The sequence below is a fragment of the Aotus nancymaae genome, unplaced genomic scaffold, assembly GCF_030222135.1.
Source record: "Aotus nancymaae isolate 86718 unplaced genomic scaffold, 86718_ANA_hifiasm-v0.15.2.pri h1tg000062l, whole genome shotgun sequence".
Lineage (NCBI taxonomy): Eukaryota > Metazoa > Chordata > Mammalia > Primates > Aotidae > Aotus > Aotus nancymaae.
Window position 1 is genome coordinate 42,998,846 of NW_026988476.1, and position 1,153,433 is coordinate 44,152,278.

The window sequence follows — 1,153,433 nt, forward strand, 5'->3', positions numbered from 1 at the left end:
GTATTTTCCAACTTGGATTCATTCTCTTCATCACATTCAGGTACACTTATCAAACGTAAATTAGGTCTTTTCACATAGTCCCATATTTCCTGGAGACTTTGCTCATTCCTTTTCATCCTTTTTTCTCCAATCTTGTCTTCTCGTTTCATTTCACTGAGCTGGTTCTCGACTTCTGATGTCCTTTCTTCTACTTGATCAATTCGACTGTTTAAACTTGTGCATGCTTCACGAAGTTCTCGTGTTGTGTTTTTCAGCTCCATCAATTCACTTATGTTCCTCTCTAAATTGTCCATTCTCATTAACATTTCGTCAAACCTTTTTTCAAGGTTCTTAGTTTCTTTGCATTGGGTTAGAACAAGTTCTTTTAATTCACAGAAGTTTCTTATCACCCACGTTTTGAAACCTGCTTCTGTTATTGGAACACACTCGTGAGGACAACATTTTTAAATACACCTTGGGCCAGAAGGGACCCTGCTCCCTTGAAGGAGGACAACATTTTTAAATACACCTTGGGTCAGAAGGAGGACCCTGCTCCCTGTTCAAGAGGACAACATTTTTAAATACACCCTGGGCCAGAAGGAACCCTGCTCCCTTGAAGGAAAGGACCCGGTGTTGCCAGCATTTACCACCTGCTAACTGAAGAGCCCTTGGGCCCTGAATAATCAGCAAAGATACTAAGAAACTGCATCAAGGGCCTTTTTGAGCTCTGAGACTTACTGGCTTCAGGTGAAATTCAGCTCATTGCTAGCTATAGTGGCCATGGGACAAAATTACTTCTGCTTGAGAAAAGCAGAAGGAAAAGTAAAGGGGATTTTGCCTTGCACCTTAGGTACCAACACTGCCATGGGAGGGGGCAAAGTACCAAGTGGGCTCTGGGGGTCCTTGATTCCAGGACTTGACTCTTAGGTGGCATTTCTGGACATGCCCTGGGCCAGAGGGGAGCCCACTGCCCTGAAGGGTGAGTCCCAGGCCAGGCAGCATTCACAAGCAGACTTTACGAGATCATGAGCCTTAAGAGAACAGTGGCAGCAGTCTGGCAGTACTCCTCATGGCCTGGGGTGGCAGTGGGTAAGGGGGGAAGCTCCTCTGCCTTTGGAACGGGAAAGGAAAAGTGGGAAGGACCACGTGATGTGGTTTGAGTGCCAGCTTAGCTGCAGTACAATGGAACACCAGGTAGACTTCTGAGATTTTTAACTCTAGTCCCTAACTCCTGGACAGCACTTCTGGATCCACCCGAGGTCTGGGGAACATCACTGCCCTGAAGGGAAGGACACAGATCTGACTAGCTCTGCCATCTGCTGATTGTAGAGTCCCAGGCCTTGAGCAAACATAGGGAGTAGCCAGATAGTGGTTACAGCAGGCCTTGGGCAAGACCCAGCACAGTCATAGTGGTGATGGCTACAGGGGTGCTTGTGTCAATGGAAATCAAAAATGAGCAGAAATTGCTATACTTAGACAAAATAGATTTAAAGATAAAAACTATTAAAAAAGACAAAGAAGGTCACTAAATAATGATAAAGTGTTTAATTCAGCAAGAGGATATAACGATTTTAAATATATATGCACCCAATACAGGAGCATCCAGACATATAAAGCAAATATTATTAGAGCTAAAGAGAGAGATAGGCCCCAATATAATAGTAGCTGGAGACTTCAACATCTCACTTTCAGCATTGGACAGATCTTCCAGATAGAAAACAAAGGAACATCAGACTGAATCTGCACTATAGACTAAATGGATCTAATAGATATTTACAGAACATTTCATTCAAGGGCTGCAGAATACACATTATTTTCCTAAGCACATGGATTATTCTCAAGTATAGACCATGTGTTAGGTCATAAAACAACTCTTAAAGCATTCCAAAAAATTGAAATAATATAAGCATCTTCCCTGACAATGACGGGACAAAATTAAAAATTAGTAACGAGAAATTTTGGAAACTATAAAAATGCATAGAAATTAAACAATATGCTCCTGAATGGCCACTGGGTCAATGAAAAAATTAAAAAGGAAATTTAAACATTTCTCGAAACAAATGATGATGGAAACACAACATACCACAACCTGTGGGATGTAGCAAACGCAGCACTAAGAGGGAAATCTAAATAAGTGTCTACATCAAAAGGGGAAAAGTCTCAAATAATCCAATGATACATCTTAAATAACCAGAGGAGCAAAAGCAAAACAAATCCAACATTTGTAGAAGAAAAGGAATAGTAAAGATTAGAGCCGAAATAAATAAAATTGAAATAGACAGAAAGTCAATGAAACAAAAACATATTTTTTTGAAAAGTTAAAATTGATGAACCTTGAGCCAGACTAAGAAAAAGAGAGAAGATCCACATAAATAAAAGTAGAAATGGAAAAGGAGACATTACAACTGATTACTGCTGAAATTCAAAGGATCATTAGTGGCTACGATGAGCAACTATTTACCAATAAATTGGAAAACCTAGAAGAAATGGACAAATTCCTAGATACATGCAACCTGCCAAGACTGAACCAGGAAGAAATCCAAATGCTGAACAGATCAAAAACAAGTAATGAGATCAAAGGTGTAATAAAAAAATCTTCCAATAAAGAAAAGCCCGGGACCTGAGGGCATCACTGATGAATCCTACCAAACATTTAAAGAAAAGCTATACCAATCTTACTCAAACTATTCTGAAAAATAAAGGAAGAGGGGATGCTTTCAAACTCATTCTACAATGCCAGTATTATACTGATACCAAAACCAGACAAAGATGCCTCAAAATACTGGAACCACAGTCCAAAATCTCTGATGAATATTGATGCAAAAATCCTCAAGAAAATAATAGCAAACTGAATTCAATAATATATTAGAAAGGGCATTCCTCATGAGCAAGTGAATTTGTTCTTAAGATATTTCAACATATGCAAATTAATCAATGTGATACACATATCAACAGAATGAAAGGTGAAAACCATGGTAACATTTCAATTGATGCTGAAAATGCATTTGATAAAATTCAACATCTCTTTACGATAGAAACCTTCAAAAAACTAAAGATAGAAGTAACATACCTCAGTATAATAAAAGCTCACTTTACTTGTGTTATCTTTCTAAAACTCATAACCCCAGTTTAATTATGACAAAAAATATCAGAAAAATTCTAATAAAGGGGCATCCTACAATATAGCTGACCAATGCTTCTCAAAATGGTTAAGATTACAAAAAAAAAAAAAAAAAGTCTCAAAACCTGTCACAGCCAAGAGGAGCCATTTTTGTTTAATATTTTCATTTATTTATATCCATTACTTTTCTTTAGCTTCTCTGCTAATTGTACTGTTTGAGGCTTTTTGAGATGGGTTTATCGTAACTCTTTTTTTCTTTATTGTTGGCCACGTGCTTCTGTTTCTTTGCATGAATGATACGTAATAGACTCGCAGAAGACTGATTTTTATTCTAGTCAACAATTAACATGGCTGGACTCAAACTCCATCTCTGTCCGCTGCAGTCAACAGTTGACGTTTTCCTAGGGTCTCTAGTTTCCAGCTGCTGCTTTTCAACTAGTTCCCCTGTGAAGTTCAGTTGAGTGGTCAGCCTACATTTGAGGCCAATATTGGCTGCGTATTTTGGGACACACTCGCTATATGACCCCTTATCTTCCAAGCTTTCTGGCTGCTCTTCAAACCCTAAACTCTGGCCTTTTATGCTTCAGAGCGGTAAGGCTGTGATGTTCTGCTGCCCTGAGCTGCTGTGCAGATCTGAGGACACTCCTCAGGCAGGAAGCTATGCATTCTCCAATATCACCAGGTGCAATTTTTGTTTTTCGAGGCCTCGGGCTGGGACTGAATCCAGGAAGTTTTGTTTCAAAGTTTGCACTCTTAACCTCTAACAATGCTTCCTGTCAAATTTATTTTCACTGAAGATGAAACACTGGGGATAATTGCTAAACTCACTTACTGTATTAAACATAGCTGATTATTGTGTTCTATTTTTAAGAAAAATAGAGAATTAACTCAGGGATTCTGAATGCCCCTCAAATTATGCCATGTGGTCTACAGTCATGCACTTTCAGAGTTTATGAGAGAACACAAAATACAAACCTAAATCAAGATATCCTGATTGTAGGGCTGACTCTACCATTAAGTTCATATGTGCCTTTGGTAAACTGTCTCTTACCTCTCAGCTCCAGTTTACTCATCTATAAGATGGAGTGATAGTACGTTTTCCTGTAACAGCAAAGTTTCGGAACCATCAGAAGCCTTCCACCCGTGTATTTCCTCTTTGTCTCCACTAGAGGGCGAAGCAATACCGGACAGAGTTGGTGAAAAAAAACCCAAAGCACCTGCAATAGAATCTCCAGTGTCAATTTTTTTTTCTGATTATTTAACCCTCTTCATTATAGAAAATGTAGAACATATGGCGAAGCATACAGAACCAGAAGACATCGCCAAAAAACTCTCTGTCGTATACATTTTACATCCCTTTTGGCTGCCTGACGTGGGGACCTCTTTTGCTCTAGAGGTGAAAATGTCTGCTTTCCCTGCCTCCTCTTGCAGCTGGGATGTGGACATATGACTTAGGGTCTGCCGCAGATGTGTCTCTGAAAAGAAGAGAGCATGAGCGGGAAAGAATCACGCTGGTAAGAGGTGCAGCCCCAGGGAGTGGCAGTCTCCTTGGCTTCTGAGGCAGCAACGTGAGTAGTGCAGGTGGCACTGATGAAGCCCTGCCCTGGCCCTGGCCCAGTTCATTTGGGAACTGGGGTTTATTGAGTTTCATGGATTTTTCACCAAATCGAGGGGATTTTCAAACAATGGATAGCACAGTGGGACCTCACTAAACTGCTTTTGGGATGGTTTTGAACATTGCGCTTGGCTTCCCGAACGGGCTTCTTCAGCCCTTTTGTGCCCCACAACCGCTTCCTGCCTCAAGAGCCTGTGAACTATTTAAAATCTTTTTTAAAAACATCTCTTTTTAACTGTTTAAAACAACTAGATTTTTTTTTCCTAGTGCTTGCAGCTATAAATCTTACCCAAAGCCAACTACCCTGGTGACAATCACTGTTGGTATTTTGAAAAGTTTTTAGAGAGCCTTTAAAGAATTGTAAAGAATTTATTAAAGAGAGGGACGTATGGACTCCAATACAAGTTCCCCAGGTGTATTTTTAAAAGTGTTCCAGGTTCTTCGATATGTTTCATGGTTGGAGGTCCTCCATTGTTCTGGGTACCTCCACTGGAATGTGGATATTCCATAAAACTGAGTCCATCTCATAACCTAAACATTTGCTTCACTTCCTGTATTCCCTCCCTCCACCCAGCTTTGTGATGGAGGCTTCTAGTTGCCTAAGTTAGATATCTCGGAGACCCCTTTGCCTACTTTCTTTCCCTCACATTCTATTCTTAATTGTTTCCATTTCTATTTTATTGATGTCTGCCTTTTACTGATGGATGTTACCTAAGATATAATAGAGATTTCAGCTGGTTTAGAACTAGATTCTAATGTGACTAATGTGTAGAGCTGATTTTTTATTCTCATCTTACCTCCTCGACCTCCAGTTGTTCTGACCGACTAATTTTTAGGAAAATTGAGGACACGGATGGATGTAAAGCATGAAGTTGTTCCACATTTGGAGTTCAGACAGGGCTGCTAGATTGAGAGTTAGGTTGCAGGCAGGTAAGAAAGTATCGTTACTTTTAACGGCAAAACCGCAATTACTTGTGTACCAACCTAATACGCACAGAGAGAATTCATTCTAAGCAGGGAAGGTATCTAGCTTGGACCTTCAGCCTCACCCAAAGGGACTAAGGGTCAGAGTGGTGCAAGGTACAAGGTAGTAATTGGTAGGTAAACCCATTCCAGTTCAGCTATCCTGGTGACGTGTGTGTTCCCAGGAAAAAAATAAATTGTTTGTACCCTAAAGACCTCTGCTGCTAAACTCTATAGCACACCATTGCTTAATCTACTGTGCTATGGACACCCGTCAATTAAATACAATATGGGTGGAGCTGTGGTGAGGACACTCCTTTCCACTTAATGAGAGATTGCTGGGCATGTGCTGTAGTCTTGGGACTGAGAGCAGTGGTGGCCAGGGAGAATTAGCAAATTTCTGATTTCATCGTGGAAGATGCTAACGGCAAGTAGCAACCTGAAATTTTTGTTGTTATTCTGTAAGCATATGTAGAAATCCATTGCAAACTTCCAGACATTTTTTTGGAGCGTCTATGCAGAGGAAGTGCTGCTTCTGCAGGTGGCACTTGGAGCTACAAAGATTGGAAGATAAGGGTGCATGTGACTCAATCTGCCCTCGCAGGTTTATGAGGTCAGAGAGCCCCAGCTTCCACAGATGTCTCTCAGATGTATCTCCTTCTATCTCCTCCTGATGCCACTGCTTATGTTAGGTCTTCATTATTTCTCACCTGAAATACTGTCCCAGTTTCTTAACCTGATCCTGCCTTCTGTCTTTCTCCATGTTTTAATCCATGCTCCACATGAGTGCCAGGCTAATTTTCTGTGGCACAAATTAGATTATGTCATTCTTCTGCTTAAAATCACAGTGGCTTCCCATTTTCTTTAAAAAAAAAATCTGCTCTCCTATTGATTAGCAAGATATTTTTTATGAGTTGGCTTCAGTTTTGCTGCATGGACCTTTCATTCAGCTTTCCCATCTGGCTCCTTGTGCTTTTGTCACACTTAACTCTTGGTGGTTCCATGAACTGAACCTCTATTTTATATTTGTGCAATTCAATGTCTTCCTTATCTTTAGATGACTAAAAGAATTAACTAAATGACACAATTCATTTTGTAGGAGAGATGCCATCATATCCTCTTAAAAATTGTCCTTTAGCAAAACAAAGCGCAAATCTTTTAAATCAGAGCCACACATCATCTTGGAAATGTGCATTTACAGCATTAGTGATATCTCTAGATCCAACCATTTAATTGTGAGGATCCACTTTGAATAGTTTGTGTTTGGGGTTAAGAATCATGTTTTCTGCCCAGTTGAGGCACAACTTCCTTTTTAAATTTTTGACTCTGAGAATTTTTAAAGTGAGAGTAAGATAGAAATTTATACTCTTCTGATAGATGCGTTAAGACCGTCTGTCCACCAGATGTCACCCTGACTTCTTAGGATCCTTAGAAAACAAAAGAGCTAGTCTTCCTTTCACAGGTATATTATTTTTGACAGTGCATATATAAACTGGTGATATTTTAAGTCTTACATAGGGGCCAGGGCAGGTGGGATTGGAAACAAAGCCAAGGTTTATTCATTTATTTATTTGAGATGGAGTTTCTCTTTTGTTGCCCAGGCTGGAGTGCAGTGGCGCAATCTTGGCTCACTGCAACCTCTGCCTCCCAGGTTCAAGCGATTCTTCTGCCTCAGCCTCCCGAGTAGCTGGAAATACAGGCAGGTGCCACCATGCCTGGCTAATTTTTTGTATTTTCAGTAGAGATGGGGTTTCACCATGTTGGTAGATTGGTCTCAAACTCCTGACCTCAGGTGATACACCTGCCTCGGCCTCCCAAAATGCTGGGATTACAAGCATGAGCCACCACACCCGGCCTTTTTATTTTATTTTATTAATTCAACTTTATTTTAGATGCAGTGGGTGCATGTGCAGATTTGTTGCGTGGGAATATTGCGTGGTGCTGAGGTATGGAGTAGGATTCTCATTATGCAGGTAGTGAGCATAGTACCTGACAGGTAGTTTTTTAACCTACCCTGTCACCCTCTAGGATTCCATGGTGTCTGTTTTGCCCATGTTTATGTCCACGTGTGCTCGATAAAACCCAAGCTTTGTTTCTCCAAATCCCTGCTTACCTGAGAGAGGCACCTGTGTAGATAACACTGTCAACTTTTCTTTCACTGCTTATAGCTTTAAAAGTACTCTCTGTTAAATTCACAATTTTATTTACAAACCTTTTGCAAATAACCTAAAGTACATGGCCATTCTCCAGATCATGTAAGTCTCCTGTTAACTGCAGTGCGACGTCTATTCAGACATCATTCACGGTGTTATTCTTTGATAGAGGATCATTGACACAACTTCTGATCAAGTCAGACTGCTGGGCCGTCTCACAAATAAGCAACATGTGTTTTGCCTTCACTAGTCGCTATTATTACAAATAACATTTTTCACTGTCAACATTTAGCATCCTTTTACTCTGCTCTGATTTCCCCTTCTTTTAAGGATTCATCTGTTGTGAGCTTTCATTGAGGTGCAGGCGTGTGTGAGTGCTCGTGGACTGTGTAACAAAAAAACAGACCTGCCCTTTCTCATCAGAGATTTCCTACTATTTTCCAAAGTGTGTACTTTGATATTTTAATTGTTTACAGCCAGGCATAGTGGAGCGCGCCTGTAATCCCAGCTACTCGGAAGGTTGAGGTGGGAGAATTACCTGAGCCCGGGAGGTGAGGATACGGTGAGTGGAGATTGTACCACTGCACTCCAGCCTGGGCAACAGAGTGAGACCCTGTTTGAAAATCAGTAAATGCGGATAAAGAACCAAAATTTATGTAGCCTCTACCATATGTCAGGCACCTTATATATGTGATCCAAATATGAATTAAAATCTTTGTTTTTTTGAGAGATTTGCTCCTGATTGATAGAAAACCCCAACCTGCTTGGGCACAGTGGCTCACTCCTTGTAATCCCAACACCTTGGAAGGCCAAGTCAGGAGGATCCTGTGAGCTCAGGGGTTCGAGACCAGTTTGGGCAACATAGTGAGATCATGTCTCTATATAAGAGAAAAAAGAAAAAGAGAAAATCCCATCCCATGGAGAGTGAGAAACCATCTGCTTGAGAATTCCTTTTTTTTTTTTTTTTTTTTTTTTAAGACAGAGCTTTGCTCTGTCACCCAGGCTGGAGTGCAGTGGCACAATCTTAGCTCGCTCCAACCTCCACCTCCCAGGTTCGAGTGATCCTCCTGCCTTGGCCTCCCAAAGTGCTGGAATTACATGTGTGAGCCCCTGTGCGTGGCCCCATCTGAGAATTCTTGATAGCATAGAGAGTGCTGGATAGCTCACATTTCTTCTTTCTTTCTCTCTCTTTTTCTTTCTTTCTTTCTCTCTCCTTCCTTCCTCTTTCTTTCTCTCTCTCTTTTTTAAAAACAGATTAATTGAGCTTTAACTGTTAAACAAAAACGTGCACATATTTAACATTTGCACAATTTGCTGAGCCTGGACATAAGCATATACCAGTGGAGTCATCACTGCAATGAAGTAATAGATATAACTGTCACCTCTAAAAGTTTCCTCATTTCTCTTTGTTTTGTTTTGTTGTATGTTGTTGTTGTTGTAGTAGGAACACTTAACAAGAGATCCACTTCCTTAACAAATCTTTAAGTGTGCTATACCGTATTGGTAATTGTACATACTATGTTGTACAGCAGATCTCTAGAACTTACTCCACAAGCATAACTTAAACTTTATTCCCACTGAAAAGCAACTCTAAATTTCCCACTCCTGCCAACCCCTGGTACCCATCATTCTACTGTCTGTTTTGTCTATGGTTATGACTATTTTAGATAACTCACATTAAGTAGAATCACACAGTATTTGTTCTTCTGCGGCTGTCATATTTCACTTAGAATAATGTTCTCTAGTTTCATCCATGTTTTGTCACAAATGGCAGGATTTCCCTCTTTTCAAAAGCTGAATAACATTCTATTGCATTATACTGCATTTTCTTTCTCCATGTTTGGCTTTCTGCAATAGTTTGGCTATTGTAACTAACACTGCAATCAATATAGGACTAATGATATTTTGTCACGATCTTTATTTTTAATATTTTAGATATACCCACAAGTGGGATTGCTAGGTCCTATGGTAGTTCGGTTTTTAACGTTTCAAAGAGCCTTCATATTCTTTTTTATTGCACTATTTTACAAGGATTCCCGTTTCTCCACATCCTTACCGATGCTTCTTATCTTTTTTTGTTTTTACAATGGTCATACTAACAGGTGTGCGATGATATCTTGTGTGGTTTTTGTTTTCATTTCCCTGATGATTTGTTGAGCACCTTTTCATGTATTTATTGCCCATACACTGAGGGAAAGGAGAGACTCTTCAATAAATGGTGCTGGGAAAACCGGTTACCCACATGCAAAATAACAAAATTGGACACTGTTTTACACCATACACAAAAATAAAGCCAAAATGGATTATAGGCTTAAATGTAAGAACTGAGACTATAAAATTATTAGAAGAAAGTACAGGGGAATCTTTCTTGCGATTGGCATTGGCAATGACTCCTTGGCTATGATACCAAAAGCAGAGGCAACCAAAGCCGAAATAGACAAAGGGGGTTGGTATAAACTAAAAAGCTTCTGTACAGCAAAAGAAAGGACAGAATGAATAGACAACCTACACAACAGGAGAAAATATTTACATACCAGATATTTAATAAGGAGCTAAGGATATGTATATAACCCTACAATTTAATAACAACAACAACAACAACAACAATAAAAACCCAACAAAATTTAACAATGGGGAAAGGGCTCTAATAGATGTTTCTGTAAATAAGTCACATTTCCTTGCTCTGGCTCCGTCGTTTGGCTTCCTGATGAAGCCCTGATCTCACTATGATTGTTCTTCTCCCTGATCTCCGAAGATCCACAAGTGGGACAGAAATTTTTTCTTTGATTTCCCTCCAAACACTAGTCAAAAAGAAATTCAGAACGTTTAGGCAACATGCTCAAGAGAGCATGGTGATGGGGCAGGGACACACTTCAAGGTTTTCTGCCTGAAAACCAGAGCTATTCCTATTCACCTTTCTTTCTGATGTATTGGCCGATGACATATGGTGGCAGGGAACTCATGAAATAAAGTGAATTTGACTTATCATGAGATGGTAAAACATTTGAAGTGGTGAAAATTTAAATATTTTTCAAAAAGAAAACAGTATTTAGATCAATGACTCTTGTACTAATATTCACTAATTAGATAATTTTCTTATTATCATTATGTAAGAGTTGTCTATACATAAAATTATCTAATAATTCATTATGTGTCAAAATATTTCATTTCTTTTTCCTTTTTCCTTTTTTTTTTTCTTTTGAGATGGAGTCTTGCTCTGTCATCCAGGCTGGAGTGCAGTGATGTGATCTGAGCTCACTACAACCTCTACCTCCCAGGTTCAAGCAATTTTCCTGCCTCAACCTCCCAAGTAGCTAGAATTACAGGCAACAGCTAGCACACCCGGCCTTCATCAATAATTTTTTGTATATACAGTCATGAGACCAAAAGATTTGAGAACAGCTTTAGTAGCCTCTACTGAATCATTTTTAGGGTTTTCAAAACAGCAAAAGGAGATACATACATCTCTGCCCACTTCAGCCTTCCAAAGTGCTGGAATTACAGGTGTGAGCCCCTGTGCCGGGCAGTCCCATTCTCTTTGGCTAGCCTATTACCTACATAGCAACTGGAACATAGGAAGTACTCAACACAATTGTTTAATTGTCAAATGTAATTGACTTTATTTTTTTATTTTTATTTTTTTATTGCATTTTAGGTTTTGGGGTACATGTGAAGAACATGCAAGGTTGTTGCACAGGTGCACACCTGGCAGTATGATTTGCTGCCTCCCTCCCCTTCACCTATATCTGGCATTTCTCCCCATGCTATCCCTCCCCAACTCCCCACCCCCCCACTATCCCCCCTCCCCCCAACAGACCCCCGTGTATAGTGCTCCCCTCCCTGTGTCCATGTGTTCTCCTTGTTCAACACCCGCCTATGAGTGAGAACATGTGGTGTTTGATTTTGTGTTCTTGTGTCAGTTTGCTGAGAATGATGTTTTCCAGGTTCATCCATGTCCCTACGAAGGATGTGAACTCCTCCTTTTTAATGGCTGCATAATATTCCATGGTGTATATGTGCCACATTTTTCCTGTCCAGTCTATCATCGATGGGCATTTGGGCTGGTTCCAGGTCTTTGCTATTGTAAACTGTGCTGCAATGAACATTCGTGTGCATGTGTCCTTATAGTAGAACGATTTATAATCCTTTGGATATATGCCCAGTAATGGGATTGCTGGGTCAAATGGAATTTCTATTTCTAGGTCCTTGAGGAATCGCCACACTGTTTTCCACAGTGGTTGAACTAATTTACACTCCCACCAACAGTGTAAAAGTGTTCCTATTTCTCCACATCCTCTCCAGCATCTGTTGTCTCCAGATTTTTTAATGATCGCCATTCTAACTGGCGTGAGATGGTATCTCAATGTAGTTTTGATTTGCATTTCTCTAATGACCAGTGATGATGAGCATTTTTTCATATGTTTGTTGGCCTCATGTATGTCTTCTTTTGTAAAGTATCTGTTCATATCCTTCGCCCATTTTTGAATGGGCTTGTTTGTTTTTTTCTTGTAAATCTTTTTTAGTTCATTGTAAATTCTGGATATCAGCCCTTTGTCAGACGGGTAGGCTGCAAAAATTTTTTCCCATTCTGTTGGTTGCCGATTCACTCTATTGACTGTTTCTTTTGCCGTGCAAAAGCTGTGGAGTTTGATTAGGTCCCATTTGTCTATTTTGGCTTTTGTTGCCAATGCTTTTGGTGTTTTGGTCATAAAGTCCTTGCCTACGCCTATGTCCTGAATGGTTTTTCCTAGGTTTCCTTCTAGTGTTTTTATGGTGTTACGTCTTATGTTTAAGTCTTTAATCCATCTGGAGTCAATTTTAGTGTAAGGTGTCAGGAAGGGGTCCAGTTTCTGCTTTCTGCATATGGCTAGCCAGTTTTCCCAACACCACTTATTGAACATGGAATCCTTTCCCCATTGATTGTTTTTTTCAGGTTTGTCAAAGATCAGGTGGTTGTAGATATGTTGTGTCGCCTCCGACGTCTCTGTTCTGTTCCATTGGTCTATATCTCTGTTTTGGTACCAGTACCATGCTGTTTTGATTACTGTAGCCTTGTAGTAGAGTTTGAAGTCCGGTAGTGTGATGCCTCCTGCTTTGTTCTTTTTGCTTAGAATTGACTTGGCTATGCGGGCTCTCTTTTGGTTCCATATGAAGTTTAAGGTGATTTTTTCCAGTTCTGTGAGGAAGGTCATTGGTAGCTTGATGGGGATAGCGTTGAATCTGTAAATTACTTTGGGCAGTATGGCCATTTTCACGATATTAATTCTTCCTAACCATGAACATGGAATGTTTCTCCATCTGTTTGTGTCCTCTCTTATTTCGTTGAGCAGTGATTTGTAGTTCTCCTTGAAGAGGTCCTTTACGTTCCTTGTTAGTTGTATTCCTAGGTATTTTATTCTCTTTGTAGCAATTGTGAATGGCAGTTCGTTCTTGATTTGGCTCTCTTTAAGTCTGTTATTGGTGTATAGGAATGCTTGTGATTTTTGCACATTGATTTTGTATCCTGAGACTTTGCTGAAGTTGCTTATCAGTTTCAGGAGATTTTGGGCTGAGGTGATAGGGTCTTCTAGATATACAATCATGTCGTCTGCAAATAGAGACAATTTGACTTCCTCCTTTCCTAATTGAATACCCTTTATTTCTTTTTCTTGCCTGATTGCTCTGGCTAGAACTTCCAGTACTATATTGAATAGGAGTGGTGAGAGAGGGCATCCTTGTCTAGTGCCGGATTTCAAAGGGAATGCTTCCAGTTTTTGCCCATTCAGTATGATATTGGCTGTCGGTTTGTCATAAATAGCTTTTATTATTTTGAGATACGTTCCATCGATACCTAGTTTATTGAGGGTTTTTAGCATAAAGGGCTGTTGAATTTTGTCGAAGGCCTTCTCTGCATCAATTGAGATAATCATGTGGTTTTTGTCTTTGGTTCTGTTTATGTGGTGAATTACATTTATAGACTTGTGTATATTGAACCAGCCTTGCATCCCCGGGATGAATCCTACTTGATCATGGTGGATAAGCTTTTTGATGTGCTGTTGTAATCGGCTTGCCAGTATTTTATTGAAGATTTTTGCATCTATGTTCATCATGGATATTGGCCTGTAGTTTTCTTTTCTTGTTGAGTCTCTGCCGGGTTTTGGTATTAGGATGATGTTGGTCTCATAAAATGATTTGGGAAGGATTCCCTCTTTTTGGATTATTTGGAATAGTTTCAGTAGGAATGGTACCAGTTCCTCTTTGTATGTCTGGTAGAATTCGGCTGTGAGACCATCTGGGCCTGGGCTTTTTTTGGGTGGTAGGCTCTTAATTGCTGCCTCGACTTCAGACCTTGTTATTGGTCTATTCAGGGTTTCGACTTCTTCCTGGTTTAGGCATGGGAGGAGACTACTGTCCAGGAATTTATCCATTTCTTCCAGGTTTTCTAATTTATGTGCATAGAGTTGTTTGTAATAATCTCTGATGATGGTTTGAATTTCTGTGGCATCTGTGGTGATATCCCCTTTATCATTTTTTATTGCATCTATTTGGTTATTCTCTCTTTTCTTTTTTATTAGTTTGGCTAGTGGTCTGTCTATTTTGTTGATCTTTTCAAAAAACCAGCTCCTGGATTTATTGATTTTTTGTAGGGTTTTTCGTATCTCTATCTCCTTCATTTCTGCTTTGATCTTAGTTATTTCTTGTCTTCTGCTAGGTTTTGAGTTTTTTTGATCTTGCTCCTCTAGCTCTTTCAATTTTGATGATAGGGTGTCAATTTTAGTTCTCTCCTTTCTTCTCATGTGGGCACTTATTGCTATATATTTTCCTCTAGAGACTGCTTTAAATGTGTCCCAGAGATTCTGGTATGTGGTGTCTTCATTCTCGTTGGTTTCGAAGAACATCTTTATTTCTGCCTTCATTTCAGTGTTTATCCAGTCAACATTCAGGAGAAAGTTGTTCAATTTCCATGAGGATGTGCGGTTCTGGGTGGGCTTCTGAATTCTGAGTTCTAACTTGATTGCACTGTGGTCTGAGAGACTGTTTGTTATGGTTTCTGTTCTTTTGCATTTGCTGAGGAGTGATTTACTTCCAATTATGTGGTCAATTTTAGAGTAGGTGTGATGTGGTGCTGAGAAGAATGTATATTCTCTGGATTTGGGCTGGAGAGTTCTGTAAATATCTATTAGGTTTGCTTGTTCCAGGTCTGAGTTCAAGTCCTGGATATCCTTATTAATTTTCTGTCTCGTTGATCTGTCTAATATTGACAACGGTGTGTTGAAGTCTCCCAGTATTAATGTGTGGGAGTCTATGTCTCTTTGTAAGTCTTTAAGAACTTGCCTTATGTATCTGGGTGCTCCTGTATTAGGTGCATATATATTTAGGATCGTTAGCTCTTCTTGTTGTATTGATCCTTTTACCATTATGTAATGTCCTTCTTTGTCTCTTTTGATCTTTGTTGCTTTAAAGTCTATTTTATCAGAGATGAGAATTGCAACTCCTGCTTTTTTTTGCTCTCCATTTGCTTGGTAAATCTTCCTCCATCCCTTTATTTTGAGCCTTTGTGTATCCTTGCATGTGAGGTGGGTTTCCTGGATACAGCACACTGATGGGTTTTGGCTTTTTATCCAATTTGCCAGTCTGTGTCTTTTGATTGGGGCATTTAGTCCATTTACATTTAGGGTTAATATTGTTATGTGTGAGTTTGGTCCTGTCATTTTGATGCTAGCTGGCTGTTTTGCCCATTGGTTGATGGAGATTCTTCATTGTGTTGCTGCTCTTTACCATTTCGTGCGTTTTTGGAGTGGCTGGTGCTGGTTGTTTTTTTCTATGTGTAGTGTCTCCTTCAGGAGCTCTTGTAAAGCTGGTCTGGTGGTGATGAAATCTGTGAGTACTTGCTTGTTCACAAAGGATTTTATTTTTCCTTCACTTATGAAGCTTAGTTTGGCTGGATATGAAATTCTGGGTTGAAAGTTCTTTTCTTTAAGGATGTTGAATATCGGCCCCCACTCTCTTCTGGCCTGTAGGGTTTCTGCTGAGAGATCTGCTGTGAGTCTGATGGGTTTCCCTTTGTGGGTAACCCGACCTTTCTCTCTGGCTGCCCTTAGTATTTTCTCCTTCATTTCAACCCTGGTGAATCTGATGATTATGTGCCTTGGGGTTGCTCTTCTAGAGGAATATCTTTGTGGTGTTCTCTGTATTTCTTGGACTTGAATCTTGGCCTGCCTTGCTAGGTTGGGGAAGTTTTCCTGGATAATATCCTGAAGAGTATTTTCCAGCTTGGATGCATTCTCTTCGTCACATTCAGGTACACCTATCAAACGTAGATTAGGTCTTTCCACGTAGTCCCATATTTCTTGTTGACTCTGTTCATTCCTTTTTACCTTGTTTTCTCTAATCTTCCCTTCTCGTTTTATTTCATTGAGTTGATCTTCAACTTCTGATATCCTTTATTCTGCTTGGTCAATTCTGCTGTTGAAACTTGTACATGCTTCGTGAAGTTCTCGTGTTGTGTTTTTCAGCTCCATCAATTCATTCATATTCCTCTCTAAGTTGTCCATTCTCGTTAGCATTTCATCAAGTCTTTTTTCAAGGTTCTTAGTTTCTTTGCATTGGGTTAGAACATGTTCTTTTAGCTCACAGAAGTTTCTTATTATCCATTTTCTGAAAGCTGATTCTGTCATTTCATCACACTCATTCTCCGTCCAGTCTTGTTCCCGTGCTGGTGAGGAGTTATGCTGCCTTGTAGGGGGAGAGGTGTTCTGTTTTTGGGTGTTTTCATCCTTTTTGCGCTGGTTTCTTCCCATCTTTGTGGATTTATCTGCCTATTGACTTTGTAGTTGCTGTCTTTCTGATTTTGGTAATTTTAAGTCTGCAGCAGCTGAACTCATAAACCCCCTTTTCTTCTCCCCAGGTGTTCTGGCCCAGGGGTTTAGCACTTTATGTTTTTCAGCTGTGTTGCTACCGTTTTCCCTGCCCACAAGGTGGCAGTCTAGTCACACTCAGCCTGCAGAGGTTTCGCTGAGCTGCTGTGGGCTCCGCCCAGCTTCCGTGTGAGCTTCCCAGCAGTCCTGTGGGTGTAGTTAGAACTGCTTCCGCTATGCTGGCCCGCCCCTGTAGTGACGGAGTCTCTGTAGTGGCGGGTTGTCTTGGTTACGGAAAATTGCCCCGGGAACTGCGGGGTGTTTCCCGATGGAGGACGCCCCTCCCCCACAGAGCTGAACCGTCCCGGGTTCAGCCGTGTTTCTAGAGGGGCCCGCTTTGTCCTGTAATCTCTTGGCTTGCCTCCTTGCCACAGTTCCCCTTGCTGGCCCAGAGGGGACACAGTCTCGTTCACTTTGTTCAAGGAGCCGCTGCTCCCCACCCCCCGTGCAGGCCGAGCGGCTGCTCCGGTCCAACCAGCGGCGCTGGGAATGCGGGGAGCTTCTCCGCGCAATTAAAATCCGCTGCCCTGTGTGCCGCTGCGTCAGCCGAAGCAGCGGCTCTGAGATTCGTGGCACTCCCTTGCCCGGGGGTCTCCTGGCTTGGCTCCCTGCTTCAGCTCCCCTTTCTGGCTCAGAGGGAACTCTGTCTCTCTCGCTCTGCGCAAGAAGCCACTGCCCCCCGCTCCAGGGCGTAGGCTGAGCGGCCACTCCGCTCAAACCAGCGGCGCTGGAGACCCATGGGGCTTTTCCTCCTGTGAATCTCCTGGTCTGTGGGCAGTAAAAGTCCGTCTGGAAATGCGGCGTCCACTCACCCTCTGCGCCTTCTCTCGGAGCTGCAATCCCGACTTCCTCTTAAGTGGCCATCTTGGATCGATCGTAATTGACTTTATTTAAAATGTACTTTGTCCTAATTTAAATGTCTTTATTCTGTTATGTAATTCATCTCATTATATAATATAGATACTCATTTCCATGTCGTATAATGACTTTAGAAAAACAATAAGAAAAGCTGTCTGGTTAGGATTAATGCATTAAAAATTCACAAAGTTTTCTTCTATATAATCTAGCTTTCCTAGCAGTTTTTAAGATTTTTCCTTTATCATTGGTAGAAAACACTTTTCACAAATAGAACTTTTTGTTTTTAATTGTAATTAAGGCAGATGGCTAACTTAGCAAATGTGTATTGTTGGGGAAATATAACTAAAAACAAGATCTCCTTGTCTAGCAATCATCTCCACAAAGGTAATAGGAAAAAAAATTTTTAATATTGAAAGCCTTGAAACATAAGGTAATGGGTATCACAGGCAATCCAGTAAGACATTGCTCACCCTTATATAGAGCCAAGCAGACACAACCCATTATATTCATGTTTTCAAGATGAACAATAATTCAAGTGAGAGGACTTGACAGCGTTATGTGTCACACGTAGGTTATCATAATTGTACCTGTTAGTTGGGGTGACCATCTGTGCTAATTAATTTCCTTTATCCAGAGGAAATTCAAACTTCTCCTATCTTTAGGACAGGAAATAGTTTTGCAACTTGGAGCAAGGTGCCCACCTAAGTCAGACTGAAGCCTATTCCAGAGACTGGGAGACGTAGGTACTATCTTCCTTGATGTTTACATTTCAAAGAAATGGCTACCAGGTACTTGAGAAAGATATTTCAAGATCATATAGCTGACAAATGCCAATTTAGTCTTCAAAAGAATTTATATACATTTCAAAGACAGGAGAGAGAACTTGAAATAATAAGTTTTCTAAAGTAAATGCTCAAAGTAACAAAAGAGAAAGAGATACTTTTTCCTATTTTTCAAATGAGTAAGCCTCTGATTTTAGATTTGCATGTGCCCTTACAGTATTTACTGTCTGGTTACTTCATGCAAGTGTTTGTGGTAGTTGAGTGGGGAGGTGAAGAGAGAGAGGAAGCACCAGTATCATCTCACTCATATGTTGCTGCTTTTTTTGATTGCTTTATTCTCATGTTTCTGAATGTTAAATTTGGCATTTCTTGGCATATTATGGGCTAGAGTAACTACTGCTGTGCAGATGAAAAAGGCTCCTTTAGATTTGTTCTTCAAGATTACAGCCTTCTGGGAATTACTTTCTTGACCTCTAATTGCTCTCTGTTCCCCAAAATGTTAAAAAATCACACAGTTATAGGTGAATAAATACTAAGTTAATAAATAAAGGGGTTAACCGTCTGTTGATGGAGAAAAAAAAACAAATTCTGTAAAAGAGGTTTATTCTGAACCAATACAAGCAACTGTGGCCCAAGGAGCAGTGTCAAGAAGTCCTGAGACCGTAAGATATCGTGACCATAAGATAGAGCTTCCATAAGACTTTTATAACCTTTATAACCTTTACTAAGGAGTCAGTTAATGCTTCAGGAAAACATTGTTAATCTGACACAGGGGCCTATATGCTGGTCTTGCATCAGTGTGCACTTGACATTGATGGTTAATTTATAGTGGAACTGAACTTATTTTATCTCTCAATATTGGCCCTTAAAATTTCACATGCCTACTTCTTCTATAATAGTCCCTGAGGCTTGAGGAGTTGGATAGCTTTAATTTCTAGTCATGTGTGTCAGGAACACAGTTTATTTTTATTGGCATCTTCTCTGAGCCTGAAGATGAGGCTTTAATTGCTATCAGCATTTAAGATTTACCATGACTTAATGTCCTTTTTAGACCTAGGACTCAAAGCCTGTAACTCCAGATCACAAGGACTTTAAAAGCACATACAGAAAGATACACAGATGTAATAACTTTCATTTAAAAAAATCTAATTTTTTTTTTTCTAAGCAAACCAAAACTTACTAATAATGGCCTAGGAATTATTAAATAAAATGTAAAGTCTGTTAGGTCAGTTACCAGAAGGCAATATAAAAGACCTGCTGTGCACAGAATATTATGTTGGAAGAAAACATTTCCTTTATGCCTTTAAGAAAATATTGTTAGCCTCAGGTGACAACAACAGAACCTGATGGGGAATAAACCTTAAATGAGCTGAAAATGAGCTGAAGGACAGTGATACCATCTGAAGTAGGTCTTTGATAAAATAAGTCACAGTCACTGATTCTTAGAGTACACATCAGACACAGATGCTAATATACACCTTTCTCTTTAGACTTTTTTTTCTAAAAAGACTTAGAGTTACAGTGTTTCAATGGATGCCATGGCATTTTGTTTAATTTTTCCTACTTATGGGATCAGTATCACTTTCAGAAAATTATAGCATTAAAAATACATAATTTTTAAACAGTCTGTTTTTCCCAGAAAAAAATGTTAAAATTTAAATAGAATTGAGTAATAATTTAAAAAATACATAAGATAGAGTAATAATTTTTTTTCAAATCGGATACTTTATGCATCTGTGGTTTTCTTTTTTTAACTTAATTCTTTTAAAAATTACAATTCGGATTGCAGATGCAGTCACAGCAGGCTATCTTTTTAAGGTATGGGTCATTGTATCAGAACATATGCACTTGTTTATTCTCAAAAAACAGACTCACCAATAAATAGAGCATGGTATTCATTCATGCAAGACAGAGTTTTGTAAAATACATTGTAACTTTATGATACATTTTGTATATTACCTTGAATTTGGCATATGAGCCCATTAATACTATTTTATTTTTCTGCATGACAAACAGAAATATGGAGAATCCTAGAATTTTTTTTTTTTCCATTGTAAAAGTAAAGCATATCAAAGATGGGGAAGGAGAAGGAATAAAATACCATATCCTTAGCAGTGTAATGGTTTAGAGAACAGACTTTAGGATCTAATTGACTAGATTCAGATTCCACCTGTGCCATTTACTAAAAGCATGTGCTTGGCAATGCTGTTTTACCTGTCTGGGGCTTAGTTTCTTTATTTGCAGGTAGAGATAATGTTAATAGTAACCATAGCATAAGGTTGTTGTCAGATGAAATGAGTGTCCAGGTAATCCGTCTGGCTCCGTTCACTAAGTATTCACTAAGCACTGCTAGCATCAGTAACACCAGTAGTTGATGATTTCTGTTGTGCTTTTCCTCATGTATTTTTTCATATTTGTTATAGAAATATATGTATGTACACATACATGCAACTTGATTTCCTTTCTTCTAAAATTATCTTGGAATAACGCTTGGTCTTTATAATTACAGTGTTGTTAAACACTCTTTGTTTATACATAAAAAAATGCAGGCAACACACTGGCTCAAAAATCTTGTCCTGGTCACAGTAACCATTTAAAGTGCTTTTCCTAGAGCGTCTGAGGACACTGATCCAGGTAACTGACAGGAGCCCTTTGCGTCTGTGAGAAGACACAATGTCACAGAAAATTAGATGCCTGTCCCGAGGGAAGTTAGATATTCCTCTTTACAGTGCATCTTCTGAGGGCACTTACAATGGAGTCCTCATGCTGACTGGCTCAGTGACAGCTATGTGGCTTAAGTCAGTGTCTCTTAGGGAAACAGTCCCATTTTTCCTCAATATCAGTTTGTATCTTGTTTCACCCAGAAGAGAATTCCCAGAAGACTCCTTGAACAAGAAGAAAGCTCTAACATTTCGTGGAGCAGAAATATCAGAAGGTTGCTATATTCTTTAGGAGGGAAGAATAATTCAAAAGTTATCAGTTCTGGCCAGTCATGGTGGCTCACGCCTATAATCCTAGCACTTTGGGAGGCCGAGGTGGGCAGATCACTTGAGGTCAGGAGTTTGAGACCAGCCTGACAAACATGGTAAAACACCGTCTCTGCTAAAAGTACAAAAATTAGCGAGAAGTCGCTTGAATTTGGGAGGTGGAGGTTGGGTTGTAGTGAGCTGAGACTGTGCCACTGCACTCCAGCCCAGGTAACAGAGTAACATGAAAGAAAGAAAGAAAAGAAGGAAGGAGAGAGGGACAGAGGGAAGGAAGGAAAGAAAGGAAGGGAGGAAGGAAGGAAGGAGAGAGAAAGAAAGAGAAAGAAAGGAGCGATAAAGAAAAGAAAGAGAAAGAAAGACAAGAAAGAAAGAAAAGACAAAGAAGGAAAGAAAAAAGCAAGAAAGAGAAAGAAAGAAAGAAAATGTCAGTTCTGTAACCTGAGCGAGTGCATTCTCCTTTTACTCCTGTGGAACAGAAAAGGAATTTCTCCATTTTGTTTAACATCTGACATAACATGATCATGAAACATGTGATGAACATCTACTGTGGGTCAGGAACTATGCTAGGTCCTGGGGCTTGAACTCTGTGCTTCAGAAACTCCAGTGCATCATATATATAGAAACTCATTCTATGAGTCAGGTTTTTTCATGATTTGACCTTATCCATTCAGTCAAACTTACCTCCCCCATTATGCTCCAGTGTGACCAACTCACTTGACTTCATTTATTCATCTCAGAGATCCTAGTGAGTGCTTACCACAGGCTGGGTGTGTTGTAGCAACTGCAGATATGGAGGCAATCTAAATAAAGTCCCTGCTCTCATAGTTTTTAAAACCAGTGTGAGATTTAGACTATAAACAAACAACAAAATAACAATAAGTATCAGTGCAGAAAAAATAAGAATGGAAGGAGAGATGGATAGATGGATAGATGTGCTACTTTTGATGGGGTGGCCAAGGAGGTGTTCTTGGGTGAGAGGGTGTTTGAATAGAGACTTGAATAATTGAGCGACGGAGTTTTGTGACTATTGTGGGAAAAGGCATTCCAGGCAGAGGGTAGAGCAAGTGCAGAGTTCTTGAAGTGGAAACATGCATGAGGTATTTGAGGAATAACAAGCTGATCAAAGTGGATCAGATAGAATAAACTAGCTGGAGATAGTAGTCGGAAATGTGATTTAAGAAAGTACCAGGAGCCAGGTCATACAAGCCCAGGGGCATGGTAAGGTCAGCCTTTGAGTTTCCTTTCAGGCACTATGGGAAGCTCTTGGGGGTCAGGGTTGGAAGTGTGTTGAGAATAGAAGGTGGCAGATAAGTGTGAAAGCAGGAGGCACTGTTGGCTACTGCAGTTGACCGTTTTAAAAGACCCCTCACTATAATGCTTCTCCCATTTCTGCTTCTTCCCTTTGCTCTGATCCCCTTCTGTGGGTGTTATCCCACTATTGTCTCCACTTACTCAATTCTTTGTGATAAACCTCATGTCATTGACTGATTTCTTTCACTTCCAGTGTATTTTGTACTGGAAAAAACACTGCAGGGAAATCCTCCTCACATCTTTCAGATAACATTTCTGGATTCTGACAATTAAGTCTATTATTTTGAGAATGATTTTCTTTTGTAGTCATCTTTAAATTGATTGGCAGAATATTTAATGATAAGGATTTGAAAAAAAATACTAAGACTTGATTTTAAATGAATCTAAACCATTCAAGCTTAACCTAAATATTTCATTTTCTTATTCCACATTTATGATGCTTCAATTTTTTTTACTTTATTTTTTATGATTCTGTCTACTAAAGTAACGTCTTTCTTACCAAGAGGATTCTGATTACAAATGGAATGCAGAAGAGAATCCAGAAGAATATGCCTTTGGGTTGCCAGAAAAGATGCCCCAACTCCATGCTCTCATGTCTACATATTTTCCTCTTACAACCTTATTTCCACAAATGACAGAAGAGTTACGTGCTAAATGTCCATGGTGCACTGTGGCAGGAAGCTTCCTTCCTTGCTGTTTCTAGGGATCTCACTTATTACCACACTGAGTGCAAAGAGACACTTGTTTCTCCCCAGCTGTTAGGATGGTCCAGTCAGCACACTGAGGACCAGGCAGAGTGGAGCCAGTCCCATCTGTCTAAAGCACTCAATAAGCAGGAAACACTGGGGTCACCTGCAAGGAACAGCCTGGGGCATTCTGACTGGAAGGACCAAAGATATATCTGACATTTTTTAAAAAGTGAAGTGAAAGGTCATGGGAAAACGGTTGCTGACAAATTAGAAAGCATTTCTAACTCCTAAACATTCTGTTATTTTACACCCACTTCTACGTATCTGCACTGTTCATCTTCCTCTTTGTTTCTTTCTTTTCCATCTCCCTGCCTGGGAGAAAGAAGGGTGGGTTTTGTATATCATCCTCTCTAATTATTTAATTTTTTTTTTGAGAAGTAGAGGGAGATTTCTGGAAATAATGAAAAAATAGAGCAGAATGCATAGAAATGTCTCAGGAATGCCTGTGAAAGCACTACTCTTGATATGGTTTCTGCATAATGCATCTGTGTATGTTTAGCGTCTATTTTTTATGTTGTAGAGTTGGCACCTGAATTAATCAAGATTAATGAGCTAGGCCTGCAAATAATGAACCGCATCTAAATGACTGTGGTGTTCTCAATGAATGGCTGTTGAATTGAATTCAATTTCAATAATAATCTGCCTTATTAATGAATGACACAAGTCCTGAGAAAGGCAACTGTATATCTGGCTCATAATTAGGACAGCTGTGAGCAGATAGATAGGCCCTTGTGGACTCCTTAGACAATAAAATGGACATTTTATTCAGGTTTTCATCAGGGGAGAGTGCACTATAATTGCTATGACATGGCCTTGGACTCCAGTAGATGTGACTGGAAACCTGTTATTACTAGTTATCAGTAACATGAAGCATAATTTCACTCAATTTTCTTATCTATAAAATGGTAGTAATGATTGATACTCCCCTTAGACTTTGACAAGTGACCCTGCACTGGACCCTCCCCTGTCCTTTTTCTGGCTGTGTCTCTGCAGACGATGTGAAGAATTAGTAAGGTAAAGGAGATGTGCCCACCCAGAGGTTACAGCCCCTCGCTGTGCCCCACAGACCGACTCCATGTATGTGGGAATCAGAATTTCATGTTTGAAGAACTCAGAGTCTGCTTTCAGGGCCTGCAAGAAGTGACCAAGAACTCCATTTGAGAGGCAAAAGGAGTAGAGATGAGGCTTGTACGTTCTGTCTATAAATGTGGGTGTCCACAAACATGCATTTTAGAGAAGAGAAGAGGGAGAAAAGAGAACAGGAGTGCATCTGAGATGCGGCAGCTTTCCTAGGGCAGCTGTGTTGCCATGCAAAATTCCAAGTCAGGGAATTCCAGGTGGTTATGAAGTCTATGTTTCAAGGTAGGAGTATAGAATATATTTTGTTTAGCGACTTGTCGCTTGATTTTTAAAGATTTTAAAAATTTGTGATAATTGTAGATTCACAGGCAGTTGTAAGAAATAATGCAAAGAGGTCTCCTGTACACGTTGTCTATTTTCCCCAATGGTAACATTTTGCAAAACTACAACATAATATCACAACAAAGATACAGACATCTATACAATCCAAATATCTTATTTTGATTCCCCCATTGTATTTGTGTTCATTGGTATGAATTGGAGTGTATTAAGCTCTACACATTTTATCACCGATGTACTTTCCTGTATTTGCCTCCATGGTCCAGACACTACACAGTTTTAACACCACAAGGATTCCTTGTGGGTTTATTTTAAATAGATAGATACATAGTGAGCAAGGAAAAGAAAATCTCAGCACCCCGAACTCACTATGCCGAAGGGCTTGGAAGCTGAGTCAAGCAAAAAACAAACGGAACAAAACAAACAAACAAACAAAGAACCTGCCTTTCCTTTTGTTCTTAAACAGAAGATAAAAGTCCACATATCTCCCCGGGTGGCATCCCTCACCCCGAAAATGTTCCTCTGCTGCCTCCTTTTCATATGCAACGTGTGGATTTCATGAGCGCTAATGAAAGCCTCACAAGAATGTGACCATACTCTTTATCTCTCTTTTTCTCTTTCCTCCTTCCCCCTCCTGCCCACTTTTTTCTCTTTAAATATTGAAGCTCAGGCCGGGCGCGGTGGCTCACGCCTATAATCCCAGCACTTTGGGAGGCCGAGGCGGGTGGATCACGAGGTCAAGAGATCAATACCATCCTGGTCAACAAGGTGAAACCCCGTCTCTACTAAAAAATACAAAAATTAGCTGGGCACGGTGGCGCACGCCTGTAGTCCCAACTACTCGGGAGGCTGAGGCAGGAGAATTGCTTGAACCCAGGAGGAGGCGGAGGTTGCAGTGAGTCGAGATCGCGCCATTGCACTCCAGCCTGGGTAACAAGAGCGAAACTCCGTCTCAAAAAAACAAAACAAAATAAATAAATAAATAAATAAATAAATGTTGAAGCTCTTGAAACGCTCTTTGGAAAAAGTTCAGGCCGCAGATCCTACTCTGCCTTGTGTCTCTTTCTCCCAGGTGCATCCTTGACCTTGGCAAAATAGACCTCTAATGATTGAGGCTTGCCTCAGTCGTCTTCTTTGGTTTACAATAGAGTGCCCTGGGAAATGAGGGGGTAATAGTACTTGAATGTTTGGCTTATGCTGAATTAAGAGAGTAATATGTCAGAATAGAAGACTCTTCTGAACAGGAAAACTCTTCCCGAAACAGAATCCTTGTATCAACCCACAGATTCTACTGGGGGTGGTTTGTGTTCAGAGATGGAGATTGTGGGAGAATTGTACTTCAAGCTGCTGCCTATGGTTTCTGGGACAAGTTGATTCTCTGTCCTTTACTGCTCAGTACTCTACATCTATGAACACAGGAAATCTAACCCTGGGCCAACGCTTATATTTTAGCAAAGCCCTTAGGTTTCATAGGAGCTCTGACTTCCAAGCGTTTGTAGGAGGGTTGACGGTCATCTTGCTAACCTTTCCAGAAGCCCATGGATTTCTCAGTCTTGAATTCTACTCTTGGTATAGACTTTTGAAGCAACCAAACCAACTCAAGTTCTACTGGGGCAGTTAAGGCATTTTATCATCTGCTAATAGTGGGTGTTACGATAAAGGATGTGAAAAAAACGGGAAGCACATGGGAGGAAGAGATAAATGGTAAATCTCTCATTTTACCGTTTCAAATGAAACGGGATGCAATCAAATGCAAAAAACTGTAGTTAAATCATAGTCAAGATTCAGGTTTGGGAAATTCCCACTTCTGAGCTGCCAGTAGCTTGTCCCATATGTTCTGTGGTGCACCCTGGAATCCCCTTAGTGGTTGGCAGGGGCTTCTATTCTGCCCCTTCCACTAGATATAGACTGTTGGCTAGCAGACAGGCTGGCTCATTCTGTGAACTCTTCTTTTCCAGTCTTTTGGCTTCTAAGTGTCTGCTTTTTCAGCCGTTGGTTGACTTCTAGCAGAAGCTAAGATCTAATCTGGGAATGACGCCAGGGTTCAGAGCAGCCGAAAGGCAAGAATTCACTGGGAAAATAAACATAGTACTGCTTCAGTGACTCTGGGGATGTTTAGCAATGTTGTGAAAGCAAACCATTTGTTTCTTTTAGCATCCATATTTTGGTCCATATACCAGAAATATGGACTCTAGAAGAAATAACTGGTTTGCTTTTGTTTCTGTGTGTGTGTGTGTGTGTGTGTGTGTGTGTATGTATGTGTGTGTGTATTAGACACATGACTGGAGCCCCAAATTTTGTGTGACTGCAAACATGTGTCATGAGTAGTTGCTAAGAACATAATTTCGGGTAGCAAAATTATATAGGGAAGAGCAGGAGGAAACAGAAGGTAATTTTATTTGCAACTTGAGGGCTGTCAAAACATAGAGGGCAATTTATTTCAGTCTCATAAAATCTTTTTACTTTCTTTCAATTTTTAAATACACAAAAATTATTAATAAACAAAATTATTTTACCATACAGAGGAAAATCATTAATCTTTTTTTAGTTTCTTTTATCTTTATATTTATCATAAATCATATTTGTAAGAATTTAAAAGTAATTTATGATAACTATAGAGTATATAGGAAAAATAAAAGGTAGGAAGAAAAAGAAAATAATCTCTAATTCTACTCTGCATAGCACCACCATTGACATTTTTGCTTATATATATTCTTCTAAAATGTGTGTGTACCATTTACTAAAATATATGTAATTATATACTTTAACGCAATTGAAATTATAGTACATTTTGTAACCTACTAATGCTGTATCTTGGACATTTTCCTTTATTCTTATAAACTATGACTTTTAATTACCTAATAATAATTACCATATGTAGGTATGCCATAATTGACTTAACAACTTTCCTATTTTGGATACTTCAGTGGTTTCCAATTTATAATTGTGGAATAGAAAGTAGCAGGAAGTCAGCACTTCTGCATCTGGTGTCAGATGGCCTTGCTAAAAATGACCCTTCATTCTCTCTGGTGCTTCCAGCCCCTGCTGTTTCTGGAAACTTATTGTATCTGCACGTGGATCTTATTATAAGATGGTATCGTGTTGGGACTGAGAGTGAGGCTGCAGCAAGGCTAGACAGCACTGGGTTCAACTTTTAACCTGCTATTTTCCTGCTCTCAAAGACTCAGGTATCTCATGCTTACAATAGAGGTATTATGAAGATTACATGAGGTAGTGTATCTCAGTTTATGTAGCTACTTAGCTGATAGTAGTATTGTCATTTATTGGTTCTCTTTTTGAGTTGTATTTATTGAGCATTTTAATGTGACGGGCATTGTGCTCTGTGCTAAAGATAAAAAGATGGGAAAAATAAGTCCAGTCCTGGTCCTGTGGCTTTTACAGTCTAGCATTATAAAAAATCATCATGTAACTATGTTTAACGCAATTCAAAATTGTGTCTGTGTGAAGTGCTAGGAAAGAGAGATACCTGTTCACATGAGATCTTTAATAGGGGGTTGGCCATAGTCACAGATGGGCTTTTGTGTTCTCGCAGGGAATATCCCTCTCTGCCCTAAAATGCTCGTCAAGAGAAGGCTACAGGAAGATTGACAGTCAGCAGAAAACATACTACTTGATCTAAGATCTTTTTTGTCTTCTCTCTCAGATAAACAGAAACTATATGAATGTGACTTTGCAATAAAATGCTCCAGACTGGAACCAGAAAGAAATATTTTTAACTCTTTCCTGCCCGCTGCATTGCCTTTGATCATCTTTCTTATTTACGGCCTCTGTGCTCACATAACCTTTTGTACTTGCCTCCGGGATGGACAACTGTAAGATGCTTCTTTGCCCAAGTGTCTAGTGCTTCCCACCTTCTTTACTTTGCCACCCTGGCAATCTTCATATTGCCAGAGCTTAAACAGGTGGCTGGTACACAGTAGTTCTCACAATGCCCAAAGCTGGCTGACCTAAAAGTTAATGTAATATTTCAGGGCAGGGCAGACGACACCTCCCCAGGAAGATGGAGAGAGGAAGGAAGGAACTTCTGTTCCCTGAATATACAAGAGCTTTAAGGCAAGGAGTAGAATGAAAACATCAAGGGGCGGCTCCTTGAAAGAGTTCAGTGAATCACCTTCACCTGCAACAGAAAGTGTCAAGATTTGGGTATGCCAGGAACAGGGAGAGAAGGGGGAAAGCCTGTTAGATGGATAAATAGGAGATGACCTGGGGAAGTAGTTGGAGCTCAGTTGTGAAATATCTTCTGCCTGTCAGTAATTTAGATTTTTAATATGAGAAACAAATATACCTACAGACTAGGGGAAAGCATAGGGCTTTGCAAAATACAAATGTAAATACTGCTAATATCTTACAGCACAGAAAAACAACACGGAACAAAACAAATCCTCCCAGCTGTGATCAGCACACTTAGAATTTGTCTTGAACTTTGCAAGCCTCTTAGGGATGAAAAGCTATGTAGTCTGCTACCCTTGCTCCTGACCTTGCAATCACAGAGTTAATATCATCTTCACTGTGTGAAGGTAAACAGGCCTTTACACCAGAGAAATACAGCATCTTGTTTTAAAAAATATGTCCTTGGTTAGTTTTAATATTTTTACTTTAAAATACTCAAAGGATTATAAATCATTCTATTATAAAGACACATGAACACGTATGTTCATTGTGGCACTGTTTACAATAGCAAAGACCTGGAACCAACTCAAATGCCCATCAATGATAGACTGGACAAGTGTGGCACATATATACCATGGAATACTCTGCAGCCATAAAAAATGATGAGTTCGTGTCCTTTGTAGGGACATGGATCAATGTGGAAACCATCGTTCTCAGCAAAGTGACACAAGAATAGAAAAACACCGCATGCTCTCACTCATAGGCAGGTGTTGAACAATGAGAACACATGCACACAGGGAGGGGAGCATCACACACTGGGGTCTGTTGGTGGGGGCAAGGGAGGGACAGCAGGGGGTGGGGAGGTTGGGGAGGGATAACATGGGGAGAAATGCCAGACGTGGGTGTTGGGGGGATGGAGGCAGCAAACTACATTGCCATGTGTGTACCTATGCAACAATACTGCATGATCTGCACACGTACCCCAGAACCTAAAGTACAATTATATATATATATATATATATATATATATATATATATATAAATGGGGAGATTTTGTAACTATTCGTGAATAAATTCCCTGATTATTATCAAAGTTATACTAACAGATTAGAAAGTTATTTGCATAAAATGTTTATGCAAAAAGTAAGAAATCTGGCTATTACTGGAATAAATAGGTGCCTAATATGCCTGCTTCCATTCTGCAATCTGTGGACTACAAGCAAGTTTTATGTGAACAGATTCTTGGGTGTAGACCGCTGGTTCCCAATATCTCACTTAATTACCTCTCATCCTATTCCCAGAAGCACACTTAGGGACACATACTGGCTGGGCTGTGGGACTGCCAGCTACCTAATTCTGATCTCTTCTTTGAGGATTCGGAGTTGCAGACCTCAATCAGAACAGATACACCAACTAGTAGACTCTGGCACATATTTTGCCACTAAACATTGTGATTCAGTGCCATGCTTGTGAAAAATACGTGTATAAATCAGAGTGCAAGAAAACAGATGTTATGTTCCAATTAAGATAATTTAAAGAGGGTGTATCATTCATGAGGAACTGACGACAAAATTTTGAGAGAGTGAAGGTCATATCAGAATTTCTAAGGGCCAGAGTAACTGCTTTAATGTTGTTAAACAAAGTTTATGTGAGGCCCTTGTTGTGAACTAGCCTCTTGCACTTCATTTTAGAGACTAGACCAAACCAGGATGGAGTCACTTAGACTAACAATTTTGAAATGGGCCAGTTTTCCAAAACACAGGAGACTCCACTCTTCCTGATTCAGCATGGTAAGGAAGTTCCCTGGGTTTTAACCCTATGAGTATGGTAACTTTTTCTTTTTTTTTTTCTTGAGAAGTTTCACTCCCAGACTGGAGTGCAATGGCATGATCTTGGCTCACTGCAACTTCTGCCTCCCGGGTTCAAGTGATTCTCCTGCCTCAGCCTCCTGAGTAGCTGGGATTATAGGCATGTGTGCCACGACACCCAGATAATTTTGTATTTTTAGTAGAAACGAGATTTCTCCATATTGGTCAGACAGGTCTCAAACTCCCGACCTCAGGTGATTCTCCCGCCTCGGGCTCCCAAATTGCTGGGATTACAGGCATGAATCACCACGCCCAGCCTGAGGACCGTAACTTTCAAATAACCAATTCACCTTGTGTTTTGTATTTCTGCTTTCTTCAGCCATTTTCTGCCTTTATAGAACAGAAACTGGGTATTAAAGCAGTTACTCCGGCCCTTAGAAATCCTCATATGACCCTCAGCTCTCAAATATGTCTGCTCAGCTCATCAGAATACTCAGTCTATGTTATAGAATCACAAATAAAAGTCAGTGAGACCTTTAAACTAAATTTGTTGTAATTTTGCCTTTTTATAATATCATTGTCTATTTGGAAAATAAAATGCAATATATCTGTGTGCATACATCAATTATTTTATGTACAATTGGTAATTGAATTGAAAAGGGGGGAAGATCTACCAAAGCAGTCAGAATTTGTTGAAATCAAATCAGTTTTCTAACCATGAATGCATCACTTCAAGGGAACACAGTTTAAGCAAAACGTAGTCATTTCTTTGTTTATGAGACACCCCTCTCTGCTGCTGGAACACATCAGTGACATCCTTGTTCTCCAGTTCCAGCTCTGCAGGTGTGTTTGGTTTACTGATTGGCTGCCCACCAATTAGGCATGTTTTCCTGAGTTTGCTAAGTGGTCTAAACCTCTTAATGTTAAACTGTTCTACAGCACCTGCCCTGCCACTTCAAATTAACTCGGTCCTTGTTTTCAATCTTCACTCCGTGTATAAGCTTTTCATTGGCCAAGGTGAGTGCTGAAGCAGTTTTAGCTGCTTTTTTACCCAAGAGGTGCCTGGTAGCACCCACTAGCACACAGCCAGCATTAGGAGACAGCAGTAGAGGTAAGTGACGGTCTCTTCTGAAAATTTTAATGCTTTGCTTTTGTATTTGCAAATTTAATTTCAGTGGAATTGATTTCTTGTGTATAGTACGAGATGGGAATCCCATTTCACTTTTTACATGGCATTTCCCCAAAGGATCATTTATTGAATAATCCTTTTCCCTACAGGTTTGCAATGCCACCACTGTTAAAGATCGCACTTATGTTTATAGGTGTTGATCGGATTCGAAGCTCTGTACAGCATCTTATTGGACTGAGTTTTTTTAAAAAATCAATACATTACTTTTAAAGCATCACAAACTCTTTAAACTTATTTCGCTTAATAAATCTTAGTTTTTAAAAATAATACTCGCTTGCTTAATCATCAGTTTTTTGAATATAAAAAATTTTGCTGTACAAATACAACTGTTGCTAAAAAAAGTTCTATAAAACTTTTAAATTAGTTTATAATTTTTCTGTGATAATATCTTGTTGGGATTTTAATTGGAATTACATAAATTTTTGGGTCAGTTGGGGAAAGATCAATATATTTAATGTTTTTCTATAAATATGATGTATTTATCTGTCGCTCGTATCTCCTTTAATACTTTACAAACCTTATAATTTTCTCCAAAAATATCACAAATCTTTTACACCAGTTACTCATTCATTCATTAATTCATTCCTTTATATATTTTAGAAGGCTTACTTGAACCAGAACAATATGCTAGCATACTTGTCCCATACTGATTTTTTTAATGTTTTTCATCAATATTTATGATGTTTACCATAGATTTTGTGGATATGTTTTTATCAGGTTAAATGTGCTCCCTCCAGATTTAACTTTTCCTGTGAATAGATATTTAATTTTACTGAATGCTTTAACTCATCTTTTGAGACAGCTAAATGGTTTTCTTCTTTAAACTTAATGTGGAAGATTATACTAATTGATTTTTACCATCTCTAATACACATTCAACTTGAATATAATGAACTATGTTTTTATATATTTTAATTGGGCTTGGCAACATTATTTAGGATATATGTACTATGTTATAAGAGAAATTGACCTATAATTTTTTGTTCTCTGATTTTTCTGTCCTCATGAAACTAGTGAAGATTTTCTCATTTTCTGTTCTCTGGAAGAGCTTGTTAAAACATGTAAACATTTAGCATAAATTATATGTAAATATTTATCATAAATTACCAGTAAGTCCTCAAGTCTTAGAAATTTTTGGAGGAGAGATAATTATTTAAAATGTATTTATTCAACTTCTGGTTAAGGTATATTCAGATATTTAATTTGTTATTAAGTAATATTTGATAAATACTTGCATAGAAAATTAAAAACTTGTCCAAGTTTTCAAATTTACTGGTGTCGTTATTCAAAATATTATTACTTTCTAAATATTACTTTATCTTTAGCTATGAGCTTTTTTGATTCCAAGTATTGTATAGTGTATTTCTCCCTTTTTCCTGTGATTTTTAAAACACTCATAAAATGTGTGTATGCTTGTATATATGGGCAGGGGTGTGTGTGTGTGTGTGTGTGTGTTTCTTCTATGGTGAGAAACCTATTCCCAGCAACACATTTACACGTTATTTTATAATACATTTAAAATAGTTTTAGAATTGTTTTGTTATACTATTCAGTGTCACTCTTTGAATGCTTTTGGTCTTAAAGATAATTTTTTAAATAAAATATACCTTTATTAATTTTTATCATTTTCTTTTCAACCATTCAGTGTCTTTATATTTTAACATTGACTCCTATAGACAGCTTATGAATTTAGTTTATGTACTGTGACAATCTCTGTTGTTTAACCTGTTATTTTAGTTCACTTACACTTATTATTCTTACTGTGGGTATTTGGACTTACTTCTAACATCTTATATGATGCTTTCCATTTGTTTTTTTCACCCTCGTCTGCTCTCTCCCCTCCTATCTTGCCTTCATTGGATTGAATACGTTTGCTCTGTTTGGAAGTTATATATACTATTTTAGTTTTTTGAAGGTTGCCAATTAAATTTTGATATGTTTATGTAATTTAATAATGTCTCCTATTAATCAATATCTTTGTAAGAGATTTTTGGAACACTGAACTCTAATCATCAGCCTCTCATTTTACATGTTATTGCTGGCAAGTACTTTATCCTGTTTTTTACTGTTCTTCCCATCCCCCAATTAAGACTCGTTTCTCTAGATTTCTAAAATCTGCTAACGTTTCCAGTGATTCATTACTTATAACAAGATGAACTTGAACAGGATGAAAGAGCAGCTTCTCCAACTTCACAATTAGGTATCTCTGCTAAGATTCCAATTCCTTCAACATGATATAACATTGATAATATTATTTCTTATTAAGCATAGAGAATTGTTTCATACAATGAAAGAATACTAATAGGAAGGTATGAAAAAATAGCTTGAAGATTGTACTATATGCCTGAGAAATTTTCTTCTTATTCTGAATTTCTAAGAATTGCCTTTTATTAGAATTTTAACTCTATCAAATAGAGATTAATGGGCTGAACTAAGTAATTTACTGAGTTCTTGCAATAGAGTTTGTCAGTATTCTCTAGAAAGCAGTAAGACTGAGCCAAAAAGTCTAGTTTTTCTGGCCAAGCAAAACTAGAGTCATAATGAGAAGGGGCATAGAAAAAACAAGGAGAAAGACCTAGAACAGAGGCCTGTAAGACTTGAGCAGCTACGAGGCAAAGTATTAAGCACCTGAGGTGAAGCCTGAGAACAGGGTTCAAGACCATAGGAAGCCCCAAATGGCTCACACTACCTCCTTTTGCCTTGATGTACAGGTTCTTTTTTTTTTTTTTTAGGTATATTAGAAGTATCCATTTATTTTCTATAACTCACTTTTACTCTTAGTAACTGAGTAACAGACAAAATAACTAGTCCTTTTTGGAGTTTTCCCCACTTCCCTCGGGTTAAGGTGGGGTTCTACCTGGAATGGGAGTGTCTTCTGGTTGTTGATCATCTATGTAAAACAGCTTGCCTCTGAAATATGAGTTGTTGTGTCTAGATAGCTCTTTCTGGCCTGGTCTGACAGAGATTTGATACTTCCGAGTCATGGACTTTTATTTTTTCTAGAATGTCTGTGTTTCTGTTTGCCCATATGCATTACGATGCCATTCCTCTTGGGTCTTGCTGCCTTCCAAGCAATGTTACCAGTAAGTAGAGCCTAGATCCCTGATGACTTGAGATCCAAAGACTTTTCTCTGTTTTCTTCAGCTGGGAAAATTTCCTTCTATACTATGAAGGGGCTAGGAGAAGTCCCTGTCTCTGCCTGTACCTGAGAATCTCTTTTTCATCTCTGACAAACTCTTCTTTGATTCTGAGGACTTAGGGTATTTTTTTTGTACAGCTTCTAATAAAGCTCGCATGACTCTTCTATTAGCATCGTGGGTCCCATTTTGACTGTGAGTAAAGGCACCGAGGAAATATCAGTGTGAGCCCTCAAGTTTGAGATGGAAGGACCAAGAGAAACAGATGTGAATGAGGAGGATTCCATGATTACCCATATGTGAGCAGAGCAGTATTCGTATGAGGCATAGCATGTATGCCATGGCCTCATACAGCTTTGCTCACATTTGAGTAATCATGGAATGCATAAGAAGTATGAGGCATAGCATGGTTACATCATCCTAAGTATCACAGTTCCCATGTAGTAGCTGCAAGTGCCAAGTTCAGAGGGTTAGTCTGGCTCAAAGCTGTCAGAAGTGAGTGAGAAGTCAAAGTCTAGAAGCTCTGGTGTTGGTAAAACCAGTTTACTGTTGGTCTCATAAACAGCAGTGGTTTCCTTTCATTTGCCTTTTTGACCACCTACTGTGTGCCAGGCAATCCACATACCTCATCTCTACTGTGTCCAAGAATCTTAGAAAATTAGGGAATTACAGATCCCTATTTTATATAAACAGATTGAGATTAAAGCATGTCAAGAGATTTGACCATTTTACAACTATCAATCGGTGGAGCTAGGTTTAATACCATTTTGTTTAACTCCAGACTCTGGTTTCTCCCCTACATTGGACATCTCCCAGTGAAGCACACTCCCGTTCCTTCCAATTATATCTCGAAAGCTCCAACCAAAAGCAAGGCTGAAAAATGTACTTTACTTCTCTAAAATATATATTGTGTGGCATTCTTATTCTGCACTTTTATTTAACATCCTCTTTCTCAAGACATAATCTTAATTAAGCACAAATCTGCAGGTAACTAATAGACATTAAAGAAGTTAGTAAAAAAATAAGATACTTTAGGTGAGAATAAGTGTATGAAAAAATTGTTATCTACTGCATAAAATCTTGATAAAATTATGGCATATGCAACAAAGAGCTCCCTAAAAGGTAGCTGAGGAATAGAAGGCTTATGATTTTGGTTTGGGAAAAAAAATGTTTTAACATAGATCTGTGACTTTATTTTTATTTTTTATTTTGTTTTACTGAAAATGAGGATTGGAAGATTGTCAGGGGTGTTGTGTGGATTTGCACTACTTGCCAGAGAAAGTAAATAAGATTTTCACTGCAGCTGATTAATTTGTTGCCATAGTAATGTTTTGACATCAAATTTTGCACAGGGGGTTACTGTTCTTAACTGTAGACTCTGGTTTTAGCTGGATAGGAAGTATTTCTGGACCACTTTGGGGAATATCTTTATATGTTAAAGCCAGAGTAAGGGTGAAGAGTCATTCATTAAAATGCAGATGTCTTTTTAAATATTCTGAACATGAGTAGGAACATCAAAGTGTTGACTTGTATTTGCATAAATTGAAGCTTCCAGTGAAATTTCTTTCTTTGACACTGAAAAGTACAGGATCTCTTATAAAATTGAGCAGGAGAATGGGAAGCATCGCATAGTGAAAAGAGTATTAGTCCTAATAGTGGGAAATAAAAATCCAATACTGTCTTTTACTATGTGACTGAGTTTAATTCCTCTGAATTCTGTTTTGCTCATTCATAAAGTGTAAATGATTTCTGTTGTTGAAAAGATTAAAGCAAAAAAAAAACTTTACAGATACAAAGTATCACTGTAGATACATTTTCTGGCCACTAGTATTCTGATTTACTTTTGGGGAAATTGTCTCCATTATTCTCAATTCATGACGTTCAGATAGGGCTGACAATTTCCTAAGATGAATGGCTAAGGCTGTGACTCAGAATTGGCCAATTAGAGTCCTGCATTCCTCTGGACAAAATAAATGGTCAGGATGGACTTGGAGTAACTCAAGCCAAGCCCACTGAACCTTTCTTGAGACTTTAGTTGAATACATGGAGCAAGTTATATTGTCTTTCAGGTATGGTTGCTTAGGTGGTAGGATATAAACCTAAATTGATAATAGGCATCTTTGTTATGGTTGGAGATATTAAGCCTGAAAATGAAGTTGACACACAGAGAAGCTGACCTGAGAGAGAAAGAGAGAAATTGTACACTTTGACAACATGCACCCAGAAGTGCCTGACATCTGCTCTTAACTTTTCTCAAATTATAGTAGCTAATCTATTGCTGAAACCAATTTGAGTTGGGTTTCTATTACTTGAAACTGAAGAAATTTGAACACCAGAATCATTCATATACTTATATACATAAAATTTTAAATTATATATATAATTTAATAATTAAAATAGATAATATAAATTTCTTTGTAATTAAAAAATTAAAATAAAGAATAGAAAAATTTTGCTAAATAACTAGAATTTTACTCACAACTAGAATGGTCAAAGTCAGCCAACTCTGACTTTGATGTCACTTGCCCTTTAGATGTTTTTCATTTGAATATTTATTTTTCCATATTAATATTTCTATTTCAGAACAATGAATTGGGTCATTTATTTGGTAAAAATAATTCACTTTCGCAATGACTTAGTCCTGTGATCCTAACACATTGGGAGGCCAAGGCAGGCAGATGGCTTGAGTCTAGGAGTTTGAAACCTGCCTGGGCAACATGACAAAACCCTGTCTCTACCAAGAAAACACACACACACACACACACACACACACACACAGACAAACACACAGAATTAGCCAGGACTGGTGGCTTATGCCTGTAGTCCCAGCTACTCAGGAGACTGAGGTGGGAGGATCGCTTGAGCCCAGGAGGCAGAAGTTGCAGTGAGCTGTGAGCATGCCACTGCACTCCAAGCTGGACAACAGAGTGAAACCCTGTTTCAAATATAACTCTTTAGGGTGGGTCTTTTTTTGTTTTAGTTTTTTTTTGTGTTTTTTTTTTTTTTACTTATTTTATAAGCAGTTAATACTTATTTTATAAGCAGTTAATACTTACTTATAAGCAGTTAATCCATGAGATTAGTACTGCTGTTCAAGGAGGGACCAGTGGGTGAGAAAAGGACCAAGGTTAGAGGCCTGATACTATGTGGTATATGTGAAGAAAGAAGAGCCCATGAAGAAAACTGAAAATGAAGGCCATGTGTGCAGAACAAAGAGGAGTAAAAGAAACATGTAAGAAACATGTTAATGGCCAGCCCATCCCAGGGCAGCACAGAGAACTGATAAGTTAGATACTAAAAGGTTTCCCTTGAGGTCAGGATTTAGAATGATACTAGTGAGAGCAAGTCCATGAGATGTGTTGAGAGGCTGTATTTCAGTGGAGTGAGAAATAAGCGAATATTAAAAAGTAGGCATTGAAAAGCAGGGATAACTCATTGAAGATTCATGGAATAAGAAGAGAAAAGAAAGCAGATGAAGTTTAAAATCTTTTCAGAACAGAAGAGCCTGAGCATGCTGATAGGCTGAGAAGCAGCCAGTTTAAAGGAGATGTGACATGCAAAAAGGGAAACTGATAACCTGGAGGGTCCCAGCTGAAGGGAAAAGCAGTGCATCCCAGAGCGTATGTAAATGTATTTCCTGGAGCAGGAAAGACAGGATCTTGGAAATCAGAGGAAAGAAGGAAAAAGTGTGTGTCACTGTAGATAAGCATGTTGGTTGCAAATCAGAGAGCTGGGGAATATCGTCACTGATAATTTTAGTATTCTTGGTGAAGTAGAAAGCAAGGTTATCTATGAGATAAGAAAATTTGGTCACTGTTAAAGAGAAACAGAGTTCAATGTCCATTAAAGGCATCCAGGCAGATTTTATTCAGGCTGTGGCAATTGGAGAGAGGTACTTTGGTATTGACTGAGCTCAGTTTTGTTGAAACAAAAGGTGGGAGTGTTTGTTTGCTGGGATGTGCTAAAGGAAAAGTACTGAAAGACACTGAGGCAGGGAAGGTGGGTCAATGTAATTAGGTCACCTGTGTGTTTGTTAACTGGTGCTTATCCAAGTCAGGCTCCTGCACTCTCACATAGCCTGGGAGACAGGAGCCTTATCATTCTTGATGGTTGACTTTCAGGTCCTTGAGAATAATATTTTTGGGTTGTAGAAGATGCATCTTAAAATCTCAAAGGGACAAAGGTTTTACAATTGCAAGTTTTCTCAAGTAGAAGGGAGAGTTCCTAAGAAAAAAGAGATCAGGGACCTATAGTCAGGTTTCTGCTGGAACAAACAGTAAATTCTTTTGCCAGCACTGAGCTCTTTCAGGCAGGCATGTTAGGCGGACTGGTGTCGTCATCCTCAAGGCACAAGCTTGAGTTGTGAGAAGCCATGCTAGACGTTGGTCAAGTAGAGAGTGTTTTTCACCATGCTGTGTTTGACTTTCTCAAGTTTATACTTAAATAGATGATACAGGTTTATATCCAGGTGTTAAAGCAGTAAGCCTGAAAGTATGAGCCGAAGTTTAAGCAATCTCAGAGAAAGCACTCTAAACTGATTATATTAAAAACTGAAGGCCGGGCACAGTGGCTCACATCTCTAATCCCAGCACTTTGGGAGGCTGAGGCAGATGGATCACGAGGTCAGGAGTTTGACACCAGCCTGGCCAACATAGTAAAATCCCGTCTCTATTAAAAATACAAAAATTAGCCGGGTGTGTTAGCATATGCCTTTAGTTCTAGCTACTTGGGAGGCTGAGGCAGGAGAATCTCTTGAACCTGGGAGGCTGAGGTTGCAGTGAGCTGACATTGTGCCATTGCACTCCAGCCTGGGTGACAGAGTGAGACTCCATCTCAAAAAAAAAAGATAACAGAAGTTCAGCATGGAGAAATATGGAAAACTGAAATAGAGAAGTAGGTCAAAAAGAATACAGCCTCACAGCTAGAATCAGAAGAGACTGCGAAGCAGAGCTGGAAGACAACACAGCCCTCCTTTGCCTACAGCCTTCAACGCAATGTTCTGTGATATTATGGAGTTGACTTTTAATACCACAGCACGTTGTGTCTTTATGCATTCAATGTTTTGATCATTCATGAAATTTGTTGAATGCTTACTCTATGCCAAGCATTGGTCTAGGGATGCAAAGCTCAATATAATTGTAACTACTTATTAATTATGTATTGTAAGTATTATATTTAAGCTTAATTTGTCAGTAAATTATATGTGATTCAGTCCATGAAGCGGTGCTGTTTTATGAATGAATCTTTTTATTGCCTGTAATGCTATGAATCCAGAGAGATTTTAGGTTTTAACAACGAGACATGTTTGAACTATGGCAGACCCAATGGACATTTTCAGGCAGCATCATTTTTCCTTTTTTGGGCATAATCCTTACATAAAGAATCCCTGCTTAGGATGGTTTGACTTGCTTGTTTTACTTCACAGTGGTACAAAGGCCTTACATATTCAGTAGAAACCAATACAACTATACATCTGAGTACCTATACAGCCATTCTATTTTTTACTTTCAGTATAGTATTCAATAAATTACATGAGAAAGTTAACAATTTATTACAAAATAGGCTTGTGTTAGATAATTTTGCCCAATTTTAGGCTAATGTAAGTGTTCTCAGCCCATTTAAGGTAGGCTAGGCTAAGCTATGATGTTCAGTAGGTTAGATGCATTGAAGACATATTTTCAATTTACAATAGATTTATTGAGGGATAAATAAATTGTAAGTGATAAACTCCATTGGAAGTTAAGGAGCACCTCTACTGAAATGATTTGATCAGATCTTTGCATTCACATGGCATTGTGTAATGTGATGAGGTTTAGAATACATAACTAATGTATCTGAGATTGGTAATAATCTTCATTTGGTAAATCAAGTTCAGTTTCTATGGTGGATTTAAAAAGAATTGTTTGCATGTGCTTTATATTGTTTTTACAATAGCCAATGAGTCCATGAGACTAGTGATGCCACAAACTTGGGTTTGAATTTTAGCAATCTATGAATTTGTGCAAGTTACTTATTTTCCATATTTATAAGAAGAAAATTTTAGTATTTACTTTATAGAGTTGGATGGGAATTAAATAAACTTTTTTATTAGGTTACTCACATAGCAAAAGCTCAGCATATTTATGAATTAATACGGTAATATCTGTTTGCTTTAGGACATTTTTAGGTAGTTTTAATGAATGGCAAATTTTTTAAAAAAATTGTCCAGCTTGTATGGTATAAAAGAGATACCTCATATGCCTTATATCCTAATCCAACTTATTTTCAGAAATAATATTTTCAGGAAGGTAAGCCACTTAATAATTCCAAGATCCTTTAGGTAAAGGCTTTAGTTATACTGTGGTGATGTATAATCAGACTGAAAGTAAGACAGGGATGTCTCAGATGTCTCAGAACACTTCAGCAGGAGAGCAAAACTCTGTGATTATGAGTCCATAATCTGGCTTCGGAGGAGTTGAGTCTTACAGTGTAGGGTCCAACTGCAGAGGTCAGGGCTGAGAATAGTGCTAGAGAGATCTCGCTCAAGCCATTGTTCTGGTATACAGATACTTGAGTGCAGGATTGGACCATGATGTCAAGAGCAGCAAATGCTCAAAGAAGGGGAAACTAGACCCAACATCAAAAAAAGACAAACAGTTATAAAGACTTTGTGATAAAACGTAATAACTTCTTAACTTTCTGTAAACAAAGTTAAAGATTTAGATTAGATCTTGGAGCAGAGCTGCACTTGCAGGTTTTAAACTTTCACCACTTAACTAATTTGTGTATTAAGAACTGTGGAAGATGTTACATAATCCAGGCTAACAAAAAGAGAAAGGTTACAGAGTGTGAACTAGGTAAGGCGTTTCATTAGCTAATGTTTTGTTTTCTTTTTTATTTTTTTTTGAGACAAAGTTTAGTTCTTGTTGCCCAGGCTGGAGTGCAATGGCGTGGTCTCGGCTCACTGCAACCTCCGCCTCCTGGGTTCAAGTGATTCTCCTGCCTCAGCCTCCCAAGTAGCTGGGAATACAGGTGCCCCCCACAATACCTGTCTATTTTTTTCATATTTTCAGTAGAGACAGAGTTTCACCGTGTTGGCCAGGCTGGTCTCAAACTCCTGACCTCAGGTGATCTGCCCGCCTTGGCCTCCCAAAGTGCTAGGATTACAAGCGTAAGCCACTGTGCCTGGCCTCATTAGCTAATTTTTTACATCCGTCCTAGATTGAGAGGATATGGGCTTTAGATATAGGAAAATGAGCTTCAATACAGGATGACACAATGGAACAAATGCCAAAGATGAAATGGTGAGGTTAAACATGGACCATTGTGGTAAGATAAGCGTGTATTTTATTTGCCTACTCAGGACCTCTCTCTCATTGATTGTGTGTTTTGGGTGAATTTGAACCTCTAGCGACAGAGGTAAACACGTAAAGATACTTAGGCCAATCAAAGTACTTCATGACCTTGATGTAATTTATTGAGGATGGGCACATGACATTTCATCAAAGTTATTTTAGTGGTCATAAAATTGTTCATATTTCCTTATCACCCTTTAAAGTCTGTGGGATGTCTAGTGACATTCTCTATTTCATTTCTGACTTTGATAATTTATTTGTATTCTCTCTCTTATTCATCAGTCTAACTAGTGGTTTAAAATTTAATTATTCTTTTCAAAGAACCAGGTTTTTTTTTTTATTGATTTTATCCATTTTCTTCTGTTTCACTGGTTTCTGCTGTTATTTGTGTTATATTCTTTCTAGTTGAGTTTAATTTGCTCTTGTTTTTACAGCTTCTCTTTGTAGAAGATTAGATTATTGCTTTAGTCTATGGCTTTGCCCTCATAAATCATGTCATGTTTTCATTTTCATTCATTTAAAATATTTTCTAATTTTACTTGTGATTTTTTATTGAGATATGTGTTATTTAATTCCAAAGATGTAGTTTGGGCCTTTTCATACAGAGTTCTGTTTTATTGCTCAATTTAATTGCATATTGTCAGAGAACATACTTTGAATTATTTTGTCCCTTTTAAATAGATTGAGACTTGTTTTGTGGATAAAGCACATTGTGTCTATTGGTGAATAATCCATGCACATTTGAAAAGAAAGTACATTTGTCAGATATTAGATAGGGTGTTCTCTGTGTCACTTAGGCCAGTTTGATTCTTAGTGTTTTTTAGGTCTTTTGCTTTTCTATCGATTTCTTTGCTTTCTTGTTCTATCAACTAGATTAGAATATGAAGTACTAACATCTCAAAATATAATTTTGCTTTTCACATAATTATGATTTGAACTTCTTCTGTGTTTTTTTCATCATTTACTTCATATGTTTTGAAATTATGTTACGAGATTGCAAAATTTTTCTCCCATTCTGTAGATTGTCTGTTCACTCTGATGATAGTTTTTTGTTTTTGTTTTTTGCTGTGCAGAAGCTCTTTAGTTTAATCAGATCCTTTTTGCCAGTTTTTGCTTTTGGCACCATTGCTTTTGGCATCTTCATCTTGAAATCTTTGCCTATGCCTATGTTCTGGATGATATTGCCTAGATTTTCTTCCAGGATTTTTATAGTTTTGGTTTTGTGCTTTTTTTTTTTTTTTTTTTTTTTTTTTTTTTAAATGGAGTATCGCTCTGTTGCCCAGGCTGGAAGTGCAGTGGCATGATCTTGATTCACTGAAACCTGTGCCTCCTGGGTCCAAGTGATTCTCCTGCCTCAGCCTCCTGAGTAACTGAGATTATAGGCATGCACCACCACTCCTGGCTAATTTTTGTATTTTTAGTTGAGACAGGTTTTCACCATGTTGGTCAGGCTGGTCTTGAAATCCTAACCTTGTGATCCACCTGCCTTGGCTTCCCGCAGTGCTGGGATTACAGACATGAGCCACAGCAACTGGCCTAGTTTTGGGTTTTATATTTAAGTCTTTAATCTATCTTGAGTTAATTTTTATATATGGTGTAAGGAAGAGGTCCAGTTTTAGTTTTCTGCATATGCAAACCACTTCTCCCAACACCACATATTAAATAGAGAATCTTATCCCTATTACTTGTTTTTGTCAGTTTTGTCAAAGATCAGATAGTTGTAGGTGTGTGGTCTTATTTCTGAGTTCTCTATTCTGTTTCATTGGTTTATGTGTCTGTTTTTGTACCAGGGCCATACTGTTTTGGTTACTGTAGCCTGTGGTATAGTTTGAAGTAAGGTAGCGTGATGCCTCCAGCTTTATTCTTTTTGCTTAGGGTTTTCTTGGCTATTTGGGCTCTCTTTTTGTTCCATATGTCTTTTAAAGTAGTTTTTTATGATTCTGTGAAGAATGTCAATGGTAGTTTAGTGGAGGTAGCATTGAATCTATAAATTACTTTGGGTAGTATGGTCATTTTAATGATATTGATTCTTGCTATCCATGAGCACGGAATGTTTTTCCATTTTTGTGTGTCCTCTCTGATTTCCCTGAGCAGTGGTTTGTAATTCTCCTTGAAGAGATTCTTCAAATCCCTTGTTAGCTGTATTCCTAGGTATATTATTCTCTTTGAGGAATTGAGAATTAGAGTTCACTCATGATTTGGCTCTCTGCTTGTCTGTAATTGGTGTGTAGGAATGCTTGTGATTTTTGCGTATTGATTTTGTATCCTGAGACTTTGTTGAAGTTGCTTGTCAGCTTAAGAAGCTTTTGGGCTGAGACAATAGAGTTTTCTAGATATAGAATCATGTCATCTGTAAACAGAGACAATTTGACTTCCTATTTGGATACCCTTCATTTCTTCCTCTTGCTGAATTGCCCTGGCTAGAGCTTCCAATACTATGTTGAATAGGAGTGATGAGAAAGGGCATCCTTGTCTTGTGCCAGTTTTTAAGGGGAATGCTTCCAGTTTTTGCCCATTTAGTATGATATTGGCTGTGGGTTTGTCATAAATGTCTCTCATTATTTTGAGGTATATTCCGTCAATACCTAGTTAATTGAGAGTCTTAAAAATGAAGAGATACTGCATCTATTGAGATTATCATAGGGTTTTTGTCTTTAGTTCTGTTTGTGTGATGAACTATGTTTATTGATTTGCATATGTTAAACCAAGCTTGCATCCTAGCAATGAATGATCATGGTGGATATGCTTTTTGATGTGCTGCTGGATTCAGTTTGCCAGTATTTTATTGAGGAATTTGCATCGATATTTGTCAAAGATACTGGCCTGAAGTTTTCTTTTTTTGTTGTATCTCTGCCAGGTTTTTGTGTCAGGATGATCCTGGTCTCATAAAATGAGTTAGAGAGGAATCCTTCCTTTTCAATCTTTTGGAATAGCTTGAGTAGACATGGTACCAGCTCTCTTTTTTACCTCTGGTAGAATTCAGCCATGAGTCCATCTGGCCCTGGGCATTTTTTGGTTAGTAGGCTATTTATTACTTCCTCAATTTCAAGACTTGTTATTGTTCCATTCAGGGATGCAGTTTCTTCTTGGTTCAGTTTTGGGAGCATGTATGTGTCCAGGAATTTATCCAGTTTTTCTAGATTTTCTAGTTTATTTACGTAGAGGTGTTATAGTGTTCTCTGATGGTTGCTTGTATTTCTGTGGGGTCAGTTGTGATATCCCCCTTATCATTTCTGAACATGGTTATTTGATTCTTCTCTTTTTTTTTTTCTCCTTTATTAGTCTAGCCAGTGGTCTATTTTATTTATTTAAAAAAAAAAAAACTAGCTCCTGGATTTGTTGATCTTTTGAATGTTTTCTTTTGTGTGTGTGTGTGTGTGTGTGTGTGTGTGTGTGTGTGTGTCTACTTCAGTTCAGCTATAATCTTTTTTTTTTTTCCTTGTCTTCTGTTAGTTTTGGGCTTCATTTGCTCTTGGTTATCTAGTTTTTTTAGTTGAGATGTTAGATTGTTCACTTGAGATCTTTCTAGCTCTTTGATGTGGGCATTTAGTGCTATAACATTGCTTTAGTTGCATCCCAGAGATTCCGATATGTCATCTCTTTGTTCTCATTAGTTTCATAGAACTTCTTGATTTCTGCCTCAATTTCATTATTTACCCAAGAGACATTGAGGAACAAGTTTTTCAATTTTCATGTAGTTTTGTGGTTTTGAGTGAATTTCTTAATCTTGAGTTCTAATTCGATTGCACCGTGGTCTGAGAGACTGCTATGATTTCAGTTCTTTCCCATTTGCTGAGGAGTGTTTTCATTTATATGATCAATTTTAGAATAAGTGCCATGAGCTGATAAGAATGTATATATATATTTTCTTTTTTTGGGTGGAGAGTTCTATAGATATCTATCAGGTCCACTTGATCCAGAGCTGAGTTCAGGTACTGAATATCTTTGGTAATTTTCTGTCTCAGTGATCTGTCTAATATTAACAGAGGGGTGTTTAAGTCTCCCATTATTTTTGTGTGGGGGTCTAAAACTCTTTGTAGGTCTCTAAGAACTTGCTTTATGAATCTGGGTGCTCCTGTGTTGGGTGCATGTATATGTAGGATAGTTAGCTCTTCCTGTTGAATTGAACCCTTTAGCACTGTGTAATGTCCTTCTTTGTCATTTCTGATCTTTGTTGGTTTAAAGTTGGTTTTGTCAAAAACTAGGTCTACAACTCTTACTCTTTTCTGTTTTCCATTTGCTTGGCAAATTTTCCTCCATGCCTTTATTTTGAGCCTCTGTGTCTTCGTATTTAAGATGGGTCTCTTAATGACAGCATACCAATATATCTTGGCTCTTTATCTAGCTTGCCATTCTGTTATTTACATTTACGTTTACATTTAAGGTTAATATTGTTGTGTGTGAATTTGATCTTGTCATCATGATGCTAGCTGATTATTTTGCGGACTTGGTTATGTAGTTTCTTTATAGTCTTACTGGTCTGTGTACTTCAGTATGTTTTCATAGTGGCTGGTAACAGTTTTTCCTTTCCATATTTAGTTCTTCCTTCAGAAGCACTTGCAAGACAGGCCTCATGGTGATGAGTTCCCTCAGCATTTGCTTGTCTAAAGTAGATCTTATTTCCCCTTTGCTTATAAGCTTAGTTTGTCTGGATATGAAATTCTGGGTTGGAAATTATTTTCTTTAAGAATATTGAATATTGGCCCCCAATCTCTTCTAGCTTGTAAGATTTCTGCTGAGAGGTCTGCTGTTAGTCTGATAAGTTTCCCTTTGTAGGTAACCTGGCCTTTCTAGCTGAAGTGACTGATGTAATAACTGATTTTTCCCTAGTGTGACTGGGCATATAAGGAAAAGCTAAGAATATTTGACTCAGATGATGAACACATATTTCACACACATCTAGAACTCTTGGACTTTGGCTTCTGCCTGTACACTATTACCAGCCTTACAACCCCAACTCCCTAACGTAGGTGCATTCTTTGGTAGGGACTAAGTGCTTGAAGTCAGCTCCAGAGAATTTATTCTTCATCATGCTCATTCAGAAGGGAATATTTGACCATGGTAATTTTAGGTTATACCATCCTAAGTAATTTGGAACTTTCCTTGTGAGTCTTTAAACTGAATAACACTTTTGAATTTTAAAGAAAAGACTCTGCCAGCAGAAAAGAAACCCACTACAGAGGAAAAGAAGCCTGCTGCATAAACTCTTAAATTTGATTATTCCATAAAGGTCAAATCATTTTGGACAGCTTCTTTTGAATAAAGACCTGATCAAACAGGCAGAGGAAAAAAAAAAAAAAAAAAAAAAAAAAAAGACTCTGATGTTTCTTTTGTAGGCATTTTGAAAGGCAATACTGTTCAGAGGAACTTGAACTAGTCTGTATTAAAAAATGTAGCAATTTATATTTTTTTGCCTTGTGTGAGAAACAAGACAGGGTAAAGCATAGATGAGGAGAAGCAGCAGCTGGAATGGAGATAAAGTAGCATGGTGGGAGACTAGAGCTTAGGGGATAGATTTCCAAAAATAGGAAATTAGTAATAGAGAAAAAGGAAGAGGAAGAGAAGAATAAGGAATCGGAAGGTATTTGAGAAAGAAGAATGCCTAACATTAAATTATAAGTTGTGTTTCTCTGATATTATTTAATCAAATTTAGCCTAAAGCTGCCTTCTTATATATCTTAAGTTCAGCCTAAAGATTTTCTGTATATCATTAACTGAAACCTAAATGGAACTGGAAACACACTGTATCCTACTCTTGTGCCAGTCACAGAGTTTTGGCCAAGAAAAGGTGGCCAGCTGTTAAAACCGTGTTCATATAAGGCAAATGCTGAGCTGTAATCAGTCTGGCTATTTCTGTACCTCACTTCCATTTTCTGTATATCACTTTCCTTTTTCTGCCCATGAATCTTTTTCTACCATGTGGTTGCATTGGAATCTCTGAGCCTACACTGGCTCAGGAGGATGTCTGATTCATGAATGGTTCTTTGCTCAATTAAACTCTTAAATTTAATTCAGCGGAAGTTTCCCTTTTAACAATATAATTACTTCTCATAACCCAGCTCTTTAGTACAGTTTGTTAGACACCAAAATAAATGAGTGAATTTTATAGAAATTAAAGAAGAGAGTTTGTTTTTACATCTGGATTGGCACAAGGCAGAACAGAAATAGCACATATGAGATGGCAAGGCTATCCTAAACTGAGATAATATTGGGACCAGAAGCTTAGAGTCAGATTTGGGAAAACTCCTGGGAAATTTTAGAAATCTTAGGAAAGACATTACATTTTTCAAACTCTAAGGAACAGAGCTTTAGCAAAATATTATTGCAGATCTATTGAGCACAATGACCCTAAATGACCTCTGTGTTAACCTTAGGCTCTGTGCTGTCTATACCAGTAATATTCTAAGATGCTGAGAGCATCTATTATTAACCAACTGCTGCTGGCAATGGAAGTCTGCTGGGGAAAAATTATGCGAGAAAAGATTCCGCTTTTCTCTCAAATGTTGGCAGACGATTGGGGGAAAATTATCTTAAAAACAAAATTACTTATATAATTGCTATCTGATTAACTTTTTTGGTGACACTTCATTTATCAAGCTGAAAGTACAGTGGTGAGCTGGCATTAAGATTTTCTTCAATATTACTTAAAAATAATGAATGCAAAGTTATTTTTAAAACAACTTAGTCACTCAGAATTTATTTCATTCCCTAAGGTAGTTCATACATTAAGATTTATGCTTAACATGCTGCTTTCTTAATTTGGAACATGTTATTAAAAGAAAATGACACATATTGTTTTAGGGCTTCTAATTTAGCTCTTGCAGAAATGATAATTTTAACCTCTATATGAATGTCATGTGTCATCTTTAATTTCTTCATTTTTGATATGTACATCTATAATATTGGTGACTCGATAAGGTAGGCAACATCTTATCTAGCAGTCTATTAATTGGAACTCTATAACATATTTACGTAGTGAAAATTGAAGATAACAATACAAAACAATAAGATTTTGATATGCATTTTGAATTGTTTGCTTAGGAATAGTATTAAATTATTTGGTTTCACTTTAGCATTGTGACATGACATATAATTTTTATTGGTTAAAAATAACCTATAGTTGTGTATACATTATCTAATTTTCTCCTCATAATGAGATTTTTTTTTTTTTTTTGAGCTGGAGTCTTGCTCTGTCACCCAGGCTGGAGTGCAGTGGGGCGATCTTGGCTCACTGCAACCTCCACCTAATACGTTGAAGTGATTCTCCTGCCTCAGCCTCCTGAGTAGCTGGGATTACAGGCATGTACCACCACGCCTGGGTAATTTTTGTATTTTTAGTAGAGTCGGGGTTTCACTATGTTGGTCAGGCTGGTCTCAAACTCTTGACCTTCTGATCTGACTGCCTCAGCCTCCCAAAGTGCTGGGATTACAGGTGTGAGCCACCCCCGCTGGCAGATTTTGAAATAGGCAGAAACAAAAACATGTTTATCTGTGGCCTAATTGCTAACACACTGCTTCTTAAATTTTATAAGTGTAAATATGCATTATAGTTAATATTAAGGAGTCATCTTAATACTCACAATATTCATTCATTAGTTGGAATAAGTACTCAACATAACTGTCATAGTCACATGATTCAAACTATCATTTTATGCCAGAGATATATCTTACTTGATATTAAAATATTAAAAATTCTTGTATGTGTTTGGATATATTTATGGGTAATGGTATTTAATATTTGAAGTTTGATCAATCTAAATATTGAAAATTATTATCTTTGATTTTTTTCTTATTTGCATTTTATAAATGGGCATGAAAATAAGAAATAAGAATAAGAAAGCTAGTTAACTAGCATTCACCAATGCATTATCAAAATAATAAAAAGAAACAAAAAAGACCCTATGAAGTTTCTTTAATAATTCAATGTTAATTTAAAACATTTTAATCTCATCATTAATAAAATTATGTTTTGTGATGGAAATAATTTGTGTAATTATTGCTAGATGAATTGATTCTTTTACAACTTTTTTCTTTAGTCCAAATATATCATCCTGACTACCTCACAAAAGCAAATTGCAAATGTGAATGTGTGTTCTGGGCCAAACATTTCCAGATTTTAAAATTTCACAGACTTGTGAAATTACAAGAAAAACTAATGGAAGGGATGGTGAGGTTTTTTAGTATTTCTTATTGCCATTGAAAACATTAAACAAAACAAATTATTTGCATTGCTTTTGTAAAATTCTTTGTCACTGTTTTATAAAAGAAGATATTAAACACACACAAGAAAAAGATAAAAGGAAGGTTATAATCATACTGAAGGAATCTTTGATAAGACTGGTTTATAAAATCAGTACAGGCATACACACACACACACTCATATTTATTTTTCATTTTTAATGCTGTGAACTTCCAGCCCCATATTCAGAAAACTTCATCTAAATGGATACCCAGGGAAGACAGTTCTAGGCTGTTTCCCAGGTCCTGCTTTTATCTGCCTAGCCAGATTCTTGGCACCATATCTCATTTCTGATACCTATTTGTATTATTTCCATTGCCGAATCCTTCTGATTTCACTCCCACCTTTGGGGAGCTAGGTTTTCTCTAACAGTTTCGAACTATAAACTCTCCTGTGGTTTTGTCTTTCTCTGCTGCTTCAGGGTAAGAAATATCTGCACTGCCCTCTTGGAATTCCCACACTAGCTGTGATAGCCCCAGTTTTGATAAGAAATCTAGATTTTTTTTAATCTGAATTCTCTATCAAATTTCAGTTCTGCTAATTATAGCAGCACAGTCCATCTTCTCTTTCTAGATATTAATGACTCCTTGTTGCCAATGACATTTAAAGTAAGAATGCACGTTGTTCAATTGTATAATATAGCCATCTATTGTCTTAAGCTTTGAATATGTACAGATTTTTTTTTTTAACTTTAGTAATTTACTGAGGTGAGATTCAGATGGTAATCATGATATCATGTGGTAAGCTGCCTCATATCGTTTTCAAGCAATATTTTACAGATTGCTTTTATGACCTAAAATGTTCAAAATTTCAAAATTAAAGGATATTTTTAGGATCCTCAGGCAGGGTAACTCACAATTGAAGAGACCCATAGAGGTCATTGGTGCATCATCCCAGCCACAATGCAAAATAATTACAAATGAATTAATTGGTCATTCCACCCTTTTTTAGATACTTCAGTCATGGGGAAGTAATTGCCTCAGAGGGTTTCTCATTCCATTCTTGGCCACCGTCATTGGAAATTTCTCTCTTAGAATGACCTGAAATCTGCAATTTCATATCTGAAATCTGAATCTCTCTTAGAATGAAATTGCCCTGAAATAGCCCTATTTGAAGATATCTGTAAAATCTCTCAGGAGTCTTTGCTTCTCCAAGTTCAGCATTCTTATTCCTTTCAAACCATTTACTCCTCATATAACATGCTTTTCAGATCCTTAATCTTTTAGACTTTTTTTCTGAATATGTCGGTTATTTTAACAGTCTTACATTGTCTCTCAGAGCTGGAATTCATATTCCTGCAAAAGTCTTATAAGACTGAGCATGGTAGACTATTCTTTCAGGTCATCTGGACAATGTGCTCCTATTGATGCATCTTCTTGAAGACGGGATTCACATAAATGTGGTCAACTAAAATTTCTAGGTTTAATCTTTGCTGCTGAAATAAGTTCTTTCTACACAGTTTATGTACATTTGAGTTTCTGAACCAAAATTTAGGGATTTAGACTTATTTTTGATAAAATTCACCTTGTCAATGTAGTTAAGTATTCTCTGAAAGCTGGAGATACTTCATGTTATAGAATGAGATTATTCTGAATCTTAATTTTATTCAAAATATTTCTCTTTATTTCATTTTTGCACATTCAGTTTAGCTTTTAAAATAAATGTATGTCAATGACAAGCATTGAAATGCATATATTCAAGAACTCTGTATTTGAGACCTCCTGCTAAGTTTATACTTTGTAATTAATTCACATTACTTGGGTATAGTTGTCTAATAGCCACAAATCTTATCGAGTATGTTTTGTTATTCAGCCTTTGCCTTTATACAAGGATATAATTGGAAACCTTATTACTTGCTTTCTGAAAGACAATGGTATCTAAACAGGCATCTTAAACATAAAATGACCTAACTCCATAATTTTTGCATGTGTTAATTTTTGTGTGTGTGTTTTTTAAGTTCATCGGATTTCTTTCTATTTCAATAAAAATATATCATCTTTATCACACTTGATCTTAGTCAAAAGGATGAGAAGCAATATATGGTGTTTGTCAAAAGTAATTTCTTAGCATGGGTCCTGTAGGAAACAGAGCCTGGGGCAACAATTAAAGTACTGCTGCCTATAGAGGCACAAACACATGTGTTTTAAGATAAAGGAAAAAAGAAAAGTGAGGCAAAGACAGACACGAAACACAATGAGTTGGAAACAGATCCAGTGGGTTGCTCAGTGGGCATGTTTGCTTGGCCTTCATTACTTCTCCAGAATATTAAAGAGAAATCATAACCTCAGAGTAGTCCATGGAAGAGAGGTAAAAGGGAGAAATGCAGCTGAGCTGCCTACCTTTCTCTCGTCTCTTGTTTTGCATTAGTTGAAGTTCACCCACACTAACTCCCCGTAGTTCCCACCAACTCTGTAATCTTGTCCCTCCAACTTAGTCCTTGCCTGCTGTGTTGTTACTAGCCAGTACACCATCAGGAGGCATTAAATCCCAGCTGTGAGATGACACCAGATGTATTAGTCTGTTTGGGCTTCCATAACAAAATGCAGTAGACTGAGTAGCTTGAACAACAGAAATTTATTTTCCACAGTTCTGGAGACTAGAAATCCAAGATCAGATTGGCAGCATGATCAGGTTCTGGAAAGTGCTCTATTCCTGGATTGTACACAGCCACCTTCTTGCTAAGTGCTCCTGTTCCTGGACAGAACGAGGTCCAGCTGCTTACTCTCCTGGTCCAATAACGAGTTCCAGACAGACTGGGGGAAAAAAGGAGTTTATTTCTGCAACAGGTTACAGGGAAGAAGTCAAAGTAACTCACCAGGCCAACTCAAAGCTACAAGTTTTTTTTTCTCTAGTGCTTAAGTATATTTTAAGCTCCATGCCTATGTGTGGGAGTGCACCCATAAGCAGGAGCGTTTCATTCAATCTATAGCTAATCTTTAACTACAGTCTGGGGTCTGGAAAGCTTTCTCTAGAGTCTTGGAAAGGTTCTTAAGTGTGTCCTGGTACAAAGTGTAGTGTAAGAATGCTATTATTTCATCAGACTGTAGGGTCTGAGAAAACCCAGGCAGGGTCTTAATAGGTTTGTTTTCACATTCCAGCCCTCATACTCCCAGTTTCTCCAGTTCTTTAATGTTTAACTTATGCAGTCATCAAAATTATATTAAAGGGTTAGTAAAACTGACTGTTCTGGTTGCTAATAGAAACCTGGCCTGCCACACTTATGTGGGAGAGACAGAGTGAGAACAATCTCTCTAGTGTCTTGGGGGCCTTCATGACCTCATCTTAAACCTAATTATCTCTCAAAGACCCCATATGCAAGTAACATCACTTTTTAGGTGAGGGCTTCAACATATGATTTAGGGGATAACAACATCTAGTCTGTAGCATTCTGTCCCTGGCTCCCCCAAATTCATGTCCTTCTTGCAGGTAAAATATATTCATTTAATCCCAATGGCCCTCTACGTTTTAACTAATTCCAGCATGAACCCAAAAGTCTAAAGTCCAAAGTCTCATCTAAATATCTCCTAAATCAGATATAGGTGAGAATGTAGGTATGATTCAGCCTGCGACAAAATTCCTCTCCAGCTATAAACCTGTAAAACTAGACAAGTTCATGGGTTTTCAAAGTACAAGAGTGGACAGGCCTAGGATAGTCACTCCCATTGCAAATGGGAGAAATCAGAAGGAAGAAAGAGGTGACAGTTCCCAAGCAAGACCAAAGCCTAGCAAAGCAAATTCTATCAGATCTTAAGGCTTGGGACTACCCCTCTTGAGATTGACACTCTACCCTCCATGCTGTCTGGAGCGACAGAGTCATCCGCACGGCTACCCTTCAGATCAGTATTGGGCAGGAAACTGCAGAAATTACACATATTGCTAACTGTGTAAATTGCACAATCTTTCAAGAGAGGAACTTTGTGATACAAATCAAGTCATAAAATGTTACATATCCTTTGATACAGTAATTCAAATGATATCTATTTACCATAATGATATTATGATACACGCACAACAGATTTTAATACAACAATGCTTATCACAATTTGTATGATGTAATGAAGAAGTGCAAATATCAACAATCAGAAATGGATGCAATCATTCAATAGACTAGTATGCAGCCAGAAGGATTCACAATTAATATCATACTCAGAGCATTTCATATTCTCTAAAAGATTGAAGGTATAATAAATGAATAAAGCAGGTCACCAAACAACACTGTATCTGTAGCAGATGCTATGTATGCTATCCTTGTGTATCTTCACCCTCACTACTACAGCCTGTGCTGGCTGTTCTTCCAGTTGCCAGCATCAACTTTTCTTTGTCTAAATTTTCTTTGCCCATGTGCTTAGCAGGCCAATTATGCCCCTTGATGAATACTCATTCAATGGCTGGTGGAGTTCACGACGTAACCCCAGTGGTGAGGTTACCACCACGTTGTTAAGATAACTTTGAGGTCCATGTTCCATACTGGTTCCCAGAGTTCCTCATTTGGATCATTTCCGCTGCCACAGTAGTAATTTCCTTGTGCGTACACTTTTTTGGCTGCCCCTCACTCCTTGTCTTACTTTTCTACCGTCCTTCCTGTGTTTTCTGACACTTTCACCCACATAAATGGCCAGCACTTGAATTCGTGTCTCTAGGTCTTTTTCCAAGTAAACCCAACCTAAAACACCAATTCAAACAGAATTTTATGTAAAAACAATGTTTATTGAAAATGGACTGAACATATGTACATAAGCAATATTATTTATTACTGGGGTTGGTGAGATGATAAATAATTATTTTCTTCCTTTTGCTTATCTGAATTATCTTTAGTGATTCTGGAAAGGAAAATAATAATAATAAAAGTTGTGTCAGACAAGCAAAATCAACCAATACTTTATCCTTGATTTACTCTTTCTCAATCTCATTCTTTCTCTTAATCTCTTTGAAAGAAAGCTACTTAATATGAATTCCACTGATTTATAGTGCAAAGACTTATTATATAATTATATAATGATTTTCAGTCAAAGGAATATTAAACTCAATACAGGCCTCAAGTAGTCCCTGTGAATTTCAGATTTAAACTTTTAGTATTCTGTCTACCTTGGCTATATCCTTAAATATTTCAGATCTAAGAAATCCTTTCCTTTTTTCATCAGAAGAGGATTGATCTGAAGAAACCAATAGTATTTGCAGAATTGTGGGTACAGATGTCCCTGAAGAAATAACCTCCTCCTAGATTGTATTATTTATGATAAAGTAACCATGATTTATTCTGGATAAAAAAGCATCAGAGACCATATGATAGACTTCAGAAGTATTCATTTCACAAAGCTTGAAAGGCAGTTGTTTGACTATCATGCAATTCTGTTTGTAAGGGTAGGGAGAAAAGTAAATTTTCTAGGCAAATCTGAGTCTATATAAGGAATAGTGCAGTGAGTGCAAAAGGGCATTAACCAGGAATCAGAAGACCTGAATATTTAGCCCTGGACCAACTACCAACCTCAGTTTGTTCAGTTGTGGTTTGGTAAATTTTGGCAGAGAGAAAAGAATGAGCAAATTAAAAGAATGAGATAATGTCCATTATTCCATTAGGGCTGACATAATAGAATGCAGACAGGGTGGCTTAAGCAGTTGAAACTTAGTTTCTCACAGTTTTGGAGGCTGGAAATCCAAGATCAAGGTGTCAGCTGGTTTGATTTGTCCTGGGGCCTCTCTCCCTGGCTTGTAAATGGCTGCCTTCGCGCTGAGTCCTACCTGGCCTTTTTTCTGTGCATGGGTGTACAAGAGCCCCTGGTGTCTCTTCTTATACGGACACCAGTCATATTAGGCTAGAGCCCCAGCCTAAAGGCCTCATTTTAACTTAATCATCTCTTTAAAGACCTTGTCTTCAAATAGGTTTTTACGTGTTGGATGTTAGGATCTCAACATATGAATTTTGATGGGGAAACAATTTAGCCCATAACAGTGACATGAGTAGAAAAGCAAACAAATGCTGAAGGCTTATGTAGTAAGATCCACTGAACTCCAAAATTTAGTAATAAGTCAAAATCTATTTGAAATCGTACAATGTATTTTTAATATAGATTTGAAAATATATATCTAAAAGTATGTGTATATTTATTTATTTTGAGTTACAAATATAGAAGTTTTCTAAAAATTTGCTCCAGTTAAAAGTAAGTTGACTGAAATATTTACATACAGAAAATTGATTACATATCAGGCCAAAAGAAAAGTGTGAATAAAGTTCCCAGAATAGAAATTCTGAACCTATACGATAGGACAAGAAATCAAGAACTAAAAGAATGCAAAACAAAGCAAAGTGAAGGAAGACAGTAGAATTACCACACACAAAAAATGATTTTAAAAAAGAAACTCTTCTAAAAACTCAGATTAAAGAAGTAAGTAAAAACGACGTGGGAAACAGGGAAATTAGAGAAAACTTTTCAACTGCTATTCTTTAGTACCTGCACATCATTTATGATCTGATTATATCACAGAAAAATAAATAAATACTTAGAAATATGTGGCAGTGAAGACAAAACATTAAACCTTCCTTTTTTTTGAAAGATTTAAAATATATGCACTATATACATTCCACTTCAGAGGGCAGATGAATGGCAATGCTAAGGGAATAAACATAATTGATGAAGATAAAAGCAAAAATTAACAAAGTAGAAAGCGAAAATATTGTCTTCAGAGCTGTTTGTTTGAGAAGACCACATAGACAACACAATATGCAACTGAGTAACGAGGAGGTGTTTACTCAGACAATAGACATTTAACAATTGAAATGAATACTAACTATACGTGTATACCAATAAATTTTAAAATATGGCTTAGATAAGTGACTTTCCTGAAAATATTGACAATTTGGGTTCAAGAATAGTTAGAAACAATAATGAAAGACAGACTTTTCTCCCATCTCGCCCCTGACCCGTAGGTACCAGATCCAATGTTTGGGCGGTAAATCTGATCCAATCTTCAAGGCACAGAAAATTCAAAATATTTAAGTTACTGCAAAGCATAGATAAATTAGTTGCTAGAAATTTACTCCATTCTTACAGATTAGCAGCTCATTCTGTGAAAGTGGCAAGTCACTAATTCCGAGAGTGTTGAAAGATAGCGCTAAAAATAAATTTACAGACTTATCTTACATATGAGCGCAGAAACAAAAATATGTGAACAATCATCTGACATAATCTAGCAGAACCTTAAAACCACGCTATGCCATATTTCAGAAATAGAAAGATGGTTCAATATTTGGAGACGTTTTCAGGTGATTCATTATATCAGTAATTAAAGAGTCAAAGTATATGATAGTTGCTAAAAAGGCCATGCCATCCATTTCTGAGGAATAGCCTCAGTAACTTGGAAATCATATGGCTTAATTTAAAAGCAGCATTTTATCAGCCATTAACAGTAGAAATTGTACTTCATGGAGAAACAATGGAGGAATTTTCAGTAAATTTAGGAAAAAGACAAGGATGCTCACTCTCATTACTGTTATAAACTATCAGATATCATAGTGGAGGTCAAAGAATACAAATGCGCAGTTACAGAAACACAAATAAGAAACAATTAACATGAACAAACATGCTCATCTGTGGTAACGATAGGAACAAAAAACCGAAACTACAGTAGACGAGAATTTTTATGTATCAGAACGTGAACAATGCTTGGTTTTGATGAAATTGCTTCCATTACTTAAGCCCTTCTTAGGGAGGCGTCCACATCCTGCCTCCCTGTCTCAGCAGCCCAGCGTCTGTCTGTACAGATTAATGAAAGCCGCTTTATCACTTCTGCAGTTCTTTACTAATTCTGAAGCCTTGAGGCAGCCACTGAAAATCAATGTCTTTCTCTTCTGGAAAAGACTTCACAGGTTAGAAAGTTCTGAGTAATTGACAGAGGGATGGGGTGGATGGGGGCGGGAAACTCTGGTCCTGTGGATGATGGCTGTAGTTTTTTCTTAAATCTCCAGGAATAAACTCACCTTGGCACTGTGAAGATTGATTTCCTTCCTGCCTATTAATACGATTTGAATCCAATTTCCTGTAAAATAATAACTTTTGCATTCTTTTGCTAAGGCTTGCTCTTGCCTTTCTTGTTCAAGGTTATATTACAACTTTTATTTATTTATTTTTTTAATTTCTTGAGACAGGATCTTGTTCTGTCACCCAGGCTGGAGTGCAGTGGTGCTATCATGGCTCACTGCAGCCTGGACCTCCCAGACTCAGGCAATTCTCCTGCCTCAGCCTCCCAAGTAGCTGGGATTATAGGTGAGCACCACCATGGCCCGCTAAGTTTTAAAAAATTATTTGTAGAGATGAGGTCTCCCTATGTGGCCCAGACTGGTCTCGAATTCCTGGGCTCAAGTGATCTTTCAGCCTTGGACTTTCAAATTGCTGGGATTACAGATGTGAGCTACCATCCCTGGCCACAATCATATTAAACTATGAATAGGAAATGGTCAAGGAGCTGCTCTCTAATCCCCAGAAGTCTCTGCTAAGGACCCTGAATTTGCAGGCACGCTGTAGGTAGTGGCGGACATTGCAATGCACTTTCCCTCAGAGCAGTTGGAGGAGCAATTATATTACATTCTTGGACTAATGCACACAAAACCTGCCAGGGACCATTTGGAATGGTAGTCTATGGTTCTTTACAACCACGGGACTAATTCAAGCAAATAAAGCAGGTGGAAAAATTCATGGGAGGATCTGGTTCTGGGTTATCTTTGCTGGATCAGGAGCTGAACGCTGGGTTTGTACTGACCTTGCGCTAGGGGTCAAGCGAGGCCGAGACTAAGGAGGCCCGGCCCATGCAGCCTGCCCCCTGCTGGGTTCTTAGCTTAATGTGTAAGATATTCCTACTTGTGAAAGCGCCTGTCCACAAAATGTCATCTCTCTCTCTCTTCCTGTTTAAGTCACAGGCAGTTAGGGTTGTTAATTTCGCTCTTGGTCAATCCTTAAAGAAGTAAAAATGACCCATGTACTCTGGAGGGAAAAAGTAAATTTAAGAAAGGAATAAGTTAACTTTGAAGCAGGAGATTCATATTACTCAGGGATGTGGAGATGTAATTTGAGATTTTCTGTAGAGATCTCACTAGGGCCATATTAAAAATAAGAATGGTCTGGGCTAGATGACTCATGCCTGTAATGCCAGCATTTTGGGAGGCCACAGTGGAAGGATCACTTGAACCCAGGAGTCGAGACCAGCCTGAGCAAAATGGCAAAACCCCATGTCTACAAAAAATACAAAACATTTACCCGGGCGTAGTGGTGCATGCCTGTAGTCTGGTTTACTCAGAGGCTGAGGTGGGAGGATCGCTTGAGACTGGGAGGTCGAGGCTGCATTGAGCCGTGACTGAGCCACTGCACTCCAGTCTGGAAGAGAGAGTGAGACCTGTCTTAAAAATAAAGTCATAAAGACAGAACGCAAACTGACAACCCATCATTTTGGAAAAGAGATAGACAGACCCCGAATCATGATATGGGATGAAGATACAAAGCTTTAGGGCTCTGGGTGACCTGCAGTTACGTGGATTGCCACATAGGGGCAGCAAACCATTGCAATCATGAAGTGGCCGGTGCCGCCTATTCAACGCTGCCTGTCTCAGATGAGACACCACGTATCTCCTGAGCTACCTCGTAGCAAGTGGTCATATACAGGCATATACATTCACGACATTGTTTTCTTTCATTTCATGAGAAGAAAATCATTAATATTTCCCTCCAATATCTTGCCAATAAAAAGGGTAATCCATAGAAATTCCCTTGTGAGCTTAATCATTTTTCTTTCAATATTACAATGAATATTATAATCTTCATTAGTAGAATAACTCCTTGCAAACAATTAATAACATCTATTTATTAATTGATAATACTTAGTAATACTTAAATTAATTCTTACAAGGTCCCTTTTACATGAAAAAAAAAATCCTTTGAGTTTCTCACTGTCCTTATATAATATAGTTTTGTCTAAATTATTCTCCTTTGATAACATTTGAAAGATTTTAAGTTTAAAATTTTTTATGTTTTAAGTTTACCAAGTTTCACCCAACAGAAATGAGTTTTTTCTACTTTTCTCCTCTCCTTCAAGCAGTCACTTTCTATCTGTCTGTAATATTAACATATGTTAAGTGTTGCTACTGACCGATTACCCCCGATATGCTTTCTCACCTTCTCTGCAATGAAAGACACAGCTGCTGAATTTGGACACACTATCCTTTTTCCCTTTTTTTTTTTTTTTTACGAGATGGAGTCTCACTCTGTCACCCAGGCTGGAGTGCAGTGGCATGATCTTGGCTCACTGCAACCTCTGCCTCCCAGGTTCAAGCAAGTCTCCTGCCTCAGCCTCCTGAGTAACTGTGATTACTGGTGCCTGCCACCGTGCCCGGCTAATTTTGTATTTTTAGTAGCGATAAGGTTTCACCACGTTAGCCAGGCTGGTCTTGAACTCCTTACCTCGTGATCCACCTGCCTCAGCCTCCCAAAGTGCTGGGATTATGTTTCCCTTTCTTTTTCCCACTGGCTGGAATGGAGATATACCGGACCACGTGGCTGAGTACCTCATCCCAGTGATTACAGAGCAACAATGTAGAAGATTCATTAGCCATCCAGCTTACCTTCCTACCACTGCTTATACCTGGATTTAAGAAAAATGCACTTCTGTCTTACATGAGTCACTGTAGTTTTGGGCTTTGGTTACAGCAAGTGAGACTATGTCCTAACTAATACAAGCATCTGATATGTGCCAGGCAAGAGTTCAGCACTTCATGTACTTTACCCCGTCTTCACAACCCCTCTAGAAAGAGTGTCTTAACCTGATTTTTATTTTACCAATAAGTAAACCAAAGGACAGAGGTTTAAGAAGTTTGGCTAAGGTGACACAACAATTAACTGAACTAACTGGGAGAAGCAGAGCCCCTGCCCTAAAATGGCACACCATACCTCTACTCTAGGATCCTTCTGTCCCTTCCTCATCTCTCACTTATGATCAAGGCCAAGGCCAGCACAGTGCCCTTGACAATAGTGTTGGAACCACCCCACACCGTAACTTCAGCCCAGTTGTTGTCATCCCCTCTAATTGCTGTCCCAGTTGCCAATCACATTCTGCTCTAATTCTAGTTCATTCTCACTTGGTATCCAAAGTTACCTGCCCCACTCCCCCAAATAAATTTGATCACTATGTTTGGCCCTTGATTTCTTCTCAAATTCCTTTACAAAGATGTTCATTGCTGATATAGGTCCTGAATGTCTGTATGACCTCTCTGTTTTTACCCCTCTTCCTCTGCCAACTCCATCCCCATGTCCCCATTTTCTAGGCTCAGTGATGTTCATTGACCTTCCATGCTTAGGCCATGCTTAGCCATGCTTATGTTTATTTTTGTCTTGGGACTTTTGCACATGTAATATTTTACCACTTCTTAATTCCTCCCCGGCTGACCTCTCCTTCTTTAGGTTCAGCTTATGTCTTAATTCTGGGAAGCACTTTCTCTTCTTCTCAGTCTAAGCTGGCTGATCGCTTCCACAGCAGTCTCAGCCCATTTATATCAGATATCACCTTCTCTTGTTTTTTGTCTTTAGTGCCTTCTATTCAAGGCTGTGAGCAACTTGAAGGCAGGTCTATTATGCTTATTCCTGTGTTCCAGTTGAGAGCACAATGACTGGGACAGAGTAGGTCTTTAATAAGTATGTTTTGCATGAGTGAATAAATGAATGAGTTGGGGGCGGGCAGCAAATTTCCAGGAGACTCCCGAGATAGCTTGTGGCTGGCTTGGTTTGGGTCTGAAATTGTGAATGCTAGAAACTGGACACACTGATTTCTTATGGCTTCTTCATGCTCACCTAGCATGTTGATTGAAGCAAGTACTTAAACTGGTCTGCCCAGCATCAAGCCTGATACCAATGGAAGGCGTTACAGTGACTATTGTTTAAGTGGGTGCTTGTGTTTGAACTCTTCAAGTTATAATTATGCACCCCTACACACACACACACACACACACACACACAGAAGTTGCGTAAGAAAAACTTCCTCTGCTGGTAGTTTCCACAGTTGGTGGTGTTAGAATGTTCCTGCAGCGTGTCTTTGGAGCTCATGAAACCAAAACTCTCCCGTCTTCGGGAAAACCTGCAGACAGCAACTATTACGACATATTGAAATAACCTCTGATCTAAGATTCAGGAAATCTGGATCATTTTCACATTTCTGGAGCTGTAGTGAATCCTTCAGAGAGCGATGAGTCTCCCTTACCTCCTTTGTTTCACATTCAGTAGATTCCACCATATACCCCAGCTGCGTTTTCAGAGAAGGCAAGAACTCATGGTGGCAGTAATAGCATTTTTGGGAGGAATATGTCAGACAGGAAGTGGAGAAGTTTCTAATGAGTTGGAAAAGTGAAATGACTCTAAGCCACACCCATCTCTTCACATTTCTCCCAAAACGACCACCATTCATATATTTGTTTTTTTCTTCCTGGAAAGGGGTTGGAGAACTGAGGGCATAGTGGCCAATGTTAGTCAGAATCTAGGTTGAAGAAATTCAACTCAAGTTAGAGTTACCCCTTATTCTTACTCCCTAGATTCAGATGGTTGTCTGAATGTTTTTGTTCCACATGTAAGATGCCACTGCTGTTTATCTCTTTTATGCCATTTCAACAGTTATCCCTGTGATATAGGCTCCAGTTACTATGAGTCATCAGAATTATTACGACAACTTCCTCTCCAGTCTCCGTGCCTCTAGGTTCTGTGTCTTACAATCTACCCCCTGACTACAGCTCAGTTAATCCTCACTGGGGCCCCAAACCTTCAATGTTCTCATTACTTTCAGGATAAATTTAAAGTCCTAATAATTCAAGATTCTTACAGTCTGGACTCAGTTTATCTTTCCAGTATCCTCTCTCATTATCCTTCTAGGCTGATTATACTGAAACTAATGTTGGGGGTACACACATTAAACCATTTTATTTTCTTTAATGTTTTTCTTCAGCAAGCTGAACTTATTTAAATGATAACTTTTTGTCATGTTTCCTGGCTTTTGGATTTTTGGTTGCCATAGCTTTCAAAGCATCCAGAACGATTTTCGACTTTTATGTTTTCCTTCCACAGGCTCCATCCATGTCTAGAAGAGCTTCAGGATGGGAGGATATTCCCTGCTGTTGCCTTCTTCTTCCTTTTCTGGTTCTAGATCCTTCGGTGTGTTAAGGATGAGAAGGGGGATAGGGACAGGTTTTTTTCCTTTAGTGACTGTTGTTGTAGTCTTTTCTCTGGGGTTGGTCCTGTTTCTCTGACACCAATCACATCCAATGCCTTCTGAGTTCCAGGCCTCCAACTGTTGGTTCTGGCGCGGGGAGAGTTGTGAGTTTTCTGTGGAGACCAGAGTTCCTGCAGAAGAGCCATTCTGAACCTACATCTTCCCACCCTGTCTCATTCCCTGACCAAGTCGTATCCCCGCACTTCGCTGCTGGAGTATCCCTCTCTTGTTGCTTGCAAGATGGCTCCACTTGACTCGTCTTCTGCGACACCCATCTGACCCACAGGAAACTCACAAAGTAGCATTGCCTTTTCAAACTGTGAGCTTGCGAGCTGCTCCACAGCCACACTGCTTCTTCCGTTCCCTCCCTGCTTTTTCATTATTTCCTCAGCTCAAAGAGGCTCAGAAGGCAAATCATCTGGCAGTCTATATAAATATACTTCCAATTGTGGGATAAGATATCAATACCCTTATGCACAAAGTGATTCTCTTGGAGGCCCTCTCACTTGCCTTTAGGTCGGGTACTAAGTACCACCTCCCTCCTTCTGTGAGGAAGAAAGGGGAAAAGAAAACATACAACTCTTTTCCTAGCAGATAATTTGCATTTCTGACATTTATGCTAATCTCCATCACTGCCATGTTCTGATTTTGTGGACTGGATGGGAAAGTTGTGATGGAGTGATGGTTTTAGCATAGATGAGATGGCTTAGTCACCTCTCAAAAGCCTTTAAGAGGAGTGTGATCTTTCAAGAATTTTCAGAGTGCACTGTTGCCAGCTGCTGGCTATTAGCTTTAAGTTCTAGTCCCTATTTTGGGAAAACAGAAAAAGTCTAAGTAAGTGTTCTTATATATTCCCAAATAAGCATATTTCTTATTTTTAAAATTATTCTGAATAGAAGATGAAGTCTTAATATGTTGCCCAGGCTGGTCTTGAACCCCCAAGATCAAATGATCCACCCTCAAGTGTAATCACTCTCAAGTAAGCATGACTACTGTGTATAGCCAGCATCCATCTGTTCTGTTTTCTTTCTTTTTTTCTTTTTTCTTTCTTTCCTTTCCTTTCTTCCTTTTTCTTTCCTTCCTTCCTCCTTCCCTCCTTTTTTCTCTCTTTCCCCTCCCACCCTCCCTCCCTTCCTTTCTCTTTCTCTCTCTCTCTTTCTTTTTCTCCTTCTTTCCTTTCCTTCCTTTCTTTCTTTCTTTCTTTCTTTCTTTCTTTCTTTCTTTCTTTCTTTCTCAGGGTCTCACTATCTCATAGTCTGGAGTGCAGTGATGTAATCGCAGCTCACTGCAGCCTTGACATCTCTCGATTCAGTCAATTCTCCCACCTCAGCCTACTGAATAGCCGGGACTATGGGCGTGTGTCACCACATCCAGCTAATTTTTGTATTTTTTTGTGGAGACAGGGGTTTGTCATGTTGCCCAGGCTGTGGCATGTTTCTTATAGTAAAAATTATAGCTAGATTTTACAGAGAATTTACTCTGTTCCAGGTATCGTGCAAAGTACCTTAATACATTATTTCGTTGAATCCTCATGACAACTCAATGCAATGTGCGTATTAGTATTGTTCTCATTTTATAAATGAAAATGGTGGAGGCTTAAATAAGTTATGCAACTTTTCCAAAGCTAAACATGTTGGAAGTGGCAGTACCAGGGATGGAGCTCAGGTCCATCTGACTCCTATCCCCAAGGCATTTACCTCTATGACAGATCTCTCCAAACACACCATGGACTATGCCTTTACTCACATTGCTGAAATTGGGCTTTAGAGATTATCCAAGTAGCTCTTTTCATTATGCAGATGAGAGATCCTTACCCAGAGAGGACAGGAGAACATCAAGGTCACACATTAGAACTTTCTTTCTTGAAATGCCTCGTTTACCATCCTGTATATTCAAAATCTATTAGCCTTCAATACTTAGCTCAATACCTACCACTTTCTTGCCCAGAGTGGTCTCTGACATTCCTTTGAAACGTATACCAGGTACTGCTGGCACCACTTACTTGGCACTTGCACATATACTTGGCATTTCTTTAATTGCCATGTAAATAATTTTTAAAAATGCATATGCACATGGCTTTCCCCCATACCTATTGTAAGTACATTGGGCAGTACTTTAAAAATGTTTTCTTATGTGGCAATTTCTATTTGGCTTATTGAAAATGTACTGAGCACCTACTGAAGTTAACGCGATGTATCCAGAAGTGAGTAGGAAAATCTTCAATCTCGGTTGGGCATGGTGGCTCACACCTTTAATCTCAGCACTTTGGGAGGCCAAGGTGGGCAGATTATGAAGTCAGGAGTTTGAGACCAGCCTGACCAACATGGTGAAACGTCATCTCTACTAAAAATACAAAAATTAGCTGTGTGTGGTGGTACATGCCTGTAATTCCGGCTACTCAGGAGACTGAGGCAGGAAAGTCGCTTTGAACCCAGGAGGCAGAGGTTGCGGTGAGCCGAGATCACGCCATTGCATTCCAGCCTGGGCAACACAGCTAGATTGTGTCTCAAGGAAAAGAAAAAAAAAAGAAAATCTCCAATCTCAAGGAATTTTCATTCTGCTTAGTAAAGAACATAATTTAAGTGCACAAATGATTATTTTAAAAAGAACATGTTACATAAGTCATAAGTGCCATAGCAGTGAAACATGGAAGGACAGATTACACATGATTTGAGGGGATTTGAGAGGCTTCTTAGAGGAATGTGATTTAAGATTTGCCTTGAAGATGAGGATGCAGATTTATGAGCATTCAAGGCCAAGGGACAGGTAAGAAATAGTGAGGAGGAAGAAAAGCAGTGTTCATGATAGAGCCAAGGGCTTACTATGCTGTCCTGGGGTGCAGTGCGGCATCTCAGCAGGTTGACGGCAGACTAGCACAAGGTTTTGTTTTCAATTATAATCTGAATGTTGTTGAGTATGTTCTGCCTAATCTGTATACTCTCTGTAGTTTTACAAGAGGTCGAGGCCCATTTTAGCTTGCCTGCCTAGACTCTGAATGCGCTTGAGTGAGGATAATAGCAGGGGGTTGCTGGTAAGGTGATTTGAAGGTGCGTGTTAGATCAGAGTGAAGATTTTCCAAAAAACAAGTCATTGGTGAGTAACATGAGCTTTTAAGCTAGAGTAATGTGATGGGAACTGCATTTTGGGATGCTGTATCTGGTAGTGATATATAAGATCGATTGAGCAGAGAAATGGGTACCAGGTAAGAAATTAACACTCCCTTGTTCCCTCAAACGCTATGGCATATGCAGCTATAATATAATTCTCCAATAGTTTTGTGGTCTGCATTCACATTTAGCACTGTCCTGTGTTCAGTTTCCTGTTGTGGCATTCTTTACTCAAGCCCTAGGATCTTGGCCGTGCCATGCATCCTTTATGTGTGTTGCACAGTGCAGACACATGGCAGGCAGTGCAAGGAGAGTTGTGTGGCTGGCACTGGAGGGTCATTGTTACTTCCTTGGAACAAAAGGTGGTAAGGAAAGGATGCCAATTCATGGGCTGTCAAATTAAATTAGAAGTTCTCTCAGATATCGGAGCACTGGGTAAGTGTTCTAAAATGCTGTTGTCTGGTTTTGGTCCCATATAATGATTTTTTATGCTAAATACTCTTTCCTGTTCAAGATAAAATGTTTCTCTTTTTCTAGTGTGACAAACAATTGGATGTGATCTGAATTATTCATGATGATTTTTAGCTTTCGCTCATGTTGCATTTTGAAGTCCAATATTGCACAGACATTTTGGCAGAATGTGGCACTAAATGAACTCGTCAATTTACTGGCATCTCTGTTTTTCTAACTCAATGGAATGTTCAAAGCTCAAATACCAAGTTGAGCTCTTCTTAAAATCAAACATTCTCGTTTCAATATTATGTTTAAAAATGGAGCCTTGCAGGATTGACTCAACGCTTGTTAATCTTTGTGGGAATAGTGAGCAGGCCTAGCAATTCAGATGCTCCATGTTCTCTACCGTATTGCAAAACCAAAATGTTGATATTAAGAAAATTCTATAGACGTGGATCAATTTCTTTTCTCTGAAGCCTCATGTCTCATTAATGCTTACACAGCTGCTATCTTGGAAATCAAAAGAGAAGAGCAGGGACTTCTGTTCATGTCAGATTCTTTGGGGTTTCAAATGATTTTTATTATGTTGTTTTTCTTTTTTGAAAAGTCTGCCGAGATTTATTTATTTGTTTATTTATTTTTTACAAAATGAAGGCCACAAAGTGAATATAAACTGTTAAAATTACCCACTCACTTATGTCTTATTGTAGAAGTATTTTATGTGTGTTTAGTCTTTTTGTGATTATAAAAAACAATGTAGTAATTGTAAGAACAAAACCACAAATAAATGCAGAGATGAGTAAGATAAAGAAGACTTTCTATTATTTCTCTTTTCAAAGATAACTATTATCCACACTTCCACAGTTTGTTTTCTAGTGAGATAGAAAGACAGACAGATAAATAGATAGATAGATAGATAGATAGATAGATAGATAGATAGATAGACAGATAGATAGATAGATGCCAAAAGACTGAATAATGGCATTTCTATATGTCTATCTATGGCATATTCTTCAAGAATCACTGAGATAATTTATTTTGTATTGGAATTTCATCTTGATCTATGATCCAGCAACTTTGGTAGGTAAGTTAAGTGGGTGAACTTCCTAAGTCCTAGAGATTCTGAAAGTGTTTTCCCTCAGTAATATAGCAAGTTGTCAAGACAAGGTTCTTCTGGTCTAATATGCCAAAGACCCATGTTAAAAACTAACTTTAATATAATCATTCAATTTGATTAGATGAAGTGTGCAAAAACATATCAGTGTTCCACTGGGGCTTGCGGCAGAGCTCCTAAGGACTCCTGTTCCCCTTTGCTTTGCTCTCTCCAGTGCCTTCTGCCCCATCCATCCCTTAAATGCCATGTTCCATCCTGAGAGTGAGAGAAGCTCTCAGAAGCATAGGTTCAGGAAAGACAGACCCTAGTTCAGGGAGGTTTCTGCTCTGAATTTCAAAGGACTGGGTAGGGTTAATCCAGCCTAAAACCTAGGGTAATATTAATAGATATTAAAGAGAAAGGGCTTTACTTCCTCAGGGACTAAAAGAGGTGATGGAGAGAAACTAGGTTAAATAAAAGGCTAGTGTGTTTGTGGATACAGAGAAAAAGAGAGAGAATGAAAATGGGGAGGAGGAAGGGTAAAGGAGAAGAAACAAGAAGAGAGAAGAGAAAGTTGACCTTTTATAAAACATGTTGAGGTAAAGTGTATATATGAATAGAGAAATGTGCAGATCTTAAGTATAGAGTAAGATGAGGTTTGACGTGTGTGCATATCTGTGTAAACAATACCTAATAAAGACACAGAACACTTCCTTGGCTGCAGACAGTTCCTTCATGCCCCCTTGTGCTCAATCTGCCAAGTCCACCCTCCTGACCCCACAAGTATGGTGATTTCCATTACTATAGATTCATTTGGACATTCTTGAGCTTCGTATAAATGGAATCATACAGGATGTTCTCTTTTATTTGTTTGTTTCATTTATATGTCTTGCTGTTTTTGTTCAATATATGTTTTTTGAGATTCACCGTGTAGATCTATCATAATACTTTTTGGCTTAGTGTTGAGTGTGGTTCCACTTTATGCTTATGCTACATTTGTTTATCTATGAAACTTGCCTTTTTTGTAAAAAGTGGTTTGTCTCATTTGTCTTCTGTTTGACGCAGTTTCAATCTTTGAGCTAGACATACTTGTGTTCACAATGACTGCTTGGAAATGGATGATAACTGAAATGTGCTGTCAACTTAGAAACTTCATCTGTGCCCACTATTATTACCTCCTTACTGCTAAACTTTAAACCAAAGCTGTACCCTCTGAATCCAGTTGTGATAAGAATTCTTCAGACTCATACAAGACTCTAGGGTTTCTGAAGCATTTTTATACACAGCATTTTCTTTTGCCTTGATCAACACTCAGAATTTCTAGGTGCCAGTTTTGAAATAGAGAGTCAGGAATGCAGACTTTCTTTCCCTTTCCTCATTATTCTAATTTTGTGATGCGATGCTCTGTCAGATTGATTTGGGCCTGCAGCAGGAATTACCATTTCTCTGCGTGGCCATAAGGGCCTGGCTGGGGTTGTGTGCAGCCAGCCCTGTCATCCTGCTGATGAGATCGTGTATATAGCTGTGTGCTTCTTATCTGTGCTGCTCTTTGTCTACTTTTGGGCTTTTACACAATAATTTTAAGAAATATTTGGAAGCTAGTCTTAAAAAAAATGGAAGAGCTGGTTGCCATAAATGAAGATATTCCCAATTCTGTTTACTTCTGAAATCATTAAAGGAAGAAGCAAGTTTTGTTATAAGTGTCTTATTGTACTGCTGGAGATTGACTACTGCAGTTATTTGCCCATGGAACCAGTGAACAAATGAACCTCTGAAGCAATGAATACGCAGATAGAAGCCATTTGATATATGAAATAGCTTTTAGAAAATTTACTATTTTATAATATTATCTCTTTGACTCTAATTAACTTCAAAACAATTAAATCAAATCTGAGTATGGCTCCCTGAAAAAGAGTCACCTCCAAACTCTCTTTGTGATGATGACATACCTTGTACATTTTGATTCCCTTGTAAAAATAGTACATATAAAAAGTATCTTTTTTTTTTTTTTTAGCAAAGAAAATAGTCCTCCAAGATTTCAAAATGGGTTCAGCATTAATTTATTCATTTATTCAATTTTTAGGCACACGGTCTCACTTTGTTGACCAGGCTACAGTGCAATACCACAATCAGGGCTCATTGCAGACTTGAACCCCCCCGGGCTCAAGCGATTCTCCTACCTGAGCCCTCTGAGTAGCTGGGATTACAAGCACACAACACTACACCCAGCTAATTTTTAGAAATGTTTAGTAGAGATGGGTTCTTGCCATATTGCCCACACTGGTCTCAAACTCCTGAGCTCAAGCCATCTTCCTGTTTTGGCTTCCCAAAGTGCTAGGATTATGGGTATGAGTTACTACACTCAGCCCCCTTTCAATTATTATATCAAATGCATGTATGGAAATAGTATTTATGTTACTTGTTATATATAGGAACTTGGTGCTTGCAGCTCTTTTAAGTATACTTGTTACTTTTTTTTTTAAGTAAATGCTGATTCTCTTTTTAAATTAAAAAAAAAATTATTATTAGATACAAGCCATGTAATCTAATGTAAAACATAAAGTGTAACGAAAAAATTTTAAAATACATTTATCATGCTGCATATATATGTGTGTGTGTATGTATTTATGTATATAATTTTTCTTCTTTGGTTTTAGGCAACACCATTTATCAAGGATGACTGGCATTTTTGTTCAAATCATGTAGTTATTCTCCAAGGTCAAAGGAGGGCTACTACCATGACCATTTTACAGACAGGGAAGATGATGCTGCATTATTAATTGGCTAGGAAGAATGAGGCTGGAATTAAAATACAGGCTTTCTGAGAGGTATTTTCTAATGCTCTTTTTGCTATAGTTGCAAATGGCAGAATAAAGAGCTCTTGATGCACTGTAGTTTGACTCAGATCTGAGAACTAGAAGTTGGCTGAAACAACTATATTAGAAAGATTGAAGAAACTAGATAGCAAATCAATATTCACACACAATAAACTGTAATGACCAATTACTTCAATTTCAAAGAAGTTAACTTGTGTTGCGGCAGCTTTGCAGTTGTTTTCTGAAGAGCTGAAGGAATAGCTCAATAATGTCTGAACTGCAGTTTGGTTTTCAAAGAGCACTGTGTGCAGTGATTTAGAATACAACCGCAGGTCAGCATTTAGTGACAGCACGAACAGGCTTCAGCTTCAGGAAGCTTCCTGGAGGTCAGCTGACAGCTCTCTCAGGACCAAATCCTGATGTATTACAAGGATAACCCAGTCCGCTCTTAAAATGAGAGGATTTCTAACAGGAATTAATCACAACCTCTTCTTTCTCTCTTTAAAAGCAAGCTGTTTTGTCATCTTTTTTTTTTCTGAAATAATCATAAAGAAAGAGTTTGAAAGGGAGTTGTTCTCCTTAAAATAACGCAGCAGATAATAGACAAAATAAGATGGCAGTTATTGCTTATGGCCCCTCCATTGCCTCTTATTTTCCTTACAGAATTTCCAAGTGGGTTTTAGGATAACAATGGCTTGATTTTAATGTTAATGGATAAGAGAAGCCTGTAACTTAGTGTTTGAATTTGGAAGGCAAAAAAGAAATAGAGCTAGAGAGAAAAGAGCTGAATTGGAGGGAATAGAAAAAAAAGCAATCCCTTTTCTGTATTGTCCTAAGTGATGCAGGCCTCGTAAAATGCATCAGAGTCTGAGCCAAGTTTTCAGCAGTGTGTGTGAGCCACAGCAAGGAAATAAATCCATCATTTAAGGTCTGCAGTAACTCCTCTAAGCTTCTTGGAGAAATTGGGCAGTGTGTGTGTGTGTGTGTGTGTGTGTGTGTGTGTGTGTGTATACATGTAAATGTAAATCTAATTAATTTTGTTTCTTTTGGTCTGTGAAGTGGGGAACTTATGAAATGTCCAGGGTTTTATTCAGAGCCTCCGGGTAGCCATACTGTTTGGAGAGAGTGTTGCATACCAAAGCTTCCATGGTTGGCGAGTGTTAGAGCTGGAAATTGTGTCCAAGTGTGTGGAATGCTCTATCCCATATTGTCAACATGGCCATTAAGTATCTTAAAGTTCAATGCTTTGTCCTGCACTGGGATCATTACTTCTGATTTGGAGACATTTGAAATCAAAATCATGTAAATTTTAAAGAAGTTCTGCGTAGGCATACCTCACCTTCAGCCACCTTAAGTCAGGTTACTGTGAATGAAAAGTTATGTAAAGAACAATCATCACAGAATGAATAGGGGCTGTCAACTTGGAACTCTCTTCCATGGTCACAGTTGGATTGTCCAGTGGTGGACAGCTAACTGTAGCCAGCGATCAGAGCTTTTAAGCACCTGCTTTTTTGAAAGTTCTTTAGTCGATTATTTCTTATCATGGAATTTGTGAAGTTTGAAAGCTAGATTTTGTTACTCGCAGAGTTCCAACCAATATGTTTATTCATTTGGAGGGATTTAGAGGGCTCATGTTCTCAAACGTTTTTCAGTGGCATTCCAAGAAGTGGGGTATTCCTACTTGCATAAAACCTAAAGGATCTTGTTAAAATACAAATATTATCCAAAAGGGCTGTACCTCATGCCTATAAGCCACATGATTACTTTCACATTAATTATCTCTCTGCTATCCAATCAGCAACCTTTTAAAGTCTTGATAGAGAACGCAGCACAGGCCACTTTTGAAGGAAATGAAAGGCCAGAGACAAGGTGAGGATAAGACACTTAGATCTGAGGATGTCCAGAACGGGTATGATTGCGAGAAATTAACCTCTGTAAAATTAGTATAAAATTATTTCGCTCTGAGAGTTGAATGAAGATTAATTAGGATAACACATTTTAAGGTACTTAATATATAATCTAGCTTTTACTTTATATTCAGTAAATGCCAGCTATTATTATTACAACGAAATATTCACTGTTAACATAATTGAATGTTTTTGGCTTATGAACAATTTCAAAATCCTCCATTATGTAATGGTTTGATTTTTTTATTGTACAGTTCTGTATACAAACATTATATTATCTTTGGGATTTGCAAGTCTAGAAATTAGTTTTTTCCTCACTACTTTTGCTTACAATACAATGTATACATACCCAAAGTTTTTATCATAATTTATTATTTACAATACTTCACGTCATCCAGCCATTATTTATATTTGAGTTTGTGTATATGTGTACACTTAATTTTATAATATATCTGAGTCATGACAGGGATTCAAAATTACTCGTATTGGCCAGACTTGATGGCTTGTATGGTAATTTTCCTTTTCTAAAAATGTTATTTCTTTATTCATTTATTCTCTATTTAAAAATTTCTCCCCTAGTTAACACTAAATTTGCCAATTACTTTAACAAAATACTATAAATCTGCAATGTGAAGTTGTAAATCTTACAAAAGATGTGGGATTTGTAATGCTGATAAAAGTGATGTTGACAGTTGTTTGAATCATATGCAAAGGTATCGAAAGATACATGCAGCCAATGACCATGGCACACTTTTACTTATGTAACAAACATGCATATCCTGTACCTGTAACCCAGAACTAAAAATTAAAATTAAAAAAGATAGAAATTAAAGAATTAGTTAAATGAACAATAAAGGAGAAAAAAATGGTGAACTAGAAATTCATCATAAATGTTTAAAAATCAAAGGATTAAGAGGGCCCTTGAGAAAATGATAAAGTTCTAAAATATTTTACTATTTTTATGATAGGGATATAATGATATGTTATTATTATACTATCATAAAATTTGGTAGGAAAAAATTGTGTGAAGAAATCTACTTGTTTCATTTTTGGTTCTAAAAAGTAATTTATAGCTGCAATTATAGCCCACACTTTAAAATATAATAATGTACACCTCTTTTGGTAATTTTTAGCTTTTTTAAGAAAAGACATTTCAATGCTATTCTACTGCCATTTGGTAGGATAACAGGGCCAAATGAAATTTATTTATGTTTATTGAAAATGGATTTGGTGATGGTGGCACCATCTCGTACCAAAACTTTGTCAAAAAATATATCCAAGACACAGTTTTTGTGGAGTGTAACCAGTGTATTCTTGGTTCTTCAGTTATGGATTGATATAATCTCTACAGAGGTTATTAAGCATTAAATAGTTAGATAACCTTTGGGGGAAAAAAATTTCTTCTCTGCAGAGGATGACATTATTTTTATTGGGAAACTACTTCAGAGTGTGGAAGGTAGGAGGAGAGAGAGAAGCAGGAAAAATAACTAATAGACACTAGGCTTAATACCTGGGTGATGAAATAATCTGTACAAGCACCCCTATGACACACATTTACTTATGCAATAAACCTGCACATCCCGCACCTGTACCCCTGGACTTAAAATAAAAGTTAAAGAAGAAACGTCAGAATATCTGGGAAGAGCACTATGGCTACCATACCAGAGAAAACTAATTCTGTAGGGAAAGATTTGTAGTGAACCAGTATTTTTTTTCTACTTAAAATGATAGAATTTATTATCTTACTATAAGGTTTTAATATCAGCCTCAGAAAATGGCAGTAAAGCTACTGTTAGATCTGAATTGCTAGCTGTAGCTTTGGGAGTCTCAAAAATGGATAATTTATTTATTTTCAGTTCTGACATCAAATACTGTTGCGGTTTGCTTTGAAATATTTCCTCTTGGTATCAGCCATAGCCCTGGAAGGGCTGACAAGTAGGCTATGTGTCTCAGGTTTTTGGGTGGAGTCACAGCAAAAGATGACTTTTAAGATAACTGTTTTTGGCATGAGGTTCAAAAGTTACTTTAATTTTCTTAACCTGAAAGGAAAGGACCAAATCCCAATCGGGTCTATCACACATCCTTTCATAGAACTATTGGTAAAGCAATCAAATGCATAAATGACAGAAATTATAGATGTTGGCTCTTTATTGCTATTTAATGCAAAAAGAGAATGTGCTTTTCCAAGATTAGATTTTGTGACAAGACTTTTTTCTTTTAGTTGTCACGGAATACTGAATGGTTATTTGTCAAAAGAGTTATATTTATCTTTGGCTGTTGCCAAAATCTCAGAGGAAAAAAGATTCAGAAATCTCAGAAATCTCAGAGGAAAAAAAATTCCCACACTCAACTTTACTTTCAAGAAGTACATAAACCTGAACAGTGAGTTTTTTCTTTCAAAATAGGTTTTGTTTTGACTTTGAACGCCTCACAATTTCCTCAAAGCACTCTGATATTTGGAATAAGTGTATAAAGTATTTCTCAGAGTATTGGTATTGCTCTTCCATCATAATTCAGGGCAAAAGTTCCCAGGGAAAGACTGAGGGTAGGTTTCTTCCATTTTCCCTCTACTATTTCCAGCTTTGCTGATGCTGAGATCTTGGGGAAATAACGCTGGTCCTGTGCTTGGCTGAGTTAGGGTGTCCACAAGACCAGTTGAGACCGCCATTGTTGTTATGATGGTTAATAAAAGAGAGTTACAGAGTGCTTAAGGCTGGAAGGGATGGACCATGTTAAATATACAATCCTGTTATTTTTCAGATGAGAAACTATAGAGCAGGAAGATAAAGGGACCCGTCTAGGCCATATGGTTAGCTAGCGTGAGAGTTGTGATCCAGGCTGACTTAGTCTGCATCAAACAATTTTCTCAGTAATTTTCCAGGATCCAGGTTACTTCACTCTTTCCCCCGCCTATACACAGGGTCTTGTTCTGTCATCCAGGCTAGGATGCAGTGGCACAATACTATCTCACTGCAGCCTGAACTCCTGGGCTCAAACAATCCTCCTACTTCAGCCTCTTGAGTGGCTGAGAATACACGGTGCATGCCATCATGCCCAGCTAATTTTTTGTTAATTTTTTTGTAGAGATGGGGCTCACTGTGTTGCCCAGACTAGTCTCAAACTCCTGGCCTGAAGCAGGAGTTCAGGCCATGGCCTCCCAAATAGCTGGGATTATAGGTATGAGACATTGCACTTGGCCAACTACTTCACTTTTTACTTGCTTTCATTCCATTCCATTCTACTCTTTGAATATATTGAGTGAGTGAGCTTTCCTCATCTTGAATTTTGGCATTCCCTGAGTGATTTTTACTTGGACTTACTCTTTTGGAATTTTAGTTCCTGACAATCTAGAGAAGGACTCCTCTAGTTTCCCTCTCTTTCCCTTTACACCTACTGCTGCTACTTCTGCTCCTACCAAATGACTTCTGGAAAAGATAAAACTGTTGAGAAAGATTCATCAGTGGTTGCCAGAAATTCAGGGGAAGGCGGAGAAGAATGACTAGGTGAAATCAGGATTTTCAGAACAGTTAAACTATTAGTGAATAATATTGCAATGGTAGAATCATGAGATTATGCATTCATCAAAACCCATAGAACTTTATCACACACAGAGTGAATATTAATATATATGCAAATTATTTTCTATAAATAGAAAGTCAGGGGATTTCAGGAAGCAATGTGACAAGTGGATACTCTCAAAGTAGGGCGCCTTGTCAGACTCGGGACTTTGAACAAATAGAAATTCGAAAAGGCTCAGAACCAAGGTCTTTCTGAACTTCTCCTGCCCTCCTATTTCTCACCCAATTTTATTCCCCAGGGAGAGTCTTAGAAATCAGAATTCTTCTCTAAGGTGGGGCATAGAGACCAAAGCAAGCCATTAAATCTAGATAGGCCACTGTCTCCAGACTGACTTGTCCTTTAAAGACCTTGTCAGGTATAGGTGATGGGGGGATGGTGGCAACAAACCACCTTGCCATGAATGTTCCTATGCAACAATCTTTCATGATCTGCACATGTACGCTAGAATCTAAAGTACAAAAAAAAAGACCCTTATGCCAGAGGGATTCTGTTCCTTACCTGGGAAGACACAGAGAGGCCAAGAAATATCTGAACAGATAGGCCTTACTGCATTTAGTCTCAATCTGTTGTCATTAGATCATAGCATCTACATAATGGTCCATTCATCAAATCTATGCATAAAATAGTTTTCCTTGGGTCTTTGGATCTATATTTATGAAGGCTTCCAAGCCACATAAAATTTTTATGACATAACTTTGGTATGCTTTTCTCTGGTTAACCTGTCCTTGAGGAGAATTAGCCATGCCCTTATGATGAGTGAGAAAAGTGATCACATCTTTCTCCTCCTACAAAAGAGATAGTAAATATACTATAAATGTGTGAAACAACCTCACTGAAGGGAGTAAGGGTAAAAGATGCTGACACTAAGTTTGAAAATCAGTGGAGTGTGTAATACCAAAAACAAAAGGTGTTGGCAGTAAGTCCTGTACTCTCATTAATAAGGTTGTTTCTCATTGGGTATGGGTTAACAATCCTGAGGCTGCTTTACCTGTGTACTGGAATTGATCAATTTTGTGAATGAATGGTGGATGGTGGGAACAAGATTTCTAACTGTTGGGTTGGGAATTTACAGATAACTAAGAGGAAGAGCTAGAATGATCTATACGGTAATGGATAAAAGTTGGAAACATTGATAAGAACTCATGTTTAGATGGTTACATACAGAAATATTTATACATCTATGGGTATAGATATATATATACACACATATATACATACATACACATATATATGTATATATATGAATATATATACATATATACACATATATATATACACATATATGCATATCTATATACACCATACATATACACACATATATATATTTGCTCGGTTAGCTAAGAGGGCCTAAAATAAGAAATGACACCTTAAAGCACCAACAAGCATACCTAACACCCAATCTTGGTTTCTAATGTCATTATCCAATAAAAAGAAACAGGACTTCTAGGAAAACAAGATTGCTTTTAGGATTGGGTAATATACAAGATAAGTTTGGAACATTTGCATTTCCAGAGAGTTATGAAGTGAACAAAAAAACAAACAAAACCAAAAACGAACTCAAACAAAAACTACACAGACAGGGATATGTCAAAGGCTCACAGCAACCAACAAAAAGAGCTTTTAATGGCCAAAGCTGGAAAAATTTCAGGAATAAATGAAATAAAGGAGTACTGGACCATAACCCCGAGTAAAAAATAAGTATTCATGAGTTCCACACTTATATAAGTATTAATTGAATAAATTAATGAGTGGAGGAGAAAAAGTCTCCCACACAGAACAACAAATAATCTATGAAGGCACTCTACCCTAAAAGAGAGGCAGTATAATTCTTCACTCCTTAACTTTGGGCTATGCATTGTCATTTCTTTCTAAAGAACACAGTATTAAAAAGGGATGTAGGGGAGTTGAGCAACTCTGCAGTGGGAAAAACTGATAAACATGATTTCAACTGGATGATCAAAGTCAGTATCACTAGTCATAAATCAGGTTGATAGTAGGTACTCTTGTTATGACATCACAAAATTGACACTTTACCTCTGTGATTTACCTCCCCAAAATACACGACTCCAGTCTAATCATGATGAAAACATCAGATGAGTCGCAATAGGGCAGCATCCTACGATCATACTTCAGCAGCATTCCTAAAAATCTTCAAGGATATCAAAAACAAGGAAAATAATCAGAGAAACTGTCACAGACAAGAGATGCCTATGGAATTATGACAACGAAATGCAATATGGGATCCTGCATGGAATCCTGGAAGAGAAAAAGGAGACTTGGTAAAATTAAGAAAATCTGAGTGAACTATGGACTTCAGTTAATCCTATATCAATATGGCTTACTTAATTATAACAAATGTGCCATACGAATCTAAAATATAATAACGCTTGTGTATGGGGGGAGAAGGGTTATGGAAACTCTCCGTACTATCTTCTCTATTTTGTAAATCTAAAACTGGTCTAAAAAATAAAGTTTATTAAAATACTGACTACATTAAAAATGTCAGTTATGGATATCCTTATAATCCCCTGTCATTTAATACGTTTATTATTTTTATTCTAAGGTAATTCATTTTATCATAGGAAATGTGAAGAAGCAAAGTATATTAAGGGTATAATAAACACCCCAAACCATTATATTAAGTGTAACTCTTATTAACATATTTTACTGTATATCCTCTTTTTTTCATATACATGGGATTTCATGATTTTTGCTTTTTCATAAGTTGAAGTCATATCAGATATGAAGTTAATATTAGGCAATTGCCTTTTTTTTGTGTTGTTGCATGGTGTTTGTTGCTTAGTGGCTTAATAATAGTCAGTTGAATGAATGTGCCAACTGTTTACCTAAATATTCCTATAGTTGCCTTGGCAGACACTGTAGGTTGGTAAAACCAACATCCAAACCCAATCCCTTTCTTTCCTGATTACTATGGAGAAAACGAAAACCAAGTATCAATTTCCCAGCTTTCCTCGCAGCAAGAAGTGGTCATCTGACTAGTCTGGAGTTGTGAGAAGTCTACTGACACAGTCACTTTTCCCTCTTATGCCTTGAGTGGAGACATGATGGTTGAAGTTGTAGCTGCTGTCTGAGACAGTAAGGAAGGCAATTGTTGAGGGACCTGAGTATCTTGAGACTTCTTGGTATTATGGATATAGACCCCATTGTTTATGTCACCTTAGTTGGGTTTTATTTTAATTATCAGTAAAAACATTTTTTTCTGAAATATTTATTCATTCATTTATTTGACTGTAATGAGTTTTTATAATTTTGTAAAACTTTTATTATAGCAAAATTTTGATATTTACAAAAGTCAAGAGACTAGTGGAAATTATTCTCCATTAACCCTTCACCAGGTTCAACAATAATCAACTCATGATTTATATTATTTCATTTAAATATTCCTTGATCACAATTTGTTTCATACAGTATTATATTGATAATTATAATGTTTCCAAATTTACATATTATATAAGTATCTAGTGATCAGTTTCCATGAATAAAGCTTTTACTGTTATTAGGATCATTTCTTAGAAATTTCATGTCAAGGCGAAGTGCGGTGGCTCATGCCTGTAATCCCAGCACTTTGGGAGGCCAAGGTGGGTGGATCATTTGAGATCAGGAGTTTGAGAGCAGCCTGGCCACCATGGTGAAACCTTGTATATACTAAAAATACAAAAATAACTGGGTGTAGTCACAGGCTCCTGTAATCCCAGTTACTCCCGATGCTGAGGCAGGAGAATAGCTTGAACCCGGGAGGCAGAGGTTGCAGTGAGCCGAGATGGCACCATTGTACTCCAGCCTGAGTGACAAAGTGACATTTCATCAAAGAGAGAGAGAGAGAGAGAAAGAGAGAGAGAGAAGGAAGGAAGGAGGGAAGGAGGGAGGGAAGGAGGGAGGGAAGAAAAGAGGGAAGGAAGGAGGGCAGGAAGGAGGGAAGGAAGGAAGGAGAGAAGGAGGGAAGGAAGGAAGGAGGGAAGGAAGGAAGGAAGGAGGGAGGGAGGGAAGGAAGGAATTTTGTGTCAAGTAATGGTCTTTGTCTTTTGGAAAACAGGTTGTAAACAACTTAGGGATGGTCTGCTACTGTGTAAATCTTAGAAGCGATAGTTGGATATTCATAAATTGATAAAAACATTTTTATAAAATACATTTCTGACTGTTGAAATAAACATAATTAAAAGATATCCCAGCTGAAGTAAGTGATATATCTAACTAGTGATACATACAGATCCCTTGTAGACAAGTTTTGTATTATCCAGCTGTCTGTGAGATTACAACGTGTGCACATAGCTGAAGAATGAATAGTGCTTTTTGTGTTTCTTAGGCATTACAGAAGAGAAGGATTTACCCATCTTTGAATTCGTTATATCATTACTATTTCCTCCAGTTTTATAATGTCTGTTCTGAATTGTTCAAGATGAGCAATGAAAACATGAACTAACATTAATCCACTGTTCAATCTTAATGTCTTTAACAAAGATTGATCTCTTGTAAAATGTAAAAAAATGAAGTCTGTAGGTGAGATTGACGCCACTTAGTCCAGTATTTTTTAACTTCAGCATTTCTCTTTCTTCAGAGCTCTGCCAACATTTTATTTGATTTTTACTTTAAAATGCATTTCAAACAAATTAAAATTATATTAAAAGCAACATATGAACTTAAATATGCTAAATGTCACATTAGTGACCATCATCAAGTCAACTTAGGAGAACACTTCTCCAGTCATCTTCATGAATACATTTGACTATCATATAAACACATTTTTGGTTGAAAAGTGTGTAACTATCATTGTTTCAGTTGGTGTTTGATTTTTACCTTACTTGTAACAAATGTGAAGAAAAAACCATAGAGCCTATATGTACCAAACACAGTTAAGTGACAGTAAGGCAAGGTCTAATAATGAATTGTGCCAGTCTTTCAAGGTAGTGTTAGTGCTTACTCTAAGTTGGGTGCTACTGTGCACTTCTGCTTCAATTTAGTCCATTTTTCTGAGCTTGTGCATTTATTTAGCAAAGGTGTCACTTGTAAATATTTCTGTGTGAATCAGTGTTTTTTTCTTAATGTTGGATATTAGTATGAGTATTACTATTACAGTATTCATTGTTGTTATCATAATAATACATGGGATGGTGAAGTGGACACGTTTTTCACCCCTAATAGCTGCTTACTTAATTTCTGCTCTTTTCTTCTTCCTTAGAGGGAATCAGGTTGTGTTCAGGGCAACCAGTTGCTCAGCTGAGAAGTATTCATATTTCCCAACCTCCCTTTCAAGATGTAAGGAGTGCCTGCTGTGGATTTTTAGGAAATTCTGGCTTTCTAAATGTGGCAACTAGCCCATATTCTTTAGCTATTCCTTCTTTATTATGTCTGGCATCATATTCCATTAGCATAAAAACCATACCCTGGCCGGGCGCAGTGGCTCACGCCTGTAATCCCAGCACTTTGGGAGGCCGAGGCGGGTGGATCACAAGGTCAAGAGATCGAGACCATCCTGGTCAACATGGTGAAACCCCGTCTCTACTAAAAATACAAAAAATAAGCTGGGCATGGTGGCGCGTGCCTGTAATCCCAGCTACTCAGGAGGCTGAGGCAGGAGAATTGCCTGAACCCAGGAGGCGGAGGTTGCGGTGAGCCGAGATCGCGCCATTGCACTCCAGCCTGGGTAACAAGAGCGAAACTCCATCTCAAAAAAAAAAAAAAAAAAAAAAAACCCATACCCTAAGGTAAATAGAAACATTAAAGACACCAGGGCATTGATGACCTCATAAAACTACTCCACTTGTCCTGGATGACTACCTCGTAACTTTTTCTCAAATGAGAAAAGTATACTTCCATTTGAGTAGCCAACGTAGTTAGGTTACTGAGGTTTTCTTTTACATGTAATTACATAAAGACTGTGAAAATCACAGAGTCCAGCCTCCTCATTTTGTAGACAAAGTAGCTGAGCCCCGCTTTCCTCCTTCACTTGACAATACCTTATCCAACAGTGAAACTATATGTTTATTTACTGTCTTCTACACTAGAATGTAAGTTCTTTGAGGTCAAGGATTTGGTCTTTCTTATCTATTGCTGTATCCCTAGCACCTAGAAGTCTTATCTTACATAGAAGAGACAATCAATGCTCATTGAATAAGTGAATGAATCGGTGAGTTCTCAGAGGGGAGGGGCCGTGGACTGAATCAGGAAAAGAGTAAAACAGGGATTAAGATCTAACCTCCTGATTACCAGCTCAGTCATCTTTCATTATGCTACTGGATACTTTGGGAATCTTTTTGAGTACATAGATAGCAACAATAATTTTGTATATATGTTTATTTTATTTTTCCTTTTTTTTTTTTTTTTTTTTTGTAGAGATGGGGGTTCTCACTATATTGCCTAGGCTAGTCTTGAGCTCGTGGCCTCAAGTGATCTTCCCACGTCAGCCTCCAAAAGAGCTAGCATTACAGGCATGTGCCATGGCACCTGGCATACATACATTTAAACAGCAATACATTACAATTCAATTGATCTATTCACAAGGTCATCACACTCTTATAGCATCATCTATTTAGGCCTTACCCAATGACATTTTTGCCACTTTTCCTGAATTTCCATGATGAGAAGCTATCCCTTAAATGACACTCTACGTGGACACCTTTCTTGGAATATCAGAAAGCGTAGTAGCATATTAGAAGTTCTTATATGTGCTGCAATTTTAAAAATCCATTTAGCTTTACCTTGACACTTTCCAGATTTATTTTCTCTGAAAATGCCCTGCCTGCCTTCATTTTCTGTCTAACCCCCTACTAAAAATCCCAGGGGTTAATGTTGTACTTTGAAAAACCCTTGGTCTTGAACACTGTAGTTCTAGTTGAGTATTTTAAGTCTTTTCATTTTGCATGATAAAAGCCTTGCTGAGCACTGATGTCTTGTGATAAAAATGCTGTTCTATACAAATGTTCTCTTATTGGGCTAACTCTTTTAGTTGTGAGACCCATGCAGATCAGTTCAATATAAGATCATCTACATTACTTCCTCCTGTTGGTGCACATAGTCCTAAAAATGTATCCTTTCCCCTTTTATACAAAGATGATGACCATCATCATCATCATTATCATCATCATCATCATCATCATCTTCTAGTGTTAAAGTTGGGACCATATAATTATTTTTAAACCAGTCATGCGTACCTTTTAAATATGGCACTAGTGAAATTATTTTAAATGATCAGGGTAAGAATGTCAGGTTATTGAGTGTAGTTTTTCTTGACCTAACTGATTCTAAAAATCTACTGATTTCTTCTCCAGACACACACACACAAGCACCAACACACACACACACACACACACACACTCTCCAACATGCCTTTTTTTCCTTCTATTAGCTATATTCTTTTTAAAAAAAATCACACAGTTCCCTAGCGAATAGCCTAAAGAGGAAGGTAACTCTGACCTCTTCTGATTACCTAGTAAATGAGCAAACAATCAAAAGGTATTGGCTTCCCTCAGTAGCAGGGCATGGACTATTGACTGGGCCATTTTAAAGTTAGTAGGTTTTTATTCCAGCTTTATTGAGGTGTAATTGACAAAAAATGTATGTATTTAAGGTGTACAATGTGATAATTTGATATATGTATACATTGTGAAATGATTACTATAATTAAGCTACTTAACACATCTATCACCTCATATTACAATTTTTTAAAAATATAAAAATACTTAGTATCTACTTCCATAACAAATTTCAAATATACAATACAGTATTATTGGTAATAACTATATAGTCATCATACTGTACATTAGAGTCCCAGAACTCATTTATCTTGCAACTAAAAGTCTGTCCTCTTTGACCAATACTTCTCCATATACCCGCCCCCTGGCCCACGGCATCCTCAACTGTCCCCCACACCATGTTCACTTCCTCTTGAGAGTTTTGTGCTTATCTCTACTGACTGGAGGTTCTTCTAATGTGTTTCCATATAGTAACCCCATTTTCATCTCTGAAGACTCAGATCAATGTCACATCTCAGAGAGGTATTCTCTGATCATATTAACACCATCAGTAACATTTTACACTACTGTACTTACGTATATGTTTATTATCTGCCTGTGTCCACTGGAATGTAAGCTCTTTGAGGTCAAAGAATTTGATTATTGTGTATCCTCAGTGCCTAATAGACAGCTTCTCATAACAAGTGCTCTATAAGAATCTGTTGACTGTCTGAATAAATCTAAATTGTTATAAACACATCATTTTCCTCCTTGTTGCTAATCGCTTCCTTCAAACCACTTTCCTTCCAAATTAAACTTCTTGAAAATCAACTTCTTGTGTTCAAAAGCATGCAATAGCTTTCTAAAAGAATTCAGTTCCAAACTTCTCTTCCTGAATTTCAATATACCAATTTTCTTAACTCACTCTTCTTACGCAAACGTTTTAGCCACTGTTCACCAAAATGAACACTTAGCTGAAAGACAAGTCTCTACTTCTGAGATGGTTCTTTTTAGTTTCTTAACTTTGCTATTGTCCTTCCCACGAGGAAGTCTCACCCAGTGCTGCATGGTTCAAGTCCCATCTCCCCATCGAATCACTACTCCACCCTATAGAAAGCTCTTCCTTTTCTGCCATATGTATGTGTATATGTGTATATATATTTGTGTATGTGTATTTTATTATACTGCAAGTTCTGGGGTACGTGTACAGAACGTGCAGGTTTGTTAGTAATACACGTGCTATGACAGTTTGCTGCATCCATTACCCATCATCTACTTTAGGTATTTTTCCTAATGCTATCCCTCTGCTAGCTCTCCACCCCTCAAAAGGCCCCAGTGTGTGATGATCCCCTCCCTGTGTCCATCTTTCTCATTATTAAACTCCCACTTATGAGTTAGAACATGCAGTGTTTGGTTTTCTGTTCTAGTGTTAGTTTGCTGAGAATTATGGTTTCCAGCTTCATCTATGTCCCGGCAAAGGAGATGAATTCATACTTTTTTATGGCTGCATAGCATTCCATGGTGTATATGTGCCATATTTTCTTTATACAGTCTATCACTGATGGACATTTGGTTGATTCCAAGTCTTTGCTATTGTGAATAGTGCTGCAATAAATATATGTGTGCATGTGTCTTTATAGTAGAATGATTAATAATCCTTTGGGTACATACCCAGTAATGGGAATGCTGGGTCAGATGGTATTTCTTGTTCTAGATCCTTGAGAAATCACCACATTGTCTTCCCCAATGGTTGAATTAATTTATACTCCCACCAAGACTGTAAAAGCATTTCTATTTCTCCATATCCTCTCCAGCATCTGTTTTCTCCTGAGTTTTTAATGATCGCCATTCTAACTGGTATGGTATCTCATTGTGATTTTGATTTGCATTTCTCTATCTCAGTGAAAAAAAGCTCATCATCACTCTATTCTCAGTGATGATGAGCTTTTTTTCATGTTTATTGGCTGCATGAATATCTCCTTTTGAGAGGTTTCTGTTCATATCCTTTGCCCACTTTTTTTGAGGGTTGTTTGTTTTTTCTTGTATATTTGTTTAAGTTCTTTGTAGATTCTGGATATTAGCCCTTTGTCAGATGGATGGATTGCAAAACTGTTCTCTCATTCTATAGTTTGCCTGTCCACTCCAATAGTAGTTTCTTTTGCTGTGCAGAAGCTCTTTAGTTTAATTAGATCCCATTTGTTTGTTTTGGCTTTTGTCACCATTGCTTTTTGGTGCTTTTGTCACAAAGTCTTTGCATATGCCTATGTCCTAAATGGTATTGCTTAGGTTTTCTTCTAGGGTTTTTATGGTTTTTAAATCTTTAATCCATCTTGACTTAATCCATCTTTAATCCATCTTGAGTTAATTTGTATATAAAGTGTAAGGAAGGGATTCAGTTTCAGCTTTCTGCATATGGCTAGCCAGTTTTCCCAACACCATTTATTAAACAGGGAATCCTTTCCCCATTGCTTGTTTTTGTCAGGTTTGTCAAAGATCAGAAGGTTGTAGATGTGTGGCATTATTTCCGAGGCCTCTGTTCCATTCCATTGGTCTATATCTCTGTTTTGGTACCAGTACCATGCTGTTTTGGTTACTGTAGCCTTGTAGTATAATGCTAAGTCAGGTAATGAGATGCCTCCAGTTTTGTTTTTTGCTTATGATTGTCTTAGCTATGTGGGCTCATTTTTGGTTTCATATGAAATTTAAGGTGTTTTTTTTCTCCAATTCTATTAATGTCAATGGTAGCTTGATGGGGATAGCATTAAATCTATAAATTACTTTGGGCAGTATGGCCATTTTCACAATATTGATTCCTCCTAACCATGAGCATGGAATGTTTATCCATTTGTGTCCTCTCTTATTTCCTTGAGCAGTGGTTTGTAGTTCTCCTCGAAGAGGTCTTTTACATCTCTTGTTAGTTGTATTCCTAGGTATTTTATTCTCTTTGTAGCAATTGTGAATGGGAGTTCACTCATGATTTGGCTCTCTTATTTGTCTGTTATTGGTGTGTAGGAATGCTTGTGATTTTTGCACATTGATTTTGTATCCTGAGAATTTGCTGAAGTTGCTTATCAGTTTAAGGAGATTTGGGGCTGAGATGATGAAGTCTTCTAGATATACAATCATGTCGTCTACAAATAGAGACAATTTGACTTCCTCTTTTCCTAATTGAATACTCTCTATTTCTTTCTCTTGCCTGATAGTTCTGGCTAGAACTTCCAATACTATACTGAATAGGAATAGTGAGAGAGGGCATCCTTGTCGAGTGCCAGTTTTCAAAGGGAATGCTTCCAGTTTTTGCCTGTTCAGTATTATATTGGCTGTGGGTTTGTTCAGTATGATATTGGCTGTGGGTTTATTATTTTGAGATATGCTCCATCAATACCTCATTTATTGAGAGTTTTTAGCATAAAGGGCTGCTGAATTTTGTCAAAGGCCTTCTCTACAGCTATTCAGAAAATCATGTGGTTTTTGTCTTTCGTCAAAACGTGATGGATTATGTTTATTGATTTGCATATGTTGAACCATTCTTGCATCCAGGGATGAAGCTGACTTTATCGTGATGGATATGCTTTTTGATATGCTGTTGGATTTGGTTTGCTAGTATTTTTTTGAGGATTTTTGCATCAATTTTCATCAGGGATATTGACTTAAAATTTTCTTTTTTAGTTGTGTCTCTGCCAGGTTTTGTTATCAGGATGATGTTGGCCTTATAAAATGAGTTAGGGAGAATTCCCTCTTTTTCTATTGTTTGGAATAGTTTCAGAAGTGATGGTACCAGCTCCTCTTTGTACCTCTCGTAGAATTTGTCTGTGAACCCATCTGGTCCTGGACTTTTTTTTTGTTGGTGGGCTATTAGTTGCTGCCTCGATTTCAGACCTTGTTATTGGTCTGTTCAGGTATTTGGCTTCTTCCTGGTTTAGTCTGGGGAGGGTGTAAGTGTCCAGGAATTTATCCATTTCTTCTAGATTTTCTGGTTTATTTGCATAGAGGTGTTTATAGTATTCTCTGATGGTAGTTTGTATTTCTGTGGGATCAATGGTGATATCCCCTTTATCATTTTTTATTGCCTCTATTTTCTTCTTCTCTCTTTTCTTCTTTATTAGTCTGGCTAGTGGTCTATATGTTTTGTTAATCCTGTCAAAAAACCAGCTCCTGAATTCATTGGTTTTTTGAAGAATTTTTTTCTGTGTCTTTATCATCTTCAGTTCTGCTTTGATCTTAGTTATTTCTTGTCTTGTGTTAACTTTTGAATTTGTTTGTTCTTGCTCCTCTAGTTCTTGTAATTGTGACATTAGGGTCTTGATTTTAGATCTTTCCTCCTTTCTTTTGTGGGCATTTAGTGCTATAAATTTCCATCTACACACTGCTTTAAATGTGTCCCAGAGATTCTGGTACATTGTGTCTTTGTTGTCATTGGTTTCAAAGAACAGCTTTATTTCTGCCTTTATTTTATTATTTATACAGTAGTCATTCATGAGCAGGTTGTTTAGTTTCCTTGTAGTTGTGTGGTTTTGGGTGAGCTTCTTAATCTTAAGTTCTAATTTCATTGCACTGTGGTCTAAGAGACTGCTTGTTATGGTTTCTGTTCTTTTGTATTTGTGAGGAATGTTTTACTTCCAATTATGTGGTCAATTTAGAATAAGTGCAGTGTGGTGCTGAGAAGAATGTATATTCTGTGGATTTGGGGTGGAGAGTTCTGTAGATGTCTGTTAGGCTCAGTTGAGCCAGATCTGAATTCAAGTCCTGAATATCTTTGTTAATTTTCTGTCTCATTGATCTGTCTAATATTGACAGTGTGTGTTAAATTATCCCACTATTATTGTGTGGGAGTCTACGTCTCTTTGTAGGTCTCTAAGAACTTGCTTTATGAATCTGGGTGCTCCTGTATTGGGTGCATATATATTTAGGATAGTTAGCGTTAGCTCTTCATATTGCATTGATCCCTTTACTATTATGCAATGCCCTTCTTTGTCTCTTTTGATCTTTGTTGGTTTAAAGTCTGTTTTATCAGAGACTAGAATTGCAACTCCTACTTTTTTTTTTTTTTTTTTTTTTTGCTTTCCATTTGCTTGGTAAATCTTCCTCCACCCCTTTATCTTGAACCTATGTGTGTCTTTGCATGTGAGATAGGTGTCCCGAATACAGCACACTGATGAATCTTTACTCTTTATCCAATTTGCCAGTCTGTGTCTTTTAATAGGGGCAGTTAGCCCATTTACGTTTAAGTTTAATATGGTTATTTGTGGATTTGATCCTGCTGTTATGATGCTGGCTGGTTATTTTGCCCATTAGTTGATGCAGTTTCTTCATAGCATTGATGGTTTTTACAATTTGGTATGTTTTTGCAGTGGTTGGTATTAGTTGTTCCTTTCCATGTTTAGTGCTTCCTTCAGGAACTCTTGTAAGGCAGGCCTGGTGGTGACAACAACTCTCAGTAGTTGCTTGTCTGCAAAGGATTTTATTTCTCCTTCGCTTATGCAGCTTAGTTTGGCTGAATAGAAAATTCTGGGTTGAAAACTATTTTCTTTAAGAATGTTGACTTTTGACCCCCACTATATTCTTGTGGGGTTTCTGCCAAGAGATCCACTGTGAGTCTGATGGTCTTCCCTTTGTGGGTAACACATGCTTTCTCTCTGGGTACCCTTTGCATTTTTTCCTTAATTTCAACCTTGGTGAATCTTGTTTCCTGGGGTTGCTCTTCTCGAGGAGTATCTTTGTGGTGTTCTCTGTATTTCCTGAATTTGAATGTTGGTCTGCCTTGCTAGGTTGGGGAAGCTCTCCTGGATAATATCCTGAAGAGTGTTTTCCAACTTGGTTTCATTCTACCTGTCACTTTCAGGTATACCGATCAAATGTAGATTTGGTCTTTTCGCATAATCCCATATTTCTTGGCGGCTTTCTTCATTTCTTTTCTCTCTTTTTTTCTCTAATCCTGTCTTCTCACTTTATTTCATTGAGTTGATCTTCAATCTCTGATATCCTTTCTTCCACTTGATCGATTCAGCTATTGAAACTTGTGTATGCTTCACAAAGTTCTCATGCTGTGTTTTTCAGCTCTACCCGGTCATTTATGTTCTTTTCTAAACTAGTTATTCTAGTCAGAAATTTGTATAAACTTTTTTCAAGGTTCTTAGCTTCCTTGAATTTGGTTAGAACATGCTCCTTTAGCTCGGATATTACCCACCTTCTAAAGCTTGCTTCTGTCAATTCATCAAACTCATTCTCTGTCCAGTTTTGTTCTTTTGCTGGCAAGGAGTTGTGATCCCTTGGAGGAGAAAAGATGTTTTGATTTTTGGAATTTTCAGCCTTTTTGTGCTGGTTTCTTCCCATTGTCTTGGATTTATCTACCTTTGGTCTTTGAAGTTGGTGACCTTTGGATGGAGTCTCTGAGTGGATGTCCTTTCTGTTGATGTTGAAACTATTTCTTTCTGTTTTTTAATTTTCCTTCTAATAGTGAGGCCCTTCTGCTGCAGGTCTGCTGGAGTTTGCTGGAGGTGTACTCCAGACACTGCTTGCTTTGGAATCACCAGTGGGGACTGCAGAACAGCAAAGATTGCTGCCTGTTCCTTCCTCTGGTAGCTTCATCCTAGAAGGCTACCCACTAGATGCCAGCTAGAGTTCTCCTGTAGGAGGTGTCTGTCGGCCCCTACTAGGAGGTGTCTCCCAATCAGGATACACTGGGTTCAGGGAGCCATTTAAGGAGACAGTTTGTCTTTTTTCAGTGCTCTACCACTGTGCTGGGAGATCCACTGCTCTCTTCAGAGCTGCCGGGCAGGGGTGTTTAAATCTGTTGAAGCTATACCCCAAACCTCCCCTTTTCCCAGGTTCTCTGTCCCAGGAAGGTGAGGGCTTTATTTATCAGTCCTTGACAGGCTGCAGCCTTTTTTTAGAGATACCCTGCCCAGCAAGAAGGGTGTCTAGTGACACAGTCTGCCTGCAAAGGCCTTGCTGAGCTGCTGTGGGCGCCGCCCATTTGAACTTCTTGGTGACTTTGTTTACACTGTGATGTTAAAAACAGTTACTTAAACCTCATTAATGGCAGATGCCTCTCCCCACAATGGCTGGAATATCTCAGGTTGAGCTCAGACTGCTGTGCCAACTGTGAGAATTTTAAGCCAGTAGATCTTAGCTTGCTGTTCTTCATGGGGGTGAGACCCACTGAGCCAGATCACTTGGCCCCCTGGCTTCAGCCCCCTTTTCAGGGGAGTGATCGGTTTTGTCTCACTGGCTTTCCAGGTACCACTGAGGTATGAAAAAAACAAAAAAAACTGCTGTAGCTAGTTCAGTGTCTTCCCAAATGGCTGCCCAGTTTTGTGCTGGAAACCCAGGTCCCTGGTCCTGTAGGCACCAGAGAGAACCTTCTGGTCTACAGGTTGTGAAGACCATGGGAAAAGTGCAGTATCAGGGCCAGAGCACAGTGGACAGTCCCTAATGGCTTCCCTGGGCTAAGAGAGGGAGTTCCCTGGCCCCTTGCACTTCCCGAGTGAGAGGATGCCCCACCCTGTTTCGGTTTGCCCTCCTTGGGTTTCACCCATTGTCCAACCAGTCCCAATGAGATGAAGCAGGTACCTCAGTTGGAAATGCGGAGATCACCCACCTGCGCCTATTTCACTGGGAGCTATATGCCAGAGCTTTTCCTATTCAGCCATCTTGCCAGCGATCTGCCAAATGCATATTTTATTTTATATCATCATCAGATTAGTGTAACATATATCCTATTTCATCTCCGTGTGGAAAATACTCCAGAAAGTCAAGCCTGAATCTTACTATTAAAATGTTCCTTCTATCTGTAAGCACGTTATTCCACAGATAATACATCTATTTAATTCAAAATTAATGAGGGATTAGAATGATACCCTATGGATTTAATTAGGAATTATAACTTTTTAGTATTAAAATATAGTAAGGAATTTATGTTATTAATAATAATGTGTCCCAGACTTATTACAGTATTGTAGACACAAGTGTTTAGGATAGCCATACAAGTTACAGAAATTAGAGAAGAGGGCCTGATGTATGTATATCAGACACAGAGGAATATTCTGTACTTACACAATTAAACATATTCTTTATTTTTCTTGAAACATGTACACTTTGCACATGATCTTTTCTTTTAGCTTTGCTAGACATGGTGACAGAGAAATGTTAATTTACTATAAACGTTAGTAAAAGCAAGATAAGGACAAATAGCAACTGCTATTTGGACTCACTGTTAGGAAACCAGTGGGATATAGTGGGGATTATGAATCACTGTAGCCACACAATTCCTCCATGGAGGGCAGCCACAGCATGTTCAGGGGATATTGCAGTCTGAAAATGGAGGCCCAAGGTTCATCAAACTTCTTTGTTTTTTTTTTCACTGTGGGCCAAAAATGCATTATCTTCTATGTTAAATCATCCAACCTTTATAGACTCAGATCAATGACACATCTCAGAGAGTTCAACAGATCTGGGTCCCAAATCTGCAGTCTTGATTTTGTACATTTGCAATACTGACTCATAAAATGTACTGTGTTGTTGGCTGGGCACAGTGGCTCATGCCTGTAATCCCTTGGGAGGCTGAAGCAGGTGGGTCACAGAATCTATAGTTCGAGACCAGTTTGACCAATATGGTGAAACCCTGTCTCTACTAAAAATACAAAAATCAGCTTAGTGTGGTGGTGCACACCTGTAATTCCAGCTACTCAGGATGCTGAGGCAGGAGAATTGCTTGAACCTGGGAGGTGGAGGTTGCAGTTAGCTGAGATCGCACCACTGCACTCCAGCCTGAGATTCATTTAAAAGTTTGGTATGTATTTTATCATGTCAAAAGTAGCATGCATCTCGAAAACAATGTGAAAAATACTGAAAAATATATATAAAATATGAGAATATTATTCTATACAGTATTATGATTTTTATTCATTTTCTTCTATATTTAATTTCTGCTATTTTTAATTAACATAATAGTTATTGGTTTATTTTTCATAAAAAGAATTACCCTATTAAACTAAGCCTTCTTGGTAAGGATCATTTGAATGTCTGCATAGAGTTCTATTACTTGGCTGTGCCATACTTTATTTAGTCACTCCTCTATCTGTGGACAGTTAGGTTGCTTCCAGGATTTTTCTTTATAATGAATAATGTTGCAATGAACATTTTGTATATAAAGTCTGTCTTTATTGTAAGTTATTTTATGAAAACTAGTCAGTGGAATCAAATATATGAATACTTTAGTGGCCAAATTGATTTAAGAAAATATTTTGTCAATTTATGCCACCAGAAATTTGAGAGTGCATGTTTACTGCATTGAGGACATTTGGATATCCTCATGGATAAAAGTTCAAAGGTAATTGGTTATTTCATGTTTTCACTCCTCTTCTCAAGTCTCCCTTATCTCTCTGACTTATCTCAGCAGATCACCTTTTTTCTTATTTAAAGTGAAAATAGAGGATTTCTTTCCTTCTATCTACGAAGTTATCTACAGCCACACTAGTTCTTTCATTACCACTTTCCTTAAAGGAAGAAATGATCTTTTTTTCTAAGGCTAATACCATCACATGTGCATTAGTTTTCACCTCTTTCTATATCCTTTAAGATCATCTTCTCTCAGGCATACATTTTGTCCTGAATATTTTCAATATATCCTATTCTTTTTATTCTTTCCTGATAGCATATAATAATACTCAAATTTATTTCATAAAAATAATTTCCTTATCCCAGTTTTCCCTTGTAGTCCAAATGGGCTCTTTTTAGAAATCATGCTTCTTGTCCTCTGTGATCCTTTAATACTCCCTAACCCTAATCCCACCTAAGTATATCTAAGATACAGGAGACAAACTGACTGAAGGAGATTGAAGTCAAATTTCTACCTCAACGGAGCTGCCATTTGAAGACAAGGACTGGCAGTAATGGAAAAGAAAGGAAATTGATATGGTCGCTAGGTGCACTGAAGAAAGGAATAGCCTATCAGTTAGTGATTGTAGAACATGAAGACCCAACTTAAATAGTTTGAGGCAGCAGAAAACAAACATGGCAGTAGCAAGAATAATTAAGGAGAGAAGAAAACCCCTGCAGTGAGGTATGGGTGCTAGAAAACAGTTGAGACTAGCAAGTCTGCTTTATTCAATAACTCATTTAATTAACTCATATTAAACATTTTCTACATGCAAAGCACTGGGAAAACATTTTGCCAGTGCTTAAGGGGGTACATAATTCACTATCAATATAAGCAGAAGCAAAAAAATTGGAATGATAGAAGCCAATACAGAAACAGATTGGCAAGGGGTCTTCAGAAGGTTCAGGGGGCTTACAATGCTTAGTGAATATTGCATCAAGTGGATTCTGGTATCAACAATAGCAAAAAGGCCACTGAAATTCATTTTGCAATAATACAAGGTATGAAGGAAGAAAATACTGGCATAAGAAAGGATGGAGGAAAAAATCAGAAGTAGAAGGTTGTAAGGGTTGGTAGGAACAGTGGTGGGGCTGGAATGCTGGGACATAAGTTCTGGTGAAAGTGCCTTTGGAAGATGCCAATGAGGATTATGCAGTCAATTTGGATTTTGATACTGTTTGAAATAAAAGCAAGATAGGCCGGGTGTGGTGGCTCATGCCTGTAATCCCAGCACTTTGGGAGGCCGAGGCGGGTGGATCACAAGGTAAAGAGATCGAGACCATCCTGGTCAACATGGTAAAACCCCGTCTCTACTAAAAATACAAAAAATTAGCTGGGCATGGTGGCGCGTGCCTGTAATCCCAGCTACTCAGGAGGCTGAGGCAGGAGAATTTCCTGAACCCAGGAGGCGGAGGTTGCGGTGAGCCAAGATCGCGCCATTGCACTCCAGCCTGGGTAACCAGAGCGAAACTCCATCTCAAAAAAAAAAAAAAAAAAAAAAAAAAAGGCAAGATAATGCCAATATAATTATTCATTTGTCTAAAACATATTCTCCAACATAGAGCATAAAATAGTCATTAAAAATTCAAATACATCATGGTGACAGATAGATGTTTGTCTCCATGTTGGAACTTCAAAGCTAATGCAGACTGCATAACATCAGATCACCTCAGATTTTAAGATTGGCTTGATCCCAGCTGATGTAACACATTATAATTTCCTGGTGTAAATAAAAGGGGTCAGACATATTGATTGACATAATAAGACTCCTTGATGGAGCCTATCAAAATAAATCAGAAGCACATCCATCAAATGTCATTTGAAATATTTCAGAATTTGATCTCTCAAGATAAAATAATTTCCATTCCAATTAAGTTTTCTGAATTTGAAGTCCAAACAGAGCAACACAAATCCAATCAAAGTCCTCTTCCTTAATTTAAGATTATGAAGATATCTCCATGTAGAACTGAATGACCACAGGACCAATCAGATAATTTTGTCCTTTTTACTGCAATTGTCCTCAGCCAAATCAACAGAGTGAGAATTCCCATCAATCTCCAAGGTGTTCACAATGATCAGAGCAGTTACACGAGTGCCCAAGACTTTCTCTGATAATGCTCTGTAGCTTGAGAGTAGGATAAGGAATTCAGGCAGTAGATAGTATCTGCTCTTGGAAAACTGGAAGTTGAAGGGCTGTGTTCAAGTCTAGGTTGGACAAGAAGCTATAAGGATAGCTTAGTTTGATGTGAATGAGAAGACACTTAATGACCGAAAACCTTTCTGAGAGCTATGTTGGTGTTGTAGGATAGTGAAAATAAAGGAAGATATTGAAGTTTCTTTCTGAGATAGAGAGCAAGTGATGTGAAGTACAGTGACATTGTGCAGGGACATAAAGGGTAAAAAACCTTGAAATTCAGTGGCTCCTTAACATGAATATCACACACACCTAATAGTTTTTAATTGGTTGGGTGGCTTATTGATTGACTAGTCTACCTGGCCAAATGAAAGGCTTAGAATTGTGATTTTTAATCTTGTTGGATGTTCAATAACAAAACCTTTTGACTGGGGGAAACTGAACCTTCCTGCTGAGATAGTGGACTCTCTTGGTTCAGTTTCCATTTCAGGATAGTACCATATTTATCAAATAATTCCTTTAAGTAGCATTTAAGGAATTTATGGAATCTTAACTTTTCTCATTTGTAAGTGATAAAACATGTTATATCCAAAAGAATTTCATATGTAAATGCACATTATAAAGCATATTAATTTGTAACACAAATATTATAAAGGAAAAAAAATCTCATTTAAATTTCTATCTAAATGCACTGTGCCCTTGCCCTGTACAAATAGAAGATATAATCATAAAAATAATTTCATTAAAAATGAAGAAAATCATTGTTTTAGTGTTTGCTGAATTAACACTATTCTGTTTGCCTCCAGGTCATGAGGGATGTCATCATATTACTTTCAGAAAGTAATACTCTATTTTGGAAAAATGCAAATGTACAGAGTATGGTACTCTATAAGAAAATCAAAATGTTGAAATCTCACGCCTTGTTTCTTAAATAAAATGTTCTTTTCATCAACTCAAATCAATCATTAAGAAAAGACTCTACAATTTTACAGGTATGAGCATACATTTTGGAATCAGCTTCTGCATTTATACGCTGGCTCTACCATTAATTAGCTATGATACCTTGGGACAGTTACTTAGCTTTTATGATGCCTCATTTTGTTCATCTGAATAATAGCTACAGTATTAGTTCTAACCTAGAGATGTTGTGGATTGATGAGCCAAGTGAATAAAAACTGTAACTGTACATCGTTAAGTGTTAGATATGTATTTTAAATCTCTCTAAGGAGAATAGACATTCTGAGAGAGCCTTGCATAGACAGAAAATCACAAGCAGATATGATTTATATTTGTTGGACAATGAATGCGTAACACACAAAACTCTACTTCAGTTTAGATCTTAAAATATAGAAGGCATGTAGTATAACTCTTATGGAAAACAGTATGAAGTTTCCTAAAAAAATTAAAAGCAGAAATACCATATGATCCAGCAATCCCACTGCAGATATAGCCAAAGGAAATGAAAACAGTGTCTCACAGAGCTATCTCTACTGTCATGTTCATTGTGATATTATTCACAGTAGCTAAAATATAGAAACAATCTAAATGTCTTAAGTGTCCAATGGCAGATGAATGTATAAGGACTCACCTTTATATATTATATCATATATATTATATTTATATTATATTACTTTATATATGTACACACACATATACAATGGAATATTGTTCAGTCTAAAAATAAAGAAAATCCTGAACATGAATGAAACTGGGAGACATTATGCCAAGTGAGACAAGCCAGGCACAGAAAGACAAATACTGCATGGTCTCATTCATACAGAGAATCTTAACAAAATATAACTCGTAAAAGCGCAGAGTAGAATGGTAGTTGCCAGGGGCTGGGGGTTGGGGGAGTTGGGGAGATGTTGGTTGAAGAGTACAAAAAGTTTTAGTTATGTAGGATGAGTAAGTTCTGGAGCTCTAATGTCCAGTATGGTGACTATAGCTTACTATATTCTATACTTGAAGTTTACTGAGAGCAGATCTTAAATATTCTCACCACACACACAAAGGTAACTATGTGAGGTGATAGATACATGAATTAGCTTGACTTTGGTGATTATTTCACAATGTAAATGTATCTCAAAACATCACTCTGTATATATTAGAAAAATAGAGGGCAGGTCCCTACTTTTATACTAAGGAGATTGAAATAACAGACACTGTAATACAAATTTAGAGAACATATAAATATCTGTTGTCCAAAGCTCTTGCTAGAGTGAGGTGTTTAGACACTAAGGAAAACCCTGGGAGGCCATTAAAAGTCTCTGCGATAGGCTTGGCACAGTGGCTCACCCCTGTAATCCCAGTACTGATTATAGTGGAGGCTGAGGAGGGAGGATCCCTTGAGTCCAGGAGTTCAAGAAAAGCCTGGGCAACATGACAAACCTCGTCTCTACAAAAAATTAGCTGGATGTGGTGGTGCATGCCTATAGTCCCAGCCACTAGCGAGGCTGAGGTTGAAGGATCATCTGAGCACGGGAGGTGGAGTCTGCAGTGAACTGTGATTGCACCACTGCACTCCAGCCTGGGTAAGACTCTGTCTCAAAAAAAGAAGTCTCTGTAATTGAGTTATATGAATATGCCAACTACTGCACTAGATCTGTCAATCCAACATGGACTATTTGCATTTCTCCCTGTGATTTCCACAAAATTATGACACTTGGCATCCACTTTAACAATATGTGCCTAAGTAGCATTGAGGATTCTCTGTGGCAACTATTCTTTTCTTCTGATAAATGGACCCCATCTCCCTTTTTGCATGGCATGGAGATGTACTGGTCAGTCAGGATGTCCCAAGTTTCCTAGCCAAGGGATCAGCCAGGACAACTGAACTTTCCCTTCAGGAACTGAATCTTGAATGGAGTGATTCAAGGACTAAAATGATTGTTATTAATTCTTTCAGATGGCCATACCCAGAACGCTGTATTAGTCCATTCTCATATTGCTATAGTGATACTACCTGAGATTGGGTAAGTTATAAAGCAAAGAGGTTTAACTGAGTCACAATTCCACTTAGCTGGGGAGGCCCTCAAGAATCTTAAAATCATGGTGGAAGGCGAAGGGGAAGCAAGGACCTTATTCACATGGTGGCAGGAGAGAGAAGAACAAAGGAAGAACTTCCAAACACTTATTAAACCATCGTATCTCATAAGAACCCGCTCACTACTATGATAACAGCATGGGGGAGCCATCCTCATAAGCCAATCACCTCCCTCTCCCGATACGTGGGAAATATAGGTCCCTCCCTTAACACATGAGGATTACGATTCGAGATGAGAGTTGGGTGGGGACACAGCCAAACCTCATGAACCCAGAAGAGACTGCTTTTGTTTATTTGGTTAATTTTTTGCAGCTGATAACCTGGCGCTGTTCTGCTTTCTGCTTTTTCCAAAGCCTGTTTCTGAACTCTTTCTTCAGGTGTATGAACTTCCCAATATGCTTATAATAATGTCATTATTTTTAACTTAGAGTATATTTCTGTTTTATGCAAAGAACACCTGATATCAAGAAGTATTACTTAATATAGTGAAGTTCACATTCTGATTTTCCCTATATTTATTTGATGGTTAATATAAATTCTTAACTTGTAACACAATGTACTAAGAAGAAAGAACATATTTAACTTTTGTAATAAATATTTTTAATACAGGTAAATATTTATAATAGAAGATCAGCATTGAGTAGACTAATAGAATAGATGATGTATGAAATAGGGGAGAAAGCCAGATGGGAAGAGCTCTACTTCTAATTTTCCCCAGGAATTGAGTATTCCTCTTATTTTTCCTCGTTAAGAACCGTGGTCAAGTCACTTAACCTCTCTTTTGGAGTCAGTTTCTTCATATGTAATGTGGAGATAATAATGCTTTTATTAAAAGTTCCTATAGTTATTGACTGAGATGATGCATATGAAAGTGTCTGGCATCCAACTTAACTTAACTCATGTTATGAATTTTATAAATAAAAGTCATTTAGTATTATCTAACCAATTATTCAGATATTTCTCCTTTAGCAGAGAGCAAGGTCTGTATTTATCTTCTTTGCCACTATATCTCTAGTTCCAAGCACAATGCTTAACACAAATGGTGCTAATTAAATATTTGTTGAATAAATTAGTAAAATAAATAAAAGCAAAATAATAAACAGAACCATTTTGGAGACTACATCACCCTTGATATTCAATTTGTTTATGGTTTTATTATAGTTAGAATTTAGAAATTACTAATTTTCATAGTTAATATTTTAAATACATGTATCTTGAAGTTTTAGGATTTACTGCAATTACTGAGTAGTTAGAAAGAGGGGCACTGGGAAAATTACCCTTAAGCTGTTGAATATTCTACCACTTGTTAGCATTTCTTATAAAAGTCAAAGTAAGAGAAGAATAGGTTCTTAGAAATATTGTTCCTGTTCAGTGTTAGGTGCCGGTCATTGTTCACAGCGTATCAGGAACATGTGCATGTCCTTATCATTTAATGGGGGTGCCAGTTTTTTTGTCCTATTATTCTTGTTTGTCCTATTTTTACCCTAGCAACCTTAAAAAGACTTGCATTTTAAGAAGGCCTAAGGGAATACTGTAAAGGTTCTAAGTAATGGCATAGATAGAAGTTCAAATACACTTTTAGACTTAGTAGTAGAAACATTATTCCAGGGCTTACACACACAAAAAATGGTCAGGTTAGCAGCCCATGACCCTTTGGGAAGTATACCTTATGTGAAAAATGTAATGCACACACCCGTAACCTTAGCAATTTAGGAGGCCGAGGCGGACACATTAGTTAAGCCTTGGCAACATAGTAAACCCTGTCTCTACAAAAAAAAGCAAACAAAACAAAACAAAACAAAAAAACACCTCGGGCATGGTGATGTGCACCTGTAGCCCCAGCTCAGGAGACTGTGGCAGGAGGATCACCAGAGATCAGGAGGTTGAAGCTGCAGTGAGCTGAGACTGCATCATTACCCTCCAGTCTGGGTGACAGAGTGAGACCCTTCCTCAAAAAAAAAAAAAAAAAAGTATATCTAAATACTAGGTTTTATACATTTTTTCAAATATTGCTGTTTTAAAATACTTGTTTTTAGCATTAGTTGAGTGTTACGGCACAAATGATACATGCTAATTTTAGATCAAATTAACAAAATGATAAGAATAGTACAGATGATTTTATTGTTAACATAAACATTATTAGTCACTGGTTCAACATATCTATAAACACGTTTATTTGTATATGTGGTTTGTTTATATATGCACTATATATTGATGTAAATAATATTGTTTTATCAAAATGTATATGCATAATAAAAAGCCATGCGATCAAAGTATACTCAATGTAAACTAAGTTTCCTTCCCAAGGCAGACTGCCAAGACCCACTCCCTGAGTGCTAAGAGTCCCACTATTCAGAGAAAATTGCAATCACTAGTTTTCTCCTTATTCTTGCAGAAATGCCCAACTTACATAAGTTATTTATGTGTATCACTTTTGAAAATTCACTATCAGAGCACTTTTCTTCACTGTGCTTTTTTTTTTAAACCACTTTATCATGGAGATTTTTTTCCATATCAGCACATATTGCATTATATATCTAACAATGAAATGTGAATAAAAATGTAGTGGAACCCCTGAAGCACCGAGACGTGATTCTCTTGCTGATATAATCCTACTTCCCGTTTTATGAATGAGGAGACAGCCTGAAGGAGGTAATGTGAAAATGAGACAATAACAGAGCAGGGACTAGAGTATTCTGGTTCTTTATCCTGTGACTTTGCATGACACCCTGGAGGTAAGTTCACAGAAGTCCTAGAAAATCTGCATCCATAGAAAAGTAACGTATTAAAAGGAAGAGGGAAAAAATCACAGAGGTAACTATGATGAGCCATTCCACACGATTAAATTGCAGAAGGTTCAGGTATCCTGTGTTAAAATTTTTGCCTGGAGGAGCTTCTATTTCTGACTCAGTTGCTGATAAAAACCGGGAGCAGATATTTAGAGCCCTCTGGAGTCTTGCTATGGTATGGTTTGGGTCTGAGTGAAATGAGATGCTGCTGCAATTGCCAGCTCTCTGTTACTTAATTATTAGTCAGCAAAAAGGAGCCAGATTTCTTCTCCTTCCACTCTAGCCCCACAGCCGAGCCTCTGCCCTGCTCCACTCCTAGCTTGTGGAGTGGTGGGTCCAAGGGACCTTTGCTATAGGCTGCCAAGAGTCTAGGCTACTTTTGCTGAGGGTTGTTCTGTTCTGTACTTGAGCCTTGGGGCACAGGTTAGCCCAGTACACCAATCAGAGCTCTACAGTCTCTTTTCATAAAAATACCCTACCTAATTAGGCAAGATATTTTATAAGCTAAAAATCTACAAAGATCTTGCTTTATCAAACACATTGGGGAGAAAATGATTATTTTCTATTATTTTTAATACCTTATTTTTCTCCTAGGCAACACTACCTCACCAGGGATCTATCTTGTAAGTCCTATCTGGAAGCCCCATCTAACTTCATTCCACAAAATAGCCAAATTCCTTCTCTATGGGAACTTTTCTGAGCTATATTTAGCAAACCACCATTTAAGTTTACACATAATTATAAATTCAAAAGTAGACCATTCTTCTAATAGATTTCTACAGTTTAACGAATTAGAAATTAAAGCATTGACTATATTTGATGAAGCCAATGGATTCTGATTTTCAATTCACTTCTGTAAACTACTTTCGAGCCTATACTTGGTATATGTAAGAATCAATATTATGTATGTGCTGGAGGCCCCTGTCCTGGGAGTCCAGCTCTTTCTTCTGTTACCATTCCCTGAACTGTGTCTGGCCCTGACTACTGCCATACTGCTCCCTGCACATGACAATAATCTATGGGCAGTTTTCCCAGTTTAGGATTAGGGTTGGAAAGGGTGAATGATTAATATAATAGTTTCTACCCCAAGAAGTTCACACTCAAGCGAAGATTAATGCATGCATGAGTAGCTATAATACAAGTAGACATCCTTTAACTATAGCTTATGCTTTGTGGCTTTTAAAAGGGATTACGGGTCATGGGGAGCGGGGGAACTTTTGGTTGGCCAATACCGGTGGGCCAACAATGAAGAGATGGTGTCAGTGGTGAAAGAAGAGCTGGCAGCACCGGTAAGGAGATTGGAAACGCAAGTGGGGATGGTAAGTGGATTGGACCCACTGGGCCTCCATCGTTTCCAGGAAGCGTTTGACTGGAGGGACGTTTGGAGCTGCTGCTTTTGGACAAACTCTTCTGAAAGGTGGGCAGCCTAAAAAGCCAGTTGATGCCACTTGCTATTGGAGTGGTGAGTTAGATGGCTCCTCCAGCTGATGGCGTGTTGAGGTACGTGGGCCAGGAGTCTCCCAAAATATTTGAACCTGGCTACATACATTTTGTGTATTTTTGTTTGAAGTCTTCAGATAGAATGAGCCCACTATTTCTTGCACAAATTAGATTTGTGTGTTGCAGGGGGTGGTGTAGAACAGGGACGCAGGATAGGACTGTTAGGTTGAATTAACATCACAAAATGGTAACAGTGTCAGATCTCAGTTTTGCATATTGTTTTTCAGGGCAGGTCTGTGCTGTGTGTAGTGCTGTTTACATGGTTGAATTTAGGTTGTAAGGATTATTTTTAAAGATTTACACAGATTTTAATAAAAGCACTAACTGTTAACCACCATTGCATTAATTCCCAGACGATTCAGAGCTCTGAGAGAGCTAGGGCCAGTCACAAGCCTTCTTAGTCTGGCAACAACCCCCTTTTAAGCTAGTTTATCCAAAACCCTTATTTCCCTCACTTCTTTTTGATTCTTTCTTTGAACTATTGCATTTCATGTTGGGTTTATTCAACAATATGTTGAACCTGTCAGTCAAGTGGACATATTTTTTAAGAACGCATTGTACTGAGAACCACTTGAGCACTGAATGCAGAGAGAGCAGCGTTACTTCAGTTTTGCTAGAAGTAGGCTTCTTGGATAGTTTTCTGTCTTTGATGAAGTTTCTATGTTTTTATGTTGTAAGTGGAAATACTTTTTTTTCTTCTTTTTTCATTTGCCTTGGAGCCAAAGTTTCTGTTCCTGGTCAAAGGGAAGCTGTGCCTGCGGGCCATCTGACTTAAAGGAAAATTGTGGTATGCAGCTCAGCTTGAATTAAAAACAAGTGCAGGAGCTGGGGATTGGCCTGAACTCTGCCAAACAAATACCTAAGTGTATGTAACTCTTAAATGTGTGCCCATTCCCTTCTTGCCACATCCACATTGTCACTTAACCCCCAGGAGGTTTTTATTACTTTTTTGCTAATGTCAGGCTGTAAGGTACATGGATGGGGTTTGGTCAAGGAATAGGCCGAGGCGGATACCCAGGCCTGCATGACTCAGTGAGTTTGGTGTGCAAGCACACACTTCCACTTGTTATATAACCTGTTTGTGTAAGTTCATACTTGGTTCTGAGCATTATTGCTGTAAAGGTTTAACTGCCCTGTTGACGCTGTGCACAGGAGACATGGCTCTTGGGGCTTGGCTCGGCTCAACATAGTGGGCGTGCTGGCACCGAGAAAAAGAGGGAGTCAGAGCTGTCCATCTGAGGTGAGCCAAGATACACCTCCACTCACTCATGCCCAGAGAGAGAAAGAGTTAAACTGCTCACCCTGAAGCCAAGGGAGACGAGGCCATGCAGCTGCAGGTGTGAGCAGCGGCAGGGGCCACAGAGCCAGAGCTGACAACCCAGATAAAGGCGAGTGTAGAGGGCTAATGTGAGAAAGCTGTTGATGAAAGCTGCTACTGAATAAAATCATCTTTCACCTGTGTATGGCCCCCTGCATGTTCTATCTGCTCCTCCACCCGCTCCCTCCAGATTTCAACATGACGTTTGGCATAGCCATGAACCTGACAATTGGCAATGTCAGCAGGATGAGGTGAGTGGGTCTCTGGCCCCTGAGGACTCTCGGGTCAGCTATGTGGCCACAGCATGGGCTGTACCTGGTGGCAGTGGTGCTGCTTGGATGAGACCAGTGGAAATGTGGGAGGCAGTGGACAGGTCTCCTGCAAGAGTAGGGAAAGCACTGAAGCAGCTGGAAGCACATAGCACCAAGAAGGAATGCACCTTTGCTGGCAGAGTCCAGTGGGCTTTCTGACTGCATTGTGGGAAGTACATGCTCAGTCCTACAGGTAAGGGACCTCCCGGCACAAGCTGTGCCCCTGGGGGCCCAAGTGCACAGCCTGGAGCAGGACCTGGGGGTGGGGGACCTTCAGGTGCCAGCAGGGCACTTGGAAGAAGAAGAGTTAGAAACAGCTGTCAGCGCGACCTTGAGCCCATCCTCCTGGCTGGACATGTTCATTTGGTCTGATGTGGAGGAGAAGGAGGCTCCTCCACTGTGGGATCATGCTGTGATCCATCAGAAGGTAGAACATGAGCAGCCGATGGGACCCCAGGGGAGAGCCCAGGCTTGCCCCCCACCATGGTGGAACACACCTCTTACAGTGCTCATACCCCCACTGAGTTGAGGGAATTAGATAAACAGTCTGGCAGCATCCAAAGGAGCTGATAGCATTTCTTGCTCTGCCTCTGAGATGGAGAAGCTGGCTTCTATCACAACTCACCCCTCCCTTCCTCTGCGGCAGTAGCTGAGCCACGGTTAGCACAAGGGCAAGTTGACTGCATGTCAATCAAGTGGCTGATGGCAGCCATACGGACTGTTTGGAATGATGCCAAGAGATACCAGAAACTGAGTAAATGGCAATCATATGTTGATTTGGTGCAGGTACTCCAGGAGATGGGTATGCAGCAAGCTGTTTGATTGGAATACCTGGGGGTCAGATGATGAACGCTTTACCTCTCACATGCATGATCTTGTGCTGAGTTCTGCGTGGACGCTTTTGGCTCTCTGGCTGCTGTTCTGACCCAGTATGTGGGGCACTGCGTACATGAGGTGACTACCGCTATGGCAGCCCTTGGGAAGGCAGAAGGCCATTGGCAGAACCTGGGAGTCCATGCCATAAAGAAGGAAAGGTGCCCCATTCACAGGTAACCACCCCGCAAGATTAAAAGGGCCCCAGTGGGTGACCTGCATACAGATGTGGATTGATTTACTTGCAGCTGGAGTTGCTAGGAATAAAATTGACAGACAACCCAACAGAATGCTGTTGGCTCTGTGGACGCAATTGTCCTGGGAGCAGCAATTCCAAAGAATGCCCAAGCGAGGGCAAGATAATATTATTCAACCCGGCCCCACCTGGAAACTTCAGCTCAAGGACTATTTGCAGACAGGCAGAGATATTGGGCCTTTCCTGTTTTACTAGGGAACTGGCTAAGGTGCTCAACTCTGGGGGGAACTGGACAACTGGAGGCTATATGTGAAGCTGGCAATCCTCTGGTTTCCCACTGATGTACAGTGGGTCCTAGTACTGGTAGATACTGGTGCAGACTTCAGTCTGGTTTATGGGAACCTGGATTACTTTCTGGGCAAAGCTGCATTCATTGACAGTTCTGGGGGCCAGTCAGTGATGGTGAATCCAGTGTCTCTGCATCTTGGTGTTGGGTGCTTGCCTCCCCACCTGTACACTGTGTATGCTTCTCCTATACTTCAGTATATTCTGGGGGTGGACATTTTGCATGGTCTGGACTTACACACCACAGCCAGAGAATTCGGACTCCTGGTTCCTGCAGTAAAGCTAGTGCTGCATGGGCATACACATCACCAGCCCCAAGTTCTGCCACAATCCCAACAAGTTACTTCCACTCATCAATACCGCTAACTGGGTGGGGAGTGGCATACAGAGGTAACTGAGACTAGTAAGAAGTTAGAGGAGGTGCAAATAGTGTGTAGCACCCATAACCCCTACGATTCTCTGGTATGGCCAGTCAAAAAAAGCCTGATGGGACTTGGCAGATGACATTGGATTATCAGGAACTGGATAAGGTAACACCTCCTCTGCATGCAGCTAGACCTTCCATCATAGACTTGATGGACCACTTGATAGTGGAACTGGGACAGTGCCAATTTGTGATAGGACTTGGCTAATGCATTCTTCTCCATTGACATTGCTCCAGAGAGCCAGGAACAGTGTGCTTTCATGGGAGGATGACAACGGATTATCACAGTGTTACTTCAGGGCTATATGCATAGCCTCACCATATGTCATGATCTTGTTAATGATGTTATATTAACCTCTGATTCTCTTGCAGGTTTAGAAGCAGCAATGCGCCTCTTGCCTGGGATTGGGATGATGCGGCTGTGATAGCCTTCCTGGTAGCCAAGTAGGCTATTCAGCAAGCACAAGCCTTATGGGTAGTTGACCAGAGGTGCCCACTTAAGCTAGATGTGCATGTGACCACTGAGAGTTTCAGTTAGGGCCTATGGGAGCACACAGAGCGTCTGAGTATGCCAGTAGGCTTTTGATTCCAATTATGGAAGGGAGCTGAGCTCTCGTATTCCTTGATAAAGAAGCAGTTAGTAATAATAGGATGGGTCCATTCATGGATAACCACCCCCCGGACTGGGAAAGCAGTTAGTAACGGTATATACTGCCCTTTCTGGCTCATAAGAGCATGGCAGGATGGGCTGCAGTCATCGTATAGATGACTTACCCAACAGCAGGGTGGGTACACTCATGAATAATGACCCCATGAACTGGGGCAGTACAGACATCCACTTTAGCAAAGTGGGGTGCCTACTTAGAGCAGTGAAGTACACTGATTTCGGGTCCCATAGCAGCAGAGTTACAGGAAGTCTTGGGACCTGTAGTCCTAATGAAAAGTAAGGCCATGGGGCCTGAGGCACCCCTAAATCCTAAGCCTTCACTGTTAGGAAAGGCATCCACCCATTCCTAATAGGGCACGGTACACAGATAGGTGTAGGTGAAGAGCTACTTTTGCCTGGATTGCTGCCCCAATCCAGCCTAGTACTAACACCATATGGCTTAAAACCAGGTGTAGGCAAAGTAGCTAATGATCTGAAATCAGCGCAATATGAACAGTAATCACTAAGGAGGTTGACATCTACGCCAATAGCTGGACAGTTTATTGAAGCTTGTGTATACGATGGGCTTGTGTGCACAGAGCCTATATATAGGCTTATGTGTCAGGCTTATGTGCCCAGAAGCCTATGGGTATGTATCAGGCCTGTGTGCCAAACCTGTGTATAAAACCTGTGTGTCCAAGGCCTATGTCTCCCTTGGCCTAAGTGGTGGAGTGTAAGGTGCAAGGATGTGCTTTGGTAAACGAATAGGCTGATACAGATATCCAAGTGAGTTTGTTGCACAAGTGCGCACCTCCACTTGTTATATAACCTGTTTATGTAAGTTCATACTTGGCTCTGAACTGCCATTATCTGTAAAAGGTATAACTGCCCTGTTGACGCTGTGCACAAGAGACATGTCTCTTGGGACTTGGTTCAGCTTAACGTGACTTGACATGATGGGTGCGCTGGTGCCCAGAGAAAGAGAGTCGAGCTATCCATTTTTGCAGACTGACAGAGGGGAGCCAGGATACAGCTCAGCTCGCTCATGCCCAGAGAGAGAAAGAGTTAAACTGCTGACCCTGAAGCCAAGGGAGAGCAGGCCATGCAGCTGCAGGTGTGGGAGCAGACAGCCCAGATAAAGGTGAACCGCTTAGAGAGCTAGTGTGAGAAAGCTGTGGATGAGAGCTGCTGCTGAATAAGATAATCTTTCACCTGCCTATGGCCCCCCAACTGTTCTTTCTGCTCACCCACCCACTCCCTCCAGACCTCATCGTGACCTTTGGTGTAATTATGAACCTGACACAGGCTCAGCTGGGGGTCATGTGATACGTGATAATTGTTTTAGGTTTACTTGACCTACCCCCAAGTATGTGTGTGTATATATACATGTAAAAATATGTATATATTTTTATATATACATATTTTATACATATATATACATATTTACAAGTCCTTTCTTTCTTTGCCTGCTAAAACCAACCATAAAGAGGGAGCTGCCTTCAATACCTAAAGTATAAGAAGAGTGCCAGGGGTGGTCATTAGGGAGGGTTACGCATCTGAATTTGGACCGTTTCACTAAAGAGGACTTGAGTATACTCAGCCCTTTCCTCACAGGAGGGAGGGTTCAATTCCCCTGACTTCACCAACTCACTCCATAGGGCCTGCTTTGGCAAAGCTGCCACAGCGGCCTGTGGAGCTGACTCTGGTCCTACCTGGTTCCAGTACAAGGTGGGTCCACCATTTGTTTTTCTGTTTAAAAACTATGTCCTCAGAAAACTGTAGTGGAAGAGTGGGTGGCAGGAACTTGCATAGTTCAGCTTCCAACATTTTGGAATAAATTAAAAGGAGAATCTTGGGCCGGGCGCGGTGGCTCAAGCCTGTAATCCCAGCACTTTGGGAGGCCGAGGTGGGTGGATCACGAGGTCAAGAGATCGAGACCATCCTGGTCAACATGGTGAAACCGCGTCTCTACTAATACAAAAAATTAGCTGGGCATGGTGGCGCATGCCTGTAATCCCAGCTACTCAGGAGGCTGAGGCAGGAGAATTGCCTGAACCCAGGAGACGGAGGTTGCGGTGAGCCGAGATCGTGCCATTGCACTCCAGCCTGGGTAACAAGAGCGAAACTCCGTCTCAAAAAAAAAAAAAAGGAGAATCTTTTAAATGAAAAATTAATAAAAAATAAAAAGGCAATACAACAACCAGGCTGTAGAGAAGACAGTCTCAGGTATTACAGAGGCCTAAAGAAAACCTGTGAGGAAGACAGTTGTGAACCTTACCTCAAATTGTAGGAGCTTAGTTAATTGATTAGAATTGATAGCTGTTTGTAATATGTAATGTGTTCATATAAATAAAAAATCACAAAGGACTCAAAACACAAATGACAAATGGGCAAAATATTTGAGGGATATCTCAAACGTCATAGCATATAATCAGTAAATATTGGTAAAACAAGTTCAACTTTACTAGCAAGAACAGTAAAATGAGTTAAGCAATGTTGTATCATATTTTGCTTAGTATATCCGCAAACGTTTTAAAAGTGTATAAACCAATGTTGCACTGTGGTGCACTAATAAATATTCATCAACTGAATCAATAAGTGGAGAGATGGATTGATGACTATTAGGGAAAACATCACATACAAAACCTGGTTGAAATCTATGCATATCAATTAAGGTACATACAGATGTATGAAAAAGTACGAATGGAATTCCTTATCTGTAAAATGAAGAAAATGTATTACTTAAGATTCTTTTGTATTTTTTCCCTAATTTTCTTTTCCCTCCAAATTTTTATAATAGTGTTAATTTCCTGTGTTTTTGAAATGAAACTGTAAAATAAGGGCTTAAAAGTGTTAACAAATGGTAAACTGGACATAAATTACTGTGGTGGGCCAAGAGACTAGACACAGTTCAAGAAATGGTAATAGATGAGCTTGGATCTCACAATTGCCTGTAGTACAAATTAACTTATTAGCCATATCTAGACTTGAGAGGCAGACTGGGGAGTGAGCCCTGTGACTGTAATCCAAGTCTTAGGGTCTAGTGGCAGGATTTTCAGGTCAGTAGGAAGTAGTCCAACATGATCCATTTGAGAAGGACATCCTGAACAATGAGGATTCTATTTGTGATTCATCTCTACTGTAGCAGCATATTCCCTGAAACGTGTTTACTCTTAATGAAGCTTCTTTGTGCATTTGAATCAATAGAGTAGGCTGGCCTGGAATGGAAAGGATGAGGGGTAATAGCCCTGAGAAAGAAACCAGAGAGAGAATGAGAACGGCCAGGACTTGTAAAGATGAAAGAAAACTGAGACCTGGCAGTAGTGAAGAGATGGGAAGTAGAGCTGCCTGCATGGTTGAGTACCTAGAAACTGCACTGTGGTTAAAAGTGTGCTCCTATTTCAGAACTACCAGAGTTCCTTCTAAAAATGCAGATTGCTGGGCTTAACTCAGAACTACTGAATCCCAGTCCTTGAGGATGCGCATTTTAAACATTTCAAAGTGATTGCCATGCACTTTAAAAAGGTTTGAGAACCATCAAACATCAGCATGCTTAAGAAACATCAGGAAGTTTATAAAGAAATTATGTATTCGTGGATGAGATCCTATCACTAGAGATTCTGATGCACTGAAGCTGGGATGTTATCAGAGTCTATATTTTAGCAAGCATCGGGTAGTTCACAGATCCTACTTTGGGAAACAATGTTATAGGTTCTTTGAATAAAGTTAAACATTGGCATAACAACAAAGAATCAGATGACCAGACTATGATTCAGAATTAAGCACAGCATCAGTAATGGCACACTGATTCCTTCTTTGTTTATTCGTTTATTTTTGTGACAGTCCAATCCTGGTGAATTTAATATTTAAATAGACACAATGTGAGAATTCTGTGAGATAATCTTGTTCTTTCTCTTCCCCATACCATCACTATGGGTTATAACAGCAGGGAGTGACTTTTGTGAACTCACTGCCAGAATGGAAGAAGTGATTTCACCTGATTGATAAACCTCCCAGCATTCTTCAACAGTTGGCTGCACCTGAAACCTGCGTCAGGAGTAGCTAGTCTCATAGTATCAAACACCTTCCTTCTAGCTGGCTCTGCTTTTAAGACTGGAAACCTGAACAAAGTCAGAAAGAACTAGGTTCCCGAAAAAAAGAAAAAGGAAAGAGAGTTGAGTTCTCTTACTGGCTCCAGAAGGAACTCCTAAGAGTAAGTACCTAGTTCTTAGGTAACAAGTGATTGTTGACTGTCATTTGCCTGAAAATTTTACTGGTGGAGATCCAGGGAAATGAGCACTTTGAAAGTCTCATGGAGAAAATTTTGGTTTTATCACAGCATAACTCGGTGCTAATTCAGACCTTGGACAAATTTGTAACAAAAAGGGCCTCTTTTCTGTCTCCTCCCCCGTTTCCTCACTCCACTCCTCACCAGGCACAGACATTTTAATTATTCTATCATTCTTTCCCTAGAAAGTAACAATGTGCATGGGTAAGGAATGTTCAAAGTAAAACCAGTATTTTAGGCTTACGACAACAGGATTTGAGGCTACGTAAAATTCTTTCATTGATTTTGAGGAACGGTACTTCATTATTTTATTATCATTTTCTTTTTTGCCCTTCCTCAATTTTTAGAAACTCAAAGCACAGTCACCTGTCTTTGCTGAGATAAGATTGAAAAGCTTTTTGCTCAATAATGTGTAATTTAGCATGTTTTCAGGAAACTAAGCATTCTTTGAGCTGGGCACGGTGGTAGCAGTTGAATCAAAAGAAGTTGATTGAGAATGCTTATCCAATAAATTCTCCGCCCAAGAGTCCCTTGCCAGCATTTTATTTGCTGAAAATTAGGATGGCTTTTAAATTTTGTTTTCATAAGAATGATTGGCTGTTCACGTTCAACCCTGTCTTCCCCTATGTTTTGTTTTAGCTTTTGAAAGCCACTCCATCGCAGAAACAACAGGGACGCAAATCAGTGGCGTCTTCAGCCCCTGCGTGTGCTGCTCTCACAGGCTAAGCTGCAGCTCCAGGGAGATGAGCAGGTATTTGGCCTCAAGCCCAGTTTTCTTCCTGTTGTCAACAAACTGTTTATTTCCCTACTCACATTCTTTTTCCTCGCTCTCCTATCACAAGTCAGGTTTCCTTGTTAGCAGTCTGTTGGGTTAAGACACAGGTGAAAAACAGTAATTTAACCTTCAACCTTTCATAGTTTACAAAGTCTCCCACTCCCTCAGACACAGCATCAGTCCATGACCTTGATATTTTTATGTCTCACTATTGAGTCATTTTAAAGTCTGTCCCTGGTTGTGACAGCCAAGGCAGTGCTGAGCACAGGGACTGTCCCTGTCCTCATAGCTGATAGTATACATTGTCTAGGGATAGTGGAGACTGCACTCCCATTTTCTAGTGACTGCTGGGTCCCACAGGGACTCAGAAATGGGCTCTTTTCCAAGGCAAAGACAAATGGCAAAGTGAGGATTCTGAAGCCAGATGCTTCTTCCTGAAAGTGCCTGTCATCAGAGAGCCTCTCTCCCCCACACCATGAAATTTGTCTGCTTCTGTAAGTCATGGGCTTGTGAATGTGTTTGGGGCATTGCACAGAGCTTTAGAGTACTTCTGAAAATGATAAGAGCAATTTTTTGACAGTCATAGCATATATGCTTTCATGGCTCTGCAAAAGGCAGAAGTGAACGTGAGATTTCTTTCTCCAATTTTAGTTTGTTTCTGATGATATGTGAAGTATCGGAAACTCTGTAATTCATGTGAATTTAACAATATAGGATTGAACTAATTATTTCCTAACTCGCTATTTTTTTTTCCTAAAGTTTTGCAAACTCACATTTTCATGTTACTACAGAGTCATGGTTAAATGTGTGTGTTCTGGGTTTAGTTTCTGACTGAGACCACTTACTAGCTATGGAAGCTTGGGCAGGTTACATAATTATGGTGTCTCAATTACTTTGATTAAAAAGTGGAGGTTAAAAATAATGCTTTACGTGTAGAGTTGTTGTGAGGATGAAATGTTGGTATGCTCAGTGATGTGTCTGGCACATTATAAACGAACTTCAGTCATTGGCATGAATATCAGAAGAATCTACTGTTGTCCTAGGTGACCATGTGTGCCTCAGTGAATCAGTGCTCTTAGGGTAGAGCTCGCTTGGTTGAGTAATGAATTAACTTCCTAATTGGAATCAGGGAGGAATTCTCAGAGGACAGATTCTTGGAGCTGCTTAGGTGTTTATTTCTAAACAGAATGCGATTAAGCTTATCTCTATTCCAGGCCAGCACGTGTCCATCTCCAGTACCACCATGTGATTCGAAGCATGCTGTAATATTCCAAGAAACTGACACAATCTTTTTTTTTTGGAATAATGCTAATTTTGGATTGTATTTAGGTATATTCAATAGCCATAAATCACAGAGTTTCCACGAGTAAGATTGAGAATCTGTTGGTACTCACGATCTTTATTCAAGGGCATAACCCAGTTGTTCTTTATACTGAAAAATATGCCACGTATAACATGCTATAGCATTCTCAAAGTAGGTATCTAAGTTTGGGTTAAAAATATTTTGCAGTCAGACTCATCACTTTATGTATATTTTTAAATAATTCTCTTCATACAAGTAATATTAAAACAAAAATAAAATTAAAATATTAATTATCGGACTCCCATATCAAGTTGCTTTTCTTTTCCATGCTTTCTTTTTTCCCAATCCATCTTTTTAATGTATTATTTGTATATTAGAAGATAGCTATATAATTTGGTCTTTTGTCCTTATTCACTTAGACTAATTTACTATGAATATTTTTCTTTTTAAAAGATAATATTCATAATTATTCATTTTAATGTGTAGATAACATTCTATTGAATGGATGTGCCTTGTTTTACCATTTATTTCGTATTGGATATTAAGGTTGTTTCTATAATATTGTTAAGATAACACTACAGCATATAACTTTACACAAAATCTCTTTCCCTTTCTCTTGGATTCTTTCTCTAGTCATCAACTTAAAAAGCAGAATTAGGCTGGGCACAGTGGCTCATGCCTATAATCTCAGCACTCTGGGAGGCCGAGGCTCTGGATCACATGAGGTCAGGAGTTTGAGACCAGTCTGGTCAACATGATGAAACCCTGTCTCTACTAAAAAAATATATATATATATTAGCCGGATATGGTGGTACGCACCTGTAATCCCAGCTACTTGGGAGGCTGAGGCTGGAGAATCACTCGAACCCAGGAGGCAGAGGTTGCAGTGAGCCGAGATAGCACCATTGTACTCCAGCATGGGCAGTAAGAGCAAAACTCCATCTCAAAAAAATAATAAAAAGAAAAATTATATTCATAATTGCTAACTTGATTATTCTCATAAAACATTAGCTCCTTGGTGTAGAAGGTCAATTAAGAATAAAGATGTAGTGTTTGGAGGAGGATACGAAGCATAGCAACAGCATGATGGAGTTTCTCCATAAGAGAAACGTTTATTTTCTCAAAAAATATTAACTTAGTATTTTGCATGTTACAGGCACTCTATTAGGCCCTGAGGGTAGAACGGTGATTAAAAAGACGTAGTTCTTGTCCTCTTAGAGTTTGAATCTAGTATGGGAGTCATTTTAATCAAATAATTGCACAAATAAATAATAAATCACACTTCTGTTAATAGCTGCAACAATAAAATGTGCATGTGCAGTGAACGTTTAACTATGGGAGCGACCAAGGCAAGAGGCTAGTGGAAATAATATTTGAGATGAGTTCTCAAGGATGAGCAGGAATTAAAGTAGGGCACTGGGTGTTTTCTGGGCAGTGGGGAGAGCATCCGAGTTAGCCCTGTGGTAGGAGGGGAAAGGCTCTTGGGAGACAAGAAAACCATGCTATGGTAGGTAGGGCACAGACACTGAGGCATCTTTCTTCTAAGACAGGAAAGAACATTGCTCTAGAATGTTTACTTAAATGTGAATGGGAGAATTGAATCAATATCTTTGTTATTTTTACTCTGCAAACTTCTCAGCTACTGAACAAACTGGTTCTAATATTGGTAAAAAGGCCTTCGAAGTTGCTTAGTGGGCTAGTTATGCTTATTAGAATATTCTATTTATAATAAGAAAAAGGAGCTGCCATGTTATTATATAGCTCTTTTTAAAAGGAAATTCATATCTGTAACTTTATGTCAGTAAAAGACATTTCATTGTCAAGATGACCTCTGAGTGAATATAAACATTCTGGTTGACATTAAAGTTGGCCAGTTCTCTGTGGAGACTGTATATTGCATATGAAAGAAAAACTGCTTAAACATTTCTTATTCTCAGAGTTCTCCAATCTAATAACTTCTTTAGTGGGATATCAACTTTCTAAATGTCAGGATAAATTACAGCTATTTATGACTTAGTCTTTCTTGAGCTATTAAAGATTCAAAATGCCTGCCCTTTCACTCTGGCATGGAGATAGTGATGAGTGGAGTTTGCAGTGCTTTGGGTCCATATAGATGCTCATATGTGATAAATGGGTGTGTTATGGCTATCTAACATTTTCATAGCACTTTACATTTTGTAAAGCATCTTCGTGTCTCTTGTATTAAATGTCCAGTTTTAGAACCAGAATGGACTTTAAGGGTCATTTGGTTTAAAGGGATTTTTAATGAAAAAAAAAAAAATGTGTGTCATGTAACCTAAGACAGTATTCACTAACTGCAAGTTGTGAGTTACTTGGTTAAAAATCAGTTTAAGGGGTTGTGATTAGGACTTAAAAAGTATAATCTATTGATGTTTTTCTGAAACTTTTGTTTCAGTAGCATTTATGTTTGTAAGCATAAGAAGGTGTTTATTTGGTCATGCTTGAAATATAAATACTATGATAAAGTGAATAAGTAATGATATTATTGACTTTTAAAAAGCAATGGGTTTGATGAACTTTGTTCAAACTGCAGCTTTGCAACCCACTAGCTAAGTGACTGTTGGAAAGTCACATAAATTCTCTGCAACATAGTCTCCTCATTCTAAACTGGAACTAAAACCAATCGTGTGAATCTGGCTTGAGTTATAATGAGGACACAGATGAAAAAGGTTCCCAGAAGATGTTCAATCTATGTAAATAGTTTTTGAAATGCAACACATATTCACATACAAACTGAGAGACTTACAGATGAATGGCCAGGTATTACTGACTTAATTTTACAAATGATGAAATGGAAGCCAATGGGGGCAAATGGCTAGTTCAAGACCACGTAACAAGAATGAATCACAATCAGACCCAGCTCTCCTGGCTCTTGGTCTTTTGTAATTACCTCCATTCTTGTCCCTCACCTTTGGAATTTCTTTCCCCACCTCAGGTTCTTTATTCCTTTTGATATTAAGCAGAAAATAAATAGCAACCCTTTTGCATTTTCTTAACCTAAACCTCTGATCCAGAATACTACACTATGTCTTACAAAGGATATCCCTAACCATAAATTATTGACTTACATCAACAGAGCATGCAATATGAAAGAAAAAAACTTAATGGGATATCAGAAACTTTTATTTATAATACTTTTAATTTCAGTGGTTAACTGTGATTTTTTTTTTTTTTTTTTTGAGACGGAGTTTCGCTCTTGTTACCCAGTCTGGAGTGCAATGGCGCGATCTCGGCTCACCGCAACCTCCGCCTCCTGGGTTCAGGCAATTCTCCTGCCTCAGCCTCCTGGGTAGCTGGGATTACAGGCACGCGCCACCATGCCCAGCTAAGTTTTTGTATTAGTAGAGACGGGGTTTCACCATGTTGACCAGGATGGTCTCGATCTCTTGACCTCGTGATCCACCTGCCTCAGCCTCCCCAAGTGCTGGGATTACAGGCTTGAGCCACCACGCCTGGCCCACTGTGATTTTTAAATAAGACATTCAATCTTTCTGTGTCTTATCAGAAAAGTTGATATTAAACTAGGCTACAGTTAGGAACTTTTCTGCTCTAAATATTTTGAGAATATAAGTACTCATTACTTACCAGAAGCGATTATTAATGGTGAAATGCATAAGTTGATCAGTAGTTCTTGTTTACTAAGCTATTCTATACATTGTTCTGGAGACTTTCTGTTAACATATTTTAATCTTAGATTTGTAAAGCATTTCCATGGGAATGTATTCATTTGTATTTATATGTTGGTGAAGTGCAGGAGGAAAAAAATAGTACCCTTTCCATTCCTTGTTACTGAACTGCTTAATCTGTAAGATTCAGACCAAATGACTTAATTTCTGCAAAGCTGTCCCACTCACCCAGGTGGAAACAATCACTTCTAAAGCAGTTAGTTATACCACTCACCAAAAGGTAGTGTGATTATTTGTGTGTATCTGTCTCCAGTACAAGACTGATGTATCCTGAGAATCTAGACTACTGCCTGGCATATAATAGATGCCCAATAATCATTTACTGGATTTTCTTTTTCTAAAAAGACTCTAGAAAAAAATTGTTAAGTCTCTGTGTAGCTGTCAGTGAATGTAGTAGACATTCCTTGACTAAAGGATACATTTATGGTAGAAACGATAACGAAGAGGATTGTGACAGCTTGACTAACCCTTGACCCATCCTTTAAAAGCAGCTTTGCAACCCATGCATTGCATCATCTTCCTTCAATATTAGCTGTCTCTACAGAGTGCACATTAGTTTCTGGTGGAAACTGCTTATTTATAGCTGCAGAGAGTAGGATTCAGTTGGAAAGAGATGAGTGCACAGAGAGTATGGGATACTGGGGGAGAGTGTGGTTCTTCCTCGGAATGGAACTATCACCTTAAGAATAATCTCTGTTTATAAGCGCTCCAAGGCTGCTTCTTGGGCACTTTCCTCCCATGCTTACCAAACTTGGATAGCTGGTGTAAACAGGTAATTCACAGCAGATGAGCAACCAATAGCAATTTAGGTTCTAAGTTGATTAATCTAGGTAAGGACAAAGTTTATTCAAGAGAGAGAGCATGGTGCAGTTCGCTAGACTAGTCTAATAGACTAGATTTGTTTCCAGTCTTGCCATTTACCAGCTGTGTGACCTTGCAGAAGCTGTGTCATTGTTTTAAGATTCAGCTATTCATCTGTAAAAAGGGAGAAATGATGCCTTCCCTTTTCTTTCATAAAATTGTTGTGAAGCTCAACTTAAGAAATAAATAGCTAAATGTTTTTAAATGTAAGATGCTATTATTAACCTTTTTCCATTTATATTTTTATGAATTAAGGAAATAATGACAGAGCAAATTAAGGAAATAGTGACAGGGTGTACTATATTTTTAGCCTGTAGTAAGGGTAAGTTTTAGTGTGGGATAATCATTTAGACAATGATGCTGTTTATTATCTTGTGCTTTGTTTAGCCTAAATAATTACGTAATTTTAACTGAAAATTTAGTAAACTTGATATGCCATGCAAACAGGCTTTTACTTCAAAAACCTAAAAGAAAGAGGTATCCTTTCCTAATCCCAAAGAAAGCCTAAATTTCATTTGACTAAAATCATAGACTTTGGAACACTGAATCATTTTGAACACAAAATTTGAACACCAATTCTTATCACAATCAAAGTTTACTTTTTAAAGCACAAATAAATTGTTGATATCTGAAATTAATGTTTCCCTTTAAGAAGGAATGTTGTCTATAAACTATGTGTTTAGGGTATATGGTTATATGTATTTTCTAGCCTGCCTATAACTAAGAAGCTCAAGGTGAGATGGGATTTAAGCTATCAGTAGAAAATTGTGCTTTCACAGCTGTTAATGGGCCAAATATTGAATCAGAATGTTGTTTCTGTCAATGGTTCTTATAAAGAGAGAAAAGCACTTAGTTTCATGGGGAATGTCACAGAACAAAGGGAGTCTGTTTACATTATTTTGTGTCTTCAGTGTAGGGAATAAATGTAACCAGGTGATGTGGCTGGATGTTTATGGATTTTTATGGTAATTACATTAGATTCTTATTTCAGATAGCCTCTCATAGGGTAGGTATCCTCCCAAAATGAAGATAAAAGAAAGTACATATCTTTTCATGTTACAAAAAGGTAAATGTTGCAGTCTATAAAAGAGGAAGCAAAAACAAGATGCTTTATTGGGGACCTGTCAAGATTTCAAACCCCCAAGGGTCTGTGTTTGGCAACACAGCCTGTCCTTCCCAGGAGCCAGAGACTTGTTTTCTCTGTAGCAGTTAGCATTTGCCACACACCTGGATTTGGAAGGACTTCTGAGGTGGAAAAAAACCCATTTTAGAGCTTTGGTACAAAGCCCCTTGTCAAGCAGAATAGAAGTGTGTTTGCATGTTAAATTCCGACTCGTCTTAAACTCCTTGGAAAGACAGCCTAGCCCTTTTGTTTACGTTTTAAACACACAGCTCTCCCTGTAAAATTGCAGGCTCTGAGAGGCTGCCTCACTTAATTTGTAGTGTCAGGAGAAACAATCCCTTGTGAAAATGTAAACACCAGACTATTATTTACCAGTGACACTGGTTCTCAGCCTAATCTTCAGGTGTCTTCAAAAACTATTTTAAAGAAAGATCTTCCTTGTGAAAGATCTCCATTCCTAACCAGGTGCTTCTCTTTTGTGACCATTGCTGCCTGGGCCTGGAAAATATGAAATGACTTGGCAGACAAGGCTTCCTTATCTGACTCCAAGGACTTGGTGCCCTTGAAGAGCAACCGTAGATTTTGGTCAAACCCCAATGGGAACACAGCATATTTTAAAAAGACACCTGTCTGGGAGTTTACAAGGTATATTTGTAAGTAATGAATGCATTTGGCCAGGAGCAATACTATTCTTGTTGATTAAAACAAGATGGTTTAATTTTTTTTTAAATGGGGGAAATATGACTCAGATGTTAAAGCAGAGGTACTTTCTGAAGAAGGTTTAGGGGGCAGAATCATTGATTTCCCAGAGTTTAATACAAAACAGTCATCTTCAAGGGAGGGTGTGCAATTGTGACATGGAAAAAAACATTTGTAGGATTTGGAATTGCAAGCCCTGGATTTGTATAATGCCTGTATGATCTTAGGGAAACCATATGATTTTTGAAATCTCAGTTTTCTCACCTGTGAGAATAATTATTTTTCTACCTTTTATTCTATAGGTCAAAAAAGGGATATGATGTTTTAAAGTGTTCTATGTATATTAAAGCAGTGTGATATCACTACTAACACTATTGAGTGAGGAAAGAAAACACATAGAGAATAATGAAATAGAAATATTTGTTGTATCCTATATTCCATGATAGTTATTATTCTATGTATCAAAGAGATAAGGATAGAGGACACAATTGCTGACCTCAAAAAGCATGCCTAGTAGGGGAGGTAGGCTTATCAGAAATATTGCAAGGCAGTGTGGTAAATGGAATAATAGAGGTATCTGCCAGATTCTAGGCCAGCACCAAAAAGCAAGTGAGTAACTTGGATTGGTGAGTCTGGTAAGGCTTAAAAGGAAGAAGATACCCAATCTTTAATGCCGAAGGATTCCAGAGAGAAAGACATTCCAGCGAGAAGGGCATGGAGGGATGGAATGGCAGGACAGGATCAGGAATCTGCCAATAGTTTTTGTGCCTATAGCTCTGCCCTTATGTGGGATAGACTGAGTTGGACTAGACAGGTAAGCAGGTGCTGGATTATGGAAAGTTTCTTTCCCTGAGTAAGCATTTTCCTGCAGAAAAAGGTCTTAAGCAGATTGGCATCCATTTATTTAACACCCGCTTACACAGTATTGTGCTTTCTATATTCCAGGCACTGTTCTAAGAGCTTTATAAATGTTAACTCTTTTCATTCTCATAAGCACTAGGCAAAGTAGATACTATTTTTATTCCCATTTAATTCTGAGGAACATGAAACAGAAAAGTTAAGTAATACTCCCAAGATGTCACAGCTAGTGAGCGATGGAATCAGGACTTAACCTAGGCTCTTGATTCCATGATTTTAACCACTCCACTGTGCTGCCACTCAGGGTTAGTTCCATGGAGATCACTCTGGCTACTATGCAGGGAATGGATTGGAGAAGAGACAAGGCTGTAGGCAGGGAGAACAGTTGGGATTTGGATGTAAGAGTCCAGGTAAGAAATGATGCATCAGTGAGGTAAGAGAGAGGGAATGGATGGGTCCAAAGAATATGTTTGGAGATAGAATTGATAGTAACTAGCATGGACTGACTGTAGAGTGTAAGGAAGAAAGAGCTAAGGATCTTAGGTGTCAGGGTAGGTGATAATTCCACTAACAAGACTCTTATTAGGGGAAGAATGGGAGGAGAAACGTCATATGGACTTGAAAGCCTCTGTGGAATATGACGGTGTCATGTGCAGAATGCAAGTGGTTATTTGAAGCTGGAATTTCAAGGGAGGGTTCTGAGCCTGAAATTTAGATTTGAGAGTCATCACTAGAAGCTGTGGGTATGTATGTGATTGCCCAGGGAAGTTTTAGAAATGGATCCCTACTGGCTTGATCTGACTTGCAGTTGGCTTTGCCTCCTTTGGCATAAAGTGAAAAGAGCAGGGACCTTGGAAAAGAATTCCACATAGGACCAGCCACCATCATGTCTCTAAGAGTAGAAGAATGAGAAGAAGCAAAGTAAATAACAGAATGAGCAAAATCATATCACTGTCTTCTGCCAGCAATTAGTGGAAATAGACATGTAACTACTCAGAGTTTGACAACTTCAGAAATAATAATTTATTAAAGAGAAGATAAAGGACATCTACATGTTGAATGTTTCAGCATAGAGATAGAATATCTATGTGAAAAAAAAAGTTCTATTTAGACTCTCCTGGAAGGACATTTGAATATGTCTACTTTCAGCTTTGTTATAAGCAAGGTCAATGTGAGTTCTTGCAGTTGGGATTAATCATACAGTATGGTTCTCAGAAAGAGCTTTCTAAGTGCAGGCTAGGGTGCATTTCTGGAGGCACTGCTGCTTTCACAGAATACTGGGAGACCTAGCTTACTATTTCACCCACTGCTTAAGTAATCTTAACATACAAAAGATTTTGTCAGTGGAATAACCAACAATTTCAGGAGAAGGTAATGTTCTTTATGTTCTCTTTGGGAAGACTTTAGGTTGAAATTCAGCCTTGAAAATGACAATTACATCATAACAGGAGTCATGAAAGAAATGGATCATACTTAGTGTTTGCTGGGAGATTTCATAGGGAATGTATTAATCTGTTCTAATGCTTATGGTAATAAAGACATACCCAAGACTGAGTAATTTATAAAAGAAAGAGGTTTAAATGATTCACTGTTCCACATTGCTGAGGAGGCCTCACAATCATGGCAGAAGGCAAAGGAAAGTGAAGGCACATCTTACATGGTGGCAGGCAAGAGAGCTTTTATAAAGGGAAATTTTTATAAAACCTCCTTCATAAAGAGAAACTCTCTTTATAAAACCTTCAGATCTCATGAGACTTATTCACTAGCAAAAGAGCAGCACAGGAAAGACCTGCCCCCATGATTCAATTACTTCCCAGTAGGTCCTTCCCGTGACATGGGAGAATTATGAGAGCTGAAATTCCAGATGAGATTTGGGTGGGAACCAAGTCAAACCATGTCATTTTCACCTCATTGTACCATGTTATTTTCACCTCATTGTACCATGTCATTTTCACCTCATTGTACCATGTCATTTTCACCTCATTGTACCATGTTATTTTCACCTCATTGTACCATGTCCTGTTCACCTCATTGTACCATGTTATTTTCACCTCATTGTACCATGTTATTTTCACCTCATTGTACCATGTCCTGTTCACCTCATTGTACCATGTTATTTTCACCTCATTGTACCATGTCCTGTTCACCTCATTGTACCATGTCCTGTTCACCTCATTGTACCATGTCATGTTCACCTCATTGTACCATGTTATTTTCACCTGATTGTACCATGTTATTTTCACCTCATTGTACCATGTCATGTTCACCTCATTGTACCATGTTATTTTGAAAAGCCACTAAGAAAAAATTGTATCACCAGAGACTTTTTTGATGAGTGTATCTACCTCAGTAATGTTAAAGCATCAACTACTAAAATTTAGAATGATACAGTAAGAGGCCATTTTGATTAGAAAAATATTAAGATTTAGTAACTATAACATGGATCAGCTTAGACCTCAAAAATATTTTTAGGTACATGTGGTAGGGCAGGCTACATTAAATTTGGGCCTTGCTCTTATACTCACTACTTAACTGTCAGCAGAATTTTAAGATAAAAACTTCTGTGCATTTCAATATTTCAAGCACAGTGAATTTGATTATAAACACTTTAGAGACAAACTGTTTTCATTATAATAAAAGTCATGTTATCTGGCACTGCTCCTATTGGAAAGTTTTAGAAACCAGCATTTTTCAAATGTAGTTCTTCATTCTTAAAACTGCTTTCAATTCTACAACTAAAGGAAAGAGACTAGAATTCCTATGAGAAAAATATCAAAAAGAAAAAAATGTAAAATGCTAATGGTGACATAGAAGGGGAGAACTGTGATGTCATTTATTTTAGATACATCTTACAATGTAACAAACTTCTCACAATAAAGGCTGAAAATGACAGTGGTTTATTATCTGTCACCATTCTGTGCATTGCCTGGGTGGTCCTTCTGCTTTGGTCACTCAGTTGTCTGCCTTTACCTGGTAACTGGGCTGGAATGAAGCATGCAAGGTGGCCTTTCTCACATGTCTGGGGCCTCAAAGCTGACTGTCAGCTAAGCTGGTTCATTTCTCCTCCAGGGTTTCATGAGTTTTCTCTCTCCCCAGTTTCTCCACATGACCCCTTTCTCCATGGCCTCTCTCTTCCTCATAGCATGGCAGTTGAGTTCCCAGAGAGCAGGAGTAGATGCTACCAGTCCTCTTAATGGCTAGACCCCGAACTCACACAAGTCCCTGCCATTGCATTCTATTGGTCAAAGCAAATCACAAGTCCAGATTCAAAGAGAGGGGAAGTAATCTTTACCTCTTGATGAGAGGAGTGATCTGTAACTAAAAGATTTGGTGGAATTTTTGGTGGCCATCTTTGGCGATAATCAACCATATTATAAGAGTAGATTTTCTGGGAAGAGGGCTGCTTTGGCTCTTTTTAGGGCAGTGGTAAATATACAAACACTGGTATTTATAAAAAACCTAAATATACAAACTAAATACACAAACACAGGTACTTATAAAAAACCCTATTGCTCTGTCCGTGCTAAGAAAAATTGTTCCTCAGCAGCCTTTACTGGATTTTATTTGATCTGCCCTCCTTGTGCTCATACGTTATACTCATTACTTGACAGAATCATTATAATACACAAAATTTAAGATAATACTCTACTAAAGATTACATTTCTACTAAATGTTAGGTTAAATGATGGGGAAACAGCCATAAACAGCATAGACATAGTTGCTTCCCTCATGCATTTTAGTACCGAGATCTTAAGGTATTTTTTTCAGTGTACAGATTTTTAGAGCATGGAAATAAAAGTAAGATTTACATCCAAATGAAGTTACTGTCAACCTCTGCAGAGAACGCTTCGTTTTGTCAAATGAAAAATACTCTCTATTTTAATCGAGCTTTTGCTAAATTAAATGTTCTTAATTGAAAAAGACACTTAATCGAGAGGTTTGCCAGGGAAAAGAACCAGCAGTTGACAGCTGTCTAATTCCATTCAATGACAGTGACTTCTGCTTAAGTGAGATGAGCTTACCATCTCAGACAGGAAGTTTTTCTTTTGCCTTTTTTTTTTTTTTTTTGAGACAGAGTCTTGCTACGTCACCCAGGCTGGGGTGAAGTGGTATGATATTGGCTCAATGCAACCTCCACCTCCCAGGTTCAAGAAATTTTCCTGCCTCAGCCTCCTGAATAGCTGGGATTACAGGGACATGCCACCACAACTGGTTAATTTTTGTATTTTTAATAGATACATGGTTTCACTATGTTGACTAGGTTGATCTTGAACTCCTGACCTCAAGTGATCCACCTGCCTCAGCCTCCCTGAGTGCTGGGATCACAGGCGTAAGCCATTGCACCAGGCCTTTTTTTGACTTATTAATCATAGTGTTTGCATTACAAGGTGGGTGGGGTGTAACATGAGTGTGTATAAATTGTCTTTGATTCCTCCTTCCTAAGCTTATATGCTTTCCTGGGTGAGTCAGGGTGAGGGCTGATTTATAGGGCTCTTGACTTCTGGCTTACATGTCTAGCCCAAGCTTAAAATACGTGGTTGAGACAACTAAACCAAGGTATACACTTAGGTAAGTTTTGTGACTTATCTCTTAAACAGGGATGCAATCAATTGAGGTGTGTTTTGACAAAGGAAATATGCCTAATGACATACATAGAACATATGCTACAAATCAGGGTGAGTCTTTGGTGTTAAATGCTGTCAATGATTCATATTGTAGGCATAAAATCATTTACCAGAATGGAGATAATTAAGTTGATTGTTTGTTAACATCTGGCTCAACATCAGTGTTACTGTTTATAATCATCCAAAATACACCCCTCATTCACTCTTAATTTACTATATACTAGTTGCTGCGTTAACAGTGCTGACCTTAGGTATTCAAATGACAGACCAAAGTGTTCAAATACAGAATAATATTCACAGATACTCTAAATTATAGACTGTCTATAACCTGTGATGTTAAAATTAATGCAATTTGTCTAACTGCAGGTGTTCAGTAAATACCTGAAAGTGTTAACAGGAAAATGAACAAGGGAACCTCTTTACCCAAGGCAACTAGGCATATCAAGTTTCTTCAAGAAACTCTCCTTTACCTGGACTTCCGTGACTCCCATCTCTATTTCTTCTTCCTACCACTCTAACCCTTTTTTCTAAGTTTCTTTTCTAGCCTTTTCTTCCTATTCTTTTCCTTTAAATTTGTAGTTTCCTTAGCTTTGACTTCTTTTCTTAGTCATTTCACTCTCTGGCTACTCTTATTCACTTGTATGAGCTTTTGATTATAAGCTCTTAACTCCCATGCATACTTAGGCCTAGGCCAAATCTCTTTTCAGAACTTTAAAACCCACATATGCAACTGTCTCTTAAACAACCCAATTTAATTTTCACAAAAGAATTTTATAATTAAACATGCAAAAAGAGGAGCTCATTGCCTTTGCCACCAAACCTCCATTCCTAAGCTCCAACCACTGCGGCTGGCACTGCCATCTAGTCACCAATCCAGGAATACAGGAGTCATTTCAAGATGTCTCCCTCATCTCACTTTGATTTTATAAGTGGCTAAATCTTGTTGTTTATTTTTGCCTTTCTCCTCAACTCTAAAGTTACTGCCATAGTTCAGATCCTTATAATTTCTACCTGGACAGTCCTGTTCTTCCTTCACTAACCTATATTCTATACTGGCCATTTCCTTCTACCATGAAAGCTTTTTAATACAAAAATATTATTACTTTGTGGCCCTGCTTAACAATTTAGAAGTTGTCTTCAAATTTTGTAGATACATAATTAGATACATAATGTACCTCCTCAATAAAACATCAACATATGGTGACCATTTCCACAATATCTCCTACTTTTCTTCTTTTTTTTTAAGTTACTTATTACATATGTGTATGTGTGTGTGTGTGTGTATATATATATATGTGTATATATATATATATATGTATATATATATAGGCATATGAAGTGAAGATATACATATCTTCACTTATAAACTATCAACATGTTATATATTATAAACTATCAACATGTATTACCGCACAAATATAAGATACACATAAATCAAAATGATGGTATTGAAATAATAAGACAATTAAATATTTACTTTCAGCATTTCAGCACTGTATACCACAGCACTGGGGGTCGATATGCCCCACTGTGGAAGCCTCTGAGCTATTGGATAAATTCCAAAGTTTTAATATGATTTACACTATCTGGTCTCTCCCTGCCCCTCTAGCCATTGACCTTAACACACACCGTTAGCACACTGTAATTTAGTCATTCTGAACCGCTGTAGCTCCCTGATTGCACCATGCTGTTGAATGCCTCTGTGCCTTTTCTCCCTCTGTTTTCTCAGCTCATAGCACCATCCCCAGCCTTGTCTATCCATGACCATTTATTGAACTTTTAGGGCTCAGTTCATAAACCTTATTATTATTGAAGTTTTTCCTACTATTTTACTCAATAATGCTCTGTAAAGAACTTCTTCTTGCATTGACACAACAAAATACCTGAAACTTGGTAATTTATAAAGAAAAGTGGTTTAATTGGTTTATGGTTCTGCAGGCTGCATGGGATACATGGTGCCAGGCATCTTCTTGGCTTCTTGTGGGGCCTCAAGAAGCTTACAATCATGGCAAAGGAAAAGGGGGAGCCAGCTTATATCGCAAGAGCAAGAGAGTGAGAGGAGGTGTCACACACTTTTCAACAACTAGATCTCACAAGATCTCATTCGCTATTGAAAGGAGAGCACCAAGTGGATGGTGCTAAACCATTGATGAAAATCTGCCCCCATGATCCAGTCACTTCCCACAAGACCCCCACCTCCAACAACGGAGATTACATCTCAGTATGAGATTGGGAGGGGACATCCAAACTATATCAAATACTCACACCTCAGTGCACTTCTTGGACCTATAATTGTCTACTGATGCCAGACCACATAATCTGGCATAATAGAGTTCTTTCCAACCCCCACCCTTCTCTCTCACTCTGTATTTCTAGCAGCTAAGAAAATAGTATGATTATGTATTTGTGGAATGAATGAATACATTTATGTTTATCTTAAAAGGTAAAGTCAATTCCTAGAGTAACAAGCATAGCTACCAATTAATGAGGGTCATTTATTTCTAGACAACTGCAATATGTTTGTAGTTGACATTATATCCAATGCCTCAAATAGTCTTAGAAGGTATATGTCTTATTCTGTTCATGCCGGTATATCAGAATACCATAGATTAGGTGGCTTGTGAATAACAGATACTCATTTCTCAGATTTCTCAAGGCTGGGAAATCCCAGACCAAGGCACCGACAGAGTCAGTGTCTGATGATGAACCTGTTCCTTGGTTCACAAAGGTCTGTCTTCTCACTGTGTCTATTCATTATAGAGGAGGTGAGGATGCTCTGTGGGGCCTCTTTTAATGGGGTACAAATCCCATTCTTGAGGATTCCACCCTTATGATTGAATCAATTCCAAAAGGTCCCACATCCTAATATTATTACATTGGGGAATGAAGTTTCAACATATGAAGTTAGGGTGACATACACATTCATTCCATAGCAGTATATAATCTCATTCCCATTTTACATATGAAGTATCCAGGATGCAGAGATGAGAATAATTTTCTCCACATCACCCAGGAAGTTTAACTATATTTCTGGTGGAGGCCATTGCCACAATATCTCCTACTTTTCTTCTTTTTTAAAAAATTACTTTTATCTTCCTTATTTTTGAAAAAAACTCTTTCAATGGTTTCTGATTTGAGGAGGAAGGGGCCACCCATTAAGAGTTTTGCTGACCACTGGAACACTCCTTCTCACCCTCCCAGAATAAGAAACGATAATGTATGAAGGGCAGTTCTTAGTTCTTAGCTTTATTCACCTCTGTTCATTTATTTGGGACATTTTAAATGACTTTCCTTTGGTGCCAGAGATATGGGGCTTTTGTTTTTCTTTTCTGCATCTGGTTTTATATCCATGAAAAACTACGTAATGCTTAATCACAAAGACATATGTAGAATAAAAATGAGGTAAAAAGAGAAATAAGGACTTCTTATGATCTAGCTACCCAGTTTAAGAATTAGTACATTCTGGCCAAGATGGCTGATTCAGAAGCAGATGCAGTCCACAGCTCTCATGGAGAAGAATTATAATGGCTTGTGAATTTGGTATCTTCAACTGCGGTATCCAGGTTTTGGCATTGGGACTGATTAGGCGGATGACTCAACCCATAGAGAGTGAGGAAAAGAGCAGCTGAGTCAGAAGAGCTCCCACCTTCAGCCAAGTGAAGCAGCGAATGATTGTGTGACCCTGCCCAGGAAACCATGCTTTTCCCATGGATCTCTGGAACCCATAGATCAGGAGACCCCCTTGTGAGCCCATGCCACCAGAGCTTTGGGCACAAAGTGCAGAGATGTGCAAAGTCTTGGTGGGGTGCAGGATGGCAACTCCAGCATGCACAGAGACCCAGGAGTTGTCATGCATATTCTGACCCTGGGAATTCTGGCAAGGCAGGAGATCCAATTGTTTATTCCCCTAGCAAGGGGCCTGAATCCAGTGAGCCAAGTAGTGTTGTTCTACAGGCAACACCTCACAAGTTAAGACCCACTGGCTTGGAATTCCAGCTGGCTAGTAGCAGCAGGCAGAAGACTACTTGAAACTGCCTGAGACAGACCAAGTTCCTGGGGGAGAGTCAGCCACCATCTCTGCAGTTCCAGTCAGCCATTCTAGTCTGCTGGCTCTGGGGAGTCTGGACAGTCCAGATCAGCAGTCTTCCACAAGGCAGCAGATCATGGCCAATGGCCAGACTGCTCCTTTAAGTGGGACCCTGATCCATCCTTCCTCACTGGGTAGGGACTCCCTGTGGGAATTTCAGCAACACCAGCCAGGGTTATATAAACAGATATCTGATCTCTCCCTTGCATGGAGCCACCAGGAGGAGCAGCTAGCTACTGTATCTGTAATTCAGCCAACTTAACCTTTCCTGTCTGCTGACTCTGGAGTATCTGGGCCATCTGGATGAGGGTGTTTCTCCCAGAACAGTGCATTTGCTCTGCCAATGGGCATCCAGACTACTTCTTTAAGTGGGTCCTTGATCTCATTCTTCCTGACTGGGTGAAACCTCCCAACAGGGGTCTCCAGACACCTAAAGGAGCATATGGGCTGGCATCAGGTCTGTGCTTCTCTGGGACAGAGCTCCCAGAGGAAGGAGCAGGCTGACACCTTTGCTGTTTCACAGCTTCCACTGGTGATATTCTAGATGTGGGAGGGACCGAGGTGACTAGAGTCTGGAGTGGACCCCCAGCAAACTGGAGCAGCCCTATGGTTGCTGACAGTCAGTGATTTGTCTGTTAAAGAGAAACAAACAGAAAGCAACAGTAACAACACCAAAAAAAATCCCCCCCAAAATCCATTCTAAACTCAGCAGACTCAAAGATCAAAGGTAGATAAGCCCACAAAGATGAGATAGAATCAATGCAAAAATGCTGGAAACTCAAAAAGCCATAGTGCCTCTTCTCCTCCACATGATTGCAACACTTCTCCAGCAAGGGCACAGAACTGGGCTGAAGCTGAGATGGCTGAATTGACAGAAGTAGGCTTCTGAAGGTGGATAATAACAAACTTCATTGAGCTAAAGGAGCATGTTCTAACCCAACTCAAAGAAGCTAAAAATCATGATAAAACAATACTGAAGTTTATAACCAGAATAGCCAGTTTAGAGAGGAGCACAGCTGACCTGATGGAGCTGAAAAACACAACATGAGAATTTCACAATGCAATCACATGTATCAGTAGCAAATAGGCCCTGCAGAGGGAAGAATCTCAGAGCTTGAAGACTATCTTTCTGAATAAAGGCAGTCAAGAATAGAGATAAAATAATTAAGAGGAACAAACAAAACCTCCAAGAAATATGGGACTATATAAAAAGACTGAACCCACAATTAACTGGAGTACGTGAAAGAGATGGGGAGTTCAGAACCAAGTTGCAAATCATACATTAGGATTTAATGCAGAAGAACTTCGCAGCCTAGCAAGATAGGCCAGCATACAAATTCAGGAAATACAGAGAACCTCAGTAAGCTACTCCATGAGAAAATCAACTCCAAGAAACGTAATCATCAGATTCTCCAAGGTTGAAATGAAAGAAAAAAATTTAAAGGCAGCCACAGAGAAAGGCCAGGTCACTTACAATGGAAAACCCATCAGACTATCAGCAGCCCTCTCAGTGGAAACCCTACAAGCCAGAAGGGAGTGGGAGCCAATATTCAACATTCTTAGGGAAGAGAATTTTTAACCCACAATTTTATATCTGGCTAAACTTAGCTTCATAAGTGAAGGAAAAATATCCTTTTCAGATAAGCAAAGCTGAGGGAATTTGTCACCTCATAAAAGCTCTGCCTTGTGAGAGCTCTTGAAGGAAGAACTAAATATGAAAAGGAAAAGCCATTACCAGCCACTACAAAAACACACTGAAGTACACAGAGCAGTGATAATGTAAAGCAACCCCATAAACAAGTCTACAGAATAACCAGCTAGTATAAAATGACAGGATCAAATTCACATGTAGTAATATTAACCTTAAATGTGAATGGACTAAATGTCCCAATTAAAAGTTACATTACAGAATGGCAAGCTGGATAAAGAGCCAAGACCCATTGGTATGCTGTCTTCAAGAGACCCTTCTCATGTGCAAAGACACACATAAAAAAAGGATGCAGGAAAATTTACCCAGCAAATGGAAAGCTGCAAAAAAAGGAGTCACAATTCTTGCTTCTGACAAAACAGACTTTAAGCCAGTAAAGATCAGAAAAGACAAAGAAGGGCATTACATAATGGTAAAGGGTTCAATGCAACAAGAAGAGCAAACTATCCTAAGTATATTTGCATGCAAAACAGGAGCACCCAGATTCATCAAGCAAGTTCTTAGAGGCCTACAAAGAGACTTAGACTACTACACAATAATTATGGGGGACTTAAAAAGCCTACTGACAATAGTAGACAGATCATTGAGACAGAAAATCAACAAAGATATTCAGAATCTGAACTGAGCTCTGGATCACGTAGACCTGATAAATGTCTGCAGAACTCTCCACCCCCAACCAACAGAATGTACATTATTCTCATTCACAATTGCCGCAAAGAGAAAAAAAAAATGCTTTGGAATACAGCTAGCCAGGGAAATGAAGGACCTATTCAAGAAGAACTACAAACCACTGCTCAAGCAGATCAGGACAGAAAGAAATGGAAAAACATTCCATGTTCAGGTACAGGAAGAGTCAATATTGTGAAAATGGCCTTACTGGCCGAAGGAATTTGTAGATTCAATGCTATTCCTATTAAACTACCAAAAAAAAAAACCTTTTAAAATTCATATGGAACAAGAGCCTGAGTAGCCAAGACAATCGTAAACAGAAACAACAAAGCTAGAAGCATCACCCTACCCAACTTCAAACTATGTTACAAGGCTACAGTAACCCAAACACCATTGTACTGGTACAAAAACAGACATACAGACCAATGGAACAGAATAGAGAACTCAGAAATAAGACCACACTCCTACAACCATCTGATCTTCAACAAACCTGACAAAGCGATGAGAAAATGCTTCTCTATTTAATAAATGGTGCTGGGAGAACTGGCTAGCCATATGCAGAAGACTGAAACTGGACTCCTTCCTTCCTTTGTATACAAAATGAAGATGGATTAAAGACTTAAATGTAAAACCCAAAACTATAAAAATCATAGAAGAAAATCTAGGCAATACCACTCAGGACATAGGCACAGGCAAAGATTTCATTACACAAATGTCAAAAGCAATTGCAACAAAAACAAACATTGACAAATGGGTTCCAATTAAGCTGCAGTTTCTGCAAACAAAAGAAACTATCATCAGAGTGAATAGATAGCCTATACAGGAGAGAAAATTTGTGTAATCTATCCATCTGACAAAGGTCTAATATCCAAGGTCTACAAGGAACTTACAAAAAATTACGAGAAAAAATCCCATTCAAAAGTAGGCAAAGGATTTTTGGGAGAAAATTTGTGTAATCTATTCATCTGAGAAAGGTCTAATATCCAAGATCTACAAGGAACTTAAAAAAAATTAAAAGAAAAAACAACCCCATTAAAATGTAGGCAAAGGACATGAACAGATACCTCTCAAAAGAGGATATTCATGAATCCAAACATATATATAACAAAAAGCTCAGCATCGTTGATCATTAAAGAAATGCAAATCAAATGAAAATGTGATGCCATCTCATGCCAGACAGAATGACAGTTATTAAAAAGTCAAGAAACAACAGATGCTGGTGAGGTTGCCGAGAAAAAGGAACACTTTTACATTGTTGATGGGAGTGTAAATTAGTTCAACATTGTGAAAGACAGTATGGCAATATGTTAAAGACCTAGAACCAGAAATGTCATTTGACTTAGCAGTCCCATTACTGGGTATATACCCAAAGGAATAGAAGTCATTCTGTTATAAAGATACATGTACATGTATGTTCGTGGCAGCACTATTCACAATAGCAAAGACATGGAATCAACCCAAATGCCCATTGATCATAGACTGGGTAAAGAAAATGTGGTACATATTCAACATGGAAGACTATGATTCTATGAGATCATGCCCTTTGCAGGGACATGGAGGGAGCTAAAAGCTGGTATCCTCAGCAAGCTAACGCAGGAATAGAGAACCAAACACCAGATGTTCTCATTTGTAAGTGGGAGTTAAATGATGAGAACATATGGACACATGTGGGGAAACCACATACACTGGGGCCTGTTGGTGGGGGTGAGGGGAAAGAGAGCATCAGGAATAATAGCTAATGGGTGCTGGGCTTAATATCTATGTGCTGGTATGATCTTTGCAGCAAACCACCATGGCACTTGTTTACCTGTGGAACATGTACATGTACATCTTGTACATGTACCCCAGAATTTAAAATAAAAGTTGAAAAAAAAAAAAAGAATTAGTTAATTACCGAGGCATTTGAATCTGTGTGACTCATCATTATGCCTATTTTCCAGGTAACAATTAACCTGAAATGTTTTCTGTTTGTTTGTTTTTGTTTCTGAGACAGAGTCTCACTCTGTCACCAAGGCTGGAGTGCAGTGGTGCAATCTCAGCTCATTGCAACCTCCACCTCCTATGTTCAAGTGATTCTCATGCCTTAGCCTTCCAAGTAGCTGAGATTACAGGAATGTGCCACCATACCTGGATAATTTTTGTATTTTCATAGTGACAGGGTTTCGCCATGTTGCCCAGGCTGGCCTCAAACTCCTGGCCTCAAGTGATCCACCCGCTTTGGTCTCCCAAAGTGCTGGGATTACAGGCATGAGCCATTGTGCCCAGCCTATCCTGAAGTTTTTGCTTGATATTTATGAAATCTTTCTTTTCTCTAAGAACAGAAACATATTAGTTTATATTTTATTCTAAAATTTAAAGGTTATAATTGATACGTCTTTAATCACACTGGAATTGATTTGACATAGGTATTACAGATCTAACTTCATTCTCCATTCCACCTTCCATTTTAGTAGCCAGTGATCAAACAATTTAATGAATTGTTTTACCTTTCCTCACTGATTGGCAATGCTGCTTCTTCATGTAGCAAGTTTAAGTGGCTGTTTCTGAACTTGCAATTCTATTTTATTGGCTAATTTATCCATACTTAGGACAGAATCACATTCTCCTGTCACAATTACATAACACATTTTGCTATCTAATAGAACAAATTGACCACTTTTATTCTCTCTTTTTAAGTATCTTCATTATTCTTGGCTCTTTGTAACTTTCCAATAACGAGAATTATCTCCTCTAATTTCTAAACAGCAACGCAACAAAAACAAGAACAAAAATAATAATTTCTATTTTATTTTGAGAGGGATTAATTTGAAGCCATATAGAAATTTTGGGAGAATTGATATTTTGTTGTCTGTGATAAGCAGATGTCTCTATTTTTTACTGCTTTTACCTAAAAAAATTATGGTGTTACACTTTACACTTAAGTCCATGACCCATTTGAGTAATTTTTATATAAAGCATAGATTTATGATTTGTCTATTTCTCCTTTCAGTCCTATCAGTTTCTCTCTGACATATTTTGAGGATCTGTACTTGGTACGTGTACACTTAGGATTGCTATATTTTCTTGGTAAATTGGCTCTTTTATGACATTATGACTGGAGTGTCTAAGTATCTGGTAATTTTTTTTTTTTTTTTTTGCTCTGAAGTCTGTATTTTTATCTGATAGCAACATAGTCACTCTTGCTTTCTTTTGATTATTGTTTACATGACATATTTTTTCCCATCCTTTTGCTTTCAACATGGGTATGTTGTTATATTTGAAGTTTCTTGTAGACAGCATATAATTGTATCATGCTTTTTAAATCTACTCTGTCAATATCTGTCTTTTAGTTAGTTGACTTGGGTAATTTACATTTAATATAACTATTTATATTTAACATAAAAGGCTTATGTCTGCCATCTAAGATGACTCCAGTCTTCCTAATTGTGTCTTAAAACTTCAAATAGAAAAAAATCTTATTATTTTAATAATTTAATTAACTTGGCTCACTTTTATTTTAAACTTCTATTTTAGGTTCAGGGGTACACGTACAAACTTTTTTAGGTAGTTAAACTCATGTCATGGGAGTTTGTAGTACAGATTATTTCATCATCCAGGTACTAGGCCTACTACCCAATAGTTTTTTTTTCCTTTCCCTCCCCCTACCTTGCATCTTCAAGTAGGCTCCAGTGTCTGTTGTTACTGTAATAGGGTCCCTGTGTTCTCATCATTTAGTTCTCATTTGTGAGAACATGTGGTGTTTGGTTTTCTGTGTCTGCATTAGTTTGCTAAGGATAATGGCCTCCAGCTCCATCCATGTTCTTGCAAAGGACATGATATCATTCTTTTTTTATGGCTGTATAGTATTCCCTGGTATATATATGTACCACATTTTCTTTATCCAGTCTGCCATTGATGGGCATTTTGGTTGATTCCATGTCTTTGCTATTGTCAATGGTGCTGCAATGAATCCATGTATCCATGTGTCCTTATGGTAGAATGATTTGTGTTCCTTTGGGTATATAGCCAGTAATAGGATTACTGGGTCAAATGGAAGTTCTGTTTATAGCTCTTTGAGGAATTACTATACTGCTTTTGACAATGGTTGAATTAATTTACACCCTCACCAACAGGGTATAAGCATCTCCTTTCTTTGCAATCTTGGCAGCATCTGTTATTTTTTACTTTTTAATAATAGGCATTCTGACTGGTGTGAGGTGATACCTCGCTGTGGTTTTAATTTGCATTTCTGTAATGACTGGTGATACTGGATTTTTTTTATATGCTTTTTGGCCACATATATGTCTTCTTTTGAAAGTGTATGTTCATATCCTTTGCCCACTTTTTAATAGGGTTGTTTGTTATTTTTCTTGTATATTTCTTTATAGATGCTGGATATGAGTCCTTTGTCAGATGCGTAGTTTGCAAATATTTTCTCCTATTAGGTAGGTTGTGTTTATTCTATTGATATTTTCTTTTGCTATGCTCTTTAGTTTGATTAGATCCCATTTGTCTATTTTTGCTTTTCTTGTGATTGCATTTAGCATCTTCATCATGGAATCTTTGCCACTTCCTGTGTTCAGAATGGCATTGCCTAGGCTGTCTTCCAGGGTTTTAATAGTTTGGATTTTATATTTAAGTATTATATTAAGTATTTAATCCATTTCCAGTTGATTTTTTATATAATATAAGGAAAGGGGTCCAGTTTCAATCTTCTGCATATGGCTAGCCAGTTATCTCAGCACTGTTGTTTGCTTATTTTTGTCAGCTTTGTCAAAAATCAGATTATTGTAGGTGTACAGACTTATTTATAGACTATCTATTTTGTTCTGTTGGTCTTTATGTCTGGTTTTGTACAAGTACCATGCTGTTTTGGTTACTGTAACCCTGTAGAATAGGTTGAAGCTGGGTAGCGTGATGCCACGAGCTTTCTTCTTTTTGCTTAGGATTGCCTTATCTATTTGGGCTTTTTTTAAATTGTTGTTCCATATGAATTTTAAAATACTTTTCCTAGTTCTGTGTTATTTGTAGTTTCATAGGAATAACATTGAATCTATAAATTGCTTTGGGCAGTATTGTCATTTTAATGATAATGATTCTTCCTACCCATGATCATGGAATGTTTTTCCATTTGTTTGTGTCATCTCTGATTTCTCTGAGCAGTGTTTTGTACTTCTCATTGTAGAGATCTTTCACCTACCTGGTTAGCTATATTTCTAGGTATTTTATTCTTTTTGTGGCAATTGTGAATGGCATTGTCTTTCTGATTTGGCTGTTGTTGGTGTGTTGGAATGCTAGTGAGTTTTGTTCATTGATTTTTTTTGTCCTGAAAACTTTGCTAATGCTGCTTACATGCTGAAGGAACTTTTGGGCCAAGGCTATGGGGTTTTCTAGATTTAGAATTATGTTGTCTGCAAACACAGATAATTTAACTTCTTCTATTTATATTTGGATGCCCTTTTGTTTATCTTGCCTGATTGCTTTGGCCAGGACTTCCAACACTATGTTGAATAGGAGTAGTGAGTGAGGAAATCTTTGTCTTGTGCTGGTTTTCAAGAGGAATGCTTCCAGCTTTTACCCATGCAGTATGATGTCGGCTGTGGGTTCATCATAGATGGCTTTTATGAGTTTGAGGCTTATTCTTTCAATATCTAGTTTACTAAGGTTTCTTTCTTTTCTTTCTTTTTCTTTTTTTTTTTTCTTGAGACAGAGTCTTGCTCTGTTGCCCAGGCTGGCTCACCTGAGGTCAGGAGTTCAAGACCAACCTGGCCAACAGGGTGAAACTCTGTCTCTAGTAAAAATACAAAAATTAATCAGATGTGGTGGCATGCGCCTGTAGTCCCAGTTACTTGAGAAGCTGAGGCTGAAGAATGGCTTGAACCTGGGAGGTGGAGGTTGCAGTGAGTTGAGTTTTTTTGTTTTTGTTTTTGTTTTGTTGTTACTGTTTTGTTTTCAACATGACTGGGTATTCATCAAAAGCTCTTTCTAAAATTCATCGAAAGGTCTTTCTGGGCCAGGCACAGTGACTGACGCCTCTAATCCCAGCACTCTGGGAGGCAGAGGTGGGTGGATCACGAAGTCAGGAGTTCGAGACCAGCCTGACCAATATGGTGAAACCCCATCTCTACTGAAAATACAAAAATTAGCTGGGCATGGTGGCATACACCTGTAGTCCCAGATACTCAGGAGGATGAGGCAGAAAAATCACTTGAACCCAGGAGGCAGAGGTTGCAGTGAGCCAAGATCGTGCCACTCCACTCCAGCCTGGGCAACAGAGCAAGACTCTGTCTTTAAAAAACAAACAAAAATCAGTTCTTTTACATCTTTTGAGATTATCATGTGGTTTTTGATTTTAGTTCTGTCTGTGTAATGAATCATATTAACTGATTTGCATATGTTGAGAGCTACTTGATCGTGGTGGATTCACTTTTTGATATCCTGCTGGATTTGGTTTGCAAGTATATTGTTGAGGATTTTTGCATTAATGTTCATCAAGGATATTATTGGCTCACTTTTTAGAAAGTCACTAACAGAATCTAGTGGACTCTAATGAAAGTTCTATTAATATCTTGTTATGCTTGGAATGTAAGGAAACAAATGAAACCTTCAGTCTTTTATCTTTTGTTTCTAATATTTTCATATATAAGTATGAAACTTGATCTCAAACATACGGTGATGACTTACATGTAACCAATTAGCAAGCCATACAGTCTGTTGTGGACTATTCAGTCTGTATTCTGATGAGTTCCAAAATTGTATACTTCCTGGATTTTCAAAGTAAAATATTAAGACCTAAAAAGAAAAGCAGGTGGATATATATTATTAGACTTTTAAGCTCCATTAAGGCAGAAGCTGTGTCTTTTTTTTTTTTTTTCCACAACATCATTCTTAGAGCCAAGCATAATGTGGCACATAGAATATATTTAATATTTGTCAAATGGATGAATGAACAAATGAAATAGGTGATTTATTAGTCCTGAGCCCAAGAACAGTCTTCATTTCACTTCTTTTGTCCATACTCAATCCCCATCTCCAAGGTACAGTTTGAAGTTCAGTTCCTTTTGCAGCATTTTCTTAATTCTCTCCCAGATGAAAGTAGCTGATTTCTTTACTGAAAACTTAGACCTTCATCATGCCTCTGATCACCTTCTACCTCTTGTTGGTGATATTTGTTCACATCTTTTGTTATAACTCTTCAGCTCTTTTTAATTTTTGAAAGGGGCATCTATGTCCCTTTAATCTTGTCACCGCAGCTCCTAACATGGTGTTTTATACTCATCAGAGGCTCTGGTTGTATTTCTAGTCCAGAAAATTGTGACTGCCTGAGATGACTGTTGCTCTCACCTGGGACTTGTTCCATGATAACAGTGAAGGGTTGTTAAGGTTGGAGGATGACGCTTTAGGCTTGGCTTCACTGCAGAGGAACAGATGGGCAGAAAAATATCTAGAATCGAAACTTGTATGTGGTATCACAATGACTTTGTCTTCAGCAATGTATCATGATATATATTTTTGAAACTGGCAGCCAATACCTTCTGAATTAAAATTTAACTGTTTTAACTTTTTCAGAGGATTGATTTGCTGTCTGATTCAGTAGTGTAATTAGGTGAATGTATTCTTAAGGTAAATGAGCAAGAACTGAGAATAGCCGAAAGAGTAGGCTGGGAGTATAAGCCAAAACCAAAATCTTGATTTAAAGGTATTTTCCATCTCGAAAGCTACTCATGTAAGAACTACCTAGATTTTCTAAAATAATAAATCTTGTTTGTTTACTCTTTTTAGTCTTAAAGTGCCAGGTTACTGTTATTTTTTCAAAGTGGTTCTTGTGAAGATTAAATATGGAAAAATGATACCGCTTCCAGCAGAAAGTACTCTGTTGAGAAACTTCTGTCATAAGAAAGAGCTACCAACAGAAATTTATTATACTCTTTCAACATAGACCGAGGGCCTTTTTATTTTCTGAACTCTTAAATTATCAAAAGGTTGTAGAGGGCAGAAATGATGCAAGAAAGATGTGTAGGAATTAGCCAGGTGAGAAAATGACCTTTCCAGCAGAGGAAAAGGCGACAATGAAGGCACACAGCTGACACAGAGTAGGAAGTATGGAGAGACTGAGGCTGAGTCAAAAGGCAGGAGAATAAGAAATAAAACCAGAGAGAGAGAAAAAAAGAGGAGGGGAATCCAGAGCCTTGCATATATTGTACTTAAAGAGCTTGGAATTTATTCCTCACAAAGGATAAACCATGAAAGGTATTTTCCATTAATCCATTCATAACTATTTATTTTGCTAGGCACTATTCTAGGTATTAAAGATATAGCAGTGGGCAAGACACAGTCTTCCCTCAAGGGACTTATAATATAGAAAGGAGTACAGAAAATAGATAAGCAGTGCTAATATATGCTTTACCTTTGCAGTGGAGAATCTTGGCACCTTATTAAAAACCTACCAGTATTTTCAGTTGCTCACTCTTTGTGCAGTTTGGAGTATGGCTGCAGGTTGACAGAATGTGAGACACTGACCTTATTTATATAAAGTGCCTGCTACATAGCAGATATTCAGCCAGTGTGCTAAATCCTGGACTGCTTTCTACTTGTTGGAAGGGAGACGCTCAGTGTTTAAAAAAAATTAGCATATGGCTGGGAATAATTTATTGATGTAACCCAGGAAATCCATAGACATTTCTTTTAGTTTTGTGATGTCTGTTGTTTTGAGAGAGAAATAAGAAAACTACAAGTCACCTAAATAATTTTTGTAGAATAATTTCTCAAATGTTTGTCTATGATCTGGAGCACTTAGTCATTGTTGCTTCTGTTTCTCCCTAGCACTCAGTATACAACTCCATTAGTATTAACTGCAGTGTGGTGATCATCTGATTATATATCCCAGGTTTGGAGAACTATGAGCATACCAGGACTCTGAGATGAATCCTAAAAAGAGGACCTGGCACATCACAGAGAAAATTTTCTTAAAGTATCATCCCAGGACTACCTGAGGGGCTTGCAAAAATGCAGATTCCTCGAACTCTGCTCCAGACATAATGAATCAGATTTTATTTGGAAGGTTGGGAATTTGCATTTTACAGTCCTCAAGATTCCTATGTGCACTAAAATCTGAGAACCATTTTTATAAAGACTGAATATAATATTTGCTGTTGAATTGATATTCAAGAACTTACTCTTTTTGAGTAGAGAAGGTGTCTTATAATAAATTCAGGTTTAACTAACATCTTATTTGACCTTAAAAATCTTTAAGGTCTTTAAAATATATTTTTGAAACCACTATTCTCAATGTTAGAAATGCAGGAAGAAGAGATAAATGTCAATACACAGAAATGTATCTAGAAAAACATCTGTGACACTCTTACCTCAGTACATTATAAAAGTACATCCTGGAAGGAAAAACCCACATTAACTCCAGCCAGGCAGGCAACTGAAAGAGGCATCTCTATGGCAACTTCTAAAACTTAAAATATAAAGAAGGGGCTTGGTAATGGTGATGAGGTATTGAAAGCCCATCATGTGGCACAAACCTTATATTAATTTGTTTAATTTTCACAGTAGCCATGTGAAGTAGACAATAATATTCCCATCTTATAGACAGGAAGTTGAGACTTGAAGAGGCTAAGCAATTTGCCCAGATAATGTCTTTATTTTTTTTTTCTTAAATAAGTTTTTCCTCATTTCCTTTTTCTCTTTGTTTAGAAAAATGTCAACACAAACTAAAATAAGATAACAAAGATTTTTTGCCTCTGTAGGACTAGATATTTAGTAGCTAATGTGATGGTCGCCTTTTTCGGAATAATTCTTCAGTACTCTAATTCTATAATCATTTTTCATCTCTAGTAACAGAAGATAACAGCTGGGAATCAAAGGTGTCAACTGACACTCCAAGTGTTTTATATTTAATTTTAGATTACATGCAGTAGATCGGTCTCTAGCATCCATTCACACGGTAAGACATGGAATGGTTCTGTAAGACAATATACCAACTCGAGAAAGTCACATTTGATTCTGAATTCAGGGCTGAAGACACAGAAATAGCAGCCAGGGGTTATGCATGTTTCTCAGCTGAGAGAGCAAGCTCAGGGTTGGGATTAGACTACCACCTTTTGCTTTGCTTATAGAAGACACATCTGTGTTCAAAGAGGCGTTTAGGAAGCCAGCTAAGGCAAGGACATGTAATGTACTCCTGAGGTAATCCTAACAGTTTCAGATCTTTTTGTAACAACAGTTAATAGATATTACAAAAAGAAATTTAATATAGCGATCCAGTGAAAACAGTCCTGTAGTTATACTCTGCTCTCTGATTCTCACTGTGAGAAGAATATGGGGGAGATGATGCCTTTTCTCTGAAGATGTTTCCTAAACTGTAAAATATGAGCAGTAAATTCATATTTTTAGGGCCTCATTTCTAAGGTCTTGTGGCCAAACTTTTAAAAATGATGATTGATATATGTCTGTAACAAGTGTGAAAATATCTAACATTTCTCTTAATTCTGATTTAACTCAATAAACCTACATGGCTGGGTGACTTGGCATCAGATGTGCCCTGTCAAGGAGTCAACATACAAGCTGAACCAGGGATACTGAATTCCATCTTGACTCATTTCAACATTTTACCTGATTTCACATCTATCTAATGTATAAAGTCTTTCTTTCTATGGCATTCAACACAGTAATGTGAATAACCAAGCCATTTGTGGGATGCCCACTCTGTGGGCTGACTCAAGTTTGCCAGGGAGAGATCTGGTTTAACTCCATTACAGATTAATTGAAAGCTATTAATTATTGTAGTGACCCCTTTCATTCTCAAAAGTGTCCTGGTTTAAACAGTAAATCATATGGTCACCCTATGCTTCATAACCTTTTTGAGGTAGGTATTGGTCTCCTAACCCCACAGGTGAGGAAATGGTAGTTGGTTTTGAGAGGCTAAGCAACTTACCTAAGCTAGCCAGTGGTGGGGCCAGGATAAAAACTCAGCTCTGTTTGGCCCCCAGATCCCTACCCTTGTTTTTAATCACTACCCTTCAAGGATCCTTTTTCTTCCATATGCTAGGAAAACATTGTAATACAGCACTGAAATGGGTATCACATCATTTGCCTTTTAAGTGCAAATAACCTTTTCTCCTAGGACATTTATCTTTATGTTAAACTTAAATTCATCTTATTGAAAATTCAGGTGATTCCTTGGGCTCTGTCCCAGCAGATCTGGAGACCAACTCGTCACGAGGGTTTTATCTTTGTTCAAATGAATTTATCCCTCAAGTTTCTGTAAATGGAAAACTTTGACTGCCAGAAACAAAGCACAGTGATCGTATAGGATGCTGTGCCTCTTTGTTTCATGTATCAACAATAGGATGGTGTGAAGGTTGAGGGTTTGGGCAATGCCGAGGCTTGTAGTCATGAGCTGAGGTGATATTCTTAAGGCCAAGGACACAGTACATCATTCCTTGGTTGTCCTGAGAAGAAAAGTGGGGAATCTTTCTAAAGAGTAGGGATTCTGAAGACGTTGAATACATTGCCCTAAAGGTGAGCCAATCTGGAGATAAGAGGGGTGGTTAAGAACTAAATGTGGCAATAGTGGCTAAAATTATGATGTTACTTGGTAGGACAATATCATCCCTACTGGATAGAAAAGGAAATAGATTCGTACAACTTTTGACTTGCTTGCTCAATGTTATACACAAATAAAAAGGCTAGATCTTGAACTCAGGGTTTCTAACTAAATAATTCTCCCATTCATTCTCTCTTCCCCCATCAACGCACCTTCTAACCTGTGAATTAATTTATATTACTAGTTGTTATCAAACATTTGAGTACCAATTTTTGTACCCAAATAGTTACACAATTTTGATGCCTATTTGAAACACCTTGGGATCTTTAAAAAATACTGATTTCTTTCTGGCTGCCAACATGAATGTTGTAATTTAGTTGTGTGGGCTGTGATCTGGGCATCAGAATTGTTTTAATAAAAAAGTTCCCCAGATGTTTATAATGTATAACCAAATTAGGAATTCACCGTGCTGGCACTTGGTTGAGGCTAGGAATAAGATGATCCAGGCAAACTGATGCTCTTAAAAAATTGCAAGAAAATAGGGGATTGAAAGCTCATCCTTCTTACTAAAAGTATACAGAGAAAATATTTAAGCACAGGAACCTATGGTGTTCATAATAGTCAGGGCATACATAATGAAAGTTGCTAAATGTTACAATCTCTTAGAGTATCTATTTTTTTTTTCCCCCTGAGAGGTTTGGTGGGGAACACAGCAAGATAAGATTTTTCAGCATCTTGTACTTATGTGAAGTGCACAAAGTGAAATCTATCCCACTTCTGTGTTCAAAACCGGAAGTGAAATAGTAGATGTGAATAAACTGTAACTGAATTAGCACCTCACAACAGCTGCTTTCAGGGGGTAATTTAGGCTTCTTTTTATATCATGCTTCAGACTTTGATGTGATGAGAGGATTTCAGAATGTACTTTCAGAATTCTTCTTGTCCTCGGAGTCACATGGTTAAATGATCAGAGATCACATTTTATTTCTGTGTAGAAAAACCTCCATTAATCTGATGCAACGTAGGCACTCTTGAGTCCCGAGGGAAATGAGAAATGGCTTTCCTTGCTTGCCGGCTAACCAGACAGTTAGGCTGTACCCACAGATGCCTGCCTCCTGGTGTTCCAGGTGTTTCTCCTCAGGAGGGCCCCCGAAGTCAAGGCACATTAGCAATGAGTCTCCAGCTTCTTTCCAATTCAACCCTAAGGCATCTCTAGACCCAGGATGTTTCTAGAACAACAAGATTAAGGCATCACCCAAGAGTATTACAAGAGGAACAAAATAGAGATTCTCCTTTGTAGACTTAGATAAAGCTTGAATCAGTTTGCTCTAAACATGAATGCATTACACATTCAGGGCAGTTGCCTTGTGGCAGAGACTGGAGGCAATGGCTCAGAGGCAGAATGAATATTCAGATATAACCTGCATGTCCAACAACATTTGTCATTACACATGCCAACACATCAGATGTTAATTTAATCTGTGAGGTCATAGGATCAGAAGGGATAATGTGACTAGATCCCAGGGCTTTCCGTTTCCCTGCTAAACTGCCTCTAAGCTATTTAGGATTTATAAGTTTCCACATCACAAATCTCCCCTTGCTCTTACATCTGCTGGAAGCAGTGTCATAGCAGAATCCAGACCTGCTCGTTAGCTGATGGGTAGATGCTATGTGCAGTTGGTGTCAAGACTTGCGTGGTGACTGTACGGGACACGGAGCAGCCCGGTAGGGGGTGCAGGGCTCTGAGCTTCCTAGTGAAGGAGCAGCAAGGCAGCACAGCTTTTCTTATCCTTTGTCTTTGTCTCCTTTCTTTCACATTCATCATTCCTATCCATCCTTTAAAGAGCCTGAGTTTTTTTAGTCATGGATTGCAAAAGGAAAACCTACTAGGTGCCCAGTTTTACATCCATAATCTCATTTGACACTCTGTTGGAAATGGTTACCATGAACATATTGTTTTCCTGCTGCATTCTTATAGCATGTTCCATGTGCGTATCTGTAGTGATACAGCGTTTTGTTTATTTGTCCCACTAGAATGTGTGCCTCTTGAGAGTAGAGACGATGTTTCTTTTTGAACTGTTACTGTTAAGCCCAACAGTTTCATATGATGATAGGTGCTGGGCATAATTATAAATATGTTTAAAAGTTTAGTAACTGGTATTTACCAAGGAAGCACACATTAATTGAGTAAAGAAAACTGGAGTTAAAGGAGTGGAAAAGTGGTTTGCACAAAGTTACACATAGTTATACATTTATTCTAACTCCAAAGCTGTCATCCTGCTATCACGCAGTCTCCTTTGATGAAGATGAAATCCAACATTAGGTGTCACCGTATGTTTTCACAACCTGGTATTGAGTGAGCTGCCCAGGTTTTGTCTTTTAACTATAGGCTTCAAATGGGTTATGAGTTAGTTATATTGGCCTGTTACAGAGTTAGGAATTTAGATGGTTCTCAGGGCAAGCTTATAAAAAAAATAGTAAGATTTGTCCTCAATGTTTTGGTTCATGTTTAGGAGAGAGGGCATTCTCATTCTCTCAAACTTAGAGGAAAGCTTTATATGAATTATAAAATGCTATGGTTAAGTTTGTGTTTCAAAAAATACAGTAAATATATGCTTCTAGCCTTACACAGAGTATCAGTGTTCTATTAGGTTGTACCATAAGGCTTTCATATCAAAGTCAAAATGACCAAGAAACCAGCATATTTTCACAGTCTAGCTAAAATGCTAAAAAGGTGGACTGGCTAGGACATCTGAAATTCAACTTGTGGTTCTACTTACAATATTTTGACGAATATAAGAAGAGAACTGGAACATAGATGTTCAGTAGCAGAAGTACCAGAATAGTGCCATTAAGTGCAAAGCAATTTCAGATCAACATACATTTTGATTGCAAACTGTCTCGATAATATTTTCAATGATCTATAGTATTTCTTCTGTGTAGACCAATGCCAAACTGCTCTGAAGATTTCTGCTTCTTTTTGTACTGTGATATCAAAGCTATGACTTTTTCTTACACACACACACTGTGTGTGTGTGTGTATATATATATATGTAAAACTAGGAGAGAAGTCACAATGGGAAAATAACAATTTAGAAATAATTTTTGATACCAGACATACTGAATTAAGAAATAAAAAAAAATGAGACTTGGTTAATAAAAGACATGACTTTTCAGGTGCTGTATTCTTGTTATTTTATTAGAAAGAAGTAGGAATTGAGAAAAATTGAAACTGCTCCAGCCAAAATGATTTGGGTAATTAGAGCAATCTATACTTGGCTGAAACACAATCAAAGTGACAGGGTTGTTGAAATTCCATCTCTAACACATTTAAATACAGTTTGAGTATTTTCTACAGATATATGGGGCAGTCATAATGTGTAAGGTTATAAATGGGAAGTGGCAGTAGCTCAAAAATACATGGAAAATAGAGTGTACTGACAGAGGACTGGTTTTAAAAATCCTGAGGCTTTAAACATGCTCTGTTAGCTGGTCTAGCAATGCCGTAGTCACTGACCTTTCCCATTCTGATGCCTCCTTGTGCTGGCCATTTTGATTCGATTTAACCCATTTAAGAATACTGAGGAAAGAAAATAAATTGTTCTACCAAAAAGACACATGCACTCCTATGTTCACTGCAGCACGATTCTCAATAGCAAAGACATGGAATCAACCCAGGTTCCCATCAGCGGTGGAGTGGCTAAAGAAAAGGTGGTATATATACACAATGAAATACCATGCAGTCCTAAAAAAGAATGAAATCATGTCCTTTGCAGCAACGTGAATGTAGCTGGAAGCCATTATCCTGAGTTAATATAGAAACAGAAAACCAAACACCACATGTTCTCACTTATATAGTGGGAGCTAAACAGTGGGTACTCATGGACAAAAAAAGTTAGCAACAGTAGACACTGGGGATTCCAAAAGGGAGGAAGAGAGGGGCGAGGGCTGAATAACTATTGGGTACTATACTCAGTTCTTCGGTGATGGGATCCGTTGCATCCCAAAGCTCAGCATCACGCAATATACCCAGGTAACAAACTTACACATGTGCCACCTAAATCTAAAATAAAAGTTAAAATTTAAGACAGAAGAATATTAAGGGGTGGGAAATTCACAGAGCAAATATGTAATTGCTGCCTACAACGTCTCCACCTGTGTGCTAGCTGCTCAGAGGGCTCAGTGATCAAAACCAGACATACGCCATTTTGCCCCAAAGTCCTGTTCGTAACTATTATGTAATCAGGTCTTAGATGTGGTTTATCTACAAAACAATACAGAGAGGTGAAGAGGCTTAGGGTATTAGCAGGAGTGTTACTTAGAACTGAAGCTTAGTAAGTTGGCAAATGAAAAAGGGAGAAACTTGTGGATTGGAATAAAGTCAGGAGCTTGAAGGACTGGATGGCTCGTTGAGTTTGTAAATTAATGACACAGAGCAATTGAACAGGAAAAAAACAAAGGAAACTCTGAGCAGAGAATGATTGTGTAGTTGAAGGAATTCTGAGTGATGCCAATGTCATGACATGGTCCAGGAATGGATGGTGGAAACAGAACGGAAAGAAAGATGATCAGAGTTGAGGAAGTCATGGAACAGAGAGGGAGCATTGTTGGCTGTGTTGTCCAAGGGACTGGTAAAGTTAAGCTCAAGTGTATGTGTGTGTACACATGCGTGGGTATAAAACATGGCAGTTCTGCACATCCAAGCTTATAAAATAGGAGCTGCATGTATCATAAAGTTCAAAATACTGATATCTTCATAGAAATATTTTTCACTAAAATAAATGCCAAGCAATATAATCATTACTGCAGATGTGTTCATTATGACAATATTCTGATATTCTAACATGCAAAGTGAGAATTTTCAGAAATGGGAATGTTCTCTTTTGTTTTATTGTTTGTTTTTTTTTTGAGACATAGTCTCACTCTGTCACTGAGGCTGGAGTGCAGTGGCACAATGGTAGCACTCACTGCAGCCTCCAACTCCTGGATTCAAGTGATTCTTGGACCTCAGTCTGTTGAGTAGCTGGGATTACAGGTATGCACCACCATGCCTGGCTAATTTTTATATTTTTAGTAGAGGTTGGATTTCATCAGGCTGGTCTTGAACTCCTGGCCTTAAGAGTTCTGCCCACCTTGGCGTCCCAAAGCTGGGATTATAGGTGTGAGCCACCATGCCTGGCCAGAAATGGGAATGTTCTCAAAAGTGTTTTCAAAGGTAGTGGTTCCTGTTTATAATTTTTAAAAATTATATTGAAAGTCTATGAAAGATAATATAATTCTTTTAAAAATTATAATATTTAAATTATATAATTAGTTATATAATTTATATAATATAATTTAATTTAAATTATAATTTAAAAAAATCTCACAACACTGTGAATGTAGTAAATGTTGCTAATGGTGAATTTTACATTATATATATTGTAGTACAACAAAAAATCCTCATCTACCTTACGAAAATTATTTTGTTTTTATAGCCCAGGAATTCTGAGTAGATTGATATAAATACCAATTTCTTTCTGTTGTGGTTTTCAGTATTCAATTACAGCATATTGAATGAGTAAGGGAAAGAGAGGAGTTTGGCCTTATTTTAAATGTAGTTTAAGTCAGCACACGTTTATTGAACTTTCAAGAGATGCAGGAATAGTGTTCAGCCTTGCTTAGGCGTCAGCAACAAACACCAAATAGTCCCTGTCCCCAGGAACTCATAGTCTAGGGGTTAACAGAGGTGTCGGTAAACAATCTCTTAAAAGCAAAAGATATATTTAATAATTTCTATGTGGGCTCAGTTTTTTGTTTTTTTGTTTTTTTGTTTTTTTAAATCAGGGTAGAAGGCGGAAATTGAGATAATCTCGTTCTTTATTTCTAGAGCACTTTAAAAGAGGTAATTAAACAGTAGTAACTTGTTTCACATCTAAATTAGTAGAAGCATGAGAAATACTACAGCCACTACCTAAAGAGAGCTGTAGATAATTTTAGACAAAGTTTGTCACCCAATCCCCTTTTTTCTTCTTACCTATAACAATATTTAAAGAAATGGGGACAAATTTCTAAAATCAGAACAACCCGAAATTTGGACAACCCTAGAGACAATTGCAACATTATTTCTTCCAAAAACTGTTCTCAAATTTTAAATGAACTTAGCCTCGAAGTTTCCCATGACTGCTTAATTTAGATCATTCTCTTCTCTTTGTTTTTTCCACTACCAAAATCAGAGTGAAATGAACACCTGGACTCACTGTTGTTTTGCTTTTTTTTAACCGGGTCTTGAAGGCTTTGTGTCACCTTACTTTCAATGAAACGAAGTCCGTGCTCCAAGGAAAATTAAAAGGATTGAATACAGGCTGGGCGCGGTGGCTCATGCCTGTAATCCCAGCACTTTGGGAGGCCAAGGCGGGTGGATCACGAGGTCAAGGATCGAGACCATCCTGGTCAACATGGTGAAACCCCGTCTCTGCTAAAAATACAAAAAATTAGCTGGGCTTGGTGGCGTGTGCCTGTAATCCCAGCTACTCAGGAGGCTGAGGCAGGAGAATTGCCTGAACCCAGGAGGCGGAGGTTGCGGTGAGCCGAGATGGCACCATTGCACTCCAGCCTGGGTAACAAGAGCGAAACTCTGTCTCAAAAAAAAAAAAAAAAAAAAAAAAAAAAAAAAAAAATTAAATACAGATGCCTCAGCTTACTGATCAGGAAATGGAAGACTTGACTTGCCCACAGTTATCCCATCTTTTGATAGTGGAATTATGATAAGGCTCAGGCTCTCTGATTCCCCTCATGGGCTACTCCCATTGCCTCTGCTTTCTGTCTTGTGTTTTAAAATTTATTTATATTGATATATAGTAGTTGTACATATTTTGGGGATACACATGGTAGTTTGATACCCGTATGCTGTCTATAATGATCTGATCAGGGTAATTGGGACATCTATTACCTCAAACATTTATCTTTTCTTTGTGTTGGGAACATTACAAATCTTGTAGCTATTTTCAAATATACAATAAATTTTTGTTAACTATAATTTCTCTACTGTCAAATACTAGAACTTATTCCTTTCACATAGCTGCATTTATGTATTCATTAAGCAACCTCTCTTGGTACTCCCACCCCGTACACCTTCACAGCCTTTGGTAACCACCAGTCTTCCTTCTCGCTCCATGAGAGCAACTTTTTAAGCTCCCGCTTATGGGCAAGAATGTGAAATATTTGTCTTTCTGTGTATCGCTTGTGTCGCTAACACAATCACTTCCAGTTCCATCCACGTTGCTGTGACTGGATTTCATTCTTTTTTATGACTGAATAATTTACTATGTATATATACCACATTGTTTTTATCTATTCATCCTTTGATGAATAGATAAAATAGGTTGACTCCGTATTTTGGTTGTCGTAAATAGTGCTGCAATAAACATGGGAATGCAGATCTCTCTCTCTCTCTCTCTCTCACACACACACACACACACACACACACACACACACACACATATTTTTTTTTCCTCTTGTTTATATTCCCAGCAGTGGGGTTTCTGGGTCAAATGGTGTCTGTATTTATAGATTTTGGGGAACCTCCTCCTGTTTTCCGTAATGGCTGTACTACTTTACATTCCCATTAACAGAGTATAAGACTTCCCTTTTTTACACATCCTCAGTAGCATTACTTATGGTTTCTTTTTGATAATTGCCATTTTAACTATGCTGTCTTATTTCCTATCCTTGTAATGCTCATGTTGGTGGTCATCTTAGTTTAACTCTGTTGATTTTTCACCCATACCTAGCAGCTTGCCCACTGTTTTATGACTCAGGGTGTTCTTTGGTTTTCAGGGCTCAAAGACTTCTAACTCAGTTTGATAGCTTATTGCTTGAAGTGATACTTGATAGAGATTTCATGGCTGTATTTTGTGTATTAAGTCTCACAAGAGAAAACAGATCCAAGCTACAATATTAAAGTGGGAAACTCAATATAATGTAGATGATCCATGTTGATCACAATAAATCTTACAGCCAATTTCTTCATAAAGTGGATTTCTGTTTATATTTCTTCATGGGCTTCATTACAATATCTGAGCTGGGTATCACTGTAATAAAATTAAATTGAAGAAACAGATTTTTACAAATCACATTTTAGAAAAAGAAATATTATGATAGTTTAGTAAATGGGGTGAAGTAGGTAGAAGGCATCATTTTATTATTTTTATTTTTATTTTTTTGAGATGGAGTTTTGCTCTTGTTACCCAGGCTGGAGTACAATGGCACGATCTTGGCTCACCGCAACCTCTGCCTCCTGGGTTCAGGCAATTCTTCTGCCTCAGCCTCCTGAGTAGCTGGGACTACAGGCGCATGCCACCATGCCTACCTAATGTTTGTATTTTTAGTAGAGACTTGGTTTCACCATGTTGACCAGGATGGTCTCGATCTCTTGACCTCGTGATCCACCCGCCTCAGCCTCCCAAAGGGCTGGGATTATAGGCATGAGCCACCACGCCTGGCCAAGGCACCATTTAGAACTCCTGGGATAAGCATTATTTTTCCTGTTAAAATTTTTACAGTTTACAGTTAAAAGTAACAATGAGATACCTTCTCACCCTAGCTGAGACACTAAGGAGACATGCTACCTCCAAGTAGTTGTCTGTTTTCCTCCATTTTATGCAATTACTAAGGACCCTTGACTCTAAGTAGAACCACGTCTGGGTTTGAATCCCCACTCTGCTATTGTCACTATAGGCAATAAGTAACCTAAGTCTTAGTTTCTTTACCTGTGTGACAAGGTAGTTCCTCTCTTAGGGAGTTGTGAGACTGAGTGTGATCCTAGAGTAGACTAACCGAGTATGGAGCCTTACATCTGTAATCTATATTATGCTTTTCTTCTAAATGGGAGCTCGGGTTTTATAGGATCATAGGAATGGAACCAGAATATCCCTATTCTTTGAGACACTCTTTTGTATTCTTTGTCTTGTTCAAAGTTTGATTACCCTTTTCAGGCCACTAGTATATCATTTAATGAAAAGCTTTTGAATTAAGTTCAAGAGCTGTAGTCTAGGATGTACATATGAACTGTGACAAAAATAAAACTTAGTATTGTTAATTACTATGAACACACAATGTGAGATAGGCATGTGATCTGGAAATGACCCAGATGACTCTTAACCACTCTGACAAACTAGACCCTAAAGTAGAGTGCTTTTGGAGGGTGGAGCATAATTTGGTCAGTTTTATCATTTTTTATAGTCAATCCTTTCACAGCCATTTCAATAAATCCTAGCGTCTAATCAAGTGATATGTGATAGATACTTCCACCTTCTGTGCAGCCAACTTCTTAACCTCATCCCAACTGTGCACATACTAAATTACTATCCCCCGACATAGCTCTCCTAACTTGTTATATAACAGACAAAAATGTAACAAAATATTGTAAATTATTCTTAGGTAATGGGTAAGTTATAAACTGCTTTAACAGAGTCTCAAAAAGGGTGTGTGTGTGTGTGTGTGTGTGTGTGTGTACTCCTTTACCTAAAATGGATAGATGGGCAAAATTCAACCTCTGAGCAGCTGCCTGTTTTTTGATGGTTTCTAGGTTTTCCATCCTTGCTCTTTCCTTCATCCCTGAGGTTTTGCCACAGCCAGTAGTCAGTGTACAATTTTCTGAGCTCCCTCGGGGTTCTTCAGCCAATACAGCACCAGACCATGAAGCTCCTGGCCCTTGGCGCTGTCATTCCTCCCCTGGGGCACTCTGCTCCGGCAGCCCTCCTCTCTGAATTGCTTCTCCTCTCAGGAAATTACTTTGTTTGCAAAGAGGGCTATAGAAGCTAGTGTTCTTGATCTTTTGTCTGAAAGATACTGCCCTTAACTTGTCTTCATGAGGAAAGATGAGTGTACAAATTGTCATTATGATTCTTTTATCACTGGGGACTTTGATAACCCAGTACACAGTGGTTATGAGCAGGTTAGAATCAGAAAGGGCAGCACGTAGTGCATAAGAGTTTAGAAACTGTTTGAATCCTGATTTTTTTACTGTATGACCTCTCTAAGCCTTCATTTCCCTAACAGTAAAACAGAAACAAATGAGGTTGCTGAAGAGTGTGTTAAATTGGTTAGTATATGCACATGCCAGGAAAACAGTAGTTTTATCATTAAATAATATTACTGCTAGAACAAAATAGACATTGCTGAAAAGCCTTGTAATTAGTTTCCTATTTACCACACACATATGAGATAATTCACCAAATACAAATATGTACAGTAACAGAATAAACTGCATTTTAAACGGTACATCAGCATGAGAAATCTACAAACCTACCTCTTAGTGTCAAAAATTTGAGGGGAAAAAAGAATGCAGAGAAATCACGAATTCCTTTTATACTCTTCATTTATTCTTCTTTTTTACCTTTAATGTCTTTCTTAATTTCTTCACTTCTGTTTATATTATCAAACTTTAGGAGTTGCTGAGTTAATGAGTTATGTTTTTTTTTTTCCAAGAGATAGCTCCTCCCTATCTTCATCAAATAGCATGAAATTTGAGCCTCATGTACTATCAAATTGTTCACATTATTTTTAACCTGTGACATTGATGATAGTAATAATATAATCTTACATACCTGATCCCTGCTTGTGTATTTTTTAAACTCTACTCTCTGTAGTATCTGACACTGCTAAGCATTTTGCTGGCTTAGAGAATATTACTTTTCATACTAATAACTTTAATGAGGATAGCAGACAAATATATAAACCATTATATGTGAAATAGAAGAGACAGCACAGTCTTAAATATACTAATTTGCTAACTATGTTTGGATATTATCATTTTAAAATACTGGTAATATTTGAGTAAATATTTTGATATTCACTCTCATTATATGGTTATGATTTCTTTCAGTATATTATTAGAAATTATTTTATTTTCATGTGTGAGTATGTGTGGGTGTTTATTATATTCCATTTCCACTTCTGTTTCTTGCAGAGCACATGGCTGATTGCATAATCATGTCAATAGAAAAAATGTGATTCCCTTAACTCTAATGGATGCTCTACCAAACAGTGACAGTCCATCTGTCTCAAGAAGCAGACAGACTTATAAGATGCTGACTGTTCCATTTAAGCATTGCCATGTTCATCAGATAACTGGCTGCAAAAATGAATACTGCATTATTAAAGAGAAGAGAGGAATAGATTGGAGCAAATGCCATGGTTTTTAGTGACTTTCTATTTCTTCAGACATAAAATAGAATCACAGAGGTGAGCCTCTGCTCTAATTAATTCTTTCTTGGTTAGAATGTGAGTCTTCTCTTTTCCACTGCCCTCATCAGAACCACTTGAAGGGAATAACTAATAAGAGTTCATCTGCTGTCCTTTGTAAGTGATAAAATTCAGACTGCTTAGAAATCAAAGGTGCCAAGTTATGCACACCTGCAAAGAAATCATAATAGAGAATATTTATGTAGTTTTCTGTATTGCATGTTTTTTTTCACATTACCTTACAGAGGTCAGAAAGCTGATTCTGCTGTCCTACATTTAAACTACAGAAGGTAGGGTATGTTTTAATGATCCTATAGTTGAGCACGCATTAGACATGCCAGCAGGGGGCGAGCATTAGCCATGCGAAAGGCTGAGGTTTACTTTATGCTTTACAGAGGCAGACACTCCCCCAGCTGCACTCACAGTTATTTTGGGGGGCTTATTTTAAAAGGTTTCTGTTATATGAAGACCTTCAGCTTCTGTCTTCACAGCCTACCAAAGTTATATTCAGACTGTTGTTATAAAAACACTTCCAGGTTTAGGGAAGACAGCCTGTCATAATGAAATTCACTAAGCTTTGAATTAAATCAAGTCTGCCTGGGTTTGAACCCTTGGAAGGTGTGTGACCTGAAGCCAATTTCCTGACTTTCTCTGAGCTTCAGTTTCCTCATTATGTTATATTCAGTTATTATTTTATTCTAGTAAAATAGAGATGAAAAGTGTACCTGCCTCATTGTGTTGTTGAGATAGCCATATGGGACGATAACTGTGTAAAGGAGTTAGGTCAGTATCAGCCGCAGGGTGAAATTCTCTTAAGTATTGCCTATTGTTAATTCTCAGTACAAATCCTGGGGCACAGTAGACACTCAAAAATAATAGTACTCCCTATAAGAGGAGCCCTGCTAAGTGTGGATTTGGGAATGCTTGTTACAAGATGAATATGCAGAACTGAAGGATGAGATGCTCAAGGAAGACATGCATATTTCATTAAGAAGAGGTGAAATCTACAAGAGTAAAGAACCAATGACTGACATTCATGGTTCACAAACTTAAAATGACTAAGAAATTAACAGGGGAATTGAGTGCTGCACATGGGAATGGAAATAAAACAGGCTGGATGGTTTTATATCCAGCAACATAATTCAGTCAAGCAATCGTGTCAGGATAGAGGGATTTTCTACTTCTGTTTTAGCACCCAAGTTCTTCCTGGCAGATTTGGGAAGAACACATATTTGGGAGTTTGGCAAATCACAGATAGGCCCATCTGTCTGGAAAGAAATGGTCTTTACCCATTTCCTTTCAGCTTGAAATATGAAAGATGTGAACTTGGGGGCAAAAATAGGTTACAATTTCAGGAAATAAAATCAGAAAGGAACAACATGTTTGCAGAGTAAGAGTACTGAGAAATCTCATGGGAAGAACTGCATCTACCTTTTTGTTCTAAACTGTGTATATAGGGGCTACTAAATCAAACAACTTGACTAAGTGGGTTTGAAAGAGAATTAACAATTTTGCAGAGATGTTCATCTACTTGCCGTAAAGAGTCGATATGACTGATCTGTCTCCCTAAATCTTGAATACTTTGTGGAAGTAGGCTGTTAAATCTAAGAATTACACTTAGTACAAACACTATATTTTTACAGCTACTTGTACAGAGCTATCCCTATGGGTATCAACAAAAGTTGATAAAATGGTCTTTCCTCAAATAATTACTGAGTAGTCAATATATTTTCTATATTCTAAGGACATGTAATGCATCTCAATAAGGTGAAATTAGGTTGTAATGGCAAAAACTGGAATTACTTTTGCACCAACCTAGTACATTCTAAAGAGATGTTCAGGTACTCTTCTGAGGTATTTAAATACACATCTAAATAAAACAGGCCTAAGTACTTAACCTGAGCCAGAAATCTATCAATGAAACAAAGACTAGTAAAGACAATATATGAAATGCCATATTTTATAAAAAGTCCAAGTAATGTTTTAGAAATAGCATGTCATCTAAAGTCAGATGAAGATTTGAAAAGCAACAAGACAATTTAGAATCCTTTGGCACTTTGGAGACTCTGACGGCAGCTAGTGTCACTGGAGGGAAGTGGTAGCACATCTCGAAGCCATGTTCACCATAATCACATGCATATATTACGTGTATACTAACAAGATGTAGCCTGACCCAAGATACACATCTTTTAGGTAAGAAAATACCATTGTGCAGCAAAACAATGTTAATGGTTCTATAAGTTTTCTTCTCTGATTCTACTAATAAGTCCACAACAGTTTTTATTTATAATGATTTAGAAACATTTGGTGCATTACACTCACATAGGCAACACAGCACAAAAAACTGGTTCCTTTATGAAGTATTAGGCATACGATGATTTGAACTGTTTTATTGTGTAAAATTTTAAATGTAAAAAGTAGGAAAATTATTATAATGAACACCTACGTGCCTATCAACCGGTTTCAGCGATTATCAACCCATGACCCTTTAGTAATTTATAACCCTCTCTTCCTCTCCCCAGTTTGTATTAACTTCAAATCTCTTACATCATATCATTTTATCCTTAAGCATTTGAACTCTTTTTAAACATGGACTTCAGTACAATTACTTCATACATTCACAATGATTCTCTAATTCTGAATATCCATTTGGATGTTTAAATTTCCAATTATCTCACAAAGATTCTCTCTCCTTTTCATCAGAATTCAAATATTGAAATGATGAATTTATTTATGTCTTGTTAGTGCCCTTTTATCTATAGGTTTTCCCCTGTGTCTCTCACTATCATTTTTTTTATTCTTCTCAAATGAATTTGTTAAAGAAATCAAGTGGGTCATTTATAAAAGTCTCATGTTCTAGATTTTGCTGATCATATTAATGTGGCATCATTAACGTATTCTTCTATTTATATTTTCTATAAGTCAGTAGTTGCACCTACTGGCTTGATTAGATTCAGGTTTCATTTTCTTGGGCAAGACTGTTTTATTTATTTATTTATTTATTTATTTATTTATTTTATTTTATTTTTTATTTTTTAAGACGCAGTTTTGCTCTTGTTACCCAGGCTGGAGTGCAATGGCTCGATCTAGGCTCACCGCAATCTCCGCCTCCTGGGTTCAGGCAATTCTCCTGCCTCAGCCTCCTGAGTAGCTGGGATTACAGGCACGCACCACTGTGCCCAGCTAATTTTTTGTATTTTTAGTAGAGACGGGGTTTCACCATGTTGACCAGGATGGTCTCGATCTCTTGACCTCATGATCCACCCGCCTCGGCCTCTCAAAGTGCTGGGATTACAGGCGTGAGCCACCGCGCCCGGCCCAAGACTGTTTTATTGATGGTTGTATCTTTTTCTTTTTCTTTTATTGGTACATAATATTTGTATTTATGGGATACATGCGATATTTTGTTACATGCATAGAATGTATAATAATAAAGTCAGTGTATTTAAGGTATTCATCAACTCAAGAATTTATCATTTCTATGTGTTGGGAGCATTACAAATCCTTGCTTCTAGCTAATTTTAAATACACAATACACTGCTGTTAATTATAGTCATAAACTCTGCTATGAAACGTTAGAACTTATTTGTTTTATCTAACTCCATGTTTATTTTTATTTTTTTAAATTATACTTTAAGTTCTGGGGTACATGTGCAGATTGTGCAGGTTTGTTACATAGGTATACACGTGCCATGGTGGTGGTTTGCTGCATCCATCACCCCATCATCTACATTAGGTATTTCTCCTAATGTTATCCCTCCCCAGTCCCCCCACTGCTATTCCTTCCCTAGCCCCTCACCACCCAGGCCCCGGTGTGTGACGTTCCCCTCTCTGTGTCCGTGTATTTTCATTGTTAAATACCTATTTATGAGTGAGAAAATGCGGTGTTTGGTTTTCTGTTCTTGTAGATACCTGATAGCCGGCTGTCTCTCTTTTTGTGATGTAAACAGCTATCAATGCTCAGTATTAGCACTAATTTATGCCAACATGTTTCCATGTGTTTTGATAACTTGAAGCTCTTTTTATAGTATATTCCTTAAGGAGAAATCACAAGAATAATATTGAGTTTTTAAATGTTTATAGCAGATTATACTCTTTATCCTTGAAGGTTTGTTTGAGTTGGATGAATGTGTTTAGTATCACATTTATGGTTCATATTTTCTTTACTTACTTTAATTTTTTTTTTAACTTCATTGCCTGTTGGCATAAAATTTGCCAAAATTCTGAAGACAGTCTATTTTTCTTTTCCTTATAAATGACTTGGTCTTTTTTTGTCTGGATAGCCAAATAATTTACTAGGATATACTCTGGCATTGTTCTTTATAGATTGATTTTTCTCAGGCATGTAGTATGCCCTCTCAAAACCACATATCTCAATTTTTTGTTTTACATTTTAGTAAGCTTCCTTTGAATTTAAGTTTTTGCTATCTTTTCTTCTTTGGGGAAGGGGTTTATGGGCTCACGTATATGTATGTTAGATTTTCTTTTCTAGGCTTCTATAGTTGTCATTTTCTCTTGAATTCCTTTTATGTACTTTTATTTAAAACATTACTCATTTTACTTATTTTCCCTAAGGTGATAATATCAGTTGTGTTTATACACTCTGCATTATTTCACTTCTAAAATAATGTTGCTTCTATTTCTCTTTCCTGAGTTGTATAACCATATCTCTAGTTTTCCTAATTCTAACTTGTTACCTTTTCATATCTTGTATCATGTTAATTACCATTTTGAACTTATATTAAATATTAGGTTACTTTTTGTGAACCTGTCTTTATATCATGTTTTCATTTTCTGAGGGGGTATCATCATGCTGCCTATACTCATTTTTTCCCCTGTAGCAACTCTCTATGGAATTTGAATGCGGTTTTTTCTACTTACCTTTTTATAAAGTTGGTTTTTAAGAACACTTTTTTTTTTCCCAAATCATCATGAGTTGAAGTATGTGCCTGCTGTCCTCAAATGGCTCATTGTGCTTTCAAGCAAGTACCTTTCTTTATTTGGGGGTTTTCCTGTTCTCAAGTCCTTTACATTCCGTATTGCTTTCTGCTATTTCCTCTTATACAAAAGCAGCCAGCAGGAAAATTTTATATCTTTGTTTGTCCCCACCTACTTATATTTTGTGTTCATAAGGATTTCCTGTCAACTGCTTTGATTCGTTGTCTGGATTTTTGCTTTGCTATCCTAGTTATTCTGTCTAGTTTTAAGAGATGTTTCCTTGAACTATTCTTAAAGAACAGCTCACCATACAATTAAGGTGGTGGCAGGAAGGAGAAGTGTAAATTATATTGAGCTCTTTTGCTTTAATGAAGTATTTGTCAAATGGAAATAAATAACTATAGTTGGCACAAGCCAATTCGTTGAAATTTGTTTGGTGGTTTTATATAGATAGTAAAATATGAAACAGTATCAATCGTGATGCATTGTTTTTTAAAAATCTATCTGTAGATTCTGTAGTCTTTGTTCTCAAATAGGTGGCTTCATTTTTTTCTGTTGTCTCTAGATCTCAAAATAGTTTGTATATTTAGCTTGTAGAAACGACTCATTACCAGTTACATACGTGGAATTGATATGTACTCTGTGCACAATGGAGAATGTCTCTGATGGTAAAGTGTTATTGTTCTCATGACTTTGCAGACTTAAGGACTTGAATCTGGATACTGAGAGGAAAACTGTCCTTGTACCTTTAGGGTGAAGGGGAAGGTGGTCCAACTTACTGCTTTTCAAAGCATAATTTAAAAAGGAGGTAAGAGACCACATTATGCAGTATTACTGAAGCTCATTTCCCTAGGCAACCACAGTGGGTTCAGATTGCTCCTGTGAAAACTAGTTCTTAAAGGAATTTTAAAATTCAGTTCACATTGTTCTTAGTGAATTAGGCAGGGGACCCAGCTATTAGAAGGCTTCTATCAGTCCAAGAGTAAGATACTAGTAAGAACAGCAGAAATATAGAATATATCAAACACTTATAATGAGGATGAACCCAGACAAGACAGAGGGGTTAAGCAGATATACTCAGGATATTGCATGCAAAAGGAAAGGGGGTTCTCAGTATATTCGCTGAAATTCCATAGAAGGCACTTAGAAGGAGAAGCCCCAGAAAAGGTATTCTGCTATTTCCTTAACCAAATGGCTGAGGAAAGATCCTAAGTCCCAGGGTCTCACAAGGTCCTGTGTTTGGATCTCTCCATGAAAAAATAGGAGTCAGCCTTCCTTTTGTTTGTAATTTGAGTTTGGGAGAGGCTCTGAATTTCTTATCTCTTTGATCTTTATAGCAAGAATCAAGAACTGATGGCCAGCAAACTTGAAACAGCCCAGCTTTTTTCTTCATTCAGATTGTTTTAAACATTGCAAAGATTTACACAGCATTCCATGTTTCTGCTCTATTTTGAAACCCAGCGGATTTAATTGTCTTGTACTCCTCCCATTAGGCTGCTGTTTGTCTAGAGAGGGCACGTACTCTGCAGTTTTCTAAAGTCCCCACACGCCCCATCTCTTTGAATTTTATCACACTCCACTGACTTAATCCACTGACATAACCTTCCTTACCATTCAAGTATTTGTGTTTGCAACCTTTGTTTTATAGGATAAAGAGAATAATTACATTGCAAATGCCTGGGTCGAGTTTTCATTCCGAAACTCTGAAGTTCAGATATCTACCCACAGATAGTAGAAGGCTCAGCAGGGGAAAGGTATTGCACATTGATAAAGAAGAGAATCAAGGCAAGGTAACTGACTATTGAAAATATGCCTAAAAGTGATAAGAGTAGGAAGGGAGAGTATTTGAGAAAGATGAAACAGGGCAGCCCTGGTCATGCTCTGAGATGCTCAGGATGGAGCCAGATGCAGCATTCTTTCCTCCAACTCAAGCAGAAATTTGATAAATTATTTTTGAATGTTAATATGTAGCCTGATTTCTCCTTCAGATAGCAATTTAAAAATTGTTGTAAACACACATAACACATTTTGGAAGGCTGAGGCAGGAAGATTTCTTGAGGCCAGGGGTTTAAGACCAGGCTGGGCAATATAGTGAGACTCTGTCTCTATAAAAAATAAAAATAAAAAATAGACAGGCATGGTGGCACACCCCTGAAGTCCCAGCTACTCAGGAGGCTGAGGCAGGAGGATTGCTTGAGCAGGAATTGGAGGCTGCAGTGAGCCATGATTGTGCTACCGCACTCCAGTGTGGGCAGCAAGTAATATGTTGTCTCAAAAAACAAACAAAATTCCATACACATAACATAAAATTTACCATCCTAAATATTTTTAAGTGCACAATGTTGAGTAAATTCACATTGTTGTGCTACAGATCTCTAGAACTTTTTCATTTATTAAAACTGAAACTTTATACCCATTACGTGATTTTCTGTTTTCGCCTTTCCCCTGCTCCTGACAACCACTCTTCTCTCTTCTGTTTCTGAGTTTACTAGTTTAGATATCTAAAATAACTAGAACCATATAGTATGTTTTTGTTTGCTTGTTTTATGACTGGCACATTTCACTTAGTATAACGTCCTCATAGTTCATTCATACTGTAGCTTGTGACAAGTTTTCCTCCTTTTTTTCGTTTTTTTTTTTGAGACAGAGTTTCACTCTTGTTGCCCAGACTGGAGTTCAATGGCACGATCTTGGCTCACTGCAGCCTTTGCCTCCCAGGTTCAAGCAATTCTCCTGCCTCAACCTCCCAAGTAGTTGGGATCACAGGCATTGTGCCACCATGCCCAGCGAATTTTTTTGTATATAGTAGAGACAGGGCTTCACCAGGTTGGTCAGGCTAGTGTCGAACTCCTGACCTCAGGTGATTCACCTGCCTCGGCTTCCCAAAGTGCTGGATTTACAGGTGTCAGCCACCACACCCTGTCATTTTTTTTTTTCCATTTTAAGTCTGAAAAATATTACATTATATGTAAATACTATATTTTATTTATCTACTCATCCATTGATGGGCATTTGGGTCCTTGTAACTCTTGGGTATTGTGAATAATGTTGCATTGAGTATAGTTGTGCAAATACATCTTTGAGATCCTACTTTGAATGGAACTGCAAGCAGTTATCCTCAGCAAACTAATACAGAAACAGAAAACCAAATACCACATGTTCTTACTTATAAGTGAGAGCTGAATGATAACAACACATGAACACATGTGGGGAAACGACACACACTGGGGCCTTTTTGTGGGGTGCAGAGGGAGGGAGCACATCAGGAAAAATAGCTAAGAGATGCTGGGCTTAATACCTACACGATGGGTTGATCTGTACAGCAACCACCATGGCATATGTTTACCTGTGTAACAAACCTGCATACCCTGTACACGTACACTAGAACTTAAAATAAAAGTTGATTAAAAAATAGTAATTCTTTTGGGAACATGCCCAGAAATGGAATTGCTGGATCATATGGTAATTCTGTTTTTGAATTTTTGAGGAACTTTTCTGCTGTTTTTCGTAGTTGCTGCACCATTTTTCATTTCCACCAACGGTGAACAAAGGCTCCAATGTTTCCACATCTTGCCAATACTTGTTTTCTCTGTGTGTGTGTTTTCCAGTGGCTACTCTAATCAGTGTGAAGTCATATCGTGGCTTTGGTCTGCATTTTTCTAATGATAGTGATGTTGAGCATGATTTCTTATTCTCGATGGGCATTTGTATATCTTCTTTTGAGAAATGTGTATTCGAGTTGGCAAACCACACAGTAGAGCAATGACAGCCTCTTCAACAAATGGTGTTGAGAAGACTGGATATGCTTCTGCAAATGAGTGACATTGAACCCTCACCTTATACCGTATAGAAAAATTAAATCAAAAATGGATTATAGTTGACAATGTAAAATGTAAAACAGTAAAACCCCTAGAAGAAAACCTCAGGGAAGAGCTTCAAGACTTTGTTAGTGACTTGTTCAATATGACAGTAAAAGCACAGGTAACGAAAGCAAAAATAGACAAATTAGACATCAAACGTAGACACTTTAGTATGACAAAGGTTAAACAACAAAATGAATAGGTTACTAACAGAATGGCAGAAAATATATGCAGGCAGCAATATTTTTATTTTAGTATAGGATGATTCATTAAAGTCTCTACTAGCTGTTGGAATTTCATTGCTATAAGAGGGCAATATTTTAGAGCATGAGATCTTTTTGGAGTTTTAAAAAGTCTATTTGCTTTCTTTTAAGAAATATATCTGGAAACAGGACAATTCATCTATATGAGAAAGATTTTGTTATCTCCCTTTTAATTCTTATTATGATGCTATCAGATACTGCTCCCATCTATCATTTCCAGAGGTACAGCATCTCTTTGTCTAGCACCCATTTATAAAATGACAGTGATGGTGATGATAAAAGAAACAGCTGATACTGTCAAGTACTTCAGATTTTTAAGTCATTTGGTTTTTACAACAAAAACATGAATGGGTAACACTCTTTATTTTCCCTCATTTTATAGATGACCCATAAATCAAAATTACCAACTGCAAAATTCCACTTAGAATTATTTTTTAAAGACTATGGGTTCATTGACTTCCTCTTCCTCCCATATGATATATTTTCTTAATTTGTGATTTAGCTGTTGTTACTTATAGAGCCTTCCCTCGATAGAGATTGCCAAAGTAACCAAAGAGTTTGCTGCAGGAGAAATAAAAAATGGTAAATACCCGCACAGTGAAGGGTTCTGAAGAAAACATCACTTAGCTCACAGCTGACCTAGAGTCAACCCTTCTGATGGTTATAAGAGCATCTTTCTCCCTGTCCCTAAACCAGGACAGAGGGTTTTGTTTTTGCTTTTGCTCTTTTGGGCTCTGCAGAATATGTGGATGTCCTCTCTGGAGATAACAACTAGGAAACAGGAGAACATGAAACACTATAAAAAGAAAGGATGCTATGTCCAACTGTGTTAAATAAAGTGCTCTACGTGGATCTATTTTGATACAAATGTTTTAGACCACTTCAAAGAAATAAGTTCTTGACTTGCTTCACACTATATACACATCCTGTGCAATTAGGTGGAAAGGTCTTTCAGTATGAGTCTAGGTTATAACAAGCAATTGGGTAATTAAAATATCTTTTGAACGAAATATGGTTTCTAAAAACCTGTTAGACAAAGGACATCTCCACAGAATTTGAATCCATGTAGTTTGTGGTCACAAATGATTCTCACACAGTCATCAGAAAGCTTCTATCAAGGTTATTTTCACTGCTCATAGGGTCATCAGTGCATATTGAATAACCCCTGAATGACTGGCTTGTGATGTTATTTTCCCTCAAAAAAAGGGAAGAAAGTCAGTTTTTTGAGAAGAAAATCCAAATGATTATCTATCCCTGTGTACATAAGTATGTAAGACATTTATCCTTTCTAGTATTGAACAAGATAGCTCAATATGTACATACACTTTATTGTCAAGCATGGAAAAATGTCTAGTGTACATAAGGCATTTAGTGAGAATATGAATTATCAAGATTATAGTTTACATTTTTGTCAAGCCAAATTGAAATTTGCATTTGGAAATCTATAAATAATAGAAAAGGAAAAAAATAGACATATTGAACACATAGAACATACAAACAGAAAACTGAGGCTCAGGGAGATTACATAAAAGCATATGGTCATACAGGTAGAAAGTAGTGGAACTCTGAATCCATGAATGGCTCTTTGGTACTCTAAAACTTATTAAAAATTTTATAACATTTACTCTTCTGAAGACTTCACCATGTAATGCTGGGCATTATATGGAATGGAGGGCAGATTAGGGTAGAAAATGACAATATTTGGTAAGAAGTTTAATATATTACTGCTAGCTGATATTTATTGAATACCTACTACATAATAAGTATATACCATCTAAATTGTTTTACATGGATTATCTCATTTGATTCATCAGCAAGAGTATAAATAGGAATTATACCCATTTTGCAGATAAAGTAACTAAGCTTAGAAAGGTTAAGAAAGTCAGAAAAATAATACTTGCTAGAGCCCAAATTGGAAACTAGGTGTCCTGATTTCAGAGTCTGAGCTCTTCAATGCTGTGCCATATTACTGAATCAGTTTCTTGAATCAGCAAAAGTAAACAAACAAACAAAAAAACTCAAAATGTGGAAAAAAATTTTTCACTTGAGATCATCCAAATGCTGTGTCTTTTAAAAAATTTAGAACCTCTTTAGAAATCCCTTCATCTGATGATTTGCTGGAATACAGTGCTGACACATTTTTAAGTTTACTGAAGAAAACAGAAAATGAACAACAGAATGAAAGTATTGATGTTGTCACACCAAACGCATTCAACATCTAATGATATATATCCAAAGTCTAACAATTGTTACCCAAGTAGAAATATTCTAAAAGTGTCAGCTTATATAAGTTACCGCATTTATTAATTTTTTCAAAAAATTACAGATTGTACCATTTATTATGCTTGTATAAGTAAATACTTGTCTGCTTTACAGGGGAACCAGTTTTTAAGTAGTTCAATGCCTGATTTTTAATCCAATCTTAACCAATTATTAGTTCTGTACAACCAGGTAAGTCTCGCAATACTTTGAGCCTGTTTCATCATTACAATATGGGAACCATAAACTACTATAATGTTTTGCAAGTTTTTAAACATAAGTATCAAATAAGAAAATATACGTAATAACACTCTTAAGGGTGTTAAGCTTTAGACACTATTATTGTGTTACTGACTCACTATTGTTGGAATATGTAGTTAGAAGGTTTGTTCTGGCACAAATCTGTGAGACAGCTGGTGAGAACTAAGGGCGCCATTTGGACCAAGAAATAGAACAAAGCTAATTGGCTACACAGGGACTCAACCCATGTCCTTAGCCTCATTAACTCTGTGCTTTACTAAGCAGGCACACTATTATTCACTTACTCATCAGTCTACCTTTAATGAGTCTAGCCTTCAGGTGGGTCTTGGTGATATAAAAATGAATAAACCATGGACTCTGCCCTCAAGAAGCTCACAGTCCAGCAAGGAGAAGCAGGCAGCTGAGTAAAGCAGTAGTTAACGTACTCTGTAATAAATCACAACAGAGATTTACGAAAGTGCTTAGAAGGCACTGCCAGTACTGACTTGAGAAGTATGGCATTCATATCTTGTGACAGAATTTCTTGAGCCTAAAATTTTATTTCTTAAATTACTTAGATGCATTTAAATCCCACCATTGAAAAATAGTTAATCTCATTCCTCATTTGGAAATGTCAAAAGTACTTTTTTTTTTTTTTTAATTTAAACAATGAACATTGATTATCTAACAGTTCCTATGGGCCAGAAATTCGAAAATCGCTTACCTGGGTTTTTTTCTGCCGTAGGGTTTCTCGTGTGGTTGCATTTAGCATGCCAGCAGTGGCTGCAGTCATTTGAAAGCTTGAACGTGGTTAGAGGGTCTGCTTCTAAAATGGCTTATTCGCATGACTGTGGGCAGGAGGTCACAGTTTGTGTCTGGCTGTTGGCGGCAGTCCTTAGTTTTTTGCCATGTGGACGTCCCCCTAGGCTGGTTGACTGTCCTCATGACATGGCAACTAACTTCCTCCAGAGTGAGCAAACCAACAGAGAGTGCACAAAGTGGCAGTACCTCGTGTGACCTAGTCTCCAATGTTACACACTGTCAATTCAGCTCAAAAGTGCCATTTTAAATGACTCATAATTAAATGGAAAGCTGTAATTTAAGAACAGAACTTCTCATGTGTTTTACTACCATGTACTCTATGCCAGGCACATCATTTCAAATTACGTAAGATGGTTTATTTCCAAATATTTGTTCTCCTATACATTATTATATAGAGCTAGGAATGCCAACTTGCTCTTTTAAACATAATGTTTTTCTCCACAATTCTCTTGACAACTAATCCATTTTGCCAATCCTTTTGCATGGAAACAGAGAGCCAATGATTGGTCAGAGTTTTGTTTCTTGAAAAATATAATAATGAGGTTCAATGATTGGTTAGCAGTTCTCTAAAGATTTAGATTTTCTAAAAAACTGAAAATACAATTCCATGCACACAGAAGTGGTTTATGCTTTTTCAAGGATTCATCTGTTGCTTAAAGCCAGATATACAGGCCATAACAGAATTCTACAAGAATGACCGACCCTTTACGTGATTCTTTTGGTTTAGTCAAGCTTCACTACCACTGTACCATAAAATAACCAATGACCCAGCTTCCTTGCTTTTCTTCCATCTGAACCATAAATGAGAAAAATGATCTGGCCTCGCTTATGTCTTGGGGTATGAGACGTGAATGGTACCCTAGAGGTTTTATTCTTTCTGAAATGACTGCTGAAGCATTTGGAGGAGAAATGATCTTATTTAATCCATCCATCTGTAAGTTTTGAGGCATGTAGGTGTGGATGGGGTGAGTGTGCAACTAGAAATCACTCACTTCCTATCCTGTGTTGTTTAATGTTACTAATTCAAGAGTTTAAAAAGGTCTGCGGAAACAGAATGCATCTTACTGATAAGAATGTGACTCTTGCTGTTGTAGTCCCGTCATTGTAATTATATGTTATTCAAATCAGGTTCTCAGTAGTGCAAACTACTCATCAAAAGCCAAAGAATTTCTGCTAGGGATTTTGATGTCCCTGCAGGTCAATAAAGTCATAAAGCTCTGTCACTCTAACAGCAACATATTTTATTGGCAGCCAGTGTCCCTCAGATATATGATTCCTGCCACTTTCAGAGATGTAAACAATTTCCATTTTGAAATAGATGACCAGAATCCTGAGTATTAGAGCTTAGCACTGCATTCATTAAGACACACATACTGGCATTGAAGCATTCATGAAATATTATTTCTTCTTTTCAATAAAAACTAATGATTATCACCCCTGGTGTTACTCATTTCCTTTATGAGAGTATTTGAATTACAGCAATATTTTCACAACTCTTTTCACGGAACTACATACATGTTTTATAGACCACTCATGGTTAGAATCATCTTTCGTATATTTCCTTCTGTAGGTTTAAACATTTAAATCACCAACATTAAATCCCAATTTACTGAAGATGTATGCACATTTACCTTATGCTGGGTGCTAGGGTCTCTCAGCTGACCACAGCTTTAGCCCTTTGGACTGATTATTTCACACCAAAAAATGGAAAAAAGATACAGTGAATAGATGTTCTTTTCTCTATGTATTAAAACATATTCTTCAAAACAGTGTGTTGGCTAGCCTGAGTTTTTCTGTTTAAAAAATTATATCCAAAGGATTATAAATCGTTCTACTATAAGGACACATGCACACGAATGTTCATTGCAGCACAGTTTACAATAGCAAAGACCTGGAACCAACCCAAATGCCCATCGATGATAGACTGGACAGGGAAAATGTGGCACATATACACCATGGAATATTATGCAGCCATCAAAAACGATGAGTTCATGTCTTTGTAGGGACATGGATGAACCTGGAAACCATCATTCTCAGCAAACTGACACAAGAACACAAAATCAAACATCACATGTTCTCACTCATAGGCCGGTGTTGAACAATGAGAACACATGGACACAGGAAGGGGAGCATCACACACTGGGGTCTGTAGGGGGGAAATAGGGGAGGGACAGCAGGGGGTGGGGAGTTGGGGAGATAGCATGGGGAGAGATAGGTGATGGGGAGGAAGGCAGCAAATCACACTGCCATGTGTGTACCTATGCAACAATCTTGCGTGTTCTTCACATGTACCCCAAAACCTAAAATGCAAAAAAAAAAAAAAACAAAAAAAAACAAGTTTCACCCTATCAGGTACTTTTAGGTCTAACCGGTTTTCCTGTGCTACTCTCTAGTACTTACAGCCGGGGGCAGCAGAGCTTTGTCCTGCCTGCCAATCCAGTGAGGAGTGAAGGCAGGAATTAGACTGCCCCAGTACTTGCCCCTGATGCAGATCATTAGATCTTGAGCAGCTGCTCAGGTCCATTAACAGGCACTTAAGCAGCAGGTAAGGGAAGCTGAGCTGCTCTGAACTAAAGGAGAGGCTGAGAGCTGAGAACAGGGAGGGCTCAGCTGCTGGTGTCTGGTGTATATATTGTGTCAAATTTGGGGGACACTTTCTATAAAATCATGGAGAGGTTATTTCTCAGTTGTCACATATGGTAGGTGAAATATGTTTTTCCATAACTTTTGCCAAAAAAATGTTATGTCAGATTTAACTGTTTATTCTCCTGGCAACTATTATTATTATTGAATATTTAGGTTAGTCAATGCTAATGTCAGTCTAGACATATTCATCCCTCCCTGTACTGAAAAATGTCATATGAATTTGTATATTTGCTTCTGATACCGTTTAACCACAGCTGCTAGTTGACATTGTTCAGTCCTGGAAATATCTGTCCATTTTCTAAAAAGCAAAGAAAAGTAAAATTTTAAGTAAGCAGTAGAGCAGATGTAGCTTAAAACCTCTAAATTATTCCAGGCCTCGCGCTGCTTTAAGGCTCTATTTTAAGATTCAGTACTTTTTATTTGTTTCAGCAGGAGGATTACAGGATTGAAAATGCTTTATTGATGTAAAGTGGGAACTGTTACACCCCCCACCTCCTCTACTCAGCAAAACCCAAAGAGAAAGCCAGTCCATTCAATCCCCAGCCAGATCTTTAAAATGTTAACATCAAATGAAAAGGCATTATTCCTAAGTGAGAAGAAAAACCTTTGTATCACTATAAGTTACCCATCATTTCCCACTTTGATTTATGCATGTGTCATTAATTCAGATCGTTCAGGAATCACCTTCAAATGGTTTTCCACAAACATAAGAGGAAAAACGGACTGGGATGGGATGTCAGTATCTCCTCTGTGTAAATGCGGGGTCCTGTTAGCTGCATTTGGTGGCTAATCGGGAATGATACTGTGTGCTGTATACTTTCATAATTCTAAGTACAACCAAGTACATCTAAAACAGTCACTGTTGAATAACACGGGTAATATACTATTATCCACGCTGTTCCACTAGCAGAATTGGCCATGACTGTCTCCTAGGTCATCATCCAGAGATAAAGGGAAGATGGGCTGAGGAAGCTCTGGCATCCAGGCGTCTCCCAGCGATGAAGCCGTGTCCCACACAGTTAGTTGTCAGTGCGGTGGTGACGGCCACACCTGGCAGTGGCTACAGTGCGTCTGCTGTGAGCAGGGGCTGTGGCTCACCCTCTCGGAGCTGCTCCGTGCAGCCACGGCGGGCAGGAGAGGGAGCCCGGGTGCTCTTGGTGGCGGAGGCTGGGGATCGCAGGGTCGGTGCTGCATTCAGAAAAGCCTCAGCTGCAGCCGGCGATGTGTGAAGTTCGCAGCACGCACCCAGCACGGCTGCTCCTCACCCTCAATTGTTGATGAGCCTGGGCGCTCGTCCGCACACGGAAGAGATCCCATTTTGCTTTCTTGGAGAAAGAGATGAGATGAGCTGCGGAAGGTATTTGCCCATGAGAAGAGTGAGAGGCAGTTTCTCGCTAGCAGCTAAGTTGTAGAATTGCTTCGGAGGCTACCCGGGGAGCGCGATAGAATTGACAAGAAGAGAACAGACACCGTTGCAGAGCAAGGCACGCCTGATTGCACGAGTCGGATCCCCGGGACGCAGCTTCCACTCCTGCTCTAACTATTTGTGACTGAATAAAGGAAACGAGACCAGAAACACAATTGCAAGTGGTGTGCCTAAAAGGAAAACACATACACCCCGAAAGGAGGGGAGGAACAACCCAGCTGGCGTGTACGTTTTTTTTTTAAAGGAGAATCCCTCAGGTATGTTCTTTCCTCAGCTGTGTGTACTGCTTCATCTGCATGCGATTTTGTATCTGTATTTTCTTGTCCCTTCTTTTGGTTTGCACTTGGGAATCACAACCATGGGGTTCTCTTAGTGTAGCAAATGCGTTTGTAAAATCTCGGCTCTCCTGTTTTTATAATGTACATGATTCTATGGAGGATCCTGACTTCTCAGTCATTGCTTTTTTTAAAAAAATTAGAATGATAGATGATTGCTTAGTTTCCAGTCAACTTTGAGGAGAATATCTGCATAGGGACAAATAGGGTTGAGATGAAAGGCTGGGATATTCCATAATCCCTTGGAATTTTAGAAGAAGAGAATAGAGCTCAACAGAGAACAAAAGTTGAGGGCTTCTAGGAAAGGGTCAAAAAGCCAATATGTCATAGACTAGTGTGTCACCCAGGTGTTTTTCCAGCTCAGCATCCAGTCTGAAGCAAATGAAGCTTTACCAGTGATTTTTTATTCCTAGCTCTTCTTCAGTCCTTCAAGAAGAAGATCCTGCAGATTTACTTTCAAGAGATGAATTGCTTAAATTGCTTGCTTGGTGCTGTTTTACAACTGTTCTATGGTGCTGAAGGAGGGAGTCTGAAAAATTCTGTTTGGTCCAACAGCATGAGTAAACCCTAACTTCTGCAATTACATCATCGATATACTTGTATCATCAAGAGAAAGACAGATATACGACAGTAGTAATTTTGGCTGTCTTTAGTACCTAAACGGGGATGACAAAACTTAAAAATCAATTTTCCTTGTTAGGCTTTTAAGGAAAAAAATGAAAGCGATTTGGGGATGGGTTACACACATAAAGATTAGTTTTAGAATACTCTGCATTTCTTTAAGATGCTAAGAATGTAAGTTTATATGATTTTGAAATTAATAAGAAACTTAGTGCTTTAGAAAATCATCTTACCACCTTTTACTCTTCAATACTTTTCATAAAAGTGGGTTAAATTGTCAGTAAATTAAATGTACACATATTTATATTAAATGAGCTTTTCTGAAGAGGAGAAATGAGAATGAGAAAGTACTACATTTTTGTATGTATAAAATATTTAATAGATTTTTAGTGTTAACAGAGTTAATGTCAAAGCTCTAGGACCCTGATTTTTAATTATTGTTGTTCCCATTTAATTCTGATTAACAAGTCCAAATGTAATAGACATAAGTAGGCTTTAAATTGTCATTTGTGCATACTGTAAAGTAAATCACCACCCTGCTCTTTGAAAACTATAAACCTCATTTTTGCCAAATGGTAGAGATTTGGAGCACTTAGGCTGTAAACAAAATGAGGAAATCATTTGTTTTAAAATTCCACACATTACTATAACAACAACAATATCAAGATATGAAAAGTAAGTATAGGCAATTCTTGAGACCAGAGGGTTGATTTAGAAGATGAGCAAAGTATTAAGTTTCTGTTTGTTAGTAGGGAGTGAAAAACATTGTGTGTTTCTTCTGTGTTGACATCTTGTATGAAGAGGCTTATGATCTCTGTAGGTGATACACTATAGCAGTAATTTTACTGAATCCATTAAATAATAGTTTTTAAACTGATAAAAGATTATCTAAAAGAATATTTGAAACTCGAATTTACAAAGTTGTACTTTTAAACTATAATGTAATTTTGTTGAGAAAGTAATTTCGATAGAATTACCAACATTTTTTTTCAGTAGAATTTGAAGGTGGATTAGTAGGTAGGGTTTATTATTGGTAGGGTTTATTTCCTAGCGTTCAATAATTTGTTGTTAGACTTCCATTAAAGAAATCTGGAAACTCCTTCTAGAGATTATCATCACTCTGTGCTAGGTAAATTCATACCCAGGTGAAATATGAGGTAAACATGTTAGCTAAGCCTAGAGAAATCACTTTTCCTGTGCTGATTGTTAATAAACTGTTTTCCTTTCCAGGCCATATAATAACTTGCTATGGTTGCTAGTCTTTAAATAGGAAGCAATACAGTATGTGGTACACAGAACTAGTTGCTTAAGAGACCATGGGTCATTATAAACACATGATAATTGCAGTGATTCCTCTTTTAAAGACAAAACACACCAAATGTATGTTGGGGCCGAGGTGGGGTTAGTGGGAAGGTCAGTGTGCAGAAGAGAATGTATTTGTTGTCTTTGCTGATTTAGGGCATGTCAGACACTTTTGGTGTGATAGTATCTTTTTTCCAATACTCTAGGCACTTCCATTTTTGTTAACCTTCTTAGCTAATGTGATGCATAAACGCTGCCACAACTTCTCTCAAGTATTATGCCACCTGTACCTTGTCTTCCAGTTTCAACATATAATTTTCTGTTATTCATTCTTTCCATCCCATAATCTTTACTGCAGAAGGACATTCTCTAGAATTTTTGAAGACATTAGAATCACTTTGTCACCCAAGAAAAGTAATTCTGCTTTTCAGCTAGAAATTTTAGGAGTTTTAAATACATTCCAAGTTTGTTTCTGAAATACACTTTTATGGATAGAAAGACACTTTCTAAATAGATAATAGTTTGTATCTAATATCAATTCATTTGCTAATATGCATTTAGAATAACTGTAGTGATAATTGCAAATTCAAGGTATCAAATTTGTATCTCTGTTGTTATTACAAATCCTTTCTGGATCTTAAGTTGTCTCTGGTTGAATCACTAGGCCCCAGTTTTCTTCTAGTTTTAAAAAAATGATTTATTAATAGCCCTCTCAATCTGTACCTTTTGAGCATGCAAAAGACTGATTACAAGTTCTGTAATCTCTACAGAGATAATGGATGCCACAAGCGGTGTTTGTTTCCCCTGTAGTCTTCTAAGGCATTGGAAGGGAGACAGGAATAAGTATTCTAACCTCTAGGTCAAAAGTCCTCCAAAGGAGAAATAGACAAGAAGGCACACTGAATCGTTTCTCCATCTCTTGTCAAAATGGTTGTGATGAAGTAAGCATAAATGTTTTCCATCTATTTCATATCCTAGGTATACTGTATATTTTAGCTTTGGCATATAAAAATTAATTATAATCTGGATATGGAAGAGAGCTTTATATTACTTTTTCTATATGAAGAGTTACTAGAAAACATTTTGTAGAAATAAATGCTAGATAGAAAGATATGAACTCAGCATTATAAAGTGTACTCAGAGATTTCAAGGTATTTTTAAAAAGTAATCATAAAAGATGGGCTTCTCTTTCAAATATTTTCCTGTCTCCCTACATTTTCACAATCCCGTCTTTAGCCTGACTTTCCTCCCAACAGCCAATTTTTTTTGGCCCAAGTCCTGTGTTCAGGATAAAACATACTTTGTTTCTGAGCATTCTGGCTCTTGAGAATCTGGGTGCAATATGTCTTTTTGATGGGGAAAAAGCATTTGCTTGAAAATATTTTGCTTCATGTGTTTTAGAAGTTGAAATAATTTACCCTAGAAGTAGTTCTCCAAGCATGTAAAATATAAAAGGAAAAGAGCAGTGATTGGACAGAGTGGGTGACTATTTCTATTTTATAGGTGGAAATAACTAATGGCTTAGGCACATTCCCTGAAGCACGTTTCTGAGAGGGCATACTGTTGATATGGTCCCAGACTAACTGGAGGAAGAAGGGTTGTGTTTTATTCATGTCATTGTTGAGTGGCACACAACTGAAAAAATCAAACTAGTTGCTTTATTAATGAGAAATCTTAAATAAAAATTACCAGTGAGATAAAGCTAGAGAATGAATGACACATTCTGACAAGAGTCCACTGCTTTTTTCTATCTCACAGAAAATACTGAAATCAAATCCTAGCTCAGTTACCAGCTGGCTGGGAAACTTGAGCCATCATTTTTTTTTTTATAAGCTTTGGTTGTCTGTAAGACTGGTTAAATGTTCATGAAGATCCCTTCAAGTTCCCCAACTCAGAGATTCTATAAAAAACTCCATCGTGCAGACTCTGTGGACTTGACTCCATTTGAAATGTAGCTATAGAATTATTTGTCTCTGACTTTCTTCTCCTGAGAGACTAGAGGTTTGGTAAATAGCATTTACCTACCTGATAAACTGAAGAAACAGTTTATCATGCTTTTAGAGTTGAGAAATTTGTCAACTTGTTTTCCTTCAGAAAACTAGGCAGAAGTATTGGCTTAATTATAATCCATGGAACTGCATGTTTTGTATAAGGCCCTGTACTGTGACTCATAAAATATTTGCTGTAGCTTTGATAGATGTTGAAACACTGGTACTTCGTTAAGAAACAAATAGCATTAGGATACGTAGCTGCTAACTTTTTAAGAGTAATTTATAGAACAGTGCTTTTAAAAGTAAAGTATATGTACCTACTCTACTTAGTTACTGGAATAGATTGACTCTCTCTCTCCAATGTCTTCCTCTCTGGATTGGCACACTCACTGAAAATAAGTTAGAAAAGAGAGGGCTGCAGGGAGCACTCATGGCTGAAGGGGCAAATTTAACCACGAAGTTTCTCAAACCTAAGGAAATTTTGTATTTCCTTTTCAATTTCAAAGAGGTTTGATTGGTAGGAGGCAAAATGTAGAGATAACTTCATATATGTAAAAATTAATATTTGATTCTTCTTAGAAAATAATCTTTAAGATTAGAAGATTTTGCTTAATTACACAAGAAGTTGCCACCATATTACTGAAGAGTGGTTGAAGAGCATATTTTTTAAAATAATAAATAATAAACGTAACGCTTGATAAATAAGTACAGCAAATTATCAAAATTGCTTACTGTAATTGCTTTCATTCTTTTTTTAGGCTTGAGTGGGAACATTCCCGATCCTCTCTTTCTACTTTTTGTCTTGGTAACCTGAATTTCTTCAGTGGCCTCTACTGCTTCCTTGAAAGGATTTACACTACCCTGTCTCAAAAAGTCAAGAAATTCAGCTCTGGGTCTCTCAAGCAGCTCCTCTTCCTGATTTCCTCAGTTTCTCAGACCCAAATCTCAAATCATCCGCACTGCCTCACCTTTCTCATGGCTCATATTCAGTTACTCTTGTTTTCTTTTTAACACATGGTCTCCAGCCATGTCTTCTGTTATCTTCCAATTAACACCACCCTAGTTCAAGTTCGTAGCACTCTATGCCTAGAATATTGCTTGAATATTGAATCTTCCAATTTTTTTTTATCGGTATGATCCTCTCCTCTAAGCATCTGTTCTGCATACTACTACCGGATTCACTGTCCTAAAAAATGCTCTGAACATGACACATGTCACTCTCTGATCAAAAATTTTCAGGGACACTATATTGTTTATCAATTAAAGCTGTAAATGCTTAGTATGACAAAATATTTCTTTTGCAACCAGATCTGACTACCTTTCCAGCTTCACCTTTTTTCTATTTCCTTATCCAGTCTCTGCCCCAATTAAACAGATTGCTCACAGTTTCCAGATACTCACATTTTATACAATTCCACAGTACTAAATGATTTGTCTGATTATAATCAGACTCATCATACACTCTCTTTTGAGATTTCTCCTTTGGTCTTGGATTACAGTTAAAACCTTTATTTTTGCATATTAATTTTTAAAAGCCTTAGCTAGAGAATAAATCTCTTAAGTACAGTGTCTGTGTAAACTTTGACAAGTTACTTAAAATTTCTGCATCTTAATTTTCAGCCAGAAAATAATGACACTGTAAAGATCATTGCTTCACAGAGTTTACAGGAGGATTGAGTGAAATAATATAGAGGAAGTTCTCAGTGAACACTGGCTGTAAATTTCTCATTATCTGTATATAGAAGATAGATGCTCAGTAAATATTTGCTTTTGTATTTGAAATGTGTATATTATTAGAGGAAAAGCCTGGTAAGGGAAGAGGAATATGGTATGCAAAGTTGGAAATAAGAAAAATAATTAAAGTCAGAAGGAAACTGAAACCTCTGCTGTGTCCTAAGATGGTAATGACTTTAGCAGCACATTTACGACAAACTACGGTAGCTTTGGACAGCTTATATCTGATTAAATCAGTCGCCCTGAGATTCTAATATAAGCTTATGAGCTTATGTATATTTTCCATAGTATTATGGCAGCAAATCTTAGTGACTTTCTTTCTTTATATTCTTTATTTCTTCTAAAAAGATTCACAGGAATATATGTACAGAATGTACAGGTTTGTTACCTAGGTATACGTGTGCCATGGTGGCTTGCTGCACCTACTGACCTGTCCTCTAAGTTCCCACCCCTCGCCCCCACCCCCCAACAGGCTCCGGTGTGTCATTCCCCTCTCTGTGTCCATGTGTTCTCAAAGTTCAATTTCCACTTATGAGTGAGAACATGCAGTGTTTGGTTTTCTGTTCCTTTGTTAGTTTGCTGAGAATAATGGCTTCCAGCTTCATCCATGTCCCTGAAAAGAACATGATCTCATTCCTTTTATGGCTGCATAGTATTCCATGATTATATGTACTACATTTTACATATCTAGTCTGTCATCGATCGGCATTTGGGTTGGGTACATGTCTTTGCTATTGTAAATAGTGCCCCAATAGAAAGATTTATATTCCTTTAGTGTATACCCAGCAATGGGATTGCTGGGTCAAACGGTATGTCTAGTTCCAGATCCTTGAGGAATCGCCACCTTGTCTCTCACAATGGATAAACTAATTTACATTCCTACCAACAGTGTAAAAGCATTCCTAATTTTCCACAGCCTCGCCAGCATCTATCGCTTCCTGACTTTTTAGTAATTGCCATTCTGGCTGGCTTGAGATGGTATCTCATTGTGGTTTTGATTTACATCTCTCTGATGATCAGTGATGGTGAGCTTTTTGAAGTATGTTTGTTGGCCATATAAATGTTTTATTTTGAGAAGTATCTGTTCATATCCTCTTCCCACTTTTTGATGGGGTTGTTTGTCTTTTTATTGAGTTTTTATAGTACAGCTGATGTGGGTTTCATGAAGAGTCTACCGCTGTAAAATGTTTTTGGGAACAAGAAGAGAGATTAGAGTCTGACCAGCAACCCTGATTTACTGATACTCTTCAGGCTCCTGAATTCAGTAACTGTGGTGAACATGACGGTCAGAATCTCATGTCCATGTAGCTCATAAACACAAGCACTGAGAGGCAGAAGAGGTAGAGCTACAAGAGCTGTGGAAGACAGACTTGCATTAGTAGGGGAGCTGCCTACCTGATGTCATACCCATGTCACATTATAGGTCAATGTCAACTCACTATGGCATTTGTCTTCCTCTTATTGATCAGGGGGTTATGAGACTACTAGCTTTGTCAGTTTGATTTTTGTAGTAACAATACTTTCTGCATTGGGTCTATGTCCCATATCCTTCCTCTCTTCCTTTGATCTGAATCTTCCCATTTTGACTCTAGCTGATAATCTAAACGGTCGTTTGCCTCCCTCCTAAGCACATGGAAGGTGTTTACGTTGTTTTCTGTACCACTGTGGCTCCTGCTTGGTGGCATCTAGCTCCCAGTGGATTTTTCAGTAGCTACTGTTATGGAAAGAAATCCAGGAAGGAATCCTTAATGATCTTTTTTAAGTTTTCTTGAAAAAATTCTTAGAGAATCTATCTATTTCAAGATAGGAGGCACTGTACCTCATTATAGACAAGTACATTCACCTGTGATATTTTATATTGGTAGAAAATTTCTCAAAGAATGAATGAGAATTCTGAGCAAAATATGTCTTGAAGTCTGTTTAAACTTGAAAGGTGAGGGAATGTCAATTAGGAGAGACAAAATGTGGGGTCAGCTCTGGAATCTATTGAGAGAACACTTGAACCTAGCTTTGCAAGTTTTCCTTTTGTTTCTAGATTTCCTATTATCTTTCTCTTAAGACACATGACACTATAAACCTTGATGAATTTCTATTATAGTTGGTTCCACTTGTCTGTTACTCAGTCCCTACCAGCAGATATTATTTGCTGATTGTTGTTTTAGGAATATACAGCATCCTTCTATGAGAATAAATAAAACATTCCTCGAATGCTGAAAATTTGAAAAGTACAAAAGATAGGCAAAAATTTCCGAATTTAATTAAGATTATAAAACACTAGATATGGTTTTTAAAAATCATAGAGCACCAGGAAAGTACTTATTAAAGTAGTTAAAGTTTCTGGATGTCTGTTTTTCAATTCCTTCTCATTTTGTTCACATATAGTCTCACTTTTCATTGTGAATTTAATCTCTTAGTTCAGTTATCTAAAACTCTTAGAGGACAGATAATTTACTGTACTACTTAACATCACATAAAAGTGGACCAAAAAAGCAAAGCCTGTTCATATGTGAATGTGAATAAATTGGTTACTATATGTCTGTGAAAGTGAGTGATAAAACCAACCAATCTGAAATCTAGTGGAGAGATACTGTGAACTCCTATTTATCAGGAATTCAAACATTAATGAATAATTAACTAATTTATGGTAGTCATATTAGAAGAAGGATAAATATAATATATATATATATAGGTGAGGATACTACTTACAGATTGGCTTATCTTTTGTCTGCAGTATTGCACAATGATATACATTATGATGACATGAAAGATTCTTAAGACTTTAGTGCTTTCTATAGTATAAAATATTAAATTATATTTAGCATAATTGGTCTTCATTTCACTTCCTCATTATTTGAAATTGATAAATAGATATTTTAGATAAATAGGCATTTCCCAGTTGATTAAATAACACATTGCTATTGATGGCTGTTAGGATTGGTTGTCTGAGTACTTCAAATTTTATTTTATTTGGTTTGGGAGGTAATAGAAATCATTTGGAAAGTAAGTTAACCTCCTATATGGATGATTTACCTTGAGAGAAATAGTCTGTCCCAAGATCACAGACCTGGATCCTAACACATAATCTTGCCAGAATAAAACAATTGGTTTTAAAGAGGAAGAGAAAAGATATTGTAGTTACACGAAATTCATCACTTCTTCCAGATTAGCAATTCAGAGCCAGCCTCCTACAGAAGGGAAAGACAGTTTTTTTTGTTTGTTTGTTTTTGTTTTGTTTTTAATATTCTCGAGTACTAGCAGGCTTATCTTAGTTACTTTTTGCTTATAGTACTCCTGCAATTCGTTTGTGTGTCCTGAGGACGCAGCAGTTGGCTCTGGAAGAAGGTGGGACAGGACTGCCATGGACAACAGCAGGTAGCCAAGCCTGGGTTTGAAACATACCCACAAAATTCAGTGCAGCAATCCAAGTGCACTGATGTGACTGTGTTTACATTTTCTCTTCTTGCTATATGCCTTAGGCTATCTGAAAGATGTCTCTGTTCTTTACTGATTGAGAGAAGATTTCCTGTCTCAAGTTACTGCTTTTGCCCTAATTAAACTATCTATAAAACATTTGGCATCTAGGGGTTTTCTTCTGGGTTAATTACAGAACTGTGAGCAGCTTTTGCAGGAAAAATGAAGTTCCGTTTCAGATCAGATGTGCTTGTGAGAGTTCAATGTGTGATTACCTGTGCAGAAACCAAAAGGCTTGGCTTTCCCAATACTTCTCTTTCTCACCATCCAGTCTGGTCTAAATTTCTAGTGTCTGTATCTACCTTCTCTTCTATTTTCACTAGACTGTGAGTTCCTTGAGGGCAAGTCTTCTGCTGTTGTTCTCTTCACTGCAAAACTAGTAGAACGCTTACATGTATTAGGTATGGGAGGAGGAGGGAAGGAAGAAACCCTGGTGAACTAAAATGGTTCCGATGGAATACAATGCAGCACTTTTGTGTGTTTGACATTATTAATACAAAAAAATAGTTATTACAACAATTTTTCTTGATATTTTAAAGGAGATGATATGTATTATTGTTGGTCTGAGAGAATATTCTAGACAAAATGTTTATGGTACACCAAAAAAATAACAGAATTGTTGTGAGTAGAGCACAGGAGGCTGTTTTTGTTATTTAAGAAGGCTTTGGGCACTTTGCTAGGTCGTACAGAGGAAATGTGAAGATGAATCAAAAAGGACCTGCCATCACAAGCTCTTGTACCTTTTGGGGAAAAGTAATATGAACACAAAATTATAAGATTTGGTATTGCAACAGGAATGGTCTGGTAGGGAGGATTTGAAAGTACATTTTTTCCAAGCAAAGAGGTAAGGAGATACCTTGGGTTGGAATAGAGAAAACTATAGTGAGGAGCAGGGCTGTTGCTGCGTCTGAATTTCATGAAATAGACATCAAAGAGTCACTTCTTGGTATAGAAAAAATCTGTTTGTTGAAATTGCTCACTTTCCTAACTCCCTCTGCTCATTTCATTCTTAGAAGGCAGGGCCTGTTGCTATTTGGCTCACCATCATGTTCCTCAAACCTAGTACAGCTCACAATATATAGCTGGTACCCAGTAAATATTTGTTGTGTGAATGAATAAGGTGGCATCTCCATATTGTCAATATTTTTAAAGCATTTGATTTCAAATCCAGGTTTCTAGCTAGCTAGATTCTCCTTGAATATATCTTTCACTTCTTCATCATCATCAGTAACCTACTGTGTGCTAACTACCATGCAGGTGGTGGAGTCATAAAAGATTATTTTAAATGGATGCCATGCTTGGTGTGAGTAAAATGGTACAGAGTAAATTGAGCTGTCTCGCTAATGTCAGCATATTGTTCAATATTTTGAAAACTGTTAAATAGATACCTCCCCTCCAAATTGTGATCAGATATTTCTCATCTAGACGTCGTGTCTCAATCACATTTATCAATGAGGGCAAGGTTACGTAACCTCAATTACAGTCCTGGAAAACTGTCAACAAAATCTGATTAACAAGCACTGCTTAATTGTTAAAAAAAAAAATGTAGGCAATGTTTCTTGGCTTCTGCCTGAAATAAAAGCCTGGTAGGACATTCATGGATTAAAAATAATAATAAAAAAAATTAGTCCAAACAGCTCCTAAAGACACCACAGCAGGGCAGTGGCCTTAAATTAAAACTATAACTCCTCATGTTTTATCTATTTTGCCATTAAATCGATTTCTTCTTTGGCAAATTTAAGATGTCTTTGTTTTGTTATGCCACGTAAAACGTGTTTTCTTTTTTTAACTGTTAGATATACGGATAGCCAGATAGACAACAGAGAGAGGATTATTTTTTTATTTTCTGTTCAGATTTTTTTTTTTAATTGCGTTTTAGGTTTTGGGGTACATGTGAAGAACATGCAAGATTGTTGCATAGGTACACACATGGCACTGTGATTTGCTGCCTTCCTCCCCATCACCCGTATGTGGCATTTCTCCCCATGCTATCTCTCCCCAACTCCCCACCCCCTGTTGTCCCTCCCCTATTTCCCCCCAACAGACCCCAGTGTATAGTGCTCCCTTCCCTGTGTCCATGTGTTCTCATTGTTCGACACCCACCTATGAGTGAGAACATGCGGTGTTTGATTTTCTGTTCTTGTGTCAGTTTGCTGAGAATGATGGTTTCCAGGTTCATCCATGTCCCTACAAAGGACTCAAACTCATCGTTTTTGATGGCTGTATAATATTCCATGGTGTATATGTGCCACATTTTCCCTGTCCAGTCTATCATCAATGGGCATTTGGGTTGGTTCCAGGACTTTGCTATTGTAAACTGTGCTGCAATGAACATTCGTGTGCATGTGTCCTTATAGCAGCACGATTTATAATCCTTTGGATATATACCCAGTAATGGGATTGCTGGGTCAAATGGAATTTCTATTTCTAGGTCCTTGAGGAATCGCCACACTGTCTTCCACAATGGTTGAACTAATTTACACTCCCACCAACAGTGTAAAAGTGTTCCTATTTCTCCACATCCTCTCCAGCATCTGTCGTCTCCAGAGTTTTTAATGATCGCCATTCTAACTGGCATGAGATGGTATCTCAATGTAGTTTTGATTTGCATTTCTCTAATGACCAGTGATGATGAGCATTTTTTCATATTAAAATTTACACACCATGTGGACTTCCAAAATATCTGCAAGTTAATCGTAATGTTAAATTCTCTAAGGAATGAGCTTTCTGTTTTCAGGAAAATTGTGCTAAATGCCTTTGTAAAACAGTACTCATCATTGATTTACCTGTTGTTGAAAGTATGAAAATATTTATACTAATGTATAATTGCACTTTTCTTGAAGACAGCAGACAGCATGGCTACTCTGACAGCTGCTTTGAGAAGGGACTAATCCTAAGTGCTGACAGGAAGCACTGCAATAGTTTGGCTTCTCAGAGTTTGGAGATCTCTGACCCTGTCAAGATAAGGAAACCAGAAGAAAAAATGGGTGAAGGGTCTAACATGACTTCATATTCATTTTTCTTTCTGTGACCCTGTCCATTATTTCTAAGCAGGTTAATAAGATAAGGATTACTTACTTGAGGAAAAAACTCATAAAGGGAGAGCAGATCAGCTTGTCCAAAAGGTACACGGGCCATGATAACTAGGAGTTTCTCTGCTGAGTCTTAGGTAGAATTGCCTTCTCTCTTAAAGAGAGATGGGTATGTTGACCCTATTAAAACACATTCTCTTAAAGACTCTCTTAAAGAGAGTATGTTTTAATAGGGAGAAGGACTTTTAAAAATATATACCTGTTTTTCATCTCATTCTCTTACTTATTCAGGACCCTTTGAATTATGCCAAACATGCAGATAATTATTCCATGTATCAATGGGGTCATCTATGAAAAAGACATCATGAGTGAAAAATAAACAAAAAATTATAGAGCTTTCAAAAGAACCCAGCAAAAGATTAGGAAGATTAAATACAACTTTGGCTTCAATTGCTCTGTTCATATCTGTATACAAAGGACATATTGGAGTTATACTGAAGGGTTATATAATAAAATTTTAAATCTTTTGTTTTTACTTTTATTTTTCAGTAGTGATAGATGTACACATTTTTCCTACCTCATACCCCCTTCCAAAAACTAAAAATTTTCTTTGTACTTTCACTTTTATAGTTTAAGTGGATTCAAGTTTCCCTACTAGTAAAGGTTGAACCTCTAGAGCAGTGGTCCCCAATCTTTTTGGCACCAGGGACTGGTTTCATGGAAGACATTTTTTTTACGCAGACCAGGAAGTGGGGGATGGTTTCTGGATGATCCAAGTGCATTACATTTATTGTGCACTTTATTTGTATTATTATTACAGGGTAATACATAATGAAATAATTATACAACTCACCATAATGTACAATCAGAGGGAGCCCTGAGCTTGTTACAGTTCCATCTGGGGCTGATGGGAGACTGTGATAGATCAACAGGCATTAGATTCTCATAAGGCGCGTGCAACCTTGATCCTTCCCATGTGCAGTTCACAATAGGGTTTGCTCTCCTAGGAGACTCCAATGCCCCTGCAGCTGGTCTGTCTGGAGGCAGAGCTCAGGCAGCAATGTGAGTAATGTAAATACAGATGCCGCTTTGCTCCCTCACCTGTTGCTCACATCCTGTTGTGCGGCCCGGTTCCTAACAGGCTCTAGACCAGTTTTGGTCTGTGGCCCAGGGGTTGGGTACCCCTGCTTTAGAGAATAGAAAATAGCATAAAAGGAAGTCAGTGTATTAAGAGCAGCAAAATAATTCTTAGCTTATTTGGTAAGACTTGGAAAATAAATTAAAACATTCTTATCTTTCTCCCCCTCGGCATGCCAATACTTGGTAATGTTCAAATTCTTCCAGCTATACCAGAAAAGTAAGTAAATCAGTTATTATTATAACATCCCTTGTCATCAGATAATTTCTCAAAAGTTGTGGTAGGTCAGTAAGACCTAAGTCTATTGGGCACTTAAGGTGGAGAAAAGAAGCGTTAAGTAGCACAGAAAAGGTGAACAAAGGAGACCAGACTTTTGGGAACAAAATTTATTTCACAAACCTTGTGTCTCCAGGCTAGGCATTTCTGTGCTGCTTGGCTCCAAGGTTCACACCAACTGAGTGAGAGCTCTATTAAATGCTAGTAAAGCTCTCATTTAGGATGATGTTCCATAGTTGAAACAGCTGGGAGATGGAGAATCTGTCAGGAAGACACAATTTATAATGAGGATCCATCAGAAATGATCTAAGTTCTGTATAATATGTCAGCCCAGCTTTTCAGGAGAATATATAGAATATTTGTATTTTGTCTATTCAATACTAAAATTAAATGAATAAGCAGACAGTTTAAATTCAAATTATGTTTTCTCTGACATGATTATGTACTTTTTATATTTTAGATTGTCTGTACAATATAATGATATCAGGTTAGGGCTTTGGAGCTTCATGGCCTGTATTCAGATGTAGGTACTACCAGTTTTAGAACTGGTTGTGTTGGGAAATGTGTTTAATTGTGAAGACCACGGTTTTCTATTCTCAAAAACAGGAATAAGCATAGTACATTTCGTAGAGGATCGTTGTCATAATCAAGATTATTTTTGTAGTGTTGAGCATAGTGCTTGGAAAAGAACAAGCAAATATTAAACAGTGACTACTATTATTATCATTTGTTTCCCATTATCTGTTTTGATACCTATGATATGCTGTGAAAATAAACATATTTTATAGATCTGAAGTCATATGACCTGAAGTCAAAACTAGGGCATATTGAGATACAGAATAAAAAGGTGCAAACTGGTGTCTGTGTCAATCCAGGAACCAAGATTCCCTTCAGTTTAGGATGATTCCTAGAGGCTGATTCAGGGGAATAAGACCTTTGGACTCTGGTATCCATTCGTCCACCCTGTGTGCCACTTGAATCTACTTTCTTCATGTGGCAAGTTAACAAATCTGAGGATGGCTTCTCTAAGAGTCTGGCTGGTCTCTTTTCCTGGGGAAGCTTGCATGAAGGTTATGGAAATGAACCCGAGTTCCTTTAACTGCAACTTGTTTCAAGGCCATAGCTCATCATCTCCCTCCTGCACCTCCCATTTTAGATGTTCCTGTACTTTTGCCTAGCACCTCTGCTAAGCTAGTTGGCTTCCCTGACGGGGTAACCGAAATTCTTGTCCCTAAAGTGTCTGGGCTTTTGGTTATCTTGCCATTTTGTTCATTTGCAATCAAATTGGGCAGGGGTTGTGAAGCATTTCCTCAGTGGCTTACCTGGATGCCAATGTATTTCTTCTTGTCCCTATCATATAATTTCAATCCTGCATTCTTCTAAGGGTCAGAGTCAATTCCTCTTGCCACATCTAAAGTGACCAGGTGGCAACCGTATGTTAAACACCATATGATTTTTCCACTGTGTCTCCTGATAGAAGGAGCCCCCTCTGGTAACCAGATCCTATATAATGACAGAGAACAAAGTTATAGGGACGGGAAGTGCAAATAGTCCAGTGGAACACTGAGAATGGTAATAAGTAGGGCCATGTCTGCTTCCATTCCTTTGTTACCAGACTCGTTATTTTATCTAATGGGGGTGTAGTACCATGTGATAGTCATGAATTTCGGGTATATACTGCATTCTGAATTATGGGATGTCTTCTTATTAGGGTATCATTTATAAACTGGTGCTCCAAATATATCTTAGAAGGGAATTTTCTTTTTTTAGCAGATTGGAATCTTCTGGGCTTTGTTGTGATAGGAGTAATAGAGGGACCTACAAGATTAAATTGTAAATGGTGGCTACTCCCATGGGTCTAATGCTGTACCGCCACTAAGATGAAGTAGACCTCTTGGTCTAAAATGAAATTATGTGAGTGGGAAAGGTAAACATGTCAGAAATTGTGTTGATTCCAATTTAAATAAAGCATTGTTCTTTCCAGAGCAGAAAAAGTCCAACGTAATCAATCTTTACCAAGTGGCTGTTCCATCTTCTTGAAAGCTGTTGTATCAGGTGCCCAACCTTGGTCTCAGCTGCTGGCAGGTTGGAAATGTGGTAGCAGCGGCACCTAGATCACACTTGGTGAATCTTATTGGGAAAGTTGTTCCGAACCTTCTAATCACGCATGATTTCTTTCACTTGTATAAATTAAACAGTATCTGTGGAGCAGTGTGCATCTGCTTGCCTCTGGGAACTGCATTCTATTAGCCATCTCCCTAGCTCTAAATTAGGCCTCCATTCTATCACTCCAGTATTGCAACTTATTTTGGTAATTGTACCCACATTATTTCTAATAGTTAAACACTACTACCCAACCTCAATTGTTCTGAGATCTTATTATTGCCATTGTTATCAGAGCCTAGCCCTGTAATGTTCCTGACAAACAGATGATAGATACCACTGAGATACTCAATGATACCGCTGAGAATCTCACAATCACCTTATCTCACTGGTGAATGGTGTGTACTCCCATGGAATATTCTTGGCTGATAGGTTTCTGGCATTATATAGTATATTCACTCTGCACATCTGCTTCTCTGAGACTTATTATCTCTTTCTCTACTGTTTTACATACTATTTCTTAGTACAGACCATACATTTTCAAGCTTTCAAAGATTACTCTAGTTTTGTGTTAACATGCCTCCTATGGGTCCTTGCCAGGTGTTAAATTTAATATCACTGGAGAATGAACATATCCCATAACAATACATTCTCCTCTATTTAACTTTGTATACCTCTTCATTGATCTAGCACTGGCAGACTCCAGCCCATAGGTACTCTCACAGTTCCTACTTGTGCATACATATTGGTGAGGTCTCACAGCTTCTTCAATATATAGTTTTTTGCTTCCCTTAACAAACCCTGCCATTCCTCAGCTGGAGAATGCTATGGCTTTGCTCTAGTTGTTTGTCTAGAGGTCCAGGAGGTAGTTTGTGGTAGATCTTCCTGGTGGGTGCAAAGATTTTCTTACAGGTAAGAAGCCTCCATATTGTCTTCAAGCAAAGATGAAGTGCTAGCCCCAGCAGGGAGGAGAGGGCTACTTTTGAGTCTTAGAGGATTCAGGAGAATCTAGGGATCCAAGAGTTTTGGGTGAATTAACCGAGATGTCCCATCCCATGACTCACAGTCCTATTTTTCCCAATTAAGTCCCTGGCCTTTGCAAAGCCAACCTACCTAAATTGAGAATTCAGTCTTCTCTGGAGATTTATCATTCTTATGATTAATTCCTGGGCCTGGTGCTCAGCTTTTTCTGCATTTGTAGCAAGAAGGAAGAATTTATTTATATGGTGACGTTGGAAGTCTGCTGTCTTTCTACTTAGCTTTACATTAGTAATCAATCACTCTTAATGTTTTATTGTCTTTTTATAATGCATTAAAAGGCCCTAGCAACAGTTACTATATTCCATTGTGTGAATCACTTCTTCCCCTGAACCCTTCAAATACCTGAGATACAGTATGTATGCACTAATTCATTCCCTTCTACTCATATTCCATCCCAGTCTACCACCAGTGAAAATGTTAACGATCACACTTCTATAGTACACCACAGGCTATCCATTTTCTACACGGCGTCAGTGATTAAGTTGTCATTTCCAGTCTAACTGAGGACACTGATAAAATATCTTATCTGGAGTCACTTCCTCAGTGCTCCCTTGCTATCAGTTTTCTTAGGTCAGGTTGCCTGGGAAGTAGGCTGTGAGACAGAGAAATATATGCAGAACTTCTTTTGGATTACGTAGAGAGAAAAGCTGAGCTACAATGCATTTGCAATAGAGTCTTCAACCAATCTTGCAGGAAACTCTGATGTCGATATGGTCCCTGTATTAAAGCAAGAGAGCCAAACAATTGAACCCCACATCCATTAGTCATTGGATGTATAAAGCAGCAGAGGAGAGAGAATGATCCCTTGACCATGGACCTCTCTCAGGAAGTGAGTCAGTTATGAACTCTTGGCAGCCAACATAACATGCTTGAAAGTTGAAGGGATGAGTGACTTGGTCCTGAAGGGGGTATCTGTGTAGCACGTTATGGCTGTGCCACATCATGTCTTTCCAGTCATTCTGAGAGAAGATGAGGATGAGAGTGTAGAATGCAAATATTGTGTCTAGCATTGCATTGACTTGAGTATCTGAGATATTCAGAAGGTGTATGAGCTTCAGGGTACCACTTTCATGTCCTTCCTCCTCCAAAGATACAAAAGTTTACTCAGACAATATTCTATTTTATGTTTTTAATCTGCAATGTTTTAGAAAATAGCAGATTGTGGTACCTGGGTGTCAAAGATGGTCTCTCTTATTTCCCATAACGTTCTTCTGGGTCTTTGCTTTATAGCTGTAGACAAGGCCTAAATAATGGTTTAGGCTAAGTCAGGGGAATGAACAAACATAGGTACGACTGGAATCCTGTTCTTAATGTGGTTTTACTGAAAAGAGGCTTTACCTTCCTTTGTGAGAAGGATCTTTTGATGAATAGACATTGTATGTTTTTATCCCTGTGGCTATTATAGGTATAAAAAATTTTGTATTACCTTCTTATTTCTTCCTGTTTTCTTATTTCAGTTACAGCAATACCTGGACTTGCTGCTGATAAAGTTATTAACTGTATCTATTGTGATTATGTATTCTCAGAACTTGCTGATACTAAGTATGTTTTAGTTTTAAACAGAAGAGATTTACACATATAATTTAGTATTCCACAATAAAAATATCAAATTTTTAAATAACTGAACTTGATATTTGAATACTTTTTGGGGGCATATACTACCTATAATAATATGGAATATAGTCTATCTTTGAAGAAAAATGTAAAAGATATCTTGCTATTAGGCATTTTGAAATAATTTCTGTATGGATTTACTTAAAGAGCATCTTAAGATACAGCAAAATGAAATTACAGCTCTCTTTAGTGTGATGCTAATTTAAATTTTAATTATACATGCCACACCCATTTCGCTTGAGTGTGTTGAAGCATAAGTAACTGGCTTTTATCCAAGAATTAGAATTAAATGAAGTTCCATTGTGTGAGGAGAATTGCACTAGATCTCATACTCTACAGAGGAAAGGACGGGAAGATTCTAATTCTGTAAGCATTCTAGTTCTAGTTTGTTTTTACCCAGTGCAACATTCATTAAAACTTAAAATTCTTACTTTTACTACAAAAGCGGGTAGCATTTAGAGTTTTGCACAATGAGGGGAGAACAGCTTGGAAGCCATGTCAGTAGTCAAGTGTAAATGTGTGTGGTGAGGATTAAGTGAATTTGTTTTTTAATATATATAATACAGTGTCTGAAATATTGTAGAACCTACATAAAAATGTTTAATATTTTTAGTTTTTTTTTTTTTTTTTTGAGATGGAGTTTTGCTCTTGTTACCCAGGCTGGAGTGCCGTGGTGCGATCTCGGCTCACTGCAACCTCCGTCTCCTGGGTTCAAGCAATTCTTCTGCCTCAGCCTCCCGAGTAGCTGGGACTGCAGGCATGCACCACCATGCCCAGCTAATTTTTGTATTTTTAGTAGAGACGGGGTTTCACCATGTTGACCAGGATGGTCTCGATCTCTTGACCTCGTGATCCACCCGCCTCGGCCTCCCAAAGTGCTGGGATTACAGGCGTGAGCCACCGCGCCCGGCGTATTTTTAGTGTTTTTAAAATAAAAAACAGATAATGACCTCAAAGGAACATTGATGAGGGTCTGAAGGAAGGTGGTATCTCTGGGAGTGGAAAGGAGGTAGGAGGTATGGAAATGAGAGGAATTTAAAGTTAAGGTTCATAAGATTCAGAAACTGGTTAGAGATATGGGACAAAGAAATGGAGGAATGAAGGGTGAACCTGGATGTCCAGTCTGTATAAATAGGAGAATATTGCTTTTCTATATATATATTCTATGAGAAACTGAGGGGACATTGTAGTTCACGAATGAAGATAAATTTGCAAATATTAAATTTGAGATGTTAGTGGTTATATGGCCAAACTGGTCAACAAACAAATGAGAATGGATACAAAGAATAGAAGATAGATGCAGACGTATTGATTTGGTAGTTAGAAGAAAGGGGAAGAAAAGTCTCAGAAGAGGAGAAGGGGCAGTAAAGGACTTTGTGATGGCTTCTTTGTAAAGAAGAAAACCTACTTACATTGGTATCTTACCACACTTCAGATAAAACTCCCAGTGGCCCCAGTCTTCAACCTAGAAATCAATCAGAAAAAAAGGCAGCCACTCCCTCTGTGGCCATCTGGTCTCTTATTTCCACTCTGATTCCTTTTGTCTGCATTCTTTTTTTTTTTCCTGAAAATGTTTTTACTGTTCAACTTTTACAAGGTTTGTAATTGAGTGTGTAAGTAAAAATTTGTCACTTTCTTGTTGACAGGCCTGATGAAAGACTTCACACTCTCTCTTAAGTTCCTGAGAGAGAAACTCTGTGGCCCAGTCTTAATCATGTGACCACCCAGATAGAAGTATCTGTGGTCAGAGAGAGGATCTAGCAGGTCACATTCTCGTAGAAGTAAACAGACTGACTTAAAGAACGCCAAGTAGTTAACAGTTTCAGATGCAGTGATAGGTTGGAGAAGATTAAGATTTTATAGAAATTTCAGTAGAGTTCTGAGGCTGGAACTGGATGGTAAATGGCTGGAGATGAATGGACCCATGGAGAAGTAGAGAGAGAAAGGTTTCCAGGATGCTTTTCCAGAGTTAGGTATGAGGTCCAGTAGCTGGAGGAAGTGATGCTGTGGAAGGATGGCTGAAGGCTGTTGTTCATTTGTTTGTTTTTTTCTCTACAACATGGAAAGTGTGCTTAGGTTGGATGGACCCAGTAGAGGGAAAGAGACTGAAGATGTGAGCAAAAGGGGAGATAATAGTCCTAGAGGTAGTGAGAAGTGGTTCCATTAAGAGAACAGGAGGGGACGTGATCCTTGGAAGAAAAGAATTCTTGTATATTAGAGATGTACAGCAAATATACAGTACTGAAACAAGTATCTCTTTGAATAGTTATTGTAGTTTTGTTCCAATTGTATGACAGTGAAGCCTTGGACAACTTCAGTTAGTCTTTAATCATGAAGACATTTCTGTTTCAGCTAGAGGATTTCCAAGCAGGTTTGAGAGGTGAGGCCTGGCCTTTGCGGTGAGGATTAATGTCAGAAGAACCTTTTGTTTCTTAAACACACTGCTTCGGACCTTATGTCTTTGATTGCAGAGATGAACCACTTTTTCTGTATATATTTGTATTTTATTATTTACATATTTTTATTAGAATATGATTTATAGTGAAGTGCACATATTTTAAGCTTGCAATTAAAATACTTTTTAAAAATGAAAATACTTAACCAATCTAAGATATTAGAGCATTTCTATCGCCCTAAAAACCTTTTTCATATTCCCTTCAACTCAGTCTCCACTTTTCATAGGCAAGTGTTTCAGATTTTAATTATCATAAATTATTCTTGCTTTGAATTTAATATACATGAAACCATAGAGTATGCACTCTTTTGTGCCTGGCTTATTTTGCTCAGCATAATGTTTATGAATGTCACATGCAGTAGTGGCTCATTGTTCAAATATACCATAATTTGTGTATTCATTCTCCTGATGGATTTTTTTTTTCATTTTTTGGCTATCATGAAAAAAAGCTATCATAAAAAATTTTATGCACATTTGTTTATGAAAATATGTTTATTTTCATGGATGAGTACTTAAGAATAAAGTCACTGAATCATAGGGAGCATGTAGGCTTAACTTTGTAAGAAATTAGCCATTCCTAAGGTGATTTTATTTTACACTGTCCTCTGCAATGTGTAAAAGTTCTAGTTGCGGCTGGGTGTGGTGGCTCACACCTGTAATCCCAGCACTTTGGGAGGCTGAGGCGGGTGGATCATGAGGTCAAGAGATCAAGACCATCCCAGCCAACACGGTGAAACACAGTCTCTACAAAAATTCAAAATTAGCTGGGCGTGGTGGCGCACACCTGTAGTTCCAGCTGCTCGGGAGGCTGAGGCAGGAGAATCGCTTGAACCCTGGAGGTGGAAGTTGTAGTGAGCCGAGATTGCACCACTGCACTCCAGCCTGGTGACAAAGTGAGACTCCGTCTGAAAAAAAAAAGTTCCAGTTGCTCCATATATATCCTTTCCATCATTTCGTGTAGCCAATCTTTAGAAATTTCAGCCATTTTTGTCTGTTTGAAATGGTATTTCATTTTGATTTTTAATTTGTATTCTCCTTAAAATCAATGCTGCAGAGTACAGTCTCGTGGTCATTTGAATACCTTCTTTGGTAAAGAGTTTGCTTTTGTCTTTGACTTTCTTGTTTTTGTACTTTTATTGTTGATTTTTTTGGTTGGTGTGTGTACATGCCTGTGTGTGTGATACAAATCAGATGTGTGCCTTGCGAAGTCAATCTGTGGCTTGCCTTCTTATTTCGTTAATGGTTTTTAAAGAAGACAAGTTTTTAATTTGGTTGAATTACAAGTTATCAAATTTCTGTTTTATATTTAATGCTTATTTATACTTCCAAGAAATTTTACTGTAACAAATTTGTGTCAACATTCTTTTACATTTTCTACTTGCAGTGTTACAGTTTCAGTTCAGCTCAAATTCTGTATACAGTATTAGCTACTCTTCTCACAGTTATCAGATTGTTCCAGGATCATTCGTTGAAAATATTCTAATTGATTTTTTTTGTACCTTTGTAAAAATTAAAGTTATCTATACACATGTTTCTATTTCTGGACTTTCTACTATTCCAATAATTTCTTGTCTTTAGTTACATCAGTATCAGTACTACTGTAGCTGTTAGTAAATTTTGAAATTAGGTAGTGTTAATCCTCCAATATTGTTTTATTTTATTTTATTATTATTATTTTCTTTATGAGACTGTCTCACTCTGTTGCCCAGGCTGCAGTGCAGTGGCACAGTCTCGGCTCACTGCAACCTCCACCAGCCAGGCCCAAGCTGTCCTCCCACCTCAGCCTCTCTAGTAGCTGGGACTACAGGTGTGTGCCACCATGACCAGTTAATTTTTGCAGTTTTTTGTAGAGACAAGGTTTTGTCATGTTGCCCAGGCTGGTCTAGAATTCTTGGGCTTAAGTAATCTGCCCACTTTGGCCTCCTAAAGTGCTGGGATTACAAGCATAAGCCTCCACTCCTGACCCAATCTTGTTATTTTTATAGAGTGTTTTAAGTATTCTAGAATCTTTCCATTTCCATATACATTTTAGTATTTTATTTCCAAATTCTCAAAAACAAATATGCTGGGATTTTGTTGGGGCCTATTAAATGTATAGATCACTTTAGGGAGAACTGATACAGTAATATTGACTTTTTCAACTATGAACATGTTATCTCTTTAGTTGTTTAATTTCTTTCAGCAATATTTGTAGTATTCAGTATAGAGGTACAAATTTTGGCAAATTTATTTCAAAAATTTTATGATTTTGATGTTACAATTGATTTTTAACCTTATTTTCAATTTTTTACTGCCAGTAGTGAGAAACATTTTTTGTCTATCTATATTGAGCTTATGTTCTGTGAGCTTGCTGAATTTAGTTTTTCAGCTCTTATAGTTATTTTGAAGATTCCTTAAGATTTTCATATACTTACGTCAGCTTTGGAAAAGGCAATTTAATTTTTTTCCTTTCAAATCCTTTGATTTCATTGTTTTGCCTTACTGATCGTTCTAAATCCTCCAATTAAATGTTAAATTCAGGTGGTGAGAGTGGATATACTACGCTTAATCCCTATCTAGGAGAAAGTATTAAATATTTTGCCTTCAATTATAAGCTCATATGTAGACTTTTATTAGACTGATGATATTTTCTTCTATTTTGCTAATAATTTTTTTATGGCATAAATGGGTGTTGAAATTTTTTTATTATGTGTATGTAGGTGACTGCCATTTTTCTCCCTTTCTTATTTTTTTAAATATGTTTAATTATATGACTGATTTTCAAAAATTAAATCCGTCTTACATTTCTGGAATAATGATACTTGATCATGATTCATTAATCATTTTACACATTTCTAGATTTTATTTGCTAATATTTTGTCAAATATTCTTCATCTACATTCATGAGGGATACTAATCTGATTTTTTTCTTCTCTTGTAATATTTTTGTCAAGTTTTGAAATCATGGTTTTGTGGCCAAATAAAGCAATTGGACAGTGTTCCTTCCTCTTTTCTGAAACAGTTTGTTTAAAATTAACATATTTTTTCCTTAAATGTTTGGTAGATCCTCTAGTTTTAAAATTCTGCCTGGAGCTTTCTTTATGGAAGATATTTGATTACATATGTATATGTAAGATATATATATATATTCTCTCATACATATAATATATATATAAGATATATATACACAGAGAAAAATTCTTCCTTAGTTTTCATAATATATGGTTTTGAAGGATTTGGTATATTTTATCCATTATTGACTTTATTGACATAAAGATTATACAATATTCTCATCTTTTTTATATCTGTATGATTTGTACTAATATCCTATCTTTCATTTCTGATATTGGTAATTTCTATTTCTATTTTCTTCATCAATTTGTATTACTCAGTTATTAACTTTTGGGTTTTTTTCATTGACTTCTCTTATTTGTGTTATTTTCTTCATTCCACTTGCTATGTATTTAAATTGCTGCTCTTTTGCTAGCTTTTAAAGGTGAAATTTAGATAATAGATTCTTAGATTATTTAAAGATACATATTCCTTTTTAAGCATGGCCTTTAGCTGTGTCCCATACATTTTGGTATGTTGTTTTTTAAATTATTCAGTTCAAAACATTTCAGTTTGGGGTTTTTGGGTTTTTTTTTTTTTTTTTTTGACCCATGGGTTATTTAGAAGAATGTTGTTTAACTTTAAAATATAGCTATGGAGTGTTTATAGATATTTCATTTTTACTGTTTTTAAATGTCTTTTATTATGGTCAAAATACATGCTCTGTAAGATGTCCATCTTTTGAAATATTTGAGGCTTATTTCAAGGACCATTATGTGGTCTATCTTGGTTAGTGAGCTCTGTGCATGTGAATAAAGCATATTTCTTCTAAGGTTTTTCTATGTAATGAGTATGTGATATTTTGACAGAAAAATTAGATGACTTTCTGATTTTCCTTACTTCAAAGAAAGGTAAATTGCTTGAGATGAGCAATTCTGAGGGAGAAGTTATAAGTTAGAATGGAGTATGCCTCCTAAAAAAGAGTCTTAAATAATGATCCAAAGACGTCAAGAAATGTCGTAAAGACATCTGAGAGTCAGGAACAGCGTCTGGTTATAATAAAAAGAGTCAATTTCCACAAGCCAGGACTACTGGGTTTTAGTTTTGTGCCCTTAAGCAAGTCAACTAACTTCTCCAAACTTTGATCTTCTGAATATAATGACACCTCCCCCCATGGCTAAGCATTCTAACTATTCTTAGGAATCAAGACACAGAATATATATGAACACATTTTGAAAGCTAAATCAAATGAAAATTCAGGTGGTGATATACCGTCACATAGCCTAAATCTATAGCTAATTTTAGTCAAATCTAAGAGTGAAACCAATTTTAGATGATCTATCAAGTGATTTTAATTGCTAAAATTCATAAGTCATCTATTGTTCTTCACAGAGGTCTTAGAAAACCACATTAGAAATCACTCTAAAATTGCCACTAATTACTAAACCCAGTGTGTTGTTTTTAAGGATGTTCTCTTGGCATTAGAGTGAATTTATGGACAGCTCACATGTAATAAAATAGAGCAAAATGAGTTAGCAACACCTAATCATCTATAAAGAATACTTTGTGAACAGATTTTTATTTAGACACTCAAGGTGCAGTGCTTTTTAGACTTCATAAATTAGACATGTGGACATCTAATCAATATATCAACTTGCCAGCAATATTCCTAGTTTTTTTTGTACATATAGTTAATATAATTTTAGCAATGAACATATTTTTGGCCAAAATACTTTATTTTGTAGGCAACTCTTTTGGAATACAAAAAGAAGTGCTAAGTTTGAACCTTACTCTTTCATAATGTGTGATAATTTTTACATCTTTTAAGGGTAATAGATTTGTATTGAGGACAGGATAACTCTTTTCCTTTTCCACTCTACTAACATTTAGGTCAAGTTCTGTTTATAGTTGAGCAAGTTGGTGGTGGTTCATGACAGGTGTTGATAAATTTATTACTTTTTTCCAATGAAAAGTCATTAAACAGCTATTAAGTATCAGACATACTGGTACATTGCTTTGGGAAAAGTAATGCAAAAATGAGGGATTGTATTACCTTATGGTAGATCCTATAATACATGTAATACAGTATAGTAAGTGTGTTTGTATGTATTAGAGAGGGTATATATGATGATCAGATGAGCCTGTGACACAGATGGAGGAATGCATTAGCTCCTGCGTGGGAATTAAAAACACTTTCAACTACATGTAACACTATAGATTTTTATCTTCCTCACAAACTTTCAAAATTAGTGTGAAATTTACTACACCTTAAAAAATAGAGTAATGTGGGCCAGGCGCGGTGGCTCACGCCTGAAATCCCAGCACTTTGGGAGGCCTAGGCGGGTGGATCATGAGGTCAAGAGATCGAGACCATCCTGGTCAACATGGTGAAACCCCGTCTCTACTGAAAATACAAAAAATTAGCTGGGCATGGTGGCGCATGCCTGTAATCCCAGCTACTCAGGAGGCTGAGGCAGGAGAATTGCCTGAACCCAGGAGGCGGAGGTTGCGGTGAGCCGAGATTGCGCCATTGCACTCCAGCCTGGGCAACAAGAGCGAAACTCCGTCTCAAAAAAAAAAAAAAAAAAAAAAAAATAGACTAATGTAACTGAGTCTAAATGAGCCCCAAAGAAGATCCGTGTCACTATGGCGATTTCTTGGCTGCCCTGCAGTCAGGAAAATAGTAGGGGTAGAGGAAGGGTCTGTTCAGATAAGAATCATAATATTTAATGATAATGTTAGCATTTTTAGTACTTCTGATGTTCTCAGTACTTCTCTAATTATTTCTTATTTCATCCTTAGAGCAATATGAGGAAGTTGGTACCATTGTCTTATTTGTTAGATGAGGCAGCTGAGAAACAGAGAGGTTAAACAATTTGTTCATTGTGCGCAGCTGGGACGTGGCAGAGCTATGATCTAAAGCAGGCAGTCTGATTTAAGACTCCCCTCTATGACCTCCCCCACCCACAGGGGATGATGGAGCTCAGGTGGGCACCAGATGACACACATGACTCCTTCTCATCAAGGATGAAAGTGCTCCTTGATTTAATTGATGTTATATCCCACTTGAACAGTATGATATAGTATGGTTTGGTAACCATACAGAAATTACTCAATTCCTAACTGTATGTTGGAATAAGTCTTGAGTAAGTCACTTAGAAGCTCTGAGTCTAGCTTCTCTCTCTCTCTCTCTCTCTCTCTTTAAAATGAGAGTAATATTTTACCTTGTGGGGTTGTTTTCAAGATACAGATTAATCCTTTTAACAAATGAAACAGAATAGACCTTCAGAAACACAGAGGAGCAGGTAATTTGCTTAAACAGGGGCTCCCTGCCTTGCTATAGGACACTCAGGTAGTAATGTGTTCAACGTGGTGGGACAGATAACCTGAGAAACATTTCAGCTAATGGAAGCTTTTGCTCCAGAATAGTGGTGGTCCTCAGTGGCCGTTCTTTATACAGTTTAACCCTCCAGCAATAATTCTAAATGTCAAAATTGCTCACAGGATTTACTTTCAGAAATCTCTTTTAATCTCACACAGTTTCCAGTTCCAGAAAATTACAGACATTGAATATAGAGAATCAAGGTAAAAGTAAAATTATTTAGGGACAGAGTTAGATTGCCCCATCAAAGAATGTTGGGCACAGTGGGAAGGTGCCAAGCTCTTGAATGTGATTGCTGTAGAGGAAAGGCAGCACAGCCCAGAGGAAAGAATAGTGAAGTCGGGGTAGGAAACCTGCATCTTTGTTCCAGCTCTGCTGTGTGAACTAAGGCAAGTGTTTTGACCTTCCTAGCTTTCCTTTTCATGCTGTGTACAATTTGAGGTTCAATGCTATTCAAACTGCACTCCCCAGCCTCTACAACTCTGTAGAGGGTTTCTATAGGCTGCAATTTTTGTGGAAGCAGTGAAGTGGGACTCTAGCCCAGCTCCCTTAATCAAGCCAAAGCAGCTCTGCTTTTTCAATCATAATGATTTTCAACAAGTGATTTTCTTGGGGGAAAAAATGGGAGGGGGCTTGTTTCTGAGGATAAAACAAACAAAACAAAACCTTATAACAAAAAAACTCAGCTTTGAAATGTTACCATTCCAAGTTGTTTATCTATGAGCCAGGGTGCCTGTACTCTGCTCACTGTGCATGTGATTAGGAAGTCATTGCAAAGACTGAAAAAGCAATAGAACTTATCATCATGTAGCTGGGAACGGGGCTGGGCCACACCAAGATAATAAAGAGGCAAAGCTTATTCAAGGCTCCTCAGTGTCTCGTTTCTGGATTCTCCTCTTACCTGTCCCCTTTGAAGGTGAACTCTTCCGATTCTCAGAATTTAACATTTTTCAAAAAATTGTTGTTGGTGTATGGGTACCTGAGATATTTTGCTACAGGCATGCAATGTGTAATAATCACAGTAAATAGGGTACCCATCCCCTCAAGCTTTTATCCTTGGTATTACAAACAATCTAGTTATACACATTTAGTATTTTAAAATGCGCAATTAAACTTTTATGGACTGTAGTCACCCAATTTGCTATCAAATATTAGATTGCATTCTTTCTATTCTATTTACTCATTAACCATCGCCATCTTCCTTCCACCTTCCCGTTACCCTTCCCAGCCTCTGGTAACCATTCTTCTGCTTTCTGTCTCCATGAATTTAGCTGCTTTGATTTCCAGAATCCACAAATAAGTGATGACATCCAGTGTTTGTCTTTCTTTGCTTGGCTTATTTCCCTTAACATTCCTCCAGTTGCATCTATGTTATTGCAGATGACAGGCTCTCATTCTTCTTTTTATGGCTGAATAGTACTTTGTTATGTGTATGTACCACATTTCTTTATCCACTAATCTGTTGATGGATGCTTAGGTTGCTTCCAAGTCTTGGCTACTGTGAACAGTACTTCAACAGACATAGGATTGCAGATATCTCTTTGATATAAGGATTTCTTTTCTTTTCAGTATATATCCAAGAGTGGGATTGCTATCCTATGGTAGCTTTGTTTTTAGTTTTTGAGGAACTTTCAAACCATTCTCCATAGTGGTTGTAGTAATTTATGTTCCCACCAACAGAATACAAGGGCTTCCTTTTCTCAACATCCTCACCAGCATTTTTTGTTGCCTTTGAGATAAAAGCCATTTTAACTGGAGTGACATGGTATCTCATTGTAATTTTGAGTTGCATTTCTCTGATGATCATAAACTGAGATACTATTCTTACAAGATTACCATGAAAATCATTTGAGATGAAACAGACAAAAGGACTTTGTAGATCCTAAGTGCTTTGGAAATATTAGTACCTAGTGCCATTGTTTACTCTTAAACAAAAGTAGCAGCAATGAGAATGAATAAAGAATGTATGTGGGTTGAAGTTGCATGAAGAAATTCACAAAATAACTGATGAGCTAGAATTAAAGAGGATGCTTGAGTCATTTGACCTTTATTCTTGGGGGAAAAGGGATCTTCCTGTTGATTTTTCAAAAAATAATGTATTACCTTAGGATAAACCTTTTAATCACTTTCTGATTTGATCATTTTTGTTGAAATATTTTAATATGTATTGGTTTATTACTTTTGCATTAAAGTAAGGCAAAAAGTAACAGTTCCCGCAAACATTATTTAATGTGTTACTGTGTTTCAGCAATTCTCATTCTCAGTCATCCCTGTGACCATCAGTCACATTATATACACATCTTTTTACTCCTTCATGTGGAAAGGATATATAAAACAGGCATAAATCTTCACTGACGTGATAAATACATTCTAGAGGATGCTTTTGAAAACTTCATCTTTAATACCAGCCTATTTGCTCATCATCTGCCTTGTCCCAACTTGCTCTACCTGCTCCGTCTCCTCACCCACTATTGGTGTATCTGGCTTGCCCTTCCATCTCCAGCTACTCTGGTTTTCTTCTTTGCTGTGTTTGGAGGAGCCTGCTTATAAAGTTGCTTGGTCAGTGTGCTGCTCAATGCTGTTTTCCACAGGGGCCCTCTTGCTCAGTTGCACCTTTTCTGCACTTTGTTAGGTTTGCTCCTTCTCTGTTGCCGTAATTTTGCCCTCCTACCTGATGGGAAACCTCTTTGAGTCAGTTACTTTCCAGATCACCAAGAATTTACTGTTGAACAGATATAGAGTGAGCCATATTTATGTGTCACCCTTTTATATATTTTGAAATAATTTCTTTTAAATCAGTAATTATAGGGCATTTGCTGATGAGGTGCTGTTGTATTGAAAAGCACAGGCTTTCTTGCTATGTTCTTGTGGGAAAATAATTCTAGTCCTAACATAGTCCAGGACACATAACACAAAGTTAATGGAAATGAAGGAGCAGTTAAGAGTAAGGTTATTCTATTAGTCTAGGATTAAGCAAATAACAGTAAAGTCAAAAAGTCAGGTGATTCAATAGCAAAGAGATGGAATCCACCCAAATGCCCATCAACAATAGATTAGATAAAGAAAATTTGGTACATATACACCATGGAATACTACGAAGCCATAAAAAGGAATGAGGTCATGTCCTTTGCGGGGACATGGATGAAGCAAAAGCCATTATCCTCAGCAAACTAACGCAGGAACAGAAAATCAAGCACCATGTGTTCTTACTCATAATTGGGAGCTGAACAATGAGAAGACATGAACTCAGGGAGGGGAACATCATACACTGGAACCTGTTGGAGGCTGGGTTTGGGGGGAGGAAGAGCATTAGGAAAAATAGCTAATGCATGCTGGGCTTAATATCTAGGTGATGGGTTGACAGGTGTAGCAAACCAGCATGGCACATGTTTACCTACATAACAAACCTGCACATCCTGCACATGGAACCTAGAACTAAAAATAAAAATTAAAAAAAGTCAGGTAATAGCATATTTCTAGGCCAAAGGCAGGAAAACAGATCAGAATCAGGGCCAGTGAGACAAGCTTGAGTCTTGAGGGCAGGACTTGGGAAGGCAAACTCCTTGGGCTATACCATAAGAGGTCCTGTCCCTTTGTCTTCTATGTCTGTCTTGAAAGTTAACCTCTAAATACCCAGCTCACCTGACTATTTAGTACTTTACTGCCTTCATTAAGTAACCTAAAATACTTTACTGCATTTAATAAGGAACATAAAATTGTTTGTTGATCTGAAAATGCTTTTAACTTAATTCTGGTAGTAATTTAGCAATAAATTTTTGACTGTTTAAAAGTTCATTATCTTCTTTAGCTCACTGGGGTATCGAGCTTTTAGAGTCACACTAAACAGTTCTCTTAAAAATGAATATATTAACAGTTTCAGAGTTTACACACTAGCTGTTCAAATCTGGGGCTCGGAGTCAAGGCTGCATTTCATGTTAATTGCATGACCTTAAGCAAGTTTCCAGAAACGCTAAACCTTGAACCACTTCATCTGGAAAATAAAAATACTTATTTTATACAATTATTGTGAGAATAAAATGAGATAAACTCAAGAAAATTGCATACACAGTGCTTGGCCCATAGTAATAATTGAATATTATTACTAAGGCTTCTCATAACAACATAGTCTAGTGTTTGAAACTCTCTCGAAGAATTTCTTTCCAAAGCCTTAAATCTTATCCCTAATTACTGAAAATAATGTGTGGTTATGTAACTAAAGTTAAAATATCTGGAGCGTAATTTGGAGTTTTAGAATTCAAGTAGTTAAGATGACATGATGTTCTCCTGGTATTCACCCTCTAGTTACCTCTCATCCACCTTGAGTTTTTCCTGATTTGAGCTATTTTCCTTTTTTATTATTATTATACTTTAAGTTCTGGAGTATATATGCAGTACGTGCAGGTTTGTTACATAGGTATACACATGCCACATGGTTGTTTGCTACATCCATCACTCCATCATCTACTTTGGGTATTTCTCCTAATGCTATCCCTCCACTATCTCCCCACCCCCTGCTATCCCTCCCTTAATCTCCCTCCCCCTGACAGGCCCCAGTGTGTGATGTTCCCCTCCTTGTGTCCATGTGTTCTCATTGTTCAACACCCACTTATGAGTGAGAACATGCAGTGTTTGGTTTTCTGTTCTTGTGTCAGTTTGCTGAGAATGATGAGTTATTTTCTTTTAAAAAATTGAACATCAGAGAGAGGAGTAGGTATGTGGGTTTGTTTGGGGTAGGTGTAAGGACTTGTGTCAGTAACCACTGGTAATATTCACTTTACATATGAATGATTGTATCATAGACTCCAGGACAAGGGCCAAACTACCTTTTGCTTTTTTTAGGTGTGCAGTTTTCGGCTATATCTCTTTATCTCTTTGAATCTTTTTATGTCTTCATATAATAGACATAATAATGCCTTCTTTAAAGAGTTTCTGTGAGGATTACTGAGAAAATTTAAGTTTCTGAAACATAACAGGTGCTCATTAAATGTCAGCTTCCTTTCCTATCTCAGTCACTTGTCTGAAGGAAGTTCCACAGCTGGTATTTTTACTCGCCAACTATTTCCTTAAGGAGTCTATGGTTTTATGATGAGATTGTATCATACACACATGCAATAGGAGCTCACTAACTGGGAAGGTGAGATTTCAATATTAGGAAATTGTTGCCAAACCATAGAGATATATGGTGTCTTCTCTTTCACTTCTGAATGCTTCTTTAGAATGTTTCTCCTCCCTCTTTCATTCTCCAACCTAGCAGAATTCTTAGGTTGCCTCCCACTGTATCTATCATAATTTTCACATCACTTACCACCTGATTAGTTTTCTGCAATTGCTTCTCAAACCTTTTCATTGCTTTTCTTAGTATTAATAATAACTAATATTTACTGGGTTTTGCTATTTTCTAGACATTGTTCCAAAAAATTTACATGTATTAATGTATTTAAACCTTACAACTATCCGATGAGGAGATACTATTTCTGTCCCAACATAAATAATTTGCAAGATAAAGCAGTAGGGAAGTAATTATTATTTTTTATTATTGAGACATAGTCTCCCTCTCTTGCCAGGCTGGAGTTCAGTGGCATGATCTCGGCTTACTGCAACCTCCACTTCCTGGGTTCAAGCAATTCTCCTGGCTCAGCCTCCTGAGTATCAGGGACTACAAGCATGCACCACCACACCTGGCTAAGTTTTATATTTTTAGTAGAAATAGGGTTTCACCATGTTGGCTGGAATGGTCTCAATCTCCTGACCTCAACTGATCCACCGACCCCACCTCCCAAGGAAGTAATTTTCTTATAATCACACAGCTAGTGTATCACAGAGTTGAGATTCCATTGCAGATAATCTGGATCAAGGGACTCTGCTAAAAGCCAACAACCATTAGTGCCTCCTCCTCAATTAGGACTTCTTAAATTTCAAAACTCTCTACATTTTTATTCTATTTTATCAATCCCCTGCTCACCATCAGAAGCATTCCTCTCTGGACAAAGTGGATGCTTTTCCATTTTTGCACACGACCTGACTGTCTCAGATGCTTCTCTTCTGCTCACACTGCTTCTCCTTCTCTGGATTGTGTAAGGCCCAGTGCAGCCAGTTCATGGGTTTATTACTTTCATTAGTTAGTTCATGGGTTTATTACTTTCATTCATTTATATAATCAACTATCTGAAAAATAGAATGAGTCTATTATATATCAAGGGCTATAAAGATGTGGCACATATACACCATGGAATACTATACAGCCATAAAAAAGAATGAGTTCATGTCCTTTGCAGGGACATGGATGAATCTGGAAACCATCATTCTCAGCAAATGGACACAAGAACAGAAAACCAAACACCGCATGTTCTCACTCATAAGTGGGTGTCGAACAACAAGAACACATGGACACAGGGAGGGGAACATCACACACTGGGGCCTGTTGGGGAGTGAGGGGAGTAGGGGAGGGATAGTAGGGGATGGGGGCATTGGGGAGGGTTAACATTAGGAGAAATACATAATATAGGTGATGGGGGGATGGATGCAGCAAAAGATCATGGTAGGTATATACCAATGTAACAATTCTGCAGGATCTGCACATGTGCCCCATAACTTAAAATATACATATATATAAAAGAACTGAAGTAGAACTACGATTAGATCCAGGAATCTCACTACTGGGTATATACCCAGAGGATAAGTCATTATACAAAACAAGATACTTGCACATGCATGTTTATAGCAGCACAATTCACAATTGCAAAAATATGGAACTAGTCCAATTGCCCACCAATAAATAATAAAGAAATAGTGATAAATATATTTTTTCTTCATTCGTCTGTTGAAGATATATATATTTCTAACAGAAATACTTGGTGTGTGTGTATGTGTGTGTGTGTGTATGTGGGTGTGTATGTGTGTGATGTTACCACTCAGCCATAAAGGAATGAATTAATGGCATTCGCAGAAACATGGATGGAAACTATTATTCTAAGTGAAGTAACTCAGTAATGTATAACTAAACATCATATGTTGTCACTCATAAGTGGGAGCTAAGAGGATGCCAAGGCATAAGAGTGATGCAATGAACTTTGGGGTCTCTGGGAAAAGAGCGGGAGGGATGAAAGACTACAAATTGGGTTCAATGTATACTACTTGGGTTATGGCTGCGTCAAAATTTCACAAATTACCACTAAAGAACTTACTTATGTAACCACATACCAGTTGTTTCCCAAAAATCTGTGGATTTTTTTTTTTTTTTAAAACAAAAAAGAAATAAAAAATAAAACAAAAGAGTGGGTAGGAGAGAGATGAGCTCGGTTTGGGTGGTTGCTGAAATGGTTTTGGAGTTTAAGCATTATTATTGCAGATAGCGAGGTCTGGATAATGAATGATATTCTGGCTAGAGAGGACATAAAAGTTACTGAGGCATGAAAGAATATGGAGCCCTTAGTGAATAACAGGTTGCTTTCTGTGATTGGGTTTGTGTGTGCAACTGTGAACTGAGTTTGCATTTGGTGGGCTTCACTTCACATTGAACATTCCTCCTCAAACTTTTTCTAACAATTATTGCCTAGAACAGTAACTTTGAACCACTAATGCCAGTCAGGAGATTTAGATTTGAAAACATCAGAGGCATTAATGGAATTGCTACTTTGATTTAAACAAAAAGAAGCATTTGTTTCTAAGTTTGAAAGACTAAGGATTTTGGACTGAGTGATTGGCAGAAAATTTTATTCTACCAAAATTGGTTTAAAAATAATTTATCGCATCGCAACTTTTCAAAGCCTTTTCTTCACAAGGAGATGTCACATAGGAGAATAAAAAAATGATTTTTTTATTGTACTTTAGATTCCGGGGTATATGTGCAGATCATGCAAAATTGTTGCATAGGTACATTCATGGTTTGTGTTTGTGAATGAATACCAAATTATTTCTAAGGAGAAGGGTTATATTCTGATAATTTGTGAAACCCAGACAGACTTGGACTTCTTTAGAGTTTATCTCTTTCCCTCTGTCTTTTCTTCTCCTCTTCTCATTTACACTCCCCTGTCTCTTGTGAAGCTTGGCTCCTGGCCAGAGCATGTATCCCCAAATCCTCTACAGAGCTACAGAGCCTGATTGAAATGAAACTGGCAGATTTCCAAGTTAAGGGAGCTGATAAAAGAGCAAATTTCTGAGAAAATCTGTAGTTTATGATGTTCTTTAATGAATTAAACAGATTATCTACCCAAACACATAGTGGAATACCAATAAAGTCTTTTGTCTATTACTGTTATTCTGGGTATATTTCACTGATAAAATAGTAAATTCAATTCAACAAAAATTTGAGTTCCTACTCCATGTAAGGCCCAGTGCTGGCAAACCAGCAAAATTAAAAGTAAACTTTATTTTCTTTTTCTTCACATAATTCAAGAAACTAGTCATCATAGAGATTACTTATTTTTGTGATCAAGAAAAGATTATTTGAATGTATAAAAACAGGTTTTATATACATAGATAATATTAATTTGTGAATTTTGAGTATCTGGAATGTGAGGGGAATACACTTAGATTTAAATTCTTATGTTTGTGTAAGTAAACATGACATTAGGAAAGAAAGTAAAGTACAAATGACTTTATGAAGTTAATATGGCTGTATAAATTGCCGGCCGTATTACTCAATGTTTTCTAAATAATCATTATTACCTTTTATTACTATTTCAGTTGTGCCCACCCAGAAGTGGTTTAGCAAAAAACATTATAAACATAGTTATTGGTACTGATTTAACTAATTATTTTAAAAGTAAATGTGTATTGAAATTCATGTATTCTATCTCCTCTGCAATTTTTCATACATTGTGTATTATGAAGACTTTTGAAATATGTTGTAAATGGAATAAATCTAGAATTGAATTCTGATATTTATTTTAACATTCATTTTAACATTCATTTCTTTTTAGATGCTACATGGAGTTATGTGGAAATGAGAGAGATTCATGAAACTCCTCCTCCAGGAAAGAATGTCTTTCGTAGATGGAGCTTTGCTTCTGGTTTGCACAGGATAGCAACAATGTGGCGGAGCCATGCCTGCGCTTCCTGCTCTTTCCAATGAGGCACAGAGTATCTGAACAGTGATGCTTGCCTTGGATTTTCAGATTTTCATCCTGTTACCTTATTTACTATTTTGGGGCAGAAAAGCTTGTACTAATTGCTCTCCATGGTGGCTAATTTTTTCAAGAGCTTGATATTACCTTACATTCATAAGCTGTGCAAAGGAATGTTTACAAAGAAATTGGGAAATACAAACAAAAAAAAAGAGAATCGTCAGCAGAAAAAGGATCAAGACTTTCCTACTGCTGGCCAGACCAAATCCCCCAAGTTTTCTTACACCTTTAAAAGCACTGTAAAGAAGATTGCAAAGTGTTCGTCCACTCATAACTTATCCACTGAGGAAGACGAGGCTGGTAAAGAGTTTTCCCTCTCGCCAACATTCAGTTACCGAGTAGCTATTGCCAATGGTCTACAGAAGAATACTAAAGTAACCGTCAGTGATAATGAGGATCTGCTTCAAGAGCTGTCTTCAATTGAGAGTTCCTACTCAGAATCATTAAATGAACTAAGGAGTAGCACAGAAAACCAGGCACAACCAATACACACAATGCCAGTTAGACGCAACAGAAAGAGTTCAAGCAGCCTTGCACCCTCTGAGGGCAGCTCCGATGGGGAGCGTACTCTACATAGCTTAAAACTGGGAGCTTTACGAAAACTGAGAAAATGGAAAAAGAGTCAAGAGTGTGTCTCCTCAGACTCAGAGTTAAGCACCATGAAAAAGTCCTGGGGAATAAGAAGCAAGTCTTTGGACAGAACTGCTCGAAACCCAAAGACAAATTCCCTGGATCCAGGGTTCAGTTCCTCTGGCTGCATTAGCCAAACACATGATGTCATGGAAATGATCTTTAAGGAACTTCAGGGAATAAGTCAGATAGAAACAGAACTTTGTGAACTACGAGGGCACGTCAATGCTCTCAAACACTCCATTGATGAGATCTCCAGCAGCGTGGAGGTTGTACAAAGTGAAATTGAGCAGCTACGTACAGGGTTTGTCCAGTCTCGGAGGGAAACCAGAGACATCCATGATTATATTAAGCACTTAGGTCATATGGGTAGCAAGGCAAGCTTGAGATTTTTAAATGTGCCTGAAGAAAGATTTGAATATGTTGAAAGTGTGGTGTACCAAATTCTAATAGATAAAATGGGTTTTTCAGATGCACCAAATGCTATTAAAATTGAATTTGCTCAGAGGATAGGGCACCAGAGGGACTGCCCAAATGCAAAGCCTCGACCCATACTTGTGTACTTTGAAACCCCTCAGCAAAGGGATTCTGTCTTAAAAAAATCATATAAACTCAAAGGAACAGGTGTTGGAATCTCAACAGATATTCTAACTCATGACATCAGAGAAAGAAAAGAGAAAGGGATACCATCCTCTCAGACATATGAGAGCATGGATATAAAGTTGTCTACTCCAGAGGTAAAAATCAAAAAGAACGATTGGCAGTCACCTGATGACAGTGATGAAGATCTTGAATCTGACCTCAATAGAAACAGTTACGCTGTGCTTTCCAAGTCAGAGCTTCCAACAAAAGGAAGTACTTCCAAACCAAGCTCAAAATCACACAGTGCTAGATCCAAGAATAAAGCTGCTAATGGCAGCAGAATTTCAAATAAATCAGATTATGATAAAATCTCCTCACAGTTGCCAGAATCAGATATCTTGGAAAAGCAAACCACAACCCATTATGCAGATGCAACACCTCTCTGGCACTCACAGAGTGATTTTTTCACTGCTAAACTTAGTCGTTCTGAATCAGATTTTTCCAAACTGTGTCAGTCTTACTCAGAGGATTTCTCAGAAAATCAGTTTTTCACCAGAACTAATGGAAGCTCTCTCCTGTCATCTTCGGACCGGGAGCTATGGCAGAGGAAACAGGAAGGAACAGCTACCCTGTATGACAGTCCCAAGGACCAGCGTTTGAATGGAAGTATTCAGGGTATCCGAGGGCAGACTGAAATAGAAAACACAGAAACTGTGGATAGTGGAATGAGTAATGGCATGGTGTGTGCATCTGGAGACCAAAGTCGTTACAGTGATTCTCAGCTCTCTTTACATGAGGATCTTTCTCCATGGAAGGAATGGAATCAAGTAGAGCAAGGAGCTGATTTAGGCTTGGATTCATCTACCCAGGAAGGTTTTGATTATGAAACAAACAGTTTTTCTGACCAACAGCTTGGTGTTTACAATAAAGACCTGGAATACTTGGGAAAGTGCCACAGTGACCTTCAAGATGACTCAGAGAGCTACGACTTAACTCAAGATGACAACTCTTCTCCATGCCCTGGCTTGGATAATGAACCACAAGGCCAGTGGGTTGGCCAATATGACTCTTATCAGGAAGCTAATTCTAATGAGCTATACCAAAATCAAAACCAGTTGTCCATGATCTATCGAAGTCAAAGTGAATTGCAAAGTGATGATTCAGAGGATGCCCCACCCAAATCGTGGCATAGTCGATTAAGCATTGACCTTTCTGATAAGACTTTCAGCTTCCCAAAATTTGGATCTACTCTGCAGAGGGCTAAGTCAGCCTTGGAAGTCGTATGGAACAAAAGCACACAGAGTCTGAGTGGGTATGAGGACAGTGGCTCTTCATTAATGGGGAGATTTCGGACATTATCTCAATCAACTGCAAATGAGTCAAGTACCACACTTGACTCTGATGTCTACACGGAGCCCTATTACTATAAAGCAGAGGATGAGGAGGATTATAGTGAACCAGTGGCCGATAATGAAACAGATTATGTTGAAGTGATGGAACAAGTCCTTGCTAAACTAGAAAACAGGACTAGTATTACTGAAACAGATGAACAAATGCAAGAATATGATCACCTTTCATATGAAACACCTTATGAAACCCCACAAGATGAGGGTTATGATGGTCCGGCAGATGATGTGGTTAGTGAAGAGGGATTAGAACCCTTAAATGAAACATCAGCTGAGATGGAAATAAGAGAAGATGAAAACCAGAACATTCCTCAACAGCCTGTGGAGATCACAAAGCCAAAGAGAATTCGTCCTTCTTTCAAAGAAGCAGCTTTAAGGGCCTATAAAAAGCAAATGGCAGAGTTGGAAGAGAAGATCTTGGCTGGAGGTATTCATGTTTCAATGCTATATTGTGAGCTAATTGTGTTTTAACATTGGGTAGCACTTCTTTAGAGCATATTCTATTTTAACTTGCTTGAAAGAGTTTACTTGCAATTACTTTTCATGCTTACTTTGAGGGACATTTTATTTTACTCAAGTAGCTCCCCTAACAAGTTGGGCTTGATGATTTAAAATCAAACAATATTTTAAATGGGTCATATTGGAATGAGCCCAAACTTAACCCAACACATTGTGGATCAGATTTCTCTGCTAAATTTAGGCACAGATCTCATTTTATATCAACAAACTTTGTGGCATCAGTTATCAAAGAAAAGGTGAGTGAAACAAAAGATTAAAGCCAACAGTCTGGGGTCTACTTCTTGGTTCATTAAGTTTACAGGGATGGGGAGAAAGGTGTAGTTCATCTTAAAAAAATCTGAAAAGATGAAGTCTGAGACTTAATCACTCCTTTTCCTATCCATTAACAATTTAGGGGCTGCCCACAGGAAGAGTTGTAGCACAGGCTATGATAGGCCAGTCCCATGGAAGACCACGGGCTCACTTACAACCTACTCACACAGTCAGGGAGAGCAATAGGGCCAATGCCCCAGGCCATGCCTGAGTGGTCACAAGCTATTGTTTGAAAAGAGATCAGTAAGAGGATAGAGTTGAGTAGTTACCTCCCTAAGATTAAAATCCCTTCTCCACCATGGAAATGAGAAGAGTACCTTAATTAACAAGATTACTTGCTTTCTTGTGGGAACAACTTTGGAATATATACTTTTGGAAAGTAATAGTTACATCTAAATATATGAGTTTGTTTACTTTTTATTTCTCAACCCAATTTCCTCTGCACTTATTCCAGTCCCTTACCATTTTAGTTGCATGATAATTACATTTTTGGGATAGTCTGTTACAATCTCAATTTAAATGAATTGCATATTATGTTCCCTGATCATGGGATTGTCATCATTAACTAAGCTATTACTCTACATAATACTTCATATATATGATCAAATGTTATTTGCTATTATCAAATAATATAATATCTGCAGCCAGTAGCTGATTACAGCTTCTTTGTCTTCACCAAAGCTGTGATCAGACTCCTCTACACTAGCCATTTTCTGGTTGATATGAGAAGATTATTGAATAATCAGAAATCTTTACTGCTAAATATTTGAATTTCTAAGACAACTGAAATAACTAGGCTTTGCTGCCTTTTAAAGATCTGTTTTTATAAAATAAAACAGTTTATGTAACTTATTTAAAAATAATATAAATCAAAGGGATCTGGAATGCATTGGCTGCCGTGACATTTTGTGAATTTTTTTTTTTTTTTTTTTGCAGTGATGGGTAATCCTCAACTATGTTTAAAACTGATAGAGTGAAAAGTAGTCAAATGTTATACAAATGTAATTCATATTGTAATAATATCTATCTTACATCAGTGATTTTTGAGAGTCAGAAGTCCTTGTTGCTGAAATTCAGTTGCTATTTCTTGGGTTTCAGGCCAGCAGTTTGATACTTATTTTATTTGCTGTTGATTCAGAGAAGCCTACTCAATGGCAAATAAAAACTAAGAAGTGTGTGAGCATGTGTGTGTGCATGTGTGTGAGTGTATGTGTGTGAGCACGTGTGTGTGAGTGTGTGTGTGTGGTTTGTGTATGTCTGTTGTTAGAGAAATGTTTTAATGCCAATTGATTAATGTAGTTTCTTGAAAAGTTAGGCAATATCATAAATAGGACAAGATCATACATCTCAGGAAAATGGATCTTCTTCAATTTTTAAAAATTCCTATTGAGCAAGCCTCTGCAAAACAGATTGTTACTGATGGTGACCCTTCCACCAGCTAACAAACCTAGTCATCCAGTGGCACTTAACCTTGGAAAACACACATGCTCTTGGTTATCTAGAGCCACCTGGTTAAGAATAAAAACACAGATAAAACAATCTGACATATTAGGCCTGGCTTTGGAGGACTCAGACTCCTCTGTCCTCTTGGAGCTTGGCTGCTTCTTATCCGGTGAGCCAACTTTGAATGGAATCTGTTGGGTATCATCTGTCTTAGAGGACATCAGCACACGCATGCATCTTTAAGATGGTCTCTGGTTGCTGAAAGGTACCAGATTGACTACCCAGGAAGCTGCAGTAGCCTAGATTTTAAAGGCTGTCTCTGCGCCCCTTGGCAGCAGTCAGGCAGCTTTCCCTATCCTGTGCCACCCATATGCCTCTGATGGAAGGGCAGCCAAAGAAGGACATTTTCCAGGCCCTTTTCCTGCTCAGAGCATCCCAAAAAGGTGCCAATTGTCATGATGGTTTCTGTGCCCATGGCCATCTGCTTACTGGGCTTTGGGCAGATGCCAACAGATTTTTCCCTCCATGGCTACGTAGTTATCATTAGGTAGCAGTGCTGTCTTTTCTCTATAAGTAACCTTAGCCAGATTGAAATGCAGAGCTCTTGCTGTCAAACTGTGGGATGCTGTCCCTCTGACATAGCTTTATGGAATCATAAGCTCACCCATGTGAATTATTTATTTCAACTGCTGTCTTCAGGATCCAGAAGACAAGAAAACCCTATTGTTTATAGATGTGGATATTTGGTGATAATATTTTGGAGAACCTTTACCTTGAACAGCATTCCAGTAGATGGAGAGACCTTAGAGTGTGTGTGGCCAGAAGCTTCCTGATGAGGTTAAAGTCTTCCACTGTTGCTGGCCCCTGCTGAGTTGGTACCATTTGTGTAGCTGTGTTTATACCTACACCATCATGGTGACTGTCTGATCCCCCACTTCCAGCCTTGTAACACCTATCAACTGGAATTAACTATTTACTGCCGCCTCAAAATTCCCATATAGTTGCCTCTTATGGCACTGACTTTCATCTTAAATTTATGTGTATTTCTCATTTTCTATTCCAAAATAATCTAGAGGCAAGATATCTTTTTTTTTTTTTTTAATTCTTTAACTTGCATGGTGCTTTATACCCACATGGCATTGAGTTAGTATATGTTGGATAAATGCCTGAATTAAGAGAGGCAGAATAGTAAATAAAAAACACAAACTTTAAAGCCAAATCCAAATTCACACTGTGGCTTTTAATTGCTAAGACTATGACTTTATCTCCTGAGAGCTCAGATGAATAGATATAAAAGTTTATTACTCACAATTACTGTTAGGCACTTTCTAGGCTGTTTACCTGTTTTTCATTCTTTTACTTCTTATAACACCACTACTTATTTTATTTTATTATTATCCCGTTTTACAGGTGAGGAAACAGAAGCTGAAAACTTACCTAACTTAATGTCAAACTTACCTAACTGGTGTATCCAGAATTACATGGATTGTTACTTTGTCTATTTAGAACAGCAATATGCTTATTTACTTCAAAGGTTGTTTTTATTCAAGTTTTAGGTTGGAAAAACTGATAATAGATGAGGAAGAGTCAGCCACTAGGTTTAGTTCAACTCAGAGATACTCATGAGAAACCAGTACTAATATAAAAGGCATTAGGTTTCTGGGACTCTGAGGTTTTGATGTGAAATAGTTCATTTTTTGTGTTTCTACTATAAATCAAGATTTGTAGAGTGCAATACACACTGTACTGTAACAGCTGCTTGAAGGGTGTTGTATTTGAAATCTGATACACTTTACCTGAAATTATAACCTAAAGTCAGTTTGAAGTATTAATAATTTTCCTAGCAGAAGAACAAAAATCTTGTTCAGAAAGACTGTGATATTGGAAGTCAGCATACTTCCTGATTTTTAAATCATTGTATATATATTGTTTTCTGAATAGTTATTAAACTGTCAGAATATTTTGAATTCTAAGTAAGGATATAAAATTTCCTAAGGTATATATTTTGTTAGACTAGTGGTTCTAAATCTGGCTGGTTTTTAGAATCATCTGGAAAGCTTTTGTAGTAGTTGTTCCTGGGGTGTTCTTTTAAAATGACCAATTATATAAGCATATTTTCACAGATCATTGTGACTTGGTGATCCTACAATGGGGCTGGGCATATGCATTTAAAATTATACGAGTTACTGATGTAATATATACCCTTTAATAAAACAAGAGCAACCACCACACACACAATTAAAAACATAATACAACAAAATCTAAAATGAAAAGTAAAATAGCTCACCTGTGAACAGTCCAGGTCAGAAGGATAGAGTCTGGCTATTCACATGCTCACTTGATGGTTCTGAGGAATGTGGTCGTCAGAGCACATGTGAAGAGCACGGCTAAAAGCTATGTAGCAAATATGCCTGCCCACACAGCATTCTTAATTTCTCCTTTTTATAAATTGAAAGTTAAAATTAGTCTAAGGAAAAATATTAGTGATTTTTTAACTTAAAAACAAACAATGATTTGCCAACCCTCCAGAGTTAAGTAGATTATTACATTTTATGAAAAAGCTTTGGTAATATCTACATATTAAAACAGAACAGCAATAGATGTATTCTTTAACAGGTATGTATTTACAGAAAATTTTAGAAATCATCTATATCAAAAGACCTAGGGGATTTTCCTGTAGAAATCATTCGGTGCAAAATTTTGCCTGCAAATAAATTCCTATCATTCCACATTTTATCTGTTTTTGCAACTTTGAGCCTTTTTTTTTTTTTTTTTTTTTTTTTTTTGGTAACTCTTCCTTGAAGCATAGAAATATTGGTAATAGTAGAAGTCAACTGAATTTGCAAAATGTTCCATAAAAATTCAGTACATAATAATAACCTTTCGTCTTAGTATTTTTTGTTTCTAAAACACTAGAATTATCTGTTATGTAAAGTGATTCTCTTGTTTTTTTAATTGACAATAACATTTTAATTGAGATATTATGGAATATTTTGAGTTATGTTTACATTGTAGAAAGATTCAAACAAGCTAATTAACATATCCATCACCTTAAAAACATAACTTTTTTTTTCAGTGAGAACATGCTATTCTTTCAGTAATTTTGAAATATACAATGTTATTATTGACTGTGGTTACCATACTGTGAAGTATACCTCTAACATTTATTCTTCTAGTCTAGCTCAAACTTTTTACCATTTGATCAATACCTCCCCTTTTACCACCTTACTCCCTACTCCCACCCTTAGACTCAGGTAATCATCTTTCTAAAATCTGTTTCTCTGAGATTGACTTTGTTAGATTCCACATATCATTGAGATTATACAGTATTTTCTTCCTTTGCCTGCCTGACTTATTTCTCTTAGCATAATGTCCTTCAGTTACATTCATGTTCTTACAATTACAGAATTCCTTTCTTTTTAAAGACTGTATAGTATTCCATTGTGTGTACACCTACTATTTTATCCATTCATCCACTGGTAGACACTTAGTTTGCTTTCGTATCTTGGCTATTGTGAATATTGCTGAAGTAAACATGGAAATGCAGATATCTCTTTGAACTGTCAGTCTCACTTCCTTTGAATATACTAACCTGAGATGCATGATGACATTTCAGTTGATGGATGATGGACTGCATATATGATGGTCGTCCCAAAAGATTATAATACTGTATTTTTACTGTACCTTTTCTATGTTTGAATATGTTTAGATACACAAACATTTACCAATGTGTTACAGTTGTCTACAGTAATCACTATACTGACATGTTTTATATGTTAAATGGTAAATGTTTATGTATCTAAACATATCTAGTAGCAATAGGCTATACCATATATCCGGGGTGTATAGTAGGTGATACCATTGAGGTTTGGTTTGTGTAAGGTACAGTCTATGATGTTCAAGCAATGACGAAACCACCTAATGACTAATTTCTCAGAAAACATCCCTATTGTTAAGCAACACATGACTGACTGTGAAGAAGTGGGATTGCCAGATCGTATTTTCTAGTAATTATATTTATAGTTTTTTGAGGAACCTCCATAGTATTTTCCAAAATGGCTGTGCTAATGTACATTCCTACAAAAGTGTACAAGAATTTCCTTTTCTCCACATCCTCACCAACATTTGTTATTATTTATCTTTTTGATAGTCATTGTAACAGGTGTGAGGTGATACCACACTGTGGTTTTCAGCCTTTTTTTTGAGTAACAGGGTCTCTGTCATCCAGGCTGGAGTAGGTTGATGATCCTGGTTCGTTGCAGCCTCAGACTTCAGGGATCAAGTAATTTTCCTGCCTCAGCTTTTGCAGTAGCTAGGATTATAAGCAAAAGCCACCCTAGCCCAGCCTCTTTGTGGTTTTGATTTGCATCTCCCTGAGATATTGAACACGGTCTGATATATCTCCCATTTGCATTTATCCTTTTGATAAACATCTGCTCAGGTTCTTTGCCCATTTTAAACGAGGTTACTTAATTTCTTGCTGTTGACTTGTCTGGGTTCCTTATATATTTTTGATATTGGCCCCTTATCAAATATATGGTTTGCAAATAATACTTTCTTCCAATCTATGAATTGTCTCATCTTTATATAGATTGTTTCTTTGGCTTTGCAGAAGCTTTTTACTTTGATGTCATTCCATTTGCCTATTTTGCTTTTGCTGTCTGTGCTTTTGGAGTGAAAGGAGACCTGTGAGGACTGAAGTTGCCAAGGATCCCTAGAAGCAGCAGAGACCCAGCTGGGGACACTACTTCTTGCTAGAGATAAGCCCCAAAAGGCCCAAAGGTATAATTCAGCCAGGAGGCAAGACAAGAACCCAAAGAATACATGTATTTGTAAATTTGTTCAGAGGGGAGAAAGATAATATATATGAGGAGATTAGTTCTAACTATAGCCAAAGTGTTTAAGTGTATTCTGGTGTGAGAGATGGAACTAAGAGAAAGGGAAAGAAACCAATAGGTGTGCTATTCTGTCAGACTCAGTTGTAGGCATTTTAAGTTCATACCCTTCACCACAGCTTTGAGAAGGTACTGTCAGCCTCATCTTACAAATGCGATGATTGAGTCTCAGAGGAGCAAAACAAAGAAGACCTAACATAGCGAGTTAGGGGTGTTGGCTGACTTCTATTGTGCCTTGCCCAGGATCCAAAATCTGATGCTCTTTCCCTGACATCCTATTGCCAGTGCAGGCAAGTTTTGTCATGAGAGGTTATGGCTCATGTTTTTAAGCATTGACCTCTAGAGTCAGCCAATTTTGTGTTAGCAAATGTAGTTATATACTGATCCCTGTTAATAAAAAGTGAGTGATAATAGTTTGTGCTAAGAGATAGTATCATATTTTTAGGAAGTTTTGTAGGTCTGGAGAAGTGATGCTAGTAACTTGAAAAGATTTTATTAGGGGTGAATGAGTTAAGTGCCAATAAGATTAGTTTTTGAGAATTAAAAAATTTTATAGAAAGTAAGAAATTCAGAATGATATACAGAGACCCATGAACAGGAACAACAAAAATGTTGCAGGGTTCATAAACACAGTCATATTATGACTATTAAATGGCTCCCAAAGTATAAGACTGGAATACCTGCCCTTTCTAAAGTCATGGTGCAATTTTTGAGGGAAATAGTAACTGACAATGAAATATAGCAATTTCCAGGTTGTACTAGGAATGTTGTTGCAAAGCCTACATGCAGACCACCATATCTCAGAGATTCAAGAAGAGATGGTAAGTCAAAATCATTCATGTTATTTCTCCAGGCTCAAACAGAGAGACATATTTTATAAAAATTAGAAATCATTTTTGAGATTGCTACGTGGAATAAGATAAACTCTGAGCTCTGATGCAAGATAGCAAAAGCTGGCCTAATTAATTATGGTGAATTAGGTGAGAATGGGGTAGATGGAAGAGGTATAGCCAGGGGGCAGTTTAGGCTCTGGCATAAAACTCAGGAGCAAAGGAGGAGACGGAGTCCAGTGTAGCAGAGAAAACCTGCAAGCTGGAGAGTATGCCCCAGACCACAGATGATGGCTTCCAAAGCATTTAGGACTCTAACTCTGTGTATCACTTGGATATGCTCTCAACATCCCAGAATGAGAACTATTAAGAGAAATACAAATCCTAGGAGGGATCGAGGCACTAGAGAGGTTATCAAGAGAATTACCTGGTTACCTAAACTAAGGCCCAAGGTGAGAAATGAGTATCTGGAACAGGTTAAAGCCTTATTGTTCATATGGTATCCAAGGACTGAGCTCAATTTGCAAGCAGAATTTTGATGCTGAGTCCAAGGGAGATGGACTCAAATAGAACTGTCTCTTGCACTAAAGGTATTAGCTTAGGTTGCCTCCATAGTCTGTAAAACTGGACAGAGCTAAATACATTGATTGACTTCTACATCATGGCTCATTTCAGCCTATTGTATGCTTCTGATAAAAAAAATATGCTATAGAATCTTGTCAACTACTTCACTCATCAAACTTGATTTAGTTACTCTCAGCTACCTCCAAATATTAAAGAAACTATCCAAAGATATATGTGATTAATAATTGGCAGATTCATAGAACTGTGAAATAAGAAGAAATGATCCATAGGCAATGCCAAAAGGTCACAAGATACATTGAGCAATGTCACTTTATTTAGAATAAATGTATCTCTCCCCCATCCCTCCAACCATCATCACTGCCTTTAACATGTCCTTCATTTTCTCCCTAACTCAACCATGATGCCTTTAAAAAGGGATGATTTTATTTTGGAGTATGAAATTTGTCATGTGTGCATTTGTACACATATTTTCATTAGTTTTCTTAGGAACCCTAGAAGGTATGTAGCTTAATAATGGGTAACATTTATTGATTCCTTTCTTATGTGTCAGACACTATTCTAAATACTTTACACTGTATTAAATCACATCCTCACAATAACCCTATGAAATGGGTATTATTTTTGACCCCATTTTATTGAGGCAAAACAGAAATACTGTAACTTACCTAAGAGGAAGGGGAAGAAAAGCAAGAAGTAGCGAATCCAGTATTTGCATTTTGGCGTTTCTCTTCCAGATTCTGTTTGCTCCAGCATTACCCCATGCAGCCTAATTTAGGATTTCAGAAATTAAGTGTCAGTGTTCAACTGCATAAGATGGAGAAACTGAGGTGGTAAATGTTGATTTACCCAACAGCACCAATCTGTCAGTAGAACGCAATTACAAGCTATTTTCCCAAATCATAAGCCAGCACTCAAACGATCAGGCCATTTTGCCATTTTACATGGTATTATTACAGGCAACATGATTATCCAGGTGTCATTTCTGTATAACTTGTGATAAAAGAAATGTTGATTGCATATAATAGTGGCAACATGCAATGACAGCTTGAATATAATCTTCTTATTTCCCAGAGATGTAGGTTAAGCTTTTCCTACTTTTAATGCCTTTTCTGATGCTGGCAGTGTCTTGTGGAAAGCCCATGATTTTAGATTTACGTTTCTGTTCTTTAGTGATTACAGTTAAGGCACACACACTCATGCTCCTATACACATAGATAAAATGATGATTTACTTAATGTTTAAAATAGCATTTTACTATCTGAGAGAAATTAATAGGAAATTCTCAAGTTGATCAACATCCACTTTGCATTTTCTAGAAACATATTGAATATATATTGAATATATATATTCATATATATTGAATCTTCATAAAACAGTAATGGAGTAGACTATAGCCAAAGTCTCCAATCTCTATTCCCTAAAGATAATTAGCAGTAGTTCATGTAGGCTGTAAATGTAGCATATGATGAGATCAGGTGACAGGCCCAGGATTTCTGAAACCTCCTCTGGTATTCTTTGCACAATAACATGCTTTTTCTACTTGTGCACGTTTATGCTTCTTTCTTCTAGAAGTTAGAACACCTGGCCTATAATACAAACTTTGGGACTGTGTCAAGGGTATTTCTCTGCTAACTGCTAAAGTTAGTGGTTCTCAGGTTGCATTAAAAATATCTGGAATCTTTTTTTAATAAATTGAACAAATTTTTTCTTTTGATGAATAACACAAATATGCAAATATTAAAAGGTATAAATGTAGCTCAATGAATTATCACAAAGTGAGCAACCATGGAACCACCACCCAAGTAAAAAAAAAATAGTATATTATTATTGCTCTACAATCCCTCCTACATCCCTTTCTTATTTATTTATTTATTATTGTACCTTAGGTTCTGGGGTACATGTGCAGATCATGCAGGATTGTTGCATAGGTACATACATGGCAAAGTGGTTTGCTGCCTTCATCTCCCCATCACCTATATCTGGCATTTCTCCCCTCGTTATCCCTCCCCACCCTCCCCAACCCCTGCTGTCCCTCCCCTAGGCACCCCCCAATTGACCACAGTGTGTGATTTGTTAAAGACATAGATTTCTTCATCCAGTCTCCACTTGCTTTTGCTGTAGAGTGACCCATGGATCACATTAAGAAATGCTTAATAGTTGATAATTAATAGCTCATCCTAAGTCTTCTTTTCACTCTTTTTTGAGGGATTTGATTTGTTCCACTGGCTACAGTTATCATTCGTATCCTGATGATCCCAAATCAGTGTCTTGAGGCTGTCTTCTTCTAAACCTAGACTATTATATATATTTATTCATTCAGTCATTAATTCATGCACTGGTTCATTCATTCTTCAATAAGTATTTACTTTCCTGCCTGGGCATCTGGAATATAGTAGTGAGAAGTCATATTTGGTCTTTGTCATCACTAAGTGGGTGAGAGGAATTTAATTTTAATAATGACACAAATATCTTGTTTCAAACTTTGATAACGGCTGTAGAAGTAAATATAAAATGTTAAGAGAGCATATTACAGTTTAGAGGTTAGAGAAGGTTTCCCTAAGGAAATGGTATTTGATCTGAGATTTGAAGAATGAATACACTGAGCTAGGCTAAAAGAGAGGAAAAGATCCTCTCGGGCAGAGGAAATATCGTTAGCCATGTTCTATAGGCAGGAAATGGTATGATATATTTGAGGATTGAAAAAAAAATAGACAAAGGGTCAGAGGCCACCTTTTCTATGTCTTTCGAATCTTTTCGAGATTGTATTTTTACTCCTAGATACTATGGAGAGCCATGGAAGAGGAGTGAGATAATGAGTTGTGGGAGTTACATCAAACAAGATATCTTGCCGAACTCTCCTCTTTTAGTTTTTTCTTTTTTTGATTTTTGACACGGAGTCTCGCTCTGTCACCTTGTTGCCTAGGCTGGAGTGCAGTGGCACAATCTCGGCTCACTGCAACCTCTGCCCCCTGGATTCAAGTGGTCCTCCTGCCTTAGCCTCCTGAGTAGCTGGGATTGCAGGCATGAACCACCATGCCTGGCTAATTTTTGTATTTTTTAGTACAGACAGGGTTTTACCATGTTGGCCAGACTGGACTTGAACTGCTGACCTCAAATAATCTGCCTGCCTCTGCCTCACCAAGTGCTGGGATTACAGACGTGAGCCACTGCGCCCGGCTTCTTCCCGGGTTTTCTATCTCAATAAATGGCTCCACCATCCCTTTGTTTGTTCAAGGCAGGGTTGTCCTCCATGGCAGTTTCTTTGCCACACTGTAGTGAACATTTTTACATTTTTTTTTTTTTTTGTCACACTGTAGTGAACATTTTTACATTTGTTTTTTTTTTGTTTTTTGTTTTTTTTTTGGCTGTTCAGTGTCTGAATTCCTTTCTTATGGTGTCTTCTAGTAGGAGAGCCTTTAGATGGAAGTAGTGCTCTGTGTGCTGCCAGAAAGCTGATGGGGCTGGAAGCACCTTCTCCCCACCCCTGGCAGCCATGCTTTGAGCACACGTCAAACTTGGCTAATTGGTAATGCCTCCCCAGGACTTTGAATTGGAGGAAGTGATAGGAGATAGGGATAACTGACATTGTACATTAGCGCTGCACATAGACTAATGAATCCAGTTTAGTAGTTGCAGCTGCCCATGGTTAGGTACCAGTAGTGGTGAACTCACTGTAGTGAGTGTTGGCTGGGGTCTATGTCACCTTGACCCTATATCCCAAGCTAAGTTTTTCAGACTTTCAGTTGATTTTATAATGTACACAATGAACTCTTTTCTCATTTATTAGCAAAAGTGAATTTTCCTATATGGGGTATACACTCATCACCTCAAATTCAGTCATTGAATAAGCCCTGGCAATCTTGTCTTCTAATTGTCTCTGTCTTCATTGAAATTCTCATTCTCTCAGTCTCCATTGCCTCTTTCCTAGTTCTGGCAACTACCATATCTATTGCTAGAGACAGACAGATGGACAAAATGGACCAGTGTTGTAGCCTCATAACTGGTCCCTGTCTCTATGCCTTGCCCCACCCCCACCCTGCCACCAATCCGTCACATCTCAGCATCCAGCGATTCATATAAATCCACAAAACTAAAAATGTCTTTGTTTAGCTTTTAGAGTAGGGTCAAGCCAACAGCGAGCCCATAGCACTGAAAATTCCTGCTTTTGTGCTGCCTCCCTCATCTCCTTGGAGGCAGGTGGTATGCCTGGTACCCTTGATGTTTTTCTCAGTGCCCGCCAGTGGTCAATGATGAGTCAGCCAAGCATAGTGGTTAAGACCCTGGCCTCCAGAGTCAGCCTACAAGTTTAATGAGCATGGCAAGTTGTTTAACCTCACTGTGGCTCCATTTCCTCACTTAAAATATGGTGATAAAATAAACACATAAAAGTAGGGTAAATTTTCAGCCAAACCAGTAACTAATCAGTAGGGAGTCAACTTACCTAAAAAGCACAGCCTTCTTTTGATTTTAAAGTATTCATGAGAAATATTAATCAGAAGCCAAATGCTACAATTACCTTCCTATTCATTTCTTAACTAAACCATCCAGAAAGCATTTTGGGAATTGATTGTGATTATTTTTGGGTTTGAATTCTTGAAAGGCTCTGGGCACAGGCAGCTTGGTGAAACGGGACTCGGTATTAATAGCTTCAATTATTGATGTTTTCATGAAACACAAAACAATGTGCATCTGCCTGCATTCTCTGGCTTTTTAACAGTGTTGCCTTGGGGCAATTTCAACATAGGGAACTAAATAAGTCAATCAACATTTATTGAGTCCTGGTAGTGTGATGAACTCAAGATTAGGGCTGCAGGGAGAAAGTGCATGACACAAAGACGTGGTTTTCTTCCTTGATACCATTATGGTCTGGTTCAAGTCAATTCACAATTATTTCTGGAGCTGACTATTGTAGAGGCATTGTAGCTGATACTCATATGTTATCATTAAATTGTTTATTAAAAATATTTATTAGCACCTATTGAATGTATACTGTAAGGGACATCATGGTTATAAGTAGAAGAGAAGAAACAGAAAAATAATTAAATAACTGAATAATTAAATTAAATCACAATTTAATTTAATTAAAATGCTAATTATTACCTATTATTAATAAGCTTAGAAAGTAAAACAATGTCATAAAATGGAACTTATGCAGCCAAACTGACAGAGGTGAGCACTTTGCGTGCGTTTTCCCACTTAACCCTCCACACAGCTTCAGAAGGTGCTGCCAGTGTCCCTGGGATTCCGTGTGGCTCTACTCAGCCTTGCTCTGTTTTCAGCTGTAGCTCTGGTGGACCAGAGCATATGGTCATGCTCAGCTTCATCTTTCACTCAAGTGAACACCTTCATCTTTTCAGATTTCTGCCTCAGTCTTCTCTGATACGGAGCGATTCTGTTCAGCAACCCTCAACCAGTAGAGGACAGCAGATCAAGGATAAATGCCACAGCTTTCCACCCTTTGGGAGGGCAATTCAGGGCAGCACACTGAACCCAAGTCTGGAGGTCTTAGCTGAGTCAAGCCCCTATTGTCTGCAGAAGCAGCAGTAGCAGCAGGAGCCTCAGTCATTTATCCTTATATAGGTTTTTTCTCCATCTCTACCTCATTCTCCCTGCCCCTCCTTCCTGCTTCCAGGGACCACCTTCCACGTTACCCACCCTCTTTTCCTTGTCACAGCCTCTACTTTTGGCAAGGCCCAAATTCAGACCTGAGGTTATGACTATTAATATCCTCATTTTGCTGCTGAGGTGACAGAGCCATAGTCCATGAAGCTGAATGTTACTTACTTACTTAGCACACCTTAAGCAGAGCCAGTATTCAAATACCTTCTTCCCCTGCTGTTAGTTGTTATACAACAAACTGTGAACAATATAAAGGTAATTGTGAAAAAGTTCTAACTAATTGCAGTCCAGGTGTGAGAGGACTTAGAGATAATCTTAGACAGTATGGTTAATCGGGTTAGAAATTATTGTCAGTGGTAGTAATAAGCAAAAACTTTTGTATAAATGTTGAAAAGTGGCACAGCAAAATTATGTAGAAGTAAATGTGGCTTCCATCATCTTCTTCCTTTGTTTTGCTATAACAAAATATCTGAGACAGGGTAATTTATAAAAAGTAGAAATTTATTTTTTCATGTTTCCAGAGGTTGGGAAGTTTAAGTCCCAGTTCAGTTTTCCAATGAGGACTGCTCTCTGCTTCTCAGATGGTGCCTTGAATCCTGCATCTTCCAAAAAGAAAAAAAACACTGTGTCCTCAGGTAGCAGAAGGAAGAAGTGCAAAAAGGGATGAAGCCCTTTTATAAGGGCGCCAGATCCCATTCATGAGGGCAGAGTCCTCATGATTTGATTACTACCTTCTAATACTGTTGCATTGGGAATTAATTTTCAACATGAATTTGAGAGGATGGAAACTTTCAAACCATAGTACACCACTTCTAGCCACCCATGCCAGTCTCCTAGACCTGTGATGGCGTGTCTTCCAATTATCAAGTATCTAGTAGCTGGTTGGTCTCTGCTTCATCATCCCTTGTGCTTTCCTTCATTGCTTTGTAGAATGACTAATATTTATTGTAATTGATTTTCAGTTGATAAGTTGCATCTCCTGGAGATGTTTGCATTTTATGTCTTTTCTGTAATCAAATGAAATTATTCCTGCTGATAAAGATATTTAGGCATTGGAAATTCAGTAGGGTACCGTTTTTGATAGCAAAGCATGTCTAGATACCGTGAAATAACATAATTTTAGCAACTGAATACACATCAGGCTGGGCTTGAAGGAATTATCTTTGGACAATTTGATGTTTCTACATTTTGACAGGACATTATTACTGATAGAGGGACATGGAAAGAACCAGAACATTGGTTGTACCAAATATTTGGGAAGGGACACAAGTGTATACATTAGCCTGTGTGCATGTGCATGCATGCATAATGACCTACCTATGCAGGTTACTGAGCAAATGACTTCCATTGATGCCTTTTACAGATACTATAGAAATAAGTGTCAAAGATTAATACAATAAAACTTTGATCTGGCTGCATAAAATTAAATATAATTTTAGTCAAGTATGTTATCTGCTTAACATGGTCATGTTATTATCAAAACAAATTATACAAAATAAATTATCACGTATCATTCATGAACTTTGTCATACGTTTTGCTTATTACAACGTTGAATTTTTCCACAGTGCTTGATCTTTATAGTCTGTTGCTGATAAATCATTTTTCTTACCACGATGTAAATAGCTACTGGAAGTATTAAATAGAAGGATTTTCTTGTCTTATGGCAAAGGCATGAATCTGCACGTCTAAAAGACTGAGGATGATTATAGAAGGAGGATATATATGTACTTTGCATTTCAATGTCAGATAATTTCTTTATCCTGAGAAGTATTATTCAGTTACAAATGTGCTCGTTTCTTACTGTAATTTTATTCTATTGGTAGCTTTGCTTTCTCTGGCATTGTTCATTTTTGTTATGAATGATATAGAAAGAAAAGCAGTTTGTATGGAAGGAAGTCATTTTCATGTCAAGGTACATCAAATCAGGTTGACACGAAAACACTCCTTTGATTACAGGGCCAGATAAACCTGAGAGATGATTGGACAGGCCTAGAAGCCCAGTTTTCAAATAAACTTTCCTACCTTCTTGGGTGGCTTCATTGCATTGATGAGTGATTGTTCAGGTTTGAAATGCAGGTAACTTGTAGAGAATTATTTATTTTATCATAATCTATTTAGCATAAGGTATCCAATTTTTGAAAAATTCTCTTTTAAGATACAACAGTAGACAATAAGGGAAGATACGTATATATAACCTGACATTTCGTAGACTTACAGGTTTTTTAGGCTGGAAGGGACCTTCTAAATCATTTAGGCTAAGTCTGTCACTCAGAAAATAATGGTAAGAGCCTAAAGGTTAAATATTTTGTCCAAGATCATACAAGTTATTGTGCTAGAGAATTTTCTAGAAACTGGTTCTTCTCATGTGGTCCCCTGTAGAAGCGGTAACAGGATACTGCTATGAAAATAGATGTTCCTTTAAATGAATTAATGGCATTCACAGCAATCTGGATGGGATTGGAGGCTATTACTCTAAGTGAAGTAACTCAGGAATGGAAAACCAAACATCATATGTTCTCACTCATGAGTGGGAGCTAAGCTATGAGGATGCAAAGGCATAAGAATAATACAGTGGACTCTAGGGACTCAGGGGGAAAGTGGGGGAAAGGGGTTACAGATAAAAGATTATAAATTGAGTTCAGTATATACTGCTTGGGTGATGTGTGCACCAAAATCTCAAAAATCACCACTAAAAAACTGACTCATGTAACCAAATACCACCTGTTCCCCCAAAACCTATGGAACTAAAAAAAAAAGGTAAAAAAAATTCCTTTAATAATGGCAGAGATGTAGTTAATAATGAAACTTACTGCCTCAGAACCTACCTCCTAGTTTATAGAAAAAAGATACAAATAAAAAAATGCGTAATGTACTTCTGTTTACCAATATTAGAATACAAATCTGAAAATGCAAAACATACAGGGTTAAAACGTTTTGGAAGAGGTTAGAGAACCACTATTACTTTGGATATACTTTAATTCCTAATTTTCTTTATTCAGTGACAAGAAAATATCCTTTGGATTATTTTGTGACTTTATCTTATTGTCATGGGATTTTTGAACTAGAATCTGTCTTGAAGATCATTGAGAACAGTTTTTCTCAAGCCTGAATGCATGCCAGCATCACCTGGGTGAAATTTTATATACAAAGGTTCTGTGAGTCAGACATCCAAGGCTTCCGATTCATTGGACCTGAAGAAGGACCTGAGAATATGGACTGTGAATAGAATCCCCTAAAGTTTTGGAGACTAGTCAGGTTGGAGAACCCTCAATCCAACTCAGTCCTCTTGTTCTGCAGATAAGAAAAGCCAAAACTCAGAGATATTATGTACCTGGGTAATTTTTAAATTTTAGGACAGCACATGATGTGATGAGAGAGGGATCTGGCACGCCTGATGAAATTGATCCAAGCACAAACCACAGGAAGGCTCTCACACTAACTTCTTGAGCATAGGAGGTCTGTATGTCCTTTCACTCTTTATTTCTGTGGGCTAGAAGAATTATCCAAATGCAGTGAGCTCTCTCATATAATCCTCCGCTATATACAGTGGCGTTTCATCACAGGGTCATTGAATTTAGTCCAGGCAAAGTGAAAGAGAAAAGGAGATAGAGAGAATAATTTAGTGCTAGTGATTTCTCTGGCCAATCCATTCAGTGGGCTTTCGTCCCAGAATGGACTTCCCTGACTTGCTCTCTGCCCCAGGAAGCTGACCCCTGTGTTTTGGATCACCCAGCCTTCTTTGCCAGTAGGCTTGTGGTCAAGTTCGCAGATCAGCTAGCAGAAGGGAAAGGTCAGAGTATCTTTTCTCACTCCCTGCTTTGGTGTCTCAGCTCTAGCTGTAAGTGCATGTCTGCCATTTACTCCCGGAAGCCACCGAAGCAGCTTGTGTTGGGTGCTGAGCACATGATTTCTTCCTTTTGTCTTAGGTGCTGGCATGACAATAATTATCTTGTGTATTTTGTCTCTCTCTCTCTCTCTCTCTGAGGCCTTACCATCTCTTTTTGTTCCCTTACCTTAGCTACACCTCTGTAATTTGTCCCTTTGTTAAGAAAACTTATTTGAACCATCGGTATTAATCCTGGTTTTCTTCAGGCACCTAGATTAACACAAGATGGGAAATATAATTGTTTCTCTCAGTAATTCTAAATTTTTCAGTTTTCTTAAAAAGCCACTATTTCCTTGAACTGAAAATGATTAACATTTAAGCATACAATGATGGGAAATTTTACTTAGTATATTTACTTGATTTGTATGGTACATTGCTGTACATTTAATCATTTTGCATACGTATTACTGTACAGATTTGTGGATACAAAACTATACACAATGTTGTGCTTTGTGAGCTGTTAAAGACGTTTTCAAAGATAATTTGGACTACATGATCTTTACTCCTTAGAAACTGACTTCAGAACCTCCTCAGTGTTTGCAATTAAGTTGTTTCACTGTATCTATCACAAAAGATTTTAAACCTGGGAGGGGGACTAAAAAGTAAGAAAACCAGCATAGAAGGAACCCAGTTTTTCTAATCCTTTTAATCTACAGTTTGCTGTGGCCTAGGAGTCTGAAACCCTTCTTCCAATGACCACTTCAGAATGCCCCCTAGAAGAGTGTAAACTAGTACACCCACTTCCAAGAATGATTTGGCAATATTTAGCAATTTTAAATTAGCATTCCCTTCTTCCATGTTTTTTTCTTTTATGAATGATTCTTCACATATACATTTATAGGGATAGTCTTTGCAGCATTGTCTTATGAAACTGTATATAACCTACACCTGCCTAAAGGAGGCTTGTTAAAAAATGTATAATGTACCCAGAAAATGTGTTAGTACACTGTCAGTATAAAGAACAAGGCATATCTAGATGCTTGTGATATATTAAGTCAAACAGAAATCCAAAGTGCAGAATAGCATGTTATATGATTATATATACATTACTGTATCTATTTCCCTTTATATCTTCCTATGTTTTTTTTTTTTTGTTCTGTCTAAAAATCATAGGCATGCATGATTTGTACAACAAAAACAAACCACAATGTTCCGGTGATGGTGATGAGAATTTGGAAGCACCCAGGAAACGGTTAGTTATATGACTCACTTCATAGGAGCTCATTTTCTCCAACTGAGAGAACCTTTGTATGGGAAGTTCCCTCTAACTTCACTGGCATTCTTCTAATCACTTTAAACTTAGAGCTCATTCTTGGATGCATGCACTGTTGTCACTGTGCAGGTAACTGGATTTCTGATTCAATTTACAGAGAGATGCCTGTGTCCCAGCACCATCACTCAGAAAAAAATGTGGAAGCTAATTTGCACAGGCATGGGAAACTTTCCATCACCCAAGATGGCAGCAGCACAAATGAGAATAGATGAGCACCCAGTGCTAGAGAGTCTAGGGCAAAATTCCAAAAGCTGAGCTACTTATAGAAAGGTTTCACAAGGTGGGGAGGGGTTGCACCACCGAAAGGATAATTTGGATTCTTAAGTGCAGCCACTGGATGCCAGAAAGATAGAGAAGATAAAGATATGGTCATAAATTTGTGTCTTGAAAAGCAGATCTGGTAGTAATACTTCAGGGATTTTGTAGTCTTCCCATCTAGGAATTGAGGTTGTAAAGAATTATTGTCATTCTAGGTGACTGCAAGCCAACTTAAGAGGTTTCGTTAAAGAGAATGACCCCTTTCCTTTCCGGGGACACTAACTTGTCCCTGTCAGCCTTCAGTCTTGTATTCATTCTCAAGGAAACTTAGAATTCCAGGATGTGAGAAATTAACCACAAGTTTTTACTGATAAAAACTTCAAAGTTTCCCTAGCATCCTAATATGCCAAGGCTGACGATGCATCTATAATGGTCTCATTCAGTGGTTCTCAATTTGAGGTGCAACTGGCACGAATGGGCAAAAGCCAAGGATGCTGTTGATCATTCTGTAGTGCCTAGGGCAGCCCCCACAACAAAGAATTATCCAGCACAGGTGGGGAAATCCTGATCTTGTCCAAATCCTTCAATTTACGGAGAAGAAGCTGAGGCCCAGAAATGTTAAGCCTTTCCTAAACGCATTAGGGGCTGCATCTCTCTCTTAACACATTCAAAATCCTTCTGTCTCTGTTCTTTAGGTACTTCTTTTGGGGACACATTTCAATGTGCCAGTAACATAAATTCACTTAGCTTTTGTTTCCACATATATGAAAAGAGGGGAGGGATGAAGCCCAGGTAAGTTTCTGCTTTGGCCTGAGCCTGTCTAGGAAAATGCAGCCATTCTTCTCTGTGTTACCTCTCCTTAGCAGCACTAGATGCTGTTAAATCTGTTTCTCTCCTTTCTTCTCATCCGCCTTAATCTCTCATTCCTGTAATGGAGTTGGGGCAGTTGGCTAAATTGTAGCAGAATTTGAGGTGTTCAAAGACCAAAACAGAATAGATAACTTCCAAAGTTCTTTTGCTTCTGAATTTCTATGACTTCATGAACATGGAAAACTTTCAGTGACTCAGTTGAGAGGATTCTGGGAAAGGAGGGGGAGTCATTAAACTAATGGACCTTCAGCCCTTACTTAAGTCACCAGAAGCAGGCTATTCCTCTGCCTGCATGAGGGCAGGAATGCCAAGAAAATAGCCTGCTGTGTATAATAAATGTAATTTATTTTATAGTATTTGGGCTACCAAAAGACCTAGCATTAACGGGAGACCTGTCCTGAGTATTTCTGTATGCTTTCCAGTTAAAAGTGTTCCTGAACCTTAAATGTGTCTTGAAAGAGCAATAGCTACCTTGAGTTCAGCATCACTGCTTCCAGCTGTTTTGAGTACTAACTACCCTTTTTAGTGTCTACATCATTTTGCAGGTTTCCTGTTCCATAGTAGTTGCTCTTTTAGGCACTCTAGTGATGTGGTTTAAAGCAGGTGCTTCATAGTCAGAAAGATACAGTTTTTTTCACCCTGAGCATCTCCACAATGTGCCATAGGCAAATAGTTTATCTATTCTCTAGCATCCCCAGCTGTAAAATTGGGGTAAGAATATTTTTCTCATTGGATTATCATGCAAGAATAAAAAAAATGTCCAAAAGACTTAGCACAACGCTTGTCATTGGGTAAGTGATTAAAATGCCAATAATTATTTCAGTGTTTTAGAGGAAAAAGCAAGTTTGAATTCCTTTGTACATAAAAATGAATTTATATGTTATAATTATACTTGTATCTACTTACATTTGATATATGGTAGGAGATACTTCTGATGTTAGAGATTTGTTTGGTCTGGTTTTGGACGTGGTGTTCACTTATTAGAAAGGTTGTCTGATTTATATAAGATAGTGCCATAAAGTCTTCTGTAAGTGTTCTATCACCATTTACTTTATATTTAGGGACAAAATGGTTAGGTTTGCCATTTATGAAAGTGCTGTTATGGAGTACATTCATTTGGGCAGTTTTCTTTGTGTCTCGTTAATGTTTTTTTCTAAATAAAACTAATATTCGTATAGTGTGTAAAAGTTAGCATATATAAGAAAATCTGTATTCCTTTACCAAAAAATGAGAAGTGTAAATGCAAGGGAGGTTTTTTGCTGTCTTTGAGGGCTGCTTCTGAGCATGTACGTTTTATTTACATATATCATTTTTAAATTAATATTTGATTTATTACAGTTACATTAGATTCTCTTATGCTTTTATGTTATACTTGTATATGCGTGTGTGTGTGTGTGTGTGTGTGTGTATTTTTTTCTTTCCCGAGACAGAGTCTCACTCTGTCGCACGAGCTGGAGTGCAGTGTTGTGATCTCAGCTCATTGCAACCTCGTGCATTAGCCTCCTGAGTAGCTGGGGTAGCTGGGATTACTGGCACATGCCATTACCCCTGGCTAATTTTTGTATTTTTAGTAGAGATGGAATTTCACCATGTTGGCCTGGCTGGTCTTGAACTCCTGACATCACAGTGGTCTGCCCACCTTGGCCCTTCAAAGTGCTGGGATTACAGGTGTGAGCCACCACTACCGGCTCCATTTGTATATCTTATCCTATTTTAAATATAGGAAATGTTAACTACCACTTGTTAAAATCAAGGAGGCTTTGAATTAATGTCATGTCCTATTTACACATGAGGTTAGTAAAACAATATTTAACTTTTTAAACCACATTTTACTAAATAGTCATACTAAATATGAATTCATACTTGCTTTTTCCTCTAAAACAGTGAAATAACTATTGGCATTTTAATCACTCAATGACAGTATACTAAATATTTATAAATATTTAGTTTTCTTCATAAGAACTTTTTTGGAGAAACAATTTCCCAAGTGATTAAGTAATTCTTTAAAATAAATTAAACTTGTAAAGTCAATATCAATTTATCTTAAACATCTCAACACTGTTTAAGAAACTTAACAATTTTCTTTGAATAACTAAGATCACAATTTCAGAATCAGTTGTTTCAATTTAGAAATCCAAGACTTTTATGTTAGTTTAATAAATCAAATTATCTTAAGTATTTTTAACATTTTAACTAATATATATAGGTTATTTCCATTTTTGCCTAAATCGTTTTCAAGAACTTAACACAATTATATTGTAATTGTGGGTTTGATTTAGCCTCTCTGTGATAAATTCCAATCATTCCTGTTTAAAGAATGGTTGTATTATCTTGGGCCAGTAAAGGCTACAAATCAATGGAATATTTCTGGTCTAGAGGCAGTTGATTCTCCACATGTCACTTACTTACAAGTTGACCTGCTTTTTATAATTGCTATAGCAACAGGGACCTTTTGCCCTTTAGAAGACATTGCCCTGTCCTGCATTCAGGTTATTATATAACATTTCTTACCACTTTCATCGAGGTTGGTTGTAATTTTCTTCACTGTTTTGTTGGGCTTTGCACATTTTTGATTCTCTTAGTACATTTTAATGTTTTCTCATCTGGTTCAAAACACATTTTCTTTCCATTTCGTCAGATGTTTCACATGCTTATGCAATACTTTTGAAACCTCATTTAATTTTATTTCCCAGATTTGAGTTGTCAACATATTCTGGATTCTTTTCAGATTGTTCCTGACTGGCAGGGCAACAATGAAACAGAATGACGTGCCATTCGTGTTGCATATCCCTTGGTCTTTGGCTCCACAGATAACACTAAAGTCAAGCTAATGACAGTAAGGAAAGATAAAAAACTAGAATCCCTCCACACAGATATTTCCACCATTGACCTTAAGCATATTCACTTCTAATTTTCTAAGACTGGGGTGTTCCCAGGCTAATTCTTGGACTGTTTTTTTAAAATGATTTTTCTTTCCTACGTACACTTGCATTCTAAATGATCTCATTCAGTCCCATAACTTTGAATGCCACTTGCGTGCTGAAGATGACCACATATATATTTCTTAGTGTGAACTTCCCTCCTAGACTCTAGCCTATTAGGATGTAATTGTTTCCTTGACTGCTTCACTTGGGTATCTAGAATCTGATGACTTCTTACATGCCCCCACCCATTTTCTTCCCCTTCCAGACCCCCATCCTTTGCCTTCATAATCTCTGCAGTGGATACAATGGCCTTCCTGCTGCTTCTCTTAACCCCCACCAGTAGCCAGAGTGAGGCTGTTAATGTCAGTATGTCATAATGTCATCCTCTGTTCAAAACTCTACAACGCGTCTCCCCTACTCCACCGCATTTTACCCAGAACAAGCCAAATCCCTTACCGTGGTCTTTACGCTCTTTCCCTATTACCTCTCCCAGCTCCTTTATTTTTCTTACTGCTGAAACCCTCAGTCACTCTGTTCTAGTCTCCTAGATTCACTGTGTTCTTCTAGCTCACTGAGCACATTCCTTTGGGTAGGGTTTCCCCAGAAGCAGACAGGCTCTAGGACAGGGTAAACGCAACTAGTTTATTTCAAAGGCGATGCCAAATTAACACTGTGGGAGAGAGACTAGGAGTCAGGGATAGAAAGGAAGCCAACACAAGATATGCTTAGGCTGTAGGCAGGTGGGTCCAATCCCACTGAAGAACTCTGGCCTTGCTAGTTAAGGTGTGGTCTGTGAACCAGCATCATTACATCACCTGGGGGTTTGTTAAAGTGAGATTCAGGCCCCACCCCAGAACTACTTAATCAGAATCTGCATTTTAACAAGGGCTTCAGGTAATTCTTTACCCTAATTAAGGTTTGAGAAACTCACTCTAGGGGATGGTGTGGAACAAGTCTCTGTGTTATCCTACCCAAGCTGGGGGTATTTTTCAATAACTCCCTAGCTGTCATTGGTTGAGTTTTGCTTCCAGGGCTGTTAACTTCCAGCTTGCCCCAAGTAATGGCTTAGCATGCTCTTTGGCCTGAAAATAAAGGCCTGCTGGAAGTGAGTCGCAGGTGTTTGCAATAAACTGTTTTCAGGTGTGTAGAGGTGAGCACCTAGAATATGTGTGTGGTACTAATAGTGTCTGTGATCGAGCCTTTGCTGTAGCTGTTCTCTCGGCCCGAAATGTTCTTCCCTCAGGTATTCACTTGGCTAATCCTCTATCTCCTCAATCTTTACTCAAATCATACTGTCTCAGTGAGATTTATCTCTCTTTAATTTTTCAACCTGCATGCAGCAACCCAGCATTTCCAGTTCCCCTCACTCTGCTCTGTTCTCTTTGTAACTGCACTTGGCCTTTGAATTCACTGTATTATTTATCCACTTAATATACTCATTGTTTACCTGCTTCCATGGAAAGTTAGCTACACCACAGCAGCAGACTTTGTTTTGTTTACTGATGGATAGCGTAATGTTTGTTAAATGGGTAAATATTTCGATTTCTTAAGGTATAAGATGGCAGTATATAAAAAACTTCGTATCCTGCATTTTGCTTAGCATTATATCACAAATATTTCCCATATCATAAAATACTTAAATATCATTTTTAATTGGTAGCCAAATATTTCATTGTCTCTACAAATTATAATTTAAACATTCTCATAACACTTGGCATATCGTTTCCTGTATTCTTTTTGTGATTACAAATAAGGCTTCTCTGTATATAAATTTGTTTCATTTTACATATTATTTCTTTAGAATAGATGCCTATAAATCAAAATATTAAGACAAAGGCAAAAAATAACTGTCAAGAATCAGATACATAAGAAATTGTCTTTTGGAAATTTTGTTCCACTATCATCTAACCAGCAATTAGTAGACATGCCTGGAAAATCATACTCTTTCCATCAACTCGAAGCAGCATAGCATAGTAGTTAAGAGCATGATTCTGGAGATAATTGTCTTGGATTTAATACCAGCTCTCTGATTTATGAGTTGTGTGACATTGACCAGGTTACTTATCTGTTCCTCACTTTGTTCATTTGTCAAATGGGAATAGTGAAAATAATATCGCTCACCTCATAGGGTTGTCGTGAGGATGAAGTTACTTAGTATAGACAAAGATGAATACCTGATACATAATAAATGCTACATAACTGTTAGCTAATACTATGTTGAGACATTTTAAAATTGATAAAGTGAATAAATAGTTCTTTGTTTCTACTTCATTTGCATTTTGAAGTTGGGGGTATAGTGCTGTCAGTGGTGAAGAAGGTGAGTTGGTAAGATTTGTGTAATGTTTCAAAACCTGATCTTGTATGTCTCAACTTAGCATGATGGTGCTAGGTCTTGGCATTTCAGGTTGAGCATTCCTAAGCTGAATATTTGAAATATGAAATATTTTGAGCACCGACATGATGCTGAGATTTTTTAAATTGGCATACTTAACTGGTATATAATGCAAATATTCCAAAATCTGAAAACATTTGAAGTGGAAAACACTTCTTTTCCCCAGATAAAGGCTACTCAATCTCTATAAAATACCACAATACTTTAGAGTCAGGTGTTGGATCCCTAGATCAAATAATTGTCAGAAAAATTATTTTTGAAACATTTTATTTTTGACATAAAGCATGAAATGAAAATACATAAGGATTTATCATTGTTAAGTTTTGAGCTTATCATTGAAAATACAAGTCTGTAGGGGTAACTTCAACAGTGACTTTTCAACCCCAACACAACTGCAGGTTTAGGCAAATGGGTAAATATACTGGTATTGCTAGGAAACAAAGCTGTGCCTATGAAAGAGGAAAGATAGAAATATAAAATAGAAAATGGGGGAAGTCAATCTTATATTGTAGTGGAGGACAAATGATAAATGGTAATCACATGTCACCTGGTTATTTGTTGTTTATTAATTTAGTGGCTTAGAAATCACTTACTGAGAATCTACTGTGCACAACATTGAGCATCCAGGTTACAGAAGTATGACAAAATGCTCCTCTATAAGGGGAGGCTTATAACATGTTGTTGCTGTAGAACAATAATGGCTTCATCCCAGGGCTCTACTAAAATAAGCATTTGATAAATTTATCTTATATGTGTATGGGTTTTGAAATTATATATATTTAAAACCGTGTATTTTTTTTTCGTAAAGTAGCTAAAATAATTCCGGACATGGAAAATTCTATTAATGCTTTTATGTGATAAAGGAGGCAGCCTTGCGCAAGTGAATTTCATGAGGAGATCACTATGCAACAGAGAATTTGGGCAACATTTACAATGCAATTTCTGGAGGTATTAAGCCAGCAGATACAGGAACATGCATCACTTTATTTATGCCTTGCTAATTAAATGTATGTGGACTCTGAATTTTGAAGCCCAGTCAAGGTTTCCCAGTTCTCTTTTAGCAGCAGTTTATTTTTACTCTGGGTCTGGTCAGGTGTGGAAACCACAGAAATGGAGGCTGTAGGATTCTGTCTTGTCTAAGCAAGTCTCTGCTTCTTTCTTCCTCTGGCTTCCCTCTTAGGTAGGAACAAAGATGTATGGGAGAGGAGTCTGTAAACATCAGCCATTTGGGGTAATCCATTTGGTAATCATCAAGAGAAATAGGTTTCTACGATTGCCACAATGTCTATGGAACCTTGGATTAATGTGTAGAGTTCCAGAACTTGGGGATGAATCTTGTCACTAGAGATACCCTATTTTGGGTGTGACTATTTCTCCCTCAGTGGGGTATTCTACTCTTTTCATTTATTCTGTGCGATCATACAATTTCATCTATATATTCTTGGTTCCTAGTTTGATAGATGACTCTATTGACAGATAGTATTATTAAAGACCATTTCCTTTTGGGCCTTATATCACCGACAACTTAGGCTTTAATTTCAGAGTATGTTTTTCTTATTACAACTTCATCAGAATAAATTTACATACTATAACATTCACCCTTGTAAAGTATAAATATATTTCAGTAGTTTTTAGCATAGTCAGAGATGTACAACCATCACCATAATTTAATTGGGAGCCTTTCATCACCTCAAAAAGAAACACCATATTTATTAGTAGTCACTCTCTTATCCCCCTGCCCCAGCCTCTGGCAGCCACTAATCTACTTTCTGTTCCTGTGGAGTTGCTTATTCAGTACATTTCATATAAATGGAATAATGAAAAATGTAGCCTTTTGCATCTGATTTCTTTTCCATGATATAATGTTTTCAAGGTTTGTTTCTGTTGTAGCATGTAACATAACTTCATTCCTTTTTATGCCCTAGTGGTATTTCATCGTATGGATAAACCACATTTGTTCATCCATTCATCAGCCTATATGCTGATTGGAAAAAGCTGTTTCCACTTTTTGGCTATTACTAATGCTTCTATGAACATTTGTGTACAGGTTTTAATAAGGACATACATTTGAAGTTTTCTTAGATGCACATCTAGAGGTAGAATTACTTGGTTCAATGGGACTCTTCTTTTAACTTTCTGAAAAATTTTACAACTGTTTTCCAAAGTGACTGCACAACCTGACAATCCCGCTGGCAATGTGGGGTGGGGGGAGTTCCACTTTCTCCACATTCTCCCCAACACTTGTCATTATCTGCCTTTTCTGTTTTAGTCATCCTGTTTGTGGTGATGTGGTATCTCATTGTGATATTTTTTAAAATAAATTTTATTGTGTATATTTGAGGTTTACAACATGATGTTACAATATACATATAGATAGTAAAATTGTTACTATAGTCAAGCAGATTAACATCTATCATCTCGTACAGTTTAAATTAAAAATTTAAGTAGTTTAAATTTGCATTTCTCTAATGACTAATGATCTTTTTCCATGTGCTTATTGGCTATTTGCATATATTCTGGAACAATATATATTCAAATTATTTGTCCAGTTTTTAGTTTGGTTATTTTTTCTTTTTATTGTTGAATTGTATGATACTTTTATATATTCTAGTTACAAGTCCCTTAGATATATGTGATTTAAAATATTTTCTTTCAATCTGTGAGTTATTTTTTCACTTTCTCGATTGCTTCCTTTGAAACACAAAAGTTTTAAATTTTGACAAAGAAAATTATTAATTTTTTCTTTTTTTGCTCATGTTTTTGGTATCATATCTAAGAAACCATTGCCAAATCCAAAGTCATGAACTATTTATATGTTTTATTTTAAGCGTTTTATTTAGTTTTCAGATCTGTTTTTAGTTGATTTTTGCATATGGCATAAGACAGAGTTTTACTTTCATTCTTTTGTATGTGGATATCCAGTTGTCTAGCACCATTTGTTGAAAAGATTGCTCTGTTCCCCACTGAATTGGTTTGACAACCTTGTTAAGAATTCAGGGCCGGGCGCAGTGGCTCACGCCTGTAATCCCAGCACTTTGGGAGGCTGAGGCGGGTGGATCACGAGGTCAGGAGATCGAGACCATCCTGGTCAACATGGTGAAACCCCGTCTCTACTAAAAATACAAAAAAATTAGCTGGGCATGGTGGCGCGTGCCTGTAATCCCAGCTACTCAGGAGGCTGAGGCAGGAAGAATTGCCCTGAACCCAGGAGGCGGAGGTTGCTGTGAGCCGAGATCACGCCATTGCACTCCAGCCTGGGTAACAAGAGCGAAACTCCGTCTCAAAAAAAAAAAAAAAGAATTCAGAATACTTTTAACCTACATATTTTTCTTAAAATATATTTGTTGGTGAGTTTATTTACAAAGAGTAAATTATTAGAGTAAATAATCTCTGGGGAAATACTTCCAGACTCCGAGGATATCCTGTTCTTCATCAATCTTCTACAAACTAGCTTTAGCGTCCATTGATAATTCTAGATTGAATTGATAACTATCATCAGTGTTGCAAAATGATGATTTTTTTCTAATTCTGTCAGTCTTTTTACATATATTGATTGGCATTCTTCTACAAAGAAGATTTTAGTGTCTCTTCTAATTCTCTTTTTAAAAACTATTGTAGTATGTGTATGGACTCCAGATTCATTTTGTATTTAATGTTCTCATCCATTTCTATCATATCTCACTTTGATATTCAGTTATCTCAAGTTTGCCATTTTTTATCCAACAATCTGTCTTGGAAATTCAGTAGTTTATGGAGATCTTTCTCATTGTCTTTATTGCTACATAGTACCCCTTTCTGTGGATGTAACAAAGTTTAATCCTGCCAATTTCTTATGAATAGGTGTCTAATAATTTACTACACTAATGTATAGCACTGTAAATGTATTTTTCTATTATGTGTGTCATCAGAGGAAATACCTAGGGATTTCTGGGTTAGTGTGCATATAGACTTATTAGGTTTAGCAATTACTTTCCATAGGGATTGTGTAATTATGGATTGCCATTAGTAATATATGAGTATGCTTGTTTTTCCAGAGTCTCACCAACAATGTATATTGTCAAACTTCTATATTTTTGCTATTCAACTGACATATTTCATAGTGATTTTAGTTTGCATTTTTTTATTGTGAATGAAATCAATATTTTCACATTTAAAGATTATTTTTATATTTATGTAAACCACCTGTTAATATAGTTTTGATCATTTTTCTAGTTGTTTCCTTCAAACTTTAAAAATATCTTTATATTGGCTATTAGCGTTTTTTGTAGTTGTTTTGGAACATAGGTACTTTATTTTTTCCTTTTTTATTGTGGTAAACATACATATAACATAAAACCCTTTTAACAATTTTTTAAATTTTTAAACTTTTCATTGAAATATAACAATATAGAAAACATATAAACAGTACAACTAATAAGTACACTGCTCAACAGATTTCATAAACTGAGTACCCTCTTGGTCCCAGGATCTGGGTCAAGAACAGAATATTACAACATTCCAGAAAAGAAAAGAAACATGTTAAAAAGAAAATATTTCTACTAAAAATCCTAGACGTAGTAATTCAAATGGGAGCAAGAGATGTAATTCCTTTATCCCTTTATACACATGGAACATATTTATGTATATCTCATATATATTCATATGCCCACCCTATAATGTATCATTTCCAAAAATGGAGATTTTCTAAGGGGTATTTATATTACTGTTAAGAAGATTATGTAGTAATAATTGGAGACACATGATTAAGACTAGTCAAACAGGCTTATCATCTAAGAAGATTTTCACAAATTCAGACTTCATGGCCTATTGCCTGACCATCTCAAGTTAGAAGAGGAATGAGGAGAATCCTTCTTGCTCATTTTAGATATGTTTTTAAAATTATGATAAAATATACATAACAAAATTTACCATTTTAACCATGTTTATGGGTACAGTTCAGTGGCATTAACATTCTGAATATTGAGCAACCATCATTATTATTCATTTTCAGAATTTGTTCATCCTAAGCAAAAACCATCTACCTGTTAATCAGTAGCACCTCTCCTTTCCTTCTCCCCCCACCCAGTCTCTGGTAAACATTGTTCTCCTTTCTGTCTCTTTGAGCTTGCCTATGCTGATACCTCATACAAGTGGTACCTCATAATTAACCTTTTGTGTCTGGCTTATTTCACTTAGTGTAGGGTTTTCGTGGATTCATTTTTAAGGCTAGATAATATTCCATTGTTTGTATTGTACCACATTTGTTTATCCAGTCATTATAGACATTTGAGTTGTTTCCACCCTTTGCTATTTGAGTAATGATACTATGAATGTTGGTATATAAGTATCTGCATTTTATATATTTGCACAAATGTATCCTCATATGTTTTTGTTCTATAAATAAACTTTTGGAGGCATTTCACAATTTAGAGGTCAAATAGAAATGAATGATAACATACATTTTAAATATACCAATGTTTTATTATCAAAATTCATATTTGTTCATGCTGAAGATTCCAGGATGAAATAATGGGCAAAACTCAGAAATATAATCAACACTACACTGACATTTCATAAGTATATCATAATATTTGCTAATTATTCAACTAAAAAAAATATAAAACATGGAAGTTTATAAATTACTTTGTGTTTCATCTTTCTGTATGTACTTTTACATTAAATACACAGCAAGTGTTTATACTTACTTAAAGATTATGTGTTTTTCTTTAGCCACCAAAACATGCTTATCCTTAATCAGAATTCATTTCAAAAGACAAAACTTCTTACAGATAAGCATGGCATTTAGGGCTTTATACCCATACTCTTACTTAATTGGCTGCTTGATGATCGTTCTCATTTTTTTGTAAATTTAATCTCAATTTTGGCTTTGATTTTTCTCTAAATCTATTTGGAGACCTTCTGCATACTGCAAGTATCGTTTATTAGTTCATGTTTACCAAATGTCTCCAAAAACTTTTGACAGTAAGCAAGAACTGTATCAACATGTGTTTTGTATTTTATAGCCAATCCCAGTGCCCTTTCTCAGTTGTAGAGATTAATACTGATCTGGATTGCTTGATAAATAAGGCCAGCCTGCAGAACTATTTCACCCTCCTTTATATTCCCACTAAATCTTAGTATGTGGGCCATTTTTGATTCTTTAAATGGAAGACTTTTTATAGAATTGATGTACTAAACCTTATCAATTTTACCAATTGCTGCATAGGCCATTTCTGCAATAGTCATATCTCAGTTAGCAACTGCCATAGCAGCTAGACAAGCTCACATGGTTTGCTCCTCAATAAAGTGGTAAAGTCTTACAGGATCTTCCCATTTTGAACTGCCTGCATGTTCATGGAGAATAGCAGGATATGGTGATAGAACCAGAGGGCCATTAACTCTTCTTATAGTTACCTGATTTCCGACAACACTCACAATATGGGGATTTCTGTTGAATTCACTTGTATCCCTTTTATATGATGTTTTAGGCAAAATGTAACTGTCCACATAAACTGTCTTGGAGTAATACAAACTGTAAATTGAGTATCTTGAAGTCCACAAAGGATATTGCATGTATCACTCCATGCCAAAGTATGCACAGTTGTTCCAAGTTTGAGAATTTGTTCTTCTTTCTCAAATTGTTTCACAGAAGTGATATAGATATCTCTATTTTTATCAATAAAAGCAACTTTTCTATTATTGGTAAGTCCTTTTTGATCCAGAACAGTTTCCAAGATTTCATTCTTACAAGAAAGGAACTTTCCATCATCTAATAGTTTTCCAGTTGATGCCTCAAAGAAAAAGATTATTTTTTCATCAGCTTTGTCTCATTGCTTTGGTATCATTACTCAGAAACACAGTTTGTGCATTCAGAATATCTATTATCCAGGAAGTTTTGGAGATGAAATAAAGCATGCTTCATATGAATATATATTGATAACACTAACATCTACAAGAAGAAAATGTCTTTCTGCCTGCAGGATTAAACTAACATTTCCTTCTTTGAAATCAAATACAGTTGGTGTATTCCCTGTTCTTTGTGGAGAACACATAACATTGAAGAGACATTGAAACAACTAAGTGTGCATAGTTCAAAGACGCTTTAATGGCTATCACAGAATTCCAGTAAGGCCAGTGCATCATTAAGAATGTTATGAACCTGTATGGTCCTTTTTTTTATTGTACTTTAGGTTCTGGGGAACATGTGCAGATCATGCAGGATCGTTGTATAGGTACACACATGGCAATGTGGTTTGCTGCCTCCCTCCACCCGTCACCTACATCTGGCATTTCTCCCCATGTTATCCCTCCCTGACCTCCCTCCCCCCACTGTCCCTCCCTTGCCCCCCACAACAGACCCCAATGTGTGATGCTCCCCTCCCTGTGTCCTTGCGTTCTCATTGTTCAACGCCCGCCTATGAGTGAGAACATGCAGTGTGTGATTTTCTGTTCTTGTGTCAGTTTGCTGAGAATACTGGTTTCCAGACTCATCCATGTCCCTACAAAGGACATGAACTACTCCATTTTTATGGCTGCATAGTATTCCATGGTGTATATGTGTCACATTTTCCTTGTCCAGTCTATTGTCAATGGGCATTTGGGTTGGTTCCAGGTCTTTGCTATTGTAAACAGTGCCGCTGTGAACACATATGTGCATGTGTCCTTAGAATAATTTATAATCCTTTGGATATATATCCAGTAATGGTATTGCTGGGTCAAATGGAATTTCTATTTCTAGATCCTTGAGGAATCGCCACACTGTCTTCCACAAGGTTGAACTAATTTACACTCCCACCAACAGTGTAAAAGTGTTCCTATTTCTCCACATCCCCTGTTTGAATAAAAATTTATTTACAAAGACAGAAGGCAGCCCAGATCTGGCCCATGGGTTGTAGTTATCTTATCCTCGTGGAAGAAGGGTGTGGGGAGTGTAGGAGATGGGCCAGGTCAGGGTGAGGAATATTTCAGGAGGAAAACCCTGGCCTGAACCCAGGCTCTTCTTCAGCTCTGATAATTTTGTTTCTTCATGTGTTACTGAATTGAAATATTCAAGCACGTCATTCCTTTCAAGCATCCTGTCCCAGGGTAGGTGATGAGGTTAGTGTGTTTACAGTCAGTCCTGTATTCCAGATTTTTTTTAATTAATTTTTTTTTATGATTGCATTTTAGGTTTTTGGGTACATGTGAAGAACATGCAAGATTGTTGCATAGGTGCATACGTGGCAGTGTGATTTGCTGCCTTCCTCCCCTTCACCTATATGTGGCATTTCTCCCCATGCTATCTCTCTCCAACTCCCCACCCCCCACTGTCCCTCCTTTATTTCCCCCCAACAGACCCCAGTGTGTAGTGCTCCCCTCCCTGTGTCCATGTGTTCTCATTGTTCAACACCTGCCTATGAGTGAGAACATACGGTGTTTGATTTTCTGTTCTTGTGTCAGTTTGCTGAGAATGATGGTTTTCAGGTTCATCCATGTCCCTACAAAGGACGCGAACTCATCGTTTTTGATGGCTGCATAATATTCCATGGTGTATATGTGCCACATTTTCCCTGTCCAGTCTATCATCGATGGGCATTTGGGTTGGTTCCAGGTCTTTGCTATTGTAAACTGTGCTGCAATGAACATTCGTGTGCATGTGTCCTTATAGTAGAATGATTTATAATCCTTTGGATATATACTCAGTAATGGGATTGCTGGGTCAAATGAAATTTCTATTTCTAGGTCCTTGAGGAATTGCCACACTGTCTTCCACAATGGTTGAACTAACTTACACTCCCACCAACAGTATAAAAGTATTCCTATTTCTCCACATCCTCTCCAGCATCTGTTGCCTCCAGATTTTTTAATGATCGCCGTTCTAACTGGTGTGAGATGGTATCTCAATGTAGTTTTGATTTGCATTTCTCTAATGACCAGTGATGATGAGCATTTTTTCATATGTTTGTTGGCCTCATGTATGTCTTCTTTTGTAAAGTATCTGTTCATATCCTTTGCCCACTTTCGAATGGGCTTGTTTGTTTTTTTTTCTTGTAAATCTGTTTTAGTTCTTTGTAAATTCTGGATATCAGCCCTTTGTCAGATTGGTAGGCTGCAAAAATTTTTTCCCATTCTGTTGGTTGCTGATTCACTCTAGACTGTTTCTTTTGCCATGCAGGAGCTGTGGAGTTTGATTAGGTCCCATTTGCTATTTTGGCTTTTGTTGCCAATGCTTTTGGTGTTTTGGTCATGAAGTCCTTGCCTACGCCTATAGTGATCGCCATTCTAACTGGCATGAGGTGGTATCTCAATGTGGTTTTGATTTGCATTTCTCTAATAACCAGTGATGATTAGCATTTTTCATATGTTTGTTGGCCTCATATATGTCTTCTTTTGAAAAGTATCTGTTCATATCCTTCGCCCACTTTTGGATGGACTTGTTTGTTTTTTTTCTTGTAAATCTGTTGTAGTTCTTTGTAGATTCTGGATATTAGCCCTTTGTCAGATGGGTAGATTGCAAAAATTTTTCCCATTCTGTTGGTTGCCAGTTCACTCTAATGATTGTTGATTTTGCTGTACAGAAGCTCTGGAGTTTAATTAGGTCCCATTTGTCTATTTTGACTTTTGTTGCCAATGCTTTTGGAGTTTTAGTCATGAAGTCCTTGCCTATGGCTATGTCCTGAATGGTTTTGCCTTGGTTTTCTTCCAGGGTTTTTATGATGTGTTGTTAGGTCTTATGTTTAAGGCTTTAATCCGTCTGGAGTTAATTTTAGTGTAAGGTGTCAGGAAGGGGGCCCGTTTCTGCTTTCTGCAGATGGCTAGCCAGTTTTCCCAACATCATTTATTAAATAGGGAATTCTTTCCCCATTGCTTATTTTTGTCCTGTTTATCAAAGTTCAGATTGTAGGTGTGTCATTGCCTCTGAGGTCTCTGTTCTGTTCCATTGATATATATCTCTGTTTTATTACCAGTACCATGCTGTTTTGATTACTGTAGCCTTGCAGTGTAGTTTGAAGTCAGGTAGTGTGATGCCTCTGGCTTTGTTTTTTTTTGTTTAGGATTGTCTTGGCTATGTGGACTCTTTTTTGGTTCCATATGAAGTTTAAGGTGAATTTTTCTAGTTCTGTGAAGAAGGTCAATGGTAGCTTGATGGAGTTAGCATTGACTCTATAAATTACTTAGGGCAGTATGGCCATTTTCACAATATTGATTCTTCCTCGCTGTGAGCATGGAATGCTTCTCCATCTGTTTATGTCCTCTCTTATTTCCTTGAGTAGTGGTTTGTAGTTCTCCTTGAAGAAGTCCTTTACATCCTTTGTTAGTTGTATTCCTAGGTATTTTATTCTCTTTGTAGCAATTGTGAATGGAAGTTTGCTCATGATTTGGCTCTCTGTTAGTCTGTTGTTGATTTATAGGAATGCTTGTGATGTCTGCACATTGATTTTGTATCCTGAGACTTTGCTGAAGTTGCTTATCAGTTTAAGGAGATTTTGGGCTGAGATGATAGGGTCTTCTAAATATGCAATCATGCCATCTGCAAATAGAGACAGTTTGACTCCCTCCTTTCCTATCCAAGTACTAACCAGGCCCGACCCTGCTTAGCTTCCGAGATCAGACGAGATCGGGCGCATTCAGGGTGGTATGGCCATAGACGACTCCCTCCTTTTCTAATTGAATACCCTTTATTTCTTTTTCTTGCCTAATTGCTCTGGCTAGAACTTCCAATACTATATTGAATAGGAGTGGTGACAGAGGGCATCCTTGTCTAGTGCCAGATTTCAAAGGGAATGCTTCCAGTTTTTGCCCATTCAATATGATATTAGCTGTGGATTTGTCTTAAATAGCTTTTATTATTTTGAGATACATTCCTTTGATACCTAGTTTATTGAGAGTTTTTAGCATAAAGGGCTGTTGAATTTTGTCTAAGGCCTTCTCTGTATCTAATGAGATAATTGTGTGGTTTTTGTCTTTGGTTCTGTTTATGTGGTAGATTACATTTATAGACTTGTATATTGAACCAGCCTCGCATCCCTGGGATGAAGCCTACTTAATTGTAATGGATAAGCTTTTTGATGTGCTGTTGTATTCAGTTTGCCAGTATTTTATTGAAGATTTTTGCATCTATGTTCATCATGGATATTGGGTGAAGTTTTCTTTTTTTGTTGAGTCTCTGCTGGGTTTTGGTATCAGGATGATGTTGGTCTCATAACATGATTTGGGAAGGATTCCCTCTTTTTGGATTGTTTGAGATAGTTTCAGAAGGAATGGTAGCAGCTCCTCTTTGCACATCTGGTAGAATTTGGCTGTGAACCCGTCTAGAGCTGGACTTTTTTTGTTTGACAGGCTATTAATTGTTGCCTCAACTTCAGCCCTTGTTATTGGTCTATTCAAGGTTTCAACTTCTTCCTGGTTTAGGCTTGGTGGGGTGCAAGTGTCTAGGAATTTATCCATTTCTTCCAGGTTTACTGGTTTGTGTGCATAGAGTTGTTTGTAGTAATCTGTGATGATAGTGTGTATTTCTGTGGAATCCGTGGTGATGTCCCCTTTATCGTTTTTTATTGCATCTATTTGATTCTTCTCCCCTTTCTTTTTTATTAATCTGACTAGTGGTCTATTTTGTTGATCTTTTCAAAAAACTAGCTCGTGGATTTACTGATTTTTTGAGGGGGTTTTGTGTCTCTATCTCCTTCAGTTCTGCTCTGATCTTAGTTATTTCTTATCTTCTGCTAGCTTTTGAGTTTTTTTTATCTTGATTCTCTAGCTCTTTTAATTTTGACGATAGGGTGTCGATTTTAGATCTTTCCTTCCTTCTCATGTGGGCATTTATTGCTATAAATTTCCCCTATACACTGCTTTATATGTGTCCCAGAGATTCTGGTATGTTGTATCTTTGTTCTGGTGGGGTTCGAAGAACATCTTTATTTCTGCCTTCATTTCATTGTTTATCCAGTCGATGTTCAGGAGCAAGTTGTTCAGTTTCCATGAAGTTGTGTGGTTCTGAGTTAGTTTCTTAATCCTGAGTTCTGATTTGATTGCCCTGTGGTCTGAAAGACTGTTTGTTATGATTTCCATTCTTTTGCATTTATTTATTTATTTAATTTTTATTTTTATTTTTTTTGAGACGGAATTTCGCTCTTGTTACTCAGGCTGGAGTACAATGGTGCGATCTCGGCTCACTGCAATCTCCGCCTCCTGGGTTCAGGCAATTCTCCTGGCTCAGCCTCCTGAGTAGATGGGATTACAGGCACGCTCCACCGTGCCCAGCTAATTTTTTTTGTATTTTTAGTAGAGATGGGGTTTCACCATGTTGACCAGGATGGTCTCGATCTCTTGACCTCATGATCCACCCGCCTCGGCCTCCCAAAGTGCTGGGATTACAGGAGTGAGCCACTGCGCCCGGCCTCTTTTGCATTTATTGAGGAGTGATTTACTTCCAATCATGTGGTCAGTTTTGGAGTAGGTGTGATGTGGTGCTGAGCAGAATGTATATTCTGTGGATTTGGGGTGGAGAGTTCTGTAAATGTCTATTAGGTTTGCTTGGTCCAGGTCTGAGTTTAAGTCCTGGATATCTTTGTTAATTTTCTGTCTAGTTGATCTGTCTAATATTGACAATGGGGTGTTAAAGTCTCCCATTGTTATTGTGTGGGAGTCTAAGTCTCTGTAGGTCATTGAGAACTTGCTTTATGTATCTGGGTGCTCCTGTATTGGGTGTGTATATATTTAGGATTGTTAGCTCTTCTTGTTACATTGATCGTTTGCCATTATGTAATGTCCTTCTTTGTCTCTTTTGATCTTTGTTGGTTTAAAGTCCATTTTATCTGAGACTAGGATTGCAACTCCTGCTTTTTTTGGCTCTCCATTTGCTTGATAAATCTTCCTCCATCCCTTTATTTTGACCCTATGTGTGTCCTTGCACGTGAGATGGGTTTCCTGAATACAGCACACCAATAGGTTTTGACTTTTTATCCAATTTGCCAGTCTGTGTCTTTTGATTGGGGCATTTAGCCTATTTACATTTAGGTTTAATATTGTTATGTGTGAATTTGATCCTGCCATTTTGATGCTAGCTGGATGATTTGCCCATTAGTTGATGCGTCTTCTTCATTGTGTTGATGGTCTTTACCATTTGGTACATTTTTGGAGTGGCTGGTACTGGTTGTTCCTTTCTTTGTTTAGTGCTTCTTTCAGGAGCTCTTGTAAGGCATGCCTGGTGGTAACGAAATCTCTGAGCAATTGCTTGTCCATAAAGGATTTTATTTCTCCTTCACTTATGAATCTTAGTTTGGCTGGATATGCAATTCTAGGTTGAAAGTTCTTTAAGGATGTTGAATATTGTCCTCCACTCTCTTCTGGCTTGTGGGGTTTCTGCCAAGAGATCCATTGTGACTCTGATGGGCTTCCCTTTGTGAGTAATCTGACCTTTCTCTCTGGCTGCCCTTAGCATTTTTTCCTTCATTTCAACTCTGGTGAATCTGAGGATTATGTGCCTTGGGGTTGCTCTTCTTGAGGAATATCTTTGTGGTGTTCTCTGTATTTCCTGTACTTGAATGGTAGCCTACCTTGCTAGGTTGGGGAAGTTCTCATGGATAACATCCTGAAGAGTGTTTTCCAGCTTGGATTCATTCTCTCTGTCACATTCAGGTACACCTATCAAATTTAGATTAGGTCTTTTCCCATAATCCCATATTTCTTGGAGACTTTGTTCATTTCTTTTCACTCTTTTTTTTTCTGATCTTGCCTTCTCATTTTAGTTCATTGAGTTCATCTTCAATCTCTGATATCCTTTCTTCTGCTTGGCTGATTTGGCTGTTGAAACTTGTTTATGCTTTGCAAGGTTCTTGTGCTGTGTTTTTCAGCTCTGTCAGGTCATTTATATTCTTCTCTAAGCTGTTTATTCTAGTTAGCATCTCATCTAACCTTTTTTCAATGTTCTTAGTTTCTTTGCATTGGATTAGCAGGTGTTCTTTTAGCTCTGAGAAGTTTGTTATTACCCATCATCTGTAGCCTGTTTCTGTCAGTTCATCAGATTCATTCTCCATCCAGCTTTGTTCCCTAGCTGGTGAGTAATTGTGATTCCTTGGAGTAGGAGAGGCATCCTGGTTTTTGGTGTTTTCATCCTTTTTGGCCTGGTTTCTTCCCATCTTCATGGCTTTATCGACCTGTGGTCTTTGAGCTTAGTGACTTTCAGATGGGGTCTCTGAGTGGATGTCCTTTTTGTTGATGTTGAAGCTATTTCTGTTTCTTTTGCTTTTAGCAGTCAGGTCCCTCTGCTACAGAACTGCTGGAGGTCCACTCCGGACCCTGCTTGCCTGGGGATCATCTGCAGTGGCTGCAAAACAGTAAGGGTTGCTGCTGGTTTCTTCTTCTGTTATCTTCATGTCAGAAGGGTACATGCCAGATGTTGGCCTGAGCTCTCCTTTATGAGGTGTTCTTTTGGGTATACAGGCACTGGGCAGCTGCTTGAGGAGACAGTCTGTCCCTTTTAGGAGCTCAAGTGCTGTGCTGGGAGCTCCATTGTTCCATGCAGAGCTGCTGGGCAGGTATGTTTGAGTCTGCTGCAGTAGAACTCATAATCACCTCTTTCCCCAGGTGCTCTGTCCTAGGAAGGTTGGGCTTTATTTATAAGTTTGCGATGTGTTGCTGCTTTTTTTCACAGATGCCCTGCCCCACACTGAGATCATCCAGTCACAGTCTGCCAGCAGAGGCATTGCTGATCTGCCATGGGCTCTGCCCAGCTGCTGTGTGAACTTCCTTGAGGCAGTTAGAACTGCCTCAGTAATGGTGGACTGCCTTGGTAGTGGTGAACTGCCTCAGTATTCAGTAGTGGTGGATGCCCTTACCCCCACCGAGCTGAACCGTCCTGGGTCCAGCTGCGCTTGCTGCAAAACTCTCATTCCGAGCATTTCTGATTGCTTGTTTTGTGGGGGTGGTACTCGTCAAGCCAGATTACCTGGCTCCCTGTCACAGCCCCCTTCCTTTCAGTTGAATGGGTGGCTCTGTCTCCCAGGTGTTCCAGGTGCCAGTTGAAACAGCCACCCAGATTTGTGTGAGTTTCTGTGAGCCATCTGGAGGTACCGGCTGAAGCAGTCATTCTGGATACTCGTGGCACTTTTTGGCTGGGGAATCTCCTGGTCTGTGGGCAGTCAAAACTTGTTTGGAAATGTTGTGAACACTCACCCTCTGTGTTGTTCTTTCTGGGAACTGCACTCCAGAGCTGTTCCTATTCAGCCATCTTTGAGAAGGTCAAAAATCTAGTGGATTGAGTTGACATTTTAATATATCAAATTTCTATTTGTATTTGTATTTGGGTTTTTTTTTTTGACTTTGTAATTTGTTTCCCACTGCTTAGTCTCTCTATTCAACATACCATGTCACAGTCTTTCAAATGTAGAGACTTTGCTACATATTTCAGTATCTGGTGACACTAGCTGCTGATCAGATGACTGTGGTTCTATGGTGGATCTATGAATTTTCTTTTTTTACTTCATTTCAAGTGTTTCTGTTATATGAACTTTAAATCTCACTTGCTGACTTTGAAAATTTTTGTTGGTATTTTACAGAGGTTACAATAAACATAAGGATTGAATAATAAATTACATGTTTTTGGTGTTGAAGTGTTTTATCCAAGAAGAAAGGATGACTTTTCATTTTTTAAAACCTACATTGAGGCTTTAATATTTAGCTCTTCACGTACTAAAATTTATTTAAGTTGTTTCCTTCCTGGGTGGTAAAGGCTGTGCTTTAACTATTTATGTATTTATTTATTTAGTTAGTTTGCTTTCACTTGTCACCTAGAACAATGTCTTCAATATAGTTGTTAATTTGATTTTATAAGTATTCAGTGACAGAAATAGTTCTCAGTGATGTGGTTACTTTCTAACTAAAAGGATATAGAAAAATATTATGTTGGTTGTAATGGCAAAAATCCACAATTACTTTTACACCAACCTAATACATTTAGAATTCCGTTTGACTCTTAAATTTTCTCATTATTGTTATTGTTTTTGGGGATGTAGTCTGATTCTGTCACTAAGGCTGGAGTACAGTTGGCAGTGGCATGATCTCGAGCCACTGCAACCTCCGCTTCCCAGGTTCAAGTAATTCTCCTGACTCAGCTTGCCAAGTAGAAGGGACTTACAGGTGTGTGCCACCACACCTGGAAAGTTTATTATTATTATTATTAGTAGTAGTAGAGATCTGATTTCACCATGTTGGTCAGGCTGATCTGAAACTCCTGACCTCAAATGAGCAACCCACCTTGGCCTCCCAATGTGTTGGGATTACATGCCTGAGCTGCCATGCCCAGCCTAAATTTTCTTATTCTTAATTCAGAATGTGTTCTAGAACTTTGAAACTGACTTTTGCAAAAATACAAATGTAAAATCCACAGTTAACAGATAACCTGAGTGTCAAATTATTTATACAGCTTTCTGTGATATACTTCCCTGGCTACCTACATATTTTTTAATTTATGATTTTTGGGTGTATATTAAATGTGTATATTTATGGGGTACCTGAGATATTTTAATACAGACATACAATGTGTAATAATCACATCAGGGTAAATGGAGTGTCCATTGTCTCAATAATTTATCCTTTCTTTGTGTTACAAACAATCCGATTCTGCTAGTTTACTTATTTTTAAATGTACAATAAGTGTTGACTGTAGTCACTTTGTTGTGCTATCAAATACTAGATCTTATTTAATCTAAGTTTATTTCTGGACTCATTAGGCATTCCCACATCCCTTCTCCTACCCCCCACTACCCTTCCTAGCTTCTGGTTACCACCATCTACTCTCTGTCTCCATGAGTTAAATTGTTTGAATTTTTAGCTCCCACAAATAAGTGAGAACCTGTGAAGTTTGTTTTTCTGTGCCTAGCTTATTTCACTTAACACATGAAATGACTTCCAGTTCAATTCATGTTGTTGCAAATGACAGGCTCTCATTCATTTTGATGGCTGAGTAGTGCTTCCACTTTTCTTCATCTGTTCATCTGATGATGCACACTTAAGTTGCTTCCCAATCTTGGCTATTGTGAACAGTGCTGCAATAAACATGGGCATGCAGATATCTCTTTGATATACTGGTTTCCCTTCTTTTGGATATATACCTAGTAGTGGGATTACTGGAGCATATCATAGCTCTAGTTTTAGCTTTGAGGAACCTCCAAACTGTTTTCCATAGTGGTTGTACTTATTTATGCCAACCTATCATTTGACTCTTCCTTCTCTGCATCTTCAGGCACCATATAGATACTTCTGTTCTACTCTTGTGCTCTTGTCAATCTCTCCCTCTTAGACTGTAAGCTCCTTGGAGGTACTGACTGTGACTGATTTGTCTATGCATCCTCCGATTATAATGCCTTTCTTAAGGCTGTCCTCTGTTAAATTGTCACAGGATGATTCCATGTGAACAGAATTTTGTGGATAGAATTAACTGTTCTGAATCTAGAATTTTATACTCTAAAAACAGGCTGAAGAAGATAGGATCATTAAGCTGGATATTCAGTATCTACTTGCTGTTTATAATTTAAATACGGTAATGTGACCCAGATTTGAAAGATTTTCATTACTCCTTAAGAAATTCCCACTTTCTCTACTGGTTCTACAATGTATCATGTTGACTGTTTTCAACTATAAACACATATCACAATATCAGTTATTGACATTAAGCCTGCATTTTCTTTCTATAACCTGCCTGGTAAATGAAAGCCCAAATGACATTTTCACGAACGTATTTTTTTTTTCTTTTTATATTTTGTTTATTTTCTCTTGTTGGCGCTTAATGAAGACTATGCATAAATGGAACTGACTTTCATGCAGTTGATTTTTATTTTTGTTTTGTGCTCAAGAAGTCCGCTGCCCAGTGAGTTGTATCAACTGCACTATTGTAACATCTGAACCAACTGTGGCCTACACCATTTGATAAAGATGACATAATTGTTTTATTTATTCTTTTATAATTTATAATTATAGCCTGCAGATTAATAGGCATTATTATAGGAGTCAAGCTTGATCATGCTACATGCGATATTACAAGAATTTCTCTGTGTCTACACATAAATGGGTTACAATAACTCATTTGTAGTATGAAAAAATCATGCTTATGCATTTTGAGGTTTCTTGAACACTAAATTAGTTACTTAGGAATTTGTCCTTGCCAACTCAATTATCATATATCATTAGTCTTGTCTTGTTTTCTGTCATTTCTCTAGTCAAGTTACATCACATTAATAATTCAAGTATACTTTGGGGAGTGTTTACCTTGAAAAAATATATTTCTTGAGATCCTGTTTTTTATTTAATGATCTTTGATATGCACTGCCACAAAACAAGTAAGTGCTATTGTTGAACTGATAACAGGTTTATTTGGTCCCTCCAGTTGATCAACTGAGGGATTGTAGTCTGTAACCATGTCCAGACAAAATGCAAATGTATTTGATGCCTTTTCTTACCCTCAGTATGCATTTGGAAAGTGTTAAGCATTCCTTCTCTGAGTTGTTTCATAGAACTAATTATCAAAATTTTAAAGACATCTTTGCATAGATGGTGTTTTATTTTTTTGAATAAATTTATCCTTACATTTATTTTCTAGAAAGACATTGGGAGAGTCATTCTAATAACAGGATGGGAGGGAATTAAGGTAACACTAATAGGAAATGAAAAATTTTGAAACTAAAATATATGTTTTGCTTCCAATGGGTACATTTACTATTGACATCTGGAAATTTAGGACCCCGGAATGATGAAAGAAGAGAAATACTCAAAATGACAGCAAGAGAGTTGCGGGTACTCCCTTCACATCTACTGGACACCTTCCATTAGCTTCTGTGCCTCTCTGTATGATTTTTCTGGTTACATGTAAGGCCTAATTGAGTGTAAGTAAAAAGGCAGAGAAATTAACATCCTAGGAGTGACCCTTAACTAACAACTAGAAAGGATTGGTAGATACGTTCCTTTCCCCTTAGGTAGAACAACTAAGAGGTGTGTTCCATACCATTTTCTAAAGTAGGTAAGTCCCAGTTCACCATGAAACTAACTTTTCTGTGTTGATTTCTTCCTTTTCCTTTCACACTTTGCCACATCTCTGCCAGTGTTTTCTACCAAATGAACTAATTTTGCTTAAAGTCTAGTTCAGAGTCTGATTCTCACCTAAGACAGTGAATAATGTCTGTGCTATCTCAGAATTTAGGTGGATGGAAGAAAAAATGATATTAGAGCACTTTAGTTGTACAAACAAAAGAAACACCTCTTTGCTCTTGGAAGCTTGCTTACTTTTTTCCCTGGACCAGAGCATTTTTTTTTCTAATTGGATCACTGCCCAATTTCCCTTCATACCGGATCTCTGTTGAAGTTGGGTTGGAGCACAAAGACCAACTTAAAGGCCTCTGAGGAAATATACAGAGCCCTGGGTTCAAATCCAAACCCTGGAATCTTACCTCCCTTGTCAGTGAATTGGTATAGCAAGCCCTTTCAGGAGCGCTTAAGGTAAGAGAGAGCAAAGGAAGCAAGACAGTGGAGAAAAGAGGGTATGAGTTTCTCAACATGGTACAAGAGAATGTCGAAGGAGAGCTCTCATTCTATAAAACTTTTTCATGCACTGCCAGCTTGCTCATTGTATACAGCCTGATAATGGCTCTAGAATGCCCTGGAGGCAGAAATAATCAAGGAGGAAGGAAGGAAAAGAGAGTGGGAAGAGACCAGAAAGAAACTTTCTACCCCCTTCCTTCTTAGCATAGGTATGTCACTTAAATCAGGATCATGGATGTTTGCAAATTTGAACAATACACCTCAGAATTTGGGCAGCCTGTATCATATACCAGGAACTTAAATTACTCATTCATGCCAAGATGGGGAGTGACTCAAAATGACTTCATTTATCTCTTAAAAATCTCCGTCCTAAGCCGGGTACGGTGGCTCACACATGTAATCCCAGCATTTTGGGAGGCTGAGGTAGATGGATCACCTGAGGTCAGAAATTCAAAACCAGCCTGGCCAGCATGGTGAAACTCATCTCTGCTAAAAATACAAAATTAGCCAGGTGTGGTGGTTGGCGCCTGTAATGCCAGCTACTCAGGAGGCTAAGGCAGGAGAATACCTTGAACCCAGGAGGTGGAGGTTGCAGTGAGCTGGGATCATGCCATTGCACTCCAGCCTGGGCAACAATAGCAAAACTTTGTCTCTAAAAACAAAACAAAAATCTCCATCCTCTGTGTGATTCTTCTAACATGTCAGAGGTTACAGTTTCCTATAGAGGGTGATCCCAGCACCACATTCTAAACTGACATGATGCTTCTCTCCTAGCCCTAAACTATCTCCATTCCATTTTTCTTCTACTTTTCACAATGCTCAACCTTCCAGGAAAGCAAGATGATACTGGTCCTAAACATGCTATACTTTTTTACATCATGATGTTGTGGAGTATATGATCTCTACTTCAAGATTGCTTTTTACCTTCCACATGGAGGTAAAGTTTAGTCTAAAGCAGTGGTCCTTAGTGTGTTGTCCTTGGATCAGTAATATGAGCATCAGTCAGGGCGCTTGAGAATCATGCAAAATTTTAACCCCACCCGAGCACACTGCTTTAGAAAAACTCTAGGGGTAGAACCTAGTAATCTGGGTTTTAATAAGCCCTTCAGGTGATCCTGATCCTCCATACATTTTGGGACCTACTTGTGTAATGATTGATCCCTGAAAATACTGGGAACTGAGAGATGAAAATCCCACTCTAGCTTGGTGTAAGTCTAGACAGCCCAGTTATTCTACCCGACCCCTTTCACTGAGAGACAAAATCGTGATTAGGAATGCTCATTGATCTTGGTTCAGGAAGTTGGTGAGAGGGGAAAGAAAGCCTTATTAGTTTCTATTAGGGCTAGGCCTGGGGAATTGTAGTGGGGATAGATGAAGAGAAGACCTGTGGTATTTGGTTTTTTCCTTCCTGGATGAGAGGATGCCTTCCTATTTCAAAATATCTCCTCCACAATGATGGAAATTTCGCCAATTAGAGTTAATAAGAAAACATTCCGGAGCATGTTAAGGAGTATGTGGGAAGATGATTAGTCATAAACTTGAAGCAAATTAGCTTTCATTCTAACCTGGCTGATATACTTTAAGTAAATGAGAGTCTGATTTGGGGGAAGGGTAACTCCAAAGCAAGACACACAGGAAGCTGAGTAAGAGGTATGTGGGACTTCCTGAGGATGTGTGTGGTAGGGAAGGGGGCGATGGGCAAGAATTTAGGATGTTAGAGGGCTTGGTGAGCTTGGACAGGGCACCAAGTGGCAGGAGAGAAGTATTGAGGTATATGACCAAGCCAGTACCAATTGTTTCTTTCATTTCAGATCCCTTCTAGGAGTCATCAGCTCTCAGTAGAGAATAGTGGTTACTTAAATTTTTTTTTTAACATCCTCACTTACTTCTCCCTCATTCATTTTTATTCTCCTAGATTCAGAAGATTAGAGTTTATGGAAGCAAACTAGTATTTTTCTAGCAATAGCATGGAAAATAAACTGCAAAGAAGATTCTGTCTTGAATGAATTCTAGGCACCATAAATGCTACAAGAATAACTTGACCTTTTAAAAAATGACCAGTCTTTGTGCTAAGTGTGAAAGAAATGTTATGCTTCCACTGAGTTCCACAAATCTTTTTTTGTACAGAAAAATACTAGTGGGATACAGCACAAAAACTTCAAGGTGGGAGAGACAGCTGCCTTAGAGAATCTGTCCTTGAGAAGGAGGGGAAAGGGCCAGGAGACAAATCCATGTAATTCAACTTGGAAAGACAGGATTTTAGGAGGCACAAAGGGCAATAGGAGTTTCATGGGTAAGACAGTTACTGTTTTTTTGACACCCAGGAATTTCTGGGATTTGGTCCACAACCAGGTGAAAACAGGAGCTGGATTTAAAAAGCTTTCTTATTTCTCTTTGTGTCTAACTGCTCATCATCTTCCTACCTCAATTTTTCTTTTTTTTTTTTTAGGTTTGTCAGATCTGTCACTTTTTTGTGTCTAACTTTTGGTGAAACTATTCTCACAAAAGATACCTAACCTATAAAGGTCAAGTGCGGGAAATTGTTCAGTCACTAACGTAAGGTCATATGGCTAGCTAAGGGCAACAGAGAGATCAATGGCTCCATGATCTTGCCATAATTTCATTTCTGTTATTATTTCTGTGTCTTTATATAGACCTACTGGCTCTGCATAAATTTGGCCAATTTGTTGCTAAGAAGATTACAAAAATAATGGCAACCTTAGAGCTTGAGAACCTGTCTGTAGCTCATCTAAGGTTTACCTCACACAGTAGGGGACTGGCAAGTTGATGACTTAGATTTCCACTGTGTTCTCTTAGGATCAGCAGAGAATAAATGTGTATTGAGTTTGTACAGTTTCATTCAATATGCAGGTGGAAGGAGTGAAACAAATGCAGTGTGGCGGATTTCCCACGAGCTGCTAACATGAACCGGAAGCTTATTCAGAAGAATTAAATGGACATATTCTAAATATATATTTACTCACATCAGTCACTTCCCTCCCCAGTTCCCGGTACTTCTCGTTCCTTTGCGCTCAGTCTATTAGCAGGAACCACTACCTATAATCTTGTTAAGAGCAGTTAAATAGGGACAATTACAGGTACCGTTTAATTTACTTCCATGAAACAGGCTTTAATTGAAGTGTTGCCATCACTTTCTATGTGTTTCCCAAAATGTTAGAGGTTTAATTTGCTCTTACTGACCATCATCAGGTAAGAAAGCTTTCATGGGAAGAAAGTCTTACATGAAGTTCTCAAAATCAGAGAAGGATGAGACTTAGTGAGAAGTAAGATACGTAAATAAAGTCACTCTGCAAGGATTTCTAGCTGATGAATATTACTTTTGTTATAGAAAACTGCCAGTGTTTAAGATTCATTTAAGATTCATTCATTAGATACGTGGTTTGCATATCTAATTTGGAGATCTAGATATTAGCTCAGAATTCCCATATCCTTGGAATTCTGAGCTAATATCTAGGCCTCCAAATTTGATATGCAAACCACACTGTCTTTCTCAGAGGTCTGGACTTTAATATGCATTTCAAATGGTCTGGCTATGTGGGAGCTCACTTTCTAGCTTGGATCAGAGAGATAAACACCAGGTATTGTCAGAAAAGTCCTCAGGGGCTCACCTCTCTGTTGGTGGCCTCCTTTTGAGCCCTAACAAGGGAGCCAGCTCCAGGACTTCTGATCTTGTTTCCTTTGATTTGCCAACAGCCTCAGCTTCGCTAGATTCCCAATTCCACTCTGCAATATACTTTTTCTGCAGTATATGATCTCTGCTGCTGGCCTTCACTATTCACCGTTTCCTCACTGCTCCCTTTTGTATCCGACACTAGTGTTCAGTAATGAACCATGCTAAGGTGACACGGAGTATTGGGCCTGAGCCCTTTCTTTGATACCTGGTTCATATTGGTAAGCCCCTATAAGGAACATCCGCCAAATCTCAGTGGCTTATCACAACAAGGATTTATTTTTTGCCTCCATCACATCTCAATGCGATTAGAAGGTTATCTTCCAAGTAAGAATTTAGGCTTCTGGGCTCTTTCTTTAGGGTGGCTTTGCCATCCTGGAGTTCTTCACTTCCAGTTAGTGGGAGGAAGGCCAGTAGGAACTTTGAGGGGCCAGTCTATTCAACTGGAAAGAGCTCATTCCATGGCCCCGATCTAATTGCAAGTGAGACTGGGAAACATACCCTTTTTGTGCACGTGGGAAGAGGAAATGGTGTTGGTGAACACCTAGCTACTCTGTGCTACCCTTATTGCTGAATGACTTACTGGCTTCCAGTGAAGGGAGTAATATTAAGGAATCACTGTACTGTCTAAAGGAAAACAAAGCAAACACAGATTGAATTCAATTATATTTCTCTTCAATGATTACTTAACCATACCCCCAAATTTTACTATTTATTAGCATGAACACCAATGCGAAATTCTAGAGATCTGAATTACTTTATTTCTAACTTCAATATTACTTAAGTAGTTTTAAACATAGAGAAAAAAAGTTCAAAACACCCTTAACCCAGTCAGCAGAGTCATCTCCAGAGAAGCTTCTGGGAATAGTTTATCTCATTTTTGTGGTTAGTGTCAATAAAAGATACTTATGGATCATCTGAATTAAGAAGTCAGTAGTTATAGATGATTAAGATGATATCTAAGACTTTTCCTTTCTTCTAGCATGATGGTCAGCAGCCTAGGACATAATAAGAACTAAGAAATACAAGCTTATTTCTTTTTCACTCCTCTGATGAGTAATTTCTCTGATGAGTCTGAGATTGGTCTTTGAAAACCTTGTTAGTAAGTTGAAGCTTATGTTTGTTAGAGTCAGTTCATTTTGTGTCGTTGCTGTTTTCATACATTTTGTTTTTTCAGACTTGGAAATCCATGGTCAAATTCAACATCATTTGTGCACTTATGTAAAAACACAGAGAGGACTTTATACTTTTACATTGTTGGTGGGAGTGTAAATTAGTTCAACCATTGTGGAAGACAGTGTGGCACTTCCTCAAGGACCTAGAAATAGAAATTCCATTTGACCCAGCAATCCCATTACTGGGTATATACCCAAAGGATTATAAATAATTCTATTATAAAGACACCTGCACATGTACGTTCAATGTGGCACTGTTTACAATAGCAAAGACCTGGAACCAACCCAAATGCTCTTTGACAATAGACTGGACAAGGAAAATGTGGCACATATACACCATGGAATACTATGTAGCCATAAAAATGGAGTAGTTCATGTCCTTTGTAGGGACATGGATGAATCTGGAAACCATCACTTTTTTTTTTTTTTAATTTAGGAAGAATAGATTTTGCCATGCTAATACAGGATGTTACCACACTCACTCCATCTAAGGCATGGCTTGTTTTGACAGTCTTTTAGCTTATAGCCCTGGCTCATGCTGATATTTTTTAAGGGAAATGAGTTTCTTAGATTATTAAGGCAATACTTCTTTCCTATACCCCTTGTTAGTTCAATTTGATGACTGACTGTTTTTTTAATCTTGGTTGAAGATTGCTGCAAGCGATGTTGCCTCAAGTAATTACATTCACCTCAAGGAAAACTGTATTGTCGTCATATAAACGTCATCAAATATTTAAATCTATGCCATATTTAAAATGTCTTTTAATCTTTTATCTTCTGAGAGAACAAGTGTATCATTTAGGTTGTCTTTTAGGCCAATACTCTACACATTTAATTTTGGATTTTCTAGTTTCATATTTGACTAACATCTTACGTTATAAAATTTTTAAATAATTGACTTGTTTCAATTGATTTAAAAAATTGTCCTTTCTCCCAGAGAAGGAGAATTCATTGTGTCAGTCAATAAGTCATGCTGTGACAGGTAAAGGTTTTCTCTATGATAATGCATTTGAATATTATTTTAGGAAATAGCTGTAAATGTTGCACTGTATGGGCAAAATAAAAGAGTAACTGCAGTTTTATAGTTTACAGTTTTGATAGATATATCTTTTTGAGTACCTCTTGTACAAAGTAGTAGGTTTGTAATGAACTAAATATTTGTATCTCTCTGATGATGCTAGTGGATATTCAGACTTACTCCCTTAGCCCTCTGAGATCAGATAATTCCTAAGTCCTGACACCTCTATTTTTTCCTGATTAGAATGAAGATAATGGTCCCTGTGCCCAACATGTGGGATGCTGTGAGACCTAATGAGCTCAATACATGTGAAAATATATGTGTAAAAGTGTCAATAGTCTGACTGCTTTTTAAAATTAAGGAGTTAGAGTAAGATTGTCAGGTAAAATACAGGATACCCAGTTAAATTTAAATTTCAGGTAAACAACAAATAAATTACACTTGCCAAATCTGAGAACATTAATTTGGGGTTATTGAGAAGCAGTCTCTGTCATATTCCTAAGGAAAGAGAAATTTCCTATCCCTTTCTATTACCTACATTGGTGACTGATTTTCAGGAGGGCCTTTTCGGAGCTCCTGTAGTCAGCGTTAAGGAAAGCCCCAATCAAAGTTCTGAAAGGAGCAGCCACATAACCTGAACAGTTCAGTAGCTACTACTGCTTAAAGAGATTTTGATAACTGATTCATAGACACTTCGAAACTGAAATTCAAGAAAAATCATCTAATTTGTTCCATTTAGGATGAAGACTCAAGCCCAAAGCTGTGAAGTGTTTGCCATCACAGAGGTAGCTAGAAGAAGGGCCACAGCTAGAACTTCATTTTCCTGACTCCCAGGCCAATGTTCTTCCCATTCCACCATGCTGGATGTGGGGGCTCCATCCAAGCAGCCACCTGCTTTTGAAACTAAAGTTTAATTTAGATCGCAGACATGTCCATTCATTTACATATTGTCTATGGCTACTGTACCTGTACAATGACAAAGTTGAGTGATTGCAACAGAGACTGCAAGGTTGACAAAACTTATTTTTATTATCTGATAGGTTACAGAAGAGGTCTGCCAACCACTGATAAAGGAGAAAGGACTGATTGTCTTCACCTCATGATTGTAAATATATAACCAGCTTTGCTCTTATAATTAGCACAGACAGAACCATACTAAATGTATACTTTTTTTCAAAAATGACAAAGCATAAGCTGCACAATACCATGGATGAATACATAGATTAACTGTAGTAGCCAATTTCAGAAAGTGGACTAGAAATTGTCAGAACTTATTTTTTTTCCTTCTCATGCTTTTGATCCTATAATGAGGGCAAACTACATGATTAGTAAGTAATATTGACAGGTCACTGTGCACGGGGCATTGTATCTATTTTAGGCTTTCTGAAATAAGTTATGATGTTTAGATTCTGCCATCAAGATAAGTAAGTCATATTTTAAAAGTCTGTTAGACTTACTTTGTATTATCTATTGCATCTTAAATAATTCCAGGAATACAACGTGATATTCAGTATACATGCATACAAATACAGATGCTTACACATTAAGCTATCATCTATGTCTTCAGAGAACAGACTAAGAGACAGAAGCAGATCTAAGGTCTTCTCTTAATTTTATTCCTCTCAATAAGGCAATGACAAAGGTTATCACTAGAAGGAGTGCGTAGCTGCATGATGACCTTCAGTAAGTTGTAGAGAAAAGGGCTGGACCACTTAGCTAAGTCTCTTTTTGTGCAAAGCTTCTGTGATACCAGTCTATGACATTTTGGAAGTCTTGTGTACTGTCTCTTTTCTATCACAGTGACTGGAGTCTTCTCTCAGGCACCCTATAAGGATAGACATTCATAATGTCACAAGGGTGTCTGAATGTTGACCCACTATCCATGTTTTCCTAACAGGACTGTTTTAGAAGTTTGTTTTGTCTGCATGAAATAACCCTGGAAACCACATCCTTAACTAAATTGCTCTCATGTATGTGTTGAAAATTACTCATGGCTCTTTGCTTGGCCAAGTTTGTGTCAAGCATTTTTTTTTATTTTTTGAAGCTATATGTATCTTGTGTCTGTATAGATATCAAACAAATTATGGTTTTCTGAGTTGAAAACCATAATTGAAATGACACAGGGTAGACTGTAATGTTAGATAACGTCTTAAACTACGGTGAGGTAGGTATACCTGACCTCTGCGGATTCTGCAGTAGTTATTGGATCTGATTTTCTGTAGATGGTGAAAAGCCGTGTGAGGACTAGTCCTCATTCTTCTGTAAGAATCCTTCTCTTTCCTTGGCTACAGAAGCAATGAAGAGAACAAATAGTAAATGACATTTATGCTATGCCACATGCCTTATATATTACTTCACTTAATCTGCAGAAGAGTATTGTTAACCTTCCATTTTACAATGAGCCTTAGGCAGTTATGTAATAAGCTCAAGGTCATAGAGGCTTTGAAGCAAAGAAGCTGGGATTTTGATTTACGTCTGTTGGATTTTGAAGCCCCCACTGGGGCTATTTTACCACAATGTCTCCCACTGGCAGTAAAGAGTCCAAGTAACTCAGACTTTGGCTTTCTGATTTAGCCAGAGCTATTTATAGCCTGTTTTTACATCGATTCAAATGTTTTCATTAAGCCCTTGCTGTGTTCAAGGAACTAAGCCAATTGTTATAGAAATTCAGAAATACTTCATCACCGTCAAGGACCCTCAAGGATCTTATAATCTAGTTAGGCATCAAAGACATGAAGATATGAAAAGATAACTGAAAATGGAAGGCAGTCCATGCCAAAAGCTGACTAAGTAGAATACGTTAGGTGCTACAGGGGCTTTCAGACAGACAAGTCACTACCAGCTGCAAGCAAAACCAGAAGGAACGGACTTGGAGTCTGAGTGCAGTATAAGATGATGTTACAGCCCATCAGTCAGTTGAGGATTGCAGTCTGTGCATCACATGTAGTCTACAGACCTGTTTTGTCAGCTTGCGTAGTGGTTATTTAAAAAAAAAAAATTTAGGTCAATTTACATAAAAATGTGGTTCTCTGTTTTTTCTCAGATTTTTCAGAATACTTGTACCGTGCATGTTCATATGGCAAAAGTCAGGACTTGTGTTTTCCAGTTAACTGTGGCCTCTGCCCTCTTGGAAGCTACAGCTTCTCTGCTTCCTTCATCTGCATTTCTCACCTGAACTTGTAGATATTTGGCCAAGATTAGGAAAGTGAAATCCAGAGAGGGAAGTAAAGTTTTTTAAGATCCCAACTCATTACTCACAAGCTGGATTAGAACCAAAGATTTCAGACTATTAGTCTAGTTTTCTTTTAATAGACCATACTATCATTCATGGAAATTGGTTTGCACTTTGGTAAAAGATATATAATTTATTATTCAACATCTGTGGAGCTTGATATGTTTGGAAAGGCAGGGTTTTTTTTTTTTTTAACTTTAGAAAGATAATACTATTCCTATATGAATATTTACAAATGAGTCTAGCAGGGTCTGGTGTAGCATCTGATAATATTTTTATCATGAAATGTATGAATAGTCACCCTAAGTGGCAGAAATAAAGTCTAGACATAGCCACCAATTCAGATCAGATTTTTGTATCATTTCCTTTTTTAAAAAAAAAATTTGTAAACTTTTAGGATTTCAGAATTGCAGATAAGTTGTAGATGGCTATAAATATCAGTATTCTCATGTCTGTTGCTCAGGATTCTTACCTATAAATGCAGATAATAGTTTTTGCATCATTAAAGATGTAATATCATACTAACCAAACCTGGACCTTGCTAACAATGTAACCTGACATTGATCCACAGCCTCTTTCTACTCACAGTTCTTTAAGAGTTGGTCACCGTAAAGCACTTTCCTAACTGGTGATGTAGGTTTTTAATATCATCAATATAGCGTGTAGTTGGAGTCAATCAGACCTGTGCCCCAACATGTACTATGGCCTGAGCTGCAATTTCTATATCTGTCAAATGTCTTATATCACTCAAAGAGTAATAACACAGTTAAAGGAAAGGGTGTATGTAAATGATTCGGTTAGAGCCAAAGTAATTGCAGTGTTGCTATTAAAAGTAATGGCTAAAACCACAATTACTTTTGCACCAACTGAATACATTGTCCAGCATGTCAGGCTTTTTGACCTTTCCATAAATGATGGTTGTTAATACTAGCAGAAGCATTGAGCAGTGTGTGGAATCTCAGTGTGGCCAACTGCATTGCAACATATTGAAAATAACTTATCCATAATTTGTATATATATTTCATTCATGAATTCTTGTGTGCTCGTATTTAAAAAACTTTACCTGTATAACTCCTATCTTCAGATACAACAATTCCAGAGAATAATTTTAAATATTCAGTGAACATCCAAATCAAAATACTTTTAAATCTGCAAGCTCAACAGGACCTTAGAGATTATTTAGATAATTGCCTTCATTTTACAGATGAGGCTACTTAGTAATTTGTTCAAATTCATACAACTAGTTGATTGCAGTCCAGTTCAGAATAGGGTCTTCTAGAATTCTAAGTCACCTCTTTCTGCTGCTTCACTTAAACTCTTATATTGAATTTTATTTCCATTTAAATGCCCCCTCCCATTTGTAAATATGGGAAATATTCAGGTTAATTTTTTTTTTTTTTTTTTAGACAGAGTCTCACTCCATCACCAAGTGCCAGGCTGGAGTGCAGTGGCACGACCTCGGCTCACTGCAACCTCTGCCTCCCAGGTTCAGGCAATTCTCCTGCCTCAGCCTCCCAAGTAGCTGGGACTACAGGCATGTGCCACTACACCCAGCTAATTTTTTTTGTATTTTTTGGTAGAGACGGGGTTTCACCATAATGGCCAGGATGTCTCGATCTCTTGACCTCGTGATCCACCCGCCTCGGCCTCCCGAAGTGCTGGGATTACAGGGGTTAATTATTTTTTTTAAAATGTTTACAATTCCCTGGAAAACACATTTATTGGGTAGCGGAACTGGAATAGGAGGTTGCTGTCAGAGGAGAGGGAGTCTCTAATCCCACTTCATGATGACTTGGTTTCTGCATAAGAAAACTAGAAATTGGAATTGTTCTCATTACACACCACCCAACACATACACAAATACACACCTTTAACTTCACTTCCATGTTCAGTTTTAAGTCAAATCCCTGTGGGAGTATTCTTTGCTGTTAAGAGGGAATAAAGGGGAAATAAATGGATATAGCTGAACAGATATTTCTACTTGCTTTCTTTCCACCAGAGTTGAACTTAACATTATCAAATTGATGTAGAAAAATGATTATAAAAATTCACTTTGTAATAGTGGTCTTTATGAATTATTATATTTTTCTAATCTTTAGAACAGATATTTTATCCCTATGTTTATGCATAAGGAAACAGTACCTGAGAGATGAGTAGCTTATCAAGATCACATGGTTAATCAGTGATTAAACTGAGTCTTGGGTTTTGATCTTTAAGCAACAAGTCCATGGGCCATCTGTGAAAACTATGAGTCTTTCTTCCCTGTATTTATGGACCTCAGACAACCTTGGAAGCAAAGGGAATGAAAAAAGGGAAAGGACTTCCGATAGGCCATTCTTGGTGAATATCTTGCTTGGAAAATTCTGAAAATGCATTCTTTATACAGATTATTAAACATGTTTCTTATGGTGCATTTTAATGCATTTTTTATTTGCGACTTGTATTTCTTCAGCAAGATTCTCATTCTTAAAACATCTTTTTTTTTTTTTTTTTTGAGTTGGGATCTCTCTCTGTCACCGAGACTGGAGTGCATTGGTGTTATCTTGGCTCACTGCAACCTCTCCCTCCCAGGTTCAAGTGATTCTCCTGCCTCAGCCTCCTGAGTAACTGGGATTACAGGCGTGCACCACGATGCCTGGCTGATTTTTGCAGTTTTAGTTGAGACGGGATTTCACCATGTTGGCCAGGCTGCTCTCGAACTCCTGGCCTCATGTGATCTACCCTCCTTGGCCTCCCAAAGTGCTGGGATTATAGGCATTTTTCACCATGCCTGGCCATCTACTTCTAAAATTGTCACAAATAGGTGCTGTTTTATTAGTCCCATAATAACTAATCAAATTTAATAGCAATAATACAAACCAACTTGCTAAATTAAAATCTCTACCTAAACAAATAAACCTGTGCAATTTTCTTTTCCTGTTACTGTTAAAGAAATTTTATTATAGATTTAGGGGGCTTTCTTTTCCTGTCACCATTAAAGAAATGTTATTATAGATTTAGGGGGCACATGTACAGATTTGTTATGTGAGTATATTGTATAATGCTGGGGTTTGGGCATTATTCTAGTGAACCCATCACCCACATAGTGAACATAGTACCTAATAGGTAGTTTTTCAATCTCTGCTTCCCTCCCAGCCTCCCCTACACTGGAGTCTCCAGTGTCTATTATTTCCATGTTTATGTCCATGTGTATTCATTGTTTAGCTCCCACTCATTAGTGAGCACATGTGGTATTTTTTTGTATCGGAATTATTTCAGTTAGTATCATAGCCTCCAGCTCCATCCATGTTGCTGCAAAATACAAGATGGATGAAGCTGGAGGCTTTTCTTTATCACTTCATCCATTGATAGACACTTAGGTTGATTCCATAACTTTGCTACTGTGAATAGTGCTGCAATAACCATAAGAGTACAGCTGTATTTTTTATATAATGATTTATTTTTCTTTAGGTAAATGCCCAGCATTGGGATTGTTGAAATGAATTTTAGTTCTCTTTTTAGTTATTTGAGAAATCTCCAAACATTTTTTCATAGAGGTTGAGCTAATTTATGTTTCTACCAGTAGTGTATATGCATTCTCTTTTCTCTCCATCTTTGTCAACATATTTTTTTTTCTTTCTTCCATAATAGCCATTATGACTGGTGTGAAATGGAATCTCATTGTAGTCGTAATTTGCATTTCTCTGATGATTAGTGATGTCTATCATTTTTTCATATGTTTGTTGGCTGCTTGTATGGATTATTTTGAGAAGTATCTGTTCATGTCTTTTGCCCACCTTTTAATGGAGTTGTTTTTTCTTGCTGATTTCCTTAAGTTTCTTATAAATTCTGGATGTTAGCCCTTGTTGAGTGTGTAATTTGCAAATGTTTTCTCCTGTTCTCTAGACTGCTACCTCTGTTGTTTGTTTCTTTTGCTGTGCAGCAGCTCTTGAGTTTAAGTTCCATTTGTCTATTTTTGTTTCTGTTGCATTTACTTTTGAAGTCTTAATCATAAATTCTTTGCCTATGCCAGTATCCGGAAGAGATTTTCCTAGATTTTCTTCTGGAATTTTTATAGCTTCAGGTCTTACATTTAAGTCCTTAATTGATCTTGAGTTAATTTTTGTATATGGTGAGAGATAGAGGTCTGTTTTTATTCTTCTGTATATGTCTAGCCAGTTTTCCCAGCAGTATTTAATGAATAGAGTGTTCCTTTCTCCTTGTGTATCTTTGTTGACTTTGTAGAAAATCAGTTAATTACAGGTGTGTAGGTTTATTTCTGTATACTCTATTCTGTTCCATTGATCTATATGCGCATTTCTTTACTTGTACCATACTCCTTTGGTTACCATAGCTTTGTAGTATAGTTTGAAGTCAGGTAAAGTCATACTTTCAGCTTTTTTCTTTTTTGCATAGAATTGCTTTGGCTATTCTGGTACATTTTGGTTCCATATGAATTTTAATCATTTTTTTTTAGAAAGCTGTGAAAATAGCTGTTGGTAATTTCATTGAAGTTTTAGTTTTTTTATGGATAATATAGTCATTTTTATTCTATTGATTCTTCCTATTCATGACCATGGGATGTTTTTGCATTTGTTTGTATCATCTACAATTTCTTTCATCAGTGTTTTATGGTTCTCCTGGTAAAGGTCTTTTACCTCTTGGTTAGATGTATTCCTAGGTATTTTATTTTTTGTGTGTGGCTGTTATAAATGGGATAGAGTTTTTGATTTGGTTCTCTGCTTGAGCACTGTTGGTGTATAAAAATGCAATTGATTTTTGTGCATTAATTTTGTATCCTGAAAATTACTGAAGTCCTTTATCAGGTCTAGGAGTTTTTTTTTGAAAGAATCATTAAGGCTTTCTGATTAGGATTATGTCATCAGTGAACAGAGGTAATTTGATTTCCTCTTTTCCTATTTAGATGCCTTGTATTTCTTTCTCTTGCCTAATTACTCTGGCTAGAACTTCCAGCACTATGTTGACTAGAAGTGGTTAGAGTAGATATCCTTGTCTTATTCTAGGTTTTAGGGGGAAGTCTTTCAACTTTTCCCTTCTCAGTATAATGTTAGGTGTAGGCATGTCATATATGGTTTTTATTATTTTGAGGTATGTACCTTCAAGGCCTGGTTTGTCAAGGGTTTTTATCATAAAAGGACATTCGATTTTATTGAATGTTTTTTCTGCATTAATTCAGATGATTATATAGTTTTTGTTCTTAGTTCTGTTCATGTAATAGATTACATTTATTGATTTGCATATGTTGACTCATCCTTGCATCCATGAAATAAAATCCACCTGATTGTGATGAACTGACTTTTTGATATGCTTCTTGATTTGGTTTGTTAGCATTTTCCTGGGGATTTTGGGGTCTATATTCATCAAGGACACTGGCCTATGGTTTTCTATTTTTGTTGTGTCCTTGTCACATTTTGGTATCAGGATGGTACTGACTTCACAGAATGATTTAAGGAGGAATCTCTCTTTCTCAGTTTTTTTGAAATATTTCCATAAGTTTGGTACCAGCTCTTCTTTGTACATCTGGTGGAATGTGGCTATGAATCCATCTGGTCTTGAGCTTTTTTTAGTCGGTAGATTTTTTTATTACTGATTCAATTTTATAACTTGTTATTAGTCTAGTCAAGATTTCAATTTTTTACTGTTTTAATCTTGGAAAGTCATATTTCTAGGAATTTATCCATTTCCTCTCGGTTTTCTATTTTGTACACACAGAAATGTTCATAGTAATCTTTATGGATCGTTTGTATTTTTGTGGTGTCAGTTGTGATGACAGCTTTATCAATTGTGATGGTGCTTATTTGAATCTTCTCTCTTTTTCTTGGTTAATCTAGATAGTGATATATCAGTTTTGTTTATCTTTTTGAATAACCAACTTTTTGTTTTGTTGATCCTTTATGTGGCTTTTGGGGTCTCAATTCCATTTAATCTTTGTTGTTTCTGTCTGGGCACGGTGGCTCATGCCTGTAATCCTAGCACTCAAGGAGGCTGAGGTGGGCAGATCATGAGGTCAGGAGATCGAGACCATCCTGGCTAACACAGTGAAACTCTGTCTCTACTGAAAATACAAAAAAATTAGCTGGGTTTGGTGGCATGTGCCTGTAGTCCCAGCTACTTGGGAGGCTGCAGCAGGAGAATCGCCTGAACCCAGGAGGCAGTGGTTGCAGTGAGCAGCTGAGATCACGCCGTTGCACTCCAGCCTGGGTGACAGAGCAAGAGACTCTGAAAAAAAATAATAATAAATAAATAAAAAAAAACCCTCACACAGTCTTTGTTGTTTCTTTGCTTTGACATTTTGCATTTGGTTGGTTTTTGTTTTTCTAGTTTTTCCTAGGTGCAGCATTAGGTTGTTAATTTGAGAACTTTCTATCTTTTTGATGTATGCATTTAGCACTGTAAAGTTTCCTCTTAGCTTTTGCTGTATCCCCATAGGTTTTGGTATGTTGTGTTTCATTTTTTGTTTCAAAATTTTAAAAATTTCTGCCTTAATTAAGTTGCTTACTCAAAAGGCATTCAAGAACAAGTTTTTTAGTTTCCATATATTTGAGTGGTTTTGAGAATTCCTCTTGGTATTAATTTTTTATTTTGTTTTGTGGTCTGATAATATGCTTGATCTGACTTTGATTTTTGAATTTATTGAGATTTGCCTTATGGCCATTTCACAGATTGTTTCATGCATAAAACATGATGATGTTAAAAATGATATTCTGTGATCAACATGTATATTCTGTGGTATTGAGTGGAATGTTCTGTAGATGCCTATTAAGTCCATTTTGACAAGAGTCCAATTTAAGTCCTGAGTTACTTTATTAGTTTCTGCCTTGATGATCTTTCTAGTGCTATCAGTGGAGTGTTGAAGCCCCTCACTGTTATCATATGACTGTCTCTTTTCTTAGATATGGTAGTCTTTATTTCATGAATCTCGGTACTGTGATATTGGATATGTATATACTTAGGATGGTTAAATTTTCTTGTTTAATTGAACCCTTTATCACTGTGTAATGCCATTCCTTTTACTTTATTTTTTTCTTGGTTGTTTTAGAGTATGTTTCATGTGATACAAAAATAGCAATCCTTGCTTTTTTTTCCCTCACTTTCCATTCTTATGAGAGATCTTTATTCATCCCTTTACTTTGAGCCTGTGGATATCATTACACATAAGTTGGGACTCTTGAAGGCAACAGCACGTTGAGTGTTGCTTTTTAATACAATTTTCTACTGTATGTCTTTTAAATAGAGCATTTATGTTATATACTTTCAAGGTTAATATTGATATGTGAGGTTTTGTTCCTGTCTTAGCAATGTTAACTAGTTGCTTTGTACGATTGTGTAGTTGCTTTACAGGATCTGTGAACTTTGTAGTTACTTAGCCCTTTATGGTAGCAAGTATCCTTTCATTTCCGTGTTTAGAACTTCTTTGATTATTTCTTACAGGGCTGGTCTGGTAGTTATGAATTCCCTTAGCATTTGCATGCCTGGGAAAGATTGTATTTCTTTTTCACTTATCAAGTCCAGTTTGTCAGGGTATAAATGCTGAGATGTCATTTATTTTCCTTTAAGAAGGCTAAAAGTAGGCGCCCGATTTCTTCTGGCTTATAAGATTTCTGCTAAAAAAGACCACGGTTAGCCTGATGGAATTTCCTTTATAGATAATTTTGCCCTTTACTCTATGCATTCAAGATTTTTTCATTAGCATTGACCTTGGATAGCTTGATGATTATACACCTTGGTGATTGATGGTCATCTTGTATAGTATCTCACAGGTGTTCTTTTAATTTCTTGTATCTGGGTCTTGAACTCTAGCAAGATTAGGGAAATAGTCCTGAACTATTCTTTCAAATACGGTTTCTAAGTTGCTGACTTTTTCTTCTTCTCTATCATAATGCCAGTTAGTCATAGGTTTGGTTGCTTTACATAATTCCATATTTCTTAAATGCTTTGTTCATTAATTTTTAAAAAATTTTGTCTGGGTTGCTTTGTGTTGAATTTCAACTTTCTCTTGGATGTCATTTAGTTTCCTTTCAATCTATACTTTAAATTTTTTATCTGTCACTTCAGACGTTTGACTTTGGTTAGGATCCATTGCTAGAGAGCTAATGCAATTTTTCAGAGTTGTGGAAACACTCTATTTGTACTGCTGGAGTTCTCCTGCTGATTTCTCCTTATCTTAGGGAACTACCACTTCTTAATTTTGAATTTGCTTTCATTTTGATGGGACTGTTTTTAATTTTTTATCTTTTCCCTTGAGAGTATGACTATGGTGTATGTTGCATACTATTATCCGGTTTTGTTTCTGGGTGCTTTCACGGGGGCCAAGGCTCTTTGTATGAGTTCCTTGGTTGTGGATAGGTTCTGTGTGATGGCTTTCTAAGATGCTGCTTGTTGTAGCGATATATTGGACATATGAGCAGATACACTATTTCCTGTGGGCCTCTGGGTGTGGAGATGTCAGGAAGCGCATCTTGTGCACTAGTAGTAAGACCCTCGGCAAGCAGATTTTTTATTTGGTGCTGCAGTTCAGGCTCCATTCCAGTAGGTGGCACGTAAGAGTAAGAGCCGGCTCACCCTCGGCTCACGTGGAAGTGCCCACCCTGATGGGGAGAGACTGAGTTGGGGTGTTCTCGGTCCTGGAGGCAGGGGATGTGAGTGAAGTTTTGTCCTGATCAGCCAGGAACACAATTCACCTCCCTATCATGGCCCTGTTGCAGGGCTCAGAACCTCCAGCTCGTTTAGACTTTGTTCTTTGGCTCCCTACTGCAGTGTAGCTGTGGACCTTTGGAAGTGGATATGCCTCTCTGGCAGCTACTACTGTGCTAAGGGTAGAGCCTTTTCCCTCAGTCTACAGCAGACAACTGTATGGCTTGTCTGACCTCCATTGCCAGGGTGCTGCTGCTCTGTGTCGGGAGAGGGAGTTGCACTGCAATCTTCATGCAAGCCCAAGCAGCACAGGCTCACTTTCTGCCTCGTGATAAAGCACTCTGTCCAAGTGTACATGTGCCAGCCCCCAGTGAGGAGAACCTCTGCTGCATCCACAACAGTAGATAGGGTGGCGGCCGGGAAATAACCCCCTCTCCATCCCTTTTAACCAGCTGCTGGGTACTGCCCCTTTCAGAGATTGGTGCTGCACCTTCATTTCCTTTGTCCCCCAGAGGGCTTTGATGAGCTGCACCCTTTCCTCCCTTGAGGCAGCCTATACCAAGTGTCAGATCTCTAGAGACCCCCCATCTCCCCAGGGACTCGAGGGTCCCCTGTGCTTGTGAAAGTCTGAGGGGATTATAAAGTATGTTTGCAGGGGATCTGCTGGTGCATTGTCTTGGAGGCAGTGATTTCCCAGACAGGATAGTGGCCCATGATAGGTACGTAACCAGTATGGTACTTGCCATCTCAGTTCGGGTCTGAGTGGAGTGTGAGAACCTCTCCACGAACTGGCTACTTGGTCCTCTGTCCTCATCAAGTTCCCAAATCGCCACGGACAGTGTTGTCCAGGGTTGTGAGTGCGGAGAGTTTCCCCAACAGTTTGACGGGCAGCAGATTGCCACAGAGGTGAGGGGAGCAGAGAGGCAGTCTCACTACTCTTTCCTCAGGGCTCCATGTGGCTCTGGGGTCAGTCTCACCCAGACTCTTGTCACTTTCCTTTTCTGCACCCCAGCTGCCCTGGCTCTCCTCCCTCGGTTTTCCATCCGTTCTCCAGTAACTGTGATCCCTGCTCCCATTTTCCTTCAGTTCTGTACTCTTTCTACTGTCTTTCTTTTGGTCAGTTGGATTTAAGTTCCTCATATATAATGGAATAGGTGCGTTGGATTCTAGCAAAGCTTCATATTTTGCAGTTGTTGTTTAATGGGTGTATGAATTGTCTTTATAACTCAGAAATAATGGATGCAAAGACATATCTACTTTCTTTCCTTCTTATAGAAGTTTCATTTATTTGTGGCTTTATAAATTTCCAGCCTGGTGTTTGAATTATTTTCCATATAATTTTCAAAAGTCAGGAGTCCTGGGTCTGAATCTGTTTCCTTTACAGCCTTTGCCATTTTTTGGCATTTATCCTTTGATGGGTCATTTCACTTCTTCGAGCTTTAGTTTTCTCATTAGTAAATGAGAGCTATTAGTTTCTACTTTAGATGTGTGTTATAAATATTAAATAAGAAAGTATACATAAAAACATGCAGCATATTCAGGTCATATGCTAAGGGATCCATAAATATTACTGCTAGTTGAGTGACTTGGAAAAAATTATCTTTTCTGTCAGAAGAAATAGTCTCTTCTTATACAAATAAGATGCTAATACCATTTGGTCACTCTTTCCTGTTACTTAGAATCAGGGCCCCTCAGCCTCAAGATCACGATTGCAAGAATTAAGAAAAATGTTCTTTATTTTGCATTAAAAAATAGTGGTGTGCTTCAATAATAGCATATTATGATTACTTATAAGTAGTTTTGATAAGTGGCAGGTGCATCCTTATTTTAGATAATGTATAAAAATTATTTTTATAGGCATAAATGCTTCAATTTGTCCAAATTATTATAAGAAGTCTTGTGAAAGTCAATTATGATTTCTGCTAACATTATTGATAGATGAGTAATTTGGAGTAATTCTTCCTATGGAGAGAGATTAGAAAATCTAGGCAAATAATTTACAGATATCAGAGAACAAACAAGCTAGTAGAGAGTTACAGGGCTAGGACCCTAGAGGAGACAGAAATACACAAAGATGTGCTCAAAATTTAGGACTACTTTCTCCTGGTACATTTACTTATTCCAGAAGAGTCAGCCGGAAGTTTAGTTGCACTTTTGACAGGCCCTTAAAGCAAAAGATAGTAAACATTAGAGTCCAGAGTCTTACAAAGAAGGATCCCAAGTAAGCCTGATAGTCAACTTTTTAATTTGGGATTCCTCAGAATTTGCCCAAGGCCAGACTTCTAAGAAACTATATCTCTGCTTTCTGTCATCTCACTCATTGAATTTCAATTAAGAAGACAGTGTATTGTCAGTCCCCAGAAGCCTAGTGGAAGCAAATAAGTATCTTCCCTTAAAGAAGATACACCAACCTTTGCCTCAAATTATACTTTTTTCCCAATAAAAGTTTATTTATTTATTATTTGTAGAGACAGGGTCTCCTTATGTCACCCAGGATGTCCTCAAGTCCCTGGCCTCAAGTGATCCTCCCGCCTTTACCTCCCAAAGTGCCTTTTTAATTTTAGCACACAATAAAAGATAACTAGGCACAAAATGAGGGTCGGGGTGCTGGCTGGCACTTCCTGACATGTGTGGGGGTGTGATCAATTTTAAGCTCTGCGTTTTATTTTGTGCAATGTACTTTTTTGTCTGCATATTTAAAAGTGATTTTAAAAAGAAAGCAAGTAAACAATTATGAAATGATTGTTGGAGCACTCTGGTGATATGTTCGTCTCCTCCTTTTATTTTAGTTGACATGTAATATACATATGTGATGCAGAGTGATATTTCAATTTTCAATATATGTGTACATGTGTAATGATCAAATTGGGATCATCTGTGAACCACCTGAAACATAACATTTCTTTTTGTCTTGTGGACACTCAGAATCCTTTCTTTTAGTTTTTTTGGGATATACAATAGTGAACCATATTCGCCTTACAATGCTGCAGAACATTAGACTCATTCTGTCTATCTAACTTAATTGTGTGTCTGTTAACCAGTCTCTCCTCCTCCTTATACTTCTCAGCTTCTAAAACACAAAATTCTATTCTCTATTTCCACGTAGCCATTCCTATTTTTTGCATTCCAAATGGGATGACATGTTTTAAGAGACTGAGTAGAGAAAGATACAGGAATACTATAGAACATTCAAACACATTTTTCTTTTTCCTTCATAAAAGGGATTTATTTCTAAGACCTCAGAAATTATGTTCCATATCTCCTTAAGGGTCACATGGCATAATCAAAAAATTTTCAGCAAAATGATAAAATCGAGGCTGCTCAGTCACTCAAAATAAAATGTTCATCACAAGGCCTAGACACTAGGTGGGTTTGATAACTACTCTATCAAAGGAAGAACACAAATCCTTTCTCAGTTTTTCTGTTTGTTTCGTAATCTTAAGATGAAAGTTCAAAAGAGGGAGAGTGAAATGGTGAAAAATAGGAATCAGAAATCTGTTGAAATGCAGCAGTCTACTACCATGGATTACCTTATTTGTTGTAGGTTTGAAACATTACCATTTGTCTCACATGTACTATGTGTTGATTATTTTCCACCTCAGTACTTGTCAGTTGCTGGAAGCACTATTTTCCTTTCTCCTAGCACTGAACATCGCACATACTTGATTTAGACATGCCATTCACCTCCTATGATGTATTTTTCTCATTGTTTTCATTTCAAGCATTATCTTCAAATAACTTCCACTCCAGAAAGTGAAGTGCAGTTTAATTTTTAAAATAAAATCAAAGCGTCTTAAAATTTAGATAGCCCTTGAAAATTACTAGTTGATCATCAGTACATGTATACTTTCCATTATATCAATGGCAGATGGATTTCTAGCCTGTACTTAGACATTACTGGCTTCAGGGAGGCTGTCATCTGGCAGGACAGCTCTGCATTTTTGCAAAACTCTTCTACTGAGAAAGTTCTTTTCTGCATTAAGTTGAAACGTGTAACCTAGTATATTCCACTCATCCTTACCCAGTTCTGTCTATCTTTATTATGATGTGATTATTTTTATTTCAATTTTCTCAGTAATCAGTATCTGTTAATTACTCTATACATTGCCAGAGATTCCCTAATGTCCACAGCTGGGCATGTTACAGGTTTAAATTAGTGTGATGTGTGTGACTACCACAGGTAGATCTCCTATGCCAAAACTGCTCAATTACCACTGAGAGGGGCCTAGAAAACAGTTGCTTTAGGCAGAGCCTTATCTATGATGTGAAAAAGAATTGTTACTGATTAGCTCTTGTACCTAGAAGCTGGATTAAATATAGCATTGTATTATGTTCTTCAGGTTCATTTTCAATAGTTACCAGAGTTTTTGTCTGTGCCAGAGACTTTCCTGACTGAGGAAATTATCAATAATTTCTACTTCTAACCAATTCTTGTTAACTTGGATATTGGGAGGAAAGGCACTTTAAGGCAACTTCCACTATTTTTTAGAACAAAACTAGTCAAAATGTAGACCGAAATGGAAAGAATGTAATTTTACTTACATTTATCTGTTCTAAAGACATTATTGAAATGTCTATAAGTAACACCTATATATCCTAGAAATCCAGATTATATATATATATCTCTTGATTTTAAAATGACTTAAAATTCCTATTAAAATGATTTTCCATATTGTTTTATATCAACTGAATAATCCCTCTTTTCTATTACATTCGGCAAAACTGTAGATGCAGCCGTAGGCTTCCTTTTTCTTCTTTTATTTCCTCATCCAATCACCCAGTTCATCTCCTTTCATGGCCCTAATTTGTCAGGATTCAGGCCCTGTGGATCACTTTCCAAACACTCTTGTGTAACTTTTTCCAGTTGGAGGCAAGTCAGTCTTGGGCTCTTAGGAAAAGTTGGGCAGAGAGAGGACATACTATTCAGACCATGAAGGGAGAGAAAGGTTTTAATCCACATTGGTGACAATGTGATTATAGACGCACTTCCAAACAGGAGATACTTTACACGGGATGGGGATTCTGCTGATCCATAGGAATTTCATTGCTTTTCACCAAGTCATTATTGTTATTGTTGGTATTTTCAGAATCAGAGGTTGATTAAAGACAGGTTTATCTACCTCTGGACTGTAGCTCTTATCAGAGCTTATTACTTCTTTTCTCTACACTGTTCCCTTGAGGATAAATTGATAAATTTGGTGTGGGAGTTAGGATTGCAGGTGAAGAAGAGCATGAGTGGTCTCTGTTTTATCTCTAATTTCTTTTTTTTTTTTTTTTGAAATGGAGTTTCGCTCTGTCTCCCTGGCTGGAGTGCAGTGGCATGATCGTAGTTCACTGCAACCTCCACCTTCCCGGTTCAGGCAACTATCCTGCCTCAGTCTCCCTGATATCTGGAATTGTAGTCCCCTACCACCATGCCTGGCTAATTTTCATATTTTTAGTAGAGATGGGATTTCACCATGTTGGCCAGGGTGGTCTCAACTTCATGACCTCAGGTGATCCATCTGCCTCAGCCTCCCAAAGTGGTGGGATTACAGGCGTGAGCCACTGCATCCAGCCTCATCTCTAATTTCTAAGTCTAGAGACAGTAGAGACAACGTGATGTACAATTTGATGCAGCATTCACATTGGAAGCAATAAATGGAGATTTAAACATTTTCTGCCTTTTCTTGCATAGCTTACTATTCTTTCTTCCATTGATGCAGGATGTGGAATTTGAGGAGGAGGAAAAACTAATTTTACACTAGTGAAACAAGAAATCTTGGATTGGTCTTCACCTGGCTTTGGGGTCAGGTGACTTGGGGAGAAATATCATCATGAAGTTCCGGAAACTTGATGATGGAACATTTGCAGCAGCCTCCCCTTCCACCCTTCTCCTGTGCTTACCCCTGTGCCCCTTTCCTGCATCCTTCATGGTCCTTCATTGATAATCCAACTTCTTTTCCATGTGGTTCAGGAACCTGCCAGGTGTTAGACTTTGGATAAATCGCTTATCTTCCCTGTGCGTGTAACATGGAGTTAATGATACCTTCCTTCCTTGACGATCACGGAAACTAAAAGTGAGATATGCCTACATAGTACTAGTATAGTGCCTGTAACAAAGAAAGCGTTCTGTAGTCAGCAACTCATTATTTGGAAGAATGTGTTTGCAGTTGACATTACTTCTTTTAGTTTAATGAGGAGGAAGGCCTTTGGAGACTTAATTGAGGTTTCTGGGTTTGGGTTTGAGATGGAACAGAATGGTCAGAGAAGCAAAATTTCAATTACACATGTGTAGATTTCAGATAAGAGCAGTATCCGGGTTGTATCCTCTTGAAGGTTAGAGGAGAAAGCATGTGAGTATGTGTCTGCCATCTTATGTGCCTATGTGTTCATTGTGGCAGAGAGTGTTGAGTGGAGCAGAAAATATTTATGGCCTTCCCATGTTATTTTCTATTTCCTAAATTTTCAATTATTCTGTGAAAGCAATTATGGTTATTGGTTCTAATATCTTTATTTTTTCAACCTACATGCCTTGATGTTTGTATTTGATTCATTTCACCTTTGGATTTAGAATGGGACATTCATTTCTACTGTCTGGAGAGAAATTTTAAAGATACATGTGTAAAGTAACTCAGAAATTCAGCTTATCATACAGATGTTACAAGGGTGTCGATACAATACCCGAATTTGAGATTTGGTCCCGTGTTTCCCTGCTGACTTGGGGGAGTGAAACAAATGGTAGGACTCCCAGTGTTCTGCTTCAGTCCTCAGCAGACTGTGCGAGAGAGAATGCAGATGGCAGCAGAGCTCTGACCCATTTTATTGGGAAGGACTCTGGCACAAACAGCCTGGGGCTCACGTGTGTTTCCTTTGCTGATGTACAGGAGAACTCTGACATTGCTTATATTTCTTTCTCTGAGGACACGCATCACCTGCAAATGTCAATGATAATTTTGTGCTTGCCAAAGGGAATTGGCTCCCTGAAAATGGAACCACTTCAGGGTTGCAAAAGGAGGATGTATTGTGTATAAACCTTCTCTTTTGGGCCTTTTAGGCTCTGCTGATGAATTTTTTCAGGTAGTGTTTGAGAAAAGAAGTATCAGTTAGGACTCTGTTGTTTCTATAGAAAGCAAAATTGTTGGTAAGAAGGCTTAAGGATGAAGGGACAAGAAGTTCTCTCTACCTATTACTAAATGTCTCATTTAAAGTTAGAGCAAATGCTTTATAGTACAATAAAATAATCGTGCTTTAAATGTTTTATATATTTGCTCACAATCCTCACAACAATCTTAAGAGCTATTAACCCCAGCTTACCAAAGATAGACTAAGAGAAGTTAAGTGGCCATTTACATTTAGAAAGTGGCAAAGTCAAGATTCACATCCATACATTCTGGCTCAAGTTTATGCTTTTAACCAATTAAGGTATATTTAGCCAATCACCAGAAGGTTATTTTATATACTCCCAAACATTGAAATGTTTCAAAATATCTGAAGGATAGGGGTTATTCGTCCCCTTTTTCACCTGAATGTCAATATCCTATAGAAATGTAGTTGTCACAGAATTTGATGACTCTTTCTGGAGGGACTCTTGGACTGGATGCTCCCACGCCCCCATTGATGGGCCAAGCTGCCTGAGACTTAGGCAGGTGCATCAGTTCTGGAAAGCATTAATTTGGCTCTGTCCCTCTGTGACTGAGAATGTGTGGTGTGACTGGTACATGTCAGTAGATACTTGATGACCTTATGACTGAGGAGCAGTAAGAAGAATTTGCGGGCTGAGTGCAGACAGATGAGATGCTCTTGGTGCACACTTAGCATCAGTTCTGTAGGCCGTAAATGTCATCCCCAAAAGCCTGGGAATCACATACCTTCCACAGAAGCCCAGGGGGATTGCTTCAGTATCCAACCACAGCCCTCCTCTGTGGGGTTCCCCTGACTTCTGGCTGATGCTGAACTCCTGCTTTTTGAGGCTAGTTTGATCCTTCTGCCTCTGACCTTTTCATTTTAAGACTTGTAATTGTCTCTCCTGTGCTTACAACCTCCCCTTTTGTTAAATGATCCTCTCTTGACATTTTCCTCAGCTCTGCTTAACTTGTACTGTTTCAGCTAAAAACCTGTATTTTGTTCTCACCGTCCAGAGCTTCAATCCCATTTTTTTTTTCTTGACATTTTCCCCATTTATTCTCCCAGATGGATTTTATAGTCCTTTCATAGGTTCAAAATCATCATTTGAAATTCGTATTGAAGCTGCTTTAAATTTATGTGTTGATTTAGAAAGAGTAGGTGTGTTTATAATGATACATCCTCTCATACTTACTATTCTGTAATTTTCTATTTATTTGAGATTTACTTTCTATCTCTGTGTAAATTTTTATATGCTTTACATTTAGCTCCTATTTGTTGATGTGTTTATTTCTATAGATTTTATATTTTTATTGCTTCTTTGAGTGGGAATATTTTATTATGTTTGCTAACAGGATATTGCTAGTATAAAGCCACTATCAATGTCTGAATGTTTATTTTGTAACTAGTCTTCTTTCTAAAATTTTTTGTTATCTCTTACTGTTTTTCAGTTGATACATGTTTTCAAGAGAAACCATTTTATTGAGTTTTTGCTGCACAGGACTTAATATTTTCCATTTGGCTTGATTCCTACTTCCAGCATTTTCCTGTTGAGATTTACTCCTTAATTCCGAGTGTTTTCATTTTTTGCAGATTTTGCTTATTATGTATCAACCATATTTCTTAGTATTTTTTCAAGAAAATGAAAAAAGTTATTCAAACGTTTGATATCAATATTGTTTGTATTGGATTCAAATTTGCTATACCTCTTAGAATTAGGCATTTGAACATGGAGCCTCTCTCTTAGGAGCAGAAGATTGTTACTCTCTTCTTAATTTTCTTCTCCACATTTTCACCCTTCAGGGCCTCGGCCGTGTTCCACCTGCCTCACTGGTGGGACGTGAGATCCCAGAAGGCTCCTTACCTCAGGATGCACAGTTTAGAATTATATATGAACAAATAATTCAAAAATGACAGGGTATAGCATTATGGAGTCGAGTATTTAACATGATTTATTTTTATTGTGAACTTCCATCATCTTTGAATTTGGAGTTTATTTTTGGGCTGAGAGGGTCACAAAACATATTCATTAACCAAGTCTTTACAGAGGATCTGCTATAACTAAAAAATCATAACCATGATAGTGATAATAATAGCAACATCTTATAATTACTATATCTGGCATTAAGTCTTTACATTCCATTTCTTCTCACTATACGGTGAGGTAGGTGTTATAATTCCTCTTTTAAATCATATCTTGAAGAGATTTACTAAGTTGCTCAAGGAAATACATTTAGTGCTCCAGCCACGGTCTGAACCTGACAAAATCTGTTCCTTTAATCCCCAAGAGCACTCCTAGTTGCTTGTGATGCAAATAGTTTGAAGAGAAATATTTAATATCTTTAATATGTTTAGAAGTCCATTGGGGAAGGTACCCTTTCAAATAATGACATGTATAAAAACTATAAACTATAAATATATAAATAGAATTATATGTGAGTTGTAATGGGAATATAGGGGGAATAGTTTGCTATGACATCATTACTTATTTGTCTTTTAGTGTGGATTTTAGTATTACTTCATTGACGACCTCAACCAAAAATGGTTTTTAAACTTTGATTTATTGTATGACAAAGATAGGGGAAATTTTTTCACTGCTTAAAGAATAAATACCTGGGCCAGGCACGGTGGCTCACGCCTGTAATCCCAGCACTTTGGGAGGCCGAGGCGGGTGGATCGCTAGGTCAAGAGATCGAGACCATCCTGGTCAACATGGTGAAACCCCGTCTCTACTAAAAATACAAAAAATTAGCTGGGCATGGTGGCGCGTGCCTGTAATCCCAGCTACTCGGGAGGCTGAGGCAGGAGAATTGCCTGAACCCAGGAGGCGGAGGTTGCAGTGAGCCGAGATCGCGCCATTGCACTCCAGCCTGGGTAACAAGAGCGAAACTCCATCTCAAAAAAAAAAAAAAAAAAAAAAAAGAATAAATACCTGCTTTGGGAGGCCGAGGCGGGCGGATCATGAGGTCAAGAGATTGAGACCATTCTGGCCAACATGGTGAAACCCCATCTCTACTAAAAATAGAAAAAAATTAGCTGGGCATGGTGGTGCACACCTGTAGTCCCAGCTACTCAGGAGGCTGAGACAAGAGAATAGCTTGAACCCGGGTGGCGGAGGTTGCAGTGAGCCGAGATCATGCCACTGTACTCCAGTCTGGTGACAGAGTGAGACTCCATCTCAACAACAACAAAAATGAAGAAATATCTGACATATACCTGTATAACTGACAAAATACCTTCCTCTGAGAGAAAGGTGAATTATAGAATCTGGAAAGAATCCCTTAACTTTCAAGATTAAAGTATTCCCGTCCCCTTTAGTCTTCACTCATGCATGTCCTGTGATGCTAGATTCATTAGGATCCTATCCTGATTTGTCATCTATCTTACTTATAAGTCCTACTCCAATTTCTATTTATGCTGCTATTATTCATCCATAAGTTTGTGTTCACAGGGTGCTAAAACGTGTAAATTACAAAAAAAAAAAAAAAAAAAAAATCAGTCTTGTCTAATACAATCAAAGGCTGTTCCCAATTAAAACTTGAGTGAGCCAAGTATGTTTAACTTGCTTAATCATTATTGCATAGATAAAATAGCTGATGGAATTAACTTTGTGCTTTCCACAGGGTCCTTACTTTTAAATTGACTTAAGTAGATATGGCTAAGGAATTAAACTAGTTGTGGTGATTGTGCATCAGCGTAACTCCTTAAGTTGTCCTTTGCTTTTGTGTAAAGGTAATTTGATTATTAATAACTAATGAAAAACCTGAATTATCATCTTTGTCAAACTGAATATTCATGTTGCTCTCTTGAGTAGTTTGATGAGAATATCTTTTATTTTCAAATAAGTTTTTATGTTAAGATGTTCCTATCAGTGGATAATTACCAAATGCACATAGGGGCTGCAATAGTCTGGACTTAGCATGATCTGAGAGCCCTGGGAAAGTCACATTTGAGTTCTTCTACAATAATTTCTGCAATTTCTGGTCCTGGTGTGACTGTTGCTTGCTGTTGAGCATATGTCCATATCAATAACACCTTTTCAATTCTGATGAAGGAAAGTACTCACATTCAGCTTTTCATAAATACCTTGTCCAAGGGCAATTCTGTAACACCTGAAAATATGACAGCATGAGCCATGATTTAGCCTCAAAATGGTCTTTTCTCAGTTCAAGATCCCATGGCAAAAATAAGTAAGTAAATATGTTAAAAATCTGTATTACTGCTGTGGCAGTTATGAGAATGTACTTTTTGGACTGTGGGGAGCATAATTGACTTATAGCCCCAATTGCTGTGGCACTCGTCAATGACTGAGTGGACGCAGAGATGCAAAGGCAGACCTGTCTCTTGGTGACTTCGAGCTCCTGATAATAAACTTTGGCTTAAGGACTCTGAAGGCCTTTCTGGCCTCACCTAGAATTGCACTGCTGTCTGAGACATCACTGCTAAACTTTCCTTCCCTCTCTCCTTCACCCAGGATAAAAGTCAATTCTACATGGTGGTCAGACAGCACTCCCAGCCTCTCCTGAGTCCCTTCTTATTTTCCCTTATGGATGTTGTCCCTAATAAATCTCTGTGCAGCTGACCTGTCTCATCTTGATATCTGCTTCTTGGAGGACCTGTTTTAACACTACCACCTTCAAAGCTAAGACAGTATTATTGGCTTAGTTTAAGGGTAACTGGTACTCATGAGTGTGCATTTTATATTGTTCTTTGAGGTAACTGTGTCTTTTAATAAGTTGGACTCAAAGGCTGGAACTTTAAAACAACTATGTTTGTCTTCTACTGCCCCTTCAAAATTATATTTAGAATTCGTTCTTCCCACTATCTTAGATGACAGCTTGAGCAGATGCCATTGACTTTTAATGTCCTTTGAACACTTTAGTAAAGTCTCAGTTCATCAATTAAAGTGCTCACTCCTATGCAATAAGCAAAAATCTATTAAAGTTTTGTTACAATTCTTTCTCTTCTGCAGTTCAGGTCTGTGCAGCTGTCTCTGAGCTTTGGCAAGTGTTATAGCTGAGCCTTGCTCTGTGGGGTTCTTGGGGAAGTCCATCATCATGGGGTGGGGGGTCTCTCACTCTGGTTCCACTGGTATGGCCAAGTACAAAGTGATTCAGACTTTTTAACCTCAATTTCCCCGCATCCCTGAGGTATCTATCCTAATAGCTTCAGCATCTTTCCGGTGAGGTATCCAAACCCATCCTTGTGGCCTTCGTGAACAACATGTAAGACAACCCCACACAGATTCTCACACAGGTGTGGTCCACATTTCTTCCATGGAAAATAGCACACATCATTTGTCCAGTGAACTCTGGACATGCAGGCTGTCCCAACTTAGCAGACTCACTACAGAACACTGTCCACCCCTGCAGACAGACTGTTACAGTCTTTTTCCTTTAGATTTCTCAGGCACATGACTCTCAAACTCTAGGACATACAAATCAAGCTCTGTATCAGTCCAATTCAAGACCTTCTCCATAGGTTTCATGATTGAAAAAGCATCTTCTATTTCCCATAGATTGGTCATAGTGGGGAAGCAGAAACCCTCATTACACAGCATTCTCTCCAAAATTCCTTAAAACTCCAGACTCCTTCTTAGCTACTCCAACCTTTCTTATAAAAGCTGGAGTTGAGTTTTCTCCTCCATGTCCATGTCACTAAACTAATGTTAAGCAACCTTCTCTGCTTTTGTGGCCCCACTTTGCAGTCTGAAATTAGTTGGCACCTATTCAGTAGATTGATGGTCAGAGTGTGGTCCTATTACCAGGAATAGCTTCATCGGGTAGCTTGAAGAAATGCTGAATCTTAGGTCTCATCCCAGACCTATTGAATGGGGATCTGCATTTTTACTTGTACCCAGGTGATTTGTATTCACAGTCACTTTTTTTAAAATTATACTTTAAGTTCCAGGGTACATATGCAGAACATGCGGGTTTGTTACATAGGTATACATGTGCCATGGTGGTTTGCTGCATCCATCACCCCGTCATCTACATTAGTTTGAGAAGCGCTAGCTTAGAGTACTCAGATGAAACAGAGGTAAGAAATATCCCATCTTAACACTCTGTTAACAACAGTATTATTCAACAAATTTATTGTCCACTATTAGGTACAAGACATATTCAAAAAGGCTTACTTAGGGTCTTATAGAAAGGATTAGTATATATTAGTAGTTCGGTGGGATTTTAGAAGGCAAAAATTATTTTTTGGCTGGAGATTCAGAAAGGGAATGATTTGACTGGAGTCTTGAAAGACACACAGCAGGTGTCCATGTGGAGTTGAGGAACTGGTCTTTTAATGTACAGGGATTCAAGTAAACAAGGTGCAGACCTTAGCTTTATTTGACTAGAAGAGAGGTCATGTGAAGGCAGTTAATGGGGGCAATACTAAGGAAGATACCTGGGAGCCTTGAATGCTGAATTGGAGTTTGAAATTTATTTAGAAACGAAGTGAGAAGGTCACTTTGGTAGGTTGTGGAGTGATTCTCCTTAGCTGCTGCTCTTGAGTGATGGCTTGAGGCTTTCATTCATTTCTGAAGCTTAAAATCTGGCTGGTGCAGGAAGTATAGGTCTGGAGATGAGGGTTGGGTTGTGTTAGGTCCGGGATTCCATGCTTCATCACATGATCTTTTGATGCTGCTCATTTCTCTATTTGGAAAAAAACCTTTGATAGATCGATAACTATGGCCTCAAGAATTCTCAGCAGAATTTTAAGAGGGGAACATGCTGGATATGGTATTTTAGAACCTGTTTTGGAGAAGTACCAATTTTCTTTTCCCCTTCACAGCAAAACTTCTCTAGTTGTCTGTATTTACTGTCTCTAATTCTCCAACTCTCATGCTGTCTTCAATATGGATTATGCCCCCTTCCCATACTGTCTCCACCCCAGCTACCAGAGTACCCTTTAGAAATAGTCAGATTGTGACAATTCCCTGGTTTTGCATTGAAACAACTTAGGATACATGCTAACATTCTTACCATTGCCTGACACTTAGAATGGTCTGGCTCTGGACTTTCTCTTCAACCCTATCTTGTACTCTTCTATCCTCTTTATTCTCTAGTCTTCCAAACCAGTGGCAGAATAAAGCATGAAGTAAGAGAGATCTAGGCAAAAAAAACAAAAAGAGAGAGAGAAATTTGTGTTTCTCTCTCTTTATATATATATATGTGTGTGTGTATATATATACACACACACATATATATACATGTAAATATGTTTTTAATATTCAGAAGGATATATGATAAATTAATAATTTTAGGTAACAGCGGATATTGAGTTTAAAATGGGAAACTTTTGTCTATACTATTTGAATACAGTTCTCTACAATAAAAATATATTCCTGTATATTTCTGAGGTATAGTTCTGAAATTTCTGAAGTCAGAGGCTTAACAAAAAGGCTCAGTTAGGATACAGCCTTTCCCTTCTCCAAATGCCTCAAATAAAGACATTGTGATCATTCCGCCTCAGTGTTCTCATAGTAGTGTTATAGCTCTACACTAACATTGCTTTGTCCTTCGAATATTTACGGGACACCCGGTCTATATGTACTTGTCTGAGATAGTCACTGCTTCTTTCAAGTTTTACTTTGCATAATTGTTTTGGTGTCCATTTATCCTTCAAAACCATTATCTATTTTACCACATGTACTATTTGTTAGTTGTCTTTGTCCATTTTAAGAACTTGTCTCAGAGGTGTTTTTTCTGCCAGGAGATACGGATCCATCAGTCTCCCCAATGTTTAAGAAAATTACGTGTTTTAATGGAGAACTTGAGACAGGTCTTTGTGAGGAGATTATGAGGTACTGATAAATTACAATGCCTGGTATTCTATGTAGCTTGATGACTATCAAGCACTTTTTCATTTATTCCTCCTTTAATGTGTAATGGAATCTAGGCCCCAAGTGTAATGAGTCATTTTCTAGACAGAAAATATCAGAGGCACAGAAGTTTAGTAACTTAATTATCTTTGAGGCAACTTCTAGGAGTGAATCCAGAAGGAGATGTGACCTCGGGTGTATCTGTAATTCATCTAGTACTTCATCTGTTTGTTCACCTATCCATCTCTCTTGGTCCACAAAGGATTTGAAATGGTTAACTGTGTGTGTGTAGTTATGTGTCTGATATTCTTAAATGATTGATCTCTAAGAGGAATTCATCAAAATAATATTCAGATCATTGTTGGAATAACTTGCTTGTAAAATAAGTATTGTGATGGGAACCACACTCATTTATACATATAGTCTGAGGTTTTAAGAAAAAAGTAAGCTTTTGTCCTGAAGAGTCACATTTCATATATGCTAAAGGACTGTGAAAGTTTCTTTGCTTGGTCAGTTTGGATATGCATTGACTGTTGGAAAAGAAGACAATTAGGTGTGATTTTGCCAGTACAGAGATTAGTCATAAGTCATGAAAGATTCAGTGGTCTCAGCTGGGCAGAGTGGCCAGGGCAGGCCATTCTGGGGATGGCTAGGCTAAAGCACATGCTCCACTTTGGTGACACCCTCTGTAATGTTTTTTATTTGTTGTTTATTTGTTTTTGAGATGGAGTCTTGCTCTGTTGCCCAGGCTAGAGTGCATTGTTGTGATCTTGGCTCACTTCCACCTCTGCCTCCCAGATTCAAGTGATTCTTCTGCCTCAGCCTCCTGAGTAGCTGGGATTACAGGTGTGCACCATCACACCTGGCTAATTGTTGTATTTTTAGTAGAGATGTAGTTACACCATGTTGACCAGGCTGGTCTCCAACTCCTAACCCCAGGTAATCCGCCACCAAAGTGCTGGGATTACAGGCATGAGCCACGGCACCTGGCCCCTCCATAGCTTTCTTTCCTTCCTCCCAACTTCCAGGAACTGCAAGAAGCACCAGATTCCCAATCCAGTTTTACACACATGCCTCTATGTTCTTTCAAAGAATAAAGGTGTTGTTTCACTTCACATGTTTTTTTCTCAGTAGATTATAAAGGAACCACCAGCATAAGATGAACAGCTCTGTATCATAATATATTACATTTTTCTAAGTTGTAATACAGCAGACAAATGTATACTGTTGAATTTTTTACCATAGGTACACTTTAAAACTTACCAGTAAAACATTTTAACCAAGAAAGTCAGCGTTTTCTTTTTGATAGTTTGCAAATGATGATCTTTCCAATGGAGATTTCCATCTTCATCAAATGTCAGCGAATCTCTAAAGGACATTTTTGTCCTCTAATATACTGCTAAGGAGGGTTGGCTGAGTTTGAAATTGTTGAGGGTGGAAGGTCTGATCACAACTGCCTCTTTAAGTCAGAGCCAGTATATGGATTGTCAGTTCTGTAACTTGCAATGTGTTGCCTTATATATTTTAATTACTAAATAATTCTTCTGAGAGAAACCTTATCAGAGGCTTAGCAGTCCCTTGGTTTTCATCAAATATGTCCAAAGATGTGGCTATCACCTGATGAATTTGTTCTTTTCCTGAAAAAGGGCATTTTTGTCAGAGTAGAACCGTAAGCGATGGCAACTTCAGGTTCTCTGTGCCTAAGAGCGACAGATCTTTTCAGGGTGTTCAGTGTAACAGGCTATAGTGTTTAAGATGGATGAAATGCTCCACTTTCTATCTTTCTCCCATGGAAAAATCCAGGTCAGGGTTAAATCTAACTTTCCTCTAGCTCTAAAACTCTGCTTCACATAGCATTACTGACCTTTTCTTGGGAAGATAGCAAACCCCAATAAGTGGTCTCACTGTAAATCAATGATCATGCATCTCCAGCAACCCTGTTGTATTTCTTCAATAAATCTGCTTCCTAATACCCCAAGATGGTCATTTAATTATCTTTTCTTATTTCTTCCACCCTCACCATTCATGTTCACATTCCTGATGAAATTTTTCAAATTGTAAAAGAAAACTAGAAGCATTGAGAGAAGAAGCCCATCATGTCACCATCATTGAATTCCTAAACCTAAGTGCATTTGTACTCAAATATTCCACCTTCAATTAAAATGAAAGAAAACCCCTTACACTTCATCTGCTTGCAATCTTCACCCATCCACTCTAATTTCTTCAAGCATTTTCTCCTATAAAGTAAAATCATGCTTTCATATATCTCACATCATTTGAAAAAGTACTCAGCTGGGTGCAGTGGCTCATGCCTGTAATCCCAGCACTTTGGGAGGTGGAGGTGGCTGGATTACTTGAGGTCAGGAGTTCAAAACCAGCCTGGACAGCATGGTGAAACCCTGTCTCCACTAAAAGTATAATACAAAAATTAGCCAGGCATGGTGGTGGGTATACAGATACCAGTTGCAGTGAGCCAAGATCATGCCTCCACACTCCAGCATAGGCGACAGAGCAAGATTCCATCTCAAAAAAAAAAAAAAAAAAAAAATTCTCCTCTCACTCCTCCAAGTACCTTATTTCTTTTCTCCCTTTCACACAGTGCAAGAGTTTTCTCTGTTGTCTCTACTTCCTCACTTCTTGTTCTCCCTTAAATTCACTTCTTTTAGAGTTTGTCCACCTGCACCTTGAAATACTTTCATCAAAGTCAAAAATAAAATCTGCAGAGTCGAATCTCATTTTCACAGCATAGTTTGATAGGATTGGTCACTCTCTCCTTATTGACACATACTGCACTCGTGGCTTCTTTGACATCGTATTCATTTAGCTTTCCTCTCGCCTCACTGGCCATTCCTTTCCAGAAGTGTCTCCAACTCCTGCATCCAAATTTTAAATGTTGGTACATTTCAGGCATTTGACTTGGGTTCCTTCCTCTTCTCCATTTATACTGTTTCTGTAAATGATTTCATCCACTCTTACACTTTTCTTTAAATTGTATTTTTAGGCTAAGAACTTAGTTTGCACCTTAGCCCATATCTCCACTCAGAGCTTAGTACATCTATATCCACTTACTTATATGACACATGTTGCATACACTTCTCCAACACAACATTTTTTTTTAAATTAGCTGTTAAAACTTGAAAATTCACTAGCAATACAATTGCTATTGTTTCAAAACCTTCCTTTCTACCTGCTCCATCACTGCCACCTAATCCACGCCACTATCTCTTTTGGTGGCTGACCACACGGTTTTTTAAACACTTTTCCCTGCTTCATTCTTGTTCAGTCCACTTCTCACTCCTCAGCCCATTTTCACAAGCAGAAGGAATGAATTGAAAATACACTGATTGACGTATAATATATAATAGACATATAGTGAAGTGCCTAAATCTGAAGTGTATACCAAGTAATTAGCATCCAGATCAATGCCTGTTAAGTCCATGTCCGCTTTTTAATAATTTTCATTTCTAAGATTTCATTTAATTTCTTTAGATTTTTGTTTTATGGTGAAATTCTCCATCTTGTCACATATTTCTTTCAACATATTTATGATGAGTTTTTTTTTTTTTTTTTTTTTTTAAAAAGCCTGCTTTTGATAACTCTGATATCTGGGTAACCTGTTAATCTGCTTCTATTTTGGCTCCTTTTTATCTTGATTTTTAGTTATTCGGCTGGTAGCATAGAGACAGAATAAAATCCAAGTTTTTTGATTCATAGGCTATTACTATTTTTACTGCCACTCTGCTGCTATTTCTCTGCCTCTGTCTTTTATTGCTTTATTGAGTTATTTTACAATAGAGATGTTTCCTTTTGTTCTCATCTCTGAGAGTCTCCTATTCCTTTCCCCATTGTTTGTAGCTATATTTTATAAATACTTTTAAAGCAGAAGAACCTACTTTTTTTACTAAATAAAATTGTATTTATAATTCCCAAAATAAACAGGATAAAAGTGGAGTTACTTCAGGTCAGGTGTTGGAGAGACATAGCGTTCATTCTGTTTGCTCCTCTTCATTATCCTACCCATTCTTTTTTTTTTTTTTTTTTTTTTTTTTGTGAGATGGAATCTCGTACTGTGGCCCAGGCTAGAGTACAGTGGTATGATCTCAGCTCACTGCAACCTCTGCCTCCTGGGTTCAAGCAATTCTCCTGCCTCAGCCACCTGAGTAGCTGGGATTACAGGCACGTACTACCACACCCGGCTAATTTTTGTATATTTAGTAGAGATGGGGTTTTATCACGTTGGTCAGGCTGTTCTCAAACCCCTAACCTCATGATCCATTTGCCTCAGCCTCCCAAAGTGCTGGGATCACAGGCGTGAACCACTGCACCTGTCCATCCTCACCATTCTTATACTTCATTTTGGTAGCCTAGAGAGCCAAAGAACGGATCTCGAAAAACACTGGCCGGTGAATCAGTTCAGATTGTTAAACTGCTTGCCTCTGTTCAGTGCTCTTTGCATTACAACATTCTTGCACATGTATTATCTCGTTTGATGCCTGCCTACTGGATCCTGTGTGAAGTATCTAAGACATGGAATTTGAATATACTCACAAGTGAGAAAACTGAGACTCACACAGATTAGGTAAAAATTTCCATAAGTCATAAAAATAAATGAACCAAAGTATTATAGCTTGGAGTCTAGTATGTTTCCTTTCACATGCATTTGTATAAACTTCTGCCAGATCTGTCTTAATACAATAATGTTTTCAGATGGTCAGTTATTCTCTTGCTTTCAGCTCCTTTCTCTATGTCAGCAAGTTTTGCCACCTGCTGCTTCTTAATCTGGAGCCTATCAGGGTTCTTCTAAAAATAAAAAATTGAATAACTGCCCACTTTAGGCCCTTCCTCATTCTCTTTCCTTCATTCTGTAGGTTTTTTAATGTTTTTATTTGTTATTATCCTTTCTGTAAAGTTACAAATAGAGAAGAAATTCATATGTTTGGCGAATTCATCAAGCTTAAACAGAAGTCACACATTGCATTTTAAAGTCTCAGGTGAATAAGGAATAGAAAGCTATAAACTTAACTACACACTAAAAAACACTTCTACCAGGGTGTAATGAAAATACAGAGACAGAAAAACTATACAGACTATTGCCAAAATCATGAAAATCATGAAATATATTCTATGATAGTAGTAAGAATAGAAGAATGTGAATGTGAGGAGTGTGTAAGTGGTGGTTTCAACCAGATTTACTGACTGGCTAAATTTGACAGTAAATGGAATAATTGGAATAAATAAGTGGGACAAAAAGTATAAGGTGATTTTATGACTTTTGACTTGATGATTAGCTAGAAGCCATTAACATCTTTTGAAAAAAGGGAATGAAGGAGGCAGACTGGCAGAGAAGCAGTTCAATTCTATTTTATTTTATTTTTTATTTTTATTTTTTTATTGCATTTTACATTTTGGGGTACATGTGAAACATGCAAGATTGTTGCATAGGTGCATACGTGGCAGTGTGATTTGCTGCCTTCCTCCCGTTCACCTATATGTGGCGTTTCTCCCCATGCTATCTCTCCCTAACTCCCACCCCCCGCTGTCCCTCCCCTATTTCCCCCCAACAGACCCCAGTGTATAGTGCTCCCCTCCCTGTGTCCGTGTGTTCTCATTGTTCAACACCCACCTATGAGTGAGAACATGTGGTGTTTGATTTTCTGTTCTTGTGTCAGTTTGCTGAGAATGATGGTTTCCAGGTTCATCCATGTCCCTACAAAGGACGCAAACTCATTGTTTTTGATGGCTGCATAATATTCCATGGTGTATATGTGCCACATTTTCCCTGTCCAGTCTATCATCGATGGGCATTTGGGTTGGTTCCAGGTCTTTGCTATTGTAAACTGTGCTGCAATGAACATTCGTGTGCATGTGTCCTTATAGTAGAATGATTTATAATCCTTTGGATATATACCCAGTAATGGGATTGCTGGGTCAGATGGAATTTCTATTTCTAGGTCCTTGAGGAATCGCCACACTGTCTTCCACAATGGTTGAACTAATTTACACTCCCACCAACAGTGTAAAAGTGTTCCTATTTCTCCACATCCTCTCCAGCATCTGTTGTCTCCAGATTTTTTAATGATCACCGTTCTAACTGGCATGAGATGGTATCTCAATGTAGTTTTGATTTGCATTTCTCTAATGACCAGTGATGATGAGCATTTTTTCATATGTTTGTTGGCCTCATGTATGTCTTCTTTTGTAAAGTATCTGTTCATATCCTTTGCCCACTTTTGAATGGGCTTGTTTGTTTTTTTTCTTGTAAATCTGTTTTAGTTCTTTGTAAATTCTGGATATCAGCCCTTTGTCAGATGGGTAAGCTGCAAAAACTTTTTCCCATTCTGTTGGTTGCCGATTCACTCTAATGACTGTTTCTTTTGCCGTGCAGAAGCTGTGGAGTTTGATTAGGTCCCATTCATCTATTTTGGCTTTTGTTGCCAATGCTTTTCATGTTTCGGTCATGAAGTCCTTGCCTACGCCTATGTCCTGAATGGTTTTGCCTAGATTTTCTTCTAGGTTTTTTATGGTGTTAGGTCTTATGTTCAAGTCTTTATCTGGAGTTAATTTTAGTGTAAGGTGTCAGGAAGGGTCCAGTTTCTGCTTTCTGCATATGGCTAGTCAGTTTTCCCAACACCACTATTAAACAGGGGATACTTTCCCCATTGCTTGTTTTTATCAAGTTTGTCAAAGATTGCATGGTTGTAGATATATTGTGTTGCCTCCGACGCCTCTGTTCTGTTCCATTGGTCTATATCTCTGTTTTGGTACCAGTACCATGCTGTTTTGATTACGGTAGACTTGTAGTATAGTTTGATGTCCGATAGTGTGATGCCTCCCTCTTTGTTCTTTTTGCTTTGAATTGACTTGGCTATGCGGGCTCTCTTTTGGTTCCATATGAAGTTTAAGGTGGTTTTTTCCAGTTCTGTGAAGAAGGTCATTGGTAGCTTGATGGGGATAGCATTGAATCTGTAAATTACTTTGGGCAGTATGGCCATTTTCATGGTATTGATTCTTCCTAACCATGAACATGGAATGTTTCTCCATCTGTTTGTGTCCTCTCTTATTTCGTTGAGCAGTGTTTTGTAGTTCTCCTTGAAGAGGTCCTTTACATTCCTTGTTAGTTGTACTCCTAGGTATTTTATTCTCTTTGTAGCAATTGTGAATGGCAGTTCGTTCTTCATTTGGCTCTCTTTAAGTCTGTTATTGGTGTATAGGAATGCTTGTGATTTTTGCACATTGATTTTGTATCCTGAGACTTTGCTGAAGTTGCTTATCAGTTTCAGGAGATTTTGGCCTGAGATAATGGGTTCTTCTAGATATACTATCATGTCGTCTGCAAATAGAGACAATTTGACTTCCTCCTTTCCTATTTGAATACCCTTTCAATTCTATTTTAAACTTACTAGAGTTGAAATGGTCACTAGGTAGATACTTTATTCTTTGAGTTTGAAGGACAGTGACTCCCACGTGTGCTGGAGTCTTCTTCAGTAATGTAGTTGTAATGAGCCCTAATTCTCATTATATATTCTCATTATAATAATTATGTGTTGGTAAACCAGTCTTTCTAGATCCCTTAACTTATTAAGCAGATTTTAGTAATACAGTGATTCATATTCAGAAGCATCTACCTTTATTTGAAATAAAAAAGAATTGCAAGACCTCTGAGACTTGTGTTTATAGAAACAGGAAATAATATGTATAGAGAACGGGCTCTGAAGCCTACAGTTTGGGATTGTCAAAGTGGATAATTTCCTTTTTTATCAAAATGAATCATTACTGATATGCAAGTCTTGGAGAGAATAAATATTAAAACAAGAACTTGAAATTCTCCAATGACCACCTAAAGCTTCTCTAAATCCTTAAAAACAACAACAACAAATCAAGCAAAAATATTTTCAGGTTTGCTGTTAAAAAGTGATTCAGATTTGAGAGGTTACACACAATAATCTGCAGTGAGTTTGCTCAGAAGCATGTATCATTTCATACACATTCTTGTCTTATCGTTCTTTTTTAGTTTCAGCAGAAAAAAAAATGATCTTCCATCCTTTCTTCAAGTGAAGTTAATCCTTCACTTTCTGTTCCATGCTCCATCTCTTCTTATCATTTTCCCCACCAAATTTATTTCTCCTCCCTCAGTCATTCTATCCTTCCATCCCTCATCTGAAATAAACATTTAATAGATACCTACTATATGACTCAGTTTAAAACTGGCCAGAATGTCAAATCAACCCATGTGATTAATGGCAACTGGACAGTAGTGAACATTGAATTGAAGGTGACAGTAGCAGCTGGTAGTGAGGCCAGGCAGGAAAAAAATGCTTTCCTTGCTTCAGAGTTTTCAGAGTAACAGTCACATGTCAGAATACTGACTCAGGCGAACTCTTGCTCTTACATGTTCTCCTGCTGTGTAGACTGAAAGATAATCTTAAAATGAAGTTACATTCCTGAAAACATACTTTATCCAAATTAATTTGTTTCACAGGTTACTATACAGTAGGCATCATGTGACCATATTGAAATTAAATATATTTTTGTGTAGTTAACAATGTGAGAAAGTTAGAAAATACGTTATTACAACCCCTATTTTCATTACTATTAACAGAAAATTATGACTAATATTTTTGTGTGTCTTATTTATTTCAAATCTTCATTATATATTGCAATTATGCCTGAGCCTTTGTCTAAATTTTTAATTTTTAATACATCAATAATTGAGTAGAATACAGCTGAGAAAATAAGGGATACCTAGGTATAAGGGAATGAAACAGCTATAACAAAAAATGTATTTTAAATGATAATCATTCAACTATTATTATAAGCAATTAAAAGCCAGTGTCTTAGTTTAGTTTTTGATACACTTGAAGTACTTTGTTGTATTGCTTGATATACACAAGGATGTGCCAGGCACTGAGTTAGAATATAAAGTCTAACATAAATATAGTGACCTGGTCCCCATTTTTCAAGGAGCTTGCAGTCTACAGGAGAGGCAGTGAAATAACACGGTTTTAATTATGATATTAATTCACCTTTGGAACCCAGCTGAGAACAGGGGGAGAAACGAATTTCAATGATGCTGCTTCTTTTATCCAGAATGAGAACTAACCTATTAGTTTAATGGGAATTATTACTGTGATACATAACACAGAGTAGAGTCCTGCTCTCTCAAGATTTTGTAATAAATAGCATTATTCCCATTCCTTTAGGGAGGTTTTGCTATTTACTTTCAAGGAATCATGATAATAGATTAGGTCATCTCTCAATTCTCTTTATATTCATTCTAGGATTATGTAAGAAAGGTAAAAGCATCCTTTGGAAAGAAACTTTCCATTACTGAGTTGGGTCTTGAGAGGATTGGAATTTTAATCCTTTGTTCTAAAATTTACTGAAAACTGGTATGAGCAAAGGCAGGAGAGTAATGGTTTCTGTGACTTTGAGACCACACTTTGTAAAATAGAAAAAACATGCTTTGGAGAGAAAAGTTTTCAAGTGTCTAACAATATACAAGGATTATCTGGGTTTTACTCTGCTTTGTAGGAATCAATGCTTCCTTTTTGGATCTGTAGACAATATTTAGAGATAATGGTTTGATGATAGTTTTCTACTATTTCAATGGAAATGTGGTTTACTAAATTATACTTTTTAAACATTTCAATAAACAACCTAGGCCAAGAAAAATATAGCTTGTAAAATAATCATACTATTATAGATTTGAATTTCAACTCTCAAATTATAGCAAGTTTTCTTAACTTTTATTTTTCCCATAGCACATAGATTTACCTCCAGTGCTACATAAAAATTAATGACTGTCAAAGAAAAAGGCTTATCCTATTCTAAGCTGTACTGTGACTGTCTTTACTTCATTCTTAATACTTTTTCTAGAAAATAGGGGAGATAAAAAGAGTTGGAGGCATATAGTATGCCAAATTTCTCTCTATTGGTTGATTTTGTGATGACAGAAAGGAACTGCTATGGGAGATATGACAGATTCAGGCAATATAAGAACCCAGAGGAGGAAGCATTCCTTGAAGTTGTTCAATCTTAGCATGCTTTGCTTTTCTACATTTAGCCTGATGGAATTCTGATACATGGAGTGAGAGTCTGAAACTGGAATATCGGTGAAAGCTTTCAGTTCTTTAATCTAGAGTGGGATTCCTACACCCCCCACCTGCCCAGGGGGAAACTATACCCACTTTCTCTGTGTTATGCACCTCCTGTAATGACAGGCTTTTCCTATTTGGGATCACAAGTATTTTTAATCTTAGCCTCCAGCTAGTGCTTTACAAAGTGGACAGACAAAAATAGCCACTCTCTGCTATCAGAAGTGAGCTTTTTACAAACTTTATTTTCTTTCTTTCTTTCGTTCATTCATTCATTTGTTCATTCGTTCATTCTTTCTCTTTCTTCTTTCTTTCCTTCCTTCCTTTCTTTCCCTTCCTTTCTTCTTTCCTTCTTTCTTTCTTTCCTTTCTTTCTTCCTTTCCTTCTTCCTTCTTTTCTTTCCTTTCCTTTCCTTTCCTTTCCTTTTCGTTTCATTTCTTTTCTTTTCTTTCTTTCATGGAGTCTTGATCTGTTGACCAGGCTGGAAGGCAGTGGTGCGATCTCGACTCACTGCAACCTCCATCTCCCAGGTTCCCATGATTCTCCTGCCTCAGCCTCCCGAGTAGCTGGGATTACAGGCAGGCACAACCATGCCTGGGTAATTTTTGTATTTTTTGTGGAGACGGGGTTTTGTCATGTTCGCAAGACTGGTCTCAAAGTCCTGTCCTTGGGCGATCCACCTACCTTGGCCTCCCGAAATGCTGGGATTACAAGCGTGAGCCACCATGCCTAGCCTACAAGCTATATTTTCTAATACAAATAATATTTTACTTAACAACTTCATTGAGAATAATCCACACCTCACAAACTCTATACAAGTGGTAATCCTTAATAAGAGGCAGGGTCATTATGAAACTGGATTGTGAGTTGCTGGAGTAGGGATGGAGATATTAAAGGTGAATATCTCCCCTCTCCCCACATAATCTATTCAGATAGACTCTATGACAACCTTTGTCAAACTCACTGTGCTTGGTGGCTATCCCATCTGTCTCGGACATCAGCAAGGAAAAATAGGCCTATTTTCCTTGTCATTTCCAGCTGTTGTTGCAGGTCTTTCTGTTTTAAGTATTGGCTGGTTGTGGTGTCTCATGTCTGTAATGCCAGCACTTTGGGAGGCCAAAGCCGGCAGACCGCTTGATGCCAGAAGTTTGATACCAGCCTGGCCAATACAGTTGAGCCAGTTTCTACTAAAAGAAGTACAAAAAATTAGCCAGATCTGGTAGCACACACCTGTAATCCTAGCTACTCAGGAGGCTGAGGCATGAGAATTGTGTGAGCCCTGGAGGCAGAGGTTGCAGTGAGCCGAGATCATGCTGCCGCACTCCAGCCTGGGTGACAGAGTGAGACTCTGTCTCAAAAAAATAAAAAAGTCTAAATATTAATAGACAATTTTTAACCTAATCTGGGAAGTCCTACAGGAGATAAACAGTACTTTTCAAATATTCTATACCATATAGCAATACCCATAGAGAAAAATATTATCATTCTGTTTGTCAGGTCAAATGAGATCTGATTGTAAAATTGAATTCTGTCTCTAGTGTATAACCTTGGAAATGAGATTGCTTTCTATGTTTAAAAGACTTGTGGAAAAATACTGTAGGAATAAAACAATGCATTTTGTGGTTGTTGGTTTGAAAATGATTAAAAAAGGATTCTACTCCTTAAGAAAAAATAGAATTGCATGTTATTTGAACATTATAGCTCTAGCCATATGACACTTTTTTGAGATAATTAATTATTAGTTTTCCAAACCATTAAGCCAGAGCCTGGAATAGAGATCAAAGTTGTTTTATTGTGAATTTTCTTCCATGCCAGCTTTGATATCAAATATAATTCTCTCCCTTTTTAGTGACTTCCTTGAACAGAATTGATTAGCCTCACAAATGACCTTCATTAGAGATCACCAAACAGAGGCAGGGATGGAAGCTTGGTGTCTTAGAACTTCCTCTCATAACTGCAGACAAGAGTAAACAATTGCTTTCCAAAAGTTCACATACACCATTGTACTTTTTAAAATGAGAAACACTTATTCACAGGGTTACTGCTAGGTTAAATGATCTAAAAGTTAGCCCCATACCAGTTGATGACTCTTACTCTTTCAACTGTTAGAGCACAAGATAATGCACACTACAAATTTAAGAGGGGAAATTCTTTTCCTTCTTTCCTGACTTTATACCAGAATTGCTATGTTGGTAAATTAAACACAATTATCCTTTCACTTGTGACATTACTCTTGGAGAAACATCCTCCTGTTTATATAGTACGTTAAGATGGCCGTTAGACATCAAAAGCTCCCACGTGTCTTCCTTAATGGCGTCCCATAGTGCTGAGAATTCTTGTGTAAACATCAAATCATTTAAACACAGGACTATGTGACCTTGATAGAAAATGACTTTAACTTACTTAACTTTTCATTTTCTCATAAAACTAAAGTTAGTGCCAAAGCTCAATTGTTCATCCTCCTTTTTAAGAGAGAAGCCATTTTTGTAAATGAAGTCCTATTTGGAATCCCAATTATAAAGCAAGTAACGTTATAACTGTTCTACTTGAATTGGAGGCAGTGGATGCGGAATCCTAGATATGAAGACCTAGCCTCAGCCCCTGAAGCCTCTCTGCAAAATCCAAGGGGTTCTCAGAACACAGTTTGAAAACCAATGGGCAATATGATCACCAAAAGACCTTTTGGTTCTGAGACACTTTGATTCCAATAAGTAATTACTGAATGTTTCTATGTTGTTTGCTCTATACTCTGGTATAAGTCATGGGAATCCACAGAAGTCCCTGTCATCAAAGGACTGCATAATTTGGGTAAATGGAAAACCAAAGAATTTTTTAGGGTGAACAGGACCAGTACAAGAGGGCAGAGAGGAGGGCTGTGTTTGGTGGTGAACAGTCAGACATGAAGGGAGATATTGCTCTTCCCCAAAAGATGGGGCAAGAGTCATCAGCCTTGCAAAGTTGGCATGCAAAGTCTTTGATTTATAGAGGTGGTGGGAGCCCTTTTGCCACAGAGGATGAGGCTAGGATGCAACAATGGTGGAAACTGCCATGAACAATTTAACCACCTTCCACCCAAGTCATTGTGTGGTATAAAGCCATCTGCTTGAAACCAGGGGCACAGATTTGGTTAGGAAACCCATGAACAATTCCATGTCAAAATTCTGCTTTCTCACAGAAGGAAGAAAGTTACTCTTCCCATTCGTTGCTTCTTTCACAAATTGTGAAGTGACATCATTTGTCAGGGGTAATACCTGAGGTTCATTGCTACAAACATAGACAAGCAAGCCAGAAGCTTTGCACAGGTGTCTGCCAGCAGCTGTGACAATAGGAAAAGGGGCACAGGTTTGGTTAGGGAACCCATTTCATTGCCTGCAGAGAGAGAGGTGCTCCTGAGTGGGTCTTCCAGTCCCATGATGAAGTGCATGGGGTTTTATTGACGATTGAGCAGGTGGTGTCTGATTACATAGGGCCCAATGATTGGCCCAGGACTGACATTTACATAGGGCCTGAAGAAGCTGGCCACCCTACCTTAATCTTTTATTATGCATATGGATTTTTTTTTAACCTGGCCAGTTCTATGGTGTCTGCTACTTACTGTACACGTGGTTGATAAAGAAAAGGAAAGATGGAGTCGCTGTGTTGAGCATACCTACCCCCATGTTGCCTTTACCTGCTGTCACAGCTGCCAGCATTCACCTGTGTGAGCTTCCAGCTTGCTTATCTATATTTGCAGCTTGATTTTACAGACTGTGTTTTGTTAGAAAAGAAATCATTTTGGGGCTGCTTTTTATAACAAGAGAAACTTTACTGAGGACTTTCTTACCCTCACTATCTGCCTAAATAATTTCTTTTTAACTCGCATATCGATAGGATCTCTCTGCTCAGAGCCAGCCCAAATTAGAAGTTGAGGCCCATGGACAGTACTATGCCTCAACATTGCTTTCCCTTCAAGCCAAAAGTTCACATTAAAATGAAAATACTTCAGAGAGAGAGAGAGAGAGAGAGAGAGAAATGCCTTGATCAAACATTACCTTGAACTTCATAGTAGGTGAAAGCAGAATATGAAGAAACAGGGTTGCAAATAGGTGCAGTAAACAGTGTTTTTCAGGTTAAATGGGTATACAGATGTATCTCAAAAAATTGTGTTGTATGTTACACTTTATTATGTTAGGTGATCTTTTTTTTTGCCTCCTCTCCTCCACACTCATCTCAACCTACACCTTACCCCTTAAATTGCAAACTCTTTGGAAGAAGAGATTATTGCATATAAAGTCTCTCAATAAATAAATGTTGGTTAAGCAAGAGAGAGAGAAGGAGGGAGGAAGGAGAGAGAAAAGAAAGAATGCTCCTGCATCCCCTCTCTGTATCTTTATAGCATTCATGATCTACTAAACGCTGGGCTTATTTTATATCTAGTAGGAAGACTAGTAGTGGGGAAATCTGCATATTTTAACAGCTGGTTAAAGAAGAATGTAAGCAATGAAATCAGAGTGGCAACCGGAACAAAGAAGGAAGTCGGTCAGATATCTACAGCTGTAGTGGGAAAGAAAGGAGTATTAGAAGCTGGGTAGGTCCAGGGATATCTTCCAGGGGGTGTTCAAATAAGAAAAGCTGTTAGGTTCTGCAGGTTGCTTGTGAAAACATTATAAGACTGTAAGTTTACATAGTTTTAAAATAAACTGTAATAATTAAAAATGTACCTGTGTTTGGATTCCGGAAGTGGCTCCTGTAAAAGTTACCTTTAGCTAGTGGAGTATGACAGTCTAGTATATTCCCTCACACCTCTGAAAGGCTTGTGTTGTGCATTTACTCATGGTCTTCCACTGGAAAATGCAGCTCTGCCTCCCTGGTGTTGACTCACACTATGACTGGCAGCTCTTGGAGATCCTTTTTTATCCCAAACCAGTGCCAAAAACACTAGTATGTAAATTTTGTAGAAAGCGTGATGTTACCTCCTTAGTCACCCTCTTTCTATGGGTTATTTTCTCCAGTTTTAAGGACACGCAATGATCCCGTAGTCTGCCACAGGAATAATACCCTTATTTTCTTTTCATTGGCACTTTTACTTAAAAGAATAAAGCACTAAAGATAAAACTCAAATGTCCTTATTTGGCTCTCTTGTCCTATTTCCTTCCTTCCTTTGGGGCAATCACTATAAAAAATTTAATGTGTATCCTTCCAGGTTATGTTGCATAATTTTACCATTCATAAATATAGTAGAAGTGGAGCTTTGTGGTTTTAAATATTCTGTACAAATAATGCTACACCAGATGATCTTCAATTTGCTTTTTTCACTCTGTTTTAGGTTTTTGAAAACTACTCACACTGATGCCTATCAGTCTAATTCATTCATTTTAACATATTCCATTATGTAAATATAGCAAAACTTATCCTTTCCCTATTAATGGGCATTTATACTGGACCATATATATATATATATATATATTTTTGTTACTATAACTAATACAGTAAACATATTTCTACATGTAGCCTGCTACCTATGTGTAAGAGTTTATGTCATGTACCTAGAGGCAGAATTTTTGAGCAAAGAGATTAGCACGTTTAAAACTTATTAGATATTGCTATTTATTTCTTCACAATGTTTGTATACATTTTTGTTACTGGCGGCACTATATGAAACTTTCCATGCATAAGAATGCGGTAGTCTCAGATAATCAATAATTTTCCATTCCAGTGGATTTGAAATAATATATTACTACTATAGTGATTTCACAATTTTCATGGCTAAAGACTTGAGCATTTTCCTTTATTGTTAATTCAGATTTCCACTTAATGAATTGGAATTTAAAATGCATTCCCCACTTTTCTATTGGATTGTTTTTCAAGTTCTTTTATTATAGATGCTAATCCTCCATTTGTTCTATGTTCTGCAAATATCTTCTGTTCTTTTGTTGTTAAATTTTATTATCTATTTTTACGTATAATCTGCTTAGGTTGATCATTCTTATCTTTCATGACTTATGCTTTCAGAATCCTAAGATATTTTTAGCTCATTCTTATACAGATACATATGTATTTTCTACGTTTCACATGAATTTTAGAAGATTACATTGAAGGTTTAATGTACAAAAATATATTTGTGTACATGCTTTGAGAAAGGAGCTATTTTTTTTCATTCTTTTTTCCATATAGAAGCCAGTTGTGCCACCCGTATCAATCACATCTTTCCCTGTGGTTTTGTGCTGCTGTTTCATTCTTTTTTTTTTTTTTTTTAAATAGTAAATAAGTCCCCACATACAGGCATATCTGGTTTTATTGCAGTTTGCTTTATTGTGCTTCACACTTCACAGGTACCATTTTCTTTTTCTTTTTAAAACTGATACATAATCAATGTACATTATTTGGAGGTACATGTAATAAATTGATATTCATATAATGTATAAAGATCAAATCAGTGTAATTGGGATATCCATCATCTTAAACATTTTAAAAGTAATTTTTAAATTTTTTTCTTTAAAGTTCTATTTGATTTCATTTAGACAAAACTTAAAAGGCACTATCAATTATAGTTTACTCAAGGCTATGGGAATTCAAATAACTCCTTTTCAGAAATATTCATTGATTGCTATATTCCTAGCACTGAGGGTAATGTGAGGACACTAGGGACACTGAGATGAATGACATGATTTCCCCCCTCCCTTTTTTTATTATGAGAAGGAGTTTTGCTCTTGTTGCCCAGGCTGGAGTGCAATGGTGTGATCTCGGCTCACCGCAACCTCTGCCTCCCGGGTTCAAGCAGTTCTCCTGCCTCAACCTCCCGAGCAGCTGAGACTACAGGTGCGCGCCACTACGCCCGGATAATTTTTGTATTTTCAGTAGAGACGGAGTTTCACGATTTCCCTTTTTTTTTTCACATACTCTCAACCTGTATAAAAGATAGAGGCGTATGATTTATAAATTATGGTATAACTTATATGACCTGATAAGGCAGCAAGAGATGCATAGAAAAGGAGACACTAACAGTATCAAGGACGGCTTTCTAAAGAAGATACCACTTCATTGGATTCTTTTTATAGTCATTTAATTTTTTAAAGTGAGGTAAAATATACATATAAAATTTACCATCCACATCATTTTAAGTGTATAGTTCAGTGGCAAGAAATACATTTATATTCTTTCTTCTTGTCTGCCCCTCTCCTCTACCGTTCCCAGAGTTTTATTGTTTTAATTGAAGCATAATAGATGTACATATTTTCAAGGTACATGTGATAATCTAACACTTTTTGAAAATGTGTATATATCAAATCAGTGTAATTGGAATATTCATCATCTTAATTATTTGTCTTTTCTTTATGCTAGTCATTTGAAATATCCCCTTCTAGTTATTTTGAAATATACAATCGATTATCATAAAGTATACTCACTCTTCTGTTCTATTGAACGTGACGTCTTATTTTTTTCTATCTAACTGTATATTTGTACCCACTAATCAGCCTGTCTTTATTCCCTCTTCCCCCATACCCTTCCCAGCCTCTGGTAACCACCAATTTGCTAACTAACTTCAAGAAGTCCACTTTCTTAGCTCTCATGGATGAGTGAGAACATGCAATATTTGTTTTCCTATGCTTAGTTTATTTCAGTAAACATAATAACTTCCAGTTTCATCTATGTTGTTGCAAATGACAAGATTTGATTCCTTTTTTAACTGAATAATTTTTCCATTGTGTATATATGCCACATTATCTTTATGCATTCATCCATTGATGGGAACTTAGGTTGATTCCACACCTTGGCTATTGTGAATGGTGCTGCAATAAATGTGAGAATGCAGACATTTCTTTAATACATTGATTTTTTTTCTTTTGGATATATGTTTAGTAATGGAATCGCTGAACCATACAGTGATGTTAAGTTTTCTGAGGAACCTCCATAGAGTTTTCCATAGTGGCTGTACTAATTCACATTCTTAGCAGCAGTATGTGAGGGTTTCCCTTTCTCCATATCCTTGCCAGCATCATTATTACTGATCATCTTGATAAAAAAACTTTTTTAACTAGGGTGAGATGATATCACATTATGGTTTTGATAGGCATTTTCCTGATTATTATAGATGATGAGCATTTTTTCATATACCATTTGTATGTCTTATTTTGATAATGTCTATTCAGATCTTTAGCCCATTTTTGCTTCTGATTAGTTTTTTCTTGAGCTCCTTATATATTCTGATTATTAATCATTTGTCAGATGGATAGTTAGCAAATATTTTCTTCCATTCTTGGGTTATCTCTTCACTTTTTTGTTTTTTTGTTGTGCCAGACTTTACCTTGATGTAATCCAAATTTTTTTAATTTTTCCTTCTGTTTTCTATTCTTTTGAGGTCTTACACAAAAAATTCCCAGTCTCATATTCTCGAGTGCTTTTACAATATTATCTTCTAATAGTTTTATAGTTCTGGGCCTTAGATTAAAGTCTTTAATCCATTTTGATTTGAGTTTTGTGTATGATATGAGGTAGAGGTCTAGTTTCATTCTTCTGCATGAATACAGTTTTCTCCGAACTTCTTTTTTTTTTCTCTCTCTCTCTCTTTCTCTCTCACTTTTTCTCTTTCTCTCTATTTAGAGACAGGGTCTCACTCTTTTGCCCAAGCTGGATTGCAGTGGAACAATCTTGGCTTGTTGTAGCCTCAACATCTGGGGCCCAAGTGATCTTCCCACTTCTGCCTCCTGAGTAGCTGGGGCTACCGGCACATGCCACTAGCCCAGCTATCTTTTGTATTTTTTTGTAGAGATGGGTTTTCTCCACGTTGCCCAAGCTGGTCTTGAACTCCTAAGCTCAAGTGATTCACCCATCTTGGCCTACCAAAGTGCTGGTTTTAAAAGCATGCACCAGTATGTCTAGCCCAAAGCCATTTATTGAGAAGACTATTTTTCCTATTATATGCTCTTGACACCTTTGTTGAAGATGAGTTGGCTGTAATTGTGCAGTTTTATATCTGACCTCTCTATTCTGTTTCTTTGTTCTGTGTGTCTGTTTTTATGCCAATACCATGCTGATTTATTTACTATAGTTTTGTAGTATATTTTGAAGTCAGATAATGTGATGCTTAAGCATTTTTTTCCCCTGAACAAAAATACTGCTTTGGCCAGTTGAGGTCTGTTGTGGTTCCATATGAATTTTAGAATTTTTTTTTTTCTATTTTTGTGAAAAATGATATTGTCATTTTCATGGAGAATACATTTAATCTGTGGGTTTCTTTGGGTACTATGTTCATTTTAACAACATTACTTATTCTAATTCATGAACATGGAATATCTACTTTCTTGTGTCCTCTTCATTTTTTTTTCATCAGCATTTTATAGTTTTTCTTATATAGATGTTTTACTTCTTTGGTTGAATTGATCCCTAAGTGTTTTCTTCTTGTAGCTATTTTAATACAATTGCTTTCTTGATTTTTTATTTAGATTGTTTACTGTTGATATATAGAAATGCTACCGACTTTTGTATGTTGATTTTCTAACCTGCAACGATACTGAATTCATTTACCACTCGTTATAATTTTTTTTTTGTGGAGTCTAGGTTTTTCTAATATAATATCATCTCATCTGTGAATAAGAATAATTCAGCTTCTTCCCTTCCAGTTTAAATGTCCTTTTAAAATTTTTCTGGGCTATTTACTTTGGCCAGGACTTCCAGTATTATGTTGAATAAAAGTGGTAAAATTGGGCATCCATGTCTTGTTCTAGATTTTAGAGGAAAGTCTTTTAATGTTTTGCTGTTCGGTATGTTAGCTGTGTGTTTGTCATTTATGGCCTTTATTATTTTGAGATATGTTCCTTCTATATTCAGTTTGTTGAGGTTTTTATCATGAAAGGATGTTAAATTTTATCAAATGCTTTTTCAGTATCTATTAAAATGATCTTATGGTTTTTGGGTTTTTTTTTTTTTTTGGTTCTGTTAATGTGATGTGTCATATTGATTGATGTGAGTATCTTGAACCATACTTGCATCCTAGGAATAAGTCCCACATGATCATGGTGAATGATCTCTTCAACATGTTGTTGAGTTTGGTTTGCTAGTATTTTGTTGAGGACTTTGCATGTATGTTCATCCGTGATACTGCACTGTAGTTTGTTGTTGTTGTGGTGGTGTCCTTGTCTTTTTCTTCATATTAGGGTAATTCTGGCCTTATAGAATGAGTTTGGAAGTGTTCACTCCTCTTCAGTTTGTTTTTTTTTTTTCTGAAGAATTTGAGTAGAATTGGTCTTAGTTTTTCTTAAATGTTTAGTAGAATTCAGTGGTGAAGTCATTGGGTCCTGGCCTTTTCTTTGATGGGAGACTTTTTATTGTAGCTTCTATCATTATTCAGTAAAGGAAAGCGGAAAGATACTGAGTTTTCTACAAATCGAAGGTTTGTGGCAATCCTACATGGAATAAGTGTTTAGCTACTATTTTTTCTAGAACAGGCTCACTTCATATCTCTGTATTACATTTGGTAATTCTTGCAATATTTTACTTTTTTTCATGATTATTACATGTATTATACTGATCTGTTGTCAGCGATCTTTGATATTACTATTCTAATTGTTTTGGGGCATCACATACTGTGCCCATTTGTTATGGTGAACTTAAAAAATGTTGTGTATGTTCTGACTACTCCAGACATGGATAATTCCTAATTTTTCTCTCTTTTATCAAAAGTCAAGATAGGCTGAAAAGTAGGCCTCTTGCGCCATACAGCCAAGTTGTATAAGGAAAAGTTCTTGAAGGAAATTAAAAGTACTACTTCAGTGAATATGCAAATAGTAAAAAGAGCAAAACAGCTTTATTGCTGATATAAAGGAAGTTTTAGTGATCTGGATAGATCAAATTGGCCACAGCATTTGCTTCCATAAGCCAAAGCCTAATTCAGAGCAGAGCCCTAAGGCTCCATAATTCTATGAATGGTGAGAGAAGTGAGGAAGCCACAGAAGAGAAGTTTGAAGTAGGCAGAGGTCAGTTCATGAGGTATAAGGAAATAAACTGTCTCCATAACATAAAAGTGCAAGGCAAGTGCTTATGTAGAAGCTGCTGCAAGTTATCCAGAAGATCTCGTTAAGATAATTTATGAAGGTGACTACATTAAACAACAGATTTTCAGTTTAGAAAAAAACAGCCTTGTATTGGAAGAAAATGACACCAGGACTTCTAAAGCTAGAGAATAGACGTCAATGCCTGGCTTCCAAGTTTCAAAGAACAAACCAATTCTCTCATTAGGAGTTAATTCAGTGCTCCATTTTGCATTCTGAAAATTCTAGAGCCTTTAAGAATTATGCTCCATCTACTCTACTTTTGCTCTGTAAATGGAGCCATAAACCTGGATAACAGCACATTTATTTGCAACATGGTTTGCTGAATACTTTAAGTCCACTGTCAAAATTTACTGGTCATAAAAAAAAAAGATTGCTTTCAAAATATTACAGCTCATTTACAGTGCACTTGGTCACTCAAGAGCTCTGATGGAGATATACAAGCAGATTAATGTGTTCACACCTACAAAAATAACATCCATTCTGCAGCCCATGGATCAAGGAGTAGTATTGACTCTCAAGTCTTATAATATAAGAAATACATTTTGTAAGGCTATAGCTGCCGTAAATAGTGATTTATCAGATGAATCTAAGAAAAGTCAATTGAAAACCCTCTGGAAAGGATTAACCATTCTAGATGCCATTAAGAACATATGTGATTCATGGGAGGAGGTCAAAATACCAACATTAATAGTAGTTGGAAAAAGTTAATTCCAACTCTCATGGATGAATTTGAGGGGTTCAAGACTTCAGCGGAAGAAGTAACTACAGATACGGTAGAACTAACAAGAGAAGTGGAATTAGAAATGAAGCCTAAAGATGGGAGTGAACTGCTGCAAACTCATGATTAAACTTTAATAGGTGAGGAGCTGTTTCTTATGGATGAGCAAAGTAAATGGGTTTTTGAGATGGCATCTACTCCTGGTGAAGATGTTATGAACATTGTTAAAATGACAACAAAAGAGTTAGAATATTATATAAATCTAGTTGATAAAGCAGAAGCAGGGTTTGAGAGGATGGACTACAACTTTGAAAGAATTTCTACTGTGGATAAAATGCTATCAAGCAGCATCACAAGATACAGGGAAATCTTTCCCAGAAGGAAGAGTCAATGGATGTGACAAGCAATGTGTTCTCTTATTTTAATAAATTGTCACAGTCACCCCCACCTTTCAGCATCCACCATCCTGATCAGTCAGCATCCATCAACATGGAGGCAGTACCCTTCATCAGCAAAAAGATTAAAACTTGCTGAAGGCTCAGATGATTGTTAGTGTTGTTAGCAATAAAGTATTTTTAGTTAAGGCATGCACATTACGTTTTAGACATAATGCTGTTGAACTAGAGAACCAAAAACTTTATGTAACTCACTTCATTGCAGTATTTATTGTGGTGGTCTGAAACTGAGTCTTCAATGTTTCCATGGTATGCCTGTGTGTGTGTGCTTTGTGTGTGTATCTGGGGGCTCTCTGTTTGGTTGCAATAATTATTTTTTAAATGTGTCCTATGACAATACTATACTTTCTCAATTATCACAGCTTTTTAATTTCCCATTATATTTAATAGGGCAATGCTGCTCTTCTTTTTCTCCCTTTTTTCAGTGTTTACTTGACTATTGTTGTAGAAGTCTTTGAAAAAAAATCTTATTTTTCTGTGGATTCTGAGTATATTGTCTTTATATATTAATTTTTAGAAGACTATATAAACTATTTACCTATAAAATTATGCCAATTTATTCATGTATTCTTTTATCTCTTTCAAAAATGCTTTATATTTTTCTCTGTGAAGGTCTTGCACTAGTTTTGTTAGATTTATCTTATGGACATAATATTATCTTTATTATTATGTCCATAATAATTGTGACTACATTATTTTTGTATTGCATTTCCTATTTTTTTAATCATTAAAATATGGGCATAGTGTTGGGTTTTTTGTTTGTCTTATATAGAGTGACCTTAACAAGTAATCTTACTGATTTTAATAGCCTCTCTATTGGTTTCTTTGAACTTTTTATGTAGCCAGTAATATTTGTTAATATTATAGCCAGTATGTAAATTATGATTTTGTTCCAATCTTGTTCCATTATTTTTTTTTCTTATTTCATTAGATAGGGCTTTGGAGCACTTTGTTAAATTGCAAAAGTGGTAACAGGCATATGTGTCTGATTTCTGACCTTATGTTTAGTAATTTCTAAATGGTACGCTATGTTTTTAAGGAATACATTTTATAAGATCAAAGAAATTTCTGGAGATTCTTTGTTTCTTAAAATGCTTGTACTTTGTTTTGGTTCATCAGTTTTTGGTAGATGTGAATAAATGTCTAATTTTATTAAAAACAGTTTATATAATGAGATAGTTTTAGTTTTTTTTTTTTCAATTATTTAACATGGTGAATTGTACCAATAGATTTTTTAAATTAACTTCTTTGAGGTATCTCTCTCCGTGTATAAGGCATCCGTTGTATGTGTGCAGTTTGGTACATTTTTGGCTACTGTATAAACCCATGTAACCAACTTCACAATCGAGATAGAAAAAATATTTGATCACCACAAAATGTTCTCTCATGTCCCTTGGTAGTCAGTTCTCTTAATCTGCTATGAAGGCAGCTGTTGATCTGATTTTCATCAGCATAAGTTTTGTTTGATCTTGCATTTCAAATAATGGAATAATACAGTGTGCACAGTTTTGCATCTAGCTTCTCTCACTCAGCACAATAGTATTGAGATCTAGCCATATTTATATATTTATCAGCATTGTATTTCTCATTTAGATATAGCAAAACTTGTTTATACATTCATCTGTTGATTGACATTTATGTTACTTCCAGTATTTGGCTATTATTAATAAAGCTGCTATGAAATTTTGCATTTAAGCCTTCATGCGAACATGTATTTTAACTTTTCCTTCTAGTAGTGGAATACCTTGGTCATATGGTAAATGTTTAAATTCTTAGGTAATAGCTAACCTGTTTCCAAAGTGATTGTAGTATTTTACATTCTTCCCTGAAGTGTAACAGAATTTGTTTGCTTCACATCTTATCAACACTTATTATTGTCAGTCTTTTTAATTGCAGCTATTATAAAGTATGTGTCATGGTATCTTATGGTTTCAAATTTCGTTACCAAAGACCAATGATGTTGAATATCTTTATGTGTACTTTTTGCTATTCATATATTCTCTTGCACAGTCTCCATTCAACTCTTTTGTCCACTTGTAAATTAGTTTCTTATCTTGATATAGTATTCTACAACTAGAGAGAGATGTAATGAATATCTATGTGTATTTATATATCCATACATTTATATGGATATATAAATATTACAGATAATATGCATTATTTTCATATGTATTTTTTATATTTCTTAGTATGTTTTCTTAGTATGTCATTTTTTAAAGATATCTTTCAAAGAGCAAACTTTAAATCTTGATTAAATCAAATTTGTAATTTTTCTTTTAGCAGTGATTTTTTAAACTGCTTATTTGAAAAACAAATATGGATTCACAAGAAGTTGTAGGGATAGTAGCGCAGTTATAGGTATCCTTCTCCAGTTTCTCCCAGCAGTTACATCTCATGTAGGTACAGTACAATATCGAAAACAGGAATTTTGCATTGGTATAATGTGCATGTATATAGTTCAATGTCATTTTATCACACATAGGTAAATTGCATAAGCACCATTGTGATCAAACTACAGATCTATTCCTTCAAGACAAAGCTCTCTCCCTGGTTCTGTCTCCTTATAATCACTTTCACTATTCTCCTTCCTTAACCATTCATAACTCCTGGCAACTGCTAATCTGTTTTTTATTTTTATATTTTTGTCATTCCATGAATATGTAACTTCTGACCTTTGGAGACTGGCATTTTTCTCTTAGCATAATGCCCTGAAATCTATCCAAATTGTTGCATGTATCAATAGTTCATTTATTTTTACTGCTGACTAATATCCTATGATATGGATTTGCCACAGTTTGTTTATTCATCTATTAATGAAACTTTTAGTTATTTCCAGTCTTTGGCTATTAAAAAAAAGCTGCTATGATCAATCTTATGTAGATTTTTGTGTGTACATATTTTCACTTCTCTAGGATAAATGCCAAAAAGTGTAATTGCTAGTTGAATTGTGAGTGTATGTTTAGCCTTATGACATCATACATGAGATCTGGTTTTACCGCATCCTCTCCACCATTTGGTATTGTCCCTGCTTTTTGTTTTATTTGTTCTATTAAGTGTGTAGAGAAATTTCATTATGGTTTTTATTTACATTTTCTAAATAGCTACAAATGTTGATTAACCTTTCATATGCTTGTTTGTCATCCATATGTTCTCTTTAGTGAAATGACTGTCTATGTCTTTTGCCAATTTCCACATTACATTTTTTTCCTGTTGAATTCTGAGAGTAGTTCTTTACATATTATAGATACTAGTCCTTTGGTGGATTTGTGATTTGAAATTTTTTTCTTCCAGTTCATGACTTGTCTTTTTATCCTCTTTACAAAGTCCTTCTAAGAACAATTTTTAAAATGTTGATGAAGTCCAAATTACTGATTCTTTTCATATATGCTTTTGATATCATTATTAAGAATTAATCCTCAAACCCTATGTCTCGAAATTTTCTCCTAAGAGTTTTATATTTTTATATTTTACATTTAAATCTATGATCGATTTTGAGATAATTTTTGCAGAAGATATGAAATTTAGGTAAAGGTTCTTCTTTTTTAAATTTATTTTTATTTTTGCCTATGAATATCCAATTGCTGAAGCACTAGTTGTTGAAAAGTTTACCTTCTATTGAATTGCTTTTGAATCTTTGCCAAAAACATCAGTTGACCATAAATGTGTTAGTCTTTTTCTGGGCTCTCTATCCTGTTTGAAGAATCTAAATGCAATTCCATTTACCAACACCACACAGTCTTGGTTGCATAAATATAAAATAATCTTAATTTAATAAAGTAATTCCTCCCATTTCATTCTTTTTTGTCAGGATTGTTTTTAGCTACTGTAGTTCCCTTATCTTTCCATATAAATTTTGAGAACTCCTGTCCTTAACTACAAAAATAACTCCAGGTTTTGATAAGAATTGTATTAAGCTTTTATATAAATTTGGAGATTATTTATATCTTGCTATGGTAACTTTTCCAAATCACAAACATGGTATATCTCTTTATCTATTAAGATATTCTTTTAATTATTTCATTGGTGTAGTATGGGAGTTAAAGTCTCAAACAATATTTGTGGATTTGTTTATTTTTCCTTGGTGTCATTTTGCTCCCTTTATTTTGCAGATTTTTATTTGGTGCATGTTCGTTTTTGATTGCTATGTCTTCTAAGTAGATTGACCTCTGTATCATTTTATAGTGTACTTCTCTTTTAGTTTTCTTGCTTTGAAGTCTACTTTATCTAATATTAGCACAGCTACTATTGCTCCATCAAATTGTTGTTTGTATGGTCTATCTTTTTCCATGGTTTACTTTCAAACTGCCAATATCATAGATTAAAGTCTGTGGTAAGTTTTAAGCAAAAGAAAACTTATACATAATACAGTACCTAGAGTAACCTCTAGAAAACAATACATAGAAATACACTTAACTACTAAAAAAAAGTTCAAGTAATCTAAAGCAATGCAAGAAAAAAGCAAATGCAGAAATGAAAATCAGAGTGAACAGACAACAAAAAAATAATAAGCTTAAGCCTTAATATATCAATAATTACATGAAATGGTTTAAATGAACCAAATAAAAAAGATTAAAAAGTGGATTAAAAAACATGCCTCAAATATATGTTGTCTATAAGGAACTTAATCTAAAGGTAATGATATTGGCCGTTTGAAAGTAAACCATGGAAAAAGATAGACCATAGAAACATTAATCTGCAATAGTAGCTGTGCTAATGTTAGATAAAGTAGACTTCAAAGCAAAGAAAACTAACAGAGAGGCACATTATGTAATGAATAGAATAGAGGTCAACCTACTTAGAAACACAGCAATCAAAAATGAACATGTACCAAATAAAAAGCTGCAAAATAGTTGAAGGAAAAGCTGACACGAAGAAAAACAAACAAATCCATAAATACTGTTTGGGACTTAAACTCCCATACTACACTGATGAAATTAACTCAAGATGGATTCAAAACTTAAACGTATGACCTAAAACCATAAAAACCCTAGAAGAAAATCTAGGCGATAACATTCAGGACATAGGCATGAGCAAAGACTTCATGACTAAACCACTAAAAGCAATGGCAATAAAAGCCAAAATCAACAAATGGCAGCTAATTAAACTAAAGAGCTTCTGCACAGCAAAAGAAACTATCATTAGAGTGAAGAGGAAACCTACAGAATGGAAGAAAAATTTTGCAATCTATCCACCTGACAAAAGGCTAATATCCAGAATCTACAAAGAACTTAAATTTACAAGAAAAAATCAACCCTATCAAAAGGTGAGCAAAGGATATGAACAGACACTTCTTGAAAGAAGACATTTATGAAGCCAACAAACATGAAAAAAGACTGATCATCACTGATCGTTAGAGAAATGCAAATCAAAACCACAATGAGATACCATCTCACGCTAATTAGAATGGTGATCACTAAAATGTCAGAAAACAACAGATGCTGGTGAGGCTGTGGAGAAATAGGAGCACTTTTACACTGTTGGTGGGAATGTAAATTAGTTCAACCATTGTGGAAGACAGTGTGGCGATTCCTCAAGGATCTAGAACTAGAAATACCATTTGACCCAGCAGTCCCATTACTGAGTATATAGTCAAAAGATTATAAATAATTCTATAAAAACACATGCACACATACGTTTATTGTGGCACTGTTCACAGTAGCAAAGACTTGGAACCAACCCAAATGCCCATCAATGATAGACTGGATAAAGCAAATGTGGCACATACAAACCATGGAATACTATGCAGCCATAAAAAAGGATGGTTCATGTCCTTTGCAGGGACATGAATGAAACTGGAAACCATCATTCTCAGCAAACTAACACATGAACAGAAAACCAAACACCGTATATTCTCACTAAGTGGGAGTTGAACAATGAGAACACGTGGACACAGGGAAGGGAACATCATACACCAGAACCTTTCAGGGTGGCAGCCTAGAGGAGGGATAGCATTAAGAGAAATACCTAATGGAGATGACAGGTTGATGAGTGCAGTAAACCACCATGGAATATATGTACCTTTGTAACAAACCTGCACATTCTGCACATGTATCTGAGAACTTAAGTGTGTGTGTGTGTGTGTGTGTGTGTGAGAGAGAGAGAGAGAGAGAGAGACAGACAGAGAGAGAGAGAGAATCTATATATCTATATAACTAAACCAAAAAACTTGAACCGTCCTCCTTGAGAACTGGAACAAGACAAGGATGATCACTTTCACTACTCCTGTTCAACATGTGCTAGAATTCCTAGCCAGAGCAATCAAGCAACAGTAGGAAATAAAACGCATCTGAATAGGAAAAGCAGAAGTCGAACTCTCTTCTCTGATGATATGATTTTATACCTAGGATATCCTAAAGACTCTGCCAAAAGACTCCTGGAACAGATAAATGACTTCAGTAAAGTCTCAGGATACAAAATAAGTACAAATATCAGCAGCATTTCTATACACCCACAATGTCGAGGTTGAGAGTGAAATCAAAAACAGAATCACATTTACAGTAGCCACAAAGAAAATGAAATACCAAGAAATACAGCTAACAAAGGAGGTGAAAGGTCTCTGCAAGAACTGCAAAGCACTGCTGAATAAATCAGAGAGAACACAAATAAAGGGAAAACCATTCTATGCTCATGGATTGGAAGAATTGATGTCTTATATATATGTATTTTTATATCCTTAATTTATTTGCTACATCTTTCTACTTCTTCAAAAAAACTTTATTTTTTATTTGTTTCAGACATATTTAGAATTATTTTGAAGCATTTTGTTTTTGCGGCATTAGAATCCTTGTCCTGCCATCCTAACATCTGTGTGTTCACATTTGCAGCTGTTGATTGTCTTTTCTCATTCCCTTTGATATCTCACTGGTTCTCGGTATGACAAGAAATTTTTGCTGGAATCCTGAACATTTAGGGTATTATGTTTAAGACTTTGGATCTTACTAAAATATTTGTTTTAACTGGCATGTTTTGATATTTTTCAAGCTCTGATTCATTTCTACCAGGTTGACTTGGAAGTCCATGTTCTTTAGTCTACCCCCATTGATACCCAAGCGGGAAGGGCTTTATGTTACTGCTGGAAATGGCTGAAAGTTATGACTTCCCACTAAGCCTCTGCTTATAGAACCCTAGTTGGGAGAAAAATAAGTACCTAATTGCTGCTTCCCACGTGACCATCACTAATATCAGGAGATTAACCTTATGACTACTGAGAAGTGGTCACAGTCCTGACTCTCAACTAGGCCTCTCAACTAGGTCATTCCCTTGCTTGAAAGCAATCTGTGATTCCACATTCTTCTAACACCATTTCAGTGAGGAAGAGAGGTGCACCTCAATACTGCTTCTTTTGGGTGGAAGTTCGGGCTTTGAGTCTTAAGATCAATAGCTAATCTGACTTCTGCTCTCCAATTTTCAGAGTTTATCATATTTTACATATAATGACCAGAGTTGTTAGTTCTATTTGGTGGGAGTAATGGGGTGAGTAGGTCTATTTTTCCTGGAGGTGGAAGTTCTACTAATGAATTTTACGTTGTTAAAGCATGGTTTTATCACAGGGTAAACACAGCATGGCCAGATGTGTACATATGTACATATGTGCACACTGCTGGATTAATTGCAAAATATTCTCTAGGCTTTTACTCATCTGTGATACTGGCATGTAATCGTATCATATAATGTCTTTTCTGATTTCAGTATCAAGCTTATACTACCCTTAGAAAATTAATTAAGTACATTTCCTTCTCTAGCTATCCTACTTCTATAGTCAAATTTCTACTACTTTGAAGGTATCCATTTTATAAAGATTTGTTAACATTTATCAATAGTTTAAACTGTTAGATATTCTTGCATAGGAAGAATTTTCTACTGGTTTAATTTCTCTAATAATTGTTGTGTTTAGTTTTTCTATTATTATTATTTATTGTACTTTAGGTTCTGGGGTACATGTGCTGATCATGCAGTACCGTTGCATAGGTACATACATGGCAATGTGGTTTGCTGCCACCATCCCCCCGTCATCCACATCTGACGTTTCTCCCCATGTTATCCCTCCCCGACCTCCCCACTCCCCCACTGTCCTCCCTTGGTCCCCCCCAAGAGACCCCAGTGTGTGATGCTCCCCTCCCTGTGTCCCTATGTTCTCATTGTTCAACACCCACCTATGAGTGAGAACATGTTGTGTTTGATTTTCTGTTCTATTTTTGAGTAAATTTTGGTAATTTATATTTTTAAGAAAATTTTTATTTTAATAATTTAATAGTCTTAGAAAATTACTCATTTTTTAAGTTTGAGCATTAATTGGCATAAAGATGTATATATCATTGTCTCAGAACTTTTCAAAATCTTTACTGTACCCTTAATTATATCCGTTTACATAATAATATTGTTTATATGTACAGTCTGTTTTCTTAATCAGTCTTGCTTAAGGTTTATACTTCTAATAAGTTTTTTAAGAAGTCTTGTACTGATTTTTCCATGTCCTAAGTTTGCATTAGCATTTGTTTTATTTTGTACTTCTTTTTTTATTTTGAGTTTATGGTGTGGTTTTTGTTTTTAGCTTCTTGAGTTGTACTTAAACTGATATATATATGCATGTGATGTGTTTTAGTGCATTTAATTTTTAATTTTATTAATATTTTCTCATTTCCATTGTGATTTTTTTTCCTATAAATTAAGGCATTCTTAAAAGTTTCCAAATATAGTTTTCATTTTTTTTTTTTTTTTTTTTTTTTGAGACGGAGTTTCGCTCTTGTTACCCAGGCTGGAGTGCAATGGCGCGATCTCGGCTCACCTCAACCTCCGCCTCTCGGTTTCAGGCAATTCTCCTGCCTCAGCCTCCTGAGTAACTGGGATTACAGGCATGCGCCACCATGCCCAGCTAATTTTTTATATTTTTAGTAGAGACGTGGTTTCACCATGTTGACCAGGATGGTCTCGATCTCCTGACCTCGTGATCCACCCGCCTCGGCCTCCCAAAGTGCTGGGATTACAGGCGTGAGCCACTGCGCCCGGCCCCATTTTTGTTTTTTGTTTTTTTTTTTTGTATTTTGTTTTGTTATATTTTAATCACTATTATTGATTTTTTATTTCTTTGGTCTTTTTGATATTACATCTATGGAGACTTCTTTGTGGCCAGGTACATCATTAATTTTTAACAGTATTTTATGTGAAAAGAATAAATGTATTTCTGTTTGCTATGAATTCTGAACCTACATCTATACTTGGTATAGGCCTAAGGTTCCTATTTTCTTAGGCAAATCTTTTCCATTCATGTCCCTAAGTGGAAAGAAAATTTCCTTCTTGTTTTTCCACTTCCATAGATAATTCTTATCTCATGCTTTATATTTTATGAGTGTTTTAAATAATATTCTTTCTAGTTTATTTAAGTAGCTCTAAAAAGTTCTAGTTTTTCTTGTGTTTAGATTCTGCTGTGTGGGTTTGCCTCTACTGTAGAAGTTTCAGAAGAATGTAGTTATTTATCTTGGTTTTCAACTATTGCATCCCCTGTCCCTAGCACATTGCACCGAGGACTTAAGGGCACTTGGTGGATGGCAAATGAATCAATGAATGAAATGTTTCAGCATTCCTGTGAGCAATTGTGATTTTTACTGTGCTCAAGATTAGTTTTGAGTCACTACTTCATTTGCAGTGATTGAGAGATTATGTTGGATTTTGAGCTCATATATGTTTTAAAGTTTAACAAATCATATTATCTAGTATTTGTGTGTATCTGCATAGGATTTTGTATATGTGGACCACAGGGAAGAATCTTTCCATATGATATCTTATTTTGCCTTATTGTCCAGCAGACTAGAATGGATTTTTAAAAACAGAAAATAAAATTTTGATCATGTTATATAGCATTCTCTTGCTTGAAAACATTCTGCGATTCCACATTGTGGTGAGGATATAATTTATATTCCTTAATACAGTAGTCTTCCTGATCCATTATTTACTTTCCATGGTTTCATTCACCTGCGGTCAACAGTGGTCCAAAAATATTCAATGGACAATGCCAGAAGTATTAATGAGTAAGTTTTAAGTTGTATCCCTTCTGAGATATGTAATGAAACCTTGTGTATTCTGCTTTTTCCTGCCCGGGACATGAGGCGTCCCTTTCTTTAGCATGTTCACGCTGTGTACACTATCCATAGTTAGGCACTTAGTAGTTGTCTCAGTTATTAGATCTAAACAGTGTAGGATGTGTAGGATTTCGTGCTATCTCTGGTTTTAGGCATGCACTGGGAATCGTGGAATCTATCACCCCATGAATAAGGCCTGACTACCGTAAAATGTATAAGGATTTATGACCCCTATTCACCTTCCTTTCATGTCTTGAAATCATTTGCCATCACACTCCCATATTTCATTTCCTAACACTCTATGCTCTTTCAAGCTTCAATGCCTTTTTAAATCCTTTTTACTCTGCCAAGAATACCTTCAGCCATCTGCAAAACCCACTTCTCTCCCCTATGAGTCCTTCCCAAACCCAGTGTTCTCCTTGGTTGAAGAGTTAGGGGATCTCTTCTCTGTGCTCCCATATCACTTTGCTCATATCTGTAACATCTTTATGATATTGAACTGTCATTGTGATCCAGTTTGTTAGATGACCCCTGAGGCCATAAATGAGTGGTCAATGGTATGTGAGATATGAGTTAAATCAGCATTAATCTCTCACTCAGCACTCACTCAATTGCATCCAGAAGTACATCTGAAACATGGTGTCATCCACAGGTATTTCCTCTGCCTGGAAGCATGTACTAATTATTGATAATTCACAAGACAGTTTAAGAAATTCAGTAAAAGGGAAGATAAAGTTATTTGCAGACTGGCATACGGTAGGTACTCTGTAAAGGCTGATGGCAGCTCAGCAACCCTCTGATTACAGTAATGATTTTTCTTTGCATCGTTACTGGCCCCATGTGATGACTTTCAGGCATACTACACATGTTTCAAAGTCATTTCTTTTTTAATATTGTGACAAATAGAGCAAACTATTTCCAAAGAAGATAGTAAATTACCTTATCACCAATGGGAATTTTATACTGTGTTCTCATTGAATATATTCACGGGGGGATATATTCCAAGATCACCAGTGCATGCCTAAAACCAGGGATAGCATGAAATCCTATAATACTACGCTGTTTCGATCTGATAACTGAGAGGACTAACCATGAATAGTGTATACAGCAGGAATATGCTAAAGAAAGGGATACCTCATGTCCCGGGCAGAGAAGTTTAAACTTAGAGTAAAGAATTTTAAGGGAATTCCTAAGCTAGATAGGATGGAACTCAATTTACATACAAACTTGGAGATCTCCTCTATTCAAATTTTCTTCAAAAAGTGTTATAATAGAGGTAAAACATTAAGGGAGGAAATACAACATTTTTACTTTTATCTTAGAAGATTATAAATTGACTATATATATATCTTAATTTTAAATGTAGGCATTAGGTATTATGAATATTTATTTTTGGTGATAACTGGTGATTAATCATTCCTTGTTTTAGTGAAAACTTACTACATATACTAAAAGATAATCATAGAGTTTAGAACTAGAAGGTATGGATAGATGCTGGTCAAATCTTCTTACTGCACTTACATATGAAGGAGAACTGAGGGTTAGGGAGGTGACATGTTTCCTTAGATTACATTCAGATTTACTTCTTGGGGATGCTCACACAAGAACCTCTAATGGGTCTAATACACAGGAGACACACATATATTATTTGTGTTTCTATATACTGAGAATTTTGGTTTTGTAGGTTACCATGCAGTATGGTTGAATAGAATAGTGCTGTTCACCTAGTAAATATTTTATCAGTTTTTTTATTTTAAATTGTTTATGGAATTTGAAGACATTAAAAATGGACAGCCACTGCAACCTTGCTTTAATCCCATTTATAGGGGTGGTTTCACTATCAAGTAGATGGATGCACTGTGGTCCCGCATTAATGACATTAAACTGCTGAGCTGCAAAATGAACTTGTTGTGAGATGATATGTTCCTTCTAAGACTAGGAGCATTGGGAGCAGCATTATAGGGAGTACTCAGCATGTAATTGCAGACACTTTACCACAGTTTTACTAAGCAGAACACCTGTATGTAGAATAAAAAGCAATCTATCAGGAAACAAAGGCTGTGTGTGTATGTGTGTATTTACTATATCTATATGTGTAATATCTGTATATACATATATGATTATGTGCATAAGTATATACGTGTATATCATATATATATATATATATATATATTACACTGCTTCTAGAGTAATATCCAGGATTTTTGCCTATTGTATACATTTCATATTTTATTCTTTCCCCAGCTTTATTAAGGCATAGTTGATAATAAATTAGATATTTCAAGGCATTAAAATATAATGAGTTGATATCCGTATACACTGTGAAATGATTACCACAATAAAAGTAATATATCCATCACTATACTGAGTTGTGTGTGTGTGTGTGTGTGTGTGTGTGTGTTGAGGACGCATGTACTATATTAACACATTTGAGAAAACAGTACAGTATTATTAGCTATAGTTGTCATGCTGTGTATTAGATCCCCAGAATTTATTCATCTTAAAACTGAAAGTTCGTATACTTTGACCAAAAACTCATTTTCCCCACCCCCAGCCCTGGCAACCACTATTCTATTCTCGGCTTTTATAAGTTAAGCATTTGTGTGTGTGTGTGTGTGATTTCATGTATAAGTGAAATCATATTTGTCTTTCTTTTTCTGCCTTATTTCACTTAGTATATGTCCTCTAGATTAATCAATCTTGTCATAAATGGCAGGAGTTTTTTTCTTTTTAATGGCTAATCATCTGTGTGCGCGTGTGCGTGTATGTGTGTGTGTCTGTGTGTGTGTGTACATATATATACATAACATTGTCTTCATCTGCTGACAATTAGGTTATTTTCATATCTTGGCTATGGTGAATAATCCTGCAATGAATAAGCCAGCACAGATACCTCTTCAACATGCTGATCTCATTTTATTTAAATTTTTACCTATAACTGAGATTGCTGGATTATTATGGTAGTTCTATTTTTGTGTTTTTGAGGAGCCTCCATACTGCTTTACTTAATGGATGTACAACTTACATTTCCACTATCAATGTACAAGGGTTCCCTTTTGTCCACACCATTACCAACACTTTATCTCTTGTGTTTTAATTATAACCATTCTAACAGGTGTGAGGTGATACTGCATTGTGGCTTTGATTTACATTTCTCTGCTGATTGATGATACTGAGCACCTTTTAAAATATTTATTAGCCATTAATGTCTTTTTTGAAAACAATGTCTGTTTAGACCCCTTGCCAACTTATTAGTCAAGGTGTTTGTAATTTTGGTATTGAGTTTTATGAGTTTCTTATATATTTTGGATATTAACCCTTTTTCAGACATATAATTTGAAAATATTTTCTCCCATTTCATAGATTTCCTTTTCATTTTGCCAGCTCTTGCCTTTGCTGTGCAAAATCTTGTTAGTTTGATAAACCTGTTTATGTTTTCTTTTATTGCTTGAGTTTTCAGTGTCATGTCCAAAGAAATTATTGCTATCATTGCCAATATATTGCCAATGGTAAATTTTCCCTAAACTTTGTCTTGGAGCTTTATGGTTTCAGGTCCTACATTTAAGAATCCATTCCAAGTTCCAGTTGTTTTCTTTTACATATGGATATCTAATTTTTCCAATACATTTTATTGAAGAGACAGCCCTTTCCCCACTGTGTATTCTTGGCACCTTCATCAAATATTAGTTTGCTATATGTCTGTGGTTTTATTTCTGAGCTCTCTCTTCTGTTCCATCAGTCTATGTGTCTATTCTTATGCTGGTACCATATTGTTTTGATTACTGTAGCCTTGTGATATAGCTTAAAATTGGGACAAATCATGCCCCAGCTTCATTCTTTTTCCTCAAGATTGCTTGGGCTATGTGGGGCTTTTTTATGGTTCTATGAAAATTTTAGAAGTTTTTTTCTATTCCTGTAAAAAAGGCCATCAGAATTTTGGTAGAGATTTCTTTTTTTTTTTTTTTTTTTTTTTTTTTTGAGACGGAGTTTCGCTCTTGATACCCAGGCTGGAGTGCAATGGCGTGATCTCGGCTCACCGCAACCTCCGCCTCCTGGGTTCAGGCAATTCTCCTGCCTCAGCCTCCTGAGTAGCTGGGATTACAGACACGCGCCACCGTGCCCAGCTAATTTTTTGTATTAGTAGAGACGGGGTTTCACCATGTTGACCAGGATGGTCTTGATCTCTTGACCTCGTGATCCACCCGCCTCGGCCTCCCAAAGTGCTGGGATTACAGGCTTGAGCCACCGCGCCCGGCCGATAGAGATTTCTTTGAATCTATAAGCCTTTGAAAAAAGGCATTGTGATTTTGGTAGAGATTCCGTTGAAACTGAAGTTCACTTAAAATGCAAGCATTTTAAGAATATCAATTTTTCCAACACAAGCACACTAAACGTCTTTCCATTTATTAGTGTTTCTTCACTTCTTTCATTGATGTCTTATAGTTTTCAGTGTAAACTTATAGTTTCCAGTGTACAGATCTTTCACCTCCTTCGTTAAATTTATATCTAAGTATTTAACATTTTGATATGGTAATGGTAATTTTAAAAATGTCTTTTTTAAGACAGGATCTCACTCTGTCACTGAAGCTGGAGTGCAATGGTGTAATCACTGCTAACTGCAGCTTTGACATCCCAGCCTCAGGTGATGTTCCCACATCAACCTCCTGAGTAGCTGGGGCTCATGTGCCACCATGCCCTGCATTTTTTCTTTTTATTGTTTGTGGAGACGGGTTTTCCCATGTTGCCCAGCTGCTTTAAAATTCTTTTTCAGATAGTTTGTTATTTAGTGAATAGATTTTTTTTTAAATCATGACACTTAAAATTTGTTTATTAGTTTAAAGTTTTTTGGTGGAGTCTTTAGGTTTTCTATATATGAGATATTGTCAACAAAAGCAATTTACTTCTTCATTTTTTTTTTATTTAGAAGCTGTTTATTTATTTATTTATTTATTTATTTTTGCCTTATTTCTCTGGTGAGAACTTCTAGTACTATGCTGGATAGAAGCTATGAGAGTAGGAGCCCTTGTCTTGTTTCCGATCTTAGGAGAAAATCAGCTTTTCACTGTTGAGTATGATGTTATCTGTGGGCTTATTGTGTATGGCTTGTATTATGTACAGGTACATTCCCTCTATACCTAATTTGTTAAGAGTTTTTATCATGAAAGGATGTTGAATTTTGTCAAAGGCTTTGCTCTATCTGTTTAGATGCTTATATAATTTTATCCTTCATTCTTTTATTTTGGTGTATTGCTTTTTTTTTTTTTTTTTAAAGACAGAGTCTCACTTTGTCTTCCAGACTGGAGTACATTGGCACATTCTAGGCTCATGCAGCCTTGATCTCCTGGTCTCAATCAATCCTCCCACCTCAGCCTCCCAAGTAACTGAGAGTAGAGGTATATGTGACCATGCCTGGCTAATTTTTGTATTTTTAGTAGAGATGGTATCTCGCCCCAACTAGTGTTGTCCATGCTAGTCTTGAACTCCTGGACTCTAGTGATCTGCCCACTTGGGCCTCCCAAAGTGTTTGGATTACAGGCACGAGCCACTGCATCTGGCTGTTTGTGACATTTATTGATTTAAGTTCATTGAAACATCCTTGTATCCCAGGGATGTATTTCACCGGATCATACTATATGATCTTTTTACTGTGCCATTGAATTTGGTTTGCTAGTATTTTGTTGAAGACTTTTTGCATCTATGTTCAGCAGGAATAGTGGCCTCTAATTTTCTTGAAGAATCCTTGTCTGGCTTTGATGTGAGTAATGCTGGCCTTGTAAAATTAGGTATAAGTGTTATCTCTTCTTCGATTTTTTGGAAGAGTTTGAGAAATATTGGTGTTAAATCTTGGTACACAATGACGCTATCTTGTAATGGACTTTTCTTTGTTGAAAGATTATTGATGACTACTTCCATGTCGTTAGTCATTATTGGTCTGCTCAGATTTGCTCTTTCTTTGTTTTGTTTTGTTTTTTTTTTTGAGACGGAGTTTCGCTCTCGTTACCCAGGCTGGAGTGCAATGGCATGATCTCGGCTCACCGCAACCTCCGCCTCCTAGGTTCAGGCAATTCTCCTGCCTCAGCCTCCTGAGTAGCTGGGATTACAGGCATGCACCACCATGCCCAGCTAATTTTTTGTATTAGTAGAGACGGGGTTTCACCATGTTGACCAGGATGGTCTCGATCTCTTGACCTCGTGATCCACCCGCCTCGGCCTCCCAAAGTGCTGGGATTACAGGCGTGAGCCACCACGCCCGGCCAGATTTGCTTTCTTTATGATTCAATATTGGTACATTGTATGTTCTAGTAATTTTCCCATTTCTTCCAGGTTATTCAATTTGATGGCGTGTAATCTTGGTAGTCTCTTATGATCCTTTGTAGTTTTCTGCTACCAGTTGTAATGTTGCTCTTCCATTTCTAATTTTATTTCATCCATTTTTCTTATTTTCTTAGTGAGTCTAGCTAAGGGTTTGACAAATTTGTTTATATTTTCAAAATAAACCCTCTTAGTTTGATCTATCTTTTTCATTGTCATTGTAGTCTCTATTTCATTTATTTCTTCTGTAATCTTTTTTTTTTTTTTTTTTTTTTGGAGACAGAGTCTTGCTCAGTCGCCAGGTGCCAGGCTGGAGTGCAGTGGCATGGGACAATCTTGGTTCACTGCAACCTCTGCCTCCCGGGTTCAAGCAATTCTCCTGCCTCAGTCTCCCGAGTAGCTGGGACTACAGGTGCGCACCACCACACCCAGCTAATTTTTGTATTTTTAATAGAGACGGGGTTTCACCGTGTTGGTCAGGATGGTCTTGATCTCTTGACCTTGTGATCTACCAGCCTCAGCCTCCCAAAGTGCTGGGATTACAGGCGCCATAATCTTTATTAGTTCTTCAGTTCTGCTGACATTGGGTTTAGTTTGTTTTGTTTTGTATCTAGTTCTGTGAAGAATAAATTTAGGTTGTTTGCGACTTTTTTTAATGTGGATATTTATCACTGTATCCCTCTGAGAACTGCTTTTGCTACATCCATAAGTTTTGGTATATTGTGTTTCTATTTTTGTTTGTCTCTAAATATTTATTTATTTCACCTTTGATCCATTGGTTCTTCAGGACTGTGTTGTTTTATTTCCTCATATTTGTGGATGTTCTAAAATTCTTCCAGTTATTGATTTCTACTTTTAAACATTGTGGTCAGAAAAGACACTTGATATTATTTCAATCTTCAAATTTGTTAAGATGTGTTTTGTGGCTTGAAGACTTTTCCAAAATGTACACTCGATAGGAATATATATTCTGCTGCTGTTTGATACAGTATTGCATCATTTAAAATTATTTAAACAATATGATTATTAAATAACAGAATCTTGGAAAATATAAGATAATATAAATAAATATATTAACCTATTACTTTAGATTAACAATGTTATGGTGATGTTCTTTTCAAGTCTTTTTCTATATATAACTGGTTTTGTTTTTTTTTTTTTGCATAATCACCTTGTAACCTTAAGTAACCTCAAACATGAGGTAACTTCCTAATTTTTATTTTATACATCATAAACATTTTCTGTATTTTTATTTAGTCTCTGAGTGCATTGATTTTAATGGTCACAGATTATTGCATCAAAGTCATAGAACATAATTTCAACTCATAATTCTATATTTGATCATATATGCTTTTCCAATTTTTTGTAGTAAAAAAACAGTGCCAATCTTAACACATTTTTTTAAGTATTTAAATTATATGTTTGCCAGGGTTACCATAATGTAATATCAAAAATTAAGTGACTTAGAATACCAGAAATTTGTTCTCAAAGTTCTGGAGGCTGAACATCTACTATCAAGGTGTTGGCAGGGCTATATTCCCACTGAAGGAACTAGGGGAGAATCTGCTGAGTCTTCTCCCCAAGTTTCTTGGAGTTGCTTGGCTTGTGGCAGCATAACTAATCTTTACTTGATATTATTGTGTATGCATCTGTCTCCAAATTTCCCCTGTGTTTCTTTTTAGACAAAGTCTCACTCTATTGCCAGGCTGGAGTGCAGTGGTGTGATCTCGGCTCACTGCAACTTCCACCTCCTGGGTTCAAGCAATTCTTGTGTCTCAGCCTCCTGAGTAGCTGGGATTACAGTCATTCACCACCACACCCAGCTAATTTTTTTTATTTTTAGTGGAGACTGGGTTTCACTATGTTGGTCAGACTGGTCTCAAACTCCTGACCTCATGATCTGCCCATTTTGGCCTCCCAAAATGTTGGGATTTACAGTCCTGAGCCACCATACCTGGCCCAAATTTTCCCGTTTTATAAGAACACCAGTTACACTGGATTAAGAGTCCATCCTACTCTAGTATGACCTATTTTAACTAATTATATCTGCAGTGGTCCTATTTCTAAACAAGGCCACATTGTGAAGTATGGGGGGTTAGGACTTCAACATTTAAATTGGGGAAAGCCTGAGACAATTCAATCCATAACAAAAATAATTTCCTTAGCACCAGTTTCCAAAAATGGAATTTCTATGTCAACACAGTCTATTGATAGACATCTTTTGAAAGCTTTTTAAAACTTATAACAATTTTCATATTCATCAACTATGCATGATAGTGTTTGATTAATAATATTCTCAACAGCCTTGGGAATTATTTTTAATATCATTAAAATAAATATCTTTAATCTTTGTTAATTTTATAATCATTACGTGTAGTTTTAGTAAAATATGTATTTTGTATGTGTATTTACCATTGTTGCATTTTAATTTGTCAATTATCTATTGTCTAAATTAAAAAATCTCATTCCATAGGTTTAATAAATATTCTTTTCTCTTTTTACTTGTCTTTCTTTTTTTATTCTATGTTTAAATCTTTAATACATGTGGAACTTGGTGGCATATATATGAGATGAGGATACAGGTGAATATTATAGATATTTAACCTGTTGTCTAAGCACCATTTACTGACTAGTAACTTCTCTTTGTCTTTAATAAAAATGTTTTCTTTTGTAGTCATTAAATTCTTGACTATAAGGGTATCTTAATTATATTTTGTGTTTCACTATTAATGTATTATTTTGCTAGGATCATACTGTTTTATGTCTTATAAATTATTAATATTTTTATAGATTCATCTCATAATGCTTCTTTTACAAAGTCTTAGATATTTTTACTCATTTATTAATCCAGTTACACTTAAAATTGTTAAAATTTCAAGTTACAGCAATCTGCCATTAGGATCTTGACTGTCACATCTACAAATCTATTATATTATTATTCATCCTTGCTATATAGAAAAATAAAATATTTTCCTTTATTTAGATTTTTAGATATTCCATGAAGTGATGTAGCATATTAAAATTGTCCATTCCATGTTTGAGACATGTTTATTGGTTATCTTCTATACTTCTGGAATCTGGTAAAAGCAAAAGAGAGAGAGAGAGAGATGATAAAAAACAGACTACCATCAAGGAGCTCAAATTCTGAAAGGATTGCAGATAAGGAAACTGGCAAAGCATGAAGATTAGCAAAGAGAAATGCACAGTGCACAATACTGAACACAGGATGACAGCAGGGAGAAGTGTCACGAGTTTTCAGAAGGAGGGAATTGTGCTTCAGCTGAGTTTTGGGACATGACAGGCAGTGAGCTAGATGAGGATGGAGAACAGTTGTATTATAGGAAAGAAGCAGCAGTGCAAAGGCATGTAAATTTCAAAGAGCATGGCACAGAAATGTAACTTCAAGAATTTAATTGTGACTGAAGTTTATGATGTGAATGAGATATAATGAGTGATGAAACTGCATTTCACATGGATCTGATGTTCTTTCATGAGGGCACTGTGTGTCTTTTGTGGATTTTAAGGAGAGTGATATAATTTTATCATTTTTAGAAAGATTTCAGAGCAGGATACAACAGGGAGACAAGAAAGTAGTCAAAGCGAACAAAAAGGTTTCGTTGGCAATAAATATGTTCAATGACTGAATGAAACATTGAAAGAATCAGTGTATTACCAGATGTAATAGCTGAAAGTAATTGGTGACCTTGTTAAGATTACGTTTATTTAGTGGGATAGTTGAGATGGAAGGCAGATATCAATGGGAGATAATGAATACAGATTACTCATTCAAAATATTGCATATTTTAAATCAGATTTTATTTCATTGTTTTTCAAATTAGTTGTTGCTAGTATATAGGAAATAACATTATTATTTTGTTTATGGGTTGACTAGTTACTCTGTTGGTTATTTTGTTTAATAGTTTTCCATGTGATTTTGTATGTTTTGATTAATAGATACAAAGTTATAATTCTTTTAAAAATAATTTTCTATTTTGCCTTCTATATTTATATAGTTTATTTTCATAAGTTTTAATATATTGGCATAAATTTTCAGAAGGAAGTGAAAATGATGCTTTTAGACAGTTTTCTTTTTCTGATGATAGCAATTCCCTACTATTTCACACATAAATTGCTGACGTTAGTAGTAAGACTTCTTTAAAAATATTAAAGAAAATCCATTCTAATCCTATTTTAAGGAGGTTTTGAGAAACTACAAGGTTTTGATTTTTTATCTAATGACTTTTTGCCCATTATGAAAATTAAGATATGTGTTTACTGTCCAATTGATATCTCATATTAAATTAGTCATTTCATTATCTTGAATCATTCTTCAGGAACAATTTTCTTGGATATGGTATATAATTCTTTTGCAACAATGCTGAATTTTATTTGCTTTATTTTATATAGTATTATAAAATAATTATAGCCATAAGTAAGATTTGTCTTTAATACTTTACAGTGCATTTTACCCTGTTTTGTGTTTGAAGATACAACCCTGAGATACTGTAAAATCTGCACCAAAACATTTTTTGGTGATAGTTAAGCAATCTATACTTGATGAGTCAAGAAAAGGAATGCATTTCAGATTTTCATCAGTATGGGTCATCATTGAGCTACATGACCTTGAACAAATTTTAATCTTTCCAGTGCTCATTTATATAAACAAGGGGTTTGAACTAAATCCCCAGTTTCACACCAGCTCTAGCATTTTGCCAATTTTTATCCATGGAGAAGATTCTCCAGTTTTATGCTAATAAGCAAAGATGAATTAATAAGTTTCAGAGAAATAGTACTGCGTACGGTAGTAATAGACAGTACCCTATGACCAGGAAATTTTAAATCTGGGTTTAAAAAATGATGACTCAGTAGTCCATTCTCCATATCCTTGGGTCCGTGAGCAGTTAGTCCAGAAAAATATTGACCCTATGATTTATCTTAAATTGCACCTGAAGGCTGTTGGGCAAAAACCCTTTACTGTTCTGTTCAGCTCACTTGAAACATTAGATGTAAAGAGCACCAATTAGGAGATCAGGAGCCCTGGATTTGTGTCCCTCTTCTGCCATTTACTAGCTTTGTGATCTTAAGCCACTGAACCTCCTTAGGCATCAGTTTTCTTATTTGTAAGATGGAATCAACTTAATCTTTTAGCTTGTAAGCTCTATGATATGAGAAGCCATACATAAATAATCTCTTAATAAAACGGCTTTAATCCATAAGGTCATCTGATGTTTACTTTCCCAAATACTGATCTCAATTGATTCTGTCAATAATGTTGTGAGGCAATTCGTCAAAGTGTTTGTGATCTTATTTCAGAGTTGGGTCTAGACTCTTGACTCCAAAGAATTTGGTAGCTTACCCAATGTATCTAGTAAGTGGCAGAGTGCCAGCTGGAGCCCAGGACTTCTGATTCTTCAACTGTGTTCTTTTCTTAATGTGACACATTGTCTTTCATTAAATCCTGTAATCACTTTTATACTTTTCAAGCCTTCTATTACATTTTCCAGCTCTTTAAATTATGAGAACCAACTATCCTTGTTCCCTTGGGGCTCAACCTTAAAACTCTTGTTTATTTCTAATTTTAAATAATGTAACCTATAATACTTTGTTCATGTATGTGTTTAAATGATTTCTTGAAAAGTACTCCATCTAACATTTATCCCTTCTTTTCCTGATTCTCTTTCAGATAGCAGTTCTGTGGATGAAAAGGTTTTAAATCATACTTATTCTTCCCTCCTGAGGGATCTTGTCTTTTGTACATGTTTGTTTGTGACATATTAGACCTGTTTGATTCCTGTTTTAGTTTTGAAACGTGCATGTTATCCCAGCTTTCCATTATTTGGTTGTCCTTTAAGTGTGCCCCTGATATGTTGCCTTTATAGAGAGGTCATACCTTGCCAGCTGCGCTTACCTTAGCTATACTTGCCAACCTAGGGGTCTGCTACGGTCAAACACAGCATCTTTTCTTAAGTCTGGCTAATCATGACCTTCCTGACTGATTCATGATCTTCACTGCACATATCAAGTTGTAAGGGCAAATAGCATTTGGAATATGATGTATTTTCCTGGACTCTGCCATTGCATTTGTTTAAATGCTGACCGCTAATTTCAAAATCTCTACTCATAAAAACACAGTAGCTTTGACTTGGAGCTGACCCTGCTTAGCATCTGTCATACTAGGTGTTACATGTTTAGTGCAGTTGACCTGTGTCCCGATCTCATGTACGTAAAACAGTAGTATGCTAAAAGCTTGTTTGTTTTGTTTTTCTCTCACTCTTCATTTAAGGCTCGAATATTAAGTGGCAATGATTTGGATGCTTACAAATTTTCTGCACTCCAGGCGTGTGGTGGGTAAGTACCGTCATACCTTTCTGATTTATTCCATTCATAGATAGCTTGGCTGTGCTCTCAATATATATGCTTTGAATGCAGGATGTTGCATGATTAGCCTCATTGTTGCTTTTATTCACAGTAAAGTCAATATTATAGTGTTTTCTTAAAAAATAATGTAATACGTGTCAACCATAAAACAATTCTAAAGATATGAATATGTGTATAGTTATATATATATATATATATATATATATATATATATTTATATATATATATATATATATAAATAAAAGTAAAGACCAGGCATGGTGGCTCATGCTTGTAATCCCAGCACTTTGGGAGGCCAAGGCAGGACCAGCCGGAACAACATGGAGAAACCATGTCTCTACTAAAAAAATAAATAAATAAATAATAAAAAAATAATTAGCCAGTCCTGATGGTGCATGCCTGTAATCCCAGTTACTTGAGAGGGTGAGGGAGGAGAATCACTTGAACCTGGGAGGTGGAGGTTGCAGTGAGCCAGGATCATGCCATTGCACTCCAGCCTGGGCAACAAAACCCAAACTCCATCTTAAAAAAAAAAAAAAAAAAGTCAAAATAACCTGACCAGTTTAACTGTTAACATTATTATTACGTAGCTAAATAAAACCACATAATTTTACATAAATGAATTCATATTGATACAGTTAATGATATCTTTCAATTTGCTTGTTTGCACTTAATGACATATGTGCATGAACATTTTTCATGTCAATAATTCAATGAATGTAATCTATATTATCTTTTTTCCACATTATTTTACCTCTGTTTTATTCTATAACGTCTATTTATTAGTTCAACATATAATACTCATTTTCTAGACATTTGTTTACTAGAAGTGTACCAAATAAAAACGAACTTTTCTCTGTTAAGGAATTTCTCACTCATATTTCAGTCTCCATCTACAACATCAAAATCTGTAAGTCAGAGGTCAGACATAGCTTTTTTCTGCCTATTCTTGACTTTCATAAAACTTTGTACATTGTTTTATTATAGTACTTACTACACTAAAGGTGTTTGGATGATTATAACTAGTTTTCATTATTAAAATGTGAATCCTCTGAAGAAAGTTTATCAGTTCATCAACATATTTTCTTTTTTTAATTTTTCTTTAAGTTCTGTGGTACATGTGTAAAACTTGCAGGATTGTTGCATAGGTACACATATGCCATGGTGGTTTGCTGCCTCTATCCCCCATCACTACATCAGGCATTTCTCCCAGTGTTATCCCTCCACAACCTCCCCACCCCCTGCTATCCCTCCCCTATTCCCCACCCCTCAACACACCCTAGTGTGTGATATTCCCCTCCCTACGTCCATGTGTTCTCATTATTCAACACCCACTTATGAGTGAGAACATGCATGTTTGATTTTGTGTTCTTGTGTCAGTTTGTTGAGAATGATGGTTTCCAGCTTCATCCATGTCCCTGCAAAGGACATGAACTCATCCTTTTTCAGGGCTGCATAGTATTCCATGGTGTATATGTGCCTTATTTTCTTTATCATTGATGGGCATTTGGGTTGGTTTCAGGTCTTTTACAATATTTTATTATTTTTTAGAGTTGCATAGTATTACATTTAACATAAGTATCAAAGTATTTAAAATTTAATCACAAAAATAGTGTATAAAATTTACCTTCTATGTAAAAAATTCAAGTAGCCTCATCTTTAATGCTAACGCTTACACACTGGTATCAGTGTGGCATGAATGTTCATAGGTGTTTTTCTGAATGCTTGCAATACATGTCTTTGTTCATATAAAATAAATAGTTTTGAAATTGTGGCTTTTTTTTTTCATTTTAATGTAAAACAGTCCACTCTGTGTAAAGAAATAAGCATGAATTTAATGCTGACTTTGTATCTGGTGCTGTTATAATTGTTCTCTATATAATGACTCAATTTTACAATGGCTATATAAGGTAAGTACTATCTTGACTCTCATTTTACAAATGAGGAAACTAATGCACAAAATGCTTAAGAAATGTTCCCTTAAGACAGCTAGTGAGTGGCAAAGTCGATATTCAAGTTTATCTAATTCCAGAGTCTATAATCTCAGTCTAAATGCCACATTGCCTCTGCAACTTGCTGTTTTTTTTCCCTTAATAACAAATGCCTCGCAAAATTGTCTACTTTATTATTTTGACGTGATGCAAATAGTTGAAAACATTTATACAACATTTTTTATTCTTTTGGTGGATTTTCAAAATTATTTCTAATTCATAATTGTAAATTATGACAATTATAGATGATACTATAGTAAATATAATAGATTTTGAAAGTGTAATTTGTGGATCAAAGCTTATACACACTTTATATATTCATATATACCTCTTTTATGTGAAAATATATATATAGATATCTCTATATAATTTATTATATATCTACAGAGATTTTTTTTTAATTGAAAATCAGTTTGTTGTTAAATACATCCACATGTCACTGATTTTAAATAAAATATTTGTAAGATTTAAAGTTTGAAATTTAAAGCTTCTACAAATTAATATATGTATCATTTTTATTTTGATTTTACCATATAGAAGTGATTAAGATGTTATTTCTGTTAATTTTCTAACTTCAATGTCCTTAAAATAAATATGTGAAGAATTACTCTTTTTCATATTTTAATGTCATAGTAATTTAAATAAGTTATAAAAGCAGCTGTGGTAAAAAGATCACTATGAATTATACAGAGAAATTCAGGTAATAAATAGACTACTCTCTATACTACAGTACTGTGAATACTGTGTCTTGAAATTTACCAGCAATAATAATTTGACAACTAAATGAAATATTTGTCTTGGAAAATAAGTTGAATTCTAATTTAATTATGAAAAATGTTGTTACATAGTCATGCACCTGAGGTTTATTTAGTTTATGATGTTATAGATTCTAGGCCTCCTCCTCACCTACAGCATCTATCACTTTGTAAAAATTTGATTTGCTAACTCCTGTCTGAATATGGACTTTATCCCTGTCAGAGCGACAGAGTTAATCTACATTCATGCTTTTGTTAAGCACATGCCGTATAAATGCCTGGCTAAAATAGTTCCTCTTTACATTTTGAATAGATCTTTCCACATTGTTATATTTTCTGAAAATGCTTCTTTCAGTGACTTTCTAAGGGATTTTGGAACTGTGATAGTATGGGAAAGGGTTGATAATTATCAGTCATCAAGAGAATTTATCATTGCCTGAATGCTTATTTTCTCTTAAAGAACCTGAAGGGTACATTTACATATGAGCTTTCAATCACAAGCTCTTTCAGAAAGATGTGCTTATTTTACTTTTTCTATAAATATTTTTAAAATACTATTTAAATATCACAAGTTATATTATCCTAAAAAAACTAAGACTGGAGCAGACTTTCAAAATACAGAGTCATTGCTTTTTTATGACAATGCTGCTAAATCTTTCCGTTTTCTACCTTTTCCATGCCCAGTCAGTTCAGAGCCAAACCACATTCATCCTTCCCTTATTCTTCTCAAATGTCAGTGAACAAATAATCTATACACACTAAAACCAAATTATTAAGCTATATACACTGAAACCAGATAACAAAATTAATAACTCTGCTTTCTGATTTCTGCTTAGCTCTCTATACATTTCCTGTAAGTATTGCCAGAAAATACATGACAAATTTCATTCTGTTTTTCCTATTTGTCACAATAAAAATTCAGTCAAGCTCTGGGGAAAAACTGGAAGAGGGAGAGAGAAGAGGTGAACAGAAAAACAAAGGAAGCAGGAGAAAGTGAGAAGGATACATGTTTTGGTGAAATCAGTGAATTTAACATTTATACCCTTTAGTGGTTTTGTAAGATTTTGTTAACTTTTGTCATCTATGCAAGCAAAAAGTCATAAAGAAAGCACACAGGACCACAGTATGGAAAGTACACAAGGTTTGTTGGGCAGAAATGTCTTAGTGATAAAATGAAAAGACAGCAGAAGTAGGTGAGAGGAGCCTTTGGACCATGACACAGTTCTGACATTTGCAAAATGTATGGAGCAGGAAGGAGAATTGGGTTTGAAAAGTCTGAAATTGACTATAATGAGGCTAAAAGAAAGTCATTCAGACAAATGGAGAGAGAAGTTTGCTTATTAGAGGAGTCTTTCATTGGGTACAGGTAGCCAGCTCTATTATCTCCACCAAGTTTATCCATTGGTTGGGAGCAGCTTGGGGAGAGTGTGGCCTTGGTGTGAATGCTGCAGATACGGGAGGTGTGGCAGCTGGAGTCTCTCACCCAGCTATCCTGCTGTCAGCGGATTCTCTGTAACAGATATCTGAGTAATACATGCCCATGGTTACCCAGTATCAATTTGATGAAACTACTTTATTAACTGATGGTGAAAAAAGTCACATGAGTACCTTCTCCAAATGTGAGACATGTTTTTAAATAGAATAACACTCCTTTGGTACTTTGATGGAATATGACTTAAGTTTACCTTTCCCTTGACATTTGTAGTTAGAGCTCCACTGGTTGAATTATAAGAAGCATTGCAAGGGGTTTGTGTGTGTGTATGTATTCTCAAAGTACCAACCTTGCCTGCACCAGAATTTAGGCAAGTCTATTAAACAGTTGTGGAATTAGGGAAAAACAGTTTGGGGAGGATATTATCATCTTTATTTTCTTTCTCAGTCATTAAAGTTCTTCTCTACAATACGGTTCTCATGGCACTAAGTTCCTTGAGCCTATGGGAAGCAAGGTTCATCCTCTGTCCATGGTTCTGAACTAGACTGGTGACTCCTAGTCAACGTCTACCAGAATTATTGAACCTTATCAGGAAAGAGACAGTGGTTACAGAAGTGCAATAATGCAGAGACAGAGAAAAATGAAGCGATACTGTTGAACGGAGGGACACTGACATATTGTTAAATTAAAAAAAAAAAAAACTTCTGTTTTGACTACATTTTCAAACAAGTACAATTACCAAAAAATAAAATAATAATAATAATAAGCATATGCTGAGATTTCCAAGATTGTTCAATTGTCACCAGAAACAACTATCTTGGTAAATGTGAATAACCCAATTTTCATCCAATGTCCTATGCAATTCCATTGTTTTTCTTAAATTTACGTTAATTAAAATATCAGTTTTGTTACTGTTGTAGAACCCAATGTCAATTAGGTTGTTCAACATATGATAAAAGGTGGCTTCCTGTATTTTTAATTTTCTGTCACAGTACTGACATTGCTTTGTTATTTCTCTATAAAGTTGAGAAGATTACATACTGTCTTCACACCCTCTCCCCATTCCTAGTCTTGACTTTCATGTTTAGCCAGGGCCTAAAATCTTCCATTTAGCATAGAAGATAAATTTGTACCTACTCTCCAGGAGCTCTTCACCTAACTCTTCTCATAGCAGCAGCCTTCTCTCTCATAGCTGAGAACTTTTTATTTCAGTTATTCCTATCTAGTTTAAACATTTGATTCTTTGCTATTCTCTCAGATAACTTTCCTGTTTCTCAAGGGTAAGAAATTCTCCTAAGCCTAGACATAAGCTGTCTGCTGCCCTTTCTTGTGAGTCAGAGGTTTACCCTCCATCACTATGCTTGCATGTTCTAAACCAGATTTGCCAAATATTAAGAAAATGGCAGCCCCAACATAACACAGTGCTTTAATCATCGTGACAGGTCACTGTTTGGACGAAGGAGCTTTTGGCTTTGATATGGTTCGGCTCTGTGTACCCACCTAAATCTCATCTCAAATTGTAATCCCCGTGTTTCAAGGAGGGACCTGGTGGGAGGTGATTGGATCATGGGGGCCATTTCCCCGATGCTGTTCTCATGATAGTGACTTCTCATGAGATCTAGTCCTTTAAAAGTGTTTGGGATTGCCCCCAGCCTCCAGCTCTCTCTCTTCTGCTGTCATGTAAGGTGTGCCTTTCTTCCCCTTTGCCTTCCACCAGGATTGTAAATATTCTGAGTCCTCCCTAGACATGCAGAACTGTGAGTCAATTAAACCTCCTTTCTTTATAAATTAACTAGTCTCATGTTTTGTCTTTATAGCAGTGTCAAAATGGACAAATACAGTCTTTGACCTTTTAGTTAGTTATTTTTAGGAAATACCTTCCTTTACCTCCAGAGAATTTGGTATAGAAGGAGTTCACTATAGAGTTAGGTAAGAGTGAAATGAAATAGAGATTTCTATTTACTATAAGGGTTAACAGATGCAAATCAGGTCCACTTTCATAATTCATTATTGTGTAGCCAGTGAGTCACCATGCCCATATTTTTTCAACTTATTTATATTCACATTACCATCGACCTAGTTTTAGTCCTCAGTACCTTTTATTTAGGCAATTGCAAACTGATCTTCTGAGACTGATCTTCCAACCAATCTTCCTTTGTCAGTTTTTTCTTCCGCATTAAATTTAATCTCTACACTATTAAAGATCAATCACTTTAAAGTATGGGCCTTTCTACTGAAATATATTTAATGACTCTTCTTTTTCTTCAGTGTAGGAACAGTTGGCCCTCTGTGTCCATGGGTTCCACCTCTGTGGATTCAAACAGTGTTGACTGAGAATATGCTAAACAATAATAATAAATAACAATGCAACAGTAAGAAATGCAAATAAAAATAACAACTGTTATTGCTAACAACTGTTAATACAGCATTTACATTGTATTTGGTAGTATAAGTAACTTAGAAATAATTTAAAGTATATGGGATGATGTGTACAGGAAATATGCAAATACTGTGCCATTTTATAGAGGGCAGTTGAGTATCTGCAGATGTTAGTCTCTGATGGTGGATCCTGGAATGAATCTCCTGTGGCTGTCAAAGGATAACTGTATAGATCTACTCACGTGGTTTTGAATATCTTTCTTGATTTCATTTCTCTCTCTTCGTGCTATGGTAAAGTATTATCAATCACTGTTTTTAGTGTTCCCATTTGTGTCAGTTCTGTAGCATATATTAGTTTCATAAGTTGCATACATTTAACAAGATTCTTATCCTTCAACTTGATTTTAAATTTCTAAGGAGTTTAAAATAAGTTAACTTGCTTAAATCATTATAGGAGGAACAACCCTTGACATCTCTTGGCTAGTGTTGGGCATATTCATGCCACAAGGTAGTTGCAACTGCTAGAAAAAAGCCTCATGTGAGACTACAGGGATACCCCCAATTACAGACTCTTAATTGTATCAGTTCTGTTAGTCCTCAGCACCCTGTCTGTAGTCCTCTGGCAGAGCAAACACATAATATCCTATGCACAAAGGCTTAATCTAGACCAAGAGTTTCTTAATCAGGAAAACCGAGAGCCACAAGGCCTCCAACTTTCTAAAACCCATGAATCAAGAAGTGGTTGCTAAGCCATTAGCTTCCTGTGGTCAAGAAGACTGCCTGTCTAATTTTGGCCTACGTCCAGCTCTCTCTAGTCTCAGGAGCCCTTGATATCTTTTATACTTAGAAAGTCATAAGATCATTAGGTTAGCTTTTGATATCAACCACCAAGACCAGACATTAGCTTGACTACTTCAATGTGTGAATCTATGAGTCATCACAACCACAGACCCATTTAGTGGAAAAAATACTTTGGTACAGTATCTATGAAATTAAGATAAACTTTACTATCTGTAATCTTAACCAGGCTTAGTTAAGCCATAGTTTTCTTAGGGTGGATTATAGATAATTTATTTTAGGCATATTTTGTTCCTAAATTTATGGTGGTAAAAAATTCATGAAACTGACCCAAAAGATTAAGAAAATGGAGCTGTCATCCTGAAGGTACTAATAGCTCATAGTTCACCAAGTTGTAGATTGACACCTTTTTGATCATCTCACTTTCTAGCTTAGGTTTATAGTTTAAAATTCTTTCTTACTCAGTGGTAGACCATAAACCTAGGGAAAACACTTGAGTATTACCCACAGTTCCTCAGAGATACTGCAAAAGACTCCCCCATCTTTGGGTAATATTCGAGAATAGGTCCATCCATCCTCACACATATACAAGAAACCTGATATCTATTCCAATAGCAGCCATATTCTGAGCTTTAGGAAGCTGACCATAAAAAATTGTTCTCCAAAATCTATTTTGTACTTCCATTATTTAATAGTGTTTAAGAATATGAAGCCTCAGGATAGTCCTAGATTGCAAGCCAGGACAGCCTCCAATTTTACTCATTATATGAAAGCTACTCTTTTTATTATTTTTTTTTTCTGAGAGGGAGTTTCACTCTGTCACCCAAGCTGGAGTACAGTGGCGTGATCTCAGCTCACTGCAACCTCCGCCTCCTGGGCTCAAGTGATTCTCTTGCCTCAGCCTCCCGAGTAGCTGGGATTAGGGGCACATGCCATCATGCCCAGCTACTTTTTTTGTGTTTTAGTAGAGAGAGAGTTTCACCATATTGCCCAGGGTAGTTTCAAACTGCTGAGCTCAGGCAGTTTGCCCATCTCAGCCTCCCAAAGTGCAGGGATTACAGGAGTGAGCCACAGTGCCTGGCATTTATATTTCAGATCCAGAAGATTCATATGACTCCACATCCGTTTCAATTCACAGTGCAGATAATGGCTCTACTTTGGGGAAGGAGATGAGAGCTGCCACCAACTCCAACTATTCTTTAGCCAGTTTCTGGCACTGGAGCTTTCTGTAATTGATCTACACAGCACTGGTTGGCTCCTTAGAAAAGGCCTGCTTTTCCTTTCATCTTTAAGTGACTGCCAATAAAAACACACTCAAGTCTTTGCTATTGTAAACAGTGCCACAATAAAATTACATGTGCCTGTGTGGGATAACATTAGGAGAAATACCTAATTTAGATGATGGGTGGAGGGATGCAGCAAACCACCATGGCACGTGTATACCTATGCAACAAACCTGCACGATTTGCACATGTACCCCAGAACTTAAAGTATAATAAAATAAAATAAAATAGCACTCAGTAAGAAATTTACCATTCCCTGATTTCTGTGAGCCACTAACTCAGCCTCATAATATTTTAGATGTACTTCAAAAGAACCCCAAATCATGCACTTTCAAAGGACTAGCATTTGGGAAGGCCATCTCAATATTAGCAATGTAAGTTGCATCCCATACCCAACTCCCAAGGCCAGTCTTTTCTCAGTTAGAAAACTGAGGCCATCAGCATAAGCTTAAGGATAGTACTACTTCTATTTCCTCACCCTCATAAACTCATTCACAATTTCTTTTCTCACTCCAGGTCTATATCTCAAGCCAGTGCTAGTACTCTCTTCTGGCTTTGAGTATCACAGGAGTGCCAACTTAATACAGCAGCTACCAGGGCCAATCCTGCCCCAGAAAAATAAAATTCCTAGTTAAGAAACTTGAAGAGAGTTTATTTGTTGATGAGAAAATGTGTTATACTGAAACATAATTCCTTCTCTGTGTTCAATATGCTTATTCAACATTTATATATTACTATATATTTTAGCTCTTTATATACTTAATCATGACACTTAAGTCTCTAGGGCTTAAATTTATTAGGAAATTAATGAATCTTAGCTACATCAGGGAGTCAAGCTTAATCTTCTAATGCCTTCTAGATGTTCTTTGAAGAGTAGCAAATTAAAATTACTGATACATCCTTTATGAAGACAGTGTTTGAGTAGTCAGTCTTAAAGTGGTGCAAGTTAAGTAAATAAATAATCATCTGTTACGTTGAGCAGAATAATCCCTTGTGTTAGAAAATTACCAGCTATTAGCTGGAAAACACTGAAAATAACCCCATTAAATAAGATGGAAAGTGTAAGAAATACCATGGTTCCTAAACCTACTGGTTCTTTCCAAGCTGTAATTGATAACAGCTGTTGAGCACATCTGATGCATATCCAAGTCTTAGGGAGAGAGAGAAAAGAAAAAAAAGAGGAACGCTGAGGGTGATCACTGTATTTCCCAATGAAGCTTATACAGAGTACGTTTTTAGAGTTATTTTAATAAATAAATACCTTATTCCATCCATTCCCCCTTATAGACAGACCATATAGTAGTGCAACAGAATAATAAAATAATCATTGCTAAAAAAAGTGTTCTGCTGCTATAAACTTGTAAAAAATTACTCACTTTTTATTTAAAGCAACAAGTTTACTTAATCCATATACTTTATTAAATATGAAACAGCTTCCTGAAAGAACTGCACTGAAATTTTCAGATATGACAAAATCCATCTAAGACTAGCAGATTAGGAATTCTTAGTTTTTAGTCTTTCTTAACATTTAGAAACAAAATGTAATAGTGAAGCAACACTTTAGATGTCATTTTAAAAATGGCATGTCTCAAATTTATAATTATTATTATATAAGTAATACTTTTTGAAATGTTGCAATATAACAGACCCATATCTGAGCATTGTTTAGCAATACTTCCTTTAATCCTTGTAAAAACTTTTTGAGGTACATGTGATCATTATTATTCACATTTTACAGATGAGGTAATTCAGAATCCAGACACTAAGCATGGTCAAGATCAGTGACAGTAATAGAGCTGAGATTTGAATTACATCTCCTTGACTCCAGAACTTGATTGCTTTGCTATTATACCAAACTGATACAGTTTTACAAATAAATAATGCTCATTTCTGGATCTGTTTTGTTAAATATTGTACTTTATACTTACATTATATATATATATATATATATATATATATATATATATTTTTTTTTTTTTTTTTTTTGAGACGGAGTCTCGCTCTTGTTACCCAGGCTGGAGTGCAATGGCGCGATCTCGGCTCACCGCAACCTCCGCCTCCTGGGTTCAGGCAATTCTCCTGCCTCAGCCTCCTGAGTAGCTGGGATTACAGGCACGCGCCACCGTGCCCAGCTAATTTTTTTGTATTAATAGAGACGGGGTTTCACAATGTTGACCAGGATGGTCTCGATCTCTCGACCTCGTGATCCACCCGCCTCGGCCTCCCAAAGTGCTGGGATATACTTACATTATATTTTAAATTTAACAGATTATGTATTGGTCTGACAAGGTTTCTAAGTATATGTATCAAATAAATGTAAATATATTTCTAGATTTCAAAAAGATATTTGCAAAGGAGTTTCAGGATGTCTCCTAGAAAAATGTGTCCTAGACAAAGCAATAATAGGTTGAGTGACAGGACCCAAAGTGTGATAATTTATGATTGATATTGTACTCAGGGATAGCTCTTGTTGCAGTGTCTCAGGAATTGCCTTTAGATAGACTTTTAAAAATTGATATATAGTAAAGGTATATATTTTAGGGGTACCTGTGATATTTTTATTTATTCATATAATGTGTAATAATTAAACCAGGGCAATTGGAATATTCATTACCTTAAACATTTTTCTTTATGCCTGGAATATACAAATTATTCTCTACTAGCTAGTTTGAAATATATAATAAGTCATATATTGTTGTAGTCACTCAACTGATTTATTGAGCGCTAAGTCTTATTCCCTCTATCTAACTGTATTTTTGTACTTTTAATCAACTTCTCTTCTTCCCCACCTCCCCTCTAGTCTTCCTGGCCTCTGTTAATCACCAGTCTACTTTCTATTGGTATTTTGATAGGTACTGGATTGAGTCTGTAGATTGCTTTGGGTAGTATGGACATTTTAGCAATATTACTTTTTCCAGTCATTGAACATAGACTTAGATTATTTTTAACTAAAACAGATAAAAATATAAAATATATACTTATACAATTTGAAAGTGATATAAACCTGGGCAAAATAACTAGTGTATTAATAATGGAATGAATGTCCAAAAGATCTTAGCATGTTACAACATTGAGCTCAAATTAACAAGATAGAGTACAAAAAGTATATTAACCAAGATAACCTAGGTTATGACATAGTAATTAACAACTACCAAATTTCAGTATATTAATTAAATAAAATTTTATTTCTCATCCATGCAACATTTTCCTTTTTCCCTTTACCTCTCAGAATTTCAGCAATCACCATTTTCAGTGCATATAGATACAAGGAGAAGGATGTACTTTGATCTTCATAGTTGTTCAGGGAACCATGCTTACAGAGGCTTTGCCTTCATGGGCACTGAATCTAGAAAAGAGAAGGTTCAAGTCAGAATATGTTAGAGGTCTTCAAGTACTTAAAAGATTAGGTTATAAAAGGGACTATATTGTCCTGAGCTTCCCAGTGGACAGAACGTGGATCATTAAGAAATTGTGTATAGGCAGACTTCTGCCCAATATAAGAAGATATTTCCAATAATAACAGCTGTCTTTGTAAATACTAAGTGTAAATACTAAGTTTCCTCCGGCTAGAGATACTTAAATAAATTAGGTTCTTAAATATAAGATGCTTGATTCTTTAAAACCTATTCCAATTTTGCCAGGCATGGTGGCTCATGCCTGCAACCCAGCACTTTGGGAGACTGAGGTGGGCGGATCATGAGGTCAGGAGATCGAGACCATCCTGGCCAATATGGTGAATATGGTGAAACCCCGTCTCTACTAAAAATACAAAAATTAGCTGGGTGTAGTGGCACATGTGTAATCCCAGCTATTTGGGAGGTGGAGGCAGGAGAATTGCTTGAACTCAGGAGACACTGATTGTAGTGAGCTGAAATTGCACTACTGCACTCCATCCTGGTGACAGCCAGACTCTGTCTCAAAAAGCAAAGCAAAAAAAACCAAACAACCTATTATAATCTTAATGTCCTGTCCTTATATCCTATCATAATTATAGTAACTGTATCAGCTAGATATTGCCATGTAACAAACCACTCCAGAACCCAGTAGCTTAAACACTGAATCCACGGGTCTTGTCTACATTCACTCATGCACGTGTGTTCAGTCAAACAGGTGCCACTGCTCACATTTCTGGTAGCCGTTGGGCTATTCTGGAGGGTGGGGGGATTTGGGCTGTTAGTCATCATCCAGCTGGCCAAACTAAACTTGATTATATGGCAGTGATAGGATTCTAAAGGAATGAGTGGAAGCATGCAAGCCCATTTGAATCCAAAACTGAAATGGGCAGCTATCACTTTTGCCACGTTCTACTGTGAAAGCACATCATAAGTCCCACTGAGATTCAAGGAATGTGGAAATAAGGCTCTGTTTTCTTTATGAGAGGAGTGAATGACTGAGACCATTTTTAACAATATAGTATAATCATGTATATCTACAATTAAATATTCTTCAAATTACATATTTTCCACAATTTAGAAAAAGTAGAATATCATCTCATGTATTTACTTCCACTAAATTATTTGTATTTTTTTTTTTTTTTTTTTTTTTTTTTTTTTTTTTTTTTGAGACGGAGTTTCGCTCTTGTTACCCAGGCTGGAGTGCAATGGCGCGATCTCGGCTCACCGCAACCTCCGCCTCCTGGGTTCAGGCAATTCTCCTGCCTCAGCCTCCTGAGTAGCTGGGATTACAGGCACGCGCCACCATGCCCAGCTAATTTTTTGTATTTTTAGTAGAGACGGGGTTTCACTGTGTTGACCAGGATGGTCTTGATCTCTTGACCTCGTGATCCACCCGCCTCGGCCTCCCAAAGTGCTGGGATTACAGGCTTGAGCCACCGCGCCCGGCCAATTATTTGTATTTTAAATAATGAAAAAATATAAATTGTTATTAAAACATCAGAATCTCATTTTCAGAAGTGCCGAATTATTCTACTACAATATGGGATAAGGAGTAATTTACTTTCAAGATGGGTGAATAAGGTGTTCTGCAAATTTAAGAGAAGATATATTTTTGATTTGGAGTTCTCCATGCAGACTTTATGGAGAAGGTAGAATTACATTGGGTTTAAAAGTTTGGATACAGTTTTGACACATAGATATAGAAAATAAAATGCATACCAGGAAGCAGTAGGAAAATTTGAGTTGCATCGTATTAACTCTTGAATAACATATTTCTATAATTTGAAATACCTGCATCTTGTGAAAAATGACTCAGTTATTCTTGTCAAATAATAACTACAGGGTGATGATGACAATGAAAGGGAAGAAACTGATGTATTTAAATTCACAAGATTGTATAATTTTCATTAACCAGAGCAGAATCATCTGCCCAAATCTTAATTTTTAGAAAGACATTAGTCTCCAGAAGCAGGTGCACTCAGGCATAGGAGGCATCTTTTTGCTTTGAGAATTTTTACACGGCTCTGTCAAGCCTAATAAGCATTACTGTAACTCCTGCTCATTATCTTGAGGCTTAGCCTCTAAGGTGCCAGGTAGGAAAGGCCAAACCATGGCATTTGTAGGAGCCATCATTGCTCAGAATGATCCATATAAATCTTTTAATACATGGTGACATCATTTGCCCTATAATCTTTACATATAAAGATCTCTTCAGGAAACGATAGCTGAAACACTTATTCCAGAGTCACAGAGTGACAACTACAGAATCTTGTAATTTAGAAGTTTCTCCACATTTAACAATAAGTTGTATTCATTTGCATAAAGTGTGGGAGGTACAAAGCTATAGTGTAAGTGTTAAGGAAACCATGGATTGCATGTACAGAGTATCCTTTCCAGACTAGAGATGAGACTTAGATTTGTTCAGTGAGACATCTGTAAAATCTCTTTTCAGTGTGTATGTTTGCCTTCATTTGTTTACACAGGGTCTGAGAATAGAATGATTGGACAGGGACTGCAACTGTGATTCAAAACCTAAATGTATTTGATGAAAGACTGTGTCAGTAGTAGTGAAATTGATGGGCAGCAGAATTTATGAAAGGCAAGTAGGGCGCCTGAGAGAAGTCTTATTATAAAGGAAAAAAAGAGCCTGGGATGGCAATTCAGACTCATTGGTAAGAAGTAGACATCAGGGGAAAGAAGTTCTCATTACTCTGTGTGTAGGTGGGTGTGACCACCCTGGTTGTCTAAGTAACTTTTAAGGAGATAGGAAAGGACTGTATGTGAACTTGGGCTGTTTTTCTGTGATCATGGCAAAACTGCTGAGTTCTCCTCTCACCAATTGAATGCAAACCACCCAAAGGTTCCAAATGAGAATTAACACTAAGTGAGGGTGAATAATGTCTTTGCTTTATCCATTTAGCCAGTGGGACTTGAGAAAGGAAAATCTCCACATTAGTTCTGAGGAAAGCACAGATAATAATGTGATATACTGGCAAATACATAGAATTAGAAGTCCTAGTTTTAAGTATTGACTCGATTGCTTATTAGCTGTGTGAGTTTAGGCAAGCCATTTAACCTGTGAGTCTTAACGTTCCATATGAAAAATGTAGATTTTGCTCATAATCACATTATAATATAATCCCAAGATCATTTAGTATGTTTTAACTTTGTTTTTAAATCTAGCATGCGTAGAAAATAATAGTTTTATAATACATTAGTAAAAAGTAAATCTTTGCTCATGGTGCTCAGAGGCAGGGTTTCCTGGAACTGAGAGTTTTCTTAGGAAGCCATAGTTGCAATGCCAGAATCAGGAAAGCTGTGACAAACCGAGGTGAGTTAGCCACTTGATGAGTTCTGAGAGACTCTGACTACCCCAACGGGCTGCTCAAAGGATTTTCTGAGAAGATCAGCATAGCTGTAAAACACATAGAGTTCACTAGAAGCTCTCATTTAGAGAATTAAATAGGCTAAGTTAAATACTCCTACTGGTCTTCTACCTAAGGAAATGCATAGATTCAAGCTTGAAAAAATAGTGGTTGCCTACTCCAGCCCTCTACTTGGCATATTTCTTTAGCCATAATTGTTTATCCCTTGAAAACAAGAAAAACATATCTCAAGAAACTCATCTCCAGAAAGACAAAAGGACAAGGAAGAGAGGAGCCTCAGGATAGAATGATGAGTTCTTTCTAGAACTGAATTGAGTTGTGAGAAGGATAAACTTGTAGAACAGAAATTTGTTTTATTGCCTATTTGAGTAAATAAATAGACCTCATCAGGGACTCTTCCCTTTTTAAAAACTTTGGTGTTTGAATGAATACATAGCAGATACTGCCAGACTTCTTCCCTTTCCATGCATGGTACAGTGTCATTTTCTCCTGTTACTATTAGCTTTTTTTTATTTATACTTTTAACTTTTTAGAGATAATATCTTGCTTTGTCACTTAGGATGGAGTGCAGTGCCACAATCATGGCTCACTGAAACTTCAACTTCCCAGGCTCAAGTTACCCTCCTACCTCAGCCTCCCAAATAGCTGAGACCACAGTGCATGCTACAGCACCCAGCTAATTAAAAAAATATATATGTGAAAGAATCTCACTATGCTGCCCACTCCTGACCTCAAGTGATCCTTCTGCCTCACCCCAGAGTGCTGGGATTAAAGGCATAAGCTATCACAGCCAGCCAATATTAGCTTTGTTATCTGCTCAGTTGAGAGCAGCCTTGTTCTTCCCATTATTGCAAACTGGGACATGGGCAGGATTTATTTTGCTATCTTTGGCAGGAGGGCCCACTTTCCCTTGGAGTTAAAGCTAGATACAGATCTTGGCACTGCTTAGAAACTTGACACTTCCTGTATCACACCATTAAACATCTCCCTGCTGGCAATGTGTCTCACTTATTATATTTTAGCTATTTCATGCTCACTATTGATCAGGCTACAATAGAACTGTCGAGTAAACATGCTGATTCAATAATTTGAAGTTTTTCTGGCATTCAAATTCTTTGTAGAACAAAGAATGAGGCACCATGAACACAGTAAATATCTTACACAATCTAAATTACAAAGGACTTGAGTGGAGAGGAAAACTAAAGGAAGAAGACTATATCATTTCATTCAAAATGAAGTCAACCCTTTATTAAGGGTATACAAAGTACAAAAGCAATGTTTGTTCTATGGGTCTTCTTTGATTAGAGGGTGCAGATGCCTAAGGCACTCTTTCCTTGTGCATGTTGTATTTAGCTACAAAGTTAGTTAAAAGGATCAGACAAGAGACCATAGGAACTGCAAAGAAAAAACAGGTGTCCCTCTGGCTAAAATGTGTCTTGATAATCCAGCATTTAAGGGCCTACTTCTGGCATGAACAATCACTTGCACATGGGAACTAGTGCGTCAAGTTTGGTAGATGTGTAAGGCACATGGGGGTAATAGTGGGACAAAGGATTTTGAAGATAGGTGAGTGCCAGATTGGAAGGGCCTTAAACATCAGCTAAGAAACATGAGCGTTTTGCCTGTATTTTCTTACCTGGTTTTGTAACTCCAAATACCTGAAGGATATTCTGATTTACCATTATGGTAGTAGTGCACTAGAGAGAGTATTAGAATTGGGAGATGGCAGGGAAGAGTAATATATACCTTCCTCTTCCGTTAGTTACTATTAAATTATCTGCCCATCCTGTCCTTCCTTGGGCAAAACATCAATTTTAGGCAATTAGAAAAGCATTCAAGCAGTGAGTTTAAAAATTAAACCTTTATTATATGAAGATCAAGATAGAAGGAATATATGATATATTATGGAAAACAAGATAATTGGAAGACTTTGGGAATACTATTGACAAAAAAATTACATAGAAGCTACTCTGTTAGAATAAATAATGATGCTAGCTTTAAGCATGTTTCATTTGGGAAAAATATGAAATAGATAGTTAAATAGAAATGTTAGGTAGACTGTTAGTGAGGATCTAGGTAATGGGAGAAAGCTTAGGATTGGTATAATGATGAGAGAAAGTTTACGATTGGTACAGTGATGGGAGAAAGCTTAGCATTGGTACAGTGATGGGAGAGAGTTTAGGACTGGTACAGTGATGGGAGAAAGCTTAGGATTGGTACAGTGATGGGAGAGAGTTTAGGATTGGTACAGTGATGGGAGAAAGCTTAGGACTGGTACAGTGATGGGAGAAAGCTTAGGATTGGTACAGTGATGGGAGAGAGTTTAGGATTGGTACAGTGATGGGAGAAAGCTTAGGACTGGTACAGTGATGGGAGAGAGCTTAGGATTGGTACAGTGATGGGAGAAAGCTTAGGACTGGTACAGTGATGGGAGAGAGCTTAGGATTGGTACAGTGATGGGAGAAAGCTTAGCATTGGTACAGTGATGGGAGGGAGTTTAGGATTGGTACAGTGATGGGAGAAGCTTAGTATTGGTACAGTGATGGGAGAGAGTTTAGGATTGGTAGAGTGATGGGAGAGAGTTTAGGATTGCTAGAGTGATGGGAGGGAGTTTAGGATTGGTACAGTGATGGGAGAGAGTTTAGGATTGGTACAGTGATGGGAGAAAGCTTAGGACTGGTACAGTGATGGGAGAGAGTTTAGGATTGGTACAGTGATGGGAGAAAGCTTAGGACTGGTACAGTGATGGGAGAGAGCTTAGGATTGGTACAGTGATGGGAGAAAGCTTAGCATAGGTACAGTGATGGGAGGGAGTTTAGGATTGGTACAGTGATGGGAGAAGCTTAGTATTGGTACAGTGATGGGAGAGAGTTTAGGATTGGTAGAGTGATGGGAGAGAGTTTAGGATTGCTAGAGTGATGGGAGGGAGTTTAGGATTGGTACAGTGATGGGAGAGAGTTTAGGATTGATAGAGTGATGAGAGAAAGCTTAGGATTGGTAGAGTGATGGGAGAGAGCTTAGTACTGGTAGAGTGATGGGAGAGAGCTTAGTACTGGTAGAGTGATGGGAGAAGATTAGCATTGGTACAGTGATGGGAGAGAGTTTAGGATTGGTACAGTGATGAGAGAAGCTTAGGATAGGTACAGTGATGGGAGAGAGTTTAGGATTGTTATAGTGATGGGAGAAAGCTTAGGATTGGTACAATGATGGGAGAGAGTTTAGGGTTGGTACAGTGATGGGAGAAGCTTAGGATTGGTACAGTGATGGGAGAGAGTTTAGGATTGGTAGAGTGATGGGAGAAGCTTAGGATTGGTACAATGATGGAAGAGATTTTAGGGTTGCTACAGTGATGGGAGAAGCTTAGGACTGGTAGAGTGATGGGAGAGAGTTTAGGATTGTTATAGTGATGGGAGAAAGCTTAGGATTGGTAGTGATGGGAGAGAGTTTAGGATTGTTATAGTGATGGGAGAAAGCTTAGGATTGGTAGTGATGGGAGAGAGTTTAGGATTGTTATAGTGATGGGAGAAAGTTTAGGATTGGTACAGTGATGGGAGAAGCTTAATATTGGTACAGTGATGGGAGAGAGTTTAGGATTGGTAGAGTGATGGGAGAGAGTTTAGGATTAGTAGAGTGATGGGAGATTGTTTAGGATTGGTACAGTGATGGGAGAGAGTTTAGGATTGTTATAGTGATGGGAGAAAGCTTAGGATTGGTAGAGTGATGGGAGAAGCTTAGTATTGGTACAGTGATGGGAGATTGTTTAGGATTGGTACAGTGATGGGAGAGAGTTTAGGATTGGTACAGTGATGGGAGAAAGCTTAGGATTGGTACAGTGATGGGAGAAAGCTTAGGATTGGTAGAGTGATGGGAGAAAGCTTAGGATTGGTAGAGTGATGGGAGAAAGCTTAGGATTGGTAGAGTGATGGGAGAGAGTTTAGGATTGGTAGAGTGATGGGAGAGAGTTTAGGATTGGTAGAGTGATGGGAGAGAGTTTAGGATTGGTACAGTGATGGGAGAAGCTTAGGATTGGTAGAGTGATGGGAGAGAGTTTAGGATTGTTACAATGATGGGAGAAAGCTTAGGATTGGTACAGTGATGAGAGAAAGCTTAGGATTGGTAGAGTGATGGGAGAAGCTTAGGATTGGTAGAGTGATCGGAGAGAGTTTAGGATTGGTAGAGTGATGGGAGAGAGTTTAGGATTGGTAGAGTGATGGGAGAGAATTTAGGATTGGTACGGTGATGGCAGAGAGTTTAGGATTGGTACAGTGATGGGAGAAGCTTAGGATTGGTACAAGTGATGGGAAAGAGTTTAGGATTGGTACAGTGATGGGAAAGAGTTTAGGATTTGTATAGTATGGGGTAAAGCCTAGGATTGGTATAGTGATGGGAAAAAGCTTAGGATTGGTATGCTTATTTGGGATTCAACTCTATAGATGTGATAGATAGATGAAAATGACAGAGGGCGTAGAAAACTAGGCTAAATAATCAAGAGAGAAAGACGCTATTACACACTCCTAACTGTGCATACTATGTTCATTGATATCAACTAGCAGAAAGCTATGGCACATGCTTGTTTCATACAAAATATGATAAGTTGTTGATCACTGCAGGATATCCTTTACTTACTCATGTTCCCAAGAAAAACTACATTTCAAGGATCCAGAGTCACTTATACTCTTTTTTGATTTAGAAATGTAATTCGTGGTCTTTAAATTTGGTATAAGACTCCGATGTCTGGAATAAAATTCTTAATAAATACCTGTTCGAAAGTATAGCTGTGGAAAAGCTTTCTAGTTTCTCTAAAATGATTTTATATGCATAAAAGAATAATTACAATTTTCAGCTCATTCAGTTACTATCAGTATTAAATGAAATAACATGTGGACATTTAACACAACGTGTGTGACACATAGAAAACAAATATATGTTTGCCATTAGTAATTGTTTCCTGTTTGTAAATATGTTCTAATATCTATATCTCTAAGATATTTCTGATAGAGTTTAAATTTTTAAGATAAAACCATTTTAATGAGTATGTAAGTGATATACTCCTTCAAATGTGAAAAATTTGCACCTTGCTTTTAAAGGTTGATACATTATCCTGAAAGGGTTTGGGAAAGCCATTGTGAATAACAACAACCTCACCATTAAACAAAAGAACTCAGTTGATCTACACTGAGTGGATTGTTGTAAAAAGTCTTTGTTCTATATGTAGTCTCAGGGTATATTCTTTAAGTTGAATAATAAACAGGAACATTAAGCCCACCTATTTGGACACAGAGAGTGGAGATATTGGGTTTGTATGTTAGTTATAAGGCCATGCTATCTGCTAGGTGTATGGACACCATTTGATGGTGGTACAAGTCTACTGTTAGACAGTTACCACTGTCAAACTGGCCAGTGGTTTTGTCCAGTGAAATAGTTGCTGGCCCATTTAAATATTTATTAATTTAATCTTATTTAAATGTACTCAGAGCATTAATAACTGCCATGATTTCTCTTATATTGGTAATAAATATCTCAATATTTCTATAAGTTCAGAGTTGTTCTTGTTTTGGTGTTTTTATGTTTTGTTTTATATTAAATACAGTAAGCTTTTTGTCAGTTTTAATTAAAAATTTGACTTTTCCAGCCAGGTGTGGTGGCTCATACCTATAATCTCAGCACTTTGGGAGGCCAGGGTGGTTGGATCACCTGAGGTCAGGAATTCCAAACCAGTCTGGCCAGCATGGAGAAACCTTGTCTCTGCTAAGAATACAGAAAAATTAGCCAGGCATCGTGGTGCACATCTGTAGTCCCAGCTACTTGGCAGGCTCAGGCTGGAGAATCATTTGAACCTGGGAGGTGGAAGTTGCAGTGAGATGAGATCGCACCACTGCACTCTAGTCTGGGTGACAGAGAGGGACTCTGTCTCAAAAAAATAAAAAATAAAAAAATAAAGATTTTTTTTCCAAGTAGTTATGTAGTCTGTGTTAGAGAGGGATTTGTGATTTTGCTGAAGCATAAATTTATTTTGGTCATCCAGCATTCTTATTTTTTGTTGCTTTGCTCTCTAGTCATTAGGAAATTGCATATGATAGAGAGATACTGTTGTTACTCATAAATTCATGTGCATATGTGTACATGGCTGACGTCTACTGTTTAGGATTTGTTTTGCTTTTTCTTATAGCAGATGATCTATATCTCCAAAAGGGCTAAGGTGAATTCAAGCAAGTGACTAGCATATAATCCCCAGCAATTTCACTATAAGGCAGAGATGCATCCATTTCCTTGTGTGGTTCACTCTATGGCCCATTCCTTGTGATTGCAGAATTCAGAGACCTGATTCCCTTGGCTTATGACACTATGCAATCATGGATAGACAGACCAGAAGGCGTTCAAAGAGAATACCTGGCAGCCCTTGCAATCAGACAGAGAACATATGAAATATTGTAGCCTCATGCTAAAAGATCTCTTGGTAAAGAAATTTCAAAAACTCTCCCCATCAAATACAACTGATATTTTGTCACCTTCACTGTCTGAATAAGATTCTTTTCAGCAAAACCAGAGTCCTGCTTTTACATCAATTTAGCCTGTTATGTCCTCTACCCTTTGAGACTAGCTCTAGTAAATAGTTCCTTGGCGATTAGTGAGAAAGATTTCCTGGAATTTTCTCCGTCTCCTTCCATTGCATATAATACAAACTAATTTATACTTTAGTTAATATGACTTTTAGTTTCCATTTAATTCATTAATTCTCTGAGCTCTTACAGAAACGTATTATTTTTTAAATCTCACCTTGATTTAAAATGGTTTCCTGAATAATCCCTTATTAAAACTCAACAAGATTAAGCACGAGGGGGAAATCAAGAGATAAACAGATATTGAACAATACAAGGTCACTGAGTTTAATTTTGGCTCTTTAACCTGTGTTCCCTGAATAGGTGAGACAAGGTAACTCTAGATAAAGTTGTGCCATGTTTTAGGATTTTCTTTTCTTCTGTCTCACACCTTGTGGTATACAGCATAATGGCCCTGCAAAGATGTCCACACCTTAATTCCTGGAACTTGTGAATACGTTACCTTACATGGCAAAAGGCACTTTGCAGATATGATTGAATTCAGGATCTTGAGATAAAGAGATTACCCTGGATTCTTGAGTTAGGCCCAATATAATTACAAAGGTTCTAATAAAACAGATGTCAGTTTCACAGAAGATGTAATAATGAATGGGAGCAGGGGTTGGAGTGATGCAAAAGGGGCTACTAGCCAAAGACTGCAGGCAGCCTGAACCTCTGAAGCAGAAAAAGACAAGGAAACAAATTCTATAAAGCTGCCAGGAGGAGCACATCCTTGCAGAGACCTTAATCATAGGACTTCTGACCAGAATTGTGAGATGAGAAATTTCTGTTCTTATAAGCCATTACATTTGTGATAATTTGTTACAGCAGCAATAGTAAACTAATACATTATCCCTCCATTTTTTAAATGGGTCTAAGTCATTTTTAAACTTTACCACCAGAATGCTTTGCATCTTTGGGAATACCCGCTGTTCTTCTTTTTAGTTACCTTCTTCTACCCAGGATGTTTATTTTATAACCAGAGCCTCTTATGCAAATTCACTGACATTTCTTCCTGAGGATTGGGATTGCTTTCATCATCAATCTAACAGAAGTCATTTGCCCAGTATCTGCTAGGTGTTTCATGCTGTACTAGGTATTATTTTAATATATCCTCTTCTTTAAGAGATTAAAATCTCATTTGTAATCATGAGTTGAAGAATAATGTTGCAGAGCGAAGTTACTTGGAATCAGAAGAAACAATTATTGTGTTTTCAATTAGCTGACATAGAAAAAAAATTTCAAGCTGAAGAATTATAGTTCTCAGAATGTAAATCATAAGCCTGCCTGATTGTGAATTTATGTGGTGAATAAGACTAGAGAGCTAATATACAATATGAATAGTATGGGTGTAATAGTGTTTGATATAGTGACAATTTGCTAAAAGAGTAGATTTCGGATGCTCTTACAGATAAAAAGGTAACATTGCAACATGATGCATATGTTATTTTGCTTGACTATAGTAACCATTTCATTATGTAAATTAAAGTGTATTAAAACATCATATTGTATACCATAAATATATTCAATTAAGGAAAGAAAAAAGGAAAGCTAGCTAGCTAAAGGTAATTATATGTAAATAGTTAGACTTTATATATAGTTTAAATTATGTCTTATAGATATACATGAAATTTAACCATTTCATTATTTGTAAATATATTAAAACAACATGTTGTATACCTTAAATATATTCAATTAAAGAAAGAAAAAAGGAAAGCTAGCTAGCTAGAGGTAATTATATGTAAATAGTTAGACTTTATGTGTAGTTTAAATTATATCTAATAGACACACATGTAATTGAAATAACATGAATAGACTTTAAACATGTTTATGCTCTGTCTTTTCAAAAACCTGTAGTAGCTATGTAGGCATAAAATTTGGCTTAAATGTAATAAGTTGCTATGCCAATGTAAACAAAGTTAAAAACACTGTCTTCATCTTAGACAATGTGGCTTGGCCAAATATTTGTGTGGATGCAATAAATAAGTTAAAAAAATCAAATACATAAATAAAACATCAATAGGGCAGTGTTAATACTAAAACAACAGAGAGAACATGGTCCTTACCTCTAGATGAGAACAGGTACTGCAAGTGTTTGCAGCATCTGCTCTGTCAGTTTAACTGGGTTTCTAGAGCCATCAGTCTCTGGCAGGGTTGCTTCTATTAAACAATTATGGAATGTAAACTTGCAGCTCAGTGTCAAGTGTTCTGGATTGATGTAAATGATTTGGGTTTAATTTTTCCCAGAACCATCTGGTTGGCACTGAAGGACTAGCGAAAAAGGGCAATTCTATGGTTTCAAAACATTAAAGAAATCACAGACAACTCTAGAATTCGAATAATTTCATCATGACATTTTATAATCTGGTATTTTATCTAATAAAGTAACAGTTGGTTTACCTTTAGGTTTTGATACATCTCATTATATTATAAAATAACTTCTATTAAAATATGAAAACATATTTTGACATGGCTGTTACTTGGCCAGCAAACAGAAGTGGCCTTACAAAGCTGTCTTTTTTTTTTTTTAATTGTATTTTAAGTTCTGGGATACATGTGCAGGATATGCAGGTTTGTTACATAGGTAAACATGTGCCATGGTGCTTTGCTGCACCTGTCAACCCATCACCTAAGTATTAAGACCCACATGCACTAGCTATTTATCCTAATGCTCTCTCCACCTCTTGCTGCTGCCACCCCCACCTCCAAACTGTCTTAACTGGGGGAAAATGTGCATCTGTAGAGAGTTTCCGTGTCCCCTCCCTTTTCTGAGGGAGGCTTCATCTACATAACAAGGCCACCTTTGCTCCCAAGCCTTTTCCTTTCTCTTTCTCCTAACCTCTGTCTTGCCACTAAATGTGTTTCAAGCCATGCTCTGAGTGTAAACTCTTTACTGTGGTCTCAGGGTGGAATATAAGCTTCTATAACTCATTGGGAAATTGAGTCTTCATTGTGAAGGCCCCCATGTATACACATTAAATAAACATGTCTTTTCTCCTATTAAAAGAAAAAATGAAATAAAATAAAATATGCAAATATAAAAACAAAATCGCTTGTAAAATCCCACATGCAGAGGTAAGTAGAGTGAGCAGTCTGTGTGTGTTATTTTAAAATAATCCATGCTCACTTTAAAATTTCAAAGACCCTTGAGCGTGAAATAAGTTTAAAAAGTCCCCTTCCTTTTGTTTCCAGTGTCCACTTTCCCACTTACAACAAACTGCTTTTTGTAATTTTTAAAACACTCTTCCAGAAATACTTTAAAGAAATATGTATGTATTTGTGTTTATATATATATGATTTTAATAAACATGAAATCATGTTTGAGTACAGTATTTATAGCTCTATTTTCACTTAAAGGTGTTAATAATAACTATTATATGTATATATTTTAATAAATTGTGGGAGACTGTGCAAAAGATGAATGGCTATAAGCACTATGTGTCAGGTACTGCTATTTTTCATCCCGTTATTTCATTTAATTCTCACAACTGTATTAAGTGGTTCCCATTTGCTGCAGTTTACAACTGAGGACATTGAGGGGTAAAGTTAAAGGCCACACAATGAGTAAATGACAGAACTGGGATCTGATCCCAGCCATGTCTTACTTCAGAACTTATGTATTATAGTTCTGACATCAGCAAATAAGTTATCATCTGTATATACTATCGTAAAATGTTCAAATATGATGATATACCATAATTTATTTAACCAGCATTTTAACATTAGGTTTTAGGTTACTTCATTTTTATTATTATATGTAATATGTTTTCAAATCTATTGCTCTAAGTTATTTAAAGTGTAATTACTGATTTAGTAAATTGTCTTCTTGTCCTCAAAAAAGATTTTATTTAAAAAAAATTTTGAGTTCATTTTGTAATTCTCCTTGCTTCCCTCGCTCACTCTTTCTGTCTTCCTTTTTTATCTCCTTCCCTCCCTCCCTCTCTTTTCATTCCTTTCATGCCAATCTGAAAGATCAAAACACATCTTATTTTCAAATTTGTATTATTTTTAACAGGTAAATTCAAAATTTGTTCTTATTTCTTGCCATTTGAATTTGTTATTTTGTTATTGTTCTTCTGTTGCTCTCATCACATTTATCTTCTGTGGTAAATTATCTCTATTAAGATTTGTAGGAGTTATTTATGTATTAAGAGTATTTTTCACTTATATATCAAAGTCACCTTTCCAGTTTATCATATTTTAAATGGTATCATAGCATTATTGATCTTGAACAGATTTTTATTTTACTACATCTACCCATAGTCTCTGGGTTTCTGCCTTGAGATAATGCTTATAAAATTATTCCCAACACAAAGATTATGAGAAGATTTTCTTCTAGTCTTGTTGTGGCAAACATTTGTATATTTAGCCTATATTAATTTATTTGAATGTAGGGTAGGAGACATGAAAAACTATTACCTATTCAATTATTTATTTATTACCCTAACATATTTTGAAAAACATGTTATTTTGTCATGTTTATTTAATTAATATTTCAAAAATATTGAACATTTTTATTATTTATCATTTGCAAAATTACGTATATGTAACCAAATTATATTTGTTTATTTCTGAACTATTAATTTTCTATAAATTTTCCATCTAATTTTACAACTTTTAAAAATAAGTGCAGGCAATTAGGCAAGAAAAATGGCACAAATATTGGAAAGGAAGAAACAAAGTTCTTTTTATTTGTCTACAAAATGATGATTTGTATAGAAAACCTTAAGGATTCTGCAAAACAATTACTTGAAAGTGATGTTAGTAAAATATGGCTCAAGTTTAATATATCAAAATCAATTTTTAATTTTATCAGCAAACAATTATGAAATGTAATTTTAAGAATTTTGTAAAATTGCATCAAAACACATAACATATGTAGGAATAAATTTTAAATGTGGTTCAAGTTCTGCAGCTTAAAACATAGAAACGTTAATGAGGGAGGTTAAAGATGACATAAATAAACAAATTTGCTATCTTAGTGGCTTGGAAGATGTAATATTGATAAAATGTCAGTTTTCTCTCATCTAATCTTTAGATTCATTGCAGTCCTACTCTTAATCTCAACATTATTTTTCATAAAAATTGGCAATCTGTTTCTAAAATTTATGTGGAAATATAAAGGACTTGAATAGTCGAAATAATCTTAAAGGTGAACAAAGTTTGAGGACATATAATACCTGACCCCAAGATATATTTTAAAGCTACAGTAATCAAACAGTGATAAACTGGAATGAGAGTGAAAGATACAAAAGCAATAGAAATACACTCACATAAATATGGGCAGTTGATTTTTGAAATAAGTGACAAAGCAATCCAATGGGAAGAGACTCTTCAACAGACTGTGCTAGAATGAGTGAAATGAGTGAAAGAATGAGTATCCAAATAGAAAGAAGAAAAAATGAAACAAAACCAAATCTCAACCTCTAACTCATACCGTACACACAAAAAATTCAAAATCTATCATATTTTTAAATGTAAAAGTTAAAACTAACAAACCTGCAGAGGAAAATAAAGGACTAGTATGTACTGTATACAAAAACAAATCCTATAACTCAATTTAAAAAGTTAAACAACCCAATATGGGCAAAAGATTTCATCACATAAAAAAGAACATATAGGAGTGGCCGATAAACACATCAAAAAATGTGCATCACTAGTTTTTAGATAAATGAAAATTACAGGCACCATGAGGTACTATGACATACACATCAAAATGTTAAAAACTAAAACAACTAACAACATCAAATTTTGGCAAAGATGTGGAACAACCAGCACTCTCCTATAGGTAAAGGGAGAACTAACTATTCCTTGGAAAGTGGGATGGTTATATGAATAGATATGTGATAGAGCAAATAGAGTAAAATAATGATAGTAGAAGCTGGGTGGTGAGTATAGGGTATGCCTTTAAGCATTTGTTCAACTTAGCTGAATGTTTGAAATTTTTAATAATAAAGCATTAGAAACATGTAGCTTTAAAATATATTTGACTATAAAGTTAGTTCCCTTTTTCTTTCTTTCCTTTCTTGCTTTCTTGCTTTTTTGCTTGCTTGCTTTTCCTTTCTTTCTTTTTATTGTACCTTGAGTTCTGGGGTCCATGCACAGAATGTGCAGGTGTGTTACACAGGTATACACGTGCCATTGTGGTTTGCTGCATCCATCACCCCATATGTACATTAGGTATTTCTCCTAATGCTATCCCTCTTCTAGCCCCCCACCCCCTGCCATCCCTCCCCTAGTCCCCCACCCCCGACAGGCCCCGGTGTGTGATGCTCCCCTCCCTGTATCTGTGTGTTCTCATTGTTCAACACCCCCTTATGAGTGAGAACATATGGTATTTGGTTTTCTATTCTTGTGTCTGTTTGCTGAGGATGATGGTTTTCAGCTTTATCCATGTCCCTGCAAAGGACATGAATGCATCCTTTTTTACATCTGCTAGTATTCCATGGTGTATATGTGCACCATTTTCTTTATCCAGTCTATCATTGATGGGCATTTGGGTTGGTTCCAAGTCTTTGCCACTGTGAACAGTGCTGCAATAGATGTGTTTGTGTGTCTTTATGATAGAATGATGTATAATCCTTGGGATATATATCGAGTAATGGGATTGCTGGGTTATATGGTATTTCTATTTCTATATCCCATTGTCTTTAAAAAGTTTCTGGCTATTTTCAGTTGTTTACATTGCTATTCTAAAAGAAAAATCATTTTGAGATTTGTTTGCACTTGTGTTTCTTCAGCTTAATGTGACAATTTCATCAAGTTTCAACTGTGGAAATATAATTATGCAGTATATACTTTTATGTTTACATTCATTGTTAAATTTGTTGCTAGATATTAAATATTCCTGGTTCCTTGTATGATTGGGATCTCACTCATTTTCATTGTACTTGGTTCTTGCTAATACAGATGCTCTTTTACTTAAGAGTTTTCAGCATTCAACTTTTATATGCTACTAAGCAGAAGTGGATTCTTCTGCTTATTAATATTAAATAGAAAGAGTTTTGGCCACAGTCATTTTATTCTTGGATGGCTCAGGTATGTCTTGCTTCCTGTAGTTGATTATTTTTGTGGGAGTTTATGAATACTATAACCCAACGTATCTGTTAAATTCAACAGCAGTGTGACGGTCAAAAAATTAAGAACTTTAAAAAGAGAGTTCTAGGATTATATTGAAAATAAAGGTAGAAAAACATCAGAGAAAACTAATAATAAAATATAATTATTACATATGGATATAAGATACACTTTTGACAAACTGAACATTAAAGAGGGCATAAGTGAATCCTGCAATTCATAACAAGTGTGGTGTCCATGCAATTAGCAATAATCACCAAAAATCAACAAAAGTGATTAATGGAAAAATGCTAAGGGTGTGGCTGAAAACAGGTATCAATTTGATCACCTATCAACCTAATGTTAACTCAGGTGGGCAAGCATGATAGATTCCTCCTGATAAAGTTTTTGTCACACACTGGATAATCTAAAGGAAAACAAATGGCACGGAAACGTTTTACAGGTAACTCAGTTATTGCAGAAGTAGAACCAGGCAGAGATCATCAAAAGAAGCAGGCATTTGCTTAAAAGTTTTTCACAATAGACAAAAATTGTCCCTTATAAAAAACCCAAAAGAGTGTTTAAAATACTAATACTGTTTAAACAGCTGTAGTGGACCAATTCCCAAGCCTATTTGGTAGGAATGCATCTAATGGCTGTAAGTTTACATTTCTTTTAGTCATTTTGAATTTTTGCACAAGTGGAATTATGAAGTCCTTTCCAGAGTTCAACCTTTTCCTAAATATAGGATTTTTTTCATGTAGAGAGGCGAGAGGCTGCTGATTTTTTTTTTTTTTTTTTTTTTTTCAGTATTTAGCTCATTACTAACCATCTAGTAAGCTCTCTTGTCAATTCCAACAATAATTCAGTTGCCTACTGGAGTTTCCAGGAAGCATTCTTTGTAAATAATGGCATCTTATGACATTTGTTAGAATTAAAATTCAATGTGTTTAACATGACCTGAAGGCCCGGGCTGCCGCCAAAGCCTCAATTCGTGCCTGTCTTTCCTTCCTTCGCTGCACTGCCCACCAGTCGACCTGTTTTCTTTCCTTGAATAGGAGGATTGCACTTTCCAGCCTTAGGGCTTTAAACTTTCTGTTCTTGCTGCTTGGAGTCCCCTTGGCACACATCACCTCTCCCCAACAACTCTTGTCCATACTTTACATCTCTGCAAATGGGACCTTCTTCTAAGAAACTTTCCCTGGCTCTATAGTTTATATGAGTTCCCCCACCCCGCCCCTGCTCTCTGTCAGAGCAGCTGGCTCTTTTCCTTCAGGGAACATTTCACAGTTGATGAATCTATCTTTTATGTGATAATGCATTTGATATCTATCTCTTCTCCCACAAGGTTGTAAGCTTCATATCAGCAAGGGCAATATCCTTTTTTTTTTTTTAACATTGTTATATTCGTAAACTTATCATGATACAGGGTATATAGGAGGAGGGAAACTTCATAAATATTTTTTAAACACCGAATGCTATCAAAATGGGTTCCTGTTTCTTTCAGATAAGACCTTACTCTCCTATGTTTGTTTAGAAGAAGAAAAGCTTGTCTCTATTGTGATACTCATGTCTGATGATAGTGACTGTAGATTTCCATTTGAGAAGCATTTGTATATAAGAAATAGACATGTTAATGAAATAGAGATTCTAATGATGGAATTCTCAGAAGTAAAACTACACGATGCTAAGGGGGAAAAGGTGAGAATAACAGAATCATTTAGCTTATAGCACCAGGTGATTATCAGCTTCTAGCTCCGCATTTGGAAAGACAAGATCTGTAACATAAAAAATATGAAGGGATATAAATTTATAAAAAGAGATGATCTATATATTTTGGGGAATTTCAAACAATGTCATTATCATTACATAAGGTACTGAGAGACTGTCAGGTTTTCCCTGTTTTAAATTAAAACATTAGTAAGGGTTTTTTGATTTCCCCTTCTTTTCTAAAATACCTTATTTTTCTGAGGAAGAGACAGCCATTTTATTTGAACAGGTTATAGGATTTTATTTGTTATATTGTACATCCTGTACTTTAAGCATTTTGAATGTTAGATTAGGAGATGGTGCTCAGAAGGGATGATACTCAGCTAGAGAGAATGTGGCAATGAAGGTGCCACAGATGATTCCGTTTTGTAAGTGTGTTTTGTCAGCAAAGACTCTTTCAGAAATCTTCATTCTTTCACAAATACCTAAAAAGTAAACTGGCCTCGTTATATTTTTTAAAAGTCTGAAGAATGTCTGCCTAAAAGTAAGAGCCATTGTTTCTCTAAGTCTGTACAAAGCTGAGATGACATCCCTAAAATAGAATTGAGGAGGTTTGTTTACAGAAGAACTATTCACAAAGTCCATGTGTCCAAAAATACAAGGATGGGAATATACATTATATATAGTAAAACAAGCCCTTTGTAGTGTGCAAGTTAATGAGTTTTGTCAAGTGTACACATGCTTATATAACCAGCAGCCCAATAGAAATTTGGAACATTTTCATGATTACTAAACATTCCCTCATGTCTTTCTTTTTTTTTTTTTGAGACTGAATTTCGCTCTTGTTACCCAGGCTGGAGTGCAATGGCACGATCTCGGCTCACCGCAACCTCTGCCTCCTGGGTTCAGGCAATTCTCCTGCCTCAGCCTCCTGAGTAGCTGGGATTACAGGCACGCACCACTATGCCCAGCTAATTTTTTGTATTTTTAGTAGAGACGGGGTTTCACCGTATCGACCAGGATGGTCTCGATCTCTTGACCTAGTGATCCACCCGCTTCGGCCTCCCAAAGTGCTGGGATTACAGGCTTGAGCCACCGCGCCCGGCCATGTCTTTCTATGAACAATCCCAAATCCTAGGCAGTCACTGATTGACTTGCAATCACCGTAGATTAGTTTTGTCTCTTCTTGGCAACCAATGCAAACATGGACAAATGGGATCAGATCAACTTAAAAGTCTTCTGCATAGCAAAGGAAACAACAAAGTAAATAGACCATCCACAGAATGGGAGAAAACATTTGCAAAGTGCCCATCTGACAAGGGATTAATAGCCAGAATATACGAGGGACTCAGACAACACTATAAGAAAAAATCTAAGAATCCGATTAAAAAATGGGCAAAAGATCTGAATAGACATCTCTTAAAAGAAGATGAACAAATAGCAAACAGGTATATGAAAAAGTGCTCAATGTCATTGATCATCAGGGAAATGCAATACAAAATTACAATGCAGTATCATCCGATCCCAGTTCAAAAGGCTTTTAGCCGAATGACAGGCAATAACAAATGCTGGTGAGAATGTGGAAAAAAAGGGAATCCTTGTATACTGTTGGTGGAATTGTAAATTAGTACAACCACAATGAAGAAAGTATAGAGGTTCCTCAGAAATCTAGAAATAGAGCCACCAGATGTTCCAGCAATCCTACTGCTGGGTATATACTCAAAAGAAAGAAAATAGGTATTTCAAAGAGGTATCTGTCCTCCCATGTTTACTGTGGTATTATTCACAGTAGCCAAGATTTGGAAGCATCCTAAATGTCCCATCAACATTTGAATGGATAAAGAAAATGTACTACATATATACAGTGGAATATTATTCAGCAATAAAAAAGAATGAGATCCTTTAATTTGCAACTATCATGGACGGAAGTGGAGGTCATTATGCTAAATGAAATAAGTCACAGAAAGACAAAGTTTATACGTTCTCACTTATTTATGGGACTAAAAATTGAAACAATTGAACTCATTGAGATAGGGAGTAGAATGGTGCTTACTAGAGGCTGGGAAGGGTAGTGGTGGGGAGTGGGATTGGTTAATATGTACAGAAATAGATAGAATGAATAAGATGTCGTATTTGACAGCACAATAATGTGACTGAAGTCAATAATGTATTATCCATTGAAATATAATTAAAAGAGTATAAATGGATTGTAACACAAAGAAAGCATACATTCTTAAGGTGAATGATGCCCCATTTACTCTTATGTGATTATTGTGCATTGCATGCTTGTGTTAAAATATATCAAGTACCCCATAAATATACACACCTATGTATACACAATTTTTTAATTGCTTGTTCTTGAATTTTATACGAATGAGGTAATACAGTAAGGATTCTGGCTCTAGCTCCTTTAGCTCAGCATAATGTGATTGAATGTATTCGTAATTTGTGCCTTTTTCTTGATGAGCAGTATATTATTGTATATTATACCACAGGTTATCAGTCCTCTGCTGAAATATACCTGTATTGTTTCCAGATTATTTTTCACTATTTTTCATAAAGCTTCTATAAATATTTTTGTATGATGCTTAATTTATGATTAAGTCAAATATATAAATTTTTATTTACTGTATGGGGCATTTTGGGTCTTGTCTAAGAAGTATATGCCTCTATCAAGGTTGTGAAGGTTTTATTCTGTGGTGAGCTTTAGAAACTTTATAATTTCAGCTTTTATATTGAGACTTGTGATCCATTGTAGTTAATTTTTATGTACATCATAAAGGTAAGAAATAAGATTTGCTTTTGCTAATATGAACATACAGCTGTTCCAACATCACTGGTTGAAATACCAGCATCTCCCTTATGAAATTATCTTGGCACTTCTGTTGAGATTGAGCTGACCTTATATGAATGGGTCAATTTCTGAACTCTTTATCCTGTTCACTAATCTTTGTTATGATGCCAATATCACATAATCATAATTTCTATAACTTGATAATAAGCCTTGAAAACCAGCGTGTATTTCTCCAATATCTTATCTTTTTTTCAAGGTTATATTTTAGCCATTCCAAATACTTTGAATTTCCATATAAATTTTTACAAGGTCCACCAAGAAAACCTGCTGGGATTATGACTGACCATGCAGTAAACCTGATAATCAATCGAGGGTTACATTGTCACCTTAAAAATAGTGAGTATTCTATTCAAAGCACGTGGAATATGGCTCCATTTAGGTTTTCTTGAATTTCTGTGCTTTTTTGTGTGTGATTTACATTGCACAGTTACTGTGCCTTTGTTAAATTTATCTCAAAACATTTTATAGTTTTGGATGCTGTTATAATTTATATCTTTTAAATTTCATTTTTCAATTTTTTGTGTCACCTAATGAGACATTAAATTTATTTTTGTAACATTTATCTTGTATTCTGCAACTTTGTGTGATCTGTAATTTTCATGACATTGTTGCAGATTGCTTAGGATTTTCTATGTATATACCCTTGTTTTCCACAAATACAGTTTCATTACCTCCTTTTCAATGTGTATGGGTTTTACTGTTTCTTTTCTTGCCTTAATAAACTGACTAGGCTCTCCTGTAAAGTGGTAGATAGAAGTGATGACAATGGACATCCTTGCTTTGTTTTCAATTTTAAGGAGAAGCATTCAGGCTTTTTGCATTAACTGTGTTAACAGTAGTTTTCTCAGAGTTGCCCTTTATTAAGTTCAGTTCTCTTCCTAAAACTTTTTTTTAAATCATAAATGTGTGTTGAATTTGTCAGATGCTAGTTATGTATCTTTTGAGGTTATCAGGTGGGTTTCCCCTTTATATAGGAAATTAAATCGGTTATCAAATGTTTCATCAATATTGTATACGTATGATAAACTTCAATAGGTCATGATATATTTCCCTTTTTATCTGTTTGAATTTGCTAAATGCAACTTGTTAACATTCTGTGAAGGATTTTTTGTTTTTATGCTCATGAGGGCAATTGGTCTCTAGTTTTCTTTTATATTAATATCTTTATTTGGATTTAATATAAAGATCCTGCTGTCCTCATAAAATAAATAGAGAGGTATTCTTTCTTCCTATTTTTTCTGAAAGATTATTTTCTCCTTAAGTGAGATTATTTTCTTCTTAAGTGGGAGCAAAACAAAAATAGTTTTCTTTTATACAAATTACATCTTCTTCAGGAATATTGGTTTTCTACCACTAGTGAGTTGGCTTATTTGTGTGATCAACTCTCATTTATTTGCGGAGAGATTTTTCATAGCAAATCTTGCTTTAAATGATAATTGTACTGTTTTAACTCATATTCATAAGAGTTGGCAAATGGTTTAGTTCAAGTGTGATTTAATCATTGTATTCTCAATTATAACTTAATGTAGCATAAAGAAATTAAAAACAAGTTGGTTAAAACCAAGTTGCCCTTAGAACATACCAAGTTCTTTGAACAGTATAATTAAATATGATTCTATCTTAATCATAAATTCTTAAGCAAAGCAAAACAAAGCCTGGATCATACAATAACTCCAACAGCCCTATACCCACACACATCAGAATCAGTTATTTCCTCTAAAGTAACAGCATTTCATAATAATAATTATAAAAAGCCCTCATGTTTCCTTTTCCAGCTGTGAACAATTTGCATCATGTACTGATAAAGATGGTAATAATGGAAATACTCTCCTTGATTTCAGTTTAAGATGCCAATTATCCAAAGTTCACAATCTTTGAATTTAAACTCATTCAGAGGGAACCTCACATGAGATTAAATTTTGCTTTTGTAAATCCTTTTGCCAAACTCAAGCTTATTGACCCCACATGTTTCTCTTTGCACTTACCTAAGCATGTCATCCCAGAGGTAGTGAGAAGCAGAATGACCTGCACTTTTATCTTTCTCAGCTCCTTAATTCCCCAGCCCTTGGCTAAATTCATGACTCCAAGAGGGGTGTGTTCTCCCTGCAGCAGAAACTAACTTACCATGGAAAAGAAATCCCTAAATCATATCTCTCCATCAGCTTTTTTTTTATGTGGGATTCCAAGTTGCCAATGCAAACAAAATATTACTTTCTTAATACCGATGTTTGATACCTTAAACCCTTGCCAAAGAAAGACTAAAGAAGAAATAAGTTTCAAAACAAGCACAAGAGGAGCAGAAGCCATAGAGTATGATCTATGTCCAGTAGCACCATATTATTTGCCCACCATAACTATAAAACAGTAAACCAAGGAACTGAGGTTTTGAGGTGAGTCTTTTCTGGTACCAAATGAATCCTCTTTCCAGTAGGAAAAGAGATACATTGTTCCCCAAAACAATAGATATACTAGGCCCTAGAATTTTAACCATTCCACAGGGAGATACACAGAAACTGGGAGGAAGTTTAGAAACTTTTATAGTGATTTGACATTGCTCTGACATTCAAACTCATGATCAGTGGACTTACCTTATTAAAAGGGTTATGAGTTCATGTCCTTTGCAGGGACATGGATAAAGCTGGAAACCATCATTCTCAGCAAACTGACACAAGAACGGAAAACCAAACATGCATGTTCTCACTCATAAGTGGGTGCTGAATAATGAGAACACACAGACACAGGGAGGAGAACATCACACACTGGGGCCTGTCAGGTGGTGGGGGGCTAGGGGAGGGATAGCAGGGAGTGAGGAGTTGGGGTAGAGATAGCATTAGAAGACATACCTAATGTAGATGATGGGGTGGTGGATGCAGCAAACCACCATGGCATGTGCATACCTATGTAACCTGCATGTTCTGCACGTGTACCCCAGAACTTAAAGTATAATTAAAAAATTAAAAAGAGGTTATGGATCATGTGATGTACACTGCATATTTATGAGCAGTGGTTATAAAACTGGTCATGAGGTTTTAAGACCGCATACTGGTCTATACTGAATATAATTTTTTTTGAAAAATAGCTTTTCAGCACAGTGTAAGAATCACTAATATAAACATATATTTAGTGTCTAAAATAATGTATCTGTCATATATAGGATATCTCTTTCCTCATCCCTTACACTTAATGTAGATGTCTGCTTTTTACTTTTGATTTTATAACATGCTTCTGCATTTCAACATTATGAAATTTCAATGGAAACATCCTGAAAAGAATCTGAAAGCACAGTGGATTCAACATTCTTTTTAACCACAATTTTCAAGACCATAGTTTTTTTACCCTGCTAAATTTTATTAAAGCTGCTTCCAATAGTATATATGAAATTGTTTCCCACTTTTTAGTAGCATCTCTAAATCCCACTGTGGACCAGTGGCTTCTAGGAGATAGGAGCCAGTGCTAGTGAAGATACTGAGATTATTATGAAAAATAATAAAAAATGTAAATGAAAAAATGTAACTTTTAACTTAGGTCGTCTGTTCTGTTGTCTTTTTTCCTCAGTCTTTCTGCTTTGTGAGATCTGGCTTACCCTTGCCCTTTAATCTACAGTCGCCTTTTATAATGTCTCCATTAGCCCCTGTCCAAACTTTATAATAATATTTCTACATATACTACATAAAAAATGAAGTTGAAACAATTGTTGAATGACTGAAATCCTTTATCAAAAAGTTCTTAAGTGGCAAATTATAATTCTATAATTCATATCCAGCTTAAAACCAGGGAGCATGAAACAAAATTGAACCTATAAAGCTATCTTTTATGAAAGTCTGACATTGAAGAATAAATTTAATAATATCAAATAGTACCTTGAAAGCGCAAGTATGTCATGGGTTTAATATTTGAAGACTAAGATATTAAATCTAATATTAAAGTTTTGGTTCTCTATGCAGTTATAATTTCTGCCTTCTTTTATGAAACAAAAAGATGAGCTGTTTATAGGCTATGTCTTATAATGCTATAAAGGAAACATAAATGCTACTGATAAAGACTCATCACATTAAGGTGAAAAGAGTTTAATATTCTTTTTCGAGTGAACACCAGTAGCATTGAGATCGATGTTATCAACCTATCTTCAAACTGGTAGAATGGATATGTGATTGGGTTGCCTGACCTCCCAAAGGAATACTTTTCTCTTATTATATAGCCTAGAAATCTGAAAATATAAAGTGTTTCAAAGGAATTCTGAAAAAAGATCTAAAAAAAAAAAACCAGCAATATCAAACAGCAGCGACATCTATTTTAGGACTATACCATGCACATGTGTAGTAGTTCACATACTTAAAGAGAATTGATCCTATGAGGGTACAATTTTATAAAATACTGTCATAACTAAAACAATCATGATGGTAATAGTTACCAAACTTACTGTATGTATAGACTGGGATTATGACTGCATTGATTCACTGGGTTCTCTGAAGAGGTTCTTTACAAGGTAAGAATATTTTTTAAACACACAAATTATCTAAGGCAATTTGCAAACTCTGGAAAAGTACTACATGCAGCTCACTCTATGAATATAAACATACATGTAATCACCAGGTAAAATACAGGTAGAACTGCATGGTAGTCCTAGCATGAGTCAGTAGTCGCTCCTCACTAAGAGGTTAAAGAGAGTCCATAAACCAATGGAGAGGAATACCGGAATAAAACACCAAAGCTTTGTTTTTCACGTGGCTTCTTTGTTTCAGTGTGTGAGTCTCTTTCTTGATAAATTAACTTAAAACGAGTTTTTATGTAGGCATGATATGTATAAATTCAGGTATTACCAGTTGTTAAACTTACAATCAGAGTACTCACCCTCCAGTTGTTACGATATAATATATAGTTATTACCATCTATCTATATTTGTTACTCTGTATCCATCATCTTCCTGAGTTAGTAAAATATAACAGCCATGTTATTTGAGTCCCAAGAAAGTGATTTTCTATAATAACAGATAAAATCCTGTTATATGTTGTATGTAGGTAATATTATTAAATAACTGAAAAACTCAAGACCTACAAAGGCTGACTGAATTTTCATAGTTATTTAGAGATCAGGAGGTAGAAACCTACCAGTCTCCTAAGAGGAAGGTTGACCATGCCTGAATAACATGAATGAATCAGAAATGAATGAATTCTTACTAAAGCACCAACCCAGCCAATTACTCACCACAATCTGTGATTGACTAGAAGTGATTAAACTCTTCACATGTATCCTACCCCCATTACAGAAGAAAACAGGAACTCTATCTAGAAAAAAGATAAATTCAATCAGATCCTTTATGTTTCCTTAATATATATGTGCATACAATAAAAATCCTTATTGGATGCGTTTTACAAGAGAAGAGACACAGAGAAGATACTATAAATAAAATTAGAGATAGTTGAATACATCTAAAGGAAGCTCTGAAAGAATAATTAAAGAAAAATAAAATATCGATGTATAAGCTACAGTGAGAAATTAAAATATACATGCAATTGGAATGCCAAATTGAAAGGCAAAGACAAATAATAGGAAATCAATATTTAAAAACAGAAAAAACAAAATGTTCCAAAAGTAACAAAGAGCATCAAATTACAGATTCAAAAATCTAACAGCACCCAGCAGGATAAATAAGAAATGATCACACCAAAGATCATTGCAGTCAAATTATTAAATATCAAAGAAAAGGAAAAATAAATAAAACCATTATGTGTTATTTTAAAAGAGAAGCAATAAAATATAAAGTTAATTTTCCAATAGTAACTGTGAAAGACAAGAGAAAATAAAATGATATCTTTAAGTGCTAAAATAACTCATTTTATTTATTTATTAACTTTTATTTTACTTTCAGAGAGTATCTGTGCAGGCAGGTTCGTTACCTGGGTATATTATGTGATGCTGAGGTCTGAGGTATGAATGATTCTATCACTCAGATACTGAACATAGTAATTGATAGTTTTTAAACCTTTGTCCCTTTGCTTCTCCCTTCTGATAGTTGCCAGTTTCCATTGTTACATCTTTGTGTCCATGAGTACCCAATGTTTAGCTCCCATTTATAAGTGATTACATGCCATATTTTGTTTTCTATTCCTGGATTATTTTGCTTAGGATAATGACCTCCAGCTGCATCCATGTTGCTAAAAAGGACACGGTTTTATTCTTTTTCCTGGCTACACAGTATTCCATGGAAACGTGCTATATTTTCTTTATCCAGTCCACCATGGATGGGCATCTAGGTTGATTCCATGTTGTTGTTATTTGTGAATAGTGCTGCGATGAACATGCGAGTGCATTTGTATTTTTGGTAGAAAGATACATTTTTGTTTTTGTTGTTGTTGTTGTTATATACCTAGTAATGGGATTCCTGGGTCAAATGGCAGTTCTGCTTTTATTTCAGAAATTGCCAAACTGCTTTCCAAAGTGACTAAGCTAATTTACATTCCCGCTAGCAGCACATAAGTGTTCCCTTTTCTCTGCAGCCCCACCAGCATCTGTTGTCTTTTGACTTTTTAATAATGACCATTCTGACTGGTATGAAATGGTATGTCAATGTGGTTTTGACTTGCATTTCTTTGATTATTAGTAATGATGAACATTTTTTCATCTATTTGTTGGACACTGGTATGTCTTTTGAGAATGGTCTGCTCATATCTTTTGTCCATTTTTATGGCATTATTCATTTTTTGTTTATTTATTTAAGCGTCTTATAGATTCAGGATATTAGACATCTGTTGGATGTGTAGTTGGAAAATATGTTTTCCTATTTTCTAGGTTGTTTGCTTAGTCTGTTGATAGTTTCTTTTGCTGTGCTGAAGCTCTTTAATTCTATTGGGTCCCACTTGTCATCTTTTGTTTATGTCATAAAATTGTTTTTGATGGCTTAGTCATAAATTCTTTCCCAAGGCTGATGTCCAGAATGGTGTTATCTATCTTTTCTTCAGGATTTAAGAATCCCAGTTTGAAGTCTTACATTTAAATCTTTAATCCATCTTCAGTTAAGTTTTGTATATGATAAAACGCAGGGGTACAGTTTTATTCTTCTGCATAGAGCTACCTAGTTATACCATATCACTATTAAATGGGGAGTCTTTTCCTCATTGCTTATTTTGTAGACTTTGTTGAATATCAGATGACTGAAGATGTGCTACTTTATTTCTGGGTTCTCTGTTGTACTCCATTGGTCTGTATGTCTGCTTTTGTACAAGTACCAAGATGCTTTGGTAACTGGCTTTATAGTATAGTCTGAAGTCAGGTATTGTAATGTCTGTGGCTCTGTTCTTTTTGCTTAGGCTTGCTTTGGCTATTTGGGCTCTTTTTGTGTTTCATGTGACATTTAGAGTAGTTTTTCCTAGGTCTATGAAAAATGACATCAATAGTTTGATAGGAATAGCATTGAATCTGTAGATTGCTTTGGCCATTATGACCACTTTAATGATATTGATTTTTCCAATCTGTAGAGAATGGTGTTTCCCCATTTGTTTGTTTCATCTATGATTTCTTCTAGTAGCCTTTTGTAGTCCTTCACTTACAGATTGTTTACCTTTTTGGTTAGATTTATTCCTATATATTTAAAAATTTTTTTGTGGCAATTGTAAATGGGATGTCACTCTTGATTGGACTCTCAGCTTGAACCTTTTAGTGGTGTATATAAATGCTACTAATTTTTGTATGTTGACTTCGTATCCTGAAACTGTGCTAAAGTCACTTGTCAGTTCCAGAAGCCTTTTGGTAGAATCTTTAGGGTTTTCTAGGTTCAGGATGATATTTTCCATGAAGAGAGATAGTTTGATTTCTTGGCCTATTTTATTACCTTCTGTTTCTTTCTCTTGTCTGATTACTCTGACTAGGACTTCTAATACTATGTTGAATAGGAGTGGTTAGAGTGGGCATCCTTGTATTGTTCTAGTTCTCAAAGGGATGCTTCCAGTTTTTGCCCATTTAGTATGATGTTGGCTCTGTGTTTGTCATAGATAAATAACTTATTATTTTGTGGCATGCTTCTTTGATGCCTAGTTTCTTAAGTTTTTTATTCTGAAGAGATGTTGGAATTTATTGAAAGCTTTTTCTGGATCTATGGAGATGATCATATGGTTTTCATTTTTAATCTTGTTTATGTGATGAATCACATTTATCGATATGTGTATGTTGAACCAACTTTGCATCCCAGGAATGAATCCTACTTCATCATGGTGGATTAAATTTTTAATATGCTGTTAAATTCAGTTTGTTAGTATTTTGTTGAGTATTTTTGCATCTATGTTCATCAGGGATATTGGTCTGTAGTTTCCTGTTGTTGTATCTTTGCCAGGTTGATGCTGGCTTCACAGAATGAGTTAGAAAGGAATCCCTCCTCCTCAATTTTTTTTTGGAATACTTTCAGTTAAATTGGTATCAGCTCTTCTTTGTACCTCTGTTAGAATTCAGCTGCAAATCCATTTCATCCAGGGTGGTTTTTTTTTGCAACCCACGATTTATCCTCCAGAGAAAATATCCTCTAAAAAAAACCTGAAAGAATTCATCAGCAGCGTATCTTTACTATAAGACATATTAAATACATTATTGAAATTTAAGGAAAATAATTCCAAGAAGCATGGAACTTTAGGAAAGATAGAAAAGTACCAGAAAGAGAAGATATATAGTAGTTATAAAGGAATATTGATTGTTAAAGAGAAATGATGTACAGCCTGTAATATATGTAGCAATAAAATAAATGGCAATGATAATGGTGTAAAGTATTAAGTATTATGTTTCATTAATTGTTCAGGAAGCTAAAGTACTCATTTCATTTGACTTTAGTAAGCAAGAATGAATGGTTTATATCTAGAATAACCACTATAAAAAAAGATAAAACAAGCTAATTTAAAAGAAAAATGAAGTAACAAAATAAAAACATTTGACTAACACCAAAGAAGATTAAAAAAAGGTGGAATAGGGGGACAAAAACAGAGATGGGAGATGAACACCAAACATTAATACACACTGCTTCCATTTATTATAGTAATGTAGAGTTTATAAATACATTCTTTAAGTTTAAAAGTCACTGAGTTAAAAATACATTAAAAAATGGTGATGATTGTACATAGGTGACAGAAGTTTGGAAAATGTTGACACAATAAATATTACAGGGAAGAAGAAGAAAATGTTTTCTGAATTTCGGCAAATTAGATTCAATTCTGGCTATGCTACTAGCTATCTGTATAACCAGCCAATAGCAACTTGTGTTTGCAAAGCAAAAGACTTTTTCAAAAATTTTCATATATGTGTGTGTGTATCTATATATATGTGTATATATATGATATATGTATATATATGTGTATATCTAATATACACATATATATATATATGTATATATGATTCCTCAATCACTTTTTATGGAAATGATAACTATTATTTGCCATGTGTTAATATTTACATGTGTAGGTTATTAAGGGCCAATATATATTTTTGTTGGTGTTAAAAAGTCCAAAAGAAATTTGCTCATATAGTGAATTTATAGAATTGAAGGACATAGATTATTGAAGTGATTTTGGAGAATATGAGTGATGGACCATAGCCATTCATGCAGTAACTGTTTATCGATTACATAATATATGTTAGTCTTTGTGCTAGGCACCAGATATTGTAAGATGGGAAAAAAACATGGGGATCAGTCATCGCAGGCAGTATTAAGTAATAGAATAGAGCTAAGTCTCAAATTGAGCAGTAGCACAGAAAAAGGAACAGTTTGTTTTGTTAGAGTAGGATGCTGAAATCTTTACAAAAGACCAGACACATTAGCTATTCCTTAAATATTTAATAGCTCACTTACTTGGAGAAAGAATAATTAACCAGTTTTGAAAAATAATGCAAATGGATTCACACTTTTAAAAACAGTTACTTAAAATGGATAATTTAAATTGTTTAGCATTATAATCTCTGAAACACAGACTGTACATTCCCTTCACAGGAGTTGTCACATGTGATTTAGTATGTTTTTTAGGTTGGTTTTGTTTTGAGGCAACTGAAGCTGATAAGGAAGTTAACAAGAAAGTAAGTCAAGGTATTTTCCTTTGATCAAGTTTTAAATGTTTATTTATTTGATTCATTATCCATTTGCTTTGTAGTTTAAATTTCTTTTGCTGAAAGTTGATGAAAATAAATTCCAGTATATACTGGACCCTTTAAAAATTATGTCTTAAGCCACAAAATAACTGTGTAATCAATTGTTATATCAAAATATTTTCTACTTAATTTTATACTTCAGGATTCTAAAACCAAATTTATCTTTTAATTTCACATCATTCAGTATAATTTTTTCTCAAGATGAATAATGTATGTTATTTTAATACTATAACCCAAAAAATCCACCTACGCTGTGGGAAAAACTTAATTATGATTTGTAGTAAGAATGGATCAATACCTACTCCATATAAGAACAACTTAATATTTCTGAGCTTCTGAAGAAAACCTTAATCATGTAGTGGAGAAGTAAGCATGTTCCTTTGGCTTACGTATTACTTAATGCACACTGCCCTTAATTATAAAATTATCATTTCAATGACACAAAGAAAACAGTATCAATGTGTTTTTGTTTTGTTTTGTTTTTTTGAGACAGAGTCTGGCTCTGTCGCCCAGGCTGAAGTGCAGTGGCACAAACTTGGCTTATTGCAACCTCTGCTTCCCAGGTTCAAGCAACTCTCCTGCCTCAGCCTCTGGACTGGCTGGGATTATAGGCACATGCCATCATGCCCGGCTGATGTTTGTATTTTAATAGAGATGGGATTTCACCATGTTGACCAGGCTGGTCTCAAACTCCTGACCTCAGGTGATCCATCTGCCTCAGCATCAATTTTACATGTAAAAGTTAGTATGAGCTCACACATAGGCATTTCCTGACAGTAATTCTACAATAGATCAAAATTCTAATATTTAATAAAATGTAGTATCTCCTGAATCTCTCCTCTTTATCACTACTGTCCTACCCTTACTTGGACTTCTACCACACTCTCTTAATTGACATTCCTACATCCATTCCTGCTCCATAAGAAAATCTTCTCCATACCATGGCCAGAGTGGGCTATTTGAAAATGGAATCATGATCAGGTGATCCTACTACTCATAATTCTTTAATAACTTTACATTGCTAGTAAAGATCAAAACTGTTAATAAAAAGGCCTGACCCTTCTCAATAACTGTTTAGTCCCGCTCTTTGAATTCCAGTCACACTAGGTTTCAGTTTCTAAAATATGACTAGTTTTCTCTACAGCTAGCCCATTGTGTCTGATACTCCTCTGCTCAGAGTAGCCTTTCTACTGCCCTGTGCATAGTTAACTCCTCTTGATCCACTGAATTTCTCAGTCAGCCAATTGTCAGGAAAAGCTTTTCCTGACCTCTGTGACAACATGATGTTTTTCTATAAAAATTTCTTTTGGCTTCATGTCTTTGTTGTTGTTGTTGTTTTATTGTACTTTAGGTTCTGGGGTACGTGTGCAGATCATGCAGAATTGTTGCATGGGTACATACATGGCAAGGTGGTTTGCTGTCTTCATTCCCCCATGGCCTATATCTGGTATTTCTCCCCTCATTATCCCTCCCCATCCCCTGCTGTCCCTCCCCTAGCCCCCCGCAGCTGACTGCAGTGTGTGTTACTCCCCTCCCTGTGTCCACATGTTCTAATTGTTCAACACCCACCTATAAGTGATAACATGCAGTGTTTGGTTTTCTGTTCTTGTGTCAGTTTGCTGAGAATGATGGTTTCCAGATTCATCCATATCCCTATGAAGGACACAAACTCATCATTTTTTATGGCTGCGTTGTATTCCATGGTGTCTATGTGCCACATTTTCTTTATCCAGTCTATCGATGATGGACATTTGGGTTGGTTTCAGGTCTTTGCTATTGTAAACTGTGCTGCAATGAACATATGTGTGCATGTGTCTTTATAAGAGAGCAATTTATAATTCTTGGATATATACCCAATAATGGGATTGCCGGGTCAAATGGAATTTCTATTTCTAGGTTCTTGAGGAATTGCCACACTGTCTTCCACAATGGTTGCACTAATTTGCACTCTCATCAACAGTGTAAAAGTGTTCCTATTTCTCCACATCTTCTCCAGCATCTGTCTCCAGATTTCTTAATGATCACCATTTTAACTGGTGTGAGATGGTATCTCAGTGTGGTTTTGATTTGTGTTTCTCTAATGACCTGTGATGATGAGCATTTTTTCATATGTTTGTTGGCCTCATGTATGTCTTCTTTTGAAAAGTGTCTGTTCATATCCTTCACCCACTTTTGAATGGGTTTGTTGGTTTTTTTCTTGTAAATCTGTTTTAGTTCTTTGTAGATTTTGGATATTAGCCCTTTGTCAGATAGGTAGATTGCAAAAATTTTTTCCCATTCTGTTGGTTGCCAGTTCGTCATGTCTTTGCAGCACTCAAGCAGGTGTATTTATGGTTTTAAATAACTTGATTAATGTCTTAACTCTTCACTAATGAGGCCTACCAGGATCCACACTGTATGTTTTTTGTTTGTTTGTTTTGTTTTGTTGAGATGGAGTCTTTCTCTGTCATTTAGGCTGCAGTGCAGTGGCGCGATCTTGGCTCATGCAACTTCCACCTCCTGGATTCAAGAGATTTGAGTAGCTGGGATTACAGGCGCCTGCTATCATGCATGGATAATTTTTATGTTTTTTGTACCGTTGAAGTTTCATCATGTTGGTGAGGCTGGTCTGGAACTCCTAACCACAAGTGATTCACCCACCTTGGCCTCCCAAAGTGCTGGGATTACGGGCATGAGCCATCGAGCCTGGCCACACTGTATGTTTTTACTCACCACCTGCTCCTCAGCATCTAGAAGAGTAAGCTTGGTACATAATGAGATCAAATACATTCTTGTTTCATATTCTTACATTATTTAAACTAAGTAGAAATTCATCACATTTGAAGTTAATTCCAACAGCATAAGAAGGTACACACTGACCTAGTTTTGGCTAAACCCAAAATTTATTAAACAATTTTCTAGTTGTGATTATATAGAGGTAAACTATTAGTTGAACTCATATGTTGGCAATAGGCAAGTAATAATTATATAAGGAATTTTATTTGTATTGTCTATATGTATTTTAATTGAATAATTACATACCAAGGTTTTATAATGATAATTGAATACAGTAAACTACATTTATTTTAAATTTATTGGCAGAGTGGTACTCTGCTAAACAATTTTTAAATATTACCTTATTTTGTCCTGATATGAGCAATTGCAAATGAAGTAAGCCGGATTGCCTTACTTCAGAGCCTAAGTTCTTAATAAGTATACTATTCCTTTTCTGTGACAATTTCATGTATGTCATATTAGCCTTTATTGTTAAGCATCTGTTATGTGTCAGACACTCTAAAAGTATATGATCTCACTGATCCTCATAGCTGGATAGGTATATATCATTATCCCTATTTATTAGATATTCTATTTGAGGAATTGCATTTATTGGAAATTCAAAATTGATGATTATGAATGGGGCAATCACTAATGCTTAGATATAATTATGTTTTCCAAATCATAACTTATCTTAGGAAGAAATGCAAGCTTACTCTTTCATTGTTACAGTTTCCAAATTCTCTAGCAGCATTGCATATGCTTACATAATACTGTTTTGGTAAAACCACATTACAAATAAGGACTGTTGTTGCTTTGAATGTTGGTTTTTAGGTAAATCATATTATCCTACAAAAGTCAACTATTAGTAGATAATTTAGAGATTTATGCACCAAAAATAATAAAATAGCAAGGATCTCTCATTGCCTAGTATGAGTACTAGTCATCTGTATTCATATGAGACTAGATGAAAAGCTCATTTTCTTTGTCCCACAGGTCAGTGTCTGGAATTGGATTAAAATGTGTAAAAGTGGTTCAGGAGATTCTGTCTCCTGGATAAATATTCCCTGGGCAAAAGGGAGAAATGAGTTGGAGGATATGAGTGTTAAGTTTGCTTGCTCACATTCTACTCAGAATTTCTTTTTTTATAAAGTGGGCCCTCTGATGGTAACATTTTTTAAAATTCAATTTATTTTAATAGTACTTCCAAGAAAAACAGCACCTTCATAACACTGGTTGCCTACTGAATCTTTTATAACTATTAGGAAAATGAGCTCCACAAGTAATAACTACTTCAGTAGAAGTTCTTAGGAAACTCTGAATATATTACATTGTGGAGCTGTGTCTGCAAAGGCAGATGAAAGAGACAGCTGAAGTAATTGTCTAGATTTCTGGAAAATGGAAACAAGTTGATCAAGATAATTTGATTAAAAATTGAATTTTTTTAACGTAACACAAGTGGAAACAAGATAATCAGGATAATTTGGTTAAAAATTGAATTTTTTAATGTAAGAAGCTGCCTGATCATGAGTCAATATTAGTTGTGGCAAAGTTTATAGGGCCATGTTCAGATCAAGGTTCCATAAAGGGGAGAAATGCATGCCACAGACTGCTTTACTGCAGCATCTTGATTCTTTGATGCCACTTAATACCCATTTTGATAAAGATTCTATTTCGGAAAAAAAAATCCTGCTATAGAAAATAGGAGTGATTTATAAAATTCAGAGAAAAAACTTAGAAACGTATTATGTAACATTTTAGGTAAACCGTTCTAATTTTAGCTTAATGTTTTGCATTTGTAAGAAGGCTTTGGGGACTAAACTGATTATACAAAATTTTCCAGTGAAGGAATACCTCACTCTTTGGACAGGGTTCTAAGATAATGGGTGGGGTCACACTTGCTGGTATTTTGGTCCTGCAGGTGACTCAAACAACCCTACAAGGTGGTTAATACTCTTACCTTCATTAAGGTGATAAGGAAACTGATTTAAGTTAGAATGGCAAAGCCAAGACTCAAAAACTCAGGCATACAAGCTTTCCTTTTTTCTTTTCTTTTTGCTTAAAAAAAAGTTTAACAGAACAGGTAATTCCTATGGACAATAAAAATTCAAAAGGCAAAAAGACTACATAGTAATAAGCAAATCTCCCTCTTTCTTCTACTTCTGGCCACCCATCCCTTTTCCTTAGAGAGACCTATTGTTGCCCATTTATTTATGTATCTTTTAGTATTTAGTATTTATGTATTTTTAGTATCTTTCTATGTACATCAAACATTTTTATATATGTCTTTATGTATGTAGATAAACAAATGATCGATCATGCACTATTCTCCATCCTTTTTTCAGTTTTTAACGTAACATATAGGTATTTACATATGAATATAAAGCCACTTCATCTTTTCTAGAAGATATATAGTATTCCATTGTATAATGTATCAAAATATCCATGAGGGACGGTATATTGTTTCCCGTCATATTTGATTACTAAATATGTTGTGAAGATTTTTTTTAATATATTTCATTTACTGATTTTGTTTTAGGTATACATTTTTTATATAATAGATAAACTTTGCTTTTAAAGATAACATTTTATTGTTTAAACCATTTGCACTTATTGTTATTGTAAGGTATATTGCCGAGTTAAAATGAGGCAACTGAGGCCAGTGAGAAAAAATGAGAATCCAATTTATTCAGCTCCCGGGCGAGGTTCTGTGGTCCAGGAAGGGGCCAGAGAAGTCGCAATGGGCTTCTCAGGGTGTGGGGTTTTATAAGAAGTGGAGGTAGTTGATTGGTCATTGGGAAACAAAGAGCAGACAATTTCATTGGTAAGGAGATTTGATTGATTGTTAGGGAAACAAAGAGCAGACAGTTTCATTGGTAGGCTGACTGGCTGGGGAGGTTAATGTTAAACTGCCATTGGACAAATCTTCCGCGGGCTTTTTAAATTTTGAAAGGGTTGAGTGAGGAATGCAGGAGTGGGCATGTGGAGCCTGCATGGAGAAACTAGATAGGAGCAGGTGTGGGGAGCCAGCACAGAGAGATAAGTGTGTCCATTTGGCTCTTCAGCGAGGCAGCCGGCCTTACAGTTATGACAGGTCTAGTTCTATCATTTTTATTTTTTGTTTGTTCTTTTTATAATCTGTTTTATTTTCTAGTCCATGTATAATTTATTTTAGTAATTTAGAAAGTCTGTATTTTTAATTGATAATATATTTATTCCTCTAGTTTTTGAGACATTAGGTAGGCATTTTCCATGGTAAATAATGAAAAAGTTAGTTTAGTCCCTATTAGTTTAGTTCCTCAATTTTTTTCTTCATCACCCAAATAGAATATTATTTTTATTTTACTTTAAAATAACCTTCTCTTTTTGTACTTTAAATACTACTCTCGCTCCTGTCTATAAAAGTAGTAAGTCAGCATACTCAAACCACTTCTCACCTGTTTTTCTTTCCCACCCAACTTTTGTCAGTGAAATCATTTTTGCCTGGTAAATGCTAATATTTACATTTATTTTCTTGCAGTCATAGTCTTTGTATTGCAGCTAAATGATTCAGTATTCCCTTCTATTTTGTTCTTTACTTTTTCCATTAACCACTTGGTTAGTTGAAATTCATCCTCTTGTACTGTTTCCGTACAGGTAACTGTATCCCAATTATTAAAAAAGTTTATTGTCTTTATAATTGAACAATGGTTTAACTACTTTATTAATCAGAGTTCAGTGCAGCGGAGCAAAATTTATGGGTTTTTTTTCTCTACTTTTTCCACATCCCCCGATCACCTATATCTGGCATTTCTCCTAATGTTATCCCTCCCCAACCTTCCTACACCCTACCGTCCCTCCTCTCTTCCCACCCAACAGATCCCAGTGTGTGATGCTCCCCTCCCTGTGTCCATGTGTTCTCATTGTTCAACACCCACCTAAGAGTGAGAACATGTGGTGTTTGATTTTCTGTTCTTGTGTCAGTTTGCTGAGAATGATGGTTTCCAGATTTTCCATGTCCAACTTTTTTTTAAAAAAATTATTTATTGTCTTTGTAATTGAATAACAGTTTAACTACTTTATTAATCAGAGTTCAGGGCAGGGGAGGAAAATTGACCATAAATATTTAATGTAGCCTTTGTAAATATTTTGAAGAACAATATGGAACTCATCTGACAGCAGAGTTATTACTTCTAAGGTGAACCCTACAAATACTGAATTAAATCTATAAACCCATAGCTGATAATCAGAGCTTAGGAAGACAGAATTAAGAAGCTGCTACTCATATAGATACAATCATACCTATCTTTTGACATCTAAAATCCTGGAGAATAAAAAAGTGGAATGTTGTTGCAGGAAACCTGTGTCCATGCTTTCTAAAAAGTCAGAAAGATGAACCCTGCACATTTCTGCCTTCTAAATCTCACGAGTTCATCTAACTTACAGATTGTGATTTGAAATAAGAACCATATTTGGAAGTGAGTCTGGGCAGTGTTGTTTTCACCTTTCCCTCATCTACAGTCCTGCTGATTAAATTAATCAACTAACATTTGGTTGTCTTGGTATAAAATATGAGAGTCACAGTTTTCTTTCTTGAGGAGCTTAAGCAATTTTATGTTCTGAATGCTATTATGAAGGAATCTAAGAATAATAACCCCCTTTCATGTTTTATTGGTAAATTGGCATTATTGCTTGTACAATGAAAGATATATCTTTAAGGTTAAGTAATTTTAATAAGATACATTTGATATTGATCATTCTGAATTGTGTTTAATTCTGAAGCATATGTTTTCAATATTCATTTATTTCTGGAAAAATTAAATTTCTCTTTGAATATATTTGTTATTATCATTCTTTTGAAGTTTTAAATGTATATAGATGGAATCTCTTCTTGTTGGTCTTCCATATGTAGCTTTTTATTTCTCAGTTTTGATACACTGAATTTAATTCCATCTTAATTTTCTCAGTCTTCTAAATCTTATCTTCCTATCTTTCTGTATTTTCATATGTCTCCTTTGTACTAGTTCATTTCTGTAACATTATTTTTCTTCTTTGTTTCCTTTGGTCTTTAGTTCTGTCTGCCGATGATTTATCTCTACACGATATCTCATTATATATTCACTGAGATCGTGGATATTTTTCTACATGATTTTGTCATGTAAAGGCAAGTTTTTTTTTTTTTTTTTTTTTTTGAGACAGAGTTTCACTCTTGTTACCCAGGCTGGAGAGCAATGGCGCAATCTCGGCTCACCGCAACCTCTGCCTCCTGGGTTCAGGCAATTCTCCTGCCTCAGCCTCCTGAGTAGCTGGGATTACAGGCACGCGCCACCGTGCCCAGCTAATTTTTTTTGTATTTTTAGTAGAGACGGGGTTTCACCATGTTGACCAGGATGGTCTCGATCTCTTGACCTCGTGGTCCACCCACCTCAGCCTCCCAAAGTGCTGGGATTACAGGCGTGAGCCACCTCGCCTGGCCCTCTTTTTTTTTTTTTGAATTGTACTTTAAGTTCTGGGGTACATGTGCTGAACTTGCAGGTTTGTTACATAAGTATACATGTGCCATGGTAGTTTGTTGCACCCATCAAGCCATCATTTACATTAGGCATTTCTCCTAATGCTATCCCTCCACTAGCCCCTCACCCCCGCCCCACCGATAGGCCCCAGTGTGTGATGTTTGCCTCCCTGTGTCCATGTGTTTTCATTGTTCAACTCCCACTTATGAGTGAGAACATTTAGTGTTTGGTTTTCTGTTCCTGTGTTAGTTTGCTAAGAATGATGGTTTCCAGCGTCATCCATGTCCCTACAAAAGATGTGAACTTATCCTTTTTTTTTTTTTTTTTTTTTTTTGAGTCGGAGTCTCACACTGTCGCCCAGGCTGGAGTGCAATGGTGCAATCTCAGCTAACTGCAACCTCTGCCTCCCGGGTTTAAGTGATTCTCCTCCTTCAGCCTCCCAAGAAGCTGGGATTACAGGCACCTGCCCCTGTTGCCAACTAACTTTTTGTATTTTTAGCAGAGACAGGGTTTCACTATGTTGTCCAGGCAGTTCTCAAACCCCTGACCTTGTGATCTGCCCACCTTGGACTCCCAAAGTGCTGGGATTACACGCATGAGCCACCGTGCCTGGCTGAACTCATCTTTTTATGGCTGCATAGTATTCCATGGTGTATATGTGCTACATTTTCTTTATCCAGGCTATCATTGATGGGCATTTGGGTTGGTTCCAAATCTTTGCTATTGTGAACAGTGCTGCAATGAACATACATGTGCATGTATTTTTTATAGTAGAATGATTTATAATCCTTTGGGTATATACCCAGTAAAGGGATTGCTGGGTCAAATGGTATTTCTGGTTCTAGATCCTTGAGGAATTGCCACATCGTCTTCCACAATGGTTGAACTAATTTACACTTTCACCAACAGTGTAAAAGCATTGATATTTCTCCACATCGTCTCCAGCATCTGTTGTTTCCTGACTTTGTAATGATCACCTTTCTAACTGGTGTGAGGTGGTATCTCGTTGTGGTTTTGATTTGCATTGCTCTAATAACCAATCATGATGAGCTTTTTTTCATGTTTGTTGGCTGCATAAAGGTCTTCTTTTGATAAGTGCTGTCCATATCCTTTGTCCACTTTTTGATGGGATTGTTTATTTTTTTCTTGTAAATGTGTTCAAGTTCTTTGTAGATTCTGGATATTAGTCCTTTGTCAGATGGCTAGATTGCAAAAATTTTCTCCCATTCTATAGGTTGTCTGTTCACTCTGATGATAGTTTCTTTTGCTGTGCAGAAGATCTTTAGTTTAATTAGATCCCATTTGTCAATTTTGGCTTTTGTTGCCGTTGCTTTTGGTATTTTAGTCATGAAGGCTTTGCCCATGCTTCTGTCCTGAATGGTATTGTAAAGGCAATTTCTTTATTCCTAAATTAGTTCTTGAAAGCAAGATAATACGTTTGTCACAATTTATATTTCTTTAAGAAAAACTTTTTATATTTGAAGAATATCCTTTCTTGTCATTTTTTTGTTTCTTCTTTATTTTTGTAGTCTTTGTGACTATCATGTATTAGTTTCCTACTGTTCTTGTTGTTATTCTGTCATTTTTTAAAAGAAGATGGTTTTTTTTCTTGTGTCATCTTATAAAGGAGCATTCCAGGCAAGGATAGATTCTCCATGATTCACACGTAGTACATGTGTACACATAGCTTAGCCTTCATATCTTTCCAGGCAACTGTGATTGGCAGCTGCCAGACTCTTCACAATATAACCTCGTTCCTCCACCCTAGTTCTCTAACATCTTACTCATCACTCCACTGTATCTGGGTAGTTTCTCTGTTTGTTAGTTCTTCCTTAATGTATTTTACTGTCATACCATTTTCATGATATATCTTTCCCACCGTTCCAAAGAATTATTGGTTTTATTAATCAGAATGGGATCTGTCATTGCAATCACAGAGTTCTGTTAGTTTCACTTGAGATCTGTAGCTGTAGCACTACTCAGCTTCCCACTGGGCCTTCAGTCTTCACTGCATTGGCCAGTCCTTTATCATATATTGTAGTTTGAATTAAAGGCAATAGTTTTTGTCTAAGACTAGTTTAGTTTTATCTAAGACAAGTTTCTCTCTCTCTTTTCCTCTCTCTCTCTCTCACACACACACACATTAAGATGAAAGACAAAAGAGGGAAATGATATTTTTTATTCATTTTTAAAAATGAAAACTAAAGTAACTCAAAGCTCATATTAACACTTACTGTTATACTACATTACCAATGCCCCACTACTGTTTTTCCAAGTAATCTACCAACTTAGATTCGTTTTCATCACAACTGAAGCTTCAGGTATTTACAAAGTTGTTTTCTTGTACTTTATAAATTAGTAAGTGAGATGATATTTACTATATTGTAAATGAGGGAAAATGAAAGATTTGGGCTTTAATACAAATTTTTAAAGTTCTTTTCAGAATCTTTACATATCTCCTTAGGAATCATAAATTCAGCCGCAGTTACAACCAGTTGCTGATGACCATGTGATATGCTTAGATACTCCTTGAATCCCTCTTCTAAAAAGCCTGATATGTCACTTGTTTTATATCTTTATTCAGTATGTGTTGACATCTCCTCATTTAGGAAATACCTTCTTTCTTTCAAAAGTTTATCCTTTTTATTTTTGCCCTAAAGGCCATCACATTTTACCACTTCCTTATTCTGTTTCTTCCCCATCCAAAGAGGACCTGAGGGTCTGTGAACACAAGCATATCCTTTTACCCACATTAGCGAATCATTTGGACCAAACCATACATTACTATTTACATCTTTCCATAAAACCATGGGTTTTATGTCTTGGGAAGTTTTAGCAAAGTGCTTTTGTATAGATGATTGAAATTTATTATCTAAATTTCAGAAATTAAGGGTAAATAAGGCTTGTGTCAATAGTGTTGCAGAGTCCTTACTCATATTTCCCCCTTTTTGTTCTGAGCATATTTTTAAGAGTGGAATGCATACGTTCCACTATGACCTGTCCTTAGGGGTTATATGGGTTGTCTGTGGAATATTGAACGTTCATGTGTGACAAAATTGATAAAATTGTGAACTGGCATAAGCCAGACCATTATCAGTTTTAATTTTTGTGGGTCACCCCATAAACACAAAAGTTAAGAGAAGATGTTTAATGACATATCACGCGAACTCTCCAGGAAGAACATGGGTGCTAATAAGGTGGGAATTGGTATCAATAGATACATGTACATGTCTTAGTTTTCCAAATTCAGGGATGTGCATGACATCTGTTTTACATAATTGATTAGGTTCTAGTCCTCTAGTATTAACATGTAGAAGGATGGGACGTGACTGTGAGCTGGCAATCTGGGCATTGCTGGATAATTTGTTTAGCTAATCTTTGGGGAAGTTGAAATTGTTTAGTTAAGTTTCTCCAATTTTGGTGGAAAAATTGATGCGACTATGTCACTTGGTCAAGCAGTGACGTCCTAACTTGCAGGTCGGCTTGATCATTGCCATAAGCCAGTAGGCCAGGTAGTGAGCTGTGGGCTTGAGTATATGATAAAAACAGGATGTGTTCATAGATATAGTATTTGCTGAAGTCAAAGCAAAAAGGCAAACAGGGTGGGCTGAAAAGTGGACTTCCATGAGGGCTGTCTCAAGGTTCTGCAGTAAATTAACAAAGTAAGCGAGTCACTAACCGTGTTGATGGGCTGAGCGGAAAAGGTTTCTAGGACCAATATTAGGACTCCAACCTCAGCTCTCTGAGTATTAGTAAATCCAGAATGAGTGAGGGAGTTACGCGGTTCCTACCAAATAGCTGCTTTTCCATTTTTACCAGAGTCATCAGTAAATAGCGTTAAAGTGTTAGGTATAGGGGAGTGAATCACCTTTGTAGATAACTACAGGAATATGAGATGAGAATTGGAGTAGTTTGTCAGTGGAAATGGTATGTTCTGTATGGCCTGCATAATCAGAGTGCTACCTTCGGCCTCCCAAAGTGCTAGGATTACAGGCATGAGCCACCATGCCCGGCTGCTATCTGAAGGTCTAGAGATAGGGGCAGGACTGCTTCAAATTGTTTTTTACTTAAGGATATGCCTATGACATCAGGGTCATAACCTTGCAATTGATTGCATCTTTTCTGATGTGTATAGTTGACTTTACAATTAACTGGACATAGGGAGATAGTGTTTTAGTCCTGGTGTGTGAGCAAAACACTCATTCTAGGAAGCACAGCCCTGGGGTCATCTGTCCTATTAATCCTGTTGGAGAATATTTAGTAGGAAAAACAAACAACTGGACTGAATATCATGGGTCTGTACTATCTAGTTGCCTCTGAGAAATAGCTCGCTTTATTTCCTCAATTTTCTTTATGCATTGGGGGTTAAATACCTGGGGGAGCACAGGGCTGCATTGCCCTTTAGGATAGAAATCAGGTTCTGTAATTTGTCAGTAGTTATGCCCAAGGTGAGGTAAACTCAGTTAATATCACCCAGTAATTTTTGGTGTGTAAGTTGTCAGTATTCACTTTAACCTTTTGAGGTCTTACTGACTAGGAAGTTAGTATGTATCCAAGATAGTTCCAAGGAGAGGACCTCTGTACTTTTTCAGGCACAATAATTAAACCTCTTAACTGTGTATTCTTGCCAACAGAGGCGTATAAACTTATATTTACTGGCTCCATTAGGGCTGCTAGTAAAATGTCATCCATAAAATGAATAATCTTGCAATTAGGAAATTCTTTTCCACTGGGGAGCAAAGCCTGATTTACAGATATTTACACATGGTAGGACTGTTCACCATTCCTGGAGGAAGTACTTTCCAATGAAATCAGCGAGCTGGCCTTTCATTATTGATAGCTGGTATTGTGAATGCAAATTTTTCTCTGCCCTGTTTTGCAAGGGGAATAGTATAAAAGCAGTCTTTTAAGTCAATAATGACCATATGTGTGATGTGAACGTGATAACCACTACACTATGGAAACCATTCAAAAGTGGGCAAAGGATATGAACAGACACTTTACAAAAGAAGACATGCATGAGACCAACAAACATATGAAAAAATGCTCATCATCACTGGTCATTAGAGAAATGCAAATCAAAACTACATTGAGATACCATCTCATGCCAGTTAGAATGACGATCATTAAAAAATCTGGAGATGACAGATGCTGGAGAGGATGTGGAGAAATAGGAACACTTTTACACTGTTGGTGGGAGTGTAAATTAGTTCAACCATTGTGGAAGACAGTGTGGCGATTCCTCTAAGACCTAGAAATAGAAATTCCATTTGACCCAGCAATCCCATTACTGGGTATATATCCAAAGGATTATAAATCATTCTACTATAAGGACACATGCACATGAATGTTCATTGCAGCACTGTTTACAATAGCAAAGACCTGGAACCAACCCAAATGCCCATCGATGATAGACTGGACAGGGAAAATGTGGCACATATACACCATGGAATATTATGCAGCCATCAAAAATGATGAGTTCTTGTCCTTTGTAGGGACATGGATGAACCTAGAAACCATCATTCTCAGGAAACTGACACAAGAACAGAAAATCAAACACCACATGTTCTCACTCATAGGTGGGTGTTGAACAATGAGAACACATGGACACAGGGAGGGGAGCATCACACACTGAGGTCTATCAGAGGGAAATAGGGGAGGGACAGCGGGGGCTGGGGAGTTGGGGAGAGATAGCATGGGGAGAAATGCCAGATATAGATGATGGGGAGGAAGGCAGCAAATCACAGTGCCATGTGTGTACCTATGCAATAATCTTGCATGTTCTTCACATGTACCCCAAAACCTAAAATACAATAAAAAGAATTGAAGAAAAAAATGACTAATAATAAAAAAAATAGTAATAAGTTAACTTTTTTGGCACCCAATGCACAAAGATGTAATTTCTGACATCATTAACTGAGAGGGTGGTGGGCAAAGCCGCATAGAAGCAGAGTATTTCATGGTAGCCCCTCTTTACCCAAGGCTTTACTTTCTGTAGTTTCAGTTACTCAGTTCCACCTTATTGAAGCAGTTCAGTGAGACTTAGCATTTCTTAAAGAAAATGGCTGACAAGTGGAATATTAAATTATTTTTTGTTTTGGCTATTAAATAGCCGGTGGTTATTACAGAATGAACCATGAATCAATGCATGCACTATATAAGAACTCTATCACCTTACTTCTGCTTCCTTAGATAAATCAGATCATCTTCATAGTTGGGCAGTAAACTAGGACCAAGTGAAAGAAATATCTGGCGGATATAACTGTGTCTAAACCAGACAATAAATTGTATTACAGATATCTATGGCTCTTGTCAGCAAGTAGCTTGTGAAAATCGGAGCCTCATGGCACTTCTAATAGATACACTAAGAGTGAATTTAAAGAGTCAACTCAGTGTGATCAAACAACCATAGTCTAGAAAATTATAGCAAAGAGAAACTGCAAGCCAAGAGCTCGTGGCTTATGAAATTGCTCTGGCAAGAACGCAGTTCATGAAAGTCAGATATCTATAATATAATTTTGGCTTGTGTTTTGATCTCCCAAAATAAAGCATTGTGCTGATGTTGTCAAAATATAACCCATTCCTAATGGAAAATAAAATTCAAGGACCCCAAAGCAGCAAAGATACCCTGGGTCCTAAATAAAAGTTTGGATCTCACAGTAGCAGAGAGGAAGAATCGTCATGTAATGCATTGTACCAAGGTAGGTAGCAGTGGCACTTCACTGATGATGATGATGATAATTACAAGGATTTCAATGTGGTTTGTTCTGAACAAAACTCATGTTGAAATTCGATTACTTATGAGGCAGTGTTGGGAGATGGGTCCAATGTGGAGCATTTGCCTTCATAAGTAGATTAATGCTCTCCCTTAAGGTGAGGGAGTTCTTGCTTTCCCAAGAATGGGTTAGTTCCAGAAAGAAGCTGGTTGTTAAAAATAGTGTAATTTTTGGCCAGGCATGGTGGCTCACCCCTGTAATCCCAGCCCTTTGGGAGGTCAAGGAGGGTGGGTCACCTGAGGTCAGGAGTTTGAGACCAGTCTGGCCAACATGGTGAAACCCCATCTCTACTAAAAATACAAAAAAAATTACCAGGTTTGGTGGTGTACACCTGTCATCCCAGCTACTCGAGAGCTGAGGCAGGAGAATTGCTTGAATCAGGGAGGTGGAGGTTGCAGTAAGTCAAGATCGCACCACTGCACTCTAGCCTGGGCAACAGAGCAAAACTCCATCTCAAAAATAATAATAATAATTTCCTCATTTTTTTTTTCTCTCACTTCCTCAGTTTCCATGTAATCTCTTTGCACTCCTTTTTCATTTTTTGCCATGAGCAGAAGGAGCTTGAGGCCCTCACCACACGTAGCTGCCCAATTTTGAACTTTGGGGAGGGAGAGAAGGGGAAGAAACTATGGAAGCAGAAATATGCCTACTGGCATTTTACAATTAAGTTTTTGAGGGAATGGAATAATTCATGTAAGTTAATTAATCCAGTACCCACTAATTATACATATTGTATTTGGAGAGTTTTGATTAGATATTTTTCTAAAAATTACTGTGTACATCTCTGCCTTCTTAAACAATATTCAGAACATGATGTATGTCTTTTCTTCAAATGACTTAATGCCTGTCATGATGATATCATTCACTGTTGTAGTGATCAAGAGATGCGCTCTGAAACCAGACTGGTTGGATTCGAATCTAAGCTCTATATGTGCCAGTTGTGTGATTCTGGAGCAAAACACTTAACATCTCTGTGTCTTAGTATGCTAAAGTAGAAAATAAGCATAATAGTTCTGTCTCATAAGGTTTATTGTATGGTTTTGTCTTAGGCTATTTTTGTGTCACTATGAAAGAATACTTGAACTAGATAATTTATTTTTAAAAAGGGGTTCAATTGCCTTACAGTGCTGAAAGCTGTATAGGAAACATGACACCAACACCTGCTTGGCTTCTGGTGAAGGCTTCAGGAAGTTTACAATCACAGTAAAAGGTTATGGGGAGCCAGCATGTCACATGGTGAGAACAGGAACAAGATAGAAAGAGGGAGGAAGTGCCACATAATTTTAAGCAACCACCTCACATAAACTCAGAGCAAGAACTCAGTTATCACCAAAGGGATGGTGCATTCATGAGGGATGCCCCCCACTCAGTGATACTAACACCTTCCACAAGGCCCCACCTCTAACACTGGGGATTACATTTTCCCATGATATTTGGAGGGATCAAATGACCAAACCATAGCAGAATTCAATGAGTTAATGTGTGTATGTAGCTTTAACAGTAGCTGTCAAATGATAAGGGCTGCATGAATTATTATTGTCAAACATGTCAAGGCTATTTACTCATTCATTCATGGCCATAATATTTATTGAGCCACTACTATGTGCTAGGAGTTATTTAAGGCAATTGGTAATAAAGATCCCTGCCCTCATAGAGCTTCAATTCTAAGTAGAAATCACCGATAATAAAGTAAACATAACCATATTATGTAATGTGTATGATGGTCATAAGAACTATGGAAATAAGAAAACTAAACCAGAACAAAGGGAATTGGGAGTGCCGAGGCAGGGTAAATTTTGGCAGGGAAGGAGCAGTATTAAATAGAATGGTAAGGTTATGTAAGTCTCACTAAAAAGATAAGATTTTTAAAAAATGTATAGATCATATACAATAAATAGCCCTAAACTATAGTACTTTTGAGGTAAAATAACTTTTTGGTTCTCTATCTTATCTATTATTTTGTCCCCACTACATTTATGCTAATCCCATTTGTCAGCACAGGCAAGCCAAAATGAAGCAAGAACCCTTGCTCTGTGTGATGGAGAGAGAGATGGAGAGTCTCCAAAAGAGAAACATCAACTCCTGTTTTTTTTTTTAAACAGAGTTTCACTCTTGTTGCCCGGGGTGGAGTGCAGTAGGGTGATCCTGACTCACTGCAACCTCTGCCACCAGGTTCAAGCAATTCTCCTGTCTAAGCCTCCCAAGTAGCTGGGATTACCACGTGCTTGCCACCACGCTGGCTACTTTATTTGTATTTTTAGTAGATATGAGGTTTCACCTTGTTTGGCCAGGCTGGTCTTGAACTCCTGACCTCAGCTTATCTGCCCGCCTTGCCTCCCAAGTGCTGGGATTACAGGCGTGAGCCACCATCGCCGGCCTAACATTAACTCCTTTCTGCAAAGCAAGCTCATGGCTAACAAACCATATCACCTAAACTTTGACTGCCTTGCCCTGGCCTTCGTCATGGCTCAGTGCTCCTGTCATGAAAGGAAGTCTGTCTTGGGTAGTCCAAACTGGTTTTCAACCCCCTCTCCTCCTCTTCTCACTCTGCTGTGAATGTTCAGCTATATGGAGATGTAAGCACCTGAGGAGGGAGGATTTCAGAGTAGAACTGGAAGCATGATGGGGTGAATGTCTTAGAAACTCAAAGAAGGGAAAAGCAATTTTGGGGTTCTTTTATTTGAAGTTCTGTATTTATTTGATATTTGCGAGGAGAGTATAAGCAACTTGCCACCAGGATTCTATATTCCAGTTATAAACTAACCCAAATGGTCTAGGGATTTAGAGATAGAGTGAACTGTATCCTGAATTGACCCTTTACATTTTAGGGTTTTTTTTTTTTTTTTTGAGACAGGGTCTCACTCTGTCACCCAGGGCTGGAGTACAGATGCACAATCATGGCTCACTGCAGCCTTGATAGAACATATATATATATGTCCTAACAAAACAAGTGTTATTCTTTCTTGTTTGTGATTTTATTTAAAAGTGATTTCTATATTGGCTCTCTAAATCAGTTACTTTGTCACTAATGAGATGATTAATGCTCCCATATAACAAGCATGATCGTATATGAGGATTATGTGGTATTAAATATTTATTTTTGTGCTGAAATGCAATGCTGTGTCAAAATTACTTCATGATGAGACATCCAAGTCTTTATATTATACAAATCTCTTCCTATGTGAACCATGTGATATAGCTTTATATGTTTTGATTATATGAAGTTTAATGCTTTATAATTACATGTACTTATGCATCATCACAGATCTCTTTCTGTAAACTTATTTTATGTTCTCCATTTTAAGAACTATGAAGTTCTGCTTTTTTCCCTACTTAAAAGCTGACTAGTTAGTCTGCTACAGTTCCAGGGATGCTGGCAGAAAATACCAGACTCCTGATACTGAGGTCAGAGACAAAGGATTTTATTATTCATGCCACAGCAGGCAGCATGGACTTCTTGTTTACAGTGGTTTCCCTTGTCCCAGGTCTCCCAGGATGACGTGGACCTATGTGGATACAGGACACACAGTAGACTTAAGCAAGTCAAGCCAAACTTGGCTTCATGGGGAGATATTGTATTTATTATACTGATCAGCAAACAAATCTGTCCCCTGTTTCCGAGGAGTAGACAGTACAAAAAGCAGTCAGAGCCTCCACTAGCAAGATGTACAGAAATGCAGGACACCCAGGAAGAATTGTCTACCAGAACTCTATAGCACTTAGTAGGTTAGGTGTATAATAGGAACTCAGTTAATGCTTAAGTGAATTAATTTGACCCGGGAATCCTCTCTAAGGAACACTGAATTAAAGTCATCACTGTAAATTACACAACTATTTATGCATACCTCTATGCTGGTTTCCTTTTCAAATGAGTTTCTGAGAAAGATACTGATTTTAAAGAACTCAAATATTTCTGTAACGATTATGTAGAATGATGCTAGGAGTCCATGGCAATCAAAGATAGAGATAAAGGGGAATGGAAATTCAGTTAGTGAAATGTCAAATTACAGGAGTTACTGGGATATTAGCAAGAGTTGTGATTAGTTGTATGCTGGTAAATATTTAATACCTGTAAGTATTATTCCAGTGGGAAAAAAATCCTAATTTCTAGCGTTTGCCTATTTTCCTGGTCTCAAGTTGCCCTACTATGATCTATTTCAAGCTATCAATGTGATTGTCTCTGAATGTGGAGTTGGGGAAAGAGCCACTGGTTGTGGTGTACAAAATGGAAGTAATAACACCAAAAGTTCACTCCCCCCCCCCGCCAAGGCCTCATCCTTAGTCCAGTATTCTCCATCAATATGAATAGGGTATCAGGTGCAGTGCTAGTGAGACTTCATGGGATATCTGTATTTGGCAGATTTAACGTTTGTTGCTTGTTCTGCAGAACAATCAAAGGAAATGAGCTGTGTTACAGCTCTCTAGCCTGTGAGCAGGACTCAGGTCAGGATGCAGCCTTATTTTTTATCCCTTCTAATGCCATTATTACAGAGGCAAAAGTCGACTCCTCCCTCTTACATTGTCCCTGGGTTGTCAGGTAAAAAACAGGAGATTTCTTTTTACTGACTTATTCACCCCAAGACCTGTTTATTTTATATAGGATCCAGACTGTCAGTAGCTCAAATTCTTTAGCTTACACAAGGAGGCAAAGTGACCAATTTATGAGCACTAATATATTTTGGGACCAGCATTTGCTGACTGGCACAACGTTGCTACTTTTGTTCCATTATCATAGTGCTTGCAATTTACAAACAGACTTGACATGTGTTCTCTTTACCTCATTTCCCAAGGTGAAATAATCACAAAATGGTAAGTAGCTAAGCTTTCATCATGCCAAACTGCTCGGGAGAGATCCATGGGAGAGGTGTTCTGGACAAACACCAAGCAGGCATGCACCCAAAGGAAAAATTCAGGTAGATGTTTGTATCATTTTTAGGTTCCTATTTCCAGAAACATGCCTGATTTTAAGTGACTCTACTTATATACTACCGTCCAGATGATTCTTGTCTAAGTCCAGAGAATCATATACAGTAACTGGAAACCAGCTCCCATATCAATGTTTATTGAAAAATGACTGTTAAATTATGGACACAATACCGTGCTCCATGTAGGATCTGGGAAGAATAAACAAAGTTGTCTTTTGCTTCTCCAGCCAGCACAACCAAATGTCCCAAATCTACATAGTTTGGCTCTCTCCTTCTCCCTCAACCCCAATTAGATTTTTGTCTGTTTGTTTGTTTAAAATACTGGATTTAATAAGTGTTTCCAGAATAAAGTAGTAGATTGACAGTCACTACCAAAGTTGATTACACATTAAACTAAACATAGTTAGATATGTCCTTTTTAAGACAGCTGTAATTGCCTTTTGGTTGGGTGTGTGTTTTTAAAGCTCAGCTTCAGTTCCAGCAAAAAACGTACCTAAAAAATGCAAGGCATACCCATTAGGAACAAACAGTACGTTTTCTCTATTTAACCCCTGATGGCCTTGAGGAGGCAAACTGCCACTTTGCTAAGCACAGAAAGCACACATTTTGGATTAGAGATATAATGAATTTATTTATTTTTCAATTTTTAGAGAATCATGCCGGTTAGAATAATAACCTTTGCTTCAAACCCCGAGGCAGGAAAGAAAACTTGGATAGTCTTTTAATTTCTAATTACTCAAGACCTTCAAATGTATGTGTATTTGCATGTTTTTGCTTAATAAGAAGTGTTTTAAAAGACGAAACAGGAGTGTTTTAAAAGACAATCATTCCACAATGTTTACATATATTGAAACATTAGGTTGTACCTCCTAAATATATACAATTATTATTTGTCACTTAAAAATAAGTAAAACTTTTAAAAATGAAAAGAATTCTTTCATTCATTAATTTCATTACTTATTTGTGAAGTAATATGTGTAAAATCCTATATTAAATATTTGAGAGGAAAAGTATATTATATATAATTCCTACTTTGGAAGGGTTTTTTAATCTAGAGAAAGTCAGATATGTGCAGACAGCTTTAGCACAATGTTTAAAAGGAATAAACTGAGTGCAATGGTAGCATGGTGAAATGGGTTCTCAACTATTAGATAGTTACTTCGGAACATGCATTTAAGTCTTGTTAACTTTGTAAGCTTCTAATCATTTGCACAATTCTGGGAAGTTACCCCTCTGAGTACATTTATGTGTTGCAGATAACCTATTTTCACATGGAGAACATACATTTATTCTTGACCTTAAAGAGACAAGTTATTGAAAAGATACGTAATGATGTATAGGTGCATGTAATCATAAAGCACTGAATTGCTTATAACCAAAATATATAAAGCTACATAAAGCAGTACTAAAGGGGAAAGATTTGTTACTTTGTAGCAGATAGGTAGTTGGGGAAGACATTTCCCAACTTGCCAACCTAACAGGTAGTTTTGCTGGAAACTTTCAGAAGTGAGGGAATTTTCTCTAGTTCAATGGCACCAGAAGTTTACCAGCCAAAGGCATTGACATCACATATCCAAGAAGGCAAAGGCACAGATGGAGCTACCAAGGGAGAGAAATAACACATTGCAAATTGATGGTCAGAGAAACTTTTAAAAATTAACACTGCAAATTACTATATCTTACCCTTGCCTGTGGATTAATTGTGATCCCTCTAATACACATTCCCTAATTGGCACTTCATTAAAACAGTACAGTTGTTGCTTTTTAAAAATTAAATTTTAATTATACCCTGAGAATTCCATAATTTCTAGTAATGAAATAACAAACTACCAGAGCTTGACTCAGTTGTCTGTGAATGGGCTACTTCCTGATGAGATACAGAGTGGGAGTTTTCTTTATTCTTTTTCTTTCTCTAGTTTGTGAAATGAGCAGGACCTGAAAGGGAATTCTTCGTGATATCTATCAAAGCTAAACTACTGGGTGAGATGTGTCTTTAGTCTGAGCTGAAGTCTGAGTTACGTTTTTTGTTACAGTCAGCTTGGAACTGTGAAACTGTACAAGAGGATGCGAGAAACGTTGTCTAATAATAAGAGGGATGTGGCCTGTGGAAGTTTGGCAACCACCTAATAGTGTTAGTCTGTGCTGTCAGGTACTGCTGATTTTCATTAGTGATAGAAGAGGGATTATTAAACATTTTGGGGGTTTATATATGCAGCATACTTCTAAAGAACAACATAATTAAAAAAATAGAAGCTTTAAGAAATGTAGTTTCTTTGTAGTTGGATATTTGGTTCTATTTAATGACTTTAAAGTAAAGATTATTAAGAAGCTGGTCTGTCATTAATTATGAATGATCATACTTTAAAAAGCTATGTGTAAATGACTGCTGAGATTTTTCAGAAAGAGATTACTAAGAAAATGAGGTTCAAACCAAGGAACATTCATGTACACAATTTCATGTTTACTACAGCTTTGAACCACAAAAGGGTAACTTAGATATTTAAAAACAAACACCCTAAATTAAGACCCTACATAGCATGAATTTTAATTAATTTTTTTTTTCAAAAAATAGTGGATGCTATTATGAGAAAGTTTTGGGGTTGCACTTTTTTGTTTTCTGTAGCATTTAAAAATGTCTGAGAATAATTTAGATACACAGAACATTATGGAGAGAGTAAATTTTTTGATATAGGGAATTGCAAGGTCTAGAAAGGTCTGTATTGTGTATTTGACAAACAATGTGTACAGAAAACAAGTTCTAGAAGGTACACATTGTAATTGAGTTGTTAAATGTTAATCCCTGACACTGACATGGTTCCCAAGCCTACCATTGAGAAAACCTTTAGGAGAGTGTTGAAAGCTGCATTTAGGCTTTTCACTTACTCAATTTACTGTACCAAAAACCTAGAACTATTTGATTGTTTATTTTTCTATGAAAAATATTTTTTGTTACTGGAAATACAATTTGCAGTTCCCTCTCTCATCAGGATAGTGTATCATTTATGTCCCCTTCCGGTCTTCGAAAACTTTAAAAAATGGCATTAGCTTTAAAAAATAATGTAAAGATGAATGACAAGGTGGTCAGCACTTCCAAAACCATGTTTCAAAGGAACAAAGTTTTGAATGTTAAGGAACATTATGGAGCTTTAAGAGATCAAATGCACAAGAAAAGAGAAAGTAATTTAGTAGAATACAAAGCCTCTCATTGACAGTAAGGCCATTTAATCTTTAAAATATTATGGCAGTTCAAATTGGTAATTTTACTGGAGGTCATGAAGTGGAATGGAGGGGTTGAGAAAAATCATGGTGAAATTACCTCAGTCAGGACTCTCATTAAGAAGCCCGTTAAGGAATCCAGGATTATTTCAACTGTCTTTGAGACCACGTCTCTGTCTCCTTTATTTGTCCTCCAATCCAACATGAAAAGCACTGCCAGACTAGTCTTCTTAAAATACCATTTTAATCATGTTAGTGTCATGGCTAGATAGATGCTACAATTTTGTCCAAGATGCACTGAAACTGGGAGAAGCTGGAGATGGGGAAAGTAGTTATAAGAAAGTCAACAAAAAGAGTTCCAGGCACAACACAATAAAACTCACAACAAACGTACATGGTGATCTAAATATAAAGATGCAAATGGGAGAGGATGTGAGGATGAGAGAGAGTGAGTGTGTTCGTGAAAGAAAGTGGAAGGGATTTGATATCTCTTAGATGCTAGAGGTAAAGGATGGGGAAAGGACAGAACCGCAGTGACTGTCTGTAGCCCCGATTATTTCTAGCTTGCTGCCAATATGCACAAGCATTTATTTTCTTTGCAGCTCATTTTCCACATTCTTAAAATATAAAATATATTGGAATATATCATTTTTTAGGTTGCTTCAACTGTATACCTCAGATTAGCTGTTATTTAGTATTTTAAATCTCTTTGTGTAAATGATGGTAATATACAAAACAAAGGCAAGGAAATAGCTAAAAAATTGCAGGGAAAACCATTGGTTCTGAAATGGATATAATGGCTTGAAAGTACTGGCATGTTTTTGGAAACATTTGAGAACGTTTAAAAATTGTTTACTGATGGCCAGTGTGTCCCAGGCACTCAGGAGAACAGGAGTACTCATATTCCTTCCCTCCTTCAATGGAGTCACTTCCTATATGAATTTACTAGAGAGAAAGTGAGAGAGGGAAAATTGAACACACACAGAAATAAAGGAAAACATTTAAAAATGATGGGCAATTCAACTGGTAGTTCAGTATTTTATTGATCCATGACCAGAATGAGCAAGATGAAAGACAAATAGTCTGTACCCTATTTAAGTTTCACTTTTCCCTTGCCTCACAGGCGTGAACATTATTGTTCCTCTGAGGGTAATTTTATATATTTTTCATACAACCATGACCTCTGAACTTAAGCCAATTACATCATCTTATGTTCAACCAAAGAACTAGTGCTCATGCCAACACAAGAAGAACTATAGCCATACGGGTCTCACTGTGAGATGGCGTGTTGGTTTCTAATGTGGTTCCCTAGTAAGAAATTATCAGGTTACTTTAGAGTACCATGTGTGGTTTCCAATAAAGAAAATCATTCTGCTTTACAGCCACATTTGAGATATTTAGGAGTCAATGGAGAGAAGATGTGAGAGTCTGGAACAATTAGTACTGAGGAGGAGCTTTATTCTTTGATTTCCATTTTGAGACAGGGCTTAGAAAGATATTTGAGAGAATCAAAGTAGTGTTTTTCAGAGATTAGAGTTCATAGAAAAATAAACTTGGTGGAGTCATCTGTGAGACTCTTGTCTGATGTGAAATTAAATAACTGGAACTAGGGCTGTGGATAAGGGCAAGGCAAGGATGTAGCATCGTCAGGGCTAAGGTGCCAACCAAGGATTCATAGAGCAAAGAAAGTCTGGACCAAACTGAGTCAGAAGAGGAAATTAACAGAGCCAAAAATACAATAGGGGATGCGATCACAACTTTGGCAATCTGCCCTTCTCTTCTTGTAATTCTCTATGCAGATAGGTACCTACAAGTTCATGTCTGCCAGAGGCTCTTTCATTAATCTGTTCCTTAGTTTGGATGACTGTAAATACCACAGGGCAGCAGGTGGCCCAGAACTCATTCAATCAGCTTTAATTTTGTTTCTGTCTACACAAGTCTCTGATCAAATACTTGATACCAGTAACACATAATCTATTTAAATGTATTATCTCCATCAGTGCTCCCAAAGATGCTTTACAGCAAGTAATTTTTTTCATTTTCCATAGGAGATAGATTCATAGAGGTTAAAAAATATTTACTTGCCTAGGAAACATCAGGAACCTTCTTCCTGTGACTTAAGTTCTTGCTGACTAATCCTTTTTAGTGTGAGGTCTGTGACTTCTGCCAGGTCTGTAGGTTTCCATCTTGCTCTTTTCAGGTGTCATTTCACAGATAAAAATCCAAATTTTAAACCAGAACTATGGATTACTTAATGTTACATCCTCTAATGTCAAGGCCTATTTATGTGAACCTCCACTTTTCATTCATCCTTTCTACATGCCAGAGTTAGTTCTAGGAAAATAGAGATGAGTAAGATCATTTTATTAATTTTTAAAAATATGTATTACAGTGGGGACATTCCCTGTAAACAAACAGAATGCAGTTTTATAGGGGCTATGAGAGAAGATGGAGAACAATTGTTCTCAGACATTTTTCTGCCCCAGTTCAACCAAAAAGTAGGACATCCTCCTGTCAGTAACAAACATTTACCTTTCAACCCATGCAGGTGCTGAGAACACATTTGAGGGAAAAGAGACATATTTTTCTCCTCTTCTTCCTCCCTGCATTCCCCATTTGTTTCTACTGAGAATCCCTGAAGTTAAGGGTTACAGAGATAGGAAAGATGGTTACCTGGAGATATGGAGGAGATACTTAAGATCAGTGAGTGTGATGTTACTGTTTTATTTGAATGGTAAGTAGGTATTTGCCTCTGCTATTGAGTGATGAAGTCAGTACCAGTAGAGGGAAAGGGGAAGCAAAACCAGAAATGTGTGGAAGAGAGTGACGCCTCCCAAAAATCTGCAAGTAGTTCAGGATGGCTGGAACAATGAAGTCCAAAGACTGAAGTTGACAGAGATGAGACAGGTGGGGCAATTAAGCCTTACTGATGTAAGGGGGGTTTGTCCTATATCCTATAAGTAATCAGGGATATTGAACATAAGAATGATATGCTTAGATTTTGTGTTACGGAAAAATCACTCTGTTGGCAATCCAAAAAATGGACTGGAGAAAAGCTGGGTAATTAGGTCAGAATGCAAGAAATGGAATAGGGGACTATTGATGAGGAGCTTCAGGGTGGTAAAATATGCTATTGTAACAATTCTACAACATACATTTTTAATACATTATAACAAATTAAAATGCATCTCAATAATGGATGGTTTATTAAAAATATTGGCAGCCAAGCAAAAGTTGAAAGAGTTTCATTGCCCACTCACTTGTAAATGTAGTTAAAAGTACACTGGGAAAGAATCACATTTTGACTGCTTTGCTGGTGGCATGGCTAAACCACTGCAATGTCTTATCGTTTCATTAAAAAAATAAGGATGATTAAAAAAATAAGGAGTCTTGTTTGCCTCTTTTGGTGCTTTTAGCAAGATTGAGAGCCTATCAACATCAAAACCTGTAGCATAGTGGTTTGCTACTTGGAATGAATAAGACAATAATGGCATATTATTATGATGCTGTTGCTGGCTTAGAGGACAATAGAAAACATCACACATATTGACAGTTCTGATGAAGTCTAATTCCAAAGATTTGGACTCTGAATCAGAAGTTTAAGAAATAAGTTAACAAGTTATTTTGTGTATATTTTCCTTTCATGTATTGGCCAAAATTGTTGATAAATAACAAAAGTTTATGTCATATATAGATTTTTTTATGTCAGTTTATGAGGGACCTAAATTTAAATTCTGCTTGCTAAGAAAGCATAGAGTCATAATTTAATTATTTTTTCATAATGTTATGTAAAATAATGAAGAGAGATGGTGTTATAGCTTTGATGAAATATGAAATTAAAAAATTGTTAGGAATTGGTGATTAATTATATGTGGAAAGTGAACCATCAGTTGTGCAGACTTAAATATTCATTTAGTGTTGACAGTAATTGAAAACAACAGGGGGGATAACACACTCTGAATAGCTAATATTTAGCAGGTGAAAATTAAATGAAGTACATAATAGTCATCAGAAAAATTGAATGTACATAAAATATATAACATTAGGCAAAAAGGCAAATAGATGATCATAGGTTTATCGTCAAATAACTAAATAAATACGAAGAGTTGTTTGTAAAAGTCTAACAGAATAGAGTTGTTTTAAAGAAAAGGGATTTAGAATGACTGGTTATCTTTTACCTTGATTTAATGTTCCATAATGCTAAAAAAGGGATTAATTGTATAGCTCTATCTAGTAATTGTCTTGGCAACACAGAAATAAGCAGAAATACTATGCATTTTCTTAGACCTACAGTCTCCAATTAATTCAAAAACTCCTTCAGATACAGAATCTACAGATTTTCTGATTTCTAATAGAAAATAACTAGTCTGTGAATATTAGTCAAATAACTATCAACTGTCCTCTTGAGGAATGGCACACCATTGTCCCAAAATCAGAAAGATTCTCCTTTGAAAAATTTGCTTGATAGTTTTTCGGGAAATTTTTGCTTTTAAATTTTAAATTTTTGTTGGTATATAGTAGGTATAGGTATTCAAGAGATATGTGACATATTTTAATACAGGCATTCAATGTATAATAATCACATCAGGGTAAATGGGATATCCATCAACTCAAGAATGTATGCTTTCTTTGTGTTACAAATAATCCAATTATATTCTTTTAGTTATTTAAAAATGTACAATAAATTATTGCTGACTGTGGTACTATCAAATACAAAATTTTATCCATTCTATCCAATTATATTTTTGTACCCATTAACCATTCCCCCCACCTCTCCTCCACCACCCCTACCCTTCCCAGCCTCTGGTAACCATCATTCTATTATCTGTCTCCATGAGTACAATTGGTTTGATTTTTAGCTGCTACAAACAAGTGAGTGTGTGCAGTTTATCTTTCTGTGCCTGGCTTATTTCACATAAAAGAATGACCTCCAATTCCATCTATGTTGTTGCAAATGATAAGATATAGTTGGTTTTTATGGCTGAATAGTACTTCAGTGTGTATGGGTGACATATTTTCTTTATTCATCTGATGATGGAAATTTAGGTTGCTTCCAAGTCTTGGCTGTTGTGAACGGTGCTGCAGTAAACATGACAGAGCAGGTGTCTCTTCAGTATACTGATTTCCTTTCTTTTGGGTATGTACCTAGCAGTGAGATTACTGGGTCATATGGTAGTTCTATTTTCAGTTTTTGACCAGTCTCCAAACTGTTCTCCATAGTGTTTCTGCTAATTTACAATCCCACCATCAGTGAACAAGGTTTCCCTTCTCTCCATATCCTTGCCAGCATTCATTTTGCCTGATATTTGGACACGAGCCATTTTAATTGGGTTGAGATGATATCACGTTGTAGTTTAGATTTGCATTTCTCTGAGAAATGGTGATGTTGAGCATGTTTTCATATACCTGCTTGCTATTTGTATGTCTTCGTTGAGAGATGTCTATTCAGATATTTTGTCCATTTTTTAATTGAATGATTAATTTTTTTCTCCAGTGTTGTTTGAGCTCCCTATATATATTCTGGTTAGGTGGATAGTTTGTGAATATTTTATCACATTCGGTGGGTTGTCTTTTTACTTTGTTGATTGTTTCCTTTGCTGTACAGAAGCTTTAAAGTTGATGTGATCCCGTTCATCCATTTTTGCTTTGATTGCTGGTACTTACGGGGTGTTACTCAAGAAATCTTTGCCCAGTCTGGTGTCCTGGAGAGTTTCCCAAATGTTTTCTTTTAGTAATTTTATGATTTCTGGTCTCAGATTTAAGTCTTTAATCCCTTTTGATTTGATTTCTGTATATGGTGAGGGATAGGAGTCTAGTTTTATTTTCTGTATATGGATACCTAGGTTTTCCAGCACCATTTATTGAAGAGGACTATCCATTCCTCAGTGTCTTTTTTGGCACATTTGTTGAAAATGAATTCACCGTTGATGTATGGATTTGTTTCTGGGTTCTCTATTCTGTTTCATTGGTCTATGTATCTATTTTTAGGCCAGTACCATGCTGTTTTGGTTATTGTAGCTCTGTAGAATAACTGTAAGTCAGGTAAAGTGATTTCTTAAGTTTTGTTTTGTTTTTTGCTCAGGATAGCTTTGTTTATCCTGGGTCTTATGCAGTTCCATAAAAATTTTAGGATTTTTTGTTCTTTTTCTGTGAAGAAGGGCATTAGTAGTTTGATGGGGATTGTATTAAATCTGTAGATTGCTTTGGGTAAATAGTATGGGCATTTCAACAATACCTTTCCAATCCATGAATAAGGAATATTTTTCCATCTTTTGGGTGCTCTCTTCAATTCCTTGCATGTATGTTTTGTAGTTTTCATTATAGAGATATTTCACTTATTTGGTTAATTTTTAGGGTTTTATTTTATTTATAACTGTTGTAAATGAGATTACTTTCTTGATTTTGTTTTCATGTTGTTTCCTGATGACATATAAAAATGCTACTGATTTTTGTATGTTGATTTTGTATCCTGTAACTTTACTAAATTTGTTGATTAGTTCTGATAGATTTTGGGGGAGTCTTTAGGTTTTTCCAAATATAAGATAATAACATGTGCAAACAAAGATAATTTGACTTCTTTCTTTCCAATCTGGATGCCGTTTATATCTTTCTTGTGTCTGATTACTCCAGCTAGGACTTCCAGTACTATGTTGAGTAACAGTGGTGACAATGGGCAACAGCTGTGTGTCTGTTGTATTTTGGCACTTTTAATGTGTTAACGTATGTATATTCCTTCTGGGGATTTGAAGGCTTTTATAATGAAGGAATTTTGAATGTCATCAAATCTTTTTCAGTATCAGTTGAAATGGTCATATGGATTCGTCCTTTATTCTGTTGATGTGATGTATCACACTGACTGATTTGGGTATGATGAACCATCCTTGCATCCCTGAGATACATCATCTTTGGTCATGATCAATGATCTTTTCAATGTGTTGTTGAATTCGGTTTACTAGTATTTTGTTAAAGATATTTGCATCAAATCGGTGTTCATCAGGGATCTTGGACTGTGTTTTTACTTTTTTGTTGTTGTTGTTCATTTGTCTTTGGCTTTGGTATCAAGGTAATACTGGCTTTATAGAATGAGTCTAAAAGTATTCACTTCTTCTATTTTATTTTTCGGAATAATTAGCTTAAGGCTGGTGTTAGTTCTTCTGTAAATATTTTCTAAAATTCAGCAGTGAAGTTATCAAGTCCTGGGCTTTTCTATGCTTAGAGATACTTTGGGCTTTTCTATGCTTAGAGATACTTTATTGCAGCTTCAGTCTCACTACTTGCTACTCATCTGTTCAGGTCTTGAATCTCTTCCTGGTTTAATTTTGGTAGGTTTTATGTGTTAAGTAATTTATTAATTTCTTCTAGATTTTCCAACTTATTGGCATATAGTTGCTCATATTAACCTCTAATGATCCTTTGACTATCTGTAGTATTGGTTGTAATGTCTCCGTTTTCACCTCTGATTTTACTTGGGTCTTTTATCTCTTTTTTTCTTATTTAGTCTGGCTAAAAGATTGTCAGCTTTGTTTATCTTTTCAAAAAAACAACTTTTTATTTCATCGATCTTTTGAATTATTTTCTTTGTTTAAATGATATATTTCTGCTCTGATCATTTTTTTTTAAATGTGTTGGAATTTAAAAAATTTTAAGTTCTGGGGTACATGTGCAGGATGTGCAGTTTTGTTACATAGGTAAATGTTAGCCATGATGGTTTGCTGCACAGAACAATCCATGACCTGGATATTGAGCCCAACAGGAATAGCTGTGATTCATGATGCTCTCCCTCCCCCAATCTCCCCTCTCCCCAGCCACCAGGGCCCAGCGTGTGTTGTTCACCTCACTGTGTCCATGTGCTCTCATGGTTAAGCTCCAACTTATAAGTGAGAACATGAGGTGTTTGGTTTTCTGTTTCTGCCTAAGTATGCTAAGCGATAATGGTTTCCAGCACCATCCATATCCCTGCAAAGAACATTATCTCATTTCTTTCTGTGGCTGCATAGAATTCCATGATGTATATGTAGCACGTTTTCTTTATCCAGTCTATCATTGATTGGCATTTGAGTTGATTCCATGTCTTTGCTATTGTGAACAGTGCTGGAGTGAACATATGAGTGTATGTATCTTTATAACAGAATGATTCATATCCTTTGGGTATATTCTCAGTAATAGGATTGCTAGGTTAAATGGTATTTCTGCCTCTAGATCTTTGAGGAGTCACCATACTGTCTTCCACAATGGTTGAAATTTACATTCCCACCAACAGTGTAAAAGCATTCCTTTTTCTCCACAACTTTGCCAACATCTGTTATTTCTTGACTTTTAAACAATTGACATTCTGACTGCTGTGAGAAAGCATCTAATTGTAGTTTTGGTTTGTACTTTTCTAATGATCAGTGATGTTGAGCTTTTTTTCATGTTTTTTGGCCTCATGAATTCTTCTTTAGAAAAGTTTCTGTATATGTCCTGTGCCCACTTTTTAATGACTTTTTGTTTGTTTTTTCTTGTAAATTTGTTTAAGTTCCTTGTAGAAGTTGGATATTGTACCTTTGTCAGATGGATAGATTGCAAAATTTTCTCCCATTCTATAGGTTGTCTGTTCACTCTGACAATAGTTTCCTTTGTTTCTAGAAACTCTTTAGTTTAATTGGATCCCATTTGTAAATTTTTGCTTTTGTTGCAATTATTTTTGCATTTTTGTCATGAAATCCTTGCCTTTGCCTATTTCCCAAATGGTATTGCCTAGATTTTCTTCTAGGATTTTTATAGTTTGGGGTTTTACATTTAAGTCCTTAATCCATCTTGAGTTAATTTTTCTATCATGTAATGAAGAAAAAGGTCCAGTTTCAATTTTCTGCCTATGGCTATCCAGTTCTCCCAGCACCATTTATTGAATAAGAAATTCTTTCCTCATTGCTTTTTTTTGTCAGGCTTGTTGAAGATCAGATGGTTGTAGATGTGAAGTCTTATTTCTGATTTTTTTTTTTTAACTAGTACCATGCTGTTTTGGTCATTTTAGCCTTGTAGTATAATTTGTAGTTGGCTAGCATGATGCCTTCAGCTTTGTTCTTTTTGCTTAGGATTGTCTTGGCTATTTGAGCTCTTTCTTGGTTCTATATGAACTTTAAAATAGTTTTTGCTAATTCTGTGAAGAATGTCAAACATAGTTTGATGGGAATAAAATTGACTCTACAAATTACTTTATGCTGTATGCCCATTTTCACAATATTCATTCTTTCTATCCATGAGCACAGAATAGTTTTCCATTTGTTTGTGTCTGCTCTGAGTTCCTTGAGCAGTGGTTTGTAGTTCTCCTTGAAGAGGCTCTTCACTTTCTTTTTAGCTGTATTCCTAGGTATTTTGTTCTCTTTGTAGCTAATGTGAATGAGAGTTTATTCACAATTTGGCTCTCTGTTTGTCTGTTGTTGGTGTAAAGGAATGCTTGTGTTTTTTGCACATTGATTTTGCATCCTGAAGATTTGCAGAAGTTGCTTATCAGCTTAAGAAGCTTTGGGACTGAGACAATGTTTTTAGATACCGGATTATGTCATCTACCAACAAAGATAATTTGACTTCTTGTCTTCCCATCTGAGTATATTTATTTCTTTCTCTTAGCTGATTGCCCTGGCTGGAACTTCTAATACTGTGTTGAATAGGAGTGGTGAGAGAGGGCATCCTTGTCTTAGGCCAGTTTTCGAGGAATGCTTCCATCTTTTGCCCATTCAGTATAATTTTGGCTGTGGGTTTGTCATAAATGGCTCTTATTATTTTGAGGTATATTCCTTCAATGCCTAGTATATCGAGAGTTTTTAACACAAAGGGATGTGGAATTTTATTGAAGGCCTTTTTAGTTCTGTTTATATGGTAAATTACATTTATTGATTTGTGTATGTTAAACCAACCTTCCATTTCAGGATGAAGCCAAATTGATTGTCATGGATAAGCTTTTTCATGTGCTGCTGGATTCAGTTTGCCAGTATTTTATTGAGGACTTTTGTATCACTCTTCATCAGGGATATTGGCCTGAAGTTTTAATTTTTTGTGACATCTTTGCTAGGTTCTGGTATCAGGAAGACACTGGCCTTATAAACTCAGATAGGGATGAGTCCCTTCTTTTCCACTGTTTGGAGTAGTTTCAGAAAAAATGGTACCACCTCCTTTCTGTACCTTTGGTAGAATTCAGCTGTAAATCCAGCTGGTCTTGGGCTTTTATTGATTTGTAGTGTCACAGGATCCTTGGGAGAGTCACTTTCCTAGCTGGAAACCTCTGTGGGCACTGTGCCTTCTGCTTGAGTATTGCTTGTGACCACTGAGCTTGTTCCATCCTCTTGGCCCAGCTGACTATGCTTGGCTCACGCCACTGGCCTGGATCCCACAACAGTCAAGGGCAAGCCAGGTGCAGAGTGGTAAGGAGTGTTTTGGAGAGCAACCCTGGGGTTCAGCCACTGCAGACAACCAAGCTTAGGCTGGCTGCTGAGGCAGGACAGAGAGCTCCAGGCAATAGCACACAGGCTGGCTCTGTGCAAAGCTGCAGCTGGGCCAGATATACTGAATGTAGCTTCCACTATAGGCACCTGTGTCTGGCCAAAGGGATCATGATGGTGCCTGGAAGCATGGAGACATAAACTGCAGAACTCCTAAAAGTGTTTCAGAACCTTGGCTCAGGAAGCCCCTAGGTCTGGGATCCTGGAGGGCAGCAGCTCTTCTCTCCTTCTCATTACCCGCAATGTGGTGAAGGGGGGAGGGTGGGGGACATGTTTCAGCCCTGTTTGTGTTACAACCCTTTTATTACCACCATTCAGTGGTTCCTGAGTTCTTGTCCCTGCTCCAGGAAGAATGAGGTATGCAGACAACTGGAGGGTAGGCAAGGCAGAGAGGAGTGTCATGGAGCGGCAGAATGGTTTTCAGGAGACCCGAAGTGGGAAGCTCCTTTCTTCAGGCAGATCTTCCTGATTTCTGTTTGATTCTGGCTGAGTTTAGGGTTTGTTTTTTGAGATGGAGTCTCACTCAGTCACCTGGCTGGAGTGCAGTTGCATAATCTCAGTTTACTGCAATCTCTGACTCCTGGGTTCAAGTGAGTCTTCTACTTCAGCCTCCCAAGTAGCTGGGACTACAGGCGTACACCACCACACGCAGCTAATTTTTGTATTTTTTTTGTTAGAGTCTGAGTTTCACCATGTTGGCCAGGATGGTCTCAATATCTTGACTGTGTGATTCAGCCACCTCAGCCTCCCAAAGTGCTGGGATTACAGGCATGAACCACAGCACCCAGCAAAGTTCAGGGTTTGTATGGGCTCAGAAGGGAGGAAGTGTGTGCTGATTGGTCCATAGGTGGCCAAAAGCAGGCCAAGAAAAAGCACTCTGTGTTCTCACTCCAGGCTGCAGACTCCACCCAGAACTGGCAGCACAGCCCCCCGACTCCAAGCCATCCGTTGCTTGAAGGTGGTGTTTCACCACAGATCCACCCCTTTCCACCCCAGAGCCTGCCTGCTCCCATCAAAATGCCATTCATGGCGTGCAGGCTGCTTGTGCTGCCAACCCATGCTGAGCCACACTTAACATCTCCTCCCTTCTTCCCTGAGCTCTTTGGTGCCTAAATCTTCTGAAGGGGACCAAGGGGGAAGGGGTGCTGGTGTGTAAGCTCTGCTCTGAGTGTGCACACATTGGCCAAGTCACAACAGTGTTCCAGGCTTGGCTTCAGCTCTGTTCCAAAAGTGGCCTAGAGTGAGAACTTTCGGTGCTTTTTCCGGGCGCCAGGAGTGGGGAGAGGGCAGGGAATGGGATCAGGCACTTCCAAGCCTGTGGAGACAGGGGGTCTTCCTGGAACCCTGAGAGCGCAGGGATGCCCAGGTCCAGAGCCATGGCTAGGTGATTACAACTGTGTCCAGACTATCACTGGTAATGTGCTGGGTCAATCATGAAGCCAATACAGTACTGGGTCTTGCCCAAGGCCTGTCAACCACTGACTGGCTGCCACCTATGTTCACTTAAGTCCCTGAGGCTCCACAATAAGCAGGAGGTGGTAAGGCCAGCCAGGCTTGTGTCCTTCCCTTCAGGATAGTGAGTTCCCCCTCATCGCTGGTGGGTCCAGAGATGCCATCCAGGAGCCAGGGCCTGAAGTCAGAAACTTTGGAAATCTACCTGGTGCTCTATTTTCCTGTAGCCGAGCTGGCATCTCCACCATGCGACAAAGACTTTCCTTCACCTTTCCACAAGAAGATGTGTTTCTCCCCATGGCCGCCACTGCCCCAGGCTTGTAGTATGTACTGCCTGCCTGCAGTCAATGTTCATTCAAGGACCAAGGGCTCTTTTGTCAGCTTGTGGTGAATACTGCCAAACTTGGAGCTCTTTTTTCAAAACAGTATGCATCCATCTGGTCCAGGGGAGGTCCAGAAATGCTGTCCAAATGGCAAGGGATGGAATCAGGAACCCCAAGAACTCTGGGTGCTGTACCCCGCTGTGGCCAAGCTGATACCTAAGCTGAAAGACAAAATCTTTCATTCTTTCCTGTTTCTCAAGCAGAATGGGTCTCTCCCCATTGCCATGACAACTGGGAATACGCTGGGTTACAACAAAGCCAGCATGTCTCCAGGTCTCACCCAAGGCTCATGGCGAGTACCACCTGGCTACAGCTCCTGATTATTCAGGTACCTAGGGTGTTTTATTTGGCAGATAATGAATCCTGCCAGGACCAGATTCTTCTCTTCAGGGTAGAAGGTTCCTTTTCTGGCCTAAGGTGTGTCTAGAATTTTTGTCTAAGAGCCATGGCCTGAAATGGGAGTCTCAGGACTCTGTCTGATTCCCTATTCTACTGTGGCTGTGCTGAGTTCCAAGTGGCAAGATAAAGTCCTCCTCATCTTCCCTCTCCTGTCTTCAAGCAGAGGGAAAGTATCTATCACGGAGCTGTGAGCTGTGCTGCCTGGGGTTGGGGGATGGGTGGTGCAAGCTGTCCCTTAGCCACTGTAGATGGTGTATCTCTAGGGCATTTGCCCAAGTCCACTGGCTCTAAGTACAGCATAGCACCAGGATTTGCAGTCCTTGTATCTAGACTACCTTCAAGTGTATTTAGGGCTCCAGAGTGCTGTAGCCTACAGTGGGAGGCTTGCCAGAACTCAGGATCCAACTGCTGGGATAAGCTAGTCCCCACTTGCTAGGGCTGGTGTAAATGCTCCTTCTGTGGGCCCTGGCTGAGTTCTGCCTGTTGTTGCTTTCTGCTATGACAGGACTGCATTGTGTTCCAATGTTCCAATGCAGAGTCCCACAGTTACTGCACTCTCACTCTCCCAAGCACTCAGATTCTGTTTCCATGCCATGTGGTCACTGCCAAGGGATAGGAGAGGGGTGGCATCAGTAATTCTACACCGTCATTCCTACCCTCTCCAGTGCCTTTGTTAGTGATATAAGTCAAAACCAAGTGTTATGATTGCTCACCTGGTTTTTGGTTCTTACAAAGGTGCTTTTGTTGTGTGAATGTTTGTTCTGTTTTGTGTTCCTGTGGGGAGAATGGTTGCTCGAGGCTTCTATTCAGCCATGTTGCTCTATGTCCTTGAATGCTGATGATAGTCTTTTTTAAAAAATCACCTTAACATTTGTTTATTATTATTTTAAATTGATTGGAATAATTGTACATATTTATCATGTGCAACATTATGCTTCGAAGTATATTTACATTGTGAAATGATGAAAAGTAGCTGATTAACATAAGTGTTACCTCATATAGGTGTACTTACGTGGTGAGTACACTTAACTTCCATTCTCTTAGCATTTTTCCAGAAAACAGTATATTGTCATGAACTATAGTCACCCTGTTTACAATAGATCTCTTAAACGTACTCCTCCTATATAACAAATTTTCTGTATCTTTTAACCTCCCCTTCCCTGCCATCCACCCCTTGTAACTACTATTCTACTCCCTGGTTCTGGAACCAACTTTTGTAGGTTGTGCATGTGATCGAGATCATGTGTTATTTGTGTTTCTGTGGCTGGCTTATTTCAGTTAACATAATGTCCTGTAGGTTCATCCATTGTCACAAATGGGAGGATTTTCTTTACTTTTTATTTTTTTAAGACTGAATAGTAGTCTGTTGTGTATTTATACTACATTTTCTTTATCCATTAATCCACTGATAGGTTGGTTTCATATCCTGGCTATTGTGAATAATGCGGCTCTAAATATAGGAGTGAAGATATTTTTTCAACATACCAATTTCATTTTATTTGAGTATACACCCATTGGTAGGAGTAATGAATTACATGGTAGTTCTGTTTTTAAGTTCTTTAAGGAATTTACACATTGTTTTCCATAATGGCTATATTAATTTACATTCCCATCAACAATGTGCAAAGGTCCCTTTTTCTCCATGTCGTCACCATCACTTGTTATCTTTCATTATTTTCATGATAACCCTTCTATCACTTGTGATGTGATATTTCATTGTAGTTTAAATTTGCAATTCACTGATAATTAGTAGCATTGCACATTTTTTATATCCTGTTTTATAGTTTTCATGTGATATTTTCCTGGTGTCTTCGTAAATTTCTTTTGCAATCTGTATACTGTCAATATGTTATCAGTGAATTTTGAGTGAAAATAATAATCTCTACTTAATCAGTGAAATCAGCTTTTATTTTCTTTATCTAAATATGAAGTGTCTTAAAATTACAGAACATATGTAATTTGTATACTCTATATTGCATTTATTTTATAACCAGTCAATTAACTGAACCTGAGTCAAGGTACAAAGCAGTATACTGTAGATCTCAGATTTCACTAAATTCAGTAAACTCATTTTAATATCATATGGAAAGAACTGAGAAACAAAAGAAAAACACTGAAAATATTTAAACTGTGTTAGCTTAGAGTGTAAATTTTAAAGGTCTCACTACAAAATGTAAGTGAGGTGCTAAGTACGTTAATTAGCTTGATTTCATCAGCCTGCATTGCATACCTATATCAGAACATCACATTGTACCCCACAGATGTATATAGTTATGATATGTTAATTAAAATAATGTTAATAAAAATTTTGTAATAGAGCAGATGTTGAATTAGAACATACTTGATTTAAAATCATATCCATTTTGTATACTTTAAAAGAATGTCCATTTTGTCAAATTTATATGACCATTGACTTTCCAAATATTTCCATTGATGTCCTCACCTTTTTATCTGATCTGTAATGCCTGTGTCTAAAATGTCTTTTTTTCCTAAAAAGAACACTTGAATAGTTGCTGAGAAGTCATTTGGGAAAGACTGGGGCTATTTTATATAATGAAACAGGGTTGTGATCTGAAGATAATACTCTCCCTGAAACACATTGAAAAAATTTCCAAATGATGTCAACATCCCTGGATCAACTGCTACATGTGTCTTATTTCTTCTTAGCAAAATACCTATGTATTATTAAGAACATTAAGTCTGGGGTAAAATGATCCTTCACTGGAAATCAATGTCTGTAATATATTAGTTTCATTAAATATAAAATATTAATTGTAGACCTCAGTTCACATTAGTGTTACAGGATATCCCAGTCAGATGAGCAGTGGAGCATGGTGAGCCATAAACTGTGGGCTCAAGTCTTGGCACTGCCATTTCTGATCTAAATAGTGACCTTGGTTATGATTTTGAAGGATTCTGTGTCTCCGTTTTCTTTTTTAAAAATTAGAGAAATAATTGTACCCATACCTCACATGATTTTTTTAAAAAATAAAGTAAGTTAACATAAATAAACTGCTTAGAATAATAAGCACTCTGTAAATGTTGGGTATAAAGTTAGCGTTATATCTGTTACCTAACAAGCACCACAAAAATATTTGTTATCCTTAGCAAGTTTTCTGTATACGGTCGGTGACATCTTAAAACAACTATACCAAAAAGGGCCGAAATGAAACTGCGTCTTTTCTTACCAGACCTTACCTTTAGAGTTACTTGTCTGCTATGGTCTGTTCTGATAACTTCGTCTGACTTCTTCATCAAGCTTAGATAGTTTCTTCCAGATTTTAACTATTATACATGAACTTAAAATCTTGTCTAAAAAGTAAATGATTTATTTATATATGAATATTCCCACTGTTTACTAGCTTTTGTTACTTAATCTCTCCAAGATCCCTCCTGGTTAGGAAGCATCCCCATAAATATTATTATAATAGTTTGCATTCATGTAGACCTTCTTCATATTTATCAAGTGCTTCTCTGTTCTTGAGGTGAGGTCAGTAAGGTAGACTTTTTTTAAAATTATGGTTTGCAATAAAATTTTCTATTATTACTTGTTGGATAGGCTTATCAAAGCTTCTTGTAGTAATGATGAAAATATGTAAGTGTAAGAAAACATAACCTGAGAAGGCTATGTTTTGAGGCTATCTGAGAAGGTTAAGAAAATGTTTTTATTGTATTTTCCCAAATTATAAAATGTAAGTTCAGTAAAATTCAATGACAAACTCAAAAGAGGCAGTGATGAATTTTGGATACACGTCTTCTCACGTGGGCTTGTTATCCTGCAATGCTCATATTTGTCCCAGGTCATTGGATATCTCTGCTCTGATGAGACAAGCATAGGAATGAAGTGTCAGGCCCAATAATACACATGTTTATAACTGATTCCCGAATTTGTGGGTAAGTAGGATTTGTTCAAGATTCTGAGTATGCTCTGAAAATCTGAATTAAGTTCAATGGAAAGAAAATCAAACAAGAAATAATGATTACTGATAAAAAGAAAATACACAATTCATTTATATAATACTTGGCAATTTATAAATCACTTTCTCAATCGTCTTCTGAATTGAATGTGTTTCTTTACATAGTTATGAAATTTGCAGTATTTAGAAGTCAAAACATTTCAAAATACTTGAAGGTTTACAGCTAACATGATTAATAGGTACTGCAGTGGGAAAATATTTATTCATGCCCATTTTAGTTCATTGTTGATACCATTCACAGAGGAGAGAAAGTGGAACTATTGGAATGACAGCCTAACATTGGAGCACATGAAACTGAAAGAATCCTTCTAGACACCCATTCACTTAGCCTTTTTCCTTGTGTTTGATTTTTGAATGTGGAAGGGTCAAGCATGAATTGACATGCAAAGGGAAGAAATTTGGAAAGGTTACAGGAGGAAAACAAGAAGTTACTGATGGAGTACTTGGTGTGTATTCTGAAGATGGGGCTTAAGAAAAAAGTTTATCATTATTTTTCCTTTTCTGCTCTGCAGTTTCTTGACATTTAGAAGAGTACGTCACCAATAATTCTTTCTTGTGATTCACATTCTCAAACTCTGACTCACTGTGACTATCACAGCCCTTTACCTAGAGAGTGCCAATTGGCATTATTCTGGTCAATAAGGGAAACCATATTAGCTTATTTATCATAGAATTAATGGAGAAAAGGATCTCAAATTCACCTTTCTCCCTGAACACATTCTCTTTGGTTCTTTCCTTCTCTCTTTTCTTTCATCCGTTTGGCCTCTGCTTCACACTTATTTTTTATGATCAAAATTAAGGGTGACTTTTAGTTGATGTGCATGACTGAAAATAATTTGTTCAACCTTGACATCTTTCTTACACATTTGCAGTGGTTTTAATATTTCACACTTACTGCATTTGATCATCACTTCCAAACATATATTATGGCATAATTACTATGTATTTATTAATTCATTTTATCTTTATTACTACTTTGTTTTTATTTCTTTTGACATGAATTGTATGACACATTTAGTGACTTGTTCAAGACTACCATGTTAGTGGTAATGGACGCCTGAAGAAGTGTTGGAGTTAGGATCGTGACTACTAAGAAAAATCCAGTATGTCTACATTTACTTATATTAAGCTAAGCAGCAACATCCTAGAAGCCATCTCTTTGCTGGCGGAAAACTGGACTATAAACTGCTTTTAATCTATAATTGGCCTTTTTAGACCAATTGGGCAGTGACAGAGACGCCCAGCTAGCACCCAAGGACATGAACTGTGTTGTTCATGGTGAATAAGCTGATCCTAGGCAGGAGATCAGCAAGGGGTTTTGTAGTTCAAGTAAGCATAGGGAGAAGCTATTATCAGTAACGGTAGCATCTTGTTGGTTGTATAAGATGACTGGATTTAATGCAATAAAAAGTCAAATTCAATGTGTCAAACTCATTCTAGAGAAGCAAAGATTAATACCTCTTGGAAAATTATTTTAGTTGCAAAATGATACTGCTTATGGAAAAAATTCAATACTACCAGGTTTATAACAGTGAGTTTTCTCTTCCTCTCACCCTGTCTCACTCCACAGAGGTAACTACATTTATCAATTTCATGATTATTCTTCTAGATATTTTCAGTGTTTTCATACACACACACCCCCATGCACGTGCACGCTCACACACACGGGAGTGTACCAAACTTACTGATATGCAAACTTGCTTTTTTGTTTAACATCTTATGAGTATTTTTTATGTGTGCATCTATATATTTACCTATTTCACTTTAATTATTCTTCCCATTGATTCATTTAATCAATATACTATTTTTGTTTGTTTTTTGGGGGACAGAGTGTCACATTGTCACCGGGGCTGGAGTGCAGTGGTGCGATGTTGGCTCGCTGCAATCGCTGCCTCCTGCGTTCAAGTGATTCTTCTGCCTCAGCCTCCCGAGTAGCTGGAATTACAGGCACCCGCCACCACGCCCGGTTAATTTTTTGTATTTTAAGTAGAGACAGAGTTTCACTGTGTTGGCCAGGCTGGTCTGAAATGCCTGACTTGTGATCCACCAGCCACAGACTTCCCAAAGTGCTGGGATTACAGGCGTGAGCCACCACACCTGGCCTAATCAATATAGTACTGATGAACATGTAAATAACCTAGCTTTTCTTCCTGTTATTCAAAAAAAATGCAATGAACATCCTCCTAGAACTACTTATTTTAATTCTGTGCATTACCTGTAGGATGAATTCAGATAAGCAGAACTTCTGGTATAAGGATAATTACTAATATTTTAAAATGGCTCCTTGAGACGTTATTCTCAAGTTTAATTTGTGACGTGGAAGCACATAATAACTGGCATTTTTATAATAAAGGTAATTTCTTTAGCACCACAGCCAGGCCAAACTTGCACCAAAATTGGTTTGGTTCTGCCTTCTCCTGGAGGTATGGAGATCCTGGATCTTACATTTTAATTTCTTCTCTCTGTGATACTAACAGAAAACAGTGTGTCCAACCAGGCCTTGTCTATCTTAAAATTTCAACTATCCAAGAAGGTGAGTGGTGAGCAGTTGTGGTAGCTAGAATTTCCTCATTCAACGAAGTCCTAGAGTCCTGTATCTTTGCAGCTTTGTGAATTCTTTGAAAACTGTGGTATTCATGTCATTTTGTTTTTCACAGACTTTATACCATGGACAGTGGATATTTTTCTTATAAGAGGTTATTTTACCCATTGAAATCAGTGGTTTTATTTTCTCTTTCAGGGCTGGAGGTGGACTTTATGGTATCGACAGCATGCCAGATCTCCGCAGAAAAAAAACTTTGCCTATTGTCCGAGATGTGGTAAGTTACAACTGCTTAATTCTCTTTGAATGCATGTGTGGCTTTTTTCCTTTACTAAAATGTAATGTCCTTCTCATTTGCTGCCTAGCCTGTAAATATTTCATAGAATAAAAGTATATGAGGCCAGATGCTACCTGCTGTTATATTTATTATTATTTCTTTAAAATCTATTAAATGGAGGAAATAACTCAAACCTTTTGATAGCTTTTGATATAAGTGGAAATTACAATTCAATTAATATGACCCTATGACTGGAGCAAAAAGAAATCACACAGCATGCCAAGCCAGCAAATAGACTTTGATGTGTTAAATGTTGTGAATGACCAGAAGTTTAATTCACAAACTTGAGGCTTTATTTAAGCTTCTTCACCTTAACTCAGTGGACCTGAAATCTTTGTAAAGAAAGCAGATAACATTAATCAACTCTTTATTTTATTATGTTAAAGTCACTTCTAGCTAAATTAATAAACTCTTCTACCTAAAGAAAACCAAGGTTTTCACATCATTAACATCATTATTACTTCTGATCATGACTCTGAATAAATCTGTTTCCTATGTTGAAATATGCTGGAATCACCTTGAGAAATGCAAATAATTGACCACAGCCTGCATTAGGTTGTAAAAAAAAAAAAAATCATCATTTAAAAATGTCTCTTCTACCATCCAAAATGTTTTCACATTTTGTGGGCATATTCTTAATTTTCTCCCATAAAAAAGTAAATTTTCTGTTGGCGATAATGTACGCAATTTTTCATGCAGTAATTTTTAATTTTGCTAAGAAACCCTTCATCTGAATGTCACCACTTTAGTTTTAAAATATGATCCTGACTGAAAAGATTTTATACTGGAAAATATAATGTGTCAGTACATTTAGCTCATTTCTGTTGTTACTGTGTGGAAGTAATTGTAAACTGTTAAGCTAATTTAACATTGTTATGCTCTTTCCCTACTTTTCATATATCTAATTATTTACACTTTGTTTCCTCTCCCTTCTGGAATCTTCAGGCCATGGTAAGTACTTTTCTATTTATTTAATTAATATTTTCCAGTCTTCTTAAACATACCCTGCACTTACTCATGAGATAAAAGAGGGCAAGATAGAGAAATAAAAAGACAGCCATACAAGAATAAGAAGTTTGTGTTCTGCAAGAATTTAACATCTGGTTCAGTTCTGAAAGAGAAAATTATGTATACAGCCGGTGTAAACACAGACCAAAATAGGATACAAATGTAATTTTAGGGAATATATTTGTCAGAGATGAAAGATTTTCTTGGGTAAACTTTTGGAGGTAAGTCAGGGTAAACGTGAAGATGAGCGGAGAGTGGAATTCTTAGTCAGGTGTATGCTGAATTTTATTTGCGTTAAGGACTTGGTAATTCTGAGGAGATATGTTTAGGACCAGATGTGTCTAGGGACAATCAAGAATGCCTTATTCCACAATGACTTCCCTTTGCTCCTAATGGGACAGCAGTTTTAATATTCTCATATGGAACTTCTGATTTCCAAAGTTCTCTGTAGCACTGCTGAGTTTCTTATATTTAATTTATTTTGGGTAGGAGTATGTAGTGGTGGTTATAGTTTTATTTTATAGGTGCAGAAACTAAAGGAACTTGACTCTTATTTAAGATCACCCATGTTACCAGCCTAAAGTGAAGAAAACGAATTGGGATATGACAATTCTCAGTAAATTAAATGGACAGTTAGAAAGAATATCTCGAATAGATAAGAAGAATATTCTAGGGAACTGTGAACAACTCAAGAACCATCTAATACAAATTATGCTTCAAGACCATCACTGAAGTCGGGCTGGCTCGCTCTCGATGGTCATGTTTTCTGAAGGAATGTATCACAACCACCTTGGGGAATAACTAAGTTTGAGAAGCCTCTTGCTAGCCTGAGATGGTTGAAAGGGCTGGTCATCTTGCAGCTGGTCATCTTGCCTTTCTGAGCCTCAGTTTCATCATCTACAAAATACAGGGGTTGGGTTTGATAAGTTGCAGGACATTTCCAGTTTTTCATTTCTAGGTAAATCACCTCATTTAATTGTCATTCATATATATGTATGTGTGTGTATATGTGTGTGTGTGTGTGTGTGTGTGTGTGTGTGTGTGTATATACACTTTAAGTTCTGGGGTACATAAGCAGATCTTGCAGGATTGTTACATAGGTATACACATACCATGGTGCTTTGCTGCCTCCATCACCCCATCACCTACATTAGGTATTTCTCTTAATGTTATCCCTCCCCAGTCTCCCCAACCCCTGCTATCCCTCCCCTGGCTTCCCACCCCCCAACAGACTACAGTGTGTGATATTCCCCTCCCTGTGTCCATGTGTTCTCATTATTCAGCACCCACTTATGAGTGAGAACATGCAGTGCTTGGTTTTCTCTTCTTGTGTAAGTTTTCTGAGAATGATGGTTTCCAGTTTCATCCATGTCCCTGCAAAGGACATGAACTCATCCTTTTTTATGGCTGCATAGTAATCCATGGCGTATATGTGCCACATTTTCTTTATCCACTCTATCATTAATGGGCAATTGGGCTGGTTCCAAGTCTTTGCTATTGTAAACAGTGCCACAATGAACATACGCATGCATGTGTCTTTATAATAGAATGATTTATAATCCTTTGGGTATATACCCAGTAATGGGATTGCTGGGTCAGGTAGTATTTCTATTTCTAGATCCTAGAGGAATCACCACACTGTCTTCCACAATGGTTGAACTGATTTACACTCCCACTAACATTGTAAAAGTGTTCCTATTTCACCACATCCTCTCCAGCATCTGTTGTCTCCAGATTGTTTTAATGATCGCTAGTCTAATTGGCATGTGATGGTATCTCATTGTGATTTTGATTTGCATTTCTCTAATGACCAGTGATGATGAGCATTTTTTCATATATTTGTTGACTGCATAAATGTCTTCTTTTGGAAAGTATTCATATCCTTTGCCCACTTTTTGATGGGGTTGTTTGTTTTTGTCTTGTAAATTTGTTAAAGGTCTTTGTAGATTCTGGATATTAGCTCTTTGTCAGATGGGTAGGTTGCAGAAAATTTTTCCATTCTATAGGTTGCTGGTTCACTCTAATGATTGTTTCATTTGCTGTGCAGAATCTCTTAAGTTTAATTAGATACCATTTGTTTAAATTGACTTTTGTTGCCATTGCTTATGGTGTTTTAGTCATGAAGTCCTTGCCTATGCCTATGTCCTGAATGGTATTACCTGTGTTTTCTTCTAGGGTTTTTATGGTGTTAGATTTTATGTTTAAATCTTTAATCCATCTGAAGTTAATTTTTGTATAAGGTGTAAGGAAGGGATCTAGTTTCAGCTTTCTACGCGTGACTAGCCAGTTTTTCCAACAGCATGTATTAAACAGGATATCCTTTCCCCATTGCTTGTTTTTGTCAGGTTTGTCAAAGATCAGATGGTTGTATATGTGTGGCATTACTTCTGAGGCCTCTGTTTTGTTCCATTGGAATGTATCTGTTTTGGTACCAGTACCATACTGTTTTGATTACTGTAGCATTGTAGTACAGTTTGAAGTCAGGTTGCGTGATGCCTCCAGCTTTGTTCTTTTTGCTTAGGATTGTCTTGGCTATGTGGGCTCTTTTTTGGTTTCATTTGAAGTTTAAGGTGGTTTTTTCCAGTTCTGTGAAGAAGGTAAATGGTAGCTTGATGAGGATAGTACTGAATCTATAAATTACTTGGGGCAGTATGGCCATTTTCATGATATTGATTCTTCCTAACCATGAGCACAGAATGTTTTTCCATCTGTTTGTGTCCTCTTTTATTTCTTGAGCATTGGTTTGTAGTTCTCCATGAAGAGGTCCTTCACATCCATTGTTAGTTGTATTCCTAGGTATTTTATTCTCTTTGTAGCAGTTGTGAATGGGAGTTTGCTCATGATTTGGCTCTCTGATAGTCTGTTATTGGTGTATAGGAATGCTTGTGATTTATGAACATTGATTTTGTATCCTGAGACTTTGCTAAAATTGCTTATCATCTTAAGGAGATTTTGGGCTTAGACAATGGAAGCTTCTAGATATACAATCATGTCGTCTGCAAATAGAGACAATTTGACTTCCTCCTTTCCTAATTGAATACCCTTTATTTCTTTTTCTTGCCTGATTGCTCTGGCTAGATCTTCCAATATTATGTTGAATAGGAGTGGTGAGAGAGGGCATCCTTGTCTAGTGCCAGATTTCAAAGGGAATGCTTCCAGTTTTTGCCCATTCAGTATGATATTGGCTGTGGGTTTGTCATAAATAGCTTTTATTATTTTAAGATATGTTCCATCGATACCTAGTTTATTGAGAGTTTTTAGCATAAAGGGCTGTTGAATTTTGTCAAAGGCCTTCTCTGCATCTATTGAGATAATCAGGTGGCTTTTGTCTTTGGTTCTGTTTATGTGGTGGATTACATTTATAGGTTTGAGTATGTTGAACTAGCCTTACATCCCCAGGGTGAAGCCTGCTTGATCATGATGGATGAGCTTTTTGATGTGCTGTTGCATTTTGTTTGCCAGTAGTTTATAGAAGATCTTTGCATTGATGTTTACCATGGATATTTGCCTGAAATTTTCTTTTTTTGTTGTGTCTCTGCCAGGCTTTGGTATTAGGATGATGTTGGTCTTATAAAATGAGTTAGAGAGGATTCCCTTGTTTTGGATTGTTTGGAATAGTTTCAGAAGGGATGGTACCAGCTCCTCTTTGTACATCTGGTAGAATTTGGCTGTGAACCCATCTGAACCTGGACTCTTTTTGGTTGTTAGGCTATTAATTGCTGTCTCAACTTCAGACCTTGTTACTGGTTTATTCACAGTTTCAACTTCTTCCTGGTTTAGTCTTGGGAGGGTGTAAGTGTATGGGAATTTATCCACTTCTTCTAGATTTACTGGTTTATGTGCATAGAGGTGTTTGTAGTAATCTCTGATGGGAGTTTGTATTTCTGTGGAATCACTGGTGATATCCCCTTTATCATTTTTTATTGCATCTATTCGATTCTTCTTTTCTTTTTTATTAGTCTGGCTAGCAGTCTATCTATTTTGTTGATCTTTTCAAAAAACCAGCTCCCGCATTTATTGATTTTTTGAAGGGATTTTTTTGTCTCTATTTCCATCAGTTCTGCTCTGATCTTAGTTATTTCCTGTGTTCTGCTAGCTTTTGAATTTGTTTGATCTGGCTCCTCTAGTTCTTTTAATTGTGACAATAGGCTGTCGATTTTAGATCTTTCCTCACTTCTCATGTGGGCCTTTAGTGCTATAAATTTCCCTCTAGACACTGCCTTAAATGTGTCCCAGAGATTCTGGTACATTGTGTCTTCGTTCTCATTAGTTTTGAAGAACATCTTTATTTCTGCTCCAGTTTAATATTGTGTGAGTCCATGTTCTGGGCGAACTGGCTGGTTACCAAAATGGCAGGTCCTTAGTGACTAAAATATGAAGAGTGATAGCCAATATTCTTACGTTTTCACCTTTTGGTGAGCAGTATGTGCATGTCAACCTTGCTATGTATTGATAAGTCATAATTCTGTTTGTTTTAGACCCTGGCTGCCCGTAAATCTGGACTTTCCCTGGCTATGGTGATTAGGACATCACTAAATAACGAGGAACTGGTAAGTACAGTGTCCATTACTAACTAGGTAGTATCTCTCACAGTCATAAGGAGGAAATTATTCTGCTTGAGCTAATCATCTGGGATGTTTAGTCCAATATTCCAGAAATAACTAGGAGCATGAGGCAAGCCTGACTCCCAGCAAACTTCCTCTGGGCCTCAGCCAAATCATTTTCTACTCCTCAAATACGTCTGAACCTTCCTCTCTTTAAAAATCTGTTTGATTCTAAATAGCTTCCCTGATATTCTCCCCATGGAAAAGCTCTACTGATTTTTTACATAGTTTAAGTTTTGCCTCTTTTATGAGGTTTTCTCCAGACATCTTCCTCCCCTTCCAGTTGAATGGTTAGTTTCCCCCTCAGGACTTTTATAGCATTTAATCGTGACCTCCATAGTGTCGTATGATTAAGAGTGAAGTCGGCTTGGTTTGAGTCCCATCTGTGCCACTTAATTAGAATTATTATATCCCACAAGTTATGTAACTTCTTCAAGCATGAGTTCTCTCATCTGTAAAGTGAGATGATAAGGAAACTGTGAGGATTAAGGAAGTAAATAAATGCTTAACATTCAGCATGGCTTAGGCCACAGTAAATACATATGAGCTTTTGTTTTATTGTTTTTATCACAATTATTTTGATTATTTTGCATATACCTTTTCTTTTAGACTCTGATATCCTTGAGGGTAGCACTATAACTTGTTTGTTGTTCCTGTTAAATGTTTCTACCATTTAACAAGAACAACATCTACCTGGCGTGAGGTAGATGTTTGTAAATTCTTGTTGAATGAAAGAACCAGAGTGATTAGAAAATACAAGTAGGCTGTAATTATCTAGGTCAGCGGTTCTTAAATGTGTCTCACTGGAACACTGAGGGAGCTTTAAAACATACAGTCCTGGGATCTCACTCTCAGTCACTCTGATTTAATTGACTTTAGGTGTAGCTTGGGCAAAAGGAATTTTTAAAAAATTACTATGTTTTCTGTCTGGCATGTTCTGCTCTGGTAAATGTATCTTGCACACTCTGCTGGGGATTTACTTGAGACAGCTTATCTGTGTCCCTCGTTGTGCTTGGAAACTAATATATCCTGCCTCTCCAATTTCATCAGCTTTGTCATTCTTTTTTTTTTTTTTTTTTTTTTTTTTTTGAGACGGAGATTCGCTCTTTTTACCCAGGCTGGAGTGCAATGGCTCGATCTCGGCTCACCGCAACCTCCACCTCCTGGGTTCAGGCAATTCTCCTGCCTCAGCCTCCCGAGTAGCTGGGATTACAGGCACGCGCCACCATGTCCAGCTAATTTTTTGTATTTTTAGTAGAGACAGGGTTTCACCATGTTGACCAGGATGGTCTCAATCTCTTGACCTCGTGATCCACCCGCCTCGGCCTCCTAAAGTGCTGGGATTATAGGCGTGAGCCACCGCGCCTGGCCTTGTCATTCTTATAGAATAAAAATTCTGCCAAAATTATTATACTACTTATTTTAATTTTCTATAATTTAACATTTAAATACCACTGTTTATGTCTATATCCCTCATTTTCTTCCTTTTTCTGTCATTGTAATCTTTCACCCAAATGTCCATCTTTCCTAGGTGTTTCCGTCAGCAAGCTCCCCACCCAATATATATCAGTAAAACAGAACATATTTATTTGACTATCTGGAGGCTACAAAAAGTTGGTACATTTTCTATTGTGCCACAAGAGAAAAAAATGTGACTGTATTCTTAGAGTATTGGCCTTTCTTTCTCTCTTCCTTTCTTTTTTTTTTTTTGAGACAAGAGTCTGGCTCTGTCATCCAAACTGTAGTACAGTGGTATGGTCATAGCTCACTGAAGCCTCAGTCTCCAGAGTTCACGTGATTCTCTGCCTCTGCTTTCTGGGTAGGTGGGGCTACAGGCATGTGCCACCATGCTTAGCTAATATTTTAATTTTTTTGTAGAGACAGGGTCTTACGATGTTGCCCAGGTTGGTCTCAAACTCCTGGGCCCAACTGATTCTCCCACCTTAACCTTTCAAAGTGCTGGGATTACAGGTGCGAGCCACCATGACCCCTACCTCCTTATTCTTACCTGTTTGATTTATGATATTATGTAATATTTTGAATATAGTTTGGGCACAAGACAAAGTATACGTCCTCTGGTGTATGAGAAAGTTGCATATTGATTGCTGAATCTCAGAGCATCTGGTCTTTTTTTTTTTTTTCTGAGTATATGCTAAAGGCTAAAGAATTTTATTGATAAACTCCTACACTGTTCCTTTTCTATGTTTTAAAGCATGGTATTTGATTTGAACTATGAATACTCATTCCTTAGAAAAGTTAACAGGAAGGCATAGAAATTAGTGGAATGCTACTATATTTTCTGAGTCCTGACAGGGAACATATTCTCACTTTAAGGTTAAATTATCTATTGATCTGCTTTTCAACAACTTTAAAAAATCACCTTTACTCCTTTAGTTTCAGAAGGCCTCAGTTAAAAAAAAAAAAAAAAACCTCTCTGTGTTGGTGTTGAATGGATGAACAGAATCTACCAGCTCCCTCTCAGATTCATAAAACCCATTTCCCTGGGGTCCATGACTCAAAAAGTAAATGAACTATGACTTCTGTACAACAGGCATATTAAATGTCACTCTTGACTAGCCGTCTCATTCAATCATTACACAGGCAACTGATACAAATGCTGAAGCAAATAATTTGCACTCCTTGGTGCTGAAAATCTTCTTAGGCACACTTGATATAAAAGCATAAAATATTTGCTTTTATGTGAAGGGAAATAGCTTGGTGATGTGGAAAATGTCAAATGGTAGCACTTCTATTTTGATTTAAAAATGTACAGTTTTAAGCTCAGCTGTCTCTTCCAAGGACAGAACGGAATAGGCTCTAATGCCTAATGTGGGATCACAGTGGGTCACCTGGCACTGCCTCCTCCACTAATGCTCTGCTGGCTGTGGTGAAGCACCGCCAGTACCCCCATCCATCACCAACTCCACCTTATCCATGAGGCGCTATTAGGAATGATCAAGAATCTCAGCATAATAAGCTGTTAAGGACTATGATTTCTGAAAATTTCCATCTAGCTTAGGAATATATGAAGGACCAACCTATGTAGTATCTAAATACCCTAGCAGTCATCTTCCTGGCATTCCACTATCCATCTCTGCTAGTTTTACAGGCTGATAATTTCTTAGGTGTGAACCTGACAGTGGGGCAAGCAAAGTAGATCCATTCAGTAATTCAATACATGCTTATTGACTGTCTGCTATGTGTCAGGCATTGTTTCAGACTAGAAATAAAGTAGCGAACAACTGAGCCAAAAATCTCTACTTTCATGAGGCTTATCATACAGTGAGAAGTGGACTGAGATATTTAATTTTGTTCCCACTGTTGCTTCAAGACACATGGAAGCTTCTAGTAGGCAAGGGTGTTTAAACCAAGATAGTCTCAGATGAGGTTTATGGGAAACCAAGTAGAGGGAGGAGCGAAAATCACCAAGTGTAAGAGGGATCCTAGAGCGCTGATGGTTCATTCTGGGTTGGTGGGCATGTTAAGGCTGGCAGGCTTACAGGAAGTATCCACTCTCAGTAAGGGGAAGTTTGTCTAGGATTCAGACTTAGTGAAAGGGACTGGCAAGAACTAGGTACGAAGGCAATCAGGAGGTCAAAACTGAACCCTGTTACTAGCATGATACTTGAAAGATAACATGGAAGGAGAAAGCTGCTCAGAACACCTCTCTGAGGCTTTGACTTTAATCAGAGCTGTAGGCTCACAGCACACCCAGGTACTTCAGACCCCTGCTCAGGAAGAGGAACTCTTTCAGGCCACCTGGATACGTTTTGAACTTGTTTGGACTTACCCTGAATTAGAATCTCAGCTCTACCTCTTACTAGCTTCGACTACTTGTTTCTTCTCAATGTTCTTCACCTTCTGAACCTCGCTTGCTTCATCAATAAAATGAAAGTAATCGTTACCTCACAGTTTGTTAGAATTAAAATAAATAACTTATGTAGTAAGCCCTTTGTTTGGTCAAACCCTTCCTGCGCCCCCTTTTCCCTTTGCACAGTGGCCGTCGTGGCAGGTGGCCAACAGTGCAGTTGGGCAGCAACCTGTGATCAGATCTGCAGAATACATGCTGAATCTAATGCCTCCCTGTCCTCTTTGCACCTTAGGGTAATTTTCCTTTCCAGAAAGTAGTGACATGGAAGCCACCAATAATGACGCCAAAGTAAAGATGATCTCTTGTTTGCAAGTATTGCTATTGGTTCTGTTATTCTTCATAAGCATGGGCTTTGGCTTGAGATCCATATTGGTCCAGCTCCACAATTTACCTTCTGCGGGGCCTAGGACAAGTTACTGAAATTCTCATGTCCTTGATTTTCTTATATGATTACTAATTATATCATATTTTTGCATCTACTTTGCATCATAAGGTAAAAATGGCTGTGTTTTTCTGTGTCCTTGAACAATTTTGGCATCAGTATTAAAGTAGCTTAATAAGATAAGCGGGGGTGAGTTCCTTTTTTTCCTTCTCTGGGATGATTTCTATAAAGTAAGTTCTGTATCTTGAAGGACTAGCAAAACTTGTTCTCTAAAACCACCTGAACATGGTACTTATTTTTAGGGTGATTTTTTGACTATTGAATCAACTTTTTAAATATAGTGATTATGTTCTTTAAGCATTCGTTCTTGAGTCAGTCCAGACAATTTATTTTTTCAGCAAGTTTTCTTGTTTTTCTAAATCTTTGATTTTAATACCATCAAATTTTTTATATAATTATATCATAATTTATGTAAAAATGTGTGCCATTTTATCCTATTATTATTTATTTGCATTTTCTCTCGTTTGTAAAATCAAAACTGCAGGGAATTTCTCTGGCTTTGCTTTGTTGACTTCTTATTATCTCCTTATTTTATATTTCATTTATTTATGCTGTTGTCATTTTTATATTTTTTTCACTCTTTGTATTCACCCTGAAACTACTTTTCTAAGTTATAGAGTTGAACATATAGTTATTTATTTTAATGGTTCTTATTAACTATTGCATATACACAAAGTAATATTTAAAATGTAAGTGAAGAAAATAATAATTATCTAATTATGTATCCATTTTTGGTGTATAAATATATATTAAAAGTTAGTTAATTTTGTTATTAACTATTTTTTACCACACAATTTCTCATGGTTTCCTTACTGGCTTTGCTTGGTTACGTAGAAGAACAGTAACATGGGATCTATCTACAGGAATGGTCAGCCTCCTCCTCACCTTTGTTTGATAAAATCCTCAACATTTTTCTTCTCTCTCTTTTTTTTTTTTTTCTCTTCAACTTCTATTTTAAGTTCCAGGGTACATGTGCAGGATGTACTGGTTTGTTACACAGGTAAACCAGGATGTACTGGTTTGTTATACCATGTGCCATGGTGGTTTGCTGCACAGATCAACCCATCACCTTGGTATTAAACCCAGCATCTATTAGCTATTATTCTTCCTGATACTCTCCCTCCTCCCATCCCCATCCTTGACAGATCCCATTGTGTGTTATTTCTCACCACATGTCCATGTGTTCTCATCCTTCAGCTCCCACTAAAAGGTGAGAACATGTGGGGCTTGGTTTTCTGTTCCTGCATTAGTTTGCTGAGGATGATGGTTTCTAGCTCCATCTATGTCCCTACAAAGGATTTGCTATCATTCCTTTTTATGGCTGCATAGTATTTAAAACACAGAAAAGTGTATATGTAACACATTTTCTTTATCCAGTCTATCGCTGATGGACATTGGATTGATTCCATGTCATTACTATTGTGAATAGTTCTGCAGTTAACATATGCATGCATGCACCTTTATAACAGAATGATGTACATTCCTTTGGGTATATACCCAGTAATGGGACTGCTGGGCCAAGTGGTATTTCTGCCTCTAGATATTTGAGGAATCATTGTACTGTCTTTCACAATGATTGAACTAATTTACATTCCCACCAACAGTGTAAAAGCATTCCTTTTTCTCTGCAACCTCACCAATATCTGTTGTTTCTTGACTTTTTGATAATCACCATTCTGACTGGCATAAGATAGCATCTAATTGTGGTTTTGATTTGCATTTCTCTAATGCTCAGTGATGCTGAGCTCCTTTTCATGTTTTTTGACTGCATGAATGTCTTCTTTTGAGATATTTCTGTTCAAGGCCTTTGCCCAATTTTTAATGAGGTTGTTTATTTTTTTCTTGTAAATTCGTTTAACTTTCTTATATATCTTGGATATTAGACCTTTGTCAGATAGATAGATTGCAAAATTTTTCTCCCATTCTGTAGGTTGCCTATTCACTCTGATGATACTTTTTTTTTTTTTTTTTTTTGCTATGCAGAAGCTATTTAAATTGTATCCCATTTATCAATTTCTACTCGTTGCAATTGCCATTGGCATTTTCGTCATGAAATCTTTGCCCATGACTACATCCTGAATGGTACTGCTAAGAAACCATTCAACGGTTTCCTCTAGGGTTTTTATGGTTTTGGGGTTTTATATTAAAGTCTTTAATCCATTTTGAGTTAATTTTTGTATATAATGTAAGCAAGCAGTCTAGTTTCAATTTTCTGCCTATGGCTAGAAAGTTCTCTAGCACTATTTATTAAATAGGGAATCCTTTCCTCATTGCTTGTTTTTGTTAGGTTTTGTCAGATGGTTGAAGTTGCATGGTCTTATTTCTGATTTCTCTATTCTGTTCCATTGGTCTATGTGTCTGTTCTTATACCAGTACCATGCTGTTTTGGCTATTGTAGCCTTGTAGTATATTTTGAAGGTGGGTAGGGTGATGCCTATACTTTTGTTATTTTTACTTAGGATTGTCTTGGCTATTCAGGCTCTTTTTTGGTTCCATATGAATTTTAAAATAGTTTTTCTAATTCTGTGAAAAATGTTCATGGTGGTTTAATGGGAATAGGATTGAATATATAAATTACTTTGGGCAGTATGGCCATTTTCACAATATTGATTCTTCCTATCCATGAGCATGGAATGTTGCCATTTGTTTGTTTCCTCTCTGATTTCCTTGAGCAGTGGTTTGTCGTTATTCTTGAAGAGGTCTTTCACTTATTTTGTTAGCTGTACTCTTAGGTATTTAATTCTTTTTGTAGAAATTTTTAATGGGAGTTTGTTCACAATTTGGCTCTCTGCCTGTTGTTGGTGTATAGAGATGCTAGCAACTTTTGCACATTGATTTTGTATCCTCAGACCTTGCTGAAGTTGCTTATAAGCTTAAGCTTTGGGTCTGAGGCAATGGAATTTTCTAGGTTAAGGATCATATCATCTGCAAAGATAATTCGACTTCCTCTCTTCCTATTTAAATACACTTTATTTCTTTCTCTTGCCTGATTTCCCTGGTCAGAACTTCCAATGCTATGTTGAATAGGAGTGGTAAGAGAGGGTATCCTTGTCTTTTTCTGGTTTTAGACTCATGAGAATGCATTCTCCACTCCAAGTAGTAAATATTAGACTTCCCACATTAAAATGTCTGAAGTTTCCCCCAGTAGAGAAATTCACATTATTTTTAGTTTCATATATATCAAATTAATTATCTCATACCACCCCCATCACTCATATACATTTTTTGTTGAAATTTTGACTTGGGGAAAATGAACATTTATAGTACATAAAAAATCTATCAGATTTTGTTTTCAGATCCTGTTCTGTGTCATAACAAAGGGCTTATGCTGTATTGTGTCTCCTTGAATTAAGAAATTGTCCACATTAGCATTGTGCTGTCCTTTTTTTTTTTGGACTCACCCATAAGTTATGTAGGACAGTGTTAATTTACATCTTTTATAAAGCAATAAAAATGAAAGAAAATTACTTACTTTCTCACATAGACAGGAATATAACTTTTAGTCCTTGTTTGTACTTTCTGCTCCAAAAAAAATTATCTGAATAATTTTAGCTTCTAAAGTCAATCAATCTTATATGGTGATTACTTAGATGAGAAAATCAACACTGAAATTATGTCTGTTTTTATATTCAGGATTTTATTCTAGTATTGCTCTGTCTTCATGTTTATAACAAATTTCAGAAAGATCACACTGTACCTAATGTTTGCTCTGCAAAAAATTCTTATGTTTTTGTCCAGAAACAATAACATTTATACTTTACAGAAGAGTAAATGTGTTTTTTCTAAACAGTATGCACCAAGTATATGAAAAATGCCATGAAACAAGAGGCATATTTTTTTCTTGAAATTATCAAAATGTGTTATTTTGGGGGATAGGAAAGGTGTAGCTTATATAATCTCATGAGGACGATTATTTCCTCCACACGATGAGGAGGAAAATAGAACATTAGGTTAGTCACTGGTTAACATAGTAGGGAAAAAAGAGAGTAGGAATGTGGCAGATAGAGGCAGACCAGCTTTGTTCGTGTTATAATTATCAACAGTTGGTAGATTAGAATATTGATGGTCTGAAAACACTAGTCATTGCTCTTAGCAGGAAGCCTCATTCCTTAATATCTCAGGCTCATTTTAGTTTCCTCAGGTAGTGATGAATAGGAAAGGCAATTCATTTCCTTCCAGTGGCCTAATTGTTCCAAAAGTGATATATTAGTGCAACTTACTCTACATTTATTTTTTGGAGAAGAAAGTTCTAACAAAATATTTGTCTAGGGTGTGAGCATCCTCCCCAGTGTAGTCTATACGTTGTACTTGCCTACAAACGCTTACCAGAAGGTGAAAACATTCCTTATTCATTTCTGCAGTTTAGCAAGATGTCTACACACAGCAAAAATTACCTTCTTTGTTGGAATCACTTAAGCAATCTGAAAATTATATATATATATATATTTTAATTGCAATAGTATTACATCCTGTTTCTACATAAAAAAGGGTACAGAAAGGCTATGTATCAAATAATACCTAACTTTAAAAAGCTGAATTGAATATTTTTTATTATTTATATTAGTGCCTTTCTGTTTTATAAATTATTTTTACAATGAGTAGGTACTTTACTATAATCTTAAAATACATATTGTTTAGGAAATGTATTTTTGTTGTAGAAGATTTGTAGTTTAGGAACATTCAAAATAGGTTATCAGCTGATGAGAACACATGGACACGACGAGGACAACAATACACCTTGTGGCCTGTTGGAGGGTGGGGGTGGGAGGAGAGGGAGCAGAAGGGAGAATTTAGAAGGTAATTTTTGCTGTATACCATCTTCTAATAAGATGCTGGGCATATACTTTGCTGAAAAAAGAATGTTTTTGTGTGCCATTTATTTTAGAGTAATTTTCAGCTTTGTTAAACACATGCTCATACCCTCAAAAGTTAAGAATGAAAAGGACTTATTTCCCTACAATGATGAGTCCTTACTAGAGGGGATATGTACCCTCTAATAGGTTATCTGATGTTTTTATGTTTTTCTCTAACTCTAATAGCTTTAAAATATTGGAATTTGTTTCAGTGCCCCATTCAATTGATTTTCAATGGGCTGTCTAGTAAATGTTTCATGTTTCTTATTTTTGGAAATTAGCTTCACTTTCCCTTTGCATGAAATGAATTATGGCTCCTTAGCCAAACCAAACAAAACATTTTAATGAAATCTGCTCAGCTCTCTATTCAGAGCTTTTATTTGTTTTTCTCCAGTACATTTAATTTTTTTCGAAAGTGTTATTTATTTTTATGACTCCTGTTATAACCTACGGACCTATAGTACTGACTATATATCTCTTGACTTTAATAAAATGAAAGTGGACAAAGGGAATTAGATCACATACATTAATCATTTACTTAATCTTGAAATATGTGAATAAGTTCATGTTCAAAAGCAACCTTATTCCCAACTCTACTTTCTAAATTTATACAAAGTACATTTCTTACTTTTCTTGTGTTCATGAGCAGACTTTGTTTTATTCCCACCAAGTATTTCATGTAATTAAGAGTATTTTATTATTCTATTTTTATTATTTACTTCCATTAAAACAAACAAGTTGTCTGAGGCAATTGTAAATATATAAATTAATTCTCTTCCTAATTTTTCTTCTAGACCACAAATACTACATTACACACACACACACACACACACACACACACCCAGACACACACACACAGCCCCTCAGCCCAATTAGGAGATTCTGTATGTGGGTGGGTAATGAAAAATCTGTTATGCCAAGGATTATTTCATTTATTTTAATGATAGTGAAGATACTCACTGTGCTAGGTATTAAAAAGGAGGCAAAGATGAATAATACATGCTTCTAATTCTCAAAGCATCCTTAATTCTTTGTAAGACATCTTCATTATGAAATGAAGCCAGGAGATTTGCCTGGTTCAGGCACTGTTTATTGAAAAGTGATGGGTCCAGTTGTTCTGTCTGTATAAACCCCAATATTAAGATCTTTTGCTTGAGTGATGCCCGTATTTGACCATACTGCTGCTCTGTAGATTCACTTAAAGTATAAAGAGCTCTGGATTGACCAGCCCCTCATGAATAGCAAGGATGGATCTGGCTGTTCAAAATTAGAAACATTTTTACTGAGACTTCATTCCCTGGTAGGGGACCTCCCAGTACCATTACCAAACATATTCTGGGAAAACACAGAGTGAGGAGAATGTGGTAATACAGGGAAATATGCTGTTACCATACTGTGGAATTGAAAGTTAGTCATTTCAACACTGGGAAAACTACTCTAAAATGAGATTTAAAGATACGTAATGCAAACTATAAATGCTTCCTTTCTAGTATGACTTATCAGCTAGGCTCCTACAGGGTTTATGTAAATATCCATTCATTATGCAACAGGCAGTTGTGTTAAATTATCTGTAAATGTAACCTCTTGAGAGTGCTGGTCGTTCTCTCAGGAAGTCACCTGCTTTGTGGGATATGAGAAGCATAGAAAAGGAATCATTTAACCAATTTTCTTTTCTGTTGGCCTGTGTTTGCTGTCATTGTTGTTTGAAAATCCGCCATCAATACTGTGTTTATTTAGTGTTTTGAAGCCTATAGACTACTACTTCTGTTACCGTTATATAATTTGATCTTCAAAGTAATACCATTTTAGGCAGAGCAGATGAGAATGAGTCTTAGAGACTTTACATCTCTCTATAGATTACAAAACTCATAAGTGGCAGAACGTTTATTCCTTAAAAAATATGTATCCCTGCTGCGTTCCAGGGATCATGATCAGCTGTTTAGGCACTAAGGAGAGAAAGCGGGAAGACAGTTCCTGCTTACAGAAAGCCCATTTGAAATATCATGTGATTGGGCCTATGCTAGGGAACTCAGCTCTCCTAGCTACTTGTTAGGTAGATTTTTTCACCTCACTAATGGCTTATCATTAGAAAGTCCTTCCATGTGCTATTAAAATTTACTTCCTTTTCAAATATAATCACCATGGGAGAGTGCCTCATTTGACCTTTATCTACTACTGATGCTTTCTTATGAATTAGGTGTTAAGATCCTTCCCAGGTGGTAGGTGCTAAAAGCAATTTCCTACAGATTGAATTACAGAAGCTTTCCTTGCAGGGTGAGAAGCAGTGAGGTGTTGGAGTCAGGAAATAATGGGCTGAGTAGAAAGTAAGAGTGGCAGAGGTGTGGGGTTTACAGCATAGCAGGGACCTAGGCATTCTCAAGTAATTAGACCTTTGTGCTGCTGGGAAAGAAGCTGCAGACGGTGGAGCACAGTCCAGTCTGGAAGATTAGGGAGTTCTTTGTGCACAGGTAACTGAATTGGACCCTAAAACATTGAGAGAAGAAGAAGGTAGCATAGTTATTATGCTTACTGTCATGACTTGAATCAGTGATCAAGGGGCTCTCTCAAAATAGCATTTTCAGAGAAAAGTGATAAAGTGGTTGGTTTGTTTTATTTTGAAAGAATTCAAATACACTGACTCGGCTTGCATTGGTAACTTCTCTCATGTTCACAGAAAATGCATGTCTTCAAGAAGACCTTGCAGGCTTTGATCTACCCTATGTCTTCCACCACCCCACACAATTTTGAGGTCTGGACAGCTACCACGCCCACGTACTGTTATGAGTGTGAAGGGCTCCTGTGGGGCATTGCAAGGCAAGGCATGAAGTGTCTGGAGTGTGGAGTGAAGTGCCACGAAAAGTGTCAGGACCTCCTGAACGCTGACTGCTTGCAGAGTGAGTACTTGGTTTGGCTGAAAAAGTGGTATGCAGAGCCTGCCTTATTCCATCTGTTTCATGTTAGATCACTTCAACTCTTGCTGCTTGTCAACAAATCCTGCCCGCTCCCCTCCCTATCACTTACACAAAGGTGTACATACTGTCCATCAAATCACAGTTGATGATGCATTCTTACAGTGTTGAACTAGGCACTATTAGAATCCTCAGGGTGAGTACCTGGAGTGAAATCACACTCTTTTCAGCATAAACCTTCAAAGTGACTTCCTATGTATTTTCTTACTCATACGTCATAATAGCTCCATGAGGTTAGTGGGAATATGTAAAATCAGGTTCCCCAAGCAGGACTCAAGACATGGTCCTGCATGTGCAGCAACTGGAATTCTTTTTTGAACCTATTTGGTGTCTGTGTTGCAGGATCCATGTCCTTCTACAGTTCCCGCACAGGCCTTGGAAATGGGGTGTCTTGGGTTTGAATGCCAACAACAAATGTAACTTACCAGATATGTAACTTTAAGAAAATATTTTAACATTTTTGGGCTTTACTTTTCTCCACTAAATGAACAGGAATAACGAAATATACCTTAGAGGGATATTGGAAGGGTTAAATGTAATAGTCTCTGCTAAGAGCCTAGCACGTGGTAAATGCTCAATAAATATTAATGACCTCTCCATCTTTTCACACTCTTGAATGGGTACATGCCACTTTGACTTTTATGAGAAGTTACCTTAAACTTCTCGTTTCCGAAAACTCCTTTATTTGGTACTTTAGGTCTAGAAATACTAATGCATCACATTCTAAAATACGCATAATTGACTTTTCACTGTGGTATTTATTTGGTATTGTCACTTAAAAAATGCCGAAAAATTACATTTAAACATGATGTTCATTAGCAAATAATATTTTTTTCACACCTGAATATTGTACCCTCTGTTTATTGTTTATATGGATGTAGTCAGTGTAAGATATGTGGATCGCTTCACATTGAAGGGAGGGGAAGAGGAGAAAGTCTAAATCAGAAATGCCGTCACAGCTGACTTGCTACAGTCACAATCACATACATTCTGTAGTTTTCTCTACCTGATTAGTATTCTCCATACATGATCAGATCAGACTGAGGCTGTGTTAATGTTAACAAGTGCATACTTTAAGCAAAAGAAGTGGCATTCTTTATTTGAAAAATTAAAATGATATTTAAGAATAATTATTTTAAAGGAAGGGGGATTGACTTGATATTACTCATTCAATTTACATGCAAAATCTCATAATCCAATTAAAATTCAGCTCACTTGTTTAAAAAGTGAATTTTGAACAGGCATCTTATGAAATAAGCATGTTAGGGCAATGACATTTAAGAAAATAGAAAACATACTGTCATCTAAAAACAAATGGCTTAAATTCCTTACAGAGAAAATGATGCAGCTCATACGTAAGAAGTGAATTCATTCTTCTAGTCTTTCAGAAATGAGAGATGCTACCTATTCATTAAACTTTAGAAACATGTTCATAATCTATTTCCATTTCTTTAAAAATTTATTTTTTTATATTGGCTAAATAAAGTATATGCAATCCAAAATTTTCATTGAAATTATTCATTTTAATGCACGTTTGAATTGGAAGAATCAAAAATAGTGCAGAACAATGAGGGTGGGTATATATGTGCCAGGGAGGGTTTTTTTAAAATCCATTTTTACTTTTTCCCTGAAATTGACACTGTCATATTGATCAGAAAGAGGTTCTACGAGTATGTATATTTAACTTCAACAATTTCCTCAATAACTATCAATAAAATTTGAAATTCTCCCTATAGAATCAGTGACATTACGTTAAGAAATTTCTCTTACTTGTTGTTTTAAGGGAAAAAAAAATTGCAATGGTGACACTATATATAAAATAATTTCATGAATGCCAACACTGAAGAAAAGGAAAGAATAAAAAGTTAAGAGAAATCAGAGTTAGAAGATTTAGCTAACTCAGCCCCCTCTAAATGTAAGAAGGTTCTATAATTTTCTTTATAAAATGGCCATTCAGTCTTCTAACACCTCCAGGGAAAATTTAAACCCTTGGTAGGCAGTTTAACTTATGACTTAAAAATGCTAGTTCATAAATCAAAATTTAAGACAAGATGTGTTTCCTTGTAATTTCTACCCAATAAGCCATATCTTACTTCTGGAGAAAATATGTAATAAATTCTATTGTATATGACAGTTTTTCAAGTACTTAAAACTATGTATCTAGTTTTCTGTAGGTTTCTAGTACTCCTGTTATTTTGCTAATTCTTTTCTGAATAATTACAATCTATCAACACACACATGCTAAAAGAAACTAAATTCTCTACATGTGGTTTGACCAATGACCCATGCAAAAGAGAGAGTATGTAAAGTCACTTCAAATCAATTTCAGTTAGGTGTTTCTTTACTATGAAATCTTGGGTTTGTGACTGGTGTACTTCCAGTCAAGTGGAATTAGACCAGGTGATAGTGAAATCCCACTCACTGCTCCAGTGCTCTCCTTGCGGGCTCAGAGATGCGGGGAAATGTCCAGTCAATTCCTCAAAGAGCTTCATCTCACATCCCCTCTAGCTAACTGTACTTGATGATAGTTCCTAGATTTTACTACCTTCCTGGCCCAAAACTGACAGCCACAGGGCTGTGAGAAGGAGACCAAATGGAGACACGGAGAACAATGAGAAAAGAGACCTGATTTATCCTTCTTTAATAAAATCAGTGGCAGCAGCCAGAGTTCACTGGCTTTCTCTTTAATTACTTCATTTGCATCTTGTCGCCTAAAAAGACATTTTGTTCTTTGGTGGAAAAAGCATTGGTGGCAAAATAATTTAATTATAATAAATGGAGGAGCAGGTTGTGACCCTGTGTTATGTTAACGTAACCTGTAAGGAACTCGCTGTAGCGCTTCAGTGGTAGTTTTAAACTAGAAAAAGCCATGTTGGCTGGGATGAGGGTTGTGTGCAGAGTGAGTCATATGTAAAAGAGGCATCATATGTAAACTATTTTCCTTGATTGTCTTTTCAGTGTAGAAAAGAGACAACTGCAGTGATTGAGGAAAAAAAAATGCAAATAGTCATGGCCCTTTCCTTACACATCTCCAAAGAAGGAATCCCATAGTTTTACTAAATAAGCATTCTGCCTACTTTTAATTCCTAACTAGAAATTTCAAGCACCTGCATGAGTCCAGAAAATACTTCACCAAACATTCAGCAAAGAAGCATTTTGTGAGAGGTGTTCTTTAGTTCCACATGCTTCCCACTGACATTATGTTCAATGTATGTGTCCTAAATAAGCAATTAAGAAATTCATAGCATTAGTAAAATCTGGCCAGCGTACTCTTGTTTGCAAATCAGATATTGATTCTTCTTTCTTTGTTGCCCTGTAACCACATTTTGAAGTCGTATTTTAAGACAGTCAAATATTTGTACATATTGAGCATCTATCGTGGGTAGGAGCTTTATCCTGGGCTTTCAGAGTTGTGAAGAAAGAAAGTGGTATTTTTCCTGGACTCCACCTTATTTTCTAAAACATAACTTAGATGAACAGATGTGAACATGTATTTGGAAACTTTTGACATTTTACTCTTTCTTTTTTTTTTTTTTTTTGATATTTTACTCTTTCAATAACCACTTTACAATATATGTTTAAGTAATGAGTACTCAGGAAACTTAGAAGTAGGGTTTCTTCTATCCACTGCTAGTTAACACACATTGAAGCAAAGGAGCTGCTTAACAAATGTGGTTAAACTAATGAATGAAGGAGCAAGAACTATAGCTAGAAATAACCTGTAATGATTTCAATATCATCTTTCCATATAAGCCTGTGCTATTAAAGGAGCTTCAAGATTAGTGATGAGGGAACTCAATCTACTGCTTTGGCTGGGTTCAGAAGATTTGGTGTCTCCTCAAAAAGAATCAAGTGACTAGTGTAGGCAGGATTAGAACTCAGGTCTCTGAACTCAGCCTGGTGTTCTTTCACAACTTATAAATAAATTTGCAAAGTCAGTTCTTAGAGGAAGAAAAGGAAAGTTAATTGAATTTTATTTTTAGTGCTGTCTCATTTTTCTCATATGGGAGAAAGCACATATGGGACCCCTGAGTTAGAGATATTCTGTGCTGCCTGGACTGTGGCTTCCCACAATTCCTTGCCATGACAACTCCTTAGGACCGGAATTCTCAATGCTCCTGAAATGGGAAAAGTTCCCTTGTCCTCCTTGCAGGGTGAGGATGGGTATGCAGCTTGCTTCTTCAGTGCCCCACTTCTCAAACCTCTAGGGGAGCATACAGATGGGGAGAGAGCCCCACGGCAGTGTCTTGGGGTGAATGGTTACAGCTGAAGGCCTAGTGGGCGTGTGTTACAGGGTGCTCTTGTAGTTTAGCTGTCTGTAGGTGGCTTGTGTTAGTCAGCTAAGTTAGACCCCTGCCTTATTGCAAGGACAGAGGACTTTCTGTATCCTAGGGTTCTTGCTTTGGTGTACCGGAAGAATTAGATCACATGTGGGCTTAGAGAATGAATGCAAGGTTTTATTGAGTGGAAGTATCTCTCAGCAGATGGGGGAGCTGGAAGGGAAATGGTTTTCCCCTGGAGTTAGGCTGCTTGGACCTCCTCTGATTGCCACGGGCCAAACTCCACCACCATGTTCTCCCAGTTGATGGCAAGCCAGCATGCCAACATCTGTCCTGTGCTCTTCCTCCGTGCTCCCCTTGGTGTCCTCTCAATATCCAGCCACTTGTGTCTTTTTCTACTGATGTATTCGTCTCGACGTCCCACTGCTTGTGTGTTCCTCTGCTGATGTGCTCCTCTCCACATCCAGCTGCCTGTGTATCTGCCTGCTAGGGTCTTGGAGTTTTTACAGATACAGAATGGGGGCCTTGTAGGCCAGGGTGGTTTTGTTGACCAGGAAAGCAAAAATGCCTGTCCTCACCTAGGTCCCAACAGGCCCGGGGGTGGAGCTCTAGACAGGGACCACACTCTTCCCCTTCCAGCACCTTCCTGACCTCCTTCCCTATAACTGCTACCTCTATCTCGCATGGTACTGCCTTGACTTTTCAACAACACTAACAGGAAAATGAATGCAACTGTCAGTTCCTTAACCCAAAGGAATAGACTAATAACGGAGCATTTCAGGTGTTGGGGTTGGCTGCTGGAGAGAGACTAAGAGGATAAATATGCCTTGCATAATGCCATAGAGGTATTCTACGTAACATACTCAATGGATATCAATACATGTTTTTTTCATAGTCTTGAGCTACTTAAATATAATCTGACTTCGAGTCCTGTTGCAACTATAATCTTTTTAAAACTTCCCTGGGCATCATTTCCCTCATCTGTGAAAAGAGTTAATAATACTTGTCAATGACCTCCAGCTAAAGATCACCAGGAACACACACGAAGCTTTAACAGTATGTTTTATTACTTACTCCTGTGAGGGAGAACATACATCAGGGTGGCTGCAGGGCATCTCAGCAAGACAGTGCTAGAAAACAGAGGTGTACTCTTGATGCGGTGTTATGTGGAAGTGAGGAAAATTCTATGATTTTGTGTCTGTAAACATCTAATCGAGGAGGAAGGCAGAGTAGACTGAAGCCAGAGCTTTACAGCAGTCCCTCCTTATTCGTGATTTCACCTTCCAGTTTCAGTCATCTGCAATATGGTCCAAAAATATTAAATAGAAAATTATAGAAATAAACAATGTCTAAATTTTAAGTTGCACACCATTTTTAGTAGCATGATGATATCTGCCATCCCTCTTGGAACCAGCATGGTTATAAAGCATGGATATAAAGCAACCAGCATGCTGCAGGCACTGTCCATGTGAGAGTTTTCACAGGTCAAGTGATTATGAGGCTCAAAGTCCTAAAATTTCTTACTAATGTTATATTGTGATTATTATTTTTTGAGACGAATTCTCGCTCTGTCACCCGTATTGGAGTGTAGTGGTGCGATCTCAGCTCACTGCAACCTTCACCTCCTGGGTTCAAGCCATTCTCCTGCCTCAGCTTCCCAGGTTGGGACTACAGGTGTGCACCACCACACAGCTAATTTTTTGTATTTATTTTAGTAGAGATGGAGTTTTACCATGTTGGCCAGGCTGGTCACGAACTCCTGAACTCAAGTGATCCACCCACATCAGTCTCTCAAAGTCCTGGGATGACAGGCATGAACCACCACTCCTGGCCTGAAATTCTTTAATAAATGTCTGTGTCTTTACCTTTTAGACATTCTGAAATCACTACACTTGTTCCATCACTATTATTAAAGCTATAGGCGTTATCTCATTGAATCCTCAGATGGTTAAAGGAGGTGCTACTACTATTCCCGTTTGTTTTTCAGATGAGGAAGCTAACGCTTAGAGAGATAAAGTAACTAGCTCAAGACTAGAAGATTAGGATCTTAGTCTATTTCAACTGCCTAAGAAAGTACCATAAATTGTGTGAGTTATAAACAGCATAAATTTTTTACCCACAGTTCTGAAGGTGGGAAGCCCAGGATGAGGGTTTCAGCACAGTTGGTGTCCAGTGAGGGCGATTTTCCGTTGCAGACTGCTGATTTCCCATTGCATCTTCACATAGTGGAAGGGGCAAGTGAGCTCCCTTGAGCTTATTTTGTAAGGCCATGAATCCCATTCTTGAGGACTCTGCTTTCATGATGTAGCCACTTACCAAAGGCTTCATCTTTCAATGGGATACAAAGGTTCAGACCATGCCAGTTAGAAAGTGGAAGATCAGAATTCACACTCAAGACTATCTCTTCTACCTGAATGTATTAGTCCATTTTCAGGCTGCTGATAAAGACATACCCAAGACTGGGTAATTTATAAAGGAAAGAGGTTTAATGGACTCACAGTTCCACATGGCTGGTGGGGTGTGGGGACTCATAATTGTGGTGGAAGGAGAAAGGCAGGTCCTACATGGCATCAGGCCAAGAGAAAGAATGAGAACAAAATGCAAGGGGTTTCCCCTTAGGAAACCATCAGATCTTGTGAGACTTATTCATTACCATGAGAACAGTATAGAGGAACAGCCCTCATGATTCAATTATCTCACACCAGGTCCCATAACACGTGGGAATTATGGGAGCTATAATTCAAGATTAGATTTGGGTGGGGACATACCCAAACCATATCACTGAAGCATCATTAACTACTGTGCTCTTTTGCGTTATTTAAAAATGGTGCTCTTCATATATTTCTTCATCAAGAACATTAATGCTCTTGTTTTATGCTGTGTAAGTGCATGTGGCATGTAGGTTAATCAAATTCTGTTATCTGATCATGGGAATACAACCTTTGTTTTCTGAGAATTCCAAATCCAGAGCTAAGGGCTAGGTGTATTTTGTCTTTTCATTAGATTTATTCAACAGCAAATTTGTGATTTTATATTGAATTTATTCTTGTTTTATCCACAATATGGTAGGATTTTGCAGGAAGTTCATAACACATAAAATTAACCCAGAGCCAAATTAAATACTCAGTTATGGAAATGATTTTATCTTAGGCTCCCCCAAGAAGTATTTTCTCTATTTATTGAATGTATACTAGTTTCCAAACAGTGTGCTAGACACTTGGAATAAACTGATAGAATTTGGGCCTTATGAGGTACCATAAGGAATAGACCTATATGCAGGTAGCTATGTCAATGGTGACTGTTAAATATTAAAGAATATCGTGAGGCATTTACTTAGAATCAACTGTTAGAAATATTTACATAACAGCAATCTGCTAATACTACAATTCAGGTTTGGTTTCTTTTTGTTTGTTTCTGTAGGAGAGGAGAGAAAATGTGGCTGTTGAGTTTAAAAGATCTCTATTTTCTCTTGAGGAAATAAGATCATATGCTGAGAATAGAGGGTAATGGGGGTGAGGTAGGTTACTTGAGAGTAAAAGTGTTTTGGAAGAGCTGTTGAGAAAATAGCAGAAGGAAAGGACTGAGAAGAAGAAAGAACATTGAAGTTATTATATACGTATATATGTGTGTCTATACACACATATATATGTATATGTATATGTGTATCAATTATGTATTTATATACACACACACCTGTAGTTTTAAAAGTTTATTTATATATATAACTTTATATATGTGTGTTTTATATATAAAATTATATAAAACAACTTCAGTATTCGTCCCTCAATTTATAGATACAATATATCTATAAATTCTGTATTTGTAGATAGATAATTATCTACAAAGAGATAATTATCTACAAATAATTATAAAATTTAGATTCTATTTACAGATAATTATAGATAGATACTTCAGGAAAAAACACAAAAATCATAAATTGCCATATAAAGATGGTAAAATCATTAATTTCACATGAAGTTTGGATGTTTTGTCTAATAAAAATTAAAGAAAAAATGAGTTCTAGTTAATTAATTGTTGTGTTAAATTATGTAGAAGAGAACCGGTTTGCCCCATTTGGAATAAGTTTCCCTCTATCTAAGGTTGAATTGTGATTTTGTTGTCCATAATTATATTGTCTTAAGTGTCAAGTAATTATTTTTACAAGTAACAATGATGCACTTCATCTGAATATTATACTTTACAAAGCGCTTTTAGTTTACATCTCTTTTGATCTCATCTATTGTTGGTCTCTGGTTGGCATATTACTGTATTTCAGTGATACCACTAGACCTTCTACCACACACTTTGAAGAAAGACTCATATAGATGCAAATTTAAAGTTATCTCTGATGACTTTTAAATTAAAAAAAAAAAACCGAAAAAAAAAATAACCCAAAGGGTTAGAAATTCATGGCAGATCGCAACTATTTAAAAAAGAGTTTCATTAGAAAGCTAAGACAGGTGGGTTTGATAAAGAATAGGACAATGGAAAGTACTTGTAAATCAGTCACAAAAATTAATTATGAATTTGTCTCTATCTCTGAGCTAAACAATCGAAGATGAATAATTTTCTTCTGATCAAAAATTCAAAAGTAGAAATTTTTAAAAGCTACATATTTTTTCTAGAAATAACAGAGAAACTGCTTAAACATATGTCTCTGTTAACCTGCTGTCCTCCAATTGGCAATTTCAGTTTATGACTCTTTTATCTGTGGATATTAGAATAGATCTACTATAATAACATCAGTAATTAAGAATAAGTGAAATTTCAAAGCTAATGCTGAAGCTTTCCTAACTTTTTTTTTTTTTTTATGACAAGAGGCAGTCCTTAAGGATAGAAGTCTGATTCCTTTTGATGAAAAATTTCTTCATATTCTGGCTTTGAATTTGGCAGCTATTGCTTGAATGGGCATTTACTGTGTGGATGGTAGTTAGATGGGCTCTTCCTGAATTTAGAAAAGTAATCCAAAATATATTTACTCTACGTGACTTTAGCACTTCTTCCTAGAGCCTTTAGGGGAGCGTTAATAGCAACAATAAAAATAGCTGTTTAGAAATTTGGGGGAGAATCCACATTTGTGTGACACTTCTAACCTTTTGGACATTCCTTAACTGGCAGTCACAGACTACGCTTTTGAGGCACTTTGTGTCTCGTAGAGAATATCTTCCAGCCACCACTCTTCTTTCCATTTTATAAATTTTAAATACTTGAATAAAATATGCCTATTAGATAGTTACAACTATTTAGTTCAGCCTAAGTTAATTATACTGTTTAATAATTAGGGAATTATGGAATTATGTTAAGAATTATGTGTAGTTAATCCAATAGTGATAAATTGAAAACATCTTAGTTGCATGCAGTTTATAAATTTGTAGCTATTCCATGGACATGTTTCAACAGTGTAGGCCATTTATAATGTCCTTTTAAGTTACCTTTAGTGGAATCATTCATTTTTGTTATATTCCTTTTTTTAAAAATGTGGTTTAAGTCCTCAAACGTTAAAATAAAAGATAAAGACAGGTAGTCTGCTCTTTCTAACATTGGAATGTTCATATATTTTAGCTTCCTCTATTCACACTCATCATGAATACATTTTTTCCACTCTAGGAAACAGATATTACACTTACAAATAAATGAATATTTACATAAAATTATTGCTGTCAAATTGTATATGAATTTATCATAAGCAAAGTTAATAGTTGCTTTCATCTTTTGTCTTTATTTCTATAGTTAAATCAGGCTCAATATTCACAAATTAGGTTCAAAGAACATTACTGATGTTATCTTTTATGGTAGAAATTATGCCTGCCTAAAAATTATCCCATTTAATCTCTCAGTAGTCTATGAGATATTAGTACGCCTATTTCAGAAATGTATTTCAGAAAAAACTGAGAATACTAGTCAGGCAAAATTACAGTCGTGTCAATGAAAATTAGAGCAATTACTATCTATGAACTCAAGTTTTTAAAATTATTTTTACTATCTCTCTGTTACTTCTATACCAAAAATGTTTGATTTTAGCAGTGGCAGTTCCTGTAGACACTGGTACATGAGTTTTTGCTTTCTTACTTTAAACTCTCTAAGGAATTGTGGAAATTGAAATCATGGTCCGTTATTAACTTGTGTAATATTGGGTAACCCAGAAAGCCATACAGAGCCATGAGAACATCTAGCCAGTAGCTTAAGGTGAGGGATCCAGAAATGGAATTTTGGAAATCTTTCACTGACAGAAGGATTTGTGTTACAAACAAAAATGCCCAGAAAGTTGAGACCAGTCATGAAAAACAATGCCCCAGAAATAAAGTTTTTAGTGGAATATGAGTATTCAGTCATTTAAAAGCTCTGGATGTATTAGAGAAAGAGAGTTCAAGTCTGTCTTCTATCAGTTACTTCATAGAACATTTAGCCTAGCGGTGTCCAAATCTTTTTTAAACAGCTCAATCAGTTTCTTTCCAAGTGAAATCTTATATTCTGTTTTAATATTCAGCAAATAGCAGTGATGTGTTTGAATTACTGATTTCTAAGTGACATTTGCCACTTATATCTGATCTATTTCTCAATTTTGTTTTGGATACCCAGTGAGGAAATATGTGTGCTATATAACACACTTCATTGTGTCCATTCTTTTTGCTGTTTTTGAATTCTTTTTTGAAACTTCAAACCAAATTTTTGCACAACACCTAATTTAGTTCAGTAATACAAGAGAAAGGCCTGGGAATCATAGGAGGTCAATTTATTTGCCAGTAACACAAAGGAGTACTAGTTGTTCTGAATCTCAGCATAGCAGTTCGTTCTCCTGATATTTTCCTAAAAAGCCACCTGACTCCATAGAATGAAAGCTCTCATTCATCCTCCCATTCCTCCTCCTTTTCCTCCCTCTTTGGCCATCAAGAAGTAACGGCATGTACATTCACATCAACATTGATTTTTCCATCACAGGAGCAGCAGAAAAGAGTTCTAAACATGGTGCCGAAGACAAGACTCAGACCATTATTACAGCAATGAAAGAAAGAATGAAGATCAGGGAGAAAAACCGGCCAGAGGTATTCGAAGTAATCCAGGAAATGTTTCAGATTTCTAAAGAAGATTTTGTGCACTATACAAAGGCGGCCAAACAGAGTGTACTGGATGGGACATCTAAGTGGTCTGCAAAAATAACCATTACAGGTAAAAATAAGTCTTTTTAAAAAAATTTATTGAACATTCAGGTTTTTTTTAATTATATTTCAGGATCTGGGGTAATATACAGAATGTGCAGGTTTGTTACATAGTTATACATGTGCCACAGTGGTTTGCTGCATCCATCACCCCGTCATCTGCATTGGTTGTTTTTCCTGATGCTTAACCCTCCTCTAGCCCCCTAATCCCTGACATGCGCCAGTGTGTGATGCTCCCCTCCCTGTGTCCATGTGTTCTCATTGTTCGACTCCCACTTACGAGTGAGAACACACGGTGTTTAGTTTTCTGTTCTTGTGTTAGTTTGCTAAGAATGATGTTTACTAGCTTAATCCAAGTCCCTGAAAAGGACATGAACTCATCCTTTTTTATCGTTGCATAGTATTCTATGGTGTATATTTGCCACATTTTTTAAATCCAGTCTATCATTGATGGGCATTTGGGTTGGATCCAAGTCTTGGCTATTGTAAACAGTGCCACAATAAACATATGTGTGCAGCACATTGAGATTTTTATATGTCCTAGAAATAACTGCTAATAATAATTATAGGTAAAATAAATGATTTTTTTTTTTGAATTAGGTTAATATGAATGAGACTAGTTGGTACTTTGAATTTTGAAAATATATACTAGATAAGTGAAGTAATTTTAGTCTGTGTCTTGTTCTAATCAAAAGTTCTTTCACAAGAGAAAGTTTCTGTTTTTTAATATATTCACCAGTACCCTGCAGTTTACAAGAAATTAGCTTTCATTGCTGCCTACCAGTGATAAATTGTAACAGTGTCTAATAATCTCTTCAGTTAATTTTTTAAAAGAGAAAATAGATGTTATTTTACTTACTCCTGGCTCAGTATCGCTCATCCATTTGGTCTTGGAGTCAGGGCAATTTGCATTTAGTGATATCTAGTAAATTGGACTTCTGAAGTTGCTTGTAATGTTAACAGCAGGTGACTGTGCAGCCTGTTAACATTTACCAAGCCTCTTTACTTACTCATTTTGTATTTACAAGATAAATAAAGATGCTTTCTCACCTGTGTAGAGTTGATCAATATTGACAACAGACTCACAAATAAATGAGTTTGGATTGCAGGCCTTTGAATTATGTTGGATAATTTTTCATATAAGTATAAATATGTCTTCCTCATTTCTCTGTACATGTATGCAGTAATGTGTATGAGTATATAGCTAATACGCATACGCATGTATATATATATAGCTACTCTTCGTTGCAGACAAAAGCAAAAATTACAGATTTTAATGTTGTATATTTATTTTTATTAAACTTTTTTTTTAAAGTTCTGTTGTTCATGAGAATGAAAGCAATGGGGCTGCATCTGTAAACCCAAGGATCCAAATGACATGAAAATTGTCTTTGTTATAATTATCTTTTGTTTCTGAGGAGTCTTTCTGCTAAAATGTTTATTTTGGTTTATTTCAGTGGTTTCTGCACGGGGTCTACAGGCAAAAGATAAAACAGGGTCTAGTGATCCATATGTTACAGTTCAAGTTGGAAAGAACAAAAGAAGAACAAAAACCATTTTTGGAAACTTGAATCCAGTATGGGATGAGAAGTTTTATTTGTGAGTATATAATGTGAAACTTTTACAAATATTAAAATATTTAAGAATGAATTTAAGACAGGCATGTGAAGTATGCAGTAATTATATTTTAATAATCTGTTACCCAAAAGTAATAAAAAAGTAAAAGTAATGTTATAAACTCCCTCAGAACTCTCATAATATTTATTATTTATTCTTTCTCTTTGGAAGCAAGTGAGTAAGAATATTTCAAATGACAAAAAGATGGCATGACTGGGGTGGCTTTACAGGAGATTAAAAAAAAAAAGATACACAACATGATCTATAGCTTGGGATGACCCAACATAACCAGAAATGTAATCTTGATTGAACAGTACTTTGACAATGGACTTAGAGCATCACCTAGCCCATCACTTGGGGTAGAGCCACATCTACACTAGCTTATACTAATGAGATGGCTGATGATAACTTTTATAACCTTGCATTTTCTATCAGGACATTTAGTTTTAAACCTCTTACGTCTTTCACTGAACAGCAGGAACTTATTTTTCTCTCAAAGGTTCTTTTCTTTTTACCTCTCCTTCTTAGAAAAAACAGAATTTCAGTTATTATTTGGTAGAAATAAAAATTCCTGCATGAGTTAAAGATGGTCTTTTTTTCTTTAGTTCTCTCCTTGCAAATGTTTTAACCATGAATCTCATTACCATGATAAGAAATAACAGAATTTCAGTTATTATTTGGTAGAAATAAAAATTCCTACATGAGTTAAAGATGGTCTTTTTTCTTTAGTTCTCTCTTTGCAAATGCTTTAACCATGAATCTCATTACCATGATAAGAAAAAACAGAATTTCAGTTATTATTTGGTAGAAATAAAAATTCCTACATGAGTTAAAGATGGCCTTTTTTTCTTTAGTTCTCTCTTTGCAAATGCTTTACCCATGAATCTCATTACCAAATAACAGAGGGTACTGTAGAATGAATTATGGGATTTGGAGGATTTCTTCCTTCAGACTTAGGAGAGAGACTAATACCCCTTTGATAAAGTAGAAGACAAGAAATAATTGGTAGGTACAAATTAACATTCCTGTTGGAGTCAAGTAAATGAATAAAGCAGGAAAGGAACAACAAAGGGGAGGAGTGAAGACTATGGAAAACCAGAGAACATGTGATTCTCACAAAAGAAATGGCTTCCATTGCCATTTGATCATGCAGACACGATGCAGCTGGAGCTTCCAGTTTTTCAGGAAGCTGGATATTTGAAAACTTAGAAACAGTTTCATTGAGGAATAATTGACATAACCTAAAATCTACACATTTAAAGTATACAGTTTGTTAAGTTTTGACATATGTGTACCTCCTGAGAAATCATCACTACAGGCAATATAATGAACGCATCCATCAGTCCCCCGAAAGATTCTTTATGCCTCATGGAAAGTCATTCCTTCTGACTTCCCATGTGCCAAGGCAGTCACTGGTTTGCTTTCGGATGCTACAGAATACTTTTCATTTTGCATTTTCTAGGATTTCCTGTAACTAGAACAATATGGTATGTAATCCTTTGTGTGGTTCTATTCGTTCAATGTAATTATTTTGAGATCCATCCAAGTTGTAGGATATATCAATAGTTTATTTCTTTTTATTGCTGGGTAGCATTCCATTTTATTAATATATCACAGTTTATTTTACCATTCACCTCTTGATGGAAAATTTGATTTGTTTCCAGTTTTTGGTTAATGACAACAACATGACCCATATGTTAAATGAGTGACTCATATTAAAACTGATATTTGGATATAAATATTTGTGTGGACAAATGTTTTTATTTATCATGAGTGAATACCTAGAAGTGGAATAAATAGCTAGATCACATATTAGGGATATGTTCAATGTTTGAGATATTTTTTCCAGATGACTGTACCATTTTACCCTTCCACTACAAATGTAGTGAGTTTGAGAGTTCTAGGTCAAACACATTCTTCTAACACAAATGGTCCCTGACTTATGATGATTGGACGCAATGATTTTTTACTTTAAAATATATTTGTCATGATGTAATCCCATTGTAAGCTGAGGTGTTTTTTAGGACTTATAATTGGGTTACAGTTTCTATTGAATGCCTGTCACTTTTGCACCATCATAAAGTTTATAAATCTTAAATCAAACCAGATGTTAGCTGGGGACCATCTGCTATATTGCCCATGTTTGGTGCATTTTCAACTTATGATAGTTTTGTCTTATGATGGGTTTTTCATGATATAACCCCATTATAAGTTGAGGAGTATCTGTATATGGTAAAGCCAGTTTTTGAAATTTTGGACATTCTGATCCATGTGTAGTGTTATCTTATAGTGGTTGTGTTTCGCATTTCCCTAAAGACTAACAATTTTGAGCCTGTCATCATGTGCTTATGTGCTATGTATCTGCTTTGGTTAAGTGTCCCTTCCCCTTTCCCTTCCCTCCCCTCCCCTCCCCTCCCTCCCCTTCCTTCCCTCTCCTCCCTTGCCTTCCCTTTCCCTTTTCCCTTCCCTTTCCCTTCCCTTCCCTTCCTTTCCTTTTTCTCTTTTTTTCTCTTTTTTTTCTCTCTTTCTTTCTTCGTTTCCTTTCCCCTTTCCTTTCCTGTTCTCAGGTACATGTGCAGACTGTGCAGGTTTGTTGCATAGGTATACTTGTCCCATGATGGTTGGCTGTACCTGTCAACCCATCATCTAGGTTTTAAGCCCTGCATGCATTAGGTATTTGTCCTAATGTTCTCCCTCCTCTTGCCCCCCACCCCCCAACTTTTCTTAATTTATTTTTTCTTCTTTTTTCTTTCTGTCTTTCACTTTGGATTACTTCCCTTGTGTGTGTTTAAATTCACTAAGCTTTGCTTGTGTAATGCCTAATCTGCTAAAATGTAAGCCACTGTCTTTTTCATATTAGGTATTTTCTTTTCCATCTTAGGAAATCCTAACTGGGTCTTTTAATCTTCCATGCCTCAGCTTAAATTTTTGAAAACATGCAACACTTATAATAACTTTTTTGATGTCCTTGCCTACCTATTCTAACATCTGTGTCCAATCTTGGTCAGTTTCGATTGATGGATTTTTCTTCTCATTATGCATGATATTTTTCTGCTACTTTGTTTGCCTGGTAATTTATCTTGAATTCTGGACATTGCAAATGTTACTTTGTTGCTTGCTGGATATTGTAGCATCCTATAGGTATTATTGAGCTTTGTTCTGGACATAGTTAAGTTACATGGAAGTATTTCTGTCCTTTGGAACTTGCTTTTCAAGTTTTTTAAATGGGAATAAAATTGTGCTCATTTTCAGGCTATTTATTCCCCATGATGAAGGCAAGACTGTTTATCTTACTCCTCCTACTAACTCATGAATCAGGAGGTTTTCTCATCTGCCCAGTGGAAATTAGTATGATTTCTGGAACTGGCTATGTGGTGCACACTATTGCATCTAAACTTTCAAATCTCAGTCTGGTCTTGGGCAGTTTCTTTATATGCATGCAGTTATCATTACACAACTGAATTCTCAAGGAGACCCCTGTGCAGATTGTGGAAGTCTTCCTTCTGTTCAGCTCTCCTTTTTTAGATATTATGCCCTGTGACCTCTAGCTGCTTTGGTCTTCCCCAACTTTCAACTCTGTCTTTCAACTCGAAAAGTCAAATGGATTCTACTTTGGTTTCTATTCCTTGCACAATGATTAGAAAACTCCCTCAAGGCAATAAGCTGAAGTAATTATAGGGCTCACTTTCTTTGTTTGTTTTTCTCTTTCTCAGGGATCACTGTTTATCATTGACATATCTCCATTATATTGAAAATCATTGTTTGATATATTTTATTCACCGCTTGATTTTTTATGTGAGAGGATATCTCTGGCCCCTGTTAATCCCTCTTGACTAGAACAGAAAGTCTGAAAATCTGAATTTGATTGATAAGCAAAAAACAAAATAAAGCAGTATGAGAGCCAACATAGGGCTTGTCAAACAGAATAAAATGTCTATAAATATTGATCCAGTTGTAATCAGTAAAATAAAATAGAAATTTATTTTAACCCTTCAAAGGGTCCTCCTTGAGAAATCAGCTGAGTAATGATAAGTGCAGCTAAATAATGATGCATGTGAGAATACTATCTAGGGCCACCCAAGCACTAGATGAGACAGTTTGCAGTGTTCATCCAGAACGGGAATAGTGCTTGTTCCCACCAGACTGGCTAAATAGCATCGTGGTTCATGGGGCAAGTGCACAGAAGTGTACACTGGAATGGACCATTAAACTGCGCATTATCTATATTATTACTGGCAGTTTTCATAAAATTTTCTATGTCGCGTGCCTGTTTTCCTTTTGATAGGAGGCACCATCTTTACTGGCAATAACTATATATATATATATAAACAACATCATTTCGAAGAAGAAATTTAACGCTATACCTGGCCATGTATGAAAAGTACTATATGTACTGTGTACTTTTTATATGTATTTTTATGTGTACTATATAAAAGTATGTAATTTTTTACAATATTTTCCACTTTACTGATAAAATATCAACTTTAAGTGAAGTTACACTTGTAATTATTTTCTATTTGTCCCCTTTTAGAATATTGAAAATAAATGCCAACAGTTTTTAACATTAATTCTATCAGCTTCCTGAACTCTGAGATTTTATTGTTATTACAGAGGCTCTATATCACTGACTCCAGAAATACTATTTTGAAGCCACCGGTGCCTGTTTTCATTTATCATAAAAATGGCATGAGAACTGCAAAGTTACCTTTTCTTTATATAAATTGTTCCCTTTTGCAGAAAGAAATGAGTTCACAGTGAATTTATGCTGAGACTTTGAAAAATGCATATACATCACAGATGAACTCATCCATGCCTCCCCTTACCCTGACAGTTCTGCCCTGTGAACTGGGGTGGAAAAATGTATACTGACGTCCTGAAAATAGGATGTTTTATTAATAGTGTGGCTTTCACTTCTGAGCTTTAGCTTGTCTAATATAAAAAATAGGGATAATCATATCTCACCAAATTGTTAGTTTTTTTGAGATAGATATTATACATAAATTTCATAGAACTTATTAAGTATTAAAAATGATAGCTATATTATTATTAGCATTAATAAGATGATTATACCTTTTGTACTGAGCTTCAGGTCTTTACACTAAATATGACAGCAATATTCTCATGCCAAAAAGTTCCAGCTTGAATAGTGAGGCCAAGGGAGGACCACTGAACAGGCTGCTATAAAAGAAAAAGAAAGTTCTACCAAAGTAAGAGTCAGAGAACTGAGACTGGGAAATAAATCTAAGAGATAGTTTTGTCCAGCTTCCTCACTTCACTGATGAGAAAATCAAAGCTCAAGTGGGTTGCAGTACATTCAACACTACAAAGTAGACCCCTGTTGTGAAGCCACAAATAAGTGGAAATTAGGAAGTGTGACTTTTTTCCTCTCCATCCAAACTCTTCACTTGAAAAAATGCTGCAGGCCTTATCAAGGCAAGCAGTAAAACTGGTAAAATGAAAATGTAGTTGAAATAGTTTTTCAACTTTAGAATTTGGTCTTAATTATCCCCCCATAAATGGCACTTCAGTGCCCTCCAGAGATTTTAATGCTAAATAATTTCAATTTTAATTTTATCTCTCTTACTATAAGTTAAAACAAAGAGTTTGAATTTTTAATCTTTAGAATACTATGGATGCTGTGTGATTTCAGAATGGGGCACTCAACAGCATTTGCAGAGAACAGAGGCATGACCAATTAAGCCCTTGCAGAAATCTGAGTTACAAGGGGTTGTAAATAAATGTCTAATTCCTAAAATATCATGTAAAGATTAATTAAGATAACACATATGAAAATGCTGCGAAAATGAGAAAGTATCATATAAATCTAAGGTGCTGGGTATCTTTGCTCTTTGATCCTAAGTTTATAGTTGATCATTTCATGATTAATGATGACATTCAATTTCACTTTCCTTTGCTACTGTTAATGAAATGTTTTATGCTTATCATAAACCAGTCCCTCAGGAGGAAGACAAGTAAGTCTTTCTCAGTGAGTTATAAAGAGCAAATGCCAGTATGGTCTGCCAGTTTGAATAAGAAATTTGAGAGTTAGGAGACTGACATTTTGTGCATATGTTGATGCTGTTTTCTGCGGACTCTATAGTTGAGACCTTGGTGCCTCTTTTTTGCAAACTTCTGAAATAAAAACAAATATCATGCTGACTCCCTGCAAGAGTTGAGGTAGGTTATAAAGGTGATAGTAGATATGTGTTACTTAATCTGCTTTTAATTGATGTTAACCATTGGAGTAAAGAATTATGTTGAGAAAGTCTAGTCAACAAAATGCTTCTGGTAAGAGCGCAAACATGTGCTCATTTATAGTAGCATTGAATAGGCATGGTAATGGTATTTAAATATTCTACTTACGTAACTGACTGGACAATCAGCTCCACTTGCTTCTGGGAGTATCCGTTTAATTCCACCTACATTTCCTGAGTGAAGCTTATATGTAAAGCACTGTAGTTAAGTACCATGGAAGGTATTGACTTAAAGAGTGATTCCATGTTATACCAAAAACTATCTGGCCTACAAAATTATAAACCTGAGTTCCAGAATGGTTCTGGGTCTAACATGTTTCTTGACTTCCTGGAAAACCCTTAACCTCTTTGAATCTCAGTTTCACCATGGCAAATGTGCTAAAAGTTACTCCCCATCTTGACAGGCAGTAACACTAAACTCATAATGCTGTTGTTTAGAGGCATGATTGTCTTGGATTTTTTTGAACAATAATGGCAGCCACATTCAATTCCTAGCTACCCAGATGTGGTGCATAGAGTGCCTCAGGCCTATGGCTCTCCACCATGCCATGTGCTGCTCAGCCGGGGCTGAGTATGAATTAAGCATAAACTAAGGTCTATGCAAGATAGTTTATTTAATACCACATTAAAAAATATTTGATAGCACAGCAGACTCATATTTTAAAATGACAGCCTGAACATCGTCATGAATCATTTATTGCCTAGATTACTAGCAGTCTCTTCCTAGGCTATATGGGAAGAAGCATTTCCTCAGTCGCCTGAGCCATTTTACAGTGATGGTGTCAATATCAGGAAGTCATTTGTCATTGAAGATAGTTCTACAGTTTTCTAAAGCAAGGAGTTCAGTCACACTTTATGGGATTAGAATTTATTTATTTATTTACATTTTTTACTAATCATTGCCTACATTGTGATTATGTCTAGCAGGAGGGAGATATAATAACCAATTCTGCCCTTTGCTTACTACATGAGATTGAGCCATTACCTATCCACACACAGCAAAGCCAGTAGAACATAATTTACATAATCACTGCTTCCCACTAAAATCTAAGGGTCTTATAATAGATAGCAGAAAGAGTTTTGGAGAGATCTGAATTGAATGTCACAAAATATGAACTTAGGGTCACCAAAGAGAATTAATTCACAGTAAACTAGAAAATATCACGTCAGTATGCTTCTTTACAGATATCACTGCAATATTCCATAGACAGAGAGGCAAGGTGCTATGAACTTTACTTAGTTTTAAATTGAGAACCAAACAGAATTTACATAAAATCTTCCAAATCTTTAGGGAGCAATTGGAGTACAAACAGCAATCTTTGGGGTAATAGGGACTGTTCTGCGGATATCTGTCTGAGTCACAGGAAAGAAAACCCTCTGCAATTAAACTAGTACATGGAAAGGGATTAGGTGGGGACAAATTTTAATATATGAGAACAGAAAGTCCTTGCAGGAATCCAGTAGAAGCCAAACAAATGTCTCAGAGGCAGAAATGATTATGGTTGTTTATTCCTCTCTTTTTCTCTGAAAGTTTATTGACCCGAATTTGTTTTTTATCTTTCTATTTATACACATACTCTCTCCTTTCACTGTGCCCCTATCTCCCTTTCTTCCCCGCTTTCCCTTCCCTCTCTGCAGACTGATCTGATTCTTGATCACTACTCAATAGATTTTTCTTGTTTGTTTGCTTCCCCGTGGTATCTAATAGCCTTGGCCATGTGTTTCCCAACTCCAGCACTCAGTTTGATGCTGGAAACCTCTTTGGATTTTTCACTAATTAGCTCAATTCATTTTTTCAAAAAAAAAAAAAAAAGCACCATATAACTCCTGGGTTATTGATCTATCAATGATTGGAATATCTTAACACTATCACTTGTATGTTTTATGTGTGGAAGGGAGATGAGGGAAGTCCTAATGGCTTGCTAGTCACTCCAATGTGTGTTGAAGCAATTTCCACTGAGTGTAATACACCTAGTATTGCACTACAACTGATTTAGCAGTATTTTCAAGATCTCAAAACTAAAATGCCAGTCTATCTCTATTTGGTTCGTTCTCTCACTTCTTGGATGTACCACTTGTATAGACCACCCACTTTGAAAGAAGAAAAAGAAGATCAACATGCTAGTGCTGTTCCTGGCCACACTGGGCAGGTCCCTGTTGATCTAGATCCGTAAAGTGTAAAATTCAGCTTTCTGAGCAATTGCTTTTTTTTAGTATCAACCCCAACACTCTGTAGAAAAATAATTCATTGAACATTATGTCAGTGTGAGGTACTCTTTGCAGTGTTACAGACACTGAGGTAAATATAAAAGACAAATGATTTTTTTTTTTTTTTTTTTTTTTTTGCCTCACAGCTTTCAGTACAATTGGAGTGGAGATGATGCTGAGGCTGACATCCTCAGTAGGGGGAGGCAGTCTCAGGGAGGTGGGTAGAAGTGGCTGGTTCTGCCTTGTGCTGCTGTCTTGACTTGACAATAGGATAGTTATTTGACTCCAAATAAAAGATGTTTAAAGCAAGGTAATATTTGAAGGTTGGGAAAAGGAGGTTCTAAATAGGTAAGCAGTGTGTTCAAGAAATATTAATGGCCAGGAAGAAATATCTAAAACAAAACCCAAATCACTACAAATAAAATCATAATTTTAGGCATGGATATTTGTGTAGTCATTTACTGTATCTCAAATTCCACCATATGTACAGAACTTCACAACTAATCATTGTCATTATGATTGTTCTTATTATTTTACATATGAGAGAGCCAGGGCTTCAGGAGGCCAACACATTTTTCCTAAATAATCTATCCCAACAAGCAAAATGAACAAAACACAACTCATGTCTATATATTCTATTATCACATAAATATCCACTTAAAGAGGTGTACTATAAACTTGAAAGCAACCACTAAAATGAGAAAACAAAAAAATGTTATGGCTAAAATGCCAATAAAGTAGACAAGTTTTAATATCAAAAATGATAAATCCTATAAAGGAATAATAAACAAATGGGGGAAAACAGAAAGCAAATAGCAAGATGATAGGCTAAAACCTAAATATGTCGGTGATCACATTAAATAAAAAAAAAATCTAAATGCCCTGAATAAAAGGCAGAGATTGTCAGATTGAATAAAAAACAACATGCAACCATATCTTGCCTATAAGAAATACACGTGTTGAAAACAAACATGTGAAAATACGTTCAGTCTCTTTAATTATTAGGGAAATTCAAATTAAAACTATATGAAAATCACTTCATTCTTAGTATAATAGTATATTCTTTGTCCCCTATTATTATTATTTTTTGCCTTTTTTAGACCACTTGAATATTTTTTATAATTGTGTTTGATATAGTTTGTTGGGTTATATATATCTCATTATATGTTATTTTAGTGATTGCTTTAGAGTTTATTATGTATATATCTTTAAGTTGTAACAGCATACCAGTAATATTATATTAATACTACTTCACATACAATATGAGATAGTTATAATGATACACTTCTAGTTTTCTCCTCTACACCTTTATCCTGGTTGTCACTAAGTGTTGGTGAGACGGTGATAGAACTGGAACTCTATTGTTGGTGGGAATATAAAATGGTAAAGCACTTGGGAAAAAAGTTCATTAGTTTATTGAAAAGAAAACATGTGTCCATACAAAGACTTGTATACAGATATTCATAGCTGCTTTTTTGGAATAGCTAAAAACTGAAAACAACCCCAAGTCTTCATCAGTAGGCGAATAGATAGACAAGTTGTGGTCTATCTAGAGACTGAAATACTTGTTAATAGTGAAAAGGAATGAGTTATTGGTATACACAGTGTCATGACTAAGTCTCAATAGTTATGGTGAGTGACAGAATTCAGACAGGAGTTCTTGCAGAGTAATTTTATTTACATAAAAGTACAGAAAATTGAAATTCAGACTAATTTCCTAAGAAATCCGATCAGAGGTTTCCTGGGAAGTAAGCAAAGGAAAGGATGAGAGGAAATGATTACAAAGAAACTCAAAGAAACTTTTGGAGAAAGTTTTGAACTATCACTTTAATTATATTAATCATGGTGATGGTCCCATGGGTGAATGCATATGCCAAGACCTAAAAAAATTGTACATTTAAAGTGCATGCAGTTAATTGTATTTCAATTATACCACAATAAATGGTTTTTAAAAACTGACAAAAAATGCATTCACTGTGTTAGCAGAATCCGTATTCCACCAATTATTCACATCCCACATATTCAAGATGATATGAAATTGCTGTTTCTACTATGATAATGATGACTGTGCCGATGACCATGATGAACACACAATAATATCAATGTCCCCAACCACCACCATCCTTTATGGTCTGACATTAATGGTTTACAGTGTTCAATAACTGTAAACCATAAAATCTTGTATAAAAGAAATACCATATCATGCATATTTAGATTCTTACATTTATGGCTGAGAAAAAATGTCTCCAACTTTTCTGAAATTATAGATAGCTTAGCCAGAAACCCGAGTTCCTTGATGCGCCAAGTAGGATGTAATACTGTTGTGAAGTTTTTAGACCTTACGCATTGAGTTCTGTATAAAAAGTCATTACTCAAAATTAAAAGAATGTGCTATCTCAGGAACATCTATTTGAATTTAATCTTTTCCCATTAGTCTTGTGACATTTGAGACCATTTTTGATATAGTGCCTCAAAATTTTTATGTATTTTATATATGTTAGTGTAATTTTCTTCACCTAAGTTTTGAGCTACTTAAGGATAGGGACCTCCTAAAATAATTTTGAGTATAAAGTTAGCATAAAAATCTATTTAATAATTATTTTCAAATGATAATTTCTAAAATTGATTTTTTAACCAATGGAAGCGTCTTCTATACACTTTTAATGTTAATTTAAGAAATATGTTTGCACTACTGTTTCATTCTTATTTCTCCTTTCTGTTCTAATGGCATTTTCTTCCAAATAATTCCAAAAGCATCCCTTTCTATTCTGTGCATGGTACCTGAATATTATGATGATGAACTCAGATGTTGACATTTTTATTAGCATCTCCAGAATGTTTTCCTGCCTGATGAAATTTTAAGAATGCCTTTACTCTTCATGATATGTTTGTTATTTTCTTTCAGTTATGTCTCTACCCAATAAAGATGATTTTGAAGCTGATTTTGGCTAGAATTGAACTTGGAGGGACAATAAAAGAGATACCACTTACTTTGACTTAGTAAAAGCACTAAAATAAGCAGTAGGAAGTAACCTCTTGAGCTTTTACTAGCATTAGATTCCTGTCGTCTTTTTTCACTCTGTTGTCCTTACAGAACAACATATAAGGTTAAGAAAGCACAGGATGGAAACCTACCACTAACTCTGGGGGAACATTTGGTGTGACTTACATTGCGAGATGATGTCTAAGACACCCTCTGACATCATAGGTTTATAACTTTATAAAACTCTACTATTGGCAGATAATTAAACACATGCACAGGAAAATTTTCATCAGAAAGGAAACACTAACTTTATCTTTTTATTTTTTTTAATTTTTTTATTTTTTTATTGCATTTTAGGTTTTGGGGTGCATATGAAAAACATGCAAGATTGTTGCATAGGTGCATACGTGGCAGTGTGATTTGGTGCCTTCCTCCGCTTCACCTATATCTGGCATTTCTCCCCATGCTATCTCTCCCCAACTCCCCACCCCCCGCTGTCCTCCCCCACTCCCCCGCAACAGACCCCAGTGTGTAGTGCTCCCCTCCCTGTGTTCGTGTGTTCCCATTGTTCAACACCGGTCTATAAGTGAGAACATGCGATGTTTGATTTTCTGTTCTTGTGTCAGTTTGCTGAGAATGATGGTTTCCAGGTTCATCCATGTCCCTACAAAGGACGCAAACTCATCGTTTTTGATGGCTGCATAATATTCCATGGTGTATATGTGCCACATTTTCCCTGTCCAGTCTATCATCGGTGGGCACTTGGGTTGGTTCCAGGTCTTTGCTATTGTAAACTGTGCTGCAATGAACATTCGTGTGCATGTGTCCTTATAGTAGAATGATTTATAATCCTTTGGATATATACCCAGTAATGGGATTGCTGGGTCAAATGGAATTTCTATTTCTGGGTCCTTGAGGAATCGCCACACTGTCTTCCACAATGGTTGGAGTAATTTACACTCCCACCAACAGTGTAAAAGTGTTCCTATTTCTCCACATCCTCTCCAGCATCTGTTGTCTCCAGATTTTTTAATGATTGCCGTTCTAACTGGCGTGAGATGGAATCTCAATGTAGTTTTGATTTGCATTTCTCTAATGACCAGTGATGATGAGCATTTTTTCATATGCTTGTTGGCCTCATGTATGTCTTCTTTTGTAAAGTATCTGTTCATATCCTTCACCCATTTTTGAATGTGCTTGTTTGTTTTTTTCTTGTAAATCTGCTTTAGTTCATTGTAAATTCTGGATATCAGCCCTTTGTCAGATTGGTAGGCTGCAAAAATTTTTTCCGATTCTGTTGGTTGCCGATTCACTCTATTGACTGTTTCTTTTGCCATGCAGAAGCTGTGAAGTTTGATTAGGTCCCATTTGTCTATTTTGGCTTTTGTTGCCAATACTTTTAGTGTTTTGGTCATGAAGTCCTTGCCTACGTCTATGTCCTGAGATGCAAAAATCTTCAATAAAATACTGGCAAGCCGATTACAACAGCACATCAAAAAGCTTATCCACCATGATCAAGTAGGATTCATCCCAGGGATGCAAGCCTGGTTCAATATACGCAAGTCTATAAATGTAATTCACCACATAAACAGAACCAAAGACAAAAACCACATGATTATCTGAATTGATGCAGAGAAGGCCTTCGACAAATTTCAACAGCCCTTTATGCTAAAAACCCTCAATAAACTAGGTATCGACAGAACATATCTCAAAATAATAAAAACTATTTACGACAACCCAACAGCCAATATCATACTGAATGGGCAAAAACTGGAAGCATTCCCTTTGAAATCCGGCACTAGACAAGGATGCCCTCTCTCACCACTCCTATTCAATATAGTACTGGAAGTTTTAACCAGAGCAATCAGGCAAGAAAAAGAAATAAAGGGTATTCAATTAGGAAAGGAGGAAGTCAAATTGTCTCTATTTGCAGATGACATGATTGTATATCTAGAAGACCCCATCATCTCAGCCCAAAATCTCCTGAAACTAATAAGCAACTTCAGCAAAGTCTCAGGATACAAAATCAATGTACAAAAATCACAAGCATTCCTATACACCAATAACAGACTTAAAGAGAGTCAAATCAAGAACGAACTGCCATTCACAATTGCTACAAAGAGAATAAAATACCTAGGAATACAACTAACAAGGAACGTAAAGGACCTCTTCAAGGAGAACTACAAACCACTGCCCAACGAAATAAGAGAGGACACAAACAGATGGAGAAACATTCCATGTTCATGGTTAGGAAGAATCAATATCGTGAAAATGGCCATACTGCCCAAAGTAATTTACAGATTCAATGCTATCCCCATCAAGCTACCAATGACCTTCTTTACAGAACTGGAAAAAACCACCTTAAATTTCATATGGAACCAAAAGAGGGCCCGCATAGCCAAGCCAATTCTAAGCAAAAAGAACAAAGTGGGAGGCATCACACTACTGGACTTCTAACTATACTCTAAGGCTACAGTAATCAAAACAGCATGGTACTGGTACCGAAACAGAGATATAGACTAATAGAACAGAACAGAGGCCTCGGAGGCAACACAACATATCTGCAACCATCCAATCTTTGACAAACCTGATAAAAATAAGCAATAGGGGAAGGATTCCCTGTTTAATAAGTGGTGTTGGGAAAACTGGCTAGCCATATGCAGAAAGCAGAAACTGGACCCCTTCCTGACACCTTACACTAAAATTAACTCCAGATAGAATTAAAGACTTAACTTTATCTTTTTAATATTTCTGGTACAAGGGCCATATTTAAAATGGTTTAAGACATTCTTTAATAAATGTTTAGTTTTAAGCAATTATTTGTTCCTCGCTTTGTTCCAAGGTGGAATTAAAACAAATAATTCAATTTTAATTTTCAATTGCATATTCATTCCCAAGGACTGAGATGAAACTAAATGATTTGAACCCAATCTATTTTGAAATATGAGAGTTTTGTTGTAGGAAAAAAAAATGATACATTTGGGAAAAATTAGGCAGTCGACGTATTTATGAACTGGCGCTCTAGACGATCTTGGATTTTGGAGGCTACTCTACAGTTGGAGTCCTTTAAGTACAGGTAGTAACCAGTGCACAATTAGAGAAAAACAATCCCCTTGGATGACTTTCTGTTTATGGAAAAGGGATCAGTGTGGCATGCAACTCAAAAATAACTCTTACGTTAATGTCCTCTACTGCCCTCACTAACTTTCGTTACTGTCTTTGACTGCTCCATCCTGACCTGAGACCGACTGTTTTGCCTAGCTTTTGTTGTGCCTTTTTAAATATTGGTGCCCAACTCTCTTTTCACTTTTTAGAAATCTTTTTTCTTTATCAACTACTCCTTATGAGTGTGGATCTTGCAGTTTTAGAACTCCAAGAAAATTCTGAACAGCCATAAGTTTCTTTACTGCCTCCTACTTTAGAGTCGTGTGTCAGGATAATATTCTCTTGTGAGCTTGAAAGCTTTAGATCTCTTTGAGTAGACAGAATTAATCCCTATCTGGTGAGAGAGGAACTGGGAAGTTCCCCGAGGAGTGGCTGAATTTTTAGAAAAGTATTCACTAATGTCTAAATGATCCTCTCTAGGATCAATGCTGTTCTCAAATGAATCAAATTTAGTATATCTTGATAATCTCCAGGGATTCCTCAACTTTGTTTTAAGCTATACAATACTGTTCTTTATTTCTCTCCATCTCCCCCACAGTGATCTCTTCAGTATCTTGATTAATAACTAGACTAGGTTTTGTGAATGCACTAGTTTTTTTTTTAATATAATAGACTTTCTTATACTTGTAAAGTACAAAATGGATTGTCAATTAGGACACAGTCAAGACTTTGTCATACAGAACTGTTCATTACAAGATCAAGCCACATGACGTCTTTGATATTTGACCCTTTTGACCTACAAAAATAGACCTATTATATAGTTCAACCTAAAGTAACAGCTTTCATTAGAATGATTTCTGTCTGAATCATCAGTCTTACCTTTTTATCATCTAGAGCAAAGATGATAAAGTATTTGTTATACTTTTTAAAACATAAGCTGTGCTTATATTTGACCAAACTGGGTTGTTTTATGTTTTATTTCACAAACTTTTGGAAATTTTAAATACATTCAAACAGGTGTCTGGTAAATTTTTATTGAGCTGTTCATAAAAATATTTATTCAACTTTAGTTCTTATGGTGCTTAAGTTTGCAATTTAATGATAAAGGGTAATACTGCAGACAGATGGGTGCCAGTGCCAAAATATCACAGGTGTTGCCAAGTGTTTTATAGTATTTGTGCAGTGACTTGGCATTTTCAAAAATTCTATCTCTTTGCATTTTTCACTTCTAGCAAAAGAGCCAAGAGAGGACTGAAGTATAACCAACATTACTATTTGTGAATTCTTAAGAACATTTGCTCCGTTCGAGATAATTGGTTGAAGCTTAGACTTAAATGGAAAAGTTAATTGGAATGTGAGATTTCCTAACATTTCTCCTGCAGTTACTCGGTGATTAGAACAATCTTTTTTTATAAGCCTGTACTGTGCTGTTATATTGCTGATATTTGGGATGAGAGGGATGTTAGTTGACAGTGTTTACCTTTGTAATGGCCTCTTCTGATTCAAGTTTGGTGTTCGGATAAAGTCTGGTTGGGAAACTGATGGAACCACAACTTGTTACTGCCATTTCCATCATTGCCTCAAAGTTTCTTGAAAGAATGGCAGCTCTTCTCTTCTAGAAAGGAAAGTGTGGAAATAGCAAAGAGAAAGGACACCAGGTGTCTACAGAAATGAATGCAGACTGATCCTGTTTTCTCGCCACAGATAAACTCTGGCTATTTATTTTGTTTAACTCTTTTTCTCTGGCAAGAAATATTTATAAGCTCTTTAGAGGTCTTTTAGATGTGAGAATGTGAAGCTTTTCATTAGATTATTAGATTTTTTTTCTGTTCAGATAGACTGGTAAGGAAAAAAGAAAAGTATTGCATGAATATGTGTGTATGTATTTTGTTCACAGTAAGATGGATGTGCTCCCTAAAAATCAATATAATATAAAAAGAGAGGTTTTCAATCATCTCATCAGCAAATATTAAAAAGTAAGAATTCTTAGTGTTAATGAGAGTGCAGAGCAGCAGATCGAAGGATAAGCACATACATGTTTCTAAATGATATTTTAGTAATGTATGTGTATACATATGTGCATGAAATATGCATACCTTTAAACCTAGCAAAGCCACTCTTAATAATTTGACTAAAATATTTTCACAAGTTCATAAATATACACATCTAAGGGGTTCTGTGGTTCTGTGTAGTATTTTTGTAACAGTAAACAAATGGAAACTACCTAAATGCCCATCTCCTGTACATAGGGGGTGCATTAAATAAATTAGGACACAGTAATGTAATGAAATACAATATAATGATTAAAAAGAATTATATGTCAAGATATGGCTAAATTATATGTACAATAAAATCCCTTATTTGTCACAATTTAAAGTAGACACATGTATCTACATTGATAACAATGTATCAAACTTTTTAAAGGCAAATACTAATATAAAATAATAACTTTCCATTAAAATATTGACAATAACATTCCATGAGTCAAGTAATGAACTAGATACAGCTTTCACAATAAGAACTGTGCTCACTGCAGATGGAAATTGATAGAGGAGAATTCCATCTTTCCAAAAAACACACACACTCTCTCCACGTTTATTTGTGTGTGTGTGTGTGTGTGTGTGTGTGTACTTTTTTTTTAATTGAGACAGAGTCTCATTCTGTTGCCCAGGCTGGAGAGCAGTGGTGCAATCTCAGCTCACAGCAACATCTGCCTCCTGGGTTCAACCAGTTTTCCTGCCTCAGCCTCCTGAGCAGCTGAGATTACAGGCATGTGCCATGACACCTGGGTAATTTTTGTATGTTTAGTAGAGACAAGGATTTGCCGTGTTGGCCAGGCTGGTCACAATTTCCTGACCTCAAATGATCCACCTGCCTTGGCCTTCCAAAGTGCTGGGATTACAGGAATGAGCTACCATGCCCAACCAACATTCAATATTTTTTAAAGTCTTTAAATTAGCCATATACTTATACAAAGTATTTGAACTAGACAGGTTTTTTTCTAAGGTAGTACGATTATTCTATCATGTCTAATACATATCGACCTTGAAAGTGAATTACAAAAACTGTGTAACTGAATCACAGATCTTGGAATATTATACCTAGAATAGGAAAACCACAAAAACAACAGCAACAGACACTGTTCCATTCCCTTTACAGTTATATGATCTTTTGTTCCTCATTACAACCAAAGACTTTAGAGATTATTATGTATAGGTCTTTGTTCTATGGACAGGTAAATTTTTAAAAAGAACACATATCACCACTTAAATGAAAATCAGATTTGAGAACACAATATCTGTATTAAAATATCAAATAAATATTAAACATACATCCAAAGTGGACCTTGTTTCTTCAAACAAATAGTTTAATTTCAGCTACAGTAATTAAGACACTAATTGGAACAAGTTTATTTTTAGTATCTAATTAGTAAATAAAAGGAAGAATATGATTACTCCTACCTGTGATGTTTCTCTCATTTATTATGCAAACAATTTAGAATACCTACTTTCTGCAGGTACTAGAGCTTAGAACAAACAAAAAGCTCCCAGGAAACTTTTATACAGGGATGACTCTTCATGTGGGTTTTGAAAGACAGGTAAGTGTTCACCAGAGGAGTAGGGAAACGCATCCTAACTAGGAAAACCATGAATACAGGGTTTGAGCTAAGGAAACACAAGGTGAACAAAAGAAATGGTGAATAGGAATCATGACAAGCACATGAGCACCCATGTGCACACACACTCGCACACACACACATACACACACACACACACATTTCTAATTTCTTGAGGGAACAGTTTGATCTGCCTGTTCTCTTATCTCTCTCTTCTTAAGTGGTCTTTTCGTAGCAAAATGAACATGGGGTTATTTCCTTTAAAAGTTTTAACATTTATTATTTTAATATTAATAATTATATTTACATTATAATTTTAATAGTATTTTAATAGCTTAATATTCACTTACTGTTATTTAACTGTTTTAATGTTATTTAATAATTATCAAACAGCTGTTAAAACAAGTTCATTCTGCAACATCTGTGGAGAAATTACTAGATATAAACATACAACACGAAGCTTTGAAATATTTATAATCTAATTTTGGGTTCTAGATGGTGGTTCAGGGAGATTAATGTAGCTTATGAGGTTATATTTTGCCCTTTGGTTCTATGATCTGTTAAAATGTAAGTGCTTTCTTCAGTCAACCCTTAAAAGCCAGTATGTGAACTCCTCTTCTCCTTTTCCAAAAGTCATGCTAATAATAGAATTCCTTTCTTGTTCTCATTTTTATCTCTGCTATGTTACTGACTTCTAAAATGGATTTACAGTGCCTTAAAAATACAAAGAAAAGCTTTGAAAGAACTTAAAGTGTTGGGGATTCTTGTTTTGTTTTTTTTTTTTTAAACTTCAGTAATTAAATTGCTCCTGTTAAATGCAAGTGGGAAAAGATTCTCTGCATCATCACTGGGTTTTGAACTTAGAGTTTGTCCATCTACTGTAACAGAATTTGAAGATAATAGCATTAGGGATCTTCATTCAATAAGAAGTGAGACGCCGATATTGCAATAGAAGTGGATTACATAATTCATGATAAATCACTAAGAGGAAATGTGAAAGTTGAGTGTCTTATAGTATTTCCATTTGCTGGGTCAGAGTTTAAGGAATTAAGCTGTAACTAGAGAATTTAATTACTGTTTGAAAGGCTGCTGCTGCTGCTCTGCCTCAGGATGGCTCTGGCAGGAGGTTTCTGGCTGAGGATTTTCTCAATTGATGCCCTGCCTTCTAGGCCGAGTTGGAATGAGATCATTCACAATTACTAGAACATATTTGAAAGCACATTTTTTATTGCAACAGAAAAAATATTAATAAAATAATATTTTCACAAATTCTCTCTGATATTTTGATATATACATTCATAGCTTATTTTAATGAATATACATTTTTATATATGTATGTGTTTATTAATCATGTATGTTCAGTAGTTATTTATTTTATTTATTTTTGAAGACAGACTTTTGCTCTGTCACCCAGGCTGGGAGTGCAGTGGTGCCATCTTGGTTCCATGCACCCTCCACCTCCCCAGTTCAAGTGATTCTCCTGCCTCTGCCTCCCAAGTGGCTGGGGTTACAGGTGTCCGCCACCACACAGGGCTAATTTGTTTTGTATTTTCAGTAGAAATGGGGTTTCACCATGTTCGCCAGGCTAGTCTCAAAATCCTGACCTCAAGTGAACCGCCCGCTTCAGCCTCCCAAAGTGCTAGGATTACAGGCATGAACCACTATGCCTGGCCCGTTATTTATTTTATCAATATATCTTTTAATAAAAGCTGGTACAATGCTATTTTAAATATTACAGGATCTTTTCCAATTAAAATACTTCAGCAGTGATGTTATATTCGGAGATGGTTACTTGGACAGGAACTTGTTTTTCTTCCATTGAAGTCACACAATTAGGCTTTATTGATTTTATGAAAGCCATGAGCATTTCTCTAGGTAGAGTGAAACATCTCATAATGTGTTAAACTCTGATAACTTGGGCAAAAAAATATTTCTTTGCTTTAATGATAGGAAATATGTATTTGGACCATATCTAGAAGACTAATCTAAAAATATTTGCCAAATTGGAATAAGTAATTATAAAGAAATTAGTCATTTTGATGGCTGCCAAAAGAAAATTGACTAAATAAGTGATTGGCTCTACAGAGATACAGCACCTGTAAATTAAAATGAAAAATCAAAACAAAGCACAGACACACATACAATAATTCTGAGTCCAGAAAAGGAATATGTATTTGTTTAATTTGGGATGGAATAAAATACCTTATTCCCATAGAAACAAAACCAGCTCACTCTTTAACAATGAAAACATTTAAAATTAGAAATATGAATCACTCTTTAAGAAGAGAACTATTTTTAATTAAAGGAAAACTGCAAAACAAATAACCTGGCTCTAGCAGTACTTTATTTATCAAGTTGTTGCAGTAAAAATTCTTAATTTCTGTTGATAAAAAAAAAAAAAGCCAAATTCACAAAGTGGTAAACTCTAAACCAGGAGCCTTGGTTAACAAATTATTTAGTTCAGAAATGGTTTAGTAGAGTAAGATTTAGTGAGACTATGCATTCTTCTTTCATTACACATGGTAGATTATTTTTTCCTCTTGTATATAAGGATATTTTTCTTGCTGTCAAATTGTTCGCTACAAGAGCCTGTCATTTCCCAGCTAAAATGCAAACCTGTATATTTTCATGAGTCAAGGTTTGTAAAACACATTTTAAACAGTTAAGGAATGGCATAGAACACAGCAAGTATAAAAACTAATGTATTCAGTTTCACATTAAGCCACAGCATTAGCAAAGAATAGATTCATTTATTTCATTCAGCAAGAAGTTTAGATATAGGTATTTGGGAGTTAGTATGGTAACTCAATCATTCCTTCAAAGAACAAAGCTTATTTTATCTTCCTATTTTAACATTTTTAGTGAAGGCTGTTCTACATCCATGTTCCAGAGTAGTAAAGGAGAAAAAGGAAGAGACAGCGTTAGAAGACTATTGCTTATATATCTCATTGGAAGAACTTTGTCTAATGTCCATTTCTAATGTTGCAGAGGAGGTTGGGACACTGCATAAAACTGAGAAAGGGAAGGAGAGGAGTGATTTGAAAGGCTGATGTATGAATGTACTTATAGCAGCTGCCACCAACACCCAGCATGTACATATGACTTTTCTACCCCTATGTTTACTTTAAATAAAATGAATTCATTCTTTCCCTTTCAATGTAGGTAATGTAAAAATTATATTCTGTTACTGCATTTAGCTTGAAGTCTAGGATCTTTCAGTAGTCTCTTCACAAGCTTCAGGTTTGGTGCTTTGTAGGTCCTGGGACACAAATTAAGCACAATCCATCTTCGTTTAACACTCCCAATGTATCGTTGTGGCGAGAAAAGAAGATAGGATAACAGCAATTTAAACATCTCTCATTTAGTAAGAGAGAAAATGGAAAATACATAGTCTTTGTATGTAACAGCTGTAGAGTCCTACTGGACAGGTATATTCTGGACTTCCTGATCCTAGCAGCAGAAGTAGTTTCTGGGTTAGCTGGTCTTGTATGCCCTGCTACTTTTTGGATTAATTTGGTCATCAATTTCCCTCTACTACTTTGAGCCTACATTAGGTGTAAAACTCTGCTTATTTTGTCAGTGCCTGTACTCAAGGGTAAGTACTATGAAAAGTGAAAGTAAATTAAAATGGGCTCTAAAATAATTAAAAGTCATTCCATTATCTACAATATCCATAAATGGGAACCATCCCAGGAAGTCCAGGCATGTGGCCTTTCTAGCTGGGGATATGCTCTACTTGGAGTCTTTTGTTTTGTTTTGTTTTGTTTTGTTTTGTTTTGTTTACTGTTGTGAGTGCAGGGACCCAGGAATTACTTTAAGTACAGCTGTAGCCAGCCAAACGTGAGGCACAGTGGGCAATACTCTTTCCTGGAAAATTTACCAGGCTTCCAGGAGATGGACTTTAAGACAATTTTATGAGCAAGTAACCACATAAGCCTGGACAATTCATCTCCCTTAACCTAATCATTGCAGCCTCAGTTCCTGAAAAATAATATGCCAGGGTGAGAATGTAACACATTTAATTTGGTTTTTGCCGCTAAGCTACCGTTCATTTTCGCTCAAAGATCTCTTAAAGAATGGTGCTGGTAAAGCCCTCAGGCAACAATTTTATCTCTTTCTGAAGTTGCACTTAGAAGCCTCTGCTTGTACAGGTATATTTTTGTATACAGAATCAGCTGGCTTTTCTCAACCCTGCAGAGTTCCAAGTTACGGTATTCTCAGTCAATTTGCATTTCAGGGCACTAGCAGGTGAACTTCTTTTGTACATGGCTGCTCTCCTTTGCGTCTCTACCTGTAAACTACCTAGATTCAGTTTGAACATATCTCTATGTATGATAGTATATTTTTGAAAGGGGGAAACATTTATTAAGCACTTGCCAACATTCTGAATTTTATTTCCTACCATTCCCACTAATAAAAAAGCCTCAGCTGGCATGTGGTCAAATTTTATAAGTATTGCAAACAAGGTTTGACCAGCTGTTTTGCAATTGCATATCAAAGTGTATTGGCTTTCTAACCTCGGGTGATTAAATCTTCAATGTCTATGCCGGCATCTCCTCCACAGAGTCAGTTCTACATTTTTAGACTCTGTTACTTGCCACTCTCTTCATGTTTTAAAAATTATGTTAGTGAATATTCTTAGTTGCAGACAACACAGTCCACTTTGGTTAGTTTGGGCCAAGAAAGAATTATTTATAGACTGCTAGGTCACTCAAGAATCATTATAGAGGTTAAAGTACCAGCTTCTAAAGCTGCTACATGGAACTGTGTCAAATTATGTGGTAAAGTTCTTAAGGGAAAATACCCATCAATACTTTCGCCCTTCAGGACTAAATAGTACTGTGAAACCCTGTATCACAGTACTATAGCATCCACTGTTGGAAAAAAAAAAAAAAAAACAGATCCCCATGATATAGACGCTGTACCACTTTGCTTAATTTTCAGTTTATACCTTGCTTGAATGCAGGGTAAATACCTGGGACATCGCTACAAAGGAATCCAGTGATGTGAGTTATCAAACTTCAGTCTTCAGAAGATGAGCAACACGAGGCAGAATCTAGTCAAAATGCAAGGAGAATGCTCAGAGAGGCTGGGCATCCATACAGATGGTTCTCCACCACACTATCGTAAACTGAATCTCCAGTTTCAAACCCTTCACGACACCCTCATTTAATTTTCAACATTTGAAATAGCAGCCCCACTCTTACCTTTGCTCTGTGAACTAAAAATATGTTCTGATAGTTTCAACGCGAAATATAATGGCAATCTTAATTTTTTAATATCTCTTAAAAAAAAGCTCTATGGAAGAGAAAGAATGTAAGAGTTGGCCAGTCTTTATGTGGGAAAAAAATAGAAACAATGTTAGGTGTGACAAATATTAGTAATGTGACAAGTTAATAAGACATAATTAGGGTTCAGGGCATCTGGAAGGGCTCTGTGCTATTGTTGCAACTTTTCTGTAAGTCTAAAATTATTCTGAAATTGAAAGTTAATTTAAAAAATGAGAAAAACAGTCAATCAGAAATGCAGAGAGACTCAAACTCTCTTAAGACAAATTGCAGGTACACTTAAACAGAGAACATCAATGGTCATTTGTATTTGTTCTTCATCTATTGATATCACATTTATTTTAAACAGAAATTTGGAAAGAAAGATAGTATTGCCTCTCCCTCCTTTTGCTATATAATATATATGTATTATGTAGAAAGACACATGCATATGTGTCTATGTTTATCTGCCCATATAGTTATTACTATTTTGTATAGATTGCTATTTGTGTGTAAATTTAACCAGTTAAGAAATTCTTACCTTGTCTTGTTCTCCGTGGTTGATATGGGCTTTGTTAGCTGTTACAGACGCAGTGTCATGGATTAATTCTTCCTTTCTCCCCACAATTTGTACCACAGTTTACTAATAAAATAGCTCAAACTTCAATATTTTTATGCATATATTTCTAAGAATGACAAAATTATTTTTTCTTCAAATATAAAAGGGTTGTTATTTCGGTGAAACTTTGGAGACATTAGAGAATATTTGTTGAAAGATACATGCCAGAAATTGTCAATAATAGGTATATTAAACATAGGCTGTAACTTCAAAAAGAACTTGTGAAGTTTATGGAATAATGGCATATTATAGCTAATATGGATCAAGCATTACCTGGCACTGTGCTAACTGCTATAAGGTATTATCTACTATTTCCCACAAACATTTTCTAAGACAAGTGTTATTACCCCATGCTATTTATAGATAAAATAACTGAGATTTATAGAAGTTAAGTGAGGTAGACATAGTAGTTTTCAACCCTGTCAGACCCAATGAATCATTTTTAGGTAAAATAATTCATAATTACCCATTTTATGCTGAAACAAAGTAATGTATAATTTAACCTATCTATAGATATAATTTGAAAAATCAACTTAATATGAAGGAGAACTCAAAGTATTCTAATATGTATTTTAAATTGTAAGGGCTTGGATACAACTACCCTAGAATACATACTAGACATAGGCTTTCACTGTTGTTAGAATTAACATGAATATAAGCATTTCAAATGCAGACTGATACAAATACTATAGTTCAAATACTTTCTGTAATTTCAACATGAGTGATATAATTTTTCAAAATAGAAAACAAGCCTTGGTGAAGTTCTTAATGGCAACAACAAAAACTTCTTTCATTCGTGATTGGCATACTAGTTCCTTTCCAGGACACTTGAGTATCTAGTAAACCATGCAAAAGACATGGTGTTTTTACCTAAAAGAGTTATGTCCTAAGCTAAAATAATTATCAGTGAGTTCAGCAATTTCCTTAATGCCTGATGGATCATTTTAAGTCTTGCACACTGCCCTGTACATGGTGGGGTGTCTAAATCTCTAGCCTGTTCTGCTGAATGCCAGTAGTGTCCTTGAATGTTCGTGAAAACCAAAAATGTCCCAGAACTTAGTCAGATGCTCTATGTTGAAAACTCCTGTGTTAAGTAGAAACAGTGGTGCTATAATTCACATAGAGGCCTGTTAGATTCTAATCTTATTCTTGTATGTTCTGTATTATTTTGCCTTATAAGTTAATGAAAGAGATATTATACTGCTAGGAATTCTCAAACACTTTTTACACCATGAACCTGTTGGGAAGTCTAGTGAAAATGATGGATGTCTTTTCAAAATGTAGCTTTTCATATAAAAAATAAAATTCATAGAATTAAATCAAGTATATTGAAATATAAATTTAGTATAATGATAGGTACAAATAATATTTTAAGGTTCATAACACTTGTAATGTTATATGTAAGTATCTGTGATTGTATTGATGACAGAAGAGTTGCTGTGGTTTGTTGCCCATATTCATAATTGAAAATATAAAGATGACTTCTCTCTATATATACACATATATATGTACATAATTAGTATAGATATACTTAATATAGATGTATGTATAAAATATATATATATACATCTATATTAATAGATATAATTAATATAAATCTATGTATATCCTAAAAGAGTTACATCTGAGCTAAGATAATTATCAATGAGTTCAGCAATTTCCTTAATGCTTAATGGATCATTTTAAGTCTTGCACACTGTCCTGTACATGGTGGGGCATCTAAATCTCTAGCCTGTTCCACTGAATGCCAGTAGTGTCTTTGAATGTTCATGAAAACCAAAAATGTCTCAGAGATTAGTAAAGTGCTCTATGTTGAAAAGTCCTGTGTTAAGTGGAAACAAATACATATATATTTTATACATATATATCTATGTTAATTATAGATAATACATATATAGATTTTAGAGAGATAGATATAGATATCTGTATCTATCACTATATACATATTATATATATTATCTATATATATAATAGGTATATTCTCTCTCTCTCTCTCTACATATATATATAATATATATATATCTGTATTTTAATCCAAGTTCAAGAATGTTCAGAACTCATCCATGAACCCTGAGATAAAGCACCTGTGCTAGAGGAAAAGCATGTACAGAGCAACACAGGGAGTTCAGGGTTGATCACAACTAACTGGTTCAATAAGTTGTAGGAAGAGTGATATAGAGCAGTTAACTCGCTGATTCCTAAAGAATGATTGGTTCATTGGCTGGGCGTGGTGGCTCACGCCTGTAATCCAAGCACTTTGGAGGCCAAGGTGGGCGGATCACCTGAGGTTGGGAGTTCAAGACCGGCCTGACCAACATGGTGAAACCCTGCCTTCATAAAAAAAAAAAAATTATTGGTTTCAGGCAGAGAAGCCAAGGGAAGAGTGTATGCAAAAATCATAGTGTCAGGAAAGACCATAATTTGTGTTGGTAATACTAAGTAGCTTGCTTCAACAAAAGAGGATGGAGGAGACCTGGAAATTAATGATGGACTAAAATGCACAGTTTATTCTTTAAATCAGAAGTACTTTGCTGTAATTCTACTTGATTTAATGATATCTCATGTGCTTACTGGGATTTTTAGTACTTCAAGTCCTTCACAACACTATTATTGTCATTTTGTAGTCTGTGAAGCCCACATTCTCAACACCCATTGCAATTAAATTGGCTTTATTTTTATGGTGAAGAATTTTCTGAGCATGGATATGTTGATCAAGACAACTATTGCCAATAGGAAACGTGGTATAAGTGAAAATATTCCAAGGAAAGATTTCTGACCCATATTTGATAATGTCTAACTCAGTTAAAGGAAATAGGATGGAATGAGATTCGATTTTCCCTTATTAACATTATTTAATTTTTCTTCAGTATATTTGCCTTATGCGCCTGCAATATCCCATGGATAGATGAAATGGATTAGTGAGAAATCTCATTTATTATGTAGTATATTATGCCTTTCTAGATTAGATAGAGTTAGAATAAATTACTAACATCAGATGCCATTTAGAGCAGTTTTCAATGGTTGTTAACTTATCCACATTTATTTTCAGTGAGTGTCATAACTCCACAGATCGAATCAAAGTCAGAGTATGGGATGAAGATGATGATATTAAATCCAGAGTCAAGCAACATTTCAAAAAGGAGTCAGATGATTTTCTGGGACAGACGATTGTAGAAGTGAGGACCTTGAGTGGAGAAATGGATGTCTGGTACAACTTAGGTGATTATTTTCTTTTCTACTTGAAAACAAGTTAAATAAAACCCCTGAATACCTGTGGCATGTATTATATTCCCATATAAGTAAAAATAACCAATGCCTTTCCAGGACATTCTGTTGAACTTTAGATGATTCATTTCATTGACAAGAAAAGGCTATTCTTTTCTCAATACTATTGAAAGACTTTGGTAAATTTAGATGAAAAGAGAAAATCCTTTCCAATAACTACCTTGAAGTCTTTTAGAGAAAAATGTCATTTCATTCTTAATTTTTAATTCATAAAATACAGCTTCACAAACCTTTGCCAGATACATGGGAAATAAATAATCAACCTATGACTTAGTGATGTTTGACTTATTTCCTTCTCATCCATTAATGAAATTTTGGCAATGAAGGAAAAAGGTACTTCGGATTTCTTTCAAGTGATGGTATAAAAGTAGGCTTTAGTTGACAAAGCCAAGTAAATATGTGAACTCATGCTGCCTTTTATGAGGAAGATACAGAGAATGTGATTAATTGGAATGATCTTAAAAAATTATTATGGAACCAGAAATAATGGTAAGTTTTAATTTGACTTTTATGAGAACTGAATAATAACATAGAATTTTCAATGGTGATTTAATAGTAGTAAAAATATATGGGTCACCTCAGTTTCTGCAAAGGCACCATCTGACGATTTTTTAATCATATCCTCTAAAATGTTTTAGTTAAACTTTTGAGGGCCGGCTGATTGTGAATCAAAGAATTGACACATTCCTTGGGTTACAAAGTTACCACTTAGGATACTAATATATGTTAACAAATTAAAAAGTGTTTTTTGTTTTTTTAAAAAATCTGCGTACTTTTAGTAATAAAATGATTGACAAAGGGAGAAGATCATATAGAATTCATGAAACTCTAGATTATAGAATAATTCAAAGAAAGAGAGATATTTATCTAAACACAGATGATTAAGGTTAAACTAAGAACTAATTATGAAAACTATTTTACAAAATCTTCCTTAAAGAAGATTGGTACTCTTATGTTATTGGAGTAGAATTTTTACCTCTGCTATAATGAGCCAAGCCCCAAAGCTTGTTTTAACTATTAAATAATGTTATATATAAAAATAGAGATACTAACTGAGGGTAAATTTTAGGTTATTAACTCTGTGGAACATTCACAAATTTTTTCTTTATGAAGAGGTTTATCTTTACATGGACTTTTTTTGTAGTAAATTAACATATTCTTTTTTAATTGTTTTTTATTTTACTTTAGGTTCTGGGGTACATGTGCAGGTCATGCAGGGTTGTTGCATAGGTACATACATAACCAGGTGGTTTGCTGCCTCTATTCCCCCTTTGACTATATCTAGCATTTCTCCCCATGTTATCCCTCCCCACCCCCGACTGTCACTCCTGTAGCACCCCCCCACCAACTTCCCTCAGTGTGTGATGCTCCTCTGCCTGAGTCCATGTGTTCTCATTGTTAAATACCCACCTATGAGTGAGAACATGTTGTGTTTGGTTTTCTGTCCTTGTGTCAGTTTGCTGAGAATGATGGTTTCTAGATTCATTCAAGTCCCTACAAAGGACATGAACTCATCGTTTTTGATGGCTGCGTAGTACTCCATGGTATATTATGTGCCACATTTTCTTTGTCCAGTCTATCATTGATGGGCATTTGGGTTGGTTCCAGGTCTTTGCTATTGTACACAGAGCTGCAATGAACATACGTGTGCATGTGTCTTTATAGTAGAACGATTTATAGTTCGTTGGGTGTATACCCAGTAATGGGATTAATGGGTCAAATGGAATTTCTATTTCTAGATCCTTGAGAATCGCCACACTGTCTTCCACAATGGTTGAACTAATTTACACTCCCACCAACAGTGTAGAAATGTTCCTATTTCTCCACATTCTCTCCAGCATCTGTTGACTCCAAATTTTTTAATGTTTGGCATTCTAACTGGCATGAGATGGTATCTCAATGTGGTTTTGATTAGCATTTCTCTAATGACCAGTGATGATGAGCATGTTTTCATATGTTTGTTGGCCTCATATATGTCTCCTTTTGAAAAGTGTCTGTTCGTATCCTTTGCCCACTTTTGAATGGGATTGTTTGTTTTTTTCTTGTATATCTGTTTTAGTTCTTTGTAGATTCTGGATATTAGCCCTTTGTCAGATGGGTAGACTGCAAAAATTTTTTCCCATTCTGTTGGTTGCTGGTTCGCTCTAATGATGGTTTCTTTTGCTGTACAGAAGCTGTGAATTTTAATTAGATCCCATTTGTCTATCTTGGCTTTTGTTGCCATTGCTTTTGGTGTTTTAGTCATGAAGTCCTTGCCTATATCTATGTCCTGGATGGTTTTGCATAGGTTTTCTTCTAGAGTTTTTATGGTGTTAGGTTTTATGTTTGAATCTTTAATCCATCTGGAGTTAATTTTAGTGTAAGGTGACAGGAAGGGGTCCAGTTTCTGCTTTCTGTACATTGCTAGCCAGTTTTCCCAACACCATTTATTAAACATGGAGTTCTTTCCCCATTGCTTGTTTTTGTCAGGTTTGTCAAAGATTAGATTGTTGTAGATGTGTGGTGTTGCTTCTGAGGCCTGTGTTCTGTTCCATTGGTCTATGTCTCTGTTTTGGTACCAGTACCATGCTGTTTTGATTACTGTAGCCTTGTAGTATAGTTTGATATCCAGCAGTGTGATGCCTCCAGCTTTGTTCTTTTTGCTTAGGATTGTCTTGGCTATGGGGGCTCTCTTGTGATTCCATATGAAGTTTAAAGTGTTTTTTTCCAGTTCTGTGAAGAAGGTCATTGGTAGCTTGGTGGAGATAGTGTTGAATCTGTAAATTACTTTGGGCAGTATGGCCATTTTCACGATATTGATTCTTCCTAACCATGAGCATGGAATGTTTTTCCATCTGTTGTGTCCTCTCTTATTTCGTTGAGCAGTGGTTTGTAGTTCTCCTTGAAGAGGTCCTTTACATCCTTTGTTAGTTGTATTCCTAGGTATTTTATTCTCTTTGTAGCAATTGTGAATGGGAGTTCGCTCTTGATTTGGCTCTCTGTTTGTCTATTATTGGTATATAGGAATGCTTGTGATTTCTACACATTGATTTTGTATCCTGAGACTTTGCTGAAGTTGCTTATCAGTTTGAGAGGATTTTGGGCTGAGACGATGGGGTCTTCTAAATATACAATCATGTCATCTGCAAATAGAGACAGTTTGACTTCCTCCTTTCCTAATTGAATAACCTTGATTTCTTTTTCTTGCCTGATTGCTCTGGCTAGAACTACCAATACTATATTGAATAGGAGTGGTGAGAGAGGGCATCCTTGTCTAGTGCCTGATTTCAAAGGGAATTCTTCCAGCTTTTGCCAATTTAGTATGATATTGGCTGTATGTTTGAGGCAGTAAAGTTGTAATTCAGAACAGAAATTTCTCCAATTTGTTCTTTTAGCAAAACATACATGAGTGCATGGCACAATGGCTCACACCTGTAATCCCAACATTTTGGAAGCCAAGGATGGGGGATTCCTTAAGGCTAGGAGCTTGAGTTCAGACTGGACAACATAGTGAAACCCATCTCTAAAAATAATTTTAAAAATATTAGCCATGCATGCTGTCATGTGCCCGTTTTCCCACCTACTCTGGTGGCTAAGGCAGGAGGATCACTTGAGGCCAGGACACTGAGGCTGCAGTGAACTAAAAGATTATGCCACTGCACCCCAGCTCAGGTGACACAGTGAGACCTTGTTAAAAAAAAAAAAAAGAAGAAGAAGAAGAAGAAGAACCAAAGAAGAATCTTTGCAACACAAATGACTATTAAAAAGAACAGTGAAAAGTCAGCAGGCATTCCATAAGAGGGAAGTCATCTTCATGATCTAACTCTACCTTATATGGCTAAAAATATAGTTAGGTTTACAAAGAGGGCCAATTTAAAGTCCTCCGCACTGACTTTGTGTCACTTACCTAAATCCTGTTTTCATTTGTGAAGTGGGTCAGATTGCTTCTGTATTTTGCATCTGAAATGGGTGTTGAACTTAGGACCCTCCCGCTACAATCACAGTCTAGATGTTTATACCTTTATTTATCTCAAAGCTATTGATCGGTTCATACTTAACACATACACATATTATGTGGCTAAATTGGACTATACCTTGTTTCCATTCAAAGAAACAGTCCAACACTTACAAGTTAGCCTAGGCTATAGACTGTAGGTCTTTATAAATCACTGACAATGAAAGCTATTAACATTTTTTATTAACCAGAACTTTAGCTTATCTTTTCAAGTACAGAAACAATGAGAAGAAACCAAGCAGCGACAGCTTTCAGATAAAATAATTTCCTGTTTAATTTTATACTCCAGTTTTCTTGCTTTTGATTGCCATATAACTTATTCAATTTCATTGTATAAACTGATAAGTATACAGAAATATATATATGAGAATGGCAGGGTCTTCTGATTAGTTTTTTTATTTGGAATATCTGTGAGACAGTTTGACAATCACAACACAATAGGCAAATACCTTAAATTCTATTTAGGGGAATAGTTGTTGTCATTGTTTTTAATAGAGACAGGGTCTCACTCTGTTAGGGTGAAGTGCCCTGGTGGAATCATAGCTTAGTATAACCTCAAATTCCTGAGTTCAAGAGATCCTCCTGCCTCAGCCTCCCAAATAGCTAAGACAAACTTCAGGCAAGCACCAACATACCTGTCTAATTTTAAAAAAACTGTAGAGACTATGTCTTGCTATGTTGCCTGTGCTGCCTCAAAATCCTAGCATTAAGTAATCCTCCCACCTTGGCTTCCCAAAACACTGAGATTACAGGCATGAGCTACCACATATGGTCTCATTATGGTTACTTAATAATCAAATCTGGCTTAGAAAAATAGCTTTTAGCTACTTAAGCCTCTTTTTTAAGCTTTTGAGAGGTCATAGGAGAAAGATGTTATTGTCAGATGTGATTGACCAATTGCTTTTTTGCTTTATCAGAGAAAAGGACAGATAAATCAGCTGTATCTGGAGCCATACGATTGAAAATCAATGTGGAGATAAAAGGAGAAGAGAAGGTTGCTCCATATCATATTCAATATACGTGTTTACATGAGGTAAATAAATGGAATTTTATTAATACAAATATAAGAAATGTTCTTGATTATGGATTATAAAACAGAATATTTGGTTTAAAAAAATCATAAAATTTGTGGAATGGTTCCTGGACTTCTGACTCTATACTAAAGCAGGTGATATGCTAGATATCACAGATTCTATATATTATTTCTGACAAACTTGTCCTCTTATGAGAGTTTAGAACAAGCCTGTGAGGCAGGTGTAAATAGGCAATAATATGGTAATGCATAAGTAGATAAAAAATAAATTACTGTTGTTCCAAAGAGGAAAAAGAGTTTTAAAAATATTGATTGAAGAAACGAGTCATGCCAAATATTTCGGAAGCATTAAAGATGTAGCAGCTTGGTAATGCCAGAGAGGATCAAATCATAATTGGTTTGAGAACTCCAAGTTAGAGTCCAGATTTTATTGAAGATTTAATTAGGACTCTATTTATAACTAGAAACATAAAAATGTGGTGCTGTTTTAATGGCTTTTGGGCGCCAATGTAATAAGCGGTTAATTTTTCTTCCTGTGTCTGAGTAAAACAGTTTCATACATATTGCACGCTCCTCCATGTTTACTTCTCTTTCCACAAATACGTGAGTACAGAAAGAGTGAAGATGTGGTTACCCACCCAAAAGGGAGGGCCTAGTTGTCTTGGAGAGAGGTAAACACCATCCAACATCAATCCAAAGCACAGTTTCTCCAATTCCTTTTCGTGTCTCAGTATAGACACATAGATAAATCATCTTGGGAGTCTTTTGAATGTTTGTCACTGAGAGGTTAGTTAGAGGTGTCACTGGAGACTTTCTCCGGTGCAAATGATACTTGCCTCATAAAAATATGAGGTGAAGCTGAGGAATGTATTCTTCTTCATGTTCTTCAAAATAATGAAGTGCCTCCCTAAGACAGAAAAAGACAACTGAAAGATAGCTTTACTTTTTGCATATTATTTCTAAATATATTCATGAAAATTTATACATGTAAATATTTATAACCCATTTTAATAAAAAATGAGGAACAGTGTTTAAATCATGTGTATATTACACAGTAATTAGGTTTAAGACCTAGGCTTAATTTCATAATCACTGTATTGTTGTCAGTGATATCATTCCCACAAGAAAGGTGATTCATTTTTCAGACCAATAAAAAGAAATCCCTTGAACTGGCATGATGGAGAACTCCGGCCTTCAAGTATGGGCAGAGGAGATCCACAGTCAGAGGAACAGCAGTATACTTTACAGAGTCTTTCCTACTGGTCCAAGAACCAGAAAGAACTAAAATCTAAGAAAAAGTCCTTCCATTTACCCTGGCCTCATCAAAGTAGCAGTTCCTAAACTTAGAAGCCAAAAGGAATTGACAGTAGTAATATTTTTTTCATTACAAAATTCTTAAACATTCATTTTCAACCTCAATTCATTGCCCTGACTCTTACCGTTTTGCAGTCCAAACCCTTTAGTATCATTTACATAGCTAAATTTTGCCTTAACATAGTGAAAATCACATTATTCATCCAGGGCACTATGATTTACTCAGAATCCCTGAATGCAAAATATGATGTATCATGTATAAATATTTTCATGCAAAAACATTTACTTCATACTGCAAATGGTTTGATATGTACAAAATATTTGAATAACTGATTGCATATAGACCTACCCAATTTTACTGCCTAAAGTACCTTAGGGAGGTACTTTATCACTTTGAACGTGAATAAGGGTATGTTCTTCAGCCTCATCTCATATTTTTTGATATAAAACAAGTATCATTTGCATCAAGGAGTCACCAATGACATCTCTAACCTCTCAGCTGCAGTGTAATAGACTCTTAATTCTGAGAGTGGAACTCAAAGATGTGGTTTAATAAGCTTTCCAGGTGATTCTCATATAAAGTTTAAGAACCAATGTCTTATTCACTGAGGAAACTAAAACCCTGATTTTTCTGAGGTTACAAAGCATGTTACTGTCAGAGACACATCCAGAACTCTTATGGCATTTTGTCCCAAATATTAAACTATGTCCTTCCTTCCCATACTTACATCAGTGCTTTTATTCAGGCAGAAATCAAAACAGATTTTGAATAAAAGATGAATTGAGTTCGAACAAAAATTCAAGGTATTCCCTTTGCTTGTAGATGCTGATGAAACATTAGAGGCAATGACAGTGCAAGTGCATTTTACTGAAAGTTTTAGTTAAATATTTCTGGCCTATTCTGAGGAATCACTGAACAATTAAAAACCACTTGCTTTTAGAATCTGTTCCATTACTTGACTGAAGTGAAAGCTAATGGTGGAGTGAAAATCCCGGATGTCAAAGGGGATGAAGCCTGGAAGGTTTTCTTTGATGATGCTTCCCAAGAAATAGTTGATGAATTTGCTATGCGTTATGGAATTGAATCCATTTATCAAGCTATGACGTAAGTACTACAGAACATTTACATGGTCAATATTTCTGTTAAAATATAAAGAAAGAAAGGAACATTCATCTCACTTCTAATTCGAAAGAAACTGATTAAAAAGAGGATTACATTTCACTGTGCTTGTTTGATGCTGACTACTTTCTCTTACGGCTATAAAATATTAATTATTTGGCAATCACTACCACCATCCTCCAATCCTAGTTCTGTTCTCCAAGTGTGGTTCCTTGACAAATAGTATCAGCAGCACCTGGCAACTTAGCAATGCAAATTATCCACCCCATCCCAGACTTACTGAATCAGAAACTCTGAGGGTGGAATCCAGCAACCTGTGGTTTAACCAGTCTTCCAGGTGATTCTCATATACTGCAAAGTTTGAGAGTCAGTGACTTATTCAATATCTGAGATAACTAGAGCCTTGGTTTGTCCAAGGTCACAAAGCCTGTTCACGAGAGACATGTCCAGAGCTATTATGGTGTCTTGTTCCAAATATCAGACATTGTCTTTCCTTCTCATATTTATATCACTACTGCTAATTCAGTTAAAGATTTATTTAGCACTCATAGAACTCAAGCACTATAAAAAATGTGACACTACAGAATTGACTGACACTTATAATTTCAATAAGGATTTAGAATTGAATTTCAGTAAGAGTTTAGTAATGAACAGAAGTATTCATTATTTCCCCATAGTTTACTTTTTGGCACCTGGTCTAAGTTTATAATTGTATGTGGTTCAGATACATACCATATGTAATATGTAAATTATTTATATGCATATATTAGATGACTTTTTTTGTATTAACAATGGGATCACATTTTCATGTGAACTGAGTAGATACTGGTTCAGATAGTCAGTTTCAACCATCTTAATGAAGAATGAAGCAAAAATCAGTGTTACTTTTCAAAGCTTACTGCTCATAGCCCTTAATCTCTAATTATAATTCTAGAACAACATAATGTAAGAGTGAATGGTAATTACTGATAGAGAAATTGTGCATGCTTTTTTAGTACATAGAATGTCCTGATGCTAAATAATAAAGATACAAAGATTCTTACACATAGAGAAAAAAAAAACAAACAGAGATCACCCAACTGAACCTCCCTCTCAAATCTAGAAACTCTGTTATTGGATCCCTGACTGATAGTCATCATCCCGTTGTTTGTCTACATCAAGTAACAGGGAGCTCACTACTTTGGAAGGAACTTGCTTTATAATTGAACAACTATAAGGGAGTCCGTGACTTTAACATCTGTTGCATCCCATGCCAAAGGCTATAATTCAGAACACCTAGTATAAAGTTATAGCACAATTAAAATGAAACCGTGATGAACAGTCTAAGGGAAATGAACTGTTCTGCCTAAGGAAAGGTAGATTAAAAAGTCAAAACAACCTGCTTCTGGATAGAATTCCATTAAAAGAAAAGATCAAGTTAAATTTATTCTAAAATATCTCTGTGAGCTAATGTTAGATTCTTTCATTTCCATGTTCTAGGAAACACAGTCATGTTAATATAGAAAAATGGTAAATATGTATCACATAGATAGTTGAAAAGAGGAGAATTAGCCCTTTCTTATTTTATTATATCGTGTAATATGGTAACTCTTGCCTCTCATCCTAGGGAAAAGATTAGTATTATTTTAAAAATATTTTGGATATTTATTTGGTAGCAAGTGACTTGCAGGTAAATTGAGTCTCATTGTGTTTATAAAACTGAGGAATGGCAAAACTCCTGTACACACTAAATAACTGTTTAAAGCAGGGGTTGGCAATTTTTTTTTTCTGTTAAGGGCCAGATAGTAAATATTTTATAGCTGTACCAGTCTCTGTTACACTCCTCAGCTCTGCAGTACTAGTACAAAGTAGCCATATATATTAATAAATAAATAGAAATGGCTGTGTGCTGATAAAACTTTATTTTAAAAAAACAGAAACTCAGGATTTGGTCAGGATTTGGCATGAGGGCATGAGGGTCATAGATTCACTGGTCAACGAGTGAAAACAGGGCAGATATAAAGAAAAGGAATATCTTAGGTTTTGTGATTCATTGAGCATTATACTTCAGTGACAACTGGTAGATTATATGCACTTGTGCCTATACATTTGATTTGACACTGATATTTTTATGTATGACATGTTTCTTTTAGCACTGAATACTTATCATGACAATTCTAATGTTTTTCCCAGCTTGGCAAAACTTTAGACAGGTTTCTTTCTGCTTTTATTCCCCTAACATCCCTCTCCTCCTAGCCCTTGCAGATTCCAAATGGCCTAAACCCACAGGCCTCTGACCTCCTTTCCCTTAGAGCATTTACTTTAGAAAACTTATGATTGTAAATTCTCTCTCTGCTACTTTGAGATATATTTAAGAAAAAAAGAGCCCTTGTCTGATCTTCTCCCTTTTGCAGTAGCCTTAATGAAAATTCCCTTGTCTAATTAACTGTGGTGCAATTTTTGCTTTCACAGTATAAAATTTTCCATTACTTTGCCAGAAGAAAAAAAAAAATCTGTTGACAATCTGATCAATCCTAAGGAAATTACTACCAACATAGATACAATCTCTATTGTGCCAATAGAGATTTTTATGAATGCCAATATTGTTTATTAGTTATTATTGGTTATTATGTTATTAGTTATTAGAAATTATTGTTTTCTATAAAATACATTTACTTATATTATATATTAATATAACTGTAATCTGTAATTATATCCAGGAGAGAGAATAGAATGGAACAGCATAGAGGTACACTTGAATTCTATTTTAGGATTTACAAATTGAAATTTTGAAGAGAAGAATCTTATCTGTCATTACTGCTTTATAAGAAGTTCTTGATGCATGATAGAAACTCAATACATATTTGTAATTGAGTGAATCAGAAGCAGAAGTTATTTATCAGAATTACATTTGTTTTTGCCCTCTCCTAGTATGTTTCTGGATGCCAGAGTTTTTCAGTTGCCAAAAACAAAGTGATAATGAAAAGTTTAGTTGAGCGCATATAGTATTCTAGGTCACCATTTATGTTGTATTAAGAGTTTTAGAGCACACTACACTGATTGATCATTTTTTAAAATTTGAGGCATTTTCAGAGTACTGATTTTTTTCTGTTTTTTTCATATAATCAACTGATTATATATATATATAACTATATATATAATATATATATAATTGCATTTTAAGTTTTGGGATACATGTGAAGAACATGCAAGATTGTTGCATAGGTACATACATGGCAATGTGGTTTGCTGCCTTCCTCCTCATCACCTACATCTGACATTTCTCCCCATGTTATCCCTCTCTAGCTCCCCACCCCCCAAATACGGCCTTTAGAGATAGTTTTAATCATACTTTCAAAATGCTTTTGCAGTTGAACTGTAACTTGAGTTCTAAGCTATTGCTGGCCAAGGGCTAACTCAACTGAGAAAAAAAAAAAACTGTCTATGAATAAATCTATCTTCTAATTTAAGCTGGTTGACTAATGAATCAGTATTTTTCCGTTGGTTTTGAAACCTAGAGTCAGGGAACAACAATAAAAGTAACCAGAAAGCCAGCCATCCAACTAGCAAAAGAACAGCAAAACCTAGAACGCAACATTTGAAGCCTGTCTCAGCATTACTTCCTCTCAATTTTTAAAAACAAAATTAGAAAACTCAGCTACAAGGAAGAAATGACTTCTTGTCTGTGTAGGAAGAATACTAGTTGGGAAAAGGACAAAACTCCTTAATTCTGTGGATTTTCCTAGACACCATTTGATCAAAAACAGAAATCAAATTGTGCTTTCTTTTGGTATTTAAATACTCCGTAGGCTTAGAAAAATCCAGAGGTAACTTCATAATCTTCCCCTTTTATTATAGATTTCTTGGTTTCTTTTGAGTACATTCCCATTTCTTTGAAGATGGATTTAGAGAAGAAATATATAAGGGGAAGTATGTTTTCAGTCAGAGTCTGGGAGTACACTATTGAATTTTTCTCTTGTGAATTTCTCATCAGACGAAAGAGTCTAAAACTATTTTGCTGGTAAATAACCTGAACATTAGGACTGAACGTCCCAGTCCCCCAAGATACCTTTAGCTTACTATAAATGCACTCCCCTTTCCACAGAATGGTTTCTGTGAAGGTACAATTTATTAGCCCTACCTGTTACATAAAAATGACCCTTTGTTCCAGAGCATGCATCAGTAGGAGAGGGATTACAATTTTCCTGTTTGGACAAGTGATTGATCAAGGACCTGAAGAATTTGTTCCCACATGGCAAATGCAACCATCCATCTAAAATAAAAACAATTTTCTGACTAATGACAGTAAGAATGAAAGGCTGTTCCCCTTCTCTAAGGAGCACACTATTTCACATAATTTGCATCATGGGGTGAGGCATAAAACCTGTTTCTATCATGAATATTTTGGGAGTTATTGATGCTTTTCATCTATATATGTAATGTGTATGTACCTAATAGTGTTTTGCCGGACCAACTGTTACTGTTCAACACATCTAGAGAATTTTATGTCAGTCATTAAGGATTAAACCATCCTCTGGAGATGATTTCTGTAAATACGTTTTCTTGAGTGTCTAATTAGTCATTTATTGTAATCTAAAGGCTAGGATCCTCACAAAGTCTGAGATTCTGTTAGGCTATGGTTATGCCTCTACAATACTAAAGGAGAGGAAAGCATTAAATTGGTGTTTTTTTGTTTTGTTTTGTTTTGTTTCTGACATGGAGTCTCATTCTGTCACCCAAGCTGGAGCACAGTGGTGCAATGTCGGCTCCCTGCAACCTCCGCCTCCCAGGTTCAATCAATTCTCCTGCCTCAGTCTCCCGAGTAGCTGTGACTACAGGCATGTGCCACCATGCTCGACTAATTTTTGTATTTTAGTAGAGACAGGGTTTCACCATGTTGGCCAGGCTGGTCTCAAACTCCTGACCTGATGATCTGCCTGCCTCGGCCTCCTAAAGTGCTGGAATCAAAGATGTGAACCATCGCACCTGGCTGGTGTTTTTTACCTGGATGTGCTTAACAAACAACCTGTACCCTGGCACTGGCCATCTTTATCTAATTTATAATTAAGCTAGAACTGTTTGGATGCAGTTTACTTTAAAGTCACCAGTCTATGTTAACTGTTTAAGCCAGAAGTCTACTTGTAATAAAGAGTGCTGCTTAACGGACTCATTCATTCTAAAAATAAACAACCCCATCAAAATGTGGGTGAAGGATATGAACAGACACTTTTCAAAAGAAGATATTTATGCAGCCAACAAACATGAAAAAAAGCTCATCATCACTGATCATTAGAGAAATGCAAATCAAAACCACATTGAGTTACCATCTCACACCAGTTAGAATGGCAATCATTAAAAAATCTGGAAACAAGAGATGCTGGAGAGGATGTGGAGAAATAGGAGCACTTTTACACTGTTGATGGGAGCGTAAATTAGTTCAATGATTGTGGAAGACAGTTTGGCAATTCCTCAGGGATCTAGATATAGAAGTACAATTTTACCCAGCAATCCCATTACTGGGTATATACCCAAAGGATTATAGATCGTTCTATTATAAAGACACATGCACGAATATGTTCATTGTGGCACTGTTTACAATAGCAGAGACTTGGAACCAACCCAAATGCCCATCAATGATAGACTAGATAAAGAAAATGTGGTACATATACACCATGGAATACTATGCAGCCATAAAAAAGGATGAGTTCATGTCCTTTGCAGGGACATGGATGAAGCTAGCCACCATCATTCTCAGCAAACTGACACAAGAACAGAAAACCAAACACTGCATGTTCTCACTCATAAGTGGGTGTTGAACAATGAGAATACATGGACACAGGGAGGTGAACATCACACACTGGGGCCTTTTGGGAGGTAATGGGGTAGGGCAGGGATAGCAGGGAGTTGGGGGATTGGGGAGGGATAACATTAGGAGAAATACCTAATGTAGATGACAGGGGGATGGATGCAGTAAACCATCATGGCATGTGTATACCTATGTAACAATCCTGCACGATCTGCACATGTACCTCAAAACTTAAAGTATAAAAATAAATAAATACTCAGTGCCTATCATGTGCCAGAAACTTTTCTATGGTTGCAGCAGTGAACAAGAAGTCAGTCTAGTTTCTCATGAAGCCCACATTCTAGAAGATGATATTAATTCATTCAACAGACATTTTCTGAGTATGTAAGTTTGAGGACTTATATAGAATGTCTTAGTCTGTGAGGCTGCTATAAAAAATACCATTACTTGAGTGACTTATAAACAACATAAATTCATTTCCCACAGTCCTGGATGCTAGAAGGTCCAAAATTAAGATTCCATCAGATTTGGTGTCTGATGAGGGCCACTTCCTCGTTCACTGATGGCTGTCTTTTCACTGTGTGCAAACTTCACATGGCCAAAGGGATGAAAGCTCTCTAGGGTCTCTTTTATAAGACAACTAAAATCCCATTCATGAGGGTCTCCCTGCTCATGACCTAATCACTTCTCCACAGCCTCACCTCCTAATACTACTACCTTGAGTTGTAGGTTTCAACATATGAATTTTTTATGAACATAACCATTCAGATCACAGCACAAGGCACTAGGGAAATGGCATTAAAAGATAACTCTTGCCTTTAGTAAGCTTCTGATTTAGGGGCAAGAGAGGTAAGAAATTAAATAATAACAAGCATTGGGGCTCTAAGGGCATAGGTAAAGAGGAAGCAAATCCAAGCCCAGATGAGCAGAAGTGTCGAGAAAGCCGATGAGCAGCCTGAGGGTCCCGCCCTAACCTGCCCTTCAACTTCTGTCTTCCTCTAAAATCTGTGCCTTTCTTTATTTTCCTGTTACACACCACTTCCCTTGTACTCAAAATCTCCATAATTGGGCTTTGGCAACCCATAGCATCTTTGAGAAGCTATGATGATTTTGGTCAATGGAGAATTGACATTTAAGTGTTTGAGTCATCTTTAGTAACAAGAATGAATACAATTCTAACTTACCACTGAGATACATGCCGATCTGAATTTGGGGGAGCAAATGTGATGAATATTGTTTTAGTGTATTTCTTTTTGTCATACATGTGCAGAATGTGCAGGTTTGTTAGATAGATATACACGTGCCTCGGTGGTTTGCTGCATCCATCGCCCCGTCATCTACATTAGATATATCTCCTAATGCTATCCCTCCCCTGTCCCCATCAGAAATGCAAATAGTCTTTCTTTTCATTTTGCATAGTACCTCTGAAATAGCTTCCAACAATCTAAGAATCATAGTCTTCCTTTTGGTACTTCTTTCCAATCACCTTGTTCTTCTGTTCATTGATTATTTCTAAACTTTAGATGAAAGGTATTTCTATCCTTTGAAAACCACAAGGTCGGTGTGATTTTGGACACCTGTCTCTGAACTGGCATGTGAGTTAGAGGATTATTTTATTTTTTGGTTCAAAAATAGCAAGTGAGATGAATCCAGATGTGTTATTTGAAAGACATATTAGGCCAATAATATTTTGACAATTAATAGTTAATAACCTTGTAGCAGTTGCTTTAGCCAAAAACATGCCAGTAACTATATAACTATTCACTTTTTTTAACTTTCTTAAATTGACTGATAAAATTTTATGTATTTATTATATACAACATGATGTGTTGAAGTATATATACATTGTGGTATGACTGAATCTAGCTAATTAACATATGCATCACCTTACATAGTTATTTTTGTCATGAGTACACTTCCATGCTGTTAGCATTTTTTCAAGAAAACAATGTATTGTTATTAGCTGTAGTCACAATGTTGTACAATAGACATTTTGAACTTAAACCTCCTACCTAACTGAAAATTTTTATACATTGACCAACATCTCTCAACCCCCAACCTCCTACCCAACTCCAGCTCCTAGTAACTACCATTTTGCTCTCTAATTCTATGAGTTCCACTTTTTTTTTTAATATTGCACTTATGAGTCGGCTGATCATATGGTATTTGATTTTCTGTGCTTGACTTATTTCATTTAACATAATGTTCTCCAAGTTCATCCATGTTGTTGCACATGACAACATTTCCTTGATTTTTATGGCTGAGTACTCTTCCATTGCATTTATATACATTTTCTTTATCCATTTATCTCTCAATGGACACTTGGGTTGATTCTGTATCTTGGCTATTGTGAGAAACGCTGCAGTAAACATAGGCTTGCGGATATTTCTTGACATACTGATTTTATTTTCTTTGACTATAAGCCCAGTATTAAAAATGACGGATCGTGTTATAGTTCTATTTTTAACTTTTTGAGGAAGCTTCATACTGTTTTTCATAATTGCTGTCCTAATTTATGTTATCATCAACAGTGTACAAGATTCTCTTTGCTCCACCTCCTTGCCAAGATTTGTTATCTTTTACCTTATTTGGTAATAGCCATTCTAATAGGAGTGAGGTGATAGCTCTTTGTGATTTTAATTTGTATTTCTCTGATGATTAGTAATGTTAAAGATTTTTCATATACTATTGGCCATTTGTATGTCTTCTTTGAGGAAATGTCTATTCAGATCCCTTGACCGTTTTTAAAACATGTTATTTCTTTTCTTGCTGTTGAAATATTTGAGTTTTTTTTTTGTATTTTGGAGATTAACTCTTTATTAAGTGTATAGTTCACCACATTATAGGGCAACTCCTTACATTGTTGATTGTTTCCTTTGCTGTGAAGAAATTTTTAGTTTAATGAAATCCCGTTGCCTGTGCTTTTTGAGTTTATAGCTAATAAATCATTACACAGACCAATGTCATGCAGTTTTCCCTCTGTGTTTTCTTCTAATAGTTTCATAGTTTTGGGTTTTACATTCAAGTTTTCAATCAATTTTGAGTTGATTTTTTTTTAAGACGGAGTCTCGCTCTTTCACCCAGGTTGGAGTGCAGCGGCGTGATCTCTGCTTACTGCAACCTCCACCTCCCGGGTTCAAGCAATTCTCTGTCTCAACCTCTTGAGTAGTTGGTATTACAGGCACCTGCCACCACACCTAGCTAATTTTTTGTATTTTTTAGTAGAAACGGGGTTTCACCATCTTGGCCAGACTGGTCTTAAACTCCTGACCTCATGATCCATCCATGTCAGCCTCCCAAAGTGAGTTGATTTTTTATATGGTATGAGATAAGGGTGGGTCAAATTTCATTCTTCTGCATGTGGACATCCAGTTTTTTCAACATCATTTGTTGAAGAGATTATCTTTTTCTCACTGTGTGTACAGTGAGATTTGGCACTCTTGTTGAATGTGTGGATATATTTCTGGGCTTTCTATTCTGTTAATCTATGTGTCTATTTTTATGTTAGTACCATGTTTCATTATTTTCAATAAGTATCATCTTTTTAGTGCTTATTACTCTAACTTTTCCCATGAAACTAAAATTCCATTTGTTGAATTGTTCTGACACTAACACCATTTACTTGCAAAAGTAAAGTCAAATGTTTCGATGTTACTAATCCATTTTTTTAAATCATGTCTTTTGGGAAGAATATTAAACATTTCCAGAGATTGCATCAGTACTTTTTGACCTTTTACTCTTTTTGAAGATATACTTTGGTTTTTGAGGAGGTGGTTTGCAGAACCTCTGAGTCAGTCATTTTTAATTGCTAGTTGTACTTCTAATCCTATTTCTACCCTGAGAATAATTTAAGTAGTATTAGAACTGTAGCTGTTAAAAGTAAATGATTTTCAACAGATATGGTTAGAAGCAAGAAAAAGTTTGCATTGACTGTAACTACATGTAGAGAGAGAACCCATACAAACATGGAGGCGGACATCTTGCCAAATTGAACATCCTGTAGAAGCCCATTAGCTGAAAGCTCGGCAAAGAGCAAAGATTGCTTCCGGCTGACTTCCGTGTCCAGTGGTTTCTTGTTATTTTTCCTTACCCCTGGCTGCAATAGAATTAAATGTTGATGGTAGAGAGAAGTGATGCATGTAGCTGGACACAGCCAACGTGTTATTTATATTCAGAAAAGCATAGCATGTTAGAGCATGTAAGGATTAGATCTAAAAATCCTGTCATTTTGCAGATGGAAAAACTGAATCTAGAAGTAATAAAGTTACTTTCAAAGGTCACAGTAGAGGGTTAGGTCTAGAATGAAGCATCTTTATGCCTTGGTACTTTTAACTCTAAATTGGCCACCTAGATTTCCTCTAGCCCTCCACATACTGAATCTATCTCTATCTATCTCTATCTCTATCTCTATCTCTATCTCTATCTCTATCTCTATCTCTATCTCTATCTCTATCTCTATCTATCTCTCTACCAATCTATCATCTATCTATTCACACACGCATACACACTTTGCTGACCATTTCTTCAAGGTTTCAAAGAAATGTAGCCACTAATCCTGATTCGTATTTTTCCTTTACTAAGATTTGTCTATTTTTCTTTCTTCCTTCAACCGTCCAAGAAATGTGTACTCTGATGCATACTACTACTACCTTTATCATATCAATTGCCTAATTATTTACTATTTAGAGTCATGAAAAGGCAAGTTCAATGTAGGCAAGTTCTGGTACCAGGAGCTACCTTCTTTAATATAGCATATTTTTCATCAGTTTCTAGAAAAAGATAGGTATTTTTACCAAACTGGGAAAAAATTATACTCATTGGAGTGACCTGAAAATTTTGTTGCTCAGTTTCAGCATTTTATTTTTTAATCAGTATCAAATGATTAAGCTTTTAATCTTGGCTTTCAATTGTTCGCTTAAATCCCAAGTCCCTAGTTATTTCTAAGAAGATCATTTTACTATAAGTTCTAAGAGGTGGCAACTGCCGCTAAGTATTGTATCTTTAATCTTTAGGTGTATTAAAATGTGTTTAACTGTGACTAAATTTATGAGTCATATTTAAATTTTTGACATATTTACATTTTCTTTCAATCCAAAACCAGAAGTTTTGCTGATTAGTTAGCTCACAACAAAAACACTATTGTAATGTTAATTTGATATTGAAACTGGTAATAAAAAATCTAGTGGAAAGAAAAGTAGCATTAAGTGAAATGCTGGGTTTTGCTTATTAGCCTTTTTTGATATTCACATAGTCACCATTCTCATATCTTTATTTTGCCTTAGGATGTTATGCACCAAGATCATTCTATTAATATCTTTTAAATTCTTGATAAATTTATTAAGTAAAATTAAACCGATATCTATTTTACAATAGTTTTATTATATCATGAGACACGTACTCCTAACTAGAAATTACTTGTCGGTAATATATTTTGCAAGAAGAAAGTCATTTTGTCAGTGATTTGTTTGACTTCTTCAACAAAAACTTTTTCAACGATATTTAAAACTATTATAGTTTATGCAGTTTGGCATTATATACTTTAAGGATTATGCAGTTTTCTTCAAAAGGAAAATATATACAAATAAAGATTTAATTTAGTTAAACAGAAAGAAAAAAACATGTTAAATATCTTATTAGTGCTTGCGGTTACAAAGAGACTCAAAATCAACAATAGGCAAAATTTGAATTAGCAAAATTTAAAATGTATATTTTGTATATTTTTTCTGGCTAGGGTAATAAAACACATTAATGCTACATTTAAAAATATACAGTGTACATTTTTTAAATAACAAAAATGTTTAGTGCCAACCAGAGATAACACTGTGATAATATAATTTAGCAGTATTTCCTGCTGGGTGTTTGTTTCTGTGTTTTCACGTAGACATATACCCGTATCTGTTTGTGTGCGTTGTGCATAGGTGTGTGTGTGTTGACATAGTAAAATTTTTTTATCCTGCTTGTTTTGGTAGTTTACAGAGTTTCTTTGAATATGGATTTGCTGACCACCTGGATGTTGTCAGCATCCACCTGCAAACTTTAAACTGAAAGGCCAGCCCCTAAAAATTTTCTACTTTCTGCCATTTCTTTATTCAAATGAAGCACTCTTTTAGACTAGGGAAAAATATGTTTCAGCTTCTATTAGTGGCTTTTCTAAGCATATTTCTTTTTCTGAACAATATAAACATCCAGTAAATTTTGTCTTGCTAAAAAGCAGAGCATAAAAGATTCTATATAATCCCCAGGGTATATTGTTCCCAGAGTTCTTCTAGCACTTTCTTCTAAGTAGCTTCACATCCCATTGTTCATTCTCTATTGTACAGGCAGTATTACAATCTTGGGAGTTGTATACTCTTTAATGGATATAGAGTGAGAAGGTGTGGGAAAGGAGAAAAAGCTCTACTGCCTGGGGAGGCCATTAGCATGCAGTAGGGAGTGATTGATAGCCTTTCTTGACAGCAGTCTCAGCCCCAGAACTCAGATACTAAGAGGGCAGACATTGGAAGGTTCTTAGAAACACCCTCCCATTCCTCTATGGTCAGGTTAGTGTTTTAGGAGTTTAAATACTAGGCAGTCACTGAATAGTTCTCCAACTAGACAGCTGTCTAAAGTTAGGAAAAGTTCCTTCCGGAAACTGGGAAATCTTTGATTGGTAACTTTAGCTTCCAATACTGCTGTGAATTTGCATCCTTTTCTATTTTCTTGGAAGTTTCCATGAGATGCTTACAGGGATTGAATCAGGTGCAGCTAGCTACCAGCCATCATACCCCAGAAATCACCTCAGTTAAATTCTAATTAGAATGTAAAATATTTCTGTCAGTTTTCTAAGAGGAATACATGTCTAATGCTCTAGAACATTTAAAATACTGCTCTCAGCATAATGATTATAAGTTGACTCATATTCGCCTTCAAAGTAGCCATTGTTATTACAGTGTTAACTGCTAGGTACTTCTGACAAATTTTCACAATATAATTGGATGTTTTGATAAACTGTCATACTCAAGCATATGCCCGGTCCTCTCAAATTTACATAAATACCTTTTGTTTATATTTTGGTTCATATTACTTTAATTTGTTTTTATTAAGTAATGTTTGTTGGTCAGTTAATATATACAAGAAAATACTGTGCTAAATATGGGCTGGATATATATCTTAAATTTCGCTAATTCAAATTTTGCTTACTGTTGATTTTAAAAGTCTCTTTGTAACCTTAAGTACTAAGAATAAAGATAATTCAACTTTTAATTCTTTGATAAGAAGAATTAAATTTTTTTATTCTTTGATCAAGGTAAAAACTTATTTATATCTCTCTTTATTTTTTAAATAAAACTGCATAACCTTTAAAGTATATAATGTAAAACTCTATGAACCTATAATAATACTTTAAAATATCATTAAATAAGTTATTGTGGAATAAGTCAAACAAATCAATAACACAATGTTTTTTTCTTTTAAATATTAACAAAGCATAAACCAAACACATTCCAGATAGAACAGATACATATATAAGTAATACACAATATTGAAAAGAAAGGGCAAAAGGAAATTAAATCATTATGTCAAAGATGCATCTGCAGTCCCATGTTCATTGCAGCATTAGTCACAATAACTAACAGATGAAATCGACCTAAGTGTTCATCAATGGATGAATATATTGAGAAAATATAAAATGTACTCACAATAGAATACTTTCTTTTAGTCTTAAAAAAGAAGGAAATATTTTCATTTGCAGCAATACGGTTAAACCCTGAGAATATTATGTTTAAGGGAATAAGCCAGGCACAGAAAGACAAATATCGCATACTCTCACTTATATGTGGCACCAAAAAAAACTGGAATTCATGGAAATAAAGAGCAGAACGGTGGTTACCAGGGGCTTAGGGAAAGGAGGCAGATTGTGGAGCTATTAGCCAAAGAATACAAAATTTTAGTTAGATAGAAAAATAAATTCCAGAAATCTATTTTACAGCATGGTGACTATAGTTAGTAACAAGGTATAGTGTTCTTGAAAACAGCAAAGTGAGTAGATTTTGTGTTTTCTCCCCACATAAAAAGATAAGTTTGTGAAGTAATACAAATGTTAATTAGCTTGATGTAGCCCTTCCGTGATGTATACATATTCCAAACCAACATATTGTACATGATAAACGTGTAATTTTTGTCAATTAAAAATAAATAATTTTGTTTGATTTTTTTTTTTAAAAGAGAGAGTGAGGAGTTTAAGAGAAGCTATACCCTGGTGGTTGGTTAAGAAGGAGTCTCTAAAGGTACATTTCCTGAATTCCAATCTTTGAGAACCTTACCTGCTCTGTGACTTTAAAGAAAAAAAAAATTGAAAAAGGAAAGAAATGTTTAATTACAACAAATACAGAGAGGGCATTAGATTTCAGAAACATTGGCAAAACAAAAACAGTTAAGTATTTAAAGACAAAGTTGGAATTACAGAGGTTACCTAGTTTACTTGATGTTTTCTTGCTGTTCATGATGAGAACAGCAGCTTTCCTACCTGGTTTCATATTTTCAGAGATCATTCTAAATATTAAGTTATAATATTGTCAGAATTAGGCTTAAAATTGTTTTGTTAGGAAGTTTGGGTACTGGAGAAAAAAATTCAAGGTTTTGTATTTTGGAGATCAGAAGCAGAAAGTAATTCTGTGATTTTTTAATTATCTCAAGGTACAGCGTATTTTTTTTTCCTTCTGACTGTGATATGTGAAGTGGTCGTTCATATTGGAAGCATGGCAAAAGTGTCTGTTTTCTCTTCTACACTTCCTAAATTGTTTTTCTGCCTCCAGTACCCACTCATTTGAATCCATCTGTATACACCTTCAGAGTCATATTTTCAAATTAATATAATGCTAGTTTTTTTTCTGTAGAAATCTCATGTAGCTTCATACAGTTCACATAAGGAAGTCAAACTCCTTAGCTAGATACTGTACCAATCAAGGTTCAACCTCGACCTACTTTACCTTGGTCACTCCTTGGCATCTCTTCACTTTCCTTCTCATTTCCTCTTACTGCAAACCCCTGTCACTCTATTAACACTGATCTTGCTAAGGTAATGATGATGGTTATTTGTCAAGTCCAATAATTTCTTTTCTGTCCTTATTTTATGAGACTCTTGCTTCACTTAACAATATCAATCATCCTCTTATCAAGATTACCCTGATCTGATTCCAGTTTCCTGGGTTTACGTGTACCTATCTTGTATTTATTTGGTCTCAATTACAGAATTTACTTTTTTTTTCTTCTTGCATCATTTCCTTGTATATTGCTATTTCCCAGGTGACATTCTCTAACATTTCTCTGTTTATTGTACATATTTTCACTAGATAATCTTATCCTTTCTCATGGTTTCTGATGATTCATGCTGACGATACCAAATCTAGGTGTCCAGTCCATGTCTCCAAAAACCAATAACATTCCAACATGGAAGCTCTGTGAGCACCTTAAGCTCAAACTTAATGGGATATATAATCCCCACCTCCAATTTTTTTCCAATTTTTAGTTCCAAGCTCACTTGGCAGAAGAACCATTCATGTAGTCACCCAAACTAGAACCTTGAAACTTAACTTTTTCTCTTCCCCATCCCTCTCTCCTTATCACTTCTAAGTCCTGACAGTTTTTCCTCTCTGAATATTTCTCAAATCCATTTCCTTCTCATCATCTACACACTACTACCCTAGTTCAGACATCCATCATCTCTTCCCTTTATAGCCTCCTAATTGGACTCTTTACTTTCACCTTCCTTAAACTCATCCTCCTATATGCTCCTCCCATCAAATTAACCTGTTTAAAATCCAGATCTGATTATTTCACTTCTTATTACATGTTGAAGAACTAGAGTTCCTTCCTGATACTTTTTAACTTATATTTACCCTGTAAGATTTTGAACTTTGTCCAAAACGTCTTTTGATGTATAGAATAGATCCAACTTTTCTAACATGTTACACAAGGCTCTCTATAAACCCCTCAGCCTTATCTTTGGCCATACCATTCTTAAATGCTTTCCTGGAAATTTGGGCTCTGTTAACCTAAAATTGCTAGAGTTCACTTTACGCAATATTTTATTTCTTTCCGTAGTGCCTTGATTTGTACTTTTTCATTCTTCTGGAATACATTTTTATCCATCAGTGATATCAAACCTTATGCCAGGCTTGGCTATCTCTTAGTCATTCATTGACTATTAGCCCAGCCTCATTTCAAGAAGTCTTCCCTGACCCTCCTCACCCGGCTGTGATGTATACATTCAACTCATTGTCTCCATAGCACTATGCCTTTTTCGTAATTTTTACATAACTCTATTAAATTTATTATGTGACTGATTCCCCCAGTAGTCTATAAGTAGATTCATTACTTCATACCTAAAGCTAATATAGTATCTGCCATTTAGGTGTGTTCAGTAAGTATTTGTTGAACCAACTTGAAAAGATGCTAAACTCTTCACTCTTCCATAATCATTACCTCAACTCTCATCCTGTAGTCCTTGTGTTTCTCTCTGACTTCTCCTCTGTTCACCACTATGGGATTCAGTTCGCCTTTGGAGACTTGCCCTGCACCTCCAGGTCTGCTCCTTTATCCTATGGCCTAGCTAAACCTTTTGGCTATCTCTGTGATTACACTTCTGTTGTACAACAAAATTAGGATTTAAGGTATGTGCTTCTCAATTAGGAGTATGATTTTATTAGATCATGACTATGTTTTAATCATCTCCAGATCATTGCCCCTAAAAAGATTGCTAGGAATACAGTAAGTATATAGCCAATGAAGAAATAGTACCCTGACCAGATGGCTTCAATAGGAAATAAATGGTTAAACACTAGAAAACTCTTGGAGTAAATTCCAATACTAATTCTAATCAATTTTCATAGGAGAATGTATTATACTTACTATTTGACTATACACTGAAGTTATTCTTAAAAGATGTTTTAAGTGTGAATATAAGTTTGACATTACTTTTTTCTAATTTTTCTGTGAATAATATATGTTAGCATTAATGATAAATGCATAGCAAATATTGTATTAAACTATGTAACTCAAGACTGCATTTATATACATGATGTTTCCTGAATTATATAAATTTTCACATATAATCTTTGAATTATTTATTAACCTCTCATTTTGGTCATGAAACATTGCTCTGATATTCAAAAGCCACAATTTCTTAGGGTTTTTTATAGTCAAAATATTTGCTTAACCATCTCAAAGTATAAAATAGGCAAAGGATGGTTTTTCATACCTCTAATCTTCCCATACTGCATTTCTATTTCCCTCACTTGACTTTTAAGAAGTGAGCATTGTTCAGTAATTGTGTCATTTTCTTTCAAATTTATTTAGTGTTTTTTAACTGACAGATAAAATTATACATATTCATAATGTACAACATGATGCCTTAAAGCAAATATACACTGTGGGATGGCTAAATCTAGCTCATTAACATATGTATCATCTCACATAGTTACCATTTTTGTGGGAGAACTTTTAACATCCATTTTCCCAGCATTTTTCAGAAATATAAAATATCATCATTAATGATAGTCACCATTCTGTAAAACAGATCTTTAGAACTTATGCCCCCATTCAAATATCACATTATATCCTTTGACCAGGATCTTCCCAACCTTGCAACCCCTAACTGCTCCAGCCTCTAGTACGTACCTTTCTACTCTCTACTTCTTTGACTTCAACTTTTTAGGCTGTGTATATGAGTGAGATCATGCTGTATTTGTCTTTCTGTTGTCTGGCTTATTTCACTTAATGTCCTCCAGGTTCATCCATGTTGTTGCAAATGGCAGGATTTTCTTCTTTTTATGACTGAACAGTATTCTCCTGTGTATATAACCATATTTTCTTTATCCATTCATCTATTGATAGATACTTAGGTTGATTCTATTCCTTGGCTGTTGTGAATAGTGCAACAGTACACGTGGGAGGGCAGATATATCTTTGACATGCTGCTGTCTTATTTGTAGATATACCCATTAATGGGAATGATGAATCATATGATTGTCCCATTTTTTAGTTTTTTGAGGAACTGCCATACTATTTCCCATAATGGCTGCACTAATTTACATTCCCACCAACATTGTACAAGGATTTCCTTTTCTCCATATCCTTGCCAACACGTCTTACCTTTTGTCTTTTGGATAATAGCCATTCTAATAGGAGTGAGGTCATATCTGATGTGGTCTTATTTTGCAATTTCCTGATGATTAGTGATGTTGAACGTTTTTTCATATACCTTTTAGCCATTTCTGTGTCTTCCTTTGAAAACTGCCTATTCAGGTCTTTTGACTATTTTTAATCAGATTTTTTTTAAAAAAGAACATAATTTGCCACAAAGATGTGTAAAATCAACTGTGAATGTACCAAAAGTACAGTTTCCAGTGGAATTTAACACCATCAGAAAACAACTATGCAGGAGTCTTCCTCCTTCCTCAACCCTGCTTCTACTTATTTTGGTTCCCGAAATGCCATATTTTAACCAAAACATTCTGTTGCATTTGTATGCCTCTCACAGGCTGTTTTGACTTTTTAACCTACCTTCCTTTAGGCAGAACAGTTCATTTCCCTTAGATTGTTGATGATAGTTTCATTTTAATTGTGCTATAACTTTATACTAGGTGTTCTGAATTATAGCCTTTGGCGTGAGATGCACCAGATGTCAAAGTCACGGACTCTCTTATAGTTGTCCAATTATGAGACAAGTTCTCTCCAAAGTAGTGAGCTCCCTGTTACTTGATGTAGACAAACAAAGGGATGATGACTATCAGTCAGGGATCCAATAACAGAGTTTCTAGATTTGAGAGGGAAGTTCAATCGGGTGATCTCTAAGTTTCTTTTTTTATTCTCCATGTGTAAGAATCTGTGTATCTTTATTATTTAGCATCAAGTCATTCTATGTCCTGAAAAAGCATGCACAATTTCTCTATCAGTAATCACCATTCACTCTTACATTACATCTTACATCTGTTTGCCTAATTAATTTTAACTTATTCCTGTGTTGCTCTAGTATCTATACTTAAAGTAACCACTAAGCTGCTGTTGCCTCCTTAACCATGCACCAAAAATCTCAAGATGGCAGCTATAAAATAAAGTCTGAGTCACATATGAGCTTTATGAGAACTCCAATCATGTTTAAAACCAAGAATAATATTACTCAGCCTGATGACCCCAGTATCCCTTTAAATACACAATGCATAGTCTGGGTAATAACCCCTTAGTTTTTGAGTGTCTTAACAGTGTATTTTCAAAATTGACTATGGTGTTTCTATATCTCTTTTTCCCCCGAGTTCTTATATGGTCACCTACACCATTTTATACATTACATTTTCCACAATTCTTGACCTGTGATTTCAGTCTGACGAATGTAATTACTTGTGAATTGTTGAAAAAGAAGGAAATGTGATAGCATAGGTCAAAGAATTTTTCATTTCTATTTTTTAAATTTCTTTTTATCAAATAAACTATATTATTTGTGGATTCTCAATACAGATTAATTATAATACATTTAGTAGATGATAAAGTCATAATACTTATTTCCTTACAGAAGCTGTCATTAGTAATCTGAGTGCAGGGTTAAGTGGCACAAATTGTGGAACTCTCATAGCATAAATTTTTATTCATGATTCTTGAAGATGCACCTTTAAAGATTTAACCTATTTTGTTAATCAATATTATGACAAGGTAGGTAGCAAGCTACCTGGTTATGATCTAAGAAAAGCCATAGTTTTCAGGACCACCATCTATTTTTTGTAGGAGTGCCACTCAGGTCTAGCTGTTTATGTATGAGTTCAATAAAACAAAGGTCAGAAATGTATAGATGCCTCGGCGGCATAGTAAGATATGAGAGCAAAATAGGATCACATTATACAGTGACGTTTTCTTTCCTCTATGTATATTTTATCTTTCACTTTTATCATAAGCTATGCTTTCCATTTTCAAGTCTTTTGTTATAGTTCAAATGAAACAGGTTTCCTTGAGAGCTGTAACAAAATTGGACACTTCGTGCTTTTGATGGGTATAAATTATACCATTATTCAAGGTTTAAAAGAAATGATCTTTAAGCTTAAAGCTGGCATTATTCAATCTGTTCTCATTATTCATCTCTTTGCCTAATTAAATCTTGTCTGTAACAAAGTGCTTAGAAAAGAGAATTGCTTACGGAAGATACTTCTTTCTGAAAGACCATACAAACTGGACTCAAGTCAGATGTTAAGTTGACTTATTCATTCAGTGTATAATGAGAGGAGGGTGTCTTGCTACTTCACAACTGTGAGAGGCATGCAAATGAGAAAGAACGTTTTGGTTAAAATATGGCATTTCGGGAACCAAAATGAGTAGAAGGAGGGTTGAAGAAGGAGGGAGACTCCTGAATAGTTGTTTTCTGATGGTGCTAAATTCCACTGGAAATTGTACTTTTGGTGTGTACATGGAACATTCACAGCTGAGTTTACACATCTTTGTTGCAAATTATGTTTTTTTTTTTTTTAAAAATGCATTTATTCAGCATTATGATCAAACTATTACATTTATTAATCAATGGAAAAGGTACAAAAAATCTGCATTAAAAACATTTATTGGAATGCTTTACATGAAACAGAAACTAAAATCACCTGTTATATAATTAGTCACAAGTGTAATCCTCGAGTTTTTTGCCTATACATATGAGTATTGTCTAAAACTTTTTTGACACAAGTATTGTCTAAAGCTTCTTTGACAGCAGCTAGGCCGTGTCACCCCTGTGCCTGGCTGAATTCACAACTGTATTGTAACCTGTAGCTTTCTTGTCACTTCTCTGGCTCTCTTCTTGTGCTAAACTTTGTTTCCTGGCAGTAATTAAGATCTTCTGCCACTGCCCTAGCTACTGCTGCCACTGGAATCACCATTTTGGCCACCTCGTTTCCTGGTTTGGCAAAATATTGACCTCCATAGCCACAGGAGCCAGAGATTCCACCTCCAAAGTTTTCACCCTTCGTTGGTCGAACATTTGAAGATTGACTCTTATCATTGCCAAAATCGTTGTAGCTTCCACTACTTCTTCCAAAATTGCTTCCATTATTACCAAACCATTATACTCATCCCCACTGCCACCATATCCACTACCACCACAGCTGCCACCAAAGCCACACAACCACTAAACTTTCCTCCATGACCAAAGTTGTTATCCCCCTGAAACCACCTCCATGACTACCACAAAAGCTTTTAGGACTCCTTTGACCTCTTCGACTGAGTGAGACACTAGCCATCTCTTGCTCTGACAGGGCTTTTCTTACCTCAGAGTGTGGCCATTTATAGTAAAGTGTTTCTTTTCTTTCTTTCTTTTATGTATATGTACTTTAAATTCTGGGATACATGTGCAGAACGTGCAGGTTTGTTACATAGGTATATATATATGCCATGGTGGTTTGCTGCACCCATCAATCTGTCATCTACATTAGGTATTTCTCCTAATGCTCTCTCTCCCCTAGCCCCTCAATCTCGAACAGGCCCCGGTTTGTGATGTTCCCCTCCCTGTGTCCATGTGTTCTCAATGTTCAACTCCTGCTTATGAGTGAGAACATGTGGTGTTTGGTTTTCTGTTTTTGTGTTAGTTTACTGAGAATGATGGTTTCCAGCTTCATCCATGTTCCTGTAAAAGACATAAATTCGTCCCTTTTTATGGCTGCATAGTATTCCATGGTATATATGTACCACATTTTCTTTATCCAGTCTGTCACTGATGGCCATTTGGGTTGGTTGCAAGTTTTTGCTATTGTGAACAGTGCTGCAATAAACATACATGTGCATGTGTCTTCATAGTAGAATAATTTGTAATCCTTTGGGTATATACCCAGTAATGGAATTGCTGGGCAAAATGATATTTCTAGTTCTAGATCTTTGAGGAATCCCCACACTTTCTTCCACAATGGTTGAACTAATTTATACTACCACCAACAGTGTAAAAGCATTCCCATTTCTCCTTATCCTCTCCAGCATCTGTTGTTTCCTGACTTTTTAATGATCACCATTGTAACTGGTGTGAGATGGTATCTCAGTGTGGTTTTGATTTGCATTTCTCTAATGACCAGTGATTCACAATCTTATTTACAGAGTCATGGTCATCAAAGGTTACAAAGCAAAACCCCTTTTCTTGCCACTGCCTGAGTTATGATTTCAGTCACTTCAATTTTCCTGTATTGTTCAAAATAATTTTTTGCGTACTGTCTTTCAGTGTCTTTTTTATGCCACCAACAAAGGTCATTTTCAGAGTTAAGTGGGTACCTGGTCTTTGAGAATCTTCTCTTGAAACACCCTCTCTTTGTTTCCACAACTCTTCCATCCACCTGTGTGCCCTGCGTTCATGGCTGCATCCGCCTCCTCCATGTGGCATATGTGACAAACCTAAAGCCTCTGTAGCACTTGGCGTTTGGATCTCTCATTATCACACAGTCTGAGTGTTCCCTGTCGCTCCTTAGACTCGCATTAACTTTTTCAAAGCTCAACCCTCTGATGCAGAGCTTCTGCAGCTGTTCAGGGTCTTTAGAAAACTCTGACTTCAACATGACTGCAGTGTCAAGGGAGACTTTAACAATGTTTTCTCGGCAGCGTCCATGGGCAAAAAGGGCAAATTACATTCTAATTAAGCCACTTTACATTTGTGAATGAGAAATTTTCAAAAGGCCAAAATTGTTTTTCTTTCAATTAGAGATGGTGCAGTTTTCTCTCCTTTTCATAGATGTAGCTGTGGAATTACTTAATTGCTTATATTAGAAGCTCTGTTGTTGCACAAATTAATTAATTTTTTTTACTTGGTTTTAACTTCATATCATTGAAGGAGGCACTGAATTAATTTTTGTTTTAAAAGCACTTTATGTTTTTTTGTCTTGCAGGCACTTTTCATGTCTGTCTTCTAAATACATGTGCCCTGGTGTCCCTGCCGTCATGAGCACCTTGCTGGCTAATATAAATGCCTTCTATGCTCACACAACAGTTTCAACAAATGTACAGGTTTCTGCCTCAGATCGATTTGCTGCAACCAACTTTGGTGTAAGTATAGTTTTTTAAGCATTAAAATTCCTGGCAGCTTATGGAAGTTACATTTCAAGGGACTTAAGATATTCTTGGAATCTTATCGCAGAAAGGAAATTTTAGGGAATAGCCTAATGGAATCCAGCTAAAAGTTTATTTGAAACCTTTTAGTAAATTAGCTTTGACAGTCAATAGGAATTTTCATTAGATTGAGTCTTCATATCTGAAGGGATCTTTTTCAGTGAGGGAAAAACAGAGTTTATAAGAGAATGCTGGGACTCTATAGGGCATTCTCAATGTAGCAAATTTGGGATTCACCATTTCAGATTCACTGTCTTGTAGATACAGTTCCCTGGTGAGTGTGAGCTTGGCTGCCTTCTCTGGAACATATTAGGCTCCATTTGCACTTCCTACTGGTTCCTTCTGGTACTGCTGGATAATGGCACATCCTCTAAGTAAAACGTAGTATTTGTTTAAGGAGCCTAAGAAAAACAATCTGTACCTAATTAAGGCTGACCATCTGAGATATGCAAAGGCATCAAGAAATGCATTGAAAAGTAGAAATTCAGGGACACAAAGGAGCCTCCAGAATTCATCTGTTGCATCCATCACTGTAACTCTTTCTGTACAAGTATACTATGACTGAAACTGGCAAGACTGGAAATAGATTGTAAATTAAGAATATTTGTAGTAAAGTGGTAAGAATCAAAATTAAAAATTGGTGGAGATGGAGAAGAGAGGATAGATACCAAGCTTTTCAGGGCATGAAATCAACAGCATCAACAGCATTTGGTTTGTTTGGGGACATGGACGGGAGGGAAGGAGAAGATGCCTGGAAATATTCCCAGGTTTCTGGTCAGGGCAAATGAGTAGGCAGTAGTGCTTTTCAGTAACCCTCTGAGACAGGTTTTTTGTTATTATTTTTTTTCATGGGAGAAACTAAGATAAATTGTGGGAAAGTGATTTTTGCATGACAATATGGTGTCATGAAAAAATCACTTTCCCACAATTTATCTTAGTTTCCTCCACGAAAAAAAAAAATGCACTGCACTTCCAATTTAGTTCACTGAATATATTTTTGTTACAGAGAATGTTGTTTAGAAATCAAATTTTGAGTTACGTGTCATAGAATAGAAACAGTCGACATAGCAAATAAAAGGGTGAAAACCCAATAGGGAAAAAGATGCCCTTTTGTGTTTACTCTTTTTCTGTCCTTTTCCCATAAAAGAGAAAGGCGTGTGAGGTGTATGAGGTGAATTAGAATAATCAAAGGAAAATGTAATTGCTGTTTAATGACAAATCAAATTAAATGCCAGTAAAGGAGAATACTCTTTGGGTTGGGAGTTATGGAGTTTAAGTTTCTATTGAAATTTAGCAAGTCAGTTTAGTCATCTGAGCGTCAGTTCCTCAACATGCTCAATAAAGAAGATAATTCTTACTTTATCATGTTTCTCAAATTTAAAATAATGATAAAATGAAATAAAAGATGGCAAGCCAATTGTAAAAGTTAAAATTTCATTATATAAAGTATGAGAATTTTGTCTCTCCTACCTTACCTAAAGCATAATGTACAGTATCAGCTACTTTTGATGGACAGATTGACTCTTGTAGAAGCTGGAACCAAAGAACCTTCCCTAGCCAGCTCAACAAAATACTGTTGTTACCAAATACCAGATCATAGAACAGTTTTGTTATGAAAACCTCATCTTGGTAACAGCGCTTCTTGTCTTGGGATTTTACCTGTAACATAAAACATTCTGTGCTATGAAATTGTTTTGCTTCTAATATTCCTTCTGTGTATATAGTGAAGAATAAGTCAACCTCATGGAACATTGAGCCTTTCTCCCTCTGAGAAAGATGTGTTTAAGTGATTAATAGCCACAATAAAAACTACCTGGAGGAAAATTAGATAACTTGCTCCTTTACTTCATGCTGACCCAAAGAAGAGAGAGCAGATTGATTTCAGTACAGTTTAGTGTTTTAGTGGCAATGTGGTTATAACAAACTTCATTTTTTAAATCCAATAACTTATTATAGAATAGGGATAAAAGAAATAGAAATGTTTCTTTAAACTACATCATGGTAAGTTGGTGATTTGGTATATAAATTTGACTATGTTGTTCTAACTATTGAAAATAATGCCATTTGCTGAGTCAGATATACCTAAGTATAATATCTCCTGCCTCTACGTTGGAGCCTTAGATTTTTATTCACTTGACTATTAAAGCTGATTCTGTCATCATAGTGACAATTATATGCTCTCTTCTTGATCCTTCTCAAAGGTGCATAACCTATACATTTTGAGACTTCAAAAAATAAACCAGTGGAAAAAAGTTTCTTACCTATGAGAATTGTAAAATCTTTAAGAAAAGAAAACCATTAGACATTTAGAACCTTTCATGTATGTATAAATCTTACTGGAAATCATGATGTGAATGAAAATTGATCAAGAATAATGTGAGAAGGACAGAACCCTTGGGTATACAGAAGAGATACAAGCAACGTTTACCTAGGAAAATGGTTGGACCAATTGCATGACAATGATTTTAAAAAATGTGATTTTATTGCACTACTGCATTCCAGCCCAGGTGACAGAATGAGACCCTGTCTCTAAAAAAAGTGATATCGTAAAAGGCAAGGTAAAGTATTTTGGAAAAAGGGTAGTATGTAATATTGTTAACTGTCATAGAGACTTCAAGTAAAATAGAGAAAGAAATTAGCCCGTTGGATTTGGCAAGTAGAAGGTCATCGGTCAGTGAAGCAATTGAAGTTAAAGCCTGATTTTATGAAGACTGTTCAGTAAATGGCATAGAAAAAGCTTGTCCAACCGATGGCCATGGGCTATATGCAGCCCAGAATGGCTTTGAATATATCACAACACAAATTCTTAAACTTTCTTAAAACATTATGAGACTTATGTGCTATTTTTTTATTGCTCATCAGCTGTCCTTAGTGTTAATGTATTTTATCTGTTGCCCAAGACAATTCTTCTTCTTATTCTAATGTGACCCATGGAAGCCAAAAGATGCATCGCCCTGGCACAGAAGAACAGTTATTTAAATTAAAGGTCATTTATTCACTAAAATATGATACAGTCATTAAACGTCAAGTTTCTATGGAAGAGTTTCATAATTAAGCAATGCACATGATATAATGATAAGTGAAAACAGTATGCTATAAAGCTATATGCAATTTAATTGCAACATTGAAAACACACGCACACACACATGCACACACATTCACACACACACATACAGGTTTAGAAATAAGACTGGAAGGAAATGTGCTAAAATACCAATGATGTAGCCACTGGTTGGATTACAGCTGACAGATTGTTGGTTTTATTTTGTATTAGTATTTATACAACACTTAAAATGTTTTATAAAATATCTTAAATCTGTATTAACTTGATAATAAAATTCTGAAAGAAAAGGGGAAATTGGTTGAGAAAATAGACTATTCTTTCCAGGAACTTAAATGAGAAGCAAAAAACAGAGATTGGGCAAGTGTAAGAAGGTTTTTCCATATAAAAAGAGACTTTATTTTTATTATCTGCTTGGGTAGGTATTTTAAAATTATTTAATAAGGAAAATATAAACATGTTTATACAGTTTTAGGAAAGGAGTTAGGTGCAAGAGTGAGGCTGTGAATTTATCAGGTGGGAGAAGAGGTGACTATAAGTACTGTGGGCAGGAGAGACTAGTCTTTAGAACGAGCAAGGACAAGCTCTGTTCTGAAATTTGAGGAAATAGTGTGAGAGTCCTTGCAGAGAACACTAAGCTTTTGATATAGAAGTGAAAAGTTGGGGTAGTTGTACTTTATTTTTTAATCCTTTTTTAAAGTTGTCTGGAAGGACAAGGACTGCTCATTTACAAGTGTGTGAAATTGTTGCAGGAGGTGAAGGCGGTGGTAAAAGTTTGGAGAAGCTACTGAGCGGAATACTAAAAAGAATCTTTCAGGGACATATAAAAAGAAATTCCTAGTAAAGCTGAAAGTGTCATTTGCTGTTGGCACTATAAGTTTGTTGTCACAATTCTTATGACTGTGAGTCTTTCTTAGGGTGTGTCAGCATTCTGATGCTGCAGCAGATAGTTGGATTGATTCTAGGCCAAAATTTTGCAGAAAAGTGGCCATAGTAAGGTGAGGCAATTCATATAAAGATAATGGAGTGAAAAGACAAGGTAAAGTGATTTGACATTAGCTTTAGTTTTTGATAAGTGGCATCATGAGAAGCATGATGGACACTAAGAAAGAAGGAGGGGAGAAGTGGGAAAAAGGACAAAAGAGAGTGGAGCAGAGAAAACAGGCAGAGACAGAAGATTGTGGGAGGAACGTATTAATAGCACCTTTCAGTTAACATTTCAAAAGGGAAGTTTCAGGTTCAAAAGGTAACTCAGGGAGTAGATTGTTGAAAATTGATTGTAGAACAGTGGTATGCTACAGCTGGCTGGTACCTGCTCATGAGAACTGATTGGTAAATTTTCAGGAATGTTTCAAGCTGATTGTTAAACACAGCCATCCTTGAAATTGGACATAGTAAAAGTACTTACAACATGATGGTTAGCAAATGCTAAAAATCAAGGCTTTTTGCTTTCACACAGCCACTTTACCATCACATCACTGAGTGTAAATTTTATTTGGAGTCCAGACAAAAAAAGTCTCTATGTATGTTGAAGGCACTCATGAGTAGATCAGGAGTTGATAAGAAACAAAACTCCATGAGGTGGCAGTCAGTCAATATTTTAATTTTGGAAATGTCTTTAGGAAATTTTTTAGTGAATTATCTTGAAATACAAATATCAATCAATAGTAAAATTGATATTTTCTAGCTGTGTTTTCCATGAGTGTATACATCCTCAAATATAAATTATACCCAAGTATAAATGATATTTTTATTGACCAACCAATCTCTATAGTATTTTCTTTCTATACTCTTTTGGCTGCATTTTTTTAAAATCACTTCTTCATATGACAAAAAGAAATGTGAAATATTTTTATAATTGTTTTTAATTTAGCAGAGATGACTTTTTATTAATTAACACTTTAGAAGAGTTTGTTTCAGTTTCACTATGCTACATGCATTTTAGTGATTTTCATAAAATTTGGAAATACCTATTATTTTTTTCATATGTGATGTAAAAGCAAAAATTGCAGCTGACAAAGTTAAACAGTCAAGACAAACCTTATTCAAGGCTATTGCAATAGGGGAGGGAGGCCAGAACTCAATTTGAGCTCAACTCCACTGAAATGAAAGGCAAGACTGAAATAAGGAGAAAGTGGTGAAAGATGACAGTGGGAAGGTTGAGTAATGGGATGTAACAAGTTTGCAGTTTTCTTTTTCTGTGATTATGCCATTTTTGTTTGCTAATTACATCTGTTGGAAGTTAGGCTCCTATCATCCCAAGAAGGATGGGGGATAGGGGTGCTTTCTCCTTGGTGATTACATTTCAAAGAGAAGTCTCCCATGTCTTTCCGGGAGACATTCTTGGATTATGAAGCTGGCAAGAGGCTTTTAAAAATATTTACATGTGAAGGAGCAGAAAAAGAACAATTACAAGTAAGTGTTCTAAAGAAAATGCTTTAAGAAAAGGGAGGTCTAGAAGTAGAGTCAAGCAGAAGCCTATCTAAAGTTTAATCAGGCTGAGGGGTATGCTAAGGGTGTCTTGATCAGTGAACTATAACATTTCAATGCTTTTCAAGTTTTCCTGTGAAGGAACTCTTTAAATATACTTTGAATTGGTGAAATTTATTAATTAGTTTGTCATTGAAAGTATCATTTTATTGGCCTTTCATAATTTTGTCATATTTCTGTTGGTATCAAAATTAATCTCAAATCAACAAGAGCTGTAAATATATGTTCATATGTTTAACACTAGTTGAATTATTTAAAAATTATCAAAATTGCCTATGGATTATCTCTATTTGAAAAGTCTTTATGAATTGGTGTTTTTGGTATGATCTGGAAAAAAAGTGTTACAATTTGCTCATCCTGTTCTGAATTCTTTTTATCTTATTCCTGAAAATTTTACAAAAATCGAAGATAGCATGAATACATAGTTAGCTCCTCCCAAGGGTGCTGAATTAGGTGAGAGCTGAGAAGCTTAAGTATCATTACCTTCTGGTTAAATTCATCCCTGCTGTTGGAGCCAGACTTTGAGAAAGAAAGAAGTTAATGAGAGGAGCTGAGGGTGATGCAGAGGTTATCATACCCCTTCTTTACAAGAGCTTTTCCTTCCACAGTTCCCCACATCCTGGGGGAAACTTCCTGAAGGTGCACAATCAGGGAAGCGACTTCCTCCTCCTCCCTGCCCATGGGCCAAATCCATTCTACCAACTCACCAACTAGTTTTGTAAGGCCCATAAGCTAAGAATTTTTAAAATACTTCTTAATGTTGAAAAAAGATTTAAAGACTGTTATTTTGTGACACATTAAAACTATCTAAAATTCAAATTTCCACATCCATAAATAAAATTTCACTGGAAAGCAGTCATGCCTATTAGTTTACACTTTGTCTATGGCAGCTATTATGCTATAGTGTCAGACTGAATAGTTGAAACAGAGTTGTCAAAGTGAAAAATATTTACTACCTAGCCCTTTGTAGACAGTTTACTGATACCTGGTCTAGTTATTCTGGTCAATCAATTAAACCAAGTTCTTTTTTTATTGCTTAGATTTACCTTTAATTTATTTTTATAATTTATTTTAATTTCTAATCAGATACATGATAGTTGTACATATTTATGCAGTACAAGGGAAATTTTGATACATGCATACAATATGTAATGATAAATCAGAATAGCTGAATATCATCTCAAGCATTTATCAATTCTTCATGTCGGGAACATTCCAATTCCACTCTTTTAGTTATTTTGAAATATACAAAAAATTACTGTTAACTATAGTTGCCCTATTGTGCTACCAAACACCAGATCTTATTCTAACTGTATTTTTGAACCTGTGATAATATTTATTATTTTTATTATTGATTTGTCCCCTACTAGACATACGTGGCCCTTATTTAATAAAAAAACTGAATAATGTGGTAGTTTTAGATATTGTGCCATGTCCCTCAGGGAAACATTTTTTAATCACCCAGTCTTTTGTTATTCCTCAAATCACACCCTACAGGCAGTAGGCTTCCTCTGCTCTGCAAAGGCAGTCTTACTCTAGTTAAGTCAAAATGTTGTAAATAAAATTAAATTTCAAGCTGTCCTGCTGTTTAAAGAATCTCTATGAAAATTCAATCAGCAGCATACTTTTAATTTCACATCATCTGATGTTGTTCCGGATTCAGTGACAAGAAGCCCAGCAGTTTTCTTCACGGTTTTCTATTTCCCTTGAATGTAAATTTTCCAGCTGGGCACCAAAGTCTAAGTAGGGAAACCAAATGTGTGAACTGTGTCAGTCAGAATTCTGTTCAACTGCATGAAATAGAAACTCACTTAATACATTTAAATAAATAAGATTTCTCCCTCTCCTTTCCCACCCATGGAACCTGAGTCCAGAGGTGAGAAATTCAGAGCTGGTATAGCTGCTCGGTATTGTAATATTTTTAAAAGGTGGGCAGATGGGGTGGGGTGGATATAGGCAATCCTTTTTTTTCTATTTGTTCTTTTCATTTTCATCTAACAGGAATGAAATAAGCACTCTATCTTCTGGAGTCTATTAGAGTTTTAGGTGGGAAAAGGGAAGAAGCACAAAGGGCATAAGTTAAGTCTGAAAGGCATCCCTAAGAAAGAATTATATAGCAAACACTAATATAGCAAACACTATCTGCCAGGCACTCTTTTAAAATCTTTCAAAACATTAAGTCATTGGTAGTATGGTAGCTGGGTCTATTTTATTTAATTAACGGTATGCATCCCATTGGCCAAAAACATGTTATGTAGTCATTTTTGGAGGAAAAGAGGTCTGAAAGGATGAGCATTTCATATGGATACATTTAACACATGATATTCTTTTAGTAAGGAACAGTGGGAGAATGCATATTTGACAGACAACCAGCACCATTTGCCCCAGTGTGTGTAAGAGAGACAATGATTTGGGCCATAGTATCCTTGATCAGTCACTTCAACTGTCTTGATGATTTGTGCCAATCACAGATACACGATAAGGCATCCAGAGATGTAATACAAATCACGCTTACTTTTATAATCATCTGAATGATTAACTTTACTGTGACCTAAACTAATTATTTTAGTGGTTCTTCTCTTTTCTCATCTGGATTGAGGGCCACCAACCCAAATGCATGGAAGTTGGAGAGTTAAGAAAGGACTGTATAGCTTGCCTCATCCCCTGGGAAGGTATAATAGAGAATGGCAGAGAAAGATCTAAGACATTGAATTCATCTGTATTTTCTGTAGCTTTGTTGCAGTAAAGGGTCTTAACCTGCCTAATAAGACGGCGTGCTTCTGGAAGGCAGGGCTCATTTCTTAGACTTCTTTATTGCCTTCACAGAGGTTAACACAAAAGTGATACTCAAACTTTCTTCACTGATGTATAAATGTGATGATGGCATTTTATTTAGAAAATTGGAGCTTCAGCTTAAGAACAATTTATCAAATCCTGTTAATATTCAGCTCACTCCATCAAGATCAGTGACTTCAAGGCATAAGAGTTATATACCCCATAAATCCACCTCCTATGTGACTACTGGGAGAAGTTTTCATTTTTGTCAATATCCTCCAAAATGCAATTTGGTGTTTACAGAATATTAACGTTGGCAGGGACATTTTATGTCATTTAATCTTACATCTCCCATTTTTTTTTTTATTTTTGATGAGAAAACTGGGATTCGGAATAGTGGTGTGTCTACGTATAAGGATTGTGTGTATGACTTTTATGTTTTGTCTCTGTTTTTATTTAATCCACACAACTTTAACCATATACTTAAGAGAAAAGCTCTTTATTTTCACTGTCTTCAGATACTTCTGTGAGGACAGTGCAGCACTGAAACCACATCAAAAGGAAGCAACAGCAGTTTTTTGGCTCCATTTTTATACTATTTTTAGCACTAAATCATACATTGTCTTTAAAAGCAATTGATCCTCTCAGATTATGAAGTCTATGTTTGCTTCCAAAAAAATTTTTTTGTTTCAAATTAGTTTTGACAAAAATAACAGCCGCTCCCACTTCTGTAGGTAGGAGAAGTGTAAAAACTGTAATACATTGCCTGGAGAGGTGGCGTGGAGTACAGGAATAAAAAGAAGGATGGGTTGTATTTTCTCTTGCTGATGCATTACATTGCTGTGAATTATTACATGTAGAGAAATTTACTTGTCTGATCTCTTCCTATAAAATGCAAATCTCTAGATACTTTGTTAGAACAGTTACACATTTCTCATTCATCACAGAGAGGAAGTATGACTGATGGAAAAGACCATGAATTTGGTGTCAAAGAGACCTGAGTTGGAATCACTGCTATGCCACATAGTAACTTTATAATCTTAGACAAATTATTGATATATTTGATCCTCCCTTTCTAAAAAATAGAGACCAGACTAAGAATTATTATGAGGTCTTTAGAATAGTCATGTATTTCCATTCTCCTATTTTGTGTTTGCTTTGTACAGAGGGAAAAATTCATAAAACTACTGGACCAGTTGCATAACTCTTTGAGGATTGATCTGTCAAAGTATAGGGTATGTACAAAATTACGTGCCTAAAAGCAAACTGTTATGTTTGGTCTAGATAATTTCTTACCATATTGTAAAAACGACCTGTTATGTAATAGAAAAATAAAAATATGGATCTCAGGTACTATCACACTTAGATAGTTAGACCACAGCAATACTGTGTGAGTTGATGTGTGTGTGTATGTGTGTGTACACACATGCAACTTTAATTTTATAATTTTTTAAATAGCCATCAGATTCAGTGACCCTCAGCTAATTTATGAAGTAGACTATGGCCCACTTCTTCTTTTGAAAACTCATCCTTTGTTACTGAAATATTCTGCTGACATTTCCCCAGTTTTTGAGCTTCCTACTTAATTTTCTGCCTTATTCTCTCTCCTCCTGGATCATGGTACCAAGAGTATCATATGTTCTTGGAAAGCTGTCCACAATTCACTGTCAACAGTTCTGTATATCACCTCTCAAGGAAACAAATACACATACTACAAATATATTCATTTATATATGTGAATAAATATACACACACATAATTTTAGTTACGAAATATCTTAGTTACAAAAATTTAGTTACAAATTTTCGTTACAAAATGCCTGTAGTCATAACTAATAGATGCTCTCTTACATCTTGCATTCTTTAACAACTTATCCTAAGTCAATTTGAACATGTCTATCTCCCAGGTATTCCCTTTTAATTAGTCTCTTATTGAATACTTTAATTGCACACTTACAGAAGTTATAATACCAAATTTTATCAAATTTGTTATTATTTCAAGTTGGATATTTTATGATGGATCTGGGGCCAACATAATGAGAAGAGAACAACCATGCAAGCCATTGAGAAAGATATTTGGGGGCAAGAAGGGCCTTGAAGCTACGTCATTCACCACCTTATCATAGGCATACTAACCCTGTTCAAGTTCATGAATATCTAGTAATTAGCTATGGTTTTTCCTAATGGCTCTTCAGAAGAACATGTTAATATGTGAAATTGACCAAAGTTAAAATTGTTTCTTAGTTCAAAAATTTTTTAATTATAACTTTTCTTTCCTTCAAAATTCTGAACATCTGTATTTTTAAATGATACTTCTTATCAAACTTCATGAGAGACTATATGAGGCAAAGTTATTTTTTTAACTTTTAAAAGTTTTTTGTGACTAAAAGCAAATGCAGCACATGTATAATTTCCAAAGTATTTTTTAAAAAGTATCTATCTTGGGCTGGGCGCAGTGGCTCACTCCTGTAATCCTAGCACTTTGGTACGCCAAGGTGGGTGGATCACCTGAGGTCAGGAGTTCAAGACCAGCCTGGCCATCATGGTGAAACCCCATCTTTAAAAAAAAATAAAAAGTATCTATCTTGAGAGAATCATGAAAATATTTTCACATGTATACTTCCTAATTTTAGTAGCAAGACTGTTTTAGAAGCAAGCATTAATAACATCATAGCATTGTAATAATGATACTGTTTTGCATTTTATTGCATCATAAGAATAAATAGAAAAGTACCACTTTTCAATAGTATAAAGATAATATTTTCAAATTATTTATATTCTTTAATCTTTTATGATAAAAATATTTTAAGGATACTTTAGGGGTATTTTAAAAATTGTATAGTTTGCTTTCCATTTTCTTTCACAAGAAGCTAGTTTTAGTTTATTTTCCCACAGGAGGTTTAATGCTGACAACTTTATCCATTTTCAGGAAAACTTTCCTGCAAGCAATACTGAAAGACTGCAAGACCTGAAATCAACTGTTGACCTGTTAACAAGTATCACCTTTTTTAGGATGAAGGTATCTCATTTTATTTCTGTCACCATTTTGATATGACATAGAATACATTCACCCCCGTTAAAGTCTTGCTTTACCCTCTTCTTGATCAAGTACTGTGTCAACCCCATCGATTGAGCTATACTATTCTTTGCCTGAACTCGATGAATCTTCCAATATAAGGTATAGTGAAGAAGGGATCATCCTAGACACTTAAAATACTCTGATACATTTGGCTCGAATTTAGTTCTCAGTTAAATCCATTTTAGATAAAGCTCTCTAGTAAGTGGACGTGGCACTTAAAAAATATCCAAAGAATGTTAAATGGAATGGAAATGGAGTTCACTTTTTCTTCTTCTTCTTTTTTTTTTTTTTTTTGAGACGGAGTTTCACTCTTGTTACCCGGGCTGGAGTGCAATGGCGCGATCTCGGCTCACCACAACCTCCGCCTCCTGGGTTCAGGCAATTCTCCTGCCTCAACCTCCCGAGTAGCTGGGATTACAGGCACGCGCCACCATGCCCAGCTAATTTTTTGTATTTTAGTAGAGACGGGGTTTCACCATGTTGACCAGGATGGTCTCGATCTCTTGACCTCGTGATCCTCCTGCCTCGGCCTCCCAAAGTGGAGTTCACTTCTAATTTTAGTTTTAGCTTAGATGTTTTGCCGACTTTTTTGCTGCAAGAAAGTAGCTGACTCTTTTAAGTTTACTCCAGTTGTGGCAACTTCCATATGCAGCCCTGGGAATGTCTATGTAGGAATATATTCGGTCACCTGTCTATTGGTATAATTGGCAAGGCCTTACAAACCAGGCATTTATTTTTAGATATATAGTTTCTGCTTTAATTGAAATTTCTCTACAGTCATAGTTTTGGCTTACAATGCAACCTATGTAAAGCATTTTCAGAAACTATTTGCCAGGCTATGGGCTAAAATATATACTCTTTGATATAGAGTATTATGATGCTTATTCAGAAAATTCCTAAATAGAAACATTTTTTTCTTTTCATTTGCCCATATTTTTTTTTAGTTAGAACCTCTAAAAATGGCATTTTGTTGAGAGAGAGAGAGAGACATAAAGAAAAACTTCATCAGTGCTCATTTAGATTCTTTAAAGTTAAATTAAAATTCATTTGGTTTAAAATCAGGCTGAACTAGGTGACTAGAATAAATAGAATTTACATCAGTTCTAATGCACGGTCAGTAGCTTCTGGAACAATGTGCAGATAATGATGGGCAGACCCAATCAAGTTGACTTGGATTGACAAGTGATGTCTGCCATTGACATTGAGGAGTGAGGAATGGGAGTGAGGATGGGGAATGCCAGGACATTGCTACTCATCTGTCTTGCCTCCTCGCTTTAAACCACTATCTCCTTAAACTTGTAACTACTCCTCCCTGACCCTCACTACCAGCTGATTACTTTGCTTTCTATTTCAACAAAAAAAAATAGGAAGAAAGAAAGAGGAGCATCCTCAAGCTCCAACCACATATTCCCACAACCTCCCCCAGTACGTACTTCCTTGTATGTGTCCACATACTCTTTTTTTTTTTCTTTTTTGCTATTGATGATCCATCTGTTTTCTTAGAAAATGTGGTCTCTTCTACATATGCAATTGATTTTTTCTTCTGTTGTGCACTGAAATATTGGTCTAGCAGTCCTCTCCACTCTCCTAAATTGTCAGCTTTCCCCTATGTATGTGTTACTGATTTTACAGCCTTCAAAATACTGTTTGGCTTTGCTTTCTTCTATAGCTGCTACCCCAGTTCATTTCCCTTAATAGCAAAACTCCTCAAAATAGTCATCTAAGCACTTCCTATTTTTCCTCCATTTTTCTTTTTGACACGCTTCATCCTATAATATATTTCACATATTTATTTTGTTTATTATCTACTGAAACTTAAGCCTGTAAGGAAAGGGATTTTTGTTTCTATCATTCACTGCTGTATCACCATTATCTGACATATAGGAAGTGACAAATGTTTGTTGAATAATGGAATGAAATGAAATCAAAGAATTCATGAAGTTTTCACTGGTCACATTAAGTGTTTTCATGTGAGTGTTTACAACCATTATCATTTTCAATAAGTTTTTATATCAGCAAGTTAAAATGAATATTTACATATTTAAAACCCTGTGGTAAGATGACACCAACTAAACATAGAAAAATCAACTAAGAGTATTTATTGAATATATATTTGAGTAGTTTATACTGGATTACAAAGTTTTATTGTTGCAGTTGAGAAAATAAGTGCCTCTCTTTGTCTGTCAGGTCCTGGAGCTGCAAAGCCCCCCAAAAGCTAGCACGGTGGTGAAGGACTGTGTAAGGGCTTGCCTGGATTCTACATACAAGTATATTTTTGACAATTGCCATGAACTTTACTCCCAGCTAACAGACCCGGTAAGAAAATATGTATGTCTTTTATAATCCCCACTTTTGCTTCTAATATGTTTCGGTAACTTTAGAATGATAGTAAATAGAAAAGTATGTTCCTTTAATTTTACATTACCTGCAAATTTGAGAATTTCCATACCTTTTCTTCACATTTGAATATCACTTTCTTATACATGAACTAATTCACTCCTTGAAATAGCTTTATGTAGTAAAGGCACACACTATTTAAGGTTTTAGCTGGATAATCAGTTTCAGAAGAATCGAGTGATTTTCTCAAGGTTACACCGTAGGTAGGTGGCAGATTTGGGACTAGATGTTAGAACTCCAACTCTTATTTCTGTGTTCTTTCTCTAACTCACTGCCTTCCATATCATTTTACCTCATGAAAGTGATAAAGAAATTTTTATAAAACAGGATAGTAAAATTGTTATATATGTTAACTTAATAAATATTTCAAAAATACAATTTAAACCAAAACCACAATGAGATACAATCTCATATCAGTAGTAATGGCTATTTTTATTATTATTTTAAATTTTTATTTGCATAGGTTTTTGGAGAACAGATGTATTTGGTTACATAAGTAAGTTGGTGATTTGTGAGATTTTGGTGCACCCATCAACCAAACAGTATATGCTGAACCCAGTTTGTAGTCTTTTATCCCTCACCCCCCTCCAACCCTTTCCCCAGAGTTCCCAAAGTCCATTGTATCATTCTTATGCATTTGTATTCTCATAGGTTAGCTCCCACTTATGAGTGAGAACATACAATGTTTAGCTTTCTATTTCTGAAATACTTTACTTAGAGTAATAGTCTCCAGTTCCATCCAGGTTACTGTGAATGCCATTAATTCGTTCCCTTTTATGGCTGAGTAGTATTCCATTTTGTGTGTATATATATGTGTGTGTGTGTATACACACACACATATATATACATATATATACACACATACATATATATACATATAGGTGTACATATATGTTTCAATAAGTTTAGAATAGTATTAAATAGAAAAGTATGTTCATTTAATTTTACATTACCTGCAAATTTGAGAATTTCCATACCTTTTCTTCACATTTGAATATCACTTTCTTATACATGAACTTATTCACTGCTTCCAATAACTTTATGTAGTAAAGTCACATACTATATATATATATCTCACAGTTTATCCACTCATTGATTGATAGACATTTGGGCTGGTTCTATATTTTTGGAATTGTAAATTGTGGTGCTATAAACTTGGGTGTGCAAGTATCTTTTTTGTACACTGACTTCTTTTCCTCTGGGTAGATACCCAGTGGTGAGGTTGCTGGATTAAATGGTAGTTTTACTCTTAGTTCTCTCAGGAATCTCCACACTGTTTTCCATTGTGGTTGTACTAGTTTGCATTCCCACCAGCAGTGCATAAGTGTTCACTTTTCACTGCATCCATGACAACATCTATAATTTTTTCACTTTTTTTCACTGTGGCCATTCTTGCAGGAGTAATGTGGTATTGCATTGTGGCTTTAATCTGCATTTCCCTGATCATTAGTGATGTTAAGCATTTTTTGTATATTTGTTGACTGTTTGTATATCTTCTTTTGAGAATTGTCTGTTCATGTCCTTAGCCCACTTTCTGATAAGATTATTTTTTTTCTTCCTAATTTGTTTGAGTTTCTTGTAGATTCTGGATATTAGTCCTCTGACAGATATATAGATTGTGAAGATTTTCTTCCACTCTATGTTGTCTGTTTACTCTGTTGACTGTTCTTTTGCTGTGTGGAAGCTCTTTAATTAAATCCCACGTATTTATCTTTGATTTGTTGCATTTACTTTTGGGTCATGGTCATGAAGTCTTTGCCTAAGCCAGTGTCTACAAGGGGTTTCTTTGATGTTATCTTCTAGAATTTTTATAGTTTCAGGTCTTAGATTTAAGTTCCTTGTTCTCTCTTGAGTAGATTTTTGTATGAGATGAGAGATGAAGATCTAGTTTCATTCTCCTACATGTGACTTGCCAATTATCACAGCACCATTCGTTGATTAGGGTGTCCTTTCACCACTTTGTGTTTATGTTTTCTTTGTCAAAGATCAGTTGGCTGTAAGTATGTAGATTTATTTATATGTTCTCTATTCTCTTCCTTTGGTCTATGTGCTTATTTTTATACTATTACCATGCTGTTTTGGTGGCTATGACTCTATAGTATAGTTTGAAGTTAGGTAATGTGATGTCTCCAGATTCGTTCCTTCTGCTTCGTCTTACTTTGGCTATGTGGGCTCTTTTTTGGTTCCGTATGAATTTTAGGACTGTTTTTGTAGTTCTGTGAAGAATGATTTTAGTATTTTGATAAGAATTGCATTGAATTTATAGATTGCTTTTGGCAATGTGGTCATTTTCACAATATTGATTCTACTCATCCATGAGCATGCAGAATGGCTATTATTAAAACATCAAAAAACAATACATACTGTTGAGGCTACAGAGAAAAGGGAATGCTTATACACTGTTGGTGGGAATGTAAATGTGTTCAGCCACTGTGGAAAGTAGTATGGAGATTTCTCAAATATCTTAAAACAGAACCACAGTTTGACCTATAGAAAGCAAATCAAACAGTAGTAATCAAACAGTGCTTACTACATATAACCATGTGTTAACATTTACCAATATTTCTCAGCTGTTGTTTAAAGACATTAAATGTTACACATAAAATAGTATTTTGGTTGTATTTCCCAATCTCATCCTATTCCTTTTTTTTCTTTGGAGGAAAACACTTTTCTAATATTGGTGAGTTTGAACGTATTTTCACGTACGATCAATGAATACTTGAGTTTTATGTTCTGTGAATTGCCTGTCAATCTTTTGTGGATGTTTCTCTTGGTTTGCTTGTCTGTTACTTATTAATTTATAGAAAATCTAAAAGTGTTGTGAAAACGAATCCTTTTTTGGTTACGTGGATTTCATAGATTACTTCTGTCTTGATGACGTCTTTTTGTTATATTGAAGTTTTCTAATGCATACTATGACATGTATTTCTATTACTTTTATAAAATTGGCTTTTACAAATGTAGTCTAGCTTGGACAACCTGGGCAACACAGCGAGACCCTATCTCTACAATTTTTTTTTTTAATTAGCTAAGTGTGAGGTTAGAGTGAGCTATGATTGCTCTATTGCATTCCAGCCTGAGTGAGAGAGCAAGACCCTGTCTTTATTTAAAAAAAAAAAAAAAAAAATGTGTCTATTGCCTATCCTCTTTTCTGAAGAGTGTGGTTGCTCCATTAGACACTAAAAACTGGGTGGTTATCTATGGAACATTCTGTTTACTTGGGAGAGGCAAATTCTAGAAACAAAATGTTAGATGAAGGCGAGTAAGACTCTTCCAAACTGTATTTTAAACTAGGTTTCATATAGTATGATATCTTTCTGAGGTCACTGGTTTGTTTTTTGTTTGTTTTTTTTGTTTGTTTTACCTTATAGGTAAGAAAAATCGAGCTGAGTTTGCACTGTCTAAGCAAAACAATATATAAGCACATAATTGTTCATAATGTTAGCTTATCAACTCTGTTAAATGTTCTCTACTTTTAAAACTTGGTCCTCTGGTATTTCTAGGAGCTAAATTGGTTCTCACTTATACCTTCCCATGAGTAGCTTTCTAATGACTTTTCCTCGTCTATTCTCTACTTTCCGTCTTCCTCGCATAGGGCTCTTTCAATTCTTTTACATTTTTCATCATCATTATCTTTATTTTACCTAAAGGCTAAGATTGAAACTTTTTATTGTGCCATGTAATTACCCATGCATAATTTTTTTTAGTTGACAGAGTCATGCTCTGTCACCCAGGCTGGAGTTCAGTGGTACAATCTCGGCTTACTGCAACCTCCACCTCCTGGGTTCAAGTGATTCTCCTGCCTCAGCCTCTTGAGTAGCTGGGATTACAGGTACCCACCACCATGCCTGGCTAATTTTGTATTTTCAGTATAGACAAGGTTTCACCATGTTAGCCAGGCTGGCCTCTAACTCCTGACCTCAGCGGATCTGCCTGCCTCAGCCTCCCAAAGTACTGGAATTACAGGCGTGAGCCACCGCACCTGGCCCCATGCACAACTTTATAATCAGTCTTGCCAAATTTTACCAGCCTCAATTTCCTGCTTTTCACATTCCTGAAATAAACTGTTCTGCTCTTATGAGCTCTAAATTTTATAATTTGCATGAATCTGCCATCCTCTTTCACATCCCCACATTCATGCATCCTATTCTATATGCCTAAAAAACTCTCCCACCCTCCCTGCTTTCACGAAAATCCAACTCAAATAGGATGTTTGTTAATGAAAAAATTCTTCATGACACCCATTAAAGAATGGTAAAGCAGACTATTCAAAAAGGAATATTGCAATAGTTGCACAGGAAGTCTACCACAATAGGATTTTATAGTAGGAGAGAGAAATTGGCCTCAATTCTGAATACTCAAGAAAAAGTGGGAATTGATAGCCAAAGAGCCTAAGACAAGGGGGTTACTGGATAAAAATTACTGAGAGGTAACATTTGGTATAAGAGGGGATTCTGGCTAACAGATCTGATGATATTCTTGCTGAAGGCAGACCAGGGTGATTAAATATCACCTGAGGCATTGTGGAGGAAGGAAACCTGATCAGATATCAAAGTGTGATCAGATATCAAGGATGAAAAATTCTGTCTAAACTGAGAAGATTCTTGCTACAATTGGACCATGCAGAAAGTAACATGGAAGTTCAAAAGTTGAGGCATGGTTAAAAAGAGCTCAGAAGAGTTCGACCAAAGTTTGGTCAAAGAGAGAATCTTGATCATTTCCTCAGCCACTAATTGATACTCAGTGGATGAATTAAACTGCCAAGGTAAAGTGGCATACCTTACTTAATATCTTTCTAATACATAAATAATAACAACAACAATAATAATAAAACAGTTTATATCTGTAAGTGAGCTTTGTAGGCAGTTCCCATAAAGCAAACATGACCCTAACAAAAAGTAAATGAATTATGTCACATCAAAATAATCTAATATAGCTTAATATTTTCTGACTTACTTTCAAAAAGGATATTTACATAATTTTCTTTCTAACCAGTTTCATTTTTAGGTAGATAGATTTTATGTGAAATTTTGTCAATGTAGGGAGTGCTTGGTGCTAAGCTTTATATCTTGGAAAAATACTTTTTTCATAAACGTTGTTATTATTTGAAATTATAAAGGAAGTATTCATTGGAGTTGAATTATTTAGAAGACTAATACTCTCTAGAGCCCTTTTGAAGCCATCTATGAATATTTCAAATGATTAAGGTTTATCTATCCTCAGTTGGCTGCAACTCCATGCTCCTAAGAGCTCAAGTTAAGACCTTTTTGTCTCATATCATACATCTAACCTGTCTTCAAATTCTAATTATTCTACCTTCAAAATTAAATACCTTCATTTCAAAATATATCCAAAATCTGGCCACTTTTCACCAGATCCATGCTTCTACTCTGGCTCAAAACCATAATCACTGTTTACTGGGATTACTACGTAACTTCCTAAGAGAGCTCAATGTGTCCACCCCATCACCTTATGTCTGTTATCAACAGAGCAGCCAGAATTATTCTTTGAAAAAGAAAGTCAGCTGATATCACTCTTCTGCACAGAATGTTTGAAGGCCCTTCATGTAAGCTAAATTCAAAGTCCTACAAAACTCCACACGATCTGGCACATGTTACACTTCTCATCCCTCTTACTGTAATTCTGTTCCCTTGCACGTATCTCCACGTGACTGAAGAACCAGTGAAGAGTTGATGTGCAGTGAAGTAATGTGAACTATGCTTTACCCCTGCTTTTTATGGCAGAGACAGAATTTAGGACAGTGCCGAGTAGGTGCTCACAAAAGCATTCGTTGAATGAATTGAATACACGAATAAACTTGCTTTTCTCTAAATAATATGGTAAGAAATTATAGATACATTTCACCTATTATAAGCAAGATTAAATGAAGTGCCCTATTTTGTGGTAGACACTCAGTGCTTGCCTAAGGCCTCTTGCGCTTACTCTGGGTCAAGTGGTAGGATCCCAGATGATGAGATATGGGAAAAGTAAATGAAAGCCACTTCTAGCTCCAACCCATAAAAACATCTTGTCACCTGCAGTGCAATAAGCTGGAAAGATACATATTCCAGATGGCATAGCTACCAGGTGCAGAAGGGCTGCCTAGTGAGCCTCAGACTTTAGATATTTAAGAAATAATCTTTTATTGCATTAACTCAAGGATTATTTAGATATTTATTTGTTACCATAGCACTGTCTGGCTTATTTTGACTAACAGAACTTCAGCTCCTTTTACAACATGCCACCCCGCTATCTATTTAAAATATATCCATGTTTATGTGACTATCCTATTTATAACTCTGGACCAGCTCCCCATTTACTCACAGAATTAAGTAGAGAGTCTCCCATTATCCACAGTGCCTCTAAGGGCTAAGCCCTGATTATCACTCTTGCTTTCAACATCATCTCCACATTGCATTTCATGATTCAGTGCATTAAACTCCATGATGACTTTGCCTGCCTTATATTTACCTGCCTGGAGTGTGCTTCACTTCTCCAAACTTCCCTTCTAATGACTTACCCTAGCTCAACTGACCTTTTCTTCAGAAAGCCTTTATAACCTCTTCTAACTGGATTTGGTATTTCTGTTCCCTAGTGTCATAATCCCCTGACATGTCACCACCACTGTACTTAACATGGTGAATTTATTAGGTGCATAATGTGATACCGGTTTGACCTGTCTTCCCTGCTAAACCGTGAGTTTCATCTTTATATTCCCAGTGCCCAGTGGTATACCTGACTCTTGAGTAGGGTTGATAAACAAAGTAATAATCTAATAAAAATAACCTTTTTAAAAAAGCAGTCCTTTAGCTACTTATTTATAGTCTCTTTCAATGACTCTACTTTAAAACCTATGGTAAGGAACATAATCTCTGATATCAAAACCCCTGAGTTCAAATTACAGCTCTTCATCTTAGATTGTGGTCTTTGATAAGCTATTTAGCCTCTTTGTGTCTAGTTTCTTGATCATATTCATGTTGCTTCTGTTTTCTCTGAATCCTCTCTGGATAGTATTATGCCTTGCCTGAAAAAAAAAATTAAGAATTCCAGCAGTATTAGACACAGTACTGTTCTGATTATTTAAATGTGGAATCATTCTCTCTCCAGAGGGATTTTGAAGAACCATATAAAATTAAAATAAATGCTTAGAATAAAAAAGAAAAATTGATTTGATAGAAAAGTAGAAACAGCTGCAGTTAGAACAAGATGGAAGTGTGGTCTCCAGGGGCTGGCTGTGCAATCAGTAGGTGGTATTTACCTTGGCTGAATTGCCAGGCTCCGCATCTGCACTTCCGTTTAGCCTAAGAGCTCCAATGTGTCAGCATAGACAAAGGTCATTAGTCTCTCACATAGAGATACATGAAAGATCAATCTATAAACGAGGATAGATATCTATCCAGCAGATACCTAATTAGCACTATTATATGCCGAGCACTGGTGTAAGCTCTAAGACATGTCAGGGAACAAACGATAATTTCTTTAAAATAAATAAATAAATAAACAGACTTGAAAATGTTTCAGTTTATACTCTCCTGGATGAACATCTGTGTGAAAGGAAAACCTGTGATCTGTATTTGTTTTAGGAACGTGGAACAATGGCAGGATGAATTAGTTGGATAATATTAATGGTGATTATTTCTAGCATAAGCGCATCCATTTTACTAAAATCTACATCAAGAGACCCCCTATTTGTGGAATGAGGAGGATAGATAAGACTTTCTTTTTAAATGTGTTTCTAAAAGAATTATCCTGAACTAATGTCAGCATTAACTCAGTTCCATGGAAACCACTCAGTGAAAGAACTTTTTCTGTTGAACAATGAAAACCTTTAACTGATTTCTACAGTCCTCCTCCACTCCTACCCTGAAATCAAAACTTGTTTACTGTTAGATTATCCACAGAAAGACACCAAAAACCAATAAAACCACTCTGCTTAAAGGTGCTGCTATTTTAAGTTTATATATTTTGGTAAGTTTTAATTTGTTTATTTAATGACTACCTAAAAAAACTGTATTAAGGTACACACTTAACTAAAACACATGTACACCTTTAATTCTGAAACACAATTAGGGACTTTTTTTAAAAAATCTTATTTTGAATCTGATTAGAAGGTTTGTAGCTAAAAACAAACAAGAACAAACTAAAGTTCTTGACATCCATGTGATGATTTCTTTTGAAGATTATTTCTCTAATTGACTGTGTTTTGAGGCAACATGAGTGGATACATGAATGCAGAGGAAAACGTTTTACCTAAAAGTGAGAGTCTTATGTATAATCAGTAGAAACGTATTTTTCTCTTGATTAACTTTTTGATATATACACCCACACATGCACGTATATGCTTAGTCTCTTCATTTCCCTCCCAAATCAAGTTCTCTCACTGCCTATCTCAAAGGTAATCTCTATTATGAATTTCTTACTAGCTTTAATGAGCATATAGTTCAACTTTGTGTACATTTATTACATATATCTATTATTTATTTGTGATACATTCCTTATCTCCGTCATCCTGTGATATACTACATTTTAGAAATAGGTAGTACAGTGTTATTGTTATTCATACTAATTCTTGAACCAGATTGTATAAATGTAATTATGCTTCTGTAATTTTTAAAGCTCAGTATTATTTTTTAGGAGCTACACATGCTGATACATGTATGTAGAGTTTATTGATTTTTTTTTTACAATTTCCTAGAGCATATACAACAATTTATACATCAACTCCAATTTTTCACAATTACAAATTAGGGTGCAACAAATATCTTTGTCGTAGATGTGTAAAAATTTCGGTATAGTCTCTTAAAGTAGAAGAAAATGCCTGCCTTTCCTCTACTTTTTCCCTTCCCCTAGACGGAATGTGGACCTGATTTTGAGCGGTCTTATACCATGTGGACAGAAGCACCCTCTACTTTTCGCATGGATTAAAATACCTTTTATTTGCGTGATACCCATGGTAACATTGAGTTTAATGAAAACAGAAACTCCATTTATCTTACTCTTAAATTTGTAGTATGTAATACTGTGCAGAGATCAATGAATACTTACTAAATGAAAATTCTGTCCAAAAACATTAGGCAGCATGTGATATGTATACTACAGTTTTGGCCAAATTATCCTCTAAAACTTCCTTGGGACAAAGAAAATATTATCCTAGAATACTTTAAACTGGCAACTTACCTGAATTTAAATGTGGAAAATTTCAGAAAGTCTATACTTAATTTGTGCATGTCTCTTTCTTGGTTATTTTCACCCAAAAAGTTGATTTAGCTGGTTGTCTTTTTCCCTTTCCTTTGGCTTTGCTCTAGCCAATTTCTAAATAATTCAGTAATGAAAGAAAAGCTAAATGTGCCCTGAAATTTACATGTAAAAAAAAATATTCAATTCTATAACTCTTGATTTGAAATAAGATTTAAATAGTAATCATTAAGAAACTGGCTATAATGTCTCTGACTTTTCTTAGATATTTTTCCAGCAATATACTTTCTTATGTAATCATTGGCATTAGTTAGGGAATGATGTTTATTCTGAAAGAAAGGTGAATTTTTACCATCTCATGTGCTCATTGTTAGTTCTAAATCTGAGTAAATATAGACACAACTAAGACTTAATATGTTTATAATTTGATATATACAAATATACAAATGTATCAAATTATAATTTATAAAACATTCACATTTTATAAATATATAAAAATATAATTTAATATTCTATAAAATGTATACAATGAATGTTATGCAAATTTCTTTTTAAATGCCAGCTTTATGACTATTATATAAAATTTGACTTGTAAAAAGAAATGTTTCAAAACGAATAGTATATTGCTATATCTTTTGTGTTGTAAAGAAGAAAAATAATGAAAATTCAGATCCTAAAAAATGACTAACCAGTTATGTTTGTCATTATATACTTTAATTTTCATAAAAAAGTAAATAAATTGTCAAAAATGAAACTGTAAAAAGTTCTGAAATTATCAATAGCAAACATAGTATGTTGTATTAGTAAAATGAGTGTAATTTTGATTCTAAAAATTATGACAATACATGAAAAAGAAATTATGACCTCATGTTCCTAATAAACATTGATGAAAAAACTGTAAAATACTAAATATTAAACTTGGTCAAGTAATTTTATCTCATGAATGCAAAAATGGTTCAACAATACAAAAAAAAAAACACCTCAATTATAATTTTAATGGTGATATGGGGACATTGAAACCTTGATGCACTTTCAGTTGGCAGGTAAACCAGGAGCCAGCAATCTTACTCTGGGTGCATATTTTCACAAAGTTTACTCAGGGCATATTTACTAGAATATTCAATATAGCATTGTTTGTGAGGCTGAAGTGTTGGAGGCAACCCAGGTATCCTTCACAGAAAAATATATCAGCAAAATGTAGTAGATAAGTACCATGGGGTATTGTGAAGCACTTAGAAAAATGGGTTAGATGTTTACATAGTAACATGGATAAAAAGTAAAAACAGTGCTGAGTGAAAAACAGGGGAAGAAGCATAATGTTGTATACTAGCACAATACTATTTTTCTAAAATTTAGATAAATACACAAAACAATAAAAATTTTACAAGACTGAAAAAAATAGGCAAACCCCAAACTCAGCATATGGTCTTATATAAGTCCAAAGGAGATGAAATTGTATAATGCTAATTAAAAAGAAACAGAAAGATATAGATGATGGATGGAATTGAATAGACAGGCAGGCAGGAAACTTGCATGATCTTAATCCCTGAATTTAAGGCTCTAACCTCTCCTCCACCTCAAAGGAAAAAAGAGTAACTCTAAGTGTCTGCAGCAAATTATGCTATATTTGTGATTTATCTGGAGTAAAGTACCTAATCTTCATATAACTTTTCAATTGATATGAATTTAGCATCTAACAAGTATAGAACTCAGTTTAATGTTGACTCTTTCTGCCCCACATGGCCATACATGAAATGGAAATGGTGACCTCTGAAATTGTCCAGTGTTGTAGCCATAAAACTGTTGTAATAGAGTCAAGAGGTATATTGTGTTGTGTGATTTTTATTTTAATGAGTTCCTTCTTTAGAAACCTTCATTCTTTAAAGATGTTTTTCATTCACAAATGATGATGGGCAAAAATGAATTCTTTAAAGATGTTTTTCATTCACAAATGATGATAGGCAAAAATGAATTCATCTACAATGTGCTTCTTTATATTTTAATACTATCAAGTTGTTTGGAACATATCATATTTCATTGAAGACTACAGTTTAAGTCATTTCACTTAAAAGTTTTCTATTTGTCATATTGTGACTTTGTAATATATTTACCTGGGAAATTGATGAGTCTTGAATCTATTCATTTTAAAATATAGTTGTCGATACAGGTGGAACATTTTAGTAACTGAAATTACTCCAAACTAATGAAAAGTCCAGTAAACATAAGAAAATGGAAACTTTTTTCATTATTATACTTTGAGTTCTACAGTACATTTGCAGAATGTACAGGTTTGTTACATAGGTATACACCACCAGACAGGCCACGGTATGTGATGTTCCCCTCTCTGTATCCATGTGTTCTCATTGTTCAACTCCCAATTATGAGTGAGAACATGTGGTATTTGGTTTTCTGTTTCTGTGTTAGTTTTCTGAAAATGATGGTTTCCATCTTCATGTCCCTGCAATGGACATGAACTCATCCTTTTTTATGGCTGCATTGTATTCCATGGTGTATATATGCCACATTTTCTTTATCCAGTCTATCATTGATGGGTATTTTGGTTGGTTCCAAGTCTTTGCTATTTTGAACAGTGCCACAATAAACATATGTGTGCATGTGTCTTTATAGTAGTATGACTTAAAATCCTTTGGGTATATACCCAGTGATGGGATTGCTGGATCCCATTATATTTCTATTTCTAGATTCTTGAGGAATCACCACAGTGTCTTCTATGATGACTGAACTAATTTGCACTCCTACCAACAATATAAAAGCATTCCTATTTCTCCACATCCTCTCCAGCATCTGTTGTTTCCTGACTTTTTAATGATTGCCATTCTAACTGGCATGAGATGGTATATTAATGTGGTTCTGATTTGCATTTCTCTAATGACCAGTGATGATGAGCTTTTTTTCATATATTTGTTGGCCACATAAATGTCTTCTTTTGAGAAGTGTCTGTTCATATCCCTTGCCCACTTTTTGATGGGGTTGTTGTTTTTTTTCTTATAAGTTTGTTTAAGTTTCTTATAGATTCTGGTTATTAGCTCTTTATCAGATGAATAGATTGCAAAATTTTCTCCCGTTCTGTAGGTTGCCTGTTCATTCTGATGATAGTTTCTTTTGCTGTGCAGAAGCTCTTTAGTTTAATTAGATCTCATTTGTCAATTTTGCCTTTGGTTGCCATTGCTTTTGGTGTTTTAGTCATAAAGTCTTTGTCATGCCTATGTCCTGAATGGTATTTTTCTTCTAAGGTTTTTATGGTTTAATTCTTATGTTTAAGTTTTTAATCCATCTGGAGTTAATTTTTATATAAGGCATAAGGCAGGGGTCCAGTTTCAGTTTTCTGAATATGGCTAGCCAATTTTCCTAGCACCATTTATGAAATAGGGAATTCTTTCCCCATTGCTTGTTTTTGTCAGTTTTTTCAAAGATCAGATGGTTGTACATGTGTGGTATTATTTCTGAGTTCTCTGTTCTGTTCCATTGGTCTGTATCTCTGTTTTGGTACCAGTACCATGCTGTTTTGACTACTGTAGACTTGTAGGATAGTTTGAGGTCAGGTAGCATGATGCCTAGAGCTTTATTATTTTTGCTTAGGATTGTCTTGGCTATACAGGCTCATTTTAATTCCATATGAAATTTAAAGTCAATTTTTCTATTTCTGTGAGGAAAGTCAGTGGTAGCTTCCTGGGGATAGCATTGCATCTGTAAATTACTTTGGGCAGTATGGCCATTTTTATGATATTGATTCTTCCAATCCATGAGTATGGAATGTTTTTCCATTTGTTTGTGTCCTCTCTTATTTCCTTGAGCACTGGTTTGTAGTTCTTCTTGAAGAGGTCCTTCACATCCCTTGCATGTTGTAGTCTTAGGTATTTTATTTTCTTTGTAGCAATTGTGAATGAGAGTTCACTCTTGCTTGGGCTCTCTGTCTATTATTGGTGTATAGACATGCTTGTGATTTTTGTGCATTGATTTTGTATCCTGAGACTTTGCTGAAGTTGCTTATCAACTTAAAGAGATTTTTGGCTGAGACAGTTGGGTCTTCTAAATATAAAATCATATATTTGCAAACAGAGACAATTTGACTTCTCTCTACCTATTTGAATACCCTTTATTTCTTTTTCTTGCCTTATTGCCCTGGCCAGAACTTCCAGTACTATGTTGAATAAGAGTAGATAGGAGTAGTGAGAGAGGGTATCCTTGTTCTGTACCGGTTTTCAAAGGGAATGCTTCCAGCTTTTGCCCATTCAGTATAATATTGGCTGTGGGTTTGTCATAAATAGCTCTTATTATTTTGAGATACATTCCATCAATAGCTAGTTTATTGAGAGTTTTTAGCATGAAGGGGTGTTGAATTTTATCAAAAGCCTTTCTTGCGTCTATTGAGATAATCACATTTTTTTTTCATTGGTTCTGTTTATGTGATGGATTACGCTTATTGATTTGTGTATGTTCAACCAGCCTTGCATCCCAGGGATGAAGCCGACTTGATTGTGATGGTTAAGCTTTTTGATATGCTGCTGGATTTGGTTTGCCAGTGTTTTATTGAGGATTTTTGCATCAATGTTCATCAGGGATATTGGCATCAATTTTTCTTTTTTTGTTGTGTCGCTGCTAGGTTTTGGTATCAGGATGATGCTGGCCTTGTAAAATGAGTTAGGGAGAATTCCTGATTTCCTCTTTTTCTATTGTTTGGAGTAGTTCTGGAAGGAACAGTACCATCTCCTCTTTGTACCCCTGGTAGAATTTGGCTGTAGATCCATCATGTCTTGGGCTTTTTCTGGTTGGTAGGCTATTAATTACTGCCTCAATTTCAGAACTTGTTATTGGTCTGTTCAGGAATTCAACTTCTTTCTGGTTTAGTCTTGGGAGGGTGTATGTGTCCATGAATTTATCCATTTCTTCTAGATTTTCTAGTTTATTTGCATAGAGGTGTTTATAGTATTCTCTGATGGTAATTTGTACTTCTATGGGATCATTGGTGACATCCACTTTCTCATTTTTTATTGTGTCTATTTGATTCTTCTCCCTTTTCTTCTTTATTAGTCTGGCTAGCAGTCTATCTATTTTGTTAATCCTTTCAAAAAACCATCTCCTGGATTCATTGATTTTTTTTGAAGAGTTTTTCGTGTCTCTCTCTTGTTAAGTTCTTCTCTGATCGTAGTTATTTCTTATTTTCTGCTAGCTTTTGAATTTCTTGGCTCTTGTTTTTCTAGTTCTTTTAATTGTGATGTTAGAGTGTTGATTTTAGATCTTTCCCACTTTCTCCTGCGGGCATTCAGTGCTATAAATTTCCCTCTCAACACTGATTTAGCTGTGCCCCAGAGATTCTGGTATGTTGTGTCTTTGTTCTCACTGGTTTCAAAGAACTTATTTATTTCTGCCTTAATTTCATTTTTTACCCAATAGTCATTCAGGAGCAGGTTGTTCAGTGTCCATGTAGTTGTGCAGTTTTGAGTGAGTTTCTTAATCCTGAGTACTAATTTGATTGCACTGTGGTCTGAGAGACTGTTTGTTATGAATTTCATTCTTTTGCATTTGCTGGGGACTGTTTTACTTCCAATTATGTGGTCAATTTTAGAATAAGTGCGATGTGGTGCTGATAAGAATGCATATTCTGTGGATTTCGGGTGGAGAGTTCTGTACATGTCCTTTATGTCCACTTGGTCCATACCTGAGTTCAAGTCCTGTATATCCTTGTTAATTTTCTGCCTTATTGGTATTTCTAATATTGACAGTGAGGTGGATTCATAAAGCAAGTTCTTAGAGACCTACTAAGAGACTTAGACTCCCACACAATAATATTGGGAGACTAACATAGGTTTTTTTTTTTTTTTTTTGTTACAGTTGTTTGACTCTAGTATTTCCCAAATTTCCTGCTGCTAAGAATCATCTTGGAAGCTTGTTAAAACACAGGTTCTTGGCTACTTCAGAAAATATGGCATATTCAGTACAGTGTGCAGGAATCTGTATTTTTTAACAAGTTAGTCAAGTGATACCTGACAGGCAACTATTCCATTAAATAGAACTTTTTCACTATGGATTCTGATATCCTATTTAATTTTTAATTTTTTAATTTTTCTTTTTAGTAAGTAGAGAAAAACTTCTAATGAAAACTAAATTGTGAAAGAAATATAGTATGTAAAAAATCTGTTTAAGAACCATTTTTACCTAATAGTCTGTATTATTTCCCCAAGGCTTAGGCTTCTCTTTCCCAGCTTCCCAGAAGTTAAAAAATTCTTAATATAATTCATTTTTAAGAGAAAAAAAATAGGTAGATGTTACTTAAATTACTGATTCCTTGGTAAACTATTACAACAATTAAGATGAACAATGAGACAATATAGTGGAGTATATTATAAAACCCTTCAGTGTAGGAATTTTATCTCTGTTGCTCACCAATGCATTTTTTATATCCAACCTAACACCTCATATATACTAGCCATTCCATAGATAGTGGATATAATAGTTGCCATTTTTGTTTATAATTCATGTGAATCAAAACCATATGATTTCATTTATAATTTTAGTTTTACAACTTACTAATTATAAAGAATAGCAAATAACTTAGTAACCACTGTTTTCCTATCTAAAATAATATAATATCTTTTATCTCTACTTCAGAGGTAGTAGAACTCTGATTCTAAACTCAGGATGTGTTGGCACTTAGTGAAGCACATAAGTAATTGAAGGAGAGAAATATACAGAGGTAGAATTAAAGTTAAAATATCATTTACTCAATGATTTCATTGAAACCTTGGGCTAAAAGTTAAATGAAAAATTTTAAAACAGGTCAGGAACTCTAATCCATCTAAAAAGCTCTCTATATAGTTAACTTGAATGTACTTTTTAATTACTATTTTCAGCCTTCCAGGAAATATTGATACAATTATTTTCATAGTTTTGATATTGTTTATATATTGTGCTTATAGAAATATATAACATATTTTTATATACATTTATATAAAAATATATTTATATGTAAATTAAATATAAATATAATTATAAATTTATATATATACATTTATATAGAGAGAGAGAGAGAGAGAAAGAGAAAGAGTAAGTCAGGTTATCCTCTCTGAAGAATATTACTGGTGATAATTGTTTTAATTCATCACCAGCAACAAAATCACATGAATAAAATGGTATTACATTAATAAAATGGCATTTAATGTGTTGATTAGGCATAGTCTCTTTTATTAAAAGTCTTGTATTTTGTAGCATGTTTCTTCTAAGATTCCTAATTTGTCAGAATAGTGTCAAACAGAAGGCATAAAACAAAAATACAGCAATTAATTATGCTAAATTCTAGAATATATATGTATTTTCACTATCACTAAAAGATGGCTAGCAAAGACAGAGTAGATGGTAATAATCCAGTAATCCAATTTCCCCTTGCGATCTCCAGAACAAGCTAATGAATAATGGAATTTCTTCAAGACATAAATTGGTCCCTTTCTTTATTTCTATGCTGCATTTTATTTTCCTGAAATATGCTATATGGCTCTCTATAGAGGTGTTCAATTTTGTTACTATTGCTTAAAGTATGTTTTTTAATTAATACTTTAGGTTCTGGGGTACATGTGCAGATTATGCAGGACTGTTGCATAAGTAAACACATGGCAATGTGGTTTGCTGCCTCCATCCCCCCGTCACCTACATCTGACATTATCCCTCCATGACCTCCCCACCCCACTGCTGTCCCTCCCTTGGTGCCCACCCAACAGACCCCAGTGTGTGATGCTCCCCTCTGTGTGTCCATGCGATCTCATTGTTCAACACCCACCTATGAGTGAGAACATGCAGTATTGGATTTTCTGTTATTGTGTCAGTTTGCTGAGAATGATGGTTTCCAGATTCATCCAAGTCCCTAAAAAGGACACGAACTCATCATTTTTGATGGCTGCATAGTATTCCATGGTGTATATGTGCCACATTTTCCCTGTCCAGTCTATCATTGATGGGCCTTTGGGTTGGTTCCAGGTCTTTGCTATTGTACACAGGGCTGCAGTGAATATACATGTGCATGTGTCTTTATAGTAGAACAATTTATAGTTCTTTGGGTATATACCCAGTAATGGGATTGCTGGGTCAAATGGAATTTCTATTTCTAGATCCTTGAGAGATCACCACACTGTCTTCTACAATGGTTGAACTAATTTACATTTCCACCAACTTTGTAAGAGTGTTCCTATTTCTCCACATCCTTTCCAGCATCTGTTGTCTCCAGATTTTTTAATGATCACCATTCTAACTGGTGTAAGTTGGTATCTCAATGTGGTTTTGATTTTCATTACTCTAATAATCAGTGATGATGAGCATCTTTTCATATGTTTGTTTGCCTCATATATGTCTTCTTTTGTAAAGTGTCTGTTCATATCCTTTGCCCACTTTTGGATGGGTTTGTTTTTTTCTTGTAAATCTGTTTTAGTTCTTTGTAGATTCTGGATATTAGCCCTTTGTCTGATAGGTAGATTGCCAAAATTTTTTCTCATTCTGTTGGTTGCCATTTCACTCTAATGATTGTTTCTTTTGCTGTACAGAAGCTCTGGAATTTAATTAGGTCCTATTTGTCTATTTTGGTTTTTGTTGCCAATGCTTTTGGTGTTTTAGTCATGAACTCCTTGCCTATGCCTATGTCCTGAATGTTTTTGCCTAGGTTTTCTTCTATGTTTTTTATGGTGTTAGGTCTTATGTTTAAGTCTTTAATCCATCTGGAGTTAATTTTAGTGTAAGGTGTAAGGAAGGGGTCCAGTTTCTGCTTTCTTTTTACTAAAAATGCAGTTTGTGTATCCTGTTTTAGTGATTTTACAGTTTTATCTATTGAAAAACTCTATCTTTGAGACATTCTTTTTCAGCAGTGGGGAAAATGACCAAGAGGAAGCATTCAACATTATGCAGGAAGATTGGTTTTGAGCTTTCTGTCTCATATGGGAAAAAGGATTTAAATGTAATTCATTTATTTACATATATGCAATAATGAAAATTTGTTGACTTCTCGTTGTGTACCAAACACTAAGAATAAGAGAAAGAGCAATGAACAAGACAAATACAGTCAGTATTCTCATGGGACTCCAGCCAGAGAGGCAGACATTAAAGAAATTATTAGACCAATCACTAAAATTATGTCAGATGCCAGGCAGGGAAAAATATAATGTAGTATTATAGTATGTAAAAGAAAAACCCATCGTAGTCTTGGATGTAGGGAAAAACAGAATTTAACATAATATGTTTTCTCTTAGAAGCACATCCAGGCAGACACTGCTGGAGGTGGTAATTCTCGACATATGTTCCTACAAAGACCAGGGAAATGTTACAGTCAATCAATCAGTAAATCAGTAAAACAAAACAAAACATTACCTTACTTTCATTTAAAATCCCAGTGTAGTAGTACCTAGAATTCTGTAGACAGTGGTATTTTTCATCCCAGCCAAGAGGTAAGGTAGAATTACTTTCATTCAATTTCTGCTTCATAGCTCTTTGATCTGTACTGTGCCTAAACCAGTGGTCAATTATCTGGCCTCGTTTACTTAACCTATCGAAGCATTTGTTACTGTTGGCCACTCCATCCTTCCTGAAACACTTTATTTTTGAAATGTCTAATTGCCACTCTTACCGCTTTCCTCTGACCTCACTGACATCTCCCTTTTGGATTCTTTGCCAAGTGCCCTCCTCTATCAGACCTGTAAATGTTAGAACTCCTGGGGTTCTGTCCTTGGCTTTTACTGTAGCTATACCGATTCACGCACAAAGCAGTCCCATAAAAACCTGGAGGACACCAACCAATTGAAAAAACAGAGTTGTATCTGGGCCAGGATGAAGGAACTAGACTCTTTTTTTTTGATTCTGGAAATAGCTCTTAGAATTCCTAGGGAAAAATTGGTTGTCCTGCCTGCTTCATCTCAACAAATAACCTTGTTCCATTTTGGCAAGTAGTAGATGTCTTAGGAAGAGATGCAACTTTGAAATCAAACCCACCTGTATTCAAATACAGACTCTCATCAATTAGGAAGCTATTGAGTATTGGACAATTTACTTTGTTCTTCTAAGCCTCAATATTTTCATTTAAAAAAGTGATAATAATTACCTCATAGAATTGCTGTGAGAATGAAATCAAAGAGTACTTGTGAATTATGTTACTCATAGGTATTCAGAAGATGTTCCTTTTCTTTATTCCATCAATACCTGCCTTGTTTCTGTGCTAAATTCACTGACCAGACAGGGGTTTGTGCTATAACACCATGAACTGAAACACAAACAGTTTTTTATTCAGTGTTGCTTCTACTGATTCTGTTAGCTTTATAGAAAGGGAGGAGATTATAACACACAAAATACATAGCTGCTGGACCCACTAGGCTTACTGTGAAATGCATATGCTGTCCGTCTATTTGCAAAGCATCTTCTAGGTATTTGGAAGCATTGGAATGTGCTTTGTCATTAAAGTTGGCACTGAAGCCCTATAAAAATTGCTGGAAATGTACTTCATTGTCCTTTCCCTTTTGGTAGTATAGCTTCTGGAATAGGTTTCCCTTACATATAGTAAGGGGAACAAGGTTGTACAAACCAAAGTAACATTTCCAACTCAAGGAATATCTCAGCTTTACTATTATTCAACGAAGACAACATAATTTTGTAACTTGTAAAAGTATGTATCAAATAAAATTCAAAATGTATTTTTGATTGATGGAACAAATGTCATATAGATTTGGAATTTCAGTAGATTCCAGCAAACTGACATGCAAATACGTTTTATTAATTTTCAATCCCTCCAGCAATCTCTCAGTGTCTTTTCTCCATACCTTGTCCATATACTGTTCTATCAAAGGTGTCTTAGTCCTTTTGTGCTGCTATAACAAAAATATCTTACACTGGGTAATTAATAAGCAACGGAGATTTATTGTTCACAGTTCTAGAAGCTGGGAAGTTTAAGATCAAGATGCCAGCAGATTTAGTGTCTCGTGGGATATGCACTCTGCTTCCAAGATAGTGGCTTCTTGCTGAAACCTCACCTGACAGAAGTGACAAAGCAACTTTCAACCTCTTTTATTAGGGCACAGATCTCATTTATGAGAGCACAGCTTTTATTATTTGATAATGTCCCCAAAAGTCCCAACTTTTAATCCCATCATGTTGAGTATTAGGAATACGTTAGGAATGTAACATATAAATTTTTGTGGGATACTCAACATTCAGACCATAGTCATTGTCCTAATAGTTTTTACAAATTTCATAGACATAAAAACTTATTGCTGAGAAGTGTCAATTTATATTTCTCTTACCATTGATAAGTGTAAACATTTTTATTTATTAAAAAGGTACTACAATGTTTAATCAAAGTTTTTTTCATTTTTTAGTGATTTATGTATTCTGATCTGTAGGATCTTCTTCTGTTTTAAGGAAATTGCATTTTGTCTTGATAAAGGATTCAAATATAATTTCTTTAGATTTTGTTTAAATTTCTTTAGCTTTCTTGTAAGTTTACATTGTTAATTGTATCAGTTTATAGCTTATAGGTTTTATGTTATGTTGTGAACAACAGAGCCCACTTTGAGATTATTTTCTATGCAGCCACAAAGAAACGATGAGTTCATGTCCTTTGTAGGGATATGGATAAACCTGGAAACCATCATTCTCAGCAAACTGACATAAGAACAGAAAATCAAACACCGCATGTTCTCACTCATAGACGAGTATTGGACAATGAGAACACATGGACACAGGGAGGGGAGCATCACACACTGGGGCCTATTTGGGGGAATAAGGGAACGACAGGGTGGGGTACAGAGGTTGGGGAGGGATAACATGGGGAGAAATGCCAGATATAGATGACAGGGGGATCGAGGCAGCAAACCACATTGCTATGTATGTACCTATGCAACAATCCTGCATGATCTGCACATGTACCCCAGAACCTAAAGAGCAGAATCAAATCAACAAATGGTCTTGCCTTGCATTCTCTCCATCCTGAAAAACAGCGTGGAATGTTTTTTAAGTATTCTTATTTTCTTCCATTATCCAACAGGACTTTCTGCACATTGTTTTTATAAAATGTTAAATTTAAAAACAATTGTCAACTCCGCTTTAGGAAAAAAATAATTTTTTATTCTACTATTATTATTTGAAATAATTAAATTTTTAGGACTATACATTTACATATTCATTTTTGTATACTAATAAATATTTTAAAAGAAAAAGCAGAAATTGAAGAGATTTCAGCATATGCATATATTAAAAAATAACTTTTAACCTCAAATTAGCATAAAATTAGACATATTAGCAGGTATAAATGTCTTAGGAGAAAGTAATTTGGGGAGATAATTACTGAGAAATCCACTGGAAAAATACAAATACATTCTGTCACTAAACTATTCTTTGATTTCCATATAAATTTCTCATGGTCTTGGAGTAGGACTTACAAAACACATTTTTTTTTTATGCCAAATTGCACTTTATTGCCGGCGGCCACAGAGGACTCAAGTCTCTCCAACCCGTGGCCCCGAAAGGAGGGTGTCAAGACCTTTTATACCCGTAAAACCACCTCGGGAGTCAGGATGAGAGGCAGGGGTGGGGGTGAGGGGCTTCAGACGTTCTGAGGGCTAGTGGATTCTGTAAATCACCTCCTGGGCGGAGATGAGGGTGAGGGACTCCGGACATTCCAGTGGATTCCTGGGCAAAGATGAGGGTGAGGGTCTCCGGACTCTCCAAGGGCCGGGGGACTTTTTGACATTCTGATTGTTACTTAAGTGGTTCACAAAAGTCAAGATTAGCATTTGTTTACACTTTGTCTGGGTAGGGTGGAAATTACAGTCCTTAATTACTTATTCACATTTGGGTTATAGAGAGCAGTTTCAACGGAAAGCCGAGGTATGGTTGAGGTATGCACTTTTATGGGGCTTTTACGATGTCACATTCCCCCCTCATTTTATTTACAGGAATTAACAAAACATATTTTTTACATATATATATGAAATATATATATATTCGTGTGTTTGTCTATGTGTATGTTTACACATGCATATATCTGAGAAAAAAACATAATGTGTGTGTATATATATATAAACCATTATTTTACATGTGTGTTTGTGTTTGTGTATGTATGTATATATGTTAATCTTTTGTCTATTATCATCAAAAACCCAAAAGCCAGAGAGACTTGTCTATGCTAATCATAGTGCCCAGAGATATCTATTAACTGTTTTTAGTCTAAAAAAATTCAGGAGTTTCTGTATTTACCCAGTATGCAACCTAGCTTTCCTAGCATCATTTATTAATTACTATCTTTTCTTCAGTGTATATTCTTTGCAGCTTTGTCAAAAATGAGCCAGTATAAGTATGTGGATTTCTTTCTCGGTGCTCTATTCTATACTATTGGCCAATGTGTCTGGTTTTATGCCAGTAGCATGCTACCATTCTGTCTTGGTTACTATAGCCTTGTAATATGTTTTGAGGTCAGGTAATATGATGCCTCCAGCTTCATTCTTTTTTATTAAAATTGTTTTGGACATTTAGGTCTTTTGTTGTTCTACACAAATTTCAGATTGGTTTTTCTATTTATATGAATAATGTCATTGGTATTTTCATAGGGTTCATATTAATCTTTAGATCACTTTTGGTAGTACAGACATTTAATATTAATTCTTCTCATCAGTGGACACAAAATGTCATTCCAGTTATTTGCATCTTCTTCAATTTCTTTCATTAGTATCTTACAGTTTTCACTATAGAGATCTTTGAGCTCCAGAATTAAATTTATCACTGTTTTATATTTTATAACTATTGCATTCTTGATTTATTTTTCAGATAATCTGTTATTGGTGTATAAAAATGCAACTGATTTTTATACGTTGATTTTGTATCCTGCAACTTTACTAAATTCATTTATTTATTGGTTCCAATATTTTTTAGTGGAGTCTTTGGGATTTTCTGCATTTTTAATCCTGCTTTCCTCAAACAGGGATAAGTTGGCTTTCTCCTTTCCAATTTGGATATCTCTTTTTCTTGCCCAATTGCTATAGCTAAAACTTCCAGTATTGTGTTGAATAAAAGCAGTGAAAATGGACATCCTTATTTTTTTCCATAACTTACAGAAAATGCTTGCAACATTTTCCAATTGAGTATAATGTTAGCTGTGGTTTGTCATACGTGGCCTTTATTGTGTTGAGGTATATTACTTTTGTACCTAATTTAAGAACTTGTTATCATGAAAGAATGTTAAATTTTATAGATTTATTTTTCTGCATCTACTGAAATAATCATATTTGATTTTTTGGTTTTTGTCCTTCATTCCGTTAGTGTGATATATTATGTTTATTGATTTGCATATGTTGAACCCTCCTTGTATCCCTGGCATGATTCCATTTGGTCATAATGAAAGATCTTTTTAATGTTGTTAAATTTGTTTTGCTAGTGTTTTGTTGAGAGTTTTGGCCTATATGTTCAAAGGGATATTGGCCTATAGTTTTCTTTTTTTGTTGTATCCTTGTCTGGTTTTGATATCATGGTAATGCTGACTTCATAAAATGAGTTGAAAGTATTTCCACCTCTTCAATGTTTTATGATTAACTTCAGAAAAGTTAGTATTAGTTCTTCCTTAAATATTTGATAATTCAGTATTATTGGCAAATATTTATTAGCAGTGAAACCATCAGGTCCTGGAATCTTCTTTGATGGGAGAGTCTGTTATTGCCTCAGTCTTGTTACTTATGATTAGTCTGTTCAGGCTTTCCGTTTCTTCATGAAAACAGAATGGTAGGCTGTATGTGTCCAGAAATTTATACATTTCTTTTAGATGTTCCCACTTGTTGGCATATAATTGTTCATAATATTATCTTATGTATTTGCGTGAATCATTGTATTTCTGTGGCATCTGTTGTTATGTCTCCTTTTATCATCTCTAATTATACTTATTTGAGTCTTCTCTCCTTTTTGCTTACACTACCTAAAGGTTTATAACTGTTGTTTATTTTTTTAAAACAAGACTTTGTTTTGTTAATCGTTCATATTTCTAAAATAGAGATTTTATTTATTTTTGTTCTGGTCTCTGTTATTTTTTTTTCTTCTACCAATATTAAGTTTAGTTTGTTTCTGTTTTTCTAGTTTCTTAAGATGTAACTCTCTTGATGTAAGTGTTTATTGCTGTAATTTCCCTCTTAAAACTGCTTTTGCTGTATCCCATAGGTTTGGGTATCTTGTGTTTCTATTTTCACTTGTCTCAAGGAATTTTCTAATTTCTTCATTGACCCATTATCGTTCAGGAGCATGTTGTATAATTTAAATGAATTTATACAGTTTCCAACATTCCTTTTGTTACTGATTTTTAGTTTTTTCCATTGTAATCAGAAATGATAGTGATATTATTTTGATTTTTAAAAGTTTATTAAGACTTCTTCTGTAACCTAACATATGATTTGTGCTAGAGAATGTTTCAAGTGCTGTTGAGAAACACTTGTATTCAGCAGATTTTGGATGAAATTTTCTGGAAATGGCTTCGAGGTCTATTTGGTCTTGAGTGCAGTTTAACTTTGCTATTTTTTGTTGATTTTCTGCCTGAATGATCTGTCCATTGGTGAAAATAGAGTATTGAAGTGCTTTACCATTATTTTATTGCACCAATTCCTTTAAGTCTATTAATATTTAATTTATACATTTATTCATTTTCAATATTTTATTTTTATTCACAAATAATTTTACATATTCATTATTAGTACATATTCTGATATGTACAATGTATAGTGATCATGTAGGGGTAATTAGTATGTCCATCATCTCGAACATTTATTTATTTATTTTTATTATACTTTAAGTTCTAGGGTACATGTGCAGATCGTGCAGGTTTGTTACATAGGTATGCACATGCCACAGTGGTGGTTTACTGCATCCATCACCCGGTTATCTACATTAGTTATTTCTCTTAATGCTATATCTCCCCAATCCCCTCACCCCTCTATTAGGTGCTCTGATATTGGATGCATATATATTTAAAATTCTTGTATCTACTTGCTGTATTGATCACTTTATCATTATATAATTGCCTTCCTTGCTTTTTTTTTTTAACCATGCTTGACTTAATTTCTATTTTATCTGATATAAGCAAAGCTACTTTTTTTCCTTCTGTCATCTTTTAATTTTATTTTTTATTATACTTTAAGTTCTTGGGTACATGTGCAGAATGTGCAGGTTTGTTACATAGGTATACACATGCTTTGATGGTTTCCTGCATCCATTCCCCACCCCGTCATCTACATTAGGTATTTCTCCTAATGTTACCCCTCCCCAATCCTCCACCCACTGCTATCCCTGCCCTAGCCCCCCAGACCCCTGACAGGCCCTAGTGTATGACGTTCCCCTCCTTGTGTCCCTGTGTTTTCATTGTCCAGGACCCACTTGTGAGTGAGAACATGCGGTGTTTGCTTTTCTGTTCTTGTGTCAATTTGCTGAAAATGTTGGTTTCCAGCTTTATCCATGTCCCTGCAAAGGACATGAACTCATAATTTTTATGGCTGCATAGTATTCCATGGTGTATCTGTGCCACATTTTCCTTATCCAGTCTATCTTTGATGAGCATTTGGGTTGGTTCCAAGTCTTTGCTATTGTATACAGTGCCACAATAAACATATATGTGCATGTGTCTTTACACTCGATTGTTTTATAATCCTTTGGATATATACCCAGTCCTGGGATTGCTGGGTAAAATGGAATTTCTATTTCTAGGTCCTTGAAGAATCACCACACTGTCTTCCACAATGGTTGAACTAATTTACACTCTCACCAACAATATTAAAGTGTTCCTGTTTCTCCACATCCTCTCCAGCATCTGTTGTCTCTGATTTTTTAATGATCATGAATGAGATGGTATCTCAATGTAGTTTTGATTTGCATTTCTCTAATGACCAGTGATGATGAGCTTTTTTTCATATGTTTGTTGGCTGCATAAACGTCTTTTGAAAAGTGTCTGCTTATATCTTTTACCCTCTTTTTGATGGGGTTGCTTGTTTTTTTTCTTGTAAATTTGTTTAAGTTCTTTGTAGATTCTGGATATTAGCCCTTTGTCAGATGGGTAGATTGCAAAAAAATTTTTTCCCATTCTGTTGGTTGCTAGTTCATTCTAATGATAGTTTCTTTTACTGTGTAGAAGCTCTTAAGTTTAATTAGGTCTCATTTGTCTATATTGGCTTTTGTTGCCATTGCTTCTGGTGTTTTAGTCATGAAAGCCTTGCCTATGCCTATGTCCTGAATGATATTGCCTAGATTTTCTTCTAGGGTTTTTATGGTATTAGGTCTTATGCTTGGATCTTTAATCTGTCTGGATTTAATTTTTGTATAATGTGCAAGGAAGGGATCCAGTTTCAGCTTTCTGCATATGTCTAACCAAATAACTGTCTTTAGCATTTTTCTTATAAGATAGGGCTGGTTTGAGGAATTCCCTCAGCTTTTGTTTGCATGGGTAAGTTCTCTCTCCTCTATATTTCCAGGATAGCTTTTCTTGGTACAGTAGTCTTGGTTGGCCAGTTTTGGTTTGGTTTTATTTTTCTTTCAGCACTTTGAATACCATATTCCACACTCACTAAGAAATCCTCTGAAAGGTGTACTGGGGCTCTGTTGAATGTGACATAGTTCTTTGCTCTTGCTGTTTTAAATATACTTTCTTTGGCTTTGGTTGATAATGTGATTATTATTTGCCTTGAGAAATTCTTTTTTGGCTTAAATTTGGTTGGCAATCTCTGTGTTTCCTGTATCTGAATAGTATCATCTTTCTCCAGATTTGAGAAATATTCAGCCATTATTTCCTTAAATATGATTTCTAGGGCTTTTCCCTTCATCTCTGTCAGAAATTTTTATTAATATTTTGCAGAACTTAATTCACTTGATGGTATCTCATAATTTTCATAGGTCTTCTTTACTCTTTTTTGTTCTATTTTTCTTTTATCTTCTATTTCACATTTTCTCTCTTCAAGCTTAATTATTTTCTTTCTTTGTTCAAGTCTACTGTTGAAGCCTTCTAATGAGTTTTTCAGATCAGTTATTGTTTTCTCTATTTATTGTATTCAGTATTGTATTATTCACTTTTAAGATTTCTACTTGGTGTGTTTTTGTTTGTGTAAACACTATTTCTTTGTCAAATTTCTCATTTTATTATTGGATTATTTTCCAAATTTCAATTAGTTTTTCTATCTATATTTTCTTCTGATCCTCCTGAACTTTTTTAAGGAGATAATCTTGTATTTTCTGACAGACATTTTATAGATCTTCAATTCTGTGCCCATTACTGAAGTTTTATTGTTTTCCTTTGGTAATGTCATATTTCCTTGAGTTTAACAATCCTTACACTGAGCCTGCACATTTGAGAAGACAACCACCTTAACCAACTTTTGCAGTATTCTTTGGTGGTGTTAGACCTTTACTGCTTAGTACCAAAACTTAATCCTTTGCTTCCAGTTCTGGGGAGAATTTATAGCGAGCATGGAACTAAAACAATTCACTGGAGCTGAACTGCTGCCCTACCTTGCTTTCCTGGTCTGAGGAAGACTTATACTGTGCGTTGAAACTTAAATCCTACACCAGAACTAAATTGCTGCTCTGCCATTATTTCCCTGTTTGGGGATGACTTACAGAGAACACACGTACTTAAATGCTATACCAGAATTATATTGTTGCCCTGCTATTGTTTTCTGGTCTGATGAATACCTTTTTAAGTGGCACCAAATCTTAATTCCAACATTTTAGTTTTTTCTAGGCCAAGAGCATCTGGGTTTGTAATAAATGTGGCCAGGTTTTGGGCCTTCCTGTGTATTTTATCTATTGTAGCTCTATGGCTCCACCCAGTCTCCTTAGTGTGGCATCCATGCTGATTAGATAGAGGAATAGCTGCCAAGTTCTATGTGCCAGTCACTGTGATAAGAGACCTGCTCTTTGTCCTATTTACCCTAGTGCTTCCAGTGGGATGGAACTGGAGTTGGCTTCCCATGAAGATTATCAGACCAGTGGGTGATTGAATGTCTACATCCAACACTCTTCTCTCATTTCATAAACCACAGGGCTAGGAAATTTCTCTGCAAATGGTGTTATGCCAGCTTGGAGGAGGAAGTAGCACAGACTAAAATGACTAGTTCTCCTACTGGTCATGGCTTCTCTCGATTGTGTCAGTACAAGAGATTTCTCCACTACTCCCCTGAATTCTGCTGAATTCAGGGTGGTATTCTTGTCTTTGAATAGTTTAAAATTGTATTTTTGTGGGAGTAGTAATACAAAGAAATCTTGTATTCCACCGTCTTGCTGACATAACTTCTCTCAGTATTTTTTTTCTATTCCAGGTTCACAAAAATGGAGCTATAGAACCATAACATCACTTTTAGATATGTACATCCTTAGGAGCCCACTCAATAGCTACTGAATCAGAAACTCTTGAGGGTGGGGTCCAACATTCTGTGTTTAAACAAGTCCTCCAGGTGCACTCTAATGATTGAAAATCACTGATATAATTGACTCAGACAAGTAAAGGGACAGTTAAAATGTGGACAATGCTGTAAGAGAAAAAAAATGTTCTGTGAGCACATAGGAGGCTCACATAATGCACTGGGGATAGACAGGTCATGAAAGGCTTTTAGGATGAGAAGAAGGCATATAAAGAATAGGTAAGTTAAGTGGGAAGGGTATGTTAGGGTAAAGAAGGATGGGGCATGGTGATGGACAAAGGGCCTGAGAGAGTATTACAAATAAAAGTCCCACAGTTGCAAAATCTCAGAGGTGGGAAAGGGTTGATGCCTTTCAGAGTTGAAAACTGAAGCACCCACAATGAATCACAGTGCTGAGCTAATGATGAGGGTTTTGTTTGTTTGTTTGTTTTTGAGAGAGAGTTTCACTCTTATTGCTGAGGCTGGAATGCAATGGCACAATCTCAGCTCACTGCCACCTCTGCCTCCCTGGTTCAAGTGATTCTCCTGCCTCAGCCTCCTGAATAGCTGGGATTACAGACATGTGCGAGCATGCCCAGTTAATTTTTGCATTTTTAGTAGAGATGAGATTTGCTATGTTGGCCAGCCTGGTCTTGAACTCCTAAACTCAGGTGATCTGCCTGCCTTGGCCTCCCAAAGATCTGGGATTACAGGTGTGAGCCACCACACCCAGTCCTAATATTGAGGTTTTTATCAAGGGTGAAGGTATCACAAGTCATCTGATACTAGTAACAGTGACAATTGTAGGGACTGCAAATTATTTCCTTTTACTAGTGACAAATAAGGCTAAAGAAGAAAAGAGATGTTTTCTGAACCAAGTTAATGGGTTTAGATTTGTCCTGAAGGAAATGTGGAGCCACTAAGAATTTTAAGCAGGGGCATGACATGATCAGTTTTGTGTTTATAAAAGTGTATCTGGCTACGGAATTAAGAATTAATTGGAGGGGTGAGACAGGAAGCAAGGAGAACAGCTATAACAACAGACTGTTTGGGTAATCTGTCTGTATTAAATTTCCTGATTTTCCCTTGCTAAAGAATTCATTTACGAAAATATGCACCATTTTTTGGCATACATTGAATAAAAATAATGCATACAGAAAGATTAAAGTCTTATGTCTTAAATAAGAGTTTCCATTTTTAAAATCCTGAGCTATCACAGGTATTTTTAAAAAGTAAAAGGAACTAAAAAGCAATTTTCAGTATATTACAAAGCCCGACAAGTGTCATACATTTGCACAAATGCAAATTAAAAATTCATGGTTTTCTTTTTAATTTGAGGTGGATTATGTCAACTCATTATGGGCACTCTAGTCATTTAGTGCTGATTTGGAGACTCTAGCTTGACCTTTACATATCGCTGGAGAACAGAAACAAGATAAAATGAGCTTTTTGCTTAATAGATGCAGTATGAAAGAAAAAAAAATGAAATCCAATGGTAAAAAAAAATGCATGTGTCTTGATAGTTGAAGTTTACAAATCATGGCATTTAATATATTATATGATGTAGCTAAGCCCAGATGAATTATGTAGTCACCTAGGTATTTATTAGACAGAAAATGACCCCCCAATAGAAAAATTTAATTGCATGAAAATAGCTTAAGTTTTGAGATAGTCATACTTTATTTGTAAGTAATTACACTCAGAGCTGCTGTGAGAGTGAAAAGGTAGCCGCCAGTACAGCCCAGAGATGTCAGATTTTATCTCAATTCGATTTCATTTTTCTTAGATGTAAGGAGCTACTGGGGTTTAATGTCATTTTGTACACATTTAAATTCAATTTAGAATCATCTTTTAAGTGGCAGTTTCTTTTGTAAATTGAGCTGATGACAGTTTATACTTTTAGTGAAGGACAGTAAGACTTCACTTTAGTGACTTTTTTTGTTGGAGCAAACTCACACAAATCTAAATAAGACATCCTTTGCCCACCTTTTGATGGGGTTGTTTTTTTCTTGTAAATTTGTTTAAGCTCTCCAAAGATTCTGGATTTTAGCCCCTTGTTTGATGGGTAGATTGCAAAAACTTTTTCCCATTCTGTTGGTTGCTGGTTCTATTGATAGTTTCTATTGATAGTTTCTTTTGCTGTGCAGAAGCTTTTAAGTTTAATTAAATCCCACTTGTCTATTTTAGCTTTTCTTGCCATTGCTTTTGGTATTTTAGTCATGAAGTCCTTGCCCTGCCTATGTCCTGGAAAGTGGACAAAGGATATGAACAGACACTTTTCAGAAGACATTTATGGAGCCAACAAACACATGAAAAAAAAGCTCATCATCACTGGTCATTAGAGAAATGCAAATCAAAACCACATTGAGATACCACCTCACGCCAGTTAAAAAATCATTAAAAAATCAGGAGACAACAGATGCTGGAGAGGATGTGGAGAAATAGGAATGCTTTTACCCTGTTGGTAGGAGTTAAATTAGTTCAACCATCATAGAAGACACTGTGGCAATTCCTCAAGGATCTAGAAATAGAAGTATCATTTGACCCATCAATCCCATTACTGAGTATATGCCCAAAGGATTATAAAACATTCTACTATAAAGATGCATGCACATGTATGTTTATTGTGGAACTGTTCACAATAGCAAAGACTTGGAACCAACCAAATGCCCCTCAGTGATAGACTGGATAAAGAATATGTGGCATATATATGCCATGGAATACTATGCAGCCATAAAAAAATGATGAATTCATGTCCTTTGAGGGACATAGATGAAACTGGAAACCATTATTCTCAGCAAACTGACATAAGAACAGAAAACCAGGTACCACATATTCTCACTCATAAGTGGGTGTTGAACAATGAGAACACATGATACAGGGAGGTGAACCTCACACACTGGAGCCTAGGAGGTTGGGGAGTAAGGGAGGAATAGCAGGGGATGAGGGGATTGGGAAGGGAAAACATTAGCAGAAAGAAATACCTAATGTAGATGATGGGGCAATGGATGCAGCAAACCACTATCACGGCACATGTATACCTATGTAACAAACCTGCACGATCTGCACATATACCCCAGAACTCAAAGTATAATAATTTTTCAAAAAGACATCTAAAACCTTTAAGGAAAATAGCAATCCCTTATTTAAGGTTCATGTTACGCCACTAGAAGTATAATATAATACTGGTTGTACTTAAGACATTCCCATTAAATGACTTAATGAACCTTATTGAATGTAATTTGTGTCTAGATAATGCCGGTAACACACTTATCTAGTGATTGATTCTCATTGATCAATAGCTATGTGAATTAGAAAACTATGAATGAGTCTAATTATAGTATGCTAGAACTACTGGTAGATGGCTATAAAAACAATCAAACTAGGGCATAACCACTGTGCAGATGAATGCTTTTCCATATGTTGATGCTGATGCTAGCACTGTGTCTACAGCAACAGCTCTGATTAGATTGCAAAGAATCTAAGATTGTACAGCTCAACTGCCCTTTCAATTTTGACAGCCTTTTCCTCTTTTTTGCCATTTAGAGAAAGAAAGTTCTCCCCATCAGATCTGCAGAGCTGCAAACTCAGCCGCAGGCTTGGTCTGTTTTCGTGGCCCTCGGTCTTTTCCTGTGTCCTTTCTGTTCCTGTCTTGGCTGAATGCCAGCTCCCCACTGAGATCCTTTTCTCTGTATAACTCTTCCCCTCTGGCCAGCTGGTCCTTTTCGGAGGCTAAGTTCTTTGTATCCACTGGAAGTCTCCCTCTTATTTTCATAGTACCTTGGGGAAAGGTGTTTCTCTGATTATTACACATGGTCCTTGAATTTAAAGTAGTTTTCCTCTTTTTTAAAACCATTTTGTTGAGGTATGATTAATATAGCTAAGAACTGTACATAGCCTATACAACTTGATAAATTTGGGGATAAATATACACACATGAAAGCATCACCACCATCAAGGCCATAAACATATCTATCACCTCCCAAAGATTTTATTTGTCCAAATTAATTTAACTTATAAGGTGTCTTTTGTATTACCTAGGAATTTGGCATAGCATATAAGAGCATATTGATTCATGATTTTATGTATTAACTCTGAGTCTTGGGAGATTCAGGATTTATAGTGAAGGAGTCAGAGTCTTTCTAGTTGGCCCTCATGTGACAAATTTCCTAGTCTCCTCACTTGCACTGATCCCCACTCAAAACAAAAACAAAATCAAACTTGACACAAGAAACTGTCCCACTTTGTGAATGTCGTATACTGTTTAGAACTTTTTAGTTTTACTGTGTCCTCCTGGAGGTTCAGTCCCTGGGCTACATCTTACTCAGTTGTAAAAACATCGTAAGTTTTTGTAAAGGAAGGAAAATATGTAATTTTCAATTCTCCATTTTGAAGACACTTAGAATTATGTTAACTTTTATGACCTTTGCAGCACATTGGGAAAGAGTGTTCCAGGAGAGTTTGTGACTGTTTAATTGTTCCAAAGAAAAAGAGCTATTTGGGATTTTGCTTGGATATATTATTTCATGTTCTATTTTTGTTAATGACTCCCTTTAAAATACAGCATCTAGAGAGATGGTTTCTAACAGAGGTTAGATAAAGAGGCCTTATTTTTATTTTAAAAGCATCTGTTTATTATGATTATTCTGTTATTTAGAATTTATTGTGATGTTTCATCTACATATAATTTGGATGATGCATTTTCTACTTGCCATATAACAGATATATTTCCATAACATGGCAAAATGTTTTTTAAAAGCTGGAAGCTTAGGGTATTTATGTTCAGCGCTTTTCAGATTTTCCTTATGGCTTTACAGATGTGGATTTTAATCATGCTTTGTACTTTACTTGAGATTCATTTTTCCAGCCCAATTTTAAATCCCCAGTATCAAAAGCATTCCTACCTGAAAAATCTTTACTCTATTTTACTTATGTATATATGAACCCACATACATCCGTCTATATGTGATACATTTTACCCACTGTAGTTTTTGGCTATTATTTTTTGATATCTTAGGTTTACAAGGTATGTGTGCTACAATGGTAAATATTATCTCTTAAGTAATATTATTTAAAATTAATTAACTCTTTGACCCAGGGTATTGACAGTAATTGAGAAAATCAGGGTTTGCCTGAAGAAACAAATCTGACCTACTGATGGAAAAAAAAAGAGCTCTCAGTTATTTTTTTATTAAACATCATGTTGGCAATGAATGGTGTTTTGTTAATGCAGTGTTTTTCTGAAAAAATGGCTAACCTATCTTTAAAGCAAGCATATTTGAACAGCTCTTTATGTGCATGGAATACCCTCAGTCCTCTGGTGACTACAAAGCCCTAACATCCCTGTTACAGCAGAGCAGGATACTGTTCCTTAAGAGCCAGTTAGACCAGGAATTGTTGAGCTCTCCCACAACTAGCTTCTCACAGGAAAAGTGACTATCATTGAACCTCAGGGGATGCAGTGACCTTATGATTCATATAATTTAATTATGCATAATATCAGACAGATTAATGACTTGATGATTATTTATTAATATAAATCTTTTAGTATTAAAGTTGTATTCATATTAAAATAGTTTCTCAGAAGCTATCAGAACAGAAAGTACCAATAAAACATAAGAAATATGCCAACCCCTACACGCTTTATATTCCAAGCCAACCAAATAGTTCTTCCAATGTATGGCTCAGATTTTCCTCTAAACATGATTATTCTCAGTAAAAAGGTAGTAGTCTCCCTGCTATTATATTTACATTTTCCAATCCTACCTATTCATAAAGGTTCAATGTAAATATCATCTTCTCTGTAACAAACTCTTGATAGATTTAACAGTAAATAATTTCTCCCCACCCTTAATTCCTGTTTGGGAGTTTGTTCCACTTTATGTTAATGTTATTTTTTGCAAGTCTTAGCTTTCCCATTATGCCCTTTGAAGGGAGAATCTGAATTTGATTCATCTTTGAGAATCATTTTCTTGCCTCTGTCCATACGTAGTACTTTCCATAAGGTATCTGCTCCATAAATACTGATAGAATGAATAAATCAAAAATCTTTAAAAGTTTCTAAATAGATAATGCAAATGATTCAACAAATTATAGCATAATAAATGATGCTTTTATCATATACTTCATTCTGGAGTCCATTATAGCACTTAGTCTCAGTTAAAACTAAGGCACTTAGACTTAGATTGTAGACTGAGCCAAATCAGTTCTGTCCCATAGAATTTTCTGTGATGGTAGATACATTTTATCTAATATGGAAGCCTTTAGCCACATGTAGCTGTTGAGCACTTGAATTGTACCTAGACCAAATGAATTACTGAATTTTATAATTTATTTACGATTATTTTAAACTTAGTCACATTTGGCTAGTGGCTACTGTATAGGAAAGCATAACTCTGGAACTCGGAACAAATAGTGACGTTCATATTGTATTAAAAAACTTCAGCTGGGCTACAACTAGGGTCCAGGAGGGTGAGGCTTTCAGGGTCATGTAAGTACATGATTGATCCTTAAATTCTTCAATCAAGGACACCTCACTTGCCTCACCGTAGTCTCAACCATGCATTTCAGAGATTACTAGCCAGAGTTTCTTACCACTGACAGGTTACCCTATGTTTTTGGGTCCATGTTAAGCCATAGATGGCACTGGGCCACTATTATTGACTATTGAAGAGTCATGTTAGCTAAAGAATGAATTGTTCATAGCTCCAGTGAAATATGTTGTCTGCTACAGTGCGAATTATGATGTTTTCTTTTATTCCTTTCCTTTCCTATAGAAGCCTTCTAAATTGCCTAATCTTTCTATAATTAAATCAGATGTTATCTCCTCTATGAAGTGACTCTTGGTGCTTTGTATATTTTTTCTCCTGACAAAAGTGTTGTAGAAATGCAAAGTGTTAGCTCAATAGAAGTGCCACAACATGTGAGTTATGACACAGGAAAAACTCAACAAATGCTGTTAGATACAACCAATGAGACCCCAAGAAACCATTAAGAAATAGCCTGCTATTTCTTACCACCGTTAAAAATACAAGGAGAATTGTTTAACTTCACTGTGCCTCAGTGTCCCCACCCTACAACATGGTGATGCTGACACCTAATTTATGTTAATTTTCATAAGTACTATTTCATGAGTATCTGCTATATGCCTGATATTTGCACTATTAGGCATATAGCAGAATAGACCCAGCGATTAAATTAGCAATTGCAATAGATGTCTTTCATGACTGCAAAGCTCTTGTTTTAGTAAATGAAATAGAGTAGGCATTCATTAATTCCAGTGATATCCTTTCAAATGTTAGAGCTGAAGAGTCTATTTCACAAAGTCCAAAGAGCAAACATATTGGTAAGACATAATCATGTTAAACAATTGTAGATAAATTTTACCATAGCTTGTTGGTAAAGGAAGAACCATTAGAATCATCTCCTCCACGAAGTAATGATTTGTTCAAGTGTAACTTATAAGATCCTTCAGTTAAAAATAAGAAGAAAAAATACATTTTCTCTAGTTAGCACAGTTGATAAAATTAAACATCCCTGTATTTTGATAGCTACAATTAGATTATAGAAATAGACCTTCTGGGATCAAAGACCGTTAACCAAAAAAAAAAAAAAAAAAGATAGAGGACATCAGTTGAATAAGATTTTGCATTTTAATTTCTTGTTATTATTGGTAGTTTTGAACTGTAATTATTTGGGATAAAGTTAATTTGTAGACTTTCTCCCGCAACAAAAACATTGCCTTTGCTGAAGCCCTTTTGTTTCTTTACTTGCTTATTGCAATTCAGCATAACAGCCACATTTCCAATTAAATTGGTAATTGACTATTTAGATCACTGTTCCCCCTGCAACACTAAACTTGCTATTAATGATTCAGGCATTAATAAGAAGTCACAGAATTTTAAAAATGCACCACAAATTTTATATCTACCTAATGAATTGGTAAATCCAGAAGGAAATTCCAGTTAGGTACTCTCAGCTATAAAATTAAAGATAGGGTATGAACAAAGCCTGGACTTCCTTTATTTATTTACAAATGAGTTATCTCGTTAAAAAGATTATTCGGCCGTCTTTTCTATATTTTGTTTATCACAAGTTCACTGGCATTATTTCACCAATGGGTGAATAAATAGTGAAGAAAAAATGACACTCAGATTAGTCAACTTGCATGCTTAAAAAGAGTTTGTAACTTTGTTGAGCCTGAGATAGGGAGAGAAACCAAAAGGGTATGTGGGCCTATCTATGCTCTTCTAGTTACTCATCTCACTTGTTTCTAGTATTTTTAAGAAGAATGAGAGTGGCTATATTAGAATCTCTGGTTAGTCAAGGATCCTCAATTTAGTGTTGACTACATACTCTGCTCGTGTTTTTAAGGGTGTTTGGAAAAAATAGGCCACAGCGGTTTCTTAAGAGCTCATTGGTTGTATCTAACAGTGTTCGTTGAGCTTTTCTGTGCTATAACTCACATACTGTGGGACTGCTATTGAGCCAACATTTGGCATTCCTACAACACTTAATGTTTTCTTAGTGCTTTTATTAACTATTTCCATCTCTTTCTATGCACAGATTGGGGAAAAAGCCAATATGGTGGCTACATCTATTCACAAAGCGTCAAATTGAATGGATATCCAGTCCCTTTCTTGACCCCCTTTAGCCTGGCTGTTAAATACTGAGAAATAGTCATTTTAAGAACAGCAAGGCCCTAGGGACTCTCTGTTGTTGCTAACCCTGAGATAAATTTTGGAATCCTGAATCACCCTCAAGTGATTTAGTTTACTACATAAAATCAGTAAATACCTTATAATGAAATACAGACATTTAGACATATAGATTAAATGTACTTGCTTGTCATTAAGCCTAGGAAAATTAGGACTTGAAATTTTTAAGTTCCCTTTATAAAAAACTCCCTGACAATGAGCAATCTGACAGTTATATCATGCTACGATCATGTCTGCCACTGCTTCGGTGCTAACTCACATTGAATTGCCCTTTTCTGCCTCTTGACTTTCAGACTAGTTTTGATGAACCACTAATATGGTGTTTTCTAGCTGATCATTTGGATTTCTAATCTGACATGTTGTCATATTTTTATTTATAGATTTTGGTTTACAAGTCAGCACTCCAGAGAGATTTCTGGTTTTTTGACCTTCACTAAGGGTCTCTTACATTCAAATAATATCTGAATATGATATAAGTATCTGAATTTCTCATTTATATGATAAAACTATTTTTAAAAATAATCTCAATGAATTATAAAAGTTAATATATCCTTCATTAAAATATAAATTTTTTATGAATTTTAAACAAGTTTTTAATTGACATGAAATCATATGCATTCTGTACATTTTATTTTAAGGTATATGTACATTGTGGAATGACAAAATATAGCTAATTACCTTATACATTTCCTTACATAGTTATGATTTTTGTTGTGAGATTGTATCCTCTCTCTTAGCACTTTTCAAGAAAGCAACATATTGTCATTAACTGTAATTACCATGTTGTACAATTGATCTTGTGAACTTATTTCTCCTATCTAACTGAAATTTTGTATCCTTTAATCAAGGTCTCCACAACACATCACCCAAACTCCCATCTCTGCTGACCATTCTAGCCCCTGGTAACCATTATTTTACTCTCTGCTTCTATGAGATCAACTTTTTTAGATTCCATATGTGAGTGAAATCATGTGGTACTTGTCTTTTTATGCCTAATATTTCATTTGCATAACTGGAATGATTATCAAACATCTGAAGGAAATGTATAGAATGTAAGCTCTTAGGTCCATTTAAACAGTTGCACTATCTTCCCCCATTCCTGTGATCAATATAGCACCCCATTGAGTTCCCAAGGTGAATAAAGTGGTGATACCCAACTCATCTCAAGATTTTTATGAATGGCCTGAGGCTTAGAAGCAGTTCTTACTTCAGTAATTTATTGTGGTTAAGAAACTTTATTACAGAAAGTTTTAATGTGATATAATTAAAAGCCTTGCCATTCTGTTTGGCTTCTCTAATCTTATTTCCATGTGTAATTTTTTGATATTCAGGATTTGTTTATGGCTTTACTACAGCTTTGAAATAAAATACTCCTTAATAATGGTAATATGTGTGTATCCCAGTGGAATACTATTGAGCCTTAAAAAAGAGGGTTATCCTGTCATTTGCAGCAACATGTATGAACCTGGACGATATTATGTTAAGTGAAATAAGCCAGGCACAGAAAGACAAAGACTACATGATCTTACTTCCACTTATTTGTGGAATGAAAAATAATTCCACTCAACGAAACTGTTAGTAAAGTCATGGTAACCAGAGGCTGAGGGAGAGGAGATTGGGGAGACATTGGTCAAAGGACACAAATTTTAGTTAGAAGGATAAAGTTCAAAAGATGTATTGTACAACATGTGACTATTATTAATAACAATATGCTGTATGTTTGAAAATTGCTGAGAGAGTAGATTTTATGTGTTCTCAGCACAAAATAAAGCATTATAATATGGGAGGTAATGCATATGTTAAGGCTGTTTGTACTGAAGGGCACCTGCAGGCCCACACCAAGCCACCCTCAGTAGCCCCAACCCCACCCTCCGTCCCATGCTCTGCAGCTCCCAAAGTCTGGAGGCACCAGGGCAGCAAGGTGCTGGCATTTCAGCAGCACCCCCAGTGTGCAAACACACCGCCAGGTCATAACAGTGCCCAGGCTCAGCCTCAACTTTGCTTCAGAATTGGAGCAGGCACCAAAAGCGGGAAGAGGCCAGGAAGTGGGTGCAGGCATTTCTGAGCCTGCAGAGGAAGGGAGGCCTTCCAGGGCCCCTAAGCTCAGGAATGCTCAGGTTTGTAGCTGCACCCAGGTGGGTGGGACTCCCATCCCTCCAACTTGGAAGGCTCTAGGGCTTCTGCCTGTTTCCAGCTCCTGCTAGCTTTGTGGAGCATGCAGTCCTGGCTGTACCGCCCTGGCTGCAGCTGTTGTCTTCATAGCAGCCTCTCCAGATGGGCTGCTGCTGCCATCACAAAGGGATTGGTGCTAAGCTCTGGAGAGATTCTGAGCAGAGTGCTGCAGTATCCATGATAGAGCTGATCATTTACTTTTACTGCTCTATAGGAATTTCATTATATAAATAAACCACAAGTTACTAATATATTCTATAGATGGTAGAGATTTAGATGATTTCCAGTTTGAGGAGGTCTGGCTATGGTAAATAGTGTTTCTCTAAACTGTCCTGTATATGTATTCTGGTTAATAAGTGCAAGATTTCTCTAAGATATCTACCTGTAAGTAGAATTACAGAAAGTTAGGATATGTGTGTAATTGACTTCACTAGATAATGATCGAATGTTTTCCACATGGTTAAAGAGTTTACAAATTGCAGCCTCTCATTCAGTACCGCAGTTCTATCAAATGAGAGGTTTGTTCAAAATTTCTAATCTACCATGCAGAAGATAAACTTGGATTTTTTAACATCATCTTCCTCTGAATGAAGTGTTAAAATAAATTTAACCCTTAGTGATAGGCAGAATTCTAAAATAACCACCAACGAGCAATGCTATTGTATAATGCTTTTCCTTTGAATGTTGGCAGAACCTGGGTCTTGCTTCTAGCCAACAGAGTAGGGCAAAAACCATAAACAAAAACAACAAATATAAAATCACATTTAGATTATTTTGTATGTTAAAGGTAAAGGATTTTTACAGACATAATTAAGGTCCTTAGTAAGTCTGAAGTGAATCCATGAAAAGAAAGATTACATGGTGTGAGTCTGATTTAATCAGGTATGCTCTTTAAAAGGGGGCTTCAGCCTTTTCTGAGGTCAGATACATTGTTCTTCTGGTCTTTCGTGAATTCGACAGATGCAAGGAAATTAATTCTGCCAACAATGATGTGAGCTTGCATGAGGCCTCTGAACCTCAGTGACACACCAGCCCCAGCCAATACCGTGATTTCAGCTCTATGAAAGGTAGAGCAGAAGATCCAGTGGAACTGTGCCTGGGTTCCTGACGCATTGAAACTGTGCAACAATAAATAACTATTTTTTAAACCTGCCAAAATTGTAGCAATTTGTTACACAGCAATAGAAAACAAACACTTACTTGCAGCAAATTTTCCCCTTTTTTTAATCACAACATTTTCTCCATCTGACTACTATATTTTCTGGAGTACTTTGTATTTAGAGTGAGAGACTGTATTCTTTTTGTCTTTAGGACAATCCTTAATTCCTGGAAGTGGACATAGAATACCATTCAAATTGCCTTCATGTAGAATTTAGTAGTAACCGTGTCCTTTCAAAGAAATTTTTAATTTTCCCATAGATAAATGTGGAATTCAAGGATTGAAGAGAAATTATTTATGCTTATTTCAAAGATAAAATATCTAAAAATCACTTTCCTGAAACATCTAAGAATACCTAAGTTTAAGAAAAAAAGGGTAAGGGTTACAGTATTTTAAGATTCCTCTAAAGCCAAAAAGGGATTTTGAGAAGGTAACAATGGCAGAGACATAAGGGAAATTTGGATGACCCCTGAAATATAACCAGGAAAAGCATATGAGTTTAAATTATATAAAAAACAATGGAATTGTATTAAGGTAAAACTAGCTGCTAAATCAAATAAACCTAAACTTAAATATGAGTAATAAGTTTTATTCTTAGTCATGAAAGTCTAGAAATCAGTCTGCCTGGTGCTCAAGTAGTCTCCCTGTCATAGTTTGGGTTGTCTGAGAGCAGAGCCTAAGAGAAAGACTTGACGGTAGTTTATTTGAGATGTGACCTCAGAAAAGAGAAGCTGAATATGCGGAGAAAATGACTTAAGGAATAACGAAAAGCAGTAACATGTGCTATAGTGAGCTGGTAAATCTATGCTCTGTTTCTCTGAGAACCCATTGAAAACCACAGAAAACATCTTTGAGAGTTGTCCCAGTAAAAGATGTTTAGTCGGTTTAATGACGTCCCTGAAAAAACACTTTTTCACCCAGAACCTCAGAATGTGACCCGATTTGGAATAAGTGCCTTTTCAAATGTAACTAAGGTAATCATCTTGAGATGAGATCCTCCTAGATTAGAAGAGGCCCTAAATCCAGTGACAAACATTCTTAAGGGAGCCAGAAAAGGAGCAGACACACAGAGAGAAGAAGCCCGTGTGAGACAGAGGCAGAGATTGGTGTAACACAGCTACACATGGAAGAACGTCATGGGCTAGCAGCCGTCAGGTGCTAGGAGAGAATTATGAAATGGATTTTCTCTCAGAGCCTCCAGAAAGAACCAGCCACAGCCCCACAGGGCTGCTTGGGCTTCCTCACAGCATAATGACTGTATTTTAAGAGCAGATGTTCCAAGAGACAAGCATTGTGAATTGCCAATTTCTTATGACTACAGCCTGGAAACAGACATAGGTCACTTCTGCCATATTCTGTTGGTCAAAGTGACCTATGTTCAAGGAGAGGAAAACAGACATATCTTTTGAGGGAAGAATTGACAAATAATTTGAAATTATCCTTAACCCTCCACACTCATTAGCTGTGAACCCAAGAAAAAGGAGCAACAGATTTAGTGAACAGCTATTTAGTCTCTGTCACCATGTGGAGCTTTTTAAACTGTTCATTCTTTTAAACGGTAACCATATATTTTCATCCACATCCTATGAAGCACTTAAAACTTGTCTTAATCCATTCAGACTGCTATAAGAAAATTCCTTAGACTGGGTGATTTGTAAGCAGTAGAAATTTAGTTCCAACAGTTCTGAGGGTAGGAAGTCCAAGAAGAAGGTGCCAGCAGATTTGGTGTCTGATAAGAGTCTGTTTCTTATACATAGCACCATCTTCCTGTGTCCTCACATGTCAGGAGTGAACCAGCTCCCTCAGGCCTCTTTTGTAAGGACACTAATCCCCTTATTGAGGGCTCCAGCCCCGTGATGACCGAACAGTTCTCAAAGGCCTCACCTCTTAATATTATTGCATTGGTGGTGATTAGGCATCAGCGTATGAATTTCGCCATGGGGAGGGCACAAACATTTAGACTATGTCACTTATGGATTATGTTTTCATGTCTGTGAATTTAGTTACAGCAGATAATCATAGAAATGCATATTAACAAATTCATAGGCCATATAATCAATTTTTAGATACAATATAGAGAGTTGTTTTTTTTTGGTACAGCATTTTCTGAAAAAAAAAAAAAAAAAATGGTGTTTTTATGTTGAGGTGCCCCTCTGTACTTGGACAGTTACATTTGGAGACATCTGATACTAGAACATTTTTATTATGTTATACTAAAATCTTCTCCGTTGAACATTTTACTCACAAGTATTAGTATTATTTTCTTGACCACACAAAACAAATCCAAGTTGTCTTTTAGTCTTCTGTACAACAACCCATCACGTATTTGAAATCAAATATCATGTTACTCCTGAGTTTGTTACCTTTGCTGAAGCAGTACCAGTGCTTTTAAAGAGGTGATATCAGAAACGGAAATAAATGCCAGCCAGACATGATCTATGTATTTTTCTTTTTTAATACAAGTATAATTGACATAAAGAGAAAAGAGCAGCTATTAGTTTATTAAAATGGTAGTGCTTTGTATTCAACAAACTTTTATATGCATGTCTCTTGGATCCTAAGGACCTTGTCAATTACTAGAGCATGTACCGTAAATATAATTAAATGTAAATATTACCCATTATGTTAATAAATACATACTCTTAAATATATTCTACACATATACTTGCTATATTATCATAAACAGAAATGCATATAAATGTATATGTTATCATTTCAATATTAGGAATCTAAAGTTTGAAGAGGTTAGTTCCTTGCCCAAATTTATGCAATAAATTAATGGTAAGCCGAGATCAGAGTGTAAGTTTTTGATCCTGTGTTCAATCACTGTTTTTCTGTTATACCATGCTGTTACATAATTTATATATTTAAAAATCTATATTCAGAATTTTAATATTTTAATTTTATGTATAGTTTGATTAACTATGTACAGTCTATTCAAATTCTAGGAACCATTTAGAGAATCTAAAAACCATTTAGAGTGCTCAAACACTTTGAAATGCAGTTTTGGCAGTTTAAATGTCAGGATACCTCTGACTTACTGAGACTAAAAGGTCCCTGTGAAGTGTCTGTTCATATCCTTCGCCCACTTTTGAATGCGCTTGTTTGTTTTTTTCTTGTAAATCTGTTTTAGTTCTTTGTAGATTCTGGATATCAGCCCTTTGTCAGATGGGTAGACTGCAAAAATTTTTTCCCATTCTGTTGGTTGCCGATTCACTCTAATGACTGTTTCTTTTGCTGTGCAGAAGCTGTAGAGTTTGATTAAGTCCCATTTGTCTATTTTGGCTTTTGTTGTCAATGCATGAGGCCAACAAACATATGAAAAAATGTTCATCGTCACTGGTCATTAGAGAAATGCAAATCAAAACTACATTGAGATACCATCTCATGCCAGTTAGAATGGCAATCATTAAAAAATCTGGAGACAACAGATGCTGGAGAGGATGTGGAGAAATAGGAACACTTTTACACTGTTGATGGGAGTGTAAATTAGTCCAACCATTGTGGAAGACAGTGTGGCGATTCCTCAAGGACCTAGAAATAGAAATTCCATTTGACCCAGCAATCCCATTACTGGGTATATATCCAAAGGATTATAAATCATTCTACTATAAGGACACATACACACGAATGTTCATTGCAGCACAGTTTACAATAGCAAACACCTGGAACCAACCCAAATGCCCATTGATGATAGACTGGACAGGGAAAATGTGGCACATATACACCATGGAATACTATGCAGCCATCAAAAATGATGAGTTCGTGTCCTTTGTAGGGACATGGATGAACCTGGAAACCATCATTCTCAGCAAACTGACACAAGAACACAAAATCAAACACCGCATGTTCTCACTCATAGGCGGGTGTTGAACAATGAGAACACATGGACACAGGGAGGGGAGCATCACACACTGGGGTCTGTCAGAGGGAACTAGGGGAGGGACAGCAAGAGGTGGGGAGTTAGGGAGAGATAGCATGGGGAGAAATGCCAGATATAGGTGATGGGGAGGAAGGCAGCAAATCACACTGCCATGTGTGTACCTATGCAACAATCTTGCATGTTCTTCACGTGTACCCCAAAACCTAAAATGCAATTAAAAAATAAATAAAATAAAATAAAATAAAGAAAAAGGAAAAAAAAAAAGGTCCCTGTGAAGATTATTGAATATTTTACTGTAATGAAACTGAAATATTCTAATATATGGAAATTCCTAGTTTTGTTTCTAACCAAATTAATGTAATTTTAGCTTTTGATAATTACTCTTAAGACTGCTAGTTACTCAGCATGTTTTTTTGTTTTCAGTTGTTAATAGCAACAGTCTATTATGTTATTTAAGAAAACTAGTAATCTCTTAGTGACTGTTAATATTGAAAGCAATGTTTTATATAGGATCTAGTATCAGTGTCTTTCAAAAGCTGGAAAGGATACTACATAAATGTCTAATAAAATATTTCACCTCCTCTTAAAATTAGGGAATTGTGTGTAGTTGGAAATTTGTCAGCTGTGAAGGTGAAAGATAAATCTTTTGTTATCATGATAGAATGCAAAATCTAGCAAACCCATTACTGATACTGGAACCTAGAAGTAAGTGTATTACTCTTGTTTCTAAAAAGCCAGTCCTATTTTTACCTGACTTTATTATAAGTTAGCAGTGACCTTTTCCTATGAACATGAGACTTCATAAGAGGAGTGCTATGTATGTAAGGCCAAATTTGTGGTTCATATTTTCAGTTATCCTGATTTAGTGGGTCTACAGTAGAGGCTCTAAAATCAACTGTATTTCTATCAAGCAACCTACATGGTTCTGAGGTAGAAGATCCGTGGACCAGACTTAGAAGAACACTGGTCTGTAGGAGTTGTGAATATCGACTCCAATATGTTTCTTTTGCATTCTCTGTATGAGTTGCAATACACACTTTTCTCAAGGTATTTTTGGCATGGATTTTAAAATTACTATGATTTTTTAAATTGAAAGATAAATTGAATTTATTTATCAAGCACAACATGATGTTTTAAAGGGTATATACATTGTGAAATGTATGAACTCAGTCTAGCTAATTGACATATACATTGCCTCACATAGTTATTATTTTTTGATGAGAACAATTTACATCTACTCTCAGCATTTTTCTGGAATACAATATATTGTTAACTATAGTAAATATGTTGTACAATGGATCTCTTCAATTTATTCTTTCTAACCAAAATTTTGTGTTCTTTGGCCAACAGCTCTCCAAGCTCCCACTCCCAACCCTACCCCAATTACCCCTGCCCCTGTTAAACACTATTCTAGTATCTACTTCTATCAGATCAACTGTTTTAGATTCCACACATGAGCGTGATATTTGTCTTTCTGTGCCTGGCTTAATCCACTTTCCATAATGTTCTCCAAGTTCAACCATGTAGCGAGACTTCCTTTCTTAAGGCTACATAGGATTTCACTGTGTGTATACAATGTATGCTTTTTATCCATTCATTTGTTGATGGCTACTTAAGTTGATTCCATATCTTAGCTACTGTGAATAATGCTACAAAGAATATGGGAGTGTCACTATCTCTGTGACATGCTGATTTAATATCTTTTGGATATATATATATGTGTATATATATATATATATAGTGGGACAGCTGGATCACATGGTAGTTTTATTTTTAATTTTAAAAAGACAGAAAATACCAGATGCTGACAAGGACAGGAGGAAAAGGAACTCTTACACACTGTTGGTGGGAGTGTAAATTAGTACAACTACTAAACAGAACTACCATAGGTTATAGCAATCCCACTACTGGGAAACATGCAATCATGTGTTTATTGCAGTATTATTTACAAAGAAGAGTGGAAAGATACGGAATCAACTAAGTGCCCATGGTGAGAGAAAGATGCTCACTTTCACCACTTCTATTTAACATAGTACTGGAAGTCCTTCAGTACTAGGGAAAGACATGACACAAACCTAAGTGGTCATCAAGGGAACGATAGGTAAGATACTACTCGACCATAAGTATGATGAAATCATATTGTTTGCAGTTACATGTATGGAACTGGAGGTCATTACATTAAGTACAATAAGCCAGGCACAGAAAGACGAATACCATATATTCTCACTGATATGTGGCAGCTAATAAACTTCATATCATGGAAATAGACACTAGAATGGTATCAGAGACTGGGAAGTGTGGGTTGTGGCCAGGGTGGGGGCGCAGGATGAAGAGGGGTTGGTTATGGATATAAACATGTAGTTAGATACAAGAAATAAGTTCTAATGTTTGATAGCATACTGGGGTTACTATACTTATAAACAACAAATAAAGATGACATTCATTCAAGGTGATGGATACCCCAAATACGCTGGCTTGATCATTACACATTCTATGCATACAACAAACACTCACATGTACCCCATAAATATGTAAACTATTATATATCAATAAAAGGAGAACAAAGGAATGCTCTAAAACTGGTGGGGAGGGGGAATCAAATGGAAACTCACTTACAGCTAGACCTTGATTGCGCCTATAATTCTCAAACTTCAAGTGAGTGAGTGCTCAGCAGTTGTGACAGTTGAAAACTCAGGAGGTGCAGGGGCATTTAACAAAGTTATCAGTCATTTTGCTCTCTGAAAGCTTTTCTTCTCATTCAAGATACATAATTCAATCGAAAAATTAGCTCATTATTATTAGTGTGAGGTGATGGTTGCCATCTGTGTCTATAAACGTGACCAGGTCTTGGAGATGAGGCTAAAGAAAAGAAACCGAGGCTACTAACTTGTTTTATTTTCAGTTAAGAGGATGTGGAAATTAAGATAGCCCTCAATTTACTTATCTCTAAAATGATCATAAATAATAGTATTTGGCTTTAATATTTGGAAATAAATGAAGAACATCCCAGGGAGAATAGACAGTTTATTCAGACATTGCTATAGCAATAAAGTCAGCTGCCATCACTAGCATTTGGCAGAGATTCAAAGTCAGGCAGGAAAGTGGAAAAGCCTTATAATAAAAAACGTGGAAGCTTCAGTGTTTGGAACATGTTAGCATAAGAAAGCTAGAAGTCAGCTAAATAGAAGTGGCATATCCTGTGTGATTTGTTTAGGGAGTGTATTTGACTTTCTCTTGTTGGTAAAAATTAGGGCAAAATATAAGGAAGCTGGCAGCCATTGACCAAATACTTACCATTCTGGGTCAGTTGCTGCAAAGGTTGTGGTTTTGCCTTCTAGACTTGTTGATGGAGAGAAAGTGGGCCAGAGTTCTATCAGATATGGTATAGGCATTATTCATTTGTATGTTCAGTCTTCACAGCTAATAGGTTTTTATTAATGAGGCTTGAATTGGAAGGAGTTGAAAAGATGATTCTGTTGCTGCTTTTGGAGGTAATGGAGATAGAATTAGGCAGTACAGTGAGGGTAACAGTATCTAGAAGAGAGAAATAAGGAGTATGGATCCACTGATGTCAGAAAAGTTCCAACAGGTTACCTTGAGCTAGGGAAGAGCACTTAGAGAAATTCTGTTTCTCAGTCCTGTGTAACTGTAGAATATTTCCCTAGCTGGTAAGATATCCACATTGTTCTTCACAAGGATCCTTGATCCCCTGGCTATCTCAAACTTTAGGTTCTACTTCTAAAACTGATGTAGGTGAACCCCAACATTGGGGCCTAGCCAAGGAGTGTTCTTGGCATCATGCAGGAAAGAATTAAAAAATGAGCCAACAGAGTAAAGTGAAAGCAAAGCAAGTTTATTAGAGCAACAGAGTACAGGAAAATGGCTGCTCCATGGCAAGCAGGGCTACCCCATAGGCAGAGCAGCACTCGTGAATTTAGCACCAGTTAGATAGATGATTTACAGCTACTCCTTAATTTCATGCTAAATAATTGTCTAGAAAAGGGATGTGGAGTTCCTGGAACTGTGGGTTCCTTGCCTTTAAACCACATAAGGTAACTTCTGGACATTGCCATGGCATTTGTAAACTGTCATGGTGCTACTGGGAGTGTCTTTTAGCATGCTAGTGCATTATAATTAGTGTATAATGAGAAGTGAGGGCAACTAGAGGTTGCTTTCATCCCCATTTTGATTTCAGCTGGTTTGAGCTGGTTTCTCTACTGCATCCTCTTTTGATCAGATGCTGTTTTGATCAGTGGGATCATAACCCCACTTATTTGGAGAACAAGTCCTGCTGATCTCCCTTCTCAAAACTAATGAGAGAGGACCCATTTTTCTAACCTATGAACTTCTATAGTGAAGATTTCTTTACCTCAGAATTATGAATAGGTAAACAATCAATTTAGAATCAGAAGAAGTTGCAAACACATCATATGAGAGTTATCTAGTTAATGATTTAATATTATTTTATTTTTTCACATATTTATCACATTTTATTTTTTTTAATTTTTTTTTAATTGCATTTTAGGTTTTGGGGTACATGTGAAGAACATGTAAGATTGTTGCATAGGTACACACATGGCAGTGTGGTTTGCTGGCTTCCTCTCCATCACCTATATGTGGCATTTCTCCCCATGCTATCTCTCCCCAACTCCCCACCCCTCCGCTGTCCCTCCCATATTTCACCCCCACAGACCCCAGCGTGTGATGCTCCCCTCCCTGTGTCCATGTGTTCTCATTGTTCAACACCCGCCTATGAGTGAGAACATGTGGTGTTTGATTTTCTGTTCTTGTCAGTTTGCTGAGAATGATGGTTTACAGGTTCATCCATGTCCCTACAAAGGACGTGAATTCATCATTTTTTATGGCTGCATAGTATTCCATGGTGTATATGTGCCACATTTTCCCTGTCCAGTCTCTCATCAGTGGGTATTTGTCACATTTTACAGCTTATCTCTTTTAAAATATTCAGACTTATATCTATCTCATTTTCCTTTTTGGCTTTATCCTGTCCTGATTATTCAAATTCTTGGCATCAACAAACGTTGTTGCTAAGACCTTTAATCATTGCTTAGATGCCTTGACCACAGCTACCTTGCTATGAACATTGCAAAAGTCACGTACTTATACACACACATGAGCACATAAATTCTTTAAGTCTGTTCAGAGACACCACAGTTCCTTTGGCCTCTCCTAGACCTCCTCACTTCTAGAGCCCTTCACCTAATCTTCGTTCTTGCCTCCCATTCTCATAATCTGAATGACTAAACACAAGTATCCTACTGACCACAATTTCTTGTCCTTCCACCTTTTTCACTCCTTGTTTCCTCTAGATCTGTTTCTTCACCTTCCCTTCCCTTTTTTCCTTCCCTCCTCCAGACTGAAATATGTATTTGTTCTAGCACTTAGGTAATTCTCATCAAATATTTAAATCTCATTCTCCTTTCCTGTTTTTATCTTATACTCCAGTAGCACATCCAACATTCTGGGTTTTAGATTTCTAGATTCAATGCTGGAGGAAACTCATAATGGTCCAGCATAGTGTCACTACAAGTTCAGAGAACCACCCTCACCAAAGCTCTCACACACTACTTGGCAATGCCCGTATGGGTCCAACTCGAGGCTGTCTCTCATTCCTTAACAGGTGCTATTTCAAACTTTTATTATTCCTCCAATATACTGCGTACCACCTCTTCTCTCAGGAAGGAAATTCCTAGCTAACTTTTCTCACCACCAACAAGGCTTATCTGTGAGACTTTTTAACATCATACTCAGAACAAGTCACATTCTTATTTATGCTTGAAGCTAATGATTCCACATAGACTCTGGGTCCCATTCTCTTGCATTTCAGCAGGAACCTCTCTCCTTTACCTATGTCTCTTATAAAATTTTATTTGTATTCTTTTTTAGACATTTTCCCTAAGGTTTTGTCTGTGGTCACATATGTTTTCCTCTTTCTTTGAGTAATCTCATTTACTCCATAATTTCAGCTGCTGCATATATACTGGAATTCTTTTATCTACGTCAACAGGTTCAGAATCCTTTTGAAGTTTCAGACAGGTCTACCTAATTACCTGATGGATTCCTCCTTTTCTCTTTTCTTTCTCACCAATTAGTCAATAAGTTACAACAATTTTACTTTTTAACTCTTGATGTTAATAAGTAAACTGCCAAGTCGTTTAGAGCACAAATGTAACCAAGTACTCCCATGGTTAAAATCTTTTAATGGTTCTCATCATGTTTGGTTTAAATACGAACTCCTTTTTTTTTATTGCATTTTAGGTTTTGGGGTACATGTGAAGAACATGCAAGATTGTTGCACAGGTGCATATGTGGCCGTGTGATTTGCTGCCTTCCTCCCCTTCACCTATATCTGGCATTTCTCCCCATGCTATCTCTCCCCAACTCCCCATGCCCCGCTGTCCCTCCCCTATTTCCCCCCAACAGACCCCAGTGTGTAGCGCTCCCCTCCCTGTGTCCATGTGTTCTCATTGTTCAACACCCGCCTATGAGTGAGAACATGCGGTGTTTGATTTTGTGTTCTTGTGTCAGTTTGCTGAGAATGATGGTTTCCAGGTTCATCCGTGTCCCTACAAAGGATGAAAACTCATCATTTTTGATGGCTGCATAGTATTCCATGGTGTATATGTGCCACATTTTCCCTGTCCAGTCTATCATCGATGGGCATTTGGGTTGGTTCCAGGTCTTTGCTATTGTAAACAGTGCTGCAATGAACATTGGTGTGCATGTGTCCTTATAGTAGAATGATTTATAATCCTTTGGATATATACTCAGTAATGGGATTGCTGGGTCAAATGGAATTTCTATTTCTAGGTCCTTGAGGAATCGCCACACTGTCTTCCACAGTGGTTGAACTAACTTACACTCCCACCAACAGTGTAAAAGTGTTCCTATTTCTCCACATCCTCTCCAGCATCTGTTGTCTCCAGATTTTTTAATGATTGCCATTCTAACTGGCGTGAAATGGTATCTCAACGTGACACACAAAACTTTTCATGATTTGAACCCTGCATTTTTCTTTCTAATCTTCTGTTTCCCAACATGTTCAGAAGAACACTTACCCTGTGAAAGATTTTGCCTGGTGAGGTGGGAGAACAGGAAGGGAATGAAGGGCTTTACCAGATTCAAATCCATTTGAGAGATTAATGCTCTAGTATTACCTCTTAGAGGAGTGGTTCTTAAATTGGTTCCTGGAACATAAACACCAGCATTACATGAAAGGTCATTTTCAACACACATTTTCAGACTTTCCCGTAGACCTACTGAATCAGGAACCATGGGACTGGGACCTAGCAACCTGTGTTTGCAAGCTGTCCCAGCAAGGTTGATATACACTAAAGTTGGAGAATCACAGTCTTAGAGAACCACCATGCATATTAGCATATTAAAAGCTTCAGGAAATCTGAAAGTAATTTACTTAACTTTGTTTAAGCAGAACTTTTTAGGTTATTTGAGCATTGGCCCTTGTGTATATAAGTACACGGTACTAACATACAACAGTAGAACAAACGTTAGAGAAGCACACTTCATCAAATGCTGTTAGACCCATTTTACTACTAATTATTTAAATATAGTATGCATCTGTCATGTGTTTTTGCATTTACATAGTGCGTCCTTGCATTTTTCTCTTTCTTTTTGTTTTCTTTTCTGAGACGGAGTCTTGCTCTGTCGCCCAGGCTGGAGTGCAGTGGCATGATCTTGGCTCACTGCAACCGCAACCTCTCAGGTTCAAGAGATTCTCCTGCCTCAGCCTCCTGAGTAGCTGGGACTACAGGTTTGTGCCACCACGCCCAGCTAGTTTTTGAATTTTTAGTAGAGATGGGGTTTCACCATGTTGGCTAGGCTGGTCCTGAACTCCTGACTTCAGGTGATCCACTCACTTCAGCCCCACAAAATGATGGGATTACAGGCATGAGCTCGCGCGCCCGGACCGTCTTTGCATTTTTGTACCAAATGTCTCCTCCCAACCCTCGTCTGGTCAGTTTTTTAGAAGCAGCATTTCACAAGTACATGTTTATTGAAGGAATACATTGAATGCCACAGAAATATTTTATAGCAGTTTTAAAAGTACTGTATAAGTTCTACTAACTGGAAGATATCATTTATTATTTCAATACTTTCTTTTGCATGTAATGGTTCTTTCTATATATTGATCTCTTCTTGATGCAATTATAAATCATTTAATAACAAAAATAAATTTACTAAAATATGGCCTAATAAATCAATTGTAATTATAGTGATTATTATAATAGTGACTAAAATTATTACTTTATTTTGTTGATATAATAAATGTTAGTTTATAATATTCATAGTAATGTTTCAGTCAATATGAAAATATACTTATTATGAGTTTTTCTTAATTTCGGCTACCATAACCTTAATTTTTCCAATCATAAGATTAAATGCCCTATTAGATTTCTAGGATATATTAAAAAGTTTTACATAGAAAAATTTAATTCTTAAAAAATTGAATAAATATTATAATACACCAGATTGTACCTCATCCTTTTAAGCATGCAGTCTATTACAATATGCTATTAAAACAGGGAAAGACTGGTTTATGATTGTATTGTGTGCTGTGTAAAAACTTAGTGATTCCCAACATCCAGTTTGATTTATTCAAACATAATATGATGTGAAATATAGCATTGTAAGTAATCTTCTGGTGTCATAAAAAAGAGTGATGGAAGTACAGTTTGCGACAGGTAAGGAACTTGGAAACGAATACATATTTCAACTACTTCTGTCTCTCCTCCTTTCCATGTCACTCTGCAAAATTATGAGAAGTGGCTGTGACATTACACATATCATGTATAATAATTTTCTTTCATTTAATCACATTACTTAAAATATATAAGACATATAGTTTGGCTATGTACATTTGATGATGATTAATGATAATATTCTAATCCAAATATCTCCCCGCTGTGGCCATTAGAAGTAGTTTTATTTATAACCTTCACAACTCACTAGGTTATCTGGATTTCTTAATCCTTTAGAAATCTATTGAGCTTATATAATGCACAAATAATTACATTATTGTGGTGATAACAAAATCCTGTTCACAAAATAAAAATAAATTTTAATAAAAGTTTTAACTTAAAAGTCAGCAACTCTTGACATTTGCAAACCTGCATTACTGCCTATTTCTTCCTGAAGATTCACTGATATACTCCAGGAATTGAAAGACGAAGCTTGCCAAGAACTTTCAAGTTATTCTTAAGGATCATATATACAGACTTCTTAAGATCCTTTGGAGATTGCTTATAATTAATTCTAGATGTGTGAAGTATTTTATGTCAGCCACTAATTTTTTTTACCATTTTAATTTAGTTCTGCAAGTTTTAACATATGTTGCATTTCAAACATAAACATAAATCAACAACTCTTGGATGCACCCTAAGGAAATATATGGTCTTAAAAGTACATTATAGTCCATGAGTAGAGATCTCTAGTAGTAAGTGAATTCACTATAGGATTGTCTTTCAAGTTAAGTGAGCATAATAATTAAACGACAACTCAACAAAATATGGTTACATATCATGATTTGCATTGGAAGATATACATATACAACCATTCAGCAGACAGGGTGGCTGATCTGGTCACAGCAGAAAACATGGCAATTAGATATGGCAACAGTTTCAGCCAAATAAAATGTAATATCCATGTTACATTGGAGTCTTTAAGTTTCTGGAGCCATAAGTTGGTATTTTCAAATATCCTGTACCTATAAGCTTGTAAATGATTTAGCAAAAATTGTCATATATTTAAGTGAAAATTTATCTCTGCCTATATTTTTTGTCCAATTTTAACAAGTAAATGTAAAAGGAGTACTCTAAGAGGAACACCCACCAAAATAAAAGACCAGAATAACTTATCTATATGTTGTAAAGAATTGCATATGTTGAGTATGAAATTTATATGTGAAACGTTCAAGATCGTTATTATACCCTGTTAACCTCAAAATAGATCAAGATTACCCTATGTCACATTCTGCTTTTTAGAATGAGAGTTGAAGATTTCGAGCAGAGTGGTAAATTGAGAAAGATTCAAAGATGTTTTTAAGAAAGGAAAAAAGAAAAAGGCAAACTTACAAAATTTTAGTTATCTAGATCAATTTGTGCATAAGAAGGGAGAGTTCAAGGCAATTCATACAGCATGTATAGTAGGATTTAACAGTACCGATTCTGCAACCAGACAGCTGTCAGTTGTGCATACTTAGAACTGATGTAACGTTGAGCAAATTATTTAGGATAAGTTTTATGCACCACACACACACACATACACAAACACACAAACACACACCTTGGCACACACAACATTCAATCTTCATCCTTGGAAGAAACCACATTAAAGGCGTGTATTCCACAATAATAATTCCTAAGGTCACAAACTGTCAGAGTGAGGAGAAATCTCTAATCCAGAACCAAAAAAAAAGGCAATGGAAGTTAAACTAAAATTTTAAAAGTTATTAGAAATACAAGCCTGGCTACTGTGAGTTAATTCTATGGGATGCCATTCAATGAAGAAAAGAAATCCGAGTTTAACAGCTTTGACTCCCCTAATGTAAGAAGTTCATTTCCATAATCTTTTTTCTTTGATATTTTATTTGACAGTGACATCTAACTAAAGTCATCCCATTTAATCTTTTCTTTTGCATGTTGCGTGAACTTGTGAGCAGAGTAAGAAACAGGACATTCCTCGTGAAGATCAGGGACCAACCACAAAGAATTTGGATTTTTGGCCCCAACTTATAACACTGATGGTCACTATTATTGATGAGGATAAAACTGCCTACACTCCTGTCCTGAATCAGTAAGTACCAAGTTTTGGAAATGAATGGATTTTATTCCGCTAAAGTTAAAATAATATCCATTTTAAGCACAGCACGAGCTGATGACAGTAATAGACTTTTCCAAAATTAAGCTATAGAAAATAGTATTTTTAAACTTTTATCACTAAATATCAATTAAATGATATTATAAATGTTTAGTCTGAGCTGCATAGAGTATGATTCTTTGGATATGGACATAAATATTTTCCAAGATTTTATTTTTACATAATGTAAAACTTTTCCTGTGGATCTTTTCATAACTATACCATTGTCTCAAAAGAAAAAAATGTACACTCCCCCAAAACTAAAAATAATTTTGAAGAGCTAGTGTTAAACACATTGCATTGTGACTTGTTAATAGTAAAGACTTGTCAAAAAATCTTTCAAAATAGTTGTTTGTATTGATTTAAAAAACTTAATAAAATATTTAATAAAAGTCAGTTTTCACAAATTATAATCTAATGTCTCTAAGACAAGATAGATTAATTAAACTTCATGACTGTTATAGAAAAGACTGTAAAAATCATCATTTTATCAAAATACCAGTAGCTATGAGACCTTAGGCAAATTATCAAATTTCTCTGGGTCTCAGTTTCCTCCCAACTAAAATAAAGATGTAATTATTAGATTATTTCCAAGACACAATCCTACTTTAATATTGCTTAGATTTTACTTACCCACATATTAAAGACCATGCAAGCAAAATAATATCAGACTATTAGCTAGGCACTTGCAATCTAGTTAATAAAGAGTGTTGTCTTGACGATATTAGTTAGACCTGAAATGTTGTGGGTAGCAAGGGTAGCAGAACTAGACAAACTATAAAGTAGAACAGTGAAGTAGTCTTTGACTTACTGTGGGTAAAGGACCGTATTCTTATTCTTTATACTGGTCAAGACAGTTGAGGTCAACTTTTATGTTGAGTCCAATTAAAACTCCAATTAAAGAAGAAATAAATTCAGGTATTTCAGTCTTCATCTTTTTTTGCTTACTATTAAGCACCAATTTTCCCCAGCCCCACAATTCCTCCTAATTGTGGAGAAAGTGGTTCTATTTTTGGTATGCAATCACCATTGTATTAAGTTTGCCTTTTTCACTTTCTTCTCCCTTTTTCCCCAAACCTAATTCTTATATCTGCCTTTTCTTTCTGATGGCCTTGGTGTTTCCTAACTTCTGTACAGATTTTGCTCTTTTATTCTCTTCTATTAGGACTGGAAGATCTCCTCTTAACCTGTAACATGTTATCATCTCATCACGGGTGCTGGGAAGTACTTCTTTTAAAAAAAAAAAAAATCATTTTTTTTATTATACTTTAAGTTCTGGAGTACATATATAGAATGTGTATGTTTGTTACATAGTCATACACATGCCATGGTCATTTGTTGCATCCATCAGCCCATCATCTACATTAGGTATTTCTCCAAATGCTATCCCTTCTCTAGCTTCCTACCCCTGACAGGCCCCAGTGTGTGATGTTCACCTCCCTGTGTCCATGTGTTCTCATTGTTCAACTCCTACTTGTGAGTGAGAACATGTGGCGTTTGGTTTTCTGTTCTTTTGTCAGTTTACTGAGAATGATGGTTTCCAGCTTCATCCATGTTCCTGCAAATGACATAAACTTATTCTTTTTATGGCTGTATACTATTCCATAGTGTATATGTGCCACATTTTCTTAATCTAGTCTATCATTGATAGGCATTTGGGTTGGTTCCAAGTCTTCACTATTGTGAACAATGGTGCAATAAAAATACGTGTGTGTGTGTGTCTTTATTATAGAATGATTTATAATCCTTTGGGTATATACCCAGTAATGTGATTGCTGAGTCAAATGGTATTTCTATTTCTAAATCCTTGAGGAATCACCACACTGTCTTCCACGATGGTTGAACCAATTTACACTCCCACCAACAGTGTAAAAGCATTTCTCTTTCTCCACATCCTCTCCAGCATCTATTATTTCCTGACTTTTTAATGATTACCATTCTAACTGGAGTGAGATGGTATCTCATTGTGGTTTTAATTTGCATTTCTCTAATGACCAGTGATGATGAACTTTTTTTCGTATGTTTGTTGGCCTCATAAATGTCTCCTTTTGAGAAGTGTTTGTTTATATCCTTCACTCACTTTTGATGCAGTTGTTAGTTTTTTTCTTGTAAATTTGTTTAAGTTTTTTGTAGATTCTAGATATTAGCCATTTGTCAGATGGGTAGATTGCAAAAATTTTCCCCCATTCTCTAGGTTGCCTATTCATTCTGATGATAGTTTCTTTTGCTGTGCAGAAGCTCTTTATTTTCATTATATCCCATTTGCCTATTTTGGCTTTTATTGCCATTGCTTTTGGTATTTTAATTATGAAGTCCTTGCCCTATGTCCTGAATGATATTTCCTAGTTTATCTTCTAGGGTTTATATGGGAAAGTACTTCTTAGGTCTCTGGCAGCTTTCTGGAACAGATTTGTTTTCTTATTTACTCTTTGGACCTTTCTTGAGGACAGAGTAGGTTAATGAAAGATTAGGAGACCAACAGCTTGTTTCAAGACTGTGTTCTTGGACTGAGATAAGCCATTTTATAAATGATTACTGAATCAAAACAAACATCTGCTGAGAAACACAAATTCAGTTATACAAGGAAACTTTGGCTTTAATAATCAAAGAAATGTCTAATGTTTACCAAATGTCTTAAATTAGGATATGACCAGTAAGATACATTTTAAAATTATGGAACAAATTAAAATATCCCAGATTTGTTTTTAATCATGTATACACAGATTTTAGTTGACATATATATATACAAAGATTTTAGTTGATTTCATGTAACTGTAGTAAAGGAACTGGAATAAATACATTTATGGCAAAAATTGATTTACAATTATGAACTAAATTGAGCCTACTAAGTATAAAAATTAGCAACGACATGTGTAAAAGAGAGAACTGTTTTTTTTTTTTAATTTTATTTTTAACATCAGAGTTTAAGTCCACTGTTTTCCTTTGAAAACTTGTCCCTGAAAAAACTGAATGCTTTCCTCTGTTTGGAATCTATTTTTTATTACTGTGTTTGGTAAGATATTAGGGATGCTGCAAAGCTTTTATGCATATTGAAGATCATTCAATTTAGTTTCTCACTTAATAAATGCTTTAAGTAAACACATCTGGAGACTGAGATGGGGTCCTGGTGGACAATGTTGCTTTTGTATAATGTGGTCAGGTTTCATTTATTTTATTTCATTTTATTTTGTTTATTTTTTATTATTGTACTTTAGGTTCTGGAGTACATGTGCAGATCATGCAGGATTGTTGCATAGGTACATACATGGCAATGTGGTTTGTTGCCTCCATCACCACGCCAACTATATCTGGCATTTCTCCCCGTGTTATCCCTCCCCAACCTCCCCATCGCCCCCCACTATCCGTCCTCTAGCCCCCCACAACAGACCCCAGGGTGTGATGCTCCCCTCCCTGTGTCCATGTGTTCTCATTGTTCAATACCCACCTATGAGTGAGAATATGCATGTTGGATTTTCTGTTCTTGTGTCAGTTTGCTGAGAATGATGGTTTCCAGATTCATCCATGTCCCTACAAAGGACAAAAACTCATCATTTTTCATGACTGCATAGTATTCCATGGTGTATATGTGCCACATTTTCCCTGTCCAGTCTATCATCAATGGGCATTTGGGTTGGTTCCAGGTCTTTGCTGTTGTAAACAGTGCCACAATGAACATACGTGTGCATGTGTCTTTATAATAGAATGATTTATAACCTTTGGGTATATAGCCAGTAATGGGATTGCTGGGTGAAATGGAATTTCTATTTCTAGGCCCTTGAGGAAGCGCCACACTGTCTTCCACAGTGGTTGAACTAATTTACACTCCTACCAACAGTGTAAAATGTTCCTATTTCTCCACATCCACTCCAGCATCTATTATCTCCAGATTTTTTAATGATTGCCATTCTAACTGGTGTGAGATGGTAGCTCAATGTGGTTTTGATTTGCATTTCTCTAATGGCCAATGATGATGAGCATTTTTTCATGTTTGTTGTCCTCATATATGTCTTCCTTTAAAAACTGTCTATTCATATCCTTTGTCCACTTTTGGATGGGTTTGTTTTTTGCTTGTGAATCTGTTTTAGTTATTTGTAGATTCTGGATATTAGCCCTTTGTCAGGTGGGTAGATTGCAAAAATTTTCTCCCATTCTGTTGGTTGCCGGTTCACTCTAATGATTGTTTCTTTTGATATGCAGAAGCTCTTAAGTTCAATTAGATCCCATTTGTCAATTTTGGCTTTTGTTGCCATTACTTTTGGTGTTTTAGTCATGAAATCCTTGCTTATGCCTCTGTCCTGAATGGTATTGTCTAGGTTTTGTTCTAGGGTTTTTATGGTGTTAGGTCTTATGTTTAAATCTTTAATACATGTGGAGTTAATTTTGGTGTAAAGTGTCAGGAAGGGGTCAAGTTTCTGCCTTCTACACATGGCTTTCCAGTTTTCCCAACACCATTTATTAAACAGGGAATCCTTTCCCCATAGTTTGCTTTTGTCAGGTTTGTCAAAGATCAGATTGTTGTAGATGTGTAGAATAAAATACCTAGGAATACAACTAACAAAGGATGTAAAGGACCTCTTCAAGGAGAACTACAAGCCTGTGTGTATGTCCTGAATGGTGTCGCCTAGGTTTTCTTCTAGGGTTTTTATGGTGTTAGCTCTTATGTTGAAATCTTTAGTCCATCTGGAGTTAATATTGTATGAGGTGTAGAGAAGGGATACAGTTTCAGTTTCCTGCATATGACTAGCCAGTTTTCCCAATACCATTTATTAAACAGGGAATACTTTCCCCAATTGCTTGTTTTTGTCTGGTTTGTCAAAGATCAGATGGTTGTAGATGTGTGGCGTTGCCTCCGTGGCCTCTGTTCGGTTCCATTGGTCTATATCTCTGTTTTGGTACCAGTAACATGCTGTTTTGATTACCGTAGCCTTGTAGGATAGTTTGAAGTCAGGTAGTGTGATACCTCCAGCTTTGTTCTTTTTGCTTAGAATTGACTTGGCTATGCAGACTCTCTTTAGGTTCCATATGAAGTTTATGGTGGTTTTTTCCAGTTCTGTGAAGAAAGTTCTTGGTAGCTTGATGGGGATAGCATTGAATCTATAAATTACTTTGGGTAGTATGGCCATTTTTATGATAAGGATTCTTCCTAACCATGAACATGGAATGTTTCTCCATGTTTGTGTCCTCTCTTATTTCCTTGAGTAGTGGTTTGTAGTTCTCCTTGAAGAGGTCCTTTACATCCTTTGTTAGTTGTATTCCTAGGTATTTTATTCTATTTGTAGCGATTGTGAATGGGAGTTGGCTCATGATTTGGCTCTCTGTTAGTCTGTTATTGGTATATAGGAATGCTTGTGATTTCTGCACATTGATTTTGTATCCTGAGACTTTGCTGAAGTTGCTTATCAGTTTCAGGAGATTTGGGGCTGATATGATAGAATCTTCTAAATAGACATGTCATCTGCAAATAGAGACAATTTGACTTCCTCCTTTCCTAATTGAATACCCTTGATTTCTTTTTCCTCCCTGATTTCTCTGGCTAGAACTTCCAATACTATATTGAATAGGAGTGGTGAGAGAGGGCATCCTTGTCTAGTGCCACATTTCAAAGGGAATGCTTCCAGTTTTTGCCCATTCAGTATGATATTGGCTGTGGGTTTGTCTTAAATAGTTTTTATTATTTTGAGATACATTCCTTTGATACCTAGTTTATTGAGGGTTTTTAGCACAATGTGGTGTTGAATTTTGTCAAAGGCCTTCTCTGTATCTATTGAGATGATCATGTGGTTTTTGTTTTTGGTTCTGTTTATGTAGTGGATTACGTTTATAGACTTGCATGTGTTGAACCAGCCTTGCATCCGCAGGATGAAACCTACTTGATTGTGATCGATTAGCTTTTTGATATGCTGTTGCAGTATTTTATTGAAGATGTTTGCATCTCTGTTCATCATTGATATTGGCCTGAAGTTTTCTTTTTTTGAGTCTCTGCTGGGTTTTGGTATTAGGATGATGTTGGTCTCATAAAATGATTTGGGAAGGATTCCCTCTTTTTGTATTGTTTGGAACAGTTTCAGAAGGAATGGTACCAGCTGCTCTTTGTGCATCTGGTAGAATTTGGCTGTGAACCTATCTGAACCTGGACTTTTTTTGATTGGTAGTCTATTAATTGTGGCCTCAATTACCACCCTTCTTATTGGTCTTTTCAAGGTTTCAACTTCTTCCTGGTTTAGGCTTGGGAGGGTGTAAGTGTCCTGAATTTATCTATTTCTTCCAGGTTTACTGGTGTATGTGCACAGCGTTGTTTGTACTAATCTCTGATGGTAGTTTGTATTTCTGTGGAATTGGTGATCATACACCCTTTATCATTTTTTTATTGCATCTATTTAATTCTTCTCCCTTTTCTTTTTTATTAATCTGGCTAGTGGTCTATTTTGTTGATATTTTCAAAAATCCAGCTGATGGATTTATTGATTTTTTGAAGGGTTTTTTGTATCTCTATCTCCTTCAGTTCTGCTCCAATCTTAGTTATTTCTTGTCTTCTGCTAGCTTTTGAGTTCTTTTAATCTTGCTCCTCTAGTTTTTTCAGTTTTGACAATAGGGTGTTGATTTTAGATCTTTCCTCGCTTCTCATGTGGGCATTTATTGCTAGAAATTGTCCTCTAGACACTGCTTTAAATGTGTCCCAGAGATTCTGGTACATTGTGTCTTTGTTCTTGTTGGCTTCAAAGAACATCTTTATTTTTGCCTTCATTTCATTGTTTATTCAGTGGACATTCAGGAGTCAGTTGTTAAGTTTCCATGAAGTTGTGTGGTTCTGAGTTAGTTTCTTAATCCTGAGCTCTAATTTGTTTGCACTGTGGTCTGAGAGACTATTGCTTATGATTTCTTTTCTTTTGCATTTGCTGAGAAGTAATTTACTGCCAATTATGTAGTCAATTTTGGAGTAGGTTCAATGTGGTGCTGAAAAGAATGTATATTCTGTAGATTTGGGGTGGAGATTTCTGTAGATGTCTATTAGGTCTGCTTGGTCCAGATCTGAGTTAAAGTCCTGGATATCCTTGTTAATTTTCTGTCTCATTGATCTAATATTGACAGTGGAGTGTAAAAGTCTCCCACTATTATTGTGTGGGAGTCTAAGTCTCTTTGTAGGTCGTTAAGAATTTGCTTCATGTACCTGGATGCTCCTATATTGGGTGCATATATATTTAGAATTGTTAGCTCTTCTCGTTGCATTGACCATTTTACCATTATGTAATGCCCTTCTTTGTCTCTTTTGACCTTTGTTGATTTAAAATCCATTTTGTCAGAGACTAGGATTGCACCTCCTGCTTTTTTTTTTTTCTCTCCATTTGCTTGGTAGATCTTACTCCATCCCTTTATTTTTAGCCTATGTGTGTCCTTACACGTCAGATGGGTTTCCAGAATACAGCACACTGGTGATTCTTGACTTTTTATCCAATTTGCCAGTCTGTGTCTTTTGATTGGGGCGTTTAGCCCATTTACATTTAGGGTTAATATTGTTAAGTGTGAATTTGATCCTGCCATTTGATGCTAGCTGGATGTTTTTCCATTAGTTGATGCATTTTCTTCATTGTGTCAGTGGTGTTTACCATTTGGTATGTTTTTGGAGTGGCTGGTACTGGTTGTTCCTTTCCTTGTTTAATGCTTCTTTCAGGAGCTCTTACAAGGCAGGCCTGGTGGTGATGAAATCTCAGCAATTGCTTGTCTGTAAAGGATTTTATTTCTCCTTCACTTATGTAGCTTAGTTTGGCTGGATATACAAGTCTAGGTTGAAAGTTCTTTTCTTTAAGTATGTTGATGATTGGCCCCCACTCTCTTCTGGCTTATAGGGTTTCTGCCCAGAGATCCGCTGTGAGTCTGATTGGCTTCCCTTTGTGGGTAACTCAACGTTTCTCTCTGGCTGCCCTTAGCATTTTTTCCTTCATTTCAACCCTGTTGAATCTGACGATTATGTGTCTTGGGGTTGCTCTTCTTGAGTAACAACTTTGTGGTGTTCTCTGTATTTCCTGGACTTGAATCGTGACCAGCCTTGCTAGACTGGGGAAGTACTCCTGGATAATACCATGAAGGGTGTTTTCCAGCTTGGATTCATTCTCTCCATCCCATTCAGGTAGACCCATCAAACGTAGATTAGGCCTTTTCACATAATCCCGTATTTCTTGGAGGCTTTGTTCATTTCTTTTCACTCCTTTTTCTCTAATCTTGCTTTCTCTTTTATTTCATTGAGTTGATCTTCAATCTCTGATATCCTTTCTTCTGCTTTGTCAATGCTATTGAAACTTGTGTATGCTTCATGAAGTTCTCATTCTATGTTTTTCAGCTACATCAAGTCATTTATATTCTTCTCTAAGCTGTTTATTCTAGTTAGCATTTCATCTAACCTTTTTTCAAGGTTCTTAGTTTCTTTGCTTTGGGTTAGCACATGTTCTTTTAGCTCAGAGAAGTTTGTTATTACCCACCTTCTGAAGCCTGTTTCTGTCAGTTCATCAGATTCATTCTCCATCCAGGTTTGTTCCCTAGCTGGTGAGGAGTTGTGATCCCTTGGAGGAGGAGAGGTGTCCTGGTTTTTGGTGTTTTCATCCTTTTTGCACTGGTTTCTTCCCATCTTCATGGCTTTATCTACCTGTGGTCTTTGTAGTTGGTGACTCTCGAATGGGGTCTCTGAGTGGACATCCTTTTTGTTGATGTTGAAGCTATTTCTTTCTGTTTCTATTTTCCTTCTAACAGTCCCCTCTGCTGTAGGACTGCTAGAGGTCCACTCCAGACCCTGCTTGCCTGAGGATCACCCACGGGGGCTGCAGAACAGTAAGGGTTGCTTTCTTCTTCTGTTATCTTCGTCCCAGAATGGTACCCGCCAGATGTCGACCTGAGCTCTTTTTTATGAGGTGTCTCTGGGTATGTGGAGGTCAGGGAGCTGCTTGAGGAGACAGTCTGTCCCTTATTGGAGCTCAAGTGCTGTGCTGGGAGCTCTGCTTTTCCATGCAGAGCTGCTGGGAGGGTACGTTTAAGTCTGCTGCAGTAGAACTCATAACCGTGTCTTTTCCCAGATGCTCTGACTTACGAAGTTCAAGCTTTATTTATAAGTTCCTGACGTGCTGCTGCCGTTTTTCATAGATGCCCTGCCCAGCATGGAGATAGTCTAGTCACAATCTGCCAGCAGAGGCATTGCTGAGCTGCCACAGGCTCTGCCCAGCTTCTGTGTTACCTTCCTTGATGTGTTGTTTATAGAGGTACAGTTAGAACTGCCTTGGTATTGGCGGACTGCCTCTGGAGCAGTGGATGCCCTCCCCGCCACTGAGCTGGAACATCCCAGGTCCAGCTTAGCTTGCTGTGAAATTCTCAATCCAGAGCATTGCAGATTGCTTGTTTTGTGGGGGCGATACCTGCCGAGCCAGATCACCTGGCCCCCCGTCTCAGCCCCCTCCCTTTCAGTTGAATGGCCAGCTCTGTCTCCCAGGCGTTCCAAGCACCAGTTGAAATGGCCCCCCAGATTTGTGTGAGTTTCTGTGTGCCAACCCACGGCACTGGCTGAACCGGCCGTGCTGGAAACTTGTGGTGCTTTTTGGCCTGGGAATTTCCTGGTCTGTGGGCAGTGAAAACTCGTTTGGAAATGTGGTGATCACTCACCTTCTGTATTGTTCTTGCGGGAACTGCACTCCAGAGCTGTTCCTATTTGGCCATCTAGGATCTTCACTGGAGATTTTCATTTATATCTCTTTCTTCATTTGAATAATATATTGTCACATTTATGCTTCATTAATCATCTCCTTGATTACTTAGGCTAATGTATATTTCACAAAGTAAAAAAATCCAGACCACTAGCATAAGGATCACATGGACTACTAGTTGAATTTACAGATCTTGAGCCCCATTCCAAATCTATGTAGTCAGAAAACCTGAAGTTGACACAGAAATCTGCAATATTAATAATGATCTCTGTTAATGTGTCTTATGTTCATGATCAAACAATGAAGGCACATAGCAATATGTTAAGGACATGTCAGGTTAAAAGAAGCTTGGGTTTTGTTTTAGAGGCAAAGGCAAGTGAATGAATAATTTTAAAATATAGGACATTTTAAAAATCTCTTTAGATGTAATCCATGATTATTGATTCAGATCATTTAGTAAAGTTCTTATTGTTATCATGAGTTTGAGAAATCATAGTAGGCTTTTGCTTACTCAAATTTGGCAAGTTTATAATAACAGTAGAATATATGCATGAGGGAAAGAACTTCTGTATTGTTGACTAGTATGTATTCAGACATACTTATTTGTTGAATGAATTAATAAATTAAATTTATACATGTAGTCAGTATCTGTTTCTCTCTTTCCCATGTTGTTGATTTCTTAATAAACTACAGTATTTATTTGAATAAGTTTCCCAACTTTTAAAATTCTTTATAATGAATTTTAGATGTCTGTAGAAATTTCAGCATTTAATTGAAACTAGATAATATTAACTGGAATATCTTCAGATTTAGTTCTAGGTTTCTGTCTCTCTAACAGGTTTATTGAGGTATAATTGAATATAATAAAATTTCACATATTTGAAAAGTATAATTTCAATAGTTTGAATACATAGGCATATGTATTTAGCCACAAAATTATCAGTATATTCAAAATAGTGAAGATATCCATTACCTCAGTAATTAATCCTGTTTTGTAATTCATCCACTCCACCACCATTCCTGGGCAACCACTTAACTGCTTTCTGATACTATGAACTAGTTTTGAAATGTTATCATTATGTGTAAATGTAATTATAGATTCTTTACATTCTTATGTCAGGCTTCTTTTATTCATTACAACTATTTTGAGATTCACCCATGTTATTATTTGTTTCTTTTTATTTTTTGAGTAGTATTCCATTATACATATATACCACAATATGTCCATTCATTCATCTGTTAAATTAAAATTTGTATTTTTTCAAGATTTGGTTACTATAAATATTTGTTTACAAGTCTTTGTATAGACATGCTCTTCTATTTCTCTTGTGTTATGTGGCAAGTATGTATTTAATATTAAAACTGCCAAACTGCTTTCCAAAGTGGTTGTACCATGCCAATACTTGATTTGATAAATTTTTTAATTTTAGGTATCCTAATAGACATTTAATATTATCTATGATTTTAATTTGCATTTTTCTGAATCTTAATGATACTCACCGTATTTTTTGTCTGCATATTTCAAATTCATATATCTTCTTTGGTGAAATTTCTGCTCAAATCATTTTCCCATTTCCAAGTTAGGATGTTTATTTAATTATTGTTGAGGTATAAAGGTCTACACTAGATAAATGTCTGTCATCAGATATAAATGTTGCAATATATGCTTCTAGTTTGTAACTTTCTTTTCCATTTTCTTACTAGTGTCATTGGAAGAGCATAGTTACTGTGCATTTTAAGAAATTTTTGATGTAATAGTTCAATTTATTGATTAGTTTGTTTATAGTTTAAGATTTGTTAAAGATTCTATTTTAGAAATCTTTGCAATCCCCACAGTCAGCTTGCAACACCACAGTTTTCTTCTAGAAAATCTTACATTGCAGTCTATAATTCATTTCATGTAATACATATGGCGTGACAATCAAGTTTAACTTTCTTTGGTATTGTTTTCACACAGTTGTATATTTTTTAGCTCTACCTGTTGAAAATATTCTTTCCCCATGGAATTGCTTTGGCAACCTGGTGAAAAATCAACTGATTATATATGTAAGAGGCTAATTCTGAAGTTCTTTGTATTCTGTTCCATTAATCTATATATACATAATGATACCAGTACCGCACATCTTGGTCACTGTTGTTTTATAATATATCTCGAAATATTGTAGTAAAATTTGTTCAACTTTATGTTTTTGAAAATTGTTTGGCTATTCTAGCTCCTTTGCAATTCCATTTAAATTTTGCATCAGTTTGTCAATTTCTATGGGAAAAATGCCTGCTGGACTTTTGATTAATATTGCATTAAATATATAGATCGATTTGGGGAAAAATGAAAACAGCAATATTGAATTTTATAATCCATTAACATGGTATGTACATTCATTAAGGTCTTATTTAATTTCTCAAAGCAACATTTGTCCATTTTAGTAAACAGGTGTTGCATGTGCTTTGTTAATTTCTTTCTAAGTATTTTTATTCCTATCTTAAATGGTTTTTTTAATTCCAATTTCTCATTCTTTGTTTGTAGTACATAGATAAACAAATATGTATCTTCAGCCTTTCTCAGTTTACTTTTTTGTAGGTTCCTTATGATTATTTAAATAAATTATATTATTGTCTAAAATAAAGATGGTTTTACTTATTTCTTTCCAATTTGGATGTATTTTATTATTTTTCTTGCCTTATTACTGTGACTAAAATCTACAGTACAATGTTGACCAAAATTAATGAAGAACAGGAATTCTTGCCTTCTTCCCAATCTCATAAGGAAAGTGTAGAGACATTTACCATTGAATAATGATGTTAACTAAATGTTTTTCATGGATAATTCTTTATCAAGTTAAGGAAGTTCTGTTCTGTTCCTGTGATGCTGAAAGTTTTTATCATGAAAGGGTTTTGGATCTTGTCATATATCTTTTCTGCTCATAATAGGGTAATCATGCAATTTTGCTTTTCAACAATCAGTATGATGAATTATACTTAGGAATTTTAAACTTCAAACCAATCTTTCATTCCTAGGACAAACTTGCAATTCCTGGGACATGATCTTAATGTAAAATCTTTCCCATATATTATTATATTTTATTTGATAAAATTTTGTTAAGTATTTTTATATTTGTGTTTATGAGGATATTGCTCTCTGGGTTTTTTTTTTTTATAATGTCTTCTTCTGGTTTATGTATCAAGGTAATGATGGCTTTATAGAATGAGTTAGAAAGTATTTCCTCCAGTTTTATTTGCCAAAATAGTTTTTATAAAATGGACCATTTCTTTTGAGTGTTTGATAGAATTTACTGGAAAAATAATCTGGGCTTAGAGTTTTGTTGTAGGAAGTTTTTAACTAAAAGTTTTATTTCTTCATTGGATATAAAGCTATTCATTTTACCTATTTGTTCAGCTTAGGTTTTTATAGTTTGTGTCTTTCAAGGAAATTTTCCATTTAATCTAAGTAGTGAAATTTTCTATCATGTAGTTATTTATGACAGTCTATTATTATCCTCTTTATGCCTATTAAATCTGAACTGATTTTTCCTTTCTTATCCTTAGTATTGGTATTTTGTGTCTTCTCTCTTTTGTCCTGTCCAACTGGCTGAACATTTATAAATTTTATTGGTCTTAAAAAACAGCTTTTGATTTTTTTCAGTGTTTTGTTTTCTGTTTTAAATTAAATTAACCTTTTTTTCTCATTCTTCTATTATTGTCTTTCTTCTGATAGTGAAGATAAATGTTTCCAAAAGTATCCGTACAGTGAAGTCTCGACTCATTCTCTCTCTGCATTAAGTGTAGATAGCAGAAAGTATCCCAATGTATTGAGTGGAAAATGGACCAATTTTAAAAGGTTGTATTTTCTATTTGCAAGGATAAAATATGCTCATTTCTCCCCTCTAAGGGTTATGTGATGATCCAGAGCATTAGTTTCAGATTGCATATTTTTAAAGATAGTATATTTGCTAAAATGAGTAAGTTTAGGTTTAAACTACTTTGATCAGGAATTTGCCTTTCGTTCTTTCTGTTTTGGAAATAATTTTGTTCAGAGTATTAAAGTTATTCATTTGTTTGCTTACACTATGGCTTCCCCAAGTTACTTTTATATTTAAGAAATTGTTACGAAAGTGTTCATCTCACTAGAAAGTACAGAGACTATGCAGTAGAGTCCTGTATATCCATCTTTCAAATTCAACAATTATCAAAATTTTGTGATGTTTTCTTCATCTGTACTCTTGAGTTTTCACTTCTTTTTTCTCTTGGCTGAATTATATTAAACAAGCTCAGACATCTTATTATTTCATCCCTTCTTAGTTCAGTAATTATCCCTAAAAGTTATGGCTTTCTTTTGTGCATCACAACAAATAACATTAACAGTAATGCCCTGGTATTATGTAATCCCTGTTCTATAATCAGATATTTCTGACTTTATTTAAAGACAATTTTTTTACATTGTTTTGGTTCAATCAGGATCCAGATAAGGTATAAGCATTCCATCTGGTTGTTATGAGCTGTAAGTCTCCTTCATACTAGTTAAGTCCCCCCTCCCTTTTTTATTTATACCATTGACTTCTGAAAGAAGTTATGTTCATTATCCTTTAGAATATGCCACTGTCTGGGTTATTCTATTTGCCTCCTTTTGATGCTATTTAACTTGTTCCTTCATAGTCAATACTCTCCACAGCTGAATATTTCAGATGCATTTTTTAAAGAACACTTCACAAGTGACTGTGTGTACTTCATACGCTGTCACTTCAGGTAGTACATTATCTGGTTATTCCCTTAAGGTGATGCTAACATTGATTAACGCTGACAGCCTTATTTCTGCTTTGAAAATTTATCAACGTTTCCTCTAATGGTTTCATTTATTTATGATCACTTCAGAATTTGCTATTTCATTAGGGATAACAAAATTGTGGTTTTATAAGTTTATCATTTCTTCAACATTTATTCTTTGGAATTTTTTGTAAAGAACAACTTTCATTAATTAGGGTTACTTACTTGGTTACTCTGATTTATAGTAAATATGGGAAAGATGAGGTAAATATTTAATTCTTTCTTTCAACCTAAAGTATTTTATCTCATTCTTTTCTTTTCTGCTCTACTGAACTTTTATTATTTTTTATTTTCAGTTTCATTTCAATTTAATAAATATGTATTGAACACTTAATGTATGCCAGGCACCGAGCAAGGCTGGAGTCACAAATATTTAATTGGTAAAAGAGATACATACAAGATTAATCAGGAGTCTGAAACTGGTTAACTACTGTGCCTGCCACAGTCACAAGTCATTCTGTGATTAAACTTGTCCTCCTACACACCCTTGTTGATGCAGCCTTATGAGAAAAATTTTACACAGTAGGAAAAACGAGGTTCACTCTCTGACTGTACCAAGAAACCCTAAGAATGAGTCAGCTAACAGGGAGAATAGACACTGAAAATTTAAAAATTGGAGATACCTATAGTAGGTGATCCAAAATTAAGAATAAATCAAAATGAAGTATCAACAGCAATGAAGATAGAGTTGAAAGAGAAGAAGGTAATTGACAGTGAGTGGAGGGAAAGAATGCTTGGAAGGAAAAGTGGATGGAAGAGCAGAGTCACATACTGGAGGACTTTGTGCATCCAGATCCCTGTCTGTGGTAATTCAATGCACTCCTCAGTGCTGCCTGAAACTCTGAAGGAGCATCTTGTCTATCTTGTCTGAGGGTCTACGAATCCTGGCTTTTGACTCCAGTTGGCAGAGTTCAGCTTTTCTTGGATTCTAATAACATATGGTAATGCAATTTAATCTTGTTTCTCCATTACCCAAAGTATCCTTACAAAAATTACTTTTTAATTATTTGTAGTTACTTGAGCCTCTGATTTTTAGAACCAAATTAGTAGAACTAACCTAATATAATATTGTATGGAATGACACAGGTATTCCAATATAGTTGTAGTTCGTTTGCTGTCGAAATATTTAAAAAAATGCTTTAATTTGAATTCTTAGCATCTAGGCGAACAGTTCATTTCATACAAGTGATCAGTTTTGCAGACCTAGAGCTCACAATGGGCAGAACAGATAGTGAGAAAACCCACAGAACTGTTATAAAATTTTACCTGACACACTAACGATATAAAGTAAAATTTCAAAAGTAATTTTAAAAATTGTTACTCATGTTAATTATAGCCATTTTGAATTTTAAATTGGATCAAGTATGTTTCTCTGCAGTTTCCCAAAACAACTATATATGGAAAGAATTCAAATACTTTTCTAAATGCACAAGAGTACTGTCAAATAATGCTTACCAAGAATTGTGCTAATTCAAACGCCTCTGAAGATTTCAGTGTTCTACCTCCCTGACCAGACATCACAGAGGCGAAAAATAGTTGATCTTGAATGTTTCAAGGTTTGTTACGCTTGTTATAACTAGATATTTACATGTTATAAATGTCATAATCATTTCAGTAAATTCTGTTGATTATTTACCCCATGCACATTACACAAGTTATTTAGGCTGTCTCTGGCCATGTCCAACTCCTTTGTCATACTGACAGATGGTATTTTTATTGTCTTATGCCATGCTGATTTCAATAGTTAACATAGAGCTGGACTCATGCTGCTAGTCCTAACTACTTGGGAGGATGAGGCAGGTGGGTCTCTTGATCCCAGGAATTCAAGGCTGAAGTAAACTATGATTGTACCACTGCACTCCAGCCTGGGTGACAGAGCAGGATCCTGTCTCTGACATAAATAAATAAAAACTTCCAAAAAGTGGGAGCCAGGGGCAATGGCTCATGCCTGTAATCCCAGCACTTTGGGAAGCCAAGGCAGGAGGATTTCCTGAGACCAGGAGTTTGAGATTAGCCTGGGAAACATAGCAAGATTCCGTCTTAACAACAACAACAAAAAATACAAAAAATTAGCCAGGCATTTTGCTACATGCCAGTAGTCCCAGTTATTAAGGAGACTGAGGTAGAAGGGTCTGCTTGAGCCCAGGAGGTGGAGGCTGCAGTGAGCCAAGGGAACGCTGTGGGCAACAGCCTGGACAACAAAGTAAGAACCTGTCTTAAAAAAAAAGAGTTAATCTAGATAGATTCACGATTTTATTTTTCATGTTAAAATTAAATATATTCTTAAAGATCACAGTTCATTAAAATAATGCCTTAGGTTATAAATGAAACAAAGAGAAACCCAAAAGATAAAAGGGTGATTGACTTTAAATGGCATTTATGATGAACTTGCTTTATGGTACAAGAGAACCTAAGTACAAAAGGAAAAACTTTCAACATGGCATTAATTTGTAAGACTAGCTTCTAATTTACTAGTGGAATCCTGATTACTAAAATGTATGCTTAATTGTTCACTATGTTCATGGTAATAGCAGTTAATTGCACTAATGCATGTCAAGTATCTTAAGTGCAGAACATACTAACAAAAGCTTAATATGTTTTATAATGTAAAAAGGGCATAACAAACTCTACTAAATTCTAGTTATGACAAAGAAATTTTAGTTGTGTACATGACAGGCAGTAACACAGAATCATAGCTTACTTATTTGTAAAAATTAACATACTTTTCTTCAAAGACAAACTGCATATCAAAATAATACTTCACGTTTAATGGATTCTAATTGTATCCATTGTGACTGATGAATTACTATTATCAAATTTGGCAGTGGCAGATTATGTTTTCCTTATTTCACTAATAAATTTGCAAGATAATAAATTGGGTTATTAAATTATTGTGTCTCATAAGATTCAAGATTTAAAACATTTCTGCTTTGTAAATTGCTGCAAATTGAAAGCAGGAGACAGTCACGTAATGGTGGAATGGATTATTTTGTTAAACCTCCTTTTTATAAATGGTAGATTAAGTTAAGCTATTACTGCATTGAAAATGAAGAAGTGGAACTATACATTAGAGAATTTAATTTGTGTACAAGAAAACACATAGAAATACCACCTCATGCCAGTTAGAATGGCGATCATTAAAAAATCTGGAGACAACAGATGCTGGAGAGGATGTGGAGAAATATCTGTGGCATTTTTTTAAAGACTGTTTTATCTGTTTGTGTTATTTCTTGGTTCCATGTGAATTTAGAATAGTTTTTTTTCCCTAATTCTTTGAAAAATGTCATTTGCCAAAATGCTTTCCATAACAACTATAATATTTTTCATTCTCAAAAGCAGCGTGTCAGAGTTTCAGCTCCTCTGCATCCTTGCATCTTTGCTAGCCCTTAATATTGTTGGGCTTTTGCCTTTTTTAAAAGCTATTGTATTAGACATGTAGTGGTATCACATCATAGTTTTATTGGCAAGTATCTAATGACTAACAATGTTGAGCCTATTTCCATGTGTTTATTTCACATCTAATTTTTTTCTCTACTGAAGTGTCATTCAAATCACTTGCCTATTTTCATCGGGTAATTTTTTACTCTATTATTGAGATTTTAGTGTGATGTATATATCTTGGATATAAGTCCTTTATCAGACACAGGTTCTGCAAATTTTCTTCTCCCTATCTGTGGCTTATCTGTTTTCTCAACAATGTCTTTTGAAGATCAGATTTTAATTCATTAAGTTCCATTTATCAATATTCTATTTTATGGATCACAATTTTGAATTACATCTAGATAATTTTTGCCTGATACAAGGTCACAAAGATTTTCTACTATGTTTTCTTTTAGAAGTTTTATAGTTTTAGGTTTGGCATTTTGGTCTATCTATGATTTATTTTACGTTAAATTTTTAATTTGTTGTAAGGTATGAGTCAAAATCCTTTTTTTTTTTTTTTTTTGCATGTGGATACTCAAGTATTTTAGCATCCCTTGTTGAAAAGACAATCTTTTCTTCACTGACATACTGTTACACATGTTGAAAATTAGCCAATCTTGTATTTGAAGACATTCTGTATGAAATACTATGGTTTCATAGAAAGCTGCAAATACAAGTAATGTTTGTACTTTACCTTAAAAAAATATTTTTTGGCTTCTGATGTTTTTACTTTGCTGTGTCTATTGTAGAATCAGTTTAATTTCCACAAGAAATTCTGCTGGAATTTTGATTGAGATTGCATTGAGTCTGTAAATCAATTTGAGAAAAGATAAAATTCTAATTTTATTGAGTATATCAGTCTACAAAGACAATATATTTATTTAGGCCTTAGTTCATTTCTTTTCTCGATACTTTATAGTTTTCTTTATGTAAATCTTATGCATATTATCTTAGATTTATAACTAAGCATTTAATACTTTTTCATGCTGCATTAGTCTATTTTGACACTGCTATAAGGCACACACCTGTAGTCCCAGCTACTCAGGACACTGAGGCAGGAGAATCTTTGAACCTGGGAGGGAGAGGTTGCAGTGAGCCAAGATGGCACCACTGCACTCCAGCCTGAGTGACAGAGAGAGACTCCATCTAAAACAAAATGCCCAAGACTAAGTAATTTATAAAGAAAAGAGGTTTAATTGACTCACAGTTCCACATGGTGAGGGAGGCCTCAGGAAACATAATCATGGTGGAAGGCAAAGGGGAAGCAGGCACTTCCTTCACAAGGCAGGAGGAGAGAGATTAAAGCACAGGAGGGAACTGCCAAACACTTTTAAAACCATCCGATTTCATGAGCACTCACTCACTATAAGAACAGCATGGAGGAAACCACCCTCATGATCCAGTTACCCCACTCCCTCCACCTATTGGGATTTCAGAACCCTCCCTCAACATGGGGGTATTATAATTTGAGATGGGATTTGAGGGGGACACAGGGCAAAACCGTATCAGATGCTTTTATAAAGCATAGTTTTATTTTAATTTCAATTTTCAAAAATTCGTTGGTAGTATGCAGATATACATGATTTTGTATTTTATGACCTGTTCAGTAGCTTTCTAAATTAGTTTTTTAGACATTTTCCATGCAGTTTTTAGTATGCCATTTTTTATGTAGACAATCATGTTGTCTGTGAATAGTTTTATTTCTTCCTGTGTTATCTATATGCCTCTTCCATATTTCTCTCGCATTTTAACAGAATTTAGGAACTCCAGTACAATGTTCCATAGAAATACTGAGAGTCAACATCATTGCCTTCATCCTTAAGTATCAAGTATGAGACTTACCTGTAATTTTAACAGTAGGATTTTGTAGATTCTCTTTATAAGGTTAAGAAAGTTCACTTTAATTACTATCTTTCAGAAGGATTTAAAATCACGAATGGAAGTTGAAGTTTGTCAGAGACTTTTTTGGCATCTATTGAGATGATCATAAAATTTTTCTACCATAGTCTAATAATACGGTAAATTATGTTGATTCATTTTTGAAGGTTGAATTGATGTTGCGTTTTTTGGGATAAACTTCTCTTGATCATAATGTATTACTCTTTTTATATATTGTGAGATTAAATTTGGTATTTTTTGTTGAAGATTTTTACATCTATAAGAGATTATTTAGTTTTTTGTGTGTAATATGTATATGTTTATAAGAGATTCTTTAGCCTTTTTTGTGTTTCTTGTATCTCATACTGTAAAGCTAATATAATCTTATTTTATTCTTGATTCAAATAAATTAATTAAGCACTTTTGCCCTTTTATAAGCATAAAGCACTCTTATTATATCACTTATAATTTTGATGCTGCATACTAATTACATAAAATCTAATGTACTATAAAATGTATAATGCTAATATTTATGCTCAAACTAATCCTTTTGAAATAAATTGTCTAGGGTTATTTTTATATCAATAAAGTAAAATTTAATATTGAAAACCATTTTACATGTATTCAGGTTTGTTAAATTTTTTGAGAAGCATTCTGAACTTAAATACTTGATAAATACTTGTAAAGCTTCTGGATTTAAGTTTTAAAATCAAATGTCTTATTAGACAAGTTGATAAAATTGGCAGTTAGTAAGGGAGACTGATGCAACACACTGTGATTTTGAAAGAAATATATGAACTAGAGTAGTTCTATTTGTGTCAATAGCCTTTTCTTATTTAGGTTGTCTTGAGATCATATTTCTTAGGCAACACTTTCCATACAGGATTATACTCTTTTTTTCATTTGGACTCCCAAATGTAGATGAATGTGAGAGCTATTTCTGTTCCTTGATATAAATATTTTTATTCATGTATAAATGTCTATATGCATTTTACATCTAGAGAGAAAATACTTCTAGTCTTACATTCTGGCGTGACGTGAGTGTTTACATTGTAATAAAAGGACTCAGCCATCATATTCATTGGGCTTATATTACTTAGGAGTCTTATCATGAAATTGAAAACATATGCAAAAAAATAAATACATTTTTAGAAGCAGTTAGAATCTTGTTTTCAACCTAAGCTTGTTTAGTTTAAAACACAGACCTGCCTGGAAATTCTGGGGTACAGATCAGTGGGTGTCTACCATGGGCCATTTTGCCAGAGGGATTGGAGGATTCTTTGTTGAAGTAATTCACGTGAAGGTAATAGATAATAGAGAAAACTGAAGTACTTAAGTTTGCTTCAAAGAAAATGGTTGAGGGACATTTATAAGGTGTGATTTTTTAGTGTCATCTGATCTATCCTCAAAAATGAAACATGAAAAGATGGAGTTGGCTGGGCCTGGTGGCTCATGCCTGTAATCCCAGCACTCTGGGAGGCCAAGGTGGGTGGATCACATGAGGTCAGGAGCTCCAGACCAGCCTGACCAACATGGTGAAATCCTGTCTCTACTAAATACCAAAAATTAGTCAGGCATGGTGGCATATGCCTGTAATCCCAACTACTTGGGAGGCTAAGGCAGGATAATCACTTGAACCTGGAAGGCGGAGATTGCAGTGAGCCAAAATTGCACCACTGCACTCCAGCCTGGGCGACAGAGTGAGACTCTGTCAGAAGAAGAAAGAAGGAAGAAGGAGAAGAGAAGGAGGAAGGAGGAAGGAGAAAGAATGAAGGAGGAGGAGGGGGAGGGGGAGGAGTAGGATAAAGAAGGAGGAGAAGAGAAGAAAGAAGAAGTTGTCTTTGATAAAACTGAAGGAGCTCTTGAGACACAAACACTCATCAGAAGACATCCACAGGGAGCCCCAGGCACCATTACTTTGGCACTGATATAATGAAGTCTATTTTCTTACCACCCAATAATTTTTTAACATTAAACCCTACTGTGTAACTTTTTTGTCCTACTTATGAAAGTTCATAAAGAGAAATGTCATAAATAAAAGTATTTATGAACTATACAATAACTACTGTGGTATATTTGTGAAATGATGTATTTTGGTTTGGGGCATGTTGTTCTTTTTCATACACTAATAAAATGTGTTTGGTTTTAGGTTTCCTCAAGAACTGAACATGGGAAAAATAAGTGCCGAAATTATGTGGACTCTTTTTGCTCTGGACATGAAATATGCATTAGAAGGTAATTATAAATATTTATACTTATTAGAATACATGTTAGAATTAAATGGTGAGTTTGTGTTCTTGGGTTTAAATGTTAAGAATTAAAACATTAAAACATTAATTATTGTGATCAGTTTAGTTCTAAAACTTTCCATATGATAGAAAGATAGGGTCTCAAAGTACTCAAAAAACCCTCAAGAGGTATATACATTTGTAATTATATGGTCTAAGTTCTGGTATCATAAGAGTATTTCACTGATAGGATTATGCTCATATGCAGGAATACTCTATGGTAGTTCATTTACCAAAACAGGCCATATTGAGGGGGTGGGTGTATATTTAGTCCAGGTATTTGTCTACGTGGACTTGGAAACAGTATCCACGGGGAGGCAGGTCAAAATCCTACCAAGTTTACACAAGAGCAATGTCAGGGGTCTTCACCCAAAACTCCACCTTGAATAAGTATAAATCATACAATGTAAGAAAGAGAAATACAGCTCTAAGTTAAACAATTCTATAAATATTCCCTGTGCACCCATACTGTGTTTACAGTTAGATATAGAACCATACATCAGGTTACTCTCCTCTTGAAACTGACAACCTCATAGAAAACTTTCTTTGTACTTATTCAACAAATATTATATTGAGCCTGTAGATACTAAATGACCATTGGTGCACTGGATGTAGGGGATGCAACAGTGAACAAGGTAACCCTGGTCCCTACCCTTATCGAGATCATGGAGAAGGACTACAAGAATGCAGACAGTTGCAATATGGAGTGGTGAGGACTAATGATGACAGAATGTCTGGAGAAGCACCTACATCAGACCTGGGGCTAGGGGAGAAGGCAAGCTTACTAGAGACTTCCTCTAAGAAAATGTAACCTTGATAAAGACCTAAAGGATAGGTAGGAATAAGAAGAGCTTTTGGTAGGACAGAGCACTAGCGATTAGAGAGAGCACAAGGGGTATTTAATAAGAGAACTCAGTGGGCCCAATGAGCAAGAAAAGGGTAGCAAGAAGTAAGACAGGAGAAATTAACAGGGACAAGCAGACAGGGCCTTGTGGGCCATCATGAGGAGTTTGACTCTGAGAAATAAAGTCTCATAAAGGATTTTCAGCAGGTGCTTGTCTTATTTAGATTTGAAACTTAGCAAAATTGTTTTGATTACAAAATGGAAAATAGGTTGGGAGAGTTAAGACAGGTTTTAGAGAGTTCATGATAATCATGCCACTGTTTAATAGCTTTCCTGGACCAAGATGCAGAGGGAACATTCAGTTTTTCTTATTCAGAAAAAAAAAGGTACACAATGGATCATAATACCTAGTTTTCTGATAAAGTCAAGCTGTCCCACTCACAAATAGAGAGATTTATCTAATCTTTAAAATCACACCAGAACTGCCCAGAGGTACAGTTCCTTACTTTGCAATGAGGTGTTTCTTCTCCAGTTTATTAATGACCCAGCCCTTCCTACCTCTTCCATCTTCACCTCCTATTAACCACATCCTTTTACGTCTCTCTGCTTTCACTGTCTCTTTGGGACCCCAGAGTTCTCTTAAATCAGACAAGAACCAGCAGTCTACTCAGCAAATACATTTTTTTCAGATAGCATTTACTACCCTGGGCATATACTCTACATTCTTTCTCCCTTCTTGAAAGTCTATCAGGCATCTGAAAATTTTTAAAGTCGATATAGATTCTTAATCTCCTCTGTCAGAACCTGCTCTTCCCTGCTGCTCCCTTTAGCAGTTATTGATACCACCATTTATCCAGTGACTTAAGCATGTACGGGTTATCATTGATTTCTTTATTGTCTTCACGATAATAAGTTTATCCCTGCATGAGGGGTTTTTTGGCCTGCTGCTCTGATGCCTGAATTTTTCTTCCAACCAATCTTCATAGGCAGCCATGTAGGGCTCAGCTAACAACACCTCCTCAGAGAAGATTCTCCTCACCACATTATCTATAATAGCTCCCAGGAATAACTTTACTTTAATCTGCTGCATAACAACTAATTATATTTTATTTGTTTGTTCATCTGATTATTTCTTATGTGTCTTTTTTGCCACAATGTATTTTTGTCTATGATTCCTACCAACATATCTACGTTGTCTATAATGATGCCTAGAAAATAGAAGCTACTCAACAACTACTTGTTGAATAAATAAATTACAAAGTTTACCAGGTAATCTTAACTCAGTGGATTAGTGGAAAGGGCAGTAGAGGAGACATCAATTTGTGACCTTCTTTTGCTGTGTGACCTTGGGAACATTTCAAGAGCACAACGTCTTTGTGTTTCCCTGTTCTCCCCTTTTGTTTGAGTAGAACAAAACTCAGTACATTTTGAAACATTTTATGTTTTTTTGTATCATAATGTATAAGCCAAATATTACAGAAAGTTGATAATTAACTTTACCATTTAAGTTTTATTAATCTTAGAGTAAATTTAACTGGGGACTTAGGTACAATTTTGCATGACAGTATTTTTCATATTATCAATGAGTAATAGACCATGATTCAGCATACTTCATATATATTTTGAAGATTAAAATGTTTTAATGTTTTTTAGTGGAATAGACGGTCTTACTAGTGACATTTTCAATTGTATGAGATTAGAGCTTTTTAAGAAAAAAAAAAAAAAGAACTATGTTAACCATGTGTCAGTCCTTAACACAAGCTTGGCATGTAGTAGGTACTCAATAAATGATGGTTGCATGAAAATCTGAGGTGCACTAAAGCAGTGTGTAAATGAATATATGTGTGTAGATTAGCTACATATTTCAGAATTATTTTCATTTAGATTAGAGCCAGGAAGTTGTACATTGTTAAAATTTCCTATGTTTCCTAATCCATTCTATGTTGAAGTACATTGTTCCTCAGTTTAATTGTCCATATTGATATTTGCACAACAGAATAGTAACGCTTCAGCTCGTCAGAATGCCCTTTAGCCTCAATCCTTACCCAAAGGCTTTCTAATATATAACAATCTATTTTACATTAGTAAACACAGCCCACAGAACATATGGCAAAACATTGCTTTTACAAGATAGAGTCACATTTTATCCATCAAACAGATTTCACAGGCTGGTTAATAAAAATCAGCTGTCAGGCTGTCTAATACAAAGTCTAAAAATATTCCATTAAATCTCCTATGTCATTTTAGTGGGGAAATGGAAATCAGCGAGAATAAACATTGAGAAGCAGGGCAAAACCAAGGTGGACAGATGTGTTTCAGCCCCACCTTCCTCTGCTGATTCTGCAGGTTTCTTCCCACATCCTGTCTGCCCTTCCCCTTCTTTATCTGTATCTTATGAGCACCTGGTGCACTCAGGGTTTGCCAAGAGATGAAACACACGAAAGCGTTTGGGGCTTCCTGGTTATCCCTTCCAAAACATCTGAAATCAAAATAAGGAAATAAACATATTATAATTAAAAACTGGGATGGTGGGTGGGTGGCAAATGCACCCTGCTTACCCTGATGAGCTGGAAGTGGCCATGTGAGAATAAACATAAAAGACAATAAAATGGAAGCAAGAAATGAAGCATATTGGCATGTGCTTTTCAGAATTTAGGAGATTTTTGCCTCTTTTCATCTTTACATTGAGGGAGAGCATCGGCATTAATTCCATTGACCTAAACTGGGAAGCACAGATACTTTTTCACACTTATAGTAAGTGCATTTCATAGTTTCCTTCACTGGCAGTTCCCTTCCAACCCGCCCACCCCCTCCTCCCTTGCAGTTAAGTTGAAACCATTTGTTTTATATATCCGGAGTGGATAGAGAAGGCAAACTCTGTAATTAATCTAAAAACATGCTGACAAAATTATTTGGTTTCTAAATAACAGAAGAAAAATAGACATCTAGGAGTGTTTGTAATGCTATTATTTGGGTACGCCTTTGACCATCTACTCAATCACCTTTTTATTATTTCAGTAAAGGATAATTAAAATATGTTTACCTGAGTAATATTCCATGCTCTTTTGATAAAAATGAATACATCAAAGTAGGTATGTAATTAACTGGTCAGCCACTTTCTCTGGTCTAACTTAAAAAGTAATAAAATGGTAAGAACAGGGCTAAGCTAACTTCTCAGGCTGTGACTATCATTCCACTTGTAGCACAGGCAAATCTATTTGTTGAACACACAGCTGTGTGTTCTGATGTTATTAGAAGTTCAGTGGCTAATAACTTCAATGACTCTTAAGTCTGTTTTTCTATTATACAACAGTGAGCTTTAGCAGAATCTCACGTAAATGGAAGTGAGTTTCCAAAAGCCCACTGAGCTGGTATTAGAATCAGAATATGGAGCATTACCTGTTTCGATATTTTTAATTAGTATATAGTCACCATATAAATAGAACATAAGGTCTTGATGGGTATTTTATCCCTGCCTGAACTCAAGATTCTAGTTTTATCTCATGTAATTCTGCCTCTGGTTTTGAAATAAGGAACAACAGTGGACACTGATATTCAAGGATTTGGTTAAGAAACCTGGTCCTCTGTGCTCCTAGAAAACACTGAGCTTTCTCACATTTCTCATTCGAGTTGGCATTAGAATTTAAGTTTCTTGTTAAGTCAATTCAGAGTCCATGTTGTCATGAATACAGCTGTCTCTAACTATTGAGCTTGGTACTTACTCAAGTGTGACAGCTTTTTTCTTTCTCCTATGTGAGGCCTCAGGAGACTCTAAGGCTGAGACTGGGTTAGCTTTTTCTCTCCCTCATACAACATACCCACTTTTCCAGCTAATTGTTTTAGTAGCTAATTAGTTTTGGTGAGCTTAAGGGATCTGGTGAACGGATCCCCTGCAGTAGCACCAGAACAGTAAAAGAGAAACTCTCAGCTTAGATACCTAAAAAATAGAATGTTTAGGATTAGTGTATCAGTTACCTATTATGATATAATGAATTATCCCAAAATATAGTGGCTTGCAACATACACAAGTAGCTGTTGTTGTTGAATGCTTGGTGGGCCGAAGGACTGCTTTCCTAGGTGCCATACTCCTATGGCTGTTGAGTAGTTGCGGGCTGTCTGCAGGAGACCTCAGTTGTTCTCAGCATGGACCTCTTCACGAACTCCTTGACCATCTCCAAGACACAACTGCTAGCTTTTCCCAAAGTGAGCAATGCAAGAGAAAAGGCAAGAAGCTGCCATCTTTATTATCTATGCTGTGAAGCCACACTCAGTCACTTCGACAGTATCTCATTGGTTGCACAGTTCAGCTTGTTCAGTGAGGGAGAGAGTAGGAGGATATGAACTCCAAGAGTCAAGGATCACTGGTATCATCTTGAAGACTGGCTAGCACAGTTATTAGTTTTCTCTCTGATCATGTCTTTATAATACTGGCATATTCTTATTTTAGGACAGGTCTTTGTGATGATTTTAAACAAAATTAATAGTCATTGTAGATAAAACCGTTTTTTTTCCTTCCACTTTATTTCTCTCAGCCCTTCCCATAACAACAAGAAAATGAGGTGAGCAAGCAATGACTCTTTAAATTTTATACAAACAAATTATTGTCTAGGATGCTAAAGCTCTTGTTAGTCCTCTCTATTTTTTCTAGCCAAGCTCCTCTGGGAAGGGAAGTCTGATTCACTGAAAAGAAATTAACCAGACACCCTCAGGAAAGGCATTCATAGATCTCTTGTGCTCTCTTCATTTCAGAACAGTGTTGATCAACACTAGCTGCACATTAGAATCACCAGGGATAGAGCCTTGGCCTTTTAAAACATGCCCAGATTTTTAATCTTATTTAGCAATTGCCTATTTAGCACTTGCTAGATACTGGTTTAAATGACTTACAAGTATTAACTTATTTGATTGCCACAACAAGCCTATGAAATAAATACTATCATTGTCCCCATTTTAGAAGTGTTGTTTTGCCTGAAATCACACTGCAGTGATTTCAGCAACTGAATGGAAGAGCCAAGATTCCTGGTGGTTCTAGTATGTATTCATACTAGATTGATGTATTCATTATTGAGTACCACTGTTCATAATGTTAATTACATTTTGGAGGCATTCTTTGAAAATCTGACAAAATATGTTGTGTGTGTTACTAGAAAAATGCTAAATAGCCTATACATCAAAACTCTGCATATATTTTCTCAAGGATTCCCAATAGCCCAATGGTAGGCTTCTTCCCAGGATCTATGAACTGCAGATTCAAAAATTCTACTTGCTAGAGCAGTGATTCTCCCTGGACCAGCAGCATCAGCTGGGCAGTTGGTGGAAATGCAAATTCTCAGGCCCCACAGACATTCTGGGAATAGGGCCCAGCAATTCCTGTTTTAACAAGACTTCCAGTTGCATCTAATGTGCACCAAAGTTGAGAACCATTGCTCTAGAAAACTGCTGTGTGGAAGCAGGTGATTTAACTAGCAAATGAACCCATTTTCATGGTTCTCTGTAGACCTCTCATTGTTCTTGGCTCATCCTTATGCAAGTAAAAACTATCGTCTATTAAAACTTGGTTTATTTGCTAAAAATGATCACCAAAGGAAAATTAATTATGAATATTCATTTTTTTTTCATTAATGCAAACACTTATATGTCCTGTAGTCAAGGAATTCCCAGAATGCTTCTCTCTGCCAGGCATTGTGCAAGCAAGGCTCAATGAAACACAACAGAGATGATCCCTGCCTTGAGAAACTTTGTACTTAACAATAAGCAAATAATTACATAAATAAACTTATAAGATTTAATCAGTGATAGAGATGCAAAGCATGTCCATTAGACATCTCTAATAACTTACACATTTTAAATAAACCTAGTAGTACAACCTTCTCGCCCAAATCCCGTTCTTCTCTTGGCCTTTTTTTTTAATTACAGTAGAATATATTACCGTATGTGGATTATCAGACATTATCTTTGATTCCTTTATTTCTCTTACTCTACCACCATCTCCAGATACTGGACATAGACAAATCCATAAATACTTACCTGTTCTACCTCCAAAGCATATTTGACTCTCACCCTTCTCTCCATCTCTTCTACCTCCATCTAGTTCTAGCTGCAGACCTCCTTCACTTTGACACCTATAATAACCCTCTAAGTAGTTGGCACATTCTTCCTATCTTGTGTTCCGTTAGCTCATAACATTCAGATTGACCTTCACACATTTAGATTACATCAAGATGTTCTTTGATATATAGAAGTTTCCAAAGGCTTCCTCTTTCAGTTGACCAAAATCCATTATTTTTACTATGGCTTATAATGTTGCATATATTTTGGGCTCTACACATCCTTCCAACTTTACCTCATTCACTTTCCTCTCACTCATATCTAGCCATGTTGTCCTCATGACTCTTCCTTAACTGAGCCAAGTGCGTTCCCACACCAGGGCATTCATATTTGCTTGCTTTTCTCTCTGTGAAGCTCTTTTCATTCTCTTCATAAATGGCTCATTTCCATTATTCAAGTCTCAGTTCATGGTCACCTTCCTTCACAGCCTGACCCTGAGCATCTCATCCCTCACAACATTCCCACACATCTCCAACTCCTTTTTCTCCCCCAGACTTTTACTGTATCTGAATCATACTATTTAGCCTGGCTATTTGTTTACTTCTTTATTATATATTTTTTCTGTTTTTGATGCTTTTTCCTTTATCTGTTTTTACATGTTTTGGTCACAATTCAAAGCAAAAAGAAAATATACTTTTACAGTGATATTATACACACATACACACACACATGCACACACACAAACTTCATGAAACATGAGTAATGAAACATGATAAAGATAAATTCTGAAATTTTATTTCTTCACAGGTATGCATGTACATTATATATGTCTATATATACACAGATATTACATATTTGTAATATATATATCATAGATATATATTGCATATAATTTCCGTGTGTATATATATCTATATATATATGCATATATTTAAATTCTGGTCTAACCCTCTAAATTGATGTTATGACCCACTGATGGGTTTGGGCTAGCAGTTTAACAATACTGCTTTTAAAAATAAGCTTCATAAAGTCAGAAACTTTGTAATTTCATTTATAATTGAATATTCCTACTCAAAAAATAATTGATTAATTTAAAAATATATTATGCCACCTTACATGTCACAAAATATGTATTTTAGATATATTCAGATATATTTCTGTGTTGATAAATTTGCGAATATAATATGGCATATAGATAATTTCCCCAACAATATTTGGAATTTGACACAATTTGGAGCCTGATTTTGGGTACCTGGCTCTTTATTTCTAAATATTCATAAGGAAAATGTTATGTTTATGTATACAAATGTTTTCTCTTCAAACAAATTAAGATATTCCTGGCAAATGATCACATCTGTTGGGCAAGGTATTTGAATGGACCATTTGAATATGAAAATCTACATAAAGTTATTATTACCAGAATGAAAAAATATAGTAAGAGCTCAATTACGAAAATAAAGTTAATATTGGCTGAAAACAAGGGAACGGAGCTAACTGCATTTTGCATATGTCAGTATCATAACATGGTATGTTTTCACTTATGTGAAATTGTATCTTTAAGTTTTTTTTTCCTATCATTTTCCTGCTATTAGTTTTTCGGCCATGTACCATCTGGGAAAGGATAGGAGAAAAAAGAAAATAAAAGTGATGAAATCTTACTGAGATTTTTCTTCCCTATTAGCAATTTTTAGATTTTTTTTTTTTTATTGTACTTTGGGCTCTGGGGTACCTGTGCACATCCTGCATCCTGCAGGATTGTTGCATAGGTACATACATGCCATGGTGGTTTACTGTCTCCATCCTCCCTGCCCCCCGCCATTGCCTACATCAGCCATTTCTCCCAGTGTTTACCCTCCTCATCCTTCCCGCCCCCGCCGCACTGCTCTCTCTCCCCTCCCCTCCCCTCCACACCCTCACCTATCCCTGTGAATGTTGTTCCCTTCCGTGTGCCCAAGTGTTCTCATTGTTCATCAACCACCTATGAGTGAAAACATGTGGTGTTTGATTTTCTGTTCTTGTGTTAGTTTGCTGAAATGATAGTTTCTAGATTCATCCATGTCACTACAAAGGACATGAACTCATTGTTTTTTATGGCTGCATAGTATTCCATGGTGTAGATGTGCCACATTTTCTTTGTCCAGTCTATCATCAATGGGCATTTGGGTTGTTTCCATGTCTTTGCTATCAAAAACAGTGTGGCAACAAACATACGTGTGCATGTGTCTTTATAATAGAAGGATTTATAATCCTTTAGGTATATGCCCAGTAATGGGATTGCTGGGTCAAATGGAATTTCTATTTCTAGATCCTCAAGGAATTGCCACACTGTCTTCCATAATGGTTGTACTAATTTACACTCCCACCAACAGTATAGAAGTGTTCCTATTTCTCTACATCCTCTCCAGCATCTGTTGTCTCCAGATTTTTTAATGATTACCATTCTAACTGGCATGAGTTGGTATCACAATGTGGTTTTGATTTGTATTTCTCTAATGATTGATAAGGATGAGCTTTTTTTCATATGTTTGTTGGCTGCATACATGTCTTCTTTTGAAAAACGTCTGTTCATATCCTTCATCCACTTTTGAATGGGCTTGTTTGTTTGTTTGTTTTTTCTTGTAAATCTGCTTTAGTTCTTTGTAGCTTCTGGATATTAGCCCTTTGTCAGATGAGTAGATTGCAAACATTTTTTCCATTCTGTTGGTTGCCGGTTCATCACTCTAATGATTGTTTCTTTTGCTGTGCAGAAACTCTTTAGTTTAATTAGATCCCATTTGTCTATTTTGGGTTTTGTTGCCATTGCTTTTGGTGTTTCAGTCATGAAGTACTTGCCTGTGCCTATGTCCTGAATGGTGTTGCCTAGGTTTTCTTCTAGAGTGTTTATGGTGTTAGTTCTTATGTTGAAATCTTTAGTCCATCTGGAGTTAATTTTGTATAAGGTGTAAGGAAGGGATCCAGTTTCAGCTTCCTGCATATGACTAGCCAGTTTTCCCAACACCATTTATTAAACAGGAAATCCTTTCCCCATTGCATGTTTTTGTCAGGTTTGTCAAAGATCAGATGGTTGTAGATGTGTGGCATTGCTTCTGAGGCCTCTGTTCGGTTCCATTGTTCTATATTTCTGTTTTGGTACCAGTACCATGCTGTTTTGATTACTGTAGCCTCATTGTATAGTTTGAAGTCAGGTAGCGTGATGCCTCCACTTTGTTCTTTTTGCTTAGGATTGTCTTGGCTATACGAGCTCTCTTTTTTTGTTCTATATGAAGTTTAAAGTGGTTTTTTCCAGTTCTGTGAAGAAGGTCATTGGTAGCATTGAATCTATAAATTACTTTGGACAGTGTGGCCATTTTCACAATATTGATTCTTCCTAACCATGAGCATGGAGTATTTTTCCACCTGTTTATGTCCTCTCTTATTTCCTCGATCAGTGGTTTGGAGTTCTCCTTGAAGGGATCTTTTACATCCTTTGTTAGTTGTATTCCTAGGTATTTTATTTTCTTTGTAGCAAGTAAATGGGATTTTGTTGATGATATGGCTGTCTGTCTGTTGTTGGTGTATAGGAATGCTTGTGATTTCTGCACATTGATTTTGTATCCTGAGAGTTTGCCAAAGTTGCTTATCAGCTTAAGGAGGTTTTGGACTGAGACGATGGGGTCTTGTAAATATACGATCATGTCATCTGCAAATAGGGACAATTTGACTTCTTCTTTTCCTAATTGAATGCCCTTTATTTCTTTTTCTTGCCTGATTGCTGTAGCTAGAACTTCCAATACTATATTGAATAGGAGTGGTGAGAGAGGGCAGAACTGAAAGTGATAGAGACACAAAAAACCCTTCAAAAAATCAATCAATCCAGGAGCTGGTTTTTTGAAAAGATCAACAAAATAGACAGCCTGCTATCTAGACTAATAAAAAAGAAAAGAGAGAAGAATTGAATAAATGCAATAAAAAACAATAAAGGGGAGATCACCACCAATTCCTCAGAAATACAAACTACCATCATAGATTACTACAAGCAGCTCTATGCACATAAACCGGTAAACCTGGAAGAAATGTATAAATTGCTGGACACTTGCACACTTCCAAGACTAAGCCAGGAAGAAGTTGAAGCCCTGAATAGACCAATTCAAAGTCTGAAGTTGAGGCAGCAATTAATAGCCCACCAACCAAAAATAGTCCAGATCTAGATGGGTTCACAGCCGAATTCTACCAGACATACAAAGAGGAGCTGGTACCCTTCCTGTTGAAACTATTCCAAACAATACAAAAAGAGGGAATCCTCTCTAACTCTATGAGACCAACATCATCCTGATACCAAAATCTGGCAGAGACACAACTAAAACAAAGCTACAGGCCAATATCCATGATGAACATTGTTACAAAAATCTTCAATAAAATACTGGCAAACCAAATCCAACAGACCATCAAAAAGCTTATTCACCACAATCAAGTAGGCTTCATCCTGGGGATGCAAGCCTGGTTCAACATACGCAAGTCTATAAACATAATCCACCACATAAACAGAACCAAAGACTAAATCACATGATTATCTCAGTAGATGCAGAGAAGGCCTTCAACAAAATTCAACAGCCTTTTTGCTAACAACTCTGAATAAACTAGGTAGTGATGGAACGTATCTCAAAATAAAGAAATCTATTTACAACAAACCCACAGCCAATATTATACTGAATGGGGAAAAACTAGAAGCATTCTCTTTAAAAACTGGTACTGGCTTTTAGAAATTTTTTTAGAGAGATAGTAAATTGAAAGTAATTGTTAAAATTAGTTTAGAAAAGTTCAGTTTAAAAAGGAAACAAATATTTACATGTGATGACGTTAGATGCTCATTGCTGCCTTGCTACCTATGGTAGATAATAAAAAGGACTAAATTGTCTAGGAACAAATGAGCTTTATGTAAACTACTTGAACTCGAATTGTGGAAGTTGTAAATTTAGCTGTCTCCTCGTTAAATCAAATCAATCACAAGTCCAACAGTGCACGCAAATATGTAGATATAACCAACAAAAAAAAATAGCTGTGAATATTTCTGTAATATTTTGGTCAAAAATTCTGTGTCTTTGTTTGGAGACTGCTAATACTCGGCCAGTGAAAATGTTTTGGCAACAAAAGAAACTTTGAAAGGAGATGGCAGTTGGTATGAAATCAGCGTTCCAGAAACTTTCTCCTGATGAGGAGCTTAGGAAACCATGTTTTTTGTTTTGTTTTTATTTGGAAACCTTCCAAGGCAAGCTCTGAAGAAATGACCTCCTGTTGGTTCTCTTGGGCTGACTGTCAATTATACATGTTTGTTTTAATTCTGACATGGCTACAACTTGAAAAGAAGGGGGAGGGACTTGGCCAAAGCCCGTTTATGCTTTAGATCAAACTCTTTCAAGCATTATAGATAATATTCACATGTGTGGTATGCTATCAAGAAAATACCTGTGAATAGTTTGTGGTGAGTAACTTCAGACACATATTAATCCTTTATCAACGGGTTCTTCAACTTGGCAAAAACAATTGAATTAGGGGCAAGAAAATGGCATTTTTAGAAGCATAGTAGAAGAGGAAGATACAAGTTAGACCTGTTGACAGTCTGTTGGCTGGAAAGGACAGGAGCAGGTTGGAGCATGGAGAGCATCTTGGAGAGAAAACAAAAATGTTTGTGGGGGAAAATGAATGTATTGTGCTGTGCTCTGTGCTAGTCACCCTCTCTGCATCTCCCCGGAAACTTGAATGCACTCTGCATTACTTGTCATTGGAAGGGTTATTTAGGAATCCTCCAAAATGCTGATCTTGACTTCAAAGTGTGTCCTGATGAGCCATGACTGACAAGCTATGTATACAATGCCATGTGCTGCAAGAAACTCCAGGCCTTTCTGTCCTAGCAGGGACCACTTCAGCATGTGAAAGAGTGTGAGTGACGTTAGGATGTAGTGTATTCTTTTACAATAATAAATAAATTATTTGTAAACCTTAGCAACATCACTATAATAAGTAGAAAAACATGATAATGGATAAAAACTCACAATTCACCATGTAGGTGGTAGAGTTCAATGATACCATGACCCCAAATCACTGTGCTGGCTTATTGGAAAGATACAAAAGCAGTAGTAAAAGATAAAAACTGGATCTGGGGTGGTGGGGTGGGGCTACAAGTGAAGATTCTACAATGAAGGGAGGCAGCCAGTAGTAAGTGGTTTGCTCAGTACAGGTGAATGACAACCCAAGTTATGAGGCTAAGGAATTTTCATGCTGTACTGCACGTAAGAAAAACTTACATAGACAACCAGGCCTGAGAGATCTCACTAATAGACCCAAAGGCAAATGATATCTAGAATTAAGTGATTCCTTTCTCAATTATTTAAGTTCCTCTTAGTGATACTATTCAAAGGAATTTATTCACCTCCTGAGAAGTTAGTCCAGAACAGTGGTCTTCACACTGCATCCTGTGGAACACTAAGTTAAAACTTCAGGGACTGCTTTGGTGATAGCTAAGGTTCAGGGGAGAATGACGACTGGCAAGTTAATTTTTCCTCTATTTGACATAGTGTGTTTATTAGTCATCTCTGCAACAAATTATCCCCACAGTTAGTGCATAAAACAGTGCAGTTGCAAATATGTCATTTTAGAGGCTTTTGTAGATCAGGATATGGGTTTCATTGTGCTAAATCAAGGTGTTGGCAGACAGACTTTCTTTCTGGAGACTCTAGGAGAGATTTCATTTTCCTGTATCTTACAAGTTTCTAGAGGCTTCCCACATTTCATGGCTATGGCTATCTTCCATCTTCTGTGTTGGCATTATCCAAGTATATTTCTCATGACTCCAACACTGACTCTTCTGCTTCCCTCTTCCACATTTATGTGTCCTCTTGATTACATTGAGCAGAACTAGAAATACAGCATAATCTTTTATCTTAAGGTCAGCTGATTAACAAATGTAATTCCAACTGAAACCTTAATTCTTCTTTGTCATGTAACAGAACGTATTCATATTCAGTAATCTGAGCATGATTTCAGTGGGTCCTCTGTCCTAGAATCTCTTATAAGGCTGAAATCAAAGTGTCATATAGGACTTGGTCTCATCTGAAAGTTAAACTGGTGAAGGATCTGCTTCCATGTTATCTCATATGGTTGTTGACAGAGTTCAGTTTCTCAGAAGTTATCACACTTACTTCTTTCTTGGCAGTTGGCCTGTGGCTACCTTCAGTATCTTGACAGGTGGGCCTCTCCAACACAGCATCTTGCTTTATTAAAGTATGTAAGCTAAGAAAGCAAAAGAGTCAGAAAACAACATAAATTATAATATCTTATAACCCAATCACAGAAGTGATAAATCATAACTTTTGTTGTATTTTAGTTACTAGAAGCAAGTCATTAGGTCATGTTTATGTTCAAGTATAGAGGACTACCCTAGGGGATGAATAGTAGGAAGTAGAGATTATTCGGAATTATTTTAAAGGCTATCTGCTATGGAATGTTGTTTAGTCTCAAAGACACTGGCTTTGGTCACACAGAATGAGTACAAAAATATGTCTCTACTACTTACCCTCCATGCAAAACTGAGCATTGAGGGTTATGTCAACTCTGTACATCAGTTTCTTCTTCTGAAAAATCATTCTGTTATGAGGATTAAATTAGGTACTACATCCTGGTACATAGTAATAAGTGCTCAGATGTAGCTTTGTTGATGATGATGATAATCAGTCTTCACTTGAACAAGGAATTCAGTGCTAAAACCTGATTTAACCATTCAGCTAGATACATTCTAAAACCATGTCTAAATTAAGAATCTATATGTTTCATTAATGACCTACAAATTGGATTTTTCTATTCTTACAATATGTAAAGCATAACATTTTACTAAATACCAGAGGATAATATGACCAAATAATTTCTTCCTTTACTGTTGAAAATGTATGTTGTATGGTTTGGCTATGTCCCCACTGAAATCTCAATTCGAATTGTATCTCCCAGGATTCCCACATGTTCTGGGAGAGACCCAGAAGGAGGTAATTAAATCATGGGGTCCAGTCTTTTCCGTGCTATTCTTGTGGTAGTAAAGAAGTCTCACAAGATCTGATGGGTTTATCAGCAGTTTCCATTTTTGCTTCTTCCTCATTTTGTTTTGCTGCCACCATGTAAGAAGTGTCTTTCTCTTTCCACCATGATTCTGAGGATTTCCTCAGCTATGTGAAACTATAAGACCAATTAAGCCTCTTTTTCTTCTCAGTCTTGGGTGTGTCTTTATCAGTAGCATGAAAACAGACTAAAACAGTATATTATCTTTCTGATTTTAAAAATTACAAAAAAATTTGAAAAATACAAAGAGGCACAAAGAACTTCAAAATTACTCAGTGTATTTATCCAGAAATTATGTATACACTTACATATTTGCTTTTCACACATTGAATATAATTTCATATAAAACATTTATAACTTTAATTTTTATGTAATAGTTAACAAAAATGCTTTTTATGAAAGAAATTGTAGTGCATTACATTTTACTATTGATAGTCTCAACTTTTCTTTTGATAGTCATACATGTTGTTGACTTAGTTATTTGTTCAGCCTATACCTGCAGATTATTTTTTTGAGGGGGAATGTACATGGATTATACATTCTAAGTTCCTGCTTGTTTGAAACTACTTCTGTTTCGCTTGAAAGACAATGTGGCTAAGTATATAATTCTTAGGTATACCTATTTTCTTTCAGAACTCTGTGGATATTTCTCCATTTTCTTTTGGTATATAGGGTTATAGCAAAGAATTATAAGAACAGAATAATTTTCTTCTTTGAACACAGCCTGTTCTGTTTTGTTTTAACCTATATGTAAATTATATTTGTTATTTATTTCAAAGGTTGAAAATAAACTGAAGGGTTACTTTCATTGTTAATTTTGCCTGGTACTCCATGAGTGCTTAAAATTTGTCGAATCTGGTATCTCTTTAATTCTGAAAACATCTTTCTACTGTTTCTTTGTTGTGATCTGACAAAAATCAAATCATGTCTCTCTTCTGGTCATGACCCTTATCACACACAGAATAAAATATAGTCTTTACCCTGAACTGGAAGGCCCTGCACTGTTACTAGAGGCCCTCTCTCTGAACTCATCTCCTATGACTCGCTCATCCCGTTGCGACAATCACTCGAAACTCCTTGTTCTTCCCCAATCACATCAGACAAACCTGTCCCTCAGGTTGTCTGCATATCTGTTCCCTCTGCTTGGAATACTCTTTTCCTGGATTTCCACTTCAGGTCTCTGATAAGGAAGGCCTTACTACTTTATAAAATAGGAAAGTAAAGCCATCCCCAATCTATCACCCATGGGTATGCTTTTTTGTTTATTACCTGTTTCCAAGCTTAGACTGTAAGCTCTATGAAAGAGACTTTTCTGTGTTGCCTACTGTTGTAACCCTAGCATCTAGAAAAGTATCTGTTATGCAAAGGGTAGGTACTTAACACATGTTGCATGAGTAAATTCCTCAGTTTAGATTCCTGGAATGCTCTCTATGCTAGATATAAAGTGGGTATAAGTGAGTACAACTGCAGAATCCCCAGGCAGTGTGTCCTTTGATCCCTTGTTTGCTTCCCCAGATGTTGATAGATGCAAACGGTTCATGACATCTGAAATTTCCCATGGGAAGACTTGGATCACTAAGGAGGCAAGATTTACTCAAACCTACTCACCAACTGTTCCCTCAGTTACACTAGCTATTTGAATATTGTTGCCAAATGCAACACCTCATGGTGCTCCCTGCCTCATGTGCCACCCCTTCTCAGATGGGTGGTTGATCAAGCACTGATAGATTTCTGCCTCTTTCTTTACGGTTGTTCCTCAAGCGCTTCTCTCTCTCCCCTGTCCCCAGTCTGGTCCCATATTTCCCATATATTGTATAATTCCTTAAGGTTTCTTGTATGTGAATGCTATTCTTCTCTAGAGCCTAGGCTCTTAAAGGATTTTGTAGGGATGAAATGAAACGATGCTCAAAGTGCTTTATTATATTTATAGGGTTGTGCAATCACCATTGTAATCTAAATTTAGAAGATTTTCATCTTTTCAGAAAGAACCCATGTACCCATTAGCAGCCACTCCCTGTCTTTCTTCCTCATTGAACTGTAGACTTCAAATGGGTGGACTTTATGACATATAAATTATATCTCAATAAAATGATTATTAAAAAGCAATTGATAAAGGGAAAGTGTTATACAAATGTTTTAAATTATTATGATTAAAACAGCAGTACAGAAATTCCTGAGGACAAGTTAAAGCATTATTCTTCTATGTACTTCCCATATTTTCCATGTCTTTACCTTTTAAAAAATGTAATGATTTCTAACATTATTGCATTATCCATAATTTTCCTAAATCACAACACAGTTATTTTCCACAAATTATAAAAGGCAGTATGGAAACATATAGTTACACTTAGCCTTAGCTTATTAACTGTAACTAGTATTTTCCCATCATTTCTTTAATAAAATTCACTCATGTATAGCATAATACAGGCAGATAATTTCCATTATAAATAGGTACTGATATTTGTGAATATTTATTCACTTGTAATTTTAATTAGTCTTTTTTGTCATTGAATTCTACCCAAGGTCACGACATTCGATTTTGTCTTTTACTAATTTTTATTATTTATCTCCATGGGAATTTGAAATTGACACTTTGAAGTCAGTGTAATGACAGCATTGCCATTTTGCTATTCCTTTAATTTATTTCTATTTGCCTAAGGAGAACTATGTCAGGTAACTCAGGAAGTAAGTGACGGAAAGTAAAAAGTAATATAGTTTTGGATTAAACATAAGTGATTTGATTTGGAGAATAAAACTGAATTTTAATGGTATTTTATCCTTTATAGTTAAAAAATGGATATGATATGCCAAAATGCACACTTGTAACTAAAACACTTTATTTCCAAAATAATATAGCAAATTAAGGGTAGGAACATAAGAACATATGTTTGTATGACTATCACTTATTTTTTATACTATTCTTCACATTCAGGCATATTTTAAATTTAACCCTAAGATAACCTCTAATAGTATGTTGACATGTTTGATAGGTGGAAATTTCAGAGTCTATATTCAGATTTTTGTGAGTAAGAAAAAATAAACTATTCGTTCTGTTTTATAGTTGTGTTTCATCAATTCTTCTACCATATAACTTATGGTGATCAAGCATTTTTACATTTAGTTTTTCACTCTTCAAATTATGAAAATATCTCGAGCATCTTGGTTACTGCTTGATGACCAAGCCCAACTGATATTAGCTATTAAAATTTTTGGGTAATTTGTGGTCAGTTGTAAAAGAAATCTAAAATTATTTTACTACTAGTCTTTTCATGCTTCTTTCAAATTGAATTTTGCCTTTCATTTACAAATTTTGGACATTTTTTTTGCTTTCTTACCATAGTGATGGTTTAGACATTTGTTTAATGTGCTAATTGCTCAAACTTATTGGCCTATTAAGCTTCTCAACATCATATAAGTTAAATCAGCATTAAATATTAATAGAAAATAAGGTACACAGAGGTTAAACAACTTGTCAAATATTTTCTATACCATTGCTATTAAAGAAGTTATCTTGTTTAAATTTGCACTAACTGAATAAAACTTTGCATGAGAATGTAAAACACATTTTGTTTTCACTGCATGGAAAAAGGATTCCGTGAGATTGAGAACCACACTAAATACTATCTCAGGAATTTCAAGAAGTAGAATGAGCCTTCTGGGAAATGGAGGTTTTTCATTCATTAATTCCACTGAGAGGTTCTGGCATTCGGCAGCAACATTCAAATAGCTAATATAACTGAGGGAACAGTTGGTGAGTAGGTTTGAGCAAATCTTGCCTCCTTAGTGATCCAAGTCTTCCCATGGGAAATTTCAGATGTCATGAACCATGTTGCAAGTTCTCTTTAGAGAAAACCTGGGCAGAAGATGTTAACATCCAAAGCAGTTACATTAATACTTTTTATTTTCCACTGTCCTTGCAAACAAAGTAATTTGTTAAGCCACTACTCAATGAAGAATATTCAGAATAATTATTGCTTATAGAGTACTGGACTTGGGGATTTATTTTATGAATATTTGGATTTGTTAAATTATATACCCAAGAAATGTAATGTATAAAGCAGAAATTTGGGTTTATAACATGAGCAAATTTCCTGGAATAATTAACAATTTTAAATCTTAGATCTTCTTAAATATTGTATTGTCATATTAGGGGATCACCTCTGCCAAATTACTTCTCTGAATCACAAGCCCTTTGTCCCTGCTTAGGCTGCCAATGTTTTTCCTGTGTCTTTACAGAAGTTCTGAGAACTTATCTCCTCTTTCTATTAATAGCTAAATATTTAGAATGTCTAAAAGAGTATCTAATAGGTAATATCACATATTTTCAGTACATACTAGTTAGTATATTAGAGTGTACATCCATCTGACTTTATCTATTTCAAAATCTAATTTTTTTGTTTGGTTTTTTGTTTGTTTGTTTGTTATTCTTTTTTTATTGTGTTTTAGGTTTTGGGATACATGTGAAGAACATGCAAGATTGTTGCATAGGTACACACGTTGCAGTGTGATTTTTCTGCCTTCCTCCCCTTCACCGATATCTGGCATTTCTCCCCATGATATCTTTCTCCCACTCCCCACCCACTGCTGTCCCCTCTCCTATTTGCCCCCAACAGACCCCAGTGTGTGATGCTCCCCTCCCTGTGTCCATGTGTTCTCATTTTTCAACACCCACCTATGAGTCAGAACATGTGGTGTTTGATTTTCTGTTCTTGTGTCAGTTTACTGAGAATGATGATTTCCAGGTTCATCCATGTTCCTACAAAGGACACGAACTCATCATTTTTGATGGCTGCATAATATTCTATGGTGTATATGTGCCACATTTTCCCTGTCCAGTCTATCATCGATGGGCATTTAGGTTGGTTCCAGGTCTTTGCTATTGTAAACTGTGCTGCAATGAACATTCGTGTGCATGTGTCCTTATAGTAGAACGATTTATAATCCTTTGGATATATACCCAGTAATGGGATTGCTGGGTCAAATGGAATTTCTATTTCTAGGTCTTTGAGGAATCGCCACACTGTCTTCCACAATGGTTGAACTAATTTACACTCCCACCAACAGTGTAAAAGTGTTCCTATTTCTCCACATCCTCTCCAGCATCTGTTGTCTCCAGATTTTTCAATGATCGCCATTCTAACTGGCGTGAGATGGTATCTCAATGTAGTTTTGATTTGCATTTCTCTAATGACCAGTGATGATGAGCATTTTTTCATATGTTTGTTGGCCTAATGTATGTCTTCTTTTGTAAAGTGTCTGTTCATATCCTTTGCCCACTTTTGAATGGGCTTGTTTGTTTTTTTCTTGTAAATCTGTTTTAGTTCTTTGTAAATTCTGGATATCAGCCCTTTGTCAGATGCGTAAACTGCAAAAATTTTTTCCCATTCTGTTGGTTGCTGATTCACTCTAATGACTGTTTCTTTTGCCGTGCAGAAGCTGTGGAGTTTGATCAGGTCCCATTTGTCTATTTTGATGAAAAATATTTTTATTGTTTCACTATTCTTACAAAATCTATCCTTTATAAAAACAGATCTACTTAAAGTTAGATATGTGCTGCAGTCCATTTAATATGAATTAATTGCAACTGAGGAAGTCCTTCTGAAGACTGTTGGTTTTACATTCTGAAAATTACTTTGTAAAGTAGCGTTTTCTGAAATTCAGAATATGCTATAGTTATGGTGACTATATCTTTAAGCATAATAACAAAACACATGATCTGACAAGTAAGAAAGAACTTCTGTATAAAGTGGGAAAATGTGTATGCAATAAGAACAAGCTCAGAGAATTAGACCACGTGGTTTCTGTAGCTATAATACTTGGAGTATCAAATAGTCATTCTTTAAAATCATTTTAAAAATCTACTGCACAAAGTCTTTCCAGAGATAACATTAATCAATTTTACATTTCAAAATAGCTAGAAAAAAATAATTCACATATTCCTAGAGTAATAAAAAGATAAATATTAAGGTGATAGATATTCTAATTACCCTAATTTGATTACATGAATGTATCAAGTTAGCACATGTACCCTGAAAACATGTACATCTATTATATATCAATAAAATAATTTTTAAAGATGTGTTATATATATTTAAATACATTTTTAACAACCACAAAAATATTACTCATTTGACCATTTAATAAGCTAATATTTAAATAGCTACTCTGTGTCAGGTACTGTGCTAAGTACTTGGGACAATAAAGAGATAGAATTTCTGCCCTAATAAAGTTCATAGTGTTGTCAGGCAGATACGTATTTAACAAATATTCATCCTTGTTTAAGTAGAAGTGACTCTGAAACCTGCTAGCAAAAAAAAAAATGAGTGTTTGATGTTATAAAAACATTTGAGAGTGGAATTTTTTCAGGTGATTAAGAAAAGTGTTCTGTAAGGAAGTGATTTTTGAGCCAAGATTTCACAAACAAGCAGATTTTAACCACTTGAAAAAGAATAGTGCAATCAAGTTAGAACTCAGGATTAAGAAACTCACTCAAAACCACACAACTATATGGAAGCTGAACAACCTGCTCCTGAATGGCTACTGGGTAAATAACGAAATTAAAGCAGAAATAAGGAAGTTACTTGAAACCACTGAGAAGAAAGAGACAACATACCAGAATCTCTGGGACAGAGCCAAAGCAGCGTTAAGAGGGAAATTAATAACACTAAAAGCCCACATCAGAAAGCGGGAAAGATCTAAAATTGACACCCTAAAATCACAATTAGAAGTACTAGACAAGCAAGAGCAAACATATGTAAAAGCTAGCAGAAGACAAGAAATCTAAGATCAGAGCAGAGATAGAGACATGAAAAATACTTCAATAAAAATCAATGAATCCAGGAGCTGGTTTTTTGAAAAGATTAACAAAATAGATAGACTTCTAGTCAGACTAATGAAAAAGAAAAGAGAGAAGAATCAAATAGACACAATAAAAAGTGAGAAAGGGGACATCACCACTGATGCCACAGAACTACAAACTACTATCAGAGAATACTATGAACACCTCTGTGCAAATAAACTAGAAAATCTAGAAAAATGAGCAAATTCCTGTTCACATACACCCTCCCAAAACTAAACCAGGAAGAAGTAGAATCCCTGAATAGACCAAAAACAAGTTCTGAAATTGGGGCAGTAAATAATAGCCTACCAACCAAGAAAAGCGCAGGAAAAGATGGATTCACAGCTGAATTCTATCAAAGGTAGAAAGAGGAGCTGCTACCATTCCTTCTAAAACTATTCTAAACAATACAAAAAGAGAGACTCCTACCTAACTCATTTTATGAGGCCAGCATCATCCTGATACCAAAATCTGGCAGAGACACAACCAAAAAGAAAATTTCAGGCCAATATCCTCAATGGATATCAATACCAAAATCCTCAATAAAACACTAGTAAACTGAATCCAGCAGCACATCAAAAAGCTTATCCACCATGATCAAGTAGGCTTTTTCCCTGAGATGCAAGGCTGGTTTAAACATACACAGATCAATAAGTCTAATCCATCACATAAACAGAACCAATTACAAAAACCACACGACTATCTCAAAAGATGCAGAAAAGGCATTTGATCAAATTCAACACTGCTTCTCCTAAAAACTCTCAGTCAACTAGTTATTGATGACACATAAATCAAAATAGTAAGAGCTATTTATGGCAAACCCAAAGCCAATGTCATACTGAATGGGCAAAAGCTGGAAGCATTCCCTTTGAAAACTGGCACAAGGTAAGGATGCCCTCTCTCATCTCTCCTATTCAATATAGTATTGGAAGTTCTGCACAGGGCATTCAGGTAAGAGCAACAAATAAAGAGACCCAGCAATCCCATTACTGGGTATATACCCAAAGGATTATAAATCCTTCCACTATAAAGACACTTGGACACATATGTTTATTGCAGCACTGTTCACAATAGCAAAGATTTGGAACCAACCCAAATGCCCATCAGTAATGGACTGGATCAAGAAAAGGTGGCACATATACATCATCGAATACTATGCAGCTATAAAAAAGGATAAGTTCACGTTGGGGATATGGATGAAGCTGGAAACCATCATTCTCAGCAAACTAACACAAAAACAGAAAACCAAACACTGCATGGTCTCACTCATAAGTGGAAGCTCGACAATGAGAACACATGAACACAGGGAGGGGAACATCACACACTGAGACCTGTCAGAGGGTGGGGGAGTAGGGGAGGGATAGCATTAGGAGAAACACCTAAGGTAGATGACAGATTGATGGGTGCAGCAAACCACTATGGCACATGTATACTTATGTAACAAACCTGCACATTCTGCACATATATCCCAGAACTTAAAGTATAATAATTAAAGAAAAGGTATTCTCTATGCCAAAGAAGGAAGAATTACTGCATGCTAATACTAAATGCTAATGTTAGCCTACTACAAGTATTTAATGCTGTGGCACTATTCTGATTTGTGCCTTGAGATAAAGATTTAATATCCCACTCTGAAATTACAGTATCTATTTGGTTTTTTTGAGACACAATATGTTCTTAAACTAATATTTCAATTCAGTCATTTCCACCCTGAAGATTTATTTTGTCTGACAAGCCACACGTACCACCTAATTAAGACAAATGTGGGATAAAAATAAAGGATATTCAAATAGGAATAGAGAAGTCAAATTGTGTCTGTTTGCAGATGACATAATTGTATATTTAGAAAACTCATAACGTGAGCCCAAAAAACTCCGTAAGCTGATAAGCTACTTCAGTGAAGTCTCAGGGTACAAAACTAATGTGCAAAAGTCACAAGCATTCCTATACACCAATAATAGACAAGCAGAGAGTCAAATCATGAGTGAACTCCCATTCACAATTGTTATAAAGAGAAAAAAATATCTAGGAATACAACTTACAAGGGACATGAAGGACTTCTTCAAGGAGAACTACAAGCCACTGTTCAAGAAAATAAGAGAGCACACAAACAAATGAAAATAAATTCCATGCTCATGGATAGAAACAATTAATATCATGAAAATGGCCATACTGCCCAAAGTAATTTATAGATTCAATGCTATTCCCATCAAGCTTCTGTTGATTTTCTTCACAGAATTAGAAAAAACTACCTCAAATTTCATATGGAACCAAAAAAGAGCCCTTATAGCAAAGACAATCCTAAGCAAAAAGAACAAAGCTGGAGGCTTCACGCTACCTGAGTTCAAGTTATAGTACAAGGCTACCATAACCAAAATAGCATGGTAATGATATCAAATGAGATATATAGACCAACAGAACAGAACAGAGACCTCAGAAATAATGCCAAACATCTACAACAATCTAATCTTCGATAGCCTGACCTAACAATGGGGAAAGGATTCCGTTTAATAAATGGTGCTGGCAAAACTGGTTAGCCATATACAGAAAACTGAAACTGGACTCCTTACTGACATCTTATACAAAAATTAACTCAAGATGGACTAAAAACTTGACAATAAAACCTAAAACCATAAAAACCCCAGAAGAAAACCTAGACAAAACCATTCAGGACATAGGCATGGGCAAACACTTCATGACTAAAACACCAAAAGCAATTGCAACAAAAGCCAAAATTGACAAATGGGATCTAATTAAACTAAAGAACTTCTGTACAGCAAGAGAAACTATCATCAGAGTGAACAGGCAACCTACAGAAAGGAAGAAAATTTTTGCAATCTATCTATCTGAAAAGGGCTAATATCCAGAATCTACAACAAACTTAAATAAATTTACAAAAAAAAAAGAAATCCATCAAAAAGTGATCAAAGGATATGAACAGACACTTCTCAACAGAAGACATTTATGCAGCCAATAAAGATATAAAAAATGCTTATGATCACTTATTATTAGAGAAATGCAAATCAAAACCACAAATAGATACCATCTCATACCAGTCAGAATGGCGATCATTAAAAACTCAGGAAACAACAGATGCTGGTGAGAATGTGGAGAAATAGGAATACTTTTACACTGTTGGTGGGAGAATAAATAAGTTCAACCATCGTGGAAGACAGTGTGGTGATTCCTCAAAGATCTAGAACCAGAAATACCATTTGACCCACCAATCCCATTACTGGGTATATACCCAAAGGATTATAAATCATTCTGCCATAAAGACACATGGACACGTATGTTTACTGCAGCACTATTTTCAATAGCAAAGACCTGTAATCAACCCAAATGCCCATCAATGATAGAGTGGGTAAATAAAATGTGGCATATATACACCATGGAATACTATGCAGCCATAAAAGTAATGAGTTCATGTCCCTTGCAGGGACATGGATGAAGCTGGAAACCATCATTCTCAGCAAAATAACACAGGAACAGAAAAACAAACACTGCATGTTCTCACTCGTAAGTGGGAGTTGAACAGTGAGAACACATGGACACAAGGAGGGGAACATCACACACTAGAGCCTGTCGGGGATTGGAGGTTAAGGGGAGGGAGAGCATTAGGACGAATATCTAATGTATGTGGGGCTGAAAACTTAGATGATGGGTTGATGGGTGCAGCAAACCTCCATGGTACATGTATACCTATGTAACAGACCTGCACGTTCTGCACCTGTATCTCAGAACTTAAAGTAAAATCTAAAAAAAATACAAAAGAAATTTATAAAAAGAAAAGGGATAGAAAAATGCATTTTTGCTATGCAGTTATTGCATTAATTTTTAATGAAAAGTTAAAAGCAACAAATGCATAGCAAAATATTTTTCTTTAAGCTGCTGGTTTTAAATATTAACGCTGACCCTGTTTGTCCGTAGCCTGCAAAATTTGAAATTTACATTTCTCTGTTGGCTTCCTACAATGAGATTATTTAGTTTATGTGCATATGCATTCACTGATTTTGCATGTCTGGTAACAAACTTGTCTCTTCCCCATTGTAAAATTAGCATCCCCTTGGATAATTGCTTTCACTGGTCACCATTTTGCCTCAGATATATTTTGTGTGTTGGCAAATCCCCACAGAGTTCCAAAAGAGGAAATAGATGTCCATCTTTAGCTATTTGATTATGCTCATAATATTTTAGTCACGAAACAATTACCAGCTGACAAGCTTACATACATATTCAATAGCATCTAAATATTGTTGTTTCAACTATTATATAAGCTTCAAAGGAACTCACTCAACAGATGCTCTAAAATTTATAAAACTTGTAACTCTCAAAACATTTGGGCTTCTTGGTAATAAAATTAGAGTCTCATCTATGACTGATTCGATTGTTCACATTATAGCTTTTCCCTTCCTTAGCTCTATCTAGTTTATTTATTTTTGAGGTTCCCACATGTTCTATTTCTTCAGGAGGGGGCCATTTTCCTATAAGTCATGCCACAAAGCTTAATGATACAAAAGCTTTTGTGGGGAGAGTCTTGCTAGGTTAGCACTTGAGGCATATCAGAGTGGTCAGTTAGTTCAGTTCTGACTGATAGCAAACAGGAACACTGTTGACAAGGAACAACAATGATCACTCAAGGTCACACAGGTGGTTAGAACACAGAGAACATGTTTGAATCCATTGTCTCCAGAATCTATCCAGTATGGTTCCTGCTATACATTTTATAGGATCATGATTAAGACCAAGTTTTGAAATCCATGAAATTAAAAGGATTTTAAGTAATGTACTTACAAGCAGCTCAAGGTATTGCTACATCTTAGGTATATGATAAAAGCAATGTGTCGTTCGTATCTCCTTAGATCTCTTATCTTGTATTCTTTGACTACCTAAAACTTATAAATTTCTCTAGTTAGCAGGGGTAAGTGTGTCCATAAGAGGAAACTAGTGTAAAATACATTTCAAGTCATCATGAGTTTAGTCTCTTTACAAAATATTTGATGGGGTTACTCTTAAGGAAAGCTATAGGAAAAAAAAAGAACATATGTCTGGAATAGCCCACATTAACTTTTCACTGTCAAATCACCTATCCAGCAGGTATAGTGCTGTAGAAAACCTAAACTGCATAAAGTTAGTGACTAAATCCTTCACAACTCAATTGATTCTCTGAAGTGTGTCTTCTAATGGTTCTGATTCCTCTACCAAAATATGGATGGAATATAAAGATGCCCAATTGTTTGCTCTTCTTCTAGTGAAGACTACAAGATATGTTCATGTCTACAAGAGAGCTGCATTTTAAACACTGAATTATTGTGTCTAAGTCTTTGTGTTTACCAGCTATAAGCAAGCACATTTTTAAAATGTAGATTTAAATGGGGTTGATCACTCTGCTCTAGTCAACATAAGGAGTCCTCTTTCTAAGTTCCTGGTTTCATATAACCAGAATCTTATTCCCATCTCTAAAATGGTAAGTAGAACATACCTTAATGTTTATGTCCTTGCCATGAATGCATAACTTCTCTAATTTGATATCTAGGTAGAATTTCTCAATCTCTTAAACTGCTTATAATTTATACAACTGTGAGTTGCAATTAAGTTTTCTGGAGGGTTGGTGATGAGGAAATATTTCTAGAATCCCACCACATCAAGAATTTATCCTCTCCCCAAAGCTGTTCTTTCTCCTATATATCCTATTTTAATGGTACTTAACAGCTTCACTCTGACCTCAGTAACCCCTCCAAGTTGCACTAAATTCTTTCCTCTCCTTTATACCTTACAGAGTCAAAGCTCTTAAGTCAATACCTTGTGTTGTTCGTAAATAACTTACTCAAATATATTTTTTAATTTAATGGGTTTTAAAAGTTTAACTTAAAAAGTTCTCACCCTTAAGTATCTGGTTCTCTTACTCCTTCTTCTCATACTTACCTGTTACTGCACTAGTTCAGGACAATATTATCTTCCGATAGAATTCTTCCTCAGTGCCAGGCCTCTCAAATTAACTATACCCTGCTGCTGTATAATATCCATCTAAACCCAATGCCTCTCTCTCTCAATCTCTGTTACATGGAATAGTTTGAAATACAAAACACTTTACTGGGATACCATTAACAGCAGTATTAAGTCCAAGATCTTTTAAATGAATTAATGACCTAATCCTTCATGAAAGTACCATTTATGTGTAGGTGTATTACTACTACTAAAAGATCAGTAAGAAGAACCCAATGCCTTTGGTAGTTTTCTTTAGACTATGTAATCTAAAGTTTCAATTAAAATATATAAAATTGGATAAAATTCTCTTCTTCAAGGAAAATGAAATTTGGTAATGATAATTTTGAATGGAGTTATTTGACTTGTATATATTGCTCAATTATGATAGAAATAAATTTTAAATTTTAAATTACCAAGATCCTACCATCCCGTTTTCTAGTGCTATATAAACATACAAACATTCACATATTTAGTCATTTTATGCTCTCCCATATGTCATGTAGGCTTTGTTTATTCTCTTTAAAAAAAATTGTCTGACTGGGTTGTTTAAAAGACCTCTCTTTAAGTTCTGAAATTCTTTCTTCTGCTGGATCTAGTCTTTTGTTGAATGAATGCATTTTTTACTTCATTCAATGAATTCTTCAGTTCCAGGATTTTTTATTACTTTCTATTATAGCATTATCTTTTGTAAATTTCTCATTCATATTCTGAATTGTTTTTCCGATTTCTTCGTATTAGTTATCTGTGTTGTCTTCCTATCTGTGTTCTTCACTGACCTTAAATATCATTAGTTTTAATTCTTCTGGCATTTCCTACATTTCTTTTTCATTGGAATATGTAGCTGGAGAATTGTTGTGTTCTTTTGGAAGTGTCATATTTCCTTGCCTTGTCATAATTCTTATGTCCTTATATTGGTATCTCTGCACCTGGTAAAACAGCTACCTCTTCCAATATTTTGGATTTGCTTTCGTAGGGAAAGACTTCATCCTGAAGATGTATCTGTGATGGTGGTTTGGTAGGGAAATTTTGCTTTGATTCTGGGTGCATGTATTTGTGTATTCTGTGTATAATTTCTTTGACTGTACACAACCAAATCAGTGGTACCTGTGGTATCTGTGATTTCCTCAGTGACTTAGGGCATGATTGTTAGTAGAGACTGTGGTGAAGTTTTGCTTGGGATGGGGACATCATCTAGGTGAGCTGTCAGGCCCCAGTGTAAGCAGTGATGGGCCAATTGTAGTTGTGCTTGAGCCCAAGAGCAATGTACGCTGTCCCCCATATTGTCAGGTCCAGGAAGGCCAATTCTTGGATGTCTAGTTGGTTTGCTCAGATGCTGGCAGTGGCAGTAGTGGGTCAGGTGGGTGGGTGGGTTCTTATGCCCCTGGATATTTGCATGGGTGATGGCAGTTATAGTGGTGGCTCAATGCCCTGGCTCCCAAGCCATCTGCACTGGTGTTGACCATGGCTGTGACAGGCTGGGCAAGCTAGTCTTCTGTCCCACAGGTGGTGTGTAGGGGTGGGTGCCTCCTATGGTGGCAACAGCGAGCTGGATGGGCCCATCTTCAGCTGCTGAGAGGAATGCTTCAGTGCAAATGCTGGTGGCTAGGGCAGGGCAGTCCCAAGAGTCCTGGACAGCTTGCTCAGGTACTGGGAAAAGTGAGAGAAAGCTAGGTTAGGAAGACCTGCCCTTAGATCTTCCCATGGTGCATAGAGGTTGTCTGTGGTCAGATGGAGTGATCCCCAGACCCCAGTAGCAAGCTTTTCTGGAGATGGCAGCATCTAAATTGTGGCCCTGCTACTGCTAAGGGCCGAGTTGCTTGCAGTGTCAGCAGCCATAGATAGGTGGCTGCGGAGGGTGCACTTTGGCCCCAGGTGGCAGCTACCAATGAAGCAGCCTCTTCTCAAGGTGCACAAAAGTGCACAGCAGCCCTTCTTACTGGGAAATAGGGTTGCTGCTAGTGTTTTACACTTTAGCCCAGGTGGCAGTAGCCAGCAGCGTCAGTGACTCTGGGCAGGGGAAAGCAATGGGGTTCTAAGGGTATGGAAATGCAAAGGCTGTTGGGCCCCAGGACAGGATGCTTTCTGGTGGGGGCTAGGTTCTCAAAATTCAACTATTTTGTACCTGCTTGGGACTTGACTTCCCAGCCAAGCCTGAGCTCACTCTCTCTAAAGCAATGCCATTGCAGTCTCCAGGCAGCTCTGTGTTTATCTCTGGGCCCACAAGTGTCAGGAAACATTCCCTTGGCTAGGACTGGAGGGGTATATGGTAGAAATGTAGACTGCTAGGGATCTCTCACATACCCTTTTCCTGCACTGTGGAGTCTCACTGAGCTCCCAGCTGATACTATCTGAGCAGGCTACCTTGCTTCCCTGTCCTTCCTTCTTCATATGTCTCTTGTCACTTCTCTGTTGAATCCCAATGCTCTCTCTTAGAGGATCTATTCAAATTATGATTACGTCCTCACTATTTGTTAGATGCATCTACTCAGCCATCTTGAAACCCCTCTTCGGATGGTTACATAATATTCCACCAAATCTATAACCCTCAGCTTTATAACTATACCCTATATTTGGATAATCAGGCTGTTAAATTTTTTAAAAGTATTGTAAATAATACTACAGTAAAAATATTCTTGTATTTTGCCTTTTCCTCATTTTGTTTACATCTTTGTGCAAATTATCAGAAGTGAATTTACTGAGTCAAAGATTATTAACATGATATACCTTTTGAAATATATTGACAAATTATTTGCTAATGTTTTCAACAATGTTCACTGCCACTGGCTATAAATAGGTATTCTCATTTTAGCACACCTTTAACAAAATAGAATGTAGGAATTACTTTATTTTTTGATGTACTATATTATTTTTAATTTAGATGAAATACATATAAAATTTACCATTTTAAAGTGTACAATTCAGTGGCATTTAGTTTATTCACAATCTTATGCAACCCCCACCCCATCTAGTTCCAAAATATTGTCATTTTCCCCCTCCTTCAGCATCTGGTAACCATCCATTTACCTTCTAGCTCTGTGGATTTGCATATTCCAGACATTTCATATAAATGTAATCATACGGTATGTTGCCTTTGGGGTCTGGCATCTCTCAGCATAATGTTTTCAAGGTTAACATGTATGGGTACTTTATTCCTTTTTAAAATTTTTTTAATGTGTAAAATATATGTATCATACAGTTTACCATTTTAACTATTCATATGTGTACAAATCAGTGGCATGAAGTGCTATATTCACAATATTTGTGCTACTGTCACCATCTGTTTTCAGAACTTTTTCATCTTATTCCCAATAGATACTCTGTACCCATTAAACTGGTGGGATTACAGGCATGAGCTGTGCTGGTGGGATTACAGGCATGAGCTGTAATCCCAGCACTTTGGAAGGCCAAGACAGGCAGATCCCATGAGGTCAGGAGTTTGAAAGTAGCCTGACCAACATGGTGAAAAAACATCTCTACTAAATATATAAAAAGTTAGCTGGGCATGGTGCCTGATGCCTGTAATCCCAGCTACTTGGGAGGCTGAGGTGGGAGAATCACTTGAACCCAGGAGGCAGAGGTTGCAGTGAGCTGAGATCACACCACTGCACTCCAGCCTGGGCAACAATAGCGAATAAAAACAAAACAAAATCCCTTCCCACGTCCTTCCTCCAAACCCCTGATACCTTCTATTCTACTTTCTTTCTCTATACGTATTACCTAGTCTGAGTACTTCATGCAGGTGGACTCATACAATATGTGCATGGCCTTTTGTGTCTGACTTCTTTCACTCAACATGTTTTCAAGTTTCATCCACAGTGTAGCAACTCTCAGTATTCCATCTCTTTTTAAAATTTTATTCATTCATTCATTTATTCGTATATTCATTCAATAGTTTTTGGGGGAAAGGTGGTGTTTGTTTACATGGGTAGGTTCTTCAGTGGTGATTTCTGAGATTTTAGTGCACCCATCACCTCAGTAGCAGTATACACTCCATCAAAAATGTAGTCTTTTGTCCCTCAACCCGTCCCACCCTTTCCCTGAAATCTCCAAAGTCCATTATATCGTTTTTATGTTGCATCATCATAGCTTACCTCCCACTTGTGAGAACATGTGATGTTTTCTTTACCTTTCCTGAGTTACTTCACTTAGAATAATGGTCTCCAACTCCATCTAAGGTGCCGCAAATGCCATTATTTAATTCCTTTTGATGGCTGAGTCAGATTCTATGATATATATAAATATAGACCTATCTATATACATATGAAGCATTTTTTATCCACTTAGTGTATAGACATTTAGGCTGGTTGCATAGTTTTGCAATTGCAAATTGTGCTGCTGTAAATATGCATGTGCAGTATCTTTTTCATATAATAACTTATTTTTTCTGGGTGGATACCTAGCAGTGGGATTGCTGAGTGAAATAGTAATTCTACCTTTAGTTCTTTAAGGAATCTCCATACCTGTTTTCTATAGTGGTTGTACTACTTTACATTCCCTCCAGCAGTGTAAAAGTGTTCCCTTTTCACCACATCCACACAAACATTGTTATTTTTTTATTTTTAAATTATGGCCATTCTTGCAGGAAGAAAGTGGTACTGCATTGTGGTTTTGATTTGCACTTCCCTGATAATTAGTAATGTTGAGCATTTGTTCATGTATGCTGGCCATTTTTACACCTTTCTTTTGAGAATTGTCTATTCATGTACTTAGCCTGCTTTTTGATGGGATTATTATTATTATTATTATTGCTGATTTATTTGAGTTCCTTGTACATTCTGGATATTAATTCTTTGTCAGATGCATAGTTTGCAAAGATTTTCTCCCATTTTTGTGGGATGTCTGTTTACTCTGTGGTTATTTCCTTTGCTCTGCAGAAGCTTTTTAACTTAATTAAATCCCATCTATGTATCTTTATTTTTCTTGCATTTGCGTTTGGGTTCTTGGTCATGAACTCTTTGCTTGTCAATGTCTAAAAGGGTTTTTCTGATGTTATCTAGAATTTTTATGGCTTCAGGCCTTAGGTTTAATTCTTTGATAAATCTTGAGTTGATTTTTGTGTAAGGTGAGAGATGAAGATCCAGTTTTATTCTTCCTCCTTGGGCTTCCCAATTATTCTAGCACCATTTGTTGAATAGGGTTTCTTTTCCCCACCTTGTCAAAGATCAGTTGGCTATAAGGATTTGGCTTTACTTCTGGGTTCTCTGTTCTGTTCCATTGGTCTACGTGCCTGTTTTTATACCAACATCATGCTATTTTGGTAATTATAGATTTTTAGTATAATTTGTAGTTGGGTAATGTGATGCCTCCAGATTTGTTCTTTTTTGTTTAGTCTTACTTTGGCTATGTGAGCTATTTTTTGGTTCCATATGAACTTTAGGATTTTCTATTCTGTGAAGAATGATGATGGTATTTTGATGTGACTAGCATAGAATTTATAGATTGTGTTTGGCAGTATAGTCATTTTCATAATATTGATCCTACCATCCATGAGCATGGGATCTGTTTCCATTTCTTTGTACTATCTATGATTTTTCTCAGCAGTGTTTTGTAGTGTTTGTTTTCTTTGTAGAGATCTTTCACCTCTTTAGTTCGGTTTACTCCTATGTATTTTATTTACTTACTTGTTTATTTGTTTGTTTATTTGCAGCTGTTGCAAAAGGGTTTGAGTTCTTGATTTGGTTCTCATCTTGGTCACTGGTGTATAGCAGTTTTCCTCATTTGTGTACATTGATTTTGTATCCTGAAGTTTTACTTAATCCATTTATCAGATCTAGGAGCTCTTTGAATGAGTGTTCAGGGTTTTCTAGGTATATGATCATATCACCAGTAAACAGTGACTGTTTGACTTCTTCTTTACTGATTTTGATGCCCTTCATTACATTCTCTTTTCTGACTACTCTGGCTCGGACTTCCAGTAGTATGTTAAATAAAACTGGTGAAAGTAGGCATCCTTGTCTTGCTCCAGTTCTCAGATAGAATGCTTTTAACTTTTCCCTGTTCAGTATAATGTTAGCTGTGGTTTATCATAGATGGCTTTTGTTACCTTAAAATATGTCCCTTCTATCCTGTTTTTTCTGAGGATTTTAATCATAAAAGATGCTGAATTTTATCAAATTCTCTTTCTGTGTCTATTGAGATAATCATATGATTATCGTTTTTAATTATGTTTATGTGATAAATCACATTTACTGACTTGCATATGTTAAACCAACCTTGAATCCTTGGTATGAAACCCACTTGATCATGGCATCTTATCTTTTTGATATACAGTTGGATTCAGATAGCTAGTATTTTGTTGAGAATTTTTGCATTTATGTTTATGACAGATATGTTTGTATAGTTTTATTTCTTATTGTGTCCTTTCCTGGTTTTGGTATTAGGGTGATGCTGGCTTCACAGAATGAGTTAGGGAGGTTTCCTTCTTTCTCTATCTTTTGGAATAGTTTCAGTGGGATTGGTACCAATTCTTCTTTGAACGTCCGATAGAATTCAGCTGTGAATCCATCTGGTCCTGGACTTTGGGATTTTTTTTTTTTTTTTTGGCAGTTTTTTAAAGACTATTTTAATCTTGCTACTTGTTATTGCTCTGTTCAGAGTTTTTATATTTTCCTGGTTTAATTTAGGAGGCTTGTGTATTTCCAGGACCTTATCCATATCCTCTAGGTTTTCTAGTTTGTGTGCATCTAGGTGTTCAAAGTAGCCTTCAATGATCTTTTATATTTCTGTGGTATTGGTTGTACAATCTCCCATTTTGTTTGTAATTGAGCTTATTTGGAGCTGCTCTCTTCTGAGTTTATCTTGCTAATGATCTATTGATTTTGTTTATCATTTTAAGGAACCAGTTTTCTGTTTCATTTATCTTTTATATATTTTTTGGTTTCAATATCATTTAGTTCTGCTCTGATTTTTGTGTTTTTTTTTTTTCTTTCCTGCTACTGGATTTGAGTCTAGTTTGTTCTTGTTGCTCCAGTTTCTTGAAGTGTGAGCTCATATTGTTTACTTGTGTTCTTTCAGACATTTTGATATAGGCGTTTAAGCTATGAACTTTCCTCTAAGCATCACTTTTGCTGCATCCCACAAATGTTTATTGATTGTGTCATAATTATTGTTTGGTTCAATAATTGTCAAAATTATTATTTAATTTTCATGTATTTATGTATTTTAAGAGTTCCTTTTGGAGTTAATTTCCTATTTTATTTCACTGTGGTCTGAGAAAGTACTGGATATAATTTTGATTTTCTTAAATTTATTGAGACTTGTTTTGTGGCCTATTACATGGTCTCTCTTGGGGAATTACCCATGTGCTGATGAAAAGAATGTATATTCTGCAGTTGTTGGGTAGAATGTTCTGCAAATATCTGTTAAATCCATTTGTCTTAGGGTATAATTTAAGTCAATTGTTTCTTTGTTGACTTTCTGTCTTGATGACCTGTCTAGTGCTATCAGTGGAGTTGACATTGAAGACCCTCCAACTTTTATTGTGTTGCCATCTATCTCATTATTTAGATCTAGTAATAATTGTCTTATAAATTTGGGATCTCCAGTGTTAGGTACACATATATTCAGGATAGTGTTAATTTCCTATTAGACTAATTCTTTTATCATTATAGAATGTTCCTCTTTGTCTTTTTTAAACTATTGTTGCTTTAAAGTCTGTTTTTTTCTGAAATAAGAATAGCTACTCCTGCTCACTTTTGGATTAAATTTCCATAGAATATCTTTTTCCACCCTTTTACCTTAAGTTTATGTGTATCTTTATCTGTTAAGTGAGTCTCTTAAAGACAGCAGATACTTGACTGGTGGATTTTTATTCAGTCTGCCATTCTGCATCTTTTAAGTGGAGCATTTAGCCTCTTTATATTCAATGTTAGTATTGAGGTGTGAGCTACTGTTCTATTCATCATAGTAGTTGTTGCCTAAACATCTTTTTTTTAATTGTGTTGTTGTTTCATAGGTCCTGTTGATTTATGCTGTAAAGAGGTTCTATTTTGGTGTGTTTCAAGGTTCTGTTTCAAGACTTAAAATTCCTTTTAACAGTTTCTGTAGTGCTTTCTTGGTAGTCATAAACTCTCAGCATTTGTCTGAAAAAGACTTTATCTTGCCTTCATTTATGAAGCTTAGTTTCTTTGGATACAAAATTCTTAGCTGGTAATTATTTTGTTTAAGGAGGCTAAAGATAGGACCTCAGTTACTTCCAGCTACAGTGTTTCTGCTGAGAAATCTACTGTTAATCTGAAATCTACTGTTTCCTTTATTGGTTACCTGAGGCTTTTGCCTCATAGCCCTTAATATCATTTCCTTTATCTTGACTTTAGGTAACCTAATGACACTGTCTCTAGGTAATGACCTTTTGCAATTAATTTCTCAGGTGTTCTTTGACTTCCTTATATTTGAATGAGAAGATCTTTATCAAGACCAGGGAAGTTATCTTTGATTATTCCCTCAAATTAGTTTTCCAAACTTTTGATATCTCTTCTGCCTCAGGGACACCAGTTATTGTTATATTGAGTTGTTTAACATAATCCCAAACTTCTAGGAGGCTTTGTTTATTTTTTTTCTCTTGTTTCTTTGTTGTTGTTAGATTGAGTTAATTTGAAAGCCTTGTCTTCGAGTTCTGAAGTTCATTCTTCTACTTGTTCAATTCTATTGTCGATACTTCCCAGCGTATTTTGCATTTCTCTAACTGTGTCTTTTATTTCCAGAAGTTGTGGTTCTCATTTGTTTATTATGTCTATTTATCTGGAGACTTTTTCATCCATATTCTTTTAATTTCTTTAAGTTACTTTTAACCTTTTTCTGGTGCCCCTTGAATAGCTTAATAATCAACTTTCTGAATTCTTTATCTGGTAACTCAGAAATTTCTTCCTATTTTGGATCCATGCTGGAAAGCTAGTGTGATCTTTTTGCAGTGTTATAGAACCATGTTTAGTCATATTGCCAAAATTACTTTTCTGGTTCCTTCTAATTTGGGCAGACTGTTTCAGTGGAGATATCTGTGACTCAAGGGCTGCTTTTCAGATTATTTTGTCCCACGAGGTGATCTTTTGACATGGTGGTCTACCCCTAGGGATGGGGCTTCCTGAAAACCAGACTCAAGTGATTGTTATTGCCTTTCTGGGTTTTTTCTCCCAGTAGGGCTACTGGGCTCTGGGCTTATGCTATGGAATGTTTGCAAAGAGTCCTGTGATGTGATCCTTCTTCATGTCTGCCAGCCATGGATACCAGCACCTGCTCCTGTGGAGGTGGCATGGGAGTTAAGTGAACTCTGTGGGAGTCCTTAGCTGTAGTTTTGTTTAGTGTGCTGTTTTTCTTGAATGCTGGTTATGCTAGCAGTGAAGTTGTCACTTAAACAGACACAGGACCTCTGATTAGCCTGAAAATTGCTGGCAATGGAATTAGCTGTTGTCTTCTTTTGAGCAGGGTTGTTCTGTTATGAGTTACTGTAATGACTTGAGTTTATTGGACTCCAGCCAGGAGGCAGCGCTTTCAAGAGAGCACCAGCTGCAGTAATAGAAGGGGGATATAGGGCCGAGCATGGTGGCTCACACCTGTAATCCCAGCACTTTGAGAGGCCAAGGCGGGTGGATCATGAGGTCAAGAGATCGAGACCATCCTGGTCAACATGATGAAACCCCGTCTCTACTAAAAATACAAAAAAATTAGCTGGGCATGGTGGCGCGTGCCTGTAATCCCAGCTACTCAGGAGGCTGAGGCAGGAGAATTGCCTGAACCCAGGAGGCGGAGGTTGCGGTGAGCCAAGATAGCGCCATTGCCCTCCAGCCTGGGTAACAAGAGCGAAACTCCATCTCAAAAAAAAAGAAGGGGGATATAATCTTGCCCTAAATTGGGCCAGGATAAATATGTGGGTTTCTCAGGCAATGGGTGGAGCCATAGAACTCCCAAGAGTTTATATCCTTTGTCTTCAGAGTTTTCCAGCTGTCTTGTGGCTTTTGCAGTGGCAAACTGCTTCTTTCAAAGGATCTGTGAATTTTATCAGTTTTTCTAGTATGTTCTTGTAGTGGTTGTTGGAGCAAAAGTTTACAAAATGAATCTCTACACACTGTTCTGTGTGTGCATCCAAGTGGGAGATGCATGTTAGTCCTCTCTCCTATTGGCCATTTTCCTCTCAAGTCCAGAATTTAAGAATAACTGTAAATTTGCTGTTATAATAGTTATAAAGTAAAACTTTATTGTTTACTTTTATTTATTTTATAACAAAAGAGTGGAACATATTTCTTGTTTGTTGACTAATTTTATTTCTTGCATTTTTTTTTTATTCATGACTTTGCCTTTAAATATCGGTCTTCAATATAATCAATATTTTTGAATTTTCATTTTTAGGACTTATTTATAAAATATAATTTTTAATTTTTTAAACAATTGCTGCATATATTTTTCCTAGGACATTTTTTATTGGTTATATTATTTTTGTTGTAAATATTTATTACAGGTTGAGCATCCCAAATCCAATATTCAAAATCTGAAATGTTTCAAAAATTGACATTTTTTGAGTGCTGATATGACACTCAAGGGAAGTGCTCACTAGAACATATTAGATTTTGGATCTGCAGATTGGGGATGCTCAATCAGTGAATATATTGCAAATATTCCAAAATCTAAAATCCAAAACACTACTTGTTGCTAGCATTTTAGATACGGGATATTTAACCTGTATATCATATAATCTATCTTTGCACTTATGGTTTCTTTTAGCTTAATTGTTATCTAGTAAAATATTTTGTTAGTCTATAATTTGATTTATATATGTGTGATGTTAGTACTCTAATCTCTCTGGTCTTCATTTTAATATTAAAAATTCATTAATAATGGGGAAAATACCACATGTATTTATGACTATGGAAATAATATAGTAGACAGAGAAAAATTGATAATGCAGAAGAGAAAGTACACAATTGTGACAACCAAGTCATTGAGTAAATCAGGTAGGATTCAGTAAATAAATAGACTGGTTAATCTTAGATAGTAGTATGAGTAGGTCAGCCACAGCAGCAGAAGGGGAGGCAAAATGTATGTCTACAGAAGAGGGCAGATTGTTAAGTGTGGTAGTGGTGGATGTGGACACTAAGTGATCACTTGAGTGTGAGAAGAGTTGAGTTGTTCAATGTTTGAAGAAAAAGAATAATACTGGTATGAAATAACTTCTGAGAGTAGGAAGCAAAGATAGTGAAATGTAGAAATGTAGAGATCACTGTCAGTACTGGTCTTATCTTCAAGTGTTGGCCGCAAACCTTTTGAGCTTTGTGGCCATCACTTGAAGGTACACCCAGTCCGCAGAGTTGCATGTCTTTCTAATCTTGTTTAGGTACTGAGATACAAGCACAGAATAGATAAGAATTTGGGTTTACCCAAGTTGTGCCTTTGACAGGGGAGTGTGACAAAGTAAAAGAGAGTCCAAGTAGTTAAGCATGTATATAAAAGAGATACTACAACCATGACAACAAACTTTCAACTCAATAAAAAGAAAGTAGAGTTATGAAGGGATGATTTATAGAGAAAATGTAGATCTCAGTGGATATAAGATGGATTGAGATAAAAACCAGATTATGATCAAGCAGTAGGATGCTTGTCAAACGGCAGAATTCTTGAAATCGAGAGTTGAAGGGTATGCGATTGTTGGTAATGACAAGACAGAGGGTAAGACCATGGGAGGAGATGGCCGAGGTGGAAAAAGGGACAAGCCCAGTGGAGAAGAGAAGGTCAGAGACTGAGAGGCAGTGCGCTAAATAGGTCATCGAGAGAGTAATTAAAATCACAGAAAATGATGACAGGAGTGATGGTGAAGACAAAAAAGCGGTTAGCTAAGGAATGTGTAAATCATAAGTATCAGTAATAATTTCCATGAAGTTTTTATCATGTAACATTTCCATTAACAGTATTTAAAAGTATCTACTCCGTATCTTGCCAACATTAGGTATTATCAGTATACTCAATCTTTGTTAATATCCTAGGTGAAAAACAATATCTTGGAGTTGGAATTTTCCTTTTTAATAATTGATTCAATTGAGTCCATTTTCCTTAATGATCATTTTTATTACATTTTCATTCATGAACTTTCTCAGTTTTTCTGCCAGCATATCCATCTTTTATGAGCTATTTAACATAAATCTTCCTAGAATAGATAAAACTTTCTCTGAGCCATCATTTATCTTTCAAGTATTTTTTAATTATTTTTATGTTGATAGTTTAGTAAAGCATTAACATTCTTTTATTCTTGAAAATAAGCATTATTGTTTATTAGTTGATTGTGCATAGAACATCAGAATGATAAAACATCAGATTTTTTATGAGATGTATTTAATAGGCTTTTTCTTCTAATGGAGGAACATTAATTGTATAAGAGTTAAATGTATTTTTGAAAATTCTGTAGTGGTTATAGTTGTACCAGGAAGAGGACCTATCTGAAATTTAAAAACTTTTGAATAAAATTTTTATTTGAATAACTTTAGAAAGAAGAACCTTACATTCCCAATAGCAATCACATATGTAAAAGAAGTGATATTGCTCCAGATAAATTCAGATTATCCAGTAGAAAATGGGCATATATTAATTTAATGTTGAGAGAAGTGCAAGTTTATGACTGTTCTCCTGACCAATAAAAGTTATTAAGGACTTACAAATGGAATGCTTTTAATTAATAAATAGTATTCAAAAGTATTCATGCACTGATTTTTTTACATCTTAGAACTTCTATAACAGACTTCACTAAAATTGTCATTCATTGTCTAGCCCCAATGATTATAGAAGTCAATTTGTTATATAATACATTATACTTTTTCTGTATATAAGATTGATAATATCTATCTGATGGCAGCATTCAGTATCATATAATTTCATTATCTATTGAAACTACTGTTACCTGCTTTTGGAATATGCTTGTGAGGTACTACAGCTTGAAAGAAGTAATGAATTAGATAAAAAGGAAACAGTCAGTGAGACAGTAAGAAGAATAGGGTAAATTCTCAGATTTCAAATGAACTGTGCTAGTTTGTGATTCCACTTATCCTCATATTACCCTAACACAGTCAATCAGTCATCAAGAATACACCAGAAAATACTTATATGTTATGGTATTCATAGTTCATTTACCTAATCCTTTTGGCCTCTAACTGCTGAATTTAAATTTATTTATTTAAACATTTTATAGCTTCTATGCTTTGTAAATACTTTGGTAGATATGATAAAACAAATAAGGATCTGAGTGACAGCCTGCTTAAGGGGAAGGGTTAATAAGAAAATGAAAGGAGCAGTGAGTATAACTTCCAACTGAGTAAAAGGTCAACATGGAATGATACTAGTTAGTACTAAGTTCTTGAATTATGGTAGTTTGAAACTACATTTAAATAAAATGATGACTATGGCTGAGGCTAGATAAAATGAGAATTCATTCAAGATGGGGAGAAAATAGCCAATGTGAATGCACAGATGCAGGAATAGTAATATGATTCCAGAAAGATGGTCGAAGTGTGGCATTTTAATATGACAAATATTCAGCTAACAGGTGGGGGGTACATAATGAGGATTAGACTTTGAAACTGAGAAGCAGAATTAACCAGAACAAAGATACCAGATTAGAACTGCACATGAAGCAATGTATGGAGCATGATGTTGTATATGTTTATTTTTCCCTAAAGCCTGAGTTATTCCTAGAAAAGTACTTTCAGATGTTAGTGTGCAAAAACATTATGGGGGTAGACAAGATATGGGATCACCCTACGTGTCTATCGGCAGATGAACAGATAATGAAAATATGGTCTGTATACACAGTGGAATGTTAAGTCATAAAAAGAATGGAATCCTATTACCTGCAGCAACGTGGTTGGAATTGAAGGTCATTACATTAAGTGAAATAAGTAAGCACAGAGAGTCAAATTTTGCATATTCTCACTCGTATGTGAGAGCTAAAAAAGGTGATCTCGGAGATGGAGAGTAGAATAGTGGTTACCAGAGTTTGCCAAGGTGGGGAAAGAAAGGTTGGTTAATGGGTACAAAAATACAATTAGATAGAAGAAGTAACTTCTAGAGTTTGATAGCACAGTAGGGTGACTATAGTTAACAAGAATGTATAGTATATTTCAAAATAACTAGAAGAGATTTGGAATTTCAAAACAGTAAATGACTGAGGTGATGAATATCCTAATTACCTTGATTTGATCATTTCATGTGGTATGCATGTATGAAAATACATGTACCCCATAAATGTCTACAGCTATTATGTATCAATTTCAAAAAGGACAGCTGAACTCTAGATCCTGGTATTCTGATGTATGTGACAAAAAGGCATGTTGGAGATCAACTTAAGGCTGAATTTGCCTGTGGAAATCAACTGGCCTTGAGAGACTATCGAGTCAGGATATTTCATCTTTAAGACAAAAATTACATATGTGATTATTCTCTTTTGGCAAATAAAAACAGACACCCCCCCTTCCCCCACACACACGTTTGTATTCCTGAGAAGTGTATCAGTGTTCTATGGACATCCAGTGGAGGTGGAGTGGGATTGGAAAACTGATTTTACCATTTATTCCAACAATCATGTATAATTTTAGTAATTTGAAAAATATCAAGTAAAATTCAATTTTTCAAGAGAAAAATACTTAAAAGATTAATAGTGGGCTGAGTCAGCAGTAAATAAAGGTGACAACAAGAAGTATCTTAAAATATTATAATAAATTGGGAAGCTAATGTTTGATCCTAGAGAAATTAGGAGACTTGTGAATTTCTAGAGCTACTGTATTGAACAACATTATTCTAGAATAGTTTGGAAATATGACCATGTGTTAAAATAAACTGTGGCAGTTGTTAAAATATTCAGACTTCTGGGCCCTACATTGGAGCTTCTAAATGAGAATTTCTGGGCACAGAATTATATTATCTAAATTTTAAAGAAGGACTGGAAATACAACTGTGAACAAGACTGACATCATTCCTTCATTCATGGGGCTTACATTTTAACAGGAATACATAAATTTAAATAACTCAAGAAGAAGTTCTCAGTAAATGATGAAGGAGTTTTCCAAAATTGTAGTTATTTGATGAAACTAATTATAATAATACTGGCTATTTAAATTCAAATTTTTACCAACAATTTTTAAACCGAAAACAATAAAGTACAAAAACTTTAGGTTGAGTATAACTAGAGGATAGAGAGGACTACAAATTTCTTTTTTTATATAAGATTTTAAATTTTCATCAACTTTATTATTTTTTTCATTGCCTCAAATATTTAACATTTCTTTGTGATGCAAACATTTAAATTCCACTCCCTTAGCTATTTTGAAATGCACAATACATTATTATTAACTATAGTCACCATGCTATGCAACAGAACACCAGAACTTTTTCCTCTTGTTTAACCTAAAGTTTATATGCTTTCACTAATGTCTCCCCTTTCCCCATCTACTCCACTCTGCCACCAGCCTCTGATAACCACTTTTCTATTCCTTAATTCTTTGAGTTTGACTTTTTCAGATTCCATGTATAGGCGAGATAATATGGTATTTGATCCTCCGTATCTGGCTTATTTCACTAAGCATGATGTCCTTTAGTTTCACTCACATTGTCAAAAATGTCAGACCACCCTACTTTTGTAAGGCTCAATAGTATCCCATTGTGTATATTTCCCATATGTTGAAATCCATTCATTAAATGATGATCACTTCAGTTGTTTTCAACATTGAATAATGTTTCAATAGACATGGAAGTATAGATGTAGATATCTCTCTCTTCAACATATTGATTTCAATTCCTTTACCATCCAGTTTTGTTTTGGATGCCTATATTTTTGCAGTCTTAGCCAACAGATCACTACCCTGATCAATGTTGTGAAGTTTTTCTCATATGTTTTCTTCTAGAAGCTTTACAATTTCATTTCTTTAAGTCTTTATTTTGAGATGATTCTTGTATAAGGGGTCCATTTTCATTCTTTTGCATATGGCTATCCCATTTTCCCACTACCATTTGTTGAAAATACTGTCCTTTTCCCATTGTGTGCACTGGCGCTTTTGTCAAAAATAAATTGACTGTAAATGTGTAGGTTCATTTCTGGGCTCTCTATCCTGTTCCATTGCTTAGTATGTCTGTTTTTATCTCAATACTATGCTGTTTTGATTACTATAGCTTTGTAAGTATTTTGAAATCCAGTAGTGTGATGCTTCTCCTTTGGCTCAAGATTGCTTTGGCTATGTCAGGACTTTTGTAATTCCTTACAAATTTTAGGATTGTTTTCTTTATTTTTGTGAAGAATAGCATTGAAATTTTTATAGGCATTTTACTGAATCTGTAGATTGGTTTTAGCAGTACGGACATTTTAGCAATATTAATTATTCCAATCCATGAATAAAGGGATATCTTTATCTTTCTATCTTCTCATGTTGCCTTCGATTTCTTTTATCAAATTTTTAGAGTTTTCAGCATACAGATCTTAGACCTCCTTGACTAAATTTCTTTTTATGCCATTTTTTATGTTATTGTAAATGGGATTGTGTTCTCAATTTCTAATTCAAATAGTTTATTATCACTGTACAGATATGTTACTAGGTGTCCTTCTAGTGTTTTTATGGTGTTAGGTCTTATGTTTAAGTCTTTAATCCATCTGGAGTCAATTTTAGTGTAAGGTGTCAGGAAGGGGTCGAGTTTCTGCTTTCTGCATATGGTTAGCCAGTTTTCCCAGCACCACTTATTGAACAGGGAATCCTTTCCCCATTGCTTGTTTTTGTCAGGTTTGTCAAAGATCGGGTGGTTGTAGATATGTTGTGTCGCCTCCGACGCCTCTGTTCTGTTCCATTGGTCTATATCTCTGTTTTGGTACCAGTACCATGCTGTTTTGATTACTGTAGCCTTGTAGTAGAGTTTGATGTCCGGTAGTGTGATGCCTCCCACTTTGTTCTTTTTGCTTAGAATTGACTTGGCTATGCGGGCTCTCTTTGGGTTCCATATGAAGATATGTTACTAATTTTTATAAGTTTATTTTGTATCTACAACTTAACTGAGTTCCTTTGTGAGTTCTAGGAATGTTTCTTTTGGAGTTTTCAGGATTTTCTTTATATAAAATCATGCCATCAGCAAACAGACTTTTTTCCTGTACCATTTGGATGCCTTTCAGGTCCTTCTCTTGTCTAATTGCTCTGGTTAGGACTTTCAGTACAGTTATCCAACAGTATTCACATGGCCTGGTTCCAGGACCCTCTGTAGATACCAAAATCTGTGCATGCTCAATTCCCTTATCTAAAATGGCTTAGTATTTGCATATAATGTATGCATATCCTCTCATATACATAAAATTCTGTCTACTTTATTTATAATACCTAATGCAGTGCCAACACATCACTTCATCTATGTAGGTTCAGTGTAGTACTTGGTACACAGCAAATTCAAGTTTTGCTTTTGGGAATTTTGTGGAATTTCTTTGTGAAAAATTTAAATCAATAGTTGGCTGAATCCATAATACAAAACCAACAGTTATAAAGGGCTGACTGTACTATTTTGAACAGAAGTGTTGAGAGTGGTCATCCTTATCTTGTTCCTGGCATCACAGGAAAAGCCTTTGACTTTTTCCCATTCAGTATAATGTTGACTGTGAGCTTTTCATATATGGTCTCTACTCTATCGAGGAATATTCCTTCTAAAACTAATTTGTTGAGTGGTATTATTTTTTATTGTACTTTAGATTCTGGGGTACATGTGCAGAACATGCAGCATTGTTGTGTAGGTACACACATGGCAATGTGGTTTGCTGCCTCCATCCCCCTGTCACCTACATCTGGCATTTCTCCCCGTGTTATCCCTCCCCGACTTTCCCACCCTGCTGCTGTCCCTCCCTTGGGAGTGGTATGTTTTATCATGAAGTAAATGTTTAATTTTATCAGATGCTCATATGGTCTTTTTCATTCTTTTAATCTAGCATGAATCACATGTATTGGTTTACATATATTGTACCATCCTTGCATCCCAGGGATAAATCCCACTTGATAATGGTGTTCATTCTTTTTAATGTACTGCTGAATATAGTTTGTTAGTAATTTTGTTGAGGGTTTTATCTATCTATGTTCATCAGGGATGTAATGAAAATTAATGTGTCTGTCTGGCTTTGGTATCAGTTTAATGCTAGACTATGAAATGTGTTTGGAAGTATTCCTTCCTCTTCAATATTTGGAAGGGTTTGAGTAGAATTTGTATTAGTTCTTCTTTAAATGTTTGGTAAAATTCAGTTGTGATGCTTCTGGTCCTGGACTTTACTTTGATGGGAGACTTTTAATTACTGATTCATTCTTGTTACTCTTTATTGGCTTATTCAGATTTGCTGTTTCTTTGTGATTCAGTCTTGGTAGGTTATATGATTCAGGACTTTATTGATTTCTTCTAGGTTGTCTAGTTAGATTGTATATAGTTGTTCACGGTACTTTCATATGATCCTTTGTAGTTTGTGTTATCAGCTGTAATGTCTCTTTTTTTCATTTCTGATTTTATTTATTTGAGTCTTCTGTCTTTTTTCTTAGTCTAAGAAAAAAAAGCTAAGAAAAAGCCAATTTTTTGTTTCATTAGCCTTTTAAATTGCTTTTCTAGTTTATATTTCATTTGTTTCTGCTTTTATCTTTGTTGTTTCCTTCATTCTGCTAATGTTGCACTTAGTTTATCCTTCTTTTTTAGTTACTTGAGGCTTAACTTTTTAAAATTTTATGTTTTTTTAGATGTAGGCATTTATTGCTATAAATTTTCCTCTCAGAACTGCTTTTGTTGTATCCCATAATAATCTCAAGATATTTAACTTTTTTTGCCACATGGTTTTTTTAGGAGGACACTGTTCAATTCCATGTATTCGTTAATTTTACATAATTTTTCCTGTTACTGCTTTCTAGTTTTATATAACTATGGTTGGAAAAGATACTTTATACTATTTTGGTCTTCTCAAATTTGTTAAGATTTTTTTTATGGCTTAACATTTGATCTATCCTGGAAAATGTTCTGTATGCACCTGAAAAGAATGCGTATTTGTTGCTGTTGGCTAGAACGTTCTGAATATATGTGTTATGTCTGTTTGGTATCATTCAAGCCAATGCTTTTCGATTAATTTTCTATTTGGATTGTCTATCTATTGTTGGAAGTAGGCTATTGAAATTCCATACAACGATTGTGCTGCAGTCTGTGTCTCCCTTCGGATCTCTTAATGAGATCTGTAGGTGCATATGTAGGTGCTTCAAAGTTGAGTGTAAATATGTTTACAATCATTGTGTCCTCTTGATGAATTTGCCCTTTATCAGTTAGTTATAGACTTTGTCTGTTTTAATAGTTTTTGGTCTGAAGTCTGTTTTGTCTGAAATAAATACAAATGCCCCTGTTCCCTTTTGGCTTTCTTTGCATGTAATACCTTCTCCTGTTTTTTCACTTTCAGTCTATGACTTTTCTGTAAGGTGAAAAAGACCCAATTACATGCTATATGTAGGTAGCATACAGGTATAGTCTAACTTGTTAAGACTTATTTTGTGGCATAACATATGATCTATCTTGGAAAATGTGTGGCATGCACTTGAAAACAATGTGTATTTTGTTGCTGTTGAATGAAATGCTCTCTATATGTTTGTTATTTCTGTTTGATGCATTTCAAACCAAAGCTTTTTACATTGATTTTCTATTTGGATTATCTGTCTATCACTCTTCTGTTAGGTAAAAAAGACCCAATTGTATGCAGTAGGTAGCTAGCATTTAGTATGGTCTTTTAAAAAAATAAATCTAGTTAGCTACTTTATGCCTTTTGATTAGATAATTTAATCCACTTACATTTAAAAAATTATTGATACATAGATAAGAACTTACAAGTGCCATTTTGGTATTTGTTTTATGATTGTTTGTAGAAATCCATCATTCCTTTCTATATATTTGCTCTTTATTCCACTGGTTTGATAGCTTTCTGTAATAATTTGCTTTGGATCTTTTCTTTTTATCTTTTGTACATTTATTATAGCCTTTTTCTTTGTGGTTACCCTGATGCTTACATAAGGCCTCTCATACATTATAACTGGCTATTTTAAGTAGATAATCACCTAACTTTGACAGCCAAGAAAAACTCTACACTTTTATTCCCCCCCCATTGTTTTTGTTTAATGTCACTATTTACATCTTTTTATAATTTACATCCATTAACACATTATTGAAGTTTTATTTGTTTTTAACAGTTTTACCTTTTAAACTTTTTACTAAAGATATCATTGAGTTGCCCATTGTTACTTCAGTTTTAGAGTGTTTTGGATTTGACTGTTCTTTCATTAAAAAGTACTTACTTTTACCATTAAGTTTTATACTTTTGTATGTTTTCATGTCAGTAATTAGCATCCTCTTCTCTAGTCTTAAAAATTTGCTTTTAGCATTTCTTGTAAGGCAGGTCTAATGCAGATGTACTAGTGATAAACTAGACCCTCCCTTCTCTTCTTCCGTTTATCTGAGAAAGATTTATCACTCCTTTTTTCTGAAAAACAGAGTTGCAAGGTGTAGTATTCTTGGTTGACAGTTTTTTCTCTTTCATAACTTTGATTTGCCATCTCACTTACTTCTGGCCCATAGTGTTTCTTCCAAAATATCTACCGATAATTTAATAGAGATTTTCATGTATATAACAATTTGCTTTTCCCTTGCTGCTTTCGAGGCTCTCTTTTTGTTTTTAACTTGTTTCCTTTTTTTAAATAATTTAAATGTGTATTTCATATTTGGGGAAGTGAACATGTACAGGTTTGTTACATGGGTATATTGCATTATTTGAGGTTTGGAATATGAATGATCCCATTACCCAGGTAGTGAGCATGGTACCCAGTAGTTAGCTTTTCAGCTGTCTTTTCCCTTCCTCCCTCCTCTATCTTGGAGACCCCAGTGTCTGTTGTTGCCATCTTTATGTCGATGAGTTCCCAATGCTTAGCTCCCACTAAAAGTGGGAACATGTGGTATTTGGTTTTCTGTTCCTTTGTTAACTTGCTTAAGATAATGGCCTCCAGTTGCATCCATGTTTTTAACTTTTGACAATTTAATTATGATGTGTCTCAGTGTGGGTCTGTTTGGATTAATCTCATTTGATGTCCCTTGGGCTTCCTTTGTATGGATTTCAACTTTGCTTCCTCGGGCTTGAAAAGGTATCTGCCCTAATTTTTTTAAATACGACTTCCGTTTCTTTCTCTCTTTTTCTTCTTCTTTTAGAACTCCAATAATGTGTATATTATTCCACTTCATAGTGTTTCATGTTTCTCTTAAGCTGTTTTCACTGTCATTCATTTGTGTTTTTTGCTCCTCAGATTGGATGATTTCTAGTGACCTGCCTTTGAATTCACCAATTTTTCTCTGCTTTATCTAGTCTGCTCTTAATCTGCCCCCAACTAAATTTTTTACTTTGTTTATAGTATATTCAGTTCTGTGATTTCTGTTTGATACTTGTTAACATTTTCTATCTGTTAGCTGAAATTCTTAGTTGTTCTTGAAATGCTTTCCTGTCCTCAGTGAGCATCTTTATGATGATTATTCTGAATTCTCTGTCAGATAAGTTACATATCTCCACTTCACTTGGGTTGGTTTCCAGAGATTTATCTTGTTTTTTATTTGAAATATATTTCCCTGTTTTTTTTTCCCACATGGGTGGGATCTATAGAAGTTGTGGCACTTGGTATATGGACAAACTTTTCCCAGGAAGAATGAGTAGACCTGGATTTATCACTTAGATAAACTAGAGAAAATGCTTGTGCAGTGCCAAGGTCTGGCTCTGGCTTTAGGAGAACTTTTGTTTATTTGTCCCATTAATGCCTCAACTTTTCCTACCCATTTGATGTGTATGTTTTCTCAGTTGTATAGTGGGTAGAAGTCTCGCAATTGGTTTCTGAATTTCTCTGAGATGGAAATAATCTGTGAATAGATATTTATTTAGTTTTATCTGTGGGTGGAGGCAGAGTCAGGAGCCTCCTATTCTACCATATTGCAAGTGTCACCCACTACAAATGTCAAACTAACCATAAATACCAAATTTCAATAGAGACAGCTTACACTATTTCACAATAGGTCTCTCCCTTTGCAAAAGGAGACAAAGGAAGTCTGGGAAAGCTATGTAAGGTGGCAAAGAAGGAAAAGGAGGTCCACAAGATTAACTTAGTCCTGCAAGAGAAAGTCTACCCTAAATGTGAAATAATAGAAAAAAAAAACATTATGAGTCCTTAAAAGAGGCAGAACCTAAAGAAAGGAAGAACTTAAAGTAAAAAACTAAAATGGTGTCTTGAAACACCATTGCTTCTTGAAATGAGATAAAAAAAGAATAAGTTTTTCTTCTTTTCTGAGTAAGTAGGAGATGAAAGAAGGAGTGGGAAGAGTTAGGATCTTGCAATACAACAACAATAAAAAATAAGAGGACATAAAACCCCTCACCTCACTACCAAATATTACCCATTTTTAAAACTACACTGTTTCACAATGAAATATGTACTACAAGAGAGTTCTTCTAAACAGGGCTAACACTCTAGGAGTCTAACACTCCTAGAGTGTTAGCCCTGTTTAGAAGACTGCCATTTATACAGTGCATTTTGGTGATAAGACATTTATACATGTTATATTGTTTGATTTTAAAAAACTGAAATAAATGTAAAGTTATAGTCCTGCTTAACATATGAGGAAACTGAGTCTTCAAGGGGCAAAATGGCTTGCTTTTAGTTACAAAGCCAGTAATGGCAGAGCCAACACTAAAGCCCATGTCCTCTGGCTTGCTTATTTTCTCAATTCTGTCCTCCAATGCATCAATCTTATCCAAAAGAAATACTAGTCTTTCTACACACTTTTGTTTAAAGGTAGAGATAATGTCCCAGAAATCTTTTTATTACCATAGCACATAGAACAGTGATTTGCATATAATAAGCAATCAAAAATACTTGTTGAATTGAATTACATTAAAATGTAATTGAAAACTTATTCAGAGAATTTTCAGTGGAATATTCTCTGAATATGGGGGAGGAAGGAATATGGAAGTGGGTTAATTCATTACAACATGAAAGACATACTGAGCATATAAAATAGAAGCAGTGAGCATAGAGAAGTAAAATAAGATAGTATTTAACAGTATGCAATTTGGATACAAACAGCATGGGCTTGAATCATGGCTTTAACACTTCATAATTCTGTAATTTTTGACAAATCATGTTTCCTCATCTGCAAAATGGAGATAAACAAATGCTTGACTTGTAAAAAATGTATGAATAAATAGAAAAGGAAAGAAAAAGAAAACAAGTTTGTGTTGAAATAGTTCTCTGAATATATTCATTCTACTTGTCTGAAATTTAACCCAAGAAGTAAAATTTGTTAACTGACACAATGAAAAAGAGATGTATATACAAACGAAGAACTGATTATATAAAGGTAGTATTTAAAACATAATTAAAAGATACAAAATACTTGACTGGCATTTTTAACGTTCAGCTGGGAATTCTAATGATAGTAAGTTTTAAGTTTTAAATAGGGGAAATATACCAAGGTACTTGTGTCTTTCACATTGTATGTGTTTTATTAAGTGTTTACCTAGACATAGTGCAATTTACTTCATGTAATTTCTATGTTCATAATTATTTAGTTATATGAAATGCATTTTACCACCAACCATTGCCTGAAGGACGAGTTTATTTTTACTAAGAAAACTTGCTGTTGAACTATAGCATATATAAAGTCTGCACACCATAGATGTCCAGCTAGATACATTTTCACACACTGAACTTACCTGCAACAGAAACTCAGAAGCCCCCACCATGCCCCTTTCCTGTCATTGCCCAATTCGTCTCATAGAGGTACTATCTTCACTTCTAACATCATAGAATTGTTTTCTCCTATTCTGAAACTTCATTTAAATTAAATCATTGAATATATTCTCTTTTGTGCTGGATTTCTTTCATTCAATGTTATTTCTTGTGTGAAATTTTTATACTTTGTTAGTTCTCATTGCTGTACTATGTTCTCGTGTACAAATGTAACGCTATGCATTTTGCTGGTAAGGAATATTTGGATAATAGTGTGATCTAAATATTTGTGTCCCAAATTTTATTTGTTGAAGCCTGATCACCAATGTGATGGTATTAAGAGTTGGGGCTTCTGTTAGGAAGGTGATTAAGTCATGAGGGTGTGGCCCACATGAATGGGATGAGTGACCTTGCCCATTCCACTGTGTGGAGACACAGCAAGAAGGCAGCATCTGTGAACCAGGAGGTGGGCCCTCACTACATACCAAATTTGACAGTGCCTTAATTTTGGACTTCCCAGCCACCAGAACTACGAGACATAAATATATGTTGTTTATAAGCTATGCAATCTATGGATTTTGTTATAGAACCCCAAACTGACAAAAACAGATAGTTTCTGATTTTAGGTTTTTATATAGTGTTGCTATAAACATTCTTCTCTTCATCTTTCAGTGAACAGATCTATACACAGATGTTGAAGTATATTCCCTAAAGGGGGACTTGCTGGGTCATAGGGTATGCATATGTCCAGTTTAGTTTCACAAATTGGTTTTCCCAGTGGCTATAGCTTTTACCTCTCCCACCAACAGTATATAAAAGTTCTGATTGTTCCACATCTTCACTAACTTGGTATTGTCTCTATTTTTTAAATTTTAGCCATTTGGGTAAGTGTGTAAGGGGGTTAAACTGTCTAATTTTCATTTTCCTGGTGACTAATATGGTGAGGCATTGGACTTGCTGGGTCATAGGTTATGAAATAGAAGTGTCTCTGACTTTCATATTAATCATTTCTACACTAATTTTCTGCCCTAAGAATTATTTCTGCATTCTGGAAGATGTTATAAAGCTATCCTTCAAGTTACTGATTTGGTTTCCTAAATTGTCTATTAAGTGCTTTACTTTTGGAGTTGTGTTTTTTATATATGGTGTGGTTTTTTTAAAATGTGATATATGTACTTGGTTAAAACTATCAATAAATACAAAAAGAATTCTGTGAAAAGTTTCTTTTCCATACCTGATTAGTTTTTTGCCTAATGATGATTGCAGTTTCCAATTTCTGTGTATTTTCAGATATATTCTAAGCATGTTTATGTATATATGTACATTATTACACAAGTGGTACCCTTGTGTACCACTTGTATTATACAAGTGGTACTGCTGCTTTTTTGGTACCCTTAGAAATATCTTTTTTATGAATGTAGATAATTTTTCCAGTTTTGTTGAGCTATTATTGACCAAAAGTTATATATATTTAGGGTATACAATGTGGTTTTGACATATGTATACGTTGTAAAATGATTACAGCAATCAAGCAAACTAACGTGCCCATCACGTTGCATAGTCGTCTTTGCGCTTTTATGGTGGAAAGACTTGAGTTCTACTTAGTTAGCAAATTTCAAGTTTATAATACACTATCAACTGTAGTCATCAAGCTGTATGTTAGGTCTGCAGTACTTATTCATCCTATGACTGAAGGTTTTAACACTTTGACCAATATCTCCCGTTTCCCCCACCCCAACCCCTGGTAACCACCATTCTATGCTCTGTTTTTATGAGTTTGACTTTAGGTTCACATACAGGTGAGATCATGTAGTATGTGAATGATTTTCTTTTCTGTGTTTGGCTTATTTCACTTAACATACTATCTTCAAGTTTCATTCATGTCACAAATGGCAAAATTTCATTCTTTTAGAAGACAATAATATTCTATGTATATATACATCTTCTTTATCATCTCATTTGTCAATGAACAGTTGTTTCCACATGATTTCATATCTTGGCTATTATGAATAAAGCTACAGTGAATATGGGAATGTAAATATCTCTTCATGATGGTGTTCTTATTTCCTGCACCTTGCTTTTTAATACTTACCTATACACTTGTGGCTCAGATAATATAAAAGACATTTAGGTGTAACATTTTCTTGGTTATAATTTTACTTTTATCAAAGGACTGGATGTATTATATATTTATTTATTCCTAAATCAATAAATATTTAGATTATTTCTAGTATTTTATATGATAAATACTTCTAAACATATACATTTTATTTACATGTCTAAATATTACATAAGAGTAGAAATCTTAGAAGTTGAGTGGACAAAATATGTATGCATTAGATTTTTGTTATTGTTGGAGATTATTTTACTGATACAGAATAATTGTACATATTTATGGGATATATATAATATTTTGATACATTCATACAAAATGTAACAGTCAAATCAGGGTAAATAGGATATCTATCACCTTAAACAGTTCAAATCTTCTAGTTATTTTGAAATATACATTGAATTATTGTTAACATTAGGTACTCTACTGTGCTATCAAACACCGTTAACTTTTTTATTCTTCTTGTAACTTTATGTTTGCATCCATTAACCAACCTCTTGTGATCCTCTCCTCTACCCTTCTCAGCCTCTGACAACTGTCATTCAACACTCTAACTCCATGAAATCAACTGTTTTAGCTCCCAAAGTTTGTCTGTCTGTGCCTAGCTTATTTGACATCACATAATGACCTCCAGTTCTATCCATGTTACTGCAAATAAAAGATTTCCTTCTTTTTCACAGCTCAATAATATTCCATTATGTGTATATACCACCTTTTCTCTTTTTTTAGTCTCTTTATAAATTTATGAAGTGCAACTGCATTTTATTACATGTGTAGCAGTGAAGTCAGTGCTTTTTGGGTATATAGCAACCAAGTATGTACATTGTATCCATTAACCATTTTCTCATCATCTTTCCCCCTCCTACCTCCTCACCCTTCTGAGTCTATTATCTATCATTCCACTCTCTACATCCATGTATACACCTTTTTTAGTGAGAACATGTGATATTTGTCTTTCTGTGACTGGCTTTCTGCAAAAGACATGATATCATTATTTTTATGGCCAATTAACATGCCATTGTGTATACTGTGCTTTTAAAAAATACGTATATATATATATATATATATATATATATTTATTATACTTTAAGTTCTGCGGTACATGTGTAGAACATGCAGGTTTCTTACATATGTATACAGTGCCATGATGGTTTGCTGCATCCATCACCCCGTCATCTACATTAGGTATTTCTCCTAATGCTATCCCTCCCCTAGCCCCCCACCCCTCAAAAGGCCCCAGTGTATGATGTTCCCCACCCTGAGTCCATGTGTTCTTATTGTTCAACACCCACTTATGAGTGAGAACATGTGGTGTTTGGTTTTCTGTTCTAGTGTCAGTTTGCTGAGAGTGATAGTTTCCAGCTTTATCTATGTCCCTTCAAAGGACATGAACTCATCCTTTTTTATGGCTGCATAATATTCCATGGTGTATATGTGCCACATTTTCTTTATCCTGTCTATCATTGATGAGCATTTGGGTTGGTTCCAAGTCTTTGCTATTGTGAACAGTGCCGCAGCAAAAATACGTGTGTGTGTCTTTATCATAGAATGATTTACAATCCTTTGAGTATATACCTAGTAATGGAATTGCTGAGTCAAATGGTATTTCTATTTCTAGATCCTTGAGGAGTTGCCACACTGTCCTCCACAATGGTTGAACTAATTTACACTCCCATCAGTAGTGTAAAAGCATTTCTGTTTCTCCACATCCCCTCCAGCATCTGTTGTCTGTTGATTTTTTAATGATCACCACTCTAACTGGTGTGAGATGGTATTTCAATGTGGTTTTGATTTGCTTTTCTCTAATGACCAGTGATGACAAGCTTTTTTTCATATGTTTCATGCCTGCATACATGTCTTTTTTTGAGAGATGTCTGTTTATATCCTTTGCCCACTTTTTAAAAGGGTTGTTTTCTTTCTTGTATATTTGTTTAAGTTCTTTGTAGCGTATACTGCATTTTTTAATCCATGCATCCATTGATGGAAAGTTAGGTTGACTTCATATCTTGGCATTGTGAATAATGCTACAATAAACATGGGGGTGCAGGTATTTCATGTATATATTGATTTATCAATTTGCTTTTTTGGGGGGTGGGGGTGGTTAAATACCTAGTAGTGGGATTGCCAGAACATATGGTAGTCTTATTTTTAATTTTTATGATAAATCTTCATTCTGCTTTCCATAATTGCTATACCAATTTACATTCCTACCAAGCATGTAAGACTTCTCTTTTCTCTGCATCCTCACTGGCATCTGTTATTTTTTTCCTTCTGATAATAGCCATTCTAACTGAAGTGAAATAATATCTCATTATGGTTTGAATTTGCATTGTCCTGATGATTAGTGATGTTAAGCATTTTTTCATATACGTTTTGGACATTTATATGTCGGGTTTTTTTTTTTTGAGAAATGTCTATTAATGTCCCTTGCCTGCTTTTAATGTGATTATTTGTTGTTTTTGTTTATTTGTTTTGTTTTGCTGTTTACTTGTTTGAGTTCCTTGTATATTCTGGATATTATTCTTTTGTCAGATTAATAGTTTGCAAATATTTTCTCCCATTCTATAGGTTGTCTCTTCACTCTGTTGATTGTTTCTTTTGCTGTGCAGAAGCTTTTCAGTTTAATATAGACCTGGTCTTAGTTCATTTGTATTGGTATAAGGAATACCTGAGACTGGGTAATTTAGGACTTTTGATCTCATGTTTTTCCAGGCTGTACAAGAAGTGTGACGCCAGTGTCTGCTTCTGGTGAGGGTTTCAGGAAGCTTCTACTCATAGCAGAAGAAGGCGGGGAGCAGGCATCAATGACAAGAGAGAGAAAAGAGAGGGGAGGAAGGTATCAGACACATTTTAACAATAAGATTTTATGGGAACTAAAAGTGAGAGTTCACTCAATCCCACAAGAAGGACACCAAACCATTCATGAGGGATCCACCCCCATGACCCAAATACCTCCTATTAGGCTCTACCTACAACACTGGTAATCAAATTTCAACACAAGATTTGGAGGGGACAAATAGCAAAACTATTATCAGTCCTATTTATCTGTTTATTCCTTTGTCACCTGTGCTTTTGAGGTCTTGGCCATAAAATCTTTGCCTAGACCAGTGTTCTGAAGTGGTCACCTTACGTTTTGTAGTGCTTGGCCTGATGCTTAAGTCTTTAATATATTTTGAGTTTATTTGTATATATAGTGAGAGATAGGGGTTTGGTTTTATTCTTCCATATAGATATATCCAGCATTCCTGGCACCATTATTAAAGAGGATATCTGTTTCCCAAAGTAAGTTCTTGGTGCCTTTGTAAAAATTCAATAGGCCATAAATACTTGAATAGATATGCTATCCAATGCTGGAAGTGGGGGTATGAACATCCCCAACTATTATTTTATGGGAGTCTTTCTCTTTAGTTCTAAGAATATTTGCTTTATTTATCTGGGTGCTTTTTTTACTGGGTGCTTATATATTTATGATTGATATACCATGTTGCTAAATCAATCCCTTGATTATTATATAATGTTCTTCTTTTTCTCTTTTTGTGTTTTTGATGTAAAGTCTCTTGTCTGCTGTTAGTTATTCTTGCATGCTTTTTATTTCAGTTTTTGTGAAATACTTTTTTTTAATCTTTCACTTTCTGTCTATGTATATCTTTACAGCTGAAGTAAATTTCAGGCAGCATACAGTCAGATTTCGTTTTGTCTATTTCACCTGCCTACATCTTTTAATCTGAGATTTAAAACAGTTTACATATCAGATTGTTATTGTTAGGTAATGATTTACTCCTGTCATTCTGTTAATTGTTCTCTGATTTTTTTGTACATCCGTTTTTCCTTATCCCTTTTTTATTGTATGCCTTTACAATTTGGTGGGGTTTTATAGGGATAATGTTGGATTCCTTTTAATTTTTCTTTTCCGTATACTCTACTAGTGAATTTTATACTTTTGATTGTTTTCTTTATGGTAGATATCATCTTTACACTTCCAAATGTAGGGATCGCTTAAGCATTTCTTGTAAGGCCTGTGTAGTGGTGATGAATTCTTTGTTTTTGTTTGTCTGGGAAATAATTTACTTCTTTTTCAGTTTTGAATGGTAGCTTTGTTGGGTACAGTATCCTCTTTTGGCAGCTTTTTTGTTGTTGTTTGTTTTTCTTTAGCACTTGGGATATTTCATCTTATTTTCTCCTGCCCTGTAAGCTTTCCGCTGAGAAGCACTGTTGGTTTGGTAGAGAGTCCCTTATATGTGACTTGACTTTTTCCTTGCTATTTGTAGAATTCTTTCCTTGTATTTGACTTTTGGCAGTTTGACAATAATATTCCTTGGAGGAATTTTTTTGGATTGAATCTCTTGGAGGATCTGTGAGCTTCCTGTGTTTACCCACATTTATTGCAAGACTTGAGAAGTCTTCATTTAGCTCTGCTGTGGTATTTATTATTTCTTTATCATTTAAGCTATTATATTTAACAATATAATATGGTTTTCTATTCCGTTGACTTTATCCTCACCCTCTGGGAACAGAAATTTGAATATTTTGTCACTTTATAATGTTTTATATATTACATAGACTTTATTCATCTTTTTTACTCTTTTTTTAAAATTTTGTCTGACTGGGTTATATCAAAAAACCTGTGTTCGGGTTCATAAATTCTTCCTTCAGCTTGACCTTATCTATTGTTCAAGTTCTCAATCATATTTTTTCATTAATTAAATATTTAGTTCCATGATTTTTTCTTTATAATGATATTTATCTCTTTATCATTCAGATTATAAATTCTTTTTCTGATTCATTTGTATCATCTGTGTTCTCTTGCACAGCTTCTTTAATAGTACCATTTGTAATTAATTTTCAAGAATTTCATATGTTTCCATTTCTGTGCAATCTGTTTCTAGAGACTTACCGCGTTGCTTTGGAGGAGCCTTGTCTCCTTGCTTTCTCTTGTGTCTCGTGTCCTTGCATTTACTATCTGCACATCTGGTTTAACAATCACTTTTTCTAATTTTACAAATTAGCTTTTATAGGGAAAGGCTTTTCCTATAGTCACATGTAAGGAAATCAGATTAACAGCAGATTTCTCAGCAGAGGGGATGTCACTAGAGCTTCAAGGATGTGAACATGCAAAAGCTTTAGGGTCTCGGGGTACAATGTATTCTCATGAGGGTTTGGCTCTCAAAACCTATGTAACTCTAGTATTGGTTGGGTAGGATGCTTTGGCTTTGTTTCTGGAAGGGCATAGTACTTTGTTCTCTGAATCATTCCTTTGGCTGTAATCAGTATCATTAATGTCTTGGAGTTCTTCAGTGGTTTAAGCTGCAGTTATTAGTGGAGATTATGGGAATGCATTGCTGGGGCTGGGATGCTAGGCATGCTGGTCCTCAGGTGCCAGTGGTGGTGGCATTAGTAGGCATAACATTGGCAGTGGCATTAGTGGTTTTTGGTCAACCCTCAGGCCCATGATTGGTGCCTGCTGGAGCCAGCAGTGGCAGTGGAGGACTGGGCAGGCCGGTCCCTGGCCCCTGAGAAGCACATTTGGTTATAGACTTTAGGAAAGGAAGCCTTTCCTAATGCTCCTGGATGACATGCACATGCTACAGTAGTGGTGGGCAAGGTGGGCTGATCTCCAGGGTCCTAGAAGGTGTGTGTGTATACCTGCAGCGGGCAGGTGGGTGGATCAGTCCTCAGGGTCCAGGATGATACATGTAGGTACTGGCTGCAGCAGTAGTGCCTCTCAGGGCACCAAATAGTCTGGTGAGGCTGGGCTCTCAAAATAACACAATGCTCCATGCAGCTTCTTGGGTTTTGGGGGTTTATGGTACAGGGACGGGCCTCTCTTCGGGTCCCTGGATAGTGTGTGCAAGCACCAGTGGTGGCAGGCAGGACATGTCAATCAGTAGAATCAGAGGACATGAACAGTTGCTGCATCTGTGGTAGGTAGGGCAGCCTTGTCCTCAGGTTCCCTGATGGTGCATGGGGATGCCTGCAATGGCAGGCAGGATGGACCATTCTCCAGGCCTCCAGGTGACCTGTGTGGGTATTGGCAGCAATGGTGATGTGCAGGACAAGCCTGTCCTCAGGTCCCAGGATGGTATGTGAATGGGCTGATAACCAAGGCCCTTGAAGGCACTTGCAGCTACGTGGCAGCACTGCTGCTGTGGGAGTGCTGGGTTGCTTTCCATGGCAGTGGCCCCAGGCAGATGTCTCTCAAGCCCCTGGGAAATACACACTTTGGCTCCCTTTGTTCTTGTGGCAGACTCTCTGATGTGCTGTACCACGTGTTCCCTTGGGTGTAAGGCACTGCACGGGCTAGAGTAGTGGAAATTCAACTGCACTGCTGGGTCCAGCTAGTGTCCTGATACTGCAGCCCTCTGGTAGGACACAGGGGGATGTCGGTAGAGCTTCAGGGATGTAGATGCCGGAGCTTTTAGCTCTCAGGGCACAGGGTAGTCTAGTAAGGGCTAGGCTCTCAAAATAGCACAATATTGCTGCTGTTTGCGTCTTGGGAGGTTTACGGGACCCAGCGTGAACTCCTTTGAATTAATGCCATCAAGTGAACTCACAGCAGCTCCTAAACCAGTCTCAGGGCCTGTGAGAGCCAAAGTGTTCTCCTGTGCTAGGACTGCAGGAGCGGAAGGTGGGAATTTAAATCACTTGGGATCTTTTGTTCACCTTTTTCTCACAATGGGAAGTTCCTCCTGGCTCTGAGCTGATCCTGGGGGCCAGCTACCTTACTTCTCTCTCCTTCCTTGCCTCAGAGTTTCTCTGTTTGTTCCCTGCTGAATTCCACTTTCCTCTCCCAGATGCTGTATTCCACATGTGGTTATCTACTCGGTGTTTCGGTCCCTCTGTGTGGAGGAGGCAAGTGCCAAGTACTTCTGGTTTACTCATCTTGAAGTTTGCTGCACATTTAAAATTTTGTTATATATTTCCAAATTTTCCCTAACTGGACAATTTCCCTAATGTTACTTTCTTGTCCATCTGATAAATATCTAATTAAATTGTCATTTCTTTAAATATAAGCATGTTTCACATGTCTAAAGGCCATTTTAAATGAGAATTTCTTATCCTCTAACTTTTTAATGAATTAGTTTATTAATTGTTGTTAATTTATAAAAATCATTTGAATATTAAGAAAATTTAACTCTTTTTCCCTATTTCATAGAAAATGAGACATCACCTTACTACTTTCTACACTTTAAATTTATCTTCTGCTCTTTAAGACAGTTTTTCAAAGATCTGTCTTAATCTTAGTGACAGTATCTGTCAACATATGACAACCAGGACACCTGCATTTTATTCACCTGAATGCTTATTCCAGACTTACCAAATATCTGAGAGTAGGGGTCAGGAATCTGCATTTTAACAAGCTCAGACTAAAGTCTATGAACTCCTACTCTAAATAATCCAGATGATACAATTTTGTTTGTTTTTATTTTCTTTTCATGAGAATTAGCCTATTTCCTTCACATTATTTATTTTCCGTCTTTCCCATTGCATAGGATATTAAGGTTATTTTAACTGTGAGAAACATTCTCTCTACAATGCAAAATACCATTGGCATTCTTTTCTCTCCCTCTGATCTTTTTCCATACCTTTTGCCAGCAGAAACACACATATTCACAGCACATACACATACACACACACACACACACACACACACACAACCTAGCTAGTTATCTTCTGGAATTGGTCTTCCATACCATTCATACATTGAACTGTTTGGTTCAGGGTTGGGGAGAATTATGAATCAGAACTCTGGCTTCCCTGTAAAAACAACAGCATCTAGGAAGCTATACACTTTTCTCTTATATACATTCATACCGGGCAAGCAACAGGAGGTGAGGAAGAGATGGGCAAGAGTCAGGATTGCAAAGTGAGACATGCCGTTAGGTACTCAAACACATCTGAGTGGGTCGTTGTATTGCGGTTTTATAGATCCAGTTGTTTCTGAGATCTCCCCTAGGTTCTAGCTATAGTTATTGGTAAGTTTAACTTTTTAGTGAGCATGTGAGTGTTCATGATTTTCTGTGTCTACTTATGCATTTTCAGTGTACAATTGAGACATGTTACATTAGGACCTCCTTTCCAGATGTTGTTTTAAAACTGTAAGCTGAAATTGAACATGTCAGAACTAAAATAGGCATACAGAGAAAGGAAACTTAGACTTATTAAACAAATATATTATCAATAAAGTCAGTAAATAACCATTCCCACCAAAAATAAATTTTAAAGTAATCAAATATTTAGGATGTTTTTACTTCCTGTCAAAATATAAACTAAGTGAACATGTTTTTACTTTATCTTCATGACCTACCAAGCTGGGCCTATCTCCCTTCTAAATAATAAGGAGATGAAGACAAACTCAGAAAAGCTAAGGAAAAAAATGGCTTAGTTGAAATCTACCAAAATAAGTTTCTAATGTTTGTTTTTGTAAGTTGTAAATAATTGATACAAATCATTTTCCTTCCCAAAAAAAGATCTCAATTACAGGTTACATTTAAGTAAGTAATGAGAAAATGTACTATAAATTTCAAGAGGTAAAATCCACAAAGATTTGAGTCTTTTAATAAAAACTATAAGTAATGATTTTGCAATAAAAGCTATAAGATTCTGAGACATACTTGAAACTGATTGTGAGTGATTAATTTGAACCATTATGGATGAAATTGTTTTTATGTTTTATCAACAATTCTTGACAAAAGTTTACCGACACAATCAGGGCCTTTTATTTTAATACAGAAAAAAGCGAGTAATATGCAGCTGTGACTTTTCCCCATTGGAAGTTATAAACAGCAAAGTTGTAGGCCAAGTCCAACATTGGTTCATCAGTCTGATTGATGATCCACTCCATTCCCAGTAAGAAAATGAAGAAACGGACATGGTAAAGAAACTGAATACAATCTTTACATTCTTTTATCCATTTATCTGTTCATCCACCTGTGGTTCTAAGAAAACAAGGTTGTGCAGAGATATAAAATTTCAATAAGTTACCATTTATGATCTCAGGTTATTTAGGAAGGAAAGAGGAAAGAGGCAAGGCTGCATAGTGGAAAGACACAGAACCAAGATTAGACTTCATGCCTCACCACTTCTACCACAGTCATCACTGCCACCATCCCAGTGTCCATGCTCCCCTGTCCGTCACTTGTTCCACTGCACTAGCCTTCTGCATATCCTGCCTCCACTTTCTCTTCCTTGTCATCTGTTCACCAGATGGCAACCAAAGTCATGCTTTACAAATGTAAATCTGACCAAAGTCATGCAGTTTTTTTCCATAACTCTTAGAGGGAAATGTCTCTGTCACAGGTAACAAGATTCTGTATGACCTAGTCTGGGTTTCTGTCTGAACCCAGATCTCAACACTCTTCTAAACTCACTTTGCTTCAGTCACACTGGCCTCCTTGCATCTCTTTGAGCTTGTCAAGCATGCTTTTTTCCTTGAGGGCCACTTCCCTGGCTGTGTTCTCTACCTGGAATGCTCTTCCAGAAGATGGCTTTGTGGTTTGCTTTTTGACTTCATTCAGTTCTACTTTCTTGTCATCTCCTGAGCCATCTTCCCTGAGCAGCCTATCAGAAAAGGCACTCCAGGCCCCCTGCCTCTCCTTACATTACATTATATATTTCTTTTCCAGAACACGTACCTCACATTATACTTCATATTATATTGAATGGCTTTTATTGTCTGCCACTTCTCACTATAATATCAGCTCCATGATGGCAGGGATACAGTTTTTTTTTTTTTTTTTTTTTCTGTATTTCCTGTATAGAAAATAGTAGCTGGTGGCCATGCTTGGTGGCTGACACCCATAATCCCAGCACTCTGGGAGGCTGAGGAGAGTGAATTACCTGAAGATAGGAGTTCAAGACCAGTCTGGCCAATATGGTGAAATTCCATCTCTATTTAAAACACATACACACACATACACACACACACACACACACACACACACACACACTCTAGCTGGGCTTGGTGGTGGACACCTGTAATCCTAGCTGCTCCAGATGCTGAGACAGGAGAATTACTTCAACTCAGGTAGTGGAGGCTTCAGTAAGCTGGGATTACGCCATTGCACCACTCCAGCCATGGCAACAGAGCGAGACTCTGACTCAAAAAAAAAAAAAAAAAAAAGACAACTGGTTCGTAGTAAAATAGCCAATAAATATAGGTTGCAAAAAGGAATAAAATTCACATTTCAGTCCACAGTTCTAATTCTCTTAGAAACACTTTGTACTATATTTATTTCTAGGATTATGGGTAAATATGCAAAGTAAATGAAACTTGTTTTTGTTTTTTTAATACATTTGCTCAGTGATTTATCAATTAACACCAAGAGCTTTTTGGACATCTATCTTTTATCATTATGATGATCCAGCCTGTTGGCTGTCTCTTTTTTAAAAATACCCGTTCCCTTAACATCCCATTTTTTTTTTCTTTATAACTATCCATCTCTATTTCCATGCATCAGATTATGTGGATCTACCTTTATACCGCTTCTTAATTTTCCCAGTCTCTGGCTCAGACAAGCCATGCAGCATTCTTCCAAGACATATCATGGAGTGACTGCTTACTCTAAACATACCAGTATGGCTTTATATCTAGATCAGAACTAGATATAAACCAGAATTCTAAGTAGATCAGTCAGACAGTCTATATATGAGGTATGTCCAACAAGAACATACTTCATAGATCTAGGCCAGAATTCTAAGCAGACCAATCAGAGAGTATACGTATGTGGTATGTCCAACCTCACATCACTCCTGGTTTGATGAATGCAGGGATCCTGGATATATGCCAGGTTTCTGCAGAATTGTTTGTAACTATGAGCCGAGCTACCAACTGCTACTCCTCTCAAGAATAAAGCTTCTTCTGGAATGACTTTCAGTGGTCATAAAGTAAGGCAATATTTCACTTATTTTCTTTGCTTTTTTTCCTGCTATTTTGCCAAGATTTGATATCAGAAATGTGTCATGAAATAAACTTCTATATATTTTTTCTTACCCTACAAAAGTTAACTATATTTGTTCCTCCACAGTCATTGATTGTTAAGAAATTTTATTACTAAGACTGCCAGGCACAATAGCTCACACCTATAATCCCAGCACTTTGGGAGGCTGAGGCGGGTGGATTACTGGAGGTCAGGAGTTTGGGACCAGCCTGGCCAGCATGGTGAAACACCATCTCTACTAGAAATACAAAATTAGCCAGGTATGGTGGCACTCATCTGTAATCATAACTACTTGGTAGACTGAGGCAGAAGAATTGCTTGAACCCAGGAGGTGGAGGATACAGTGAGCTGAGATTGCACCACTGCTCCAGCCTAGGCAACAGAGCAAGACTCCAGCTCAAAAAAAAAAAAAAGAGGGAGAGAGTTAAGAAAAGGAATTTAATTACCATGATTTACAATTGTGACTCATCTTTCTTTTTTGCCTGTTTTCCTCTCTAGAGGACTCACATTGCTCCAAACGATTTTTCGTGACATATGTATAGTCATTTATTTTTTCATTTTTGTTACTCTAACCTTTCACCTTGATAACACTATAGCTTACTTTTAGCAGCCAGAATTTTGATGATTTCTTGCCTCCAAAGATGTTCCAACATTATAAGATCTTTATAAAGTTTCTCTAAAATGGAAAATGGTAACTCATCCTACCTTATTTTTTTAACTTCTAATTACACGACTTAGCATTCTTGGCATATAAAAAGGAACCCATGACCCCCATCTAAATATTGTTAATATGAAGTTATAATTACCTTGGAAAATGCTTCTGTGTGTTTTGTGTCTATAATAGCCTGTCATGGTTTAGAACCAAAGTTTCTTGGTGATAAAATTTTGTGTTTGTGAGCATACAATAGCTAGTAAAGCGTCATATGTACTGAATCCTAATACAGGCTTTTTATTTCATATTGTTTCCAGACCATTCGTATTACCACCTATTAGAGATGAAGCAGGCTGCCAAACATGGAGAGGGATGATTAAAATAGTCTCCAATGAAATTATATGTTATAAACTATAGAATAAAGCAGTGTTTATGCAATAAAATGTCACAAAGTGAGGACTGAAAAATGACACTGTGATGATGGCAGCATATTTTCTTTTGGCATGAGAATGGGTCAAAAGTATACCATTCCTATAATGTAAACCAAAACCTAATTGTACTTTTCTGCGTTATACAGAAGAAAATCATGCATAAATACTGACTTTCTGAAGAGAATATATTAGTTTCAAGTAAATGCTGGTAAGCACCATTTAAAAGAAAACAGTCACATTCTTCCAAATTGCCAAGCTTTTTCCTTGTACAATTTTAATGAAGCATTTTTTATTCTGGTAGTAAAATATTCATATTTCTCATTGAAATTCAAAGATTAAATTTTGTACAAAATTATACTGCAGCTTATAAAACTAATTAAATGTTTTATTTTGTAAATTTAATGAGCTAGCTAAATCTTTGTTGCCAAAATTAAAAATGTAGGAGGATTGATGGCTAAATAAATTCTAAGAGTCATTGACATCATATGAGATTGATGCCATTTTGTCAATGCAGTCTACCACTAAGCAGAAGGTAATTTGAGTAGAAATGAAGGTAGTTTGAAGTATATTTTTGAATTTGATATTACAATATCTTACATTGATAATTTGGTAGGCATTAGGATATAATTGTAGTTTATTTTAAATATCCCCTGTATAATATGTGATTACTCATTATGGAAGAAATATATGAACACATAAGAAAAACAGGCAGTTGGCTTTTGGAACAATAACAGCTCACTTTTTATAGAATCACATAAGAGGGAATAACTACCCAGAATGTAACTGGGAGACCACAAATGTGAAAGAAGCATGACAGGAAGGTAAAATATTTATTAGACTATCCACAAAGCCTGTGTGTTTTACTTCTATGATTATTCCCCATTCAAAGCCTATATACTTTTACCTTAACATGAACTTAGTTATCTTAACATGAACAGTTAATTTGATTAACTGGTTTTCTGTGCAGTGGTGCATCAGTTCACAGTGGAGTCAGCTGGAGTTACACTGATAAAGTTCCAACAAGGCAAAGAGACAGCCTCAATGTAGGTGGGTCTATATAATCTATCTGTATGTACACGTATACAAGAAAGGGGCAGGAAATTAGAAAGCAGAGCACTATGGAGGATAATTAGTAAGTGGGTTTTAATCTTGGAAAATCTTGTTACAATGTAGCAGAGGCCCAGATTCAATCATACAGCAAAGAAGCCTGGATAATGTAGTCTGGTTGTTTGCCTCGGAGGAAAAGGACATGGTGTGGTAACCAGTTAGTTAAACCTGCCACAAATACTGGGGTTATGATGATTTCTGATTTCTGTACTACAAGTCACTGCAAACAAACAAACAAACAAAAATGTATTTAGTATTTGCCACTTAAGGGCAAACATCACATGTAGATCTAATTATATAGAAGTATATCATTTCTTTTCATTTTTATTTGTACTGTCCTCAAGATCAGACCTATATCACCAATTAACTCAATATATTGAAAATCTTTTATTATATCAGCTGAAGTGCATAATGAATGAAAGAACCCAATTAATCCTTTGTTGAACTGGCAGAATGAGTAAACAGATACTGATCTTCTCTTTTTCTGTCCACAGAGAACAATAAATATCAGTTGATCGTGCATGAGAGAAACATAGCATAAAGGGATAAAGATTAATTCCCATGGGTTTAGAAGCAACATTGTAAGGAGAAAAGTATTAGTAACTTTTCTAAAATTTTTTTTTCAGCAAAGAGGTTGGTAGAACCCTGATACTTAGAGTTATCATAGCAGGTACACTCTTAGGAACTAGAATGAGTAATCTCTAGCCAAGAATAAAGCCAGTTTTAATTCTTTAGAAAGATCAAGGTATCTTTCCTATCTCCTCTCCCATATCCATCCTCACCGGGGAGATGCATGAAGTGAAGAAGTGGTCTGCCTGTGTGTGGCTGCAGTAAACTACACAGAAGTGTTTCCTTTGTGGGATCAGCAGGAATGAAGAGACTGGAGGAATGTAGGGAGTTTGCAGAGTCCAGGAGGATGAATTGGAGGAGATCTATAAGTTCTGAGCAGAGCAGCCAAATAAGGAGGAAGAAATAACTTCTGCAGTTACTGAGAAGTGAAGTACAGATAAATTAAGCAAATACACTGAAGGTCTTGTCTGAAAAACTGACCAGAATGCCACCTACTGTGGGCTTTTACTGGCTTTCCAAAGTGTAAATGAATACTGCATTGCAAGGGGCAGGGACTGGTGAAAGTTTTTTTTTTAATGGCACAACATAAATTCAGCATTCACCCAAACTTACCACCAAAATATTTAAAAACATGAGTAGAGAGAAAAGAAAAAGTTTAAGGTTTTAACTGGAAGCACAGTTACATAATTTCACAGAAGACATGCACACATCTTAAGTCGTATCCCATTTAAGTAAGAAAAATACCTTGTTCTATGTATGTTTCTTTTGACATAAATTCCTCTCTCCTGCTGAATACCACTATCAGCAGATCATTTCATTACTAAATTGTTCATTTAAAGCACAAAGTAGAGCTAAATTCATCTCCTCCAAGAGACCACAATATCCTGTACCTGTGGAGAATCATAGCACCTGCCATATTGTATCGAATAGAATGTTAACAAATCACTCTTTCCTCCCTAAGCTCCATGCACTTCAGATCATCGTGTCCATATTTATATTCCCAATGCCTCACATGCAACCTGGGACAAGACACACACACACACAGAGTAAACGTTTTGGTATTAAATGAAACTGAGTTGCCTTTTTCTTTAGCATTCTGTTAGCATTCTGTTGATGTGCAGATACTCTTGGAAGAAGTAACACATTAATTCAGGCTTATTCCTAACCTTTGCAGAGCCCAGAGCATAGATGAAGACCCATGTACCGTAGACGTAAATAGTTACAATTTATAAATCTAACTAATAAACTTTTAAATAAAACATGCTCTAACTTCCTACCAAAAAAAAAAAAACCTTTAATCAACATGATAAAAATTGTACACAATAGTGGTATATTTTAAGATGCCAAAAACTAAAAAACTTGAAAAGTTAAAATGTAATTATCAATATGCATATTTGAGTATTATGCTTAGATTGGTAATATTTTTGGTTTTAAATAAATATATGCATACCAGAAAATATACTTTCTCACCTTTATTTTAGCAAAATTGCTAATTATGTACTTATAATAAAAATTTTCAAATCTATTTGGCTTATTGTGGTCCAAACGATACCTTTCCGAGTCATGTGATATCTGCTTGATCTCATTATTTTCTGTTTTGAAAATTTAGGCACACCTTCACTTTGAAATGTTTTTTCCTTTTTTCTTTTCAACCTTTACTTTTTCTGAACTCTACATACGTATTTTGTTTTTCTACCTGATCATAGTTTATACATCTTGTTAATATTTAAAGGATTACAAAAGAAAAGGCTACTGTATTCAAAACATACATTTGAGTCTATATACAAAAATGAAATTTAAACTTTCAAATACAAAAATTAAAACAAAATTTTTTCTATACATATTCTCATATACAGTTTATAGATAGTTTTCAGAAATTTTTTCTAAAGTACTCAAAATATTTAATCATGTGAAAACAAAATACAAATCATGAATATTTGATATACATTTCTAAGGTAAATCATTTGAATACAGCTAAAATTTTGTTAAACCTCATATATCTAGATTTTAAAAATAAAATAAAACTATTAACAATTTTAGCATTAAATGGCCATCTAGTTGGCAAAGAAGTAGCATTAGGCTTCATGTATATTAACGTAGAAATTTACACATACAAACTTAAGAGTAATATGAATTATTTAATATTTAACATAGTTCCTGTCCATTATGTGCACCTGTTTTGATTAGTGGTATTGCAGTGATTTATGAGTATCTTCAGAAGCATACAGTGGAACCTAAGAAAAGTAAGAAGGTGGGTGCTTGTTAATAATGCTTTATTGTGCAATAATCTACTGCATTTCTGCTATCCAAAGGAAGATTTTGGCGAGTTAGTTTGCCCCTTATTTTACCTAAGTGCTTCCAGAGCACAAATTTCTCCCCACACTCCAAAGCAGTATCTTTCTGTTGTCAGTAATGATACAACCTGGGAAAACTTTGGTAGCTTTTGGACACTGTCACCTTTTGTTTCTACGACACAGGAGGAAAGATGGTCCAAAATGTTTCTCTGGGGCTTAAAGGGTGTTAATCATATGAGCAGGTGGTGTCACTCACCAGAGGAATGTTTAGTATTCTGGCTTGTTCTGTGCCAGAAGCAAGTGTAAGATTCCAAGTGAAGGAGGAGCCCAAGAGCTATTAAATGATAAATCTGTATTTGTGATAAGTTGAATCTTCTAAATTCATCAGTCCCAGAGCAAAGGTCTCTAGTTGTCTGTGTTTTAGGGTAGTATTGTGTTAAATTTCTACCTGAGTTTATCAAGTAAATGTTTTCTCTTAAAGAGCACAGGGAAACTAGACATCTGAAGAGAGAGACTAGGGGAGAGCTTACATTGAACGGTGAAAAGAGTGAAATGAATTTGGAGGGAGCTAAAGCAAAATGTCATCTTGACTAAAATTTTGTTTGGGAGTTTGGCCTAGAAGTATTAGTTTATTATTACTTGTTTCTATGTGAGTACATGTCTTTACGTTCTCCTCCCTCCCTTCCTCCCTCCTTGCCTCTCTCCTTCACTCTCTCCCTCCCTCTCTCTCTCTTCTCTGCTCTAGGACTTGTCTTGAATTTCTCATTGTTCAAATCATTTGAAAATGTGTGATCTGGGGTTGAGTTCTCTCTTATGTTCGCTATGGCGATTTTAGTCCGTCTATATTCAGGTTTTGAAAAGCAGGGATGCCTTTAATTTGTTTTAACAATCTAATTGCTTCAAATAGTGTTTTAAGAATTTAGCTTGGAATGTAAAGTATAGCAAGTTTCTGCTGTAAATCAAAGCTCTTAGAAGACTCACAGACCTCAAGCAGAACTTCTCAGAGAGCACGTTCAACCTAGATATAGTTAGGTATATTTTGGGTTTGGTTACGTTTATAGTTGTAGCCAAAATTGGCCAAATATTATTAAGGAGGGAAAAACAGCAGAGAAAAACATGCTTAGTAACATGATTATTTGTCTCTATTCTCCAGCACTGTATATCCACATCACAATAGGTCAACAACAGTGTTAAGCTATATTTTTTGAGCAAGAGAGAAAAAAGAAATGCCACATATTAGAAGATCCTGCTAAAAATGAATCAAAAAAGCTAAGAGGTGCAAGGTAATTTTAGGTAAATCTGCAGAATGAAGAAGAAATCATGTGACTCATAAGTGAGAGATATTTTCTCTCCTTTTCAACTATTTTAATTCTTTAAGTGGTAAATAACTAGGCCAGAAATGTGATCTAGTCACTTCATATCTCCAATATTAATTAATCAATGATTATGGCTTCTGACTCATGTTTTATGCATGCTTAAAATTTTAATTCTCTCTGTTACTTTGCATCAAGCTAAAAGCAGTGAAAATATTAAAATTTGCAAATAGAGAAATTTTAGTATGTTATTACACTATAACTACATACGACTTTTCACATTTTTCAGTAAGACACATTTGAACATTGAAATTATTTTGCTTGACCTATTCTATGTGAGACCTATAATTATTTCCGCATTTTGTAAAATTTTAGGTCTGCTTCTAGCAATTCATTATACCTTTACCTTTAATATACTATTTTCTTCCTTTTAGAAATTCTATTAATAAAAATAGATTGGAACATAGCGGCATTGTTGGCAAACCAAGCTTTATTAAATATTTGATCTTATCTGTTATAGAACATGAAAAGCAGCGGTTATGCAAGAGCACCGATTATATGAATTTGCATTTCAAAGTGAAATGGTTTTATAATGAATATGTACGCGAACTTCCTGCCTTCAAGGATGCTGTTCCTGAATACTCCTTGTAAGTAGTGATTTTCACACACACACACCCTCAGATCTAAATTCACAGCCCTGTAAAGTTACGCCTGAATCGTGCAGCACGAAAACCTCTTCACATAATCTTCATTGGAATGAATAAATTTGTGTTATAAAGTTAACATTAAAGGATTTGCATGTCTTTGGGAACCATATTTAATTGAATTGTGTTGCATATTTCAAGTATGCCTTACCTGGATATTATACTCGACTCAAAGACAAACAAATACATAATAAGACATGACTGATGATAAAATGAATGATTTTCTGTAAAAGTACCACAACACAGATTTTTGGGGGAAAGTTTGGTACTTGTATATTGACCTATTTAATCACATTTTCCTTTTTATTCAAACTTTCAACTGTCTTAGGAATTCATATTTCTAAAGTAGAAATAGTTTAACAGCATAATTTTTCATAAATATCCCTTTTTCAAACACTTTTATAATCACACAAGGGCACATGTAATACTATGCATTTGAAATGTATTAGAATTCTATTTTATGCTGTTGAAGGGGATCTTCTCTATGCCAGACACTGTGGCAAGTGCTGTAGAGCAATAGAAAATAAGATCAAGATCCTACCCAGAAAGGAACTTATGTTCTATGAGACACTGATAAGCTCAAAGATCATGATAAAGCAAGGCAAAATGAAATACGTGCTAATTTCAGGAGCATAAGCAAAGTGCAATAGGGTTTCACAGAAGAGAGAATTTACTGGTATTTTGGGAACTCCACACAATATTTGTGGAGACTAGGTTACAGAGAAAAGGGAGAAAAAGCATTATGATGATAATGAAAGTTATGAGCATAATTATGAAGGTAAGAACAAATGAGCTATCATCCACAGGAAGTGAGGCTATTTTTATTTGTATAAAATTAGTAGAAAGTAATGTTTTAAAAAATAATGTAGGAAAAGTAGTTTTGAGCTAGATTTCTATGTTGTGAAGCTTGTACCACATTCATTAGGCTTTGTGGCAGTTGGAAGAGGCAAGGAATGGAGGGCAGAGAAGAGATTTAGAAGGTAATGAGTGATTCGGTGATGAGATTAAAAGAGCCCTTTAATACAACTTTTCTCATACAAAGTATATTAGAAGTAGTGGTATAGTGGGATAACTTAAAAATGCTTTACTACTGGATATAGGGTGTTGGGGAGATTTCGATCAGAGGATACAACATTTTAGCTAAGTAGGAGGAATAAGTTCAAGAGATCTAATATACACAGGGTCACTATAATTAGTGTATTTTTCAGTTTTATTATACTTTAAGTTGTGGGATACAGGTACAGAACGTGCAGGTTTGTAACATAGGTATACGTGTGCCATGGTGGTTTGCTGCACCCATCAACCCATCATCTACATTAGATATTTCTCCTAATGCTATCCCTCCCCTAATCCCCCACCCCCTGACAAACACCAATGTGTGATGTTCCCTTCCCTGTGTCCGTGTGTTCTCATTGTTCAACTCTCATTTATGAGTGAGAACATGTGGTGTTTGATTTCCTTTTCTTGAGTTAGTTTGCTGAGAATGATGGTTTCCAGCTTCGTCCATGTCCCTGCAAAGAACATGAACTCTTCCTTTTTGTGGCTTCATAGTATTCCATGGTGTGTATGTACCACATTTTCTTTATCCAGTCTATCATTGTTGGGCATTTGGATTGGTTCCAAGTCTTGGCTGTTGTGAACAGTGCCACAGTAAACATACATGTGCATGCGTCTTTATAGTAGAATGATATATAATCCTTTGGGTATATACCCAGTAATGGGATTGCTGGGTCAAATGGCATTTCTGGTTCTAGATCTTTGAGGAATTACCACAGTGTCTTTCACAATGGTTGAACTAATTTACACTCCCACCAGCAGTATAGAAGTGTTTCTGTTTCTCCACATCCTCTCCAGCATCTGTTGTTTCCTGACTTTTTAATGATCACCATTCTGACTGGTGTGAGTTTGTATCTCATTGTAGTTTTGATTTGCATTTCTCTAATGACCAATGATGATGACCTTTCTTCATGTGTTTGTTGTCCACATAAATATCTTCTTTCTTTTTCTCTCTCTCTCTCTCTTTTCTGAGATAGAGTCTCACTCTGTTTTTGGGCTGGGGTGCACTGGTGAAATCTTGGCTCACTGCAACCTCTGACTCCCTGGTTCAGGGGATTCTTCTGCCTCAGCCTCCCAAGTAGATGGAACTACAGGCATGTGCCACCATGCCCAGCTTATTTTTATATTTTTAGTAGAGATGGAGTTTCACCATGTTGGTCAGGATGGTCTCGATCTCTTGATCTCATGATCCACCTGCCTCAGCCTCCCAAAGTGCTGGGATTACAGATGTGAGCCACTGCACGAAGCCCATAAATGTCTTCTTTTGAGAAGAGTCTATTCATATACTTTGCCCACTTTTTGATGGGGTTGTTTTTTTCTTGTAAGTTTGTTTAAGTTCTTTGTAGATTCTGGATATTAGTCCTTTGTCAGATGGATAGATTACAAAAATTTTCTTCCATTCTGTATGTTGCCAGTTCACTCTGATGATAGTTTCTTTTGCCGTGCAGAAGCTCTTTAGCTTAATTAGATCCCATTTGTCTATTCTGGCTTTTGTTGCCGTTGCTTTTGGTATTTTAGTCATAAAGTCTTTGCCCATGTCTATGTCCTGAATGGTATTATGTAGGTTTATTCTAGGGTTTTTAAGGTTTTAGGTCTTACATTTAAGTCTTTAATCCATTTTGAGTTAATTTTTGTATAAAGTGTAAGGAAGGGGTCCAGTTTCAGTTTTCTGCATATGGCTAGCCAGTTTTCCCAGCACCATTTATTAAATACGGAGTCCTTTCCCCATTGCTTATTTTTGTCAGGTTTGTCAAAAATCAAATGGTTGTAGATGTATGGTGTTATTTCTGAGGCCTCTTTTCAGTTCCATTAGTCTATATATCTGTTTTGGTACCAGTACCATACTGTTTATATTCTGTAATGTTGCTAAGAGAATATATTTTACACATTCACACCATAAAAATAAGTATATGAAGTAATGCATTTGTTAATTATTTCAATTTAGTCACTCTACAATGTGTATATATTTTAAAACAATATGTTAAATTTGGTAAATACATACAATTTCTTTTTTTCAAATAAAACATAATTTAAATAAATACCATAAAATTACAGTCATTATGTTGAATAAAGGCTATACTGAGAGTATAGAGTGATTGCAGTCAGTATGCGAAGGGTGAAGACATGGGAGAGAAATTTTGAAGAGAGAATTTACAGAATTTGTCAACTAAATACATATGGGGTTAAAAGAATGAGGAAAAGTGAAAGTTCCTTAAAGAACTAAAAGTAGATCTACCATTTAATACAGCAATCCCACTTCTGGGTATCTACCCAGAGGTAAATAAGTCATTATATAAAAAAGATCTTTGCACATGCATGTTTACAGCAGCACAATTCACAATTTCAAAAATTTGGAACCAGCCCAAATACACATCAATCAACGAGTAGATAAAGATATCTATATATATATTTACATATATATATAAATATACATATAAATATATATGCAAATATATATGAGTATTGTATATATATAAATAATATTTTTGTATATGAATATACACATACACAGACACACACACACATGCACACACACATACTATGAAATACTATTCAACCATAAAAAGGAATGAAATAATGACATTCATAGCAACTTGGATGGAACTGGAGACCATTATTGTGAGTGAAGTAACTCAGGAATGGAAAACCAAACATTATATGTTTTCATTCATAAGTAAGAGCTGAGATAGGAGTATGCAAAGGCATAAGAATGATACAATGGACTTGGGGGAAATGGAGGGAGCAGAGTGAGGGATAAAAGACTACACATTGGGTACAGTACACACTGCTTGGATGATGGGTGCACCAAAATCTCAGAAATAACCACTAAAGAACTTATTCATGTAACCAAATACCATATGTTCCCCTCAAAACCTATTGAAATGAAAAAGTTTAAAAAATAAGAAAGAGGAAAGAGTTAAACATGAAGTCTGTATGCCTAAGTTATTGGTAGAGTCATTGGTCAGGAATAGAGAAGTAAAACACAGGAGCTATTTGCCAGACACTTCTGCTATGGGCTTTGTCTAGAGACCCTACACTAAACTAAAATCAGACTACTATGTTCTCTGATGGCCAACTTAAAAAGCTAAATAAAATTAAACAGCATCAGAAAGACAGCAAAGGCAACCAGGACTTGAGAATCTAAGATACCTGAGAAAAGAGAAATGCACTAAAGTGAGTCCTATATTTTGTTGCATCTTCTCTCCCATCTTCTTCACCTCCATACATCTGCCAGTTTGCAATACAGGGGTTGCAGAGCAAACAGCCAACAATAGCTCAGTTTACAGCTGTCTCCCTGGACTGGAGAAACAGTATGAGTGATGGAGCTATGAAGACTGCTTGGGTTTGTGAGACCAAGATCCCAGAGAAAAGGAAACTACAGAGATATGAGCACGACATTCTACAGGCAGTTCCCACTGAAGGCATTTTCTGATGCCTAATTTGCCTATGTGTTGAGATTGGGGCAGAAAAAATCAAGTAGAAAGTGACCACTAAGAGATTTGGAGCTAAGTAGAGACTTTAGCAGTCTCATAGTGCTGAAAGGACAAATGTTAGAGGTCAAGGCTGATCCCCTTTGTGCCTACTTACAGTAACAGCCTCTCCTTTTGTTTCAGCAGTAACCACCATCTGATGCATATATTAGTTTTATAGATTTTTATACTTTATATAAATGGAATCATATATTGTGTACAAAAAATGAGAAGGAACATTATAAACACTCCAGGCTTTCAGGTGAGATCTTTGAAGGTCTCTACCCTAAAAATAATGGCAAACTGGAAATAGACCAACCTAAAACCCAGCATTGTATAGATCAAAGGTTCACAGCTTTTGTAATATGTAATATTCATCAAAAAATTAAAAGCTACCAGACAGCAGGACTAAATGACTATTGGAGATTATGCTTCTTCAGCAATGAACTGAAAAATCAGATCCCAAAAAATAGTAAGAACAAAGAAGTTTGAACAATATGAATAAAACATATCTATCTATCTATCTATCTATCTATACAGGTATCTATATTTCTATATCTATATCTGACCATCCAGAGGTTCCACAATTTTTCATTGACAATACTTATACACAAGAACACTGATATAAAATTTATAAACAAAAATGATAAAATACATATTGTTATTAGGTACACATGGTACATTTACCAAAATAGACTGTGTCCTGAGCTGAAAAACAAAACTAATACATTTTAAGGAGGGAAATGATATATGTTCTTTACCACTGTGGAATTGAGACACAAATCAAATCCAAGAATATAATTAGATAACTAAATACAGAAATTCAGCAGAATATTCTACATACACACAAGTGAAAAAAGAAATCATGGTAAAAATTACAAAATATTTTGAATTAAGTACTAATAAAATATGGCATATCCAATTTTGTAGAATGCAGCTAAAACAGGAAGTAGATGAAAATTCATGACTTGTTTGAAATAGAATTTTAAAAGTAGATGTGGTCTATTTAAAACTTTATTAAATTTCTGTGTTATAGCCACAAACAATTAGAAGATTATATATAAACTGTGCTATTTAAATAACATTAAAACCACCAGAAATAAATGTGATGAACGGTGTACAAGCCGTCTTTTCAAGAAACTATAAAATGCTATGAGAGAAATTTAAGATAAACTAAATTAAATATGTAACATTCCTTAAAAATGCATTATTATAAAGATAGTAATTCTCCTTACATGGACCTACAGTTTCAATGCAACCCTATGCAAATTCCAAAACATATTTTTGTGCAAATTGACAAGATTTTTAAAATGCATGTAGAAATGCAAAGTGATTAAAAATTCAAAGGCAATCTACAAACTGGAAAACTACATTATCAATTATCTTACAAGAGCGTTGTTAAGATAGTGTCATGTTAATGCATTTCTCCATCCATTCTCATACTGCTCTAAAGAAATACATGAGTCTAGGTAAAAAAAGAAAAAAAAGTAGGTTTAATCGGCTCACAGTTCTGCAGGCTGTGCAAGAAGCATAGTGGCTTCTGCTTCTGGGAAGTCCCCAGGAGGCTTTCAGTCATGGCAGAAGGCAAAGGGGGAGTGGGGCATCTCACATAGTGGGAGCAGGAACAAGAGAAGGTGAGACGGGAGGTGCTGCACACTTTTAAACAACCAGATGTCATAAGAACTCACACATTATCACAAGAACACCAAGAGGATGGTTCTAAACTATTCATGAAAAATCCACCTGCATGGTCAAACCACCTCCTCCCAGGCCGCACCTCCAACATTGGGGACTACAGTTTGACATGAGATTTGGTGGGTACACAGATCCAAACCATATCAGTGCATAACAAATGAACCAAGGGAACAAAATAGTTCAGAGACCAAATTCACATGTATGGCATGACCTAATTTGCATCAAAGATGCAAATGCAGTGGGGAATAAATGGTATTCTAAATAAATGGTGCTAGATCATCTGGGCATACATACAGAAAAAGGAATGGATGCTCAGAAAGGTGAAAATAATTATCTTAAACCATTTGCAAAAACCAATTGTCTATGGATTATAAATCATAACTATGAAGTCCAAGGTAAGCACCCAGGATCAGTTACAGATTAGTGGGAATGGGTAGAAGCTCCATGGCAAAGAATTAAGAAATGAGGAAATGGGTTGATAGGGAAGAGAGCACACAAGGTCTACATTTTACAAGGGTTTGAATTTTGAAGGGAATTACAGAGTAACTATTGGGAATTAAGCATAATTGAGGCAGCAGGAGAAGAACCAAGAAAGAGGGAGAGGTTGGAGGTACAGAGAAGGGGATTGATTTGATGAAGGACAGGTAAAAGGTCTCTCAGGAAGCAAAACTGCAAGAGAGAATGAAAGGAGATTGTTGATTCTGAATTACTCTCATATACAAAAAGAGCATAATTCCTGTTAATTACATGCAAATGATGTCCTTTGTGGTATGTAACATTTTTAATTTTTTATAGGTGGTTTGAACCTTTTGTCATGCAGTGGCTAGATGAAAATGAAGATGTGTCAATGGAATTCCTTCATGGAGCACTGGGAAGAGACAAAAAAGATGGAGTGAGTTTAAATTAAGAATGTTCATTGCCAAGATTCAGTCACATCATTTGCTTTTAACCTAATGGAAATCATCAGAGTCATTGTTATTAATTGTTTCCATTTCCCAATGACCAAAATTAATTTAAAATACAATTTCTGTGGTCTGGTCAGAAAACTAGAAACTTGCTTAAATTTATTTAAGAAAAAATCCAGTCACCCATTTTCCCCAAGATTTTCTTTAATCCTTACATTAATCTGAATCTACAGGTTCCATAAGCTTGTACAAAACATCTCTGTTGTCCTGGAACTTTTCCAGGATTTCTAGATTAGGAGCAGATACTCTCCCAGTCCCTCTGCAGCAACTCCCAAAATCTTGAGTTACAACCAGCTTGCTAAGCTCACCTATTGCCTGTGGGGAAAATGAAATACAAAAGAACCAGTTTCTCAATTCAGCAGTGGAAAAACCAATTAGCAGCAGCTTGCCCCATCATATTAGTTCCACTACACTTTCTAGAAAAGGAGATTAATGATTTTAAAGTGGGTAAGCATTTTATTACTGGGAAATGTCGATATTGAATATGGGAGATTCAGTTGTTATGGGAAATAATGAGAACGTTTCCATTGCCCCTCTAATATACTGTTTGGGCTGGTTTCACCTCCTCTCCCCACAGTTCCAGCAGACATCTGATCATGCCCTCTTTTCTTGCTCGGTGGTTGATGTCTTTGCTCAGCTGAATCAGAGCTTTGAGATTATTAAGAAACTGGAATGCCCTAATCCTGAAGCATTATCTCACTTAATGAGAAGATTTGCAAAGGTGGGTTAAATAAAATGAGTCATTTTTTTCTGGGTCTGTGGCAATCTGAAAAAATGTTGTTATTTTGTGATATTAGTCTTCTCTGACACTCCTACCTTAATTTATTTGCAAGTCTGTACTGGTCAGTTCTATTGTTTCCAAGATTCTTATCTGATTCTTATGCAGGGTAGTGACGTGAGAAACATAGTAATTTAGGGAAACTATGTACACAGTTCTATGTCTGGCTGATCTAAATATAAGTCTGATTCTATGTATTGAATGATGACTGAGGTTTTAGGCTGTTCATTCAACAAGTGCTTGCTGATAAGCCTCACTGGCACACACTATAAGACACTTTGAAAGATGTAGTCATGAATAAGCATAATATGGCCTCAAAAAACTTGCATGGAAGGGCCAAAGCTATAAACAACTATGACAAAGTCAAATGCTGTAATCAGAGCATCTCAGAAGTTGAAGGAGGCCCAGAGGATGGATGGATGGATAGATGGATAGATATAGATAGATAGATAGATAGATAGATAGATAGATAGATAGATAGAAAGACAGACAGACAGAGACAGACGCTAAACTGTATTATATTTATTTGCCATGAAATATTCTGATCTCAAGTGTTTATTAATTAGGAAGACTAACCTCCCACTTTTAAAAATATTAAATAACAGCCAAATTTCATTCATTTAAATTATTCTTAGAGATGACTTTATTAGTCCCCTTGGATGATTCTAATTTCCCATTATAGTGAAATCTGCAGGAGAATAATTCTAAAAATTCTCTGAGTCTTTTCTTGATGAGCAGCTGTGTTTGGGTGAATGCTAAGAAAAGGATGAAACTGGGTCATTAGGGATAGTGTTTGAAAAAGTATGTCATGTACTATTCTTGGAATTCTGTAGGATGCAGGGGAAGCAGGATCATGTGAGAATTTAAAAATCTCAGGGTTAATATATTTAGGTAAATATATTTAGTAACATATTATAATTGTACCCAATATTAGAAAAGTAACTAGAATTCACCCTCAGAGTAGTCAGGCATGTAGGTTACATAAGTTGGGAGACAAGATCACACTGTAACAGAGTACAAGGAATGCTGAAGTGAGATTCCTGGACCCTGGGCCCCCGCCGGCCCTCCACCCCTTGGTAGCTCTGACTTTTCTTCAGCTGTAAAACTGAACTTAGCCACAGAACGCCTGCTGGGGTATCACCAAGTGTACTGAATGGAAGTATAAAAAGCTGGGCGGTCACAAGGAAGGTCAAATGAGAATCACACTCAGGAAAACACATTCTCTGAAGTAAAAGAAAAGAATCAGTTTTCATGTTTCACTGAAGTGATGTGTGCTTTTATTGACGCAGTAAAAAAATATCAATCAAATAAAACATTTTTAATCCATGGAAATTCAATAATATCCAATTATCAAAAGGAAATAATGTAAGAACAATGAGAAGCATCTTCTGGAAAAAAAAATCGTAATTTTCACTGAAAAAGAACTTCTATTTTACTAGAATGATTTAAAGAACTCTTGCCAGCATTTCTCTTTTTAACTCTTGCAGCGACTTACTATACAGAATAATGAATAAAAAGCAAAGTCAATTAAACATAAATATAATAATAAGTCAAATCAGTCAAATCTATTTTACTATTTTCAGCCTTTCTATCTATAATTTCTATTTTATGTAACAAAGTAGATAAAAATGGTTTCTTTACTCTGATAAGCCATTTCACAAGAACTGCAAACTATTGGAATTTTGTTTTTATTTCATCAGATGTGACTTTAGTCCTGAAAACTCTACCCTTATCAGGATTGGGAGTCTTATATCAAAATATACTAAAAATCCCATTTTCTTGATGGGATTTATGTTGATTTAAACAATCTCACGGAGATAAGATTTATTAATTATATCTGTAAACATTTTAAAGATTTTGCATTTTAAAATGGGATTTAAAGGGACGATTTATTCTTACTAAACAGGATTTAAGACTGAAAAAGGTATCAAACAAAATGCTTCAAATATCATATCAAGAACTTTCAGAAGCTGTGATGAGTGATAAAATGGGCACATGAGTAGTCAATATTCCTATGACTATACTGCTGCTCTTGACAAGATATTACTTCATATGAAGTAATGATATTTTTAATATTGCTTAAAAACAAATCAACAAATATTGAGTCCTGGGTATGAGTCTGGCTGTTTGCCTGGTGCTGGAGACACTGTGGTAAATGACGCACACATATTTCTATTCCTTGTTCTCTGGGAACATAACTCTAATTTTTAAAAATAATAATAATTTATTGAGCACTATTATATGCTAATCACTTAATACATTTTCTTATTCTTCACAACTGTCTAATTAAATGGGTACTATTATTTTCCCTAAATTTCATCCATGATGAAACAGACCAAAAATGTTTAAATAATTGAAATAAGGCACCCAACTAGAAATGACATGAATAGAATCCTTTCAACCCCTAAACTATACTCCCTTCTCATTCTGATGTGATGAGAATTAAGTTAGAAATTTGGAGAATAGAATCTCCAAATTTTTACCCTTAAGGTCAAGCCTAGGCAATTGTGGTGGCAGAAATGGAAGACCCTAACTTATGGTCGATGTGTTAAAATACATTACATCAATCAGTGAAGTCACCTTTCTAATGTGGCTGAACCAATATGACAGTTTTCTTGTCTTCCTTGTGTTGTTCTGATACTGCACTGTTCCACGCATAAAATGTGAACGAAAAGATGGATTTTGAACCACACTTCTTCAAATCTTACTGATCCTAAGAGCAATACACTGGATGGAACACAACTGGAAGTGCTGACAAGATTCTTAGCCTACTCCTAACAGGGTGGCATTAGCTCAGAAAACCACAATGCCTTCGTCTGAGTAATTGATGGCCATCCCACTCTATGCTCCACCAGTAGGTGCATGTCAAATCAAAATTGATTGTAGCTGAAAGATATTTTAGTCACCCTGTCTGATCCTTTAAATGCAGCAGAATCACTCTCTGTATTGCCACACTCCTATTAGAATTTCATGTTATTTAATCTGGAACTCTTTGAATAGCAGCTCTTTATATGCCTCCATAAAAGAGCCCTCCGCTCCTCTTGACTATTTCTTTGGAACAAGATGCAACCACCCCTGCTAGGCTGTTTGTTGCCTCTCTCTGCACTATGCTCTCTTCTGAAGACCAGTAGTTCCCCAAAGGTAAAATCAGGACCTAAGCTCACACACCCAGAATTCCTATCTTCCAGGCCTTGCCAGGTGCCCCTTCCATCACTGCTTCCCTCTCAAGAGTTACCTCCACCCTCCCTGCATTCGTTAAGATAGTGGTTCTCAAACTTTGTATGCATCAGAATTACCCTAGACTCGTTAAAACCCAGACAGCTGGGGCCCACCTCCAGCATTTCTGACTTAGTAATTTAGGATAGGACCAGATAATTTGCATGTCCAACAAGTTCCCAAGTGATGCTTATAATGCTGCTGATTCCAGAACTACATTCTGAGAACCTGTAAGTTAAGCAACAGCTTATTAATATTAAAGAACTATTGTGTGGCAGTGGCTTACTTAGCTGAATAAAGTAGAATGAAATTGAAGTTACCCACAAAATGTACATTGCACACTCTCATTCAAGTGTACATTGTCCGTAGTAGATGGGAGTTATCGCAGAAGTGTACCTGCCACTCATAGGCACACAGCTTTAAGCTATATTCTGTATTACTGTGAACTTTTCTTACCTGCAGCCCATCCTGGCTTGCTAACCATTGGCATTTACAGGCTAGTACATGTGAGATCCCAGGATTCTTTGTCTGTAAGCTTAAATTCAAGGGACTGGGGTTTTCCTATGAAGTAGAATCAAGCTGTTGATCATAGGGCATACTTTGAGAATGGCTGTGAAGGGTATCAAGCTTCCTTTTTCTTCTTTAGAAAATGACTAAAACAAAACAAAAGCCAGGCTGTTCAGCATGTCACCCGGCGGCTGAAGGATATAGGGGAATCAGAATCATAAGAATTTAAAAATCTCATATGGCACTGAGTTGTAGAGGATTTTCATGCAGCCCAAACTTTACCTTAAGCAAGTTACAATGTCTGAATTACAACAACTGCCTACAGTCAGGTTTATGGTTTGTGTTTATATGTATTTGTGTATGCAATACAATATAATGATTCTTCAAGTTTATAAGGCCATCAAGAAGTTGTAAATCGAGAGTGATGTTCATATGTACAAACAAATACGTATTTCATAGGTAAGTTTAAAGTAATTCAGCATTATGTCCTAAGTAAAATTTGAAGAGACACATTTGGAGGATAATTCAGTCTGATCAGCCATCTGTTTACCAGGATTTATTGGTCTGCTGGTTGATAAGATTTTATATTTTCCAAGGTCAACTTTCTATTTAAGTTGCTGCATATTATCACATTACTGTGTACTTCAACAAGTATCAATTTTCTGTCCTCATGTTATCTCACATTTCAGGTTTTCGCTGTGATTTTCAAAGTGCGTAACGCAAGTTTATAGCCAATTTGATGAATGCAGGTTTATAAATCAAACATCTCTTCTTCAGTTTAACTCTTTGGAGTGTCTCCCTCAGCTGATTTTGAGCCACTAAGAAAATTCAGACATATGTTGTACAAAAAAGAAAATTAAAGCTTTTTTGTCTTTAATTTTCTTTTTTTGAGATGGAGTCTCAACTCTGTCCCCCAGGCTGGAGTGCAGTGGCATGATCTCGGCTCACTGCAACCTCTGCCGCCTGGGTTCAAGCAATTCTCCTGCCTCAGCCTCCTGAGTAGCTGGGATTACAGGAGCCTGTCACTGTGCCTGGCTAGTTTTTTGTATTTTTAGTAGAGATGAGGTTTCACCATCTTGGCCAGGCTGGTCTTGAACTTCTGACCTCATAATCCACCCACCTCAGCCCAAAGTGCCAGGATTACAAGCATAAGCCACTTCACCCAGCCTTGTTTTTACTTTTCTATAAAAAGAGATGACATTTCTACTACTATTGTTGCCTTATCTCTTCTAAGAAAATCATGTCTACATTTGGCTTATGATAATTTAATCTATGTATAAAAGCAGTAGGATGCAAACTCATTAACATATGTTTAAGTAATTGAAATAAAGTTTAATTAACGTGGCTCATTTTTCACTGTTTTGCATAATTAATGAAAGCAGAAGGCATTCTTAGGCTCAGAAATAGTTATTAGAGAGAGAAAGAAAATGGAGAAGTAAGATGAAAAAGACAGCAAGAAGGTAATTTAGGATTAAACTTTACAGCTTATTTGTAAACTACATATTTACCTGAGTAAAGTTTGCAATGTTTTCTTTCTTAGACTATCAACAAAGTGCTGCTCCAGTATGCTGCAATTGTATCAAGCGATTTCAGTTCATATTGTGATAAAGAAAATGTGGTAAGTAAGATTCTCTACTTTCAAATATCTCTCAGTTGAGATTTACTTCTCCGAAGTATGAGTAAGTAAGATAAATTGTTTACTCTCAGTTTTCACATAGGATAATAAGAAACAAGGAGCTTAAGAAGTTGAAAACGTCTCCAAAGTTCTTGAACTGGTTTTAATACGGGATTCACAGGAAGGTTGAGAGTGTCTCGATGCCAGGCAACTCGTGGTTTTCCGCGTAGATAAGGAACAAGACTAGCATAAATAATTGAAGATTCACATACTCATAAAATACTGGAGCCAAGAGAAACAAGGGACTTAAAAATTAGATGAGTATTGGCACCAACTAGTCTCCTTTTGCACTAATACTAAAATAAGTGTAATTTAGTCTTTCAGTTTTCAAATAATTTGAGAAGGTTAAGGTATGGAACAATGCTGATTTCTATTCTGAATTATTAAAATAGCTTTTTTTAGATCATTCAGGAAATATTTATAAAATTCAAACTGGTATTGCAACTTAATAAAAGGCATAAAGAGAAACAAGATAAAGGTATTTGAAATATAGTGAGATTTATTTTATAATGGAAGGTGAAAGCTTTTTTATTCAATCTGTAGTATTAGGATTAATATGTTGGCAGCATTGTAAACATTTTGAAAAACAGTAGCTCTCAAAAGAAGGTGTTTAAAAGTGAGTATAGGATTTTTTTTTTAAATAAAAGGAAAACCAGGTTTTCCCCCCTCAAAAAATCAGTTTCACTATCAGTTGAATCTAAATTATTTTAAAGAAAGCTACTAGTCTTCTCCCTGAAACCTCACTGACCTCTTGCTGGCAGCTCATTAAGATAAGTCAGTCCTAATGGTTCTTGAGAATTCTAAAAGATGCTTCTTTTCCTTAAATTAATATGCTGCCCAGAAATTTTATTAGAACTTCTTGACAACTCAAATAATGATTTCTAATCGCCATTGATTATAAATACTCAAAAAACAATATAGAGTGTTTATTTATTGAAAGCATATTATTTCTAATTAAAGGACAATACATGTCTTAAGTGTTATATTGAAAATCAAAACAGTACCTGATAATTTCACAAAAGATCCTGTTTATATTAGGACAGCCAAATTGAAGATTTTGAAAGGTGGCTATGAACTCCTAAGGCTAATTCCTGACATTCAGAAAGGAAAATTAGTTTTTAAAAGCCCCTGCAGAGTTCCACTTTAGGTATTAACATTCTATATTATATTTTACATTTAATGAACACTGAGATAAAAATCATAACCCAGTATTTATTATATTATTCTATGTACTCTTTCTGTAGGTTGTATACTTTTACAAATTAAATCCTTATAAAAAGAAACAAAAGCCCTCCAAATATCACAGCACAGGAGCTTCCTTTTCCTTCTCTCAGTGCTTTTCCTCCATAATTACTGATATTTTGACCAACCTTATACACTATTGCTTAAATGCCAAGTATTGTTTTAGCTTTTATAAAAGAATATCACTTGGTTGCTTGGCTTATGTTTTCATTCAAGGCAAATTCAAGTGCTTTTGTGCCTTTACATAAGTATATATAGTTGTTATTACAGATACTTATTTATAATTATTTCAATATCAGATTTCAATGTCAAGACCATTGAAAGTTGTGCACCTTTCAGTGTATCTGTGGTAACATATCTATATTATCTACAAATTGAGTTAGAAATATCTAAAGATAGACATCATTTAAGATGTGACCATAACATAGGCCGGCACGGTGGCTCGCGACTGTAATTCCAGCACTTTGGGAAGCTGAGGTGGGTGGATAACCTGAGGTCAGGAGTTCAAGACCAGCCTGGCCAAATTAGGGAACCCCCCTCTACTAAAAATACAAAATTAGGTGGGCATGGTGGCATGCACCTGTAATCCCAGCTACTTGGGAGGCTGAGGCAGGGGAATTTCTTGAACCCGGGAGGCAGAGGTTGCAGTGAGCCAAGACTTCGCCATTGCACTCCAGCCTAGGCAAAAAAGAGCAAAACTCCATCTCAAAATAAAAACAAAAAAGATATGACCATAACATTACAGTTCTCTGGGTTCAGAATTAAAGACCAGAGTTAAATAAAATATGTCAGAATAATTTTTTTCCTCTGTGACATTTTAAATTAGAAATTGGTCAAAACATTTTTATTTATTTTATTTCACATTCCCAAATATAGCAAGACATCGCAGTCTAAATTAGAATTACTTTTATTTTGAATAATTTTTTAAAATATTTTTAAACTCAGAAACACTTTGGCCATATAGAAATGTCCCTAGTCTGAACAAAACTAACTCATATTCATCATGTTTCAGTTTCCTAACTTTGTTCCAGATTGAGATAAAATTAAAGGTATTATTATATTTTTAGGGAAAAAGTAAACGTATTAAAATAAGACGTGGGCCGGGTGCAGTGGCTCACGCCTGTAATCCCAGCACTTTGGGAGGCCGAGGCGGGTGGATCACGAGGTCAAGAGATTGAGACCATCCTGGTCAACATGGTGAAACTCCGTCTCTACTAAAAATACAAAATATTAGCTGGGCATGGTGGCGCATGCCTGTAATCCCAGCTACTCAGGAGGCTGAGGCCAGAGAATTGCCTGAACCCAGGAGGCGGAGGTTGCGGTGAGCCGAGATCACGCCATTGCACTCCAGCTTGGGTAACAAGAGCGAAACTCCGTCTCAAAAAAATAAAATAAAAAATAAAAAATAAAATAAAATAAAAATAAAAATAAGAAGTTACAAATCGACTTTAACATAGGTTGTTTTATCTTACTAAACTCCTCAAAAAGCAATATCCCTGAATTAGGGTAATGTTTTCTTTGCTGTCAGTTTCTTTATTTCATTTACTATGAAGTTGTTGAAAGTAAAAACTTTCATGATTAAATTTAAGGTGTATTTGTGTAACCTGTTCCCAGTAGGAGTTTGATGAATTGATTCAGTAAAATTGAACTTTGAACATTTCAAGGTCAGGGAAAGCTTAATGAAAGGGGAGAGTCTCATATTTATTTTTGTCTCCCTCTAGATAACCTCATCTCTTTTTTTTCTCTGTAGTCTTACTTAGGATCAATAGCAATCCATGTCAAGTTAGCCCAACTGTCTATGTTTATTTTATTCTTAGTAGCTCTTTTTCATCAGAAATCATCATGGTAAGAGGAGTTGGCAGCTGGCCTTTATTTATAAAGCTGGTACTAGGGTCCTGTTATATGTGACAATAAAGATTAGCTTGAATGTTAATATCGAATAATCGAAGAAGAGTCTATCAACTGAACTTAGACCCATGGGAAATAAGGTGATAAAAACCCCTCACCCATGTAGTCTTTCTGCTTCTCATTATAAGTCATGGTTTTACTTTGACCTTCGATTTCTCCCTAGTAGGACTGCCCAGATTCACACCAAATCTTCCCCTTCTGCAATTAAAAATAAATGCCCATGACTCTATCTCCGAGTGAAAAGATAGTCTATTGGATTAGTTTATGGACTTTTGGTCAAGATGCTGAATCCTCTGAAAATTTGGCGATACCCACTATGGAAAGGACTAAGCCCAGATCAAGTAGTACTCAATGATGGCTATAGATCAGAATCATTTGTGGAACATTTTGATTCAGCTAATTAAAATGGAATCTTTGGGGGATAAATCTCAGATATCTGTGTTTCAAAATAAAGTATTTAAGTGACTGGAATCTAGGGAACAAAAAGGGATTTTTAAATTGTTTGCATAAATCAAAATGATGATGTGGTCACTTTAAGAGTCAAGTAGAAAGTTTTTCAAAGATCAGTAATGTGGGTAAAGTAATAATAAAATCTTTCCACTGATAAGAGCTAACACCTCTCTGACATCCCTTGAGTCCTTTGCATGACTCTGGTTATTGGCTTATTTCCCAGCAGCTTGGAAGATACATCCATTTTCCTTTTTTTTTGTCTGTTTCTCTTTCTTTGTCTGTTTTCCTCTGATATACTGGCTCTTAGGAATCAAATACAGCAAAGATTAAATGATTCTATAACTATTATGAGTTGTTTTCTAATTATGAATTAATTTTTACTATCCTAAGTTCACATCCAGACCTGCCACAAAGCTTTACATCTTTGTTGTTGTTATATTTCTGGCTCCTTGAAAACAACTGGAGAAACATTTTCTATGCATGTATCATATGTACACCACTGTGCAGTAGTTTGTGAGTCAGAAAAGCAGAAAGAGACACAGCTGCATGTACAATATATTTAAGGTTGGCTGGTGAGAGTGAAAAGCACTCAAATGCAAAGCAATATAAAACAAATGCCAAGTGAGTGATAAGATAAAATCCAGGAAAAAAGGAACACTCTAAGTTGAATGCTGGTTATGAGTCAAATAAGCAAAGAGGAAAATGAGAAGAGAAACATGGATTAAAGACAGAAGCAAAAGGCTTTGAATACCAGCGTGTGCTTCATCTGTAGCATGAACATCTATTTAAGTTCATTTTTTAGATGTTTTTACATTTAAAAATTCACATGGTGTTTTGTTTTCTAAAACAGTAAAATAACAGAAGAATTTAAGCTAACCTATTTCTAAAAGTAAATCTTTGAAAACAAAAAATGTGCTTACTTTCTAAGTATGCAATATTACAATGTTAAAGATAAAAGAAACTTTAGCAGTAAGTCTCCAATGGTTTATTTTCTATGTTATTAAATTTCATTCCCCAATGTGGCATTATATTTTACCATTTCTATTCTTAACTGTTACAAACTATAATGCTGAAATCACAAAATTATTATATATATCAAATATAATAGGAATCAAAGATAGCTGTTTTCAACCATTTATAATTAAACTCATTCAATAATTTTATATAAAAAGATTGCTCATAGTAGTCTTTCTTTTTCTATATTTAAAGCCCTGTATCTTGATGAACAATATTCAACAATTGCGGGTCCAGCTGGAGAAAATGTTTGAATCCATGGGAGGGAAAGAGGTGGGTATCTTTTTCTCCTACGTTTGCTAAAAACCTACTTAGAGATTATTAGCAGCATATCTCTTGCTATGAAAGTGTCTTAATCAAGTTTTTACATGGTTTAGCTAAGAACAGGAAATGATAATCTAAAATATCATTAACAACTAAAATGATTATTATCCACAAGGGAATACTTTAATAAATACATTAGAAGTGTAAATGGGAGGCATTTGGTCTTATGTGTGTGCATGTGTGTGTTTGTGTGTGTAGTCATATATACACACATATATATTTGTATGCTAATGATTTGTAAAGTTCCACAAATTGTGTTTTTTACCATCTTGTACAATGTCAGTTTGATATCAATGTTTGTTCTGAAATGTGCTTTGTGGCGCTATTGGTTTGTTTATTTTTCACATCAAGAAAGCGCTGTCAAAAATGTGTTGTGTGCTGTGTCTGTAATGTGTCATGTCTTTGTCCAACATCTATGACTTGCAATTCCATGAGCAGAAGAAGGAAGGAGAAAGATTCTTTTATGAGGTTTGTGATAGTAAGCATCTTATCCATTACCTGCCTATTCCCTCCAACCCTCACTCCATACCTGAAGACCATTGCATTTTCTACTTATTCCCATTTGCTTGTTTGGAACAGACAGACAGTGAAATACTAGCTATGCACCTGCGTCTTCCTGCCTGCCACAGTCTTTCTTTTTTTTTTTTTTTTTTTTTCATAAACTGACCTAAGCATCCCAGAGTTGAGGACTAGAGAAGGTGCAAAGAGGGAGGGTCATGAAGCAGGGATTCTCCCCTTGAAACAATCTCAAGGGCAGCTATCTCAAGAATATGTAGGTAGATATTTCTGCTTAAGATTCGTCTACATTGTTCCTTCCTGTGGGAAAGTTTCTGAGATGTGCATAATGCTAGGATGCATTTCAAAGTAAATATCCCTTTTATTCCTAAATTTATGTGACTACAAATATTTCTTTTAAAATTGGCCTCTTCCCATGTGATTTTGCTTTTAACCCCAAGGAGATGATTTTATAATTCCCCCAATGTCTGTTTCCTTCTCAGTATTTTGAAAAATGAACTTGCTATTTAGCGTTCTACAATTGAGAAGCACTAGAAAACCCGTGTGATGATGCAAAAATCTCACGGGTTTTTAAAAAATGAACATTTATGAACTGTGCCTTCATTGCAATCTCAGTTTTATTTGTATAAAATAAGGCCTCATTCCCTAAAGTGTGTTAATGCTTTATGTAAGGTTTAAGGGCATTGATCTTATTTTAAAATTCTTCTGCTGAATTAGGTGAGCACAACCAATTAAGGAACATAACATGAGATTTCCTTTTCCATTTTACTCATATCTTATATGCAGACTTGAAGTCCACTTAGCATTTAGAAAAGTGATGAAGAAATTACTGATTTCATGTGGGAAATACTCTCTCCTTTCTGTGAATTTTAAAGCCCACAAATCATTTAAGAATAAAGTTATATTTAAAATGTCATATTTCCACAGATGTCACCTTATGCTACTTATGCTATTTCATTACTATTCTGTATTTGGACCCTAATGTGAATAACATATTGCTGAACTGAATTTAAACAGACAAATCAGACCTGTACTTAAAGGAAACTGTATAGACCAAGTCACCTGCTAACTAAAAATGTTATAGAATGGCTTTTTCACCAAGAAAGAAAAATGAATTCCTTATTTCAGATAAAATTGCTGGTTTGAAATATACAGGTTTCATACTATACATTTTATTTCAAATATATGGCTAAACCATGTAACTCCTCTTCTTATCAAAGAAAATAATGAAAACAGAAATACCAAGCTTGTTGCCTTCTCCCTTTAAAACTCTTGCAAGTTCTATTTGCTAAACTCCTTAGACACGACTAAAGAAGAAAACTTAAATAAATCAGTGAAATAAAGTGAATGTTTAGCTTCTAACAATGTAATCCTCTTCTTTCATTTTCTATGTTTAAGTATTTTTTTTTCATTTCTTTCCTTCTCTTTACCCTTTTCTATGATTTCCTATTTCTCCTGTTTTCTTTTTCTCCTCTCTATGCATAGATTGTTTAGCTTATTATCTTCCATTTTCAGTTCAAAGTTTTAGGTAGGGCCAATTAGCATTGGTATAGAGACTGATGAAATGTCAGGAGGAAGCAAGACTTGCATTCAAGTCTGAGTGCAACATGCATCCTCCCAGAAAATATAAGCTTAATTAATAGAGAATTATGATAGAGTTTCTGATACTCTGGGGTCTCTAGGCAAGAGAATTTCAAAATAATAAGCAGACTTCTTAGAATATTGTTGTATAAACATGGCAGTATCTAAATGTTTTCCTTAACTTGAGGCTTTTATAAAGATAAAAAAGGATTTGATTGAAAATTACAGAATTCACCCTTTGATATGACAAGTATATACAACACTTGATACAGACATGTTCAGGAGCCTTTAAAAGTTATACAGTGTTTACTAATCCAAATTCTTAGTTTCTTCCTTTCAGTGGAACTGTTTATAAAACCTTCACTGGTATTGCTAAGGGATATTTTCCAGGGTAGACCTTATTCGTCTTTTAAGATTTTCTTTTTATTTTATTCCCCAGCATCTGTGCTGAGATATGTACTTCTTGCTATAAAAATTTAATAGCAAATATTTGCTTGTGCACTTGCTCAAAATAATTTTTAATGCTATGTGTTTACTAGTTGGCTTCTAACAACAGCATTGCTTGCCTCTAATATTATACTATCTGCAAAGTGCTGGCTGCTTACAGGCATGACTGCATGCTACTGCAGCTCCCGGCTGCTTTAATATGATCACTGTGTAGTTGAGGCAGCTGTTTTTTCTTCACAGGATCAGCTTCTTTTCCCTCTGGAAATAAAAAGAGTGTTTAAAACCTTTTTCCAGTAGAAAAATCCACTCTCTGTATGGAATCCAAATGGAAACATTGCCTAGCACCATGATGATCTTGGGATTATGTTGTTGACAATGGTTCCGAAAACAATCACTTAAGCAATCATTAAGCATAGACAATTGCAGGCACAATATCCTATGGGCCATGTCACCAATATGCTATTTAGGAAAAAAAAAAGTCAAAACAGAATAGCAAACCACTAAATTTCTTCTCCTATAAAGAGATTTTCCAACACACTTCTCTGCATATAAATCTGGAGCATGTTTTGGCAAAATGTCTCTGATTCCTCTCAAGAATATTTTTAAAAAGAAAAAAGAATCTCACAAACCATGAAGAAAAACTAACCTTTAGAAATGGAGTACAGAGTCTGTTTTTTTAAAAAGCACCTCAGGTGATTTTTTATGTGGATACAGTTTTGGGAATCACTATACTAAAACAAATATAATACCCAACCCATGTTATAGATGGACTAGAACTAGAAGTTAAATTATTTACACTACAATCCCCATACAACATTACCTGTCCCTTTAAAACACCATAACAACAAAATGATTGTCAGAGTGCCATGTACTAATTTTGATTCATTGGTGAATGATTACTTTAGCTTACATCATGTTAATAGCTGAATTATTTTGTGAATATAATTCAGTATATATCAATTGCAAATAATTACTTAGCTTATATTCATTTTATAACAAAAAAACATTGCTGCAGCCCCTGAAAAGGACTCTTCTTTAATCTGCAGTCTGATTTGTAGAGGTATATGAAAAAAATCCAAAATTTAATTTCTTTTCAGAAAGTTTTAAGGTATGGATTTTGAAACTGTAAAGAACTTGTATGATGGTAATTGAATTAGAAGATGCATTATTCCTTCACAATATTTTATTGATGCAATCATTTTAAATGGTAGAATCCATAGTTATCCATAAGCCTGCTAACTGTTGACATTACTTCAAATTGTAGTTAGTTATTATTAAGACATTTAGGGAAAAAGGAAGGGTTCGTTTGTTCAGCTAAATTATTTCCATCTGTTGACCATAAGGCAGATCCATTAGGTACAATAATAATGCTATTTTTATTGTTATGACTCAAAAAAGGATTGACTCTTCTGTGTCATATCATGGTGATATAGTTTCCTATGAGAGTAACTTCACATAGGTCCAGGCAGACTAGAGCCAAGGAATCTGGACCATAGTCTCATTGTTCTAAATATATGTGTATTTTAATGAACAACTAATTTATCTTGTTATTTCAGAAATGTATGTCTATGTCGCTTTTAATTTTTAATGGCAAATTTGATGTGTCAACTAGAAATTGCATCTGACCACCTAAAAGTGTGTGTATGTACCTCATTGAAATTCATTGTCGTACCTGTTAGCCACATGGACTTAGTCATTAGCTAAGCAACCCTAGACCAGGAAGGAAAAACATTAATCTTCATCATTTTTCACTTGCCTCTATCCTCTCAACTTTATATGTGCTGAGGCAACAGAAGATGAAAGATCAGAGCTTTAAAGGAAATAATACTCCATGCCAGTAGTTCTTCTTGAACCTCAGCACACATCAGAACTACATGATGAGTTTATGAAAACACACATCACTGAACTCTACGCCCAGTGTATTTGATTCAGTATGTTTAGGGCAATGCCAGATTATTTGGATTCCTAAGAATTCTCTGGGTAATAATGATGCTATTGGTCTGGGGACCATGCTTTGAGAATTACTGAGCTATGCTTTTTAAAAAGGAATCAGGCTGAGTGCAGTAGCTCACACCTGTAATCCCAGTACTTTGGGAGGCCAAGGTAGGTGGATCACCTGAGGTTAAGAGTTTGAGACCAGCCTGACCAACATGGCAAAACCTTGTTTCTACTAGCCAGGCATGGTGAAGGGCGCCTGGAATCCCATCTACCCAGGAAGCTAAGGCGGGAGAAACACTTGAACCTGGGAGGTGGAGGTTGCTGTGAGCCAAGATCACACCATGGCACTCCAGCCTGGGTGACAGAGTGAGACTCTGTCAGAAAGAAAGAAAGAGAGAGAGAGAGAGAGAGAGAGAGAGAGAGAGAGGGAGGGAGGGAGAGAGAGAGAGAGAAAGAAAGAAAGAAGGGAAGGAAGAAAGGAAGGAAAGAAGGAAGGAAGGAATCAGATAATTAGAAAATAACTCAGAATACTTACTTTTCTCATTTGTACACCACTCCTGACCAGCCTACTTTCTGTGTTTTGAATCTTAAGTACACCTGAAAATCGAGGTATTTGTATGGAAATTGGGATAGCATGCAAGCGTGCAGACAAGTATTTGTATTAAAGAATATGATGATCGCAAAATACAGGTAGTCGATTTGCAGTTATATATAAAATGTTTGCTTTTTTTTTTTTTTTTTTTTTAAAGATTCTGGCCTTTGGCCAGGCATAGTGGCTAATGCCTGTAATCCCAGCACTTTGGGTAGCTGAGGCGGGTGGATCACAAGGTCAGGAGTTCAAGACCAACTTGGCCAAGATGGTGAAATCCCGACTCTACTGAAAATACAAAAATTAGCCAGGCATGGTGGTGGGCGCCTACAATTCCAGCTACTTGGGAGGCTAAGGCAGAGAATTTCTTGAACCCGGGAGGCTGAGGTTGTAGCAAGCCAAAATCGAACCATTGCACTCCACCCTGGGTAACAGAGTGAGACTCCATCTCAAAAAAAAGAAAAAAAAAAAGACTCTGGCCTTTATGCTTACATTTTATATGCAATCTTATAAAAAGTGGTGTTATACAGAGGACACATTTTGTGTTCAGGTTTCTGATCTGTCTCCTCTTCTTAAAGTAAATAGAGATAAAAGTTACTAGTTAAAAAATTAATGAGAATGAATCTACTGTTCTTATTTTTTTAGGAATTACAAAATATAGAATAAATTATAAAGTATATATTAGATAGTAAAATAGTTTCAAATGGTCACATTATATCTTCCTTTCAGTTCTAAAGCTGTTTTCTAAAGCAGTTTGCAAGTTCTTCCTGTTTAATTTGAATATCCATTGTTGCCTACTTGTATTTATTTTATCTGCAGGTGGGGAGAAGTTGGGGTGCAAAATTTAATGCCTGGGCCTCAAGAAGATTACAAGGAGTAAGAGACTTGCTGAAGCAACCATTAGACTAGAGATACCTTTTAGCACTTAGTGAAGGATATTCCAAAGCCAAATGCTCCACATCCTTCTATACCACCATAAGCATCTCTTCCCCATGGGGGCTGACTGCTGTATGAAAAAAAGATCTGACCGCACTGAATATGATGACAGAATTTACTCCTTCCCTAACTCCTTCAGTAAATATTTATTGGTTGAGCACTTGTTATGAGCTGTAAATTTTACTAGGAACTGGAGATACAATAATTCCTAAGATGCAGATCCCACCCTTAAAAAACTTAGAAGTTTTTAGGGGAATCAGAGCAATTAAATAGATAAGGTGTGAGAGAAAAACAACACGAACACTTTCTAAACATGAAAATATTTTTCAGATGAAAGCATTTTTACTTTCATCTGAACTTTGTTATAGCTTATCCTGCAACAATTCAGAAATAAACTCAAACCTCGTCTTTTGTGTAAACAGAGGCACAAAAGGAAATGTAACTTGGCTGAAGTTAGTAAAAGCAACCAGTGATAGCTTCATTAAGGATAATTGAATATATGAAGTAAGTGCTGGCCTTTAATTCTGGCAACATGCAGATATTGCCTGATTTCTTTCTCCTCCTAATCATCTCTGCTCTCTCTGCAATTATATTTAATAAATTGAACTTAATGGAAAATTAAGAGAATAATAAGGGCCAATAAAGTAAATTATATTGAAGTGATTTAATAAATATGTTTAAGAATTAGGCACTACTAAGATGTAAATTTTAGCTAACTGCTAAGCTTGTGAAATTATGAAAAGGTGCTACCAAGGAGGTTGAGAGGTTCTTTGGCTTGTAAGCCATGACAAAATGAAATACAGACCCAGGCAGGTGATGCTTGTTAACCTCATTTACCAGAGCATATGAGAGAGCTCACAGAGTTACTCATATACTGCCAGGTCTCTTTTTAAACTCACCCTTCTCTGAACCTTAAGAAAACTTAAGAAGAAAGGATACATGCCACAGCAAAGAGGGAGAGGGAGAGAGCTTCACTTCAACTGCCGTCTTCTGTAATAAATCGATTTCATTATCTCGTTGTGATCACCTTCAGTTGCTCATGCCTGCCCCAGCAAACCGTAAATCAATGCTGTTACCGGTAAAATTTAACTTCTTTAACCCAATCGATTCTCTTTTTTGTCCTGCTTAGCAGAATAGTCCTCAGGCACCCTGAGATAACGGCTCACAGAGAACACTCTGTCCCGGCACTTGATGGTCAACAGGTCCTGAATTCAGTTGACTGAGTGGACTAGTGATATTCACAATGCTGAGCAGTGGTTTATAACAGATGAGAGATTGTGAAAAAAAAAAAAAAAGCCAAGTGGGACGGACAGAGTAAGACAGGGGAAAAGGGCAGAAGAAAATTCTAAACATAAAATGTCTCATTTAGTCTATTCCTAGTTTATCCCTACTCAGTTCATTTTCACTATTAGATGCAACATACAAGCCCTAAGCTCCTTTCCCATTGCTACCAAACAGAGATTTCTGGTTTTTTAATGAACATTTTCAGAAGAGAATTTCTTCAGAGGAAATAGCTTCTAAGAATGCTGCTCTTCAATCCTCATGTGGCTCCAAAACCGTAACAGGTTATCGGCGCCTTGGTTTTACCAATCTGGAAAAACGAGGAGGTAGAACTATGTGATTCATGAAGTTCTTTTTTTTTTTTTTTTTCTAAATTTCTATCATTATAAGGACATTCCATATGTCAGCAATTCATGAAGTAGAAGAATAGTGCACGTGTTGAAGGTAAGAAGGGAAAAAATGTTTTAAGAGAAAAGAATGTCACATCACTCACATAAAGTTTGAAGGTATAATTCCAAGAAAACCAGTTTGTAGAAATAGAAACAGAAAAAGCCAAAATTGCTATATATTCACAAACTCAAAACTATATTGAGTGAATTATAAAAGATAATGCAATCTTTTTTTTTTCCTTCAGTTGTATGGACTGAAGAACCTCATTTAACATATCTCAAAGGCATTTAGTTGATTTGAAGCACAGTGACAGTTGGATTTACTGCATACTTTCTTTAATTAGGATGGGAGACAGCTATGGATGTTCAATTTTTTGGAAGCCAGAAGTTGGAATCATGAATTTCTACAACTGATAGGTACCTCTAGCATAACATTTATGCAAATCTGAATAGGATAAAGAAAATGCCATAATCTGTCTGAAAACTGTCATGTACATTCTTGGAGTTTCTCCTAAGAGGCATTTTAAAAAGAAACAACAACAGGGTAGTGTAGTAAGAGCTGGGGACATTCGTTTCCAGTAGAGAGGACCATGTATTCTTTTATTTCTGAAAACAAATCACAGTATTCATGCCGGCACCACAGGCTTACAAAGCGATTTAGGGCATTTCCAGGAAAGTACCTTACTTCTAGATTCACTAGGGAATTTTTGCTGATTGCTCAGTCATATCTTTTAAGTTGAAGTAAACCTTATTAAATGAAATAATTCTGGTCAAATGGAAGATCTGAAGGAAAATGATCTTTAAAAAAAAAAAAAAAAACAAGAGCTCAGATAAGATTGTGAGAAGTTGCTTGAAGCAATACCCTGGTGGAAAGCCAGCTTGAAGAATGATAAGCAAGTGTCATGATCATATTTGGGTTTATTACACCAGTTAGTAGGATGAAGGAGAAAACAGGAAACAAGAACACAACTTGCAGATGATTACAGTAGGCTAGAGGAGAAAAATTCAGAATCTGAAAGCGAAGAGGACAAGACAGGTGGATAAAACATCTCAGAAATATATCACCAGTCATATTTGGTATCAAAGTAAATATGTATGCAAGAAAACAGAAGTCAAAGGTGACTTTCACATTTCTGCCTTAAACAATTATAGGCCATTAACCAAATCAGAAGAAATAAGAAGTCAAATAAGAATGGTAATAAGTTTTGTTTTGATATGCTACAACTGATATATGTACAGGCCATCAAAGTGGAAGTTTACTAGGTACTTGGAAATATAGACCTGATTCTCAGGTATGCTGTTAAGAATGTTGATAATGGATTTGGGACCCTTAGCATATGAGTAATAGTTGAAGCCGTGGGCATGAATCCAGTTGCTCAAAGGGAGTACAGAGTGAAAAGAAAAGAATATTGGAAAGGGAAAACTGAAGGACACTAATATTTAAAGGGTATACAGAGGAGGAAAGTTAACAGAAGACAAAGACAAATCACAGGCAGTTAGAGAAACAGGGAAAAACCTTGGGAAACAGAGCACGCAACACTGTGAATAAGGCTAAGAGCAATAAGGTCCTTGAAATTAACAGATCATTAGTGACCATATGGAAGCATTTCAGTGCCGTATCCAGAGTAGAAACCACATTGCAGAGAACTAACGAACACTAGGAGATAAGAACCTGGCGTCAAGTTTGACACTGTTGTGAGCAGTTTAAAGATCAAAAGAAGGAAGGATATTGGCTTGATGTTAATGAGAAGGTAGTTCCAAATAAGTCTGGCTTCTCTTTCATTGTCTAGTTTTTATTTTAACATAAATGGTACCCAAGCATATTAGTAGGATACGGTAATAAAATTAATCGTAGAGGGAATGAAAAGGGAAAGGATAATTGATGGAACAAACTCCAAAAGAAGGAACCAAGAGTGCAAGTTGTACAGCATTTTACTTGGAAATAAGGCTGTCTTTTTCATGGAACAAGTGGTGAAATTTTTATTTAGTAATGCTTTAATGCAAAAATATTGAAGAGTATGAAATCCACCAGACTAATGATTAAATTTTGGCCTCTGAACAGATAGCCAGGAAGTTACCTTCCTCCTGATTTGTATTTAGAGAATAACAGACCCCTAATACTGATGAGCTGAACACAAGGAAAGATAGCTTAGTAGCCCATAGGAAATAAAGGAAATGAGAGAGTAATAAAGACTGTGGAGAAGAAATAAAATTTACACTAAAGATCTTTAATTTCTTCCACAGAGTCTATTTTTCAAGAGTTTATATTGAGCTATCTAAAGAGTTTAAATGACACTTTGTAACCCATTGGTTGTAAGTCAAGCAAGAACTTGAGGGTCAGTTTAACAATTGCTGCTATAAGAGAGTATATAACATGTATTTTCTTTAGATCTCTAGGGAAGTAACCTCTTCTAGAAAACAAGCAAACATGCCGTGTGAGTATGGTAACCATTTTCCTGAGCCAAACAAATATCACGGAAAAACCTGACATGGTCTGTCAATGAGATAGATATTTGAAAACAGGATTAACTTGATAACTCTGGAATATATGGTTTCTAAGGAATGAAAGATTTCAAGGACAAAAGTATCCTATTCATAGATAATGCAAAGTATGAGTCCAAGGAGATAAAGCGTTCTTGATATAGGCCTGCTTCTGTGAGGGAATCTTTTATGATACTGTCTGTCCCCACTTCATTCCTCAACATGTGGCAAATGCCCATCAATGCAGGATACTGGGACAGACACCCGGGATAGATGGAAGGGATAGATTTATAAGAGATCATTTAGAGAGAACACTGCATACACTGTTATAGTAAAAACCATAGTCAGTATAGAGGCTGGATCTACTAACTGCCTAGGGCTAGCTACTCTTGGGCAAAAATTTGCAAAAGGAGGTGATAAATGAATTATCTTTTAAAGAAAAAGGAAAAGTAAGCCTTAAGGAAAAGAACTTAAAAGATGTCTTGCCTCCGGGCGTGGTGGCTCACCACCTGTAATTCCAGCACTTTGTGAGGCTGAGGTGGGTAGATCACCTGAGGTCAGGAGTTCAAGACCAGCCTGGCCAACTTGGTGAAATTTCCTCTCTACCAAAAATACATAAAAATTAGCTGGGAGTGGTGGCAAGTGCCTGTAATCCAGCTACTCAGGAGGCTGAGGCAGGAGAATTTCTTGAGCTCGGGAGGCAGAGGTTGCAGTGAGCCGAGATTGCGCCACTGCACTCCAGCCTGGCAACAGAGCAAGACTCCACCTCAAAAAAAAAAAATGTCTTGCCTACTAGCTGTCTCTCCCAGACAAGTAATTCCTGTTACCACAGCCAATGGGATAAATATCTCAATGGTGTAAAAACTCAGTTAATACCTATATGGGATGCTAGTTTTTTCTGATTATCTGAACCATACTTTGGCAGCCTAGATTTTGGAATTTCCAAGCCCTTCATAGAGTGGGGTTTAAATCTGTCTTAAAAGCTTTATTTTAAATTCAGAATTTGACACAATATCTTTACATTTTCATTGTATATATTCCTCTTGACATAGAAACTTTATTATTTAGCCAGCCAGCCAATTAAGCTGTTCAGATACACATGCTAATTGAGTTTCTACTTTAGAATAAATTAAACTGTGACTTATGCATGTTTGAAATTTCTTTTTTCTTTCTCTCTTAATTTTTGCTTTTAATGATAACTCTAACAATACAAAAAGATTCAAGATAATTTTGATGTTATACTACTTATATAACTAGGGTAGGGTTTAAACCTGTGAAAAAAAATTACATTGCCTTTTACCTTCACAAAGTACCTAATAATTTTTAAAATATGCTATTGATAATTTAGGCAGTGAGTTTTCAATTCTCAGTCTGTTATTTCTTGAAGTTTTACAAGGTTTGTAGGAGTAAGGAAAATGTCCTCAATTTGGACACATAAAGTAATGCAGAAGAACTCAAGAACTGGTACTTCTGCTACTGAAGGAGATTGTTTTATTATTAGATGAGTATGATATTTATGTCTGTTATGCAAATGATTGAAAAAGATGTGCAATTTTCAAGAGCCATGTACATCAGCCTCAAAATTGCTTTGCCTGTTTTAATGGTACAATTTAGATCAGATAAACATTAAACACTTAACTGAAACTAAAATGTTTCCTTTTGGGGTAGGGACTGGTTACATGACAGAGACATTCTATCTGCACCTACTTAGAAACATACCTGTGTATCCAGAAATTAAAACTGTCATCCAAGGTTCAAATCTCTGTAGTCTGGCAGTTTTAGATTGTCAAGTAATAATTATTTGATAAGAAATATCTACTCACCATACCTAAGGTAGACTAAAATAATTTTATGGGAAAATAGCATAATTTCATTCAAGTGACCTATGTAGCCATTTCTGTATGACTTTGAAGGCATTATCTGGTGATAATCCTACCTCAATGTGAACAAATTACCTCAATGTGTATATTAAACTAAGATGAAAACCAAAGCACATTTTAAATAAGAAGCAACCCTCATTTCCCGAAGAAAACGCTGCTTTCAGAGTGATTTCCTTGGAGGTGGTAGAGGTATGGGTGGGGAACTACCACCTACGTGAGCAAAAAGTGGAGAGCCTGAAGAAAACCAAATGGGAGAACTTACGTCTCACTCCCTCTTCCCCAACATTTTTATCAAATGAAATCAAGGAAAAATTGTTATGAGCACAATAACAAGAAAATATAATTTAAAAATAAGTGGGCTGCATTGTTCCTTAGGATTGGAGTGGAAAACCACATATGTTTTCTTGGTTAAGGGTTAGGGAGTTATAGTGTGTTAGGCAAATTGTGATTAAATTCATTATCCATCTTAAGTCTTTTTAAAATAAGTATGTACTATCTAATTGTCTTTCTGAATTACCCTGCCGCTGGTTGTAGTTGAATAGAATGCTTAGAAAGTATGAGGCTCATGGATATGCTAATTTTCTCATTCCTATGGAAGTCTCTGTCTGTTACTGTAGCCTGTGTGTCTGGACAAGAGCTGTCAGCCTAACTGATTAGTGAGACAGAAAAAAAAGATAAGATACAAGGAGTCCAGAAAAATCGCCTTGCCTCTAATAGAGGGCAGAAACTAACCAATCCTGAAAATTACCTGGATTTCAGTTAAAACTGATATAAAGGATTAGTCTGATATAATTAATAAAGTCTGAAGTGCCAAATGCAATATTTGATTTTCATTCCAATATTTTCAGTCATGTCAGTACAACTTAGAGCTACCCAGCTGCAGAAATACGTACATAATTCTTCTTCCTAATAGTTCCTTAGTATTAGAAAGTACTCTTAGAGGATTATAGGACTCATGTCCAATGCACACTCATAGGGACACTTCTTGGTTCTGGATCAGCTCCCAGGAGTTTAAACTGATATCAGGTCCTATATTTGGTTGGCATTCTTAGATTCTCTTACTTAAAGTCATGCTTTGATTTGCTTTACTCCCAAAACTTGGCTTTATCCCATCCTCTTTTTTCAGTAGTACATCAGCTGGGGCAAGAACTAATGACGGTAATGGTAGGAAACTACATTTCCAAAAGCTGAAAGAAGGAGAGTCACATTTTAATTTCAGAGAATATTTCAGATTGCTATTTACGTGAATTTCTCTCTGCAAGATACAATACATCTATTATCCTGCTCTTTGAGCTGTAAATTAGCAACCAGTAAGAAAAGTCAGGCCTATTATCTCCAGAAAAACATAAGAGTTCTAGGCTACCTTGTCTATCCTATTACTCTTAATTCCAAAGTTGGGAAAATAAGAAAACATCTTTAAATAATGCACAACACAATATTCAAAGTTAATTTTTAACAACTTTTATTCTTAATGTACCTTTCTATTTACAGGGATATCAAAGATTAAAATATATTTTTCACACATATATTCAGCTAAAGCATAACATGTTAGGTTTTCTAAATTATGAAATTATCATGTTCTACAGGATATTTTTGTCACGCCTTGCATCTCATTGCCATAACCAACGAAGGCTTTGCTATGTAGTTCTTATTTGTATGCATGCGTTGAATTTCAATTTTTTGTATATGAGAACTTCTCAGTTTCTTTAACGTTTCCTAAACGTTTAGATTTCATTTCAAAAACTCAAAAAAAAAGGAGAGAAAAAAGCTTATGTGTTGTTTGAAGTTACCACATAACAATCAAAATACTTGTAAGAGAAACAGAGGCACGCTTTCTCAAAACTCCAAAGTAATATTGTTTATGGTCTCTCTGCAGCTAGATTCTGAAGCTAGTACTATTCTAAAAGAACTTCAAGTTAAGCTCAGTGGGGTCCTGGATGAGCTCAGCGTCACTTACGGTGAAAGGTAAGTGGCTCAGTTGTCATTATCTAAATTGATAATTAGGTATCAGCTCATAATATTCTTGCCTTCAATGCAGTTTCCGCTGACTGCCTAAATCTATTTAACTTCAAAACCCAATCTAAATGTCATTTTCTCTGAAAAGTCTTTTATGACCCCACAACTTATAGTGCTGTCTCGCTGTGCACTCCCTAGAACTCTGCATCTGTCAGTCGGTTAACACCTACAACACTATGCTCTAAGTTTTGTTTTACCTGTCTCTTTTCCACACTCAGGACCGAAACCATATCTCATACCTATATGCAATTCTAGTGTTTAGAGCTTGGTAACTAGCTACTGAAAGGCTAGAGAAAGGGAAGGAAGAAAAGAGAAAAACTTCACATACATAAGAGGCTTGAGTTGTATTCATACCATACAATCAATGTGTTCACACTGAGTATAACTGGATCAACAACCAATTGTCAAGATTCTTGGTTTTAGGGGTTAGTCATCTGAATACAACTACCCCGTGGGAAGGAGTTTGGAAACTACTGCTATATCTATATTTTTTTAAAATTTTGTAAAAACTGGCTTTATCTGTGAGATCATTCTAAAGAAAGAGAAGTGCACCCTAGTTAAATTTCACTTCAGTCCTGTAGGAGAAGCTAGCATCTCATCAAAACGTTAAAACAGATAGGAAAGAAAATATATTTTTGAAGAGGTTTTTTAATGTAATATAGAATTTGCTTTCAATGTTGCTTTAAATATTCAATATAAAAGTTGCTTTAAATATTTAAATATTGATTCAATAACTGATATATTACTTTAAACTGTGTGTTCAGTTCTCAGACTATAAAGATTGCTGTTAGGGTAGGGACTACCTCTGGCCACCAATATGGTAGGTGATAGGCCATCACCTATTGTTGTGTTTTAGAAAAATCCACTATTAATTAACATTTATTAATTGGTTATGCCATTTTTAAAATAAGAAAGACAAAAGACTCTGAAAGCATCATATTTTTCTTCTCGGATATAGGAATACAGCAGAGTGAAGAAAACTCACTCAGCTGACTCTTCATTATCAGTGGTATGTTCGTAACTTCCTTAAGCAAGGTGGCGTTGTCTTCATGGAACTCACCTTCAGGGCTCAGCTGCTGAGCCAGAGCAGTCTCGCTGTGTTGAGGCAAGGGTGGTCACTCTGCCTCAGTGGAGTTGTTAGCTGACTCAGATGATCCTGCCTACATCATCTGGATGTTAGCAATTTCACGGTTCTGTTTACCTGAAGTTGGAGAGGCAGAGATTATTCCAGAGACGTGGGGTTCACTGGCTCTGACTTGGGGTGACACTGAGAGATGAAGAGGCCTTTGCCCAGCCATTTCAGGCATGCCTCTCTTTGTTCTAATTGCAAATTAACATGTGGTTAGCAGAAAGATTGTTGCCTTCAGCCATGGAGGCAATATTAGAGGTTATTTAGCGAAGTTGGAGGGAGAGAAAAAGAGGTCAGGAATAGCTAGAGTTGTTCAGAACTTTATGGAAAATAAGATGACTAAACAGAATAGAAACTAGAATAAAAATAGAAAAAGTTTATTTAAATGACTTTCTGTAAAATAAATCATTCTGATGGGTAAGTGCTTTTTAATTTGTTTTGTTTGGGGAGATGGAATATTCAGGTTATAAAGGCTAGAATATGAATTCTGATTTAAAAGTTATCTGGATAAACTACAGTTATGAAAGAAGGATTCGGGTCCTTAGGAGGACACTTGAAGAGCTTTATTTGTGTGAAGTCAACTATTTTAGTCTAAGTGTTAAAACCTGTGGCTACCCAGAATCTATTTATTCTTGATTTTTTTAAATTTAGGAAAGAATTTAGTACTTTGTTCAATTAGGGTTTATTAGAACCATTGGAATAAATGGGCCACATGTCCTGCTTTCCTCATAAAAAGTATAATTATTATATCCTTGTTGCTATGGCTTCATTCCTCACACTACCCATCAAGTCTGTATTATACTCTCAAAGTGGGTTAAAAGTCTGCAGTAATCAATGTGATCATGCTGTTAAGTCAAACTGTATAATTTTAGTCTGAACCTACTCTTCTTGAGGTCTAAATTGGCAGTGTAGAGCTTTAGAATTAAATGCATAATTAATAGTAAAAAGCCACTTGATTTTATGTTGTTAAAACTCATAATTAAATAATTCTACTATATGCAGCTGTTAGGATGTCTTTGCTGTAAAGTCAGAGCTGAGCCAAACCACACATTGATGGATGCCTGACATGCTCACAGGGCACCTACCTGGGAACTGAGACTAAGTGATAAAACCTCAGTAATAACTTAAAGTCGTTCTTAAAATTTTCAAAGGGTGTGCCACTAGCATTTCTGCTTACACATGTTTTGCAGTTTGGTTTTTCGGTTTGCTTCCTTTTTTTTTTTTTTTTTTCTTAACTGATACCTTTTGTACCAGAGGCTGGATAGATTAAGTTAACAAAAAAAAAAATTCAGGAATATTTCATAGGCATTACTCTGTGAGTGTGTGGCTGACTCCTTGGGTGCTCACAAAATCTGTCATTATTTACTGGCATCACTTTTATTCAAGCCAGTTAAGGTAGACTCTTTTGTTTTTTTACCAAAAAAAGAAAAAGAAAAAAAAAAGACTTTTTATGTGAATTTACCAAAAATTGATAGGGACAAAAAGGTAAAGTTCAAGTGTTGGTTAAGCCTGGATTGACGCAGAAGTAGAATGCTATTGTCCATTGTACATTGAGAACCCTTCCTCTATGTGCCTGATACCATTCCCAGAGCTGGCTTCTCATTAGAGTTTAGAATATGGGTCTGTTTAGAAAACTACTTTTCAAATAATAAGAACATATATATCACACCTTTTGTCCAGTCTATCCCCCCACCCCAATGCACTGATCTAAAAATCAGTGCAAAAGAAAGTAGCCATTTCAAAGGTGATTTTCACTACAGGCTGTGGAATCATTTATGATCCAGTGGTAAATCAATTAGTTCAAATTATTTTCAACATGATTTGTCTTCCTTTTCTATTGTCCCAAGTATCTACTACCTTTACTTTGGTTCAATACACATTCCACCACAAACAACATCCCCTTCCCCATTTTCCCCACCATCTCTTGCAACCTCCCCCTGACAAAAGTTCAAAGGCAGCTCCGGTCAGATAAAAGCAAAATTAAATAATCAAGGATTTAGACTCTCTTGGATGACAGCTCGGAAGAGAATGTTCCTTTAAAGCAGATAAATATGCAGAGAGCCAAGATATGAGCCAAATTCAAAGGGGCCAGCTAAGATGCAAGCATCCAGGAACCAAATGTAAATGCCAAATCCAGAAGGGCGAAAGTGGTGTAGTCAACAGTAAAGAAAACCAAGAATTCAGGAGCCAAAAATGGAGAAAGATCAAACATGATGGCGGAAGTGGAATCAGGCCTTGAATATGTACACAAAATTAAAGACCAGTGTATGTCTAAGCCTGCTGTTAAAGGCTCAGAAGCCAGAAAAATACCCAAGTTAGGATAATTTAACATTTATTAAAATTTTTCCATATTAGGTGTGGAAATATCTATATGGAAAACAAAATATGAGAAACCAAAAACTAGAAAGATGAAATACTTAAAAAGAAGTCAACTAAAATATTTCTATAATGTAAATGCTAAAATAAAACTTTTCATATGTGCTATAAGAACAAAACACTGTGCCTGTTCCGTTCATTGATACATCTCAGTACCTAGAAGAGTGATTGGCACATAATAGTTACTTAGTAAATATGTGTAGAATGCATGCATGAATAAATCAACATGTATATGTTATTTAATAAAGGCATTATATCGTGAAAATCCCTAAACTTCTATATAAAATCTGAGGAATTTATGCATTTGGATACTTCTCAAATAACTAACCGTATAATCGTGTGTGGAGGAGGAGAGGAATGGATTGACTTCTCTGCAACACTGAAATGAATTCCCTCCGTCTCATTACCGTTCCAGTGATTTGACCGTTTTCCAAGCTTTCATTGACCTTCATTCTCCTAAGTAGTTTTTTGTTGCCTGCCCACATGTGTTAAAAATACAATAGTCCTATTGTTGGAAACATGAAAGTAGCAGACAGTATATAGGAATGGTGATGCTAAGAGTCTCCAAGGTTTAAATATCTTAATACTTGCCACTGCTTACTTAGGTAAGAACCATCAAAAGTGGCGTAGGGAATATGCAGACTGAAAAAAGCAATACAACGTATTACTACTCTTCAGGACATTTAAATCCTTAGAGTGGGTAAGGCAATAGAGGTAGGTGGAAGGAGATGGTCCATTGATGCATTCAACCCATATTTCCTTTTTAATAGCTTTATGGAGATATCATTAACATACAAAAACTATGCGTATTTAAGGTATACAACTTGGTGTTTTGATATACATATCTATTATAAAATGATCGCCACATTCCAGATAATTAATGTATCTGTCACCTCCATGGAGTTGCCATTTATGTGTTTGTGGGTGTGCATGTGTGTGCTGAGAACATTAATTTAAGATCTGTCCTCTTAGCAAATCTCAAGTATATAATACAGCAGTTTGAACTATTGTCCCAATATTTCTTGCACAACATCTTTGTGTCAGGCATGGCATCTTGTACCATGGTGTGGGCATCCAGCACTGAACAAAACAAAATTCCTGCTCTCATGGGACTTACATTCTAGGGGGTGGAGGAGAACAGGCAATAAGCAAATAAACTAAAATTATGCAGTGCTTCATTAAATGAAGAATGCAATTGAGACTAAAAGAACAATAAGAGAACAGAGATTGATAGGAATGCCATTTCAGCTTGAGTGAACAAGGAAGATTTCTCTGAAGTGATACTTGGTATATACCTGAAATAAATGAGGGACCAAGAGAGCTGTCAGAATTTCCTTCCATGACAGAGGGAACATAACAGTGGCCATGAAATAAGAGTGTCCTTGGAGAATTCTAAGAACACCAGGAAGGCTATTGTGGTTGGACTGCAATGAAACAGAAGAGTGGTAAGAAATTAGATCAGTGAGATTGCCAGCACCAGATTATGCTAGGCTTTCAGTCTGTCAAATACATCTAGATTTTTTTCTAAGTGGAGTTGGAAGCTTTTAAAGACTTTTAGCAAGGGAGGAACACGGTCTGGTTTTTATTTTAAAAGGCTGTCTGTAGGGGGTTGAACAGACACAATTTAGGAAATTATTGCACAGTTTCAAGTGAGAGGATGGTGAAGGAATCTACCGTGGCATTTTTGGAAGTAATAATAAATCCTCAGATTTAGGATATGTTCTGCTGATAGGTTGCATGTTGAGTATGAGAAACTCATCAGACTCGAGTAGAAAGATTGCATGGTCAGTTAAATAACATCGTCTGGAGTTTGGGTTAGAAGTCAGGTCTGCAGATGTGAATTTGGGAGCCATCACTTTATAGATGTGATGGAAGCCATGGGACTAGATGTGATTGACAAGAAAGTGATTGTTGTTGGGGAAGTGAAGTGGTTTAAGGATCAAGCCCAGAGAATCACAGTGTAGGATTTCCAGATAAAATACACAATACTCTCAGTTAAACTTGAATTTTAGACCAATAAGGAATGATTTTCAGTATAATTTTTTTGCAAATATTGCACGACCATGTTTGTGCTAAAACTATTCACCATCTAAAATTCAAATTTAACTAGGTATCCAGTGCTTTCATTTGATAAATGTGGCAACCTTCCTCCAAAGGTTAGTGGTCAGGCAGTTGAGAAGGAGCAGCCAGTGAGGTCAGAGGAAAGTCAAGAAGGTGTGGAGTCACAGAACGCTAATGAAGAAGGTGTATCCAGACGCCAAGAGTGTTTCTTTTCTTTATTTCTTTCTCTTTTTTTTTTAACAATGAGCCCTATTGAAATAGAATTCACATACCATAAAATTCTCCCATTTAAAATATAAAGTTTAGTGGTTTCTAGCATATTCACAGAATCGTGCAACTCTCACCAAATTCTAACTTCAGAACACTAATATCACCACAAACTTTCATTTTATGTCCAGGGGTATATGTGCAGGTTTGTTAACATGGGTAAACTTATGTCATGGGGTTTTGTTATACAGATGATAATGCATCATCCAGGCATTAAGCCTACTACCCACTAGTTATTTTTCTGATCATCTCCCTCTTCCAACCGTCAACCCTCTGATAGTCCCCACTGTGTGTTGTTCCCCTCTATGTGTCCATGTGTTCTCATCATTTAGCTCCATTGTGGAAGACAGTATGGCAACTTCTCAAAGACCTAAAGACAGAAATATCATTTGACCCAGCAATCCCATTGCTGGGTATTTACCCAAAGAAATATAAATTATTTTACCGTAAAGACACGTATATGCTCATTGGAACACTGTTCACAATAACAAAGATACAGAATCAACCTAAATACCCATCAGCGATAGACTGGATAAAGAAAATGTGGTACATACACACTATGAAATACTGTGCACCCATAAAAGGGAACAGCATCATGTCCTTTACAGGGACATAGCTGGAGTTGGAGGCCATTATTGTTAGTAAACTAACACATGAACAGAAAGTCAAACACTGCAAGAGTCTTTCTAGAGCAGTCATTTTCCCAAAACATGCTAAGAGAAGCATCTCAACTGACTGTCAGAGGTGGGAACAGAATGAAGCTCTACTCAGATTAATTCAACCTGAAGAACAGCACTTTTATCTGCTTTACTTATAAGAATTACAAGTAAGCTTTCATTGCAACAAAAATTTTTATAGTTAAACCATGAATTTGAAAACTCATGAGCAGGGGAATTCACACCAGTTGAAACAAATCAAAATCCTCAGAGTGAAATTGAAACAGTCTCAGGCAGGATACATTTTTATATTCTAGAATTTATATTCTTTATTTTTAGTTTCCAGGTTATAATTGAAGAGTGTATAAAGCAGATGAGTTTTGAACTAAATCAAATGAGAGCAAATGGAAACACCACATCTAATAAGAACAGTGCAGCAATGGATGCAGAGATTGTGTTAAGATCGCTCATGGATTTTTTGGACAAAACGTAAGTTTTTTTTGGCCCAGGTTTCTGTTTACTTATTGCCCTAAATTTGACTTGTAAGGCTTTAAGAAAAGTATTGTTTTCCTCTGTGTAAGGTAGCATTAAAAGTCTTTCTATAGAGATAAATGAATTCAAAAATAAATAAATTCATTAAAAAGCAACACACTTTTAATTGATTGCTAGTTAAAAATAGGAATGACTTTGTACAAAAAAGGAAAAAATGAGGGGAAATAAGTTTTGTAACTAAGGAGGTTGCTGTTCTGAGGCAGAGAGAGACTTAGAATTTTATGCTCCTTGGATAACATATTGTTTGCAATCCTCCTGGACATAGAGAAAGACTGAGCTGAGTCCAGAGTATCTGATTTCATGTCAGAAACTTGACGAAAAAGAGAATAGCACAAATGTGGCTAGAATTAATTTAGCTCCAAGGCAAGCAGATAGCAGCCTGACTCAATCAACCTTCAATACTGATTTATTGAGTGCTCACCTGTATCAAATCATATTCTACACACAGGACAGTGATGAAACAGAAAGCCAAAGCCCCTGATACCATGGAGGTTACAATTTAGTAGTGGTGGGAGTGCATTGGGGATACAGGCCATTATGACTGACTAAGACAAATTCTTAACCAGAAAGTTTGGTTGGTCTGTTTGTTTTTAAGGTTTCTGTCCTGTTCCTACTCTTAAAAGTTCTAATTTAGTAAGTGTGAGGCAGGGTCAAAGCACCTATATGTTATAATAAGTCCACAATTGGGAATCATTAATCTAAAGCAACCAGAAACATAATTTCTTAAATAATGATACTCAAAGCCAGAACTGAATGTAGAAGAGAAAAGTGAATAATAATTTTGAATGCCTACCAAGGAACCAGTGTCATATATGTTAGTTTATGTATTTATCTCATTTATTATTGCTGTGGCAAATAAATATCAAAGGGACCAAGATTTAAATAAAAAAGAAATTATAATGTCTTTATTTAAAGAGAAGGACAACAGTCACCCCACTGTGCAGCTGCTGCCACCAGCACACATAGACACCACTGCATTTCTGCCACCAGCATGCATATGCAAGTGCAGACCCTACTGTCACTGCCCCAACAAACTGCTTTAATCAGCACTCTCCATCAGAGTGTTGTTGCCAGAAGACCAGAAACACCCTTGCACCACCAGCGCAGCTGGTGCTTATCCTTGAGGGGACAAAAAACAAAGTAATGAGCCTGGTACCAGACCCCAGGGTTACAGCATGCAATCCAGGAGTGCCAAGCTAAGCGTTGACCCCCTGAAATCTTCCAGAAATGAAGCCAGTTGACTGAACCCGACGTGCACCACAGTCAAATCCTCAAAGCCTCAAGGACACTAAAGAATATAAAAGCAAAAAAATCGCTATTCAAAAAATAGCAACTTCAAAGATTAAAGGAACATTAGCCCACACAGACAAGAAAGAACCAGCAAGAGAACTCTAGCAACTCAAAAAGCCGGAGTGTCTTATTACCTCCAAAAAACCACACTAGCTCCCCAGTAATGGTTCTTAACCAGGCTGATGTGGCTGAAATGACAGAGAGAATTTATCATCTGGATAGAAAACAAAAAATGAAGATTTAGGAGTAAGTCAAAAGCCAATCCAAGGAACCCAAGGAATCTAAGAATATACGAGCTAAAAGACGAAATAGCCGTTTTAAGAGAGAACCAAAGTGATCTGATAGAGCTGCAAAATTCGCTATAAGAGTTTCCTAATATAATCAGAAATCTTAGTATCTTTCCTAGGAGATACTATACATGATGACCGTACCATCATCAGATTCTCCAAAGTCAATGTGAAAGAAAAATGTTAAAGACAGCTAGAGAGAGGGGGCAGGTCACGTACAAAGAGGATCCCATTAGGCTAATAGTAGACCTTTCAGTAGAAACTCTACAAGCAGGAAGACATTGAGGGGCTATATTCAACATTCTTAAAGAAATTCCAAAGAAGTATTTCATACCCCACCAAACTAAGTTTTATAAGCACAGGAGAAATTAGATCCTTTTCAGACAAGCAAATGCTAAGGAAATTTGTTACCCCAGACCTGCCTCTCGAGATGTCCCTGAGGAAGTGCTAAACATGAAAATGAAAGATCAATACCTGCCAACAGAAAAATACACTTAAGTACATCAAATATAGACACTGTAAAGTAACTATGCAATCAACTGTGCATAACAACCAGCTAAAGACACAATGACAGGATAAAATCGCACATATCAATATCAACCTTGAATGTAAATTGACTAAATGCTCCACTTAAAAAGCAGGAAGCTGTCTTTAAGAAACTCATCTCACATACAATGACACCCATAGGTTCAAAGTAAAGGGATGGAGAAAAATCTACCAAAAAAATGGAAAACAAAAAGGAGTAAAAGTTGCTATTGTAATTTCAGATAAAAACAGCCTCTAAACAAACAAGAATCCAAAGAAACCCAATAGTATTATATAATGATAAAGGGTTCAATTAAACAAGACTTAGCTATCCTACACATATATCCACCTAACACTGGAGCATCCATTTATAAAGTAATTTTTTAGAGACCTATGAAAAGACAAATAAATACACAATAATAGTGAGAGATGTCAACATCCCACTGATAGTATTAGACAGATCATCGAGGCAGAAAATTAACGAAGATATTCAGGACCTAAACTCTACACTTGACCAAAAGGACCTAACAGACATCTACAGAACACACCACCCAAGAAAAACAGAATATACATTCTTCTCATCTGCACACATGGCACATACTCTAAAATCAATTACACAATCAGCCACGAAACAATTTTCAAAATTCAAAAAATCTTGAAATCATACCAACCACACTTTCAAACAACAGTGCAATAAAATTATAAATTACCATGAAGATAATCTCTCAAAACTATACAATTACATGGAAATTGAGCAATCTACTCCTGAACGACTTTTGACAATGAATTTAGGACAGAAATCAAGTAATCTTTTAAAGATTTTATTTCTTTACTTATTTTATTGTTATACTTTAAGTTGTGGGGTACATATGCAGATCGTGCAGGATTTTTACATAGGTATACACATGCCATGGTGGTTTGCTGCCTCCATCCCCCCGTCACCTATATTAAGTATTTCTCCTAATGTTATCCCTCCCCAACCTCCCCACCCCCTGCTATCGCTCTCCTAGCCCCCCATCCCCCACCAGACTCCAGTGTGTGATGTTCCTCTCCCTGTGTCCATGTGTTCTCATTGTCCAACACCCACTTATGAGTGAGAACATGTGGTGCCTGGTTTTCTGTTCTTGTGTCAGTTTGCTGAGAATGATGATTTCCATCTTCATCCATGTCCATCCAAAGGACATGAACTCATCCTTTTTGTGGCTGCATATTATTCCACGGTGTATATGTGCCACATTTACTTTATCCAGTCTATCATTGATGGGCATTTGGGTTGATCCCAAGTCTTTACTATTGTAAACAGTGCCACAAGGAACATACATGTGCATGTGTCTTTATAACAGAAAAATTTATAATCCTTTGGGTATATATGTAGTAATGGGATTGCTGGGTCAAATGATATCTCTATTTCTACATCCTTGAGGAATCACCATACTGTCTTCCACAATGTTTGCGCTAATTTACACTCCCACCAACAGTGTAAAAGCATTCCTGTTTCTCAACATTCTCTCCAGCATCTGTTGTCTACAGAAATTTCTTTTTTACAAAGGTATCACATACCAGAGTCTTGAGGACATAGCTAAAGCAGTGTTAAGAAAAAAGTGTATAATGCTAAACATCTACATCAAAATGTAGAAATATGTCTATTTAACAACCTAGAGAAGCTAGGAAAACAAGAATAAACCAACCCAAAAGCCAGCAGAAGACAAATCGCCAGAATCAGAATTGAACTGAATCAAATTGAGAGTCAGAAACCATACAAAACAAAAGATCAGTGAAACAGAGTTTGTTTTTTGAAAGCATAAATAAGATTGGTAGACCACTAGGTGGATTAATAAGGAAAAAAGTGAGAAGATTCCAATAAACACAATCAGAAATGACAGAGTGAGCATTACCACCAACCCCACAGAAATCCGGATGACTCTCAGAGACTATTACAAACACCTCTATGCACACAAACTAGAAAACCTAGAATAAATTAATAAATTCCCAGAAACATACAAACTACCAAGATGGATTCACAGCCAAATTTCGTGGTATGTGTAAAGAAGGGCTAGTACTAATCCTATTAAAACTACTACAAAAATTGAGGAGTAGGGACTCTCCATAACTCATTCAATGAGGCCAGCATCATCCTGATATTAAAACCTGGCAAAGACACAACAAAAAAAAGAAAACTTCAGGTCAATATCTTAACAAACATAGGTGCAAAAATCCTCAACAAACTACTAGCAGACCAAATCCAGCAGCATATCAAAAAGCTATCTCAGGATTATCATCTAGGCTTTATTCCTGGGATGCAAGGTGGTTCAACAGATCCAAATCAATACATGTGATTCACCACATAAACAGAACTAAATTCAAAAACCACATGATCATCTCAATAGATGCAGAAAAGGATTTCAATAAAATTCAACATCTCTTCTTGTTAAAAACCCTCAAAAAACAGGGAATTAAGGAAACATTCTTCAAAATAATAAGAACAATCTATGACAAACCCACAGCCAGCATCATACTGAATGGGCAAAAGCTGGAAGCAGTCCCCTTGAGAACCAGGACAAGACAAGGATGCTCACTCTCACTACTCCTCTTCAACATATTACTGGAAGACCTTGCCAAAGCAATCAAGCAAGAGAAATAAATAAAAGGTATCCAAGTAGGAAGAGAAAAAGTCAATCTCTGTTTGCATATGATGTAATTGTATACATAGAAAACCCTATAGTCTCTGCCAAAAAGCTCCTAGATCTGATAAACAATTTTAGCAAAGTTTCAGGATACAAAATTAACATACAAAGATCAGTAGTATTTCTATACACCAACAGCATCCAAGCTGAGAGCCAAATCAAGAACACAGTTCCATTCACAATAGCCACGTATACACACACAAGAAAAACCTTAGAAGCATAGCTAATGAAGGAGATGAAAGTTCTCTAGAACAGGAATTACAAAATACTGCTGAAAGAAATCAAAGATGACTTAAACAAATGGAAAAATATTCCATGTTCATGGATAGGAAGATTCAATATTGTTAAAATGGCCATACTATCAAAGCAATTTACAGATTAAATGTTATTTCTATTAAATTGCCAGCAATATTTTTCAAAGAATTAGAAAAACAATTTCCAAATTTATTTAGACCCAAAAAAGAGTCTGCATAGTCAAAGCAATTCTAAGCAAAAGAAAAAAAAAAGCCAGAGGCATCACAGTACCCAACTTCAAACTACACAACAAAACTACAATAATCAAAACACCATGGTACTTTTACAAAAACAGACACATAGACCAATGAAATGGATTAGAGAACCCAGAAATAAAGCAACACACCTACAACCATCTGAACTTCAACAAAGTTAACAAAAATAAGCAGGAAGGGAAAAAACTTTCCAGTCAATAAATGGTGTTAGAATAACTGGTTAATCATATGCAGAAAGTCAAAATTGGACCCTTTTCTTTCACCAAATACAAAAATCAACTCAAGGTGGATTAAAGACTTAAATGTAAAATCTAAAACTATAAAAGCCCTAGAAGAAATCTAGGAAAAACCATTCTGGACATAGGTCCTGGCAAAGTTTTCATGATGAAGATTCCAAAAGCAATTGCAACAAAAAGCAACAAATGAAAAACAGGAATAATTAAAGAGATTTTTCACAGCAAAAGAAACTATCATCAGAGTAAACAGAAATCTTACAAAATAGGAGACAATATTTGCAAACTATGCATCTGACAATGGTCTAATGTCCAGACTGTATAAAGAGCTTAAATAAACTAACAAGTGAAAAACAAACAATCTCACTCTGTAACAAACATGAACAATCTGCACATGTACCCCAGAACTTAAAGTATAATAAATAATTTTTTTTAAAAAAATGGGCAAAGCATATGAGCAGCCATTTCTCAAAAGAAGACATACAAGCAGCTAACAAGCATAGGGAAAAATGCTCAACATCACTAATCGTTAGAGAAATGAAAATCAAAACCACAATGTGATACCATCTCACAGCAGTCAGAATGGCTATTAATAAAAAGTTAAAAAATAACAGATGCTAATGAGGTTGTAGAGAAAAGGGGATGCTCATACACTGCTGGTAGGAATGTAAGTTAATTTAGCCACTGTGGAAAACAGCTTAGAGAGTTCTCAAAGAACTTAAAACAGCACCTCCATTCAACCCAGCAATCTCATTACTGGGCATATATCCAAGGAATATAAATTGTTCTACTGTAAAGACACATGCATGCATATGTTCATTGTAGCACTATTTACAATAGCAAAGACAAGGAATCAATGTAAATTCCCATCAATAGTAGACTGGATAAAGAAAATGTGGTATATATATATAGATATATAGATATACGTCATGGAATACTACACAGCCATAAAAATGAATGAGATCATGACCTTTGCAGCAACATTGATGGAGCTGGAGGTCATTATCCTATGTGAACTAACACAGGAACAGAAAACCAAATACTGCATGTTCTCACGTGTAAGTGGGAGCTAATCACTGAGTACAATAGACACTAGGGCCTACTTAAGGGTGGAGGGCGGCAGGAGGGTGAGAAGCAAAAACGACCTATTGTGTATTATACTTGTTACCTGGGTGACAAAGTAATCTGTACACCAAAAACCCACAGCATGCAATTTCTCCATGTAATAAATTCGCATATGTGCCCTCTGAATTTAAATAAGAGTTGGAAAGGAAAAAAAAATTGGATATTGTTCCAGGTAGTTAAACGTATTTAGTGCATTTCTTTTTCTTTCCACCTAAACTTTCACACAGTATAATTATAAAAGTTTTAAATAGGTAAGGATAAAAAAGAAATAATTCATAGGAAGAATCTCGTCTGTATACTATGACTTCTGTTTTAATTCCATTTACCTTTGATTGCATTCTTACTACATAAAAAAGTCTAATGTTGTTATCTATTTAATGTCAATATTTGGTAGGAAAATTAAGCCTTATGTTTTGTTCTCTGTGGGGAAATATCCAGAAGATAGGTAGGTAAGTAGATAATAGGATGTAAGTAGGGAAGTAGGTGCAGAAGAAAAGCTGAAGAAAGGAGAGAGGAAAGGGAAAAAGTAAAGAAAGAGGAAAAAAGTGAGAAGGAGAAAGATTTTTCCTCATTTCTTTAGTTTGTTAATGAAGACTTTCACTTCTACCCATAATTTTCTATACATTCTCTGGACATTTTAATTTTAGTATATGACTCTTTTCTATGGACAACACAGAAATGGGTCACTTTAAACACACCAGTATTGGTTGTGAATGTGATGGTGATGAACAGCAGGCCCATACAATTCCAGTTCGCTTCAGCCTTTCACTAGAATGCCTTCTGATTTTTAGAACTCCCAGCAGTATTCTGGAGATATATTATTTATTGTTAGGAAAACTATTTGCTATGTCCTCTGACCAAAATTGTGAACATAACAGAAAGTTTGAAGTAATCTTGGTACTTCCACCTGCTAACTGAGTGACTTTGAATCCATTCCACCATCTATAAAACCAGGCTAATAGAGAAAGTGGGTTGACTTATTTTCAGTACATTTTGATTCTTATTTTTACTCAGTCTTACTAAAGTATAATTAGAAGTAGAAAATTATGTTATCACATATGTCATATCTTATAATTATTGGTAGAAGGAGGTAATGTATAAAGTTAGAAAATCATCTATGAGCTTTAAGAATTTGTAAAAGACACTAAAAATTTTTGAAGGAAATACGTCATGGAGAATTGCAGAAATCCTCAGGGCTAATTCAGAATGCATAACTTAAAAGCCACTAGATATGGGAGATACTTAAAAGCCAGCTATTGATGCTGTTTTCAAGGAGTGAATAGTTTAGGAGGAGAAATAAGAAAGGAACACAAATATACAAAAGATGGAAAGTGATAATAGGTGAAATATTTATTTCTACTTCAAAGAATGAGTAAAAATTTGATTTGCATTGGGTATTTAAAAGTGAATAGGATTTAGATATATGGAAATGAGGAACAGACATTCCAAGGGGAGAGAAAACAGGTAGGTAAATTTTCATGAAAATGCGATTAATTACATGACAGGAAGTCTTTATTGCCAGTCAATACACATGGCATTTGAAAACTGTCTGATTAATTAGTTTTGTATTCAGCCCATCTAGATAGTTCAGGTCCTAAAATATATGCTTTTCAGCTTACATTATCAAGTTGATTAATTCAGACTGAATTAAAGAGGCATTTGTTAGTTACCTTTTATTTTCTGTTATTTAAAGTAAATAAAAGAGGTTTGAAAGTCTTCAAGGTGGTTTGAGAAAATTCTCTTAAAAATCATTTTATATTATAAATATATAGGCTCCTTTTGTCTTTGTGCAGCCTATCTAAATAAAACATCGTATTTCTTTATGTTGTACCTTGTCCACCAGCACCTCACTACTTCACAAAATGAGGTGTAAACTGCATTTTCAACTAGCAGAAATCCTACAATGAGCTGTGCACATGACAGTGATTTTATTCCTGTTATTTTAGTTCCAGTCTAAGCAGGGTTAGTCAGCATGCCAAGTATGTGAGCTGACCATAGACACAAGATTAATTCTTAGACTTGGATCTTTGGAAAGCGGAAATTGTACATCTGCAGCAAAATTGGCAAGAGTTGTTGTGTCTCAAATCATACCAGGAATTGCTCTGTGGATAGCCTTTATTATTCTGCCATGACTCATCTGCTGCTTTCTACCCCATGCCTATGCCAAATACTCACCAGCAAGCTAGAAATGGTACTCTTGAAAAACAGTTTTCAAATTATAGGAGCTGGAGATCCACATACGTGCATCAGGGGTCCCCAACCCTCCCCTTTATCCAGAGAAGGTTGCTTTCACATATTTTTATATATTGGCTTTTATATACATAGTGTTGGGATAAACACTTTAACATAAAATGTGTCTTGAAAATCTTAACATAAAATTTGTCTTGAAAATCACAAGATTGGAGAAAAAAGGATAAAAAGGAATGAGCAAAGTCTCCAGGAAATATAGGACTATGTGAAAAGAGCTAATTTACATTTGATAGATGTACCTGAATGTGACGAAGAGAATGAATCCAAGTTGGAAAATACTCTTCAGGATATCATTCAGGAAAACTTTCCCAACCTAGCAAGGCAGGGTAATATTCAACTCCAGGTAATACAGAGACCACCACAAAGATATTCTTCAAGAAGACCAACCCCAAGGCACATAATTGCCAGATTTATTAAGGTTGAAATGAAGGAGAAAATACTAAGGGCAGCCAGAGAAAAAGGTCAGGTTACCCACAAAGGGAAACCTATCAGACTTACAGCAGATCTCTCAGCAGAAACCCTGCAAGCCAGAAAAGAGTGGGGACCAATATTTAATATCCTTAAAGAAAAGAACTTTCAACCCAGAATTTCATATCCAGCCAAACTAAGCTTTATGAGCGAAGGAAAAATTAAATCTTTTGTGAACAAACAAGTACTTAGAGACTTCACCACCACCAGACCTGCTTTACAAGAGCTTCTGAAAGAAGCACTATACATATAAAGGAACAACCAATATCAGCCTTTCCAAAAATATATCAAAAAGCAAAGAGCATTAACACAATGAAAAATGTACACCAACTAATGGGCAAAACAGCCAGCTAGCATCAAATGGCAGTATTAAACTTATATATATTCTAATTGGATAAAAAGCCAAAACCCATCGGTATGCTGCATCCAGACCCATCTCACATGCAACAATACACAAAGACTCAAAACAGAGAAGGAGGAAGATTTACCATCCAAACAGAGAGTAAAAATAAACAAATAAACAAAAAGCAGGAGATGCAATTCTCACCTCTGATAAAGTAGACTTTAAAGCAACAAAGATCAAAAGAGGCAAAGAAGGACATTACATAATGGCAAAAGACTCAATGTAACAAGAAGAGCTAACGATTCTATAGATCAACCAGACAGAAAATTAACAAGGACATCCAGGACTTGAACTCAGACCCGGAACAAGTAAACTTAATAAACATAGAACTCCCCACTTCAAATACACAAAACATACATTACCACCTCACACCTATTCCAAAAGTGACTACATAATTGGAAGTAAATCACTCCTCAGTAATCGCATAGCATTTCATAGGTTTAAATGAAATATTGGTTAGCTGCTTGTTTGTTATTTTCTTCCCTTATTCCTTCCTGTCTACATCATTAAGTATAATTATTGGTATAAAAGTGGTTTTCAATACCCATTACTAAATTGCATTCTAGCCTGGGCAAGAAAGCAATACTCCCATTCTCTCTCTCTCTTTCTCTTCCTTTTTCTTCCTCTTCTTCATTCTTTTTTTCTTTCTTTCAAAAAAAAAAAAAAGAAAAAAAAGAAAATCTCTCTATATGGCCCTCACATGTCACAGGCATTTCAATATTATCCGTTGTGATTGCATGATTACTAATTATGCATATCTTTAAATATTAAAAACAGTCAAATCTGTCTATCATGACCAGAGCCCAGGTTATAATTTCTGAGCCCAAAAGCATACAGAGTACTTAGTAGCATAATATGGAGTCAATGAGGTGGCCCTGAAATATATGACCCATCTATGGCTCTCTGTGAAACAGGTTTAATTCACTCAAAGTCTCAAAGAGCCCAGGGTCATATAATAGTATATTTGGTAGATATTTATGCAGCACTGTGTCTTCCTACAGGCTGGAACTTCCTGCATAAGCATATTCATCAGAGGCGGTATCAGACTTTGAAAGACAGGCTGGATTTAGAAGAAAAGAGTCAAACTTTGAATCTGACTTACTAGCTTCATTTTGGTGGACAAGTACCCAAGCCAGTCTGTGCCTGTTTTTGATTTCTAATATGGGAATAGTAGTAAATGAGAAATATATATAGAAGAAGCTTCTAAAGAAGAGCTTGTAAGGGTATTATACAACGGCTAGATAATGTTACATCATTATGTCACCATGAGGAGAATTTGTAAGGAATAACTTCTTATTCTTGATTGAAATTATATATACCTTTGCCATGTTGTTATGTTGCTTTGATTGAAATTATATACATGTTTTTATGTTGGTTCAGTGAACCGTAGTACAGAAAATGTATTTCCTTAGTGTTAAACCACGAATATGGGCATATGCTAAACGCACATCGGGGTGAGGATGAACATCATGTGTTTTGGGAGACTGGCTCCACTATGGTCAATGATACTGCCTTCTGCCTTCTACTCCTGTAATATGGGTACAAACGTCAGTTCTGTTGTCTTTTTCTCAACTGTCATGCCAAACCTTGGTGACTGCTATCAGAAATTACTCTACGTTTATTAAGTTTAAAATATGAATAAAAAGGGATCATTTGCCTTTAAAGGTATTTTACTTTGTGCGCTTTAAAAGTTATTTTTCATTGGTTTCAAGGAACTTACTTATTTCTGCCTTAACTTTGTTATTTACCCAGTAGTCATTTGGGAGCAGGTTGTTCAGTTTCTGTGTAGTTTGCAGTTTTGATGAGTTTGTTAATGGTGAGTTCTAGCTGATTGCATTGTGGTCTGAGTGACTGTTTGTTAAGATTTCCATTCTTTTGCATTTGCCGAGTAGTGTTTCATTTCCAGTTATGTGGTCAATTGTACAATAAGTGTGATGCACTGCTGAGAAGAATGTATATTCTGTTGATTTGGGGTGGGTGGTACTGTAGGCGTCTATTAGGTCCTCTTAGTCCAGAACTGAGTTCGAGTCCTAAATATCCTTGTTAATTTTCTGTCTCATTGATCTGTCTAATATTGACACTGGGGTGTTAAAGTCTCCCACTATTATTGCATGAGAGTCTAAGTCTCTTTGTAGGTCTCTAAGTACTTGCTTTATGAAACTGGGTGCTACTGTATTGGGTATGTATGTATTTGGGATAGTTAGTTCTTCTTGTTGCATTGATCCCTTTACCACTATGTAATGCCCTTCTTTGTCTCTTTTGATAATTCTTGGTTTAAAATCTGTTTTGTCAGAGACTAGGACTGTAACCTCTGCTTTTTTTGCTCTCCATTTGCTTGGTAAATCTTCCTCTATCCCTTTATTTTGAGGCTATGTGTGTCTTTGCACATGAGATGGGTCTTCAGAATACAGCACACTGAAGGGGCTTGACTCTTTATCCAATTTGCCAGACTCCCACCCAATAATAGTGTCTTTTAATTGGGGCATTTAGCCCATTCACATTTAAGGTTAATATTGTTATATGTGGATTTGATCCTGTTATTATGATGCTAGCTAGTTATTTTGCCCATTAGTTGATGCAGTTTCTTCATAGTGTTGATAGACTTTACAATTTGGTATGTTTTTGCAGTGGCTGGTGTGGGTAATTCCTTTCCATATTTAGTGCTTCCTTTAGGAGCTCTTGTAAGGCAGCCCTGGTGGTGACAAAATCTCACTGCATTTGTTTGTCTGTAAAGGATTTTATTTCTCCTTCACTTATGAAGACACAATGTACTAGCATCTCTGGGATACAGCTAAAGCAGTGTTAAGAGGGAAATTTATAGCATTAAATGCCCACAGTAGAAAGTGGGAAAGATCTAAAATTGACACCCTAATATCACAGTAAAAGGAAGAGAGAAGCAAGAGCAAACAAATTTAAAAGCTAGCAGAAGACAAGAAATAACGAACACCAGAGCAGAACTGAAGGAGACAGAGACAAGAAAAATCCTTCAAAAATACCAATGAATCCAGCAGCGGTTTTTTTTGAAAAGATTAACAATATCTGTAGACCACTAACCAGAGCAATACAGTAGTAAAAAAAGAAGAATCAAATAGACATAATAAAAAATGATAAACAGGGTATCACCATTCATCTCACACAAATACAAACTACCACCAGATAATACTATAAACACCTCAATGCAAATAAACTAGAAAATCTAGAAGAAATGGATAAACTCCTGGACACATACACTGTCCCAAGACTAAACTAGGAAGAAGTCAAATCCCTGAATAGACCAATAACAAGTTCTAAAATTGAGGCCATAATTAATAGCCTACCAAGCGAAAAAAGCCCAGGACCAGATGGGTTCACAGCCGAATTCTGCCAGAGGTACAAAGAAGAGCTGGTACCGTTCCTTCAGAAACTACTCCAAACAATAGAAAAAGAGGGAATCCTCCTTAACTCATTTCATGAGGCCAGCATCATCCTGATATCGAAACCTAGCAGAGACACAACAAAAAAAGAAAATTTCAGGCCAGTATCCCTGATGAACATCAAGGTGAAAAATCCTCAATAAAATACTGGCAAACGAATTCAGCAGCACATCAAAAAGCTTATCCACCACAGTCAAGTTATTTTGCCTATTAGTTGATGCAGGCTGGTTCAACATATGCAAATCTGTAAATGTAATCCATTACATAAATAGAACCAATGACAAAAACCATATGATCATCTCAATAGGTGCAGAAAGGCCTTCAACAAAATTCAACAGCACTTGATACTAAAAACTCTCAATAAACAAGGAACTGATGGAATGTATTTCAAAATAATAAGAGCTGTCTATGACAAACCCACAGCCAATATCATACTGAATGGGCAAAAACTGGAAGCACTCCCTTTGAAAGCCGGCACAAGACAAGGATGCACTCTCTCACTACTGCTATTCAACATAGTATTGGAAGTTCTGGCCAGGGCAATCAGGCAAGAGAAAGAAATAAAGGTATTGAAATGTGAAAGAAGTCAAATTGTCTCTGTTTGCAGATGACATCATTGTATATTTAAAAAACTTCATCATCTCAGCCCAAAATCTCAAGTTGATAAGCAACTTCAGCAAAGTCTCAGGATACAAAATCAAGGTGCAAAAATCACAAGCATTCCTATACATCAATGATTTACAAACAGAGAGCCCAATCATGAGTGAACTCCCATTCAAAACTGCTACAAAGAGAATAAAATACGTAGGAATACAACTCCCAAGGGATGTGAAGGACCTCTTCAAGAAGAACTACAAACCACTGCTCAAGGAAATAAGAGAAGTCACAAATATGGGAAAACATTACATGCTCATGGATAGTAAGAATCATTATCATGAAAATGGCCATACTTCCCAAAGTAATTTATAAATTAAATGGTATCCTTATCAAGCTACCATTGACTTTCTTCACAGAATTAGGAAAAACTACTTTAAATTTCATATGGAATCTAAAAGCATCCTGTATAGCCAAGACAATCCTAAGCAAAAAGAACAAAGCTGGAAGCATCAAGCTACCTGACTTCAAACTATACTACAAGGATACTGTAACCAAAACAACATGGTACTGGTACCAATACAGATATACAGACCAATGGGACAGAACAGAGGCCTCAGAAATAATGCCACACATCTACAACCATCTGATCTTTGACAAACCTGACAAAAACAAGCAATGGGAAAAGGATTCCCTATTTAATAAATGGTGTTGGGAAAACTGGCTAGCCATGTGCAGAAAATTGAAACAGTGCACCTTATACAAAAATTAACTCAAGATGGGTTGAAGATTTAAACATAATACCTAAAATCATAAAAACCCTAGAAGAAAACTGAGGTATTAGGGACATAGGCATGGGCAAAGACTTTATGACTAAAACGCCAAAAGCAGCAGCCACAAAAGCCAAAATTGACAAGTGGGATCTAATTAAACTAAAGAGCTTCTGCACAGCAAAATAAACAATCATCAGAGTGAACAGAGAATCTACAGAATGGGAGAAAAATTTTGCAATCTATTCATCTGACAAAGGTCTAATATCCAGAATCTACAAAAAACTTAAACAAATTTAAAAGAAAAAAATAACAACCCTATCAAAAAGTGGGTGTAGGATATAAACAGACAATTCTCATAAGAATACATTTATGTGGTCAACAATCATGAAAAAAAGTTCATCATCACTGGTCATTAGAGAAATACAAATTAAAACCACAATGAGATACCATCTCATGCCAGTCAGAATGGTGATCATTAAATGGTCAGGAAACAACAGATGCTGGAGAAGAAGTGGAAAAACAGGAACCCTTTTATACTGTTGGTGGGAGTGTAAATTAGTTCAACCACTGTGGAAGACAATGTGGCAATTCCACAAGGATCTAGAACCAGAAACACCATTTGACCCAGCAATAATGTTACTGGGTGTATACCCAAAGCATTATAAATCATTCTACTATAAAGACTCATGCACACCTATGTTTAGTGAAGCACTATTCACAATAGCAAAGATTTAGAACCAACCCAAATGCCCATCAATGTAGCCTGGATAAAGGAAATTGGCATATATATACCGTGGAATACTATTCAGCCATAAAAAACGATGAGTTCATGTCCTTTGCAGAGACATGGATGAAGCTGGAAACCATCATTTTCATCAAACTAACACAGGAACAGAAAACCAAATACTGCGTGTTCTTACTCATAAATGGGAGTTGAACAATGAGAACACGTGGACACAGGGAGGGGAACATCACACACTGAAACCTGTCGGGGGTGGGGGAGCAGGGGAGGGATAGCATGAGGAGAAATACCTAATGAAGATGACAGGTTGATGGGTGCAGCAAACCACCATGGCACGTGTATACCTATGTAACAAACCTGCACATTCTTCACATGTAACCCACAATTTAAAGTATAATAATAATAATAATGTTACTTTTCTTTTTGAAGCCTGTTGATTAAGAAAACAACTTAGGAAAAGAAATATGCTAATATCATTTTCTATCAAATATAGAGAATTATCTAACATACATAATCATGAAATCTATTTTTGATATATATTTTGAATAATAATTTAGCAAATGGAATCTAGCATTTGAAAATTATAAAGGCGCACATGGATACCTTGATATGAAATTTAAAAGTGAATATATATTTTATTTTATTTCAGATTAAGTCTCTCAGCAAAAATCTGTGAGAAAACAGTCCTGAAGCGAGTTTTGAAAGAGTTATGGAAGCTAGTTCTCAACAAAATAGAAAAACAAATTGTTCTTCCTACTCTGACAGATCAAACAGTAAGTATATAAAGTTTGGTTTTGCTTTCACTAACCCATCTTTTTTTGGTTTAAGTGCATGGTTTTCATACAGATGAAATGCTAATTAAATCCATTTTGAGAAAAAGCATTTGGTATACAGTTTCTTAACAATGATCACTCAAATTATAGTTTCATATCCAAGTCAATGTTAAATAGTGGCAGAAGCAGTAAAACCTCACAATGCTTGACATTCAGAACTAAACCTCTTAAAACATGTATCAAAGTTCCATTTATAGGGTTATCTGGTCTACACACATAATTTTTATTTAATTTTACTGACCTCAAGAAAATGGAATTAAGATACAGTGTATCCACTGTGCTTCTTTCTTACATTTTGCAGTTTTGAGAGATAGTTACACAACTGCTTTTTGGAATTTTTTTCACCTTTCTATTCTGCTTTCATCTCTTACCTCCCCTGTTGGAGGTTAATAGAGGAACCATTTTTAAGTGAATCTGAAGAATGCGATTGTATCACACAAAGGAAAATGAAAAAGAACCAGAGAGATCAATTGGCTGCAAAGTTAGACAGTGGTCAAGCGGATACACAGAGACAGGTATCTCAGTTCACATATCCTGAGCCCAACAAGGGAAAAATAACACTAACAAGCACATGTTATGGGGAAATTTATTTTTCTTTGTGAGGAAAATAAATTGATGCAAATAATGAGTGAGTATAAATGGAAGTAAAGTAAGTACAAATGGAATTATTATACATTAGTTATACATGCTCAGTCCATGTTTATCGAGTGAAAGCATATGCCTAGAAATCATTTCCTTATAAGTGTTCCAGGATGCAAAGATGCATATATTTTTGTTGATTTACTGCCAGACAGTGAGTGATAAAATATAAAATACTGTGAGTTTCACTTAATGCCATGAATGTGTGGTTTAATCATTTTATAGCCTACATATATATATGTAGGTTTGAAGGCACATTTATAAATACACACACACACACACACACATACACACACACATTCTGCTTCAGCACATAATATATATTATTATTCTTATTATTATTATACTTTAAGTTTTGGGGTGCATGGCAGAATGTGCAGGTTTGTTATAGGTATACATGTGCCATAGTGGTCATTTCTATAACACCACTTAGCATTCATGTAATTGTTCAACATAGGAATATCAGTATAATCTCGAAGTTGGGTTGGTTTATGTATAAATTTCCCTATGTCAGTGGCTCTGGAATATAATAGAAAAACTGTAACTTCAGCAGAAAAAGGAAAGAGCTTTCACCTTGGCTACTTCACAGACCTGTTTTAAAAAGGAAAAAAAGAGGAGAGTAACTGTATATGGGCTCCCTCTCTGGAAAATTGAAACTTGCATGGCTGTCAACATGGCAGGCTACCTCCCGCCTCTGCTGGAGCTCCACTTGCATGAGCATTATCTCAGCCCACTGTTGAACTCTGTTGTTTTTTTGTTGTTGTTGTTTTGTTTATTTTGCATTTTTAATATTCCTTGAGGCAAGCATTAGCCTCACTGAATTACCTGCTAGCTGTCAAAGCCATTTCCAAAAGTAAGAGTTATGGTTTTGATAGTTCTTTAGTAACAGGATTGCAAGGGCTTGGACTCTTCTGCCCATTGCTGTTTTTCCCATAAGCCCTATTATTTTTAGTGTGCAATTTTGTAGAATATGAGGTTTTTCAAGAATGTATATATTATGTTACAGTAGAAATGCTATATATGACATTTCACTTTCTATATAAGATTTTCCTTAGGAAAGCTTACCATCATCTAACTTTTTCTACTATTGAGATATACTAGTATGAATGCATATCATCTATTCATTCATTGAATAAATATTCTTTGAGTTCCTACTATGTACTAGGCACTGTGCTAGGTGCTGGGGCAAAATATGAGCAATATTAACCACTGTTGCCATTCTTCAGCTTATAGACTTTAATTCTCCAATAAATATACACACTCCAATTAAAAAAAAACTAGATAATATTAGTTCAGGAAAGCTAATTTTTCTTGCTGTGAAAATATTGTAAGCAATAATAAACTTGGCCAAATTTAGTACGTTTCCAGTCACATATACCAACAGACATGCCTCTAGTTTTTCATTCTAGTAAAGCATTGGATGATTTAGTCCTGTGTTTTCAAATTCATTTCCCCAGGGCCTCGAGGTTCTAGAGAAAGCCTCTGGCTGGTGGAGGGGTTAAGAGGGTAGGTCACTAATAAATTGGATAGCATTTTAGAAGGAGCATTTCCACCTTCTGTAGCCCCATATCTTCAGATTTTGCATACATTTTTTTTCATGGAGTAGAATGAAGAAGTTGCTTCTACTAAAAATAAATGAATAAAAGTTAAAGATCACTGATTTAATCCATATACTACATTAAACTGGCTACATTAGTAGCAACCCATTCATTAACGTAAACTTAAGACTTTCAGAAGTGGGACATCTATGAGGACTGTTACACGGCCAAAGATATTAGATATATCTGACCCAATCTTTAAAGTAGACCAATTAAGGGCTTCTGGCACAAGCCATAACTCTAATAAGGAAAATAAAAAAATCCTCTGTTGACTGCATTTCTGTTGTGACTAATAAAGAATATCTTAGAATTGAGTCTTCTCTTCCTTTTTCTTTGTTTCTAGGGACCCCAGATGATTTTCATTGCAGCTAAAGATCTTGGACAATTATCCAAACTGAAGGTAATAAAAATAAAGAAATTACTCATTCATGGAAGGTAGTGAGTTACCCACAGTTCTGCAAGAAGCCATCCTCCTCCTAGTGATAGTATCTAGCATGGCAAGATTCAGATGTATGTCAGGCTAGAGCAGTGGTTCACACCTGTAATCTTAGCACTTTGGGAGGCTGAGGTGGGCGGATCACAAGGTCAAGAGATAGAGACCATCCTGGTCAACGTGGTGAAACCCCGTCTCTACTAAAAGTATTTAAATTATCTGGGCATGGTGGGACACACCTGTAGTCCCAGCTACTCAGGAGACTGAGGCAGGAGAATTGTTTCAACCCGGGAGGCGGAGGTTGCAGTGAGTCAAGATCATGCCATTGCACTCTAGCCTGGGTGACAGAGAGAGACTCCATCTCGAAAAAAAGTTGTATACGTCTGTGATTTCAAAATCTGCTTTAAGAATTTTTAACTTTGTACTGTAGCATTTAGCATTATTGCTTCTGGATTAAATTAGAGAGCATATTTTCTTTCATATATTAAACTGGCTTGGTATGAACAAAGACAAAATGGAACACTGCATAGAAAGCCAATGAAGTCTAGAGAAGTCTGAAAACCAAGCAACACAGTAAGGGAAAATAAAACTCATGAAAGCAGACACTGAACTTGTCAACATGGTCAATCCTGTTACAAGTGGGGATGTTCTGACTAAATGACCCTGTGCTTAGTTATAATTTGAGATTCCCAAAACTTTGGTGTTATGCAGGAAACTCCAGTCCCTGTTCCTCTAGAATAGGAACTTGACTGGCTAAAATACATGTTACTTTTATTCCATTTCTGCCTACTAGAATATAGTTAAGGGATCAGTTCCAGACACAGGTAACCTTGGTTCAGATTCTTCCTCAACTGCTTCTAACTATGTGACATGGGCCAAAGCATTTAGCCTTCCTAATCTTCAGATTTGGCGCTTGTAAAATGCAATAATAATAATAATAATAGTTATAAGGATTGTTGTGAGTATAAATGAGACAACACAGACATTATCTTTGCTTAGTAACTGCAAAGAATATGTCACCTCCCACTTGCAGAGGGAGTTATCTCCATTTCTCCCCTAGCTGGTTAGCTCAAAGTTAGGTACCATTGCGTATTGGATTATTTCATGCGTGCAGTACAGGGGAAAAACAAAATGTATGATTATTTACTGAGGTAAAATATGTGCCTTATAATTTCAGTATTCTATTTTATCATCTACATTATTCCATTCCCAACAAAAACATTAAAAGCAATAGTCCATCTGGAAGATATAACTACCACCTAAAATTGTTACCCACAGATGTTTAGTGCTGTTGATGGTTGCAAGGAAAGATGAAGGTAGATGCCACTGCCAAACCATTATTTTGGATCTTGATCTCTATCCCTTTCTTTATACTTTTTATTACCTCCCTGGGATTTCTGGAGCCTACTTTGAAAAGTGAATTTATACACTGCTGAAGTTTCTCACATAAAACCATGAAGGTGAAATAACATAGGTCTTATTACAAAAGAGATGGCCCTGGCCATGCATCTAAAATCTGTGTGATATTAGTGAGCACACTCCATCTCCCCAGGCTTCAATTTCCCAAATTGAATGTTCTATCAGCTAGAACTGTTCCAGTTTCAAGTGATGGAAAGGCAAACATAAGCAAACAGGGAATTTACTGCTACATGAAATTTTATAGTCCAGGGGTAACTCTGGTTTCTGGTACTGCTTGATTAGGGATTCAAGCAGTGTTCACACTCACTCTCACTCAACTATGCCCTTCTTCTTGTTTGATGCATTACTATAGCAGACCTTCATGTCTGTGTGTAAGATGATTGTCTCTGTTCTCACATCCTTTGATGTAACATCCTTTGGACTTCACATCTTGTAGAGAAAAATACCCATCTCAGCGCAGGGAATCACAGCAAAGTCTTCTGGCATATCAGGCTCTGAGGAGGTATTATTACCATTCCCAAACCAGTCACTGTGGCCTGAGAAGTGGCATGTGCCAATTGGCTTAACTCACATACTCACCCTGAGCTTTGAGTACAGTCAACCCAACCCAAATCTTATGAATTCTGATCAAAATTGAGATGGTTTTCTAAAGGAAATATACATGCTCCATGGGAAAAATCAGGGTACACAGAAAACATCACACTTTAGCATGCTTTGTGGTCCCATTTTTTTTCAATTCACTGAATTCATTTTTATTCTAATAACCTAAAAGCACACTATAAACACAATGACTTAACAGGATTATTTCATCAACACTGAAATAATATGAAGGACTAAAGATGGAGTCTTTGTATCTATTGATGAAGAGAAAAATAACTTCATTCTGGATCATATTCCATTATTGGCCTTCGAGTTTTTTATTTTTAAATTATCCCTCCATTTAGTATTATTATTTGAATTACAGAGCAATAAATCTCCTACAACATTATGCAAAAAAATGGAAATTTTAACTGGCATGAAGTACTTCAAATTTTATAAAATAATTTCCTCTTATTTTATTAAAATATCACTTCCATTAAAAAATGTTTGAACCATGGCTCTTTAAATTTTTAATATATTAGTTTGAAAGCATATTTGATGTGCTGAAAAGGCGCTATTTGAAATCATTGTACTGATAGAAATTTTCAGAACTCTTGTTTAGAAGTATTTATAAATAACTGCCTAAAGGAACACAAGATCAAGAAAAATAGAAAAATGTAGGAAACTAATTGGTTTTCTGTGTTTGGATATGATTTAGGATTAACTCATTAAACATGTATTTATTCAACAGTTTGACATTTTGTATTATTTTATACTTTGAAATTTTATAAGGTTCCAGATATATGTATATATGTCTTATAAAGTTCCAGAGTATGAATAAACTTTATCATGTGTATTCTATATAATACATATTACATATACTACATATATAATATATATATTTGCCTAACAATATTTCATGCAATCAGATTTATTTGACTTCAAAGAAAATATGCATAAATCTTCAGGAACTGGTGATATAATATCAAAACCAACTGATGAAAATACATCTGGGACTGTGAGTTTACTGCATGTATTTTACTTGGGCAATAACTCATTGCTGGCCTCTTTCAGAGACCCGCTCACTTGAAATCTGTTACTAAATTCTAAAATGTTATTTCTAGTAAGAATTATATTTCCATAGCACCAGCACATCATTTATTAGCATCTGTTAAAAAATGTGATCATATTGTTAAACCAGTGAAGACTCATGAAGCCAGAGAAATTTATTTAATAGAAAGTATTTTTAATTACTTGTCTGAAAGCATTTTCCCCTATAACTCAGCAAATATTTCTGCTACTCTTTGACTCTCAATGAGCATATAATATTGCTATTTAAAAACTGAAATAAACTCATATGATTAACTTGAAATCCTCATATCAGAGAAAGATGCACAAAGATGTATAAATATGTATCATGGATCCATTAAATATTATGCCATATTGTTAGCAATATCCAAAAACAATGTTTCTATTCAAGCATATTAAATCCTGTGACATACACTGAAGGAAGCACAATTCAATTACCAAAAATATACTGAGTGCCTAGCAGATAACAACTGCCAAAATGGACACTGAAAAGCTGAAGGAGTGCGTGAGACATAGACAGATTATTATCTTCAGAAAGTCGTGGCAACTACTAAATAAAAGAATAAGAAAACGGCGGGAATAGAAGGACAAGCCACTGGATGTGATTGCATGGTGTGTGCATAGCACAAAAATGCATATCGAAAGGAGCAAGTGACAGCTGAAATTAAGCCCATGTTCCACTTGCCAAGCCATATGTGATGCCTTGAAGCTGTCCTCTAAAAAAAAAAAAAAAAAAAAAAAAAAAAAAGACACCTTTTGTTACTCACCAAAGGCACTGCTTTACTCATTATTCCATACCTGCTCAGAGCTATGTTCACCCACATGGGACTTTTCTTCTAATTCATAAAGGCATCAACATAAGTTTGAGCTCCAGAAGGACAAAAGTCTTCCCTCAATATATCTCAGTCATCGTGAACATTGCTGGCACATAATAAGCACTCAATAAATATTTGTTGCGTGTTGCTGAATAGAATAATGGCAGCCCTGGGATGAGTGTATCATTTTGAGGGGAAGGGGTCAGACATTTTTTAATTTATCGCTTAGATTTTTATTTCCTTTGTTATTTTCCTTTTCTGCCATCATTTTCCTAAATAAGCTTTGTATGATGGGTTAAAACAGATCACAGTGAACAATGAAGAAAATCCATTGTAAAATAATGAAATAAGTTTTAAAATCAGTTCTGAAATATTTTAAATGATTATAAAATATTTAAAATCCTCACAGCCAAATTTAGCTAATTCTTTGGGGCTTTTCCCAGGAATGAGTAAAAACTGAAGGTGTATAAGGAGCAGAATCAAATGGAGGCATTATATTTAAAATAGACTTTATCAGTAGTAATTGGGAGAGGCTAAAATTTGCTCTTTAAATCCTTTTCGTGATTGACATTCCTGAATGTGACAAATGTAAACCAAGGAAGTCATGTGAAAAAATTTGTCACACATTTTCCAGGTTTCTCTTTTTTCCCTAATGTTAGCTTGCAAGTGAAAATAAAGCCACACGCCTATCAGAGCACTTATTTTCAAGTAGACATTTAACATTTCTTCCTTTGACAAAGTGGAGATTTGTAAAATATATGAGAAAACAATAATTTTATTTTAAATGCATTCATGTGCAGAAGATATTTCAAACAGGAAATTTTGCATATGAGGATAATACAGGTTATGTTTTTCATTTTTTATTGTACTTTAAGCTCTGGGGTACATGTGCACATCCCGCAGGGTTGTGGCATAGGTACACACATGCCATGGTGGTTTGCAGTCTCAAACCCCCCATTGGCTGCATCAGGCATTTCTCCCATTGTTTTCCCTAACCAGCCTCCCCGCCCCCTGCTTTCCTGCCCCTAGCACCCCACCCCCCAACTACTCCAATGGGTGATGTTCCCCTCCCTATGCCCACGTGTTCTCATTGTTCAACCCCTACTTATGAGTGAGAACATGCAGTGTTTCGTTTTCTGTTCCTGTGTCAGTTTGCTGAGAATGATGGTTTCCAGATTCATCCATGTCCCTACAAAGGATATGAACTCACCCTGTTTTATGGCTGCATAGTATTCCATGGTGAATATGTGCCACATTTTCTTTGTCCAGTCTATCATGGATGGGCCTTTGGGTTGGTTTCAGGTCTTTGCTATTGTAAACAGTGCCACAATGAACATATGTGTGCATGTATCTTTATAACAGAACGATTTATAATCCTTGGGATATATACCCAGTAATGGGATTGCTGGGTCAAATGGAATTTCTATTTCTAAATCCTTGAGAAATCACCACACTGTCTTCCACAATGGTTGAACTAATTTACACTCCCACCTACAATGTAAAAGTGTTCCTATTTCTCCACATCCTCTCCAGCATCTGTTGTCTCCAGATTTTTTAATGAACCCCATTCTAACTGGCATGAGATGGTATCTCAATGTGGTTTTGATTTGCATTTCTCTAATGACCTTATCGTCATCTAGTGATGATGAACATTTTTTCATACGTTTGTTGTCTGCATAAATGTCTTCTTTTGAAATGTGTCTGTTCATATACTTCACCCACTTTTTTATGGGGTTGTGTGTTTTTTTCTTGTAAATCTGCTTTAGTTCTTTGTAGATTCTGGATGGTAGCCCTTTGTTCAATGGGTAGATCGCAAAAATTTTTTCCCATTCTGTTGGTTGCCAATTCACTCTAATGATTGTTTCTTTTGCTGTGCAGAAACTCTTAAGTTTAATTAGATCCCATTTGTCTATTTTGGCTTTTGTTGCCATTGCTATTGGTGTCTTAGTCATGAAGTCCTTGCCAATGCCTGTGTCCTGAATGGTATTGCCTAGGTTTTCTTCTAGGGTTTTTATGGTGTTAGGTCTTATGTTTAAATCTTTAATCCATCTGGAGTTAATTTTAGTGTAAGGTGTAAGGAAGGGGTCCACTTTTAGCTTTCTGCACATGGCTAGCCAATTTTCCCAACATCATTTATTAAATGGGGAGTCCTTTCCCCATTGCCTGTTTTTGTCAGGTTTGTCAAAGATCAGATGGCTGTAGTTGTGTGGCATTGCTTCCAAGGCCTCTGTTCTGTTCCATTGGTCTAGATCTCTGTTTTGGTACCAGTACCATGCTGTTTTGATTACTGTAGCCTTGTGGGTTGTGTTTTAAAGTAGTTGTTGAATACCTGAACTGGTTATTTTATAAGCAATTCTTAACCTGTTTTTCAGGAGCACATGATTCGAGAGGATGCCAAGGGTCTGACACCAAGACAATGCGCTATAATGGAGGTAGTCCTGGCTACCATCAAGGTAAGGTTTTAGTGCTCCTGTGTATACATCCAAGGAGGACCCCGTTTACCTCCAGACATGAGTAGTCCTGATCTCAGCCATTTATCAGTAGAGCTATGGCATCCAAATAGATAGTAGATAGTTGAATAGATGGAAGTTGGTGCAATAGTAATTGCACCAAGCTAATACATTCCTGGAGGATGCCAGATTCAGCCCTGTCTATCTCATTCCATCCACGATACACTGTTATTATACTTGCTTCCTTTGTCCTCTCTCTAAAGCATAAGTGAAACCTATGTCGTAACATATGTTCTCAAAGAAAGACATGTACCCTAAAACCCAGTTAAACAGATGCTTCCAGAATATTTTGGGTTGACAGAATTTGTTTTTATGTGTTTTCTATGCATGTTGAAATGATTTTTAAAATACCAACCTTCACTTCTTGCTTAGTAAGTGCAGTAATTTAATTTCATTTTCTGCTGAAAACCCACACATTGTGTTGTATGCATCAATTTTTTCATAGCCAGAGGTTAACTAAAAGTTACTGTAGTGTTTGCTAAAGGTGTGCAGATCTCAAGATGTAACCTAGAAGTTGTTTTCAAATAATTTCTTTTATATTTATATACAGCTATATTTATATGTGAAAGTTTATTTAAGAATTTGAAAGATGAATTTGTCTTCTAAATTCAAATTATGTCCAAAGTGTTCACTCTTCACTGGAGGAAGCATCTACTATCCAGGATGTGTGAATAGTATTCCTAGTAACTCTGCTGTAACTATTAGCTACCATGAGCCATTTGTAGAGCACAGAACAGTTCTGCTGTATAGAAACAACGGTACTCATTTCAACAGAGTTCTATCTGAATAACGGTCACATAGTTTCACAAAACTGTCACCTCGTGGTTTTTGTTTTGCAGTTTCAGCAATTAATATGAGGCAGTCTTTTGCTGCCGCAGTGTCAAAATCTGCCAAATTAAAGTTGGAAGGTGAGAGTTGTGTGACGCCTGGGGGCACCTGGGTCACAGAAATGGAGTTTCTAAAGAGGTAGCAGGAATGTTGTCTGGAAATGGAAAATTTGCACAATATTTTTGAGGAAAAAAAATGAACAACATGAAAAAGAAATACAATAAAACACTTTAAAAGTTATTTTTAAAATTATTTTCAAAAATTTGAGGAAGAAGTAACTAATTTTTGGAGTTACGGTAGCACCAATAGCTACCTATAAGGACATGCTAGTAGTAAAAATAAGCTCTAGAGTGGACCATGAACAGGAAGAAAAGAAAAAATTTTAGCATCTGAATTCAGCCCTTTATGCGCTTTATTAAGTCAATGCCTGGATTTAGAAAAGGAAGGAAAATGTATTCTGTGGAAATCGGGAGTGGTATTCACAGTGTTCACAGATCTGGCTTCTGTCTAACTTCAACATTTCTCTAATTTTTATTGATGGGGTCAAATGATCACCACCTGCAGGCCCAGTTCTTCTCAGACTCTAAGACAATGTTGATCCTCAAGCAAATAAGTTTCTTTTATCTTGACAGCTCAACTATCTTATCTTCCTGTTTATATCATCTATGCTAATATTTTAATTCCTACTCAGATACCAGACACTTGCCTTGTTCTTTGTGGGAAAAACTCCTATTTGGTGTCCAAGACCCAGTAAATGGGTCCATGTCATTTGTCTTGTTCCTCCAGGACTGGCATCTGACTGTGGTCCTCCTGAGCCTCAGAGCCTGTGGCAGTTCTTCAGTTTCCCTCCTCCCTAACTTCTGTGATACCAACTCTTTCTCTAGGTACCTCCATGCTAGGCCAGCTGTGTCTGCTATGAGACTCTGTTGACCCTGTGCTCTGCCCATCTGCCAGTGTATTCACCTAATATCTGATTTTCAATGCCTGTTATCAGTTTGCCAAAGCTGAGACTCCCTTTATCTTGTCTGTCGCTGAGATTTGCTCCAACTTACTGTCCTACCAAGTACTAATTGTGAGATTGACTGCAAAGGAATTCAGGAGAAGGAAGACTACAACTTAAAAGAGTTTTAACTACAACTTAAAAGAGCTAGAGATTCAATGTCTGCCCAGAGCCCAGCCACAGGAACACTAAAGTGCAAGCAGAGAACTCTTGAGAAAGGTAACCTTAGACAAAGGAGCACACGCTACCCATGCTAACTTCCAATGACTGCTAAAGAGATAATCCTTAATTCCTCTTCAGCTCACTGTAATTGAGTAAACTAGAAATGAGAAAACAAAAAAAGGAAAATGCTATGGAATTTTTAGAATATAGGCTGAAATAATGTTTTACATTTTCAAATTTCTCTCATGTATATACATCATTTCACCTAATCCTTGTAAATATCCTGGGTGTTAGATAGGTCAAGAATGATTATTCACATTTGAAAGATGAGAAAATTAAAGGCGAGGGGATTTCAGTTGTTTCTCCAAGGCCATAGCTCTGCTATTAATTGGCAGAGCTGAGAAAGGACTCCAAACTCTAAAGCCAGTGTTCTTGCTACTATGTCACATTTTTTTAGTAAGTATTTACAAAGTTTAAGTAAAATATAGCAGGCTAAAAGGGCTATGTCTTCAGAGGGATTACTTCTTAGTATATTAAAATACTATGTTAATTACTTAGATTCCTTTCTAATTATTTTAAACTAATGTAAGACCTTTCAGCCTCTATATAAGCATTGATGAAAATATTAACTTTCCTAAATATTAAAGCTTTAATTGGACTGGAATTATTGTATAACACCACTCACGTATATTTTCTATTGTAAGTCAAGAGTGTCAAATATGAGAGGAGTAATATTAATTATGATCAGCTGCTGCAGGTAGGATGGTTGGGCTTTGAGACATTCCATTTACCCAACAAAGCAACCAAATCGACAGTGTTTGAAAATAAAAGTAGAAAGGTGGCAGCTATGAGACAGATAACCAGTAGTCTAATATGTATGTACAAACTAATAGAGGGGCCAATAGGGAAACTTTACTTTAAAGGAGTCCTAGCTGGACTTTGAGTTCCAACTGCATATCTCAAGAAGACTCAGAACTGACATGAGATTCCCCAAAATGCAGATTTCTTTCCAAGAGAAATAGCAGTTACACTTTGACTTGAAAAAGTGCTGAATGATTTCATTATTTTCACCCTTTTAAATTCCCCCAGAACCCTGTTATATGGTCTTGAACATGACACTACACTATATGTTGCAAATATATCTGGACCATGCACTGGCAATACTGAGGTTCCTCTAAAAGTAATAAACATGTGAATCAGGGCCCTCTAGAAATCTGCATTTCTTGGTATAAGGAAAGGAATTTATCTATAAATTCAAATATAGCTTTGGAACTTACTTATTACTTTCTTATTTAATCTTGGATAATACCATTTCTTATGCTCAGGACTTGAGACAAACAGAAGAACATGGCAATGAACCACATTTTATGCCTCAGGAGTTTCCTACCCTCACAAAGTTTCTAACCCTATCCTGCTATCTCTGTTGTCCATGGAGCGGTTCCAGTGGCTGTTTCTCAGCATCTTCTTTTCACCATTACAAGTGTAGTTTTGCCTTGGTTAAAATCCAGCTGCTCTTGAGAACAGAATAAACTACTTAGTTTGGGGGATAGCAATTCAAAAATCATTATTTGAGAGCTGACTGTAGGTAGCAAATACGATGAGCAGTGAGGAGGTGGCTGGAGATGAGAGCACTTGCCTTTGACTTGGGAACAAAAACTTTGCCCACCCTTTGTGGGCAAAGGGTGGGGGAGGGCACAGAGGGTGATGAATTTTCTCTGTATGTCCAGGGAAAAGCTCCCCAGAGAAGGACATTTGGAGATGTAGAGGATAAAGAGGGGAAAAAACAATGGGAGAAAAGCACTGTAGACCTGTAGAAAATATAGCATGAGTGATATAAGAGAAGGCATTGGTCAGCTTGAAAACTTTAAATGGTCTGGTGTAGAAGAACAGATCATGACTGGCTGAGTATTACAGGGAATGAAAGAGGAACACTGGATTAAAGCCAGAATGCCAAGGCTTAAATACCAAAGGAAAGAATCTCAACTTTAGTTTGTCAGTAAAAGGGAAACACTGAGATATTTTATGGGCAGGAAGAGCGTAGTCTGATCTGATGTGTAAAAGAGGACTCCAGTTGTGGTAGAAAACAATTTTTTAAAATATCTGTCAAATTCCTAAAAACAGAAATCTTTAGTGGCTAAACACTAAAATTATAAAATTAAGGTGGGTTATGATTATATCTAAGTTTGCAAAATGGACTGTCTGCATGGATTTGCCAAAACTATAACACAGGTGTTGGGAAGAGAAAAGTAATGATGGAAAATTGCTACCAAAATAGTATATTTAACAAAAAAGGGAATTCTTTTGATAATCTTGCAAAGAAATAATAGCATGTTCCCATGAATCAGTAAAAATAGATTGTGAGAGATCTTCAATCCTAGAGTTTGGAGAGGAATAGAAGATTTCAGAGAGTTTTATTGGGATTATAAAAAGAATAGCTTTCTAAGTATGCAGGCGATATTTTTCCTGATTTTTAAAAAATTTAGCAGTACTTTTTTTTTTGCCTCATAAATCATAACCAGGTCTCAAGTGCTTTATTTTTTGCAAAGTCATGAATAATAACAATAATAAAACAAAAAATACTGTTAGTTTTCAAGACAAAGAAAATGATATTGCGTATATAGCTCCCTCCTGCCCCCAAGGTGATAATAGTGCTCGTTACCACGAATCCTGACATTCGTGAAACCAACATATTAATGTATCTAGGGTAGAAGCCTTTACAAATGTCAGAAGAGGGCTATGAATTATAAAAGTAAATAAAATATTGAAAACTACATGGGAAATTATACCACTAACAAGTATAATATCAGGATAGGAGATGATTAAGAGAGAGAGAGAGAGAGACACCAATGTGTAAATTATTCTCCTCTCTGGTGGAAACAATACTACTTAAAAGACTATTGAAAGGAAATTACATGACTCATCACATACAAAGCAATTAAAGTAGGCATATAGAAAACACTTATATTAAGTTGCCTCTTATTTTGCCTGATGACTGGTTCATTTTGAAGGCTCCTCTCTTCACTTAAGCCCAAGACCCCACATAGTCTACTGCAACCAGTGTGTTTCTTTTTTCCTCTTTTCCCAATAAATCCTTTAATTCCCACTCAAAGGAGCTATTAAATCTGACTCTTTGCCCCAAGCAATAGTTCGAGTCCTTAGGGCTTTTTCTCTAGCCTTTTGGTTTCCTGTGCCCAGTACCTTTTCCCTATAAGAGAACTGTTCTGGTCAGAGTCTTTAGTACCTGAGATTCCCCTTTGAGAAGAAGTGTTGTTTCTTCTCTCCAGGAGTTTCTAGTCCAGATTAAAGCTGAGAGAGGCACATTGAAAATGGAATAATGATACGTGTTAACTTAAAACAGTGTAAGAGATGAGACAGATGATCCAAATACTAATTGAGGGAAACAGATAAAAAAACGTTTTAGAGGATGTGATCAACCAGTACGGACTCAAGAGATCAGAAAAAGCTACAATGGTCTTGAAGGACAGATGGGAGTTCACAGGCTGGATAGAAAGTTTTCTTTGGAGGAAGATTCATGACATGGACATAAACAGGGAAAGGGAATTTCTCCATGGAGAAATGGAGAAGGGCACAAGACAAGTAGGCTGGGAGGCAGTGAGTAGACTACTCTGTGGACTGGTCTGGACTTAACTGGGTGTTTCCATAATGAAACTGTGTAAAGTGAGGTTGATGGGAAATGTTTAGATTGAAAATACAGAGGTCCTTTTGTGCCCTCAGTATATTCCCTAAAAGAGGATTCACTGATGATTTTGAAAATGTTATGCTAAAGTCATTTCCGCAATAGGAACCTTATGGAAATGCACAAATTAGATGGCATAGTTCAAGGTTATAGTCAGATATTTCAGTTCATAAGATGATGAGAGGCATCACTAAGCTGGTGGCTTTAGGAGGAGAAAGGGAAAGATGGATATGAGTGACATGAGCAAGGGAGAGTCGTTGGAACTTGGCAACTGAATATGAGACAAAATGGAAAAGGAGCCCAAAATGCCTCAGAGATTTCAGCCCCAGTGATTAAGAAAGCATGGGTCCACCAAGAAAAATGGGAGATAGGTGGGAAGGCTATTTTTCTAGTGCCGTGTTGGAGTTAGATTAGATGGCAGGAACGTGAAAGTAAGTATTCAGAAACCTGCTTCAGATAGGGGCTGGTGCTTAAAACGCAATGCTGGCTTCTATGTTGAGGACTTGTTCTGCTAATTAAATATATTTCTTACAATTGGAAAGAACTCCAGCATTCACCAAGCTCTTCCAGATAGAGTAATTACAATTTTACAACACCAAAGGCAGAAGGGATATTTCTGCCACCATTCTATAAAAGAATTAACTGATAGCCTAAGAAGTTAAATAACCTATGCTAAAGAACCACTGTATAGAGGACAGATAAAGAATTATATTTTCAAGCCCATTATAAAGATCAGAGAATCCAAGAGGTTAAGAGAATTCTAGAATCGCAGAATTGGAAACATAACTGAACATCTCCCACTCTTGCTCATACAGAGAGATGCCAGGTCATCTACAATGTTGTAAAGTGAGGTTGATGGGAAATGTGTAGGTTGAAAATACAGAGGTCCTTTTGTGCCTTCACTATGTTCCCTAAAAGAGGATTCACTGGTGATTTTGAAAATGTTATGCTAAAGTCATTTCAGCAATAGGAATCTTATGGAAATGCACAAATTAGATGGCATAGTTCAAGATTATAGTCAGAGATTTCAGTTCATAAGATGATGAGAGCCATCACCAAGGTGGTGGCTTTAGGAGGAGAAAGGGAAAGGTGGATATGAGTGACCAGTGGTTGCACATGGTCAACTGGCCACCCCTTAATAGTGGCCACTAAACTACAAATGGAAGTTTTTATTTTTAAGATGCACTGTTATTGGAAAATTTTGATGAATGTATCAAACAAAAATCTGCTCCCTTGCTATGTTTTGGTGCTCCTTCTGTTCTTTTAAACTACTATTAAATTATTCTGTTTCCTTTTCTGTATGATAGACTTCAGATATTGAAGAAAACTATCATGTCATCCCATGTCATCTGAAACTGTTTATTGAATAACAGGCCTTCTAGACCTTATGAAATTCTGGTTACCTATCTTTAAATGACCTCCACTTTCAATATTTCTTATAAATAATAAAGCCTGAGAATGAATTTAATATCCCAGACATGTTCTAACCAATGAAGAATGTTCTTGCCTTACCGAACCTTTATTCTTGATCTGTCTACCTATTTTGATGCATGATCAGATTTAACTTGTTTTAATAGCTGCCTTCTCACTTAGGAAACCATGTTAAACTTGACAGCAAATAAATCTTTACAACTTGTTAAAATTTTCTGTTGTTAAGCCACATCACCCCCATTCTGTACTTGGTGGTAAACATGAATATGAATATTTATTATGAATTCTGACTTTTTCCTTTCCTCTTGGCCATCTCCTTCTGGAAATGTTGACCTGGCATACCAGACTACCAGGACCTTTCTAAAGCCAAATGTCCTCATCCAGTGTAGCACCTTTAAGCCTCAGCTCAACTGCTCGTTTGTCAAACATGCTTTCTGCCTTTGATTTTTCAAGTCCACAGTGAAAACATCAGCCAGGATAGAGAAGAAGAGAGAATGTCATCTAGCTAACATCTTCATCCTTCTTTGCATGAAACAACCAATTCCTCCACAGTCTGTCAACTGAGAGATTACAAATTCTTTTCTTCAATAAGGAGGAAATGACCTGTCCTAACTGATTTTTGCCCATTTTTTTTCCTGCTACTTTAGGTCAGTCTAAGTAAAACGTCTAAACAGATCAAACTGAAGTTTCTTAGATTATGCTGCAGACCACAGAGGAATTATAAGAAACCAAGTCTTCGTCTTTGGTTTATTGTCAATGGAAAATAATGTACTTTTCACAGGCATAATGAAAACATCCAGAAGGCTTTAAAACCCCACATTTGCAAATTCCTTTCTAGCATATTATCCCCCCACCAAAATGCCCATTATAATGAATGAAGATAAACTACTCTGCACTGAGCTATGGATAGTGGGTTTTGTCTAATAATTAAGATATTTATTTCTATACTTCACCCTCACATTTATAGCCTTCAAACCCAAGCCTCAGCACAATGCAGATTCTGCTCTTCAGTTCCTTCAGGGTCATGCGCATAGAGTCAAAATTGAATGCAAAATCTTCTGAATGCCAAGGTCCATGTAGTAACTGCAGCCCCCTTTCTCCTGATCATCTTTGCCAGTGAGATAACCAGACCCGTGCTCTTAGATGCTGTCATTCCAGATTCCAAACACTGTGTGAAAGACTTTCAAGAAGTAGCATTCTCATCGAGTTTGCATTTGCATAACCATAGAAATCACCTTCTTCACTGTTGGAGTGAGGAGCCTATGGCATATATTATTTGTCTATGTCCCTTCAACGGGAGGTTTTCATTCTTACCACCTGACAATTTGCTTTCTCCTCTGACATAGCTACCCTCTGTCCTGGGTTTCTTTCTCGCCACATTTCATAATATAAAATGCACTCAAAACACAAAGGCATTAGTTTCTACCCTACAAAACTTCTCTTCAGTAAATATCCTGCTAGAGACTTTAATGGAATAACATGTAAAACTCTATGGCTAAAAAGGAGGAAGTCAGTTGTGTATCGTAACCTAAAACCATAGGGACCCTTGGGCTTTCCTCAGGTACAAGCACACACCTCATTTATGATTTCATTTCCTGATGAGTCCACACAGTCCCAGAGTCCTACAAAATAGTGCCTTAGTATTAAAAACATGCCTTTCTAGAAAATTATTTTAAAAGATTTCAGTACAAGTACATAGTTTATGCCTTCATAGTTTAATTATTTTTCCCTTCTCCCATGAAGCTTTCTAGGCCCTCAACCATCTCAGTTATATGAAATCCAGTGACATTCTTCTGTTCTTGGGTTTCCCAAATCATATTCCATGGAACACTTGTATCCCCAAAAGTATTAATATATGCCCAGTGAGATAGGTATCCTACGGCCTAATACTTTTAGCAGCAAGGTGTATTAATAAAAGATTACACAGATTTCTTTACCACAGTATGTCTCAGAGCCTTTACCATGTTAATATGCATTGGGAATCCATAGGATGCAATGTCCTCTCTTAACTTCTTTTTTTATTATGATTTTTTATTATTCTTTAAGTTCTGGGGTACATGTGCAGAATGCACGTTTGTTACATAGGTATACACATGCCATGGTGGTTTGCTGCACCCATCAACCTGCCGTCTACATTAGATATTTCTCCTAATGCTATCCTTCCCTTATCCCCCACCCCGCAACCGGCCCCAGTGTGTGATGTTCCCTTCCCTGTGTCCATGTGTTCTTATTGTTCAACTCCCACATGAGTGAGAACATGCAGACTTCAGTTTTTTGGTCTTGTGTTAGTTTGCTGAGAATGATTGTTTCCAGCTTCATCCATGTCCCTGCAAAGGACATGAACCCATCCTTTTTTACAGCTACATAGTATTCCATAGTGTATATGTGCCACATTTTCTTTGTCTGTTCTATCATTGATGGGCATTTGGGTTGATTCCAAGTCTCTTAACTTCTGTAGGCCCTCTAGTACCCAGAGGCAGCACAAGTTATTGATGGGTATAGAATAACAGTAGAAAACAGTGTTTTTAAAACTATATCTAAATTATACTTAGAGAACTAAAACACTTCAGTTCTCCTTAAATAGTGCCGAGACTACCAGGGTTTCTCTTGGTTACTTGGTGGGATTATTCTCTTTCTCTACTTGACGAGGGTGAATTATCTACTGGCTGCTGAAGTTAAAAAGAGCAGGACAGCGGGGGGTGGGGAGTTGGGGAGAGATAGCATGGGGAGAAATGTCACATATAGGTGATGGGGAGGAAGGCAGCAAATCACACTGCCACGTATGCACCTATGCAACAATCTTGCATGTTCTTCACATGTACCCCAAAACCTAAAATGCAATTTAAAAAAAAAAAAAAAAGAGCAGTACTTAAAAACTGATAACCACCAAAGATGTCACTTCTTTGGAAGCGTTTTATTGATGCCTTAGACAACAGAAGTGCATGCCTCCTTTATTATCTGTATTTTCAAATCATTATTCTAACACCTGCCATGTATTGTTGGAGTCATTTGTTTAAATGTTGGTTACATTTCCTACTAGATCATAATCCCTTTGGGAGCAACCACTGTGTCTCTTTTGCTTTATAGTGTTGGCATCCAGCACAAGGTCTGGCTGAAGATACACATTTAATAAATATTTATTAAGGAAAAGAGGGAGAAAACAGGTGGCACGGCAGACACTACCACTGATGCTGTCAGTGGTAAGGTGACTGACGAACCCGCAGTCCAGTCTTACAAATTGGACACTCGATCCTGTGGTCATCCGTATGAATGCTGTCACTCATGCTACTTTTTATACACTGTTAAAGAACACTTTTTAAAAGAGGGTATAATTGTGATATTTATGCAGTTACAAAATGTGTCAAAATGTTATTTAAGTCATCAGTTAGTGAGGGAACCAAGGAAGATGTTACTACTGTGTCAAAGGAGAATTCCAGAAACCGAGCATACACAAGCAATAAGAAAAGCTGGAGCAGAGGCAAGATTTATCCACAGAGCAATATTCAGTTTTATTCCACCCAAAATAATTAATTTGTATTACTGTGGACGAAAATCATCTGTACTATCATTATTACTTTTCTAAAATTTATACAGTTTTAAAGTAGCCTCAGGGCAATTAAAAGTGAAAATAACCCAAATGTGTATCATAGACAGAATACCCACTAATTTTTTCTGCTCATTTTCCCCCCAGAAATGGCGGATTTTCATTTTATCATTTTGGTTCTCCTTCCATCTCTCCTTCCTCCTCTCTCTGCTCCTCCTTGTCCTCCATTATTATAATCTAGCACTTACGCTCAGGTTTGGTAAGACTGGGGCCTGCCTGAGAAATATTGAGAGAGTGCCTTCTTTTCTAGAATTCCCCTCCTACTCTTGGCTCAGTTTCTAGCACTGCTCTTTACTCTCAGGGAGGGTTATTTCTTCTGATGGCTCCTTGATTCATTATGTAAACAGTATTCCAGAGAGCACCCCATCACCTTTCTAGGTGATACAGAGTCGAGATTAATCTAAATACATTTACATCTATCCCCCTCAATACATCCATGTAATCTTTTTTCCATCCTTAAATACTATGTTTCTCAAAGAAAGGAATTGTCATACTTTTTTCATCCATTAAGGCACCTGAAACAGTTCTGGACTAATAATTCTCTAAATACTTTCTGCATGTGAAAATGTTTTAACGTTCTTTATAAGATCCAGGTGTAGAACAATTTAAACTATTATTTTTTTCATCTTCTAAAGAGAAGACATTTTTTCCTGTGCCTTATTACGTAACCATATGTAGTTTTTGCCAAAGCCTGTGTTTTCACAGAGCACCCAGCTAGACTCAGTAAAGGAATTTCAAAGGACCATAGGTTTTTTTCTCCCCGGGGAGGGTGTCTATAATTGTACCAGTCTTTCTTAAGTTTACATTCCAATTGCCTAATTTCTCTGGCCTACACCCTGAATCTCCGCTACATTCTACTCTCTGAAAGTACAACCAGATGCTTGCTAATATCCATAAAATGTTTCTGCATCTCCCCTTGAATAGGGGAGAAAACTGAGATAATTTTGATATTTCAGCTCATCGAATTGTCCTGCCATAGAAGTTCTTAAGGAGTGGGAAAGAAGAATGACACGTAGCCATTTAGGAGAGTGTCTCTGAATAATTTCTTGAGTTTCTTCAACATATTCTATTCTGTGCTAATTATAGGTCACACCGAACCACAGTTACCAGTGAGTGTTTTGTTTCCTCTAGCATTGTTGGTACAGGAAGAGAGAAAGAAAACCATTTATCTAACCTTAATAGACTATTATAAATATATTATTTATAAACAGATAGAAAAAAATCCTTAGTTCTATCATATATCACTAGGCAGTCTGCATTTCAAAGAGATGTCTGTGTATAACACTTGTAGTATGAAAACTGCTAACATTCCTCAATGACCGTATTTATTGTCAATGAGCATCTATCTTCTCTATTATCTTATTTGGAAATATTGGAATATTTTGAGTTTGGTTGAATAACAATAGCAAAAAAAAAAAGGTTGTATTGTATTTATCAGATACAATGTTCAAGGGGTGTTGGATTTCCAAGGACCACTCTGCTTCATCAGGTTGGCCTATAGCTGCACCACTGTGTAATCAGATAATGGGGCAAATGGAGTGGCAGACACCTGATCTACAATCTCAAACTGGTATCTGGAAAATATGTGGCCAGAAGCTACCTTCCCTATGAAATTTTGACAACCCTAGGTATTTTTCTCATGTTTAAGAAACAGAAGTCAGTAACCAAGTTGATAATTGTTACCCAAACCTGTTATTCTAATGAGGATTCTGACTGCTACATCAGCATGATCTCTTTTGTTTAAAAGTTTTGCATAAGAGACAAAGGCATAGGCCTTCTAGGTTATGAGGTCTGTGATGTTGAGTGTCATTTCAGAGATATCTACGGGACCTGAATTAGATGATAATAACTTAGCAATGGGAAAATGGTGGCACCATTTTTTGTACCTATCTTACATTGATCAAATTGTATTATTCAATTTGAGCTTCTCTATTAGAGTAATAAATTCCTTCTTTCAATACTCTTCTCTAAATGCCTCTGATTTTTTTTTTCCTTGTAGCAATATTTTCATGCAGGAGGAAATGGCCTGAAAAAGAATTTCTTGGAGAAAAGCCCAGACCTTCAGTCTCTGAAATATGCTCTCAGTCTTTATACCCAAACTACTGATACCTTGATAAAGAAATTCATAGATACTCAAACCTCACAGAGTAAGTAACACATAGAACCTGAGAGTAAGGTAAACTGAATACTAAACTAAAATTTAACATCAGAATTATTATAAATAGTACTAATGATTTTTGCTGTAGTGAACTGAAGTATCATTAAAAATGCAGTTATGGTTAATAGAGAATACCAGTTTTTTTAGTGTTCATGAATTATAATTTTGTAAATAATTTTAATAACTCTATCATATATTTCATAGGAAAGCTGTATGGAATGGCTGACTTGGTGATTTTAACTTCCATAAAACTAAGTAAAATCTACTTTTTAATATTTATGACCATGATATTTTCTTCAATTCAGTATAAAAGACTCAGTGGATTTCTGGTCTTGGTATCTTCCCAAAAAATGATAATAATTCCCTAAATCCTGACTTCAAATGTAAAATCCTGTGCTCTAGGGTTTCCATGAGGGAAATCTCATTTTATGCTAATTTCATATAAAAACAACTACAAGATTTTCTTTGAAATGGCCAAGAGGCAGGCTTGGTATTTTGTTTCAAACTCAGATACGTTTCATGTGTCAAAGTTCCCACCTGATAAGCTTCTAGGATATTACTGTTCAAAAATTTTTTTTTTCAAGTTGCTTTGTGATTTATTATATTTTGGTGATTATATGCATTTGAGATCGGGCATTTCTAAGAGATGACTAAAAATGTCAGTATGAGTCAAAGCTAAATGCAGGCTCAAACTTCAGAACCAAATAAATTATATTACAGAAATAATAAAAATAAGTAAGAGGACACTGTATTCATTCATGAAAGATCCTTGGAAAAGAGAACATACAGGTAATTTTTAACTGTGATGAAAATAGTCTGGACCCATCTTTGTTTCCTCTTGGATATATTAAGTTTTATATTAAGTTTTATCAAAGATAAAGCTAAAGGTGCTAGGTAGGTAGTCTGCCTTTAACATTTTGTGCATTCTGATAGTGTCCAATTAAAAAACTACAATTATCCCTTTTCATATATCCCGGGTTATATGCGGGATATTTCCAGAAAGGAAAAAGTAGTTGAGCCTATAAGACGTTGTCAAGAGATGCAGAAATATTCAAAACTTGATTCCCTGAATCCATGCTCATGTTGCTTCAAGGTTTTCTAAACTTTATAAATATGAATACAATTCTAAAATATCAAATAAATAGTGTTATAGCTTTATTCTAAGAAAAATACTGTGTATGTAAAACTTTTGCTTCACCTTTATAGGTTTACATTTATGTGTACACCCCCCCCACACACACACATACACACATACAGACAGTCATCCCTCGGTATCCATGGGTAATTGGTTCCAAGACCTCCCGTGGGATAACAAAATTTATGGATGCTTAAGTCCCTGATATAAAATGGTGTAGGATTTTCGTATAAGATTGCATATCCTCCCATATATTTAAAATCATCTCTAGATTATGTAGAATACCAAAAATAATGTAAACGTTATGTAAATGATTGTTATGCAGTATTGTTTATGGAGTAATAACAGGAAGAAAGTCCCTACATGTTCAGTAAAGATGCAATTTTTAAAAATATTTCCATTCGCAGTTGGTTGAATCTATGGATGCAAAACCCATGGATATCAAGGGCCAACTGTGTGAGCATGTGTTTGTATACATCTATGTATGTTCGTGTGTGTGTATATATATAATCAACTATGGTATATGGAATTTGGCATAATTATCTTTTTATTACATGTATTATATGAAAACATTAAAAACATATGGGAATAGAAGAGGATTCTTAATTCTAATAACTTGCGGCCAATATAATTGGTTTTAGTTTTTTCCTGTTCCCTCATTTTCTGGCTTTTTCTCAGTATTCAATTTTTTTTTTCAGATAACTGAAATTGGTAGGATATAGATATGAAATGGTTTTTAGTTTTCTCCAATAACTACCTTTAACTATGCCTTGTGGAAGCTTATTCCTACCTGCTCCAAACCCCTCCCCATTAGACCCTGCCCAGCTGCCCTCTCCAGACATGCTCAGGCTATAGGATTCGGTGTGTAAAAGGCAGCCTGAAGTGCCTGTCGCTTCTCCTTCCCCATCCTCTTCTAGGTCTCTCTTTGCCTCAGTGTTTTGGGAATGGAAACTAAAGGGGAAGAAGGAGAGATCCTCAATGCTTCCTATATGGTTGCCTCTAAATGTTGGTCTCTCATGTGTGTTTCGGGGGACCCAACATTGGGGACCCTTCTATGTGTACATTTCCTTGAGGAGTGAAATCTATTTCAGCTTGATTCCTGTCATTGTCTCCTATGACTGACTACTGCAGTATATGCCATAGAGTCTTGCTGCTTAAAAATCCATTGCTTGTGGCTAGCATTCTGGAATGGAATTCCAGCAAGTAAGCTAAAGCCCAGCTTTCTCCTGTGAGGTGAGCCATAGAAAACTCACACATTCCTTCCAAATTGTTGGTGGTGATGGAGACTTCTCTGCTGCTACTCACTTTCTCCACCCTGCCATTTCTCTAAAATTCTCTTCTCCACCTGCACATAAGTGTTTATACTTCCACACTGGAGGAGGGACAATGCTATTGTTTGATGTCACATAACCATGTTCCATTAAAAAATAGAGGCAAGCTAAAGTCTTCTCAGTTAGTGAATCTAGGAGTTCTGAGTAATATTCATTCCCTCTCTTTTTTTTGTTTATATCACAATCCCATCTCAATATTCATGACCATAGACTGAATAATAAAGTTATCCAACACTATACCCTTTAGAAAATTATGGGCAAGAGAGGGAGATGAAAATTAGCTAAATGTTAGAATTATTTGTAAAATTATAAAAATGAAAATATAGAAGATACAATACTTTTTTCTGTAAGAGATCCTAAAGTTATCGTTTGTACTTACGACTTGCCAATTCTTCTGTCCACTTCATGTTCTCTTTGGCTGCAAAGGAAACTCAGCTTCCAAGATCCCTTAAGTGACAGAGAAATGTAGAAAAGTTTAATTATTGGGGTCTTACTTATATAGAATGCTATACGATTCTGTGAACATTTGACACTGGACATGTGGAAATAGAGGCATTTGAATTACACCCTTTGGATTCCATTGGTACTTTTCCTGCAGTTGATTATTTCCAATTAATAATAGGATTCATTATTCCCTTTTTGTACTTGTTATTCTGGTGGCATGGAGTCCAAAATGACCAAATGAAGTCTCAGTTTCCAGTGTGCATTAGTCCATTCTCACGATGCTAATAAAGACGTACCCAAGACTGGGTGATTTATAAAGGAAAGAGGTTTAATGGCCTCACAGTTCAGCATGGCTGGGGATGCCTCACAGTCATGGCAGAAGGCAAAGGAGGAGCAAAGGCACGTCTTACATGGTGACAGGCAAGAGAGTGTGTGCAGGGAAACTGCCGTTTATAAAACCATCCTATCTTATGAGACTTATTCACTATTACGATAACAACACAGAAAAAAAACCCACCCCCATGATTCAATTCAAAGGACTCTCACCGGGTCCTTCCCATTACATGTGGGGATTATGGGAGCTACAATTCAAGATGAGATTTGGTTGGGGACATAGCCAAACCATATCTTACTGTATATGTTGCAATTATCCAAATAATTGCCTAGGACTTAGCACAATACCAAATACCCATGAATACTTATTGTATTGGATTTGTGTAATTTTAACCTAGATTTTGTTATATAATTTCGAAAGATCATATTGGTGTTATAGTATCAATCAAAAATAAAGTAGTAGTAGCTGACACTGCTTATTGCAAACACCTGCCACTCTGTCTGAGGCGCCACAGGCACAGTCTCAGTCCTATGCAGGACCAGCTGGAGTGTCTGAGGGTTAATGCCTCTAGGAACAGCCCTCTACCAATGAAATACAGGAAATTGCTGGGAAAGAAAAGAAGAGAAAATGTCCATCTTCCTCATTTGAGGCAACTCTGCTGTGTATTTTATATACACAACACTCCAGAGTTTCACTAGGAGATGGGATTTAGTTTCTCTCAGAGGGCTGACTTGACACACACTTTTTTGCTTACTTACTTTTTTTCTTTTCTCACCTCCTTGCTCCTTTCCAAGTGTTCCTGGGATCCCTTTCAGGCAAACCACTTACCTTTTGATGCTTGTCTCTGGTTTACTTCTGGAAGAACCCAAAGCTAAGCTCACATGGCTAAAAAGCAGGGCGCCAGCTCCTGGCTCAACACATACCTAGACTCTGTGCCCTGACTGCTGTGTACGTCTCTCCTTGATGACAAGCAGAAAGGCTCACTACCTTGAATGAATGTTTCCCCATTACTTGGGCGTTTTTCTCATGTTTTCTTAATTGAGAAATGCAGAACTAATTAATGAAATTTAACTTTTAAATGAGTAAGTATTATCTGGGAAAAAAGCTTGTGTATTTGCTCTCAAATAATAAGCATAAGCATTTACCTTATGATCAATAAAACCCAAAGTGATTTTTATTGTTTCTTTAAATTTTTTTTTTTTTTTTTTTTGATACAGAGTCTTGCTCTGTCACCCATGCTGGAGTTCAGTGGTGTGATTGCAGCTCACTGTAGCTTCTGCCTCCCGGATTCCAGCGATTCTTCTGCCTCAGCCTCCTGGGTAACTGGGATCACAGGCGCATGCCACCATGCCCAGCCAATTTATATATATATATATATACACACACACACACACACACACACACATATATATATATATATATATATATATTTGTAGAGATAGGTTTCACCATGTTGGCCAGGCTGGTCTTGAACTCCTGACCTCAGGTGACATACCCGCCTCGGCCTCCCAAAGTGCTGGGATTACAGGTGTGAGCCACCATGTCTGGCCTATCTCTAATTTTTCATACTCTGTGGGAAAATTATTGTTTCAAACTGCATTGAATCATTATTTAAGTGTTATTTAATCAAAATGTCTGTTGTATAATAAGTCTTGTGATCCTTTAGAAATCTAAATGCACTTTTATAAGCATTTGTGTTTTACTTTTCTTATTCTCATATAATTTCTCCTTACTCCATTTTCTTCTTTTCCTTTCTTGTCTCCTTCTTTCTTTTCTGTTTTTCTCCCTTGCTTATGTTAGAAAAGTAATTGTAGCATTAAATGTAAGGGAAAATTCAATAACTTATGATTGGAGGCTTACTATTTCCAAGTGTTAAGACATACTTCCCTTTAAAAATATTTTTGATTAAATTCAACTTTGTAATAAATGGGCTTATAAGTAAGAGAAAGCCTCTTGTGTCTTGCTCATTTATTCTTTTTTTCCTTCCTCACCTCTTTCTTGCTCTTTTCTGTCCTATTTTTGTACTCCTTTCCTCCTCCATTATTCTCTTTTGGAAGAGATTTGGATGTCATCTTTTTGTAGTAGTTAGACTAAAAGGAAAAAAAACTCTACAAGGAATTGAATCCCATTAGAAATTTATGAGCCACAGAAGTCAAATGTGATCTATCATATTGGAAAAACTGTCTTCTCTTCTCTCTCTATTCCAAGTATTGGTAAATAAATCCAAACTGGATGTAGAAGTATTCTTAAGTTTTTAAGTGGAACTGAGAATTTAATATATGAGAGTAACATGTTTATCATTCTAGAAATGTACTGCCATACTAAAACACCATCTTATTCTGCATCCATTTAACAAATATTTACTGTCACCTCCGAGCTCAGTTTCATACCATGAAGAAATAGGTTCAAAGGTGAATATGATGTTATGTATGCAAGTTGCTCTAATATGGTGGTTCTCAAGTAGGGGTGGTTTTCTTCCGCAGGGGACATATGGCAATATCTGGAGAGCGTCGGTTGTCACATCCTGAAATGGTGGTCATATTACTGGCATCTAGTGTAGATGGCAGGGATGCTGCTAAACATGCTACAGTGCACAGGACAACCTGCCTGTAATAAAAATTCATCTAGCTCTAAATAGCAATAGTGCTCAGTCTGGGACATACTACTCTAATACAGGCTAAAAAGTGAGAAGTGAAATTTTGGCTTGAGGAGACAGAAAAGGCAGAGAGGTGTGTGAGTATATTGAGTCATGAGAAGTTAGAAGAAGAAATGTATTCTATTTACAGAAACTGTCCAGGAAAGTATATACTTGCACTCTTATTTTAAAATACCAGTATGGCAAGCATGTCCACAGTATATTTTTACTGGTAAAAAAATATATATTTTTTTTAAAAAAAACAAAATTTACCACATCACCACTTATTTTGATCAATAGATAGTATTAAAAATATCTTAAATTTCCTTGCACCATTAAAATATACAGAAATATTGTGTTATGCTTAATGTAACATTAGCAGAAATTTTAATGTGTGTAGGAATTATCATGTTATTTCTCCAAAAGTTGATTCAGTGGCTTAAAATGTATAGTTAGCTTGAAAAATTACATTTTTTATTGCTGCTTTTTCTCAAGAATGCATTACTTATTAGAAGCTGGTAGAAAATTCATTTCTGACATCTTGATTACAATGTTAATAAAAAAAAGTTTTTCTAACAACTATTTCATTATACCAAGGGATTTTTGAATATTTTATGCAGGAGCAGACAGTGAAAAATGAGTAAAACTTGAACATATTAACTACAGTTTTTTCATTGAATAACACGATTTGGGGCACAGAATGATTAATTGCTGAGTCATCCTGTGTTGTATTCTGTTTCCTTCTCTGAGTTATTACTGTAGCTTGAGTGACCTGAATTACAAAAGCATTACATAGAAAAGGGATATTTTATGTAGAAGTTACAATTGTCCCATAAAAAATTACTAGTTAATGCTTGTATATATATATATATATGAATTAAAATACAAGAGCAGAAATGTTTGTACTCTATGATCTGTCTTCTTTTATTCATTTGTAATGAGAAAGTCTTTCAGTCCCTGCCTATGTTAAGTTTCTTAAAATTTAGTTTGGATCATTTTTATCATTTTAATAACCTGTTTCCTGCTGAAGTGGAGTATAATGTATTTTAATTTGAAATGGAAAGCAGATAGCTACTGATTCTCATTCTGGAATCTATAAGTGTACTTTACTAGGCTTAGTATACTGCATTAATGTTATGTAGAGATTGGTCACTCCTCTTTTTATTGGTCATTTTTATATTTAAGTGGAAGAAATTTTTTTTTAAGATGGAGTCTCACTCTGTCACCCAAGCTGGAGTGCAGTGGCATGATCTCAGCTCACTGCAACCTCCTGATTCAAGTGATTCTGATTCAAGTGATTCACTCCCTTCCTGATTCAAGTGATTCTCCTGACTCAGCCTCCCAAGTAGCTGGAATTACAGGTGCCCACCACCACACCCAGGTAATTTTTGTAATTTTAGTAGAGATGGGGGTTTAACCATGTTGGCCAGGTTGATCTTGAACTCCTGACCTCAGGTGATCCACCTGCCTCATATCCAGAATATAAGGATGAGAAGTTTAAATGCCAGATTATATATCCAAGTACACTTTTATTTTGAGGAGTAAAATTTGGAAGTGTATCAAACATAGTTATTTGGGATCATATTACCTAAGGAAAGCATTAATTATCTCCAATTATGTTATTCAAACTATAGAATATATACCCAGAAGTAGAAAATAAACCCTTTTCTGAAATGCTTCACTGTGGAAAGAGTGAACTATTTTCTTATCAGAAATACAGAGAAACAACATTAATAATATTTAGTTGGGAGAAAAACTGTTCTCAAATTTTTTTTTAATGAGTTTTTTGGCCAAGGGCCACATCTGAAATTTCAGCTGGATAGCCACCTATGGGAGAAGATGCAGAGAAATGTCTTCAGTTCATATGCTTGGCCATTTTCAACTTAATACTAATTTTAAAACATAGAAGTTATTTCTCATATTGGCTGATAAACCTGTCAGAGATAATCAGAGATTTGGAATCCTATCCAGCAGGTCTACGTCACTCTCTGTCCCTTAGGCACCACTGGACTGTCTAGATTTGCCTTCTGTGACAGGAGGTTAGCATTTCTCTAGAGTCCTACATGTAAAACTCAGGAGAATCTGTGAAATATGGCTCTTCAAACACTGAAATCTTTCTGATGACATTTCCTTCACCAAGGTGGATGAGGGTTTCAGTGCAAAGTGCTATAAGCAAATACCTTTAATAGGAGAGGTACTGTGATGTAATTCTGAGGATGCTGACCCCCAAAGTAGAAATGGCAAGTATTAAATAAGATTACAGTGATAAGCAAACATCTCCTGTGCACTAACCAAGTTGTCTATCTCTGTGCTATTTTTCCTAAAAATCCTGCAAGACCGGTAACGTTCTCCTCCACACTTCTCCAATTAAGACATGATAAGTAAAGATTTTACTCACAAATGGATCATAAAACTTGCTGAGGTAGTCGGTCAAGTGGATAAGTGACAGAGACAATGCCCCTCCCACTGTCTCACACTTGTTTTCATCGGAAAGAAATCAGGGTATCATTATTCCTTCCCACAGCCCATGCTTTCTTCTCCCTAGCTTTAAATAATTGGGTGTACTTCCTCCTCCGCACTCTACATGTTAGTGTCACTAAGTCTCTCTTCTGTTCAGGAGATGATCTTTAAGCTGATACTGGTTTTGATGTTGGCAATAAACTCCCTCCCCAGAACTCTCACTTCTTCCTCTGCTCCCCAGTTTCCCTTCATTCTGGTTGCAGTTACTGGGTAGGTTCAGTAGCCAGGACACCTTTTAAGTAATAAAAGGAGGAACTGACATTGTAGAAATCCAAGCTAAATGTAAGAAAATACATCCTGCTTCCGGGAAACCCTTTCTAATATAACCTGATTTCATTCATATGGAGTCTACTATGAGCGTGTAGGACTTTGCCGCATTGCTCTTTCCTCCATGCCCCACTCTTCTCTACTCTTGTCCCCTACCAGCACAAGGATTCATCTTGTGACACTTCCTAGCACAGTGAGTCATTTCATGATTGATAATTGGCAATCCTCTCCTCTCACAATGTAAGTCCTAGTAGGACAGGCAGTTTGCTTATTCGTCTTTGAAATCTAAGTGCTCAATACAGTGCTGGATAAAAAACAGGTGCTTAGTGATTTTCCGAACAAATGAATGCTACTAAATTACACCACATGTTCTCACTCTTAGGTGGATGTTGAACAATGAGAACACACAGACACAGGGAGGGGAACATCACACACTGGGACCTGGTGGGGTAGGGGGCTAAGAGAGGAATAGCAGGGGGTGGGGGGATTGGGGAGGGATAGCCTTAGGAGAAATAACTAATGTAGATGACGGGGTGATGGATGCAGGAAACCACTATCATGGCACATATATACCTATGTAACAAACCTGCACAATCTGCACATGTACCTCAGAACTTAAAGTAAAATAAATAAATAAGTAAATAAATAAAATTCAATGCAGAATATTTCTAATTGTGTAATATAGCATAGTTCTCATATTTGAATGTATGTGATTACAAACTTTTATTGAAGCAACTATGTTTGTGGGCCTGTTCTAGACACAGTAGAACATCCAAAGTGTGTATAGGTGTGTATGCATCCTCAGAGAGAAAAAGCTTGTCATTGTACAACTGATACTATTCACTAATTACCATCAGATAAAATGTAGTAAGTACCATTGGAGAAATACAAAGGGGTATATAAAGTTAGATGGAGAGAAAAAGACTGCTTTTTTATTTTAGCAAATTCTTGAAATCATAGTGTTTTACTGAGTCTGTTACATGAAACTCAAAAAGTGACCAGGAAAAAATGAATTATGCCACTGTGCGCAGTTCAGGTCAGTGAAGGATTCATTTATCCTTTCACATGACTTTGTTTTAGGAGTATTTGTCATGTGCCAGGCTTTGGGCTAGGTAAATTACCATGAAAGTCTATGCTGAATATCTCCCTTCCAGTCTACTTTCCCCGACTCCGCAGGAGGATGAGCAGTTTGGGTCACACTCTTGGGCCGTCTTACTCCCTGTTTCCTACGTGTTTCAGACCACAGGGAACCCCTCCTCAGAGGGTAGAGTAAGTTCAGATATTCCTTCTCCAGGCTTCGTCGGGACAAGGTTCTCTCAGCCTGGCTTTGTCCTTTGACTCTAAGCATCTCAATGTTCTCCTTGAAAACTCTCTCTTTTTCCAGGTTCCAGTAACTCCTTCCTCCCCTCATGCTTTATGGATGAGGGCTGTTAGCAGCTCCACTTTCCCTTGCGGTTTCCCTAGACCCCACCAAAACCCTCATAAAAAGCCTCTTCTCAGCCGGGCGTGGTGGCTCACGCCTGTAATCCCAGCACTTTGGGAGGCCGAGGCGGGTGGATCACGAGGTCAAGAGATCGAGACCATCCTAGTCAACAGGGTGAAACGCCGTCTCTACTAAAAATACAAAAAATTAGCTGGGCACGGTGGTGCATGCCTGTAATCCCAGCTACTCAGGAGGCTGAGGCAGGAGAATTGCCTGAAACCCAGAAGGCAGAGGTTGCGGTGAGCTGAGATCGCGCCATTGCACTCCAGCCTGGGTAACAAAAGCGAAACTCCGTCTCGGAAAAAAAAAAAAGCCTCTTCTCAAACCATCCTAAAATTCCTCAAATTTTAGTTTCCATCTGTTTGCTATTTATACTCTGATACGAAAACTATTTATAGTTTTGCCAGGTTTTCTTCCATGGCAACTCCTTCATTTGGGTCGAAGATTAACATGTTGACATAAGCATTTGAAGTGTCAGAATAATGCTCTTTGGAGTGAGGGAAAACATCAAATTTTGATGACTCCTTTGTCCTGAATAACAAAAGAACTTCCCACCAGAATACTGCCATTATAGTCTCGGCAGGACATCAAAATCCCAAATCCCACTTTCTCATAATACAGTTTATTTTGCCCATCATTTTATGTGTTCTGGAAATCTGAAATCAGATTAAGACAATGGGGAATCATTTGTAAAGTTATTTGTAAAATATAAGTGTCTCACAGCATAGAGTAAGCACATGTTTATTGCTTACATGGGGAAATTATCATTTTTAATGTAGTGGTAGACTAAAATATAGCTCCGAATAGGCGTACTTCTAGTGTTTCTTCATTCATTTTTTTGTCATGAATACTTGAAAGATTACATTTTTTTTAGCATTACATATTTTCAATCAACAACTATGTGTATGATGCATTTCTTTATTTCTCAATTTGGTGAGAGCAAGATCTCATTTCAAGGTTATGCTGAATATCAGTGGTGAGAATCCCTGTTCCCTGACTTCAGCTATTCTCTGTTACTAGCCTCTCAAAGACCTAAGAGCTTTAAATCTAAAGCGGTCGATTTTAAAACGAAGAAGTTATTTCTCATATTGGCTGATGATCCTGTCAGAGATAATCAGAGATCTGGATTCCTATCCAGCAGGTCTGTGTCATATTATGAATAATTATCAAAGTAACATATATATATTTTTCAAAACAAACAAAAACACCTGACGTTTGTTTACACATGAAGTTCTAAGTAATAACCACTCACACTGCAGTTTACTACTGTTTATAAGCACCTTCATGTACTTTTACCACTTGAGACTCAGAACGATCCTGTAAAGTCAGACAGAGGGCCGGGCAAGGTGGCTCACACCTGTAATCCTAGCACTTTGCGAGGCCGAGGTGGGTGGATCACTTGAAGTCGGGAGTTCAAGACCAGCCTGGCCAACATGGTGAAATCCCATCTCTACTAAAAATACAAAAATTAGCTGGGGAGCATGGTGGTGTGCGCCTGTAATCCCAGCTACTTGGAAGACTGAGGCAGGAGAATCACTTGAACCCGGGAGGTGGAGGTTGCAGTGAGCCGAGATTGCGCCATTGCACTCCAGCCTGGGGGACAGGAGTGAAACTCCATCGCAGAAAAATAAATAAAAATTAAAAAAAAAAATAAAGTCAGATATTCAGGTTATTGGTCTAATATTCCAAAGTGCTCCCGGGTACTCCTTTGTGACAGTCATCTCACCCAAGAGCAATGGATGTCACTGAAGTGATTGAACCAAGAGTGCAATGTGGGTAATAGACTGAAGACAGGAGCAGACAGACAAGTTCCAGGCTCCAGTAAAAATCCAGGTGAGACACAGCATGGGGCTTGGATGGTGGAGTAGTGACAAAGAGACATGAGCAGACCTAAGATGTCATTCAGCAGTAAAATAGACAAGTGTTAGTGAAATAAATCTGAAGTTAATAAAAGTTAGGATATAAAATTTCTTCTACAGGATTCCAAAGCAAAGCAACAATTACCTCTGTGTGGTGAAAGTGTGGTTGATTTTTTTTCTCTGCCTGCTTATAGTTTTCTATACTTTGAAATTATCCCAAAATGTCTAGCTATTTCTTTTTAAATTATAATTTTTATTAAAAAATATAAAATATGCTCTTTCCTATGCAAAGTAAATTAGCTTAATTGATTGCCAAGGTGCAATTTATTCAAAATGGTAGATTTTGAAGACTTTTAAGGCCTTGGATTTAAACCTGAGCTGGAATAAACAGCCCAATTAAACTTTCTCTTTAGGATTCAAAGAATCTCCTAATTGCTCTCTGGGTAGCATAATTGCCTGGAGTAAGTCCCACATGTTATATGTACACACATATAGATGTTACATATGTACATATATACAACTTATAAACCTTATTTTAATGACAAAACTTACCAGAATGATTGTATAATACACTGATTAAAATTAAGTACTGAGTTAATGGTAAAACAGGTATTTTGAAAATTGTATAATGCCTTTTTATTACGGGTAGCAATGATACTCTTTTAATATTTTTGTTACTGCTGTTTGTTTTGTTTTAGGTCTGATTAGAAAGTAAAACAGATTAGAATAAGTTGTGTGGGAATGTTATGGAAATGCTGACATGTCAGAACAATACTCCAAATCACTGAGTCAAGAAAGCAAAATGCAATAGAGTTTCTCTGGACCCACTGAGCCATCATGCCTGTTTTTGTTCACTGAGAACAGGTTTGGTGACCAATGGGGTCAGTGGCTTTAATTGGAAACTGCAGACTACTGCCTCACAACCTGCAGGTGTCCTTCATAGCTGATTTCTGAGAGAAGATGGGATATTTTCTCCTTCAGTTATCCTTTGGTACTAGAAGTCAAGCCTTGTTATTACTTGTTTAATCTATCTTACAGAAAGGAATATAAACTATGTTGAATGGCATAAAAATAGTAAACCCAAATCTTTAAAGTGGGGAAGGCAACCTTGTATAAACCTCTGATGTACAACTCTCTGCTTATTTATGGAGGAAAGGCAAGAAATGTGAATAGAGAGCAGTGCAGGCATGACCCAAGTATGTGCTGTGTGTCTGCCTGGCTCTCAGACCTGGGATAAGTCACTTATGCTCTCTAAGCCTCAATTTTGTCATCTGTAAAACCAGAAAGCATAATAATTCATACTGTGTGGAGTTACTGGGAGAACTACAGGTGGTATATCTGTGAAACACTGCACAATGAAATCTCAATACATGTTCATTCTTATGGTATCATCATCATCATTAGATGTACTCTGTCTCAGAGATGACTCTTTCGTCTAAAAAACATTAAGAAAGACCCCCTCAGGATGCAGCTCCCTAAACAAGTAAGCCAGTAATCACGTGCCCCCCTGTGAGCTATATACCTCCACATTCCTAAGAAGCTCTCAGAGCGACAGAGATCTATGACACCTGGATGATTCATACCTGCAATTTCTAGGAACCCCCTTCTCCATACACTCCATGGTTGTCAAATAATCATGAATTATTGAACCTGTGCTGTGCACAAAGCCCTGTGCTAGGCATGCAACACCAGGAATAGATTCTTTGCTCCAAGGAGCTTGTGATGAAGACAAAACAATTGTATGAAGAGAAAAAAGAATCATCCAAGGTAGTTTATGCTAGATGCCAGATGAATCTAAAGGTAAAGTGTAGAGGCTTTCAGAAGGGGAGAGATGACTGTGGTGGGAGAGTTGAGAGCCTGCAGGGAAGACATATGGTTCAAAGTGGGTTTTCAAGAAGATATGGAGTTCAAGTAAAGAAAGGAGAAGAGCAGGCATGTCAGAAAGACACAGAGATCAAGTCTACAAGGAGGCCAATCAGAGTGGAGTAGTGAGGTGCTCTCAAAGTATAGTCCCAGAACAGCAGCCTCAGCGTTACCTGGTGCATCAGTCCGCTCAGGCTGTCATAACAAAATACAAAGACTGAGTGGCTTAAACACAGAAATTTATTTTCTCAGTTCTGAAGGCTGGGAAGTCCAAGATCAATGTGCCACGAATTGCGTTTCTGATGAGGTCTCTCCTCCTGGCTTGCAGACAGCCTTCCTCTTACCGTGTCTTCACATGGCTGAGAGGGAGATCCTAAGTTCTCTGATGTCTCATTTTATTAGGACACTAATCCCATCAGGCCAGGGCCCCACCCTATTACCTCATTTAACCTTAGTTATTTCCTTAGAGGCCCCATCTCTAAAAATAGCCACACTGGGGATTAGGACTTCAATATATGAATTTGGGGGGATAGCAACATGCTATCTATAGCACATGGAAACTTTTCAGAAATGCTAAATCTTGGGCTTTACCCTGAAACTATTAGTCAGAAACTCTAGAAGTCGGGCTCAAATATCTCTTTCAGTCAGCTGCCTGAGTTTGAGAACCACTAAAGAGTCAATAGGGGAAGTGAATGGAGGAGAGATGAGAAAAGTGGGTTGTAATCAGAACTTGGAGAACTCTGAGGCTCAAGAATGTGGATGCTGGTCTTAGTCAGTTGGGAAACCAGAAGGAGCGGAAGTCAGACAGGTTAATGTGAACCATTTATTTTTCCATCTGTTTGTGGGAGGAAGGAAAGGAGGAGAAAAGGAAAGAATGAAGGAATTAAGAGAACAGGAAGGAAGAAGAATGAGAGGCAGGGAATGAGGAAGGGAGAGAAGAAGCCCTTTTGGAAAACAGTCTCATAGTTTAGGTATACACGTTATAAGTGCAGTAATAGCAGAAATGGAGAAAAGGGATGAATATAATAAATATTATGAAAATCTACAGGTCATTCCAGGGTCAAGCAAGCAAAGGAGAAATGGGTATTAGGTAACTGGTAGATCTGTGCAACCTACCACTGACAAAAATGTGGCGGCTTAGAGGGGAAGCTGATTTGAGGCACAAATTCAGTTTTATTTATTTGTGCTGATGTTAACAGGAAGACATCTAAATGACTATGTCTACTAAGATACGAGACATAGTTAAGAGAGCAGTCAGTTCTGAAACTAAATTCAGGAGGTGATTATTGAATCCTGTGGAGTCTTGGCAAGTTCTGAGGAAGGGCATGCAGTGAGAGAGGATAAACGAAGTCACAGAGAAAGCCACTGTTTCAAAAACAGCAAAGGCCCAGAATGAGGGTGAAGATGAGGGCAGGGTAATATCAATGACATTTAAAAATTTTTGCTAGTTAGCGCCGCAAAAGGCCTCTCAGTCTGAGCTCAGCAGAAGGGACATGTTTGCAACTCAACGTGAGCCCTCTGGGTAAATCACTGTGCCTACGAACTGGGCCTACTAGCCAAAACTGTGAAGTTTGATGGTCACCTCTACTGTTAGCCTGACCCCTTATTAAACAGGATAAAATGGTTTTCAGTACCAGCTCAAAGAATTTTAAAATGTTGACCATTTATATTAAGTAATGAGATACCATTTATAAGTAATATAAATGTTGACCATTTATAGTCATTTAATTACATATAGTATTAAGTAATATAAATAGTCAACATTTATATTACTTAAGTAATATGCAGAAACCCTTTAAGGTTTCTGTAACAGTAAATTGATGGTTCTCTAGTGCATTTCAAAATCACCTGTAGGGCTTGTTGTACCACAAATTCCTGGGTTCTGCTTAGAGTTTCTTATTCAGTAGGTCTGAGTGAGGTCTGAGAATTCCTAAGTTCTCAGGAAAAACTGATGCTGCTAGTTCAAGAATCACAATTTGAGAACCATTGTTAAGCCTCACGCCATGGCATGCCTATCATTAGAGCCACCTGTAGCTAATTCAGGGTACCTTGTTGCCTGCAAACTATGACCATAGGCAATTTCTTTAGCAGTCTAGATAAAAGAAACACTCAAAAATCATAATAGGAAAATATAGAGTCAATGAAAAATGTTTTTTTCAAATGACAGCACGTGTTTTAGAGCCTTAAAAGAATATTTTCTCATAGTCTGCACTAAAATAACAAGAAGATGAACCTGAAACTGAAACTGAAAAGGGTCTTTATGAAACAAAAACCCTTTCACACCTGAGGTAAAGGGCTACCTATTTCCTTCAATTTTTTCTTGTATCTTAGCTTTCATTTAAATGACATGGTCAACCTAGAAACTTGATTCCTGCTTATTAGTCCAAACCAAAGGTGTTATTTCCAATTATTTTCAGTTCAGTTTTTGTTAAAGTATAATACAAATGACTTAAAAGCTAGGTTTTGTTTTGTGGGAAACTGTCGTAAATGTTTTTAATAGTTGCTACCTCCACATCCATTTTCAGGCCTGGCCTAAGTTGTCTGAAGCCCAGTCTCAGTGTATCACCCCTGGTCTGGGTAACGCTCCCCGTCCCTGAGTGCTTGTTTGTGATGTGGCCCATTTGTTCTTCATCCCACTAACTGAGAACCCACACATCACACAGCTGCTGACCATGATAAAACCTAATGGTCAACACCAGAGTCCTGTAAATAAGCCCCACTTTGCAGGTGCTCTCTTAACATCAGCAAAGCCACACCCCCACGGGAAAGCGCAAGGACAAACCTCCAGGCCCTCTGGCTGCTCTCTGGTTCCCCGTGGCCTCTAGTCTTACTCTCGGGCTCCCACCGCTCGCCGGACACCTCTGGGGTGCGTAAGTAAGAGATTTCTTATGTTCCTGCATTTTGGTTTCGCCTCCTCCTTGTGCCTTACCTGACTGACACCCTAGAACCTACCTTTCCCCCTGGCCAGGTCTCTCCTGGAGATTGACTGGTTTCTGGCCTCCTCCAAAGAGAGAACTCAAGACCAAATTAGAGAGAAACCTAAACACATAAGTCACAACAGAAAGCTCGGTTGTTTACTTACTACATATTTGTAATGTAAAGTGTGTTTATGATAGAACTACTCCAACTCTCAATTGCATTGCTATCTTGTAGTATGCAGTTATGCCTCGTTTCATTTTATTTTCCACTTGAAGTCATATTATTCCCTCCGTTCATAAACATCTTGAATTCTGTAGCTGAAAAGACAAGGTAACTTGATAGTGTCCGACCTGCCCGGACCCTCGTTGCTTGAACCCCAGAGAGCGACCGAATTATATCAGGCAAATAGACAGTTTAGGAGTTCAGGCTTTATTGGAGAGCCTCCGGGCGGACTGGACTCGTGCCGGGGGAAGAGTCAGCAGTCTCGCCCTGACTTTTTTTGTTTGGCGGTTTTTATAGGGGTAGAAGGATTGGGGGAGTGGGAGAGCTGATTTGGCAGGTGGCAATGAGTCAGGTTGGCTGTCGGGTGGGGGGGAATGTCTGCCGGGCGGGGAGCTTGTCAGGCCGGAAGTTACTGGAGAGCTGGTGGGGTGGATGGTGATTGGTTCAGTCGGTTGCCTGGCCGGAAGGCTGCTGGAATCGGGCCGAGCCAAGGCGGTAGACAGAGTGAGATAAGGAACCCTCCTTGCGAGGGAGGAGGGGCTTTCGTCATCCGGAAGTTAGGCACTTTCCATGTGGCTGGGGGGTGCCCAAAGGTCCTCCACCAGACATTCCCAACTCCTTAAAGAGGAAAAAGGGGCGGCGGCTTTCTTTCTGGCTACTTCCTGCTGATTTTGGGCGGCGAAAGGGAAAAAGGATAAGGAGTTAGGTTGGCTGTTGGAGGCTAGGGGTCTGGAATGAGTGGCTGCAGTAGCATTTGATTAACTGTGACCCGAGTAAGTTCCTGGAAGCGCCGCTGTAGAAACTGTAGAAAACAAGGAGCAATGAGTAAAATTAGTCAGACAACTATTAGGGGCCCGAGCAATGGGGATAAAAGGGTGTACATTGAGGAAGACCACCATGCTGTGGCTTCAGTTGAAAACTTCTGGTTTTGTAGGTTAGTTTTAATTTTTTGGAGGTTTTCAATTCGGGTTTCTACCAAGCCGGATTCATTAATGTAGTAGCAGCATTCTTCTTGTAAGAAGATACAAGTACCTCCTCGTTCAACAGTGAGCAGGTCTAGAGCTCTTCGGTTCTGCAAAGCAACTTGGGCTACAGAGGTGATCTGTCGTTGGAGGGATGCCAGGGACTCAGCAGAGTTATCAATAGCTGCTTGGAATTGCGAGGTTAGGCGAGCTAAGGCTTGGTGAGAGTGGCTTAGTGCTCCGCCCCCTAACCCAGCCGCCAGTGCTGAACTAGCAAGGGAGAGGCCTACGGCGAGGGGCAGAAAGGCAGCCAGGCGGGTGCGGTGATGTGGCATTTGTTGTATTTGAAATTCGGCTGGGGAGTAGATAGTTAGTCGGGCGACTAAGGTTACTGGGAGGCATAAGAGAGTTGGTGGCAGGCTATTATGGAGAGTTTTTGTTAGGGTTTTGTTACACCAGAAAAAGGTTCCCTGTGGGGCTGTTAAATTAGTAGTTACCGGTATGGTCCGGTTACAGTTAGGGTAGTTTTGGCTTACAGAGTAGCATATTGGCAGCTGTGCGAAATCAGGTGGAGTATAGAGACTTACTTCCTTGATGGGAGGGAAGGGAGAAGTGGAGGCAGATGTCTTGAGAGGGAAGGGATAGGGAACAGCAACAAAAGGGGTTTGTCCCAGTGAGGCGCACATGAGGCACGGAGTTAGGTTGGTTAGCCCGGAAAGGTTGGCTAGTGTAATGCCTGCCTTAAGGAAGGTGAGCCAGGAAAATGGAGATGACTGTGGCTGTAGGTGGGTAGTTAAGGTTTGTTCTTGTTGTTTTATGGCGTTATGGACTTCATGTACTGTGCGCTCATATGCTCGCCATATGTACAGATGGGAAGACGGATAGGAGGTAGTGTCAGTTTCATATACTGACGCCTTTTGGGGAGATGTCCAGCGACTATCCCAAGGGTCAGTTATTATAAGGGAGAACTGGGTGGAACCAATTATGGTATTTCCTTCTCCATCTATATTTGGAATAATTTTTAGGTGAGAGGGGTGATTCTGCGCTCTTGTGGCTGGGTGGGTGGAACATGTGCCCCAAGTGCACCCCATGCAGGAACGCCAGGAGGTAGTTTTACATTCTCCTGTTTGATCGTGCTCAAAACAGAGTAGAGGGTATGGGTAATGGATGTTGTTAAACCTGGTAAAGTTTAGATAGATGGTGGTGCTGCACCCTGTTGAGGGGCAGTCCGAGGTTGCAAGGAGGTGATTATGGCTGTAGGGGGGAGTGTTACAGATGAAGGTGGTTTTGGTATAGTTTTCAGTTAGGTAGAACCTCCATACATAAGGGGTGTGGCTGCTAGACGTTGGTAAGTTTGATAGATAGAGGGCCAGTAGGAATAGCTTTCCATAGTGAGGGAGATCCATGGGGGGCCTTTTTTACCCGGGACAGGTGGATCCAAGATTGGACTTCAATTTTTATGGCTGATGGGGTGGTAAGGATGACGGTGTATGGTCCTTCCCATTTGGGGGCAAGGGGTTTTGGGGAGAGGGATTTGATAAAGACTGAGTCACCCGGAGATACTTTTTGGGTAGTTTCGGATGACTGGATGGGTTGGGGAAGAGAAGCGTTGGCGTGTTCCCTGAGGAGGTTTCGAAGGAGGGTGAAATAAGGGAGGTAACTATCTAGGGGTGTGACGTTGGGTGATGGGGGAGTTGAAAGTAGGAAGGGGCAACCATACAGCAGCTCAAATGGGCTTAGCTGTGATGGGCCTCAGGGGCTTGCTCGTAGCCTGGTGAGGGCTATAGGGAGTAAAGTGACCCAGGACTGGCGGAGCTCAAGCATAAGTTTGGTTAGATGTTCCTTGATGAGGCCATTGGCCCGCTCTACCTTACCAGAGGATTGAGGATGGTAAGCAGTGTGTAATTTCCATTGGATTCCTAGAGAGGTAGAAACAGCATTAATAACTTTAGAGATGAATGCTGGGCCGTTGTCAGATTGTATGGTAGCCGGGAGTCCGAAGCGTGGTATGATGTCCTGGATAAGGTGAGTGGCCACTGTTTCTGCAGATTCAGAGGCTGCGGGGTAGGCTTCGATCCAGCCTGAAAAAGTGTCAACAATGGTTAGCAGATATCGGTATTGCTTGTGCTTTGGCATGTGGGTAAAATCAATTTGCCAGTCTTGGCCAGGTAGGAACCCACGTAGTTGATGAAGCTGACGCCGAGGATGACAGGAACCTTGGGAGTTGGTTTTTGCACAAACAGTACAAGAGGATTGGACTTCCTGTATTGTATTAAGGAGGTGGTGGGGGTGAAAGAGCGGGCTGAGGAACTGGTATAAAGCTTTAGGTCCGATGTGGAGTGAGTTATGTATGTCTTGGATTATTTGGTACCTTTGTTTTTCAGGGAGAATAAGGAGGTTATGTTTGAAGGCCCATTTGTCTCGGAATTGAACTTCAGGTGAGGACTGAAGGTTGGCTAGTTCAGTGGGGGAGTATTGAGGGTTGTAGGTTTTGGAAAGGAAGCAGAGGGTGGCTGGAGGGGCCTTTTCCCTTGCTGTGGCTCTGGCAACTGAGTCAGCAAAGGCATTGCCTTTAGCCACAGGAGTAAGTGTGGATTGGTGTCCCTTGCAGTGGATGATTGCTACCTTGCTGGGGAGCTGGATTGCCTGAATAAGCTGAGAAATGAGCTTTCCATTGAGAACAGGGGTACCTTTAGTGGTGAGAAAACCTCGTTCTTTCCATATCATGCAATGTGTGTGTGCAATCAGGAAGGCATATTTGGAGTCTGTGTAGATGTTTACTGCTTTTCCAGTTGCCCAGACTAGCGCCCGAGTGAGAGCAACTAATTCAGCTTGCTGCGAGGTAGTTCCCAGGGGTAAGGGCTGAGTTTCAATGATGTCAGTGTCTGTGGCGATGGCATAGGCAGCCTTTCGGGGTCCTGGGGTGTTAAGGGCTGAACTGCCATCGACATAGAGAGTAACTGAGGCAGTTGGTATTGGCTGGTCGGATAGATCTGGGCGCGGGGACTGGCTGAATTTAAGAATTTCTGAGCACGAGTGTTGTGCTGGAGGTTTTGAGGGGAGAGGGACAAGAGTGGCAGGGTTTAGTGGAGAGCAATGTGAAAGAGTGATAGCAGGGTTTTCGATGAATAGTAGGTGTAGAAGTTGGAGTCGGGAGGGTCCGAGATGAGATAATGCTTGGTGGGTGAGTAGGTCGGTGAGCCGGTGTGGGGAAAAAACCTGGAGAGGGGAATGTAGGTTAAGTTTCAGAGCTTCGGTAGTGAGGTCAGCTGCAGCTGCGAGGGCCCGTAAGCATGGTTGCCATCCCCGTACAGTGGGGTCTAGTTGCTTGGACAGATAGGCTATTGGTAGGAGAGTAGCCCCTATTGGCTGAGTAAGGACCCCTACTGCCGTATGCTGCTTTTCTTCTGTGTATAGGTGAAAAGGCTTGTTAGGGTTGGGCAAGGCTAAACTGGTGGTTGTGTATAGGGCCTTAAGGAGAGCTTTGAAGGCCTGGTTAACAGTCCCCTGGGAGGACAAGGATCCTACAGGGGCCTGTTTTGCTGCATGGTAGAGCGGCTTGGCTAGGAGAGCAAAGCTGGGTACCCAGTGTCGGAAGAATCCTACTAGACCTAAAAAGGAGAGGATTTCATTTGCTGACGTGGGAGGTTGGAGGGCCTTGAGGGCCTGCAATCTATCAGTAGTGATTGCTCGATATCCGGGGGTGATTTGCAGCCCCAGATATGTAACAGAGGGAGTAGCTATTTGTGCTTTGGCGGGTGATACCCGATACCCTTTGTTGCCCAGAAAGTTTAATAGGATTGTGGTGGCTGAAAGGCATTCATGGCGGGATGGAGAGCAAATTAGAATGTCGTCTACATATTGAAGCAGACGGGACGGGGCAATGTTGCAGTTTTGCAGGTCAGTGGCTAATGCTTGGCCGAACAGGTGGGGGCTGTCTCGGAATCCCTGAGGTAGGACAGTCCAGGTAAGTTGTTGGGATGTGTTAGAGACAGGGTCTTCCCAGGTGAAGGCAAATAGAAAATAGGATTCAGGGTGTAGGGGAATGGTGAAGAAAGCATCCTTTAGATCTAATACTGAGAAGTGGGTAGTTATGGGCGGGATGTGGGAGAGGATGGTGTATGGGTTTGGAACTACTGGGTGTACAGGTATGACGGCTGCATTGATGAGGCGGAGATCTTGGACTAGTCTATACTGGCCAGAGGGCTTTCGTACTGGCAAAATGGGAGTATTACACGGGGAGTTAATTGGGATTAGCAGACCCTGTTTTTTTAGCTTTTCTATAATAGGGCGGAGGCCTAGGCGGTGAGTTTTGGAGATTGGAAATTGGGGACGGGTGGGAAAGGAGAAAGGATCCTTCAGGCGGATGCGTACAGGATGGTGGTGGGAAGCTACAGTTGGAGTACTGGTGTCCCAGACTTGGGGACAGACATCAGGGAGAAGTTGGGTGGGTTGGCAGGAGGTTGGTGGGTCTGCAGCAAGGGAGAGGAGGAAGGCATTGGCGTGAGGAAAGACAATAGTAGCTTGCAGTTTGGCCAAAATATCTCGTCCCAGGAGAGGCACTGGACATGAGGGAATGACTAGAAAGGAGTGTGTGAATATAGAGGAGTTAAAAGAACACGTAAGTGGAGGGGTTTGGCTGGGAGTGGAGGGAGTTCCGTTAATTCCCATGACAGAGACCTGGGAAGGGAAAGTTTTTCCAGAATAAATAGGAAGCACAGAGAAGGTAGCCCCGGTGTCGAGCAAGAAGGAGACACTTTTACCCGCTACCTTGAGCGTGACCCTGGGCTCGGCTAGGGTAACCAGGGTTGGAGAGCCAGGGCCCTGCTAGTCGTTCACCAGTCCCAACAGTTCTGGGAATGGAGGGTTTTGGATGCCTGGCTCCTGGACAGCATGAACAGGTTCCAGGCCTCCAGTGACTGTCCCCTGTTGTCCAGTATGCCGGTCTGGAGAGACTGGGACCCTGGATGAACTAGGGCAGTCAGACTTCCAATGTCCCATAAGCTGGCAGATGGGACAGGGCTTGGTGGGTGGACGAGGCTGGGGACAGGTCTTAGACCAGTGTCCCTCTTTTCCACATTTAAAACACGCACCCGGAGGAGTGCGGGAATCGCTTCTAGGTTTCTGGTTTCCTGCCGGCCTCAGGGCTGCCACTAGAGCTTGGGTCTGTAAAGTGACCTTCTGCTTCATTCGGGCTTGGCGGGCTGCCTCAGCTGTGTCTTCCCTAGCATTAAAAACTTTAAAGGCCATTTTCACCAGGTCTTGTATGGGGGTTTCCGGACCTTCCTCCACTTTTTTTAGTTTTTTCCGGATATCAGGGACCGATTGAGAGATAAAATGGGAGGTTAGGACAGTGGCCCCATTTTGGGAGGCAGGGTCTAGTCGGGTGTAACGGACTAATGCCTCCTGCAAGCGGGTGAGGAAAAGGGCAGGGTTTTCATCGGGGAGTTGAGTGACTTCCCTTAATTTGTCATAATTTACAACTTTGTTAGACACAACATCCATGCCCCTGAGGAGGTACCGGATCATGCGGTCCCTCTGGGGTATATTAGACCCATGACCAGCCTGATAGTTCCACTGAGGGTCTTCATTTGGGACTACTTCAGGGCCTAAAGGGACCTGGTTATCTATAGCGTGGTCCTTATCTGCTTGGTGTCTGGCTGCAGCAAGGATACACTCATGCTCCTCCACTGTGAGTGTGGAGGTACAGATAACGCGGATGTCATGCCAAGTGAGGCTGTATGCCTGAGTGAGATATTGGAATTCCTTGATATAATTAGAGGGGTCTGCTGAGAACCAGCCAAGTCGCCGCTCAATCTGTGACAGATCTTGGAGTGAGAAAGGGACATGGACCCGAACTTAGCCCTCTGTGCCTGCTACTTCTCGAAGAGGGGCTAGGATTGTGGGTTGATGAGAGCGAGTATGGGCTGCCACCGGGGAAGAGGAGGAGAGGCCTCTGAAGCGGAAGGCACAGAGAGGGTGGGGGTATGGGCTGCCGCCGGAGAGGTCAGGGGAGGCGTGGCCTCCGGAGCGGAGAGGGTGGGGGAGGAGCGAGCGGCTGAAGGCGGCTGATTGCTAGAACTGATGGGAGGGGACAGATGTTCAGGCAGATCTTCCGACGAGGGATAAGGAGGGGGAGAGGCAGTGGAGGAGGGTTTATGAGGGGTGCGAGCTAGAAGAATTTGATGAGTGGAGCAGGAGGAGCAAAGATCAGGATGGGTACGGAGATCCCAGAAAGCCTGAACATAGGGAATTTCATTGTCTTTGCCAGTGCGGTGGCAGAAATTATTGAGATCCTGAAGTATGTTGAAATTGAAAGTGCCAGTCGGGGGCCAATGTGACTGGTTATCAAGTTTGTATTGGGGCCAAGCAACCTGGGACAAGAATATGAGCGTTTTCTTGCGCAGGGTTTGCGAATATCCCAGTCTAGAAAAATTTAGAAGCAAACACCCTAAAGGGGTGTTTGGGTCCACTTTAGACTCCGTGTTCCCCATGACCGGATGACGAACCTACCGGTGCAGGATAGGGAGAAAGCAAGGAGAAGGCATCCCTTCTCGTTGCAGACCCTACGGACTGGTGAAGTTAACAGTCAGAAAGGCGTCCCCGTCTGTCTGTTACCTTCGTACGGAGGCTCCAGGAGCCGGAGGACTGCCTCGGCTCGGCCGAGTCTAGGGCGAGGAGTCCGGAAGGTTTGGCACCGGGAGGCTAATTACCGTGGCCACTAAAGAGGAGGAGGGATAATAAGGTAGGTAAAAGCCTTACCTTATCCGGAGTTCTGCGGCGGTGAGGCAGGCAGACTGAGGTTGGGGGGGCGGCCGCAGCCGGGCCACGAGGGCCAGGCAACGGACCGGCCAACCCCTCCCAGGTTTCGGCACCACTTGTCCGACCTGCCTGGACCCTCGTTGCTTGAACCCCAGAGAGCGACCGAATTATATCAGGCAAATAGACAGTTTAGGAGTTCAGGCTTTATTGGAGAGCCTCCGGGCAGACTGGACTCATGCCGGGGGAAGAGTCAGCAGTCTCGCCCTGACTTTTTTTGTTTGGCGGTTTTTATAGGGGTAGAAGGATTGGGGGAGTGGGAGAGCTGATTTGGCAGGTGGCAATGAGTCAGGTTGGCTGTCGGGTGGGAATGTCTGCCGGGCGGGGAGCTTGTCGGGCCGGAAGTTACTGGAGAGCTGGTGGGGTGGATGGTGATTGGTTCAGTCGGTTGCCTGGCCGGAAGGCTGCTGGAATCGGGCCGAGCCAAGGCGGTAGACAGAGTGAGATAAGGGACCCTCCTTGCGAGGGAGGAGGGGCTTTCATCATCTGGAAGGCTGCTGGAATCGGGTCGAGCCAAGGCGGTAGACAGAGTGAGATAAGGAACCCTCCTTGCGAGGGAGGAGGGGCTTTCGTCATCCGGAAGTTAGGCACTTTCCATGTGGCTGGGGGGTGCCCAAAGGTCCTCCACCAGACAGATAGAGCATCCCCCTTAGTAATCGTAACCCCCAATGCAGAACAAATTAAATGTGCAAAACTGTGAGCACCATGTCCTACATCATTAAAGAAAGAAAATGATGTTGAAAGGCAAGAAAGTCCTTATGAGGAAATTCAGAAGAGTAGAAGAATAGACAGATGAACTGCAAATGGAAAAAGTCAGTTTTTCTTTCCTTTAGGAGGAAGCCAGTTTGGAATCTAGCTGGTAAATGTTACAGTCCATTTAGCTGGTAAGGTTAGTGAATGCTAAGAAAGCATAATGGTACAAACGTTCATTGTGCAAAGCACACTTGTAATATTTCATCTGGTCCTCTCAGTGACCCTTTAAGGAACATGAAACGTTTTTAGATGAGGAAAATGAGCTTCAGGGTGAAATTAGGTGACTGGTAAGACTTACATAGAGAGTAAGTGTTAGAACTGGATTCAAATCCAAATTCTTCCAACTGTAAGCACAGAGCATTTTCCACTAACCAAAGAAACCTTGTTTTTCCAAACATTTAAAATGATGCTATGGCCATTTGAGTAAAACCAATTTTAGCCTATACTTTTGATTCCTCATCACCAGCCTACCATTGGTGATCTGATATGGGCAGCAGAATTAAGATGTAATGAAGTCTAATAGAACCTCTCATTATTTGTGTAGATACAGTAGTACAGAGATGGTGATATAGTTTGGATGTTTGGCCCCTCCAAATCTCATGTTGAAATGTGATCCCCAATGTTGGAGGTAGTTAAGGGAGGTGTTTGGGTCATTGGGCAGATCCTTCAATGAATGACTTGATGCCCTCCTCATGGTAATGGTTGAGTTCTTGCTCTATTCATTCACTGAGATCTGGTTGTTAAAGAGTGTGAGCACTGTCCCTCTCTCCCTCCCCCTCCCTCCCCTTTTCTCTCCCCCTCCCCCTCCATTTCCCCCCCTCCTCTCTCCCCCTCTCTCCCCCTCTCTTCCCCTCCCCCCTCCCCCCTTTCCCCCCCTCCTCCCTCCCTCTCCCTCCTTCTCCCTCCTTCTTAGATACCAGCTCCCCTTTGCCTTCTGCCATGATTGTAAACTTCCTGAGGCCTCACAAGCAGCAGATTCTGGTGCCATGCTTCTTGGGCACTCTGCACAACCATGAGTCAAATAACCCTCTTTTACTTATAAATTACCCAGCCTCAAGTATTCGTTTATTATAGCAATGCAAAATGGACTAATATAGATGGAGAGTTATAGATATTAATTTAACAGATGTTTATATATTGCCTGATATTCTCACTGGGACTGGGAAGTGTTAGAGAAATGTAATTGAAAACAAAATCTCCTCCTAACCCAGAAAACTTCTCCACAAAGGTAGAAATGAAAGAAAACAGTTTTATTGAATAGGCATTAAACCAGAGTAAAATGCATGTCTCAGGAAATAAGCGAAGAAATTGCAAAGACAGAAAAAAATCTCACGTTTTTATATAACAAGCAGATATAACCTTTTACATAAAAATTCTCAAGGTAAACAATAACTTGTCTTCACGGGGACTTTACAGCACCATCTGTCACACACCTTTCATCCTAAATTCCCTTAGTAATTGGGGTAAACATCTGTGTTAGACAATTGGCTTCATCCAAAGGAAAAATAAACTTCTCCTGTCTTTATAAAAGGAAGTTGTCTTGCAACTTGGAGTAAGATACCTGCTGAAGTTACCCTCCTAGTCTCCTACAGAACCTAAGAAATCGAGGTGTTATCTTCCTTGATAATTTTCTTTTTTTTATTGTACTTTAGGTTCTGGGGTACATGTGCAGGTCATGCAGGATTGTTGCATAGGTACATACATGGCAAGGTGGTTTGCTGCCTCCATCCCCTATCACCTATATCTGGTATTTCTCCCATCGTTATCCCTCCTCACCCTTCCATCCCCACAATGTCCCTTCCCTAGCACCCCACAACTGACCACAGTGTGTGATGCTCCCCTCCCCATGTCCACGTGTTCTAATTGTTTAACACCCGCCTATGAGTGATATCGTGCAGTGTTTGGTTTTCTGTTCTTGTGTCAGTTTGCTGAGAATGATGGTTTCCAGATTCATCCACGTTTGAAGTAATGATTCCCCGGCCTTTGAGAACAGCATCCTTGGGTCTTGAAACTAGCAAGAGACTAAGTTAGCTTTTAAAAAATATTTATGTACATTTCAAAATGACAAAGGTGTACAAGCTTTCTAAAGGATGTTTCTTAACTTATTTTTAACACAGAGAATATATTAGTCATATAGTCGTCATAGGCTTCCTAACAAAATTCTACAGATTGTGGAACTTAAACAACAGATATTTATTCCCTCATAGTTCTCAAGCTGAAAGCCCAAGATGCAGGTGCCAGTGGGGTTGGTTTTCGGTTAGACTGTTCTTCCTATCTTGCAGACAGTTACCTTTTCACTCTGTTGTAATGTGGCCTTTTCTCCATGCACAGGGAGTGAGATCTGTGGTGTCTCTTCCTCCTCTTAAAAAACATCAGTCCTATCATAGTGGAGCCCTATCCTTGTGACCTCATCTAACCTTAATTAACTCTTTAAAGGCCCTTTCTTTCAATAAAGTCACATTGGAGGGTAAAGCTTTCCCATACAAATTTAGTGGGGGACAGAATTCTGTCTTTAACAAAGAGTTGAGCTTATTTTTAGTTGGTATTTCTCCTTTCAGGAACATCAAGCCAGGCTAAGTCCTTGACATCATGGGGCATGTGTTATAAGAGGAGATGATCATAAGTGATGATCATAAGTAAGTACATTTATCAGTTGTAGGTAATAAGGACATAAACAGTGACGAGTGAAGGCCATTGGCTCAAAGATGAGAAGAGACCAGCCAGCTCCTGGTTAGCCAGAGAGTAAATCCAGCATTCTTGATGATTTGGTAAGAAAGGAGCTAGAAAAGTAAATTTATGGAAGCAGTATCATCCAGATAATCAGTGATATATCTAAGCTGTACAGACTGTTAGGCCATCCATCAATAATTTATCAGCATTCCACTTACATATTAATTCATTTATTCACACACTCAACATTTAGTCACCCCGAGATTCATTTTACATACCAGTATGGCTGAAAACTAGCCAGATATTTTTTTTCCTTCTAGCAATCACTTACTACCACTGTAGATTTTATGAAACTATTAATTAGGTTTCAACTTGGATTTCAATTTCAAACTGTTGTATCATGTTGATTTTACACAAATACTTATGAGGTGAAATGACAGAATTCTCCTCCTACCAGTATAGTTTACAAAACACACAAAATATTTATATGGCTTGAAGTGTCGTATGTGCTCAGAGTTTATGGTGAGCAAACAGTTATCTGCATTTCGTCCCAGTTTTTAAAAACAACCACCAACTAATTCATATAGTATAACTCACTCAAAAAATTGAAAGACAATCTGGACAAAATAGAGATATGATCGTTTAAAAGATTATCTAGTCTTATAACTTCCATATATACATAGAAAACTCTCAACTAAGGAATTTGGGACCAGTCTTCAGGACCTCAGTACTCCATTCTTCTCAATTTATGGCCATTCTGTTGGTAGAGTGGATTTTCATCATTGATGCAGGTGTTACACTGCTTTTTCCATCAGAGAATATGGCTTAGAGGGAGGCAAGTGAAGGCCAAATGAGACTGAGCCTCCATCCAGCTCCCCATGCCCATCCACGCCTCTGATTCTCCACCTTGTGCACCTCCTCTCTACACAAACAGCAAGCATATTTGTAATTTATTTACTCAAAAATAAATTACATGTAAGATATTGATATGTTCAATAATAAAATATTTGAAGTCATTAGATACATTTTAATGAATAATTGAGTCATATTCCTAAAAGTGACGATGATTCATTGTTCATTTCTTATGCCAAGTTTCAGACCAGACTAACTTTGGCCATGGGCACCAAGCATGGGAGAATCATTTTAGTCTCAGGAAGATGGGTTTTGTACTGTGTTCTGTATTAGGCATAAAGAGAAGGTAGAGAGATTGGAGAGTCCTAGAGAAGATGATACAGAATAGGTAGGACAACCTTCTCCTGACCAGCAGAGTGCTGGTTGCATGGTGAAACTCTTTGTTAACCTCCATTTCTGCCTCACCTAGCTTCCCCTGTGGTTCATCAGTAGCAGTGGGGCACAATGCACTATCTGCTGAAATGCAAAGGAAATGCTGATGTATATTAAATTTATTTCCTCAAGTAAATGGAACTTTCCCCTAAATATGGTCACATTATTAATTCCTTTAAATCTTGGCTCTTCCACTTATAATGTGTGACACTGAGCAAGTAATTTAACTTCTCTATGTCTCATTCCCTCATCTATAAAATGAGGTTGACAATAGTGTTCCCTAAGGGTGGTTGATGAGAACATTAAATAAATCAGCATATATAAACCTCCTAGAATAATGCCTAGTGCATAACAAATACTTCACAAGTAGATTTTTTATTTTGTTTTTCCATAAGTTATTGGGGTACGGTGGTACTTGGTTACATGAGTAAATTCTTTAGTGATTTGCGAGATCCTGGTACGCCCATCACCTGAGCCATATACACTGCATCATATTTGTTGTCTTTTATCTCTTACCCCTCTCCTGTCTCCCCCCAGGTCCTCAAAGTCCACTGTATCATTCTTATGCCTTTGCTTCCTCATAGCTTAGCTCCCAATATATCAGTGAGAATATACAGTGTTTGGTTTTCCATTCCTGAGTTGCTTCACTTAGAATAATAGTCACCAGTCTCATCTAGATCATTGCAAATGCTGTTAATTCATTCCTTTTTATGGCTGAGTAGTATTCCATAGTGTGTGTGTGGGTGTGTGTGTGTACACACAGCAGTTTCTTTATCCACTCATTGATTGATGGGCATTTGGGTTGGTTTCATGATTTTGCAGTTGGGAATTGTGCCACAATAAACATTGTGTGTTTGATACATGCAAGTATCTTTTTTGAATAATGACTTCTTTTCCTCTGGGTAGATACCCAGTAGTGAGATTGCTGGATCAAATAGTAAGTTTACTTTTAGTTCTTTAAGGAATCTCCACAGTGTTTTCCATAGCAGCTGTAATAGTTGACATTCCCATCAGCAGTGTAAGGACAAACAGTTCTCCCAGTTTTGATCGTTGGAACCACACCAATATCTACAGTTTTTTTATTTCTTTGTTTATGGCAGTTCTTGTAGGAGTAAGGTAGTATTGCATTGTAGTTTTGATTTGCATTTTCCTGATCATTAGTGATGTTGAGCATTCTTTAATCTTATTAGCCATTTGTATATCTTCTTTTGAGAATTGGCTATTCATGTACTTAGCCCACTTTTTGATGAGATTGTTTGTTTTGTTCTTACTGATTTGAGTTCATTGTAGCTTCTGATTATTAGTCCTTTGTCAGAAGTACAGATTGTGAACATTTTCTCCCACCCTGTGGGTTGACTGTTTACTCTCCTGACTATTCTTTTTTGCCATGCACAAGCTCTTTAGTTAGGTTCCAGCTATTTATCTTTGTTTACATTGCAATTGCTTTTGGTTTTTAGTCATGAAATCCTTGCCTAAGCCAATGTCTAAAAGGGTTTTTCCTATATTATCTTCTAGAATTTTTGTAGTTCCCAATCCTAGGTTTAAGCCCTTAATCCATCCTGTGTTGATGTTTGTGTAAGGTGAGAGATGAGGGTCAAGTTTCATTCTCCTACATGTGGCCAGCCAATTATCCTAGCACCATTTGTTGAAAAGGGTGTCCTTTCTACACTTTATGTTTTTGTTTGCTTTGTTGAAGATCAGTTGGCTGTAACTATTTGGGTTTATTTTTGGGTTCTCTATTCAGTTCCATTTGTCTGTGTGCCTATTTTTATACGAGTACCATGATGTTTTGGTGACTATGGCCTTATAGTATAGTTTGTAATCAGGAAGTGTGATGCCTCCAGATTTGTTCTTTTTACTTAGTCTTGCTTGGCTATGTGAACTCTTTTGTTCATGTGAACTGTAGAATCCTTTTCTCTAACTCTGTGAAGAATGATGGGGGCATTTTGATGGGAATTGCATTGTATTTGTACATTGCTTTTGTCAGTATGCTCATTTTCACAATATTGATTGCTCCCATCCAGGAGCATGGGATGTGTTTCCATTTGTTTATGTCATCTATGATTTTTTTTTCATCATTGTTACGTAGTTTTCCTTATAGAGGTCTTTTGAGTCTTCTGTTAGATATATTCCTAAGGTTTTTTTTCTTTTTTCTTTTTTTTTTTTGCAGCAATTGTAAAAAGGGTTGAGTTCTTGATTTGATTTTCTGTTTTGTCGCCATTGGTGTATAGAAGAGCTGATTTGTGTGCATTAATTTTGTATCCAGAAACTTTGCTGAATTATTTTATCAGTTTTATGAGCTTTCTGGAGGAGTCCTTAGGGTTTTCAAGGTAGACGGTCATATTGTCAGAAAACAGGGACAGTTTGACTTCCTCTTTACCTATTTGGATGTCCTTTATTTCCTCTTGTCTGATTTTCATGGCTAGAACTTCCAGTACTGCGTTGAAGAGAAATGGTGAGAGTGGCCATCCTTGTCTTGTTCCCATTCTCAGAGGTTAGGCTTTCATCTTTTCCTCAGTATTAGGTTGGCTGTGGGTATGTCATAGATAGTTTTTATTACGTTATGTCTCTTGTATACTGATTTTACTGAGAGTTTTAATCATAAAGCGATGCTAGATTCTGCTAAATGTTTTTTCTGCATTTATTGAGATGATCATGTGATTTTTATCTTTAATTATGTTTATGTGGTGTATCACATTTATTGACTTGTGTATATTAACCCATCCCTGCATCCATGGTATCAAATCCACTTGATCATGGTGGATTATCTGTTTGGTATGTTGTTGGATTCGGTTAGCAAGTATTTTGTTAAGGATTTTAGCATGTATATTCATCAAGGATATCAGTCTGTAATTTTCTCTTTTCGTTGTATCCTTTCCTGGTTTTGGTAATAGGGTGATGCTGGCTTCACAGAATGAATTAAGGAGGGTTCCTTCTTTCTCTGTCTTGTGGAATAGTGTCAAAAGGATTGGTACCAATTCTTTGAATATCTGGTATAATTCTGTTGTGAATCCATCTGGTCCTAGACTTTTTTGTTGTTGCTGTTGGTAATTTTTTAGTTGCCATTTCGATCTTGCTACTTGTTATTAGTCTGTTTGGGGTATCTAATTTTTCCTGATTTAAGCTAGGAGGGTTGTATTTCTCCAGGAATTTATCCACCTCATCTAGGTTTTCTAGTTTATGTGCATAAAGTTGTTCATAGTTGCCTTGAATGATCTTTTGTATTTCAGTGGCGTCTATCTCCTGTTTTGTTTCTCACTGAGATTATTTGGATTTTCCCTCTTCTCTTGGTTAATCTTGCTAATGGTCAGTTTTATTTATCTTTTCAAAGAACCAGCTTTTCGTGTCATTTATCTTTTGTATTTTTTGTTTGTTTGTTTGTTTCAATTGCATTTAGTCTGATATTGATTATTTCCTTTCTTCTGCTGGGTTTGGGTTTGGTTTGCTCGTTCTTTTTTCTCTAATTCCTTGAGGCATGACCTTAGATTGTTTGTGCTCTTTCAGACTTTTTGCTGTTGGCATTTAGGGCTATGAACTTTCCTCTTACCACCACCTTAGCTGTATCCCAGAGGTTTTGATAGGTGGTATAATTATTGTCATTGAATTTGATGAATTTTTAAATTTCTATCTCAGTTTTGTTTTTGATCCAATGCTCATTCAGGAGCAAGTTATTTAATTTCCATGTAGTAGTGTGGGGGGTTTTGAGGGTTCCTTTTGGAGTTTATTTCCAGTTTTATTCCACTGTGGTATTAGAGAGTGCTTGATGTAATTTCAATTGTCTTAAATTTATTGAGGCTGGTTTTATGGCCTATCATATGGTCTATCTTGGAGAAGGTTCCATGCATTGTTGAATAGGTTGTGTATCTTGTGATTGTTGGATGAAATGTTCTGTGTATATCTATCAAGTCCATTTGTTCCAAGGTATAGTTTAAATCCATTGTTTCTTTGTTGACTTTCTGTCTTGACAACCTGTCTAGTGCTGTCAGTGGAGTACTGAAGTCCCCCACTATTATTGTGTTGTTGTCTAAGTCATTTCTTAGGTCTATTAGTAATTGTTTTATAAATCTGGGAAACCCAGTGTTAGCTGCATGTATGTTTAGGATTGTGATATTTTCCTGTTGGACAAGGCTTTTTACCATTATTTAACGTCCCTCTTTGTCTCTTTTAACTGCTGTTGCTTTAAAGTTTGTTTTGTCTGATCTAAGAATAACCACCCCTGCTTGCTTTTGGTGTCCTTTTGCATGAAATGCCTTTTTCCACCCCTTTAAGTTTCTGTGAGTCCTTATGTGTTAGGTGAGGCTCCTGAAGGCAGAAGATAGTTGGTTGGTGAGTTTTTATCCATTCTGTGATTCTGTATCTTTTAAGTGGAGCATTTAGGCCATTCACCTTCAATGTTAGTATTGAAATGTGAGGTATCATTGCATTGATCATACTCTTCATTGCCTGCATAGTTTAGTTTCTTTTTGTTTTTACTTTTTAACTTATATTTTTGTTTTATAAGTCTTGTGTGATTTATGCTTTAAAGAAATTCTCTTTTGATGTGTTTCCAGGATTTGGTTTCAAGACTTAGAGTTTCTTTTAGCAGTTCTGGTAGTGGTGGCTTGGTAATGGGGAGTTCCACCAGCCTTGTTTGTCTGAAAATGACTATCTTTCCTCCATACGTAATGCTTAGTTTCACTGTATACAAAATTCTTAGCTGATAATTGTTTCTTTGGAGGAGCTGAAGATAGGGCATCAATCCCTTCTAGCTTATAGGGTTTCTCCAGATAAATCTGCTGTTAATCTGATAAGTTTTCTTTTGTAGGTTACCTCGTGCTTCTGTCTCAGGGCTCTTAAGATTCTTTCCTTCATCTTAACTTTGAATAACTTGATGGCAGTGTCCCTAGGCAAAGACCTTTTTGTGATGAATTTCCCAAGTGTTCTTTCTTTGTGCTTCTTGTATTTGCATGTCTAGGTCTCTATGAAGGCCAGGGAAGTTTTTCTCAATTATTTCCCCAAATACATTTTCCAAGCTTTTAGAATTGTCTTCTTCCTCAGGAATAGCAATTATTCTTAGATTCGGTCATTTAGCCTAAACCCAACCTTTGTGGAGGCTTTGTTCATATTTTCTTAGTCTTTTTTCTTTGTCTTTGTTGGGTTGGGTTAATTAGAAGACCTTATCTTTGAGCTCTGAATTTCTTTCTTCTACTTGATCAATTCTATTGCTGAGACTTTCCAGAGCATTTCATGTTTCTAAAAGTGTTTCTAAAGTTTCCTGAATTTTGGATTGTTTTTTCTTTAAGCTATCTATTTCCTTTAATATTTCTCCCTTTACTTCTTGTATCATGTTTTGGATTCCCTGCACTGGGCTTTGCCTTTCTCTGGTCCCTCCCTGAGTAACTTAACTAACCTCCTCAATTCTTTTTCAGGTAAATCAGGTATTTCTTCTTGGTTTGGATCCATTGCTGGTGAACTAGTGTGATTTTTTTGGGGGGTACAGATTAGCCTTGTTTTGTCATATTACCAGGGTTTTCTGGTTCCTTATCACTGGGGTAAGCTCTGTCAGAGGGAAGGTCTAGGGCTGAAGGTGGTGGTTCCAGTTTTTTGTCCCACAGGGTGTTCCCTTGATGTAGTGCTCTCCCCATTTTCCTATGGCTATGGCTCCTGTGAGCTGAACTGCAGTGATTATTGTCTCTCTTTTGGGTCTAGCCATTCATTGAGTCCACCCCAGTTCTCGGCTGGTACTGGGGATTCTCTGCACAAAGTCCTGTGATATGAATGATCTATGGGTGTCTCAGCCATAGATACCAGCACATATTCCAGTGGAGGTGCCGGAAGGTGCAGTGGACTCCATGAGGATTCTTAGCTTTGGTGGTTTGAAGCTCTATTTTTGAGCTGGTTAGCCTACTGCCAGGAGGTGGTGCTTTCCAGAAAGCGCCAGCTGTAGTAGTGTGGAGAGGGATTATTGGTGGATGGAGCCTTAGAACTCCTATGATTTTATGCCCTTTGTCTTCTGCTATCAGGGTGGGTAGGGAAGGACCATCAGGTGGGGGCAAGGCTAAGCATGTCTGAGCTTAGACTTCTTGGGTGGATCTTGCTGTGGCTGCTATCAGGGGTGGGGTTGAGATTCCCAGGTCACTGGAGTTGTGTACCTAGGAGGATTATAGCTGCCTCTGCTGAGTCATGCAGGTTGTCAGGCAAAGATCTTTGTGTGATGAATTTCACCAATTCAGAGAAGTAGGGGATAGCTGGCAGTCACAGGCCTGACCCAGCTCCCACACAAACTGAAGGGCCAGTCTCACTCCCACCATGCCCCATGCAACAGCCACGAGTCTGTTTCCAGGTGGAGGGCAAGTTGGGCTTAAAAGCTTGCCCGAAGTTTTCCTTCTCCAAACTTCAGCTTCTCGAGTGGGGATGTCTGTTCGGGAAAGGAGAGTTTCCCTTTTCTACTTCTGCAGTCGGAGCACTTATAGTATATGGGGTGTCTCCCAGGTCCTGCAGGAGTAGTCTGCTTCCTTCAGAGGGTCTGTGGGTCCTCTCAAGATTGTTGGTTAGTTCTTGCAGTCGACCTGGAGCTAAAATTCACAGTGCAAACCTCCACATGCTGCTCTGTCTGGAGCTGCAATCTAGTCCTGCCTCTCATGTGCCTTGATCCATAAGTAGATTCTTAATTAGGGAATTTGTGATTATTTTGTTTAAGTTATTTAAGGCAATTATGTTCAGATCTTATTTTGCCACTAAAACTACATTTGAAATACATTCCCTACTTCTTGTGCTGAGTGGTTTTAGTGATGTAATTGCATAACAGTTTCTCCAGGAATAATTCAGAATTCTTGGACAGCTTTTGTTTGTTTCATTCTTTGGCTTATTTGGACAGATTCAATTTTCCAATGAATTGGACTTGATCTTGTAAAGAAATGTAGCCAAATAATTGAAAAGTAATTTTCCATTCATTATACTACTCAGTTTCTTATATGATTACATGAAGTAGATAACATATTTCTTCAGAGCATAAGAAATACTACATATGAAAATACCTTTAAGAACTTGGAAAAAAATGTCTTCAATATGAGTTTTGGTTGTCTTGGGCTTGGTTTGAGTGTTTTAACTAAGATCATTGGTAATTTTGGTCCAACACCCAGCATGACTGAGTCTAGTTGAATTGGTTTGAGATACTGATTCTGAAGGTTGAAACCAGAAATATATGTTAAGTTCTATCTCAGAGGTTATGTTTACCAGAAAGTTGTATTTTTTCATGGCACATAAATATGCATGGCACAGTTGGGACTGTGGGTGTTCTTTCTACCAAAAGTGCTACATTAAAAAGAATAATTTCTATATATCATAACAAATATGCCTCCCTGTGAATTTTAGATAATTCATTTCCTACAAGGAAGATGACTATGGAGGCCAGCTTTGTTGTTTTAAGTTTCATGGGATTTTCTTCTATGAATTGAAATATAAAGAGTATGATCATGATGCAAACTTGTGACTGTAAGTCCCAGGCTTGCTTGAAGGAGTTATCCTCTGATACGCATATGAACACACACATGCACAACAATAACTCAAGTGATCAAATGAGAGCACCACCAGGGTCAAATATGACCATGATGGGGGAGGCAATGCACAAGTAGGAGGACTGGGATATCATTTGGATGTTTTGTGTTTTCCAACTCTCATGTTGACACGTGATCCCCTAATGTTAAAGGAAGGATCTAATAGGAGGTGTTTGGATTATGGGGGCAGACCCCTCATGAATGGCTTTCGTGCCCTCCCATGGAAATAAGTGACTTATTACTCTATTATTTCACACCAGAGCTGGTTAAGAGTCTGGGACCTCCCTCTTCTCTTGTAATGTGACACACCTGCTTCCCCTTTGCATTCTACCGTGAGTAAAAGCTTGCAGAGGTCTCACCAGTAGGTGAGAAAATGGTGGTGCCATGTTCGTATCACCTGCAGAACTGTGAGCCAAATAAACCTCTTTTACCCAGTCTCAGGTATTCCTTTACAGCAATACAAAATGGACTAACACAACTGGGAAGTCGTATCCTCAGGAAGAGCTGTCCCCACTATTTTTGGCACCAGAGACTAGTTCTCATCTTGGGCAGTTTCATCCCAAAACCAGTTGGGATGGTTTTGGAATGAAACTGTTTTACCTCAGCTCATCAGGCATTAGTTAGATTCTCATAAGGATCCCTCACATGCACAATTTACAATAGGGTTCATGCTCTTGTGAGAATCTAATGCTGGCTGATGTGACAGGAGGCAGAGCTCAGGTGGTAATGCTCACTTGCATGCCACTTACCTCCTGCTGTGCAGCCCAGTTCCTAACAGGCCACATCAGTATCAGTCCATGGCCTGAGGGTTAGGGACCCCTGCTCAGGAAGGTGAGAGCTGAGAGCATTAGCAGTGTGCTAGTGAAGACTCCTACCAGGTGCATTAAGAGATAGCTTAATACCTTCAGAATCCAGTGTCCCCTGGTAGAAAGACATTCCACCAAATCGCAGGCCAAAGCTTCTGTGCATGGAAGGGGTTTATTTTACTTAGCCCAGGGGTTGTGGTCCTCTGCTTATGAACCCCAGATATGTCTGGGGTAGGACATGAGGGAGAAGGAAGATCACTGGGCATGGAGAATCATCGTTAAGATACTGCAGAAGAGGAAAGAGAGTCCCCACTGTGTAAAACATAATAATCACAATAAAGAATTGAATTTTGATCTTTTTCATGAACCGGTAACCTACATGACACATACTAAGAACTCAAAATATTTGAGTGAATAGATTAGTGACTAATGTATTAACACGTAGTGTCAGAGATCAGAGGAGACTACCAACATTAACGATGACTTCAGGTGTTAAAACAAATACGTTATGTACAATTTTTATTCTGTGTGTCTAAAAATACATTATATCCAGCTAATATAAGCAATTTCCCAATTATACCTAATTTTCATGGAGCACAATGACTTCAGAACTGAGGCATTAAATGTGTTCTAGGGATTTTACCAACATAATAAACACTGGAGCTACCTAATAAAGGAATATGATGCCTTTTTTAGATGTTTACGTGATAGAAAGTAGTCAAGCTTGAAGACTGGTCAAAACTTTCCAGGCATACTGTACAAGACTTCTACAGTAAGTGGAAGATTTAGCCTCTAAGGTCCCTTTTTAAATGTAGAATTCTATGATACTGCTTTGGGATTTAAAAAATTGAGTGAAAACCTGTCCATATTCAGAGGCAGTTCAACGCTCTCCAGAGGCACATCCAGGCACAGCATATATGATTTGGGTGGATTAAAGTTCTGCTGAATCCACCTGAAGGAAGCAGCAATGGGAAGAGTTGAAGTTTTCCAGAAAGAATTCAATTTATATTGATTTCGTTCAAGTACTGTAAAGTTGAAGTTGTAAAAACTGAATCAATTTCTATTAATTTTATGTCATAACTTTTACTAAGCCTGCTAAATTTTCCCCCTTTTTAAAAGAAAATTTGGGCTGTTGCCATGTCAGAAAATATTTTAGGCAAAAAGATTAAGCTCTGAGAGTTTATACAGAAATATTCATGTGCTTGTCATCTAGCCAGAACTCAGAAAATGTTAGCTGTATTGTATTGAGGAACATCCACTTATTTGATAAGAGTTTGCTTTGTTTTGTTCATTTCTGTATCCCTGGAGTATTTGTTTTGTTCATTTCTGTATCCCTGGCACCTAGTGCTCAACAAATATTAAATGGAAAATCAGCAATTGTGCTGCAGTAAAATAATAATATAGTAAAATAATATCTAATCATAGTCTACTTTTCTCCACCTAATCTCTCATAATAATCATACAGTTTAATAATAGCTCACTTTACTTTAGCAAATATATTTATATTCATGATAGTATCTGGTCACACATATATAGGTAAATAATATCATTCCCATTTTATCAATGGGAAAAAACAGGTTCAGAGAGATTAAATAATCCCATTACTGACTAGGCTAGAAATCCCTGCTTCAAGATTCCACATTCAGGACATTTTCTAATAAACATAAGGGTTTATGCCAGCTTCTGTCCTGAACAATTTCCTATGCATTTGATGCCTTTTTGCTTTCTTTTGCTTTTTGTGTCTTCTGTAAACCTGCAGTGTAATCTCTATTTGTTCAGTATCTGCTTGCAATCATTGTTAAATTTTTACGTTATTTGTGGATAAAAATGGTAAGAATTATTTCTTTCACTCCAGTAAGACTCTCTAACTTTCCAGAAGTAAGACTTCTTCCAATGATATTTGTTCATTATGGATCCAGGGCAGTGGAGGGGCCTCAAGAGAGTGATTGTTCCTATAGTAGTAAAATGATCCCATTACCCGAAACACATGGTCGTCTACACCGTTTTTAGGAATTTCCTTTAAGTAGCCTACTTCAGTGGTTAGTTGTACAGTGAAAAATTCCTCCCCACATGTAGACAAATTTTCTCTGGGTCTGTGTGAAACCTATTATATCATACGTTTCTGTCCTGTATGGAAATGAAGGACATCTGTTTTCTTCCTGAGTAGTACTTACAACGTGAACAAATTAAGGTCTCCTCACTCTTCCTTCTCTCCCACTTCTTCCCAACCATTGCAAGTAAACCTAAAGAGAATAATAATTATCTAGGCCACTTAAGTTAGAGGCATTGGAAAGATTAACTTATCTTGCTTTTGTAGTAATTGTTTTGAGTACTTTTGTTTTTTTAGGAAGAAATTTTCAAGGTCTAAAATAGCAGGCATATGACCATTTATCAACCTCTTACTCAACCAGGTGATTTGGAACAGAGAGAATAATGGACACCATTTCTACTCCCAAATAGTTTCTGATCTAATTTGGCCAGGCATACTTAAGTGTGGAACAGTGAGAGTGTCATTTCATGGTAACACATATGTGTGTGAGAACGTGGCAGGCCCTGGACTGTTCGTTGATCTTATCAAAGTGAGACTTCTCTAAATTCCACAAGAATAGTGTTTTTATTTAGGAAACACTCTGTAGAAAAGGAGTATCTGGGAGGGATTTTAATGAAGTCATACGATTTAGGGATGAGAGGATTTTTCCATGAAGACAAAAATGGTATCGTCAAAGGCAAAGATGAAGGAATAAGCAAGATGTGTTCAGAGTATAGGGGAGCAGGCCAGATAAGCTACAACAGGGTCCAATTCAAGAAAAAAATGAGCTCAGGTAGATTAAGTTAGATTATAGGGGTCCTTTTAGATTTATTTGTCCCCATGGTACTGTCCTATTGCTAAATGCACAGTAATTGTCAGATCTGAATACTGACTATAATTCACTTTTTTGGTACCTTATTTTTCAGGTATTTATTGATCAATAACATGTCTGAATTATGGATTATTCTCACCAATCAGTGTTTGGGTTTTTAGTTCTTTCTTATACAAAAGAAGTATTTTATCTTTGAAAACAAATATTTTATACCTTAAGGAAATTCCATACATGGATCATTTATTTATTCATGGGACTAATGTTAACTGTGTCCATCATGGAACAAGCACGAGTCTAGATGTTGATGATACAGCATTGGATACATAAGCCCATACTCTCAGGTAATCTATAATCTAATGCATGGATATCCAATTGTCTGGCTTCCTGGGTCACACTGGAAGAAGAATTGTCTTGAGCCACACATAAAATTACACTAACATTAATGATAGCTGATAAGTGAAAAATAAATCACTCTCTCTCTGTTTATATGTGTGTGTGTATATGTGTGTGTGTATAAAAAATAGTGATTTAAACTTGCTTCCAACAATGATATATCATTGTTGGAAGAAAGTGTAGAAATTTGAGTTGGGTTGTATTCAAAGCTGTCTTGGGCCAAATGCGGTGTGTGGCCCAGGGGTTGGACAAGCTTGAGCTAATGGGCTAAGCCAGAGTAAACTCCTACATTCTCACAATTCTTTAGTTCCAAAGAACATTTAATATGTCATGCAAAGAATAAGAGTAAAATAAGTTAAATATGCAACAAACATGTTTTGGTGACCTATATACAAGGAACTCTTCTGGATGCCACAGGGAATCCAGAGGGTAATAGGGTTTTAAATGTCAAAGAGAAGATAATCTCCTGGTCCAAAAGGCCAGAAACAAAATTACTTAAAACCCAAATCATAACTACAAGAATATTACAGGACAGTGCTGTGGATCAGAGGAAAGGGAGAGCTCTTGATGGTAAAACTCAAAAGACCATAGAGGAACAGGGGAACTTGGGTAGGATTTGAATAGTCACCAATACTCAGAAGAAAAGACAGACACAAAATGTGGGCAAAGTGGTGCAGAAATTGTTTGACTTGCATCAGAGTCTTCCATAGGCTAATAAAAATTAACTTTCACTCTCTCAGCAGGAAAAGTTCATTCAAGTTCTGATGATCACAGAGAGTACAAGACGTTCTCTGTTCTTTATCCCTATGCTTTTTCCCTTTGGGGACCTAGTTGAGTGGTTCAGGCATCCATCTCTGTTTCCCTGTCCCCTGCTCCAAAGGACTTTAGCAACAGGAAGAAAGAAATAAAATCATCCAGACGCCATCCTTAGGGCCACTGCCATTCACTTAAGAACCTGTTTCTCCTCAAAATGGAGACGTAGAGGCAGGCAAAGGTAAGGAAGTACTGGTGAGGAGCATGGCCTGGTCTCTGCAATCTGTTACAGTGATTTTTGGTCTCTCCCAACCATTGCCCCATCTTTGAAAAATCCTAGGAGTGGCTTGCACTCTCCTGTTAATAATTCCCTCCCTCTGTGAGCCCGCAACCAGCTCCCCAGTCCTCTTCTTGCCCTCCTTGCCAGCTCCTCCCTTGGCCATTTTATTCTGGCATAGACTGAACAGGCAACTGTTTCTTCCTCAATTAGCAGGTGTTGAAAGGAATGAGCTCCTCAAGGGCCTCTGAGAACCAAGAAAGCATCCAAAGAAAGCAACCCTTTAGTGGTTTCCATGTAGTTGTGGAGTCTGGAGGTAGAAGGGGATAATTTTATTTCTGAAACACTTTAATGACCATAGTAGCTTGTTAACACACTACTCAGCTTAACTAACACAGTTGTTTCTAATTCTCTGAGAACAACAGATTAATTTCACTGGACTGACAGTGAGACAGAGTTAGAACAAGAATAGGAAGAAAATCCTCTCTCACAGACACCTGTGCCTTCCATCCATACTTTCACTGAAGTGAGACACAGAAATAGCATTTAAGTGCTATTTAAGTTATAACATCAAGGAGGTAGAATATTTTCATATTTAGAGATGATCAGTAGATTATATGCTTTAAAATACTCTATTTTCATGGTAAAGCCATGAGCATATTTTAGAGGAAGCTCTATATATTATAATATTTTTATTTTGAGATTATCAATAAATCTTTAAGAATTTTAACCTTTATTGTAACACAGCACAAAACAAAGACATCATAGTTTTCTCTTGCTCATTTTCTTAAATGTAATGTCTTCTAAAGTCCCTTTAATTTACAAGTCCCTTCTGTACTTTATATCTTTTTAAGAGCAAGCATTGCTCCATTGTAGAGTCTCTGACAGCCTGGATTTTTCTGATTGAGATTGGACAGTGTGATTCCGCATGTCCTTCTGTGTTCCTGCAAGTTGGCCTCTGTGTCCAAAGACTGGACTCAGGTTTCATCATTGAGGCAAGATGATAGGTAGGATCAGTGGGGAGATTTCATAGAGGCTCTGGTGCCTCTGTTCTTTAGTCCTTCCTCCATTCTGATGCATCTCTTCCACATAGACACCAATCGCAGAAATAACTGATGGCTGTTGGTGGCACCTCCTGCATTCTGCAACTTTGGGATTCAAGGAGTTACTTTGACACCTATCTCATGGTCAATGTTTTCCTTGGGTTTCTGGCTTCAGTAAGTAGTTGCTTTGTGTGTTTCTGTGTGGATTTGGGAGGATCAAAAAATTGGGCTGCCATCTCTCACACGGCTTCCTCGCATTCTGTCAAGTATGACTCTTTTTTAATCATATTGAATGCATTTTGAAGGCATTGATTCCTCAATTCTTGAGAAAAACACTTGACACAAATCACTTTACTGGCAGCTTTTGAAGAACACACTCTGTATATTGAAAGATGCTTATCTGGTTGTTCATTCTTCCACAGTTAAATTGCTGCCAGAACTGTTCATAGCACTGCATTCATTCGTAGACATATATAGAAAATCATATTCTAGTGTGGATCTATAAGCACTCCCACCCTTGAAATCATTCACATGTGGATAGTAACAATATAAAGAACTGACCAGGTGCAGTGGCTCATGCCTGTAATCCCAGCACTTCAGGAGGCTAAGGCAGGCAGATCACTTGAGGTCAGGAGTTCGAGACCATCCTGGGCAACATGGTGAAACCGTCTCCACACAAAAAAAAATTAGTCAGGTGTAGTGGCAGGAAATTGGAATGCCAACTACTTGGGAGGCTGAAGCAGGAGAATCACCTGAACCTGGAGGCAGAGATTGCAGTGAGTTGAGATCGCATCACTGCACTCTAGTCTGGGAGACAGAGGAAGACGCCACAAAGCAAAGAACTTCTGTCTCGATAGGTTTTAGTGAAAGCTTACACCTGAGCGTGGATTTTTTTTTTCTACCTGGCTTTCTGAGTGCAGCCTTTCGACTCTTTTTTACCAACTCTAAATGTTTTTGCCCACTTATTCAGAGCCTGTGATCTCCTCTGGCTTCAGATGCTTGGTGCTTGGTTTTCCAGGCGTTGATCTGCTTCTGATGCTTTCACCCTCAGTTTATTGACGTGAGAGCAGAACTCATGCCCATCTCTTTATGGAGTCGGCCTTTTCATCACCCTACACTGGACTCGTTTGCCTCTGCTGTCATCCATGTCCTGGCATTGTATATATCACAGTGCGGCCTGATGACACTGTCACATGTTATTTGAAATTTCTGAAAGTATGAGTTAAAGAATGCATAGTTTCCCACCATGTAGATAAACTAAAGTGTATTTAGTTGTGCACTAATACCTGTAGGATACTTTCAGTTTTTCAATTAAGAAACACAAAGTTTGAAATTACATTTTTTCTTAAACCAGGAAAAAAAAAATAACCAGCTGTAACACCTCTGAGTTTAGGTACTTAGTTTATTGTAAACATTTTATGTTGAGAGAGGAAGTAGCAGTTTTGGGGATCACTAGTACCTCTCTCTTCAAGGGGCTAATCTTCCTGGAGAACTCCCTGAATCCTCAGTAAAAGCTCCAATTCCAAATATTGATTCCAGAAAATAAAAGGCCACTCCTGTGAAGTCAAGACTCCCCACTGGTCTTGTCACCTGTACAGTCAGCATTTCCTCTAAGTCCACTTTATTTCTGGTGGGATAATATTTCCACTTCAACGCCCTCTTCCAGTGCCAGCACAGGGCAGTACTGTGCCAGCTGTGTTCTGGAGAACTTTGAGTTGTTCAGATGTTATTATTCTGATGGAACTTTGAAGAGGAATGCCGCCATAGTAGACAGCATGAGAAATCAAAGAAAATGGAGTTCTCCTCAGCTTAATATGTAAAGTCTGAAACCTAATAAACGCTCTGGACCCAGGGCTACCTAATTAGCAAATCTGCACATCCTCCAAATGTACCCTGGAACTTAAAAAATAAAGTACAACTGGGGGCAGTGGGGGGAAGCTTTGTTCTGTATGTTGAGATGGGTAATTTCCTCATCTCCAAAGGATGCTGCATCAGCAGGGAAACTCCTTGGGGGTTTAGTCCCAGCTTGGAGTTAGGATTCACTGCCTGAGATAAGAAACAACACCTGCTGGGTAGTAACTGAAGGCAGAAGTGATCAATGGGAATCTCACAAACAGGTAAACAGTGGCCCCAGGGGAGGGTCAATCAGCAATCAGTTTGTCTCAATGGCAGCTTATTCTGTTCTAACCGGATCGGACAGCTGAGTTCCAAGAGGGCCCAGTGTCCTTAGAATGGCAGCTTGAACAGTGCAGTGTAGATTCACTGAAATTGGTTGTAAGCCTACCCTAGCACTCTGAGCCAAACCCCAGTCTGAATGAGGTGGTCCTCCTGTGTGCTTCCAAAGCCCCTTGTGTTGCCTATCATAGCAGAGATCCCACTGGATTTTGTCTACTTCTCTATCCTTCCAGGAGCTTAGAAGCTCTCACAGAACCTTTTTTTGTCTTGCTTTGGTGCCCCTATACTTGCAGTTCTTAACCTTGGCTGCCTATCAAAACCACCTAGAGCACCTTTTTAAAAAATGTAGATGCTGGAGTTCCACTCCCAAAATTCTAATGTAATTGTCCTGGCATGGAGCCCACCCTTGTTTTAAAGTACCTCGGGTGTTTCCAGTATAGAGTGAGGGTCAGGAATCATCCTAAACAAGTTTTAGTGCTTGAGATGCAGGTGCCCAGTGAATGTTTGATGGATGATGACTGAGTTAGTCTTGAATTCAGTCAACCAGGATGCAGCTAGAACACAGCAGGATTTGGTCAAACCTATATTATTCGATGGCTTAAATGCTTTGCTTGCAATATGTTGTTCCTCTTTCTCCTTAATAACAGGCAAAATTCATGAACCTTTCCTCTCAGTATAAACATCATTCATGGACATTTGGCCAGTGCTACTTGCAACTATGGATGACAAGTCTTTGCAAAGACTTTGCAAAGAGCCAACTGTTGTACTCTGGGCAGGGCATTGTCTGTCTCTGCCTTCTTTAAGAAGCCAAAGGCATTTGTGTATAAAACCATTATATGGCGTTGCTAGGCTACTCCTGTTTCCCACTTCTGGTAAGAAAGACTTTGGAAAATAAAACAAATCTGTCCTTTGCTAATGCTTTGTCATTGTTATTAAAGTAAAAAAGAAAAGCACATTCAGTGAGCAAACATTCTATTACTTGTCATTGTAACAGATCTTCTTAGAGTCTACATTTCATTTCTCTGAAGTTGAATCAGTACCTTGCTTTTCAGCACAGATTTCTAGCAAGAACCTAAGACCTGGAATTTTATTCACAATGACAAAATATGATATGACAAGCTTTGCAAAGTTTTCCAAGATTTCACAAAACAAATTTATAACTTGAAAAAATTTAAAATGAATTTAAGAATGCCTGTGTTCCATATTTGATCAGTAGATAACTTCAACGATCATATGATCCTATGATTCATCTGTGGGTTAGGGGAACCTAGGGAGTCAAACTTAATTTATCATTTAGTTAGCTTTTATTTTTAAAGAAGAGAAACTTCAGCTATGCAAGTGCACTACACAGACCCAGAGTTCTGAATGTATCTGGTTTCAGAGTATACTGTAGCAATAATGTTAATCACCACTGTTTGAGGATTTGTGTGCACTGTACTAAGTGCTTTATAGCACACATTTGTGTGCACTGTACTAAGTACTAAGCTGGTTATAAAAGAATATGGACAGTATACTTCTGTTTTGCAAACAAAAGAAAGAAAAATGTGGAAAAGATTGGAAATTAAACAAAATGATAACAGTAGCTGTCTTAGGTGACAGGATTATATTTTTCTGATAGGTGACAGGCTTATTTTCTTCTTGGTGGCTTTTTGTTTAATATTTACCTAAATTTCCACAGTGAATATGTATGATTTCTTTTTTTTTAATTCTGGAACAGTTTCAGAATAAAGAATGGTGAAATGGAAAAAAAATGTTCAATTGTCATAGTACCATTAAGAGGAAAAAACTATTTCATTTTTCAAATGAGGAACTAAGAGTTAAAGAGACTAAGGAACTCCTCAGAGTCATGCTGAGTTAGGAGCTAAATGTCAGTCTTGGGCATCTGACCCCAGAGCCTGTGGTTCTCAAACCTTCTGCTGTGCTCTATTACTACTGGAACAATGTGGAGCTGAAGGTGTTGAGTTAGCCACAGGAACTACACAGATAAGTATGTCACATACGCTGTCCTCGGAGAGCTTACAATTTACTGAATTGGAAATATGTGTATTTTGTATGCAAATGACTATAATCAAAATAGAAAATACTAAGCTTTAAATGAATTATAAACAGTCATGATTTATAAAGAGACTATTTCCTGTGGAGAAATCAGGGAAGTTTTTGTGGGGAAAAAAAATGGCATTTTACATTATCTTGTAATCCTAAATTTAAATTTTTAAAGCTTTAAAAAATATACAATTTGACTTAAAGGGGCTGATATCTAGTTCTATGACAAATCCTGTGTTATGAATGCAACTATGGTTGATGGTGACAGAGGTATGACATCAAATAGTTTAAGAGTAGAATGAATGTTAAGAATGTGGCAGAACCAAGCCACAGATCACAGGGATGTACTGGGCCACAGAAATTACTAGACACCAGTGTTTAAACTTCAGAACACTCTTTCTTATCTCTCTTTCTCCATGCTTGTTTGCCCTTTTTCAGAGTCAGTTCAATATATTCTTTAGAAAGAAAAAATATTTTAAATCATATCTTCTACCTGGGAGTTCCTCAGCACAGTTTGAATTTAGGAAGTTGTTAGAGTGACATTCCTTGTAGTGAATATAGTATTTTTGGAAGTTGAGATGTTTTAGTTTTTATTTTTTAAATGCTTGAGACAGTGTATCAGTTCATTCTCATACCACTATAAAGAACTATCTGAGACTGGGTAATTTATGAAGAAAAGAGGTTTAATTGAGTCAGAGTTATGCAGGCTGCACATGAAGCATGGCAAGGAGACCACAGGAAACTTACAATTATGGCAAAAGGCAAAGGGGAAGCAAACACATCTTTCCTTGGCCGAGTAGGAGACAGAAAGTGAAGCAGGAGGCACTATAGACTTTTAAACAAGCGGATCTCTTGAGAACCCATTCACTATTGCAACAACAGCAAGGGGGAAATCTGCACCCATAATCCAATCACCTCTCACTGGGTTCCTCCCCCAACACTGGAGACTACAGTCCAACACGAGATTTGGGTGGGGACACAGAGTGGAACCATATCAGACAAATAGTTGTTTTTATTTTTGTGTGTTTATTTCATAACTTAAGATCTCCTCAAAAGGTACATGCCTTGCATTTATTTGAGACGACAAAAAGCCAGTTTCTCTCCACTAAACAGGTGAAGTTCAACACTTTTGAAATACAACAGCATTATCAGATAACTCAAAAAACTGAAATCATGTCTATGCCAGATCCTTTCCTGAAAAACAACTTCTATTTGTTTACTATAAACATTAAATTACTTGTTAAAAGTAATTGAGCAGAAATTAAAGTCATATTCAAATTAAAACAAAATGATATAAAGAAAGGAATTAACACTTATAAGCACCAAATATGTGTTAGGCTGTGACTTAAACCATTGTTACCTCATTTTGTCCTCATGATCTTGTGAAGGGAATATGATTATTTCCAAAGATAATGAAACATGAATGCTAAAATGATTGCCCAGAGCACAGATGTTCTATGGTATGGCCAGAATTCAAATGCACATCTTTCAAATCACAAAAATATCTTCCAGTAGAGTTACTTAGGTATATATTTTATTCACTTCTCTTGAGGTACAGGATGTGATGCACTCTTTCTTTTGTTTGTTTGTTTTTTCATTTATATTTCTCAACACCTAGCAAAGTGGCAGGTTTAATGTGTTAAATAAAGAAATCATGTTTATTTTTAGTCTATATTTTTTATGTATTTCAGACTCCAAAGTCTTATTCAGCACTGTGTAATGATAAAAAACATAATAAGGAAGAAAAGGAAACAGAGAGGGTTTACTGTATTATATCCTTTGCTTACTGTATCTGCTAAGAAATGAAACCATATATATTCTCTATTTCTCTTCTGACATCTTATTCATTCTGTTCATTACAGTTTCTTATCTTGCTATGCTGTCCTTGCTGAATTATGTTAGACTAAACCAATTCTTGATTTAAAAGTTCAGACCAGTACATTACCAAGCCCTGTTGCCTTTTCTGTAGGATAGTTAATTTGTGTGTGCCTGCTTCCTACAGAGTGCTGCTTCAAAGTGATGGTTACATTTTACTATTTCAATATTAGCTTCTAATGTTTCTGGGGTGCTTTTTTTCCTCTCACAGTGAAGTCTCCTGTATTAAATGAGTTCTCAGCCAAATGATCTGAACCCTGGGAACTATTGCTGATAATTGTTGTCATGTCTTAGATGTGTTTGCATTGTTGGTCCGTAAGGAAGCTGATTTCTTTTCATTTTTTAATGGCTTTTTTACTGCTGCTGCTTGAGTATTCTACTGGGTGAGCATTCTTGATTACTGGAATGAAGTCAGTTCTGTCTTCTGCTGTCACCCAGGTACCAATTATTGGATCACTGTGGACACTGCTCCATCTACCCATCAATGAACATTACCAATTTTCCTCTCAACACTGTTCAGTTACTCACTCACATGCTCACAAAGTTGGCAATTTGTTTATGATAGTTGCTTGGTGGGGTGGATAACATCCTAGTCAAAATGACTGAGCCACATCAATGATGTATGTATTAACCAGATAGGGAAAGCACAGGGTTTTAATTTAAATCAGTGAACTGAACTTGCCATCTATATTTTCCTGCCCTAATTTTCTGGTTCTTTATTTTTTTATTTTTATCATTTATTTATTTTACTTTAGGTGCATATTATATCTGGCATTTCTCCCCATGTTATCCCTCCCCACCCCCCATTGTCTCTCCCCTATCCGCCCCCAACTGCCCCCAGTGTGTGATGTTCCTCTCCCTGAGTCCACATGTTCTCATTGTTCAGCACCCACCTATGAGTGAGAACACGTGGTGTTTGGCTTTCTGTTCTTGGGTCAGTTTCCTGAGAATGATGGTTTCTAGATTCATCCAACTCCCTACAAAGGACACGAACTAATCATTTTTTATGGCTGTGTAGTATTCCATAGTGTATATGTACCACATTTTCTTTGTCCAGTCTATCATTGATGGGCATTTGGGTTGGTTCCAGGTCTTTGCTATCGTACACAGGGCTGCAATGAACATATGTATGCATGTGTCTTTATAGTAGAATGATTTATAGTTCTTTGGGTATATACCTAATAGTGGGATTGCTGGGTCAGATGGAATTTCTATTTCTAGATTCTTGAGAAATTGCCACACTGTCTTCCACAATGGTTGAACTAATTAACCCTTACACAGTTCCTATTTCTCCACATCCTCTCCAGCATCTGTTGTCTCCCAATTTTTTAAAGATAGCCATGCTAACTGGCATGAGATGATATCTCAGTGTGGTTTTGATTTGCATTTCTCTAATGACCAGTGATGATGAGCATTTTTTCATATGTTTGTTGGCCTCATATATGTCCTCATTTGAAAAGTGTCTGTTCATATCCTTTGCCCACTTCTGAATGGGGTTTTTTGTTTTTTCTTGTATATCTGTTTTAGTTCTTTATAGATTCTGGATATTAGCCCTTTGTCAGATGGGTAGATTGCAAAAATTGTTTCCCATTCTATTGGTTGCCGATTCACTCTAATGATGATTTATTTTGCCGTACAGAAGTTCTGGAGTTTAATTAGATCCCATTTGTCTATCCTGGCTTTTATTGTCATTGCTTTTGGTGTTTTAGTCATGAAGTCCTTGCCTATGCCTATGTCCTGGATGGTTTTGCCTACGTTTTCTTCTAGTGTTTTTATGGTGTTAGGTTTCATGTTTAAATCTTTGATCCATCTGGAGTTAATTTTAGTGTAAGGTGACAGGTAGGGGTCCAGTTTCTGCTTTCTGTACATTGCTAGCCAGTTTTCCCAACACCATTTATTAAACATGGAGTCCTTTCCCCATTGCTTGTTTTTGCTGGGTTTGTCAAAGATCAGATGGTTGTAGATGTGTGGTGTTTCTTCTGGGGTCTCTGTTCTGTTCCATTGGTCTATGTCTCTGTTTTGGTACCAGTACCATGCTGTTGTGATTACTGTAGCCTTGTAGTTTGAAGTCTGGCAGTGTGATGCTTCCAGCTTTGTTCTTTTTGCTTAGGATTGTCCTGGCTATGTGGGGTCTCTTGTGATTCCATATGAAGTTTAAAGTGGTTTTTTCCAGTTCTGTGAAGAAGGTCATTGGTAGCTTGATGGGGATAGTGTTGAATCTGTAAATTACTTTGGGCAGTATGGCTATTTTCACGATATTGATTCTTCCTAACCATGAGCATGGAATGTTTCTCCATCTGTTTGTGTCCTCTCTCATTTCGTTGAGCAGTGGTTTGTACTTCTCCTTGAAGAGGTCCTTTACATCCTTGGTTAGTTGTATTCCTAGCTATTTTATTCTCTTTGTAGCAATTGCGAATGGGTGTTCACTCTTGATTTGGCTCTCTGTTTGTCTGTTATTGGTATATAGGAATGCTTGTGATTTTTGCATATTGATTTTGTATCCTGAGACTTTGCTGAAGTTGCTTATCAGTTTGAGAAGATTTTGGGCTGAGACGATGGGGTCTTCTAGATAGACAATCATGTCATCTGCAAATGGAGACAGTTTGACTTCCTCCTTTCCTAGTCAAATACCCTTTATTTCTTTTTCTTGCCTAATTGCTCTGGCTAGAATTTCCAATACTATGTTGAATAGGAGTGGTGAGAGAGGGCATCCTTGTCTAGTGCCTGATTTCAAAGGGAATTCTTCCAGCTTTTGCCCATTCAGTATGATATTGGCTGTAGGTTTGTCATATATAGCTTTTATTTTATGATACGTTCCATCAATACCTAGTTTATTGAGAGTTTTTAGCATGAAGGGCTGTTGAATTTTATCAAAGGCCTTCTCATCAAAAACCTAATCATGTGGTTTTTGTCTTTTGTTCCATTTATGTGATGGATTACATTGATGGATTTGCGTATGTTGAACCAGCCTTGCATCCCTGGGATAAAGCCTACTTGGTCGTGATGGATAAGCTTCTTGATGTGCTGTTGAAATCTGTTTGCCAGTATTTTATTGAGGATTTTTGCATCGATGTTCATCATAGTTATTTACCTGAAGTTTTCTTTTTTAGTTGAGTCTCTGCCTGGTTTTGATATCAGGATGATGTTGGTCTCATAAAATGAGTTAGGGAGGAATCCCTCGTTTTGTATTGTTTGATACAGTTTCAGAAGGAATGGAACCAGCCCCTCTTTGTACGTCTGGTAGAATTCGGCTGTGAACCCGTCTGGACCTGGACTTTTTTTGGTTGGTAGGCTATTGATTGCTGTCTCTACTTCAGCCCTTGTTATTGGTCTATTCAGGGTTTCAGCTTCCTCCTGGTTTAGTTTTGGTAGAGTACAAGTGTCTAGGAATTTATCCATTTCTTCCTGGTTTACTGGTTCATGTGAGTAGAGCTGTTTGTTCTGGTTTTTTTTTATATGTTTAAACATTTTAATTAACAAGTGCTAGATGTTTCTTAGAAACAATGCAGATAATACGAGAGTGTATGACAGCAAAACTAATACACTCTGCCAACACCATCTCTGTATGCATTAAGTTTATTCTCCAAGACTTCAATCATACATGTATAATACTTCTTTCTTCCCCCTAAAATCGGGTAACATACATGTATTAATCCAGTCTCAGACTGCTAATGAAGACATATCTGAGACTGGGTAATTTATAAAGGAACAATGTTTAATTGACTCACAGTTCAGCATGGCTGGGGAAGCCTCAGAAAACTTATAATTATGGTAGAATAGGAAGCAAACATGTCCTTCATATGATGACAGGAAAGAGAAGTGTTGAGCAAAGGGGAAAAAGCCCCTTATAAAACCATCAGATATTGTGATAACACACTCACTGTCATGAGAAAAGCATGGAGGTAACTAACTGCCCCATGATTCAATTACCTCCTACCAGGTCCCTCCCATGACATGGGGAGATTAGGGGAACTACAATTCAAGATGAGATTTGGATGGCACACAGCCAAACTGTATCATTGCATATTGCAGTATTTTAAAATAGATCTTTATATGTTATATACAAAAGAGTTCCTTCATTCTTTAGTGTGAATTCACACTAAAAGAGTATGAGTTCACAGTATTTTGTATGATATATGATGATGTCCTCACTATTGTACTACTTTTACAGGTTGTCTTTAGTTTTTTGGAGATGGAGTCTGGCTCTGTCACCCTAGCTGGAGGGCAGTAGTGTGATCTCGGCTTACTTCAGCCTCCACCTCCCAGGTTCAAGCAACTCTCCTGACTCTGCCTCCCTAGTAGCTGGAATTACAGGCATGCGCCACACACCCAGCTAGTTTTTTGTATTTTTAGTAGAGGTGGGATGTCACATTGTTGGCCAGGCTGGTCTTGAACTCTTGACCTCAGGTAATCCACCCACCTCTAAAAATGTTAGTCATATGTGCTTTTGTGTATTTATGCAAGTGTTTCTGTAAGACAGGTTTATAGAAAATTGCTAGGTAAAAGAGAGTGAATAGTATAGTATTTTAAAAAAACCACCAAAATAATAGCAACTTAGAAGTGATAATTCATTTAATCTTTACAACAATTGAATTAGGTAAGTATTGTTACTCCTATTTTACAGATGTGAGAATTGAGATTAAGTAACTTGCTCAGGGTCAGCTAGCAGATATGCAGCGAAGCCTGGATTCGAACCCAGGCAGTATGGCCTGGAGGCCATCACATACTTTCTACATATACTGCATCACAATTAGGTTTCATCTCCAAAATTGGCATTTTAGTGACCAGTTTTTGTATCAGTCATTCTGTCAATTTGACCAATAGTATTATTAAAAATTTTATACTTTTTTAAAAAAATTGTACTTTGGACTCTGGGGTACATGTGCACATCCTGCAGGATGGTTGCATAGGTACATACATGCCATGGTGGTTTGCTATCTCCATTCCCACCCCCCCGCCACTGCTCCATCACCTACATCAGGCATTTCCGCCTGTGTTATTCCTCCCCTCCCCTCCCATCCCCTCCCCTAGCCCTGTGAGTGTTGTTCCCTTCCCTGTGCACAAGTGTTTTCATTGTTCATCACCTGCCTATTAGTGAAAAGACACAGTGTTTGGTTTTCTGTTCTTGTGTCAGTTTGCTGAGAATGATGGTTTCTAGATTCATCCATGTCCCTGCAAAGGACATGAACTCATCGGTTTTTTATGGCTGTATAGTATTCCATGGTGTATATGTGCCACATTTTCTTTGTCCAGTCTATTACTGATGGGCATTTGAGTTGGTTCCAGGTCTTTGCTATTGTAAACAGTGCCACAGTGAACATATGTATGCATGTATCTTTATAATAGAATGATTTATTTTTAAAATTTAGCATTAAAACTATTTCACTTCTGGCATAACTTCATGATGTAATAAGTTTGATCAGTAGAAAACACAGGAATACAAAATGAGTGGTATGGAGAGAATAGAGTAGCTACAAGTGGCCAGCAGTAGTGTTGCTTGGAGTGACTGGGGAAGCTATGCAGAGATGGCAGAGCTTGAAAGTGGAATTGTATTTGCATATGTGGAAGGGAGGCGTGTAAAAAGGGATATTGTGGAGTATGGTAAGAGGTGAATTTAGTTATAACTGATAGGAGAACAATTTCTAAAGCTTAGAATTAAATTTAAAATTTCTACTCAGGTCAGCAAGAGCCCTCAGGTTTAGAAGGAGGAGTTAACAGGAAGCAATGTGTGTAGTGGGGACCTTAGTCCTGCTACATCAAATAAAATAAAGACTAGAACAATGGACATGATTTAGTTACTGCTTAGGGTCAACAAGTAAAAGTAAGATAAATCTCATGGGATTACCAAATATTTGAGCTTGAACAGTAGGAAAATGTTACCAAGGTTGAAAATAGGGAAGGTAAGCACTTGGAGGTATTTTGAGGATATGAAAAATTAACTTTGAGGTTCCACTAAGATGAAAACTTGAAAAGATAATCTTAAGGCTATTGAAAGATCAGGGTAGGTGCTAACAATACAAATATTTAAAAGATTAAAGTTTGAGAATAGTGGAAAGCCAAGAGTTCACATTAGTGGACGGCATGTAACAAAAAGCTCAAAGAAGAGACAAAAGAAGCAACAACAAGTAATGCCGAGAAGAAAACAGGGAAGCCCGGGAGAAAAGGACTGCAAGGAAGTAATTGAGCACATGCAGGGCAAAGACACAGCAAATATCAAGGACCTGAAAGAACACATATAGCTGGCTAAAAAAGGTATCACTGCATCTTCCCATAAATAATGGACTCGAGTAGTTATATTTTTCAAAAATCTCTAGCATTAGGTGGTTGTATATGCTAATGTGATAGGCAATATTAGATACCTTATTTAAATGTTACACATTAATTAATCAGTTAAATTTCTTCTGGTGACTTAGAGTTTACTTACAGGACTTCTGTATACATTAAGGATAGAAACCTTCTGTCTATAACATCTTTTGCAAATGTTTTCTGTTTAAGTTTGGGATTTGATTTCCAGTTCCAAAAGATTTTCTGCATACAGATATCAAATGATTCATCTATATTGTCTTTCTCACTGACATTTTTGCCATACTATCTTAAACATACTGGATTTCTGTGCCACTTGTGCTAGTCTGGCTATTTAAGTCTAGGATTAGACTAATGTAATCATTGTTGCTTAACAAAATGCATAAGTATTTTATAGAAATAATGTTTTTGTCTTTAATAAGTTCTTAGTTACTGTAATTGTATTTCGTAATGAGCATGGGATTTTTTGGGGGAAATTCTGATAAGAACTCAACAAACCAACAACTAAACATACAAATAAGTGACATCCATGAGGTATTTTGTTTTAATGGTACACAGGTTTCTTTCTTAATTATTGTTTTATGTCTAAACCATATTTCATTTTCTCATTTTTTTTGTAACTTACAGAAACTCTTATTAGTTTTTGCATTTAATATAAGTCTATTGTCACAAAAAATGTTGTTATTTCCAAGAATTATATTGTCTTCTATTGCCTTTATATATATTTTCAGACCAGTTCATTTATTCTAATTTTGCATAGTCTTATTATGTTTGCTCTAAAGGGCAATTTTTAATGATTTACATGTGGATATGAAATTGGTTGTTGTTGCAAAAGGAATGGATATTTTTGAAAAAAAAGCATTTAAAAGTTACCCTCAAAATGTGAATAATCTCAGTTTTGAACATGAATGAGCAGTATCAAATGCTTTATTATAATTTGAGGTATTTATTAGGGTAAGAGTTTAAATCAACGTTGGTCAAAGGCTTGCATATTATCAGTATTCCACTTACAATTTTTGCACTTGTATGAATTCATTCAATGGAGTCCTAATTTCACGCTCTTCATGTCACTTTTAGGTAAAGCTGAATAATTGTAGAGAAATATCAAGGTGCCAATTTCCAAATTAATCTATAAATTAAATACAATGATCAAAATCTCAACAGGTGACATATTCAAAAATGTTTACTAAAATTGTATTGCTGTATTTACTAAATATTCATTAACAGAATTCATAATCATAAAATATTCATGAATGGTATGCTAAACAGTAGTTTAAAATAAGTGAATTACAGTGCTATTTAACATAGATAAACCTCAGAGACAATACCTAGTGAAATAAAACAGTGTACAATGATCAATAAATACAAGTATAAAAACATTCAAGTGTAATTGTAATACTCCTAACTTTTCTAATTTTGTAACTATGTGTATTTAGCAAATATTTATCTAGTACTTACTGCGTACTAGGAACTGTTTCGGGTAGTAATTAAACATTTGTGACCACGGCAAAGATGTTTCCCTTATGGAGCTTATACTTTGGTTGGAGAAACAATTATGCATTGCAACATCAGAAGTGCTTGAATAAAAATAAAATAGAGTAAGAACTTCAGTCCAATTTCCTGGTGCCTCAGCTACTTTAATTAATAGCACAAATAGTTCCCAAGAGGGACTTGGTGGAGAGAGGTTGTTGACAGTGACACTGCTTTCCTTGTGTCTAATATTATATTTACTTTCATGAAACTTTACATAGTGTCAATACCTCAGGTCAACTGTGGACCTAATTTTTTAGACTGTCTATAATTGAAAAGCTGTCTTTTCATATTTCTCTTATTATTGCTAGTGTCTTACTCTATTTTAACACCATGTTGCATAGAACTTGTGCCATTGTTAATACGCACATCCCAAACTCTCAAGACTTTTATAATTAAAGAACTGTCATGAGCATCTCTGAGCTGCCATAAAGCAAATTTTAGACTCTATAAGCATCTATTCAAAGAATTTTAATCTCTTTTATTCCATAATTTCCCTGCAAATACAGTAACTTCCCTCTGTAGCTATCATGTAACAACAAAAAGTACTTTTCTGTAGCAGTAAGGTATAGATCAATACCATCACCCACTGCCATGGTTCCTACAATCTAGTGTCTCCAGACTTAAGCTCTTTGGGCTGAAATATGTATTTTTTTTTCTGGGCTCTTGAATAATTGAAAATGACTTTGTTTTATTTACACACAAGGAAAAACTGGCTAGATTAAAATGCTAGGATCATATAGTGTCTCTCTCATAACTAGATATTGGGTCATTTCCTCCTGAATTTTATGAGGAAAAATACAGGTCTGTCAGAATCCTCGTCCTTTTCTTCTTGAATGTTTATATACTTATAAAACATTTTGCCCTTTATCTGTGAAATGTAAACATTTCATCCACATGTATGGTGGTATAGTTTATGCTTTTCTAATTTTTCTAAAATTGAATTCTTCCAAAAATTTAAAACTTTTAGCTTGAGAAATTTTCTTTTGTACATTTAATGGCTCTAAATTTTAAAATCTTGATTTATTTAGGATGCTGTTTTCATAGATGATAAGCTTTCTCTTAGTTCTGAAGATACTGTTATCTTTTTCTTGTTTTATAGAATTTTTGTTTCAGATGCCCTTTATTGGGTTTTATATCTTCACTCCTCTTCAAATGAGAAGATCTTTATTTCTGCCTTCATTTCATTATTTATTGAGTAGTCATTCAGGAGCAGGTTATTCAGTTTCTTTTTATTTGTGCAGTTTTGAGTGAGTTTCTTAATCCTGAGTTCTAATTTGATTGCACTGTGGTCTGACAGAGTGGTTGTTAGGATTTCCATTCTTTTGCATTTGCTGAGGAGTGATTTACTTCCAATTATGTGGTGCATTTTGGAGTAAGTGTGATGTGGTGCTGAGAAGAATGTATATTCCGTGGATTTATGGTGAAGAGTTCTGTATATTCTATTTAGACATAGACTTTTAATGTGTATGTGAACTAGATTAACCTTAGCCACTTTTTAAATTTTGGTTGGGTACATGATATGTTTTGATACAGGCATGCAATGTGAAATAAGCACATCCTGGGGAAGGGAATATCCACCCCTCAAGCATTTATTCTTTTACTTACAAAAATGTACAATTAAGTTGTTATTGACTATAGTCACCTTATTGTGCTATCAAAAAGAGGGTCTTACTTCTTACCTCCCTGTGGTTACTGACAGATGCAGTGGTCTGAAGCCAGGGGTGTGGGGATGCACAGTCCCTAGACTAACTTCATTCATCTGAACTAGCTTGGTTCTCATTACTACGTTTATGTACTTCAGTGACTACCAAGAGGAAGGCATCCTGAAGCCCTCCTCCTTCAAGATGCATTATTCCCTAGTCTCTTCCTGCCTATAAATGCCTGCTGGGAATACACACTTTGGGAGAGAATCTTTTTTATGTCTCTCTCTGCTAGACAGTCATGTTTGCTAGTAATCATGATGCATGAATAGATTTGAGAGATGCTGATGGATCCAGTTAAACAGACATCTGAAACAGTTCTCAGACATTAGTTGGGGTTGAAAGTCGTTTGCTTCGTTTTCTCCTAACTGCTGTGAGTTTCCAGGTAGGAACAAGTAACAGTGGTTGGCCAAATCCACATGCTACCTACTTCCCAAGTTCTGCTCCTGTTCCAAAAGGCAAGTTAAGTGGAAAGCACCCAGAACTGAAAAATAAAACCTACCACTAATACCGCCCCCGTTACTGGAACTTGTTCAAAATACTAAGCCTCAACTTCTCTATGTCTAAAACAAAAAGACTGGACCAAATTATTTCCAAGACTCCCTCTAGCTCTAAAATTATTTTAAAAATCTATATTTTTCAATCATAAAATATTTAAACTTAGGATAACTAAATTTCCCAAAGCCATTCTAAAAGATAATTAACCAATATGGTGACTTATCTCAAGGTTTTCTTATTAACCTCTGATCAATTTCTCAGCAACACACTTCAGCAAACTGTAGTCATGAAGACTCAGTATAGGTAGTAAATATAAGCAGTTTTTCCAGGTGTGGTGGATCAATGAAGACTCAATATAGGTAGTAAATATAAGCTGTTTTGCCAGGCCTGTAATCCTAGCACTTTGGGAGGCCGAGGTGGGTGGATCACCTGAGGTCAGGAGTTCAAAACCAGCCTTGCCATCATGGTGAAACCCCATCTTTAAAAAGAAAAAAAGAAAAGATATATAAGCTGTTTCAATTAGCAGTAAGTTTAATGTCCATAGAGTCCTAGGAAACAAAATTAAGTATGTCTTTACATAATTGCTGTGGAGTTTGTGACATATACCAATTTTCCAGTCAATGATGTATGCATTTCAACAGTGGTCCCATAAGATTATAATGGAGTTGAAAAAATCCTTTCAATATATTAATATCGTAGCTCAACACATATGTTTGTGGTGATGGTGTAAATAAGCGTGCTGCACTGCTAGTCATAAAAAGTATAGCAATAAAATTATTTACAGTTAGAAAAGACTCAAGTTAAAAATTTTAAATGTGATGTTGAGGATCCTGACCCTGTGTAAGCCTCAGCTACCCGCCCCAACCTATATTTGTCATTTCTCCCTGTCTTATCCCTCCCCAGCCTCCCCACTGCCTACTGTCCATCCTCTATTCCCCACCAACACAACCCAATTTGTGATGCTCCCCTCCCTGTGTCCATGTGTTCTCATTGTTCAACACCCTTCTATGAGTGAGAACATGTGGTGTTTGATTTTCTGTTCTTCTGTCAGTTTGCTGAGAATGATGGTTTCCAGATTCATCCATGTCCCTACAAAGGACACGAACTCATCATTTTTCATGACAGCCTAGTATTCCATGGTGCATATGTGCCACATTTTGCTTGTCCATTCTATCATCAATGGGCATTTGGGTTGGTTCCAGGTCTTTGCAATTGTATACAGTGCTGCAGTGAACATATGTGTGCATGTGTGTTTATAATAGAATGATTTATATTCCTTTGGATATACACCCAGCAATGAGATTGCTAGGTCAAATGGAATTTGTATTTCTAGGTCCTTGAGGAAGTGCCACACTGTCTTCCACAATGGTTGAACAAATTTACAATGCCAACAGTGTAAAAGTGTTCCTATTTCTCCACATCCTCTTCAGCATCTGTTGTCTCCAGATTTTTTAATGATCACCATTCTAACTGGTGTGAGATGGTATCTCAATGTGGTTTCGATTGGCATTTCTCTAATGACCGGTGATGATGAGTTCATATGTTTGTTGGCCTCATACATGGCTTATATTGAAAAGTGTCTGTTTCACTTTTGAATGGGTTTGTTTTTTTCTTGTAAATCTGTTTTAGTTCTTGGTAGATTTTGGATTAAGTCCTTTGTCAGATGGGTAGATTGCAAAAATTTTTTCCCATTCTCTTGGTTGCTATTTCACTCTAATGATTGTTTCTTTGCTGTGCAGAAGCTGTGGGTTTTAATTAGGTCCATTTGTCTATTTTGGCTTTTGTTGCCAATGCTTTTGGTGTTTTGGTCATGAAGTCCTTGCCTATGCCTATGTCCTCAATGGTTTTATCTAGGTTTTCTTCTAGGGTTTTTATGGTGTTAGGTCTTATGTTTAAGTCTTTAATCCATCTGGAGTTAATTTTAGTGTAAGGTGTCAGGAAGGGGTTGAGTTTCTGCTTTCTGCACATGGCTAGCCAGTTTTCCCAACACCATTTATTAAATAGGGAATCCTTTCCCCATTGCTTGTTTTTGTCAGGTGTGTCAAAGATCAGGTGGTTGCAGATGTGTGGCATTGCCTCTGAGGCCTCTGTTCTGTTCCATTGGGCTATATTTCTGTTTTGGTACCAGTACCATGCTGTTTTGATTACTGTAGGCTTGTAGTATAGTTTGAAGTCAGGTATTGTGATGCCGCCAGCTTTGTTCTTTTTGCTTAGGATTGTCCTGGCTACATGGGTTCTTTTTTCATTCTATATGAAGTTTAAAGCATTTTTTTTCCAGTTCTGTGAAGAAGGTCATTGGTAGCTTGATGGGGATAGCGTTGAATCTATAAATTACTTTGGGCAGTATGGTCATCTTCATGATACTGATTCTTCCTAACCATGAGTATGGAATGTTTCTCCATCTGTTTGTGTCCTCTCTCATTTCCTTGAGTAGTGGTTTGTAGTGCTCCTTGAAGAGGTTCTTTACATCCTTTGTTAAATTCCTAGGTATTTTATTCTCTTTGTAGCAATTGTGAGTGGCAGTTCGTTCTTGATTTGGCTCTGTCTGTTATTGTTGTATGGGAATGCTTGTGATTTTTGCACATTGATTTTTGGATCCTGAGACTTAGCTGAAGTTTCTTATCAGTTTCAGGAGATTTTGCGCTGAGACGATGGGGTCTTTTAAATATATAATCACGTCATCTGGAAATACAGACAATTTGACTTCCTCAAATTGAATACCCTTTATTTCTTTTTCTTACCTAATTATTGAATAGGAGTGGTGAGAGAGGGCATCCTTGTCTAGTGCCAGATTTCAAAGGGAATGCTTCCAGTTTTTGCCCATTCAGTATGATATTGGCTGTGAGTTTGTCATAAATAGCTTTTATTATTTTGAGATACGTTCCATCAATACCTAGTTTATTGAGGGTTTTTAGCATAAAGGGCTAATAAATTTTGTCGAAGGCCTTCTCTGTATCTATTGAGATAATCATGTGGTTTTTGTCTTTGGTTCTGTTTATGTGGTGCATTACGTTTATAGACTTGCATATGTTGAACCAGCCTTACGTCCCCGGGATGAAGCCTACTTGATCACGGTGGATAAGCTTTTTGATGTGCTGTTGCAATCTGTTTGCCAGTATTTTATTGAAGATTTTTGCATTTATGTTCATCATGGATATTGGCCTGAAGTTTTCTTTTCTTGCTGAGTCTTTGCCGGGTTTTGGTATCAGGATGATGTTGGTCTCATAAAATGATTTGGGAAGGATTCCCTCTTTTGGGATTGTTTGGAATAGTTTCAGAAGGAGTGGTGCCAGCTCCTCTTTGTATGTCTGGTAGATTTCGGCTGTGAATCCATCTGGACCTGGGCTTTTTTTGGTAGGTAGGCTGTTAATTGCTGCCTCAACTTCAGCCCTTGTTATTGGTGTATTCAGGGATTCAACTTCCTCCTGGTTTAGGCTTGGGAGTGTGCAAGTATCCAGGAATTTATCCATTTCTTCCAGGTTTACTGGTTTATGTGCATAGAGTTGCTTGTAGTAATCTCTGATGGTAGTTTGTATTTCTGTGGAACCGGTGGTGATATCCCCTTTATCATTTTTTGTTGCAACTATTTGATTCTTCTCCCTTTCGTTTTTTATTAATCTGGCTAGCAGTCTGTCTGTTTTGTTGATCTTTTCAAAAAACCAGCTCCTGGATTTATTGATTTTTTGAAGGGTTTTTTTTTTTTTTTTTTTTTTTTCAAAATAATAGCTTTATTGAGATACAATTCAAATACCATATAATGTACCCACCTAAAGTATACAATTCAGTGATTTTTAATTTATTTGCAGAGCTATGTAATTTACCACAATCAATTTTAGAATATGATGGCTGGGCGTGATGACTCACGCCTGTAATCCCAGCACTTTGGGAGGCCAAGGCAGGCAGATCACCTGAGGTCAGGATTTTGAGACCAGCCTGGCCAACATGGTGAAATGCCATCACCACCAAAAATACAAAAATCAGCTGGACATGGTGGCATGCGCCTGCAGTTCCTGCCACTTGGGAGGCTGAGACATGAGAATCACTTGAACCCAGGAGGTGGAGATTGCAGTGAGCCAGGATCTCCAGCCTGGGTGATAGAGCGAGACTCTGTCTCAAAAAAAAACAAAGTAGAACATTTTCATCACCCCCAAAAGAAACCCTGTACCCATGACCAGTCCCTCCCCATTTCCTCCCAAGCCGCCCAGCAGCAGGCAACCACTCATCTACTCTCTGTCTCTGTAAGTTCACCTATTCTGGACATTTCACATAAACAGATTATGCCATAAATGTCCTTTTGTGTCTGACTTCTTTCACTTGGCATAATGCTCAAGATTCATCCATGTGGGAGCATGCATGCACACTTTATTCCTTTTTATTGCCAAATCCTATTTGCTTGTGTGGCTATTCCAGATTTTATTATTAATCGGTTGTTGGGCATTTGGATTGTCTCTAGCTCCTTCAGTTCTGCTCTGATCTTAGTTATTTCTTGTCTTCTGCTAGGTTTTGAGTTTTTTGATCTTGCTTCCCTAGCTCTTTCAATTTTGATGATAGGATGTTCATTTTAGATCTCTCCTCACTTCTCTGGTGGGCATTTAGTGATATAAATTTCCCTCTAGACACTGCTTTAAATGTGTCCCAGAGATTCTGGTACATTGTCTCTTTGTTCTCATTGGTTTCAAAGAAAATCTTTATTTCTTTCTTCATTTAGCCAGTCAATATTCAAGAGCCAGTTGTTCAGTTTCTATGAAGTTGTTGTGTGGTTCTGAGTTTCTTAATCCTCAGTTCTAATTTAATTGCCCTGTGGTCTGAGAGACTGTTTTGATTTCCATTCTTTTGCATTTGCTGAGGAGTGATTTACTTTCAATTATGTGGTCAATTTTAGAGTAGGTATGATGTGCTGAGAAGACTGTATATTCTGTGGATTTGGGGTGGAGAGTTCTGTAAATGTCTATTAGGTTTGCTTGGTCCAGGTCTGAGTGAGTTCAAGTTCTCAATATCCTTGTTAATTTTCTCTCTCATTGATCTGTCTCTCTAATACTGACAGCAGAGTGTTAGTCTCCCACTATTATTGTGGGGGAATCTGTCTCTTTGTAGCTTATTAAGAACTTGCTTTATATATCTATCTGAGTGCATATATGTTTAGGATCGTTAGCCCTTCTTGTTGCATTGATCCTTTTACTGTTATATAATGCCCTTGTCTCTTTTGATCATTGCTGGTTTAAAGTTCATTTTATCAGAGACTAGGATTGCCACCCCTGCTTTTTCTTTGCTCTGTATTTGCTTGGTAAATGTTCCTCCATCCCTTTATTTTGACTCTGTGTGTGTCCCTGCACATGAGATGGGTTTCCTGAATACAGCACACCAATGGCTTTTAACTTTTTATCCAATTTGCCAGTCTGTGTCTTTTGATTCGGGTATTCAGCCCATTTACATTTAAGGTTAATATTGTTATGTGTGAATTTGATCCTACCATTCTGATGCTAAGCTGGTTGTTTTGCCATTTCTTCATTGTGTCAATGGTCTTTACCATTTGGTACATTTTTGTAGTGGCTGGTACTGGTTGTTCCCTTCCATGTTTAGTGCTTCTTTCAGGAACTCTTGTAATGCAGGCCTAGTGGTAATGAAACGTCTGAGCAATTGCTTGTTCATAAAGGATTTTATTTATTTCTCCTTCGCTTATGAAGCTTAGTTTGGCTGGATATACAATTCTAGGTTGAAAGTTATTTTCTTTAAGGATGTTGAATATTGGCCCCCACTCTCTTCTGACTTGTAGGGTTTTCCGCTGAGAGATCTGCTGTGAGTCTGATGGGCTTCATTTTGTGGGTAACCCGACCTTTCTCTGTGGCTGCCCTTAGCATTTTCTCCTTCATTTCAACCCTAGTGAATCTGATGATTATGTGCCTTGGGGTTGCTCTTCTTGAGGAATATCTTTGTGGTGGTCTCTGTATATCCTGGACCTGTTGGCCTGCCTTACTAGGTTGGGGAAGTTCTCCTGGATAATATCCTAAAGAGAGTTTTCCAGCTTGGATTCATTCTCTCTGTCACATTCAGGTACACCTATCAAACACAGATTAGGTTAAGTGAAAAAAGCTTACACAGTAAGGTTTTAAGGAAAGATGATCATTTTACACAGCTTGAGCTATGTGTGTGTTTGTGTTTTAAGCTAAATGTTAGTAATAAAGAGTTAAAAGGTTACAAAATAGTTTATAAAGTGAAAAGTTATAGAAAGGTTACTTTATGATTGAAGGAAAGCTATTATTGAAGAAAATATTTTACAATGTAGCCCAAGTGTTTAGAGTCTGCAGTGGTGTATGGTAATGGCTAGGCCTTCACATTCACACATTGACTCACCCAGGGCAACTTCCAATCCCACAAGCTCCATACATGGTAAGGGCCCAATACAAGTGTCTTGTAGCCTAGGAACAGTAATCTATACACTACCACTTAGAAGTGTGATAGGCTATACCACCTAGGTTTGTGTAAGCACACTCTACGATGTTCGCACAATGAGGAAATAACCTAACAACATATTTCTCAGAATTTATACCCATACAGACACATGACTGTAGAGTTTAGTATAAAACAAGTGGAAATGCAAAATAAATGTTAGAATATCTTAAGACGTCTAGGTGCTATGTAAGTAATATTTTTAATCTTTCATTTCATGTCTTGTCATGTAGCAATATTTTAAATGGCATTAAAACTATGCCTGGCTAAAGTTTGCTTTTTCCTCTTTGGGGGCGGCAAGGAGGAGGGATATGGGGAGAAGTTGTTCAGTGAGTATAAGAGCAGAGTATATACTGTATGGTATAAGTTAGAGATTTGAAGTTAAATCTCAGCTTTGCCCTTTCTTGACTTCGACACGTAACTAACTAACATCTGAGTCCCAGTTTTACCATCTGTAAAATGTATACAAAACCTTTCAAGATCTTATACCTGAAGCACTTAGCACAATGCCTGGCATATATATGTAATAAAAAATTGTAGTATTACATTTTATTGGGTACAATTAAATGACTACCAGGAATTCCTCCAAATAAATGACATGGAAATAATAAGCAAAGGGAAGAAAGCACCAGAAGAGACAAGAGAGGGAAAAGAGCTTAAGTCATTGTTCATTAATTCATCATCTACCATGTTTGATGATGCCTAATGACTTACAGAACTGTATATGGAGGTAGGTCATTCTAAGCCACAGACCTGGACTTGAAGATGGAGGAGCTATAGGATAGGTGACCCTGATAGTTAATTGTGATGTTGCCCAAGTGGTTGACCTTAATAAATAATTCACCTCCTTGTTTTGTGGGGCCCAGCAAATGTGCACAGGTATAGATTCAAATTTCTTTGTAAAAACTTAAGCGATTGGTTAACCTATCACTATCAGGGTCATATGAGAAGTGGTGATGTATTTTCTCTCATGTTTCATAGCTCATTACCAATTTAGCATTAAATGAGTAGTCATTATTAAATATAGCATACTAAATTTACAGTAGGTGAGACTCAAGGTACTTATAAATCCCATATTATAATTACAGTAAGCAGGAATTTTTAATCCTAAAACACTCTTCTGAAGAGTTCAAGTAAAGCAGATAATCCGTTCTTTCAGCTTGTGGCCCTTGATCACTGTATACTCACTCACATGGGCACTACTCCTTCCTGAAGTAACGCAATAATGTTAGTGACAACGGGCACTTTGGACACACAACTGGGATTCAAGACATACCTACCTCAATCCCTATGGATTTAGAATAAGCAAGACTATGTAACAGGCATACCCTCTTACTAAACTTTTCTGAACTGCTCACTGAAACTTTGTTGAATCAAGAGTATGATGTTAGATTATTTCCATATTTGAATCCATAAGAAATGGAAATTTAAAATACAGAAAAATAGTATTTGTTTAATATATTAGAATTCAAGTGTTTGCGTTTTTCTTCTTGTGGCATAGTAAGGGGCATCTTTTCTCTGCCTTGGAAATGGATCCAAATTTATGTCTCTGACAATCCACCAACACTGTAATCCTTTCGGCTTTTTATGTCATCACCTATCTGAGAGTTCCTTAAATGTGAGTTTTTCGCCATGTAAACTTTGCTAGGATATCTGTGAACTTTTCCTCACTTACTTACATCAATAAGCCCAGCTTCAGTAATCTTCTTGGAGGCTTACCAAGAGTCTCTCCAATGGCAGTAGTGTCAGCATTCCAAGGGTCACTAATTTCTTTAACTCTTTTACATTCTATGCATGTTTCACTCTAGCATTATTGCTTTTCCTTTCTTTGCTACACTTGCATCTTTCCTGGCCAATTCCATCTTTCCATGATCCAGGTTTGTAAAATAATCACATGGGTTTATAAGTGGGAAACAAGGTGCTCACACTTTGTTGTATGTGTATGAACAGGTACACAGTGACCAAACACCTACTTTGAAAGAAGAGATTGGTCACTAAGGATATGTATTTGCTATCCACCTAGTGATGAGTGGACTACAGAATTAGCTTGTCCTTTATGTAATTACACACATTTAATATACCATGGTAACTGAAATTTGAACTGGTCAGAGGGATACTAATGTTATTTAAAACTGTGGAAGCAACTACTGCCAGCCTATGTAATCAATATTTAATTGTCCATGTAATGCACATCAAAGCATTACATTGTATGAATGAGAAGTATGGATTACTAAAAATAAAGGCATTCTGTTATGGAATACAGCTAAGGAGAATTATCTGCATAATTAACTGCAATACTAGAAAAACATGAGTACTAGAGAGTGATATAAACATAGGGCCATGAACGCACAATCATGTAGTTCCAAAGTAAAATCCTAAACAGCAAGAGCAATGGGAATCAACACTTTCTAACCTGTCGTTTCTACCCAGAATTGTCAGAAAATTTGTTCCTGATTGCACTTTCTTTTAGGGTTGTACTACCTTACAAAGCCAGTTCTCAAGACCATATTTGATGTAATTGAAGAGTAAATCTCTTTTTTATTAGAAAAGCAAGTATGTATTTTGAGAGTCTAGTAAATGTTCCTCCCTAGGAGGTTTCAGGAAAGTGTTCTGACACTGATGAGTATGTAAGCAAGATTTTTAAACCCTCCTCCCCTGACATCAATACAACCTTCAAGATCTTATTAGAAAAAACACACGCTGGTAGGGTGTATAAATGGAGGACCACAGAGAAGCAATTTGGGAAAGGAAAAACTTACATTGTGTATGTTTAAAAAGTCCCTTCTTGGTCTTCCTCCATAACTAAGGGCAGCAAACCAAAACTCACATGTTGTTCTACTTAGAATGTTATGGCGAGTTGCAGCCCTTTGGGATGTAACAATCCAGGTTCATACAGTATTAGTTACTTGTGCTGCTAGAAAATTACTCATTTCTTAAGGTTTCATTCTGCTCACATTAAAGCTTTGATTCAAAGCTCTATTCTTGGCCAGGCATGGCAGCTCACACCTGTGATTCCAGCACTCTGGGAGGCCCAGGCATGGTGGTGTACACTAATAGTCCCAGGTACTTGGGAGGTTGAGGTGGAAAAATCCCCTGTCGGTTGAAGTGAGCTATGATATTGCACCACTGCACTCCAGCTTGAGCAACAGAGCAAGACCCTGTCTCCAAAATAAACCAACCAAACAAAAAAAGTCTCTCCCAAAAGCAGGCTATAATCATGTCTTCTTCAGTAGTACAAAGAGAAAATGAGAAAGACGTGACCTCCTCTCATGCACACCTGCCCTCTTTCTCCTGGTGGTAGTCTTTCTCCTGGTGTGGGGGAGGAAGGAAAGAAAAAAGGTGACTCTATTTATTTGTACTTCAGTGTTGACCTGCAGTGGTAAGGCAGTCATTGTCTATTTGGTTAGTTTGAAGGGATGTTCTAATTCTTATGTCCAAAGTGACCACTTCCTATCTTCCTGTCCTTTTATCATCAAACGGCTGGGGCAAGGAGAGAGGCCCTTGTGGTGAATTGGCTCATCTCAGCAGGTTGTGTTGAAAGGGTCTAGCGGATGATTCTCTCAAGATAGAAACTGAAAGTCTTTCAGAATCTTTTGTTCTGGGCTTTCAGCATTAGCCTTTGTTTTTACGAAAATAAGATCCTTATTAATGTCAAAAATTGCAAATGAGATTGCAAAAGTTACAAACAATCTCTATGGGTAGAAATTAAAATTCCACATAACTCTGACAAAAGTACTATGCTTTTAACTATACTGTAGATAAACTTGCAATATTATAGTTTATAAAACAGCAAGAAATTAAAAACAATTGAAATATGGTTAAAGTATATATTCATATAAGGGATTACAGGTCGAACATGAATGTTTTATTTTCCAGGCATATAGTCACTGAACATTTACTTTGTAGATAGTTCAGTGATATTCTGGGCCATATAAAAAAGTGGCAGCTTTATCTACACTGAACTGGAATGACCTCCATGATATATTTTTAGGTGAAAAGATTGAATAGCTAGAGACTGTGCTTCAGTTTGGGGAAAATTCTGTATGTTCATAAATATGTTAATGTGCATATACTAAGAGGTTGGTGTCATCCTCATTTTACAAGTTAAAAAAAAAAGTTTAAGAAGCTTAAGAAAATAGGATCATAGAATCAGTGCTGTGATTGGAATTCTTGTTTAGCTGAACCCAAATCACAGGCCCTTTCCGATACAGTATGTTTCACTCCTGACTAATCTTTTCCAGGATAGAGTTGACTTTTTAAAATGCTGTCAGTAGACGTCACAAATAAATTACAACAATTTGTCTATATGTTGGTGTCTCCTGGCCAACGATAGTTTCATGAAGGTAGCTACCCTACAAAGCTACCTTTCTGTTCCCAGTGCTCTGATATGGTACACTGTAGAAAGGCTCTTAAAGTAATAAAAAGCAATGCTGCATCCTTGTGAGCAAGTAATAACTAACTTCATTAAGTGGCTAGTAAATCAACCACAAGTTCTTTGAAACTTGATAATACTAAGCAGAGTGTCTTATGATTTCTGCAGGCCAAATGAAATTTCAGTTCAATGGGCTAATTATTACATCCAAGCCTGAAATTTGCATATCAAACTTAAGTGAATATTAAGGGAAAGAATCATTTCCAATAAAAAATTTTAAGTCTTATGCATAGAATGAAATTGTCCATTATTAACTAGTCTGAAAATTCAGGCCAGTAAACTTTGCTTATTTTCAGGTCATTCCTCCAAAGATGCAGTGGGTCAGATATCTGTTCACGTGGACATCACTGCCACCCCAGGAACGGGCGATCACAAAGTCACTGTAAAAGGTATACTTCGGGTCTAGATAAATCAAACAGCCTACCAAACTTCTGCAGCAGTACTGGTATCATCAATGTAACTCTTCTTGCATTTAAAAACATACACATAATTACTTTAGGGCATGCTCTAAATTTCCCAAAGAAATCCAAACTTTTGATTTGAAATAGAAAAATATCAATGGCACTGATGCCGAGCCTGCGTTATTCAAGATATATAAATACACTGATTTCCAAAGTTTAAGTTAGTATGGTCTTAATATTCACATAACCAATTTCTTTCTCTATTTGATTTCCAACAGCTGGCTTAGAGTTTTTTTATAATGAGTGACTCAATTTGTTGGTTTTATATTGTAAAAGCTGCCTGAATGCAGGGGTCATTTCAAAGATGAAATTAAAGGATTAACATTTTGTTCAAAATACACTCATTCTATTTTTATATTAGTCACTTCACTTTCAGCAAAAACAGGGCTGCCCAATATATTTCAGAATTACATTACATATTGAATCTTTAAGAGTAAAATAGATATATTTTAGAATAGACTGTAGACAGTACTATATACTGTCCATTTCCTTAAATATTTTTGAAAACTATGTTGCCCACATGTGAAAGTTTAATAAATCTTTTGTAGGTGTGCACTCCAGAGAGGAACTAGTATTTTACTGTCTTGGAGTACAGTGTCTTGTCATTGGGATCAGGGCACTATTAAATGCAAGTCATAGCTTCATCAATCACTTTTAAAAATATACTCTAAGTTTCCACACATTTGTTTGCTAACAGGTGTATTTCGTTTCCTGTTTCAGTGATTGCTATTAATGACCTAAACTGGCAAACCACAGCAATGTTCCGCCCTTTTGTGGAAGTTTGTATACTGGGACCCAACCTTGCAGACAAGAAGAGAAAACAAGGCACAAAAACAAAAAGCAACACATGGTCACCAAAGTACAATGAGACATTTCAGTTGTAAGTCATAAACCCATCTAACTTATTCCACCGGGTAATTGTTATTGTACAGCTGACCTTATGGAGGGAATCAGAGTGGGAAGGGCGAGGAAAAAGAAGGTTATGTTTTTAGTTCTCTTCCATTCCTTCAGTATCTGTTCAGTGCCTACCATGTATTAGCCAATGTTATAGTTATTAGGTGTATGTATCATAGGACATCGCTGAATGAATCTTTTGTAATGCACTCATGGAAGTTACTTTCTACAGATGAGGAATGTATGATAAAGTCACGAAAATGTTTCATATGATATTAAATACCATAGGCAGAACTATGTGGTAAGTACTATGACTAGCTCCTTTGCTGGGTGGTCAGGGAAGCCTCTCTGAGCATGTGACTTTTAAACTGAAACCTATAAAAATAAAAAGCCAAACATGGAAGAGCAGGACATTTCAGATGAAGTGAAATAGTTAGCACAAGGACTCCAAGGCAAGAGCAAGCCTGGCATGTTTAAGCAGCAGCACATCCATAGGTAAAGGAGTGAGATCCAATTACTTTGAACAGGAGGTCAAGGTACAGATGTTGTGTCACACAGGGCTTTGCAATTCTAAGTTCAGTAGGTGGTCCACTGAAGGCTTTTCAAATGAAGAGATGAACAGTGTGACTTACATCTTTATTCTGTTTGTTGTGTACAGAAAAATTGTACAGCAGTACAACCAAATACGTAAAGATCAGTTAGAAGATTATTGCAATAGTCCAGGCACTAGCTATTGGTGACTAACCAGAACGTAGTAGGGAGATAGATGTGGAAGAGTCTCAGTAAGTGTTGAAAGTAAATTCTTGCCATATGCAGAACACAAAAGAGTAATCCTCAAGACCGCTCAATTTAGAGTAATTCAAAATGAGTTTACTTACAAAAAAATTTGCCAAGTGGTAAGTATAGGGAAATTTAAATAACAATGGGACATGTGGCTAATAGAAACCAGGCAGTTACCACTCTTATGCCTGGAAGGAAGAGAGGAAGAGTCAAAGTGAAAACTTGGTGTCTACTCAGCCCTCAGCCACCTTGAAAGCAGCACTGATATTCCATGGAGGCAAACAAACAGCCTCACAGGCAAAGAGCCAGGGAAATAAAGACCTGACCTCACTCTCCTCACTGCTGACCTCTTGATGGGGTTCCCTTTTGGCCAAAATCTACTGGGAGCAAGAAGAAACCCTACTGAAGTAGTCCCAACAGATGAGTTTACTATTGCAGACTGCAAAAAGCAGGGTGGATTCACAGGGAGCAGTGGGGAGACACCTGGCACTGAATAAAATCAAAGATGATCACTAAAAGTTTTTGGCATGAGTAGTTGGGAAGATAGATAGTAATTTACCAAGATGGAAGATAGATAGATAAAAATTTTGTTTCAAATGAATTTGGAGATACCTGTCAGACTCTCAAAAGATGTCATGTCATTTAATTCTATAAATAATCTAACCTAGGAATGGAAACAGAAGTTACAAGACATAGGAAAAAGCCCTAAGGATTTACCAAAAAACAGTCCTGTACAGGTTAGGATTTCTGTTCATGGTTTCCCATAGTCCTTTCAGCACTCTGTTCTGAGTAGTTCACTCTCTTATTGCTTGTTAAAGCTCAAGTATCCTACTCTGTCTATCAAAAGGGTCCTAATAGATCACATTCCCTGCTAATAAACCAGCTTAACACATTTCACTATCTACTTCTCTAACTTACCCAAAAACCTGGACCTAGCTAAAGTTCCTTCGAAATATAACACAGTTAGCCACTTAAAGGCAGCATTTTTAATTCACGGGATCTGATTCCTATCATATTTTGCTCTTCTACTCTTATCCCCTAGGCTTTCATTTTCTTTCACATTATTTATTTCGGATTTCTCTAAAGTGCAAAGTTTAGTTACCAAGGTTGCCTGCAAATGAAAGTTTGACTCTGCAAAATGTTTCATCAGAAAAACAGTCACTCGTAAAAGGAGGGAATTTGAAAGCTGGTTCTGCTGAGGGTTAAATGTACATTCATTAGAAAGTCAACAATATGAGAACGAACAAAGAATAAGGGGTGGAAGAAGACTATATCTATCTATCATATCACTACTCAGCCTTCTTAAGTTCAGTTCTACACTGACAAGCTGTCTTAGGAGGTTGTTAGGAGAGGCGACACACCTGACAGGTCTAACTGCTGCCATAGGAAAGAACTGCCATTGAATCACCAGGTTCTGCTGGATCTGATTACTCTAGAGAGTTGTATCCAATTTAGCATCTTGTGAATAGTGCTTGATGGGCTATCCAGTGTATTCCCCCAAGAAAAGACTCCTAGATATAATAGCTTCTCCAGGATTTGGAGGTAAAGTGATTATTGCAGTAACTGATATTGAAATGACATAGAAATTCTACCAAGAGGTACCCATTACCTTGCCCTAGTCTCCATGACCCTGTCCAACGCCACTGTACTCACAATCAGGAGAGACTGCCTCTAGCGATTAAGTACAACATAGTATCTTAATTCCCATGTTTTCTGTTTAGGGAAAAAGTCATTTTAAAATTAGCTTTCTAAGTCAAATTTAAGGGGTTAAAATAAACTGATATTCTAATTGGCAACATAATAATCAGATCCAATGTATACAATTTTCAGCAGTATTTTAGAACCATATTGGTGGCTATAGACATATAGGTGTCTTATACCCATATTGGTTCTAAAATAGGGTGCCTAGAGGAAGTAAAGTTTTTGCTCAAAATTTGTATTTTTAATCCACACAGCATTCTGGGAAAGGAAAATCGACCAGGGGCTTATGAACTTCATCTCTCAGTTAAGGATTACTGCTTTGCCAGAGAAGATCGAATTATCGGAATGACAGTCATCCAGCTACAGAACATAGCAGAAAAAGGAAGCTATGGGGCATGGTATCCTCTTCTGAAAAATATCTCTGTGGATGAAACTGGTTTGACCATCCTTAGAATACTCTCTCAGAGGACCAGTGATGATGTGGCTAAAGAATTTGTAAGACTTAAATCTGAAACAAGATCTCCTGAAGAGAGTGCTTGAAACAAACACTGCAAGCTAAATTCGTAACTATAATTGTTTGACTACTGCATGCATGTGCAAATACAGGGGAATGTTTATCTCAGTACATTTCAATGTTTGCCAGTACTCATGTACAACGTCTACAAGGTATGTGAAAAACCTGCTGAACTTTTATACTAATTCTGGTCTTTGGAAAATAAATGTTCCATGAAGTGCCAAAATTATGATGTAAAGTGAAATATCAAGAACATCTTATAAAATGTTTCTTTACCAATTTCACATTCATTAGTTTTAAAAACTAGTGTTTTCAGTTTGCCCATCAGTTGTCTTTGTTAAATTGGTTTATATTGCCCATAGTATTGGCCATAGATCAGAAAACATTTATTACTCAATTTCCTTTTTATTTACTTACCTCATTATAGATGTCTTACAAATACCCTTTTCTACCATACCTAGAAATGCAGTCACTTCTAGAAAGCATTTGTAATTTTATAGTTGCAGATATATTGTGATTTTTGCATACAAATTAAAATAGAAAAGGTGGGAAATATTTTCTGCTGACCAGTTTCCAACCTTTCTGAAATATCACTGTGAAGAAATGCTATTAAAGCAAACTTACACAAAGCAATGTTAGAGTTTGTTAACAATGTTTGATATATATTGACAAAACTTTGTTCTTTAAAACTGCCAAGGTCACATCACATTTGTAAAAATGGTAAGTTGATGCATTTGTCATATAGTGTTATGTCTTGGCTATACCATATTTCATTCTTTAAAAAGTCATTGGGTTAATGGTTTAGAAATGGGACGGAAAGTTTATTTACTAAAAATACCTGTAAGTCACTATATTGTTGTCATTATTTTCCCTCTGACAGTTATGACTATTTCCTTAACTCTATAATCAGTTCAATGCTTTCTTTTAAAAAAATACTCAATGATTATTACTGAATGCAGCATTACTATGTATTGTACTGATGCCAAAAGTCATGTTTTCATCCATTTAGTGAAAAAATAGTAAAATTAAGTTGGAAGAAATTGCTTACAATTTTGTAATTTGTATTTATAAGCCCTAAATGCATCAGATGCAGTAGAACAATGTAATACAGCTTGGTACCTAAAAATACACCTAAGTTGGTTTTTGACTATAAAACAGTTTATGAATATTTGCATTTTCTGCATTTTTATGATTTAACTTTTTAGAGTCTATGCCAAACTATATGGCTGTAAAAAACAGTACTTTGTAATTATAACTTATGGTCATAACTGTTAGTGGACTACTTACAGAAGCAGAAACAAGAACCAGTTATAATAATTGTGCTTCATGAACAAGCTGATCTAATATGTTAAGAATAGCAGAGATTAGTATCATGACTGTCCGAACCATTCTGCTACCGAGTGTGAAATCACAGACCAGTGAGGTTGGCTAATTCATGTGAAACTGTTCGGCCATTGCTTTGTTAATGACTTCTCTAAATACATAGTGTGATGCGATCCTCTGGCATATGCTTTAATAAATGGACATACTGAGCACATGCAGTATTGTATCTTCTGCCTTTTTATTTCATTTATGCAACATCATCTTATTATTTAGGAATGCAAACTTCAGGCTCTTTTGAGAATATGTAATATAGTCGTCTTTATTTGGTTCTAACATCTCATTAAAAGTTTAGATGTTAGAATTGCTACAATTAAAAAGTCAACAGATGCTGGCAACATTGCGAAGCAAAGTCTTTCTACACTGCTGGTGGGAGTGTAAATTCGTTCAGCTGTGGTGGAAAGCAATGTGGTGATTACTCAAAGAACTAGAAGCAGAATTACCATTTGACTAAGCAATCCCATTACTGAGTACATACCCAAAGGAATATCAAACAAACATTCTATGATACACATTCTATGTGTATGTCCACTGCAGCACTATTCACAATAGCAAAGACATGGAACCAACCGAAATGCCCATTAACAGTAGACCACATAAAGAAAATGCAGTACATAAATACTGTAGAATACTATGCAGCCATAAAAAGAGTAAGATCATGTCCTTCTCAGTATCTTGGATGGAGCTGGAGGCCGTTATCCTAAGCAAACTAACACAGGAATAGAAAACCCAATACTACATGTTACCACATACAAGTGTAAGCTAAATGACGAGGACACATGGATACTAAGGGGTAACAACAGACGTTGGCCTACCTGAGGTTAGCAGGAGGGAAAAGATAACAAAATGTTATCTATCATGTACTAGGCTTAGTACCTGGGTGACACACAATTTACCTATATAATAAACCTGGACATGTACCCCTGAATCTAAAATAAACATTAAAAAAAAGTCTAAGTGTTGCGTTCCCAAAACCACTAGATATTGTAATGATGAAAATAAGGAAGAACTAATGTATCTACCTATATAATGCTAAATACCATGTAGTACCATGAACAAAATTCAACATTCAACATTGTTAAAAACTTAAATTATAAAAACTTTTCATCAATTACTTGAAAAATTCATACTATATTTGTTATATTTTATAGAACATTGACTTAAGCTCTGTAGGAGCACATTAGTGTCATAGCATGATGCATCTGAGTAAACAGCAGTCAGGATTGGCACTGATCACTTTAAATTGAGCAAGGTATTTTTTCCCCACTACATGTTTAATTGCATCCAATTATTCTTTCAAAATATATACAATATTTATCAAAGGCCAATAGTGGCAATGTGAATTAAGTCTATTTATTACTATCATAAAGTACAAGTACTAATTTTGAAATGATTACAAATTCTGTAGACTTTGGTTTCCTTTAAAAACACAAGTATTACTGTTGCCTTCAGAACAAAGCCTGTTATACTGATTTACCCAACTTAGTAGTCACTCTAAGGTACCCAGTGATCTCTGTCAATTGACTGCTGCACTAATGTGTATAGCAATTTACTGATCTTATTCTAGATGAAATAGACAAAGGCAAAGCTCTGTTATTCATCTATAAAGAAACCTCACATTACAGGTTTTTAAAAATACACATGTAAATCAAATTTAGGAAACACAAAGTATTTAAACCCAGAGTGGAGAATTTGGTATTCGAAAGAATTTGAATGCATTAGGATAAGTAATCAGATGTCTCCCTTACAACCTGTTCTAATTTATCAACTTCTAGGATAATTTATACCTTGAATTTACCTTAAATGAGGCACATTTATAAACGACAATTCTAGCTTAATGTCTTTTGTTTGGTCTTTTTTAAAAACAATGCTTGAAACAAGATTTTCTCCCTGTAATTTCTCTACATTACATAAAGATACGACTATACTAGCAAGCACCTTTATGGACTAATATAGCAGGTTTAATCTTTATACTCAAATAATAAATTATCATACTTCTACATGACTCAGGGAATATCCTTGAATAAATGTATAATTCCATCTACCTAGAAGAATTCTTGGGTACAAAGGCAAGAGACTGCCCTCCCCCAATGTTACCTGTTTATACTCAAGTCCTCTGTATAAAATAGCTGCCCCTTTGCTCTTTTGACTCCCTGGGCCTCCACTGATCACTTGTCTCTCTGGTTCAGGCTTCTGGAGTGTGATTTTTAGAATAAAAAACTAGGACAGCTGATAAGACAGAGGATCAATTCCAATTTGTGCATGTTAAATAATATATATTTAAAGGTGCTCATGTTTTTTTCACATGACAACTTTGAAATCATGATACATGTATAATCCTTTGGCATGTTATGGTTTAATTGGTGTTTTTTCTCCCTTAATAGTACATAAAATAATGGTTCTTTTTATAATGAATGACTTCTAGGAGTCAATAAGCATATTTATTAAAAAGTATATAAAAATCAATGAAAATAATGCTTACTTGTCTATTTTGAAGCATAGTTTGGCTGAGCATTGGTGGCTTACACCTGTAATCTCAGCACTTTGAGAGACTGGGAGGCAGGTTGCTTTGAGCTTAGAAGTTCAAGACCAGCCTAGTCAATGTGGCATAACCCCATCTCTACAAAAAATACAAAAATGGGTTGGGCCCGGTGGCATGTGCCTGTCATCCCAACTACTTGAGAAGGTGAGGTAGGAAAATCGCTCGAGACTGGGAAGCGTAGGCTGCAGTGAGCCAAGATGCGTTACTGCACTCCATCCTGGGCAACAGAGTGAGACCCTGTCCTCTCTCTCTCTATATATATATATATAGATAGATAGATATAGATATAGATATAGATATAGATATAGATATAGATATAGATATAGATATATTTTAATTTGCATATACTAAAATTATCTCTTTCGCATACATTTCTATGTTCTGACAAAAGCAGTCATGTATCAATCACAGCTGTCAAGATTTAGGACAAATCCAATCATGCCTCAACATTCCATGTTACCACTTTATAGACAAAAACTTTTCCTACCATCAACCCTATGCAGCACTGATCTATTTTAGTCCCTCCAATTTTGTGTATTCCAGAATGTCATATAAATGGAATTATACATTCACCAGTTACTATACTTATATTGTTTGTTTGGCAGCATTATGGACAAAGCTTTTATAAACATTCACATACAGGATTTTGTGTACACATGTTTTTATTTTTCCAGGGTAATTACCTATTAGAGTATGATTTCTAGGTCTTATGATACGTGTATGTTTAACTTTATAAGGAACTACCAAACGTTGCTTAAAGTAGTTGTAAAATTTTACATTTCCAGCAATATATGAGAGTTTCACTTGCTCTGCATCTTTGCAAGCACTGGTTATTATCCATTCTTTATTTTAGTTCTTCTAATATACACATAGTAGCATCTCAACGTGGCTTTCATTTGCATTCATCTGAGGACTAGAAACACTGGGTATCTCTATATATGCTTATTTGACATCCATATGTTATCTTTAGTGAAGAATATGAAAATCTTTGCCCATTTATTTAATGAGTTGTTTCACTGTTGAGTTTGGGGACATATTTGTGTATTCCATATACAAATCCTTTGTCAGATATGAAATTTGCAAATACTTCATCCCAGTGTATGGCTACTCTTTTCATTTTTATAACAATCTCTTTCAGAGAACAAAAGTTTTACTTCAGTGAAGTCAAATTTGATGAAGTCATTTTTCTCTTTTATAGATCATAACTTTGCTATCATAAAAATTACTTGCCTCATTCAAGGCCAAAAGATTTTCTCCTGTTTTCATACGGAAATTTTATACTTTGGGGTGTTAAAATTTAGCCCATGATCCATTTTGAGGTTGTTTAATGGAGGGTGTAAAGTTTGAGTTAAGATTCATCTATAATTATTAAATTACAATTGAGAAATTAATTACAAACTAATATTCATAGGCATGTCCAATTGTTCCAACACATCATTCACTGAAAATACACTTCCTCCTTTGAATTACCTTTGTACCTTTATCATAAATCAATTGACCAAATGTGTGCAGGTCCATTTCTGACATTTCTAGCCTGTTCCATTGATCTGACTCTATACCCTATCACCAACCTGACACTGTCTTAATTAATGTAGCTTTATACTGTCTTGAACTCAGGCAGTAAGAGTTCTCTATGTTCTTCCTTTCAAAACAGTTAATTATGCTACTAATTCTCCCTCTATATAAAACTTTTAACAGTCTACTGGGATTCTGACTGAGATCTTATTAAATCCATACACCAATTTACAGACAACCGATGTCTTAACAATATTGAATCTTCAATTCATGGGGACAGTGTATGTCTCCATTTATTTACATCTTTATTGATTTCTTTTATTACTGTCTTGTGGTTTTCAGCATATAAATCCTACCAAGTATTTCTTCTGTATATGTACAAGCATGTAAATGTTACTTTAAGAATAAAATTCAAGTTCCAGTTGTTCATTTCCTGTACAAAAGAAAGATTTTTATATTATTGACTTGGTATCCTACAACCTCACTAATGTTGTTTTATTGGTTGTAGGATCATTTTTAGATTCCTTGGGATTTTGTACATTGACCATTATTAAGGAGAGGCAATTATTTTTCTTCCTTTCCACTCTGTACACGTTATTTCTTTTTCTTTCCTCAGTGCACTTGCTAAGGCTGCCAGTCTGATTTTGTATAGGAATGGTCAGCACAGATATGCATGCTTTGTTCTTAATCTTAAGGGGAATCCACTGAGTCTCTCACCATTAAATATGTTAGCTGGGGGTTTTATTCATGCCTTTTATAAGCTTATGGAAGATGTCCCTTACTCTGATTTTTTAAGAGTTTCTATCGTGAAAGACTTTAAAATTTTGTCTAATGCTTTTTCTCATCAACTAGAATGATCATAAATTTTCTTCTGTAGTCTACGTAGAAAATTACTTTGTTTCATTTTTCATTCTTTAAATAACTTTACATTTCAGTAGTAAATCCTATTTTGTCAAAATGTATGCCCTTCATATAAATGTATGCCCCAGAAGAAAATGTTCAACTGGGTAACATTTTCTTGAAGATATACTATATAGACTCTAGACACAAACACACACTCTCTCTCTCTCTATATATATATACACACACACACACACAAATGTATATTTATATATATACATATATACACATGTATATACATACATATATACACACACACACACATATATATGGCCTCTATGGTCTATAAATCATGTAGACAATAGACTATATATGGCCTCCTAAAATGTATAGGAAATTATGTTCCTTTTTACTGTCTTAAAGAGATTGTGTAGAAGTGGTATTAATTAATTCTTAAATATTTGGTAGAATTTAACAGTGAATATGTGTGGGCCTATATCTCTTCTTTATTGGAAAGTTTTAATGCACCAATTCAACTAACCTAACAGATATTAAATGAAGACCCAATGTCAAAATAACGTGCTTTGGATGAAATACATAGTACATGTTTTAGTAATGAAGACAGCCAAAAGAAACAAGTAACAAGAAAAAATATTGCATTTGGGACAAGATGACCCTTTATTGTGCAAGCCTGCCCTGTGCATTGTAAGATGTTCAGTTAGCATCTCCAGACTCTACCCACCTTATGCCAGAAGCACATCCCAGTTCCTCAGTTATCATAACCAAAATGTCTCCTGACATTGCCAAGTGTCACTGGGGGTGGTAGGCAAAATAATCCAGTTCAGAGCCACTATTATAGAGGCTTCAGATTCTGACTGACCTGAGTTTAAGTTTTGATTTCATGAATAGCTTCAAGACATTATACAAGTTATTTAACCTTCCTAAACCACAATTTTCTCATCTGTTCAATGACAATTATTATACTATTCTTATAAAAGTATTGTAAAGATTCAATAAGTTAATACACATAATATTTAGAATAGTGATTGATAAGTACTCAAATAATGGTAGCAATGAATTATTAAGCAATGAGATAAAGCACAAAGGACAACTGAATAAAAGAACGAACTGCTCATGGAGAAAGGCTGATAAGATAAACATAAGTAATAATTAAAACATATTTGGAAAAAGTTTCACCTTGAAAAATTGCATTTCTAAATGAAAGAATTCATTCTCTAGGATAAACTGATAAAGTCTAGGGAAAGTTGGGGAACCAGATTAAAAGAATAAGAAATAAATATGCTGTATTTCTTAACTCATAATTTGAAACAAAAGACATGATATAGGTGTTTATAAATGACCATGTATAAATATTTTTAGAAAACTTTAATTCATCACTTAGAAAGTAAAAAATAAGATATCTTTCTTCTAAATCAATGTAGAAGAAGAATAAAAACCAACAGAATAGTCCAAATAACAACAGAAAATTGAATAGAAATACAGGAGACAATAAAAATCAGAAAGCATAAGAGAAAATACTTTCCAAGTGTGACAACAATGAAAATAAACATACAGATGATACAGGATTAGAGTGACAGAGTTAAATTAAAGCTTTTTACAATAATCATACAAGTACAAACTAGAAAACCAAGGTAGAGGGGGCATACAAATTAAAAAGATGGCTAGAATGAGAAGTGACATCAGCATGATACTGGAGTACAAATACCAGCCTTCATCTTCCCTGCCAGAAAGAAAATATAGACAGCAATCTACAAATCAAAATAGCCCTAGCAGGGTTCAAGAGCCTATTAAAGAATCTACAGCAACACAATGAAGCAAAAACATACTATTTAAATAGAAAGGATCACTGGTGAGATTAGCATACCTGAGACACCAGGAGATGGCTAGGAACAAACAAAGCAGAGGTTACCAGTATCAGCCATGCAGCAGGAACTATCACAGACCCAAGTGGCCTGCTCCACAGAGAACACTAGAATGTTTTACCACTGACGTAACGAACCAATTACTTCCAGGAAATCACAGAAAGGCAGATGCAACCGCCTTCCTCACTATTGCCATATCCTCACTAGTAAGCCACTATGATAAAGGAGCTGCCATCTCTCCCAAACCTACATGTCTTGAAGCCTAAGCAGCAGCTTTTCTGTAAGTATCCACAATCCAGACCCAGGCTTTGTAACTACATTGCACCCACCCATGCCTCAGATACCACAGCCATCCTTTTAATGAGTTAGTTCATACTCTGGGCCTGGACCCAAACTCTCACTGTGCATGTCTGTGTTCCAGGATTCAGCTAAACTACCATAGAGAATAGACCCTGCCTTGACCCCAGAACCATTTTAACTGCACACACCTATGCTCTCATTCTTGGCTCTCTGGCTGCTTCAAAGAATCCTGTTTGCCACATACTATGACCAACATGGTAGGATAAGTGCCTGTGCCCCACATAGCTGTGCCATTTCCAACCTGGATCTCTGAGCTGAAGTCCTTCCATATATGCCTGTACTTTAGGACTCCACTCCATGGCTGCTTCATGGGTACAACTCATTGGACATGGGTACCACTGCAACCATGAGCAGGCCCAAAAAGCCAGATCCACTGCCAACAATAATCCCCTTAGCCCATAACTTCCCCAGAGAGAGAAAAAGAGATCAGCAGAATCTTAGCAGTCATTGCCACTGAAGATTCCAACCACACTTGCAGCCAGTGCAGACATTCAGGCCACTGAGGATCTTGTAAATATTTAGCAATAACAACTTCAGCTCTCAGAGCCACACAACAATGATAAACATGTACCCTAACTACTGCCGGAACTGTTGCACCTCACCCAGCAAGCACCCATGCATTCTACCATAGGAAAAAGATTTTCCACCCGAAAACTAGCCTATAAAGTCTGAAAGAGGTGACTCCTCCACCAAATATACAAATATCAGCATAAGTCAACAAGAAACATGAAAAAAACAAACAAACAAAAAAAACCAAACCCACAGCTGACCTTAATAGAAACACACAAAATGCCTGACATATAGTTCAAAATAATTATTTTAGAGAAGCTCAGTGAGCTTCAAGAAGCAATTTGTCAAGATCAAATGCATGATCAAAAAAAGAAATTTAACAGAAAGACTGAAATTATTATTATTACTATTTTTAATGTCAGTGTCTCACTACATTGCTCAGGCTGGATTTGACCTTCTATTCTCAAGTGGTCATCCCACCTCAGCCTCTTGAGCAGCTGATACTACGTAGTGGCCACATGCCACTATGCTTGGTTTGATATTGTTTTTAATATCATTTCCACAGCTAAAAATAAACAAAAGATGCAATGAGAAATGCTATAGAGAACATCAACAGCAGAGTGGATGAAGCAGAAGAAAGAATCCGTGAACTTAAAACCAGGTTATTTGGAAATACACAGTCATAGGAGAACAAAAGAAAAAAAAGAAAGAAAGCTTACAGGATTCATGAGACAGCATCAAAAGAGCATATTTTTGAGGATGGGAATTTAGGAAGGAGAAGAGAAGAATGGTCAAAAAATTTATTTAATGAAATAACAGATAAAAAATTTTCAAATCTTGAGAAATGTATAAATATGCAAGTATGGGAAGGTCAAAGGTTTCCAATCAGATTCTATTTAAATAAGACTACACCAAGACAAATTACAAAAAAAATTGTCGAGAGTCAAAAGGAAAAAGAGGATCCTGAAAACATTTGCTAGAGAAAAGCAGCATATCATTTAAAGGAGTTCTAATAAGGCTACAGTGGACTTCTCAGCAGACACTTCACAACCTGGGAGAAAGTGGTATAATATATTCAAAGTGCTTAATTGAAAAAAAAAATATGCCAACCAAAGATACTTGATCCAGCAAACTGTCTCTTAGGAATGAAGAAGATATAAAAATTTTCCAAGACAAAAGTTGGAAGAGTTCCTCACCACCAGACATATCTTTTATAAAATGCTTAAGGAAATTGTTCAAGGTGAAATAAAATGATACTAATTAGTAACAAACTCATAGGATATTATAAAACTCACCAGAAAAGTTAAGTACACAAATTCAGATTACTGTAATGCTATAATGGTGATGTGGAAAAACTTACATTTGTAGTGAGAAGGTTAACAGACAAAATTATTATAACATATTAATCACTATAATAATTTGTTAAGGGAAAAGAATACAAGAAGATGTAAATTGTGACATTAAAAAATGTGGGAGGAGGAGGATATGGAATAAAAGTATAGTTTTTTATTTAATCAGTTATTAGATTGAAATTGCATTTTATAACTATAAAATGTTCTATGTAAGACTCATGTAACCACAAAGCAAAAACCTATGGTAGACACACAACATATATAAAATAAGGAATCAAAGCATACCACTAGAGAAAATCATCTAATCATGAAAGAAGACAACCACAGAAGAAGAAAGGGAAAAGGATCTTTAAAACAACCAGAAAATAATGTTTAAAGTGGCAGCAGTAAGTTCTTACCTATCAATAATGATCATAAATACAAATAAATTAATTTCCCTAATCAAAACACAGAGTGGCTGCATGAATAGAAAGACCCACTTATACTGTATAAGTTGCATAGCTGCCTTTAAAAGACCCAATTTACCTTTAAGGAAGCATAAAGATTGAAAGTGAAGGAGTGGGAAAAAATATTTCATGCAAATGAAAACCATGGAAAAGCAGGGGTAGCTATATTTACATCTGATAAAATATGCTTTTCATGTGGTTTGGTTGTGTCTCCACCCACATCTTATTTTAAATTGTAGCTCCTGTAATCCCAACATGTTGTAGGAGGGACCCAGTGGGAGGTAAATGAATCATGGGGGCAGGTTTTTCCTATGCTATTCTCATGACAGTAAGTCTCACGAGATCTGTTGGTTTTATAAAGGGCAGCTCCTCTGCCACCATGTAAGACGTGCCTTTGCTCCTCCTTTGCATCTGCCATGATTGTGAGGCCTCCCCAGCCATGTGGAACTGTTCACTAAACCTCGTTTTCTTTACAAATTACCCAATCTTGGGAATGTCTTCATTAGCAGTGTGAGAACAGACTGATACACCTTACAACCAAATCTTATTGTTATCCTGCTTTAAAATGTTACAAAGACTCGGTGCTGCTATAGAGAAAATAATCTAATTTTCTACTACAAACTGAAAGCCATGAGTTTGCTGATATCTGCCTGCATCTTGAGCCTCACTCACACTATGCAGTTACCCTGTTAGTACTCCTTGGATGCTTTCTCAGATTTTTCTTTTCAAATATATATTTGAATATTTATATGTAAGACCTGAAACTATAAAACATAGGGAGAAATCTTTGTGACACTTGTCAAGGCAAAGAAGTTTTGGATAGAACCCCAAAAGCCCAGGAAACCCGAGCAAAGTTAGACAAGTGAGATAACATCAAACTAAAAGCTTCTGCACATCAAAGGAAACAAGCAAGAGTGAAGTGACTGCACAGGAGAAAATATTTTTAAACCATACATCTGATTAGAAATTAATATCCAAAATACTTAAGGAACTCAAACACCTCAAAAGCAAAAACAATAAAAACAAAAACAAAAACAAAACCTAATTTAAAAATGGTAAAAAAAAAACTAGAATGACGTTTTCCCTAAGACATATAAATGTACGTGTATATTTTGAAATGTTCAACATCACCAATCATTTGAGAAATGTGAATCAAAACCATAATGATATATCACCTCACACCTGTTAGAACGGCAATTACCAAAAAAACAATAAAGATAGAAAGTATTGGGAATGATGTATAGATATGGAAACCTTGCACACTGTTGGTACAAAAGTAAATTAGTACAGTAATTATGGAAAACAGCATGGAGCTTCCTAAAAATAATTAAAGCTGCAATCTAATCCATATTCCAACTACTGGGTACATATCCAAAGAATTTAAAGTTAGTATATTGGAGATATATTTGCCCTCCCATGTTCACTGCACCGTTATTCACAGTATCCAAGATATGAAACTAACCGAAGTCTTCATCGATGGATGAAAAGATAAAAGATGGTACATATACACACAATGGAACACTAAGCCTTAAAAAATGCTGTCGGCTGGGCATGGTGGCTTACATGTGTAATCCCAGCACTTTGGGAGGCCGAGGTGGGTGAATCATGAGGTCAGGAGATCAAGACCATCCTGGCCAACATTGTGAAACCCCGTCTCTGCTAAAATACAAAAACTTAGCCCGACGTGGTGGCGGGTGCCTGAAATCCCAGCTACACGGGAGGCTAAGGCAGGGGAATTGCTTGAATCCAGGAGGCAGAGGTTGCAGTGAGCCAAGATTGTGTCATTGAAATCCAGCCTGGGCGACAAGAGTGAAACTCCATCTCAAAAAATTAAAAATGCTCTCATATATGACAACGTAAGTAAACCTGGAGGTCATTATATATTAAGTGAAATAACACAGTGAAAAAAAAAATAAGTACTACAAGATCCCAATTATGTGGAATCTGAAAAAGCTGAACTCACAGAAACAGAGAACAAAATGGTGATTACCAGAGGCTGGGGTATAATGGGATTGAAGACACAGTGACCAAAGGAAAGAACATTCTGCTTAAATAGGAGAAATAAGTTCAAGAGATCTTCTGTACTTCATGGTGACTACAATTAATAATAATACATTGCGTAACTAAAAACTGCCTTAAAAATATTTAGTGTTTTCATCAAAAAAAATAAGAATGTGGGGTATTATGTATGTTAAACAGCTTGATTTATTCATTCCACAATATATACATATATACCAAAACATTGATATAGGAATGAAAAAGAAACATTTAGGCAGATAGTGAGGGTAAGCAAGTCCTTGATAAGGTTTTTCTTTTAATAAAAAGCAGCCCCAAAATCATTTTCTAACAAAGAGCAGCCTTTAAAATTAAGGTGCAGACATGGACAAGCAAGCTGTAAGCTTACACAGGTGAATCTCAGCAGTTGTGCCAATGGAAAAATACTACCTGGGATTAGGTATGTTCAGAATGGTGGCTCTATCTTCCTTTCTTTGCCAGCCACGTGTACAGTAAAAAGCAGACAACATGGCACTGGTGAAGTGGAAAGTCCATTTACATAATATGATTAGTGTGGGGGAACCAGCCTTCCCCATGTGCTTTGTGTATGTCACACCTGATAGAAGCAATCTGTGGACCCTACATAAATCAGACACCTCCTCCTCAAGCCCGCCTATAAAGTCTGCAGGGGTCTGCCACTTTTCCCCTTTTTGGATGCACCTCTCCCTGTTTCCCTTTCTCTCTCTCTCTCTCTCTCTCTCTGTCTCAAGGAACTGCTCTCCTCTCTCCTTTCTTCTGCCTATTAAACTTCCCACTCCTTAACCCACCCATATGTGTTTGTGTCCTTAATTTTCTTGGTTCGAGACAATGAACCCTGGGTATTTACTCCAGACAACGATGCCACTTCAACATCATGTTGTACACCATAAACATATACAATGTTTATTTGTCAACTAAAAAAAATTAAAAACCATAATATTGTAATAAACCCAGATAACTGCTAACTAACATAACAAATGTGGAGATAGAATTTAATTAAATTACCTTAATAGTGTTGAAAATACTTTTGTGTTTTGTAATGTGAATTGAACAAAGTAAACTTTAGGAAAATTAAGAATTTACATTTAGCCTTAGCATAAACAAAGAATTTAGAAAAAATAAAATTTTACTTTAAAGGCTAAATGTAATAAATTTAACTTTAAATTCAATGTTGAGGGAGAAATCAAGATGGTACTCATGAAGAGGAATGAGAGTGTCGAGTGAATTCAGCACCTACAAATGAAATATAGAGGTTCTCGCACTGGGACTAACCAGACAAACAAATCAACCCACAGAGAATGAAGAACAGCAAGGTGGGGTGATGGCCCACCCAGGGGCAACATAGAACCAAAGGAATCCCCACTCCAGACAAGGGAAATGGTGAGCAATTGTGCAACCCTGCCTGGGAAACCACACTTCTCCCATGTATCTTTGCAACCCACAGATCAGGAGATCCCCTCATGAGCCTACACCACCAGAGCCTTGGGTCCAATACACAAAACTTTTGTATTTTCAGTATCTTACCAATACCTTTGTCTATTGGAAGGGCTGTGTAGAGTTTCAGCAAAGCAGTCACTCAGGCACACACAGAGAACCAGGTGTTTTACATACTCTGGTCCTGGGATCCCCAGCAATGCAGAAGATCCAACCATACACAGCCCTAAAAAGGGGGCTGAATCCAGGGAGCCAAACAAGATCATTCTGTGGGCCCTACTTCCATGGCACCTCACAAGTTAAGACCTACTGGCTTGGAATTCCAGCTAGTCAATGGCAACAAGGCTGAAGTCTGTTCCTGGGGGAGGGCCAGCTGCCATCTCAGTGGTTTGGTAGACTCAACAGAACGTAAATGGTCCAGATGAGGAAGGGTCCCCCACAACGCAGAACTGCCCTGCCAGATCATGGCCAGACAGCATCTTTAAGCAGGACCCCAATCTATTCCTGTTCACTGGGTGGCACCTCCCTATGGGGGCTTCAGCCACTTCATCCAGGGTGGTACAGACAGAACTCTAATCTCTCCCTGGTACAGAGCTCCCAGGGGAAGGGGTGGCCACCGACTCTGTGGTTTGGTAGAGTGAGCCATTCCAGCATGCCAGGACTGGACAATCCAAATGGTCCAGAAAAAGAAGGGTCCCCCACAACACAGCACACCTGCTCTACAAAAAAGCAGCCAGCCTGCTTCTTGAAGCAAAACCCTGATCCCATTCCTCCTGACTGGGTGAGACCTCCCCACAAGGGTCTCCAGCCACCTCCTACAGGCACATTTAGGCCAGCAACAGGTCAGTACCCTACTGAGATGGCGCATCCAGAGGAAGAAGCAGGCTGTCATCTTTGCTGTTTCACAATCTTCGCTGAATATGAATTGCTTTTGAGCTTAAGCAGAACATTTAGAAAAACAGCTAACAGAATACAAAGGCAAACTCAACATAGTCCAAAAGATCAGTGCTTGTCTTTTTTGATAGTCTACAATAAAGTATGAATAAGAAAATGAGAGCTGAAAATCATATATGTTTGAAAGTGCTTTACCAATAACCTTTGTCTACGGGAAGAAAAAAAATACATTTAAAAATACGTGAAGCTGAATTAAAATAAAGACAGTACCTGTCAGAATTCATATGTGGGGAGGGGGTGCAAGGTGGTGGAATAGAAAGCACCAGCAATGATCTCCCCACAAGAACACCAAGTTAACCATCTACACAGCAAAGAAAAAAAATAGGAACGCCATTTAAAGAACCAAAAATCAAGTGTGCACTCACAGTATCTGGTTTAAACTTCATAGTGATGAAAGAGGCACTAAGAAGACAGGGGAAAAAAGTATGAATTACCAACATCATCCCTTCCCCATCTCCAGCAGCAGTGGAGTCTGGTTGCTATGGGAGGGAGAACATAGCAAAAGTGAGGCACTAAGCTAAGTGCTAGCCAGGCATGGTGGCTCATGCCTGTAATTCCAGCACTTTGGGAGCCTGAGGCAGGCAGATTGCTTGAGCTCAGGAGTTTAAGATCAGCCTGGGAAATATGGTGAAACTCCATCTCTACCAAAAATACAACAAAAAAAATTATATCATGCCACTGAACTCCAACCTGGGGGAAAGAGTGAGACCCTGAGTCAAAAAATTAAATTAATTTAAAACAAAATTAATTAAGTGCTATCCTGTTAGAGAACAAACAAAAACAAAACCAAACTCATCTGATACCTTCCCATGAAGGGAGCATTTACACCAGTCATAGCCACAAGGGAATCAGTAACCCCAAGAGTTTGAACTTCAGTGCCTGCAAACCTTGTCACCAAAGCTACAGCACTCTGTGTCTCCAAGTAAACTTCAAAGACAGTCTAGACCACAAAGGCTGCCACTTAAAGGTGAGTTCTAGTGTTCAACTAGGCCCAGAGGCCCTGGACTAAGGGGGAATGTGGCATACTAAGACGACAGCTGAGGTAGCTGAGGCAACACTAGCATCATCCCTCCCCTAACTCCGGACCGCATTTTCAGCTCCAAAATAGACCCCTTCCTTCCCCTTGAGGAGAGGGAAGAGTGGAGAAGACTTTGTCCTGCATCTTGGATACCAGATCAGCCACTCAGGATAGGGCACCAGTCAGAGTGCTGAGGCCCCCAATTCAAACCCTAGCTCCCAGATGACATTTCTAGGCAAGCCCTGGGCCAGAAGGGAACCCATTGCCTTAATAAAAAAGGGACCCAATCTTGGCAGCATTCAACACCTGCTAACTGAAGGGCCCTTGGGCCCTGAATAACCAGCAGTGATACACAAACACTATATTCAAGGGCCTTGGGTGAGCCTCTGAGATTTGCTGGCTTTAGGTGAGACAGCACATTACTAGCTGTGGTAACCACAGGGCAAAATTTCTTTCATTTGAGAAAAGCAGAGGTAAAAGTAAAGGAGACTTTATCTTGCACCTTAGGTACCAGCACAGCCACAGCGGGATAGAGCATCAAGTGGGCACTTGGGGTTTCTTATTCTAGGACTTGATTCTTCAACAGCATTTCTGGACCTGCCCTGGGATAGAGCAGACTGCACTGAAGGATAAGTCCCACAACAGGCAATATTCATTAAAAGCTGACTTAAGAGTCCTTGGGCCTTAAGGGAACAGTGGTAGTAGTCTGGCAGTATTCCTTGTAGCCTGGGGTGGCAGTGGGAAGGGGTGAGGCTCCTCTGCCTTTGGAAATTGGAAGGAATAGTGGGAAGACTGCATTTTTTGTGGTTTGAATGCCAGCTTATCTGCAATACAATAGGACACCTGGCAGACTTCTAAGGATTTTGACTCTAGTCCCTGACTCTCATGGCATTTGTAGATTCACCAAGGCCAGGAAGACCTTGCCACCCTAAAGGTAAGGACACAGACCTGGCTGTATTTGCCACCTGCTGATTGTAGAGTACCTTGGCCTTGAGACAACATAAACAATAGCCAGGGAGTGGTTACAGCAGGGCTTGGGAAAGACTCAGTGATATTCTGGCTTCAGGTCTGGTCCAGTACAATCATAGTAGTGGTATCCATAGGGATGCATTTGTCACTTCACCCCCACTTTAGGTGTCTCAGAATAGAGAAAGACTCTGTATGTTTGGGACAATCTAAGGGAAGAGAGTAGAGTCTGTGCCTGGTAATCCAGAGAATTCTCCCAAATATGGTGGAAGATTATTAAGGCAGTACCTCTACAAGTCTGCAAGAACCACAGTATTACTGGGCTTGGGGTGCCCCCTAAAACATATACAGTTTAAACCACAACACTCAAGTTCTTTCAAATATCTGGAAAATTTTCCCAAGAAGGATGCCTACAGATAATTCCAGACAGTGAAGAATAAAATAAGTATCTAACTCTTTAATGCCCAGATACCAAAGAACATCAGCTAGCATCAACACCATCCAGGAAACGAAGTAAATAAGGCACCAAGAACCAGTCTGAAGGAAAAAGGGGTACGTGATCTCTCAAAAAGAGAATTCAAAATATCTATCTTGAGGAAACTCAAAGAAATGCAAAGTAACACATAGAAGAAATTCAGAATCCTATCAGATATATTTAACAAAAGAATTGAAGCAATTAAAAAGAATCAAGCAAAAATTCTGGAGCTGAAAAATGCAATTGAGATACTAAATCAGGCCTCAGAGTCTTTTAAAGCAGAATTGATATAGCAGGAGAAAAAAATTACTGAGCTTTAAGACAGGCTATTTGAAGGCACACAGAGAAGGAAAAAATAATAAACAATAAAGTATGCCTACGGGATCAGGAAAATTGCCCCAAAAGGGCAAATCTAAGAGTTACAGGACTTAAAGAAAAGGTAGAAAAAGAGATAAAGGAGGAAAGGTCATTCAAAGGGATAAAAACAGAGAACTTCCCATACCAACATAAAGATACCAATCAATGTCCAAGTACAAGAAGGTTATAGAACACCAAGCAGATTTAACCCAAAGAATATTACTTCAGAGTATTTAATAATCAAACTCCCAAAGGTCAAGGGTAAAGAAAGGAATGTAAAAGCAGCAAGAGAAAAGAGACAAATAACATATGATGAAGCCCCAATATGTCTGGCAGCAGCATTTTCAGGTGAAACTTTACAGGTCAGGAGAGAATGGCATAACATATTTAAAATGCTGGAAAAAAAATCTTTCATCCTAGAAGAGCATATCTCATGAAAAAATCCTTCAAACATGAAGGAGAAATAAAGACTTTCCCACACAAACAAAAGTTGAGGGATTTGATCAAAACCAGACCTGTCCTATAGGATATATTAAAGGGAGTACTTCAGAAAAGGACACTGATAAACAATAAATAATCACGTGAAGGTACAAAATCCATGAGTAATAGTAAATATACAGAATATTATAATACTGTAACTGTGGTGTATAAACTACTCTTAAGTAGAATGACTAAATGATGAATCCATCAAAAATAATAACCAACAACTTTTCAAGACATAGTACAATAAGATATAAATGGAAACAAAACGTTCAAAGTGGGGGGTAAAGTTAAGTTGTAATGCTTTTATTATTTTTCCTTTTTGCTTGTTTGTTGGTTTATTCAAATAGTGTTGTTATCAGGTTAAAAAAAAAAAAGGGTTGCAAGACAGTATTTGCAAGCCTCATGGAAACCTCAAACAAACAATACAACAAACAATGTTTATACAAAATATAAACAGCAAGAAAGTAAACCACATTAATAGAGAAAATCACCTTAACTAAAAGAAGACAGGGAGGAAAGAAAGAGAAAACCCCAAAATAACCAGAAAACAACTAACAAAATGGCAGAAATAAGTCCCTACTTATCAGTAACAATCTGTAAATGGACTAATGTCTCCAATCAAAAGACAGATTAACTGAATGGATGAAAATACAAGACCCGATGAACTGTTTCCTACAAGAAACACACTTTACCTATAAAGACACATAGACTGAAAATAAAGGGATGGAAAAAGTTATTTCATGCCAAAGAGGGGGGAAAAAACCAGAGTTGCTACACTTATTTCAGACAACATAGTTCTCAAGACAAAGAAGGGCACTATAGGAAGAGTGTCCATTTTCTTCAGCTGGCACACTCCTACTGGCCCTCCTTTAATTTAAACCCAGAAGTCATTTGGTAGGAAATCTTAGTACATCTCCCCATCCCACCCTCACACACAAACGTCCCTTTCCTATCCCTTGCCCCTATTTACTTATGGTATTTCCCCAATTAAGCCTTTATTTCTGCATGCTGAAGGCTTGAGACACCTCTCAAAGTTTCTTGAATGTATAAACAAACATCAAATTAACAAACCAGAAGTCCCATTAGATAGAGCCACACAGACTACAGGACTGAAAAAGCTCCTAGAGATTTGCACTTTTCCTCATCTTAATACAGCATCCAGCAGTGACCTCACCAATGTCCTCTCTCTCAGAAATGTCATGAGACTCACCATTGGGCATTCAGTTTTATAGAAATCTAATAAGAGTCATACAATTCAAGAATTTTAATTCTTTATTATGTCCATAGTTCTAAAACCAACTATAGCCCACTCAAATCCCTACCTGCCAAGGTAGTAACATTTTTATTCCAAGCGTGTGACCTCGAGTCCTTCAGAAAGACTCTCATTAGGATAAGAGCCTGAAAGCTAAGGAGGCTTCTGGCATCTGAAGCCCAACAATGGTAAGGCAGTGAGTTGGGAGAGAAAGAAAAACTTGTTTATCTTTATTTCTTCCTTTTTTTCCCTAAAGTTCCACATAGGTTGGTCTCTCCATGGCCTGCAATACATATAACAATATATCCACCATGGACTGGCAACTTCCCCAATGACAGGATATTTATCATGTTTGTTTTTATCACCCAATTTTAAAAATAACTATCTTACCAATGGGCAAATCTGATCCAAGGACTACAGTGAGGTACATGATACATATTGATTATAAGTTTGATGATATGTTATATAAACCATTCATTCTTGCTATCTACATTAATGATAATAACGGCTTTGAAATTGCTTTATCAAGTTACCTTCTCCCTGTTTCTAGCCTAGACTATGATATTAGTACTAAATTGGTCTCCATATAGCCTATGTTTTTGTTTTACTAATCTATCCTGAGGGACTACCTACAACTCCATATTGAAATTCCTTGCCTAGAATACAATGCTGGCAAAAACATGCACTCACTCTGGTCATGAGCCTACTTTCCTTACACTTACCTTTTTTGCTTTAACCAGGCCACCCTCATTGCACTCTGTCTCCACCCGTGCCTCATATGACACTCAGTCTCATCTCTGTGCCTTTGTTCTATGTGCTGTCTTAGCTGCTAACAGCCTCTGAAGGCCTCTCAGTTGGTCTAAATCCTTCTATTTATCTAGATCAGGTTCTTAACCACTTGGTGTCAACCTGATCCAGCCATGTTCAAGCTAAATGTTCACATTCCATAATGGTTGTTACAGGGGTAGGGTTAGAATACTGTAGGAAGCTGCATCAGGGGCCAGGGGACACTCTGCCTGTGGGAATAGTTTTGAAAGGCTTGCCTATCATGGGTGTGAGAATGCCCATCCTGTGGTGGCTTCTTCTACCTTTCCTATCCAGCCAGCCCTGATGGCCAAGGCATTCATGACAGAAGACACACTCTTTTGATAACATGCTTCTAATTTACTGGAACATCCAAAGAAAGAAACCAGGCTTTTTCACATGCCATCATCTCACAGTCACAATTCCTGCCAAAGACAAGATACTTAATGTCTAAAAGAAATGCAGAAGACAGGTTGCACATCCAGACAGCTTGATGGAAGTGAGTTTCAGAAAAGGAAATGCAGTCAAGCAGCTGGCTACCACAAACGTACACAGCAGACCCAATCGTGGGAACTGGCAATCACCCTCCATGGAGTCGGATCAAGTCCAAAAGACTCCACCATTCCCACGGGAAGCTGTCTAGGAAACCACATCCAGGTGACTATTGTAACATTCTTCACCCAAGAAATGACATAACATTATCTATTTAGTAAACTGTTCATTTATAAATATAAGCAGTGTCACAGATCTCAAAGATTTTATGTCAGTGACTTCATTTGTCATGGATGTACTTAGCAGCTTTGTGCCTTGGAAAAGATACTTACCTGACTTTCATCTCTTGAGATGAAACATATGGTAATAGGATATAGTTCCCTTGGGGCAAAAATGCCACTCCCTGCCTTTTAGATTGTTACATTAGCCATTATCAGCTCTATGAAATCATATCCAGTTATAAGTTATGATGGAAGTTCTCTAAGATGTCACCTTTCTGGAAGTCCCCATCAATTACTTGCAATTACTAAGTTAACAAGTATGCCTCCAGTCAAGATGTTCCATGATATTCTACTTTACCGTATTGTAAAGACATGATCTTAACACTACATTAATGTGGGGGGGACAGCGGGGGGGGGAGTTGGGGAGGGATAGCATGGGGAGAAATGCCAGATATGGGTGAGGGGGAGGGAGGCAGCAAATCACACTGCCATGAATGCACCTATGCAACAACTTTGCATGTTTTTCACATGTACCCCAAAACCTAAAATGCAATAAAAAATAATAATAATAATAAATAAAAGACAGATTCCACCTAAAAAAAAAAAAAGTCAATTTTGTCTAATTTCTCATGAAAAATAGCTGACATTTTGAAAGTACATTTTTTTTTTGAAAAGTCATAAATACCCTGACCTCTCCTTAAAAAAATACAGCCTTACTAACTTTTTATTCCTTCCAATACAATGCTACCTATTTAGTGCACTGAAATTCTATGTTTGTCTTGTCTCTAAAGCTCTCACAGCTAAATTTTAACTATTTTAGGAACTTTCTATTTCAGTAATTTTCCAGCTAAATAATTTTATTAGCAACTTATGGAATGACTACACTGTTTCACAGAAGCACCCAGAGAGTGAAGTTAAATGTCCAATTACACAGTAAGCTAATATTAATGAGAAGTGAAAGTTCTGTCTCATAATCTGATAAACCTAAAAGTTTGAAAAGCTTTGTCTACTTCTTAAACCAATGTATTTCCACAGTAAACAAGGGTAAGGGAGGTCTTGACAGCCTGGACAAAAATGTCAATTAGGATCCGTATAAATAAATAATGTAAATGATTTCATCTGGAAAAATCAGTTTTGTCCTTGTTAAATTTTGAGTAAAGATATTTCTAAAAACTAAACACATCTCCTATCACCCTCATAAATATCCCTCTGCTTATACACACGTCCACACACACACACCTGACTGATGACAGTATGTAACGTTAGTATAGTTCCCTGCCACATTTCTCATATTTTCACACATCTATTAAAATAAGTTAATGCTCCCATCTTGATGGATTCTTTGGTTAAAAAAAAAGGGGGGGCACAGAGTGAATAGATCTCTAAAATGCTTCCATTAAAAAATAAAGCATATCATGTTTGTGCCATTCATTGAACTGGCAAGCTCATTTTGCTTGTTTTATTATAATTATCATCTTAGATAAGATAACCCATTGAATTATAGCTAGAATTTTGTGTACCACGCTGACTCAAAATTCAAGGCTAACAGGAGAATTTGCATTTACTGAGTGCCTGCAGTATACTATAATGTTAGATGTTTATTGTATTGAAACCTTACCTCAGTTCTAAGCTGTACGTTTTAGCTTCTTTTACAGGTTTATTCACTCATTCACTTACATGTTTTTTATTGATCAAACATTTAATATGTGTTTTTGATGTACCAGGCATGCTTCTAGGCTCTGTGGACACATCAGTGAACTAAACAGACAAAAACTACTTGCCTGGGGGAGGTCTTCCATTCTAATGTTGGGAAATGAAGAAATCAAAGCTCAAAAATGCTATGGAACTTGCCCAGGAGATTTAAGATCTAACAGTGTTTCCTCAAACACGGTTCCAGGAACATCTATTTTAAAGTCACTGAGGATGCTTATCAAAAGGAGGGTTCCATCTGACAATCATAGAGGATGGGTAAGTTTTAGGAATTAGTTGATTTTGTCTGTTTGTTTGTTTAAAGAACCACAGTGATCTCTTTATGAACAGAGTTTTCAAAAAGACCTTGAGAAAACAACTAAACGTGTTGAGGTTCATGCTTACATCTGTCCAGATTTCTATCTCAGAGAAAAGTAAAGGTACATAAAATACATAAAATATACACGGAAATGTTTAGAGAAGCATTGTTTATAATATAAAAAAAGAGAAGACAGAAACCAAATGTTCATGAATTGTGTTCATCAGTTGTGGTAAACTGTGGTTCATCCATACTAGAAAAATACTTTGCAGCCATATGTATACATATACACATACTTAGAAAGATGCTCACTTCACAATGTTAAAGAGAAACCCCAGTTACAGCATACTATATAAAATATAACCTACTAATCACTATAGATATAATTTAAATGTAGCAAATATATACATCTTTATATGTTTCTATAGGCACAGAAAATAGTAAGGAAGTATCAGTGTTTACTTCATCAAGGAAAAGAAGGAGAAAACTATAATTCTTTAAAATATATATACTCTTATTTTTTCATTATAATAGCATCATTTTATAATAAAAACATGAAGAATGGTTTTATGAAGAAATATATTTAGAAATAAATTCAGAAATAATTATTTCATAGAAAAATAATGTTTTCCTGTGAAAAGTATGAAGGTAACTTGTGAGTGACATAATAAGATACGAGAAAGTTTTGGATTACAGATGAGAGAGATGGATGATCACCAAAAGATTTCAGGCTTCAGGAAGATATGAGAAATAAAAGTTATGTTCCTGGTTTGTGATATCCATAGCAATTTTATGGAAGAACTCCACCTACTTATTTAAAGTTGTCAGTATCTCTTTACTGCATAAAAATATGCTCTTATTCTTTACTATTCAGTTCCTCCCCCCGAAAAATAGTTACACTCAAACTAAATTTTAAAGTAAACTCAATTAATTAGCCAAATCTATAAGGCTACAGAGGTTTTTTTTTTTTTTCTTAGAAGGAGAAATTATTTCTCACCTTAAAAGAAAAATGTGTGGTTGTTCTCTGGATGTAATCAGTTGATTGTGGTATTTCTCTTTTTAGTCCTAGGTCACATGGGAAGCAAGCAGAGGAAGTGGTTATTGGAAACCACTGGAAGTTCCTGAAAATTGCCATCCAACTAAAGCTATAGCCTTGAACAAACATACACAGCCAATGGCCAATGGAGAGAGAACAGAGAAACATTCTAACCTCTCTTTCTTTCTATACTCCGATCTCCTTATGCTCCCTCCCATGGGCCAATTCCAACCAAAAGCTGACAAACAGGGAGCCTGATTTACACAATCCAATGAGGACAGCCTTCTAGAACACAGAGCAAGATATAGGTGGAGAATAAATCTGGAGAGGAAAATTGAGAATATCCAGCAAAAACAACATGCTGTAAATTTCTATGCATCAAATTCTAATTCTTATGTTGAAATTGCCAGCTGTGAATGAGCTGAATGAGACCACGTCCATGAATGCTTCTTTTTCACTATCTTGGAACCCACAAACGAAAGATATTCTTTTTCACGTAGTATTAACACCTTCTATTTTTCCTGCCTGACTCTGTTCTCAGGTACTTTTAAGCCTGGTTGATTGACACAGGGCTCTGAAAGGTAATCCTAACTGACATTTACTCTTCCTTTAAAAGCTGCTTAACTCCATTCCATGGGGCTATTAGCTCTCCCTGGATTTGCTAGAGAAAAATGCCAGACAATGATGGCCTAACTTTTAAAGACAGTTGGGTAACTATATCCAATTATTTTGCAAGGAATCAGGTAACTGTGATTGAATGTGTTAGGGACCATTTGACCCTCAGTATAGCTTTAGGTAGGCTACAAATGAAGAATTCTCAAGAAACTGCCAGCACACAAGATGGTCTGTGGGTCTGTCCTGGCACATTCTTCATGATCATCCAACCAGTGACTGGTCTAGCATTACATCCAATTCATTCTGTCTACTGACAAATAAAATGGGTTCTGAGAACTATTTGGCAATTACGCAATTACATGAGGTTTATAGCTGATATAAATCCAGATTTTCCCATAATAGTTGCTCATCAACTCTGGCTTTAAGATGGAAAGGTATTAATTAACCACCAGGTGTTAACTGCAGCTCTATTTTGTAACAATCCCATTTCTAATATTTTACCACTCCCACTAGGTTTAGTAATTTTTGAAAAAATAAATAAATATTTGAGACTTAGAAAATGTTTTTCCATAGCTATGGCCATCATTTGTTCGGTTGTAAGACTGTTTCTTATTAGTTTGCAAGCTATTATATACCAGAGCCTGAGATATGCTTTAGAAAAGCAGTCCCTAACCTCTTTGGCACCATGGATGGGTTTCCTGGAAGATAGGTTTTCCATGGGGCAGGGGTGGGGGACATCGGGTGGGAATGGTGTTGCGGGGGTAGTGGGTGTGTGTTCAGAATGAAACTGTTTTACCTCAGATAATCGGGCATTAGATTCTCATAAGGAATGCACAACCTAGATCCCTTGCATGCTCACTTCACAATAGTGTTTACACTCCTATGAGATTCTAATGCCACAGCTTATCAGACAGGAGGAGGAGCTCAGACAGTAATGCCTGCTCACCCACCCACTCACCTCCTGCTGTGCAGTCTGGTCCCTAACAGGCCACAGACTGATACCAGTCTGCTGTCCAGGGGTTGGAACCCCTGTTTTAGAGAATGGAGCTATTTTTTTCCTTAATAATAATAGCTCCTGTGTGGGGAATACCTAACACCACACCAGAAAGTGTGCTAAGCTTTTAGTTACTTAATCTGATTAATTCTCATGATGTAAGATAAATAGCACTATCTTCATTAGTCTGATAAGACTCCATGGTTTAGAGAGGTTATACACTTGTCCAAAGTCATGCATACAGTAAGTGGTAGAGCCCAATAAAGTCAGAATGTAGGTTTGTCTGATTCCAATGCCCATATTCCTACTTTCCCTGGTATTTGTTCAGCTAATAAAACACCTAAAAGAACACCAATCTCATTGCCTCAGAGGCCCAGATTAGTTGTGTATAGGGAATGTAATTGTGTATGCAGGTGGTAACACATGAGTTAAACATTAAATATTGTTATTGTTTGAGGACAAAGACTTATGAACTCTTTATGGTTCCTGAACTCCACTAAGAATCGTAAGCTTACAGGTGGGAATCAAATTTTTCATGTGCCTTTTTGGGAGAACTCCTTAAAGTTTTCTTTTGCCAGTTTGGGAAGTGTACAACCTCACCATGGGTGTCAGTAACCACTTAGATAGGAAGGGACAGCAGGATTTGCTAGTGGAAAGATAATGTCAAAGCGTGTTTCTCTCAGTACATTTTCCTTTAGTAAGATACGACTGTGGGGATTCACTTAGGGTGGTGGCATATTAAAAGAAATATATTAGAGATAATTTTAAGGGATAATCACAAACCTTCTTGGAAGGCCCGAGAGGTTTCTGCATAGTTTCAGTAGAAGTTTTGGCTGAAGGCAGCCTAAATCCCGTTTATATTTATTAGTAAGAAAAGCAAATAGCCAGGGTATGTGGGAGAGTTCATCTGAATAAATTGTTTACTCATGTGGTCTTAAAACTAACCTTTGAGCCAGATGGCCCTCTTGAGGGGAAGTCGACCAGGGAAATTACCCTCTAATGGTGTTTGCTTTGGGCTTGGAGCCTGGCCTTTAATCCTGTTCCACAAGTGTGTTGACTTAGACCTTCTGTTACTAAATCTATACTGAATAAATGCAAAGAGGGCCAACTAGTCAGGGTCCTGTAGCTGCGATCTCTCTCTGTGAGTGGCTCATGGCTGCCTAGCCCACTCATTCACTGGAAATGTGTGTCTGAGTCCATTTATTCATCCATCATGTAACTGGTATGTGTGGGACAGACCCCAGCATGTGACTTGTAGTTAAGTTCAAGGAAAGTCAGCTTTTGGATGACAGATCAAACCTTTGGAGAACAAGTATGGAGTGCAGCATGGGGTCAAACTGAAATTATTTAAGAGGCTGGGTTATTTATAATGATAACAAGAAATTTTACTAGATTCAGACACCATTAGTTGGCCTCAGGGATCTCAGGACCTAATGTGTGAGCAAAATAAAAAAAGAGTTGTTGATGACAATGATCATGTAAATTTATAGTATATACAGGTATGGTCCTACATATCCTAAATAGTATCAGATTAATTTGTGAACAGCATCTTACACATAATAAATGTCATTTTGTACCCTCATGTAACATTCGAATGTTAGAATATCCCAGAAGAACAGTACCGTTCAGAAAATCCCTGACTTAGAAGAAGGTTGTGATGTCAGTGATACTACTTACTAAGTGGAGTTGTAGCAGAGAAAGGAGAAAGGTAAATCTGTCATTTCCGTTAGAATGTACAAAAAGTACATTCGAAGAGGAAGACTAATTTCCATTGCTTCAGAAACTCCTTTCAAAGCATCCTTGAAGTGTACTTGCCACTGACTAACTTCTTGAATAGATTAGAATCTCCCCAGAAGTATGTTCCAGGGCCAGCTCTCAGTTGCCACTAGAGGTGCCAGTAATGTGACATGTCTCCCTCAAGACACAGAGTAGAGTAAAATACACCACATATGGGTCGTAACACCCACAAGGCTCTTTGTATGTTCAGTGACGAAGAAACACAGAGGTCAGAAGGGACGCCAGAACCCAAGGCTGAGAGCAACAGTGCCAGGTCCCCTGGACTGGACTATTCTAAGGCTTAGAGTGGGAGTGTTCAGAGTCTGTGATTAACCTGTGAGATCACATATAAAACTCAGATACCCTATAAAAAATATATTGCCTTTTTTTAAAGTACGAACTAAGGGAGATTAGAGTGCTTACTTTCTCTCCCAGACTATCATTGACAACTTGGTGTTTCAGACAATAACTTACCCTTAGTCTACTCCCACATACTCGATCAAGTCTCTTACCCTAAACAAATATGCAGGCAAACAGATGGCAGAGCTTGGAGTCATCTGTCTGACTCCAAAGTCTGAGCTATCAAGCACCATGCTCTGTTGCTTCCACTAAGTAAAAATACCTCATTATTGATTTTAATAAAAATGAATGTGTTTGGTGTAAATTTAAATTTGCTATCCTGATTCCCAAACATCTTCTTCCAAGGTAATTTATAGAAAAGAATGAAAATCTAATAGAGTCAATATACATCTGAAAGCCAGTTCTCTAAATAAACAGGAGTATGTAGTTATTTAAACAATAAAAACAAAAATGCAAATCTGTTTATAACTCTGAAATATATAACTATGAGTGTCAGCACATAAACAAGGATTATTGTTTATTACCTAATTTATATTTTAAAGAATTTTTAAAAGTCAATTTTATCAAAACTCTGTATTACATTTCACAGAACAAAAAAAAAATTATACTTAGAAGTTACCGAAATATATCAACAACCTAAACTTTCAAAGACCTGATACTATAAAATCCAAATACTAGCTAAAAATTCAGGTATTAAAATAAATTGGAGTGGACTCAGGAAAAGTTTGGGTTTGGGAGTAGGGGAAAATGGTGGATAGGAGGCAGGACTAACTTGCAGCTCTGAATCAGACAGGCAGAGCAGCACATGGAGACCCACATTGTAAACTTTGGCTCCAAGAACTGTAACAGGAACATATCAGAAAAGTCAAGAGAATCCACGGACCCTTTGAAGGAGGGGCACTGTCACTGCAGTATCCGTGGGATAGCCAAGGAATTCCAAAGACAAAGAACACAATCTCTTGAGAGCTCTATGGCCCCTCCCACCACCTAAATGTTTCTATACTACCACAGCTAATGTGCTCTTGAAAGCATCACCTTCTGGATAGAGGCCAACCAACACAAAACTAGTACACTTAACAAAAATACAAACAAGAATTCTCACAGAGTCCATTTCACTTTCTTTCTACCTGCACCAGAGCAGGTGGTGGTAACCATATCCCAGAGTCCTGAAGATAGATCACATCATAGGAATCTTTGCAGATACTCCCTAGTATCAGCCTGGAGCCTGGTGGCTCCAGTAGGTGGCTAGATTCAGGGAGAATAACAATCACTGCAGTTTAGCTATCAGGAAGCCCCATCCCTAAGGGAAAGGGGAGAGTACCATATCAAGGGAGCACACCATGGGACAAAAAATATGAACAGCAGCCCTTTAGCCCCAGATCATCCCTCTGGCACAGTCTACCCAAATAAGAAGAAACCAGAAAAACAATTCTGGCAATATGACAAAACAAGGTTCAATAATACCCCAAAAGATCACAGCAGCTCACCAGCAATGGATCCAAACCAAGATAAAAATATCTCAATTGCCAGAAAAAGAATTCAGAAGGTCAAAATAATAACCCAATCAAAGAGGCCAGAAAAAGGTGAAGTACAACTTAAAGAAAAATATAATAATACAGGAAATGAGTGGAAAAATCTCCAGTGAAATAGATAGCATAAATAAGAAACAATTACAACTTCTGGAAATGAAAGACACTCTTAAATTATTATACTTGGCCCAGGCACATAACACTTCCACCCATGAGCGTTTAATAGAGCAAGTTAAAGAGCATGAACTAACTGCAAGGGGTCTGGGAAATATGGGAGACTCATGGCTATCTTGAGGGAATTATAAAGTTCTCTTTCCACACCCAGCTTTCAGATAACTTCGATTCCTTCTTCCTACATGTAGAGCACATTCAACACCTCTCCAAGTGATTTTATAACACAAATGCAGAACCTCAGTATATATAATTTAGCACACAAATACAAAAAAATGCACAACATAATTTAAGGAAAAATATAACATCATTATTTTTAACTTAACTACTTATAAATTAACAAAATCACTTTTACAAATGTTATTCATTATAAATAAGACCACTATAAGCTGCTGTGTGAAGATAGGCAAATAGATTTAAAACCTCACACAGAAAAAATGTGACATGCCAGAAAATCCAAAAAACACTAAAAAAGAAAACCAGGATGGCCAATAACTCACCAGACATTAAAACATATTATGAACAATGTAAATAAAATGGTATGGTACAGGTACATGCACTGACAAATAGACTAGTAGACTAGAAATACCAAGACTGCCACTGGTACATATGTGAATTTAGTACACTTTGAAAGTGCCATCCCAAATTCACAAAGATAAATTTTTAAAATAAATAATGCTTAGGAATTAATGTAGAAAGAATAAAGCAAAGAGAAAAAGAAAATAACCGATAGACAGATACCATAATAGTAACTGTCATAGGCAAGAGTCATCTGTTAATAAGAAAATTAGCAGGCAGAAGTATAAGGAGAACCAGGATAGTTATATAGTCTCAAATATACTTATTAATCAAACTACTTAATATTAAACTAATTTATTAATTTAATAAGAAAAATAACTTTATAGTCAAAAAACCTAATAATTTTCTTTAACTTTAACATGTTAAACAAGCTATCAAACATAACATCACCAATAAGAACATATACCAATAACATATAACTTCCAATATGATACACTGCAAATGGTGTAAGATCATTCTGGAATATTCTTGCCAAATATACGTAACTTCAAACTAGTCATGAAAAATCACAGGCTATACCCAAATTAGTCGGGCATTCAAGCAAATACCTGGTCAGTACATCTCAAATGTGTTACGATCATGATAAAGACAAACTAAAAAAAGTCACAGATTGGAGCAGATTAATGAGAGAAAAAAAACTAAATAAAATGTGTTATTTGGCATAAGTTCCTGAATCTGAAAAAGTGTATTCATAAAAAAGTTTGTTAAATTCAACTGAAGTTTTTAGATGAATAAGCAGTATTGAATCAATGTAAATCTTCTGATTTGGGTCATTACGCCATGTTCCTTTTGGAAGTTAACCTTAAGGGAAGCTATGTAAAGACTGTTCCATAACTCTCTGTATTCTTTTGCAACTTTCTGTAAGTCTAAAATCATTTCAAAATAAGTTTGTGGTATAATTGTCTTAACCAGAAATCAGTAAAAACATACTGTAAGATTTACAACATACATAGAAGTAAAACTGGGGGGAAAAATAGCACAAAAGATGGGAGGAAAGAAAAAGTATGCTTTCGTAAGGCTTTTATGCTAGATGTGAAGTAGTATATTATTTGAAAATCGACTGTGAAAAATTAGTAATAGTGAGATGTGTATGTGTGTACACAGATATTAAACCCTAGAGCAAACACTAAAAAAATGGTACAAATAACTGAAAGAAAGATAGATAAGGCAGACAGATAGAAAAGGCATAAAATAATCGTATATTTACTCACAAGATTATATGATGACCAATGAAAAGACAACAACAGACTATATAGACAAACCATTCAAATCATTAAGAAAGTTTAGCATGTTTATTAATAAAAGATTAATATGTAAATACATTTCTATATACTAGATGAGAACACTTAGAAAAAAAGATGTTATCTTTTTAAGGAAAGATACTGAGTTTATATTCTGGCAACAGCTATATTATTTTAGGCCACGCTTTTGCTGAAAACAGCTAGAAATCTGGAGGTATATTTCACCAAAATAATGTATAATGTCATTAGAAGGCTAATTAGAATGGCAGTGAGGAATTGTGGGGCCAGCATCTAGATGAGTAGGTAATCACAGAGAAGTGAGTACTGCATTTGCATCATCTCTTTTTTTCCCACAAGGCCATCAGTGATCTGTGAAACAACAGATTAGAGTCTAGGGACAAAACACATAGAATCATTGACTTACTTCACTGAGCCTAACATCCTTCAGATTCATCTATACTGTCCCAAATGACATAATTCCCTCCCTGTTTAAAGCTGAATAGTGGCCAAGTGCTGTGGCTCATGCCTGTAATCCCAGTACTTTGGGAGGCCGAGGTGGGCAGATCAAGAGGTCAGGAGATCGAGACCATGCTGGCCAAGGTGGTGAAATTCCATCTCCCCTAAAATTACAAAAATTAGATGGGTGTGGTGGCACATGCCTGTGATTCTAGCTACTCCAGAGGCTGAAGCAGGAGAATAGCTTGAACCAAGGAGGTGGAGGTTCAGGTGAGCCTAGATCGTGCCACTGCACTCCAGTCAGTCCAGAGACCAGAGAGCAAGACTCGGTCTCCAAAAAAAAAAATGCTGTATAGAATTCCATTGTGTATATACCACACTTCCTTTACCAATTTATCTACTGGTAGACGCTCAGGTTGAGCCTCTATCTTGGCTGCTGTGAATAATGCTGCAATGAACAAGGGAGTGTAGGTATCTCTTTGATATATTGATTTCAATACTTTTCATCATATACCCAGACATGAGATTGCTGGATCATAGGATAGTTTTCTTTTTAGTTCTGTATTTAAATCAGCTTACTGGTTTTCTTGCTATTTAGTTAAGTTCCTTATATATTTTGTATATTACCTAGTTATTAGATATACAGTTTGTGACTATTTTCTCATTCTCTAGATTATCTCTTTACTCTGTTATTTTCTTTACTGTGTAGAAAGATTTTAATGTAATACAAATCCACTTGTCTATTTCTAATTTTGTTATCTATGCTTTGAAGTTTGTATCACATGATCTTACATGTGGGAATCTAAAACAGTCTAACTCATAGAAGTAGAGAGTATAATAGCAGTTACCAGAGGCTAGGGGTAGAGAGGGAGGGAATGGGAAGGTGTTGGTTAAGGGGCATTATGTTTCAGTTACACAAGAGAAAACGATTGCTCTCTAGAGCTACTGCACAGAAGGATGACTACACATAATAATTATATATTTCAAAATAGCTGAGAGTAAATTTCAAATGTCTCACCATGAAAAATGGTAAGTGAGGTGACGGATTTGTTTATTAGCTTTAGTCATTCCACATATTGTGTGTGTGTGTGTGTGTGTAAACATCTAATTGCACTCCATAAATGTATGAAATTATGATATATTATTTCAAATAATATTAACTTTTAAGAATTCATTGGGCTTTGGGGACAAAGATTTTAGTTCAAGATTCAACAAGAAGAGTAAGACCTGATAAATCCCCCATGGCTACACATTAATGGAATAAGGATAAAGTGAAACCATATCTACCTCATAATTTAGAATCATCTCATTCTCTCATTGGATGCTGGTGCTCCATGCTTAGCTGCCTGCAAGAAACAAAAGTGACTCCATGTTACAAGAAGATCATCCAAAGCTTCAAATTAGTTTGATAATTTTTTCCAAATAATGTTTAGCACATAGCAGAAAATAAGTAGGCCTATGAAACACATGAGTTAATCTAAAATAAAGAGAAAATACACAAACCAAAGGAGATCAAGGTGTTAAGATTCAAATTGTAAGATTTTAAACATTCATATTACTTGAACATATTAATCCTGTTAAGATTCAAATTTTAGAATTTTTTTTTTAATTTTTAAATAATTGAAAATTTAACAATTTTTAAATTTGAAACTTAACAGAATTAATACGGTCAAGTAATATGAATTTCACTGCAGTAGTAGAAACTTAAAAATCAAATATAAATTGTTTAAAAAGATACATTAAATAAAACAAAACACTGAATTCACTGGAGGTTGGAGATGAGAGATGTATTAGTCCATTCTCACAGTGCTATAAAGAACTACCTGAGACTAGATGATTTATGAAGAAAAGAGGTTTAATTGTCTCATGGTTTCAGGGGCTTTCCAGGAAACATGGGTGGGAGGCCTCAGGAAACTTACAATTATGGCAGAAGGTGGAAGGGAAGCATATATGTCTTACTGTGGTGGATCAGGAGACAGAGTGAAGGGGGAAGTGCCCCATACTTTTCAAACAAACAGATGTTGTGAGAACTCACTCACTATCACAAGAACAGCAAGGGGAAAGCCACCCCCATGATCCAATCACTCCCACCACGTCTCTCCCCCAACACTGAGGATTACATATCAACCTGAGACTTGGGTATGGACACAGAACAAAACAAATCAAGGGAAATGTTAAACAGAATATAAAGTATAAGAAAAATGTAGAGTAAGTTCAAACAGACAGAGAGAGTACCAGAGAGAAAAGCAATATTTGGAGAGGTATTAGCTAAGAATTCTCCAAAATTGATGCAAAGCACAAAGCCACAGATTCCAGAGGCATCACGTACTCTCTCCCTTAAGGATAAACAAAAGGAAACACACATCAAAGTAAAACTGCAGAATATCAAGGACAAAGATTGCTGGAAGGCAGCAAGACAGACAGCGAGAGAAAGAGAAAGAGAGAATCTGTCACTCGGTTCAAAAACTAGGAGTGACAATTGACCTTCAACACAAACAGTGGAAACTTCAACACAATTCGTCAATATAAAAAATAGGCTGAAAAAGAACTAGAAACCTGGGGTTCTATACCAGTAAAAATATCATTCAGAAATAAGAAAATTAAAAATATTTTCATATAAATCAAAGTGAGAGAATATTTCACCAGTAGATCTGAATTAAAAGATAATGAATTGAATATAAGAAAAATTACACAAAACAGCAGTTTAGAGATACAAAAAGAAGAACAATAAAAAGGATAAACATTGACTGCAAGAAACAACAAAAATTATATCTAGTGCTATTTGTACTTGATGACAACAAATACAATTACAATGAAAACAAACACAATAAAATTAGCAACAATGATATAACTTGACAATGGTAATTGGAATTAAGTATTCTAAATTATTGGTACTGTCCACAAAAAGTTTATATTTTAATTTACATTAGGCTTCAATGAAATAATGATACATGGCAATCACTGAAAACAATAGAAAAAAATATATGTAATTACAAACTAACCAAAGAAAAAAGGGAAAATAAATTTAAAATAAATACAAAAGTATGAGAATAAAGCAGAGCAAGGGGGACTTATATATCCATTATAACATTAAATGCAAATGGCTTAAATATTCCAAAAATAGCAAGGTTTATCTGGAATATTTAGGTCAAGACATGAGGCACAGGAGAAAATTTTGAGGATAATGGAATTTGTTCTGTATTTTAATTGTGGTAGTAGTTAGACAGGTATAAAAAATTTTCAAAACTTTAAAAAATGTCTTTGGTGTATACTGAAAAATGTATACTATTATTATAATAGTGTTGATTTTTAAAAAGATAGTGAGATCAGCTTTAATGGGTACCTACTGGCCAAATTTACAATTTGATCATGAAAATTAATAACAATGGATTATAACACAGTGAGAAAATGAGATCCCTAAGTCTGTACTATATAAATAAATAAGCCTAGGGATATCTCTTCTTCAAAGCAAAAAGACAACTAAAAAACTGAATGAATAAATGAACGATAGAAATATAAAATCGAACTTCAGAATAAATATAGTGGTAGCTAATTCAATCAGGAATCATCAATAAATGCAAAGGCTAGTGGATAGACATTTGATGAAGAACCAGATACTGATGCAGCTCCAAAGTATTTCCCCACAAAATACTATCAATTGCAGGGGTAAAATGGTGATATTATTGTGGAAATACCTGGCAGGTATTCACATGGTCAAGGGATAAAGTTCAGCCTGTATGTTCTCTGACCTGAGAGGAACATCACATGATTTCTGTCATATTCCTGACAAGAACTTATCACTTCAGTATGGTCATGAGGAAACAATGGAGGAACTCAGGGTGAGGGACACCATAAAGATTGAGAGGCTTCTATTCTATAAAATTTTCAAGTCATGAAAAACTGAGACAGCCCAAGGAACTGTTTAAATGAGATGCAAGATACATAACTAAAATCTATGCATGATATTAGATTGAATCACAGATCAGACTGAATAAAAAGGTACTTTGTTGGGAAAATGAGATTTAAATGAAGTCTGTGAGTTGGATGGTGTTACTGTATTAATGTAGATTTCCTACTTTGGATAATTATATCGTACTAATAGGAAAGAGTAGAAGGAATAGTTCAGGAAAAGAATAATAATAATGATCACAAAATAGACATTACACACATATACAATATACATTATATTGAAAAGGAGAAAGAGCAAGTTGATGATGAAGCCTATGTGGTGAAATACCAACAATTAGGGCATCCGTATGAAGGAATAAGGGAATATGAGAGGTTTTTGTATGGTTTAAAATATTTCAAAGTAAATTATGAAAAATGTAATAAGAAATATCTGCACATACTGATAAGGAGTGATCATTCAGCACATATTAAGTAAAAAAAATTAAGTGTAGAACAGTTTATCATGTGTTTATCATGTGCCTTACTGTTGGCAATAATACTGGTATTGTTGTTTTATAATTATTATATAAATATTACAGAATAAGACAAATACGGTAATTTTCTAAAGAATAAGATACAAAACATAAAAGGAGATAAAAATATTTTTAAATTATTAAATGTATGTGTTTTTAAAATGTATTCTTTAGTTCTGCTCATTGAAATAACCTGGAAGCACTAAAAACCCTGTAGCAATGAACATCACCATTTCTTAGATGATGGTGTCCAAAATCAATCCACTAGAACTAGGGCTCCTTAGAGAAATTAGCTGATTCTTGAATATGGGCAGAAAATGTACAAAATGAACCTGGCACTTATTTTTGTAGAAGGAAAAAATATATATCAAAAAGTACTTACTGGGCTAGTGTCAAAAGGATACAAAAAGTCATCTTAAAGAAATGCAGTAGCCAAAAGTGAAAACATTAATCAACATGGTTAATGACTACAGTTGATCGAAAGGTGACATAAGTGTTAAAATCCACAAATTCATAGTGATACTTTTTGGGGTGAAAATAAAACCTACTAAATATTTTTTGGATATTGCCAGAATGCCATCAAATTAATCTGAAAGTTAAAATTAGTTAATTGAAAGCCAACAAATTAATTCTGAAAGTTAAAGGAATAAATCAAATACTGATCTTGTTTTTCTGTATGAACTGTATTTCACACTAAGCAGATAGTTCTTCTACTCATACATTGAGTGACCTTGTGTGAGTCTCTCCACCTCTCTGAGTCTTGTTATCCATCTGTAAATGAATATAACAATGCCTGCTTTATAGCGACGTTTAGAGCACTAAAAAAGACAATACATGTAATCCTTCTATAGTACAGAGGCTTTTCTCTGCAGAACTGTTTATAATATTTAAGGACATTTAACCTGTCATGCACTTCTTTTGTATTCTACAGACCATCTCCAATTCATTTGTTTATCATAAAACTTTACCTACTGAAGGGTGTACCACATATAAAGCACTGTGTTAGAGTTGAAGTATGAAGATTAAGACATGCTTCCTGACGTCAAAAAATTTTAAATCTAGTAGAACCACTACCCAGAAGACACTTGTTAAATCAAACAGAAATTTCCAGACTGGTTTAGATTTCAGGAGCCTGTCCAGGCAGCTCTTTACCACCCATGCTTCTTAAGCTGGAAAAAAAAAAAAAAAAAAAAGCAAAGGAAAAAAAAAGTATGATGACAGCAGCAGCTTTGGTAAGAAAATAATAAAAGAGCTAAATTAGCAAGAACAACAAGATGACAAAAAATAAATATAATATTGCTTAGAGTTACAGGTGACGATGTCCAGAGGGTATGTCTATATTCAGTCTTAGCCTGACTTACAGTACACAGGCACCATTAAGCTCTTCAGGTCATGCTAACTGAATAAGACAAATGGGGCAAGAATGAAGATTAATGAAGATGAACAGCATTTGAAATGGCAGAATTTAATTCTAGGTAAGCTGCCTTAGAGATGACAGCTGAAATTTGTTCAAACCCCAAAACTACACCCAACAGCAATTCATTAAATGTATCAAATGAGATGAGAATCAACCACCCAGAGTATGTTCCTGTCTTCTGGGAATCTTCTGCAAGCAGGTGGCAAGCCAGACGCAAAAATCTATTACATTTCTAGGCAGAAAGGCTTCTACTGTAAAACCTGCATATAAACAAGGCTAGCATCCACTGAGAAATCCTGAGTAATCATGATAAAAATGGTATCTTGGTTGTGTGTCAGCTGTTATAACCACTTGGTGATTAATTTTTAAATGTACACTTTTTCTCAGAGTATTACATATAAATGCTCAAAAGGATGCAAAACAAAAATAAAATAAAAGCAGTGAGGGGATAAACTTGCATTTTTTAAAAGCTGAAAATCATTCACTGAACTATTAATTGCTGAAATATTTGGTACAGTGAAATATGTAGCCTACAGAAAATAACAGACAGAATGGTGAAACTAACAGACATAAAAATGGAGAAAATGACAGAGATAAAAAGGGCCACTTGGACCAGTACATCCCAGCGTTTTTCACACTGTGTCATACATAGAAAATGGTGACATCCATACAGCACTGGAGCAGGCCATTGGAGGCAGCTGGCCAGGAAGCTCTGTTATCTAGATCTTGCTCAGCTGACCCAGTGATAAACGCCCCTCCAAAGAAATCACCGTACACCTTGTGCTGCTGCACACCAGTCTTAAGCTAAGGGTTTTAGATCAGTACTGTAAGTAGTCTTTTAGGTTCTGAGATGGAGCCAGAGGAGTCCTGGTTAGGTAGACCTCCACACTGTCACCCCAGAGCAATGCCGTTTTTTCTATTTTCTTAAAGAAAAAAAAAAAATCCAATTAGGAAAAAATACATTGGCAAATTAATTCATTCTAAGACAACTGTAAGTAAATTTTAAAATAAAAATGAGCTTGGGGACTACCTATCTAATTATTGCAATGTTCCTCAACCCTGGCTACACATTAGAATCACCTGGAAGACTTTTAAAAGATACAGATGCCTGGGCCCTACCCTCAGTGATTCACAACAAACCATGGAGTGACTCAGGAAGTTGGTAGTATTTAAAACTACCCAGTTATTTCTTATGTAGCCAGGTTTGAGAAGCACTAAATTGGACCTGGCAGTAAGGTAGAAAAAGTATTGAAATAATACTCAGTTGAAACTCACTTATACTTGCCAGCATTATTTGCCAGTTGCAAAAAACATGGGGTATGGACATGTGCCAATTTCCTTGTTTACAAGACATGAACACTTACATGTGAGTTTTTCAAACCAGAACATTTTACCAGGGAAAAAAACCAAGGTGGTCGATGATAGCAAGAGGACTTGGAGGCTACAGTCTGAGAGTTTTGCGACTTTTTAAAAAGACAGACAATTTTGGAGTACAATAGAAAAAAAAAAACATAAGTTGGTAAGGACTGAGTGTGCTAAGACTTCATATTATCATTTCCTTCATCCCATCCTCTTTCACCCTGTATGTGAAGGTAGGAATCAGGGTTACTTGAAAATAGAAACTAACAGGAAAGGGTACAAGGCTTGCAACCTCATTAAGGAAAAAAAAGGAAAAAAAATTGAAGCCAAGAGAAGCCATAAAGGAGAAAATCTAAAGCAAAGATCTAGTTTGCCTGTTTTGTTTTCTAGAATCCTAGAACCTCTGGTAAAAATGTCATACACATGGAAAATCTATAAAAATTTCTAGGAGTGGAAAAAAAGTCAGTTGTGTTTGAGAGAGTATGTAACCATTTTTTTAAAACTGGAATTTATCTGAAGTTCTCATTTGCTGAAATAATACTGATTACTTAGTTAATACAGTGGAGGGCCAGATTTTTTAGAGGTTTTATCTACGTTATCTCAAATATATTTTTATAACCATCCTTTACTTATGTTCTAATTTGTAGCATTTCCACATCCTAAAAGGCATTTATTTGTATTTTACAGAATAAGAAAATGAGGCTTGAGGAACACAGATATCAAGTCCTGATGCTCAGAAGCCAGGACAGATGTTATCCGAGTTGTATTCTGACTGCCTCCAATATCTAGAGTTTTTCCACAGCACTTAAACACAGTTAGGAATTAAAGCATTTAACAAAGCAATGTACCCGCAATAAACATGCATAATCCACTGGGAACTGTATGGAAGGGAAGAGAAAGTCCAAGATTTCTTTTTCATTCTCTTTGAAATAAAAAGTTGCTGTATAAATATTGAAAACAATATTATACAATAAAAATTTAAGTAAAAGTTGTCAGGTTTGGAACTAGGAATACAAAGATGAAGTGAAATTGGAGCAAGAGAAGGAGGGATTAATCAATGCCAGATGCTTTTCAGTTAGGGTCTGATAAGAATTAGAAAAAGCACATTTTGTGGATCTAGAAATAAAGTGAATATAATATGTAACAAAAAAAAAAAATCACAGGTCTTTCTCAAACAAGCTCAACACTGTTCCTTTGGCAGAAAAAGGGACAGGGGAAAATATCTGTATAAGTTTGTGTTTTAGAAAAGTATTAGCCAGTTCAGGTTACCAAAGACCATGAAATAATAAAAATAGGCAGAAGACACACATGTTCAGGAGTCAGAACACAGGAGGGAAAAGCACTAACAAAGCAGGTAAAATTTGCTCCTATGAATGCATAGTCCTCTGTGCAAAAGGAAAATCTCAAGAGAGGGCTTCAGAAAGAGATGGAAGGAATTAAAAATCATGATGGGCTTAGAGTACTGAGACGGGAGAAGAAGTAAAACAAATCATATTACTACAAAGATAATTATTCAGTAAAAGGTAAAGATGGGGCAGGGTGCGGTGGCTAGTAACTGTAATCCCAGCACTTTGGAGGACAAAGTGAGCAGATCACTTGGCCAACATTGCAAAATACCATCTTTACTAAAATATACAAAAATTAGCCACGCCTGGTTGCAGATGCCTGTAATCCCAGCTCCTTGGGAGGCTGAAGCATGAGAATCACCTGAACTCAGGACGCAGAGTTTCAATTAGCCAAGATCATGCCATTGCACTCCAGCCTCAGTAATATAGCACCACCCTATCTCAAAAAAAAAAAAAGGGTCTTTGAGGAAAAGAAAAAGAAACTACTTCCTTTAGAGAAAACTACTTGGTCAATCAATTAGCAGTTAAGGGAACTATTATATTTGCTAGTGATGAAATGTTTTTCTTTTTATCTTGATTGTAGTGACAGTTATGGAGCCATATATATTTGCCAAATGCATCAAATTGCCCACTTAGAGAATTTTAATGTATGTTAATTATATCCCAAGAAAGCAGATTTAAAAATCAATTAGGAATGAAAGAAACTGGACAGGGTATTCAGAGAAAGAGAAATCCTGAAAGCCTAAGAGCAAGACATTTCAGCCATCAAGATTCACCCAAGAACTTGCAGGAAGACACAGACAATCAAGCAACAGTATATTAGACTATGAGGCACCACAGGCAAAAAAAGAAAGAAATTACAGAAGACCTTAAAAAACTAAAACCATAATAAATGGGGAAAACAAACAGGCCAAGTGATTTTTCTCTTCTCTACCTACAATGTCATGTCATCCTAATACACAGACTGTGCCACGTATCCACAGGCAAACACAATGCGGCACTTCACCATGGTGCCCACAGAAAGCCAGGCTACCATGGTAAGTACAATGTTTATATTTACATTGTAATTAAATCTTAATTTACACGCACTGTGTATTTTCAACAAATGAATGACAAATGAAATGCCTTAATTAGTAGGGAATTATGTATCTAATTCCTCCAAAAATAACATGACTTAAGGATATAACATGTTCCTACCTAATACAAAAAAATCTTGAAGTTAGCCTGAAGAAAATTAAAGAAAAGCAGCAGGGGAAGGTGAGAATATCAGAAGAAATGGACAGGGATTCAAATAATAGAACTACTTACATAAATTCAAAAAAATATATTTACTCAAAAGTAAAGTGACCCACCAGGACTTACATCAAACATAGGTAGAAAAAAAAAATGCTGAGAAAAATACTTCTTTTCTGACCATTCAGTGGCAAGACTTTTTTTCCCAAAAGTTGAGAATTTTGCAAAAAGCTATAGGATACCAAATGCACAAATTTCTATTACTTTGTATATATTTAAACCATCAAGAACAATAATGTAAAAAAAAGTACATTATGAAAGAAAACCCCAAGGTTTTATGATACAGGAAAGATATTCCAAGTCTCCACCCATATAAGAGACTACACATTATAAACAAAAGGGGGAAATTAGAGAAGAGAGATTAGAGCATTCTTATCAAACAGAGTCACTGTGGTGAAAGGAGAGAATGATTAGAAAAATACAAACATTGTACTTACCAAAACGTTACAGTTAGAAATGGGCAAGTGGTAGGAGCCATAAAGGGAAAAAAGTAGCTGACTGCTTGAACTTTAGTAAAAATTATGGAACATGACAAAGGAGGGAAATATGAAGAAAACGTCTAAAAGCTACCAATCTAATCAACGGTTTTCTATTCAAGATGTTGCAAAACAACCTTTGCCTGAAAGGATGTTGATATGAGACTAGCATTCCTATCCATCCCTGGGTTAGGTGTGGGGAAAAAAAAAATAAGTGAAAATGAACAGGTTGCTCTAGTAGCCCCCTGAAGTCCATAGAAATTCATGGAGTTCCAAGATCATTTTACAGAAAATACTTACCAAATTGAGCAGAGTGTAAATATGCATAATGAATGCTGTCGGCCAGTCCAATCATGGCTTAAGCAATGGATATTTCTCCGGAAGTTATCAAAAGATGTAAAGAGTCCGCCAGAGAAACAAGGTAAGAAATGGAAGGGCAAAATTCAAAACTACCAAAAAAAAAAAAAAAAAAATGGTGAGAATGAAATACAACTGAATTGAAAAACCCAAACTGATGAATGAGCCAAAAATGATTATTTGTTTTTGTCTTTAGTGGTAGAAACAAAATGAAAATAAGTGAAGTAGGCTGGGTGCAGTGGCTCAAGCCTGTTATCCTAGCACCTTGGGAGGAGGGCGAGATGGGCGGATCACCTGAGGTCAGGGGTTTCAGACCAGCCTGGCCAACATGGCAAAACCCTGCCTCTAGTGAAAATACAAAAATTATTTGGGCGTGGTGACCCATACCTGTAATTACAGCTACTTGGGAAGCTGAGGCAGGAGAATTGCTTGAACCCAGGAGACAAAGGTTGCAGTAAGCTGAGATCGTGCCATTGCACTACAGCCAGCCTGGGCATCAGAGCGAGATTCCATCTCAGAAAAAAAAAAGAAAAAAAAGAAAAGAAGTGAAATAGAAAGGGAAGTATATTCATAGGAAATTTATTGGCTGATAGAAAATGTGAATACGTCCTGGTGTCCCTTTTATTCTTATACTCTAATTGTAGGACAGCTCTTAGGGTCCCTTTTCATCGCCCTATCAAAAAACACAGTACCCTTGACCAGAAGATTCATTGTGTATCTGTAACTGGAGAAAGGAAGTTTGGGAAAAATCAGTGCAGAGGAGTTTAATGACTGTATCAAAACATCACATGTACCCCATAAATATATATACCTATGTACCCATGAAAAATAAAAATTAAAAAAAATTAAAAAGCATTTTACATAAAGCAGGAGATGGTAACAATTGTAATTCTTGCTCTAGATTTTACCCACCAGTTTTGAAAAACTACTAGAAAGACTTCTGTCTAATAAGGCAACATTTTTCAAATAAAAATAGACACACAAAAGTGAAAAAGATGGCATGGTTACAGATGAAGCCTGAAGATTTAGAAAGAAAAGAGCAAAGGATTAAAGAAATCTTGAAAGAGGGTTTTTTTCAACATTCATAAAATAGACATTGATTATAATGTTCTTAGCAACTGAAGGAAATTTAAAAGAGAGTTCACAGCAGGAATGTCACATGGAGTATGTTGCTTTGAATATTCTAGTCCAAACCAGAACAAAATTCTGAGTTTATGACATGGGAAGGGAAAGCACCTTCAAGAGAAAAGACTGGGGAGGCAGCAGGCCAAAGCATTAAAAATCTGAAGACAACAGTTAAAGACGAATCTGCTAAGACTATGAAAGGGAAAAAGCACCCAATTCTCAGCAATAATAAACAGCTTATGGGGAGGTTCTTACTTTCTTACTTTCATCTCATTGGGGTATAAAAAAATAAATTGGTGAACAGAGTCAGGTGTCAGAATATCTAGCTTACTAATCTTACGAACTTTCCTTTCGTTCACTATTGTACCATCAGGGCCTAGATAAACGCCTGAATAAATTCTACTGAATGAATTAAACAAAAAACAAACAAACAAACAAAAAAACAAGCTTAATAAATGAACTCATCTTTTTCTGGTGATCGTATTAGTAATAATTTAAAAATGTACTCTTTTACTAAAAATAAAACCCCAGGAATTACAATGCTGGCAACTTGGCAACAGCATAAATGCAGATATGAATATGTAAAAGTTACCAGAGAAGAAATCAGGAAGGTTAAAAGAGGAAGGTAAAAATATCAACATTTGGGAATCACTGATTTTATCAGAATCCAAAATACATTGTTTATGAGTAAGTTGGGGTGAGAAGATTATAAGTGGTATATAAAGAAGTTTAAAATAAATAATCCAAGATTAAATGGGCCAATTCTTAAGACACTGTATTCTCTGCATTCTCTGTGCTAAAAGAATCTGTCCAGCCAAGGATAAGCCAATGGTCTTGGTGAGAGAATGTAACAGGACTACGGAAGAGGAGAAGATTCGGAGAGTGGAAGCATGAGATGACGCCTATGTTACCTTTCAGCCTAGATTCTAGGTTTTTGTTCTTAAATATTAGTATGCTTTTTATATTAAAGAAGAAAACGAAAGCATAGGAAAACGAATAAGACCTTTGTGTTGTGCTAACCCATTTCTTTCTAGAACAAAAGGTAACTGCTTTTTGTTGTAATACAAAGTTTTTTTAAAAGGGAATAAAGGAAGCACAGATTGACTGACTGCATGTTAATAAACAATGCTGAATGTATTTTTTTCCAGAACCGCAATACAAACCGAGGATCAGAAAGGTAACTTTGACTTTGCAGATACCTTTGCTCAAAAATATCTTTTCTCACATTAAACAGTTGTAACTGATAGAGACAGGTGGCGGCCAAGGGTCCCAGGTGAAATCCCACCTTCAAGCATATGACAGTCTGAAGGCTGAGAAATCGGACTGCTGGTCCCAGATGAAGCTCGCGCTTCCCCAACTGACTGTTTCTGAATAATGCCCACTGCGCACTGAGAGGACAGGGTGGAGCCTGCGGAAGTTCTCGCTGTCTGCAGCGGGGAGGAGCCTGGCCTCTCCCGTTCCTGTGTGGTGACCTGGGATTCAATCTGTGAGGCGGGAAACCTGCTAGCAGGACTCTCTCACTTGGCTGAGAGTTAGTTTTCCTTTTTCCTTTTCACCCAGTAAATTTTGCTCCTCACCCATCTATGTGTCGTCTCTCCTGGTCATGTGACAAGAACCCGGTTATTCCTATGACGTAACCATATCTTAATTTATCTCAGATTCAGTTATCTGTAGGAATGGGTTACAAGGACTAGAGCTTGGCAGTATAAAACCTTATCAGTAATTTACCTATTATTTTTATATTATTTTTAATTAATATATTGGTTATAATACTGACAGATTTCATGCAGTTATATGAAAGACGTTTGATACCTGTGGGGTAGAAGAGCATTTGAAGACAGTCGTAATTCAGGGAGTGAGGACATCAAAACATAAACTCTGACCAATTGGAAATTCTGTCCAGAACTCTAGCAACATCCAACACATAGATGAATAGTGATATTAACCCCAGTTTGGAGGAAAAATTCCTAGATTCCTTAATTTCACTTAACCTTCCCAGTTTAGATTTACTTACCCAAACCTACAATTCCAGAGCAGTGTATCACCATCCTTTTCCTGCCTATTCTTTATTTGGGGTATGATAAATTGACATCCATAAGGAGGAGTAAATGATAATGATAAAATAATTAACATTTCTTGGATACTGACCTTTTCCCAGGCTTGCGGTTAGGGTCATGCATACCCACAATTTTTTTTTAATCTTCACCCGTCAAACACTACATAATCTTCATCGTGTCTCCCTTTCCAAACTAGCCCCTCCCATTCTTTCTGTAGCCAACTATGCTGCAGCCAAACTGACTTTTCAGTTGATCAAATACATCAAGCTCATGTCACTTCAAGGCCTCACACTTGAAGTTTCCTATAACTAGAAAACATGCTTCTCCTCTTCCACCTGACCTTAACAAAGCTGATTTTTTTTCCCGGGGAAGATGGAGTCACAGGGTTTCTAGCCACAAGTAACCTACTGCCCACTCAATGTAAAACAATCCCCATCTGACCTCCTTAACTCTCTATTCTTAACCCCACTTGATTTTTCTTCAAGGCACTTACTACCTGAACTTACCTTAATTTTTTTCCATGTTTATAGTCTGTCTCTTCCCATTAAAAGTGACAGCTTCTCTCTTGTTCATTCCCGTATTCCTATCACCTTTATTACTGACTATAGATGCTCCAATAAGGTTTTTTTGAATGAAAAAGGATATTCTTGATCTTCACAACGGTAGTATGAAAATGATGCTTTTCACATTACAAAGTAATGAACTACAGAAAGTAGGTAAGTTTACCAATGTCACTTGATAATTCGTGGCAAACCATTTCCTTGCAGTATCCTCTGGCTACAAGTAAAAGCTTCTTTCTATATTTATCACAACACCCAGTCTCTTCACAACCCTTGAGTCATATTTTTTCAAATTATAAAGAAATGTATTTAATGACTAAAATGTAACTACATAGTTTGAAAATGTTTATTTGGCTACTGTAATATAAATATCTAGAACCAGGAATAACAATAGTTAGATGACTATCCTTAGATCTTTTTAATAAGAATGGGCTGAGGGTTTCTACTGCCTCTAGTAGAAAGCAGCAGCAAGTATGACTGTTATCCTAACAAGAAAAAGCTGGGAAATCTACAAAATCATAAATTTCCTTCAACCTATCAAACAGTTGAGGTTTCAGAACAATTAGGTGAACTGAGTTTCAAAGGGGAGACAGGACACTTGAACTGTTTCAGCTTTAACAAAACAAAGGAGAAAGAGGCAAGTGCCATAAAAAAAAAGTAAGAAGAAATCAGCAAAATAACTAATTAAATCTTAAAAGCTAACTGTGGATTCCTGTAACAAACAGTTTGCGATCCCTGGAGGCTCAGACACCAGGGTATGTCTACGTTCACTGACAAGTGCTTTTCCATAAGCCCCCACCAGGTACTCTCAAAAAACACTGGGTTCAAAGGAGGAGATCCAAGAAAGAACTACTTAGTGGTGTACAGACATAAAATATGCCCATTCTCTGAGCCATCCTTTCTATGACACAAAAGACAAGGCATGGGAGAGGGTTAGAAAATCCTACTCCCTAGCAGCCAAAAAGAGTAATAGCAGAAGTTGTCTGTTGCTGAGGGATGGGTAAGAATGTGGAGAGAGATACCCCCATTATCCCCAGATATGCAGATAGAACACAAACTTTGAGAAAAACTTTGTGGTACCCAACCCCTCAACGAAACACAAGGCAGAAGTAACCCACTGCTGTTAAGCATCTGAAGGCTGTGGTGCACTGAATATAACAACAACAAAATACCCCAGCTCAATTACTTACTAAATTGATTCAACTCCCACATCCATGAACTAAAGAATGGGTGGTCCATTTCCAGGTATAAATAGTATTCACCTCAGTCTCCACTATTCTTCTATACAATGTTTGGCCTCTAAATGAAAAGTATGAGACACACAAAAAGACTAGAATAAAAACAACATTTTAGTGGAAAATCAGGCAAAAGAATCAGACCCAGAGATCACCTAGATGTTAAAACTTTCAGATAAACTATTAAAAAATCTATGATTATGATTTTAAATAATCTAGAAGAAAAGGTAGGCAGTATGCAAAAACAGATAAGAAATCTCATCAGAGACATAAAATGTATGAAACAAAGACTCTAATGGAATGCTGGAAATGTGAAGAGACTCTATAGCTATAGTATGCGCTGCCTTTAAATTTTCACTGGCCAAAGAAAATTCTAAAGCTATATATGTATACTCTGATTTTAACATATCTTTGTTCATACAGAACATATATCATATGCTAAATTTAGACTGAACTCAACTTTTAAAAGCCAGTGACTTCCTGTCTGATACGGCTATTTATCTCAATCACCAAGAGAAGTCCACTAGCACCCCTTCAATTCTTCTACTATCATACAGATTCTTACAATTCCAAAAGTTTGGATATTCCCTTCAAATTCCCTTTCCTGAGATCTTCAGGAACAGTCATACCAATACCTTGGTTCAGCTATTTACTGTTTGTGTGGATCTGAACAAGGTAATTTACCTTTATGAACTTTAATTTCTTTATCAGTAATAGAAGAAGCATAATGACTACCAGGTCACAAGGATGTTAGAATTATAAGTAATATACATCAAATGGATGCTATATAGAAGACACTCAATAAGCGGTGATCATTACTATAATTTGGTGCTGGTGTGCGTAGCCAGCCTTATACTCGAAGATGGGGGAGAGTTGCTCAGGTGTCTCTAGGGCACTTGTTTGTCAATAATGGAAGCAAACAATGTTTGTCAAGAGTCAGAGTGAGATTCTCCTTCATCCAGGTCAACATAATAGGAAGAGTCACAGCAGACTTCTGAACCCTGGTTTCCTCAAATGTAAAATGATCAAGCCAGATCATCTCCAAGTTCTCTTGAAGTCCTAAAATTCCGTGACTCTAAGCCTGAAGGAGCTGTTAAATTGTGATTTTTGGTAAAATTAAGGAGATTTATTTTTCCTTCTACCATGAATTAATGTATAATGGAATCAGAAGATAGGCCAAATTTGACATCTGTCCATGGAATAACTGAGTTAACAAATGACACATACATGTCAGCACCTGGAGTTCAGGTACACTCATTTTACCTAACAGCAAGCAACTGTGGTTTTCCCTTCATCTTTTCTGCTCAAAGTTTTATTTTTGAGTTTCGTGATGTTAATTTTCACATTTTTCTTTACACAATCAAAGAATTGTGATCATTATCCAATTGCTACCTAATATACACATACATTTCCACTAAACTTTTCATCTGTAAAACTTTGTATTTTACATAAAATAATTCTTCAGCATCTGACTTTATTCTAGAACTATATGTAACAAGATAAGCAAAACTGAAATGAATCACACTGGATTAACATGAAACATCTGATGTTGCCATCAAGAAGGCCTACTGAGCTGGAAATCAATGTAAACAAAATTTTCCAAAGAGAATAGGTGTCTAAATATTTTGTGCTTTTTACATTTCCTCATTATGGCTATTGAAAGACCCTGAACTAGTATCCCTCTGTATTTCAAGATAATCATAGGAAAATTAATATTACAGAAAAGTCTAAAAATTATGATTATACCTATTTTCTTTAATATAAAAAAACAAAATATTCAAAAATATAGTAAGTCCTCACTTAACATCATTGATAGGTTCTTGAAAACTGAGTTTAAGCCAAACAACATATAATGAAACCAATTTTACTACAGGCTAATTGATACAAACAAGGTAAGCTCCTATGCTACATTTCTAATCACAAAACATCATCAAACCTCTAAATAAAGACCCTAAACACTTCTAACGCTGAAATAACTGTGAGATCAACATATATTTGAGAAGAATTAATAAAATCAAGATAATTATTCATCTAGTTATTCTAGTTCAGGGTCATGGTGGCTAGAACCTATCCCAGCAGCTCAGGGGGCAAGGGAGGTTCCAACTCTGGACAGAACACCATCCCTTCACACACACAAGGCACACCCACCCACACACACACCTGCACTCACTCAGACTAGCATCACGTACACACACAATGCACCTAACACCCACAGGCATTGGGATATGCGAGGGAAAGTACTCAGAGCAAACTCATGAAAATAAAGGCAAAATGTGAAAAATCCATAGAGAATGTGGCCCCAGCCAGGAATCTACTATTTTCTCCTCAGTGTTAAAACTAAATACTGTTGAACAAAATGATGTTTTTTGAGGATCTGCTGTATTTGGATTTTAAGTCATTTTTAAACTGTATTTATATGTCAGGTACACTCCATTTGCCAAGGAAAACAATTTGATGTAAAATACATAAGAAAAAAAAAACTTTTTCCTATAAAAAAAGTAATAAGCACTACTGATTTTTAAATACAGAAAATTATTTTGTACTATGGTAAAAGTAGTCAAGGAATGGTCATTTGTAAATCAAACTAAGAAGAGAATTCATGGTTTTTCAGAAAAAAAAAAATTGCGAAATATTTATCTTTTACTTCAGGGACCCATGATACAATGCAATAAAATCCTATTTATACTTCAAAACTGACTTTACACAGGACCTTATGATTAATAGCTGAATAATTTGGAAGACACAATAATAGACTACATAAATTAAAAGAAGTCTTGTTATTTAAAGACTATAAAACTTTAGAACATGATTTTAAGCTTCAAATATCCATTTTCCTTTGTTGGCTTACCAAAAGTACTTACCTAAAACATAATAGCATAGCTACAAATGTTTAAACAATTTGGTTGCTGCTTCCACGACAGCGAATGCTAACAGAACTTGTAGGAACCAGAGAGAATATAATTAAGCTTTTAGGGAATCAAAGCCTGCAATGATGAATTGCTGCTTTAGAACTCCTCATGTAAGGGGACCAGAAGGATCCTGGCACTAAACAAATTAACAAATGCATGTGAGCAACAGAGTGAGGTGGTACCCAAAGGCCAGCAGTTTACTCTGGCAGATCCAGGCAACTCCTGAGCAAGGTTAAATCCTACACAATGGTTCTGGACCTAACAGGATTAATTTCCCTAAATTTGATAGAGGAGTTTAGGCATAATTCTATCTAGAGTTTCTAAGAGTAGAAAAGTTCATCCCCAAGCTATGTTAAATATTTTAAAAGCATAACAGAAATAATGTCTTAAATCATAATGAGTATTTAATAGACAAAAACTTCATGGAATTGATTTCTATTAGAGACAGTAAAAACCATCCACAAAAATAATTTTTAGATATTTGGAAAATCTCTGGGCTTGCAATGAGGCTCACAGGGAATATGGGGCTTTTTCTCTCCAGCCCTCTTTTCTTTCACTTTCAGTTTCTTCTGCATTATCTTTTCTTGGTTTTCTATCTTCCTTTCAGTTCTTTTTTTTCTTTCTCTCCAACTTTTACTAGCTAAAACAATCAATCATCCATTCTGGATCACTGGCACACTCTGAGAGAAAACCATCTTCTTGACTCTCTTAGTGTTAAGGGATCTCTGAGGTGTCTATTTCTCTGGCCAGAAACCTCTGTGGTCGTGGTGCCTTTGCTAGAATTCTTGTACTGAGGAAGAATGAGGTACACAGACAAGTGAAAGGTGAAGAGGAAGAGTTTTATTTAGTGTTAGAATAGTTCAGAGGAGTGGGTAGCTGCTCTCGGTAGGCAGGTCATCCCGTGGGATGTTCAGCTCTCTTCAGAGAGGAGACCCTGGAGAGGACCGCTCCCCTCTTGAGGCAGGTCTTCTGGACATTTCTGAAGGTCCCTGAAGCTCTCAGCTGAGAGGGTAGCTCCTCTCTGCCGCAGGTCATCACTGCAGCTCTAAGCAGAGAGGGTACTCCTCTCTACAGCTGGTTGTCCCATTGTCTCCAGCTATCAGCAGAGACAATACTCCTGTCTGCAGCTGGTTGTCCTGTCATCTCCTTGCCAGCTTGATCCTCTGGCCAACCTCCGCCCTACTCTGGCTGAGCCCAGGGCCTTATGGACCTCATATGGGCGAAAGTGTGTGCCAATTGATCCGTGGATGGCCATGGGAGGGCCTGGAAGAGGTACCAGGAATCCCCACTCCAGTGTGCTGAACTGGGAGCCCAGCTTCCAACCTTCAGGCCCTCATGGACTGAAGGTGGGGCATTACTAGAGGTCTGCCCCCTTCTGCCCAGGAATTAATCTGCCTGCTACTGCCATTCATGGCCCCAGGGCTCAGCCCTAACCCTGCTCCAAGATCAGAGCCAGCCTGGGAGTCGAAAAAGGCCAGGCAGCAGGAGAAGACACTCCCCGAACCTGTGGGGATTTTGTGGATGGGCCTTGACAGGCCCCACAAGGGTGAAGGCTGCAGAGATGCCCAGGTCCTGAGCCTGGGAGGGAAGCCACAGATGGACCTGCAGAGCTCCTACTGGGCCAGCTCAGAAGGGGCAGTATTCCTGCTCGTCCCCAGCTCCTTCTTGCTGAGTGTAGTGGGAGGCCCAGGTCAGCAGTCAGGGGTTAGGTGGTTACAGCTGTACCCAGGAGGGCAGATGCTGCCTGTTCCTGGTCCCCTCTAAGAGCACAGGGAGGCTCAGATCCACAGCCCGTTTGGGCAGCTGTAGCCCCACCCAGGGCACCTCCCTGCTGTAGCCAGAGTGATGACAGCAGCCACTGCCATCACTAGCACCTGTAAAAGTTGCCGATTGCTTTGTTTTTCTTAGCCCACAGTGCTATATACCAGACTTAACACAAATTACACTGCTTTCACTTGCAAATTATTTTTTCTTAGAAATTTGGTCATAAGAAACATGGAAATATTTCATAAAGCTCATATGTCTACTGACTTGCTCCTTCTTGTAGACAGTCTGATAGCTTGACATCATTCATTCAGACTTTGCAAGAATGTAGTCCTAGATTTATAAACAGAACTACATTAACCCAATAGGCTAATAAGAAGAATAATACCAACAGAAAAATAGATCGGTACTACACAATTATCATATCATCTTAGTTATGGTCCTGTCAATTATTTTTTGATATTAGCACATCCTCTATGTGCCCACATCCTGCTAAAATACATCAGTCATTACATGGTGCTATGTTTTCCCAAACAAACTACACAGTATTTACCAGTTGGAGGAGCTCCATTCTAAATCTAAGAAGTGATTAGTGATAACTGTGGCAACATGCAGCTCTTGCAGAATTCAGCTCAACTCCTCCACAACCATCCTCTCAAATAGGTTTATGTCTGCTCAGAAAATAGCATACTCCTTTTCTCCTGAGCCTGAAGAAGACACCCTTCCAACTTTTCTATTGTGATTGACCATGCCTTGAAGAGAGTCCAGATATTTTCACCACCTGTTAAATATGTATTTGAAACACATGCACCAAAAAACTGATACATTGAAAGTCAGTGATCATATTTTGGACAGCTCTGAGTCTTTTGTCAAATTCGTTGTGCATCAGATTACTCAGTCTCATTAAATGAAGTTACCTGTGTGATTTTAGACAGTGAGTGAGAGTCATTTTTTACAAGTGGGTTGCCTGCCTAATCCAAATTCTGTTGATCATGTTTTTCTGGGTTACTTCTTGACGAAGTGCTTTACCTTCCCAAGACAACTGGAATTTACCACACTACAGTCTTATTTTTAAGTAAGGTCCCATAGGTTAAATTCAATTTATGTGACTTTAGCAGATACTTCTAATAGGCCAGTACAAGCCAGTAATTGATATAAATTAGAAATCTATTCCACACAGTTCTAATTTCAGAGAGCAAAATTATCCTCACAAATCTTGAGTACTTTGTATTTTTCCATCATATTAACTGTGCCCTTGGCTCTCCCATATATTCTCATTTTGGCCACTAATGTTTTGTCACTTTGCTGCTCACAAAGCACATTTGTCTTGTTCTTTTCTTCTTGCAAAATGCCTATATCTACTCACAGCATTAAATGTGAAAATGCAAAACAAAACAGCACACCATCTTTACTAGTAAGAATTTGTAGAAAAGTTTAAATCTATGATTTCTCAAACCTCCCAGCTCTAAAAACCTCCAGCATTTAACACAGGTTTGTGCACATCTTGATCCTCTATAATCATTATGATAAAAATAAATAAATAAATTGTCTCCTGTCTTCCCTCACAGCCTTATCAGTAATTACGGAGGTTCACACTTTTACATTTATAGTCCTAGTGCATATCGAGGCCATGGATGTAGGGGTGCCTAAGCAAGTACAGAGAAATTTGGAAAAAGGGACTTCAGGGGTTTGTGTAGATAAAGAACTAAGGAACCTCATGGGGGGAAATATACCACCTTGTAACAACAAAAGCTGAAACACACATTTGATGAGGTGTGGTAGACCAGCGTAAAACAAAAGATTGATCACCTTACTTTTTTTCTTAAGTTTCTAATGAGTATAGGTATATAACAGTTGCATATATCTATGGGGTACATGTGATATTTTGATACAGGCATACAATGTATAGTGAACAAATCAGGGTAATGATATCCATCACCTCAAGCATTTATCATTTCTTTGTGTTAGGAACATTTGAACCACACTATTATTTTAATTAGGGTCTTCCAAGAAACAAACACAAAGATGGGATTAAACACTGACAATTTTGTTAGAGAAAACACCTGTGTGGAAAAGAAGTAAGGCGGCAGCTAGGGAAGACGTGGAGAGTCAGCAGACCATGATGATCTGGAGTGAAGAAGAAACAGAGAAAACTGGCTGGATGCTTCCTAGACTGCCACATCATCTAAGAAAGCTTCAGTAAAGCCTTCAGGAAAGTGGTCAGTAACAGTCCTGTATTTCCCTAAAATTAGTCTGCCTTCTTCCCTCAGTCATTAACAGGGAATGTCCTGGAGGAAGAGTGGCCTCAGTACAAATACACCCTTGGATTTCAGGGTGCAGCAGATGGGGACTTAATTACACTCATATATTGAAGGTCTGAAAGTCACATGCCCCGGTCATCACACCTGCAGTATTTGTCACTATAATCATTCACTTGCCCAGCATCCCTTAACTCCTCCTTGAGGGGCTTAAATAAGAGCAAATAAACACTAAAAATTATCTTCACGATAAAAATATCTTCACATCTAGAGTCAAGGGCATTAACATTACTGGTATCATAGACTTTGGTCTCTAAACTCAAGCAGCTTACTTGGGAGGGGAGGAACTTAAGAAGCAAGGTTGCTGCGATTAAATAGACAATTGCACCTAAATTCAATTATAATTTTAACAAGTACTACAAATAGAAGCGCAGGGTTCTTAAAATCTATAACATAATACCTTGCCATAATATTTACTTAGGTGCTCAATAAATACTTCCTGAATGCCTATTTTGTTTCAGACACTGCACTGCTATAGTCCTCAAAGGAAGATGCTTGACATGGAGATACCACCACCCTCTTTTCATCAGTCCTTTGCAATCTCAGTGATGATACCAATCGGTGGAAGGAGCCACATTAGCAGAGTCCTTTGCAGTGAGAATATATGGCTCCAGTGTCTTCATTTCAGACACCAGCTATCCAGATACTGGATAGGAAAAATCTGTTTAGTAGAAGCAGAAGCAACTACTTCATACTTTGCTAGAACTACATTTAACTTATGCATCAATACCACATTTCTGTCATAAATCACATGTCCAGCATTGTGTCACCTAACGGAGGAAGAGATGCTCCCCCACACGAGGAAGAATAGAGTGGCACCCTCACTGTGTATGCTTTCAGTCTTTAAAGGGCCTAAATATCACAGACGTGTACTTACCATTAAAACTAAGAAACAAGCAGATAATAAAAATAGCTATTGTTAGGAAATAGCCATGAAGTTTCACATTCTAAAGCCTACCAATATTTTTTAGAATTTTTTAGCACTTAGTGAAATTTTGTTGTACCTGGAATTGAGAATCACATGACTTGCTGTAACAAACTGTGGAGCTATGTGTTCAGATTCGGGATAATTAGTGTTTCAGTGTTAATCATGATGACTTCAAACTCATGCTGGGTAGGTGGACATAAAGAGGAAAAACTTGGTTTCGTGTTAGCTATTTTTAAAGTTCTACTTGTATAAAAAAGGACACAGAATCATATTTCATTTAACATATGGATCAACCCCACGTCTCCTGTTGGGTATCACATTTCCTGCATTGTATCACCTATAGGAGGAGGTGAAGCTCCCCACACAAAGTAGACTGGAGTGATATCCTAGCTGTGCTAGTTTTCAGTACATTGCAACATACTTCATTCCAAGTAAGCCTGATGAAATGTTGAGTTTATGTTTTCTATTTTTTGACCAAACTAGAAGGAATAAGAGCGTACAAGCTCTTTGTCAGCTTTGAAGTTAAACAAAAGTGATAATCTAATCATCTGACAAGAAGTAGGCCTCAAAAATCTGCATATATTAAGATTATTTGAAATATGGATCTACATCTACTATTTTTAAAAGTGACCTTTGCCCTAAGTATTTACTGTGCCTTGAGATACTACCCAATGATTGTATGAAGTCATCATGATTAACACTGAAACAGTAATTATCCGGAATCTGAACACAGAGCTCTACAGTTTGTTTCAGCAAGTCATGTGATTCTCAATTCCGGGTACAACAAAATTTCACAAAGTGCTAAAAAAGATAAGAAGCCTCTTTTGAGATTGCTTATTGCAGAGTTCAAGCCAAATGAAGAAGCTTGGCTTTGCCAGCAGTACTTTTTCCACCTGAAGCAGTAAAAATGGCTTAATAGCTGAAACAACACACTGAATACAATCTAGTCATCAAAATGCGTTTCTTTAGCAGTCAGTGCTTTCATAGGATGCATAGATATACTGCTAAAGTTTTGAAGAACTGGCATCGGAGTGAATTACATAAGTATGGGATGTTTTTATACAGTTGGATAAAAGCATATATGAAATATCCTATTATAAAACATTTGCTATATTCTGTTTTAATAATACATCAAGAACTAGTGTAAGACCAAACGAAAAAGTATACATATACATTCTCAACAGTAAACATACTCTTTAATTTAAAAAGTATAAGGATTTACTTTTAAAACATGCAAGTGTAACCACTGATAGAGTTACACTTTAACTGAATCTTTAAATGATAGGCATCATTTAAACTCATTCAGTTATTCATCTATTCATTTACTCCCAGGTAATATTATATTCTCTGACTGCATATCAAACGATTGCAGCAAAAGGTTACAGCCATAGCTCAACCCTCCTAATAAGATCTGTAGAATAAATCTTTAGATGCCTGAATAAGGCCAGAAGCTTGGAGACTAAGGCCAGCTGCAATCAGTTCCCTACAGGGGAAACTCAATTTCCATTAGGATTAGTACAGAGGGCTTGGTACTAGGCTGCCTTTATGTAAATATTTCACTAAAAGTATAAATACACTTTTTCAAGAGGTAGTCTACATGTGCATTCTCCTTGACTGAATCTTGTGTTCTCTAAAGTTAAGTAAACCCCTTTAAACATAGATTTCTATTTTATGGATTTGGTTCTACTATAAGTTACATCATAGCTTTCAAGACTTAAAAGTGTGCCTAAATAAAGTAAAAATGTAAGTAATTATTATTTTCTTGGCCAATATATCAGAATGAGGTCCGTAGTGGTGAAGATATTAAGAAATCACCGGTACCCAACACTGTAGGACTATATTCATTTTAAACACATTTTGGTTCTGTCCCCTAATCCTGGTGTGCTAACAGGGAGATACTGTTTTTTTAGACTTCCTCTTCAGGAATTCTGGTCATATTTCAGATCCTCCAGACCTCAGATTTGGTTCAAAACACCAAGAGGCACTTCTTCAATACAATAAATAGTCTCTTTGGATCTACTATCTGCCAGTAGTCTATGGAAGTGTAATTCTGTAATATGGTTTTGTGCATATGTACATAGGTGCAAAGACATATTATTCATAGCATTAACAATGAGAAATAACTGGAAACAATGCAAGTATTTATCAATAGAAGATGATATAATGGTTCACCTGAACAAAAGAACTTGAAGATCATTTCAAAAATATATATATTTATGTATTAGTATGCAAATATGTCAAAGGAATCAGACCAAAATTTGTTAAAAAAAAATTAAATTAAGAAAGACTACAGCAAGAAATGCACCAGCTCTTAAAAGGTATGATTTGAATAACTGTGTAATAATTAGAATTTCAAAATACTGTATAGAATATTTAAAATACCTAATAATGAGATAGGAAGAAAGCATTAAGGTTTTATACACATGAAATTTTGCTCATGGCAAAGCACTTAAAAGAGCTGCAGAATTTTAGTATTAGCTATAAATTCTTCTTATACAGAGAAATCAAATGGTTCATGATTTTTTTAAATTGCATTTTAGGTTTTGGGGTACATGTGAAGAACATGCAAGATTGTTGCATAGGTGTATATGTGGCAGTGTGATTTGCTGCCTTCTTCCCCATCACCTATATCTGGCATTTCTCCCCTTGCTATCTCTCCCCAACTCCCCAACTCCCGCTGACTGTCCCCTATTTCCCCCCAACAGACCCCAGTGTGTGATGCTCCCTTCCCTGTGTCCATGTGTTCTCATTGTTCAACACCCACCTATGAGTGAGAATACGCGGTGTTTGATTTTCTGTCCTTGTGTCAGTTTGCTGAGAATGATGGTTTCCAGGTTCATCCATGTCCCTACAAAGGACACAAACTCATCGTTTTTGATGGCTGCATAATATTCCATGGTGTATATGTGCCACATTTTCCCTGTCCAGTCTACCATCAGTGGGCATTTGGGTTGGTTCCAGGTCTTTGCTATTGTAAACTGTGCTGCAATGAACATTCATGTGCATGTGTCCTTATAGTAGAACGATTTATAATCCTTTGGATATATACCCAGTAATGGGATTGCTGGGTCAAATGGAATTTCTATTTCTAGGTCCTTGAGAAATTGCCACACTGTCTTCCACAATGGTTGAACTAATTTACACTCCCACCAAAGTGTAAAAGTGTTCCTATTTCTCCACATGCTCTCCAGCATCTGTCGTCTCCAGATTTTTTAATGATCACCATTCTAACTGGTGTGGGATGGTATCTCAATGTAGTTTTGATTTGCATTTCTCTAATGACAGTGATGATGAGCATTTTTTTCATATGTTTGTTGGCCTCGTGTATGTCTTCTTTTGTAAAGTGTCTGTCCATATTCTTTGCCCACTTTTGAATGGGCTTCTTTGTTTTTTTCTTGTAAATCTGTTTTAGTTCTTTGTAGATTCTGGATATCAGCCCTTTGTCAGATGGGTAGGCTGCAAAAATTTTTTCCCATTCTGTTGGTGGCCGATTCACTCTAATGACTGTTTCTTTTTCTGTGCAGAAGCTGTGGAGTTTGATTAGGTCCCATTTATCTATTTTGACTTTTGTTGCCAATGCTTTTGGTGTTTTGGTCATGAAGTCCTTGCCTACGCCTATGGCCTGAATGGTTTTGCCTAGATTTTCTTCTAGGGTTTTTATGCTGTTATGTCTTATGTTTAAGTCTTTAATCCATCTGGAGTTAATTTTAGTGTAAGGTGTCAGGAAGGGGTCCAGTTTCTGCTTTCTGCACATGGCTAGCCAGTTTTCCCACCACCATTTATCAAACAGGGAATCCTTTCCCCATTGCTTGTTTTTGTCAGGTTTGTCAAAGACCAGATGTTTGTAGATGTATTGTGTTGCGTCCAAGGCCTTTGTTCTGTTCCATTGGTCTATATCTCTGTTTTGGTACCAGTACCATGCTGTTTTGATTACTGTACCACAGTGCAATCAAGTTAGAACTCGGAATTCAGAAACTAACTCAGAACTGCACAGCATCATGGAAACTGAACAACTGGCTCTTGAATGTTGACTGGATAAACAATGAAATGAAGGCAGAAATAAAGATGTTCTTTGAAACCAATGAGAATGAAGACACAACATACCAGAATCTCTGGGACATATTTAAAGCAGTCTCTAGAGGAAAATATATAGCAATAAATGCCCACATGAGAAGCAAGGAGGGATGTAAAATTGACACCCTGTCATCAAAATTGAAAGAGCTAGAGGAGCAAGATCAAAAAAACTCAAAACCTAGCAGAAGACAAGAAATAACTAAGATCAGAGCAGAACTGAAGGAGATACAGACGCAAAAAACCCTTCATAAAATCAATAAATCCAGGAGCTGGTTTTTCAAAAAGATCAACAAAATAGACAGACCACTAGCCAGATTAATAAAAAAGAAAAGAGAGAAGAATCAAATAGATGCAATTAAAAAAACGATAAAGGGGATATGACCTCAGATTCCACAGAAATACAAACCATCATCAGAGATTATTACAAACAACTCTATGCACATAAACTAGTAAACCTGGAAGAGATGGATAAATTCCTGGACACTTGCCTCCTCCCAAGCCTAAACAAGGAAGAAGTCGAAACCCTGAATAGACCAATAAAAAGGGCTGAAGTCGAGGCAGCAATTAACAGCCTACCAACCAAAAAAAGCCCAGGTCAAGATGGGTTCACAGCCGAATTCTATCTGACATACAAAGAGGAGCTGGTACCATTCCTTCTGAAATTATTCCAAACAATCCAAAAAGAGGGAATCCTTCCCAAATCATTTTATGAGACCAACATCATCCTGATACCAAAACCTGGCAGAGACTCAGCAAGAAAAGAAAACTTCAGGCCAATATCCATGATGAACATAGATGCAAAAATCTTCAATAAAATACTGGCAAGCCAATTGCAACAGCACATCAAAAAGCTTGTCCACCATGGTCAAGTGGGATTCATCCCGGGGGCACAAGTCTGGTTCAACATATGCAATTCTATAAACGTAATTCACCACATAAACAGGACCAAAAACCACATGATTATCTCAATTGATGCAGAGAAGGCCTTTGACAAAATTCAACAGCCCTTTATGCTAAAAACTCTCAATAAACTAGGTATTGACGGAACGTATCTCAAAATAATAAAAGCTATTTATGACAACCCAACAGCCAATATCATACTGAATGGGCAAAAACTGGAAGCATTCCCTTTGAAATCTGGCACTAGACAAGGATACCCTCTCTCACCACTCCTCTTCAATATAGTATTGGAAGTTCTAGCCAGAGCAATCAGGCAAGAAAAAGAAATAAAGGGTATTCAAATAGGAAAGGAGGAAGTCAAATTGTCTCTATTTGCAGACGACATGATTGTATATCTAGAAGACCCCATCATCTCAGCCCAAAATCTCCTGAAACTGATAAGCAGCTTCAGCAAAGTCTCAGGATACAAAATCAATGTGCAAAAATCACAAGCATTCCTATACACCAATAACAGACTTAAAGAGAGCCAAATCAAGAACGAACTGCCATTCACAACTGCTACAAAGAGAATAAAATACCTAGGAATACAACTAACAAGGAACGTAAAAGGCCTCTTCAAGGAGAACTACAAACCACTGCTCAACAAAATAAGAGAGGACACAAACAGATGGAGAAATATTTCACGTTCATGGTTAGGAAGAATCAATATCGTGAAAATGGCCATACTGCCCAAAGTAATTTACAGATTCAACACTATCCCATCAGGGTACCAATGACCTTCTTCACAGAACTGGAAAAAAACACCTTAAACTTATATGGAACCAAAAGAGAGCCCGCATAGCCAAGTCAATTCTAAGCAAAAAGAACAAAGCGGGAGACATCACACTACCGGACTTCGAACTATACTACATGGTTCATTATTTTTTTATGATAAATGCTCCCAAGTGGACTTTAAAAAATACATACACATTTAATTTATCATTTCAAGATAAAGGTGATATTTTAACAGAGAGTGAGAGAAGTAGTTTCTTAAAAAATTAACTTATGCTTCAGCAAGAACATTTTAGAAATTGATGTTTGGAAACTTTCTTGGAGTCATGTCATTTTGATTCCAAGAACAATCTAAGTCTATTAACTATTTAAAATTTTGTCACATCTGGTCACTTCAGAAATTTGGAAAGAGAATACCCTAGCCTTATTTCAACATCTTTCAGAGTTTCAGTGAGTTCTGCACCAACTTGCTAAAATATATAAAAAGGCAGCATTTTCTGACTACTTTGTGAAAGCAAGTGACTGATTGATACAGGAGAAGATGGAAACTTATGTAAGTTGAGAAAGAAATTGCATAATTGGTGCTTAAAATTGAAATATGGAAGTACCCAGTCAAAATATTTTATGAATTAGAGTATGCAATGAGAATCTTGAACCTTGTTGGTCTATAGAAATAAATGGAATATTATTTATTCCTGCCTTGTTCTTCCTCAGGAATGATCACTAGAGTCACTGCTGTCACAGTTTGCCTTCCAACTTTGTCCTTCCATTAAATGTTACCAGAATTTATATCAAGTATTAGTATCACCACCTTTATAGGACTAGTTCCCTCTGTACCTCATTGTCACCAAAGAAATGATTTCAACTGTGTCTACAACTAGAGATCTTGCAATAATCATATAATATGGATATGAAATTACAGTATGCATGGTAATGTCTGAAACACATTTGAGATATTAAGAAATTGTCTATGTCTATTTATCTTAAACTGCATTTGCTGTGTCTCTCAATACTGTGAGGCTCCCAAAGATTTCATATCTATTCTTTTTTTTCCCCCTGAAAGGTTGAAAAACAACCACTTATTCCCAGGAACTAGGCTATTATTCATTTTCCCTTGATCAAAGAAGTTAGCACAGAAGGTAGGTAAAGATGGTAAAAGGCTTGGGTTCCTCAGATTGTCAGGTAATTCATATTCCTTACTGCCTGACTAAGCATAGGAAAAGGAACATCCTTTCCAGTATATATTTGCTGTTCTGATATTGATTTTTCCAGTCTTCCCTTCACACTCTTCACCAATATAACGCAAATAGCTATGCATCTCCAATAAGAATTAAGAAGAACATATAACACTCAGAATATAACTCTGAATGTTTTTGGATGAACAGATCTTACAAATAAACATAAAAAGTATAAATTCCAAAATTACGATGGCACAGTGTAAAACACCTGGACTACTGATAAGATTCTGTGCATCTGTTACCACTGGATGATGGCATAACTATTAGCTAATCGGCTAACCATACTTTGATGCCCAGAACTTGGTAAATCCTCCAAAATACTACCAATTAGAAGTAATATTGTAATTGCAATGAAAACCTCTAATCCCCAGTTTCACCATATTAATAAAATGTGTGTGTGCCAGGGGAAAAATGTCCACTGCACAACTTCTCAGACCTTCTATGAGAATCAAGTAAAATATACCTATGAAACTTCTATGAGAATCAAATATAATACACTTAAATTATACCTATGAAAACCCTTGAATGGATTACAGCTCAGTATAAATATGTTAATAGCTTACATAGGACAAAACTTCCCTGATGGTTTTTGTATCCTAATGTAAACAGAATAGTAACAATTATAACTTGGTTGCAAGGAAGTTCACATGCTACTGTACTTACAAATCTATTAACAACAAAGAATCCCAAGATGAGATAATATAAAGTAATTAAGGGAGTCATTATTCCAAAATACATTTTTGAAGAACTGAAACCCAAGAGCTGACAATGGATGCTCAAAGAGAAGCCAGTTGTCTAACATCAATGCAGTATCTCCTTCCACCACACAAACTTCCATGAAGTTTTTCCAGCTAGTCATTTGCAGATTCATAACAACCCATTAAGGCAGTCTGTAAGAATGCATAATTTTGAAAACGCCTTTGCTTAATTCTCTCTCTATAATTACAATAGATGAAACTTCTTCTCTTGGCTCGTTTATTAAGTTAGGATTCATGAGGCTTGTGATAGGGTGACCATTTAGGTAGAAAATGCTGTAAAATATGCATCATTAGCAGTAAGAAATTCTCAAAAATATTGATGCCATGGGAAAACTCTGAATAAGGAATATATGCATTTTTATATGCCATATAGTAACATAACATAATGTATGTTTTATTCATTTTGAAATGTAATGTATATTCATTTTTTGCTCATATTTGTTCATTTTGATCTTTAAACTGAATGGATCAAACAAAACTATGGCCACTGTCACTTCTTTCCATAAGCATCTGTGAACAAAATTGAAAGTATAGTTTACATGTAGTTATAGATTTATTAACTAAATACATTTTTAAATGACGATACTAATTTTCAGGTACGGTGCGATGGTTTTCAATAAATTGAGATGGTACAGAAAAATTCTGCTGTAGTTCTATACCCCCCCCCAAAAAATACTGTTAACAATTTGTATAAGCCTACCAGAAACAGTATTTTGTTTTTATTCTAAATGAAACTATTAATAGAAGAACATTGAGAACTGTGTCCATAGAACTTTCAAAGTTTTTGAACAACAAGTAGGAATTCAAACACAAAAGAAAGATGTAGTGACAACTAAAACAAGTATGGAGTATTAAAAAGAAAAATAAGCAGGTTAGTTTATGACAGTAATAGTGAAGTGTTTTACTAGACAAATGCAGGAATGTGGCTGGCCCTCAAAGATAGTGAAATCAGTCAGCACTCGGAAACAGGAAGAACTTATGATCTTCACCTTCTGTCTCTTATCTCTGCCTATCTGCTTCTTTTCGTTCTTTTATATACACGCTTTCTCTCTGTCTACGTTCCTTTACATAGTGTATGGTGTCTCCATAACCACTAAGAAATTTTCACATAAGAAATATCCTCTATTTAAGAAACAAAATCTGAAGCTGAGTCTCTCATTTTAGTTCTATTAATAATTCCAAATTAACGGAGAAGCACTTTGTATTAGTCAGGGTCCCAAAAGAAAACAGAAGGCGGACTTAGCTGTTACTTACCACAGAAATTGAGTATTTACAGCGATTGAGGCAAAAATTAAGGAATCGATAAATGACATTGAGGGACCCAGGATCTAGCAACAGAAGGAGGCCTTTATTACCCCAGGCTTGAAGGAGCAAGGAGAGGGAGCCTTGAAAGAAGTGGTTTTCCAACAACGGTTGTAACTAAGAATCAACAGGACCATTGAGAGAACCAGAGTGACAAGGCAGAAAGACAATGAGGGAGGAAACATTTAGATCTGTTGCCCATCTTCAAGCTAGAGGGCAAGACCACTCCAGTTAGGAGGTCTGCAGGGGCCAGCCCCATAGGCATAGAGCAGGGCCCAGAAGAATGCAGAGGAAAAATGAAGAAGGATGGAAAAGATGAGTAAGATGGGAAATGGGGGGTAGAGAGATAGGCAGTAGAGAAAGGATACAGGAAATGGGCAAAATAAAAAAGAGAGAGAGAACCAGCATATGCTCTAAGAACAAGCATATTCTCAAAATAGTCTACCTAGCTTGAAATTCTTCCTTCTCCATTTAATCAGTCATGACCAAAATGTTAGGTCACTAAAGGGTGACTCAAGAGTACCCCTATAACACCCTGTATTTGTTCTTTATAGCAGTCATTTTATTTAGTTAATACAATTATTGGCTCACCTATAATATTCGCATATACTATTTTTGGTTTCCCTAAGTTTCTTGTAAAGCTACTTCACTGCTGCCTTACGTTACATGTAGTTTTTTGGTAGTCTGATGCCAGTTTAATTTTCATGCCTTTGTAAGTGTTACTCATCTCTTTACCAGGAACTGGAGATTCTGATTACTTTATTTTTATGTTTAAAATGATTTTACTGTTTGGGAGTTGATTTTCCTAGATTAATTTTCCAAAGTGCCAGAGGGACACTTTCAATTGGAGATTTGGGTTATTTTTATTTCTGGTAAGTTTTTTTTTTAATTATTATAGTTTTAAATATTGTTTTTTTTTTTTCCATTGTTTGGTTTTTCCATCTTCAGGGAAACCAGTTATACACGTTAAACCTCGTTTGTTTTGTAATTCAACTACTTTGTTCTCTGACCCTTTTTATTTTCGTGTCTCATTTTCATTCCCTTTTTTGGGGGGCACTCATAATTTAGCCTTTATGCCTTAAATACTTTTGTCTTTTTCTTATACTAGTTTCCTGAGTTCAATCAACTCTCATTATCTTTCTTCATACTGGGGTCAATGTCCTGCCTCAATTTTTATATTTTTAATTCAAGGCGTCTGCTTGTATATACTCAAATGCTCATTTAAGAATACTTAACATGTGGAGTACTACACTAAACAGCTTTCTCCCATTCATGGTAGATCTTTTAAGGGAGATTTTTAATCAGCAGTGAAAGTTTTATTTTTATGTTCTAATTTTTTTTTAAATGGTGTGCTTTTTGCTGCTCCTATTTATTTTTTCTTGACATGGCTCAAATATAGCAGTACTCTCTTCTGTTAGTTCTCTTTTGTGCAGTGTTTTTTATGGATACTGCTTTTGGGTTGGAGACAGAGAGGAACTAGAAAGTCTTCTTTTGTTTTTTGTTTCCGTGGTATTCTTAACTTTCTACTCATATTGCTTTCATTTGCATTACTGCTTTTATTTTTTCAAGAAATACTTCCACTTCTCCCTAGTCCCCACCAGGACGATATTTATCAAATGACCATTAAGTCTAATCAATCTCTAATCTTCACTTCCTAGAGCAAATATCTACACTAGTTTCCATTGAAATTATCTAATTCTTTTTTATTATTATACTTAAGTTCTGGGTTACATGTGCAGAATGTGCAGGTGCATTACACAGGTATACATGTACCATGGTGGTTTCCTGCATCCATTCCCCATCACCTACATTAGGTATTTCTCATAGTATTAGCCCTCCCAATCCCCCCACCCCTTGCTATCCCTCCCCTAGGCCCCCACCCCCAACAGACCCCAGTGTATGATGTTCCCCTCCTTGTGCCCATGTGTTCTCATTGTTCAGCTCCCACTTATGAGTAAGAACATGTGGTGTTTAGTTTTCTGTTTTTCTGTAAGTTTGCTGAAAATGATGTTTCCAGCTTCATCCAAGTCCCTGCAAAGGACATGAACTCATCCTTTTTTATGGCTGCATAGTATTCTATGGTTTACATGTACCACATTTTCTTTATCCAGTGTATCATTGATGAGTATTTGGGTTGGTTCCAAGTCTTTGCTTTTGTGAACAGTGCTGCAATAAACATACTTTAGAGTAGAATGATTTATAATCCTTTGGGTATATGACCAGCAATGGGATTGCTGGGTCAAATAGTATATCTGGTTTTAGATGCTTGAGGAACGACCACACTGTCTTCTACAATGGTTGAACTAATTTACACTCCCACCAACAGTGTAAAAGCGTTCCTATTTCTCCACATCATTCTTAACATTTATTCTGCATGCTGCAGAAAATAACAGACTATGAATCTACTATTCAGAAGAGATATTTTAAGTATTATTTAAAGTGTCATTTAGAATTGTGTTTTACTCTAATAAAGGAGAATAAGAACCTGCTATGAATATGAAAACTTGCTATTATTTTGATTCATTTTTGTTTTTAATTTTTGTGGGTGCATAATAGGTATATATATTTATAGATTACATGAGATATTGGGATACAGTCATGCAATGTGTAAAAATCATGCCAGAATAAATGGGAGTATCATCAACTCAAGCATTTATCCCTTATGTTATGGATAATCCACTTACACTCTTTTAGTTATTATAAAACGTACAATAAGATTATTTTAACTATAGCCACCCTGATGTGCTACTGAATAGTAGGTCTTATTCATCCTCCTACTTTCTATTGTTACGAGTTCAGCTCTTTATTTTTTAGTTCCTACAAGTGAGAACATGTGAAGTTTGTCTATCTGTGCGTGATTTATTTCACTTAACATAATGACATTCAGATCCATCCATATTGATGCAAATGACAGGATCTTGTTCTTTTTACACCTGAATCAGATTTTATTTTGTATATGTACCACAAGTTACTCCCAAATCTTGGCTATTGTGAATAGCGATGCAGGGAGTGCAGATATCTCTTCAATATACCAATTTCCTTTCTTTTGGGTATACATTCAGCAATGAGATTGCTGGAACACATGGTAACTCTTATTTTTAGCTTTGAGGAAACTTCAAACTGTTCTCTAGAGTGGCTGTACTAATTCACCTTCCCAACAACACCGTACTAGGTTTCCCTATGCTTGCCTGCATTTCCTGATGTCTGACTTTGGGATGAAAACCATTTTAACTGGGGTTAGATAACTCATTGTAGTTTTGGTTTGCTTTTCTCTGATGACCAATGAGGTTGAGCACCTTTTCATGTATCTGCAATTTTTTTGTCTTCTTTTGAAAAATGTCTATTTAGCTCTTTTGCCCATGTTTAATAAAATTATTAGATTTGTTCCTATAGAATTGTTTGAGCTCCTTCCACATTCTGGTTATTAATACCTTTCAGATGCATAGTTTGAAAACTTTGTATCCCATTCTGTGAGTTGTCTTCACTTTGTTTCCTTTTCTGTGTGGAAGCCTTTTAACTTGATGTTATACAATTTGTCCATTTTTGATTTGTCTGCTTGTGCTTCTGGGATATTAATTAAGAAATCTTTGCCCAATTCAATGTCCTGAAGAGCTTCCACAGTTTATTTTTAGTAGTTTCAATCGTTTGAGATTGTAGATTTAAGACTTTAATCAACTTTGATTTCATTTTTATATATGGTGAGAGATGGGGTCTAGTTTTATTCTTCCGCACGTGGATGTTCCATTTTCCCAGAATTTATTGAAGAGACTGTCCCGTCCCTCAATGTGTGTTCTAGGCACCTTTGTCAAAATGAGTTCACTGAGATGTACACATTTATCTCTGGGTTCTTTATTCTGTTCCACTGATGTATATGTCTGTTTCTATGCCAGTACCATGCCATTTTGATAACTATATTTCTGTAGTGTAATTTAAAGTCAGGTAATGTGATTCCTTCAGTTTTGTTCTTTTGGTTTAGAATGCTTTTGGCTATTCAGGGTATTTTGTGGTTTTAAGTAAAATTTAGAATTATTTTTTTCTATTTCTGTGAATAATGTCATTGATATTTTGATAGAGATTGCATGGAATCTGTATATTGCTTTCAGCAGTATGAACACTTCAACAATACTGATTATTCCAATGAATGATCATGGAATGTCTTTCCATATTTTTGTATCTTCTTCAATTTGCTACATCAATGTTTTATAGTTTTTATTGTAGAGATCTTTCACTTCTTTGGTTAATACTTAGATATTTTATCTGTAGCTATTAGAAATTGGATTAATTTCTTCACTTCTTTTTCAGATTATTCACTCTTAGCACATAGAAATGCTACTGGATTTTGTATGTCAATTTTGTGTCCTGCCACTTTAATTAAGTTGTCAACTCTAATAGCTTTTTGGTGGAGTAGTTGGGTTTTTCCAAATATAAGATCACATCGTCTACAAACAAGGATAATTTGACTTCTTCCTTTTCAAGTTGCATGCCCTTTATTTCTTTCTCTTGTCTGATTGCTGTAGCTAGGACTTCTAGTACAATGTTGGGTAACAGTGGTGAAAGCAGGTATCCTTGTCATGTTTCCCATCTTAGAGGAAAGGCGTTCAGTTTTTCCACATTTAGGATGACACTAGCTGTGGATCCATCATTTATGGCATTTGCTATGTTGAGGTTTGTTCCTTCTGCACCCATTTTAAGGGATTTTTTAATCATGAAGAGACATATAATTTTATGAAATGCTTTTTCAGCATCATTTGATGTAGGAACTTATTTCTATAAATGTCTCTCTTCATAGCTTGTATCCCATAGATTTTGCTATGCTGCATTTCTATTAACCTTTGCTTGAAGAAATGTTTCAATTTCTTTCTTAATTTCTACATTGACCCACTGGTCATTCAGGAGTATTTTGCTTAATTTCTATGTGTTTGCATAGTTTCCAAAATTTCTCTTTCTATTGATTTCTAGTTTTATTTCACTGTGGTCAGAGAAGATGCTTGATATTATTTCTTTTTTTTAATGTTTTAGGAGTTGTTTTGTGACCTAACATGTAATATATCCTTAAGAATGATGAAGCATGTGCTGAGGAGGAAAAAATGTGTATTTGGCACGTGTCGGCTAAGATGTTATATAAATATTTATTAGCTCCATTTGCTCTACAGCACAGATTAAGTCTGATGTTTCTTTGATGATTTGCTATCTGGAAGATCTGTCCAATCCTGAATGTGGGGTGTTGAAGTCTCCAGCTATGATTGTACTGGGGTCTGCCTCTTTACTCCTAATATTTTCCTTTATATATCTTAGTGCTCCAAGGTTAGGTGCATATATATTTACAATTGTTTTATTAATCTTGCTGAATTGGCCCCTTTATCACTAAATAGTAACTTTGTTCTTCTCTTTTTATAGTTTACATCTTGAAGTCTATTTTGTATGAAGTAAATATAGGCACTCCTGCGTTTTTTGGTTTCCACTGGCATGGAATGTCTTTTTCCATCTATTTTCACTTTATGTTGATCTTTCCACATGAAATGTGTTTCTTGTAGGCAAGAGATCATTGGGTCTTGGTTTTCAATTCATTCAACTACTCTCTCTTTTGACTGGTGGGTTTAGTCTATTTATATGCAATGTTATTATTGCTAAACAAGGACTTACTCCTGCCATTTTTTAAATTGTCTTCTGCTTGTTTTGTGGTTTCTTTCTTTCCTTTATTCTTATCTTTTAATGAAGGTGATTTTCTCTAATGGTGTGATTTAATTTATTGCTTCTTATTTTTTGTGTAGCCATTGTATTTATTTTTTGAGATTACCATGAGGCTTACAAAAACCATTTCATAATGTATTAGCTATTATTTTAGCTGATAGAAACTCAATACTGGTTGCTAAAGAAACAAACAAACAAAAACTCTACATAACTTTGTCACCCTACATTTTAACTTTTTGTTGGTTCTATTTATATTTCATTGTGCTGTCTATGTTTTGAAAAGTCATTGCAGTTCTTTGACTGGTTCATCTTTTAGTCTTTCAATTTACAATAAGAGTAGTTTACACACCACAGTTAAAGTGTTACATATTCTGTGGTTTTCTGTGTTCTCACTAACATAAGTGAGTTGTGAAACTTCAAATGGTTTCTTATTGCTTATTTATGTCCTTTACTTTCTGATTAAAGTACTCCATTTAGCATTTCTTATAGAACAGGTCTGGTGCTGATAAAATTCCTCAGCTTTTGTCTAAGAAAGTATTTATACTTCATATCTGAAAGGCATTTTTGCTCAAAATACTAAACTTTTTTTTTCAACACAGTATATATATCATGCCACTGTCTCCAGGTCTGCAAGATTTCCACTAAAAAGTATGCTTCCAGACATATCAGAGCTCCATTGCATGTTATCTGTTTTTGTTGCTGTTATTTCTCTCCTGCTGGTTTTAGGGTCTTTTCTTTATCCTTGACCTTTGAAGTTTGATTATTAAATACCTTGAAGTTTTCTTCTTTAGTTAAATCTGCTTGATGTTCTATAATCTTCTTGTACTTGGATATTAATATATTCTTCTAGGTTTAGAAGTTTCTATTATTTAACCTTTTAATCAACTTTCTACCCCTCTCTCTCCCTCTGCTCTCTTTTTAAGTTCAGTAACTCTTAGATTGCTCTATTGAGGCTATTTTCTAGATCTCATAGTTGTGTTTGTTTTTCATTCTTTTTTCTTTTGTCTACTCTGTGTATTATCAAATAATCTCTTAAACTCAATAAAAGTCTTTCCTCTGCTTGATTATTTCTGCTACTAAAAGATTCTGATGCATTCTTCAGTATGTCAATTGCATTTTTCAACTCCAGAATTTCTGCTCGATTCTTTTTAAATATTACTTCAGCCTCTCTTTTTAAATTTATCTGATAGAATTCTAAATTCCTTCTCTGAGTTATCCTAAATTTCTTTGAGTTTCCTCAAAACAGCTACTTTGAATTATCTGTCTGAGAGATTACATATCTCTGTTTTTCCAGAATTGGTCCCTGGTGACTTATACAGTTTATATTGTAAGATGATGTTTTTCTGGATGGTCTTGATGCTTGTGGATTTTTGTCTGCATCTGGGTACTAAAGAATTATGAATTTTTTGTAGTCTTCTCAGTCTAGGCTTGTTTGTATCCATCCTTCTTGGGAAGGCTTTTCGGATATCCAAGAGGACTTGAATGTTGTAATCTAAGTGGTATCTGTATTAGGGGACACCTCAAGCCCAATAAAGCTGTGGTTCCTACAGACTCTTAGGGGTATCCCCTTGTTGGTCTAGGATAAGATCCAGGAAAATATTCTATAGATTACCAGGCATGGACTCTTGTTCTCTTCCTTTACTTTATCCCAAACAAATAGTCTTTGTTCTGAGCTGCCTGAAGCTGTGGATGAAGTAACGTAAGCACATAAGCATTCCTCTGGCCATTGCCACAAAACCGTGCTGAAGCCAGTTCAGCACTGGATCTTACCAAGGCTGGCTGTGACCACTTCCTAGCAGTTGCCTATGTATTCTCAAGGGCCTTAGTCTCTACAATAAGCAGGTAGTAAATCCAGCAAGACTTGTGACCTTCTCTTAAGGGTAATACCACATTCTCTGATGCCTGCAGTAAAAGCTGCTTGTGGTACCCATGGTTCAGCCACAGCCTCGCATGGAGCCAGCACCCCTGGCTGTGAGCAGTGGCTGGACACTGCGCTCATTCACACACCCCTCACTACTCTACACCTGGCCACCTGGCTCACCCTTGACAGGCATGGGATGCAGGCTGGTAGCATGAGCAGAACATAGCCTACTGGGCCAAGTGGGTGGAAGAACAGTGGGCCCAAGCAAAACTCAGGCAACGATGCCACTAGCCACAGAGGTTTCCGGCTGCCAAAGTGACACCCTAAGTATCCTGTGACAATGGGGTAGCAATGAGTTCAACTGAGTGTCTCACAATTGCTGTGCTCTCTTTCTCGCAAGTACACAGACTCTCTCTTCATGGCACCCACCCACTGACAACAATTGGGAGAGAGGTGGCATCACTAATTCAAAACTGTCCTCTTAACCTCTTCACAGTAACAAAACTACACACTCTGCACTTGTATCCCAGAACGTAAAGTAAAATTAAAATAAATAAGTAAATAAATAAATAAAACAAGTAAGTAATAAAAACTAGTCATAGCTTACATGGTTTATTTAACTTAGCACCTAAGTCATCTTTGGTGTTAAAGTGAAGTTAATTAATTCAAATCATCTGACAGATATTTATCAGGCAACTACTGTGTGCAAAGGGCAGTAAACTCAAAGTTCTACCACTCGTATTATTTAATGTATACCCTTGTTAAGAGAGGTAGGCAGTAAATAAACACACTGGTAAATACAAAATATATTTTATCAGGTGATGACAACAGCTAGGAGAAAAACAAAATATAGTAAGAAGGATGGGCAGGAGTGGGCAAGGAGGGGTACTACTTTATTGTCAGGATGATAGCATGACATCTGATGAAAGACCAGGTGGGTCTGAGAATGTGAGCCATGCAGACTTTTGGAGGAGGGTATCTAAGGCAGAGAGAAAGGAAGTGCAATGTTCCTGAGGTAGTACCATGCCTAGTAGGTTTGGGAAACAACACAAAAGCCAGAAAACGTGTTATAAATGAGGTTAGAGCAGATATAGTGGAACCATAATGTTTAGGGCTTTATTAGTTACTATAATAATTTCAACTTTAACTTGAAGCATAGGAAGCCCCTGGGAAATTTTAGTCAAAGAAGTGACATGATTTGACTTTGTTAAAATCTCACTCGGGCTAACATATTAAAAATAAATAGCAGAGTGTGGGGCACAAGAAAGTCAGGAGACCACTTAGGAGGCTACTGCAATATTCCAGGTAAGAGATGACAGCATTTTGACCAGGGTACTAGCATACTAATTGTGGCGCGTGGTCATATTCTAGATGTTTTTAAAAAGTAGAGTTGACGGTATTTGCCAATAAATATTACTAGAGGATGATGGATGACTTCACAGTGTTTGGCTTATGCAAGTGGAAAGACGAGTTATCAATCAAGATGTTAACGACAAGGCAGAACAAAACTAGAAATGATAGGGCTGTGTCTCTTTTAGATGTAATAAATTCTAACAGTGATTACACCTCTGTAGGGAGGGTTGAATAGGTCATAAAACACACAAGTCTGTATTCTGAGTAAAGACAGAGATATAAATTTGGAAGTCATCAGCGCACTGGTAGTATTTAAAGTCTTTACATCAGGTAAGGTAACCCAGTGAGTGAGTGTGGAAACAAAATAGTAGAGGTCTGATGCATGCATCTTACAATAGTCCAATATTCATAGATTTCAGAAACGAGGAAAAAGCAAACCAAATGTTAATTGCCGATGGAACAGTGCTATGTTTGGAATATTTGTGTCCCCCTAAATTTGTATGTTTAAATCCTAACCTCCAAGGTGAGAGTATTAAAGGTGGAGCTTTTGGAAGGTTATTAGGTCAAGAGGGAAGAGCCCTCAGGAATGACACTAGTGCCCTTTGAAAAGAGACTGCAAAGAGCTCATTTTTGCCTTCTGTCAGGCAAGATTACAATGAAAAGAGAGCTGTCTCTCAGAGGAAGTGGGCCCTCTCCAGACACCAAATATGCCAGCACCTAGACCGCGAACCTCTAAGCCCCCAGAATTGTAAGAAATAAATTTCTGTTGTTTGTAAGTCACCCAGTCTATGCTATGCTAGTTTGTTAGTCAGTCAAAAAGGACTAAGAAACCCAGAGGCTGAAAAAAAAAAAAAAAAGATTGAACAAGTGATCCAATGATAGATCAGGTACAACAAGGACTATGAATTGACTTCTGTATTTAACAATATGGCCACAACTTACGACTTCTATAGAGTGGTAGAGATAAGGCCTGACTGATGTGAGTTCAAGCAAGAATGGGAAAAGGGAACTATATAAACTGAGACAACATACACAGGTAGCTCTTTTCAGGAGTTTTGCTGAAAGAAGCTCAGAGAAATGGAACAAATAAGATAAATTTGAAGTAGAACAAGTTTCATTTTTAGTGTAAGATGACAGCTCATTTGAATAAACCAGTAAGAGTATGAAATTGATTCTACGAGAGAGAAGCAGAACAATTACTAGAGTTGTATCCTCGAGAGGGGACAGGTTACAGTGCAAAAGCAAAGAGGCTGGCCTTCAATAAAGGTACAGACATTTCACCAAAAATAAGAGCAAGTGCAATATAAATAAACACAAAAGCAGTCAACTCTTTTTTTTTTTTAACTCGATGGAGTAGAAAAAGGATTAGACTTAGCCAGGTTAGAGATTTTTCTGGAAAAAGCCAATGCACAGACAAAGTGGCCATGAAGGTATGCTCAAAGAGGTGATTATAATGCTCAGGCATGAACTCTACATGAAAGTGGAAGTGAGAGCATATGGTATGCAAGAAATATCGTCATGGTAGCAAAATCAACGGACTGTAGGATGCTAGTAGGAGTTAAGAATTCTTAGGATCAGGGCAGCAAAGAGAGTGAGCTGGAAAAGCAGGAATGGTGTTTGGAGATTGTAATGCTTAAAATGAAGATTATGGAGAAGAGCAATTACTGACAATGCCAACATCTTGGTCATGACCACAGAGGTATATGCCTGAGGCGGGGTTAAAAAAATATGATCTCTGGAGAAGAGGAAGTCAAAAAAAAAGCTGAGGTAGCAGATATGTGAAAAATAACACACACACACACACACACACACACATATACACACATACATATTTTATATGCCTATATTTTACATATATGTCTATCTATTGAGAAAAAAGATGTGCTAGGTGCTGAGTTTGAAAAAATGTGAGGGAGAGAGAAAGACCCAGGGATCTGTAAATCCCTCCAAGAAGGCGGCGTAATAAAAGGCACGATATAGTAGCTTGAACTTAAAACTGGGTATTTTTAAGGAGAATAAGGAGAATGGTCTCAAAGAGACCAAGAGAGCATATGGATATCTGCAGGCGCAGTAGCAGAAGAAGGCAGAAGAAAAAGAAAATCCTTCTTAAGAGGGCTTCATGGGAAGCCATTTCCTTAGGGAGAGTCAAGTTTTATAGAGCGAGAATGTTAAAGAATGTGGGCAAATAGGTTAAGAATACAGAGTTTTGCTGCTAAAAGACACTGAGTCCCACACCCTCATGGGGATGAAGGATGAATCTGGATGAAGAGGAATGATGTAGAAGTCTTAGAGATCATAGAGTAACTGACAGAATCAAAGATAAAGTGAAAAATGGGATTAGTCTTGGGTCCTTAAGCAGGATACATTAGGGATACAGCATGTGTTGGTAAAAAGAGAAAAGAGGGCTCGATAAAAGTGTCTGGAGTCTCAGGATCCTTTCTTCACTACTACTGATGAAGTATGAAAGCCAGATGAGATGCTACATTTGTTGAGATACTCTGAAACACATATACAGAAAAAAATTTCTGTTAGATAATTGCTAAGGGATATACACAATGGAGTTTGAGCCAAAATATTGTAGGGTATGTGAAAAGCTAGTATTAGTAATTAATTAATACAATTAATTATAATTTTCATTGGAAATCAAAACATGTATTTCTTTCTCTGGCATTAAGAAAATAAGCCAGTAGTATTTTGCAATGGTGCAAATAAATTATTGTACTGTCGATTTCTACCTGTTGGCTGGGTAGCTAAATCTTGGAGATAAATTTTTAATCATCAACATATAATATCCATATTTCAGACACTCAGAAAACCCAACCTTGAATTGAAGATAATTCTTAAAAACGGTAACTGTGGATTACTCTCCAGTGCGATACCACAGTGCACTGTGCTGAAACCACTAATCCCTGATAACATATGCAATAGGCGTGTGATATGTTATTTCCATTTTTCAGAGGAAAGAAATAAAACACAGAGAGATAAAACTGTCCTAGGTCATACAGTGAGTAAATATTTAAACATGGCATATCTAAGCATAAAGCACTATCTGAAACCATGATGTCTATCAGGCTTCTGTAGTAAATACTTCTGAAAGCACAGTCCCTGGACCAATGAATTTGTAAGAAATGTGAATTCTATGAGCACCCCACCTCAAACCCTTGAACCAGAAATTCTGGGGATGGTGTCAAGAATTCTGTATTTTCATAATTCTTCCAAGTGATTCTGATTCATGTTCAAGTTTGAGAATGTCTATAGTAAGAAGGGATAAAACATCAAATCATTAAGAGCATGATAAAGGGCAGAATACCTACTCTTTACTCTCGGTTATTTATTTCTCTTTTATATGTGTTGTGGGGGGGGGTGGTGTGTGTTTGGGGGGTATGAGTATGTATATGTGTGTATGGGAATAGGGGTGCAGTACCAGCTAATGCCCCTCCTCTCTTACAAATACCTTTAGAATTATTATCAACTTCAGGAATTACTGAAACTGTTATATGAGTCAAATAATTTGGAAACACATCCAGCTTATTATAATCTTGCCACTTTGAGGAGTTGGTCATCAGCACAACTGTTGTCTTTATTTTCTAGTCTATTAAACATATGAAAAAAGCAATAACTCTTACTCTTTCAAACATTAAAGCTCTCATGTTCACTACAAAATCTGGTGCCTTATAAGCATATCATATATTATGAGCCACTCAGTTCTACCAGAAGTAAGACTATGCAGAACAGGACAGTAATGTTATAGGGCTGTGAGACAAGAGAACTGTCATGAAATAAATCTCTGACTCCAGACAGGGAACACCTTATTAGAAAAGACATTCTTGCTGCTGCAGAGCTGCTACCAGGGCAGCTAAATTACTGAAACAGCCATTTCATCTCTTATTTTTCAGTGAATAGAGAATCGATATGAAATAGACTGCAATTGGCTTTATTATATTACATGAATAACTGATTTTCATGGAAAATATTTTCTAAAACTAATCATAGCAAGAGTTTTCTCACCTAGCGCCACATTTTACAACCAAAATAGGAGACCATCACAAAACCATTACTCAGTTCAGTACTTTCCCTTTATCCGTAATGGCATAATGAGAAACTAAATTCACCAGGAAAGAAATCTCACAGAGAGAAAATCATGAATCTATTAATTTTTTGTGAGGGAGGGCTTATGAAAATAAATGGTGGTGAAAGGCAAGTAACCGGTTGCATTTGTTTGCCTCTGTTAAGTTTTATTCCAGCTACTTAATATCTATGATGTTATATGTATCATCATCATAGAGGCATTTTACAGAGAGAAATATGGGCCATAGACATTTAACAAATATGCACAGGTAATGCTACACATTGTGTTTAGAACTTGGATTGGAATCTGGTTCTTTTGACCATTACTTCTCTATCTGATGCTGCCTTGATTCTCACTTAAACTTCTGAGTGACCTGTCTAGGTCACTTCCACTTAACAAATGCATGATCATCTAAACCAGCAGTTCTCTAAGTATAACAGAGGGACACTCTTTCAGTGGATGTATTTATAGTAACACTAGGATGTTATCAGCCTTTTTCACTTGCATTTATTCAGGACTTAATGGAGTTTTCCAGAGGCTACATGATATGGGATATGGAAACAGTCAATGCAGAAGCAGTAAAGAAAAACCAGCTTTCTTCTGTTAAACTATCATTTAAGAGATTTGCAAAAACATAAAAATGGCAATCTTCTCATGCTTTTTGTTTTAAAAAATTTTATAAAATTTTTAAAAGTCAATGTATGATTTTATCATTTCTTAACTTCTATTATGACAAATATTAACAGATAAAATCTGTATTTTTTACAAGATTTTTGAGGCCTTAATCATTGTCAAGAGTGTAAAGGGGCCTAACAACAAAAATTTTAACAACTGCTGATCTGAGGAGCTGACAAACAAATTCTTATGCTTCAATTATGTTCTTTCATTTACTCATTCTTCCTTTCTTCATTCAATAAATATTTCTTGAGTCCTATAATGTGCAAAAAATCTCCAGGTACTGAGTGTACAGTAATGAACAAAGTAATAGCGTTTATTCCAAGTAAAGGTAGAAAGCAATCATCAAAGCCTAACACACACACACTATAAACTTCCATATATATTTTAAAGAAAGAGACATGATGCTACGAGGTAGAACAATAGAGGGAGGAAAAAAAATCCTCATATAAATTAGGAAGGCTATACTGAGGAATAAGAAGGAATCATATGAAATGATTGATAAAAAGAAGACCTGATAGAGGAAAAACCATGTTTTTAACATCTTAAGGTGACAAAGTTTGATGTACTCAAGGAACTGAAGCATAGACAGGCAGTTAGGGTATAAAGAGCAAAGAAAAGACAGAAAAGAAAGAGGTTGGAAACTGAGTCAGAGGCTGTATCTTACAAACTACCATATGCCATAATAGAAAGCTTAGATTGCATTCCATCCACCGTGGAAAGTCTTTAAAGAATTCCAAGTAGTAGAAATAGCATGACATGTATTAAGTGGGCAGTACTGGCAACAAAAGCCAAAATAGACAAATGGGACCTAATCAAACTCCACAGCTTCTGCACGGCAAAAGAAACAGTCATTAGAGTGAATCGGCCACCAACAGAATGGGAAAAAATTTTTGCAGCCTACCCATCTGACAAAGGGCTGATATCCAGAATCTACAAAGAACTAAAACAGATTTACAAGAAAAAAACAAACAAGCACATTCAAAAGTGGGCAAAGGATATGAACAGATACTTTACAAAAGAAGACATACATGAGGCCAACAAACATATGAAAAAATGCTCATCATCACTGGTCATTAGAGAAATGCAAATCAAAACTACATTGAGATACCATCTCACGCCAGTTAGAATGGTGATCATTAAAAAATCTGGAGACGACAGATGCTGGAGAGGATGTGGAGAAAGAGGAACACTTTTACACTGTTGGTGTGAGTGTAAATTAGTTCAACCATTGTGGAAGACAGTGTGGCGATTCCTCAAGGACCTAGAAATAGAAATTCCATTTGACCCAGCAATCCCATTACTGGGTATATATACAAAGGATTATAAATCGTTCTACTATAAGGACACATGCACACGAATGTTCATAGCAGCACAGTTTACAATAGCAAAGACCTGGAACCAACCCAAATGCCCATCGATGATAGACTGGACAGGGAAAATGTGGCACATATACACCATGGAATATTACGCAGTGATCAAAAACGATGAGTTTGCATCCTTTGTAGGGACATGGATGAACCTGGAAACCATCAGCAAACTGACACAAGAACACAAAATCAAACACTGCATGTTCTCACTCATAGGCGGGTGTTGAACAATGAGAACACATGGACACAGGGAGGGGAGCACTACACACTGGGGTCTGTTGGGGGGAAATAGGGGAGAGATAGCGGGGGGTGGGGAGTTGGGGAGAGATAGCAAGGGGAGAAATGCCAGATATAGGTGAAGGGGAGGAAGGCAGCAAATCACACTGCCACGTATGCACCTATGCAACAATCCTGCATGTTCTTCACATGTACCCCAAAACCTAAAATGCAATTTAAAAAAAAAGAAAGAAAGAAGTAAATCTATCAAAGTTTACCAAAAGAAATAGAATAGGCAAAAAATTCGTGAATCAAGGTGATGAAAATTTACACATTATCTAAACCTTGTGGAGAAACAGGCCAACTAAGGAAGAAGAAACTGCAGAAGCATTACATTTTTTGAACAGTAAGAGGTGAGCTAAGAACACAATTGGAGTTTGATCAAATGGATTAGTGCCCACTTGAGTCTGACTCCCCTGGCACCACCCCAACTTACCCTAGGAAAGAAACCTTCCTTCTGTATCTATAAGAATAAGGCACACAAATGGACTAAGCGGTAATCAGAGGCAGAAAAATATATGTTTCATCTATTAACTCCATCGAAGAGGTTTTAGGATGATGAGGCAATGTGAGCTCATACAAAAAAGTAAATTTGAGTCTGGGTATGACGTACCATCTTTGGCAAGAGACTTAGGACTGAGAAATGGAATCACAATGCTCTCTTTGTAAGCTGGTCTTTGATCAGGACAATTTTAACATTTATTGCTTAGTCTCCTCTTCCTGTCCTAACTCTCACCCAGGAAAGATGAGCCTGCTCTGTGAGGTAGAGATAGAGCCCAGAGTCAACAGTCTGACTGATACTTATAAAAGTTCACTCTAACTGCCATGTGAGAAAAGACTGAAAAAAGGGGAGCAAAACTGGAAAGACTCATTAGAAGGCTATTATAATTGTCAAAGGAAAAGATGATGATAGCTTGGGTAAAATGTTGATTTTAGAAATATAAAACAGATGATTGTGTGACAGGAATTAGATAAAGAGCTAATAGAGTTCTTGATGCAATGGTTTGTGAAAATCAAGAAGGGTAGAAATAAACATTACTCCTGTATTACTGGTTTGTGCAGCTGAGTATATGATGATTCTATCTACTAAGATAAGAAAAACTGGGGAAAACACGTCAAGTAAGACAGAAGAGAATCAAAACTCTAGGACATGTTAGGTTTAACTTATTTGTGAGACATCTCAGTGAAAAATGTCAAGGATGCAGTTCGCTAAAAAAAAAAAAAAAAGATGAAGCCCAGAGGAAAGGTTGTAATGAGAACACACATTTTGGAACAATAGGTATGTGTATTGAAAGTCCTAAAATTCTAAGTGCTGCTTTTACATCTTTGAGCCTGAAAAAGGGTTGGATTCAAAGACCTAATCTTCATTTCCCCTGCTTTCTCCAAATACACTCCGCACCCTGCAAGAATTGCTCCTCACCCAGCTCATCCCCACCTGTACTAGCTGCACCGCACTCAGTCCTTAACCTAAGTGGTTTCACTTTTCTGCAAGCCATAAGAATTCTTCAAACAAGCCAATCACATCTTTCAGTGGGAACCCTGGGACTCCCTACACCTCTGTTACTACAAAGTGTGTCTCCCACAGCCCTTGAGGGTTTACTCTATTCCCAAGTGCAACCCCCATGTCACCTGTATGGTATGTGGTATCCTCCTCTCCCAAATCATGAACATGTGTAACTAGTAAACTTCTGTGAGTGTAAGTCTCATGTATCCAGTGTTGGGTGTCATGTATTTGGCCATCTCATTCTATCTGGAACTAGGGATCTCCCTTTCACCAATAGGGTGAATAGCAGGTTATCAGAATAACATGTAAATGGTATATAAAGTCACTGAGATGGACAAAGTCACCTAGGCAGAGAATTTTAGAGGGATTAGCCATCAGGTACAGTGATGATTCAGCAGGAGAAGCTGAGAAGTGACTTGAGAAAATAAAAGGAAAACCAGTTGGTGAGGAGGCCTGGAAACCAAAAGGAAAGGTTATATAAGAGGAGGGTAAAATTTTACCTATCCACACTCGGCAACTGAGTCACTGATGTTAATAAAGCAAGAGCAGGTTCAAGGGAGTAGTGGAAATGAAATACTGAAGTTAATTAAAACAGTGAGTGAGAGATGAGGATGTGAAGACAATACGTCATTTGCAAGATTCAGTGATAAAAGGGAGCAGATAAATAGATTACTACCTGGACAGAAAACTGGGATAAAAGAAAGGAGCCTATTTGGATTCTGATTGGAATAATCCAATGGGGAAAAAGTTTGATGATGCAAAAAAAAGGGGGGGATATCCAAAGAAAAGAGGTCTTTGCAAAGGCAGGGTCTATTAGTCCATTTTCATACTCCTATAAAACACTGCCCAAGATTGGGTAATTTATAATGGTAAGAGGTTTCATTGACTCACAGTTCAGCATTGCTGAGGAGGCCTCAGGAAACTTACAATTACGGTGGAAGGTGAAGGGGAAAGAAGGCACCTTCCTCACAAAGCAGCAGGAAGAAGAAGTGTTGAGCAAAGGGAAAGAGCCCCTTATAAAACTATCATATTTCATAACTATTATTCCATTACAGCATGGAAGAAACTGCCCCCATGATTCAATTACCTTCACCTTGTCTCTCCCTTGACATGTGAGGAGTATGGGGATTATAAGGATTTTAATTCAGTACCATATTTCGGTGAGGACCCAAAGCCTAACCATATCACAGGGTCAAGTACAAAAGAGCACATTTGGAGATGATAATGGTCTTTGATAAAAGCAAAACCTAATCACCACTGTTAAAAAAAAAAAAAAAAAACTTCGGTATGAATTCTACTGCTTTGTACATTTGATATTAGAAAGCTCTTTTCTTTTGGTTTCAATTTTTCCATTGAAGTATGAGCAAGAGTATTTGCAACTAAGACAATAAATGTGAGGAGTGAGAAAACAGCAGGAAAGAGTTAATATGGAAAGTGGAGAAAAAGCCCACTTGAAAACTCACAGTGGAATTCTAAAAATGTAGTCATTCTTAATTAAATCAGTCCTTGATTGTCTGCACATCACAAATTTAACAGTAACTGCTTCAATTTTGGAAGCCATACCATCACTTCACATATATTATCCCTTTTTATTTTAAACCATACTACAACTTTATGATGCTGAAATTATGTGTCCCACTTTATATATAAGAAAATTGCAGCTCAAAAATCTTATGTAATTGCTAAATTAGTAAGTGACAGAGCAGTTAGTTTAGTTCAGGTCTATCCAATGTAAAAGCTGTTGCTATTTGCACCATCAGTTTTTCTCAAACTTGAATAATGCAGACATATTTTAAAGTGAAACAAGTCTCATGGACTCCTAGCATTGAACTGTTAAGTTGTTTGATGTTCGCTCAGCATCAGAAGATTTGTAAACCAAAATAAAGATGCAGGCACTAAAGTTGTGTACATCATTTGTAAAGTAGTAATTTAAATGATCCACAGATTTTTTCCTTAAGTCTTTTCTTCCTAGGATGACTGCAATTTTCCCCCTTCAGACTCATCAAGACAATCACGACACCTCCATCAAGTGAGTACTCACCTTTGTACACATTACCTTGAGAAAATGCAGTGAACAAAGTCATGTAAATAATCCAGGGTGTCTATGGAATAATGGTAGCTTCCTAAATCTAATCTCTTTGCCCATAATCTAACTATCATAAGGAGGAAAAAAAGTGAGTAAATAAAACTAACTTTAAAACATGCCAAAGAATAAATTTGGAGACAAATATAATACAGTTTATAGGCTTGAGATTTCAACAAGATGGATTACCAGAGGTATCTGGCACTCATAACCCTCACCAAAAAGAAAAAGGTGAGAGCAATAAATAGACAGTTAAAATTCAAGTATAGTGTCTAAAAAAAAAGAACTGGAGTACAGCAAGGGAGGGGTGAATTCCCTGTGAAGCATGGACCCCCAGAATGGCAGCAAAAAGAGGGGAGGAGAACACCCTGCTTCTGCTGCTGTATCACCTCCACCAAGATTGGCTGGAAACCAGGAAGGACTTTCATTTGCGGGGAAAAGAGTAAGCAGAAGAGCTCCAACAGCTCCATTACATAACAGTCACCCACAGGAGAATTCTGCAGTCCTCACAGGCCATGATCACAGCTGGGTGAGCTGCCTAGAGTTCACATGGCTACAATGCTCCAAAATATAAGCCCATATTGTGCACCCCTCACTTCCAGTGACACAAGTCGCTACAGAACAGTGTCATCTTAGAACTGGAGCCAATACCAGAGTGTACCTTTCTCTGAGGGCCAGTGACTATCATGTTTCCCCATCTATGAGGCTCTATCATCTTTATCATGTTTACACATATGACTACAGCACTCTAATTCCAGTTACTCAAAGCTTAGGCCCTGTAACATGTATGTAACTCCAGCATCTGAGCCCCTCAACTGGAAAGGCTACACTAGAGCCAGTGGTCGCACTGCATATTTGACTCCTTGGCCTGAAAACCAACCCAGCACCCAGAAAAGCTTTGCCACCACTGCCACAAACCCTCACAGTCTAGGCCACTAAGGCACCTACAGAAATTGCTGACATGGATTTCAGTGGAAGAATCTGCATGGAGGCTACACTATTATGTAGTCTCCCAGAACCAAAGCTAAGAAACTAAGCAATGACAACAGCTACAAGAAGATGTCTTTCCCTTCAAAAGCTAGTCCATAAAATTGGAAGATGTGACAACTCCACCAAATGCACAGATATCAATGTAATGATATGTGAAACATGAAAATAAAGAAAATATGACACTTCCAAAGGAACAAAATAATTATGTAATAACAGGCCTTCAAGAAAAAGAAATTCATGAAATGCCAAAAAAGGAATTCAAAATTACAATCATAAGGACACTTAGCAAGATACAAGAGCATACAGATAAACACTTCAATGATATCACTAAATGAGTAATTTAACAAATGAGGAATTTAACAAAGAAAATGTGAAAAGAACCAAAGAAAAATCTGGAACTAAAGAATCTGATGAATTGAGAGTTTCAACAATAGACAAGAAGAAAGAATTTCTGAACTCAAAGATAGGTCTTTGGAAATAACCAAGTCAAAGGAGAAAAAAGAAAAAGTAAGCCAAAGGGATTTATGTGATATCATTAAGCAAATATTTCTTTACATATCTTTACATATATATTTGCTTAATATACTTAGTATACATTAGGGGAGCTCCAGAGGCAAAACAGATGAAAGGCACAGAAATCCTATTTAACAAAGTAATAGCAGGAAACTTTTTAAGTCTTGAGAGAGAGAGAGACATCCAAATCCAGGAAGCTCAAAAGTCCCTAAATGTATTAAAACAGAAGTTCCTCACCAGGCAACATTACAATTATGTTAGAGGGCTCTTACTTTGCTACAGTATAATATTCAAGGATGGGCAATTCATAAAAATAGGTTTAATTGGCTCAGAGTTCTGCACACTGTACAGAAAGCATGACATGGGCATCTGTTCAGCTTCTGGTGAGGACTCAGGAAGCTTACTATCAAGGCTAAAGGCAAAGGGAGAGTAGTCATCTCATATGGGGAGAGAGGGAACAGGGGGAAGGTACCACACATTTTTAAACTAGATCTTATGTGAATTCACTCACCACTAAGGAGATGGCACTAAGCCATTCATGAGGGCTATGCCCCAATAATCCATTCACCTCCCACCAGGCCCCACCTCCAAGACTGTAGATTACAATTCAACATGGTATTTAGAGGGGACAACATCCAAACTTTATCAACAATCAAACTGTCAAAACCCAAAGAGAGAATTCTATAAGCAGCAAGAGAAAAGAGTGAAGCCACATATATGGGAATCTCCATTAGACTATCAGATTTCTCAGCTGAAGCCTTGCAGACAAAGGAAAAATGAGATGATATATTCCAAGTGATGTAAGGGGAAAAAAACAGTCAGCCAAAAATAGTATACACAGCAAAGCTGTCCTCCAGAAAAGATGAAAAGTCCTTCCCAGATGAGCAACAGTACAAAAAATTCATCACCCCTAGACTAGTCTTAAAAGAAATGCTTAAGGGAAGAATACAACTGGAAGCAAAATGACAATAATTACTATTATGAAAATATATCAAAGTATAAATTCACCACTAGAGGTAAATTCATAATCATTCAAACCTCTATAATGAAGGTTAAAGTCAAAGTAACTACAGATACGATTAGTTGTAAAAGAACCCACAATATACAAAAATGTGTATTAAGGTAAAAGCAATGTATTGTGAGAAGTGGGTAAAAGTCTAAAGAGTTTTTATATAACCAAAGATAATTTTCTCTCAGCCTAAATTAGTCTGTTTTAACTACAAGATTATTTATTTTAGACACACATTAACAACCAAGAAAAAAATGCAGCAGGTACATGAATGAAAAAGGGAATGAAATCAAACCTTTGGATTAAAAGCAAACAGAAATCATTAGACCACAAAGGTGAAAAAGAAGGAAAGAAAAAACAAAGGATCTACAGAACCACCACAACAGAATCAGCAAAATGGAAGGAGTAAGTCCTACCTATACAACTGGAAGCAAAATGACAGTCTTGAAGGCAAACGAATTAAATTCTCCAATTAAAAGATATAAAATAGCAGAGTTAAAAACAAGATCCAACTATATGCTCCTACAAGACTCACTTCACCTGTAAGAACACACACATCTGGGTTAGTTCCAAGTCTTTGCTATGTGAACAGTGCCACAATAAACATACATGTGCATATGTCTTTATAATAGAATGATTTATAATCCTTTGGATTATATACCCAGTAATGAGGTTGCTGAGTCAAATGTTATTTCTATTTCTAGATCTTTGAGGAATTGCCACAGGGAGGGGAACATCACACACCAGGGCCTGTCGGGGGTGGGGGAGGGATAGCATTAGGAAAAATACCTAATGTAGATGATGGGGTGATGGATGTAGCATTACCATGGCACATGTATACCTATGTAATGAACCTGCACATTATGTCCATGTACCCCAGAACTTAAAGTATAATAAATAAATAAATAGGCAAAAAAAAGAACACACACAATTTGAAAGTAAAGAGATGGAAAATATATTCTATGCAAAAATAAAAAGTGAGCAGGAGTTGCAAAAAGAAAAAGGGAGCAGGAGTGGCTTTGACTGTAACAGATAAAACACACTTAAAGTAGAAAACTATGAAAAGGACAAACAAGGTCACTATGTGATGATAAAGGGATCTACTAAGCAAGGGTATGTAACAGATATCAATGTGTATATGCCCAAAACTGGAGTATGCAAATATATAAAGCAAATATTATTAGATCTAAAGGAAGAACTACAATGCAGTACAATAGTAGTAGAATACTTTAATATCCTACTTTGAACAATGGACAGATTATGCAGACAGAAAATCAGAAAAGACACAGTGGACTTAAATTGACCAAATGGACCTAACATTTACAGAGCATCCTACGCAACAGCTACAGAATCTACATTCTACTCTACTGCACATGGAACATTCTCCAGGATACATCATATTAGGCCACAAAACATGTCTTAACAAACTTACGAAGACAGAGATCCTATCAAGTATCTTTTCTAATCATCACAGCATTAAACTAGGAATCAGTAACAGGAGGGACTTCTGAAACTTTACAAATACACGGAAATTCAACACCAGGCTACTGAATAACCAATAGGTCAATAAGGAAATAAAAAGAGAAGTTCAAAATTTTTAAGACAAATGAAAACAGAAACACAGCATACCAAAATCTATGAAACACAGCAAAAGCAGTACTATGAGAGAAGTGTATACGTCATAGTACTGTTTATATAAATGCATATATCAAAAGAGTAGAAAGATCTCAAACAACTTAACAACGCACCATCAAGTAACTGGAAAAGTAGGGACAAAATAAAATTAGTAGGAAAAATAATAAAGATGAGAACAGAAACAAAATAAATTAAAAAAAAATCAATAAAATATTAAGTTAGATTTTTGAAAAGATAAACAAAATCAAAATCTTTAGCAAGACTAAGAAAAAACTGACAAGAAAAATCAGAAATGAAAATGAAGACATTACAACTAATACCACTGAAACACAAAGGATCATGAAAAGCTTCCAGCTTTTCCTGTAACATCTGGAAAAAGAAAAAGATGCCCATGTTTACTGCTTCCATTGAACATAGTAGGTAAGTGGAAAAGTAATTGAGCATTTTGCCTTATAGTAGTACTGAAATGATGGTACTGAAAGTTCTAAGGAAGGCAACTGGGCAAGAAAAAGAAAAAAGCATCTAAATTCAAAAGGAGACAATGAAATTGTCCCTTTGGAGACAACATGATCTTACCTCTAGAAAACCCTAAAAGCTTTTTTCAAAAAAAGCTATTGGAATTAAGAAACTAAGTGACGCTGCAGAATACAAAATCAATACACACCATGACAATTAGCAAGGTGGCTGACTAGAGATATTTGAAACTCATCTCTCCCACAAGCAAAGACCATGGTGTCCGGAAGCCCAGGAGGGTAACAATGTAGAGACTCACTCTCTGTAGCCCTATCTCCTCCACCTGGATTGGATTATATCAGAGACAGGAGGGAGTTATCTGTGGGAAAAAGGTAAGCAGAAGAATCTCCCTACCAGCCTTCACTGCCACCACAAATACCTCCAGTTCTTACGACAGGAGAATCCCACAGTCCTTGCAAGCCCTAAGTCAAGTTTGGAGCACTAACAGAAATTCACACAGCTGCATTGTTCTGGATTAGCAGCATAAAATGTGTACTTTCCACTTCCCAATCAGCCCTTGTAAGCCAAGCTGCTGCAGCACAGCACCATCTTAAGACAAGAGTCACCTCCGGAGTGTATTCTGGTCTGGGGTCCAGCAGCCACTGCACCTCTTCAGCACTGGGGCTTCATTTTCATTATACCGAGCCCACACAGTGGCTAAATAACAAATCCTAGCTGCGCAGAGCCTGAGCCCACGACTGCCTGGGACTCTGCTCCTGCACAGCAGAGAAACCAACTCCCACTGCCAGCATGTCTAGCTGGAAGAAGAGTCTGGCAGTCTTGCCCAGGGCAAACCTGTTCTTGAGACAAGCAAACTACTGCATGCCTTCCCTCAAGTATGAAAAATCTGTGTCACCTAGCAGCTGACATACCTCTGGGAGAGCACAGCAACTATATACACATGCTCAGGGCTTCAGAAAGAATCTGCTGGGCCACCTCTGCCAGACACATGCCCAGGCTAATCAAGAGCTGGACACCTAAATCTCAGACATGAGAAACAGCCCCATAGGCTGTCCCTGGAAGACACACCTCCAGGTCAGCCTTGCAGCTGTAATTCCACATTTCAAAATTGAGAAACAGCCCTGCAGGCCACCCCAAAAGGTATATTCTCAGGCTGGCTAAGCATCTCTGTGCCTGTGTTGCAGGCCTCAGAAAAAGCCTTGTGGTCCACCTCCATCAGATATACACCCAAGGCAGCCAAGAAGTTGTACAATCATGTTCTGAGCCTGAGAAACACCCCCATCTGAACCCCCAGGACAACTAAGCAGCTCTGTGCCTATGTGCTGGGCCTGACACACAGCCCAACAGGCGGCCCTGGATGAAATGACCCCAAGCTGACTGAGCAGCTGTGTACTCATATGCCGGGTCTGAGAAATAGCCCCACAGGATGTTCATACTAGACACACTACCAGGCTAGCAAAGAAACCATTCAGCTGCATCCTGGGCCTGAAAAACAGACCCAAGGACCTCTCCTAGTGAACCTGACCCCTGCCCCACTGAGTACCACTGCATTTATGTTGGGGCCTGTCAAACAGCTCCAAAGGCCTCCTGGCAGTCATACCCCAAGGCTAGCCAAGTAAATACACATCCATGCCCCTGGCCAGAGTAACAACTCTGTGGTACTAACTGCAGTGAAATAGACTGTAAGTTAGTTGACCTACCTTATAAACAAACACATCTCTGACCTGAGAAACAACATGGCAAGCCCACCTCGGGCAAAGCTGAACTACCACTCATACAAATGTTCTCAGCCTGGGCCACTGAAATACTCTAAGTCATCACTAGATGGATCACAGCTGAAGAAATACATGGAGACTATACTACTGCATCCATCTAGAAGAAGGGTGTATTAGTCCATTCTCACACTGCTAATAAAGACACGCTTTCCTTTTAAATGACCTCTTGATGAACTCTGAGCCAATTAAACCTCTTTCCTTTTAAATGACCCAGTTGAGGTTTAATTGGCTCAGAGTTCAGCATGGTTGGGGAGGCCACAGGAAACTGACAATCATGGGGGAAGAGGAAGAAAACATGTCCTTCTTCATGTGGTGGCAGGAGAGAGAATGAGTGCTGAGTGACAGGGGAAGCCTCTTATAAAACTATCAGATCTTGTGAGAACTCACTATCATGACAGGAGCATGGGGGAAACTGCCCACATGATTTAATTATTTCCACTTGGTCCCACCCTTGACACTTGGAGATCATCATAATTCGAAGTGAGATTTGGGTGGGAACGCAGAGTGAAACCATATCATTCTGCCCGGGGCCCCTCCTACATCTCATGTCATCACATTCCATAACACAATCAGTCACTTCCAACAGCTGCAGAATACAAAGTCTTAACTCATTTCAGCATTAACACAAAAGTTCAAATCCAAGGTCTCATCAGGGACACGACAAGTTCCTTGCACCTATGAGCTTGTAAAATCAAAAGCAAGTTAGTTAATTCCTAGATACAATGGGAGTATAAGTATGGGGTAATTACATTCATTCCAAATGGGAAAAACTGATCAAGGGGGCTACAGGACCCTTGCAAGTCTGAAATCCAATAGGGACGTCATTAAACCTTAAAGTTCCAAAATGGTCTCCTTTGACTCCATGTCTCATATCCAGATCACACTGATGCAAGAGGTGAACTCCCACAGCCTTGGGAAGCTCCCCTCCTGTGGCTTTGCAGGGTACAATCCCACTCCCAGCTGCTTTCATGGACTGGTGTTGAGTATCTGTGGCTTTTCCAGGTCCATGGTGTAAGCTGTTAATTCAGCCACTATCTTGGGGTCTGGAGACAGTGACCCTCTTCTCATAGCACCATTAGGCAGTGCCCCAGTTCAGACTCTGTGTGGGGGCTCCAGCTCCTCATTTCCCTTGTGCACTACCCTGGAAGAGGTTCTCCATGAGAGCCCCACTCCTGCAGCAAACCTGCCTGGACATCCAGGCATTTTCATACATCTTCTGAAATCTAGGCAGAGGTTTCCAAACCTTAATTCTTGACTTCTGTGCACACACAGGCTCAGTACACCACACGGAAGCCACCAAGGCTTGGAGCTTGCACCCTCTGAAGTAATGGTCCAAGTTGTACCTTGGCCCCTTTTAGCTAGGGCTGGAGCTGAACCAGCTAGAATGCGGGACACCAGGTCCCTAGGCTGCAAATAACTGGAGGACATTGGACCCAAGAACCACTTCTCTGTTTAAGGCCTCTGGGCCTATAATATGGAAAGCTGCCATGAAGTTCTCTGACATACTTTGGAAACATTTTCCCCATTGTCTTGGTGATTAACATTCCGCTCCACATTACTTAGGCAAATTTCTACAGCATGCTTTATTTTTCCCCAGAAAATGAGTTTTCTTTTCTATTGCATCATCAGCCTGCAGATTTTCCAAACTTGTAGGCTCTGCTTCCTCTTGAACACTCTGCCACTTAGAAATTTCATCTGCCATATACCCGAAATTATCTCTCTCAAGTTCAAATTTCCACACATCACTAGGGCAGAGGCAAAATGCTGCCAGTCTCTTTGTTAAAGCACAGCAAGAGTCACCTTTGCTTCAGTTCCCAAGTAGTTTTTCATCTTCATCTAAGATCACCTCAACATGGACTTCATTGTCCCTATCACTATCAGCCTATCACTATTAGTGTCAGTTAGGCTGACACTATTAGTGTCAACCTGTCCTGTCCCTATCGCTATCAGTTAAAACCATTTAACAAGTCTCTAGGAAAGTCCAGTCTTTCCCACATTTTCTTGTCTTGTTCTGAGACCTCCAAGTCTTCCAACCTTGCCTGTTATCCAGCTCCAAAGTTGCTTCCACATCTTCAGGTATCTTTACAGCAGCACCCCCACTCTCTGGAGAACCAATTTACTATATTAGTTCATTCTCATGCTGCTAATAAAGACATACCCAAGACTGAATAACTTATAATGAAAAGAGGTCTAGTTGACTCACAGTTCAGCATGGCTGGGAAGGCCTCAGGAAACTTACAATCATGGGGGAAGGGGAAGCAAACACGTCCCTCTTCACATGGTGGCAGGAAAGTGAATGAGTGCTGAGTAAAAGGGGACACCCCTTTCCAAAACATCAGATCTTGTGAGAATTCACTATCACAAGAACAGGATGGGGAAAACCACCCTGATGATTCAATTATCTCCACCATGGTCCTGCCCTTGACATGTGGGGATTATCACAGTTCAAGATTTAGGTTGGGACACGGAGCCAAACCATATTATAAAGCCAGTGTACTTCAAAGAACTAACACCCCAACATCCATCTATGGAAAGAATCCTTTCCCTTGGAAATCTATGCTATAAAAATGGAAGAGACAATTGTTCCACCAGATGTGTGGAAATCAATGTTGGGATACATAAAACATGAAAAAGCAAGGAAACATGATACCTCCCTGAAGGAGAACAATAATATTCCAGTAAAAGACCCCAAACACAAGGAATGTATGAAATACCAGAAAAAGAAATCCAGATAATTACCTTAAGGAAACTTAGTGAAATATAAGAGGACGCTGACAGACAACTCAGTGAAATTTGGAAAACAATTCATAATATGAATGAGAAATTTAACACAAATAAGTATCATTTAAAAAAAGAACCAAACAGAAATCTTAGAGCTAAAGAAATTATTAAATAAAATAAAAATACAATGGATAGTTCTGACAACAGACTACAAAAATCAGAAGAAAGAATTCCTGAACTTGAATACAGGTATGTTGAAATAACACAGGCAAGTAAAAAAAAAAAAAAGGAAGACGAAGAAGAAGAAAGCAAAGAAGAAGGAGAAGGAGGAGGAGGAGGAGGGAGGAAGAGAGGGAGGGAAGGAAGGAGGGAGGGAGCAAGGGAGCGAGGGGAGGAGGGAAGGGAGGAAGGAGGGGAGGAGGGGAGGAGGGAAGGAGGGAGGGGAGAGAGAGGGGGAAGGGAAAGGGAGGGGAGGGGGAGAGAGAGGGGGAAGGGAAAGGGAGGGGAGGGGAAGAGGATGGAAAAAGAAGGAGGAGGAGGAGGAAGGAAGAAGGAGAAAGGAAGGAGGAGGAGGAGAAGATTAAAAGCCTGCAAGATTTATGGGGCACTATAAAGCAAACAAATATTTCCCTTATGGCCATTCAAGAATGATAAGAGAAAGGAAATGGTAAGGAAATCTTTTTTAATGAAATGATGGCAGAAAACTTTCCAAGTCTTGGGAGAGTGATAAGCATCAAGACCCAGGAAGCTCAAAGAACCTCAAACATACTCAACCCTAACAAGTCTTCTCAGAGGCAGATTACAGTCAAATTTCAAAAGTCAGACAGAAAGAAGGAATTCTAAAAATATCAAGAGAAAAGTATCAAGTCACATACGAGAGAACCTCCATTAGACTACAAAGTACTGAAAGAAATAAACTGCAACTCAAATATTATACTCCAACGAAACTAAGCTTGAGAAATCAAAGAGAAATATAATTTTTCACAGACAAGCAAAAAGCAGGAATTTACCACTCAACTGGCCTTACAAGAAATGCTCAGGGAACCTTACATCTGGAAGTGAAAAGGAAAAAATAAAGCCCACCATGAAAACACGCAAAACTATAAAATGAACTGGTAGAGCCAATGCACAAAGGAGAAAAAGAAAACAAACCTTATCACTACAGAAAACCACACAATATCAAAAGTAAAGAAAACAAAGTGAGGGAATGTGTTTTCTTTATGGGTCCATGAGGGGGCGTAGTTTTAAGGGCAAGAACTTCCTAGCGTCATGCTCCCCTCCCATCCCTCTCTGCCTGGGAAATTTAACTGTTTATGTTTAAATTTCGCTGGCACGGAAAGAAACTAAGAGTCAATCACTCCAGTGGAAGTTCTAAGGAACTCCTTTCATTGGCCTGGGGTCTTAGAGAAGGTGGGCGTTCCTCCTAGGTTAAAAGTCCCCTTCTTCCACACCCCTTCAGACTCCATGTTTGGGTCCCCTTCCACGAACACTCCCTCACAGAAGCCATCTTTCTCTCTCCTGGATTTTCCTTTGGAGTCCCCTTCCACACTCTCTCATGGAAGCCTGTCTTCTCCTCCTAAACTCCATCTCTCTCTATTCCCTAATGCTCTCGTGGAAGCCGCTTTCCTCTCCTGAATTCCATCTTTCTGGATTCTCTCACTCAGTGTGAAAGTTAGCTGTTTCTTTCTCTCTCCTTCTCCTGTTTCTCTCTCTCTTTAAATAAATCACTTTCTACAAACACTTTTGAGTCCGGCATTTACTGAACACTGCACCATGGTCCCCTCTCTCATTCTTGAGAAGGCAGGAGACCGAGAACCTGGAGAAACGTCCTCTCAGGGGAGCTGAGGGCACCCTGAACCCCAATATTACAAAAGGATATACAAAACAATGAGAAAACAATAAAATGACAGGAGTAAGTCATTACATTGCAATAATCTTGAATATAAACAACTTAAATTCCTCACTTTAAAATATATATATGAACTGAATGAATTTAAAAATAAGAACCAACACATTCTGCCTACAGTTAACTAATTAGTGGTAAAGACACAAAGAGACTGAAAGAGAAGGCATGAAAAAAAGAAAAGGAAAATCAGATTTAAACTGCATTATACATCAAATAGACCTAACAGATATTTACAGCCCATTTCACCCAAAAGCTGCAAAATACACCTTCTTCTCACCAGCACATGGAACATTCTCCGTGACTGGCCATATGTTCAGATCCAACATAAGTCTCAAAATGTTTTCCAAAGTCTACATCATATCAAGTATCTTATCTGACTGCAGTGTAATACAACTAGAAATCAATACCAAGAGGAACAATTCAAAAATACAGAGGCATTGAAATTAAATATGTTCCTGGATGACTGGTGGGTCAAGAAAGTAATTAATAATAAAATTTAGAAATACCTTAAACAAATAAAAATAGACACTATATGCCAAAACTTATGGGACACAGAAAAAAAACAGTATTAACAGGCAAATTTACAGTAATTAATGCCTACATCAAAAAACTACAAAGATTTCAAATAAACAACGAATTAACAAATCTCAAAGAACTAAAAAAGCAAGAACAAACCAAACCCAAAATTAGTAGAAGGAAATGAAGAACAAAATTTGGAGCAGCACAGAACAAAATTTGGACTAAAAATGCAAAAGATCAATGCAACAAAAAGTTGTTTTTTAAAAGATAAGCAAAATTGACAAATTATTAGCTACACTGAAAAACTAGACAAAAGACCCACATAAATAAAATCAGAATTGAAACGGAAGACATCACAATCAAAACCACAGAAACACAAAAGATCATTAGAGACTACTATGTCAATTATACACCAATAAATTTGAGTACCCGTAATAAATGGATGAATTCTTGGACACATGTTACCTACCGAAATTGAACCAAGAAGTAGAAAACCTGAACAGACCAATAACAAGTAACAAGATTGCATCAGTAATAACAAATCTCCCAAAAAAGAAGTCTAAGACTGGTTGGCTTCACTGCTGAATTCTACTGAATCCTACAAGAAAAACTAATACTAATGCTTCTCAAGCTATTTTACAAAACTGAAGTGGAGGGAACTCTTCCTATGTCATTATGTAATGCCAGTATAATGAAATCAGACAAGAACACAAGAAGAAAAAAACTACAAGCCAATATCCTGAATAAATATGATGTAAAAATATTCAATAAAATGCTGGCAAACTGAGTCCAATAATATATTTTAAAAACCTTATGATTAAATGACATTTATCCCAGGAATGCAAGGATGGTTCCACATATGCAAAGCAGAAAACATGATAGATCACATCAGCAGACTAAACAACAAAAACCGTATGATCATATCAATAGATACAGAAAAAGCATTTGACAACATTTAACACCCCTTCATAATATCTCAATAAATTAAGAATAAAAGGAAAGTACCTCAACACAATAAAAGCCACATATGACAAACTCACAACTAACATCATAGTGAATGAAGAAAAGCTGAAAGCTATTTCTTTAAGAACTGGAACCAAACAATGAAGCCCATGCTCACCATTCTTATTTAACACAGTAGTGGAAGTTCTAGCCAGAGAATTCAAAAAGAAAAAGAAACCAAAGCATCAAAATGGGAAAAAAGAAAATCAAATTATCCCTTTTTGTAGATGACAAGATTTTATATATAGGAAAACCTAAAGACTCTACCAAAGAAACTCATAGAACTGATAAACTATTCCAATAAAGTTGCAGGATATGAAATTAACATACAAAAAATCAATAATGTCTCTGCACACAGACAACAAACTAGCTGAAGAAGAAATCATCAAGACAATCACAGCTAAAATAAAAAAGAAATATGTTAGGGATAAATGTAACCAAGGAAGTGAAAGATGTCTACAAAGAAAACTACAAAACCATTAATGAAAGAAATTGAAGAGAATAAAAGCAAATAAAGAGAGCTTTCATGCTCACAGATGGAAAAACTTAATATTGTTAAAATGACCATGCTGTCAAAAGCAATCTATCAATTGAATGGAAGCTGTAACCAAATGCCAGTAACAATCTTCATAGAGACAGAGAAGCTCATTCTAAGGTTTGTATAGAACCACAAAAGATCCCCAAAGCTAAAGCAATTTCAATGAAGGGGGGAAAAGAAGCTGGAGGCATCAATCTACCTTACTTTAAAATGTACTACAAATGGAATAACCAAAACAGACATTTAGACCAAAAGAACATAAAAGAGAGCCCAGAAACAAAACATGCATCTAAAGCCAATCGATTTTCAACAAAGGTGTCACGAACACACAATGAGGAAAGACTATCTCTTCAAGATATGGTACTTGGAAAATTCAGTATCCACATGCAGAAGAAGTCAACTAGACTCAACTCTCACAATATACAGAAATCATCTCAAAACTCTCAGAACATACAAAAATCATCTCAAGATGAATTAAAAACTAAATTGTAAGATTCTAAGCTATCAAAACACTAGAAAAAACATAAATGTTTCATGACTTTGGGCTGGGCAATAATTTTTTGGGTAAGACCTCAAAAGCACAAACAACAAAAGAAAAACTAGACAAATAGAATTACATGAAACTAAAAACCTTATGCACAAGAAAGGATGCAATCACTGAGTGAAGACACATCCTACAGAATAGGTGGAAATGTTTGCAAAGTATACATTTAACAAGGGGTTCATATTCAGAATATACAGGAAACTTAATTCAATATGAAAGAAAAAATTGATTTTAAAATGAGCAAAAGACCTGAAAAGATATTTGTCAGTAGAAGACAGACAAATGTCCAACAGGCACAAGAAAAAATGTTCACTATCGGTAATTATCATGGTTAATATTAAGTGTCAAGTCGACTGCTTTGAAGGATGTAAAGTATTGTCTCTAGGTGTTTCTGGGTGTTGCCAGAAGAGATTAACATTGGAGTCAGTGGACTGGAAAAGAAAGATCTACCCTCAGGAAGACCCACCTGCATTGTGGATGGGTCCACATTTATCCACAATAAAGCCACCATCCAATCCGCTGCCAGTGCAGCTAGGAAAAACAGGCAAAAGAAGGTGGAAGCAGCTGACTTATTGAGTCTTCCAGCCTTTATTTATCTTTTCTCCCATGCTGGATGCTTCCTGCCTTCAAACATCAGACTCCAAGTTCTTTGGCTTTTGGGCTCTTGGACTTACAGCAGTGGTTTGCCAGAGGCTCTCAGGCCTTTGGCCACAGATTGAAGGCTACACTATCATCTTCCCTACTTTTGAGGTTAGGAGACTCGGACTGAACCCCTACTGGCTTTTTTGCTCCTCAACTTGCAGACAGCCTATATGGGACTTCATCTTGTAATCATGTGAGTCAATTCTTTTTAATAAACTCCCTTTTGTATGTATATATATGCTATTGGTCTGTCCCTCTAGAGAACCCTAATCATCAAGTTAAGGCAAATCAAGACCATAGTAAAATATTACATATTGGTGAAATCTTGGCTGTTACCAAAAAGAGAAAGGGTAGCTGATGTTCATGAGGATAGATAGGAAAGGGAACCCCTGCACACTGTTGGTTGGAATGTAAATTAGTATAGCCATTACGGAAAACAGTATGGCAGTTTCTCAAAAAGAAAAAAATAGAACTATCACAAGATCCAGTAATCCCACTACTGTGTATATGTGCAAAGAAAACAAAAATCAGTATTTCAAATAAGTGTCTGCATTCCCGTGTCTATCATAGCACTATACACAATAGCCAAAGAATGAAATCAACATGAGTCCAGTGGCAGATGAAGGATTAAGAAAATGTGGCACATATACATAATGGAATAATATTCAGCCATAAAAAAGAACAAAATTCTGTCCTTTGCAAAACCATCAATCCATTTTACAGACATTTTGTCACATGAAGTAAGCCAGAGTAAGACAAATACTGCATATTCTCACTCATATGTGGAATCTAAAAAATTCATCTCATAGAATTACTAAATACAACAGTAGCTACCAGAGACTAGGGAGGGTAGGAAACAGTGGGGGTTAGGCTGAGGTTAGCCAGTGGGTATAAAATTACAGGTACCAGGATAAGTTCTGGGGTTATACTGCACAGTAGGAAGACTATTGTCAACAACAACAAAAAACATTGTGTATCTAAAATAACTATAAGAGTGAATTTTAAATGTTCCTACCACAAAGAAATGATAAATATTTGAGGTGCTTGATGTGCTAATTACTCTAACTTTTTCATTATACATTGTATACATGATGAAAACATCACAGTGTACCCTAGCAATATACAATTATGTGTCAATTTCAAGTAAAAATATTTTTAAAAATACAGTGTAATTTAATATATATGTAAGAAAGGCAATAAATATATGAAATTAGTAGAGTTAGCTTTGGACCCCAATCCAGAGTAGATAATCACGTAGTGCCTTGCAGAGAAGAGAGAAAACAGTGGCCAGCTAACCATGGTGGAGTGCAGATAAGACCTACATCACAGGGAGTCAAACACTGAATGAGGAAAACCACTAGGACCAAGTTTGAGACTTCAAAAAGAAGGGAATTGAAAAGGTGTGGGGCTTATGGTGGCATCTTGAAGAGGGGCATTTCTTAAGGCTTGTGAAGGGGAAGAAGTAAGCAGTGGGACCAGGCACTGTGGCTTACGCCTGTCACCACAGCACTTTGGAAGGCCAAGGTGGGCAGATCATGAGGTCAGGAGTTTGAGACCAGCCTGAACAAAATGGTGAAACCCTGTTTCTACTAAAAATACAAAAATTATCCAGGAATAGTGGTGTGTGCCTGTAATCCCAGCTACTTGGGAGGCAGTGACAGGAGAATTACTTGAACCTGGAAGCCAGTGGTTGAAATGAGCAGAGATTGTGCCACTGCACTCCAGCCTGGGCAACAGAGCAAGAGTCTGTCTCAAAATAAATAAATAAATAAAAACCATCATGAAAATGGCCATACTGCTCAAAGTAATTTATAGATTCAATGCTTCCCCATCAAGCTACCACTGACTTTCCTCACAGAATTGGAAAAAGCCACCTTAAACTTCATATGAAACCAAAAGAGCCTGCATAGCCAAGACAATTCTAAGCAAAAAGAACAAAGCTGGAGGCGTCATGCTACCTGCCTTCAAACTATACTATAAGTCTACAGTAACAAAAACAGCATGATACTGCTACCAAAACATAGATATAGACCAATGGAACAAAACAGAGGCCTCAGAAATAATGCCACACATCTACAACCATCTAATCTTTGATTAACTTGACATCAACAAGCAATAGAGAAAGGATTGCCTATTTAATAAACAGTGTTGGGAAAACTGGCTAGCCATATGCAAAAAGCTGAAACTGGATTCCTTTCTTATACCTTACACAAAAATTAACTCAAGATGGATTCAAGACTTAAATGAAGACCTAAAACCATAAAAACCCTAGAAGAAAATCTAGGCAATACCATTCAGGACATAGGCATGAGCAAAGATTTCATGACTAAAACACCAAAAGCAATGGTAGCAAAGCCAAAATCGACAAATAGGATCTTATTAAACTAAAGAGCTTCTGCAGAGCAAAAGAAACTATCATCATAGTGAACAGGCAACCTACGAACAGGAGAAAAATTTTGCCATCTATTCATCTGACAAAGGGCTAATATCCAGAATCTACAAAGAACTTAAATTTACAAGAAAAGAAAACTCCATCAAAAAGTGGGCAAATGATATGAACAGACACTTCTCAAAAGAAGACATTTATGCAGCCAAGAAACATATGAAAAAAAGCTCATCATTTGTCAATAGAGAAATGCAAATCAAAACCACACTGAGTTACCATCTCATGCCAGTTAGAATGGTGATCATTAAAAAATCCAGAATCCACTGTGGGATTCTGTTCAACCATTGTGGGAGACAGTGAGGTGATTGCTCAAGGATCTGGAAATACAAATACTATTTGATCCAGCAATCCCATTACTGGATATATACCCAAAGGATTGTTAAATCATTCTCCCATAAAGATGCATGCACATGTATGTTTACTGTAGCACTATTTACAATAGCAAAGTCTTGGAACTAACCCAAATGCCCATCAGTGATAGACTGAAAGTACATTTGGCACATATACACCATGGAATACTATGCAGCCATAAAAAGAGTTCATGTCCTTTGCAGGGACATGAATGAAGGTAGAAACCATTATTCTCAGCAAACTAACACAAAAACAGAAACCCAAACTCCAAATATTCTCACTCATAAGTGAGAGTTGAACAATGAGAACACATGGACACAAGAAGGGGAACATCACATACTGAAGTCTATCAGGGGGTGGGGGATTAGGTGAGGGATAGCATTAGGAGAAATACCTAATGTAGATGATGGGTTCATGGGTGCAGCAAACTACCATGGCATGTGTATACCTATGTAACAAACCTGCACATTCTTCACACGTACCCCAGAACTTAAATTTAAAATAAAAAAAAGCAGCAGTGGAAATAAACAAAAGAGAACTGCAAAATCAGAAAACATGTTATCACTTTCTTTCCTAATCACCCCACAAAAATATATGAAAGATTTTACCACCCAAAAAGAAGAGGGTGCTCTTAACTAAGACATCTAGAAAACAACAAAAACTGCAGAATAACAGACAGAAACATCTGTTACTGCTAGTCCAGGAAAATATAAGACATTCAAAATAAGTAACAATGACAAAACCCAGCCCTTCAAGGCTACTAAGGGGAAAGAATTAAAAACCTTTTAGCTGATAAAAATTCCCTGAAATAAACCAAAAGCAGAGAAAAGCTACATTGCAATATCTCAAGTGGAATTAGCTATCTTTAAACAACTGTTTGGAGATACTTCAAATGATTTTGAATCACATATTTAAATCTTTCAAAATAAATGAATTAAAAAGGGAAGCTATGAAATGAGACTCAATTAAATTCAAAAGAAACTGAAAACAAACTCAAAATTATCTCATAAATAAAAGCTAAATTTAATTATAATGTATGTAAGAGAATAGATACAACTTTAAATATACTAAGGAGAATTGAGAAATGAAAACATCCATGGAAACAAAAATAATATGACAAAGAAAATGATGTTTTTAAAAACAGGATTATAGAGAGATGATAAGTAAACAGACAACAATCCACCAAATTATTGGAGTCCCTAAAGTCCCTAAATATATACAAATGTTATATATTCTGACAATGTAGAGATAATACAATTTTTTAAAAGAGAGGAAAAGGGAAAGAGAAAAACGAACATGGAATAAGCACAGTGATTGCCCCAAATATATGATGTGGCAATCAAAATGTATTCGCTTGAACCTGACAAACTAAAAAAAACAAACCAGGCTCAAGAGAACATATACTAAAAGTCTAATTTTTAAAAAATGAATATAAAAATAACAACTAAAACAAATATGTTCAAATCTGCCAATACAATAAAAGAAATTTAAAAAAAGACAACACATACCTCATAGAGGAAAAAATACAATAAATATAGTATTAATAATACAAACAGAAAGCATAACATTAAAAAATGACAAAGCTGGAACCCCCCTTCGAAGCCATAACAGGCCAGGAGCAGTGGCTAAAGCCTGTAATCCCAGCACTTTGGGAGGCCGAGGCGGGTGGATCACGAGGTCAACAGATCGAGACCATCCCAGTCAACGTGGTGAAACCCCGTCTCTACTAATACAAAAAATTAGCTGGGCATGGTGGCACGTACCTGTAACCCCAGCTACCCAGGAGACTGAGGCAGGAGAATTGCCTGAACCCAGGAGGTGGAGGTTGCGGTGAGCCAAGATCGCGCCATTGCACTCCAGCCTGGGTATCAAGAGTGAAACTCCGTCACAAAAAAAAAAAAAGAGAGAATCCATAACAATAACTGTAAATAGGCTTAGCCTACTTTTTTTTTAAAGACTTTCAGATTGATCCTCAAAGCAAACTAAAAGCCTGCACTCTATGCAAGACATATAGATATCCTAAAAGAAAATAATCCAGACAGATTATGAATAAAAGGCAATACACAGACAAACGTGAAACAAATGGCAAATATTGAAAAAACAGGATTTGCAATACTGATATCAGGCACACAGTGCAATTTATGCCAAAAAATAATTTTAAAAGAATGCTTTGTAATACTAAGAAGCATAGTTTATAATAGCATCAATTATGAATCTATACACCACAATCTCAGAGCAATGGCATACATAAAGTAGAAATGACAAATATGCAAAGAGAAACTGACAGAAACACACTCATAACACAACACCACTCTTAGTCTAACACAGGTAAAATAAAGAAAATATAAAGAAAGAAATAACAAGGTAGATCTAATCTATCTATAGATATCAAATATATAATTTTAAAAAATATAAAATCTTAAAATACATAAAGATAGATTAGATCTACTTTGTTTTTTCTTTATTTCTACCTTGTTATTTCTTAAAATACTTAATTGGCAAACGGAGACTGTATGCATTCAAGATGTGCAATGTTATGATCTGATATACCTATTCTATAATGATTATCACATTCAAATTAACAATCCATCACCACCTTACTCCTACAAGAATAGCCATAATCAAAAACTCAAAAAATAATAGATGTTGATGTGGAAGTGGTGAAAAGGGAACACTTTTACAGTGTTGGTGGAAATGTAAATTAGTACAACCACTACGGTCAACAATGTGGAGATTCCTTAAAGAACTAAAAATAAACCTACCATCTGATACAGCAATCCCACTCCTGGATATCTAGCCAGAGGAAAAGAAGTCATTATACGAAAATGATACTTGTACATGCATGTTTATAGCAGCACAATTTGCAATTGCAAAACTATGGAACCAGCCCAAATGCCCATCAGTGAGTGGATAAGGAAAATGTTATATGCACACATATGGATACACGCACACACACAACACACACACCATGGAATACTACTCAGACTTAAAATGGAATGAAATAATGGCATCACAGCAACCTGGGTGGAAATGGAGACAATTATTCTAACTGAAGTAACTCAGGAATGGAATATCAAACGTTCTATGTTCTCATTCAGAAGTGGGAGCTAAGCTATGAGCATGCAAAGGCATAAGAATGATACAATGGACTTTGTGAACTCAAGGGAAAAGGGTAAGAAGGGAGTGAGGGATAAAAGACTACACATTGGGTACAGTGTACACTGCTCGGGTGATGGGTGCACTAAAATTGCAGAAATAACCACTAACACAATTATTAATGTAGCCAAACACCACCTGTTCCCCAAAAATCTATTGAAATATTTTAAAAATTTAACAAAAAACAGAAAATACACAGTCAGAGGCAATAAAAGAAAAAAAAAAAGAAAGAAACAATGAAGACTGCCTGCAGTATTTAGAAAGCAGCTTCAAAGGGCAAATCTAAGACTCATTGCTCTTAAAGAGGAGGTAGAGAAAGAGAAGGTTTATTCAAAGAAATAATAACAGAAAACTTCCTAAACCTACAGAAAGATATCATATCTAAGTTCAAGAAGGTTACAGAACACCAAGCAGATTTAACCCAAAGAATACTACCTCAAGGCATTTAATAATCAAACTCCCAAAGGTGAAGGATAAAGGATCCTAAAAGCAGCAAGTGAACAGAAACAAGTAACATACAATGGAGTTTGAATACATTTGGCAGATTTTTCAGATGAAATTTTACAGGCCAGGGGAGAATGATATAACATATTTAAAGTGCAAAGGGAAAAAAAACAACTTTTTTCGTAGAATAGCATATCTGGTGAAAATATCCCTCAAACATAAAGGAGAAATAAAGAATTTCCCAGACAAACAAAAGCTAAGGGACTTTATCAATATCAGACCTATCCTACAAGTTATACTAAACAGAGTATCTCAATCAGAAAGATAAGGACATTGATGACCAATAAATAATCCCCTGAAGGTACATAACACTCTAGTATTAATAAGTACATCAAAAAACTCAGAATATTACAACACTAACTGTGGTATGTAAATTACTCTTAAGTAGAAACACTAAATGATGAATCATTCAAAAATAATAACTACAATATTTCAAGACATGGTACAATAAGATATAATATAAACAACAAAAAGTTAAAGAGTGAGAAAACAATTTAAGGCATAAAGCTGTTATTAGTGTTCCTTTTGCTTGTTAGTTTATGCAAATAGTGTTAAGTTTTTATCAGGTAAAAATAATGGGTTACAAGATAGTCCTGCAAGCCTCATGGTAACCTCAAACCAAAAAAGACATACAATGGAAACACAAAAAATAAAAAGCAGGAAATTAAATCATGTCACTGGTGAAAATCACCTTCACTAAAGGAAGACAGAGAGGAAAGACAGAAAAGAAAACTCCAAAATAACCAGAAAACAAATGACAAAATGGCAGGGGTAAGTCCTTATTTATCAATTACAACATTACATGTAAATGGACTAAAGTCTTCAATCAAAAGACAGACTGGCTGAATCCATGAAAACAAACAAACAAACAAAAGACCCATTGAGCTGTTGACAAGAAACATTCTTCACCTGTAAAAACACAGACTGAAAATAAAAAGATGGAAAAAGTTATTCCACACCAATGGAAATCAAAAAAGAGCAGGAGTTTCTATACTTAGACAAAATAGATTTCAAGAAAAAAACTGTAGGAAGAGACAAAGAAGGGCACTATATAATGATAAAGGGGTCAATAGAGGAAGAGGATATAACAATTTTAAATATATATGCACCCAACAGAGGAGCACTCAGATATATAAAGGAAATATTATTACAGTTAAAAAGGGAAATAAACTTCAGTACAATAATAGCTGTAGACTTTAACGCCCCACTTTCAGCATTGGACAGATTTCTAGATAAAAAAATCAGCAAAGAAACATCAGATATAATCTGTACTATAGAGCAAATATGTCTAATAGATATTCACAGAAAATTTTACCCAAGAGTTGCAGAATACACAAACTTTTCTTAAGTACATGGGTCATTCTCAAGAGAAGACCATATGTTAAGTCACCAAACATGTCTTAAAACATTCAAAAAATGTGAAATAAATCATCTCTGACCACAAAAGAATAAAACTGAAATAACAGGAGCAATTTCAGAAACTATACAAATGAATTGAATTATATGCTCCTGAATGACCAGTGGGGCAATGAAAAAATTAAGAAGAAAATTGAAAGATTTCTTGAAACAAATGGTAATAGAAATACCACATACCAAAACCTATGGGATACAACAAAGGCTGCACAAAGAGGGAAGCTGGTAACTATAAGTGCCTATATCAACAAGAAGAAACACTGCAAATAAATAATCTAGCAATGTATCGTGAGGAACTAAAAAAGCAACAGCAAACCAAACCCCAAATCAGAGGAAGGAAAGAAATAACAGAGTTTGGAGCAGAAATAAAATTTAAATGAAAAAACAACATAAAAGATGAAAAAATGTGTTTTTTTTGAAGTTAAATTGACAAGCCTGTAGCCAGAGTAAATACAAAAGAAAGAAATACAAATAAATAAAATCAGACATGAAAAAGGAGATATTACAGCTGATACTGCAAAATTCAAAGGATCATTAGTGGCTACATTAAGCAACTATATGTCAATAAATTGTAAAATCTACAAGAAATGATACATTCCTAGATACATACAACCTACTGAGATTGAACCAGGAAGAAATCCAAAACCTGAACAGACCAATAATAAGTATCTAGATTTAAGCTGTAACAAAAAGTCTCCCAGTAAAGAAAGGCCAGAAACTTCATGGCTTCACTGCTCAAATAGTTAAACAAAAAGTAATACCAATCCTACTCAAACTATTAATAAAATAGAGGAGGGAATACTTCCAAACTCATTCTATGAGGCCAATATTGCCATGATACCAAATGCAGACAAAGACACATCAATAAAAGAAAACTCCAGACCGACGTCTCTGATGACTACTGTTGCAAAAATTGTCAACAAAACACTGGCAAACTGAATTCAGCAATACATTAGAAAAGACATTCATCATGACCAAGTAGGATATATACCTGGAATGCAAGGATGATTCAACATATGCAAATCAATCATTCTGATATATCATATCAACAGAAGGAAGAAAACCCATAATACCATTTCAACTGAAGCTGAAAAAGGATTCGATAAAATATAAACATCCCTGTATGATTTAAAAATAAGCCTTCAAAAGCTGGGTATAGAAGAAAAATACCTCAATATAATAAAAGCTATATATGACCGACCCACCACAGTATCATATTGAAGGGGGAAAAACTGCAAGCCTTTTTTTAAAGCTATGGACTGCAACAAGGATGCCCACTGTCACCATTGTTATTCACCATTGTACTGGAAGTCCTAGCTAGAGCAATCAGACAAGAGAAAGATATAAATTGCATTGAAATTGAAAAGGCAGAAATCAAATTATCCTAGTTTACAGATGATATGATCTTACCTTTGCAAAAACTTGAAAGCACTTCACAAAAAAAGAACTATCAGAACTGGTAAAAATTCAGTAAAGTTGCAGGATACAAAATCAACATATCCAAATCAATAGCATTTCTATATGCCAACAGTGAACAATGCAAAAAACAAATTTAAAAAGTAATCCCGTTTACAACAGCCACACATAAAATTAAATACCTAGGAATTAACAAAGACATAAAAGATTTCTAAAATGAAAACTGTGAAACACTAATGAAATGAACAGAACACCAAAAAATGGAAAAATATTCCATGTTCATGGGTTGGAAGAATCAGTATTGTTAAAATGCACATACTAGCCAAGGCAATTTACAGATTCAGTGCAAGCCTTATAAAAATGCCAACGACATTCTTCACAGAAAAGAAAAAAATCCTAAAATATATGTCTATCACAAAAAAACTCAGAATAGCCAAAGCTATCCTAAGCAAAAAGAACAAACCTGGAGGTTTGACAAGTAACCAGAATAGCATGGTACTTGCACAAAAACAGACACATAGACTAATGGAACAGAATACAGAACCCAGAAACAAATCCACACACCTACAGTGAACTCATTTTTGACAAACGTGCCAAGAATATACACTGGGGAAAAGATAGTCTCTTCAACAAATGGTGTTGGGAATCCTGGGTATCTGTAGGTAGAAGAAAGATACTTGACCCCTCTCTCTCATCACATACAAAAATCAAATCAAAATGGATTAAAGACCTAAATCTAAGATCTCAATTTACAAAACTAGTAAGAGAAAAGAGTGGTGAAACTCCAGGATATGGGTCTGGGCAAAGATTTCTTGAGCAATATACACCATAAGCACAGGCAACCAAAGCAAAAACAGACAAATGGGATCCTACCAAGTTAAAAAGCTTCTGCACCGCAAAGGATACAATCAACAAAGTAAAAGAGACCACACAAAGAATAGGGGAAAATATTTGCAAACTACCCCTCTGACAAGGGATTAATAACAGAATATATAAGTAGCTCAAATAACTCTAAAGGAAAAACTTTAATAATCTGATTAAAAATGAGCAAAAGATTTGAATAGACATTTTTGAAAAGAACAGATACGAATGGCAAAAAGGCATATGAAAAGGTGCTCGACATTACTGATCCTCAAAGAAATGGAAACCAAACTTTAACAAGGTATCATTTTACCCCAGCCAAAATGGCTTGTATCTAAAAGACAGGCATTAACAAGTGCTGGTGAGGATGTGGAGAAAAGGGAACCCTTTACACTGTTGGTAAGGATGTAAATTGGGGCAATCACTATGGAGGACAGCCTGGAGGTGCTTCAAAAAACTAAAACTTGAGCTACTGTATAATCCAGCAATCCCATTGCTGGGTATATATCCCAAAGAAAGAAAAACAGTATACTGAAATGATATTTGCACCTCAATGTTTGCTGCAGCACTGTTTATAATAGCTAAGATTTGGAAGCAACTTAAGTGTCCTTCATCAGATGAATGCATAAACAAAATGTGGTACATATACACAATGGAGTACTATTCATCCTTAAAAAAGAGTAAGATTCAGTTATTTTCACAAACATGGATAAAACTGGAGGTCATGTTAAGTGACATAAGCCAGGGACAGAAAGACAGACAATGCAAATAAGTTCTCACTTATTTGTGAGGTCTAAAATTCAAAATAACTGAACTAATAAACATAGAGAGTAGAAGGATGGTTTCCAGAAGCCAGGAAAGGAGTGGTAGGTAAGATTTGATAATGGGGAGTACAAAAACTAGTTAGAAATAATGAATGAGACCTATTATTTTATAGCACAACAGGGTGACTATAGTCATTAATAACTTAATTGTATATTTTTAAAGAACTTGAAGTGTAATGGATTGTTTGTAAATCAAATGATAAATGCTTGAGGAGATGGATACCCCATTCTCCATGATGTGCTTATTTCACATTACATGTCTGTATCAAAATATCTCATGTACCCTATAAATACATATATATTATGTGCCTACAAAATTTTTTAATTTTTTTTAATTTAAAAATAAAATAAATTTTAGAAACAGACAACAGGGTAAACAGACAACCTATTGGATGGGAGAAAATGTTCACAAACTATGCTTCTGACTAAGGTCAAAAAAGAAACAACCCCATTAAAAAGTAGGCAAAGGACATGAAAAGACACTTTCCTAAAGAAGACATACATATGGCTGACAAGCATATGAAGAATATGTTCAACATCACTAATCGTTAGAGAAATATAAATCAAAATCCAATGAGATACCATCTTACACTAGTCAGAATGTCTGCTATGAAAAAGTCAAAGATAACAGATGCTGGGGAGGTTACAAAGAAAAGGGAATGCTTGTACACTGCTGGTAAAAATAGAAATTAGTTCATCCATTGTGGAAAGCAGTTTGGTGATTTCCCAAAGAACTCAAAGTGGAATTACCATTAAATCTACCAATCCTATTACTGGATATATACCCGAAGTAATATAAATTGTTCTACTATAAAAACACATGCACACAGGCCAGGCACAGTGGCTGGCTCACACCTGTAATCCCAGGACTTTGGGAGGCTGAGGCAGCCAGATCACTTGAAGTCAGAAGTTCAAGACCAGCCCAGCCAGCAAGGTAAAATACTAAATTTTTACTATCTCTACTAAAATAAAAAATAAAAACTAGCTGGGTGTGGTGGCATGTGCCTATAATGCCAGCTACTCAGAAGGCTGAGGCAGGAAAATCACTTGAATCCAGGAGGCGGAAGTTGCAGTGAGCCACAATTGTGCCACTGCACTCCAGCCTGGGCCAGAGTGAGACTCCATCTCAAAACAAACAAACAAACAAAAAAGACACATGCATATGTATGCTCATTGAAGCACTATTCCCAATAGCAAAGAGATGGAACCAACCTAAATGCCCATCGATGGTAGACTGGATAAAGAAAATGTGGTCCATATACACCATGAAATACTATGTCGCCATAAAAAAGCACAAGATCATGTCCTCTGCAGCAACATCGATGAAGGTAAAAGACATTATCTTTCGTGAACTAACACAGGAACAGAAAACCAAATACTACATGTTCTCACAAGTAGAAGCTAAGCATTGAGTACACAATGACACAAAGAAGGAAACAACAGACACTGGGACTTCCTTGAGGGTGGAGGGAAGGGGGAGGGTCAGGACTAAAAAGCGACCTATCAGGTACTGTGTTTAGCACATAGGTGAATAAATAATCCTTACGCCAATCCCCAGTGACATACGATTTACCTATATAACAAACCTGCACATGTACCTCTGAACTTAAAAGTTTTTAAAAAAAAGAGCTGATAAAGTAAATCAGAAGAAAGCATAAGGAAGGAAAACGTGAGATAAAAACAGAAAAATAGTAGATACAATAAATAGTTTGGTACCTTGAAAAAAATAAATTAGTAAGAAAGGAAATAAGCATAAAAGCAAAAAAAGACAAAAGAAATATTGTAATTTAACTTTAATTAAAAGGGACTATTATGCACAACTCTATGCAAATACATTTGAAATCTGCATTCATTGCTATCCATTAGAACTGCTACATCATGGAAGTGTCCTACATCTGCAATGTCCAGTAGGTAGCTACTAGCCATGTGTGTTGAGTGAATGCTTGTGCACTTAAATGTGGCTCATGTGACTAGAAACTGAATTTTTAATTTTATTTAATTATAACTAATTTAAATTTGAATAGCCTCATGCAACTAATGGCTATTGTATCAGAAAGCATAGAAGATGAAATTGAAATTTTCCTAAGACAGTGTTATTTACCAAAGTTAAATCCAAAAAAGTATTTTTTTTAAAAAAAAGTTTAAACAGATCAACTCTATAAAAGAAATAGAGTTATCAAAGAATTTCATTCTTTCTCTCTCTCACACACACACACACACACACACACACACACACAGGTGTTACAAGGAAAAGGAAAGCTTTTCTTCATAACACAGAACAGGGCTTTGGCAAATTACTACTCATGGCCCAAATCTTGCTGCAGACTGTTTTCCTGCAGTCCATGAGCTAAGAATATTTTTTTTACAAGGCTAAAGAAAAAATAGAATATGTAACAGAGACCATATGTGGCCCACAAAGCCTAAAATACTTAGAATGTGGTTCTTTACTGGAAAAATTTACTGGCCTCGATCTAGAAAAATGATTGAAATTTTAAATCACCGTTTTGCAAATACCACCAAGGTAATATGACATTCTGGCAAGAAATTACTCCTAACACTATAGGCTAACATACTGTCAGAAAAAGGATATTCATATATCTCTATCACCCATGAAATGTTTATCAAGTACAGAAGTTGAAGCTTGTATTTAAAATGAAGAGAGCAAACTTAGGTTCATCAATATTGAGACAAAGTCACATTATAAACCTCCTGATGTGATGTAATGGGAAACATAATATTTGCTTACACATTTTATCCATAATCTAATTCAGAGAGAGGAGTTAGATGAATCCAGTTTGAGGAACATTCTATAAAAGACAATTAGTCTGGACTCCTCTTATGAAAGATGAGGAATAAGGGCAGAGGGTGAGCAATATTCTAGACTGATGGAAATAAGAAACATGACAAAAAATCGAGCATATGATCCCTGACTAATATAAAGAGTATTTGAGAGCAACTGGAGACATTTGAATTTAGACTTTATACTACATAATATTGTCAGTAGCAAATGTCTTGTGATTGTTATTGTAGTAATATAAAAGAATGTGCTAATTTTAGGAAAAATATATTTTTGTATAATCTTGATGTCTGCAACTTGCTTTCAAGCAGTTTAGAGCTCCCCAAAATGTATGTGTGTGCCTGTATGTGTGTGTGTGTAGGAATGAGTGTGTGTGTGTGAAGAGGGAAAGACACATGCAGACACACAAAGTCAACACCAGAATATGTTAACAATTTGTGAATCTAGGTAAGGGTACGTGTGTCTTTACTGTACTTCTTTTACAACTTTTCTGTGTTTAAAGTTTATTAAAAATTGGAAGAATTTTAAAGGTACTTATTTATTCCGGGTGCACACGGTCTTCAAATTTGCTAGATGTTGGTTTCCTGTAGTTTTTAACACTTACATGCCACCTGATTGCCTTATGACTAAAATAAACTTAGCTACAAAAGAAAAACTATCGGTGTAGATACAAAACCAAATAATTTCTCCACTGAATAGGAAAAGAAAGTATTACGCTTATTGGCAAGTAATATTGTTATAAATTGTTATTCTCCTAATACAGTGTAACCAATTATTACCTTGTAACGTTAGTCAGCATCTACTAATACGGAGAGACAAAGAGGCAGCATTTATATACAAATACACTGGGACAAATTCCTTATAGCCTGAGGAACAATATATCAAACATTAATAGAAGACACAGGAGGTGTTTTCTCGTGATTTACAAGACAAAAAAAAATCACATTATCTCCTTCTGTTATATGATTAACTGTTTGGGGAAACATATATTCAGGTTTATAGTTATAATAGACAAAAATACAAGGTGCATAAGCAACCCTGTCATCTTTCATCATTACCATCTTGCCTATCAGGATTGCAGAAAAAAAAAAATAATAACACAAGGAGGAAGAAGCATTGGCCTAAAAGGAAGAAGACCAGAGTTATGGCTTCAGCTCTGCTTCTAAATAGCCCCAATATTTTTTGGTAAATCATTTCCCTTCTCTGAGCTTTGGAGTCCTCATCTATCAAATGTGGCAGCTGAACTGATTTAAGATTGTTGAAACTGCAAGATCAAAGGCTATTTATTCTTCAAGGACTGGGAGAAGAGATGGCAATTTAGAACAATTTTATAAGAAATAAAAGTTTAATGTGATGTGAATATTATTCATTAGAATTCAATGGGACACAGGAAGAGGAGACCAAAAGATAGCTCAAAGCGATTATCAGCTTCAGGGAATCATTCCCTTCTAAGACCTAAGGGCTGCACTCAGTGGGGAGAGACACTTGGCCAGAGGCCCAGAAACTTTTGGATGAGGAATGGCCCCAAGAGAAAGGGTGGAGATTATATTGGACCAAGAAGATTTCCACTGACTGCTTGCTGTGTGATACGACTTTTCTATCCAAACCCACAAAAATCTTTATATATTGGTGGGTTATGCTTTTTTTAATGAATCCTAGAAAGAAGTAACATTTGGCAACCAGGTAGCAACAGAAATTGAAAAGTCCCCCAGAAATAAAAGAGTAAACTCTGATTAAATTAACCCAGAAATGCCCCAAAACTATGAAACTGGGGTGTATACAGCACCCCTTCATTAAACTCAATCTTAGAAAAAGACTCCATTTTACATTTCATATGGCATTTTGCCAAAAAAAAAAGTATAAGATGTTTTGCCTAACAAACAAAACTATAAAGACTGCCTCAAACCAGATAAGGACATAAACAAGCACAGTCTTCCACTATAGGTTCTCACCAGAGGACTCTGACAATTAAAAAAAATAAGCATGCCTTCAGCAGCTCCCAACAGCTGCCTTAACTGACCCAGTCTTGCACCCACCCATGATAAGCACTTGGCATTACCTCTATAGGCTCCTATAGGCTCTGCCACATCAAAGACTCCTCGTTGGGAGACCAATGGACCAGACCAGGAATTCTTTTGTCTTCTTCACTCTCCCTGGGACTTGCTCATCAACCCTTCCTCCTATCTTCTCCTCTTGATGTTAAGTGTCACATTGTTGTGGAATGTTCTAATATTTATATATTGATTAAATATACTATTATGTATGGTATGCAATATAGACTGACTTGCGGAGTAGATTGAACCTATGTGCCCATGGCTCTGACTATGGCGTAAATGAGAAGTACTAAGGAGAACCGTCTCCTTGGAAATTCCACAGAGCTCCTGGCTTTTGTGATTAAAATAGCATCAATAGAAGTCCGACACTGTGGAAAGACACACACATGTGTGAACCTGGACACCTCTAACGTTGCACTGCTCATGACTTGGGGCTTTAAGAAAAAGTTGCCTGAAGTACTGAGGACATAGATGCCACCATGTGAGGGATGGGTTAAATCAAACAGAATAAGACCACAGGTGAGTAGAATGCTTTGGAAATTGATTATTGATTAACTCTGAGTTAATCTGGAAAATTTGTCAGTCTATTTGGGGGGGCGGGTGTGTGTACATAGGCAAATTTTCTTTCCTATATAGGCACAATCTCCTGAACATTACTAAATCCTTTCATCATTTTACATTTTGTAGTATCTCTGAGTCATTATTTTAAACATCATTACCTCTCCATAGAAATTGTAAATATGGGATGTGAACATTGGACTGAATCTGTACAGGACTCATGCATCCCTGGAAGGTGATTTTTGGAGGGAGATAAATCCTGAGTGTGAACTACTTTTTACTCTTTGTCCCCTTCTCATGAAATATCAGTACAGCAACAACAACAAAAAATAAGTTAATCGAGGATTCTGATTAGTTTGGGTTCATAAATTTATCAAATTCTTACTGTATTTTCTTTTAATCAAAGTGAATGAAATTAAATCTATACCCCCTAGTCTAGTTTCTTTCAGTAAGACTGCAGTCTTTCAATAGCTATTAGAGGAACATTTTTTTACCCACACATTTTCAAAGAAGTTCTTGGAACTTATAACACTCAGGCCATTATGTAAACTGTAAGAATTCAGAAGCAGAAATTCTACTCACAATTGAACTTCACTGAGTTGGCTGACACAGTGTTTTAGATTCTAATTCTACTGTAGAGCAAACCCAGATTGAAAAGTTGAGGACAAGTCATATGTATTGTTTGTACTGGGAAGCTGCATCATTAGCAGAGTCTTTGATACACAACGGCAAGTTCTGTTTAAGGTGTTTATGCTCCCAGGAGTTTTTCCTAGCGTTCTTCCATTAGACGATATGTACACTGAGCAGTGTTCACAAACTCTGAGTGGCACTGACATTAATTTACAATGTTTAGAAATTTTTCTAAAATTTTAAGTCTTTTCTTAGAATAAAATGCTTACTTGCCCAAATTCTTTGTTTAAAAGAAAAGTAGAAATTGCATGTGAATGGACAACTGATAACAGCAAACTATGTCTCCTTGGAATGGTTCACAAATGATGGTTCACAGCACCCATGGGGACTTTGGACAGGAGTTCTTAAGGCAGGAGAGTAGAACAAAATCCTCAAGGTTATGTCTTGCTACAATTAAGAGAAGTTTAAACCTTAAGCTCTTTTCTCTTTTTTTTTTAACAAGTTTTCCATATGCTCAAGATAGGCACTCTGGTATCATGGCAGAAACAAAGCATGCATGAACCAAATAGTGTCAAAATCTCACTCAACAAGGGTCATCTAGCTACTGTCATCACTGCCACTGCCACATGATGCCACAAAGATCAATCACAAGCCCTGATATAGCACCATCCCTCGGAGAGCAACTGGCCACTTATTTTGACAGATACCACTACAGATTTCGGGTGTAGCTTCCACAAACACCACTATCCAACAGTTTATAAGGCATCTGACCCACTAGCATGCACCTCACACACTTTCACATCAGACAAGCAACTTACTTTACACCAAAGGCAATAAGAGAGTGGGCACATGACCATGAAATCCACGTTCTCCCACTTACTTTGCTCCTCAGAAGCTGCTGACCTACAAGTGTTGGAATCACCTACTGAAGGGACTGCTGAAGCCCCAGACTATCGACAATATCCTGCCAGCATCAGGCACCATCATGCAGTATACAACATTGCAAGCTAAATTAATGGTCATTATTTGATGCACTGTCCCCTCGCAAAAAAATACATGGTGGGTCTCAGAATCAAGGCAATGAAGCTACAATGGCCCCTGTTACTATCACCCCCAGTAACCAACTCCTGGAATGTGTGCTTCCCATTCCCATAATTCTGGGCACCACAGGTATACAGAACTCTCTACCAGCAGACATAGAAAAAGTCCCATTAGATAGAAGATACAGCTCCCACTTCAACACTTTGGGCACCTTGTGTCCAGGGCCAGCCAAAAAAAAAAAAAAAAAAAAGGATTAGGGATAACTGCCATCCTGGAAAAGGTACATGACCTAGGAGGAAAGCTGCTAGTACACATTAGAGAAGTGAGCAATCAGCTTAACAGCAAGGTGGTTGGCATATGTTAGCATTCTATCATCTAATTTTAATGATAAACACATAATTGCCACTGTCTAAGAAAAGTAAACATGAACTTGGTCCCCTCAGGAGGGAAGGTCTGGGTTACTTACAAAGTTACCTTTCTTCTACTATTGTAAGAACTAAGGTCTTTTAGGGCTCTAGAATCAATCAGAGTTTAGCCTAGAGCTCCCCCTCCCCAGTAGCAGCTGGGGTTGCAGTTTTTCCTACTACCCTTTTTCCCTTATAACTTTATAGTTTTTCCAAAGACAAGTCCCATCAGAGTCCTAAGCTACCCTGAGAACTTATCAGAGATAAAAGTTCCCAGAAATATCGACAAATTGTCACGACTGCTGCACTGCCCAGATCTCTCTACTCTATTCTTTTCAAGATTCAAGGATAATATACCCCAAGCTGGGTATGACCTCACTGAAAGAGATTACCTCTTCCCCAGTGAATCCCTACCCAATTACTAGGATAAACTACCAGCTCCTTTCCCAAAAGAGGAGCAACTCTGAGAGGCTACCCAAACTTCAGGGCTCCCTCTGGAGTCAGCTGAGTCCCTGTTGTGCTGCATCACAGCCCCAATTCTTCCTTTGCCCAACCCTAATTCCTTTCATTTCTCCACAACCCAGGTGCCGAGCTTAAGTCCACTCCCTAAGAAACATCCTTCACACTCATTTCCATCCAAGTCTGCCTCCTGCAGTAAACAATCTACAACAAATTTTATGTATCCCTGGACACTAACAGCAAAAAGTTAATACTGCTGTTTTACTTCGTTCATAATTTTTTTTCTATAGTTTTGCAGTATTTCTTTCTCTTAGTGTCTTCTAAGAGCAAAGAAAATTCTTCAATCAAACATGTTTATGCCCTAACAAGAGCTGTACTATACAGGATTATTTTTAAATATATAAGACATCTTTGATTCCTCCAATATAAATGCATGTTAAACATGGCCAAACAATATTAAGACAATCAGAAAAAAAAAGAAAATTTGATTATGGAATAAAATATTTGGGTATTTGAAGCAAAGAAATGGTTAAAATGTGTTCAGTACTTAATTGGCACATAACCTGAAATTGATCCAATATATCAGAAACCAAGTGACTTCTACACTATGATCAGATTGTAGTATCATTTACTAGCCTTTCTTTCTCGCTTTCTTCTCCCTTTCTTTGCTCATCTCTTCATCTCTGGAATCTATTTTTTAGCCTGAAATCCCAGTAGCTGTACTTTCCTACCCACTGTTGTTTATCCCTGAAACCTGTCTACCATCCTGGATGTGCCTGCCTCTTTATTAGCTATCTGCTGACTCAAGGCAGCTGCTGCCTTGTCGTGCAGTATCCAGAAGTACCCAGTATCTGCCTTAGACTCTTTGGCCTGGGTAACTTTTATTCATTCTTAGCAGAGAATGCAATGGAGTCACAGCTTACTCCTGGGTTAGGTTCTAACATTAGTCTATTAGGTGAAGAAAAATACAGATATCACTGATGATACTCTTGCAAATCTCATCAGATCAGAAAAAAAATGTATCTCACAAATTCATCATTGCCAGTTTTTCTTCCAGCATTTGAACAGATCACTATGAAGTGTTTGGCTTTCATTTAAGGTAATACATTATTCAAATGAGTTCTGTGTTTAAATACAAAAGTTCCACTTAGCTTAGCAAGATGCTGATACTATGAAAGGCATGAGAGAAAGTCTTCATTGAAGGAACTCACCGGAAGACTCCCCTGCATGATTTAAAGGATTACTTTTCCTTGATCTTTTATTTTTCTTGGTCATTATATATAATTCTTTGCAAACTTTTTACCAGTATTAGACTTGTATGTCATACATGTGATATTTTGATACATGCATGGAATGTATAATGATCATCAGGTTATTGATCAGGTATTTAGTATATTCACCACTTCAAATATTTATCATTTATTTGTGCTGGGAACATTTCAAATCTAGCTATTTTGAAATACATATCATTAATTATAGTCAACATATTGTGCTATTAAACACTGGTATTTATTTCTTGTAATTGTATGTTTGCAACCATTAACTAATCTCTCTTTATCTCCTCCCACACAGATAAACCCATCCCAGTCTCTAGTAACCATCATTCTACACTCTACCTTCATGAGCTCAGCATTTTTAGTTCCCACATATGAGTGAGAACATGTGGTATTTGTCAGTGTCTGCCTTATTTCTCTTGCCATAATGGCCTCCAGTTTCATCCACGTCTCTGCAAATGAAAGGATTTTATTCTGTCTTATGGCTGAATAGAATTCCCTTGTGTAGATCAAAGATTTAAACATAAGACCTAACACCATAAAAACCCTAGAAGAAAACCTAGGCAATACCATTCAGGACATAGGCATAGGCAAGGACTTCATGACTAAAACACCAACAGCAATGGCAACAAAAGCCAAAACAGACAAATGGGACCTAATTAAACTCAAGAGTTTCTGCACAGTAAAAGAAACAATCACTAGAGTGAACTGGCAACCAACAGAATGGGAAAAAATTTCTGCAAGCTACCCATCTGACAAAGGGCTAATATCCAGAATCTATAAAGAACTAAAGCAGATTTACAAGAAAAAAACAAACTCATTCAAAAGTGGGTAAAGGATATGAACAGACACTTTTCAAAAGAAGACATTTACGAGGCCAGCAAACATATGAAAAAATGCTCATCATCACTAGTCATTAGAGAATTGCAAATCAAAACCACACTGAGATACTATCTCATGGCAGTTAGAATGGTAATCACTAAAAAATCTAGAGGCAACAGATGCTGGAGAGGATGTGGAGAAATAGGAACACTTTTACACTGTTGGTGGGAGTGTAAATTAATTCAACCATTGTGGAAGACAATGTGGCAATTTCTCAAGGATCTAGAAATAGAAACTCCATTTGACCCAGCAATCCCATTACTGGGTATATACCCAAAGGAGTATAAATTGTTCAATTATAAAGACACATGCACATGTATGTTCACTGTGGCACTGTTTACAATAGCAGAGACTTGGAACCAATCCAAATGCCCATCAATGATAGACTGGATAAAGAAAATATGACACATATATACCATGGAATACTATGCAGCCATAACAAAGGATGAGTTCACGCCCTTTGTAGGGACATGGATGAATCTGGAAACCATCACTCTCAGCAAACTGACAGAAGAACAGAAAACCAAAAACTGCATGTTTTCACTCATAGGTGGGTAACAATGAGAACACTCAGAGCTTAAAGTACAATTAAAAAAAAAACATCAAGATCAAGTCTCCCTACCTCCCCTCCAAGTTCTAACAAGAAATATGGTTGTGTCCATATGTGTATTCTTATGTGACAGTCTATGTATAAAGATGATATAAAAATTTAAAAAATTCCCTTGTGTATATATACTGCATTTTCTTTACCATTCATCTATTGATGGACATGCAGGTTGATTCAATATTCCAGCTACTGTGAACAGTGCTGCAATAAACGTGGGATTGCAAGTCTCCCTTTGATGTACTGATTCCCTTTTCCTTGGATAAATATTCAGAAGTGGGATTTCAGGATCGTATGGGTAGTTCTATTTTTAGTTGTTTGAGAAATCTTTATACTGTTTACCTTCATAGCTGTGCTAAATCACACTCCCATCAAAAGCATGTAAGAGTTCCCTTTCTCTGCATCCTTGCAAGCATTTACTGTCTTTTTAATAATAGCTGTCCTAACTGGCAAAGATGACATCTCATTATTGTTTTGATTTGCATTTCCCTGATGATTAGTGATGCTGAGAATGTTTTTCATAGACCTGTTGGCCATTTATACTTTAATTCTGATGAATTAAAAGCACACATACAATGTAACCCAGTCTGTTAGGCATGGATATGGTAACTATGAGATCAACTAACCCTGGGAAGTGGCAGGACCTGACCTATGCAAATGACATGTCATCTGGAAATCCTGTTCCAGAACCCCTTTCATGTGACTAACTATGTCTCCACTCTTCCGTACTCTCTTTGTTTACATATTTCCCCCACTTTCATATTCCCAGCCACTCCATTTTAATCTCAGTGCATGACTGATTTTCAGTTTGCCATTCTATGTGAGCACTGACCCCAAAAGGGATGTCCAATCTGTTTAGCTACTAGATTATAATACAGAATAGAGAAATAAACATAACATTGAATTCATATAACCATTTTAGCTTTGTACAAATCAGATCAACCATGGCAGTAAAGTCTCACCATCCATCTTTTGGTTCATTAATATTATAAGCAAATCTATTCCTGTGGGCAGACATTAAACATGAGAGAAATTAACATGGTTGCACTGATGCAATCAGAAGGACAATAATTTACAATCTGAAAAAAGGAACTGGTAAACCACATTTTAATTATACTGGTTCATCATACACATTATTTATGTGACATTTTAAAATTCATTGACACAATAATTAATCCAGGCAAGAAAGTTTTAATAAATTATAACCAGATACATTATACCAGCGTATTTTTCTCTCAGCACATTTTTTCCTATCGTACTGGACATTTGTAAGAATATCCCTGGGGTCAGATTTATTCATACTTCTTCATTTACCAAGCTGTACAAGTATTTTTAAATATATTACTTCAATATGTTACCAATGAGAGAACAAGTTCATTAGTAAACAAATGGGTATCTGAAAATATCACTGCATGTTGACGGATTTCATATTTGTTTCCAGGCTGTAATACATGGAGAGATAGAGAGTAACTTAGAAATTAAAACCTGTTAAATTCAGGAACATGCTGGGTAATTTTAAAAGTTGGACAATTATAAAGATGCAAAACCATGTTTCATTTGTGAAAAATAAAAGTTCCTAATAAGAGCATTAAAAATTTGAAAATATGTATTTCTATCACTTTTTTGACAAATTCTAAATTCAGTATTCTCATTGTGCTTTTTTTTTTTGTAACAGTTCTAGTGATGAATCTAGTTTTAAAACACACAAGATATGTTCAACCTTTTGATGTTCTGAACATCATGGTTCTCTACCAAGTTGGACATTTGAGAGGAAATGCTTTTATATCTATTTAACCAGATGCCTATGTTAAAAAAAAAAAAAGGCAAAACAAAAATCTCCTTACAATTGCACTGCACATTAAAAAGTACTCCCACATGCATTAGCATATCTGATCATCTAAAGACAATTTATTTGGGACAGATATTATCCCAATTTATAGTTGAGGATACTAAATATCAGGGAGGTTTGGACTTGCCCAAGGTCACACAGTTGTGATTCTGGAAAGCTTCCCACATCATTTCTGGCTTTTATGCCACCATACTACCGCTACAGTTGCAGCAAATGTGCTTTGTTTATATTAGCATAACTCAACCATAGAGCAGTGTCTGACACCAAGTAGTTTAACATATATTTTGTAAATGAATGACCAGAGAAATGATTGAATATCTGAGTCACTGTTAGGTTCTGTAAGAGATATGATTCAGCTACCCTTTGACAGGAAATGAATCCTTTCAGCTCATTACAGTGGCACCTAGAGCTCTAGAGAGCTGATAAATTTTGATGATTCCTAAAACATGAACACCTAAAGGCCCAGTTGTAAGTTTCATTTAGAAATGCCCATCTCTGGGGGATAGTGGAGGGTTAGCATTAGGAAAAATACCTAATGTAGATGATGGGGTGATGGAAGCAGCAAACCACCATGGCACATGTATACCTATGCAACAAACCTGTATGTTCTGCACATGTACCCAAGAAATTATAGTATAATAATAAGAAATAAATCCCCACCTCTTCTGTGTGAATCAAGTTAAGTCGGGTATAACTATGAGATGTTTCACACAAGCCTCATGGTAATTCCAAGGCAAATACTTATAGTAGATACACAAAAGAGAAAAAGAAAATAATCAAAGCAAACTACTAGAGAAAACTATATAATTACAAAGACAGCAAGAAGGAATGAAGAATCTACAAAATGTTCAGAAAACAATAAATATCTATAGTAAATCTTTGCCTGTCAATAATTACTTTATATGTACATGATCTAAAATTAATTAAGTATACAAAGCAGCTAAATGAATTTAAAACAGGGCCCAACTACATGCTGCCTACAAGAGACTCATGTCACTTGTAAGGAAAACACATAGACTGAAAATGAAATGATGGAAACAGATATCCCATACAAATGGAAACCAAAATAGCGCAAGAATAGCTACAATTATCAGATAAAATAGCCTTTATATGCAAAACTGTAAAAAAAGAAAGTATTATATGATAAAGAGGTCACTTGATTAAAAGGATATAACAATTATAAATACATATGCACCCAATATCACAGCATCTAAATGTATAAAGCAAATATTAACAGATCTGAAGGGAGAGATAGACAGCAATAATTGAAGCAGATTTCAATATCACACTTTCGGCAACAGAAAGATGATCCAGGAGAAAATTAATAAAGAAATACTGGACCTCACCTATACTTCCTTTTGTTTCACCTATACTTTCAATTAAATGGACATAAGAGACATATGTAGAACATTCACAGGATACATATTCTCCTCAAGCTCACATGAAACAATCTCCAGGATAGATCATATGTTAGGTCACAAAACAAATTTAACAAATTTAAGATTAAAAATATATCAAGATCTTTTCTGACAACAATGGTAAAAATGTAGAAACCAATAATAACAGGAAAGAAAACCTGGAATATTCTCAACTACAAGAAAATCAAGAACCATGCATCTGAACAGCCAATGCATCAACATAAAAAGAAATCATAAGGAAAATTTATAAATATGTCGAGAGAAACAAAATGGAAACAAAACATACCAAAACTTATGGGACACAGCAAAAGCAGTTGTAAGGGCAAAGGTCATAGCAATAAACACATACATCTGAAAGAAGAAAAAAGATCACAAATAAACAACAACATTACACCCAAAGGAACTAGAAAAAGAACAAACTAAGCCCTAAATTAGCAGAAGGAAGAAAACAATAAAGATGAGAGCAGAAATAAATGAGAACAGAAAAACTGCAGGAAAAATATCAATAAAACAAAGAGGTGGTTTTTTGCAAAAATCAACAAAAATGAAAAATCCTTAGCTAGGCCAACTAAGGCAAAGAAAAGATTCAAATAAATGAAATTACAAATTAGAGAGGAGACATTACAACAGATGTCTAAGAAATGAAAAGGATCACAAGGGACTATTATAAACACTCATATGCCAACAGATTAGATAACCTAGAGAAAATCCATAAATTTCTAGCAACACACAACCTAGTAAGATTGAATCAAGAAGAAATAGAAAGCGTCAACAAACCAGTAACAAATGAAGTTGAAGTAGCAACAATTTACCGATTAGGAGATCCTTTCCTCGTTGATTGTTTTTGTCAAGTTTGTCAAAGATCAGATGGTTGTACATGTGTGGTATTATCTGTGAGGTCTCTGTTCTGCTCCATTGGTGTATACGTTTATTTTGGTACCCGTAACATGCTGCTTTGGTTACTGTAGCCTTGTAGTACAATTTGAAGGCAGGCAGCCTCCAGCTTTTTTTGTTTGTTTTGTTTTGCTTTTTGCTTAGGACTGTCTTGGCTATATGGGGTCTTCTTTGATTCCATATAAAATTTAAAACTACCATTGACATTCTTCACAGAATTAGAAAAGAATTTTCTAATTTCTTCATTTGATGGGAAGAACACTGAATGTATAAATCATTTTGGGCAGTATGGCCATTTTCATGCTATTGATTCTTCCTATCATGAGGATGAAATGTTTTTCCATTTGTTTGTGTTCTCTTTTATTTCCTTTAGCAGCAGTTTGAAGTACTCCTTGAAGAGGTCCCTCATATCCCTAGTGAGCTGCATTCCTCGGTATTCCCTTGTAGTGATTGTGAATGGGCATTCATTCATGATTTGGCTCTCTGCTTTTCTGCTGTTGGTATAAAGTAATACTTGTGATTTTTGGACATTGATTTTGTATCCTGAGACTCTGCTGAAGTTGTTTATCAGATCAAGAAGTCTTTGGGCTGAGATGATGGGATTTTCTAAATATAAAATCACGTCATCTGTAGACAGAGACAACTTGACTTCCTCTCTTCGTATCTGAATACCCTTTATTTCTTTCTCTTGCCAGATTGCCCTGGGCAGAACCTCCAGTACTATGTTGAATAGGAGTGTTAACAGAGGGTATCTTGTCTTGTACCAGTTTTCAGAGGAAAAGCTTCCAGCTTTTGCCCATTCAATATGATGCTGGCTGTGGGTTTGTCATAAATAGCTCTTATTATTTTGAGATATGTTCCACACAAAGACACACACAAGGTGGAAAAAAGATAAAGGGATGGAAAAAAGATAAAGGGGCTATCACCACTGATTCCACAGAAATACAAACTACTACCAGAGATTACCACAGACAACTCTATGCATATAAACCAGTAAACCTGGAAGAAATGGGTAAATTCCTGGACACTTGCACCCTCCCAAGCCTAAACCAGGAAGAAGTCGAATCCCTGAATAGACCAATAACAAGTTCTAAATTTGAGGCAGTAATTAATAGCCTACCAACCAAAAAGAGCCCAGGACCAGATGGATTCATAGCCCAATTCTACCAGAAGTAGAAAGAGGAGCTGATACCATTCCTTCTGAAACTATCCAAACAACTGAAAAGGAAGGGCTTCTCCCTAACTGAGACCAGCATCATCCTGATATCAAAACCTAGCAGAGACACACACACAAAAAAAGATAACTTCAGGCCAATATCTATGATGAACATCAATGAAAAAATCCTCAGCAAAATGCTGACAAACCAAATCCAGCAGCACATCAAAACACTTATCCACCACAATCAAGTCAGTTTTATCTCTGGGATGCAAGGCTGGTTTAACATATGCAAATGAATAGACATAATCCATCGCATAAACAGAAACAAAGACAAAAACTACATGATTATCTCAATAGAGACAGAAACGGCCTTTGATAAAATTTAACATCCTTTCATGTTAAATATGTACAATAAACTAGATATTAATGGAACATATCTCAAATGCTTCCTAAACTCTTCTAAAGTTTAGAACTAGAAGGAATACTTCCAAACCCATTTTTGAGGCCAGCATCATTCTTATGTTAAAGCCAGACACAATAACAAAACGACAGGCCAGTATCTCAGATGAACATAGATGCAAAAATCATCAGTAGAACACCAGTAAAATGAACTCAAGAACATATTAAAAAAAATTAACAAAATGACCAAGTTGGATTTATCCCTGATATGCAATGTTGATTTTAAAAAAGGCATGTTAATTAATGTGATAAACCATACTAACAGAATAAATGACAAAACCATCTGCTCAAAAGATGCAGAAAAGGGATTTGACAAGTTCAACATTCATGGTAACAACACACAACAGTGTTTCTACCGTGAAAGAAGAGTTAAAAGGCTGAAGAGACAATTCAAATAATGGGAGAATACATTTACCAACAATAGTCTCTCTTAAGATGTTAATACCTAAAATATATAAGGAACTCAAACAACTCAATAGCAAAACAAAAGAATAACCTGATTAAAAAATAGGTAAAGGACCTGAGCAAACTTCTCTCCAGAGAAGACACACAAATGGCCAACAAGTATATGAAAAGGCGCTCAACATCACTAGTCATCAGGGAAATGCAAATCGAAATCACAATGATTTATCACCTAACATCTGTTAGGATGCTTATTATGAAAAAGACAAGAGATAAGTGATGGTGAGAGAATAGAGAGAAGGAAACATTTGTAGACTGTTAATAAGAATGAATATTTGTGCAGCCTCTTTGGAAAACCTCACATAACTTCCTAAAAGAAATTCAACACAGAGCTACCACATGACCTAGTAATCCCTCTTCTGTATGTATACCCAAAGGAAATGAAATCACCACCTCATAACGATACCTGCATGCCCATACTTATTGTAGCATTATTCACAATAGCCAAGGTAGGGAAATAATCTTAAAGTAGCCACTGATAGAGGAATGGATAAAGAAACCACAGTATACATATGCAACAGAATACTATCTGGCCTTAAAGAAGGAGATCCTGCCATTTTCAGCAATATGAATGAACCTAGAGGACATTATGTTCAGTAACAGAAGCCAGATACAGAAAGACAAATACTACATGATCTCACTTATTTTTGGAATCTCAAAAAATAATAATAATAAACACAAAGCAGCAGAGTAGAATGGTAGTTGGGAAAGGTACAGAGGAAATGGAAGATGTAGGCCAAAGGGTACAAATTTTTTATTTACACAGGATGAACATGTGTAGAGAACTAGCAAACAGCATGAGCACTACAGTTAATGATATTGCACTGTATATACTGGAAATTTGTTAACAAATGTTAGATACTCTTAACATACACACACATACATGCACAAAGGAAGGGTAACTATGGAAGACAATGTATTAATTTATTAATGTATGTGACTGTTATAAGCACTTCACTATGCAGATGTACACGGCAACACGTTATACACCTTACATTTATACAATAAAATCACTCATCATTATAACTACTGAAAAATAAAATTATATTTCATAAAAAAGTTATATAAATTATATTAAGATAACTGTATATAAATTTTAAACATTTCTCAATATTGTTAATGTGGGGAATATTAATAGAACCTACATTAAAAAATTAATAAAAATAAAAATATCTGCCCCATTCTACTCAGAGACCTTCAGAGAAAATATTCTAGTAGTCCAGGTTAATTTTCTTAAAACCCTATAAATAATTTGTGTGGACATAGTTACCAAGCCAAAAAAGAATTTGCATATGAATCATCAATTATTTCAGTGTCCTAGGCAACTCTAAAAATAAGCTGCAAGACAACCTGAACCTGAAAAAGAATTGAAATTTTCCCCATTCAGATGTATTGTTTTTCTTCCCCAGTAACTGTAGGCATTTTTAGTAATCAAGATGTGTTCTACATGCTCATTGCATTCAGTAGTATGGATATCATGAAAATGTTCCCTTATTTATCTGTACGCTAATTATTAAATTGTAATATGAAATAAATACTCAATCATTCATTTGAAATACCCTTCTCTAGTTACTGCAGATTTGAGTGTGATTATTTAAATGTCATCCAATGAGGCAGAGTAGGTTGATTGCCAACCGGCTGCCCATCTAATATATTCCTCCTGAAAGGCATCAAAATTCATGGGCTTGCAGGTAAGAAGCATATATAATTATTTCTTCTTACTTCAATAAAGTATGCTTCAGTTTAATACTGTAAGCCAGGAAAGAGTGAAGAGGAAGTAGAATGGACTGAAAATTCTGAGAAATAAAGCACAGCTAAGGCAGACAGAGAAATTGTGGTTCTGAAATTGGCCACTTTTTCTCCAACACTAGGAGACTTTTCTTTCTCATAGAGATTAGCTTATTTTCCTCACATAGGTGGCAGGAGTTATTTGGAAATTTTTTTTAAAAAATCACACATTGGTGTATACAAAGCAAAATTTAACTCGAGATCTTTCACACTTACATGAATTAAAACATCCTGACAAAGACTAAATATGTAATTATATAAGCCAATATTAATCATCCTTCTCAACATCATTATTTACTGAATGTTTACTATGTGCCAGGTTAAGTGCTTTCCAGGCAACCTCACAAAACCTTTATGAGCCAGGTACTTTCAAGAATCCCTTTTTTCAAATGAAGAAATTAAAGCCTGCAGAAGTTGTAAGAAGGTCCAAAGTGGCTTAGCTACTAAAGATCAAAGATTCTTCTCACTCCAAAGTCCCAATCTTCCCAAAGAGCAAAGAAGAGACTAACATGGCCCTGGAATAAAAGTGCTGTGTAGTATGTGGATAAGAAAATGAGCCTTACAAGAAGAAGTAAAAAGCACGCAGGACTGGAAGAGAAGAAAACAAGTTACATTTGCGACATAATTAGGAGACTAACTGAGTCAATGGAGGATTTGTCGTGAGGAATGCGAGGAAGCAAGCTCTAATAGCAGACTGGGGGCAAATCAGTCAAATAGATTTAAATGCCAGTCTAAAGCCCAGGGCAATTGGAAGCCAGTGCACATTTTTAATCAGAGTCCAAGACTTGAAGACTCCTATGCTTGTTTTAGGAGAAGAAATTACACAAGCTCATCAGAATTTACAGCTAAAATTACTTTTATTGACAATCTGGTTAAATACCTTCAGTTTAGGGATTAGACACTGAGACCTGAGTTAAAGATCCTATTCTTTGTTACTACTATTTCTGTTAATTTAAAAGTCAAGATAAGCGAACATTACTTTTAGCTGAGGAAAGAAATAACCAGTAACTGCCTCTTGAATCTGTTACTTTATTTTCTTCCTTGTGAATCTGTGATCTTCTAAAGAAAACAGATTCCTATCTTTATGATAAGAACTTTATGAATGTAGACACTTAGCAAAGAAGCAATATAAGTGGAACCAGCCACAGAATAAGGCTTTAGGAGAAGTAAGTGACATGAATTGGGGGAAGGTCATAGGCTCCATTACAGCCATGTTCCCCAAGACCTCCAGAATGCCCTTCACCCATAACCGCTCACTGATGTGGTGGCTTTCAGGTGAATGCCATAGAGCTTGCTGGGCAAGGAGCACAGGGAAGACAGATCAGAAAATCCCTTGACTCGTTTGCCTACAGTAAAATATCTCCCCTTTCATATTCTTTGCATTCTGTACTTTCTCAATAATCAGCTACATCAGATTACTTTTCCTCTTTTTGTTTCTTTTCATTTATTATTTAAGAGATAGGGTCTCACTGTATTGTCCAGGATTGCCTCAAGTTCTCAGGCTTGCCACAAACTTCCAGGGCTAAAGCCATTCCCCCGCCCCAAGCCTCCTGAGTAGCTGGGACTACAGGCTCATGCCACTGCATCTGGCTCTTCCTCTTATTTGTGACCACTGGCTTCTAAAATTTCCTGCTACATGACACTGCAATGTGAGCCTATATGTATTTATAGAGGCTGCCAAGAAACAGTCCCAGGAGTGCTGTGTTCCAAATCTGAGAACAGAACTTTGGTTTGCTTAATGCATTGTTTGATTTTCAGGCTAGGGAAGCAAATGCATCCTTAAAACCAACTTATGTCCTTCCTGTCTCTAGGAAGGCTTTTCCAAATGCGGACTCCTTCAAACACAAAAACTGTATTTCTAAAAAAGGCCAAAGGTGGGAAAGCCATGTCTGATAAATTTAAGTTCTCATACCATAGTGGTTAAGAAAAAGTAAGCAATAAAAATGTCATTGAATATATGCATTCACGTATGTGAGACAAACATAGATGTGCACATAAAAGTTGTGAAGGCTACTCATTTTCAAAACAAATTGATGAACTGTAATGTTTTTGCTATATTCCTTCTCTGAATCAGTTTCTTCAGATCTTTAAGAAATACTGCAGTAGTATTGAGATTTAAGGAGAACATGGATCTATGATAACATAGATCTAAGATCTCAAACATAAATCTAAAATCTATGTTTGCCTGCAAATTTTATGTTTTGCTTCTTTGAAAGGACTTGAAGCAATGCTTACTGGTTTTTATTGTCTTTTGTATGAGCATTTCCCTTGTACAACACGCATCTTTGCCAAAAAACAAAGGTCTTTTCACTTTTTGTTTGACTTCCTTTCTGATTAACGTGGTGCCTAAGGGTAAGTTTTCACTGTATTTTCTCCATAAACTGAAAGGACAGACATATTTTCTCTGTGGACAACCCCACAGAGCCACCATCATTTGCTGAAGAACAGTTGCTGTATGTTTTTATGTTCACATGTGCTCAATTACATGTGAATTATATTAAAAATAGCACAGAAGTTTTATTACAAAACCAAGATTCGAAAAGGATTACTACAGCCAGTTCTACACTCATCTCTCTTGCCATTTAGTTTCTACCATTCTTTGAGTCAAACTATCAGTGTTGAACAACTGTTTGCTTCCCACTATTTGGCATGTCTCTTCGGTGCTTCACAGAGTTTCTGTTTTTTTAACATCTATCATAGTACTACTCTCTCCCCACAGGTACCACTGCTCAAATAACTAAATGAGGACTACCCTGGTTTAGATACTGCTCTTTCACATGTTTTCTCATTAAAGTCTTATAAAAACTAGTTTTACAAGACCTTAAAGTTATATGATTCAAATTTGCAGTATGTAGCAATATGTTAATGTTTGATCCATCAATTCCACTCATGGGAATTTATTCCAAGGACCAAAATATGTGTACCAACTTTATATATTAAAATAAGTTTTAATAATACCAGGTTTTAAAATGACCACAATGTCAGGTAATAGGAAATTAGTTAAATAAGTTATGATATAATTGTATGATCCAATCATGCATCCAATGTCCAGGATCATGTTAAGGATCAAAGGAAGCATCTAAAACTAGCAATATTATGAGATAAACTTGTGTGTATTTATTGATATGTACACCAAAGAACCAAAAGTGTGTTTCATGAAATGGTAGGCTTCTCAGTGCTTTTTATCTCTATCCTTTCCTCTCTTTTAACTATAAATAGTATCTATCTCATGTGAGATACGTATGTGTATATATATCCATATGTATAAAATTTGTACCAAAGTACTTACCATAATTTTACTTTTAAGAAAAATGAGACTTATGTTCCCACTCACATATGACCTAGAAATTCCATTCCTAGGTATGTACCCAAAAGAAATAAAAACATACGACCACACAAACGCTTGTACATAAATTTCTATGGGAACATTACTAACAATAGCCAAAAGGTGGAAACAATCCACATGTCCACTTGATGAATTTTAAAATGTGGTAGCCATACAATGATTATTCAGCCATAAAAAAGTAGTGATACACACCACAAAATTATTTAACCTTGAAAACATAATGCCAAGTGAAAGAAGCCATTCACATAGAACACACATTGTGATACAGTTTGGCCGTGTCCCCACCCAAATCCCATCTTAAATTGTAGTTCTCATAATCCCTATGTATGGTGGGAGGGATCTGGTGGGAGGTAATTTAATCACGGGGGTGGTTACCATCATGCTGTTCTAGTGATAGTGAATTCTCATGAGATCTGATGGTTTTATAAGGGGTTTTTCTCCCTTTTGCTTGGCACTTCTCCTCCCTGTCATCATATGAAGAAGCAGGTGTTTGCTTCCCCTTAACCATGATTCTAAGTTGCCTGAGGCCTCCCTAGCCATGTAGAACTATGAGTCAATTAAATCTCTTTCCTTTATAAATTACCCAGTCTTGGGCAGTTCTCTATAGCACTGTGAGAATGGATTAATATACATCACCACACAACATTTTTATTGAAATGTTCAGAATAGGCAATAGGTATCTGCATTTATTCAAGTTCTAAGACACAGCATAGACTCACCTGAAATATAATTTGGGCAAATTAAATGAGGGGTTTATATTCATTCTGTAAGTAAACTGATGGAAAAATAGTATAACCCAGAGAAGCAAATGAATTCAGTTAAGTGATCTAAGAATTCTAGAGATTTAAACAAAAGCAGAATACAATCCAATAAAACAATTCCCAAATATAGCCAGGGGGTTGATTTGCAGCACATATGATGCGTATTGTGTACATACATTTTAGGGATTTCTGGAATTTTCTTGGATAAAAGAATGGATTTCCTCCTGTGATCTAAAGCATGGGGTCTGAAATCATTATAACGTAGATATTTAAAATAAGGGCTCAAATGTCAAATACATAAGATAGAAAAAACTCAAAGGACAAATTTATTTATTTTACTGAGGATAATTACATAGAAATAATATATTATCATCATCTCTGGGTTGTGACATGACAGAGTTTTCTGTTTTCTTATTTACACGTTTCTTTCTGTTGCTGTTTGAGAGACAGTCTCACTCTGTGACCCAGGCTGGAGTGCAGTGACATGATCTCAGCTCAGCTCACTGCAATCTCTGCCTCCTGGGCTCAAGAGATTCTTGTGCCTCAGCCTCCTGAGTAGCTGGGACTACAGGTGCATGCTGCCATATCCCGCTATTTTTTTTTTTTAATTTTATTTTAGTAGAGATGGGGTTTTGCCATGTTGCCCAGGCTGATCTCAAACTCATGGGCTCAAGTGATCCACCCACCTCGGCCTCCCAATGTGCTGGGATTACAGGTATGAGCCACCACACCAGGCTTCTTATTCATAATTTATTATGCTAAGTTTAACAGCACACCCTGCTGTAAACACTTGCATTGCTTTTATACTCCAAACGAAGAATATGTTATATTTTTAAATCATGTATTTATTTTGTATATAACATATTGTAGATAGATGTAATTGGTACATATATTATTCTTCCCAAGATTAGGGAATAAATAAAACCGCTCATTTGATTTTTTTAAATGCCTAAACTTTAGAAGGTTCATGTTTATATTGATATTAAATCTGCCCTAGATCTATATCTGTAGTTTATCTAGAACATGTCAATAAGTCCTCTTGTACTTGAAAATAATTAAAATACCCTTCCTGGATCTGCTCTCCTTCAACTTCACACTTCATTTCATTCAATTCCTCCTCAGATGATATGGATTAGAGTTCCTTTATTCAAGAATGATATCAAAATTATTTAGCAGAGTATATTATGGATATGATCAATCAGAATCAGATGCTAACTAATAAAAAAAATTTGCAGATCAATTAGAGCATATGCCACCCAATCAAAATGAACAGAGGTGAGTGCTACAGCAGGGTCCTAGAAGCCTCCCTATTATATGAGACAGTACCTCATCGGTTGCTAAATCACGGGAAACATTCAGAGGTCTTAGAAGGGGCAGAAGGCTTGGAGTAGCCACTAATAACCAATATGCACGAAAGGGTTTTGCTGTTTTACCTTGCATAGCTGAAACAATACATGTTGACTATCAGTCCTGCCTTCATTTTCCTTTCAATGTCTTCTAGGTTCTGTAGGTTCCTTTTTAAGTGCTGTAACTATAGAGTGATGATGCAAAAACTTATCTCTGCTCCCTCTGCAAACATTGCTAAAGTGTCAGGTAAGCAATAAAGTAAATATAATACCATATTAAGTGGTATAAGTGACAGAGAAAGAGATGTTAACTAACTTTTGGAAGACTGAAAATTGCTAGGTGATAGCTGACTTTAGAGAAAGGAGAAAGGTGTTGGCTAAGTGGAAACTAAGCAAGATTCCAATGAAAAATAAGCTAACTCATCTTTTAGAATACTGGAAAAGTTCAGACATTGGAGGTGCCAGGTATTTCTGAAGCTATAGGGGGTTAGGGATCATGGCAATGACAATGAAGCATTGCCTAGAAGTCTGTAAAAGGACAACTGGACTCTGTATGTTTCTTGGATGCCAAGCAACCAAGTAATTTCCTCCTCCTTCTATGTCTCAAGAGATAATTAATTTATTCTCTGTAGAAATTGAGACCAAGAGTGGCAGAATCCAGGTCACGGAGGCACAGTAAAAGTTGAGGTGAAGGTGAGGTGCCATGATAGAAACAGGATTTACTAGATCCAGTCCCCACCCCTCACACGAATTCCAAAATACTTGCAGACAGGTTTACCCATCCAGACCTTTGGAGGGTTCATCTCTGGAGAAAACATTGGTGTGAATGTACAATGATACAGCTACTTCATGAAATATGTTGACAGTTTCTTAAAAAATCAAGTGTACACTTACCACTTGATTCAGCCATTCCACTCCAAAGTTCTGAAAGAAAATATCCTTTCTGAATCTGCTCTCCTTTAACCTCATAACCTTGTATATGGATGTTCATAGCTGTTTTCTTTGTAATAGCCAAAAACTAGGAATGCCTTGAATATCCATCAAGAAATACAGAAAAACTGAAGTGATTATATATAATGGATTATAATATAATTATATATATTATATACACATATTACATATATATAATGGATTATATATAATGAGGTGATTAAATCTAATTGCTATTCAGCAATAACAAGAAATGAACTATTGGTATAAGTAACAATATGGAGGAATCTCAAAATAATTTTTTGGGATGAAACAAAAAAAACAAGACAAAAAGGAGTATATTCTGTATGTATGAAGAATGGGGAATGAGGAAGTGTGGGAGCAAAGGATTGCAGAGGTACCTGAGTAAACTCTGGGAGCTGAAGGATACGTTCATTTTTTTTGTTGTATGGGGTTCACAAGTTTATAAATCTGTCAAAATATTACATTCTATGATTTAAACATATACATTTATTACCAATTTTAAATATATAGTTTTTGTACATTGAGTGTAACCTGATTGATACATGAATGATAGATGGATTGATTGACTGACAGAAATGTAAAGCCAGGAATCCCGCTAGAGACCTACCTTTGCATTTCTAAAGCTCGGGTCAGTATTTTAAATTGTCACCTAACTAGGTTATTCTCTTTGCATCACCGGTGAATAAGAATAACCTTTAGGTCTCTGGCATTGCTACTGTTTAACTTAATTATTACAGAAGTCATTTTTGTAGTTACATTCTTATGTATGCTTTTCTTTAAATGCAAAGCTTTCTCAACAACGGACATAAGTATCCAATAACAAACAGCAAGTATTAATGTCTTTTAATATGAAATAGACTAAGAAGTCAAAATACAAAACTTACAAATATAGAAATGATGGTTATGCCTTGGTTTATTTTATAAATAACCTCAGATCATGCTAAATTTCCAAAGTTACTTTACCTTCATTTGAATACTTTGATTCCTTTCAGGAAGAGGTTCTCTCAATTTAATATATTTGCTTTATGTCTGATTTAGAGAAGTATATCAAGTACTATATACACTATTTAATCATTCCTGCTAGAAGCTACAAGAGTAATTTTATACAGTCAGTTTGGAAAAGGTTGAAAATATCCCAATGGATGCAGCATAATTCAGTAACTTTATTACTTTATTGATTTCATTTTGAATAATTTGTCCATGTTGTGCTTTATAAATCATTTTTACCATATGCCTGGCATGCTTCTACCTTTCTATTACCCCAGATTTTTTTCCCACATGATCTCTAGAATCATAATTTAACTCAGAGGTTGATATTGGCTGCATATCACAATCACCTGTTAAAACACCAATGTCCAGGCCCAAGTCACAGATTCTGATTTAATTGTTTCAGGTAGGGCCCTGGCATACAGATTTTTAAAAGCATCCCTGGCAATTCTAACGTGTAGCCAATATTGAGAATCACTGACTATCTTACACACTGTCTATATCAGCATTTCCCAAATGTGCTTGAACACAAAAATGTTCAAACAAGGTACTTCAAAAAAAAAAAAAAAAAGGCTCTGAATTCCCAATTCCAGAGCCTTCAGCAAAACCTCCTGAGTCAGGAGCTCCACAGAAAGTAGGATCAAGAGCCCCAGATTAAGAAGCACTGTTTCACAAGACTCCAAGGACGTTATAATTAATGCCAGAAGTTGGAAAAGAAGAAGGACATAAAGACACATTGGAGCCTTTAAATCTCCCACCATCTCATACCAACATTCAATGTGGCATCGTTTTTAAAACTTTTACCTCCTAAATTCATGTGAAGTATCTGTACTTACCTCATTACCCCTCATCACCCCTGTAGTCTAAGAGTCTAACAACAAACCTCAGTCTACTCCAATATCTCATTCTCCCACCAGGTTTCTGGCTTCAACTCTTGCCTTACTCCAACCTGTTTTCTCCATTAGAGCCAGACTTATCATTTGGAACATCAATCTTATCAAGTCACCCAGGGTTTAACGTATTGCCCACAGCTCTTAAGTAAATACAGTACAAAACATTCACACCGTGGTCTGGCTCCCACCTTTTCCAACCCCATTTACGACTCAACTTGCCTTTACTTTCTGTCATCTGGCCACAATAGCCTTCTTTCAGTCTGTTCATACTGGCTAAGCACCAGACTGTCACAGGCCATTTGCAGATGCTCAGTCCTGTGCTTGAAAAGCTCTTCCATGCCCCTACCCCATGACTTTATCTAGTTAATGCCTATGCATTCTTCATAAGTCAGGCAACAGCCAAGCCCTCACCTTCCTCTAGACAAGTCAAATCTTCCAACTTCAGGCTTTCTTAAAATTTCCTAACATTTACCAGATTTGCAACATGCATTCATCTGGGTGACTTCATTTCTGTTTTCCTCCTCTCCCCAGCACCTATTTGACTATGAGCTCACTGGGGACAGGGCATTTTTGCTCTCCAAGACGAGACTGCCTAGGTTCAAACTATAGCGTATTGATGTGGTCACCTTGGGCAAGTTTTTTGTCCATTTGTACCTCAGTTTTCTCATCTATAAAATAAGATCCATACTACTACATACCTCAATGGGTTGGTTTAATGATTAAATTTACATTTAGAAAGCTTAGCACAGGGCCTGCTGTGACTATTACTATTATTACTATCATTATTATTACTACTACTTTGCACAGTACTCAGCACAATAGCTGGCTGTGGTTAACAATATAATAGTCCCTCATTGTAGAAACCTGTGAATACGTTACTTTACACAGCAGAATTTTGCAGATGTGATTGAGGTTATGGACCCTCAGATGTGGAAATTAGTTGGGGTTATTATAAGATGGGTCCAATCTAATCACATGTATCCTTAAAAGCAAAACAGTAAATCAGAGAGATGAGGTAGAAGACAGAGGAGAGATTGAAATTGTGAGAAGGACTCAATCTGCCAATTCTAGCTTTGAAAATGGAGAAAGGCTACCATGAGCCAAGGATTGCAGGTGGCTGCTAGCACCTGGAACTCAGCAAGGAGATACAGTGTCAGCCTTATAACCACAAATAAATCAATTCCGCCAACAATGCAAGTAAGGAGAAAGTGGATTTTCCCCAAAGAATTTTACTTTAACCCAACTCTTGTCCTGACCTGAACCCAGGGATAAAATTTCCCTCGCTACACAACAGCATCACTGGCCTCAAAAAGTAAAACTTTGAAATATACACCACTTAAGAGTCTGCAAATCATTTTATCTACATTATCTCCTCAGTAGTTCTCCTTGTAAATCTAAAACTTTGAGGTTTGCAGATTCAAGGAAAATCTATTCTATAAAAGGAAGATATTGCTGGGCACAGTGGCTCATGCCTGTAATACCAGCACTTTGGGAGGCCTGGGCCGGGGGTGGATCCCTTCAGGTCAGGAGTTTGAGACAAGCCCGGCCAACATAGTAAAACTCCATCTCTACCAAAAATACTAAAACTAGCCAGGTGTGGTGGCCAGCGCCTGTAATCCCAGCTACTTGGAAGGCTAAGGCAAGAGAAGCACTTAAACCTGGGAGGTGGAGATTTCAGTGAGCCAAGATCATGCCACTGCACCCTAGCATGGGTAACAGAGTAAGACTCATCTCAAAAAAAAATCAAAAAAGGAAAAAAAAAGGAAGATGTTAAAGATAGTTTATGTAATAACAATATCAAATAAAAATAATTAAACACTTACTTTCTGCCTGGTATATTCTAAACATTTTGTGTGTATTAACTCACTTAGCCCAGATATTAACATAATGGTAATTATTCTGATTAATTTCCCATTGTCAGTGTTAGCTTTGGAGCAATTGGTTTTTCAGATCTATGTAACCCTGTTAAACTGAAACTTCCATAATTATGGCAACAAAATTAGTCAAATATTTATGTTGTTACACATTTAAGCCCAGCAATTTAAAATACGTTTAAAAAAAAATCAATAGACTTTTCATATGCTGTATTTCTAACTTTAATAGCATTATGGGTTTTTTTTAATCTTGCACTTAAATAATGAAATATGTTTAGATGGCAACAGATGTATAGAGAAGAGACGTGCCCCAGACATAAGGCTCCCCAGAGAGACATTTAATTTGTAAATATTTAATTATAATTTAAGGTGTTAATTGGCCCAGCAAATAATTCTTTTAGACAAAATTATTTTTAGGACTTGACTTAGATATTAAAATGGAAGTTAGAAGAACAGAAATTCAGCACATTATTTTGTTCGTAGGCATTCAAGCCTATACCAAATTGTAAAAGTTCTTTTAATACTTTCATACAACTACTGACTTTGGTATTTGTTTAAATTTATGACTGACACAGTAATTGTACATATTTATGAGGTATGACATGATGCTTCAATACAATGTAAAGACATACCTCATTTTCTTGTACTTCGCCTGACCGTGCTTCATAGATAATTGCATTTTTGGTGGGTTTTTTTCCCCCACAAATTGCATATTTGTGGCATGGCAACCCTGTGTCAAACAAGTGTACTGGCACCATTTTTCTGACAGCATGGTGCTCACCTTGTCTCTGTGTCACATTTTAACAATTATTGAAATATTTTAAACTTTTATTATATCTGCTATGGTGATCAGTCAGCTCTGACATACTATTGTTACTATTTTGGGGTATTATTATGGGTATTACGGGTATTTTGAAGAGAGTTAGGGCCTCTAACCTTTTGCTGACCTCCTGAGTATTGTGATGTTCCAAATGATAAGTCTGGCTCTAATGGAGAAAACAGGTTGGAGTAAGGCAAGAGTTGAAGCCAGAAACCTGGTGGGAGAATGAGATATTGGAGTAGACTGAGGTTTGTTGTTAGGCTCTTAGACTACAGGGGTGATGAGGGGTAATGAGGTAAGTACAGATACTTCACATGAATTTAGGAGGTAAAAGTTTTAAAAACGATGCCACATTGAATGTTGGTATGAGATGGTGGGAGATTTAAAGGCTCCAATGTGTCTTTATGTCCTTCTTCTTTTCCAACTTCTGGCATTAATTATAACGTCCTTGGAGTCTTGTGAAACAGTGCTTCTTAGTCTGGGACTCTTGATCCTACTTTCTGTGGAGCTCCTGACTCAGGAGGTATTGTGACCCTCAAAAAGGTCACAATCCTCTTGAAAGGATAATGTTCACAACAATATAACCAGAAAAGACTAGAAATAAAACATCAAATATTTTGTCATAATGTGAGTTCAAATAACTATTTTGGGTTACTATTATGTTGTAACACGAATCGAGCCTATATAAGACAGCAAACTTACCCAATAAGTAAATGCTGTGGTGTATTCTAACTGCTCCACGAACTGGCTGTTCCTCATCTGTTCCTTTCTCCTTAAGCCTCCCTATTCCCTGAGACACAACAATATTGTAATTAGGCCAGTTACTAACCCTACAAAGGCCTCTAGCTGTTTAAGTGAAAGGAAAAGTGACTTGCCTCCCACTTTGAACCAAAAGCTAAAAATGCTTGAGCTTACTCAAGAAGGTATGTTAAAAGCTGAGACAGGTCAGAAGCTGGGCCTCCTGCACTGAACGGTCAAGTTGTAAACATAAAGAAAAAGTTCTTGAAGGAAATTAAAAGTGCTGCTCCAGTAAACACACGAGTCATAAGAAACTGAAACAGCCTTGTTGCTACCAAGGAGCAAGTTTTAGTGCGCTGCATAGATCAAACCAGCCACATTTCTTCAAGCCAAAGCCTCGTCCAGAGCAAGGCCCTAACTCTCTTCAATTCTATGAAGGCTAAGAGAGGTGAAAATGTTGCAAAAGAAAAGTGTGATGTTAGCAGAGATTGGTTCTTTTTTTTTTTTTTTTTCAGTTTTTGTATATAGTAGGTGTATATATTTGTGGGGTACATGAGATGTTTTGAAACAGGCATGCAATATGAAATAAGTACATCATGGAGAATGGGGTATCCATCCCTTCAAAATAAAGAGTGTAACTGGATTGTCTGCAACTCAGAGGTTCATTTCTATCAAAGCAGATGCCAGCACCATGCCTCCCATCAGCACCATGTGCCAATTAAACCTCTTTTCTTTGTATAAACTACCCAGTCTCAGATGTTCCTTTATAGCAATGCGAAACTGCCTAATACACTGTCAAGCTGACACATAGAATTAGCCATCGCACCAAGCCACAGGAATTTACAGTTGACTTTCCTCATCTCTATCATGACATATATATTACATTATATATAATACAAGATTATATGTATATATCAGCCCATTTTCATTAAAATGGTATTTTTCTTGTTTTCTATTTTACTTGTTGTTTTGAAATAATCTTCAGAGACAGAGGCAGAAGCTACTTCAATTCCACTATTTGAAACTGAAACACCCCAATCTGAGCACCCTAAATAGGCCATTGTGTTAGTCTGTTTTGGCGTTGCTATATAGAAATATCTGAGACTGGGTAGTTTACAAGCAAAGTAGTTTAACTGGCTGACAGTTCTGCAGACAGTACAAGAAGTGTGATGCCAGCAAGAGGGACCAGGTGTCTCACACGACTAGCACAAGAGCAAAAGAGAGAGAAGGGAGGTGCCACGTACTTTTCATCAACCAGATCTCAAATAAATTCAAACCAAGAACTCACTTATCTTCAAGGGATGGTGCTAAGTTCTTCACGAGGAATCTCTCTCCATGGCCCAATCACCTCCCACCATGCCCCACTTCCAACACTGGGAACCACAATGCAACATGAGATTTGTATGGGACAAACATGAAACGTATCAGCCATCATGGTACTTTCTTCTCTTTATCTGATATTAGAGAGCTTTATGTACATGCTTTATCTCTGCCCTAAAACTCATGCCTTCTTAAAGGAGGCTATCTGCATCTACTTCAGGGCCTAGCACACTACCTTTCATATACTAAACTCTTTATGTGTTGGTAGAAAGAACAAATTAAAAATTTAATAATAAAAAATCAAAACAATACTATTTTTCTTAATCTCTTCCTGGAAATTTTTCTGTAGAGTATACAGGCTTGACTGTCTCATGTTTTCTGGAGTTATATTTAAAAAAAACCAGCTAATATTTAGCTTGGGTCTAGAAACCATGAGGGAAAAAGAGACAAAGAAACAGAGCAAAGCAGAGGCACGATCAATGCCCTCAAAAAGGTCACAATCCTCTTGAAAGGATAATGTTCACAACAATATAACCAGAAAAGACTAGAAATAAAACATCAAATATTTTGTCATAATGTGAGTTCAAGTGTAGAGGGGGTCAAATCTAGGATTTGGTAACAAATTTATAGTTCCAAATGTCTTTTTTATCATAGACCCACCTCGTTTGCAAGATGATCCCAGTATTTTCTGGAATCAGCCTGTCTACTTACAATTTTCTAATGACATTTAGGAGTCAGATTTCCTGAAAAAAACAAACACCATTTTATGGGCCATAACTTTCCTGACTCCTTGGAATAATCATCACCATTCAGTTTGCATTTTCATGAGACTGCATTATTTATGACATTATAAATGCTCTCTTCTATTCCAAATGGCTCTGAGTTACCTTCATCAATAAATCAATAAATTATGTCTGTACCTCAGAAATCCTCCTCAGGTGTTTGTTAATGGCAAGCCATTTGCCGAGGAGCCAAGAATTCAGAAATTGAGCTTGTCTTGAAACACGTAATTGCTTTCCTAAAGCTTTGAGAAAGCGCTAGATTGATTTCCAAAGTCCCTTAGAGTCCACATTTCTGTGATTAGATAGATGACAGATAGTTATAGGTCAGTGGATAGACACACAGATAAACATAAACATATTATTATAAATTGCCAAGTTTGGTCTAACAGTATTTATAACTTGCCGTGTCAATAGTCAACATACAAATAATGGGGTCTACTTTTGAAATATTTTAATTCCTTGTAATAAATTCAATGTGTCAGAAGGACCATTCATATTCAAGACATCTGATATTCAAATAAAGGATATTCTTTTATTGAAACTGAGTTATGATTAACAGAGTGATGCTAAGTAAATAGACAGACAGACAAATGGATTAAATCTTAGTGGGTAAGAGCTTTTCTTCCAGATGCAGAGAGCCTTTAACTTGAATCTCAGTGTTATTACTTGTTAAATGTGTTGTTAGACAAGTTACTTTTTGTTTCCAGGCCTTAATATCTGTCTTTAACATGGGTGTGATAATGGGATTTACCTCTAAAGGGGCTGCATTAAATAAGACTGCATATATTGAGTATTATGTAATTCTGGCACATAGTAAGTGCTGAGAAAATGTTAATGCTTTAATCAAAACCAACATACTCAGGACACAGATGATACCCTTTTCCTCCCTGGACAACTGAAGTAAAGCTAAGTAACATGAGACATGACAAATATGTTCACCAGATACAAAACGATCTGGGCTCTCTATAACTTGCTCTCTTACCACTCTCGGTAACTGTAATTTCTACCTATTCCAAAGTACTTAGAGCTCATCTAAAGTATCATTCTGTGACACACCTTCAGATCTTTATACAAGTTTTCTCTGACTAAAATTTGCATCCCTCCACAACTACCTCTCCATTCTTATCTGGAAAAGTCTTATAAATATTCCAAGTTCAAGTACTTCCAATGCAAGTACTTCCTTTTATGTGAACCCTCCCTCTCACCTAAAAAAATAGACTTACTTACTTCCTCTTTTATTCCACCACAGCCCTTACAGATGCCTCTACTAATGAAACTCTATTTCATACTCTTTCGATGTATCAGTTTCCCTGCTGGCCTATGAGCTTGTTGAAGGTAAATACTATGTCTTATTTACCTCTGCACTGCTACCACATAGAATACAGCCCAACATCCAATAAGAGATTAAGAAATACTGAACTAATGACAAATAAAATATGTTATAAGCTCATGTGTCAGTCACCATTTCACGTGAGAGAAAACCCAAAATGACAATGGTTTAAACAAGTTAGAAGTATTTTTCTCTCTCATGATGGAAGTCCAGAGTGAGGCACAGTATAGCCAATGTGGAGGTCCTACAGTCAGTGTCATCATGACTCAGCCTACTCCAAGTGTTCAACTATACTGCCCCTAGGATGTGGGCAGTATAGTTGTTCACCAGTATTCACGGTGAACAATGGAAGCTAGTGCTTCCACCATCACTTCAGTGTCCTATCTCATTCCAGCAGTGAAATGGAAAACTAGGATAAAGAGCATCTTAAGACAACATCTTGGAAGCACAGTAGCCGCCCCCCGGCCCCGCCCCCCGCACTTATTCACAGGGATATGTTCCAAAACCCCTGCTGGATGCATGAAACCACAGTAGTACTGAACTCTACATACACTGTATGTAGAGTTCAACTGCATTTGTTTCTACATACATTTTGATGAAGTTTAATTTATAAATTAGGTACAGTAAGAGATAAAACAATAAACTAGAACCATTATAACAATAATGTATTAAACTAAAAGTTAGGTACACGTGATCTTTCTCAAACCATCTCAATATTTTTAGACCACAGTCGACCATGAGTAACTAAAACAGGAAAGGGAAACCAGAGATGAGGGCACACTACTGTACTACACAGCACTTGGCTTATTGGTTAGAGCTTAGTCACATGACCACATGTCCTAAGGTGTTTATCAATAGCAAGAGGTAATCAGGCATTTTCCATTCAGACTCCAACACTAAAGAAGAATTAGTGGATTCGTATTAAGAGAATTGAGCAGTAAAGAGGTAATGAGAGACAAACTCAATCACTTCTGTTCACTTATTTTATGATAGCATAGAGTTTGGACCCAGAGATCTTTAAGATCCCTTGCAACTCTTTCTTGTCTATTCTTGTGAAAAATAATAATAAAGCTGCTGATGGTAGAAAACAACTGCGTGCATTTGTCCTATAACTTTGTAGTCATTTTAGTCCCCCAAAATCTGTATTTTTTAAAAGAATTCCACTATTATAAGAGCCAAAAAAGGAAAAAAATTTAAAAGAAAACCTCTAAAGACAGCTTTTAAATGTTACATACATACATATATCAGCTTATGTCAGCAGGAATAGTTATGGGAAAGTCACCCTCTCATTATCTCCATCGATATCCCCAAGACTCCCAAGAGAAAATAACATTATTTGATAGAAATAACTGGGATTTCCTCAATTCTGCACTAAGAATTTTAACATTTTTATTGATCTTTAATATGCTTAAAGCAATTTACTTATAAATCAAACACAGCTTTAGAATAAGCCCCCGAACATTCCTGCAACCCCATTCTCTACCACCACTCTTGATGGCAAACGCCCATTCTCGAAGGTGTTCTGGAAACACCACCCATCTAGACTTGAGGAGTAGGAAACTCACAGGCACGACCAAACATCAAGTTTTCAAAACAAAGAATTTTTGTAGCTGCCAGGTACTAAAGGCACTTAGTAACTTTTAAATCACAAGCTGTTACCAATCCTACCTTGAGAGAGCTCTTTCTATCTTCAAATATAAACGTCCAAAAAACCTCAACCTGAGATGTCTCCGTAAAGTTGCAGAAAGCAGTCAGCCAAAGGGACACGGCGGTGCGTGCTCTAAGCTAGCATCCCGTACCGGCTGCTCCCAATTTTCTGCAAAGTGAACTCACGTGACACTATTTTTTGTCTTGTTTTAGCTACTTACCTGTTATTTTCATTCCAAGTAACAGGTAAGTCGATTTCAAGGTTCTATCAAATAAACACCAATTAGATTTCAAGGTTCTGTTACAAACACACCCATCAGAAAATTATGAGCTGTTTTTATAAGTTATGTGCCTCATACTCTGTGCTTTTAACTCTTAGAATCCAAAACTATTTCATTTTCCGTAATTCAGTTTTGACTAGTGGCAAATATATACATATATATGTATATATATAAAAATTCTATTGGTTGATCAATAATGTTCTAAGGTAGCAAACTGTAAGAAATTCATTCTGTGCAGTTGGCTACTTACCAACTAACAAGATTAGCTAAGTCTCATGACATGACCCTGAGAATTACAAAATGATTACCATTATCACGCCCTCCAAAAAGAAGAGACGTTTTAAACTGACCCATTTCACATCTCAGAAATTATTTGCGCCTGAAGTTGGGTAAAACAACCCAAGGGCCTGGCAGTCTTCTTTGTGCTTTGACAACACATAAACCATCAAAAAATTAGGGACAGTTTTGAAGTTGAGTCTAATGTAAATATAATAAAAAATAAAGATAAAGGTTAACCTTGTTTAATAAATGACAATGGAACCAACTGTTTCTGCTGTCCCTAGGAGAATGCCACCAATGCATTCTCCTGGCTTATGAAGAATAAGTCCCATACTCCATTCTCAGCCAGTATGCTTTCCTTTCTAGCCAAAGGAAAGTGCTATCACTACAACTGTCATAATCCCCCAAAATCTCATAAACCTCTTTCCAGGACATAGTCCTATACAAAATACTACATTCCCATAGAAAATCATTCACAAGATTCCCATCATTTGGATCAAAGACAGGATTTCATTCACTCATGCATTTTTTTTTAATATGTCAGGGCTTCTGTGTTTAGCACCTAGATAACAGACAGATTATTATCAATTCGACTTTAAATGTATTGCCAAGACCCTCTAAAAAATTACCAAAAGACAAACACAGCAAAGAAAGAAAAACAGGGAGCTGAAATAAGAATGTTAAGTAATCTCAGAAACCAAGTCTCTGTCAGAACAACAGCAGATGTTAGAAACTAGAGCTTTGGGGACTAACTGCTTAGAAGAAATCAAGAAAGCAGGTATAAGATCGGTTTAAGTTCACCAAAGTGTATGCATGCTTTGGGAGAGCGTGCTGAATTTGAGATCCACACCTAGAATCGAACCCAAAAGGAACCACCTTATCAAAAGAAAGGGTAGGCTAGAAAAAAATCCACCTGTGTGCAAGAATGGGAACTCAAAAGAAAACCTGTCCCTGAGAGATAGGTCTCTGTTAACATGTTGAATGGAAATTAGTAACTATCACAATAGTCTTGCCTAAGAATTAGTAAACATAGGCCTCTCTTCACAAGGATGCACAATTCAAACTAAGATGACATGTACGATAGAGAAAAGTCTGATTCAAAAACTTAAAGTGGTCCTGAAAAGGTCTTAGAAGGATTCAGAGAGAAAAGTCAAAAACCTATAAGGAACTACAATTAGATAGACTGCAAATTTCACAAGAGCAACAATTGTACCGGACAAAGTTACACAAGTAAAGAAGACTTCATTCTAGACTACTGCAATCAAGGACACACACCAGAATACAGACTGAACTCAAATGCTTTGAAACAAAGGGCAGGACACTCTGCCAAGGAGACCAAGAGATAGAGGCGCTGTCTTCTTTGATGATTACATTTCTTAAGGATGACTTCCAGGTTTTTGAGAAAAATATCCTGGATTGTAAAATCAGCAAGAAGTTTTTAAAAAAAAAAAATTACATCTCAGAGAAGCAGAGAAAAAGATTTACAATTTGAAGTTTCTCAAAGTAAACGCTCTAAGAACAAAGAGGTCAAGAAGTCATATACCTAGAGTCAGGAAAAAGCCTGCCTATAAGTTTAGTCAAGCTGAAGGAGCAACATTAAGACCATTTTGGTCAAGAACTGTAGAAAGAAATTGGTAAATATATCTTTATTGTGGGAAATTTAACATATTTCCATACCTGAAAGATCGATTATATTGACAAATTTCACAAAGAAAATTAAACATCTAAACAATACAGGTACCATTTTGATTCGTTTATCATAATCAATAATTAGAAAACACACTTTCTTTAGAAGTACATATAGAATATTTATAAATATTGGTCATGTACTAGACCACAAGGCAATTTCAAAGAGTCAGTGTTACACAGATTATTTTCCGGTCACAAAGGAATTTGATTAGAAAACAAATATTATTGTTTTTTAATAACAATATTTTGAGGATCTATTATTTGTCAAGTCTCTTCTTGGGGGGAAAAGGAAAGTGAGAATTTGGTAATGATGCTGAGATTTCTAATAGGTAACTGGATGGATGCGGGTCCATTGACCAAGACTTTAGTTCTACAGTATTCTGCTATATGACATTCAGAATACTCCTGTTCTGAACTGTCATTTTAGCATTTTCTTCCCCAACTCAAACCCTTGAAATGCAAGCTTGTCCCTGTCTTCTACTGCACACAAAAAAAGTTCAATCTTAATGAAAGTATCCGTCCCCCGAACTCGACCCAGCTCCAAGTCAGAAAGAAGTAGAATGCTTTCCACAGGGAAAGGAAAATAAATCAGGATTCTTAATTTTTATGACTATATCTGACATTAAAAAGTGTCTGAATATTCCTTTCATTACTAGCACGAAATGTCTACGCCCAGTCCGAAAGCTTTTCCTTATGCCGACTACCACTGAAGTTCAAATGCACAAATACTTTCCCCATCCTCCTAGGCTGACAGCTAGACTACATTTCCGAACGTCCTTTGAAGTTAGTGTTACTGGATGGGGGTCGTGATCCAGACATCCAGAGAGGGTTCTTGGATCTCACTCAAGAAAGAATTCATGGTGAGTCCACGGAATAAAGTGAAAGCAAGTTTATTAAGAAAGTAAAGGAATAAAGAATGGCTACTCCATAGACAGAGCAGTCCATGGGCCACTGGTTGCCCATTTTTATAGTTATTTCTTGATTATATGCTAAACAAGGGGTGGATTATTCATGCATCCCCTTTTTAGACCATATAGGGTAACTTCCTGATGGTGCATCACATTTGTAAACCGTCACAGCATTAGTAGGAGTGTAGCAGTGAGAACAACCAGAAGTCACTCTTATCAGCATCTTGGTTTTGGTGGGTTTTGACTGGCTTCTTTACTGCAACTGTTTTATCAGCAATGCCTTTATGACCATATCTTGTGCCAACCACCAATCTCACCCTGTGACTTAGAATGCTGTAATCATCTGTGAATGCAGCCCAGTAGATGTTAGTCTTATTTTACTCAACCCTGACTCAAGATGGAGTTTCTTTGTTTCAGACACCTCTGAAATTTGGTATCACCACATGACCATGTCCTGAACAATATATATCATAACACGACATGGTACCCTATAAGTATACATGATGATTACTCAATTAAAAATAAAATTACACTGAGCTAGCCACAGCAGTTTGTTTATTACATACCCCAGTGGCACCTGGAATGCCAGCAAGACAGAACCATTCATTCCTGTGGAAAGGATTCTGAAGCCAGGGAGCCAAGTCATCTGGCTCGGGAGGTTCTACTCTCACGAACACCAGCAAGCTAAGATCCACTGGCTTGAAATACTCACAGTCAGCACAGCAGTCTGAGCTCAGTGGGGACATTTGAGCTTGGTACAGAGAGGGGCATCCACCATTGCTGAGGCTCCAATAGGCAGTTTCAATCTCACAGTGTAAACAAAGTCGCCATAAAGTTTGAACTGGGCAGAGCCCAAGACAGCTCAGCAAGGCCTCTGCAGGCAGACTGCGTCACCAGACTCCCTCCTCACTGGGCAGAGCATCTCTGAAAAAAGGCAGAAGCCCATCAGGGACTTATATATAAAGCCCCACCTTCCTCAGACAGAGCACATGGGAAAAGGGGCTGTTGTGGGTACAGCTTCAGCAGACCTAAATGTCCCTGCCTGGCAACACTGAAAAGAGCAGTGGATCTCCCAGCACAGCATTCCAGCTTGATAAGAAACAGACTGCTTCCTCAAGTGGCCCTCTGAACCCCCGTATCCTGACTGGGAGACACCTCCCAGAAGGGGCCGACAGACAACTCACAGTGGAGAGCTCTGGCTGGCTTCTGGCTGAAAGAGAGTGGGGGCCAATATTCAACATTCTTAAAGAAAACAATTTTCAACCCAGAATTTCATATCCAGCCAAACTAAGCTTCTTAAGTGAAGGAGAAATAAAATCCTTTACAGACAAGAAACTCCTGAGAAATTTTGTCACCACCAAGCCTGCCTCACAAGAGCTCCTGAAGGAAGCTCTAAACATGGAAATGAACAACTGGTACCAGCTACTACAAAAACATACTAAACTGTGAAAAGCATCAATGCTATGAAGAAAGTGCATCAACTAATGGGCAAAATAACCAGCTAGCATCATAATGGCTGGATCAAATTCACACATAACCATATTAACATTAAATGTAAATGAGCAAAATGCCCCAATGAAAAGACACAGACTGGCAAATTGGATAAAGAGTCAAGATCCATTGGTGTGCTTTATTCAGGAGACCCAGCTCACCTACAAAGACACATATAGGCTGAAAATAAAGGAATGGAGGAACATTTATGAAGCAAGTGGGAAGCAAAAAAATGTAGAGGATACAATTCTAGTCTCTGATAAAAACAGATTTAAACCAACAAAAATCAAAAGAGACAAAGAAGGTAATGGTAAAGGGATCAATGCAATAAGAAGAGCTAAAGATCCTAAATATATGTGCACCCAATACAGGAGCACCCAGATTCATAAAGCAAGTTCTTAGAGACCTATGAAGAGACTTACACTCTCACACAATAATAGTGTGAGCCTTTAACATCCCACTGTCAATATTAGACAGATAAAAGATTCAGAATATTAACAAGGATATCCAGAACTTGAACTCACCTCTGCACAAAGTGAATCTAATAGACATCTACAGAACTCTCCACCCCAAGTCAATAGAATATACATCCTTATCAGCACCACATCACACCTATTCTAAGATAGACTACATAATTGGAAGTAAAACACTCCTCAGCAAATTCAAAGAAAATGAAAATCATAACAAACAGTCTCTCAGACCACAATGCAATCAAATTAGAATTCGGGATTAAGAAACTACATGGAAACTGAACAACCTTCTTTTGAATGACTACTGGGTAAATAACAAAATTAAGGCAGAAATAAAGATCTTTGAAACCAATGAGAATGAAGATACAACATACCAGAATCTCTGGGACACATTTAAAGCAGTGAGTAGAGGAAAATTTATAACACTAAATGCCCACATGAGAAGCAAGGAAAGATCTCAAATCGACACTTTGACATCACAATTAAAAGAACTAGAGGAGCGAGATCAAACAAATTCAAAAGCTAGCAGAATACAGGAAATAACTAAGATCAGAGCAGAACTGAAGAAGGTAAAGACACAAAAAAACCCTTCAAAAAAAAATCAACAAATCCAGGAGCTGGTTTTTGTAAAGATCAACCAAACAGATAGACCACTAGCCAGACTAATAAAGAAGAAAAGAGAGAAGAATCAAATAGATACAATAAAAAATGATAAAGAGGATATCACCACTGACTTTACAGAAATAAAAACTACCATCAAAGAATATTATAAACAACTCTATGCAACTAAACCAGAAAATCTAGATCAAGTGGATAAATTTCTGGACGCTTACACCATCCCAAGACTAAACAAGGAAGAATAACTAGAATTCTTGAAGAGACCAAAAACAAAGTCTGAAATTGAGGCAGCAATTAACAGCCTACCAACCAAAAAAAGTCCAGGACCAGACAGGCTCACAGCAGAATGCTACCACAAGTACAAAGAGAAGCTGGTACCATTCCTTCTGAAACTATTCCAAACAACAGAAAAAGAGGGAATCCTCCCTAACTCATTTTATGAGGCCAACATCATCCTGATACGAAAACTTGGCAGAGACACAACAAAGAAAGAAAATTTCAGGCAAATATCCCTGATGAACATCAGTGCAAAAATCCTCAATAAAATACTGGCAAATGGAATCCAACAGCACATCAAAAAGCTTATCCATCATGATCAAGCCAGCTTCATCCCTGGGATGCAAGCCTGGTTCAACATACACAAATCAATAAACGTAATCTATCACCTAAAAAGAAACAAAGACAACCACATAATTATGTCAATAAATGCAGAGCAAGGGCTTCAACAAAATTCAACAGCACTTTAGGCTAAAAACTCTCAATAAACTAGGTATCAATGGAACATATCTCAAAATAATAAAAGCTATTTATGACAAACCACAGCCAATATCACAGTCCGTGGGCAAAAACTGGAAGCATTCTCTTTGAAAACTGGCCCAAGACAAGGATGCCCTCTCTCACCACTCCTATTCAACATGGTATTGGAAGTTCTGACGTCAATCAGGCAAGAAAAAGAAATAAAAGGTATTCAATTAGGAAAAGAGGAAATCAAATGGTCTCTATTTGCAGACGACATGACTGTATGTTTAGAAGACCCCATCATTTCAGCCCAAAATCTCCTTAAGCTGATAAGCAACTTCAATGTGCAAAAATAACAAGCATTTCTATACACCAGTAAGAGACTTAAAGAGAGCCAATCATGAGGGAACTCCTATTCACAACTGCTACAAAGAGAGTAAAATACCTAGGAATACAACTAACAAAAGATGTGAAGGACCTCTCAAGGAGAACTACAAACAACAGCTCAAGGAAGTAAGAGAGGACACAAACAAGTCGAAAAACATTCCATGCTCATGATTAGGAAGAATCAATATTGTCAAAATGGCCATACTGCCCAAAGTAATTTATATATTCAATTCTATCCCCATCAAGCTACCATTGACGTTCTTCACATAAGTGGAAAAAAACACCCTAAACTTCATGTAGAACCCAAAAATAGCCAGCATAGCCAAGACAATTCTAAACAAAACAACAACAACAATGAAGATGGAGGCATCACTCTATCTGATTTCAAACTATACTCCAAGGCTACAGTAATCAAAACAGCATGGTACTGGTACCAAAACAGAGACATAGACCAATGGAACAGAACAAAAGCCTCAGAAATAATGCCATGCATCTACAAGCGTCTGGTCTTTGACAAACCTGACAAAAACAGCAATGGGGAAAGGATTTCCTATTTAATAAATGGTGTTGAGAGAACTGGCTAGCCATATGCAGAAAGCTGAAACTGGACCCTTTCTTATACCTTATGCTAAAATTAACTCAGGATGGATTAAAGATTTAAACATAATACCTAAAACCATAAAAACCCTAGAAGAAAACCTAGGCAATACCATTCAGGACATAGGCATAGGCAAAGACTTCATGACTAAAACACCAAAAGCAACGGCAACAAAAGCAAAAATTGACAAATGGGATCTAATTAAACTAAGAGGTTCCGCACAGCAAAAGAAACTATCATTAAAGTGAACAAGCAACCTACAGAATCAGAGAAAAATTTTGCAATCCACCCATCTGACAAAGGCTAATATCCAGAATCTACAAAGAACTTAAACTTACAAGAAAAAAAAACAACCCTTTCAAAAAGTGAGTGAAGGATATAATCAGACACTTCTCAAAAGGAGACATTTATGCAGCCAACAGACATGAAAAAAAGCTCGTCATCACTGGTCTGTAAAGAAATGCAAATCCAAACCACAATGAGATACCATCTCATGGCAGTTAGAATGGCAAATCCCCAAAAAATCAGGAGACAACAGATGCTAAAGAGGATGTGGAGAAATAGGAATGCTTTTACACTGTTGGTAGGATTGTCAATTAGTTCAATCATCATGCAAGACAGTGTGGCCATTCCTCAAGGATCTAGAAACAGAAATACCATTTGACCCAACAAACCCATTACTGGTTATATACCCAAATGATTATAAATTATTCTATTATAAAGACACATGCACAGGTATGTTTATTGTGGCACTGTTTACAATAGCAAAAACTTGGAACCAACCCAAATGCCCAACAATGATAGACTGAATAAAGAAAATGTGGCACATATATACTATGGAATACTATGCAGCCATAAAAAAGGATGAACTCATGTCCTTCATAAGGACATGGATGAAGCTGGAAACCATCATTCTCAGCAAATTGACAAAAGACAGAAAACCAAACGCCCCAAGTTCTCACTCATAAATGGGTGAACAATGAGAACACATGGACACAGGAAGGGGAACATCACACTCTGGGGCCTGTTGGGGGATGGGCGGCTAGGAGAGGGACAGCATTAGGAGAAATACCTAACGTAGATGACAGAGTGATGGATGCAGCAAACCACAATGGCACGTGGGTTACTACGTAACAAACCTGCACATTCTGCATATGTATCCCAGAATTTAAAGTATAATAAAATAATACAATAAAATTTAAAAATAAAATAAAATTAGATATATAAAAAAGAAAACAGAGTCACACAGTGAGTTCTGTTTCTTCCTAAAACTGCTACCAAATGCATTGTCTGTTACACTGCTCAATGTCTTTTACATATCAAATTGGAAATTAGGAGACAAAACTATCTCTCATCTGAAGACTCAGTACATTTCCATTTATCAGACAAATTCTTATGTTTCCTATTCTTTGACAGCCAAGAAACTTGAAGCTAAGTATAAGGCCCATTTCACACTATTATTTAACTGTTTTAACATTATTTTAAGCTATACTAATAGGTACTTTAAAAATTCTGCCTCAATTTCTGCTGGAATTGGATCAGATGAAAATTATGAGTAAGATAATTGATTCAGTTATGGCTCTTCTTTATGCAGTTCCTCAAACCTGAAATGTCTCTTGATTGTTGTCGAATCCTATCCAACCGTCTAGATCCAATTCAAACACCACTTCCATGAAGCTACCACCACAGGACTTCAACATATTTTCCTTTCTGATTGATTACTGTACTTTTTGTCTGGGGGAAAAAAAAATGCGTTGTCTATACTAACGTTTCCCTATTGCCACTTTTATATCAAAATAATCACGATCTCACCCCCACATGGCAGTAGCTGTACTTCCTGCATTCCATGAGAAATTTTAAAATCCCATAGGCATAAACACTGTACCCTTCCCTTCACAGTGTATTCTCACATCCCATAAAAGAGGAGGCACAAATTTATGCCATACAATTTAACCAGCTAGTAGACCATTTTCTGTCTGTTATATTCTAATTCCCAGATTTAGAAGAAAACTTGCTGGAGCTCTACTGCCAAGTACGATATCATTATGATGTCTCCCTGAGGTCCTAGTAAAATGCTGGGTACAAAGTAAGTTCTCAAACAGCCAACAGTAATTCACTAGCCCAGAAAGAGTAACTTAGGAATGACTAAACCAAAGCCTGAGGATTTTAACCTCCTGCTCAAGGATCTATCTCTTTGCCACAAACCCTAAAAAATCTAAAACACCCTGGCTTATTTTTTTTCTTTTTTTGTTGGTGGAGGGCGGGGTCTCAAACTCTTTACCACAGCGAATCAACATATAATAAAAGAGGATAAGCTCTGGAGTTTTGGCAGAAAAACCCTTGAGTCTTTGATGTCATCTGCATATTGTTTGACATGGTTCCTCACCTTATTCAACCTCATCTTCCTCTTCTGTAAGATAGGAATGGCAATTACAAAAGTCAAAAGGCTAACATGAGGAGCGAATTAGATACTACCTGCAAAGGATATGGCACAGTGCCTTGCACACAGAGTCCCTCAGTTTTTTCCCTCCTTCCCTTCTAGAGTAATCTGTCCCAACATCCACATGTACTCGAGTGAAGTTTCAATGCTCCAGGGATACCTATCCTGATGTATCATTCTCAACTTGAAATTAGAATTTTAGAGGCTATGAACACTTCCAAATTGAAAACTTAAAATATATCAAAAAATTAAATGATCTACAGTTTAAGTTTTATAAAAATGCTGAAAATTCTGCCTTGAAAGTTACCAAGATGGATATGGATCAACAGTCTCAGACTCAATTACTTACTGAAGAGGAGTATGCAAAGTGGAAAAGCCTTTTCTCATACTTCAAAGCACTACAGTTTATTTCATGAGAATTTTTTTTACCTTCATTGTGACATCTATCAAACTATAAGAGGATGGCAAATAGCCAAGGAAATAGATATATTAAAAAATTCAGTAGCAGCATGCTAAGACTCATATTGTCAGTTGGCATATGGTGAACTAACTGCCCACACCATGTGTTCACTAATTCTATGCATGGTCTTCCAGAATGGTCTTTTGAAGTTTCTCACCCTGTAAAACAACAACTTTTTTTCAATAGATATTTTAGACATTTGTATTCAAAGATACAAATCTCTGATCTTGACCTAGCCTTCTGTTTTTGTTCCATTTTATACATATTGTCAAATCTGTAATTGTTTTACTTTTTAAGTTATTTCAAATATTCTCAGCCTATATGAAATACTTCTCTCTGTGTTAAGTGAACTGGATATAGACTTCAAAGGAGCTGGTATATAATTTAAAAACATCAAGTAATGTGCTTTAAAATATCAAATGACTAATTCAAAATATGAACATACATCACCCAGAAGTATTACTGACGAAATGATAAGAGTTTGTAGAAACATTAAAGGGATTATTGTGATGCATGTTTCAAATCTATTTTTAATGAACTACTCTGAGCCTTTACACATGTAATTACGATTAGTTAAAAGAAATGCATACTAGTATTTTTTAAGCACAACTTCCAGCTCCAAGGAAGACCTGGCATTTGAGACAGTATTAGCCACTGCTGATAATGTGAGAATCCAGAAAGGGCTGCCCAAGAGCAGAGGAAAAGTCTTGATATGACAAATACAACTTGTATATCCATGTAGTGAGCAGAGATTTTGGCTTCCAAGAGGCAGATTGAGGAAAAAAGGAAAGATAGGCAGAAAGAAAGGATTAGGGAAAAGATGAAGATATAAGACAACTGGGAAAGGGGAACTTGGGGTTATGTGCTTAAAAACTTCTACTCTGAAATAAGCTAGGCTCAAAAAGACAAACTTTGCATGTTCTCACTTATTTGTGGAAGCTAAAAATTAAAACAATTGAGCCCATATAGATAGAAGAATGATGGTTACCAGAGACTGTGAAGGGTAGTAGGTGGGTGGGGGAAGGGACAAGGATGGTTAACGGGTACAAAAATGTAGTTAGGTAGAATGAACAAGATCTAGTATTTGATAACACAACCAGGTGACTACCACCCACAATAACTTATTGTGCATTTAAAAATAACTAGAAGAATATAATTGGATTGTTTATAACAGAAAGGATAGATGCTTGAAGTGATGGATGCCCTCTTTACCTAGATGTGATTATTATGCAATGTACGCCTGTATTAAAATATCACATGTACACTATAAATATACATATACCTACTACATACCCACAAAAGTTTAAAAAGAAAATGTGAAGTTACTTAAACCTCCTCCCCAGCCCACCTCCAACTCCACTTCCCCACCTTTTTAAACCCATTGCCAAGGTCATTCACACAGGTGGAGCAATTTCCCAACCCTCTGCTTAGTAGTTGCCTCTATTCCTCCTTAGCCATTTTTGTCTCCTCAATCCCATTGCTTCACAAGAGGCCAATGTTTGCTCTAAAAAAAAAAAAATCTTCCTTGTATTTCTCCTATCAAGACTTGGCCTTGACCAGTGCAGTAAAAGACCCAAACTCAGACCCAGCCTGCTGCCAAGGGACCAACCTGTTTACTGAAAGCTACGGAAAAGCCTAAGTTAAAAATTAACAGGACTAGGGCACAGGGTATGAGGGTAATTCTCTGTATTTTCCATTTAATTATTATATATATCTAAAAATGCTATAAAAAATAAAATGTATTAAAAAATTAATACAACTCAAAGTAGTAGTAACTCTGAAAATACTAACAGGTAAGGAGAACCTCATTTGCACAGACCTGGGTAGATACAAGATTTTTTGCTAGCCATAGTCATTAGTAATGCCTAACTGGCTATATGTATGGAGTCCTAATATCCTACATAATCTAAAGTCAAATAAGATGTGATAAAGTATAGCACATTTTATATCCTCCCAAGTGACTCATAAACCTTTGCAATATTTTCACCTACTCCTTAGTTTCCATTTAAAATACAGAGGCAAGAATATAGGGTGCAGATGAGATTCTCTTCACCTCTACTATTAAGATAAGACAACTGCCCTTTTACCTGTATCAGAATACTTAGGGGTGACGACCTAAGATGCCTTTTTAGGTTACAGACACAAACACAAAAGGAGTCTTTTCTTCACAATTCATTACAAAGATTAATTCTTCAAAATTCTGACCCATTAATTCATTAAAAAGATTGAATACTATGAATACTACTGTACTCCAACCACAATGTTTATTACTAGAGATAGCTCAATGAATAAGGTATGACCTATTCAGGGGGAAAAAGAAAAAAAAACCTCACCTACCATCTATCACAAGAGGTAAGAAACACTCACCATCTAAGTCCATTCAGGCTGCTAGAAAAAAAAAAACACCACAGAATAGATGGATTATTATTTTTTTTTTTTTTTTTTTTTTTTTTTTTTTTTTTTTTTGAGACGGAGTTTCGCTCTTGTTACTCAGGCTGGAGTGCAATGGCGCTATCTCGGCTCACCGCAACCTCCGCCTCCTGGGTTCAGGCAATTCTCCTGCCTCAGCCTCCTGAGTAGCTGGGATTACAGGCACGCGCCACCATGCCCAGCTAATTTTTTGTATTTTTAGTAGAGACGGGGTTTCACCATGTTGACCAGGATGGTCTCGATCTCTTGACCTCGTGATCCACCCGCCTCGGCCTCCCAAAGTGCTGGGATTACAGGCGTGAGCCACCGCGCCCGGCCTGAATAGATGGATTATTAAAAAAAAAAAATTTCTTTCTCACAGTTCTGGAGGCTGAAAGTCTGGGGTCAGGGTGCCAGCCTGGCACCCACTCCCAGGTAGTTCTTTATAGCAGTGTGAGAAAGGACTAAAAAACAAAAAATAGTACTGACAGTGGGGTACTGCTATAAAGATAACTGAAAATGTAGAAGGGATTTTGGAACTGGGTAATGGACAGAAGCTGGAACAGTCTGGGGGGCTCAAAAAGAAGACGGGAAGATGTCAGAAAGTTTGGAACTTACCAGAGACTTGTTGAATGGTTTTAACCAAAATGTTGGTACTGATATGGACACCGAAGTCTAGGCTGAGGAGGTCTTAGATGGAGATGAGGAACTCATTGGGAAATAAAGTAAAGGTCACTCTTGCTATGCTTTAGCAAAGAAACTGGAGGCATTATGCCTGTGCTCTAGAGATGTGTGGAACTTTGAACTTGAGAGAGATGATTAGGAAGAAATTTCTGGTGAAACAAATTTCTCAGCACCAAAGCATTCAAAATGTGACCTGGGTACTCCTAGCAGCCTACAGTCATATGCATTTACAAAGAGATGGTCTGAAATTGGAACTTACATTTCAAAGAGAAGCAGAGCATGAAAATATAGAAAATAAGCAGCCTGACAATGAAGAAGAAAAGACAAGCCCATGTTCTGGGGAAAAATTTAAGCTACTGTCTGTAGAAATTTATATAAGTAAAGAAGAACCAAATGTTAGTCACCAAGACAATGAGGAAAAAGTCTCCAAGGCATTTCAGAGAGCTTCACAGCAGCCTTTCTCATCCCAGGTCCAGAAGCCTAGGAGGAAAACAATGGTTTTGTGGGTTCTATGAAGCCTCAGGACATGGCATCCTGCATCCCAACAGCTGCAGCTCCAGCCATTGCTAAAACAGGTGAAGGTACAGTTCAGGCCATTGCTTCAAAGGGTGCAAGCCCCAAGTCTTAGTGGTTTCCATGCAGTGTTTGGCCTGCAGGTGAGTGGAAAGCAAGGGTTGATGTTTGGGAACCTCAGCCTAGATTTCAGAGGATGTATGGAAATGCCTGGATTTCCAGGCAGAAGTCTGTTGCAGCGGTGCGGCCCTAACGGAGAACCTTTAGTAGGTCAGTGTGGATGGGAAATGTGAGGTTCGCACCCCTACACAGAGTCTCAACACTGGGACACTGCCTAGTGGAGTTTTGAGAAGAGGACCACCATCCTCCAGACCCCAGATCCACTGACAATTTACACTATGTATGTGGAAAAGCTGTAGACACTCAACACCAGCCCATGAAAGCAGCTGTAGGGGCTGGGCCCTGCAAAGCCACAGGGGTGGAGTTTCCCAATGCTATGGGAGCCCACCTCTTACATCAGCATGCTCTGGATGTGATACATGGAGACAAAGGAGATTATTTTGGAGCTTTAAGATTTAATGACTGATCTGCTGGGTTTTAGACTTGCCTGGGGCCTGTGGCCCCTTAGGTTTTGACCAATTTCTCTCTTTTGTAGCAGATGTATTTACACAATGTCTGTACCCTCATTGTACCCTGAAAGTAAATAACTTGTTTTCACTTTTACAAGCTCATAGGTGGAAGGGACTTGCCTTGTCCCAAACAGACTTTGGACTTGGACTTTTGAATATATGCTGGAATGAGTTAAGACTTTGAGGGGATTGTTGGAAATGCATGATTGGTTTTGAAATGTGAGAATGACATGAGATTTTGGAGGGGCCAGGAGTAGGACGATATGGTATAGATGTATGCTCCTACACAAATTTCATGTTGAATCAAAGGAAGGTCCTGGTGGGAGGCAGTTGCATCATGGGGGCAGATTTCCCCCTTGCTGTTCTTGTGTTCACAAGATCTGATGGCTTAGAAGTATGTTTCACTTCCCCTTTTGCTATCTTTCTCTCCTGCTCCACCATGGCAAGACATACGTGCTTCCCCTTAACCTTCTGCCATAATTGTAAGTTTCCTGAGGCCTCAATTACCCAGTCTCAGATAGTTCTTTATAGCAGTGTGAGAACAGTACTAATCCCATTTATGAGACCTCTGCCCTCATGACATAATCACCTCCCCAAAACCCCTTCTCCTAATACCATCATTTAGGGGACAGAATTTCAACATATAAATTTGGGAGCTGATACATTCAGATCACAGGACTCACAAATAACAAAATATAAGATGAAAACTGTACCATAAAAAGAGGAGAAAATATTACAGGTGTCCTGACTTTTCACTGGGACTACTTTATGTTTATAGTGCTACCTGAGACAATATTTGAAGAACAAATCAGGGCATTATTCACAACTACTCAATTCAATTCCTCACAATGCAGGAGAATTATACATTCCTGTCCCATAAAAGCAGAGATTGTTACCTGACTTGGTTTCTACCCTGAATGGAAGTGGAAAGGTTATGTGCTGTTTGCTTTGGCCTGTGTGTGTGTGTGTGTGTGTGTGTGTGTCAATTTAAACACCTGCAGATGTACAAACAGAGGTGCTCTATCAGTCCATGTACCAGAGCAATGACCACTGAGACCTCTCCCTTTCCCATTTGGCTGCCTTCCTAAGACCCTGAAAAGGCCATCAACCTAAGAAAAAATAAGGCTGTACATTGCAGTCTTTCCTTATTTTTATTGCCCTCACTAGTAGCCAATATTTGCTCATCTCATTTTCCATTTTCCTCCTCCTGTCAGGAGTGTCCTTGCCAAGCTCAGGTCTCGCCAAGCTCAGGCAGCTCCAGACCCAACCTTCAGCCAAGAGATCTTCTTGCTCACTGAATAGGAACAATAGTGACCTCAAGATGGACCCATAACATTAGTAAAGAAATAATCCTTTATTGTTATAAGACATTGAGTATTTTGGAGGTTACTGATGACTATAATACAACCTATCCCATCCTGGCTGGTACAGCAGGTTTTGAGTTTGTGGCAAGGAAGATATTGTATATAAATGGAGAGAACTCTGGCAGCATTATGAAAAGCAATAGTTCAACACTGTTATCACTCAAAGAATACAAAAAGAAAGCACGAAGCCTGCTGTGTTTGAACTTACATTTTAAGAAAACTTGCAGTTTTTTATACCCACTGATACCTATTTCTAGCTCATGTAATTTTTTTCCTCAAATTTTAGTTGATTTCTCTACCTGCTTTTATTGCTTTTATTTAATCTCTCACACACAAAATGATTCAATATTATTCCCTCATCTCCAGGTGACATTTAAAGATTGGACTAAATCCAGCAAACTCTGATTTATGTGGCTCTGATAAACCATGACATTTCCCAAATGAGTCTATAAAAAATGCAGAGATGATAGATTCTACTGATGTTCTAGGGGCATGATGATGATTTCTACACTAAAGAAATACATAAATTCTGCCTTTTAAATTGTCATTATGTACCTACGGCTTCTTGCTTTAAGGAGTAAGATGAATAAGAAAGAGGTGCTGGTCTTCAAAATTTAGAAACTGTGCTCTGATTAGGTAAACCTGTGGACAAGTAACCAACATATCATAGCTTCTTTCTCACCTTGTAATGAAAATACATAAAGTTTACAATTATTTTATAATGGCTTTATTGGAATTGAATGGCCACACACAGCCTAAAGCCATCATTCACTTTTAATTTACAATAAATCAAATGGGTCTTTCATTCATACAGCCTGTTGCCACAAAGGGCTTTCACATAATCTCATTTAATTCAAAAACAACTCTGAAAAGCATCATTAGACTTATTTTACACATGAGGTTACTCAAGCTCAGAGAAAGCATAATTTTATTAATTGCATTTATTATAAATTCTTTGTCACATAATTATATATAACTAGAATTTAAACCCAAAAACCTAATGCCTAATATTCCAGTAAGCTTGGTACACTCAATACCTTGCCCCAACCTCCCACAGGCAGAGCCATAGGTACTATATCAAATGCTCCCTTCTCTCTACCTCTGCTTGCTCCTCTTGGTCTTACTAACCTTCACTGCTGACTCAATCTGTGCTTTGACATCTCCAAACTTCTCTTTCATTCCCAAGTCCTAGCTTCCTATCCTTCTCAGGCATCATCAAACCTCACTCTTTCCTCACTGCTATCGTGGGCTTCCCAAGTGACCTAGAGCCCCAAATGCCACACTTTCTTACCATGTTAGCATTTTATGCCTTCTTTTTATGCATACGGGCACAAAGCAGACTCATCAACAAAACTACTCTCCTATCTCATTTTTAGTACTTTAACAGGTTTTTACATAAAAATAGACCATATTTTAATTCCCAATCAAAACTAATAAAATGTTTTAGTGCACATTCTTCCCATATAAACTACTGGGATTTGCTTTGCCTGTTTCTAAGTCACAGACATACCACAGTTGCAGTGATTCGCTGCAACCCGCAAACACATTTCACCACCTCTATTCCGTAGACAATTCACCAGCTCAACAGCAAATATCAACAGAGGTCAAGTACTGTACACACCCACTAGAGCCAAAAATTATGCCATCATTCAGAATGAAATGCCCATATCTACTTCCATATGGGCATTTCAATAAGCATTGCCTAACAAATATAATTATCTTTAGGATAAAGATAACATCCTGTGTAGCATAGAAGTCAAATGATTTGCTAGTATTTATGTGACACGTTAGGGGGAAAAAAAGATATAATAAAGCAATTCATTTTTTGCAAGCTGAGCATCAGTAGTCACTATCCCTGGCTGTAGTCTAGGGGCTTGATAAGAAAAAGAACTGTAAAATGATCAGTGTTTTCTAAGTCCAGTGGAAAAATATACTGAGATCATGTGGCAAAAACAAATCTAAGGCTTTCTCAATTTGTGACGAACTACAAGGGCCAGTTCCTTTAATGTTAGAAAAACATTTTTTTTTAAATCTTGGGTATAAAGGTAAAATTTTAAAAGAGCAAAGACCATGCCTTGCACTTCTATCATATATTCTATAGTGTCCACCTCAAGCAGAGTGCTTAGGTCATCATGGTACAGTGAAAGATTTGCAAACTAAAAGTTAACACACCTACTCCTCTCAGTCCTGCCACTGCTTTAGATACCATCTGTTACCTTTCCCTGACTCTACCTCCTCATCTGTGGCATTAGGGGAATAGCCTAGCTGACCTACGAGATACTTCTGTCTCTAACTCGTTGGGCTCTCATTACTTCCTTCAATCTATGCTCAAAGGTAGTAACAGGCTCTTGCAACTAATTAATGTTCTACTCCTCATCTTAAAACTCTAGGATTGGTAGAGCTATTTTGAGCAAATTTGCGAGTAAGATTTTCAGTAAGTCAAAGGTGTCTTTTCGAATGTAAAATGACTGAAAATGGTGTAGAACTGGATAGAAAATAAAAAATAGCATCTTTGTTGGAGCCACAGGGTTAAACTGAGCTTCAGGAATTGCTCACTGCAGAAAAGAATGAGTACAAATGAAGGTGAAACAAATTGAAAAGAAAAATAGAAGGGTTATTACCATGGACCACTGACTTTCTGTATCAAATCCTAAAAAGCCTTTCGACCCTGATTCTCTCAGCCTCAGAAATGTTCACTGTAACGAATCCAGCGGCTCTACCTCATAACTGGGGGGTCTGGGTTGGTTTCGTAAATGTGCACTAGTCAGGAATCACTGCCTTTAAACGAAGAGGTAGTGGCTGTGGAGCATCTGGTTTTCTTGTCAATTTTTATTCTATTCTTTATTTCTGTTTTTTTCTTTATATATATTTTATTGTACTTTCGGTTCTGGGGTACATGTGCAGATCAGGCAGGATTGTTGTGTAGGTACACACATGGCAATGTGGTTTGCTGCCTCCATCCCCCCATCACCTATATCTGGCATTTCTCCCCATGTTATCCCTCCCCAACCTCCCTACCTCCCACTGTCCCTCCCCTAGGGCCCCCCAACAGACCCCAGTGTGTGATGCTGCCCTCCCTGTGTCCATGTGCTCTCATTGTCCAACACCCACCTATGAGTGAGAACATGTGGTGTTTGATTTTCTGTTCTTGTATCAGTTTGCTGAGAATGATGGCTTCAAGAAATCCATTTGATCCAGCAATCCCATTACTGGGTATATATCCAAAAGATTACAAATTGTTCTACTATAAAGATACATGCATATTTATATTTATTGTGGCATTGTTTACAATAGCAAAAACCTGGAACCAATCCAAATGCCCATCGATGATAGACTAGACAAGGAAAATGTGGCACATGACACCATGGAATACTATGCAGCCATAATAAATGATGAGTTTATGTCTTTTGTAGGGACATGGATGAATCTATTCATTTTTTATTTCTAAGGAAAATAAAAAAAGTTTGTCCTGACAAAACAATGAAGTGATATGAGTAGCCCTACTCTCCTCATGAAGTTCCCCTGAATTATTAATCCTAGTTGCTAATTATCTTTATATTTTACCAAACTTTTTTTTTTAGATGGAGTCTCACTATCACCCAGGCTGGAGTGCAATGGCGCCATCTTGGCTCACTACAATCTCTGCCTCCCAAGCTCTAGTGATTCTCCTGCCTCAGCCTCCCAAGTAGCTGGGATTACAGTCATATACCACCACGCCCAGCTAATTTTTATATTTTTAGTAGAGACGGGGTTTTACCATGTTGGCCAGTCTGGTCTCGAACTCCCGATCTCAAGTGATCTGCCCGCTTCAGCCTCCCAAATCTGCGATTACAGGCAGAAGCCACTGTGCCTGACTGCATTTAAAAGTATATTAATACCAATAAAAATCATATCCTTTTTCCTATTAAGAAGCCAAATGTTTATTTATTCAGATATGAGGTCCCACCAGCACCCAGAAAGTTTGCTTTTCCTCTAATATCATTTTCTTCCCATGTCACTGCCATCCTCTCGGTGCCAAGACTTGAAGCCTTAGCATTATTACTAAATTTTCTCTTCTCTAGTCCCAAAACTTAGTCATTTGACCCATCCGCTTAGTTACACTTACAAAGTGTTTTTGAAATTCACTTTGCTTCACTCACTTCTGCCATCACTTCTCTACTTATCCTATAATACATCTTACCTACATCACTAAAATGATTTTTTCTCCCTACTTAATCTTAAATATAGCTTAAATGCTTCTTAAATACAGTTACCTTCAAAATAAACTTCCCAAAGTACATGTCACAGTTCTTCTCAAAACTTAGACTTCTTTACCTACAGAATAAAGTCTGAGTCCCCTTAGCCTAGCATTAATACAATCTTGGCCTATACTTCTAAAATATATTGTTCATTAATTACTAGTTTTGGGTTAATTAGCCGTGATGGTTAATTTTATGCATCAACTTGGTGACGCCATAATATCCAGATATTTGGTTGAACAGTATTATAGATGTTTCCGTGAAGGTATTTTCTGTTGGGTACAACATACACTATTTGGGTAACAGGTATACTAAAAGCCCAGACATTACCGCTATGCAATATAGCCATGTAACACAACTGCACTTGTACCCCCTAAATCTCTAAAAACACTTTTTAAATTATTTAAAACATTTAAATCAACACACTCTAAATATAAACACATTACCCTCCATGATGTGAGTCAGCCTCAACCAATCAGCTGAAGGCCTTAGCAGAAAAAAGACTGCTCTCCCCAAGCAAAAAGGAACTCTGCCAGCAGACTGCCTTTGGATGCAAACTGCAACAGCAGCTCTTCCCTAGTTCTTCAGCCTGTTAGCCTACTCTGCAGATTTGTACTTGCCAGCCACCGCAATGTGTGAGTCAATTCCTTAAAATAAATCACTCAAAATCTCTGTCTCCCTCAACCATCGTTTCTGGAAAACCATAATTAAAACATTACCATATTGCAAAAAAAAGATCTGGTGGAAAAATACATTCAGGAAATTCTAGTTTGAACAAAACAGAATATGCTTCTTTATTATCTGTCTTACAAAATCTGATTGTGTTCTGATGTAAACTCTGAAGCACCAAGTCATGCTAGTTTGCAACCCCAAAATGCATAGGAAAAAAAAACGTTGTCAATGATAAGATGGTTGCAACTCAAAGCAGCTAGGAAAAGTAGATGACAGAACACTCGTAGGAAGAGAACCACCACTTTATCAAGGTAACCACAGTAAAAGAACTGCTTGGGTATGAATGGTAAAGCCATCATCTCTATCTAGATTTAGCTCAGATGTGAGAGGTTTACACAAGTTAAATTATTCCACACAAGACATAAATTGGAAATGTGGAGTTATCTTTTGCTGTTGGAGACAGTGAGTTGAAGACCTTCTAGATAAAGTGAAACTTACAGTCCGAAGAGATTCAAACAAGGTGGGAGGCCATGGCCCAAAGAGAAACATGATCAATGTAATTCTATGTACCCCTATTCCCAAGCCTTCAAAGAACAAGAAAGAAAAATTATTATCCCAGAGTTCTGACAGTGAAATAAGGCTTAAGAGTTTCTTAAAACTCTTTTAAATAAACTGAGCTGAAAAATTGAGTGACTTGTCTAAATGAACACAGCCAGGGACAGAACTAGAAAGAGAACTTAGGTCTTCTGACTCCTATGCCGTGCTAAACGCAGAGAGGTGAGGTTGCAGAGTCTCAACGTGGAGGAAGAAGTGAAGGGGCAAGCGAAAAGAAAGACTGGAGGTCAACAAAGGACACAGCTGGGGCAAAACCAAGAGGAAGGAGTTATCTACAAAGTGGAAAAGTTCACTTCGGAAAGTAAAGGGGATACAGCACCTCTGAGATAAGAGAGAAGGCACTTGGAGGTAGAAAGGAGAGTGGCATGAAAGAATCGTTTGAGGCAGAGAGGAGGGAAATTGAAGAAGCATGTTAAACTGTTTCATCTTCTTAGCAAAGTGAGAGACTGAGAGCGAGGAAGAGAACACTTCAGATTCAGGTAGTCTAACATGAATCCCAGCTCTACTACTGGCTGTATGTGCAACTTAAGTCAAGTTACTTTCCTCTGCTCTACACAGGTAAAATATGACATGTAATAAGAAATCAATTAAGGTGTATTATAGTTGGTGTTATAATGACACTCATCTTGCTGATTTATTGATTTATGTAGTGCTTACTATGTACCAAGCACTGTTTAATGAGCTCTACACATATCCTACTGAATCATCATAGCAACTCTATCAATACGTATTATTATCAAATCTAACTTTACAGATGAGTATGAGGCCAGAGAAGTTAAATGTCTTCTTAAGGTAACAGATGGTACATAAATTGGAGAAACATGTAAATCACTACATGTGCTAGAAGTTGAGTGTCTTTATCCTCAACTGAAGCCTCACCAAATTTAAGCCGTTAATTATGTACTCACTAGCAAAAGAACTACAGATATTAAAAACAAATTATAATTAATCCTCAAACATACTTGTATTCTGAATAGCTAAAATTCAAAATAGCTAAAATTCAAAAGACAAGTAGACATCTTACATTTTTAGCATTCTGCAAACAAAAATCCCCTTACAATATTGTCAGTTATTCAATTTTCAGCAGTTTATACATTTCTAGAAATTTGTAACACATGAAAATAGAAGACCCTGTGTATGGGAACACATAAGACAATTAAGTTTGTATCTTAGGACAAAGTATCTGCTCAAAATCTCTTCAAGGTATGATACCAAACTATGGATTACCTAAGTGTTAAGTTCATACACGCTGGGATATAAAGAGTTTTAGAACAAACTCAGAAAATATTAACATTTGAAATCATTATAATCCTGTTTTGTCACTCTGAAGGTTACAAGTACTTTCACATACACATTATGCTATTATCGTCAATTCTATGGTTGGGAATGGCCATGGGACACTGTGGGAAGGGCACAACGTTGGAACCAGGGAAATCTGGGCTTGATGCCTCCTCTCCTTCACGGTGGCCTGGTGCTTAATCCTGATACACTTTTAAAATTATTTTTTAATTGACACAATGTAATTATATGTATGTACAAGGTACAATTTGGTATTTTGGTACATGCCTGCGTTGTATAATGATCCAATCAAGGTCCTTAGTATATCCATTATGCATTTATCATTTCTTTGCCGTGAAAATCTTCAAAAGCCTTTTCTACCTACTGTGTAATATACAATAATACAGTACTTTATTATTAATCATAGTCACCCTACTATGAAATAGGATACAAAAATTTATTCTTCCTATCTCATTTTAACTGTATATCTATTGGCCAACCTCTTCTCATTCGTTCCTCCTCTTTTCTCCCTCCCAAGTTTCTAGTAACCACTGTTCTAGCCTCTGCTTGTAAGTAACAACTTTTGTTTTTTACATTACTCACATGAGTAAGATCATGCCATATATGAATTTCTGCACCTGGCTTATTTCACTTAATATTATGTCCTCCAGGCTCATCCATTTGATGTCTCAAATGACAGGGTCTCATTTTTTTATGGGTGAATAGTATTTTATTGCATAAATATATATATGTATGTGTGTGTGTGTGTGTGTGTATATATATATATATATGTCACAATTTCTTATCCATTCCTCTACTGTTGGACACTAAGTTGATTATATATCTTGGCTACTGTAAATAGAGCTGCAATAAATATGGAAGTGCAGATATCTGTAACATACTAATTTCATTTTTTGTACATATATCCAATAGTAGGATTGCTAGATCATAAGATAGTTCTATATGTAATTTACAAAACAGCTTCATACTTTTTTCTAAAATGTTTTCACTAATTCACATTTCCACACACAGCTTGCAAGGGTTCTCTTTTCTCTATATCTTCTCCAACACTTGTTTTCTTTTGTCTTTTTGATAATAGTCATTCTAACAAGAGAGACGTAGTGTATCTCATTGTGCTTTTGATTTACATTTCCCTGATTAGTCATGTTGAGCATTTTTTCATGCACCTTTTGGCCATTTGTATGTCTTCTTCTGAGAATTGTCTGTTCAGGACTTTTGCCATTTTTAATTTGGATTATTTGGGGTTTTTGCTGTTCAGTTGTTTAATTTTCTAATATATACTAGCTATCAACCCCTCATCAGGTATATCACTGGTGAACAATTTCTCCAATTATATATGCTGTCTCCTCACTCTGCTTATAATTTCCTTTGCTGTGCAAAAGATTTTTAGTTATATGCAGTCTCATTTGTCTATTTTTGCTTTTGTTGTTTGTGCTTTGAGATCTTATTTTCTAAAATCCTTGCCCAGACCAAGCTTATGAAGTATTTCCCCTGTTTTCTTCTAGTCATTTAATAGTATCAGATTTTACATTTAGGTTTTTAGTCCATTTTGAGCCATATATACATATATATGTATATATGTGTGTGTATATATACACATACACATACACTAGATGCATACCTCTTCCCATATAAGGGAAGAGGTATGCATCTAGTATTCTTCTGCATGTGGATACCCAATTGTCTCAGCACCATTTACTGAAGACACTATCTTTTCCCCAACCTGTGTTCATGGCATCTTTGTTCAAAATCAGTCAGCTATAAAAGTGTGATTTATTTCTGGGCTTTCTATTCTGTTCCATTGGTACATGTGCCTGTTTTTATGCCAGTGCCATGCTGCTTTGGTTACCGTAACTTTGTGGTGTATTTTGAAGTCAAGTAGTGTGATTGGCTCCATCTTTCTTCTCTTTGCTCAAGATTGCCTTGGCTATTCAAGGTCTTTTCTGGTTCTATATAATTTGGAGATTTTTTTCTTATATGTATGAAAAATGTCATTGTTATTTTGAAAGGAATTACATTATATCTATAGATTATTTTGGCTAGTATGCCCATTTTTAGTATCAATTCTTCAAATCCATAAAAGTAGTAATCTTTCCATTTATTTGTGTCCTCTTCAGTTTATTTCATAAAAGTTTTGTAATTTTCAGTGTAGAGATTTTTCACCTCATTGGTTAAGTTTATTATCTTTTTATCTATAATAACTACAATTGGTTTTTTGACTATTTTAGGTATTTCATTCTTATTGTGTAATATTATTGATTTTTGTATATTGATTTTGTATACTGTAACTTTACTGACTTTGTTAATTAGTTTTTGGTGGGATCATTAGGGTTTTCCATGTATATGATAATGTCATCTGCCAACATGAACAACTTGACTTTCTCCTTTTCAATTTAAATGACTTTTTTCTCCTGCCTAATTGCTCTGGCTAGTATATAGAGTTTTATATTGAACAGAAATGGTGAAAGTGAAGATGCTTCTCATATTACAGATCTTATAAGAAAATCTTTCAACATTTTGCCATTCAATATGGTGTTATTTTTGGGTTTTGTTATATATGGCCTTTATTGTGTTGAAGTATGTTCCTTCTAAAACAAGAGAAGTTCCCTTCTTCCCCTTGCAGTGTGTGCAACCGGGATGCGGCCCTCTTTTTCAGTCCCCCACTGCTCAAACCCCTAGGGGAAGCATGCAGACAGGCAGGTGCAGAGGTCAAGGGGAATGTTTTGGGGCTTCGACCCCAGGGCAGCATGTAGGGGTGAGTGTTTACAGCCCCCAAAGCCCAAGCTGGCATGTGTTACGGTGTGCTCTTTCAGCTTTGCTGTTTGCAGGCAGCTAGTATTAATCACCTCAATTAGACCCTCTGCCTTATCACAAGGATAAAAGGCTTTCTGTATCCTGGGTTCCTGCCCTAGTATGCTGGAAAAATCGGATTACACATTGGTTTGGAGGATGAGTACAAAGTTTTATTGAGTGGTGGAGGTAGCTCTCAGCAAGTTGGATGGGGAGCTAGAAGGGGGATGGAGTGAAAAGGTTGTCTTCCCCTGGAGTCAGACCACCCAGCGGCCGGACTGTCCTCCAACTGCCTCAGTTGAATTCCCCTCAGTGTTCAGATTGTTCCACTGCCGCTGACCCGCCAGTGTCTGCTGGTGTTGGTCAGTGTGTTCTTCTGCTCTTTTTGACATTCAGCTGCTTGTGTCTGTGCCCACTAGGGACTCAGGCTTTTATGGGCACAGGATAGGGGCATGGAGGGACAAAAGGCAACTTTTTAGGCATGAAAACAGAAATGCCTGTCCCCATTTAGGTCTGTGGGCACAGGCCCAAGGGTGGAGCCCTCACCAGAGATGCCTCCCTTGTCTAACCAGCACTTCCCTGTCCTGTTTCCATATCACTTCCATCTCCAATTTGTTTAGTCTTTTAAATGAAAGAATACTGAACTTTATTGAATGTTTTTTCAGCATGTATTAAAATAATCATACGGTGTTTTTCTTCCTGATAACATGGTAGATTGCATTTATTACTCTGTGTGTGTTAAACATTCTTGCATCCCTGGGATGAATCCAACTTCATCATAGTGAATAATCTTTTCAATGTGCTATTAGACTTTTATTGTCTTGTTGAGAATTTTGTCATCTATGTTCATCAAGAATATTGACATGCAGTTTTCTTTTTGTGTCATGTACCTATTTGGTTTTGAAATCAAAGTAATGCTGAACTTGTAGGTAATCAAGGTAATTGCAGAGCAATTTAAATGTACCATTTCTTTGGTTTTTCTGATGATCTACTCACTGCTGAAAGTGGTACGTTCAAGTCCTCTATTGTCATATGGCAGACTATCTCTCCCTATTTGCCTTATGTATCTGCTGCTCATGAACTGGATGTATATATATTTATAATTTTTATATCATTTTGTTGAATTGATACTATTATTATATAATGATCGTCTTTGTCCTTTTTACAGTTTGTAACTTAAAAGCTATTTTTCTGGCCATAAGTTTGGCCATTCCTGCTAACTTCTGGTTTCCATTTGCATGGAATGTGTTTTTCTATCTCTTTATTTTCTGTCTTTATTTGTCTAACACTGGGGTGAGTCTCTTGTAGGCAGCATATAGTTGGGTTTTTTTAAATCCATTCAGCCACTGTGTGTGTGTGTGTGTGTGTGTGTGTGTTTTAATTGAGTAATTTAATCCATCAAGATTCTAAGTTACTACCAATAGTTAAGGACTTACTCCCGTCATTTTGTTAAGGATTTTCTGGTTGTTTTATAGATTCATCGTTCCTTTCTTCCTCCTTGGTCTTCTACCTCTGTGGTTTGGTAGTTTTCTGAGGTGCTAACCTTTGTTTTCTTTACCTTTCTCATTTGTTCATCTACTATAATTTTTTTCTTTTTGATTGCCATTGGGTTAACAGAAAAAGTACTGTAGAACTATTTTAAGCTGGTAGTTACTTAACATTGGTGACATCAAAATACTGTAGACATTTTACCACCACCCCCACCACCCCTTAAAATTTATATTTTTGTGCCTTAATACTTATTTATATATTATGTGTTCCTTAGCCACTAATCGTAGCTGTTGTGGTTTTCAATCACTTTGACTGTAAACCTATATACTAGAGAACTGAGAGATGTACAAAGCACCTTTACATAAATGGAGGATTCTGACCTGACAGAGATTTTGCTGTTCCCTTGTTGCTCTCCAGCACACTTCTTTAGTTTCTCTGTTCAAAATACAGTTACTTTTTGTTTTGGTCCTCTTTTGTATGAGGGACAGTCACCAGGTAATTCTAGTCATTCATCTTGCTAGGGTTTCTGGCAGTGCTCCTGAAAGCCTTCTAAAAATACTTTATGGTTAAATTTTCTCATCTCCAGAAATGAGAAATATAACTTCATCAAGTTTTATACAATTAAAATAATGTGTGAAAAATTTTCAGCACCATGCCTGGTTTATTTTTGGGAAAAGGGCAACCACAATCTAGTGGAAGCTGAATTCCCCTTGCCTGTCTTATCCAACCCATATTCTCTGTGTCTAGAAATTTAAAACACAGACTGAATCGATAAAAGTGTGCCCAAGAAAACACTCAGGAATGATAAAGCCATTGTTCACATTGTTCATCTTCTTGTGAGGGAAATATTATGAACTTAAAATTTTACTAATCATGGGAAAGAAAGTACATATTTCACATTGACTTTTACTTGCACTGTCTTGACTCCTCTACACATCTACTTAAAATTGAGGTCCAAATTCAGTTTTATTCATGAAGACTACAGATTTGACTTTTTTTTATGTCAAAGGGCACTAAAAAGAGGTCCTCACCTCAACTTTGGGCTACATAACCAGTACTATTTAAGTAATATCTCTAAAAATATTGAGGGTTATGCAGTAACCACGATTGGATCTTGGAACAGAAAAGGGACATCAGTGAAAAAACTACTAAAGTATGAGTAAAGTGTGTAGTTTAGGTAATTGTAATGTACCACATTCTTGTTACTTGTGACAAATGTACCAGGATTATGTAAGATGATAATGTTAGGGGAAACTGGGTGAGAAGTGTACAGGAACTCTCTGCACTATCTTATTTGTGTCTAAAATTATTTCAAAATCAAAAGTTTTTTTTAAATCATTGAGGGAAAACAAGTTTCATTCAGCTGAAGGAAAGATTTACATATATGCAAATGGAAAGGGCTAGAATGTAATCTATGGTGTTGCACTGGAAATGGAGGGAGAATACTTTATTCAGGAACACCATGACTTGTTGATTTTAAGGTCAGATCCAGATCATGGAAAAGGACCTTGTAAGCCATAGTAAAATGTTGTAATTTTGTCATGAGGCAACTGCTCAAAGGCTGTCATAGATTTTCCCAGGTCTTTCATCTCTACCATCAACTCATGCAGTGCTAGGCATAATTCTAAGACCACCTGGGTCTTACCTGCAAATTAGAAGTAAGTTGGCTAGAACCACCACACTACCAGACAAAATCTTCCATGAATGAAGGTATAGGGAGACTCCAAGTGCTGTGCCTACTCAGAAACCAGAATAATAATGAAGTAGGAACATGGTCTGTTACCAAAGTATCATACAGAATGGGACGCAAAGCATAGATCGAGTCCATCTGATCAGGGATTTTCTAGTAATATAAATGGGAAATGTGTAACAGTGGGCTCTAGAAGGTATCTCATAGGTAAGGGGACAGGAGAAGGCTTTTAATGATCTGTGCAGAGCTGAACAATGCATGAAAAATCCTCACCAATGACTGAAGGTCAGGAAGCTTGCTGGACAAGCCAAAATCTCAGACTGGGGATTGTAAAAGCAGAGAACTTTAGACATATAGAAACTCATGATTCTCAACCAGGTGCTTAATATGTCACGGAGGCTTTCATCCTAATCCAAACTCACCTACCTAAAGTTATTATGTGAATTCAAAGATATTTCACCTCTCTGGAACTCAGGTTGCTTTTTTATAAATAAGGATGTTAGGCTAGTTCATCCTTGAAGTCCCTTTCAACACTGATTCTCTATAATTCATACTTGACACACATATTTGTAAGACCCTGAAAAGGCATGTCTATAATACTTACACTTGGAGATACCAGCCATTTTTTTAGTACTTTACTTGCCCTACTTTGCATAGGACCCTATGTAAATGCAACTTTATTATCTCCGTTTGATAGATAAGCAAAGCAGAGCGAGATTAAAGACCATTCCCAAGGTTACACAGCTAGTGAGTTCAGGAACCAAGATAAGGAACATGAACAGACTCACGATGGTGAAAAGTGCTCAGATTCAAGGTAAATTTCAAAGGTGGATTTAACTGGACTTGCTGTTGGATTGGATATGGAGAGTGAGAGAAAGGTCTTACAGATGACGAACTCCACGTCACCTTCTTAGCCTTGCTTCTGGAACTATCTTTTTGGGATGATATGCCCCAAGGCAGCACACTCACAATGAGGAAGAAGCCTTCTTTAACTTTTCCTTTGTGAGCAAGACAGAATATATAATTCCTCATTGTCTTCTCCAGATAAAGTAAGCATGTAGAAAAGGGCTAGGTATACCAACTGCCTTCTTCAGAGAACTCAGTTTCATCGCAATGGGCATCTCCACCTGTGGAGAACTCAGTATTTGCAAGGCTTGCCTGTAGCTTTCAGAATAGGGCCTGACTTTCCCCTGATGTACAAATATGAAGCACATATAGTCAATATATGTGCCCTTTTAGCATTGAATAAGTCATATTTGAACATAAGACGGCCCTTAATCTTATAAAAGTGTCTTGTCATTTGTTGCTTTTCAATGTTCGGAAAAAAAAAAACAAAAAATCTAGATGAGTCTTACTATAAAAAATTTCTAAAGTCACCACTCTGTTCTTATAAAAAGGCACAAAGCACATTATACACCTAGAGGTGATTTCCCAGAACTCTTAGACGTTGGCAGACAGTTGAATCAAAGTCCTTAAAACGTATTAATGGCTCAGTGTCAGCATGGAGCAGGGATGGATAAGAGGTTTCATTTTGTGTGTCATCTCCAAGGCTTGGTAATAACTTCCTAGAAGCTCAATGATAAAGCACAATGATCAATTAGTAGTATCCACCAAGATGTAGAAAGAAAGAAGGGATACATCCATGTCAAGTATATCCATCTGTCTTCCAAAAGGAGCATTCTAACAGCTAAAGCTGTTGAAGTGGAGTGTGTGCTACCTTGTGACAGTTTCCCTATCGCTGGAAGTGTACATTCAAGGACGCTGTCTCATCAGTCATTGTTAGTATTTCCTGTGACGCTACCAGTAGATACTAACAGTGGCTATCACTGAGGGGTAGGAATACGGGGTGATTTTAATGATCTTCTTTATATTTTCATGCATGCCCTGAATTTTTGCAATACAATTATGTTATTTTATAATCGGAAAACAGTCATTTCTATTTATTTAAAAATTAAGTATTTTGAAGATAAGAGGGCTCTTGAAATTAGGTCTGACTGAGAAAATATTAGGGAGACAGTAAGCCTCCTCAATTCTGAATTTTTTAAAAACAAATTATTCAGTATAAAAGTTTCACCTCTAAGACTTTTTATGAAATGTCATCCCGTACATAGCATACAGGGGCTGAGAGTCAACTTTGCAGGAGAAACAGACAGACAACAAACTAGGAATCAGAAACAGAAAAGAGAACCAAAGAAGGCTTTTTGCAATGAAACTTTTTAGCAGAAGCATAAAAAACCAAGAGACGGTAAAGTTAAACTTGCCGACCCTCCAATTTTGTCAGGAGAGCAGGGAATAAGCCTGGACTCAGGCAGCTCTGAGACAGCATAACCTACACACAGAGAGGCCATGTTAGCAACACTGAAGAGACAGTTCCAGAGAGCAGAATCCTGGGTCTGGCTCCTTCCCGATGTGTGACCTTGCATTAGCTACTTAATCTTTTTCTGCCTGTTTCCTTGTCTGCAAAATGGGACGACTGCATTTCTCTCCAAGGGCTGCTCTGAAGATTAAGTGAGTTACCACAGGTAAATGACTTAGAACAGTGCCTGGTATACAGTAAGGAGAATACATGCTTAATGCATTTTCAGTTTCTTATTTTTACAAAAAGAATGTGAGGATTAACTATTCATCTATAACAAGCAGATGGACATAAATGATATTCAATGCTTTTCCCATCTCAAACATCAAATGCTCTGTTTCTGTGCTCAGGGTGAGACCTTTGAATAATTAAGCAGAAGAGTAGACTATACTTTGAAAACATCTAAGCCGCAAATTATTTGCAGCAAAGCTAAATGAATTTATAAACATCTTATTGAAAGTCAAAAACCTTCTAGCAAGCAAGCAAGAATAGCACAACTTGCACATTAACCATTGTCACTAAATTAGGACGTGTGAAGCAATATTGCTATTTCTCTTTAATTAGATTTCTGTCCTAATTGTTTAAATTTAATTATCATATAAAACCCCAACAGTTTTCGTAAGTTTCCTCATGACTTGAGCCTAGTCCTATATTTCCCACCATTCCTTCAGTATTTCTAACCATCGTCTCCTACCAAAACAGGGTTATGAAAAGAACCTTCATGGATGGGGTAGACTGAAATAGACGGTGGAGTCAAAATATAAATAATACAGTTTTTAATCCTTTATTTTTATTTTTTAAATTAATTTTAAACATTCATTTCAACTCTACAGTCAAAAGACTCACCAGCACTCACTAGGGACATTATTAATGATACTCTTTTAACAGACTTAAAAATGTCAGAAAATATACTAGAACTTCTTCCAATTTATGGTTGACCTTACATTCCTCTCCCAGATTCCGAATCCAGGTTTATTTCCACTAACAAAGGAGCTCTGATTTAACTGAATTGCAGTCTGGTGATCAGAGCTCAAATCTTAGCTCTACTTTGATGAGCTATGTGAATCCAAGCAACTTCTCCAACTTTCCCACACTCTTTTCTTTTAGTAGAGTTGTCTTTATATTAAATATAAAACATATTAAAACCTAATACATGTGAAAATTATATCAGGTTATGTATATAAATAAGACCAAAGATGTTAGGTAAGTGAAATATTGTACCCCCCACCCTCTCCCAAGAAAATCTGAACACACTCAGGCTGAAGAGTGATGAAAACACACTCTTATTAGAGTAGGGGAAAGTTCAGGGGAAATAAAACGTAGCCATAAATAAAGAAGTCTATTCTCACCTCCTTCATTTAACTCACTTCTAAACTGTAAGACTAGGGGATTAAAAAGTGCTTAAGAGGCTGGGCATGGTGGCTCACGCCTACAATCCTAGCACTTTGGGAAGCAGAGGTGAGTGGATCACGAGGTCAAGAGATGGAGACCATCCTGGCCAGCATGGTGAAATCCCATCTCTACTACAAATACAAAAATTAGCTGGGCATGGTAGTGCATGCCTGTATCCCAGCTTCTCGGGAGGCTGAGGCAGGAGAATTGCTTGAACCAGAGAGGCAGAGGCTGCAGTGAGCCAAGATCTCAACATTGCACTGCAGCCTGGCAACAAAGCAAGACTCCATTCCCTCCTTGACAAAATAAAGTGTTTAAGAAATGACAAGAGATTAAAGGAGCTATCTCTTTTCCCCTTCCCCTCCCATGCTCAGTTCTCTTAGTACCTTTCTTCCACCACCCTCTAGACATCCTCACACCATTTCCTTTCCCTTCATTTTGGTCAGGAGTCTTCCGTTACAGACCATTTATCTTTGAAGAGTTAAGAGGAGCTAGGGTTGAGGTCAGATGAGGGGGAAGGAGAAAACTAGCTGACTGGAGCCTTCCCCAGGCCACAGAAGAAGGGGTAGAGAAGACCTGTGAGTCAGGAGGGCTCCGTCAGACATTTCAAATAGAACAGAATTAACAGTGAAATAAGTCACTACTATATTTTTGGGAATATAAATTACACAGGCAAGGTGATCTACCCAGAAATCAGATAACTGTGGGAAGATACAGCTAAAGCACAGCGTCTACAGCCCCAGTGCTGGAGATATCATGGGGCCATGGAGCCCAGGAAACTGCTGCCATCACTGCTGCTACCCTTGCTACCCTGCCTCTATCACAGCCAAAGGAAGAATTCTCTCTTCCCCGCTGACTTCCAAACATCACACAAGTATCTCTCTCTGCCCTGCTGGCAAACGTGGTTCGCAGGATTACAACACAGTGACTGAGGAAAAAAACTAAAATGAACAGGAATTGTGTTAAGGGCCAAGAAACAGCAGTTGGTACATCCTCATTTTTCGTTATTTCACTCTAGTTATTTTTTGTTTTTTCTACCTTAACCCAAAGGATAACAAAGAAGTCTGAGAATCAAGGTAAAAAGCCTATGCCTTGCCTGGAATGTCCCCTGTATGTTTTCTGTACCATGTATCTCAAAAGCCTAAACATGGTGGGCAAGGTACAAGAAGGCCTGAGACCTGCCACACCACCACAGTTAAAACTTAACATCACATGACATTTTAGTCCCAGTGGTGGTACAGTGAGCTTCTCACTGTAAATTGCACCACTTTTGGGGAAACAAAAGACTATACATTGCTTTATCTTGATCATCTTTACATTCCTAACACCTATCATAGTTCTAGGAACCTAGTAAATAAACACAGTGTTTCCTTATTAAACCTTCTTAATCAGGATTATAGTCCAGTGGGACTTGGAAATAAGACTCGATATCCCTGAACATAGTATGTAACATATAGTGAATAAGCCCAGCATCACGTGGTCTCTAAGTTATAACATGGTCTTGCCCTCTTCCATTTATTCCCCCATGGAGTGCCGGCATTAACCTGTAAAAACAGCCATCAGATCTCTCTCTCTCTCTAAGCTAAGAAGACTCTAACAGCCCCACATCTTTCTCAGAGTCAGTTTCAAAGTCCTTCAAATGGCTCCTATTATCTCTGACTCATCTATTTTTCCAGATGCTCACATCTCTCTAATCCTATTGGGTCCTTATTATTCTTTGAACATGTTGTGATGGCTTTTTAAAAATATGCCAACTGGTGAAACTACAGTCCCCAATTATTCAAACTCTATACTAAGTGTTGCTGTGAAGGTATTTTGCACATGTAATTTAGAACTTCCTAATTGTTTGACCTTAAGTAACAGAGATTATCCTGCATAATCTGGTGGGCCTAAATTAATCAGATAGTATTTAAGAGCAGGGCTATGGTTTCATTCCACCTGTAGACAACAGCATTGGCCTGTGTCCTTGGACTTAAATCCTGTTCATACTATTTTCTTCCTGACTGCCTGCCCTACACATTTCTAACTTGCTTAACCAGCCCCTTCAATCACCTGAATCCATTCCTCGTCACTGATCTCAGTGCATGTGTATGTGCATGTGTGGGCACTTCTCTGGTTGAACCTTCACTAAGCACACATGCCAAGTACTCTCCCACCTCAGACACTTTTACAGTTCTCTCTTCCTGAAAACCCTCTGATAGGGTTTGGATGTTCTGTTCCCTCCAAATCTCACGCTGAAATGTGACTTCCAATATTGGAGGTGGGCCAGTGAGAGGTGTTTGGGCCACAGGGGCAGAGCCCTCATGAATAGCTTGGTGTTGTCCTTGCAGTAATGAGTTCTCACTCTATGAGTTCACGGGTGACCTAGTTGTTTGAAAGAACCTGGCAAGTCCCCACTCTCTCTCTCTCTCTTTTTCCATGTGACACATCAGCTCCTGCTTCACCTTCCACCATGATCGTTAAGCATCCTGGGGCCTCAGCAGAAGCAGATGCTGGCGCCACACTTCCTGTGCAGCCTGCAGAAATGTGAGCCAAAATAAATGTCTTTCCTTTATTCTTACCCAGTGTCAGGTAATCCCTTATACGAGTGAAAACTAACACATCCTCTTTCCCTACATTGATGCATGGCTCACTTCCTCACCTCCTTCAGACATTTGCTCAGAGGCCACATTCTCAGACACACCCTCTCAAGCCACTCTTTAAAACTCCAACTTCTACACCTTGATAGTTCCTATCTCCATTTCAGCTCTATTTTTCTTGATAGCACCATGTGACTCAGTCTCTGCTTTATCATGTCTTCCCCAATAGAATCCAAGCTGCACAAGCATAGAGATTTTTGTCTGTTAAATACATTGGTATTTTCATTGCCTGAGATATAGTAGTTGGTCAGTAAATAATAAATGCACAACGAATGAGCTCACCACTATGTATTAGTTCAGTTGATAAAAATGGTCCTCTGCCTTCATGGTCAAGTTAACACTTCAACTTCACGATTGAGACCAAAGCCCAGCCCTGAACTCTAGCTGCCTTGGTTGGAAACTTAAGACTAACATTTGTCAGCAATATACCCCAAAAGATGTCTGCTAATTCTCATACCCCAAAATTCAGTTTTGGACTCTTTCTCTAGCAGGAAAACAGTCCACAACAGCACCACTCACACTTCTGCCACTGCTGAGTTCACGGACCTACTGGGCCCTCCTCATAAAAACATCTGCCCAAGTATGTTTTCTATTCACTGGATTGTCTTGGGCCAAGTTGCTATGCTAGAAACAGATACTTTAATCTTCTCCATATCATAGTATCCAAGTTATTCTTGCTTCTCACTGAGCTTTCTTTCTGAGAAGTCAAATTCCTTAGGTTTAGGTCAACTACTAAACATCTCATAGTTTCAGGAGTTTAAGATTGTTTTATGTACTTAGAAATAAATAATCACTATTTCTTGGATGACTCAGCCTTTGAATTTGGTTTTTACCTTTTTAAGTAAAGTCTACTTCAGTTTTGTGCCCATTCATAGTGAGAATATGGGGTGGAAAATGAAATTTACTTTACATCCTATGGTTAGACAACTTTCAGTAGGGGCTGACAACCAATCCAGTATTGACACCTAAAGTTGTGAACCGAACCTCTCCTAGAAAACCTAGAAGGCCAGGCATGGTAGTTCATGCCTGTGTTCCCAGAAACTTTGGGAGGCTGAGGTGGACAGATCGCTTAAGCTCAGGAGTTCAAGACCAGCCTCGGAAACATGGCAAAACCCTAACTCTATAAAAAATACAAAAATTAGTCAGCCATGGGAGAGGGCATCCGTAGTCCCAGCTACTTAGGAGGCTGAGGCAGGAGAAATAACTTGAGGTGGGAGAATCACTTGAGCCCGGAAGCCAGAGGTTTCAGTAAGCAGAGATCACACCACTGCACTCCAGACTAAGTGACAGAGTGAGATCCTGTCAAAAAAAAAAGAAGAAGAAGAAAAAAGAAAACCTTTAAATAATTTATCCTCTTTATTGACTACTATACAAAGCAAAAGCCAAGCAGTTAAATGTAGTACCTAAAAGAAGGTAGCTCGCAGCCACTAAATCTGAAAATAATATTAAATGTTTGTACATCTCTCTGGAATTCTTTTTTACTAAAGAATTCTTTAAAAGTAGGACAATTCATCGATTCAACTCACTAATAGAAAGACATTTAATTAGTCCTTAGAAACAGATGGATAATGTATAGTTGTTAATTCTCTTTATGTCCTATTTCTTTACATTCTATTTTTATATGTGCTAATAGGAATTAATAGGAATTCTACAGCTTTGAAAATAAGTTGAAATATCCATGTTAACCAGCTCCACTGGTGGAATGAGGAATATGGTCACGTCAATAAACACACATAGGAGAAGGTAAAGATCTCTTAAACATATATTAGAACACAAATAATAGAAAATATTGGTATATAATATGACATCAAAATTGAAAATTTCAGAACTCACTATAAACAAAGTTAAAAGAGAAATGATAGATTGGGTAAAAGCATGTGCAGCGTAGGTAACAGAAAACTGTTTCTCAGGCACGCAAACGAGGTTTTCCGTAAAACTTCACAAATGTTTTACAAAGAAACAAATATAAAAATAGATGCAAAATGAGAACAGGAAATTCACAGAACAACTCAAATGATCAATACACATGTAAAACTATGCTCAGTGTCACTAGTATTTAGGAAAATATAACATCAATAACAGGATTCTAGCTTCGTCCATCAGTTTGACCAAAATTCAAAAGCTTGATAACACTACCTTTGACAGAGGTGTTAAGAAAGAAGTAACATCATTATTTGTTGAGGAATTATAGATAGAAACACTTTAGAAAGCAATCCATCAGTATCTATTGGCATTTAAATGTATATTCTTTTTGACCTAGAAAGTCCCACTTCTCGGTATCTATATAGTTGCATGTTTGCAAAAAGACATTAATTTCTGCATTCTTTGAATGGCTAAAGAAAAAAATATATAGGAGAATAGTTAAATAAATAATACGCACATTCTATGTACTCATACTATGGAGCATGAAAAAGCAGATCTAGAACACAGAGATAAAAATACAATATGTAGTGGTCCTATTTGGATTTAAATGCGTACAACAAAACTCAGCTTTTCTGTGTTTTAAAATGCATATAGAAAAGACCAATGACGTTGATTACAGTGGCTGGTTCTGAAACACACACACGCGCACGCGCACACATACACACACACTCAGATTGAAGGGAGAGTTTCTAAAAAGGAATGCTCATTTTATTTATTCCTTCTGAAATTCTCACAGTGAGAATCGGTGACAGATCAGTCGTATATAATTAAAATGTGTTTCCACAAACTATAGAAAAATTTTAAAAAGCAGTATCTTTCCACATTTACTGGCTCTAACAAGATATTTATCTGATTCTCCTATTTCCTCAGTGCCTTACTAAGTCCTATTCAACAGTCTAGCTCATAGGCTTTATACATTACATTGCATGTCTTGACTGATCCCTAATCAGATATATTCTGCTCCCAACTCTGTATTTATTCCTCTAATACGGCTTTTAACTCATTGCTTTGCATAAAAATTGACTTACCCCTAATTTGAATGGCCCCTAAAACAATAAGCCTTTCAAGGACAAGGAATCTGTATCTATAGTCTCTAACATGGAGACGATCTAATGACAGAAGGAGTGAATGAATAAAATCACACTTTCTATATCTCCTCTTCACTTAAATTTAATTACAAGCAGCCCTCATCTTTCTAGATGCCCAAGAAGAATTTTGACCAAGCCCTGGGTCTAATTAATTAATTAATGAAAAAAGAAAGTAGTTCAGGTCAAGTAACATAGCCCCAAAGTCATAACAGGTACCACTTTCTCAAAGAGTTCTTCCCTGATCCTCAACCTACAGGAACACCCAACAACCCAAAACTTAGATTCTGCAAATAAGAGCTAACAATTCTTTTGCACTGGTCATATAAATGTCACAGATTCTACTGAGTTAAATATATTTACTTCGTAGAAACATCACCTGACCCTTCCTGAAAAACTACCACCTTCATTTCATGTACTATTTGGGCAGAACTAAGTGGTAGTTTTGGGTTCCAGATTATGGGTTCCAGAGTCAAACACCTTTGAGTCTGAATCTTTCGCTTACTAATCATGCCATTTTATTTGAAGAGGCTATTTACTCTTTATGCCTTCTTTTTATCATCTGAATGAAATGTATATTCAAGCACCTGTCTCAAGGACTGTTGTGGGTCAGTGCAGACAAAGTGCATAACACAGCACCTGGCACCTGTTCAAGGGAGACTGGCTATATTTTGTTGTTACTTGGTTTTCTGTTTCACAGTAGAGTAAAAGCAGAAAATTAGAAGGAAGGAGGTGGGGCGTAAACACATAAGAGAAATCAATGACCAAGGACAGAGAAGAAATTGATAGAATTAATCTGGGGTCCTTCTGTATAGCTCCACAAATTTAACAATCCCGAAAACGCCAAAAGAACTACAGCACAGGGCAGGCACTGCTGTCAGCATTAATCCAAAAGGCAACAACTAGCATTCTGCTTACATTGTTTGAAAGAGCAGAAAAGTATGTGTGATGATAGACTTTTAATTTGTCTTTGAGTGACTATTACAATTACTTCTCTTAGGAAGGGATTCGTTGAGGAAACGTGTACACTATTCCAGTAAGGATAGGGTAATTCCTAAAGGTCATGGTTTCTGCTGGTCTCTGGACTAGAGTCATGTAAAACAAAAACAAAAGCTACTCTTTTCCAGAGAAAGAGAAAGTTGTTCCTGATGAGGAGTTGACACAAATGGGGAGCGATGGAAGGAAGAATGCAGAAAAGTGAGCAAGACTGTGGACCAAGATTGTGGAAGAATTCCTGCGATTCTCCCAATCTTCAATGAACTCTACACAAATCAACCACGTTATGTAGCTGACAGTCTTCTGAAAACTGGAAACGCTTTACTTTCTAAAACTGGAAGATGCAAGAGCTGGGAGTTTTAGAAATAGTGACAAGACCCTGCTTTGCTCAGCTACGTAAATTGGGAAGGGACTAAAATTTCAATGAAAACACAAGAATAGAGAATCATTCTCCATATATGTAATTTGAGATCACCTACGTGATATAAAGTTGTCAAAGATCCCCATCAAAAAATGACTCAAATTCCTTTCAAAAGCTCTTGGAAAATTAGCCAGGCAGGGTGGCATATGCCTGGCTACTCAGGAGGCTGAGATGGGAAGATCACTTGAGGCCAGGAGTTTGAGACTGCACAGAGCTATGATCACACCATTGCACTCTAGATTGGGCTACAGCAGAGACCTGTCTCTTTCTTAAAAAAAAAAAAATTAATTAATATGGACTAACATATATTTTTCAGAATAATTTTCATTTTGACAGTACATAGTAAAAAGAAGGTACTAACTCCTTCAAAACATGATTTTCACCACAGAGGAGTGGCGGTCTCTGGATATAATGTTCCTTTCAGTCTTCCCAAGACGTGGCTTTGTTCTCACATCCTAGCTCACGCTGGGAGCAGAGTTGTGCATATAAAAAGGGCTTCACATTTCCTAAGTTCTGTGAAGATCAAGGCCCATCTGTGCATTCCCTTTCACACTGACTGTGGAAGTGAGCAACATACATGCCCTGTAAGTCAGTAACACTAAGAGGAATGGACTCTAAGATACAGGACAGGTGTCTCTGCCTCAGACTCCTTTCAATAGCTCCTTTCCTGAAAGGACCTCTCAAGCCATTCTAGGTCACTCTGTTTCCAGGCTGCTCTAGGGGTCACACTGAAAAAAAAAAAAAAAAATGCCAAATTCCTGAGTTATGCTCCAGCCACCTTTGCCTCTCTATCCTCTGCCCCTAGTGGTTCAGATTGTCCCCATCTATGAGTGAGGTCAAGACTCCAGCAGGTGAGCCACTTTTATGGACATGGAGTTACCTCAGACTCACAGGCCACATCTGAAATAGCAGAAGCTGTTGCTGTCCACATCAGCACTCCAACTGCTGCCTCCTCCCCAAAGCACCTAAACACAGGCTGAGCGCTCTGTGTTCTGGGACCAGGGAGAAGCAGGAGTTTCTCCAGTCTTCATGACTTCTCTTGCTTTCTTGACAGACGCAAATTGAACAAACATTTATTGAGCACTTACTATATACAAGGACTTTGCCATACATTTAGCATATTATCTTACGAAATCCTCACAGCAAATCTGAGTGGGGGTTTTGCTGTCATATTAGAGGAAAGCCTATCCTCTAAGAGCCCTTCAATGCTGCAGAGAACTCCCAACTGACAGTGTTTTAAAGATTTTTGGTGTAATAGTTAAAGCACGGGCTCCTTAAGACAGTATGCATGTTCTCAAATTCTTTTCCTATTTAGTATGTGTAACTTTGGGCAATTTGCTCAAAACACTTTATGCTTCAGCTTCCTTGATTTTAAAATTGGAAAAGAATAGTAATGTCACCCTAGGAGTGCTGAGAGGATAAAATAGGTTAACACATGTGGAGATCAAAGCCTGATTAGTACAAGTTGGGTAAGGGATGACCGCGCTAGGATTACTGCTTCTATGATGTCAGTGGGGACTAAGAGTTTCCCTTTATTTCATGCTTCACATTTTAAGAAGGAAGAAAGCCTTCCTCAAACCATAGAGAGGCAAGGAAAGCAATTATCAAGATTCTCAGTCTCCAGTAAAGTAAAAGCACAGGGAGTGCAAAGAATGGCTGTTTTTTAGACCAGTAACAAAGTAAGGAAACTGATTTTCAAAACTGTTAAGGTGCTGAAGGTTGCACAACTTATTACATGGCAGAGCTGGAATCTGAAAACAAATCCGATACTTCTGCTAAGATGCCACTTCCCAGATGACTTCACACAGGGTGTATTTGTTTGCTATGACTGCTGCAACAAAGTACCACAAACTGGCTAGAGCTTAAACTGCAGAAAGTTATTGTCTCAGTTCTTCAAGCTAGATGTCCAAAGTCAAGATGTCAGCAGGTTTGGTTCCTTCTGAGGTCTCTGAGGGACGGATCTTTCTTATACCTTACCCCTAGTTTCTGAGGGTTTGCTGGCAATCCCTGGCACTCCATGTCTTGTAAAAGCATTACCCCGATCTCTACTTTCATTTTTACACGGGATTCTCCCTGTATGTGTGTATGTGTGTGTGTCTGTGTCGCTATTTCCCTTTTATTCAGACTAGAGTCCACTCTAATGACATCATTTTAACTTGATTACTTGGAAGACTCTGTCTCCAAATAAAGTCATATTTCAATGTACCAAGAGCTAGGACTTCAACATACGAATTTTGGGGGTGGAGGACATAATTCAACCCACAACACAGGTGCAACCATTTTACATAGAGACCAAGAATCCACTAGTTTAATGTACATATAGTGTTAGCAGAGAAAAAAAAATACTGGGGAAGAAGGGTGTGACATTGTTCTACTTACCCAACTGTAAAAGAATTAACATAAAAGAGCTGATTGAGATGAAATCATTCCCAAACATACTACAGGGGAAAAGTTCACATTAATTGAGGTTAAAAATAGATATTCTTTCAACCTGATTGGTAACTATTCTGAGGAGGAAAAAAATGCTTTTTGCTCCTGTACGTCTTCCTTGTCTCTGGAAAGGCCTAATGCATTATTCAGAATGCAGTTATGCTTTGCTTGATGGAAGTACTTTTAACTGAAACCTTCAGGGAAAGAAAACATGAAATACAAATATTATCTTCCTTCTTACTTTATAAGGGAAGAGGTCAAAATTTAAGGATTCTAAAATTTAGACCACTAAGTACAAAAGCTTTTTTGTTAAACTGACTGTTCTTGTGGGTTCCTCTTCCCACTAAGCGAAGGCATGCCATTGCTCACTAGCAGATGAGGAAAGAACTCAAAGGGCCATACTCAGAAAAATCAATTTCCAAGTTTCTCAATGTTGGCATGACTGTTTGCAACAGCTAATATTAGGTAAGTGAAATAAGTCAGTCATAGAAGGACAAGCACTACGTGATTCCTCTTGCGTGAGGCTCCTAAATTAGTCAGAAGTACAGAAGTAGACAATATAATGGTGATTCCTAGGAAATGCAGAGGAGACGACAGACAGTATTGTTCAATGGATGTAAAAGTTACAGTTATACGAGATGAGTAATTTCCAATGATCTGCTGTACAACACAGTGCCTACAATTAACGATAATGTATTGTGTATCTAAAATCTTGTTAGCAGGGTAGATCTCATGTCAAGTATTCTCACCATCACAAAAAAGGGAGAAGACACAAGGAAACTGTAGAAGTTTATGGATATGTTTATTACCTGAATATGATGATGGTAACATTAGTATGCATCTGTTCAAGCTCAAATTGTATACATGAATTATATGCAGGTTTTTGTATACCAATTATTCCTCAATAAAGATGGGAAAATTAGTATGAAATAAGCAATTACTATGTGCTAGGAACTATGCTAAGCAAAGCAAGACACTCTGCATGGGTTATTTCACTTACTGCTCACACATAACGAGAAAGGAATTACTTCCATTCCCATATTACAGGTAAAGAGGGTAAAGCATAGAAAGATTGTTCAAACCAATTACTTACTCATCAGTGGCAGAGCCAAGGGTTTGAATCCAGGTTTACTTGACTTCAGAGCTCACACTCACGAAAGAACAAGCCACCATCTGGACTAAACGCCAAATTCTAATTTTGCCACTGGTTCTGGAACTCTGAAAAGTCTTGTCTATAAAAGCTAGATAAAATTTGTCTATCTCCATATAGGGAAAAGCTGGCATTTTCCCTCAGACCTCTTGCCTTTGGATCAAAACCATTTTACTGTAAAAGTCCTTTGTCTTAGTATGAGAAGTAATTGATTTTTGTTCCCACACCACCACATAAAGACTTGCTGTCAAAGTAAGGATTTTTCCTGAGATGCATGCCTTCAATGGTAGCCCTTCTTGTATTCATCATAAGAGTTTCCTCACCAGTTATGTCTCAGCTCATAAAAGAAACTCAATCACCATCTGCATCCAGCCTTCTTTGTGCTATTTTCAGCTTAGGATGCATTCACATTCAAATATTTTATTCACCTAGGGTCTACCCTTATACGTGATGTCAGCTTAGTTGTTTTTCATATTATGAGCCCATTTTCCCAAACATCACCTACTAAATGATCTGTTCTTTCCCCCACCGATTTGTGGTGTCACCATATATACATGCATCTGTCTTGGAGTTTTCTACAAATTCAATGGTGCATTTTCCTGTTTTTGCCCCAATATCATGTAAGTTTCATTACTATGACTTTGTAATACATCTTAATATCTGGTAGGGCAAATACACCTTCTTTCTTCTTTTTTATCATTTACCTTGTATGTTAAGGAAAAAATTAACTCAAATTATGTTTTTCCTCTATTCTCACACCACAACAATAAACATAAAAGATTTCTGCGACTAAAAGTATGACCATTTCTCTCCACACACCAAGCAAGTAATCAGTTCTTCAGATGACACTTGCTGGATGTCCTCCAATTCAATCCAATTCTAACACTACCTACCTGGAGACAGCCTCAGACACCGCAGGGGGATGGCTGTCTTACAAGACTGCCCCTCCTACCTAGCAGTCACAAGTCTGGGTCTCTGAACATTCTGCTAACTGGCTTCAAGTTGGGCTTCCCACAGCACCTACTTTGACTTCAATTAAATTGTTAGAGTGGCTCACAAAACTCAGGAAATTTACCTACATCTATTGCATATATTGATTTATTATAAAACTTATCACAAAAAAATACAGATGAAGACATGCATACAGTGAGGCACACGGAAAGGGATGTGCAACTTTCATGCCTGCCCCAGGCTCACCCTCTAAGAACCTCGGATGTTCAGCTGTCTGCAAGCTTTTAGGACCTTGTCCTCTTCGGCTTTCTATGGGGACTTCGTTTGATAAGCATGACTGACAACCATGCAGAAATATAGCTGAACAAAAAGTATGATCTAACATTAATAAACCAGTGGGGAAACCCAACAACTGCCTGTTCAGGTTCTTCTTGGCCTTTCTGTGCAGCATTCCTTCCTTGAAGGTATGAAAAGAACCTCTTCTGAAATGGGGGTCTTACAAGCAGACAAGGTAGACCAAAGAATTTCTTTATGGTCAGCTTCAAAATCAAGGTTAGGGAAGATTCCTGCCTTGAGGAGAGAAAGGAGCAGGAAAAGGAGGCAGAAGAAAGTCAGAGAGAGAGATTGTTTTCTGAGGCCTCATTCTGAGGCCTAAAGACCCCAACATTATAATAAAAGATTGTAACAAGGGCTATGGGAGTTATGACCCAGGAATTGTGGAAAACAACATACATATTTTACACCTACCCATTTGTGGACCATTATTTCTCCACAAAATTTTAAATAGGCTTTGTAGCTTTTTCTCTTTCTGTATGCTGGAGCAACTTTATAAACTAAGCATTGACTGATCCTTGAAGCCATGCTAGAAGTCATTTAGAAAACCATGCTGCCATGCTGGGTTGGGTGCAATGGTTCATGCCTGTAATCCCAGCATTTTGGGAGGCCAAGGTGGATGGACCACCAGAGGCATGGAGTTCAAGACCAATTTGGCCAACATGGCAAAACCCCATCTCCACTAAATACAAAAAATTAGCTGTACCTGGCGGTAGGCACCTATAACTCCAACTACTAGGGAGGCTGAGGCAGGAGAATTGCTTGAACCCAGGAGGCAGAGGTTGCAGTGAACTGGGATCGCACCATTGCACTTCAGCCTGGACAACAAGAGTGAAACTCCATTTCAAAATTAAAAAAAGAAAGAAAAAGAAAACCCATGCTGCATGCTGGCTGGGTGTTTAGGGTATGGAAGGTTTTGACTATCTAATTTCTTCAGTATTTATTGGTCAGTTCAAGTTCTATATTTTCTCTTGCACACATTATAGATTTTGTGTTTTTCTAGAGCTTATCACTTTTACTGAATGCTTCAAAATCGTTACAACTCTGACTTGATATTTTTATCTTTTTTCAAATTATTTTGTTTATATTGCATAATTTTATTCTTGTTCAGTTTTGATAGATGTCTATCTATAATAATCATTCTTTCAAGGAATTAGTTTTTGGGTTTCTTAATCTTCTCTCTAGTTTAGTGTTATTTTTGTCTAATTAACATATTTCTACCTGTCTTTATTTTTGTCTTTCTTATTTATTTTAGTTTGTTTTGTTTCTTTCTTCTAACTTAATGACTGAATGTCTAGCTCATGTTAACATATGTTAAATATTAATATTTATATGAATATTATTAATTCCAAGTAATAATTTCCATTCATTATTTCCCCTTATACTCAAGGTTATTCTGTAAAATTTAATTTTAAAACATTGGGCTTTTTAAACTCTACAAAAAATAATTTCTCATTTTATTGCGTTGCAATCACAAAACCATCTGCATTATATTGATCCAATGGAATTAAATAAAGCTTTCTTAGGGGCCTATTTTATTGTCTATTTTTGTAAGTGTTCTGTATAGGCTCTACTGCAATCACTTATAACTGATCCTCCTACACACACTCTGGTCAAAAACTAGCCTGTCTCCAGAGTGCAGAATTTTGATGTTTATACAAAACAGATTTCTTAACACAGAGATCTCTACTTAAAATCACCACTTCCTCAATCCTACCTGTCCTCTGCCTGTCTAAAACTCTTCATTGGCTTCTCACTGTTTCTAGGATGAAGACCACGTGGCTCAAATCCTATGCTGTTCTCTGTGCCTTATCTCTCACCATGCCCACTTCATGCCTGATACTCCAGCTACAACACATTTTAGTTCCACTGCACAAGACTCCTTCAATGAGGTCTATGTTTTCCTGAGGATATATACGATTTAGCCACTCATAATTATGATAGTTTACACATAAGAAGCTATGATTGGTGATGTGGTCAAGTAAATGCATGCCTCAAAGTTTAATAACAAAAAAGATGACCCTGGTCCCATAGAAACAATGTCCTAAAAGCTCTTTAGTGGCCGTTTAAAATATCCAGGCTAAGAGCTTTCTGGAGAAGAAGGAAATAGTGAACAAACACGCAGTGTGTCTGATGAAACAAAAGCATTGAAACTGTTAAGTGTCATCCATGATGCCCAGAAAACTTCGTTACTGTCAGGTTGACTCCTGAAGTTCTGATTTCTGCCCTAATTTCCTTTCTTTACCCTAGAGAGGCCATACAAAGGTCATGGCCTAATATTTATAAACATGTCCCCTTGTTGGTGACTCTGATCTCAAATAAAACCAAATAAAAATCAGGACCTCCTTCAAGCTCTTAGAATGTCTGCTCATAAGAAGCAGTAGAAGAATTTGGCTTTTCCTACCCAAATAGAACCACCTGGGATAAACAGGGTGTAGTAAACTATTATCACCAAAGCAATGTGCTTTTCCTTTCTGTGCCCACAACCCCCCCCAACACCACACACACATACACACACACACACACACACACACACACACACATCAATTTTCCCCAAAGCATAGTGATTTTTATGAAGATAAACATTGCCAGGCAGTGATTTCTCTAAAGGAATTTGAAGGAGGAAAAGCTGGGTCTTGCCACAATACATTTCGTTCTTCTAACCTTTAATGTCAAAAGTAACATAATAATCAAGGAATAGTAAATTTTTAAAAAACCATCTTTCTTATAAATACAATAAAATAAGTCACCTCTGAGTTCTAGAACTAGAGGATATTGACAGCAAAACTGACTTGCAGGTGGTTCTTTCTCCTCCCCACCCCGCTTATATAGAGTCTTCTTACCTAGGCTTTATTCTGAGAATCATACACTCATCTCATCTGACCCTCTACAGAGTTGTTATGCCTTTAGTACTGCATGTTACCTGTTCAAAATATGAGAGCCTCGTATTTCTTTTATTTCTAAAAATGTCTATAGTGGCTTAAAGCTTCTTTGTTCACGTACACAATTTCTAAGCTACTAAGGGACCCAAGGGGGAAAAAAAAACACCATAATCTAGGCAACCCTGGGCACATCAAGACTGAACAGAAGAAAGGTGTCATATCCTGACCCCATATATCTGCTTTTGGAAAGGTTCAGTCACTTAACTTCGGCATGGTATTTAGGTCTCTGCTATTATTAGGGGTCAGATAAAAACTGAGAGTCAGGAAGTCAAACCTTGATGTAAAATTAATGGAAACTGAACTAAGTCAAGAGGGTATGTTTGCTGGGAAAATCTTGTAGCAAGAAACTAGACAGCTGCCCAGGAGCTGGATAAGATAGTAGAAGGAACAGGAGAGGGAGTCTAAAACTTGGGTTCAGTTCCAGCCCAACCAAGAACAGGCCCATGTGACTTTGCAAAGATCATATGACTTATCTAAATGTCACTTTCTTTATTTTTAAAGTGAGAATAATAACACTTACCTTGACAAGTTAACATATGGATGAAAAAAGATTATTCATGTAAAAACTCCAAGCATATAGTAAACGTACAGTATATGTTTGGGAATCTGAACCTAGCCTCCTAGTGAGCCTCCAGGTTTCACACACAGGTCAAATATCTAGTCATCCAGCTCTGTGGTATCACTACCTGGCATCAGGACAATGTGTCAGGCCTCCTGAAGAATCTCTCTACACCCCATACTTTCTGAATCTGACAAGCCTCACAGGCATTTTTCATAATTATGCCAGTTGCCAAACTAGGTGACAACCCAATTCTTCACTCCTTTGTAGCTTTCACAAGACTTACAATAATACTAGGAGTACAAGTAATATATAAGATGCACATAAGAAATATATAAGGGAAAACTGACAGACCTTATTACTCAATATATTGGGCTAACAAACAATAGTGGTGAAATATTGAAGCCAATCAAATTTTTTGCCTATTAGTTATGAACTCCCTGCCAAGTACACTTCATGTGTTCAAGCAAATAGCATGCTTTTCTAGCTAACTGGGAAATAAAGTATCTCTTAAAAAGTAATAGAGATCTTTTCTACCTGTAATTATTTAAAATAATAATAACAAATAGGTATGTTGTACTAAACAACAGAGGTATTAATAAATGTTGTACATTCTAAATTTTTATCAAGTGAATCCTCTTTTTTCTAAGAATTTATCTGAGACACCATGGAAGTCACTTTAAAAAAAAAAAAAAAGAAATCAGATTTCCAGTTATAAAATAGCAGAGATTTTCTTTCAGAAATTCTAAAACAACAAGTAATTCAAGTAACACAAATGGTAACATAATACAACATCAAGTCAACATCAAACACCAAAAGGTATTAATGAACTTCCAAAAACCCTAAGATCAAATGAGCATGGGAAAGATACTGAGATGACATCTCAGGCTGCAGTCTCAAAGCGGGCAGAGTTCATGTTCTCAGACAGACAGCACACTCCAAAGGCAAAGCCAACAATATCTGAAGTTTAACAACAGGGAAGGAATGCAGAGAACCTTCTCTAAATTAGCTTTAACACTAAAGAGAAGCAAGGTTGAACTGAGATAAAGGAGGAAACAGACCCTTGCCAGACCCCACAGCTTCCCATTCTTGATGGCTAGGGAGACATAAAGGCCAGAGAACTCCCTTCACACACACAGGTGTATTATGGGAAACTTTTGACCAGTACAAAATATAACCTAGGTTCTTTCCCACCCTGAACCTCCTGCAAACATGTGGTCTGCAAAGAACTCACCAAACTCTAAAGCGAAAAATAAAACAAAACCAGATCCAGAACTATACAAGCATGCTATTTTTTTTTTAATGTTAAGGGTAAAGAATCAAAAGATGAATGGGAAGGAAATAAATCATTAAAATATTGCTATCAAGAAAACAGAAATCCTCAACAAAGATAGCAACTGAATTAAAAAATATTGAACTAAGTATCTCCTTAAAAATACCTCGACATAGATGAGTAACTGCTACAGAACTCTGTCCAAGACAATAGCAAAAGAAAAAACACATGCTTAGTTCAAAATAAAGTGGTGAAGAAAAGTAAAACCATCATAGAGATGAAAACCACATTGATAAAGACACAAGGCAGAGTCAGTATAACTGAAAACAAGACAAGAGAATTGAGAAAAACAAGCAAAGTAAAATGACCAAAAAACCCCCTAAAAGGTAAAAATGATAATATAAAAGACAGTTAACATAAAAACAAATGAGAGTCAATGCCTAACTTTTGTCCCTGAAGAAGAGAACTGCCATAATAGAACAGGAAAAATAGATCATGGATCTATCCATCTATAACGGGTAGACAGACAGAAGTGTGCCTGTATAAGGGACTATGTACTTCAAGCTATCTGTGGTGAAGTGCTACACTTGAGCTTTTCAATCCATTTCAGGCTGACACTTTTATTTCAAATAACAATGATGATGATGTCACAGCAATGTGAAATAACTATAAAACTTTCTAAATGCTTACTCTCTTGTTTTGTGTGTGTGTGTGTGTGTGTGTGTGTGTGTGTGTGTTTTCGCCCAGGCTGGAGTGCAATGGCACAATCTCAGCTCACTGCAGTCTCTGCCTCCCAGGTTCAAGTGATTCTTCTGCCTTAGCCTCCCCAGTAACTGGGACTACAAGTATGTGCCACCATGCCCACTAATTTTTGTATTTTTAGTGGAGACGGGGTTTCAACATATTGGCCAGGCTGGTCTTGAACTCCTGACCTTGTGATTCACCTGCCTCCGCCTTCCAAACTGCTGGGATTACAGGCCTGAGCCACCATGCCCGGCCTGTTTATTTATCTTATCAACATCTCAGCACTGGTCTTTGAACAACATTTAGATTATCTGACTTACACAGAGCTGAGTAAATTGTCCAAACTGCAGTACAGAGAGAGAAAGATAGAAAATATAAAGGACAATAGTGAACAGAACAAGAAAGACTTCCACTAAGCTGAGTTCCTAAAGGAGAGAATATGGTGAAGAGGGAATATCTGAGGAGATACTACCTGAAATTTTTTCAAGAATTAGTGAAACATGAATTTTCTGATATGAATCACAAATCTAAAGCAACTGAATAACAGGAAACCTACAACTAGCTGCATTTCAGTGAAAAATGCACAATAACAAGGACAAAAAGAATACCATAAAAGCATAGAGTTTTTTTTCAAAGATAGTTGAAAAGAAAACAACCTGATTTTAAAAAGGGGCCAAATATCTGAACAGACACTTCACTAAAGAAGATATACAGACAAAAAATACATATGGGAAAAGATACATATGTGTAAAAAGTGAGATACCATCACATACCTATTATGATGGCCGAAATCCAGAATACTGACAACAAATGCTGGTGAGCATGTGAAGCAACAAAGACTCTCTTTCACTGATGGTGGAAACATAAAATGGTAATAGCCACTTTGGAACACAGTACAGTGGTTTCTTGTAAAACTAAACACACTTTATCATTGTGGGTGACATCAGCCAGATGGCAGAACAAAAGATCCTCACCCATCACTCTCCCCACAAAAGTATGAATACAAATTATTCAAGGACAATTATGTTACCCTGAATTTACCAGAACTTGATAGAGAAACAGAAAAACCCTTGGGCCCACCAAACTGAAAGAATGAACCATCATTTTAGACTGAACCACCTCGTCTTCCTCCAAGCCAGCGTAATGTCACTCTCAGAGAATTTCCCTAGACCCAAGATTGCCAAGGTGAGAAGAGAGAATTGGAGGTGGACATTCAGTCTCCCTACCAGTCTTTGAATCTTTGCAGGAAGCTCACTCCAGTCCCATTTCACAGGAACCACTGGGAGTGCCAGGAGGGCTGAATTGGAGACAAAAATGGGGGCACAGATTTCAGTGACTGGCACATGAATCTTAATGGCTGCTCTGTTTTCTTATCAGCAAGAATGCCATGCTGAGGAGACTGGCCAGCACCGCATGAGAAATTATGTGTAGGAAGGCCTAGATCCCTGGCCAGATTTCTCACAAAGCCCAGGGATTTACATGAAGCCTTTTCCTGACCCAGCACTAACAAAAAGGTTGGTGGTTAAGTCCAAGCACTTGCTCAACTCTGACCTAGACCTGGAAACAATGGCAGGGAAGCAATTTAGTTCCAGTGCAGCCTTTAAGTTCTGAGGCTCACCGTAAGTCTTCCTCAGACTTGAAAACAAGGAAAAGGCAGCAGTTTTGTTCTGGTACAGCTGCAGCTTTTAAGCTTTGGCACTAGTTATAAGCCTCCCCCACAGAAGCAAACAAGCAATAACAGGTCAGTAATTAAGTTCTAATATTAAGTAAGTAGCAAAGGCCTGTTATCACTAAAGAACACCTGCAAAAGCTGGAAGATGTGGCTGTCTCCTCAAAACTGCAGGTGTCAATGTAAAGACACAAGGATTATGAATTTTCAGGGAAATACACCACCACCAAAATAAACCAACAAAGCTCCAATAATGGACCTGGAAGAACTGAAGATCTATGAAGTGTTTCCCAAATAATTCAGAATAATACTCTCAAAGAAGTTGAAGGAATCACAAGAAAATACAGATTGAAAACTAAATAAAAGTTGAAAAACAATCTGGAAACAAAATTAAAATGTTGACAAAGAAATACAAACAATTTTTTTAAACCCAAAAGAAATTCTAGAAATAAAGCATGCAATAAGTGATCTGAAAAACTCATTAAAATGCTTCAACAGCCGACTTGATCAGACAAAGGAAAGAATCAGTGAGCTCAAAGACAGGATATATGAAATTTTTCAATCAGATGAACAAAAAGAAAAAAGAACAAAAGAGAATGAAGAAGGCCTATAAGACTATGGGATAGCATCAAGCAAACTAACCTCCATATAACATAAGTTCCCAAAGAAGACAATAAAGAAAAGGCCTGGAAATAGTAATTTTAAATTAATGGTTGAAAATTTCCCAAAATCTGGTGGAATGTGACAGCATTCAGGTATAGAAGCACAAAGGTCACGAGTAAAATTAAACCAAAAGAGAAAATCTCCAGGGCACTTCATAATCAAATTAAATAAAAATCAGACAAAGAAAGAATACTGAAGGTAGCAAGAAAAAGAAACATATCACATTCAACAAAGTCCAAGATGGCTTTAAGTGGATTTCTCAGCAGATACCCTACAGGTCATGAGAGAATCAAATGATATATTTAAAGTGCTTGGGGAGTGGGGTGGGGTGAGGCAATGCCAGGCAAGATACTACGCCGAGTAAAATGAGTCTTCAAATATGAAAGAGATATAAAAGCTGAGGTAATTCATCAACATCAAGCCTGTCTTACAAGAAATGCTAAAGAGATTTATTCAATTAAGAAAATACAGGCCGGGCGCGGTGGCTCAAGCCTGTAATCCCAGCACTTTGGGAGGCCGAGGCGGGTGGATCACGAGGTCAAGAGATCGAGACCATCCTGGTCAACATGGTGAAACCCCGTCTCTACTAATACAAAAAATTAGCTGGGCACGGTGGCGCGTGCCTGTAATCCCAGCTACTCAGGAGGCTGAGGCAGGAGAATTGCCTGAACCCAGGAGGCGGAGGTTGCGGTGAGCCGAGATCGCGCCATTGCACTCCAGCCTGGGTATCAAGAGCGAAACTCCGTCTCAAAAAAAAAAAAAAAAAAAAAAAAAAAAAAAAAAAAAGAAAATACATAGGCTAAAATATAACAAGAAAACATCTGAAGGTTTAAAACTCATTGTATAAAAGACTACAGACAAATTCAAAATACTCTAATATTGTAATTATGATATGTATTCCTGTGTCAGTTTGCTGAGAATGATGGCTTCCAGGAACACAAAATCAAACACCGCATGTTCTCACTCATAGGCGGGTGTTGAACAATGGGAACACATGCACACAGGGAGGGGAGCACTACACACTGGGGTCTGTTGGGGGGAAACAGCAGAGGGACAGTGAGAGGTGGGGAGTTGGGGAGGGAGAGCATAGGGAGAAATGCCAGATATAGGTGAAGGGGAGGAAGGCAGCAAATCACACTGCCACGTGTGTACCTATGCAACAATCTTGCATGTTCTTCACATGTACCCCAAAACCTAAAATGCAATAAAATAAATATTTTCACCAAAAAAAAATTATATGTAAACCATTTATACCTTAACTAGAAAGACTAAAAGACAATACTATTAAAGACAATAATAACTACAATAATTGGTTAAGAAATAGAAAATACAAAAATATGTAAACTGAAACACTGAAAAGTCAAAAGGTGGTGGAGGAAATGGTGTTAAAGTGTAGAGTTTGTTTTTTATACTTTTCTTTGCAATTGAAGTGGAGTTGTTATTAGTTTAAAATAACATTTTTCAAGTCTCACAGTAATCATAAAGCAAAAACCTATAATAGATACACTAAAAACAAACAGCACAGAATCGAAACATACTACTAGAAAAACACCATTTACCCACAAATTAAAAAAGTAAAAAAAGAAAAAAGAGAAAAAGGATCTACATTAATTACCCACAAATTAAGAGAAGAAAAAATAAAAAAGGATCTACAAAACAACCAGAAAACAAGTAGCAAAATGGCAATACTAAACACTTACCTATAAATAACCTTAAATGTGAACGGAATAAATTATCCATTTAAAAGACAAAAACTAGCAAAACAGATGAAAAAGCCCCAACTATATAGTGTCTACAAGAAACTCCCTTCAACCTGTAAAGAAACACACAGACTGAAAGTGAAAAGATGGAAAAACATACTCCATGTAAATGGAAGTCAAAAAAGAAAAGTAGCTATAATAGATAAAACAGACTTTAAGTAATAAAAGAAAACGGCAAAAAGGCCACCATTTATTGATTAAAGGATCATCACAGTAAGAGGATAACAATTATAAATGCACATGCAGCAAACACTGGGGCTGAGAATCACATGAATATTAACAGAACTAAAGACAAAGATTGACTATCATACAATAATGGTAGGGGGCTTCAACACTCCACTTTCAGCAATAGACAAATAATTCAGACAGAAAATCAACAAAGAAATGTCAGAGTTAAACTGCATTCTAAATCAAAAGGATTTCACATTTACAGAACATTGTACCCAATAGCTACAGAATTTACAGTTCTCCCAACAGCACATGGAACATTTTTCCAGAAAATATCATGTTTCTTCACAAGTCTTCACAAATGTTTAAAAATCAAGATCATATCAAGAACATTTTATAACCACATGGAATAAAATTGGAAATCAGTGTCAAAAGGAAATGTACAGAAAAAAAAGGAATTTGTACAGGAAACTGTACAAATTCATGGAAATTAAACTACATGCTCCTGAACAACAAATGGGTCATAAAGAAATTAAAAAGTTAATTTAGAAAGTCTTGGAGATCAATGAAAATAACAAACCCAAACCTATGTGATACAAGAAAAGCAGTTCTTACAGGGGAAGATTATAGTGATTGATGCCCACATCAAAAAGTAGAAAGATATCAGACAACAAGCTAACTAACATTGCATGTCAAGGAACTAAAAAACCAAATACAAACTAAATCCAAAATAGCAGAAAGAAATAATGAATGCCAGACCAATATAAGCAAAATAGAGATTTTTAAAATATTATAAACCATTAACAACCAATGAGTTGGTTTTTTAAAAAGATCAACAAAAATCAGCAAACCTTTTAGCTATACTAAGAAAAAAAGAAAGAAGACTCAAAATCAGATGAAAAAGACATTACAATTAATAACAGAAATCCAAAAGTTCATAATATTATCAAAAACTATAAGCCAACAATTCTGATAAAAGAAATAGGCAACTTCCTGGACACACACAACCTACCAAGCCTGAATTATGAAGAACTAGAAAACCTGAACTGACCAATAACATGTAACTGGACAGAAGGAGTCATAAAAACTTTCTCATCAAGGAAAAACCTAGGATCTGATGGCTTCACTGCTGAATTCTATCAAACATTTAAAAAGTAACACCAATTCTCTTCAAACTATCGCAGAAAATTGAAAAGGGGGAATATTTTCACACTCATATTAAAAGGTCAGCATTACCCTGATTCCAAAACCAGACAAGGATATAACAAAAAAGCAAAACTACAGGCCAATATCCCTGACGAAAACAGATAACAAAAATTCTCAAGACAACAAACAAAATCCAACAGTACATGAAAAAGTTCACTATGATCAAGTTGGACGCATCCCAGGGATGCAAAAATGGTTTAACATTCACAAACTAATAAATACGAAATACCACATTAACAGGAAGAAAAATGAAAACAACATAATTATTTTAATATGTGCTGCAAAAGCACTGGATAAAATTCAACATCCCATAATGATAAAAACTCTAAACAAATTGAGGCTAGAAGAAACAAACCTCTATTAAGAGATCGTGGCAGACTAGAAGCAGGACTAGATTGCAGCTCTGGACAGAGCAGGAGACGGCGGCTCGCATTTTCAGTTTCAGCTCCAGATCAACTGCAAGAACAAACCAGCAATCCTGAGAGGATCCACAGACCTTCTGAAGGAAATGGATGCTCCTGTAGGACCCAGGAGACCCCAGCCAAAACTGTGAGTGCCCCAACTGCACAAGCGAGAAAGGGAGACCCTACTCTCCCAAACACATACTCCCAGTGGAGAAGCTGACGGTCTGTTTGCAGAAGAAGTTTCTGACTTTACATGGAGCTCAGTCAATTTGGAGAGCCAAGTGAAATACAGGGTATAGGAAGCAGCAGAAAGGCCCTGGGAGCTCGCTGGATCCCCTAGCAAGCCATTCCTGCCTGGCACCACAGAGATCCTTCAAGAGGGTTGTCAGATGACCAGGAGGTAAAACTCCACAGGGAGAAGGAATTCTCTAGCTGAACTTTGTAACGATTTTCATGGGGCAAGAAGCCTCCTAGGTGGAACTCGGGGGAGGAAGCAAATCCAATGTGTTTCTTGAAAATGTTGCCATTATTCCTTTGCTTTATTTATTGCTTCTGAGAAGTCTAATACCAGTATAAGAATTTTCTTTTTGTAAGTTACTTGATGTTTTTTCCAGGAAGCACTGAGAATTTTTTGAGTAATTAAAGCCTAGTAGTATATTAGGACATGCTTGGAGCTAATTGATCATGGTAAATTTTCCAAGGTTCCCTATAGACTGTTTAAATGTGTAAAGTCATGCCTTCTGTCATCTCTGAAAACTATTATCGATTAATAGTTTTATTGTCCCATTGTTTCTTCTGCCTCATAGACTCCAAGTATACATTTGTTCAATCTCCTCTTCCTGATTCCATTTCAACCAGTTTCTAAAAAATTTCTATCTCACTTGCATTCTGTTGGTTGTTTTTCCAGCTTTATGCAATGCCACTTAAGTTTTCATTAAAATCAATTTTCTCCTGGACACCTTATAATTTAGACATTTCTGCCATTTTTTTCTGTATCAATTTCTTGCCTGATTCCAATCAATTCTTACTTTTTTTTCCATCCATTTATTAATCTTTGGATCACTGATTTGATATATTATTTGATACGTGTTATTTGAGACTATTTAATTTGGTTTGGAGTACTATGATACCATTTTTTTCTGTTTAAGAGGTTGGTTTTCTGGAAATTTACCAATCCATAAGTTTTAATTATCATTTTCTGTTTTCTTCTTGGGTAGTTTTGTATAGATAAGACTGTTTACATTTCTGTACTGCATAGACAAGGCTGGCATTTGGGGTGGTTTACACATTACTATTTTAATAACCATCTCTTCTATTGTATGGCAGTTTCCTTAATTCGTGGCTTTTCTGAGGAGTCAGGGAAAATGATTTTTTTGTCCTTTGAATTTTTAGTTTTCTTTTGTCTTGAAGGATTCTAAATTTCCCATTCCTTTCTCTTTTCTGCTCAATTCCTAAAGGGCCATTTCCCCTTCATTTATATCCTCTTCCTGAAGTATTTCCCTTCCAAGATGTCTTCCTTAAGCCCTACATATGTACTTTTAAATCCTTTCTCTGTGTCAGTGTTCTAATTTCCCAGGACTCTGCTTTATATTGATACAGTTTTATATCAATATCCTCTTCTTTTTTCCATAGTGTTTCCAGTTAGTACCTTTCCACAAAGACCTGGGGCAGGAGCTTAAAATATGATTCTACTATAACTTACTGTTTATTTTCATGTTTACAGGTAAGTTGCAGTTTTAAAGTTTCTGTCTTCCAGGTAGTCTGAAGGCATAAGATTTGTGTGGTTTTAACTTTATCTGCGTATTGATCTATGTAACTGTGGCATTGGGTAGGTATGGAGAGATTCAGATTTCCAATAGCTGTTACTACCTCAGCTACTCCTACAATGACTTTTGGAAAGTATTCCCAGAAATTTATACTAGATTGGCTAGCACTTCTGTGTGTTAAAAAAGAAAAACATATGCTTGCATTGTAGGTATACTGCTTGTAGCAATTGTTTTTGTAATATTTCATAGTTATAGAAAAAGGTTGAAGCAAAGCCTGTTGATATCTACTAGAGTTTTCTGAATTTTTCAAGTTTATTAAAACAGTGCGAAGTTTAAAAGAAAAAAAAACACTTCTGCCATTAGCATAGAGTTGTCAACATGTTTAAGCTAAGATTTTAAAACAATCACTATTATCACACTTTTTAAACCAAAAAGAGAACAAAATACCAAAGAATAGTCCTTAGAATGAAAATTGTTTTCTAATGTCCTTAATAGTTTCTTTTATCTATGAATATTTTACCATAGATTATACCATCTATGGACTGTATTTTGGAACCACTGGAGCATTCATCTTTAATAAGGTAACTGAGATCCAGAAAGGCTAGGTAACTTATCCAAATTTATCTAACAGCTATGACCAGTCCAGGGTCTTTACTAAAATGTATCATGCTGACTTTTGTATGTTTTCGTGACAGCAGTGAAGACCTTTCACAAGGGCTGTTTTTCCTTTGTATTTTGTTTGTTTTATTTGTTTCTGGTTCTTTTTTGGTTCCTTGTCTGTATGATAAGACTACACTGTGTTGGCAAAACATTTGTTTATTTGCCCCACAAACACTATTGTATTACTGACAGTCTTACTGAAAAATTTTTCCTACTTTCCTCAGGATTTTTTTTTTTAGACAAGATCTCACTATGTTGTCCAAGCTAAAGTGTAGTGGCTATTTACAATCACAGCCATAGTGCACTGCAGCCCTGATCCTCCTGCTTCAGCCTCACAAGTAGCTGAGGTTACAGGCAAGTGCCTTACTTTCCTCAGTTTTAACCAATGGGATAGAACGATAAACTTTCCAAATTCTCAATGTAAAAAGGAAATGCTGCCATTTTAATTTTCACAGCACATTGTAAAACTGTATTTAGCTTAAAGTGGATGAAAGATATTTGCACCAAGAGTTGGTACTAAGATGCCACTCTGAATTATTATTGATGTAACATTGCTATTTGTCAACGAGAAGTAAAAATAAGTTCCTTTTCCCTCACATTCATCTTAAGAGACATTCCTATTACCTCTATTTACATAGAGGGATAAAATTAATCATGCACTAAAAGCCATTTAATGTTTCAACCATCACTTGAACTGCTCCCAAATAAGCCAGAAATTTGTTCTCTATAGGCTAAGTATCTAACATATGAAACTTCCTGATGCCTTATAAATTTCAAAGTAGTGAAATGATTACACAAAGCAAGAACAGCTTTAAACAGTACATTGTAACAATTTTCTAGGAAAATGATCTAAAGATATGAGCCTCAGTCCTTGGAAATGCTACTTTCTTAGCTAATTTACATGATATAGTTTGTAGTAATTTTATTTTCTATGTGTAATTCAATTCTTTTGAGTCAGGATTATCACAATCAAGTTGCATTTACTGGGTTCTTGCTGGTTATATACATCTTAGCAAAACCATACAGGTTTTCAATATATAAAGAGAAGTATTATCCTTTGTGACTAAAATGTCACATTTATTATATACTTTTGGTAGTGGTAGTTTACAAATTGGGATGGCCGCCCAGGCCAAAACTCACCCACCTACCCACATATACGCCTTCAAACAAGGAAGAAGTTTACAAAATAAACTAAAATCTATTCAGGGACTGTGCAGTTGCAGTTCCAACATGGCGGCACAGAGACAAGCTGGCTTCACTCCCCGTGACAGAAAACCGAAACCAAATATACGGCACTGAGATTCTCCCCAGCAACAATCCAGAGCTGAAGTATGAGGATGAGGCATTTCCAGGGGCCAGAGAGTTGAAAAACTCCGAGCAGTTGGTAGGAGAATCAGACTTCCACATTCACTATGCTCTTCCCCCCATTCTGCCAGGCACCAAGAGTGTGGAAAATATTCTCCCAACTTTTGGTTTTTACACCAAAGAAGTAAAACTGAAATGGTTAACCAGTTACCCCATCTTCTTAGGTTGCCTGCCAGGAGACCCGTCCTTGCCTTAACCCATGGGAAATTTCTTGTGTGCCTAAAGAGAAAAATATCCTTGAGGACATGCAGACAAAGGAGGCAGGGAGAATGACCATCCCTAGCTCTGGACTCTGCTCTGCAACTCAGCCCAAGGGGATGCCAAATTAGAGTGCTATTCAGTAGCACCACACTGTAGCAAGTACGTTCTGCAGGTCCCCTGGGTATGAAACCCTAGCCAGCCTTCCGACACTGCTGGGATAAATTCATTGGGACCTTCCCCATTTGGAACAGGTAGCATTCTGCCCATTTATTAGAGCCAAGGATAACCTGGGCTTCAGGTGCCATGTAGAGCTGAAAAGGAGGCAGCAACCTGGCAGCAAACACTGGCCAAGCAAATATATTCAATAAAAACCACAACAAGCCAAACAGAGAAAATTGGAATAAATAATTAATCCTTCAGTGCAAAGACACAGATACATACCCGTAAGAAACAATAGCAAACAGGGAACCATTACCTTCCCAAAAGGACAAAGCAAAATTCCATTGGCTGATGCTAATGAGACAGAGATCTGTGAGATCTCTGACTGAGAATTATAAACAGCAATTTTAAGGAAATTCAATGATCTCTAAGATAACACAGAAAAGCAACTGAGAAATTTATCAGATAAATCTAACAAAGAGACTGAAATAATTTCGTAAAAAGTCTAGCAGAATCTTGAAACTGAGAAATACATTTGCTGAAATGAAGCATTCTTTAGAGGTTCTACACAGCAGAATGGACAAAGCAGAGGGAGAAAAATCAGTGAACTCAAGGATTGGCTATTTGAAAATACTCAGGAAGAGGAGAGAAAAAAGGATTGTATTGTCTTAGAAGGCTTAAAATCTTTGACACAGGCACTCTGAGGGTGTTCAGTGACAAAAGCATGCCTAGTCAAGAGGTGAATGTCTCTTTAACAATGTAACACCAGATTTAATACTTTGTAAGGAGTATTCAATTCACTCCTCATGTGAACTGACTGTTGGAAAACATTAAGGTTTATTATAACACAGTGTGTATGCCTTTATGAGGAATTTAATTTATAAGGAAATCAGGTTCAGGACAGAAAGCAGGGAGACTGAACTAAAAATCCAAGAACTACAATTTTATTTTTTACAGGAAAATAGCACTCTCTCCTTTGGAAAATGAGCAGAAGCCTGGGAAAAGGAAAACCCTCTGTAACAACTGACTAAAGTCAAAGGCACTAGAGGAGAAAGAAGATTAGACATCATCCTCAAGTGGGGAGAAAAGAAGTTTACATAAAGAAAAATGGGGAAATTAAGTCAGAAAGTGAAAGCTTGTGTCAGTAAAGGTTGTAGAAAGAAGAGAATGAACAACTGGGAAAAATATAAAACTGAAAAATATAAAAAATTATAGATATAGAGTTAGAAATAAGTAAATATCCACACTACACCTAAAAGCCTTGGCTCTGAATAGGCTTTGAAGCAAAGAGGACCGTAGTCCAGAAATGACTCTCTAAGTGTAAGTAATCATGAATGTTTCCCCTGATCCCTCAATCCTGAGGATGTCAAGGCATGCAACCAGGTAGATGGGACTCTGTACATCCCAGTTACACAATTGTTATCAAGTTCCTTGAGATACCCACAGGAGTGATGTTATCTTTAAGGTAGATATGGTACCTAATCTTCCTTGCTGAAACATCTGAAGATTCCAAACAACTCTTTGAAATAAAAAATACTTTTTCCAGTTTCATAATTAAACTACACATGTTCAGGTCCATGATTATCTGCCAGGTAAGCCACTGAAAAAAGTTGATATCTGAGTTGTAAAAAACAAAAATAAAGCTGCGTATTGGCCCAGGATGAAAGGTTAGTAGGAAAAGCTTCCGCCATGTTGTCCAGGCAGCACACAGAGAGGAAGCCCTGTATATAGGCAGGGAAGACAGACTACATGAGCTCCATTAAGCTACATATCATATTCCACTGTCCTCGTGTTTCCCCAGTTGGGCCCTCCTTTCCATATCCTACTTCCCAACAAAGGGCAAAAGTGGAAAACAATGCAGACTGATGAGATAGCAGCAAAGTCACGTGGTTTGGGCCTCCCCTTTGGGTAGCAGGTTCACTGCATTGAAAAATAGTGACCCATCTACTTTCACACTTGCCCTTCAATGAACAGCAAGGCCAACTTCAAACCTCTATTTGCATGACTAGGAAAGTATTTTTGGAGCCTACTCTATACATACACCCTACCCCTAGACCACCCCCAAGTCTAAATTTGGAGGTAAAAGGATAGAAAAAGAGCTCACCTTGGCCTCAGGCCTAAGTTACATCCTCTAATCTATCAGAAACTCTGTAATATCAGAGTACCACAAAGAATAATGTCATTTGATTTCATGAGGTCCCTTTAGTCTCTAATCCATTGCTTCAAACCCAGAAGGAGCAACAAGTTGCTAGATACCTGTTAAACACCTTACCTGGGACTAAGAACTTCCTCACCATCCTCGCTCACATCATGAATAAAATAGTTACAAACAGACAGGTGAAACAAAGAGAGCACAATGTTGGATTAAGAGGCCTGAATGATGCTCACAGGCCAGGTCAGGGCAGGCGAGGCTACTTCAAGAACAAAGACCCAGCCAGACAACTGGAGGAGTCAGAGTCAGGGCGAATACCTTCCAGAGCCAGAAGACAAAGTAAGGGTGCAGAGGGAAGATAGGAAGGATAACGCCTCCTCCCCAAAGCCATTTCAAATTCCCATCTTCCCCATCCCCAAATTGGACATATGACAAATACAGAAAAGGAGAAAATATTAAAGCTTTCTTTCTGTTCTTTCTGCTTTGCACTACATTTTTTACGAGTATGGTTTATGTCTCATATTAAACCTATGAATATTAATTGTGCATTTTTTTCTATATTCATTACAACCACTAGCATAGAGACTGACAATCAGTTCACTTGTAAAAATTCACTAATTATTAGCCAACTAATGCAAAAGAAGTAACAATGAGGAAAAAACAGACCATACTGGAATGAATGGTCAAAGCACCAGCAGGTACAGAGGCAAGTGGACACATAGCTACCAACACACATTCAGCAGTTGGAAGAGAGGACTCCAGAGATTAGGATGGAGGCATTTTCCATCCTAGAAGAGCCACAACGACCCACAGAAAGACACAGATGGGTAAATAACTGGGATTTGCAGAGGATCCATTAGAAAAAGGGTTGTTCCTCCATAGGGATGATTAAGAGATCACAGGCAAAGATCTAGCAGGGTTTCATCTTTGTGATGACAGAGGGTTCAGCTCTGAGTAAAGACAGTGACTGTCACGGTGAACGCAATTCCATACCAGGTGGGGACCCAGCCCCAGATGCTGAGATCCAAGGAAGACAGGTAAAGGGCACAATAAATTAGCATGCCCCTCTCCCTTCATGCTTTCCTCTTCCTTTCCTATCAATCTCACTTAAGCCTTTTTTCTCCTGCCCTAAACTTTTATTTTCAGACTCTTCTAAATTTTCTCCAAGCCTCTCATTTTCGCCAAACTCTGTGATCCTTTTCTTGTTCTTTGCCTCGTCAGTCTCTAAATATTTAAGCTTACATCACAATCTGCATGCTATTTACATTTCATCCTACCTTTATATAGGTGGGGAAAAAATAAAGGAGATACACACAAAAATTAGCTAGACATGGTGGCTCCTACTTGTAGTCACAACACTTTGGGAGGCTGAAACAAGAGGACTGCTTGAACCCAGGAGGCTAAGGCTGCAATGAGCTATGATTGCACCACTGTACTCCAGCCTGGGCAACAGAGTGAAACCCTGTTTCTAAAAAATAAAAATAAATTTTTATAAGATACCCTTAGGAAAAGCCTAAGTTACAAAGAACCATAGTGTTGCTGAGAAAAATACTCAAAACTTTTAACAAATTAAAACTTCAACCTATAACTTCCATGTAAATAACATCAGAAATTACAGAAGAAACATTAAAATTCATACCACAAAAATACAAAGGATCATAAGAAACTGCTATGAAAAATTATATGCCAACAAATTGGTTAATCTAGAAAAAATGCATAAATTCCCAAGATATTTAATAACCTACCAAGATTGAAACACAAAGAAATAGAAAATCCACACAGACTAGAAATGAGTAAGAAACTGAATTAGCAATATAGGCTCCCATTAAGAAAAGACTATGACCAGACAGCTTCACTGCTAAAATCTACAAATATTTAAATAAGAACTAATACTGGTTATTCTCAAACTCTTTCAAAAAATTGAAGAAGGGGAAATACTTTCAAATTCATTGTATGAGGCCAGCATTACCTTACACCAAAGCCAGACAAGGATACTGAAAAAAATAGAAAATTATAGATAAATATCCCTGAATAACACAAATGTAAGATCCTCAAAAAATACCAGCAAATCAAAATCAAGAATGCTTTTCAACAACACATTAAAAGGATCATATACTGTAATCAAACGGCATTTATCTCTAGGATGCAAGGATGGGTCAACATACTCAAATATATAAATGCGATCACCACCCTAACAAAATGAGGGATAAAAACTATGATCATCTCAATAGATAAGGAAAAACTGACAAAATTCAATACTTTTTCATGATAAAATCTCTCAAGTGATTAGACATAGAGGGAAAGTACCTCAGCACAATAAAAGGCCACATATGACAAATCCCTGGCTAACATTCTTAAAGAAGAAAAGTTGAAAGCCTTTCCTCTAAGATCGGGAACAAGACAAGGATGCCCTGTCTCAACTTTTCTTTTTAACATAGTACTAGAAGTCCTATTCAGAGCAATCAGGCAACAGAAAGAAAGAAAATGCATCCAAATTGGAAACAGAATAGCTGAACTTCCTGTAGTTGCTGGTAACATGATTTTATATACAGAAAACTCTGAAGCATTTGCCTTAAAAAACTATTAGAACTGATAAAGTCAATAAGGTACAAAATCAACATATAAAAATGAGTAGCATTTCTATACACTAACAACAAACTATCAGGAGAAAAAAAGGAAATCTCATTTATAAAACCTCAGAAAATTCACAGGAGTAAATTTAACCAGAAGATGAAAGATCTCTGTACTAAAAACTATTAAAATATTGAGCCAATAAACTGAAGATTACACAAATACATGAAAAGATATTCTTCCTGGATTTGAAGAATCAACATTGTTAAAATGTCCATACTGCCCAAAGGGATATACAGATTCAACACAATTACCACCAAAATTCTAATGGCATTACCCCCAGAAATTTTTTAAATCCTGAAAGTTGGCCAGGCACGGTGGTTCACACCTGTAATCCCAGCACTTTGGGAGGCCAAGGCAGGTGTATCATGAGGTCAAGAGATTGAGAAAATCCTGGCCAACGTGGTGAAACTCTGTCTCTATTAAAAATATAAAACTTAGCTGTGCATGATGGCACATGCCTGTAGTCCCAGCTACTTGGGAGACTGAGGCAGAAGAATTGCTTAAACCCAGGAGGCGGAGGTTGCAGGGAGCCGAGATCATTCCACTGCACTTCAGCCTAGACAGAGGGAGACGCCATCTCAAAAACAACAAAAAAGAAAAAGAAAGGGAAAATCCTTAAAGTCTTATAGAACCACAGAAGACTGACTAGCCAAAGCAATCTTGAACACAAAGAAACAAAGCTGAAGGCATCAATAACAGATTTCAGTGTATTTTACAAAATGTCTGTAATTAAAACAGCATGAATCTGGTACAAAAACAAACATAGTGACAAATCAAACAGGACAGAAATCTCTCAAACTTATACATTTACGGCAAACTGATTTTTGACAAAGTTACGAAGAATACAAAATGGAGAAAGGACAGTATCTTCAATAAATGATGTTGGGGGAAAAAAGATATCTACATGCAGAAGAATGAAAATGGGCACTTATCATTACCATATTTAAAAATCAATTCAAAATAGATTAAAGTTTTAAATATCATACCTGAAATTGAAAAACCACTAGAAGCAAACATGGAAGAAAAGATCCACAACATGGGTCTGGGAAACAATACTTCGGATGTGACCTCAAAAGCACAGGCAACAAAAGCAAAAATGGATAAAAGTGATGGCATCAAACCAGAAACTTCTGCAAAAGAAACAACGAAGTGAAGGGCCATACAACAGAATGGGGAAAATATTTTCAAACCATTCAACGAGGGACAAATCTCCAGAATATACAAGGAACTCAACAACTCACCAGCAAGAAAATAAATTACCTGATTTTAAAATGGGCAAAGGTCCTAAACTGATATTTCTCAAAAGATGACATGTAAAGGGCCAACAGGCATATAAAACAATGCTCAGTATGGAAATGCAAATTAAAACCATAATGAGAGGTCACCCCACACCTGTTTGAATAACTTTCCTCAAAAAAATTCCTCAACAATCTAGAACTAGAAATATCATTTGACCCAGCAATCCCATTACTGGGTATATACCCAAAGGATTATAAATTATTCTATTATAAAGAAACATATACATGTATGTTTACTGTGGCATGGTTCACAATAGCAAAGACTTGGGACCAACCCAAATGCCCATCAATGATAGACTGGATAAAGAACATGTGGCACATATACACCATGGAATACTATGCAGCCATAACAAAGATGAGTCATGTCCTTTGCAGGGACGTGGATGAAGCTGGAAATCATCATCCTCGGCAAACTAACATGAGAACAGAAAACCAAACATCACATGTTCTCACTCATAGGTGGGAGTTGAACAATGAGAACTCATGGACACAGGGAAGGGAACATCACACACTGGTACCTGTTGGGGGTGGGAGGCAGGGGGAGGGATAGCATTAGGAGAAATACCTAATGTAGACAACAGGTTGATGGGTACAGCAAACCATCATGGCAAATGTGTACCTGTGTAACAAACCTGCAGGATCTGCACATATATCCCCAAACTTAAAGTATAATTTTTTTAAAAACTGAAATTTGTTACAGGAAAAAGCTCTGAAGATAGGCTACTGAAATTTTAATAAAGTTATTAGATTATTTAATAGTAAATCAAATAATTATCATGCAAAAAAAAGATAATGTGTTAATGAGGATGTGGAGAAAAGGGAACTCTCATACATTCTTGGTGGGAATATAACTTAGTACAACCAGTATGGAAAATGGCATGGATGCTCCCCAAAAAACTAAAAATAGAACTACCACATGATCCTGTAATCTCACACCTGGATATATATCCAAAGGAACTGAAATTAATGTGTCAAAGAGATATCTGTACTCTCACATTCACTGCAGCATTATTCTCAATGGCCAAGATACAGAATCAAGACAAGTGTCCTTCAGTGGATTAATGGACACAGAAAATGTGGTACATGGGTACAAGGGAATACTATTCAGCCTTTAAAAGAAGGGAAATCCTGTCACTTGCAACAACATAGATGAATCTGGAAGACATTCTGCTAAGTGATAAGCCAGGCACAGAAAGACAGATACCACATGGTTTCATCTATATATGGAATCAAAATGTCCAACTCATGAAAGTAGAGTGGAGCAATGGTTATCAGAGGTCAGGGGAGCTGAAAAAAGGAGGAATAGCTGATCAAAGGATAGAAAGTTTCAGAAAGAAAGAACAGGTTTTGAAATCAATTGCACGGAACAGTCACTACACTCAATAATAATGTCAGGTGATGGGGAAGAAGGCAGCAAATCACACTACCATGTGTGTACCTATGCAACAATCTTGCATGTTCTTCACATGTACCCCAAAACCTAAAATGCAATAAAAAATAATAATAATATTAACAAATGGGGCAACAAGGAAATGAGAAAAGGATAGTGTCCCAGATAGGCCTGCTACGCTTTGTCCACTGGAACAAACAGTTATTGGTAACCCTGATGAGTTACCAGTCGGGAGCAAATTAAAGAAAAAAAGTTTATTGTGTATACACAATAAGCAGCCAGCTGAAAATATTTCAAAAAGCTTACTCCAATTTTCCATGTGAAACCCAAGAAGCTTTTCAAAAAGCAAAGTCTGTTCTCTTTTATTAAACAATTGTACTAAAAAAAAAAGAATAATAATGTACTGTGTACTTGAGAAAACTACAAATAAATCAGATCTCTCATCCTAAAAAATCATAGGTTATCAAATAGATGAGTGCTAATTAGGTTGATTTAATTATCCCACACTGTATACATGTATCAAAACATTGTATTGTACCCCATAAATGTATATTATTTGTCCATTAATAACATTAATAATAAAAAATTAAAAATTGAACCCAGGACTTCCAGGTAGCTGAAGAAAATGACAACTGTCTAGCCACCTGTTTTTCCACATTTTCTCCAAAAGCAATAAGCAACAAGAAGGGGAAAATGAATCTCCACAAAAAACATACACTGAGCATAATTCAAAGACAGAATGCTGATAATGTCAAACTAGCACTTAGAAAAGAGAAAAAATATCAAATCTAGTACATAATTTCTAATGTTCCTGCCCCATTCTTTCCTTTACTTCAAACTTTGTGGTGAGCAAAGACAGAATGAAAAAAACCTGTCAGCCAGGAATACAGAAGAGAGAAGCTAGCAAAAGGACCTATAGTGGACCTAAAATCACCTGTAATAGCCTTCATGTACACAAATAATAAACGGAAAACATAATTACAGAGAAAATGCTGCTTACAATAGGGAAAAAGATTACATGCTTAATAAATGTGCACACGTAATATGCAAAATCTATGTGAGAATCACTGTTAAATACCTGTATAATACATAAAAATAGAATTGAACAAACGGAAAATATTAGCCTGTTACTGGAAGTGATGACAACCATTTAAAGATCTAAGTTAGTTTATAAACTTAACACTATCACACAAAAAATACTAATAATCTTCATATGGATAAACATACAAATAAATATAGATACATGCTTGTGCATGTGTCATTATTTATACACATATTTCCTAGCTCTGTCTGTTGAAAGGGCCTAAAAACAAAGATATCCCAGAAGCCATAAGCAAACCTATAACCCATCTCATAGGTTATAAATACCAGTTTTCCAATAAAGAGTCAGAAATCCTTGGAAAAATTGTTGAATCCAGATCTAAATATAAGAAAATACAAAATAAAACTGAAATATCTTGTGGTTCCAGAAAATAAGGAAGTGCACCCAAACTGACAGGCAACAATGATGGAAAACAGGAACCAATTTTAAGATCCTAATAGCAAAATATGGGATAATTCAAGGTACACAATAGTGACAATTTTGTATTATAGCACAGATAACAAATATCCATGAATCCATACCGATGTAAATAAATTAATAAATAGATTTAAAAATGGGGGAGAGGATACAGTGATTCATTACAGAAGAATTCCAATTAGAAGAAACAATAGAATTATAAAATCACCATTAGGCAAACACAGTAATCATTATTGCAGTCAAGAACCACCAATGGATGTTAAAATTAGAAGACAGAACTGTGATGAGAAACAGTACATTCACATAACCAACAAGAATTTTCCCATTAGAACTTGTAAACCACACAGGATAAAACAGTAACTTCACAATAAACAAACCTGGCAGTCATCTTCTTCACTAGGTGATCAAAGTTGACGTCACAGCGATGGGACTGATCAATGTCACAGACCCTAAGAAATGATGCAGGAGGAAGTCATATCATTTTTGTGGTATTTTTGCCAAAAATGCATATTCTCAATCTAATCATGAAATGGTATCAGAAAACCCAAATTGGGTAACAGTCTCCAAAATAACTGACCAGTATTTCTTAAGTGGATCAAGGCTATGAAACACAAAAAAATAAAAACAACAAGACTGAGAATGTGTGCATGGAGTGTCAGGACTAAGGAGCCCTGAAAACTGAATGGAATCTTAGATTGATTCTTGAACTTATCCATGACATTCTTAAGAAAATCAGTAAAATGTGAGTAAGGTCTATCCATCAGTTAACAGTATTTCATGAATGTTAATATGCTGGTTTCAAGGATTAAACTTTGTTTACGTAAGATGTTACCATAGGGAAAGATATGTTAAAGGTTATAGGAACTCATGATATTTGCAACTTTACTGAGGCCTAAAATTAGTTCAAAGTAAAAAGATTTTTAAAATAGAGGTGAGAAATATAATGTAATATGAAATTTCCTTCCACCAAATTTTCTACTAAAATACTGCCAAATAGAGTCAAATTACCAATTTTCTAACAGATATTTTGGGCCATTGATTATTTGCCAGGCACTATCTGATGAGAGCTATACAGTGATGAACAAAACAGAAAATCCAAGTCTACACTCAGCAAACAATCATGTTTTAATGGAGTTCAGCGGAGACAAAAGGAAGAAATGCATATGTAAATTTTAAAATAGGAGCAAAGAACAATGGACCGCAGTGCGGTCAAATAGAAGAGCCAATGCAATGCCTCTGAGGTAGGAACATCTTTCAGGATACCTGCATTTTTCTTACTTCACCATTTTCCCATGGGAAAATTAACTTGCACCATCCCCAAATAATTCTGTTCCTACCAGGTAAATGTTCCAGCATTTAATAGCTTTCATAAATCTTTGACAAGCAACCACCTGTCAACAACTCCCATGTCAACCATAACTGCAAAACCCTAGTCTGATCCCACAGCATCTTGTGATCAGGATTGTGCTAACTTGATACTATCAACATTCACAGCCCTGTGATGTTTTCCCAAGTGATTTTGAAGAATCTACTGACACCTTATCTAAGAATGTAGCACCTGGGTGCATCTCAACACAGCAATGCTGTGAGCAAAAACTGGTACTCTAGAAATTGAACATAATATAGCTGTTCCTAGGTCACATTTCACATTTTGTTTATTTGCACAAATAAAGTGATATAAACAACTACAAGCCAAATTTCCTACCATTGCACCCATGTGCTCATGAAAAATATCCATGTTTCAAAAATCTTTCTCTTGCTGGTTTCCAATATTTCAGGAAGTGTCTCAGGCTGTTTAATATACAAAAGCCAATCTATCAGCTACAGTCACCCTACAACAGCAGCCATAACTTTTCTGCTCCCTTACAGTGGATGCCCTCTGCTCAGTAACCACCATGACAGTAGATCAGGCTTCTCCTGTTGATCGTCCCCAACCTCAAACAATGCCATTATCTCTGCAAGGGTGCTACCCACTCCGTGTCTCCTATGTCACTACTACAAGTTTCAAACTACTATATTCCTAGAAGAAACAAAGATTTCTCTCCTTACTTGATTCCATACTATTTCCCGGGAGACTTACACAACCTGCCCAGGCCCAACAGGCCAAGGTTCAAGAAAATGGTTTGACCCCCTCTGAATTTGTTTGGAATAGTTCTCCCTTATGGGATCAGCAAGTAAAAAATAAAAAGCCTGTGGGGCTGGTCACTTTGGTCCCCTCTATTCCCATCCTCTCTAAAAGCTGACAAACACAGTACCTCTTCTCATGCTCTTTAAAGTAAAATATATAAACATCTTCTCCCTACTCCATCAGACACAATTACCCCTGTGATCTTCATCTGGGGCCACCCACCATCCCAGCTCTCAGGGCTTCCAGATATTTTCCAATTACAATTAGCCACAAACTATTTGTTACTACTGTTATTATTTTGAGACAGTCTCACTCTGTCACCCACGCTGCAGTACAGTAGCAAGATCTCGGCTCACTGCAACCTCTGCCTCCCAGGTTCAAGTGATTCTCCTGCCTCAGACTCCCGAATAGCTAAGATTACAGGTGACCACCACCATGCCTGGCTAATTTTTGTAGTTTTAGTAAAGACAGGGTTTCACCATGCTAGCCAGGCTGGTCTTGAACTCCTGACCTCAGGTGATCCACCCAGCTCAGCCTCCAAAAGTGCTGGGATCACAGGTGTGAGCCATCCCACCAGCTGACTACTGTTATTTTTAAAAGCACCTTGTAAACTACAAAGCACGCTATAAATATTAACTGTTAGGATTTGATTGAATCCTTCTGTATTTTTTCTAGTTTGGACATGAGGTTTCTTTCATGAAAGTAATTACTAACTCTATCCCGGGATTTGGTAATGGTGATTACAGTGGGTCTTCCACAGGATACTTCTTTATCATGGCAGATGGCCTAATATCTAAGTGTCTGACCTGTGTTCAGATGTCCCTCTCACAGAAAAAAAATCGTTTATACTGGCAGACACCCTTGCGGCTCTCGTCTGACTTGTGTCCAGTTTACTTCTACCAAGAGGGCCACTCTATAGGAGAGCCCCAAGAAGGAAAAAAGTTAGGTTCAGGTGTGATGGTCCCATGAGACACAGAGGAGGCAACTGAACAAGACACATGAAATAGAGAAGCAATGTATTACTTACAGATCATTGAGAAGGCCCCATGCCTCACAGGATCAAGAAGTAGGAAGCCATCTGGGGCATACACACTCAGCGAGTAGGTGAGGAGGAAAAGAGACAGAGGGACCTATATGCCAAAGTCATTACAGGGGTCCAGAACATTACCCAAGCAGGCTTCTAGCAGGGAGTTGTCATAGTGACTTTAGAGCAGGCAGACACAAGTTCTGTGGAGTCACGCTGTAAATGAGAGGTGGTCAATGAAGCATATCTGTGCAGTCTGTGCAGGTTATGAGGTCAGCAGGGTAAGCTAAATAGGTTGTATCTAGCTGTCGCATAAAGGAGTGGCCACCAGGAGGTAATTGTATAAGACAGATATCTGGATCAAAACATGACCGAACTGGAGAAGGCAGAAACAGGAAACTATGTCAAGGTCGACTCAGCTCTGCCTCTGAAATGAGAAAGTTAAATCTATATTCGAGATAAATGCAAAGACAACACAAAATTATAAGAATTTACTATAATTTATCTCAAAGTTTAGAAGACTCGATGCTCTGGGTTCCATTTCCTATATTATTTTTCAGTAGGTAAAGTTATTTTTTCCCAAGCAGAAGGAAAGGTTTTGTTTTTTTTTTTAATAATTATGCCTGCTGAAACGGGAATGCTGTCTTTGTTTTCAAGGTAGCCTTGATGCATTTTCGCAATAGCAATGACATATATTTTAATACGTAAAGTGTGGTGAGAGTGCTAGATATCTAATAAAGTGGATTATATTCACGTGTTCTCCCACTTCACTTTGGACAAATCTCTATTAGAGTATACACTGTATTATATGACTAATCTTACTTACATACAGGACTAACTCCCACAGAGCTGGGCTATACTCTTCTTTGTATCCCTAGCTCTAGGCAAAGTTGCCACACAAAGCACACTACGCCCACAGGTAGAAGGTGGGATTCATTTCTGTCCATTCTGGAATCTGAATCATTTTGCAAAATAAAAAATCAGGGCTCCATAGACTTTATGTAGAAATTGATGCCTTGTTAATCCTTTTCTTTCCAAAAGAGGGGAAAACAGTATCTTATATAAGATCTTTTAGAAATATTCTGTTATTTCAGCAGCTAGCTACTTAGAAAAAATAAGAAAAATAGTCAAGGTACTTAAATAAGAATTATGTCTATAATTTACTTCATGATTTACACTTTTCAGAGAGCTTTCACATCCATTACCTCATTTATTCTTTATAACTATGTGTTCCTACCTAGACAAAAGGAACGTACGACTCTCCTCACAACACTAATACCTAATAGTCGGTGACTAAAAGAATGATTAAAATCAGATGGACACCACAGATAGGCTAAGAGATTAATTGCTTCACAAATCTAAGAGACCTCAGATATTATCTAGTTTTTAAGAACAGAAAACAGATGCCACCAAAGTCTCAAATTTGCCCAAGGTCATACATCTAGCTACTGACACAGCAAAGAGAAGAAGTCAGTTTTGTTTTAACTTGGTGTTTATTTAAAGCCAAAGTGTTCCTCATCCCATCCCAGAAGGTTAAATTTGCTGGACAGTTTTATTAGATTTTTTAACTACATGGAAGGTTGATGGAGGTGTCTGAACATTCCCATATTATGAAGAACAAATCTAAATTTCCCTCAAAGATAAAAAATATATTAAAATTCTCACTTATAAGCAGGCATGTCAATCAGCCTGTCACAGAAGACATAGCCAGACTGAATCAAAGGGAAGGTCCCAGCTTTGTCAAGAAAATGTAAATAGTGCATTTTAAAATGTTCTCACTATCTCTAGCCTCAATTCTGGCACAGACAGGTGAGCTCTCAAATAAAATCTCCTCCTGCCAACTTGATGGATTTTTATTGAGGTTTTTCTCTAATGACATTTTTGAGAATTCAAGATAAATTACTAGTTCATTTCTCTTTCAACGATTTAACAAAAACATTCCAAATATCAGGAAATACATTGGTCAAAAAAGCGGTTATATATTGTATATGTGTTTGGACAGTGTAACAGGTTACATATCTCATTAAAATCATAGTTTCTCAAGTCTTCAGAGGAAATGACCATGAAAAATATGGGCCCAGAGAGGCTTCATCACTAACTCACTGTATGAACCTGAATTTAAATCTGTTTTCTTACTTGTGAAATGAGTTCATAAGTGCCTTGCCCAGTGTTATGGTGAGAATTCAGCTTGATTTTTCTCATCTTATTCTCATGCATTTATACTACTCTGAGGATCAGCAGAGTTGATGGCAAGCCTGATCTTGACTTCAAGGGTATGCTACTTCCCTCTCTGGGACTCTGTTCTCTTATCAATAAACGAAGGGAGGGTACAGGGGAGGGGTTGACTAGGATGTTCTCCCTGGAATTCCTCACAGCACTGATATTCCATGGGCTACGAACCAGTATGGCATACTAAGAATAATATATCTAAACCACTGAGGACAGAAAGAGAAACAAAGACATGCTAGACAAGCAGCTACAGTTTCTTAACCAGCTGTGCAAGTGTCAAAAACAGCAAGAGCATCTTTGCAGAAAAATTCTCAGAAGCTTTGGAAGAGATCGCTAACAAAAGATATCATGGCAGTCTTCCCATCCCTAAGAATGCATAATAGAGAAGGCATGTCCCCTCAGGGACTGCTCTTAGTACAAAAGTATATTCCAAAGAAGACAAAGAGTGTGGATGAGTAGGACCATGAAGGGGTAATACTGGACATGAAACAGGGAAATGAAAAATACCAGGATGTCTAAGTGGAGCCAAACATGACTTGCATTTTTATGTAACTAGTGAAACTTTAAAGACCTCTCTAGAATCTCTCTGCATGAGATAGTAGTATTAAATTTTCTGTGTGGGACTGTTTTCTAATTTGGAAAATCTGGATGGGGAGTGGGAAATGAGGATAGACCAGGAAAAGAAATTGCATTCCATTTAGCCCTTAGCACAGGTTTCAAACATCAAAGGGGAGATGGTTTAGGACTAAAGACTGAAGTGCTATGAGTTGCTGACAGTAGCTGGGATGTTACTCGGGTACCAGGCGACACAGTGGAACCCGGAACCCTACCACCACAGTTATCTTGATGGAGAGTCATCTCTCAATAGACAGTGGCTCTGAGAACAGAAGGAAAAAGCACTCTCTGCACAAATAATGTTTGTACTTATGTCTGTGAAATGTTGTCCTAATGTTCCAGCTCAGGCAATAATGAAATCCCTTTAAGTGGATTTTAGGGTAGCAGACGTCAACACGATGCTAAAACAAGAACACAAAGAAGGTCCCCCATAGGATTACACATGACAGGCTGTTTTCATGTTTTCAGAGGAATTCCCAGAAGTCCTAAGAAGATTTGGAAGAGAATGAAAGACTCACATGATCAGTAACTGACCCAAACGGGTCATTTTAATATTAGACTTCAAAAGAGTTGCTGCTTCTTTCCATTTCTGAATTATCGATGTAGTTTATTTGGAGACAACCACACAATGACAATGCCTCCAAGGTGTCAAGTGTGGTGTCATGGGGATGGAGCTTGCAACTAATTATGGGTCCCCAGATTTCCATATCATCTGACCTGTAACTGGCACCATAATTCATCTCTTAACCCTAGAGTTATACTAACTCCTCTCTTACTACCTACATGCAATTACCAAGTTTAGTCATTTCATTTGTTTTATTTTTAATTTTTATGGATGTGTAGTAGATATATATATATTTATGGAGTACATGGTATATTTTGATAGAGGCATATAATGCATAATAATCACATCAAAGTAAATGGGATGTTCACCACCTCAAGCATTTATCCTTTGTGTTACAGACAATCCACTTATAGTCTTATAAAAATTGTTAAATGTGCATTTAAACTACTAGTTACTATAGGGACCCTGTAGAGCTATCAAATACTACATTTTATTAATTCTTCCTAACAATTTTCGGTGTCCACTAACCATTTCCACTTCCCCGCACCACCCTCTACTACCACTCTTCTTCTCAGCCTCTGGTAACCATCATTCTACTATCTATCTCCATGAGTTCAATTGTTTTAATTTTTAGCTCCCACAAATAAGTGAAAACATGCTAAGTTTGCCTTTTCTATTTCTGCAAAGAATGTCATTGAGTTTTAAATGGGATAAATAAGCAATCAATATGTAGATGCCTTTGGATAGTATGGTCATTTTAACAACATTGATTCTCCCAACTCATGAAAATCTTCCATTCATCTTCCCATTTTTGATGAACTCTCCAAATTTTTTCATTACTGTTGTATAATTTTTATTGCAGAGATCTTTTACTTTTTTGGTTAATCCCTAGGTATTTAATTGTATTTGTAGCTACTGTCAATGGAATTACTTTTCAAATTTCCTTCTCAAATGATTTGTTTTTGGCATATAAGAATGCTACTGATTTTTGTATGCTGCAACTTTACTGAATTTGTCAGTTCTAAGAGATTTTTGGTGAAGTCTTTAGGTTTTTCCAAATGTAAGATTATAACACTTTGGGAGGCCAAAGCAGGCAGCTCACTTGAGGTCAGGAGTTCAAGACCAGCCTGGCCAACATGGTGAAACCTCGTCTGCACTAAAAATACAAACATTAGCTGGACATGGTGGTAGGCACCCATAATCCCAGCTACTTGGGAGGGTGAGGCACAAGAATCACTTGAACCTGGGAGGCGGAGGTTACAGTGAGCCGAGATCACACCACTGCATCCAGCCTGGATGACAGAGCAAGACTCTGTCTCAAAAAATAAAAATAAAAAAAGATCCTATCACCTGTAAACAGAGATAATTTAACTTCTTTTGAAAGCTTTTGGTCACTTCTACCTTATCTGCGTCAAATGAGGATACCCCTAGCCCAGTAATGCTGTGACTCTGACAGACTGATAGAGGTACTGCCTTGGTAGACCTGAGTAAAATCCAGAAGTGTTCTCTGGATTACTAGAGAAACTCTTTTTTCTCCTCCCTTACTATCTCCCAAACAAATGGAATCTGTGTCTCCGTGCTGAGCTGCCTGGACCTGCCGAAGTGGTGACATAAGTACTTCTGTGGCCACCAGCACTGGACTGCACTAGGTGAGACCTGAAGCCAGAAAAGTACTAAGTCACACCCCAGGGCTGTTGTAATCACTGCCTACCTACCGCCTAAGTTTGCTCACAGCCCTAGGGCTCTACAACCAGCAGTGGCAAAACCAACCAGGCTTCTATTCTTCTCCTCAAGGCAGAAAGATCCCCCTTGTCTTGGGCAGTTCCAGAAATGCTGTTCCAGAGCCAGGAGCTAGAGTCAGAAACATTAGGAACCTACCCGGTGCTTTACTGCAGCTGAGCTAACACCCAAACTACAAGATAAAGTCCTTCCCACTCCTCCTTCCCTTTCCACAAGCAGAGGGGTCTCTCCCCATCTCCACCACTGCCGCGGACCCACAGCAGTCATTACCTGGCTAAAGTCAACATTCATTTAAGGCCCAAGGGCTCTTCAGTCAGCTTATGGTGAATGCTGCAAGGCCTGGGACACACCCTTCAGGGAAGTGAGCTCCTCTCTGGCTCAGGACACATCCAGAAATGCTATCCAAGAGTCACAGCCTGGAATCAGCAACTTCAAGGCCTGCTTGTTGCTCTAGCTCACTGCGACTGAGCTGGCACCTAAGCTGCAAGACTAAGTCCCCTTTGTCTTCATCAAGCAGGAGTCCCTCTACTTTGCCACCACAGCTGGCAATGTGCTAGGTTACACCTGAAACCTGCACATCTCTGAGTTTTACCCACGGCCCACACTGAGTACTACCTGAATACTGCTGGTAATTACTCAGAGTCCAAGGGCTCTTTAGTCAGCCGGTGATGAGTCCTGCCAGAACTGGGTCCTTCCCTATAAGACAGTGGGTTTTCTTCTGGCCCAAAGTGTATCCGGTCATGTTATCCAGGAACTAAGTCCTGGAATGGAGGCCTTAGAACTCTGCCTGGTGCCCTATCCTATAGTGGCTGAGCTGGTATCTGACTTGCAAGAAAAAGTCTTCTTTACTCTTCCCTCTCCTCTCCTCAAGTGGCAGAAAGGAGTCTCTGAGAGCTGTAAGCCACACTGCACTGTGCTGCCCTGCACTACCCTGCCTGGGGTTGGTTGGAGAAGGTGTAGTGTAAGCACTCCTTGGATTGTCCCATCTGGTGTCTCACTGGGTCACTTGCCCCCCAAGTGAACTGGCTCCAAGCTCAGCACAGTCTCGTGACTTGTCTGGAAACTGCCATCCTTGTGGGCTTTCAAGTTTATTTAGAACCACTGTGGCATGGCTTGCCAGATCTCAGATTCTGACCACTGGGATGGGATATTCCTCTCTGGCTAGGACTGGTATAATTGCTCCTTCCACGAGCACCAGCAAAGTTCTGCTTGGTGTTGCCTTCCACTGTAACAGGCCAGCACTGAGTTCCTATGCAAAGTCCCATAATCACTGTGCTCTCCAGCTCCCAAGGACACAGATTCTCCATGCCACACGGCCCCTGCCAAGGTATGGAGAATGAATGGCATCAGCAAGTCAAGACTGTTTTTTCTATCCTCTTCAGTGCATCTTTCAGTGATATTAAAACCAGATGCCGTGATTGCTCGCCTGATTTTAGGTTCTTATAAAGTGCTTCTTTTGTGTGGACAATTGGTAGAAGCTTGTCTTTGGCCATCTTGTTCCACCTCCTCCTCAATTTCTTTTTAAATGGCTGTCAAGGTCCTCCCATCCTCCAAGTCTCATTCATCACTTCTTACAATAGTCCAATGATCTCCTAGTTGGTTTCTGTGTATCAAGTATAATATCTACATTTCATTTTTCGCTTTGCTGCCAAAGATAGTATCACTCTTCTCTAAAATCTTTTGGAGGTTCCCAGTTGTCTTTAGAATAAAATCCAAATTCCTCAGTATAACTATGTTCTAGCTCCTACCTACACTTCCAGTCTCGAACCCTGGTTTATCTTCTTGCACTGTGCTCTCTCACAAGTATGTGCCTTTTTCTCCTGCTGCTCACCTTCGCCTACCCCTTGCCTCACCCTTCTAACTCCCACTGTTCGGACAGACCTCACTCATATGGTACCCACCCACGGAAAGCTAGTCCAGCTCCATATCCTGGGTAAAGGCACCGCCTTTGTGCTTCCGGAAGATCCATCTCTGGCTTCATCTATCTTGTGTTACATGTTTGCACTACCTTGTCTGTGTTCCCACCAGAGAGAATGCGTTTTGAGAGCAGATTCTACGCTCTGTACCTCTAAACTTTTAGTACCGGGAGCAGAATCTGGCATACAACACACATCTTCTAAGGTTTAGAAAACAAAATAGTGATGGAAGGAATGTACGCATAAATGTCATGACTTTGCAATTCATCATCAGTAAGCTCAGATTAAAACCCTATTTCAAAATATCATTATAACAATCAAATATAATTTTTGTATTGTACTTTAGGTTCTGGGGTACACATGCAGAACATGCAGGATTGTTGCATAGGTACATACATGGCAAGGTGGTTTGCTGCCTCCATCCCCGTCACCTATATCTGGCATTTCTCCCCATGTTATCCCTCCCCAACCTCCCCACCCCCCTGTTGTCCCTCCCCTAACCCCCCCAACAGATCCCACTGTGTGACACTCCCCTCCCTGTGACCTTGTGTTCTCATTGTTTAACACCCACCTATGAGTGAGAACATGCGGTGTTTGGTTTTCTGTTCTTGTGTCAGTTTGCTGAGAATTTTTAAAAATTTTATCAGAAGTTCAAATGGCAAAGCATCAGTTATTATTAATAAAAAGTAATGGTTACTATTATGTTTAGAACTGTCAATTTTCTTGGCTCCTGGTCCTTCCACTGCACCTTCTCTGCCAATCTCCAGCTTTGAACTCCCAATGTCCTTTTCCTCTGCTTCTATTTCTGTCCTATATAGTCCTACTGGAAAAAACTTTATAAACAAACCTAGTAGCTCCATTATAAATTTGTGATCTCCAAACTCAGCTGGATTCCCAATGCTTCTCAGCTCTAATCTTTAATTAATTCCTTTTCCATTCCAAATAGCAGCTGTTAAAACATTTACCATCCTGTAATGCCATCCCTCATCCTCAAAGAATAACCAAGTCTCAAAACTCACCAAAACATTAATTTAATCCACTGTCATCTCCTCAACATCTAGTCTTAATTCCCAGGACCATTTTTTCTTCATACTGCTATCTCAAATTTAGATCTCTTAATCATTTCCAGACTTCACATCTCTATTAATTTAATAGAAATATGCTAGCTAATTTTTTCTACTCCTAGATCTATGTGCTGACACAAGTCAGCTGGTATGTAAACTGCAAAAAAAAAAAAAAAAAAAAAAAGGAAAATCTTCATTGGAATCCATTCTCTAATCAAATCAGGATGGATGCTTTCAGCTGAAACTAAAAAGAGAAAAAGTCAACTCAGACCAGCTTACACAATTTTTAAACATCTACTAATTCATTAAAAGAGAAGTCTATAAGTAGAACAATATTCAAAACTGGTTGATCTTGCATTTATTCACATCACCTAAGATGTACATACTTTGTGTTTCTCCACTGCCACGCACAGCTTCTTCATTCTTGGTTCCCTTGTGATTCTAAGTCGTTAACAAGTTAGGGCTACTGGTTCCTAATTTATACATGAGGGAAGAAAAACCAACTTCTTATGAGGCTCTCTGAAGAAGAAAACTTTCCCAAAAGCCTCAGTAAACTTTTCCTCCTATCTCATTAAGTCACATGTCCAGTTCTAAACCAGTTATTAACAAGAGAGATGGAAATACTTTCAGGTCATTCGAACCCACCACTACAGCCGAGCAGCCCAGCACAATTTTCAAACCACATTAGGAAATGGTAGAGATGCCATCAAGGAGCCAGCCACAATATTCATGACACCGTCCAAGCTGCTGTCTCACACACTTGGGCATTCTACCTCTAGCTGTCCCCTTACGGTTAGGTAAATAAGCTTTCTTCCAGTCTTGCCAGGTTTCTGCTCTTCACTTTAGATACACTTTTCACCAACCCTTGAAGATGAATATAGCACCAATATCTTCTACAAGAATGAGCATTCTCTGCTAAGTTAGGGAAATTCTAAAGCCACAAGCCTGTATTCTCTTCAGTCATCTTTACACTTCAATCTTCCTGCATTCCACACACACAAGTATAGCAAGTAGGGCAATCTCCTCAATTCCAGGTTGTGCTTTTCCAACTGAAAACCAAGTTCCCACAGCAAGTATGGGTCTCCCTGGGAATCCAGCCTGGGCTAGACAACAGACAAAATACTGTCCTTCTTCAGCTTCCAAGAAATCCTATTTAGTTCCTTGCTTCTTCAGACACAAAGCTTTCCTGCAGAATATCTCATACAAATAGACTCCATCTCATCCTCTTCACTGGTGTTCTCTTAAACTGCTCACAATTACCTGTGCCCTAATAGTAGACATGGCCTAGGGAAACTAGCAGGTAGTGGGATATGATAAGCTTTGGAGTTAGAGAACTTCTGGCACAAATATACACTCTACAATGTTTTTATCTTCAGTTTTCTCATCTGAAAAGTTGGATTAATAGCTAACTTCACATAATTCAGTCATTTAGGGTAAGTTACTTTGCCTCCTTTGGTCTCCAATTTTCCCTACTGTGAAACGTGGTTTATAGGACCCATAGCTGAATCAGTATCAAATAAGATAGTGAACAATTATCTAAAAGGACGCCTGACTCATAGGAGGTCATCCATAACTGTCATTTTCTCCCCAATTTGTTTTATCCCTCAGTTAGGTAGGAATGTGGTGGGGTGATGTAATAATAGTAAGTTATGGGGTGACTATGTACTAGGCACTGTGCTGAACTCTTCATACTCCTTTCTTAGTCTTAGCAAGAGCAGCCCATCTTGTTATTAAATGTCCTCTTTTTTTTTTTTTTTGAGACAGAGTCTCACTCTGTTGCCAGGCACCAGGCTGGAGTGCAGTGGTGCGATCTTGGCTCACCGCAACCTCCGCCTCCTGGGTTCAAGCAATTCTCCTGCCTCAGCCTCCCGAGTAGCTGAGACTACAGGCATGCACCACCATGCCCAGCTAATTTTTGTATTTTTTAGTAGAGACGGGGTTTCACCATGGTCTCGATCTCTTGACCTCGTGATCCACCCACCTCAGCCTCCCAAAGTGCTGGGATTACAGGATTGAGCCACTGCGCCCAGCCTAAATGCCCTCTATTTAGATGAGAAAACTGAGGCCAAGATGGGGACATGGTTACACACCTGTGAATGACAGAGTCAAGATTGAAATCTAGGGTTGATTCTGATGTTTGTACTCTTAGCTACTATATCTTCAGCCTCACTAGCATGGCTGCATTTCACACACACACACACACACACACACACAGATACACACACACACACAGCATGCACATGCATCACTTTGCAAGCCTTTTGTGTATGAATACCAGATAAGATGTATACGAAGCAAGCTGAACATAAAAAGTCAGGAAACAATAGATGCTGGTGAGGCTGTGGAGAAATAGCAATGCTTTTACGCTGCTGGTGTGAGCATAAATTAGTTCAACCATTGTGGAAGACAGTGCGGCAATTCATCAAGGATCTAGAACCAAAAAAGCCATTTGACCCAGCAATCCCATTACCCAAAGGATTATTATAAATAATTCTACTGTAAAGACACATGCATGTGTATGTTTACTGCAGCACTATTTACAATAGCAAAGACTTGGAACCAACCCAAATGCCCATCAATCATAGACTGGATTTTAAAAATGTGCCACATAAATACCATGGCACACTATGCAGGCATAAAAAAGAATGAGATCAGGTCCTTTGCAGGGACATGAATAAAGCTGGAAGCCATCATTCTCAGCAAACTAACACAGGAACAGAAAACTAAACACTGCATGTTCTCACTCATAAGTAGGAGTTAAACAATGAGAACATATGGACACAGGGAGGGGAACATAACACACTGGGGCCTGTTGCAGGATAGTGGGTAAGTGGAGAGAGAGTATTAGAACAAATACCTAATTCATGCACAGCTTAAAACATACGTGATGGGTTGACAGGTGCGGCAAACCACCATGACACATGTATACCTATATAACAAACCTGCATGCTCTGCACAAGTTTTTGCAATTTGCAGTGGACTGTGTCTTGGTGATGTATTTTGGACAGAAAACATTACAATTTGTAGCAGCGGATAAAGCAAAACATTACTATGAGGATTGAAAACAATTAGATCCAGAATTAAATAAAGTCATCTGCCTTATAATATCTGTCCTACTGAATATGTTATCCAAACATATAATCAAAACCTATCATGTCAATGGGAAGTTAGCACCCAAATCATTAAGGTACTTCCAAGAAATGTTAAAATCTGCACTCATAATTTCAAGTTCTTGATTTGAAATATTCAAGAGGTGAGCAGGTGAATTAAATGAACCTTAGTATCCATACAGAACAACCTGCCCCTGCCTAACTACCTCATCTTTCTTCATATTCTGTGCCAGCTCAATGGCCTTCTACTTTCTCCAGTTTTACCAAACCTCATTATCCAAATCAGTTTCCCTCTGACAACATCCCTACCCTTAGATGACTACCTCCCACCAATCATCATGCTTCCAAATATACTCAGGACTTTCAAATTCTGGTCTGCTCCTCTTCTCACATGAAAAACTCAATTTTCTCCAACTGATTTCTCCATTACTACCCACATAGACTATCATTCCTCAGGCCATCAAACTGTTAAGTGATGCCCCAGAGCAAAGCTTATCAAGTTAGCCTTCAGAAAAAGGCAGAAAAAAAACACCACTGTCAAGTAGATGTGAATACAGGGCAGCAGGAATGAAATTCTTCAGGCTACCAGGTGAAGGAGCGTAGAACTACTGGTAAATCTGGATTGCAAAACGCACTATTCCGACCATTATTATCCAGTAAGTAAAAACAAAAGTGAATCAATGTGCAGGCCTAGGTGAATGGTCTTGAAGGTAGAGATAAATGCATGTAATAAAATGATTTCTCATTAATCTATTTCATTATTCTTATGGAAATCAGCATGACAAATAACACTTTGGGCCAAAAAGAAATAATTTACTTTAAAAACTCCACTGTATTTCCCAGCTCAGCTTAATTGGGAAGAATGTGTCATTAAAGGTCATCTGGCTAGAATTTCTGATTTTTTCTTCTAACTTATTATATCCCTCATACATCTCATGTTCTTGAGTAATTTATCTAACAAACATACTGACTGCATTATGTATTAGCCTTAGGATTTCTATGCATTAGCCTTAGGATTTCTGAAGTACCAGAAATAGCCTTGAGATATCAATTGCTACCTTTGAAGATGCCAGGTTTTCTACCATTGATCCAATCTATTCCCTTCCTCTAGACAAAATACCGTCTTAACAATGATTGCCACAACAAGACCTTTTCCTACTTCTAAGGACGAAAGGAAATGAGATGAAGCAGAGCTGCCCCTGCCAGCTGTTTAAGACACTGACTAAAATAACAAGAGTAAGAGGCTTAAAATACCTGATCTATTTTTCTCAAATAAATGGGCCTTGTTTTTCAAAGATCAATAGCTGTAGATATGTGGCTTTATTTCCAAGTTTTCTTTTCTGATCAATTGATCTAAGTGTCTTTTTTTAACCAGTACCATACTGTTTTGGTAACTATAGCCTGGTAGTATAATTTTAGGTCAAGAAATCCGGTACCTCAGGCTTTGTTCTTTTTGCTTAGTATTGCTTTGGCTATTTGAGATCTTTTTGTTGTTATTTTCCATATGAATTTTAAGATTTTTTTCTAATTCTGTGAAAAATGACATTGTACTTGGATAGGGATTGCAATGAATCTCAAGATTGTTTATGGCACTATGGTCATTTCAATGATATTAATTCATCAAATCCATGAGCATGAAAAGTTTTTCCATTTATGTGCATCATCTCCCATTTTTTTCATGGGTGTTTTGTAGTTTTCCTTGTAGAAATCTTTCACCTCCTTAGTTAAATATATTCATAGGTAATTTTTTGTAGCAATTGTAAATGACACTGCCTTCTTGATTTTCAGCTTGACTGTTATTAGTGTATAGAAATGGTACTGATTACACTGAGGAAAGGACACCCTTTTCAATAAACAGTGCTAAAAAAATGTATTGCCATATGCAGAAGAATGAAACTGGACCCCTATCTCTCAACATACACAAAAATCAATTCAAAATGTATTAAAACCTTAAATGTAAGAACTGAAACTATAAAACACTAGAATAAAATCTATGGAGAACTCTTCTGGACATTGGGCCAGGCAAAAAGATTATAACTAAGACCCCAGAAGCACAAGCAACAAAAACAAAAACAGACTAATAGCACTCCATTAAACTAAAAAGCTTCTGCATAGCAATAGACATAAAGAGTAAAAAGACAACTTGCAGAATGGGAGAAAATATTTGCAAACTACATATACAAAAGGGGACTGATAACTAGAATTTACAAGGAATCAAGCAGTCCAACAATAATTTTTAAAACCCATTAAAAATGGGTAAAAGACTTGAATAGGCATTTTTCAAAAGAAGACATACAAATGGCCAATATGCATACAAAAAAATGCTCAACGTCATTAATGAGAGAAATGCAAATTAAAACCATATTATCTCACATCAATCAGAATGGCTATTTTTCTTCAACTTTTTAGTTCCAGAGCACATGCACAGGATGTGCAGGTTTGCCACATAGGTAAACATGTGCCACAGTGGTATGCTGCACAGATCAACCCATCACACAGGTATCAACCCCAGCATCCATTAGCTATTCTTCCCAATGCTCTCCCTCTTACCCTACAACAGGCCCCAGTGTATGTTTTTTCCTTCTTTGTGTCCATGTGTTCTCATTGTTCAGCTCTCATTTGTAAGTGAGAAACATGATACTTGGTTTTCTGTTCCTGTGTTAGTCTGCTGAGCATAACAGCTTCCAGCCCCAACCACGTCCCTGCTAAGGACATGATCTCATTCCTTTTTATGGCTGCATAGTATTCCATGGTGTATATGTACGACTTTCTTTATCCAGTCTATCACTGATGAGCATTTGGGTTGATTCCATATCTTTGTTATTGTAAATGGTGCTGCAATGAACATATACACACATGTAGCTTTTTAATAGAATGATTTATATTCCTATAACAGAATGATTTGTATTTCCTGATTTATATATACTTGGGGTATATACCCAATGTTGGGATTGCAGCATCAAATGGTATTTCTGCCTCTAGATCTTTGAAGAATCACCACACTATCTTCCACAACAGTTCAACTAATTTACATTCTCACCAACAGTGTAAAAGTGTTCCTTTTTCTCTGCAACCTCACCAGCATCTGTTGTTTCTTGACTTTTTAATAATTGCAGAATAGCTATTATTAAAAAGTCAAAATTATCAGATGTTGGCGAGGATGGAGAGAAAAGGGAATATTTACATACTGTTGGTGAGAATGTAAATTACTACAACTATGGAAAACAGTATGGAAATTTCTCCAAGAACTATAAATAGAACTATCATTTGATCCAACAATCTCACTACTGGCTATATACCTAAAGAAAAAGAAAGCATTAAAGAGATACCTGCACTTGTATGTTTATTGCAGCACTATTCACAATATCAAAGATATGGAACCAATCTAAAAGTCCATCAAGTATGACTATCTGTTGTGCTATATATACACAACAGAACACTAGTTAGCCATAAAAAAGAATGACATCACAGAGTTTTTTACAGCAACAAAGATGGAACTGGAGGCCATTAACTTACATGAAATAACTCAGCAGCAGAAAGTCAAATGCTACATATTCTCAATTATACATGGTAACTAACTAATATGTACACATGGGCAATGAGTGTGGAATGACAGACATTAGAAACTAGGAAGTAGGGAGGAGGACAAGGGATGATAAATTACTTAATGAGTATAATGTACACTATTTGAGTGATGATCACACTAAAAGCCCAGACTTCACCACCATGCAATATATTCATGTAACAAAACTGCACTTGTACCCTTAAATTCACACAATTTTTTTTTAAAAGGTTCTTCATACACTTGAAAGCACATATGTCACTCACTGGCATCCTGTTTACCTAACTAGTCCAGTAACTTACTTTGAAATATGACTTCTTATTGCATGGACTCAAATGTACCTTTCTCAAATCACATTTCCCAAAACCTAACTATGTACAAGAAGGAGCCCACAGAAAGAACTAAGTTAGCCTGAAATAAGCATAACTTTCATCTTCCAACACTAAAAGAATTTTTTGTATTTTTTCCTCAAATCTTGCCACTTACGTGTTTGACTAGTAAGGTTGGTATTTATTCTAAAGCACTAATATTACAAATGGAGTAAGCCTTTAGTGGGTATTAATGAGAATTCTTTTTATAGAAGATAAAAAGTCATTTTAAATAACTCAAGCACAAAGGAGATCACAACTGTTCATGTCATCAAACCCTAAAAACATAGGTAGTGTTGGCTTTAAGATCAGTTGGATCCAAAGACTAGGGCTCTCCCTCTTTCCCCCTTTCTCCTTCTGCCCTTCTCCCCTGACTCCTCCCACTGCCGCCTCAGCATCTGTGCACTGGTCTCCTTCTCTCAGGCCAAGAACATAGCTGCTTGACCCCTCTGAAGTCATATACTAGGACCTCACCATCTAAAAAGTGAAATATTCTTCTCAATTAAGCATGATAAGCCCCACAAAGGACTCTAGTTAGACAGGAATAAAACATGAGTTCATGGGTTAAAAGAGGAGGGAGTTATAGCTTTAGTGTGATTGAAAGGACTTAACAGAACAGACCAGTTCCTCAAAGGAAAGCATCCTTCTGCTGCTACCAGAAGGACAGGAAGGAGAAAGAGGAAATGTGCTGGGCAGAGAAAGAATCCATCGTAGCTATTCATTTATTTGTGGCCTTGCATCAGGAGAGTCAGATGTGATCACCTGCACAGTTAGCATGAATTTTCCCACGATCTTCCAATGCTGATACACATGCAGAATAAACATTTAAAATAAAAAATAAATCTGGTATCTGTTTGATGACATGAACCCTTTGTGCTTAAGTTAGTTTAAAGAACTTTTTATCCTCTGTAAAAAGAATTGTGATTAATACCCAGTTTGAGTTTATTCCACTTGCACAACTAGTACTTTGGAAATATTCTTCCTACTCTGAATGAGCTTATCAATCACCGCACACTAAAAATTATTCTCAGGGCTGGGCATGCTGGCTTATACCTGCAATGTCACCACTTTGGGAGGCAAAGGTTGGAGGACCACTTGAGGTGAGGAATTTGAGACAAGCCTAGGCAACATAGCGAGACCCCATCTCTACAAAAATCATCATTAACCAGGCGTGGTAACCCATTACTTTAGTTCCAGTTACTCTGGAGGCTAAGATGGTAGAACCATTTGAGCAAGGGAGGTCAAGGCTGCAACAAGCCATGATCATGCCACTGCCCTCTAGCCTGGGCAACATAGTGAGATCTTATCTCAAAAAATACACACATGTATTTTCTTAGTTCTTCCTCTAAGCCTAAATAGAATGTCTTTCTAGTACTGTACTTCTTAAATAGATATCTTGCATTCAGACATTTTCATGAACAAATGCAGAGCTTTAGGCCTATTTTGAATCTAAGAAAAAGCATCCTGAACAGTTTGTCTGTAACTCTTAGTAGATTTTCTCTGCTTTCCTCTGGTGTTCTGAGTTCTAAGAGATTCTGCATCTTTCCATCCCCTGTCTGGTAGAAATAGAGAAAGATGGACAGGTACAGAAAGCAGAGCTTCCTGAAATTTGCTAAGTATCAGACTTACCTAGAGAAAAGTTCTTCTTACAAGGAACGTACAAACAGACTCACTTAGAGCACTACCTTGAAATTGGAATATGGCTCTCAGTAATTCTTGTTCTCAAACACTATTTTCCTTCACCTAACAAAGTTCTATAGCCACCTACTTAATAATCAGTTATTTTGAAAACATATGCTTTCCATAACCCTGGTTCTTAACTCATAAACAACTATGCATATCATGTATTGAAAGGTCTCATAATCCCTTTTAACAAGATATACTTTAAAGAAATAGCAAAATAGTGAGCTGTAATAATCATTTTTAAAACCATGATTTTAGGAAATAAAATACACTAATATTCCTCATAAAAATGCAACTCTTGGCCAGGCTCAGTGGCTCACGCCTGTAATCCTAGCACTTTGGGTGGCCAAGGTGGGCATATCACCTGAGGTTGGGAGTTTGAGACCAGCCTGAACAACGGGGAGAAACCCCATCTCTACTAAAAATACAAAATTAGCCAGGCGTGGTGGCACATGCTTGTAATCTCAGCTACTCGGGAGGCTGAGGCAGGACAATCACTTGAACCCAGGAGACAGAGGTTGCAGTGAGCCGAGATCGTGCCATTGCACAACAGCCTGGGCAACAAGAGTGAAACTGTCTCAAAAAAAAAAAAAAAAAAAGAATGCAACTCTCTTCCACGTACAACTCATGTTTGTATCTGAAATAGTCCCTCTAAAGTGGATTTTCTAAAGTGGATTTACATACCTCTAATTATTGGATAAATGCTCAATCTTTTCTGCAAAAGCACTTTTAAGTTTATTCATGATTTTCTGTCTACCAGGCCTGGAATAAAGGCAGGGGAAATGAATTTTCTAGTATCTGTCACAGAAAGTATTTGTTTATAGAGAGTCCTATAAAACATATTTTAGAGAAACTCTTTGGGATATTAGTACCCAGTCTCTAAAATCTACCATAAAAATTTGGAGAACTGGTACTATTTTATGTAAGAAGTAGGTACCTTCTTAAACCTTTTCTTAAATGACTATACTTAACCTATACATATTTAGAAATATAGGCTTTCAAATATAGCCTTTTATTTGATTGTTTATATGGTATTTCAACCCCAAAACAAATATTTTTAAAAATGCCCAGTATTTTAAATGCATAAAACTGAGCTTGCCAGAGACAGCCAAAATGTACTTAACAAAAAAAGATAAACTTGCTTCATAAGATTAAAAAAAAATCAGGCACACTCTTGGGGTCCCTGATTCCAGGACTTAATTCTTGAATGGCATTTCTGGACCTGCCCTGGGCCAGAGGGGAGCCCATTTCCCTGAAGGTGAGTCTTAGGCCAGACAGTATTCACCACTAGTGACTTAAGAGACTTTGAGCCTTAAGGAAACGTAGGTGGTAGTCTGGAAATACTCCTTGTGGCCCATAGTGGCAGTAGCTATAGGGCAAGGCTCCCGTGTCTTTGGAAAAAGGAGGCAAGCGCAGGAAAAACTGTCTTGTGGTTTGAGTGCCAGCTCAGTTGCAACATAATAGATTACCAGATAGACTTATACAGTTTTTTACTCTAGTCCCTGACTCCCAGACAGCACTTCTGGACCTACCTGGGAAAACAGGGACCTCATTACCCTGAAGGGAAGGACAAGGCCTAGCTGCCTTTGCCAACTGCTGATTGTAGAGCCCCAAGGCCTTGAGCAAACATAGGCAATAGACAGGGAGTGATTATAGCAGGTCTTGGGTGAGACCCAGCACTGCCTTAAGGTCTGACCCAGTGCAGTGATAGTGTTGGTGGCCACAGGGGTGCTTGTGTCACTCAGTATTCAGCTTTAAGTGGCTCCAAACAAGAGAGAGACTCTGCATGTTTGGGAGAAATAAGGGAAGAGAACAAGAGTCTGTGCCTGGTTATCCAGACAATTCTCAAGGATCTGGTCCAAAGCATCGATGCGGTACCTCTGAGAGTCTGCAAGAACCACCATGTTACTGGGCCTGGGGTGCCCCTAAAACACAATCAGCTTTTATCACAACACTCAAGTCCTTTTAAATATCTGAAAAACCTTCCCAAAAAGGACAGGTACAAATCAATCCAGACAGTGATACCTAACTCCAATTCCCAGAAACTGAAGAACATCTTCTAGCAGTAACACCATCAGGAAAAATATGACCTCATCAAATGAACTAAATAAGGCACCAGGGAAACAATCTTGGAGAAACAGAGCTATGTAACCTTTCAGACAGAGAATTTAAAATAGCTGTGTTGAGGAAACTCAAAGAAATTCAAGATAAGACAGAAGAAATTCAAAATCTTATCAGATAAATTTAACAGAGATTGAAATAATTAAAATGAATCAGGCAGAAATTCTAGAACTGAAAACTACAATTGACATACTGAAGAATTCATCAGTCTTTTGTATATATATAATTGCATTTTAAGTTTTGGGGTACATGTGAAGAACATGTAAGATTGTTGCATAGGTACATACATGGCAATGTGGTTTGCTGCCTTCCTCCCCATCACCTATATCTGGCATTTCTTCCCATGTCATCCCTCCCCAACTCCCCACCCTCTGGTGTCCCTCCTCTAGTTCCCCTCCACAGACCCCAGTATGTGATGCTTCCCTCCCTGTGTCCATGTGTTCTCATTGTTCAACACCCGCCTATGAGTGAGAACATGCGGTGTTTGATTTTCTGTTCTTCTGTCAGTTTGCTGAGAATGAGGGTTGCATAATTGATCAAGAAAAAGAATGAACTAGTGACCTTGAACAGAAGCTATTTAAAAATATACAGAGGAGACAAAAAAGAATAAAAAATAATGAGGTACACCTGTGAGATCTAGAAAATAGCCTTAAAAGGATAAATCTAAGACTTACTGGCCTTAAAGATGAGGTAGACAAAGGAATGAATAGGGGTAGAATGTTCATTCCAAGGAATAATAACAGAGAACTTTCTAAACCTACAGAAAGATTTCAATATCCAAGCATGAGAAGGTTATAGAACACCAAGCAGATTTAACCCAAAGAAGACTACCTCAAAGCATTTAATAATCAAACTCCCAAAGGTCAAGGATAAAGAAAAGATCCTAAAAGCAGCAAGAGAAAAGAAACAAACACTATACAATGGAGCTCCAATACATCCGGCAGCAAACTTTTCAGCTGAAAACTCACAGGCGAGAATAGAGTGACATCATATATTCTAAGTGCTGAAGAAAAATAACTTCTGTCCTACAATAGTATATCCAGTGAAAATATCCTTCAAACAAGAAGGCAAAATAAAGACTGCCCAGACAAACAAAAGCTGAGGGATTTCACCAATACCAGATCTAACCAACAAGAAATGCTAGAGGGAATACTTCAATCTCAAAAAAATAAAAAATAATGTTAATGAGTGAGAAGAAATCATCTAAAGATACAAAACACACTGGTAACAATAAGAACACAGAAAAACACAGATTATAACACTGTAACTGTGGTGTGTAAACTACTCTTATCCTAAGTAGAAAGACTAAATGATAAGCCAATCAAAAATAACTAGAACAACTTTTAAAGACATAGTTCAATAAGATATAAATACAAACAATAAAAAGTTAAAAAGCTGGGGGATGACATTAAGGCACAGAGTTTTTATTAGTTTTCTTTTCACTTGTTTGTTTATGCAAATAGTGTTAAGTATTATCAGTTTAAAATAATGGGTTATAAGATAGTATTTGCAAGCCTCACAGTAGCCTCAAACCGAAAAACATGAAATGGATATACAAAAACTAAAAAGCAAAAAACTAAACATACCACTAAAGAAAAATACCTTCACTAGAAGAAGACAGGAACAACATGAAGAAGGAAGAGAAAACCAGAAAACAAATAACAAAATGGCAGGAGTAACACATTACAATACCTATAAAAACATCGACTATAAATGGTCTACACTCTCCAATCAAAAGACATAGACTGGCTGACTGAATCAAAAAGGCCCACTGATCTGTTGCCTACAAGAAACACATTTTACCTATAAAAATATACATAGACTGAAAAGGAGACAGGAAAAAGTTATTTCATGCCAATGGAAACCAAAGAACAGGAGTCACTATACTTTATCAGACAAAATAGATTTCGAGACAAAAACTGTAAGAAAAGACAAAGAATGGCATCACATGATGACAAAGGGATCAATAAAGCAAGATAATGTAACAATTTTAAATGTATATGCACCCAACAGAGGAGTACCTTGATATATAAAGGAAATGTTATTTGAGCTAAAGAAAGAGATAGGTCCCAATACGAGAATAGCTGGAGACTTCAAAACCTCACTTTCAGCACTGGACAGACCTTCCAGACAGGAAATCAGCAAAGGAATATCAGACTTAATCTGCATTACAGACCAAATGCATTTAATAGATATTTACAGAACATTTCATCCAACAGCTGAAGAATACACATTTTTTTCTCTCACAATATGGACTGTTCTCAATGAAAGACCATATGTTATGCTACATAACACGTTTCAAAACATTCAAAAAACTGAAATAATATCAAGCATCTTCTCTGATCACAATAGAATAAAACTAGAAATTAACGACAGGAGCAATCTGGAAACTATGCAAACACATGGATACTAAACAATATTCTCCTGAATAGCCAGTGGGTTAATGAAGAAATTAAAAAGGAAACAGAAATTTTGCTTGAAAAAAATAATGGAAATGCAACATACCAATACCTCTGGGATACAGCAAAGACAGTACTAAGAGGGAAGTTTCTAGCTATAACTACTTACATCCAAAAAGAGAAAAAAGTTCACATAAATAATATAATAATACACCTTAAAGAACTAGAAAAGCAAGAGCAAACAAAACCCAAATCATTACAAGAAATATAGAGCACAGTAGAAATAAATAAAATTTAAATTGAAAATAAAACAAGAAGCTGGCTTTTTGAAAAGTTAAACAAAATTTACAACCCTTAGCCAGACTAAGAAAAAAAGAGAGAAGATCCAAATAAATCAAACCAGAGATGAAAAAGGAGACATTACAACTGAAACTGCAGAAATTTAAAGGAGCATCAGTGGCTAATATAAGCACCTATATGCCAATAAACTGGAAAATCGAGAAGAAATGTACAAATTCCTAGATACATACAACCTGCCCAGGTTGAACAGGAAGAAATTGAGGACTGAACAGACCAACAGCAGGTAACATGATTAAAGCCATAATAAAAGCCTCCAAGTATAAAAAAATAAAAATAAAAACCTGGGACCTGTTGGCTACACTGCTGAATTCTACCAAAAAAAATAAAGAACTAATACCAATTCTATTCAAACTATTCTGAAAAATAGAATAGAGAATACTTTCAAACTTGTTCTACAAGGCCACTAGGAGTCTGATAACCAAAACCAGACAGAAACCCATCAAATAAAGAAAACTAGAGGCAAATATCGCTGATAATTATTGGTACAAAACTCCTCAACCAAATACTAGCAAACTGAATTTAACAATACATTAGAAATATCATTCATCTGAACAAAGTCAACAAGAAATATGGGACTATGTGAAAAGACCTAATCTACGTTTGATTGGTGTACCTGAATGTGACGAAGAGAATGAATCCAAGCTGGAAAATACTCTTCAGGATATTATTCAGGAAAACTTCCCCAACCTAACAAGGCAGGCCAAGATTCAAGTCCAGGAAATACAGAGAACACCACAAAGATATTCCTCAAGAAGACCAACCCCAAGACACATAATCATCAGATTCACCAGGGTTGAAATGAAGGAGAAAATACTAAGGGCAGCCAGAGAGAAAGGTTGGGTTACCCACAAAGGGAAGCCCATCAGACTCACTGCAGATCTCTCAGCAGAAACCCTACAGGCCAGAAGAGAGTGGGGGCCGATATTCAACATCCTTAAGGAAAAGAACTTTCAACCCAGAATTTCGTATCCAGCCAAACTAAGCTTCATAAGTGAAGGAAAAATAAAATCCTTTGTGAACAAGCAAGAACTCAGAGAGTTCATCACCACCAGACCAGCTCTACAAGAGCTCCTGAAGGAGGCACTACACATAGAAAAGAACAACCAGTACCAGCCACTCCAAAAACACACAAAAAGGTAAAGAGCATCAACACAATGAAGAATCTGCATCAACCAAAGGGCAAAACAGCCACCTAGCACCAAAATGACAGGATCGAATTCACACATAACAATATTAACCCTAAAGGTAAACGGACTAAATGCCCCAATCAAAAGACACAGACTGGCAAATTGGATAAAAAGCCAAAACCCATCAGTGTGCTGTATCCAGGAAACCCATCTCACATGCAAGGATACACAAAGGCTCAAAATAAAGGGATGGAGGAAGATTTACCAAGCAAATGGAGAGCAAAAAAAAGCAGGAGTGGCAATTCTCATCTCTGATAAAATAGACTTTAAAGCAACAAAGATCAAAAGAGACAAAGAAGGACATTACATAATGGTAAAAGGATCAATGCAGCAAGAAGAGCTAACGATCCTAAATATATATGCACCTAATACAGGAGCACCCAGATACATAAGGCAAGTTCTTAAAGACTTACAAAGAGACTTAGACTCCCACACAATAATAGTGGGAGACGTCAACACACCATTGTCAATACTAGACAGATCAACGAGACAGAAAATTAACAAGGATATCCAGGACTTGAACTCAGACCTGGAACAAGCAAACCTAATAGACATTTACAGAACTCTCCAGCCCAAATCCACAGAATATACATTCTTCTCAGCACCACATCACACCTACTCTAAAATTGACCACATAATTGGAAGTAAATCACTCCTCAGCAAATGCAAAAGAACGGAAACCATAACAAACAGTCTCTCAGACCACAGTGCAATCAAGTTAGAACTCAGAATTCAGAAACCAACCCAAAACCGCACAGCTTCATGGAAAATGAACAACTTTCTCCTGAATGTTGACTGGATAAACAATGAAATGAAGGCAGAAATAAAGACGTTCTTCGAAACCAACGAGAATGAAGACACGACATACCAGAATCTCTGGGACACATTTAAAGCAGTCTCTAGAGGAAAATATATAGCAATAAGTGCCCACATGAGAAGAAAGGAGATATCTAAAATTGACACCCTATCGTCAAAATTGAAAGAGCTAGAGGAGCAAGATCAAAAAAACTCAAAACCTAGCAGAAGACAAGAAATAACTAAGATCAAAGCAGAATTGAAGGAGATAGAGACACGAAAGACCCTTCAAATAATCAATAAATCCAGGAGCTGGTTTTTTTTTTTGAAAAGATCAACAAAATAGACAGCCCACTAGCCAGACTAATAAAAAAGAAAAGAGAGAATAACCAAATAGATGCAATAAAAAATGACAAAGGGGATATCACCACAGATTCCACAGAAATTCAAACCATCATCAGAGATTATTACAAACAACTCTATGCACATAAACCAGAAAACCTGGAGGAAATGGATAGATTCCTGGACAGCTGCCTCCTCCCAAGCCTAAACCAGGAAGAAGTCGAAACCCTGAATAGACCAATAACAAGGGCTGAAGTCGAGGCAGCAATTAAGAGCCTACCACCCAAAAAAAGCCCAGGTCCAGATGGGTTCACAGCTGAATTCTACCAGACATACAAAGAGGAACTGATACCATTCATACTGAAACTATTCCAAATAATCCAAAAAGAGGGAATCCTTCCCAAATCATTTTATGAGACCAACATCATCCTAATACCAAAACCTGGCAGAGACTCAACAAGAAAAGAAAACTACAGGCCAATATCCATGATGAACATAGATGCAAAAATCTTCAATAAAATAATGGCAAGCCGATTACAACAGCACATCAAAAAGCTTATCCACCATGATCAAGTAGGATTCATCCCGGGGATGCAAGGCTGGTTCAATATACGCAAGTCTATAAATGTAATTCACCACATAAACAGAACCAAAGACAAAAACCACATGATTATCTCAATCGATGCAGAGAAGGCCTTCGACAAAATTCAACAGCCCTTTATGCTAAAAACCCTCAATAAACTAGGTATCGACGGAACGTATCTCAAAATAATAAAAGCTATTTACGACAAACCAACAGCCAATATCATACTGAACGGGCAAAAACTGGAAGCATTCCCTTTGAAATCTGGCACTAGACAAGGATGACCTCTCTCACCACTCCTATTCAATATAGTACTGGAAGTTCTAGCCAGAGCAATCAGGCAAGAAAAAGAAATAAAGGGTATTCAATTAGGAAAGGAGGAAGTCAAATTGTCTCTATTTGCAGACGACATGATTGTATATCTAGAAGACCCCATCATCTCAGCCCAAAATCTCCTGAAACTGATAAGCAACTTCAGCAAAGTCTCAGGATACAAAATCAACGTGCAAAAATCACAAGCATTCCTATACACCAATAACAGACTTAAAGAGAGCCAAATCAAGAACGAACTGCCATTCACAATTGCTACAAAGAGAATAAAATACCTAGGAATACAACTAACAAGGAATGTAAAGGACCTCTTCAAGGAGAACTACAAACCACTACTCAATGAAATAAGAGAGGACACAAACAGATGGAGAAACATTCCATGTTCATGGTTAGGAAGAATTAATATCGTGAAAATGGCCATACTGCCTAAAGTAAGATACAGATTCAATGCTATCCCCATCAAGCTACCAATGACCTTCTTCACAGAACTGGAAAAAACCACCTTAAACTTCATATGGAACCAAAAGAGAGCCCGCATAGCCAAGTCAATTCTAAGCAAAAAGAACAAAGCAGGAGGCATCACACTACCAGACATCAAACTCTACTACAAGGCTACAGTAATCAAAACAGCATGGTACTGGTACCAAAACAGAGATATAGACCAATGGAACAGAACAGAGGCGTCGGAGGCAACACAACATATCTACAACCACCCGATCTTTGACAAACCTGATAAAAACAAGCAATGGGGAAAGGATTCCCTGTTCAATAAGTGGTGTTGGGAAAACTGGCTAGCCATATGCAGAAAGCAGAAACTCGACCCCTTCCTGACACCTTACACTAAAATTGACTCCAGATGGATTAAAGACTTAAACATAAGACCTAACACCATAAAATCACTAGAAGGAAGCCTAGGCAAAACCATTCAGGACATAGGCGTAGGCAAGGACTTCATGACCAAAACACCAAAAGCATTGGCAACAAAAGCCAAAATAGACAAATGGGACCTAATCAAACTCCACAGCTTCTGCACAGCAAAAGAAACAGTCAATAGAGTGAATCGGCAACCAACAGAATGGGAAAAAATTTTTGCAGCCTACCCATCTGACAAAGGGCTGATATCCAGAATTTACAACGAGCTAAAAAAGATTTACAAGAAAAAAACAAACAAGCCCATTCAAAAGTGGGCGAAGGATATGAACAGATACTTTACAAAAGAAGACATACATGAGGCCAACAAGCATATGAAAAAATGCTCATCATCACTGGCCATTAGAGAAATGCAAATCAAAACTACATTGAGATACCATCTCACACCAGTTAGAATGGCGATCATTAAAAAATCTGGAGACAACAGATGCTGGAGAGGATGTGGAGAAATAGGAACACTTTTACACTGTTGATGGCAGTGTAAATTAGTTCAACCATTGTGGAAAACAGTGTGGCGATTCCTCAAGGACCTAGAAATAGAAATTCCATTTGACCCAGCAATCCCATTACTGGGCATATATCCAAAGGATTATAAATCGTTCTACTATAAGGACACATGCACACGAATGTTCATAGCAGCACAGTTTACAATAGCAAAGACCTGGAACCAACCCAAATGCCCATCGATGATAGACTGGACAGGAAAAATGTGGCACATATACACCATGGAATATTATGCAGCCATTAAAAACGAGGAGTTCGCGTCCTTTGTAGGGACATGGATGAACCTGGAAACCATCATTCTCAGCAAACTGACACAAGAACACAAAATCAAACACCACATGTTCTCACTCATAGGCGGGTGTTGAACAAGGAGAACACATGGCCACAGGGAGGGGAGCACTATACACGGGGGTCTGTTGTGGGGGAGTGGGGGGGACAGCGGGGGGGTGGGGAGTTGGGGAGGGATAGCATGGGGAGAAATGCCAGATATGGGTGAAGGGGAGGAAGGCAGCAAATCACACTGCCACGTATGCACCTATGCAACAACCTTGCATGTTTTTCACATGTACCCCAAAACCTAAAATGCAATTAAAAAAAAAAAAAAAGAAATATCATTCATTATGACCAAGTGGGATTTTTTGTAGGGGTGCAAGAATGGTTCAAAGTACACCAATCAATCAATGTGATTCATCATATCAACAGAGTAAGGGATAAAAACCATGTGATCCTTGCAATTGATGCTGAAAAGGCATTTGATAAAATTTCACATCCCTTCATGATGAAAATCCTCAAAACAATGGATATAGAAGGAACATACTTCAACATAACAAAAGCCATATATGACAGATCCACATCTAGTATTACATGGAAGGGGAAAAACTGAAAGACTTTCCTCTAAGATCTGGAACACAACAGGGATGCCCGTTAGCACTACTGTTATTCAACATGGTCCTGGAAGTCCTCGCCAGAGCAATCAGACAAGACAAAGTTATAAAGGGCATCCAAATTAGAAAGACTGAAGTCGAATTATCCTTGTTTGCAGATGATATCATCATATTTGGGAAAACCTAAAGACTCCACAAGAAAACTACTAGAACTGATAAACACGTTCAGTAAAGCAGGATACGGAATCAACATACAGAGATCAGGAGCATTTCTATAGAAGAACAGTAAACAATGTAAAAAAGAAATTTAAAAATTAATCCCATTTATAATAGCCACACATAAAATTAAATACCTAGTAATAAATTCAACCAAAGAATTGAAAGATCTTTATAATTAAAACTATACAACACTGATGAAATAAATTGAAGAAGACACCAAAAAGTGGAAAAATATTCCGTGTTCATGCACTGGAAGAATCAGTATTGCTAAAATATGCAATTACCCAAAGCAATCTGCAGAGTCAATGCAATTCCTATAAAATACCAATCACATTCTTCACAGAAATAGAAAAATATCCTAAACCTTATCTGGAATCACAAAAGACCCAGAATAGCCAAAGTAATCCTAAGCAAAAAGAAAAAAACTGGAGGAATCATGTTACCTGACATCAACTGTTACTACAAAGCTATAGTAACCAAACAGCGTAATACGGGCACAAAGCAAACACATAGACCAATGGAACATAGCAGAGAACCTGGAAACAAATCCACACGCCTACAATGAACTCATTTTTGACAAAGGTGTTAACGACATAGACTGGGTAAGAGAGAGATTTCAGTAAACAGTGCTGAGAATGGATATTCATATGAAGAAGAATGAAACTTGACTCCTATCTCTCGCCATATTAAAAAAAAATCAAATAAAAAAATGGATTAAAGGCAAATCTAATACCACAAACCATGGCACTACTATAAGAAAACATTGAGGAAAATCTCCAGGACATTAATATGGGCAAAAATTTCTTGAGTAACACTGCACAAGCACAGGCAATCAAAGCAAAAATAGGCACATGGGATTATATCAAGTTAAAAAGCTTCTCCACAGCAAAGGAAACAATCAACAAAGTAAAGAGACAACCTACAGGATGGGAGGAAATATTTGCAAACTGCCCATCTGGCAAGGGACTAGTAACCAGAATATGTAAGGAGCCCAAATAACTATAGAAAAAAAATCTAATAATTCAATCGATAGGCAAAAGATTTGAACAGCCATTTCTTGAAAGGAGACATAAAAATGGCAAACGGGCATATGAAAAGGTGTTCAACATCACTGATCAACAGAGAAACCAAAATCAAAAGTACAATGTGGAATCATCTCACCCCAGTGAAAATGGCTTATTTCCGAAAGATAGGCAATAACAAACACTTGCAAGGATTTAGAGAAAAGGGGACACTTGTTGGTGGGAATGAAAATTAATACGACCGCTATGCAGAACAGTTTGGAGGTTCCTTAAAAAACTAAAATTTGAGTTACTATATGATCCAGCAATCCCACTCCTAGGTAAATGGCCTAAAGAAAGGAAAGCAATTTATCAAGGAAATATCTGCACTCCTATATTTATCACAGCTCTGCTTAAAATAGCTGAGATATGGAAGTGTTCTGTGTCCATCAACAAATGAATGGATAAAGAAAACATGGAGTACTATTGAGCCGTAAAAAGGGAATGAGACCCAGTCATTTGCAACGATATGGATGAACCGAATATCATTATGTTGCATCAAATAAGCCAGTCACAGAAAGACAGACATCACATGTTCTCACTTATTTGTGGGATCTAAAAATCCTAGCAATTGAACTCATGGATATAGAGTAGAAAGATGATTCCAGAGGCTCAGAAGGGTGGTCGGAGACTGGGACAGTAGTAGCAGGGGGTGGTGGGGGTGGTTAATGGTTACAAAAATAATAGAATAAACAAGACCTACTATTTGATAGCATGGCAGAGTGACTATAGTCAATAAGAACTGTACATTTTAAAATAAAGAGTGTAATTAGATTGTTTGCAACTCAATAAATAATTGCCGGAGGGAATGGATATCCCATTTTTCATAATGTGCTTATTTCACACTGCATGCATCTCATGTACCCCATAAATACATACACCTACTGTGTGCCCAAAAAATTAAAAATAATTTTAAAAATTAAAAAAATCAAGTTTATATTTTTATTTCTAATTTCACTTAAAAAACATATCTGAAGTTTATTTAAGAAAAATGTTACAATAATACCTGCTCTGCCCCTCTTGCTTTTTTACATCAAATAGATCTAAAAGCATGATTTTCTAGGGGAGTAGGCATGGAAGCATGATGGGGTAGGAAAAAAGAAGAGGAGGAGAGAGAAAAGAAAAGCTCTTGCTGTATCTGGGGAGAGATGGTTTTGAGTTTTATGAATTTACAAACTATTCAGCAATTTCTTAATTGACCGTTTAGTAAGTTACTGAATTAACAAATTATAGCTGTATTCAGACACAATGATTAGGTAAGTTTCCTAAAATTAATCTCATAATTTACATTATACTTTAAAGAAATTCAGCCTAAAATTTTATATTTAACAAGAAGCACAAAAAAAAAATCCTGTACATAGAACATTTCAACTACAAGGTGAACTTTCCTGGGAAATTACCTTTGCAACAGTACCTTGTCAAAACGGTGGCCTATAAAAAAGGGCCTAATAAAATGTAGAAAAATACATTATATCAAATCTGCCAAACAAGATTCTCATGGGTTTCTGCTAACCATTCAATACTGCACAAGGTTTTATGCTTACTTCAGCATTTGCACTAAATAAATATAACGCAAAAGTGACACCAATTACCAACACTCGAATGCAGAGAGGAACAAGGTTTTTAAAATCTCACTTTCAAAAGCATCAGAATCAGAGAAGATGTGACAAATACGTGGCCCAAATCTCTTTTCTTAAAACCAAAGTCACAGAAACACAGAAAATGGTGTTTCCTTGGCCCTGAGCCTTGTTAATTCCAGTAGCTAATTTTGCTAGGTTTGTGAGTGTGAGTTCTTTATCTTTCCTGTCTTCCTGAGGGGTTAGCATGCCTCAAGCATGACAGTGATGATCTAAAGCCAGTGAATACCAAAGTGGCTGCCAGTAGCCATCTGCCCCAAGCTACAGCAGAAGAACAGATAGGTGATGAGCCAATCTCCAGGCCTTGTACGAACAGTAGCCAGTTGTAGGCATCCCCAAGCAGAGTAACCCTTGGTCCACAGTCTCTCTTTCCCCAGAATCCCTCGTGGATCAGATGGTTTCTGCCAGGGACAGAACATGGAGGATATTAGGAAATAGGTGGACCTTTCAGTTCCATGCCCTCCTACACATATATACCAGTGATTAAAGGACATCAAACTTGTAAAGGCCCTCTCTGCTTTCTAGCTCAAAGTTTCCCCAGGACTGTGATCTCATATTCTTACAGTCAGGCCATAAAAATATCAGTATTCATAAACTAAGCTTTTTCATATCATGCTGGTGAGACTGTAATGTGCTCCAAGCTTTCAAGAGGATGCAAGATATATGTGCATTTTAACATAGTAATTCCATGTTAAGGAATTTATCCTTAGGCAATTACTAGGAATTTAATCAGAGCCCTATGTAAAGAGTATGACTTGAACTATGATTTAGAAAAGCAAGGACTTGTAAGTGTAGAATGGTAATCTTTAAAAAATCAGGAGGCAACAGATGCCGGAGTGGATGTGGAGAAATAGGAACGCTTTTACACTGTTGGTGGAAGTGTAAATTAGTTCAACCATTGTGGACGACAGTGTGGCAACTTCTCAAGGATCTAGAAATATAAATACCATTTGACTCAGCAATCCCATTACTGGGTATATACCCAAAGGATTATAAATCTATTATAAAGACACATGCACACGTATGTTCATCGTGGCATTATTCACTGTTCACTGTTTACAAAAGCAAAGACTTGGAACCAACCCAAATGCCCATCAATGATAGACTGGATAAAGTAAATGTGGCACATATACACCATGGAATACTATGCAGCCATAAAAAAGGATGAGTTCATGTCCTTTGCAGGGACATGGATGATGCTGGAAACCATCATTCTGAGCAAACTGACACAAGAACAGAAAACCAAGCACTGCATGTTCTCACTCATAAGTGGGTGTTAAACAATGAGAACATATGGACACAGAGAGGGGAACATCACATGCTGGGGCCTGTCAGGGTGTGGAGGGCTAGGGGAGGAATAGCAGGGGGTGGGGGGTATAGGGGATGGATAGCATTAGGAGAAATACCTAATGTACATGACTGAGTGATGGATGCAGCAAACCATCATGGCACGTGTATACCTATGTAACAAACCTGCACATTCTGCACATGTACCCCAGAACTTAAAGTATAATAATAAAAAAAGAAAAAAGAGAAAGAAATGATAAAATACACATGGCAAAAATGTCAATTATTGTTCAAGCCAGATGATTGTTACCTGGGGTTTGTGGTGCTATTCTTTCTACTTTTTTGTATGTTCGAAAATAATAAAAGGTAAAAAGAAATTAAAAGAAAAAAACTAGAGAAATGGTCAAATAAATTGTACTAGATCAAGAAAATTAAATATTAAGCATGAAAAAATATATTTCTAAACAAAAAGATCATGAGTGTTCATAATTCAACTGGAAAATATCCTCATATAAAATTTCACATCTAGAACTATGCTTTAAAAATGATTTATAATATGCATGCAACTAGGATAAAGCATAGAAGAACATACAAACTTTAACATTATCTACCTCTTCATGATGGAATTCATCAGTGATTTTGATTTGTCTTTGTGCTTTTTCAGCATTTTCCAAAATATTTTTTAAAAACATGAGTAATAACTGACATACATTTTCATTCAGAATGTACTGAATGAAAACACAAGTTGTTTAAAATCAAGAAAAAATGACCATGAGAAAATAAATCATAGTCCAAAATCTCATGCTTCCTCCACAAGTTATAGATATTGAGAGGCTGTAGTGGAGTATCTACCTGAATTGAAGGGAAAATCCAGAAGGTTGGAAAAAAGAGAGGGTGATTGTTCAAGCATCATCCAACCAAGATGTCACAGACTCTGTGATGCTGTTTCCCTCACCAATACCTTCCACTGAAGTTCTCTGAGAGCCTCTAGATATCATCTCTCCAATCTCAGCACCCAAACCTTCACAGAATCAATGAATTCTAGAATAGACTGCTGCTAAAATTACAGTATCAATTACTGCTATGAGATTTCCTTTTCTAGGGTAATATAATACAAGGTTGTAAACAGCAAATGAGTTTTAATGGTGATACACAGACCCGCCACTTACATAGTTAAAAGTGTAGAAAAGATAAATATTTACCTATCTCAGGATATCTTTGGAACCAGAAATGCACTGAAATGAAAATTATTTGCTAGTGTGGACACTAGATTACAGTTGTCCAAATAGATTTCTGTGCTAGTGGCCCAACTACAGGGCCAGCAAGGACCTCAGGAAGCTGAAAACTCCTTAGAGGTACAAGTTGTATTTGACCAGCAAGTATGTATTAAGTGATAAAGACTCATAGCATGTCCAAGTAATCACAGTCTAGGGAAGCCCCTTTGGGGACTCTTGCAAACAGTACTCCCTGAGCTCATGTCCCTTAATCTCTAGCCCCCAGCACCACTCCAGGAATTCTAGGGATCAAATCAATCAAAGATATATGATGACCTAATGAACGCGGGAACCTTCTCGATCTTCAGAAATCACAAAAGATACCACTCTTCCCTTCCTTCACCCACAACAGAGTTCCTTGTATTTCCAAACAACTGTACTCAACCAAATTGTTGGTTGTAAATGATAAGGGTTTATCCAAAATTAATCCAAACTTTGGGCATGGCTTCAGTGGTCCCAGATGCCCTAGGGACAACCAAAGCAGTATTCTACTATATCCCGGGTACTAAGCTACATGCTAAAGGGCACACACATTTCTCTGGCCACAAAATCAAAGAATTAGGCACACCATTTTGGGACAACCACTAATCAAGACCAATCCTAGACAAAATTTCACAAAGATGAAGTTTATTTGGGTCCTGTACATCTTTCTCTTAGATCCTTGTCTTCAATTTTGTACCTTCTCCACCTTCCGCCACCAGAGCCAAGCTGGGCTTAGCACTCCCTCAGGAAATCCTTCTGAACGACTCCCCGCTTGGGCAGAATTTCTCAAAATGTCTTTCCCAAAGCATTCCTTGGCCAAGCGATTTGGTGAAACTCAGCAAACTACGTATTTCTGCTGGAGATTAATATTTAGCCTTGACATATTTAACACTGAAAAATGTTACAGATTTTGTTTAATCCTGCATTTGCCAAACATGCTTGATCACAGAACCGGTCACCCAAGCCCACACATAATCAATCTCTCTTAGCGCCCCATGGAACTAATAGTTTGAAGAATATTCTGTGGGAGGTGCTTTAGGACATAACTATCTTTTAAATAAATGGATCATTTTAAATTTATACATTGATATATCAAATTGTACTATTTATCCCATATAACATTATAGATACATTACAGATACACTGTGAAATGAGAAAACCTGGCAACGTAGCATATGCATTACCTCACATAGTTATTTTTGTGATGAGAACACTTTCCATTCACTTTTAACATTTTCCAAAAATATAAACAATAGTCACCATGCTGTACAACACATCCCTTAAACGTATTCCTCCTGTTTAACATAAAATTTATATCCTTTGACCAATATTTCCAAAACCACCCCAGCCCCTGCTAACCACCATTCTATTCACTTGTATAAGATAAACTTTTTTAGATTCTACATATGAATGAGATCATGTAGTATCTGTCTTTCTGTGTCTAGCTTATTTTACATCATGTCCTTCAGTCACATGGTTGAAAATGATAAAATTTCTTGTTTTATTAATGGCTGAACAGAATTCCACTGTTTATATGTAACACATTTTCCTATCCACTCATCCACTGAGGTTTAATTTGCTCATGGTTCTGCAGGCTGCACAGGAAACATGGCAGCATGTGATTCCAAGGAAGGCTTCAGGAAGCTTCCAATCATGGTGGAAGGCAAAGGGAGAATGAGGCATCTTGCGTGGCAGGAGGAGGAACAAGAGAGAAAGAGAAGGGGTAGGGTGCCACACACTTTCAAATGACGAGATCTCGTGAGAACTCATTCACTATGATGAGGACAGTACCAAGAAAAGATGGTGCTAAACCATTCATGAGAAACCCACCCCCATGATTCAGTCACCACCCACCAGGCCACACCTCCAACAGTAGGCATTACAATTCAACATGAGATCTGGTGGGAATACAGATCCAAATCTCATCAGCAGGTAATGTAAAACTGTCCTTCCTACTCTCTAAAAATTTGTGTTGTATTATGTGCCTTCCTTCAACCAGGTACTGTGATCTCCATTTCCTTAGGCCTTGTGAAAGTATTTTCATGTACAGCTAGTGGTTCAAGTTGATGTTTCTGCTGGGAGGTGGGGGACAATATATAAAATCCCATTCCATAATCTTCTAAGAATATTATTGTTAGAAAACAATATGACTTTCATTTTCCACCAAGATGGCGGAATAGGAACAGCTCCAGTGCACAGTCCAAGCGAGAGAAATGCAGAAGGCAGGTGATCTCCGCATTTCCAACTGAGGTACCTGGTTCCTGTCACTGGGTCTTATTAGACAGTGGGTGCAGCCCAAGGAGGGCAAGCTGAAGCAAAGTGGGGCATCGCCTGACCTGGGAAGTGTAAGGGGTCAAAGAACTCCCTCTCCTAGCCAACGGAAACCATTAGGGACTTTTCCTGACACTCTGGCACTCTGGCTCAGAAGCTGCACTTTTCCCATGGTCTTCACAACCCACAGACCAGGAGATTTCCTCTGGTGCCTACAACACCAGTGCCCCAGGTTTCCAGCACAAAACTGGACAGCCATTATAGCTGCGCCAGTGTTTTTTTCTCTCATACCCCATTGGCATCTGGAATGTGAGCAAGACAGAACCGCTCACTGCCCTGAAAAAGGGGACTGAAGCCAGGGAGCTAATTGATCTGGCTCAGTAGGTCTCACTCCCACAAGTCCAGCAAGCTAAGATCCACTGGCTTGAAATTTTCAAAGCCAGCACAGCATTCTGAGCTCAATACGGGATGTTCAAGCTCTGTGGTGGGAGAGGCATCCACCATTGCTGAAGCTTGGATAGGTGGTTTTAACCTTACCTTTGTAAACAAAGTCACCGGGAAGTTTACATAGTGACTGGGTGGAGCCCAAAGCAGCTCACCAAGGCCTCTGCACGCAGACTGTGTCACTAGACTCCCTCTTTGCTAGGAAGGGCATCTCTGAAAAAAGGCAGCAGCCCCCACCTTCTTGGGAAAGAGCACCTGGGAAAGGGGGTGGTTGTGTTCAGCTTCAGCAGACTTAAACATACCTGCCCAGCAGCTCTGAAGTGGCTACCTCAAGTGGCTACCTGACCCTGTGTATCCTGACTGGGAGACACCTCCCAGCAGGGGCTGACAGACACCTCATATAGGAGAGCTCTGGCTGGCATCTGGTGGGTACCATTCTGGGATGAAGCTACCAGAGGAAGGAACAGGCCACAATCTTTGCTGTTGTGCAGCCCCTGCTGGTGATTCCCAGGCAAGCAGGGTCTGGAGTGGACCTCCAGCAAACTCCAGCAGACCTGCAGCAGAGGAGCCCGACGGTTAGAAGGAAAACTACCAAACAGAAAGAAATAGTTTCATATGAACAAAAAGGATGTCCACTCAGAGACTCCATCCAGAGGTCACCAACTTCAAAGACCAAAGGCAGATAAATCCATGAAGATGGGAAGAAACCAGTGCAAAAAGGATGAAATCTCCAAAAACCAGAATGCCTCTTCTTCTCCAAGGGATCACAACTCCTCACCAGCAAGGGAACAAACTAGATGGAGAATGAGTTTGATTAACTGACAGAAACAGACTTCAAAAGGTGGGTAATAACTAACTTCTCTAAGCTAAAGGAGGATGTTCTAACCCAATGCCAGGAAGCTAAAAACCTGGGGAAAAGGTTAGAAAAAATGCTAACTAGAAAAACCAGCACAGAGAAGAACATAAATGACTGATGTAGCTCAAAAACACAGCATGAGAACTTTGTGAAGCGTACACAAGTGTCAACAGCTGAATCAATCAAGGGGAAGAAAGGATATCAGAGATTGCAGATCAACTCAATGAAATAAAGCAAGAAGCCAAGATTAGAGAAAAAAGAATGAAAAGAAATGAACAAAGCCTCCAAAAAATATGGAATTACGTGAAAAGACCAAATCTACGTTTGATCAGTGTACCCGAAAGTGACAAGGAGAATAACACCAAGTTGGAAAACCCTCTTCAAAACATTATCCAGGAGAACTTCCCCAACCTAGCAAGGCAGGCCAACATTCAAATTGAAGAACTATAGAGAATATCACAAAGATATTCCTCAAGAATGGCAACCCCAGACACATAATCATCAGATTCGCCAAGGTTGAAATGAAGAAAAAAATGCTAATGGCAGACAGAAAGAAAGGTCAGGTTACCCACAAAGGGAAGCACATCAGACTCACAGCAGATCTCTTGGCAGAAACCCTACAAGCCAGAAGAGAGTGGGGGCCAATATTCAACATCCTTAAAGTAAAGAATTTTCAACCCAGAATTTCATATCCAGCCAAACAGCTTCATAAGCAAAGAAGAAATAAAATCCTTTACAGACAAGAACTGCTGAGAGACTTCATCACAACCAGGCCTGCCTTACAAGAGCTCCTGAAGGAAGCACTAAACATGGAAAGGAACAACCAGTACCAGCCACTACAAAAATATACCAAATTGTAAAGACCATCAACACTATGAAGAAACTGCATCAACTAACGGGCAAAACAACCACTAGCATCAAAATGGCAGGATCAAATTCACACTTAAAAATATTAACCTTAAATGTAAATGAGTTAAATGCCCCAATCAAAACACACAGACTGGCAAATTGGATTGAGTCAAGACCCATCAGTGTGCTGTATTCACGAGATCCATCTCACATGCAAACATACATCTAGGCTCAAAATAAAGGGATGGAGGAAGATAAGCAAATGAAGAAAAAAAAAAAGCAGGGATTGCAATCTGAGTCTCTGATAAAACAGACTTTAACAAAGATCAAAAGAGACAAAGAAGGGCATTACATAAGGGTAAAGGGATCAATGCAACAAGAAGAGCTAACTATCCTAAATATATATGCACCCAGTTTAGGAGCACCCAGATACATAAAGCAAGTTCTTAATGGCCTATAAAGAGACTTAGACTCCCACACAGTAATAGTGGGAGACTTTAACACTCCACTGTCAATATTAGACAGATCAACTAGACAGAAAATTAACAAGGATATCCAGGACTTGAACTCAGATCTGGACCAAGCAGACCTAATAGACATCTACATAACTCTCCACCCCAAATCCACAGAATATACATTCTTCTCAGCACCACATCACACTTACTCTAAAATTGACCACATAATTTGAAGTAAAACACTCCTCAGCAAATGCAAAAGAATAGAAATCAAAACAAACAGTCTCTCAGACCACACTGCAATCAAATTAGAACCAAGGATTAAGAAATTCACTCAAAACTGAACTACTACATGGAAAATGGACAACTTCCTCCTGAATGACTACTGGATAAATAACAATGAAATGAAGGCAGAAATAAAGATGTTCTTTGAAACCAATGAGAATGAAGACACAACATACCAGAATTTCTGGGACACATTTAAAGCAGTGTCTAGAGGGAAATTTATAGCACTAACTGCCCACAAAAAATGAGAAAATATCTAAAATTCACACCCAAACATCATGATTAAAAGAACAAGAGGAGCAAGATCAAACAAATTCAAAAGCTAGCAGAAGACAGGAAATAACTAAGATGAGAGCAGAACTAAAGGACATAAAGACACAAAAAAACCCTTCAAAAAAAAAATCAATGGATCTAGGAGCTGGTTTTTTGAAAACATCAACAAAATAGATAGACCACTAGTCAGACTAATAAAGAAGAAAAAAGAGTAGAATCAAATAGATTCAATAAAAAATGATGAAGGGGATATCACGACCAATCCCACAGAAATACAAATTACCATCAGAGAATATAAAAATACCTCTAAGCAAATAAACCAGTAAATCTAGAAGAAACAGATAAATTCTGGGGCACTTACACCCTCCCAATACTAAACCCAGAAGTTGAATCCCTGAATAGACCAATAACAAGGGCTGAAATTGAGGCAGGAATTAATAGCCTACTAACCAAAAAAAAAAGTCCAGGACCAGATGGGTTCACAGCTGAATTCTACCAAAGGTACAAAGAAGAGCTGGTACCATACCTTCTGAAATATTCCAAACAATAGAAAAAGGGAATCCTCCCTAACTCATTTTATGAAACCAACACCATCCTGATAACAAAACCTGGCAGAGACACAACTAACAGAAAAAAATTCAGGCCAATATCCATGATGAACACTGATGTGAAAATCCAGCAAACCAAATCTAACAGCACATCAAAAAGCTCATCCATCACAATCAACTTGGCTTCACCCCTGGGATGCAAGGCTGCTTCAACAAATACAAATCTATAAACATAATCCATCACATAAACCCAACTAAAGACAAAAACCACATGATTATCTCAACAAAGGCAGAGAAGGCCTTCTACAAAATTCGATAGCCCTTTATGCTAAAAACTCTCAAACTAGATATCAGTGAAATGTATGTCAAAATAATAAAAGCTATTTATGGCACACCCACAGCCAGTATCATACTGAATGGGCCAAAACTGGAAGCATTCCCTTTCAAAACTGGCACAAGACAAGACTGCCCTCTCTCACCACTCCTATTCAACAAAAAGAAATAAAGCATATTCAATTAGAAAAAGAGGAACTCATATTGCCTCTATTTGCAGATGACATGATTGTAAATTTAGAAGATCCCATCATCTCAGCCCAAAATCTCCTTCAGCAAAGGCTCAGGATACAAAATCAATGTGGAAAAATCACAAGCATGCCTACACACCAATAACAGATAAACAGAAACCAAATCATGAGTGAACTTCCATTCACAATTTCTACGAAATGAATTAAATACCTAGGAATACAAGAAACAAGGGATGTGAAGGACTTCTTCTAGGAGAGGAACTACAGACTACTGCTCAAGGAATTAAGAGACGACACAAATGGAAAACCATTCTATGCTCATGTTCAGGAAGAATTAATATTGTAAAAATGTCCATACTGCCCAAAGTAATCTATAGATTCAATGCTATCCTTATCAAGCTACCATTAACTTTCTTCACAGAACTGGAAAAAAATACCTTAAATTTCATGTGAAACCAAAAAAGAGCTTGTATAGTCAAGACAATTCAAAGCACAAAAACAAAGCTGGAGGCATCATGCTACCTGACTTCAAACTATACTATGAGGCTACAAGAAGCAAAACAGCATGGTTCTGGTACCAAAACAGAGATATAGAACAATGGAACAGAACAGAGGCCTCAGAAATAACGCCACACACCTACAACCATCTGATCTTTGACAAACCTGACAAAAGCAATGGGGAAAGGATTCCCTATTTAGTAAATAGTGTTGGGAAAACTGGCTAGCCATATGCAGAAAACTGAAACTGGATCCCTTCCTTACACCTTATATAAAAATTAACCCAGATGGATTGAAGATTTAAACATAATACCTAACACAATAAAAAGCTTAGAAGAAAACCTAGGCAATACCATTCAGGACACAGGCATGGGCAAAGACTTCATGACTAAAACACCAAAAGCAATTGCAACGAAAACCAAAACTGACAAATGGGATCTAATTAAACTAAAGAGCTCTGCACAGCAAAAGAAACTATCATCTGAGTGAACAGGCAACCTATAGAATGGGAGAAAATTTTTGCAGTCCACCCATCTGACAAAGGGCTAATATGCAGAACCTACAAGTAATTTAAACAAATGTACAAGAAAAAAAACAAACTACCCCATGAAAAATTAGGTGAATGATATAAGCAGACACTTGTCAAAAGGAGACATTTATGCAGCCAACAAACATATGAAAAGAGCTCATCACTGCTCATTAGAGAAATGCAAATCAAAACCACCTTGAGGTACCACCTCACGCCAGTTAGAATGGCAATCATTAAAAAACTAGGAGATAACAGATGCTGGATAGGATGTGGAGAAAAAGTAATGCTTTTACACTGTTGGGAGTGTAAATTGGTTCAACCATTGTGTAAGACAGTGTGACGATTCCTCAAGGATCTAGACCCAGAAATACCATTTAACCCAGCAATCCCATTACTGGATATAGACCCAAAGGATTATAAATCATTCTATTATAAAGACACATGCACACTTATGTTTACTGCAGCCCTGTTCACAATAGCAAAGACTTGGAACCAACGCAAATGTTCATCAATGACAGACTGGATAAATAAAATGTGGTACATACACATCATGGAATACGATGCAGCCATAAAAAAATGATGAGTTCATATCCTTTGCAGGGACATGGATAAAGCTGGAGAGCATCATTCTCAACAAACTGACACAAGAACAGAAAACCAAACACTGCATATTCTCACTCATAAGTGGGTGTTGAACAATGAGAACACATGGACACAGGGAGGGAAACATCACACACCAGGGCCTGTAGGATGGCATTACACCTACATTGATGTAAATGTAATGAGGGATGCAGCAAACCACCCTGGCACATGTATACCTATGTAACAAACCTGCGCATTCTGCACATATACCCTGGAACTTAAAGTATAATAATTTTAAAAAGAAAAAAAATAAAATTACATTTAAAAAAAAGAATATGACTTTCATACAGAAAACACATTATACATTTTATTTGACTAATTACTTAATAAGGAAGCCAGTAAGATGTTATAACTCATTTAATGGGGAATTCCAAATTATGACACATACATAGAAAATAAGAAACTCTGAAATGATTTCACAAATGCAAAATGGGCTATCCACAAGCAATCAATGTTTAACTAGACATAGTTAAGTGTTCACTTAACTTGCCAATCATTTGTATTATCAGGTTTCTACAATTTTCAAAATTGTAACATAACTCAAAGCAATGAAAGACAGAAAACCTAGATGGATGAGTTAGGCAAGACACTCACTAGTCTTTTATCTTTCAGTTTTTCTTGACTGATGTTTTCTTTTAAATGTAGCACTTCTAGATAACCAAAATAGAAAACACAGGTAGGAAGTGGAAAAAATTTAAATGCAGGTTTCTAACAATCTTCAGGTTGCATAATCAAGCAGCTAGATGTCTTATTTTCTGAGTAGCTACTTATATCCAATAGACAGGACTCTCATTGTCCTCTTATTAAAAATACCCCTAAGACTGTTATATTTTGTTTAATAAATCCCTTCATCATTATATGATCACTTTCTTTGCCTTTTTTAATTTTCAATTGTTGTTGCCTTAAGTCTGTTTTATCACATGTAATACCTACTCCTGCTTTTTGTTTTCATTTGTATGTAGTGTTTTTTCCACCCCTTTATTTTAGATCTGTAAGAATTTTTACCTGTTAAGTGGATCACTTGAAAACAGCAGATATTTGCTTTGTGTTTTTTATTCATTCTACCAATCTATCTTTAAGTGGGGCATTTAGACCATTTATATTAAATGTTGATAGGGATATGTGAGGCACTGTTCCAGTCATTATTTTGTTACCTAGTTGCATTATTTTCATTATGTCACTATTTATAAGTTCTGTGAGTTTTATGCTTTCAAGCATTTTTATAATGGTGTTTACTGATCTTTCGTTTTCATAGTTTTTTGATACTGGTGTTTATGTACATTTTTCTTTTAATCTTTTATCATTTCTCGTTGCCCTGGTCTAGTAGTGATGAGTTCCCTCAGCATTTACTTATCTGGGAAAGCCTTTATTTCTCCTTCATTTATAAAACAGTATTGCTGTATACAAAATACTTGGCTAACAATTATTGTTTCAGGAGACTAAACATAGGACCTCAATTTCTTCTGGCTTGTTAAGTTTCTGCTGAAAATTCTGCTAAGACAGATTTTCCTTTATAAGTTATCTGATGCTTCTGTGAGTATTATGCTTTCAAAAGCATAAAACTGCTCTTAGAATTCCTTCCTTCACATAGACTTTAGATAGCCTGATGCCTATATACCTTGGTAGTGTCCTTTTTGCAGTGAATCTTCCAGGAGTTCTTTGAGCTTCTTGCAATTTAATGTCTAAATCTCTAGCAAGACCAGCAAAGTTTCCTCAATTATTTCCTCATCACAACTCAAATTTGTACGAATAGAACAGTCTTGAATGAAATCTTTGTTTTAACTTTGGTTAAAATACCCATAGTACTCACCTAAGTCAAATTCCTTTTCTCTGGGCTATAATTTTGGCTTTCTCCCCAAATGATTATTTCCTCTAGTCCTCTCAGATAGCAGAGTAACTTCAGATTTTTGAGATTAACATCCCAACATGCTCCAAATATGCATAGTGTATCCAGACTTTTCTCAAGTGCTTCTAGTAATATGGAGGTTACTAATGTGTATGGCCACAAGGGACTTTTCTTATTATTATTGTAAGGCCAGTAGCCTCACTGGGAGCACGGACGCAGACCCCCCCCCTCTTTTTTCCAAAGCCCGGACGAGCTCAGGCAAGCTGACATGCTCAGGCATGTTCCCTTCTCCCATGCTCACACAGCCTGACCTTCTCTTAAAAGGCCCAGTATGCAAACAAGGTGCTGCAACCCTAGCCTCTTTCTAGCCAATAGCAGCCAAGTCTTTCTAACCAATAGCAGCCAAGTCTTTCCGGCCAATAGCAGCCGAGCCTTTCTAGCCAATGGCAGCTGAGTAATTCTAACCAACGGCAAGCCAAGTCCTAGCTGAAGGCTTGTAATTCTACCCAGTGACAGTCTTGCTCTCCCACAACCAATCGAGCTATTTCACTCCCTATAAAACCCCATGTCTGAGAGGAGTCCGTACAACTTCTCCGGCCCCTCCTGTCAGACCACAGAACCTCGTCCAGGAGCCTGAATAAATCCCTTTGCATTGAATTTTCTTGTGCTGGCCTCAGTTTCTTCCTTTTTAAACCCGGCGAGAACAAACCTTACAAATGGTACCGAAACCTGGGTGGAGTTGCAAGACCCCTCCTGGGGGAAACTGACTCCTCCACACAAAGCTGGACCGGGGAGCCACCGTTCCACCACAAGGTAAGACTTCTGTTGCCCATTACCCCACCAGGTGTTCTCAGGGAGTCCCTGTCCAAAACTGCTGCAGCGTCAGGGATTCATGTTGGGGGTCCAGGACTCGAGTCCGGGACTCCGGCTGCCTGCTATTGAATCTGGGACTCCGGCTTAGGACCTGAGTGTAAGAGGAGACGTCCCTACACTCTTGTCCTCTCCCCGTGAGGGGTTTTTTAGGGTCAGGAATTTGAGGGAGATGTCCCCACTTTCCTGAACCCTCACCAGCAACTGAGGTGTGGGTATTCAGAAGCCCCGTTCAAGCAGCCCTGCCTCACGGCAGAGCCAAACCCCCTAGCTTATACCAAATTCTCTATTTTAAACTAGCCCATTGGCATAAAAGGCTCCCATTAACTTAAGAAACTGTATTCTTGGTTTCTTTCTTTTTCTGTTTCTCTCTCTCTTTTTTCTCTCTTTCTCTCTCTCTCTCCCTCTAACTCTCCTTTCCGCTGGCCCGACCCAATAATCCTCCACCCTATTACAGACCTCAACCCCTCTCAGCTCCTCCACCTCCTAATTACCACCTGGCCTCTCCTGTTAGTGGTCTAGCACTGTGCTCCCAACGATGAAACCTCCCTCCTTTGCCCCCTCTACAAGGTGGTCAGAGTAAAGAGCATTGTCCGAGTGCACATTCCCTTCTCCCTCTCCAATCTATCCATCCTCACCCCATATGAGTGGGACCAGGTTTTTACAGCAGCCCGAGCTCTTGTAGCAGCCCTGAGGCCAGTAGCCTACTGAACATCCGGTGGGGGAGGTCCATCAAAACCCTTCCAAAAGGCTCCAAGGGCCTGGCCCAGGCCCTGTTTCAGATGTGGTCAAGAGGGACATTGGGCCCGGCAGTGCCCCTGTCCTAGTCCACCTCCTGGACCTTGCCCAAACTGCAAGCAGACTGGACACTGGAAGGTTGATTGCCCGTCCCAGACCACAGGCCCACTCCCTGCACCTCTACGTGAGGAGCAGGCCAGTCCACAGGAAGCAATCCCTTTGCCTGAATTTCTCAGCCTTCTGGACGACTGACGCAGCCTGGACTCAAGGACCCCCATCACCCTTGCCGAGCCCAGGGTAACACTGCAGGTAGCGGGCAAGTCCATTTCCTTCTTAGTGGATATGGGAGCTAACTATTCCTTCCTACTCAGGGCCTAGCATACCTTCCCAGGTCTCAGTCCTTCTTTACTATTCCTCTACACTCTGAGTCTTACTTTCTCTTTGAAAATCCTTTAGTCAGCCTTCATTCCACTTCTCTACTCGGCTCAGCTACTTTGTTTCCTCTTCCATCCCATTCCCCCTCCCCAGCCCATTCCTGTCCTAAACTAATGGTTACATTTGTTACACCTCGGGAGGGCCTGTCTAACCTTCCTCTCTCTAGCCCAGACCTTACCTTTTCACCTCCGGGAGGATACTTTTGGTGTAATGGGACCTTAACCAAGGTTGTAAGTGCCTCTCTCCCCTCCCCATGTTTGCCTGTTACTCTAGTCTCGCAGTTGGAGGTATACTGTCAAGCTGAGCTCCTATCTCTCCTTATGCTTCCCTCTGCTCCCCAAAACAAAAGAGCAGTCTGTCTTCCTCCCAATAGTTGTTGGTCTCTCTCTAGCATCCTCTCTAGCAGCAGCCAGACTCGGGAGAGTGCCCTAGGGTACAGTGTCACTTTAGCCGCCCAACTGAAAGACAAGCTCCGTGTGGTCACTGAAGCGTCAGCCACCTCTCTGGCCTCCCTCCAGCGACAAATCAAGTCACTGGCCCAGGTTCCTACAAGCTCATATGTGGGAAATTGGACGAGTGGCTGTTAACCAAATCGTGCTTCATCCCTTCGTCCGAGTCTCAGTCGAGGCACCAGCCAACTGACCTGTCCCCGTTACTCCACCCCTATTCAGCAGGAAGTAGTCAGGCAGAGTGGCGCCCTCTATCTGTCACCAAAAGGTCAGAATGTAGGGCCGGTAGCCTCACCGGGAGCACGGATGCAGAACCCCCTCCTTTTCTCCAAAGCCCGGACGAGCTCAGGCAAGCTGACATGCTCAGGCATGTTCCCTTCTCCCATGCTCGCACAGCCTGACCTTCCCTTAAAAAGTCCAGTATGCAAACAAGGTGCAGCAACCCTAGCCTCTTTCTAGCCAATAGCAGCCAAGTCTTTCTAACCAATAGCAGCCAAGTCTTTCCGGCCAATAGCAGCCGAGCCTTTCTAGCCAATGGCAGCTGAGTAATTCTAACCAACGGCAAGCCAAGTCCTAGCTGAAGGCTTGTAATTCTACCCAGTGACAGTCTTGCTCTCGCACAACCAATCGAGCTATTTCACTCCCTATAAAACCCCATGTCTGAGAGGAGTCCGTGCGACTTCTCTTGCCCCTCCTGTCGGACCACAGAACCTCGTCCAGGAGCCTGAATAAATCCCTTCACATTGAATCTTCTTGTGCTGGCCTCAGTTTCTTCCTTTTTAAACCCGGCGAGAACAAACCTTACAATTATACTTTAAGTTCTGGGATACATGTATAGAATGCACAGGTTTGTTACATAGACAGACACATGCCATGGTGGTTTGCTGCACTCATCAACCAGTCATCTACATTAGATATTTCTCCTAAAGCCATCTCACCCTCAGCCCCACAGCCACTGGCAAGCCCGTGTGTGATGTTCCCCTCCCTGTGTCCATGTGTTCTCACTGTTCAACTCCCATTTATGAGTGAGAACATGCAATGTTTGGTTTTCTGTTCCTGTGTTAGTTTGCTGAGAATGAAGGGACTTTTAATAGAAGGATTAAGTAGGGAAAAAATTATTTTAGGAGCACAGACATCTGCTGAAACAGAAGAAGATCTAACATAGTGCTGAATAAAATTTTTGCTGTGCAATGCATTTGAAAAGAAGAGGAAGATTTCATAAAGCAACCAACACTTTCTTTGTGGGTCCTGAGGGTCCCAGAGAGACTGTATATGCTGTATTGCCTTCCACTCAGCTGTAGCAGAAACACTGTATGAGTAACTCATGGCATTTCAAGCTGCAATTAAGTGGTCATGTTGAATAATTATGGTTTCCCCTTGTTGTCAATGATATGTTATCTTCATTTTCACTCCATTAAACTCAAGCACTAAATTATTTGATCTAGTTGAATGGAACTTCACTTAGTTTAAGAGAGAAGTTATTAATTAGGAAAATCTTAGTCTTTCTTAGCAATAACGACTCTGTAAAATGTTTAAAATGAGTGGTTTTGTTATATTTTTAGAATTTTTTCCAGGATGTTAGCCTACTTTCCCTTTTAGGCCTTAACTTGAATGTCTCTACTTGGAAACACTCCTGTCCCTTCTGCGTGCATCCACCAGAATATAATTTCCTTAAGGGAGGAAACTAGGCCTATTTATTCCCACACCATATCTGCAGGGCCTAGGAGAGTAGCTAGGATGTAGTATGCACACAAATATTTCTAAAATGAGTTAACTGGTAAAAGATACACATGCACCAATTATAAACATGGATAGACCTGAAACTTCAGGATCAGGGACGCTTAAGAATCCCTAATTCCCATATAACAAAGAGCTACTTTATATTACTCTACAATCTATAGAAAACTGATAGGGAACAAGAAGAGACAAGGAAAAGACTGCAAATGTCACCCAAGGATTAAGACTTGAGAATGAAGACAAACCATCTATGAAGAAAAACATCAAAAGCTTTATGTCCATTATGTCATTCACTATTTTTAAGGTTTCTTTTTTTACTCAGTGTTATTTCCAATAAATCAGAATTGTAATACATGAAACATCAGGACGATGTATGATGAAAATGCTAATCCTCTCCCCACAGACCCTCTCTCATGATTTGAAATAACCAATAACAATCTATTACATATCCCTCTGTATTCCCTCCTTACTCACACAAGTATACAAGTATTTGCTTATTCCTTTGTCACTTTATCAAACTTTTTTTTTTTTTTGCTTTTTACTAAGAATCATAATCCCCTCTGCTATTGCGCAATACCTTTTCTCTTAATAGTATTTCATGTATATTTATTGTCACACCAAACCTATTTTTTATATTTATTCATGTATATACCCAGATAATAGAAAAAGTTGGAAACCCCCAAAATTACAGTTGACCCTTTAACAACAATTACAGTTGATTCTTTAACATGGGTTTCAACTATACAGGTCACTTACATGTGGATTCTTCTTTTATCCAAACACAGAAGGAAAATACAGTATTCACAAGATGTGAAATCTGTTTTCACAGACAGCCAATTTTTCATATGCACAGGTATTAAAGGACCAATTGTAGAACTCGAATATTTGTGGATTTTGGTATATGTGGTGGTTCTAAAACCAATACCCTGAATATAGCCAGGGATGACTGCATTCAATTTCTCTACCTTTTTGTTTACTACATTTGATTCTGAAAGAAGTATAGAAAAATCTCCCACATTATGATTCTATTTCATCAAGTTTTTCACATATAACTAATAGCTCACATTTTATATATTCGGCTGCTACACTGTCAGGTACTCACAGTCCACGACCATCAGGTCATCTGAACACTGCCTGTTAATATTATGCTGTTAATATGTTTAACACTAAATTTCAATTTGTTTGATGTTAATCTTTTCAGCCACATTTTGTTTGTGCTTTTCTGGGATTTTTCTATGTCTTAATTTTTGTTTCAAGATTCAAGGTAAAATTTACATATAATAAAATTCACCCTTCTTAAAGTGTATGCTGATTAATTTTGACCAACAGTTATAAACATCACCATAATCAAGACGCAGAACATTTCCTTCACCAAAAATATTACCTCAGGTCCCTTTACACTTAGTCCCCTCCCCTGATCCTCAGATTCTGACAGCCACTGATGTATTGTCTGTCATATAAATGGAATCATACAGTATGCTGCTTTTATGTCTGACTTTTTTCACTTAGCAAAACACTTCTGTTATTCATCTATGTTGCTGCGTGAATCAATGTTCTTATTGCTAAATGATATACTCCATTGTATGAATATGTAATAATTTGTTGATCACTCATTAATGACAAATTGTGTTGTTTCCAGTTTGTGGCTATCACGAATAAAGCTACTACTAACAAGTATGTACAAGTATTTGTGTGGACACATTTTCTCTTGGGTAAGCACCTAGGAGTGGATTAGGTTTTGAGATCAAAGCTACTAAGAACATTTTCATATAAGGTTTGTCTGCACATATGTTGTCTATTCCTTTGGAAGTGAAACCACCTAGCCATGTCGTTAAAGTTACGTTTAACTTTATTAGAAACTACCCAAGTTTCTCTAAGCAGCTGTACCATCTTGCGCTCCTGCCAATAATCTATGAGAACTGCAGTTATTCTACCTCCTTGCCAGCACTAGATCTTGTCAGTCTTTAATTTTAGCTCTTCTGTAAGTGGGCCTGTCAGAGGGTGGATTTCCTACAGGACACATCTTGTTTGCTCAGATAATCTTTGGGGAAAAGTCTGGTTTTTACAGCTTTTCCCATATCAACCAACGAACCAAAATGGCGATATAGCATAGTCTGTGATATAGTGCCAGAAGGCCCTTTATCATCACATGCGCCATCAGCAGCCTCTCATCAAGGGTCTTCTGTCTTGGGACTGACAGTCCAAGTATAGGAATAAGTGTGTTCAGTGCTACCTCTACACACACCTTTTGTATCTACAGCCTATGCACAGAAACACAGAACAAGCTTATTTCCTCTCATTTCGTGCCCGCTGTTTTGTTCACGTAACTGGAAGGTTGTGAATGGGCTAGGTAGAATGTGAGTAAGTCATTCTTTAATTTCTCTTGCTAATCAAAAACCCATTCTGTAATATAAATTTAATAGAAAAAGAATGGTAAGACTAACTACAGAGCACTCAGAAAACATTGCTTGTTTGCTGCAGGGACTTATTTAGCTGACCTAAAATGAGGAGGCTTATAATGTATTGAGGTCTTCATACATACCTGAAACACTTTGATTTTTGATTTTTTATTAATTTTACTTCAGATTCTGGGGTACATGTGCGGGTAATGTAGGGTTGTTGCATAGGTGCATGCGTAACCAGGTGGTTTGCTGCCTCTATTCCCCCTTCATCCACATCCAGCATTTCTCCCTATGTTATCTTCCCTCCCCTCCCCACCCACTGCTGTCCCTCTCCTGGCCCCCCAGCAACAGACTCCAGTGTGTGATGTTCCTCTCCCTGAGTCCAAGTGATCTCATTGTTCAACACCAATCTATGAGTGAGAACATGTGGTGTTTGGTTTTCTGTTCTTGTGTCAGTTTGCTAAGAATGATGATTTCCAGATTCATTCATGTCCCTACAAACGACACAAACACATCGTTTTTTACGGCTGTATAGTATTCCATGGTGTAAATGTGCCACATTTTCTTTGTCCACTCTATCATTGATGGGCATTTGGGTTGGTTCCAGGTCTTTGCTATTGTACACAGTGCTGCAATGAATATACATATGCATGTGTCTTTATAATACAACGATTTACAGTCTTTGGGGTATATACCCAGTAATGGGATTCCTGGGTCAAATGGAATTTCTAGTTCTAGATCCTTGAGAAATTAATTGCCACACTGTCTTCCACAATGGTTGAACTAATTTACACTTCCACCAACTGTGTAAGAGTGTTCCTATTTCTCCACTTCTTCTCTAGTATCTGTTTTCTCCAGATTTTTTTTTTTTGTACTTTAGGTTCTGGGGTACATGTGCAGATCATGCAAGATTGTTGCATAGATACACACATGGCAAATGTGGTTTGCTGCCTCCATCCCCCGATCACCTACATCTGGCATTTCTCCCCATGTTATCCCTCCCTGACCTCCCCACACCCTGCTGCTCATCCCTTGCCCCCCACAACAGACATCAGTGTGTGATGCTCCCCTCCCTGTGTCCATGTGTTCTCACTGTTCAACACCTGCCTGTGAGTGAGAACATGTGGTGTTTGATTTTCTGTTCTTGTGTCAGTTTGCTGAGAATGATGGTTTCCAGATGCGTCCATGTCCCTACAAGGACACAGACTCATCATTTTTTATGGCTGGATAGTATTCCATGGTGTATATGTGCCACATTTTCCTTGTCCAGTCTATCATCAATGGGCATTTGGGTTGGTTCCAGGTCTTTGCTATGTAAACAGTACTGCTATGAACATAAATGTGCATGGTCTTTATAATAGAAAGATTTATAATCCTTTGGGTATATACTCAGTAATGGAATTGCTGAGTCAAATGGAATTTCTATTTCTAGGTCCTTGAGCAATCTTCCACAATAGTTGAACTAGTTTACACTCCCACTAACAGTGTAAAAGTGTTGCTATTTCTCCACAACCTCTCCAGCATCTGTTGTCTCCAAATTTTTTAATGGTCGTCATTCTAACTGGCATGAGGTGGTATCTCAATGTGGTTTCAATTTGCATTTCTCTAATAAGCAGTGATGATGAGCATTTTTTCATATGTTTGTTGGCCTCATATACGTCCTCTTGAAAAGTGTCTTTTCATATCCTTCGCCCACTTTTGGATGGGTTTGTTTTTTTCTTGTAAATCTGTTTTAGTTCTTTGTAGATTCTGGATATTAGCCCTTTGTCAGATGGATAGATTGCAAAATTTTTTCCCATTCTGTTGGTTGCCAGTTCACTCTAATGATTGTTTATTTTGCTGTACAGAAGCTCTGAAGTTTAATTAGATTCCATTTGTCTATTTTGGCTTTTGTTGTCAATGTTTTCGGTGTTTTAGTCATGAAGTCCTTGGCTATGCCTAAGTCCTGAGTGGTTTTGCCTAAGTTTTCTTCTAGAGTTTTTATGGTGTTAGATCTTATGTTTTAGTCTTTAACCCATCTTCTCCAGATTTTTTAATGATTGCCATTCTAACTGGCATGAGATGATACCTCAAAGTGGTTTTGATTTGCATTTCTCTAATGACAAGTGATGAACATTTTTTTGCATGTTTATTAGCCTCATATATATCTTCTTTTGAAAAGTGTCTGTTCATATCCTTCACCCACTTTTGAATAAGTTTGGTTTTTTTCTTGTTTAATCTGTTTTAGTTCTTTGTAGATGCTAGATATTAGCTCTTTGTCAGATGGATAGACTGCAAAAATTCTTTTTTCTATTCTGTTGGTTGTCGATTCTCTCTAATGATTGTTTCTTCTGCTGTATAGAAGCTCTGAAGTTTCATTAGATCCCATTTGTCTATCTTGGCTTTTGTTGTCATTGCTTTTGGTGTTTTAGTCACGAAGCCCTTGCCTATGCCTTTGTCCTGGATGGTTTTGCCTATGTTGTCTTCTAGAGTTTTATGGTGTTAGGTTTTATGTTTAAATCTTTAATCCTCTGGAGTTAATTTTAGTGTAAAGTGACAGGAAGGGGTCCAGTTTCTGCTTTCTGTACATTGCTAGCCAGTTTTCCCAACACCATTTATTAAACATGGAGTCCTTTCCCCATTGCTTGTTTTTGTCAGATTTGTCCAAGATCAGATGGTTGTAGATGTGTGGTGTTGCTTCCAAGGCCTCTGTTCTGTTCCATTTGTCTATATCTCTGTTTTGGTACCAGTGCCAAAAAACAGTACCTGTTTTGATTACTGTAGCCCTGTAGTATAGTTTGAAGTCCAGCAGTGTGATGCCTCCAGCTTTGGTTTTTTTGTTGTTGTTGTTTTGTTTTTTGCTTAGGAGATTTTCTTGGATATGTGGACTCTCTTTTGGTTCCATATGAAGTTTAAAGTGGTTTTTTCCAGTTCTGTGAAGAAGGTCATTGGTAGCTTGATGGGATAGCAATGAATCTATAAATTACTTTGGGCAGTATGGCCATTTTCACAATATTCATTCTTCCTAACCATGAGCATGGAATATTTCTCCATCTGTTTGTGTCCTTTCTTATTCACTGAGCAGTGGTTTGTAGTTCTCCTTGAAGAGGTCCTTTACATTCTTTGTTAGTTGTATTCCTAGGTATTTTATTCTCTTTGTAGCAATTGGGAATGGCAGTTCATTCTTGATTTGGCTCTCTTTAAATCTGTTACTGGTGTATAGGAATGCTTGTGATTTTTGCACATTGATTTTGTTTCCTGAGACTTTGCTGAAGTTGCTTATCAGTTTCAGGAGATTTTGGGCTGAGATGATGGGGTCTTCTAGATATACAATCATGTCGTCTGCAAATAGAGACAATTTGACTTCCTCCTTTCCTATCTGAATACCCTTTATTTCTTTTTCTTGCCTGATTGCTCTGGCTAGAACTTCCAGTACTATATTGAATAGGAGTGGTGAGAGAGGGCATCCTTGTCTAGTGCCAGAATTCAAAGGGAACACTTTCAACTTTTGCCCATTCAGTATGATATTGGCTGTAGGTTTGTCAAATATAGCTTTTATTATTTTATGATATGTTCCATCAATACCTAGCTTATTGAGAGTTTTTAGCATGAAAGGCTGTTGAATTCTGTTGAAGGCCTTCTCTGCATCTATTGAGATAATCATGTGCTTTTGTCTTTGGTTCTGTTTATATGATGGATTATGTTTATGAACTTGTGTATGTTGAACCAGCCTTGCATCCCCAGGATGAAGCCTACTTGGTTGTTATGAATAAGCTTTTTGATGTGCTGTTGCATTTGATTTGCCAGTATTTTATTGAAGATTTCTGTGTCGATGTTCATCATGTATATTGGCCTGTTCTCTTTTTTAGTTGAGTCTCTGCCTGGTTTTGGTATCAGGATGCTGTTGGTCTCATAGAACGAGTTAGGGAGGATTCCCTCTTTTTATATTGTTTGGCATAATTTCAAAAGGAATGGAATCAGCTCCTCTTTGTACATCTGGTAGAATTTGGCTGTGAACCCATCTAGACCTGGACATTTTTTAGTTGGTAGTTTATTGATTGCTGCCTCAACTTTAGCCCTTGTTATTGGTCTATTTAGGGTTTTAACTTCTTCCTGGTTTAGTCTTGGGAGAGTGCAAGTGTTCAGGAATTTATGTATTTTTTCCAGGTTTAATGGTTTATGTGCATAGAGCTGTTTGTAGTAATCTCTGATGGTAGTTTGTATTTCTGCAGAATCGGTGGTGCTATCCCCTTTATCATATTTTACTGCATCTATTTGCTTCTTCTCTCTTTTCTATTAGTCTGGATAGTGGTCTATTTTGTTGATCTTTTCAAAAAACCAGCTCCTGGATTTATTGATTCTTTGAAGGGTTTTTTGTGTCTCTATCTCCTTCAGTTCTGTTCTAATCTTAGTTATTTCTTGTCTTCTGCTAGCTTTTGAGTTTTTTTTTATCTTGCTCCTCTAGCACTTTCAATTTCGATGATAGGGTGTCAATTTTATATCTTTCCTCCCTTCTCATGTGGGCATTTATTGCTATAAATTTCCCTCTAGACATTGCTTTAAAGGTGTCCCAGAGATTCCAGTAAGTTGTGTTTTCATTCTGATTGGTTTCGAAGAACATCTTTATTTCTGCCTTCACTTCATTGTTTATCTAGTCGACACTCAGAAGTAAGTTGTTCAGTTTCCAAGTAGTTGTGTGGATTTGAGTGAGTTTCTTAATCCTGAGTTCTAATCTGATTGTGCTGTGGTCTGATAGACTGTTATGATTTCCATTCTTTTATTTTTGCTGAGGAATGGTTCACTTCCAATTATGTGGTCAATTTTAGAGTAAGTGTGATGTGGTGCTGAGAAGAATGTATATTGTCTGGATATGGAGTTGAACGTTCTGTATATGTCTATTAGGTCCACTTGGTCCAGCTCTGCATTCAAGTCCTGCATGTCCTTGTTAATTTTCTGTCTCACTGATCTGTCTAATATTGACAGTGGAGTGTTGAAGTCTCCCACTATTATTGTGTAGGAGTCTAAATCTCATTTTAGGTCATTAAGAACTTGCTTTATGTATCTGGGTGCTCCTGTGTTGGGTGCGTATATATTTAGGATAGTTAGCTCTTCTTGTTGGATTGATCATATTACCATTATGTAATGCCCTTGTCTCTTTTGATCTTTGCTGGTTTGAAGTCTGTTTTGTCAGAGACTAGGATTGCAACCCCTGCTTTTTTTTGTTCTCCATGTGCTTGGTAATTCTTCTTCCACACCTTTATTTGGGTCTATGTGTGTCTCTGTACATGAGATGGGTTTCCTGAATACAGCACACCAAATGGTCTTGACGTTTTCTCCAGTTTGCCAGTCTGTGTCTTTTGATCAGGGCATTTAAGTCATTCACATTCAATGTTAATATTGTTATGTGTGAATTTGATCCTGCCATTTTGTTACTGGCTGGTTTTCTTGCCCATTAGTTGACTCAGTTTCTTCATTGCATTTTTGGTCTTTGCCATTTGGTGTGATTTTGCAGTGGCTGGTACTTGTTCCTTTCTGTGTTTAGTGTTTCTTTCAGGAGCTCTTGTAAGGCAGGTCTGGTGGTGATAAAATCACTCAGTAATTGCTTGTCCATAAAGGATTTTATTTCTCCTTCGCTTTTGAAGCTTAGTTTGGCTGGATATGAAATTCTGGGTTGAAAGTTCTTTTCTTTAAGGATGTTGAATATTGGCCCCCACTCTCTTCTGGCTTATAGGGTTTCTGCCTAGAGATCCGCTGTAAGTCTGACTGGCTTCCCTCTGTGAGTGACCTGTCCTTTCTTGCTGCCCTTAGCAATTTTTCCTTCATTTCATCCCTGATGAATCTGACAATTATGTTCCTTGGGGTTGCGCTTCCTGAGGAATATTTTTGTGGAGTTCTCTGTATTTCTTGGATTTCAATGTTGGACTGCCTTGCTAGGCTGGGAAAGTTCTCCTGGATAATATCCTGGAGTGTTTTTTCCAGCTTGGATTCATTCTCCTCGTCACATTCAGGTACACCAATCAAGCGTAGATTAGGTCTTTTCACATGACCCTATATTTCTTGGAGTTTTTGTTCATTTCTTTTCACTCTTTTTTCTTTTGTCTTGCCTTCTTTTTTTATTTATTTGAGTTGATCTTCAATCTCACATAATCCCATATTTCTTGGAGTCTTTGTTCATTTCTTTTCACTCTTTTTTCTCTTGTCTTGCCTTCTCTTATTTCATTTATTTATTTATTTATTTTTAATTCAGCTATTAAAACTTTTGTTTGCTTCACATAGTTCTCATGCTGTGTTTTTCAACTCCATCCAGCCATTTATGTTCTTCTCTAAGCTGGTTATTCTAGTTAACATTTCGTCTAACCTTTTTTCAAGGTTTTTAGTTTCTTTGCATTGGGTTAGAATGTGTTCCTTGAGCTCAGAAAAGTTGGTTATTACCCACCTTCTGAAGCCTGTCAATTTGTCGCACTCTTTCTCAGTCATGTTGTGTTCCTGTGTTGATGAGGAGCTGTTATCCCTTGAAGGAGAAGAGGCATTCTGGTCTTTGATGGTTTCACCTTTTTTGCACTGTTTTTTTCCCCATCTTTGTGGATTTATCTGGCTCTGATCTCCTGGCCGGTTTATGGGCTTATGTGTTTGCTTAGATCTATGTGGTAATCCAGGACACCATCCTGAATTATCATTCAACTCTGCACTTGTAATTCCTTGCACTCGACTGGCAGAAGATCCCCTGTTCTGTGTATTGCTGAGGCTTTGGAGGAAGTGCTGTATCTGAACTGGGGTGATGGAGGGGGAGCCTCTGACTCACCAGTCAGATGCACTTTCTGGGTGAAACAGCACCCCTTCCCACCTCAGTCTGCTCTGCCTGGGCTTTGCTCACTGTCCGACCAGACCCATTGAAATGCACCTGGTACCTTGGTTGGAGCTAGGAGATCTCTCAATTTCTGCATCTCTCTCGCTGGGTGTTGTGCACCGGAGTTGTGTCTATTTGGCCATCTTTTTCCCTCCTCCACTCAACACTTTGTTTTTAAAAAAATTTGTTTTGTCAAATGTTTGAGTAGCATAACCAAATCAGATGGGTTTCTTATGTAGGGCTAGACAGATTCCTTAATATGTTAATTTTGAGTAGATAGGAAATTGCTTTAGTATGTAGTCTTTTGTGATAATGGCATATTTTTCCCCAAAAATAGGTATTAACATCTCATTTGGGATACAAATAATCTACTGATCAGCTCTAAAATGCTGCTCTGGGGACTCCAGTTCATTAATATTCAACCTAAAGTGTGTTATCTGAAACTGAACACAATACTCAAGATGTTTTCTTGCTATCTTACAGTACAGCAGGGACTACCTCCTCTCCCATTTTATGTATCATACTTTTTATTTATTTATTTATTTATTTATTTATTTATTGAGACGGAGTTTCGCTCTTGTTACCCAGGCTGGAGTGCAATGGCGCGATCTCGGCTCACCGCAACCTCTGCCTCCTGGGTTCAGGCAATTCTCCTGCCTCAGCCTCCTGAGTACCTGGGATTACTGGCACGTGCCACCATGCCCAGCTAATTTTTTGTATTTTTAGTAGAGACGGGGTTTCACCATGTTGACCAGGATGGTCTCGATCTCTTGACCTCGTGATCCACCTGCCTCGGCCTCCCAAAGTGCTGGGATTACAGGCGTGAGCCACCGCACCCGGCCCATATCATACTTTTATTAGTGCAGCCTAAAATAGAATGAAACTGTTTCGTGATATCACCTTCTTGGCTTACTTTGAGAGATTTTTCATCAACTAAAATCTCCCAGACCTTTTTCTCACAACTATTGACAAACCAATCTATAATTCTATTACAGCATTTTTTTAAAACAAATACAAGAATTTCTATGTGTCCTTATTCATTTTCATCTTGTATGTTTCACTATTAATTTCTGATGGCATTTTCTGACAGCTTCCTAAAATAGGTAGAAGTCCTTCTGCATGGCTTGCCTGGACATTTAGCATTGAGTAGTAAACAAGAAGCAGTGGCATTCCCCTACCATTACCCAATCTCACTCAGAGAATCCATCACGAAGACCCCACTTGGCCTCTTATTCTTAGCCAGGGACTTTACCAATAGAAATGCTGCCAGAACCCACCTGTGTTCCTGAGACCTTCCAAATGTGTAGGAAATGTGGTGCTTTATCATGGAAATTGAGCTGTAAGAGGAATAAAAATCTAAGAAGAGACTCATCTTCAACTCGAAGTCCCGCTTTACTTTTTTATTTCAATCATAGTTACTGGGTACCTCTGGTGTGATTGTCTCTGACTATCCTGCCTTTGAGGTAGAAGAAGCATAATTGGCTCAGTGTGTCAAATTGTATTCCAAAAACGTGTGTGCCATTTATCCCTGAAGGAAGACTGAGTGTCCATAAAGTGACTCAGAGGTCACAGTGTGTTCCACAGGCAGAGGTAGGATTGGAGTTATATCCAACCATGAGCGCAAAATTGGCTGAATTCCGTTTATAGTTCCATGAGTGATCAGCCTCAAGAACACAGTAAAAAACTGAAATGACACCCAGATGTTGAAATAATAAAACACAAGTACCCAATTCTTCCTCAAAAATCACTCTTTGTAATCAAATTTTAGACATATGTATAAAAAATATTATAACCCCTGTGTTTCTACTAGTCAGCTTATAAAGTCAAACAGTCAACTTATGTGAAATCTCCCATGTGTTTCTCACTAATTCATCACCCTCTTCTCCTCTCCACCCCATCATTAGAAGCAACTGCTCTCAGAATTGGATGTTCATTATAAAAGAAAAATATGAAGAAATACATGACAATATGTATGGATCTCTAGGCAATCTAAGATTTTTGTGTGTAAATTTAGGAAGTACAAGCGCAGTTTTGTTACATGAACATATTGTATAGTGGTGAAGTCTGGGCTTTTAGTGTAAATATCATCCAAATAATTACATTCTTTTTCATCCTTCACCCACCTGCCCAAGTCTCCAGTGTCTATTATTCCACAGGAAACACTTACACACCATTGGTGGGACTATAAGTTAGTACCACCTCTATGGAAAAGATTATGGAGACTTTGCAAAGAACCAAACTAAAACTCCCCTTCAGTCCAGCAATCCCACTACTGGGTAGTAAGAAGAGAAATTATTACATCAATAAGATACTTGCACTCATATGTTTATTGCAGCACTATTCACAATACTAAAGATATGTGTGAAAGGAAAATATAAACCTGGCACAACAATTCACTCAATTCACTATGCCAAAGGGAAAAAAATAAGCTGAAGGCTGCATCATTCAAGAATCTGCTTTTCCTTTTCTTCCTCAGCAGATAGCTAAGGTTAAAAATCTCCCTAGAGGCTACTCTGTGTTCACTTTATCTTATGAAAAGTGCCAATTTACTGAGCATGAGTCGAAAACATGATTGACTATTCCCCTACCTACTCATTTTCTCTTGCAAAATGTGAATTCAGTAGTATGACTGTATCCTCCCTTTTTCACTTCCAGCCTGCTTTTCCTTTTTAAAAACTGAAGCCCTCACAAGCAAATTTGGATAAAGGCACAGACCTGTCTCTCAGGTGCATCCTTAACCTTGGCAAAATAAACTTCTAAACTGATTGAAATCCTTTTCGGATACTTGTTGGTTTACATATGCAATCAACCTAATTGTCCATCAATGGATAGCTGGATAAAGAAAATATTGTAGACACACACACACTCTCTCTTAATTATTCAGCCATAAAAAAGAATGAAGTCCTGTTTTTTTGCAGCAACATAGATGGAACGGGAGGGCATTTTCTTAAGTGAACCAACTCAAACAATCAAATGCCTCATGTTCTCACTTAGAAGTGGGAACTAAATGATGTATACAAATATATTATTTAACTTGTTTTTTAAATCTGTATTTGTGATATGATGCCATATGTATTCTCCTGCAATTTCATTTCTTTGGTCAACTTTATATTTCCAAGCTTTATTCACTGCTCAGTAGTATGCTATTTTATGGGTATACCATAATTTAGTTATCCATTATCACTTTTATGGACAATTAGATTGTTTCCAATTTTTGTCATCACAAACATTGCTTCTATAAATACTACTCTACATATCTCTGTACACCTGAGTAAGAGTTTCTCTCGGGTATATATCTAGACATGGGATATACAGTCTCATCAGAGGATACGCACAGCTTGAACTTTTCTATCATTTCCAGATTTTACTCCATCAGGATTATGCCAATTTATATTTGTACCAGGACTGCAGAAGAACTCCTATTGTTCTCCAATCTTACTAACATTTGCCACTCTGGTGGCTATGAAATTGTATGCACATGTGGTTTCATTTTGCATCTTCCTGATCAGAGGTGTCAAAGCAAAACTTGAATGGACAAAGTTAAAATAAAGACTTCATTCCAGCCTATTCCAACAGTGGAAAGAGACCAAAATGCCATCTGAACTCAACTCCAGTGCAAGAAAAGGCAAGATAATTTTTAAACGCTGGGTGAGCTAGTAGAAAAGAGAAGATTGGGAGGGAGGTCTATCAGCGGGATGTGTCACGACATGGAGTTATTTGCGAGTTTGCAAATGTTTTTCTCTGTCACTAAGTCACCTGTGTTTGCTAATTGGTGCCCTCTGAATTCAGTTGCCTACCCTTCCACAAAGACTGGGAGAAAAGGGTGATGATTACATTTCAAAGGGAAAAGCTCCCAGGTCCTTAAGAAAATAATTTCTAGCCTGTAAAACTCATAAGAGGCTTTTGAAAAGATTTTTATCTCAAAATGACATAGGAAATAATTGTAATAAGAAGTTTTCCAAGGTAAATGCTCTAAGAAAAGGGAAGTCAGGGTTTAGAATCAGGAAGAAGCCTGCCTAAAGTTTAGTCAAGCTGAAGGGAATGTTAAGGCCATCTTGGTCAGAGGGTACTGGCCATTCAGTTGTCCATTTATGAATATTGCTTGTTGATATATTTTGCCCATTTTTATACTGAGTTGTTAGTCTTAATAGTAAGAGTTCTGTAATATACTCTGGATACTATTTTTTCATCAGTTATATGCATTACACATCTCTCAGTTTGTGGCTTACCTTTTAATTTTTATTATGTACCTTAGATTAAAAGCAGTTTTTAACTTGAATATACCTGAAGATATCCAATATTTTCCCCTCTAAATTATACTTTGTGTTAAGACACTCTTCTGTAAGTCACAAAGCTGAACTCCTATTATATAAATTATGTTTTCCAAATTTAGATCTTCAATTGATTCTTATGTCTGCTGCATATGCCTTTGAAAATCATTTGTTATGTATCAAGTTTCCACATATGTGCAGGTATATTCATGGATTTGATTTCACTGATGTACTTGTATGTACTTCCACCAATACCAGAACATCTCATTATAAAACTAAAATAAAGAAATCCTGACATTTAGAAGGCCAAGTCTCTCAAATTTTTTACCCTAAATTTTATTGCCTTCAACTATTTTTTAGCTAACACTTTGCTACTGGGTTTTAAATATCCCAAGGAAGTAATGTATTGACATTTATTTTACTACCTAGGGGAGTATGATCCTACGAGAGACTATTTTTTTTTTTTTTGACAGAGAACAGTGTACTGTGTGTACAGTGGAAATGGAAATAGGAGTTCATTAAAACAAACAACAAAAACACTGAGAATCCCAAAAGACCATCTCACCAGCATCATCACCTTGCTAAGTCTGTCCCTAGAATTTATGTTCATCCTCCTCTTTCCATTCTTCAGTTATATCTGATTTCTCCTTTTCTTAATTCCTATGCACAATTCTGAAAAGATTTTGCTCAAGAAACACAAAACTTGATTCAATACAGGTAACTACAACTCAGTTGCAACTCAGCAACTAAGGAAAAGACTGAAGCTGGTGGTTTTATTCCAGACCATGACTGCTTCCTTGAAAATATACTTTCTTAATCTTAAAGAGAATCTTAATTTGTACATTTTTACCTTCCCAGTGGCTAGTTTATTGCTAAACTATGGATTATTTCCCTTTTCCTTCAGACTTAATAACATTCTACTGCTACCAATTGTCTGTCACCAACTTTAAAATATACAAAAATATACAAATATATATATAATATATAAATATATATAATATATACAAATATATAAATATTTTAAAGTTGGTGACAGCCAATTGGTAGCAGTAGAATGTTATTAAGTCTGAATATATATATAAATATATATTAATATATATTTAAATATATGTGTGTGTGTATATATATATATTTTTTTTCTTTAAGTAATTGCCACATTCTTTACAGCATCAGCTTCTGGAATTTTTATCTCTTGGCATGTATAAGTCTGGCAGCAAAAATTGTAATGAATAAATAATAATTATTCAAAACCTTCTCCATTTCCCCTCCATAAACAGGCAAATTCAGTTGCTATGTAACAGTAACTTTCTTCAAACAACCACAGAATCTCAGTTAAACTTCAGGCTGCTAGCAGTATGTGTTGACAGCCCTTCAGCTCTTACACATTAGCATCCCTTCCCCTGCCTTGGGTTCTACTTTCTCAAACATATTAGCACATTTTAAAATAAAAACCATATAAGCCATGGATTACACTTTTCAAGTGGTATCTACAAGCATTAGCGCAGATGAGGTGTTCCAAATGCCATTTTCAGCATGGTGTAAATCCAAGGCCACAGTTAACCTCATTTTTTATTCTACTTATTTTTTCCCTCCATCTCGTAGGAATAGACAGGACAACATAAAGCTCCCTACAAGGCAGAGATGATGAAATTGATTTTTTCTCGGAGAGAAAGCAATTTTCCACTACAGAGTTTTAAATGGATAGGATTCCTTCAACTCTCAGAGCTGGGTCCTTTAGCACCTAGAATCCCTCTGAGCTACCCTTAAGCCAGCCTCTGGATTTTTCATTATCAAATTCAAAACCTCAGATTATATCACCACAGAAGTTCCACTTTCTATGTGCTTAAGTCAAACATTACCAAGAGTCCTTTTTTTAAAAAATAAAAAACGAGATATTCTCTTTGTGATCCCTCAATTCCACTTCCAGGAATTTATGCTAAGGAAATAACAGCATGGGGGTTAAGAGCAGGGACTTTGGAGCTAAAGTGCTTGAGTTCATCCTAACTTTGCCAGTTATTCACTGTCTTTAAGTCATTTAACCTCTTTATGCCTCAATTTCTTCATCTGAAAAATGGGCATAACAATAAACAATGTCCTAGGGTTACTGTAGGAATAAAGCAGTTAATACCTATAAAGTACATAGTTGGGTACGTTATATTTTATATATAAATCTCTAAGAGTTTGGTCTTCATAAAGATAAGAATGCTCTATAAGAAAAAGTATTTTTAAAATAACCTCAATGTCCATTGACCATTTACTTAAATAAATAATGGACTATTGGACGGTGATTAAAACAATGGCACATAGCAATATTACTTAAGAAAGGCTGCCGGTATAGTGTTCATCCCCAGGCTAAAAACAATGTTTTCTTAAAAAAATACATACATACATATATACATACATACATAAAGCATACAGATCAACTGGGAAAGACTAGGCCTCTAGCATGAGTGGTGGCACTCTGGAGTCTAATTTTCCTTTTAATGTCATTGGAGTAGGAGTGGAAGACATTCAGACATTTAGTAACTCAAAGTTATCTGCCATGCACATTTTCTAACAAAATTACTTGATGGCATATTCCAGGAAAAAGTAATAACTTTAGAAAGACATGGGATACAATAATCTGTGTATAAAACCAAAGGGAGAGAGAGGGCCAGAAACGTCTTCAATTGCAGGAAAAATTGAACTGCAGACCTAGAGATGTACGCCCAGTTGCCTAAACTAGAGTAAGTCAGGCCAGTGTCAGAAAGAGATGTTTAAGAAAGCAGCTTCAGAGGGAGCAGAGCAGCATGGCTGAATAGAAACGTCCATTAATCAGCCTTCCCACAGGAACAGCAAATTCAACAACAATCTACAAAAAGAAGCACCTAAGAACAAAAAAATCAACTCACCAATCAGTTCCTGGTTTCAACTCTCTATCACTGAAAGAGCCACTGAAAAGGGTATGAAAGTAAGTCTTAAAATTGCCAACATCACCCTTCCTCCATCCCCCCAGCAGTGACCATGTGGCACGGGGAATCTGTGCACTCTGGGGAGGGAGAGCACAGTGATCATGGGACTTCACATTGGACCTCAGTGCTGCCCTGTTTCAGCAGAAAGCAAACCTGCAGAACTTAGCCGACACCCACAGAGGGAGCACCTACACCAGTCCCAGCCAGAGGGGGATCATCCATCCTAGCAGTTGAAACTTGAGTTCCAGAAAGCCTTGCCACGGTGGGCTAAAGTGCTCTAAACTTGAAAGACAACCTAAGCCACAAAGACTGCAACTTCCAGGAAAGTCCTGGTGCTGTACTGGGCTCAGAACCAATGGGTTTGGGTGCCAAGTAACCCAGAGAGCCACCAAACAGGGCAGCCTAAGGGAATGCTTGCACCAACCCACCCCAAACCCCAGGCAGCACAGCTTGCAGCTCCAAGAGAGATTCCTTCCTTCCACTTAAGGAGAGGAGAGGGAAAAGTAAAGAGAACTGTCTTACAACTTAGATACCAGCTCAGCCACAGTAGACAGGGTACCATGCAGAGCTGTGAGGCACTTATTCAAGGCCCTAGCTGCCAGATGACATTTCTAGACACACCCAAAACCAGAACAGAACCTATTTCCTTGAATGAAAGGACCAAGTACTAGCAGGATTCATCAGCTGCTGACTGTAAAACCCTTGGATGTGGAACAATTAGCAATGGTAGGCAGGTAGTACATGCTATGGGCCTTGGGTGAGACTCTTAAGACTTGCTGGCTTCAGGTGAGACCCAGCACATTCCCAGCTCTGGAGGCTGGGATAAGATGCTCCTTCTGCTTGAGAAAAGCAGAGACAAGAGTAAAGGGGCCTTTGTCTTAAAGCTTAGGTATCAGCTAGGTCACAGTGGGGTAGAGCACAAAGCGGGTAATTAGGAATGCCAATTCCAGGTCTTGGCTCTTAGATAGCATTTCTGGACCACACTTGAGTCAAGAGGGGAGCCTACTATCTGAAGGCTAAGTCCTGGTCTGGCAGCATTCACCATAAACCAAACGAAGAGCCCTTGGGCCTTGAGTGAACAGCTGTGGTAGCCTAGCAGTAATCCCCACAGGCCTGGGGCAGTGGTGGCTATGGGGAGAGACTCCTCTGCTTGTGGAAAAGAGAAGCAAGAATAGAAACAACTTCGTCTTGTGCCGTGGGCAACAGCTTAGCTACAGTCAAATAAAATACCAGGTGGATATCTAAGGTTTCTGACTATAGGCCCTGGCTCCCAGACAGTATCTCTGCGGGGATATTGTCACCCTGAAGGAAGGACACAAGCCTGGCTGGTTTTGCTACCTGCTGATTATAGAGTACTAAGGCCCTGAGTGAACAGAAGTGGTAGCTAGATAGTGGCTGGAGCAGGGGGTATGACCTACAACTGTGCTGGCTTCAGGTCTCACCCAATGTCGTCCCAGTGGTGGTGGCCACAGGAGTGCTTGTGTCACCAGTCCCCAACTCCAAGCAACTCAGCACAGAGACGGAGGCTCCATTTGTTTGGTAGAAAGTAAGGGAGGAGAACAAGAGTCTCTGCCTGGTAACCCAGACGATTCTTCCAGATCTTGTTAAAATCCACCAATACAGTACCTCTATGAGTCTCCACAAGCCACAGCATTACTAGGCTTGAGGTGCCCCCTAATGCAAATATGGCCTCAGTGACCAATAACATACATCTTAACGCCCAAGTCCCATCTAATACCTTGAAAACTTTCCCAAGAAGGATGGGGACATGTAGGCCCAGACTGTGAAGACTAATATAAGTACCTAATCTCCAATGCCCAGACACAGACCACTATTGGCATCAACACTACTCAGGGAAACATGACCTCATCAAATGAACTAAATAAGCCACCAGTAGACCAATCTTGGAGAGACAGATACATGTGACCTTTCAGACAGAAAATTCTGTGAACACAGAATTAGATGAACACAAAAATAGTTGTGTAAGGAAACTCAAAGAAATTCAAGAGAACAGAAGGAATTCTGAATCTCATCAGATAAATTTTTTAAAAAGACAAAAATAATTAGAAGCTGAAAATCTAGAGCTGAAAAACGCACTTAACAGACTGAAGAATCCATCAGTCTCTTAACGGCAAAACTGAACAAGCAGAAGAAAGAACTAAGGCTGAAGACAAACTATTTGAAAACAGTCATAGGAAACAAAAGAAAAAAGAATAAAACTCAATGAAGCCTGCCTCCAAGATCTAGAAAATAGTCTCAGAAAGGCACATCTAAGATTTACCAGCCTCACAAAAAAAGTAGAGTGAAAGAAAGGGATAGGAAGTTTATTCAAAGATATAACAACAGAGAACTTCCCAAACCTGGATAAAGATATTAATATTCAAGTAGAAGAAGGTTATAGAACACCAAGCAGACTTAACCCAAAGAAGGTTACCTCAAGGCACTTAACAGTGAAACTCTCAAAGGTCAAGGATAAAGAAAGGATCCTAAAAGTAGCAGGAGAAAACAAACAAGTAACATACAACAGCCCTCCAATACATCTGGCAGCAGACTTTTCAATGGAAACCTTACAGGCCTGGAGAGGCATGACCTATTTAAAGCACTGAAAGAAAACAAACGAAAAAATCCTGAATCATGTATCTAGTGAAAATGCCTTCCAAACATGAAGGAGAAATAAAGACTTGCTCAGAATAAACAAAAGCTGAGAGATTCATTAATACCAGACCTATCCTGCAAGAAATGCAATACAAATTCTTCAGTCTCAAAGTAAAGAATATGAATGAACAATAAGAATGCATCAGCCGGGCACGGTGGCTCACACCTGTAATCCCAGCACTTTGGGAGGCCAAGGCGGGTGGATCACGAGGTCAAGAGATCGAGACCATCCTGGTCAACATGGTGAAACCCCGTCTCTACTAAAAATACAAAAAATTAGCTGGGCATGGTGGCGCATACCTGTAATTCCTGCTACTTGGGAGGCTGAGGCAGGAGAATTGCTTGAACCCGGGGGGCGGAGGTTGCAGTGAGCCGAGATCACGCCACTGCACTCCAGCCTGGGTAACAAGAGCGAAACTCTGTCTCAAAAAAAAAAAATGCATCTAGGGGCCGAGCACGGCTTATGCCTGTAATCCCAGTGAGAGGCCGAAGCAGGCGAATCACGAGGTCAAGAGATCGAGACCATCCTGGCTAACATGGTGAAACCCCATCTCTACTAAATACAGAAACTAGCCTGGCGTGTTGGCGGACGCCTGTAGTCTCAGCCACTCGGGAGGCTGAGGCAGGAGAATCACTTAAACTCTGGAGGCGGAGGTTGCAGTGAGCCAAGATCGTGCTACTGCACTCCAGCCTGGCAACAGAGCGAGACTCCGACCCAAAAAAAATTGATCTAAAGGTACAAAACTTGCTGGTAACAGCAAGTACATAGGAAAACTGAGAGTATTATAACCGTGTAATTATGATACATAAACTACTCATGTCTTAAGTGGAATGATTAAAAGGGAAACTGACCAAAAATAATAATTATACCTTTTCAAGACAGAGAGAGTATAGTAAGAAACAAATAGAAACTACAAAATGTTAAACAGCAGGGGAATGAAGTAAAGTGTAGAGTTATTTTTTGTTTTCTCTTTGCTCTTCTAGTCAGTGTTGTCATTAGCTTAAAATAATGGGTTATAAGATAGCATTTGCAAGCCTTATGGTAAACTCAAATCAAAAAGCACACAACAGAAACACAACAAATGAAAAGCAAGAAATTAAATCATACCACCAGAGAAAATGACCTTCACTACAAGGAAGCTGGGAAGGAAGAAAAGGAAGAGAAAACCACAGAGTAACCAGAAAACAAGTAAGATAATGGCAAGAGTCAATACTTACTTATATTAATAATAAACATTAATAACATTGAATGTAAATGAAGTACACTTTCCAATCAAAACACAGAATGGCCAGATAGATAAAAATATAAAATCCAATGATCTGTTGCCTAAAACAGACTTCACCTATAAAGGCACACGTAGACTGAAAACAAAGGGATGGAAAAAGATATGCCAGACCAATGGAGACCATAAAAAAGAGTACATGTATAAGACAAAATAGATTTTAAAACAAAAACTGTAAGGAGGGATAGAGAAGGTCATTACATACAGATAAAGGGGTCAATTCAGCAAGAGAATATAAAATACGTATGTGTGTGTGTGTGTGTGTGTGTGTGTGTGTGTGTGTGTAACACCCAGATATATGACATAAATATTATTACAGCTTAAGAGAGAGTTAGACACAAATACATTAACAGGTGAGGACTTCACCTGACTTACAGCATTGGAGAGGTTATCCAGGCAGATATTCAACAAAGAAAAATCTGACTTAATCTGCACTATGGAACAAATGGACCTAATAGATATTTAGAGAACATTTCACCCAATGGCTTCAGAATATACACTCTTCTCCTCAGCACACAGATCATTCTGAAGGACAGACCATATATTAGATCACAAAACAAGTCTTAAAACATGCAAAAAGTGTTTTTTCTCATCACAATGGAATAAAACTAGATATCCAGAACAAGAATAATTTTGGAAATGATACGAACATGTAGAAACTAAATCATGTGCTCCTGAATGATCAGTGGGTCAATGGAGAAATTAAGAAGAAAATTGAAAATTTTCTTGAAACAAACGGTAATGAAAAACACCACATCAAAATCTACGGTATGCAACAAAAGCAGTACTGAGACGTTAAGTGCCTATGTCAAAAAAGAAAAACTTCAAATAAACTACCTAACAATGCATCTTAGAAGAAGAACTAGAAAAGAAGGAGCCAACCAAACACAAAGTTAGAAGAAACATAAGGAGGAGTAAATAAAATTGAAACAAATAAAATTCAAAGGAAACAATACAAAAGATCAATGCAACAAAAGGTGGCTTTTTGGAACATAAACAAAATTAACAACTCTTTACCAGACTAACTAAGAAACAAAGAGAGAACACTCAAAATCAGAGAAGGAAAAAGATACCATTATGATAGAAGCCATCAAAATAACAGAGTATGTATCTCAACAAAATAAAAGCCATATACAACAAACCCTCAGCTACTATAATACTAGCTGGAGAAATGGAGAAAAATGGAAAGCCTTCCCTCTAAGATTTGGAACATGACGAAGATTCCTATTTCACCACTATAATTCAGTATAGTACTAGAAGTCCTAGCAAGTGCAAACAGACAATAGAAAAAAAGAAAGGACATCCAAATTGTAATAGAGGAAACCAAATTATCCTTGTTTTTAGATGTTATGATCCTCAGAAAACCTAAAGACTCCACAAAAAAAAAAAAATTAGAACTGACAAATTTAGTAAAGTAGAAGGATACAAAATCAACATATACAAATCAGCAGCATTTCTACATGCCAATAGTGAACAGTCTTACAGTCTTAAAAATCAAAAAAGTAATCCCAATTACAATAGCTACATTTTTTATTATTTTTTATTCACCTTCTTGCTATAGTTACACATTTTTTTAATTGTAGGAATTTATCACAGAAATCAATAACGTCTACAATAAAACCTTTAAGACCTTGATAAATGAAATTGCAAAGAACACCAAAGGTGGACAGATATTCCATATTCATAGATTCAAAGAATCAATATTGTTAAAATGTTTGTCATACCCAAAGCAATCTACAGATTCAACGCAAAACCTACCAAAATTCCTATCACATTCTTCAGATACAGAAAACACAATGCTCTAATTTATATGGAGCCACAAAAAACCCAAAATAGCCAAAGCTATCCTGAGCAAAAAGAACAAAACTGGAGGAATCACATTACCTGACTTCAAACTGTACTACAGAAATATAATAACTAAAACACCCTGGTACTGGCAGAAAAGCAGACACATAGACTAATGGAACAGAATAGAGAACTTGGGAATGAATCTATAAATCTACAGTGAACTCATTTTTGACAAAGTTGTCAAGAATATACACTGGGAAGAGAACAGTCTTTTCAATAAATAGAGCTGGGAAAACTGGACATCCATATGCAGAAGAATGATACTAAACCTCTATGTCTCACCATATACAAGAATCAAATTAAAATGAGCTAAAGAATGAAATCTAAGACCTCACACTATCAATCTCCTAAAGGAGAACTTACAGGAAAACTCTCCAGGACATTAGACTGGGCAAGGATTTCTTGAGTAATACCCTACAAGCACAGGCAACCAAAATAAAAATGGACATATGATATCACATCATATTAAAAACCTGCACAGAAAAGGAAACAATCTCTCTGGGACGTTGGACCGTGCAAGGATTTCTTGAGTAATACCCCACAAACACAGGCAACCAAACCAAAAATGGACACATGATATCACATCAAGTCTAAAAAGCTTCTGCACAGCAAAGGAAACAACAACAAAGTGAAGAGACAACCCACAGAATGGGAGAAAATATTTGCAAACTACCCATCTGACAAAGGAACAATTATTAGAATCTATCAGAAGCTCAAACAACTCTATAGAAAAAAATCTAATAATGCAATCAAAAACTGGAGAAAAGATCTGAATAGACATCTTTCAAAAGAAGACAGACAAATGGCACACAGGTATATTAAATGGTGCTCAACATCACTGATCATCAGAGAAATGGAAATCCAAAAGTACAGTGAGATGTCATCTGACCACAGTTAAAATGGCTTTTATCCAAAACACAGCCAATAACGAATGCTGATGAGGACATGGAGGAAAGGGAACCCTCACATACTGTTGGTGGGTATGTAAATTAATACTACCACTATTGAGAACAGTTTGCATGTTCCTTGAAAAACTAAAAACAAAAGTACCATGTGATCCAGCAACCCCACTGCTGGGTATACACCCAAAAGAAATGAAATCAGTGTAACAGAGAGATATATGCATTCCCATGTTCATCAGCACTCTTCACAATAGCCAAGATTTGGAAAAAACTTAAGTGTCCATCAAAAGATGAGTGGATAAAGAAAATGTGGTACAGACATACAATGGAGTACTACTGAGCCGTAAAAAAGAATAAGATCCTGTCATTTGCAACACCATAGATGGAACTGAAGGTCATTCTGTTAAGTGAAACAAGGCAGGAACAGAAAGACAAACTTTCCATCTTCTCACTTATTTATGGAAGTTAAAAATTATAACAACTGAACTCATTGAGACAAAGAGTAGAAGGATGGTTACAGAGACTGGAAAGGGTAGTAGGGGTTTAGGAGCAAAGTGGGGATGGTTAATGGGTACAAAAAAAAAGTCAGAAATAATAGGTAAGAAGTATTTGATAGCACAATAGTATGACTATAGTCAATAAATTGTACATTTTAAAATAACTATAAGATTATAACTGTATTGTTTATAATACAAAGGGGAAATGCTTGAGATGATGGATACCCCATTTACCCTAATATTATCATTATGCATTGCATATCTGTATTAAAATCTCACATACCCTTCAAGTATGTACCCACAAAAATTGAAAATAAAAATAGTTTTTAAAGAAAATATCTTTAAGAAGTATTCACTTAAAATTTAGTGAAGAGCTTTCAAATACCATAAATATTAAAATCAAAAACTGTATGGAGAAGAAGGTAGAAATAGATTATAGTCAAAATATGAAGCAAACTATCAATAAAATAGAAAATGTGTTGATGAGGATATGGTGATATCAGAACCCTTGTGCAATGTTGGTGGAAATGTAAAATGGTGTAGCTGCTGCGGAAAACAGTATGTTGGATTGTCAAAAAAACTGAAGAGATTTACCACAGAATACAATAATTCAACTTCTATTTAATACATGTAAAAGAAATGAAAGATACAAAGCACTACTTTTACATTCATTTTTATAGCAGCATTATTCACAATAGCTAAAACATGGAAGCAACCCAGGGCCCATCAACAGATGGATGAATAAACAAAATGTGGTACATACATTCAATAAAGTATTATTCAGCTTTAAAAAGGAAAGGAATTCTGGCATATGCTACAACATGGGTGAACCTTGAAAATACAATGCTAAATAAGTCAGTTACAAAAAGACAAATACCATATAATTTCAGTTATATGAGGTACTTTGAATATTCGAAATCAGAAATAAAATAGAATGTTTTTGCCAAGGACTTGGAGGAGAGGGAAATGGGGAACTATTAATTTGTATAGTTTTGGATTAGGAAGATGAAAAGTTATGAAGATGGACGGTGGTGATGGTTGCAAAATATTATGAATATATGTAATACCACTGAAGCGTACACTCAAAATGATTAAGATGGTCATGACCTTCTTCACAGAATTGGAAAAAAACACCTTAAACTTCATATGGAACCAAAAAAGAGCCCAGATAGCCAAGACAATCCTAAGCAAAAAAAAAAACCAATAAAACAAAAAACAAAGCTGGAGGCATCATGCTATCTAACATCAAACTATATTACAAGCCTACCATAATTAAAACAGCATGGTACTGGTACCAAAACAGAGACATAGACCAATGGAACAGAACAGAGGCCTCAGAAAGAACATCACATGACTACAACCATCTGTTCTTTGACAAACCTGACAAAAACAAGCAATGGGGAAAGGATTCCCTATTTAATAAATGGTGTTGGGAAAGCTGGCTAGCCATATGCAAAAAGCTGAAACTGTGTCCTTCCTTACATCTTATACAAAATTTAACTCTAGATAGACTCAAGAGTTAAACATTAGGCCTAACACAATAAAAACTCTAGAAGAAAACCTAGGCAATAACATTTAGGACATAGGCATGGGCAAGAACTTAATGACTAAAACATCAAAAGCAATGGCAACAAAAGCTAAAATAGATAAATGGGATCTAATTAAACTTAAGAGCTTCTAAACAGCAAAAGAAATCATCAATAGAGTGAACCAGCAACCAACAGAATGGGAAAAAATTTTTGCCAATCTACCCAAAGGACAAAGGGCTACAAAAAACTAAAGTAGATTTACAAGAAAAAAACACACAAACCCATCAAAAAGTGGGTGAAGGATATGAACAGACACTTTTCAAAAGAAGACATTTATGCGACCAACAAACATGAAAAAATGCTCATCATCACTAGTCATTAGAGAAATGCAAATCAAAACCACATTGAGATACCATCTTATGCCAGTTAGAATGGCGTTAGTTAAAAAATCTGGAGGCAACAGACGCTGGAGAGGATGTGGAGAAATAGGAACACTTTTACACTGCTGGGAGTGTAAATTAGTTCAACCATTGTGGAACACAGTGTGGTGCTTCCTCAGGGACCTAGAAATAAAAATTCCATTTGACCCAGCAATCCCATTACTGGGTATATATCCAAAGGATTATAAATCTTTCTATTATAAAGACACATGCACATGTATGTTCATTGTGGCACTGTTTACAAGAGCAAAGACATGGAACCAACCCAAATGCCCATCGACGATAGACTGGACAAGGCAAATGTGGCACATATACACCATGGAATACTATCCAGCCATAAAAAACGACGAGTTTGTGTCCTTCGTAGGGAAATGGATGAATCTGGAAACCATCATTCTCAGCAAACTGACACAGAAACAGAAAATCAAATACCGCATGTTCTCACTCATAGGCGAGTGTTGAACAATGAGAACACATGGACACAGGGAGGATGACTAGTATCAAAAATAAATAAATAATATGCTGGTTAGGATGCAGAGAAAGAAATTTTATACACTGTTGGTGTGAATTCAAACTAGTACAGCCAATGCAGAGAATAATATGGAGGTTCCTGATAAAACTACCAAAAGCACTACCACGTGATTGAGCATTTACACTATGAGGCTTGTATCCAAAGGAACGGTCATCAGTTTATCAAAGATATAATTGTATCCCCATTTTTATTGCAGCGGTATTCACAATAGCCAAGATATGAAGTTAATCCGTGAGTCCAACAACAGATGAATGGATAAGGAAAGTGCAGTGTATATACACCATGGATTACTATTCAGCCATAAAAGAGAGTGAACTCCTGTCATTTGTGTCAACGTGGATGAAACTGGAGGATACTATGTTAAGTGAAATCAGCCAGGCACAGAAAGTTAAACACTACATGTTCTCCCTCATATGTGGAAGCTAAGAAAAGTTGATCTCATAGAAGCAAAAAGTACAACAGAGGTTACTAGAGGCTGTGAAGGTAGGGAAAAGGTGAGAGAAAGGGATAAATCTCTTAAAGGATACAAAATTACAGGCACATTAGAGGAGTAAGTTCTAGTGTTTTATATCATGTAGAATGACTATAGCTAATAGGAGCATATTGAGTATTCCCAACAGAAAAATGAGAAATGTTTGAGATTATGGATATGCTAATTATGCTGATCTGATCACTGTGGAATGTACCTTAACATCACTATATACCCCATATTTATGTCAATTAAAGATAATTTTTTTTTTTTTTGAGACGGAGTTTCGCTCTTGTTACCCAGGCTGGAGTGCAGCGGCGCGATCTCGGCTCACCGCAACCTCCGCCTCCTGGGTTCAGGCAATTCTCCTGCCTCAGCCTCCTGAGTAGCTGGGATTACAGGCACGCGCCACCATGCCCAGCTAATTTTTTGTATTTTTAGTAGAGACGGGGTTTCACCATGTTGACCAGGATGGTCTCGATCTCTTGACCTCGTGATCCACCCGCCTCGGCCTCCCCAAGTGCTGGGATTACAGGCTTGGGCCACTGCACCGGGTCAAGATAAAATTTTTAAAACATTTCAGCAACTTGTTCCATTACATACATGCAGAAAGTGGTAGAATTAGGAGTCTGCCCCAACAACCCTTGCCCTTTTCACTACACTGCAATCCCAAGAGATTGGGAGGAAAGCTTTTCCCTAGTGGACTCTGTATCATAAGTGGCCATGGTCCTTTCTGCCTAGACAATCTCACTCTCAATTGACAAGAAACTGTGAAGGGGGGAGGCGCGGGGGAACACCATAAAAACACGAAATTCAGCTGGTGAAAGCAAAACTTGGCTCCCTTACAGGAGTGCCTATGAGTCACCCGAGGCGATTTAACTCTTTTGTAGATCTCCCTTCCCCCATCTACAAAAAGAAGGAGTTGTATTTGACAATCCAAAACTGTCTTTGCAGTTCTGGACTCTACAGTGGCCCTCTGTGAGGAAGTCTAAAGTATATTAAGTCTTCACTACTGACCATCAGTGACAGAACATATTTCAAAATGTTCATGCTTTCTAGTGTCTGTATCCTGACAGAACTGGTCCTGAAATACAGTGACAATCATGTAGCCCAAAGTAAGAGTGACAGAAGGTCAAAAACTATCTACTGCAGAAGCAGCCCTGAGACTTCATTTAATTTGGAAAAAAAAATGCAAAACACATGAGGTACCTGATTATGTAAGTAGTCTGTTGTATAATAAAGTTAATCAAATATTAGTAAATATGCATGTTTCTCCCTTGGCCCTCCACCCACTCAGTATTCATTCTAGAATAACCCATAGTCCTCAATTGTAACATATTTCTGCCCCCACGACTACAGTGGTGTTATAGATGTCATTTTCCAAGGACTAGACAGTGACATGTTTCGAAAACAAGGAGTTTTTTCACTACATTTTAAGAAAGGGATTGGGTAGTCCTTAGAATTTAAAGCTTTTATACTGAATTTCTAGTCATCCAAGACAAGTCTCATCTAAGTGGAGGCCCAGGATGAGGGCTGGCAGGCATGGGAGTTGAGCAGAATGAAGTGAGGATGATGAACCATGAGCTGAGGACTACATAGGCTGCCACCCACTAGCTAGTAAGATTCCATTATATTTTTGTTGTTCTGTGACTGTGGCTGAAGGGGAACTATAAGCAGGGAAGAGAGAAGAGGAGGTTGAAAATGATGTGTTACCGTGCAGTGGAAATAAACAGGACCAGCCTGGAACTGGAAGACCTGGGCTCTAGCCAAGTTCTGCCCCTGGCCAGCAGTACGACTTTGATGAAGTTTCTTAATCTGTCTAGGTCACAATTCTCTCATTTATAAAATATTGAGTAAATGTTCTCTAAAATCTGAGATTGTATAAAGAATAAGGAATTTCTTAAGAGATGGGGTCTGTAGCCCATGCTGGAGTCCAGCCTTGAACTCCTGAGCTCAAGAAATCCTCCTGCCTCAGCCTCTCAAGTAGCTAAGGATGTAGGCATCGTAAGACATTTTTTTAAAGCTAAGTCATCTCCAATGTGTTTAAGTACTTCCAAACCCCCAGACATTCCTTCATATGAAGAATCCCCATTATGTGTTCCATAAAGTCCCAGATGGTCAGCCAGCTTTACTCTGCTTTCCAACACTGTCATTCGCAAATGTTAAGATTCCTTTACCCCAAAACTGGCTGCAGAGTAATACATACTGTTCTCAATCCTCTCACTGAACTTCCTGTTCAAAACAACACACACACACACACACACACACACACGTCCTTCATTTATTTTTACTGCCAAAATTAGGGGACTAACTATCCACTCATGAAAGCTGCATTCTAAATGTATCTTACTCCTTTTAGAGGTAGTATCCATATATCCTTTAATCCTCCCAGCTCTTGTGAGTTTTTCTCAAAATAAAACATTCACCCACATGTTTCTACTCTGCATGAAGACCCCATTTCTCCAGCAGGTAGAACTAAATCTAGTAGTTAGTATACAAATATATGGAAATTAACAGGTTGTATACAATCAATGTGTCCCTTCCCAAACATTTCAGGTAAGGTGATTTTCATCCTGAGGTATAACAGCTCTACCATCCGTAGGTTATTGCGGGTCTTTTCCTTTCACAAGAGACAATAACTCTCTGCAGAAATGTTTCAGAAACCTGTCCAGAAAAGCAAAAAAATTTCCTCCTCCAAGGAAGATCTGAGCGCCCTTATGAAACAGCATCTTTTCGGGTCCAGCTTCTACTACGCATGGGGCTCTAGATAACTTCAGAGAGTTAGATCCATTTCTTGGCTTTTGTTTCCCTTGAAGTTTTAGGCAAAAATTTATCCTTTTGATTTTCTACGTTATTGGCACCCAGACCTAGACAGACTGGGAGAGAAACACTCCTTAAGCCAGGCTTGCCGGACTTGGTTTCTGTTCTTTATATTTTTTTTCCCCTCTAACCAAACGGAATTTTTTTTTTTTTTTTTTTTTTTTTTTAGATATGAGTTTCATTCTTGTTGCCCAGGCTAGAGTACAACGGCACAATCTTGGCTCACTGCAACCTCCACCTCCCAGGTTCAAATGATTCTCCTGCCTCAGCCTCACGAGTAGCTGGGATTACAGGCATGGGCCATGATGCCTTGGTAATTTTGTATTTTCAGTAGAGACGGGATTTCTCCATGCTGGTCAGGCTGGTCTCTAACTCCCGACCAGGTGATCTGCCCGCCTTGGCCTCCCAAAGTGCTGGGATTACAGGCATGAGGCATTGTCTTTTCATGGAAGCAGCCATCAGCAACCTGGAGATCCCTGGCTTTAAATTCACCCTTTTAGCCATGATTCTTTTACCACTTTCAATATGGAAATGCCACCCGGGAAATCCTCTCAGGATGTCATTTCCCCCTCTGATGAAGAAAGAATCACAAGGTTCTATCTTTAGGGCCTGCCTTGGTCACCTTTTTTCTTTCAATTTTTACTTTAGATTCAAGGAGTACATGTGTAGGTTGTTACATGGTATATTATATGATGCTGGGGTTTGGGGTACGAATAATCTCATCACCCACATAGTAAGCATAGCCCATAGGAGGTATCCCACAGGTAGTTTTTCAGCCCATTCTCCATTTCTTTTCTCGCCTAATAGTCCCCCAGTGTGAACTGTTCCCATTTTTTTGTCCATGTGTACTCCACTTTTGGCTACCACTTATGAGTGATAATATGCAGTATTTGGTTTTGTTACTTCATTAATTCACTTAGGATGATGGCCTCCAGCTGCATCCATATTGCTGCAAAGGATGTGAATTCATTGTTTATGGCTGCATAGTATTTCATGATGGATATGTACAATATTTTCTTAATACATTCAACCATTGGCAGGCACCTAGGTTGATTCCATGACTTTGCTATTGTGAATAACATGGCAGTGAACATATGACTGCGTGTGTCTTTTCGGTAAAACAATTTCCTTTCTTTTGGGTATATATCCAGTAATGGGATTGCTGGGTCAAACGGTAGCTCTATTTTAAGTTCTTTGACAAATCCCCAAACTGTTTTCCCCAGTGGCTGAACAAATTTACATTCCCACTAACAGACTTTCTCTCTGCAGTCTTTTCAGTATCTGTTCTGTTTTGACTTTATTAATACTAGCCATATGACTGATGTGAAATGGTCCTTCATTGTGATTTTAATTTGCATTTCCCTGATTAGTGATGAGCATTTTTCATATGTTTGTTGGCCGCCTGTATGTCATTTTTTGAGAAGTGTCTTTTCATGTCCTTTGTCCTTTTTTTAACAGAGTTATTTGGTTTTTTACTTGATGATTTAAGCTATTGATTCTGGATATTAGACCTTTGTTGGATCCATACTCTAAGATTATTCTCCCCCATTCTGTAGGTTGTCTGTCTGTTCTGTTGATAGTTTCATTTGCTCTGCAGAAGCTCTTTAGTTTAATTAGGTCCCACTTGTCAATTTTTTTGTTTCAATGGCTTTCGGGGACCTAGCCAAGAATTCTTCAAGAATTCTTGAAGGAACAGGCTGTCTATCCTGTTCTGTGGATCTGTGTGTCTGTTTTTGTTTGATTACCACTTTCAAGCAATTTAGGTGAAGATTCAGATGGCATATTTAATTTGCAGATGACACAGCTGGAAGCAGAATCCATATTCAAAAAGTCTTCCTCATTATGCGAGAAGCAGTGACCAAAACCAACGGCAAGAAATTTAGCAGTAATAAGTTTAACTTTATTTCACTCAAAAGAAAGCATATATAGCTGTTTATGTATTAAGAGGGAGAGAGACGGACCCAAGACAGTTTAACTGAAGCCTTTGTATAAGCCAACAGAATAATCTGACTGCTGAAAAAAATTGATGTGATCTGGTTAATAATGATGTCCATATGAAGAAAGGAGATTATTTCAACATAGCTTGTGCTGGTCAAGACCACATACTGTGTTCTTTGCTCGGTATCACAGTTTTAGAGGATAAAGAAGAAGCCAGAAAGCATGTAAGGAATAAATTCTGTATAATCAGGAGATTTAGATGTATTTTTAAGAGAATATTCCAGGGAAGTTGGGTATTTTCCTAGAGAAGGCAAGACATACCTGAAGTGCTATTGAGTAGAAAGTAAGTTAGACCAACTCTGTACTGTTGCAGGGGGCAGACCCAGGGTCAGTGGGAAAAGGTTACATGAAGGCTAGTTTCAATCCAAATCAGGAAAGTACATGCTCACAATCTGAATTCTCGTGCAAAGCAATGGACTGCTTTAGAAAGTCCGAAGTTCCCTGGCAAAGCATCTAGCCAGAGTCTGGAAGGACAGCCTATCAAGAAAGTTAAAGAAATTCTGAATGGGAGGGACCTTTGAATTCAGCATGTTTTGTAATCTTTTTTAATGATACAGAATTGACACAATGTAACAAGAAGAAAAACCCGATCTTTAGTCTCAGCTTGACCACCATTATGACAGGTCCTTAGTGAAAGAGAGGCTTTCATCTACTCCACTTCTCTCAGCTTGCACATGCGGAAAACCAGGTCCTGGGAATACAAGTTACCTGCCCAAGATCATACCATTATAGAGCAGCAGCTCTAGATATCAAAATCAAATCTGTAGAATAATGTGCATCTATTTATACTGATGTCATTAACGTTAGAAAAATAGCTACAGGTGATTTAATGTTAAGTGGGAAAAAAAGCATACTGTTTTCTTAGAAAAATAATTGAAATAGAATAGCAAGAAATACCAATAGCTATAGTTTTGAGAGATAAAACTGGCTGTTTTCTAATAATTCCAAAATACCAAATTCCAAAATGTTTGTGTTGTGCTTATATGACTGACATAATTAAGTCACTGAGCTCTTGATTCCCCTGTCTAAAGGGATTGGGATTAGCAGTCCTAATCCCTTTGAGTGAACCAACCCTACTTCATGACAGCACAGGGTATAGATAGTAGTAAAAGCAGTAGGCTTCTGCTGGTTCCCCAAGACAAGCTACACAAGATTCAAAGTTCCTCCACTTCCTAAGGCCTTCCATCCACTCAGTGTCGTTAACCATGTAATGGGTGAGGCGCTGCGAATTCTTCAACACTTGCTTTGTGTACACTGCCTGCAGCCACCTTAGCTGAAGAGACACCAGGACTGCAAAACCTAAGAAATGCTTGTGCCTGCTTGCTCGGAACACTTCCTTTTTGTTTTTAGGCCTGTGGTCTCACTCTTTGTTCACTGCATGCAATTTCTCCAAAAATGGAGCTAATGCTCTTCTCTAATATTTAATATGCATGTGGCTTGTCACATTATGAAATCACCCACTGGAGGAAGGAGCATATAACTGAGGCCATTGGAATTACTGCCCACAGAGTTCCATCAGGGGAAGCCTCTGCTCCATTGGGTTGGATTTCAGTTGTTTTCTTAGTTCACCCTCCATGGTTTCCCCCGCTCCTTGTGTCCACCTGAGTTTCCCAGTATTTTGCTGGAAGAGATAGTTTCCTAAATCCACTAATTCAGTATGTTTTGCTTCTTTCCTTAATAGACTCCAGGGTGCACAACCCACTTGTTATCACTCCATATGAAGCCCCTCGCCTCTACCCTCCTCCAGCCAAAACACAGCTGCAGTCATGTGTTAAGACTTGCTGCCAGATTGCTTTCCAGAATGGCTTCTCCATTCATCACTACCGCTTGTGCTGCACAAAATTTCCTGAGTATCCGACACCACCTCTGGCACTAGGTGTCGTATGACTCTAGTGTTTGCCTACACGATGGGCAAAATGTAGCACATCCTTATTTTGACTTGCATGGCCTACTAATGACTGCGAATCTCTTAACAGTATCATCACGTTGTAAAGCTAAATCTAAGATGTTCTGATCCTACACACTGTGTTTTCCTTCTGATAAGCACTACCCAGCATTCATATACCGGCTTTCTCCCTCCCGTCTCTGTGTTCTCTGTAGTGGGTATTTTATTGTAGAAAATAGAGGAAGGAACTAGACTAACAGATGGTTCTCTTCTTCTCGTCCTTCCTACTCCAGTGCTTCTCCACACAGAGATAAACCAAGATTGATTATTGGAAAATTTCTTCTCAAAGACCGGTGCGCCTTACCCGAAACCCTTCTTAAAGACAGAGACTGCAATCGGCATTGTTTGAACACTTGTAGAACACTGATCAGAGACTGTAAAGATTCTGATCTCATTAGAAGTAGGCAACCTTAATCTTATTGTCACGCAAGACAATTCAACTCTTGACAGCTTTCCTGTTGTGCCAGAGAGATGCTCCTTTGGGTCCCAAATGTTTCCATTCCTTTTCACACCATGTCTTAATTTATTTCTGGAAAGACTACTGCAGTAGAGTCAGTACCCCTGCTCTCTCCCATCCTTTGTGCATTTTCTTTCTTAATTGTATACCTTGCTTACTTCTTGACACTTCAAAAGTCCCCTGGTATCATGCTTGCATCAGTCAGACCCTCCCTAAATACCTTTGTAAAGGCAAAGTCTCTACAGGTCAGTTTAACACAGTCCATGTGAAAATCTATGAGTGCCTCCAGCAACTTGAAGAATAGGATCTTTTTTTAAATTTTAATTCAAGTAGAGGCACAGCTACGAATTTTGAAGTCTCCATTTCGTATCCCAAAGGTGCGCTGGACTCACAGAATTTCACAGCTTGAAAAAATAATAGTGCTGTACTCTTTCATTAAATGAAAAAAGATATTGAGACCCAGAGAGGCCACATGACTCACTCAATTTCTCGGGACATGTAGCATTAAACCAGAAACCTGACATGTAAGCTACTATTCTGATCGCTATTCCTTATTAGTGGGCAGGAAGAAATATTCCTTTTAAAAGTTAATGTTCAAGAAGGGTCTATCCATCTCCAGGCCAGCTTTCCCCAGACAGCCTGCAGCTTAACAAGAGTGACTGTCACATCAGGACCCCAGTTTAAGCCAGATCCCAGGTGGCCCTGCAGTTCTAGGGCCTTTGGGCTTGCTTTCAGACTGACCCACAGGCCCTTCAATAGCACAGAAAGTCTACTGCAGTGCCACAGTACACTAACATCCACCTTGGGAAATCCCCCAAGCAGAACTCATTCGTGAAGCTACCCCAGACATCTTAACCAAATAAATCAAATGCCTAACATAGGCAAACCAGTTACAGTTTTGAGGAGAAATTACACAGAATCCACCTCAGCCATGCTCTACTTTAACCCAGGAGATCATTCATAGGACTGTAAAAGCTGCAGGTATCATGACAGGGCTTGAGTAGGCCACCTGCAGGTGGGTCTGCCCGATTGTCCGCTGATGTGGCCTGACTGTAAACCTGTTACACAGGTCATTTCCAGGCACATGACGTAAATGAAAAAAAATAGAAAAAACGGAATCCCTGAAATGCTTTCAGCTGCTAAAAAGGAAAGTAAGTGCCCATCCTAGCTGAAACAATGTTTTCTGGTCTGTAAGTATTCCTGGAGAACATACGATGGCTTGCTCTATACCAGTGCTGCTTGGACTTTATTATTTACATACAAATACTGCTTGAATACATCTGGAGTAAGGCTTGGAGTATGCTTTTCTATTAAGTTTCCAAGTGATGCTGATGCTGCTGGTCCTCAGGCACACTTTAAATGGCAAGCCTCTATCTCATTATGGGCTTCTGTGAAAGGAAATCTGTTTAAGGAAATCCAAGAACAGAAGACATGATTTTTACCCAGTAATCAGGTGGTATGGTGTAGCATTGTTCCAATAGCTATAGCCCTACAGCTGTAACCTCAAACACCCTCTAGTCGCCATGCCCAAAACTCAGTATGTATTTCTAATAAGATCCCCCTCAAAGCACGCTGCCTGAAAATTATGCAATGGTAAATAATTCATCACGACCTGGCCTGCCTACTCATTTCCTTGCTCTCCTACCTGAGTCCCCAAACAAATCCTATAATCCTAAGTATGATGTGTAAGCTCTGGTTTGCTGTATTTGTGAAATATCCACTCTGAAACATGGGCTTCATGAAAAAAAGATATAAATGCTTTGATTTTTGAAGGAAGATTTCCATAGATTAAGACCAAAGCTGGCAAAACTGAAAGAATAATACCGAGCTAAGACCAAAGAAAGTCAACAAAGTCCTTCTGTGCAAATTAAGTGCCAAAGCTCTGTCTATTTGGAGGCTAAAGATACAAAATATTCCATAAGTGATGCCTAGAACAGGGTCTCCAAACTGAATCCTGCTGTTTGAAAGTCTGTAGTAAAAATCGACTTGAAAAATCGGGAAATTACGCCCAAACCACAGTCCTCAGAGTGTTACTAAGTAGGTAAGCACACTGAGTGTATAAAGATTCATGATTATTCCAGGATGAAACCCCGGCTATTGGCTCATTAAAGAAGCCCGACATTCTGAAAAGCCACCCCAACAAGCAACACAGGCACAGCGGTGCTTTAAGTACAACCAGCAGAGCAGATACCATCTCACTTGATGAAAGGGGAATTTAGAGAGTGGTCCCTTATATCACAATGATGAACTGAAACACCTAAAAATTTCTAATGAGCTATAAAATAAAAACAGTGCTTCCAAGTAAAGGAGAGGCTGTACTCCATTTCTAAGTGCAATGCTAAGACTAAAAACTGAATTTCTACCTGGATTTATGTTAATGTCATTGGGAAAGAAAATGGTACAATGAATCTTCTGTACCCCTTCACTAAGAGCAAAAGCCAAATGACTAGACGAGTTTGATTCTACAAAGAAATTTGTGGAGCCAGTTTTAAATTTTGCTCTGAATCAGTCACTGGTGAACCTTTATTTTTTAAAAGAGTAAAAACAAAGAAAACTAATGAAGTTTCAGAGTTTCATAGCTCTGTATCTGTCACGGCAATACAGGAGAAAATCCTGAACCAAGTAGAGAGAAAAGACAAATTTTTAGCCTTTGCCTTCTTCACTGCAGGTGATGTAGCTGTCAGGATAACAGATAGTGATGCTGGAAAACAGAGATTCTGAGAGCTATAGAAATAGTCAGATATCAAAGGGTCAACCAATATAGGGAATGGGGAAGCAATGGAAGCACTCCCAGCAGAGCTATTTCTTGTTGCTTTTTCAGGCCTTCTCATGAAAAGGAGGGATAAATTTCATGTTTGAAACCTGGTACTTTCTTAACCATCTTGCTCAGACTGCAGCTCGGTTCAGAAAAGGAAACCATTTCTTTTCCAACTGCCATTAATAAGATAAATGGTGATTCTAAGAAAGTAGAAGCTTATCCAAAGGAAATTAACTATTTGAAAAGCTCAGATACTAGTAAAGAATTCAAAGAGTACTATGAAATTCTTCTAACACCAACTCCTGGAGTAGCTACAGGTCATGAATCACCAAAACTACCAGGATGCACTGAACTGTATGAAAGCCAACGGGGGCTTTTAAGAGTTCCAGTTAAAAACCTTGGTCCAGAAAACTGATGTTTTAAACTCTGTGGCAATTCAGAGACATAATGGAAAGAGGAGATGAACTAATAAGGCGGATACTTTTATGGGATCTCATGAGTACAAATACACATCTTACAATGGGAAAGTTCACATTAGTCATTTTCGGTCAATAATGTAAGTTGGAAAACAAAGGACCTCAGAAAACGAGTCCCTGTTTCTGGCAGCAGATGAGAACAAAGGCCCCAAAATGTGCTTGTTCTTATCTGCCGCTAGAAGTGACAGTAATAACGACCAAGTCTGATGGCCACTTAGTTTGGTCCCATCTCCTTCTGGTGTTTTCATCATAGACTTTGTTCAGAGGAAAACACAGGATGAAACTGAGAATGTGTAGATTGGTTTAAGGTATTTCCTAACCTTCATTACAAAAAAGGAGAAGTGACAGGCAAGCAGATTATGCAGGCGCCATATCCACTGAGAGAAAAACACTTTATATTACATGTGAAAAATCAATAACCAGTTACTTGGCCTTAAGCCACACAAAAGAGTAAGCAGAATCTGACACGACAACATACTATGATGACGTCCCATTAGATGTTGTAAATTTTATTATGGGGACGAAAGGGACTACTAAGACAAAGGCATCTAATAAATCTGGTGATACAGTAGTTATTAACCATTAATAGTCCTAAATGGCAGGGAACACATCATGAAAGTGTAATGTGTGATTCTGCAAGCCTTAAGCATGCCCTTGAATGACTGAAATTCTGTTAATCAGTGAAAGCTTTAAACTTTATCTTTAATATAAACATTATTAAAATACACACAAAGTCATGTAAGAAATATTTTGGCTTTTTAAAATTAATTGCATACTAGTTTTGTTAGAATCGTTTTTTCCTTCAGCCAAAATACATTGAAATTCTAATTCCTTTTGAAATAAATGTATTTAGAAGGGCCTGATTGATTTTAACTTAATTGGATATATTTAATATGTATCTCTAGACAAAGGATTCAGCTTCCTTCTGGTTTGGGAGTTTTTTTTCTCTCTTACATCACAAAATATATGGTCTTCCCATGTTTTTAATGTAGAGTTATTTCATGCTGTTTTTTTGGACCCTTCTCCTGAAGAGCTTGCCATTAAAGAGGGAAAAACAGTCTGCAAAACCACCCAGAATAAAACAACTCATCCTCTGAATACTTACAGCTCTTCAATCTTTCTAATAATGTAGAGATTTGTCATGCATATTAATTTTAATTATGTAACTACAGATGATTAGGTGAACTCATTCTCCCTCAAATCTGCTCATGTTGTTTTCCTTATTGTAAGAGAAGTTGCTTGAGACAAAGAATCTTGATTGAGTCTCAAGGTTTCCTTCTCAGTATTATTGCCTGACTGCATTACTTTTTAATCATGCTTACATAGGAAGCCATGCTTTGTTAAAGCCTGATGCATTCTGAAATAACTTCTATCTTGCAAGATTCCCAGTGCCCTTGTCAAACTTTGATGAATCAGCTTAAATTATTCAGATGCAAATAAGTTAGAAGAGAACCAGCTTGCTCTGAGAACCTATGTTTTAATGACATTTATCTCTAGAAGCCTAATTATATTCATTCCTGGCTCCTAGAACCTCCATGGCCTCAAAGACCACAGGGGTCTTTGTTTAGTCCTATCTTCCCAATGCCTCATACATTTTTTGACACAGAGTAGATACCAACATATACTTCTTGTATGTACAATTAAACCTCTCATACTACCCAAGGAAATACAACTAGAAAGAATTCTCTAAGTCTACTCACAGTCCTATGGATCTGATCTTGATCAATTTCTCCAGGTGTTGTTAGGCCCTTTAGATGTTCAAGGGGTCAGCATGACCCATATTCCCTCTCAAGGTTCCTATGATTCAGGTTCCTATAAGAATTGTATTCCAGCTTTCAGTTTTAGCTCTTATAATTCAAGTTCATCAAAAATAAGTTGTATACCAGCAGAAACAAGAAAAATTTCCCCAAGGACAATATTCCAGGGCTCACTTTAGTGTCTATTTCAAAGGGGATGGGCTTTCCGATCTCTTTTGATTACTTGTTCTTGGGCAGAAAATATAGAGAAAGTTGACAGCTAATTTTAGGTTTTGTTTTCTCATACAAGGCACTGAGAGGAATTCCTCACACTACCACCATTTTGTACTGGAAACACTAATGTAGTGAGTATATATAATTTCTAAGCAGAGAGAAAATCATTTTAGATAATTTTTAAATATGGCACAACACAATGTTTTTTGGTTCCTTTCCCATAAAGCAACAAATTTTCATTTTTTCCTGGCACGGAGTTTTCAGAGCATTATCATCCACACTTGGGGAACAACAGTTTCAATTTTCCAAAGAAAAGGAGGAATTATCAATGGCCAAGTTCAAAGGAGTCTCAGCCCAATACCAAGAGTGTCCGTGGGTTTTTTGGAACATCTGAAGTAATTTTATGTCCTATATAGTTGTAACACCACCTGAACACCTGACACTGTTTACGTGCACCTGTTCATAAGACATGTACGTACCTTGAGGGGTGGGTGTGTATCTTGCTCCTTTCCATAGCTCCAATGCTTGACACTCAGGTGTCATTAAATGAATAAACAAATGTTTTCATCAGTCCATCTCTAACCCATATAGAAAGTTAGAATCCTGAGCCAGTTTCCAGTGAATAAACAACATCATTCACGGTTTGTCAATGGTTATTGTCTTCAATGTCAAAGGGATGCCCTTCCACAGTGGAATACCTTGTTCTTTCCTGGGCTTTTTCTTACTACTTTTAACATGTGCCTTTTTAAAACTGACACATCAAATCAAACTGGATCATGAAAGGCTATTCCTATCAATTTTATTCTATGTTCGACTCATTTCCTGACTTAAGATTGGTCACTGCAAATTCTCCTATTCGTCTTTTCCCTAAATTTTTGAGTGACAGCTCAAGTTACATCAACAAAAATCCATTAAGCATCTAGTGGAACACTTTGCAAGCATTGTGAAACCATTAAAATGAGATCCGTGCATCCAAGGTGCTTACAATCTAGGTAACTTTTGAAAACTTCTGTAACAATAAACAATTTCAGTAAGACGTTGAGACAACAGCTTTTCAAACACAACATTTGTCTTTAAAAAATCTTCTCCCCTCTTCACTGCAGCTTAAGCTGAATTCAAGAACAACTATCTATAGGAAGCTTTCCTAGTGCACACGGTCATCAGCCACCATGCCCCAGACTCCAGCACCTGGGCGGCTCCTCTTTGGATGATTTATTGGAGGGTAAAAAGTCAAAACTCTGTACAAACAAACTTCACTCAGAATCCTGATTCTGCCCCGCTAAGTCTATGTGACTTTGAGAAATCGATCTGTCTCAGCCTCAGCTTTCTCACTTGTAAAATTAGCAAGATCGTGTTTACCACACAAAATTGAGAGAAAAACTAACATTTTCATAAAACCAGCAGAAAGATTTTTTAAACAACACGTTCCTTCATGTTGAGATGTGTTTCCTCAAGCCACTGAGAGTCCTAGTCATTTCTGTTAATGTCTTGGTTCCTTTTTGCACTAGATGCTGTATTCATTAAAAAGGAAATAACCTCTTAACATCTCCAAAGTGCCTATGGCTAACTCCATCTACAAACACCCCCGCTCAGAAAAAAATTTTAAAAGATAAAATATTTTTTCTGATGTGACTAATGACAGCAATAAACCCAGAAAATCAGAGAACAAAGTTCATTTTCATAACTATATATAAAGTTGAAAAAACAGCCACCCGTGTGTCTTTATTTCTAGTAAACAACTTTTTCTCTGCTAAAGAACTCCATTTTCATCCCATCTTCATTTGTATTTCTAAGCAACACCATGTACCCCCAGCTCTATTTCTGGTTCTGCGTTTATAGTCACAGACACCTACAAAGTTTCATCCCACATGCTGGAGTATTTTTAGGTTTCATTTGTGAGCAGTCATATGTGCTATCAAGTACCTCAAGTCACAATAATGACGTTTTGTACTTCTACAGAACTTATCTTCACCGGAAATCACATCACAAACTCCTTTCTCACTAATTTTATGACTCCTGAACTGTTCCAGGAGGCTGCCTCTGGTGATCTGACTGTGAAAGAGGATGGCTCACCTAAGGCCATGGACCGCAAAAGGAAGAGACTCCCAGCAAAGGCACGTCCCAAGTTTCTGACAGCTTTGAGCCATCTGAGTGTGATGAGCCTCAGTTTACTTACCTGTAAAATGCAGAGATTTGGCTCAATTATTTCTCTATTCTATGCATCTACGATTTATATAATAGCTAACGTTTTGTGCTCCCATGAGAAATGTTCTTTCCTTCTTGGTGACTCACAGCCTCCTTCCACCAACTAATTTTAGGAGTGAAAACCAATGGGAGTGTGTCTTGTGTTTTATAAAACATATGATGAGCATAAATAGGAATCCAAGGCGATTACAGTATTTAAGGGAGTCCTTGAAAAAGACAGGAGACAGACTTAAAAGAAGGTATTCTGGACTTAAAGCTTTGATTTTACCTTTCATCCTCATCTGCCTAGGTCACCCTCCTAGGTATCTTCTAAGAGTATTTAGAAGAAGCTGCCCACCAAGGATTAATAGCAATGGCAGGAGAGACTCAGAGAATCATAGGATTTTAAAATAAAAAGAGATATTACACATCAAAAAGTAATGAGTAATAACCAAAAGAACATTTCAGAGGCGGGCAGCAGTTGATGATTCAAGATTTGAGTGAGTGTGAGACATGTGACCTAAAGGCCACACCGAAACACTCCACTCCCTAAGTGATCAAAGGAGCTATGAAGGCGAGCTTCAGTTAGAGCTGGGAAATAGAACTGCAAAGAAGAGCAGGAGTCTGAAATATCCACGCATCTGTAACTTTCCTAGTTTGTATATAGGTTATTTTATTTATTTATATCTTGTCTTGTTCCAAAAAAAGGTTTAAGGCAGTTTACAAAGAGTCATACAACATAGCAAGTTTAAGTAAACTTTAAAAAGAAAAAAAAAAAATAAGGCCGAGGAAATGCAATGGTAGGAGGCGTATCGTTTTAACTCAGATTCTCTAGCACTGCGGGGAAACACGTATTTATACATTTTAAACAGTCAGACTCCAATGCTGTGGCAGGAAGCATGGTGCTTAGCACAGTGCCTGGCACATAAATACTCAAATTACGGCAATTACTATGCATGCAATTGTTGTTGTTATTTGTTATTATTGGCTCAAAGAGTTCATTTTCTTCCCTCACAAAATAAGAGGTCAAACTTGTCCCCGTGGAAAATTTCCTTCCCTGTTCTACCCATTCCCTGCCCTCCCCCTTCCTTTCTGTCCCGACATGCCCTTCTAACTTAACAAAATGACAAAAATCATAACGAGGTTTCATGGTCTGGGAGCCAGAATGCACACTGTTGGCAATATTACCAGCTCTTAGCTAAGCTGCAAAACTGGCAACATTTCTTATCTTTTTTCCTGGCATCCTTATTTTTCCTCTTTTCTCTTGCATTGTGTAGCCCCATTTATGGCATCCCTTAAACTCTGTTCTATATCGCCAGTATAAAAGACATTCCTTCCCCTGAAGTATAAATAGCTCACTAACGTTCTGTGAGGGCAACATTTTCCAATGAAACAAGCTTCAAAATAAAGGGATTAAGTTCCTAAATAGAAAATTAAGTTGTCTATAGGTAAAGGAGTATAGGAGGCTTTCTTTTAAGGAAAAGGGTAGAAAGGGAATTCTAGGTCATTTGTTATTGACTGTGTATCACAAAGGCAGAGTACCAACTGAAAATATAACCCAAATATAGCTGAGGCCCCAAGTGGCATGGTTTTAATTAAGAGAAAAATTTGATTCTTACAGTCTTAAAAGTTGAAATAAATTTAAAACTGTAGTCAGAGATGTAACTACCTACATAATATATAGTGCAAATCTTTAAGATGCTTTAGTCCATTTTGGCCATTTTTATTCTCCTCTCGATGGCAATGCCTCCCCCAGAATTCTCTCACTCAATTTAAAACAAAACCATTGTCAAAACATTGACTCCTTGGCCCCTTCTGCCTTATAGGAGTCCTTCCTTTGTCTCCCACTTTAAATTTCTTGCTTTACTCCAAGTCTCTAGCTCTTTCTATCCATCAGCATGATTACCATAATAAAAAGCTAATAATCCAGCAGGTAGACAGTGAAACTTCCTTTTAAAGGGTGGCAAGGAAGAGGAAGAGACAAGAGAGTATCTGGCCCTGGCCCAAAGGGACTGCTACTGAGGAGAGACAGAAAGAGGAAAAAACCCAGAACAGGCATCCCTGAACCAGGACAACGCAAGCTTTCTAATGACTGCAGTGGGGGATTGTGGGGGTGGACAGCAGGTGTGGGAATTGCTAATAACACTAAGGCCTCAATTTCATTTTTTAAAAAATGAAAATGATAAGCAATGGTCAGTAGTTGGAAAGGGCAAGCAGGCATGCTCTTTACAGGAGGAGTACATATAGACATACTTGGGCCCATTTTTCAGGTAGAGCACATGCCAACACATCTCTAAAAGCCAATAATCCCACAGTAAGAACTGGGGTTGTTATGTTTCCTGATAATTCTATCTCTGCACATTCTGGAAACATTTATTCCAGGACCTATTTCCAAAGACAACTTTGACAATTATGTTAATCTTGTCATACAGACCGCGTGGTGCCCAGTGCCACCTCTTTCCATCTGCACCGGACTCCCACAGCCACCATGGGAAATCATGGGAGCCTTCAGCCAAGTGCTTGTGTCAGGTGAACAAATAAAGACTATTCTTATATACTAGGTAAGAAAATCTTCCAGAGTTACCACCCACTGACAAGGGCAAGAAATCTGAGTATTTTAAGGACCACTTTGCCTAATACATAGCTGTAGCCTAAATTCTTCTAAATTTATAAGCCTGGAAATTTTACAAAAAATAGTGTTTGTTCCTTTGCAATTTAGCTGTAATTATTCATAATTTTTAGTTTCCTTTTTCTCCATTTTCCTTTTACTTTCTCAAATCGTTTTTGCTGCCCACAGGCCACATAAAAGAACAATCTTTGCTGCAGCAAAAACACCACCTTGCTAACTTCACCCTAGCATGCTATAGCATAAAACTATAGGAATTAAAAGAAATTCAATAACCACTAACATTCAAACTAGAGAGCCTCCAGGATATAAATAACTCTGTAGTTTAATAGCTATTTCTACACATAAAGTCAGGTCAAAACCCCCTAACCAATATTGACTTTCATCACCAATTATGATAGAGAAGGACAAAAAAGAACCTCCCTCTTGTGGTAACAAGATAAACCCAGATCAAATACATTACATTTTTCTATAGGAATTCAAAGAGCTGTGAAAGCAAAGAAATGCTAATGAGCTGAATTCTAAAGAGAAAATATGAATTTTTACGTGAGCAGAGACGACCAGCGGCTCCCATACTTGGGGAAGGCATCTGATAAAGGCAGAAACAATGAGGAAACATGCCTGCTGTAGCCCAGGTGATTTTGCAGGAATAAATAAAGCTTGGATGGCAGTATAGGTTGGCAGTATGGATTGGAATCTGCAAGAGCCCAAAATGAAAAATTACTTGACCAAATAACTCTCCCCACCCCAGAAACAAAAGTGGATGAAGAGCTACAAAGCAGAAAAAAAACTGCACAATCCTACACATTCTCATAGAAACTGGATTCTAGGACCTTGCTAGATTTGAATATAAAGGTGACAATAAACAATACCCAATATTACAGTCCAATCTTTTCTACTGAGCATATCAAAGAGGAAGTGGTGGTGCAGGAGGATATGCAGAGATTAACTCAATCTAGTTAAAGTTACTGCTCTCCTCAGCTCAAATGGGCCATAGGAAGAATCCAGATAATTAGCCCACACCCTAACCACTTAATGAATAAAGGGCGTAACAAAAAAATTATCATTTAGTCTCCACTATTGTATAATGTAGATATCCACTATGTAAAAAGAACTTATGAGACACAGAAGTAAAAAAGGTGACCTATAATCAAGGAAAAACAGTCAGTAAAAACTGACCTATAGCCAAGGATTTTTGTGTCAACTATTTCAAATGTATTTAAAAATTTATAGGAAAATATGAAGATATGAAGAGAGTATTTTGGCAGAGAAATTGAAATTGTAAGATTAAAATTCTAGAGCTTAAAATATCTGAAATAAACCCTCATTGGATAGCTTAAAAGCAGATTGAACACTACTTATGAAAAGTTATCTAATGGCCAGAAATTAGTCCCAACCCAGTAGGTACACCTCTGTGTATGACTTTGCCACTCTTCTCACACATACGTGCAGACCTATTTCTATACCTCTTCAATATAAGTTGGTGTTGCTTCTTGCTTTGGCTAAAAAAATGCAGTAGTAATTATGTTAGTCTTTATTTTAAGTCTGGGCCTGAATGTGAGAATAGACCTAAAGGGACACTTGGGTTATTACTTTGGCCCTCTTGGATTCTACATAGAGACTTCCATGACATTAAGAGCCTGGAATAAAATACCATGTGGAGAGAGTGATGCAACCATCTCAGCTGTCCCAGATGAGCTTAGCTTCCAACCAACTCACCTCCTGAATAGAGCTTCATATGTGAATTTAGGTGTAACTAGCAGAAAAATGTGCAGTCAACTCACAGCCTGATGACAAATAAAAACTTGTTTTAAGCCACTATATTTTTGTGTGATTTGTAACAGCAATAACTGTCAGACTATTGAAAAATAAAGTTAAAGAGAAAAATCTCAAAAGCAGTTATGGGAGGGGAAAAAAACTCATGTACATATTAGGAGATAATTTGAGGACAAAAATTAATTTTCATCATAAACAATAACGTCCAAAAGCCAAAGTCAAGAAACTAAAGAAGAAAACATGTTAGCAGAAGTTATATATAAACACCTATACACATGTTTGCATCTCTATGTAATGGTAGGTATATACCTTCAAAGGATCTTTTTCTAAGTGTCAGGCTTATTGAGGTGTAATTTACATAAACTAAAGTTAACTCACTAATCTTTTTTAGGTATAGAGTTTGATGACAAGCATATGGAGTTGTGTTACCACCACCATAATCAAAATATAGAGTATTACCATCACTCCAAAAAGTTTACTCCTTCCCCTCTGCAGTCTATCACTACTCCCAGCAGCAGCCCAGCAGTGCTATGATTTCTATTCCTATAGTCTGGCCTTTCACAATATCACTTACATGAAATCATATAGTATCTCGGTCTGTTCAGACTTATAACAAAATATCACAGACTAGGTGGCTTATAAACAAATTTATCTCTCATACTTTGAGAGACTATGACATCTAAAATCAAAACACTGACAGATTCCATGTCTGGTGAGAACCCACTTCCTGGTTCATAGGTGGCCATCTTTTTGCTGTGCCTTCACATGGTAGAAGGGGCAAGGAAATCCTTTTATAAGGACACTAACCATATTCATGAGGTTTCTACCCTATTACTTCATCCCTTCCCCAAGGCCTCACTTCTAAATACCATCACATTCGGATTTAGGTTTCAACATACAAATTTGAGGGGGAACATAAACATTCAGTCTAAAGAATACAGAGTATAGTCTTTTGTGTTCAGGGTTATTTGGGTATAATGTATAAAATATTCCTGCATATTATTGCATATACCTCCATTATTTTTATTGTTGAGTACTATTTCATCACACGTATGTATCACAATTTATCCATTTGCTAGTTGATAATGTGGGTTGTTTCTGGTGTTTAGCAATTATGCACCAAGCTGCTATGAACATTTGTCTACCAAGTCCTGTTGATATACGTTTCCATGTCTCTTGGATAAACACCCAGGAGTAGAATTTTTGGATTATGTAAGTGTATGTTTAATGTTATAATAAACTGCTAAACTGTTTTCAAAACTGGGTGTACCATTTGGAATTCCCAGCAGCAAAGGCCAACAGCTCTGTTGCTCATAATCTTCAGTTGCTCATAATATCTCGGGACTTAGTATTTTAATTTTCGCCACTAAACTAGAGAAGAGTATCTCATTGTGGTTTTAATTTGCAAGTTCCTGGTGACTAGTGATATTAGATGACATATAATGTGTTTGATTTTGCCATTCATAGTTTTTTGTTCAAATATTCTGTAATTTTTATTGGATTGTCTTAAGTTGTGTGAGATATGTGTATATATATATATACATATATATATACACATACATACATATATACATACATACATCACACAACTAATCTGACCAAGGATATGTATCCAGGAGATATAAATATATATATATATAGATCTATCTATCTATCTATCTTGGGTACATATCCTTGGTCAGTTAAGCGTTATGTAACTTTTCTCTTGCATTAGGTGACTTTCTGTTCATTCAGGACCTTTAAAAGAACAGAAATGTTTCATTTTGATAGACTCCAATTCATATTTTTATGATTTATGCTTTTTCTATGTTTTCTAAATTATCTTTGTCTAACTCAAGACCACAAAGATTTTCTCCTACATTTTCCGAAAGTTGTATAGTTTCAGGTTTTACATTTAGCTCTGTGATATACTGAATGTTAACTTCATATATTATGTGAAGTATGGGTCAGGTTCACTGTTTTAAATATGCGTATCCAACTGTTCCAGAACCATTTGTTGAAAAGATTCTCTTTCCCCGATGAATTATATTGTCGCCTTGTCAAAAGTCAATTGACCATATTTGTGTAGGTCTATTTCTAGATTGTTATTTTCCACTGATCTGTATGTCTGCCTTTTCACCAATACCACACTCTCTTGATTTCTGCAAATATAAATACAACATATAGTAGATATAAAACATATCAAGTAAGACATATGACAATAGCACTAAGGATAATAATTTGATAATCAATGGAATTATACTTTTATGAAGTTCTCACATCATGATCTATTTGAAGGTAGACTTGTTAAGTTAATGAAGTACTGTGCATTCTCTGGAACCACTTAAATATAGTTAGCTTTAAAAACATAATAGTCAGTAGAAAAGATAAAATAGAAAACTAAGAAAACTTAAATTTCCAAGGAGATGGATGAAAAACATCTTTGACTCTAGATCTGAATTTCTAAATTCCTATGTATCAAAAGATGTCCTACACATTCAGAATATTTCTTCAACATCCACCAAGTATTTACTGAACATCTACTGTATTCTAGGTATTGTGCAAGGCACTAGGGAAAATATTGATGAATAAAATAGGTGTGGGCCTTGCCTTCGTGGAGTTCAGAGTTCAATTGGGAGACTTTTAAAAGACTCATACATTTTAAATTGAGAAGTACTGCTAAGAAAAAGAAGTAAAAGAACAGAGAACTATAAAATCTAATGTACAACAGGGGTAGTGGATACAGTAGACAATACCAGGGTTTAGACCACAAATATTGCCTATTCTTTTCTCCTTTCAGACCCATAGGAAACTTATACATCCTAGTCTCCTTGAAAGTATTTGTAGCCAGTGGTTTTGCCAGTGACAAGTAGGTATAAATGATGCATTGTTTCTAGATATAAACATTTTAAAATGCGTTCACAACCTTCCATGTGCTCTTCCCCTGCCTCAGCAATGAGCAGCCTCATGTAGAAATGGTAGTATCATTAAAAGGTGAAATCTATTAGACTGAATCCCTGAATGACAGATAAGCTGAGTCCCCTGCCAATTTACACTGGATATGTAAAATTATTCTTTGTTGTTTTAAACTACTGTTATTTCAGGGTGTTGACACAAAATCATATAGTCTAACCTGACTGCCATATGGAGGATAGAAAGCCTGTTAAGCAATGACCTGAAGGATAAATAGGACACAGGTAAAAAGTGGGGGGAAAAGTATATCAGGAAGAAGGAAAAACACATCCAAAGTCTTTGAAGCAGTAAAGACATTGATTCATTTTAGGAATTTAAAGAAAGCCAGAAGGGTATCACAGAGTGAGCAATGGGGGAAGTGCTGCCATGAAGATGGAGAGGTGCTCAGAGGACAGATTGTTCAGGATGTTGGAGACTATGTTCAATATTTTGAATCTGATCTAAATGCAACAGACACAACTGAAAGTTCTTAACCAGTTGATAAATATTTACATTTAAATTTGATTCCTCTGAATGTTATGGGGAGAATGGATTTGGATAGGGGAAGGAATAGAAGAAGATCCACTTGGAGATTATTTTAATAACTAACAAAAAATGGCTTGTAGAAGGTATTCACAGTGAAAATGGAACAGGGTAGGTTTAGGAGCTCGGATTGGCAATTGGGTTAATGAATAGAATGCAAAACAAAAGAATAGTGATGATGAAAGCAGATTATCAGGAATGACTGTCAAATGCCTGGCTCCCACAGCAGGATAGAAGGTGAGAAAGACACGTGACCAAGTGAAAGGGCAGGTGGAAAGACAGAGCTCCTTTTGGACAGGTTATATTTGTAAGAACTATGGGATATCCAAGAAGTTCAAATGAAAAATTGGATATATGACTCTAAAGCTAAGAAGGATATCATGGTGTATTAGTCTGTTCTCACACTGCTGATAAAAATATACCCAAGACAGAATTTATAAAGAAAAAAGAGGTTTAATGGACTCACAGTTTCACATGGCTGAAGAGGCCTCACAAACACGGTGGAATGCAAGGGAAGAACAAAGGCATGTCGTTTCATCATAGCCGATAAAGACAACGTGAGCCAGGTGAAAGGGGAAACCCCTTATAAAACAATCAGATCTCCTGAGCCTTATTCACTACCACAAGAACATCATGGGGGAAACCACCTGTGTGATTCAATTATCTTCCACTGGGCCCCTCCCACAATACATGGGAATTGTGGGAGCTACAATTCAAGATGAGATTTGGGTGGGAACACAGCCAAAGCATATCACATAGTTTAGAAATAAATTTAGGAATCATTGAGGTTTTAAGCCTTGGAAATACATGGCCTTAAACGAGGAGAACACAGAAGGTAAAATGAGGAAAAAGAATACTGAGGAATGCCAACATTTAGAGCTTGTTAGCTGAAGAGAAGCTGACAACTAAGTTTAAGATCTAGTCAGAGACCTAGGGGGAAATAAAGAATCAGAATCCAAGAGACCAGTGTTTCTAAAGGAAAACATTTAGAAATTCTAAGGTATCTATAAAATGAGGATTCAATTGTTTATTAAGTGGGACAAACAAATGTCATTGCTGACTTTAGCAAGGGCAGGTAGAGTGTTAAGAGTACACTGGACTTACTTGAAGTGACTGAAAATGGAAAGTGGAAATGGAAATATCCATAACTCTCAGAGAGGCTAAGTTATCAATCATAGACGTATGCCAGTTTGCTGGGGAGTGACATGGCTTCAAGCAAAGGTTTTTACCTTGTTTTTAATGGGAGATACAGACTATGTTCAAATGCTAAAGAGAAGTAATCTGAAAGAAAGAGCTCATCGCATAAACTTCCTCTTACACCCCCAGCAATATCCCCACATAATCAGACATCTAATCAGTTACCAAATCCTGTTGCATCTACCTCTAAATTGTCTTTAGCTATTCTCCTATCTATCTTTGTTTCTACTGTTTCTATATCAAAGCTTTCTTGTATCTGAACTGAGCTTTTATTATAGTGTCTACCCAGAGGCAGCCAAACTGCACGGTAAAGAGCACAGTCCTGCAGACTGCCAAGTCTTCCCAAGACTTCTGACCCCAAGCCCAAAAAGTTAGGGTACAACTACAAAGTTAGAGGGAAGGGTTTATATAAGATCGACGACCACCCTTACTTCTTACACCAACCCCATGTTGGGGGGTTTCAGAGAACTATTTTCAATTTTGGTAATTTACAGAAAACTTACAGAATTCACTGAAATCTATTATACTCATGGCTACATGTATTACAGAAAAAGGATAGAGATTAGGACCAGCCAAAGAGAGGAACACATAGGGCAGAGTCCAGGAGGGTTCCAAACATCAAGCTTTGGTTGTCCTCAGGATGAGTCACACTTGCAGCATCTATGTGTGACAATAGGTGTGGCATATTGCCAATCCAGGAAGCTCACTTAAGCTTGATGGTCTAGAGTTTTTATTAGGGCTTCATTAATACAGGTGTGACTGATCAGTTGTCCACATGGCTTTACTAAATCTCTACTCAGCTTTTCAAGAGATCAAGTTGGTATATGGACTAAGAAGAACCAAGGGCTTAGAAGTCACTTTCAACCAGGAATTGGGGAAAAGGCCAAACCTCTTTGGGCCAAATTCATTTTTTTCTCTAGCTCTTTTTTTAAAAGAGGGTCTTGCTCCATTAGCCAGGCTGGAGTGCTGTGGCACAATCACAGCTCACTGCAGCCTTGACCTCCTGGGCAAAATCAATTCTCCGATCTCAGTCTAAGAAGCTGAGACTACAGGTGCACACCACTCATCCTAGCTAATTTTTAATTTTTTTTTTTTGTAGAGATGAGGTCTTGTCATGTTTCCCAGGCTGGTCTCAAATTCCAGGGCTCAACTGATCCTCCTGCCTCAGCCTCCCAAAGTGCTGGGATTACAAGTGTAAGCCATCACATTCAGCCAGGGCCAATTTCTTTATTACACATGCAATGGTTAATTTTATTTGTCAGTTTGACCTAGTTTATGGTACTTTGTTAGACAGTCCCAGGAAAAAATACATGTGGTAATAAAGCCATGATTGAAGGCCCTTTTACTGTACTCCTGCCCCACCCCTAAAGTCCAAGAAAAAACCTGAGAAATTCACTCTTCCCAATTCTTCAGTCCCTCCCAGTAATACATATAAAATGTATGCCCTTTGCAAGTATCTCCCTGGGGCTTGGTTATGAACTTGCTTTTATTCAATGGGACAGGGAGACAAGAAACAGTGACCCAGTTTCAAAGTGAGTCACTTAAGCCTGGTGAGTTTCCTTCAGGCATCTTGAAGCTTCTGCCATGGGCTGGGGGAGGCGGGGTGGGGAACCTCAAATAGCCACAGTTCCCAGAATGAAAAGACAGGAGGAATAGACCTGAATGCAAATCAGTATCCAAAGCTGAGGCCGGTCATTACATATCACACCCAAGAAAGCTCTAACAAGACTTACAAATCCATGAGTGAGAAATAAATACTTAACTCTGTTAAGCCACTGAGCTTTGGGAGTTGTAATTAGGTACTATTATCAAAACTGATTAGTACACTCACAAAATATGTATTCCCAGTTTAAGCTTCTGATCCACATTCGTGTCTAGTTTCCAGAACTGCAAGCTGATTCTGGCAGGCCAAAATTTTAAACAGTTTCTACTTATCATTTTCTTCTAAAGGCTAAAAGAAACCCAGCTTTGAATAGCTTCAGTGAAGGCTATTAGTAAAAGACACGCCTCCACCATAGAGCAAACAAAGGAAGAGAGCTCCGCTTAAGGGAAGATCATTTTTACCATTCTTCTCTCAGGGAAAACCTCGCCTTCAGATAGGACAGACATTGTTTTTATGTTTTTCATTTTCTTTGGAGCATTCCATAGTGCTCTTCCCTGTGGCAAGATAACAGTGTATATATTTACTTGTACAATGAATGAAACAGATTTTTGTTTCCTTATTACGTCTTTTCTCTTTGCTAGCAGCCTGCAACACTGCAAGCCAAGGAGAGATCATATGACAGTGGCAGTCAGGAGCCAGTTATACACCACGCTGTTCCTCATGTACTAACCCAGAAAGAGTGGCAAGGTAGGGGGATGGTAATTTCTGATTGACAAGAGAAAGTTCCAAGTCAGTATCTTAGCTTTGCTGGTACAAAGAAATACACAGATTTAATGTCCTGTTTATAACCTCTCTAACAGCAAAGTCAGTTAAGGTGACTTGGAAGGAAAGCTGCCAAGCTTAGCGGAACAAAGAGATAGTCTCCGAGATGAACTTCATTTATCTGCAGCACTGAGGTCAATCCAGTTCAATTAGACTTCCTCGGGGCATTACACACAAGTTCTTTGTAGAAATATTGAAAGCAGTATCACCTACCACTCTTGACTTTTCAACAATCTGTTTTTTCTTCCTCAGAACATGAATGGGAGGCAAAAACTTTCTTTAAACAACCATCACACACAGTTACTCAAAGCTGGAGGGAAAAAAATAGGACTAGGTCAAGGTCAGGGCCAGAGGACAAGAACTTCTGAAAACTAAACAGAACATATGACTCCCACAGAAGAGTTTTCACAGGCACCGAGAAGAAGGGGTTCATCAAAACAGCCAGCAGAGGCCACTTACATAGCCACAAGGTAGGAAGACGGGAGGCAATGCTAAGATGTACTGAGCAGAGTTGGAAATGTGAACCCCTTCTTCCAGCTAAGAATAGTAAGCTCCCTTTGCTCAGCTTTATAGTACATAATGCCTTTCACAAACACTATAGCATCTGGTCTTCACAAAAACCTGCGAGGTAACTGATTATAGTATTCATTTCCCCCGGTGGCAATCTATAACAAAGACTACAAACTTTGTAGTTGATAACAACAGTAATGTATTATATCATACATCTATCGACCAAAAATCTGAAACTGAGGTGTTATCAGGGCCCTGCTTCCTCCGAAACCTCTAGAGGACAATCCCTCCATGACTCTTCCAGCTTCCCGTAGCCCCTGGCGTTCCTGTGTTCACAGCCGTAGCACTCCAATCCCTGCTTCCACCTTCACAGTGCTGTGTTCCCAGTGTGTCTCCATCTTCATATGGTATTCCCCTCTTTTTATAAGGATACCAATCATATTGGATTAGGGCTGACCATAATGAGTTCATCTTAACTTGATTACACCTGCAAAGTCTACCACTCTGGTGCTAGCTCTCTTTGGGACAGCTTTTTAAAAGTACATCTTCATACTATTTCTAAATGACACTTTATAAAAACATTATATGAATGGTTAGAATTACCTAGAAAGTAGTTATAAAAATCAGAATTCTGTACATAAAAATAACCATATTGAGAATACGTGACTATTACAAGAAAAAGAAAATACCTAGTAATAAATGTAAGAATGTGTGCCTTTAGTTCAACATGGTAGGTCGAACACACATTTGTCTATTTACTCTGAATCCCCACTAAAATTACTAAAGAGGAGTAATAGCACGTTACCCACATAAAGAGTAGAAAAAAATACAAATAGATGACAACTGTCAACAAAAGCTTTGGAAGCTAAAAAGTTAAGAGTTAAATAATGCTTAAACTATTAAAGTAGGGTGAACTTGAAAGGGCCCTTCACATTTCAGGACCCTAGAAGGTCTCAGGAATCAGAGGCATCAAATGCCTTTGGAAGGAAGAAAAGGATAAGGATTGAAACAGTTTTCTTACATGTTTTAGATGAGAGAGTAAATTAGCTACATTAAAATTTTAAATGCACATACCATTGACTTAGTAATATCACTTAGAGTAAGTTTTCCTCCAAGTGTACTTATATATGTACAGGTACGTGTAAAATTATGTTTGAAGTATCTTTCTAGTCACAAAATTATAATTAATTTTATGGTCTATTCAATAAAATAAACCATATATCCATACAATGGTGGAGGATTTGATCTCTTCAAGAGATACTAATCTCTGTACCTTGGTCTATACTGATGTACTGCAGGTAGACTAATCCGTCTAAAAGTCTTTTGAGAAGCCCCTGGGCAGAAGGGAAAGAAAACTGGACCCCTGAAAGAAACTAACATAAAAACTCAAGTCTAGAGGAATGGATCAGACAGGACAAAAAGACCTGCATATCCGAGGAGTTAATAGCTCCAGGTCCAGCGTGAGGCTGTGCCTGATCACCCCTAAATCACTCTCCTCTGTAGCATCCCTCAACTAAACCTTACCAACCCTCAACTGAAGGAAAGAGCAGTAACAAAAGCCACAACCGTTCCATCAAGGCCCAGTAGCTCTGTTAGAGGTAACCTTTTCAAAGGAGCTGGCCCCATAAGGGAGGAGAGCCTTCCTGCTGGGCAGGTGTGGTGGGAAACAGGTAGCATGAGGGAGATCTCAATGCTGGAATCATTCTGTTGATTGTGATGGTGGTTACACAAATCTACACATGATAAAATGACCTAAAACTAAATATACACGCTGTAACAATGTCATTCCTGGTTGGATATTTTACTGCAATTATATAGTATGTAACCATGAGAAAAACTAGATGAAGTGTATATGAGACCTCTCTGTACTAACTTTGCAAATTCCCATAGATCTACAATTATTTCAAAGTAAGTTTCATAAAAGAAAACGATGGCTTCTGCGAGGAAAAAAAAAAAACAGGAAAAGCAGTTGCTCAGAGGAGCAAGAAAGGAATCAAAAACACCATTAGGAAGCCATTACAGTCATGCATGAAGGGATGCAGGTGGCCTGTTAGTAGGGAAGTATCAAGTGGTTGGATTTAGCATATGTTTTGAATGTTGACCTGTAGGATTTGTTTGAGGATTGCAGGTAGAGTATCAGAGATGGAGAGGCAAAAGAATTACTCCAAGAATTTTCTTACCTGAGCAATAGCATAAACGGAGTTTTCATTCATGCAGGCAGGAAGACAGGAAGAAAAGCCTGTGGATAGTGTTAATTAGTTCTAGCTGTGAAGAGTGAGGTGCCCAATAGCCATCCGAGTGGCTATGTCTGGTAGGAAATTCTACATATAAATCTGGAGTTCAGGACAAAGTTTGGGGCTGGGATATCTGCTTATAGGTGATATTTAAAACTATAAAACTGTATAAGATCAACTAGATGTTTAAGTAGAGAAGAGGTCTAAGAACACCTAATTTTTTTTCTAGTTTCATTGAAGTATAATGACAAAAACTGAAAACTGAAGGTGTACAACTTGATGTTTGACATACGTACACACTGTAACATAATCACAATTAAAAAATAATAATCACCACAAACTAATTATACCACCCTCACATAGTTATCATTTTGGGTATGTATGATGAAAACACTTAAGATCCACCCTCTTAGCAAATTTCAAGTATATAGACAGTACAGGATTATTAAGTATAATCAGCACGGTATTGTTAACCATAATTGCATTGCTATAAATTAGGTCTCCAGAATTTATTCACCTTCCATACTCTAACTTGTCTTTTGACCAATACTGCCCCATTTCCCCATACCCATAGGCTCTGAAGAAAAACATAGCATTGTTTTGTTTTGGGTTTTCTTTGTTTTCTTGTTTTTTTTGGTGGGGGGTGATCGGCAATGTCAGATAATGTTGAACATTTAAAATTGTTAATGGAAAACTGTCCATTTGAATTGATGAAGGAGGAACCATTAGTACCTTTGAAAAGAATAGGCTTTTTCCTTACGGCCATGACGGGTTTATTACGTGTTCACCAGTCTTTGCATCACATCAAGAACAGCCTTTCCTTTAACACATTTAAAGTGATATTTAAGCTAAGCCCTCTGATTCTGTCTTCTGTCCAATCAAATTGCTAGACCCAATTGTTTCTGCCTATGCATAAAAGTGACTTACCACCTGGTGTTTAACCCACCTGCATGAAATTTGTATTACTGTACACATTCCAACCAGAACCAGTAAGAGCTTCAGGGATTGTAGTTACATAAATCACACACTGTGGTAACATTTAACGTAGTTCTTTCTCTTAGGAGTTTAAAATGCTCAACTATACAAACAGCTTAATTATTCTCTCAGCTTTCTTCTGAAATAGGCAGTAAGGCTATCAAGTGAAATCAAAATATTTCACCCCGAAGTATGGTTCCCTGGTATACTGAGTATTTTAAATTAAAAACTCTTGGTGATCAAGCCCTAGAAGAGAATGTTCCCCCATCTACAAAAAGACAGACCTGACTCACCAAGGACAACAGTAGTTCTTGTTCTCTTTCCTGTTATCTCATTATCCATTATAAGAAACAAGACCAGAAAAAAGTAACCACACCTGAACAGACCCCTTTTGCAAGATAAAGACTATCTCCAAAAATCACCTAAATACCAAAAACAACTATTTAAAAATTAGTTTCTGTTCCAATCATTCTCCTTAATAATCATTTATTGCCCCTCATTTAGAATTCCTCTTCTCCCCACTCCCATAACCTGTTTACCAGGGTCTAAGCCCCCATTGCTCCTGTAATGTCACAGTGGTATTAAAGCTTCTACACCTTCTTGAGAAGTTTAGTCTTCATTCTGAAGGCTCCCATGTATACACTTTAAATGCATTTGTGTACCTTTTCTCCTAATCAATCTCCTTCATGTCAGTGATTTGCAGCAAAAACTTGTGTAGCTCTTGGCCCCCATACAAATATTCATGCATTAAGAGTTGTGCTTCATTGAAGGATTAAGATGGTAAGCAGAAGGCATGAGTAGCTTGCAGCTCCTGATTGAAAGGACAGAACAGCATGTGGAAACTCATGTGGTAAACTTTTGCTCCAAGAACCATCGCAGCAACACGCAAGGAAAACCGAAAAAATCCACAGAACTTTTGAAGGAACTGGATGACCAGTGCTGGAACCCTGAGATGCCAAAAACTGTGAGTCTGCTTACTTTCTCAACAGGGAGGCTCGTGGTCTGGGGCAAGTGCTCAGCCTTGCTCACTGGCTGTCTAGAAATAGACTTGGTGGTGTTGTGGGGGCATGGTGGGAGTGAGAACAGCCTTTAGGACTGCAGACTGTGTGAGAGCAGGGTAAAGCCTGTGACTGCTGGCTTTTCCCAACTTCTTTGGCAACCTGCATGAACCCAGCACAGACAGCCATAATCCCCCTGCGAATATAACTCCATTGGACCGGGAACCACATGCCATCACCCACAGCAGCCATAGCAAACCCAGGCCAAGGAAGGGCTAAGCTCAGACATGCCTATTCCTGCCCCCACCTGGTGGTCTTTCTCTCCCTGCCCTGGTACAAAAGATAAAAGTCATAATCTCTTGAGAGCCCTGTGGCCCTGCCCACTAACTGAGAAAACTGAATACCTATCCAGATGTTCCTAGAGCAACTATGCACCCTCCCCATAGGACCATAGCTAATGTGCTCTTGAGAGAGCCACATCCTGGCTACAGGCCACCCAACACAAAACCACTGAACTAAACAAAAACACAACCAAGGACGCTCACAGAGTTCACTTCACTCCCCTGCTACCTCCATTGAAGCAGGTGCTGGTATTCACAACTGCAAGACCTGAAGATGGATCACATCACAGGACTCTTTGTAGAGACTTCCCAGTACCATTCTGGAACCCAGTAGCTCTGCTGGGGGGCTAGACCCAGAAGAGCAGAAGTAATCACTACAGTTTGGCTCATAGGAAGCCTACGTTCCTAGGGTAGGTGAGAGAGCACCACATCAAGGGAGCACCCCAAGAGACAAAAAAAGTCTGAACAGCTTCCCTAGAAGCCCAAATCTTCCCTCCAATATAGTCTACCCAAATGAGAAGGAACCAGAAAAATAATTCTCGCAATATGACAAAACACGGTTCTTTAACACCCTTAAAAGATCATACCAGCTCATCAGCAATGGATCCAAACAAAGACAAAATTCAAATTGCCAAAAAAAGAATTCAGAAGGTTGTTTATTAATCTAATCAAAGAGGTATCAGAGAAAGGTAAACTCCAACTTAAATCAAAAATATGATACAGGCTATAAAAGGGAAATTATTCAGTGAAATAGAAAGCATAAATAAAAAACAATCACACCTCCTGGTAATCAAGACATACATAAAGAAATGCAAAATGCATTAGAGTGAATCGGCAACCAAGAGAATGGGAAAAATTTTTTGCAGTTTACCCATCTGACAAAGGGCTGATATCCAGAATTTACAAAGAACTAAAACAGATTTACAAGAAAAAAACAAACAAACAAGCCCATTCAAAAGTGGGCAAAGGATATGAACAGACAGTTTACAAAAGAAGACATACATGAGGCCAACAAACATATGAAAAAATGCTCATCATCCCTGGTCATTAGAGAAATGCAAATCAAAACTACATTTAGATACCATCTCACGCCAGTTAGAATGGCGATCATTAAAAAATCTGGAGACAACAGATGCTGGAGAGGATGTGGAGAAACAGGAACACTTTTACACTTTAGTGGGAGTGTAAATTAGTTCAACCATTGTGGAAGACAGTGTGGCGATTCCTCAAGGACCTAGAAATAGAAATTGCATTTGACCCAGCAATCCCATTACTGGGTATATATCCAAAGGATTATAAATCATTCTACTACAAGGACACATGCACACAAATGTTCACTGCAGCACAGTTTACAATAGCAAAGACCTGGAACCAACCCAAATGCCCATCGGTGATAGACTGGACAGAGAAAATGTGGCACATATACACCATGGAATATTATGCAGCCATCAAAAACGATGAGTTTGTGTCTTTTGTAGGGACATGGATGAACCTGGAAACCATCATTCTCAGTAAACTGACACAAAAACACAAAATCAAACACCGCATGTTCTCATTCATAGACAGGTATTGAACAATGAGAACACATGGACACAGGGAGGGGAGCATTACACACTGGGGTCTGTTGGGGGGGAATAGGGGAGGGACAGTGGGGGGTGGGGAGTTGGGGAGAGATAGCAAGGGGAGAAATGCCACATATAGGTGAAGGGGAGGAAGGCAGCAAATCACATTGCCACGTGTGTACCTATGCAACAATCTTGCATGTTCTTCACATGTACCCCAAAACCTAAAATGCAATTTAAAAAAGTGGGGGAGGAAAAAAAAAGAAATGCAAATTGCACTGGAGAGTCTCAGCAATAGAATCAAACAAGTAGAATAAAGAACTTCAGAGCTCAAAGACAAGGTTTTTGAATTAACTGAATCCATCAAAGACAAACAAAAGAATTTTTTAAAAAATCAAAAAAGCCTCCAAGAACTTTAGAATTATGTTAAATGACCAAACCTAAGAATAATTTGTGCTCTAAGGAAGAAGAGAAATCTAAATGTTTGGAAAATATATTTCAGTGAATAGTCAAGGAAAATATTCCAAGCCTTGCTAGAGATCCAGACATCCAAATACAAGAAGCTCAAAGAACACCTGGGAAATTCATTCCAAAAAAATCATTGCCTAGTCACATGGTCATCAGGTTATCTTGTATCAGGATGAAGGAAAGAATCTTAAGAGATCTGAGGCCAAAGCATCAGGTAACCTATAAAAGAAAACCTACCAGATTAACAGCAGATTTCTCATCAAAAACCCTAGAAGCTAGAAAGAAGTAGGGTCCTATTTTTGGCCTCCTTAAACAAGGAGGATTCTTCTTTTATCAGCCAAAAATTTTATATCCAGTGAAACTCAACTTCATAAATGTGGAAAAGATACAGTCTTATCCAGACCAACAAATGCTGAGAGAATTTAGCCACTGCCAAGCCAAGGCTATAATGCCTGCTAAAAGGAGCTCTAAATCTTGAAACAAATCCTCAAAATACACCAAAATAGAACCTCCTTAAAGCATCAATCTCACAGTGCCTATATAACAATAACACAATGGAAAAAATAAAATGAAATATTCAGGCAACAAATAGCACGATGAATAGAATAGTACCTCACATCTCAATACTAATAGTGAATGTAATTGCCTAAATGTTCCACCTAAACCATACAGAATGGCAGAATAAATAAGGTTTCACCATCCAAGTATCTGCTATATTTAAGAGACTTGCGTGACACATAAGGACTCACACATAACTTAAGGTAAAGGGGTGAAAAAATAGAATCCAAAAGTGAGCAGAAGTAGCTATTCTTATATCAGACAAAGCAAACTTTAAAGCAACACCAGTTTAAAAAGACAAAGAGGGATATTATAAAATGATAAAAGGACTAGTGCAATGGGAAAATATCACAATCCTAAATATATATGCACCTAACTCTGGAGCTCCCAAATTTATAAAACAATTACTACTAAACCTAGGAAATGAGATAGACATCAACACAGTGGGGGACTTTAAGACTTCACTGATGGCTCTAGACAATTCTTCGAGACAGAAAGTCAAAGAAACAATGGACTTAAATTAATCCCTACAACAAAGGAACTTAGCAAATATTTACAGAACATTCTGCCCAACAACTGCAGAATATACATTCTATTCATCAGCACATGGAACATTCTTCAAGATAGACCATATGACAGGCCACAAAATGAGTCTCAACAAATTTAAGAAAACTAAAATTATATCCAGTACTATCTCAGACCACAGTGGAATAAAATTGTAAATCAACTCAAAAGGAAGTCTCAAAATATGCAAATAAATGGAAAGTAAATGACCTGCACCTAAATGATATTTGGGTCAACAATGAAATCAAGATGAAAATTTAAAAATTCATTGAACTGAATGTTAAAAGTGGCAGAATCTATCAAAGTCTCTGGGATAGAGCAAAAGCAGTGCTAAGAGGCAGTTCACAGCATCAAACGCCTATATTTGTCTGAAATGCTATTTGTCCGAAAGAGCACCAACAGGCAATCTAAGGTCACACCTCATGGAATTGGACAACAAAGAACAATCCAAAACCAAACCCAGCAGAAGAAAAGAAATAATGAAGATCAGAGCAGAACTAAATGAAATTCAAACAAAAAAATGCAAAAGATAAATGAAACAAAAAGCTGGTCCCTTAAAAAGATAAATAAAACTGATAGACCATTAGTGAGATTAATCAAGAAAAGAGTGAAGATCCAAATAAGCTCAATTAGAAATGAAATGGGAGATATTATGACGGATACCACAGAAATACAAAAGATCATTCAAGCTACTGTGAACACTTTTAAGGGTATGAACTGGAAAACCCAGAGGAGATGGATGAATTATTGGATTTACAACCCTACTAGGCTAAACCAGGAAGACATAGAATCTATAGAAACAGACCAATAAGAAGCAGCAAGACTGAAGTGGTGATTTTAAAAGTGCCAACAAAATTAAGTCCAGGACTAGCCAGAATCACAGCAAAATTCTATCAGATGTTGAAAGAAGATTTGATACAAATCCTACTGATGATACTATTCCAAAAGATAGAGAAAGAGGGAATCCTCCCTAAATCATTCTATAAGCCAGTATCACCCTAATGCCAAAACCAGGACAGGACATAACCCAAAAGGAAGCTACAGATCACTATCACTGATGAGCATAGATGGAAAGTCCTTAACAAAATACTAGTGAACTGAATCCAACAACATATCAAGAAGACAATCTGCCATGATCAAGTGGACATCATACTATTGATTCAGGGATGGTTTAACACATCTAAGTCAGTAAATGTGATACATCAGATAAACAGAATTGAAAATAAAAATCACATGATCATCTCAATAGATGCAGAAAAAGCATCTGACAAAATCTCAGAACTCTTTATGATTAAAACCCTCAGCAAAATAGGCATAGAAGTGACATACCTTCAGGTAATAAAAGCTATCTATGACAAACTGACAGCCAATATTATGGAAAAATGGAAATCATTCCCTCTGAGAACGAGACAAGGATGCCCATTCTCACCACTTCTCTTCAACATGATACTTCAAGTCCTAGCCCGGGCAATCAGACAAGAGAAAGAAATAAAGGGCATCCAAATCAGTAAAGAGGAAGTCAATCTGTCACTATTTGCTGATGATATTATCATATACCTAGAAAACCCTAAAGAATCCTCCAAGAAGCTTTGAAAACTGGTAAATGAATTCAGCAAGGTTTCAGGATACACAAATAATGTACAGAAATCCGTAGTTCTGCTATACACCAACAGCAACAAAGCTGAGAATCAAATCAAGAACTCAACCCCTTTCACAATAGCTGCCAAAAAAATAAAATAAAATGACTAGTCCAACAGGAAAATGTCACAATCCTAAATGTATATGCAACTAACTCTGGAGCTCCCAAATTTATAAAATAATTACTAGTAAACCTAGGCACTGAGATAGACAGCAACACAATCACAGTGAGAGACATTAATACTTCACTGACAGCACTAGACAGTGCATCAAGACAGAAAGTCAAAGAAACAATGGCTTTAAACTACACCCCGGAACAAATGGACTCAACAGATATTTACAGAACATTTCACCTAACCAAGGACATAAAAGACCTCTACAAGGAAAGCTCCACAATACTGCTGAAAGAAATCATAGATGACACAAACAATTGGAAACACATTCCATGCTCATGGATGGGTAGAATCAATATTGTGAAAATGACCAAATCCTAAAGGCAATATACAAATTTAATGCAATTCCCATCAAAATACCACCATCATTCTTCACAGAACTAGAAAAAACAATTCCAAAATTCATGTGGAACCAAAAAGGAGCCCACATAGCCAAAGCACAAGTAAGTAAAAAGAATAAATCTGGAGGCATCACATTACCCAACTTCAAACTATATTGTAACGCCATAATCACCATAGCACCAATAACATTGTCAGCAGGGTACTGGTATAAACATAGTCACATAGACTAATGGAACAGAATAGAGAACCCAGAAATAAATCCAAATACTTACAGCCAGCTGATCTTCAACATAGCAAACAAAAACAAAGTGAGGAAACGATACTCTATTCAACAAATCGTGCTGGGAGAATTGGCAAGCCACATGCAGAAGAATGAAACTGGATCCTCATCTCTTACCCTATACAAAAATCAGCTCCAGATGGATCAAAGACTTAAATCTAAGTCCTGAAACCATAAAGATTCTAGAAGATAACACTGGAAAAACCCTTCTAGACATTGGCTTAGGCAAAGACTTCATGACCAAGTACCAAAAAACAAATACAATGAAAACAAAGATAAATAGATGGGACTTAATTAAACTAAAAAGCTCCTGCACAGCCAAAGAAATAATCAGCAGAGTTAACAGACCATCCAGAGAGTGGGAGAAAATTTTCACAATCTTTATGTCCAACAAAGGACTAATATCCAGAATCTACAAATAACAAAAAAATCCACAAGAAAAAAAACAATCCCATCAAAAAGTAGGCTAAGGACATGAATAGACAATTCTCAAAAGATTTACAAACGGCCAATAAGCATATGAAAAAATGCTCGACATCACTAATTATTAGGAAAATGCAAATAGTAACCACAATGTGATACCACCTTACTTCTCCAAGAATAGCCATCATCAAAAAAAATTTTTTTTTAAAAATAGATGTTGGTGGGGATATGGTGAAAAGGGAACACTTTTACACTGTTGATGGGAATGTAAACTAGCACACAGTGTGGAGGTTCCTTTAAGAATTACAAGTAGATTTACCATTTGATCCCACAATCTCACTAATGAGTATCTACCCAGAGGAAAAAAAGCCATTATTTAAAAAGATACTTGCACACGCGTGTTTACAGCAGAACAACTTGCAATCGCAAAAATATGGAACCAGTCCAAATGCCCATCAATCAATGAGTGGATAAAGATATATACATATATGGAATACTATGCAGCCATCAAAAGGAATGAAAAAATGGCCTTCACAGCAACCTGGACGGAATGGGGGGCTATTATTCTAAGTGAAGTAACTCGAGAATGGAAAACCAAACATGGTGTGTTCTCACTCACATGGAAGCTAAAGTTATGAGGGTACAAAGGTGTAAGATACCTTGGACTTTGGGGACTCAGGAGAAAGGGTGGGGGTGGTGAGGGATAAAAGACTATACATTGCTCTGAGGAAGCATCTAAACAACCAACCAACTAATCCAAACTCAACTCTGCTACAATGGCAGGGAAACCATTTTTGCAAAAAGTATAACTGAGAAAATTATGAAACTGAAAGAGATCTGACCTAACTGACTCCATCTTGCTTCTACCCTCCAAACTGTCCTTGTTCATTCCTGGGCATAGACTGAACTAACTATGGGAGGAACTTACAGTTTAACGTTGAAACAAAGACAATAACAGGCTTTTCCCAAAACAAACTGCCTGCCTGGGGACTAGACTGCCTTTGCAGGAATAACAAGTTAGCCACAAGATTAGAAATTAGGGTTTAGGAGTCATGCAGATGGAGGCTGCGAGATTCAGAACCTAGCCAAATTGCTCCTGGAAATAACATCACTATTGTAAAACCTAAGATCAGAGCTTCAGGTATTATGCAGACTGTGTACTTGATGGATCAGCTGGCACCACCTACATAAATTGGCTCATCTGGTTTTATGGTCCCATCCCAGGAACTAATTCAACACAAAAGGACAGGTTTGTGTAGGGCTGTAGGGCCCCACAGGGTCATGGGGTGTCCCTCATGCTGTGATGAGATGCAGGATCTGAGAAGTAAAGAGGCAGAACACTGAAGAACTGGTGAAGAGCATCTGGACTCGGGGGGCCATGCCGTCTGTGAGCGGAGATCAGTGAGAGCCCCAAATGCCCAGAAGCATCTGTATTTATTAGGTACAAGCAGGGGGCAAAGTCATGAGTGAGGTCATCATCTATAGGCTTAGTAATAGGGCATACATAATCACGTGAGTTACAAGTGAGGGGGCCACCCCATTATGTCAGCTGGGCAGAGAGGTAGGCCGTGCACAGTAGGGGTCTGTGCCATGCACAGTAGAGGGTCATGTTCAGAAAAGGGGTCCACACCCATTAGGTCACTGAGGCAAGGAGGTGGGCTGTGTGCAACAGGTGTCATGCCCAACACTTCTTAACTGGGGGCTGGAGACTTCAAAGGATTTCTAATAGAAGGAAACTAAGCCAATGTAGTGGGAGCTGACAGACTTGCACTCTTCTCTTAAGATATTTATGGGAGGATGATTTGAGCTAGCACAGAAGCGAGAAATGACCGACAGGGTATACAGCTGCCGTGACTGGTCACACCAGAGGGGTTCTTCTCCCTGGGTTATTTCCAGGATCTCAGGCCTGAGGTCTACTTTCCACAGGAACTGGATGCAAGGTACTACAACTCCTTTATCAGGAGGAGAGGCTCTTGCTCCAAGCCTGCCATACAGCATATGTCCTTTAAGGCAGGGACACCACCGCCTGGGTCTTTGGTTCTTGTCCTGGTCTGGCTGTTTTCCCATGTACTGCTTCTGTTCTGGGACTGCTCTAGGCATTCCTCCTACTACAAACTACTATATGGTTACATGGAAGGATTATATAAATTAGCACTCAATTTGTCAGTACAGCTCCGACTACAATACCTGTATGATTATATAGAAAATATTATATAGAACTAAGTATGCTAGATATAAGTATTAAGTATGATTGTATAAACTAGATATATGTAAGCAGTAAGTTATACTTCAGGCACTAATTCTATAAACTAATATATGATTATATATAAAGGATTATATAAAGGAAATAGCTGAGTAGTAACACTATAAACTAAGATATTCTTCAGGCAGTAATTGTGCCTGGGGTCTGGACAGTTCTCCTTCCTCGGTACCCATGGGGGGTGTTACCCACAGGTTTGACTCCCCATGATTTTATCTCCAACCTAACTAATCAGCAATCCTCATTTTCCAACCCCCTACCCACCAAATTATCTAATCCTCAAGTTTTCAGCGAGACTGATTTGAGTAGTAACAAAACTCCAGTCTCCCGTACAGCCAGCTCTGCATGAATTAAACTTTTTTCTACTGCAACTCCTGTTGCAATAGAGAAATCAGCTCTGTCTAGGAAGTAGGCAAGGAGAACCTATTGGGTAGTTATGGTTTTGCCAGTCATAAGTCATAATCATGCAGATTTTTCCTATCTCTTC

At 37.0% G+C, this 1,153,433-nt stretch overlaps 1 protein-coding gene and 1 pseudogene across 1 annotated transcript; one reads left to right on the top strand and one right to left on the bottom strand.

The window, feature by feature from the left end:
- The first annotated feature begins 207,902 nt into the window (after nt 1–207,902).
- Nucleotides 207,903–825,001, top strand: UNC13C (unc-13 homolog C). Its single transcript, XM_012469803.3, has 32 exons — nt 207,903–210,897; nt 332,804–332,826; nt 333,404–333,468; nt 419,848–419,926; nt 420,932–420,937; nt 425,473–425,544; nt 437,439–437,658; nt 448,953–449,180; nt 450,628–450,769; nt 477,889–478,058; nt 483,036–483,151; nt 485,407–485,570; nt 508,239–508,395; nt 517,951–518,019; nt 519,713–519,802; nt 522,050–522,178; nt 577,482–577,615; nt 599,630–599,715; nt 671,265–671,391; nt 678,465–678,561; nt 679,212–679,355; nt 684,676–684,753; nt 689,620–689,697; nt 703,663–703,751; nt 710,631–710,780; nt 726,789–726,912; nt 729,553–729,609; nt 735,917–735,997; nt 748,776–748,923; nt 819,405–819,497; nt 820,290–820,449; nt 823,199–825,001. The coding sequence occupies exons 1-32, from the start codon at nt 207,906–207,908 to the stop codon at nt 823,482–823,484; spliced, it is 6,654 nt and encodes a 2,217-aa protein (XP_012325226.2). The 5' UTR covers nt 207,903–207,905; the 3' UTR covers nt 823,485–825,001.
- On the bottom strand, nt 242,059–250,625 carry LOC105729154 (intraflagellar transport protein 80 homolog; annotated as a pseudogene).
- Nucleotides 825,002–1,153,433: the final 328,432 nt, after the last annotated feature.

What these genes read in the sequence shown, in the direction of transcription:
- UNC13C (XM_012469803.3), top strand. Translation starts at nt 207,906, where the DNA reads ATGGTGGCTAATTTTTTCAAGAGCTTGATATTACCTTACATTCATAAG. An exon ending in AGAGAAGATCTTGGCTGGAG is followed by an intron (nt 210,898 to 332,803) that starts GTATTCATGTTT and finishes ATTCTCTTTCAG; the next exon opens with ATAGCAGTTCTGTGGATGAA. An exon ending in GCACTCCAGGCGTGTGGTGG is followed by an intron (nt 333,469 to 419,847) that starts GTAAGTACCGTC and finishes TTTCTCTTTCAG; the next exon opens with GGCTGGAGGTGGACTTTATG.